The 1,145,985-nt window shown below is 45.3% G+C and overlaps 1 protein-coding gene and 8 long non-coding RNA genes across 46 annotated transcripts, besides 51 other annotated features; 5 read left to right on the top strand and 4 right to left on the bottom strand.

The window, feature by feature from the left end:
- On the top strand, positions 5,585–8,812 carry LOC124907724 (uncharacterized). The gene is made up of 2 exons (XR_007086189.1): positions 5,585–6,332; positions 7,630–8,812. It is a non-coding gene; the product is annotated as an uncharacterized LOC124907724 (long non-coding RNA).
- Positions 6,138–6,638: an enhancer, noted in NCBI's record as "H3K27ac-H3K4me1 hESC enhancer chr2:1755052-1755552 (GRCh37/hg19 assembly coordinates)". NCBI's record gives its function as "activates a minimal SCP1, AML or CMV promoter by ChIP-STARR-seq in naive H9 embryonic stem cells {active_cell/tissue: H9 hESC(naive)}" and the evidence as "EXISTENCE:reporter gene assay evidence [ECO:0000049][PMID:30033119]".
- Positions 35,884–36,384: an enhancer, noted in NCBI's record as "H3K4me1 hESC enhancer chr2:1784798-1785298 (GRCh37/hg19 assembly coordinates)". NCBI's record gives its function as "activates a minimal SCP1, AML or CMV promoter by ChIP-STARR-seq in primed H9 embryonic stem cells {active_cell/tissue: H9 hESC(primed)}" and the evidence as "EXISTENCE:reporter gene assay evidence [ECO:0000049][PMID:30033119]".
- Positions 36,385–36,885: an enhancer, noted in NCBI's record as "H3K4me1 hESC enhancer chr2:1785299-1785799 (GRCh37/hg19 assembly coordinates)". NCBI's record gives its function as "activates a minimal SCP1, AML or CMV promoter by ChIP-STARR-seq in primed H9 embryonic stem cells {active_cell/tissue: H9 hESC(primed)}" and the evidence as "EXISTENCE:reporter gene assay evidence [ECO:0000049][PMID:30033119]".
- On the bottom strand, positions 43,971–586,133 carry MYT1L (myelin transcription factor 1 like). Of its 33 annotated transcripts, XM_017003604.2 has the most exons (27): positions 585,825–586,133; positions 580,894–580,969; positions 539,262–539,361; positions 427,730–427,846; positions 308,836–308,981; positions 252,049–252,205; positions 234,581–234,635; positions 234,379–234,412; positions 234,023–234,085; positions 197,840–198,192; positions 177,144–178,121; positions 172,063–172,197; positions 166,878–166,968; positions 165,098–165,205; positions 157,938–158,152; positions 146,895–147,145; positions 144,099–144,335; positions 142,346–142,467; positions 141,917–141,979; positions 141,397–141,465; positions 106,499–106,561; positions 95,618–95,701; positions 94,007–94,228; positions 63,934–64,025; positions 56,548–56,657; positions 47,179–47,322; positions 43,971–46,865 (listed from the first exon to the last, which is right to left on the bottom strand). In XM_017003604.2, exons 7-27 carry the CDS (start codon positions 234,633–234,635, stop codon positions 46,725–46,727), a joined length of 3,630 nt encoding a protein of 1,209 aa, XP_016859093.1. In that variant the 5' UTR covers positions 252,049–252,205; positions 308,836–308,981; positions 427,730–427,846; positions 539,262–539,361; positions 580,894–580,969; positions 585,825–586,133; the 3' UTR covers positions 43,971–46,724. The 33 variants fall into 33 exon arrangements, with proteins under 33 accessions (XP_016859093.1, XP_011508626.1, XP_011508620.1 ...); XM_011510324.3 differs by lacking the exon at positions 580,894–580,969 and having other exon boundaries at positions 56,554–56,657; XM_011510318.2 differs by lacking the exon at positions 580,894–580,969.
- Positions 56,603–57,104: an enhancer, noted in NCBI's record as "H3K27ac hESC enhancer chr2:1805517-1806018 (GRCh37/hg19 assembly coordinates)". NCBI's record gives its function as "activates a minimal SCP1, AML or CMV promoter by ChIP-STARR-seq in naive H9 embryonic stem cells {active_cell/tissue: H9 hESC(naive)}" and the evidence as "EXISTENCE:reporter gene assay evidence [ECO:0000049][PMID:30033119]".
- Positions 57,105–57,604: an enhancer, noted in NCBI's record as "H3K27ac hESC enhancer chr2:1806019-1806518 (GRCh37/hg19 assembly coordinates)". NCBI's record gives its function as "activates a minimal SCP1, AML or CMV promoter by ChIP-STARR-seq in naive H9 embryonic stem cells {active_cell/tissue: H9 hESC(naive)}" and the evidence as "EXISTENCE:reporter gene assay evidence [ECO:0000049][PMID:30033119]".
- Positions 58,831–59,463: an enhancer, noted in NCBI's record as "H3K27ac-H3K4me1 hESC enhancer chr2:1807745-1808377 (GRCh37/hg19 assembly coordinates)". NCBI's record gives its function as "activates a minimal SCP1, AML or CMV promoter by ChIP-STARR-seq in naive H9 embryonic stem cells {active_cell/tissue: H9 hESC(naive)}" and the evidence as "EXISTENCE:reporter gene assay evidence [ECO:0000049][PMID:30033119]".
- Positions 71,192–72,104: an enhancer, noted in NCBI's record as "H3K4me1 hESC enhancer chr2:1820106-1821018 (GRCh37/hg19 assembly coordinates)". NCBI's record gives its function as "activates a minimal SCP1, AML or CMV promoter by ChIP-STARR-seq in naive and primed H9 embryonic stem cells {active_cell/tissue: H9 hESC(naive and primed)}" and the evidence as "EXISTENCE:reporter gene assay evidence [ECO:0000049][PMID:30033119]".
- On the top strand, positions 78,403–89,003 carry LOC124905967 (uncharacterized). The gene is made up of 4 exons (XR_007086192.1): positions 78,403–78,487; positions 79,153–79,828; positions 83,783–83,970; positions 88,669–89,003. It is a non-coding gene; the product is annotated as an uncharacterized LOC124905967 (long non-coding RNA).
- Positions 80,951–81,508: an enhancer, noted in NCBI's record as "H3K4me1 hESC enhancer chr2:1829865-1830422 (GRCh37/hg19 assembly coordinates)". NCBI's record gives its function as "activates a minimal SCP1, AML or CMV promoter by ChIP-STARR-seq in primed H9 embryonic stem cells {active_cell/tissue: H9 hESC(primed)}" and the evidence as "EXISTENCE:reporter gene assay evidence [ECO:0000049][PMID:30033119]".
- Positions 93,553–94,054: an enhancer, noted in NCBI's record as "H3K4me1 hESC enhancer chr2:1842467-1842968 (GRCh37/hg19 assembly coordinates)". NCBI's record gives its function as "activates a minimal SCP1, AML or CMV promoter by ChIP-STARR-seq in primed H9 embryonic stem cells {active_cell/tissue: H9 hESC(primed)}" and the evidence as "EXISTENCE:reporter gene assay evidence [ECO:0000049][PMID:30033119]".
- Positions 96,656–97,310: an enhancer, noted in NCBI's record as "H3K4me1 hESC enhancer chr2:1845570-1846224 (GRCh37/hg19 assembly coordinates)". NCBI's record gives its function as "activates a minimal SCP1, AML or CMV promoter by ChIP-STARR-seq in primed H9 embryonic stem cells {active_cell/tissue: H9 hESC(primed)}" and the evidence as "EXISTENCE:reporter gene assay evidence [ECO:0000049][PMID:30033119]".
- LOC107985838 (uncharacterized) lies at positions 97,841–106,522 on the top strand. Of its 2 annotated transcripts, none has more exons than XR_007086191.1 (4): positions 97,841–97,930; positions 98,117–98,257; positions 99,304–99,393; positions 106,456–106,522. It is a non-coding gene; the product is annotated as an uncharacterized LOC107985838 (long non-coding RNA). The 2 variants fall into 2 exon arrangements; XR_007086190.1 differs by lacking the exon at positions 106,456–106,522 and adding an exon at positions 106,220–106,340.
- Positions 97,965–98,619: an enhancer, noted in NCBI's record as "H3K4me1 hESC enhancer chr2:1846879-1847533 (GRCh37/hg19 assembly coordinates)". NCBI's record gives its function as "activates a minimal SCP1, AML or CMV promoter by ChIP-STARR-seq in naive H9 embryonic stem cells {active_cell/tissue: H9 hESC(naive)}" and the evidence as "EXISTENCE:reporter gene assay evidence [ECO:0000049][PMID:30033119]".
- Positions 98,620–99,273: an enhancer, noted in NCBI's record as "H3K4me1 hESC enhancer chr2:1847534-1848187 (GRCh37/hg19 assembly coordinates)". NCBI's record gives its function as "activates a minimal SCP1, AML or CMV promoter by ChIP-STARR-seq in naive H9 embryonic stem cells {active_cell/tissue: H9 hESC(naive)}" and the evidence as "EXISTENCE:reporter gene assay evidence [ECO:0000049][PMID:30033119]".
- Positions 120,083–120,706: an enhancer, noted in NCBI's record as "H3K27ac-H3K4me1 hESC enhancer chr2:1868997-1869620 (GRCh37/hg19 assembly coordinates)". NCBI's record gives its function as "activates a minimal SCP1, AML or CMV promoter by ChIP-STARR-seq in primed H9 embryonic stem cells {active_cell/tissue: H9 hESC(primed)}" and the evidence as "EXISTENCE:reporter gene assay evidence [ECO:0000049][PMID:30033119]".
- Positions 129,527–130,027: an enhancer, noted in NCBI's record as "H3K4me1 hESC enhancer chr2:1878441-1878941 (GRCh37/hg19 assembly coordinates)". NCBI's record gives its function as "activates a minimal SCP1, AML or CMV promoter by ChIP-STARR-seq in naive H9 embryonic stem cells {active_cell/tissue: H9 hESC(naive)}" and the evidence as "EXISTENCE:reporter gene assay evidence [ECO:0000049][PMID:30033119]".
- Positions 220,281–220,802: an enhancer, noted in NCBI's record as "H3K4me1 hESC enhancer chr2:1969195-1969716 (GRCh37/hg19 assembly coordinates)". NCBI's record gives its function as "activates a minimal SCP1, AML or CMV promoter by ChIP-STARR-seq in naive H9 embryonic stem cells {active_cell/tissue: H9 hESC(naive)}" and the evidence as "EXISTENCE:reporter gene assay evidence [ECO:0000049][PMID:30033119]".
- Positions 228,931–229,431: an enhancer, noted in NCBI's record as "H3K4me1 hESC enhancer chr2:1977845-1978345 (GRCh37/hg19 assembly coordinates)". NCBI's record gives its function as "activates a minimal SCP1, AML or CMV promoter by ChIP-STARR-seq in primed H9 embryonic stem cells {active_cell/tissue: H9 hESC(primed)}" and the evidence as "EXISTENCE:reporter gene assay evidence [ECO:0000049][PMID:30033119]".
- Positions 241,092–241,750: an enhancer, noted in NCBI's record as "OCT4-NANOG hESC enhancer chr2:1990006-1990664 (GRCh37/hg19 assembly coordinates)". NCBI's record gives its function as "activates a minimal SCP1, AML or CMV promoter by ChIP-STARR-seq in naive and primed H9 embryonic stem cells {active_cell/tissue: H9 hESC(naive and primed)}" and the evidence as "EXISTENCE:reporter gene assay evidence [ECO:0000049][PMID:30033119]".
- Positions 241,751–242,408: an enhancer, noted in NCBI's record as "OCT4-NANOG-H3K4me1 hESC enhancer chr2:1990665-1991322 (GRCh37/hg19 assembly coordinates)". NCBI's record gives its function as "activates a minimal SCP1, AML or CMV promoter by ChIP-STARR-seq in naive H9 embryonic stem cells {active_cell/tissue: H9 hESC(naive)}" and the evidence as "EXISTENCE:reporter gene assay evidence [ECO:0000049][PMID:30033119]".
- Positions 262,075–262,576: an enhancer, noted in NCBI's record as "OCT4-NANOG-H3K27ac hESC enhancer chr2:2010989-2011490 (GRCh37/hg19 assembly coordinates)". NCBI's record gives its function as "activates a minimal SCP1, AML or CMV promoter by ChIP-STARR-seq in primed H9 embryonic stem cells {active_cell/tissue: H9 hESC(primed)}" and the evidence as "EXISTENCE:reporter gene assay evidence [ECO:0000049][PMID:30033119]".
- Positions 262,577–263,078: an enhancer, noted in NCBI's record as "OCT4-NANOG-H3K27ac hESC enhancer chr2:2011491-2011992 (GRCh37/hg19 assembly coordinates)". NCBI's record gives its function as "activates a minimal SCP1, AML or CMV promoter by ChIP-STARR-seq in naive and primed H9 embryonic stem cells {active_cell/tissue: H9 hESC(naive and primed)}" and the evidence as "EXISTENCE:reporter gene assay evidence [ECO:0000049][PMID:30033119]".
- Positions 279,405–279,906: an enhancer, noted in NCBI's record as "H3K4me1 hESC enhancer chr2:2028319-2028820 (GRCh37/hg19 assembly coordinates)". NCBI's record gives its function as "activates a minimal SCP1, AML or CMV promoter by ChIP-STARR-seq in naive and primed H9 embryonic stem cells {active_cell/tissue: H9 hESC(naive and primed)}" and the evidence as "EXISTENCE:reporter gene assay evidence [ECO:0000049][PMID:30033119]".
- Positions 279,907–280,406: an enhancer, noted in NCBI's record as "H3K4me1 hESC enhancer chr2:2028821-2029320 (GRCh37/hg19 assembly coordinates)". NCBI's record gives its function as "activates a minimal SCP1, AML or CMV promoter by ChIP-STARR-seq in primed H9 embryonic stem cells {active_cell/tissue: H9 hESC(primed)}" and the evidence as "EXISTENCE:reporter gene assay evidence [ECO:0000049][PMID:30033119]".
- Positions 280,843–281,659: an enhancer, noted in NCBI's record as "H3K4me1 hESC enhancer chr2:2029757-2030573 (GRCh37/hg19 assembly coordinates)". NCBI's record gives its function as "activates a minimal SCP1, AML or CMV promoter by ChIP-STARR-seq in naive H9 embryonic stem cells {active_cell/tissue: H9 hESC(naive)}" and the evidence as "EXISTENCE:reporter gene assay evidence [ECO:0000049][PMID:30033119]".
- Positions 375,767–375,856: a silencer, noted in NCBI's record as "silent region_11104". NCBI's record gives its function as "represses an Ori minimal core promoter by ATAC-STARR-seq in GM12878 lymphoblastoid cells {active_cell/tissue: GM12878}" and the evidence as "EXISTENCE:reporter gene assay evidence [ECO:0000049][PMID:35858748]".
- Positions 400,887–401,410: an enhancer, noted in NCBI's record as "H3K4me1 hESC enhancer chr2:2149801-2150324 (GRCh37/hg19 assembly coordinates)". NCBI's record gives its function as "activates a minimal SCP1, AML or CMV promoter by ChIP-STARR-seq in naive H9 embryonic stem cells {active_cell/tissue: H9 hESC(naive)}" and the evidence as "EXISTENCE:reporter gene assay evidence [ECO:0000049][PMID:30033119]".
- Positions 401,933–402,455: an enhancer, noted in NCBI's record as "NANOG-H3K4me1 hESC enhancer chr2:2150847-2151369 (GRCh37/hg19 assembly coordinates)". NCBI's record gives its function as "activates a minimal SCP1, AML or CMV promoter by ChIP-STARR-seq in naive H9 embryonic stem cells {active_cell/tissue: H9 hESC(naive)}" and the evidence as "EXISTENCE:reporter gene assay evidence [ECO:0000049][PMID:30033119]".
- Positions 503,570–504,105: an enhancer, noted in NCBI's record as "NANOG hESC enhancer chr2:2252484-2253019 (GRCh37/hg19 assembly coordinates)". NCBI's record gives its function as "activates a minimal SCP1, AML or CMV promoter by ChIP-STARR-seq in primed H9 embryonic stem cells {active_cell/tissue: H9 hESC(primed)}" and the evidence as "EXISTENCE:reporter gene assay evidence [ECO:0000049][PMID:30033119]".
- Positions 527,719–528,350: an enhancer, noted in NCBI's record as "H3K4me1 hESC enhancer chr2:2276633-2277264 (GRCh37/hg19 assembly coordinates)". NCBI's record gives its function as "activates a minimal SCP1, AML or CMV promoter by ChIP-STARR-seq in naive H9 embryonic stem cells {active_cell/tissue: H9 hESC(naive)}" and the evidence as "EXISTENCE:reporter gene assay evidence [ECO:0000049][PMID:30033119]".
- Positions 546,847–547,635: an enhancer, noted in NCBI's record as "H3K4me1 hESC enhancer chr2:2295761-2296549 (GRCh37/hg19 assembly coordinates)". NCBI's record gives its function as "activates a minimal SCP1, AML or CMV promoter by ChIP-STARR-seq in naive H9 embryonic stem cells {active_cell/tissue: H9 hESC(naive)}" and the evidence as "EXISTENCE:reporter gene assay evidence [ECO:0000049][PMID:30033119]".
- Positions 548,643–549,142: an enhancer, noted in NCBI's record as "NANOG-H3K4me1 hESC enhancer chr2:2297557-2298056 (GRCh37/hg19 assembly coordinates)". NCBI's record gives its function as "activates a minimal SCP1, AML or CMV promoter by ChIP-STARR-seq in primed H9 embryonic stem cells {active_cell/tissue: H9 hESC(primed)}" and the evidence as "EXISTENCE:reporter gene assay evidence [ECO:0000049][PMID:30033119]".
- On the top strand, positions 574,090–581,966 carry MYT1L-AS1 (MYT1L antisense RNA 1). The gene is made up of 2 exons (NR_024468.1): positions 574,090–574,241; positions 578,877–581,966. It is a non-coding gene; the product is annotated as an MYT1L antisense RNA 1 (long non-coding RNA).
- LOC105373389 (uncharacterized) lies at positions 739,249–762,267 on the top strand. The gene is made up of 4 exons (XR_922726.3): positions 739,249–739,448; positions 741,999–742,144; positions 749,906–750,075; positions 762,022–762,267. It is a non-coding gene; the product is annotated as an uncharacterized LOC105373389 (long non-coding RNA).
- Positions 759,033–759,082: a silencer, noted in NCBI's record as "silent region_11105". NCBI's record gives its function as "represses an Ori minimal core promoter by ATAC-STARR-seq in GM12878 lymphoblastoid cells {active_cell/tissue: GM12878}" and the evidence as "EXISTENCE:reporter gene assay evidence [ECO:0000049][PMID:35858748]".
- Positions 781,688–782,887: an enhancer, noted in NCBI's record as "P300/CBP strongly-dependent group 1 enhancer chr2:2530602-2531801 (GRCh37/hg19 assembly coordinates)". NCBI's record gives its function as "activates an origin of replication core promoter dependent on BRD2, BRD4, P300/CBP, MED14 and CDK7 cofactors, with strong dependence on P300/CBP, by STARR-seq in HCT116 cells {active_cell/tissue: HCT116}" and the evidence as "EXISTENCE:reporter gene assay evidence [ECO:0000049][PMID:35650434]".
- Positions 820,115–821,072: an enhancer, noted in NCBI's record as "H3K4me1 hESC enhancer chr2:2569029-2569986 (GRCh37/hg19 assembly coordinates)". NCBI's record gives its function as "activates a minimal SCP1, AML or CMV promoter by ChIP-STARR-seq in naive H9 embryonic stem cells {active_cell/tissue: H9 hESC(naive)}" and the evidence as "EXISTENCE:reporter gene assay evidence [ECO:0000049][PMID:30033119]".
- Positions 892,215–892,715: an enhancer, noted in NCBI's record as "H3K4me1 hESC enhancer chr2:2641129-2641629 (GRCh37/hg19 assembly coordinates)". NCBI's record gives its function as "activates a minimal SCP1, AML or CMV promoter by ChIP-STARR-seq in naive H9 embryonic stem cells {active_cell/tissue: H9 hESC(naive)}" and the evidence as "EXISTENCE:reporter gene assay evidence [ECO:0000049][PMID:30033119]".
- Positions 902,074–902,688: an enhancer, noted in NCBI's record as "H3K4me1 hESC enhancer chr2:2650988-2651602 (GRCh37/hg19 assembly coordinates)". NCBI's record gives its function as "activates a minimal SCP1, AML or CMV promoter by ChIP-STARR-seq in naive H9 embryonic stem cells {active_cell/tissue: H9 hESC(naive)}" and the evidence as "EXISTENCE:reporter gene assay evidence [ECO:0000049][PMID:30033119]".
- LOC107985839 (uncharacterized) lies at positions 909,792–919,008 on the bottom strand. Its single transcript, XR_001739253.1, has 3 exons — positions 917,951–919,008; positions 911,354–911,499; positions 909,792–910,781 (listed from the first exon to the last, which is right to left on the bottom strand). It is a non-coding gene; the product is annotated as an uncharacterized LOC107985839 (long non-coding RNA).
- Positions 911,789–912,762: an enhancer, noted in NCBI's record as "H3K4me1 hESC enhancer chr2:2660703-2661676 (GRCh37/hg19 assembly coordinates)". NCBI's record gives its function as "activates a minimal SCP1, AML or CMV promoter by ChIP-STARR-seq in naive and primed H9 embryonic stem cells {active_cell/tissue: H9 hESC(naive and primed)}" and the evidence as "EXISTENCE:reporter gene assay evidence [ECO:0000049][PMID:30033119]".
- Positions 916,697–917,198: an enhancer, noted in NCBI's record as "H3K4me1 hESC enhancer chr2:2665611-2666112 (GRCh37/hg19 assembly coordinates)". NCBI's record gives its function as "activates a minimal SCP1, AML or CMV promoter by ChIP-STARR-seq in primed H9 embryonic stem cells {active_cell/tissue: H9 hESC(primed)}" and the evidence as "EXISTENCE:reporter gene assay evidence [ECO:0000049][PMID:30033119]".
- Positions 919,551–920,243: an enhancer, noted in NCBI's record as "H3K4me1 hESC enhancer chr2:2668465-2669157 (GRCh37/hg19 assembly coordinates)". NCBI's record gives its function as "activates a minimal SCP1, AML or CMV promoter by ChIP-STARR-seq in primed H9 embryonic stem cells {active_cell/tissue: H9 hESC(primed)}" and the evidence as "EXISTENCE:reporter gene assay evidence [ECO:0000049][PMID:30033119]".
- Positions 951,255–951,756: an enhancer, noted in NCBI's record as "H3K4me1 hESC enhancer chr2:2700169-2700670 (GRCh37/hg19 assembly coordinates)". NCBI's record gives its function as "activates a minimal SCP1, AML or CMV promoter by ChIP-STARR-seq in naive H9 embryonic stem cells {active_cell/tissue: H9 hESC(naive)}" and the evidence as "EXISTENCE:reporter gene assay evidence [ECO:0000049][PMID:30033119]".
- Positions 951,757–952,256: an enhancer, noted in NCBI's record as "H3K4me1 hESC enhancer chr2:2700671-2701170 (GRCh37/hg19 assembly coordinates)". NCBI's record gives its function as "activates a minimal SCP1, AML or CMV promoter by ChIP-STARR-seq in primed H9 embryonic stem cells {active_cell/tissue: H9 hESC(primed)}" and the evidence as "EXISTENCE:reporter gene assay evidence [ECO:0000049][PMID:30033119]".
- Positions 958,004–958,961: an enhancer, noted in NCBI's record as "H3K4me1 hESC enhancer chr2:2706918-2707875 (GRCh37/hg19 assembly coordinates)". NCBI's record gives its function as "activates a minimal SCP1, AML or CMV promoter by ChIP-STARR-seq in naive H9 embryonic stem cells {active_cell/tissue: H9 hESC(naive)}" and the evidence as "EXISTENCE:reporter gene assay evidence [ECO:0000049][PMID:30033119]".
- Positions 962,199–1,095,729, bottom strand: LOC105373390 (uncharacterized). 5 transcript variants are annotated; one of them, NR_187835.1, is made up of 6 exons: positions 1,094,641–1,095,729; positions 1,093,615–1,093,883; positions 1,093,007–1,093,146; positions 1,091,777–1,091,864; positions 1,088,111–1,089,364; positions 1,085,774–1,087,080 (listed from the first exon to the last, which is right to left on the bottom strand). It is a non-coding gene; the product is annotated as an uncharacterized LOC105373390 (long non-coding RNA). The 5 variants fall into 5 exon arrangements; NR_187839.1 differs by lacking the exons at positions 1,085,774–1,087,080; positions 1,088,111–1,089,364; positions 1,093,615–1,093,883; positions 1,094,641–1,095,729 and adding exons at positions 962,199–964,295; positions 971,291–971,407 and having other exon boundaries at positions 1,091,818–1,091,864; positions 1,093,007–1,093,099; NR_187838.1 differs by lacking the exons at positions 1,085,774–1,087,080; positions 1,088,111–1,089,364; positions 1,093,615–1,093,883; positions 1,094,641–1,095,729 and adding exons at positions 962,199–964,295; positions 971,291–971,407 and having other exon boundaries at positions 1,093,007–1,093,099.
- Positions 1,012,871–1,013,130: an enhancer, noted in NCBI's record as "active region_15220". NCBI's record gives its function as "activates an Ori minimal core promoter by ATAC-STARR-seq in GM12878 lymphoblastoid cells {active_cell/tissue: GM12878}" and the evidence as "EXISTENCE:reporter gene assay evidence [ECO:0000049][PMID:35858748]".
- Positions 1,026,555–1,027,072: an enhancer, noted in NCBI's record as "NANOG-H3K4me1 hESC enhancer chr2:2775469-2775986 (GRCh37/hg19 assembly coordinates)". NCBI's record gives its function as "activates a minimal SCP1, AML or CMV promoter by ChIP-STARR-seq in naive H9 embryonic stem cells {active_cell/tissue: H9 hESC(naive)}" and the evidence as "EXISTENCE:reporter gene assay evidence [ECO:0000049][PMID:30033119]".
- Positions 1,042,495–1,043,099: an enhancer, noted in NCBI's record as "OCT4-NANOG-H3K27ac-H3K4me1 hESC enhancer chr2:2791409-2792013 (GRCh37/hg19 assembly coordinates)". NCBI's record gives its function as "activates a minimal SCP1, AML or CMV promoter by ChIP-STARR-seq in naive and primed H9 embryonic stem cells {active_cell/tissue: H9 hESC(naive and primed)}" and the evidence as "EXISTENCE:reporter gene assay evidence [ECO:0000049][PMID:30033119]".
- Positions 1,043,100–1,043,704: an enhancer, noted in NCBI's record as "OCT4-NANOG-H3K27ac-H3K4me1 hESC enhancer chr2:2792014-2792618 (GRCh37/hg19 assembly coordinates)". NCBI's record gives its function as "activates a minimal SCP1, AML or CMV promoter by ChIP-STARR-seq in naive H9 embryonic stem cells {active_cell/tissue: H9 hESC(naive)}" and the evidence as "EXISTENCE:reporter gene assay evidence [ECO:0000049][PMID:30033119]".
- Positions 1,043,705–1,044,309: an enhancer, noted in NCBI's record as "NANOG-H3K27ac-H3K4me1 hESC enhancer chr2:2792619-2793223 (GRCh37/hg19 assembly coordinates)". NCBI's record gives its function as "activates a minimal SCP1, AML or CMV promoter by ChIP-STARR-seq in naive H9 embryonic stem cells {active_cell/tissue: H9 hESC(naive)}" and the evidence as "EXISTENCE:reporter gene assay evidence [ECO:0000049][PMID:30033119]".
- Positions 1,047,157–1,047,876: an enhancer, noted in NCBI's record as "H3K27ac-H3K4me1 hESC enhancer chr2:2796071-2796790 (GRCh37/hg19 assembly coordinates)". NCBI's record gives its function as "activates a minimal SCP1, AML or CMV promoter by ChIP-STARR-seq in naive H9 embryonic stem cells {active_cell/tissue: H9 hESC(naive)}" and the evidence as "EXISTENCE:reporter gene assay evidence [ECO:0000049][PMID:30033119]".
- Positions 1,047,877–1,048,595: an enhancer, noted in NCBI's record as "H3K27ac-H3K4me1 hESC enhancer chr2:2796791-2797509 (GRCh37/hg19 assembly coordinates)". NCBI's record gives its function as "activates a minimal SCP1, AML or CMV promoter by ChIP-STARR-seq in naive H9 embryonic stem cells {active_cell/tissue: H9 hESC(naive)}" and the evidence as "EXISTENCE:reporter gene assay evidence [ECO:0000049][PMID:30033119]".
- Positions 1,092,404–1,093,037: an enhancer, noted in NCBI's record as "H3K27ac-H3K4me1 hESC enhancer chr2:2841318-2841951 (GRCh37/hg19 assembly coordinates)". NCBI's record gives its function as "activates a minimal SCP1, AML or CMV promoter by ChIP-STARR-seq in primed H9 embryonic stem cells {active_cell/tissue: H9 hESC(primed)}" and the evidence as "EXISTENCE:reporter gene assay evidence [ECO:0000049][PMID:30033119]".
- Positions 1,096,975–1,097,505: an enhancer, noted in NCBI's record as "NANOG-H3K4me1 hESC enhancer chr2:2845889-2846419 (GRCh37/hg19 assembly coordinates)". NCBI's record gives its function as "activates a minimal SCP1, AML or CMV promoter by ChIP-STARR-seq in naive H9 embryonic stem cells {active_cell/tissue: H9 hESC(naive)}" and the evidence as "EXISTENCE:reporter gene assay evidence [ECO:0000049][PMID:30033119]".
- Positions 1,105,585–1,106,492: an enhancer, noted in NCBI's record as "H3K4me1 hESC enhancer chr2:2854499-2855406 (GRCh37/hg19 assembly coordinates)". NCBI's record gives its function as "activates a minimal SCP1, AML or CMV promoter by ChIP-STARR-seq in primed H9 embryonic stem cells {active_cell/tissue: H9 hESC(primed)}" and the evidence as "EXISTENCE:reporter gene assay evidence [ECO:0000049][PMID:30033119]".
- LOC124905968 (uncharacterized) lies at positions 1,125,416–1,127,578 on the bottom strand. The gene is made up of 2 exons (XR_007086193.1): positions 1,125,954–1,127,578; positions 1,125,416–1,125,857 (listed from the first exon to the last, which is right to left on the bottom strand). It is a non-coding gene; the product is annotated as an uncharacterized LOC124905968 (long non-coding RNA).
- Between the last annotated feature and the right edge of the window lie 18,407 nt (positions 1,127,579–1,145,985).

Genomic DNA, 1,145,985 nt, shown 5'->3' on the forward strand with positions numbered 1-1,145,985 from the left:
GTGGAGTCCTTGGCGCGGCGCAATGCAGCCCCCGGGATTCTCGCGGCCTTCAGTGCGTGCCCTCCTGGGACAGACCTAGGAGGAGACCCAGGGAACCCCCCCCCCCCACGTCGGGTGTGTCTAGAGACAGCAGAAGACTTTGGAAAGGAGGGAAGACACTGCGTGAGATACGCACAAAGGTGGCGTTCTCACATAGTTCATACATTCTCTCCAATCATCTCACAAGGACCCAGTCTGAATTTCACAGACAAGGAAGGTGAGGCCAAGTTGCTGAACCCAGGCCACAGGGTGACGGTGCCAGATTCAGAGGCACAGCATGGGCGTGTTCCCGTCGCAAACCCCAAGTCTCAGCTGTGTCCCCGTGCTGGTGTTCTAGCCTGAGCTGCGTTTGAAAGCAGCCTGGAATGGGATTGGTGGGTAATAGGCTAGTTTCCTGTTGCTATGTTAAAACACAAAAGCAACTACCACGAGACATAGCCCGGAGGTCACAGGTGCATTGCTGACCACAGGGCACCATCTAAGGACTGGACCCCCGAGGCTGCTGGCAGGGGGTTCCAGTTCCTTGCCGTGTGGGTCTCCATGGCCTGCACACTGGACATGGCCTGATGCCTCCCAGAGCAGGTATTAGAAGAAAGAGGAAGAGAATGAGAGTACAACACAGAAGCCAGGGTAAAACCTAACCCAGCCTTGGAACTGGCCCCGCATCACACCTGCGGGGTGCATCCTCAGAGGTCGGTGGCTCCCGCTGACATTCCAGATGCCATCTTTCCTGCAGGATTTTATCCACCCTCTACAGCGGATGCAGCTCACACTCCGGATTCCATTTCTCCTGCAGGATCCTATTCACACACTCCGGTGGGCCCAGCTCACACTGCAGACAACATCTCTCCTGCAGGATACTATCCACACACAGAAGTGGGTCCAGCTCACACTGCAGACATCTCTCCTGCAAGATCCTATTCACACATTCCAGTGACTCCAGTTCACACTGTAGATGCCAAAACTTATGCAGGATTCTATGCACACACACTAGTGGTGCATTTCACACTCCGGATGCCGTATCTTCTGCAGAATCCTGTCCACACATTTCAGTGGGTCCAGTTCACGCTCTACATGTGCTCTCTCCTGCGGGCTCCTATCCACACACTCCGGAGGTGCCATTCACACTCTAGATGCCATCTCTCCTGCAGGACGATGTCCACACCCTCCAGTGGGTCCAGTTCACACTCTAGAGGACATCACTTTTGCAGGATCCTCTCTACACATTCCACCGGTGCCATTCACACCACAGATGCTGTCTCTTTGCAGAGTCCTATCCACATGCCCCAGGGCTGCAGCTCACACTGCAGACACCATCACCCCTGCAGTATCCTATCCACACACCTCAGTGGGTCCCATTCACACTCCAGAGGCTATCACTTTTGCAGGATCCTATACACACACTTTAATGGGGCCAGCTCACAGTCCAGAAGCCGTTACTCCAGCATGATTCTAGCTACACACCCCAGTGGCCCAGTTTACACTGCAGATGCCTTGTCTTCTGCAGGATCCTCTCCAGGCACAACAGTGGGTCCAGTTCACACTCCAGTTGCCATCTCTCCTGCAGGACCCTACCCATACACTCAAGTGGGTCCAGTTCACACTCCAAATGCCATCCACCTGCAGCATCCCAACCTCTCACTCAAGTGGGTGCAGTTCACACTCCAGTTGCCATCTCTCCTGCAGGACCCTACCCACACACTACAGTGCTCCACTTCACACAGCAGACATCATCACTGCTGAAGGCTGCTGTCCACACAGTCCTGTGGATGCAGTGCTCACTCCACATGCCATCACTCTTGCAGGATCCTACCCACACACTCGAGGCAGTCCAGATCACACTGCAGATGTCATCACTCCTGCAAGATGCTATCCATACACTCCAGTGGGTTCGGTTCACACTGCAGATGCCATCTCTCCTCAAAGATCCTGTCTACACATAGCAGTGGTTGAGTTTGGGTCCCACCCAAAGATTCCAGTGGGTCCGCTTCCCACTGCACACGCCATCTCACCTGCAGGATTCTCTCCATACACTCCACTCAGTCCAGTTTACATTCTACATGTCGTCTCTCCTGCAAGATTCTATCCACACACTCGAGTAGGTCCAGCTGAAACTCCATATGCCATCGCCCCTGCGGGATCCTGCGCACACTCTCCAGTGGGTTCAGATTAGACTCCGGGTGCCATCGCCCCTGCGGGATCCTGCGCACACATTCGAGTGGGTTTAGTTCAGATTCCGATGCCATCACCCCTGCAGGGTCCTGTCCACGCACTCCAGAGGATTCATTTCAGACTCCGGGTGCCATCGCCCCTGCGGGATCCTGTGCACACACTCCAGTGGGTTCAGATTAGACTCCGGGTGCCATCACCCCTGCAGGATCCTGTGCACACACTCCAGTGAGTTCAGCCATCACCCCGCAGGATCCTGTGCACACACGCCAGTGGGTTCAGCCATCACCCCGCAGGATCCTGTGCACACACACCAGTGGGTCCAGATGCAGATGCCATCACTCCTCCTGGATCCTCTCCACACCCTCCTGTTGTTCCAGCTCACACTGGACGCCATCTCTCCTGCTGGATTCCATCCACAGATGCTCTTGCGTCCAGCACATGCCACAGCAGAGCATCAACTGGGAGCGTAAGGAACATGAGACAGAACCACTGGGGACCATCTTAGAGGCTGCCTACCACGTGTCACTCTTGAGTTTGTGTAGAACAGGGATGCTTGTGAGAATGCTTCTTCTGTATTTCCATAATGGCAGAATGCTGGGTGGGAGCTGCAAACATTATATTCAGCAGAGGAGGAGACAGAGTCCTAGGCAGACTTCAGTACAGTCCTGCTGTTAAGTACCTGGAGCTAGAGCAGACCCCGCAGGTTACAGATGTGGATGGACCTCAGTAAGGCTGCCCTCACTTTAATACTACCTGTGTGTCCAGTGGTCCCCAGGCCATCCACACTTCTGACTGGTTACAGATTCATAGGTTTCTGAGACCCCCTCCAGCTCCATCTCCTGCTGGAACCACCCACACAACAGATGAAAGTGCTGTGGTTACAAATACAGCTGTATTATAATTGATACCAATCTGAACCTCCAAATGAAATACATCAGGTGAGGTCAGGGAGGGTCCCAAATGCAGAGCCTCTGTGCCTGGCCTGTGGGATCAGGGCCCATCACCACCCGGCACAGGGACATGATCACCAACAGGGAAGCTCTACTGAGCTTTGGTGTCCAGAGTTTTCACCAGGGTTTTATGGCTCAAGCAGGACTGATGACACACTGTCCATGGGGTTGAACTCTCCAGGGAGGTCAGGCTGACAGCACAAGGCCCAAACACTTCACCCTACAATCGCATGGTCAGTCCTAGTGATCAGCCTCCATCCTGTGTTCCTTCATCAGCGTCAGCTCAGACATGGCTGGGAGCTCATCATGAATACACACGCTCCTGTCCCTGGGGAAATTCCAAGGGCTTTGGAAGCTCTGTCCCGGGAACCTGAGGAAAAGACCCAATTCCTTCTCAAACACACAAGCTTTACATGGATACTCGTGTTTAGGAAAGTGGCACCCGCTGCTGTGTCTGCCGTTTTAAGCAAGCACCCCGCTCACAAGGCGTAATTACCTTTTTGGTCATCTAGGGACCCTTTCCAAGCCATCCAGGTGTCCTAGGTACTAAGGAGTCACACATCTACCCGCAGCACGCTCTGGGGCTCCGTACTCACTTCCAGATGCTTTCCAGACATCTCCACCTCGATGTCCCACAAGAATTCCAATGTTATGATGTCAGAAACTAGAACATCGCTCTCCATAAAAAATGCGCTTTTTCTCCAGAATCTCTAATGCAATCCTCCGCCAACCTGGAGGTCATTCTCACCTCAATCCCTACCCCATCCTTAAATACAGCAGTCACAGGATCCTGTTAATTCCTTGTGCTGAGCACTGTTCCTTCCACATGGCTGTTGGCAGAGCTCTGGCCCCTGGACCACCACTGAGACCCCTCCTGGGCATGTGCCTTTGGGTCTGCCTGGCTCATCACAGAGAATGAAGCTCACAGAGAATGTGCCGCAGCTCGGACCCTGCCACCGCTGTATGCAAGCACCTCTCAGCCCCCTGCCTAATGGGGTGGGCTTGGGGCCACCATCTCCGGTGGCTTTGCGTCTGTTCTTCCAGCCCCTTCTCTCCACAAACACCAGACATCAACTTATTTCAACTTTATTTCCTGGCAAACTGCTACTGAACCTTCTAGAATCTGCTCAGTTGGGTGGCTCCCTCTGTGCACCCCTCCAGGCCCTGGTTCCCACCGTCTTCCCAGTGTGAATATCCTTCTAGTGCTACAGCCCACCCCACACAGCCCCAGGACAAGGTTTCCATGCCTAGCTCCCTGTCAAGGCCAAGAGCCCTCGGGGATGGACTAGAACAGTCATTGTTGGGTGAAAACAAGTGTACCATGTGCTACACTGCGTGCATTACTGCCCAGCCCCAGATGATCAGGTGGACTCTTGGGCAGCCTTGCAGTTCTGAGTTTGCCCTGACATTCGCTGGGGTGGGTGACAAAGACTAGAAACATCTGGAAAAGACCTCTGCATTCTCTGCTTTAAGTTTGCTCAAGTTTAGAAATCATCAGAAACATCATAATAATGATTATGAGGTCATTTCAGCATCTCAACAGAACTCCAGGGGAAGTGCTGGGTATGGACATTCCATCGTGAGGAGGGGCCCTGTGACTGCAGATACTCAATGCCTTCCAAGTGCGCTGGTGCCACCTTCAAGTGACACTTCTCAGAGTGTCACCCAGTGGCCCAGAGGCTCCCTAGTGTGTAGTCCACCCTCGCTCAGACACGGCGGCCTGTACCTGACATCCACACTCCCCACCTGCTGCCACCCACAGGAGCATTTCAGGGCATCACGAATTGGTGGCTTTTCTTTCCAGTTCAACAGGCATCTCCCAAGTCACCTGTGGTGATTGCTTTTATATGTCCACGTGGCCACACTCATCTAGACATTGCTCTGAAGGTATTGCGGTTGTGGTTAATCTCTATCATCAGTTGACCTTAGGTGGAGGAGGTGACCTTTGATGATGTGAGTGAGCCCTGTCTAAGCAGGTGGAGGCATTGAGAGCAAAACCTGAGGTTTCCCAGAAAAGGAGAAATTTTGCCTCAAGGCTGCAGCTTCAGCTCCTGATTTCAGACCTGCTGGCCCCACAATCACTTGAGCCGATTTAAAAAATCTATCCATCAATCAATGTATCCATCCACCCATCAACTCACCTATTCATACATGTACTCATCCTTGCATCCATTCATCCCTCCCTCCTTCTTTCCCTCCTTCGTTCATTCTTCTCCTCCCCCCTCCCTCCCTCCCTCCCTCCCCCCCTCCCTCCCCCCCTCCCTCCCTCCCTCCCTCCCCCCTCCCTCCCTCCCTCCCTCCCTCCCCCCTCCCTCCCTCCCTCCCTCCCTCCCTCCCCCCTCCCTCCCTCCCTCCCCCCCCTCCCTCCCTCCCCCCCCTCCCCCCCTCCCTCCCTCCCTCCCTTCTCTTCTTTCCTCCTTCTTCCCCCAATCCCTTCCCTCCTTCCCTCCCTTCTCCCCATCCCCATCCACGGATCCATCCTATGGACCCCATCCTATGTGTCCCTGAAGACCCCCGAGTGGCATAGCATTCGTTTGCATGTGTGTGGCATTGGCAGGGGAGTCTGGGCAGGGGGTGGTCAGTGCAATGACTTGGGCCTGAAAGAATGAGGTTTTGGTGGTGAGCTCTTCCCCTGTGGAGCTGAATGTGCAGCCGTGTGTTTTGTTCACGGCTTCCTGCGTCTGCCCTCTAGAGGCCCACAGAAGCCTCGCACCTCCCCAGCCCGGCGTCTGCGGGTGAATTGTCTGAGCAGGAGCACAACAGCTTAAGCTTCATGTTCTCCGGGCCCAGGTGAAATACTCTCACCCCCTCTGATGGCCACTTTCCAATCCTGTTATCCGCCCCCAGTCTTGTGATCTGTCCCACAGCAAACACTCCTTCCAGGTGTGAGTTGTGCCAAGGAACACTGTTTCGTTGTCACACATAGTACTTAGACGCAGTGAGTGAAGAGACACTTGGTCCCGGGCCCCCTTCTCTGCACACACTGCCCTGTGTGCTACAGCATGCCAGGCAGGGTGCCAGGACAGCAGGCCCGTGAAGACCATGGCGGCGGCTGTCTGAAGACCAGCTCACAGCAGGAGCTGCGCTGAGATCTTCTCCTGGGTGCTCATGCTGGGGCCCGAGGTCGTATGGAAAAGGCTTGTCCCCCTTGCTGGATGTCACAAGGCTCAGGTGAGTGGGTCAGAGCCATGTTCCCAGTGAGTTCCCGGTCAGTGTCAGCTCAACCACAGCAAAGGACAGCCGGGCAGGGCACCAGGCTCCTGGCAGACCCACGGTGAGAGGCAGCTGCAGGCTCAGAACACAATTTACTGTGTTCAGTTCAGCCACAGAAAGATGAGATTCTAGAATTTAAATGCTAAGCATGGAGAGTCACCACTTCTCTGTCCAAAGGTCCCTCCATCCGCCAGAGCACCGGGTCAGGCACCCGGGACATGCCCAGGAGTGGAGAGAAGAGGGGTCCTGAGGGTCCTCACCTTGTGAGAGTCACATCTTCACTGCTCCTCCCCCATGGGATCTTTATGTAAATTAAGCCGCACACTTAGATTCCACATTTTTCTCAGATAGGCGCCAACAGGGGCTTTCTGCATGCCTAGGTGATGAAGTCAGAGGGTGGAAGGCTCATGTCTGGGAGAGGGGTCCCGCTAATAACCCCCTCCCCAACAGGGGTCCTGGGTGTAGACAGAGGCCTCCCCAGCCCAGGCCCTTGGCACGCTGTGTGCGGAGGTGGGCGACCCTCTGTCCACCCTCGGGGAGAGGGTCTGCTTCCTGCCTTCCATGAGCCGCGCTGGGGCTAGCCAAGGCCTCTGCAGGAGGGGGAAGCACCGAGAGGGTTTCAGGGTTACAGTGGAGGGAGTTTAATTGGGCGACTGAGAGGTGAGGCAGTTAGGGAAGCAACCAAGCATCTCCACCATGCCCCCACCCTCGGAGGCCATGGAAGGCGGGGGGAGGAACGTGTGAGCCTCACCTAGCTAGATTTATAACTGCAGGAGGGGCTGCCAGGGGCCATGGCTGCAGGTGGATGGCTGGGAGGGCAGGGAGGGCATGTGGAGCCACTGAGGCTGATGCCATCCCCTGGTCACCCAGGAGGAAGCCAGGCGGTAACGGGGACTGGGCAATTCCCTATTAGAGGTTGGTTCCCCAGGACAGGTGAGGCAAGGAAGGGCAGAGACTGGACCTGGAAAATCCAGCGTGAGCACAGCACCCAGCCAGCTTCCAGGGAAGTGAGCGGGCAATGAAAACAGACAAGGAAGGGCAGAGACCCTGAGAAACTCACAGTTAGGTGGAAACACAGTCTTAAATGCAAGACACTTAGGCCAAGCGTGACGGCTCACACCTGTCATCTCAGCATTTTGGGAGACCAAGATGGGAGAATCACTTGAGTCCTGGAGCTTGAGACCAGCCTGGGCAACGTAGTGAGACCTTGTCTTTACAAAGATAAAACATATATATTTAAAAAATGTTTTTAAAGCCACGTGGATAGAAGCTGCTTGGATGACCACATTAAGTGAATGGCCGCATCTGTGCACTGGCTCTGCAGCCCTGGGCAGCGACACAGAGACAGCAAGCAGAGCATCCATCACCAGGATTCTCAGGCAGGTGTTACACCAGAGCTCATGCGTGTCTGGCCCCAGGCTCTGAGCTGTGGCGCATTCTTCTTGCACATGCCCTGTAGGCCGGGTGAAATGTTGTCACTGAAGGTGAGCTAGGAAGTCACAGGGCAGGTTTCACAAGAGACACATCACAAAGACCCTGCTCATAAAACAGGATGTGGGAGAGAAGCCAGCCAAAACCAAGATGGTGGCAAAAGAAACCTCTGTTCATTATACACTAATCATAATGCATTTGCATATGCTCAATGACGTGCCTGGCAGCACCAAGACAGTTTACAGACGCCATGGCAACGTCTGGAAGTTACCCTATGGGGTCTGAAGTGGGGAGGAATTCTCAGTTCTTGGGGAATTCCCTGCCTTTTTCCCAGAAAACTCATGAATAATCCACCTGTTGTTCGGCATATAATCAAGAAATAACCATAAAAATAGCCACCCTTTTATTCCTGTGCGGTAACCACCCATTTATTTCTTTACTTTCTTGATTAACCTGATTTCACTCTGTCCTCTTGCTCTTTTTTTTTTTTTGAGACAGAGTCTCGCCCTGTCACCAGGCTGGAGTGCAGTGGCATGAACTCAGCTCACTGCAACCTCCACCTCCCGGGTTCCAGCGATTCTCCTGCCTCAGCCTCCCGAGTAGCTGGGATTACAGATGTGCACCACCACGTCCAGCTAATCTTTGTATTTTTAGTAGAGATGGGATTTCACCATGTTGGCCAGGCTGGTCTCAAAATCCTGACCTCAAGCAATCCACCTGCCTCGGCCTCCCAAAGTGCTGGGATTACAGGCGTGAGCCACTGTGCCCAGCCTGTCCTCTCACTCTTGAATTCCTTCCTGCATGACACTAAGAACCCATGTGACCTCCCGGGATGAGCCCCGATTTGGGGGTTCACCTGTGATAAAGTAAGCTGGTGAACAGCAGGGAAGCACTCTGTGTCTGTAGCTTCCTGTGAGTATGCAATCATTTCAAAATTAAAAGTTTGTTAAAGCTATAAAAATTATAAAATAAATTAATAAAAATCATTGTCTCAATCTTCACAACAATCATGAACCTTGAAAATGAATTACTGTTTTGTTTACGCAGAAGAGGAACATGAGACACAGATGGGCTGAGTAAGCCCCCACGACGGCAGCAGGGGAGTGAAATGGAACCAGGGTCTCCAGCCCAGGCCACGCCCCCTCCCCGGGATGCCTGCTTGCTCTGAGCCCAGCGTTTCCATGTGTGAAGTGTCTGCCATGTTAGGGCAGCCGAGGACCCAGCATCCCAGGTTCTCTGTGCAGTGTTCATCACTTGCCCTCCAGATCTTCCCAACTCCCACCTCCCCAGCCGGCCTCCCCACTCCTGCGGAAGTAACTGCTGGGGCCCAGGACTCACTGTTGCCCCAAATGCCCAGCACTTAGCCCTCCTCGTGCAAGACTCAGCTGTAACCTCAGGTCCTTTGAAGGCTCCCATGCACTGGCCCACCTGCGGGGAAAGCTGGTCTTCCTCCGTGCCCGTCATGATGTCTCCGTCCCTTCCTCACCATCACGGCACTGAGTGCCTTACCTGCTCACACACACAGCCGTCTCCCCACCTGGACTGTTCGATCTGATGATTTTTATCAGCGTAGGTGCTGGTAACCACGAGGTAATGTGCTGATGGGGAACTGACGGGTTAGTGAGTGGCTGGACAGCTCCTGCCATGCTGGCTGGTGGGGGCGTCCCCCCTGGACTGTGGGCCCTGCTGGAGCAGGCATCTGATGCACCCCATGGCCCCCACCCAGTGCGTTCCCTGGAACACAGGCTCTGAAATATGCAATGTGTGGATTCACGAGGCAGTGGCCAGGAGGGCTCATGGGGCTTGCTGCCCTGGGGCAGAGGCAGGAAGGGCTGACAGAGGCTCTGGGCCCAGCTCTGCCATGTGGTCTTTGGCAGGCGCTTCTGCTCTTTGTGTCTTGGTCTCCCTGTCTGTTCAATGGAGCCCACCCCAGGTTCTGTGGGCCTCCAGAGCCACCTAGAAAGAGCACCTCAGTAGGTGCAGGCACAAGGGGAGTGCCCGCTCGCACAGCTACCTTCCAGCAAAGCCCACGCTGCCCATGTGCCCACATTCCTTTGCACGATGGTTTTTCTTTTTTTTCTTGTGCTCCCCACACTCCTGGGTCCCCAGCCTCCAGGTCACCCTCCTTATTATATCCAAATGAAACGCTCCACCTCTTCAGCACCCCCTGTCCCCAGACATTTCCAGGAGGTGGCGGGACCCAGGAGTCGGATGCACCCCTGGCACCAGTTACCTCTGGATCCTTCTCTCCTGTTCGCACGGTGCCCACATCATTCAGCCCCCCACTTAACAAGGGGTCCCATCTTTACTGAGGATATGAGGGTGACGGGGACCACAGTTAGCATGGAGCTGCCATTATCTCAAAATCACAGGAAATTTTCTCTCTTTGTAAGTACCCTAAGTCTTCCCCACTGCAGGGAACATCTCACCCACCCCATCCTGGCACATAGACTGTCCTCTCTGGGGTCTTCCAGTATTCAGAACTGGTGCTCCCAAGGCTCCTTCGTCCCCTACCCTGGGCACCTAAAGCTCTTGTCTCCACAGCCCTCCAGGCAAAAACAGGAAATGCATGCTTATTGGGCAGAGTTGTCTGGTTCTGCTCCTTCCCTGCTGCCATTCCAGGAGAGGGCCGGCCTCCTGTGCATAGATGATAGGTAAGCAGGTGTGGTTTCCGAAATGTAGTCTCACCTGCTGGCATCTCTCCCATAGGCGATAGGGGTGCAGCAGCCTCCCCTAACACACTGGGCGGGTGCCTCGCTGGGCAGGAGTCTCCCTAGCGGGGTGCCTCGTGCTCTTCTCCTCCCAGCCCCTTTCTCCTTCCTTTTCCAATAAAAAGGACCTCAAAACAATAGAGCTCAGTGCTGGTGATGAGATCAGTGTGCCTCTGCCCTCTGGGTGCCAGGGGAGAATTCCGCCATGCCTGGCTGTGTGTGTGCTAAGCACAGAGAACAAAGCAGAGCATGTCTCAGCTAAAAGAAACTTCCTGAGAAATTCCAGCTGGAAAGCGCAGGAGTGACCGCAGGCTGCTAGATAAATGAGAGTCGACTTTATAGATGGCTCAGCTAAAAGAAACTTCCTGAGAAATTCCAGCCGGAAAGAGCAGGAGTGACCGCAGGCTGCTGACCGCAGGCTGCTAGATAAATGAGGATCGACTGCGTAGACGGGCAGGAAAGTTGCAGTGAGACAGGAGAGCAATGCTGGCTCTGGGTGCCCTGGGGTTGATAAATATTAGTCTCTGTGGAGTAAATGGATGATGATGGAGCTTCCCCACAGAGAGAAGAACTAAGGCTTTGGATGCTTGGAGCAGATATTTCCATTATTATTAAGTTTGTTTTTTTGTGGATTTAATTAGTACTTATTCAAACTCCATTCGTGATCTGTCATACTGCTCCCTCAAAGCCTAATTGGTTTTCTACATAAAATGTCACATAGTCTTACATCCACTGTGTGGCTGCTGGAAGTCTGTCGCTGTGCTCAGCAGGGGCTGGTTGTGGAGGTGAAATATGGCTTCTTGAGGAGGAACAGAGACTTGTAAACAGGAGGTTGTCAGCCTGGGCTTGGGAAGCATCAAAGCCAGCTGAGGGCCTGTGAAGCCCTGGATGAGGCTCCACCCGCCATGTCTGATTCAGGAAGGATGTGCATGGCTGGCGGGTGCCCAGGCACCATGGATGCTGCTAGTCCCAACGTCGCAGGCCCCCAAAACTGGAGTTCAGCCTGGGAGGCCTTGTGGGTTCTTCACTTGGAGCAGGAAGAAATTCAAGAGCGAGCGGGCAGAGTGAAGCGAAAGCAGGTTTACTAAGAATGTGGGCCGGGCCCGGTGGCTCACACCTGGAATCCCAGCACTGTGGGAGGCCGAGGTGGGTAGATCACCTGAGGTCAGGAGTTCAAGACCAGCCTGGCCAACATGGTGAAACCCCATGTCTACTAAAAATACAAAAATTAGCTGGGCATGGTGGCGGGCGCCTGTAATCCCAGCTACTGGGGAGACTGAGGCAGGAGAATCTCTTGAACCTGGGAGGCGGAGGTTGCAGTGAGCCGAGACAGCGCCATTGCCCTCCAGCCTGGGTGACAGAGCAAGACTCCATCTCAAAAAACAAAAAGAAAAGAAAAGGAAAGAAAAGAAGAGAAAAGAAAAAGATGCAAAAGCCCCCATCTCCTCAAGAATAAATTATTTTTATAAAATGCAAACTCTGGCCAAGCACAGTGGCTCATGCCTGTAATCCCAGCACTTTAGGAGGCCGAGGCAGGCAAATCACCTGAGGTCAGGAGTTTGAGACCAGCCTGGCCAACATGGTGAAACTCCATCACTACTAAAAATACCAAATTAGCCGGGCGTGTTGACACATGTCTGCAATCCCAGCTACTCAGGAAGCTGAGGCAGGAGAATCGCTTGAACCTGGGAGGCGGAGGTTGCAGTGAGCCGAGATCCTGCCACTGCACTCCAGCTGGGTAACGAGAGCGAAACTCTGTCTCAAACAAACAAACAAACAAAAACAAACAACAACAACAAAAAACCCACATTTTGGGGAGCAGTCAGGGAACAGCATAGACGGTGGCGTGTCACTCTGCACAGGGCCCCGGGTGGAAGCGAATTTGAGCAGTGAACAAGCACCCTCCCTCCACATGGGCAAGGACACTTCCTCTGCAGCCAAAAGCATGTGATCTGACGCTCAGCATGTGTTTGGCTAAAGGGGGTGAAAATCATAATTAGGTCCTGCCCCAAATGCCCCTATAATCCTTTATAACAAGTTAATTGCTTTAGGAATGACAGTGGGTACACAGGCCACTTCCACGCAGGCCAGAGTCACTGTTGACTTGGCAAAACCAGACTCAGTCCCTGGTGGATGTTTTCTAGTTGTCAGGAGCTTCTGCACAAAATTACAGTAAATATGGCTCACATCACCTGGAAGCCAGAGAATGTCAGCTGTCGCACCCATAACCCTTGGAACTTGAGCTGCAGACGTGTTTCCCACCCTCCACTATAGAATGAATGTGTTTGCTTTATGACAAAATCCCAGGACCCTCATTTTTAAATTCAATCCAACTTCAAAAGAGTGAGCCTCTCCACCCAGAGGAGCTGAGTACATTTCTGCGCCATCTTCAAAGGCTCCATTCCAGCTGAGAGTCAAAACCTGGAGGTTTTTGCCCCAGGACTGCCAGACGTGTGGCTCCAGGGCAGTGGGTGGAGAAATTGGACTACCCTTCCCTCTTGGTCCAACACCACCTCAGGGTTGGCCCCATAGTGCAGACCCCAGAAGCCTGGCAGGTGGGAGCCCTCCACGTCTGCAGCTTGCAGAGGTGCACATGGCTTTCCTGATTGTCTGCAGGGCTGTCGTATGGGGAGCTCTGTTGCTTGGCTGGAGTGGGAAAGAGTGTGGATTTATAACCAGCTCTGACAGTTACCAGCTGCCTGACGTTGAACAATCTGACCACTCAGAACCTCAGAATCCTCATTTATGAAATGGGACTAATATCCCCCAGGACTGACATAAGGGCTACAAACAATTGCGCGTGTATATGGGTTGGAAATATAAACAATGAAGGTTAGTACAAGCCTTCTGCCCTACCAGTCTTGACCTTTCTAAGGAATTAAACTTTCCATCTCAATAATGGGGGAAGGGATACAGGCTCTTCTTGGAAAAGGGAATTTAGGCCTTATGTGTTTAAAATGACTTCAACTTCACATTTCTAAACTTTTGACCTAGGAATCACATTACCAAAAGCATTTTGATTAACCAGTACAAGCTCCTGTTAGGATTTTTAATGACATTACTTCCTTTGGTCCAAAATAGTTTTCAGGCACACTCTGCTCAAATTTACATGCAGACCACACTTCACAGCACAAAGCAGTAACATCATGGGTAGAAGAGACAGAAGTCCTATTATTGCCACTTAATTTCCTTCCTGTTGGTACCATCAGTCCCCCCTTCCCTCCCCTGTGGGAGCCTTGGGCCAGCCTTCATCAAGCACAAGAGCTCAAACAGCATGAAGGACCTGTGGGCCAGGCTCTTGCATTTTAGGAAATAAAACATCCACATTCCCATCAAGACACTGCGAGTGCAGGGGTGTGAAGCCGGTGGTGGATGCATGGGGCCATGTGGCCTTGTCTTGTTTTTCTCTTGTCTTTAGAGGTGCTAAGTCCCCACTAGATTAGCTAGATACAGAGTGCTGATTAGTGCATCCACAAACCCCAAGCTAGACACAGAGTGCTGATTGGTGCATATACAATCCTCTGGCTAGACATAAAAGTTCTCCAAGTCCCCACCCGACTCAGGAGCCCAGCTAGCTTCGCCTAGTGGATCCCACGCCAGGGCCACTGGCAGAGCTGCCTGCCAGTCCTGCGCCACATGCCTTCTCTCCTCAGCCCTTGGGCAGTTGATGGGACCGGGTGCCGCGGACCAGGGGACTGCACCCGTTGGGAAAGCTTGGGCCATGCGGGAGCCCACCGCTGGGGGGCTTGGGCATGGCAGGCTGCAGGTCCTGAGCCTTGCCCTGTGGGGAGGCGGCTGAGGCCCGGGGAGAATTCAAGTGCGGCGTGGGCGGGCCGGCAGTGCTGGGGGACCTGGCGCTCCCTCCGCAGCTGCTGACCCAGGTGCTAAGCCCCTCACTGCCCGGGGCCGGCGGTGCTGCTGGCCGCTCCGAGTAAGGGGCCCGCTGAGCCCACGCCCACCCAGAACTTGCGCTGGCCTGCGAGTGCCTTCCACAGCCCGGGTTCCCACAGCCCCGGTTCCCGCCTGCGCCTCTCCCTCCACACCCCCCCACAAGCAGAGGGAGCCGGCTCCGGCATTGGCTAGCCCAGAGAGGGTCTCCCACAGTGCAGTGGTGGGCTGAAAGGCTCCTCAAGCGTGGCCAGAGTAGGCGCCAAGGCCAAGGAGGTGCTGAGAGTGAGCAAGGGCTGCCAGCACGCTGTCACCTCTCACTGACGACATGTGCCCAAGGTGGTCAGAGCACAGTTTGGTTTTATACATTTTAGGGAGACATAAGAGATCAATCAACACATGTAAGATGAACATTGGGTTCCAAGACAGCCGAATAGAAACAGCTCCAGTCTACAGCTCCCAGCATGAGCGACGCAGAAGACGGGTGATTTCTGCATTTCCAACTGAGGTACTGGGTTCATCTCACTGGGGCTTATCGGACAGGGGGTTCAGCCCATGGAGCAGGGCAGGGCATTGCCTCACCTAGGAAGCACAAGAGGTTGGGGAATTCCCTTTCCTAGCAAAGGGAAGCCATGACATACGGTACCTGAAAAATCAGGACACTCCCACCCTAATACTGCGCTTTTCCAACCATCTTAGCAAATGGCACAACAGATTATATCCTGTGCCTGGCTCGGAGGGTCCTATGCCCACGGACCCTCGCTCACTGCTAGCACAGCAGTCTGAGATCGAACTGCAAGGCGGCAATGAGGCTGGGGGAGGGGTGTCCACCATTGCTGAGGTTTGAGTAGGTAAACAAAGTGGCCAGGAAGCTCGAACTGGGTGAAGTCCACTGCAGCTCAAGGAGGCCTCTGTAGACTCCACCTCTGGAGGCAAGGCATAGCTGAACAAAAGGCAGTAGAAACTTCTGCAGACTTAAACGTCCCTGTCTGAGAGCTTTGAAGAGAGTAGTGGTTCTCCCAGCACAGAGCTGGAGATCTGAGAACAGACAGACTGCCTCCCCAAGTGGGTCCCTGACCCCCAAGTAGCCTAACTGGGAGACACCTCCCAGTAGGGGCCGACCGACACCTCATACAGCCGGGTGCCCCTCTGAGACGAAGCTTCCAGAGGAAGGATAAGGCAGCAACATTTGCCATTCTGCAATATTTGCTGTTCTGCAGCCTCCGCTGGTGATACCCAGGCAAACAGGGTCTGGAGGGGACCTCTAGCAAACTCCAACAGACCTGCAGCTGAGGGTCCTGACTGTTAGAAGGAAAACTAACAAACAGAAAGGACATCCACCCCAAAACCCCATCTGTACATCACCATCATCAAAGACCAAAGGTAGATAAAACCACAAAGATGAGGAGAAACCAGAGCAGAAAAGCTGAAAATTCTGAAAATCAGAGTGCCTCTTCTCCTCCAAAGGAAAGCAGCTCCTTGTCAGCAATGGAACAAAGCTGGATGGAGAATGACTTTGACGAGTTGAGAGAAGAAGGCTTCAGACAATCGGTAATAACAAACTTCTCCGAGCTAAAGGAGGATGTTCGAACCCATCGCAAAGAAGCTAAAAACCTTGAAAAAAGATTAGACGAATGGCTAACTAGAATAAACAGCATACAGAAGACCTTAAATGACCTGATGGAGCTGAAAACCATGTCATGAGAACTACGTGACGCATGCACAAGCTTCAGCAGCTGATTCGATCAAGTGGAAGAAAAGGTATCAGTGATTGAAGATCAAATGAATGAAATGAAGCGAGAAGAGAAGTTTAGAGAAAAAAGAGTAAAAAGAAATGAACAAAGCCTCCAAGAAATATGGGACTGTGTGAAAAGACCAAATCTATGTCTGATTGGTGTACCTGAAAGTGACGAGGAGAATGGAACCAAGTTGGAAAACACTCTTCAGGATATTATCCAGGAGAACTTCCCCAGCCTAGCAAGGCAGGCCAACATTCAAATTCAGGAAATACAGAGAATGCCACAAAGATACTCCTCGAGAAGAGCAACTCCAAGACACATAATTGTCAGATTCACCAAAGCTGATATGAAGGAAAAAATGTTAAGGGCGGCCAAAGAGAAAGGTCGGGTTACCCACAAAGGGAAGCCCATCAGACTAACAGCGGATCTCTTCGCAGAAACTCTACAAGCCAGAAGAGAGTGGGGGCCAATATTCAACATTCTTAAAGAAAAGAATTTTCAACCCAGAATTTCATATCCAGTCGAACTAAGCTTCATAAGTGAAGGAGAAATAAAATACTTACAGACAAGCAAATGCTGAGAGATTTTGTCACCACCAGGCCTGCCCTAAAAGAGCTCCTGAAGGAAGCACTAAACATGGAAAGGAACACTGGTACCAGCCACTGCAAAAACATGCCAAATTGTAAAGACCGTCGATGCTAGGAAGAAACTGCATCAACTAACGAGCAAAATAACCAGCTAACATCATAACGACAGGATCAAATTCACACATAACAAAATTAACCTTAAATGTAAATGGGGTAAATGCTCCAATTAAAAGACACAGATTGGCAAATTTGATAGAGTCAAGACCCATCAGTGTGCTGTATTCAGGAAACCCATCTCACGTGCAGAGACACACATAGGCTCACAATAAAGGGATGGAGGAAGATCTACCAAGCAAATGGAAAACAAAAGAAGGCAGGGGTTGCAGTCCTAGTCTCTGATAAAACAGACTTTAAACCAACAAAGATCAAAAGAGACAAAGAAGGCCATTACATAATGGTAAAGGGATCAATTCAACAAGAAGAGCTAACTATCCTAAATAAATATGCACCAAATACAGGAGCACCCAGATTCATAAAGCAAGTCCTTAGAGACCTAAAAGAGACTTAGACTCCCACACAATAATAATGGGAGACTTTAACACCCCACTGTCAACATTAGACAGATCAACGCGACAGAAAGTTAACAAGGATATCCAGAAATGGAACTCAGCTCTGCACCAAGTGGACCTAATAGACATCTACAGAACTCTCCACCCCAAATCAACAGAATATACATTCTTCTCAACACTACATCACACTTATTCCAAAATTGACCACATAGTTGGAAGTAAAGCACTCCTCAGAAAATGTAAAAGAACAGAAATTATAACAAACTGTCTCTCAGACCACAGTGCAATCAAACTAGAACTCAGGATTAAGATAAGAAACTCACTCAAAACCACTCAACTACATGGAAACTGAACAACCTGCTCCTGAATGACTACTGGGTACATAACAAAATGAAGGCCGAAATAAAGATGTCCTTTGAAACCAATAAGAACAAAGACACAATATACCAGAATCTCTGGGACACATTTAAAGCAGTGTGTAGAGGGAAATTTATAGCACTAAATGCCCACAAGATAAAGCAGGAAAGATCTAAAATTGACATCCTAACATCACAATTAAAAGAACTAGAGAAGCAAGAGCAAACATATTCTAAAGCTAGTAGAAGGCAAGAAATAACTAAGATCAGAGCAGAACTGATGGAGATAGAGACATAAAAAAACCCTTCAAAAAATCAATGAATCCAGGAGCTTTTTTACTGAAAAGCTCAACAAAATTGATAGACTACTAGCAAGACTAATAAAGAAGAAAATAGAGAAGAATCAAATAGATCCAATAAAAAATGATAAAGGGGATATCACCACCGATCCCACAGAAATACAAATTCCCATCAGGGAATACTATAAACACCTCTACGCAAGTAAACTAGAAAATCTAGAAGAAACGGATAAATTCCTGGACACATACACCCTCCCAAGACTAAACCAGGAAGAAGTTGAATCCCTGAATAGACCAATAGCAGGTTCTGAAATTGAGGCAATAATTAATAGCCTACCAACCAAAAAAAGTCCAGGACCAGATGGATTCACAGCCGAATTCTACCAGAGGTACAAAAAAGAGCTGGTACCATTCCTTCTGAAACTATTCCAATCAATAGAAAAAGAGGGAATCCTCCCTAATTCATTTTATGAGGCCAACATCATCCTGATACCAAAGTCTGGCAGAGACACAACAAAAAAAGAGAATTTTAGACCAATATCCTTGATGAACATTGATGCAAAAATCCTCAATAAAGTACTGGCAAACCAAATCTAGCAGCACATCAAAAAGCTTATCCACTATGATCAAGTGGGCTTCATCCCTGGGATGCAAGGCTGGTTCAACATACACAAATCAACAAATGTAATCCATCATATAAACAGAACCAAAGACAAAAACCACATGATTATCTCAATAGATGCAGAAAAGGCCTTTGACAAAATTCAACAGCAGTTCATGCTAAAAACTCTCAATAAACTAGGTATTGATGGGACGTATCTCAAAATAATAAGAGCTATTTATGACAAACCCACAGCCAATATCAACTGAATGGGCAAAAACTGGAAGCATTCCCTTTGAAAACTGGCACAAGACAGGGATGCCCTCTCTCACCACTCCTATTCAACATAGTGTTGGAAGTTCTGGCCAGGGCAATCAGGCAGGAGAAAGAAATAAAGGGTATTCAATTAGGAAAAAGGAAGTCAAATTGTCCATGTTTGCAGATGACATTACTGCATATTTAGAAAACCCCATCGTCTCAGCCCCAAATCTCCTTAAGCTGATAAGCAACTTCAGCAAATCTCAGGATACAAAATCAATGTGCAAAAATCACAAGCATTCCTCTACACCAATAAGAGACAAACAGAGCCAAATCATGAGTGAACTCCCATTCACAGTTGCTTCAAAGAGAATAAAATACCTAGGAATCAAACTTAGAAGGGATGTGAAGGACCTCTTCAAGGAGAACTACAAACCACTGCTCAATGAAATAAAAGAGGACACAAACAAATGGAAGAACATTCCATGCTCATGGATAGGAAGAATCAATATTGTGAAAATGACCATACTGCCCAAGGTAATTTATAGATTCAATGCCATCCCCATCAAGCTACCAATGACTTTCTTTGCAGAATTGGAAAAAACTACTTTAAAGTTCATATGGAATCAAAAAAGAGCCCACATTGCCAAGACAATCCTAAGCCAAAAGAACAAAGCTGGAGGCATCATGCTACCTGACTTCAAACTATACTACAAGGCTACAGTCACCAAAACAGCATGGTACTGGTACCAAAACAGAGATATAGACCAATGGAACAGAATAGAGCCCTCAGAAATAATACCACACATCTGTAAGCATCTAATCTTTGACAAACCTGACAAAAACAAGAAATGGGGAAAGGATTCCCTATTTAATAAATGGTGCTGGGAAAACTGGCTAGCCATATGTAGAAAGCTGAAACTGGATCCCTTCCTTACACCTTATACAAAAATTAATTCAAGATGGATTAAAGACTTAAATGTTAGACATAAAACCATAAAAACCCTAGAAGAAAACCTAGGCAATACCATTCAGGACATAGGCATGGGCAAGGACTTCATGACTAAAACACCAAAAGCAATGGCAACAAAAGCCAAAATTGACAAATGGGATCTAATTAAACTAAAGAGCTTCTGCACAGCAAAAGAAACTATCATCAGAGTGAACAGGCAACCTACAAAATGGGAGAAAATTTTCGCAACCTCCTCATCTGACAAAGGGCTAATATCCAGAATCTACAAAGAACTTAAAGAAATTTACAAGAAAAAAATCAAACAACCTCATCAAAAAGTGGGCAAAGGATATGAACAGACACTTCTCAAAAGAAGACATTTATGCAGCCAACAGACACATGAAAAAATGCTCCTCATCACTGGTCATTAGAGAAATGCAAACCAAAACCACAATGAGATACCATCTCGCATCAGTTAAAATGTTGATCATTAAGAAGTCAGGAAACAAGAGGTGCTGGAGAGGATGTGGAGAAATAGGAACACTACACTGTTGATGGCACTGTAAACTAGTTCAACAATTGTGGAAGACAGTGTGGCGATTCCTCAAGGATCTAGAACTAGAAATACCATTTGACCCAGCCATCCCATTATTGGGTATATATCCAAAGGATTATAAATCATGCTGCTATAAAGACACATGCACACATATGTTTATTGTGGCACTATTCACAATAGCAAAGACTTGGAACCAACCCAAATGTCCATCAATGATAGATTGGATTAAGAAAATGTGGCACATATACACCATGGAATACTATGCAGCCATAAAAAAGGACGAGTTCATGTCTTTGTAAGGACATGGATGAAGATGGAAATCATCATTCTGAGCAAACTATCGCAAGGACAGAAAACCAAACAGCATGTTCTCACTCATAGGTGGGAATTGAACAATGAGAACACTTGGACACATGTTGGGGAACATCACACACCAGGGCCTGTCATGGGGTAAGGGGAGTGGGAAGGGATAACATTAGGAGATATACCTAATGTAAATGATGAGTTAACGGGTGCAGCAAACCAACATGGCACATGTATACATATGTAACAAACCTGCATGTTGTGCACATGCACCCTAGAACTTAAAGTATAATAATAATAATTTAAAAAAAGGTGAACATTGGTTCAGTCCAGAAAGGTGGGACAACTGGAAGCAGGGGAGGGCCTTCCAGGTCATAGGTAGATAAAAGAAAAGTGGTTGCATTCTTTTGGGTTTCTGATGAGCCTGTCCAAAGGAGGCAATCAGATATGCATGTATCTCAGTGAGCAGAGGGGGGACCATGAATAGAACAGGAGGCAGCTTTGCTCTAAGCAGTTCCCAGCCTGACTTTTCCCTTTAGCCTATGATTCTGGGGTCCTGAGATGTTTTCCTTTCACAGAGCCCTATCCTCTGATACCTGGGAGTGAGACCTCGCTGGAACACGGGGCTGCTGCAGATGTAGTCAAGATGAACTCGTACCAGAGAACCCCGGGACCTGAACCCAGTGACTAGAGTCCTTTTGAAAAGACGGAAGGCAGAGATGCAGAGGCCAAGGCCATGAGAGGCCGAGGCAGAGGCCTGGCCAGGGGTCTGTGGGATCCCCAGCCACAAGGCCGCTGAAGAGGTCCTGGAGGAAGCATTCTCCCCAGCCTGCAGAGGGAGCAGGGCACGCCCAAGCCCTACCTTGGACTGCAGGCTTCTGAACCCTGTAGTTGAAGGCTGTAGTTTGCAGCTCTTTGTTACAGCAGCCACAGGGAATGCGCCTCCAGCCTGTCTGGAAGTCAGCTCTTCCCACAGGGTGTTCAAGGTCAGGTGGGCTGCTCCCAGAGGAGCAGGTGCAGGCAGAGACCACAGGCTGCTGGAGGGAAGGGGATACCCAGCCTTTGCTGAGGCTCTGTCCCACTTCTGTTTGTCGTATTTTAGCCATTTGGGGTGCACCTAACCACTGAGCTTATTCCTTCTCTAGCTCCCTACCTCCACCACCCAGACCGTCCCGCTGTGCAGCAGCCAGGCAGCGCCTCTCTTCGGGGCCTCTCCCCCAGTCCCCCTGCTGAGCTCTGGACACTCTGGGATGGACCCCCCGCTCAGATCAGGCAGGGTCTGGGTCAGGCAGGGGCCAGGGGCTTAGCCCGCAGTGGCCTGAGCCCAGGCAGCTCGCTGAGGAGGGACGGCAGGGAGAGACTTGGGTGTCCACCCTGCCTCATGGGCTGCTGACCCTCCCCACACTCCATCCTGCCCTTCTGCCCTCCTGCCCTGGCTGCCACCTTGTCCCCTGGACTGGCTCTCAGAACAGCCGAGCACATGGGGGATGGCCCAGAGGGGTCCCGGCCCCCGACCAGGTAGGCATCTCTGGGTCAGCTGTGCCCCAGGGGGATGGGTTGAGTCTCAGACCGGCCAGTGCCCCAGGGACCCCTTTCCTTTCACTTACAGGAGAGTTCCTCTGTCTCACTGCCTGGGGGAAAAACCAGCTGAGCCCGTCATGCAGATTTTCTAGGGAGCTGGGCCTGCAGGAGGCCTGGCTTTTGCCCTCTGCTCCTGGGAGGTGACCTCTCGGCCGGCCCTCAGAATGTCTTGACTAATAAGAGCGTCTTTCTTTACCTGGGGCCGTGGGCCACCCTGGAGAGCCGATGCTTACAGTGTGACTTGTGGTGGGGCCCAGCCTCAGGCGGACCTGCAGGCACGTGCCGCACCGGATCCCCAGAGTCCGAGCCCGCCCCACCCCCCACGCCCTCCGTGGGGCTGGTGCGGCCTCCCAGGTGCTGGTCCCCCAGCACTTACCACTAAGCCGCCGCACCTGCTTCCTTCTTATTCACCCTGGCCCTCCCTCTGCCTCTCCACACCACCAGGCTTGAGTTAACTCACACCTCCTTCCTCTGTATCGTCTCTGCAGTATTTCTCAAATGTACTAAAAAATCGTAAGAATGACTTTCTGTGGATGTTTGTTAAAAGCATTTCCCAAGCCCCTCTCCTAAAAAATCGGAGTCAGTAAGTGTGGGGTGGGGGTAGAGGGAGGTGGGGGAGGTGACTTTTTTTTTTTTTTTTTTACAGGTAAGAGGAGAAACAATTTGGTATCAAAAGAGCGTCCTGACTGGCCTCCCTGCCTCCAGCATCCCATCCAATCCACGGCCACTCACTCCAGAAGCCCGTCCAATCCGCAACCACTCACTCTTTCCAAGGCCAGCGCTCCGATGATGCTGTAGCCTCAGTCCCGGCCTCTGTCAAAGGCCCTCCAGCCCCTGACGCCAGGCCACCTTTGAGCTCCTCTTCTAAGCGCCCCCTTTAGTATCTTGCACACGGCTGTCCCCGTGTGAGCAGCTGGTGTGAGTAGAGCGTAGGGAGCTTATTTGGCAATCTCTTCGATGATCCTTGTGCGTGTCTAATGACCTGTGTTTGGCACACGACGTAAATGGAAACCCAGAGAAAGTTGACCAGCCTTCCAAGGTGGCGCAGCTGGTAAATGGCGGTGCCTAGATTCAAATCCGGCTCTCCGCGGTTCCACAGCCTGGGCCTGCTTCCCCTTCCAGGAGGGCTTGAGTTTGGGTGACTGATCTGCCAGCACCGCTGACATGCTCCTATTTCATGCTGCTCCCTCTGCAGCTCTACCCATTCTTCAAGGCCCAGGGTGGGCGGGCACAGTGGCTCACACCTGTAATTCTAGCACTTTGGGAGGCCAGGGTGGGAGGATTGCTTGAGGTCAGGAGTTCCAGACCAGCCTGGGCAGCATAATGGGACCCTGCCTCTACATAAAATTTAAAAACAAATTAACTGAGCATGGAGGTGCACACCTGTGCTCCCAGCTACTCAGAAGGCTGAGGCAGAAGGATTGCTTGAGACTAGGAGGCTGAGGCTGCAGTGAGCTATGAAACTGTGCCATTGCCCTCCAGCCTGGGTGACGGAGTGAGACCCCATCTCTACAAAACAGTTAAAAAATTAGCTAGGCATGGCCGGGCTCGGTGGCTCACGCCTGTAATCCCAGCACTTTGGGAGGCCGAGGCGGGCGGATCACGAGGTCAGGAGATCAAGACCATCCTGGCTAACACGGTGAAACCCCGTCTCTACTAAAAATACAAAAAAATTAGCCAGATGTGGTGGCGGGGGCCTGTAGTCCCAGCTACTCAGGAGGCTGAGGCAGGAGAATGGCGTGAACCTGGGAGGTGGAGCTTGAGTGAGCTGAGATCATGCCACTGCACTCCAGCCTGGGTGACAGAGAAAGACTCCGTCTCAAAATAGTAATAATTAATAATAATAATAATTAGCTAGGCACAGTGTGTGCACCTGTGGTCTCAGCTACTTGAGAGGCTGAGGAAGGAGGACTGCTTGAGCCCAGGAGGTAGAGGCTGCAGTGAACTATGATCACGCTGCCGTAAGCCAGCCTGGGTGACAGAGCAAAACCTTGTCTCAAAAAAGAAAAAGACTCAGGACCCATCCATGAACCCCATTTCCATTTCCACTGAACCTGAGGAATCCCCATCCTCGCTCTTTTACAGGCTCCCAAAATGGGGTTTTGTGTCAGCATGACATCCTTGGGCACATATCCAATCTCCCTTCGTGGATTTTGAGGCAAAGATTGGCGCTTCTGTTGCTTCCCGTGAGGGATCTTGGCTAACTGGAGTTGGAAATCAATAGCACTGGGAGTCCTAAAGGGAGTTAAAGGTTCTAGATTTGAGGGCCAAGAAATAAATGGGGAAAAAACTATTAAAATATTACATTATTTTGAGCTGAAGTTCATACCTGCATTAATTCTAACCTAATCTTCGTTGATGTTTCACACGACTGCTCTTACAAAACCTGGTTGGCTTGGGCTGATTTGTTGAGATGCCCAGAGGAATTTATTCTACTTTCCCTCTTAAAACCCCAATGCTAAACACGTGGGACTCCTGACCCTCCCGAGGTTGACTTGGAAGCTGCAACCCTGGCTCTTTCTCTGCTAAAAGGCCTGCTCAGGAGAGCTCAGGTGAGTGCCTGGTGAGATGCTGCCCCCTGGTGGTGATCCTCTTCTTAGTCCCAGGTGCCCAAGGTGGACCTTGCCCACGTCCATAGGGAAATAGTTCATGTAAGGTGGGTACTACGCTGGAGAGCCACAGCGGGAAACAGCTGTGCTTCTAGAAACCCCGTCCAGTGAGATGTGTGTCTCTTGGGTGGGTCTGACCAGGAGAAGTGGGCGAGCTCTTGCGTGTGTCTTTGAGGTGAGGGTTAATCCCTGAGCATCTGAACACAGCCAGGGCTGGGAATGGCTGAGGAAACAACTCTCCTCACTCGCTGCCAGGCTCTTTCCTTCCACCTCTGCTGCCCGCAAACCCAGTTTCTTCTGTCAAGAAAGCCAGAGGGGACCACGCTTTCCCACCCTCTTGGAGAGTATGCAGGTGGGAGTTGGGTCTGGGCTCCTGCAACCCTAAAGCGATCATGGCTGTCACTCATGTACAGACAAGGCCAGAGCTTCCTGTCCTTTGAAATCAATGCTTATGAATATTTTTCCCCAGAACAGGAATGAGTGGTCAATGTAGAAAAATTGGTGAATAAATTCAAGCAAAATTTTTAAAACATGAAAGGCACACATCAAGAATACCATTTTTTTCTATTCTGTATTTATGAGAGTGCACATTTTTCTTATTTGCACTTGTGCGTGGGGCCTGGGTGTCCCACCGTCCAGGCCCCTCTTCTTCCCCTCTGCCCAGACTCCCCAGCCCCCTCTGGAAACCACTGGGGGAAGTGAGCATGCCCTTCTGGCTAGAATGTTCTAGGAAACCAGCACCTCAGGAGGCCAGGCAGAGGGGAAGGCTGTGGGGCCTGGTCTCGAGGAATAGGTGGGAGAGGCGGGTAGACACCTGGTGTGGAGTTCGAACAAGTGAGATTTCTTTGGGCATCTCAAGTTCAAGTCTGAGGCCCAAAGTCGTTCCAATGAGGACAAGGTGCTGGTGAAGGTGGCCTGGTGGGGGTCTCGGACGGCAGCCGCCGCTCAGCCCCGGAGGTCCCAGAGGCAGGGCTGGGGTGGCCACGCTACTCACTGAGGCTGCGGTCACAGTGACCACAGCTGCTTAGGGGGAGGGTGCCAGGTCAGATCCTGCATCCACCACTCAAAGCTGGGCGCTGTGAGGCTGGTTCCCTAATCTCTGTGTCTCTGTGTGATGTGTGTGACCGGGAGGGAGCCATGTGGGGTCCGAGTGAACTGAAGCCCCAACAGTACCAGAGCACCCTGTGAGTACATCTAATGGGTTCACAAGCACAGACGCAGTGCCAGGCCAGGCTTGGCATCACCATGGAGGCCCCCATGAATTCATCTAATGGGCTCACACACACAGACGCAGCGCCAGGCCAGGCTTGGCATCACCATAGGGGCTTCTAGCTAAGGTGCTAAAGTTCGAGTTGGCGAGGTGTCACGGGAAACACACCTCCTCCCAACCCACGCCTCACAAACCTCTCCACAAATGTGGAAGGGAACGGCAACAACTGAGTTTCAGAAAACTCATTCAGCCAAAGTGCGGAAAGCAGCAGCAGCAACCAAGAGCAGACGGCAAAGACAGAAAGAAGTCTCTCATTTTCCCACAGCTGGGGTCAGAGGTTGTGCAGTTTGGAGTCAGGGGACAAGCTGGGCCCTCCTCCTCCCGGAAAACAGGGAGAGGGACGTGGTCTTCCTTGGTGGTGACTTTTCAAGGAGATGGCTCTTGGGTCCTTGAGAAAACTTTCTGGATACCTGAATCTGGCCAGAGGCTTCTGTAGCCATTAAACAGATTTACATACATTAGAAAAAGAAAGAAAGAAAGAATATCTGTAGGGAAAGGGAAAGAGGAAGGATCTTATCTTCAGTAATAAGAATGCAGCCTCTCACTGTATTTGTCCTGGCACTGGGAGCTGGTTAGGGTGCATGTTCCCAGGCTGCACCCCAGAGGCCCCTGGATAGAATCTGCAGGAAGAGGGTGGCCACTGTTCACACGAGGCACCTCCTGCCTCTGGTCCTTTCTACAGCAGCAGTGGAACTCTGGTCTCAGGTGGAATGCACTGGACCCTCCCTAGCACTGGGTACAACTCTGGTATTGGGTGGAACACACTAGACCCTCCCTTGTACTGGTGGAACTCTGGTCTTGGGTGGAATGCACTGGACCCTCCCTTCTTGCTGCCCCTGAGGAATGTTCTGGGATGAACCACAAGTGGGGACCATAGAGGGCACCTGACAGAGGGGTGCTCGGTGTCACCAGGATCCCAAGGGCCTGACGTTGGAGCCAAGGGCAGTGCATGTAAAGAGGCCTAAGTGAATGGCTGGCCCCCAGCCTCTGTGAGTGTCAGGCTCCTGGGCTCTTATGTGTCAGTGTTTCATCAAATTTGTATTGGCCTCTCATCAGATCAGCCCAAGGATCCACGTTCCAGGCCATTTCTGCAGCAGTTAGCATGTCTCACAGTGGGGTTTCTCTGCTTGCTCCTTAAGCCTTGCTTTTTCAGGCTTGCCCTCAGAGTGGCCATTAGCCCTGATTGTTTCAGGACCCCAAGGCTGGGCCCATCTCTACCCAGAGCACACCAGAACGAGGGCACCCAGCAGTGGATTCACAAACACAACTGAGCTCCCAGCTTCCAGTTCCTTACACTGGGATTTCTTACTGTGCCAAGCAATGTTATAAATGAACAGAGGCCTGTGGGCTTAACTCTCAGAGCTTCTCCTGGAGAGCAGCACTGCTTGTCAGAGCAGCCCCTCTAAGCCTCAGGAGGCCAGTGCCCTTTTCCATTGGCCCATTGCCACTCTGCTCTTAAATCCACATAAGCATATCCTAAGTTAAAAAAAAATGCAATTTGCCAATTATTCGATGAGTGGCAGGTCTCAGGAAGAGCTTGCCTGGTACACAATTTGCACCAGGAAGTGGAGGCTGCATTAAGGACAAGGGCTGGAGGCCATCTCTCCAACCGGAGGACCAAAGCTGAGAGGAGAGGAAGCATCAGGTGGGGCTCAGAAACTGAACCCTGCCCTTCATCAGAAAATACGAGATCAAGATTCAAGTCCAGACTGAAGGACGACTTTCCAGGCCTGAAGAGCGAAGGGACCCTCTGCTTGGGCTGCGCTGAAAGAATTTTAAAAATGTGACTGCAGGCTAATCCTTCCAACTTTCCATCAGATAAGCCTAAAGCATTTAAGAACATTTTTGAACCAACAGTTCATTAAATTCCAGGACATATTTTGAGCACTACAGCAAATAATGACACGTAATTCACAAGCAACAGGCAAGTGGAGGCTCTAAGCTGAATGGCCCAGGGACCCTCCAGCCATGAACATCCAACAAGAAGCCTCATGTACTTTGTAACTGGCTAAGCTGCTCATAACAACGCTGGAAACATGTGGAAAGAGATCAGGGTGCGAAGGCATTGCATAGAGACGCCCAGGAGAGTGGGAAGAGTCCCCAGAAGTTAGCGCCAGCAGGGCGGCCTCCAGGAGGGCAGGCAACACCTGCAAAGATTCGTCACCTGATGCTCTAGATCCTTCTGAGGCCAACCCATCAGCTTCTTCGTTGTCTTTGTTGCTGCTAGGACCAGGAACATACTTCTGTTAAAGTGAGAAAAAAAATCCAAATGGTTTATTATTTATACCAAGTGTTTTTCCACATTGCAATGCAACCCTCAAATCAGGAATGAAATTGTGTCATCTGAGCGTTATTGTACTTAAGGAGCTTTTTCATGTTGTCCACAGTCAAATGAAAGGGAAAAGTGTTCATTATTGGGTATAGATATTCTGCATATGAGATCACTGTCAACTCTCAAAATTCAGGAACAATGATTATTCTGCCTAGAAGAAGAAAGTATACATTTTTAATTGTAACATCAATATTTCCAACAGAAAATTTAATTTACTGATCTGAGTAAATGTGAGAAAATGGTGGCCCTCTTCCAAATGCTGCCTGAGGGCCAAGGTACCAAATTTCCCAGCCCTTCCTGTCACTTGTCACCCTAAAAACAAACATAAAAACAAACAGAGAGGTTCTCTGAAAGAAAAGAGATTTATCTGGAAATAAAGCATTGCTATGGGAGTGCACACACCATAGTAAACTCTGTGCATGTTCAGGGAGGAAAAGGAGGACAAAGGTTTTTAAAGGAAAAAAGGAGGAGGATTACATACTTGTCGGGGTAATTACCCTTGGCTGCCCTTACGTTGCGTTGAGTGTGAAACTGCTGCCTTACCTATTGTAAACTCAGCTTAAAGGGTTCTCTGTGCACAGTAGCTGGGTGTGTAAACAGACACCTGCTCTTCTGCCCCTACCGAGCTTTGGGCAATTCCAGGCAACCAAACGTTCAAACCATGTCCCAGTAAGGCAAATGCCGAGCTGTCACCAATGTGGCTGTTTCTGTGCCTGATTCCGTTTTCTGTTCCTCACATGGCTTTTTCTGTCCATAAATCTTCTCTGACCACCCGGCAGTGTCCAAGTTTCTCTGAGCCTGTCCTGGTCCCTACCCGATTTGAGAACCGCTCTTTACTCAGTGAAACTGTTAAATTTAATTTGTCTAAAGTTTTCTGGTTTTTTTTTTTCCCTACAAAGATATATGACAAGGGTGACACACCTGTCTGAGGTTGGCCAGGTAGTTGGTGGGCAGACATCCTTGCAGAAGTGTTTCTTGTGTCCAGTTGCAATGGCCTTTGTGTGCAGCTGTGGTTTTTGCAGGCTTTTGTGATACTTTTTGTGTTCAGGCATTCATGCAAGGGCACCCTCTCCTCATGGCCTTGCCTGGCTCTATTTGTTAGGGTTTTCTTGACATCACTGACTCCATTTTGACTGTGGCAACTTTCTTGCATTCAGACTTCTGTGTTACAGTGGTGGTGGTACTTTAGATTCTTTTGTCGATTGACCTCATTGTCTCCTCCAATTCTTAAGGACCACCTTAATTTACTGTAACATGTTTGAAGAACACTATAGAAAACAATATGGGACAACTGGAAGACCTTATATTTTCAATAGTTGCTACAATGAAATTGATGTAAGATGTTGAGAAAGAGTGTATCAGGGGCATTTGACACATCTCTTACTAAGAGCTACCATAGGAAGTCATCCCTTTTTGTGTGTGGTGTTGTTACTGGAAAGGAGTTTGGATCCAGACCCCAAGAGAGGGTTCTTGGATCTCTTGCAAGTAAGAATTTGGGGCGAGCCCATGAAGTGGAGCAAGTTTATTAGAGAAGTAAACAAGCAAAGAATGGCTACTCCACAGACAGAGCGGGCCTGAGGGCTGCCTGCTGGCTATGTTTATGGCTATTTCTTGATCACATGCTAAACAAGGGGTGCATAATTCATGAATTTTCTAGAAAAGGGGCAGGGAATTCCCGGCTCTGAGAGTTCCTCCCCTTTTCAGACCCTATAGGGTAACTTCCAGACATTGCCCTGGCATCTGTAAACTTGTTTAGATCATATTTAAAGAAATATTGGCTGCATGCGGTGGCTCATGCCTGTAATCCCAGCACTTTGGGAGGCCAAGGTGGGTGGATCACCTGAGGTCAGGAGTTTGAGACCAGCCTGGCCAGCATGGTGAAATCCCATCTCTACCAAAAATATGAAAATTAGCCAGTCATGGTGCTGGTGGCGTTTTTTTTTTGCATGCTAATGCATTATAATTTGCTTATAATAAGCAGTGAGGACAATCAGAGGTCACTTTTGTGGCCATCTTGGTTTTGGTGGATTTTGGCTGGCTACTTTCCCCAATCCTGTCTTATCAGTGGGGTCTTTGTGACCTGCATCTTGTGAAACCAGTCCTGCCGACCTCCTAGCTCCTCCCGTGACTGAGAATGCCTCACCTCCTGGGAATGCAGCCCTGTAGGTCTCAGCCTCATTTCACCAGCCCCTACTCAGGATGGAGTCGCTCTGGGTTGAACACCTCTGACAGTGCTCTACCCAAATGTCCAATCCCCACTGCCCAGCTCCAACAGGAACCCAGCACCCCTCTTTAGGGCTGATGTCCGGTCCCATCCAGAAATAGCTTCACCTCCAAGGCTGAGTCCCAGACCTGTGCGTCTGCCTCCACTTGGCCTTTGATTTCTTGGCTCCTGTGGTCTTTCCCCCGGCTGCCTTCTTTGCAATGACCTCCAGAAAGATGGACTCACACTCACCAGAAGTGAACGTGTCCTGAAAAACGACTCTGTAGACAACAGAATGTCTAAGGGTAGAATTCAGGATGGCTATATCAATATTTCTTTTTTTTTTTTTTGAGACGGAGTCTCGCTCTGTCGCCTAGGCTGGAGTGCAGTGGCACGATCTCGGCTCACTGCAAGCTCCACCCACCGGGTTCAAGCAATTCTTCTGCCTCAGCCTCCTGAGTAGTTGGGATTACAGGTATGCACCACCACGCCTGGCTAATTTTCATATTTTTGGTAGAGATGGGATTTCACCATGCTGGCCAGGCTGGTCTCAAACTCCTGACCTCAGGTGATCCACCCATCTTGGCCTCCCAAAGTGCTGGGATTACCGGCATGAGCCACCGCATGCAGCCAATATTTCTTTAAATATGATCTAAACAAGTTTCCTAAGTTCATACATGTTTATCATCTATCAGTCAGAATTCCTTCCGTAGGAATTACTGTCATTACGTTTTGTACTGAAAGTATCAGTTACAATACGAGTTACAAACTTTTTGGGAGTGTGTCTATTTTTTAAAGATACAAAGTGACATACTGTCAGTCACCACTATTAATTTTTAATTCATTAATTAATGTATTTATTTTTCTGAGACGGAGCCTCGCTCTGTCGCCCAGGCTGGCGTGCAGTGGTGCGATCTCGGCTCACTGCAAACTTCACCTCCTGGGTTCAAGAGATTCTCCTGCGTCAGCCTCCTGAGTAGCTGGGACTACAGGCGCCTGCCACCATGTCCGGTTAATTTTTATATTTTCAGTAGAGGTGGGGTTTCACCATATTGGCCAGGCTGGTCTTGAACTCCTGACCTTGTGATCCGCCCACCCCACCCTCCCAAAGCACTGGGATTACGGCATGAGCCACGGCACCCGGCCTTTAATTGGTTTTAATTTTAATAGCCTTTATCAAGGTATTGAATTTATTTTTTAGTAACTATAGCTCAAATTAGTTTTCTGTATTCAATAACTCTCTTGGCATACTGAGGAAAACTATTTCACTTTTTGCTTTTTCAGATGATTTTATTAAAAAGGTAAAGAGCCACACCAACAGCTAATGTTAGACAGAAAACTGCCAAAAGTTGTCAATTAGAAACCTGGGAAACTTCTCAGAATCTTCTCTGTAGTTCAGGGGAAGAAAAATATTTTGTCTCTATTTATCTCAGGTTCTCCAGCTTGGACCACACAAGTGAGACCAGGCAAAAGCAGACTACTAGGAGAAAGCAAACCAAAGATTATAGCCTCTGCTTCCACAGGGGAGCCCCCAGAGATGAGTGCTTGCCAGGGGTGTTCAGAGCCTGAGTTTAAATACCAGCAAAGGAGAAGGGTTGAGGGCTTCTGGGTGGAGGAGGCAAGTTATGAGGAGGTGATCAGAAGAAGTGCTGTGTGTGAACGAGAGCTGTTGGGCGGGGCTGCTGTGCAGACAGAGGCCTGGCCTTCTCCATTGACAAGAGCAGAAACTGTCTTGTGAAGAACAGGAGGGAATTCACCTTTGAGGTCTCTGGTTCTTGAATGACCTAACTTTAAGAGTCCTCGTACAGGAGACAGAGACACCTTTTACAAAGGTGACTTGTCCTCACAAAAGGAAAGCTTTTGCCCTGTTTTTAGAGTTTTCCCTGCATCTGCTCATTCTCAATGTCCTTCAGCTCAAAATCATCTTTATGCCAAATGGGCCTATTTTGGGGTGGCAAGTTCTGGTACTTTTGCTTGACAACACCTCTTCCGTAGACCGTTTTCCATCTGCTTTGCTTCCAGTTATCAATGTGTTCTGTCACTCCTGAGAGACTAAAATCTAGCACTTTGGAGGATAAAATGACTGCGAGTTCCTGTTAAATTAAGTTCAGCCTAGAGCTTCCTTTCTCTGTACGCTGTAACCTACTCTTATGCCAGTCACCAAGTTTTGGCTCATCAGAGGAGGCCAGCTGCTCAAACCTTGTTCAAATAAGGCAAATGCCGAGCCACAACCAGTCCGGCTGTTATCTCCATTTTCTGTCTGTCACTTTCCTTTTGGTGTCCCTAAATCTTCCACTTCATGGCTGAGTGCTGGAGTCTCTGAGCCTTCTCTAGCTCAAGAGGCTGCCCGACTCACCAATCATCCATTGCTCAATTAAACTCTGTTAAATTTAATTTGGCTAAGGTTTTCCTTTTAACAATGCATTTAACTGTCATTTCAGCTTTCCAAAGTTTACTCTTTTAACAAATATCGAGTGCCTTTTCTAAAGTGAAAACTCTGCTGTCTCTGTATAATTCTCCTAAGGCATCTGCTCTCAGATTCCGAGCATCTAGAATTGGGAGGGTCAGACCCACATACACAAGAGAGTTAGAAGTTGCAGATGTCACCAAGACGGGCAGGGTGGCAGCAGAGGGAACGCTCTTGTGATGAGCAGGAGGGAATTCATCTTTGAGGTCTCTGGTCCTTTAACGACCTTTCTTTCAGCTTCACAGACATTTGCATATTGGCTCCAATTTTAAACTTGCCCTAATGGGAACCCAGGGAGTCAAGATCCTTCTACACACAAGACAAACAAGGGGGCACATGAGATTTAGCCACTTCTGTATTCTACTTTTGCTAGATCATTTTGAGCTAAAGGACATTGTGAACGAGCTGTCGACCTAAAAGGAAGGAAAAGGCAGAAGCACAAAATGTGATTTAAAGAGTTGATCTGAGCCAAAGCAAGGACAGCAGCCTAGAAGACTCAGCCCCAGGCAACCCTGGTCAGACACTCAGTACTCAGCCCCAGGCAACCCTGGCGGGATGCTCAGGACTGAGCCCCAGGCAAACCTGGCTGGGTTTGGCCAGGAGATCCATTCACCTTTGGTATAGGGAGGTTTTTTTTTTTTTAATTTTATTATTATTATATTTTGTTATTATTATATTTTAAGTTTTAGGGTACATGTGCACAACGTGCAGGTTTGTTACAACATGTTGGTGGGGTGGGGGGAGTGGGGAGGGATAGCATTAGGAGATATACCTAATGCTAAATGGTATAGGCAGGTTTTTAAAAGCAAAAGCAGGGGGACAGAAAAGGGCTGGTGGAAAGTGGTTTGCAGCAATTCTCATTGGTTTGCAGCAATAGCATTGATTAGCGATTGCGGATACATTGGTAAGCTATAGGCAGGGGTTACAGTGTCTGCTGGGGCGTAAGGAGGCTACTGTGGCAACAGAGAGCGGTTTCAAGAGGTGGACACACAGCTCAGGGCAGTGCTGGGTCCTGATTGCTGTCTCATTTGAGCCTCTCTGGGCCTAAGAATTTGAAAGGGTTCACATTCCTTAGATAAAAGTTACTTTCTTTCCTCACAGTAGATTCAGAAAAAGCTCTAAAAACAGGAACAAGTTTTCCTTTTGGGAAGGAAATTTACATTTGTCAAAGATGTCTCCCTCTTCTGCACTAGGAAGAGCAGAAGTCTCAGCAATTCCTACTGGGGAGTAAGCCAGGTTTGAATCAGCAGGCCAGCCTCACCAGCAGAGCCTCACCAGCAGAGCCTCACCAGCACAGCATCACCAGCAGAGCCTCACCAGCAGAGCCTCACCAGCACAGCCTCACCAGCAGAGCATCACCAGCACAGCATCACCAGCAGAGCCTCACCAGCAGAGCCTCACCAGCACAGCCTCACCAGCACAGCCTCACCAGCAGAGCATCACCAGCACAGCATCACCAGCAGAGCCTCACCAGCAGAGCCTCACCAGCAGAGCCTCACCAGCAGAGACTCACCAGCAGAGCCTCACCAGCAGAGACTCACCAGCAGAGACTCACCAGCAGAGCATCCCCAGCAGATCATCACCAGCAGACACTCACCAGCAGAGCATCACCAGCAGAGACTCACCAGCAGAGCATCACCAGCAGAGACTCTCCAGCAGAGCCTCACCAGCAGAGCCTCAGCAGCAGAGCATCACCAGCAGAGCCTCACCAGCAGAGCATCACCAGCAGAGCCTCACCAGCAGAGCATCACCAGCAGAGCCTCACCAGCAGAGACTCACCAGCAGAGACTCACCAGCAGAGCCTCACCAGCAGAGCACCACCAGCAGAGACTCACCAGCAGAGCCTCACCAACAGAGACTCACCAGCAGAGCATCACTAGCAGAGACTCACCAGCAGAGCCTCACCAGCAGAGCATCACCAGCAGAGACTCACCAGCAGAGCCTCACCAACAGAGACTCACCAGCAGAGCCTCACCAGCAGAGCACCACTAGCAGAGCATCACCAGCAGAGGCTCACCAGCAGAGCCTCACCAGCAGAGCACCACTAGCAGAGCATCACCAGCAGAGGCTCACCAGCAGAGCCTCACCAGCAGAGCCTCACCAGCAGAGACTCACCAGCAGAGCATCAACAGCAGAGCACCACCAGCAGAGCCTCACCAGCAGAGCCTCACCAGCAGAGACTCACCAGCAGAGCCTCACCAACAGAGACTCACCAGCAGAGCCTCACCAGCAGAGCATCACCAGCAGAGACTCACCAGCAGAGCCTCACCAGCAGAGACTCACCAGCAGAGACTCACCAGCAGAGCCTCACCAGCAGAGCCTCACCAGCAGAGCCTCACCAACAGAGACTCACCAGCAGAGCCTCACCAGCAGAGCATCACCAGCAGAGACTCACCAGCAGAGCCTCACCAGCAGAGACTCACCAGCAGAGACTCACCAGCAGAGCATCACCAGCAGAGACTCACCAGCAGAGCCTCACCAGCAGAGACTCACCAGCAGAGACTCACCAGCAGAGCCTCACCAGCAGAGACTCACCAGCAGAGCCTCACCAACAGAGACTCACCAGCAGAGACTCACCAGCAGAGCCTCACCAGCACAGCCTCACCAGCAGAGGCTCACCAGCAGAGGCTCACCAGCAGAGGCTGACCAGCAGAGGCTGGCCTACCTGCTTTCCCTGCTCACTTTCCTGTAATTTGCCAACTGCACCCAGAAGCTCAAAACTCCTTTCCTTTGTTTGGGTCTGAGATGATGGATAAGCACTAGTCCTACCCACCCCGGCACTCTCAACACTGGGTGCTGCTGTAGGTACCTGTGAGAGGCACGTGTGAATAAACTTCTGTTTTTCTCATGTTAACCTGTTTCTTGCAAGTCTAGTTTACAAGGCCGCAGCTGTGGAAACTGTGATGGGTAGAGGAAAAGGATTTTATTTTTTTCTCCCCTCCACTGCAGTCCTGCCCACTTAACGTTCCATTAGCTAGAAACCAGTTTGCCGTTACCTGATTGATATCTGACTGCTCTATTTAGGCTCCACCTGAGGAGAAGGGGTGCGGGAACTGGAGCCCCACCTGCCCCAGGAGGAGAGCGCAGACTCTGATGAGCTGCTGCAGTCTCTCCTGGTGAGCTCCTGCGGGGCCGTGAATGGGGACCGCAGGCTCTGCACGAGTTCCCACACAGGGAGAGCCTGTCCTGGGCTCCATGTCACACAGGGAGGGGCCACCTCACCTTCTAGCCCAGTGGCAGACACTTAAAGCCTCTGATGTTAGTTCCAGCTCCCCCTTCAGCCCTAACTTTTAATTTTCTTTCCTTTGTTCTTTATTTTTTTGAGAGCTGCAAGCTTGCTGCGGTCACAGTGCTGTTCTTCCCATGAGTCACCCACAGGACCGCCTGCCTCCTGTCCCCTTCACGCGCATGGGCCGATGTCTCACGGAAGGAAGTGGTGCATTGGAGGGAGCTCAGATGCTCCCCTGGGCTCTTCATCTGGGGGCAGCTCTCAGGGTGCAGGGGGCTCAGACTGGGCTCTCTGCACTGCCACACACCTGCCCGGTGACTTGGGACAAAGCATTTGGCTTTCTCAGCTGGTTTCCTGTGGTGCACTAAGGAGATAATGACACCTACCTTTGCAGATGTTGGGGCTCAGAGCATGATACCCCAAGGTACACGCCTTGGCTGTGGTGTTCTTTGAGTTGCAGGATGCTGAAAGGCTCTGACGCTAGGCTGTGGTCTCTCATTCTCCTCTCTCACTCCTCAGCCTCCCCTAAAGCAGTCGTAGAAACTGGAATTCCTATGCCCCTAGGCCGGTCCTAGAAACTAGAGGCCCCCTCCCCAAAAGCAAGCCAAAAAGCCTGGAAAGGTCACTCTCTCCCTTCTCCCTTCAAGACACTCATTCCAGAAGGGTCCTGTCCCGTAGACAGAAGGAAGAAACTGTAGGGGCCAAGGGAAAACCCCCTTTTTACCCTCTGAAGGTTTGCTAAAAGTCTACTGGTGAAAGGACGATTAATAAGAGTAAAGGCACGCAGATAGGAACATGCACGGGGTGAGGAAGTGGCCGCCTCACCATGTGATGGGACAGACGCTGATACACCCGCCCTTTTAGGGGAAAGGGAGATGGGGCGTGTGGATGAGTTTAGCGGGTAGTAAATGCCCTTTAGGAAATTCAATGGGCTTGGAGAATATACAGTGATCTGAGGCAATGTCTGTTGGGCCCACAGAGCAGACAATGGCTTATGACACATGTCTGTCCAGGTGGATTGAGACTTTGGTCTTTCTTTCTGTGACAGGAATCCAGCTGAGAAAAACTCAGGGAAGAGACAGGGGTGACCGTTTCCTTCTTTGGTGGGTTCAGACTCAGAGAGCAGCTTCACCCTGTGCTTTGGGACGCAGGGGATTCAGATGGGACATGAGGAGGGTGATCAGAGAGACCTGGAGAGGCTGTTTCTTCAGTTCAACACGTCAAAGCCCCACATTTTGGGGTATCGATTCCCGAGCCCCCACAGCGTGCTACCCAGAGAGGCTGAGAGGAACATGGACGGAGCGGCCTTGCTGGGGCCCCTGCTGGGCGATCTCTCCCTTTGTCCCATCGTGTTTCTGCATGGCCGCCCATCTTCATGGGGTCTGAGCAGAATCTCAGTTTCCCCTTGGTCTTTGGGTCTTCCTTTGGAAGCCTCAGGGGCTACATAAAACTTGGATTAAAGAAATGCGTTGTGTTTTTCTCTTGTTAACCTGCGTTTCATTCTAGGAGCGTCAGCCAGGTCGCAACCTTATGATGAGTGAGGAAAGGTCTCACAGCACACAGGACTCTTGCTGAAGGCCGCAGGAGGATCGGGTGTCACCTGGGGATGGGGAGAGATGAGGAACCCAGTTAGCTACGGAGGGGGTCAGGTGTGGAGGGTGGGGGTTCTCTCTAAACCAACATAATATTTTTGCCACAGCTGGGCGAGGACAATGCTTAGGTAAAGCCTAAGGAGTCTGAGCGGACTTCGGTCAAGGCAGGTCTTTCCCAGCACCGAGGAGGTGAGAATAAGATAATCCACGCTTCGCTTTCTTTGAGGCCTTGCTCAAAAAAAATTTTTTTTTTTTTTTTGGAGACAGAGCCTCCCTCTGTCAGCCAGGCAGGAGTGCAGTGGCATGATCTCGGCTCACTGCAACCTCTGCCTCCCTAGCTCAAGCAATTCTCTAGCCTCAGCCTCCTGAGTAGCTGAGATTACAGGCGTGAGCCACCACAGCCAGCTAATTTTTGTATTTTTAGTAGAGATGGGGTTTCACCATGTTGGCCAGGCTGGTCTCGAACTCCTGACCTCAGGTGATCTCCCGCCTCGGCCTCCCACAGTGCTGGGATTATAGACATGAGCCATAGTACCCAGACTTTCCTTAAGCTTTTAAAAGCTCAACTTACAAAAGTGTTCTTTTATTTAAATACGACAGGTGTGAGCAATCGAGATTTAGGGTTCCTTTGATTAACCTTCGGTCCCGTCCACGAAGTGGTGAACTGAACATCATTAAAGCTTCCACACAGATTTTACAAGTGCGACGTGCTCACATTCCCCTAAAAGCTCCACTGTCTGTTGCATCCTTGTATTTTTTTTTTGACAGTAAAGCTGATAAGCAGCGGGGCTGTGTTTTTTTTAATGAGCCTGGGTGCACGCGTGGAGGGATCACAATTACACCAATAACAAAAATACACAATTGAAATTTTAGTCTCACGGCTGAGGCATCACTTTAATTGATCAGATTCTCTTAAATATTTCAATTCTTAAAATGCTAAATATGCCTAATTCTAACACAGAAAATGCTTTATTTCTTCATTCTAATTTTTGCAACGTTGAAAGATGCCTACGACTGAGAGATGAAAATACAAGCGGACAATGGACCGACCACATGTAAAAGCAGACATCAGACCCACAACCAGCACAGGAAACCAAGCCCTTACCGGCAAGGAGCAGCCCAGGATGCCCGCCTGCTATCTGCAAATCAGACGTGCAGGAGTCCTGATCGCTGTCCCTAGTGACGATCCAGAAAGCTGAGCAACAGTGCCGTAACAATCAGCCCCAGCTGGTCAGAGCTTAACAACTCACAGCTGCCCCGACTTCTGCCCTGACGTCCCATTGAGGACAGACGGAGAAAGACAAACGTGCTCCCCCGACACTCACACGGGACGCCCCGATTCCATTTGCCGCCCCAGCTCCCAGGCCAGCAGCCTCCATCGGGGCTCACCGGGTGCCTTCCCTTCCCCGGGAAGCTCCCACGCCCAGCCTGCCGGAGTCTCTGCGAAAATGCAGGTGATGGTGGTCGGCTTCCTAACTCTGAGGAGCTCGGGATAAGCAGCCTCTGTCTGTTGTCATTTGGGCAGTCTTTGCTTATTTACACCCTACTAAGGAAACAATTTGAGGCTCCCGAGTAATTTTGAGGGTGGCCTTCCCAGCTTGATGAGGTTTTGTAAACCGTCTGGGGGGAGACACATGGTGCCTGAATTATGATCTCATTTTAAGGTAGTGTCACAACCTCAATTTTTCAGTTTCTTTGTAAAGTCAGTAACCTCCATCTAGACTTCTATATCCCCCGATTAACCTCTGCACTAAATTCTATGTAAATAACTTTAAACTAGCTCCTAAGTTCTGAAGATCTTGGGACATGACAACGCCGTATTCTTTTTAAACCTTCTTTTCTGGATAGGTGACATCTTATTTGGATTCTAATACTCTTAGGCCACATCTCTCTTTAAAGAGGTCACTCCTAGTATAGGAGGGAGACAGAATCCTGTTCACTCCAACAGGGTCCCCTCCTGGGTAGAGGGGCAGAGATTCTCTCTTTGGGAAAAGATGAGGAGAGGATTGGGCTTCTCCATGACCCGTCTCATTGCGGTGAGACACTTCTCAGGAACACCTCTGCTGTCAGACATGCCTGACAAAGCTGGGTCGTGGGGAAAGGCCTCCGCCGTCAGACATACCTGACAAAGCTGGGTCCTGGGGCGGATGCTGTTCAGGTGTCAGGAGGCCCCTTCTGTGGGGATAACTGTGTAAGACACCTCGCTTGGGGCTGACCCATACGAGATGTTTAACGATGGCATGTCTCTGGCTCTCTCCCCAGACGGTCTTGGGTGGTTTTGTTCCCCACATATCAAAGAGGGCAAATGAGTTGAATGCCTGCTGTTTGTATCTCACACATGAGAAGGAAACAATTTGTTCCTTAGAAAAGGGAAACGCTATGATCGCTCATGGTTTTTATCAGATGCTTCACATGTTTTGTTGGCGGCCTGTGGAAAGAGCATGGTTCTCTGCTGTTGCTGGGCAAGGCTGCTGGCCTCCGAGGGGAGGGACGGATCCTAAGGAAGGCCGGGCACCCACCGCATTCGGCCAGAAAACAAAGCTGTGGTGGAAGGCGGGGACAGTTGTTGGGCCCTAAGTATTGAAGCCATGATTTACCTTCGATTATCTCTCTTTCGGGCCCTAAGATGGAATTCTCAATTTCCTGATTCCATCACCGGCCCCTCCCTCTTCTTTCCTTCTCTGATTAATTTCCCACCTTTATCTGGCCATCTGCACACACATCCCTGTGTTTGTGGGTAATACTGATCCTTCTTTATTTCCTTATCTTACCTTGCTCAACGAAGATTCGAAGAAACTGAAGGGACACAAACAATGCTCTAGAAAGAAAAAACTCATTTAATTAAAAAGCAAGAAGAGGATGAGAAGAAACTAGGATGCAAGGATGGGGTCAGAGACCAGAGGTGACTCCATCCAGAGGAAAGTCCAGCATGCCCCACATTTGGCCTCACACAGGGGAGGCCTCATTAGGACCAACAGTGAGGCTTCCCCTTAGGCCACTCTATTTGATACTGAAAATGAGGGTGCTCAGGGGCTGCCATGTGCCTGTTTTATTATTATACAAGGAGGTCTATGCCAACTACATTTATTAGGATGGGATGTTTTCTTTGTGTCGTTTCCCACTTGACCCAGTGTCTGAACAGTGACTGATAACTTGTGTGTGTCATAGTAAGTGAAATACAAAGGATGAAAGCCTGATTATCTTCATGTACTTAAATTGCTTCTCCCTTAAGACCCTGAGCTCTGCCTCATTACCCAGCTGTGTTGTGTAAACCAGTAAGTATCTGAGACAGGTCTCAACCAATTCAGAAGTTTATTTTGCTAAGGCTGAGGACTAAACTCTGATTTTTTTTATCTTGCCCAAATTCCTATTGAAGGGGTCTGGGGAGTCACGCCCTGCAAACTATAAATTCTCATCAGATGGGTTTTATTTAACCTGTATATCATGACTTACTTTTCCAACCTGACTCTGGCATAACATTACAAGACAAGGAAGAAAATCAAAATATTTTACCCCAAAACATGTATCTTTGCCATATTTTGAAATGGCCCTGCAAAGCTGTTCTTTGTAGGGGGAAATTTTGCATCTGTAAAGAATCTCTGTTAACATAACTGGATCTTTTTCTTCCAGGCCTTCTCAATCCTGAAGAGATTAACTAAGATCCGAATAGGAAGGCCGGGCGAGGTGGCTCACGTGCCAATCTCAGCACTTTGGGAGGCTGAGGTGGGAGGATCACAAGGTCAGGAGTTCACGATCAGTCTGGCCAACGTGGTGAAAGCCCGTCTCTACTAAAAATACAAAAAATTAGCCGATGTGATGGTGTGCACCTGTAATCCCAGCTACTTGGGAGGCTGAGGCAGGATAATTGCGTGAACCCAGAAGGCGGAGGCTGCAGTGAGCCGAGATTGTGCCATTGCACTCCAGCCTGGGCAATAATGTGAGACTCCGTCTCAAAAAAATAAATAAATAAAAAAAATAAAATCTGATAGGAAACATTAGTCATCTATTGTCTCTAAGGGGAGCCACTATAAGACTTCACAAGAACTTTGGTTTCCACAGTCTTTATCTTAACCTGAACATTCCCTTTCTATCAATCCCAGGTCTTTAGACAAACTCAACCAATTGTCAACCAGAAAATGTTTAAATTCACCGATAGCCTGGAAGCCCCCACTTTGAGTTGTCCCACCTTTCTGGACCAAACCAAAGTATTTCTTAAATGTATTTGATTGATGTCTCATGCCTCCCTAAAATGTATAAAATCAATCTGTGCCCTGACCACCTTGGGCACATGTTCTCAGCACCTCCTGAGGGCTGTGTCGTGGACCATGGCCACTCATATTTGGCTCAGAATAAATCTCTTCAAATATTTTACAGAGTCCAACTCTTTTTGTTGATAACAAATGCCCCTTCATGCATTTGTAATTTTTTTCTGTACTCTTCATCTACTTTATCATAATCCCCTTATTACAAGGTTTTTATAGCCATTATTTTAAGAGCTCTCTAGTACTCCATAAAATTCATGGATCATGAATTGCTTAATCATTCCTCTGTAATAGGACTTTAGGGTTGTTTTTATTGATTTTGGTACATTTGTAATTGTTTTGGTATTTCTAGTATAGACTGAGATTGAGGCAAAATATAAATTTTCTAAGATTTTTGAAAATATTGTGAAATTGCTTTCTAAAATATTTACATCAATTCTCAGGCAAACTGTTCCTATGGACAAATAGCTTTTAATAATCCTAACAGACAGGCCTGAGCCAGCACATCATTAACTCGGCTTGTTCCTAAAGACAGCCTTTGACAGAGCTTCTTCCACCCTGCGGGTCTAGAGAGACAGAGATGCAGGGTGGTAGGAGTGAGAGTCGCCTCTCTCTTCTGTCAGCTCTGAGGACTCTACCAAGGACTGGAGGGGGACTCACTGCAATCACCAGTGCTTCCAGGAAGCAGTGCTGTTGCAAATGAGCCATCCGAACACACTAGCTTATAAGAAGTGCTCAGAGGACCTTGAATCGTGAAGCAGCTGAAGGCACCACTGGGAATAAATTATGAAATTTAACTAAGATTATCAGAGTCCCTTTCTCAAATTTTATATTTTGGGTGATTGTGTCTATGAGAGGAGGGTATTTTTGGAATTTTAAACCATGACATTAACTAATATAGTTGATGTGAAAGTGGGTAATTCATTGTTAAATTATATTTGAAGGGCAATTTAAGTTTATGGGTGACTTGCTGCCGGGATCCTTGCCAACAGCATGGAAGTAAGAAGGCATCATCTTTCAACACCCAGGTAACCAACGATGGGCTGCCTGTCCTTCTGCTCCCCTGACGTGAAACTGGAGAAGGACACGTCTCCCAGTTAACCCGAATCAGTCAGGAGGTGGCAGCCAGTTTGGGACATTTTGTAAAACAATGGCCCTGGGCAGTTGAAAACTGTCTGTGTTCTGGGAGACAGGCAGGCCGAGAAACTGCTCAGTAATAAGAGGTGACAGGGACAGGAACAGGGACAGGGACGGAGCAGCTGGGAGCAGTGCACCTCCTCTGGGAGACAGGCAGGCTGAGAGTCTGCTCAGTAATAAGGAGGTGACAGGGACAGGGACAGGGACAGGGATGGACCAGCTGGGAGCAGCGCGCCTCCTCGACTGGATTCCAGAAGAAAGGCTCTACAAAGGACGTGACCGCCCTGCCTGGGCGCGCTGAGATGCTGACGCATGCACAACGGCAATGCCCCCAAGTGTGGTGGCTGCAGGGCTGCTGGTGGAGAATTCCCTGCCCAGGGGAGCCCTGTGCTGGGAGGCACCGTGTCCTCCGTCCAGGCTCGCTCTCAGATGGCCTAGCCCAGCGAGGGGCAGGAGCGACAGCAAATGGGAAAAGGACGGCCCAGTGGGGATGCCGAGACACTCACATAGTTTTCTAAAAGTCATTGACTTCTATATGCCTCGGAGTTGAGAATCAAACTGGTAAAAATGTTAAAAGCAACTAAGTTGGAGTGAAAGGGTTCGAGTGGATCCCACGGGACCCCAGACAGCATTTCCCAGACTCAAGTGAAGACGCAGACCCGGGTTAGAGATCCTTCGTGCTACAAATGTGGCAACACCTTGTTTATTTAGAGTAAGATGTGTTAACATCCAGCATGACAAAATTTGTACAAAGTTCACAATTTAAAAATGAAGTATCACAGCAACTTGTGATTCCACACATTTATAGCAAAATTAAAGTGTCAACAAACCCATGCCGTGTAGTACAAAAATAAATCAAACTTCAGTTCCACAGAGAGCACAATAAATAGTTTATACAAAATTCTGTCTTAATAAATGATTACTTAAATTAACTTAGAAATGAATATGAACAATAAGTTATAATAAACTCTGATGACTCACAATAATCCATATGAAAGGTCAGCATTCTAATATGTGACACTTTTGTGATCCCTATATAATAGTCACAGATAACTTTTGATTTGAGATTATGTACCAACGTTAGATGAGCAGCAGGTTTGTGCTTAAAATCCCTTTCCATTGTACATAGGTGATAACAATAAGAATCCAAAACTGATACTATCTAGTACTCTACTAAAAGCATTACTATATTGGCAAAGAAGCTGCAGACACAACGCGGTGGGGAAATGCATATGCTGTTATGAACAATGGGGGCCCTAAAGGCAGCTGGGGCCCTGGGCCACACGGACGGCCTCAGGTGACTGCAAGCACCTTGCTTCAGCTCTCAAAACGCATTCTGAGCATGGCAGCTGCAACCAATAGCACAACAGAAAGGGGGCGCTGTACAGAGAAGGTTCCGCAGAGCCCCGAAATAATTACATCGTCTTTTCCCAGCTAGTTATTAAAGTCCTTGTGGAAAACTGTAAGCTTTTGTACAGTGAACAGTATAAAGTGCCGCTGGGATATACATATATTTATACACATATATATATACCGAGGTTGAGTATTGTATCAGAATATTCGTCGTGAGATCCCTGTAGTCTCCCTTTGCAACATTATTGATCAGCCGTGAGGGCTCCTCTATAATCCATCCAGGTTCAGTGTCACAAGGCTACTGACACGAGGAATTGCACACCTCCGTACGGATATATAGGACAAGGTAAGTGCAAATAGTCGACTGGCACATTGTGGGGACAATGACCCTGTAAGTCCTGTTCTGCTAAAAATATTTTTTTTTTATTTTTACAAAACCCATCTTTTTTTTATTTCATAACAAAAATTTAAAGTACGTCTGTACTTCCTGCATAACATCAAGACATGGAAGGAAGAGATGCTACTAAATGGAACTCAAGTCAACATCAGAAAACACAACACGTCGTCAAAGGACTACTCAGAAGGGGGAACACAGCGCTCAAAAGTGGTCTTATGCATACATATAGTGCAGTCATTGGGAGTAAAACAATCAAATCTGGAAGGTATAAACAAGTCTAAGATGATCTAGTTTAAAGCAAAAAAGTGCTGAAGTATATTTAGTTACTTTTAAAATCTGATTGCATTCATTCTTAGAATAGTCACAAGAAATCAAACAATGAGGCTCTGCAAATGCTCTATGGTCAACTGGTCTCCACCCAAGTGTAGAACAGAAACGTCGTGGTAAGAGTCCTCTGAATAGGACCAAATGCTGATTCAGAGTCAAAGTCGGGCGGGGGGAGCAGGAGGGAAACTTTACCGAGCTGCCTTCCCACCAGATCCAGCAGAAAACTCGGTCCAGTAACTAGAAGACTCACAAATCATTTGCCTTTATCCCTCAAATGTAAAATAAGAAGGTTCATAACAATAATAGGAATAATCATAATTTTTTAAAGTGAAAAGGGGAAATAAATGTTCTTAAATTATCTTTTAGCTTAAATCGAAAACACACAAATTCTGTTGATAAACTACATTGCAATAACAGACAGTTCAGAGGGGCACGAAACTCTAGGGGAGATACGAGAAGGTTGTTCCAAAGTTTATTGAAAATGGAAAAGGAAATCTTCACGTTGTCCACCTCTGATAAGATCCTGTCTTAACTGGAGTTTCCATAGTCACAACCATGTAACGCTTAGGAGTTAATTTAAAAGTGCTGTTTAAGCTGCTTTGAATCTTCTGCCAAGTTTCCATGGCTTGATGTTGTCTTACAATAAATTACTTATTTCATTTCTTACAGTTAATCCATATGCCATTTCCTTGGAATGCAAAAAACCTCATTTATTGCCCCCACCATACACCATCCTCCTAAAACAAACAAACAAAAAAGTCACATAATATTTCCAAGCATTGTTCAAAAATAAAGCATTTTTGCAACGAATTCTTGCTATGAAACAATATGCACACAAAATGTATTTCTTAAATTCCATAAAGTCCTCCAACATGAGGCAAAATGATAACGTCTAAAAAGCGGCTGCTCAGCCACAACATGATCATTCAAAGCTGTGGGTCTGTGTGTGCGTGTGTGTGTTTGTGTGTCCATTTCAGTTCAAAATACTAAAACATTTAATCACTAAAGCATTAAAAAGAATTTACACTCTATTTATTTTGATCAGCTTACCTCTTCAGAAATAGATATACCCCCAAATGTGCATACATCAGCAGCTATAAACATTACATGGCAGAACACTATGTCAGCTTACATGGAAACGTACAAAATGTGGGTGTATTCAAAAACTATTCTGCAGGTACTATCTTTAAAGCAAGACATAAAATCATTATGAAGTCTTGTAAGCATAACACTGTTTCAAATTCAAACAGAAATAAATATAGAACACTTTCTGGTAAGTTACAGCAGCAAAAAACAAGAGGCATCCTTTTTAAGCAAGAGTTTCATCACTACAGCAGCTGTTCAGACCTGAATTCCTCTCACAGCCTGCTTTATATTTTCCAGTAGGGCTTTATTTTCTGGACTCTGATAACGATCTTGATTTGTATACATTTCCGTCAAAGTAGTCACGTAAGCATCAAAATTTTGTTCATTGATTGGATCCTACGAGATATTAAATAGTAGTTCATATACAACTTTTATTTTCTTAATAGTATATTTACAAAAGCATAAAATAGTATCATAGCATAGTGCCCCTGGTTTTATACTATTTCAAAGGCCGGCTCAGAGCACACTTAAGTTTCTGGGGTCAGCCCCGCCCATGTTTCTAGCAGTTAATGGTATGGTTTCGGGGTGGTAACCACAAACATTTGCCAAAGGCTGAAGAACCATGAAAATAACGATAAAAACGGCATCTACTTTAGGCTGTGCGCTGTGGAGGACTCCACATTCCTGCCTTGCGTGCTCAGTCACTTACCATGTGCGGCAGCTGGATGTTAGCCAGGCTGTGGATCAGAGACTGGCTCAGGTTCGCCAGCTCGTGGAGGAGAGACTCGTTCTGCTGCTCAATCACTTTGTTCTCCTCTTCGATGGTCTTCAGGTTGCTCTCCATCGTGGTAATCTGAAACGCACAAGTGTGCGTGACATGTAACACCAGGAGGACCTAGGAGCGCGTGGTCGTTGCCGGGGGCCACAGTCTACTGGGTGCGAAGAAGGGGCCTCTCGCTGAAGGAGAAAGGCTTCGGGCCGGGCGCCGTGGCTCACGCCTGGAATCCCAGCATTTTGGGAGGCCAAGACAGGCAGGTCACTTGAGGTCAGGAATTCAAGACCAGCCTGGCCAACGTGGTTAAACCCTGTCTCTACTAAAAATACAAAAATTAGCTGGGCGTGGTGGCGTGCGCCTGTAATCCCAGCTACTCGGGAGACTGAGACATGAGAATAGCTTGAACCCGAGAGGCGGAGGTTGCAGTGAGCTGAGATCACACCATTGCACTCCAGCCTGGGTGACAGACCGAGATTCCGTCTCACAAAAAAAAAAAAAAAAAGGAAAAGAAAAAGGCTTCCGTGGTGATAGCTTGTCATTGAAGGACCTGCTGCCTATGCTTTGGATTCATTGCACTTGACAACTGGGGAGCTGAGACTGTTTCCCTGCGCGATCCTGTTCTCTCAGCCGGCCTGATGGGACTGCAGTGTGTAGGGGGCTTGATGCGAATACTTCTCCTTTCTAGCCTGAATAAAATTCTGCCACAGCTAAGTCCTCCAATGCTCATTTCTGTGTGGAGGTGTCACTGTGTCTTCAGATGGCACCAGGCTGGCACTGTGCCCACAGGGTGGTCTTCCTGCATTTCTCTAAGGAAAAAGGCCCACCACGGACCCTTCCTCGCATATTCCAGAGATAATTTAAGTATCACCAAGGTCAAGGGGCTTGAGTTCAGGGCCTCTGCCTATAACCGCACAGGACTAGCTTCACACGCAGCAGGCGGGGAGCTGCCCTGCCCATGGGGGTGTCTGCCTTGGGCACCCAAGGGTGCCTCTGCCGTGCATGATCTGGGGCTTCTTCCTGGAAGACCGGGCCGACCCGCAGAGTCCAGGGCTGGCTTGCCTGGCCTGCCCGCTCCTCTCCTTCCCTGACGTGTCATTCCTAAGTCCTCTCACGAGAGTCTCTCCTCCTCTCCCTGTCGGCCCTGCCTTCTCCTATGTTCTGGCCCTCCCTTGGCTGTACTGGGTCAAATCCCGGGTTCTCCCAGTCACCAGCCTCAGGCCCAGACCCTCTGTTAGAAAACTGAAGCACCTCAGAGGCGCCCTCCAGGATGAAGTGGGGAGGGCCGGCCTTCTCCTTGGAAGGAATCGCAGCCCCCACCATTCCTGCAGGGACGGTCCCCTGTGGAGAACACACTGAAATCACACAGATTTATTTCCATGCACGTCCTGGGTGACCTTCTCATTCGTGTTCTTTGGGGTTATTTATCAAATTAATGTTCCCCTCCCAGCCGCCCCCTTGCAGGCTCAGGAGTGGATGCCTGCCCTCCCACGACTCCTGGGTGGGCCTCGAAGGGCTGCGTGCCCGGTGCTTGTCTTCCAGAGCGTTCTGTAGCCCTTCCTGGGTGGCCACGTGCCTGCACTCACAGCTGGTGGCAGCTGTGGCTGGGACCTTACTAGAGATGATGTCAGTGTAAGCAGACGTAGGTTTTCTATGACGGAATCTAATCTAGAATGAGGCGTCATGGCCCAGGTCCCGAGGTTTTTAAAAAGGTACACGCAGGGGGAAGGCCAGCAGCAGGATGGGCACCTCTGCAGTTTCCCTGAGCAGAGGGCGGCTCCTGCCCTTTGCATCTGGTGGCTTTCCTAGACGGTGGCTGCTACAGGCCCCTCGGCCCCTCCTGTCTGTGCTCAGGGAACCCTGCAGAGGCCTCGCCATCGCTGGCCCTCAGCGGGCCCTCCTGGATGAGCCCAGCCCAGCTCGCCTCTGGTTGAGCATCTCAGAGGTGCTTCTGGCTATTCCACTATCCTAGCCAGGCAAAGTGTGGGCTCTTTTTCTGGAAAATGGGAATAATGCTCCTTGCATTATGAACTCACACTGAGCTGTGCAGTGTGTCTGCAGTGAGAAGACATTTGTTATTCCTGGGGCCTGTGATCTGGTCTTAGGGGCCCAGAGTAAACGGAAGTCCAACTGCTCCCCCGGCTTAGCGGAGAAGCAGCCTGTGGGGTGACCAAGGCAGGGGCGGCACCCTGTCTCATTGTCCCCAGCAAAATTCTTGGGGACACATTTTAGATCCATTCCTCCTTCAACTTATGTTCTCTGCTGGAAAGTCTAGCCCCTTCTGCAGAGGCAGAGATATCTTCCTATGTTCAGGAATCTCTGTGAGACTCAGGAGTTAGGCTGTTCCTTCCCGTGCTACCCGGGTCTGTGGCTGGGATGGGGGTGGCGGGGCTCCCATGCTTATAAATGCTTTGCTTTTCTCAAAATGGAACAAATCTCATTGTGTTAAATCTGCTTAGCTGTGGAACAAAATATGCAGTTTGAACAAACATCCCATCAAAGCCCTGGCCAAAATGATAATCTCCTGAACCAGGCTGCTTGGTGAGCCCCGTCCAGGGTCAGAGAGAATGTCTGGAGACCCAAAACCAGAACCGACGGGTATCTGCCAGGTCTTGCAGCCTCACCTCCCTCAAGTGCATCCCCCGTGGCCCCTGAATCTCCTGCATCTCCAGCCCACACACGAAGGGCCCCGGGCTTCTTGCACGTGGACACACGTTTGCTTCCCTGAGCCTTCCTCCAGGGTGGCAAGAAGCTGAGTGTCTCAGGGTCACTGCTGCCCGTTCCTTACTATCCTAGCCAGACAAACTGTGGGCTCTTTTTCTGGAAAATGGGAGTAATGCTCCTTGCCCACAACATCAACTCACACTGAGATGTGAGGCATGTTTGCAGTGAGAAGACATTTGTTATTCCTGGGGCCTCTGACCCAGCCTTAGGGGCCCAGAGTAAAGGGGAGCCCTCTCAGAACGTCTTGGAGCTGGCCAGCACGCTGCGGCGGTCATGGGAGACAGCACTGCTGAGAAAGGTGATGTAGGGGCTCCGCCCAGGCCCTCATACGCCAGGCCTCCTCCGAGGATGGGGCTGAGCAGGCTGGGGAGGGGCACAGAGGCCGGTGTCTCCCTTCCAAACCCAACCCACAGCAGCCACAGTACATGGTTCCTGGCACTCAGAAGGCATCCCTGATCACAGGTGCTTACGCAGGGAGGGGCCTGTGTCGCGAGTGGGTGTGGGGGCCTGGCTGGGAGCTGGGCCGGCCACCTCGGCCGTCATCAATGATGTGCGCTGGCGGACCTGAGTCTGCATTTCCAGAAACATCGAGTTGCCTGTGGTAAAGCAGGGAGCCCTCTGACGAAGGTGGGTTCTGTTTTTGATTGTTTAAGAAACATCAAAGGTTTTTCAGGCTGCTAGGAAGCAGTGCATTCCCGGATCTTCCCAAGAAAGTTCCTGCATCAGCAGCAGCCTGATGGCCAGTCTAGGCCCAAACCCGCATTTTTACAGACTTGTCCACACCCTCTGTCTTTCCAGACCTCAGCGTTTCTTAGATTGCGCAGTCTCTGACCACACCTGGAGTAGAGAAAGGTCAAATCTAGCCTGGGGCCTGACATTGAAAGCTAAGACTAAGCTAAGAATGGCGTTTGCATTTTTTAGTGGTAAGAAAAAAAACAAAAACAAAAGAATAACAGCATTTTGTAACATATAAGAGCTATTAAATTCCGACTGCAGCACCACGTGACGCTGTGTTGAAACAGGGTCACACTCACACGTGTTTTGAGGCTGTCACACTGCAACACAGCTGCGTGGTCCAGAAGCCTAAAATATTTGCCATCTGGTCCTTTATAGAAAATGTTTGCCAATCCCTGGTCTAGACTAAGTACCTTGATGGCGTGATGTGTTTAGAAAACATTTCCGGAAGAAGTGTAAAATGGGTGGGAATCCCAAGGCGTTAGCAGTGGGGTGGTGGAAGGGTGTAACCCCAAGGAAAGTGTCCTCGTGCAGGGAGGACTGCCTCCTGCCCATGCCCGTGCTGACCAGGGAGGCTGGATCACAGAGAGGCTTAGCCCCAGGGAGAACAGCCATCTTCTGAAAGTGGTGCAGGCTGTGGGATTAACTGACCTGCCAATCTTAGAAGTCAAGCTGCACAGGGCTGTTCACTCTGGTCCATCTGGGCCCTCGCACCAGGAGCTGGGGGGTTTCTTGTGAATAGCCTGTCCTGAAAACACGAGCTCCCTTTTATACTCAAATACCCCCATCCCCACCTCCCTGACAAATGCCTGCTGTTTGGGCCACGGGGGGCAGCATCCCAGCCTCCCAGCCGGCTCCGAGCCATCCTCCTTCTGCTCCTGCTGTTTCCTGTGCCTGGAGTGCTCCTTTCCCTCCTCCACCTCCCGTGTCTGCAGGACTCCCGCCGTCTCTCCTCGGGCTCCTTGCTCCAGGCCCCCACGGTGGGGTCTCGAACTCCGGCTCTCAGCACTCATGTGGTTCACACAAATGCCGCTTGCCCAGGCCGTGCCCTGCACTTGAGTCCCCTGCTCTCTCCTCCTCAGCGGCAGTTTTGTTTTTTTCCGGATTCTGATAACAAGCAACTTCTGGGTGTCCCCTGGGGCCGAGGGCAAGCTTTTCTTGTCTCTGCTCCGGGCTCTGGTGTGAACTGAGTTGAATCGGATGAGATGCGTCTGGGGAATCGTGGAGTCCAGAACCAAGGCTTGGGTGTGTCCAGCTTGGGTGCTTCAGCCCTTGAAGCTGAGGCCACACTGAATCCAGTTGAATGGGGTTGGGGAAACGCAGACCCCACAGGCACCTCGGCCGTTCTGCTGGTGCTGGGCCACCCCCAGAGGAAGCCTGCATTAGAGACTGGGAAGGGACCGGTGTCCGGACTTCTTTTTTTTTCTTTTCCCGCCCATGGCGCGATCTTGGCTCTCTGCAAGCTCCACCTCCTGGGTTCACGCCATTCTCCTGCCTCAGCCTCCCGAGTACCTGGGACTACAGGCGCCCGCCACCACGCTAGGCTTTTTTGTATTTTTAGTAGAGACGGGGTTTCACCGTGTTAGCCAGGATGGTCTCGATTTCCTGACCTCGTGATCTGCCCGCCTCGGCCTCCCAAAGTGCTGGGATTACAGGCGTGAGCCACTGTGCCCGGCCAGGGGCCCGGACTTCTGATTGCGTTTGTGTGAGGTGAAGACCCCGACGCAGACTCTTCTTTTCAAGCTGCCAAGCATAAGAATGGATTTTTCAGCCACATAGGAATTGTGTTGGTCGCACTAATTGGACCTCAAATAGCATTTAAACACATTCCAAATTGGAAACCTCATCTTCTCAATTAAATAAAATTGCGTTTGTCCTAATTTGAATTCTTACAACTGAACAGTGAAAAATACCTTTCCAAGTTTTAGTAAGAACACTCCTGGGCTTGAGAGGTAACAAGCAACCCCTTCCGCAGAGAGTGGCAGGAGAGGCCTTTCCTGCATCCGGCACAGGCGCGGCGGTCTCCCCCCATCCGGCACAGGCGCGGCGGTCTCCCCCTTCTCCGGCACAGGCGCGGCGGTCTCCCCCTTCTCCGGCACAGGCGCGGCGGTCTCCCCCTTCTCCGGCACAGGCGCGGCGGTCTCCCCCCATCCGGCACAGGCGCGGCGGTCTCCCCCCATCCGGCACAGGCGCGGCGGTCTCCCCCTTCTCCGGCACAGGCGCGGCGGTCTCCCTCCATCCGGCACAGGCGCGGCGGTCTCCCTCTTCTCCGGCACAGGCGCGGCGGTCTCCCTCCATCCGGCACAGGCGCGGCGGTCTCCCTCCATCCGGCACAGGCGCGGCGGTCTCCCTCTTCTCCGGCACAGGCGCGGCGGTCTCCCTCCATCCGGCACAGGCGCGGCGGTCTCCCTCCATCCGGCACAGGCGTGGCGGTCTTCCCCATCCGGCACAGGTGTGAAATTTAAAGGCTTGGACGGAGTTTCCTTTTTCCTTCTCTTGGATTTGTTCTTTATCAGATTTAAATCTGGACCTCTCCCTGTGCAGGACCCTCATCACCGGGCTGTAGGCCTGAGCACTGACCCTACCGTTCTTTCCTCCGCTCCCATTCCAGAGAGAACATCAGGCCGTGGGCACCCACTTCTCAGTTATCTCATGGCTTGGGCTTGGGACAGGCCTGCAGCCCTGTGTCATCTCTGGCTTGGGCTCTGTGCACAGGTCTGCATCCTCGTGTCAGTGTGTCTTGAACATGTCATGACGCACTGGGAGAAGTCTGCCTTTCTCTTGGGTCAGAGTGGACAAGAAAACACGGGGTCTGGGCCAGTTCCCCTTCCTGGCCATGCTCCCTGAGGGTGTGCGGGCCTGAGAGGCACGGGAAAGTCAGGACCTTCTAAAGGAAAATGCAAGGGGCATGAAGGCTGCTGCAGGAAGGCCGAGGCCATCAGGCAGGGCCGCTTTATGCCCTGGAGAGCTGGCCTGCCCCACGTTCCTCCTCCATACTCCCCGGGCAGTGGCCGAGGCACAGGCAGCAAGGAGGGCTCCTGGCTGTGGGCGCACATTGTTTTCTGGTAAGTTTTGCTCCAGATCTAACCTGTTTAAAGAACATCAGGCTCTAAGCTGCCTGAGTCAGCAGCTGCCTGTCTCTGAGCTCAGGCCTGGTGCTCACAGAACAACTTCTGGGCTGGAGCTCATCATCCGACCCTGAGAGCTGCAGAGCTGGGGGACTCCGGCTCAGCGCATTCCCATCCCTTCTAGAATAGAGGAAGGTCCATCCCTGGGCACATCTGGGAAGTCACCTCTCTCATCAGCCGAGTCAGTGAGAATAAATGTGAACTCTTCACATTCATTTTTGACATCAGGTCCAAATAGATGCTGTTAGGAGCAACTACTCATCTCAGAGATAAAGGCACAAAGGAGCCAGTGAGAACAGACACAGACCTGAGTGTTTCCTGAGGGGGAGGCCACGCCCGTGCAGGTGCAGAGCGTGCCTGGGGTTCCTACTCTAAGCAGCCTGCGTAGGCACATGCGTTGTTCTTTAGGGCTCAGATCCAGGCGGCATGACCTCTAAGCCTACTCAGCCCTCGGCTGAGCCCCAGCCCCAGTACTTCATCCACAGCTGGCATCAGAGCTGCCGTCTATCCCTCATGGACAGCCACGGAGCAGCAGGCCTTCACTGCAGAAGGAGGGGTTTTGGAAAGTGGGAAGAACCCCCTTCCTGAATGGCATCCTATTGGAATTGGGTTGCCCCAGTAGACCATGGACTCAACACCCTGGACAGACAAGGGCATTCTGCCTCATCAGAGAGTGCCCCAAAAGGTGCCATTCAAAGGAGGAAATAAATTAAGATTTTCAGGCTTGTCACCCTCATAAACAGAATACAACTTGATATGGTTTGGCTCTGTGTCCCCACCCAAATCTCACCTCGAATTATAATCCCTATAATTCCCACCTGTGAAGGGCAGGACCAGGTGGAGGTAATTAAATCATGGGGGCGTTCCCCCATGCTGTCCTCATGATAGTGAGTGAGTCTCACAAGATCTGATGGTTTTATGAGTGTCTGGCATTTCCTCTGCTTGCACTTCTCCTTCCTGCCACCTTGTGAAGAAGGTGCCTTGCTTCCTCTTTACCTTCTGCCATGATTGTAAATTTCCTGAGGCCTCCCCAGCCATGTGGAACTGTGAGTCCATTAAACGCATTTCCTTTATAAACTACCCAGTCTCAAGTATTTATTAGCAGTGTGAGAACGGAGTAATACTCAAGGGTGAATTTTTGATCTGTCCCAATTAAACAATCTTTGCTGACTTGGTCACCTCCTACTCTCTCCCAGAAACAGCAGCTCCTGAGTGCTCTGGCAGCCATGGAGTCTCCTATACAGTCCAAGATGCTGCCTCCATGGCCTCGGCTGGTCCCGGGGGTGAGGAATGCCACAGGCTGTTACTCCATTCCCCAAGCCTAACGTTCAGGTAAGTCTTAAGGGAAATTCCAACCTGTGTTGGGTGAGCCCCAGCCAGGCCAATGCGAGACTCTGGGAAGACCTGAACACAGCCCCTGGGGCTACCAGGTCTGTGAGATCAAGGCAGTGATGCCCTCTGGGGAAGTAGGTTGGCATCAAAACACCCAGGCAGCAGCCACATGGCCTGGTGGGGAGTTCCCACCCTTGGCCTCATCCTTGGTACTCACGGGGGGCCTGGAAATCCCTTTCGGTTGCTTGGTGGGGCCCCAGCCCCAGAGGATGTCTCCATCCTTGGGAAAACTGTGTCCAGTGGGTAGAAACCACCTGTTGAGCAGAGCCGTTGACCACACCCGGCTGACTATGGGAAAGGCCCTCAACCTTCCCCAGCCTCAACCTCTGCATTTACAGAGCGGGGATAATAAGGGAGCCCTCGGAGTGTGTTAGGAGGAGAGCATCATCACGTAGATGGCTGGCGGTGACACCATCCTCATCTCCATCCAGTTCTCGGGGCTCATTCCCAGCAAACCGAGCAACCTTCATGGAGGCTGGTCAGCATCCCCCGAGAACCTCATCACACCGTGGCCTGCTGGGGAGGGGCCAGAATGGAGACCTCATTTCTAAGAGGAAGGGACACCTCTGCTCACCCTGTGGGCAATGTGAGGGTCGGGTGGTCAGCAAATAAATTCCACTCCCAGAGTGTACTTCGGCGGGACCCTAACACAGCAAGGTGGGGGATGCCAGGCACAAGGCTCATGGTCAGACAGGGTCCAGCCTGGCCTCTGTGGCTTCGGCTTGGCTGAGGAAGCTGCCTCTCCATCTTAGAAGCTGTATGTTTAAGATGAGGCTGAGGACGTTTACCCTGTGGGCTGCTTGTGGGCATGGAGGGGGTTAGGTGACCACAGCTGCTCTGCCAGCTGCCACTGCTCTCTCTCCATCCCCAGGCTCTGCAGCTGCAAGTCACTGGGGCCACTTCCCCAAATCCCAGACACCCAGGAGTCCTATGTGGCAGGCACTCCTTGTTTTAAATTCTGGGAACATCGGCTGTCGCCATACATTTAATATAGTGATTAAATAACAGGAGGACCTGAAGTATCTTGGAAGGAAAACCTTCATTGTTTGCAGGAACAGGCGATCCTCTGAAAATGCCTATTCACAAATGCACTTTATTAAAAAACACAAACACACATGCAGACTGAAAACGAGAGAACCACGGCCCCTGCTACAGCGAACACTGCCACGGAATGGTGTCTGCGGAAGACCAATATCATAAGGTGGAAAAATAAAGGAAATAAAAGAGCAAATAAGAGGAAACGACAGCTCTCCTAAAAGCTGATTTCATGCCATGTATCTCTGGTATAATGGCGCGTGTTAGAGCTAAAATTGAGGGCTTCAAAAACTGTTACCTGAGTTCTGAGTTTAATCATATCGGCTTCCATCTGGGAATTGGATTCATTTAGCTCCTTGATTTCTTCATCTAACTGTTTGATTTCTTCATCATTTTCTATACCTGTAATAATGAATATTAGTATGTTAAAACTGTTATATACAAAAATATTAGAGTTAGAATTTTGGGAGCTTTCTTTGTTCCTTTTATATTCGTAATTGAATTTGCTTGGAAAATAGACTCTTGAATTAGAAAGGAAAAAATCATCACAATCTCTGTGTCTTTCTATTCCCTACCACCGCCCCTTCCCCACCTAAGTTCCCCTACAAAAAGGAACAAACAATTGAGACGCACAGAAGACTCCCAGGCACTTTGAGGGTCGAGCTCCCAGGGACAGTTAACCTGGGTCTTAGATGTATCGAGGCAGAAACCACCTGGTCCTGAGTGCCGATTTGCTGAGCCTGGCCTGTTTTCTCCTGCTTTTGTTCTCTCTCTCGACTCGCTGTCTGCATCAGTCATTCTGCAAACACCCCAGGCTTGGAGCCAGGCTCTGCAGGTACGTTCACCAACAAGGCCAGGTCCTCCCGCCCTCACTCAGGTCAGGTTCTGGGTCGGAAAATGGGCAACAGACGTGTAACGACAAATGCCGTCCAGCAAACGCTGAGGATGACCTCACCTTACCCACCGACAGGAAGCTGTGGGAAGTGGGAGAGGGACATGGGGGCTGGCCGGAGGGAGATGGCCACAAAAGGGCTCTCTGAATATTCGACATTTAGCAAATAAAAAATCTCATTCTGAATGATTAAAAAGTATGCACTAACTAACAGAATTCCCAATTTGTAAACTCTGCCAGAATGATGACCTCGGCCAGGTGTGTACCTGACCATCTGAGTGTCCCTGGTGGGTGACTGCTGCCCTGCCGAGGTCCCTGGGGCACCTGGATCAGTCCTGGCATAGCTGGGCACAGGGCCCAGATGCCCATATTTACAAAGGCCATTCTGGACACTTGCTTCCCTGGCCGGCTGTGTCTGGTTACTGGCAACATTACACTGCCAACGCCAAAGAGAAGGAGATTCCTCTCTATTTGTGACCACTTGACCTCACACAATTGGGTGTACACAGAAGGAGAGCAGGAGTTTGGCAAACACAATCACCCTAGAAAATTCAGGATTTGAGATTGCTGTTCTCATTGGCCACACAGCACCACAATGGATCTTTACTCAAAACTAATGGAAAATGTATCCAGGCCTCCTAGGACTCCCAGTGGGTAGATGCTGTTTTCAAGCTTTGCAGACAGAAGGGCAGAAGGGGTACAATCAACCAGAGGCCGAGGCCTGAGAGCACCCCAAAAACCCTGCTGACATCAGCAGAACAGAGGTGGAGGCTCCTCTCTACCAAGACGTTAGAAAGATGAGAGTAAGAGAAAGTGATGGATCAGTGGGATTGGGCCTTAGATGCGGCTTTTAGTGAAACGAAAAAAAAGTTATACCCTCAAGATAAAAATACCCAATGCAAAAAATCCCAATTCATAAAGCAACTAAATTATGAACGAACGTATCATTTCAGAAGCATTCCCCACAAGCTTCTGTTAAACTGCAAGCATCCAAATGCCTTTAGAACACCTCCATGTGAAGGAGGCCCTCAGAACACTGGACGTGGTGAAGCTTCGACCCTCTACAGCTGTCACAGGCAAATTTCTCAAGCACATTCCTAGGAATCCCATCTCGCAGAGGCCTTTCAAAAACCTTGGACTGGGATGCTTAGTTTGAAGAATTCATGATAAATGTCAAACTAACTGGCCTATCAGGCTTTGTTATCTAATTGATCTGCCAGATCAGGTCAACTGTTCTGACAGAAGTCAGTGTCATTTTAAATCCAAATAAAAGTCTTGATACGGGTCCCATGACAACCTTTCATCTCTAATTTTGTTCTGGGAGTGATGGATGGGTGGATATTACTTCCATAGCTCTGCTCTGTCCTGGGGGACCACCCTCAGGCCCAAGTGGTCACCAACAGCCCTTTGTGGGAGCCTGGGAACGTCTCAGTCCTGGGGCTGCCCACTGCGGCTCTGTGCAGCATGCCATTCCTTTGTAAGGGGGAGGAGGGAGACAGGGAAACGGTGCCAGGAAGAACCGGCAGGTCACAGAGCATTCCCGGCCCATGAGATTCTGTAGGACGAGGGTATGTGGAAGAGGAGGGCCTGCAAACTGATTCTGTAGAGCTGTCCACAGCCACATTCCTGGGACATCCTGCGAGCCCCCAGGCACGTGCGCCTCGGCGTGAAGCCCCCTCAGGGAGAGGAGAGCTCTGGGTTGGGTGGGAATTCTCCTTATCCCTGCAGCAGGGCAGTGACTGGCCCAGGAAGCAGTCCCTGGGGTTGCTGGGGCCTCTGAGCTGAGCCTCACTTTGTGGATGGTTAGGCTGGAACTAGGGTTTTTTTGTTGTTGTTGTTTGTTTGTTTTGAGATGGAGTTTGCTCTTGTTGCCCAGGCTGGAGTGCAATGGCGTGACCTTGGCTCACTGCAACCTCCACCTCTCGGATTCAAACGATTCTCCTGTCTCAGCCTCCTGAGTAGCTGGGATTATACGTGCCTGCCACTACACCCGGCTAATTTTTGGTATTTTTAGTAGAGATGGGGTTTCACCATGTTGGCCAGGCTGGTCTTGAACTCCTGACCTCAGGTGATCTGCCCACCTCAGCCTCCCAAACTGCTGGGATTACAGGCGTGAGCCACCGCGCCCAGCCACAACTAGGGTTTTATAATACATTCCACCAGTTGGCCTGCAAGCTGTCAGGAGAAACTGCCTTTATAAAAAACTGGCCTGAGCAGGGAGGGCCCAGCCAAAAAGCAGCATCTCAGAGCCAGAAAATCCACCCACTGGACACCAAAGCAAAGAAGCAAACAAATCCTACTCAAATTAGCATAGCGTGGTCCTGGAAGATTTTGATTTACTTCAGGATCCTGGTAGCTCTTGAGAGACCAGTGTCCCATGGTGAACCCAGCCAGCGCTGGTCACTCTCACTAATGGCTTGGTGGAATTTCCATGCCTCCTGGAATTTCCTTTTCCTTACAGCTGAATAGAAACGTGAGTTCCCACAGTTTGGAGCTCTCAGGAATATTAAGCGAAATAAGTAGGTGAAGTTCCTGACAAAGCGCTTCATGTTTTCAGGGCTTGATGGAGGTTAGAGCTCCTTTCCCTAGCTTGCTTTCTGCTGTGATAGTAAAAGGAAAGAAAAAGCATTATCTTATTTCCTTCTCTCCTAAACACTGCCCCTGCCCCCACTACCCGCCAAAAAGCCACTGATGGTACAACTTCAGCCAAGGTGCCAAGGTGCTAAGAGGCATACAGTGAACTTCTGCAAAAGGGTTCTGAAGGGAGACTCACTAACAGCCACGCCGGCTGCTCAGGCAGAGCTGAGTACTAATGCGTGATGAGATCACTCCACGGATAAAGAAAATAAGGTGATCCTTGTTGGGCAGAGACATGAGAGCAGGCTCATCCCTAAACTTAAAAAAGAAAGAAAGAAAAATACTTTAGAGCCAGAAGGGAACCTCAAGGACATTTAGAATAGCTGCTTCCCTTTCAGACAAATGCTCAAGAGAAAGCGCTAAAATCCAGTGCCAGGGTCCTTCTTGGCCGAGTCAGTGCCTCACAGTGGATTCCGGTGGCTTCTCTGTCCCACACAGTGTCTGGGCCTCACATGGAGGGAAGCTGCTGCGCACTCTTGTTACACTGAAGGTATAAAAATGACCCCAGGAAAGGCTTTACACTCAGGATATGAAAGAAAAGAAGGCCGGGCATGGTGGCTCACGCCTATAATCCCAGCACTTTGGGAGGCTGAGGTGGGCAGATCGCTTGAGCTCAGGAGTTCAAGAGCAACACAGGGGGCAACATAGTCAGACCTCATCTATAGTAAAATATTTAAGGCCAGGCATAGTGGCTTACACCTGTAATCCCAGCACTTTGGGAGGCCGAGGGAGGTGGATTGCTTGAGCTCAGGAGTTTGAGAGCAGCCTGGGCAACATGGCGAAGCCCCATCTCTACCAAAAATACAAAAATTAGCTGAGTGTGATAGTGCACATCTGTAGTCCCAGCTACACAGGAGGCTGAGGTGGGAGGATCGCTTGACCCTGGGAGGCGGAGGTTGCAGTAAGCCAAGATGGTGCTACTGCTCTCCAGCCTGGGTGACAGAGCGAGACCCAGTCCAAAAAAAGAGAGGGATTGTCTTTTCCACATCTACAGCAAGGGCAACAGGAACACAGAGCTTCAGATGCAAAGAATGGTACCACAGCATCAGGAATTGGATGCTGTGCCTCTGTCCCCTGAAGAGCATCAGGAATTGGATGCTGTGCCTCTGTCCCCTGAAGAGCCGCAGGAATTGGATGCTGTGCCTCTGTCCCCTGATGAGCAGCAGGAAAGGTCCCTGGACCCTTCCTGGATTAGCTACACAGACATGGAAATGATGCCTGGGCACACAACTGTGCTCTGGGGGTAAGAAAGAACTATCTCAGTTTGGTGCAAACAGTGTCAGGAATCGACAGCCCCAGGCATCAGCACACACTTGGACTTAGGAAGACCCACTTCCACCACCTGTTCTCCCAGTGACCTGCAGCTCCTCTTTTTTACCCATGGACGTGCGTGCATTAGGATCTGCAGCAAGGGGAACTGTTTGTCCTAAAACTTAGCACAACACGAACTGTGTGTCTAGAAACTTGGGTGAAATGCAGCGACCTGGCTGAAGGCTGCCCAGCAGCAGCAGCTGGGCCCAGCGGGCGGACGGTGGCCCTGGAATGCCCGTGTCCCGGCTGCTTTCTGGTGGGATGACACCCAGTTGTTGGTTCCTCTAGTTTAGAGTCACAGACCAACTGCTTATCTTTATCCCTCCGAGTTAGCACCTGTTTTTGTGAATTAACTCCTTGTGTGCAGCAGTAATAGGAATGTCTAGTGCCCTCAATGCCGACTCAGGCCCACCGATGAAGAGATGGCCACCTCAGGGATCTGCCCACCGCCGCCCAGGTGGACCAGCCCAGGTGTGAATGGCCCCTCCTCTAGGATTGGCAGATCTGTTCTCTCCGTATTTTCTTTCCTTTTCTGTTTTGAACTGGCCTACCTAACCTAACCGCCACTTCCTTCATTAATGGGGAACAAAGGCACGTGGACTCGGATCAATTGTCTAAGGATTTCCACTTTAATCCAGGGTTATTCGGGGGTGAAATGCCCTCTAAGTATTTTGAAAAGCGCCCGGCATGCAGATGGGGCTTAGGGAATGTTTTCTTTCTGGCAAGGAGCACTGCTCCGTAATAACTAGAAAGCGAAAGTTGGCTATCCTGGTGTCTCAAAAGCGGGGTCCTTACACTGGCTGCTTGGGACTGCATCCACAGGGAGAGGTTGTGAGGGTGGGTCAGGGTATTCTGGAAGGCAGAAACTGACAGGAGCAGCCTGGGAGACAGGAGCAGCCTGGGGGACAGGATGCCTCCAGGAGCCCCAGACCTTGAGGACCAATGTCAAGAAGCTGATGACCTTTCTGGTGAACAATGGGCCACATGTTGAGGAATAGTTTGTACTGGCTGCTGGCAGAGGGAGTCCTGCAGGTACACACACGTGGGACGTTCAGGCGTCTCTCATGCTGTCCTCAGGACCACCAATAACAGTCAGATGAGAGGAGACCCCCGTGGCTGTGGCCAGGGGCTTCATGCCTGCATGCTTGGGAGCTGCTCAGGTGTGGCTCACTCTTGGTGGATTTGGGGAGGAGGTGCCCTTTGGTAAAGGTACAGCAGGAGGGTGCCAGGTTCTGCCCAGGTTCAGCTTTGTAGGGTGGATCTGTGCATCATAGGTCTGGGAGCCTTCAGCCCAGGGCATCCGTGCTTTGTGGTGCTTGAAGAGGTTTGCAGGCTCCATTTAGAAATACAAAATTAGGGGTGCATCTTGCAAGTGAAAGCTGAGAAGGGGAGGCTGGGCTTCTGCTGTGAAGGGGACCAGTCTGCTCAATGGCTACAGGTTACAGCTGATCTCATTATTCCCAGGAGCCATGTGCTATAAAGTTACTGCACACAGGCTGAGAGCAGAATCACTGCTTTTGGAAACAAAGGGCCAAGCTCCTGCCACCCTCTGGTCCCATTTTTGTCAATCGATCAATAAAAAACCCTGTTAATATGGTTTGGCTGTGTCCCCACCCAAATCTCATCTTGAATTATAGTTCCCATAACCTCCACGTGTCGTGGGAGGGACCTGGTGGGAGGTAATTGAATCATGGGGGTGGTTACCTCCATGCTGTTCCTGATACTGAGTTCTCATGAGATCTGGAGGTTTTATTAGGGCTTTTCCCACTTTGCTCTGCACTTCTCTCTCCTGCCGCCATGTGAAGAAGGACACATTTGCTTCCCTTTGCACCATGATTGTAGGTTTCCTGAGACCTCCCCAGCCATGTGGAGCTGTGAGTTGATTAATCCTCTTTCCTTTATAAATTACCCAGTCTCGGGTATTTCTTCATAGCAGTGTGAGAATGCACGAATACACCTGTTTTATGTGTGCTCCCATTTAAAGACAACCTATTTAATAGATACTGTGGATTCCTTAACATAGAAACTCCCAGCCAACAGTCACAACCATGACTCCTGTCTGAAGGGAGCTTGGCTAGCGTGTGTTTTCTCTGTGAGGCACATCACAGCCCCCTGCCCTTAGGAACACCAGACACTTCAGCTGCTCTGCGAGTGCACAGGACTAACTACAAAAGCACTGAGATCATTGCCTGCGTCTACAAATTAATTTCGGCAGGGAGGTGACCTCGCAAATAGAGTCCCCAGATCATGAGGGTGGACTGTGGATGTTTCTAAGGGCTTAAGTGGCTCTCCTCTCTCCTGCTCCTCCAGAGGCCCCCAGTTTTCCTCTGCAGAACTCTCTACACACCTGTGCTGGTTGGTGACAAGAGAGACCCTCAGAACAAAACAGATTTGCAGGTGGAATCAAGAAAATCAGGCACCAGACATGCAGAGAGTGAGGGCGACAGGGGAGGGGGTGCCATCCTTGTTATCTGTGGCCTGGGGTGGCCCCAAAGCTGCTCCTGGGTGGAGAAACCCTGGATGAGGGCCTGAGGGACACAGGCAGAAATGTGGGCACACTGGGGTTCCAGGGAGTAAATCGTCCAGTGCTGGAGAGACCCTCAGGACTTGGGCTCATGATTCCGGTGAGCAGTGAAATCGGTGAAGGTGGGAGACGGTTTTGAGAAAGACTGCTTTTTCTCAAGTTGCTTCGCTTTATAGATGAGAGGGCCAGAATTATCTCTGCCCCTGCTTTCTAAGAAAAGTGAGCTGTAACTGTCAAAGGACACACAGCTGGCATGGCCGTGCCCGCTGGGCCTTCCTGACCATGGGTGCCACGAGGGCTGGAGGGGTGCTCACCGTTGCTGGCCCGCTGTTTGATGGTCAGCATCTGCTCTCCAGAAAGCTTTGCCTTCTTCATCGCTGACGTGGCTCTCGGGCATCCTGACAAGCTGTGGACAAGACACAGGACGGCCATTAGTCAACTGTCTAATGTCCCAGCCCTGCAGGGAAGTGGTGGTAAGCAAGGCGTAGAATAGCATTATTAGGTTGGTTGCCAGCAAAAGGCTGTCTGAAAATGAGAAAAAGCAAAAAGACCAATGCATACAGTATGACAGTTATGCACACATGGGGTGCATGTGTGTGCACTCATGCATGTGGTGAGCACTGATCATGGGTGCTCGGCTGGGGCTGCCTCTTGGCGGGGGGTCTTGGGAGCTGGGGCTCTGAGAGCAGAGGAAATCTGCCCTTCATTGTATAACTTTCAGAGCTTTTTGGAACTTTTGTAGAGTGATAATATTGCTTAAAAATCTTTATTATGGAAAGCATCAAGCTCATAGAAAGGTTGGGTTTAAAAGTTAATTTCAAATATACAAAAGTAGAGACAGCAGAATAATGAACTCACCCCAAATTCAGCTGTTATCTCTCAAGGCTAGTCACCTGTGCCCCTCCTGCTTCCCCAGTCTCAAAGGTGAAAACATAACTGCAATCTCCTTATCTCACTTACAATTTTTAGCCAGTTTTCTAGTATCAGCAGCTATTCAGTCTGTTTTCAAACTTTCCAGGTGTCTCTTCACTTTTCTCAGCCACTGGTTTGTCGACGTCAGGATGCGTCTCAGCTCTTCACAGTGTATGTGGCAGATGTGGCTGGCAGCCTCCGGGGCAGGAAGGCACCTCTGCCTCCTTTTCTGTCCTGTTGGGTGTTTGCTGAAGATGGCGTGTCCTGTGTGCGGAGCGCCTCTTCCATGCAGTCCCGTGCCTCGGCTTCCTCACAACTCCTCAGTCTCCGAGGGGCCTTCCCTCCCTTCCAGGGGCTCCTGGACGTGCTGGTCAACTGGAGTCCTCACTGTGCTAAAGGCCAGGGGCCATCTGGCACTTAACTATGGGTGAGGTGAAAAACTTCTATATATAACGCTTTTTTTTTTTTTTTTTGAGAGGGTCTTGCTCTGTCACCCAGGCTGGAGTGCAGTGGCCCGATGTCGGCTCACTGCAGCCTCTGCCTCCTGGGTTCCAGTGATTCTCCCGCCTCAGCCTCCCGATTACAGAATTATAGCCTCTGGGATTACAGGTGTGTGCCACCACACCTGGCTAATTTTTGTATTTTTAGTAGAGACAGGGTTTCACCATATTGGCCAGGCTGGTCTTCAACTCCTGACCTCAGGTGATCTGCCCGCCTTGGCCTCCCAAAGTGCTAGGATTACAGGCATGAGCCACCGCACCCCGCCTATAATGTTTTATATATGTATATGACATATGTGTTTATTCTCTCTATACATAATATTGTATTTCACCTGTATATGAAGTGTTAGATGGACCGTGTCCGTAAGTGGTGTGATGATGTGTTAGTGATATATCTAGAAACACTCTTTACTAGTGCAGGCAGATTACATCATTATTAGAAATATCTCTAATATCTGCATTAATATAATTAAGCTTTCTAAATATTATTTTTGTAATACATTTTCTTTTAAAATTTAAGAAAACAGGAAAATTCATAGCAGAAGAACTTGATCGTAATACATTTTCAACTGGGGATATTAGTGGTTGTTTTTGGGGAAATCCTATCTTTGTATAAAAATATTTCCAGTATTCTTCATCCACACCACAGGTCTAAGTTGTTATTTTTTTGATGTGATGTTTGCATCTCATAATTATAATAGAATATTCATAAAATTCTAAATAATCATTGCTGTTGCCTGACTGTGTCCCCTGAAAACTCGTGCACTGAAATCCTGACCCCCACCGGGATGGTGTTAGGAGAAGGGGCGTATGGGAAGTGAGGAGGCCTCGTGATGGGATCCGTGCCCTTATAACAGGGACCCAGACAGCTCCTTAACCCCTTCTCCCATGTGAGGACAGAGTGAGAAGGCGTCGTCCACCAACCAGAGAGCAGCAGTTGCCAGATGCCGAATCTGCTGGTGCCTCGGTCTCGGACTTCCAGTCTCCAGAACTTGGAGGAATAAATTTCTGGTTTCTATGCTGCCCAAGGTATGGTATTTGTTTTTGCAGCCCTGGAACGTCTAAGACAATCACCAGTATTTGTTGCTCATACCACAACTCTGTGGCTGTGAACTGCTGTGTTTGCTGATGATGTTCCTAGGTTCAGTGGGAGAAGGAGCAGCGGGGACTTTAACCCCAGCGTCATCAGCTCCAGCATCATCAGCTCTGGCGTCATCAGCTCTGGCGTCATCAGCTCCAGCATCATCAGCTCCCGCGTCCTATCCCATCCCAGGGCAAGCCGCACGGGAAGCCCCAGGAGCAGAGAGGCCTCTGGGAACTGGGTGGCCTGACAGGGTGGGCACGGTGGGCGCCCTGGCTTCTCCTGCTTGCCCTGACTGCATCCCCAGGAATCCGGACAGTCCCTGAGGGGGTCCTGGCTCGTGGTTCCCTTTGCTGTTTTTTTGTTCATTTATTTGTTACTAGACATTGGCACTGCTGCTTCTGATGGATCCTCTCACCCTGCCTGCTGCTGTTTACACCGGAAATCCCTGTGCTACTCAAGCTGTCTTTAGTGTGGGGCGTGAACGAACCCCTCGCGTTCCGGAGGGAACAGGCTCCTCTTCAGTCCTCCCTGATGGGGCCTGGGCAACAACCTGGCAGTCGTCCCCACTCCGGGGCACCCTCCTGGGTCTTCTCCTGCCTCCCCATCAGATCCCAGCAGGACGCCCTGCAAATCCGGCTGGGGTGGGGGCTGACACTTCTGCTTCCCTAGCTTATCCGTAAATCTGCTTCTGAAGGCGAGCTGGATATTTTCATTTGTAAAATAAGAAGTTCTCAAAAGATCTGTTAAGGCTCTCCTAAAATAGGATGCTTGGATGTTAACGCCACTTTTCCCCTTCCTGCCACTGGACACACTGTGGCTGTCACACACATCTTCCTGCAGGTGTGTCTGCGCTTTGGCCCCCGCATCCAGGTAGACTCTGCAGTCAGGTGACTACATCTGGCAAGTCCTTTGTGAGACCAGGAGGCCCACTGGACCTCACACCGCACCCCCTGATGCTCTAACGCACATAAGACGTGGAACTGGCTAGGAAAGACTTAGGCAGTCCTGTTTGCTCACTTATGAAATGAGAATAAAATATTGAATTGACTGTGTTTGTGAAGTTTAATGAAAAGAATGTGTATTCTTGAGGGCAAGGATTAAAATGCACTTTTTTGTTCACTGCTCTGTATCCCCATGATGGGAGAGTGCTGGAGATGGAATAGGTGCCCAGTGACGACTTCTGAAAGCATAAAATGTCTGAATGCACTTTGTGATGGCTCAGTGAGTGGAGGCCCAGGGTGAGTGTGAGTGCACCCAGGCTCTGGAAGGTGCAGACTGAGCCCTCAAAGAGGCCTGCGGCAGGATTTTGCAGGACTTCCAAGTTAAGAGAAGACTCTTAGCCGGGCGCGGTGGTTCATGCCTGTAATCCTAGCACTTTGTGAGGCCGAGGCGGACAGATCATGAGGTCAGGAGTTCCAGACCAGCCTGGCCAACATGGTGAAACCCTGTCTCTACTAAAAATACAAAAATTAGCTGGGCGTGGTGGCAGGTGCCTATAATCCCAGCTACTTGGGAGGCTGAGGCAGGAGAATCTCTTGAACCCGGGAGGCAGAGGTTGCAGTGAGCCGAGATCGCACTGCTGCACTCCAGCCTGGGTGACAGAGCAGGACTCCGTCTCAAAAAAAAAAAAAAAAAAAAAGACTCTTGAATGCAGCTGCCGCCCTGGGTTAAGATGAGAGGAGGGCTGGGGTGAGGGCCTCCTGCAGAGGTCCTAAGACTGTGACTGTAGGACAAGGGTGACGCCTGGTCGGTCCACGGTGCGTGTGGCCCAGCCCGGCTCAGTATGATCCTCACAAATGCAGGGAGCAGCTCCCATCTTTCCCCCGCTGAACCTCTCTGGCCTTCCGCCGTCTGAACCTCCGCAGCCCTTTCGACTTTCCCTGTGTTTGCGAATGGCATTGAGGGGCCAGGAGCTGCAGGTGGGGGGGAGAGAGGGAGGGCCACAAAGGCACGCCTCCTCCTCCTTGCCGTCCTCCCAGCGAGCAGCCTCTGCTGTTTGCGCCTGAACCCCCTCCCTTCTCTTCATCACTTCAGTCCAGGTCTGTGCTTCTTTCTCCCTCAGCGAGGCCCCTGGGCCTCAGCCTGGGTCCCATCCGTTCCATCCCACAGCTGAGAAATGGCCCCAGGGGCACAGCTGTGATTGCCCCCACTCCCCCAGGAGAGCTTCCAGCAGCTTCTCTGAGAGCAGCTGCCGATGCTGGAATATTTCCTAGAGCAGGGGTCCCCAAACTCCCGGCCGTGGCCTGTGAGGAACCGGGCCGTACAGGTGGAGGTGGGCAGTGGGCGGGCGAGCATTCTCACCTGAGCTCCGCCTCCCGACACGTCAGCGGCGGGATTCGATTCTCCCAGGAGCGCAAACGCTACTGAGAACTGCGCCTGCGAGGGGGTCCGGGCTGCGGGCTCCTTAGAAGTTAATCCTGGTGATCCCAGGTGGAACGGTTTCATCCAGAAACCATCCCACCCCTTTTCTGTAGAAAAATTAGCTTCCGGCCGGGCGCGGTGGCTCACGCCTGTAATCCCAGCACTTTGGGAGGCCGAGGCGGGCGGATCACGCGGTCAGGAGATCGAGACCATCCTGGCTAACACGGTGAAACCCCGTCTGTACTAGAAATACAAAAAATTAGCCGGGCGTGGTAGCGGGCGCCTGTAGTCCCAGCTACTCGGGAGGCTGAGGCAGGAGAATGGCGCGAACCCGGGAGGCGGAGCTTGCAGTGAGCCGAGATCGCGCCACTGCACTCCAGCCTGGGCGACAGAGCGAGACTCCGTCCCCAAAAAAAAAAAAAAAAGAAAGAAAAATTAGCTTCCATGAAACCGGTCCCTTGTGCCAAAAGGTTGGGGGCCGCTGTCCTAGATGGCCTTTGCGACGGGCTCTTCTCACACGTGCTGCCTCCCGCTGTCCACTCACGAATTCCCCAGGCCAGCGATCTTCTCTGCCGCTAGGTGAACGCCCCTGGCACTCCCACTTGAGTTTGCTGTCCCGCCCTGTCCCCATCCAACTGACCTCCCAACTCTTTACTGTTTTGTCCACAAAGCAGGGCCCGGCCTGCACCAGGAGGCCCTCCAGGCCCAGGCTCTGGCCCACCACAGCGCTGCCTTCCTCGAATCCCCTGCGCCCTGGAGCGCAGCCTCCCGGGACGTGGACATGGGCGGTTCCCATCCTTGGTTATCTTTTCCTCTTCTGCTGGTCTGAGGGTGGTTCCTCGGAATGCCCACCACATTGCTATGTGTATCCCGGTGTCCAGGAGCCTTTGCAGATGGGACATGTTTAGTAAAAATGCACAGCATAGAAAATGGAAACAGACTGACATCATGTCAGTGATTTTTCCTTTAGGATTCGGCTTTTGCAGAAACTGCCCCCAGCCTCCACCTCACTGGGGGTGCGGAGCTCCCCAGCCTCTTTCTCTTTTATGGGTCTTGCCGCAGAATTTTTAAAGATCTGCTCAGTTAAGTTCTTTAGGGCAGGTCTCACTTTCTTTTTCCCACAGTGCACTAAATGCTTGCAGAATGGTAGGTGCAGGCCTGGCGGAGAGCATTCACCCATGAACGAACAGCTCCTTAGTGGTGGGGTGGAGAGTGGAACCTCGTTTCCCTGGCTCTGCTCCAGGCTTGCTTCTTGGGGATTCTTGTTACCTACAACCTAGGAGCTCCAGGGAGAAGTGAAGTACAGGCTTGGAAGTCAGACTTTCTCTGCTAAGTCCTGCTTCTGCTGCTGACTTATTCTAGTGACCTTTCTAAGCTCGGGTGTTTCATTTGTAAAATGGGAATTTAAAAGCAAACAAAATTTCCCACCTCATAGGGATATTTTGAAGGTTGAATATAGAGAAAGGATATTAAACCAGAACCATGAAAGGCAGATGTCAGGATAGCCAGGCCTGGGAGAACAGGTGAGGTTCCGTCCTGTGGAATCAGCTCAGTGAGCTCCGGCCGCCACAGGCCTGGCTCTCTGGGGCACATGGTTGAGAGCCCGAGGTGAGGCCCCTCTGCGGCTGGGCTTGGTGACGCAGCTCCCAGAGCCTGGCTGTGTTGGTGCGGATGTCTCTGCCACCTTCGCTGAGCAGCATCAACAGGCCCCTTCCCCATCCTCTCTGTCGCTGGGGTCCCTCCCTGCTCCCACTCGTCATGAGGGGGTGCATTTGCTTCTTCAGTGGCTCTTGCCTCATGATGCTGTCAGCTCTACCCCAGCAGGGTCATCCCCGTGTCCTTTCCACCCTCTCCACTCAGAATCACGGTTCCTGCCTGGGAAACCACGGGCCCTAGAGGGATGTCTGTTGCGTGAATAAAATAGGAAGGACAGTGTCCTGCCTCTCAGTTGTCAGGAAGCAAGAGGGGCCGAGAGGCCGAGCTGCTTTCCCACTCTGATTCTGAGGAGGGAAGAGTGTGGGGGAGCACCCCCCTGGGTACACCTCCATGGAATCCTAACAGCCACCCCTTCCCCATGCCCTGCCCCCAGAACTCCCGGCCTCTCCGCACCAGACAGTCGGTCAGGCCAGTGTCCCAGGGCTGCCTGGCCCATCTCTCCTTTGTCCTGTAGTTTATCTTTTCTAGTTTAGAATTATTTTTTGTCTCTTCTTAGCCATAGATGGCTTTTCCTGCATTCAAACCCTTAGACTGGGGAGTGGCTCCAGGCATCCAGGTGAGAGGCACACGGCACCGCCCCGAGAAACTCCGTGGCTCCCTGTGCATCAGCACGCTTCATCACCAATGGAACGCCCCATGGCACAGTTATCTCTTTTTTTTCTTTTAAAAATATTTTAATAGAAACTAGGTCTCACCATGTTGCCCAGGCTGGTCTCGAACTCCTGATCTCAAGCGACCCTCCTGCCTCAGCCTCCCAAAGTGCTAGGATTACAGGTATGAACCACCACATTCAGCCTTTTTGTTGTTGTTGTTAAGAAATAAAACAGAAATTTTGATGGCTTAAAGTCCCATGTTAAAAATTTTGTATTATCCATTACTAACACATCACACAAGCACTTTCCAGCTCAGGTAGTGTTTGGGGACCCAAGGCAAGCGATCATTCTGAGCTACGCTGTATGGATTAGCGAATGAAGCAGAAGCACTTGGGGAAACCGGACAGGCCCCGCGGATAGCAGTTGTGTGGTGCCTGGCAATTCCTGGCTCAGGAGCAGAGCTCTCCGCCGGGTTCCCAGAAGCTTTGGGCCCCGGTGGGCACCCCCAGAGGAGAGAGGGAGGAGCCGCTCAAGCCCCCCCACGCCACTCACGATGCTTCCTCCCTCCTGTTTTAGATCCAGCAGAGAAACCAGCCTAACGGGGAGGAGGTGCTGCGTGAGGAGCCAAGGACATTCCCAGCAAATACTTTCACAGCTTAAAAGCCACAGCCAAAAGCAGCTGCTGAGGCTACGCCAAGACGAAGGCGCATAAAATGAGGATGGACATGGTGCACGTTGGCTGCTTTGACTTGACTTCAGGGAAACCCCGTCACCCATGTTCTCTCGCTTCAGGCGCTTCTTTCAAGGCCACTGAGTGAGCGCACAGTGACAGCTGTGGCCCCCCAGGGGGTGGCCCTGTCCCGTTCCTATGCCCCAGTGTATGCACAGGGCCTCACTGCCCGGCTGGGGGCCTGGGGCCTGCATTGTAGGGTGAGAGGTAGACGAGAGGACCCCGGGGTCCTGCCAGTTGGTTCCGTCCCAGGGTGGACCCCTGTTGTCGGCAGCACCCAGGGGTCCCTGCAGACGCCGTGCTCCAGAGGGGCTGCACACGGCCACCTTGTCCTCAGCTCCCCATGGGTGCCTCAGCTCCTGAAATCATGCAGTGTGGTCAGAAGGTGGCTCCTGCTGGGAGGTGGGCACTGGGGTACTTGTCCACTCTTATGTCAAAAAGGCCCATTTTCTCATGACTTGATTACAAAGTTCCTTATTAAGTGTATTTAGTCATATCTATTAGGGATCTCCCCATCCTGGCTTCTCCTACCTTGAAAATAAAGGAACAGAACTAAGTTATGTGCGGTTAATTAAGTGCATGGGAGAGAACCACCCAGAGGACCGACGGCTCCAGGAAGCAGAGGCCACCGGTGCAGGGAGGCAAGTCCCCCATGGGTGGGGGGATAGGGGCGCCACACGGCCGGAAACTGCAGAGTCCACATTCCTGGACCCACACTGCGGTTCAGCACCGGCTTTGCCCACAGTCTCACGCTGCTTCTCTTCACTCTCAGTTAATAAAACTGCCTGCTGGGAATGACAAATAATGGTGTTATTTAAGGAGCAGGAGCCTTCAGCAAGAGTTTGGGAAACTAAATTAGGAAACAAAGACGGGCCTGAAGAATGATGCATTCTGTCCAAACGCGGCTGTGTCGGTGCTGCCAATTCCAATCCGGTGACTGCACTGCCAGCTCAGGTCCAATTTGGAAGAGAACCCTGGGAGCAGGCCCAGCGCGGCCCTGGGGGGTGGTGGCGGCCCTGGTGCGGTGACAGTGCCATCTAGCGGTGGCCTGGGGGCGGTGCTGGTCCCGGGCTCTCGGGAAAGTCCACACACCTGGCTCAGCCAAGGAGGTCAGCCCACGGCTGGTCCCGGGTGTAAATTATAAAGAGGGTGCTTACTATTTTACTCACACGTTAGTTCTGAACCTGAGACCCAGCGGCCTGTTACAGAAACGCTTCTCCAATTAAAGTCAAGTGCTGCTGAGTGTAGGTTTGGAAGTCACCAAGTTTCAGTGCGGGGAGGTTCCGGGCAGCAAGTAGTTAGGCGGCTGCTCCACCCGCTTGCCCCAGGCCCCAGACGTCTGGCACCAGGCGTCAGCACCAGGGATTCCAGATGAAGGTTCCAGCGAAAGCTTTAGAAGGGCTTCAAACCGAGCTCCGGGAGGCCCTGACATTTTTTATCAGGACATCAGCTAGAAGGGCCTTTTCCTGGAGAACATTACAGTTGGAAATAACTAAATAAGTGAAACTTTCGAAGGGGGATATGGTTAACAAGACACACAGATTGGGAAGAAAAATAAGTAATTTGAGAGGAGGTGGGAGTGTGTGTAGAAGCTTTGTTGCAGCTGGAAGGTGCTAGGATGAGAACTCACGACAAAGAGCTGCGGGTGGGAAGAGCCCAGCCAGGTGCTGTCTGCGATTCAGTATCCTCTGAACATCAGCTCCACACAGCCAGGGGCAAACAGTTTCCTTCACAGTGAGTTTCACTCTAATAACATTTTATTTATTTTACTATTCCCTATTCCACTGCTACTATTTTAATACTCTAACTATATAATATGTAATTTATATGAGACACAATACACTCCAGGTGTACACTGTTACTGTGTATTTTAATCCTATTCTTGTCACTGATTGACTCATGATGACGGAGCATCTCCTCAATAAGCAAACAGGGATTTGGTGCAGCAGCCACAGCCTGTCCTGCATTTGCCCCGGTCGCCACGAGAGCAGCTCTCCTGTGGTTCGCTTCCCGGACTCTGGCCCCAGCATATGTGAGGAAGGGCAGGAGGGTGTTCTTGGAGCCACGTGACATTTCTGCCTCTGACTGTGTATCAGATCTGCTTCCATCTCAGTGGGAAGCAATGGCATCGTGGTCCCTTCTCAAGCCAAGATCCAGAATTTGGAGGTTTTTCCCCTAAAAATATTCTGTGCCAAACAGGGTGCTCTCAAACCATGGAGAGAGGGAAGCGTTTCTAGAACAGTGACCTCTGTGGCAGGTGGACGCCTCGGCCACAGCCACACAGGCAGGTGGTGCAGAAAGTGCAGCTGTGGGTGGCCGTGTGACCACCCAGATGGCCCCCAGCTCCCAGCTCCCAGACCAGGTCCCTCCCACTGGGGTGCATGTCCACCTGCCTCAGGAAACAAAGGTCCCTCTCAAAGCCTGAGGGATGGCAGCTACCCACACAGCTCATTCCTGCAGCCCAGGGAGTCCACCTGCCTCCTGCCCAAGGGATGGATTCTGGAGCCACTGCTATTCGGCAGTGACAATCAAAACACTGTTAGGAGAAGAAGGCCTGAGAAGAGACGTTTTGAAGAGCCACTTCCATAGGTCATCAAACGTCCTATCTCTATTCACTCATCAGCAACACTTACCTCCTGTCCTCAAGCACAGTCCTAACAGGAGGGTCATGACAATGCTAACAGCAGTGGTGAGCTGCTGTAAATGCTTTACTTATCACATGCTGGCATGCTCTTCAGACTTGGCCCACTGCTCAAACAATCTATGACCATCCCATTTTACAGAGGAGAGAATCGAGACGCAGAACAGCTAACTTGCCCCAGACCATACAGTCAGAAAAGGCAGGGCTGAGTTTATACCCAGGCCATCCAGCACCAGCCTCACCCTCCACTCCTCCTCCTGCAGCCTCTCTCCATGCACCCGTGAGTGACAGATGCTACACTCGGGCCCTGCCAGTGCAGTTCGGGCAGAGGCCCCTGTGAATACACATGCCCTACAGGGATGCACATGGTCCGATGATGTGATGCTCTGCAGCATTACAGAGGGAGGTGGAGTCCGCATGGGTATTTAAAGACAGACATTTGTTTGAAGAGGACAAGGAGCAGTGGAAGGGCCAAAGAAGCCTGAGCAGCATGTCTTCAGCTTTGAATTTAGGTCTGGGTGCAACCAAGGGGCAGAGAGGCAGGGAGCTGGAGGGATGGGTAAGAGCTTATTAGGGAAGATCTCAAGTGCCTTACAGAGGAGAATGGATTTAGCTTCTAGGCAATGACAAAGGATTGGAAGCATGTAATCCTGGCAACCACACAGTAGAGTTTGCTTGGTAGAGAGCTCACTGGCAGCAGCCTGGAGGATGCTTGCAGAGGGCAGAGGGCAGTGGGGGGGGGCCAGCGAGGAAGCTGGCAGAGGGGCCTGGGGGAGGAATGAGGGAGTACAGCCTGAGGCAGCAATGGGTTCAGAAGAGAGCACCCACTCAAGAGGAGTAAGAAGGGCTGGGGCTTGGTCACCCATTGGATGGGGCTTGCTGCTTTTGCATTCCAAATTGATAGTTTGGTTGAGTATAGAATACTGAGTGTGCAATCATTTTCCTAAGAGTTTTGAAGGCATTGTTCTATTTGATTCTTGTTTCCAGCATTGCTGTTGAGTACATCTCTTAGCTTCCTTTTCTTTTGTCTCTCACTTTGTCTCTGTTTGTCCCTCTCTTTCTCTGTATCCCCACTCCAGGTTCTCAAAATTTCATGATGATGAACCTCTGTGTGGTTGGCTATGACAGTTTTATATGTCAACATGGAGAGGACACAGCATCCAGTTGTTTAATCAAATACTTATCTAAGTGTTGCTGCGAAGGTATTTTGTAGAGTGACTAACATCTACCATCAGTTGGCTTTTTGTTGTTGTTGTTGTTGTTGTTGAGACAGGGTTTTGCTGTTGTTACCTAGGCTGGAGTTCAGTGGCATGATCATACTCACTGCAGCCTCCAACTCTTGGGCTCAAGCAATTCTCACTCCTCAGCCTCCCAAATAGCTATGACCACAGCCATGTACCACCATGCCTGGTTAATTTTTAAATTTTTTGTAGAGATGATGTCTTGCCATGTTGCCCAGGTTGGTCTTAAACTCTTGGGCTCAAGTGATCCTCCTGCGTCCTCCTCCCTAAATACTGGGATTACAGGTGTGAGCCACCACACTTGGCCTAGCTGACTTTAAGTAAGGAGATTATTCTCAATACTCTCAGTGGGCCGGACTCAAGCAGTCAAAAGACCTTAAGAATATAACTAAGGTTTCCCCGAGGAAGAAGAAATTCTCCCTGTGGAATGGAACTTCTCCTGAACAAGAGTTTCTAGGCTGCCTGTCTGCCCTACAGATTTTGGACTTGTGGAGCCGGTCCCAGATGGTGTCAGCCAGTTCCTTGTGATGAACCCGTCCATATATAAATCCTACTGGTCCTGCTTCTCAGGTAGAGCCCCGGACGACATAGAACCATTTCATGATTGCGTGGCTACTCAACGAGGCCTTTATATCTGAAAACTCAAGATCTCTGCCATGGGGATTTTCCTTGTTTTCTTTCTTTGGGAATTTTCTTTCTTCCATTTGCTCTACTCTCGCTACTTCTTCAGAAACTCCTATTAGTTGATTACTAACTCTCCTGAATTCTTTATTTTTTTTTAACAAAATCTTTTATCTTCTTTTCTCATCTCTTTATAATTTATGGGACATTACCTCAATTTTACATTTTAACTTTCAAAGTAAACTTTTTATTTATTTTTTAAAATAGATATTCGTGTTCTCTGAATGTTTCTTGGGTTATGAATACAATATATTTTAATGTTCTTTCTGTTCTTTTCTGTCTGATGACAAATTATAGGTTTTTAAAAAGATTGCTCCTCTTTCCAGAAATGTTTCTGCTTCCTCTGAGCTTCTTTTGCCCCCTGGTAAGGCTGGTTTGTTTGCTTGGTTTCTGCCATGTTGTTTACTGCTTGCCTTCAGTGGCCGGAGTCCTTGGCTGTTCACGCATACATCCCAGACATTGGTGCCTGGAGGCCCTTTATCTTGAATCTGTTGGTTCTAGAGAAGAGGCCCCTGCTCTGTCTGGAGTGGCGGGGAGTGGAGAAGGCAGAGGAGCAGGAGGAGCCGCTGGATTCCCGGAGCCACACGGGACCAAGGCCTTGGGGCCTGTCCATCTCACTTGACGTTCCCATCTTCAGTACAACGGCTCATCCTGTTTCCAGCTCTTCCTAGCACTAGCTCCAGAGCTTCTGTTCTAGCTTATCCTTCTGCCGGGGAGAAGGAGGCCTGTGGCAGGGCATCCGGGAGTCGAACCCCTCTTAGACAATTCAACTACTCCTCTGTTTTCCGACCAACTCTGAATCCCCACTCTAGGTCCCAGCCTCTTTTCTATGGAGGTTCTGCATGCTCTTCACTCCTCTTTTTCTGGGTTCTTTCTTCACTCTTTCTCTCCACCCCCATCCTCTCCCTCCCCAACAGCTCCTCTGCAGGGAGCTGAGGCCTGAGCCATGTGTGCTTGGGCTGGGCGGCTCCCAGTGCTTTGTGGATGGGATGGTCTGCACTTCCCTTCCTTATTTAGTTATTTAGTTGCATTATATTTGTGGGTTTATAAGAGGAGAGTGGGTCATTTTAGTAGTGTTTTAAGATTTAGTGGAGATATATGTGATTTCAGTCTGCAGAGCTTGGCTAGGATTCCCAATAGAGATGCCTAATAAACCCAGTATTGAGGAACACACGTGCACCTTTCTGCAAGGTGTCTGCCATCTTTGTGTGGGTTGGGTCTGTTTCCTGGAGAGCGCAGGGTGTGTCCACTGTCAGCCCCTCTTCCCCAGGGATGCTCCTGCGTGCTCAGCAGGCACTTGGCTGCCACAGGATGGCGAGGGCTGGCCCTGGGACCACATGGATCTGAGGGTGGAGGCAGAAGTGTGGCCTACAGCCTGTGTCCTTCGAGAGGGTCCCCTTCCTTCCTCCAGGGACAGGATGGCTGTTGTGGTAGCAAACTCACCCTGAGGTGGTCTCCGAGTGTCAGGGGCTGAGGTGCAGGACCCGGATATCTGGGTCCCTGGCAGTCAGAAGCCACCGCCTCATGGCTGCTGCTGTGTCCACGGTGAAACCCTCCTCTCCTGTGAAGGAGCCACTGCCTCACCAGGGCTGCTGTGTCCACAGTGAAACCCTCCTCTCCTGGAGGGTTTCTCTTTCTCAGGAGCAGCTGCTTGCTGCTGAGGACTGAGTGTAATCCTAGCAGAAGGGAAATGTTTAGTTTTGTTTCTCCTTTTGCTTGCCTCTCAGGAGCCTCGGTTGTTAACGTTATCACTGCTGTGGCTTGGCTGTGTCTCCTGAAGGGATATGTTGATGGCCTGGCCCCTACACCTGTGAAAGGGACCTTATTGCACCTCGTTTTCTTTTTAACATGTGAACCATAACTCTTCTGCAAATGTGAGCTTTTGCCCTAAGCTCCTCAAATGGCATCGACACGTGGGAGGAAAAGATCCTCAATGAGGAGACACCTGTCCTGCTGCACAGCCCTGTGGCAGCTTGGCCTCCCCAGGCAGACCCAGCAGGGGCACCCAGCTGGTGGTGCTGGCTGTTATAGTCGTGGTGGTTGTGGTAGTGAGGGCTGTTGCTGCTGTTGTCAGAGCTGTGGCTGTGAGGCTGTTGTTGCTGTGGTTGTGGCTGCAACCTTCATTGTCATAGATATAGCTGTGGCAGCTGTAGTTGTAGCCTTCTCTCCACTTGGGGCACTCAGGTCCACCCTATCTGGCTCAGGGCTTCGGCTCCGGGGTCCTGGAGGAGGGAGCAGGCAGTGGGCTGGAGTGGGTGTGGTTGACGCTGGAGGGCAGCCTCTGAGCAGCTCCCCCAGGACGGAAGCGAAGGCTGCAGGCGGGGCTTGGGTCAGGCTCCTGGGAGAAGCAGTGACGAGGCTGGGTGCCTGCAGGAAGACCCTCAGCTGGCTGCATGTTCAGCCCTGCAGGTGGGTCGTGCTCCTGGGAGGAGCAGCGATGAGGCTGAGTGCCTGTAGGAAGACCCGTGGCTGGCCGCATGTTCAGCCCTGCAGGTGGGTCAGGCTCCTGGCACGAGCAGCGATGAGGCTGGGTCCCTGTAGGAAGATCCGTGGCTGGAGGCGTGTTCAGCCCTGCACTGCCAGTGGTGGCGGCCCTCGTCCCGTGTGGTCAAATTTACATTTATATTTACTGAAATCTAACAATTTTTAAAAGTTCTCTGTCACAGGAGCCAAACTTCAAGAGCTGAGTAGTCTCAGGTGTCCAGTGACCATTACGTGGCACAGTGTTGGCCTGGGCCTCGCCGTCCCTGGCACGACCCATGGGATGAGGCCGCGCCTCCCCCCCCAGCGGGGCCGCCGGGCAGAGGTGATGTGGGATGCTCAGTGACTTTTTAGGGAACGTGCCAAGCCCTCTCCATGGGGGTTGGGGAACGTTTTTAGTTTGGATTCTAAACAGAGAGTGATTCTTGCTATGGAACAAATTTAAATAATAGCTAATAAAGCAGACTAGACTTACTAAACATATTCCTATGCTTAGGAGCCTGCATTAAGCATTTTAGATACATGACCCCAACCAATTCTTCCAACAATCTGTAATGTAGATTCAGTTTGGTATTTTCTCCACGTCTCTCTAGGGTTAGGTAATTTTGTGCCCAGCAGAGCAGGGCGGTGCTCTGTCCTCTGGGAAATACTGCCTTCCTGGAATGTTCCCTCCAACCCAGAGTGCTGAGAAGGCTGGCAGGATAGAGGCCAGAACATGTCTGACGTCAGCGCCAGCCTGGACGGAGAGCTCGGATCCCAGAGAAGGCTGAGCACAGGGAGGAGAGGGGCATGGGCCTCTGCATTTGAGCTGCTCTCGTCCTGAAGTTTGTGCCCTGGGCCCTGTGAGAACTCAGGGGCCAGCCTGTGACACCCCGGCCAGGCCATGCGAGGGTGGCGCCGGGACGCCGCCCTCTGCGGCTCCTTTGGGGAGCACTGACCAGCACTCAGGGATGGATCCGTGCAGCGAGTTGTCGAGAGGAGAGAGTGGAGGAGGACTCCGCAGTATCCCGGCTGATGCATATTGAGTCATCCAGAGGAGAGAGAGGGGGAGGACTCCGCAGTATCCCGGCTGATGCATAATTTGTTCTTCTTATGCATTTTACCACCATTTTGGCTAGCATTTGGTGCTTCAAGGAACAGCTGTTAGAAGCGAAAATCAGAGAAAAAGGCATTTGCGTTTCAAAGGCTTCGCTTTGTGGATGACACATCCCAGAGATAGGAGGAACTCCTGGCAGCAGCCATAGATTTGGAAGGATGCATCCCCATCAGGTAGCGGTGGAGGAATCTCCAGGGAGGAGACAGAGAAGGGAGAGGACAGGAGGGAGAGGAGTAAGGGGTTTGGATGCCTGTGGGTCCTCAGAGAGTGGCCTGAGAGCCAGACTTTCTCCCTTTCCCCTGAGAGCAACATGGAGCTGGGGAAAGAGACCTCAGACACGCCACTCCCCTGCCTTCCTGATGGCGACAGACACAGAGAGGCCTCAGGGCTGGGAGCCGGGAAGGTGGAGGAGCTGCCCATGAGGCTGGTGCTTTGGCAGGGAAAGGGGCCCCCCAGGAGCTGCCACCTGCCCCAAAGGTGCACCTGGGATGAAGATGGGGGGGAGGCACCACAGCGACCTAGTTATGGCGAGCAAGCTCTCACCATACAGTAGAGGAGGAGACAGAAATTAGTTCAGTTACAGAAAACAGATACATTGGTAGAATTTACATGTTATAACATAATTCCATTAAAAAGTTGGCATACTCCTGAAAACCTACTTACTCTTCCCTTAAGAATCAAGTAATATTATGTTTATTAGAAATTATTTGGAGAAATCAAAAGATTGGAATTACAGTCTTAGCTTCACACTAATTATGAGAACGTCAAAGTTTTTTGTTTGTTTAATTGAGATTAATTCACATATGGGAACCCGCTTTTAAAAGATCAGGTTCCCCATCTCTTTATTGGATATAAGAATGATCCTATTTGTTTGTACTGTTAATTTTTTGTTTGTATATTGGTTTTCCCTATAAAATTATAACAGGCTAAGTTTCTTGGGACAGAGACTGTCTTGAAATTTTTATTTCTCTGAAGATCCTAGCGCAGTGGCTGGATAGTCCCCTTCCAGTGGGCAGAATGCTAAGGTGGCCCCAAAGTCTCCCCGTGTGCACCTGCCGTGCGTGGGCCTCTGTCCTTGAGTGTGGATGGTCCTGTGAACACAGTATAGTCATTGCCCCCATGATGGGGTGACATCCTATGAGACCCCAGCCCAGCTGCCAAGCAGTGAGGCCACCGGCTGTGTGGCCAGGACCTGGGGGCCTCATCCGCGGAGGACGACTCTGCCCAACGTCCAGCAGGACAGTCGGGCCTGACAGCTGCAAGCTCAGGAGCTGAGTTCTGCCAGGAACCCGCATGAGCTGTGAGTTGGACTGTGAGCTCCAGGGGGGACGCCACCTGCAGAGGACCCCCTTAGGCCAGCCTGGGCTTCCACCATGGGAAAACTGAGCTAATGACAGGGCCTGGGTTTAAGCTGCTTTGTTTGTGCCACTTTGGAGAACAAACTAGAAGACCGGCACGGTGCTCGGGCATGGGACACAGTTCGGCTTCCTGCGCTGGCGCAGAGGGCCCTGCTGAAGCTCAGTGCTTTCATTCAGCATCTGCTGAATGCTTGCCAGGTCCTGGGGAGGGCTGGGGGGCGGGCGAATGTGGGAGTGCTTCAGGAGGGAATCTTCCTGCAAAAACAAAGCAGGGTCGCGCTCCACCCTGGTCAGCGCTGGGCCAGAACACTGGGTTGTTTCAGGCAGAGGAGGTTGACCAGATGTCACCTCTCCCTGCTGCTATTCACAGGGCCCTTTGGGATTCACAGTTCGAGACAGATGTTGAATCTGACTCTTTCCCTCCCAATTGCTTCCCGTCAAACACTAAAAGATGGAGATTAAAGGAAAAGAAGCAAAGGGTCTGAGGTGCTTTTAGGACGCAGCACCGGGTACCGGGTCAGTGCAGGGCCGGCGTCGGGGAAAGCGGAGGGCTCCCCTTGGAGGGTGTCTGGGCCTGAGGCAGAGCAGGGAGCTGACTCCAAAGGTCAGAGAAGTCAAGTCCCTGAAGGCTTCCTTGTAAAGTGGTTCAGTAAGGCCAGTTTTCCACAGGAGTGGCGTGGGGGCAGGGGGAGCATGGGGTGGGGGTCGGGAATGTAATTCTCAGAAGTGAGGTTCCTCATGAGAGCAGGTGGTGGGGTGGGGTGGGGCTCACTGACTGAGTCCTGCTTTCTCCAGAGCAGATGCAGGAGGAGGCGCATCCTGGCGAGGATCTCACTTTAGCAATCCCCACCCCTGCTGGTGCCCCAGACCCCTCCCCATCCTGCAGGGCTCTGGATGGGTCAACCTGCCTGGCCTCCAGGACTAGAGATCACGGCCTGGACACAGCGCAGCAACATTTCCTCTCTTTTCCCTGAGGTGGTGACCTGGCCAGATGACTGAAGGGCTGATAGTGAGGGGCTGCCAGCCCAGAATGGGGGCATGGGGCTTCGTAGGAGCTGGGGCACGGCAGGGTTCAGCCCTGGATGGAAATGCTCTCTGTCTCCCTCCCTTGTGCTGCATTTACTCCTGGGCTGGGGCCACCCTCCCTTCCACCTCCTGCAGATCACAGAGGGACCCAGAGCTCAGGAGAACTTTCTTCCTGTGTTATAAAACAAGGTATGCCATTGAAACATGCCTGGGTCAAACAGAAAGCTCCCACCGGGCCTGGAGGAGCCCCTGGCAATGTGGTCCTCATTCCCGCCACCCTCTGCCTAGAAGGGGATCTCAGAGAGTTGAGGGGACCTCTCTGGTTGGGAAAAGGGGAGCATCCAGGGAGCGCCAGGAGAGTCCTGGAGGAACATTCTGAGGTGACACGGCCCCAGGGCTCTGTCTACGGCAGGGATCAGCATTGCTGACACACAAAATATTTATTCCCTGATGATGTGGAATTTGGAATCATCATCAGAGACTTCAGTGCAGAGCAACTGGAACCTCCTGAGTGTGCCCTGTCTATATATCTGGTCTCTGGACAGGGTGGCCAGTCCTTGTCCATGACAGGGAGAGCGAGGACCCCTCCCCTCCACACAATTGGCAGACGAGGAACTACCCTCCTGGGGATCCAGAGGCAGGGCGCCCCCCTAGAGAGGACAGCTGGGGAGGGTCCCCTCACTGTACTTCCCCCACACCTCCAGACACCAGCTAGTGATCTGTCCTGAGATCAAAACCAGAATCCTAGTAGATGAGCTGCATGCTTGCTGTGGACGCCCTGCGCCCTGAGAGTCTTGTCCTGGATCGCACGGGTGTGTCCACAAATGAGACCCAGCAGCCCTGGAGCAGCCCCAGCGTCTCTCCCTACTGGCAATGCATCCGGGAGCGTGGCTTGCCCTCCGAGTCAGTTCCCTCATCTCTAAAACAGGACCACACAGATCTCAGGGCGCGTTGGTTGAATGTTTACCTGTGTTGTGTAAAAACTATGGCTACTCAGCACCACAGAGAGGCAAGAGAGCATGCAGGCGTCCTGTTTGGGATCATGGGAGACCATATTCCCAGCTTCCTGGTACTAGGTGACACTGGGGGGCCTGTTTTACTTATGGAATTCCCAGCTTCCCTAATGGTAGGTGACATCTTGGGGCAGGATTTACTTATGGAATTCCCAGCTTCCCAGTGTTAGGTGACACTGTGGGGTGGTTTTTACAGATGGAATGAGAAAGAGGTAAGGTGTGCTCCTCCAGATCCAGACCCTAAACACCTCCCTCTTGGGATCCTCCACGTTCTCTTCCTCTCTCTGTTATGGAATAAAAACAACCGTATGAAAGTGTGTCGAAGGTGCCAGAGCCCTTCTCCCTGTTGCCTGTCCAGCACTGTGATGTGTGTAGACCTCAGCTCTGCTCAAATAGTTTGAAGTGTGTTTGTCATGGCCGTCAGCCTATTCTCGCTAATCTTCCATTAAATGAGATGACTGATTTAAAAAATAGCTCACATAGTAAGTACTCAATATGGTGATTTATTTTTGCAACAATTCCCTTGAGATATATCAAGCAAGACAAACATTCTATAAAAGGTTATGTTCTCATTTATAATGGACTAGAGAGGAACCAAAAAATAAATAGAACAATTCACATGTTCCAGACAGAAAAGGTTTTAAGAGGGCCTAGGGAAGGACTTTAAAAAAATGTATGGTGGACGAGACTCTTAAGATATGAGTTACTTCTAAAAATACTTGTTTTTCAGAGTTAGAACTTTAAGTTTGGAGACTCTTCTTAAATTTCACTGAAGTGGAGTGAGAACTGAAGTGGTGGCAAAAAAGGATGCTCAGGGCACTGCACATGAGAGAGAAGTCTCAACAGCTGCAGAGGAACCTCCACTTCCCTCCCTCTTCTGCCCCATCCTCCCTGCATCTACTGGCTGCCCAGCGCTTGGTGAGGATCTCCCATGAAGATGGCGTTGGGCCTCTCACCTCTGGGGGTGCTGAGGACTGGGCAGAGCACTCCCTGGTTCCTTCTCCCCCAACTTTACCTCCTGACTTCTTTTGCTGGACTAGAATCTCTCACCTTCCAACCTTCCCATACACCTGTGAACTGACCCTCCCATACACCTGTGAACTGACCCTCCCATACACCTGTGAACTGACCCTCCCATACACCTGTGAACTGACCCTCCCATACACCTGTGAACTGACCCTCCCATACACCTGTGAACTGACCCTCCCATACACCTGTGAACTGACCCTCCCATACACCTGTGAACTGACCCTCCCATACACCTGTGAACTGACCCTCCCATACACCTGTGAACTGACCCTCCCATACACCTGTGAACTGACCCTCCCATACACCTGTGAACTGACCCTCCCATGCACCTGTGAACTGACCCTCCCATGCACCTGTGAATTGACCCTCCCATGCACCTGTGAACTGACCCTCCCATACACCTGTGAACTGACCCTCCCATACACCTGTGAACTGACCCTCCCATACACCTGTGAATTGACCCTCCCATACACCTGTGAATTGACCCTCCCATACACCTGTGAATTGACCTTCCCATACACCTGTGAATTGACCCTCCCATACACCTGTGAATTGACCTTCCCATACACCTGTGAATTGACCTTCCCATACACCTGTGAATTGACCCTCCCATACACCTGTGAATTGCACCTGTCTCCTGGCAGGCCCTAGGTTCCTCACATCTGCACCCAGCGAACACATGGCTGCTTCCTGTTTCAACACAGACTTAAATCTCCTCTTATAAAATGTATTGAGTCAATGGTGCAGGAAAACTTTTCTTAGGAGCTGTGTGTGCAGCGCCGAGCGAGGTGCCCCAGATGTGCAGGAAGGAACAAAGGTCCCCACGCACAGACATTGCAATGGAGCATGACAGATGTAGCAGCTACTTAGTATCGGGTAGAAAGAGAAGGGACAGTGTCTGCAGAGAGGAGGCTGGGGCAGTTTCACCAAGATCATCACAGGGATCGGAGTCAGGGAGAGATGAGATAGTGGAAAGGAGTCACTCACGGGGGGTCAGGCAGCCTGGACCTGAGCCCTGGCTCCGTCACTCACAGGACCCCAGGCAGGAAGTTCTCTTCTCTTTGCCTCAATGTCCTGATCTTTAAAACAGGGATAATTACAGAGCCCATTTCTTCAGGCTGCTGTGAGGATTAAGAAGGTTGGTATGCGGAGGTGCTTAGAGCTCTGTCTGGCCCATAATAAGTCCTGAACAGCCTCCACTGACATTGTCTGGAAGATAAGGAGGCATCACATGGCAGATGGGGAGATGGAGGAAAGGGTGTTCTCGGCACCCCGAAGGGCTCACAGGGAGATGGAGGAAAGGGTGTTCTCGGCACCCGGAAGGGCTCACAGGGAGATGGGGGAAAGGGTATTCTCGGCACCTGGAAGGGCTCACAGGGAGATGTGGGAAAGGGTGCTCTTGGCACCCCAAAGGGCTCACAGGTGTGAAACACCATGGGGATGAGGCAGCTTGGGATGGCTAGGAGGAGATGCTCCCAGAGACAGGAGGAAGGCCAGGCCTGGGGAACTGTGGAGGGTGGCAGGAGTCCTTCCCTCAGGAGCCTCTTCCCTGGGCCTAGGGGAACTGTGGAGTGTGCCTTCTCGCTCTGTCCTCGCCTGCTGGCTGGCTGCGGCCTCCCTCACAGGATCCTCCAAATTCCACAGCCCCTTGGTGGCTGGTGGCCTGGAGCTGCTCCCTCTGCACCTCCCGCATGCACCTGCATGTCAATGGGGCTGGAGTAAGGCTCCCACGCTGCTGTCTTCCCCACATCCTGACAGCTGAGTGTTGGGGACAAAAGTGTGCCCTTCCCTCCAGTGGCCAACACGTGGTCTCCAATTCCCTGTGTGTCCTTGGCATGGCCGTGATTCCCTTGGAATCCCCTCTCCTGAAGGTGTCCCAGACACCACCACACCCTGCAACCCCACTCGGGTGCCCGACGCGTGTGTGAATGACTCCCATGAAGTCCTTGTCCAGATGGAGCAGATGGAGCTCTGCTCCGAGGACCCCTGGCTCCCCCCAGATGGAGCTCTGCTCTGAGGACCCCCAGCTCCCCAGTGCAGTTACAGCCACATTTGTCCAGCTTGTCTGTGGCTTCCTGACCTCCACCAAGATCTGTCTCCACCTGGTACTCCTGCTGCCTTCTGTATCTTTAAACCATTTCTTCCTCCTGGTTTCTCCTCTTCAGATAAATTCCAGACCCACATTTCTCTCTGCCTGTGAGGTCCTGCCCACTTCTGCGCCTTTCCAGCTACTGCCAACGTCGTTCCTCCCCTCTCGTCTGGTCTGCATTTCTAGAACCATTAGTCATGTCCTCTACAACCCCCTGAACTTTCCATCTGACTCTCGTCCTATCTCAGTCTGGTTTTGGTGCCTGATCTTTTCCCTAAACTCTCCACAAAGTGCCTCAGTTGTATTCCCACGGCCAATGCCCCAAATGAGCCCAGCATCGTTTTGAACTCTCCGCCACACCGGCCTCTCGCCACTTTCCCAGTATTGTGTGTGTTCTTTTCTCTGGAAGCTTCTGCACATCATGGCGCCTGGCTCCCCTAATGCCACCATGCAACTCTGTCTTCATCACGGCCTCTCCGCCTCCACCTGTCACAAAACGTGTGTGTCTCCCAGGGGTGTCTTTGCTGATGCTCTTCCCCCTGGACCCCTGAGTCCCGGGGTGAACCTGCAGGGTCAAGTGTGACCTGAGTGCTGCTGATTTCCGATTCCTACGCGGCTCTCCTCAGACACTTCCCGAGGCCCGTTACCAGCTGCTTGGTGGATATTCCCCCTTCAAAGTCCCACAGAATCTCAAGTTCACGTATTTAAAATGAAATAACCATCTTTCCCCACTTTTATGGTGTGAGTATTTGTGTCCCTCGAGGTTCCTGTGTTGAAGCCCTAACCCCTGGGTGTGTTTGGAGCTGGGGCCTCTAAGGGAATAATTCATGTAAATGGGCTTGTAAGGGTGGGGTCCTGATCTGATGGGATCAGAGTCCTTATGAGAGGAGATGCCAGCGAGCCTGCTCTCTCCCTGCCTTGTGAGGACACAGTGAGAAGGCCCCTGTCTGCCAACCAGGAAGAGAGGCCTCCCCAGAAACCAGATCAGCTGGAACCTGATCTCAGACTTCCAGCCCAGGGACAGGGGATAGAGGTCAGTTGCTCAAGCCACCTGGCCTAGGGTATTCTGTTGTGACGGCTGAGCAGACTAAGATACCCATGGCGTTCAAGGCTTCATTCTTTCCTTGTGTTCCCAACTGCCAGCATTGCCACCCGTGCAGCTGCTGGGGCTGGGGCCACCTCTCCTGCCGGGATTCACCCACAAGGCCCTGCTCATTCTGTTTCCTAAACAGTCCTCTAATCTGTCCTTCCTTTCATGTTGGAGGTCTAGCCCTCATCATGCCTCGCTTAGGTCTGCAGGAACGGCTCAACGTGTCTGCCTGCCCGTCCATTCCAGCTCTCCTCCGCGGCCACCAAGGTGGTGCATTCAAAGCCCGGACTCCAAGAGTCACTTAAAGCCCTCAATGTAACCTTCCTCCCTGTGGTGAGCTGTGCCTTTTTTCAAAATTCAGCTCCTGTCTTGGCTCCTGAAGGGCCCTGGCCTGTTCACCCCATCTGGACTAGACATTTCTCCTCTGTGTTGCTGATCGCTGGCCTGGCACCATGTTGCAGCATCTGTAATCTCCTTCACCCCAGTCCACAGCATTCTCTAAAAGATGGTCTCTTCTCTCCTCTAAAGAGCAGGCCACGGTACTCAACTTTGTAAACCAGACCTGGACGGAGATCATCGGTGCTGGTGGAGGCATGTCTGTCTGTGTCGGCCGAATGAGATGAATGAATGACACGTCTGTCGGCGGCTTAGGGGGAGGGTGAGCTGCAGGTTGAGCTCTCCTCGGGCACAGACCCCAAGGGTCTCAAGTTCCTAGGAAGCCTCCTCAGATTTCTCTGAGTGTAAAGCCAGTGTCCCCCACAGTGTGTGCCAGTGGCATTGCATCTGTCCCGTGGTTGGCCTTGCCCCAGTGCCCGCATCCGAGGCTCTTATGTGAGTCTGTTCCCTCACTGTGAGGTTCTGGGCTCGGGGAGTGAGTGTTAGGTCTTACTCACCATCACCACCCTAGGCTCTGCTGCGTCTGCTATGTGGCTTGGCCTTAGCACCTGTCCAGAACGCTTGCTGGGGGTCTGCATGGGCCTCATGGTCCCTGGTCATGGCCTGGTACTGTCCTCAGTCTGTGTTCACCGGGACTGAGGACACCTTCCTGTCCTGAGCTGTCCGCTCTGCTGCTTCCTCATGTATACAATCAACATTTTCTACCTGACTTCTGTCGTTGTAGAATTCTCCCTGACTCCTCCGTCCTGGGCTTCTCCATGTGCCTCCAGTTCTCCCCCTCCTTTCTGGGAGGGATTGGCCTTTACACCTGACCTGAGGGTCTCATGATAGCTGCTTTTACAATCACAACATGGCATCTTCCCCAAAGGTCATGGCACCACGTATGTGTGTGCCCAGGAGCCGGGATGGGGCCTTGACTTTTCATCTTAGACACTGCTTTTCTAGAAAGACCTTGCCAACCCTAAAGATAAAATGTTTTCTATTTCTCTTACATCAGTTCTGCTTTTTTCAGACACGACTCAGCTCAGGGAGCAGGATCGGGGAAAGGAGCCCTCCTGCCTAACCCTCAACGCAGAAAGAGCAGCGGCTGCGCCAGGACTCCCCATGAAGTGAAGTGGAAACGATTTCACAGCAAATGGGGTGGATGGCCAGGGGCTCCTGTCAGGTCTGAGACCCGGGGCCGGGAGTGGGCTGGGCATGTGAGCAGGGCCCCAAACCATGGGCATTGGTTCCTGCTTCCTCTACTGTTTCTATTTTGGCACCTGCTTGAAAGCAGTTCTTCATCATCTGGCTAGATTGTCACAGTTTGGGGTAAAAGAGAAATAAAACAGGCAACTTCTATTTCAATCTGTTCTTGCTGCTGCTTCTAACCGCTGCTTTGTTTGCGCAGTGGGTGGGATGCACAGGGGCCCTCCAAACTCCAATCTTGACGTGCCCGCGGGGGCTTTGTGGGAGGCTCCTGCTAACCAGGTTTGGGAAAACCACCAGGCAGTCCTGGCAGTCTGGGCAAGGCCAGGGCTTCCAAGGAAAGAGAAATGTCTAAGACTTCCTAATGAGTGTATTTCTGTGCGCTTAGCTGTGTTCTTGCTGGGTATTCATATTATTACACTTTCAGAAAATAATATTCTGCCTATCTATTAAAATTGATGAAGGCTTGCTCAACAGAGAAAAACCATAGTCAACACATGATGGAATATTATTCAGTCTCAAAAGGGAAGGAAGCTTGGATACGTGCTACAACCTTGAGGACATGGGGCTCCATGAAATAGGACGGTCACAAAAAAGCAAACCCCATGGGATTCTACTTATAGGAGGTCCCTAGAAGCATCAGATTCACAGAGGCAGAAAGCACAGTGTGGGTGCCAGGGGCTAGGCAGCTGAGGAAGGGCGAGTCAGTGTTGAATGGAGACAGTGTTTCAATGGAGACGGAAGAATTGGAGAGATCAGTTCCACAACAGTGTGAATACAGGTACTCCTCCACATACCACGGGGATGGATACAGGTACTCCTCCACATACCACGGGGATGGATACAGGTACTCCTCCACATACCACGGAGATGGATACAGGTACTCCTCCACATACCATGGGGATGGATACAGGTACTTCTCCACATACCACGGGGATGGATACAGGTACTCCTCCACATAACACGGGGATGGATACAGGTACTCCTCCACATACCACGGGGATGGATACAGGTACTCCTCCACATACCACGGGGATGGATACAGGTGCTCCTCCACATACCACGGGGATGGATACAGGTGCTCCTCCATATACCACGGGGATGGATACAGGTGCTCCTCCACATACCATGGGGATGGATACAGGTACTCCTCCACATACCATGGGGTCAGCATCCCCATAAAGCCATCTTAAGTTGAAAATACCATATCTTGAAAATATTTTAAGTCAAAAATTCATTTAATACTTGTACTGACTCAATATCATAGCTTAGCCTAGCCCACCTTCAATGCACTCAGAACACTTACATCAGCCTACAGCTGGGCAGAGTCAACTTACACAAGGCCTAGTTACACAAAAGTGTTGAATATCTCATGTAATTTATTGAATACTCTATGAAAGTGAAAAAGAATGGTTGCATGGATACTCAAAGCACCATTTCTACCAAGTGTGTATTGCTCTTGCACCACTGTAAGATCGAAAAATTGTAAGTTGAGGACCATCTGTATACCTAACACTACTGAACCATACACCTGAAGATGGGTGAGATGGTAAATTCCATGCCATATGTTAATATTTTACCACAACTACAAAAACAAACAGAACAGAACAGAACCCAGGTCCGGTGTGCTCAGGCCTGGACTGCCCCTTTCCCCTTATGCCACTACTCCGGGTTTTCCTTTGCTGCACAAACAGGGCTGCTGGTCACCGGGCAAACACGCCCAGAGCCCTGTGACACACAGGGAGGTCCCCTTTCCTCCTTGGAGGTCGCCGAAGCCAGCAGTTCAGAGAGTTCTGATGGTGCCTTTTAGTAAAACGGAGGAATATCAACATTTCCGTGTAGCTCAGCCAGCCCATGGCAGGGCTCCAGCAGGAGCCGCCCCTGGCATGCTGACATTTCAATCTCTGCATACACGTGAATACTGATACCCGGGGCTGGAGCCTGGGGCCTTTCCCATCAAGCTGTGGCCCTGCAGGCTAGGTGGAGCACAGGCAGCTGGAGTCATTTCCATCATGCCTGGACTTCTGTGGGCCCTCCAGGGACCTGGGATCCTGAAAGAGGAGGCTGCTGAGCCCTGGGGCAAGGGTGGGTGGCAACCAGGTGGGAGGGAAGTGAGAGGCATACAGCTTTCCAGAGAAGGGAGCTTCTAGCATTGCAAATTCTCCGAGTAACATGGGCCTGTAAGCTGTGATTTTACTCACTGACGTGGCCTGTGGCCCAAGATTCCAACAGCCTGCACCCAGTATTCTTGCACCCCAATATTCATCAGCCTGTACCCCAAGATTCCATCAGCCTGCCCCCAATACTCCATCAGCCTGCCCCCCCAAGATTCCATCAACGTGCACTCCAAGATTCCATCAATGTGCACCCCAAGATTCCATCAATCTGCCAAGAGTCCATCAGCCTGAACCCCAAGATTCCATCAACCTGCCCCCAAGATTCCATCAGCCTGCACTCCAACATTCCATCAGCCTGTGCCCCCAAATTCGACCAGCCTGCACCCCAAAATTCCATCAGCCTGCACCCAATATTCCATCAGCCTGCGCTCCAATATTCCATCAGCCTGTGCCCCAAAATTCTATCAGCCCGCCCCCAATATTCCATCAGCCTGTACCCCAAGATCCCATCAGCTTGCATCACAAAATTCCATCAGCCTGGCCCCAATATTTCATCAGCCTGTACCCCAAGATTCCATCAGCCTGCACCCCAAGATCCCATCAGCCTGCATCCCAAAATTCCATCAGCCTGCATCCCAAAATTCCATCAGCCTGTACCCCAAGATTCCATCAGCCTGCACCCCAAGATCCCATCAGCCTGCACCCCAATATTCCATCAGCCTGTGCCCCCAAGTTTCCATCAGCTTGTCAAGGCCAGAGCATGCATTTCAATATACTCTCCACTCTGTGCCAGGGACCCTGGGGAAGAGGCTCCCTTTTGGAGAAAAGAAACAGGGAAGGGTGGAAATTGAGGTGAGGCTGGCAAGAGAGTAGACAGAGGTGTGTGGGTGAGGGTCTAGCAGCAGAAATTTGTGCCTGGCATTTGGGAAGGGGCGTCATGGGGCGGGGTCCTGCTTCCCACCTCAGTGGCTCCTAAGCTCTAAGCCCTCCCCCATGGAAAAAGGGGCAGGACAGAGATCTTGGTGGAGGGCTGTCCTCTGACCCTAACATACAATGCAACCAGAGGCTGGGGAGTGGGAGGGAACAGCATTCATCTGGCACCTGGTATTTGCTGCTTAAATCAAAGGGGCAAACTCTCAGCAGGAGGAAAGCTAAAGCACCAGGCTCCGCAGAGGCAGCTCTGAACCAGTGCCGTCCCTGGAGTGCAGAAATGCTCACGTGAGAGGACGAAATTGTTTTCGTTTGTGTCAGGTTAGCGAAACATACAAACCCTTACTCATAGGTCAAATGGGCAGGGTTTTTACAAAATTTTTAAACATTTTATTAATGGTGAAAGGTTTGGGAAAGTAGACACTTTTTTGGAGGGCATTTTGGCATGATCTGTCAAAATTTTAAAGCTAGCATTCTTGTTTCCAGGAATAGAGCCTGAAGATCTGCTTGCACAAGGACATGGAGTTGTGTGCACAAGGACGTTCACGCGGAGTTCTTTGTAACAATCAAACCTGGACAGGACACCAGGTGGCACGTGCAGGAACAGGCTCAATGGGGAGGGTGAGGCGGCTCTGTGACACCCTGGGCTTCTGTGCACCTAACAAGGAACGCCCTGTCTGCTGGGCCCTGGGTGATCCTGGTGAGCAGCTGAGGCCCCTGTCCTCATGCTGGGTTCTGGGAGACACTGAGATCCATGTGTATAAATAGGGGTGCTTTTCAGTTCCAGAGAAGACGGGAACTGCCTGCCTTTGAGAAGGGATTAGGTCGGGGAAAGGACATTCAATTTCTCTCTCTCTTTTTTTTTTTTGTCTTTTGTTTGTTTGTTTGTTTTTAATGAGACAGAGTGTTGCTCTGTCACCCAGGCTGGAGTGCAGTGGTGCAATCTTGGCTCACTGCAACCTCCGCCCCCTGGGTTCAAGTGATTATCCTGCCTCAGCCTCCCGAGTAGCTGGGATTACAGGCGCGTGCACCACCACGCCCAGCTAATTTTTGTATTTTTAGCAGAGATGGGGTTTCACCATGTTGGCCAGGCTGGTCTCAAACTCCTGACCTCAGGTGATCTGCCCACCTCGGCCTCTCAAAGTGCTGGGATTACAGGTGTGAGCCACTGTGCCCGGCCAATTTTTCTCTTTAAACCCATTTACATTGTTTGAATTTTCTACCTGAGCAGGAATTTCTTTAATAATTAAAAAAAATCTTCCTTAACATTTAAGGGTCAGAGTCACCTATTACTGAACATGCCATTATTCCTGTAATCTGCATACCCCTTTGTTCATTCTGTGTTTGAGATGGATTTGAGGCGCAGGTGTGATTTTCGTAGAAAGTGGCATATAGGGCAGCAGAAAGGAAACCATTGTAAATCTCCCCAAAGGGTATGGCCTTCACATCGTACATGTGATGTGTGTATCTTCCCCTCCACCTCCTCAAGGAAGCTGAGGGACGCTGAGTGTAATGGGTGCCGTCAGCCTTGGAGACGGGTCCCATCCCAGGTCTTCACTCCCCGCAGAGGGACCGACTGCACAATCTGACTGCACAGAACGGGCCTCTCCTAAGATAATCTAACTGCATGTATTTCTTTTTAAATGAAGCAAACAAAAATGAATGAGGTTGATGGGGTTTTTTGGGAATGTTCTCATGCATCTTTGGTGCAGGCATTCACCAGGAGCCACCGTGCCAAATGCCATCCTCTTTCCCCCAATGACGCCTGCCTGTGAATTTCGGGTGAAATAAGTAACTACATCTAAAGACCCTCATGTGCATGTCTTAAATGAAAATCTATATCTTACTGTGGATTCTAGTTTCAAAAACGGAAAACTGCTGTGGTCATCTATAGATGGGGCTGAGGGAGGCTGGGCTCCCTAATGTAAGTTTAAGATGTTTCAACACTGTCCCCAAACCCTTGAATTTTGTTAGGTTGGTACGATAGTTTTCAGCCTTTTCTTTCTAAACACAGGTGACGGGAGAAGCTGGCACCTGCTGCCGTCATAACCAGCCGTGCCAGTCGGCTCTCGGCGGCACCATCCCAGCCAGGGTCCCGCAGACGCGGCCACTCACCTGCGGTGTGTGAGGAAGCTGCCGCTGACGTGGCCTGAGCCGTCGCATCCTGGCGTGGGGCAGGACATGCCTTCCGTCTTGACCGACTTCCAGGAGAACTGGGAGCCATTCAGGTACCCGTCTTTCTGCCTCTTGGCCGCCAAGGGGCACCCGGAGGCGCTGCGATGGGACGCGTACTTCCCAGTGATGTGGCCCTGGCCGTCGCACCCGGGGACCGGACACCTGTAGGCAGGCAGAGGTGACACACTTTATTGTCTGGCCACCGTCGCCTGGTGGCTTCTGTAACAAAGTCAGAATAACCCGGCATGAAGAAGAAAAAAACAACCATGCCCTCCTGGCTGGGCAAAAGGAAAAGAAAAAAGAGAAAGAAAGAAAAGTCACTAAAAGACACCACCTAGTGGAACACTGAACTGTTTCCCCTGCGCAGAAGGCCTGACCCATTGCAGATGGAAGGATTTTCTGGAACAAAGTGTATGTGCCTGGTGGGACTGATGGGTTCAGCACACAAAAGACCACGCAGGCACATGCAGCTACACAAGCGTGTGTTTAAAAGATACCACTTTGGGACAGAACCATGGCTTTTCAGGTGGAAAAAATGCAACGTCAATAAGATGTCGTGGCATTATTTTTAAAGAGGCTGTTTCGTGCTTTTCTCAAGAGCTAGAAGACATTTATTTGTCTGGCCGTATCTTCTGGAGGCCTTAAAATGCCCTTCCAGCTAGAGAAGATCCTAAGCTGCAGAGACGTCTCATGAAGTCTCCTGGAATCGGGCTGACACAGGGACACGGGACAGGTGTGTTCCTGGGAACTTGTGAATGGCAGGACCAAGACACACACCAGGGCAGCAAAGGCGCCTGAAGGAGGCAGGGCCTGGCCTAAGCGCTCCTCATGTGTCCTGAGCAGTGAGTTTGCCTGCATTGTTTTTATTAACAGAAAAGTTTGCATTCCTCAGAATTTGCATTACCTATTTATTTTGACAAATCTTAATTTATTTGAATAATTTATGCTTTAATTCATTTTTATTTTGTTTTAATTAAAACTTTTTTCTGGGGATGTGAAGTGAGGCTTACTGTGTGGGTTTTTGGGGCCCAGGCATGGCTGGCGTGGGATGGGGACAAACACCCCCTTGGGCAGCCCAGCGGTAGTCACAGGCTCCAAGCTCAGTGTCCACTGCAGCCCCAAGCCCTGCCTTAGAGCAAGGCAGGGTATAACTAAACTATTTTTATAAGCCAGAATACCAGTGAAACATCCGCTTGTGATGTTGTATTTAGTACCTTCAGGAGCATTCACCAATCTGCCATTCCCAAGAATTCAGCTGCTTTTCCCACCAAGAGGAGAGGGAAGGCTTGTTTTTGGGGATTTGGGTTACATGGAACCTCAGATTGATGGATATCAGCTTATTGCTGGACAGCCCATGTAACTTTTCAGCCAATCAGCAGATGTGCTTTGGTTTGGGTCTAAGTTATCTGACCTTGCATTTGTGGAAATCTCAAAGAATGGCCACTAAGACCCGCTGTCTCTTTTTCTTGTTGACATATACTTGCTTTGCTTGAATGCCTCGTCCCCACATGGCAGCCCTGCTATGGTTCTCAGCCCCACTGGTGCTCATACCTGATGGGTTCTTGATCTTCTTTATCTTCTTTGCTCTGTGCTATCCTGATACCACTTTTCTTTGCTCTTGGGCAACCTGAAAGGCTAAATAAGAAACACATTTCAGAAAGCACCCCACACCGTTGATTTCAGTGAGCTTTCTTTCTTTTTTTTTTTTTTTTTGAGACAGAGTCTCACTCTGTCACCCAGGCTGAAGTGCAGTGGTGTGATCTCGGCTCACTGCAAGCTCCGCCTCCCGGGTTCACGCCATTCTCCTGCCTCAGCCTCCCAAGTAGCTGGGACTACAGGCGGCCACCACCACGCCTGGCTAATTTTTTTGTATTTTTTAGTAGAGACGGGGTTTCACCGTGTTAGCCAGGATGGTCTCGATCTCCTGACCTCGTGATTTGCCCACCTCGGCCTCTTTTTTTTTTTTTTTTTTTGAGACAGAGTCTTGCTCTGTCGCCCAGGCTGGAGTGCAGTGGTGCGATCTCAGCTCACTGCAAGCTCCACCTCCTGGGTTCACACCATTCTCCTGCCTCAGCCTCCCAAGTAGCTGGGACTATAGGCGCCCGCCACCACGCCCGGCTAATTTTTTGTATTTTTTAGTAGAGACGGGGTTTCATCGTGTTAGCCAGGATGGTCTCGATCTCCTGACCTCGTAATCCGCCCCAGTGAGCTTTCTTAACCGACGAGGCTGTGACTTGATTCTCTCCAAAACCTGTGCTTCTGGGCACAAAGTCAAAATTCAGGAGGAGAGTTCTTTCCCTGTGTCCTCTCCAAGGCTCTAGGCACCGTCAGTCCCCTTTCAAGAAAGTTGGGAGACTGGGGTGGGCTAGGATGCTGTGAACGGGAGAGAAACTGGTCCACCGGGAGGGAGCAGAAGCAGTCGGGAGTCACCAGGAAAGACGCTGGGGGAGGTTTTGTTGACAGAGAGCGCGGGAGCGAGCGCACACGGATGCGTGCATGTCGGGGGTGAACATGGCAGAAAAAAGCAGCCTCCCAGCCCCATTCTTGGGTACTCTGTCTCTCACAGCAGCTTCCCAAGCACTTCCATCTCAGGTTCGTGTCTTGGGAGACAGTGATGGGCTAGTGACTTATTCCAGGCTTCGGGTTGTGCCTGCAGACGGGAGAGTGGGAGCTGGACACGCCTATTTTATTTAATTTTCAACCTCTTGGGTACAGAGGCTTTGGACATGTTTGTAAAGGGAATTTTTTCAGCTGGAACAGAAACATACACACACATACACATCACATAAAATAATACATAAAACAAATGGGATTTTTGGAAAAGAATTGAAGAACCAGAAATTGGGCAATCTCCTGCCATGCTATTGGGTCTTGTGGAAATCGCGGGCCCGGCGCTGGCACACGGGTGGGTCCAGGTGGGAGGCCACTCTTCTCCCTGGCTTTCCTGAGCTCGGGGATAGTTTTCTTGGTCAGTTCTGATTCTTGGAAACACGCAGATTCCCAGGAGGAAGTGCTCACTCCCCTAAAGGGAGGCTCCATCCTGCCTCCCAGGCCTTGGCCATCCTCCTCCCTGTTCAGGTGGGGGCAGCACCTCAGCACAGGCGGGTGTGGGAAGGTTCGGGAAGGTTCGGGTTTCGTGTCTGGGCAGAAAGGAGGTTGTCAGGGCCCCACAGCGCCTTCACTCCCAGGCCCCTGCTGCCCCACCTCCTGGAGCCAGCGGGGAATCCTCCTGCTCCTTCCCCTGTCTCGCTCTTCACAGGAAGAGGAAAGAGGCGGCGAGGCGAGGGCACCTGAGCTCGCTGCCTGCTGGGGCCTTTCTTCTCCCCGCCCTCTTAAAGGAGGGAATCTGGAAAGAGGGGCCCGCCTGTGCTTCCCCCGACCTTTCCTTCCTCCCTTGGCCTCCTCCGCCCCCGCCCCACCCTCTGGCTCCTGACCTGCCTGCAGGTCGCTGGGGCTCTGAGGCCGGCGTGGGTTGACCTCACGTCCACCCCTGCACCCCACTGACCGCTGCACAACTGCGCGGATGCCCCAAAATTAGACTCATCGTCCACGTCACCAACCCAAAGCCCCAGTCCAGCAGACCGGGTGCGTCCTTGCTGAGTTTTGCTTCCCTCAGGTTCCGTTGATGTCACACCCAAGGCCTCTCCTCGTCTGTCCAGCTTCCGCTTCCAGGCGCTTCCGCTTCCAGGCGCTTCCGCTTCCAGGCGCTTCCGCTTCCAGGCGCTTCCGCTTCCAGGCGCTTCCGCTTCCAGGCGCGCGGTGCTAGTACCGGCCCCCGGGCTGGGAACACCTCCAGGCCAGCGCTTTAGCATCATCCGAGGCTCTCCGCTTCCTCAGGGGGACCCGAGTTCTTCCACGCGACTCGTAGGCCCCGCCATCCTCGCTGGGCTCTCCCTGCAACCCTTGCCGCCATCCTTCGGGCTGGCCGATGTCCCTGCCTTGTCTGTGGCTCGTTCCCAGCTGCGTGGCCTCTGCATCCTGCAAGAAGCCTGGGCCTGGCTGTCCTCACAGTGCGGCCGCTGCAGGCTCACACGGTTCTCTCCTCTACAGGCTCCTCTGAGAGGCGATGCCTGGGAGTGTAAACCATGCGAGTGTTCCTCTGCGGTTCCCCAATTCCTAGCCCGACGCCTTGCACAGAGCGGGTCATTCAATGCATGAATGAAGAAAAGAGGAACCAAGGGGGGAATTACGGTATCCTACCCAGGGAGAGTTACTACGGTATCCTACCCAGGGAGAATTACTATGATGTCCTACCCAGGGAGAATTACGGTGTCCTTCCTAGGGAGAATTACGATATCCTACCCAGGGAGAATTAAAGTGTCTTACCCAGGGAGAATTACGGAGTCCTACCCAGGGAGAGTTACTGCGGTATCCTACCCAGGGAGAATTACTATGGTGTCCTTCCTAGGGAGAATTACGGTATCCTACCCAGGGAGAATTAAAGTGTCTTACCCAGGGAGAATTACGGAGTCCTACCCAGGATCCCATCTCCCCAGATGTAGGATTGCTGTGGGGGAAGCCGAGCCCCTGACTCCACCACAGAGGCCGAGCTCCTGTAGGCCCTGCCCCCTGCCCTGTCCCTGAGTCACTCCCTGTGGACTTGGGAGCCAGGGACAGCTCTGGGCCACCATGGAGGCCTGGGCTGGGGGCAAAACTAAACCAAACAGAACAAATCTGCAACAAGATTTGGCTCCGACAATGCGGTGGCCTCCAGGAAGCCTTGGCCTTGGCACAGGGCTGCTCTAGACTCCTAGAATGCCTGCTCTGGGGCTCAGGAGCTCTCATCTGAAAGCCATGTCTGTTGGTGAGAAGAGGCCCTGTGGTCTCTTCTGGGGCACTAGCCCAGGGCACCTGTGAGAAGCCTGTGCTTGGAGGGGTGTGGTCTTTACCTGCCCCCACTCACTTGGTGGGCAGCTCGGCACCTGTGCCCCACGGGGTCCTCTCTTCCACACGCCGTAGCCCAGGGCCTCTGTTCCATCCCTAGCACAGCAGGACCTAGCTTCCCCTTCAGCACTGAACACCCCCAGGAGTCCAGGGCCCCCCGCAGCACCCTGTTCTCACTGTAGCATCTTAATGCATGGCTGGAACCTTTATACTGCTTACTTCTTGCTACTTTTCATGCTTGATGAAAACAAGGGAACGTTTCCCTACCCACCAACTAAGCACTAGAACTCTAGGAGCAATGGAATTAGAACTTGTTCAGTATTTAAAACTTCCCTTTTTGGCTTATAACATAGGATGGAAAGCCAGTACTTGCTATGGACCCCAGAGTGGAGATTCTCTACAGAATGACTATTTGTGAGAAGGATCTGAGCGGCCACTTCCAGGTATTGCGCCAAGGGAGAGAAGGAAGAGGCGATGCTATGTATAGGCTGTGCAGACCTGGCCCGAGTGTCTGTGCTTCGGCTTCCTTGTCTGTATTTTGGGGCAGAAATACCTGCATCATCGGCTGTGAAAACTGGAAGTGATAACATGATACATACAATGCTGGGCACAGAGAAGGAGCTCTGTGATTTTAGATCCTGACTTTCACCTTTATCTGCACTTGTGATCCCTTCTTTAGGGCCCAGATTTGAACCTAACAAAAAGTCGCTCCCCCTCGTCTTCTCCTTCCAAATTTTAGAAACATAGGGGTTCATTTGCAGGCCCTTCCCGAGCCCTGGAGGGAGGGGAGCAATCCCTCCTTTCCTGGGCATTGGAGCTACAGCTCCATGCTCTGCTCAGGGCTCACATCCACAGTTCATTTCTTAGGATTTGGATCCATCTTCCTTTTTTTTTTTTTTTTTGAGACAGAGTCTCTCGCTCTGCTGCCCAGGCTGGAGTGCAGGGGCATGACCTTGGCTCGCTGAAGCCTCCGCCTCCCAGATTCAAACGATTCTCCTGCCTCGGCCTCCTGAGTAGCTGGGATTACAGACTTGCACTACTACACCTGGATAATTTTTGTATTTTTAGTAGAGATGACGTTTCATCATGTTAGCTGATCTCGAACTCCTGGCCTCAAGCGATCTGCCTGCCTCAGACTTCCACAGTGCTGGGATTACAGGCGTGAGCTACCACCGCACCCAGCCACCATCTTCCATTTTTAAAAGTGTCGTTTTCTTTTCGTGAATGAGTTGGAACAGCTCATCTGCTGGTGACTCTGGAAGCTGTTTTTCTCCTCTCACCTTCCTCCTTTGCTCACCTGAATATATCATAAGAATCCCAAAGTTAATGTGTTTAGACAGAATCTAAGGCCCACTCCTCCTGGTGGGCTTCTTTATACCGGATGATGATGTCCCCCGGCTGCTTGCTGCATCCCAGGCCCTCCCTCTTTAGCGCCTGCCTTCTTCCCCAGGGGCCCCTCCCACTCCTGGCCCTGCTGGTCACGGCCCCATTGCTGCTCTCCTCACCTGCACCAGCTCTTCTCTCGGCTGCCACTGTCACCATCCAAGTGCGCTTTTGACACCTGCCGTCTCTCAGCAGCCCGCTGTCTAGGCTAAAAGCTAAGCCTGCACTTGGGTGAATACCCGTTTTCCAGCAAATAAAATTTTACCCCCTTATACTGAATTCAACGGGACTCCTAAAGCAAGTTCCGTTTGTAGCTGCTCCCATAGGCTTAGACCTGAAACTGTTGCCAAACTGAATTATTCACTGTCAAATGTGCATTGATGTTGGTGTTATAAGACGTTCTGTAATACTGGTCCTTTGCTTGGAATATCCTTCTCTGCATGACCTCCTAGAGACCCTCACCATCCCTCATGCAGTGGCTCAGCGTCGCCTCCTCTCTCCTGGGCTCCAACCCACCCTGCCTTGTCAGAATTCAGACATGACTTACTCATTATCTTTAGGCTTTGATAAGTACATACATATTTGAAAAGTATCTTTCAGGTCAGATTCCCACCCTAGTGCCATCCCGACCTGGAGGCCTCAAGGCCACTGCCCTGAGGTGCGCCCTCCTGGAACCCATCTCAGTTTCCCTTAATTGTGCAGGAATGCGTGAGAGTGCGCCAGGCTGGTTAGCTTTTATGTCTTTCCTCATAATTACCTGTACCTCGAGGCTAGGAACACCTTAGTTATCACTGTTCCTTAGCCTCGGGGACAGACTACGTACTCAAATAGGTATTTACTAATTTACTAGGTTTCTGGAATTCCACGCTGGCATTTGGGATTATGTTTAAATGATTAATAATTTCCTAGACAGAAACTGTTTTCCACAATTCACAGGGGCTTGTCATATGTCCACATCTTTATCTGGAACTTTGTAAACGATGGAAACGCTGTAAGGGAGAGCTCTGTGTTCTCTGGGGGAGGGAAAGGCTGGGGGTGAGCACACGGACAGAGCATACGGACAGCTCCAGCGAGAAAGGGCCAACAACAGGTGAGTGCAGGATTATGAGAAACTGGAGGATTTGGGATCCCGGGAGACATGTGGTCAAGGGCAGTGTACCTCGTGGCCCCCAGGCCAAAGTGGTGCTAGGGTGGGTGTCCGGCCCGGAGCCCAGGGGCAGAGCACAGACCTCACTGACCCTCTGGCGAAACAGCTCTATGCCCCGCATGAGAATGGATCCTGTGACCCTCCGGACCCTCTGACTAAACAGCTTTGCACCCTGTGTGAGGGCAGATACTGACAGGGTTGGACAAGCACCACCTTACAAGGTTCCCAAGGCCCCCTGGTGAGGAGCCACCTCTCCGGATTTTGGCAGCGGGACCTGAGACTCTCCAAGGCAGACTTGCTCCTGGCTCTTCTGCATGACATCAAGCCTGTTTCTTCACTGTCTTCTTCAGGACCTGGTGATGTCTCCATTTCACAGCAGGTAAGGCCTTTGGGATCCCTGTTGAAAGTCCCCACAGCACACTGGAGTGGCATAGGTAGACACTGTCTGGCCGTTTGACTGCCATGCTGGAGGCTTCGATTTTGCGCATTATTGTAAAAGAGCAGAGTGGAAGTGCTCCAGGTGAGCACAGGCGCTGACAAGACGGGCAGCTGAGCATCTCTGTGCCCGCGCATCTTCATTTGCAGTCAGGATACCAATAATCTCATAGGATGGTGAGATTATAGATGTAAAATACTCACTGTAATTTCTGGTACATAGCAGGTGCCCAGTGAATGTTCTTTTGTGATTAGAGGCCATTCGGGAACCGTAGAGGCCACAGGGTGTTCTAGTGGGAGTCGGATTCCTGGAGCATCATCATTTGTGGAAAATGTGGACTTGACTTCTGCATTGGAACAACTCCAGGGCCCTTGGAGCTCTTGCTGCTTGCCTGATCCTATGAAAAACGCATGTGGGACGGCTGCGCAGAGAGAATGAGGAGCACCCCTGGGCAGGCCTGTCTGGCGGGACCTGGAGACTACAGGTGAAGGAGAAGGCCTGGGGGTCGGAGAAAAGAGCAAAGGGAGACTACAGGTGAAGAAGTGGGCCTGGGGGGTCGGAAAAAAGAGCAAAGGGGTCTGGAAAACAGGATTTTGAGGACACACTTAAGAAACAGTCTGTTAGTTTGAAAACAAGAGTATAAAGAGGAGCCCCATGGATGACTGTGAATGACATGGAAGCCTTTGTAGGCATTTGGTCAACAGGGCCTCTGTTCACTGAGGACGGAGAGTCGGCAAAGCAGCGGATAGAGGATTGTTTGATAGAACATCACAGCCAATAAACATTTGTTGAAATGGACTTAGGGACGTTTTAGATGCTATGTGGAGGCCAGAAAACACCACCGCTAAGAGGCAGGTACAACCCCACCTTCTCTAGGTGGTTTAGGCACACCTACTTCCTCCAGGGCCATCCTAGGCTCATGGGGCTGCCAGGAGGTGGGACTCGGAGTCAGACGACATGGGCTCCAGTTGCAGCTCTGCTACTGAATCTCCTGGCCCCTCAGTTTCCTCAAATTCAAAAGTTAATGAAATCGCTAATTCTCAGCGCATCTGTGGAGATGGTGGAGGACAGCTCCTCACCCAGTTTCCCAGAATGGGCCCAGGAGAAGGCTGGGGCTTGGCCTCAGTTTTCTCTCAGATGGGAGCTGGGAATGCTCTGCAACTGCAGACAGAATTGGAGTGTGTGCCTTTGTCCTGGGAGCAGGAGGGAGAATTCTACAGACACCACGGAAGCGCGAGGCATTTGTCCTGGGAGCAGGAGGAAGAATTCCAGACACCACGGAAGCGCGAGGCGTTTGTCCTGGGAGCAGGAGGGAGAATTCCAGACACCACAGGTGCGCGAGGCGGATCTGTGCTCTGAACAGGTTCAGGATCATTGTTTGGTGACTTCCCCTCTCACAACAGCCCACAGTACAGGAGGAGGATGCCTTGAACCCACACAACTACCTTGAATTGTGGCATAACTGAGGGAAAAAGAAGGCCAGTGAATCATCGTCTAAGTGGCGTTTGCCTATAGGTAACATTATCTTCCTGTTCCTGGGAAACAGACAATAGAAGATTAACATGAAAAGAAGTTCCTCCTACTTGCATTTCTGGCCACCAAGAGCCAACAGACCTTTAAGAGTTTCCTTGTTTGCTTGTTGGCTTCTGTCTGTCTGCAGCAGCTCATTTACACAGAACTGCACTTGTTTTGCTGGGGCCTCCATCTTCCTTTAGCGGGGGCTTTATGTAAGGACTGTCACGTGGAGGCAACACTTCTGCTGAGCAACGTGCCCAGCCCCGCTTAGATGTCTATACTAGGGAAGCTGTTACTAGAACAAGTAACGTCACAAGGTGCTCCACCTTCAGTACGCTAAAACCCCGAGAGGGCTCTGTCTAGGTCTCAGATTTGTCAAACACAAATCACACTTACTTTCCAACTCCATTGACTTAACCCTGGGATCATTTACTCCAGGCATAGATGGTAGCTTAAATTTGAGCTTAGATTTTAATCATGGGTTTGTGCTATATTAAGACTTAACAGTCTAAGATATATGTAAAATGAATAAAATGTTTAACCCACATGAGGACTAAATTTACATGATGCCAACTCCCACCAAAAAAAAAAAAAAATCAGAAAAACAGACATTTGGACACAAAGTGACCAGGAAGTGTTCACCTTACGGGGTGCTGACATTACGCCATGCCGGAAGCTCTGGCCACGTGAGAGGACCAAGACATCGCTTTTCTAAGATGAAATAAACACCAGCATGGAATGTTCTTGTCTTTGTATATTTAATTGGAGTTTTACAAATTTTTTTTTAATCTAAACCAGTGATTTAATTCTGGCAATCTTGTTGGACGGCGCGACTCACTCGTGTTCTACCAAATGTGGTGGCTGTTTCTGTGCTGCCTGGTGAAGCCACATCAATGTCATAAGCCCTCTGCTGCCCTGGGTCTGTGGCAGTGGTCCCCCCAGGGGACACTCAGCAGTGACTGCAGGCATCTTTGGTTGTCACGAAGGGGTGGATGCTCCTGGCATCTGGTGGGTGAGGCCCAGGGGTGCCGCACAGGTCCCACGGTGCGGAGGACGGCCCCCACGGCAAACAGCCATCTGCCCCCACTTGCCAGCACTGCAGAGGCTGAGGAATCTGGGTGAAGAGCTTGCAACGTTGGCACGGAGTCTGGAGAATCCTCCCACAAGTTGCATGCTTCATTTTTCTTTGGTGGCATTCACAATGTGTGCTTTTCATAGACACGTGCTGTTTAAACATAGCTCTCAAATGGCTGGGATGTGAGCACAGGAGCGAGTTACCTTCAGTGAGATTTTAATGACAAAACAATCATCCTGTGAGTTCTGTTTCTAATCCAAAACGCCAGCCAGTCAGGTGAGGGTCCCCCACTCTGACTGTTGGGATCTGGTCACTCAGGGACAGATAGCAGGTTTCACTCAGCTACTCTGTACAGACAACCGTGCTCTAGGGGGCGGGGTGGTGAGGGGGGGGCCATTATCCACTGCTGACAGTGTCTTTAACTCTCCTAGCTTCCTTTATCTCCCTCTCTCCTTCCCTTCCCTCGCTCCCTTCCCTCCTGCCCCTCCCTCCTTCCCTTTCCTTCCCCTTCCCTTCCCTTCCCCTCCCCCTCCCCCTTCCTTCCTTCCTTCCTTCCTTCCTTCCTTCCTTCCTTCCTTCCTTCCTTCCTTCCTTCCTTCCTTCCCTGTCTTTTCTCTCTTTCTTTTTTATTGCAAGCAGTATGTTAAAAGCAGGAGGCCTCATCTGCGTCTGGACTGCGTACTTTATAAGCTAAAATTTAGAGAGCTGAAAGGGAGCAGCTACCTTACAACTTCGTTTATTTGATAGATGCAGCACTGTTTCCCATACAGGGAGACTTCACTTTAAATCGGTCTTATTTCAGAAACATTCTTGTCTTTACCTCAGCATTGGCTGTTGGTACATCTAAACATGACTTCACCATTCACAGCATGTAGTGGATTCGCCTTTGTGTGGACGATATGTTCACAAAGGTTTTCTTCTTGACCAAAACTTTAGTTGAGCTCCTCTGGGTCCTTTACTAGAATGCACCCGACCTTGGCTTCCCTCTCTGTGCTTGTAGGATCCAGTTTGAGCAAGAATCCTGCTAACTCAGTTTAAGAACAATTCCCCACCATCAGTGTCGGAGCATTTGGATATCCTACCACCCTGGCCGGCCATCAGCAATGACAGCAATGATCCCATCAAGTCCGTCTGGCCAGAAATCCCTTCTCCTTGGTGCTTCCCGTGGGGAATTTTCCATCCACTGACCCCAATCTGCTCCTTGGTTGTAAATCCCCACTTGTCCTCATTAGGGTTTGAGCTGAGTCCAGTCTCCCCGACTACAGGAGCTCATTGCATGGCGCCTGGACCTCTTGCCCTGCCCACCCCGCTTGAATAGTCTGGTGTACCATCTTTAACAAGTGGTAAATTTTTTCTCGAATAGTACCACAATTTCTTTCCATTCTCGGCTAAATAGTGCCTGTCCTAAATTCCATGTTAATCCAGTAGTTACTGAATGTCAAGTGGTATAGAATTTTTGTTATCTCACATGATGAAATCTCTATATTATATTTTAGACAGTACCTTCTTTTTGGGAGAGACAGTGCCTAGACTTTGTAACATTAAGTGCTTCTTAATGTTACATTCTGCTTAGAATAACTGTACAGCTTTGTGGTCCAATCTTAATATTTAAGAGACCAACTCTCAGTGGCATTAGAATGTGTGTCTCTTGATGGCTTTTCTCAGGGATCTTATAGTAGATACTGTTCTTTTGCCTTTACTCTTCCAATTTAGAAAGAAGTGCAGCTGGATAGGTGGAATGTTTCTCAGTGGGGCCACTTGCACTGCATGTGAGATGTCCTGAGAGGAGCCAGTGGCCCTGGAAAAGGAAGGTTTGCTTTCTAAGAGAAGCTCCAATGAGGACGTCACTGCTTTATGGCGCTAAGAGTCTCTAGATCCTTAATTTTGCCCATGGTGTCAAACTTCGCAAGGCTTGGAGCCTGACGTGAGTGATATTCCTGCCATTTCAGTGAGAAAGAGCATTTTGGAGAGAAGAGTAGCATCTCTACATACCTCCGATGAGAAGCATAATTGCCGGTGATATGTCCAGAACCATCACAGCCAGGCGTGGGGCACCTACAATAAAAAATGCAAATTGTGTTAAAATGGAAAGAAATAAAGTTCCCTGAACAATTAACTTTTTTTTAATCCAAAAAGCAAACTAACTCTATTGCTTCACTTCCTACTTGAAAGAGGCTGAGTGGAGCCGGAAGCTCCCTCATGGAGCTGGAAGTCACCATGACCACACACACACCTTCCAGAGCACCGGGAGCTTCGTGGCTGCTCCGCTCCCCACAGTCTCTGGAGCAGATGCCGCACTTTTGGTCCCTAGGCTGCTCATTCTAGAACCTGTATTCCCTCCTAACAGCCCGCCTTTCCTCCCCTCATTCTTAAAGCTCAGCAGAGCCAGCAACCACAGGGCTTGTTACTGCACCAGCCCACGTGGGAAGCAAGGCTCACACATGAACAGACATGCCCTGGGGTCTGAGAGAATGGTTTTAGTCTGAACTCAGACCCCAGCACTGCAAAGGCACCCCTTCCACAGACTGGCCAGGGCTGCGGCCAGCCTGGGTGGTCCCAGGGAGCAGTGAGGGTATCGACCCGCATCTGGACCATGGGAATGCAGGCCGACTGTCTTTCCGATGACCACTGTGCACTCAGGCAGGTTTGATAGACCTTAAAATAGTTGTTACTCTTGAGCGACATGAAGAACATAAATCAGTTCAGATCCACCAGGTCAGTCAGTGGAGAGGCTCTGAACAGTTCATGGGGACATACACTCATCTGCTGAAGCCTACCGAGGCAACCCCATCCCGTTTCTTAATTAAGGTCTTGCTATTTCTCTAATCAGAGACTTTTTTTAAGAAAAAGAGCTTTATAATTATATTGCCCTCCATATAACTTCTTAACTATGCTGTCTCAAGAATAATGAGATCAACTTCTTAACTATGCTGTCTCAAGAATAATGAGATCACACCGCAAACACATTTTCACTTTGAGCTATTTCAGTTGCATTTGCGCCCACCATGAATGTAAAAATTAAGAAAAAATTCCCTTTATTTCCATTACATTTGTAATTCTCCAAAAATGACAAGGAGAAAGCAACTTAGTGAGCAATATTACACCTAGTAGGAAGCATCAAAGCATACTCCATGCCCCTTCCCACCTCAGTGAGTACCCGAATTCTTGTCAAGATCAAGAATCACAATTTAAAAATATTTTAATACATGTCTACTGCTCCTAGAGATTTCAATTTGCTTTCCACTCAGAAAGTCACTATGGATAGGGTACTGGGGGCTGAGACCAGGACGGCAAAGTGCTTGCTTACAGGTGGGCTTTCTCAAGATCAGAGGAGAATGGCAGGGATTAGAGTGGGAACACATGACATTGGCCGAATTTTAAGTGTATGAATGTCACATTTTGATACTTGGATGTGTAAATGGTTTTCAGTACTCTCCTTTAGTCCTAAGAAAGGGAACAGAACTCTAGATCTCAGGGTATAGAAGTGGATGTTTTCCACATCATATTAGAGGAAAAGTCTAATTTATGACCTGCTCCCGGGGAGAATGAGAGGGTCACTGAGTGAAGAAGCAGTAAAGGGTTCTTCTGTGTGCTCCCATCACTGCTCTTCAGCCTAAGGGGAACTGGGGATTTTAAAAGAGGAGTTTGGGGCAGAACAGTGATGAGGTATTTCAAACAGCGTCTGCATATCATGAGCAACAACTCCAAATCCAATTGTTAGACCTGATTTTTGTTCAAGTAACAGCTGTTCACATATACTTAAAGTTTGATCGTAAGACTATTCAGTCAGTTGCTAAGTAATTATTGTCTAAAAAATAAATGACTGAACTTAACTAGCTGGTTTTTCAAATGACACCTTATGTGGGTAAACTCCAAACCCATATGCTTACATAGGAAGACATTTGAAAGCAACAAAAATCATTCTATCCAAGAGAAGCTAATCGTGGTGCATGTATCTGTATTAAAAATGTATCAAGAAACAAATTTTTCCTACCAGCCACCAATACATACTTGGTATTACTTTTTGCTTAAGAAAAGAAAAAGATTCTTAAACTTTCTAATTCAAGTACATAGTGCATGTTTATTTAAAATTTATTCATTTTAATATGGCTAAACATTTTTGAGATGTTCTTTTTTGTTGGGGCAGAAGGAAGTTGACTCTTCTGCTCAAATTTAAAGTGAGATATTATAGCCAAATAATTCAGTGAAAATCATATTTTTACTACCTATAAAAGTTTTTGTGGTAGTTTTTATGTGTTTAAATGTCATTTATGAAAGTATAATCCATTGTTTGATAAGAAAATAGGTGTTTTAACCAGCACCTGTGGCAACTTAATGTCCTGTCAAATACTTTTATTGCTTGGTTTATGTGTCCTTCTTGTTATAGGAGAATATGCCTTTTTAAAAAGCTTATTAATAGCACTTTCCCAATTTATATCTTAAAAATCCAAAGAACACTGGATTAATAAAATTTGGGAGGGTAGAATAAAATAATTGATGACTCTTGCTGCATTTCTCGGGTGGGATGGGGCTGTTGGAGAACCTGAACTACTTTGAAAACATTAGGTCTCAGTATAAATACAACTCACAACTGCTAACTTGGAGGGTGGCGGGGGAACACTGTGAGTTTTGTTTTGTTTATTGATTAGTCTTTAAAGTAGGGCTTTTTTTGAGATTACTGGGCCATCATTAAATGTGATTATGTAAAGAGATTAATGATACATATGGAGGGCTCTACCCAAGTCCGCTAAATAAGCACTACTCAGGTGCAGACTGCAAGCTCAAATGTATCTGTGTTATGAGATTAACGGAAAATAGCAAGTGTGCTGCTGAAGTCTACACCAATGGGGTTAGATGAGTGCTATGCCCTTAATTTTAAAATCAAATTAGGTTTCAGTAAAAAAAGTTTTTAAAATGTCCTTTTTCATCATGAAAACAAACAAAACTATATTGATTTAGCTCATTTTTAGAGCTTTCACTGTACTGAGGAAGAAAAAAATCATTGGAAGGAGGCTTTTCTCTCTTAAAAGGATTGTTCTCATTTCCAGGATTTCGAGTTGGGCGGGTGGGGCGTTCATCCCAGGCGTGCCACTTGCTAGCCGCGTGAATGAATGTGGGGAAGCTGTTTGGCCCGAGAAGGCTCACAGTCCTCCTGGGCCTGACGTCGTCTCCTTCTCTTGAGACGCCTCTCCACCCGCCTGCATAGGTTCCTGTGAACGCCACAGTTCAGGCTGCCCTCAACGTCCTCACTAGCGCCCAGAGCAGAGACATGCTGGAAACACTGGCTGTGTCTCCCTGAGATAACCAGCCCCCGGTTTTCGGGGGTGGTAATTCAGCTTTTCCGTCTTTAGGTGGTGCTTCTAGACCACATAAGGCAGCCCAGAATGGCTTTTCAAGGGTTCCTCCTTCCAACCGCTCTTGGTATCCATTTTTATGTTACTGTTCAAGAATTTAAGGCTCTTTAAAAACTCATAGATTTACATACAAATTTCCTAGCTTTAAGAAATCTCAACATTAAAAAAATACAATGTTCTGAAGTCGATGGATGGGGAAGTGACTGTTCATCTAACAAAAGGGATCTTCGCCTCTCAAACGGAGTCAGCTCCAGGATCCTCGACCACGGGCGTGGCGTGAAATCGATTTACAAACACGCGATTTGTATCTGCCCATCTAGGAGCATTGCCTTTTCCACGAAGGAAGCCCAGGTGGGACAATCAGCATCCCCCGTGGATAGAATCAGATGGCAGCCTGTGCTGCACAGCTTGGGTTTGGAAATGGCAGAAGAGATTGACTGGGTTTCCATGGAAACGGCCTCTCAGCTCCCTTTCAGGGAGGCTGCGGCTCTCAGCGCTGCAGCACTCAGGCTGCTGGGGAGCAGAGTGGGGTTGGAAAGAGCACCACTCACCTAGCGCCCCGCCTGCTTTCCTGACAGTTACCACGAACAATAACAGCAAGGCTATTTTAAGTTCCTGTAGATGGTTAAGGTGTAAACTTGCATTAAATAAAACGCTTGGTTATATATACATATGTATATATTTTCTTTTCTATTCCAAAGATACTATTGCTAAAAACAACTGGAGAAAGAAGATGATGAACAAATAATCTTGAAACCCACACGAGCTGCCCCACGGATATTTTCAAGACAAAAATAGTCCTGATCTTGCTTCATCTCTGGTCATGGGTTTGCCTGAGATTAAGAATTTAAGAGAAATAAAAAATAAAAAAAAAGGAAGAAGAATTGAAGAAAAAATAACTTTTGGTTGTACATATTAAGAGAAAATAACTTTTGGTTGTACATATTACTATCTGGTTGAAAAAATGTGTCTTGTATAGACATTTACGAGTGGTGATGGAAAAATCATAATAAAATATTTTAAGCAGTATTTACATTACAGCCAACGTGCAGAATTCAGGCGAATTCTAAAAAAACAAAACAAAACAAAACAAAACCACCCAAGCAACAACAAGAAAACAAAAAGTAAAAGACAGGGACGCTCAGAAGCATTTGGAACTCTGACTTTAAGGCAAGAGCCCTTGTCAGGTAGAAACATCTGTTCCTGTTGCTTTTGCAGATCTGAGGCATCTGAGGAACCCTTGGACTTGACCCCTTGTCCCCTTTGTGCTCCTGGCCTTGTCTTTACTATTCACCACCAAAGAAACAATCTCTGTGAGCCTGTGTAAGAAGCGGCATTGACCACACGTCCATGGAGGTCATAAGATGTGTCGGCTAACATAAAAGAAGAGCTCGAAATCTAGGCATTAGAATACATCATCATAAAAAAATCATATTGTTTTCCATTGGTGCACATCACGCAGCTGGGACGCTCACCAACTGGCTTTTCAGATGCCCTCTGATGTGTCCTTCCCAGGACATAAACCCATTGCTGTGCGGATTCCCTCCCATTTACAAAACCATAACCTGAAGCAGGGTGGTGTACATGAAACAGCTGTGTCTACCGACTGAGGCTGTATTGTAGCCAGTTATTCATACGAATGTCTTGAAAGTGCTCCCTCTAGGGTCTATCATCCCATCCTCTCTCTTTCAAAAGGAAATAGTATGGAAATTAAATAAATGCTTGCAGTTCTACTAAGCAAGGCATTGAAAGCACGACATGCTCTTCAGGATAGGGCTGCCTCTAGTTAAATGGATGCTCACAGTACAGCACATTTTACTGCCTAAACCCACTTTACATCAATGCTGTTAGAAAACAAGGCAGAGACTCCTGGAGACAGAGGCCAGGAAAGAGCCCACAGCACAGACATTCATTGTCCAGGGGTCAGGACAAGCTGCCACATGCTTTTGTTAGACACACGTGTTGAACACCCAGAGTCAGTGAGGACAACCTCCCACCATCACCTGCAGAGCAAGTGCACGCGGAGGCTCAGAGGCCACAGGCCTGGGAGGCAGGGCCTGGGAGTCCTCCCAGCCTGACTCAGTGTTTCACAGGAGCATGAACACGAGGCAAGACCCAGCCAGTCATCAGGGCCTGGGAGTCCTCCCAGCGTGACTCAGCATCTTACAGGAGCATGACTGCGGGCCAAGACCCAGTGGGTCCACCATCATCTATCTCCAAATCAGTCTAAAGGGAGAACTACCTGGAAGAGACGCACAATCTCTCATCTTGATTGAGTTAACTACTTATTTATTTTTTTTAAAAGTCTTCTAAATGAAGGCTAAAAGGACTCCCAGAATGTTTCAGCTCTGTCTGGATTAATGATCTCTGAGGCTGCCCTCATCTAATTGAGTCATTCCTCAAAGGCTCCCCGGATTTTGAGCTCAGCAGCTAAAATGTACAGAACAACATTGAATATTTGGAGTAATAATGCAAATGTCAGATGGAGAGACTTTGAGTTCTTCTAAGAATTTCTCAGAAAGCCCCTTTCATGTGTCTTTTTTCATTCCTTTGTTTCATGGTAGCTCTATCATGGAGACTTAAGTAGTAAAACACAAAATATGAAAAAATAGATTTTTTTCTTTATCCCCCGAATTAAAACAAAATAACAAAAATGTATAATCAGGCCTTACCTATAGGAGAAAAACATATTTGTAAATCAGAATGATTCTGGCCACGTGAATAAGCCTTTGCCCCACTTACATGGAAATTTCAATTTTAAAACTTGTTTTTCACCTAAACAGATCTGGTTCTAAAAATATGTATTGCTCCGAAGCACCAGAGACATGGTAAAAAAAATTTTTTAAAATACATATTACTATTTTTTTTTTTTTAATTTGAGACAGAGTCTCACTCTGTTGCCCAGGCTGGAGTACAGTGGTGCAATCTCGGCTCACTGCAACCTCCTCCTCCCAGGTTCAAGTGATTCTCCTGTCTCAGCCTTCCCAGCAGCTGGGATTACGGGCATGCACCACCATACCCAGCTAATCTTTTGTATTTTTGTAGAGACAGGGGTTTCGCCATGTGGGCCAGGCTGGTCTCAAACTCCTGACCTCAAGTAATCTGCCCGCCTTGGCCTCCCAAAGTGCTGGGATTATGGGCGTAAGCCACCACACACAGCCTAAATATATTTTTTAATTTTGATTCTTGTTGTCATATAAATGGGAAACAATAAAGAAATGTAGAGAAAGGCAAAATAAAGACATTTCAAATAGGAGAAAAAGGCTCGATACCCATTTTTAGTCTGCACTGCTGCAACTTTCTTTCCAAACAGAAAGAGACCAGGCTACTTAGGAGTAAGCAGTTCAGAGCTGATCCTCTGCATCCGACTGCTCCACATCCTCAGATTCAACCAATGAAAGATCAAAAATATTCAGAGAAAAATGATAAAAAACAATAAAAATAATACAAATTTTAAAAATACGCTATAACAACTCCATCAATAGCCTTTACTTTGTATTAAGAATTGTATGTAATCCAGAGAAAGTTAAAATGCATGAGAGGATGTGTGCAGCTGGTAGCAGGGACAGGAGCCCCCTTGGATTTGGTATCCTCAGGGGTCCTGGAACCAACCCCCCAGGGATGCTGGGAAACAACTATCCTGTATCACTTCTGGCCAATTTCTTAAAGAGATTTCCTAAAATTCACGGAAAGGCAATTCTTGTAAATCACTCTGCAGTTTGTAAGACATTCAGTGATTTTGTCTTCTTTTGGAATTCCATGTGAAGTATGCGTATTTTGCACTTTCTCCCACGCTAATACAGCAGTGCAAGATCCCGCATGGGGCGTTGATATTTTCCAAGCCACCTTTTGCTACCTTCTCCCGGGTGGAGTCTCTGCTGCCTCCCCCATAGGCACCTCAGCCTCCCTGCCCGGTGCCCTCTCCGAATTCCCTTTCCCAAAGCCTCTCATTAGGAAAGGGTGCGGCGGCATGCCTGCTACTTGGAAGTACCAGATACTGCAAGAGTGCTGCACACACACCCTGACAGCCTGGGGGAGGGTGCTCTTGTCACTAAGCTTCAGCCACTCTGGGTCTCCCGGGAGGCTTTGTCCCTGAGATTCTTAGAGGGTCTCCCATTCGGCTTGGTTTCCTGAAAGTCAGGTGAGGGTTTTTTACAAAATGATGTCTAGGATATTCCAGTATTAGGAAAACCTACACATTTCAAAGTGTGAAGTAGACTTGCCTATATTTGTGGCATTTAGGTGGAATGCTTGCTTTCTGATATATGTAACCTGTAAACAAAAAACACCTTTCTTTCTTTTGGTTCCCAGCACTTTTCTTTTTAAATTACACTAGAAAATAACAAAAAATACATGGGAAATAATTTTAAAAGTACCCTTATCATAATTTTTTAAAAATTTCTTTTTCATGACGCAGATGAGATTTTGGAATGGGCTAGGCCCCAGGTTGCTCAGAACGTGCAAGGGTCATCATGCAAATGAAACACCAAAGTTCTGGTTGTAGGGCCTTGTGGCTGAGAGTGTGCAAGAACTGTGAAGTTATGGCTGGCAAAATAGCAACTGGGCGAGTGAAGAAGCATTATTAGTTGTATGATGCCCAATAACTGTAGTAACCAGAACACACCTAAGTTTATCTGGATGACATGCAGATGGTATCACCCGCTGACAGCAGGAATATTGGCCAGGGGATTTACACCGTGGCTTGCGGCTCCAGTGCCTATATTAGCACTGGGTCAGCCTCTCACCTGCACCACGTCCCATCCAGCCGCCCTGCCCCCTGGCCCTGGTGCCCTGATACCCTGGAGGACGCACGCATGCTGCCCCAGCGTTGGGGACAGCGCGCCGGATGAGAGGGGCTCTGGGAAAGGGGACCCGGGCCGCGCTGGTGACAGGTCTGTCTCCACTCCTGGGCTTGTTTTCTGGGGATTCTCTCGCTGCGGTTTGGCTGTTTGGGGAGCACCCAGGGGCTGCCACGGCAGCGTCACTGTCCATGCTGCATGCAGTTTGTCTGTTTCCCGACCATGCAGCCTAGGACTCTTCACTTATCCCTCTGTGTTGATCATGCTGCCCTCGTTGCCAACACTGCGAACCGCTGCAGGGCCGAAAGGCGCCCCAAGTACATCCAGCAATAGGCTCCTGTCCAGTGCGGCAGAACGTACCTAGCACATCCTGACGTCCCATTCACTTAACGGGATGTGTCCATGGGAACTGCTGCCAGAGCACATGCACGTCCAGCAGCAGTGGAGCGGCTAAGCAAGAGGCTGGGGCCGCCGGAGCCAGTATTGGGGTTGGACTCGGAGGACCCATGCAAAAAAAAAATACAAAAGGTGACTGGTGCAGCTGACGCAAGGCAACAGAAACGCCACCCCAGCCTCTCGCCCTCGCGTGGAAGAGTGAGTTTCATCCAGGGCCTGACGCATTCAAACCACACGCTCGGGATGCAGGTGGGGCCCCCAATTCCACATGCAAAGGGACCTCACTCAGGGCTGGGATGCTGGGGCCTGGGGTCGCAAGAGAGGTACTCACCTTGAGTTGATTACACGGAGCCCTAAGGCAGCTAATGCCATTTACATGTAGTAAAAACATGTTTTAAAATACATTTTATGCAGCTTGTTGCAGGGAATTCCTTTCGGGCGGTGGGATCCGGGATGAGATGTGTAAGACTGAGCATCTCTACCTTACTCTCAACACGGCCATTATTAGATGGTCTGGAGATGCTTTCACAAACAGTCCTTTGTCCTTATCACTCTCAGAGGCAAGGACTGTTTGTCCCTTAGGGTAAGGAACCCGCTGTGGGATGAGGAGTCATTCATCCTGGAGGGTTAATGGTGGGGGCTGGGAGCGGTTCTTTGCAAGGGCTACTGCCTCGACAGCACCAATTTTCCAACACCAAGAACCCACTGGATTGCCTGTGAGACTAAGACGGAGGATCCAGCACCACCACGGCGACCACGCTCATGGCCAGCACCACCACTGCTCACCTCACACACACACACACTTGTGCACACACACTCACTCCTAGCCCCAGAGGGCACAGAGGGAAGCGGCGACAATGGCCAAAAACTCAACACAGCTCAGATATTGTTTTTTAAATCTGAGGACCCCGAGGCCCTGAGGAACTGAAAGAGCCATTCTGTGGGGTCAGACACAGACTCCTGTGTGTGCCTGGAGGGGTCCTGAGGGCAGCGACTTCTTCCACTGCTGAACTGGGGCATGGGGACGGCCACTTCCTATCTCCCTCCGGGAGGGTTTAGACTCCTTTTCAGTTACATAAGGGAGGTTCAGAGAATTCAAAAGCAGATCAGTTTCCAAAAGCTGGTAGACTTCAGCTTGCCTTAGGAAAGGCAGGTCTTCCAGGACAGGAGAAAGGAAGGATTTCTAGAGCCACCTAGACAGGAGGGGATGTACATGTTTTTCCTCTTCAGCAGAAATGTTGATCCTCATCCTTTACATTCGTGTTATTTTTGTGCTATTTTTTCTTGTTTGCCTGGTTTGTGAATCTTTTTTTTTTTTTGTAGCCCTTAACTTCTCTCATAGGGAAAAGATTTGTATTCTAATCGGGGTTTGGGGGGGTGTTAAAGACGCTGTGCTCTGCCTGCAGCCTGTGTAATCCTAGATCTGCCTGCAGCCTGTGTAATCCTGGATCTTCCTACAGCCTGTGTAATCGTGGATCCTCCTACGGCCTGTGTAATCCTGGATCTGCCTGCAGCCTATGTAATCCTGGATCTGTGTGCAGCCTGTGTAATCCTGGATACTCCTCCAGCCTGTGTAATCCTGGATCTGCCTGCAGACTGTGTAATCCTAGATCTGCCTGCAGCCTGTGTAATCCTGGATCCGCCTGCAGCCTGTGTAATCCTAGATCTGCCTGCAGCCTGTGTAATCCTGGATCCTCCTACAGCCTGTGTAATCCTGGATCCTCCTGCAGCCTGTGTAATCCTGGATCTGCCTGCAGCCTGTGTAATCCTGGATCTGCCTGCAGCCTGTGTAATCCTGGAATTCGCTGAGATTTTTCACACTCGGGGGTTACCTGATGTTTTCTCTTTCTTCCTCCCAAATTCTGCCTCGTGCCCCTATCCTCTTGTTTATAAGTATGATTTTAAAACTTTTTTGGGGTTTATTTTCTCCTCTTTCAGCCTCTTATTTTATTAAAAATGGAACATATTCTTCCTTTCTACCACGGAATCTGCCTTTTCCCTGATTTCAAACCTTGTTTCATTTGTCAAATTTACAAATTATTTCACAGACTTAATTTTTCAAGAGGTTTTTAAAAAAAAATCAAAAAATCTTTATTTTGCAGGCAAGGAAACAGATGTAAAGAGTTAAGTACCTTTAAGGTCAAAAAGGAGCAACAAAGCTGAGATTACAGGAACCATCTCTTACCTTCTGGTGCGTTTTGACTGCACTAAACTCTTCTTGCCGGTTCCCTTGTTATCAATAATGCCCACCCCTAAATCTAGAATCTATAATGTGATCTATGGGGTGAGTTCATTTGTTTTTAAAGCTCAAGGGCTCATTCGTTCCTCTTTGTGCTTTTTATTGATCAGTTCACATGGACTTTCCAGGTCATATAAAATTGAGAAGATTGAAGAAGATTCTAGGAAAGAAAATAAAATGTATCTAGACTTCTGTGTCAGGAAGTAGCCATCCATAGCAGTTGCTAAAAATTACACTGTCCTCTGCTTCTCATGTCTTCCCTCTGGTTACAAAGAGGGCCAAAGAGGGCAGAGAGAGAGGTTGGAGCACCTGCTGCAAACGCTGCAGGGATGTGGCCGTCTCATATTCTGGCTCTGGAATCAGTGACGTGTGTTCCCTGGGGAAAGACGAGAATTGGCTGAGTGGACAGGGGAGAGGGAAAATCAAGAAGGAGAGAGGTGAGTAGGGAAGATGGGAGAAGAAGGAGAAAGGAGGAGGAGAGGAGAGGAGGAGCTGCTGCAGGTGCATTACAAATACACCACAGATCCTGGAGACTCTGGTGTCCAACAGGAGGCTCACAACGCTGGAATGATCCAGGAGGCCAGGGATACAGGGCTGGCCCAGATGGACACTGGGAATGGTAGCGTGTCCAGATGTGAGATGCTGGGCACCCCATGGAGATGGTGGTAGCTTTGGGGCTCAATCCCTGCTCTGAACTCTTGGAGAGAAAAACAGGGCCTGCTTCCTTGAGGCTCTCGACTTTCTATTGGGTGCCTTAACCAAAGATCCCTAACTCAGGAGAACTGAGTGTGGAGTGTGCTGTTTTCACGGATCCTGTGGCCTTTGGGACTATAAGCCAAGGTGCTGCCAGCAGGCTTAGTCCACGCTGGCCACCTGCAGGAGAAGCACAGGCCCTTTCCCATCTGGAATCTGTTTCAAGAGTAAGTTAGGGAAAGTAGGCTGGATGAAAAAAATGAAGATGTGCTTACAAGAGCAAAACAACAAGAAAACTGCAATCCACCCAAGGGTGAGAAGACTGAGCTCAGATGTGTTGAGATTCCGACATTCATCCCCACAGACTTCCTTTCACATGACGCCACAGCAGTGTGACAGCCACGCTTGCAGAGTACTGTCCCGCGCCAGCCCGACCCCCGGAAGGATAGAAACGGCATGTCCCACTCCAGGCCCAAACCCCGGAAGGATAGAAATGGCATGTCCCGCTCCAGCCCGACCCCAGGAGGGATAGAAACGGTATGTGCCGATTGTATTCCGACAGTGGTGGCGACAGTGGAAGGACTTGAACCATGTCACTTGAGAAACAAAAAAGGGGGGGGCATTTGGGGATATTTGGGGGGATAGTTAGCTCAGAGAAGAGGAGGGAAACAAATGACTCCTTTAAAATAGATGGGAAGTAGATGTTATAAGGCAGAAAGAAATCTTGTTCTGAACATTCATAAATGTCTTGGGACTCCCTCTCGGGAGGAGCCTCTAACCATGGTTGACGGAGGAAAGAACGGCTGCCTTGGGTGGTGGAGCTCACCCTCAGGAGAGGAGCTCAAGGACCGCTGGGGTCTGCTGAGAAGTGCAGGAGCATCACAAGGTGGCTGGATGGGCGCCTGCCACTGGCCTTCATGCCCCCCAGGGCTGCGGCTGCAGGTTTTCTTCACAGCCTGACATGGCCCAGGTGGATGGTGACAGGCCGGGCTGTGCCTTCCCTCTGGGAAACAAAGATGCCTCTTCAGGGAATTCCAGGAGGCTTCCACGGCTCTTAGGGGACAGGATGCTCAGGGGAGGGCAACTCTAGTGTGAGGGCCATGTGGTTTGAGGTCCTCCCCAACACGCAGAAAGAAAGCCCCCAGCAGACCTGGCAGGTCCGGGGCCTTCTGGAAACCCCTGCCTAGGGGCTGCACCCTCCACGGAGTCTCCACAGCCCTCCCTGCCATGGGTGCATCCAGTCTCCAGCAGGCCCTCCACAGTCTTGCCGCTCCCTCCCTGCCAGCTCCGGCCTTCCCAGCTTCAGCTAGGCATGTGCCGACTTCGTGTCTGCAGCCCTGTCTGTCCTATTGGCTCCCGTTCAACATGGGGCCCCACAGAAAGTTTGCTGGACACTCCCCAGGGGAGAGCTGGCCCTGTCCCCCAGTCGCCGTCCCCAGGCTGAGCTCCCGCTTTGCCTCCTGCGCAGAGCTGTCTCTGTGTTCAGGCATCTCGTTTATTCAGGGTCTGGGAGGGCAGGGCTGAGCCCGGATGGGAGGCACGGGTGCCCCTCCACACATGAAGCTCCCCTCCACAACATCTCTGCCCTCAATGTCTCCCAGAACAGAAGGAGGTGTGGGAGGTTCTTGGCCCCTGCTTGAAGCCTCCTCAGCAGCCACTTCGGGGCAGCCTTCATGCTCTACAGGTTCTGAGGAGCCAGCCACATGCCAGGCTCGCAGAGCTGGTGAAGGATGGTGGCTGCTGCCAGAGGGGTTGGCCTGTTCCAAGTGTCTTTCCTGGCTCTCAGCTGGGAGCTGGGGCTCAGCCTGGCTTAGTTGTGCCCGATTGCTGAGCTTCCACTCTATTTAGGCTCTGGCTTTTCCTGTCATCAGGCTTCTGCCAGAGGATGCTGCTCTATGGGCCCCAGGGTGCTGTCCCCACCAGGTGCTCTTGTGGGGAGGCGGGGGAAGGGCGCCCGTGTGGGTGTCAGCGTGCTAACCCTCCAGGCTACCGCATCTGCCCCGGGTACTGAGTCCCTGGGCGTCTGTGTGGAGAGCTGGGCTGGGGGCTGGTGGACTCAGCGCCTGCTTTGGGGAAGGTGCAGACAAAGGTGGGACCTGCACTGGATGTGAGAGGGGGCTGACGGGGCTGAGGGACACCCCCTCCAGCCCAGCTGCTTGCACACCTGGCCAGCAGCCCTGCTCCTGCGGCCGTGCGGGGTTCCTGTGGGCTTTGAGGCTGAGGCACTCAGGGGTGTGGCCAAAGAGCCCCGGAGTCAGAGAGCCAGACCGGGTTTGGCCTGAGGCTCTGCCATTCCCTTGGTGTGGCGTGTGTTCAGAACAAGTCCCTGAACCTTTCTGAGCCTTAGTTTCTGCATCTGTAAAATAGGAAAAATAATGCCCATCCGCATCGTTAGGATCCTTGTGAGGACTAAAGAACTAAATAAAGTGCAGAGAATTTTAGCTCCCCCTCCTTGTTTTTTTTCTTTTTTTTTTAAGCAGCTAGGCCAGGTTACAGAGGTCCCGGATCTCCTGGAGGCTGGCAGCCTTCTTTTGCGTGGTGGTGCAGGTGATCACATAGGGACTAGTGCACTTTCACAGGTTAGCAAGAAGGCCTGTGAGCTCTGCAGGGGTAAGAAGAGCCAGCACTTAGTACATGCTCAGTACACAAGGCGCGTGGTGGGTTAGACGACCCCATGAGAAGAGCCAGCAGCACTGTGTTTACAACATCTTCCTCCACACGCTGCCTGCTCACTTGCTGTTCCCATCAGTCCCCTGAGCAAGAGGCTACTGCTGCCAACCCTGTTTCAGATGAAATAGGCACAGGCATTCAGGAATTTGCCCATGGCAAGGAGTGGGCTTTGAACCCAAGCTGTCCCACCTCAGAGGCACTGGGTTTAGCCTCCGAGCTACAGTGTCCAAGGGCTGTCTGTGACAGTGCTGCAGCAGGGGCGGACTGAAAGGTGCGAAAGGAAGTTGCCTGCGATGGAGCAGCTCGAAGCATCCAGGAGGCGGCCTGGAGATGCCTTGTGGGAAGAAGTACAGGCCAGATGGAAGCAGGTAGGTCAAGCCGAGGTGGAGACCATGGCCAAGGGGATCTTTTTTATAAAAAAGGAAGATCACTTAAAACAGAGGTCAGAGCTAGGCAGAGTCAGGACCATGGGGTGTTGTGAGTGGACAAAGGATCAAGGCTCCACAGACACCTCTGGCCCCGTCGCCTGCTGCCCACAGCTTCCATAGGTGTGGATCATGATGGCCTTACGAAGATGAGAGAGAGAGAGGCAGTCAGAGAGGTGGGGGAGGAGAGAGAAGGAGGCAGGCAGAGAGAGAGAGTGGGAGAGAGAGAGAGAGGCAGAGAGAGAGAGGGAGGAGAGGTGGGAGGAGAGAGGCAGGCAGAGAGAGAAGGGGAGAGAGAGAGTTGGGAGGAGAGAGAGAGGCAAGGAGAGAGGGAGAGGGAAGGGGAGAGAGAGAGAGGCAGGCAGAGAGAGAGGGAGAGGGAGGGGGAGAGAGAGAGGCAGAGGGAGAGGGAGGGAGAGAGAGAGACAGAGAGAGAGGGAGAGGGAGGGAGAGAGAGAGGCAGAGAGAGAGGGAGAGGGAGGGAGAGAGAGAGGCAGAGAGGGAGGGAGAGAGAGAGGCAGAGAGAGAGGGAGGGGGAGAGAGGCAGAGAGAGAGAGGGAGGGGGAGAGAGAGAGGCAGAGAAGGGGGGAGAGAGAGAGGGAGGGGGAGAGAGAGAGGCCGTCAGAGAGGGAGGGCAGAGAGAGATGGGCAGAGAAAGAGAGAGGGAAAGGGTGAGAGACAGAGGCAGGCAGAGAGTGAGAGGGTGGGGAAAGGCAGGGAGAGAGAAACAGAAAGAGAGAGAGAGGGAGGAGAGAGAGAGAGAGAGAGAGTAAAGCAGGCAGCTAGAGAGGGATGGGGGAGAGAGGGAGAGGGGCAGCCAGGGAGAGAGGGTTGGGGGAGAGAGGGAGGGAGGAAGGGAGAGAGAGAGAAAGAGAGACGGAGGGAGAGAGACAGAGTCTTGCTCACAGCAAGCACAGAGTGCAGCAGTGCCAGGGAAGCAGCTTCAGCCCCAGGAAGTCACTGAGTGGAGAAAAGGGTGTGGGGTGAGGGCGCCTGTCAGGGAGACCTTGGGCGAAGGTGTGGATGAAGGGGGGCCTTGCTGGAAATGAACCGAGGGTCACCCTTGCTGGGAAGTAAACCGAGGGTCGCACACAGGACTCAGGCTATGAGCATCTTTCAGAGGCCCCATTGTCTTGGCTCTCACCCCGGTGCCCCACAGCGCCCTTGCCTCCTGCCTATCCCATGTCTCGTCCCTGGAGGTTGGGTTCAGACGTCTGGCAGGTTTTCCTGCACTACTAATCACCAACTTGAATCCAAAGTCCTCAACTTCAGTCTCAAGGGTGTTCCTTGCCTCTGGCTGGGGAGAGGAAGCTCATCTGTCAGAGGAGGATTAGGAGAAAGTCAAGTCAGTGAATGGCAGATGCCAAGAGTGGTCCTGGCAGCCACGTCCACAGGTTTCTGGGGGTGGGGGACCTCGGGGCGCTCTCTGGCTCTCCTCCAGAGAGGATGGAGGCTGCATATGCCTCTGTCTGCAATTCCCCCTCATGGCAGTCTGGATGCAATGAAAGTTTGCCGATTAGATATAGATATGCTCATTAATGTGAATATGTAGATGAAGGTCATTGTTCACACATTACCTTCATTACATTAGCTATTCTCCATTAATTTGTTTCCCCAAAACTGTTCCAAATAAAAGAACATCTTATGGCGGGAGGGTGGGGCTGCTGACTGTGGCAAATTTCATGTTAGAAATATCTATCTTTATTTAGTAAACCTTCAATGGGAAGCAACTTTGGCTCTATGCTTTTCTTTCTTTTTTTTTTGACAGAGTCCTGCTCTGTCACCAGGCTGGAGTGCAGTGGCGTGATCTTGGCTCACTGCTACCTCCGCCTCCTGGGTTCAGGTGATTCCCCTGCCTCAGCCTCCCAAGTAGCTGGGACTACAGGCGTGCACCACCATGCCCAATTTTTGCATTTTTAGTAAAGATGGGGTTTCACCAGGTTGGCCAGGCTGGTTTTGAACTCCTGACCTCAGGTGATCTGCCCGCCTTGGCCTCCCAAAGTGCTGGGATTACAGGTGTGAGCCACCGCGCCCGGCCTTGGCTCTGATGTTTAAGAAAATCATTTAAAAATGTGTCTGTCTCAGAGTGTATTTTCATAGAACCTGCACTTGCATAATATCAAAAATGTGCTTCTTAGGCAAAGAATCTCCTTTTAAAAATGATCTGTTGTTATGTAAGCTATAAAGAAAGAATAGGAATGATTTTCTAGAAGAGGAAGGAAGGAAGGAAGGAAGAAACCCTTGATAATTGGGAAGGATCTTAGAGGATGAGAGGCTTGCAGTGGTTTTTAATTTTCCTGTCTTATCAGCACTGGCAAGGAGCAGGTCTCCAGAGCCCCCTCTCCCCGGCCCCGAAGGCAGGGCAGGCGTCCCCAGCCAGGGAGGAAGGCTCTTTGAAGGCTTAGGAAGGGAAGGGGGTCCATTCCTCAGGCTGCCTTCTCTGTGCCCCCCTTCTCTGGCACTCGTGGGCCTGCCCTGGGGCTGAGAGGCAGGGGGGATGCAGACGAGCGTTGCTATGGAGACACGGTTGCTAGGCTCCCTCCTCCCCCCTCCTCCCTGCGGTGCAGGCTGGTTCTACCGTGTGCAGGAAACCTGAGAGCCTGGATCAGCTCCTTGACTGCAGCGCTGCCAGGCACCGAGGAGGGAGGGGAGATGCCCTCAGGTGTGGTGGCCATGGGAGTGGGCTCCCGGGAGAGGGGAAGGCCTCTCAGTGACACCAGGTTCAGCTTAACCAGCCCTCAGCAGAGATAAGGATATACAGCCCAGGAACCTTTGGAACACACACCAGCTGTCACTGAGCTTCCGCAGGCCATGGGTGCTAGAGCTTCAGCCAGGACTGCCTCCTGGCATGGCCACCAGGGCATGGTCTGTGCCTCACCGGTCCATGCACAGTCAAAACAGAAACCAGAATCACGTGTTAGCTGCAATCCTCTTTTCCACGTGCCACTGTACCTCCACCAGAGACAAAGCACACAGTCCCGGACTTATCCTCTTTTCCACGTGCCACTGTACCTCCACCAGAGACAAAGCACACAGTCCTGGACCTGGGTTGTGTTGTCCAACTGCCCTGGACATTTCATCTAAGAAAGTGGTTCAGGGACGATGGCGCAGCCGGTTGGGAAGGGCACTGAGTTGGGGGTCTCATGAGACCTGGCACTCCAAGTCCTCCCCAGTAGCCAGCTGCATTCCCTGGAGGCTCCTTGTCCTGTGCACGGTGCCGGTGCACGCATGTGCGTGAGCCTGTGTGTGTGCCTGCATGTGGTCGGTGTAACAGAGATGGGACTCCGTGCCCTACACACTTCACAGGCTCCAAGATGATGAGAACGCCCTGGTTTCGGGGAGAAGCATTTAGTTCTAAGGTGGAAGGAATGGTGATGAGGCAGGCAGGACTTCATGCTGCCGTTTCTCTCTGTTCTGGTCTGTGGTATCTAGTGATTACCTACGGTTTGCCAGACACAGTATCAGGCACTTACAGGCTAACTCATCTAAGTTAGTCCTCATCTTAGACTTGGAAGATGATTATTATCATTATCCCAGTTTCAGAAAGAAGTTGAGGTTTGAAGAAAACCAAGTACTAAGTTCAGGTTTCCCAGCAAGTGGCAAGCCAGGAGCTCCCAAGGCTGTTTGAATCTGGGGCCAGTGTCTGCTCACTATACCACACAGATCTCCAATTTCCATACCAGGAAACAAGCTAGTCACCTAATAAGTGCTTTAAATTCAAACGACATTAAAAATAAACAGCCTTCATCCATTGCATTGAAAAATTGACCATTTGTAAGGTTGATGAGCCATCAGGGTTGTCAGACGATTTTTCAGAGCCGAGAAGTCGAACTCAGAGGGCATTCTTCTCCTCTACCTGTTGCATGATGTCAGTTCTGATGGTGACTCATGAAGATGCTGACTCTAGTAATGAGAATTTCTGCATTGAAACTATTCATTGAAATCATTTCACGGTGCAGAGAAAGCTTGTTGCTTTGGCAGAAATCCAAAGTGCACCCAAGCTGCATGGATTTGGGGAGGAGTCCTCAAGCTCTCTGTCCCATTACGCTGATCTGAAGGCTCAGTCCAGGACTTCTAGCCTGCTTGGTGCTGGGGGATAGGTCTTTCCCTGGCATTCTCCTTCCTCAGCTCCCTCCCTGTTCTGTGTGGCTATGGAAAGGTCATGAATGACTCTGCCCCAGAGAGCAGCAGCCTGGAAACTTCTCAAACACACAGCAGGACAGGATAGGGTTGAGGTGGCCATAGAGGGTCGGTCTGCTGGCACTAGGAGCTTGTGGAAATGGCCCAGTCTTGCCTCAGTGACCAGGGGTCTCTTTTCAGTTGGTGATTTTGGGCCAAAGACCTCATTTGGAAAGAATTTTCCTCTTCTCCTGTAGACAAGACCTGGCCAGGCAAGTCCATCGTGAACTCTGAATCATGCTGTTGTAGGCAGAACTCCAAAAGGGACATTTTACACGATCTGTGTTTTCTCTTTATGTGATTTGTCAGAGCCTATGGCACACTGAAAAATGTTAATCAACATTGTTTGCTACTCCAGTTACGGAAGATTGGGTTGAAATCTTGTCTCTGTGAAAAGCAGCATTACAATTTTAATGGAAGTACAATATTCATTTCTGAAAGTTACTGCTAAAGTGTCCTACGTGTGGAAGCAGGTTGCAGTGTGTGGAGACCCAGCTCTGCGAGCTGCCCACTGGGCATCTGGACCATCCGTTTCTCACTGGTCTTCTGCTTTACCCGCCCTGCCCTAGGCTGGGGCTGTGTGCTGGTGCACGGGATCCACGAACAATTTTAAATGGATCACAAATTCCCCGCAGAGGGAGAGGAAAGGGACAGGAAATGCAGGTGAGACAGAAGAAGCTGAGGAGGGGCAGCTGGGTCTGAGAGTCGGTCTAATCCGTGGCCCTTCCTGGTTTCCAGAGTCTGCTAACACAGAAAGTCATGATTCTGATGGATTGAAAATCAAGTGACTTTACATGTCTAAAGTAAAACCTCTACTCTTAGGCAACTAATTTAACCCTTGAAGTGCTACGGAAATCTCTGTGTGCCAAGATCACGTGTCTCCGTGCGCTGATGGAGGGGACTCTGTGGGAAGATTTGCCTCCAGACCTGGCTGGAAGCCGCCGCTGCTGGAGAATTCCGGGAGGGCCCCTCCTATCTCTGCTCCTCAGTTCCCTGGCCTGGAGAACCGGGATACCAATTCATGCCCTGCAGCCGCAGTCCTCTGCAGAGAGCTGGACACAGCGTGCCCCTGTGGGACCCCACATGAGTCCAGTGAAGCCGGAGGGCAGAGGGTATTGTTGCTTTTTCTAGATAAGAAAACTGAAGCTCAGAAAGTTGAATTGACTTGCAGAAGCCCAGGTGGCTAGAGGGGTGAAGGGTCTGGATCGAGGGTCCCTGTGCCCCTCCCCTCATCTCACAGGGCAGATGCCCGGCCCAGCTGCTCCCCAGGCTCTCAGGCCACCTCAGTCCTCAGCCTCTTCAGGGCCTGGCACAATAAGAATGGCTTAAACAAGTATGTGTTGAAAAAATTCTTGTGTGGGTCAAATGATAACACAACATTCTGAAAGAAGTGAAGAGTTTGCAAGTATAAGATGCCACTAGCATGGATAAGAGAGCTCAGGATTCAAACCAAAATTGTTATCACTGATAGTAAGAGGTGACCATCCAAGCTGAAGCTGCAACAGAGGTCATCGCTGAGACATGAAACTCGGAAGCGCCACATGGATTCTGGAGGAGGCGCATTGTATGAGCTGCATTATTCGTAGAGACAATGGAGCACCTCGCATTGTACTTGATGGGTAACTGATCAAGGTGATGCTGGTGCAGCCGCATGAAGGTGGAGCTAGTGTGTACCTGGGGAAGTGGAAGTCTAATCTTCTGTAAAAGAGGCTGCCCCAAGAAGCCTGGGGACTGGTCTGGCTTGGAATCTACATGAACGGGAAACAGAAGGGAGGAGATTTCTGGATGTCTCCATCATTGTCTCGGAGAGCTATGTTCCGACCCCCAGTCATCCACCAGGGCATGAAAAGTGCCTCCGTTTCCATCACGTTCTCACCCTCACACACATGTCATCCAACGAAAGGTAGAACTGAAGCCAGAATTAAGGCAGTTTGAAAAATAAAGAAATGACAGAGAATAAGACGACCAAAATATGCCAGCTAGGAAAATGGTTTAGAATTTGGAAAGTGGTGAGGACAGGGAGAAGGCAGCGGTGTGGACTAGATCAGCCATGGGCTTGTGGGCTGGTCAACATTTTTATTTGATGATTTTCAGCCTGATCTACAAGTCTGAATATTTTTAAATTGTACCATATTAGAATAAGGCAAAGATATATTCGAAAAATGGAATTCTTTTATCTTTGAAATATTTTGATCTTGGTTGTTGGAATTTCAAGTATAAGAAGTTTTATTTCATTCCTTGCTGGAAGTGGGATAAATTTTAGTTTGTTAATTATCTTTGTCCTCTTTTTTCTGACATGCCCTCCCTCCTCCACAGAGTCTCAAAACTCCAGGCCATTCATGGGCTGGTTCTTACCTGTCTTTTCTGGGATTTAATTCTTTTCTGTAATAAATGCTTATACAGCTTATTTTGGGCACCACCAGGTGCTATTCTAAGCACGTTACAAACATGAGCCCATTTAATTTTATAATCATGACCTCTCAGGTAGGGGCCAGCATGATCCTCACTGTGTAGATGGGGAAAACAGAGGTTAAGCAACTTGCTGAGGATCACACAGCCTGTGGGTGGCCAAGCCAGGGAGTGAAGCCAGCAGTCTGGCTTTGAAGGCTGTGCTCATAATCACTGCCCCAGCTCCTGCCTCCTGCCTTGGCCTTTGCAGAGGGGCCATAGAAATCACAGGTGCTGCTGACGGGTGGAGAGAGGGTCCGCTCTCCAGGGTCATGGCCTCACAGCATGTTTTGAGACCCTCCCAGGTTTTCAAATGTTTCCAGGCCTTTAAGGAAACTTTATCAATGCAATTTAAATATTCAGACTATATTTTAAAATATATACATTTTTACAGAAAATAGTGGATCTCAAATATAATAAAATTAAAAACAAATGTTAAACTATTTTTATTTTACCTAAAATCTTACTCCATTTGATATCCCTGGGAATTAAAAGCTAAAGGCAGACATTTTTCAATGACAAAAACTCTTGTCATGATATGAGAAAAAAATGAGAAATACTTAGAGAGATGCCAGCGCCTCCGAGGCTGTACATGGAGAGGCCACAAGTCACTGCCATGTTATTTGATAGTAAGAGCTGATTGAACCCAAACTCAGTCAGGCACATGGCATTGTAATTGCTACAGATGCCCTCCTGAAATGCCAGCATTAATAAGAATGACTGAGATTTTTGCTTCAATTAAATTCACTGATGATTTGTTCAGCATCTGGCAGGCATCAGGCACCATTCTGGGTGCACAGAAAGCCCCAATCCCAGACTCAGGGTGCTGGCCTGCTGGGGAGCGCTCAGAGAGCTCTGACCCTCACCTGTGAGCTTCAGCTGAAAACATGACAGATTTAACATAAAACAAACAAAGGAATAAGAATAGAAAAACTCGACAAATAGATCTTGACTTCCTGAGAGTAGACAAGTTCTAAAGAGTAGAATACACTCAAAGCTATTTGGCCTGAAAATTCAGCACCTGATGAGTTCTGATGGCTCAGTGTCTTCCATCTAATGACCACCACCCAGATGGAGAGGGGTGGAGAGGGATGGTCAAAGATACCGGACTCTATGAGGGATGGTCAAAGATACTGGATTCTATGGGACAGGGCACGAAGAAAGTGACAGGAAATCTACAGTCGGGGGAAGGACAGGGAGAGGGCAAGGAGAGGGCAGCCAGGACACAGATCCAGGGGTTTGCGTGCCGGCCTGAGATGAATGCCCATGTTCTCAGCAACCCAATATTCTTCTCCTTTCCCTCCACAAACAACCCAGGTGTGGAAAACAGGAAACGCTCTTTTTTTTTTTTCCCCCAAGATGAATTTTAAATGTAGGAGGTGAATATGAGTTTCAAAGGAAAGATACAAGTCATTTCTCCACAAGAAGCCTCAGGTTCCCCATCTGTGAAATGGGCACGGAAGGTCACCTGCTTTGTGAAGACAAGCTAATGTAACAGGGGGAAAAGTGCTGTGTTTTCCTTATTTTATTAAGTGTTTTCACGTTGGTTAAGATTGTCAAACTCTGCTGACTTTCTTTAGCACTGGCCAGACTTATCTCTCAGCTGCACCCTGGGATCCTCTCCCCTGCTGTGGGGAGGGCCGTGGACGGGCCATGTGGGCTCAGGGCATGATGGGGGGCAGCCAGGCGTACCTAATGGGCAATGATGTGGCTTCCACCAACCTGTGGTCCAGCGGCTGGGCCGGATGTCCTTCCTCCATCACCTGCTCCCCCGTCTGAGGCCCTGCTGCAGGTGATGATGTCGGACACAGGGTGGCAGAGCCAGAGGGAGCCACGTCCCTCTGCCCGTGCCGTTTGCCACCTCCATGTGATGCTGCAACCTGATCCCACTTGCAGGCAACTCCAGCAGCCAGTCTTACAGCTGTCCTCATGGAAAGGTGACATGCTGGCCTCAGCCATCCTCCTGCCCCATTTCCACCTAGGGCAACGGGATTTTCAGGCTCGCGTGAACTTCTGACAATCTTGCCAGCCCCTCCCCTCACTAAGGAAGAGCCCGGAGCTTGGACAGGCAGCCTCCTTTCTGAGGTCACCTGGCGGCCCGTCTGCTGGCCCATCCGTGGTCCTCCCTCCAGAGTCCTTGCGTTCCTCACAGAGCTGTTTGGTGCAGATAAGTATATTCTCATTTATTCATTAGCTTTTTTACTTAAAGGCCTGGATTTTAAACAATGGGCAACATGTGCTGAGGGGCGCCATCAGGGAGAGGCTCAAATCTGGAAGCCTGGCGTCCTACCCCAAGGCTTCTATGTTCCGGCGCAGGCGGAAGATACTGACTGAGCATAGAGCTGCCGGGGTGAGTGCGATCGCTGCGGGGAAAGGTCACAGTGACATCCTGAGGCGGGAAACTGGACCTTTAGAGAGTCGCACATTGTGCTGGTGTTGGGCCTGGGTGAACAGCCTGGATTTCAGAAAACAGGGAGGCCAAGGAAGTCCATTTCAAGAGAGTGTGCCTGCCTTGCCAAGGGCCAAGAGGGAAGGGCGTGACGTGGTCCTTGCACCAAGAGACATGCATACATTTTAAATGGTTGCTTTAAGAATACAGAAATATACATTTTCAGATTCCTTACGCTCTCTTCAAGCCTTGTGGTGAAATACTTCGCACATCTCTGAATGTGTCCCATCCTTCCTGTTCAAGGCAAAATCAAAGCAGTTCTCTGAGGAGAAGGCGAGTGCCTCAGTTTCCCTCCCGGCCTCACTGCCGTTCTGTCTCTGTCCCCAAGCACTGGGCCAGGAGGCAACCAGACTTTACTAAGGGTGGATGTCCGGGGATCGATGAGCGGAAGCAGATCGTGTTTGATAATCAGATTATTGCCAGGAAAGAAATCTCCTCTAGAAGACCTTCATTCCGATTCTTTCTTGACCTAGTGATGCCACACCTAAGCCTCGGCCTGCTTTGTTCAAGGGTCCAGTGAGGAAGAATTAACTCGCTGCTCCCTCTCCCACCCCAGGGCTCTGCACTCTTAGTGCAGCTGTGCTGGTGAACTTCTCTACCCTTGAAAGTGGGCCCCTATCTCTCTGTTCATGTGTTACAGGAAAAACGCATTATTTAATCTTATTTAAATAATCCCCAGTAGTTATATCTTAACAAAGATGTACACTTCGGGTTTCTGGAGTACAGTTCTGTCCACGTGCACATCTGCGGTGAGGTTGAGGGCTGCAGTGATATTGAAAGTCTCTTTGGCCGCCTGATTCCCGGGTATTTTCAGTGATGTGCAGGGGAATGCTGTACTCTCAGGTGAGTAGCACATTTGGAGAAGAAATCTTTGTGATGGAATTTCCAAATTTTGTAGTTATTTTAATTCCCAGAAAATCGGATTCTGTGGGCCCCTCTCGCTGGGGGTGGCAACAGACTCAGGGCGTGGGCCTGAGCCCCAGAGTCTGGGAGAGTGAGAAGGGGTGGGTCTTGGCATCCTCGTCTGTCAACACCTACTGCCTGGTGATGCGTCCACGCGTGGCCTTCGTGCCATCCGTGCCCAGGACTCCGAGTCCAGCCTGAGAACAGGCCCCCAGAGCACCCCCACACATGCACGACATCCCTCTCCTCCACTCTCCACACAGCTCCTGCAGGGACCCTGACCCCCCCGTCCATCTGGGGCTCCTGAGCCCGCGCCTACCCCTCACCCCGGCAACCTTTCCCCATGGCCCGTGGCCAGAGTGGACCTCTGGGTGACTCTCCTGGATGCTGTTCGCCCACACTGAGTCCCCGCAGCTGACCCTATGCGTGCCGCCATTGAAACCTCAGCACCTGCTGCCTCCCATCCCAGCCCTGCACCCCACTGCCAGGGCTCCGGACTGGCCTCTAACTGCAAGACATCGGGGAGATTTGAGAAGCAACGTCTCACTCAGGACAGAACTAAAGTCCTGCCAAGACCAGTGACCTCAGGTGATCTGATGCCTATGCAGCTCTGCTGCTCTAGAACTTTCTCCCTGCCCCTCCTCTGCTGGCATCCCGATGTCTTCTAAGCATGCTGGGACTATGTGTCCGCCGTCTCCCCAAATGTCAGACCAGGGGAGGACGCAGACATGGCTTGCTCACCCTGCTGGAGACTCAAGCTGAGTCTCCTTATGACCAGGGTCCCACGGGAGGACCACAGCTCAGAGAACACCACACAGTCAGTCCGTGGTTCTGTAGGATAAATTATAACCCTGCAGCAGAAAAACCCACTCCGCAAAGCCCTTCAGCATCTAAGCTCTGCCTATCATCACCCTAGCTCTGGGGAGACCCCCGTGGTTGCAGCTGCATAGGTGAGGAAGGAGCCCTCATGGAGAACACAGGCTTCAGAATGCCTGGATTCCTGGTGCTGGAGACTTTTATCACTTGTTGGCTATGATGGAAGCTGCAAAAACACATTTTCCCCGAAATATGATGCAGCGATTAAAAATAAGATATATGACTTATATGCTAAGCAGAAAAGCAGGTTTCAATCACATTGTGATTGCACAAAAATGCAAACATATCTGTGAGAGTGGTGAGTTTATACATATTTTTTCTTTTTTCCAAGTCTTTTCTTTCTCAATTTTTTGAGCTTATATTAGGTTTATGTCCAAAAAGTCATTGAAAAACTTCCTTGCTCGACTGATATTTTCTCCCCTTTGCTAAGAGGATGCATTTGTGCCAGAAGCAGGTGCTTTTATATATCAGGTAGATTTTTTATCCTTGTTCAGTAAGAGTGCATGATGAACGCCATCAGCACTTGGCCAAGGGAGAGGGACATGAACGGTGAGAGCTGAGGAATGGGACCTGGCTGCTCGCACGCCTGTGCTGGGACAGGCAGGGGTTCCGGGCGCGGCCATGGCTGTGAGCAGTTCTGCTGAACTCTGCTTGCTCTCAGTTGGCTCTGAGACCAAAAATTGCCTAAAATAGGTCACCTGTTTGTATCCTAAATTGTAGAAAAAAAAAATGCATGATAATGACATCTTCCTAATTCAACATGAAAACTAACTGGGACCAGGGAAGTGCTGGGGTCCCCCTCCGTGGACTAAGCTTTTCTCTGCAGGTAGTGCTAATTAATGCATCAGCAAGCTTGGGAGAGAAATATCGAAGATACAGGTGGAAACAGGCTTCCAAGAACTTGAAGGCCCCAATTATTAGCCATGTATGTGTTAATTACGTCGGGTTTATTTAGTCACTGAAGGAGGTGGCCTGTGGCCCTCTCTTTGATAACACCTGATTAACTAAATGTGAATTTCTGCCCATGCTTGAAAGTAATCAAGTTGCATGGTTTTTCACAATAGTGTAACTGAGTCTTTCCAGTAACTTCTATTGAGTGCTGCCCCAGTGCTCGTCCCAAACAGTGAGGTTTGCACTCATCTCACCGTGCAGCTTGCAGGTATTCCATTCTGAAAATGGTAACACTGACATTTACTTCACATTTAATCTGTCTACAAACTGCATTAAACAAAAAAAGATACCAGTATATTAATAAAAAATTATTAAACTGTTTGTCAGTGGCTTAGTAGTATAAGCCAGATGCTTAAAAAATATAAACTGTTCAGTTTCAGAAATGGAATATTCCTACACGTTTGTTAGAATGTAATTCTAATTAGAATTAAGATAATTTCTCTTGTTCTTTGTGTAGTAAAAACCACACAAAGAACAATATAAAATAAGTGTAAGGTTCTCTTGGGCACTGTCCAGTGTGTACACCTGCTTGGTGTATGTGGGCATTTAAGTTTGAATTAATGAAGATGAAATACGATCAAGAATGCACTTCCTTAGCCACGGCAGCCTCATTCAAGCAGCTTGTGACTTTCATGTGGGACAGCACAGAACAGGCAACTTCATCCCAGAAAGCTCCATCGGGCATTTCAGGCTCTCATTTCCATAACCAAGTCACATTTTATTTTAATTATTAGAAAGCTTTTTCTTAAAAACATCAGGTAAGTGTGGGATGTCCAACCTCTTTACATTCTTATAATATTCTCAATTTCTCTTTGGAGGTAGACGAGATGTCTCCATCTCTCATTCATGAATAGAAACATGTAATCACCTGTAGAACCTAGGGACTTTTAAAATGTCATTAAATGGAATTGACTAGTGTCAGAAACAAACCTCTTTCTGTAAAAATGCAAAAAAACAATACAAGAGAAGAGAAGAGAAGTAATTTCCCTGAGTCACCACCCCTGGAAGGCCACAGATCACATGTAAGAGAGAGCACAGCAATAGGTTGAAATTGCAGACGTGGCTGTGAGCTTTCCTGCTTCCCCGGCCCCTGTGCACCCAACGGCCCTTGAGTTCCTTCAAAGCCTTTCACTCAAGAAAGCGCCTGGGAGAGAACGAGTCTCTCCTGAAATGGCCAGGAAATCCCAAATCCTTGTCAATCATTTCCCAAAGGGAGCATCTACTTTATTTCCAATTTCATTCATTTTGCTCCAGGGAACTATAAATTAGTGAAGTGTTTACTAGATTAAAACCTCAGATGTACAATTAAAGGACAACATAACCTCCTCATTCTGACTAGACTCTCCCATCACAGAGTGCTGGCTTCTCATCCTTCTTGCTGCCCAGAGTCAGATGTGGGGGCCCATGAAGTCCAAGAAAGCTCACTTCTCAGAGCCACTCCAGAGGAGCCCAGAATTCCTCCAAATTAGAAGAGGCCAAATTTAATTAGGTGTGAAATATGAAGAGACCTCAAACAATGTAACATGTCTCATGAAAGGAAATGTGTCCATCTTTGAAACCTAGACCAAAAAATAACAAAAAATGTGTGTGTGCAAAGTAATAATATATATTTATAGTTTAGTAATATATGTGTATATATATTTTAAATAACTTTAAAACTTCAGTACTTACAATTATAAGGACAATAAATTCTTCCTTCTGTTCATGTGTGACAGGAATACTGTATATATTAAAAAGTCATCCGGAAGTTAAAAAATCAATGTATTTAAAAATTTTTGAAATAGGTTGTATAAGATGCATTATTTTACATTTGATTTGATGACATGATTTTTGTTTGAAAGTATGCAATACAATTCAGTAGTTTCTGATGTTTGTATTAAATGTTTCATAATTTTGAAATGAAAGAATGGAATGCTAAGAAACATTTCATTAAAAATCTTCCTCATGATTTTCTTCTGAATTTAAAATGTTCCAAAATTTGTCACAATAAAAACCAAAAACATCACAAAGCCAGCTTCAGTGAACAGTTAGGAATTTACCTTAATTCCCTGGGAGAGTCGAGCTCCCTACCTCTGAGTTCAATCAAGCCACCATCCTTGAAAACTGCCTTTTAGATGGCTTAAGGCAAACAGATCAATTTGGTCAAGAAGCCGGTAAATATGGCAAATTAAAGATAAAATAAAATGTCAGTAGAAGCCACCCTCTCTTCAGCAAACAATATGCTGACGCTGCCAAAGTGTAGGCTGCAAAGGTAAAAACATTCTTGGCCTGAGCAATGAATGAGGTAAGGTAAGATGGAGAAAGCTCTTTTTATTTTTACTTTTCGAGACAGACTCTCACTCTGTCACACAGGCTGGAGTGCAGTGGCGCGATCTCGGCTCACTGCGACCTCTGCCTCCCGGGTTCCAGTGATTCTTGTGCCTCAGCCTCCTGAGTAGCTAGAACACTTTTAAATGAGACTTTATTTTCTTAACTGACTGTAGATGGGGCAGTCAGGTCTACATGCAGCATGTTTCATTTAGTTTTCAGAAGAATGAATAATGAAATATAAATGAAAAATGGAAAAGTTTCATTTTGTGGGGATTTTTGTACACAGTTGTTGTCAGTGGTAACAGGTATTGAATGTCAGGTGTGTGCTTGCTACCAGTACTGTCCCGCTTCACAGGGAAGGAAACTGAGGCACAGGGAGATTGACAGTGATCTCCAATGACTGGAAAACCCATGGTCTGCGTTTTCTTTTGCACAAAGAACCTCTCCATGAAAAGCAGAGCATCTTGGCCACTGGCCTCTGATCCTGCCACCTCTTGCCTCCTTGTATTACCCAAGTCTGAGTTTTTACTCAGTGAATTTTAATATTTTCTTCATCAAAACCAAGACAATGGCGAGGCATAAACAGACGGACCTGCACTGCGTTTCAAATATTGCTGGAGAACTTTAGGAATGTTTCATCAAGCCCTTTAAAAAGCTGAACACTAAAGGTTCTCGATGTGGTGGTTGTTTTGTTTTTGGCTGGCTTGTGCGTCAGTATAGTTAGTTAAAAGAAGTCAGATTCAGCCCAAACCCCAATGCCTGGGTCCCTCCCTTAATAATCCAGGTCTCAGGCTTACTGTGAGAGGAGGAGGAGGCAGGAAGAAAGATTCGCAGCAGGGACCCTCCCCACTTGTAGCCTCTTCCACTGGGCCTAGGGAGGCTCCTGCTGCTGGGCTCGCCCTGACAGTGGACTTGAGAAACAGAAGGAAAGACCGAGGCATTTCTGGCTCATCTTCCCTCAACAAGAAACTCCGTGAACCAAGACCTGGGTGGTTTATTGTTGGTTTGCAGGTTCGTGTGTGTGTGTGTGTGTGTGTGTGTGTGTGTGTGTGTGTGTGTGTCTGAAGTCATTTTGAAACATTCTTGTTTTAGAAGTTTTACTGTATTATGCTTAATTGTATTTCCTATATTTTAATTTCTCCTACTCATTATGATAAAATAAAACTCCAATAGGCTGTATTTTGTAGGATTTTTTTTGTAAATGCCGTAGTGCAAACTTTATAAACCATTTGCAGATGTGAAAATGTAAATGGTAGCACTGGGTCCCTGGAGGAGCAAGTTGAAAATGCATTCAGCTGATTGTGAGGAGTGGGCGTGTCAGCTTTCCACCAGGGATGTGGCACAGTGCTGGGGAGGTGGCCACCACTGGGCGGGTCTCAGCTCAGCTCCCTGTGCGGGTCACAGGGAAACTGCACAAGGCCAAGTGTGGAAATAAAAATAAATTCTCTGTGTGTGTGTGCATGTGTATGGCTGTAGTCATCGCTAAATGTAAACCTTTAATTCTCAATCACAAAGCAGCACACTGAAGGTGGTGTTATTAATGATTGAGGAGCAGGCATGAAGCGTGGGGAAGATTCTGAGCTCGGGCTTTGCCCTGATTTTGAGGAGCAGGCATGAAGCGTGGGAAAGCTTCTGAGACAGGCTTTGTCCTTGCAGTCGATTGTCTCTACATCTCAACTGGGCAGTCCAACCACCTGTTCCTCAGTTCTCACATCCGTAAAATGGGTCTAAGCACCCCTTCCCCGCTTTCCTCACGAAGGTGACAGTCTGTGCAGAAGCATTTTGTCCATTGTCAGGCACCCTACAAGCCTGCAGTATTTCAGCACAAGCGGGTACCACCACAGATCTGGGGAAGGCTCTGGGGCAGGAGCTCAATCCCCGTGCCCTGGGCCGTGCTTGCTGGAGCCCCAGTGGACGCTATGCACGGGAGTGACCCACACCCGAGAAACCCCAGGCCATCACCTCTTCTCCCCCGAGACATTCCCATTCACGCGCATGGCTGATCACGTGCACCCGGGTGCTCTCGGGTGAGCCAAGTCAGCTGCCGAATGGTTCAATTCTTTATAACAGAAACAAGGGTGCTACAGGAGCAAGCTTCGAAGTGGGAGATCACACATTAGCTCTCCTCCCAATGTGGAGGCTGAAATCACACAGCTTTCTGTCCTAAAAGAGCTGAATTTACACAGAGGTCAACTCATTCCCCTGATAAGGAAATACGGCCTCCTGGTAAAGAAACCAGACCCCAGCCGAGGGCAGTTGTAATTCACAGAGTTCTGTGGATTGACTATTGTAAACTGTGAAAGCAAAAGATTACCGAAATGAGGATTATTCCTAAGAACTTGGTGAGCAGTCAAAGCGGATGACCTTCCTGCACCCGAACAATGGAAGCTGTGGGGTGAGCAAAGCTCACATCTCCCTCCAGGAGAGCCTGGTAAATAATCTCCCTGTGCCTGCATTAAGTTTACAGTGGAGAATCTAAGCCTCGGGATGGTCTAGAAATAAGTAGCCTTAGCAAAAAGCAACATCTTGACCTACATTCAAAATGTTAATTCTTTGATTTATGATGTATTTTAAAATGCATGTAACCAGGTTAAAAAGATGTGTTAGATGTGGCTAAAATTCCTGTATGCTCAAGCTGAAAATGCCTAGGATACAAGCCTAGGGACTACTGCGCGTACGGGACCATCGCAAGGCCAAGGGACCAAAAGTACAATCTGCTCACTGCCGTGATGACTCAGTCCAGGCTGAGACATCAGGAAAACTAACAAGTGTCCCAAGGTTCTTTTTCCTACAAGGAGTTACACTAATGTCGGGACTCGTGGTATTATAAGATAAAGGCATGGATAATAAGGAGGAATCTTAATTTGGCCAACCGAAGCATCAATGGAAGCCTATTTGTTGGCTCCTCTTAAGAGCCAATTCTCTGTGATCGAAATGAGTTTGTATTTGGCTCACATTGGTCATACCTACACCATGCCCATGTCAACAACGGCACACATATCTGGAAGCAGAAAAACATAATTCCTGGCTGGGAGAATATGGTTCCTTAAGAAAATGAAAAAGAAAAAGAAAAGGCTGACCAGCTCTGATAGGTTTTGCAAGCTCTTTCCTGCTGTTTCTTTCAGGGAATCCTAGCAAATGAAATGTCACGAGAAGAAACTTTTCTGAGAATCAGAGCTCATGGTGGGCAGAGTTCTCACCCCCCAAAACTCTAATTTGCACAAATGTATTCTTTTTCGCTTTTTGGCCTGTGGTCTCAGTGAACGTCACAGCCAGGCAGGGCTCACGGTGACCCTGTGAGGTCGACTCCTAGAAAGGGCATACAAGGTGACGGTGAACTCCACCTCAAAGCATCGACGCGCAAAAGTCTGCCAGGCACAGAGGCTTTCGGAACTGGGTGTCCCTCCTCCGTCTGCCTCCTCGAAGTGTCCCTTTTACCCTGGGGGCTTCCTCCCTGACTTCTGAGCCTCTGAACTATGTCTTCGACACACCAGATGGGCTAGGGAGCAAAGAAAGCAACAGTCCCAGAGTTGGAGTAAGATTCAGGTGCACGTTAAATTTTAATCCAGTTTCAGTTTACATATTATACATAATTAGACAATGAAGTGATGGATTTTCTTTTCAAAACGTCCCATGTTTGCTGCTTTGGGTAAGACCAGGCAAAGTGTTATCTCAGGAAGTTTAAGAGCTTAGAGGATCCAAGAGCGAGAGTTTATCTGGAAAATTTGTTTTGTCCATGATCAAGAATGTCCTGTTAAAGGCCAAATATCACAATTCAGTGTTGGAAGTGACAAGAAGAAAATTTCCAGAAAGTTCCATTTGTTAGCTGACATGTATTGTAGAGAATAATTTTGGGGGTAATTGGGGCCCACTTTCTACTATGTGTTTATGAACGATTAGAGACTGTTACAGGACACAGTGAATGGCTTAATATCACGATGTTAATCAGGGACGATGCTGCTGCAGGACAAATTAACCAAACCCTTGAAAATATACACAAAGAATATAAAAAAGGACTCATGCGGGAATTATTCTAAAGAAAGTTGTTGCGAGTCATGAGGGGCTCAGTCCATGCTCCTGGGCTTGAGAGACCCACTCAACAGATCTTGCTGACCCAGATCCAACAAGTAACAGATAAAAGGGGTCACCAATTACAAGGTTAAAGCAAAGAAATTATAACATGTGGTTATACCATGAAGCAACATTTGGTCATTGAAACATTAGTGTTTTTATAGAAGATGCTTGATTGAAATTCTTAGTTTTGAAGATCCATTCATAGAAAGGGACAATTTAAGAAATTCAGTCAAGTTCAGATTTCCCAGAAAGGCTCTATCAGAATAGGATTGACTTTTTGCAAAGATAGGTTTAGACACATGTGTGGCTTTTCGATCAACCAAAATTAGCAAAAGGCCATCCACCTCCTGTAAGATACAGTCTCCCCTCCAGGACAAGACAGGAAGGAGGGGCTGCCCATGCGCACCCTGCCCTGGAAGGCATGAAGAGCTAACCGGCTCCCTCGGAAAATGCTAAAGGTGGGGACCGTCACACCATCTTGCAAGATGAAGTAAGAGAAGAAGAAAGTGCCGATGCTGGAGAAACAGCAAGTTGGCTCGGAATTTCAAATCAACATAAGCCGCCAAGCCCAACGTGAAGGGATGCAAGCCAAAGAAAACGAATCCCTGCAGTCTCTGACCAGTTAGAGGCAACACTAGAAGCAACTTTTACAGAGGCTGTTTTCCTGTCTACAGCTGGCCTGTTGGAACTGGAGATGTGCCAATCTTTGGCAAAGTGTCCCTCATCAAGAAATTCAAAGGAATGCTGCCATGTTCTGATGTATTGGCCAAGTTCCAAGTGGAGTTAGTCATGTTTTGACCATGAGGGAAATGTGGTTTCGAGCCATACAAAAGACGCCTGAACAAAGTGGGTTGAACTGCTCTTGCTAATGCTGTCCGTTTTGAGATCCTAAATCTACTTTTCCATGAGGCACTGTTTTGGATGAGGCTACAGACTTTACAGCCGTTAGGTAAGAGGAAGCCCTCCAGGCGTTTACATTCCATGAAGAAAGTTCCAAGGGTCTTGTGGCGAAAGAGCTAGTTCAGGAAGTCACTGAACATAAGCAGGTGATCTAGGGCCCTAGGGCCTTGGACAGGGATCCTGTAAAAGATGACATGGGTGTGAAATAGAAGCCTACACTTTGCAATAGTCCTGGTCTATCGTCAGGGTCCTCGGATGCCGAGGTGGGGTGGGATGATTGGGAAAGAGATCAAATGTGGGTTGAAAAGCAGCATTATCTTTGCCTGGATAACGCTTTTTCCAAACAAAAGGAAAACCAAGCAATTTGACATAATGATATGGCCTGTCCGATAATTTAAATCGATTATCTGGGGACTCCTGGCTCTCATCTCGCTGTGAGCATCTCCCAGGTCTCACCCTCTTTCCCTGTGTGCACCTGCACGTATGCTCTCCCCGGATTGCGGAGGCTTTGAGACTCCCCCTGTGACTTCTACCCACTTCTTCCAAACCTGTCTGGACCTACATCTAGAGATGTCTATGTGAAGGAGGAAAATCTCAGTGTTGCAGTATAAATGTAGGTATTTCACCAATTTGCCAGATTTATGCTTAAAAATTATAGGCATAGAGAAGAGGGAGGTAAAACTCTAGAATGATGTGTGTCTGGTTGAATTCCATGACTCTCCGGATCCCCGAACCGTGAGTTGTCACTGTCCTAAAGAGTATTCATGACTAAGACCACAGTGTATTTAAGAAATTAGCTATTATGATGGTAGATTTTGTCATAAGTGCTATTTAAGTATCCATATTGTAAATACTGCTATGAATTTCTTTTAAAAATTAAATTTTGATTATTTACAGTCATTTTCTAAAAATTTGAGTAACTGTAAAATTTCCCTTCCATATGCATGCATATCTGAAGAGAAAACACCCATGCTTTAGGATATCCCAGATAGGAAGGATATGATATGAACAAGCTGGAGGTATGTCAGGGGAAAAGGCAGAATGGGTTGTGTGGAAAAGTGGCTGAAATTCCGAGGATTCAATCCCATGTCTACATCAAGGCACTGGGGTGCACAGGCCATGTTTTTTAACAGACATTTTTCTTTGCAAATGACATATCATTTTTTTTTGTGAACTACTGAGTGCATGGATTTTTAAAAGAGAATTATTGTCATTAAATCTTACTTGAGTTCTTGGGAGCTGGTGGCCAGCATACTTCGAATGCTTTTGTCCGCCAGGGGGCAGCCAGACAGACTGTAAGACAGGCCGGGACAGGCAGGTCAGTCAACTGCGAAGCGCGTAACTCCCAAACAAACACAACATAAAAACCGAAATTAAAGAGTTTAATGCAGAAAAGCAATGGGCAAGTGCTGTATATTGAATTTTTTTTTGTGTAATTAATTCTGAATCGGTTCGAATATAAATTTAAGAAAATATTTCTTAATAAGCAATTGTTTAAAAATAAGATAAAACATTTGTGCTCTTTGGCTTAAATGCTTAAGAAGAATTTTACAAATTTAGGTCGTTTATTTGAAAATAAAAGACATTATACAACACATAAATTAGCATGCTTTTGAAGGTCAACATATAGCACTTAAAGGGTTGACACAGAATTCAACATTTTTACTTTGACAGCATTGTTGAGGTAAGCTGAAAACAATAAATTGAAAAGACAGAATCCACCATGAGAAAAATGAAGTCACACCTTCTGTGTGAGGCGTAATTACCAGTCACATGACCACTCCCATCACACCCTGGAGTTGGACATCTGCCACCAAACAAAAACAAAAACAGCCAAAATAGTAAGTATGTTTAAAAAAAAAAAAAACTTTTAAAAAAGTTTCATTGTTTCCAGTTTAGCTGCAATGTCTGCAAGGGGATTTAAGCACCCTGAAGAAAAGCGGCAAAATGCACGGGTTAAATGAAAATGACGCCCCCATCCGACAGAGCGTCACTGGGAACAGGCAAGTGCACGGTTAGCTGCTCACTCTACTGACCCAGCAGTCGGAAACATTTATATGCTGCGAATGTCGCATGCTCAAACGGCAAGGCATATACAGATCCAGTTTTAAAAAATCAGCCAAAGAATGGGAAGATTAAGAAGATTCATAATTTCACCTCACAGCATGCTTACGTTATTAAGTCCTTTTTGCTCTCCTTGCACTGAGGGTACTTGGGTTTGGGACTTGGGATGGTCACCTCCCCGGGATACCGTCTTTCTTCTAGAGCCTCCTGGAATGGGTCCAAGTCTTCTGGCTGTGGGCAAAACACAGCTTCAGAGCCACACGGATGATCACATGGCACACAGACTGAGGGAGGTGGTTCGTGGCTCTGGGGTGGCCTCTACATCTTACACCTCTTTCTGCTGTACCTTTAAGATCCTTTTGGTCCTGATAACGCCCCTACTGAAAATGCATATTGAACTTTTCTTCCACTGCTCTAAACTCCTAAAATGATGGTCACCTGTCAGTGGTCAGGGCCCTTATTCAATATTCACCTGGCTGTGCTCATCACATGGACACACACACGGTCTGGTAGCCAGAGACTACATTTAACTTGGTCTTCCTCATCCAGCATTCAGCACACACCTGTGGGTGGCTGCTTTATCCAACACTTGCCTGCAAAGATTCAACACTGGAACTACAGTGTCTTAGGGCTGAGCTTTCCCCCACCATTGGTCAGTATTTTACAAGCACATGCTTTAAGATTCAAGGTAATGGAGACCAATTTAGAGGAATGTAACTGTAAATTTCCTTTTCCCTTGTGTGTTCAACTGCAGTAACGTAGATGTTTCTACAGGTGGCAATGCTCAGCAGACACTTTCCTAAGTGTAGATACATGGGAAGGTTTGTCTTCCATGATGATCCAGGATGAAAACACTTCTGTCATTTTAGGAGGGCTTACTTTCAATTAAAATGAATTTGGAGATTCAACCACCATGCCTTATTTGGTAGTAATGATTCAACACTGCGGGAGAAAAAAATACTTAGAAATTTAGCTTGCCACTCTGATTTGGTTCTTTTTCACAATGCCTGGATATTGAAATCAATTTGAAGAATGCAGATAATAGGCTTATAAGCAGGTGCCCTCTCTGCCAATTTCTACATGGGGCTAATATTTCTTTTTTTTCCATTTCCTTGTTTCTGTAAGACACTAGTGCTTCGATGGTGGTCTCTCTATTGTACTAAAAACACATTTCATTTTTCAGTGAAGAAAGAAGATGTCATAAGACTTTAAAGTCGGTACATAAAGAAAACATTTTTCTTTATTTCTTTTCAAAGCCTAAAGGGCATTATATCTATTTTAATAACCTGAATTTGAACACTGTAGCTACTTCAAAAGTATGTTCTTGACATAGATGTTTTAGTAATACTGTCATAAACAAAGACTTAGGTGATGGTACTAAAATAGTTTATTCAAGGCTAAACTCTTTTGAGTACTTAGGTTTCTTAGAGAAGGGACACTGTCCTTAGTTTCGAAGGGCTAGTTAATTAATAGCACATAGTTAACCATTTAACTATCTAAGACTCCTATTAGAATTCTCTACCTGCAAGGAAAATCCTGTATTGTTTCAACAGGACACCCAGAAAAATGAACTCAGGTGCTATTTATACGTTTTCTTAGAGTAATCATTTGTAACAAAACATATTTGTTAGAAAATAAACTTTATCATTTACAAGAGTCAATACTTTGTTTCACTCTAATCAATGTTAGTCGCAAATCTCTTCTGGGTCAACAAAAACTGTTTTCTAAGTCCTCCTCAGCTAAAGGTCATATTTAAAGAGAAAATATATTTTCTCATAACGTATGTGCAAATGGCTTTTCTTTCAGCTGGGGCCCCATTTTTAAGTCTGGCAGTCAACACAGGCTCAATGAAAAGGACATACAGTAATGTCTTTGGACTCGTCCTCGTCTATCCTCCGGGGTTTCATTTTGGTGTAGTCTACGGGCAAGTCCCAGCAGTCGCCCTCGCCCAGCTGGAAACACCGGTTGTTCATCACTGCCTGCTGCTGGGGGGACATGGGCTCCAGAGGGGTCAGGATGGGGCAGCAGCTGTCCCGCGGCCTCTGCTTGTTCATGCTGAGGTCCAGGGTCCCGTTCTCATCCACCTCCATGTCAGGGTTCTGTCGGTAGAAAGACATAGTGACTGTGCTTGGCCCGGCATCTTGTGACACCACGAGTCCTTCCTCCCAGATTACAGTCCTGCCGTCAGCCAGTGTAGCGTTCAACACAGAATCCCTCGCTGCTGTTTCCTTGGCCTAAACTCCCAAGGCGGACAGGCCTTGTCTGGTGGTACATTCCTGCTATCCCACGCTTAGCTGCAAAATTGGTTGGAGAATCCAGGCATCCATCCCGCCATCCCTCTCTCCCTCCCTCCCTCCATTTCCCTATTTATCTACTGTCTATCCTCTCTCTCTCCTTCCTTTTTGTCCTATTGTATCTCTGATTTAGAGTTTGTTCAGAAGAAAATTACAAAGTGCTTAATTTTAATTTTATTACCGTTGCAAATACCTAAGAGATAAAAATTTTGTGTGTATGCATGTGTGCATATACATGTATGTGCATGTGTGTGTGTGTATAAACACACATATATCAGCTTAAAAATTCTCTTTTTTATTGATGCTAATAGTTCAAGAATTAGGGAGGAGGATAACAAAAGAATTAGAAGGATGAAGGAAGGAAAGAGAATAAACTAAAATTTACCTTGTAATACAATTTTTTTTTTTTTTTTGAGGGACAGAGTCTTGCTCTGGTATCCAGGCTGGAGTGCAGTGGCACGACCTGGGCTCACTGCAACCTCCACCTCCCAGGTTCAAGCAATTCTCCTGTCTCAGCTTCCCAAGTAGCTGGGACTGCAGGTTTGCACCACCATGCCCAACTAATTTTTGTATTTTTTAGTAGAGATGGGGTTTCACTATATGTTGGCCAGGCTGGTCTCAAACTCCTGACCTCAAGTGATCCAGCCGCCTCAGCCCCTCAAAGTGCTGAGATTACAGGTGTGAGCCACTGCGCCTGGCTGTAATAAGAACTTTTATAATGAAGATAATTTTCCACTTTACGAAAGAAGATCTGCAGTTGTAGCTAAAAATACCTTTACTACAGTGATTACCGTCTGATCTCTAGATTTCAGCAAACCTGCAATTTAGTCTACTGGCTTAAAAAAAAACCCCAAAGAGGTACAGGGTGAGGCTCTTTCATTTTTTAAATGATGCTTTGAAATGCATCAATAATTCTGCAGCACTTGCCTCTCAGGAAGAGAGTCAGAAGAATGGACACATGGACAGAAAGTTAAAAAAAAAAAATCAGAATACCCCTAACAATCCTGCATGTTTTTCCCCAAAGAGTGACACTCTCCTTAGCAAAATTTGATTTCAGAGCTGGTCTGAAAGCTGCTGCCTCCTCAAGGGTCTAGCAGCTCTCTCCTCTGGATGCAACAGCAGAAGGAAGATGCTTGGAATGAGACCTCCATCCCCGGAGCTGTTACCTTGATAAATTATACAGTATCATTCTGCCTGAACTCTCTTTGTCAAAGTGTACTCTGATTTGAAGCTTTGATACTAATTTAAGCTTTATAATGTTGGATTTATTCTCTCAGTCTTAGTTTAATTTTAAGAAAGTGCAACAAAATTTGGAAGGGGTCTCTGCCTTTTATTTTATTTTTTTTGTGGTTGCCACAGAATCTCTTCCATGCTAACCTTGCATTTTTGCAACCTTGATCACCATGAAAACTGCATGCACCTGACTCTTCTCCAATATCTAGGACTAAATATACTGATAGAAGAAAAAAACATTTGCAAAACGTAAGATTACTGACCTTTCTTCATTCATACCAACTACAAATATTTACAAGAACCACTGTCAGTGTGGTCCACTCAGGTACATGGCCAGGCAGCGCTACACAGTGGAGAGCCCTTTGTTTATCAGGAGAGGAGGTGAACATGTCCGCTGCTCAGCGTCTCCTCTGAGAACACAATCTGACCGCTCCCTGGCACCGCCTGGTTCTCCCCAGCCGCCTGGTGGCCTCGGCGAGGCAGCTGTCTCCCAGGTCTGTGCTGCATCTTAAACGCTCTCTCTCCTGCCCAGCATAAGCACTGGTTCAATTGATAAGAAAATTAAAAATAGACACTCTTCCTATGCCTTTCATAGCACTATAGCATCCATGAAAATGTGGAACTGACGAGTGCTGGCTGTAAATACACGGCTGATCCCTTGGTGTGAAGTCTGATTTTTACTTCCTTTCCCTGCTACCCAGGAGTCCATAGGCAGATCCCTGCATTTCACGTGACAATGGTGCTAGCAGAACTTCCTGTCAAAGTTCAAGGAGACCCACGCTTCGTTTTGCATGCTCTGTGCGGTCACTGGAGACCACAGGAGGCCCACGTGGTGTCCTTTGTTTACAGAAATGCTTCTGGATCCTGGAGAGAAGGATCCATTCACGCACGTTCATCTACAAGATCTGACCCTTGCCTCTGATTTAGAAAATGGATGCGCTTTGGACAATGGTGTGTTCAGGCTGCGTTAAGGGAAGCTGCACTAATTGTTCACAGTGGCGAGAATGGTTTAGGAGATCACGGCGTTTGCCCCATACAGCTGCCCCGAAAGCGCCGCGTGTCTCGGTGGCTGGGTCCGCGGCCCGGCCTCCCCCACCCGCCAGGTGGCTCCACCTGCCCAGGCGCGCGTACCCGCGTGGCGCACAGGTCCTGCGGCTTGGTGCTCAGGTTCTGCGGCATCTCGCGGCAGCGCGTGGACAGGTTGAGGATGGCGGTGGCCGCCATGTGGGCCGCCTCCATGTCGTGCGTGTAGTCGAAGCTGCTCTTGCTGCACGTGCTGCTGGCGCTGCTGCCCCCGCCGCAGCTCAGGTTGCTGCTGCTGCTGGGCGCGTAGCTGCTGGTGCTGCTGCTGCTGGGGCTGGGGTCCTTGCAGTACCGCTTCGCTGGGGAGACAGGGACAGGGATGACTCAGGCCCCGGCCGCAGGGCACACGGCAGACAGCACACGGCAGGGCCTGCCCGCCCCGGCCTCAGCCACACACAGCCGCGTGGGACGGCCCTCAGGGTGCTGGGGCTTACGCGTAAAGAAAACAAACAACAGGCAAACGAAAACAAAACAAAACTTTCCGGCTCCTTTCTTTTTTCTTCTTTTTTCCTTTTTCCTTTTTTTTTTTTTTTTTGCCCTGGAGGATAATTCATCGACCTGTTGGAGAGGCTGCACCTCACACCCAGCACAGGCGGTCACCTGGTCCCTCGAAAGACAGACACACGGCTGGCTAGCTTTTAGGAGCCGCAGGGTGTAGGGAAGTGACTGGGAATTCCAGCCCAGTCAAATCCCAGTCGAGGCCCTAAGCGTGAGTGGGGCTCCTCCGCAGCACATGAGGGCTCGTGAGCACTTTTGGTGACCCAACCTGGATCCGCGGTCCCTTATCTGTCAAGAGGTGGGCTGTTCCTTTCAGCCAGAGGGGCCCCGGCAGCCACCTTCTGGGCCTGTGGGGACCACGTGCTTTGGGAGGTGGATTTCTGGCTGGGCATGCAGACCAGATAGGGTGAGTCCAACATCCTTTTTTTTCTAGAATTCTGATACAGGCCATGGGAGTGAAACGGGGAAATGCACATAGAGAATAAGCTCAGGATAAATGTCGAAACACCTGAGTGGCCACTTGGTGGTGGCAGACACGCGGGGCACGTGTGCAGCTGCCTCTTTCATAGCCACGGCCTCTCTGTTCCCTGCACTGACCCTCACTGACACGATTCCCACTGCCCAGTAATCCTTTCTGAGCCACCACACTCACTAACAGCCAAACCAGCACTGAGGGGCAAGGGTTATTTGTTAGAGCTATTTAAATCTCCTTTAGTACATGACAATGTTTCAGTCCAGGATTTATCCGATGGGTCCTTCTTTACTAATTGTTATCCCTGCCAGTTAATGTCACAGGACTTCATTTGTGCATGGCCAGACATTTCTCTTGGAATCCAGCAGAGTGAAGAGTTACTCAGAGGTGGACCTGGTCTCTCCCATGTCCTAAATCCCTCCGTCAGTGAGCCCCTCCCTTTAGGAAGCACCTTCTTCCCCAAGAGATCCCCGCCTGCTTCCCTGGGACCGTTGTGAGTGTAGCTGGGAGAACTTGGTGATAGGCTAGAGACACTCTAGCCCGGGTTCTCCTGGTGCTTAGGGCTGCCCTAGTCCTAATCGGCAAAGCTCCAAGCTGCCTAATTCTGATGGAAACTATGGTTTTGTCTGTTGCTACAAGGAAAGGGAGACCTCGCAGTTGGTCATGGCTCCTGCGGTGTCTTCTGTGCCATCGGCAGCAGCTCTGAACCTGGAGCCAGGCTTCCCCAGGGACTCCTTCCCACAGAGGAAGAAGAGAACAAAGCTAAGTGAAGCAAAAAGCTTTCTCACATTGCTGATACGGTCATTATGAGCAATGCTAAGAAATTGCCCTGGATTTGGATACAAAGGGAAAAAAGAAGGAGTCCTCATTGACAAGGTTTGGTTTGGGACTGAAGGCTCTCAGGACATGGGGAAGAGGTGTGTTATTGGTGATTCTGTAATGCACAGGCCTCTGCAGAGGAAGACTGAGGACAGTGCCCAGGCTGGGAGTTGGCCAGGCTGTCTTCGTCTCAGCCTCTGCCAAAAGCTACAGAGAATTCCCCAAGCAAGTAACCGCTTTACACCCAGATTCCTGTGCATGAGCCAGAGGCTCAAATCCGCACCCACAAAACCCATGAAATACAATAGTAATCTGTTGATATTATGACTGTGTTTTGCTAATCTGAATGAGCAAAGCCACTCAGAGTGGGCCCATGGCTGGTGGGGCACAGCTGTCCCTGAGAAGCGTGTCTGAGTGTCCCTCAGTGTGCCCCTCCCTTCTCTCTACTTTGGGATGCCCCTCCTCTAGGGAGCCCAGCAGTGCAGGGCGGGGTGGGCAGTGGCTGCTGGTCTGAGCAAGGCCCACACCAGGGCCTTTGAGAGAGACCACCGTGGGGCTGCAAAGGAGTCAACCAGAGGGAGACAGCAGAGGCTGTAAGGGCACCCCCACGGGCCCTGTGCAGTGCACACCTTGATCCACCCTAAGCAACCGTCACAAACCAGTTTGCAGTTTGTGATACTTTGGATATGAACTAAAGGTTGTGATTTTACATAATTTACAATTTTGTTAAGAAATAGTAGAATAATTGTAGGAGAAATGAAATAATAATATGGGGTTTTGTTTTTACTAGTGAGGGCTAGCCACTGGTTTAGGAAAAAAAAAAACATTGCCCACATAAATTAAAAAAAATAACACTTTTGTTTTGAAATGAGGGAATTTCAATTCCTAAAAAAAATTAAAGGAATAACACAAGTTAATGCAACAAACAACGGCAGCTGACATAGGTCGGCTGGCAACCTTGCACTCAGCGTTGGTGAGGGCGATGCTCAGGAGTGTGGGTGTGGAGGTGTGGCAGGAGCTCCCGCTGACGCCCAGAGACTTCTCGTCATGAGCCCCTCTCACAGTGACTCCTGCTACACTGTGCTCACAGCATCCTCCAACAGGATTGCATCTAGACTTCCACCACCCTGTAAGATGCTACCACATGCCTGCTTCACAGATGTGGAGACTGAGGCTGCCCAACGTCCACAAAGAGCCTCGACTGCCATCAACGATGTGTTTGTCTGGGAGAGTTCAGTATCTTATCAATTAGAAAATGCTACCCCAGCATCTCTATACACCAATAACATCCAGGCTCACCATCAATCAAGCAGGCAATCCCATTCACAGTAGCCACAAAGAAAAGGAAATACCTAGGAGCACAGCTCACCAAGGAGGTGAACAATGTCCACAAGGAGAGCTACAAAACACTGCTGAAAGAAATCAGAGACGACACAAATAAATGGAAAAATGTCTCATGTTCATGAATTGGAAGAATCAATATTGTTAAAATGGCCATACTGCCCAAAGCAATCTGCAGATTCAATTCTATTCCTATCAAACTACCAACGTAATTCTTTACAGAGTTAGAAAAACAATGATTCTAAAATTTCTATGAAATCAAAAAAGAGCCCAAATAGCCAAAGCAATCCTAAGCAAAATGAACAAAGCCAGAGGTTACACTCTACCTGACTTCAAAGTACACGATAAGGCTACAGTAACCAAAATAGCTTGGTACTGGTGTAAAAGCAGACACACAGACCAATGGAACACAATAGGAAACTCAGAAATAAAGCCACGCACCTACAACCATCTGATCTTTGATAAGGCCAATGAGAACAAGCAGTGGGGAAATGGTACTGGGATAATGGCTGAGCTATTTGTAGAAGAATGAAACTAGACCCATACTTTTGCCATATACAAAAATTAACAAGATGGATTAAAGATGTAAATGTAAGATGTCAAACTATAAAAATCTGAGAAGAAAACCTAGGAAATACCCTTTTCAACACTGGCCTTGGCAAATATTTTTTTTGACTAGGTCTCCAAAAGCAATTGCAACAAAAACAAAAATAGACAAGAGGGACCTAATTAAACAAAAGAGCTTCTGCACAGCAAAAGAAACTATCAACGGAGCAGACAGATAACCTACAGAATAGGAGAAGATATTCACAAACTATGTCAGATGACAAATGCCTAATATCTGACATCTATAAGGAACAAATACTTCAACAAACAAACCACAAATAACCCCATTAAAAATGGGCAAAGAACATGAACAGACACTTCTCAAAAGAAGACATACAAGTGGCCAACAGCCATGTGATAAAATGCTCAACATCACTAATCACCAGAGAACTGCAAATCAAAACCACAGTGAGACAGCATCTCATACCAGTCTGAATGGCTATTATTAAAAAGCCAAAAACAGCAGATGCTGGAGAGGCTGTGGAGAAAAGAGAACACTTATACATTCTTGGTGGAAATGCAAATTAGTTCAGCTACTGGACAGTAGTTTGAAGTTTTCCCAAAGCACTTAAAACAGAGCTACCATTAGACCCAGCAGTCCTGTTACTGAGATTTACCCAAATGAAAATAGATCGTTGTACCAGAAAGACACATGCACTCGTATGCTCATCACCATGCTCTTCACAATAGCAGAGGCACAGAATCAACCTAGGCGCCCATCAGTGGTGGATTAGATAAAGAAAATGCGGTACATAGACACTCTGTGATACTATGCAGCCATAAAAACAATAAAGTCTAAAGTCATGTCATTTGCAGTAACATGGATGGTGCTGGAGGCCACAAACCTAAATGAATTAATGCAGGGACAGAAAACTTTGTACCACATGTTCTTACTTGTAAGTGGGAGCTAAACATAGAGCACACAGGGACATAAACATGGGAACAATCGACACTGTGGACACTAGAGAGGGGAGTGGGTTGGAGAAATACCTCTTGGGTACTGTGTTCACTACCTGGGTGCAATATGCCCGTGTAATGAACATGCACAGGTACCCTCTGTATCTAAAATAAAAGTTGAAACAAAAAAGAAAAATGCTACCTCTATGTGACAACATTTTACTTGAAAGAATTTTTAACTAAAACGACTCTCTGCATTTCTTCCTCTCATCTTACTTGAATCACCTTAAATTATCCTGAAGTTATAAAATGTAGATGTGACGATGCATTGACTTTCCCAGATATTTAATTCATAAGATGCTACAACTAGATGACGCCAAGTGGATGGTACCGAATTTTAGTCGGTGACTGAACTGTCAAGAGTCTTTTGATGTGCCTATCAACTCACTGCACTCAAATGGGCAACTAAGACAGTATCTACTTTCACATGCATCCTTTACTGAATATAAAAATGTCATTTAAAAGTTTTAATTAAAACAAAAATAAAAATAAGAGGGCCTACAGTTAAAATTGCTCAGGAAAGGAAGGTCATTGGTCCTAATAATTATCCCTATTTGTAAAATGTCAGCACAGCCCTTCATGCCAGTATCTTTTGGACCACAATCAGCATTGCTCGGCTCAGTGCCCTGACAGCAGGGGGCGCTGCAGAGCAGGGGCTTCAAATTGAGGGTGCTCTGTTCCCCCTCTTCCAGCACAGAGGATGCTTGGTCTGATGAGAGCAGTTTCACAATGACAGAATGCACTTTCTTTTTCTTTTCGCAAACAAAACTTTTTTTTTTTTTGTTTGTTTGTTTGTTTTGAGATGGAGTCTCACTCTGTCACCCAGGCTGGAGTGCAGTGGCATGATCTCAACTCATTGCAATCTCTGCCTCTCAGGCTCACGTGATTCTCTTGCCTCAGCCTCCTAAGTAGCTGGGATTACAGGCGCCCACGACCATGCCCGGCTAATTTTTGTATTTTTAGTAGAGACAGGGTTTCACCATGTTGGCCAGGCTGATCTCAAACTCCTGACTTCAGGTGATCTGCCTGCCTTGGCCTCCCAAAGTCCTGGGATTACAGGCATAAGCCACCACGCCGGCCCAGAGCTATTTTTTGATCAAATTTTTTTTCAGTCCATCAGCAGACAAGAATGTGTTAATGTTCTTCCAGGCGCCCAGAACATCACTGTATGTTACGAGCAATGCAGCAGCTTTAACTCTAGATGCCAGAGCTGCCTTCAAACAGGAGCAGCCGCTGGATCTTAAACCATCCTAAAAATACCTCTTCAACTATTCCATTTCCTCTACTGCAGGAAAAAAGGAAAAGCACACAGGATTTGTGTGATTAAATACAGCTGTTGATGTAATAATAATAAACAAAACAAAAAAATACAAAACCTTCCAGGTAGGACCTTTTCATTCACCTACTCTGCTTGTGAAATTCTTACTAAATGTACATGCCTTGTTCTAGAAATGCCTATTGCCTTATGTATTCACCTTTTCTTGCAGAGAATAGATAAACATGTCTCCACAATATGAATTTCCATGAAAACCAGACAAATGCAATCACAAGATGTCCATCATGGAGATGTCTCCACTAGCTGGGACCCAGTGATCTTTAGACCTAACTTGATTCAGGTCCTAATCTGTGGCACTGAGTCTCATAGTCTTTACACACGTCCAACTAGTGTTTCAAGTAAGTTGAAATACGGACGTCTAATCTTACATGGGAAAGAATGGAGCTTTCTAGCCTGTGGGATGACATCTCCAAGGCACACGGTCTACTTGCTAGAGTTGAGCTGATGTCCAAAGGGCGTCGAGGTCCAGGTTTCAGGCTCTCTTTTCCTCAGTGTCCTTGGCACAGCTACTGCCTGCCTGGCCTGCCCTGGCCCTAGAGGGTGGAGCGAATCTGCAGACCCGGCCTGTGACCTAGCAGGAGCTTGCGGCCCGTGGGAAGACAGGCCGTCTTGGCAGGTGGTACCCAAGAGGTGACACAGCCATGCTGCAGGGCAGAGTGTGGCACCGAGCTCCATGGACGCAGGCAGCTGGAGAGTGGTAGGAAGGGCCGCGGACTGCCTGCAGGAGGAGAAAACTTCACCAGGGAGCGGCCTCTGCTCAGGTAGAGAGGCCATGGGGAAGTCGGGCAGGTGGAGGGAAGAAGGGAGCTCTGCAGGCGGGCGTGGTGGGGCTGGAGACAGAGGGCCAGGGAGGTGCACTCCAGAGGAGTCATGAAGGAGAGAATGAGCTGAGTCTGCAGCTGCCCAGGCAGTCAGGGGAGTTGTCTGTGTGGCCAGGAGGGCAGGGAGCAAAGAAGAGGAAGTGCCAAGATGATAGGAAGGTCTGAGCGCTGGAGAATTTGGAAGCTGGGAATAATCAAAAGGAGAACATGGGCAGAGCCCATTTGGGGGCTGGTAACCTGACAGGATTAGGCCCCCAAGGGTGGGGTGTGTTGCCTGGAGACACAGCAAAGGTGGAGATATAATAGGCCAGGGGTTGGCAACTTTTTCTGGAGAGGATTTTGTAGCAAATGTTTCGGCTTTGGGAACTGCGCGATTGTTTTTGTGGCCACTTGGCTCTGCCCTGCACTGTGGGAGCAACCGCAGCCTGCCCGCCAAGCCCTGAGGGCAGCCAGGTGCCAACGGCACCCTATGCATGGCATGGAAACAGAATTTCACACAGCTTTTATAGATCAGAAAATATTATTTGTCAATTGTGCTTTTCTGCAATTCTTTAAAAATGTCAAAGCCATTCTTAGCTCACCATGCAAAACAGGGTGGGTGGGCTGTGGCTTGGAGTTCCCGGGAGAGGGCAGGGCCCAGACACCCAAGTGGATGCTCAGTCCTCCTCCCCTCAGCCCCTCTGTCAGCCTGCGTGGATTTCTATTTCCTATAGACAACGTGAAGCCCCTTCCTCAGCAGCCCCCGCAGCTTTCCCTGTTCTTCCTTCTCACGGGTCTCCGTCCTGGCCTCCAGACCACTGGCTGTGCTCACCATCCTGTGTGTTTCCCTACTTTTGCATGATTTCTGCTCAAACTCTACGATCTTACCTAAAGTTTGCCACTTTGGTAAAGCACACGCTAATCCTGCAGGCAGAGGGACTCCTCACTTCACTGGGCAGCAGTGTGTGTTTCACTATCTTGTGTATCCTGAGGGAAGGCATGATAGACTGACAGATGGATAGGCAGACACACAGACAGACACATAGACAGACACAGATTGACAGATGGACAGCAAGCACTGGTGTGCTGTGTCTGGAAGGATGCAGCTGGTGAAGTGAAGATTTTGTGAGTGGTTTGATCACAGCTGGTGTGATTTAAGAGATGATTCTCCAAGGCTGTAGGGAAGGTCCTATGTTTTATTTCATTCTGTATCTCCATGGCCCTGACCTTTGGTTGCTAAGATCTGTACTTTTCTCCCTTACGACAGGCCCATTTCTCTGCCTCTTTTTAGGAACAATGACTCAATTCTTTGTGCACCTGAAGCAAGTGTTGGCAAAGATACATTGAAGAGTAACTGTAGACAGCAGTCACTCTGCAGTCAGAATCTCCTACCTGGTCCCCAGGAGTGGGGCCAGATCTCCTTGGATTACACCCCATCAACAACCTACCAGCCAGTCTTGTCCTAGTGGGCACTTTCCAGGAGGCTTTTTTTTTTTCTTGAAGATGGAGTCTCGCTCTGTTGCCCAGGCTGGAGTGCAGTGGCATGATCTCCACTTACTGCAAGCTCCGCCTCCCGGGTTCATGCCATTCTCCTGCCTCAGCCTCCTGAGCAGCTGGGACTACAGGCACCCGCCACCACGCCTGGCTAATTTTTTGTATTTTTAGTAGAGACGGGGTTTCACCGTGTTAGCCAGGATGGTCTTGATCTCCTGACCTCGTGATCCGCCCACCTCGGCCTCCCAAAGTGCTGGGATTACAGGCGTGAGCCCCCTCGCCCGGCCAGGAGGCTTTTAAAATCTGTCAGATGAGTCTAGTGAAATGGAAGCAGAGTGTCACTAAAAGCCCAGACTTCACGCCCACACAATACATCCGTGTAACACTTGCGCCTCTAAAATTTGTACACAAATAAGTGGAGGGCCGGCTCATTTTCTCACTGCACTGTGGCGAGAGGCTGCATTTCCTTTGCTCTGTTTTCCTGAAGCCCTAACATTCAGCTTTCAGCCTGTCTGCTCAATAGATGCTTGTTTCTAGGGGGTCGGCTGCAAAGCATGGCTCAGCTTTAGTGTCCACAGGAGGGCCTCTGCCGGGAATGCGATGATCAATGCCAGTAACTAACATGTGATGGCGCCACAGAGTGCGTCCTCACACCCATCCTGTCTCGGCTGATCTTCACTGCAGCCTCGCAAGGTCAGCAGAGGACACTCTTGCTTCCTCTCTGCTCCAGAAGAAACCCATGGCACTAGGCTAACTTGTCCAGTAGCATCCGGCTCCTAAGAATGACACCGAAAATCTGCTCAGTGGATTTGACTTCGGGTGCCCTAAAGGCACCGTGACCTGGAGACGGCTCTGCTGGTCATGACTTCACCCAGAAGCCCCCTTTCCTTCTCAGGCTGGAGTCTGACCTTAACAATGAAGCTGAAGAAAGAAATCAGCCCACACGGAACAAGAACAACAAAAAAACAGGTGCGTAAACATGAACATCTAGTGAAAGAATGGATCAAATCCCGGTAGAACGTCAATGAATTGGAAATCATATAAGCAGCCTTCAATTAGGAGAACTTAATTTCTTTTGATCCTTCACTTGTAGATGAACAAATGAGATGACAAGAAACCTGAAATTATTACAAAACAAACAACAAAACAAACCAACAGAACTATTTCTGTTATACGCTACAGTCACTCCTTTTATCCATTTATGTCTGTTTCTGACCAATATATGATACCTCCAAGAAATACTAAATTTCATTCACTATACAAATAAATTATTATTAAGGCAAGAAATACCATAGCTTAGAAAGATGTGCAGCAATTCCTGTAGAATAATAAAAATGGTTTCTGAAGTCCCCAAGCATTCAGTTTAAATATTGTGTGTGTATGTGTACTGTGATTTTAACTAAGTACCTTTTTCTTTGTTTTTGATACAGAGTCTTGCTCTGTCCACCAGGCTGGAGAGCAGCAGCACAATATGAGCAGCTGGGATTATAGGCATGAGCCACCATGCCCGGCTAATTTTTGTATTTTTAGTAGAAACAGGGTTTTGCCATGTTGGCCAGGCTGGTCTTGAACTCTTGACACCAAGTGATCCGCCTGCCTCAGCCTCCCAAAGTGCTGGGATTACAGGCATGAACCACTGCAGCCAGCCCCAAGTATCTTTTTCAAAGAAAAGCTTGATGACCTTTTTTAAAAAACTATTTCCTTCCCCTGTGCTAGAGAGCATCATGATAAGACTTCTAAATCATCAGAACATTTACACCCCAAGTCCCAATTGGTAAAACTTGGCAATTACGTCTATACAGCCTAGAATTTAAAGCAGACACATGGTTAGATAAATAAATAAAATTAAATAAATACAGTCTTCCCCTCTAATGAAAAGCTACTTACCAACTAGCTTTGTAGTGAAATGGTAACTAGTTCATACTCTAGGTAGTGGTTCAAATAAGCATTGGTCAAAATAAACTACCCCTTTCCCATGAAGCCCGTGGCACTGTGTTTGTTGCATGAGCTCTATTTTGTTGGTGCCACAGCTGCCACAAGCCAGCAGGGGACGAAGCTACGGCTCTGCCGGCAGCACCCCAGGCTGGGCCTTGTTTTGCCCCATCGTCCCCAGTCACAGGGGGACTCCGGTGCCGGTCTTCTGTGAAGAGGCGACAAGGAGGCCACCAGCTCTGGCTACCCGGCAATCACTGGCGAACTTCTCAAGGGTGCCGTAGTGTCGTGCAGGGAGCACCCCAGGGATTCTGATTTTATTGGTCATGAGGGCAGGTTGGGCATGAGAATTAAGAAAAAAAATCTCCCCAGATGGTTCTCATGTGCGTGCAAGGCTGAGAACACCAAGGAGATGGGTGCAGAGCTCCTCAAAGCTCCCGGGAGCCCAGGGCTGCCTGCTCTCCCCTGCACTGTCTGTCTCAGAGGCATTTATTTAAAGGAAGCGTATAACATAAGGGCACTGTCTTCCCAGTACCACAAAAGACAATAAGCCAGTCCATAGCTTCTCCCTCTCCACATTCCACGAGCAGCCGAGTGCGCTGTCTCGGAATTATTGAGGGGAAACCATCTCCTTCCTTCCCCTGAAGTTTTGCTCACCTACAGCTGTGTGGACCTGAGGGGCTTTCAGCTCCTGGGCTGTGCTATGAAAGTCCTGTTCTTTTGGTACCCATTGAGTGACCACCACCGCTCAACTAATTTGTAGGACATTGATATACACAACAACAACATCATCAATGGCAACGTGTCTCTCATGTATAAGAGTGTGCACCTCCTACCATCATCATATCCTTTGGGGGATATATCCCTGGTTTGCACCTTGGGAGCTATGGCTCGCTTGCCATAAGTATGGTTGTCGTAACTGTTGTATTCAAACGAGGTCTTGGAATATTTCTCGAGCTCCTTGGCCAGGTTGGAACGCGGCGTAGTTGTGGGGACATTGTTTCTGTAGCCATACTGAGGAATCTCCAGCTGCTTCACAAAGCACATTGGCCTGGAAGTAAACAAGAAAACAAACAACAGCTTGCTTTCCTGTGGCTTTGTACACGACGAGCTTCACATTAAAACTAGAATATCTTACTTTTTTAAATGTGTTAAACAATCAGAACCTTGCACTAAAACTACAACTTTTTTATTTTCTGAATAAAAGACAAAATGTCTTTTAATTATATAGCATCAAATAAACTGCCTAACAGTCAACTTCGGCAATAAAAAAGGACAAGAAATAAAATCTTTAAATATGTCCTTTTTTCCCTCTTTCCTGTAAGAGGTCTGGTGGCTTGGTGATGACATGAGATATGAGGATGGGGACAATTCCAGTCCTGAAATTTCTTTGCAACGGTTACAAAGAGTTGCCGAATTATACACAAAGATGTTGCCTCGATAAAAAATCCCCCTTAAAAAGTAAGATGAGGTAAAGAAATACTCTTAGGGACATAGACTGAGACAGAACCAGATCAAAATGTACCTAACTGGACAATGAGGTAGGCTAGGTGGTAATGTACCTTGTCAAGTACTAGAATATGCATTCAACGTTTTTATCTAGTAGTCATTTCTTAATGTCTTTGGAATAAAATATTTAAAAGGAAGGACACTGGGTCATTGCTCACTCATAGACACCATGTCGTGTGTGTGTGTGTGTGTGTGTGCGCGTGCGCGCGTGTGTGTGTCCACCTCTTCATCGGTCTAGCTCATAAGAGGAGTTTTTAGACTTTATACTTGAAATAACTTTAGACTTGCAGAAAAGTTGTACAGAGGTTTTCTTTACACCCTGACACCAAATTCCACCAATGTGACCATCTTCATAACCGTCAGACAAGAGCAAAACCAGGCGACTAACATTAGTATGGAGTTCTTTCCTAAACCAGAGGCTGTATTTGGATCTGACCAGTTTCTCCACAGATGTCCTTTTTCTGACACAGCCATGCAGGGTCCCACAGTGCACTAAGGGTCCTGCGTTCTGTCCTCCCCCTCGACAGCTCCTCAGTCTCACCGGGCTCAAGGCTTCATGGATTGGACACTGAAGAGCTGGTCAGGTTTTGTAGAATCAGATACAGACACATTCTTTTTTTTGTTGTTGTTGTTGTGATGGAGTCTCGGTCTGGTGGTCTGGGCTGGAGTGCAGTGGCATGATCTCAGCTCACTGCCACCCCCACCTCCTGGGTTCAAGCGATTCTCCTGCCTCAGCCTCCCGAGTAGCTGGGACTACAGGCGTGCACCACCACACCTGGCTAATTTTTTTGCATTTTCAGTGGAGACAGGGTTTCACCATGTTGGCCAGGCTGGTCTCAAACTCCTGACCTCAAGTTATCCACCCACCTTGGCCTCCCAAAGTCCTGGGATTATAGGCTTGAGCCACCACGCCTGGCCATAGATGCACTGTTAATCGTAACATCCTACAGTCTCATCTGCCATCTTTGTATTTTTCTCAAGTGATTCTCCTGCCTCAGCCTCCCAGGCAGCTGGGATTACATCACGAACCACCACGCCTGGCTAATTTTTTTTTTTTTTGAGACAGAGTCTCGCTCTGTCCCCCAGGCTGGAGTGCAGTGGTGCGATCTCGGCTCACTGCAAGCTCTGCCTCCCGGGTTTACACCATTCTCCTGCCTCAGCCTCTCGAGTAGCTGGGACTACAGGCACCTGCCACTGTGCCCAGCTAATTTTTTTTTGTATTTTTAGTAGAGACGGGGTTTCACCATGTTAGCCATGATGGTCTCGATCTCCTGACCTCGTGATCCACCCACCGCCTGGCTAAGTTTTGTATTTTTAGTAGAGACAGGGTTTTGCCAAGTTGGCCAGGCTGGTCTTGAACCCTTGGCATCAAGTGATCCTTTTTCAAAAAAATACTTACAGACCTTTTCACATCAGCATCATTTTACACACTATAAAGCTAACAAAATATTGAATTTTAAAAGCAGAGAGTTTCTTGTTGAATTTTTATCATTCTAAATTATATAAAATGTATTCCAAATAAAGACCCAACCAAGCAGGAAAAAACAAAAGGTGGTGAATTCATGTATTAGTGTTAGGTTCATAGTCAGCTTAGGAAGGACAGTAATTTTTTTTTTTTTTAAGACGGAATTTTGCTCTGTTGCCAGGCTGGAGTGCAATGGCATGGTCTCGGCTCAATGCAACCTCCACCTCCAGGGTTCAAGTGATTCTCCTGCCTTAGCCTCCTGAGTAGCTGGGATTACAGTCTCCCGCCACCATGCCCAGCTAATTTTTCTATTTTTAGTGGAGACAGGGTTTCACCATGTTGGCCAGGCTGGTCTCCAACTCCTGACCTCAGGTGATCCACCCGCCTCGGCCTCTCAAAGTGCTGGGATTACAGGCGCCAGCAACCACACCTGGAGGAAGACAGTAATTTTTGAGTAAGATCCTATTTCTTGATTACTAGTATCAGTAAGATCTGCAAATATTGCCTGTACCTCTAGCACAAATGTGAAATTTTAGCAGATATATGAAATTATAATATCAGCAGGTACAAACGTGTACTGTTTAGGAAGGAAACTCTTTGGCAACTGATGTGCAAACAATATTTTGATTGTTCTCCCTGGGGATGGAAATCTGAGGGGTTTTGATTTGTTCCTTTCCTAACTTATTTTCCACAAGTATTCTTGTGTGTCTGAATAAATATATTTTCTCTTGAGTCCTTGCTCTCTTCCTAAAGGTGATGCACACAGGCACACCAAAATCATCTATACTTGCCTTACAGGTAACAGGTTTAAAACTATTGTCTTGCTTTTTTATGATTATTTTCATGATTATATTTTGCTTTTTTATGATTCACTGAAAAAATATTTAGAAGACACAAAAGCTATTTTTTAAAAAATCGCCTACAGATCTTCTAGAGACAAAAACTTTTAAGGTTTTGGTGTATTTTTTATGATTAACTTAATGCATTTTATATTTACTTTAAATAGTTAGAATCTTACACTTTTACATATTTTATGCTTCCATTTTACATGAGATTTAATTTCCCTTTTTGTTTCTCAGGCTTTAAAAACAGTTCTTAATAGCAGAATGATATTGAAATCAATGAATATTATACTATTTAACTATTTTCCAACTTTTTCATTTTGTTGCTGTTATAAATTCTGACTTAATAGGCATCCATGTAGATAATGTCTTTTTACTCTGATTATTTCATAAATTTATATTGGTTTTGGTGCAGTTACAAAGTTTTGATAACTGAATTTTTTAAGAAAAGAAAGTCAGATTTTAGACTGATAGCCATATCTATACTTTTATAGCAGTATTGGATATATATCCAATTATATATATGTAAATTGGATATTGGTTAAATATCCAATTTATTTACCAAATCACCAATACATGTATTGCGATTTCATTAATTTAGCCGATTTACTTCTTGTCAAATCAATAAAATCATGTAATAATTGACTGTCTATTGTCCTTGAGACATTTTCCCAGATAATATGATGGTACATAAATGAATAAACCTGTAGGCCTTGCTTTAAAAGATGCTGGGGCAGGCTGGGCATGGTGGCTCATGCCTGTAATCCCAACACTTTGAGAGGCTGAGCCAGGAGGATCACTTGAGCCCAGGAGTTTGAGACCCACCAGAGCAATATAGGGAGACCCTGTCTCTCCAAAATAATAATAATAATAATAAATAAATAAAAAATAATAAAAAAAATATTAGCCAGGTGTGGTGGTGCATGCCCATTGTCCCAGCTACTCAGGTGGTTGAGGCGGGAGGATTGCTTGAGCCCAGGACATCAAGGCTACAGTGAGCCATAATTGTGCCACTGTACTCCAGCCTGGGTGACAGAGTGAGACCCTGTCTCTAAAAATTTTTTTTTTAATTAAAAAAAAAAAACAAAAGACCATGGGTGATGTGATCATATTTCAAGGGTCCAAATGCTATGAGAATTCTGGAGAAGAGAGAACACTCCAGGCTATGGAATTCAGTTATGTTTGAATGGAGAAAGGGATGTTTGAAGTAAGTTTTACAGAATGGGTTGATTTTTAAGGTTAAGATCTGTGCGGGGAGTGGGAGGGGGCGGTGTGGTAAGAAAACATTCCAGGAAAAGAAACTCAGCATCCAAAGGTGAGGAGGCAAAAAAGCCAGGAGAACCCTCAGGGAATAGCAAGAGACTGGCAGGCAGCCTGGGACCAGATCAGCCCAAGGGCAATCTGTTTATTCCCCTGGCGGGGAAGGCCAAAGGCTGGGAGAAGCATAATCCCCAAGCCTTAAAAAGATCAGGACCAGATCAGAGGGAGGTAGGAGGGGAGGAGAGGCTTCAGCTAGAGGGCCATACGCCACACCCTGACAGAGGCTGCAAGTCTGGGACTGGGAAGGAGGCTATAGACTTGGCCAGGATTGGAAGCACCTACTTAAGTCTCAGGCTCTTGTTCATTGAACGATTTATTTAAAGACTTTTTGAATCGTAACTAGTTAAATGACTGTAGGTTTAACTTCATTCTCTTTTCTTCCTTCCTGTCTCTTCCTTTTCCACTGAAAGAGCACCCCTACATGGAGACCCTGTGGGGAATACAGACATGCTGGGACAGGGACTTGTCCTCCAGCTGTCACACCCAGCATGCCAGGTAAGCCCCATGGAGGCGGAAAGCCCGCAGGAGTCTCACGCAGGGCCAGTGCAGGGCCCAGCACCCAGCGCCTCCCTGAACAACCAGGAATGGCTGTGGTTGGTCAGTGTGCATTGCTGGGCTGGCCCGAGACCTCGCACTGCAGTGAGACTAGCGTCTCTTTCTTCTTGTTAAAAGCCCTGTCCTGGCCTGGTTCCCATTCCAGCCAGAGGCACAGAGGAGAACGGCTGCAGCTGCACAGTAGTTACTCCCAGCCTCTGCTCGGTTGGCATTTGGTGGGGTTTTCTTTGCACCAATCCAGAAACAGGGATGCTGCATATGAAGCCACAGGAGCAGCACAGAAGGCTTCAGGCCGGAACATCGGAGTGGAGGCTGTGTTTGAACAAAGTGGTATTCACAATTACATGCATGCCTGGTCTCCAGCTGCCATGAGCTTCTCCCTGAAATCCCCACTCTGTGCTGGCCCCCGAGAGCAGGGCAGCCTGTAGGTGGGCAGTCGTAGGTGGTCAGTGCAGCCCCCGGGAGCAGGGAAGCCCAAAGGTGGGCAGTTGTAGGTGGGCAGAGCAGTCCCCGGGAGCAGGGCAGCCCGAAGGTGGGCAGTGCAGTCACCTGGTGACTCCAAGAAAGGCCAGATACTAGAGTTCTTCCAGCTTCTTGGGGGTCTGGCCAAAGTAGGCTGAAGAAAATTCATAAAAGCCCTCAGCAACAAATTTCTCCCTACCAACTTTCAAATTCTCCTTTGACCAATAACGATTCCTTGCTGGATTACGCAGCCCCGCGGGTTGGTCTGTTTTATTGGGTGGGGGTGGTTTTCATGTTGCCAATAATTAGCTGTGGGCTGATGGGGAGAGGGAGGGTGGCCTATGAGTTGTTCAGTGTTTGGTCTTGCCATATGGAAGGTGGGTGCATTTCCCTGAAAGGGTGGCTTCCTGAGATGGGTGCTCTGGGGGCACTTCAGGCCAGGACCCCAAATGCAGAAAACTCTAGATGTAGCTGTGCCACAATTTATTGAGGAGTTATCTCTTGATAGTAGGGTCATAGATGGCTTTGTTTTCTTATTTTTGCTTAAATAAATATTTATAATTTTCTGTAAAGATTTTAACTTTTCTATTCAGGGAGGAAGGGAGTTTAATTACTACGTTAGAAGCTTCTTGGGATGTTATGAAATAATACTCAAGAACAAAAAGGATATTCATATTGTTTGCCCAGTGATTTGCTCCAAGAGATTTATCCTAAATAAATAATTTACTTTTTTATTTTTTTGAGACAGGTTCTTGCTCTGTCATCTAGGCTAGAGTATGGTGGTGCAATCACACAGCTCACAGCAGCCTTGACCTCCTGGGCTCAAATCAATCCTCCCACCTCAGCCTTCTGAGTAGCCAAAGAAATAACAGAAGCAAAGTGCTGTATATATGAAAGAAATGTGTATTATTGCCCTCTCTTTAATAGTAAAAGCAGGAAACAGCCTGAATGCCTCAAAGCTAGAACCTAGTTTTGGCACTGAGGGGTACATCTGAACAGTAGAATATACGTAGCTGTGAAGATGACAATTAAGATGATTACATAGAGACAAGGACGCGTGTTTCTGCTGTGATGTTGTGTGAAAAGGCAGGATATGTGACAATTGTCATAGTTTTCATGTAGATGAGGATTTCAAACAACACGTAAGAATGAAAGCTGTATAGAAGGGCTGAGTGAATGGGGAGCTTATCCTCCCAAAACTTCAATAAAACAGTGGTTTCAGCCGGATGATCTGCGACATTGTAACACTGATTGACCCACTGTAACATTCGGGTCAGTCATTTAACCTCCGCACTCTGGATTTTCTCACTTGCCAAACGGAGGTGACAACACCTACTCCCACCTACACCTCAGGGCATTGGGCGTAACAGGAGGGAGCTCTGCCGGTTTTGCACGCGAGAGCTTCCACACGTGTGCACAGGGTGCTCATACCCCTGGCATCGTCAGAAACATCAGCACCAGCCTTAGTTGGTGTGAGGCCCTATCCTGCAAAATATGACAAAATTACCTTGGACATCTCAGTAATTTTCAAAGCTTCCCTTTCATCTAGCACTCAGACTCATGAAATACCAGGTCCAGAAACAAAACCAGAAATGATTTCCTCCAATTCTCTCATGTAAATTGTCACAGCGAATCCGCAGACACCAGGGGAAGAATGACACCCTTGCCCTCACACAGCCTGGCCTGGAGTGAGGGGTCCTGGCCCCGGCTTCCAGCACAGCCCCGCCCTCCAGTCCCTGCCCCTGCTGCTGTAGGGACATGCCCTGAGCGGGTGTCCCCAGCGCTCCGAGGTGTGGGGCAGACTATGGATAGAGCTCACGGATGGTGCACTCCTGCTGGGTACCTGAGCACGCGGTCCGAGGCCTGGCTGGACTTGGACACGTCGCAGCTCTGGTGCTTTTCCTGTGCCTTGGCCAGTTTCTCTGCTGCAGCGATCGGGCATCCGGAGAGGCTGCAATCACAGAAAGCGGGTTGAATGGTCCCGCCTCAAACACCTTCACAGCACACTAATCCTCCCTTAGCACCAAGACCCTGATGCAGGTGGAGCTGGTGAGGGAGGGGTAGTTTCCCAAACCTGGCACAGGCAGTCCTGATGGGTGGACTGGGAGAGGGGGAGGTAGTCATGTTTCCAGGTGCATGCTTTCTGCTGGTCTCCAGCAGAGAATGCTGGCGGCAGTGCTATGTGTGAGGTGTATTCAATCCTTCCCAATGAGAGCATCCCAGCTCCCATGCATTCGGGAGGACATAGCTGGTGAAAACTGTAGACAGATTCCATTTCTGGAGATGAAGAATTAACAGCTTGGGTAGGATGAGTTTTGAAGCCCCAGAATGGCAATGAATTGACTGTTACCAGAAGATGGAGCTCCAAGCTGATTTCCTAAATGCTATTGACTGTGGCGTCTGGGGGGCCTGTCTGACTTTAGCCCTTTGGTGTTCTCCACAAGCAGGGAAATGAAAGTGGAGAGGAAAGCAGAATGATTTCTAGGACTGCAATAAAATGTTTTGTGGAGCCAAATAGTTCAGGCTTAGTCTAGACGGAGGAGACAGCAGCTGGGCTCTTTTGTGTGCAAGCTCACTTTATGTGAAATCACCGTGTCTGCTCTGTGGGTGTCTACATACGTATCTGCTCATATGCACAGACGCTCACCCCATATATGTGTCATATCCCAAAAATACGCCTGTGCTGAGGTTTGACGGAGGCCCTGACGCTGCGGATGCTGCATCGAACAGCACACAGCACGCACCTCTCCAACCTATCGATCATTTCCTGCTTCTGCAGATTAAACACCTGAATGTCTCTGGAGGGCACAGTGGTCATTTGTTTCATTATAAATGTAACACAAAGGACCAGGTTTGCCAGTCAGACAAGCAAAAATTAGAGTGAAGCTTGTAACAGTTTCCTTCTTTTAGATACAATTTTACGTGAACTCATAAAACCATAGACTGTAAGACAAACTTTAAAAGAATCACTTTTTGGCCTCTGGGAAAAAAAAAGTTATCAGATAAGAACGCAATATTATGGGCAGCTGAGTAGTTCTTATCAAGTCTGCACAGGACAGGAAAAGAGAACTCAGATCTTTCACAAACAAAAGAGTGGTTCTGAGTCCATTGGTTAGCAGGAGTCCAGAATCTATTTCCCTGGCACCCCAGCCTCCCACAGACCACCCCCCAACCTGCTAAACATCTGCAGGTTTTCTGAAGACGTCCATACTTGTGACCTGGGGTTTCCATAGAATTCCAAGGGCAGCCAAGCCAAGCTACACACTGTACAGGCGTGCTGCATTCCAGGCCACGTCCTGTCCAATGAACACTAGGACAGCCCTGTCTTCACCTCGGAGGACAGCGAAGGCTTGGTCTCCTTCCTTCCAGCCATTGTAAATGGTCATGGTTTCCACTCCTGATACTATACCCTGCTATGATAAGGTGGGTGGGGCAACTAAAACCATCCAGTTTGCACCACAAGGGCGTGGAGTGCTTTCACTCCCGTGCATTATATGGAGGTGCCCGCACTTGGGGAGCACGGTGGGGAGCACCATATGGAGCGTGGTAGGCCCCCCAGGAAGGAGAAGGCATGGAGAGCAGCCGGTGCTCCCTCCCACACCAGTGACCCACGCGTGGCTTACCTTCGGTGGGAGTTCCTGTTGCTGTTGACATGCCCGCGCCCCGTGCAGCCCGGAGTGGGGCACTTGAGGACACTTTCATGCATGGCAAGGACTTGACAGGGAGAGGCAAAGAGAACAGCCAGTGTTAAAACAGAGGCACGGTTAGGGCACATGAAAATGCAGTCATTTAACAAAGGCCAGGTCGCTCATGATAGACAGTCCTACAAACGTTTGTGATGGGCATGGCCAGGAAAACACACATGGGAGGAGAAAGAAGGTTGACTGGACCCTACGGACCCTACACGAAAGGCCAGAGAAAGAAGGTTGACTGGACCCTACAGACCCTACATGAAAGGCCAGAGAAAGAAGGTTGACGGGACTCTATGCTAAGGGCCTCACACAGCAGAGGCGCTGGAGCCAGGAGCTGGGGAGTTCAGAGAACACAGAACTGACTCTTTCCTGATGGGCTAGGGGAGCGAGGGCCTCACAGATATTACCCATGCACAAGCATGGAGTATTGATTAGCCATAGAACAACACAGAGGCTGGGGATTTTAAAAACATGCCTGTGCTTTGGAAACACACAGCATTATGAACGTGTGGTGGGTAGATGAATACAGAACCACAAACCTTAATTTTAAATAAAATGAATTAAATAATCACTCTTCCTTTAGGAATCAAGTGCTTTATTATTCTTTAAATAGGATGAGCTAGAAGAGTAAGCGTCTGCGTTTTTACCCTGTGAAATTAACAAGCGGGAGAGGCCTCTTGCATGGACACCTTTTGTGGTGCAAGGATGCTACTGGCTGGTCGGCAGGGGAGAGCTGCTTGAATTTTCCCAGCAGTGGTGTTGGACCTGAATTATTTGTGTCTTCCTTCTTTTCTGGTCCTTCATGAACGCTCTACTACTCTGGGTTCTGGGGGAAGGTTAGCAGGGACGAAGGGACCCCCACACGGACCCTGTCTGCATCATGCTCTGCTCCTCTGAGCCCGCTGTCTCCAAACTCCAGGGGAATGGGGTGGTGGCTTTCCCTGACAGCAAGGTTTACCTGAGGCCAGGTGAACATGGAAGGTCTATTCAAAACAGATCTGCCTACTCTAGTTATGTAATTGTATTTTTGACACTTTTCCTCCTTCTCTAGAACAACCTCTCTCTTTCCCCTGCAGTCTGCTGGGCACTGAATCCCACATCCACATGGTGTTGCTGTTATCTGAGTCCACACCCTGTCTTCTTACTGCTGGGCAGTCCCTTCAGCAGAGTTTGCTTTGGTATTAGCTTTATCGCTCCCACAGTTCCTGGCTTGTCCTGGATGTGGTAGGTCCTAGTAAGTGCTGTCAGAAAAATGAATGATCAAAGTGAGTCCACCTTTGGTTCATCTTGTGCTGGCACCTGGCTGGAGGGGGTCACAGGAGGGTTCCTTTCTGAGAGGATCCAAGCACAGTTCCCTGCCCCCTTCCTCCCTGTCCCAGAGGAAGAAGTGCTGCTCCTCCCTACAGGGAGGCCTCTCCAGGAAGCATGTGCGTGGTCCTCCTTCCTGCAGGATGTCGATCTACCTACTTCGTTCATTCTTTCTTCTTTATCATTTGTCCACCACCGTGTGACAACAGCACACGAATGCTTCTCTTCACACTGCTCCCCTCTGACATGTACCTGCACCTTTCCTTTCCTTTTATGGTAAACTTTTCACATGCAGTCTTCCCTGGGGATGGCACACGGGGGTCACTCTGACCTGAGGTCCAGATGGCAAGTGCACTTTACGCCTCTCTCCTGCTGTGTGGGAATGCACACTCCCAGCCTCGCCCCTGAATCCTCCTGAGGTGGAGTGTGCTTGCTATCCTTGGTCTACACTCTGCTGCTACTTCATCCATCTCAATCACATTTCTCAAACTTCTGCAGCATGTGCAGCTCCTATCCCTCTCTCCTCTTCTCACATCTGTCTCTCGGCGTCAACAAGAGGCTTTTACTCAAGAAACCCTTCCGGGCGTGGTGGCTCACACCTGTAATTCCAGCACTTTGGGAGGCTGAGGCGGGCGGATCACAAGGTCAGGAGTTCGAGACCAGCCTCACCAATATGGTGAAACCCCGTCTCTACTAAAAATACAAAAATTAGCCAGCCGTGGTGGCATGCACCTGTAATCCCAGCTACTCAGGAGGCTGAAGCAGGAGCATCACTTGATCCCACGGGGCGGAGGTTGCAGTGAGCCGAGATTACGCCATTGCACTCCAGCCTGGGCGACAGAGCGAGACTCTGTCTAAAAAAAAAACAAAAACGAAAACAAAAACAAAAAAACCCTGTGACCCCTGCAGTTCTTCCTCTCAGACACACGGGGCTTTATCAGAAACACCTTCCTCTCCTGGTTTTCTGTTTCTCTGATTTTCCTCCACCTGCTCCTGTTTCTGTGCGTCATCTTACCATACATTCATGGCCAAACTTCCCATGTATGGACCCTCCTTCATTCCTGCTTTATGCCTCCTCCCTAAGCAATTCCACCATCAGTTTCCACGAATGCTACTCCAAGGACGGTATCCAGGTAGCCACCTCTGCACCTGACCTCCCCAGGCCTCCAGAGCCACCTTCCCAAACCCTGCAGAATATCATGCAGCTCCTCCAACTCAAGTGGGAAGAATACAAGTCCCGGTTCTCCACCAAATGTGGCCCTGCTGCTCAGCTTTCTGTACAGATTATCGGCCCTGGCGTCCTTAAGTTCACCGAGGCTATAATCCCTGGCATCCTCTTGGTCTCCCCTCTTCTCTTACTCCTCACGTGTGCTGCCCTCCACAGCCTGCCCGCCTATCTCTGGATGTTTCGTGAATCTGCCCCAGCTTTTCCATTCCCACAACCACTGTCTTTTCCATGCCCTGATCTCTTGTGTGGACTTTTACAACAGCCTTTAGAAAATGCTGTGGGTTCCTCGCCTCTCACACAGGACAGCTGGAGCATCACCTCACGGCGGCCTTGGGGGCCCTGGGAGCAGTTCTCCATCCCGCCTAGACCATGCTGTGGAGTCCCCACCGTGCAGAGCCCCGGCCTCGTGCAGAGCCCCGGCCTCATGCCCATGTCCTTCTCTCAGCCGGGCTGGGAGCTCTCTGAGGGCCAGTACAGTGTCTCGGGCAATGGCGTGTCCTCAGTGGTCCTGACACAGTGTGCTGCTGGTTTCTTTATGGAATTTAGTTGGACAGAAATGATGATTAGGGGAAACTAGCCCAGAAAAAAAAAATTAAAAGCCTTCTATGGATGGAATTCTCTAATTGTTTTAGTAAATGCTTGTGGTGTTATAAAGAATCGCACAGGAGCAAAGGCTGAGAAGCCTCCTCTGTATTGTCTGGCATGCACCTGTGCCGCCCATGTCAGAGCTGACTCTCCTTGCCTCCGAGAGCGATCTGGCCCTGGGAGGCACCTGCAGCCGGCGCGAAGGGCACCTTGCCAGTCCCACTCCACAGTCCCACTTCATTTAGGCCTGTCCTGTGAAAACAGGGAGTCAGAAGAATTTCCCATCCATAAAAAGGAGCTGATAATCTACCTTGAAGGTGAAAATGTAGGTCTTATAAAACACATAAAGAAACTCTTTCTTCTTAAAACACTAGAGCTTGGTCCTCCTGCCTCACTTTGCAGATGAGGAAGATGAAGTACAGAGAGCTGCAAGGTGCTGGGTGTCACATCGTGTGTTCAGACAGAAACTGGAACACCAAACCCAGGTTTCAGAGGAGACAGACAGGCTCAGAGGTCAGTCGGATACGGATTTACATCTTAGCCCGGAGCTTACTTGAGTAAGTTAGTACCTGCTCAGATTTGTTTAAGAAGATATGGCATATCCTCAATTTGCCAGGCATTGGCTAACCTCTGGAAAGAAAGGGTGGCAGAGTCTCTGACTCTCATCTTCCTCATCCGAATGAAAGGGGGGGTGTTGCCCTGCAGTGTCGATTGCGGGTTCAGTGAACTTGTGTTTGCTGGGTGTGAGCTGCGTCCCAGCACCAAGTGTGTGCTGGGTACATGGAAGCTGTTGTCAAACCATGCTGTCTTCCTGCTCATGTAACACACGGGATTGGAGCCACTCGCTCTGATTTGTTTATTTTTATGGCTCTTCAGGCTTGTTCACAAGATGGTTACAAAACACACAAGTTTGCTATTTTGAGGAGCCATTTGAAAACCTGGAGCCATAATTGCATCTAAAGATCTTTCACTAGAAAATGTTCAGCAAAAACTTCCTAAGTCCCAAATGCTCCTGAGAACGTTTCTTTGTGCTGACAGGTTTTGCTCTCAAGTATCTCAAAGTTACCCATTTTAATGGGACAGTCCTCAAAAGGGCCTTAAAGTAGTTAACTGGTCATCTTGTCATCTCTCAAGCCATGTTATGACATGTTCCCCACTAGAAACTGTGTCTTAGACAGTAAGGGAAACTCTTCCCATGCCGTAGACTCAAAACCAGAACCTTAAACTCATATACTCATTTCTGAGAATGTGTCTTTTCCCTGAACCATCAATTCTAGCTGCGGTATTTAATTTATTGGCATACTTTATGTGCTGAAAGGATAAACAAAAAAAGATGTATATCATTTCAATTCTAAAAAAATTTAGCTATATTCATGGACTTATTCCACATGATCAGAACCTAATTAATTAAAAAGAATGCTTAAGATCAAAACCCATCTGATTTCAACCTCCTTCCTTATTGAAGAACCTATAGTGTTGAAATGTCGAGACAACTATGACATGAGACAGACTTTACAGGTGAAATGCAATAAAACTTCAGATCTAAATATGCATTTGGATGATGTACAGAAATCCAGATATTTGGGCAAGAAATGTCTGTCTCAAGGCCTCTCTCCTCTGGGATTCCTGGCAGTTTCATGCTGGAAGGGACGTCTTAGAGGCCATCGAATTCAATTCTGTAATTACGAGAAAAGATGCCTGGAAGCAACCTGCCCAAGGTCACAGAGCAGGTCAGAGCTGAACTCAGGACTAGAACCCAGGCCTGTGCAGGAGCTTTGTTAGGGGCGGTGGGCTTCATGGTGCACCACTCTCCTGGGGCTGTGCCATTGGCATGCCCACGAATCCTGGATCAGTTGCCCATCAAGTTAAGTAGGGGCCTAGTTAAATCAGGTCGCACCGAGCCGTACAATGGAGATGATGTCAGGTAAGAGGGATGACAGAGACAGAGTCATGGGTGTTTGCACCCCCAAGGGTAGCGGTGAGACGTGGACTTACTTTCTGGAGGGACCCTATCTTTGTGCGGGCATCCGGACAGGCTGCGGTGATGTGGGTACAGCCCAGTTACGTGGCCGGTTCCATCACACCCGGGGGTTGGACACTTGCTCTCTTTCTTTTCTGTTCTTGAGGGATCTAAAAGCGACAACAGGTGCCAAGAGAATAAATGTTTACCAATCAAAGACAAATGTGATTATTTCACAATCTGAAGAAACCTTGCTAAAGAAAGAAATAAAGCAGGTGTCGGGGGCTAGGCTGTGACATCAGACTTTTGCTTAGATAGTTCTTTGGTTTTGGGTGACTTTTTTCAACCTTACACAGTATAATCATGAATCATAAAGTATTTTAATTTTTATTCTAAAGAAAAGAAAAGCCTACCCCTCACCTTAACTCTGATTCATTATTTTCCCGTGTGTTACATGATAAGCTGTGTTGCTCAAAGGAATCAACGTAAATCGTGATGAGACAGTGACCTTCTTAGAGAACGAAATTCTGTGCCATCATCATTCAGCAATTTTCCATGAAATTCAACCAGAGAGTGTCATTCCATTCAAAAACTCTTTAGCTGAATTTCTTTCTTATTGAGTGCTCTGATCGCATACACTAGAAGCTGCAGGATTTTACTGACATTGAAATTTGCTCTCCGGAGGTCAAGTGACATTGTTTCGTAGCACACCAATTCAGCGCTTTTCTGAAAATAAACTGAACTCTCAGAAGGCACTGTAAGCAAATGACCAAAAAGGTGGAAAGCCCACCTGACAGAGGTGACGGGTAATCAACATGTTTCAGAAGCCACGGGAGCAGCCTTTTGTTTTGATTTCTTCATCTGTACTTGGAACCAGAGGAAGGCTCGTAGAATGCCGTGCATGCATACACAAAATTAAGAAGTAATGGGTTTCTACAGCCCTGTCGGCTTCTCTGCAAGTACCAGTCAAGGGCAAATTAGGGCAGAGCTTCGGTTAAAAAAAAATTCAATACTAGAGGCCAGAAATGTAATGATATTGCTAATAAAATTATTTCTATACCCAGAATTGACTACAGTTCATAAATATGCAATATAATAACTTCAGATAATATTTCTAAAGTAAAGCTCAGACCAAACAGTAAATCTAAGTGTGCAAAACACTGTATTTTTAGCCAGTTTTTGAAAACCAGTTGCTCAGATCACCAACAGATAGCGATTATTATTATTTAGTCCAGAAATGCAATAGTTAAATTTTCTTTAGGGATTAGTTCTTTTTGATATTCCATTAATCAGGCCAATCATGATTGCTAGAAAATACATGTTTTACTTTCAGTTAAGAATTCACTTTATATCAATAAAAGCTGGATTTAGAATTTTTTGAACTTTTACGGACTTTTCATTCGTTCAGGTGAACTTCAAATAGACAAAGGACTAGCAGGAATAGACAAATGCCATCATGTTCATATAAAAACACTCCCCTTTTCTTTTTTAGCTAGCATCTTATTCTGCATAATGTGCCTCTCCTGTACTGGAAACTCTTAAGCCAGCACTGGTGTTGAGGGAAATACCATTTGTACAATCATCCGTTACTTTCCTACCATTATGTCAAGAAGAATCTTTGAGAACAAATCTAAAATTATGTGGTTGTGGCTTCAATTTCTAATTACATTACTGAAACTTCTCTTACACCTGCAAACAAAAATGCCTAGCACTTTATTGCCTTTTCAGTAATTTCATAATAATGTTGGTATAAATTACTGTAGATATAAATCACTACAAATATAAAGTAGTAAGTGCACAGTAACAGTTTCAAAAGAAATACTGACAATCATAAACTTGAGATAAGAGATTTTGAACTAGATGTAAATGGCTAGTGGCTGGTGCAAAAAAGTGTAAGGTGTATCTATTATTCGTCCTTAAGTGACCCTATTTTACCACGACACTTAGGATTACCTAACAAAATATATGACTTCACAGATATCGAAAGTGTTGTGAAATTAAGTAGGGATTTGCATGAAAACAATGTGGCTCCAAAGCATTTTGGGTTTTGGAAGACGACAAGGGTATAGTCTCCTCTCGATGCATGAGGTCCTGGTTGAGGTGGGGTCATGCTATTTGCCTTCACCGTTACCTCCCCTTGGTTTCTTTTCTCTTGCAATCTCAAAAGCAAACATACAAGCAAACACAAAATAACCAAGCAAGCAAAGGGACCAACAATTTAACCAAACACCTTTTGCAACAACTTACAGAAAAAAAAAGTGCGCTGTTTAGCTTGCTCCCTTCCCTCTGTTAGAGCAGGCAATTGGGTAGATGACAGAGGAGGTCCATGATCCAGGCCTTTTGCATTAGCTCAAGATTTTGGAAATGTTACTCGTTGATAATTTAAATCAGTTTGAGAAGATTGTGTAGAAATGAGAATACAAGTGTTCTCTCCATTTTTAATAAAATAACAGAGTGTCTGAAAATAGAGCCTGTTGACATGCTAGTGGTTGCAGGAATTCTCTGTTGGCTGTGTTGGTGAGATAGTACCACAATTTTAGTTTTAATTTAATTTAATTTAATATTATTTTATTTTTTGAGACGGAGTCTCGCTCTGTCCCCCAGGCTGGAGTTCAGTGGCACAATCTCGGCTCACTGCAAGCTCCGCCTCCCAGGTTCACGCCATTCTCCTGCCTCAGCCTCCCGAGTAGCTGGGACTACAGGCGCCCACCACCACGCCCGGCTGACTTTTTGTATTTTTAGTAGAGACAGTGTTAGCCAGGATGGTCTCGATCTCCTGACCTCGTGATCCACCCGCACTATTTTTTTAAGGGAGTTTCTTTGCTCCACTTTGTTGGCCTTGCTTGGCTGCATGTATTTGGTTCTGAATATAACTACAGACATCTCGAAGGACATTTGGAATAATGTGGAAGACACTGACAGATACGGAAATGAGCTTTGGTCAGAGCAGGAAGACCTGGAACAGCTGGGTGAGACTGGAGTCAAGGCCTTCTGCTTACAGGAAAGTCCAAATCTGCAACCTTTCCTCCCAAGAGGGAAAAAGCACATCTCAGTTCTTACTGTTCATTCCCACCCAACCCCCATTTATACAGGGGAAGCAAGCACCTTGAATTCCATTTTCTTGCAAACAAAACAAAACAACAAAACAAAAAACAAAACGAGTCAAAATTTGCATAAAGCCGCTGAACTTAAAGGGACCAAGAAACCAAAGAAGCCACCGCAACACAGAATTTGCAAAAAGCTCAATCTGCCTTCTCTTGACACAGCACACCCTCCATTACTTCACGCCCAAACTCCATCCTCAGATTTAGGATCCGGGAGTCTAAAACATAAGCCTAAGCTCAATCAGCCTTCCCTTGACACAGCACACGCTACATTACTTCATGCCCAAACTCCATCCTCAGATCTAGGATCTGGGAGTCTAAAACATAAGCCTAAAATATATTTGTCCAACTGAGCAATCACATGAAAAGAAGACACTATTTCTTCCCCAAAATAAAAATGTTTCATTCCTGTATGATTCTCAAAAATTCAACTAAAAATTTCTAATAGATAATTTTAGCCCATCTTGTTAACGATGATGGCACTATAATTTTAAACATGCATGCTATGTTCCGTAGTCTTTAAAATGCCCAAATCAGGCCTGAAGCTCTACTGAGCTAGAGAGTCTACTGATTCTCTTTCCTCTAAAAAACAATCCCTTCGCTACATAACAACACTGCAACGGGCAAAGCTTCACCTTGCGACTGAAACGCTGTCTGTGCCCAGGCACCTGCCGAGAGTCCCCGAGCCTCTGGCTAAGGTACCTCTACAGTTTGCATTTGGCTGTAGCGATGCCTAGCTTGCCGCAGAAGGTAGGTGCACACATTGAGAGGAGAATACACGTCTGTGCCACAGTGGGAAAAAGTGCAGTTTTTCTGATTGCTTGAAATTTATACAGCAACTGATTTTCAAGTAAATTCCTGAACCTCACTATTGGGTTCGCAGTGAGGAAACTCAGGATTCGTAGTGAATAGAATGTAATAAAAAACATAAAAGGATCTTTTGGGTGCTAACATAGAGGGATTTAATGAACTGCCAATTTCATGTTTTAAATTGCTTCTTACTGAGTTCTAAAAGAATATTGTGATGGAGATATCCACAAAGTCAAGGTTATGCATGAGGCTGAATTAGAACCTGCCTCATATTGAAAGTGGACACCGTCTTCTTTACAAACATGAAGACAATCATTCAGGTTGGAGATACATATACACATGATCTACTTACATACATATAGTATACATATATATGTAAAGATAGCTAAATACATTGACATATGCAAACATGTGCCCACATATTTCGTAAAAGAAAACTCAGCTCAAACTATCATATTGGATAGTTTTTGAGTGTTTTATAATAAATTAATATTTGAGAAAAGCGCCATAACTGTTTCCACAATGGAATGGAATCAGTTAAAAGGAATGAATATCCTAAAGAAATTGCTATTGATCTTAGCTGAGGCCACACCATGCCTTGCATAGCAAATGGTTTCCATTACCTTACTATCTTAAGATAATTAATGTGCAGTCACTGCCCTTATCTTATGTTATCGGTCATTCAGTTACTGTTCAATTTCTATCAGGGGTGTTTTCTACGAGGGCAGTTTCATCAATAACTGTCACTTGCTGATAATTTTACAAATCATGATGCCATTTCCCCAATCCAATTTATAAAATGTGTGCTTTATCTCGGATTGACTAATTGTTACATAAACCCTTGCCACTCAGCATAGATTGTGGTTCATTTATAATAGCACAGGCTTACCCTAATATTTTCTATCAAGTGATGTGTCTGTGCTTTACCCCTGTCTTCCCAAGGAATGCATTTCCCACTGAAATATCCTACTATTCATCTGCTCTAGTAATATGATGTTAAGCTGCTTTATGTATTTCTCAGACAAATATTTTATTTGCTTGTCAGAAACGTAATCACAAAATATCCTTCTGGAATCAACTCTAAGAATGTGCAGTAGAGACATAATTCAGTGTGAGTCACACTTTAACTGTAGACTACCACCAACATCCTTTACCCTAGCTCATGTTTTCATGAGGCAACTTACGTTAGGTAGAAATATTACCTTTACCATAGTATGGCTTTTTGACATGGCTGTCACTGGATTTAGGCTTTCTGTCCTCCCCGGGAAGTTGTCTCGGAGACTGGTCCTCATATGACCTCATATTGTCCCTCCTCCCAGCTTCCATGGCCATCTTCTCCCTCATGGCCTTTGCTCTTTCCGTTTCCAAAGCGATGGCTTTCTCCAGCAGGGTCAGGTTCCCCTTGGTCATGTCGAACACCTCTTCAGACCTGTCCGAGTTCACAGAGGTGGTATCGTCGTCCCGCTCATGACACCCATCCTCCTTCGCACAGCTGGCAAACACTCTCGACCGGGGGCTCAACTGCTCCTCCAGCCGCATGAGGTTCAGCATGTCCGAGTAGTTTCTGTCCGGCGTCCTTCCGGGGAAGTCCTCTTCTGGCCGGACATGCTGACGGATGTTCATGTTCTGCTGCGGATTCCTCTCCTGCGGGTTGGTCTCACTGAGCTTCCTGGCCAGGTCGAAGCACTGATTCCTCAAACACTCCAGACTGCTCAGACACACCTCCTCATCGCTCTCCTCCACCATCTTTTCCATGAGTCCGTTGTTCATGGGCTTCCCCAACATGACGTAATTCATATTTCTACTGTCTTGCTGCGACATGCTGTCTGCATAATTTCTGTCATTCATGTTTTCTGAGAGCACAACACCGTGTCCTTGGGCTAATAGTTTAAGGGAGTCCACTGTTTCTCTAACAACATCACTGTCTAAGTCTAAACTCAACTCACTTTTCCGACCCAGGTTTTCGTTTTTGTCACTATCGTCTTCCAGACTATTGGAGGTATTGCTGTTCATTTCTGACTCAGTCCTGGCCCGGTAGGCTGCATCCTCAGCGATTTTGCCGAGGTTTAACAATGACTTGGCCACCAGTTCATCGTAATTGTCATATTCGTCATTATTGTTATCATCCTTTTCTGTGTCTTGCATTATTCGAGTATTGTGACAATTCATTTGATGGTCTTCTGCAAAGAAAATAAAAAAGACAAAAAAGAAAAGAAAAGGAAAAAGTGGCTAGAACTGGAAGCTTAGTTGCAACAGCATGGATAGCACGTTAACTGCAAGTCAAACCGTCTATCATCTCACAGAACTGTAAGTCCCATTTGCAGCTGGGTTGAAAAAGTTGACATAAAGAAAACGGATGTTGCTAAAAAGCAGAAGGCCATTTAAAATACTTGTTGTGAATTATTAATTTCTTTAATGGATCTTAAGATAAACCAGTCAATGTGGCAAATATGATTTTAAAAATTAATTTTGTATTTTTCATACATTTCAAGAATGACTTATTTTCTCCATTGGCTTGCTTTATCTATAGCCTCGCCAGATGTGTATTAACTGTGCTCCTCACATTACTAGGCTTTCTAAGAGTTCATGAACTTTACTTGTTGCCAACTCTGAAGCAGATGTTTGCAGCAATTGCTTTTAAATGGTCTATTTTCACAGTGGCGTGTAGGCAACACAGAGGACAGCCTCAGGTTCCTGAGAGTCAGGCAGGGGTGCCGGCTGCATTGGGAGCTCAGATTCATAAGCACATGTTGGGGCTGAATTAAGAGTTCTTTTGAATCCATACCTTCAAGACAATTTATCATGATACACAGTGAAACAACAGAAATTCCATAGTAAATGTTTAGACAGTAAATCTGATTCCTCTGTCTGTGTCTCCACAGGTTTGAAAGTGAGAGAGAGAGAAAGCGTGCAGCAGCCAAAGGCCTATAAAAGGCGGGGTTGAGGTAAGTTGGTACAGCTACTGCACAGTGTTTGACTGGACAGGCAGAGCTGGCACATTCCTCCATCTCACAGCCTCAGGAAAAGCTTGGTGAGCGGGTATAATGTGTGAGTAAGTGTCATGCTTAATCTCAAAAACGTATTTAGAAAAACTCTTTAAAAAGACCATGTTAAAAATTACATAAAACCCCTATGTTTTATCTCAAACATATTCTGTTTCACACTCAAAGAGCATTTGGGATTTGTACCTCTAATCACCATGCTAGGTCATTGCTTCCATGTACATTGCAAAATATGAGTAATAATAAAAGGGTTCCTAAATGTATCTGTACCCTTAGATTAGATTTGGTTAACTGCATGCCATTTTCACATCTGTTCTTTGTTTTTATGATTAAAAATCCAGAGTAAGAAAAATGTCTAAAGTTTATTAACAATTTAAAGAAATGAGGTATATTGACCTCTACAAAATACCAGTACACTAAAAACTGAGATATGGGGGCTCTGGTGTTTTCTCTATGGATTTTATGCAGAAAAGGTTGGTGGAAAAAAGACTTGGAGTTCAATATGTCAATAACAGAAAATAATATCCTTATTATCCCACGCTGAAGGAACAAATATTTAAGATCTGACACACCTTTCTAAACTTCGGCAAATCAAATTTACCTTTTATTAGACATAGAGAATCGCTAATTGTGTGAAACAAATATTGCCCTTCTTCTGGATAATTCCTATAAATCATCTTCTTTATTATAAGGATAAAAGTATTCCCCAAGAGCAGCAAAAAGAAAGAAAATCAAACTAGTGAATGAATCAGAAACATTGTGGAAGTATTAATCTCCAACATACCCCTTGCTATACCCTAGTGTTTAAGCTTTTAGGACTTGAAGTCAATCCCATTTTAATTAATATTTGGAAATATTCTCCTCTCAATTTATGCACTTTGTTATATTCATGGGCTGTGATTACAGAAGTTTCCTCAGAATAACCAAGCTGTGTTACCTCTGCACAATAGGTAAGTTTTAACAGCCAGAATCACTATGTCTATGAAGACCCAACCACGAGATGAATGATAAGCTATGATTTGAAAACAAAAAAGCACAGGCCACATGTTGGAGCATTTTGAAAGTTGAGTCAAAGAAGAAACCACAGTCAAGCAACACTATTTTCATGATGTTCTCCTACATTTCCTTTATGGAACTCATTGTGTGGTCCTGAAGAATTTGGAAAAGAAGCAAGACCTTGAAAGTGGTGAACAAGGAAAGAAAAAGCCTGTCTAATCCTCCTTGCTGCTTCTACAGCCACAAAAAGCCTGCAGGGGGAACAGGTCCTGGTTCCCACCTTATGAACTTCCTCACCTTCCTACAAATGTGTTATGTACAACATTGGTCATTCTCCACATTCCAAATCTCAGGATTAGCTTCAGTTTGTTCCCCCCTACATTCTCCCTTCAGCAGCACGTAGTTAAGAAGTACATCTCACCTTTTTGATAATCAGACATTTATCTGTTTCTCCACTCAATTCATAAGTTACCTTCCCCCGACAAAATTAAAACAAAAATGGACAAGCCTCTTCACACAGGGTCACAGCCATGCTGACGGGTGAAGCTGAGAGCAGCCAAGGAGAAAGTCCCTGAACCGTCTGGAGACCGGCAGAACGCGGACCACCTCCGATGCATCTCCAGCTTTATACTCTAATCACAAAGCACACTGAGGGCACGGTTCGTCCTCATACCGCATTGATATGAAATTAGAAGTTCTACAGCTCGGCGCCCATCATGACTTGGCTGCTTTCTAATTGTGTGATGCTGGTGACCCAAGTCTCCAAGACTTAATTAGCTCAGTGGGGATAGTAAAACTTCCTGGCCCTTTGTCAGATCTCCTACAAGAACCATGTCACAGGATATGCCTCCTAAAGACTGCAGTTTGCTGTCTTATCATTGGCCCCAGAGCCGACTGCTGGGGAGAGCAGCCCGTTGGTAGAAGAAATCTGGAAACAGGCAGTGGAAAGCATATTGGCATCTGAGCACAGAGCCTGCCGTGTGCTTCTACCCTTCTTCAAAGTTCCTCCTGCTCAGTGTCATCTGAGCCTCTCCCAGCGGCAGCAAATGTGGGGACGGCGGGTGAAGATGGCGTGGGTGGCCTCAAAGCCTGGCAGGTGAATGGAATTTCTCAAGCTACCGGTATTTAACTCTTTTAAAACACATGTGAAATGAAGTCAGCTCCTAATTATGTGGGCTCATGGAGGGGAACAGCCAGTCAATCCATCAACAAGCAGGCTCTGAATCCCTGCTGGGCATCAGCCTCATCTGGAATTCAAAGTCATTCACAGTGAGCTTTTGGGATTCCCTCCCTGGTTGTACACACTCCCTTCCAGGTATGCTTTTCTGAGGCTAATAATGAAATTAGTCACATGATGGCATGGGCTATGGGAACTAGATCAGAATTTTCTGGGCCAGTCTGGGGTTGAAAATGTGATACAAACAATCCACAAAATGAACATTCCAACCTCAAAAAGCAGGAGGCCATTTTACTAGGTTTTGTTTTTGTTTTTGTTTTTTGAGATGGAGTCTCACTCTGTCATGCAGGCTAGAGTGCAGTGGTGCGATCTGAGCTCACTGCAACCTTTGCTTCCTGGGTTCAAGCAATTCTCCTGCTTCAGCCTGCTGAGTAGCTGGGACTGCAGGTGTGCACCACCATGTAGAGACAAGGTTTTGCCATGTTGGCCAGGCTGGTCTTGAACTCCTGACCTCAAGTGATCCTCCTGCCTCGGCCTCCCAAAGTGCTGGGATTATAGGCATGAGCCACTGAGCCTGGCCTCCATTTTACTAGTTTCTATATAGTGACTATTGTTCTATCAAATAGGGAGAATGTATGTGTGATAAAAGAGCAATTTATCAGGAAATTATCTTAAAGGACAAGTTTATGTTCTAAGTAAAAACACATATTTAGATGGAGGTTTAAAGAGAAGAACAAAGCATTCTCAGCTCCCTTTTTTTGGTTTTCTATTTTAAATCTGTCATCCAGCAAAGCCACAGAGCAACAGACTCTGAGCAGGAGCCTCCTGTGAGCGGGGGCCAGCCTGGGGCTGACCGCTGGGTGGACTCACAGAGTTACCGCACTGGCACGGAAATCAGAGAAGAGCTGGCCCAACTACTCCAGGTGAGAAAATTGAGCCCAGAAGACAGAGCCCATTCAGTGGCTGATCTCATGGGCTCTTCTTCCTTCCTATCAGCCAGTTATTCTACAAACCTGACTTCTGTTGCATTACACATGAGATTTCAACACCTCCATGAGTGAGATTTATGAAACGTTTTAGGGTTGAATTTTATCTCTTTTGAGTCAGATTGTTATAAACAATTTATGCTCCATAGTTACAATTAGAAAATGAAAACATCTTCTTAAACAAAAGAAACGTGGTTGCTGTGGGCCATTTATCCTCCACCCTCCTCACTAGAGTCTGGTAGAGTCAGAACTCTGGATTACAACTTTATATACAGGCTTGGCTTCTTAGTGTCTCTCCCTAAGATACACAACTTTTGATTCCTGCAACATCTAGTCCTGATTGAGCTACTGTTCTTTCTGGTCACTGACACAGGACCCAGGCAAGTAAACGTACAGCTGAATAGAAAACATAGAGGAAGCCACAGGAGGGGACTGTACTCCAAAGCAAAAATCGCCCTAGACTTCCCCGGGTCGGAGGAGACCTGGTCTGCAGGTGCACTCCAGTGAGTTTCAAATAATGAAGGACCACTGCTTTCTATGGCTTTACAGAGGTGGTGTTTTGTTACATAAATAAATCAATATCAAAATATATTTTGACTTATAAATACAGAAATATGACAATGCATTCATTCTAATGAAAAGATGATGGTGTTTTAATAGCAATCGCAATGATAAGGAAAAAAAACCAAACCACATAAACCATCTATATATTTCTTTTTGTTTGTTTGAGACAGGGTCTGGCTCTGTTGCCCAGGCTGGAGTGCAGTGGCACAATCACAGCTCACTGCAGCCTCATTCCCCCTGGCTCAAGTGACCCTCCCGCCTCAGCTTTTGAGTAGCTGGGACTACAGTCATGTGTCACCACGCCTGGCTAAATTTTGTATTTTTTGTAGAGACAGAGTTTCACTGTGTTGCCCAGGCTCGTCTCAAAGTGATCTGCCTGCCTCGGCCTCCCATAGTGCTGGAATTACAGGTGTTAGCTACTGCACCTGGTCATAAATGTTTCATATACCACATTTCCTTCTGTGCAGAGGAAATGAAGTTGGTGACTACAGAATAGTCTGACTCACCTGAGTCTGGTCCCCTGATGACCCTATGAGAGGCACTGGGGCACCTACTGCTCCCTCTGAAAGGTGACAGTACAGAACCACAGAGGCTGACAGTTTACCCCATCACTCACTGTGAAACAGCAGAGCTGGAGCCACCTGGAGTTCTGGGTGTAGCACAGTCCTGAACATTCCACAGTGTTGCCTCCACTTCCAGAGCAAGCAGGCCTGCACAGTTCTCACCCCAGGGCCTCCCAGGAGGCACGTTCTACACTAGTTAGCCAGACATGCAGCACTTTAATAGTAGAGAGTAACGCCGCTCCCTTCTGCCTCACCATTCGGAATGTTTTTGTTGCTATTTTTGCATTTATCTTCCGAGTTTTTTTTTCTCCTTTCAATACTCTGCATTGATTTATGGACTGAAGGCTTGGTTGTATCACCAACCACTCAGAGCTGTGCTGGAACTGCCAGCTTAGTGAGCCTGCCATCCACCAGGATCCTGATGAGTGGAGTTTGGGTCCATTCTGATGTGGAAAGAAGATTAGAAAATTAGGAAAATCCAGGACTCCGGACTGATATTCAGGAAGACACTGGGTTCGCCACTCCAGGTGCCTGGGAAGCCTGAGGGATCTGCATGGGTAGGAGGGTGGGAGACAGTTGAGAGCCAGGATAAGGATGTGCAGGGAGGGAACTGGGGGTACAGGACAGGCCTGGACCCCCTGACTCTTATGCAGGCAGTGGTCGCATGTTTATGTGGAGCCCCTGGCTACTCCCCTGGCCAGGACCAGGCGGAGAAGCGTGAGTTCATTTCCCTCTCGCTTCAAAGGCCCCAGGCGCATGCTGAGACACTGCAGTCTCTTTCCTTTCATAAGAGGGGAGAAGTCACTTTCCCAGCCCGGGTGGCCTTCAGTCGGGCACCTCTCCTAGGTGCGGCGCTGACCTCGGCGCCCCTCAGCTGCCGGCAGCACAGGACATGGCCTGGCTCCGGGATCAGCTATTCTCACTTCCAGCACGAGATCCCCGCACCCCTCCTCTGCCTCCCTCATCCTCTACTGCCAGTGAGGCCCTTCACTAGAAGACCCCTGAGGCGCCCTCTAACTCAGAGCCCTGCAGTTCAACGCAGGTGAAAGGGGAACATGGAGGGTGACGCGGCATTGACAGTGGGATGCACGTGTCTTCCCTGCCAGGCCGCACTGTCCCTGGCTCCGCTCTAGCCATCACCGTCACGCTTCCCTACTACATCTAACTCAGCAGTGCTTCTGTGTGTCTTATTTCCAGTATCATAGGAAATTTTCAGAATAGTCTGTCCATATGCACAGTTCAGTGATTTCTGAGTTAACAGAGGTTAAAATTCTCCCAGCAGAAGCTCCCACTAGTCTTATTCATCTTGAGTATAGATTAGCACAGACATTTTCTCCAGTGCCGGCCATTGCCATTTTCTTTGAATTTTAGTGCTAGATAGAATTATTGAGATCATGCCTTCAAAATTTAATATGTGAAGAAACTTAGGTCCTGGGAGTTGAAGTCACCTGCTTGCCATTCATACTCCTTCCACAGGGACGAGTCTAGAATTGCCATCTTGGTTTTGCTACATCTCAAGCCTTTCCTCTACCTTTCAAAACCGGGACATATTCGGAGGGTCACAACGCAGTGTCATCTCTAAGATAATTTTCTGAGACATAGGAAGATCCGTGTTTAGCAGGCATTCATCTGCTTCGAGTCAGAAAGACAGATCTCGGCTTCATGTCCTGCATGCTCCCTCAGCTGGAGAGACAAGGAGGCCCGCCCGAAGGCAGCTCCACTCAAGAAGAACCCTTCCTCAGACCCCTAATTTGAGTAAGCGCTCAGGAAGGACACAGAACTACAGCTGGGGATGGAACGGAGGGACTGAGTTTTGCACTAAGTGCTACATGACACATTCCAGATCTCTTCCTCAATACCTGTCACTTGATTGGAAAGCCCACTTCTGGGCGCCCCGATTCTTTCACTGAACTGCTGGAGTGGCACTATATCACGGAGCAGAGCGGCACACCTGCCTCTCAAGGCACCCCTGTGGTCCCTGTGGGGGCCCTCTCTTCTCTGATAACTCATTTGCCTCTTTTGCTCAATAAATGCAGACATAATCTGATTCCACCTTGATCTCCTTTTTTCTTTCTCTTCTAAACCACAGGGTGTTTTCCTACCATAACGACCTCCCTGCAATCACAACGCTTCAAATACTGGTGAGGTACCCACATCAGATCCTCTGTGATGGCACACACGCCTTGCCCAGGTCCTGCGGGCAGAAGCGTCGGGGCTGCTGGGCACGAGGAGGGCACAGCGCTGGGCTGCTGGGAGCTGTGAGTACAGGTGAGGAGGTATCTGAATTTTGCTTTCAGATACTGATAAAATACTCAAAGTTGCTCTTAAGAGTTGTTTAAAATGAATGCTGTCTGGAATATGATTTCCCTATTGCTTATAAAAATATTTAGGATTGACTGGCATGTTTTTAAACTTTTAGGTTCGGGGGTCCATGTGCAGGTTTGTTTTATAGGTAAACGCGTGTTGCAGGGGTTTGCTGTACAGATTAGTTTTCACCCAGGTCATAAGCATAATTCCCCAGGATGTTTGTTTTAACAAAGAAAAGCAGAAATACTACATCTTAGTAACCATCTTCCCGCACTGCATACACTGACTAGAGGGGCCGGAGGACCTGTGGTTTATGTGCTGCATTTTGCCACTGTTTTTTCTGACTTTTGGAGATTGTGCAGGTCCATGGTCCTGTCTGCACACACCCTGCATGTGGGAAAATGGCCTGTCATGGCCTCGGGTCCTGCTGAGACAGCAGTTCACCACTCATCCCTTAGAGAGGAGAAGGGTGGGGCCGGCCTGGGGGAAATCTCCCCTCCCAGGTTGGGCCTTCCCTCTGCTCCTCATCTGCCGTGGCAGACAGAGAAGCAGACACACCTGGAGAGATTGATACCAGTGCCAGAGAGGATGCCTAGTGCGCACTTTGAATACCTCACGTCTGCTGGGCCTTGCAGACACTTCCTCCACCCTCAGCGATGCCCATGTCTGCTGCGCCTTGCAAGTACTTCCTCCACCCTCAGCGATGCCCACGTCTGCTGCGCCTTGCAAGTACTTCCTCCATCCTCAGCGATGCCCACGTCTGCTGCGCCTTGCAAGTACTTCCTCCACCCTCAGCGATGCCCACGTCTGCTGCGCCTTCCAAGTACTTCCTCCACCCTCAGTGATGCCCACGTCTGCTGGGCCTTGCAGGGTCTGTGTGGTCGCTTCTTTGTTCTTCTGGGTGCTAATTACTGGGGAGCTGGTTTTGGTGCATTATATGAAAATTACCCAAAATACACTCCCAGCCATTTTGTGTGTGTTGTTCTCTGTATGGTTATTTCTGGGCCTCCGTCTCATTACCATAAATGTCTGTGCGTTGAGGAGCTCGACCTACTTATCCACCAATAGAAGGGATTCTCTGGACTGAAGTTTGTTTCCCTGTGCCTTTGCATCGGCTGCTGTCTTTTGCTTTCTGTCTCTGTAAATCAATCTACTCCGTGCAGCAGGTGCAATGCCTTCCTCAACTCCAGGAAAGGAGCGTGCATCACCTCACTCCTGTCCACGCCCTCAGTGCAGGGCTCAGGGAACCCAGGAAGGCACCTGTCCCCCCTTCACACATACGTGAGGATGCCCCACTAAGTCACATATTTCTAAAGTCATCTCGGTTCCTGTCACTGCCCAAAAGCCTTCTTGACGACCGAAAGGAAGCATGCAGGCCAGACACTGCCTACACTCCCATGGCCATTGATGGTGTGAGGTAATAGCAGCCTTAGAGAGGCACTGGCTCAGGTTTTGGAAGATCCCCCACAGCTGATTAAGCTGCAACAACATGTCTCTCAGAAGAATGATCTTACACAGGGAATTGAGGCACGGAGGAAAACGTCTATTTAAGATAGGAGGCATTTATGAAATTCCATGAGCCATGTATTTACCTAGGTGAGATATGGAGGTGCCTAGATACTTTCATCAAACTGAAAACTGCAAAGTCTTTGGAGAGGGCAATGTAGCACAACCCTTTTATCAGATCCAAGAGAAATGTAATGATCACAATTTTGCACAACCAAGCTCTGCTGGGCATGGCACTGGGGGGAGGAGGAGGGAACTAACAGAATAATAGTTATTCATTTAACAGCTGTTTATTGTCACACTTAGAGATGAACAATGAACCAAAGAAACAGAATCCTTGTAGTCATGGCTGTTCCATTGCAGTTGGTGAAAGAGGTAAAAATAGAGAGTAATAAATACTGTGATGCCACATAGTGACGTGTGTTCCACGAAAAATGAAGCAAAATCAAAAGACAACGGACAGTACGTGGGATGGGGGGTCGGGCAAGTCCTCATTGAGAAGGTGCCACTTGAGCAGAGATCTGAAGAGGTGGGAAAGTGAGCTATGCCAGGGAGAGTGTTCTGGGGGAGGAAAGAGAGGGTGCCAAGGCCCAGGGTTGTGTGCCTGAAGCTCCAGGAGCAGTGGAGCCACGTGCTGGTGGAGTGTGCTGGAAGGGCAGGTGGAGGGCTGGGAGGTTGAGGCTGGGACACACCAACTTGGCATCAAGACACAACCCTGGATGCCTTCTGCTGAAGCCAGGGAAGCCTGGGCCAACCACATGCACAGTCTAAAGGAGAACAATGGCACCAGCAGGCAGAAGCCAGGTTGCCTGTGTCAGCGTGCCTGGGAGGCTCCCTGGAGGCTCACGGAGGACCTCTGAGTGACACACTCTTCACACCTCACACTGTTCTCATCATCCTGTGGATGAAGGGATGGATCTGAGGAGGAGTTCAAGGTCATATGGCTAGGACATACATCTAGGAATCCAACTCATGTTGGTCTAATGGACCAGGCAGCTTCCACAGCCCCCACCGAGATGACAGGGCCCTTCTGCAGAGAACCCAGGTGAGAGCTCAGAGAGCCACGGAAATTACCCCAGGGCTCCCAGGTGATAGAGAAGACCTGGTCCCTAGGTATCTCTGTTTCTACTCGGAGGAAGTTCAGGCGACACAGATTCTAGCCCCAAAATGGAAGAAATACCACCTAGGCTGAGGAAAACACAACTTGGGCCAGAAAAAAACGCAGAGGGGTGAGGATGCCTTGGCTTCAAGTTGTTAATGTCGCTTCACTTTGAACACTGAACAAAAATTTATTTTCTGAATTCTTCCGAAGACTGAACAATTTTGGATTCAAAGAAAGAGGAACCCAGTGGCTTAATGTGTAAGGGAAGTTTTTTCTGAAGTGATTTGCCTCATCCAAAGACTGGAACAGATCACAGGAGACTGTGGTGCGTGTGGCTCTTCAAGCACACGTGTGTGCATGTTTAGATGGGGTTTCTGGAGCATCAGGAGAAGAGACTGCACTGAGCTCAGTGGCAACAGGCCCAGGACAGGGTGCCCAGTGCCCAGGTGTGCTATAGAAGGTGACAGGACATTCTGTGTGGACACTGCCTAGCACAGTGCCATGAGCCACATAGGCCAACCCACATGCGATTGGTGTGGCGAGGAAGTGAATTTTTAACATTATTCAGTTGTAATGAATTTAACTTATTTACATTTAAATAAACACATTGGTCTAGGGTTTGCCATGTTGGCCAGCATGGATGCAGAGGTGGAAGTTCAGAGGGAGCTGGGCTCTAATTTTGATTTTTTTTTTTTTTTTTTTTTTTGAGATGGAGTCTTGCTCTGTCGCCCAGGCTGGAGTGCAGTGGTGCGATCTCGGCTCACTGCAAGCTCCGCCTCCCAGGTTCACGCCATGCTCCTGCCTCAGCCTCTGGAGTAGCTGGGACTACAGGCACCCGCCACCACGCCTGGCTAATTTTTTGTATTTTTAGTAGAGACGGGGTTTCATCGTGTTAGCCAGGATGGTCTCGATCTCCTGACCTCGTGATCCTCCCGCCTTGGCCTCCAAAGTGCTGGGATTACAGGCGTGGGCCACAGCCCCCCGCCTGATTTTGATTTTTATAACATATATATATATATATACAACCTCATATATGTAATTTATAGATATGTATTCATATGACATGTATTTTCTATAAACGGCCCACCAGCAGAGCAGCACACATGTGGGACAGCGCTTTCATGTTCTTGTGTGCTACAGTGATTTCAATGCTGTCCTTTCTATGAGCTAAAAGGTGAATGCATGAAGTCTCATTTATTTATAAAGCTTTGAGGGTCTTTTTATTTGATGACATTTTAGGTATCTGGCTTACATAAATTAAGGGATTAAAAAAATAAGAGTCACATTCTTCCACCCAGAGAATGAGCTGTTTGGAGTCAACAGCTACTCAGATAGAGACAGACTGAAACATTCGAACGAATTACACCACTGTCTCTGTCTCTCTGTCTGTCTCATTCTCTCTTTCTCTCTCTCTTCCCCCTACCCCCTGTCTCTGTCATGTACACACACACACACACACACACACACACACACACACACACACAGGCACAGGTCAAAGACTTTCTGGATCAGTTGGATGACCGTGAAGACTCCCTGTCCCCAGAGTGATTGCTTTTATTGTCAGTGCTCGGAACCCGGGGAGCAGAGATAAGACTGTGAAAATTCTGGTTCTTCTGTTTTCCAGAATGGGTTTGAGACACAGGTGGCTGCTCACATAAATGTGCTAGATTGGGAGGGAAATTGAGAGGACATCAGGGTTCCTTCTCTTTGTCTCTAGTCTTCCATATTTCATCCGTGTCAAAGAGAAGACTCTGATCTGCTTCGGCAGAGCTTGCAGAGACAACATGACCACTTTCTTAGCAATCTGAAGTTTAGTGAGCCTCAGTATTCAGAAATGTATGTTTTTATTTTCAAATCAAATACTTAAAGCCTCCACCTCAGTTTATGACTTCTAATTCTGCCCCCTGTAAAGAACCATGCTTTGTATTTTTTATATACACACCTCTTCCATACTGTATTATGTATTTCTTCCAGAAAATGGTGACTCTGTTTAGTTTTGTGTCTGCATGCAACCCAGTGCCCTTCTGGGCACAGAGAAAAAAAACACACCGTGTTTTGAAATGAGCTGTCATGATATTCTGAATCTTTTAAACTCTTGCAGCCTTAATATACATGATATACTTGCTGCGTGTGGGGAGGGGGTCATGGATGTTAGGTTCAGGGTTACAGAAGAGCATGAATAAATGGGTGGGAGCATAATATCATATTGAAATTGTCCTTAATCACAATTGTGATGTTATGGTTCTGAACTGCTTCCCATCTCTCAATCGTTTTTATATTCTGCAACTTCTTTAAGCTTCAAAATAAGACAGCGAAGTGAAGGAAGGGCACGTACTATTATCCTAATCTTAAGTGAAACTGAGGTCCAGTGAAGCTAGGTGACTCGCTTAGGACATGTGACACAGCCAGAGCTGGAAACACACCTCATTCCTCAACTCCATCTACCCGTGGATAAACCAGAACTTGGAATGAAACCTAAATTCACAAGGCATAGCAGATAAACTGTTATTTTCTTAGAGTGGACTTTATAAGCAAATTGAACAGAAACATATTCGACCCCACTATCTTACATTTTCTGTTTTCATTATCATGCTAAAAGGAGTTTCCCCAGGACTTTATGCATCCACCTGCATCTTTTTTTTGTTTTTCAAGATGGAGTTTTGCTCTTGTCACCCAGGCTGGAGTGCAAGGCTGTGATCTCGGCTCACAGCAACCTCCGCCTCCCAAGTAGGTTCAAGCAATTATTCTGCCTCAGCCTCCCAAGTAGCTGGGATTGCAGGCATGTGCCACCACACCCGGCTAATTTTTGTATTTTTAGTAGAGACAGGGTTTTGGCCTGTTGGCCAAGCTGGTCTCAAACTCCTGACCTCAGGTGATCTGTCCCCCTCAGCCTCCCAAAGTGCTGGGATTACAGGCGTGAGCCACCACACCCGTCCTCTACCTGCATCTTAAATGTACATGGCATGATATTTACAGCCAGATTTTTGCTTTGTATCAAAGTACCTGAAGGTTTATGAAAAATAGGATAAATTATATTTCTATAATTTAGCACAGTTTGCATGAAGAGAGTTTAGGTTTTTTAAAATCATATATTGACACCTAAAAATGTCTAATTCTATGATTACTCATTCCCAAGATGCAGTGCCATGTACTTCAACGTAGCTGCACATGCCATGTCCTAAAAATGCCTCCGTGGATGCAGGGAGAGGTTAGTTTTAAGATGATACCAAATCATCATATTCTTTCTCCCAACTGTGTCCACAGTCTTCCTCTGGTTGAAGCCTCGCATACCAAACATATGATCTTTGTTTCTATGTTGGTCTCAGAACTCATTGCCTTTTCTGCTGACTGCAGTGAAAACTGGTTGGCTAATTCTGCTTTTCACAGTCTGTCTGCGTTTCAACTTGCTTTCCTCATCAGGGATATTTCCCTGAGAAAGACAGGAGAGGATAATTGGCTAATCAATATGGAGAATGGTGTCCTGCAGGGAAGCTGGGGAGTTCAGAGGCCACACAGCAGACCCCTCACCCCCTCCATGCTGTCCTCCTGTGAAAACTCAAGCCTATGAAAATTTGTCTTCCACAAATACCAGGATGCTCTAGCAACTTGGGGCTAGCACCTCATCCTGTTTGAAAGAAAACACACCCTGGGAACTTTACCATGAGAAAAGAAATGTTTCTGTGAGAAGGAATTTTTATAGCATGAGTTCTGCCTTGAATTCCCTTTAAAAAAGAAGGTGGGGAGTGGAAACACCCCGTTAGAAAATTGTCCCATGCACAGGACTGATTTACAGTGAGGACAGAGCCTGATACTAGAATGGAACAGGCACAGATTACTGGCCATGGTGATCCCACAGCTGGCTGAAGAGTCAGGGCACACTCCTCCAACAAAAGCAGCCCCTGCTTCCTGTTCGACTCCCCTGACCCCCACATCGACTCTGCCTCAGGGCGGCCTCCATGCCTTGCCCAGAGCAGCTGCAGCCATCATTTCGCACATCAAGAAGTTCCTAACGTCCGCGGCCATCAGATCGCACATCAAGAAGGTCCTAATGTCTGCAGCCATCAGATCGCACAGCGAGAAGGCCCTAATGTCCGCGGCCATCAGATCGCACAGCGAGAAAGCCCTAACGTCTGCGGCCATCAGATCGTACATCGAGAAGGCCCTAACGTCCGCAGCCATCAGATCGTACGTCGAGAAGGCCCTAACGTCCGCGGCCATCAGATTGCACATCGAGAAGGCCCTAATGTCCGCAGCCATCAGATCGCACAGTGAGAAGGCCCTAATGTCCACAGCCATCAGATCGCAAGTCGAGAAGGCCCTAATGTCCACAGCCATCAGATCGCACACTGAGAAGGCCCTAACATCCGCGGCCATCAGATCGCACATCGAGAAGGCCCTAATGTCCACAGCCATCAGATCACAAGTCGAGAAGGCCCTAACGTCCACAGCCATCAGATGGCAAGTCGAGAAGGCCCTAATGTCCGCGGCCATCAGATCGCACGTGGAGAAGGCCCTAAGGTGACCACACAGATTTCCTCTCAAGCAGCCCCTCCTCCTCAGAGGCCAGCAGCCCAGGACACCACCGCACACCTTTGGGTCACTGATCTGGAGAACGCGATACAGGAAGCCAGGAAGACTTTAGAAAAGGAAGACACCTGCGTGTCACCGGATTTAGCCCCGTGATCAAGTGGCAAGGCAGCCCTGAGATTCAGTAAAGAGTAATGAAGAAAGAACCTCATATATTCTCCAAAGTATTCCAGAAACAGAGCATTTAAAGCAACATCTATGTGCTAAAGGCAGCTGCACACACGCAAGCTTTCTTTAGTCTAGAAAGCACATTGCTAGGCTCTTCCTCAGGAAATGCTGATTCCTGTCTAAGGGAAGATGCAATGTCTGCTATAAAGAATATATGTATGTGTGTGTATACATTGATTTAGAGATATTTTAGTGGACTGGAGTATGAACATAAACCATACCTTGCTAGGTATTATATATCCATTTACTATATATTTCTCAAATCACATGAATCCAAAAAATATTTATCATAACATAAAAAGATCTGATAATAGAAAAATCTATGGCCATTGAACAATAACTTTCTTAACTTTAGGATAACAAGGGGATTTTTAATTGGTGCAGACTTAGACTGTAATGATGTATTCTGAAAACAAAATTCTTCATGCAAAAGACCAGCCTATGGTAGGTCTACGTATAATAAATATAACTTTGCTTAATTAAATATGAACTTAATCTGAAATGAGTTTCTCAGGTATTATCCCCTGTTGTTCAAATAAGCAGAAGGTGATCAGGAGAACACGAGTTCCATTACAAGGAAAACCATGCAAAGTGTTTGATTACCTATCCCCCACCTACAGAAAATAATATAATCTTAATTAGCCTCAGTTTCTAATTTGTATGATGAGAGTAAAAGAGCTTCTGCCCTACCCATCTTATGCAATCAATGTGAAGATCAAATTCAATAATGTGATTAAATATGCCTATTGGAAACTTACATTATTAGGACTATTTTGATTCATATAAGCAACAATGCTGGAGGATCCTTGAAATTAAAATAAATACTTAATCTTAAATTATAAACAATAGTCCTTCTATAACCTGTGGGTTCCTATTGTAATAATCTGGGGGTTTGTATACATTTGTTTTATCTGAAACAAAACCTCTTAGTAAAGTCCACATTTCAGTTTACTATAGAGGTGAAAATACCCGACTGGATGAACAAATAATGGCATCCAGCCGGGATAAATCGCCTGAGACTTTCTCTCTACTCGCAAGGCTGAGGCCAGCATGACCTTGTCCCAGCAGTTCCGTCACGACGCCCTGGTTTCTGCACTCAGACGGCCACCCTGTGCCACGCAGGATGGGCGCGGGAGTCACACTCCGCTCTGTGCTCTGGCCACGTGGCTTCCTTTTAATCTCAGGTCTCGTCTGTGCTTCTCTGTGTTAGAAAAGGAGCACAATCAACTGCAGGGGAATCGGTTGCTGGCCCAGGGACATAGCAGTCACTAAGAGTGTCACCCAAGGAACATGAAAGGCCAGCCTCGGGATGCTGACCCAGAACTCCAGCGATCAGAGGAATGGGACCCCCCAGCTTTTAGGGAGTGCATGGTTTCTGCCAAGCCACTGGAAGGGAGGACAAAAGGACGTCTCTGGTAGGCACCGTATGGAATCTCCCGTACTTACGCTGCACATCTCACATTAAAGATGCTGCTGTCATGGCAGACATTTACATTTGTTGATAGTGATTTTGGCACTACATTTAACAGTGAGGTAACAAGTGAGTAACGTGCTCAACAAGTGAGAACATTCAAACAGGAGATGGGCTGATGTATGCCTTTCAAAGCCTCCTTTTAATACATTAAACGTAACTAGGAGTTTGATCACGTAAAATGACTGTTCTATCAACAGTTATCCTGTTCCTTTGATATAGAAGCTGCTTGGAGATTTCTGACCCTGATGGGGTATAAGAGACTAGAAGATATTCCATCCAGCTGGAGTACCTGCAGGTGACGTTGGCTAAATGGGGTGTTGAAACACCCACGTGGGGCTCCTCCAATGGAGACGTCCTTCTCCCAGAGAAAGCCTTCGTGAGCGTGTCTCCAGGAGTCAGGCCTCTCAGGTGATTATGTCTTAGGAGAAATGCATTTGTTTGCCTTAGAAATCAAACAAGCCTTCGGTGTCCCTCCAGAGAATCTGTGGCAATGGAAACCTGGTGGAAGGGCCCCGCAAGGGCATGCAAATGCTGTTGTTTCTAAGTGGCTGCCTGGGATCTGGGATTCTCATGAGAGGCTCTCTGAAAGGGAGTGGAGTATCACGCTCTACTGCCAGGATGCTCAGTAAACTGGGTGCACCTGTCTCACACTGGTAGCAGGTAGGTTATCTCTCAACATCTCCCTGTGGCTGCACCCTGCCAGGATGTTCAGTAAACTGGGTGCACCTGTCTCACACTGCTAGCAGGTAGGTTATCTCTCAACATCTCCCTGTGGCTGCACCCTGCCAGGATGCTCAGTAAACTGGGTGCACCTGTCTCACACTGGTAGCAGGTAGGTTATCTCACAACATCTCACTGTGGCTGCACCCTGCCAGGATGCTTAGTAAACTGGGTGCACCTGTCTCACACTGCTAGCAGGTAGGTTATCTCACAACATCTCTCTGTGGCTGCACCCTGCCAGGATGCTCAGTAAACTGGGTGCACCTGTCTCACACTGGTAGCAGGTAGGTTATCTCTCAACATCTCCCTGTGGCTGCACCCTGCCAGGATGCTCAGTAAACTGGGTGCACCTGTCTCACACTGCTAGCAGGTAGGTTATCTCTCAACATCTCCCTGTGGCTGCACCTTCCTGAGTAGCTCACTTGATTCCTTTAAAAGTCCTGTCATAGGTGATAATAGAAGTTATTTCCTTAGGGAGCCAGCTGCTGAACATGAATTCTGAAACCAGGCACCCCACAATTAACTATGAATTCTTTCATGGTCCTGCTACCTCTTCACAAGTGTTTGCTTTCAGCACCTCCTGTCTTCCGTGCTCTGGACTCAGCATTTGCTGACCACATGAGTGGTGGGCACCATGCCAGGTCTGGCCGCAGAGTTAGAAATCCTGGGTCCTGAGGCACGATCAGCCAGTCGCTCCTTTGGCGGTGCTGTCACACATCCACTGGGTGCCCATTTACTTGCATTTTTCTGGCAAAAATGTCTTTAATTCTAGTTTGCTTTCCAGCGTTTAAAAACAATTATATCCTAAGTGTTCAAGTGAGAATAGACAAACCCTATGCAGTCACATTCTAAAGCTATTTCAATAAGGCTTCTGACTACCTTTCAAAGTACATCACTTTTTATTTTTAAAGAAATATTTACATTTGACCATAAATAAACTAAAATTGAATTTTTAATTCTAGAAAATGAAGAGCAAAACTTAAAACCTGGTTAAGGCCCCTGGTGTAAACGATACCTATTTACAGATTTCCTATCTTAATCCGTCGCACCAAACATGAATGCCTCCTGCTTTCCAAACGGGTGAGAACGTGAAAGAGCCACATTGTATACCATCTTTCTAGTAAGCCCTGGGCAAGTTACAAATCATTAATCAGCCTCCACAATTAATGAGTCACTCAAAATGACACTCACTTAATACAGTGTCCAGAAATAATTTGCCAGGTTGATCTACTTTCCAAATATTTTACTACACAAATCTATTATTTTAATTCTTAGCATCTCATGAATGACACTGGTGCCTTGTGTCCCTGGTAGATTTAATAGCGATGATGGTAAGTCTGTTGATAGGTGTTCTGATAGGCCTTCTCTACCCAGCATTCTACCATAGCGAGACAAAAAATCTTGGGAGACTAATTTTAATTTATGTAATGCATGTGTGTGTGCATATGCATCTATGTGTATATACATATCTATCTATGTGTGTGTACATATGCATCTATGTGTATATATACATATCTATCTATGTTCTGTATATCTATCTGTGCCTGTGTATATATGTACATGTAAGTAAGTGATGGATTGTTTGCATAGGAATCTTAAGCCACTGTAACAATCTAGGATTATTTCATAAAATTCAGGTTTCCTAGTACAAACTCCTCTGACTTCTGAAGGAGGAGTGGTAATTTAAGCCTGCACATGAGATTAGCAACAAGCAACTCACATCTCCCTGATGTATGGAGGCCCTACCCACTGGCTGAAACAACTACCCTTTGTGTCCAGAAATTAGTTCTCCTGGTAATCAGATTCTTGAAGAACTTTTGAGCCCAAGGGAGAGGGGCAAGAAAGAAAATTCCCTTCACTTACAACATGTTTGGGCATTTCTATGAGGAAAACCCTAAGCCAATAAAGATGATAGCTAGGCTTTGCAAAAAAACAAACAAGCAAACAAACAAACAAAACCACAAAACTCCCACCTCTTTCCTCAGAAGAAATGACTTCTATGAAAGGGTTAGTTCTGAAGTGGTATTGTGCGTCGGATAGTAACAGAACACTGGACATGAAAGCCATGTCACCGTAAACGCACTGCCGGGAACATTCCCAACACACAGCATGGCGGCCTTCTCCCTGGCATGTCTCAGAGCACCGGAAACCCCAGATCAGAAACAGCTCTCACATATGGAAGCAGATGACCGGCTGATTATCTTGTAGCAATACTACTTCCTTTCATCCCAATTATGTGACCATCACTCAAGCAAAGCTTTGGCAATCTACAGACAAAACCCACTTTGCTGGTTGATGTACCAGTCATTAGGCAGGACTTCCAACTCCCCTGAGGAGGTACCTGGGCTAAGCCATTCCAACAACACTGTTTTGCCCTTTGCCCAATCATTGTATCTCATGGATACAGCATTCAGGAAAATGTAAAATTAAAGACCAGGTCGGCTAACTTAACTTCCTTGATACATTTTGTTAAGCTAATCAAAAAAGTACACCATAAATATCTCAGTAAATTACTGACAACCAAACTGAATAAAAATTAGACTGACATAAAATCTGAAGTGTAACAGAGAATCTGAAGAATTCTTTAACAGAAGTGTTCAGTTCATATAAGAGGTTAATTTTCTCAGTATTGACCAAGAAGAACAATTTCTTTATATGCCAGTCATTCGTAGTAACAGCCGGCAATTCACCTTGAACAGTGGACCCAAATCACGACTTGTTACTTTGCTAATATTTTAAAGATTACCGTTTTCTTCTTCCTCTTCCTCCTCCTCCTCCTCCTCCTCTTCCTCTTCTTCATCCTCCACATCTTCTCCATCCTCGTCATCGTCCTCATCCTCCTCCTCGATCTCCTCCTCCTCCTCCCGGTCCCCCTCCTCGTCCTCCTCGTCCTCATCCCCTGGCTCATCATTGTCCTCGGAGTACTCCTCCCCCTCATCCTCCTCCTTCTCATCCATGTCCTCAGTCCCATCACTGTCGTCACACTCATCCACTGAGGAGCTGTCTGCTTTCACGGCAAATGGCTTTCGTTTAGGAGCAGGTTCCTGGGGCTGTTTATCTTGTGTTTTTCTTTTTTTCGCCAAGGGACAACCATATACACTAATTAAAAAAATAGAGAAGGCAGGGGAGAGAGAGAAAAAAAATATCTGTGTTACTGTCTTTTAAAATCAGACCAATGGGGGCCTTGATCAAGGTACTTAAAGGCTTATCATGAATGTCATCAGCACAAACACCAGAGAGACATAACATACATGTTCCCCGAAGTGTGCTGAAATCTGTTAATGAAGTGATAGTGCAAATAAATACCGCTCACATTTGTCTAGTTACCATTCACATTTAGTCCAAGTCTCCTAGTTCCTCGTTCCTATAATTCCAGAGATCCTACGAAAATTCATGAGATTGGTTTGCATAATGTGTATAACATGTAATTGACAATACAAATTTATGAAACATTTTACCAAATATATACTATGTATAATATACATCTGAAGCAAGATTTATTTTAATCACATTATATTTACATATATATTTATGTAAAATATAAAAATGTCTATGTCGTGAAAGAGCTTTGGATATATTTGGATTTGTATATTTTATGGATTAAATTATATCTTTAGACTTGATAACCTCCTGAAACAAGATGAGCCCTAGGGCTTGTCAATGTTGTATGAAAGCAACTGCATCATTCAAAGTTCTGCAGAACTTCCTCAGTCTTAGATGTTATTAGTCCCACGCCAGCATTCCAGAAAACAACTTCAGTGTTAGCGGTAATCACCACTAAATCACGCTGAAATTGGCCCAGGCTTGGATGAGACCCTTCCTTACAGCAGAAGCTCACAATCTTTCCTTGAGAAACAACGATTTTCTTTTTTTTATTATTATTATACTTTAAGTTCCAGGGTACATGTGCACAACATGCAGGTTTGTTACATATGTATATGTGTGCCATGTTGGTATATTACATTAGATATATCTCCTAATGCTATCCCTCCCCGCTTCCCCGACCCCACGACAGGCCCCAGTGTGTGATTTTCCCCATCCTGTTTCCAAGTGTTCTCATTGAGAAAGAATGATTTTCAAAGCTACATTACAAATTCACTTTTGTTGTAGAAATAATATATATACTACAAAAAAATAGGTGGGTTAGGGGAGACATAGAGGCAAACTACCGCAGGCAAATACTCCATTTATGCAGAACGAGATGTGTGGCCTCTCTCATTGGCCCATTATTCTGCAGGGTGAGATGTGTGGCCTCTCTCACTGGCCCATTATTCTGCAGGGTGAGAGGTGTGGCCTCTCTCACTGGCCCATTATTCTGCAGGGGGGCTCCTGCACACCTTGACTAGCTTGGCTTTGGATCTGGGGTAGTGAATGATCATTCAGTCATGACCCTGACCAGTGTGTACTATTTGGGCAACTCCTCTATTTTGGGTCATGGGCTATGCTGGAGTTCAGAGATGAGTGGCACAGATCTTCACACCAAGGCTTTATGCTCTAACAAGGGATTTAGACAAGTCACAAATACCATTTTAGAACCTCTCACTCCTGTGTACACCATGCACCAAACACCTGGCATGTCATAGACACTCAATAGGCATTTGCGGAATGAAAGGATGAAGTGTGATAAATCCCATAATGAAAACGTGCAGAGGGCTCTATGTCCTGTACACAGAGGGCAGGCATGCACGGGTGCTAGCAAGGCTTTCAGGAAGAGGTGAGGCTGCTGATGAGCTTTCACAGATATGTAAAGGATGTCTGGGAGGGAAACAAAGCATTTCAATACATCCCAATTAAAACAATCTGCGAAAGACATGAACATATGTAAGAACACCAGGGGCTCAGAAAACTAAAACAAAAGCAAACCCCAAAGGCTGGAGCATAGAGCGGGGCTGGGCCAGGAGGTGGAGGTCAGAGTGGAGAGTCCGGCGGGGTCCAATCAACTTCGTGGATGAATGATGGGACTCTGGATTTTGACCCAGGAAACAGGGAGTGATACGAGTTCTTTCAAGCACTCAATAATGCAATTAAAATGCATGTTGGATAGGTGCGAAGCGGAGGACAGAAGAGAGGAGGTGCAGGCTAGAGATGCGGGGAGCAGAAGACAGCCAGCGCCATGTTCAGGTGGGGACTGGGATGAGAAAGTGAGCTGAGGAGGGTGCCCAGATCATGAGACAGATGAGAGAGGCCAGGAGGACCAAGGGCCGTGAGGGAGCTCCTTGGTACAGTCAGACCCTGGGTGAGAAGGTGCTGGGAGAGAGCGTGAGAGCAGGACACAGTGTGTGTGGACCAGGAGGAGCTTGCATTGCCCATGGCAGGTCTTGTTGGTCAACTGACTTTGGACAGATGTTCAACCTTATACATTAACATCATCAGCTGTAAAGTCAGAAAAATGCTAATCTCACATGGCTGCATTAAGGATGAAATGAAAAAATATATATATATGTAAAGAGGTTAGTACTGAATCTGGCACCTGCTAGGTACTCCATGAATGATAGGAACTGCTGTGTAATAGTGATAATAACAAGAAACTTTTGCTATTTTTTATTTTTATTCAGGTATCCAATTATCCAACAAACATGTCGCTCCTTAAAGTTTTGGAAACTAATGATTGTCCTGTTTGTTTCTTCTATCAATACTTCTAAAACGATTTAGACCAATTGCACTAGCGAAAGGGAAGAGAAACAATTTTATGTTTCTTAGGAAGCCAGTTTTTCTTGATAGGTTGTGGTTTGTGGCCTGTTAGGAACTGGGCCACACAGCAGGAGGGGGCGGCAGGCAAGCGAGCGAAGCTTCTTCTGTATTTACAGCTGCTCCCTATTGCTCGCATGACCACCTGAGCTCTGCCTCCTGTCAGATCAGCAGCCACATCAGATTCTCATGGGAGCTTGAACCCTACTGAGAACTGAGAACTGTGTATGTGAGGGATGTAGGTTGTGTGCTCCTTATGAGAATCTAATGCCTGATGATCTGTCACTGTCTCCCATCACACCCAGATGGGACCATCTAGTTGCAGAAAAACAAGCTCCCACTGATTCTACATTATGGTGAGTTGTAAACTTATTTCATCATATATTACACTGTAGTAATAAAAATAAAGTGCACAAAAAATATAATGCACTTGAATTACATCCTCTCCACCCCCAAACCATGGAAAAGCTGTCTTCCATGAAACTGGTCCCTGGTGCCAGAAAGGATGGGGACCGCTGCCCAGGAAGACACAAGCATGGGGTAGGGGCAAGAGCTGAGGGACTTCATTGCCACCTTGCTGCGTGACTCAGGGAGTCCCTTCATCAATTTGGATGCCACTTTTTAAGTCTGTAAGATGAGGGCAGTTAGATGACTTCTAAGTCTCTATCAGCCCTGAAACACTAGGGTGAAACGTTATCATCCCTTAAAAACATAATAAGCAAAACAAGAATAACAATTTTAATCACCAGATAATTCAAGAAAAAAAATTCATCTATAGTCTACATAACATTTCAAATATGAAATAAACAGATTTCTGGGATTCCTTTTATATTTTCATTTGTGAGGGGATAATCTGAGATAATAATCTCAGAGCCAGCCACACCTTCATGCTGAATCACCACCGGACAACCTGTCAAGTCTAAGCCCAACACCAACCAACCTCCTCGCAGGGCCACCTGTATCTGAGTAGACTTGTTCTGGTGGATACCTTCTGTGTTTGTTCAGTTAGCAGATAATAGATGCAGCTGTGCACGGATGGCTCCTCCAGAGCCTGCCCTTGGTGTCGCGGGTCATAATGACCGGAGCTTTTCCCAGCTTCCTTCTCCTTCATCAGTGCATCAATATGTTTGTCTGACACAGTCTGTTCTGCACTGAGGCCACCTGCACAGCACCATTCACTAAAACAGATAACTAGGCCCACCGTGACCATCTATGAGTCCCGATTGCTGGGAAGTGATGTCACCCCACTTGGCTTGGTGCTATTCAGTGAGGTGACTGGGGGTAAGGTGGGGCTCCTGTTTCATTTTCTCCCTGCTCATTCACACGCACAGCCGCCCTCCTTTTCAAGATGGCTCACTTGTTGTTCAGACTGTGCGATGTTGGCCCCATGAGGTTTAGAGGAGGGGAGTGGAGATTTTCCTTAGAATGGATGCTGCAGTTAGAAGTGAGCACAACTGGGCTTCACTCATGATCACCTGGGACAGCTGAGAGTTTGGAGGACAATGTATCCGGCTAGGAGGACGTTTGAGAGGATGGGGTCTGGGCCGTAGGGCATTGCTGTGGTGGGTGTCTGAGTCCCAACCTTGGAGAACATGTCTGGGCCATCGAGGCGTGGGAGGCGGGCTGCCTCCTGCTCACATGTCCTCTGAACTCCCCTGCACCTGCAGCTGGCTGGCTCCCTTGCAGAGGGCCCGCCCACTTTCATTGCTTTTCCATCTCCTGGCAGCTGCCATGGCTCCTACTCCATTAGAACTTGCTGGGCATGGGAAGGTAGTGGAGGAAGAGGGACAATAAATAAGCAAGAGTAGAAAAAAAATAGTTGATCAAGATAGTTGGAGAAGGTGAGTGTGTGTGGAAAGTCAAGTACACATGGAAAAGAAAAGTGAGGAGTTCATCTGGTCTCTGCCAGGACAATATTGGTATAATCCTATCAAGCAGGGTTTGGTTTAATATGTGAAACATTTCACAAACAGCCTGAGCGTATCCAGGGTGGTGATGTGTAGAGCACACCACACGACCAAGGGCGTGAGCTCCAGGCTTGGTGTTGTTAACACCTCTTTGAGCACCCGGACTCCGGCTGGGCCTTAGTTTACCTATCGATGTGATAGAAGCGTCGGCTGTTCCTTTACTCTCTAAAGCTTTACATGTTTTAAATTTCCTAAATGATTCCCTTCCCGTGGTGGGAACTTTCTGATGAAGTGTACGTTTCAGTACCTTCTAGTCTTCTATTTTCACTTGAATTGGTTTTACTTTCCTATCCCTACATTTTGCAAGCTCTTGGATTCAGCGTAGCAACTTTTGGAATCATCTGGCGTCAAACTTCCAGTGCTTCCTGCCATTTGACATGGTTCATTGCTCACGATTTGCTCTCTATTTGTTAATGTAAAGCGTGAATACAGTCGTATCCCCAACTACAAACAAGTACCCTCTGTCCCTTCTCTCTCTGATCCATTCTCCTACTGCAGTTCCTGGTATCTACTTCCATGGTGGCAACACATTCAACCACCAGGCACATTCCATTACATCTGTGTTCAACTCCACGTGGCTCGAGGCCCTGCTTAAATCAACACAGCCCTCTTGGTCTCCAAAGGTTTAGAATATTTCAAATGGAGGCCTTGGAAAGCAATTCTGGGACATGAGTTTGGGGAGTGTGTATCCTCCTGCCCTCGTATTCTGTGAACAGCGTGTCTGCTGATGGGGCGGTGATCTGGAAAGAGAGGAGGATGTGGGGGCACTGGTGGTGCCGCCCAGCAACACCAGTGAAGGGCTCAGCCCAGGACCTCAGCTCACCCTGTCAGTGCCTCAGAGATGCTGTGCACTCTGGTCACCTCCATGGCTCCGCAGCTGGCTACTGCAAACCTCTGAGGCACAAAGGCAGCCCTTTGTATTTGAACATCATTCTGCAAGACTGAGTTCAACATCCACAATGCACTGACAGAATGATGTTTACTCACATATCCTCTCCTAGATTTATATCTCTTTTTATGATATAAATCTAAAAAGATATTTTTATATCTTTAGGATATTTTTAGGATGATGATATTTTAAGATTCCAAAAATAATGCACTGTCTCTTTTTTCACACAGTTGAAACTTCAAAGAAGTCGTAAATATGATCACTAGTAAGATCACGGTAGCTCAATAGTTCTCTGTTGACAAAATACCCCTCCCGTCATTTTTCCAGAGTGTGTCCATAACATGATTCTCAATGCAGAAGCAAGGCAGGGAAGCTAGCAGTGGCCACATCTCACAGAAAACCATGCTGTCTTATCCTTGGACTTCTCACAATTCAGCAGCAGCCAGCGACAGGAGTGGAAGTCCAAGACACTTTGGGTAGAGTGAAAAGGCAAACGCATGCTGGATTAGAAATGAGAAAACCTGGCCTTTCCATGTTTTCACCCTATTTAGGTTACGCAGGGTTACACATGGAGGCCTGGCATCCCGTCACCCCCACCCCCTCCAAGCCAGCCTGGGCCATGCCTCCTGGGCCCATGCGGATGCCTCACGATGTCTTTTTGCTGTTGTAGCTTTCACAGTTCTTTTGTGGTTAACTCGGTGTCAACAACTTCCAGTTTTTTGCATCTGGTTATTCTAGAAACCAGTTGCTGGCCATGGCTTTCCCTCACAAACTCATACACATACAACATTATGTAGTGCATTCTCGCACTTCCATGTCATGTATAAAGGTCTTTTATTGAATGTTTTGTTTATCCAATTTTAATATAAACAGGGATAAGGTCTCAAGTAACTGAAAACCAAACTTGGCAGCGTGTGCTCTGCTCCCAACTGCTGTTATCACCGCCGTGGAGAGAGGAACGAGGTGAGGGTGGGAAGTGTCCTGTGCGTGGGCCTCTCCCACCAGAGAGCGGGGCTCGGAACGTCAGGGTGATTGACCAGTCGGCTCAGAGGCCTGACAGTGATTCCCCACAACCACCTCTTTTAGAGATGGTATTTTTCTTGTATTGCTTGAATAGCCTCCATTGGGTCAATGTTAAAACACTTATTTTGGAATAATTTTTAACATATTTAAACTGCATTTGAATATAATTCTGGAGCACCGGTTTTCAACCAGCTCAGTTAATACCAGCACTGCTTAGAAAGTGCTTCCTGTGTGCTTGGCACTTTCTAAAATCTCTATATACACAAATTCATTAAACCCTCTCGGTGACCCTGTGATGTAGATTCTGCTGTAATTCCTAACTTTGAGGGACAGAGATTTTTTGAGTCACTTGTGTAAAATCACAGAGCTGAGTAACAGTGGAGGAGGTTTGCAAACCCCTTCTCCATGTCCTGATTTTCTGATCTCTGAAGGGGGATATTAATCCAACCCTGTTTCTTATTGGGCCATGGTAAGGATCTCACTAAATAAGAATATCTATTTTTCCCTAATGCCTGTTACATAGTAAGAAGGTGCCACATAAATATGTGCTGAGTGAATACATTGCATGATTGATTTATTCCTTTATTTGGAAAGCATGTCACTGAGCAATACAGACCTACTCCCAACCTCATGGGACACCGAGACACAGTTACCCTGCCAGAGAGGACAGAGGAGGCTTCACAGGGGACCAAGATGGGTGTGGGACAGGGAGTGAGACTGAGACAGAGACACAGACACAGAGACACAGACAGTTACCCTGCCAGAGAGGACAGAGGAGGCTTCACAGGGGACCAAGATGGATGTGGGACAGGGAGGAGACTGAGACAGAGACACAGAGAGATGCAGAGAGACAGAGGGACCCAGAGGGCGAGTTCAGGGAGGCTGCATGGGCAGGAGGTGGTCAGAGGCTGGAGGTGTGAGGGTGCAGGCAGTCAGGGCCTCCCAGGTGCTGTTCCTCCTAGGAGCCGTGGGAGCTCCGGACAGTGTAGACAGTGGGATTACTTCTACACAGTTGACTCAAGCCTGCAAAACCATCACTGTGGCTGTGGTGTGAGAATGAGGTGGAGGAAAGGAGAGCTAGATGGTGGAAGGTCATTTAAGGAGCAATGTCAGGTCATAGGTTGGCCTGGGAAGGTACAGGTAGGACATGCAGGAGTGAGGTGAGGGGATACATGTGGGACGCGGCCTGGTTGCCAGCTCAGGTAACTGGCAGGTGGAGGTGTGTGCACTGGTACGGAAGACACGGGAGACTCAGGTCTTTGCTGGCTTGGTTTTGGTTGGGAACAGAGGCTTACAGGTGATTCTCTATAATCTCTTCTTTTTCAGATGCAGAAATACCATACTTCTCTGTGGTTGCTAAATTTGAGGTGTCTCAGCTTAGGTGACCTCTAGAAGGGCTGAAGTGTTGGTTTGGGGCAGTCAGTGGGTGGATGTTGTAGACATGGTGGGGAAAGAGGCAGTTTCCTGGGAAGAGTGAGGGCTCCACCCTGAACCCTTAGGGACACAGGGGTTTGGGGACTGGGGAGGGAAGAAGGGGCCAGCAGAGGGGACAGAGATGAAGAGGTCAGGGGATGGGTCCAGGGAGCATGAGGCTGGCCCAGGAGACACAACCCACAGACCCTCAGTCATATCCACAGGAAACAGAGAACATGGGCTAGCCCAGGAGACACAACCACAGACCTTCGGTCACATCCACAGGAAAGAGAGAAGGCTGGGGTCATCACCCAGATCTGAGTGGTCCATGAACAGCAACCAGAGCCACGTAAATGTTAGTAATATCAGCACAAGGTCTGTGCACCTCACCAAGTCGCTCCAGGATCTGCCCCTGTTTAACCGCGGGAGATGTATTTACCTCAGCCTCAGTCTATCCATCTGTGAGATGAAGGGTAGTGCCCATGCTACACACTTAGGGCAGCACACGAAAAACAGTCCACATGAAACACCCAACGACTAGCAAGCGGGGGTGCTTCCCAAATCTGAGTTCTCCTTTTCTTATTTCCTTTCTCATGTCTTAAGAACAGTTGATATCCTTTCTCACCACTAGCCCTTTAAAGCGTTACTCTTATACGTTTCTAGAATACATAAAAGCACTTAAAAAGATGTCAGAAATAGTTGAAATCATTGAACTATGCAATTAAATAACTAGCATTTCCAACCAAACGTATATACTAATAAAACCAATTCAGTTTTAACTACATACTTCCTTCCTTTTAAAATATTACATTAAATATATTTTAACATTTTTTAAAGTTATTTTTTCTCTGTATTGTTACAAAGGCATAGCTGATTTGAAAACTATGTATTTTCTTAAACTTGACAGACACGTTCTATACATGAAAAACATTCAACAAATAATTGTTTAAAATGTTTACTTGAACCTCTTAGGGAATTTAAAAATAATCTCAGTTTCTGGAATGCAGGGAGTTGTTTTTTTATCTTTTTAAAGTCACTTTAAATGATGTAGCCAGTTATTAAATATTTATTGTCTTGAATAGTAATTCAAGATTCAAATAAAGTTACAATAATCACTAAATTTAATCTCTTTCAATTCCAGAACACTAGTTCTTTTGAACTCAATAATGAGAGTAAAGGTACCTCTCGGGCTTTGACCATTTGTCAATGCATGTGGACGCGCATCTTGGAGGTAGATAAAGTGCAAATGGGAGGCTCGCATGCACGTTTTCCAAACCAGCTTTCCAGGAGACGTGGTTCTCCGACAGCTGGGATTGTTTCTTATATGTCTATTTTTTCTTCTTGGAATTCCAGTTCCCAATTCCCAAGTGTGCCTCTGTTCCTTTAAAGCTGAAAGACTTGAACTAATGCGAACCCTTGTGTGCCACGGCACACCACCCCCAGCCATCAGCACCAACAATGCTCCTTTGTCCTCCTTCCTTCCTTTCTTCCTTCCCTTCCCTCCTTCCTTCCCTTCCCTCCTTCCTTCCCTTCCCTCCCTTCCCTCCTTCCCTCCCTTCCCTCCTTTCCTCCCTTCCCTCCTTCTCTCCCTCCCTCCCTTCCTCTCTCCCTCCCTCCTTCCCTTACCTTTGCCTTCCCTTACCTCCTTCTTTCCCTTCCCTCCTTCCTTCCCTTCCCTCCTTCTTTCCCTTCCTCTCCCTTCCTTCCCTTCCCTCCTTCCTTCCCTTCCCTCCTTCCTCCCTCCCTCCCTCCCTCCTTCCTTCCTTTCTCTTTCTTTCTTTTCTTTTCTTTTCCTTCCTTCCTTCCTTCCTCTTTCCTCTTTCCTTCCACCCACCTCCACAGGCTCAGGTGATCCTCTCACCTCAGCCTACAGAGTAGCTAGGACCACAGGGATATACTACCAAGCTCAGCTAATTTTTGTATTTTTTGTAGAGATGGAGTTTTGCCATGTTGCCTAGGCTGGTCTTGAACTCCTGGGCTCAAGTGATCCATCTGCCTTGGCCTCCCAAAGTGCTGGTATTACAGGCATGGGCCACCACGCCCAGCGTCTACTTAATTTTTAAGAAGTTAAACTATTTGGTCACCCCTTTGCTGTAGCATGTGAGATTCCACTGCGTGTCCACAGTCACCCTTCACAACTGTTGCCCATTTTCCATCATTCTCATCCCACAGCTCTATGCTCATTTATGATTCTTCTTGCTGGAATTTTCTCTCCTACTGATCCTTTAAGACCCATCTCAAGTTCCCCCTTCTCCATCATGTCATTCCTGCTCATCCTGGAATTCAGGGTCATGTGTTGTTAGCAACTCTGTGTCGCTAGACATTTACCATCTAAGTGTCAACCACCTCGCGTTGCTCTTGATTTTCCATGTGTGCTTATCTTATTGTCTCAATTTAGCTGTTTTCTTTTTGGTTTTAGAGGCTTTGCCATCTAATTAATTATTCCAAGTCCCATTGTGCGAAGCAAAGGGGTGGGTGTTCAGTACCTCTGTTTCCACGGACTGAGTGGATTGACTGGTCTGCCAGTGCTTCGGTGTGTTTCTATCAGCATCTGCTTTTCACGAAATCATACTGCCTCTTTTCTGCCAAAACAGAACTCACCACCCTTGCCACTTGCAAGACTAGAATGTTGATAATGTTACCACAGAAGTATTCTAACCACCTACCTCATGGCAGTGAGATTGGCCAACTAAGCTGCTGTATGAATATATTCAGGTTACCAGGGTGCTCTTTAAGTGATGTTCCATTTTAGTGAAAAACCTGAGAAGGTTGACGGGGCTCCCTGGAGTGTCCAGTTTGCTACAAGCTAGTGAGTGGGACTCTACTTACTAGTGCAACACCCTCAGGACAGGAGAAATCTGGTGGAGGGAGAAAGCTTGAAAATCACTTAATCCATCTTTTCACCTAGAAAATAAAGTGGCATGCACAAAGTCAAAGCCTCAGGTTGTACAGAGCTAGACGTTCCACCCTCTAAGCAAGCACCTCCCCTGCCAGGCCAACACAAACGCTGAAGTCACCGTGAGTCAGAAAACATACGGCAAACGCGAGGCTGCGTAGCCACTGCTGCTGGCACTCACTGCCCGTTAGATGCTCCAGCCATGGCCACTGCCCATTTGACGCCCCAGCCACAGTCACGTAGAATAACGTGTCCAGAGAGGATATTGCCGAAAACAAACACCACACGTGCAGTCAGTCCATCCCAATGACATTTTCAGTGTTGTCTTTGTGACCATGCATACGTCCACACCAGTGCTCTACATCAGGAAGGTGCTAGGACACACTGAACGTCAGCACAGCAGCACAGACGATGGGCCTGCATTTAGTGCAGTTGTGAAGAGATTCTCTGCTTGGTGTGCTGTGTTCACAGCAACCACCGGGACAACATCAGCAGCAAGTGGCTGTTCCACTTTCCACTGTCAGGGGTCCTCAAAGACTCATGGGATAGCACTGGTGCCATTCTCTTTTCCAGGGACCCCTGAAGTTACAGCAGTACTACCACCTTGAATGATAGTAATTACAATTGATTTGAAAAAGTGAGAAACAAGCTTTATAAAAATGTATGATTCTGGCTGAGTGCAGTGGCTCACTCCTGTAATCCCAGCACTTTGGGAGGCCGAGATGGGTGGATCACCTGAGGTCAGATGTTTGAGACCAGCCAGGCCAAACATGGTGAAACCCTGTCTCTACTTAATAAAAAAAGAAAGAAAGAAAGAGAAAGTGAGAGAGAGAAAGAGAAAAAGAGAGAGAGAGAAAGAAAGAAAAGAAAGAAAGAAAGAAAGAAAAAAAGTTAGCCGGGCGTCGTGGCATGCACCTGTAATCCCAGCTACTCAGGAGGCTGAGGCAGGAGAATCTCTTGAACCCAGGAGGCAGAGCCAAGATCAAGCCACTGCACACTCCAGCTTGGGCAACAGACAGAGAGTCCATCTCAAAAAAAAAAAAAATATGATTCTACGAGCTACATGTTTGCACCAGGGAAAAGTTATAAGAAAATGCAGAAAAAAAAAAATGGCTAAAGATGCCCCTTCTTTAGATGTTCAGGACAGAGGACTTTGTCTTGATGTGGTTGGTAAGAAATTATTCAATTGTGAAATATGTAAAATTCTGGTACTTGAATGATTAGATATCTCTATTTTTACTTTGATGATGGAGATATACATTTGAACACTCTTAGCTCAAAGAATTATGATCATGCCTACAATCACATATAAATATATTATATGTAAAATATTATACATACACACCACACTACACTCTATCCAGGCAAAATATGCCTCTCTAGAGAGATCATTAAGCTTATTAAATATGCATTTTCTAGCAAGTTAGTGCAAGCAAAATACAAGCTGTTGCTCCACATAGATTTCCAAAGTTGCTCAATAGTTTAATGGGCATCAGGCTACAAATAATAAACCTTAAGACTTGGTTATTATAAAGAGGATTAAGAACGTTTGCTCCATGGTATCTCCCCAATTTTAATTTCTGTGGCAATGGTCAGTTACAAGCTGCCATGTCTGCACTTTTTTGTTGAAGCATAACCTTATAACTGAACCCATCTGTCCTGGGATGCCTATATGGTGTTTGATAATATCTTGGCTGGACACAGCTATTCTTATCCTATTTATGTACTTTTCAAATGACCATTAGAAATACTTGTCCAAGGAAAACCCATGAGATTTCTTAATTGTGCATGCTGCCCCACTCTAAAGTCACCACATGTGGAAATATAGCTTAGGTTGTATATTTAATAGAGCTTAATATGACTGCTTTTGTTATGTTTGTCATGGATATGATGTTCCAAGCTGTAGATCTTCATCATCCCTAGTTCTATGTATCTATGTATCTATCTATCTATCTACCTATCATCTATCTATCCATCTTTGTATCTACCTACCTATGACTTATCTACATGTCTTTCTACCTACCTATGTCTATCTACCTATTTTACCATCTATCTGTCTGCCTGTTCATTTACCTAGCTGTCTATCTATCTATCTATCTATCTATCTATCTATCTGTCTATCATCTATCTATCCTATTCTATATTTCCTATTCTATCTGTCTATCTACCTATCTATCATCTATCTATCCTATTCTATATTTCCTATTCTATGTGTCCTATTCTATATTTCCTATTCTATCTATCTATCTATCATCTATCCTATTCTATATTTCCTATTCTTTCTATCTGTCTGTCTATCTATCTATCTATCTATCTATCTATCTATCTACCTATCATCTATCTATCCTATTCTATATTTCCTATTCTTTCTATGTGTCCTATTCTATATTTCCTATTCTATCTATCTATCTATCTATCTATCTATCTATCTATCTATCATCTATCCTATTCTATATTTCCTATTCTATCTATCTATCTATCTATCTATCTATCTATCTATCTATCTATCTACCTACCTACCTATCTAGCTATCTATTTATCTATCTATCATCTATCTATCATCATCATCATGATTACCTGTCTATCTTCTTTCTAAACTTGACAAGTTGACAAGTTGACAAGAGATATAAGTTGACAAGAGATATAATATTTTCTTGTGACAGATAATACTGGTTTTGGACAGGCAGTTCTTCTCACACAGTAATCTAGTGAAAAGCAAAAAAAAAAATCCATGTGTTTCAGATGGAAATGGGGTAGAATCTTACAGGAAAGGTGTCTTGAGGACAAGTTCAAAATATCCATTGTGCTTCCTCCTTCTAGAGTCTGTGTTCTCTAATTCAGTATCTCCATTCCATCTGTCTGCAGCCCGTGGCTCTGTGTGAGCAGGAAGGGGTCCTCAGGGCCATGAGGATGCCTCATGTGGCTGGGACACTGGTTGTGCCCAGTCCAGTTTCTAACCAGAGGTGTATGGCAGAGTGCCGGGCACAGGGAGGGGTGCTGCATGTCACAACAAGCACCTGCTCCATTGAGATAGGGTTCACTGGGCGCGTGGCTTGAGTGTGAGGCCATGAGATGTGAGTGCATGTCTATCCATCTATCATCTATGCACCTGTCATCTCATCTACCATCCATCTACTCTGTTATCTTTTTTTGAAAGTTTAAAAAAATTTTCAATAGTTCTTGGGGTATGAGTGGTTTTGGTTACGTGCATTAAGTTCTTTCATGCTGATTTCTGGGATTTTAGTGGACCTGTTATCTAAGCAGTATATGCTGTACCCAATATGTAGTCTTTTATCCCTCCCCCTCCCCCACTCTCCCAACCTCCTGCTCAGAGTTCCCAAAGCTCATTAGATTGTTCTTACGCCTTTGCGTCTTCATAGCTTAGCTCCCACTCACCTACCTCTGTCATCTTTCTATCAATCTTCCCCACTCTATCATCTCTCCCTCTCCCCATCTATCAATCACCTATCATCCATCTATCTATCTATTATCTATCTATCTATCTAATCATCTATCAGCTGTCATCTATCTATCGTTATCATCTATAATCTATCAATCTATCTGTCATCTATGAATTACAGAGGTGCAGCAGTGGGCAGCTCTTCCTTCCTCCTTGGCACCAGCTTCTGAGATGAAGGTCGCCGAGCATTTATTTCTCTCTGCTGATTCCTCAGAAGCCTCCCAGTCTCCAGGGAGCACCAGAGAAAAATCATCCTGCAGTGCACACCTGGCACACAATAGGTCCTCAGTGTGTTATTTATTTTTTGTTTTTGTTTTAATGACCATATCACTCATTTAAGGTGAACGACGAGCTGTTTTGCTGAAAAGGCTTCAACCCATTTCCAGCTGGGCCCCAAGCAGGGAGTGTCTGATAAGGCAGAGGGAAGCTCACGCATGCCCCCAATGCTTCCCCTCCTTGCCCAGTGGAAAATGCATGCGTTTTTGCTGGAGTGTCTTCAAATGCAGCCATGCCTGGTCACTGCACTTGTCGCTAAGGTCTGAGTTGCAGAACATTTTTTTTTTCTGTTTTAGAGAAATGCAATATTGCTTCCTTCATGTCTGCGCAGAAAACTTGCTGAGGGAGCTGGAGGAAGAGGAGGTGGCTACTGCAGATGGAACCCAGACAGCTGGAGGACGAGGATGTGGCCACTGCAGATGGAACCCAGAGAGCCGGAGGATGAGGAGGTGGCTACTGCAGATGGAACCCAGAGAACCAGAGGAAGAGGAGGTGGCCACTGCAGATGGAAACCAGGGAGTTGGAGGATGAGGATGTGGCCACTGCAGATGGAACCCAGGGAGCGGGAGGACGAGGATGTGGCCACTGCAGATGGAACCCAGATAGGGTTGCTTTATCACTACAGGTGTTAGGTGACTCATTTGTCATAGGAAAGGGCTCATCAGATCCTCAAGCGGCCTCAGCTGTTTTCTGGAATCGGGGGGCCTTGAAGAGGTGTCTCAGGGTCCTCTGGGCAAGCTGGCCAGGGCTCCAGGAGCTGCTGCCCTCCGTCAGAGCCGCTCTGTGCTGCCTGCTTTCTACACTCGTGATCCCGGTTCCATGGGGGCTGTTCACTGTGAGAGGTGGGGGCTCAGCCGGCCCACCCGACTGCAGAGGCCCCTTCTTCTAGGATTCTCCGGCCCACCCAACTGCAGAGGCCCCTTCTTCTAGGATTCTCTGGCCCAACCGACTGCAGAGGCCCCTTCTTCTAGGATTCTCTGGTTTTCCGGCTGTTCACTATGCTATGAGAGGTGGGGGCTCAGCCGGCCCACCCGACTGCAGAGGCCCCTCATTCTAGGATTCTCTGTAGGATTCCCCAGTGTTTCCTTCAACAGCTCTTATTGCAAGGGGCTTCCTCTTGGATTTCATTTGGAAATAGGTCAGTCTCATAAATTATAAAACATCAGTCACAAAAAAGAATCGGTGGGGAGCTTGAATCCCTCTGGGGATGTCAGCGTCTTGGTGTTTGATAAATGCTAATAGAATGCATGATGACATCAACAATCAATAGGTGTCAGATCATCTCATAGCTGTGAAAAAAAACAAAATGAAACCTGCCACGAGAAGGCTGGACACAATGTTAAGGTGGAGAGTTTGAGAAGCCATGCGGATCTGCTCTTTCCAGATCATGCTCCTGGGCTTCCTGGTCCACGTGCCTTAAGATACAGCCAGGAACGAACATCTGCTCCTTCGGAGAAGACCAAACTCAGACCGTCTGGATGTGAAAGTCCCTCCTGGAGAGCGGAGACAGGCCTGTGACCTCTCAGACCGTCTGGATGTGAAAGTCCCTCCTGGAGAGTAGAGACAGGGCTGTGACTTCAGGGGTCACAGTCCAGCATCTGGTACATCTGGGCACTCAGAGAAGCATCTGATTGGCTGGCATGGATTTGTGGACATGAGATGTTTTCTTATGCCTCCGTGCCTTCATGCAAGGTCCTCCCTCAGCCTGGAATCCCACACACCTCCTCCCAGTCAATTCTATAGCTCCTTCAAAGGTCAGCAGGAGGGTCTCCTCCCTTGGGAAGCCCCTGGCTACCTGCAGAGAATGGAGCTATGCCCCCGCTCCATCCCTCTGCCCCTCACACACCTCCTTTACAGCTCTCAGTGCACCATGACACATTTGTGCTCAGATAGAGATGCTGCACATTCTTTGAATCAGCTCTCTTCCCGCATGGGACACGGTCCTCTGTCCACAGTGCAGCCACATACGGTGTGGAGGCCATGAATATTAGGATGTAATCAAGAGGGCTTCCATGAAGGCAAAGCCATCATATCTTATTATGAATTATACATTTAGATAGAAGAAGACCTAGTGCCATCCATTGGCATGCAGCAAATGATCTTATTTATATATTTTCAGTCATTTGTCCTACTATTTATTATCTTTTTATTTCATAGGTAGTAACATTTTCCAGGAAGCATTTAAAGACTGGCCCCCATGAGCTGTATTGTAAGATGGAGCACACGGGAGATGAAACCTCAGAGGATTTATCTGTCTTCTGGGGAGCTGGTACAATCTACCTGGGAAGAAATTGTCTACACAGGCAGAAACTGTACAGCAGTGGAAAGACGACATACAAGGCTTTACATGCAGAAAAAGGATATGGCCTCTGAGGAAAAGTGATGATTCCTTGTGTAAAGTAAAACATCACATGGCAACTGAAGAATGCAGAATGTGGACTAGACCTGGAAGAATCCTGGTGCTCATCCGCACTTTACACACATGAAAATACCAAGGACAGGGCGGGGGACGGTGAAGCCCCTTGTCCCAGGCCCTACTTCTAGCTAAAGCCAAAGCTGGGACTAAATAAAAGTATTCTAACTTCCAGTTTTTTCAAAATGTCAAGTTTGAAATTTTTGTGTCCAAGCCATTTATTAAATTAAAGTCAACGTGCTTAGTGTAATGCATTTGTAAGTGGCATGAAGGAAAATAAGACTGATACTGCCAATATTCTGTTTGCCATCCCAGACTCGTCTTAGTCTCCTGCTGAGTGTTTCAGCCACATTAGCAGAGGTCGCACGGGAAAACCTCACCTGCAGCTCAGGAGGCTTCTCCAGGATGCCCATGTCCCTGGGCTTCTCCCACAATGCATCACCTCCCTGGACCCTTCCTTGCATGTCACCTGCAGCTAGAGGCTTCTCTCGGGTGCTCATGTCCCTGGGGCTTCTCTCACAATGCACCTGCCTCCCTGGACCCTTCCTTGCATGTCACCTGCAGCTCAGAGGCTTCTCTGGGTGCTCATGTCCCTGGGGCTTCTCCCGCAGTGCACCCGCCTCCCTGGACCCTCCTGTGCATGTCCCTGAACTTCCAGTGCATGTGTGCATCTGTGACTGTCCATGTTGCACAGATGACATCACACATGCTGCCAAGGCAGGGAGCCATCTCCTTGTCCCTAAACACTGTTTCTGAAAGAGAGCTGTGCGTGCAGTTAGCACTCAACAATTAGTATCGCGGAATACATTTTTAGCAATCTGTAGTATCATATCATCTTCTACCTGACCACAGTAGCCTGTGATCATTTCAAACCTGGCTGTATGTGATTCCCTACCAAATATTGTAATTTCTGAAATAAAACAGCTGGATGAGTTACCTGACAGGTACAATGTACAGTACGCAGGTGACGGTTACACTAAAAGCCAGACTTCACCACCATGCAATGTATCCGTGTCACAAAACCACACTTGTGCCCCTCAATCTATAAAATTAAACAAAAATAAAAATTTAAAAAAGGTATTGACTTGGAAGTCCAGCCCACTATTTACCCACTCCTTCTTGGTCTCACTGAACATTCCCAGGCATGCAAGATCACCTGTGCCACAGTGAGCTGTATCTGTCCCTGGTTAGCCTGTGTGTCTCTAGAAGGCAGGGCTGGTGTCTAAAGCAGTTCTTGCTCAGAACTGACAGCACCTTTGCCTGGCTGTGCATAAGACGCGTGTGCTGGGCCTCTGCCATCGGGCTTCGTGCACCCACACTGGCAGGTTAGAGGTAGGCAGAAAAATATGAAAGGACTCCCAGGCTCTTGCTACACAAACTCTTTTAATAGCCACTTCAGGCCTAAATGTCTATGATTTTAAAATTGAAAGGCACTTTTATACAATGATCCAGACCTAGAACTTGAGTACAGGCAGGCCTCGGAGACGTGGTTCCAAACACTGCAATGAAGTGAACACTGCAATCAAGCAACTCACACAGATGTTTTGGTTTCCCAGCACAATATAAAGGAAGCTGAGTAATGGGTACAAATATACGGTTTGACAGAAGAAATATGAACTAAGGTTAGATAGGTCAGTAGGGTGACTGTAGTTTACAATAATGTATTGTGTATTTCAAAATAGCTAGAAGAGAATAATTTGGATGTTTCTAGCATAAAGACAAATATTTAAGGTGATGTATATCCCAAGTACACTGACTTGATCTCCACGAATTACATGAATGTACTAAATTATCACATGTACTATGAAACTACATACATCTATTACACATTAATAAGATATGAATTGCATTGTCCATCATTCCTGTTAATTTTTAAGATATAAGGTTATAATGTACTAATACCTTGCATGCATTTTTCTATTGCTAGAATGTTAATCTAAAGTAGACTGTGTCTATCACCAGTGTTTGCACAGTTCCTAACCCCAGAGAGGCACAAAAATCAATTGTTGAGTAGGTGTTTAAATAAATACATAAATATTTGACAAAAAGTTATGGAATATTAAATGTGAAATAGTGTTATGTCTAAAAATCAAAGTATATACCTTAATTTAAAAATATTTTATTGCTAAAAAATGAGAACGATCAACCGAGCCTTCAGGGCGTCCTAATCTTTTTGCTGGCGGAGGGTCTTGCCTTGATGCTGATGGCTGCTGACTGATCTGAGTGGTGGTTGCTGAAGCCTGGGGTGGCTGTGGAAATTTCTTAAAATAAGACAAGGAAGTTTCTCACATCGATCGAGACTTCCTTTCAAGAAAGATTTCTCTGTAGCACATGGTGCTATTTGATAGCATTTTACCCACAGTAGAACTTCTTTCAAAATTGGAGTCAGTCCTCTCAAATCCTGCCACTGCTTTATCACCTAGGTTTATGGAATATTCTAAATCCTATGTTGTCATTTCAACAATGTTCACAGCATCTTCACCAGGAGTTGATTTTATCTCAAGAAACCACCTGCTTTGCTCAGCCCTAAGAAGCAACACTTCTAATTCCAGTTCTCTTGCTATTTCCACCACATCTGCAGTGACTTCCTCTGCTGAAGTCTTGAACCCCTCAAAGTCGTCCATGAGGGTTGCAATCAATGTATTCCAAATTCTTGTTAATGTTGACATTCTGATCTCCTGCCATGAATCACGAATGTACTTAATGGCAACTGGAATGGTGAATCCTTCCCATAAGATTTTCAATTTACTATGTCCAGGTCCATCAGAGGAATCACTCTCTATGGCAGATGTAGCCTCATGAAATATGTTTCTTAAATAATAAGGCTCGAAAGTCAAAATTAATCCTGACCCATGGGCTGCAGAATGGATGTTGTGTCTGCAGGCATAAAGCCAACATTCACCTCCTTGTGCATCTCCACCAGTGCTCTTGGGTGCCCAGGTGCATTGCCCATGAGCAGTAAGAAATGAAAGAAAATTTTTTTTCCCCCTTGGGAAGTAGGTCTCAACAGTGGACTTAACATATTTACTAAACCATGCTGTAAACAAATGTGCTGTCATCCAGGCTTTGTTCTTTTATTTATAAAGCACAGGTGGAGTAGATTTAGTATAATTCTTAAGGGCCTTAGAATTTTCAGAATGTAAATGAGCATAAGCTTCAGTTTAAAGTCACCAACTCCATTAGCTCAGAACAAGAGAGACAGCCTGTCCTTTGAAGCTTTGAACCCAGATATTGACTTTTCCTCTCCAGCTATGGAATTCCTAGATGCCATCTTCTTCCAATAGAAGGCTGTTTTGTCCACATTGAAGATCTGTGATTTAGTGTAGCTACCTTCATTAATGATCTTAGCTAGAGGTTCTGAGTAACTTGCTATAGCTTCTCCATCAGCACTTGCTACTTTACCTTGTACTTTTAAGTTATGGAGACAGATTCTTCCCTGAAACCTCATAAACCCACCTCTGCTAGTTTTACACTTTTCTTCTACATCTTCCTTGCCTTACCTTCACAGAACTGAAGAGAGTTACAGCCTTGTTCTGAGTAGCCTCTGGCTTTAGAGAATGCTGTGGCTGGTTTGATCTTCTATCTAGACTGCTCAAACTTACTCAGCAATAGGCTCTCTCACTTTCTTATCATTTGTGTATTCCCTAAAGTAGCAATTTAATTTCCTCTAAGAACCTTCCCTTCACATTCACAAGTCGGCTGTTTGGCACAAATGGCCTAACTTTTGGCCAATATTGGCTTTTGGCACGCCTTCCTCTCTAAGCTTAAGCATTTCCAGCTTTTGATTTAAAGTGAGAGATGTGTGACTCTTCTCTTCACTTGAACACTTAGAGGCCATTGTAGAGTTGTTAATTGGCCTAATTTCAATATTATTGTGTCTCAGGGAATAGGAAGGCCTGAGGAGCAGGGAGAGGTGGTGGACTGGCTGGTTGGCAGAGCAGTTGGAACACACAGCATTTACGGATTAAGTTTACTGTCTTACACGGGCGCGGTTCCTGGTGTCCCCAAACAATCACAGTGGTACCATCAAAGATTACTGACCACAGACGCCATAACAGACATAACAATAATGAAAAGGTTTGAAATATTGCGAGAATTATTGAAACGTGGTACAGAGACACTGAGTGAGCACGTGCTGTTAGAAAAACGGCATTGATGGACTTGTATGGTCAGGGTTGCCACAAACCTTCAGTTTGTACAAATCAGAACTTCACTGCAAACTGCAATAAAGCAACGTGCAATAAACAGGGTGTGCCTGTAATGGCGAAAGTTGCTCTAAGAAAACGCCTCCAAAATACTTTGAATTGTTTATTTTTATTCTTTGATCCAAAGAAAAACAAGGGTAAAATTTTCTACTTAAAAAAAATCTTAACTAGATTTATTTTGTGTTATTATACATTTTTAGATACTATTTAAAAAACAACAGACTGCATTAAGGACCTAAGAATAATATAAATTTCAGGGCTTTGGGTACAAAGAGTGATCCTCAGAGCCCTCCTTATCTCCAGCCTGCACAGTTTCCCTGTCATGGAACACTCACTAAACAGGTGTCTGTGCTTCCGGAAAGGCTTCCAGAGGCAGGTCTGAGGTGTCTGGGACAAGGCCCCTGCTGACAAGGAGCTTGGGGTCACGGGCAAGGAAGACTGACAGCCGTGGGTACAGGAAATCGCCACAAGCAGCACTCACCAAGCAATCCTCACTGTTCTAGGAGAGCCATTCTCCATTTGCCTGGGGTGAAAATGGCTGTGAGAGCTCTCAAATCATCAGTGCCCAGAAAATTAAATTCACCAGAGTATTCCGGTCACCAGCAGCACTACTATGCACAGTTGGGGACTGTTCCCAAGACCCAGGGATCAGGCAGGGAAGAGGGGGACCCAGGCACTCTGTGACTTGCAGGGACCAGGCAGGGAAGAGGAGGACCCAGGCACTCTGTGACTTGCAGGGATCAGGCAGGGAAGAGGAGGACCCAGGCACTCTGTGACTTGCAGGGACCAGGCAGGGAAGAGGGGGACCCAGACTCTGTGACTTGCAAGGATCAGGCAGGGAAGAGGAGGACCCAGACTCTGTGACTTGCAGGGACCAGGCAGGGAAGAGGAGGACCCAGGCACTCTGTGACTTGCAGGGACCAGGCAGGGAAGAGGAGGACCCAGACTCTGTGACTTGCAGGGACCAGGCAGGGAAGAGGAGGACTCAGACTCTGTGACTTGCAGGGACCAGGCAGGAAAGAGGAGGACCCAGGCACTCTGTGACTTGCAAAAGATGAACGCTTTGTTTGGAGGAACCTGGAGTTTATCAGGGATGGGGTAGGCTGGAGACAGAGGGGTCCCATCGCCCCTGCCCTGGCATGTCCCTTTTTCACACGCGGGAAGCCAGAGAAGAGAGTAGGCCATCCCTCTGCCTTTTGGCATCATAGCTGGTGACTGGGCAGATGAAGGCCCCGCCATCATCCTGACCTTAAACCCAAGGCCTCACGAATGCATGTGGGCACCGCGGGCTGATTCAGGATTCAGGAGAGCCGGACAGGGGGATGCACAGATGCCCAGAGCTTGCTGCTGCTTTTCAGTGGCCCTGTCTGGGCAGCGGACAAGGGACTCAGGGAAAGGCTTTGCCTGGCATGCAGAGCAACTGCTCACAGATCCGAGGCTGCCAAGCACCCGTGTGAGACAGTTACGTGCCGGGTGGCCCTGTGAGGGCACCAGGACTGCCTGCTTCACGACGCCCTAGGGCCTGCACTGCGGCTCTGCCTGCTGGCTCTGGGGTCTGGCCACCTAGCTCCCCTTTCAGGCTCCTGTGCTGGGAACAAGAGGCCCTGACACCCCTAGAGGGGCATGAGATCAGTGCTTTCTAATTTCTGCCTGGCAGGAAGCATCACCTCTGCCTGGTGGCCTATTCCTTTATTCAGCTATGGCAAAAACCATGCCCAGGATTAGCCTGGGAGGCAGGGGGCTCCTCTAACGCTGAGTGAGCGAGATCATTCACAGGAAGAAACAGGCATCGCTTGACTTACTCACCACTCTTTCTTCCAGAATTTTCTAGCAAAGGCATTGTTAAATATAATGATCACTCCTTTAAAAACGATCGTTTTAAAAACAAGACAATTCCGGTTTTGAATAAGAAGGAAGCAATTTGAAAATCGTTATATTCTCTATGATCTACAGTAGGATAACAGGGACATCCTTTGATTCCATTGATGTGGGTGTAAACAGGTCTGATCTTCCTGGAGAGAGGCTCTTCTGGAAACAGAACCCTCCATGCCCTCCCCTCCCTCACCCCAGCAATTCTCCTCCTGGTCATTCATCCCAGGGAAGAAACGAAAAGACACAAACATTGTCTGCAAAGATACTTTTCCCACTTTATGCACAATATGGAGATGTTTTATGAAAACTAAATACATTTGAACAATAAAAGAATTGCATAAATAACATTACAGCCACAGGATGAAAGCCAGCCATGAAAATTAAAACTAAAACATTTAATGGGTATTTGGAAACAAGCTCATGTTATAATGTTAAGTGAAAAAAAAAAAGAATACAAAATACAAAAAAATTTACATCGATCATATGAGACTAATTCAGAAAAGAAGAGCAAAACTGTCTTAAAAAATCAGAGGAAAAATCTAGCAGTGGTTACCAATGCCCTGGACGAATGGCACATTGTGACTTTGAAACAATAGATTATTTTTTTTCTCACTTTTTAGCTAGATGTGTTGATACTGGGAAGCAACGACCACCAGTAACTTTTTTTCTTTTTTAAAATTAATTTTATTTCATAGTTTTGGGGGTACAAGTGGCTTTTGGTTACACGGATGAATTGTGACAACAGATACTAATAACAGGCTGTCATCTGCATTATGGGTTCTTTCATCATTTCTAGTCCTCGCTTTAATCCTCAGCAGCCTTTGAGCCAATGTATTTCTTTTGGTTTCTATTGCCAATAATATCCTCTGGGAGAATCAGTGAAGAACATTTAAGAAGCAAACTCCTTTTTAGCTTTTCAGGTTCTAAAGTGTTTCAAATACTGAAAAGCCCCATGGTTGGTGCCCTCTTCCCTATGAGCCCTGTGCTGTGAGTGGGGTTGCGTCCCTGGGGCAGTACCCACCTGGCCTGTCCAGGCTTCAGAGTTCCCTGCATTTGGGGATGTACCCAGATGCGCCCTCTGGGAGACGGCCCGGGGTGAACGCGTGCTAAAGGGCCCTGACTCACTGGTTCAGCCCCGGAATCTCCTTTGCTGCGCCTTCACATCCTCCCCCTTTCCTCCTTTATTAGAAATCAATTTGGGTTAATTTAAGAAGCTTCTCTGCCAAAACCATACTGGCCTCAGGGAAAGTTCAGTTCATTAGTCACTCAAAGCAGGTGCACCTTATTCTAATAATGTGATGAGTGCCTTCTGCGCAGCTGCAGCAGGGACTTCAGGCCTGACTGGAGCTGGAGGAAGAAAAGGTCGTTCCAGGGTGGAAGAGGATGGGGGGAGGGTGTGGCCAAAGAGGGGGTGTTTTGCTGCGCAGGCGAGACGAGGTGCAGCGAGGCCGCAGGCCCCGAGCCCTGCCTGGGAACAGCGAGTGCTTCTGGGACGTTGCTGTTATTACCAGAAGGGCCTCCTGCAGGGGAGGGCAGGAGCCTAGACTCCACTTCCGCAAAGAGTCCTGCTGTCTGTGTGTCCTCAGGGAGCCTGGGAGGAGAGGAGCTTCCTCGGGCCCCTGCACTGCTCCCTGCTCACTGCACCCCAGGAGGGGAGGAGGGGGCAGAAAAGAGAGGAGAGGCCCAAGATCTGCATTCCTGGACACAGTCAACTCCACCCACCTGGCAAGGAGTGGCAAGGAGGCTGTGTCCAGGGTGCTCAGGGAAGCCCAGCCCCAGGGCCCGCAGCTGGGCCCCTCTAGCAGCACCACTCTCTGCTCTCAGATCTTATCCCCGTTGAGGTTGGACTAAAGCTCTGGACTCTCCAGCCTTCCTGACGATAAATGCAGCCATTAGGATTCACTACCCTCTGCCCTCTCCGCATGCCCGCTTCCCTTCCTGGCTCCCCAGAGCGTCTGCACTTCATTCAGAAGCGTGAGAAGCCGCAGGATTGGTCGAGGGAATAACAAGGTGATCCAGGCATCGCTGAATTGCTATGTATTATTTATGAATAAAATTTCTTCCAAGATGTTCATTTTCCCCCTCCTCTCCTCCCTAGAGTTTCAGGAAATGCATCCACGTGTATAGGAAGCCTGTGTCTGGCGATGTCAAGTAGTGCATTAGATAATATTCACGGCCCTGCAGAGTGGCTACCGAATTACAAGGAACGGATCTTTTAAAATCTGTTGTATTATGTAGGGGGAGCTCAGTTTCCCTCAGCAGGAGACAGAGGGTGCGTTTATCTTAAGGATGCAACCAGAGGCTTGCGAAGGCTCACACAGAGCCTGCCAGGCCCCCAGGCAGTCCTTTCTGAATAAGGGTAAAAGAGGGCCCTAGGATCCTACAGGGTCTCTGGGTCGCCTTTGTGGTTGGCTCCTCACTGGGCTCTCTTTAGGCAGAGGCTGCACGGCACACACAGCCAGGCGGCCACAGTGCCTTGCTCTCTCAGACCCCATCCTGTCCACTGGGGATATGTGGATGGCAGGTGGGCGGGGGCGGCTCTGAGTGACCCAGAGCCTCTGGGCCCCTCCTGCGTGTGCAGCAGAGGCCTGGCCCCCTAGGTGCTTCTGGGGCACCCCAGAGCAGGCCAGGCTGAGTCCAGAGAAGCTGCTGCCCCATAGTCCTCACCCCACTCCAAAGCGGCTGTCCCTTTCTCAGAAAAATATAGCCTCCTGCACAGTTCTTAAATACTGCCTTGCTTGCCAGCTACATCAGTCCACGGTATGAACAGAAGTGAAACAGAAGTCCCTGATTAGAAATCACCCTCCAGCACCACTGGCTTTTTCTCACCCTGTGAAGGCACTGGAAGCAGGACTACAGTGATGCTGGGCCCCGGCGGGGGATGCGGGCAGGTGGGAGGAGCTGTGGGAACGCCCCACCACCGTTATGCGGACCCCAGGTCTGTGAGCTGCAGGCAGAATGCGTGCTGGTCTTCAGATTTGTCTATGCCGTTGGCTCTGTGTGTGAGTTGCTCACCCAGAATAAATTCCTCCTGTTCCCATTATCTAAAAATGCTGTCTCATTAGGAGTCCAGGCCTGTTTGTTGGCCACGATTCTCAAACTCAGGCAGCATCAGAATCAACCCTCTGGAGGGGTGGCTAAAACCCAGATTGCCGGTGCCAGCCTTAGCTTCTCACTTAGCTGGTCCCAGGTGACGCTGATGTTCTGGATCAGGGAACCCCACTTGGGGAACCCCGGCTCTAGGAAGGCGGCCCCGCCTCCCACTCTGGACGGGGCTTAAAGGTTCTGAGGATGTCTGACTTGCTTGTCAGTGGCACTCAGGAATGGCTGTGGGACCCTGGTTGTTGGTATCTCTGTAAATCCTCTTTTCTTCAGGGAGCTTCCAGAAAGGCCTTCCTGCAGCCCTCTCTGGACACTGAGGGCAGCTGTCCAGCCAGGAGTGGCCACAGCCTTCTCCCACAACAGAGGTGAACACAGCAGGAGGTGCAGGAGGATGGAGCAGAAGGCCTGAGTTAAGTCATCCTCGGCACTTCCTCTCAACATGCAGTTCAGGAAAGACAGTGATTCGGTGTTGTTCAGGCCAGTTTGAGGTGGGTTTCCAGGTACTGCAGGCAGCAGCATCCTAAGTCACACTGAATCTTCCAGATGAAAACACCAGTATCTTATTGAAGCAACGTTATGACCAGGGGATTGTTTCTTTCCTCTAAATCTTTACTAATTTTGGCAGGAAGAGAATATGGAAATTGGCGTTTCAGTCCTATTTTGGGGTCTAACCCTGAAAGCGCTGTTCTCTTTGGGGCAGGCCAGAGGGGACAGAAGAAACATCCACTTCCCAGAGCCGGACTCAGGAGGGTCCTCATGATTACTGCCCGCTCTCCTCAAGTTGTGCCTGTGAGTGACACTGGTAATAAGAGCAGGTGGACAGCCCCAGATAGGGGACTCGAAGAGCCGGGTCCCAGCGATGCTCATGAACCTGGCTACTCCAGAAGTATTTGCCGTGAGTGCAGATTCCAGGCCCTCACTGTACCCAGGATAGTCTTCTGAGCCAGCTTAGATGGGTGTGGTGAGAGGACTCTCATACTTTCAGCCCCAGCCCCCATCTCACCAGCCATCCTTGCTTCTCTAATGAGTGGGGTGCACACCCCTGAGTAGTTGCAATGGACAGAGATCTCCACAGAGGAGCTCATGGTGTCCATGAGAGGGGCATCCCGTGGTCGGCAGAGGCTCCAGGCACACAGGGCAGAGAGCTGGCTCAGGGTTCCCGGGGGCTCTGTGGTTGTGCTTTGTGGCTGCGGGGAATTGCACAGCTGGGCCACTGTCACATCAGGACTCCCTCTCTCCACACTTCAAGATCTCCATAGCGGCTGCCCTGCCTTTTCTAGAATCCCCACATGGATGAGGGTGGTGAGAACTGAACTGTGGTGTTTCAGTGGGTAAACCTCAGACAACAGCTGTACTGCACGCAAATTTCTTCTGTGTATTCTGTTGATGTTCCCAAGTTCCCAAATTGTATATTTTTTAATTATTAGTTCAAGAAATCAGAACAAGATTATAATTGTGAAATCTGGCCTTGACCAATACAGGTCATATACATTACAGACTGTTCATCAGTATACTTATTGTTTTCAGTGCCCTATCTGAAAATAACTATGTTCCTTCTCCTTGAATTGGAATTATTTAAAAAATATATCTCCTTTTACCAAATGTCAAAAATAAGCTGTAAGCCCAGCATTCTGAGAGACTGAGGTGGGAGGATCACTTGAACCCAGGAGTTCTAGGCTGCAGTGAGCTATGATCAGGCCACTGCACTCCAGCCTGGGGGAACGGGGTGAGACTCTGTCCCTTTAAAAAAATTAAAATAAATAAAATCATGCTCTAAGATGCATTACATGCTTTGCATGTATTAAATCCACCGAATTAATCATGTTGCATTCACAATACAACAACACAGGCCATGCCCAGAGGTGTGTCTCCTGGGGCTGACGCACTACAGACAGGCACCAGGCAAACTACTTTCTTTAGGATGATGGCCAGGTGTTCATTTTGTACACAGAAGACTTACTGTGACAATAAAGGTTGACTGCAACCACCACCCAAAAGAGAAGGCTTTGGGCCGGGCACAGTGGCTCATGCTTGTAATCCCAGCACTTTGGGAGGCTGAGGCAGGCAGATCACCTGAGGTCAGGAGTTCAAGACCAACCTGGCCAACATGGTGAAACCCCATCTCTACTAAAAATACAAAAATTAGCCAGGCGTGGTGGCATGCACCTGTAGTCCCAGCTACTCAGGAGGCTGAGGCAGGAGAATTGCTTGAACCTGGGAGGCGGAAGTTGCAGTGAGCTGAGATCGTGCCACTGCACTCCAGCCTGGGCGACAGAGCGAGACTCCATCTCAAAAAACTAAACAAAACAAAAGAAAAAACAAAAGAGGAGGCCTGAATTTTGTGTCTGCAAATCCTATGGGTACTCAGGCCTGAATTTTGTGTCTGCAAATCCTATGGGTACTCAGGCCTCTGAGCAACAGCAAGCCTGGACGTCACCTGTTTGATTCTCTTCTTCACCCAAGTAAACCCCTAGACCTCAAAATCTTGGCTCCATGTGCAACTATGCCATGCTATCAAACTAATGTTATAATATGCATGCCCTATCTTCTGATTTATAATATCAGTGATGAATAGTACAAGGACGGGCGTGCATAAAGCTTACGGGGAGGGTGTGGGGGTGAGGCGTACACAATGTGTCTCATAAAGAATGAAGGAGAGCTATTTATTCTCACGGATTCATGGAGTAAAGCACAGATAGCCTGGTTTGGAGGCTGCGTGCACAGAATTTTTCATAAATATCCCACAGTGTACCCCATTGTACAGCAGCCACACGTTAATTAGAGCATTCAGCAGACACTGCAATGTATTCCACGCACCCAAGTGGATCTTCATTTTTCACATGCAGGGCCTTACTAATTAAAATCAGTTTTGCAATTAAATGTGGAAAATTGTGTTAAACTTTCAAGCGTGGTTAGAAAAAAATGCAATTATTTTTAGGATATTTTATTTTAATGCAAATGAAATTTCTATCTATGTGAAACTGGTAAAGGGGAGATATAGGAACTCCTATTTTTCTCTCTGTCTTCCTCTCTGTTTCTTCTTTTTTTATTTATTTTTGGATTATAGATGCTCCTCTCAGTTGCAAGTTGCAATGCTCCACATCTCTCAGCCAGCACCTGGCTCTGTTCCAGGGCTTTTAGTGAGTGCTCTCTGTCAAGGCATGAATAATACAGCCCCTAGGCTGTTGGCAGACTCCAAATGAGGCGTGCATACATCAGGAAGCAAGCCCTTGACTTTAGCTCCAGAACAGCCTCCTGTGAAGACAGGCAATTATTCACCACGCTGTGCCATGGCACCCACACTGGCAGGCAAGAGGCGTGCGGAATGGAGAGGGGGTCTGAGTGAGGGTGTGTGCCGCAAGCCAGAGGGACCCCAGTCATGTTCTAATGAAAAGGAAAAGCCATCACTTGGAGATTTTAATTTTTAAGTTTCAAATGAAATGATTTGACTCAGTGTACCCTACATTGGGAAGGATTTGAATGTACTACCAATACCCATCACCTAACTTTCGGGTGTTTATTGAGTGTACAAAGACTCTGATGCTAAATTGCAGGGTTGGAACCCTAAGTTCAACAAACAAATCATTAAAACAGTCCAGTGAAGGTTAAATGGGAATAAAATCCATTACATTTCAGAAATAAATTCAGAGGGATCACAAAACAGACATGTGAGGAATGAGGCCTTACTAGGAATTTCCTCTCTCTCTCTCTGGTGAATTGGCAGCTTATACAAAAATCACCATTTGGAAATAAGTGTGTCCAATTCATTCCAAATGTCTTAGCATGTGTATCACTGTTGCAAGGAAGGTTAAAATTCAAATTTCTGTAATCAGTTAATAGTAATCTGTAATAAATATTAACAAATTTTGATTATTCCTATTTCTAATTTTTATTGGGAAATTTTAGGAAAAAGGATTTCAGAACAGCAAGTTGACCATTATTTTGATGATTAAATTTCGTTTCTATAGATTCCATTCTAACCACTAACTTGCACTTTGTTTTTAACACAAACAGTATTTTATATCAACATGCAAAGCCAAAAAAAACCTGAATATAAGGCACTAGAATTTTTCATCTTAGTCAAATGTTCAAAAATAGATTATTGCAGACATGTTGACATGCGATATTTTAGCTGGAATGCCAGCATCAGTTCATGAAATATTCTGGATGAATAACAACGTCTCTTTAGCAGGTACTTGAGCCCCACTAAACAATCACCTACACAGACAGAGAGGAAGGTGTGGTTTCTTTCAATGTATCCCTGCCCTTCAGGAGATAGCAGGCTTTGGTGTGAGGATGCTGCCAGGAAATGCTGAGCCTCCAGGCCTCACCCCGTGATGCTTCCCCTGCTCAGGTGTCTGCATTAGGCAATGAGCTCAGTAGCAGCAGATGCAGCTCCCCAGGCCTCCCACACCAATGCAGCGTTGCTCAAACCACGCACTTTGGGCAGATTCACCCCACTTATCTCCACGGGGCCTTCCCAGCCAGCAAACTGCTACGAGGGTGAGGAGAAGAATATGCAGCAGCTTCCTCAATGTCAAGGTTGGTGACTTCCTAGTAGGCCACTGTTTTCCTTCCATCTATCCACAAAACAATAGCGGACGGTACACCGGGACAGCTTCTGTCTTCCATGTTTTAAATGCCTGGAGGCCACACCAGGCTGACTTGCACAGTTGGGAGACTGCAACACAGGGACTTACTCTTCCTTGATATTGGGGACCGAAACTAAATCTTGGGATACTCACTTAGGATGACTGAGGTTTGCTTTGTGAGCTTGGTGGCTGGACACCAGGTTTGAGGCACCAGTGCCCCCGGCCACCTCTGAGTGTGGTGTGGGGAACATGGAGGTGCTCGGAGCAGCTGAATGGGCTGAGCCACGTGTGCAGCCATCTAACAATGGGCGCAGAAACACAGGTGACCATGTGCAGGAAAGACCACATGAGCACGTTCACTCGTGATGTAAGCATTACTTCTAGCCCTGCTTATAAAATTCACCGTGTTTTTGTCATTTATATGCTAATATCACAAGACAAAAACCTCAGTTGGGAAAAGCAAAAGGCAAATTCAGGTGACTGGCTAATAATGACGTTTCTGAAGATAAATATTTGTCATATTTGTTAGCTTCCTAGGAGGTCTGGCCTGATGACCTGTATCAGGGCCCAAAAATGTTGAGTAAGCTTGGATCCCTGCTGGGCAATGTGTGGGATGGAAACAGTTTTCCTTCGCTGCCAAGAGTGTCTGCGTCTCTAAGGAGCTGACTTAATGCTTTTATCAGATCCTGGAACTCTGTCCTTCGCCTTTCTCACTGGTTCCTTGGTAGCCAAGAGACCCAGAACAAAATGTAACACCACATTAAGACCCCCGATGTATCCTGAGTTTTCAGTAAAATTAGGTGATCATTTTCCTTATGTTGTTCCAAATTTATATTTTGATTTAAGGTTTACCATTGTAGTTGTACATAGGCTTATCAGTTATTTCAAATTCTTCATAAACTATTAACACCAGTAAATAACTACAGAGATTATCTTTTGTTCAAAGACAGGATTTGGAAATTAATGTAGAACATCCAATAAAATAAATATTATAACCTTACTCCTACCAAAAAATTTTAACCAGAGTTTTAAATCATAAACTCCTTTTTAAAATTATTTTCTTTCCCAGGTATTAAGCACTGGTTGATCCTCCTCTATTCTCAATTTCGTACAAGCCCGTAACTATACAACAATCACACTAAAAAAAAAATCCACTCCAGCCACTTTCAAAGAGACCCAGAACACCACTGAGGAGGCGTGGCTCACCAAACAGACTGCCAGATCCCACTGCCAGATCCCACAGCTTTCTGAGACCCACAGCAGATCCCGCAGCTGTGGCAGAGAGGGTGACGTATGGCCCCCAGAAACTACCATAGCGTCTGTCCTACAAAGCAATAAAATTGTAAACTACAATTGTGAGAAACATTTGATTTCCTTAAAAATCTCTTATGTTGAAAATTAAAGACTAAATGGCAGGCTGGGCATGATGGCTCATGCCTGTAATCCCAGCATTTTGGGAGGCTGAGGTGGGCAGATCACTTGAAGTTAGGAGTTCGAGACCATCCTGGCCAACATTGTGAAACCCCATCTCTACTAAAAATACAAAAATGATCTGGGTGTGGTGGCATGCGCCTGTGATCCCAGCACTTTGGGAGGCTGAGGCGGGTGGATCACTTGAGGCCAGGAGTTCGAGAGCACCCTGGCCAACATGGTGAAACCCCACCTCTACTAAAAATACAAAAATTAGCTGGGCGTGGTGGCGCACACTTGTAATCCCAGCTACTTGTGAAGCTGAGGCAGGAGAATCACTTGAACCTGGGAGACAGAGGTTTCAGTGAGCTTAGATTGTGCCACTGCACTCCAGCATGAGTGACAGAGTGAGACTCTGTCTCAAAACAAAACTAAACTAAATGGCTGGCATCATTTTATTACTTGGTATTCCTTTCCTAAAAAAGAAAAATTGATTTTTTACATTGCTGATGCCCTACATCTACCTCAAGTTGTTTTTGGCAAGTTCCAATACATCAACACCTCAAAGTACTGAAATACAACTTTTTACTTGGCTATTGCTGATGCAGTGTATGAGCAAAATGAACTTGTAACCTTAACATAAACACATTCATTGGAAACATTTATTGTTAAAAGACCAAAAAAAAAAAAAAAAAAAGACATGTAATTTCATCAGAACCAAAACGGAGGCTTCTACTCTTTTGTCCTATTTAGAAGAAGCCTGGTGTCCTATTCCCATCAGGAACCTGACAGCAAATGCCAGCATCACAGCTGTGTTCACAGAGGGTGTGCCGGCATGAATGGGCAAGAATAGCTGTCAGGAAGGGATAGCTTTCATAGTCAGCAAATCTTTCAAAACCAGTAAAAAAACAATGCCAGGGCCAGGCGAGGTGGCTCACGCCTATAATCCCAGTACTTTGGGAGGCCGAGGCGGGCGGATCACCGGAGATCAGGAGTTCGAGACCAGCCTGGCCAATGTGGTGAAACCCTGTCTCTACTAAAAATGCAAAAATTAGCTGGGTGTGGTGGCGGGTGCCTGTAATCCCAGCTACTCTGGAGGCTGAGGCATGAGAATACCTTGAACCCAGGAGACAGAGGTTGCAGTGAGCCAAGATTGTGCCACTGCACTCCAGCCTGGGCAACAGAGTGAGACTCCATATCAAAAAAACAAAAAACCAGGCAGATATAACGGAAAATTTCCAAATTTAAAACAGCAATAGTCATAGATGTTAATATATCCATGAGTCTTACCTAATACATCAAGGGACACTTCTTAAGTTTAAGAAATTAAAATTTTTCTTGATACATAGACATCAAATAATAAGGCTTAGAAAACGCTCAGTGAGAGTCCTCTTAAGAGAAGGCTCACACAGTGACAACATTTTTGCACCGTTTTACATAATAAAGTCTGCAACCCTCTTATTTTAGAACAGAGGAAACTGAAGGCTGTAGACGTTACGTAAGTTGTCCAGAGCTACTGGTCCATTAGTGATGTAGTGGAAGCTAGCATCTGGGCCAAGTAACCGGGAAATAGTTCTTTTTCAACTATACCACATTAGATGTTCTAGATAACTGAGTGCATTAAAATATTTGGTGTTCTAATAATTACATACCATATGAGCCATGGTAAAAATGATGATTTTTAAAAAATTAAGCAAAAGTTTATTGGAAACAGCTCTTGGCCCGAGAGCTTCCATGACTCCTCCCTAACATCCCAGCGAATGGGTTCCTCTGAGACTCAGGCACTTCTGCACTAATGAGTCAGTGGCAAGTTTCCGAAGGAAGAAAAAGCCCAACTTGTTTTCAAATCAAACTCTAGGGAACATTTCTGAAGCAGGGAAAGAGATCTCATGAACAGATCCACACACACATTACATGGGACACATAAATTCATTTCTTAGTGAAATGCACCTTGGTTAAGCATATGAATGCTTGAAATTATTTGGAAACGTCACGATTTTTCCTGCAAAACTATGGCTATAAAATTATATCTAGCTCACACCTCATTACAACTTTTTATAATTGTACCTTTAAAAATATGTAAAAGAGGATATTTAGATTGTTTGTAACACAAAGGATAAATGCTTGAGGGGATGAAGATTCCATCTTTCACAATGTGATTATTTCACATTGTATGCCTGTATCAAAATATCTCATGTACCCCCTAAGTATATACACCTACTATGTACACATAAAAATTAGAATAAACATTTTAAGAAACTTTTTAGCCAAATTTAATTTTTATATAACAGTGTGATAAAGTTTAACTACTGACTAATGAAGAGATGATTAGGGGAAAATGAATTTTTCTCATGGGTGACTAACTTCTTTTGAAAACATAAACAATGCAGTGTTTTAGACTTTTAGATTAAATGCTGACATATATATTTCTTCATAAAATAATACTTTAAGTAAACTACTTATTTCAATTATGTAATTCAATAATTTACTATTTTATACAATAACAATCATAATGTAATTGACTAAATTTAATAATTGAAATTGCAAAATTATCTGAAAAATAGCCCACAATTCCTTTGATCTGTAACAGAGGAAGTCAGACAATTGTTTCGTGGGGTCTCTCATTAGACATTCTTGCCTCCACAAATGCTAGAATGGGGATTTGGGAGTAATTTGTAATTTTTCCTTTGATTTTACTAAAGAACAATCAAAATAATTGCTGGATGTCACTCGTAAGCTAATGTTTCACTAAAAAGGAAATGGAATGCAAGGCCGTGAGGAGAGGCCTCCCAGATGTGCGGCAGATGCACCCGCTTTAGAATCAGTTTTGTGACCTGGGTCTGCTCACTGAGGGTTTGTTAGGCTGGAATGACCTTGGTCTTTGCAATCTAATTTGTAAAAGTAAAACATACTTTAGCCTGTAAACTCTTTTACCTCACTATAATTGAAACCTTTCTATTGAAAGACACATCTTCATGAATAGCTTAGGGAAAAAATGCTTACCAGAAAAACATCTAAAGGACTGATGTGTACCTGACAGTCAGCCACGGGCATGTAACATATAATTCTGCCATGACACATTTTGAGCAATCATCACCTTCCCCTTAGTTTCTAAAGGTTTTCCACCCCATCCCTGTCGCAGACCTGAAATGCTGGTATTTATAAGATTAATGTAATCACTGCAGTTCCAAAGTCTTGCAAGCTTGATATGCCCTGACCTTCACTTGACCTGACCTCACCCTGCAGCCGTCCAGATGTAAGAATGGGCTTAGTTTCCCAGGATGAACCCCGTTAAATGCTGGAAATGGAGTCTACAGACAGGTCAGCAGGTCACATTTTAATTGACCGTTCATTGTTTACCATCCTGCCACTCCCAGAATGAGGACGTGAGGAAGGAGAAATTGGGCTCCTCGGTGAGCAGTGGGAAGTTCTTAGGTGGCCGTGTGCTGAGCACCACATATGCAGATGGGAACATGAGCTTAAGGCTGGCCTGAATTTGTGTCATCCTAAGGAGTGTCACCTATTCTGCCCACGAGATCGAACGGCTTATGTTTTGAGAACCCTTTCAAGAGACAAAGACTGAGTTCCAGTGTGAGAAGAAAAAGAAGGCATAATGTGTATTGCTTTCCAAGAACACCTGCTCACACAGTTCATCATCAGGACTGGGTCCCCAAATAAGTCACTTTAGACAGCACATTGTGGAAAAAAAAATGCAGGCATTACCTTCTGTGTCTTGCATATTTGCCACTGACATGACCACTGCCGTCACAGCCAGGGGTGGGACAGCTGCAACAGGAAAGAATGGATTACACGGTGCCGCAGGCAGGCAGGTGAGACGGAAAGCTTCCGTGGCAGCAGAGAGAAGGAGGGCGGCTCAGACAGAGGAGAGAAATCACACAATCCAAAGGAGGGGGAAATTCGGGGAGGCTTTTTACGAGCAAGTCTCGGGGGAATTAATTTCATCAGTGCAGCAGGGCGTGAGCAAGCTGCCGATGAGCTGGAAGGTGCAGTGTGCCCATTAGAAGGCGTGAATTTTCCAAACTGTTAATGGGGATGCATTTTACCCACATGGCACTAACCTGAACAGCTCTTGTATGGCTGGTTCCACGGGAACTGCAGAGAGATGGAAATAGATAAAAATTTACCATCTATCACAAGCGACCCTCTTCCACAGAAAATTACCAAAAGGGTGGCATGAAAGTGGGGTCAGAATCGACCTCAGTTCCGCAGGATGAAGGTGACCCTGAGCCGGCCTCAGGATGCAGGGAAGCGCGGACATACCTCGAACCCCTTTGGACCGCGTGCGATGCCGCTTCTCCTCGGTGTCCACCTCCATCTGGGGATAGATTAGCAGCCATCAATGTGCTTATCCTGCCTGTGCAGGCCAGCCCTGCAGGGGCGGCTCACTCTCCCTGGCATTCTATTAATGGGGCTTTAATCCTGTTTCCCTCCATGAAGGGAAGCCCTCTACAAGGGCAGGGGGTAAGACCAGGCAATCTAAATGTATTACTCAAACAATTATAAACAGACCTTAACCTTGTAGGGAATATTTAATCAGGAGGCCCTTGTCCTCTATAATGGGGTAGATTTTGATGAATCTTGAAGTACCATCTATTTACTCTCTTTTCAAGAATTTGATGGAGACACATCTGTGTGCTTCTGAGTTGTGCTTTGTACTAAGAATATAACAGCCATTAGGTTTATAAGAAGGTAAATATATATAATATATATGTATTTTTATATATCTTATGTATATATAAAAACAAATATTTATATATATAACATATATATTTTGTATATATATACCTTTCAGTTACAAGGAGAATCTAAATATTATATATACATTATATATAATATATAGTTTATATTTATATCTATATATACACACACACATATATATATAATATTTAGATTCTCCTTGTAACTGAAAGTTTTAATCTGATTAAGCGGTTAAGACAAGAGGCTGTAGGTACAGTGGAAGAACACGTTTTACCATCAGGGGCGCGCTCTCAATGTTGTTTAGTTCCTGGAATGCAATTGTCCTCCACATTTATCTAAATTGCTTGGTTTCCTTTGAGGCATCTAGACCTTCCACTCATAGGAACTGACACATCTTATACTTGAGACATTACAAATGCTTTTATATATTACTTTGTGGGATCTTCACAACAATTTTGTAAGGAAAGTATTTTTATTATACCTATTTAATACATGAGAAAACTAAAATTCAGACCACCTGAGTTACCCAAGATGGTTTGAGTTGAAGGTTTTGGAGTAAGGACCAAAAATCACATGTCTGTCTTTGTTTCCACTAAGCCTCAGGAGCATGCTGTTGCGTGGTAAATATATACGAGTATGTTTGTTCACCAAACATTCCCACAGTATGGGAAGTGTTTGCACATGGCAAACTGGATAGCAGGAGAACTCTACTCAAGACGACGGGGGAGCTAAGAAGAGATGAGCAATAGAAGCTGGCCAAAGCCCCATTGAATGGCCTCTACACCGGCTCACAGGGCACACCAAAGCCACTTCCTCCATGGTTTAGAGGAAGAACATCGGGACTGAGTGAAGAAGACTCATTAGATGCCTGTGGCTCTATTCGAGGCACACTCCAGAAAAGAACAGGGTAGATCTGCCGCTGAAATAAACTAGCAAGGCACAACTCAACAGGTACAGTATGAAAGGCATCAGAAATCCACATGGACAGTGCCTGATTTAATGTTTATAGCAACTAACCAGCAGCTATTTATTGATGAATACTATGGATGAGTATTATGGTATCGGGGGATAAAATCATACATGTAATAAAAACATAAGCTCATTTAATGAGCTTAAAAATCTCTTAATGGGCTATATATGGACATAATGATGTGCCAGATTTAATACCAAAACAAAAACTTCAGCAAAGGAGGGGCCAATGGGAAGTGGAAGCCAAGGAAAGATGCTCGGGGAAAGCTGTGATCCATGAGAATTGTTTGTGTAGGTGTGAAAGGAAGGAAAAGAGACTGTCTCTATGACTGGCATCTAGAGGCTTGATATGCAGTTATTGAGTGAATGAATGAATGAATGAGTCCATTTGCTGGGAATGCTGCAGGTCAAGGAGGTGCCTGAAGTGGAATATTGGAAAGACGACATCAGACGGTGCAGACGACGGGCCTGAGCCAGGGCCACGTGCAGTGTTGGAAGGGATGTACCGGGAGGCCCCGCTGGTCCAGCTGAATAGACAGCTGCTGGCCTTTCTTGAGCATGGGGAGGACGAGTCGCAAACATGTTTTAGAAAAAAACAAGTTAACGGCAGCTTGAGAGAGGGCATGGAGGGGGCAGGCAGTGCAGTTGGGAGCAAGCTGGGAGGAGACTGGCAGTCGCCTAAGAAGAAAGGGCTTGGGCAGTGGCCTCAACAGCATCTGTGGCTTAGTCCCATCGTCAGCCAATTCGGGAACATAATTGTCTGGGAAAGAAAGAAATGGGTTTAAAAAACTTTCTGATGGAAGAATCCACACAACACAATGGCTCATCAGGCAGCTTTTGGGTTTTCTGCCCTTTCCTGTGATTTAAAGATATACCTGGGATATGAAACTCTGGGGCCACATCACGTGGATTTGACATTTAACTAAATAGCACCATGAGGAACACATCAATGCTCTGAAATTGCTATTCAACATGAAAACACTTCAAAACACCAGAAAATTCTAGCAAAGTGATCTAGGGCCAAAGTGACATGAGGCAGAGATGAACTGAGAGTCAAGAAGCCTAAAGCAATGGCAAAAACAGCATTCACATCCATGAGAAAGGGCATTTCCCGGGGTCCCCTGCCCTTGTCACAGGCCATTCACATCCACGAGAAATGGCATTTCCCAGGGTCCCCTGCCTTTGTCACAGGTCTGGGGATGCAGAGATAATGGGGTAAAATCGTATTCTTTAAGGAATTCAAAATTGAATTAAAACATTTAATGAAGGCCTATAAGTTGAGAAACATTCTCCGGGGGTGTAGTGGAAGTTTGGATGAGGCTTCCATTGGATTCCATGGATTCCATTCCATCATTCCATTGGATGAGGATTAGGAAGAAGAAAGAAATTTCCTGGAGGAACTCATATTTGGGCTGAATGTTAAAAGTTAACTGGATGTTTCAGGTTAAAAAGAAAAACTGTGGTGAGGGTGTGTTCCTCACAGAGGGAACAGGACGTGTAAAGACCCAAAGGCTTGGAGAGACAGGTGTGTTCCAGGAGAGACAAAGCTGGGGCTGGGGTGGGAGAGACACACTCCGAGCTTGGCTATGAGCTCCCTTCAGTAGGGCACAGAATTCTCAAAGTTTCCAGCAGAACAGGGGCCAGTCACACTCAGTCATCACCCAGCTTGCTTACCCTTATCCAGCATCTCGTGAATAAACCCACATTTATGATTTCTCTTGCTGTAGTTTAGGGGAGCACCTGTGAGCAGAAGTGCAGTAAAGCTAGTTTTCCTTTGTGGGCATTAAATAGAAAAACTTGGCCTTATTAGCTAACTGCTCATATGGTTGGATAAGGATAAGAATTGTTTTATTTTTACAATTAAATTCTTCATCCTTTCAGTATTTTTTATGCATATAGGGGCAAACTTATTTTTTTTCCAGTCAGATAGCTAATTCTTCCAGTAATCAGTTATTAAATAAATCATATTCCCTCCCTACACTAAAATATTCCTCTTGCTGAATGTGAAATTCCTGCCACAGTTGGGTCAGACTCTCTGTTCCCTCCTCCGTCGGTTCCTTCCAGTGCAATCCTGTTTGGATTATGGTGGCTCTACAGTGTGTTTTCCTCTGCTGAACAAGGGCCTTTGCTATGAGCATTACAGGAGATAATTTATGAAAGATGCCAAGCACAGCACCCCACATGGAGCAGACACTAAACAGATGGGGTTCCCCTTTCTTTCCCTTTCAGCCAATGAAACCCAAATCTGAAGGGTTTCAAAAGCTGTTTTAAATTTTACATTTACATAGCTGTTTAATAAGTGCCAATTGCCAGAAAGATTCAAATTAAGCAGAAAGCATAAAACGTATGGTCTGAAATGCCAGGAGGTTTTCATTTTCTAATGTGTGCACCTGATGGTGTGTGGTCCTAAGGCAGCTGGCCCTTGCCGGCACTCTCACACTTTGTTTCTTCAGGACTCCCCAGCCCCTCCATCCTGCCCTGCCCTTCTCTCCTACCCGCCTGAAAAGAATGCTTGGGCTTGCTTCCACCCAGGGCCTGCCCACCACTGGCGACTGTCATTGGCAGCCTCAGGCGTTTAAACCGTTCATTTGAATTCATTCTTCTGGTGGTCCCAGGGCTGGAACTGCGAGCTTCACTTACTGAACCCGTGAATGGCTCAGTCGCGTTTTCTAAGACATCAGCTCTGATCTTCCTTGGAACTGGAGAAAGTTCACCTCAGTTATCACTGCTTGGGTTTCTGATTACCTCTCCAGTAATTTACATTTAGAAAATCACCCTTAAAACTCCACTTTAGCAGTAATTCTTTTTATTTTGAAGTCTAATATTTATTTTTAAAATAAGGACGTTTTCTAAGATTTAAAATTTGTTTTATACTTAAAGAAAAGTCTTGAATTTAAGGAATCTATTTTGAGCCAATAAAGCTGTCAGGAGTGATTCATGAAGAGAGAGCAGGTGAATTATTTCCTAATATGAAAACTTTACATTTGGACTCAGGATTTATTTTAGTACTATGATCTTCCTTCTCTTTTCCTTCCAATAAAAGGGATGCTTTCCTCAAGTTGAGCCTCAGTGAAGAGATTATAATGTATATATATTTGATACATATATTTAGGGGCAGGGTATCACTTTGTCACCCAGGCTGGAGTACAGTGGCACAATCATAGCTTGCTGCACCCTCGAACTCCACTTCCAGAGTGGCTGGACTACAGGTGTGTGCCACCATGCCTGGCTAATCTTTTCAATTATTTGTAGAGCCAGGATCTCACTATGTTTCCCAGGCTGGTCTTGAACTCCTGGACTCAAGTGATCCTACTGCCTCTGCCTTCCAAAGTTCTGGGATCCCTGGTGTGAGCCATGGTACCTGGCCAAGAACTAATTTTTTTTTTTTTTTTTTTTTTGAGACAGAGTCTTGCTCTGTGGCCCAGGCTGGAGTGCAGTGGCGCTATCTGGGCTCACTACAAGCTCCGCCTCCTGGGTTCACACCATTCTCCTGCCTCAGCCTCCCGAGTAGCTGGGACTACAGGCGCCCGCCACCATGCCCGGCTAATTTTTTGTACTTTTAGTAGAGACAGGGTTTCACCGTGTTAGCCAGGATGGTCTCAATCTCCTGACTTCGTGATCCACCTGCCTCAGCCTCCCAAAGTGCTGGTATTACAGGTGCAAGCCACCGTGCCTGGCCAAGAACTAATATTTTAAATGCACGAAAATTTCATAAACTCAGTAAAATCCCTTGGAGTCCTCAGTGGCTGCTTTCTGATGTCAAGTACCACATTAGGCCATAACTGTGAACCCAGGAGGAGCTCACTTTGGGTCCCAGGTCTGCCAGAGACCAGCAAGGTCCTCCTAACCCGAGTCTCTAGCCACAGGGACCTGCTCTCCCCTCCCCGACAGAGTCCTCTTGCAGGAACAGGACATGGGGGCTTGGACTGCAGGCTGGGTTACGGACAGCTCCCACTTTGACACCAGAACCTGAGCTCCAGGCCTCCCTCCCTGCCACAGTCACTCCTCCACTAACCAGGAAGCAATTTCCATTTTGCCAACCAGCCAGACCCTGCCTTTCAGCTCCTGCTGCTCAATTCGCTTGGTCAATTCTTTGCTTGTCAGCAGCATCAAGAAGAGGAGATAGGAGGGAGGGCAGGAGCCAGAGATCAGTCCTAGCCTCTGTGAGGGGTAAGGAAGGCTCGGGGAAGGAATGTTGAAGAGAAACTGGAAGTCCTGGCAGAAGGCAGTGCAGGTGTGCATGTCTAGCCATATCCAGGTGTTTTCCCAACAGCACTTCTTCCTAGGAATTACTCTTTCCAAGGCAGCTGGGAGCTGGTCAGCCTTCTAAAACCCTACGTCATAGAAAATACCTCCACGTCTCAATTCTGACTCCAGCAAGTTTGGGCTCCTAAAAATACATCTATGAAGATTAGCAAGAATCATAACTTATATTTTCTAGTCATCCTTCAAAAATGTTTAAACAGAGAATGACAACAACACGTATTATCATGAAACCCTAAAAATAAATCCTTCTAAATGGCATAGTTTGAATGCTTAATAGACTTCTATGCCTAGTTTGAGACAAACACTTTAAAAATCACGCTACAAATCCTAAGAAAATAGCAATCAAAATGATGACAGGTTGCAATAAAGATGTCTTGTAATAGGCCCCCTAGAGGGGAGCTCCATCATTTTGACAGAGCCAACTTGTGAGAGTGCGACCACCCAGGATAGCACTAATTCGAGCACGGCACCAAGGACACCACACCAGCCTGTGCCTCAATGGGTGCCCCCAGCCTCTCCCTCAGATCTGTGTGTGTTGTGAGGGTGCAGAGCTGGGAGCTGGACCCAACAGAGGTGGGAGGACAGCCATAGGAAGTGCACTCAGCCACTAGCCTTTTGAATACAGGAAAAGCAAGTTGTCAAAATATAGGATCCTATCTTTCAGGCAGGTGGACGTCCTGACGGAAAAGTGCCTGGCCCATGGTAGATGCCTGTAAATTTCAGTTAAGTGAGTGAATGAATAAACTAATTACATTGTACTAATGCATCTCTTGGTCAGCTACATTGTTAATAATTTTATTACAGTTTTAAAAAATTCTCACAATACAAATAAAAAGTTTCAAAGAAATATCCACTCCACATGCAGCCAGAAGACACCTACGCCTCTATTTCCACATGCATGGTGGGAATGCCACGTCAATGGAATGCTGGTCAGGCGGCCTGGGATCACTGGACGTTAAGCCAGAAGTCAGCAAGGAGCCTTTCAGAGCTTCAAAAAAAGCCTCAGGGTATTTGCTCTGGGAAAATCCTGGGATTCCCTGGCCCAAGAAGGGTTTCCTCCCATCATGTTTGAGCCGGGAAGCTAATGGAACATTTGAAACTAAACCAAACCTGAACCAAGTCTCAAAGGCTTCGAAGATGTCTACAGGGTAATCGAGGCAGTGGTGATGCTTTCATAAAATAATTTACATTTGATTTTATTCAAAAAAGGATGGTCTAGCAGTTTTATATCCATGAAAAACAGGTTGCCCAATTTACGTCATGTACGATAACAGCAGAGAAGCCCCAAAATACCCACAAGAAGAACTTTTGGGGAAGCGCTAGGGGCCAGGAAGAGAGAGGCCTCACTTCACTTTGGAGGCCTCATCTCAGGCCAAGGGGGTCGTCAGATGCTGTGCAAGCAGTGGTGAAGCTTTGTTGTTCACACTAAGAGCTGACACCCGATGAGCTGGAGCCTCTTTCAGATGTAATGGTTGCATTTCCAATCACAGCGTGATACCTACTTTTACATCAAGGAATGGCTGGGCAGGAAGGCACCCCTTCCAGAACTTCAGAGGAAACATCAAGTCAGGTGCCCTTCAAGAATTTAACTATTTTTGTTGTTGTTGTTGGTAAAATAGATGTTGTTTCAGCCCTGAGCATAAAAATAAGAAAATAGATCCTTATTTTCATTTTAAAATATGATTTTCTAAACTTGAATGTGTTTCTTATGACTTCTCCATTACTTTATCTTGCCAGCAAGTTCTGGGAGAAAATTCAAAGAATCAGAATTTTAGGGCTGGGGGGTACCCGAACAGTCTCATGGCCAGGGGCTCATACCCAGCCACTTAGAACTGTTCCATCGGGTTCTTGGTGCTTAACAAATTGGACTAACATCTAAAAATCTCCAGGCTTTATATCAAAACCTTGATTTCTGTTTTTTTTGTTTTTTTTTTTCTGTTTTTTGTTTTTTTCTTTCTGGAAAAATATGATGATCTGAAAGCATTGCTCTAAATTTCTCTTGGCCTCAGATGGCCGGAGTGGAGGTGCAGCGTTTCCATGGGAGGGGCAGCCAGTGTTCCCATGGGAGGGGCAGCGTTCCCATGGGAGGGGCATGTGCTACCCCACACCACAGCTTTCAAGTCTGGGGCCCTCATGCCCATTCCTTTCTGGGCTTATGCCTCCTGCCCACCTGCTTCAGGGATTCACGTCTGCTGCTCTCCATCTGTTCCAAGCTGGTTCTGAAGCTGGACCTAGCAACAGTGAGCTGAGGCTGCGTGGGGAGTGCAGGTGCTCCCTGGGTCCCCTGCTCTCTGCCCATGAGGATGACTGAGTCTAAGAGAAAGAGCAGACGTTGAAGTCCCAGGACCTCTGGAGCATCCTGGAGAAGCCAGACCTCAGTTGATGCTTCTGGGGTATGTAATTGTTACAGGAGTGACATTCCCATGCTGGGCCTCAAGACTCAGAATATGGCTCATCAGGACGTTCATGGGTCCTGGGTAGATACTGGAACTGTATGTGGCAAAGGTTCAGAATGTACCAACTCCCCCTGAAGCTGTCCTCTAGCACGTGAGCTTTTGGTCAATGTTTAATAATTTCTTTGCGTTTCATCTCTGCTCTTGGAGTAATTTGTTCTTTGATCTTCCTGAAAGTTGCTCCAAACAAGTTTCCATAGACTTTGCACATGCCTTTAAAATAACTCTGGTCTTATCTTCATGTGCTTGTGAGACCTCCACCCTCCCGCCAGCCCAGCTGCACCTACAGGGTAGAAACGGTGCCACATTCCCACCCTCCCGCCAGCCCAGCTGCACCTACAGGGTGGAAACGGTGCCACATTCCAACCCTCCTGCCAGCCCAGCTGCACCTCCGGGGTGGAGATGTGCCACATTCCCGCCTGCACCTCCCATTCCTGCGGAGCGCCGGGCACACAGCAGGGCTGCCTGACCATGCTGGGTGGGTGGAAGGTGGGCCCGTGATGATACGTGGCTCTGAACATCTCTGCATGTGCTTTCCAGGGCCCTGTAGTGGGCAGTATCCTCCGTCTACTCTGCTGGCTCTCCAGATTTCAGTGTCTTCATATTCTCGAACTCCTCCTTGTCAGTGGCAGCCCCTTCACTGGATGGCTTTGGAAGACACTGTGGCCTGTGCACCGTGCGGGGCAGCAGCAGCATACATGTGCATGACGGGGTGACAGCCTGCAGTGCCAGTGCTGGCTCCATACACAAACCTGCTTATGCTGGGCACAATCACCTTTATGAATCTGAGTATTTTCATGTGTAAAATCCCTGCTTACCGCATTGGGTGGTGGAGAGGACTGAATAAAAGAATCTTAGGTAAGAACCTTTTACAGAGCTTGGTGCATAGCAGATGCTCTCCAACTCCTGAGCTCAAGTGATCCACCCACATCAGCCTCCCAAAGTGCTGTGATTACAGGCATGAGCCACTGCGCCTGGCTGGGTACATAGCCGATGCTGAGGATATGCTTGGTGCTTTCTTCTTATTTCCATGTCTGGGTGTTGTAAGTTTTCCCAAAGGGATAAGAAACAAATGCTTGTGGAATCCATGTTACAGATAACTGCATAGCCCTTCTTATGTAGGGTAAGATGAAGTCCTCTGGGTACTGTTGATTACCTTCTCATAATACCAAATATTATATTAGCCTTTCATGTCCCTGAACTAGTATGCTGGTACTTTGGCCCCAGAGTACAGTCTCCAGGACTCCTACAGCCAAACGTTTAGTTGCATTTACAAAATCTAAAAAGTGCGTGTGTGTGTGTGTGTCAGGTGGGAACACAACTTTCTTTTCTAGATGAGAATATTTTTCTTGGACTCTTCACAGTCTCCTTTAATTCAACTAATTCTTCATTTTTAACAGGATTTGGACTCCTAAGTTCCCTGTGCCAGGCAAGGGAGCAGCTGAGAGTGTCTTCTCAGGAGCTGCAGTCCTGAAGCCTGGGGAACTGGGTCATTGCTAGAAGAGGCGGCTCTCTGCATGCCAGGAGAAACCCAGCCCAGGAGCTGCAGCCCGGCAATCCCAGGACAGAAGCGAGAGTGCACCCTACATCTTCTCATTCTGCAGCCCTCAGCATGGCACTTGGCACAGGGCAGTGGCTGGATAAATATTTGCTGAGTTGTACTAAATACAAATAACAAGGTTTGATTAAGGATCGCATGAAGGTTGGACACACCTTCTTGACAATACGGAAATAATTTAGTTAAGAGTCACAGATGCTCTACGCAGGAAAGAAAATGAGTAAAATAAAGGGAAACGTTTCCTACCTATAGGGGGAAACATCATAAATATTAGGTAAGTAATGAACATTCAAAAAACTTAGACTAGGGGCCAGGTGTGGTGGCTCACACCTGTAATCCCAGCACTTTGGGAGGCCAAGGTAGGTGGATCACCTGAGGTCAGGAGTTCGAGACCAGCCTGGCTAACATGGTGAAAACCCCGTCTCTACCAAAAATACAAAAGTTAGCTGGGCATGGTGGCGGGTGTCTGTAATCCCAGCTACTCTGGAGGCTGAGACAGGAGAATTGCTTAAACCTGGGAGGCGGGGGTTGCAGTGAGCTGAGATCCACCATTGCACTCCAGCCTGGGCAGCAAGAGTGAAACTCCGTCTCAAAAAAAACCAAACAACAACAAAAACCACTTAGACTAAGGATAATTTTAATGGCTGGTAGTTTATGCTTTTTCACACAAGTATAGTATGAAATAAAAATCATCTCTGGCCTTTTGGCACCTGTAAAATCAGTGTCTTGCAGGATAAACGGTGTGGTCAAGGGACACAGTCCTGATCTAGGAGGTGTAGCTGATGCTCCCCATTCCTGGGCGGACGCCATCTCTTGTGGGAACTCACAGTTCTCCCTGTACCACCAGTGAGGGCTCCTCACCCTCTATCCTCTATTGTACCTATTTATAAACTCACACATAGCTACACAGCAGTGCACACTTCCTGAGGGTGAGGGCTTTTTCAATTCATTCTTGAATTCTGTGGTTCCTCAATTTGTGGCATGGTTTCTTGTAAATAAGAGACCCTCAGGAAATCACGAGGAAGACAGATACTCAAGCACCAAGCTGTAACCCAAGACAGGATGAACTCAGCACCAAAATAGAAAAACCACTGCGGGTGCCATGGAGGGCAGTGGGGAAGAGTGGGGTAAGGAGCTCAACCTCCCAGGGTCACACCCTGCCTTTGTCTCCTCTTAGCTGTATGAGTTCAGGCAAGTTATCTAAGCTCCATGGCCAGGGGTGTCTCGATGACACATGTGGGCAACAGCACCCACATATTCCCAGAGATGTTGAGAAGCCAAAGAAGGGAGCGGCTTGGAGAGAGTTCTGGGGAAAAGAACGGCAGTTCTGTGTGGACTGCCAGGACCAGCCCTGCCTTCTAAGGTGCTCTGGAACAGGCCCAGTCGTCTAGAGCCCTCAGCGTCCATTGCCACAACTCAGCCAGGACAATACCATGTGAAGAAGCAAGGCTGGCGCATGCCCTGGTGCACACTGCTCTGGGATGTGTTGGAACAGAGCCCAGGAATCTGCTGTGCAGCCTCACAGGCGGCCATCTGGGTCCTCCTGCCGTGCCAGCTTCCTTTGTGGGCTAAGCTCATCCCAGGGCTGATGGAGACTGCTCTCCCTTGCAACCTGCACTTCCCATCTTGTCCCCTCTCAGGCAGCAAGCTTGCTGTTCTCTTTACAAGGAAGAGCAGAGGAGCCATTGAAGCCAGCCCCTCCGCTGGTCTCAACTACGTCTCTCATTCAATATCCCCTTCCAGCCTGCTTCCGAGTAAGAAGTTTCCATTGAAATCTCTGCTCGCTGCCAGGAATCGTGGCCCCAAATCACAGGGTGGATCCGGGGCTCCTGTTGGATCCCACCTACGCTTCCACATCAGCCCCTGCCGCCGCCCCCTCTTGTGAGGGTCTCGCTGTATCTTTTTCTTTTCTTTTTGGAGACTCTGCTACTCTGGCTGGAGTTTCAGTGACACGATCATGGCTCGCCGCAGCCTTGGACCTCCTAGACCCAAGTGGCCTTTCCCCTCAGCCCCTGAGACTCTGGGATTACAGGTGCACACCATGTCTGGCTAATCTGTGTATTTTTTGCCACCATGTTGTCCAGGCTGGTCTCAAACTCCTGGCCTCGAGTGATCCTCTGCCTCAGCCTCCAAAAGTTCTGGAATTTTAGGTGTGAGCCACTGCGCCTGACCTAGATCCTTTTCTTAAAGCTGACCTCTGAGGACCCACTCTCTCCCATCCTTCTTTCCAGTGTGTCTGTCCATCCCTCTCGCCTGGTTCGCCTCCTGCTTTCCTTCAGCTCAGACCCCTCCACCCTCCAACGGCTAACCTGCCCTCTCTCATGCAGTCAGGACCCTGTTGGCTATCACTTTTAACATCCTTCTTTCAAAGAACACCACTGACCCATCCCCCAAATCCACAGTCTTGTCAATTCCTCTCCATCAGCGAAGACTAGGATTCTCTGGATCACGTTCCCCCAAATTTCCATCTCTCGGGTTCACCACACTGGCTCTCAGAGCTCTATCCTGGTCCTTTCACCTCTCAGAGGACATCATAGCTGCCTCTCCTGCTCCACAAAGAAGGATTCGAACTGGCGTTTTCAGCCCTAACCTCTCCGGTCAGCACTCCTTGCTGCCTCTGTCACATCAAGTTCATCTTAGGGTTTTCCCTTAACCACGCCCCTAATTCCTATCGCACAGTTAGGCACTGCTGTCTCCTTTCTCCTTCCTCACCGTTTTGCAAATTTATTTATTAGACATCGGTTTTTCTGCACAGTTCACTGGCTGTAAGAGCTTGTGAGGTGGGGCCTCATGACAACCCAGCGTCGGTCCACGTTCTCCATAGTTAGTTCCTGAATGTATGAGGTGATTGTTCTTCCCTTCCGAAGCTTTAAAATAATACTTGGCTAGTTTTTCCCCCTTTCCCCTATCAAATAATTTATCACATTCTGGTTTTGGCTGTTGCCATTTTTTCCCGTTTCCTTGCATCTGCCTGGACACCACCCTCCTCCATGCCTGATCCTACCAAGAGGGAGCATTGCTGGAGTCCCCAGGTGCTCCCCTCCCCTGCTTTCCTGTCTATCCCCCATGCCCCGCTGTGATGCCTTCTGTCCGGGAATTCTCGGGCATAAGAACCCAGAGTGGTTCTCTGCTGATTACCCCAAGTCTAGCAATAATGCCTCCTTTTCCTTACTTGCCTTTGCAAAATTATGACTGACACAGTGAAAGAGATCTGACTTAACCCACTCCATCTTGCTTTTAACATCCAAGCTGTCCATATTCATTCCTGGGCAAAGGCTGAATTAGCTTTGGGAGAAACTTAGTTTACAGTTTAAACAAAGATGATAACGGCCCTTTCCCAAAGCAGACCTCCTTCTTGCCTGGGGACTACATTGCCCTTGTGGAACTAACATTAGCCATAAGATTTAAAATTATGATTTAGGAGTCATGCAGCTGGAGGCTACAAGATTCTGACCCTCCCTAAGCTGCTCCTAAGACCAGTGTTCTGATATTTTGCAGACCCTGCACCTGATGGATCAGCTGGCACCACCCGGATCAATAAACTGGCTCATCTGATCTTATGGCCCCAACCCAGGAACTGACTGAGCGCAAGAAGACAGCTCCACCTCCCTATGATCTCATCCCTGACCAATCAGCACTCCTGGCTCACTGGCTTCCCCCTACCCACCAAGTTATCCTTAAAAACTCTGCTCCTTGAATGCTCGGGGGAGACTGACTGGAGTAATAATGAAACTCCAGCCTCCCACACAGATGCCCTGAGTGAATTACTCTTTCTCTATTGCAATTCCCCCGTCTTGGTGAATCAGCTCTGTCTGGGCAGCAGGCAAGGTGAACCCCTTGGGCGGTTACATTATCGGGTTGAAGTACAAACAGGCACACAGGGGTCCGCCAGGTGGGGATTGGGCAGCCGCTGCTGTCTCTCTTCCCACAGCCAATTTTCTTACTGGAGGAAACCAACCTTCACTCCACTCCACAATGGAATGAATACACAGAGCAGGCTCTTTGTATATTTATTGTTTACAAAATCAGGCTCTGTTTACAAAACTTTTTTGTACTTGCTATTTTTCACTTAAAAAAAAATCACAGCCATCTCTCTAGGCTAATGTCTATCCATTGAACTCATCTTTTTGAATGGCTGCATAGTATTCCTCAGAATATACCTACTATAATTTATCCAGCCAGCCCTCCAAGTTCCTTTACTAACAAGGCTTATGTTGTTTTATTTCACTACAAAAATAATTTACAAAAATGATTACATGTATTTTGCATGTATTTCCAGAATAGAGTTTTCTAAAAAGATATCGTCACTTTACCATTAAAAAAGAAAACATTCCACGCCCTTTTTAGTAACATGTGATCATGCTGGTTTCTGGAAGCGCTGGTCACCTTTAATTTTATTCCGTCCTTGGCTTTGGTTGAGTAAAGCCACGTGTCTCGTCATTTCCTGGCCCCCAGGGAGGGTAAGCGTTCTCTCACACCCTCACCGTCCACAGCTCCTCGTCTGTGAAATTGTGATTCATATCCTTTGCCTGTTTTTCTTCTTTCTTTTCACATTTTTCACATTGATTCATAATAGCTGTCTGTACACTGCGGTGCTAACCCCTTTGCCCACCTTATCTGTCACCAGTATTTTCTTACAGCTTATTGTTGATATTGTTTTGTTGTTTTTCTATTTTGCTCATGGTATTTTTTCCCATGTATACATAAACGTTTTCGGTCATTCAGTCATTTGAAAAGAATCCCAGTCTCCGTGGCCTGCATGTGACTTTCTCACTAAGCCTTGCATTTTGGGGTGAGTGGCCGAGCCCCTGACGGGCCTGTTCCTTCCGGTGCCCTCACCAGGCTCAGCCCTGGTTCAGGCCCTGCTCCCTCCTCCCAGCGAGTCCTCCTGGGGGGCTCAGCCCTGGTTCACGCCCTGCTCCCTCCTCCCAGCGAGTCCTCCTGGGGGGCTCAGCCCTGGTTCAGGCCCTGCTCCCTCCTCCCAGCGAGTCCTCCTGGGGGGCTCAGCCCTGGTTCACGCCCTGCCCCCTCCTCCCAGCGAGTCCTCCTGGGGGCATCTGACTCCACTGACTCCACCCCTGGGCCGTGCTGTCTCCTGGTGATGCTCAGAGGTGTCGGCTCCCTCCCTGATGAATGCCTGTCCCAGCAGATGTGTGGCTACGGTGCTAGTGAAAAAAGCTCTCTTTGATAGCTACAAAAAACACAAATGTGACTGAAGAGCTGATTTTAACAAGTAATAGACAGTGTTCTGTATTGCTGATCTATAGGGCTGTTCTGAGACTACATCTGGTTTATATTCAGCATTTTCTATCTTTACTTCTCCCTAATTCAGATTTTAGTAATGTGGTAAAAAAAATTTAAAATTAAAAATTCAAATATGTTTTGCCATAGAAAAATATTACTGGAACTTCCCATTTATACAGGTATTTGAAATTATCTTAATGATTTTTCTAGTTTGCATATTCTTTTTAATTTTTTTAAATTATTCTACTTATTTTTTAGGGGGAGGAAAATACTAAAAGAATAAAGAACAGACAGAAAACTTAGAGAAACCTGTGTCTACAAGTGATAGAATGTGGAATCTGTGACATATGTTAAGTATTCACTGGGGAGGAAATACGTTATTCCACAGAAAAGTCATAGAAATGAAAATGTTCTGAAAGTTATTAAATGGGAAACATGAAGTTTAGAGACAGGGTATGGGCTTGGAATAGTTTTTTTTTTTTCCTACTTACTGTGTCGTTTTAGCTTTCAGGCATCTATTTTATCATCTGCACGAACTATTCCACAGGAATGTCTTTCCTGTGTGTTTATGTGACGGGGTGGATGTGAACACTCTAGCATGTGTGGAAGAACCCGGAAAATGCACAGGGCTCCACACGTGTGAGGGGACGCTGCTATGTGCCCAGTGCGGTAGCTGTGAGTTCACTAGACTGTCGTCCTCACTGCGCTCTCCTGCTGGGAGTGCCCTTCACCATGAGAGAAATGCACCGCTAATATCACACTGCCCTCCCTTCAAGGAGCAGGAAAGAAAAAAAGCATCAACAAGAGCATTCTAAATAATAAGAGAAAACCCTAAAAAAACACCTGCCTCTTGCAGAAGAGAGGAGAAAGTTCTAGAAGGGGTGGAAGGGAAAAGGAAGGAACATTATGTTGTCAGCACAGCCGCTGTAGGGGGAGGACTGAAGGAAGTGAGTGGGTGGTCTCTCGCTGACCACTGCTGCCGGGTAGTGGTTGAGCATGAGAGAGGCCCTCCCGTGTGGGTTCGAAGCACAGACCCTTTGTTCCCGGGTGATGGGCGTGGGACCAGCTGATGCCGAAATCCCCGTCCCAGACAACACTGCCTGGGCTTGGTGCTCCTTTATCAAGGGGAGTCCCAGGAGGAGGCCAGCGTGTAGTGGGATTCTCAGGGCTGCTGCAGGTGACGAGGTGGGCAGCGGCTCTGCCTAGGACTGCCCCAGGGGACAGAGGCAAGTGAAGAGCTACAAGAGAGAGGAAGGAAGCTGCCCTCTGTTTCTTAGAATCCAAGATGGGGTCAATCCAGCCATCAGAAAGGAAGAAGTGACTGATATGGAAGAGGAGAGGGGGAAATCTGAAGGAATGGTTTACAAGAAAAAGCTGAGGCATCTTCCCAGGATGGAAAGTGGAAGAGGGAAGGGCCGGAGAGGCTGAGGTGGAGGAAGCGGTGTGCAGGCTGATTGTTTTGACCACATAAGGAAGTGGTTTGTGGACAATGTGGTCTGGAAGAGGCTAGGAAACCGGGCTAGGAGATGTGAGTGCTGCTGTTTATTTAGTTCTTTTCTCACACGCAGAGAGCACACAACCTAACCGTCTACAGTGGGGGCCGCCCTGCCTCAGTGTGGACTGTACAGAACCGAGTGTAGACAGGCCACCTTTACCTACTGAGTGAGGGCCGTCTTGCCTCAGTGTGGGCTGTACAGAACCGAGTGTAGACGGGCCACCTTTACCTAGTGAGTGAGGGCCGTCTTGCCTCAGTGTGGACTGCACAGAACCGAGTATAGATGGGCCGCCTTTACCTAGTGAGTGAGGGCTGCCCTGCCTCAGTGTGGGCTGCACAGAGCCGAGTGTAGACGGGCCGCCTTTACCTAGTGAGTGAGGGCCGCCCTGCCTCAGTGTGGGCTGCACAGAACCGAGTGTAGACGGGCTGCCTTTACCTAGTGAGTGAGGGCCGCCCTGCCTCAGTGTGGGCTGTACAGAACCGAGTGTAGACGGGCCGCCTTTACCTAGTGAGGGCCACCCTGCTTCAGTGTGGGCTGCACAGAACCGAGTGTAGATGGGCCGCCTTTACCTAGTGAGTGAGGGCCACCCTACCTCAGTGTGGGCTGCACAGAACCGAGTGTAGACGGGCCGCCTTTACCTAGTGAGCGAGGGCCGCCCTGCCTCAGTGTGGGCTGCACAGAACCGAGTGTAGACGGGCCGCCTTTACCTAGTGAGTGAGGGCCGCCCTGCTTCAGTGTGGACTGCATGGAACCGAGTGTAGACGGGCTGCCTTTACCTAGTGAGTGAGGGCTGCCCTGCCTCAGTGTGGGCTGCACAGAACCGAGTGTAGACGGGCCGCCTTTACCTAGTGAGGGCCGCCCTGCTTCAGTGTGGGCTGTACAGAACCGAGTGTAGACGGGCTGCCTTTACCTAGTGAGTGAGGGCCGCCCTGCCTCAGTGTGGGCTGTACAGAACCGAGTGTAGACGGGCCGCCTTTACCTAGTGAGGGCCACCCTGCTTCAGTGTGGGCTGCACAGAACCGAGTGTAGACGGGCCGCCTTTACCTTACAGGAAGTCTTCTCTCCTAGGAACGGAGGCAGCGTGACTCCTGGCAGGACGCAGGCCCAGAGTCAGGGGCTCGCTCTAAGCTCTACTCCTGGTCCTCTCCAGCTTGTGACTGTGGCAAAGTCACTTAATCTCTCTATGCCTTGATTTCTCCATCTGTAAAATATAAAAAGCAATATACAGCACCTCATGAATTCATCGCCACCTTAGGGAGAGACATACACAGGGCGTCCTCTTTGCAACCGTCAACATGCACACAGCAGCTTCCTCCAGGAACCAAATGTTCTCTTTCATGTCCATGAGCAACGCATTCCCCTTTAGAGTTTATTCTCCTAGGCTTGACGCCTGCTGTTCGGACTCTGACCCTTGCCCAGGCTCCTGTTGGGAGCAAGCCCCAGCTGGGACAGCTTGTTCTCTGCCAGCTACGTCAGCTCTGTGCTCTGCCTGATATGGTTCCATGAGCTCCCAGTTCCTGTGGACCAGAAGCCCTGCACACAGCCTTATCCTCCCTCCTTCCCAGACTCGGGGTAGACTCAGCCCGTGTGGCAGCATCATGGAGGAGCTCCACACCAGGATTCGTGCTGTCACCCTTATTTATTCTGTGATGTCTCCAGGGACTTCTGGGGTGAGAGGACCAGCCTAGTCTCCTTAAAATTCATAGAACTAAAAACCTTACAAAACACTTTCTTACCCATTATGTCATTTGGCCATCAATTGAACTTTATGTGAATTTTATGAATAAAGATACTGATACTCAGAGAGTATCAGAGAGTGCTCAGAACTCCCCAGTTAGTCAGGAGATAATAATTGAAACTGAATTATCTGTGTTGAGATCCAGTATAGTTCTTCCCACCATGAATTAAGGCCTGTCCCTACACATGCTCAGGAAGGACCCACAACGCTGAGACACGGGTCAGGGAATTTGAGTCTCGCCACTAGGTCCTCGGGGAGCCTTGGGTGGTGGCATTGGATAATTGTCCCCTTATGATTTCCATTCCAAAGGATTCAGTGCTTCTTGCTCTCCAGGGTTGACAGGACTAAACCTCTCTGGGCTGTTTTGAACCTCAACAGGTCAAGTGAGCAGAGAGCCCGGAGCCCTGCGATGATGCAGCTTGATGCAGATAACCATCATGGAAGTGCCGCTGCACTTTCTATGCAATTCCTCATTAGAGCAACAGGAAACCAGAGCGTAGAGTTAAATAAGAAATACAGGGAGTCATAATAGGGACATTTTCCCCAGAATTCGCAAATCTTTTCCTTCGACCTGGAAACTAACCCACCTTGTCCACTTCTGCTGACCATTAGGGACTGAGCCCTAAACCCTTTCCTTGTGTACTTAATTTTCCCCAGAGAACAATTTCGTCCATACACACAGTTAATAAGGGATGGAGCATGTATGTCTTGTCAAGAACATAATGGTAGATATGAACCTCAGAAGGTTAAAAATCCTGATTAGTCCCTTGAAGGAGAAAGGAATTAGACCAGATTGATCTTTTTTCTCTACTACATTGTAGTTTAAAACAAAAGAACTTCTCTTACCCCTCCTTTGGATACGATAACTCCCCTAAACATTACCATGAACTCTGAACTATCTTACAGAATCCTCTGTTATGCGAGACCCCAGAGCCCACACAATTCCTACCCGCCTTTGGATCTTATGTGCCTGCTCCTAGTGGTTAACATGGATTCACTGGGGGAAAAAAAAAGAAAAGAAAGAAAAAGAGAAAGAAAATGTTCGCACTGCCCTGTGAAGACAGATTCTAAATGATCAGACATGCTCTACATGTGACCCAAGCAACAAGCAAAATCTTCAACGCGTAAACAATGTGCGATTAGACAGAATGGGTTATAACAGCACCACCACTTACTACTTCATGATTTGAGCATGTTGTTTCATAAGCATTAATTTCCTAGACTTTCAATGTCTGAATTAAATAATATATCAAAAATGTCTGGCTTATCATTAAGTGCTCAATAAATGATAGTAGGCAGTGATATTAATATCACTGGATACCAATTTATTAATATACATTTTCAGTTTCTAATTTCTAAATGTGATGATCTAGACAAGCAGCAAAGGTCACATACAGAAAATTCTGGCTCCCTACATATGAATGTGACCAGTTAATTTGCCCACCCTTGACTGAGGGCTGAGTCTCTGGCACTCTGCTAGACACGGGTAATGCAGTATAAAACAGATGGGTAAGATATCGCTACATCAACTCAAGGCAAGGTGGAGAGAAAGAATAGACAGAAGCTGGAATTGACACAGTTGAAATCTTAAATATGTAGAAAAATAATTTATTTTGGGTGTAAAGACAAATGGAAAATATGAAAGAACAGAAAATTTAAAAATATAAAAATGTATTTTTGCATAAAAAAGAAATTCCATGGCCATCTTTAAATTTACCACCCCAAAGGTCAATAAATGGAAAACTCAACATAATCTATTAAAATAAAAAAAATGAAAACGAGTTAATACATTGGCAACATGCTCAGTTTTCATGCTGTGACATATGTGGGGTGTTTGTCTTTTTTAGTAAATTATTTTATAAAGCTATAGTTACTTTAAAAAGCATTTTGCAATCAGCTAATATCAATGGAATATTAGTAATAATACCCAGAAACATACATATGACTAGCTCATATCTAAAAATTAAACAGTTATTAATGAATGACAAGCAAAGTATGCTACAATTCATATTCATAGTATAAATTCAAATGCGTGTGAGGTTCTTATTAAAGTTGTCATATAAAGCATGCTCATTGGTGGGATTTTATGAACAATAACCTTATGCTAGACAATGCTCCTTAAAGAGCCAACAGAACAAAGAATAATGATGTGATGGAGAAGTTCCTTGCCTGAAATCCGTCCACGTTATTCTAATCAGAAGGTGGCTGTGCATGACTCCAGAACAAAGTACTGCACAAAACCTACAGCTCCCCTCCCTGGGCAGGAGCAGGGCAGCCAGGCAGTCCCCTGAGCCTCTGTGGCCACAACCTGGTGCACAGAGTCCTGTCCCAGGGCAGGGGTTCGAGTCCGTCCTCCGAGCCTCTGCGGCCACAACCTGGTGCACAGACTCCTGTCCCAGGGCAGGGGGGTCAAGAACCTACCAAAATCCCCCTTTTGTGGCTCCTAGTTCATTTAAAAAAAATATTTAAAGTCAGAGGCAGAAATTTCCTCTGGGAAATCTATTTTAGGCAAGCAAGGTCTCAGACCTAATTTGTTTCTGTTTATTTGCTTTTGAAAACCAAGCATTCACAAGTGGCCATCTCCAGAGCTTGACAAGAAGAGTTGGCCTGAGTGACGGGCACTTCTCCCTGGGCTGGGCAGGTCCTGTCTCAGAGGGACCACAGGGTGGGTGTGGTGTGTAGGGGCTATGCCTGCCCCGCTCCTCTGCCCTCCCAATACAGCCGACTCCACATGACCTGAGGACAGGGGGTTGTTTATTTTGGGTTTCTTATGAATCCCATGGTTTGAGTGTCCCACACCATTCTCTTTTGGATTTCTTCTCCAGTTTGTGGACACAGAGCCCCAGGCATTTTTTTTCAGAATGGGGACCTCCACGTAAGGGTTCTAAGGCCCTGCATGTCAGAAATATTTATTTCACTAAGGGGATAATGATCTCACCCAAGATTGCAAAGGCCCTGAGGCTATTTTATTCTATGCTATGCATGCGTGGTGTTCAGGTTTATGAACGGTTCCACTCCATTGCCAGGCCAGTCTGCAGTCTAATCCTGGTTCCCCTGGGAAGCTCAGAAGCTCAGAAGCACGGGTTTTCTCTCTGAACAGGTCTAGGGTCTTCTCTTCCTGTTGGTTTTCTGGAGTTTGATGAGTTTGATGTGTTTAGGTTTGTCAACCTTTTTTCATTCTTAATGCTTGACATTCGTGCCCCCATACAACCTGAAAACTGTTCATCTCCGAGAACTTTCTTCTTTCTTTATTAATTTCCCCCTCTTTATTTCCTTTATCACTATTAGTTTTTTTGAATTTCTACTACTAAATGGATTTGGATTGTCTAAATTTATCTTCCATTGGTTTTAGCTTTTTTTTTTTTTTTGCTTTTTTTTTTTATCTCTTTCTTCTCCATGTTCTGGAAGGTTTTCTAAAATTTACCTTTGACTTCCTCAATTGCACTTTAAATTTTCAGTACTCCAATTTTAATTTTCAAAATTAGGTTTTGTCACAGTCACACATTTGCATTTATTTTGGTCAATTTTTGTCTTTACAAAAGGATAGAGATCATGTCGCACCACTGTGTGGTTAATATCTCACACAAGGTACATTATATGTAAACATTTGATCAATAATAGAGTGAAGAAATAAAGGAAGAAAGAAGTGAGTGAGAGCGTCTCTGCACAGGGCTGGTGCCACATTGTCCCTGTTCCTCACAACTGTATAAAGTGGGTGTTACTAGCCTCATTCTGCAGATGTTGGACAGAAGCTGGAAAGGGTACACAATTTGGCCATTTTTGCACAGTTGATGAGTAAGTTGGGAAAGGAAGCACAGGGTGTCCTGAAGTAATTCAGGCAAAAGTAAAATAGGGAACAACGTCAGGACCTCCTGGGTTCCCTTTGTTGGGCATGACCTCTTAGCACCTCAGGGTTCAGCTGAAGAAAAGGCCTCGTTCCAACCTGGTACCCCGGGGATTCTTGGTTTACTTTTTCATTCCTCGAATGGGTCTTGTTACCTCCAGATCCTCTTGCTCAGAGGTGGGGGGGTCACCTTCTTTCTACATGGAAATAGGATGGTGGCTGTCAGGTTTTAACCCTGCTCCACGGTGAGAAATAGATTTTACATCTTGATCCCGTGTGCACATCCTATGTATATTATAGAGATTTGAAACCGTGATAAAATCAAACATTTCACAGAACAACACCTTCTTAATATGTATGACATCCTCAAATGCTTTCCATTCTACTTCTTTTTATTGACATTAGTACTGCCTCCTCAGACTGGTATCACAACTCACAAATGAATTGTGGCCACAGTTGGAGAAACACCGGTGTAACTTAGCTGGGGTATATTTTCTCCATGGTCTCTCGACCATGAGACTTGGTGTGTGATTGTGCGGTTGGCTCTCTGCTGCTGCCGAACAGCAGCCTGCCTTGACCTCTTCTAGCCCAATACCTCATCACCACTTATGGTAATAAGATACTGAAAACATTATCTATGATACCAGTTGTAAAGTACAGTTGGGTATCTCTCAGTTTCATGTAGAATTCAATTTCAAAACTGCTTTCCATGTATGCCACATGCTTCAGTTGGTCTGTCATTGGATGCCACTGGTAAGTGTCAGGCCACTGTTGTGCTCCAGGTTGCCTAAGAGACAATGAGGATGGAATGTATGAAGTGACTGAAGGCCTTCGGTGGACCAAGCATTATACTAACTGCAAAAGGGTGTAATCATTTGTCCTTACTCACAGGGTAGGGTCAATGTTTTTCAGGGTAAATATTCAACATGATACTTTAGCCTTGTGATATGTGTCCCCACCCAAATCTCACCTTGAATTGTAATCTTGAATTGTAATCCCCATAGTCCCCACATGTCAAGGGTGGCACCAAGTGGAGGTAACTGGATCACGGGGGCGGGGCAGTTTCCCCCATGCTGTTCTCATGATAGAGAGTGAGTTTCAAGAGATCTGATGGTTTTATGAGTGTCTGGCATTTCCCTTGCTTGCACTTCTCCTTCCTGCCACCTTGTGAAGAAGGTGCCTTGCTCCTTCTTTACCTTCTGCCAGGATTGTAAGTTTCCTGAGCCCTCCCCAGCTATGTTAAAGCGTGAGTTGATTAAACCTCTTTTCTTTATAAATTAGTCTCCAGTGTGTCCTTGTAGCAGCATGAGAATGGACTAATATACCTTGGGAATTGCTGAGAACCAATCTATGCCTCCACGTCAACCCCACGGTAAGCTTACAACTGCTCCAAAATATGCACCTGTTCTTCCTGAGTCCCGTTCCCATTTCCCACTTAGACTTGCTCGATTCCCATGGCCTGCTCTGCATGGGGGGCATCTGTGCTTCTGGTGTGTGTCTCTCAACACAGCCTCACACTTCCTGCCAAAGGCTTTTTGGGCTTTTCCACGTGACGTTTCACATAAATTGTTGAAAAAGTCAGCAGGTAGGAGGGTCACTTATTAAACACCCCTCAGCCTTCTCCTCCAAGTTCCCTGTGACAGTGAATAGTAACAACCCAGGCCCCCAGTCCAGGTTTGCCCACCGTCACCCTGGCCCATGGTCCTGGCCTCTGGGTAGCTCCTCTCAGCCTCCCAGTGCCTCTCAACAGAGCTCTTCTCTCCCTCCTGCTGTGTGGCTTGATTCCCACTGATGGACCATGGCCTGTGGGCCTGCTGCTGCTTCCTCCGGCAGCCACAGGGGCTTCTCTCCTGGGGTGGGTGCCTTGGCACCTCCTGCCCCTTCTCTATGTCTTTGTGAGATGTCCCCTTCCTGTACCTGAGTCTTCAGTGCCACCCCATCACCTTTGAGGTAAGACAGCACCCTGGTGTGGGGCCCATGGGTGCTTAGGGCTGCCGAGCCTCCTCCATGTCTGCACGCCTTCCTGTGTGGACCCCCACTTTCCCTGACTAAGTCTCCCCTCAGCCTCTGGGAGCAGCACCTGTTCTCATGGCCCCAGGCCCGGCTGCTTCAGGCACCCTCACTCCACTCCCTCAGTGCACCATGCTTCCTTTTCCATCATGAAGCCTAATACATTGATTCATGCCTTTCGTGCATGCCTTCTTTCCTGCATGAGTTCTTTCCTGCATGCGTTCTTTCCTGCAGGCATTCTTTCCTGCAAGCGTTCTTTCCTGCATGCCTTCTTTCCTGCATGCCTTCTTTCCTGCATGCATTCTTTCCTGCATACTTTCCTGCAGGCGTTCTTTCCTGCATATGTTCTTTCCTGCGTGCCTTCTTTCCTGCGTGCCTTCCTTCCTGTGTGCCTTCTTTCCTGCATACGTTCTTTCCTGTGTGCCTTCTTTCCTGCGTGCCTCCTTTCCTGCAGGCGTTCTTTCCTGAATGTGTTCTTTCCTGCAGGCGTTCTTTCCTGCAGGCGTTCTTTCCTGCAGGCGTTCTTTCCTGCAGGCGTTCTTTCCTGCATGCGTTCTTTCCTGCATGCGTTCTTTCCTGCAGGCGTTCTTTCCTGCATACGTTCTTTCCTGCGTGCCTTCTTTCCTGTGTGCCTTCTTTCCTGCAGGCGTTCTTTCCTGCATGCGTTCTTTCCTGCATGCGTTCTTTCCTGCATGCGTTCTTTCCTGCAGGCGTTCTTTCCTGAATATGTTCTTTCCTGCTTGCCTTCTTTCCTGCAGGCATTCTTTCCTGCAGGCATTATTTCCTGCATACGTTCTTTCCTGCATGCGTTCTTTCCTGCGTGCCTTCTCTTCTGCAGGCGTTCTTTCCTGCATGCGTTCTTTCCTGCAGGCATTCTTTCCTGTGTGCCTTCTTTCCTGCAGGCATTCTTTCCTGCGTGCCTTCTTTCCTGCGTGCCTTCTTTCCTGCGTGCATTCTTTCCTGTGTGCCTTTCCTGCGTGCCTTCTTTCCTGCGTGCCTTCTTTCCTGCAGGCGTTCTTTCCTGAATACGTTCTTTCCTGCAGGCATTCTTTCCTGCATGTGTTCTTTCCTGCAGGCATTCTTTCCTGCATGTGTTCTTTCCTGCATGCGCTCTTTCCTGCATGCGTTCTTTCCTGTAGGAGTTCTTTCCTGCATGTGTTCTTTCCTGCATGCGTTCTTTCCTGCAGGCATTCTTTCCTGCATGCGTTCTTTCCTGCATGCGTTCTTTCCTGCATGCCTTCTTTCCTGCAGGCGTTCTTTCCTGCATGCCTTCTTTCCTGCGTGCCTTCTTTCCTGCAGGCGTTCTTTCCTGAATACATTCTTTCCTGCATGCGTTCTTTCCTGCAGGCGTTCTTTCCTGAATATGTTCTTTCCTGCTTGCCTTCTTTCCTGCATGCATTCTTTCCTGCAGGCATTATTTCCTGCATATGTTCTTTCCTGCATGTGTTTTTTCCTGCAGGCATTCTTTCCTGAATATGTTCTTTCCTGCGTGCCTTCTCTCCTGCAGGCGTTCTTTCCTGCATACGTTCTTTCCTGTGTGCCTTCTTTCCTGCAGGCGTTCTTTCCTGCGTGCCTTCTTTCCTGCGTGCGTTCTTTCCTGTGTGCCTTTCCTGCATGCGTTCTTTCCTGCATGCCTTCTTTCCTGCCTGCTTTCTTTCCTGCGTGCGTTCTTTCCTCATGCGTTCTTTCCTGTGTGCCTTCTTTCCTGCATGCGTTCTTTCCTGCATGTGTTCTTTCCTGAATGCGTTCTTTCCTGCAGGCATTCTTTCCTGCATGTGTTCTTTCCTGCAGGCATTCTTTCCTGAATATGTTCTTTCCTGCTTGCCTTCTTTCCTGCATGCATTCTTTCCTGCAGGCATTATTTCCTGCATATGTTCTTTCCTGCATGTGTTTTTTCCTGCAGGCGTTCTTTCCTGAATATGTTCTTTCCTGCATGCGTTCTTTCCTGCGTGCCTTCTCTCCTGCAGGCGTTCTTTCCTGCATGCGTTCTTTCCTGTGTGCCTTCTTTCCTGCAGGCGTTCTTTCCTGCGTGCCTTCTTTCCTGTGTGCGTTCTTTCCTGTGTGCCTTTCCTGCATGCGTTCTTTCCTGCATGCCTTCTTTCCTGCCTGCTTTCTTTCCTGCCTGCTTTCTTTCCTGCATGCGTTCTTTCCTCATGCGTTCTTTCCTGCGTGCCTTCTTTCCTGCATGCGTTCTTTCCTGCATGTGTTCTTTCCTGAATGCGTTCTTTCCTGCAGGTGTTCTTTCCTGCATGCGTTCTTTCCTGCATGCATTCTTTCCTGCATGCGTTCTTTCCTGCAGGTGTTCTTTCCTGCATGCATTCTTTCCTGCATGTGTTCTTTCCTGCATGCCTTCTTTCCTGCATGAGTTCTTTCCTCCATGCGTTGTTTCCTGCACGTGTTCTTTCACTCATGGCTTCTTTCTTTTGCACCCTTTCTTACTTCAGACACAAACACATCATTATGTGGTACTCTAACAGTCTGCTTATAGCCTAGTTTCTCCATTTCATTAAAAAAAATGTTATCATGTATGTTTGATGTTTACAACATGTTGATATGGGATACACATACATCGTAGAATGCTTACTATAGTGAAACAAATTAACTTGTTTATCATCTCAGTTACTTTTTTGTGACAAGAGCAGCTAAAATCTACTTAGTTAGCAAAGCCTCCAACACAGTATAATTTTATTAACTTTAGTTTTCATATTGGGCATTAGATCTCTAGACTTGATCATCCCACATATCTGCTATTTTGTATCATTTGACTTATATCTCCCCATCACCCCCCACCCATAACCACTGTTTCACTCTCACCTACGTGTATTTGAGCTTTTATTTTTAATTTTTACTTTTTTGAGACAGGGTCTCACTCTGTCAATCAGGCTGGAGTGCAGTGGCGTGATCTCGGCTCACTGCAACCTCTGCCTCCTGGGTTCAAGTGATCCTCCCACCTCAGCCTCCAGAGTAGCTGAGACTACAAATGCACATCACCATGCCCGGCTAATTTTTGTATTTTTAGTAGAGACGGGGTTTCACCATGTTGGCCAGACCGGTCTCCAAGTCCTGAGCTCAAATGATCCACCCCCTTCAGCCTCCCAAAGTGCTGGGATTACAGGCCTGAGCCACCGCACCCAGGCTGAGCTCTTTAGGAAAAAAAAAAAAGTTCCACATTTAAGTGAGATAATACAATATTTTTCTTTCTGCATCTGACTTATATTACGTAGTATAATATTTTCTGGGTATATCTATATTGTGGCAAATAGCAGGATTGCATTCTTCTTAAGGCTGAATAATATTTCATTGAAGATATATATATATATATATATCCCCCACATTTTTGCCATCCATTTGTCCATTAGGTTGCTTCTGTATCTTGGCTATTGTCAATCATGCTGCAATGAACATGGGAGTTGCAGGCATCCTTACGAGGCATTGATTTTGTCTCCTTTGGAATTTCCTCAGGAGGATTGGTGGGTCACATGGTAGTTCTATTTTTAATGTACTGTTTTTCATAATGGCTGTACCAAGCCACATTCCCATCTACAGTGTGCAAGGCTTCCCTTTTGTCCACAACCTCACCAACCCTTGCTATCTCTTGATTTTTGGATAATAGCTGTAAACCAAAAAGTATCTGAGATGGGTATCAATCAATTTAGAAGGTTATTTTGCCAAGGTTAAGGAAAAAAACAAAACAGAATTACAGAAACTGTCTGTGCCTTTCTCCAAAGATGAATTTGAGAGCTTCAATATTTAACAGGGAAAACTGGCACTTTACATAAGATAAGGTGAATGAGGAGTTGCTACCTGTGGAGATATTTAACCTTTTATCTGTAGCTATCTGCTTCGGAACAAAGGGAAAGGTAACTTCTTGCATGACTCAGATTTCAGCTTATTTTTTTTTCTTTTGGCCTAGGGAATTGTGGTCCCAACTTGTTTTTTTCCATTCACACAGCTGTCCTTCCATGTGTGAGGTGGTAACTTATGATGAAACCACCTTTGATAAATGGTAACAGTGAGAAAATTCTGGGAGTGGAAGATCTGATCCAGCCAATGCCATTTTGCCTTTACCCTCAAGCTGCCAAACTAGCTTTGGGAGACATTTAGTTGATAGTTTAAATGATAATTAATAGGCCTTCCCCCAAACCCAACTGCCTTTGTAAAGCTAATGAGAGACCACCTGGTGAGGGGGAGGAGAGGAGCCTGAATTCTGCTAAGGTGTGGACATTCATGATGGTCAGCCATTATTCCGGAGGTCCTGCAGAGAGCATCTCTATAGTAGAACCTACGATTGGCTTTTTGAGGCATCTTCTCAGGTTTTTTGCATGTCTGACACCCATGGCTCCATGTGGACCCCCCAATAGATGACTCTGTCACTCCTGTGGCCCCACTCAGAAACCACTCAGTGCACAGGGGGACCTTTCCCACACCCTGTGATTGTATCCTAGTCAGTTGGCAGCAAGCAGCCTGCCTAGGCGCCCCACACTTTCCTCAAACTGTCCTTGAAAATCCCTTAACCTACAAGCCTTCCATGAGGTTGATTTGAGTTAATAACTCCATCTGCCACGGGCGTGGCCAGCCTCGCATTAATTAAACTCTTGGTTTACTGCAATGCCCTGGTCTTCATTTGTGCAGTGGGCAGGAAGAACAGGCCAGGAGGTTACAATGATGGCTTTATTTTGCGTTTCCCATTTGAGGAGTGATGCTGAACACCTTCTCATTTGCCTGTTGGACATTTTTATTTGTTGTTTTGAAAAATGTCTGTTTACGGCCTTCGCTCATTTGAGGATTATTTGCCTTATTTTTACTGTTGATTTGTAAGAGTTATTTATACATTTTGGATATTAACCCCTTATCAGATGTGATTTGCAAACTTTTTTTTTCCACTCTATAGGCTGCTTTTTCATTGTGATATTGTTTCTTTGGCTGTGCAGAAGCTTTATGGTTTTGTGTAGTCCATTTATTTATTTTTGTTTTGTCATTTAAGCTTTTGGGTAACATTTTAAAAAGTGTTGCTGTGACCAAGGTCAAGGAGATTTTTCCCAACATTTTCTTCTTGGAGTTTTATGGTTTCAGGTTTTACATTTAGGGCTTGCATCCATTTTGAGTTATTATTATTTTTTTTAATGTATAAGACAAGGATCCAATTTTATTATCTTCCATGTGAAAATTCAGTTTTCCCAGCACGGTTTATTGAAGGGACTGTCCTTTCCCCATTGTGTCCTCTTGGTGACCTTGTCAAAAATTAGTTGCGCATATTTGTTTCAATTTATTTGGGGGCTCTTTGTTCTGTTCCACGGGTCTATGGTTCTGTTTTTATGCCAGTATCATACTGCTTTAATATCTATAGCTTTGTAATATAATTTTAAATCAAGAAGTATGATTCCTCCAACTTTGTTTTTCCTTCTCAGTGGTTTTTTTTTTCTTTTTTTCCTGGCTTCTTGGAGTTTTTTGTGGTTCTACAAACATTTTAGGATATTTTCCCAATTTCTGTGAAAATTGCTATTGTTGCTATTGAAGATTTTAATAGGGATTGTGTTAAATCTGTATATTACTTTGGGTAGTATGGACATTTTAACAATACTAATTCTTCCTAATGAACATGAAATATCTTTTCATTTATTTGTGCCTTTTTCCATTTCTTTCCTTAATGTTTTATAGTTTTTGGTGTACATATCATTTACCTCCTTTGTTAAATTTGTTCCAAAATATCTTTTTTGATGCTATCATAAATGGGATTGTTTTACTGATTTATTTTCCAGCTAGGTTATTATTTTTCTATACAAATGCTACTGATTTTTGTATGCTGATTTTGTATTCTGCAACTTTGCCGAATTCATTCATAATTCTAACAGTGCTTTTGTGTGTAATCTTTGGGGTTTTCTACATATTGGATCATGTCATCTGCAAATAGAGAAATGCTACTTCTTCCTTCTGAAGTGGATCCCTTTTGTTTATCTTATTTCATTTCTTGTCTGACTGCTCTTGTTAGTACTTCTAATCCCATGCTGAATAGAAGTGGCGAGAGAGGGCATCTCTGCTTTCTACTGGATCTTAGTGGCAAAGTTTCAGTTGCTCCCTGTTAATTATATTAGCTGCAGGTTTTACATGATAGCCTTCATAATGCTGAGAAACTTTTCTTCTATACCTAAACTGTTAAGAGTTTTTTTTTTTTTTTTTTTTCATGAAAGGGTGTTGAACTTTGTGAAAAGCTTTTTCTGTGTCAGTTGAGATGATCATGGGGTTTTAAAATCTTTCATTCTGTTAATGGGATGCATCACATTGATTGATTTGCATATTTGAAACCAGCCTCCCATTGCATTTTAAAGATTATTCTAAAGCTGTGCAAAGGCTCTGCCTTTACATTTTGGGCATCTATGGGGTAAAATGGAGAGTACACCAAGGCAGTGCCCATCTGGCAGAACTTCAGAGTAGATTCTCCTGCTTCTCCTCCTGCTTAGCTGCTTTTCTGTGTAGAGAGTGAGGAAGGTGAGACGTACAGGCAGCAGGGGATTAAGAAACAACTTGTCCCTAAATGACCCTTCAGGTCTGGGGGAAAACATTTGGAAGAATGGGAAGCCAAATGTTTTCCCCCTAGACCTAGATGTCTGAAGCTGCAAGTCTGAAGGCTGACTGTATGTTGTTAAGTTCTGCTTGGCTATGAACAAGCTGTGAAATGCAGGGACAGTTAGGTGTTGTCTGGGTGTAGACAGGGCCTGCTGCCAGTGACAGCAGTGTGCTAGGAAGAAAGGCACATGGGAGGTGCCACTCTGCTGCTGTCTGTCCATCATAGCCACAGATTCATTATATTGGATCAAGTCTCGGTATCTTCTGGATACACTCCCCATGGCTGCTACTACCCAGTGATCGATCCGACGCCCTTCTAGGGATGTTCTGTCATTTAAAGACCAGGGATTACATCCATGATCTTCTATGCAATGGCTTTGTGAACTTTAAGATTCAGAAGCCACACCCACAGCTAACATCATACAGAACAAAGTAGGAGGGCAAACACTTCCCGACTTCAAAACTCACTACAAAGCAACAGCAATCAAGACAGAGTGGTGCCACATATGGACAGACATGATGCAGCTCAGCGGAACAGAACCCATACCAAGAAGTAACTCACGCGTCTACTGTCAACAGACTCTTCACAGGGGTGCCGGGGCTAGTCAAAGGGGAGAGAATCATCTTTTTAACCAACCGGATATCCCCATGCAAACAGGGGTACTCATTTCTGAGTACTTCAGCCCAGTGAGATGGAGTTGGTGGCAGCCTGCCTCCAGCATGTCCCTATCTCACACTGTGTACAATAATAAACTCAAAATGGATCCAAGACCCAAACTTGGATCCATATAAGAACTAAAAGTAGGCTGGGCATGGTGGCTCATGCCTGTCATCCCAGCACTTTGGGATGCCAAGGCGGGTGGATCACTTGAGGTCAGGAGTTTGAGACCAGCCTGGCCAACACGGCAAAACCCTGTCTCTAGTAAAAATACAAAAAAATTAGCCAGGCATGGTGGCATGTGCCTGTAATCCGAACTACCATGTTAGGCTGAGGCAGGAGAATCACTTGAACCCGGGAGGCAGTGAGTTGCAGTGAGTTGCAGTGAGCCGAGATTGCGCCACTGCACTCCAGCCTGGGTGACAGAGCAAGACTCCATCTCAGAAAAAGAAAAAAAAAGAAAAAAAAGAAAAAAAAAAACTGTAACTATACAACTCTCAGATTTGGCAACATATTCTTAAATATGACAACAAAAGCATGAGCAATTAAAAAGTAGATAAATTGAACGCTATCAAAATTTTAAAAAACAGACTTTTGTGTTGCAAATACACCACCACAAAAGTGAAAAAAACAATCTACAGAAGGGGAGAAGGTATTTAAAAATCATATATTGATAAGGGATTTCTATCCAGAATATATAAATAATTATTATAAATCAATAATAGAATGACAACCCAGTTAACAACTGGCAAAGGATCTGAACAGATATTTCTCCAAAGAAAATCTGCAAAAAACCCTAAACACACAAAAAGACTGTCAATATCATTAGTCATCAGAGATGTATAAATCAAAACTACAGTGAGACCATGCTATACCCACTGGGATGTCCAGAAGCAAACATGAGATGCTGACAAGTGCTGGTCACTTGTCACTTGCTGTATGCAGACAGCCCTCATTGCACTTGAGGATGGCCCCAGGTGCTAGACCACCAAGGGAATCAGAACATGCCTACGTTGCTGGTGAGAATGTCAATGGTGCAGTCACTTTAGAAAACAGTGAGGCAGCTCCTGAACGGATTCACCAGAGTCGAGTCACTATGTGACCCAGAAATTCCATTCCTAAAGAAGCATTAAGAACATGTTCACACATTCATATAAAGACTGTATATGTTTACTGTAACTTTATTTGTGACAGCCAAAATGGAATCTCCTTAAATTTCCATCTACTGATGAATGGACAAAGAGAATGGGGCTGATTTATATAATAAAGTTCACTAATGTGGGATATATATGAATTCATAGATAATGAAATATATATCTGCCATAAAAAGTTATGAAGCACTGATAGATGCTACGACATAAATGAAGGTTTAACACATTATGCTAAGTGAGAGAAGTCAGTCTCACACGGCCACGTCTAATGATTCCATTTACATAACAAGTGCAGAATGGAGAAAGTTGCAGAGGCAGAAGGTAGATTAGTGGCCACTTGGGGCCAGAGTCGGGGAATGTGGGAGTGATGGGGTTTCTTTCTGAGGTGATGAAAATGTTCTAAAGTTGACTGGGTGATACTTGTTTGTATCTGTGACTATCATAGGCCCGCTTATTTGTGGTTTTCCTTTTCATGGTTTCAGATACCCAAGGTCAACAATGGTCCAAAAATATTCAACGGAAAATTCCAGAAATAAACCATGATGAATTTTCCATTGTGTGCTCGTGATGAAATCTCCCGCCCTCCAGTTCCATCTGGCTGGGACATGAATCATTCCTTTGTCCAGTGCGTCCGTCCACACCGCACACCCTACCCACCCGTCAGTCACTTGGAAGCCATCTCAGTCATGAGAGCCACCGCTGTGGTACCGCAGTGTTGTATGCAGGGTGCCTCATTGCACTTCAGGGTGGCCCCAGGTGATAGAGCACCGAGGCCGGCTTGTTGTTTATCATCGCTCCATGTCATTAGTTATTATTGTTAACCTCTTCCTGGGCCAGAGTTGTAAATTAAACTTTACCGCAAATATGTGTGTATGTGAAAAAACATAGTATATGGAGTTTTGGCACTATCCATGGTTTCAGGTGCCCACGGGGGGTCTTGGAATGTATCCCACAGATACAGGAGAACACGCGATTCTAGAACCCACTGAAGTGTACACTTCCAATGGGTGCATTTTATGGCATGTGAATTATATCTCAAAGTTGTTGATATATTCATGCGATGTCTCAAGGAACACTCAGGAAACACAAATGAAGCAACTGAAGCCTCCTGAGCTACTCACTCCTGCCTCAACTTCCCACGGGCCCAGCGGTCACTTCTTCCCTGGACTCAGGGGCCAGGCTTCCCTCGAATGACGCATGGGAACCCCCTTTGTGCCCTTCAGCTCCAGGCCAAGATCCTCACCCATCAGCAATGGTGTCTGTGGGGCCTCTGACACCTGCCCATCCAGCCACTGGGCTCTGCCTCTTCACAGCCTCACCTGGTGAGCCAGGACCTGAAGCCTAGAACCTGAAACATTAACCCAAACTCATTGCCCGTGTGGCCCACTGGAGCCTGGAACCGGAGGCTCATGGTCACCGTGAGGGCACAAGGGCTCAGATGCATGTTGCCATGCTCAGAATTCCGCTTCTGGCTATAACCTCGGCTGTTGATCAGGGAGTGTCTGCAGAGCCAGGCTTCAGATCATGTGCTGCTCTGCAGATCGGGGACATGCTGGAGGCATGCTGCCACCAACTCCATCTCGCTGGGCTGAAGTACTCAGAAATGAGGGGCAATTCTCACCAGAAAGGGGAGAGCCCTGCTGGCCCAGGTGGGCTCCAAGAAGGGGGACTGAATTCTGCTAACACAAAGCACCCATGTGGGTTCTGCAGTGCCATTCATGCATTCACATGCTGCTGCACGGAGGCCTGCGTCCGCACCCGGGCAGTTTGGTTTAAGGTCATAGGTGGAGTCCTTCCCACATAAACTTTTTAAGGCACAGGGATGGTGAAGAAGTGTTTGCTCCATGCATCACAGGATTTGATCTTGCTGGAACTCCATTCATATGACCAGAAATGTGGATGCCCATGCCTTTTCCTATGCAGCCAATTTGCCTAGTAAATAACAACTAACTGCTAAGGAAGAACCAGATCAAGAGTAGATTGCCTCCTTGCACCTTTTAAATGAAATAAAACTTTGAGAGCAAGTAAAGTGCATCTCATTATTATTTCATTTTTTTTCCTGCAGTGGGATATGCAGGAATCCTGTTTTTTTTTTTTTTCCTGAGCAGTCAGAGAGAGTTCCACTGCCTCTATCTAGTGGCAAATTGGGGATTTAATGCCTTAATAACCAGCCCTTGTCCTTGTGAACCGCCTTTTGTGGGCGGTCTCCAAGTTCCTTCCAAACAGTGACTTAATTAATGCCCACAGCAGCCCTGTGCTCCAGCAAACGTGATAATCCGCCCTTCACTGCTGACAGCCCTGGGAAGGCCGGTCATCCTGGGAGAGAACTGTGCAGGGCAGAGCTCAGCAGCAGCAGACCAGAGTCAAAGGAGTGGGTGGAAGGTCGTGTCTGCATGGAAGGTGAGGAGGTGTTTATCCTCCTTCCTCTGCAGCAGGGAGCACAGGCGTCTGCTTGCTGGCAGCTTCTCAGGAGCTCCAGCATCTGTGTCTGGGCATCCCGGATGGGCACCCTGCCTGACTCTGATTCATAATCTGAGTGCTCAGCCCAGAGCCCAGAGCTCACAGAAGCAAAGAAATGAATGCAGATAAGATGTATTTAGGCCAAGAATGGCCAGCAAGGCAGGCAATGAGTGCCAATGCTGGGGCGAGCAAGAGGACTAGATCCCAGGAGCTGAAGTGGAGCAGGCAGGTTTCCGGGGAAGAAGATTCACTGGAGTTCCCCTTAAGAGGGGTGCTATCAGCCCCATGAGAAGCAGAAGCTAGAGAGTGTGCCAGAAAGAAAGGCTTTGGTGAGTCAGGATACAAGGCTTTTGAACTCCGAATTAAGATATTTGGACTTTTTTTTCTCTTCTTACCTACAAAGGGCTATTGGATTTCTTGGAGTGACACAGCGTTAAAATCAAAATTGTGTTTTAGGGTGATCTTTTCGGCCCTAATTCAAAATGCAAATTTTCTAGCTGGGCTGGCACTTGTATCCATAGATACCAGGTGTCCTGGTGTGGGATGAATCATAAGCTCGACCACGCGGGTTTTACAAAGGGATGCATGGCCTCAAGAGCACTGCAATGCTGAAGAGAATGGGTGCAAGGGCAGGGCCTTTAAGCACACGGCCTCCGAGGAGTCTCTGTTTCTGGGGACTTAATTTGGGCTCCACGATAATGATGGAAAGGAGACAGTGCAGGCGCAGCATGCAGGATGTTCACCAGCAGCGTCCTTATCACACTTGATCCTCACAAAAAGGCCACGTTCTTGCATGGTTGTTGCCACCGTGCTCTAAAGATAAGGAAGCCATGGCTATGGGAGGCCAGGCAGCTCCTCCCGCAGCTGGACCACCTGGAAGGCTACCTCACCTCCATGCCTGCACCTTCTGGGCTGTGAAACAGGATCCTAAAAGGGCTATCTTTGGGCCTTCCAAGCAAAACACACATCAGGGCACCTCATTAAGTAGCAAGTGTGCAAGGCATTATATGAATTACAAAGTTCTCTGCAAACTCAAGAGACTCATAGCTGCTCTGGCTTTGCAGCTGTTTTAGAGATAGGGAAAACCACATGAGGAAACAAAGGTGGAAGGAGAAGCCTGTGAGGCAAGGGAAGGAGGGGGCGGGAGGAACTTCCCACCAGCACACCGGCTGTCCACTCTGCCCCGGGTTCCAGGACAGGTTCTGTCTCATATTTCACTTGTTCATTTCCTTCAACAATCCTGTGAAGTGGCAGCCCTTTGTCTATCTTGCAGATGTTGTGTAACCCATACAAAGTGAGATTCCGGCAAGCATTCCAACTGGGGTCCCTCCAGGAATATGGGTGGGACTCCCAGGTCAGGAGGCTCGCTGCAATCATGGTACAGCAGAACAAAGGAAAGCTTCACAAAAAGTTAATGAGGGAGGGGCTGGAACCTAAAAGGACACACACCATCCACTGTTTTCTTTAATAAAATGTCAACTTAGGAAGGAAGATTTGCATTCATCTTGGGTCAGCTAAAGCCTTGTAAGGATTCACTCATCAATTAGGTGCTAGGAGCTTTGTCCACATCCACTGTTTGGGTGCAGGGGACAACGCTGTGGTGAAACCATACAAAGCCACTGCTCTCTGGAGCTTAGATGCCCAGGCAGGGATGGCAAACAAATGCACAGACACGTGATATGCCAGGGGAGAGAGGCATTCAGACACCAGAACACAGAGCAAGAAGATGGAGAGGGTCAGGAAGTGGCTGTTTCAGGAAGACTGGCCGGGAAGCTGTCTGAAAACTTGGATGCCTGAGCAGAGAAATTCCTCCTCCTGCCTATTAAGCCACCAAAGCAAAGCCCTTTGGAATTTAAGATGGGGAAGCACACGAAACCCTAGCTCAAGAGTTCTCACAGCCGCCATGGCACTGTTCACTTTTCTAAATGCTGCCAAGCCAGACAATTCCTCAGAGGTCCAGGATTCTGTAGAAATAACCAGGAATCCAACACCCTTCTCTGTCACAGCACTCAGTGGCTGCTGATGCATGAGGTAGCTTCTGTGGGAACTGGGGAAACATATGTGAAAGAAGAACTCCAAAGACAATAAAAGACAAAAATAATATTTAGAATCAAGAGGGAGAAAGAAGCTGGCATGCTGGATAAGAAAAGCAAAACATATATAAATACATATGTATGCACATGCATCTGTAATCATCTAGATCACGTGAAGACACGAAACCACATAGGAGCTACCAGTACATGCATCTAAGTGTCTGAATTTCCTGCCAATCTGGGCAACGGCATTCTGAAATCCATCAGCCAGAGCACAGCTAATTAAAGCAGACCCACATTTTCTTAGCATGAATTTCACCACACAGATGGCAATTTAAAAGCATCTACCTGCTTAAATTACAATGTAAAGGAGGAGATATTAAAATCTTGCTAATAATTGAGTCCAAAGGCCTATCGACAGCTGTGCTGCCTCCCCTGAAAGACAGCCAGGTGGGGAGGCAGGCTGGGTCTCCTGGGGCTTCACACAGAGCCATCATTACAGGCTGGGGAGTGGCTTGGGCTATTGCCGTATTCATGGACTCGTAGACTCCACACTGAGAGTTGCCCTAGAGACTCAACGCTCCCTGCTTATCGCACTGGTGAGGCCAGCAGGCGCCTGCACTCACCTGACATCAACTAACCTCCTTCCTTTGTAGCATTCTGCATCTTCTCAGGTTTGCAAAAGTTATTCAGGAGAACAGACAATTGTGAACACAATCTAATTACCCAATGGCATAGGAAGGGCTTTGTGATTGATAACAAGTCCATGTCCCAGTATGGACGAGAGGACCTCTGATTTGAAAAAGGAAGCTAGCTTGAGAGATGGGCTTCCAGCCAGTGCCTTCAACTGTGGATCTACCTGCTCTAAGTTGCAGGTTCCCCCTTCATACTGCGAAGGTCACAATACCTTGCTGTGTGGTGTCTGGGTGAATTACATGACAAAATACACAACATACAGCCAGGGTCCAATAGACACAACTCTTTCATCCCCAAGTAAAACAAGTATTATGAAGACTTTGTAGCAATGTTTAAGCACTTAAGATGTAACTTTGAAAAAGTATACTTTAGGTTGCAAAATTATAAGTATAATCCTATCTATCTATCTATCTAACCATCCATCCCTCCATCCATCCATCCATCCATCCATCCATCTTATAATCCAACAAAACACAGAAGGGATGCTATGTGTTCACTGTCTTCCTGTATGTGAATGCTAGGTTTCTGGGGCAGAGACTGCATTTCAATTTCTTTTATATTTTTCAAAATTTTGGACCTTTAAGGATTTAATTTGTTGTTTTTATTTAAGTACCTGTTTCACCTAAAAGTATTAATAACATGTTAATCTAGTGAAAGCAGGTATCTGTTTTGTACACAAGCACTACACTCTTAAAATTAAGTTTATTTCTCACTATTCGTGCCTTTATCCTATACACACACAAACGCACACACGTACATAATTGATTTTCCACATGGATTCAAAAGAGTAAAGCCTGCATAAAGAAGACAGTATAGACCCAAAGCAAGTGGACTCTACTTTTAAAATCTCAGATGACACTAAGCAGGTTTGATTTTTCTTTCTCTTTTCCTCACTTAATAATATTCTAGGGCAGACAGAATAAGACCTTCTTGCCTAGTGTCTGTTTCTCTGTCTGTTGTCTGCCCTCAGACACTAACTCAGGTCATAGCAGAAGATGAAGTTGGCCATCTCCTTGGGTTGCAGGTCGAGTTTGGTGCATCCCAGAGCCCTCCCGCCATCCCACTGGATGGTGGCCATGGAGAGACAGAGGAGCAGAGGGAGAGACAAAGGAACAGGGATGGAAGGACCTGCATTGGTCACTAGTAACTTAGCAACCCATGGGCCAATATGAAGAGCAAGATTCTCACTGGGTCATGTGCTCCAGTGCTCCTTTTGTGGAGGAGGGAATCTTGAAGACATTGGGTCAGATTGAGGCCCGGCCAGGCCGCTCATCGGATTCAGCCTTTCCTGCTCTCCGCCGTTTATGGCATGGTGCATGCTGCAAAGCAATGCAAAGTTGAGGAGTGATTAGACCCTCAAACCCTCAGGAAGTAGCAGGGGATCCAGGGCCTGAACACTTGGACTGTGTCCTCTCCACTTGGTCAATGGATTCTCCTGTTTCACGCAGAGATCAACAACTCCCCCAGAAAGGTGAGCCCAATGTTTGTATAGGAGGCTGGGAAAGAGGCCCTGCAGTTCCTCAACACCACCTACATTTCGTTTTTGAGTTCCAGAGAGAGAACGCCTCCTAAGGAGGGCTGCTCTCCACCTGTCTACACTCACGTGGGCATATTACATAGAGCTGGGGGAGCCGCTGATTTGTGAGTTGACAGATGGAGAGGATGGTTTTGACTTGGGTAAGAAATATCTTCCCACCTTAGTACAATACTAGATGCTGGCTTCTGTGTAAATTTAGCTTTATCTCCATTTCTCACAAAAAGAAATTAATTTGGTGACTTATGTAAGGTCAAGTAACATGCCCGATATGGTTTCGCTGTGTCCCCACCCAAATCTCATCTTGAATTGTAGCTCTCATAATTCTCATGTGTTGTGGGAGGGACCTGGTGGGAGGTAATTGAATCATGGCGGGCGAGTCTTTCCCATGCTGTTCTTGTGACAGTGAGTAAGTCTGATAAGATTTGATGGTTTTATAAAGGGGAATTCCCCTGCACACACTCTCTTGCCTGCCACCATGCGAGATGTGACTTATTCCTCCTTGCCTTCTGCCATGATTGCGAGGCCTCCTCAGCCTTGTGGAACTGTGAGTCAATTAAACCTCTTTCCCTCATAATTACTCAGTCTTCGGTATGTCTTTATTAACAGCATGAGAACAGACTTATACAATGCCCAAGGCCACTCAGACAAGAGAACAGATTTGGTATCCAAGCCCAGAGGCCCTAACCCCAAGTCCACTTATCTCAAGTGATACATAAATATATTCTCAGTGTGGGGGGTTCAGACTTCATGGATAACACTCAAGTTCCTTTAGATCCATGTCATTCTCTGCCATGCAGGCAAACACCTTTGTTAGTTTTTTCTATATTTGCTCTACATGTATCTACATGCATGCATGCACACATGCAACCTCACACACAGGCTGCCACACCCTTAGTCCTACTACATATGGAAATGCTAGAATTACTTCATTTTTTACCATAAATGTTATACTGTAAATATTCTTCTATTTTTTTTTCAGTTTGAGTTGATAACATTTACATGCCAGTGTAATTATTTTATTTATTTTTTGATATGGTATGCTCTGTCACCCAGGCTGGAGTGCAGTAGCAGATCTCAGCTCGCTGCAACCTCTGCCTCCTGGGCTCAAGGGATCCTCCCACCTCAGCCTCCCGAGTAGGTGAAACTACAGGTGTGCGCCACTGCACCCGGCTAATTTTTGTATTTTTTGTAGAGACGAGGTTTCACCATGTTGTCTAGGCTGCTCTTGAACTCCTGAGCTCTAGCAATCTGCCCAGCTCAGCCTCCCAAAGTGCTGAGATTACAGGTGTGAGCCACCATGCCCAGCCGCCAGTGTAATTAGCTATAGCTTGATTGTCAGGATTGGTGGGGGCTGTTATTCCATAGTATAGCTACAATCAGTTTATAAAACTATCACGTGTTGATATAAATTCAGGGTTTCTTTTCCTATTTTTCACCAAACACTCAATACTGTAATAAAATGTTTGTATGTGTCTCTTTCTCATGCACACATACCTATATTTCTCAAGGGTAGAGATTTATTTAAAATTTCCAGATGCCAAGGAGTCGCCCTTCAGAGTGTTCTCATGAATTTATCCTCAGCACAGGAAGGCGCACGTTCACGAACACATTTGCCAGTGTGGGGTTACATCTCACTTGACTGCTGATTTCATGGTGTATTTGTGTATGACAGATTATCTGAGTCAGAATAGGTAGTTCCTAGACATGTCTACCTCCTCTTCTATGATGTAGCTATTTCCTTCATCTTTATTACATTGTTTATATGCACTCTGCATACTTAATCTTTTCATATCATAGTTCCCCCAGTTTACTGCTGGTCTTTTGGCTTTGTTTACAAACTTTTCTTGTTCCTAAGTTTTAAACTTTGATCTACTTACATTCATCAGTCTTTTGTAATGTCTACGTTGTATGTGGCACCTAAGAAGGCTTTTCCTATTCTAAGGGAAAAGACAGGCTCCAGGATTTTCTCCTAATCCTTGCATATATTTGATTTTCAAAATGTAGATCTTTAATTAGCCAAAGTTTATTTGGGATTGATGTAAAACAGGAACCTGACCCAGTTAGCATAGCTCCAGGGACCCCAGCTGCCTCTGAGCAGCTCCTTCCAGAAGACCGAGGACCTTCCCTCCTGCAGCAGAAGGCTGTGAACTGCACAGGTGAGTCTGCGTCCTCAGGGTCCCTCTCTGCTTAGTAAGTGACGATGGGCAGACACCTGAGAAGAGAACCACGGGCAACGCTGGCTGGACGGTCTCCCGGAGGGGCTGCTTTAGAAGGGTGGGGAGCTTAGGAGGGTGAAAGGCTTTTCTAAAGAAGTGATAATTGGGTTCCTACTGCCTGAGAAACCAGCCAAGAAAGGCCCAGACTGAGGACACAGCAGGTGCACAGGTACAGGAGAAAGGGATTCAGATTCAAGGAGTAAACAGGAGGCCTGGGATTTGCAGAGAGCAGGGGTGGAGTAAGGTGGGAGGTGGGCAGGGGAAGGTTGACATGGGAGGCTGATGCCCCAGACATGTCCAGGCTGATTTCTAGCAGTGGCAGGAGGCTTTTAAAGGGTTTATGTAGGGAGCAAATGACATAGCTTATGTTTAAACAGCCCTCTGGGGCCTAGTCCTTTCTGTTCTATCTGGAAAATAGGTGGTGAGGAGTGAGGGTCGATTGGAGAACATTTATGAGGACATGGGTCATATTTTCACTTATCTGGGGCCCTTCTGATCTTAAGAAACTTAGAGGACAAGGAAGATGACTTTTACTTGCATTCATTAAATGTGTAAGTTTACCAGCCGGGCGCGGTGGCCCACGCCTAAAATCCCTGCACTTTGCGAGGCCAAGGCAGGCTGATCACGAGGTCAGGAGATTGAGACCATCCTGGCTAACACGGTGAAACTCCGTCTCTACTAAAAATACAAAAAATTAGCCAGGCGTGGTGGTGGGTGCCTGTACTCCCAGCTACTCAGGAGGCTGAGGCAGGAGAATGGCGTGAACCCGGGTGGCGGAGCTTGCAGTGAGCCGAGATCGTGCCACTGCACTCCAGCCTGGGCAACAGAGCGAGACTCCATCTCAAAAAACAAAAAAAAAAGTGTAAGTTTACTGAGATGCCACTGTGACCAAGACATCATGCTTGCACAGCAGACGTCACTGACACAAGTGGCAGTTCCAAAATGTCCTGAGTGTAAGCCAGCACAAAAGGGGCTGAAAAATCTCAGGGTCGGGAGTCTGCAAGGACGACATCTTGTGTATGTCTGCTGCACTTCCCTCGGGCAAGTGGGTGCAGCACACTGTTCGTAAAAGGAATAACCTCAGAATGTTGGTTAAATATGGCCTTACTTCGCCATGGCAACCCCACAGGCACACATCTACTGAGGCTATGCAGGATTCCTTCCAAATTGGGAGGGATTTCTGCCAGGGTACAAGTGGATTCTTTCTCTCTCCTCACGGTTAGGAGCACATGTCCCAGAGAGCTCCGGTACCCACCTCGAAGTGGTCTGACAAGCTACAGTCCATCCTCTGTGCTGGTTAACATCTTCTCATGCAAATTTAAATGCCCTTATTTTATGGGACAGTGTTTTCCTTGGCAGGCTCAGAGTTCCACAGCATTAATTTTAGGTATTTTTTTTAAACAAAAGGATACACAAATTCTACCTTTAAATGATGATACAAGTATTGAGAGAGATTTCAACCTCTCCTGTTCCATCTATTAACCTACAGACCTTTTCCGGTCTGGAAGTATGCCAACAGATAACACCCTAAGTCAAAGGTCAAATGCTGCACTTGACCTCCAAGATGCCCGCTTGGGCCTCTTCCAAGTGTACTTTCCTTTCTTTCGTTCCTGCTCTAAAGCTTTTTAATACACTTCCATTCCTGCTCTGAAAAAAAAAAAAAGAAAAGTACACAATATGTGGGTGCACAATGTCAGTTCTTTGTCCGTATTTATCTTTCCAAAAACAATGATTCAACAGCCTGCAAATTGATATGGTCAACTCAGGCACATGTGATGGAAGGCGGGTCACCTGCCTACCTGCGACCAAATACTGGCGGAGGCGTTTCATCTTAAATAACTACTTTTCAGAACTGGCCACAGATACTCAGAGGCCAGCATGTCAAATGTCAGTCACATTCAGGACTCACCTACATGGCCCAGGAGAGGGTAAATTTTCTTCACCATCTAGGAAAGAAAGCATCTTTCATGATACTTGTTGGGTTAGCCTGTGATACTGACAAAGGTGTGCTGCCCACATCTTTGTCAATGAAACAGAGTAGATGTGAGTCAGGCTATTTTAAACTGCGCCCCAGGGAAAGACACTGTGAGGTCATCTTGATGGGAAAGAAAAAAGAGTAGAGGTGGAAGGGACATCAGGGTGGGGGCCTGAGTCACCTTTATGGCCAGTGTGGGCACTTTACCGAATCCTAGACACCAGCTGCCTCCCTCAGAGGAGTGTTGGGCTGGACTGCATAGACTCGTGCATGAACTGTTCATCTCAGCTGTGCACAGAATGTCCATTAGAGAAGGGGGCAGCCTGTTTCCCAGGAGCTGCCTGGATGTTGCCTGTGGATGGTCCTCTGGCTGGCCTGCGTGTGTGAAGAACTCGGCTGAGCTCCGCCCAAAATTGTGTGGGCAATCTCTCTCTCTCCACTTCAGGAGGCTGGCATAAGCCTACACCAACAGATTGGGTAGTGCCTAATATCCAGTGGGTGTGGACGGGAAGCTCCCAGCACGGGCTCCTGAAGGACCCCACAGAGGCAGAACTCGGAGCAGCTCCCCTGCCCTGGCGGCACAAGGCTTTTGCTGTTTTTTTTTTTTTCAAACAACATAGAGGACTGAATAGTTGGATGGGGAGCAACCTGGAAAGGCTGTCTAGCGAGTCTTCCTCTTCGACGAAGTGAATTCTTCTCTTTCTCAGGGACGCAGCCTTGGACCACGTGGCCCTCTGATACAGAAGAATGTTTGTCTGTGGGCATGAACTCTTTCAAGCATTAACGTTAAAATCAATGCAAAATGTGTTTTCTGGGGTGGGCTCTTCCTTTTGAGAGAACTATAATGCAGTGATAAGATTGAGCGGTGTTCACTGGATTAGGCACCTTTGAAATTACCCAATTTTAAAGCCCCTCAATTCAAACAAAAATTTAGGGCAGAATTACTTTGCCAGCTTGCTTTCTTTATATCTGGAAAACTTGGACTCTCTTCCGAGAAGATATTTTACGTTGATTTTTAAAATACTTCTCTCAAAACAAATGCCAATTTCAAATAATTCTGAAATTTTTTATCTTGACTATAATCTAAAAATTAACATATTTTATCTACCTTCTGCCACTACTCTTACTAAAATTAATTCTCAAAAGGCACCCATTCAAGATCCCTCTTGTAGGCGTCTTGGAATATATATACTACATTATTATTAGCTAGCGTCAGCCTGCAAGGTAATAGAACACCAGAACTTATTCTTACAATTACTATGTGTTGATTAGAAACAAAATTAATTAAAAAAACAAACAAAATAACACAGCACCCAAACCCGCCCAGTGCAGGTGCACACTCTGGTTCTGCCTTGCTCTTTCTGGCATTTGGTTGGCTTGGTCATTTCATTGCTCTTGAAATTCCCTCCCCTTGTGGCTGACAGAATTCACTTGATAATTTCCAAGCTGCTCTTTCTATTCCTTCCTCTGCCAAATTAAAATGTTTCCTAGATTCTGTTCTTGAGCCTCTACTTTCATCCTTGGCAACTTCATTCACTGTAGGAATTTAACTTCTACCTCTAATTAAACAACTCATAAAGCTTTATATCCAGGCCGGCTTTGTTGTTGCCATTGGTTTTTTTCCTACCAAAGCTTCTACTCCCAAATTTCCAGTGTCTGCCTACTTTCCCCACGCAGGCACCCAGTGACAGCTCATCCTAAGATCCTTCCATAGCCAGCCGCAGTCCACCAATTCTGACTTCCTCCTGTTGTCAATATCATCAAGGTGTTCTCAATCAGCTTCCTACAACCAGAAAATCACCTTTGAGTCTTCCCTCTGTCCTTTTCATTTTCAACCAACTGCAGGGCTTCTGCATCTTTTCAGCCTTAGCTCTGACTTAGCTCCCACCGCGTGGACGCGTTCCGCCTGTCCCACCACAGCTGCCCGTGCCCAGGCCTGACTGTCCCAGCCTGTACTATCTCACTGGGCTCCCGTGGGTCTGTTTTTATTGCCCCCACTGCATCTGAACCATTTGTACAGTGATTTTTTTCTTTTTTACTGTGGACATGTTCTGTGTTTTTAATTTTATAGGCAAACCCAATATAGATGGAAGTTCAGGGGCCCTGGATGGAGGGTAGGAGGCGTGGGGCCCTGGCTCCCTGGCATTGCTTCTTCCCTAGGTTGGCCACAGCACTGCCTCCAAGCCTTGGGCTTCACAGAGCAGTTGGAACTCACAGCAGCGTGCCCCGCCTCGGTTTGCTCTCCTCAAGCTCCCGGAGTGAGTCCCTGAACAAACAGTTACACATAGCCTCCTGGTCTGGGGATACCAGCTCCCTCTCTACTGTGATTCCCGTTTATCAGTCTACAGGGTCCTTGAATGTGAGGGCTGTGCTGTGTTTATCTTGTCTGGTATTTCACACCAAACAGCAGCAAATGATACTTGTTGAATCAAAGTCAATTTTAAAATTAGCATCTGTAAGAAACATACAGAGTGATTTTCCCATAAAAAGACAGCTAGGTTGGGAGATAAGTGGTGTGTGATATTCCCCCTCCACTGGAATAGTGTAGGGGAACTTCTGAGATCCTTTGAGAAAAGTAATCAGATTGTTTTAAGCTGGGACATCAATACGCCCAAGTCTTCCTGAGCACGTGTGGTGCACCCAGCTCCCTGGTGGACTCACCTGTGACAGTGTGACAAGGGACTCGTTCACCGAAACACAATGCAAGAACACAGGGACATTAGCATACTCATTTACATAAATTTACATATAACATTCCTGTCACCCCCAGCTCCCAAACCTGCACACTGAATGAATTTTTTAAAAAGGTAGTGTGACCTATTGCAATTATACTCAAACTCAATATTCAGAACAAGATACATGAAGCAAAAGCAAAATCTGAACTAATCATGTGCCTGATTGGGACAAAGGCAGAGCTTCAGCAAGAAATAGAAAACCAAACATCCAGTGCCAAGTTCTCCTCCTAATCGGTGCTTCAAAGTAGCAGGGCCAGCCCTGGCTGCCTGGTCCTGTTATTGTTCATTTAACAGACTTTCCCTCAGTACCACCATGTGCCATGCTCTAGTTAGGGGTCTAGGGCTTGAAGCTTTATTTAACAATTATAATAAAACTGTGGCCTAGGTGTTACTGTCCCCATTAAACACACCTCTTAAAACTTAAAAACACATTTTTACGGCTTCACCCTATGCCATATGACGTGGCCCCAGTCTGTCCCCTCCACTGTGTGACAAGGGTGTGCGGGGGACGTGGGTGAGAGGTTTGCTGGGGCCGGCCCATCTCTGCCCGCACCAGAGGAGACTGAGGAGAAGGGTTCAGAGACCGGGTGTCCCAAGGCCGTGCCCAGGAGGGAGACTGGAGGGTCTGGGTTGCGAGCTGTGGATCCTGGCAGCCCTGCAGGGATTCTAGCAGGGGTGGCCCGGGCCGAGGGAGGCCCAACTGTTCCGCAGACAGAAAGCTGTCTCTCAGCTAAACACACGCCAACAATAGCAGCCAACCAGCTAATTGCTCACCACCCACTACAAGCTCAGTGCGTTAGTAAGAAAGCGGCTTCTCAGGCCTCGCTGGCTTCCTAGGACAGGAAATGCCCGTGGTGGAGGTTGTTCTGCAGGTCAAGGTTCGCTGCAGGAGGGCGGGGTGCCCAGTGCGGCCTCTGCCTGCCTCCCCGAGGCCCGGGAGGTACAGGGAACCTCTCCGTCCAGGGCGGGGCCCGCTCCTCAGAGGACTCCTGAGTCAGCCACCCCAGGGTGCTTTCTGGTGGAATGTTCTTGAACACTGGCATAGCCTTGTGCGGGGCCCCTCAACACCAGGAGGGCGGGTCTTGAGAAAACCTGCCCCTCTCCTCGGGAGTGGAAGGCTCGCCTCTGTGGGGTTATCCTGGGGCCACGGGGTGCTTTTCTCTGAGTGTGGGGCCCCGTCACGACCAGCGGAGCCCACAGGACAAAGCTCAAGAGCCCCAAGTGACGCCCAGAGAAGGGCAGCGTCCAGGCGGGGGCACATCGGATCGCTCCACCTGGACCCCTCGCCACCTCCAGCAAAAGGGGAGAGGAAGAGAGATGAGCCGTGCACAGCTGCCTCAGTGTGAACCCCCCATCGCCGCTGCCGCCACAGACTGAGCCGCCCCTGAGAGAGGCAGGTGCAGCTGCCTCATCTGGGAGATCCGAATCCGGATCCGGATCTGGAGCTGGCCAGAAGTCAGGAGAGCTCCACCCCGGGAGGCAGAGCACCCTCCCGGCTGGTGAGTGCTTCCAGGCACCTCTCTGCCCAGCCCAGCAACAGCTGCACGTGGAGCACCCTACTCTGTGTTGTAGCCCACCACAGGCTTAAACTCAGGCAACAGCTGGGCCAGTCCATGTTCTGAACAAGATACCAAAGGTCTCTGAAAGGGAGATTCGGTTGGCGAAAGGCACAGACGCTGCCGGATGACCCCCGGCCATTCTTGGATTCATGGGGATGATGTACTGACCGGATTCTGGGAAATAAGCCAACGTGTAGAATAGCGTTGTCAAGATTACACAACAAAATTAGCTGTCAAATATGAATTGATTATTCTAATGTATCATAGAAATGCAAATTAAGAAATGACATCATGTACGAAAAGATGCAATATAATGACCAAAGAATACCCACTAAAAGGCTGGTTAGAGGGTATTTGGCAAAGCTAACAAAGGGTTTACATTCATTAACTTAGCGCTTCCATTACTGGGCGATACTGGGCCACCTGGGTGACATCTCTGAGTCTTACCTGCCTGAGTGATCAAGGGAGGAAGGTCAGACCAGCCTGGCTTGATGTGGCGTGGCCCAATTTAGAAAGGGTGTCAGTGGCCAAGGGCTCCTGCAGTGAAAGCTCATTATACATGGCAGCTAAGGTGATTTTTACTTTAGAGCTCAGGAGCCATAAGCAAATGTAAAACTGAAGAATGTCACTGTGTTATTATTGTTTCTGCTTGGATGCTTCCTCATATTCAATTTTGCTGTCTTGTAGAGGTGAGTTCTATCACATGTGGGGTCATAATGCTGAGTTACCTAGAACAATGCTTACCTGAATACTTTGCAATGCTTAGCCAATAAGCTTTTGACTCATGCTTTGCCCTGCTCCTTCAGGCAAGCACAGAGCAGATGCTGGAAGAATGAAGGGCATGGGCCCCTTGGTCTAGCATCTGGGTCTGGCACAGTGCTTGGTGCCAGCACCGATCAGCTTGGTCAGGGAGTGAGCACATGCTCGTAGCCCAAACCAGGCTCAGGCTCTGCAGGAGGAGCCTGGTGTGGAAAGAGCAGGAGGCTGTGGGATTGTGGGGTTCATGCCCAGGGACCTCTTACACTTATGCCTAAAGCAGTGTCAGGATTGAAACTTTGGGGGCAGAATTGAAGGGACTGAATAGTAGATCGACAGTCCTATCATTTTGAAGGTCAGATAGTGACAAGAGGGAGGCTAGGAATCTATGTAGTGGCAGAGTAGGAAAAGAAAATGAAGGTTCTGCAAGACACTGAAATGACAGATTTTGTCTGAGTTCTGCACTTGAAAGGAGAATTTTAGAGGAAATTAAAAAAAATGAAGTAATATTTTGTGTATGGTGACAAAAATTATCATCATGGTTCTGAAATATGCTCTTGTCAGGAGTATGGTATAAGATAAAGATCAGACTTAGTATTGGAGACATGGCCACAAACATTGATTTGTCAATAAAACCATCTTTCATTGATTCAATAGACTTTTCCTGGGAACCATCCTGTGTGCCAGGAACTAGGGACATCAGGACAAAGCACTTTATGTCTTCAAGGATCTTACCATCCAATGGGAGACGCAAAGGAAAAAACATTCATTAACTCGTTGTTAAGAGGCCCAGAAGGGGAACATCATAACCAGGAAAATGAGGGGGACACATTGGGGGGCTTCTGTGAGGAAGTGATGGTTAAAGGACACCTTTTTTGAGACAATCACTTGGTCTCTCTAAGCCTCGGTATCCGTACTATAAATTAGGTACTAGGATGAATGCTTTTTAAAATTCTTTTAAACTCAAGTATTACAGAACTTTTTAAAAAGCTTCAGTTTAGCATCTTGGTATTAACAACTCAGAATAAAGAATCTGACTAAATGTATCAAAAAGAGAAAGGTAATATTTTATTGAACTATAATTACACAAGGCAAATATTTGGGCTAAAGTGACTAGTGAATGACATTCGTGACTGTCTAACATATTCATGTCCATACACATGTGTATGCCTGTGTGTATTCATCCATTCGCATGCTGCTAATAAAGACATACCCAAGACTGGGTAATTATAAAGGAAAGAGGTTTAATGGACTCACAGTTCCACATGGCTGGGGAGGCCTCACAATCATGGCGGAAGATGAAGAAAGAGCAAAGTCACGTCTTACATGGCGGCAGGCAAGAGAGCTTGTGCAGGGGAACTCCCATTTATAAAACCATCAGATCTCATGAGAGTTATTCACTACCACAAGAACAGTATGGGGGAAACCACTCCCATGATTCAATTATCTCCACCTGGTCCCACCCTTGACACTTGCAGGTTGTTACAATTTAAGGTGAGACTTGGGTGGGGACACAGCAAAGCCGTATCGATGTGCATATGACAGATACAGACATCTGCACACACACACACAGTATAGCTTTCCACACATGAAATGACTTGGATTTGAAATTAGGTTTATGTACATACAATAATCCAGGTTGTATTTCACTGAAAATATATTCAATGTTACCTTCAAAATTACTAACTGAAAAGTCTGTATATAATTTAGAAAGTTATTGGCATTTTATCATTGTTTGCATATCATTCTATATGGACCAAAACCATATTTGTCAAAGTCAAAAAATAATAGCTAATATTTAGCCATTTTTATTTGCATATCTTATAATTTATATAACTTTTTTACCTGTAATGTAAGGGCTCCTGAGAATAATTTACCTTCTTATAGAGTTCCAGTTACAGCAACAACTGGCTAATGTACAATTTAGTGTATTTTAAAGTATGAGACCAGAGACCAAGGAAGGAGGCATGTCCTGTAGAGCCTGGTGATGGGCATGAGGAATTGTTTTTGTTTGTTTGTTTAGTTTGTTTGTTTTTTAAGATGGAGTCTTGCTCTGTCGCCCAGGCTGGAGTGCAATGGTGTGATCTCAGCTCACTGCAACCTGTGCCTCCTGGGTTCAAGTGATTCTCCTGCCTCAGCCTCCCGAGTAGCTGGGACTACAGGCGTATGCTACCACGCCTGGCTAATTTTTTGTATTTTTAATAGAGACGGGGTTTCAACATGTTAGCCGGGATGGTCTCGATCTCCTGACCTCATGATCCACCCGCCTCAGCCTCCCAAAGTGCTGGGATTACAGGCAGGAGTTTTAAATATAAGTGAAGTTTTAAATTTAGATTCCTGTTTTGTCTCTAAAGCATCTGATTCTTAACTATCATTCATTCGTTCATTTGTTATGTGTATACTCTTTTATTCTCTAAATAAAATTGAATGCCTATTATTTGCCAGCTATTGTAATGAGTGATTAAGATTTTTTAAAAATAAGAGAAAGCAGTTGACTTCATTATAATTTAAACATGTCAATTTTAGATACTTTATTTTTGGTTTTACTAGAAATGTATGTGTAAGCTGAATGTATATCCTTACAAATTATGAAAGAGTGACAAATGCAGTTTTCTTCAATAGTTTCCTGAGACCAAATTTGTTAATTTGGTAAAACCTGCCTGTAAGTACAATACAGGTGACAAGGAATTATGTCTCAGCCCACACTGATATGATGTGTAATCATTTTAGTTGTGCAGCCAGTGGTCCTATTTTGACTTCTAACTAGAATGACTGTAAAATTTGGTGCTCATATATACTCAGTCTAATTGTTTTTCACTTCTTAAAATTGATTCGGGTTTTAATAAAGTCCGTATTAAATTTTGTCTAAAGCATTAGTTTCTGGTTTCTCACATTGTGAGGACATACTTATTTTGCGTTTGTATTAAGCGTGTGCATGACAGCTTTCTGAAATTATGCACCCTTCATCACCAGCTCCAAAAACAGCATGTTTACTCTAATTTCAGCAAAACAACTCTTTAACTTCAGAAGTTAAAATTTATTTCTCTGCACATTTTAGAGATGTGGCATGTCAACATCACTGGGATTCAGGGCACCTTGGATGCTCAGAGCTGTCCAAAATCTTTCTGAATTCACAGTGGCTGTGATACGGAAATGAAGCCACAGGCAAGCTTGCATGAAAGAGGGCTGGGAGAGGTGCTCAGGATGGAGTGTCAGATAAGGTCTAGTTAACTGGAGAGATGAAGTGGGTTTTCCCATGGTCAAACAGCAAAGCTGCCAGAGCAGATTGTAGAAGGAGGGCCTTATACACACCCCTCCCAAGTGCCTCTCATCCTGTGGCCCAGAGCAGATTCTAGAAGGAGGGCCTTATACACACCCCTCGCCAGTGCCTCTCATCCTGTGGCCCAAAGCAGATTCTAGAAGGAGGGCCTTATACACACCCCTCCCAAGTGCCTCTCATCCTGTGGCCCAGAGCAGATTCTAGAAGGAGGGCCTTACACACACCCCTCGCCAGTGCCTCTCATCCTGTGGCCCAGAGCAGATTCTAGAAGGAGGGCCTTACACACACCCCTCACCAGTGCCTCTCATCCTGTGGCCCAGAGCAGATTCTAGAAGGAGGGCCTTATACACACCCCCTCACCAATGCCTCTCATCCTGTCGCCCAGAGCAGATTCGAGAAGGAGGGCCTTATACACACCCCTCGCCAGTGCCTCTCATCCTGTGGCCCAGAGCAGATTCTAGAAGGAGGGCCTTACACACACCCCTCGCCAGTGCCTCTCATCCTGTGACCGAGAGCAGATTCTAGAAGGAGGGCCTTATACACACACCCTCGCCAGTGCCTCTCATCCTGTGGCTCAGAGCAGATTCTAGAAGAAGGGCCTTATATACACCCCTCGCCAATGTCTCTCATCCTGTGGCCGAGAGCAGATTCTAGAACGAGGGCCTTATACACACCCCTCGCCAGTACCTCTCATCCTGTGGCCCAGAGCAGATTCTAGAAGGAGGGCCTTACACACACCCCTCGCCAGTGCCTCTCATCCTGTGGCCCAGAGCAGATTCTAGAAGGAGGGCCTTATACACACACCCGTTGCCAGTGCCTCTCATCCTGTGGCCCAGAGCAGATTCTAGAAGGAGGGCCTTACACACACCCTCGCCAGTGCCTCTCATCCTGTGGCCCAGAGCAGATTCTAGAAGGAGGGCCTTACACACATCCCTCCCCAGTGCCTCTCATCCTGTGGCCCAGAGCAGATTCTAGAAGGAGGGCCTTATACACACACCCGTCGCCAGTGCCTCTCATCCTGTGGCCCAGAGCAGATTCTAGAAGGAGGGCCTTACACACACCCTCGCCAGTGCCTCTCATCCTGTGGCCCAGAGCAGATTCTAGAAGGAGGGCCTTACACACACCCCTCCCCAGTGCCTCTCATCCTGTGGCCCAGAGAAGATTCTAGAAGGAGGGCCTTACACACATCCCTCCCCAGTGCCTCTCATCCTGCGGCCCAGAGAAGATTCTAGAAGGAGGGCCTTACACACACCCCTCGCAAGTGCCTCTCATCCTGTGGCCCAGAGCAGATTCTAGAAGGAGGGCCTTACACACACCCCTCGCAAGTGCCTCTCATCCTGTGGCCCAGAGCAGATTCTAGAAGGAGGGCCTTATACACACACCCGTCGCCAGTGCCTCTCATCCTGTGGCCCAGAGCAGATTCTAGAAGGAGGGCCTTACACACACCCTCGCCAGTGCCTCTCATCCTGTGGCCCAGAGCAGATTCTAGAAGGAGGGCCTTATACAACCCTCGCCCATGTCTCTCATCCTGTGACCCAGAGCAGATTCTAGAAGGAGGGCCTTATACACACCCCTCGCCAGTGCCTCTCACCCTGTGGCCCAGAGCAGATTCTAGAAGGAGTGCCTTATACACACCCCCTCGCCAGTGCCTCTCATCTTGTGGCCCAGAGCAGATTCTAGAAGGAGGGCCTTACACACACCCCTCGCCAGTGCCTCTCATCCTGTGGCCCAGAGCAGATTCTAGAAGGAGGGCCTTACACACACCCCACACCCCTCGCCCGTGCCTCTCACCCTGTGGCCCAGAGCAGATTCTAGAAGGAGGGCCTTACACACACCCCTTGCCAGTGCCTCTCATCCTGTCGCCCAGAGCAGATTCTAGATGGAGGGCCTTACACACACCCCTCGCCAGTGCCTCTCATCCTGTGGCCCAGAGCAGATTCTAGAAGGAGGGCCTTACACACACCCTCGCCAGTGCCTCTCATCCTGTGGCCCAGAGCAGATTCCAGAAGGAGGGCCTTACACATACCCCTCGCCAGTGCCTCTCATCCTGTGGCCCAGAGCAGATTCGAGAAGGAGGGCCTTATACACACCGCTCGCCAGTGCCTCTCATCCTATGGCAACGAGGCAGAACTCAGGATGGGACCTGGGGGCACGCCAGGTTAGTCTACTTACAATGCTACTCCCTGAAAAGAACTTTGGCTTTAAGAGGAAAATCATTCTGCAATATGTGAAGGTGAAATCAGGAACAAACATTAAAAAAAAAAAATCTGGGTTTCACCTTGCTCACGAAATTTGATTTGAGGTCATTACATTCTAATAGAGGTGGGTGGAGTAGGGGAATCTATTAAATCAACTCTCCAGGGACGGTGATTGGCAATCCCCAGCTGTTTTGTCCCCATTCAGACATGTTTGAAGGACATGGTGCCTGGAGCAGCCCCAACGGCCCCTGGGGACAGGATGGCACTGTGCCTTGGCTGTGCCCTTGTCAGGAGCTTCTGTGGTGGGGCTGCGATGCCACATGCTTTCCCACATCCCAGGTGCATTTCACTCTAGAGTCAAGTCATGGTAATGAGAAGGGGTGCATTACAGAGAGGGTCAGCTCAATTCCGACAAATAAATGCACTTGAATTTCCAGAACCTAAGAAATGAAAACATGCCAGGGTGGGAGTTAGGGGCCTGGGTTCTCTCCAGACTCCAGACTAAGTAGCTTCGTTACTGTACACAGGTCACTTCATTTTTCTCATTAAATCCCTATTGATTAAGAAGCTGGTTAGTAAGTCGTAGGGACATTGAAGGGAAAGGAGCTAAGCAGAAAACGTCGGTATCGACACAATTCAGGCATATCCTCAAAGTTATGTCCAGCCGACTCGGCATCTCTATGAACACCCACAACTTCATGCGGGTGCAGAAGAGAGCTCCTAACTTCTCCCCATAATCTCCACCCTCCCAATGCGGGTGCAGAAGAGAGCTCCTAACTTCTCCCCAACAATCTCCACCCTCCAATGCGGGTGCAGAAGAGAGCTCCTAACTTCTCCCCAACAATCTCCACCCTCCAATGCGGGTGCAGAAGAGAGCTCCTAACTTCTCCCCAACAATCTCCACCCTCCAATGCGGGTGCAGAAGAGAGCTCCTAACTTCTCCCCAACAATCTCCACCCTCCAATGCGGGTGCAGAAGAGAGCTCCTAACTTCTCCCCACAATCTCCACCCTCCAATGCGGGTGCAGAAGAGAGCTCCTAACTTCTCCCCACAATCTCCACCCTCCAATGCGGGTGCAGAAGAGAGCTCCTAACTTCTCCCCAACAATCTCCACCCTCCAATGCGGGTGCAGAAGAGAGCTCCTAACTTCTCCCCACAATCTCCACCCTCCAATGCGGGTGCAGAAGAGAGCTCCTAACTTCTCCCCACAATCTCCACCCTCCAATGCGGGTGCAGAAGAGAGCTCCTAACTTCTCCCCACAATCTCCACCCTCCAATGCGGGTGCAGAAGAGAGCTCCTAACTTCTCCCCAACAATCTCCACCCTCCAATGCGGGTGCAGAAGAGAGCTCCTAACTTCTCCCCACAATCTCCACCCTCCAATGCGGGTGCAGAAGAGAGCTCCTAACTTCTCCCCAACAATCTCCACCCTCCAATGCGGGTGCAGAAGAGAGCTCCTAACTTCTCCCCACAATCTCCACCCTCCAATGCGGGTGCAGAAGAGAGCTCCTAACTTCTCCCCAACAATCTCCACCCTCCAATGCGGGTGCAGAAGAGAGCTCCTAACTTCTCCCCAACAATCTCCACCCTCCAATGCGGGTGCAGAAGAGAGCTCCTAACTTCTCCCCAACCATCTCCACCCTCCAATGCGGGTGCAGAAGAGAGCTCCTAACTTCTCCCCAACCATCTCCACCCTCCAATGCGGGTGCAGAAGAGAGCTCCTAACTTCTCCCCACAATCTCCACCCTCCAATGCGGGTGCAGAAGAGAGCTCCTAACTTCTCCCCAACAATCTCCACCCTCCAATGCGGGTGCAGAAGAGAGCTCCTAACTTCTCCCCAACAATCTCCACCCTCCAATGTGGGTGCAGAAGAGAGCTCCTAACTTCTCCCCAACAATCTCCACCCTCCAATGCGGGTGCAGAAGAGAGCTCCTAACTTCTCCCCAACAATCTCCACCCTCCAATGCGGGTGCAGAAGAGAGCTCCTAACTTCTCCCCAACAATCTCCACCCTCCAATGCGGGTGCAGAAGAGAGCTCCTAACTTCTCCCCAACAATCTCCACCCTCCAATGCGGGTGCAGAAGAGAGCTCCTAACTTCTCCCCAACAATCTCCACCCTCCAATGCGGGTGCAGAAGAGAGCTCCTAACTTCTCCCCACAATCTCCCCCCTCCAATGTGGGTGCAGAAGAGAGCTCCTAACTTCTCCCCAACAATCTCCACCCTCCAATGCGGGTGCAGAAGAGAGCTCCTAACTTCTCCCCACAATCTCCACCCTCCAATGCGGGTGCAGAAGAGAGCTCCTAACTTCTCCCCAACAATCTCCACCCTCCAATGCGGGTGCAGAAGAGAGCTCCTAACTTCTCCCCAACAATCTCCACCCTCCAATGCGGGTGCAGAAGAGAGCTCCTAACTTCTCCCCAACAATCTCCATCCTCCAATGCGGGTGCAGAAGAGAGCTCCTAACTTCTCCCCAACAATCTCCACCCTCCAATGCGGGTGCAGAAGAGAGCTCCTAACTTCTCCCCACAATCTCCACCCTCCAATGCGGGTGCAGAAGAGAGCTCCTAACTTCTCCCCAACAATCTCCACCCTCCAATGCGGGTGCAGAAGAGAGCTCCTAACTTCTCCCCAACAATCTCCACCCTCCAATGCGGGTGCAGAAGAGAGCTCCTAACTTCTCCCCACAATCTCCACCCTCCAATGCGGGTGCAGAAGAGAGCTCCTAACTTCTCCCCAACAATCTCCACCCTCCAATGCGGGTGCAGAAGAGAGCTCCTAACTTCTCCCCAACAATCTCCACCCTCCAATGCGGGTGCAGAAGAGAGCTCCTAACTTCTCCCCACAATCTCCACCCTCCAATGCGGGTGCAGAAGAGAGCTCCTAACTTCTCCCCACAATCTCCACCCTCCAATGCGGGTGCAGAAGAGAGCTCGTAACTTCTCCCCACAATCTCCACTCTCTGATGTCTTCTTTTCCAGGCAATAGAATCCCATCCACACAGCTCCTCATGGCAGAAACTCGGCAGCCACGCTTCAGTCTTCCTTCCTCTCAGTCCCCCATATCACTGAGTCTTTATGATTTTATCTTCAAAACATATCTTGAATTCTTTTTTGTTGATCAATGCAATGATCATAGTCTGAGCTACATCATCGCTCACCTGACTAATGCAGCTGCTTTCTAATTGGTTTCTCCACTGCCATTCCAGCACCTTGGCATTCAAATCTCCAATCTGTTTAAGCATCAAACTTAAGACATAAACATGTCCCTGGCAGCCTTTTGTTTTGCAGTCACCAGTAGCTTCCACCACACTTCAATTTAAGACTCATTGTGCCTGTCACCAGGCCCTGCAGGACATGGCTCCTTCCTTGGTCTCTGGTCTCATTTTGTTCCCTGATGCCAGCCAGTGAGTGATGCAACAACAGAGGCATCCCTTGGTTCTCCCAATACACCTGGCTCAGCAGTGTCCGAGGGTCCTTCCTGTTCCCTCTGCCTGAAATAGTCCCCCCGCTTAGGGCTGACTCCTTTACTTTAAGCCTCAGCCTAGCTGTGGTTTTCCTTGGAAAAGCAGTTCCAAATCACTCCACTTAGACTAAATTTGCCATCTCGTTTGTTCCTCACCACACTGTTTGCTGCCTGCACGATATTCTTATTACAACATGCAATTGTTTTATGTGTCTGTCTGTTGGTTTCTGCCAACCTTTCTAAGTTCTACGGTAACTGGGAAAGTGCCCACGTTATTTCCCATTGAATCTCTATCACCCAGCACAGAGCATGGCTGAGACGCCCTTTGGGGTATTGCTGTTGCTAATGAGACTTGAAATCATTTATTTCTCCAGTTATGATGGTGGTTCTCTTGTCCAGGAAAACAAGTAATCAGATTCAGTTGATTTTTTTTTTTTTTTTAAACTGTAGCTTTGGGCCAGGGACGGCGGCTCATGCCTGTAATCCCAGCACCTTGGGAAGCCAAGGTGGCCAGATCATATGAAGTCAGGAGTTTAAGACCAGCCTGGCCAACATGGCGAAACCCCATCTCTACTAAAAATACAAAAACTAGCTGGTCATGGTGGTGCATGCCTGTAATCTCAGCTACTTGGGAGGCTGAGTCAGGAGAATCACTTGAGCCCGGGAGGTGGAGGTTGCAGTGAGCCAAGATTGTGCCACTTGCACTCCAGCCTGGGAGACAGAGCCAGACTCCGTCTCAAAAACAAAACAAAACAAAACAAAACCCCCCCAAAAAAACAAAAAAACAAAAAAAAAACCCCCTACACACTTCAAACTATATATTCAAAACTACAGTTTTTCAAAATATACAGTTTTCAAAACTATACATTCAAAACTATAGTTTTGAATCCTCAAATCACTGTGTAACCTCCCCTAACTCCCAGCACCGACTCTGCACAGCCTGGATGAACACTTGTGTTGTGTCCATGTCTTGCTTTTCTTACTAGGTTATAAACTCTTTGAGAGGAGGAGCTATGTCTTGGTGAACTTTGCATTCCATGCAGACGTAGCATGGGTTCATTTGGACAGAAACCTGAGCAATAGGACCGGGACTACAATACGTGCTCGCTGAATTAAACGGCATTATTTTATGATGTGTGCCTCTCACGGGACTATTAGAATGGCCTGCACTGTTTAAGATTGACTTTGTTAGAAATCATGCCCCTTTTTATCACTATTATTTTATTATAACTGGATTCCATAGCTAGAGTTTGGGGTTGTCTTTTAAATCCAACATTATACAATTTTAAGTGTGTCTTTGGTTGAGTAGAATCTCACCCTGTTCTCAGGTGACCCCATTATCTTCTCCCCACATCAGTGAATGACACCATCAGATCTAACATCAAGCCAGGTGCTTGGATTCCCCTGACTTCTCCTTCCTGCCATCACCACCCTCCTTCAACCATTACTCAATGGTTGGCCAGCGCTGCCTCCCTGGCGTCTCTCCACTGGCCCAGTTCGGCTCATCTTGTCTGGACGCCATGTTTATTTGTCAATATTTCTGTAGCATATCCTAGTTGCTGTTCCTGCCACCAAATATCTCCCCTTCAAATCGATTTTTTATGTGTAGTCATCAGTCAGAAGTAATGTGACGTTGCTTGTTTGCTTAGAATTTTTTTTTTAGTGGGTTCCAGTACACTCTGGAACCCAATCCGAACTCCCTGGCATGTGGAAAGGTCACAGGTGGTGAGGCCCTGGTTGATGTGTCCAGCTGTCCCTCACACACCCTCTTCCCTGCTGGACATCAGCCATCCTGAACCCACACCCCAGCTCCCCATATGTGCAGCTCCCTCACCCTTCTCTGAACTCAGCCCTTCTTATGTTCAGGCATCACTCTTTCCAGGGCCTCCCCTAGGGTCTGGTCCCTCCTCCTCGGTGTTCGTGGCTCCTTTCGCCACAGCCCTGGCACACTGGGTTGTGACTGTTTAGCCACTGACCACCCTCTCTGCCGATGAGGCACTGTCACCTCTAGCTCCTTGTGTTATGTGGCTAATTTCCCGGTACGTGGAACAGCACTGGCACATGGAAGGCAGTCAGCAAGCACCGGGGGAATGAACAGAATCTCACGGAGCGCATTTTCCCCAATATTGATAAGGAATAATCATGGGGACATTATGGTTCACAACACTCTCTCACATGTATTGTGGTATTTGACCCTCACAATCTCACAATGACTATTTTATAAACATTCTACCTATGTCTAGGCATGGTGACTGGCACCTGTAGTCTCAGCTACTCAGGAGGCCCTGGTGGGAGGATCGCTTGGGCCCAGAAATTTGAGGCTACAGTGCGCTATGATTGCACCACTGCACTCCAGCCAGGGCAACAGAATGAGACCCACTTTCAAAAAAAAAAAAATCTACATATGACCTTGATGTATGTAGTCTATGGACAAATCTTCAGTTCAATAAATTAGTAAATTAGTCAGAACCTCCGTTTCCTGACTGTTAGGGAAGTTTACCATTTGCAGGAATGTTCAAAGGTGAATTTATGAAGGTGAAAAGGTGTGAATTGCTCAGGAAAAACATGATAGACGATAAAGAATGGATATGACTTTGAACGTCACAGGTTCTCCACCCATCAACAAAATCAAAGATAGACAACTTTAACAGAAGACTGGTGATGGGTTTTGATGAGGAATAGGATGAGTTCATTTGGGCATAGAAGTTGAGCTCACACAGGCATGCCTGCATCAGCCCGCTCATGCTTCCTCCATTTAAAATTTACTCAGCGGAGTGTGACTAGGGACATGACACTTGGGAAGGAGCCAGGAAGACTCTTCCACGTGGAATGGCTGCAGGTATAAGTGTGTGAGATGGATCAAACCAGGAGACCCTTATTCATGCCTGGCTGCAAGAAGCGAGGTGGCTAAGGGAACACAGACATGACAAACAGGCAGGGACAACACGTGATAGAGTCATAGAAAGGGCATGCCTACAGGTGTATGCGTGAGGGCCTGCGAAAGGGAAATGAAGCTAGGAATGGACTCTTGCACAACATCCCCTCAGCATTTAGGAATCCATCTTAATATGTGCTGATCACAGCTGGCGATATGTGTCAGGGCTACTATTTCAGTCTCATTTCATTTGTCCTGGTGTTCTGGTTTAATAATCCTCCTAGGGCTGTATATTTGGAAACTAGTGATGTGTCCTCAGCACTTGACACTGTGCTGAGCACACGTGTACTCTGGATTCTTGATAAGTGACTGAATTTCTACGTGTGCCCAATACATTCTTGTACATGCAATGTACATATCCAGCCTGTCCTTATGACAAGTTTCCTTGGCTACAGGATGGAAAGTTTGGAACTAGGGAGGGACAGAAATCATCCATGCAGATTAATCTTTAAAACTCGATTCTGAGAATGTCTGCTCTGTGGAGTCAGTGTGAGGCTCTGGTGCAGGCGACCCCCTGACCAAACCCAGGGTGTCCCCGTTCCAGAAGTTCCCTCGTAGAGCAATGTGTATTTATCATATGCAGCTGGAAATTACTTTTCAGGCAGGAAAATTAATTATAAGTAAATTTGTTATCCACATTTTTAAGTTCTGGATGGAAATTGAAATATGCCCTTATAATTAGACACTTGGCCACTCTTCAGGGAAAATTACGAACATGTGATATTTTGGAAAAAGCATCAATATTTAATTTTTTGGTCAATTTCTGAAGAATGGATCATTGTTGGGGGCTGGTCATTTTGGGGGTAATTATTTAAAAGTTTGAAGTAAAAGTAGTTTTATTAAGTGTATTTTTTAAAATTTCATTTATTATTATATCAATTTGAGGTTAAAAAACTATAATTAACTGGTTTCTACTTTTCTACTTGCATTTGTTGAAATTGCTAATTCTGACACCATCTCCATAGTAACCAATGTGCTTAGAAAGCAGAAAAATAGGAACACTCAAATAAGGCAAAAAGAGAAACAGGACAACTCATGGTGAAAAATAATTTCTTTTATTACACTGCCTTTTCTGGAAAGATACATTTGTTTATAAAAATGTGTTTACGTAAAATTGCAAACTACCTGACATTTTATCCAGAAAAATGTTACTTAGCAGATAAATATAAAAATATATTACTGGTGCATTAATAATTTTGCTTGAGGTAACTTGAACTTTTGAATTAAGTTACAGCTTTGGGGAAAGGTGGAAGTTAAATTATATGGCATAATTGTACTATTAATGAAAGCTGATGAAGATTGTGAAATCGCCACATTTGAGTCTTGTCAAGGTCAATTGCAAATCCAACATGAAGTGTTTTACTTGAAGGAAATTGCCTTCTTTCCCTTGAAAAAGTTCACCTTCTAGATGGGAAGCTACTGGGGGAGAGAGAAGTTGGAACCCTGCTGGGTCTTGGTCTACTCAGAGTAGCCGCCCAAGAGCTGCTCAGTGCTTTGCAAGCTGAATTGGAATTAATTGCAGATTGGGTCATGCTATATTTACTTTTCGTTTTACAAAGATATTCTTTGTCTCTTATCAAATGACCAAACATCAGAAAAATTTTCTGTTCCAGCTCCTCATGCTTCTGGGGCAGAGAGTGTTTGGAGGTATCTCCCTCCCTGCAGAAGGAGCCCGTCCCCCATGGCCGGCCCCAGGAGGACCTTTGCCTCTGCTTGCTCACCGGAGGCAAATTTCTCTGGTTTCATTATGGATTTTCCGGAAAGAAGGGAAGGGCCTGGTACCTCTATCTTGCAGCTTAAGCAGATGGTTTTAAAGTCAGACATCTGCAGCTGTATCTAGCCAAAATCTTTAATAACAACCATCTTCCTACTTTAACCATCATATACAGAACCTTTGAACTCAAAGATTCTCTGTAGAAAAGTTTCTTCCTTCCAGTGAGATTGTACTACAAATCTAAGTCCCATAAAGAAATAGTTTTGTGGAGCATCTCTCCACACCCCTAGCTCTTTTACCAAAAAAATCATCTTTAAGCTAATCTTAGAAGTAGAGTTTTGTTTTCAAGACGGTAGATAGCACAGAGTGTCTCCTGCTTCTTGTAAGTCTGTTTAAAGCCAGAGACATTCAGTGGCAAGGGAAGGGCACCCTCTCGAGGGGCTGGGCAGCTCAAAGGCAGCCCCGCAATCCTGAGGATGAACCCCAGATGCTCTAAGATGGACTCTGTCTCCAGATGATTCTGCCCATCTGTAGGCTGATACGAATCTTCTGGGCAAGTTTAAGGCAGGTGAGACTAAGCTATCACATTTGGCAGGTTATGTGGATTAAATGCATTTTCAACTATGAGATTTTTTACTTCTGCTGGGTTTGTTAGGGAGTTGTCCCACCATAAATTGAAGAGCATCTGTCTTGCAACTTTGAGTGGATCTCTGAAGAACCCTGACAAATGCAAACAATTTCAAATAAGCCTTGTGATACGGAGCATATTTATTAATCCTAAGCAATTATATTATTTCCATGCTCAAAGTCGCAATGCTATGTGTATTAAATTCAGTCACACTAATTTACTTATTTTCTAGAAACCTTGTTCTAATATATTACCTTCAATTAATAGTAAATTACAATGGGAATGCCATGAAATTTCTTGTTATGTTGTTATCAGGTCTCACCATTGGCAGAAATTTAAAAGGGCCTCAGAACCACACAAAGGCCCTGTCCCTGCACCAATGGTCCCGGCCTCCCTGTCACCCACCCTGAGGTTGGAGCCACTATGTGGTCTTTGCTCTGCTCTATCTGTTCCCAAAGCAAGGCATCTGCCCTTCGTCTCTAAGCCTCAAACGCCCGGCATGCATCCAGCTCTCACCACACCTGTCCTCATTCTTGATGTCATGACAGCAGGCGATAGCCTCCCAGGCCCATGTTCTCTCCCCTCTGCCCTTCCCCCCTGCTCTTCCCTGCAGGCAGGGTCTTCCCAACACTGGCTCCGGCAGCCCTCACCTGGTGCCAGCAGCACTGCACCGGGGGTGGCACGTGTGCTCTTGGACTCTGGACCAGTCTTCCTCTGTTTCCCTAAAACTTGTCAGCTGTGAAGCTCAGTTCATCTAAGACTCAAAGCGACACCCTGATGTGGCCCCAAGCCCGGGGACCTCACCCACGTTCTTTGAGGGTTTCAGCCCCTGGTTCACAGCTATCATGTCCAAAATCACTCTGCAAAGATTCCTGATGGCTTCTATGCCCTGTGGATGATTCCTCCAAAATTGAGGACTCTTGAGCCCTCAATCCCTGACCCCTGCCTCGGCCACCTAGTCCCTTGTATTAAATGTAGTCACACAATTCATTTATTTTCCAGAAACCTTGTTCTAGTATATTACCTTCGATTAACAGTAAATTACAATGGGAATGCCATGAAATTTCTTGTTATGTTGTTATCAGTTCTCACCAATGGCAGAAATTAAAAGGGGCCTCAGAACCACACAAAGTCATTGTACATTGCAGCCACACCCTACAATGTGTTTGTTAACTTAATTACATTATTCCAAGTTCATAAACGCGGTGCTTTCTCCCCTGGGACAGTCCCGGCCACAACTGCCTCCAGTTCCCCTTCCATTCTTTCCTGGACACTCCTGCAAGACATCTTGAAAGAGCTGTGCCCACTGTCTGTGTGGCCTCCTCCCCCAATGGGTCCATGTCTTACTCATGGGTGACTGGCTCCCTTCACCCCCTTCCTTGCCCTGAGCTCAGGGGTGGCATCTTTATTTTGCTCCCTCCAGTGCTGCCCACATCAGGAGCAGGCCTGCTACCCTGGAGGAACCCAGGAATATCTGTTGAATGAGTGAATGAATGCATGAATATGGTACATAAAAACTTCTCAAATTGTTCATACCATGACTAAAATAAATATTAATTTACAAATAATCTCTATTAAACATAAGGCAAAATTTTGACTGATGGAGAATTTGATGGATTAGAGAGAAGACACGATTTTTATCATTTTGGCTGACAGAGATGAATTCAATCAAACAGACATTTGTTTTTTGAAAAAAAATGAGTAAGGAGAGAGTTCAAAAGGTACTTTTCTTTCATTTTTAATTTAACTGATTAAAGTATTAGTTTTCTGGGTGAATGTTTTACAGTGGTTGTGTTATTATTTCTCTTTTCCTATTAATGTACATACATGTTCTGTTAACCTGTCTTGGCTTACTCAGATACAGGTCCCTGTGCACTCCCATGTTAGCCATACACAAATAGATATATACAATGGCAAGACAGTACCTACTGTTCATACTTGTCTATAAATCATTGCACAATTTTAGTTACAATTAAAGTCTTTCTGTCACGATACACCACACTCATCACTCTCAGTCACAGCTAACTATATCTGAAGTTATCAAGATAAACTTTTATCAGCAGTTACATAAGCGTAAAGTTGCAAATGCAGATATGGTGTGCCCATAGAGTATCAAATTCCTGCACCAACACTCCCTGCATCCCAGCAACAGACACCCAGAAGTTCTGATCGTGGTACAATGGGACAAGAAAATGACATGCATTCGAACCACAGCACAAAACTCTGCAACGGGCTTTTGAAAATGCTAGAGTCTCTCCTCTTAGATGCAGCCTGAGACAAAGCCTTCTTAGAATCTTAGACGTCTTCTTTGAAATGACTCTAGGTCTTTCTAAATATTTGCGTTGATAGTATAAACGGACCCATGATTAACCATCTTGGGGAGAGATGGTGATTGGGCGATGGGGGCCATGGCTAGCCTTCTTCCCCCAAAACCCAACCCTGGTTTCGTATACAGGCCAGCACTTTAAAAGCGATTGGTGTCTGTAGTCACTTTAAAAATAATTCAGCTCACAACAAGGACTCCGTGTTCCCGATGCCTCAACCCCTACCTCTATTTTGGGATGCAAGCCCTGTTATCACTGAACAGAATGACATTCACAGCAGGTACAACTGACACATGGAAATTTGTTGGATCAGTTGCACTAATTGGATATCTGTGCTTGCAAGGATGATGGCACAAGTAGGAGGTGTTTAAACATGTGAGTTCAGAACCCTGTTTATGGTCCATTTCCATGTAAATGAGGAGCAATGGCAGTTTAAGTGCAAGGTACCTGATAATAGACCAAGGGCAGCCCCCACACTGAAGGAATGAAGGCTTGAACAGAAAGTCTATGAGGAATAAAAGAAAACTGTGTTTTTCTCACCTTCCTGCATGTAAGATTTATGCAAGAAACTCCCATTAGCACTAATGAGAGTTATGCATGTAAATCTCCCATGAAATGACAAGGATATGAGCCTCATCCATCACTGTGCAGATATCACAGTTTCTGGGGCAGGCTTCTTGCAGGCAGACTGCTGCACTGCGATTGATTTTGCCTGCCCTTCCTTAAGGTGCTGAAACAGCAAGCCTCCTGCAGCAGGCCTGGTGGGAGAGGCTCTGGGAGGGGTGTCCCTGCAGAGCCATGCAGGGGCCAAAACTCCTGTCTGCAAGTGCTTTGAATAATTCATAGAGCATCATCAAAACCACCCACCTGCTCATGAAACTGTATTAGAAAAATAAAATGAATAACCTCATAGCCTGTGGATGGGATCCTCTTTTGCTCACCCCTCTCATATTTTATTTATTTTTTCTTAAGAGAGCATGCAAAGCATTTTAAATAAGTTCCCAGCAATGAAATGTCCCAATTTCCCTATCCTCTGCTCATGTAGTTGTACTGTGAATGCATTAGAAATTAGACAAATTGCCTTTTTCTCACACAGGACCTATATTTTTCTGCCTCAGTGCCTTTGCTCAGCTGGTGGAAGATTCTTTCCACACTATTCTCTCAAATTCAATAAAGCTATTTGGATCTCCAGGCCAACTTTCTTCTTTCCAAGGGCCTGGTGTCCCTATGTTTGCCACCAATGATATGGCTCTAACCCTCCCTCCCTGTGGTCCTCCATGGGTCTGTCTTAGCTACATCCCCAGGGTGCACATCCTGACCTGCTGTGGGGTCCTTAGCTCCTCCAGGGCCGCTGTCGTCTTCTGTATCTTTGGGACCCTTTTCAGATTCAACACATTGACTTGCACATGGTCTCTCCGTGAATATGTGGTGAATATAAACATGAATAATTTATTTTAAAAAGGAATGCACATATGCATGGCACAGCATTCTTAAAGCTTCAAGAGATATACTATGAAAAGCAATTTTTCTCCCCCCAGGCACCTAATTCCTTCCCTCTGAGACAACCTGTCCTGTGGTCTTCCTCTGAAGTCCAATGCACTGACAAGCATCTACGTATACATACATGCTTTTTATAATACACAAATCATAACATTACATGCATGGTTTTTTCACCCTGTACATTTTGTTTAATATTATATCTTGGGCTAGGTTTATATAATCTCCTTCATTAAAAAAGCAAATTTATCATGCTCCATTACATGAATATAGCATGATTTATTTCACCAGTCTCCTATGGATGAATATTTGTTTCCAGAATCTTGTTCTTATAAACAAGACTTGTAATGAATGCAATAAAAATAGCCAACATTTCTAATACAAAAATGCTTGCTAAGTGACAAGTGCCATTTTCACTCATTCAATCAATTTTTACCACAACTGTCTTAGGTATAAATACTGTGATTATTCCTGGCATACAGAAAAGGAAACCACAGCAGGTAGAGACCAGTAGCTCGTCCCGGGTGAAGCCACACTTGGTTCTTGCAGGTGTGGTCAGAGGTCATGCTCTTGGCTTCTGCACTGGCTGTCTATTTATAAATGCTACTTTGCTCTCCTGTGTGTAAATATTTGTACACTAAATATCTAGAAGTGGAATTACTAGTACAGAGGATACACCCTTTCTGAGCTTCATTGATATTGCTAATTATTTTCTATAACCCATACTTTTCAATACTTTGCTATCAGCCTGCCTGTCTACTGTCCACTGAGAGGGAAAGAAAGCCATGACTTAGTGACTCCACTTGGAAGTTATGGTGTCATGAGTTTGAGCAGCTTTTCTGATGTCAAATTCATTTTTATCTCCTCTGAATTGTCTTCCATATCCTTTGCCCATTTTTAGTTAATATTTTTATTTGTTAAATTTAATATGCTAATACGCCACTACGTTTACCCATTTATGCTATATTTTAATGAAGTAATTTCTTATTTATTAGTACAATATTAAAACAATACCTGCACTAAAATTTCCACCTTTCTACATTGTCTTGAACGTTCTTTTGACTCAGCAAGATTTATTCATTTCATTTCTGCAGTATCTATGTTTAAGTTTAATGTCTTACATGGACCTAAATATGCTCTTCATTTCACTTGGCCATATTCTATTAATTCCCACCCATAGATTTTACGCTGGATTTATTTATTTATGAAAGATACCTATGATATTAACGCTAACATGATTTTTATCCTGGTCAAATTAGAATTTTGTCCACAAGACTAATGAAAATGATACATCTGCGAATTGCTCCTCCTAACAAAGTGTACCCCCAGTGGCCATTCTAGAACCTTCTATGGAATGTGGGTACATGAGAATTCTCCTTCACAAGTGAAAAGAAAGATTATGTATTACTAAACATTAATATTCTCTGGGAGATACATTGTATGAGGCTTAGCATATTGAATAAACTCACACATTTCTATTTTTGGAAGAAAATTTAAAAGCTCAACACCGATTTTTCATGATAAAAATTTGGCTAACTACATTTAAGAAGGATGATTGATCTAAGCAGACAACGAAGTCTACATACAACAAGCTTAAATGGAAGATGCTGCTAGTTATTTAAATAGGATATGCTTCTCCAAACATACTAACAATAGTAAATTTTTATGAATATGATGGTATATAATCTTTTTAAAATTAGAACTCAAGGAAATAATGTAAACTACTACTAAGGAGAAAATACGAAACAGTGAACAAAGTATCCAGCTTAAACCACCACAGTACCATTTCCCAGCAAAGGCTGCAGAACACAAATTTCTTTCCAGGCTTCTAGAAGAAAAATTGTCTCCAGGGAATTTGTAGAGGTACCTCCTTCAAGACATGGGGCTGTCCATAAACTGTGGAGTGTGTCAGACCTTGGACTGTGAGCTTGTTGGAGGCACAGACCCGGCTTTAATGCAGACACTGTGCACCAAGCACCTCCTCCATCCGTGTTACTGCTTCTCATTTTGTGAAGCGGGGATAGAGCCTGATGCAGTCTGATATTCAAAACCATTAGTACCAGTAATCTGAGGAACCACTTTAGCCCACTCCACGGTCTTCCAATCCCTTCTGCCCTGACCAGAAAAAAAATAAAATAAAACTTATAAAAGAATTCTGATGAGGTCAGAAACTGATACCTCTTCCTGAGATTTATGTGAATTTGTGTAGCTCCAGCAAAATGTCGTGCTTGCTTGACAACTTCAGGCTTAGAAAGTTTCCTACTTCTGTTCCAAGGGGAAATGGAAACAAGGGCATTCAAGCTTAGAAATTCTCTTGTGGAAAATCCATTTGTGTGAAGCTTCCATGGACCTGTGGGGCACCTGACACCGCTGGGACCTCTCAGCTCACACAGCCCCCAGAAGGACCTATAAGGCTGTGCCACACACCAGAGGTAGGTGGTCCATGCGCTGACTCCACTAACTACAGCAGGACTCTCAGCAAAGCAAAGAGAAACTCATCTCTGGCAATCTCCTGCCTCCCATCCTCCTAGGTGGACCCCTGGTGTCTAAATCCCTTGACAATATCTGACTGCCCCTTAGATCTGAATCCCCCTAAGCGGTCCATGGTCCTGAACCACATATCCTATTTTCCAACTTTGCTTCCATCAGGGTGTCGCCTGACTTCAGGTAATTGTCCTCAGTTAGGAGGAAGGAGATGCCATGATTTGCAGTTTCCACCACACTCCGGAATAGGAGGACAGGGATCAGTAGTTTGGCATCCTACTCTCCTACAGGGTGGTGGCCTGTGACTTTGATAACACAAGTCATGAGAAATGCAAATTTCTACTATTTCTTAAACTACAGTCCAGAAAAATAAAAGCTCAAACAATTTTATTTATTTTTAACTATCCATAATATTTTATAACATCACATTGCAATAAACATTGTTTTAATGAAATCATAACAATTATGATAGAAGCAACACAAATGAATCACTCTGAAAACAATTGAAAAGCATTATTCCATGAGTTAAGGAGGATCTTGACAAAGCAAGACTCAAAATTATTTGGTTGCTTTCTGGGGAAACATGTATGAGGATGATGACTATAAAGTTATATTAACGGCACTGAGTCATTAAAGCAAAACAATTTGATTTGGTAGCAACCTAGCAGTTCCACAAGTTCTCTGTGTGTATATACACATAGTACATTATCTATGCACACAAGTGATATATATTATACACGGTTATCAGAGAGACACAAGAATAATAATGTATAATACCTGCATATGGCTTTGTAGAGATAGTAGAGTGAGTTCACAGTAGTTAACAACATTGGCTTGGAAGTTAAAATGCCTACATAAATTTGAATCCCATCTGTGTCATTTATTAACTGTGTAATGTTAGACAAATTATTTAACTTCTCTGTATATTAATTTTCTCCTAACATAAATTATGAATATAGATAGATAGATAAATAGACAGATAGACAAGGTTTGGGTCTGTGTCCTCACCCAAATCTCATCTTGAATTGTAGCTCCCATAATTCCCACATGTTGTGGGAGGGACCAGTGGGAGATAAATGAATCATGGGGAAAGCTTCCCCCATACTGTTCTCATGGTAGTGAATAAGTCTCATGAGATCTGATGGTTTTATAAGAGGTTTCCCCTTTCACTTGGTCCTCATTTCTCTCTTGCCTGCCGCCAGTTAAGACATGGCTTTCGCCTTCTGCCATGATTGTGAGGCCTCCTCAGCCATGTGGAACTGTGAGTCCATTAAACCTCTTTTTCTTCATAAGTTGCCCAGTCCCAGGCATGTCTTTATCAGTATTGTGAAAATAAACTTATATACGTGTGTGTGTGTGTATATATATATATATAAATATGTATATAGTACTAACTTCATAGGGGGTTTTTTGACGATGAAATGAGACATGGTGAGTGGCACTTTTAGAACCAAGCTTGGTACAGAGTGGATGCTTAATAAATGATTAGCAGCTATTATCATCTTTTGTAGTTTACATTAGGTTCATGATATCCATCTCACTTGACCATTTACTTCTGTTTTACAAAAAAAAGAACAAATTTTTTGTAGAGATTTGCCCAAAAACAAGTGATCGCTGGCAGTTTCAGGACTACCTGATGACATTTGCTCACTGTTTTAAATATATTTCTTTCAAAGGGTCAAAGAATATAGATTTACAGAGTTGGAGCTATTTCAGCAGATTTCTCCTTCTGGACACGATATGCTTTTCTTTAAAATAGTCACCATTCAGAACACAATTCATGTAGTTTTTCGGGAAACAGATATTGATTTTATTTTAAGGACAGTCTTTAGCATGGAAATTGGATGCAGAGTGTGATTTTCTCTTTGGGCTCTGGTTCAGGGGAAATTGGATTTCCTAGAGCACCAGCTGCGGAGGCGCCACAGGTGTTCACGGCTCAGCAATCACAGTGGCTAATTGGGACACACGAGGACAGAAAAATGCCCTAAATCTAAATCTTGTTCTATGGCATTTTTATTTCTCCCATAAGATCAAGCCCCAAAGTCCTTCTTAAGTGGAGATGCTAAAGGAAGCTAAGCTGCTGCAGACAGAAAAGATGACACATGGTAGGGGGAGCACTGCAGGGGAGGGAAGAGCTGAGAGCGGCAGAAGGTAGCGGGACTTGGGGTTGTGTGCAACAGCTGCTGCTTTGCCGTGGCGGTGGTGCTAAGGGCCTTTCCATCTGAGTGTTTCTGATTCTGAGTTGTAATCTGAGGGTAGGACTAGCAGAACAATTCCTGGAGTCTACAGTTGGACAAACTGCACAACAGCTACTAAAATTGAATTCAGAAAGTTGAATACAGTAACATCCAACTTTGGGGGTAGAAAGGATGGCAGGCAGATGAGTGAAAGAAAGTAGTCATCAATTTCAAGGACTGAGAGGAGGTATGCAACTTCTTAGAGAGGACCATTCTGTTCTACGTTCCATCTGATAGGGTAAGAAATAGAACCACACCCCATTCTGTCTCTCATGGACCACAGAACACAGACAGTACCCATGCTCATTTTATAAACACCAAACCTAAGCCATGGGGAGCTAAGCCCTTTGTCCTAACATGCAGCTGTACGTGACAACTGAATAGTATTCCACGTCCATTACTTGATGCTTCCCATCTCTAAGTTTTGTATTTTTCTTCTCTCAAGTCAGCCATTTCCAGATTTATTCATCTAATAAACTAATCTTTAAAGATCCACTTTTGGGGTGATCTGCTCTTCAAAGTCCTCTTTGATTCCTCTGCTCCTAGTTAAGATCTCTTCTGGGTCCTCCTCAACAGCCTGCACAGACCTCTGTGGATTCATTGAGATGTGACTGAGTACCTAATACGGCCCAGGAAACATGTCCAGCAATGAACCGCTGGACACCAGCGTATCTTCAATCACTGAGATTAGGTGGAACATCCCATGCCATTGTTGACTTTCTACCTAAGAAATTACTACTAGAGAACAAAGCCTTCAAAATTACTGCTAGAGAATTAAGCCTTAAAAACAAAGCTGAGTTTTTAAGAAACTAAACAGACACAACATCTTCATCTTTGGGGAAGATTTTAGAAAACTTTATATTTGATATTCTTATGTAATTGCTCATTACTAATCATACCAGGGTCAGAAAAACTAGGTAAAAATCTGAACTTTTTCTTTCCAAACAGAAATAAGGTCATGGTACACGCTTAAATTGCATATAGAAATTCATTACCAGAAAATATAAGAAACCCTGTTTCTGTCTCATTAAGAAACTTAGCCATATGATCTACAAATTCAGTGCAATCCCTCTCAAAATCTTAAGGTCATTTTTTTTTCAAAAATAAATATATTGCAAGATTCGTAAATGTTAAGAGATCCCCAAATAGCCAAAACTATATTGAAAAAGAACATAGTTAGAAATTTCATACTTTCTGATTTGAAAACTTACAACAAAGCTACTGTAATCAAAATAGTGTGGTACTGGCATAAAGACAGAGAAACAGACCAGTAGAACAGAATAGAGAACCCAGAAATAAATTCTTGCATATACGGTCAAATGATTTTTGACAAGGGTGCCATAACCATTTATTGGAGCAAGGACAGTCTTTTCAACACACAGAGTATACCCACATGCAAAAGAATAAAGTTATAACATTACCTTAAACCTGTAAAAAGAAAAATTAACTCCAAATGGGTTAGCAACTTAAACACAGAGGCTAAAGCTATAAAACTCTTAGAAGAAAATAGGAAGGATCAGCTTCCTGACATTGGATTTGGCAATGATTGATTGGATATGATACCCAAAGTATAGGTTAAAAAAATGTCTAAATTGGGCAACATCAAAACTTAAAACAACGAAATGTTTGTGTGTCAAGGGACACTACCAACAAAGTGAAAGGCAACCCATGAAACAGCAGAAGATATTTGCAAATCATATATATGATAAGGAGCTAATATCTATAATATATAAGAATTCCTACAACTCAAAAACAAATAACTGATTAAGGCAAAGGACTTAGACATTTCTCCAAAGAAGACATGCAAATGTCCCATAAACACATGGAAAGATGCTTAACACCACTAATAATGAGGGAAATGCAAATCAAAACCACAATAGGATGCCACTTCACATCCATCAGGATATCTATTATTTTTAAAAAAGAAAACCACAGGAAAGAGTTAAGTGTTGGCCTGGATATGGAGAAATTGGAATCCTTGTGAACTGTGGCGATAATGCACCACTTTATGGTGCAGCCACTATTGAAAAGAGTGGCATTTCCTGAACAAATTAAAAATAAAATATGATCTACATGATCCAGCAATTCCACTTCTGGGTTGATGCTCAGGAAATGTGAAATCAGGGACTCAGATATATATTTCTACACTCAAGCTAATAGGAGCATAATTCACAGTAGCTGAAAGGTGGAGGCAGCACACGTGTCCACTGACAGATGTACAGTGGACTATTATTCAGCCTTAGAAAGGAAGGATGCTCTGACCCATTCTACGACATGGCTGGATGTTGAGGGCATTATGCTAAGTGAAAGAGAGCAGTCACAAAAGAACAGATACCGTACAATGCCACTCACATGAGGTAAGACTAGTGGTCATATTCACAGAGAGAGAAAGCAGAATGCTGGGACCCAGAGAGTGTGGGGGAGGCCTGGGGAGGTAGTGTTTAACGGGGACAGGGTTTCAGTTAGGGAACGAAAAAGTTCTGAAGACGGCAGGTGGTGACCATTGCACCACTATGTGAATACACTTGATATCACTAATTGCACATTTGAAAACTGTAAAAATGGTAAATTTCATGTTATATGTATTTTACAATTATTTTGAAAACAAAAGGCCATAACCTGAAGTTTTTCAAGAAGCATGACTCCCAGAGCCCACAGTGGCAGCAAGGGACGTTTGTCAACAGTAACTGACAGAAACCTACAGGAACCCTAGGCAATGCAAAACAGGCCCTAATTAATGACCTTCTTAATTTCCTCAAATATAAAATATCCCAAAATAGAACTAATAATGGACACAGGGATCTGATTTTAAAGGGGCTTTGTACAAGGGAGCTTCTCTATGACTGCTGAAAGGTGAACCAGGCCTATTAGTATGCTTATCAATTCTTCTTTTGGGTGATGTTATAACTAGATAACAGAAGGCTACTTGAGTCTATGTTTACCAAGAGATTACACATTCTGACTTTATATTGAATTGTTTATTAAAAGCAAGAGGTGTTGTATTCTTTATCAAATAAAATGCTGCTTCATTCACAAACCTATATTTATGCCTTTTCAAAGTAACATATTTTAAGGTAAATATGCAAAACACCTGTCTGCATGTAAAGCTTAAAATATTAATACCACATAGAGTTCCTCACCTTTAGGTGGCTCCTCGGATATCCATACGTCTGTGAGACCAACTGGAACCTTTCTTGATGGAATTTTGTTGATAGCTTGAAAGATGCAAACACTTGATTGAATTCAATAACTACATTTTTTTCTTCTTCCACCAGATGTGGCCACTCTAGAGAAGAACAAAAAGGCAGAATAATGAGGCTGATATTCACAGTAAAAGCAAAACTCTACTTGAGGGACGTGATTGTCAGGTCTTTAATGCATCTGCTGCAAGTAGGCAATGAGGCCACGCTGGGTGCACAGACACATGGAGATGATGAGACATACAGAGATGAGATGCATGGGGATGATGACACAAATGGAGATGAGACACATGGAGATGATGAGATGCATGGACATGAAACACTAGGAGATGAGACACATGGAGATGAAATACACAGAGACCATAAGACACATGGGGATGATGAAGCACATGGAGATGAAACACTCAGAGGTGAGATCATAGAGACGCATGGGGATGATGAGACATATGGAGACACATGGAGATAATGAGACACAGAGATGAGATCCATGGGGATGATAAGACACGTGGAGATGAGACAGATGCAGATGAAACACACGGAGATGAGACACATGGAGATGAGACACAAGAGATGATAAGACACATGGAGATGGAACACACAGAGATGATGAGAGATACGGAGATGAGGTGCATGGAGGTGAGAAGCATAAAGATGATGAGACACATGGATATGATGAGATGTATGGAGATGACAAGACACATCATGAGCACATGGAGATGAGATACATGGAAATGAGATGCATGAAGATGAGACACAAGAGATGATGAGACACATGGAGATGGAACACACAGAGATGATGAGAGGTATGGAGATGAGGTGCATGGAGGTGAGAAGCATGAAGATGAGACACATGGAGATGGTGAGATGCATGGAGATTATGAACACATGGAGATGAGATACATGGAAATGAGATGCATGGAGATGAGACACAAGAGATGATGAGATGCATGGAGATAAGATGAGAGGGATGGTGGTGACAACAACCTCGTATCACACCCAATTAATTTCCAATAAATCATTCCTTATAGAAAAACCTTTTAAGAAAATTAATGAAATTACTCTTTGTAATATAAAAAATACACAAAACTATATTCTTATAAAACTAAGGGAAAGAGTCATTTTTATGATTGAGTCTACAAAGTATTAAGACTACAAAATGTGTAGAAACAAATTACAGAAGCATACGGGATGTATCTGCACATGTATTTCATAGCTTATATCATCAGCGGGTTGTCATGTGTGTTTGTATTTTTGTCCTTCTCAGTTCAAAGGATAGCAAATAAGTTGTGATTTCCACATAAAAGATTTTACAAGAGCATGTTATTAATTAAAAAGCAAAACAAAATGCAACATCTTGGGTAATAATTTAAAATTTTTTATTTGTTATAGCTATAAAGCAACATCCAAATAGTGTTTAAAATGGGGCTTATGCATAAACTTCTGTGATTAATGTTTATATAGTAGGCACAGTTATTTCCAACACATTCTGAGCTATTACTTACTAAATTGACTAAGAAAGGTTGGAATGGTATTCGACATAGTGGTTTTATAAAAATGCAAGTTAATTCTCACCATTTGAAAGACAAAAAATAGACAAATTTAAATAAATCTTATAAACAAACCAACATAAAGCAAAACAAGTGATTGAGAAATAGTAGGATTGGACATTAATAATCAAAGCCACTCTAATATATTGCCAGTACTATGCTTAAAACAATCATAATATTTTGCTTTCATAAAATATTATTACGTTAATTTACACAATGACTTACTCTACTGGTAATCCTAAAAATTCATCTCTATCACTTTAAGCTTGTTAGCATGTTCTATAGATTCATCGTGTTGTCCATCGTTGTTTTGGGAAAAGTGTTTTTTCTATTCTTCAGTGTTCACAAAAGGTAACAAGGAGGAAGACCTGGAGACCATCAGGCCATTCCTGTGGGAGCAGCCGCAGTCCCAGTGCCTCAACGGCAGATATGACTGATCATTGTCAGGAGAGGGACAGGTTTTTCATTAAAGTGATAAGTATCTACAAAACAGAATTTTGTGGACAAAATGAAAGGTTTTATTTGGAGCGTGCTCTGTTCTCCAGGCGCACATTCACAAATCATGGAGTCAGGAGTGCCCTTCCCATTCCCAGGTGAAACAGCAAAGCACCTTCAGCCTCTCATCAGGGCTGCTTGTCCAAATACTCCAGTTTGGGTGCTCCTGGCTCCTTTCCTGGGTCCCTCAGGCTCTCCAGGCGTGAGGACACACCCTCACAAACATGAGAACCCCTCTTGGAGGAAGGGGAGTTAGAGTAATTGCTGGAGGTGAGACTACCTTTGTTCCAAGATGCATTCCCGTCTGGGAGTAATTTATGAGATGTAGATTTAAAAGCCACTGACAAATGAACTATAGGCTAAATGCCCTTGCAGGGTATATGATGCTGCTGCTTACTAAATGTGTGTGCACATCCATCCGTCCATCCATCCATCCATCCAACTACAGTGTGCTTTTAACAATAGGTCCTCACTAGGTAAAGATTCACAGAACAATTAGGTAAGGAGTGAGTGAGTCAGTGACCTCCTTTTCCCAGTTCTTCAGGTGCGGTAGGAAGGAATATGCACCCACGGTTCTGGCTGCTCACAGTTCCCTGTCACAGATGCTGCTTGTGATCACTGGTAATGGAATTCCCAGGATGAACTCTTAAACGGCATGTTTAGCAGGCAGCTTAGCTGCAAAACAAAAATAACAGCAGCCAGGCGGAAGCTCCTTGGGGCTCTCAGTCACACTCTGTTCTCAGCCAAAGTTTTGCTGGCCTTTCTCCTCATCCACCCTTCCTCTAATCTCCCAAATGAGAATGAGTGGGTTTTTCTTTACGGCATTTGTCATTATCTGGGATTATATCACACAGATTTTGGTTTTAAACTGTTTTGAGGTAACTGTAGATTCACATGCAGCTGGAAGAAAGAATACAGAGATCCCATGCACCCGTCTCAGTGTCCGCCAATGACAACATTTTGCAGAACCATAGCACATACAGGCAGAACGACATTGATTCCTCCCACCGATGTCCAGATTTCCTACTTCTCTTGTGTTCATATATGTGCATGCGATTTTAGCACCAGTGTAGGTTTCTGTGTCTATGACCACAGTCAACATGCAGATAACTATCACCGAAGGAGCAAGAGTTCCTCTGTGTCCTTTTATAGCCCCGCCCACATCCTGCCCTTTCATCACCAAGTCCACCCTCTTCCCTTTCATAGCCACGCCCAGCCTTTTCCTGTTCATCACCACGCCCACTCCCTGCCCTTTCACAGCCACGCCCAGCCTCTTCCTGTTCATCACCAAGTTCACTCCTTTCCCTTTCATAGCCACACTCACCCTTTTCCTGTTCAGAGCCACGCCCATCCTTTTCCTTTCATAACCATGACCACCCCATTGTCTTTCATTGCCACGTCCATCCCCCTTCCAATTAATAGCCACGCCCACTTCTGCCCTGCACATAGCCACCCCCACCATCTTTTTTCATAACCAAGCCCAGCCTCTTTCCTTTCAGAGCCACACCCATATTCCTTCCCTTTCAGAGCCAACTCTCCTACCCTGAACTCCTGGCAACCACTCATCAGTGTTTCCTGTCGTTTTGTTATTTCAAGAACGTTCTATAAATGAAGTCATACACTGTGCAAACCTTGCAGATTGGCTTTTCTTATTCAGCATAATTCTCTGGAGCTTCCATCTGGGTTGTATCAATAGTTTATTCTTTCTAATGGCTGAGTAGTATTCCATGGCATGGCTGTACACAGTTTAACTCTTCATGCTCTGGAGGCCATCTGGGCTATTTCCAGTTTTTGGCTACCATGAATAAAGCTTCTGTAAAGATGTGTGTGCAGGTTTTACTGTGAATGTACATTTCCATCTCTCTGGGATTAATGCCTGAGAGTGGGATAGCTGGGTCATACAGCAATTACATGGCTAGCTTTAAAAGAAAACGCCAAACTGGTGTGAGTGGCTATACCATTTCACTTTGCCTCGATCAATGTACCAGTGATTCAGTTTCTCATTGTCTTAGTCAAAATTTGGTGTTTTCTTTGTGTTTTATGTCACTCATTCTAGGTATGTAGTGACAGCTCATCATGGTTTTAACTGGCATTTGCCTAATAGTTGATGGAATTAAATATCTTTTCATGTACATTTAAATTTCATCTTTAGTGAACTATCTGCCCATGTCTTTTGCCCATTTTCTTACTACATTGTTTTAAATCGTTGAATTTGAGATTTCATTGTATATTCTAGATACTAGTTCTTTGATGAATATTTGATTTCTAAGTATTTTTGCTACCTTGTTGCTTGTCTTTTCGTTGTCTTAACAGAGTGTTTTGTAGAGCAAAAGTTTTAATTTTAGTGACATCCAATTCATCAATTTTCCCTTGTGGATTATGTGTGTGTATATACCTGTTTATGCATTCATGTTCTGTCTTTCCCCACGGAAAAGCTACATTCCATTATGGTAGACACTTTGCTATCTAACTTATTTGTAAATCACAAGAGTCTAGAATTGTGCCTGGCACACACTAATGATCAACAAATTTATGCTGAATGAATAAATAAATGAATAAACACTAATTTATTAGGTAAAAACATTTTAAGTAAGTCTTTTTTCTAACACTGGGGAATGATAACAGTAGTAAAAGTGGCATATTAACATTCTGCAAAATGATTTTAAATCCATTATTCTCTTGGGTTTTCATCATCCCCTGTGGGGAGGACAGTTCAGGTATGATTCTCTTACTTCAGAGATGAGCCCAGGGATGTGAGGCTCCTTCTCAGTGACATCTGTGTCTTGTTTCCACTCTAGTATGTTTCTGCCCAGGATTCCCTCAATATTTAGAAGCGATTGAGGATGATTAAAGAAAGTGTTCATTCATATGGGGGCAACAAAACTATAGATCTTACTACCTTCAAGTGGAATATGAATTGAAACCATACCTAAGTGTGACTGCAGTTTATATAAACTCAAGGACAATTGGGTCATGTCTGCTGTTTGAGAGAAGGAAGAATTCACTCAGTCTTATAGACACAGTGGTCTTGTTATTCCTCAAAAGGTCTGCGTGTCACCCACACTGGCGGGAACTGAATGGCCGTTCCCATTTCTCTGAACAAAGGGTGCCTGGCTGAGTGGGCCTGCAGTGGCCATAGCATCCCAGCTTCTTACTCTGGGTGAGGGCATCAACGGGGTCGCAACTGCTTTTCGCAGGATTGTTTTATTATTTCCAGTGACTTTCCATGAAAGCACATGCCATCTTGTCCCATGCAACACAAAACATGCAGGGCACCGCAGTAAGCACCCGACGGTCTCGTGGCACCATAGTAAGCACCCGGCGGCGGTCTCACAGCACCGCAGGAAGCACCCAATGGTCTCACTTTCCGTTTGTGTTGATGAGCAGAGCCCCCTGGAACCAGGTGCATTGCCCAGTGCTGGCGGCACTTCATCCCCACTGAGGGTGGACATGCATGCAGTGAGTTCTCCACACAGTCCCTGCCAAAGGCCTTGCACCAAAGCACAAACGGACGCAGGACTGCAGTTCGGCAGGGGGCACACAATGCATGGGTGACATTTCTATGAAAAATTTCTCTCTGAAAGTCCTTAATTATGTCTGCGTCGTAGGCTCTTCACCTTTCAGAATCATCGCAGTTAAAAAAAGAAAGAATAAGGAAAGGCCTCAGTACAGAGAAAAATTGTTCTATAGATAAATAATTATAAACGGATGACTGTCACTGAAAATGTGGTGGGTTTCCTAGAAAGAGTTTTGTAGGAAGCTTTGGAGGCTGCAACACATCTTGTGTTATGGTTTTCTCTTGACTCTGTCAGAGAATTTAGCATACCATGCTGTAACTGTAGATCTCCTAAGCGGCACCCCAACCCCACCACGAGCTCGTCAGGGCAGGGGACAGAGCCCATTAGATTCTAAACCCCAGAACTGGGCCCACTGCAGACATAGAGCATGTGTGGAACTGAAGTTTGCTCAATTTCATGAGTGAACCAAAGACGAACTAAACTAACAAACTTCTATCTGTCATCTCATGGCCAGCCACAACACCTGGGCACATCAGATAGCGTGGCAGCAAGGAAGGACTGCAGCTTCAGGGGTGACACTCCCTGCTCTTCAGTTTGGGACTGTAGGGTCCCTTTCACAGGAACTTAGGCCATTTCCTCATTTTCACATCGTATAGAACAAATAAGTGATTGTACAAACTCAGTTGTAGATCAATGAATTATTCATAGCTGTATTATAAAATTCATTTTAACTTTGTCATTATTAATATTCATGATATATGAAAAAGATTTTTACTTTCCCCCTTTAACAAGGGTACTTGCTGTTTAATTTATTTTGAGTTAATTATGTAGTGAATAAAAAATCATTATTTGTCCAAAAATTCAAGAATGATCTATTACTTTATGTTTAGTTATTTAGACAGATTATATATTAAGAGACAGACTGAAATTTAATGATATATCCTGTAATGAAAAGTAGGCATAAAATGACATTCTGTTTGAAAGTTTTGCATTTGAGGCTAAAGAAAGCCAAACTTGTTTATTCACTTTTTCTCTCCTTTCTTCTCTCGCTGTCTCTCTCCCTGTCTCCCTCCCCTCCCCTCCCCTCCCCTCCTCTCTGCCCTTCTCTTCCCTTCCCTCCCCCCTCCCTTCCTTTTCCCTCCCTCCCATCTTTGCCCACTTCCTCTCTCCCTCCCTCTCTATTCTTCCTTTCCTTTCCTTTCCTTTCCTCTTCTCTCTCTCTCTTTCCCTCTCTCTCTCTCTCTTTCCCTCTCTCTCTCTCCTTCCTTTTTTTTGGTTCTTAAAAAAGTTTGTTGCCAAATAATGAGGTAGAAGACAACATTCCAGGCTGATATTTGTAAGCACTTCTCCATATATATATTATAAATAGTGATTTTTATTCTTAATATATAAAAAGCTAATTTGGTTATACATTTTACTGTAAATTGTTTTTCCTTTTAACATTTAAAGAATCAGAGAAATAGTGATCTGCAATGGGAAGGTTTTGATTAATAGACGTGACTTAGAGAGTGGGTACAGATAATTTTGAGGCAGATTTGATCCTTGCTAGTTTGTATTTTATTCTCAGGGTTCCTTATGCTTCTTGTTTTCACTAGTGGCTCATTGTAAATGTGTGGTTTAACTCGTCCATGGCCCAGCATTAGGGAGCTGTGGACCCTGCAGCCTGGCTGTGGGGGCCGCAGTGGCTGAGGGGTGCAGAGCCGAGTCACGGGGTTGCCAGCACAGGGGCTTAACCTCTGGTGACTGCCAGAGCTGCTGGCAAGCTAGAGTCCCATTTGGAGCCCCTCTAAGCCGTTCTATTTGTAATGAAAACTATATTTATGCTATTCAGTTCTAAATATAGAAATTGAAACAGCTGTGTTTAGTGCCTTTGTTCAACCCCCTTGCAACAACCTTGAGAACCCCAGGGAATTTGTCAATGTCAGGGAAGGAGCATTTTGTCAGTTACCAAATGTGTTTATTACCAGAGGGATGGAGGGAAGAGGGACGCTGAAGAACTTTGATGCCCTCTTCTTCCAAAGATGAAACGCGTAACTGCGCTCTCATTCACTCCAGCTCCCTGTCACCCAATGGACCTGTGATATCTGGATTCTGGGAAATTCTTCATCCTGGACCCTGAGAGATTCTGCAGCCCAGCTCCAGATTGCTTGTGGTCTGACAGGCTGCAACTGTGAGCCATCACAATGAACAACAGGAAGAAAAGGTCTTTCAAAAGGTGATGTGTGTTCTCATCAACCTCATACACACACATGGTTTAGGGGTATAATACCTCTACATGGCTGATTATGAAAACAATGTTCCCCAGATACCATCCCTGTCTTACTTCCAGCTCCCCAGAGGGAAAGCTTTCAACGCTTCTAGCCATTTCTTTTGGCATTTGCCTTCAGACCCTACACGAATGCGTCTCTACCACAGGGGGCTGCGCGGTTTCCCATCATGAAGCACTGAACTTCCACGTCTCATCTAGGGGAACAGGGAGGTGCACTAATGCGCTCCACGCCCAAGCCCTTCTCACAGTTTCTGCCCCCAGCATGGTTGTACTGGGCAATACATGAGATTATTAGGAAATGCTTTACTGTCATAACTATGAAGAGACTATTGCCAGATGAACCACACATTAATACTATGTTTCTTATCTGCACATTACTACCCTGCAATTAATATAATTGTGTCCATGTACACACGCTGTCCTATGTACTTATCATGACTCTATCCCAAATTCCCAATTACGTCCTATCTTCTTCTTAGGGAAGAACAGCTTAGGTATCAATTTGGTGTTCTGTGTAAAGTCTCAGGGAGCCGTCCGTGTCCTCCCATCTGGCCTCGTCCACACTGGTTCTCTTGAAAGCTTGGGCTGTAATGATGCCCCTTGGCCATCACCCAGTCCCTGCCCCATCTCTTGTAATCTCTCTCCTTTTTGCTGCATCCCTGTCTTCCTCTGTCTTGATTTACTTGTTGTTGGTTTTCTGTTTCTTTGTTTGATTTGGTGGAAGACATAATCCCACGCTTCCTATGGAAAGGTTGTTGGGAGATTTTTAATGATTCCTCAATGTTAAAATGTCTATTTTTGTCTTGACACCCAACTAATATTTGTCTGAGCAAAACAGTCTAGATGAGAGAGAACTTCCCTGGAGGTCTGATGGCGTTTCTCCCTCGTCTTCTTACCTCTTGAGGATTCTTTGAATCCTTTCCCCTAGACCCTCATGCCCAGAGTCGTCATAATTTTCTCTTTGCTTCTAGTGTTTTAGTATTTCCCAAGAATGAGGGGGTGTGTAGATCTGTTTTCTCCCATCATGTGACATATCCTTCAGCTTTTCAAGGGCCATCGTCTTCCCTGCTTTCTTCAGTGGTTGTTTTCTCTCCATTTTCTCTGATCTCTTTCTGGAACTTACACGATTCAGCCAATGGTCCTGCGGGAGCTGGACAGACCCTCCAATCTTATTTTCCATCCCTTTGCCATTTTGTTCTAATCAGATTTCCTTTATCTTCTCACCTCTCTTGTGAGATTTTTTAAATTTAAATTTCAACACTCATCTTTAAATTTCTAAGTGATCTCTTAGTGATTCAACTCATCTTCTCCTTCTTCTACTTAAAATAAATGTGTTCTCATTCAGCAAACCCAATGTAGCTTCTCTTCTGTGACTCAGACAAAGTCAATGATAACTTCTTTGTTTCTCTTCAACAGTCTTTATTTTCTTCTTTTTTGTTTGTTTGGGTCCTTTTTATATTACAGGGCTTGCACGAACATCTAGAGATCTTCATTATCTGTTCATATTTAACAAGACAGCATTAGAAAGCCTCCTGGAAACCCTTTTCACATGGGCGGGGCCTTCTGACCTGTCGGGGGTCTTTGTGTGCTTTGCCTCCTGGGCTCCTGACTAGGGGTGCCTGTGCCCCCAGAGCATACAGCCAAGAACTGGATTCTGAGCCAGATGACATGAACTTGGATTAAAAAAAAGAACATGGCCAGGCGCAGCGGCTCACGCCTGTAATCCCAGAACTTTGGGAGGCCAAGGTGGGTGGATCACCTGCGGTCGGGAGTTTGAGACCAGCTTGGCCAACATGATGAAACCCTGTCTCTACTAAAAATATAAAAATTAGCTGGGAGTGATGACACGTGCCTGTAATCCCAGCTACTCGGTATGCTGAGGGAGGAGAATCGCTTGAACCTGGGAGGTAGAGGTTACAGTGAGCTGAGATTGCACCATTGCACTCCAGCCTGGGTGACAAGAGTGAAACTCTGTCTCAAAAAAAACAAAACAAACAACATAAAAACCACGTTTCCTTGATAATTCCTAACATATCTCTACAGGTCTCCTTGCTTGAGGCTGTCTACACTAAAGATGTTAACACTAGATATTCATGCCATGAGATCGGACACATAAGAATCTCTAGAAATTTAATGTAGAGAGCCTTGAACAAAAGGTTGTTTAATACCCATTATTTAAAACTAAGCTCTTTAGACACACAGGTCAGTTTGTATGTGATATCTGTATTCTTTAAGTATTGACAGCAGAACTGAGGAGGGGAGAAGCCCAGAGAAAGGGGCTATAGAAAATGGCAAGTGTGAAACCACATACGATGGGCAGACTTCACATTATTCCTCTTCACTCCCAGAAGCCACTTGGGGCAAACACGAGGTCAGTGCCTAGACCTGGTTGAGTTGGAGCCAGCTCAAGACCTAGCTTCAGACCCCCTGAGTACCTTGCTTGGGAGACTGTGTCCTAACAGCAGGTGAAATGGAGTCCACACCATCACAGTAAGGTTTGATGATTTCCAGTTGTTAACAGGATAGAAGTTGTCCAGGAGAACATGGGGAAGTGAAGTTTTCAAGATCAGGTGGAGGGAAGGACTCTGACATCCTGAAATGTAGATACGGTGTAGGTTTCCCAGGATGAACACATCAAGGACATAATTATCATGACCTCCCTGAGGGAGACTGAAAGTATCTGTGTACAGAGAGGAGACTTTAAGATATTGCTCAGGGAGTTTTTTGTGAGTTTTTTCAGTGCAATAATCTATACAATTCTGAATTAGAAACAATATAAGTTATTGACAATCTTCAACTGTTTAGATGAAATCACTGAGAATATTATGAAACATATAACATATCTAATAGAATTAATGTAGAAAAAGACAGATATTTCTATTTTAGTGAAATAAAAATACATTTCAGAAAAGCTTGTTGGAAAGTAAAATTTTCAATGAAATAACTTTTCCTCATTTATTTTCATTATGAAATATGAAACGATTCCTGATTAAAGTATTTTGGTGTTTAGATGTAATAAAGTCAAAATTAAGAAATGAGTGTATGACCAGGTACAGTGACTCTTGTGCCTGCCTGAAATCCCAGCACTTTGAGAGGCTAAGTTGGGAAGATCACTTGAGACCAAGAGTTGGAGACCAGCCTGGGAAACATAGGGAGAGGCCATCTCTAGAAAAATAAAAATGGTAGCCAGTCTTGGTGGCACACGCCTGTGGTCCCAGCTACTTAAGACACTGAGGTAGAAGCATAACTTGGGCCCGGAAGATTGAGGCTGCCGTGAGCCATGATAGTGCCACTGCACTCCAGCCTGGGCTACAGGGCAAGATCCTGTTTCAAAAAAAGAAAACAAACAAAAAAATCAAATGTACTTCTAAAACCTCATCACATTATAGTAGTATAGTTATAGCTACACTATTCAAATCAAAGATTAAAAAAATTTTAAAATAATTATAATACCCCAAATTAATGGCTACAAAGTCACAAATATATTCAAAGTTAGAATTTATAGCAATATAAAAACCTTGACAGCACATCTCCTCTGTTACCTTGCTGTATGCATTAATCCTTTCAAAGAGGCAGTCCTTCCCAAAGCAATTGCACTTTGATTAAATTGATCAGCTGCCTCAAACTCCTCATCATTTTAAACTCTTCATCCCGAGTAGCCATTTTAATCACCCTCCCCTAACCTGAAATTACCAGCCTCAGTAACCCGGCATGGTTTCCTGTAAGATTCTACAAAGGGAGCACATGTCTACCCCGCACTTCTCAGTGAGCGTCTTGCTTCCTTGCAATGAGTTCGCACTCAGAACAGCAGTGTCTCCATGCTGCCTCCCATTCCAATATGATCATGTGCATTTTTCACCTACTTGGAGCAGATGACACTTTTTAATTAACTTATAAAAATGCTGCTAATTTTGGAACTTAATAATTTCCTAGGGCATATCAATCTCTCTCTTTTATACACACACACACACACACACACACGCACACACACACACACACACACAGAGCATCTAGAACCAAAGTTGGAAGTTAAAACAGAAAGAAGAAATTGGGCATAAAATAACAGCAAGAAAACTAAAATTCTGATGTTTTCTAGGAATGATTTATCCTTTTGCAAAAAAAAGTGTGTCTTCCTGTCTCCTTGCCTCATGACGTTTTTCACACCAGCCCTTCCCACTAAATGTTTAAATTTTATTCATTTAAAAAAGCCCAGCTCAAATACCTTCTTTCAATTTCCAAAAAAAGTGATCTATAATCTTTAAATATCAAACACTTTTAAACTTCTTCTAATGTGGCACCAGAATTATATCTCATGTTAGGTTAGATCCACATCCTACTTCTCTTATTAAATAAGATCAGCACAGAGGAACGGTAATGATAATAGAAAAGTTCATATGTCCTTGCTGGGCACCAGGTGTGTTCTAAGAACTTTATAAACATTAATTCTTATAAACCTCAGCACAACTTCCAGTGAGGCAGGAACCCCTGGCATCTCAGTCTTCAGGAACACAGACCCTCAAGAACAGCCCCGCCTCTTCCCTGCTGTGTGATCACAGACACTCGCTTGGCCTTTGTGAACCTCACTTTCCTCATCATTAAAATAGCATGGCTCATAAATATTCTCTGTACATTTGTTGTGAATTTAAATAATATTTGTTTCTCATTCTTACCAAAGTGCTGACCTACAAACTACTGATTCTACAGCAAGACCAATTCCAGGAGAGGCTATGGGGGCAATGCCAAGAAACGAAGAAAACAGGGGTGGGGCATGGGGAGGAATGAGAGGTGACCTGGTCAGGGGCAGGTAGCTGCCCCTTGCAAGCATGGGGGAAAGGAGAAAAGTTGCCGCTGTCCTGTCCTTGCTATTACTCCATCCTGTCCTCAGAAGAACTGACCAAGAAATATCTGGACCAGATGGCGGAGCTCAGGAAGCCTTGGCAGTCAGGGTGAGTCAGTGTCATTGCAGAGGAGCCATTCAGAAAAGCATTTACATCTGGTCAGAAAATACAAAACCAGTAACACATTTAACAAAAGGTGTGTGATGCCTCTAGAGGGAAAGTCACAAAACTTTATTAAGAAATGTTAAAGGAGGCCTGAATCAACGGAGAGATAAACCACATCGTGATTAGGAAAACTTAATATGGTAACGGTCTCAATTCTTCTCCAATAGATAATGTGATTTCAATCAAAATATCAAATGAGACTTACAAGGAGCTTTATAGGTGTACACGAAGAAGTAAAGGGTCAGGAATATCTCCAACATTTGTAAAAAGGAGAATCAGGAAAGGGGGGTAGTTCTACCTGACATTAAGAATTATTCTGAAGCTGTAGTAATTAAATCCATGTGGTGTTGACTTGGGATACAGAAATTAATCTATAAAATAGAATAAAAACCTGTCAATAGGCCTATGAATATTGCATGAGGAGACTTCGGAATAGAGAAAGTATGCCACAAGATTAAAAATACATATATTCCTTAACAAGTAGAATGAAAAAAATGATTACTGACAAAAGATGGAACTGTATTCTCACATCATATGCAAAGAAAATTTAAGATGGATTAAGGAGTTAAATATCAAAAACTAAGCCTTAAGTCTAGGCACAGTGGCTCACGCCTGTAACTCCAGGGCAGAAGGATTGTTTGAGCCCAGGAGCTTGATACCAACCTGGATAACATAACAAGATCCTGTCTGTACCAAAACAAAAACAAAAACATAAAACTAAAGTAAAACTCTTCCTAGAAAACATAGATGACTATGTACTTAAACCTTGGAGTAAGGAAAAATAAACAGGACCCCCATAGCATTGACTATAAAAGAAAAGATGAATTAATTTGAAAATATTAATATTAAAAATTTGTTCATCAAAAGACATCTTAAGGAAAGTGGAAGGTCAAGTTATAATCTGGAAGAAGATATATTTTTGATTTACATGAAGAATATATAAAGCATTAAAAATAAATAAAAGCATACTCAACACAATAAAAGATAGTGCAGAAAATGTTAAGCATTTCACAAGCGGGAACACATACACCACAAGTGTATGGAAAAATAATCAACAATTATTTGTCAGAGAAATGGAAAGTAAGCCCAGATGAGATACTGTCCCCTGCCGTTTAATTACAATGTTTTTTGAAGTCTGACAATACCAAATTTTGGAGAGATAAAAAGTGACAACATCCTAGATGTTTAATTTCCTATCAAGATAATGGTGTCGGGGCCTGCTCACACGTGAAAGAACCTGAGGAATCTTCTGGTCCAATGAACTTTACATGGTGATTGCTGACGTCCCAGGGGTTTGGAGGAGACACTTTAGAAGCCACCCAGGGAGAATGTGGGGATGAGCTGAGGACATGAGGAGCTGATACCCTGGCCAGCAGAGCCCTACTTGCACACATTTCCATAGAGGGCTTCCCCCAGCAGAAAGGAGAGTCCGAGGTTGCAGTGGCTGAAGCTTTCTCCAGGAAAACAAACTCAGTGCATAGACAAACTGGGATGAGGTCACAGAGCAGGTCAGCCATGGCAAGATGAGACCCGGACCCTCCCTGTCCTGACACCCAGGCCAGGGACCCTCCAGTTCACAACTGGCTTCCTGCAAAGAATTCACGGGAAGAGAGTAAACCATTTCCCTGCACATTCCATATTAGCTAAAATTCTGAAATGCCATCATTTAAATCCTCAATAAATATAGATGTAATGTATTACTCACTTTGTAAATAAACATATTGCTAAACAATTCACCTTAAGGAAAATATCTGAAAGATAATAGTATTTCCCTCATCTATAATGACACAAAATCATATGAAAATAATCTGAAGATAAAAATTATGATTTTATTTTAATGATCCAACAGTAATACTGGCTTTTTTTTTTTTTTTGGACACAGACACCTGTGTTCTTCTTGTTTTTTTTTTTTTTTTTTTTTTTTTTTTTCATATGTATAAGTTCAAGTATGTGGAGGAAAAAGAGAGAAAGGGAGGGGGAGTCACAATTACTTAGCTATTATTACCCTTCCTTGGTAAGTAGGATAAGAACATTTCCCTCTATGAATCTGATTTTAAAATTCATCTTATCTGAGGCCACGGGTGCCTGGAGTCTGTGGCTATTGGGGTTAGCCTGGGACTGGGGCAGATTTAAGCCTGGGGCTGCAGAGTAAAACTTTTAGAAAAACACACAAGGAGAAAACTCCTTGACATTTGGGCAACATTTTTTTTTCTTTTATTATACTTTAAGTTCTGGGGTACATGTGCAGAATGTACACGTTTGTTACACAGGCATACATGTGCCATGGTGGTTTGCTACACCCGTCAACTCGTCATTGACATTAGGTATTTCTCCTAATGCTCTCCCTCTCCTAGCCCCCGACACCCTGACAGGCCTTGGTGTGTGATGTTCCCCTCCCTGTGTCCATGTGTTCTCATTGTTCAACTCCCATTTATGAGTGAGAACATGCGGTGTTTGGTTTTCTGTTCTTGTGTTAGTTTGCTGAGAATGATGGTTTCCAACTTCATCCATGTCCCTTCAAAGGACATGAACTCATCCTTTTTTATGGCTGCATAGTATTCATGGTGTATATGTGCCACATTTGCTTTATCCAGTCTATCATTGATAGGCATTTGGGTTGGTTCCAAGTCTTTGCTATTGTGAACAGTGCCACAATAAATGTAGGTGTGCATGTGTCTTTATAGTAGAATGATTTATAATCCTTTGGGTATATACTCAATAATGGGATTGTTGGCTCAAGTGGTATTTCTAGTCCTAGATCCTTGAGGAATCACCACACTGTCTTCCATAATGGTTGAACTAATTTACACTCCCATCAACAGTGTAAAAGCGTTCCTGTTTCTTCACATCCTCTCCAGTACCTGTTATTTCCTGACTTTTAAATGATCGCCATTCTAACTGGCATAAGATGGCATCTCACTGTGGTTTTGATTTGCCTTTCTCTAATGACCAGTGATGATGAGCTTTTTTTGGTATGTTTGTTGGCTGCATAAATGTCTTCTTTTGAAAAGCGTCTGTTCATATCCTTCGCCCACTTTTTGATGGGGTTGTTTTTTCTTGTAAAATTTTTTTAAGGTACTTTCAAAAGAAGACATTTATGCAGCCAACAAACATATGAAAAAAAGCTCATCATCATTAGTCATTAGAGAAAGGCAACTCAAAACCATAATGAGATACCATCACATGGTACACCATAAATATATTCGGTTTTTATTTGTCACTAAGCAAGGAAAAATAAAACAAAAATCTAGCTGATCCTTTTTTGCTGTTCCATTTCTACTACATCCCCAAAATATAGGAAAAACCTAATTTGAGTAAGAGAGATTAGCTGTAATAGTAAATTTATCATTCTTACCTACTTTTTTTGCAAAAGGAAAGTTCATATTTCCTGTTAAGGTAATCTACCCCATGTTTCCATTTTGCCATCACCCTGCCATTTGTCTATCCATCCAACTGTCTAACCTGCGTTGCGACACCACCTCTCACCCCACGTGGAGGCTCTGTGCTGTGGGGTCGCTCAGGGTGGGGGAAGCCACTCTTGCTTCTCAGCTCACAGCCTTACTGGGAATGACTGAGTGCCCAAAGCAATGACAGGACATGGAAGAACTTCTAAACAAGTTCCTTCTGGCTTGATACTGAGGTTTGACTTTTGTTGCAAACCCTTTTTGAGATTTGATGTTGACCCAATTCGCTTTACCCTGATGAGCAAGATGAACCAACAACTGTGTTTGTCTGGACATATGTTTATTGTGTCACGTACACCATGCATTCAGCAAATCCTGACATGTCTCTCAAATTCAAAATATTAAAGCAGGCAACATCAGTTATAATAATTTATTCACTTGATAATAAGTAAAAAATCATTGATGTAAATATTCATTTTAAGAAAAAGACAAAGGGCTGTGACTGGACTGAGCCCAGGACATCAATATCGGCTCCATGTACATCATTACTTATTTGAGTGTCCTTGGAAAAGTCATTTAATATCGATTTGAATATTCATGTGTGGGAAGTGTCTACATACCTGCATTCCTAATGACCTATTTTGAAGATAAAATGAGACAAAAATTATGAAAACACCTTAGAAAGAATGAAGTGATACAAATACAAGGTAAGAATGATTATCCTAGTAGCTGTGTTAATAATAGTGGGGAAAGAGGATATGGGGTGAAGTCTAAAAAATAAAAGGGAATGGTGCTGTAGAATACAATGTACAGATAAATCCTGACCCACTGGGGGCTTTCTGATTTATACCATGGAAATAAAAAATGTTAATATGTAATAAAGCCTCATAAATCCTGACTAACTGGGGAAAAGCCAATTTGGAGTTCTGAAAGGTTTTAAAGAAATGTAGTTCTATTACCTTAAAATGAAAATAGTAATATGAGCTACTGGTTAATAAAAATGTACAGACCTCCATTAATAATGAGATTAGGATAATGTTTAATCATCACTGATTCATTAATTTGGTCAGATATCCACCAAATATTTGTGTGTTCTACTACGAGCTCAGCACAGGGGAAAAAAGAGGAAACAAAATGTGACTCTGTACTCACCAAGTTTACTGTCTGGGGTGTGATATTGACAAACAACTGGATGAGTACCATACAATACGATAAATGTCCTTACAATACAGAAAAGCTCAGGACGCCATGGGCTCACCTTGGAAAGACAAGAGTTCTCAGTTTGAGGGGGCACTGATGAGAGGAATCTCATAAAAATTAATACTGACACTGAGACATAAGAGGAAAGTAGGAATAGCCAAAAATAAACTGGTGGGAAGAAACATTTGAACTTTGTCCTAATGAAAGTCAGGCCATGACAGATTTTAAAGTATGGAAGGATAGGTGATATAATTTGCATTTTTTGAAAATCACTTTGGCTGGAATGGGGGAATTGATAAGGGGAATGACGTCTAGAAGAAGGCAAACTAATTAGGAGGCTACTGCAGCCACCCAGCCATGAGGTGATCGTGACCTAAAACCAGGCTCAGGCGTGAGAACAGAGGTGTACAGAGACCAGAGGCACTGAAGAGCTGTGGGCGAGGAGGGAGAGCAGATTTTAGTTTGGCACAATTTGATTTTGAGATAAATCTGGAACATCCAGGTGGAGACTTGTGGCAGGAAGATAAATATATGGAATTGTAAATATAGATTTTTAACATTTGGGTTCTATGTCATGACATCATCCTCAAAAAAGACTCCGTGTCAAGCTTCCCTTGAAAGAGGAGCCCAATGATTCAAATGACCCCGTCTTTGAAAGCCGCTCTCTGCTGACTCCTAAGGCAGTGCTCGGCAGAGCCCTTGTCTATATGTCTTTGGTGGGCTCTTGAAAGCTGTTGTTCTCTGACGTTTTACTGTCTTTATAAGCCATTATCATTCTCTCTTGGAAACAGTACCACTATGTGGGATTTTGCCTACCACCTATGTGCTGGCAATTCTTAAATGTATGCTGAGCACTTCAATGAATTTCATATTTGTGAATCCAAATGTCTAAAGTTATCTACTAGAAAGTTTCACAGCTGCCTCAAAGGTTCCATGTTAAGACCTGAGCAAATTATTACCCACTGCCCCATCACTCAGAATCGTCTTCCTGTCCTCAATTCTGCCAGAAAAAATGCATGAGATGTTTGTCTTAGTCCATTTTGGTTGCTATAACAAAATAGCATAACCTTGGTAGCTTACAAATAACAGTTTATTTCTCACAGTTCTGGAGGCTGGAAGTCTCATATGGTTTGGCTCTGTGTCCCCGCGCAAATCCGATCTCCAATTGTAATCCCCAGGAGTTGAGGGAGGAACCTGGTAGGAAGTGGTGGATCATGGGGACAGTTTCCCCAGTGTTGTTCTCATGCTAGTGAGTGAGTTCTCACAAGATCTGATGGTTTTATAAGTGTTTGGAAGTTCCTACTCGTCCTTCTCTCTCCTGCTGCCCTGTGAAGAAGCTGCTTGCTGCCCCTTTACCATTTGCCATCATTGTAAGTTTCCTGAGGCCTCCTTAGCCATGTGGAACTGAGTCAATTAAACCTCTTTCCTTTATAAATTACCCAGTCTCAGGTAGTGTGAAAATGGACCAATGCAAACTCCAAGACCAAGGTTTGGGCAGGTTTGGTATCTGCTGAGGGCCTGCTTTTGGTTTGTAGACAGTGTCTTCACACAACAGAAGGAGGGAGGGAGCTCTCTGGGGCCTCTTTCATAAGGGCACTAATGACATTCATAAGGGCTTTACTCTCATGCCTTAATCATTTCAAAGGCCCAACTTCCTAATACCATCACCTTACAGGTTAGGATATTAACATAAGGATTTTTAGAGGACACAAACATTGAGTCCATGGCAACATTACAGATGAATCTTTCTTCCCCCTCCCTCACTCTCATACTTACGTTATATTTCTGCACCATCTCATCTCCCATCCCCCCATCACTGCCTTAGTCCTGCCCCCAACTTTCTCTCACTAGAAGAAGAAGGGCCACCTAATTGCTCCCCAGCCTGCTGTATCTCTTACTGTAAGAAGATTACAGAAAGAAGACTTCATCCTAATGAAGAGACTTCATCCTGATGTTGATCCTAATGGAGAGACTTCATCCTAACATTGATGGCTCTACAGAGGCTTTCCTCTCTCTCCTACGGGGAAGAGAGAGGCATCAACATTAGGATGAAGTCTCTCCTCACTTAAAGACCTTTATTGGGTTCCCATTGGCTGCAGAAGAAATAAATCTAAGGTCCTCGGCTCCTAGTCCAAGTTTCTCGTCGTGTGACTACAGGCATTTCTCGCCTCCGCATCCTGCCAGTGCGTATCTTGGACGTTGTATGTCGGTGACTCCCACTTTTAAGGAACCCCTGCATGTTCTGTGTTGTGAGGCTCCCTTCACCTTCATGTCCACGTTTGACTTCCTCTTGGAGCGTTCTTTCTCCCTCCCACTATCGGACATATTCTTCAACACTTAGCTTAGGTGTCCCTCCATTTCCAAGGAAGGCCGCCTAACTTTCTCCCTGTTCCTCATGGGCTGCAGGCAAGAGCTTCAGCTCTTGCTTTTCTCCACCCTCAGCACTCTGGCCTCCTGGCTTACTGTACACCTGCCTTCTGCAGGAATTGCCCGTCTCACCCACAAGACTCTCGAGGCCCTGTATATGGTCATTTTATATTCTCCATGCAAGGCACAAGGCCTAGCAAGAGGAAATCATTCAATGAATGTTTATTGAGCTGGCTCTATTGAAAATGTTAAGAGAAACATAAATAAAATAAATCAATTGTTTAATAATTTCACTTGTGTGGTTTATTAGAAAACTTTTCTATGGGCAGTGATAGAGAAATTTCTACCTTCCAGAGCCTGGGTCAGTTAAAGATCCTTTTTCTAACTGATTTTAAAAAAAACATGCCACTTTTATTTCTGGTTTCACACAAAAGTTGTATTCTTCCTTTTAAATTGTGCCTAGTCAGTCTTAATCAATAGAAAAGACACTCTACTGAAGTTTTCTAACCAAACTGACTGGCTGCCTTAACACATCCACTGTGAGTCTGAGCTTAGTGTGACACACATTAGATGTGCTCATACCTTTACCAAAGAAGTGCATTACAAAAGGAGTGGTAAGTACAATAAATTGTAGATAATTCCAGAGAAAAAGATATCAATTTACAGAATTAAAATACCAGTTAAATGAAGACCATTTGGGGGATTAAAAAAATACCAGTGAAGGCTTGAAGAAATTCACACCCAACGGGATATGGTTAAAAGCAAAAATGAAATACGGTGTCAATACAGTAAGAAAGAGCACACTGAACAAGGCTAGAGAGGTGGACATGAGCTAAAATGACCATGAGATTAAACAGTCCAGTCTTCTGGACTGAGATGAAACAGCCCAAAAGAATGAGATGTTGGTTTTGATGAACAAAAAAATACTCAGTTGAAGAAGAACATTAGGAGTCAGTCTGTTAACTTTTGATCTCATGCAGGGGTTTGTTCAGGACATTTGGAGACCTGAGCCCTGAAACGATCTAATAATAAAAGCTCACATTTACTGAGGGCTTATTTTGTGATAGGTGCTATTTTATATAATCTTTACAACAACCCCTTTGAGGTACCAGTAGTTACGATCCTTATAGACGAATCACAACCTTACACATAAATAAATAAGGCACTCTGAAGTGAAGAAACATGTTCACAATCCCACGGGTAGTAGAGCTGGGTTTCAAACCTGGGAGTCAAGCCCAAGTCCACACTCTCAACCACTCCCCTGGATAGAGAGCATTTCAGGAGAGAAGCCTGAATGCAAAGTGCAGAAAGAAGCAGAGGGAATGGAGATCACAGGCCATAGACTGTTTATCAGATGGCATGGTGATCGGCCTTTTTGGGGCAGAGGAAATATAAAGAAAGGATTATTTTTCCTTGTGATAGACGTTCTTAGAGAGGATTCTACCCTTTTGTGGGTCTTTCTTTTGAAAATTTGATGAAGCTATGATTCCTCTTGATGGGTGGAAGATGTACCACACACATCTGACACCCTCACCATGTGCATGTCTTCCAGCAAATTCACAGTCATCTGGACCCCTAGGTTAAGAGTTGCCATCTGAGGCTGTAGAAGTAAGAAAAGACCCTAAGATGAACGAGAGGTTTTGAGGAATGTTCATTCTGGTAGGGAGGTGGAAGACTGAGGTCTATCACAATTTGACAGATATGTAAGGCCACATGTCATTGTAAGTACTCAACTGTGAGTTTCAAACTGTAAGAATCATTGGAGGAGGGATGAACAAAACTTTGCTGAATAAGATTATGTTATTCAACTACATATGGTTCAAAGGCAGCTGAAATATATTATGAATTACATTGTTAAAAATCATGAAAATCTGGAGCATTAAAAAAGCTTATGGGTTGGCAAAACAATAAAATCAACTACTTCAGAATATGACAATTAATCAAAGCCACAGATTAAAATGAAAATTATTCACCCAAGAGAAACTGGAAAGTACTGGATTTTGAGATAACGATGAGTGTGACTTTTTAATTTGGGGCCATTCCCATCCCCCTCTTCATCCCGGCTAAAAGCCGGTGACATTGAAAACAAGGAAAAGAATTGATGGGTTTTGGAGTTCCATTAAAAGCACTGTCCTCAGAGCACAGTCAATATTTTATCTGAAATTGCAGCTCTTAGGAAATCTGGACTCTGTGGGCACAGTAGTGAGGGAAAGACTTACCTTCAGGGAATCATGGAGACAGCAAACTGCTGGCAGCATCCCAGCTGCCCAAGGCTGTGGTTTCAGCTGGGACAAACAGAAGCCTGGCTGGGAGTTGAATAAAGAAATCCTAGAGAATATAGACAACCACAGAGAACTTTGGAAAACTCTCTCACACTCTTGGGAATCTACAAGGCTGTGTGCATGTCCAGGAAAGACAGGAAAAGAAAGGCACCAGGCACTCATTCCTGGGTGACCCCGAGGCTCTTTACAAGCATGGATTAAGAGTTAAGCCCTCCTGGAAAGGGCCAGGAGTTTAAGGCAACGCCTTCTCACATAGATCCCCTTGGCAGATGGTAGAAGCTGTTCAGGAAAGGCATTTAATAAAATCCTCTGGCTATTCATTGGCCGACCACTAACTTATCCTGACCCAGGCATAATACCTACAAAGCCAGGCCTTAAAAACTAACCAATAAACAGACAAACTACAAGCTCCAAGAACTCGAAAGAAAAAGAAAAAAGGTACCAGAGGAATCAGTAACCAAACAATGCACAATACTCAGAATCTCCAGAATTTTACCAGGAAAGTTACTAAAAAATAAGAAGCAACAAGGAAAACAAAACTAAACTAGTAGCAACAAAAATCTAGCAACAACAGCAAGTCTTGGGGAATGTAAGAATCTGATACCAGAATTGCTATAACATATTACCTAAAGATTTCCAGTTGTCATTACAAAAAGCATGAGAGATACAAAGAAACAGGAAAGTATGACACACACACACACGAGAGAAAAAAGTTAACTGAAAATGTCCCTGAAAGGGCTCAGATTTGGGACTTGGTGAAGACTTTAAACTAATTATTATAAATACATTTAAATAACTAAAGAAAACTGTCTGAAAAATTCAAAGGAATCATGGCAATTTTGCCTCACCAAGTAGAGGATTTCAATACAGAAATAGATATTATAAAATAAATAACCAAATAAATATTCTGGAGTTGAAATATTCAATAACTGAAATAAAAAGTACATTAGAGAAGCTCAATAACAAATTTGACCCTTAAGAACAAAGAATCCAAAACTTAAAAATAGGTTAATAGAGAGTATTTAGTCTCAGAGACAGAGAAAAAAAAGAACAGAAATGAAGATAGCCTTACAGATCTCTGGGACACCACTAACTCTATCCTTATATACAGAATGAGAGATTCAGAAGAAGAGAAGAAAAGGGGGGACAAAATTATTTGAAGAAATAATGGCTGAAAGCTTTCCAAATTGATGAAACATATTAACCTACACAATTAAAGAGTTCAATGAATTCAATGTAGAATATACATAAATGGATCTATATGTAGACATATCAGGATCAAATTAACAAAAGGCAAAGGCAAAAATTTTTTTTGAAAGTTGCAAGATAAAAAGGCAGAGAATAGATTTGAAACAAACAAACAGACATGATTCAATTAAATGGTCTACAAAATGTACTTTTAATTCAAAGCCACAAATAATTTGAAAGTGAAAGCATGGAAAAATATTCTATGCAAGCAATAACTAAAAGAGAGCTGAAGTGACTACAAGGCAGAGTCAATAAAATTACTACTTGACTTTTCATCAGCAACTATGGAGAATAGAAAGTAGTGTGATGACATCTTCAAAGAGTTGAAAGACTATCAATAAAGTTCTCTATTTAGCTACACTCTTCTTAAAAATATTAAAACATTCCAAGATAAATAAAAACAGAGAATTTATTGCTAGAAGACGTGTCGTTTTAGAAATACTAAAGGGAGCCCCTCACGCTGAAATGAAAGAACACACAAAACCACACGAAAATACAGAGCAGTGGTGACGATAACTGCATAGATGTTATAAAAGATGGTATAAGCTTATCATTTGTAATGCTTTCGTTCTTCTATACGTTTTAAAAGACAGCGGCAGAAATCAATAATTATAAAACTGTGCTAATAGCTTATAAGGTATAAAGAAGTAATTTGTATAGCAATAATAGGACAAAATTGGTGGAAGAAATGGAAGAATATGGTAACAAAGTTTTTAACTATGTTTGAAACAAAGTTAGTATTAGTCTGAACTAGGTTGCTTCAAGTTAACAGCTAACTGTAATTTCCAGGGAAATTAATGAGAGAGAAAAATTAAAATTATTAAAAGAAACAACAAAGGAACTAAAAGGTTATACCAGGAATAATATTTTTAACAAGAATATGGCAAAAATAGGGAAATAGAGGAATAAAGCAGACACAAGATATACAGAAAATAAACTGCATAACTGTAGGTGTAAAATTACCATATCAATAATTACATTAAATAGAAATTGATTAAACATCCCAATCAAAAGGCAGAGAATAGATTTGAAACAAACAAACAAACATGATTCAATTAAATGGTCTCTAGAAAACGCACTTTGAATTCAAAGCCACAAATAATTTGAAAGTAAAAGCATGAAAAAATATTCCATGCAAGCAATATCCAAAAGAGAGCTGAAGTGACTGCACTAGTATCAGACACAAAAGACTGAAGACAATGTTTCAAAATTAGGTGCAAAAAAGGATATTTTATGATGAGAAGAGGTTCAATGAGTCAAGAAGACATAACAATTATAAACATATGTGCATCTAACAGTACAGCTCCAAAATACATGAAACAAATTCTGATAAAATTAAGGGGATAGACAATAAAAATAACTGGAGACATCAATATCCCACATTCCTTAATAGATAAAGCTATCAGAACTAACAAATTAGTGCAGCCCATTTGCAGGGTAGAATATCAGTACACCATAATCAATTGTATTTTGCATATGAATTCTATGATTTAAACGTTTGTGTTTCCCCAAATTCATATGTTGAAATTCTAACCCCCAAGGTAATGGTATTAAGGGATGGGGTCCTTGGAAGGTGATTAGGTCATGAGGGTGGAGCCCATATAGAGTAGCCTCAGAAAGCTTCCCTGGCCCTTCCACCATGTAAGGATGCAGTGAGAAGACAAATGCCTGCCTATGAGGAAATGAGCCTTCACCACACACCCAATAATCTGGTGTCTTGATCTTGGACTTCCCAGGCTCCAGAACTGTGCAAAATACATTTCTGTTTTTTATAAGCCACATAGTTTATGACATTTTGCTATAGTATGTCAAATGGACTAAAACAACTAGAATAAAAAATACAAAAATAAAAATTAGAAAACAAGCTCATTAATAAAATTGACATAATGAATAAAACATCTGGAAATAAATTTAACAAAAGAAGTTCAAGACATGTATACTAAAAGCTATATTATATTGTTTTAAGAAATTAAAGATTGAAATAAATGGAAAGACATGTTCACAGATCAGAATATTTAACATTATTAAGGTAGCAATACTTCTCAAATTGATCTACAGATCCAAATTCTAAGTAGTATTTTTCAATGAAATTGCTAAGTTGATTTAAAAATTTTCATGACAATGAAAGGACCCAGTATAAGAAAACAAATCTTGGCCTGGTGCGGTGGCTCACGCCTGTAATCCCAGCACTGTGGGAGGCCAAGGCGGGTGGATCGTGAGGTCAGGAGATTGAGACCATCCTGGCTAACATGGTGAAACCACGTGTCTATTAAAAATACACAAAAAATTAGCCAGGCATGGTGGTGGGCGCCTGTAGTCCCAGCTACTCGGGAGGCTGAGGCCAGAGAATGGCGTGAACCCGGGAGGCGGAGCTTGCAGTGAGCTGAGCCGAGATTGCGCCACTGCACTCCAGCCTGGGCAACAGAGTGAGACTCCGTCTCAAAAAAAAAAAAGAAAGAAAGAAAATAAATCTTGAATAAAAAAAATAGGTTTAGGAATTAGTCTTCTGGATTTTAAAAATCTACTACAAATAAACAAGTAAGTGAATAAATAAATAAACAACAAACAGTAACTGAGAGAGGATGGTACCAGCATAAGGATAGATACTGATCAATGAAATAGAATGGGGAATCTAAAAATAAACCATCTCACTTATTGTCAACTGATTTTTGACAAGGGTTTCAGAACAATTTAATGGGGGAAATCAAGTCTTTTTAATGAATGGTGTTGGAACAACTGGGTATCCACATACAAATGAATAAAGTTGGACAGGTATCACACCATATACAAACATGGACGCAAAATGTATCAAAGGCCTAAATGTAGAAGTTAAAACTATATAACTCCTAGAAGAAAACCTATTAGTAAGTCTTTGTGTCCTTGGGTTAGGTGACGGCATCTTAAATACACCACCAAAAACACAAGGGATAAGAGAAAAAAAAAGCAAACGCATAAGTTTAGCTTAATCAAAACTAAAAAGTTGATCTGACAAAGGCCACCATCATGAAAATGGAAAAACAACAAAAAGAACAAGAATAAATATTTACAAATTACATATATTACTTGGGACTTGTATGCATAATATGCAAATAATCCTTACAAAGCAATAAGAAAAGACAATACAATTTAATAATGTACAAATGATTTGAATAGACATTTTCCCAAAGAAAATCTACAAATGGACAATAATCTCATGAAAAGATGCTGAACATCATTTGTCAGTTTGTCATCTGGGAAATGCAAATAAAAACCACAATAGATACCTCTTCATATTTACTAGGGTGGCTATTGCAAAAAAGGAAAAGAAAAGAAAAGAAGAAAAGAAAGGAACAAATGTTGGTGAGGATGTGGAGAAACTGGAACTCTCATACATTGCAGGTGGGAATATAAAATATTGCAGCTACTTTGACAAAAATTTTGGCCATTCCTCAAAATGCAAAACATAACTTTAACATGTGACACAGCAATTTCACTCCTAAGATAATGAAAATGTGTCTACATGGACATTATGCTAAATGAAAGAAGCCGGTATCAACAAAACCCCTCATATTGTTTGATTCTATTTATGTAAAATGTCCAGAATAGGCAAATTCACAGAGACAAAAAGTGGACTGTAACTGTCAAGGGCTGCTGGGAGGGCAGAATCAAGGGTGACCACTAATGGGTCCATTGTCTCTTTTTGGAGTGTTGAAGAGGTTCTAAAGTTAGAATATGGTGATAGCCGCATAGCTCAGAGGATATACCAAAAATCATTGAATTATGAACTTTAAATGGGTGAATTTTATAATATGTAAGATAATTCTCAATTAAGGGTAAAAATATGGACTTCCACTGTAGAGACAGCAAAGGGAAAACAGGCCGTCTCTCCTGTTCTGTAGAGAGAGCAAAGGGAAAATAGGCCCCCTCTCCTGTTAGTTGCATCTTCAGTTTTATTTAGTTTGTAAAATTTATTAACGGCTGTATAAATGTTCCAGGAGTGGGTGGCAGTTCTGGACTCCTACTTCCCTCTTGGCAAATGCACCTCCCTGAGAAATCTCTGCATGCTTGACCAAATTGCTTTCTCAATGGTACTGATATGACTATTAAGGGACTCAGCATGGTGGAACTAGAGGGCCAAATGGCTCTCAAAGTAAATTAATATACTCTATTCTATTGCTTCCTGCTAGCCATTTGCTAGAACATTTATTCACTAATTTGCCCTCTCATTCTTCATCATGTCATTCAATTGTTTACAAGCATGTACTGAAAATCTGTCCTGCTTCATTTGGAAAGATCTCTGGAAAAAATGCAGGAAACTGCAAGGCAAGTCCCAGAGGTTATTCTTTTTAACCTCTTCATACCTTAGTTAGTTTATTTATTTATATTTATTTATTTATTTATTTACTTAGAGATGGAGTCTCACTCTGTCGCCCAGGCTGGAGTGCAGTGGTGTGATCTTGGCTCACTGCAACCTCCGCCTCCTGGGTTCAAGCGATTCTCCTGCCTCAGCCTCCTGAGTAGATGGGATTACAGGTGCGCGATGCCATGCTTGGCTAATTTTTGTATGTTTTTTAGTAGAGACAGGGTTTCACCACGTTGGTCAGGCTGGTCTCGAACTCCTGACCTCGTGATCTGCCTGCATCGGCCTCCCAAAGTGCTGGGATTACAGGTGTGAGCCACCACACCCAGCAACCTTAGTTTATTTTAAAGCATAATTGGAATGAGGATCAAAAAGGCTGATAGAATGATAGCATCCATCAGTAGGGCTGTTGAAAGGATCTACCACTATCTACACCACACTACATACATATACAAAGAACTTATGTGTGTATAGCATAAGACAGCATTATATAAAATGCTATGGAAACACCTGGGGCAGTTTTACAAATGAAGAAACTGAGATGTACTGGCTTGGTTCAGTTGCTCAAGCTTTCAAAGGAAATGTCGATGTGGGGATTGAACTAACATTGTTTGAAGTTATGGAGAACTTTAGTACCATAAAAGTTAAGTCAAATTCATGTGTTAATCTTTTTCAGAGTCACTGAAAAACAGTCTCATTTCTTCAAGTTTTACACGAGCAAGTGATGCTGTTGTAGGTGACAAGGGCAGTTGTCACATGCCTTAAGCCAAGCCACACATCAGAAGCTCTGACTGGCATTCCATGGCCATTAGTTGAGAATGTTTGTTTTTTTCTCCAAATGTGGCATATAACATTGTAACATTTATAATAATAGAATCATCATGTGAGAATGTTTTATGGGAACTAAAAAATCAATAGCCATGTTAGTGAGGGGACAGAGTTCCAGGAGTAATGCACTGGAATTTTATCATAATGCTGTTCACATAGCATAGCTTCTTACTGGGGATATATATAAACCCTTCGGAAAACAAGGCAACCTCTTTGAAATTTCCCAAGTTGTAAAGGGAAGACTATTGCATGATTAGGAATAAAACCAGTGGCTTTCAGATATGCTGGTCAGCACAAACACCATAGCCCACCTCCCTAAGCAATCTCCTCATCGCCCAAGACCTCATGCCTGACTAGAACAGAAGAACATCAGGCAGATGCTGGCATCTTGTAAGCCAACCCTGCTCTCTCCTCCCAATCAAGATGCATCTCAAGGGGCCTGAAAGGAGTGGAAGGGATACTGTGATTCCTCAGCATGGGCTCTGAAAAGTGAGTCACCATGAGAACCCAGAGACCGGTGCACACAAGCTGTGAGCTTGCACACACCTAGAAAGCTGCCAATGTCACTGCTAGGGATGATGTGGAAGGTGTCTTCACTGGTTTTAAATGCAATGCACTCTAAGCCAGTTGGAATACTTTTGCTTTGAAGAAATACCTGCCCTTCCTAAGTGCTGCGGCTTTTCTCAACCCTTTACGCCTGTGCTCACTTGTAGATGCAAATCCCCCACTCAGCTCTTGCCCTGGGTAGCAATCAGGTGGTTCATGAGTGGTGCCAACCAGTTACATTTCCTGATATGCAATACAGCTGGCAGCAGGATGGCCTGCACATGCGCAGGAATGGCCCCAATGAGCAGAGATCCCACAGCCCGCTGTCACAGCTGTCTTCACCTTTTTCCAGGTGGGACCAACACAGGCCTGCAGGGCCCAGGAGCTCATCTACCACACAGTCTGAAGTGACTGAATTAATCAGGTCACAGTGGCCAAAAGCCTATCCACTGCCACTGCAAGCCACCTTTCCTGCAAGGCGATTCACTCTATAGGAAACCGGTTTAACCAGAATCTGGAATCGTACAATTTTTCAGACCAGCAACAAGGAAGAGGACTGAGAAATCTGACACTTTGGAGAGGAGCAGGACTGATTAGAACAGAAAAAAGAATCAGCACTGGGGCCAGGGATGTGGGCAGGAAACCGGGGGAATAAAAGAGCTTAGAGGGGAGGGAGACCACTCCATCAGTAAGCCCATGTGCTGATGACTTCCTATACTCATTTTAGTATAGACTGAGAGGGCTAACAAGGAAAGGAAAGTTCAGTTCTTAGAGGGGAGGGAGACCACTCCATCAGTAAGCCCATGTGCTGATGACTTTCTATACTCATTTTAGTGTAGACCGAGAAGGCTACTAAGGAACAGAAAATTCAGTTCTTAGAGGGAGGGAGACCACTCCATCAGTAAGCCCATGTGCTGATGCCTTCCTATATTCATTTTAGTATAGACTGAGAGGGCTAACAAGGAATGGAAAGTTCAGTTCTTAGAAGGGAGGGAGACCACTCCATCAGTAAGCCCATGTGCTGATGACTTCCTATACTCATTTTAGTATAGACTGAGAGGGCTACTAAGGAACGGAAAGTTCAGTTCTTAGAGGGGAGGGAGACCACTCCATCAGTAAGCCCATGTGCTGATGACTTCCCATACTCATTTTAGTATAGACTGAGAGGGCTAATAAGGAATGGAAAGTTCAGTTCTTGTCCTAAAGAAGGGAGCAGGCAGCTCTTCCAGAGTTCCTGCTTACCCCATCTCCTGGTCATGCCTCTCTTCGGTGTAACCGGATGACTGCCTTGTGTGTGAAAAACAGGATACATCAACAAGTGATGGGATGTCCCTCCCATGATCAGGTTAGAAAACACTGAGAGCTCCCCTGCAGGTCCTCACCCCACTGCCCCTTGTGTTTGCTTTGACTGGCCCTGGGCTAGGAGTGGAGAGGGCTCCTCAGCCAGCAGCCAGCAAGGGGCAGCACCTCCATCCACAGCCTCAGAGAAACCGAGTCCTGGCAACAGTCGCTGCAGAAACCAGGAGGCAATCGGCCTGCTGGAACCCCGAGAGAACTGAGGTCCCAAGTGACCATGGGCTGCAGCCTGTGAGAGACCCTATGAGGGAGGATCCAGCCCAGCCAGGCCTGAATCCCAAACCTACAGACACTGTGAGATACTAAATGAGTTATTTTAGGCAACTAAGTACTGGTATAATTTGTTACACAGACATAGATGATGAATACAAGGATTTAATTGGGAAAGGAATGAATTAGCAAAACAATCATCTACAGTATAACCTGGTGTAAACGTTGGAGGAGGAAACACTGGTTATTATCTGACAGATGTGCACTCAGCGCAGCCATGTGACAAAGCCCATCAGAGGCAACCAGGCCAAGGCTGCATCCCCTGGCCAGCCCTCCTCACCCTCCAATTCTCTAAGCAGCTCTGCCCACCCTGTGGTCATCAGACTTTGTGGTCAGGAAGCTTCTCTGACCATGCATTCTCCTTTCACCTCTGCCCTCTCATGGTGAAACTCTGCAGGCCCTCCTATCTGCACAGTTTCTTTTCTCCATCAGCTGTCTCCACCTTCTCCAAGAGCGCATTTTTAAATGATGGCACTGGAGCTGTCTGCATGCCTCTTGGCTTTCTGATTATTCTGCACATGTGCTCAGGCAAGCCCCCTGAACTCAGCTCTGGCTGTGTGACTCCCCTGCCCCAAATCCTCTAGAGACCCCCACTGTCTAAGCAGTTGAGTACACCTGTCCCTATTTGGCACAAATATTTCCATCTTGTGTGTGTTCACAGGCACGTTCCTGGGAATTTGCCTTCATGCTTCTCTGTCTCTCCAACTCTTGTTCAACTCGTAAGACTTGCTTCAAATGCACCCTTCTACATTAAGTCTATGCTGCTCCCTTTCCCACCCCCAGAATAGTTTCTCCTTCTTTGGATTCTTATCAACCTGTGGGATACCTCCCAAAGGCTTGTCATGCTCTGCCATTTGTCACGGTTGTTTATGTTCCTGTTCTTCAGCCCTATACATTTCTCAAAGTCCCAAGCAGAATGAGTCTTATTCATAATAGTATCCCCAGTGCTTCATTCATTGCCTGGAACATAATGAGCACTCAATAATGTTGGCAAAATTGAATTTGATCCACACAGTCCTACTGTTTTATGCCCTAGCTGGAGCCCAGATCGTAAGATGCTGAAGCAGCTTGGCTTCCACATGGGGTGCTGGAATCGACCCACACGCACCTCTCTCTGAGACACCGCGCTCTCAGGCCCCTCTGTCCCCACTCGGTTTCCTGATCCACAGACTCCCTCCTTTTCATGAAGAATGCGTTTGGGTGTTCCCTTTTCTCCCAGCCCCTCCATAGGTGGGCTTGACCCAGGGAGAAGGGAATGGAATCTCAACCTACCGCTAGTATTTCTTATAAAAATTCTGTAAACAATGGTTATTGTTTCTGTTGGATCTCATTCTGATTTCGAAGAAAAATGAAGGACTACATCACTGTGATCTCACTTCTTAGGGTCTTCCTGCTTATAACATGCCTCTGTCTTGATAAAGAAGACTGAAATTAAGGGAACAGTGAGTATGGAGGGCCAGACCTCACAGTTTACTCTTTAGTAAGGCAACATGCTGTTAGGAAGAGATGCGCTAAATAATCTAGATAATATAGCACCAAAGATCAACATTGTGTCAACGGAGCACTCCATCAAAGTATGGGGCCGTTAAACCAATCTGCATAATAAGGAATATGCATTTAAACTGAAATTATTTGTATAATTACATTACTTTAAACATTATTTTTAATACTATTCATTTTATACTTGTACATAGTAGTTATGGAAGGCGGTGGTGAAACACTAAAGCCAACAGTTGAAAAATAGGCAGTTAATCTCGGAACAGAAAAAAGCCTGCAGCTTGCCATCATACCCATTTGTTCTACCATTTTAATTTGTACTCACTTTGTAATGAATAAAACCTGAGACATTTCACACATAGAATCACTCTGCAATCCTGACAACCTCCATGCCTTATCACCCCCTTAGCTGAAGGTCCCTGGCTTCTGCCTGCCCTGCTGTTGGTTCTGAGGCTAGCAAAGGAGCCCCGGTGACCGAACCCCAGGCCTCCGCTCTCTTAGCTGCTCTCTGCTGATTGGATCTCACACAAAGGGCTTGTTTACGTAGTTTCTTGGAACTTCCCCTTAGGAAGATTCTCTCCTTATTTGTTAGACACCTTTGGCTTCTTCTTTTTCCTCCTGAAGTTCTTATTCAGCTGGTGTCCCACACCTGCGCCACTGCTCCTGCCTCACAGCTCCGGGGATGCCTGCCCCTCAGATGCCCCCTGCCAACCTCATGCAGGCCACAGCATTCTCAAAGCAAAATCAATTTATTATGCTGAAAAAGAAGCCAAACAGCATTGTCTTAGGAGAAAATATCCCTGACTTCCCAAGCTCCAATGCCCTCTGAGTTGAAGGATGAATTATGTCAGCCCAGGCTGACCCCACTGTCCCCTGCAACCAGGATTCCACACGTAACTCCCCGTGACACCACGGTCAGAGCCCACAGTTTATCATCCGCCTGCCGCTGCCTTCAGTTTCTCTTTCAGTCTTGGGTGCATTACGGGAGTCCCCCTGATTACAGGTAGAGGCCAGGTACTATGAGTTCTGGGTAGGCTATGCTTGTCTTCTTTTTTTAAAAAAAGGATAGGTTTGCAATGCCAAATAAGCTGAAAGCCTTCATGTGCATGTTTTACAAAACTCTTAATGCCATTAATGTTCTTCCCTTTTTCTTTGTTTGGGAAATTTCTTATCACTGGAGAAAGGCTAGGGTGCCACAGGTAATAGGCAAAGTGAAGCTTTAGGGTCAGGCTTCTGAGGTCAGCCCTGAAAGGACACCCAGGAGGGGCCCTGCAGGTTCATCTATGCTGCTGAGGGGATCACACAGCATTTGGCAAATTGGCGGGCTCCATTAATTAACAGAAACATCTCATACAGCTTCGGCAAGGTTGGCTTTTCAAAAGTATTTTAGAATCTGTTAAATAAGAGCTTGGTCCTAAATAAAATATGATTTGTGCTTATTAGTCTTGGTTTTTAACAACCGCCATGTGCCCTGTCCATGAACTGAATGTAGTTCCTATTATCCAAACACGACTCATTGACAAGGGACTAACCCAGTGCTTCTCTGGGAAGAGCTACTACAAATAGATCAAGTCAAAAGAAAAAGGAAACAAAAGACCATGACATTCAAAACTAATCTATAATGGCTTTTAAGCACAGAACGGGCCAGTGACAGCTTGCTAACATGGGAACCATTCGCTATAAACACCACACGTGGTCTACTGGGGCTCCATAGCCTTGCCTTGACCATGCATCCACTTTGTGATCACGGCTGAGTTGGTCAGACTCTCTGAGCATGTTTCTCCCTCTGTAACACACGAGTGTAAATCTCTAACTTGCAGGATGGTTAGGAGGGGTCAACAAGAGGTCATGCAGCCAACAGCACAGAGAAGAGTGCCCAGCACATGGTGAGCGGCACATGAGTGTGGCTCGTTACAGCACTAGAGCTGAGCCACATACAGTGTGATAGCTGCCTGACCACAGGGGAAAGGCCGTGTGTGAAGGGGACTTCTCTGACTTGGCATGGGCATCACCGAAGAGAAGGTGATGACTGACTCGCTTTCTCTAGAAGACGGAAAATAAAATGCATTGGGAGAGCAGCACTGGCACCAGTGGGAAACCATGAGCCCTTCTCCTCCATGGAAATGTCACACACAGAACCAGAAGCCTGAGGAATTCAGTGAGGATTCCTATCTCAAGAGACAGTGTTCTATGAGGTGTTTGCAGTCCTGGTGGTGAGGCCTGTGCTCATGACCCTAAACTCACAGTAGGCTGTTGGCCTGGGCATCACTAGAGCGACCAGTGGATCCAGTCCTTCCCCTGGGCCCTGAAGTGAGACAATCCCAGGCACTGGTGGTGGATGAGGCTGATGGAGCCTGTGGGAGCGGGGCCAGCTGCGTCCAACCTGCACTAACGGGTCTGATTCAAAAGGGGTTGATTTACTGGAAAAAAAAAAAGATAGCTAGTTCTAAGTACTAGTATAAAAAATATGTAATTTTCCTCTACTTGAGCTTCAATACAGATTAGTGTACCCAAAGAGACGCCATGCTTCTAACCTGAATAATACTTTTAAAGAAAGAATGCAGTCAGCAATTTGAACGAACAATTACGACCAGTTTTATGAGGTTTGTATCCTATTAAAAGCAAAAGCATAGAGCCTGTCTCATTTTTTAAAATCAAACCATAAGAAAACAGCACTCTCAAGTATCCTACAAATACAGACTGAATCCTACCAAAAAACATTTTCCTGCTTTTTGCTTTTTTAAAAAGTAAATTTGTTAAAAGAAATAGTTGTATCATTTCTGTTAAGTTTTAAAAGACATTTACCAAATAATGAATATGATAAACAGTGGGATACTAATACTGTTAGATACATCAGTAGAACAGATCTACAAAAACTGATTTCACAAAAAAGAAAGGAGCCCTCTGGCTTTACACATGGAGGAAAATATGAAATGTGCGGTTATTTGGAATTTACAATAAGAGGGTCAGGTCTAAAGTAATTTAACTTCGAGCAATTTTGGGGGATCTATTTGCTCTATTGTTAAGGCAATGTCAATCTCATTTTAAATACACCAGGTACAATCAGGCTTGCAAATGAAAACTGCACCGCCACCCTTCAGGAAGTACTGCAGAAGGGCTTTACAAAGTGTTTGCTATTGTACCGAAAACTGCTGTAAGCACTGAATGCCTGGGGTAGGGAATGGCTGGAGGAGCAGAGCCTCAGGAGATCCATCTCTCCTGTCTTCTTAGGTCTTTCCTAATAAAGCTACACACATGAAAGAAACAGAAATCTCGATAGTGTTTCATGAAGGACTGTTGAGAGGTGGGATCTAGAGAGGACTTGGAAAATGACTGTCATTTATATGGGGTGTGCAGAAAGTCTTAAACATCAGCAGAGATTCAGAAATATAAGAGCTGCAAGGACTTTGTGCAACCATTTGGTCCAATCTTCTCATTATACAGATGGACGGAGGTTAATAGCACAGAGTAGGAGGAGGAAATTGAGCTGGAAGGTACAGACCTGGTTCAGTTATTATCTTCCTCTCTCTGTCTCTGTCGCTGTCTCTGACTCTGTCTCTGTCTCTCTCCTTTTCATCCACTCCTCTCCTCTCTCCCCTCTCTATCTCCTCCTCTCCTCCACTGATTCATTAAATAGCCTTGGACAAGTCACTTGACCTTTTCCTGGCAGTGAAAATATGTCATAACACCCTTGCACTCAGTCCCTGTGAACATAAGTGAGATAATATACACAACACACCAGACACAGCAGTTCCTGTCCTTCAAACATTAAATGAGACAGGTGGGATAGTCTGAGTTAGAATCTATGTTGAGTTCAAGCTTGTCCCCATCCCATCCCTCTGCAGGTATCATACACAGTCTGCTGCCATTATTCATGGGAGTCACATCCTATAAAGTCAGAGCAAACAGAAATGAAGGATTCTGAGCCATTGCTCCTGGAGTAAATGCAGGGTTAGTTTCCTGAGATGCTCTGCTCACAACATCTTTGTCAATCAATCAAAACATAAACTTGTTTTATGTGTGTTTCTGTTTAAACACACCCTGTTTAATACAGGCATACCTCAGAGATACTGCAGGCTCACACCAGACCACCACAATAAAGGGAATACGGTAATAAAGGAAGCTACACAATTTTTTCATTCCAAAAAAGTGCATATAAATGATATGTTTACACTATACTGTAGTCTATTAAGTGTGCAATAGCATTATGTCTAAAAATGTACATATCTTAATTTCAAATTGCTTTATTGCTCAATAATTCTAAGGATCACTTGAGCCTTCAGGGAGTTGTCATCTCTTTGCTGGTGGAGGGTTTTGCCTCAATGTCGATGGCTGCTGACTGATCAGGGTGGCAGTTGTTGAAGGTTGGGTGGCTGTGGCAATTTCTTTAAATAAGGCAACGATGAAGTTTTCCATATCTATTGGAAAACTTCTATTGGAAAACTATTTCCACATCTTCCTTTCACTAAAGATTTCTCTGAGGCACATGATGCTGTTTGATAGGACTTTAACCACCTTAGAAAGTCTTTAAACATTGGAGTCCATCCTCTCAAACCCTGCTGCTGCTTTATCAACTGGGCTTATGTAATATTCTAAATTCTTGTTGTTGATTCAACAGTGTTTACAGCATCTTCACCAGAAGTAGATTCCGTCTCAAGAAACTACTTCCTTTGCTCATCCTTCAGAAGCAACTCCTCATCCATTCAAGATTGATCATGAGATTGCAGCAATTCAGTCGCATCTTTAAACTCCACTTCTAATTTTAGTTCTCTTGCTATTTCTACCACATCTGCAGTTATATCCTCCACTGAAGTCTTGGGTGAACTTAAAATCATCTATGAGCATTGGAATCAACTTCTCCAACCTTCTGTTAATGTTATTTGGCCCTCCTCTCATGAATCACCAATTGTGAATTCTTTCCAGAAAGTTTTCAATTGACTTTGCCCAGATCCATCAGAGAAATCACTATCCATAGCACTTATTGTCTTCAAAATGCTATTTCTTAAATAATAAGACTTGACAATTGAAATTACTCCTGATCCATGGTCTGTAGAATGGATGTTGTGTTTCAGGCATGAAAATGACATTAATCTCCTTGCACATCCCCATCAGAGCTCTTGGGTGGCCAGGCACACTGTCAATAAGCAGTAATATTTTGAAAGAAATCTTTTTTTTCTGAGCAGTAGGTCTCAACAGTAGGCTTGAAGTATTTAGTAAACCATGCTGTAAACAGATGTGCTGTCATCCAGGCTTTGTTGATCCATTTATAGAGCAAGAGGAGAGTAGGTTTAGCATAACAATTAAGGGCCCTAGGATTTTTGAAATGATATGTAAGCATTGGCTTCAACTTAAATTCACCAGCTGTGTTGGCCCCTAAGAAGAGATCAACCTGTCTTTAGAAGCTTTGAAGCCAGGCATTGATTTCTCCTCTCCAGCTCTGAAGGCCCTAGATGGCTTATATTCTTCCAATATAAGGCTGTTTCATCTACACTGAAAATCTGTTGTTAATGTAACCAACTTCATCAGTGATCTTACCTGGATCTTCTGGAGAACTTGCTGCAGCTTCTCCATCAGCACTTGCTGCTTCTCCTTGCACTTTTATGTTACAGAGATGACTTCTTTCCTTGAACCTCATAAACCAACCTCTGCCAGCTTCAAACTTTTCTTCTGCAGCTTCCTCATCTCTCTCAGCCTTTGTAGAATTAAGGAGAGTTAGGGCCTTTCTCTGGATTAAGCTTTGACTGAAGGGAATATTGTGGCTGCTCTAATCTTCTATCCAGACCGCTACAACTTTCCCCATATCAGCAATAAGGCTGGTTCCATTTATTATTCTTATGTTCACTGAAGTAGCACCTTTAATTTCATTCAAGAATATTTTCTTTGCATTCAAAATTGGCTGTTTAGCACAAGAAATCTAGCTTTTGACCTGTCTTAGGTTTCAACATGCCTTCCTTACTAAGCTTAATCATTTCTAGCTTTAAATTTAACATAAGGGACATAAAACTCTTCCTTTACTTGAATATTTGGAGGTCATTGCAGGGTTGTTCGTTGGCCTAATTTCAATATGCTTGTCTTAGGGAATAGGGAGGTCAGTTTAGAAGGGGGAGATAGAAGAATGACTGGCGGAACAGTCAGAACACACACATTTATCAATCAAGTTTGCCATCTCCAATGGGTGCTGTTTGCAGTGCCCTCCAGAAATTACAATAGTAACATCAAAGATGAATGATCACAGATAACCAAAGCAGATATGATGATAATAAAAAAGTTTGAAATATTGTAAGAATTTCCAAAATGTGACACAGATACTGCATGAGCAAGTGCTGTTGGAAAAAATGGCATCAATAGACTTGATTGACGCAGGGTTGTCACAAACCTGCAATTTATAAAACATACACGATCCGTGAAGCACAGTAAAGGGAAGTGCAATGAAATAAGGTATGTATGTTTGATTCATCACCACTGAACTCATGGCCATGGACCTGCAGCTCTGCCTGAAGTCATAACACACGTATTTTTCTATGTGCTGCACATCCTAGCCTCCTTGCACTTAGAAACACTAGACAGAACCACAGCACTGCACTTGGGGGCTGTTGTAAGCAGCAAAATCACCAAAAAGTGACACACAGAGCAGTAACCAGACCTTGAAAAAGACCCTTGTTTATGGTATGGAGCTGAAGTCAGGAGACCGGGCATCGCCCTGCCCTTTAGCAGCTGAAGGTGTGTGCTGGGCAGCTCAAGCTTTTGCCTCTCCACATGGGTGTGTGTGTAACTTTGAATGCACCACAAGCATCGATTTTCAGGTTACAATACATTTTTGTAAGCAGGCAAATTCACAGACATAAAATCTGTAAATACAGAGGATGAACTGACAATAATAAAAGCATAATAAAAATATTTTATTTTTGCTACCTTCTTAAAGAGCGTTTTCATTAGAGTTTGTCTCCCTCAAATGTATCATCCCAAATCTTTTTAAAAAAGATTATGCCACTGAAGATTTCTTTCCAGCAAGGAGACTGTTAAGATGTTAGGATACCTGGAGTGGAGAAAGTCAATGAGCCAGTATGCAAGACACAGAAGGGAGAAAACTGACAGCGGAGCAGGGGGTGGGGCGGGGGGGCTTTTTTTACTCTTAGGCTGAAGAATTTTAAAGTATTTCTCACAAACATGCTGTGATAATAAAATGAAAACAATGTACAAAAAAAAAAAAAGATTATCAGAAACTAATGGCCAGTGATGATGAGCATTTTTTCATGTGTCTTTTGGCTGCATAAATGTCTTCTTTTGAGAAGTGTCTGTTCATATCCTTTGCCCACTTGTTGATGGGGTTGTTTGTTTTTTTCTTGTAAATTTGTTTGAGTTCTTTGTAGATTCTGAATATTAGCCCCTTGTCAGATGAGTAGATTGCAAAAATTTTCTCCCATTCTGTAGGTTGCCTGTTCACTCTGATGGTAGTTTCTTTTGCTGTGCAGAAGCTCTTTAGTTTAATTAGATCCCATTTGTCAATTTTGGCTTTTGTTGCCATTGCTTTCGGTGTTTTAGACGTGAAGTCCTTGCCCATGCCTATGTCCTGAATGGTATTGCCTAGGTTTTCATCTAGGGTTTTTATGGTTTTAGGTCTAACATTTAAGTCTTTAATCCATCTTGAATTAATTTTTGTATAAGGTGTAAGGAAGGGATCCAGTTACAGCTTTCTACATATGGCTAGCCAGTTTTCCCAGCACCATTTGTTAAATAGGGAGTCCTTTCCCAATTTCTTGTTTTTGTCAGGTTTGTCAAAGATCAGATAGTTGTAGATGTGTGGTATTACTTCTGAGGGCTCTGTTCTGTTCCATTGGTCTATATCTCTATTTCAGTACTAGTACCATACTGTTTTGGTTACTGTAGCCTTGTAGTATAGTTTGAAGTCAGGTAGCGTGATGCTTCCAGCTTTGTTCTTTTGGCTTAGGATTGACTTGGCAATGCTTGTCATCACTGGCCATCAGAGAAATGCAAATCAAAACCACTATGAGATACTATCTCACACCAGTTAGAATGGCGATCATTAAAAAGTCAGGAAACAACAGGTGCTGGAGGGGATGTGGAGAAATAGGAACACTTTTACATTGTTGGTGGGACTGTAAACTGGTTCAACCATTGTGGAAGACAGTGTGGCAGTGATTTCTCAGGGATCTAGAACTAGAAATACCATTTGACCCAGCCATCCCATTACTGGGTATATACCCAAAGGATTATAAATCATGCTGCTATAAAGACACACGCACATGTATGTTTATTGCGGCACTATTTACAATAGCAAAGACTTGGAACCAACCCAAATGTCCAACAATGATAGACTGGATTAAGAAAATGTGGCACATATACACCATGGAATACTATGTGGCCATAAAAAATGATGAGTTCATGTCCTTTGTAGGGACATGGATGAAGCTGGAAACCATCATTCTCAGCAAACTATCACAAGGACAAAAAATCAAACATCGCATGTTCTCACTCATAGGTGGTAATTGAATAATGAGAACACTTGGTCACAGGAAGGGGAACATCACACACCGGGGCCTGCTGTGGGGTGGGGGGAGGGGGGAGCGATAGCATTAGGAGATATACCTATTGTAAATGATGAGTTAATGGGTGTAGCACACCAACATGGCAAATGTATACATATGTAACTAACCTGCACGTTGTGCACATGTACCCTAGAACTTAAAGTATATAAAAAAAAGATTATCAGAAACTAGAAAGTTCTCATGTCTAGCATTCAGCCCTGTTGTCACCTGCTGCTCCTTCAAGCGAGCCGTGTCTCCAAGGAACCCAGTCCAGCAGGGGTCTCAAATTTGCTTTGCTATGTAATCAAAAAATGATCAGACAATGTAAATGTCACAAAACCTCCTAGACTTTAGTAGAGACAAAAACAGAGACCAAGAAGTGGAGAGGGAGAAGCGCTGTGTCCCAGGGGGTGCCCCCAAGTTGTGACAGAAGCCAGGGCTGAGTTTCCCGTTAGTCCCTGGGGAAAAGGGGCTTTCTGGGACACAGCAATGCAGACAACAGAGAGGACAGCATCCAGGCCACCTGATCCCACCTCTGCCAACTCTCCTTTCTCTCTCCAGGTGAGGCTGAGTTTATCTGGAGAGCCAGCAAGGGCCTGGTATCATCAATGCTCCTCAGTATGGGCATTGTTGTTACAAGAGTTCTATGAAAAGGGTCATGTAGGCCCTGAATACACAAGGACTGTGGCGTCATAAGAAATTAAGCGTATGCTATCCGACAAGACCCTGCTTGGGTTGGAGACACCCCAGAAGCAGTGTCAGCACCTCACATCAGGGGAGCTATCCTGCGAGCCCCCACCTGTGGCCGCGGGGGGTCACTACACCAAGGAATTCTTGGTTTTCACTGTGTCTAAGTCAGTGAGGAGGAGAGGAGAGCAGTCGTTTTCCATCTGTGAGTGTCTGCCTGTGGCTTCTCTCTGCAATCTATGGGCCAAAGGGTTTTTGACAGGACACCACCATCCTCACCTGAATAAATACATGAGCATCAGGTCTGTGTGGTGACTCCACGGCTCTCCTCATCGCCCCGGGCACCCCCTGACCGCTCACACTCAGCACTTTACTCTGTCCAGCTGTCATACTTGGGTTGGAACTGTGGTCAGATACGGCGTCCTCTGACTATCATGCCCAGGGGGAATTGCACAGAGGGGCGGAGCAGAGCTTTGCTTTGCGAGTTGGGCCCCAGATGCCGCTGAGGAGGAGCCCTGGTGAACGTGGACACGCGTGGGATGTTCATGGGTGGGTCTGTGGCGCCCACCTGTGGGTTTTACACATGGTTCACGCATGCTTAATAATTGAGCTCATAATTTAAAATTTTTATTAACAATTATCATTGCACTTTCTTCATCACAAAAGAATGACCACAGCGAATATTTAAAAAGTGATTTTTATTTTTGCAATATCAGAAGAAAGAGACATTGAACCAGGATTTCTATTCTTCTTTCCTTTTTCTGTTCACTGAGTCACCCAAGGCAGGTCTGTCCAGGGTGCCACGAAGCTCTCACTTGCTGCTCACAATATTCCTGCTGTGCAAGGGACATGCACACAGACAGCTGTGGGGGCCACTGTGCTTGGCAGCCTTGGAGGGCACAGGAGCCCCCGCTCTGCTCCCTTTCAGAGGCAGCAGTCTGGCCTTGCCTCCCCTTTCTTCTTTCTCATGGGTGGTCTATATCAAACATGAGTTCATTCTTTTCAGGTTGTTCAGGTTCCTAGACATGCTATTTACAAATGTCTCCCGTATCCAAGTCAACTCAGGGGAGATCTTCCAAATAACCAAAATGCCTCATTCTGTGCACTCTAACTTTAAATAGTGCCATCTAAAAAGCCAAAACAAAATGCAGTAAACACCCCCTTGTCTATTCTGATATGAGGAGCCTTGGTGAAAGGCTCTCTGAAGACACCAGGTATCTCTGCTTTTGTTCCTTTCAGGGGTGAGTCCGCATTGCAGGTGTGGAGAGTGTGGAGTTATCCTACCCCCAGCTCACCTTCCTGAGGATGGACTGTGTGCCAGGCACTCTGAGAATACCGAGGCCACGCTCCCAGGCAGAGGCCCCAGGGTTCTCTTCTTGAACAAAAGTCTGCCGTGTCCATTTCTTTTGAGAACCTTCTCCTTTTAGAGCCATTTGCCCCATCTTGCTTTGGGGCCCTGTGAGACTGACATGGGAGCATCAGGATAAAGTGTCGTCTTCACAGTGTGGGCTAGGGGGCCCAGCTCCTCTCACGCCAGCGGCGGCCAGGCTGCAGCGTCCTTCATCCTTGTGGTCCCAGTCTCCCTTAACCTCTGTTCTGCCACCTCTTCCAATCTCCCTGCAACCACAGGGAGCACCATCTCCCCCAGCCTCCCTCCCCAGCCTCTTCCCTGGCCTCCTTCCCATTGCTTTAAACCCAGTGTTCATTGCTCCGTGGCACTTTCTCTATTCCGTGGGACTCCCAGGTGACCGAGGCGCTGCAGCAGGAACTCCCTCTGCTTCTCCCCTCTGATTCCTGCTTTGCTACACGGCAGTGAGGCTGGAGTGAGCTTTCTTGTGTCTGTGATCACCATCAGGACTGCTGCAGCCCCTGGAACCCATGCATTCAGCCTGGTCCCACCCTGGCCCTCAGGTGTGTGCTCCGCAGGCTCTTCCTGTGGGCTCTTTGGGTCATTTAACTCCTTTAGTTTCCTCTTCCTGTCAACACGTGATCTTCTCAAGTAGAGGCCAGGCTTCTGCAGGGCACACAGGGCACTCATGCATCTTCTCATCTCATTAGGCCACACACAAGATTAGCAAAAGTAACACAACACACGGTTATTGTACAGAGCTGTGGAGTTGACAGAGGGTTTTTACACAGTGGAAACTCCACCTCATAATGACCCAAATAAGCGATGGAGATGCGTGGTGAAAATTTGCATCTCTGTGTCCATGAGACTTACCTAAGTTCACAGCGATCGAGAGGAGGGCAAGGATGTGAGGGGAGCATCCTGGCTGCACAGTGTCATGGTTGCCGGTACTCATCGGGTATATGATGAGTCATCAGTGCTCATCGGGTATACGATGTAGTGTGCATGTGTACCTCCTCCACATCTCATGTTTAAATATGATTCCCAGGTGGAGGTGATGCCTGGTGGGAGGTGATTGTATCACTGGGGCAGAATTCTCATGAATGACTTAGTCCCATACCCTTGTTGATGAATGAGTTCTTGTTCTGAGTTCATGTAAGATCTGGTTGTGTAAAAGTGTGGCACCTCCCCGCTTGCCCTCTTGCTTCCACTCTTGCCATATAGAAATGCCTGTTTCTTTACCTTCCACCATGATTGGAAGCTTCCTGAGGCCCTTACCAGGAGCATATGGTGCCATGCTTGTGCAACCTGCAGAACCATGAGCCAATTAAACCTCCTTTCTTTATAAATTACCCAGCCTCAGATATTCCTTTGTAGTGATGCAAACACACACACACAGTGTAGATCATACTGCAGCACATTAACAGATTGCTTAGGCGTTCCTGTAGGCTTCTTTCCTCATGGCTTTTATAAGTCAACTTAGTTTTCAGGAGACAGATGTCTTTTCAACAACACCAATAATTTATGCTTTTTAAAGGGTCTGAACATTGAATAAGATCATGTGGAGATTAAACCCAAGTACCACCTGTCTTAAGTCACACAGTGTTGGTTCTTAACACTGTATGTTCAACAAACTAACTTAAGGCAGAGTTTAAATAATTTGTTGCATTAGATTATCCTGAGCCATGAGTTTGGCTGTTTTCTAGACCAGTAGGAGATCGTGCCTCCCAGAGAGGATTTGGCAATGTCTGGACACATTTTTGGTGTCACACTAGGGAGGAGGGTGATCTGGTATCCAGCAGGTGGAGGCCAGGGGTCCTGCTAAACGCCCTGCAGACACAGGGCAGGGGGCAGCTCCACAGCAAAGAATTTCCTGGCCCATCAACTTCCCAGTTAACCTTTGTAAAAGCAAACAAAAGAAAAAAAGAAACACAAACATTGATGTGACAGACTAGTTTGCTATGGTTGAGATATTCAGTCATGTCAGAAGCAGCAGCCAGCAGAGAAAACAGGGTCTGTAAACCATTTGTGTTTGTGCCACACCCTACGGTGAAATTAAGTGCAGTCTGGAGCTTCTAAAGATAGGTGGTGGGGTCTGCAGTGACCATCCTGGGAGCTGGACAACCCACCAACAACTTTATCCCCTGCACCTCCCAAAAGGTGTGGGGAGAGACAGAAATAGGTTTTGGATCCACAGGAAGCAAGCCCAGCCCAGCACGGAGCACAGAATGTAGCACAAGCACCGCTAGGCAGCCCATTAAAAGCATGAGGGAGGTGGAAACAGAGACAAATGCATTGCAGATCAGCCCTGCCTGCTTCTTCCAAAGGTCTTAAATGTATTTCTTTTGTCCATTTTTTTTTTAACAACATGATTTCTTTGGCTGAGATGATCAGTCCCAGAATGTAAGTTGCTGCTGCAACATGGCTGACACATGTACTGATTTTGTTTTCTCAGACTCTCAGCAAATCATCTGTGTGTGTGCAACAAAATAAAAGAGAACATGTAGCTTTCAGTCTTCCCAGGGGAGTTTATGCTTCAATTTTTAAATGTCATTTGTTTTTTTTTTTTCTCATTTAAGAAAAATGGGCTGATAGAAAATTAGGAAACTAAGGGCTAATTCATAAAAGTTTCTGAAAGGCTCATGGCAAACAGGTCTCCTAATGGAATGCCCTTAAGAGACACAGCACAGAGACTAAAAGGCTTCCCAGAGAAAATTTTCAGCACTTGCCGTTCTGGGTCCTTCTCTAAGAAATGTTATTACCACACTTATTTACATTGGGTCTCAAAACCTAATTGCTATTTAATGTGGTGAGAAGGTAGAGGTACACACATTTACTTAGCAACATCCTTTTTGATTCATTTTAAGCTCTGGTTAAAATGTCCTAACAAAGAGTGAAAACAGTATAGCTGTTATCCATAACCAACTCCAAGATCACCAGATACCGTGAAGACGTGAAAAGGTACTTCTGCTGCAAGTCAAATAGTACAGCCACGCATTTTAAGGTATGAATTCCGTTATCTTCACAGAATCGCATTAAGACTAAGAAGTGTAGCTTAAGTTATACCATTTGTTTTCTTCCAGTAACTCTGAGTGGGGAGGCTTGCCAATTATTAACATACAGGCTAGGCTATTCTGAAAGACTTATGATTGACAGAGAGAGCAGAATCTGTTGAGTGGGAATGGGCGCCATAGGCCTTGTCCATCCTCACCCTGTCCATCCTCAATATATTGTTTTATATTGTCTGTGTGTGGTTGCATTTATGTTTTCCTTGTCAATTACCAAAAGTGTGGCAGGTATATTAAACTTAAGTCAACATTTAATCCAATCTTAGGTTCAATATGGAGACAGAAGGATGTATGTTATTTATACATCTCTGGCAGGAGTTTTGAGCCAGGGTTTTTTTTAAAGAGAGTAGTGAGTATGGTTTGGTTGAGAAAAAGCAAGAATAAACTTCAAGGACAGAAGCGGGCACCAGTGAGGGTGGGATCATCAGATATAATCACCCTTGGCTCTAGAGAATAACCAAAGATGGGAATCCTATTGTCTTTTTTGTTTGTGCAAATATAGTAACATTTTTTTCTAAACTTTACCTTAAATTTTATTTTGGTCTCCCAACCCACTGAGCCCTCCTTTTTTCCAGATTTGTGTCTGAGTTCCCAGAGGCCCACATATTACTGATGTGTATTTCTGTGGGTAGGAGGAGGCGATACCCTTTCTTGGGAACCTAGTCCTTGATGTCATCAGAAATAACACTCAAACCCACTGAGGTGCCCATTGTCCATGGACACTGGTCTCCACAGAGAATCTTGTTCTTGAGTTATTAATATTTCTTTCAGTTTTGTTTTGTAGTGAAGTCTTCTCTGTTCCCCTAAGTGGTTTAAATTCAAAATCCTGGAAGAAAAATTTCCCCTTTCTTCTGCTAGTCCCCTGGGTAATGGTGAGACATCATCCTGCTTCTTCTCAACCAAGCCATACTCACTGGTCTCCTTAATAAAATTTGGGCTCAAAACTCATGGCAGGGGTGCATATATAACAGACATCCTTCTATCTCCACATTGAAACTAAGACTGGATTTAATACTGGCCTAATTTAATAATATATTTTCCACATTTTGATGGTAAAAATAAGTAGAATAGCACGTAGATAATAATAAACAGATGATAATAAAACAATATTCAGAATTTACTCACACCTGTAGCAGAGTTATCACTCCTCAAATAAGCAGTTTGTTTCTAGATCAGATAATGGCAAGGATTCCTCTCTTTCAACCTGGTTGCCTGAGCTTTGATTGAATTTGACCTAGAATTATTGCAATCTTAAAAAATTCTGATTAAATTTGATTGATTTTTATATGTTATATACATATTTCCTGATAAGTTTTGAGAGAAAGTGAATTTTACATCATATTTTTTTTTAAATGCCTATTTGTAGTAGATACTTTTTTCTCACCAATTGGCAGATCTCACCAGCACTAACTCTTACGTGGTGAGGCATGAAACCTTCAGCATCATGGACCCAGTCCTTCCTCTCTCATATGCCATTCACATGACTGTATGCTGGCTGCTTAACCCTTTGGAACCCCATTAAAATATACGCAAAATAAAGATTTAATAATAAAATAGCTGTGAGTTACTTCAGGCATTAAATCCACTCATCAATCTACCACCCACCCACCCACCAATCTATCCATTTATGTGTTATTAAATGGATGGATGCATACATCCATCTATCCACTCAGCAACCCAGCCACCCATCCATCAACCCATCCATCCATCAACTCATCTACCCAACCACCCATCCATCCAACCACGCACCCTTCTACCCATCCATCAAATCATCCACTCATCCACCAATTCATCCACCATCCACCCATCCACTCATCCACCAATTCATCCATTCATCCATCCATCCATTAATCCATCCAGCCATCCATCCATCCACTCACCCATCCATCCACCTATCCATCTATCTATCCATTTATCCATTGATAGAGGTGTTGTAAAGATTGAAGAGACAATGCATTTAAAGTACTTCATAAAATGTGCTTGAAATAGCATCTGTTCTATAAATTGTAAAATGGCGGCTATTACTGTTTTACCTTATGTGAAAGGGATCACCAGTCATAACCTTTCTTGAAAAGCAGGACCTATGATTAGGTTTCTCCATTCCAAACACTTCAGTGGTTTCTGATTGCCGAACAAATTAAGCACACATTTTTCATCTTGCTGGCATGCCCTTTCCTGAATACATTATCTCAGAAACCTTCCTTATCTCCACCATGGCTGTCACCTTGTCTTCCTCCAAATCCCTGCAGTCCCCTACTTATACCACTGGGGGGAAGCTGTTTTAGAGTGATTTTTAGGCTTCTTGTGGCCTTCTGAGCTTTTTTTTATGTAAGAAATTATATATGTTTTGGCAAGATACTGGCAAACTGCCATGTGCATAATTGGTGCTTAATAAATGTTTGTATATCAAACATTTTGATCCCTCCAAACTGTTATGAGAATTATAGTTTAATAATTAGTTCAAGAACCACTAATGGAACATAGGTAAATTTTCTTTTCAAATGTTTATAGGTAAGTTGTTTACATGGTTTAAAGCTATAACATATGTAGGGATCTACTAGGGAAAGACTTTTTTCCTTCTAATTTCATCTGCCGAATTCCAAGCCCTCTTAAACATATCAATATTGTTCTTTGTTGTTTACAGATCCTTCCCAAGATTTTCCCATTCTACCTTTCTTATTACAGAAAAGGTTGTCTGCTACACCGTTCTACTGTTTACACTCTCCATTTTGGCAATGCCTCTTGGGAATGTGTGTGTGTGTGTGTGTGTGTGTGTGTGTGTGTGTGTATAAAGTTAACTAGATCTCTATATTGCATAAAAACATGATAGAGATCTAATTAACTTGATCCGTGAAGCACTGAGTGCTGGATGGGTGGAATCAATGGTCTGAAGTCACTATGGAGCCTGGATTTCCTGCATCTCGGTAGCACTCTCATCCCTATCTGGTCTCTAACTTCAGCCCACACCTATTAGAATAGCCAAGATATTGCTCCAGTAGAATATTGATCTATATAAAAATTCTGGGCTTAATAAATATAAGCAGCTTAAAAACAAATTATATTAATATATAATGTCATAACACTTAAAAAAAAAAGCCTTGAAATCCCTGTGAAAGTGAGTGCTCTGTGCAGGGAAGTAGGAGACACAGCATGCGTGTATTTAGCGCTAATTGAGAATTCCTTCACAGAACAGCCTTCTGTTGCCATGGACACCATCCTCAAGAGGAGGTTGAGAAAATTCCTCCACATGCTTACATGTGCCAGAGAAAGCCTGCATGTTTCCCTCTAATTTTCAAAGAAATCTCTGCACGTGGGTAAAAAAAAATATTCAGCGCTGCAACCATCCAGCAATGAAACAAATATACTTACAATGGCCTCTACATGGGCCCAAATTTGAAAAATTAATCATCCTTGGTCACATAAAATGAGGTTATCCCAGCCTTTGCCAGGGCTCCTCTGCAGTGCTTAATCCTGGTGCTTGTCCTGAGAGCTGTGCAGCAGGACCACCATGAGATTCTAGATCAATGGAGCCAACTCCCCCATGGCAACACGTCCTCCTCTTCTCTAAATACAGAATCAGCCCCAGATGCCAGCCAGTTAGTGGTGGCATGTCTGCGGGGCAGAATGGAGGCGGCCATTCAACAACAGCTTGGCCATCGGCCAGCGAGAGTGCAGAGATGCCATCTGATGCACCGAGTGCCACAGCGTCAGCTTAAACGGGGAACTCATAGGTAACCCAGCATCCCAGCACAGCCCTCATGGCACCCACGTGCAGAGGTGGGCTCTGCAGGTGCACAGGGCACGTTCCCCACATTACATGAGGGGCCTCTGCCTCCTGGTCCATCCCCAGTGCAGCTGCTTCTTTTCTCACTTATGCCCTGGGATGCTCCGCAGACATACTTTCTCCTTCACGAGAAACAACAGCAAGATCTCACGGTGACAAGCAGGTGTTGTCATGTCAGATTTGGGTGACATACATGGAATTGTGAGGGGCATATTAACAAGAAGCTTCAACAGAGCAGATGCTGTGAGTATAGAAAACGGTTTCTCCACAGCTCAGTCGAAGGCAAGCTCTACTCAGCCCTCTCAGGAGCTGACTCCAAGCCTCCCATGATGGACTCACCTCTGAGCCACCTTTCTCTATCAGGGGCTCTCAGTAGCATTTGTGAGAATTATTTGAAGAGAGTTCAGGATAGTTGACAATACAGACTGAAAGTCACTAATGTGGTTTAAGACTTTTGTTACATTCATGAACATGAGAACAATTTGTGCCATTCAAGTTACATTAATACCACAGTATGTCCTCGAAATAGGTACTAGGCAGCTGGAAGAAATCATTGAAATGCTCAAAATGCATGAAATAACAAGAAAAAGGGAGTCAACTAGCAAAAAGCAAACAAAATCAACGCAATAATTCTGTAACACATTTCACAGAGGTGTTAATCTCAATTGATGATGATAAGATACTTTGAAGTTGGAAAGAACTACATTCTGAGTAATAGCATGGTACTGCAGTCAACCACATATTAAAGATGGAATCAGATAAAATGTTAAGTGGCAACTGAATAACAATTTCAGGGCAAAAAGCTAGAAGAAAAACTGCACACACTAGCCCTTTAGTAAGTGGGTCAGCACTGCATGCTTTTCAGGCGGGCAGGATGGCTGGAGAACGGCACAAGGCGGTGGCTACCTGGCAACAGCGGCTCCAAGGCTGGCTCGCCAGGGGCCAGAGAGGCATCCCTGACCTTTATGGTCTCTGCGTCCAGTTACATATTTGGCACGAAGTGCTTTCTGTGGTCTTTGTCCGGCTCACTGGCCATCCCTCTCCAGTTGTAACAACAAAGCCTCTGAATGTTACCTTAGGAAACACTCGCCCCTGCTTTATTCCCACCAGCATCCTTCTCTCAGGCACTGGGGGACTCTGAGGGTTCTGCATGGTTGGGGGAGGGCAGGAGGGAAGTTTTCCATGCTGTTTCTGGCCTTTGCTGCTAGAAAGACTCCTGTTCTCATCCGAAGTTCTGAATCATTAACAGCTGTTACTCTTCTTTAAGGAGAGGTCACACCACTCTAGAGGAATCTTAAGTCACTCAGCCCAATGAGAAAATACTCCAGTTGGACACATTACATTACTACTGAAAATAATAGATTGGATCATAGCAGTAACCTTTTTATGATTGGAAAACAAGCTACTAATTTCCTCGTGTTCTGTAATATCATCTACTTTTATTTATTGATGATTATATTTCATATCTAAGACAAGAGTGACTCCATTAATCTTCAGAGAATGCAGTTTCACAGTGTAGTTTTGTAGAAGCTCTGTGTGATTCTAACTGAAGAGAGTAAGTGTTTCGGCCTAGAATGCAATGGATCCCCGGCAGCGTGGACACCCCCTCTCTGTGCTCCGTGGACCACATGCAATGTGCTCGTGGGATACTACAGACCAGGGAATCAGAGATACTAGGAGGAGGATTTGCTTTCCACACTAGCAACTGCCATGACTGCATTATGGCATGAGAAGGGTATAATACATAAGCCCCAGACTGTTCTAGAATGAGTGATATCTGTTGCCCCCTCTTTTATTATTGTGAACTTTGTAGGAATAATAAAATTCTGTCTATACTGTGTTTTTCTCCTCTTTATTTCTGCTCATGACATAAGAACAACTGCTTTCTCTCCATGTTTAATATGTTCTTTTTTAATGACAAAATGCTAATTTTAAAATGGATGTGTATCAGTGGGGCTGGGTTACTAGTGACTGGAGACAATGTTGTCCTTGCAGAGATTTCAAACACGTTTAAAAAGTAAGGCGTCATACGTTCACAAAAATTTCTTATAAATTACTGGTATGCATTTTTATATTTGCAAAATGAATAGAAGTTGGGGTTACTCAATGAAGCTAAATGTACCAAGTGTTCAGAGACTCTTGCCAGATCTGAGTGCCTGAACAAATTACCTTATGAAACAGCATGGAATCAAAATGAGGTTTACGTGTATGTGTTTTGTGGTTCATTTTAGAAGGCAGGGGCTCAATGCATTTCAATACAAATATCAGGCTAAATATGTGTGATGCATTTTTATTCCCGAGACAGGGTGATTCATTAGGATAACCAGGGACTGTGCATTTCTTTAAAGCACGTGCTGGTTGAAAAGAAAGTCAAACACCTTCAAATCAGAAGCCAGCTCTGATTTGTACCCTGTTTGACCAACTCAAAGGAATGCACCACTGCAGTGTGGAGCACCACGCAGCCAGCTCATGGAGGGAATGTGGCTCACCCGGGATCGGACGACCAGAAGCCCCGAGCAAAGACAGGGCGAGCTTCCTTTGGAAGCCTTTCAACTTTTATAAAAATAAAGATAATATGTTAGAGAAAGTGAGATAAAGTCTTTATTGTAATTGGTTGCATTCTTTTCTTTAAATGAGGCTGGACATTTAGTATAGCTTTAATAAAGAGGGCCCTGATTAAAATGAAATTTGGTCTGGTGTGGTGGCCCTTGCCTGTAATCTCAGCACTGTAGGAGGCCGAATCACTTGAGGGTGGATCACTTGAGGTCAGGAGTTCAAGATCAGCCTGGCCAACATGGTGAAATCCCATCTCAAATAAAAGTACAAAAGTTAGCCAGGTGTGGTGGCGCATGCCTGTAGAACCAGCTGTTCAGGAGGCTGAGGCAGGAGAATTGCTTGACCCTGGGAGGCGGAGGTTGCAGTGAGCTGAGATCATGCCACTGCACTCCAGCCTGGGCAACAGAGTGAGACTCCATCTCAAAAATAAATAAATAAATACATAAATAAATAAATAAAATTCATCTCCATGAGGGAAGTCTCTCACGTTCCTAACACCATGACTTGAACACCAGACACAAGCATTCAGGACATGTCCTCTCAGTTTCTTGCAAATGAAATTTGAAAAATGTAAGCATTTGATGCATCCAGTATCTTAGAGGCATTTTCAAATTCAGTATGTCCAAGGTGGTGGTTACTATGTGCCCCCAAACCTGTCCCCAGAGCAGACATCCAGTGTCCAGGGCTGTCTACTAATGTCTGGAGACAGCTTCCACGGCCAGACTAGCTGTGGTGGGGGCAGACAGAGCAGGTGAGATTCTCAGCCGAGCTGGATCCTTTGTGGCTTTCGTGGGGTTAGTTAACCTTCCAGAGCTGGAAGTACCTCATCTATAAAGTGGAGATCAACACATCTGTCTCCCACAGCTGTTGCACGAGTATGTCATATTGTACAATGCTTACAGAAACCAGCCCAGGACCTGGCACACAGTTCAGAAGCAGTCAGTGGTGGCAAAAAAGGAAGCAAATGATAACGAACTTTGAGAATGTAAGACTGAGACGTGGGTTTGGGCAGGGAAGACCATCACCATGAAGCCCTGCCGGTGACGTCGAGCACAATCTCCTTCCTCTGTGCTCGGGCAGGATTCAGCAGAGGATGGCCCACTTGCCAAACCTGGCCCACAGCCGACCTTTGTGAATAAGTTTTATTGGAACACTGCCACAGCTGTTCATGTGCATATTGGCTGTGTCTGCTTTTGTGCTACAACAGCAGAGGCCAGAAGTTGTCAGAAACCACCTGCCTGTGAATCCTAAAACACTAGCTCTCTGACGCATTACAGAAAGCATTTGCGGGACTCTGGTAAAGAGCTAAGTGCCCAGAATAATCAAGAATAGATTCTCAGAGCCATTGATCCCGAAAGGTAGGAGCTAATGCCTAAAGCATTTGGCCAGATAATTTTTACGGAGTTTTTTTTTTATGTTACTTCTTCTCAGCAATTTTTGTCTCCATTGTACTTGGCAATAATGACAACAAAATATTTTAAACCAAATCAGGATTGTGCACTAGTTTTCAAAGAGAATAATGGGCTGTGTTTAATTTGTTGCTAGTTTAGAGGGAAGAGGATTCTCAGAATAGACGTTGAGCCGCGAATGAGAGAGGACAGGAAGTTTCAGCATGGGAGAATAGGCGCGTGCACCCAGAAGAGCAGAAGGCGGGCCGCTGCTCTGCCTTTACCCCAGAGACGCAGTTGCTGCACACACGGAGCTGCTTGTTCTGAAACACGGTGCTCAGAACCCAACGCTCAGCTCTTTCTTGAATAATATCTGTTCAATCTAGAAGTTCATTAGAGTCAATATCTAAGAAATCGGGGCATATGCTTGAATAAACCTCACTACCTGAGCAATGAAATTTATTTTTACCAACAGAAACGAACACCTTGGTTTGTCTTTCCAGACAAACCAGGAGGAGATGGGCAGAAAATCAAAGCCCCCTTATTCGGAGGGTGTCCGTGCTGTGAACGCCTCACCTGAGTGGCCTTCTAGACTAACCCACTGCTAGAGTCCCTCCAAATGCATCCCAGTGTACCAACTCTACCCAGTGTGCTATGCAAGGCAGAGGAACAGACGGAGCTGTGGCCACACTGCGTATGCTTTCATTCCTCCTGAACATGGATCCGATGAGTTCTTAGGAATGGACTCAGCAGCCAGGCTCCTCCCCACAGCTTACCCTTCATACAGGGGCATGATTAACCAAGGCCTAACTCTATTCTATGGAGGTTTTTCCTTTCAGCTTCATCCTAACACCTTGTCTGCTGCCATATTTATGCAAGTTCTTCTTAAAGCAGGAGGATCTTCCCTCACACTGAATGCAGGTTTCTCAGTGAGTTTTTGAGACAATTCAAAGACCTTCAAATATCTTTGAATTCTCCTATCACACCAAATGATGTCAAAGCCAGTAAAAGGCATTTCTTAGCAAAGGCATTAGAAATCAGCATTGCTTAAAAGCTGGTTAACTGTAAGCATCTTATGATCCATGTTACTGCGAAGATCACAGTATACATTCAGGACATTTTTTTCTTAAGACTTCTCACTGATGCTTATTATTTTTATTTTGTTTTATTCAGAAAGATACAGCGTTTGATCTTGGCAGTATTTTTTTTTCTTTTTCGATGTGGAATATCTATTTTGTTACTTAGCTCTATGCAATATATTTTCTACACCTCCTGCAGTTTTGGTGATGTTGTACATTACAAGTCACTGCAGCTGAGCTGCTGACCATCAGGTGCCTGTGTTGTCTGGCTGTGGCTGGCTGCAGCCTTCTGCTTTTCCTCCTCTCCTGTCCTGACAGCAGCCTGGCCACTCCCTGTCTATACCCCAGCCTGATCCCAACAAGGCCAAAGAGACACAGCACACATTAGCCAATCCTTAGTTGCTAAAAGTCTGTGGATTCCTCTTCACTGAGGTCAAAACTGTCCTCACAGATCATTCCAATAATGATGGATCAGTATGGGAACACCTTGATTGTGGACAGTCATGAATATAAAGATTTTTCCTCAATACCTGTGAGTGTTTGCTGGGTATGGTCCTGTTTGCAACAGTCTTTGGAATGTTTGCTACAGAAGAAAAACACGGCAGTGTGTCCCAGGAGTAGCAGGAACACACTTGGCTGGGAAGTCCCACTCCCTGACAGCGGATCCAGCCCCCTCCAGATTCCTGTGGTAATTCTGGAAAATCCAGAGCTTCTGTTAGAGAACAGCGTGGGAAGGGGAGCCGGATGGGCGCCAGAGGTAGGAGGTGAATTGAGATGAACCAGGAAAGGGATGGAATGTCGCAGCACAAGGCACCTGCCGGGCCTCAGAATCTCAAAGTACAAAGAGAAAGAGGCTGCAGAGCTTGCCCTTTCTTTAGCTTTCTTAGAAATTTCTGGAAAAAAAAACCACTGGTATAAAAAAAGAAATTTTAAGTTATGTCCTAGTCAATACCACTTCTTGTAGTACTTGGGGTTTTGGGGAAGGATGGAGTGGAGAGAGACTAAGAAAGTAAAAGGAAGTCTCTAGAACAAGTATTTGGATATTATTAAAAGTTTTCAATTAAGAATTTAATAGATGGCCACTTGATGATGTAAATGAAAATTGGTTTGTAGGATTTCTCTCTCACACACACATGCACATGCACACAAAGAAAAAACTAGCCATGTGTGGAAATAAAATTTCAGGGAGGAAGATTCACAAAAGTGCTGATTTTATATATATATATATATATATATATATATATATATATATATATATATATCCCTTTCAGAATAAATTCGGAGCTAAGAGATTCTAAATCAATGCATGCTTAACAGTTCTATATCCATGGAAACAAACAGTGAAACACAGCGTATGCACGCATGGCATGGAGTGACGCAGGGAGTACTGTGCTGGGCAGTCTGGTTGGACGTGCCTCCATGGTGCCAAGTCCAGGGGTCCAAGCCTCTGAGGACCTTTGTCCCATTTGATGCCAGGAGATACCTGAGGTCGTGCCATAACCAGTCATCGTACAGAGGCACTACTCATCAGAGGAGAAGTCAATTCTAAAACCTGCCCCTATTGAATGACTTATTCACATACAGTGCTCCAGTACCTCCTACTATAATATAATATAGAATATAATATAGGTCTTCTTTTAACCTTATTATTTAATTCGAGCTCCATTTATCTGTTCCCCTTTATAGGAAATCTAAAACCACAGAAGAATTGTCTGTAGCAGCCTGTAGCCCACTTCCCTCCTCATATTCATCCTCCAACCCATGTTAGCTTCTGTTTTTACCACTTCAGAATAACCTCCAAGTTTCCCAAAGCCAGGGGTCGCTTTTCTGCTCTCACTCGATTGGCTCTTCTCTATTAGCTTTGCCTGTCCCTGCCTCCCTCTGTCCCTGTCCCTCCCTCCCTCCCTCCCTCTCTCCTTCTCTTCCTCCCTCCCTCTATTTCCTCCTCCCCTCTCCCTCTCCCTCCCCTCATTCTTTCCTTCCTCTGCCACCCTGTCTGGTACTTTTCCATCTCCTTTGCTTGCTCCTGTGTCTCACTCAGTCTTTCATGGTCAAACTCTCTGGCACCTTCTGCACTTTTCTGGCTCTGTCATGGGGCCCCTGGAAGCAGGCATGGAGATGGAGGTCACTTGCAGAAGGGGTGTGAGGATGCTGTGTAGACGCTTATGGGGGGCAGTATGGAGGCGGGAGTGAGTGCTGGTGTGAACAGCAATGTGACCACAACTGAGGTCTCAGGCCACCCCAGGGCGGGCCCTGGAGTTGAGCTGGTCCTTCAAACTTGTCCCTGTGGAGCACGCAGGGTGGCCCTTCCACCCCAGCACAGCCAGCTATGGGGCATGGGCTCCTCCTGGGAGGAACGCGGCCCTGGAGCCATTTCCCTTGGCCAGGAGCTATTCCCTTTGAGGGACACAGCAGTGGGCCCTGGGCAGCCCATGTTCTTAGAGGCTGGAAGTGAGGGTGTCAGCTCTAAAAAGGAGGCCTGGGAGAGTACCCCAGCGTCAGCACAGCCTAGCCCTGCTCACTGGTCCCTGTAACAGCAAAAAGACTCTAAGCTGTACACCTCAAGCCCTACCACTCTCACTGAGCTCCAGACATTCATGGTCAAAGATGTCCTTGGCATCCCCGCCTGGTGTCTCACAGGCATCTCGATGTAACAGAGCACAAGTCCTAGGAGCGTCCTCCCATCCTCCCCCCGACGGCACTCACACAACGTGCTGCTCCTCCAGAGATGGACGAGAGGGAAGTGGTAACGGCAGAGGAGATTTTAGCAAACCCGATGAATTCGAAGAACAGGGACTAGCAACCAGCATTACAAGGTGGTTAAGAAACTGGGAGCCATTTTCAAATACTAATTTTGAGAATTTAGGGAATAAGAAAGGAATTCTTGAAAACAGAGGCTAGAAATGTGAAGGATCTTTCTAACAAAGAGGAATTGTCTGTAGTGAATAGGGCAGTTAGTATGACACACAGAAAGACAGGGCAACAGATCATCAAATGATCCATTTGCAATCACCAGGAACCAGGTAAAGACCGGAGGAGAAACCTACTAGAATAGTTGGATTGTGTGTGAATATTTTCTCTTTCTTTATCTCAAAACGTGCAGGAAAAAAAGGACGAAGACAAGAGTGAGTGAATTTGCCTTGGGTGTTGAAAGTCGAGCCTGGGGGTCCTCCTGGGGGTCCTGGCCTGTGCCCTGTCTCCTCCATTGGCTGCCATGGTGGGCGTTGCCCCCGGGCAGTATATCATTCACTTGCTTTTGCCATCACTCCTGTGAAACACCAGGGTGAAACAATTTGCGTCAGGTAAAAGCCTGTTCTATATTGTTCTTTGAAGCGTGCAAACTTGGGACCACTATTTTTTTGCCAGCTTCCTGAGGAGCGTCACAAGAAACAAACCCCAGCTTGTAAGGAATGAGCGAGATGAGCCCAGAGCCCCCTCCCGTGTTTGCCCTGTCTGGGACCTTGTGCTCCTCAGCGTGATTAAGATTCTTAGTGTTTCATGCTCCAGTCCTGCTTTCCTGAGACCAAAATATTCTGCATCCCCTTTAAAACAAGGCATCTCTCTATCGAAGCTCACAGCAGGCTTCTGTGACCAAAATTTCAAATGAAGTAAGAACACATTCATTTACTTATTTACAAAACCAAGAAATAGTTTTAAAAGTTTTTATAAAAAGCAGTGCTTAAATGTATCACCCCACAATTTACTGGTCAAAGGAAAGTATTGTACGTTTGAAACACTTTAAAAATGTTTCCTTAATCATTTGCCTAAAACTATAAATTCAAAGAAAAAGAGTTAACACAATTGTACTGACTTCCTTCTGCAAAGAGCTCATGCACACGATGCAGTGTGTGGTGGGGCATTGAGACTGTAGCCACGTGGTGACCTGGTCCCAGGCAATCCCCATTACAGCTGTGTTATCTGATGCCCTGGAGTCTTGATACAATGCAGTTTCTGGGGAAAGGCCTGGCTTCTGTGTTTTTATCAGCACTCAGGCAACACTGACGCTGATGACCCCGGACCACACTGAGGATGCTCATTAGGAGAAGAACTAACACCAGGAGCACTCTCAGAACTAAGAAAGCATTGGCCACTCTGCTGACCACTGCATGGCCTCTCCAGTCTGTGTTGAGGAAAACGAATTCATTATGAACCTTAATACCATGGCTCCAATATCAGCTCTGAACCATGCAGCCTCCCGCGAGTCGCACAGTGGTGCTTGGGTTAGGTTTCATCATCTGCAAATGCCTGTAATGCTGATCTCCTCTGCAGAGCTGGCTTCATAATCATGAGACAATGGAGGTAAACTGCCTGATACAGTGCTTGGAAGGCAGCAAGTGCTCAGCCACTGGGTGCTGCTGTGGCCACGACGAGGAGCATAAGGAGGGTGCTGATGACCACGGGGGCCCTGCCAGCTTCACTGTCTCCTGGCTGGGAGAAGAAGCAGATTCCTAATAACCTTGTCTCCCACCTCCTGAGTTGGGAACTAATGAAAAGTAAAAGTGAAACAGATGGATGAAAACCAACTATTGCTTTATGTTTGATAGAACAGAATTGGAGAGTGACTTGGGATTCCTGATAAACAAGCATCCTAAAAATTAAACTTTGGTCCTCCAAGCTGCAAAACTTCCATGTGGGGGAAAAACCTGCCCACTAAGCCTGCTGTATGATCCAGGTGCAAAAACAAAGCTGCCGTAGCAGGGCTCCTCCACAACACAGAGGGAGAATGAAGCGACAGGCACGCGCTCCGTCCAACAGCTCCACCAGCCAGCCAGGTCACTCCTGCACCTGGAGGGGCTTTCTGGGAAGACTCCTACGTGCTCCCACTTTACCACTGCATGCAGGGATTTCCACGTGGAAATGTAAGGTGGGGCCCGCAGGCTTCCCCAGCCTGGTCCATCTCACTCTCCTCATTGTTCTGTTGTATGTGCTGCTGAAAACTGGGCCACTTTTAAGTGGAAAACTTGCTCAAAGATCTGTTTTAACTGCCAGCTGCTGCCTCGGGTGAGTTCAAAGTCATTGTTTCATTTAACCTTCAAAAAGTTATGAAAACATTACCGCCTCCATTACACAGATAGGAAAAAAGTTATGAAAACATTACTGCCTCCATTACACAGATAGGAAAATAGTTATGAAAATATTACTGCCTCCATTACACAGATAGGAAAATAGTTATGAAAACATTACTGCCTCCATTACACAGATAGGAAAATAGTTATGAAAACATTACTGCCTCCATTACACAGATAGGAAAACAGTTATGAAAACATTACTGCCTCCATTACACAGATAGGAAAATAGTTATGAAAACATTACTGCCTCCATTACACAGATAGGAAAATAGTTATGAAAACATTACTGCCTCCATTACACAGATAGGAAAATAGTTATGAAAACATTACTGCCTCCATTATACAGATAGGAAAATAGACTCAGAGGTTTTATGTGTCAGATCCCAGCATAAGAAGGGAGCTGGAGCTCAGAGTAATACGCCCAGTCATGCAGTGGATTGTAAGTAGGCAAATGATCATCTGACCTTCAAAATGTGGTGCTATTTCCTGGTATAGACTAGAAATAGAAAACCAGCATTTTGATTTTCAGTGCAAGTATTTTACTTATAGCACCCTCTTAGCTCCCTCGTGTAGGAAAAACAAGTCCCAAGGTTACCATGAAGTCTGTGTCTTTCTGTTCGTTTGTTCTGGGGAGTCCGTCCTATGTTGACAAATGAAAGACCTTGAACATTTTTGTCTTTCCTACCTTCTGGCTTTAGATAAAAAGCAACCTCCTCAGAGAGTCCCCTTATAATCGCCCAGTTTAAGATAGGCTTCCTGCAGCTCTGTCATGAACACCTTCCTTTCCTTCATGATATTTGCCACACTTTGTAATTAGATAGTTATTGACTTTTCAGGTGTTTAATATCTGCTTCTCTCAGGAGATAATACTTTTTTAAAAGCAGGAGCCATGATTTTAGTTTACTGTGATATACCCATTCTGAAATATAAGAGGTACCCAATAATGATTGTCAAACAAATGAATGGATGAGTGGATGAATGAATCAAGAGTTGGCCAATGAGTCAATGCTACAGGTGGCCAGACCCAGGATCTTCATAAACAACGCAAGGAGTCGAAGAGATCTTTGAAATGCAGCTCAACTGCTGCTTCAGTCTGGGCTTTTCAGGTTTCCGTCATCACGTGCATAAATCACAGTGATTTTCACTCAGTGTCCTGCCTGCCTGGAAGCCCAGCCCCTTGCTGTGTGTTGTTCAATCAGAAGATCCACCCACTATTCCAGGTCCAAAAGTCCTACCTCCGTAGCATCTCACAGACTGTTTTCTGTTCGTCATACACAGCAGAGCGTTCAGGGCTTTACCCTGGATCTCCCCTCTGCCTGGCACGCACATCCCCATGCAGCCACGGTGCTTCCTCTTCCCCACAGTGAGTCCCTCACCACCCGGCTGTTAACACTTTTCCCTGCTCCTCCTGACAGGTGATCTGTTGATCACTCTCCATCTGCTTTAGTTTCCTCCCTTGCATTGAAATCTTTGTAAAATACAGTAAAGTGTGTTCATTTCGAATGCTATCATGTGAGTGCCTCTACCAGATGTAAGTGCCACAAGGCCAGTGTTTTTACCAGTTTGTCCCCTGCTATATCTCCAGCACCTAATACAGAGAGCACATAGTAGGTGTTAAATAGATTCGCTTTTGAATAAATGAATTTATAGAACCCCCACAATAAAAATTTCAACAGGGATTAAGGGTTCTCTCACGTTTTTATAAATCCATGAGACAGTGACAGGCATAGGAAGGTTCTCGTGCTTCCGTATTGACTCTATTTATAGAAAAAGAAACATTAGAAAGCGAAGTGACAATGAACAGAATGCAACTTTTGCCAAATGTGTAAACTTAAACTAAAAAGGTCAAAGGCATTTACTTTGCCAAATGTTTGTGGTGTGTCTAGCACGTGCCAGGGCCTGGGTGACATGCTGAATAAACTGGTGAGTGAGATGCCCCTGCCTTTCTGTGGCTCGGTCTTGTGCGGCATCTAGACTAGGAGGGCGCTGCCAAGGCAAGGCCCCCGCGGGAGTGTCGGGGTGGGGACAGCGGGAGAGCTGTGCTGTGCAGTTGAGGAAGCTGAGGCTGAGAAGTAGGATGCACCACGTCCAGTCGACGAAAACAGGACGAGCCTGCTGTGCAGTTGAGGAAGCTGAGGCTGAGAAGTAGGATGCACCACGTCCAGTCGATGAAAACAGGACGAGCCTGCTGTGCAGTTGAGGAAGCTGAGGCTGAGAAGTAGGATGCACCACGTCCAGTCGACGAAAACAGGACGAGCCTGCTGTGCAGTTGAGGAAGCTGAGGCTGAGAAGTAGGATGCACCACGTCCAGTCGACGAAAACAGGACGAGCCTCAACATTCCTGATTCCCGAATGACCATGGTTCCACTCGATGTTCAATGAACACGTTCTGTCCTCATGAGGCCCATGCTGAGGGCTAGGCACAAAACCACGAGGAAGAAAAGGCCATCCAGGGACTGGAATGCTGCGGAGGAGATGCCTTTGTCCTTGTTTGCCTTCTGGAAGCTCACGGGTCTCCTGTGACAAAGAAGCCTCCTGATTCCATGTTACGTTCTTGAAGAAAATGTCTGTATTTCACTCCCTTCACTGAGCACCATGCTGAGTCGTCAAATACAGATGTTCTTCCCAACCTGCATTCTTGCCTCTCTTCTCCATTCTCTGCCCTTGCTCCCAGGAGATCTCAATCACAGTGATGACTTGAATTCTCAGGCTAGCAAACCTTGGAATCATGAGCAAACAAACCTCCTTCCACCTTCCACATTTAGCTTATCTACACATCATGGAACTTGTCTCCAGAGTGGGTCCCCAGTGAGCCATGCCTTGTGATATGCACGGCCTTCTGCCATGCCTTCTCCAGAATCTCTGCCCGTCCTATGACTCTCTTTTGATCAACGCAATGCAGTGCAATTGATGCCATCTGACTTGCAGGACTGGGTTAGAAGATGCCTCTCAGATTCCATATAGGTCTCTTGGAAGATCCGCCCCCGGGAAAGCCAGGCCATGTAAGACCATTGACCACCTTAGGACCACCAGGCTTGGAGGAAGCCAAGACACCCACGTGGAGAGGCTGTGCAGGGAGTGAGGGAGGTGCAGCCAACCCTCACCTGGCTCCACTTCAAGGCCCGGGGGCCAGACCTGAGCACTGGAGCCATCCTGGGCATCAGCCCAGCAGTTGTCAGAAGACTCCAGACACATCTGGCATTTGTCACCAACCACATGAAAACTGTGAGTGGACCTACCCAGTGAGGGCAGTGGGAGAGCTATGAGAAAGAAGCTCAAGTGGTTTCTGGAGGCCACTGGGTTTTGGGTGGGTTTCCACATGGCAGCAGCTCCTGGACCTCTCCCCCTGCAGAGCACCCACAGCTGCCCACCCTTGCGTTCCCTCTGCCCCTGCCTTCAGTAAGCCCTCAGGGTCTCTTGCCAGAGCCACGGAAACAATTTTGTTTTCCCGTCATTGATGTCTTTCACTTCTAATCCAAGATAAATACAGCAGTTATCTTAAAAAATACAGGTGGGATCTTCTCATGACTTCAAAATAAGATTTTTGTTGAATAAAATGCAGTAGTAAGGATTTGTGAAAAATAAACCAGAGAAAATGTGTTGCAGTAGAGAAGGAAGGAATCTGTGGACTCCGTCTGCATGTTGTCCTGGACGTCTCCACCCTCAGGGATCCTGAGGGTCTCTGCAGAATCACCGGGACTTCAGTGGGCATCGTTGGATCAGCAGGCGGACCGCCGTGTAGGGTCTATGATGGAAGACGTGTGTCACTCCCAAGGAAGCCTGGATACAAAAAGCATCTGTGCCAAGACGCAGCCCTCACTCTGGTATTGGGCAGAACACAATCCATGTTGTGAGACCCATGAACAACACGTGACAGGGACTCCCTTTAGAATGCAAATGTTTCCCTAATCCTTATATTCTAAACAGCATAATACGTTCATTAATTATATTAACTTAACGGAATAAGAAAACCATGACTGGGGTAGGATCATCACAATAAAAACTAACAAAAATTAGGAAACATACTAGAAATAAGAGCTGCGTCTCCACTAGATAGCAATGAGGAAGCTGCTGAGAGAGGAAGAAACTGGAGACAACCCCCAAAATAATGAGACAGAGCCAGAGTCGGTAATAGGCGGAACATGGAAAGTGAAAATCTTCAAATGCTTCTCATTTTTTTAATGCATGTCATGATTCTTATGCTTATGTTTGGGGTGTAAAGTTGATAGAATGACAAAATATTATATTATATATGTACAAAAACACACATATACTCACATGCCCACACTATATAATGGATATATTTGCTAGTTGTCAGGGTTTTATTCTATATTTATATTCAATAACATTTTTATATTATTGAATATTATTTATATTTTTATATATAATATTTTATATTCAATAATATTCAATAATAATTTTTGAACATCTATGTCAAACAAAGGCCAAGTGGAGAGTTAAGACAATAGGATGGAATCAAATGAAGGTGGGAAACTGACAGGCTCCTCCAGGCGGTGTGCTCCAAACCATCTTAGATATTTAATATGAAGAATTGCTTAAAATTTTTCAAGCATAAGTTGAAGTATATTAATCAATAAAACAACTGAGATAATCCTATTCTACTTGAAGTCCTAATTGAAGATAACTTAAGCAAAATAATTGGTGCATAAACACTGATATTAATGATTTCTCCAATAATATTATGTGGCTATAACTAAGGTTGAGATATCAAAATCAGTGATTCCAGAAATTCCCAGAGAAACTCTACTCAGATATCCCATAGCCATAAAATCAATTACAAGGATGCCTGTTACAAACATAGAAGGGTTATAAATGTGGTTATGCCTTGTGCTTGTCAAAATATTTGAAAATTCCTCAAATTTTAAAATCGACAACAAAACAAATTCTGTTAAGGATAGTGCCTTGGATACTACCAATCAATATTAAATAATTCCAGTCATTTTGCTTGGATTTTTTTTCAGTGAAACTTGAATTATTATGACAAAAGGAATTTTAAAAATCTAAATTTAACAATTATCCATCAAATACCACTTCCTCCCTCCCAGACTAAACTACCACAAGAAAACATCAAGTACATTCTACTTTCTCAACAATAGTTTTATCAAGGTTGGAACACTGACATTTTCATAATGAGAGGTAAATAGAATAAGGCGCCATCTCCTAGGAGAACAGTGACGGAATTAAGAGCTCTCTGTATAAATGACAGCGTGCGCCAGGGCGCATGGTTGCTTCCAGTTTTCCTGCCACCATATTCATTAGGTTAAATATTCAACCATGTGGTTAAGACAAACATTTGAAGATACAGAATATCTCTAGCTACTGGTTGGGTTTGCATTTACACTGAAACCTTACGCTACCTCTGAATCACAGCTTCACGCTAACAGGACATTTTCACGTACATTTTTCAAAGGTGTGAAAACATGTTTGACCTGGCCAAAAAAAATTAGAAAAATGGTGAGAGGACAACCTGTTAGGCAATTTGCTAGGAATAAATAACACTTGTAATAATATATTGCTTTAAAAATTACAGAGTGCTTTTACCTACATAAATAGGCACTTAAGAATTCATGCTTACAGTAAATAAATAGTAATCTATGAAAAATGTAGTCTAAGGTAAAAACTCATAAATATCTCATCTTATTTGGGAGTCATTACCCAAAAGTAATTAAGGGAAAATAAAATTCAGTTTTTGTGTAATGAATATATTAAAAATTTATCTCAATGCAGACTACTGAATTAAGTATTTGAATTCTAAAACAAGTTTTCAGAATTAAATGATCATATTTCCATTTTCCATTTTCCGTAAGAAAAAATTCATCTTAAAACCTGGAGTAGGAGAAGCATGCTGTGCATTTCAGGGTACATCCCTGAGTGCAGCTCAGCCCAGGTTTAACCTCAGTTCCTTACTTATTCTTCCCTTGCTAGTGACAAGAGTTAACATCATGATTCGCATTAATACAAGACACAATAATATTAATTTCATAGTGTTAGAAATACTCAAGTATACAAAACTGTATGTATGCATTCTCTTTCTAATTATAAATTATTTCAAATGTCCAAACTAACATACATTACCTTTTAAACATACTAACTGTAAAGTGAAAGTATTTTTTTTTAATCATAGCTATCTTACGTCACTTACAAGGAAATTTGGTTTGCGGAAATATGACAGAGAAAAGAAATATGTATGTGTGCGAGTGAGGGTGTGTGCCTGTTTAAGAGAATAAAGGAGACTTAGATGACTGAAAACACCTAACATTCACAAATGAGGGAAATGGAGATCAACCTTAGGAGATTTGCCCAGCTCGTTACAAAATCTGGGTTAGGATGCCGTTCTTTGCCCCCCATGGTAACAGAGTTTTAGTCTAGATCGCCGGCATGCCTCACTACAATATGATAGTGTTAATCGTCAAATTAGCTCAATCAGCTGAGTTTTCTATGAGGAATGGACACTGGTTCCTTTGCGTCTACATTCACAGCCCTGGGAGGGAGTGGTCGCTGCCCTTGCAAGCTCAGCTTAGGGTAAATCACAAGCCAGCCATGTACACCTTAAAGCTGGGGATGAACGTCATCTGCCTGGGCCTCTGTTTTCTCATAAGTCACGTGCTGCTTGTAAAATGCATAATGTGATGACTATAACTTAACCTGTTTCAAAAATAGTACTTACCTCTCTGCTTGTCTCTTCTTTCCACTACATTAAGCTTCCTATTAAGGCCTTTTTTATTTATTTTTATTTTTAAAAATCATTGTAAAGTCAGTACAGGGCTTGTTCTCCATCTCACTCTTTTAAACCTAAATTATTGTGCCCTGAAGGCCGGCTCTGTACGCTGGTACACTGTGAGGGATGGATGTGAAGCTAAGGGGAGTCATGCTCTTACAAAAATCAAGCTGTTGGTGAAACTCAAACAAGAGAAGCTAAAAATTTATAATTAAGGTAACTCTTAAGGTATTACTTGTTCCTATAAAGCAGTTTGTAAATTACGAAAGATGATCCCATGCTCCCCACTCCGCACTGTGGATACGAATGTGCGCATTGCACACACGTGTGTGTGTATTATCCTCATCTCTGAACCGTGCAATACCTCGCTCATAGCGACCACCGAAGATTCCTACCAGCTGTCCCCATTGAGTGCGCACTGTGTGGTGGGTGTTTTAATCTCAGGAATCCTGCAGACTCCCCCGAAGTCCATTTCCAGTGAACCTGTGTGTTAGACCCACGGCCACCAGGTGGCGATGGCGGTCACCGGGAGGCCGGCGCGGAGGAACCAGCGCCCACAGACCCTTGCTCGGCGGAAGTCAAGGAGGTGCCCCCCAGCCCGTGGATCGAACTGCCGGATTTTCATTTTATAGTGCAACTCTTTTAAACATGATTCCATGTTAAAAATAATTGTGCTTGTAAGTCTTTTAAACTCGCTCTCCTTCAATCATATTGGCGAGGAAAACATTTTCTAATTTGCAGCCCAGGCTGGAGTGCAACGGCGCGGTCTCGGCTCACTGCAAACTCCACCTCCCGGGTCCGGGTTCAAGCAATTCTCCTGCCTCAGCCTCCCGAGTAGCTGGGATTACAGGTGTCCACCATCATGCCCAGCTAACTTTGTATTTTTAGTAGAGACGGGGTTTCACTATGTTGGCCAGGCTGGTCTTGGACTCCTGACATCGTGATCCGCCCGCCTAGGCCACCCAAGGTGCTGGGATTACAGGCATGAGCCACCGCCCTCAACCTCTTTCTTTGTTGCTTTTTGTTTTTTGAGATGGAGTTTGTTTCGCTCTGTCACCCAGGCTGGAGTGCAGTGGCGTGATCTTGGCTCACTGCAACCTCCGCCTTCCGGGTTCAAGCAATTCTCCCGCCTCAGCCTCCTGAGTAGCTGGGATTACAGGTGCGCACCACCATACCCAGCTAATTTTTGTATTTTTGGTAGAGACGGGGTTTCACCTTGTTGGTCAGGCTGGTTTCGAACTGCTGACCTCGTGATCCGCCCACCTCGGCCTCCCAAAGTGCTAGGATTACAGGTGTGAGCCACCGCGTTTTTTCAAGCTTTCAGGAATTCTCTATTATGAATGCAGTCTTCGTCCTCCCACTTTGCTACTGGAGCCCAGGAGGGGGCTGCGGTCGCCTGTGATCTCAGTCCCTTCTTGCTCTATCAATGATTGTTTCTGCCACATGAGACCACCCGGGAAGGAAAGGGTTGCTTGGCTGATGCCGGCCCCGATGGCAGGGAAGCACTGCTGCTCCCCGCACCCCTGACCAGGGAAGGTGAGGTCTTCCTACGCTCTTGTTAAACTGTGCGTCTGTCAGCAGGGCGGCACCGTCATCTGGCGATGATGTGCACGTGGACCTGATTATGGCACTGGTGAGATCCCACACTATCCAATGTGACTAGCAATGCCGTGCAGTCAACTGCCTGTATCTCCCACTCACTTTAAGAGTGTGGGCACCGGCTCCAGACTGTCTGGCTTGGAGTCTGAGTGCTACTTCTTCCTGTATGTGCCATCTTGGACGATGTATTTGACCTTTCTGTACCTCGGTTTACTCATCTGTCATGGGAACACTGCAGCCCCTCTCTCCTGGGGACTCTCATGGGGACTCTGCAGGTGGAATGCACTGATGGATACGAGGTGCTCAGAGCAGTGGCTGGAACACGGAAGCACCCAGGGCATCAGAGCCACCATCATCACAGAATGTCTGCCTGTGTCTGGCATTAGACTACACGAAGGGGTAGGAAAAAGCCCACCTTCCTCCCTGTAATGGCCGGCGTAGGCACATAACACATGTGTAACACGCTATCATATACAAAGTAATTCATGTACAGGGTCCAAGTTCTTAAAGAACTCAAGTCCTCCAAACAAAATAGACGATTTAAAGCTAACAGCCATTACTTGGACATTGTTGTATAGTCTTGGGCCATGGGCAAAATTTACCAATGTGTAAGAGTTTAAAGTTGTTCCTCTTCGCTTCTCTGTCACAGAGAACGCTGGGTTGGCCATACAACTTACTGTCCTTCCGCATCAGTGGAGGGTTCTGTCTCTGCCAGGCTGGTTCCTGGTGTTTTGTACAGAATTGTGGAACTGGGAGGGAGGATAGGAATGTGTGTGTGTGTGTGTGTGTGTGTGTGTGTGTGTGAGAGAGAGAGAGAGAGAGACCAATGAGTAGAAGACAGAACTGGATCCACACAGGGATTTCTATGGGGAGGCGCAGACAGGGACAGTAGGAGAGAGAGCTTGGGGGCAGTCACACAGGGTGAGGGAATGAATGCAAACTGAGAGAAGCCAGGAGATTGAGGGGTTTTCAGGGCACGCTGGCTCGCCTGACCTTGTGTTTCCTCCCCAACATTCTGGCACAGTGGGGGATCATCTGACCCATTTCTTTGGGCACAGCATCACTGCCGGATGAAACTCTGAAGGCTCAGGCTATGTTGGGTTACCCTGTTTTTCTGTAATCCTAGGATTTAAAGAATTTGATTTGTTTGGGGCTGTTTCAGCATCTTAGAGCCTGTGGGAGGCGGAATAATGCTCTTCTTTCCAGAAAAGAAATCCCTAAAGCGAATCCCTAGAACCTGGGGATAAAGTATGTGAGTATCTTACATGACACAGGAGACTCTGCAAGTGTCATTAAGTTAAAGTCCGCAGATGGGAAGTGCTATGGTTTGGATCTGTGTCCCGCCCAAATCTCATGTTCAATTGTCATGCCAAGTGTTGGAGGAGGGGCCTGCTGGGAGGCAATTGGATCATGGGGCCCATTTTCCCCTTGCTGTTCTCACGACACTGAGTTCTCGCAAGACCTGGTTGTTTAAAAGTGTGTGGCAACTCTCCCTTTTCTCTCTTCCTCCTGCTCTGGCCTTACAAGATGTGCCTAATTCCCCTTTGCCTCCCGCCATGACTGTAAGTTTCCTGAGGCCTCTTCAGCCATGCTTCCTGTACAGCCTGTGGAACTGTGAGCCAATTAACCCTCTTTTCTTTATAAATTACTTAGTCTCGGGTATTTCATTATCTCAGTGCAAGAACAGACTAATACAGGAAGATGATCTTGGATAGTGGAGGGCCCAGTGTCAGTCCTCACAAGGGTCTCTGTAAGGGAAAGAGGAAGGCAAGAGGGTCAGAGAAGTAGACGTGATGGTGAAAGCAGACATTAGCATGTGGCGGGGCCCTGAGCCCTGGAAAGCGGCTGCCGCTGGACACTGGGAAGTACAGGGAACAGCCTCTCTTGGAGCCTCCAGGAACACAGCCCTGCAGACCCACTTCAGATACTGACCTCCAAAGCTGTAAGCCAATCATCTGTGATGTTGAAACCACAGAGTGTATGGCCAATGTTACCGCAGATGTAGGCAACAATACAGAGACTTTTCCTAAGACTGCAAAATGCCCTTGGAGGACTCCCAGCCACCCACTCGCTTTTGGGTTCTGCATTTTCTTCCTCAGTTTCTTTGGCCTGAAGAGGGCCCTGAAGAATTCACATGTGGATATGATGTGTGTCTTACACACAATTTGAAAATACAACCACATAAGCCAATTAGGGATAGGCGAATATTACAATAAAAACAAGCTATTCTTTTTCTTTTTTTTTTAGATGGAGTCTCGCTCTGTTGCCCAGGCTGGAGTGCAATGGTGCAACCTCAGCTCACTGCAACCTCTGCCTCCTGGGCTAAAGTGATTCTCCTTCCTCAGCCTCCTGAGTAGCTGGGATTACAGGCACGTGCCACCACACCTGGCTGATTTTGGTATTTTTAGTAGAGATGGGGTTTCACCATGTTGCCCAGGCTGGTCTCGAACTTCTGACCTCAGGTAATGCACCTGCCTCGGCCTCCCAAAGTGCTGGGATTACAGGTGTGAGCCACCCTGCCTGGCCCAGTTATTCTTTATATTTGCATATTTTTAGAATTTTAGTAGCTTTGATTATCTGCTATATCTCATTGATTCTTTCTTAAGACCATGTGAGGTAAGAATACCAGGATACTATTTCCATTATAAATGCAGAGACAGATGTAAAGAGGTTGACTTTTCTGGAGAACAAGGGGTGGTCCCGACACAAAGGCTGAAGTTGTTTGAAGTATGGCCAGACACTTTGCTGAGGCACAGACATGTCCACCTGTGGCACAGGTGGGGCTGCCTAGAAGCCTCCCCGACTCAGGTCGGTGCTGGCCTCTCCCAGCCACGGTTTCACATCACATCATCCCGTATTTTTTTCAACAAATACAATTTACCACTTACCTTGTGAGTGACTTTCCATAGAACTTAAACATTAAAGGCAAACCTTTATCCATAGTTAGTTGAGGTTTTCTTAACTGAATAAGCAATGTATAACCATTAGAGAAACACAGAAGGAAGTCTAAAATATCACATAAAAATCTCAGGGCCTCTCATCCTGCTTTTCTCTTTACCTTCCTGTCTCTTCTGCCCTTTTACTAAACTACCCAGGGGCAGTTCGACACCTTGGTGTCTCACACACACCTGCCAGTCTCCCTCACTGCTGGGGTGGTCCAGGCCTTAGTGAGTGGGGGTCTACTTGCCACAGCCTCCTGTCTTGCCTTCCCACATCTGGATCCAAGTTTTATTATGCCACAAAGATGAGCTATTGAAGATCTATTTCTGATTCTACTTAAAACCTTTAACAATGCTACACATCAATGAATAATTTCTGGAGATTATTTCTAGAAAAAATGTACAATATGATGATTTGACTCCCGTATGTATCCTTTACTAAACTGTAAGCTCCACAAAGCAGGAAACAGGTACATTCTGCTCACCTGTGTATTGCTGTGGTTAGGTGTTAGGCACATCAACCTTAATAAATATTTGTTGAATGCGTGAGTGGGGCATGAAAACCTACACACTCAGGTGTATGAAGACATGGTCCTTGAATACCCAAGCTCAATAAAAAAGGCAAATTAGGGAGTAATTAGAAATAATACAAAATATTGTAATTTTGGAAAAGAATCATTATGAGTATAGTGCAATGGCATTCTTTTATGGTACCCTTTTGTGTTGCAGAAGACCATAGGAAAAAAAATGAAAGGAAAGAGTAGAGAATGAAAATGCTTAAAACCATTAATATCATCAACCTAAATAACTTTAAATAGTATAAAGTAAGTCCATTGAAGAACTGTATTTCCATTAACTTTTCAAACACACCAAGAGATGTAGTCATTCTAGCAACAATGCCGCAATGCAAGAATCAAAAGTAAGAACAGACGGCTTCTGTGTAGCTTCACAGCATTTTCCTGTGGAGCACACTGTTTCATTCTCATTATCACCCAGATCATGGTGGACACAACATTCCCCTCGTGGGCCATGGCTAACCCAGGCTCCAGGCCTTGCATTTGGAAAGGGGAGAGTAGGGGCGGGATAAGAGCTCTCTTCCCTTTCCCAGATCTCCAACTGTTCCACCAGCTTCAGGGTCCCTGTGTTTACCTGGGAGGGAAGTTGCTTACATGTCTTTCTGGTCAAGCTGCTCTAAGCCCACGACTGCCTTTTTAGGGGATTATTTTGAGATTTAGAGATGGGATGTCCATGCTCAATAAACAATGATCCTCATTATCATAGGAAATGCATTTTAATGTTTGCACTAGAATTGTTCCAAATTAAAGCAATCCCATAGCTCCAACTGTAAAGAATGCTTCTATAATTTAAAAAATGCCCCTTGAAGTAAGCATTGGAAATCCGCCATGTGTTCACCACCACCCCTGCTGTTTCATAGCCATGGGGTCTGGGGCCCAGAAAGAAGAGGGTCATGACCATGTTGTGCTTATCAAGATAACCTCAGCCCCTTGCCATAGGGTGGGTAGGGATTGGCGAGCCTGAGGCAGTCAACACAAGTGTTCTGATCAGAGGAACCAATCCAGAGAGGGGTTTGTAACCTCAACTGAGACAAGGAAGGAAAAATGGAAGTCTGCTGCAGGACTCTCGCTCTGATGAGCTCCTTTCCAAAACTGGCCTTCTCCTCTACTGGGCATGGTCATCTGGGAGGCAAGGGCTGGGCCTGCTGCCACAGAAGTGCCCCAAGTGCCAAGGCTCCATCCGCACATTTTATCACCAGTTCCTGTTTGTGTATGAAGATTTCTTAGAGCATGGACCACCCAGATGAACACTAATTTTTGAGTACCAAAATTTTCATTCCTTGAGTTTCAGAGGATTTATAACCAGCATACACTGCTGCTCCATTTCACACGGATCACAGATGTGTCCATGTATTTTAGCCCAGCAATTCTCTTTCTTCATAACGGAAGCCTCCAGGGCTTTTCTAGCCTACTCAATTCTCTGGGTTTATGCATTTCTAAAGAGCTGAATTGCCTTATAGTAGTAACCAAACTAGTCAACCCACCTTTAAATTCTACATGCATTTTTTAAACTTTTATTTTAAGTTCAGGGGCATATGTGCAGGTTTTTACGCAGGTAAACTTGGGCCATGGGGTTTGTTGTACAAATTATTTCATCACCCAGGTATTAAGCCCTAGTACCCATTAGTTATTTTTCTTCATCTTCTCCCTCCTCCCAGCCTCCACCCCATATGTGTTTTAGAATTAGACTTCGCTGCAGGTACACGTGTGCAATTATGCACACACACTGAAGCAGCTCTCACAACTAGCCAAAGAGCCTCCTCGGTAAAGACAACACTTTTTATTTAAATACAAACAAAAGGCTCTCTTAAAACCTGTTTTGGCCTTGAAAGAGCATCCATGTTGTCAAGGATATAAGGTGACCTAATGTTAATTTTGTAACTCTACAAAGCTCCCTAGGTGCATAAACCCACACCGCCATCTCAATCTAGAGATCCTGCTACCAAATAGAGCCTTGTCAGAACTCCAGAATGTTCCCCTACACCCCTCCCGGTAAGCAGCTGCTCTTCTGACTTGCACTAGCATCCCTTCGTTTCTCTCCGTCCTGAGTGTTATGTAAATGAACCACGCAGCATGTGCACGTCTGTGTCTGGACTGAGCTCCGCAGCTCTCATGCAGTGCTCCACTGAGCTGCTGGACCACTGAGCAAAGATGAGGAAGGAGGCACAAAGGCTCACATTTGTGACTCTGATGGGAAGGCTCCTCCCAGAATCACATTTCCCTGCATCCACACACCACCACCTCCTTGCCGAATAATGTAATCAGAAGATTAGGGACTTCTGAGTCAAAGAATAGGGTTTGAATTCAGTTTGCCATTTCCTAGCTGCCTGAAATTAAGTCACTGATCCTATCTTAGTCTCTCTAAAATAAATGTATTAATAATGCTACCTAACAGATTTGCTGTGATCATTGAATGAAATAATGTATGTGAAATTACTTTAAATTGGAAAGTATCATAACAATGCTAATTATGAAAAACAACAACTGTCCTTTCCTGACGTTAAGAAAGATAGTGATGCAAACCAGAAAGGTCACCAGCTCTGAGATCGCTTCTAAACCTTGAACTTCTTTTTATTTTTTTGGGCATCAGAGTCTCTCTTTGTTGCCCAGGCTGGAGTGCAGTAGTGTATTTGGCTCAGTGCAATCTCCACCTCCCATTCTCAAGTGATTCTCCTGCCTCAGCCTCCCGAATAGCTGGGATTACAGGCACCCAACACCACGCCTGGCTAATTTTTTGTATTTTTCATAGAGATGGATGGCATTTCACCATGTTAGCCAGGTTGGTCTTGAACTCCTGACCTCAAGTGATCCACCTGGCTCAGCCTCCCAAATTGCTAGGATTACAGGCATGAGCCACTACACCCAGCCTTAAGCTTGAACTTCTAAATGAGAAGAGTATTATCTACAGTGCCTAACTTTATGGGATGCACAAGAATCAAGAGAGGCATGATTCATACATTCACTGGTGAAAGGTAGAGTTGGTGGCAATGGGGATTATTCTATGTAAAAACATAGTCTAATATATGTTAACTACATAAATACACATTTGTATTTAATTAAAATTTATAATGGTTATTATACCTACAAATTAAAGGAAATAAATGGAAAAACAATAGGAAACATTCTATACCCATTTCAAATAAAGAGTGTACATAAATTCCCACCATAATTCAACAGCATAGGTCATATTAAATGGAGAAATGTTAATAACACTGCATTGAGATCAGGAAAAAGAGATGTCCTTCATCATCCCTTCTAGCCAACATTATTTAGGAGGCTCCAGTTAACATAGTGAGATAATTGCCCAACATTATTTGCATAAATATTAAAAGGGAAGATGCTTTGTTTGCAGATGAAATGATTTCATGCCAAGGAAACAGAAGAGAGACTCTTCCAAGGAATATTAAAATTAGTAGAAAACTGAATACAGTGGTTGGAGACAAAAAACATACCAAAATTAATGGCTTTTCTTTCTATTATCAGTCGCCACATTGACACAGAAATGGTAAAGAAAACCTCGTTCACTGAGAAGACAGACGCTAATCCACAAACCCAGAGCAAGACCTTAATGAATGTGGTGATGCAGCAGATGCCTGGAGGAGAAGGTGGTCGGGAAGAAGTTACATCCACAAGCACAGTTTCACGTGTCTCTAGTCTGTCTCCAGATAGGTTAATTTGGGGATCTTCAAAATTTGAAGATCACTTGGAAAAATAAAGATATGATAACTGCTGAACAATTAGGCAAATATCATGCTCTTCTGGATATTGAGGGCTTACTATAAAGCTAATGCTATGAAACCAGTATGGTATTGACATAGAAATGGGAAAAAACAGTTTGATTGAAAAGAATGAAGAGCTTAGAAAAAGTTCCAAATGGCAGAAAGTGTGTGATAAAGAAGGCACTGCCCTAGAGTGGAAGGCAGCTGTCCCCCCAGAGTGCCTGTCAGGCTGGAGCCCACACAGGAGAGAACACAGCCAGCTGGACAAGTGACCGCAGCCACAAACACCAATTGCATATTGAGTCAAGAATTAACTTATTTAGGCCGGGCGCGGTGGCTCACGCCTGTAATCCCAGCACTTTGGGAGACTGAGGTGGGCGGATCACAAGGTCAGGAGATCGAGACCATCCTGGCTAACACGGTGAAACCCCATCTCTACTAAAAATACAAAAAATTAGCCAGGTGTGGTGGCGGGCGCCTGTAGTCCCAGCTACTCGGGAGGCTGAGGCAGGAGAATGGCGTGAACCCGGGAGGCGGAGCTTGCAGTGAGCCGAGATTGGGCCACTGTACTCCTGCCTGGGCGACAGAGCGAGACTCCATCTCAAAAAAAAAAAAAAAATTAACTTCTTTAAAGAATTGTAAACTTAAGGAACATAAGAAACAGGCCACAGAACTGACCAGATTTGACTACATAAATTTTAATTTTCTACGTGGGAAAAGGCACCATAGGTATTCATAAATATTATCAGCAATCTAATGGTAGATTGAGAGAAAACATTTGCATTATAGGACAGAAAAATAATCTATATCCCCCAAATATTAAGATAGCCTTAAATTTGAAAAGAGAAAGACAACTCAGTATAAAAGGGGTTCCGAATAGGGACGGCAAGTCACAGAGGTAGCAGCACGAGGAGCTGAGGTAATGCCCAGCCTCCTTAGCAGCTGGAAAAATGCATATTAATATAACAGAAGAGTTCCACCGAGAACACTGGCCAAAACTCCAAAGATTGATCACATCCACCGCTGGTGGTAACATAACCAATTGCTATAACATTGTCTGCAGAAATCTGGCATTACTGATGAAAACTCTGAATGGTATTCCCCTGGATCCAATGATCCAATACACAGGCATCCCTCCTACAGAAATAAAGGCGCAGGTGTCCAGGTGTGTGTGCACAAACACGTCTGCAGCAGTGGTCTCGAGTGGAAAAGCCTGGGAACCCACATTCATGTTGATGGCAGAGGAATGGTGGAGTCAATTCAGGCTAAAATGCACCATGGGATACTCTGCTGCTATTTTAAAAAAAGTGAGATAGGGCAGGTCATTTTGACCCAGAGAGGCGTCTGTATACATAATGGAGTAAGAACAGGTTGATGATGAGAACTTCATAGTACAACCACGGAATTCGCAGGAAGGAAATGCTTTGTGTCAACATAGATGCTTTTGTGAGTGGATACAAGTGAACATGAACCTTTGGATAAAATGAGGGGAATAATATTAGCTTTTTTCTTTGTGTGCTCTTGTTTGCTTAGTTTATGACAATTTTATTTGTCATAAACAATTTTATTCTTGAAATTTCAACAAGAAACCCAGGCAAGAAAAAAATCTTTAAAGCTCCTTTCATGAGTGTGTTTATAAATCCAGTTAGAAATTTCCACATTAACAATTCTAAAAAGGAGCAGTCAATATTTAAAGGAAAAATGCATGACCCCTAAATAGTTTTTAAAGCTGAAAGAGAGGGAAATCTGTGTTGCGATACCTTATGGAAGTAGAGACGGGATGGTCTTCAACAGCAGCAGCTGTCCCTGGGGAAAGCTACTCTGGTTCTCCTTTCCCTAAGTATAAAAAGCTGTAGTAACCAAAGCAAGGAGCCCACCAGGTACACAGAGCTCACCTCGTGCAGCTCGGAGGAAAAGACAGGAAGGGGTCAATCCATCCACATTAGGATGCACATTACTTAGGGGACTTGGAGGAAACACCACTTAGTGCACAGATGCGCATAAATCAAACAGCCTATGATACAACAGTTATGGCAAAATTATGCTTGTGGCTCCTAGTTTAGAAAAAGGCAACACAAGCATATTCATAATTTCCAGTGCAGATGTCACCTTCTCTTTTTAAAATTGCTTTTGCAATTTTAAAATGTCATTTTATTGGTGAAAGGGGCTGCATGGAGAGTTTATTTACTTACTGATTAGATTGATAAATGTGATGCCCACCATTAGCCTTTGGACATATGGTTACAGAGATGACAAAGCACATTAGTAACTAAATGAGAGGTTAGTAGCTTGGCTAATAGCAGACTTTAGCCTGTAATGTGGGGGTGAGGTGGGGCCATGGACACAATATATTCATGACAAGCTGTCCCATGGAAAACGGGCCACTGGGGAGGACTTGCAAGAGCAGTGATTGTGAGACGTAACCGTGAGGTTTTGGTGCTTCTGACAGCTCTTCCCAAGTGGGAACTCGGTTTTCCCAAGTGAGAACTCGGTCATGTAACCTCACTCTGTGCTGCACAGAGACTACTCTCTCAGACACCACGTTCTCTGCAGGAGGTACATGGTCTCTAATTCTGGAAGGGGACATGCAAGAGAGTTCATCCTTTTTTTTTTTTTTTTTTTTTTGAGATGGAGTCTCACTCTGTTGCCAGGCTGAAGTGCAGTGGTGCGATCTTGGCTCACTGCAACCTCCAACTCGCTGGTTCAAGTGATTCTCCCACCTCAGCCTCCGGAGTAGCTGGGATTACAGCAGGTGCCACCACGCCCAGCTAATTTTTGTATTTCTAGTAGAGATGGGGGTTTCACCACATTGGCCAGGATGGTCTCGATCTCCTGATCTCATGATCTGCCCACCTTGACCTCCCAAAGTGCTGGGATTACAGGCATGAGCCACTGCGCCCAGCCGAGAGTTCATCATTTTGGGCAGAGCTTGAGGGTCTCTTAAGAAATCGTTCTACTATAAAGACACATGCACACATACGTTTATTGCAGCACTATTTACAATATCAAAGACTTGGAACCAACCTGGATGTTCATCAGTGATAGACTGGATAAAGAAAATGTGGTACATATAGACTATGGAATACTATGCAGCCATAAAAGAGAATGAGTTCATGTCCTTTGCAGGGATATGGATGAAGCTGGAAACCATCACAGCAAACTAACACAGGAACAGAAAACCAAACACCACATGTTCTCACTCATAAGTGGGAGTTGAACAATGAGAACACATGGACACAGAGAGGGGAACATCACACACTGGGGCCTGTCGGGGGGTGGGGGCAAGGGGAGGGAGAGCGTTAGAACAAATATCCAATGCATGCGGGGCTTAAAACCTAGATGATGGGTTGGTAAGTGCAGCAAACCACCATGGCACATATATACCTATGTAACAAACCTGCATGTTCTGCACAAGTATCCCAGAACTTAAAAGTAAAATTTAAGAAAGACAGAGAGAGACAAAGAGAGAGAAAGAATCTATGTGATATGAATAGACTAAGTCTACAGAAATATATGAACTAAAAAATTAAGTCCTTTCAAGGCATCTATGGAATCAGAAATGCTCACGGTGGCCTGTTGGAAATTTATTGGGTGTCTTGGTAAGTCAGCCTTAAAAGCAGTCCCCTGTCCTGTCCTTAAAAACTCCAGCCCCTCTTCTTTGCTGGAGTTGTCTCTTTTCATATTCACTGACAATTGCTAAGTTTTGAAAGATGTCATAACAAGGAGGAGAGGTATGCTTCTCTCCTTATGTTCCTCCTGTACACACCGTCTTCTTTGGGGGGGACGAAGACACACGTTAAGAGACGGCGCTTTTTGAATGTTTAGGGCAAAGGCTCGCATGCCAGCATTACCCACCTTGTGCTTATCTCCAAATATACTTTTAAAAGTTTAGGAAGATCACAGGACGGCAGTGTAAAGCGATGATCTATACAGGCACAAAAACCAAGAGACTGCTCCTCCTACATACAGTTAGTGTCAATCAAGCGCAACTTCTCCCAACATTTGCAAATTAGGGACACACGGAACAAGGCACATCACAAAACAGTGAACTTAGCAAGAAAGGACAGTAAATTCAGTGAAAACAATCAAAGTCACTCCCCCTCATGCTTCTCAAGCATGCTAATCTCTTATGTTGTTATTTTTAAGTTACTGCTATTTGTGGAGATTAATCCCACAGCAGTTAATTTCCTCATACTCACCCAGTGTAAACTCAAAAGCATAAAAACACAAAACAGCATAGCACACCTTTTCTTGGGAAGCTGATATGAAGGCAAAATATTTTTATTCTTATCTTTAACATGCTTAATTTTAAAAGGGGATAAATAGCTGATTAATTTTTTTTCCAGTTTGTCTCCAAATCACAACACACTTGCTGCTTTCTGAATGGTCCCTTGGTGCTGATCTGATTCAGTGGCCAACATGTCCCCGTCTAAAGGTGGTACCCACCCTCACATGAAAGGGAAATGTTTGCAGTGAGGTCATGTGCCCTCCTTCCCCAGGCTACTTTTCCTGACTCTCCACTATGCCCGGGTGCTTAGGGACACACCACATGCCCTAATTGTACAAATAAAGCAGATGCTTTAAGAGAAAAAAAAGGACACGGGAATAATTTCTTTAAACTTAACAGCACAGTGTTCATCTACGTATGGTGGAAGAGAATGTTGATTCTCTTTAGAAACTGCCACTTGATCCCCCAGCCATTTTCACCTCTTCTAGTCCCTTGTTCCAAACAGCTGAAAGTCTCCTGATGGTGGTGTGGTGATCAAACACAATTCAACGTTTCCAAAACTAAACTCACTATCTCTCCCCGAAAATCCATTTGCCCTCGAGTGCACCCAGCCCAGTACATTGTGTGTCCATGGCTTCAGCTCTCATGCTGGCACCCCTGGGAGTCTCACCTCCCTCCTGGCTTCCACATCAGGTTCATTGTTTCTTACATCTCCCTACCACCAGATGGCTTCTCTATCCTCATTGCTACCATGCCACGAAGATGCCTCCAAACTTTGTTCCTACTATTGTAAATCTCCTAAGAGATCTTATTCCTCCAGTCTGGCTCCCTGAAATCCACTTTTACAGATAGAAGCTGGATCATTATTATTAGAAAACAAATGTGACTATGTATGTCCCTTGCTGAAAATCATACATGCTGCTATTAACAGAATGTCTGTGTCCTCCCCAAATTCATTTATGTTGATGCCCTAACCACAGTGTGATGGCTCTTGGAGGAGAGGCATTGGATGATGAGGTCATGAAGATGGAGCCTTTAGATGGAATTAGTGCCCTGGTAAGAAGAGAAAGAGAGACCAGAGCTCTCTCTCTACCACATGAGGACACAGTGAGGAAGTGACTGTCTGCAAGCCAGGAAATGGGCGCTTACCAGACAGACAACAGATTTGCCAGCACTTTGATCCTGGACTTCCAGAGTCCAGAAATGAACGTTGTTTTTTAAGCTACCCAGTTTGTGGTATTTTGTTATAACCCAAAGGAACTAAGATGTATCTCTTTCCTCGTCTGTGGCTAACAGTCCAAACTCCTTAACATGTATTGCAAAGGAGGGCACCACCCACCTCCTATCTCACTTTCTCTTCATCACAGGTAGCTGCCTACCCAGGTGAAACTCTTGCACCTCTTCAAAGGTACCATCTGCCTTCTTGCTTTCAAGTCTCCCCACATTCCATTCTGGCTGCCTTTGGTCCTGGCTATTTCTATCTAATCCACTCCACCAAATTCAGTTCCCTTCTCTGCACCTTTCCAGCTCCCTGCTCCCTCACTGGTGCAGAATTTCTGAGTTTATTCTAATTAATAATCAAGCTATCTGTGTGATATGGTTTGGCTGTGTCCCCACCCAAATCTCATCTTGAATTGTAGTTCTCATAATTCCCACGTGTCATGGGAGGGGCCTGGTGGAGGGTAATTGAATCATGGAGGTGGGTCTTCCTTGTGCTGTTCTCATGATAGTGAATAAGTCTCAGGAGACCTGATGGTTTTATAAAGGGGATTTTCCCTGCACACTCTCTCTCTTTCCTGCTGCCATGTAAGACATGACTTTGCTCTTCCTTTGCCTTCCACCATGATTGTGAGGCCTCCCAGCCATGTGGAACTGTGAGTCCATTAAACCTCTTTCCTTTATAAATTACTTAGTCTCAGGTATGTCTTTATTAGCAGCATGAGAACAGGCTAATACACTGTGTAAGCTACTAATTTCTTACCTGAGCAGGGCAAGAAATTTCCTGTCTCATTGACCATTCTGTCCCAAAGTATGACACATGTTCTGAAGTATGTTTGTTGATAGAATATAGAAATGTATACATGAACGAATGAACAAAAGAGAGGAAGAAAGGCAGAGTGGACGGATGAAGAGAGAAATCAGTGGAAAAGGAGGCTGGGTCTTGTACTCTATGGAAAAAGCCATAATCATGCCATGTGGTGGTGACAGCATGCCATCATCAATGAGTGACCAAAGGGCCAGAGAATGTGCTAAGATGGCCAGAAAAAGAGGAATGCGCTGTCTTTCAGTCTGTCCTCCCACTCTGTGGACCTGGGCCTGCCGGGCTTGGCCTTTAACCCTGGTCCTCTCTCGGGTCTCTTAAGAAAACGTTCTACTATAAAGACACATGCACACATATGTTTACTGCAGCACTATTTACAATATCAAAGACTTGAAACCAACCCAAATGTTCATCAGTGATAGACTGGATAAAGAAAATGTGGTACATATACACCATGGAATACTATGCAGCCATAAAAGAGAATGAGTTCATGTCCTTTGCAAGGACATGGATGAAGCTGGGAACCATCATTCTCAGCAAACTAACACAGGAACAGAAAACCAAACACCCTAGCTCTCACTTTTTATGTTCCTCCAGTCTGTGACTCTGCTGGGAAACAGAATAATGAGCAAAGGAGAGAAAATGGTTCATCTCAGAGCAGCCAATTTGTTCTTTCTGTCCCTTAGCAGTCCTTTCAGAAACTGCATATTCCAGCATACAGATGCCTTTGTGGTTTGAAAGAGTTAATATGTTACCAAGGAGCGAGGAATTTAAATTCTTCCGCTCCTCACCGACAAGATCAGGTCTGATATCCAGGAAACTGTTAAATTCTTCAAACCAAGGCTGAGAATCTTCTTGACAAGCAAACACATTTCTCAGCTCTGGGTAACAGTTTCTGAGAGATGTAGATATGAGAGATTATTTCTCTCCCTTCCCTCGCCCTCAAGAGGAGGGAGCAAGTCAATCATGGACACGTCCCAGCCTGTTAGCAGAGCTCAATTTCTTTGATGGTTTAAAAATCAATGTATGTTCTTTCTCTATTAATTTTTAATCATGAAATCTTCAATTTTAGTAAATCCATATTATTCTTACTGTTTAGATTTTCTTTCTTGTCTTCAAAGAAATCAGTAATCTATCACACATCCTCGTGAGGCTTGTTTATACTGAATTGGCATAAACTGGAAGCATTCCCTTTGAAAACTGGCACAAGACAGGGATGCCCTCTCTCACCACTCCTATTCAACATAGTGTTGGAAGTTCTGGCCAGGGCAATTAGGCAGGAAAAGGAAATAAAGGGTATTCAATCAGGAAAAGAGGAAGTCAAATTGTCCTTGTTTGCAGATGACATGATTGTATATCTAGAAAACCCCATCGTCTCAGCCCAAAATCTCCTTAAGCTGATAAGAAACTTCAGCAAAGTCTCAGGATACAAAATCAATGTGCAAAAATCACAAGCATTCTTATACACCAATAACAGACAAACAGAGAGCCAAATCATGAGTGAACTCCCATTCACAATTGCTTCAAAGAGAATAAAATACCTAGGAATCCACCTTACAAGGGACGTGAAGGACCTCTTCAAGGAGAACTACAAACCACTGCTCAATGAAATAGAAGAGGATACAAACAAATGGAAGAACATTCCATGCTCATGGGTGGGAAGAATCAATATCGTGAAAATGGCCATACTGCCCAAGGTAATTTATAGATTCAATGCCATCCTCATCAAGCTACCAATGACTTTCTTCACAGAATTGGAAAAAACTACTTTAAAGTTCATATGGAACCAAAAAAGAGCCTGCATCACCAAGTCAATCCTAAGCCAAAAGAACAAAGCTGAAAGCATCACGCTACCTGACTTCAAACTATACTACAAGGCTACAGTCACCAAAACAGCATGGTACTGGTACCAAAACAGAGATATAGATCAATGGAACAGAACAGAGCCCTCAGAAATAATGCCACATATCTACAACTATCTGATCTTTGACAAACCTGCGAAAAACAAGCAATGGGGAAAGGATTCCCTATTTAATAAATGGTGCTGAGAAAACTGGCTAGCCATATGTAGAAAGCTGAAACTGGATCGCTTCCTTACACCTTATACAAAAATCAATTCAAGATGGATTAAAGACTTAAACATTAGACCTAAAACCATAAAAACTCTAGAAGAAAACCTAGGCACTACCATTCAGAACATAGGCACCGCAAGGACTTCATGTCTGAAACACCAAAAGCAATGGTAACAAAAGCCACAATTGACAAATGGGATCTAATTAAACTAAAGAGCTTCTGCACAGCAAAAGAAACTACCATCAGAGTAAACAGGCAACCCACAAAATGGGAGAAAATTTTTGCAACCTACTCATCTGACAAAGGGCTAATATCCAGAATCTACAATGAACTCAAACAAATTTACAAGAAAAAAACAAACAACCCCATCAAAAAGTGGGCAAAGGACATGAACAGACACTTCGCAAAATAAGACATTTATGCAGCCAAAAAACACATGAAAAAATGCTCACCATCACTGTCCATCAGAGAAATGCAAATCAAAACCACAATGAGATAGATATCATCTCACACCAGTTAGAATGGCAATCATTAAAAAGTCAGGAAACAACAGGTGCTGGAGAGGATGTGGAGAAATAGGAACACTTTTACACTGTTGGTGGGACTGGAAACTAGTTCAACCATTGTGGAAGTCAGTGTGGCGATTCCTCAGGGATCTAGAACTAGAAATACCATTTGACCCAGCCATCCCATTACTGGGTATATACCCAAAGGACTATAAATCATGCTGCTATAAAGACACATGCACACGTATGTTTATTGCGGCACTATTCACAATAGCAAAGACTTGGAACCAACCCAAATGTCCAACAATGATAGACTGGATTAAGAAAATGTGGCACATATACACCATGGAATACTATGCAGCCACAAAAAATGATGAGTTCATGTCCTTTGTAGGGACATGGATGAAATTGGAAATCATCATTCTCAGTAAACTATCGCAAGAACAAAAAACCAAACACCGCATATTCTCACTCATAGGTGGGAATTGAACAATGAGAACACATGGACACAGGAAGGGGAACATCACACTCTGGGGACTGTTGTGGGGTGGGGGGAGGGGGGAGGGATAGCATTGGGAGATATACCTAATGCTAGATGACGAGTTAGTGGGTGCAGCGCACCAGCATGGCACATGTATACATATGTAATTAACCTGCACATTGTGCACATGTACCCTAAAACTTAAAGTATAATTAAAAAAAAAAAAAAAAGAAATAAGGACTGCCTCCGAAAGCCTGGTGTGGTTTCCCGCCTGGGCCGCAGTAAAGGCACACTGTGCTAGCTGGGCAGGCCACTTGCCATGCCATTCTGTCTTCTAGGAACTGCACTACCAACGGCACATGCAAAACAATCACGTTCCTTCTTATGAAGGAGCTTGGATTCTAGCAGGGAGATAATTATAGGACCCTGTATTAGGTGCCAGAATAGGATGAGGACACCGAGACCAGCATCTGGTCTACCAAGAGGCGTGAATCTAAGAGGACTTCCTGCAACAGAGCATATGGAACAAGTGCATGGCGTCTCCTCCTCCCATACACGTCCCCTGACTGCTGGAATGCCATCTACTAGAAGGGGAGACGTGGTCTCCAGAAACCTAAATTCAGCCATGAAATTTCATCTTCTTTATTTAAACTGTAGCTGCCAGAGTGAAGAATGCAGGTGAGTTACAAATGAATGTGCATGTCCAGGCCAGGCGTGGTGGCTCACACCTGCAATCCTGGCACTTTGGGAGGCCGAGGTGGGTGGATCACCTGAGGTCAGGAGTTCAAGACTAGCCTGGCCAACATGATGAAACCCTGTTTCTACTAAAAAAAAAATATATGTATATATATACAAAAATTAGCTGGGCGTGGTGGTGCGTGCCTATAATCCCAGCTACTCGGGAGGCTGAGGCAGGAGAATCACTTGAACTCGGGAGGCGAAGGTTGCAGTAAGCCGAGATTGCACCATTGCACTCCAGCCTGGGTGACAGAGCGACACTCCATCTCAAAAAAATAAAATAAATAAATAAATAAATATAAAAAAGTGCATGTCCAGGCACCGGGAGACGTCCGCACTGCACAAGAGGCAGTTCTGTTCCTCATGTTATGGCTGAAGACTGAGTAGAACAGAATCATTGGCAAGTGCTGCTTACTCTTCCATGGTTGTAGCAAACAAAACTATAATTTTGAGAAAAATATTTTCTTTATTAAAGTTACTCACATTCTTGAAAAATAAAAATGTGTTTTCATTTCCTCAGGTATGTTGGTTTATTCTTGTTTGTTCTATTCTTAAGAATGGCATTTCAGATTGGGGAGCAAGGATCGGTCAAAACTTTTGCATCATGTATTAAAAATTATAAAGCACAACATGATATATCACATAAACTAAATTAGAAAGAGATTTCTCACAGCAGAAATAAAATATGTTGCTTATTTCTTTCTTGTATTTAATCATCTGCCATAACACATGTATATCGGCAGATTGAAATTCCTAATTTAAGAGAGTCCTATAAAGCCTTTCAAAACAAGAAAGTTGTTGACATACATTGATGAGCATTACTGTTAAATGTAAAATCATCTCAACTTAGATTAAATAAAATGTTTTTTAAAATGTGCCATAGCAAATTTAAAATTTTTTACACATTAAAAGTCAGGAACCAATAAGAATGTTTTGAAAGGCAATTTATTCCAATTGTTTTTGTTAAAAAAGCTGTTTAACAGTGCACTTATTCTGTTTTGTAGAAATTTGCTCTTTTTGCAAGATAATGGATCAATGTCTTTATTTTTTTTCTTTCTTTTTCTTTTTTTTTTTTTTTTTTTTGAGACAGAGTATCACTCTGTTGCCCAGGCTGGAGTGCAGTGGCACGATCCTGGATCACTACAACCTCCGCCTCCCTGGTTCAAGGGATTCTCATGCCTTGGCCTCCCAAGTAGCTGGGACTACAGGTGCCCGCCACCACGCCTGGCTAATTTTTTGTATTTTTAGTAGAGACGGGGTTTCACCATGTTAGCCAGGATGGTCTTGATCTCCTGACCTCATGATCCGCCGCCTCGGCCTCTCAAAGTGCTGGGATTACAGGCGTGAGACACCACGCCCGGCCTAATTTTTGTATTTTTAATAGAGATGGGGTTTCACTATATTGGCCAGTTTGGTCTCAAATTCCTGACCTCAGGTGATCCACTTGCCTCAGCCTCCCAAAGTGTTGGGATTATAGGCATGAGCCACTGCGCCTGGCCTGGATCAATGTCTTCAAATATAATTTTTTGATTGTTCGGAATTAGGCAATTGCATATTGAAATTATCAAATACTTTTTTTTAAATTAACCCAAAACTATATAATCATAGAAATTTCACTGTCTTTAAAAATGTCTCAGAAATCTGCATATTAATTCCAATACCGCTTGTTTTCATTGTAAACATTATGCATGCTCTTGTAAGATATTCAAATCCCATGGAGAAGTGTATGGATGGTATGAAAATCAGTGAACATTTCATCCACAAAGAGATAACTACTGTTTGTTTTTATTAAATTGATATCTTTTTATTCATTCCTTCTGTATAATTAACGTACACACAGGCATGCATAATCATAAAAATACATGGTTGTGTGTAAATGGGATCCCACAGGTAAACCCTTTATAATCTGCCTTTCCACTAATAAACATATGGATTTTTATGTCAATAAATTTAAATTTATATTACCATTTCAAGGCTGCTTAGGAGTTCCCGTGGCTGTAACACATTTCATAAGACTTTTAGGATGCCCTACCCACCTGTTTAAACCAATACAGAGAACACATTCCCTTTTCCCATCTCTATCTATGTATTGCATTATCCCGTGAGATAATGAATTTCAGTTTCAGAAGTCAGATTTCTGGGCCTGAGTTCTGCTCGAGCACTCTTTTTCCTACTGTTGATAGACAGAGCTAAGCTTCCCATCAGAAGAGGTGCACTAATTAAACCTCTCGTATCAGGAGAAGAGACAGTCCACTTAAAATGTATTTTGGAAAAGTCTGCGAGGGCCAATAATAGTTTCTGGCATATCAAGAGTGCTCACTCTTTGAGGATGTGTTTGGATTTTACAAGTAACCCTACGTCATGGGGCCAGGACAGATGAATAAGCTGTAGAGAAAGTTGGGTGCTAGAACGAAGAACAAGACTCAGCCAAACGCCAGAGAGCTGGAGTAAAACCTTAGTCCAGGAGCCTCCTTTGAAGGTTGCAGAGAAACTTTAAACATTGAGAAACTTCTATGTAGGGAGACCGACTCAGTCAATGAATTTTGGAAATTTAAAAAATGATAATTAAAAACCCAAGCACGTCCTCATCTGTTATTTTGAGATTCTCCTTCTCCCACACGGGAAAGCTTAATGTTTTCTTTTTAGTCAATATAAGAAAATATCAGCTTTCCTTTAAAAATAATTACTTCTGTCTACCTTTTCTTGAAAGATCAAATTCATATCAAGTTCATGCTTTCTCTCATATGACACAAAATTACACGGCTGTTGTCCCCCTTTCTCGCCTGTTTGAGCCTTGTTCAGGATGCACGTGAATCCTTTCCTAGACTCAGCAAACATCTTGTGTTACGAGTTGCAATCATCTACTCTCAAGGACCAGAGAAGTGACCTTTCCAAACGCTTAAGGACGCAGTGGATGTTTAGAAGACAGTGCCGCGAATTGTCATAGCATTCTTCCTCCTACCATCCTTTACATTAATTTTCTCATTATTTCAATATCCCACATGTCCTATGCATCTTATCAACTTTACAGATATTTTAATAGAACTTTTGCTCAAACAGTGGTGACTGAGTTTGTGAGTTTGTTGTTATGCGAATACCACCAGGATCTCTGCATAAGACCAACTCACCAGGCGTGAAGCGTCAACTCCCTGGGCTGTGTTGTACATGTTCCCATCTGGAGAGGGAGCTCCACATCCATGCACAGTAACCGTTCAGAGGTACATTTGTGTGCAGTGAACATTAACAAAGGGTTAGAGATTCTGTTCCCACTGCCTTGTGAGCTGATGTATATAGACAAGCAAACCCAAACTCTGATAACTATTTTTGTTTTTTTTGAGAAGGAGTCTTGCTCTGTTGCCCAGGCTGGAGTGCAATGGCATGATCTCGGCTCACTGCAACCTCTGCCTCCTGGGTTCAAGTGATTCTCCTGCCTCAGACTCCCAAGTAGCTGGGATTACAGGCACGCACCACCATGCCTGGCTAATGTTTGGATTTTTAGTAGAGACAGGATCTTGCCATGTTGGCCAGGGTGGTCTCAAACTCCTGACCTCAGGTGATCTGCCTGCCTCGGCCTCCCAAATTGCTAGGCTTACAGGTGTGAGCCACCATGCCCGGCCATAACTTTTTTAAAAAGTTGTAGGCTGGGCGCGGTGGCTCGAGCCTGTAATCCCAGCACTTTGGGAGGCCGAGGCGGGCAGATCATGAGGTCAGGAGATTGAGACCATCCTGGCTAACATGGTGAAACCCCGTCCCTACTAAAAATACAAAAAATTAGCCGGGCGCAGTGGCAGGCGCCTGTAGTCCCAGCTACTCGGGAGGCTGAGGCAGGAGAATGGCGTGAACTTGGGGTGCAGAGCTTGCAGTGAGCCGAGATTGTGCCACTGCATTCCAGCCTGGGCGACAGAGCGAGACTCCGTCTCAAAAAAAAAAAAAAAAAAAAGTTGTAGATTCTGAAGTTTAAAAACAAAGAGAGGAATGCCCTAGAAAAACAGGAACTGACGGAGGAGGCTGTGCCTGGGGCCGAGGTGGTCGGTCACTCTATGTGCACAGCCTGCCTTCACCCCACATGGCCACACTTCCTGCAATTCTATTGGTCAGGGATTCCCTTGGAAGCCAACGTTTATCTTAGACTCTCAAGTCCTCTCAGGGGGTAGGAGCCTCACTTACTCACGTACCACTGAGCCTTTGTTTAAGAGATTATTCTTCTCCTGATGTCTGTGTTAGGTGCTAAGAATGATGTGAGGGGCAGAGGTGGGTCATTTGGGAGGCCCAGGTGTTAGAGGGGACAGAAGGCTGAGACATGGGGTGGCATTTGTACCCAGGGGATGGGCACAGCTAAAGAAAAGAGGAGCTTACTCTACACAAACTTGGTCTGATTTAAAATGCATGTTGACATGGAATACTATGCAGCCATCAAAAGAACGAAATCGTGTCCTTTGCAGCAACATGGATGCAGCTGGAGGCCATTATCCTAAGTGAACTAACACAGGAACAGAAAACCAAATGCCATGTGTTCTCACTTATAAGTGGGAATGAAACACCGGATACTCGTCGGCATAAAGATGGGAGCAATAGACGCTGGGGACTATTAGAGGGGGAGGGAGGGAGGGGCGCAAGGGTTGAAAACTATTGGGTCCTATGCTCAGTACCTGGATCAACCGTACCCCAAACCTCAGCATCATACAATACACCCAGCTAAAAAGCCTGCACATGTACCCCCTAAAATCTAAAATAAAAGTTGAAGTTATGGTTTACAAAATCCTAAAAACAGAAAAACCAATGTGCGTTGGTTGCACCTGCACCTGGGAGGTTAGGCCGTCAGGTGGGGGTGGGGGAGGTTTTGTCCCCCTCCCTCCTGCTCTGCCCTCAGCTTCCCAGGACTAAGGCCACTCACAGTCATGGCTCCCCAGCCACCCCCACGCCTGGGCCACCTTCAGGAGGGAGAAGCTGCTGATGGAGGTCACCAGTCAGCGGCCTCATCTCACGTTTCCACCTGCTGGGCTTGGCCATCTGTATGGCTCACAGGTTAAATTCCTCCATATTGTGTGCTGGAAAACTAGGCATAAATGGAATTGTTCACAGTAACTTATTGTTCCTTGTATAATCAAATCCATAGTCTGTGCAGAATCCCTGCCCCTGAATCTCTAATACTATGGTTTTTCTAAGCTGTGAGTGAAGTGGAAAGTAAAACCTTATGGACTAGTGTGGGAAACGGCAGACACTTTAGGTGCTGGATCCAAAGGAAAGCTCCTTTGCATCTTCCAGCCCCTGGTTCCAGTGAACCATGAAAGTCCAGCTATGTGGTCATCGGACATGCCCTGGGTAGATACACTTACATGTAATGGAATCGTTTGTAAAGGATTAAAGGAGCTAGAACGTTTACAATGTGCTTTAAATGTTATTTTTAATAGACTTTCACAGGCTAGCCAGCATCTTTCTGCGGCTCTCATCATGTAAAATCCCGTTTACAACGTCCACACCTCACCACCTTTCTCTTGCTCTGCAAACCTCAAAGAATATTGCAGTGAATTATACCTTTAATTATATCATTATTCTTATAAATCTTCTCTGGAAAAAAATAAAATGGGCTGAATATAAAATGTAATTTTACTTGTAAAAATATCTCTGATCATGAAGACTATCTTAATATTTGCTTTGTTGAAAAGTATGTGTGTTTGTGTGTGCGTGAATGCACAAAAACATACACACATCTCTTACAAGGGCAAGAACCTGTGAGACGTCTTTCAGGGCCATTGAAGGAGCCCACGCCTTAGGAAGCTCCTGGCAGGTGACTTCATGGAACTGGCATACACATGGCTCTGAAGGTGTGGCCTCATTGTCTGTGTACGACCTGAGCAAATGGCCCGTGGGGAGGAGATTCTGGAGAAAGCAAAGGAGATGCCTCCATGGCCGTCTGGGGCATAGAAGTGCCGCTGAATTTGTGAAATGGAATCAGCAATGCATCTTCTCCAGCGCTTCCTGAACACGCCGTCCAGCGCTCTAACCTGTGTCTGAGACAGAGACCTAAGTGGCACTACAGATAAAAGATGTGTCATAAAAATAGTCCTGTCTCCATGTCTTCCTTCCTGGTGTTTCTAAACTTGCCACACCATGATATCATGGTGGGATACAAAGGGTGTCCACAAGGCCAGATTTAAATTGGAAAGTTAGGAAGGAGAGCTCATTCTAAAGTAAAAAGGGTAGAAGATGGTGTGGGAAAGAAGGGAAGAACACCTTTCAGTATCCACTGGAAAAAAAATACACACACACAAGACACACACACACACACACACACACAAAGACACATATACACACACACACTGCCAGAAAAAGATACCTGTAATGGTGGCTTACAGCAGACTTTTAAAAAAATTAAAAACTTTGTTATAAATGTATAGAGTTTAATATAATGTTTTGACAAATATATGTTAATTATATAAATTAATTTGGCTTAAAACTGAAAGCAATTTAGAAAAGGTCAAACAGGCAGAAAATGCCCATGCAAGCATTTTATAAAATGATTGTTTCAAAAAAATGATGTAATGTTCAGAGGACTTCTATCCTTTCTGCTTAGAATGTGAGGAAACAGAAGTGTTCCCCCCGATCTCATGCCAATGCTGACGATCTGGAACACTGTGAGTGCATTTTCCCATCTTAACAAAGGGAATTATTAGTACCATTGTCTAAGGACTGTGTGGTGCCCAAGGCTGATTCCAATGGCCATTATGCAAGTTGCACAGAAGTACATAAATCTGTAACAGTAACTAAGCACATCAGGATAGAGTTTTATATTTTTTCAAATAATGTTTACAAAATATTAATATTATGCAATTTGACTTAGTTATAAATGCATCTTTTTCTTTTAAAAATGAAGAAAACAGGTATATGGATTTGTTGGCATTACAATGAAATAACTGTTCTGTCATGGAGACCACACAAAGGCCAGGAGCATGTGTCTGGGCAGAGACGCCTGAGACGATAGGAGTGAGTGTGGCACAAGGGCCTGGAGAGTGTGGCCGGGCAGAGCACCTGGGACGATAGAAGTGAGTGTGGGTGGTAAGCACCATCCTCCTAAGGTGAGGGCTGCGGAGGATGGAGCATCTGCAGGGGTCCTGCCTCCCTTCCTGGGCTCAGTGCTGCTGTCTGCTTCTCAGCCCACCCCTGGAGACAGATACGACCCCTAGATCTAAATGAGCAAAAAGATGCAACCTAAAATGCCAAGCTGCTGTCCCCTGTGTCCAAAGGAGGGCCGGCTTGTTCAGGAGCTATTGTTGAGATCCATGAATAACAAATAACTTCAGAATTAACAAGTGCATCTACACAGTGAACAATTTCCTATTGTTTCCATGCTTACTCCTAATTTTCTTGGTGCAATTTTCGTAGATTAATCAATGAGCTGACACCCTATTAAATAGGGGCCACCTTAGATATGCAGTCACTTTACAATGCATCTCCTTTGGTGCTTCTGCAGCAAAACTCCAGGCAATGTCTTGTGTGACCTTGAACATCCTTCACAGCCATCAGCACTAAATATAAGGCTTTTTGTCCATTTGTTCCACAGAGCAGAAAGGAAAGGGGTCTGGAGTATTTGTTACTCTCATCTGAGATCATCTCTTAGCTTAGGAGTTGCCTCATGATGGCATTTCTCAGCAACAAGACTCAGTGACAATTGGGCTGCTGCAGTTATTAGCATTCAAAAGCCATGCAAAGCTGCAGCTGAACTCCAGCTGCTAGCAGGCTTGAAAAGACCCAGTGCCTTGCAAATCTCTCAGACAGGCATTTGGAGACTAGCACTCCATGACCAAATCATCCTCCCCATGTAAACCTCACATCTAATGATAATGAACAGCACCACAATCAGACAGCCTCCTCAGCCTGGATGCTTGCAAGTCTGTGTCAGAGCGTTGGTGTCAAACAAAACCTGGAAGGACTCAGGATGCATCCATAAATATGCCACTCTGCATGGCTGAGAGGGTGCGAGCACACAGCAGGCACACTGCCTGTTGGCGATGTGGGCTCCAAGCCCCTGGGCAGAGGCGTTCTGTTGGAGTTAGCACTCAGGCAGGACTCCAGGAAGGACCGTTCCCTCCATCAGATGCCATTCGGCTATGTCCCAAGCGTGGTTTGTCCTTGAGGAACTCCAAGGGTAAATGAGGCACGAGAACCCACAGCTGACTGTCTGTTCAGGCACAAGGCAGAAGCCACATATTCTGCCACCAACACTTCAGCTCACGGCCTCACAAGTGACTCCAAAGGAGCCTGAGTCCTCTGCACCCGCAGGACGGGGGGCGGGTGGGTGGCTCAGAGGCTGACAGCGTGTGACAAGCTGCCAACCTGCTCACGAGAGCTGAAATGGCAGCCAAAGGCACAAGAAGGCAGGGTGTCTGCGTCCCAGACGAGGACAGCTGGGGCACATAGCAAGCAGCCCGTCCACCTGGGAGCCCCGCAGCAGACGGCAGATCACTGTCACTTAAAGACACAGGTCCATCTGGTACCGTGTCTCCTGGTTACCAGGATTTCCAATTTTGAATTTTAATACACTTTGTCTTTCACTTTCCTGCTCAAGAAAGAGCCACAGACACCTCAGACTTTAAACTGCATCTGAATCTGTAGTTCTAGGAGCCAGATAGAGAATGCTGTTGGAGGAGATTGGCGAGAGGCCGCCTGAGGAGAGCCTGCACCTCTAATTTAAGCAGGATGCAGGATCACACCTCTCATCCTCCAGGGCTCACCAGTTCCATTTCCCTGGTGCCCGCATGACTTATCTGGATATCAAGGAGACTGGCAGAGATATCTAGCAATGATCTCTTTACTAAAGGCATAAAGCAGTGCTCCCCAACCTTTTTGGCACCAAGGACCAGTTTCTTGGAAGATCATTTTTCCATGGACAGTGACGGGGTGGAGATGGATGGTTTCGGGATGAAACTGTTCCATCAGGCATTAGATTCTCATATACAGCACACAACCTAGATCCCTCCTATGCTCAGTTCACAATAGTGTTCGAATTCCCATGAGAATCTGATGCCACCTGCTGATCTGATGGGGGGCGGAGCTCAGGCTGCAATGCCACTGGCCTGCCACTCACCTCCTGCTGTGAGGCTGGGTTCCTAACAGGCCACGGATAGGTAGTGGTCTGTGGTTTGGGGACAGGGGACACCTGGCATAAAGGAAAGAGATGAGTATAATAGGTGTTCCCTTTAGATCCTAAGTCAAACCACAGAAAGGTGCCAAGGGCTTGAGGGGCACCTGGGATTAGAGAATACGGTTGTCTCCAGGGCATGGCGTTCCTGTCTGTATTCTTCAGAGCACGAGGTATGAACAGACATCTCACAGAAATAGAGTCCATTAAGATTGGAAGCTTGGGGTAAACAACATGAACAGGTTTCTCCACTATGGGATTCTTAACACTTTTAGTAAGTTAGTGCACAGCATGAGCCTCCAAAAGGCAGATATTGTCTTTGATGCACCCGGATTATTTTATTATGGAATTCTTCTTATGTGGCATATAGGTTGCTCAAGAATAAAATGCTGTGTCCTTCTTGTGAACTCACAGTCCTGTAAGGAGCCCTGCCTCCCCCTGCTCCAGTAAGATTCACATCAGGCTGTTACAAGCCTTGCTCTTATTCCATGATATGTTCTGGAGGCGGCTGTCACCAAGAGGGAAAAATCCCATAGACAATATTGCTCTTAGTTTGCTCTATGCAGGTTTATTCTCCCTTCTCTTTCTTTCCCTCCTTCCTTATTTTCTTCCTTCCTTCCTCTCTTTTGTTCTTTTTTCTCTCCCTTGGTTTCTCAATTATGTTCTTCAGCAGAGCAAGTTCAATAACATATAAAAATCATGTAAAATTATCCTTAGAGATTCCTGTAAGCAATAAGGGACTTTAATGGAAAAGTGTCTTTAAAACCAGCGGAAAAGAATAATGAATTCAGTAACTAGTGCTGCATATATAAACACCAAGTGGGAAGGCAATCCCAAGGCCAGCTAACATGCACTGCATATGTGTGCTGTGTTAGGCACTGCATGGAGATTATCAACAATTGCATGAGGCACAAATGAGGAAAGCAATGGGGACTGACTTGCCCAAAGCCACCTCGGCCAAGTGGCTAATTCATTATTTCAACTCTGAGCTCAACCTCATTGTTCTCAGAACCATATGCAGAGCTGGGTTTACCAAGTTTCTGTTCCCTTACTCAAAGTCTGTCACAGCTGAAGGAGGAGAATTCAGTCATGTCTGGTTCAGTGGCCACACTACCTGTCAGGCCATACAGGGTTCTTTCCAGGGCTGTTTCATTCTGGCATTGCAAGCATTCTGCTGAGAACGCATTGTTACCCTCATTTGCAGAAGAAGGAACAGAAGTTCCCGAGAGTGCATTATTAGGCTGCAGACAAGTTGGTCTCAAATTAGGCTGCCATCCCAGGTCTGCATTTCAGGCTGCAGACAAGTTGGTCTCAAATTAGGCTGCCATCCCAGGTCTGCATTTCCAAAACTCAACTGCCTTTTCCCTCTCCAACTGCATGTGTGGGATCCTGAAGTCCTGTCTCTCATCTGGACCACAGCTTCCTACCTCCACTCTCCATGCCCTGACCCAGTCACCATATTGTCAACATAGTGATCACATCCAAATTCACATCCCAGTATCCACCTAAAAAGTGCTTTTCCTCTCTCACCTCGCCTCTCTCTTTGGGCTCTGCCATCTTCCACCTCCCTTTACACCGGTGGGACAGGTTGTCTTAGAGTCAGCCTCCAGAAGCCCAGATGCTTTGAATGGAGGGAGAGGAAGCCGTGGTGCCTGGCACTGATCTGTCTTGGGGAAGACGGCCTTTGAAGCCAAGTGAATGCAAGATACCGTAAGGCTCTCTAAGGTGAACTTGCTCTGGGACTTGCTTATTCTCTACCTTCAAGAAGATAAAAAAAGCACTAAAATAACACCATGTCTTCACATGTATGGGCAATATATGTTTCATCTTGATTTTTTGAGATAGTTTAAAACTAAACAAAGACAATCATTACTAATATTAGTAAGAAAATTCCATGTAGATTTCAGTTTTCCATCTACTGCAGTAAGTTACATAACTTGAAAAAAATAAGTCAGTGTTTAACTTGCAAAGTACAGTTTGAACACCAGGGTTAAAGCAGTCTCTCTCTTCATCCTGGCTGTGCTGGTCTCTTTCCAACTAAGACCAATTGCTACCAGTTTTGACTAAATTACAATTTTTTTTAGAAATTACAGCACAGATCATGATAATAATTTATTTTGATCTCTAACCTAAAAGGATCATCTACTCTTTCTTACACCTTAGATTCTCTACCTTATCATCCTGATGGCTCAACGCTTTAGGTCCTATTTTTCTACAAAGATTCGAAATGTACAACTAGGCTTTTGATGTGAAGAGCATATTCTTAAAGAAGAAAGTAGGGGAGGAAAGAAGGAAAAGAGAAAGAGAGGGAGTGAAGAGGAAAGGAAGGGAAGGGAAAAGAAGGGAAGGGAAGGAGGGAAGAAGGGAGGGAAGGAAGGAAGGAAGGGAAGGAGGGAGGGAGGGAGACGGAGGGAGGGAGGGAGATGGAGGGAAGACAAAAGAATGGAAAAAGACAATGTGACAAATTTCAAGGCTGGCTCTGAGGAAAACTGTCAGTTAGGATGTCAAAGTTTAGGAGAGAAGAAAATGCTATACTAAGCACCTCTTTACACTCTTGAAGTAAGTAAAATGACAGTAAAAACTTTGAGTCTGTGCCAAGAAAACTGGTAGAAATCACTCTTTGGATATGTTAAAAGGAAGGAGTTATAACTCGACCAGCTTTAGAGTCTCTTAGTAAAAACTCAGTGCCTAAAACACTGCAGCTTAAAAAACATTAAGATTTTTCTGTGGTGCTATAGAATACTGTGAGAAGAGACCATTGCTTTTATGAATATTGGACTCCTCTCTTGAGTAGGACAGGAGGAGGAAAACAAAATCTATAGTCAGTCAGTAAGTACATGCAGCTTACTTAGAAGAAAAACAGCTGGGGAGGGATGTACTCCCTCCCAATGTCCACACCGAGAGTACTTTCAGGACTACTGAGTACTGACCATGTGGCATGTTCACAGACGTTAGGGGCCAAAGCCAAACAGAAGATTCATTCCACACCCTAAGAAGCTGAGTCCAGCATTGAAAAATAGCCAGTGAAAATACTATAGGAAGTGCAATATGACATTTGAAATCCATTAGCTCCTCTTGTTCATGGGGGATATGTTCCAAGACCCCTAGTGGATGCATAAAATCTCGGATAGTACCACACCATGTCTATGCTGTTTTTCCTATATATACATACCTAGGATAAAGTTTAATTTATAAATTAGGCACAGTAAAAGATTAACAACAGTAACTAACAAAAAAAGTAGCTAATAAAAACAGCACAACTATAGGCCGGGGGCAGTGGCTCATGCCTGTAATCCCAGCACTTTGGGAGGCCAAGGTGGGTGATCACCTGAGGTCAGGAATTTGAGACCAGCCTGGCCAACATAATGAAACCCGGTCTCTACTAAAAACGCAAAAAATTAGCCAGGTGTGGTGGCAGGTGCCTGTAATCCCAGCTACTGGGGAGGCTGAGGCAGGAGAATCACTTGAACCCGGGAGGCAGAGGTTGCAGTGAGCCGAGATCGCGCCACCACACTCCAGCCTGGGTGACAGAGCAAGACTCCATCTCAATCAATCAATCAATCAATAAAAGAAATAAAAATAGCACAACTATAATAACATGCTAGCATCACCATTCTTGTGCTTCGGGGCCATTATAAAGTCAAATAAGGATGATTTGAACACAAGTGCTGCGACACTGTGACCGTTGACCTGATCACCTGGGCAGCCACTAGGGACGAACTGCTGGGTAGCCCACAGGGCGTGCACACGCTGGGCAAGGGAACAATTCTGGTCCAGAGCAGGATGGAGCGAGAAGGTGTGAGACTTTATCAGGCTACTCAGAATGGAGTGCAATTTAAAACTTATGAATTATTTCTGGAATTTTCCATTTGGCATTCTCAAACTGGGGTTGACTGTGGTGAGTAGTTGAAACCTCAGAAAGGAACCAGAAACTAGGGGAGAATACCGTAGGTTCCAGACCAGTTACGCTGATCCCCAAACTCAGTCTGAGGGAGGGGCAGGGTCAGACGCAGAGATGGTGAGGGCTGCAGGAGACGATTACATGGTTAACGACAGAGTGAATGGAACAATGTCATTCTGTGCAGAGGACAGAAAACAGGTGCAGGGGCCTGGCAATCAGAGGCGTCCCGAGTAGATGAGCCCCGTGCATGGTGTCAAGCTGCAGCAGAGAGGGGCCTGATAATCATAGCCCTTGGACATGTTAAATAATTCAATTCTACTGGTGATGAGAAGGCAGTGGAAGAGTTTAAGCAGAGGCGTGGCCTGGATAAGTTAAGATTTATGTAGATTATTAAACAAGCTATCTTAGTTAGGAGTTCCTTGGAGGGGTCCATGCCAGGGATGAGGGTGTGAATGTCAGGGCTGGTGAGGGGTAGGGGTGGAAGTTTTTGGGAAATGATTTCAGAAGCACACGGCCATCTACTGAACAAGGGGAATAGATACTCCTGTGAGCCTGGCTTTTATAGCAGTACAGATATTGATGCCACTGAGCTAAAAAATATAAGAGGTCCAGGCATCATGGCTTGTGCCTGTAATCTCAGCACTTTGGGAGACTAAGGTGGGAGGGTTGCTTGAGGCCAGGTGTTCAGGACCAGCCTGGACAAAATAGTGAGTCCCTGTCTGTACTAAAGATTTAAACAATTAGCCAGATGTGGTGGTGGGTGCCTATAGTCCCAGCTGCTCAGGAAGCTGAGATGGGAGGATGGCTTGTGACCAGGGGAAGGAGGCTGCAGCTATGAACGAGACCCTGCCTCAAAAAACAAACAAAAACAAAGAATGCAAGAAGGGCAGCCATCAGAAGAAAGGTGATGGCCAAGCTCAGGTGCTGCATTTGAGATGTCTCAGGAATATCAGTGTTAAGATCCTGGGAAACAGATACCACCTGGGGCTTTGCCCAAGCAGTCAGAGCTGGAGGTGCTGGGCCAGAGTCCCTCTGCACACACACAGGTGGTTGTTTAGACGTGAGACTGGATGAGAATCATGGGAGGGCTCATGTGGGGGCGCAGGGGCTGATGCGGGAAGAGGAGGAAGGCAGAGGCTGGGGGTGGGCTGGAAAGTGAGGAAGAGGAAAATCTTTACTAAGGGATCGATGGTGTCAGGTGTGGCTTGGAAGACCATCAAAAGTAATTTTAAAATGTCTATTGGATTTGGAAATTAGAAACTCAACTAGTGATGCTAGTGAGTTCAGTTTATACTGAGTTTGTATTCCAGCAAGCCAGCTGACTGGAGGCCGGCCTGAATAGAGGAAAGGAAGACTCTCTGAGTGGGTTTCCATGAGAGAGGATGGTGGGCTCGCCAGCAGCTGGTGTCGGGTGGCATCTGAAGAGGTTGGCAGCAAGGGCTGAGGGAGGGAACAGCAGAACGAACACGGAGGAACCCCCGGGTGCAGCGTGTGAGAGGTACTGAGAAGTGTGCTGATGAGGCTGCTGGTGGACTAGTGCCGGAGAGGGACAAGGCCAGACAGGCAGGCAAGTGAAGAAGAGATGGGAGAGGGCCTCTGGACCGGATGGCAGGAGGTGCTGCCCGAGGGGCTGGCTCTGGAGCCTTAGTCCACTGTAAATGTTTTGTCCTCCTAAGGGGCTCAGCGGGCGTTTTGAAGATTGGTGACACTTCCGCCTGAGGTTTACGTCCCTGTTCTCTACTCCTGTTTGCACTGGGAGGGCTGATGCCCAATGACGCTGGGGAGGAAGAAGAAACCCTCCTAACTCATAGGTTTCTTAGTCCCAGGATTTGAAACCCACTCACCATCTGTTGGGTGAGCTACTTTACCTGAATGATACCTAGGTTAATGAAGATTTATTAACTCAATAGCTAGGAAACTTAAAACCCGTGGTGACATCTAAAACTAAGGAATAAAGAATAGATACTAGAGTCTATTCATTGCAGCACTATTCACAATAGCAAAGACATGGAATCAACCTAAATGCCTATCAATAGTAGACTGGATAAAGAAAATGTGGTACATATACACCATGGAATACTATGCAGCTATAAAAAGAATGAGATCACGTTCTTTGCAGAAACATGGATGGAGCTGGAGGCCATTATCCTAGCAAACTAATGCAGGAGCAGAAAACCAAATACCGCATGTTCTCACTTATAAGTGGGACTTGAATGAAGAGAATACATGAACACATAGAGAGGAACAAAAGACACTGAGGCCTTCTTGAGGGTAGAGAGTGATAGGAGGGAGAGGAGCAGGAAAAATAACTAAGGTGCTAGACCTAATGCCTGGGTGATGAAATAATCTGTACAACAAACCCCTGTGACACGAGTTTACCTATGGAACAAACCTGCACATGTACCCCTGAAATTAAAAGTTAAGAAAATAAATGCGGCCGGGTGCAGTGGCTCATGCCTATAATCCCAACACTTTGGGAGGCTGAGGCAGGCAAATCACCTGAGGTTGGGAGTTCAAGACCAGCCTGACCAACATGGAGAGACCTTATCTCTACTAAAAATACAAAAATTAGCCAGGCATGGTGGTGCATGCCTGTAATCCCAGCTACTCGGGAGGCTGAGGCAGGAGAATCTCTTGAACCTGGGAGGCAGAGGTTGCAGTGAGCCAAGATCGTGCCATTGCACTGCAGCCTGGGCAACAAGAGTGAAACTCCATCTCAATCAATCAATCAATCAATCAATCAATGCCAGAGTTAAATTCATAGAAGTTACCACAGAAAAATTTTTCTCTTAAAAGTGTTGGACTGAATTGTTATAATTGGTAAATTTAAAAACTTCTGTGTTGTGATCACCAAATATCTAAAGTATCCAAAGTGGCTCCTGGATAGCACAGATGGGACTCAGGGAAACGAGAGCAAAGCCTCTGCCTTTCTGAACATTAAGACAGGAGCCAACCATCTTCTTGAAATCTTGTTTTTTAATATAAGCCATGTAAGATGAAAATATTTTTCTGTCTATTAACACCTATAATTTCCTGGTGGTCTATTATGTGTCAGACACCAAACCAGAACTATGATGTATGTCATCTCATCTATTCTCAGCACAATCCTTCGTTTATTCATGAAGTCAAACTTGTTCAAACCAGTGTGTCCTGGAGTCAAGATTTGAACCCAGGTCTTGCTAAATTTAAAACCCTCAATCTCCCCATTGCAATATGTTGCCTTCAATTTACAAGCTTTATTGCATGCTAAATGGGATGCCCCAGACACAAGGTTACTTTCTGCTGATGACTCAAGGAATTGCTATGCCCACTGTGTCGGGGGGATGCTGGACGTCCTCATGGAGCTGTATGGAGCCACTAATACCAACTTTTTAAATGTTCACATCATCTTTCACCACGGAGCCATCAACATCACTCCTTACTCCTGTCATGAGAGTTGGTTCCAGGCATCTGGAGGTTCAAAACCATGTTCCATGATTTGCTGTGTGTGCAACTCCAACCCTGTGATTCACCTCGCTAAGCCCCACTCTGTCACATATGAAAAGGAGATGGGATCTAATTCTAGGGTCTTCATAGTGACCCTATAGTGACCCATAGTGACAAAAAATCACTAAGCACTCTCGGCTGCAGAATAGACAGGTATGTAGGTGGATAAATAAATTTTAAAAAGGTATTATTACCTTAAATGTGTTCTTCCTTAGTGTAAAGTGAGCTTGTAAAATATATATTAAAACCTATTAATCTTGTAAAAATAACCTAAAATTTGGAATATCCCGGCTGGGAAGCTGTGCTAGGAGGAGGCTGAATTAGAGCTCATAGACTCAGGGACATTTACTTGTTTATCAGAAACCTATTGATATTCCAGTGACTTCTTACACTTTTAGTTCCAACCTGAAGGCAAGGCTGCTGAGGAGTTATGTTCTTCTAGAAGCTGTGACTATATTAAACAATAACACAGGTTGCAGCCCCCAACAGGGGAGAGAACTGAGTGTGCAGTCTTAAAGTCAACGTAGCTGCCAGCTGTATCCTCGCATAGCAAGAGAGCACAAGGCACTGACTGGCCAAATTATGTAAAATATGTTTACTAAATCTCAGCTTATTCCTTTCTCATAAGCAAATTTGAAAAAAGTCCAGTTTAAAAATTTAATGTAGATTAGAAGTTTATTGTGCTCAATTCATTGGTGCCATTAAAGTGTTTTTGCCCTTACCAGAGGAGACGAAGGCTGGCTTTCTGCTTTTTTATATCTACGCTTACGTTGGCAGAGGTGAAGGAAGGAAGGAGGTAGCACTCTCTGCTGAACCTCAGACTACACTATTGGGGCAATGGCCTCCGGGGCCCCAGGGACACCTGACATCACAAGAGGGTCCCTCCCAGTGCTGAGCAAGAGCTGTCATCTTGGGAACAGAGCAAAGCGGCTGTTGGAGAGCCCTGCTGAGACAGCAGGATCATCGGGGAGGTCTCGAGGGAGACTGAGGAAAAATATACATGTTTTAATGGGACCTTGTCAAGGTTTCTTTAGAAAACAAAGCTGTTTTTGTTTTCCATTTGTTTCCATCCGTTTGGGGGAAAATCTCAAGATTTCATTCAAGCCCGTTTAGGCACAACAGAGTTTTGACCATGTTACAATGGGTTCGGCAAAATAAGTGTCCTGCTGAAATGCTGATGACGTCACAGTCTGAATGGCTTATTACTCATTTAGAAGCACAGAGTACATTTTTATAAAATAAAACAATCAAGCAGATCAGTGAACCTACTGTCTAAAATTGTAAGAATAATTACGTTTTAAGTTTTATCTCAGCCTGTAAAATATAATGAAATCATATAATCTATGTGAAAGCACTGTAAAAATGGTATATATAGATATAAGGCATTATTATTATTCATAACTTTGCTTCATTAGTTTAACAATGACATATCAGGCACTTCATAATTTTACCAAGTACTTAAACAAACTTAATATGTCCATGGACTAGACTTTTGTAAAATAACCATTTAATAATAATTTCTTTATTATTCTGGAGATTTTTTGTCACTTTTAGGGGAAAAGCAGAGGTGGGAGGGAGCTGCCATTAGTTCAGGTTCAATGGTTAATATTTTAATTTCATTACAATTTTCACAAAGTGCAGTGACTTGTAGTATCTTTTTATCTTCATTCTTGGCAATGTCAGAGGCCAGTGAGAAAGTCAGATGATACATGTGCTGAGCATATGAGGAAAGGCAGGAGATGAAACATTGAGACACGCCTCCTGGGCCTTCCACTGGAGCAAAACTGCCATTGTTTCCCTTCCTATGCATTCATCTGCTTCTTTTATAGGATATGCATGGTTTGCTTTGCTCTCATTTAATTTTAAAAGAAAATGTCTGTTGTCATAGAAATATTTTTCCACACTGAGACTGCATCACACCAGCAGGTCTTTGGGCTTTTTGGTGCAGCAGTCAGCATCTCTCAAAGGGTAGATCCAGTCTTATGTCCCTAAATTTTCATAGCAGACAACGGATCCACAGAGCCAGACTCTGTGGAGGCCTCGCACCAGAGAGACCTCATATCTAGGTCAGGCTTCAGCTCTGCAGGGAGCTTCTCTCCTGGCTCCTTTCTCCATTCCTAGGTCTCTTGCCCTTTCCAATATTTTCTTCAGCAACATTCCTTCTGGAGACTCAGTTTACCTTCCATATGGGTTGAAGCCTCATTTCATCTGCCTTTGTCCACAATCACACAGCCTTGCAAGACAGGAACCATGTGCAGACACACCGAGACCACACAGTGTAGCAAGTGGGTTCTGAAGCAATATCAGTTAGACTAACTTTATATATGCCCTGGCCCTTGCTAGGCAGATTTTATTTTAAAAGAAGAAGAAGGAAAAAAAACCCACTTCTGATTCCCTGCCATTGTTTCCTAGAAAAAAATCTGCAAGGAAAGGTTTGGCAGACTCCCGGGGAGCTGTGAAACAGTGTGTTTGGCATGCAGTCACCTCAGCAGTAATTTGCATGTTCCAGGCTGTCATTCCTGGGCTGCGCCTGACAAGGCCTGCAGGGGCCTATCACAAATGCGCACCATGAGATCGCTCCTTTCTTCTTTGCACTTAAGTGACTAAAAGCAGAAACCTTGAGCTGGGGTTGGTCACTGTCCTGAATCAAAATGCAATTCATATCGGCACATGGCTCTTTATTCAGTCACAGTTCTGCTCCTCTCTCTCCTCCCATGGCATAAACACACACACACACACACACACACACACACGCGTAGGTGGACACGGGTGCACACACTGCACATACAGATGCACAAACATTCAAGTACACACACACACACACACACACACACTTGAAATTGGATATAAAGACCTTAATATCAACATGGAGGATTAGGCAAGCAGAAAGCAATGGTCTATGATGACACGTGTCTTTCACCGACAGGCAGACAGCGCAGGCAGACCCAGAGCCTCTGCTCCAGGGAAGGGGTGATGGGGTGGGGTGAATGCTGGTATTTCCTGCTGAAGGGCTCCAGGGCCTCGTGCCATTTGCACGCTTACCTATAGGGCATTTTGTTGTGTACCTTGTCTCAGGATCGGTGTTACAGCACATATGCAGCACTTGTAGGAGAAGAAGTCTAACCTAACATCTAAAACACTCAGTGCATCATGACAAGTTTCCACCTGCCCACATCTCACTTCCACAATCCGCAGGTTGCTGTAGCAATCAGCCGGCACGGGGACATGTGAAGAGCTCCTGAGACTCCCAGGAAAATACTTGGTGAAGCAGGGGGCTGTCGGGGTGACGGTGACAGACCTGCTTTTCAGCCTGTGCTAAAAAGGAAGGGAGGCAGCATACTAGGCAATCCTTATTGAGTCCACATGGGAATCGCTAACTTGGAAATGGGGTCAAGGGTCCAGTATTCATGGTCTCTTCGGGGTCCTCAAAACTCTTAGGTGTCGGCACTGAACACACCCTCCTCTCCACTGCAAATGCGTGTTTTAATTAGGTGCACAGATGTGCTTTAAATGGAGGTGAGAGGCGCTCAAACCAAAAGCTCCGGAAACTCCCTTAATTAACACACACCAGGTGTGGTGTGGGATCTCGCCTGGCTTTCCTGCCCCATCCCCAGACGCTGGGGAGCACCTCGCTGCTGAGCGCGGGCTGTGTTCAGACCAGCACCCTCTTCACCCACAGGCCTGTGTTGAGATTGCCGACTAGGAGGTGGCCGATGCCAGCCTGGGAGCTGCCTTAGCGAGGGGGCGTGGATCCCCCTGGATGCCCCTGGAGAATTGAATATCTCTTCAAAGGACAGAAAGGCCATTAGCAACTTCTGGCCATTAAAGCCCTCGCAGCCTTCGGCCCAGATAACCAAGCAGATGACCTTGAAAAGCCCTGTGCTATTACCTTGCCTAGTACCTTTGCATTAAATTGTTGATCATTTGCATTTCCTCTGGGGGGCTCTTCTGTTTGCTACTTTTTCTTCTTTCTCTCCTTACCCTCATAAACACTCAGCAGGCTGTGAGTGAATTCAAAAGCCCAAAGTGCTCAGGTGCTGGGCAGGAGCTCCAGGCTGGACACCCTGCGATAGCACCCAGGTCTGTCACGTAACAGCTGTGTGGCCATGGGTGAGCGGCAACCCATGTCTCTCTGTGTCTCAGTTTCCTCGTCTGCAGATGAGGATGATCATAGTATCAACCTCATGGGGTGTGGAGAAGTTTAACGAGGTAATACATGTGCCTCTCACATAGCACATGACGATCTTCCACACTCATTGCATGTTAGTTCTGACTTTCATCATCGTGAGTAGCATGTGCACAAGAAAGACGATGTAGGCTTTGCAAACAAAAACAAAACCTCAGGAGATACCAAATGTTTGCTTCAGTACATGTCTGTTCACATTTTTAGTGTTGGTATTTCTCATTGGAAGAGAAAAAATACTATTATTTGAAAAAGTGGTAAAGCAAGAAAAGCATTTACTTTGATTTTTATATAATAGAAACCAAATGGTTGATGAAGGAACGTTTTCTGTAGAGAAGTCCTCTGAATAATAAATTAAGAATGATAGAGTATCATCTGTAACCTTGGATAAATGCTGGATGTAGGCCATGGGCATCACTGGCTGCTAAAGCCATGAGGTGAGAGGGTTGAGGGGAGACTTCCTAATAGTTTGGTCAGGCTGACAACCTGGGCAACATGCGTCCCTGTGCTGCCAACTGTAAGGCTACAGAATGGGAGGCAACCAGACATTGCACGCCATCTTCTCAAGAAGATGCCACAAGATCAAAGCTGCGGTGGCTTAGGTCTCTGCATTAACCACCAGTTTGCAGGAAACTCAGAGGTCAGAGGAACATGTTAAATGGCACCAAAGAAGTGACCTCAGGAAAACACAGACTGGGGTACCCTCTGCCCAGCTTATTCAAGAAATAAGTCACAAGACATAAAGCAGGGAGGAGAAGGAAGGAAAGGCCATGTAGACCAAAGAAGAGGATTCAAAACACATGTCAGTAAGATGCCACTGTGGATCTTATTTAGATTCCAATTCAAAAACAAACTGGGCCAGGCACAGTGGCTCACACCTGTAATCCCAGCACTTTGGGAGGCCAAGGCGGGCGGATCACTTGAGGTCAGGAGTTTGAGACCATCCTGCCCAACGTGGTGAAACCCCATCTCTACTAAAAAAAAATACAAAAACTAGCCAGGCATGGTGGTGCGTTCTGTAGTCCCAGCTACTCGGGAGGCTGAGAATTGCTTGAACCCGGGAGGCAGAGGTTGCAGTGAGCCGAGATTGCACCACTGCACTCCAGCCTGGGCAATGGAGAGAGACTCCATCTCAAACAAAACAAAACAAAACAAAAACCAAACTGTATTAATATATTTGTGAGACCATATGGGAAATGTGTATCCTGCTTGGATATTTGATAACAAGAACTTTTTGTAATGTTTGATGGGTGGTTATGTTTTTGTAAAAAGAACTATTATTTTTAGGAATTTATGCTAAATTATTTCTAGCTAAAATTACATGCTCACTTGGATTTGCTTCAGAGTGACCCGTGCCTGCACGAGGAAGAATGGTCGGGTATCAATGAAACAAGTGAGGCCACTCTGGGAGCCTGAAGATGTATATTTGGGGCTCAGCCCCACTTGTGCCTATGTTGAATCCTTCTATTGTAAAATGTTTTTATCATTTTACATAACATAAAGAACTTGAAATGAGAAGGATGTGTCATTACATTTCCCAGGTCTCAGTTGACAAAATTAAATGAAGAAACAAAGACAAAGAACCCAGCTCCCTGGGTATGCGGCAATAGAGCAAGATGGTGCTGGGGACGCCAGCTCCCAGCAGCCTCAGAGGTGGATGCATCAGCTCAGTGAATGTGCTGTCACTCTGGGCAGGAACTCTGCATTAATGTGCATATGAATTTGTGGGGTACTTATTAAAATTTTTTATATCCAGGCCCTATACTAGAAATTCTGATACCTTAGGACTCGAATGGAGCTCCAAGGAGAATGAAAAGCAAAGTTGGGGTTCTAACGGAAGTGGTCCGAGAACCGTTCTTTGAATACTGGTTTAGGGCCAGGTGATCTTCCTGGTAGTTTCGGAAGCAGGCACACTTGGTGGCGTTTACGTTCAGGATAGACTCGCTTAGCCAATGTCCAATTTCACAGACCAGTGTTTCCGGCCAGAAGTCAGTCTGTGCATCTCTGCAGGAAACACAAATGAATTTGGACTCCAAACTCAGCTCAGACCAGCAAGCTCACCAGAGTCCTCCCTGAAGGCAGACCTCCATGGGGCGCCAGATGATATTAGCAACAGAACCAAGTTAGAACACGGGAAGTGGGGTGGGTAGGTAGGGAATGCAGACAGTGCCTGCGGTCCACAGAGAAGGTCAGGTGGGAATGCAGGTGGTGCCTGGGGTCCACGGAGAAAGGGGTCAGGTGGGAATGCAGGTGGTGTCTAGGGTCCACAGAGAAAAGGGATCGGGTAGTAATACAGACAGTGCCCGCGGTCCACAGAGAAGGAGGTCGGGCAGGAATGCAGGTGGTGCTCGTGGTCCACAGCAGCTGAGCCCTTGCTGACTCACCCCTCAGAGGGCAGCAGGGCTGAGGCTCTGCTCATATCCAGGTCACCCCTCTTCCTGGGCACACAGGATGCCTGCACCTCCCAGTTTCCAGGGCAGTGGATTGGGGTCTGGATCTGACTCTGACTAAGGGAACACTGTGGCCTGGCCCAAAGCGTGCTGCACGGTTTTCATGGCCCTGCTAATTTCTGGAAGACTCAGATTCCGCAGGGCAGGGCCACACACTGAAGGGGCTGCCCAGCTGGCATTAAGTTGTGACATGAGCAAGGAATAAACTTTTATCTGGGTTCTGCTTTCTGAGTTCATTTCTGAATTCATGTTTTAAACAGCCTAGTCTATTCCAACTCATTCGGATCCTGGCCACATTTACAGGCGTCGGAAATGTTCTCTTGCTCTCAGGTGGCTGTTTGACTTCTACTTTTATCAGTGCTCGCAGTAACTTGACTTGCCACCCTGTGACCTCTTGATCTGTAACCCCGTGACCTTGGAAAGGTGGCAAATAAATTTACTGCCCGCACTGATAAAAGTAGAAGTGGAGGCCTTCATTACCACCCCATTAGGTCTTCAATGGAGATCAGAGCTCCAGGTAGAATGTAGAAATAAGATCTTGGCTAAGTGGGTCTATCTGCAGAATAAACTCCACCTAGTACACCTGCTTCTGAAACTACCAGCAGGACCACCTGACCCTAAATGAGCATTGTTTAAAGAACGGTTCTGGGACCACCTCCATTAGAACCCCCAACCTTGTTTTTCTTTCTACATGGGGCTCTGATCTCTGTTCGAGACCCGAGGTGGGGGCCTTCATCACCACCCTGCTGGCTAAGATGCTATCTCTTACCCTACCTGCCTCAGTTATACTTATTCATATTTTCTGTAAGAGCAAATCATCAGTTGCAAATCTGTGACAAGGCATTTTGAAGACTTATCACTGAAATACAATTTATGTTGCCTGACAGTAGTTGCAATTAAGTAAGAAACAAAACAGGCCGGGCGCAGTGGCTCACACCTGTAATCCCAGCACTTTGGGAGGCCGAGGCGGGTGGATCATGAGGTCAGGAGATCGAGACCATCCTGGCTAACACGGTGAAACCCCATCTCTAATAAAAATACAAAAAAAAAAAAATTAGCGGGGTGCGGTGGCGGGCGCCTGTAGTCCCAGCTACTCGGGAGGCTGAGGCAGGAGAAAGGCATGAACCCAGGAGGCGGGGCTTGCAGTGAGCCGATACTGAGATAGCGCCACTGCACTCCAGCCTGGGTGAAAGAGTGAGACTCCGTCTCAGAAAAAAAAAAAAAAGAAAGAAACAAAACAACACAAACAAAAAGACTTCGACCTCCTGTGCTGTCATAAGATCTGAATGGATTCTTTGCCTCAACATGCCCAGGAAATTGTTAGTGGTCCATGACAAAGAGGAAATGGGACCAGGTGTAAATTTTATGTCTGTGAGCAAAGTTCTTGCTTCTCTTTTTCATTGAGAGAAATAATTTTTTTCCTCATAATTCTTATTCATGCATGTTTCTTGTAGTGAAAAATGACCTCAATATCATCCCCTACAGCAATACACATATTTTTATAAAAGAATACATATAATTTATATAAATTTAATTTCTTATGGATATTAAACAGAAATAGTGTACGTAATTTAGCTCTTTTTAATGAACTTGGCTAATTCAGATGATTTGATTGTGGTGATGCAGTAAAGCTGTTGGAGTGTTTAAGGCCATATATGTGAATAGGCGTTTGTTTTTTGTTTTTCATTGTGTTTTTTTCTTATAGTTATGTCCATATTATTTGTCTTCTGAACCCTCTTCCTCTTTCCCTTTCTTCATTTCTTCCTTCCTGTGGTTTTACTTTTTTAGGTCTTTTAAGTATTCCCTTGGAACTTATCATTTCCTGCTGCCATTTGTGTTTCATTTTGTTTTTATCTAACACCTGTTTTATGCATCCTGTTTGGATGAGGGTGGCTTGCACGACTATGAACAAAACACGTGGGGATCATGACATCTCTTTGCTGCTTCATCAGTGTGGGTCCGAGCTGTCCGAGTTTCCTAAACACCTGACTTCTGAGCCACTGAGGGTGTCAACACTGGCTCTCATTTTTTGGTTACTTTCCAAGACTTAGCACAATGCCTCACATAGGGTAGCCACCCCAGATTGTCAGTTGACCAACTATCCTTTTTATTTTCTGTGTGGGAATGAATGAGAAGAAATACCATCTGCATAAACTTGTGACATTCTGCAACGTGCTTTCAGGGCATATGAAAGAAAGACACGTGCTGTCAACAGACGATAGACATGGTTTTCAGAAGCACATACACGCCGTTGCTCAAAGACAGAGCTTGCCTTTAGCCCTTGCCTTTAGGACTGCATTCCATGTACACAAGTTTCCAAACACAGTGTCCTGCTAGAACAGTTTATTTTCATGAATTGGACATGGAACACATCAATGCACTGTGACAGAAGGAAAGAAGGGCACTCAAAGTTCACCTGCAGCTTCACCAATAAACACTTTGGCTTAGAAAACTGTTTGGCGGGGCTCTTTCCTCCTAACCTGTAGGTAAGGGGCAGTCAAGGCCTGCCAGCTGCTTTCCTGGATGAGTCTCTGCTGGAAGGGGGGCCTGCGCCAGCTCTCCAGGGGCACCAGAAGTGGAGCTCACGGGCCTCCCCAGCCAAAGACAATTAGTATTTCCTTAAGTTGGAAAGGAGATTTCAAGTTCTATGATCTACCTCTGACAGTTTAAAGTATGTCTGTAAGGAAATGGATGCAGTAAGGTTACTTTGCAACTTTGTCCATATTAGACACCAAGTACGGGTGGGGTACACAAACCAATCACACACACACACACACACGTGCACACATACACACATACACATGCACATACACACACACACACACGTGCACACAGGTGACCACAGACATCCACATGCCACACACATTTTCCTGAACCTCACAGACATTGTGGCAAGCTCACACCTAAATATGTCAACATTTATCTTCTAAGAAGAAAACACATTCTCTCACATCACCAATGCGTAATTTCAACAGAAAAGGAAGTTAATATTATTTAAATCATAAAATATACAGAATATTGGGAATATTCACATTTCCCCAACTGTCCATATGTCCTTTATAGCTGTTTTAATGTATAAAACATAACTAGGATATATAAAAGGAAAATAAAGTTTTCCTTTATTATTCTAAAGAATTTCTTCCACAATTGCTGCTGTTTTCTCACGTTGTCATCTCATAGCTGTTTCTTGAATGTTGTATTCAAAAATACTTTTTAGAAATAATTTTGAGATTCTGATCTTTATTATTGAAGAAGTAAATAAGTAATAATAAAATCTTTTATTTTTCTACTTTGTAAATTTTTATTTTTCTACTGTGTAAATCTTTTATTTTTCTACTTTGTAAATAATAAAATCTTTTATTTTTCTACTTTGTAAAAAAATAAAATCTTTTATTTTTCTACTTTGTAAAAAAATAAAATCTTTTATTTTTCTACTTTGTAAAGTTTTAAAGTACAGAATTTTAGAAAGAAGAGCATGCATGAAATATTATGAGAGCTATGGGGAAAACTAAAGTCATTAAAAGGTAATTGTGTTTATTAGGCAGACGTTGTTAACTAGAAAATCCGATAGGAGAATTTCTCCCTCTTCTTATATTTATTTCCTTCCTCGTCTCCTTATTTCCTTTCTTAATTATCTAGCCTGCCTCCCTGTTTTCTTCCTTCCCTCCTCTCTCTCCCACCGTTATAAACTCATGAACCAGCGAGGCTGTTTTGTCTACAGGTCACTCAGATAAGTCCTCATTAAACAGGAAGCCCTCTTCAAACACTCTCCTATGGCCTCCCTCCCAGCCTCCACCACCATCACTGCCATTTTGTTTATCTACTCCTGTCACTTAGCTCTGATCCTATTTAGATTGATACATCTCTATGTTAGCAATAAATATTGAATAAGACTCTACATGCATAACTGTGTATTATAATGAGGGGAGAAGGGGTGGCAATGCATGGGTTTCAGAGTCAGAATTGAAATCCAGAGCTGTTATTCTCTGGCTGCGACCTTGGTCAAGTCATTTAAGCTATGGATCCTCAGTCTCCTTATTTGTAAAACTGCATGAATAATCCCTTTCTACCTAAAACAAAGGGCCAGTGAGGATACATTAGATTGGTTATGGGAAAGTACTCTTTCACGTTTCTTTTAAATTTTGTTTTTTGAATATGAGATACATTTACATCATTCAAAAATAAAGAAACAAATTAAGAAATGAATGAACAAGAACAATGAAAACATTTCCCCTCAACCTGCCTTTCCCTTTAGTAACCCCCACATAAAAACATTTTTTTAGTTTGTCTATCCTATATTTTTTATGCAAATACAAGCAAATACATATGTTTGTGCGAAGTCATAGTTTTGCTTCTCTTCTGCATCCTGCTTTTTTCTTTAACAAAATGTTCTTAAAATCTTTCTGCATGGGTTCAGAGTGCGTCATTTTCCACATAGCTGCATAGTAAGTGAAGGCACTTTGATTGAATAGCATAAAGCATAACACAGATGTAAATCAGGTCACTTCCGCCTCCGTCTTTTATGGCGAGGCAAGTGTGTCTTGGGTTCTTTATGAATAATAATGAGGGTAACCAGGGTTTAAAGGGCTGGTGCTTCTTGCCAGCCGCTGCGCTGCAGGTTTTACAGGCATTAGTGTGTGTAACCCTCAATGACCCTGTGACGTGGGAAACACTCACTGTTTTACATATGAAACCCCCAGGTTTTGAGGGGTGAGTGTAGAATTTGTATATGTTTTCAAAGCTGTACTGTGAAGCCTTTTTGCTCTTCTCCTCTGTTGGACGCAATGATGTCTGAATCCCACCTGGATCTGCACAGCGTTGCTGCACTGTAAGCCCACCACACACACCTTCACCTTCTTCAAACCAAATACCTCTGTCTTCCTGGAGACCCTGAACAACTTCTCCTGGACTCTGTCAACAGCTCCCTGTCCTCCAGGCACTGGCGTTAGCTCCTCCAATCCACACTTCACACTGGGAAATCAAACCCTGTCTCCTCTTTGCTTAAACTCACCCATGGTCTCTCACCATCTACAGAGCTCAACCTAAACTCACCACGCCCACCCTGCCTTCCCTCCCGCTTCCCGCTCCCAAACCTCTGGCCTTTCCTGATGCTGTTACCACATCTGAACTGTGCTTGTCTAAGTCAGAAGACATCCTTGGAGCCAGCCTGGGAGGTAACTCTCCAGCCCTCCACGCCTTCTCCAGGAACACTCAGATTCTCCCCTTTGGGGTGGCTTCATCCTCCTGACTTTGCAGCTCCTTCTCCAGGTGTTCTCTTGTTGTGGTTGTTGTTATACTCTCACCCTTATTAAATGGCTCAACAAGAACAGCTTTTCTGCAGAATTCTCTGATTCCATTTCTATATAACATCTGGCATGTAGTAGTTGACTCAAACATACGTTATATAAATGCATAGGTTGTGTGTATGGATGGGGCATTTCAAATAATTCACTTAACAATGCATTTTATTTTAAAAAAAAATAGGCATTTACTTCATTTAGATATGTGTTAAAATTTTATCCCTTCACTTGCACCTACAAACAACCACAAATGAGAAACTCAAAAAAACAGGTGACTTCACATCGGTGGGATCAGTGTGTGTAGACCTATGAGGCACATGTAGATCTATGAGTAACTCTGCAGAACGGTGTGGGCTCAACAGGAGGAGGAAGCACAGGCATCCCAGAGGCTCCAGGTCAGAGGGATGTGCAGTAAAAAAGACGGAAGTTTGTGTGATGAGGGTGTGCATTGTGTTTCATTTAAAAGAGTACTACGTGTGCATGCTAGGAAGCCAAGTGACAAGTCATAGCCGAACATAAAAAGTAATTCTTTCTGCTACTTTTGACCTTCAGTTAAAAGCACTTGTTAGGTGTGTTGGGGTGCATATGGAAAGTTCTGGATCTTACTTTCACACTTCATACACTTACTGCAGGTCCTTGCACATCAGCTGTTTCTAAATTGTGAGCAAATGAAAACAAGGCTTTACACAGTAAGGTAACGCACTCATCCATTGCTGAGACTGATATTTTTTGGGTGTCTCTACACAATAGACATAGCAAACAATGTGCTGAGAGCTGGGTACACAAATAAGCCACTCTCCACCTTCAGTGCCCCAAGCTCTCCAAATGCTTCAGATGACCCTGAAGTGCTTTGGATAAAAGATGCTGACATGGAGAGTGGTCAGCCCTGAGCGTGTTTTACTCCAAATCCAGAATCAGTGTTCTCGGTTGTTTGTGCTTCTGCTACCTGAGAGCAATTCTCCTTTTTCCAAGAGTTTTTACTTCCAAGAAATAATGGAGGCCAGACCCAACTCAAAACTTTCTAATGCTCAGTCCCGAGGCCCTAGAGCCAGGTGATGCAGTTGGTGGTCTTCACTGGGGAGCTGCTATCTGAAGGGGAACCTGGTACCTCTGTCCACTTCTTATTTTAAAAACAATACAGTTCTGGGAAATTCTAAAACATCTTCTGTGTTTCAAGGACTAAATTTAGTGATTTAGACACTTATAACATGTAATCCTTGTAACAGTTCTATTAAGAAGCAATTATTATGTCCATTTTACTGATGGGGAAACTGAAACTCAGGTTCAAGGAGACAAGCAACTTCTCTGCAGATGATGGGGTAGAATTAGGATTTGTTCTCCAGTCTGACATCCTATAACTTTCTAGGAAATATCTGCTGGACACTGAACTACTTACAGGAACAGCAGACCTTTTCTCTCTAAGCTCCTTGGGCAGTGTGGTAGGAGCACACTCTGCAGGTTGTGTTTCCGCTCTCTCAATCACCTCTTTTGGCTTTTTCTGTAATAATGTATTACCATGTACAATACTACCTTAAAGATACACAGATTCTACCAAGTCATCTCAGTGGAAAATGTCAACTAATACTCTGTGTTTTGGCTAAATCACATATGATACAGATTCACATGCCAAATAAGATTTTTTAAAGTCCGAGGCAAACATAAGGAGGCTTTAAAAACATCTACGGCATCGTTAACATCTTTTTCAGCATTAACCTTTTTATCGAGCTGGTGGCATACAGTCCCCTGCAACCGGAAATCGTTCTCTTTTGTGTTTGGTATTTTATTCTCCATGTTTGCTATGGTTTTTTTTTAAATTCACATGTTTACATTTTTGTTTTGTAGTTGCAGAGGATGTGGGAAAACAGGCCGAATGGAATCCCACCCCACCCGGTTGTGTGGCCTGGTCCTGTCAAGTGGTCACGCCCGGCTCTGCCCCACGGACTGCTGACCGGCATCCCTCACCCTTCCGGGAAGATGTTTTCTTTTGGCTTATGCGCGGTTTTATGGACAGAACTCCCTCTGTATCCAGGCGTGGAAACACCCCTTCCAGTTGGATTTAGTTTGGTTTCACATCCCACACAGTTTTCAGGATGATATTTCTAGTCAGACAGGGTGATACAGGCATAAACGCACTAGAAACATTTTCTCCTCTTGAAATCTTTTGAGTCTCTTGAATTCTGCTCTGATTTCCACAGAGGTGGCAACCTTGCTCTCTTCATCCTTCTTTCAGACTTTGTGGAAGCTTCTGCTAGCTCCACCCTGGGTACCACGCTCACGTATCAGCAAAGGGCTTGCCTGGGAGTAGCACATCTGTGGACAGTAGCTTTAGACTGTCATGCGAGTTTGCAAGGATCTGCTCACCCAGGGAGGAGTCAGGGAACATCTCTCTTCCAAAACTGACTGTGGCTATTTCAGAACTGGGAACTTAAGTCTTCACCATGGGTTGACAAACTCAAGCCCACAGGCCAAATCTGTTCTCTACCGACGCTGTAAATAAGGGTTGACAAACTTAGGCCCACGGGCCAAATCTGTTCTCTACTGATGCTGTAAATAAAGTTTTATTGTCAGGTGGCCATGCCATTTGCTCGCTGTTGCCTGTGGCTCATTTCAGACAGCGGTGGCAGTGATGAGCAGTTGCACGGAGACCACTCCCTCCACAAAGTCTAAAATCATCTCTGGTTCTACAAAAAAATGTTGGCCCACCAGGTCTATGTAACACGATGATTTACAAATTGCCATTTTATAGCTTATTATGTGAAGATGTATTTTCATTAACATAGCAATGTATTCCCATTCTATAATGCTAAATCTATTTATTTCTATGTACTGTTTTACATATATTTCATTCTATCACCCATTTACTAAAGTACTTATGACATACATAGAGAAAATAGATATTGACCATCCCCTGAGAGTCAAACACTAATCTTTAAAAAATGAGAACATGGATAACAAATCCCAGAAATCAGAGGCTCTATGTCTGCGCCCTTCACAGTGTGTGGCTGTCATGGTGACCTTTATGCATTGTTACCATAGCCCCGAAAGTGAGAAATGATTGGTGAGGACTGATGAGGACTGAATGAAGAGAGTGAGGACTGAGTGGAAAGATCGACGTGAAATGCAAGCACTGGTTGTGCGTCTTGCTCTTATTATTATCTAATTGGATCTGGAGGCCCCTGGAGACCTTTGGGTGACAAGCTTGTCTTACACCCAGAAGGGTCTGCTCACCCGGGGCCTGGCTGGAGGGGTCCCGGCGGACACTCCACTGAGGATGGCAGTCTCCAGGGCAAAGCAGGACAGGATTTCAGCTGCTAGAACCTCGAGATCTCTTTTTTCCCCTAACCAAGTCCAACTTGCTCTCCCACCCTGAAAATGGACATCTCTCAAAATCAAAGGTGATGCCTCAGCTGAGAACCCTACTGAAAGCCAAGTATAAACATGGATGTTGCTTGCAAAACCAGCTTACTCTTTCTCCTTGTGGTTTCATTTAATTCTGGGTGAGATTTGTATTTGAATGCTTTATCTCAAACTACATTGAGCATCCTTATTTAAATGTGAACATCTAACTCAATGCCAGAATGCCAGTTCAACAAAGCCACATGTAAACATTACACCCTTATAAAATATTTCACTAAACGTCCTTAACTTATTACTAAAATTCAATGAGATGAGATAAACAAGATAGCTTGGATGTATGAAACACCTACAGTTCAGAAACTTTAACTGCTTCTGAAGCCAAGTATGCATGAACACTCAATGTGAATAGCTTCTTTTGTTTTTTTCTTTTTGTCGTCGTCGTTGTTGTTGTTGTTGTTTTAACCTCGGGGAAATGTACGATTAAACATAATGCCTTCCCCAAACGGAACCAATGAGTGCAGTGAGTTTCTTCAGGGAAAATGAATAGGGTATAGATGAGAAAATAATTAGAACAACTGTGACCTATTACAGCAGTTCATAAAGCTCTCAAAGCCTGCAGCACCCACAAGCTTGCAGCATATGGAAGACAATCCCAGCCTCTAATTTCTGTGCAGTGGTAAGTAGTTCTATTATCAGACAGGCAAATGGGGCGGTCGGCAGACAAATAAATCACAATTGCACAGTGAACCTTAAAATGCACACCACAGCTTTCCTTATAGAGCATGCTGAGAAATTGCCATTTTTACCAGAATTTTCTTCTGCTATTCATCAGAGTAACATATATAAAAGTACTTCTAAATGTGAGTATTGAGAAGATAATACCAGAGTTCCCATTCCATTCACTCGTTCAGAACCAACGACTTTACAGGATCTGAGATTTGGGCCATATTTCAGTCTTGTCGACCTCCAGCCCTAAAAATATGTGCTGCCAGGCAGCAGCCACTAGGTATGCGCCAATCTCTTCCCTCCCCAATCCTCCAAATCAGACCCCACATGCTTTACTAACCAGTTCCTTCTGCTGCAAGTGTAGATTCTGTGTGCAGTGATTCTACATGAGCCATTTCCACGTGAGGGTCATGGGCACCATTCCCTCCCCACTGGCCACCCCGAGGCATCCTCTCAGCACCCACAAGGAGGCTCACATCATTCCTGCCCTATAGAACTTCAGCAGTGATGCCTCATCTAATTTAACTGCAAAGGACTCTTTTTGGCATGAATTGTCTCTTTGGAGAGGATGCGCAATGCAACTTTTAACTGCCTCCCGGAAGCCATGAAGCACCAGGCAGCTAAGATGAAAGTATTTACTCAAAGCAGCAAATGGGACAAGCACCAGAGGAGGGGCTGCCTGCAGCAATCCTGGGAGCCCCGTGCTGGGCAGGAGTACCTGCACTCTGTGGCCAGGAGCCCCGTGCTGGGCAGGGGTACCTGTACTCTGTCGCCAGGAGCCCCGTGCTGGGCAGGGGTACCTGCACTGTCACCAGGAGCCCCTTGCTGGGCAGGGATACCTGTGCTCTGTCGCCAGGAGCCCCTTGCTGGGCAGGGGTACCTGCACTGTGGCCAGAAGCCCCGTGCTGGGCAGGGGCACCTGCACTCTGTCACCAGGAGCCCCGTGCTGGGCAGAGGTACCTGCACTGTTGCCGCGCCGGGTGGGTGATCTCAGGACCTGATATTCTTCCGCCGTCGACCAGGGTTTGAAGATGCCCACTGGATAGGAATTCACCAATTCTCCTCTGAGTTCATTTTCTAAAGGATAGAGCGACAACACAAAATACCTTAAGTAAGAGAAGGGAGGAGGGCATAAGGAGGGTTTGTTCCCCTGTGCTGTGACACTCACAACAGCTACATTTCAAGATAGGTAACTGCACCTTGAGAAGATGTGTAAATAATTTTACTCAGAAACCTTGTTATATAAACTCTAATAATGGCTAACTAGAAGTACTTTTTACACATTTAGTTAATTTACTTTGAAACCTAAGATATTGAGGAGTTTTAAATACATGTCCTAGGTTTGAAGGTAAAACCATATGCACTTAATATTTAGGTTGAGCCATTACTGGCCCATTTCTCAGATGATTGCTTCTTTAACGCTTTGATGTAATTAGAAAACAATTTAATAGGGGAGAAATATTTTGCATGTTTATTTTTTGGAAATAATAGAATTTCATTCATAAGAAAATATAGTTTGCTGATGACAAGGCCACTTCCAAATGTCAGCTCAACTTTATCTTACTATCACAACAACAAAAGAAATTACCTTCATTAATGGAAATGTAGAAATTATTAACTTTCTATCATGTTTTTCTGCAATGTTATCTCAGTATTAGAAACCATTGACTGTTTTAATTTGAAGAAGAAATATCCATATTATTTCAAAGTCTACTATCAAAGAGAGAATTTATTTTGTTAAACAAAATGATGAGCTAGAAAATCAGAAAGTGAGAGGGTGATGCCTCAGTTAGGGAAGCCATTGTTTCTGGTGCAAACCTCCTAATTCCAAGAGGCTTATTAAAGTGCGTCTATGGCAATAACAGACAAGTGTTAATGGGCCTCAGTGAAGTGTGTCAGGAGAACGAAGAGACCCTGAGGGGCTCCCCATGCTGTTTATGAGCAGCTAGATGCAGCAGCATTACCATAAATCCTCTAACAGATACTGTACTTCCCGCCTGTAATAAGATGATAGCCAGAGTGCTTAGCAAGTGGAACTTGAAATAAGATAACACAAGATTTCCTAGGAAACACAAAGGCAGCCAATAAAATGCAACCATAACAATTATTATTATTTCCCCTAATAAGAATTTACTAAAACAAACACATAAAGAACAAAATAATGCCAAAATAGATACATGGAGCTAGAGAGGTTTTAAAATTACCCTGAAAAATCAAGGTTCAAAATTTGAATGAGAGTTAGCGTATTCGTTTTGTTGCAAAGTCTACAGATATCAGTTTGGAGTTATTTTGTAACATTTAAAAATATACACTTAGCTTTTAATACAAATTATAATTTGGGGTTTTATTTATAGCAGTGCACAGCTATCTACACTGGAAAATCTCTGATAACAATGGTGTGTTTTATGGCTTTTTCTCAACACCCACATAGTATAAATGCAAGGAATTCTTGCAGTTTCTTCCTCAGGCAAATGCCCCTGAAACATTTTTGCATCAGACATACCACCTTGAAATCATCTACAAAGATTCAGGAGCATTCACCCTGGACAAACAATGGCTTCTTTTACCTAGGTTTGCACTCTGACCATTAATGCTCACAATTCAGACCCACGTCCTTGTGAGACAGAGACAGACGTGACAGCGCATGTGGAGACTCCCTCCCAGACAACGCAGTTTGATGAGGATGAATGTGCGCTTAGTGGGTACTCACTGTGAGGTGGCCTCTTTTATTTTGACCTTTTTAACTGGGTCCCTACTTCCTCAATCAGATTATACTAAGGCAACTAGCATATAAACTTGACATTATTGATACTGACATAATATTATGATTTAAAAATATAACTATTCATCAAATGTTATTGATTGTATGGACTGTCATTACTGCTGGGTTAGCAAGACCCATCTCAGCCAATCTTGGTGTGAACATTTGTTGAGTGAATAAATCTCTCTGAAGTTCAGGTTCTGTATCTGACAACAGCAGGGCTAGGCTAAAAGTTTAAATCTGTTTTTTAGCACCAAATGCTTTAAGTAAGAATCCCACTGCTGTGGCACCTGATATGAATCCCCAGGCAGCAAGTGAGCCATGAGTAGAGAAGTGTGGTGCTCTCCTTGTGAGGCTCACTCAGACCTCCTTTCTATGTGTGTTGTATGTTGAGTGTGAATTCGTAGCTTTGAGTCTTGGCTCAGTGGTTTCGGGAATTATCATGCAAATGTCCTCTCTGAGAAGGGCCTCCACCGTGGGGCACTGCTGAAGGAAGGAAGAACCAAGCCTGTCTTCCTCCACCCTCTCTTGCCAGGGCGGTGCCCACCACCCCTGTGGGACACAGATGGAAAGAAGCCAGCTCCTGGTGACTTTTCCTGGAGGTATCAGCATCTGAGGTGCACATATTCTTTCCTGCTATCATTGCTTTTCTAAGATTTCTTGTCAAGAAGACCTTTTGTTTAGCTAAGTGTTGCTGAAACGGCAGTGCCTGTGCCTGTCTGGTAACCTGAATCACACCTGTAGGATTAGCTACTAGTGGAAATGGGTCACGCTCTTTGTTTTTCACCCTAAAAGCTCCGTGTGAGATTGGTTAAAAGATGAGAGCTACACGTTGATAGTGCTTCTTTCTCAGACGTATAACACTGAACAGCAAGAACCAGACAAATGCCTGACAAAAGCCCACCTCAGACACCACCGTAAGGAGAAGGCGAAACCATCCTCTGTGAACTGAGTTTCAGAGGAGCCTCTGCAAGGCAAGGATGCCCGAGCCTGGTTTTACATACTTTCCTGGACCCTTGCCTCGATACTGTCTGAACAGGAAAACTGCTTTAAGGTTTTCTGTGTCCTTCAGCAATCAAATTTGGGATCCATAATGGCTGGAGAGGACAGCACATCACAGCAGCAGGGCTGGAGGGCAGTCCTGGCCGCCTGTCCCCATTGTGATTGGCAGGTGCATCTCCAGCTCTTCCGCCTGTTTCTGTAGCTCATCTCTACTGACTAACAGCCGTAGGAGCTCCTTGCTCGGGGGCTGGGTTGAGATGAATAAGCTGCCTGTACTATGGAGTACATAGCAGGTTCTCCATTAGCCTTTCCTGGCTGAATAAGGAGCTTGTTTCCTTTGTACCAAGTTAAACGGATTTCAGTTAGCTCACTGCGTTGCTCACAGCCTTTGCATTAGGCTGTGCTCATGAGACAGTCACTCAGCTTCTAGTTGGAGATGAGATTTAGGATATGTCCACTTTCAGTTTTTCAGAGAAAAGAAAGAAATGGTCATTTTCAGAAGATAATAATGACCATATAGACAATGAAAAGGAAATATATAATCAAATAATTAAATAAATAGGGACATCTTAATAAGAAAAAGTAGGAAATCAGGAAAAGAATGTACAGCCAGTTTTAAAATCACCCTTCTCGTTTTTAAACACTCATGTACCCTTTGCTTTAAGTCTAGGTCAGTTACATATTTGTGGGATGGCTTCAATTATTTGGAACATTGGAAAGTATTTTTGGCAATTAAAAAGGTTCGGGTCTACCTCCCATACACGGACATTCCCATCTCAGTTTTTGCCGTAGATCACCTGTGCAATATCAATATTTAGGACATAACTTTTTTTTTTTTTTTTTGAGGTGGAGTTTTGCTCGTCACCCAGGCTGGAGTGCAGTGGCACGATCTTGGCTCACTGCAAGCTCCACCTCCTGTGTTCAAGTGATTCTCCTGCTTCAACCTCCCTAGTAGCTGAGATTACAGGTGCTCACCCAGACACCCAGCTAATTTTTATAGTTTTAGTAGAGACGGGGTTTCACCATGTTGGCCAGGCTGGTCTCAAACTCCTGACCTTAAGTGATCTGCCTGCCTCGGCCTCCCAAAGTGCTGGGATTACAGGCATGAATCACCATGCCTGGCCTAGAATATAACCTTAATTTCAACTTCTAAGTAAGACACCACTGATTCCAACATGTCAACTAACCACATAAAAGGACACCAGCAAATGCAATTTGTAACCTGGAAGTATGTATAGATAAAGACATCACATGAATAATCTATCCTCTAGTTTACTAGCTATTCTTAGACATGTACCTAAAGCCACAATTGCATTGTTTCACAAAACTAACACTGAAGTGGAAACAGGTTTGTTTCCCACTGTGGCTCAGAGAGGGCCGGTAGCACTCCCACTGCTGAGGAAGGGGATGAGAGCCTTCCCCGTCTGCTGTGTAGCGGGGACGATGTCGTCAACAGGACTGTCACACAGGTTTGCGTGGATGTAAATGGAACAACCTTGTTGTGTCGGGAATTTGGCAGTGTGAATGAAAATTTTCAATGTGCATATGCTAGCCTGACAATTCCAGTTCCTGGTATCTACCAAATATATATTTAGTCACACATATGCATAGATACCTGCATAAAATGTTTCAATGCAATATTGTGTATAATCAAAACTCTTCAGTGATAGAATGGTTAGATTATTTGTGGTAAATAGGCAATCTAAGACTGACCTATAAGCACTGACAAGGCAGAATCCTTAAGATGTGTAGCAAAGTGACTAGAGGATGGTACAGGGAAGCATACACAGTGTAACCTGTTCACATACGACAACCTAGAACCTAGGGTGTATTCGTCTGTTCTCACACTGCTAGAAAGAACTGCCTGAGACTCGGCAGTTTACAAAGGAAAGAGGTTTAAATGACTCACAGCTCCACATGGCTGGGAAGGCCTCAGGAAACTTACAATCATGGCAGAGGTGAAGCAGGCACATGGTACATGGTGGCAGGTGAAAGAGAGAATTTGAGAGAATCCAGGGAAAACTGCCTTATAAAACCATCAGATCTTATGAGAACTCACTCACTATCATGAGAACAGCATGGGGTAGGGGTAAACCACCCCCACGATCCAATCACCTCCCACCAGGTTCCTCCCCAACCCCTGGGGCTTCCAATTCAAGATAAGATTTGGGTGGGGACACAGAGCCTAATCATATAATAGGGGCATGTCTTATATTTACATGTGCATGTGTGTGAATACAGAGGAAGATGCCAGTGTGGACACAGACCCAGTGGATAGCTGAGATGATCTTTGGAGACAGGAGTAGGGTTGTGACAACTAAGAAAAACTTTCACTTTTTACTGCAAATACTTCTAATTGTTTATTTCATATATATACTGTTTATTTATAAATAGATAAAATATTTATTTTATATAAACAGACTGTAATAATTTACTTGATTGCCAAAGAAAATCCATGTAACATTTATGTAACAAAATAAACTGAAAAATTTAATGATTTATCTATTAGTATTTTCAAAAGATATGTGTCAATTATTATAAAAAATGACTAATAAATTTAGGTTAGAAATTTACACTCCCAAAGTCACGTAATACTTGTAAGCAACTTGCACTCCCCAGACCCCCAAGCCATTTGCTGCTTTACAATATAGTTGAAGACAGGCCCTGGGATGCACTGGCTGTCTACAAACCAATAAACAATGTGGCAAGGACATCACATTTGTGGCTGATTAGATCATTCTAGCTCATTAAAAAACCTTCTTCCATGTTAAGCAAAATGATATAGAAGAGCAAAGAAAAATAGAGGCAATTAGAACAAAGGCGGATTGGTGCCGTGTCAGAACACAGAAGGTTGTCTGGTACCCTCGCCCTCCTTCCTTCTGCAGGAAGGTGTTGGTGAGGTGGGCCTTTGGGGCTCTCTCTGTCCCCTCAGGGTCTGCTGTTTGCCTGCAGCCCACTCATGGATAGTGAGGACTTATCACCAAGGCAGACCCAGCAAGAAACACACTTGGTAGAATGGCTTTTGGCATTGTTGAATATCAGCAGTGAAAGCAATCGTAAGGATAGTGCAGCCTGCCTCTTCATTTTTAGATTTGGTCATTGAAGTCCAGAAACCCTAACGAACCTGTACAGGGTCAAAAGAGAAGTGAGCAGAAGGCCCAGGACAGGGTGACAGGTATGCAGTCCCCATCACTCCTTTCTCCAACAAAGTGAAAAGTAGTTTAAGGAAATCTAAGATTTAATTGCAGTGAATTTTATTAATAACAAGCTTTAGTCTTCAGGGCACACGGGAGAAGACGTTTCCATGGGGCTTAGAAAAAGTGAGGAATAGCATTAACCAAAGAGCAGTAACTGGGTTCTGCCATTCACATCTTACAGGCAATACCTGCTCTGGGAGCCCTTGAGCATAGGAACCTGGGGTACTGCGAACGAACACCCAATGCCCCCACACACATCCCTGGCCAGCAGCTGTAGGACATGGCCAAGGAAGTGGCTCATCCATCCACAGAGCTTTCAAGGCTTGCAGGTGCCTTCTGAATTTTGGAGAACCCAGTGGTTCTGCATCTCATTGAATCCAAAGCTTCCCAAGAGGCAAATGCCCAGATAAATCCCAGTCAGAGGACTCAGGCATAGCCCTGCCTTCCTTTCTTTCCTGGGAAGCCCCTAGGCTCAGATACTGAGTTCTGAGTTAGCTTAGATGAGTTCACTTCACCCTCCCTACCAGACCCCGAAACCTGTTCCTCCTCCCTTCACGCTGAGAGTGGAATCTCTAAGAACATGCCTCTGTTGTGGATGCCTCTGACCAAGAATAAGTCCACATAGTGACCATGATTTGTATTATTATCGTTATCATGACAACACCTTACACGTGTATTCCAATTTAAAGTTAAAAGTTATTTCACACACAAACACGTAAAGGAGGTAGAATTATGCCTGTTTTACAGATGAGGAATCCCAAGTTCCACAAGCATTGCTTTAGTGAGTGAGGAACAGTAGGAATCGGAGCTGGAACTAAAAGCACGCACTGTAGCCTGGTTCCTAGGTCTCCCGAAGCTTGGTGACATGTTATTTCTCAATTCCTAAGACTTACCACCACCTTATGTGACCTTTAGTTTAAGCTGCTTTGTCCTCTCCATGTTCCTCAAATATAAACTATACTTCCTCACTTTGGTTCACACCATGCCTCTCTTTATGCACATCTCAAAGATTTACCAGCCTTCACATCAAATCCCATCATTTCTCTACTCAAAGACTTTTAGATCATTCTGGCCCTCAGGAGGAGGCTGTTCCTCTGAATGATCAATGAGGTCATCCTCTCGCTGATCCGTTCATACCTTCACACACTGTTTCACACAGCCAGCCAGTGATTCCACTGTTTGCCCACTTCTGCTAATGCCACTGTTGTTATCAAAGAAACTAGGGTGCTTGAAGATGGGGATTGCACCTGTTCATTTTTGTATTACCAGGGGCCAGAGGAGAGAGAATCCATTAAATGAATGAATTGAATAACAATAATGATAATAGAGTTCACTTCACCCTCCTTCCAAGCCCCCCAAGGAACTCATGGCTCCTTGAGAGTACAGAAGATGTTTATTACTTGGTGAATTCTTCATTTGTTTAGCATAGTCCTTAGCACATAATATGTACTCTCAAATAATTACTAATCAAATGGAAAAACATAAGCTCTTAAAAAAAAAAAAAACAACAACCTGTATCAGGAAAGAAGACGAGAGAGCAAGTGATCATTTGAATCAGTGGTGCTACCTTAGGAGTGAGTGCAAGTGGCAGAGAGACAACTCGATGTGGGTGTGTGGAAACTGTGCCTGAAGGTGTATGCGAACCTGTGTGTGTACCTGTGTGTGCACCTGTATCTGTACCTGTGTGGGCCCGTGTGTGTACCTGTGTGTGCGCCTATGTGTGTACCTGTGTGTGTGCTTATGTACCTGTGTGTAGCTGTGTGTGCACCTGTATCTGTACCTGTGTATGCCTGTGTGTGCACCTGTGTGTTTTTGTATGTACCTGTATGTGCACCTGTATCTGTACCTGTGTGCCTGCATGTGTGCCTGTGTGTGTGCTTGTGCATGTACCTGTACCTGTATTTGTACCTGTGTGTGCCTGTGTGTGCACCTGTATCCATACCTGTGTGTACCTGTGTGTGCACCTATATCTGTACCTGTGTATGCCTGTGTGTGCACCTGTATCCGTACCTGTGTGTGTACCTCTGTGCTTGTGTATGTACCTGTGTGTGCACCTGTATCTGTACCTGCATGTGCCTGTGTGTGCACCTGTAACCGTACCTGTGTGTGTACCTGTGTGTGCTTGTGTATGTACCTGTGTGTGCACCTGTATCTGTACCTGCATGTGCCTGTGTGTGCACCTGTAACCGTACCTGTGTGTGTGCTTGTGTATGTACCTGTGTACCTGTGTGTGAACATGTATCTGTACCTGTGTGCCTGTGTACCTGTGTCTGTGCCTGAGTATGTACCTGTGTGTGCACATGTATCTGTACCTATGATCTATGTGTGCCGTGTACCTGTGTTTGTGCCTGTGTGTGTACCTGTGTATATCTGTGTGTGCACATGTATCTGTACCTGTGTGTACCCGTGTGCGTGCACCTGTGTGTGTACCTATGTGTCTGTGAAGTGAGACTGAAAACATGAGAGTCTACCTGGCTCTCTGTTGTCTCTGACACACAGAAACTTCATGAATGAAATCATGTTACTGATTGCTAGCTGAACTCTCCTCAATTTTCAGAGAGTCCTTGGGAAGAAAATCAGAATTCTAGCAGTAAGCCCCGCTCTTAAAATATATAGAAATTACCGTCTGTCAGAGGCTGTGGATGCAGAGTGTGATTTAAATGTGCTATGAGTTTAACTTAAAGCACAGCCACACATTTCAACTAGAAAATCCTAATGGTAGGGGCATGAGTGTACTTAAGGCCCTTCATCTGTGACAGAGTTGACCACGTGGAAGCGCTTTGTCTTCCCGGATGCAGTGCCAAGGACTGGGGGTGCTCCCCTGCTCTCTAAACCTGCAGCCTTTTCCTTCACACAGCAACCACAGGAGGGTGCATGCCGAGAAGTGAGATTCATCTGCATAAATACATCCTCCAACTAACTGCTTCCAAGTGAGAGAAAAAGGACTTTCCACGTTCCAGCACTTCCATGCTCATTATTTCATTTGATCCTCAGAACAACCCTGAGAATAGGCAACCGAGATATTATTAGCTCTATTTTCAGAGAGAAACTGAGGTTCAGAAAGGTAGCTTGCCTGAGGTCACAGAGCTGGGATGGGGACCCAGGTTTCCAGGCTGGACATTGACAAGTGTCCACCCTGGCAGTCACCTCCCAACTCCCATATGTAACAAGCTTTCAGAGCAAAAATGAATGGCATGCCCCACTCTGACTACACTGTGTCTTGGAACCATGGCCACGGACAGCACGCCCCACTCTGACCGCACTGTGTCTTGGAACTGTGGCCACGGACAGCACGCCCCACTCTGACCGCACTGTGTCTTGGAACTGTGGCCATGGAGAGGTGACCTCCTCTCTGCAGGATCTGATTTCAGTGGCTTAGGAAGGGCCTGTCCTCCAGATTGTTAGAACAGTACCCATGCCAATCGCTGAAACCCTTCCATTGGAAATCCAGTTACTTGAACACTTTTTTAAAAGAATTTACCTTTATAAGTGCAAATGATTCTGGGCTAGCTGATATTTTGAGTCACTATTGATTAAAAAGATATTAATTTTTCATGGAACAAGGAAGATGTTTGCAATAGTATGGCCAGCATCTATCCTCATTCTCTGTCCCTCTCTCACACCCATGTACCCCCCACACTCTTTCTCTCTCATTTTCAGTCTGTATTTCACAAGGAAGAAAGCCAGACAGTAGCAATTGCCTGGATTTGGATGGAGGATTTAGGGAGGGCTGGAGGCTTAGAAGCAGGCATTGCGTCGGTTTTTCAAAGCACAGCATGCGCTTTGCAGCTAACCAGAAAGGCATGCTCTCTTTTTCATTTGGCCACTGTTTGTTGTGGATGTCTCCCTTTGGGTTTTGGGGAAGGAGCAGTGGTTTGGGAATTGCTGGCTTCCTACCAAACACCACCAAAGAGCAGTGCAGTCCCAGCGCGGCCCACAATGGCAGGGACTGAGATGGATAAACATCACAGTAGATAAAGACTCGCACAGCCTGGGCCTCCAGGCAGGACAGAGTTGCAGGGGAGAGAAGGAGGGAGGTCATCGCTTCTCCTCTAAGTAAGGAAGGCTGCAACAGGGATGCCCACAGTGCTCAGGGTTACGCAGAGGTGAGCGGACTCTGCCACAGAGGTGGGGAGGTTTTCCGAGGAGCAGCAGCTGAGCTTTGAGAAGGTCATGTCATCAGGCTATGGATGGTGAGTCACAGAGGGAGATCTCCTGGACAGAAAACAGTAACACAAAAAGCATGGAGCAGTTGGAGGGAAGGGTGTGTTTGGATGGTAAGTCCTGGGGGAGCCTGAATTGTATCCCTCAGGACCCAGCGAACCTCCTGGCCTCCCCTAGAGTAGTGAAGAGCCAGGTTGCTGTTTTAGAACAGAGAGGAGGGGAAGAGACAGAGAGGAACGAACCTGGGGGAAGTAGACCACGAGAGAGCTGCTGGGGTGAAGCCTGGTCACAGAGAGGCTGCTCACCTCTGTGCAGGGAGAATAAGTTCCCACGGGAGGGGAGGAGAGAAAGGGTGGGGCCAGGCGGTAGGAAGAGAGAAGGAGCCTGGAACCAAGCCATCCTGTTTCCTAAAGCTTGCTTTGTTTCCATGACTCTAGAAGCAGTATAAAAGAAACATCCTTCCAGTGCACAAAGCTTGCAAGAGAGTAATATTATGAATGTTTGAAATCATGCTGTACTTGATGGCCCTGTAAGGTAATGATGAGGTTCTCAGTGTGATGAGGTAGAGATCCATATTTTAGCACATATTCTTCATAGTTGCAGCTCTCTGTAAAAGTTATCAGCATATGACAATTCAGAATCCCACATGTAGTTTCTTGCAAACTATATACTAGAAAAAATACTTTGGAGATATAACTAAAAGAAGGAAGGAAGGGAGGGAGGGAAGGAGGGAGAGGAAGGAAGGAAGGAGAGGAGGGAAGAAAAAAGGAAGGAAGGAGAGAGACAAAGGAAGAAAAAAGGAAGGAAGGAAGGAGAGGAGGGAAGGAAAAAGGAAGGAAGGAAGGAGAGAGACAAAGGAAGAAAAAAGGAAGGAAGGAAGGAGAGAGAGGAAGGAAGAAAAAAGGAAGGAAGGAAGAAAGGGAGGGAGGGAAGAAGAGAAAGAAAGAGAGAGAGAAAGGGGGAGGGAGAAAGAGAAAGAGAGAAAGAAAGACAGAAAGAGAGAAAAAGAAAAAGAAAGAAAGAAAAAAGGGGAGAGAGAAACAGAGAGAGGGAGGGAGGGAAAGAAAAGAAGGGAAGGAGGTAGATGGCTTGAATAATGTAGGTCATGCTGAGGCTGTTCACAATTTTAAACGTCTAAAAAACACAGCTGATATCTACCTAGAAGGAATCACTAATAAATCATACTGTTTCAATATTATCTAAATATATTCTTATTAATGACATACAAAGTAATAAATACATTACAGTGTTAATGCATGTGTGTGTTCAAGAGAAACAAGTAGAAAGTAAACACAAGACAGAGTTCGTCCCTGTAGATTCCACAGTGAAAATGTGCAGCGCCCATAAAGGTTGGGACAGAACGGACGAAGGCCCTCAGTGCTTCCAATCCACTGACGTTTATTTTCAGGCAAAGGCCCATTTTAAATACTTTCTATCAATGTTAAAATGATGAGTTTAATGTGTCAAAGTAGCATGCTTTTAAAAATTGGGGATTTTTTTCATGGGATGATTTCATCAAGTAAAAATCTCCAGGCAAAAATATCCTACACTCCAATTTGCCCAACCTCCTCTGTCCAAACAAAGGAATAACACTCATCTGAGCAAGACCTCCTCTTCCCGCCTAAGCCTCCCCGCACCGCACGCCCACCAATGGGCTGGCGGCCTCTCCAGCAGAGCCGGCAGATTTCCCCAGCTGTGGGAGGAAAGCTCTGTTCTCTTCCTGTGATGATATAAGCCTCTCCTCATCCGTCAGCTTCAGTTGTAGGAGAGACTCCTGCCTAAATCGGTGGTTGGGGTTGGCTTGAGGTTTCCAGCTACCCAGAAAGGGACCCGCCAAGAGAGGCCGCAGCTCGGCACTTTAGCTGGCAACTGTGCAAAGCTCCACCCCATGAGTAGTTGCATTGCTTCGGGTAAGCTTCGCCACCTCTCTGGCCTTTACTTTTGTCATCTCTGAAATGCAAATAGTAATTGCGTCTACTTTAGAAGGCTTGTCAGAGGATCCACTGAGACAGCACAGCTCCTGCATTTAGAAAATGCCCTCATGCTGCAAACCTTCCAGTCACCAGCCAGCAACTCTTCCATATCCATCCAATAACTCTCTGTTCTGCACCTAATAAGCATTCCACTCTTATATACAAGCCTCCTTATAAAAGGCCTAGACTTAAAAATAATAATAATAGCAAACACATTGAAGGTAAATGGGAATGAGGGCACTTTCAACACACAAAGCTTATATAACATATTTGTGCTATTTAATTAAAATGTAACTAGTCATTCAGTACTGTGTGGTTTTTGTTACTTCCTTGTATTTTAATAGCTCTGTTCAAATATGAGTAACTCACCACAAATTGTGTGGCGTGCAAACTAATATATTCACCTGATTGGCCTCCACACGTGAGGGGGACGCAGCCGGGCCTCCTCGAGTCCCGCGTTCCTTCTGTGAGGGGGACGCAGCCAGGCCTTCCGGGCCTTCCCGAGTCCCGCGTTCCTTCTGTGAGGCGGACGCAGCCGGGCCTCCTCGAGTCCCGCGTTCCTTCCGTGAGGGGGACGCAGCCAGGCCTTCCGGGCCTTCCCGAGTCCCGCGTTCCTTCTGTGAGGCGGACGCAGCCGGGCCTCCCAGACGCCCGCGTTCCTTACGTGAGGGGGACGCAGCCGGGCCTTCCGGGCCTTCCCGAGTCCCGCGTTCCTTACGTGAGGCGGACGCAGCCGGGCCTCCCAGACGCCCGCGTTCCTTACGTGAGGGGGACGCAGCCGGGCCTTCCGGGCCTTCCGGGCCTTCCCGAGTCCCGCGTTCCTTCTGTGAGGGGGACGCAGCCGGGCCTCCCAGACGCCCGCGTTCCTTACGTGAGGGGGACGCAGCCGGGCCTTCCGGGCCTTCCCAAGTCCCGCGTTCCTTCTGTGAGGCGGACGCAGCCGGGCCTCCCAGACGTCCGCGTTCCTTCCTTGAGGGGGACGCAGCCAGGCCTTCCGGGCCTTCCCGAGTCCCGCGTTCCTTCCGTGAGGCGGACGCAGCCGGGCCTCCCAGACGCCCGCGTTCCTTCCGTGAGGGGGACGCAGCCAGGCCTTCCGGGCCTTCCGGAGTCCCGCGTTCCTTCCGTGAGGGGGACGCAGCCGGGCCTCCCAGACGCCCGCGTTCCTTACGTGAGGGGGACGCAGCCAGGCCTTCCGGGCCTTCCCGAGTCCCGCGTTCCTTACGTGAGGGGGACGCAGCCAGGCCTTCCGGGCCTTCCCGAGTCCCGCGTTCCTTTCGTGAGGGGGACGTAGCCGGGCCTCCCCGAGTTCCGCGGTCATTATGTGAGGGGGACGCAGCCGGGCCTTCCCGAGTCCTGCGGTCCTTACTGGTTAACTGTAGTCCCGCACTGTTAATGTTTTTCGTTTTTTGAAGCCAAGATAGCGTGCTCACCGCAAAAGAAATATGGACCTCGATGAACAGATAATAGGGAGAATCTCATGCACCCATCCTGGAATTACGTTTTTAGCTTTGCCCCCATCACTACCATTGGAGGGAAGCAGCTTCTGCGAGAGGCATTTGTAAAGTCTCCATGTCTCCCCAAGAAGTCACGTTCTGCAGACCCGTCAACCATCCCATGTCCCGCCACTCCCTCTAGTAAATAAGGATCCTTGGGTTTTTCTGGATGCCTACACTTACTAACTCTTGACCCAATTTTTGCATAAGCATCGCAGAATCAAAAATCTATAATTAACAGATTGTTATAAAATTCTACAACGAATAAACTCTTAAATTCCAATTCGAAAATATTGTAAACTTTGCATTATAAATTAACATGAGTGTCTGTAGCAAGGTTAAGATCAATTTATAATGTAACCTAATCTTCACCTTGGTCTTTATTGGCACTGATTTAAAAAGATCTGTGTGCAATATCATCTTCTGAAGATAAGTTCCTTTCATTTATTTCTATTTGCTCTGATCCTCCTTTTGGAAAACAAAATAAAGAATTTTTTTCTAAAAAAGGTATGATCGAAACTTGGCCTTAATGAACTTAAACAGCAATTCATCCTCACACAATCCAGTCTTTATGGATTGCAGGCCTAGGGTAAGCAGGTTGCAGGCACAGTGAGTGACAGACAAGCAAATGTCAGAGGAGATGCTCTTATATTTGGTCGTGGGCTCCCTCTTCCACCGAGGCCTTTCCTAAATCTGCCTTTGATGAGCTTCCCCCAGCCATCAGCTCTGTCCGTTCCCTCTGGAGCTGCACAGAAAGTGCTTCATGGAAATGTCATCTGCCAGGACAGCAATTACTGGCACTCCAGCAATCACGGGCACAATGCAGAGTGGGTCGAATTCAGGTGAGAGCGAGAACCCACAATCAAGCCCGGGGAAGGAGAACAAAGCCATTTTCTTTCATTCGCCGTCAACACAACCATCAGGCCTTAATTACACGGCGCGTGCGGGGCTGGCTGCTGAAAGGCATGTTATTACCCAGCTTAGTTCCAAATCAGCTCAGTATTGATGAGCGGCAGAGGGAGGAAGCCAGCCTCGCCCCCGTGGAAAGGAACAGGCACCAAACAAGCAGATGAGTGGCAGAAGGGGGCACACTCCAGGGAATTAAAAAATAATTTTAGAAGGGAGGGAGGGACCTGGTACCTAAACGCTGGCTAAAAATACGTTTCCAGAGGCCCATTGCATTCATGGCTGAATTCAACACAGGTATACCTACTTCAGCCTGGGCTGTTTAGTTGGCCAATATATCTTACTGGATAAGTTCTTGAAGCTGTTATTCTCTGCTCACAGCATTTCCCAAAGGCTCCCACAAGTCTCAATACACCTATGAGTACATTCTTTGTTCTTATCCCCAATTCTTTTTAAGCAATTTAAGAACATTCTGAAAAAAAGTTCTCAGATTATCCCTCTCTCTCCATATATATAATAAACATGTATGCATTTATCATTTATATTCTCTTATATTAAATATATATGCATATTTGCCTCTGTCTACCTTAAAATAACAAATGTTCAGTGCAAAATATTTTTTAGAGATTGGCATAATAACACTTAATGGCAAGCTCTAACATCTTTGAATAAAGCCTCTACAGTAAAAATAAATGGTTCATTTACTACTAAAAATTACACACACAAATGCATGCACACACACATACACTTCCTTCCCATGGCAAAACACCTATATTTGTGTATGAACCTAACACAAAAAGGCATATTACTCAGTATTACCGAAAGTTAATGGTAATATTGACAAACCCAAAACAACATGAATTCGGAACTGTTTTGTTTAGAATTCTAAAAACGATTCTGCTATTTGGTGGGGTGCTATGCACCTGGATGTGGAATTAAGAGGTGCATCTCCTTTCAAGCTGGGGGAACACACACTGCCAATCCCCCAAGCTGAGCTTTGATGGATGCACGAACTTACCAGCAGGCACACGCTCACGCCGATAGGAGCCGTGCACAAGCGTGTGCAGTGCTTAATGCCAAATTATGTCATTTAAGGGACCTTTACATTTCCTAATCTATTTAAAATGGCCTAGAAAATAAGTCCTGATCTGTGTGCCTGGGCTAGGTCTATTAAGAGTCAGACAGACGGCATAATGAAAGCCAGGGTGCAGCCCTAATAGGAAATCCAATGTTCTGTGTATTCCCTTCCTCTCCCTTTTTTGCCCAGGCTTTAGACTTCCTGGGGATCTGTCTCGGGCAGATGCTCATGTTTTCCAAGCTTATTGCTTATGGGAAGTGGTAGGAGTTTAAGAAAATCAGAGAGAAGAAGCTGTCATCTTGCTGACAAGCTGGCCAAATGCAGGTGGGTCAGAGTTTTGAGTGATGTGAGTTTTGAAATCCACTTCCAAGGCAAAATTAAAATACAAAAGCTTTGTCCTGCCACAGTCTGATTTCCCTAGGATAGATGGTTGCTGAAGACCTGGGAAGCTTCTCCTCTCACACATGCTTCAAGTGAGCGTGTTTACTCTGCGAGACTACAGGGAGAGGAAATTAATTTGAGCTGCTGCCGCCTTCCTCCCCAGCGTAGCCAAGAACATAGCCTCCTAACCAGCCTCTCCAATCCATTGCTTCCCCTCCAGTGCATTCTCCACACAGCAGCAGGACCATCGTTCTAAAAATGAAATTGCATCATACTATATAAGAGCTTCTGATTGCGTTTGGGGCTTCCAAAACCTGAACTCCTGGCCATGCCGCCACCGCAGCGTAAGAGGCGGCTCCTCCTCATCCCTCCTGACTCCTGTGTTGCTCACAATGTTCTCCTGGAGCAGTTCCCAAAATGGGGTTCGTGAGCCTGTGGGGGTGCCCTCCACCCTTTCATGGCCTTTCGGGGGTCTTCCCTCATGCAACTACATCATCTGTGGGGTTGGATTATCTTCAAATGCTTCAGCCAAAACAACTTATGCAATATGTTAAGTGCAGAGGCAGATGAGAATTCAGCTGCTCTATTAAGACACGCATGAAAGACATTTGCTAAATGTGAAACAATGACGCTCTTTCAATAAATGTCTTTTTTATGGAAAATATTATTTTTCATAAATATATAATCACTTATATTAACAGGTACTGGGTTTTAAAAATATTTTTAATAACTAAAAAGCAAATAATGTTTTAAAATATCTTAGTTTTAATTGTTAATGTGGTAGCTATAACTTTCATGAACAAAATCTCTGCGAGGGCTTCAGACTATTAAGCCTATGAAGAGCCCTTGTAACTGAACCTGGTGAGAAGCAGCGTTCTCAGGACCTCACGGTGAGAAGCGCATTCTCAGGACCGCACGGGGAGAAGCTCGTTCTCAGGACCGCACGGGGAGAAGCAGGGTTCTCAGGACGGCACGGGGAGAAGCAGCGTTCTCAGGACCGCACGGGGAGAAGCTCGTTCTCAGGACCGCACGGGGAGAAGGAGCGTTCTCAGGACGCACGGGGAGAAGCGCCTTCTCGGGACCACACAGTTCCTTCTTTGTGTGCACACACCGAGCTCTCCCTTCCTCAGGGCCACTGCACAGCTGGTTTTTCTGAGAGGAAGCCCAGGTAACACCTCAGTGTTTCTCCTCTCTCCCATAGGGCTCATCCTTCGCTTTCTGTATTGGCCCTGCTGTTTTCCCATGTTTAGGGCCCTGATTTTTAATATTTTCTTAATTATTTATTTACTTTTCCTCTTATTGGAAGAAGGACGGGCACAGTGGCTCATGCCTGTAGTCCCAGCACTCTGGGAGGATGAGGCAGGCAGATCACTTGAGCTCAGGGATTTGAGACCAGCCAGGGTAACATGGTGAAACCCTGTCTCTACAAAAAATACAGAAATTAGCCAGGCAGTGGCACACGCCTGTAGTCCCAGCTACTCGGGAGGCTGAGGCAGGAGGATCACTTGAGCCTGGGAGGTCGAGGTTGCAGGGAGCCGAGATCACACCAGATGGTGTAATGAGAAGGAAACCAAACTGTCTGTATGCCTATTTTTTTTTTCCCAGCCTTTAGACTTCCTGGGGATCTGTCTCAGGCAGATGTTAATATTTCTGAGCTCCAGCCTGCTGGGCCACAGAGCAAGACCTGTTAAAAAAAAAAAAAAAAAAAAAAGAAGAAGAAAGCTCACAGAAGAAAGTACTTGTGTCCTGGATTCCTTCAGTATCACCACAGTGTCTACTGCATGGGGCACTTTTTAAACATCTCATAAATAAGTGAATGGATGAATGAATGAGATAACCTGTTCATACTCAGAATAGGTGATTGTAATAAATGTTCTGACTCTTCTGCCATGATCAAGCGTATGGCAGGTTCTTATGTGTCCAGGGTGGTGTTTTTAAGACAGAGTTTCACTCTTGTTTCCCAGGCTGGAGTGCAGTGGCACAATCTTGGCTCACCACAACCTCCACCTCCCAGGTTCAAGTGATTCTCCTGCCTCAGCCTCCCAAGTAGGTGGGATTACAGGCATGCACCACCACACCCAGGTAATTTTGTATTTTTAGTAGAGACAGGGTTTCTCCATGTTGGTCAGGCAGGTCTCAAACTCCCAACCTCAGGTGATCCTCCCGCCTCAACCTCCCAAAGTGCTGGGATTACAGGCGTGGGCCACCGCGCCTGGCTGTCCAGGTTGTTTTAAGTGAGGTCTTGCTTGAAGACGGCAGGGTGCACTGGTTATGTGTCAGGCAGAGGGAACTTCCAGAAGCCACCCCTAGGCATGGATGGAATGGCTCCCTTCCCAGCACAGGATGAAGGAGGGATGGGAATGGTTGAGTCTGAGAAGGCTGTGCCTGCTAGGATCCCTCTTAGGGCCAATGGCAAAGAGCCAGGTCGCAGGAGAGGATAACACTGGCAGGTCAGATTGGAGTTTTGCAAGTAAATACCATCTGCTTTTCATCAGGATTAGAGACTCAGGGAAAATGTCAGAACCATATCCATTATGAAGAACATGTGAGAGCACTCTGGGATGCATTTTTAAAAATCTGACTCGGAGTAAACACACAGGGTGCCAACCCGAAGCCGCCCATCCTCACTGCTCTACAGCAGGGACCTCAGCATCCTACAGGAAGCAGAATCCTTTCACATCCCCAGGGGAAGAAATGCTGGGAAAGTGCACTAATGCCATGAGCCTGGGACTGGTGTGCATGTGGACAGTTGGGTCAGGACGTCTGCAGGTGGTAGGGCTTCAGTAAATATGTATTAAAGCCAGCTACGTGTCAGTAAACCACAGCAGAATCAAGACCCTTTGAATATGTAGATGCAAATATACAGCCTGTGTGGGAATCGATTTATTTCCAACTCAAATTTTTCCTAAATCCCATTTACCATTTCTCATCCTTTTAAGCAGAAGATGGCCTAGAGGAAGAATCTTCAGGACATAGATTAGCCCAGGTTTTATGAATTCAGCGTTGCTGCACAACCTCCAGCATAGTTTGTTAATTTTTTCCTAAATATTTTTCAAAGTTGTACTCTGTAGCAGACCCTACGTTATCCATACAGATGAGATGACAGACTGCAGACGGCATCCTTGTCTGGAGGAAAGTAAGAGCCAATTAGTCCTACTGGAACCTGGCAGAAATCAGTCTCTTTCTAGAGGCCTCTCTGTGTTGGGGCACATCCTGGGCTGGGAGCTGGAATATTTGTCTTTAAATCTAGTTCTGGTGTGTACTTTGCCAGAACTTTCCCATAGATTGTGAATTTCTGAAATAGAAGGCTGACCTGAATCATCTTATACACTGTAAATATAGTTCAGATAAAACATGCGGTGCTGATGCACTCGGAGTGCAGTCTGGCGGAACACCATCTAGAATTCCACTCCTCCCTCCACACGTTACAGAGCAGTTGTAAGGGACAGTAAGGTAACACGTAAAGTTTCTAGGATAATGACTCAAATGCGCAGCTACAGCTTTGCTTCTTTTTTCTTTATCCTTTTATTCAGTGTTTCATGTTAGTTTCATTTTTTTTTTTTTTTCATATAGGATGATGCTTTCTAGCTTCCCTCTCTGAAAAGAAGTCTCATTATGAAAACATGCAGCAGAATATCTTAAACTTCCCAGTGCGTACAATACGGAGAGCGTCTGTTGGTCCTGGCAGTGGGTGGATATCGTCACATACTTAATTGTCATTCAGTGGCTGGCTCTGTTTTCTTTCTTCTCAAATGTCTGGCTGTTCATCTCTTCTTTCTGTCTCACCCAAATTTGAATTGATCCTAGCAGAGCACAAAGCCTCATCCAAGTGTCTCCACAGTCCCTCATTGTGAAGGAGGAGCTACCCTCTGGGGCTGGGAGGACTGCAATTGGGGGACGGTGATGGGAGCAGAGGCTGGGATTCACCACAGAATGGCCCCTCCTTTAGGGGAGGAGGGTGCAGTTGGCTTGGGAATCTAGCCAACGAGTCAAGGCTTGAGGACCTGTCTGTTAACCCTAACAAGTTGGGGATTCTGCTTTTCAAAGGCAGAACTACCAGTTCCATACTAAGGAATGTATACTCCCTGGCTCTTCAGGTTTTGTTTTTTTTCTTAAGACAGAGTCTCACTCTGTCACCCAGACTGGAGTGCAGTGGCGCAATTTCAACTCACTGCAACCTCTGCCTCCTGCCTCAGTGATTCTCCTGCCTCAGTGATTCTCCTGCCTCAGCCTCCCAAGTAGCTGGGATTATAGGTGCCCACCACCACGCCTGGCTATTTTTTATATTTTTAGTAGAGACGGGGTTTCACCATGTTGGCCAGGCTGGTCTCAATCTCCTGACCTCAGGTGATCCACCCACCTTGGCCTCCCAAAGTGCCAGGATTACAGGCATGAGACACCATGCCCGGAGACTCCAGATATAAAGTCAGTGTCTGGATTAGAAAATCATGTTGTCTTTCTGGACTTTGAAAATGAAAACAACACTTTTGTCAAAAAGATTTGCTAGTTATGAATCACAGAAATGCTTAAGTGCTTGAAAACACAGCAAAGTCATGTGCCCTGGAGTCAGAATGTCCTCCTGCGGCTGCACACGGTCAGTTGTCTCCCCAGGATTTGGGCTTTTTGGCTTCAGTAAATGAGGCAAATGTGTAGGGTTTGTTCTCCACAGTCCCATCTGTAAAGCTGTGGAATATGTTATTGATCCATTTTGGGTCTGGAACTTCAACCATACAATCTATAATCTCATCTTTGGTATGCCACTTATATCTGGCAAATTCTAAGAAAAGACAAAAGAGTGAGAATTGAAAATAACTGAGCAGTCGTCTGCTGCCTCATTACATAGTTCTGTGATTTTGATCAGATTTGGATAGCTAGGCAGGACTGAGCAGATTACTACTTGGATCAGGAAACAGTGAACGCTGGGTTTTATGAGGGACGTTTTAGACACCTAGGGGTGAATCAGCTCCTTCTGTATTATTTTAGAGCTGGAGAAATTTCTTGAATATGAAACAGTCCAAGGCTTCATTTTGTAGTTAGGATTTAAAATAAAATACTTGAACAACATCTGTATATAAAATTATTTTTAATAAAAATTATGTTTTTGTTCTCTAAATCATTATAGTGATTTAAATTTTTTTGATATTTTATTTATTAATGTTTCCTCAATGATCTGTAAGATTATTCACCTGATGGTTATTTTATAGCTATTATTCATATATATATATATTTTTGAGATGGGTTCTCACTCTGTCCCCCAGGCTGAAGTGCAGTGGTGTGGTCATGGCTCGCTGCAGCCTTGACTCCTGGGGCTCAAGTGATCTTCCCACCTTAGCCTCCTAAGTAGCTGGGACCACAGGCACAAGCCCCTTTTTCTGACCAAGTTTTAAGTTATTTGTAAAGATGAGGTCTTGCTATGTTGCCCAGGCTGGTCTTGAGCTCCTGGGCTCAAGCAACCTCCCAAAATGCTGGGATTATAAGAGTGAGCCACTGCACCTGGCCTGTAGTTATTCATATTTTATCTCCCTTTAGAACACGACAGAAACTTGTTAATACCAAGAGCTTTTGTATGATATTGAGATATAAAATGTATAGCTATATTCCTTTAGAAGTGTTACATACAGGATGGGGAGAAAGGTGCGACATTCCTCTGCTGGGACCACCTTGCTGCCGTTTGGAAGCTTTGGGCTGTGTGTACATGCCCACTTTGAGAGGCCAGTGGGGAGACTTGTCCTGCTCCTTTTTTCAGAAGCAGTAGAGTGTCTGTCACTCCAGGAAACTGACACTTGTCTGGCTGCTCAAGAAGTTTCCCAGCTGGCTGTGAGACCTTCCCCCCTCATCAGATCCTTTCATTAACCCTGCACCAACAACTCTAAAGCCAAGAACCTTCAAGAACAACTTTAAGAACAACTCTAAAGACCAACTTTAAGCCAAGAACCAAGTTGATAGCTTAAAAATTGGATAAATGTATACTGTCAAATGAAGTTATTATTGTCACTTTGCTAATATGGAATGCTAAGGATAAATGCTATAAAGAGTCTTAGACAACATCTACTCCAGTGAATGATCTTCAAACTTAACTACCTGATGTAGTCACTTGTGGATTAGAGAAAGAAGTGGCTCTGCTTTTGCAAAGACAAACAATCTTGTTTCAGAATAATCCCCCTGCTGATAATAATTAGAAATGTAAGACTCTACACAACCCATTTGAAGGCAGTGGGAATCAGTCATGATGTGCACAGTCAACATTGCATGCAGAGAGAAATCCAGAGAGTAAGACCTAGGTGTAGCACATCTTTCCTGCTTACAGCATTTATTGATACCAAAGAGTTTCATGATGATCTGAATATCTGAACAGAAGGTTTGTCAAAATTGCATCATGCGGGGCATAAGCTTAAGATTCATGGCCTCCTGAGAGGGAAGCTCCTTGGTAAACACCATAGGCTTCCAGTTGGGATCCCATAGGATTACATGCTAGGAAGAAGGATAAACTGAAAATAGCTCAGCTCTCACAGGTAATAAACCATGGCTTTGAATCATCAATTCATGATTGGATTGAGGTGTTTTTCTGTGATTTAGATGCCTAGAAGCAGCAAATCTTTTCTGTAAGAAGATAATATAATACAGAGGCTGAGAGTAAGGCTACAATCTTTCATCTACAATGTCTGAAATTCAAGCAAAATGAAACAAGGAGTATGACATGATAGATTTGACCAAACCTCAGGAGAAAATAACAACCAATAGAAACAAATACATTGAGACTCACAGAAATTTAAACTCATTATGATGAAAATGCTAACACATTTAACAAGAAGTTAAATTTCAAGAGATAAATAAAACTTATCTTAAAAACCAAGTGGAAATTTTAGAATTAAAAACTATAATAATTGAAGTTAGGATCTCAGTTGATGAGATTAACAACAGAATATGACAGGCCAAAGAGAGAATTAGTGAACTGGAAAATGGGCTAGGAGAAACTACCAATATTAATATATAGTGATAAAATGGTAGAAAATACATAAAAGAATATAAGATATATATAAGACACAGTATAAAACCCTATCACATGCAAAACAGGAGTCCCATAAGGAGAGGCAAGAGGAGCAAAAGCAGTATTTAAAAAGATAAAATGTAAGAATTTTTCAAACATGATGAAAGGCATTAGCCTACAAGTTCAACAAGCAATAGAAATTTCAAGGGGGGATAAATACAAAGCAAATCACATCTGGGCATATCATAGTAAAACTTCTGGAAATCAAATATCAGGAAAAAATTTTTTAAATGCCAGCAGTTACTGACAGCTCATTTCTCAGCAAAAAATGATGGTATTCAGATGACAATGGGATTCTATACTAAAAATGCTTAAATAAAGTGATTGCCTATGTGGGTGAAAAAAAAATCCTTAAAAATGAAGGTAAAGGATTTTAGATACATTAAAAATAGAAGCACTTGTAATCAGCAGATCTGCATTAAGTGAAATGCTAAAAAATTATTTAGTCAGAAGTAAAATTATCTGCTTGTAATCCAGAGATACATGTAGACATGAACAACAAATACTGTAAGTATGTGGGTAAAATGAAATAATCATTGACTGTATAAAATAACAATAATATCTTATAATTTAGTGTATTTATAATAAAAATTACATTCAATATATATATCCATATATCACATTATAATATGTGGTTTATATTATATAACATATAACATATTTAATATTTATAAAACCTCACCTACAGTAACACACAAATAGGGGGAAGTAGTTGGAGTTAAAGCATTGGTAATTTCATTGTGTTTTTGTAAAATGGTAAAACTACCCTTGATATTAAATTTTAGAAAGTCAATAAAACCTAGTAAAAAATCTATCACTATCAAAGTTATAGACAGAATAAAGGAATAATATAAAATACTAAATGCAAATAAGATTAAGAAGAAAGTCATAAAAAAGGAGGAAAATTAGAAAATAGTAAACTGGAGAATGCAACCCATTAATAATTACATTGAGATGTGAAAGTAGTACACAGGACCATCAATAGTCAAAGATTATCACACCAGATTAAAAATTGAACCCAACTAAATGCTGCTTTCAAGAGTCAGATCTGAAATGTAAGGACACAAAAAGGTTGAAGATAAAAAAAGAAGAAATATATTACAGTGCGAATGTTAAGGAAAATTATTATAAATTTTTAAAAATATTGATGTGTAGGCCCATCATTGGCTATTATGAATTTTTGAATGTTGGTTAGGGAACAGGCAACTGTATTATTACAACTGTTTCTGGTAATTTCTGATGAACAAATATGGCTGAGAAATAGATATCTAGTCTGAATTGTTTGTTTTAGAGGAAACAGGTCAGAAAAGAAAGTGATTTACCACAGTCCTTTCAGTCATTATTTATTCAATGTTTAAGGAACATCTACTATGAGATAATAATAAATGAGGTGGGTTTCCTTGATTTATAATTTTAAAATTTATGTACATATGCAGAAGTATCTCCAAAACAAGACAGAAAAGGAAAAGGCCTTACCCAAGGGACAGAATAAAATACTATTGACTGTGCCCAACCACAGATGAGCGCATAAAAACATGGTATATCTATCTATCTGCAGGTGTATATACACACATGCACACACACATGCATACAACGAATGTGTAGAGATGTATATAACATATACACCCATATATACATACATACATGCACACACACATGCACACAACGAAGGTGCAGATATATGTAACATATACACACGTATATACACACATGCACACACACACGCATACAACGAATGTGTAGAGATGTATATAATATAAACACATGTATACATACATGCACACACACACAACGAATGTGTAGAGATGTATATAACACACACATATATACACACATGCACACACACACACAATGAATGTGTAGAGATGTATATAACATATACACACATATATACACACATGCACACACACACGCACACAACGAATGTGTAGAGATGTACCTAACATACACACATATATACACATGCACACACACACAACGAATGTGTACAGATGTATATAACATACACACATATATACACATGCACACACACATGCATACAATGAATATGTATAGGTATAAATAACATACATATATATACATGCACACACATACACAATGAATATGTGTATATATTATATATATAATATATACACACACACGTACACAATGGAACACTACCCAGCAATAAAAAAAGAAGGAAATTCTGTTATTTGTGGCAACATGGATGAACCTGGAGGTCATAATGTTAAGTGAAATAAGCCAGACACAGAAAGACAAACACTGCATGATTTCATTCATACATAGAGGCTAAAACAGTTGATTTCATAGAGAGCAAAGAATAGAACAGTGGTTACCAGAGACTAGGAAGGGGCAGGGGTATGGGCCCCAGGAGTGGTTGGCCAACCAGTACCAAGTTACAGTTAGGCAAGAGGACCGAGCTCTGGTATTCTATTACACAGTAGGATAACCAGAGCAAATAACAAGGTATTGCGTATTTCAAGATAGCCAGAAGAGAAGATTTAGAATATTATTACCACCAAGATAAATGGTAAAAGTTTAAAATGATGGACATGGTAACTTCCTCAATTCCATCATGATACTATGTATATACGCATTGACACATCACACTGTATTCCATAAACATGTACAATTACCACGTGTCAATTAGAAATGAAAATTAGGCAGGGCGGGGTGGCTCATGCCTGTAATCCCAGCACTTTGGGAGGCCTAGGCGAGTGGATCATAAGGTCAGGAGCTTGAGATCAGCTTGACCAACATGGTGAAACCCCATCTCTACTAAAAAATACAAAAATTAGCCAGGCGTTGTGGTGTGTGCCTGTAATCCCAGCTACTCAGGAGGCTGAGGCAGGAGAATCGCTTGAACCCAGGAGGCAGAGGTTGCAGTGAGCACTGCACTCCAGCCTGGGCGACAGAGCGAGACTCTGTCTCAAAAAAAATAAAATTAAAATTAACTAATAAAAATACCATAGACCAAAAGAGTGAAAGACCAATTTCATGATACTGTGTATATATGCATTGAAACATCACACCATATTCCATAAGCATGTACAATTACCACGTGTCAATTATAAATAAAAATTAACTAATAAAAACACCATAGACCAAAGGAGTGAAAGGTCAATTTCAGAGACAGGACTAAGTTTTGTCTTCAAAGAATCAGAGGCTTTTTAGTTAGATTATTTTAAAAAAATGAGTAGGCTTTGGAAAGGTTCAGAAGTGGGAGAAGAACATCACAATGAGATCTTTACAAACATTGTCCTTAATAACAAAGTAAAGTGTGGGACTGCTTCTTCATAAAAAGTTCATCCTTTGCTTTGAAAAACAAACATTCTTTTTGATAGGAGATCTTTTGAAATGCCAATTTCTAAAGTTAACCAACGTTTTCAGAAAAACTATGCTTACAAAAAAATTGTGCGGGACAGACTGCACACTTGGGCACTGCCTTCTTGCCGGCCACAATTTGATGGCCTTCCCTGCCATAAGGGATGGTGTAGACTGCGTGAAATGCAGATACCCATGACTATCTGCGGGGTATAGCGTGATCCCCCGTCACACTCTCCTTCCCCCGAGTCAATGGGAGAGGGAGGAGCCACAGGAGAAAAGGGTGAGGGTCTCAGGACCAGGACAGCTGTGGGGCAGAACCCCGTCCTCGCATTTGATGGCTCACAGGACTTGAGTGAGGGACACAGTGTTAATGTGAGAAGCCACCGACTTTATAAGGCTGTGTGTTCTGCAGTTAGTCTCCTCTGTCTTTAGAGTTGGCTCCTCCTCACCTTGGGTCTTACTGATGGAGCTGAATTCTCTGGCCCAGCTACCTTCTTCTCTCTGAAGCACTTCTTCCTCTTTCCTCCAAGGGACTGTTCAACAGCAGTGTCACCTGCCTGCCCAGTCCTCATGCAGACACACAAACCTGCTTCCCACTACACACAGTACCCCTCACGGAGGCAGGCAGCACGGACACCTCTGGGGAGGAACTTCTGAAAATAAAATGCAGCTCAGAGTGCTCCAACATTTCATCCAGGATTTGAACACACAGCACTCAGATTGAGCCAAGGAAGCAGCGTGCAGTGCCATTCCTTCCTCCAGGTAAGCCTCGTTAGGCTGTGCCCTCATACACACGCTGGGCCTTACGGTTTACAAAATGCATGTCTATAAATACGTCACATGCTTCCCACCGTGGCACTATAGGAAGCTGAGGCAGGTTTCGTGACAAGTGAATTTTTGGTGTAGGCTGCTCGAGAGGTCCATGATTTGCAGGTTTCATGACAAATAAATTTAGGTACTTGGTGGGGGCTGCTCAAGAGGTCATGATTTGCCATTGTACTAGGAAATTAATGCAACGTTATTCCTACAACAAATTAGCTTAATGATTGAAAATGGCACACAATTACTAGGTTGGAGGGCAAAAATAAAGAAATCAAGGTGTCAGCGAACTGCCTTCCTTGTGGAGGCTCCAAGGAACCTCTGTGTCCATGCGTTTTTCTGCTTCTGGAGGCCACCGGCATTCTGTGGCTTCCGACCCCTTCCACACATCACCTGAACATCTGTCTCCATGACCACGTCTCCTCCTACACGACTGCTGTGATGCCCTTGGGCCTGTCCCTGATCCAGAATAACCTTTCTATCTTACTCTCCTGAACTTAATCCCCTCTGCAAAATCCCTGTGTCCTGTAAGATGACATATTCACCGGTTCCAGGAAGGTGGACATGGGCCATGGGTGACAGCACTCTGCCTACCACACCCATAGAGAGAGAGAGAGAGTTGAGGAGGAAAGTCTGAGCCTTCCAAGGCCACATTTTTCTACTCTTCTGAAAAGGGAGTTTCTCGAATGCCAGCAATGGCTGAGAAAGCCCAGGGGGTTGCGCTCATGGCTGTTCGGCTCCGGTGTGTTGCTGAAGAGCTCTCACGCTGGAGCCATAAGGGAAAATCACCCAGCATGGTAAGCAAATGCGCCTGGGAGTGCCATGGTGCTCAGCCTCCTTCCTGAGACATGCAGATTAGATTCCTACAAGTATATGATCCACTTCAAGTAAATGAGCTTTTGGAGAAGTTAACAAAGCACATTAATCTTTACTCAGTAAGATATGATGAATTGTGTATGATGCACAAGTGCCCTAACTCACTGTGAGAGAACTAGAGTTGCATTCTACACCAGGCCTAATACATTGCCATGCCAACTACTGAGTGGAAAAAATAAATCCTAACTCTGAAAAGACCTAACATTGAAACAGACAAAAAAGTGTGTCTGTTCAGAACTGGGATGTGAACTAAGCAGTTATATCAGCTGCATTTTGACAATGGTGTCCAAAGTCAATTACTGGAGACTGTTTTCAGGACCTGGTGACCTGGCTTACACAACTGCTCCAGAATGTACTTAGCTTAAATCTGCACTCCTCATGGTCCAGCCAGTTGTTCCAATTTGAAAATGATCTTATCAATTGTTCAATAACCTTCTATTTTTGTCATTAATGGTTAGGTTCTTTAAAAATCATAAGTGTTGGCCGGGTGCGGTGGCTCATGCTTGTAATCTCATCACTTTGGGAGACCAAGGCAGGCGGATCACGAGGTCAAGAGTTTGAGACCAGCCTGGCAAACACAGTGAAACCCTGTCTCTACTGAAAATACACAAATTAGCTGGGCGTGGTGGCAGGTACCTGTAATCCCAGCTACTCAGGAGGCTGAGGCAGGAGAATCACTTGAACCCAGGAGGCGGAAGCTGCAGGGAGTTGAGATTGCACCACTGCACTCCAGCCTGGGCAACAGAGTGAGACTCTGCCTCAAAAAAAAAAAAAAATCGTAAGTGTTTTAAAGTTTAACCTTTCAAGTGGTATTTTCAGCTAAACTCTCTAATCTGTAGTTTACTAACAATGATATATTAACTTCTGGGTTTTCAAAACACTAAAACTTTTCTAAACAATATTTCCAAGCCTTATATTTAACGACACTTAATCATTACTTGAGCAGCAAGAAATACAGACTTTTATTGGGAGCTAATGAAGAAAAATAAGCATTACTATAAATGAAGTATAGAACTCAGGATTAAGAAACTCACTCAAAACCACTCAATTACATGGAAACTGAACAACCTGCTCCTGAATGACTACTGGGTACATAACGAAATAAAGGCAGAAATAAAGATGTTCTTTGAAACCAATGAGAACAAAGACACAACATACCAGAATCTCTGGGACACATTCAAAGCAGTGTGTAGAGGGAAATTTATAGCACTAAATGCCCACAAGAGAAAGCAGGAAAGATCTAAAATTGACACCCTAACATCACAATTAAAAGAACTAGAGAAGCAAGAGCAAACACATTCAAAAGCTAGCAGAAGGCAAGAAATAACTAAGATCAGAGCAGGACTGAAGGAAATAGAGACACAAAAAAACCTTCAAAAAATCAATGAATCCAGGAGCTGGTTTTTTGAAAAGATCAACAAAATTGATAGACCACTAGCAAGACTAATAAAGAAGAAAAGAGAGAAGAACCAAATAGATGCAATAGAAAATGATAAAGGGGACATCACCACCGATCCTACAGAAATACAAACTACCATCAGAAAATACTATAAACACCTGTACACAAATAAACTAGAAAACCTAGAAGAAATGGATAAATTCATCAACACACACACCCTCCCAAGACTAAACCAGGAAGAAGTTGAATCTCTGAATAGACCAATAACAGGCTCTGAAATTGAGGCAATAATTAATAGCTTACCAACCAAAAAATGTTCAGGACCAGATGGATTCACAGCCGAATTCTACCAGAGGTACAAGGAGGAGCTGGTACCATTCCTTCTGAAACTATTCCAATCAATAGAAAAAGAGGGAATCCTCCCTAACTCATTTTATGAGGCCAACATCATCCTGATACCAAAGCCTGGCAGAGACACAACAAAAAAAGAGAATTTTAGACCAATATCCTTGATGAACATTGATGCAAAAATCCTCAATAAAATACTGGCAAACCGAATCCAGCAGCACATCAAAAAGCTTATCCACTATGATCAAGTGGGCTTCATCCCTGGGATGCAAGGCTGGTTCAACATACACAAATCAACAAATGTAATCCATCATATAAACAGAACCAAAGACAAAAACCACATGATTATCTCAATAGATGCAGAAAAGGCCTTTGACAAAATTCAACAGCAGTTCATGCTAAAAACTCTCAATAAACTAGGTATTGATGGGACGTATCTCAAAATAATAAGAGCTATTTATGACAAACCCACAGCCAATATCAACTGAATGGGCAAAAACTGGAAGCATTCCCTTTGAAAACTGGCACAAGACAGGGATGCCCTCTCTCACCACTCCTATTCAACATAGTGTTGGAAGTTCTGGCCAGGGCAATCAGGCAGGAGAAAGAAATAAAGGGTATTCAATTAGGAAAAAGGAAGTCAAATTGTCCGTGTTTGCAGATGACATTACTGCATATTTAGAAAACCCCATCGTCTCAGCTCCTTAAGCTGATAAGCAACTTCAGCAAATCTCAGGATAAAAAATCAATGTGCAAAAATCACAAGCATTCCTCTACATCAATAAGAGACAAACAGAGCCAAATCATGAGTGAACTCCCATTCACAGTTGCTTCAAAGAGAATAAAATACCTAGGAATCAAACTTAGAAGGGATGTGAAGGACCTCTTCAAGGAGAACTACAAACCACTGCTCAATGAAATAAAAGAGGACACAAACAAATGGAAGAACATTCCATGCTCATGGATAGGAAGAATCAATATTGTGAAAATGACCATACTGCCCAAGGTAATTTATAGATTCAATGCCATCCCCATCAAGATACCAATGACTTTCTTTGCAGAATTGGAAAAAACTACTTTAAAGTTCACATGGAACCAAAAAAGAGCCCACATTGCCAAGTCAATCCTAAGCCAAAAGAACAAAGCTGGAGGCATCACACTACCTGACTTCAAACTATACTACAAGGCTACAGTCACCAAAACAGCATGGTACTGGTACCAAAACAGAGATATAGACCAATGGAAGAGAACAGAGCCCTCAGAAATAATGACACATATCTACAACTATCTGATCTTTGACAAACCTAACAAAAACAAGAAATGGGGAAGGCATTCCCTATTTAATAAATGGTGCTGGGAAAACTGGCTAGCCATATGTAGAAAGCTGAAAGTGGATCGCTTCCTTACACCTTATGCAAAAATTAATTCAAGATGGATTAAATACTTACATGTTAGACCTAAAACCATAAAAACCCTAGAAGAAAACCTAGGCAATATCATTCAGGACATAGGCATGGGCAAGGACTTCATGTCTAAAACACCAAAAGCAATGGTAACAAAAGCCACAATTGACAAATGGGATCTAATTAAACTAAAGAGCTTCTGCACAGCAAAAGAAACTACCATCAGAGTGAACAGGCAACCTACAGAATGGGAGAAAATTTTTGCAACCTACTCATCTGACAAAGGGCTAATATCCAGAATCTACAATGAACTCAAACAAATTTACAAGAAAAAAACAAACAACCCCATCAAAAAGTGGGCGAAGGATATGAACAGACACTTCTCAAAAGAAGACATTTATGCAGCCAAAAAACACATGAAAAAATGCTCACCATCACTGGCCATCAGAGAAATGCAAATCAAAACCACAATGAGATACCATCTCCCACCAGTTAGAATGGCAATCATTAAAAAGTAAGGAAACAACAGGTGCTGGAGAGGATGTGGAGAAATAGGAACACTTTTACACTGTTGGTGGGACTGTCAACTAGTTCAACCACTGTGGAAGTCAGTGTGGCGATTCCTCAGGGATCTAGAACTAGAAATACCATTTGACCCAGCCATCCCATTACTGGGTATATACCCAAAGGATTATAAATCATGCTGCTATAAAGACACATGCACACATATGTTTATTGCAGCACTATTCACAATAGCTAAGACTTGGAATCAACCCAAATGTCCAACAATGATAGACTGGATTAAGAAAATGTGGCACATATACACCATGGAATACTATGCAGCCATAAAAAATGATGAGTTCATGTCCTTTGTAGGGACATGGATGAAGCTGGAAACCATCATTCTCAGCAAACTAGCGCAAGGACAAAAAACCAAACACTGCATGTTCTCACTCACAGGTGGGAATTGAACAATGAGAACACATGGACACAGGAAGGGGAACATCACATACAGGGGCCTGTTGTGGGGTGGGGTGGGGGGAGGGGGGAGGGATAGCATTAGGAGATATACCTAATGCTAAATGACGAGTTAATGGGTGCAGCACACCAACATGGTACATGTATACATATGTAACAAACCTGCACGTTGTGCACATGTACCCTAAAACGTAAAGTATAATAATAAAATTAAAAAAACTATAATATACAAAAAAAGAAAACAGTAATTATATAATAGTTTTTCTTGTTTTTAAATGGTCCTTTATTCATTTTTTACTATGTGAACCTTAAACAATTCTTAAAATGCCCACTGGTCCTTTTGATTCTAGTAGGATGTAAGTAATGTTCCCTAAATTCAATCATTTATGTTTTTGATTTGAAAGAAACAAAAAAGGAAGACTGAATTATAAATGTAATAATGCATATAATGTAGTCAGGGGAACATCCAAACTCAATCATACTCATTCCTAGATTCCCATGCCCTTTTCTTTAGGCTTTATCTATTTCTAAATTGTCTCTCCCTCTCTCCACTGCTGCCAGTCTCACTTGAACAATGTCAAGAGCCATTTTTCTGGTGTCTAGAACTTGCAAATGCCTTCATCTAGGTAACCACTCTCCTCAATGCTACCAGGGTTGATATCCACCTAGAGCAATGCTACAGGGTTGATATCCACCTAGGGTACATTTCTAGTGATGTTTCCATCCCCCTTCTCTTCACATATGGGTTAAAGTCCAAAATCCTTACGTGGTCAACCAAGGCCCTTTCAATGTGGTTCTCAACAATCTTTCCAGTATCAGCTCCTTTGTTCTCACATAACGTTTTACATTATGGCAATATCAAAGTCGTCACAATTTTCCTATGCACTAAGCTGTCCCATAATTTCTTTTCTTTTCTTTTCTTTCTTTTTTTTTTTTGAAACAGGGTCTCACTTTGTCACCCAGGCTGGAGTGCAGTGGCATGATTTTGGCCCACTGCAGCCTCCACCTCCCAGGTTCAAGCAATTCTCCTGCCTCAGCCTCCTAAGCAACTGGGATTACAGGTGCACACCACCACGCCCAGCTAATTTTTTTTAGTAGAGATGGGGTTTCACCTTGTTGGCCAGGCTGGTTTCGAACTCCCGATCTCAGATGATCCACTGGCCTCTGCCTCCCAAAGTGCTGGGATTATAGGCACGAGCCACCGTGCCCGGCCAAGCTGTACCATACTTTCATGTCTTTGAACATCTATTTGTACCATTCACCTTTTTCTTTTATTGCTGTTTACCTAATGAAGTCTTAGTTATCCTTTAAAAACCAGCCCACTTGGAAATCCTTTTGATAAAACGTCCATGATATTAGAAAGAAAACTTGGGTGTTACTTTGTCCACACTTCTATATTGTACTGAATTTGGTTATGTCTGTCTCCCCACCTGGTCAATAAGCAACTAGGTTGGGGGTAAAACTGAGCCTTACAGATCTTTCTTTCCTCATTACCTCATGCAATCTCTGGAATAACTCAGAATCTCAAAAATGAAATTAAAACATGGAAATGCATAAGAGAAAAGAGGAGCATTTCTTAGTCTGTCCTTTAATACAGACAAAATCCAGTTAGGTTAGATGCTACATTGCCACTGTGAAAGTCATCCTCCATAAACCCCCAAAGCGAATCCACAGTTCATCCTCCTGTTAGCAGATTCTGTAGTTGCCCATTTGCCTACTTACTCTCCTACTATAGACCAGTGTCTTTTCCATAGCCTATTTAGAGCCACGTTTTTCATTTATGTCCTTCTTCTTCTGTTTAAAATAGCCGCCAAGCACGGTACTGAAGGGCTATCTAGTGTCCCTACATGCAAGAAGGCTGCATTGTAGGAGTCCAGTGGGAAGACTTCATTCCCTATGGAGAAAGCATTCCTGCTAGAGAAGCTTCCTTCAGGAATGAGTTATGGTGCTGTTGGTGGTGAGTTCAGTGTTAATGAATCAACAATATGGTTTACATAAGGTGTCTTTAAACAGAAACACACATAAAACAAGATAATGTATTGATCAGTTGTTGAAAATATTGTGGCCAGAGGTTCACAAGAACCCAACCTTCTCTTTCCCCCAGGTACAATGGTTTAGGATTTATTCATTCTAATTTGTTAAGTGTACAGAGCCACTTTGGAAAGCATGATTACTATGAATAACAAAAATTGATTGTATTATATATTCTATATCTACACTACACATATAAAACACACATATAATGCGCACTTTCCTGCTTGAAACCCAACACACTGATTAGAAGCTGCCTTTATGCTTCCTTTCCCCATCATTGTCCTTTGTAAAAGACAGAAGCGTCCAGAAACGCCCTGAGGAATTGGCAGCCTGAACCCAGGCCAGCCTCACCCTGTGTTGAGCTTACGTAGTACAATACACCGTCAAGAACAATGTCGTGACATCTGTTTTAAGTGCATCATCACTAAACAAGTTGAATTCATCAAACGCTGTACCTTCTGGAAGACAGAATGGGGCAAGGCTGTCTATTTGGTTCACCACTAAGCCTGGAACACTGAAAAATCAAACTGATAACTAACTGTTGACAATTATTCTAGAGGCCCTACAGTGAGACAAGTTTTGCATCACAGATTCTCTCAGGATCTGATGCAGGCTGTGGGCTCTCTCTTCCAGAAAATACACAAATGCAGAAACTCACACATTTACACAAATCTTCTAAAGGATTATAAATCCTTGAAACACACTCATGTATGGTTGGGTGATTATTAACTCAGATTAAGAAACCCTAGGACTGATGCCATCGAAGCACCTACACCAGGAACCTGGGCATGATGTGCGGTGTATTCCAGCCCTGCCCACCCCGAAGCACGTCTCTCTCTGTAACTCCCTTCTACTGGGGCCCCCTATTGTCCACTCTGGTAGGTTGGGTTCAATCCACTCCATGCCCCACTCAGTGGCAAACCCTCCTGTTCATTAGGATTTAACAAGTTTCATTGTCCATGTACACTGCAGTGACTCAGGTGCACTAACCTGAGGGTGTAGATACTGGAAGTATCAACAATCCAAGCAAGTGTCTCTCCAGCCGTCTCAGGGGAAGCCCACCATTCATTCACTGGGGAAGAACTAGGGTTACAGAGCATGAGCCCTGCTGCAAAAGGACACTGGGTTTGATTGAATTCGAGTTATCCACTCCCAGTGAATGTGGGCTCAGGCTTGTGATACTCTGTTTTAAAAGTCACTTTTTAAAAAGTTCGCCATGAAATGTGGCGGTAAACGTGTCTGGTTTGTAGACCTGTTGCAACCACTACATGACATAACGCAGGCAGAGCACCTGTCACAGCCAGCAGTTCGGCAGGACATCCAAATTGTCAGAGTCCCACCCTCATGTGCAAGCAGGTGCAGTGCCATCCAAGCAGGTACAGTTTGGGCATTCCTTCAGTAAAAAAAGGGACTGAGCCTCCTTTGCATATATGTATGTAGGCTTGTATTCTCATATACTGACATACTGTAATAACTGAATCATACACAACAATAACAATTAAAAACTTTAAAAAACTTTAATTTATAAATAACCTTTTTTCTTCTGAAAGGTATGAAGAATGTTTTAAAAGTGAGAGATATATCTTTAAATATGACATTAGTTTTTAAATTTTTGCCTGACATTTTATGTTACAGCAATTTTAATCTCTATTTTTAAGTTTAATTTATCTTGATACTTGCTTTTAGGCTCTATCATAGTAGAAATGATACCTCAGAAAGGCACATTTACCTAAAATAGAAAAACAGTAAACCTATACATTGGTTACTATAACTAGATCATGATACTTATTTTTCTTTATTATCTATGGGCTATCCCAAATTTTTATCAAAATTTAGCTAATCACTTTCCATCATTTTTCAAATGTCATAGGTTGCTTTTGAAATTAAACAGGGAGGCATTTACACACACACACACACACACACACACCCCAAATAGATTCAAAGCCACTGAAATGACTCATTCTGCCAGTTTTTAAAATTGCCTATGCTTTTTAAAACATTTTGTGTTTTTAATTTTTGTGGGCACATAGTAGGTGTACACATTTATGGATTACATGAGACATTTTTATACAGAAATGCAGTGCATAATAATCACAGCATGGTACATGGGGTCTCCATCGCCTCAAGCATTTATCCTTTGTGTTACAAAAAAAATCCAATCATACTCTTTTAGCTATTTTTAAGTGTGCAGTTAAATTATTATTGACTATAGTCCCCTTGTTGTGCTATCAAATACTAAGTCTTATTCATTCTTTCTATTTTTGTAACCATTAACCTTCCAACTCCCCTACCCCCTGCCCCACCACCCTTCCCAGCCTCTGGTAACCATCCTTCTACTCTATCTCCGTGAGTTCAATTGTTTTGACTTTTAGTTTCCACAAGTATGTGAGAACATGTGAAGCTTGTCTTTTCGTGCCTGGCTTGTTTAACTTAACATAATAACCTCCAGTTCTAACCATGTTCTTGTAAAAGACAGAATCTCATTCTTTTTTATGGCAGAATAGTACTCCATTGTGTGCATACATATATTTTTAAATTTTTAATTAAAAAATATATGTATGCATATGTATGCCACATTTTTTTAATCCACTCATCTGTTGATGGACACTATTGATGCTTCCAAATGTTGGCTCTTGTGAATAGTCCTTCAGTGAACACGGGAGAGCAGATATCTCTTTGATATGCTCATTTCCTTTCTTTTGGGTATATACTCAGCTGTGAGATTGCTGGATCATATGCTAGTTCTATGTTTAGTAGTTTTTTGAGGAATCTCCAACCTGTTCTCCATAGTGGTTGTACTAATTTACACTCCCACCAATAGTCTTCTGTTTCTCCACATTCTCTCCAGCATTTGTTATTGCCTTCCTTTTGGATATAAGCCATTTTAAGTGGGGTAAGATGAGATCTCCCTGCAGGTTTGATTTGCATTTCTCTGATGTTCAGTGATGTTGAACACATTTTCATAATCCTGCTTGCCATTTGTGTGTCTTCTTCTTTTGAGAGACGTCCATTCAGATCTTTTGTCCATTTTTAATTGACATTTTAGATTATTTTCTATAGATTTGTCTGATCTCCTTCTATAGTCTGATTATTGATCCCTTGTCAGATAGGTTGACTTTTTCCTTTGCTGCGCAGAGGCTTTTTTAACTTGATATGATCCCATTTGTCGATTTCTGCTTTGGTTGCCTGTGCTTATGGGGTATTACTCAAGAAACTTTGCCCAGACCAATATCCTAGAGCATTTCCCCAATGCTTTCTTGTAGCTATTTCATAGTTTGAGATGTTTAAATTTAAGTTTTTAATTCACTTTAATTTGATTTTTGTATAAAGCAAGAGATAAGGGTCAAGTTTGTCCAGTTTTCCCAGCACCATTTGTTGAAGAGACTGTCTTTTCCCAGTGTCTATCCTTGGCTCCTTTGTCAAAAATGAGTTCACTGTAGGTATAAGGATTTGCTTCTGGATTCTTTATTCTGTTCCATGCATCCATGTGTCTGTTTTTATGCCAGTTCCATGCTGTTTTGATTCTGTATAGTTCTGTAGTATACTCTGAAGTCAGGTAATGTGATTCCTCCAGTTTTGTTCTTTTTGCTTCACAAAATTTAGGCTATTCTAGGTCTTTTGTGGTTACATATTAATTTTAGGATATTTTTTCTATTTATGTGAAAAATGCCATTGGTATCTTGATAGGAATTGCATTAAATCTGTAGATTTCTTTGGGTAGTATGGACGTTTTAACAATATTGATTCTTCCAATCCATGAACATGGAATACCTTTCCATTTTTTTGTTTCTTCAATTTTTTTTAAAATCAGTGTTTTATAGTTTTTGTTGTAAAGATATTTTACTTCTTTGGTTAAGTTACTTCCTATGTATTTAATTTTATGTGTGGCTATTATAAATAGGATTGCTCTTTTGATTTCTTTTTCACATTGTTCAGTGTTGACATATGGAAATGCTACTGATTTGTATTTTGATTTTGTATCCCACAATTTTACTGAATTTATCAGTTCTAATAGTTTTTTGGTGAAGTCTTTAGATTTTTCCAAATATAAAATCATATCATCTGCAAATAGGTATAATTGCTTATGCATGTTTGATTAGAAATTTGAAAGTTTTTAAATCTGAAAGTTTTTAAGAGTTTAAACATCCCTTATAGCCAAAATTTTGAAAATCACATAACAATGACCACGTTTTTAAACATCCATTTTCAAAATGTTCTTTCCATAGGACAAGGTTCTTTTTAAAGTAATTCTTTCTTACTAATTGTTTTAACATTAATTTTGCTTTGAAGCATGATCTTCATGTATCGTTTTTTTTAAAAAAATTCTGTTAGTACTCCTTTAGCCACTGTCATCCACTAATAGCAAATTTGAAGCACATGTCTTTATTACAAGAGAAAAATAACTCATCTTTAAGACTGACAACTCTGGCCAGGTGCAGTGGCTCATGCCTGTAATCCCTGCACTTTAGGAGGCCGAGGCGGGCAGATCATGAGGTCAGGAGTTCGAGAACAGCCTAGCCAACATGGTGAAACCTGTCTCTACTAAAAATACAAAAATTAGCTGGGCGTGGTGGCGGGCGCCTCTAGTCCCAGCTACTCAGGAGGCTGAGGCAGGAGAATCGCTTGAACCCAGAAGGCAGAGGTTGCAGTGAGCCAAAATCGCACCATTGCACTCCAGCCTGGGGACAGAGAGAGACTCCATGTCAAAAAAAAAAAAAAAAAACCAAACAAAAAAAAAACTGACAATGCTTCTAGAACATTATAACAAGCAGAACTCTTTGTGGTACAAATGATTTTCACAGTCATCCCATTTCATTACAAAGTATTATAAAATATTATAATATAACTCTCATAAATCTATTCACTGAGGCCCTCATAAACTGCAATACAGAGCAGAATGCCAAATGCCAGTGGAAGAGTCAGGGTTCCAATGTCAAGCCTCTGCATTTCAGACTGTCCATGGTCTGCAAGTCCCCATCTAGACACATGACTGATGCTGGGAAAATGGCGGTGTCTATATGCGTATATAAGCTTTATACTTGGAAACAACACATTTATTAACTTTAATACAAATAGATTTGTATTTTTCTTATAACCTGATACCTTTGAATCCCCTGAAATATGGGCATTTAACTTTGAACACCAATATCTTAGAGTCCCACATCGATATTCAAACTCCCCCAGGATGAGTTACCCGATAATAAAGGAGCAGGCGAAATTTTAGGAAGATTGGGTGGTGCCTAGCTGAGGCTCAGACATAATTTGTAAATCCCAGTGCTTTTAAATTTGTTAATAAAAAGCATGAATAACTAAATTAACAAATACATACTATTTTATAACAACAAATGTTATATATGTAACACAATATTCATAATTTATTACTCTAATAATACATATTTTTGTTAATTTAGTACACATACAAACACATTTTGATTTTAATTCCCATAAATGCTCTGCTGTATAGTAAGTATAAATGGTATTTAAGTTGTATAGACGGGATTAGTACTAATTAGTAATATTGTTTCATGACTAAATTAGATGTTTATCTGTTTCCTCCTCACTTTTTACTTCCCCATCATCTATCATTAGCCTTAATTGTTAACATTTCTCTAGTATCGTGTAGTTTGTTCTCATGGTTGTAGTCATTGTCATGCACAGAACAACACATTTTAAAACAAATATCTTGAATTAGGCCACCAAAGAACTGGTGTTACTTTATTCTCCCAAGTTTGTCATTCCACCTAGCTCAATTCTCAACCTTGACACAGCAACGGAGTGCCCTGTGCCCAAGGCCTGGTCCCCAGTGTCCATCTTCTCTGAGGGCCACAGCAAGCTGGCCATCTGTCTTTCATGAGGGGAAGAGAGGAAGAAGGCAAATAAGTAGAGGGGAGAGGCACAGAGTGGACTTTATTCTCATCAACCAGAGACTTTGGGATGGAAGAACTGAAACAGAGGAACTAACGAAAATAGGACTTCTGCATCCCACCAGGATGCAGGGACAGCTACTAAACTTAGCTTCTCACCAGAACAACCAACCAAGCAAAAATGCAAACGGACAAATACAAAACAATTGTTTCAAGACACCAGACACAAGATAATGGAGAGTGATCCCTGAGAGATAGAAAACAAAATGCTTGTCCTGGTTTATTGCCTTGAGTTTCTGGAATGTGTTGCCAGGAGGGGAAACCCAGGGAGAGCCAGTGAACTCAGTGAGTTGAGGAGACAGAGCTTAGTGTCCAGGGAGACCAATATAGCTAGAGGCTTCAGGACAGAGCACTGCAGAGAAGGGAGCTGCAGAGAGATAATCCTGGGGGTGCACAGAGGGTCCCCCAACAGTATCCAACATAATATTGACCAGCACAAGTCTATGAGGAGACTGCCTGAGGCCAGCCGAAAAACCACCTGAAAATCCTTGCAGGAGGAGTGTGCAGTGCTGACCCAGGGCAGGGGATGAAGCCTGTTCTCGTCAGCCAGGTGCTAAACCTTATATTCACAGTGCCTTCAGCAGAGCACTCAGAAGGCCTCAACTTAATAGCAGAGAATAATTAGTAATAGGCTGAATATTACTCAGCTACTGCCTAGCAAATGTAAAAAGCTAGACCATATCATACTATTTCCAAGTAACTTAACTGCTTCCAAGAGGAAAGCTCAAAAATATTTCTAGAAATGCAAACATATCCAGCACCCAGAAGGTAAAATTTACAATGTCTGGGATTACATTAAAATTTTCCAGGCATGAAAAGAAGCAGAAAAATAAAATCCACAGTGAGGAGAAAAATCAATCAATCTAACCATTGCAGAACTGACACCACTGTTAGAATTATAAGGACAATACAAATAATTATTATAATTGTATTTTATATATTCAAAGAGTTAAGTGAAGACAGGAGATATTTTAAAAAATTAAATCAAATTCTAACAAATGAAAGCTCTAATATCTGAGATGAAAATGCACTGTACATGATTAATGACATATTAGACCTTGCAGAAAGAAATACGAGTGAATTTGAAGACATAACAATTGAAATTATCTAAATGAAACAGAGAGAAAAAAAGAATTATAAATGAACAAAATATCAGTGAGTCATGGGACAACTTCTAGTGGTCTCATATACATGTAATCAGAATAACCTAAAAAAAAAAGAAACATGAGACAAATTATCTATCTATCTATCTATCTATCTATCTATCTATCTATCTATCTATGTTTGAAGTTGCTGGCAGAACAATCTCCAGATTTAATGAAAACATCAAACCCACGGATCTAAAATAATGAACAAAACCCAAACACAAGAACACATAGAAAATTACATACAGCTCAAAATAATCAAATTTCTCGAAACCAGCGACAAACAGGAAAGCTTAAAGGCAGATAATAGGGAAAAAAAGGTGTGAAGGATCAAAGATAATAAATATAACACATATCATCAGAAAAAGAAATGCAAATAGAAAGATAGAACACCATCTTTAAAGTACTTAAGAGGAAAAGAAATCCCCTTACCCTAAAGTTCTTTGTCCACAAAAATGTCATTCAAAAGCGAAGTAAGACAAAGACTTCTTCAGATATAGAGAAGCTGAAAGAATATGTGTCACCAGCAGACTGGGCCTTACAGAAATATGAAATGAAGTCTCCACACAGAAGGAACATAGGACCGAATTGGGATAGTCACACGGTAACAAAGAATATCAGAGGTAGTAACTGTATGGATAAATGCATCATATACTTTTCTTAGTAGCTAAATCTCTTTAAAATTAAGCAATAGTTTAAAAATAATAATGTAGTGTGTCATTTGTAACATATATAAAAATAAAATGTATGATAATAGCACAAATGCTAAGAGGGAAAAAATGGAAGAACAACATTGTAAGATTCTTATACTACATGTGAAGTGGTATAATACAACTTAATGGTAAAAAATTAAAGATGTATTTTACACATCCAAAGCGATGACTAAGATAATAGCAATTATAAGCATTATGCATAATAAACCTATGAAAGAAATAACAGAATCATAGACAAATAATCTAAAGCAAGGCAAAAACAAGAAAAAGGAAATAAAGAACAGATGGGATAAATATAGAAAGATGGTCGACTTAGAATTAACTATATTCATACATTACATGTAAGTTATCTAAACACAGTAATAAAAATGCAGAAGTTGTTGAATTAGATACAATGTAAGATCTAACTCTATCGCCTACAGAAACACATATTTAAAGACAAAAGTAGGTTAAACATAAAAAGATGAAAAAAGATACATCATGCTTGCACTAGTCAAAAGAAAGCTAGAGTGGCTCTGTTAATAACAGACAAGGAAGCTTTCAAAGCAAAGCATACTACCAGGGTAAAGAAGGTCATTTAAAACAATAAATTAATCAAAAGAAAATGACAATCTTAAATATGCATGTAATAACTGAGTTTAAAGGACATGAAGCAAAAACTGAAAGCACTACAAGGATAAATAGACAAATCTACAATTATAGTCAAGAGATTTTAACCCTCCTATCCTGATAATTGATAGAACAAGTAGACAGGAAATCAGTAAGGATATAAGAGGTTTGAACACTATCAACCAACTAAACCTAACTGATGTTTACAAAACACTGCCTCCAACAACAAGATAATTCATATTATTTTCAAGTCCACAGTGAACATTTACCAAGTGATATAGTTTGGATATTTGTCCCTGCCCAAATCTCACGTTGAATTGCATCCCCCAGTGTTGGAGGTGGTCCCTCCCCAAATCTCATGTTGAATTGCATTCCCCAGTGTTGGAGGTGGAACCTGGTGGAAGGTGTTCGGGTCATAGGGGTGGATCCCTCATGGCACGGTACTGTCTTCATGTTAGTGAATTCTCCTGAGATCTGGTCATTTAAAAATGTGTGGCACCCTCTCCCCCAACCTTCTCTCCTCTTTCTCTCTCTCTTTTGTGTCTGTCTGTCTGTCTCTCTCTCTCTCTCTCTCTCAGTTCCACGTTCCACCTCCTATCATTTAAGCTTCCTGAGACCTCCCCAGAAGCAGATGCTGGTGCCATGATTCCTGTACAGCCTGCAGAACTGTGAGCCAATTAAACCTCTTTTCTTTATAAATTACCCAGTCTCAGGTATTTCTTTATAGAATGCAAGAACAGCCTAATACACCAAGGTAGATTATCTTCTGGGGTGTAACACAAGTCTCAATAAATTTAAAAGGATTTAACTCATACAAGTACATGTTTCGACCACAGTGGAGTTAGATAAGAAGATAATAATGAAAGTTTTTAGAAAATTACCCCCAAATATTTGGAAATTAAATAACACATTTCTAAATAACCCATGGGTCAAAGGAGGAATATGAAGAGAAATTTGAAAGTATTTTCAACTGGATGAAAATGAAAAAGAAGTTCCACCAGGTATCAATTTGCGGGAGGTTGGTGAAGCATTGTTCTGGGCATTTAATTTGCAACATTAAATGCGTATATCAGAAAAGAACAAGTATCAATGACTTCAGCTTCCGCCTTAAGCAACTAGAAAGAGAAAAGCAAATTAAACCCAAAGTAAATAGAAGAAAATAAATTATAAAGATCAGCACAAAAATCTGTGAAATAAAAAACAGAAAACAATAGAGAAAAATCAACAAAGTCATATGTTTGTTCTTTAAGAAGGTCAATCAGAGTGGGAAATCCCTGGTCAGGCTGGTCAGGAGAGAGAAAGAGAGAGAGAGAGAGAGAACACAATTACCAATGTCAGGAGTAAGAGAGAAAATGTCAATAGTGAGCCTACACTTACTAAAAAGATAATGAACAAAAATTATGAGCCACTTTAATGAATAAATTCAATAACTTAGGGGAAATAGAAAAATTTGATTTGAAAGACACAAAGTACCAAGCTCACTCAATAAGAAATAGGTATCTTGGAAAGGCTTCTATCTACCAAAGAAATGCAAATTGTAGTTAACAACTTTTCCACAAACAAAACTTCAGGTCTCGATACTTCAGGTATGAATTGCATCAAACATTCAATAAATGAATAATACAAATTCTTTCAGAAAATTTAAAAGAAAGAAATACTTGTCAACTCATTCTATGGTGCCACCATTTCTCAGATAACTAAATCAAAGATACCACAAGATAAGAAAGTCACAGACAAATATCCATAATGAACATAGATGAAAAAATTCTAAACAAAATTTTAACAGTGAATCCAACAGCGTATAAGAAGTACAGTGCATCATGACCCAGTGGAGCTTAATCAAGGTTAATTTAGAATTTGAAAGTCAACCAATGTAACTTGTGACAAATAAATTAAAAAGAAAGAAAATCCAGCCAGGCACGGTGGCTCATGCCTGTAATCCCAGCACTTTGGGAGGCAGAGGCAGACAGATCACTTGAGGTCAGAAATTGAAGGCCAGCCTGGCCAACATGGTGAAACCCCATCTCTACTAAAAATACAAAAATTAGCCAGGCATGCTGGCAGCCACCCATAATCCCAGCTACTTGAGAGGCTGAAGGCAGGAGAATTGCTTGAACTTGGGAGTGAGCTGAGATCACACCATTGCACTCCAGCCTGGGGGACAGAACAAAACTCCATCTCAACAACAACAACAACAACAACAACAACAACAACAACAAAAAAAAAAAAAGAAAGAAGGAAAAAGAAAAGAAAGAAAGAAAGAAAATCCACATTAATAGACTCTGAAAAATCATTTAACACTATCCAACATCCATTTCTGATTTGTAAATCACATAAAGAGCTTGAATCTAGAATACAAAAAGAGCTCTCGAAACTTAATGATAACAAGATCAGCACCACATTTTTTAAAATGAGCAAAAGATCTGAACAGACCTTTTATTGAAGAAGATGTATGGATAGGAAATAAACACATGAAAAGATGCTTAGCATCAGTAGACATTAGGGAAATGCCAACTAAAACCACAACACGATGTCCTACTAACTGTTAGAATGCTAATAATAAAAAGACCAACCACATAAAGTCTTGGTGAAGAAGTTGGAGGAATAAGAGAGCTCATATACTGCAGGTGGGAATGTAAAATGGTAGACTTTGGAGAAAGTTTGGCAGTTTGTTATAAAAGTAAGCTTACTCCTGCTCTATGAACTTGTCATTTCACTGCTAGATATTTACCCCAAAGAAATGAGAGCATATGTCCATACAGAAACGTTTACATTAAAATTTCATAGCAACTTAATTTGAAAAAGCCATAAATTGGAAATGATACAAATATCCATCAACAGTTGATTGATAAACAAATTGTGTAATATACAGGCAGTGGAATACTAATTGACAATAGAAAGGAGTGCACTATTGATACACACAGCAAGATGGGTGAATCTCAAAATACCTATGTTGAGTGCAAGAATACAGGAAAAACTACATACTATGCCACACAATTCATACCAAATCCTGAAAAATGCAAACTCATCTGTAGTGAGAGAAAGCAGTTCCATGGTTGTGTGGGGATGGAGCTCAGAGAGGAACTGGAGGGAGAGGCTACAAAGGAGCATGGGGAAACCTTGGCATGAAGTTTACCACTTGACTGTGGTGATGCATGGGGATCTACACACATCACAACTTACAGAGTTGTATACTTTAAATATATTTATGTCATGTCAATTGTCATTCAGTAGAGCTGTTAAAACAGCATAAATGAGAGGGTTTGGTGAAGCAGAGGAAACTGCCAGCCACACCCTCATTTCTTGTCCAGATTCTACCCTCTTTTCCTTTCGAAGACGTGAAAGAAGCAGGAGTCTAAGGTGAGGGCAGAGACTGGGCATGTGGGATGGGTTCCCAGCATTCCTCATGTTACCAACACTGCTGGCTCTGAAATGCCAAATAACTTTTGAGACCAAAAGACAGAGCCTTTCATTCCATCATTTGAAATAAGAAGCATAAAGATTTGAATAGCTGAGGGATACATTGGCATGGCTAAGTTTGGCTAAAATAAGAATGTTTTCTACTTTAGTGGAAGGGAGGAATTTTGAGTCAAGAGGATGTTGTCTCGCCGTCACATTGCTAAGAGTGGCTGGTAGAAGGAGAGTTTGAGGACAGTGGAAAATGATTTTACAGTTTTGCCATGTTTCTTTGCATCTTTTTGTTTTTTGGGTGCTATAGAGAAGTGCTGAGCAGAAGCGCTCCATTTAGTCAACGGCTAATCCTACAGCCGCTTAGTGTAGGGCCCAGGATATGGGAAAAAGACTCACAACTGCAGACTGAGAGGGTTTAGAATTGGCTTTCTGCATAAGTTAAGGTGAGACACTGCCTCCAGCTGTAAAAAGTAGAGGTTCTTCTTCAAAGACTTTCCTCCCCATCTAATTAGGAATAAATAGTAACTTCTCTTAGAAGCAAAATTTATTCAAAGACGTGTACTAACATTCTTAAATATCTGCTAGCTGTAATAAAGAGATCAATGTATTTTATGTTCTTAGCTCCCACAATTTAGCCTAAATATTTGCCCTGGCATGCTTATACTGGTCCAAGCAAGCATTAGGTCATAGCTTGTTCCTCTTCCTTATTTGAAGGTGTTTTTACCTTTCTCAGCATTCCACAAGTTACTTCCTCCTTCCCTTGTTCTCCTCTGCCTTTGCCTCTTTTAAAAAGTTCCAAGTTGCTAGCCAGTCAGGACAAATACGGAATGTGAGGTCCTGTTCCAGCCAATGGAAACTGGACACAGTAGTGAGGTGGATGCATCAGGTTATAAATGACCCTGTCTCCTTTTTTCGGTGTACTCTTATGGCAGAACTGCTGGTGAGTGTACCCTTTCTGCAGAAAGTAAAAACGGCCTTGCTGAGGAAATTAAATTTATGTTCAAGTGCTATTTCTTTATGTCACGAAGGAATAATCATTTCTAACACAGCCATCTTTCCCTTGCAGAGTTTTGAGCTAACAACACCACTCCAGGTCAGTCAAGAAGGGACACAGGACAGGGGAAAAGCGCATTTGCACAGTGAGTGGAGAAGAGGGGAGGATGGAAAAGTGGAAAGGAAAGGGTGAAATTTCTGTCCACGAAAAGAGTCTAACTCTGTGAAATATTTGAAGAGATTTATTCTGAGCCAAATATGAGTGACCATGGCACGTGACACAGCCCTCAGAGGGTCCTGAGAACATGTGCCCAAGGTGGTCGGGGCACAGCTTGGTTTTATACATTTTAGGAAGACATGAGACATCAATCAAATACATTTAAGAAAAACATTGATATGGTTCAGAAAGGCGGGACAACTCCAAGGGGGTTTGGTGGGGGTCCTTCCAGGGTACAGGTAAATTTAACCATTTTCTGATTGACAAGTGGCTGAGTTTGTCTGAAGACCTGGGATCAATAGAAGGGAAATGTTCAGGTTAAGATAAAAGATTGTGGAGGCTAAGGTTCTTTTGAAGTCTCATAGTGGCTGCCCTTAGAGACAACAGATGACAAATTGTTTCCTATTCAGACCTTTAAAAAGGTGCTAGACTCTTAACCTCTTCAGGATTGGGAGGGCCTGGAAGAAAAAGATCTTGTTATGTTAATAGAGATTCTTTACAGGGGCACATTTTCCCCCACAAAGGACACCTTTGCAGGGCCATTTCAAGGTATGGCAAAGAAGCATGTTTTGGGTAAAATATTTTGATTTTCTTCCTTGTCTCATCATGTTATGCCAGAGTCAGTTTGGAAAGCAAGTCACGATATATATATATATGGTTAAATAAAATCCATCTGATGAGAATTTATGGTTTGTAGGACATGAGTCCCCAGACCCCTTAGATAGGAATGTGGGCAAGATAAAAAAATCAAGGCTTAGTCCTCACTTCCAATACCCAGAATTGTACGTTATTGATGGTGATGATTTGAACAATTATGGTGATGGTTTAAAAGAGAGAGAGAAAGAAAAAGAAGTGAGTTTAAAGAAGAAAATAATGATAAAAACAAGAAGTGACTGGATAAAACTCCTATTAGCAGGGTCAACAATGGAAAAAACTTGTGCACCTTGGAATACTTGTTTTTGGTAAGCTTCTTGCTGTACCCACTTTTCTTCTCCTAAATTGTGCTTCTTTCCAATAATGATGTTTTTCATGGGGGCTTTGAAAGGTTTGGATCCTAAGAGTACAGAGTTACTTTGGAACGCTTCCTGAAGAACTTGGGGGCTGAGCCTTCTTGCTCCCTGAGGAGGGCAGACTGGGAGCCGCTGGCATAGATTTAGTCTGGGCACCTCTTGGAGGGCGGACTGGGAACCGCTGGCATGGATTGAGTCTGTGCACCTCTTGGATTATTAGTCTGAGTCTGCTGGCCTTTGCTAGGTAAACAGAAATCTGGTCCTGGTGGAGGTGAAGTCTGCTCAGAGCTTGCAATGGGCACAGAATGCATCTGAGGCCCCAGTTTGGGGACTGGGATATCTCAAAGCAATCCTTGGGTGGCCACACTGTAGTCTGAATTTAAGAGAAAAAAAAGTAACCAAGTAGGAAAAAATAAAACAAAACAGAATTACTGAATAGGAGAGAGAGCAAGAGAAAGAAGGGTGAAGGGAACAGAAAATGACCGCTGATTCCTTGCACAGCGGGAGACGCCGCCCAGGCTCCCTCAGGTCCATTACCCCGTGGCAGGAACTGGGCTTTTGAAGTCCAAGTTGCAGCCTGTCTAGCCTGTTCTCTTTTGCTCTAAACTTCAGTAAGGTCTTGTCTGATGAAAACAACAAACCAACCTAAAAGTATGAACAACCTTAGAGTAACTGCATTTTGGAAGAGAACTTTTAAAGATAGAAAAGCTTTTAATTTTCGAAGGAGCAGAGATCTACAGACAAATTATTAGGTCCAGTCACTAGCCCCTCTGTGAAGCTTCGCAGCACTTTCTGCTGAAGCCGCCTTCCTGTTTTCCCACAGAAAGGCCAGGACAATGGGACAGTGGTGGCTGGCATCACTCAGGCTCACACCTGCCTCTGTCAGCTAGGTAAACACCATGGGTTGTCTTCTCTCACTTGATGGCAGTTAATTGGTAAATCCATTTTTCTACACTTTCATAGGTAGAACTATTTTTTCTTTTGTACTTCAAGGACTATTGGATGTTAGAGCTCTGAAAAATATAATATATATTTTAAAGGATTGAAACTCAGTGAAAAGGAGTTCAATATCCTTTTAGAAATATTTTGGGGCTGGGCATGTGGCTCAGGCCTGTCTGTAATCCCACACTCTGGAAGGCTGAGGTGGGTGGATCACCTGAGGTCAGGAGTTGGAGACCAGCCTGGCCAACATGGAGAAACCCTGTCTCTACTAAAAATACAATTAGCCAGGTGTGGTGGAGGGCACCCGTGATCCCAGCTACTTGGGAGGCTGAGGCAGGAGAATCACTTGAACCTGGGAGGGAGGCAGAGGTTGCAGTGAGACAAGATTGTGCCACTGCACTCCAGCATGGGTGACAGAGTGAGACTTTGTCTCAAAAAAAAAAAATTTTTTTTTGGTATTTTATATTTTAATTAAATTGTGAATGATTTTGAACATATATAGGAGTTAAGTGTTTTTAAATATATGTTTGTAAATAAAAATTATGATGTTGCCTGGTTCCTTTTTTGGCCATATTATCACAATCCTAAAGAGGGCTAAGATGTAAGATGGACTCCAGACTAGACTACACACAGACTCAAAACTTTAAAATATTCTCTTGCCTTCTTGAGGAGAAGGAATCCTAAACTGTAGGATATCTACTTGTATTTTAAAATAAAAATACAAGTTTGTCATAACAAAGTATTAATGTGATGAAGTGGCAAGAAAAAGTAAAACATCAAATAAAAAATAAACTCTTACAACTACCTCCTTAAAATGATATTGAAAATTATTATAAAATATGCATCAGTAGCTACCATAATGAAACCCAAAACTTAGAATAATTTTCATTAACTCCAAGAATCGACATTCTTACTATCTTCTGAATGATGCCACAAATACATATAATAACAAGCACTGTTTGAATGTCCTTCTAAGCCCCACATACTAAGCAATGAACTTCCTAGGCACTGCCTCCTACTCAGCTTCTAACAGCAAGTGAACTGCAGAGCTGAGATTCGAGCCTTGAATGACAACTGAGCTAGACTGTTGACCACAGACATCCTGCCTCGAAATGTGAGTCATGTCTGAAAATCAAATCAGACCTGGTTAACTCCTTTCTGAATCAAGACAAGACAAATATAAAAATGTATGAAAATATTAGAATATAAAAAAATTGAACAAGACCAACTAGTTTGTCCCTTAATATTTTTTCACACTAAAGAGAGAGTATCTTTGCTAGGCTCATCATAGATGAAGCTTCTCTATTAAAGAGTATTTGAAAAAGTAACTGAAGTGCATTGATTTATTCTAGAATTGAACTGGTCAAAAATGAAGTCAGATTTATAGACTTCTTAATCTTTCTTTTTTATAAAAACTGTCCAACATTTTGTTGTTTTAAAGCTAAAATGTAATTCTTGATTGGTTCTGTACTGACGTGGTATTAGGCACTTCCGAAAATAGCTGATTTGTCACATTGCAGGGAAATTTAATTTTTGAATAATTTTCTCCATATATTTGACCATTTGCCCTCATATTTTTTTACAAGACTTTATAGGCCAATTTTTGTCTTTACAAGATTGGATTCAAAAAGATAACTAGAAGTTGAATGCCCAAGTCTATTTCATCATTAGCATTCAGACAGGAAAAATATCTACCCAGCATATTTTATGTTTCCATTTTCATTTTGGAATGTTTTAAACTTTTTCTTCTAAAAGTAACTAAGAAGTTTTAAGCAAAAGCTATGCAAACACAGGAGGCTTTCCTGTGAAAATGGACCTCAGCTGGAGGCACTCCACCACCAAGCCTCCTCCAGGTGGGTCAGCGAAGGGAGATGAAGGAAACGCAAATTCAAACTGCTGCTGAGGTCGGTGGGCCCTTTGTGTTGCTTTGACTGAGTTGACAGGTGGAGTGTGTATGTTGTGTGAGGTAACTTTAAGGTGTCCATCTAAATGCAAGGCTCATCTAAGCATCTGAAAGACAAAATAATGAATTGGTGGGGAGTTATCTAAGGAGGACAAGCCTGTCTGAGGGCATAACCCCACTTCCAGTGAGCCTTTGGTCAATTTGTATGTGAACAGGATCTTCTGCCTTTCTTATAGGGAAGAATTCTGTGACGAGTTGGCCCCTCCTTGCCCATCTGAGAGCCCATTGTGCACTCCCTCATTTAAAATAGCAGGGTGTGACAGCAACAGATGGCACCCAGAAAGGAGGCGTGGCGAGACCTTCCAGCAGACAGCAAAGGAAGAAGGTCCATGGGCTCAGTGTCCCTCAAAACTAACATCCCCAAAAAGACCGGAGAGCTGGCGAGGTGACAGCCATGCTGCTCTTTCTAATTGCAAACGTTTGCCAGTGAGAAGAAAAGGAATTAGATTAGGTTCAGCCTCATCGCACCCCATGCCATAACTATTTTTCCCATTAAGAAAATAAATGTTTCAGGCTGGGCACGGTGGCTGAAGCCTGTAATCTCAACACTTTGGGAGGTCAAGACGGGCGGATCACGAGGTCAAGAGATTGAGACCATCCTGGCTAACAAGGTGAAACCCTTTCTCTACTAAAAATACAAAAAATTAGCCAGGTGTGGTGGCGGGCACCTGTAGTCCCAGCTACTTGGGAAGCTGAGACAGGAGAATGACATGAACCCGGGAGGCGGAGCTTGCAGGGAGCTGAGATTGAGCCACTGCACTCCAGCCTGGGCAACAGAGCAAGACTCCGTCTCAAAAGAAAAAAAAAAAAAGGAAAATAAATGTTTCAAATCCTTGAGAAAGGTCTTAACCAGGGCTAGCCTTATGCTTGTGTGCTGGGCAGTCATACGCTGGGTTTGAGCCTCATGCTTGTTTGCTGGGCTCCACGCTGGGTTTGAGGTTCTGTCACCGTCTTGGAAACTTTAATATGCTTGAAAAACAGGCCGTGGGTTTTTATTTTGTACTGGGTCCCACACATTGTGTGACCAGTCCTGTCTAAGACATCCACCTTTAGAGATGGCACCCTTTGGACACTGTTTAAAGGTTTTTTTTTTTTCTCAGTCTCCTTGCCTCAAATCAGATCTGCCCCAGCTGTGAGTGGCCACAGCCCCAACACACAGCACTCTGTTCCTGCCTTAATCCTCTCCTCACTCCCCTCAACTAACCAACCCCAGGCCTCTTCCAGTCTCTGCAACACTGCAAATTCAGGGGTTACCAACCAGGGCAGGGGGTTGTAGTTGGCCTCCCGCTGTCCCCTTCAGTGCCCAGGTCATTGGCAGGAATGGGGATGGGACATCTTCAGCTTTTGAAAGCTCCCAAGGCAGCACCTACCTACGTACACCCCAGTTGCAAACCACCTCCCCGTCCACTCTCCAGTCTCGTCTCGGGCTAAATTCCACCCAGGTGACCCCAGTCTGGGACATGGACATTGCTGGTTGGGAGTGGTCTAAAAACCGTGAGGCTGGTCTCATTGACTCGACCTTTACTTTCCTCAGTTCATGTTCCATAATTCCAGCACAGATTTACTACACCGTGGTCTCTCCTGGGCTGTCCCACACCAGCCTCTCCAGCAGGCAACTCCCCACCCCTGCTTGCCTCCTCCTGCTCCTCCATGAGCCGGGGCGGGGGTGGGGGCAGGTGAAGTAGAATCTGGTACAACTGCTTAATTAGAGTGGGTAGCTAGGTATACAAATGTAAAAAAAAATATCATGGAGAAACTTAAGGGGAAAATACCCCACAATAGCAATCTGAGGAGGGCTGAGTGACAATCAAACAAAGGTCCCTTCCGTGTTGCCCCATTCTGCTATGAAGTAGGAACTTTCCTAGCTGCACTTTACAGATGAGAAAACTGCCACGAGTATAAGAAGCTTGCCCCAGGTCAGAGAGTGAGGGTGGAATGGGGACATGGATGCAGGCTGCCTTGGCTCCAGACGCTAACTCCTAAGCACCATGTTAAGTCATGGCACCACCAGAGGGGTGGGGATGAACAACTTTGCCTTTCTGGCACCTTTTCTTTCTTATAGATGCATCCATGAGCCAGTATCTAGAGGCGGCAATGCAGGAAGAGCCAGAAAGCAAAGGCCAGAACCCACTGTTCAGGCTTGCTGCACCCCAAAACTCTTCACAGCAACATTGAGTCCTAGTTGTGCGGCCTGCCAGGGTGTTTGCTGATCACTTGTGAAAACTAGGAACATAGCGGGGGCTTTTCAACATCGTATCAGCCTGTGCCTTCCAACATCATAATTGAGGAGGAATGAAGCATATTTGTTCTATAATAAAACAGGTTAATATAAAATTAGATGGATGGAATATAATTCTCACACCATAAAATCCACCTTCATTGAAGTGTTTGTCTTATGAGTTTCAGAACATCCAGAGTCATGGCCGTGGACACCGCTCTCCTGGATCCCGTCCACCCTGGGGATGTGCTGTCCCAGGCTGCTTTTCTCCTTCTCTCTTTGGCATGTTTCACCTGCCATCTGTCTGTTCTCCCAAAGCCAGCACACACCCAGACCATTCTGCCTGTGACCTCTCCAACTCAGTGGCAGGGCAAAGTGCAGCCTCCAAGGTTGGGCTTCCAAACCTCCGACCACATGACCTCTATCAACTCATCCAGGCTCATCTGCTGCTGCGTTCTCGGACCTGCCCTGAGACCCAGCCCAGAGCAACACTCAGTGTTCCTCAGCTGCGGTGCCTCCTCTCCCACCATCTGCCTGTAATTGGGTCTCATTTTCTGGAATGACTTTCCCAACAGCATTTCTAGGCCAGGGTGGACTTCATGGTCCTTCTTCAACCCTGGGCTTCTGTCCAGATAGCACTAAGTAGATAAGCTCTTTCTAATGTGTCTCCCTTCCATATTAACAAGTATGCCAGCAATACCCTTATTCTCTTATTTAGACTATGCTTTGCTTTAGAATGATGACTTTTGAACAATAGGGAATTCTTACTTTTCCTGTGAGCAGAACTCAACTCAGCAGATCCTTCATTTCTCCTTGAAATGTGTGCTTCTGATTTCCAGGACACCACTCTCCTGGATCCCTTCCACCCTGGGGATGCGCTGTCCCGGCCTGCTTTTCCCCTTTTCCCTTTGGCTCTGACCACAGAGTGTTGCAGGCCTCAGACCTTAGACCTTGACTTTTCTGTCTGTTCATTCTTTGTTGATATCATCTGGTCCCATGGGATTAAATATCATCTCTACATGGATGACTCCCAAAGCGTATTTCTAGACTGAGACTCACCTCTGAACCTCAGCCTCATAGATTCAATGACCCACTTGACATCTCGACTGAGATATCTAATTGGCATCTCAAGCTTCCCCGTCCACAGTGGAATTCTGTGTGTTTCCCATAAGCTCAAAACCCTTAGACCAGCTGCCAAACCAGAAAGGTGTTTGACTGTGAGGAGTGCATCGAGGGACCACAGGATGGAGCCCAGGATGAGGCTTCCAGGTGGAACCCATAAGGACCTCATCTCTTCCCAGCTCGTCACACCCAGCCCTGCACTGCTCCTGTCCTGGGCACAGACTCACATGGAAAGCTGACCGCACTATCTGTTAAGAAGCTCCTGGTCTTCTGTCCTTTTCTTGTTATCTGAATTAGCAAAAAACTCTTTCTTTTTGGGGATAGTGGTTCAAATATGTTCACTACCATTGTTTTAGAGCTAGGCGAATTAATGTTCATGATGATACCCATGAAGTTAAAACCCCTGCATCATGTACTTTTTAGAAAGGCCTTTTTCACTGAATTATCAAAAACAGCCGTAGTTTAACCAATATTTTGCCCTGATTTATATTATCCAGAAAAATAATTCAAAAGGAATTAACATGACCTTCTAGCATTTGTCAGAAGTTGTGCTCTGTGATTTACATATTAGCTTGTTCAATTCTTCAGATATTCTGAAAGGCAGATACTATTAACTCCATCTTGCAGTTGAGAAAATAGATACTCACAGACATTAACTAAATTGCCCAATGTCAAGTAGCTCATAACGGCTAGTAAATGCCTAGGGTTGAATATAAGTTTGTTGATGTTCAGACCATGTATATCTCTATGCAAGGATTACAGATAATATAATCATCATCACTATCATCAGTATAATCATTACCTACATAAAAGACAGGGCAAGGGGGTGATTCTGTAATATACATTTTGTATCAGGTTTGAATATCTGATAAAGTCATTTAGCTTCATAATTACCTTAAGAGCACAAAGATGCAAAAGTCCATCATATGACTTTCAAATTGGCAAAGGTGATAATATTAAAAACCTGTGCAACAGGATTATAATAATAATTTAGCTAGCCACATGGTTACTTACCATTGTGTTAGATTTTGAATACTGTAGTGAATGAATGTCTTATCCAAAAGCAAACATTTTTTAATACTGTTATCTAATTAAATAGTTAAGATTTTTGCTGAAATCAGCAAGACAAATTGAACTTTAGAACTGGAAGAAAGTTTAGAATTTTTTTGCCAATCTTTTTGATTTTATAGAAAAAGTATTTATATAAATTCTTGAGTTGAAAGATTAAAAGCAAAAATTTTAAGCTAATAATATAAATTGCAGTCTAGAAACCCACTTTGTCTATAAAACATTAAAATAGAACCATTTATATAACTTAGCAGGTATAAAAAGGTTTCAACCTTAATATTACAGAGAAGAGCTATAAATACACTATTTCATGTTCCCCCAAACACCTGAAAACTTATGAAAAACTATGTTATTTAGGTTGCTTCTTTTCAAGGTAACAGGGAAGTATTGATTATTTGCCCAGCCAATACAATAAATTTGTGCTCAATATTAGCACATATTAACAATCTTTTTAAAAAATACAGGACAAGGGCAAGTTAATAAGAAGAAACACAAGCAGTAGAGAAGGATATGAAGTGAAACACGGGGGTCTTCCAACGTATCCAGCTGAGCTCCTGGCTCCGATTTCTCAGCAGCAAACAGCCGGTTGAGAACTCAGCCAGGTATTTTCTATGCCTTTACAAATGTATCACTCTGTGTATACACATACATACATAAATATACAGAGATGTGTTTATGTTTATATTAGGCATTTTACATATCTAATTACATATTTAACATAACTATCTTCTCTATACAAATAGAATCACATTATTCCATACATTTGAAATGAGTTCTTCATATACAAAAATGATATCTTTATTAACTTTTCTAGATCTGCTTCATTCTTTTTTTAAAAAAGCACAGGATCCCTATATATAAAAATAAATATTTACTCATTCTTTCTCCTACATTTGAAATTTTGGTGGTTTCCATGATTTTATTATTACAAAGCTGGCTAGCACAATGAGCATCCCTAGCCACATATTCTTGAACACTTATAAAGATAGTCTCATAGGATTTCTTTCTTTCTTTTTTTTTTGTGTGTGGATACAGTCTCACTCTGCTGCGCAGGCTGAAGTGCAGTGGTGTGATCATGGCTCACTGAAGCCTCAACCTCCTGGGTTCAAGTGATCCTCCCACCTCAGCCTCCTGAGTAGCTGGGAACACAGGTGGAGATTTCTTTTTTTTTCAGTTTTTTGCACAGATGGGGCCTCACTGTGTTGGCCAGGCTGGTCTTGAACTCCTGGGCTCCAGCGTGCACCCACTATAGGCAAGGCACTGTGTTCAGAATTCTATGTATATGTATGTATATGCATATATTATCTCTAAACCTTATGCCAACGCAAGCAGGCACACAACATAGCTGCTCCCATGGTGTGTGTAAAACTGCACAGCTAGTGAGGGCTGGAGCTGCCATCTGAACCAGTGTGCATCTGCCTCCCAAGTCTTTGTCCTCTCCACCGAAACAGAAAACCACATTTACAATTTTATTATTTATAAATCCTTCCGGTGAAAAACCATTTGTTTTAAATTCCTTGCATTATTAAGCAGAGAATTTTACTTGAAATCTCCTTTACCTTTATTTTTAACTGTTTACTCGCCTAACATAGATTTGACTTCAAAACAATTCCTCTTTTCCTTCATGTAAATTACATTTCAGATTCTCCAGTGACTTGTCAGTAGAGGGAGCCTTAAGATGCATTTGACAACCCTTTTATACGGTGAACAGTGATCTCTCAACAGGAAAACATCAGCCAGTTGAATTTGTTTTATAATAGAACAACATATTTATAGAAAGGATAAGGAAAAGGCAGGCAGCTGCTGGGTTCAGCCTGTGGGAGAAAACAACCTACAAAGTGCTCGGTGAACTCATCCCTCAGCTGCAGCGTCTGTTTCCTTAGCACTTCCAAGGTACAGTTTCCTTTTGCTGGGATGCAACTTCAAGCTCGAATTTCTGAAAGTAATTCATTAGGATGTATGCTAAGTAATATGTGACGCCTGTTCCCTGTGAGTTTATTGACCAGCTCAATTCAGGATTATGAATCGCCAATGTACTTAGAACACAGAATTCTTGTTCGGTGACTATTATGGGTCTTGCTGAGTTAGGATGGTAGCCCTGGCCAACTCCCTGAGCTCTGCCATCGCCACTGGCAAGCTGCATGCCTGCAAGGTGACATGTGACAGTGTCAGCCCGCTCCCTACCCAGACGCCACGCTGTGGAAAATCCACTTCTAGCAGCAGCATCTGGGCTGTCAGCGGGCTCCACCGGCACCAAAGCTGACAGCACTGATGTTGCCGGGGGCTCTGTCTCAAGCGGGCTGCACACCACGCTGAAAGATTCCACTCCAAGCCATTTTCCCAGTCTTACCTTTGATCCTCAGCTATTTGCATATTTTTATAAGCTTAGGTGGAGAAAAAAGCACCTGTTCAAATACCTCCAAGATCTTTCTGTCTTTACATTTCTATGGTGGAAAATGAGGTGCCCTGAGCCTGGACAGGAGTCAGGTTCCATGGAGCACTACTGTGAGACGGCTGTTCAGGCCACACCACTGGCCCAGGCAGACAGACCACACGACCATCAGGGAACTTACCCAGCCCCCACCCCCAGACTCAGGGCATAGCAAAGGTGCTTCGCAAATACTTCAAAATAGGAATCAACATTATCCAAGTTATTACCCTTTCCAGTCCTTTTCAACTGCAAACACAGCTTTCATTTCCTGCTTTTTATTTCACTGGTTCCCAGACTATTGAGCTGGATTGGGAAAAATATTAACAGCTGAATATTAAAGCATGAGAGAAGTAAGCCCCACTGTAGGATGACAGAAGGGAGATACTAGTTATTCTGCCCTACCCATATTCACCCATTCATTTTCCGTCTGTCTGTCTGTCATTTGCTAATTAACAAAGATTTGTAGGTTGATTGCAGTCTGTCTATTACTAATTAACAAACATTTGTAGGTTGACTGCGTTACTGCCTAAGATTTTCAAGGCTCGTTAGGCAAAAATGGTTTTGTTTATTTTTTTAATTTTTTATTTTTTTGAGATAGGGTCTGGCTTTGTTGCCCAGGCTAGAGTGCAGTGGCACAAACACAGCTCACTGTAACTTCCTGCAACTTCCACCTCCCAGGCTCAAGCAATCCTCCCACCTCAGCCTCCCGAGTAGCTGGCACTACAGGCATGCAACACCATGCCCAGATAATTTTTGTATTTTTTGTAAAGATGGTGTCTTGCCATGTTGCTCAGGCTGGTCTTGAACTCCTGAGCTCGAGCAATCCACCCGCCTCAGCCTCCCAAAGTATAGGCATTTACAGGCGTGGGACACCTTGCCTAGCCAAAAACCAATTTTTTATATATATAAAAAAAGCATGGAACAATGACAACTTAAGGACTCTAACAATTGGATTTCCACGATAACTCCTCCCAGATAACTCCTCTAGTCTTATATTTAGTCTTTGCTCATTTGTTTTGTTCTTTAGATTCTGGTTTGGTTTGATCTTAAAAGTCATCAGAACAAGCAACGGATTATTGTGGTTCTTCTCAGAGAGATGCACAAGTTCTGTCTGAACTCAAAATACCTAAAAATTGATACTGCAAAACCACTTAACAATAAAGGAAAGTTTCATTCCACAATTATGCAAAGGCTTCTTTTGCAAATATCCCTGCGACAGAGAACACAATGAGAAATAGGCAAGAAGATGTAACTTGCTGATTACTGAATTCCTTCATGAAAGAGTGAAGAAAGGATGCATTCAGTGGTGCAGATGGCTGAGTGCATAACAGGTAGGTTTGGTGAAGAGGGGACAGTCAGCATCCACAGGAAGAAAAGGCAGAAAAGGAGAGGTGGGGTTTGATTGCAACAAGCAGCTCTGCCCTCCAGCCGGGAGGCTTGGGTCACCTGCAGTTACTGTGACAAACACAACAAGAACTCAAGTGTGCCAACTTCCTGCATAGGCAGGTTCTCCTGGGGCAGCTGCCAGCTATGGGCTTTACTTTGTAAGTCAGCATTCCATGGTGGAAAAGGCACTGGACTTGAAGTCTGCTCTTCTACCCACTTCATTAATTTCTCTCGGCCCAAGTAGGTGCCTCTGTAGCATGGGTATGACAATTACTTCTCAAGGCTTCTATGAGTTTTTGAACTATGGACAATATGTGAATGTTGGATGTTATTCCTGTGCCCAGAGTGGCACCGTCCCATCCATATGAGGAAGGAAAACTCATTCATTTCTTCACACGACTCCTCGGACAAAGGACTCTTCCTGGGAGCTACGATAGGCTTTAGGGATGGTTGGACACTTATTTAAGTTTAAGGATGATGATATACATTTGAAACAGGAAGGCAGTGTGGAGCAATGATGAAGTGACTACAGACAGGGCAGGCAAGAAGAGGTGGACTTCAGTTCTTTGGCTGCTGACTGCGCTGTGACCTGCCCTCAGGCCCTGCGTCCTCATGGCTCCCTTCTCTCTGATTGTACTGCCTCTGGGTTGATATTTCCACCTAAGTTGTATTTCTTATCACTCTGGACCTTCAGAGGTCTCTGTGAACAGAGGACAGCCATAGAATTTAGCTTGAAAAATCACTGGGCCGATTGGATGTAAAAACGTTCAGGAAGCCCCTGACTCAGGGCCCAGCCTGCATTAAGCACTCCTCAACATCACATAGGCATTCCCTGAAGGTAGCAGGTGCTCAACGTATATTTTCTGAGTGAATGAATGAATAATATACACATTTTTTAAGTCGCACATTTCACATCTTGGAAATCTTGGAGAAGCTATTTTACAGACCTGAGCTTTCCAAGGTCAGATGATCAGCGAGTGACAGGGCCAGGAGGGTCCAAAGAGAAAACAGAGCAAGGGGTGCCAGGACGACAGGATCCAAAAAGGAAGCAGAGCACGGGGCGCCGGGATGTCAGGGCTGAGATGCGGGGGTGTGGCCTGCCACGTCTCATCTCAGTCCTGGAGACCAACGGGCTGCGGGAGCCCTAGGGTTGCGCTGTGATGCTAAAGAGCTGATGTACCCAGTGCCCCTGCGGACCTCGCCTGTGTCTTGGAGGCCGCCTGCTCTGGCTCCTGAGGGGTCTACACATCTCACAGACCCTGGGGTGGGATGGGGCGGCCTCTGGTGTCTCAGGACACTCGTGTGTCCCTGGCACAGAAGGAAGAAGAGGAAGTGGCCATCCAGTGCACATGATACAATGAGAACTGGGAATCATGACTCAGAGTCACCTGTGAGTGTGGTTGTAACAAGAGAGCGGAACCAGCCATATCGGCACCATTGTCAGACAGGAAATGAACCCAAGGTGGGCTGCTGCCTGGGAGGGTCAGCAATCCATTTTAGTAGCTATCATGTTGAACCAAGGCAGCCCCTGTGGGCTGCAAGGGAGTCCAGATTCTCACCCTGTACTGGCCTGCCAAGCTCGTGGCCTTTAACTATGTCCAGCCACAGTCTGAAATACAGGAGAAACAGCCACTGCTCAAGGGTCTATTTTCTTATGGGGAGTTTGTTTTTGTGTTTTTCTTCATAAGGCCATGGCAGGATTGCGGGTATACCTGGCACTGATCTTATAACCAGGCTTGTAGCTCTTAGATAAGTCCATGCTTGTTTTGTATAATAAAATGTGAAATCAATCTACTATGAAAGTCTATTCAGTGCATTTTAAATGGCAACTCACATTTATCAGGTCAAGAAGTGACATTTGTGAAACGCACAGTCTATTTGTCTCTTTAATGTACACTCATTATTCTACTCCTTAAAAATTGGAATTAAGCATGAAATAGGGAATCAGAATAAAATTCATACATGTTGCCCTTTTCTAAATCATTTCAATTTAAAAGAATAGTGTTAGATGAGCTTATAATTTCACACTTGTCTTGGCTTTCCTGCTCTGAAGATCATAAAAAAGAAAGGCCCTGATTATAGTCTGCAGAATAAAGACAGTGAAGACAGACGCACACATTTGTAGGGTGCGGAATTCAGAAGTTTCTGCGATTGTACAAAAGTGCTTCAAACAATGCATTTAAATCAAGGATAGATCTTGCAAAGTTTGAGAGATTATCTTTGGATACATAATATATACCTTTGCTGTTTATTAATGCTTGAGCCAAGAAGGTTACAGACAAAGACAAAGCAGTGTGGCGTGGAACCCCTGCAGCTCAAGTTGGCAACGCTGCTTTGCCTTGCCTACAAAGTCAACAGTGCCTCCCAGAGGGCCTACTTCACCTAAAACTGTAGTCCTTCCCCATGGCAATCTTTAAGAGGCAGTGCATTAAAAGGGTTATAGAATATCCTGACTTGAATTACTGAGTAATTCTCTGGTTCAAATCTCAGCATGAGAATATGAAGTTCTACTCACTGAGCTTGGTAAGTTGGGAGCTTGGAGAACTCAAGCAAAATAACATAGGCTATTATTTAAACAGGCTCTGATTGCACTGTGTTCATATGTTGAAATAGATGAGTGCTCAGGCCTCACTGCACTCCCCCGATGCTCACGCCTCTGGTCATCTTTCCAAACCCAGCCTCCAGCTCCCCTTGGCCTGCGGTCCTTTCCCTCTCTGCTGGCTCCTCACCCTGGACCTCCCCTTTTTCACTTTCCCTTTCTTTCTGCCTCTTCCATTGTCTCTTGTCTGCCTGCCAATGCATTTGTCATAACCCACCAATTTCTCTTCTCTTCCAAGCTAGATTTGTTGTGGCAACCACAGGTTCTTCTTAGAGGGGTGTCTGTTAGCTGGTTAGCATCTCCCTCACATCCTCCCTTAGAGGGGTGTGTGTTAGCTGGTTAGCTGGTTGGTGTCTTCCTCAGAGCTTCCCCTTAGAGGCGTGTGTATAGAGGGCTGTGTGTAGCTGGTTAGCTGGTTAGCGTCTTCCTCAGAGCTTCCCCTTAGAGGGGTGTGTGTAGAGGTGTGTGTGTAGCTGGTTAGCTGGTTAGCGTGTTCCTCAGAGCTTCCCCTTAGAGGGGTGTGTGTAGAGGGGTGTGTGTAGCTGGTTAGCTGGTTGGCATCTTCCTCACAGCTTCCCCTTAGAGGGGTATGTGTTAGCTGGTTAGTGTCACCCTCACAGCATCCCTTAGTGGGGTCCCTGTTAGCTGGCTGGTGTCTCCCTTGCTCCTGGGTCTCTTACCTCCAGCCCTGTGTTTATTGGCACTAACTCTGGACCTGTGTTTCCCACAGAGGTTGTATTTCTTGGTTCCTCTGGCCCTCACATTGCATGAGTTTGATTTCTCACCCTTCTGCCATATTCCATTTGGCAAGAGTGAACACGCAGCCCCTCCTCAGTTCCACACACTGTACACTGAAATACATCACTGCCTTGGTCATGTACTAACTCCGGCTGACTGGCTGATTTCCATGGTGAAATTGTGAATTCATAGTGTTTTACTTCTATATTTTTATAAGGTACGCCCCTCCCTCATGTACTCTTCATTTCTAATTAAAATATTTCTCTAGCATCAAGAAAATGTGGTTGTGAATGGCTTTTACTACTAGTAGGCTGAGGAGCAGCTAATATATTTTTATTGAAAATCCAATAGTTTCATTTGCATTGCATCTGAATTTTTGAGACACATAGATAATAGCGTATCATTACCCTTCATATTCCCAAAGGAGCCCAAGAATGAACAGATTACGAAACAACCCAGTACATCACAACCCAACCCATTACATCCCAACCCAACCCAGTATGTCACAACCCAACCCAGTACATCCCAACCCAACCCAGTACATCCCAACCCAACCCAGTACATCCCATCCTAACCCAGCACATCCCAACCCAACCCAGCACATCCCAACCCAACCCAGCACATCCCAACCCAGCCCAGCACATCCCAACCCAACCCAGTACATCCCAACCCAACCCAGTACATCCCAACCCAGCCCAGCATATCCCAACCCAGCCCAGTACATCCCAACCCAACCCAGTACATGCCAACCCAACCCAGTACATCCCAACCCACCCCAGTACATCCCAACCCACCCCAGTACATCCCAACCTAACCCAGTACATCCCAACCCAGCCCAGTACAACCCAACCCAGACCAGTACATCCCAACCCAACCCAGTACATCCCAACCCAACCCAGCACATCCGAACCCAACCCAGCACATCCCAACCCAACCCAGCACATCCCAACCCAGCCCAGCACATCCCAACCCAACCCAGTATGTCACAACCCAGCCCAGCACATCCCAACCCAACCCAGCACATCCCAACCCAGCCCAGCACATCCCAACCCAACCCAGCACATCCCAACCCAACCCAGCACATCCCAACCCAACCCAGTACATCACACGGCACATTCCAATATTCCTTCAGCCTGCCTCAAAAACTGGTGAAGACTCATTGGTTGTCCTTTCTTCTTCTTCTTCTTCTTCTTCTTCTTCTTCTTCTTCTTCTTCTTCTTCTTCTTCTTTTTTTTTTTTTTTTTTGATGGAGTTTCGCTCTTGTTGCCCAGGCTGGAATGCAATGGCGTGATCTCGGCTCACTGTAACCTCTGCCTTCCAGGTTCAAGTAATTCTCGTGCCGCAGTCTCCCAAGTAGCTGGGATTACAGGCATGTGCCACCACACCCAGCTAATTTATGTACTATTAGTAGAGATGGGGTTTCTCCATGTTGGTCAGGTTGGTCTCGAACTCCCGACCTCAGGTGATCCATTCATCTCAGCCTCCCAAAGTGCTGGGATTATAAGTGTGAGCCACCACGCCCAACCTGGTTGTCCTTTCTTTAAATCAGGAAGATGTTTTTGAAGGACATGCTCATACTTTCCCATCTCACTCTTTCCTTTCTGGATCCCTCTTTGTTCCTCCTCCTCCCTTCCTAGCTCCCTTCCCTTCCCACCTCATTCCGTCTGAAGATTTCAACTACCCACAACTAACTGATAACCAGCACTTTTCACACAACCACAGCAACCTGTGAGGAGCATGAATGTGAAACATCTTTACCTTGCACAAGCCAAGTTGAAACCAGGGCAGGAGAAAAGGCCCGTTCCTTCACAGGGAGCACTAATGTCTCCTCGCATCACTGTGCTGGTGGTTTGGATAGAGAATGGCAGTATGAGGGATGTGATTTTGTATCCTGAAGTGCCAGACATCATTCTCTTTCCTAACAAAAAGCAGTTTTTGTAAGTGTTTTAAGTTGCTTAAAATGCATAATTGAATAGACTTTCCTCTCATGGCCTCTTTATCCAAAATCCCACAGAACCTCAGTGAGAGGAAGCCTCCCTTCAGAATGCCAGGGATGCCTCGCCTGGAGCACTCAGTGGGTGCCAGGCCCCTTTACATAAACCACTTAAGTCCCTAAGCCCCTGGATTGGGAATGTCCTGCCTCCAAAGAGGGGGCCAGGCAGCTTAAGTCATTGCTCAGGGTCACGTGGGCTGCATGTCTGTGACTGACAGAGATGGCATCTGCACCTGGGTTCTGCCTCATTGGGCAGCTGGGGTCTCCTGTGAAAGCCACAGACAGAGGCAACCTGGGACAGCGGTCACCTGCAACTCCCCTCGCCACACCTTGGTACTTGCATAAGGTAAAGTCAGGTTGTTTAAAGAGCGGGGCACACGTGCAAACACCACAGGCTTTCACTTTCCACATTGAAGATCCTTCTGACAGAAAGGCGCGTTATGATTCCTCCATAATGGAAAGACAAGATCATGACACGTTCAAAGAAGATAAAGTGTTTTAAGGTTTCTTAGTTGAATATTTTTCAGGATATTGAATGCTTAGATTTTTCTCAGAACCAGAGAACATGGGGTCAGGGGGTGGTGGGGCATCTGAATTGCTGTATTAACTTATTGTAAGGAAGGTAAATCAAGGTCATTATCTGCTGTTAGGAAGTCAGTCCTTACTGGGAAACCCATGAGCTGTGTGTCTCTGCGCAAGGTACCCTGCTGTCCGGGCCTCAACTCTTTAATCTAGAAAATGAAGATTTGGGACTAGATCAATAATGTTCCCACTGGATTCCCAGAGAGTGGTTCATTTCTGTGGCCACAAAGGAAGGGTGGGGTCACTGGGTGCAGTTTCAGATGTATCTGTAGTGCAAATAAGGCTTCAGTAAATATGCAGTTGGAGAAACACTTCCTCCTTTGACAAAGTGTATGGAGATTGTCGTTCGTCACTTGTTTGAGATCCATTGTGCTGGGTGACACCCGAGGAGAGTTGTTCTTCATTGTTTGGGGAACAGGGAACGCTAAGGGATCGGCACCCACCAGCAGAATCACAGCTGAGAGGTGAAACCTGTGTGCAGTGTATATCTGAGAGATCCTGCGTTACAATCTCCGTGTAGGAGCTCTGCTACTAAAGCACTCTTAGAGATCAACTTGTGATAAAAACGCTTTGTGCAATGCAACGATTGTAAGTGTAGTAAATACATCTCTACATGTTCCACGATAAGCAGGAAGTAAGCCCTCTTTGACTAAAAGCTGCCCTTTTCCTTAGCAGCCCCCATAGCTGTACACGTCCCAGTCTCTGGGTAGCTGATCTGTTTATCTTGGTCTCTTGTGATGTGGAATAGTAGCAGGTGCCAGGGTGGGTGGGGCATTGCCAAGAGCCTGCACAAAGAGTGAGAACTGGTTAAGTGTCAGCTCTCCACATGCCAGCTCCTGGGGGACCCTGACCCAGCCTACTGGCCACACTGAGCCTGGCTCCTGATCTCTAAAAATGAAGATAACGATAATTCTCACTTAGTCTCTTACTTGATAATGCATATACAAAAGCAATGGCAATTCGAAACTAGCACATGAATGGACACTACCATTTCCAGTTTAGAGCCACCCCCAGCTCCTCACTGTGGCTTTTGCAGCCACCATAACATAACATAGAATGCCCACTGGAAACATGTCAAATGTATGCATATGTGCACATGCACAGACAGACGGGGGCAAAGGAAGGAAAAAGTGACTCTCAATGAGACCTAAAATTAGTCCATGATAAGTTGCCTCATGAACGTTTTTACAGACTGATAATGCTTCCTTCACATTCTTCACTATTGTCACAGTGCACATGGGTGGCAGGTAACACACTTTCAATTTCACATGCAGGAAAATTAGTGAAACAAATTCAAGGAAAGTTAAAGTATTAGAGACATATAAGCAGTTACTGGTTACTTATAGGTGAGCTATGAGTTTGTTTGAAAGGAATAGCTTCAAACTCTGAAGTCGGGATGGGCAACGTCCTTCGGGGTTTACATGGGGGATAGGCTCTGTGATGCCATGCCGTCAACCTAAGACTGGCTTGATTATATCCATTTCCAAAACCTGCTCTCATCACTGCTGATAGATTCCAAAAATATTTTCCTCTTTCTCCCCAGTGGGCTGGTTTGGCTCTCCAAACTATAGCAAACCAATAAAAATAAACAACAGGCAACATCAACAGAAAAGGCAGGTGGGTAATCTGCTAATTTGATATTTCATGAATGGAACTGAGAGGTGAAGTCTCCCAGACAGAGCAGAGAGCTGCTGTGGGGAGCTCTTGAGTCTTCTCTCTGCCCCCGGGTCCCCTTGCACTCATCTCTTTTTTCTCTGAGTTTGTGTTCCTTTTGTGCCATTCTTTCATCCATTCTTTTTCCTCCTTTGTCTCTATTTCTCCTTGTCTCTTACTCTTTTATCAAATAAAAGGTAGGCCAGGCACAGCGACTCATGCCTGTAATCCCAGCACTTTTGGAGGCCGAGGTGGGCAGATCACCTGAGGTCAGGAGTTTGAGACCAGCCTGGCCAACATGGTGAAACCCCATCTCTACTAAAAACATAAAAAATCAGCCAGGCACGTGGCACAGACCTCTAATCCCAGCTACTTGAGAGGCAGAGGAGAATCACTTGAACCAGGAGGCGGAGGTTGCAGGGAGCTGAGATCATAGCATTGTGCTCCAGCCTGGGCAAAAAGAGCGAAACTCCGTCTCTAAATAAATAAATAAATAAATGGTAAATTTACTATGTGACATATTTCCCAAGTAAAATATTTTATCCTTTACTTTAAAAAGTATGGTAACACAGACTCATTTTTAAAAAAAAAGAAATGTAAATGATCAAGAAAATATGGGATCAATGGATAACAACATGGCAATAGTGGTCATTTTTAGATGGAGGGAATTTGGATCATTATCTACTCTTTGTTTATTGCTACTTTGAAATAGTACATAATTACATCTATTTTTATAGTAACACAAATTAAAATATACGTTCTAATCCTTTGTCTAAGTCTCCCTAAAGCAAACGAGAAAACGATAATGCAGCTCTTACTTCCATATGGACTGGAATTATATTATTTGAACGTGACAATTAGTGTCGCTGACATAGCGGTGTCCACATTTTCCAAATATATCATAGCTTTCTTCACACAGAGGCAGCCCTGAGGTAAAACACGGTGTCACTCTCCCCGCCAGCCCCGCGTGCCAGCGGCCTTAGTTAGAGGCTAAGGAGCATATTTCTATTCCTACCACTGTCATGGAGTTGGAAAAAGGGTTCCAATTTTAACAACTTAGATATATGTAGGTCAAAAGTCATGTTGTTCAGAACCACAATCAGAATAATGCCCTGATTTCCCTTTCACAGATGTGTCCCTGCGATTTGGGGTTTAGCTTATGAGTGAATGGTAGCTGCCACTTCACGTATTGGAGAGAGACAGAGGGAAAAATAAAGACAAAAAAGTATCATGCTGCAATATGTTAGCCCCTTTTATTTATTCTTGATATTGGATGCTGTAATGGTACCAAGAATTTTTTTTTGAATTTCTGAATTTTGTGTGTTAGTGAACGTGTTAATAAAGTAACAAGCTCATAGGTGCTATAACCGCACGCTTCCTGCCATATCCAATGCACTAAAAATGTGTGCTCTTAAAAGGGAGTTTTAAATGTATATTGGTTTCTTGTAAAATACATCTTTTGTGTGTGTGTGTGTGTGTGATACATCCACCACAAAACAGAAATAATCAGAAAAGAGGGAAGAACAGGAACACAATGGGGAAGCCCCATGAAGTGAATTTGCCTTTCTCGTTTCTATGACCCCAGCATGGCAAACGCTCCTCTCTCCTCAGTTCTCCGGCACTGCTCTGAGCTGCCTGTCCACACACTGCTTTATGAGGCCAGGAACTCATTGCGGCCCTGCAGAAAACTCAGCTGGGAGGCCACATGTTGCACTCCAGCCACGTTGCTTTTATTTATAGGAACACATAAGACTCATAAGGTAGCAGATACAGGAATCCAAATGCGTTTCTTTCTTATATTTTTGTTTGTTTTTTGTTTTTGGATTTTGGTGGGAGCTGCAAGCAAGATATATGTATAGGAGCATAATTCACAGTAGCTGAAAGGTGGAGGCAGCACACGTGTCCACTGACAGATGTACAGTGGACTATTATTCAGCCTTAGAAAGGAAGGATGTTCTGACCCATTCTACGACATGGCTGGATGTTGAGGGCATTACGCTAAGTGAAAGAGAGCAGTCACAAAAGAACAGATACCGTACAATGCCACTCACATGAGGTAAGACTAGTGGTCATATTCACAGAGACAGAAAGCAGAATGCTGGGACCCAGAGATGGGTGTGTCTAGACACACACACACACATATATATAGTACTATATCCCACCTTGCATTTAGTGAAGTGCTCAATATACATTGATAGGTTGATTGAAGGAAAAAAGAGGAAAAGGAAGAGAAAAGGAGAAGGAGGAGGAAGGCAGGCAGGAAGGAGGAAAAACAGAGAGGAAAAGGAAAAGGAAAAAATGTCAGAAGTACGAGCTTTCTTCACTTAAGTAACTGGAAGATCAGAGTTCATTATTAGGAAGCTTAAAAGGTAAAACATTCCTAAAAATGAGTCCATGAGTACAGAGACCAGATCCATCTTTTTCCCTCTGCCAATCTCTGCAAAGGAGCGCAGGCCCAGTAAATATCTCCCAAATGGAAAAATGAGGAAAACAAACATGTGACTTGATCCAATATTATTAACAGAGTGATGGTTAACAACACGTAAAGCGCATTCCAGGGGCTTAGTATAAACTATAAATTTTCACCACATATTACGAAAAGAACTTGCTGCTTTAGCTAGAAGAAAATGTCCTGCCCTGAGTCTTTTCTCCTTCATCTTTTACTCAGAATTTGGTCTCATGAAGACAGTGCCTGGCACATAAGAGACGCTCTATCAACAAACATTGCAAAAATAAATTAGTCTTCCATTCATCCATAAGCTTCCATTTATCAAGCACTGGTCACTTGGAATACTGTGGGCATTTCAGAAAGAAGCAGGCAGGGTCCCCAATCCCATGAGACTGTGTATGCCTCATAAGATGTGATAGCTGTCACCCAGGAGGAAAGCCCATTTCAAGGAGCATTATCAGGGCCACAGATAGTTTTTGGTCTAGTGAGTGGGCATACACCTAAATCACAATATGAAGTCGAATATGGCTAAGGAGAATTTATGGCAGAAAATCCTGAGGAAATGAAGTACATTCCTCTGCACAAGATGTGCCCAAGTTTTAGCAACAAACAAGATGGAAACAAGACAGACCAGCTCTCTAGGAAGGATGCAGGGTTCAGGAAGGTGCCTGTGGAATAGGTTTTAGCAATGAAGAGGACAGAAACAAGAGAGACCAGCTCTCTAGGAAGGGTGCAGGGTTCAGGAAGGTGCCCATGGAATAGGAGGATGGATGGCTATCTGTTGACCAAGGGGCAATGTCAATGGGAGCAGGGGAGAATGAAGGAAGGGCCCCAGGTGGAGAGAAGTACCAAGGGAGAGGCTGCCCTGAAGTTGGAAAACCAAAGGAGAAATCAGAAGTGTTGAAGTTGAGGAATTGAAATTGTCTTAAGTAAAAATACACTTTATTACAGTTTCCTCAACAACAAGTTAAAATCAAGGTTTGGACAGGCATGTCCTATTTTAAAAGCCCTAAGAAAGTTTACCATTCAAAGATATTCTTGGTGAATTCTTTTGCAAAGAGAACAAAATGATTTATGTAAAATAAATAACCTTCTATACAAACTTATCTCTCAAGGTTTATTTACATCGGACTATACCTTTACTTGGCATCTCCCTTAATTGGGACAGTGGGATTTAAGGTTCCCCAACAAAACAGGGGCACAAACTAATTGACTTCATAATTTTTTAAGCTAGTTGTGAAGAAGTATCATGCCAAATCACAAACTTCCATGGTACCTAGTTGTGTATAATGTAGAATAGAGTAGACTTTTGACCTTGCATGTGGCAGGCCTTAATAAACACCAGGGGCCCTGCAGAAAAGTAGCTGGGAAGCCACATGTTGCACTCAATCCACACTGCTTTTATTTATAGAAACACATAAGACTCATATGGTAGCACACGCAGGAATCCAAATGAGTGTCTGTCTCATATTTTTGTCTTTTGTTTTTGGATTCTGGTGGGAGCTGCGAGCAAAGTAGTGGAGTCACTTTTGGCATCTGATTGTTAGATGACACATTTCAGTATATGAAGCAACAAGGAGGCTCGAAGTTAGCTTCCAGTGGAAAGAGGCTCACATCACTGAAAAATGTTCACCCTAATTGGCAACCTTGTTAGCAGCCATTCCAGCAGAAAGACCACATGCAGGATTGGCAGCGCACACTGACAGGAAAGTTTTTGAATGACTAAATTCCAGACACATCCAAAAGGCAATTAAATACAGATTCCATAATAAAATACTCACACAATCCTGGAGACCATCATTCCAAATATGTTTCTATTTCGATCATGCATGTTCACTCCCATAGGAAAATACTCAAACTTATCAAAAGATTTTTACATATCAAACTACACACACCTGCTTTTATGAAAAGTCACAATCTGGGAAAATGCTGACCGGTCTTTGTTGCTCCCAGGTCTTTGTTGCTCCCTATTCTTTGTTGGAAAAGGGTAGTTTTCCCAAAGACCACTCAATGTGGGTTTTTGTTTGTGTCCATTTGCAAAATTAAACAGTAAACTTTTGCAAGATTCTTGGTTGATGGACTTATGAGAAGGGAAAAATAATAATCTCATAAATAAAAAATGATAAAAGTGTGCCTCCCACAGTGCTTTATGGTATGTAAAATACTTCTGACCAATTATCTTAGTTTAGTCTCACAACATTCTGCACAGTGGACAGGGCACATAATATCCCCATATTCTAAATGAGGAAGTTGAGTCTTGAAGATTGAACATCCCAAGTTTCAGATATCGGTGATGAGGCTTGAAGCCCCTGGGAGAAGAGAAGCTTGCACCAGCTCAGCATAAGCTGAACTATCGGAAATGAGAGGCCTGCTCAAACTGCAGGCTCCAGGAACAGAGCCAGCTCAGAGGGCAGGTGTGGAGAAGAGGGGAAATGGTGGCAGAAACACAGACTGACTTGATAAGATGTGGCCCTTGGCAAGACACGATACCTCCATAGGGTGACTGAATGGGCTGCCCTGCAGCCTGCCTGCTCCAGCCAGCAGTCCAGGTTCTCCCTGCAAACTGACGGCTAGAGATTCTTCTAGCTCTCTAGCCAGCCACATCACCTGGGAGAGCTGAGATGGCTACCATATTATTTTGAGGTCCTTATTAGAATAAAGATATGGAGAAAAGCTATTTTCCCTTTAGAAGCTATGTGCAACATTGTATCCTGTTGTACATTCTAAATGATATGAAGCATACTCAACAGGAATGGACAATTGGTGTCTAGCACCCCACTTGCATGCTCAGATTAACAACACAGCATACTCGTATTACAGTTTGAGAACAGCTCCCCAGTGTACAGATTATGTAAACAAGGCTAACTATTGCACCAAGAGTGATTTGTTAAAATAGGCACAGGGGATGAAAAAATAATCTTGAAAAACAGAGAAAAGATTGGAAGTATGGGTCGGAATTATGGTGGAGGATGATTAACGACCTTCGGCAGGCTCCAACACCTACATCAAAGCATGTGCTGGGCCGACTGAGAGCGGATGGTGCTGAGCCCTGTAGAGTCCTGGAGAAGGAGGTAGACCATCCCGAGCTCTAGCCTACTCCAAGACATGAGCTTGGGAACTCCTTGAGCCTTGTGTTTCTTTCTTCAGGAGAAGAAAAGACTAGATAAGTTAATCAAGCTTTGAGGCTTGGCAACATTTAAACCAGGAATTCAGCAGCTGGTATTATATTTTAATGCTACTTCTACAACTCATTCAAAGTGTAATGACAAAAGAAGAAAGCAAGATAGCAGAGAGGTGACAGTGACAATCACTTAGCAGTTTCCGTGAAATACACTAGCAGCCCCCAGGAATGGAGGCTCAAGGAGTTCCCAAGCTCATGTCTTGGAGTAGGCTAGAGCTGAGGACGGTCTACCTCCTTCTCCAGGACTCTACAGGGCTCAGCACCATCCACTCTCAGTCAGCCCAGCGCATGCTTTCACATAGGCAGTGGAGCCTGCTGAAGGCTGTTAATCATCCTCCTCCATAATTCTGATCCATTCTTCCAATCTTTTCTCATTTTTCAAGTCAGAGAGGGATTTGGAGATGCTAGGCTGCTGGCTGTGAACATGGAGGCTGGGGCTAGGAGCTGAAGCACACGGGTGGCCTCTAGAAGCTGTAAGGCAAGGACAGGGATTCTCCCCTGGAGCCTCCCAAGGAAATGCAGCCCTGCCAGCTTTGATTTTAGCACAGTGAGACCCATTTTAAACTTCTGCCTAGAGAACTGTAAGATAACAAATTTGCATTCTTTCAACCACTGTGTTTGTGGGAATTTGTTGCAACTGCCAATAGGAAACTAATACAGGCTCGCTGACTGCCCTAGTTCAGCCTCCTCCACCTGAGGCACCTGGTATGTTTTCCTGCAACTGGAGTACTACTGAAAGAGAGCTAGCAGAGAGGTGACAATGACAATCATTTAGTAGGTTCTGTGAAATACACTAGCAGCCCCCAGGAGTGGAGAGCTTCGCCTGCCACAAAAGAGTCAGGTTATTTCTGAGTCTTCAATGCTTTTCACCTGAAGAAGTTCCTCATCTTGCATATTTATGCTTCAGACTTTTTCCTGCTACCTTTTTAATAGGTACCTGGGGCTAGGATGGGGAGACAGTGTGGCTGAAATGAGCTGTGTGTGCCGCAATGGAACACCATGAGACGGGTACTGAATAGACCTTTTATAAACCCCAAAAGGGAAGAAAGAAAGCTCATCAGCATGAGACAGGGGTCCCTGTACCTGTGAGGGGGCCTTTTCTTGTCCTGCCTTCAGACAGCTCTGGTGTTAACTAAATCGAAGCAACAGAGGCTTATTGAGTGCCTACTGTGTATGAGTGATTGTGCTGTTATTTTTATATACAAGGTAATTCACAATGCCTAAGTGAAAATCATCCAGAAGAAGGCATGTGATTCTGTGTAAGATAAGGCTACAGGGACTTCAAAAAATTGTAAACCTTGATTTACATCTGAAGATGAGTGCTAATTAATTTTATTGATCACTTATTGGGAGCCTAAGTATCTTAGCTTTTGCCAATTAAATTACACCTCAAGTTTATGAACATGTTCAATGCTTTTTAAGAACATGGGGTGAGAAGCCTAACATGTAGCCCACAGAGCATGGAGGCTGAGTGTCGAACTCACTGGTGAGCACTGTTGTGACTTGGACAATTCCGTAGACTTCATAATGAGAATGTAATTGGGTGGTATGACCTTTGGAAAAAATCAGTCTGTCAGGAGTAAGTTCCTACTTATTAATAATAGCAATGAATGGAAATGGATTAAACTCTCCAATCAAAAGATAGAGAGTGGCTGAATGGATGGAAAAACAAGACCCAACGATCTGTTCCCTACAAGAAACTTTACCTATAAAGATACATAGGGAGTGAAAATAAAGGGATAAAAAATGATATTTCATTCAATGGAAATGAAAAAAGCAGGAGTAGCTATACTTATGTAAGACAAAATATATTTCAAGACAAAAACTGTAAGAGACAAAAAAGATCATTATGTAATGATAAAGGGGTCAATTCAGCAAGATGATATAAGAATTGCATATATATATGCTCCCAACACTGGAGTATCCAGATATATAAAGCAAATATTATTAGAGCGAAAGAGACAGATAGACCTCAGTGCAACAATAGCTGGAGACTTCAACACCCCACTTTCAGCATTGGACAGATCTCCCAGGCCGAAAATTAACAAAGCAACATTTGATTTAATCTGTATTATAGAACAAAATGGACCTAATAGATATTTAAAGAACATTGAATGGCTACAGAATACACATTATTTTCTTCAGCACATGGATCATTCTCAAGGACAGATCATATGTTAGGTCAAAAAACGAGTCTTAAAACATTCAAAAAATTGAAATAATATCAAGCATCTTCTCTGATCACAATGGAATAAAACTAGAAATTATTAACATGAATAATTTTAGAATTTCCATGAATTTTACAAATACATAGAAATTAAACAGCATGTTCCTGAATGTCCAATGAGTCAGTAAAGAAATTCAGAAGAAAATTGGAAACTTTCTTGAAACAAATGATAATGGAAACACAACATACCGAAACCTATGGAATACAGTGAAAGCAGTACTAAGAGGGAAATTTATAGCTGTAAGTGCTTACATCGAAAAAGAAGAAAAACTTCAAATAAATAACCAATAATGCATCTTAAATAACTAAAAAAGCAACAGCAAACCAACCCAAAACTTAGTAGAAGAAAATAAATAATAAAGATAAAAGCAGAAATACATGAATTTGAAATGAATAAAACAATACAAAAGATCAATGAAACTGTTTTTTTAAAAAGGTAAACAAAACTGACAACCTTTAGCCAGATTAAGCAAAAAAGAGAGAAGACTCAAATAAATTTAAAAAAAAAGGAATGAAAAAGGAGTTATTACAACTTATATCACATATATTCAAAGCATCATTAATGGCTACTATGAGCAACTATATACCAATAAATTGGAAAATCTAGAAGAAGTTGATAAATTCCTAGACACATGCAACCTACCAAGATTGAACCATGAAGAAATAAAAAACCTAAACAGACCCATAACAAGTAATGAGATAAAAGCCGTAGTAAAAAGTCTAGTAAAGAAAAGCCCAGGACCCAATGGCTTCACTGCTGAATTCTACCAAGCATTTAAAGAAGAACCAAAACCAATCCTACTCTAACTGTTTGAAAAAATAGAGGAAAAGGGAATACTTCCAAACTCCTTCTATGAGGCCAGTATTACCCTGACAACACCACCAAAGACACATCAAATAAAGAAAAATACAGGCCAATATGTCTGATAAATATTGATGCAAAAATCCTCAAAAAATATTAGCACACTGAATTCAACAATACATTTAGAAGATCATTCATTATGACCCAGCGAAATTTATCCCAGGATTGCAAGGATGGTTCAACATTTACAAATCAATCAGTGTCATACACAATATCCATAGAATGAAGGACAAAAACCATATAATCATTTCAATTGATGCTGAAAAAGCATGTGATAAAGTTCAACATCGCTTTATGATAAAATCCCTCAAAAAACTGGGTATAGAAATAACATATTCAACATAAGAAAAGCCATGTATGACAGACTCACAGCTAGTATCATACTGAGTGAAAAGCCAAAGACTTTTCTCTTAGATCTGAACATGACAAAGATGCCCACTGTCACTGTTGTTATTCAAGATAGTACTGAAAGTCCCAGCCAGAGCAACCAGACAAAGGGAAGAAATAAAGGGCATTCAAATTGGAAAGGAAGAAGTAAAGTAATTCTTGTTTGCAGATGATATGATCTTATATTTGGAAAAAAACTAAAGATTACACCAAAAAATGATTAGAACTAATAAATTTAAAAAATAAATTTTGCAGGATACAAAATTAACATACACAAATAAGTTGCATTTTTATATGTCAATGCTAAACAATCCAAAAAAGAAAAAAAAGAAAAGTAATCCCACTCACTGTAGCCACAAATAAAAACAAATACCTAGGAATAAACCAAACCAAAGAAGTGAAATATCTCTATAATGAAGACCATGAAATAGCAATGAAATAAATTGAAGAGGATACAAAAAAATAAAAAGACATTCAATGTTCATGAACTGGAAGAATCAATATTGTTATAATGTTGATGCTACCCAAAGCAATCTACAGATTCAATGCAATCTCTATTAAAATATCAATGACATTCTTCACCAAAATAGAAAAAAAAATCAAATAAAAATGAATTAAAGGCTTAAATGTAAGACCTCAAACTATGAAAGCACTATAGGAAAACATTGGATAAACTCTCCAGGACATTGATCTGGGCAGATTTCTTGAGTAATACCCCACAAACACAAGCAACCAAAGCAAAAATGGACAAATGGAATCACATCAAGTAAAAAAGCTTCTTCACAGCAAAGGAAACAATCAACAAAGTGAAGAGACAACCTACAGAAAGGGAGAAAATATTTGCAAACTACCCATCTGACAAGAGATCAATAACCAGAACATATATAAAGCTCAAACAACTTTATAAAAAAAACTAATAATTTGATTAAAAAATGGGCAAAAGATTTGAATAGACATTTCTCAAAAGACATACAAATATCAAACAGGCATATGAAAAGGTGTTCAACATTACTGATTATCAGAGAAATGCAAATCAAAGCTACAATGAGATATCATCTCACCCCAGTTACAACGGCTTCTATCCAAAAGACAGGCAATAACAAATGCTGGATAGAATGTTGAGAAAAGGGAACCCTTATATACTCTTAGTGGAAATGTAAATTAGTACAACCACTATAGAGAACAGTTTGAAAGTTTCTGAAAAAAATAAAAATAGAGCTACCATAAAATTCAGCACTCCCATTGCTAGTTATACACTTAAAGGAAATCAGGTAATTGAAGAGATCTCTGCACTCCCATGTTTGCTGAAGCTCTGTTCACAGCAGCCAATGTTTGGAAGCAACCTAAGTGTCCATCAACAGATGAATGGATAAAAAAGTGTGGTGCATATACACAATGGAGTATTATTCAGCCATAAAAAATGAGATTCTGCCATTTGCACCAAAATGCAACTGGAAATTATTATGTTAAAAGCAATAAGCCAGGCACAGAAAGACAAACATTACATATTCTCACTTATTTGTCAGATCTAAGAATCAAAACAATTGAACTCATGAAGATAGAAAATAGAAGGAATGTTACCAGAGGCTGGGACAGTAGTAAGGGGCCAGGCGGGGAAGTGGGGATGGTGAAAGGGTACAAAAAAAAAAAAAAAGGACAAATAAGGCCTAGTTATTTGATAGCACAACAAAGAGACTATAGTCAATAATAATTTAATTGTACACATAAAAATAAAAGAGTATAGTTGGATTGTTTGTAACACAAAGAATGCTTGAGGGGATGGATACCCAATTCTCCATGATTTGATTATTACACATTGCATGCCTGTACCAAAATATCTCTTGTACATCATAAATATATATACCTACCATGTACCCACAAGAACTAAAAAGGAAATTGAGAAAAAGAAAAATTCAGCCAGCATAATTTATCCATTGAATGTATTCTAGTTATTCTCTTTAAAGATCCTACTCTTTAAATATATAAAGAAAAAAATTAATTATAGCATGATTTATAATTAAAAAATGTTTAAAATTAGAAAATGTTAAATAGATTATGATCAGTTCTGCAAACAAAATATTTTGCCGACTTAATGTTTACCTGGAACTTTAATGGCATGAAAAATGTTCATAATGTAAGGTGAAGTATCAAATCTTATTAAATGTTAATGTATATGATAAAAGCTATTACCTCTCATCGTGGAATTAGATCATTCTGTCCTTCAGGATACATTTTTAAGGCACATATCCTCAATCCTCATTTACAGGTATGTTGTGAAATTAGAGGTGATTTATTTTTCTCTTATAATTTTCTTTACTTTCTTTAATTTGCTTACAATGAGCCCATATTCCTTTTATTATTAGTAAGATAACAAGATAAACTACTGTATAATGACCTAGACGTGGAGATACGTCCGCTGCAGCCCAGGCTTCACTCTCCTGCCCTTGCAAGTGGTATCACTCCACCAGTTCTTTCAGGGTTTCCGCCCGTGAATGCCATCACCAATGCTGTCCGCCCACGCCACGCTTCCAGGTGCAGAAACCTGGCATGACAGGACTGTACCCCCCACCTCCTGCCCCACTCCAGCTGACTTGTACCCTCACACCCTGTTTTTATGAAGCGCTATTATTCCAAGGAATGCACCCAGTAGGCACCTGGACATTGAGGAAGTACATAAGCCAGCAAACCAAGTGTGCTGTGTTTATTAACACCAGGTAAATTCAGTTTTCACTAGGTTATTCCAAGCTACTAGTTGACAGTTGATGCAATGACAATAGATCTATTACAGGATCTGAAAGCTCTAATATATCTGTTTTGAAAAATGCCTTATTCTCAAAGAAAATTTACCCACAACTAATACAAGAGCATCATTTGAGCATCTAATAAGGGCCAGGTTCAATATGGGAAAAGAAAAAAAAAGGAAGGAAGGAAGGGAGGGAGGAGGAAGGGAAGGAGAAAGAAAGAAGAACGAAAAGAAAGAAAGAAAAGAAAAAGAAAGAAAGAAAGAAGAAAAGAAAAGAAAAAAAGGGAACGGCAAGGCAAGGCAGGCAATGGGGAACACAGCAGGCATCTAAAAAATATAAAAGATGAAATGAGATTTACCTGAAGTTACCTAAATTTTGGCCAGGGGAAAATGTAAACTAAAATTCAGCTGTCCTTGTTACCGAATTCTCCATTCCTCCTCTCAAGTGTTCCAGTGGTGGAGAGAAGACAGGCTCTCTCTGCTGCCCTGTCTCAGCCAACTTTCCTGGCTTCGTTCTCAAGGAGGGTGTCCAAATGGTCTGACCCAAGCTCCTCTCTCCTGTCCTGCCTCTGCTTACCTCTGTTTGTCCCGACTACCCTTTTAACTTTAAAATTCCCCCTGAATACCAGCCCATGCTTCAGGTTCCAGGCTAAGATTCAGCCCTCCCATGGCCTCTTTCTGAACCCAGGAAACCTCTCGGGATCTCAGCTCCAGCCCTGGTCTGTGTCTGGGCATGAGTCCACACTGCCCACCACAAGCTGTTCTTCCTATTGAGCTGCAGGGACGGATGCTGGCTCCTCCATTCTGCAATCCAGGAGGGACTCAGGGATGGCTCCTCAGAGGGATCAGTGCAGAAACTGCTCTTGCATACAGCAGAATTCTTATTTTAATTCTATAACAGATTTCTAAATTCTTGAATATAAAAGCAACTATAACACCACAGGTGTGTGTTGCTGGTAGATGGGCGGGGTGTTGAAGGGGGAAGACAGCAGCAGGGAGGGCCCGGCATGCAAAGCTCCCCTGTCCCCACCACCAAAGACCACATCTCCAAGGCTAAAGGAAAGAGGCCATCGTCTTCTTCATCTGTCCTCACCTCCCCCACGAAAAGCATCCCTGGGTGTGCTCAGTGGGGTGCTATATGTCTTCTAAAATGCCTTCCCCTCTTTCTTCCCCCTTATGTGAATTTTTCTAGAACATTCTGGGGCCTATAACTTTGTAAACAAGATCATTCTCTCCTTCAGGACACCTTTTTAGGGCATGTATCCTGAATCCTCATTTACATCTACAGTCAAGGAAGTAAAATTTTTTTTAAAAAAATAAACCAAATTTCTATCCCTCACTTGAAAGCCTTTATTTTCAGTTAAGGTCTTAGGCAAGTTTTTCTGCAAAATTTTAGAGTCAATCAAAGAGAAGAACATATAAAAATAATGTGGCTTTTGCTATTGTGGCACCTTTGAAAAAGAAAAAAAGAATTTAAAAAAAAAAGAAAAAAAGAGAAGGAAACATCATTGATCACCAGGACACCTGTGAGCCGGAGCGGGCTCCACTGTCCAGCCTGGTCTCCATTCCAGCTGCAGCTTTTGCTGCCCCCCTCGCAGGAGCCTCCCTTCTCTGGGAACAGGGCTCGCTGGCTTCCACACAGTGACTTCGCCTTGAAGGTGCTGAGGAGAGCGTTAGGCGCTTTCTCTACTCTTCCACCTTTGGCTGAGTCAGCATATGAAATTTCTGGATAATAGTCCACACAGAGCATTGCTCAGCGGGAAATCTCAGTAATGGCGTGGCCCAGAGTCACTGACTGATAATGTCTTCACTTCTAATGCTCTATAGGGGGAAGGGGGATGCAGTTAAAAGGAAGGATTGGGAACGTGTTTGTAAAAACGAGTGCCAAGAAGGGCATGCAAAGTAAAACACAGGATCACGGAAGAGAAATGCACCAAGGAGGCTGAGAGCTGAGAGGAGAAAAAACTCCCAGTTCATGTGCAGGAAGCAGGGCAGGAGAGCAAGTGGGAAACAAGAAGCAGGGCAGGAGAGCAAGTCGGAAACAGGAAGCGGGGCAGGAGGGCAAGTCGGAAACAGGAAGCGGGGCAGGAGGGCAAGTCGGAAACAGGAAGCGGGGCAGGAGGGCAAGTCGGAAACAGGAAGCGGGGCAGGAGAGCAAGTCGGAATTTCCCGGAAACAATCATTCCAGCCACTGCCACTCTCCTAAGGTCTGCCTTCAGCGAGACTGTGAATTAACTTTCATCCTAAGCTTATTTAAAACATGTTTTAGATGAAAAGATTACATAGTTTGGGAAAAATGCTCCAAAATATACATAAAGACACACATATATGCACCCCCAGCACACTATGTATAAAAGATAACTAAAACCGAAGGCTCCCTGTGATAAGTGTGAAAGGAATGTTGTGCACCGTGGCCGTGGCGTTACTCACAGAATTCTGCACTGTGCATTGTGTGTATCCCAAAGAGTATATGGTACCTTTTGCAGATTTGCAACATATAAGGTTTTGCATAAGAGTTTGCATATATTTGTCCAATGCACATATAAGTAAGCAAATAATCTACTTTTATATGAGATTCAATTAATGCCGTTCATGGGGAAAATCTTCAACAATGACTGCAGATCAGACCTGGATTCGGGATTTAGAGTCGAACTCCATCAATCCATGAAGGAAGCAGAGGCCCTGGGAGGGGAACAACTCATTCAGCAGCTACAGGATCTCCGGGAGGCCTGGGGGCTGGGCTGCACCTCAGGAGACTGTGATGGGACATTGATGTGGGCATTTTCCAGAGGCGCTGGAGCTGCTGAGAGAAGGGACTCTAGAGCTGCATTGCCGTGGTGGCCTCCATGCTCCTGTCTCCTTATCTGCACAGTGGTTGTTGTGAAGATTAGACAGATTCAGACATGTATGTTTCTTACAGCACTGGCTGCCACATAGATCAATAAATCTTAGCTATTATTAGTACTTAGTATTTTGTTTTAAACACCCTGAAAAAGCCATATAGATACAGAATGGCAAAGTTCCACAGAAAGATGCGAAATGTTCATTTTTTTTCTAATGAAAGTGCTTATTGTCATCTCCTCTTTCCATTTTTACTTAATTGAACTTTAATCTTCATCACAAGAATCACAGCTTGTCCTTCTGACCAAGAAAATTGTCCTCCAACTGATCTACCATACAGCCCCAACTACTTCCCATTTTTTATTTTATTCCCCTCTTCCCCAAACTTTTACTACAAGGAAATGATCTATATTTTTTCTCGACTTCTATAATATACATGTGCCATATTCTTTCCTACATAAATATTTCCAGTTTATTTTTTGTTTTTATGATATTTAACCCATCTGCCTCCAGGAAATATTTGAAGTGATTTAAAATAAAAGACATGTGAATGTTTAATAGTTAATAAAAATAGGCCAAAGGGAAGGGTCTATGGAAAGAGATAATTTTATAGAAAATAAATAGTCTTGTGATTTTAAATGTTTTGTTTTCCTAAATGTAGGAAGTGATCCTCTTTCTCCACCGAACACCATTTATGGTTCATCCTGCAGCTCCCCGTCCTGACAGCCTTTCTGGGCTGCCCGATTACAGGGTGATTTCTTACCCCCCTAAATTTCCAACACACACTCATTACCCTTCCATCTATGTCACGCAATATATCAGGAGGATATTGGGGGGGTTGTTAGTTTTTAAGCACAAGCCTCATCTTCCTGCTCAGCCCTAAGCCTCCTCACATACAAGTCTTTTGCCCCAGAAAAGGGTAACGGTTGCCCTCAGAGCATCAGAGCAGCTGCAAACCCACCTAGAAGGGAGGGGAGAAAGGAGCCACACGGTGAAATCATTCTACGATTTTCACTGGAAATTCAAATTACTCTGGAAACGATATTTACATCAGCCCTTATTTGCAACTGGATTTTCAAAATATTTGAATAATTTTCTAAAAATATGAATCACTTGAACATAAAACATTTACAGAATGAAGGCTGGGCCGTCATCCTGTTTTTAGCTATTTGTCGCACATACCCGTGTGGATGCCTGCAGTGACAGGTACAGAAGCCGTCTTCATCCTCATCACACCCATGACCATATTAGACTGGCTGTTGTGAAACAAAGCAAGCTCTGGAGGCCGTTTCTAGTCCCGCTGCTTTCTGCCCCATCACGGATATTGTCTTTCATCTGGGATAAGAGCAGTAACAGCTTATACCTATTAGGGGCCAGTTGAAGTGATGAAAGTTGTGAACACCTTACCCTTTACTGAGTCTGAATTAATTCATGGCAACAGCCTTGCTTTGCTCCCTGGTACTTTTCTGCAGCTACCAAGTCTCATTAAATAGGGAGCCATAGCGGGGTAAAAGGACAACTTGTTTTCTAAAGAGAAGGTCCACCTGACCTTGCCACAGGTGGAGATTACTGTTAATCACCTCTGTAACCATCTTCACTCGCGTCGGGCCAAAACAAGACCCCCGGTGAATAGACAGAGGCTCCGGGCTGTAGATGTGAGCACAGTGTTCTCAGTGCTGACATGGCACGCTGCTCAAAGAGGCGTGAGGCCAAACTGGTCCGCAGGCCGAGGCCAGTGTGGGCACCATCAGCAACTTGAAAGGCCACACCTGAAAGGTAAAACTATTGATCCAGTGAGCAGCTTAGGCTTTCTTAGGAAAGTGAATAAGGGTTTCAGATCAGCAGTTGTCCAACTGTGGCCACAGGTCTAATTCAGGTGCCACCTATTTTTATAAATAAGGGGTTTTAAAACACAACCATATCCTCACAATTCCGTATTATCTATGCTGCTTAGCGCTACAGCAGCAGAATGGAGTAGTGGGAACAGGAACCATCTGGCTCTAAGGTCAAACATATTTACTATCTGCCTTTTAAGGATAAAGTTTGTCAACTACTGTTTTCCACCATTTCTCTGGAAACAGAAATCCAAAGAGATGCTATAACCTTTAGAACATTGTGCAGAGGGAATTCGAAGAAACTGAGTGCAGGACAATAAGCAGCATTTGGGAATCGTGTGACAGTACAAAATGCTCCTTTTTTAAAAGCGAGAGCACTAATTGCACTATATGGCCAGGTAATGCTGACATAAACATCCAAAGCCGTCATAAGAAGCAAAGGCATAGCAGTCACTATGTCAGCAGTGACAAATGGGCTGAGGATTGATACAGGGGAAGTGCAAAGCAAATGTCTGCTACTCATGTCTGTTCACATGTATGAGAGTGTGCATGTGTGTGTAAATGCCATTCATATAGCCACACAGACACACAGGCACTTATAAACATGTGTGTAGTCATACATACATAGGTTGCTGCCTCCTTGAAGTTACTGAAAAACAGATTTTCAATGTTCCCCTTGCTTCACCTGGAGAGCTTAGTGAACTATGCATTCCTGTGCCCCACCCCCAGAGTTTCCAATTCTGTGGAATTGGAATGGGGTCCAGAACGTCCTTGTCTAAGAAGCCCAGCTGATGCTCCTGTGGCTGATCAGGGCACCCCACTGAGAACACTACTTGAGAGAATAATCGCCATTCCCGAATTAGTAGGACCCTCTGGATACCTCCTGTGGAGTGAAAATTAATTCAGGTGAAACACACAGCCCCTGCAATTTGCTATTATGACTTTGAACTTGGGGCTCATATTGGAAATGACTGACGGTTTTCTCTATCGATGATGTCTTAATGCCCTGGGATTGTTTTTCCAGGTTGGAGCCATAAGGACCTTGAAAGATCCAATCTTGGCTGCGGTGGCTTATGCCTGTAATCTCAGCACTTTGGGAGGCTGAAGCGGTTGGATCACGAGGTCAAGGATGAGGAGAGATGCCATTCAAGGAACAGAAAACCTTACCAGACAGGAAAAGTAAGTCCTGGAGCTCTAACGCACAGCATGGTGACTATGGTAAATAGCACTGTATCGTCTATTTGAAATTTGCTAAGAGAGTAGCCTCAAGGGTTCTCATCACTAACTTTTTAAAAATGGAACTATGTAAGTTGGATTCCTAGGTATTTTATTCTCTTTGAGGCAAGGATGTGAAGGACCTCTTCAAGGAGAACTACAAACCACTGCTCAAGGAAATAAAAGAGGACACAAACAAATGGAAGAACATTCCATGCTCCTGGGTAGGAAGAATCAATATCGTGAAAATGGCCATACTGCCCAAGGTAATCTACAGATTCAATGCCATCCCCATCAAGCTACCAATGACTTTCTTCACAGAATTGGAAAAAACTACTTTAAAGTTCATATGGAACCAAAAAAGAGCCCGCATCGCCAAGTCAATCCTAAGCCAAAAGAACAAAGCTGGAGGCATCACACTACCTGACTTCAAACTATACTACAGGGCTACAGTAACCAAAACAGCATGGTACTGGTACCAAAACAGAGATATAGATCAATGGAACAGAACAGAGCCCTCAGAAATAATGCCGCATATCTACAACTATCTGATCTTTGACAAACCTGAGAAAAACAAGCAATGGGGAAAGGATTCCCTATTTAATAAATGGTGCTGGGAAAACTGGCTAGCCATATGTAGAAAGCTGAAACTGGATCCCTTCCTTACACCTTATACAAAAATCAATTCAAGATGGATTAAAGATTTAAACGTTAGACCTAAAACCATAAAAACCCTAGAAGAAAACCTAGGCATTACCATTCAGGACATAGGCGTGGGCAAGGACTTCATGTCCAAAACACCAAAAGCAATGGCAACAAAAGCCAAAATTGACAAATGGGATCTAATTAAACTAAAGAGCTTCTGCACAGCAAAAGAAACTACCATCAGAGTGAACAGGCAACCTACAACATGGGAGAAAATTTTCGCAACCTACTCATCTGACAAAGGGCTAATATCCAGAATCTACAATGAACTCAAACAAATCTACAAGAAAAAAACAAACAACCCCATCAAAAAGTGGGCAAAGGACATGAACAGACACTTCTCAAAAGAAGACATTTATGCAGCCAAAAAACACATGAAGAAATGCTCATCATCACTGGCCATCAGAGAAATGCAAATCAAAACCACTATGAGATATCATCTCACACCAGTTAGAATGGCAATCATTAAAAAGTCAGGAAACAACAGGTGCTGGAGAGGATGTGGAGAAATAGGAACACTTTTACACTGTTGGTGGGACTGTAAACTAGTTCAACCATTGTGGAAGTCAGTGTGGCGATTCCTCAGGGATCTAGAACTAGAAATACCATTTGACCCAGCCATCCCATTACTGGGTATATACCCAAAGGACTATAAATCATGCTGCTATAAAGACACATGCACACGTATGTTTATTGCAGCACTATTCACAATAGCAAAGACTTGGAACCAACCCAAATGTCCAACAATGATAGACTGGATTAAGAAAATGTGGCACATATACACCATGGAATACTATGCAGCCATAAAAAATGATGAGTTCATGTCCTTTGTAGGGACATGGATGAAATTGGAAACCATCATTCTCAGTAAACTATCGCAAGAACAAAAAACCAAACACCGCATATTCTCACTCATAGGTGGGAATTGAACAATGAGATCACATGGACACAGGAAGGGGAATATCACACTCTGGGGACTGTGGTGGGGTCGGGGGAGGGGGGAGGGATAGCATTGGGAGATATACCTAATGCTAGATGACACGTTAGTGGGTGCAGCGCACCAGCATGGCACATGTATACATATGTAACTAACCTGCACAATGTGCACATGTACCCTAAAACTTAGAGTATAATAAAAAAAAAAACATTAAAAAAAAAAATGGAACTATGTGAGGTGATAGATGTATTAGTTAGCTTGATTGTGGTATCCTTTCCTAATGTATATATATATCACATCATCACATTGTGTATCTTAAATACATATAGTTTTTATTTGTCAATTATATTTTAAAAGAGCTGAAAAAAAATCAGGAATATGTCCCCAAAGTGAAAATTGTGACCTGAAAATCTCCAAATCTTTAGGATTAATGGGAAAATTAAAATCACATTCTGACTGACCCTCGTCTTATAGAAAATGTGGCTAGTATCGATCCATTCCAGGGAGTGCTAATCCCCCTGGGATGGATGTCAAGGTACGGGTCATCCCGACGGCAGATGGGCTTCAGGATTGGGAATCCTGGGTTGGAGCCCTGTCAATGTGTGTCGCTGGCCAGGTGTGCTAGGTCACATTGTTTAACCTTCCCGAGCTCCAGTTTATTTCATATAGAAAGAAAAAGATGTGCACAGCACTGGCCAGGGGTTCTGTGAAGACACAGTAGCCTAATGTATGTGAAAAATGTTTCAGAAACAGTCAAGCTCCTTCACATGGCTCTTCCACTGCAGCCTCCCCAGCCCAGGCTCTGACAATGAGCAGGCGCTCATTTTACACACGTCTTGACATTAGCGTGGCCTGGCTCCCTCTAAACAAGATCAGAGTATCCACGCCATTCCTTAGTGTTTTCAGATGCACTCACCGAGCACGGAGATTACATTACAGAGAGAAACAGGATTCACAATGCGTGATGAGATTTTACACCTGGCTCCCCGCTGACTGATGTGTGATGCTGAAAAATTATTGGCTAACACTGTCTGTGCCTCCGTGACCCCATCTGTGAAATGGGCATTGGAGTAATAAAACTTGACAAAACTTTCCTGAGGATCAAATGAGAAAAGTTTTGTGAATAGAACTTCAAAATTGTAAAGGCATATACAGACTTCGTGCCTATTATTATACAACAACTCTAAGAATTTTTACTGTATCTCAAGTGAAAATGACAGGTTTGACTGAAGAACCATAGTGATAAACCAGAAACTGAATGCTGTGCTTGTGAGTTACTATTTCACAACTTCTAGAACCATTCATACTTCTAATTTTGCAAGGCTGATAGCAGAACTATCACCTACTTCAGCCTAAGTCATCTGTATCCTGCTGGAGCAACTTTGAAATTTCTTTCTTTCGACCTTTCTGTTTTACGTATTTTTTTCTATCTTACAGAAGCTTACTTTGCTGGTGAATTATTTTTTTTTTGTTATATTATACTGAGACTCTGCTTTATTAAAATTTCCTAAAAGAATTTTCCCTAGATTTCCTTTATTTTTATTATCTTCCTCTTTGCAATTGGAATATATTTCCCAGCCCATGTGGCACAATCACCTGCAGGGTGTCTTCAGAATCGGACACTCAGCTGGCTGCTCATCGGTGACCTGGCCTGGTGAGGAGGGTGATGATTTCTCTGTTTTGTTGTCATGGTAATGTCTTCCGGGACAATGCTCCTAGCATTTCTCTTGGGAAATTCTGCCAGATTCTGAAACACACTACTCTCAGGAGCCTGTCCTTGATACTTTGTTAACGGTGTTATTTATCAGATTACTCAGAGATTGAGCACCAACAAATCCTGTCTCAGGAAGTCTTGGTTAGGCAACATTTGCCTCAGTCCATTGCCCCATGCTCAACTCACCCTACCGCCCTTCCTCCCTGCTGGGGTGCATGTGTGTGTGAGTGCGTGTGTGTGTGTGTGTGTGTGTGTGTATGTGTTTCCAACATGTGTCTACAATAGAATCTCCAACTTTTTTGTTTCACAATTTCTTTGCATTTTGTTGTTCTTACCATCAAGTCAAACCAGAAAACTACATTTCTATTGCACTTATACACTATGTCTTTTGATATTGTTGTTCAGTTGCATTATAAATCTGATTACAGTCTTTTAGACAAATCGGAAATGAAGAAAGAATATTATAAATTAGGAACATAACTATATCATCTGCTAATGTTAAATAGACACAAAATTATCTGAATGGAACTAAGAAGATAATTAACAAACCCCTGGGATAGCCACAGCATTAGTCCTCCCCCCTGTTAGGTAGGAAACAGAATTATCTTCCATTGCCAAGTCCTCAAAACTTCTATCAATAGGGAGTTGGCAGGTGAGATGTTCAGATTTGGCTAATGAGGCAAATAGCAGAATCTGGCAAAAAATGCATTTATGTTAGAAGTCAAAAAGAAATAAGTAAGAGAGTGGTGCAGATACAAAAACAACGTCCACAATTGAAAATAATACATTTGTGGAGATCTTCAGACCATTAAAATGTTAGGCAGTGGCCTAATGATGATGTGCTTCTCGTAAATGGAGACTGAAAGTAAAGCCTAAGTCAGGGAATTTGTGCTTGTGATTATTAGAACAGTTTCTGGAGCCAGCCAGGAAGGAGGACATACACTAGGAACATCCTTCATTTCTTAAAAGAATAAAAATAAACTTAAAAAATACACAGGGAAACAAATTGTTGGAATGAGATAAAACTTTAATACTTAATGTTTCCCAAAAAGGTAATATTAAATTTAAAAAGTGCATGATAAAATGAACCCAACTCAAATTAGAGTCATGGACATTCTATGATCCATGGGTGCAATTGAGACACCCCTTAACATAACTTCAGGAGTCTGGAGTTTTTGTGTATTTTTTACATTTTTTCAGTGTTGAATCCCAACAGCTAGAATAGTGTCTGACACATTGCAGGCACTAAATAAATATTTGTGAAGTAGGTAAATAATCAACTTTGGGGAAGAATAATGAATGAATGAATGTGTGTTTTATCTATTTCTTAAGTTCTCTTTCTGGAATTATTTATAAAATATCCAATTTTGCCATAATATCCTATCAAGCAAAATACTTCCACAAATAATTATGATTCCTTCCAGCCTGGGTGACAGAGAAAGACTCCGTCTCAAAACAAACAAACAAACAAACAACAACAAAAAAAAACCAAATAATTAGGCAGGGCGCGGTGGCTCACGCCTGTAATCCCAGCACTTTGGGAGGCCGAGGCAGGCGGATCACAAGGTCAGGAGGTCGAGACCATCCAGGCTAACACAGTGAAACCCCGTCTCTACTAAAACTACAAAAAAATTAGCCGGGCATGGTGGCGGGCACCTGTGGTCCCAGCTACTCAGGAGGCTGAGGCAGCAGAATGGCATGAACCCAGGAGGCAGAGCTTGCAGTGAGCCAAGATCGTGCCACTGCACTCCAGCCTGGGTGACAGAGCAAGACTCCATCTCAAAAAAAAAAAAAAAAATTATGATTCCTGCAGCTATAACATCTGACCTGTCTTTGCAGCTGGTTGGAGCTTTTCTAGCCCGCCCAAAGTCCAAATGACTTCTGTCCAATTCCAAATAAAGACATGTGTTTCAAAGCACAGCATTTTTCTTTCGTAGATTATGTTATGAACAGTGATTTATTTGGAAAGAATTTTGATGTTTTTACCCCAGGTGAGAGGCACAAATATATATATATATATAACCTGTGATATATATATATATATCACAGGTAATAAACATCTAGGTCTTCATTGGAGGAAACAAAATAGCATAAAGTGAACATATAAAATATTTTTCCCAAAAGGCAGGGCAAAAAACACAAACAAAATTTCCAGATATAAAACACATTGAAACTAATAACTTTAAAAAGAGAACTATCATTGCCCTTGGAGAAGGTAGTCATATTTAATTCTTCCCTGAATGACAACATGCAACTTCCTTTTTTGATGAATTAATTGATTAGGATTCCCATAAACAGTCTTCTTTCAGCATTTGTGAAAATCGTGCATTTATAATCACTTTGAAAATGGAAGAGAAGGGGAACCCTACTGGCAGAGAGCGAGGAGGGCCAATCACCTCCCAGCTCCAGGGTTAACGACGCCCTCTGCTTACATCCCAGAAACAAGGGGTGCTGCACATATGCAAAACCCGGTCGCAGAATGTATTGCCTGATGAAGGAAACAATTCCAATGCATAAATCAATAAATGCCTGAACCGTGTGGCGCAGATGACCTTTTGGATGTGAGTGTGAACTATATTCCTAAAAAGGCCTTTTGCACACAGATACCAAGCAAGACAAGGGACTAACAGAGCATAACTGGTGCTGGGGTTTGCAGCAGTGCCCGTTGCTGCTGCCCTCCTCTGCCTTTACTTACAGCACCTGTCAGCTGATGCAGCTCACGCCCCAGGATCCTGGCAGGTGGCACAGAAGAGGCCCTTTTCCCCTCTGGCTGAGTTCATCCTGATATGACTTTGGCCTCTTGTTCACGACTAGACCTTTCAGGATCCTCAGACGCTCCTGGCATCTGGGAGCTGCTAGTTGGAGGGGCCAGTGACTGTACCCATTTGCTGGACGTCAAGCATGATGTTTGCATCTTGGGTTCCCTATGTGATTTCACCCTTGCAGCAATTTTGCAAGGTGAGTTTTATATCTGTTTCTCACTTTAAAAAATTGGGGTAACAAATCTGCACATTGTGCACATGTACCTAGAACTCAAAGTATAATTTTAAAAAATCCTATAAAGAATGGACCGCTAATACTTAAGTGATAATAATACTGTAATAATAAAAATCTTGCATTTATAGAAAAAGAAATTGGGGCTCAGGAAAGTTAACTTGCTGGGCCAAACATCCATGGTGGCAGGGTTAGAATTTGAACCTTGACTGACCCTGAAGCCCAAGTTCCTTCCAGCACAGCATCTGAATTAAGCCTGGCAGTTTTAGCATCATTCACTTACTCTGTGTTTCTGGATCTCTATCTCATGCAAGTCTGACTGGCAAGGACTATGCATCTCCTGAGACCCAGGGTCTCTGCTTCCCACTAATCCACAGCCCAGCGTGGAACCCTAAGAGGCCCTGGGTCTGATGCCTTTTTCTTTATTTGTGCGTATACAGAACCTCATGACATCAGTAGAAATAGCATGCTCTGATTACTCCCCCAAACCCCACCCCCAAAAAAAATCCCAGAATAATACTCAAATTTGCAAAGAATCATACTTCCTAAGTTACTTTATATAGGAATGAAAGTTAAAAAATAGGTCATAGTGAAGCATTCACACAACCTAATAATCTTAATCAGCTGAGCAGAACAGTAAGGCACTAATTCTGCGGGGTTGGCTTCGATGGACTTCAGGTTCTGTGCAACGCTGGCCCAAGCTGCTCAGAGCCATGGTGCTCAGCGGAGTGTGTACACTCCTCCTGTGGGCTGAGGACGCGCCACGGTCCCAGCACAGCACAGTGCATGCTGTGAAACTAAGACTTGAACGTCAGTGGAAGGTCAGTGCTGAAGCTGAGTCCAAGCGGCCACGAATCGTAAAAATGTCCAGAGGAATTCAGCACTCCTCTAGGAGAATTATGCAACAGGAAAACCCAATGGACCCAAATCAATTCAGCAACTTTTTTTAAAAGCACTTCTCATGGCAAAATACCAGAATGAATGTTAAAGGGGATGCAAAGCCGAGAAAAGGAGTGAGTAAGTAAAAGCACAACATTTGGAGGCAGCGAGACTTGGGTTCAAATTCCTGCTCTATAACTTACTGGTCAGAACATCTTGAGCAACTAAAATTCAGTCTTTTTTAATTTTTTTTTTTTTTTGAGATGGAGTTTTGCTCTTGTCACCCAGCCTGGAGTGCAGTGGTGTGATAATGGCTCACTGCAACATTTGCCTCCTGGGTTCAAGAAATTCTCCTGCCTCAGCCTCCCAAGTAGCTGGGATTACAGGCACCTGGCTAATTTTTTTGTAATTTTAGTAGAGATGGGGTTGGCCAGGCTGGTCTTGAACACCTAACCTCAGGTGATCCACCCGCCTCGGTCTCCCAAAGTGTTGGGATTACAGGCTTGAGCCACCGCGCCTGGCCCATCCTTTTTTTTTTTCCTTTTTTTAAATGATAATAATGACATCTACCTTTTAAGGTTGTCATTAGAGTTAAATAAGATTATGTAAGTGAAACAGTTGGTACATAGCCTGTGTGGCATATTTAATAAATGATAACTTTATTATTTTAATAAGTGCGAGTCCTTGAGCTCAAAGAGCTGCAGCCAGTGGCATGTGAAAGAGAACACAGTGAGAACTAGACAGTGGGTACAGAGGGGACCAGGCGGGCCTTCCTCCCGAGTCTAATTGGGATTTGGGATGATGTCGGATGGTGCACCCGCGGCATGGGAAGAACTTCATTGTTTAAGAGCATGGGCCTTGAGGTTGTGACCGTGAGAAAGATTATTTAATCTTTTGGTAACATTTCCTTGTCTATAAAATATGGATATTTTATATGGTTTTGGTAAGCATGAAGTTCAATAATCCAAATACATGAAGAGAAGTTCACGGTACATAGCAAGTAATGGAGACATTTACGTTTGACAATGACAATGATGGAAAAGAAGGGCAGAGCCTTGAGGCTGATGGGATCTGGGGCCCTAAGGAGGCATGGATGGAGGGAGGAAAACACTGAAGGCTGTGAGCTGTGAAGGTGCTGCCTGGGGAGAGGTTTTCTAAGCAATGCTAAGCAGGACTGGAGGTGGCTTAGCCTCCCATAGAGGTTAGAAACAGAATAGCTCCGGGTGCAGGTCTGCGGGGGCAATCAGCAGCTGGGCAAATGCAGCACAGCCCTTCACAGCCTGCTGATGCTGCAAGAGACATTCTGGGAGTTTCACAAGTATGACCTCATTCAGTCTTCACAATAGCTCTACGAGGCAGGTTCTATCTCCATTTTATAGGTTAATAAGGTGACTCTCAAGGAAGCGAATAACTCCATGCAGCTCCAAATTGACTCATGGTACAGCAAGGCTTTTAGCTAAGATCTACCGGACTTCACTGCCCCTGCCTTTCCCAAAATATGACATTGCTCCCCTTGGGAATACTCATTCCTTGTGCAATGGAAACTGATGGAATTTGCATCAGGAGCAGTGGCTGGTTTCACATGACAAGACCTCAATATTCACACAAACTGTGCAGTGAGGATGGGAGTGCCTAAGTCCCAAAAGGGCTTTTCTGGATTTGTGTGGAAGCCACAAAGGCCCAAAGTAGTAAAAATATTGATGGGGGTGGGGTGGGGTGAGGGACCACAGCATTTCGCAGTGGCTCCATGTGCTACATTACCCTGGCTGGAACCAGTTAGGATATTTAGGATGGCACAGGAGCAGGGAGTGGGCCAGGGTGTTGTTACAGGAAGGAGGGATAGTGATGATATGGTTTGGCTGTGTCCCCACCCAAATCTCATCTTGAATTGTAGCTCCCATAACTCCCACATGTTGTGGGAGGGACCTGGTGAGAGATAATTGAAACATGGGGGCAGTTTCCCCCATACTGTTCTTGTGGTAGAATAAGTCTCATGAGATCTCACGGTTTTATAAGGGCTTTCCCCTTTTGCTTGCCTCTCCTTCTCTTGTCTGCTGTCATGTAAGATGTGACTTTGCTTCTCCCTTGCCTTCTGCCATGATTGTGAGGCCTCCCACGTGGAACTGTGATTCCATTAAAGCTCTTTCCTTTATAAATTACCCAGTCTCGAGCGTCTTCGTTAGCAGCATGAGAACAGACTAATACAGCCAGCAAGCTAAGGAGTACGTGGAGAGTGCTTCAGCACAGGGAGGATGGGTCCTACGGCCATGGTGAACCAGAGCAAGCCAGGTGGGGAAACTGAGCCAGGAGGCGAATAGAAAGTGTGCAGATGCTGTAGGGGCAGGGCGTGCCTGGGAGCAGCTGACGTCTGGGCAAATGGTACCCTGAAACACAAAGTCTGAGAAGAGTGTTTGAGAAAAGGAGCAACAGCCCTGTGCTAGCTGCTGCTTCACAGATGGCACGTGGGGCAGACTTTGGCCTCGCAGTCTCCCTTACCCTCACAGGAAGCTCAAGCACAGGGGCCTCGCCCTCACTTCCATGGGGAAACTGAAACTCAGAGAGGTGGAGTGAATTCCGAAGATCCCCAAACAGGTAAAAAGCGGAGCAGAGTGTAAACCCACATGAAGGCGTCAAAGTGCACGCTTTAGTATGTTCTAGAAAGAAAATTGGAGGCTGTATAAGAAGCGGATGTGGCGATACACCATACTGGGGGAAATGAGGGGGATGAAACCTAATAAAGGAATGGACAGAAAAAAAATGCCCCAGATGGAAGCAACAGGATTTCCTAAATGGCTGGGTTTTAGGAGAAGGGGACAGGGAAGGCCGAGGTTGCCCTGCAGTTCACCGCTTGGTGGGCTGAAGTGGGAAGGTGCAACCAGCTAGCATGAACTCAGATGAAAGAAGAGACCCAGTGTGGTCAGGGTGTGCTGAGCTCAAGGAACGCAGGGGCATCGAAGGAGAAATATCCTGCAAGGAGGTGCCTGGATCCGTCAAGCTACAGTCAGGGATGTGAAATTCGGCTGTGAAGATGAGAGTTAAAATCATGGAATGGACACCATCCTTAAGGCAAGTATGTCAAATAAGAAAAAAAAAACCAAGGACAGAGGCTTCAGAACCACATCCTAAGCTCCCACACCACTCAAGTTCCTTTAAGGTCACGCATCCAATACCCGCTTTGCATGTCTAACTTCAACATTCATTGAAGATTTACTCTTCTAATCAGTATTAATAAAAGATGAGATTCGGGGGGATAGCAGATGGGAATTCCAAAATGCTAGAAACAGACTTATAAGATAAGATAGAGTTTAAAACAAGGTCATTTTCCAATTCCATGCAAGCCCACATCCATTTGATGCATGTACTTGTAGACTTTGGATAGAAGGATTTATTTCCTGAGTCGTAAATAATCAATAAGGTTTTCTGTCATTGTTAACTAGGCATGAGGGCTAATGAAAAGTATGGAAATAATAGAGTAATTTACCTCTATAATACAGAAATTTACTTTTCACACATTTTACTCTTAATAATCAGTGAGATGAGGGGCATCATTCTTTGTAAATTTGCACATCAACATGGGGGAACAGAGTGGAAAAGAGAGAAGACATGTAAAGTGCAAAACAGCTATGATTAAAATGCAAAATATTTTATTTTAAGGTCAGTTTTTCCACATTTAGACCACAAATAGCCTATGAAAATTATTCATAAATTTCTTATCCTAAAAATAGTAATACGTATAACAAAAGTTGCTGTTTAACATTAAACAATCAGAAAAAATGTTTGAAAACTTTTTTGGCCTGAGTAATAAACTCACAAATAGAAATCAATGGTAAGAAAGTTCAACTGGAAAACCACGCCAGGAAATCTGCAAGAGGAGCTCCATTTTTCATTAATTTCCAATATATAACAAGCTGCTCTCACTGGTGTGTGTTTTCGGCTTGAAGATAACCCGCGGCAGTTGTTAACCCTGAGCTGCCTTCCGTTTACAGAACCTTGACAACATCCCTGCCTCGAAATCAAGAATCACATGTTTAGGGAATTCAAACTCATTTAGTTATTAGCCTAAGTAAAATATTATTATGAAGATAAATCTGTAGGGAAGAGGGAAAAACCCAAACAAGCCATTCACAAGGCAAATAGAAATGCCACTTTGATTAACTCGTGTTTTAGTGCACACCTGAGCAGGTGTCTCTTTGCGGACATTATTATATGGTGCACCCAAGCATTCGGGGCGATGTGTAGATTTGTAGCTGTGTTTCTCTTCCATCAGCCCAGTCTCCTGTGTGTGGGGTGCACCCAGGCCTGGGCTGGGGCTCAGTGATCAGGGCCTCCCAAGGCCATCTATCGCTCAACACTTTCTAAATTATCTGGAGATAAAGGGTGAGGATTTTTAAAGATTCCCACACACTTATTTTAGACTAATTGTTTTATAAGATAACTTACAATACTTTTTGGAAATGGCCATGCCCTTGAATTTGTATTGAGATCAAATTGTTACAGAAGCTTCTGTATTCTCAGGCTGTGCGCTTCTCTGGACATGGTGGTTTACAAAGACCTTGTGGCCCTGCTCAACTGCAGCCCACATTCTGAGCAGCACCGCAATAGCATCTCTCAGTGTCTTTGCTCTCTTACAAAATGGGGGCACACTTGCCATCTCATGAAGGTTGTGAAGGTTACAGGAGGTAACGGATGTGAGTGCTTTATATGCAGGCAGCTTTTAGGTCATTGCTGCTAGCCTGGTTCCCTTGCTGACTCCCATCCTACTTCTGCCTTGCATTCTCTCCACATGCTCTTCCCTCCAAGCTGTCATAGAGATTCCCAAAAGATTCAGCTTTGGAAGCCAAGTGCCATCTGCCATTGGTGAGCCCAGTAATCTCCAGTAGCCCCTGGATTTGTGCTCCCCGGCAAGCCCTCACAGCTCAGCCTGGTATCAAGGCTCTCACGTCTTGCTTAACATCTTGACCCTTTTCTTCTCTATAGTGCCTTCTGCCTGAACGTCTTTCCTCCAATCAAGAAGGCAGAATCACAGTGGGTCCATTTGCATAAATTCAATCCTCTTTGATTCTCCCAGCCAGAATTATGTCTTGCTATTCCCAAATCATACAGTCCTTTATCTCTGCCTCCAAATCTATTCATGACTTCTGATCTAATATTAGAAAGCACATATACAACATAGCACATGGGCTGTGGACTAATGTTTGTGTCTCTCCACAATTCGTATCTTGAGCCTGATGTGATGGTGTCAGGAGGTGGGTGGGGCGTGTGGAGAGTCATTAGGTCAAGAGCGTGGCGTCTTCATGAAGGGACTGGTGTCCTTTTAAGAAGGAAGAGAGAGCCAGCTCTGCATCTTCACCTTGTGGGGATGTGGCCAGAAGAGACTGTCTGCAACCCAGGGAGGGAGCCCTCGCCACACACCAGATGTGCAGGCACCTTAGTCTGGACTTCGGAGCCTCCAGAACTATGAGAATTGATGCCTGTTGTTTAAGCCGTCTGGTAGTTGGTGCCTTGTGGCAGCAGCCTGGGCAGCCTCACACAATGTTTGTAGACAGCAATGGACTGAGAGCTGCCTGCATCTGCCTCATCACATTCCTTTAGTCATGAGCTTGCTGTCTTGTCCAGTCACATGAAATAATTTATCCCCTTTGCAAATCTATCTGTGAGTCTCTACCATGTGCCAGATAGAGGGATGGATGAAGAGGGACAGAAGGGAATGATCTGTCACTGAATCAGAGGTCTGTTCCACTTGAGATTTGCCCCCAAAAATGACACACGAGCAATGAAAAAATTACAGCCAATCCGAGCAATGAAAAAATTACAGCCAATCCAAGCAATGAAAAAATTACAGCCAATCTCCCTAATTGGTACTCAATGTATTCAGGGATTCTTTAAGTGTGGCCATAAAAGGACATTAAGGACAATACATAATCAAGCAAAAGTAGTTAATAAAGAAAGTACAGCACAGTCTCTGCCTGCCCTGGTGCTCCTGCCCCAGCTCAGTCAGGATGCCGTGCCCCCTCCCAGCCAGTTTGAGGCTGCAGAGATGTCACCGAGACTGAGCAAAGCAGTGCCGGGCATCCTGCTCATCATGACCTTCCTCTTTAAAAATCGGCTGACGCTGACTCTTGTTTCATTTCTTTTCCCTTCCTGGTCATGTTGTCGAGTTTATTATGTCAGAATGTACAAACTCCTTACCCGTGTCAAGGATGTGGTTGCGTGTTCTTCGCTTCCTCCTTCCGGGGAGCATGCCGCGGCCTTGCTGGCTCGAGAGGTCCCGTGTCTGTGTGTGTACACATGTGTTTACGGATTCTCACCATGAATCACGTCTGCAGTGAAGGGTTCTGACATCTAGCAAGGAACTGACAAGTAACCCTTTTGTTTTTCTCTGTCTCAACAGTCTGGCCAGGTCACAGGGGGACACAGTGCCAACAACATGGATTTTTAAATTAGAATTTGAGGAGCTCCCCGCAGGCATACTGGCTCAGTTGCCCACACAGTCCAAGAACACCCACCTGAGGAAGGCTTTATGGAGCTCTCTCATTTTGTTTATTCCAGTTAATGAAAGACAATTCTTACATTCCTAAAACAATGTTCACACACATCAGCCATGATGTGATATGATAAAGGATGGCTTAAAAAGCTCCCACCCCATTCGAATGGTGGGAATTTACACTGCAGGTCAGTTTGTCTTTAAATGCAGATCTGTCTGCACGTCTCCTAGAGGGAACAAACAGAGCCTGCCAGCCAGATGGCCTCTCTGAGCCAAGGCGCTGAGGTCATCTGGTGGTTCTGGGAGTCAGCTGGGGCTGCCATACAAAGTGCCATAGGTCAGTGTTTAAACAACAGAAATCATTTCCTCACAGTTCTAGAAGGAGGAAGTGCAACATCGAGGAGCCAGAAAGTTTGGTTTCTAGCGAGGGCCTGCATCCTGGCTGTCAAATGGCCACACTCGCCCTGTCCTCACTCTGGCATTGCTGAGTCTTCTCACAAAAATGCCAGCTCCCTGGACAAGGATGCCATGCCCATGACCTCATTCCACCCCAACGACATCCTTGGGTTTGAATTTTGGAGGGACACACAGTTCAGCCCATAATAGCGGTGTTTTTACTAGGTGGGTGGATCAATGGTAGATCTTCAAAGGGAGATATCAGAATTCAAATAAATTTAGAGGCTGGGAAAATTGTCTTCATGATTCATTCTGCCTGTCGCTGTTAGACACTCACAGGCTACACGGCTGCCTGAACTCTGCATCCTGGCGAGGCCTCGCCCCACCCAGCAATCCCACCAGCAGCAGTAATGCCCTCCTGCCCTGCCTGAAGCTAAAGACGACAGTCACCCTTATTGCCCAGCTCTCTTCCCTCCTGCCCTGCCTGAAGCCGAAGATGACAGGCACCCTTATTGCCCAGCTCTCTTCCCTCCTGCCCTGCCTGAAGTCAAAGACGACAGGCACCCTTATTGCCCAGCTCTCTTCCCAACACTGCTGGGTTCCAGCCCTGTCATCGTCCACTCCTGGCACCACCTGACCTCCCATGTTCTCTGGGCCTCTAGGACACTCATGGCAGGCTCTCCCTGGCCTCACCCTGCCCCCGCCCTCGCTGAGCCCTGGTGCTCTCAGAGGTGCTGCCTGCCCAAGGGGTGGGTGTCTTCCCTTTACTGCTACTTCTCCATCTCATTTCTTTGCTTAAAAAAAGTAATGGTCAGATCTCAAACTATAAGAAAAGAGTAGAAAACAAAACAAACTGGCCTCTCAGGGGAATACACTTTAGTGTGTGCATGTTAGTGAGTTCCGACAGGAACAAAATAAACAGCTTCTGCCTCGACTCCTTCAACAATATCATCTCCAGCATAGGTCTCTTCTCTGAACTCCTGAAGCCCATATTCAACTACGAATTTCTCCATTAGATGAAAAGCAGGCGTCTTGGCTTAACCTGTCTAAACTGATCTCTGGATGTCCCTCCCAAGGGCTTCCCTGCCAGTCTTTCTAGTTGAGCAAATGGCACTTTCATTCCATTGGCTGCTCGGAGGAACTCTTGGAAGTCACCCTTGATGCTTCTTTCTCACACCCCATGACAACTGGGTCAGGAAATCCTGCTGGCCCTGCACCTCCAGGGCGTCCAGGTGTCTCCCATCTCCACCCCTGGTGCCCCAGCTTCTTGCCTGTGCCCCTGCAGCCCCTGGCTCCCTTCTCTCCACTCCAGCTCCTTCTCCACCTGCAGTGGAGGGATCCTGGGACAGTGTCAGTCCCAGGAGCTCTCAGGGGCCTGTGCCTTCCGGGCCCCTTGCTGTCTCTCACGGAATCCAAAGCCTGGCTTTGTGTCCACATGCCCCCAGCGGGCTGTATCCTGCCCCCTGCCACAATTCTGGACTCTTCCCTGGTGACGCTCCTCCTCATTCCTCTGCTGGGGCACCAATGGCCTATTTACTATCGCAGGACCTTTCGGCCCTGGTCCTGCCTTCAGCCATTGAGAAAAACACTAAATAGTGAGGGAGAAGAAAAACAAAATGAGTAAGAACAAGGATTTTCCTTAAGGATTAAAACACATCTAGAAATGACCCCTGATAAATGAGATGTTTGGAAACAACAGAGACCAATACAGAAAGTGGGTGGCCATGGAGAAGTCTCAAATTCCATCATGTTCCTGTAGGACTGGGGCTATGGTTTGGTAGCTTTTTAAATGTATCATGCCAGGAAGATTTAAATGTTCTACCTCCCCAGATAGTAATCCTCCTAAGGACCAGTCTTTGGCCTGGTCGCCCAGCCAAAGCCAGTGTCTGGAGGGAATGGGAAGCCACTCAGAGCATAGGGCAGTCAGGGCCTGTAGGCAGTGCCTGGACCTGCAGTGAGTGTCAGAGGCACCTGCCCCAGGGTAGGGGGGCTGTGACCAGGGCCACACATCTCAGAGTGGCTGCAGCAGCGGGAGGTACCCAGCTGTGAGGACTGCTGTGCTGCATGTCTGAGAGGTTACTAAGGAGGGAATTTGGGTTATAAGAAGGAAAAACACCAGAAAAGTCAATTGCTGTTTACATGTCCAAAGGTGAGGCAGTAATATAAAAGTGTTGCTTTTATCCGCCCACAAAAAAAATTATTGTGGGTGAAATTATAATTCACATTCTTCTTGGTATTTTTAAATATTTTGTCTCCATTATTAAAACACAAAAAATTGCTGTAAAGACCTTACAGAACACTAATGAAATACTTTTCAAATGAATATAGAGAACTGATACTCAATTATCCATATGACACATTTTTACAAAAAGAAACAAAAAGGAGAAAGGTAGGCACAAAGAAGGAAGGAAAGGCATCATAGAGAAATTATAATTAACAATAATTACTATATGTTTCAAAATAGCTAGAAAAGAAGAATTGTAATGTTCCCAACACAGAAATGATAAATATTTGAGGTGATGGTTATCCAATATCCTGATATGATCATTGCACATTGTGTACATGTATGAAAATATTATATATAACTCCAAAATATTTATGACTATTACACATCAATGGAAACTTTTAAAAAGAAAGGAAAGAAGGAAGGAAAAAAGGAAGGAAGGAAGGGAGGGAGGGAGGGTAGGAGAGAAGGGAAGGAGGGAGGGAGGGAGAGAGGACAGTGGGCAGGTGGGTTAATGCATTCAAAGCACTCAAATGTCATTGGAATTTACTTACAACATAAACTGAACTTTTTTCCTAAAACATTTAGGAGAATAAAGGGACATTCTTAATCACTCATAATATGTGAAGACTCTTAGCCTCTATTGCTAGTATTGGAAGATTTTGTTTCAGGAGATTTGGGCTTGTTTTTATCTAAAGCAATTTCTTGGACTAAGGGGAGTAGCCTGAGAAAGAAGGTATAGTGTACTTAAAACATATTTCTAAAATAAACAGTATTAGCTCCAGCTATACAGTTGCAATGAACTATGTTTCTAATAACATCACTTTGCACAGGAATCTTAATTGTAGACCTTGTAAAATGTCTCCTTATGCTCATAGTCTCAGAACACGTTTAAAGCATGCCACGGTAAGATGGAGGAGAAGTGGTGATGAAGGCCTCCCAGAGCATGGGCAGAGGCTGACTCAAGCCAGCCTATAACCTGGTCCAGGGCTCATTCCATAAGACCCCGAGAGCCTCCACTCGGAGAGCTGTGAGGCTCAGCAAACACGTATTGATCCCTATGTAGTGCTATGAGGGGGCTGGAACAAGGAAAGCAGATGGCCACACACTGAGACCAGGGCAGTGTTGCACCCAGAGCATGAGCAAGTGCGGTAGAGTCAGCGGGAGCCAGTGTGCTGGTTTGGGGTGGGGACCACAGCTGGAGAGTGCTGGTGGTTGGATGTCACCTTGGGCAGACACTGAGCCAGGTCTTGGAGGATAAATGGGTAGACATGTTTGTTTGGAAAGAAATTTCAAGAAAATATAATAATAAAATGTGTGTGTGTGTGTGTGTGTGTGTGTGTGTGTGTGTGTGTGTGCATGCCTGTTATAGCAGTCATGTGAAAACAAACTGCATGTGAGACTATCACATTGCTGGGGCCATTCTGGGCAGGACCTTCATCTAAAAGTATTGGTCGAACCTAAAATGATGAAGCTAATACCTTAAAATCTGTTCAGTGTTCTGTGGTTTCAGCACTAGGAGCTACTTCTGGTCATGGGATGTCAGAAATCAGCCTACCTATATATGACATGCTGAGCCCCAGTGCCCCCAGTTGGGCGATTTGGATGCTGTTGAATGAGAAGAACAAAACCAGGAGAGGGAAAGTGGTTTCCTAGAGGTCGTATCGCACCTAGTGTGAGCTCAGGCCAGTGTGCTGCATCCTGCCCTAAGTTGCCTCTTTAAAACACCAGCTCCTGCTCTGAGAGGTCTTCTCTACCTCGTCCATGGAATGTGAGCATCACTTACCTTTCATTTCAATATGTACCGTGAAAACTTTCCACATATACACTGAGCATGCTTCCTGTTGCTGCCAAGATACACTTCAATGAACTTTGCATGGGTTGATGTCTTCCCAGCCTCATGTCAGCCCATCTTTCCACCTTAACCTTCCACACATAACCAACCTATTCTTTCACACCTCCACGCCTTGTTCTTGTCCTCAAGAGAAAGTCCCAGCCAACCTCCTCTGCCTGGGAAAGGCCTATGTATTCTTCAGTGTCATTCCCAAATGAGATCGACCTCCACCTTGCCCCAGCGGGTTTCTCCTCTCTGCCTGACAAACTACCCTGCCTTGTGTTTGTTGCTTTATGGAGTTGTGTTTTTTTATTCATCTGTTGTGTTTCTTGGTGGAATGTGAGCATTCAGAGCTCTGTGCCTGGACCACCTGATACAGTGGTGTATGGGTAATAGGTCCTCAGGGACCCTGTGAAGTCAAACAATGTTACAGGCTTCCTTTCAAAGGAGTGAACCTTTTTGCTAGGTAAGGTCCGTACACTGCAGAGACTATGCTCTGAAAGCTGGGTGTACACCCTTGCGTGCCTGTGTGGTGCCTTGACACATTTCTCAGGGCCTGCCCCCTACACAGCCCTGAGCAGACCAGTCCTCGCTCAACCAGGACCATGACAGCTTGTTACGGGATATTGAAGTTTCTCGATTCTGCCTATCAGAATTATTTAACTCATTGGGATGTGGATCAGACAGTTCTTTAAAATGTTACAAATATGTCAGTTAATTAATAAAGTCCTTTTACAACCACACAAAGAAATGGTTTCAGGAATCCAAGGCTGGGGAACGGGGAGGGCTATAGGGAACCAGGAAGACTCCAGTTATTTGTTTGGGTTTGTTAGTTTCCACTTCACCTTGGTCCTCCTGACATCTTCCTACTCTGCAAGCGCTAAGGCTGGTTGTCACATGCAACGATGGTGTTAGCAACCAAGCCACCGAAAAGCAGCTTGGGAAGGCTGAATTCACATTACCATGCCTTCATTTTAGACTGAGGGACCCTTGAATCTCACCCTCTCTGCAGGTGCATACAAGACTGTCCTCTCCATTTCCCATTTGCCTGCTTTCTACTCCTCCTCATGATTCTCTCTTGCCTCCATATCAGATGCTGGAGCCTGTTACTCCACACCCCCCTGGAAGCCCTCATGGGCCTGTGCATCCAAAGGAACACTCCTGTCCCCAGAGCCCATGGTGCTTGACCACGGCACCACACATGTGCGATTTCTGTTTGCCTTTACTTCACCTGCTAACTTCCGATTGATTCTTTTTTTTTCTCTTTTTCTTTTTTTGAGACAGAGTCTCACTCTGTTGGCCAGGCTGGAGTGCAGTGGCGCAATCTTAGCTCACTGCAACCTCCACCTCCCTGGTTCACACCATTCTCCTGCCTCAGTCACTCAAGTAGCTGGGACCACAGGCACCCGCCACCACCCCCGGCTAATTTTTTTTGTATTTTTTTTAGTAGAGATGGGGTTTATGTTCTCTATCTCCTGACCTCGTGATCCATCTGCCTCGGCCTCCCAAAGTGCTGGGATTACAGGCGTGAGCCACCTTGCCTGGCCCCGATTGATTCTTAATTTTCCAAAATGCTCCATCTTTACTCATCTTTTCACCCTTCATACCCGATGGTGATTTGCACAAAGCATTTGCTCAAGGGTGACCTTGTGGAAAACCACTTCTGTTACCTCCCATCAAGTAATGGATGACAGGGTCCCACGGGTGGACAGATTGTCCCATACGGGAGGAAAGGGAACAGACTGCACACAGGTGCATCATGGCCAGAACAGAGGGAACAGTCAAAACCCACAGTTACATACATGCTCATGTTGCCACAGCCTTCACTGTGTTTATCAGTGAAAATGGATTCTTTAGAAAATAAAGTTGTCCAGAGTCCTGGGACTGGTTCTTTTCCTGTAATAGGGATGAGTTAGAATTGAAATAGTGTGGAAAAGAAATAATTACAGGATTAAGCAGCTATAAAGTTACTGCCCTTCAGGTGTTATGTAAAGGTAAACTACAAATGGTCATATAACAATTGTAATTATAGAAAAAAATGGGGTTGTATACCCTTTGCAACAGAATAAAAAAGAAAGAAAAAATACCCACGATACAGCCAGTGTTATGGCTAAGCTACCTAATCAATTAACATACCTTAATTTGAAGAAAAAAAACTATAGTATATTCCTAGCAAAATTTGAAACAATAATTTCTTTGAATATCTTTAGAAATCCATCCAATGTTACGAGTGACAGAAAAGTCAGTATTAAGTTATTTCTGCTTTTGGTTGCAAAATAGAAAAGGTAATTATTAATTCAGAAACACTTTTCATATACAAAATTAGACTTCTTTTCCTATATAACAACTGTTAATCTAAGAAATTTAAAGCGGAAAGTAAAAATAAAAGCTTTTACTTTTATGAGTTAATGGTAGTGGCCATATTTGTGCTGTGTACGAGGCACTAATGGGTGGCCTACATGTGTTGTGTATATGTAACGTGTGACACACAGCAACTCATGTGATCTCCACAATGATTCCAAGAGGTCCAGGCTACTATTATCCTCATTTTGCAGAAAATGAAACTGAGAGGCAGAGAGGAAAATTTACCCTCAGACTTTCAAACATAGAAAGCTGGATTTATTTCCTGCCAGTCTGGTTTAGGGATCCCTCCTCTGTCACTGTTATGCAACTTTGCATTTATTGTAACTTTTAAGTATGGAGAATTATAAAGAGACACAAAATTTTAAAGAGAACAGTATAATAAGTCCATATACCCATCAGTTACAAAAATGTGATTTGGCCACTGTCGCTTATCTAGACCTCCATTTGATAACCATTTCTATATTATTTTGAAGAACATTCCAGAAATCATATAATTTTGCCTACAAAAGTTTCAGTGTGCATATCTAACATATTAGAACTTTATTTTTAAACACAGGCAGGACACTATTAACATACTTAAGAAATCAACAGTAATTATGTAATATCATGTAGATGTTTTAAATAGTTGATGCTTTAAACTTCAGGGGTAAATTTAATGTATAAAGTTATATTTTTCCTGGCTATATTTTAACACCATGTATTTCTTCTTATGGGAAACAGTAGGACAGTGGTGAACTATGAAGGGATAAAGTGTCCCCTTGAGCCCAAGGCCACATCACCTAAAGGAAAGATGAACACAACACAGGAACTTACCAAGAACAAAAGGCCCCTCTCTTTCTCTTGTTCTAACTTCTTAACCACGCTTTCCCTTGCCCAGCTCTGGGAGGCACCTTCACTAGGGCTCTGCACTCCCCTCCCCACGAGCCTGTGTCTCTGAGATGCAGGAAGCACCTGGGAGGCCCTGGACCATCTCTGCTATTATCTTTCACCCCAAACTACTTAAGAGGATTCTTAAAATAAAAGGAGAGCTCTCCTCAATGGATCTTTGTTTTCAGATATTTACCATTTCTTAGTGTCTTAACAGTTGTGATGCTGTAAGGCCACTATGAAGTTCTGGGTACAGAGGACAAAACTCCCTTGGTTTTATGGTTTAAGATTGTATAGAGGCTAATAGTATCTACTTTTCCTATATTTCAAGGCTATGCCTGATTGTGATGATAGTTCAAAGTATGGAGGACAATAATGCCTTCTTACATATCAAAGAAGTATTATAATGATTAAGCCATTCAACATGGAAGAGGAAGAAGGAGAAGAAGAAGAGGAGAAGGAGGAAGAGGGAAAGGTGGAGGAGGGAAGGGAAGGGGAGGGGAGGGAAAAAGAGAGGTGGAGTCCAGGAGGAAGGAAGAAAACAATGGAGTAAGAAGAGAGAAAGAGGGAGGGAAGGAGGAAGGAGAGAGAGAAAGAGAGAAGGAATGAATGAATGAAGGAAGGAAGGAAGGAAGGAAGGAAGGAAGGAAGGAAGGAATCAAGATTATCCCTCAAATGTCAACCAACACCTGTTCCATGCCCAGGTTGCTTTTCCCTATCAGTTCAGCTTTTTACCTTCAAGTTTGTTGGCCAGGTAGTTTCGGGTTGAGCGACAGCCTTCAAGGTATTTCCATTTTGCCATTCTATGTTCATAAGGGTTTTTAATGTATACCCTCAAGCGGGCAACACTGCACACTGGGATTTTCTTTCACTAGCTTCTTCTAATCAAAGAATGTAAACTAGGAAAGGTAGGAAGCTGTTGTTAGCAGACAGCACTTACGTGATTTATCTATTTAAGAAGCAGGACAAGTACATGGCATAAAGTCAAGGATGGGGTAAGAGGTAAATGAAACAAAAGCTTTGATGTAGAAAAATTATGTGGAATTTCAAATAGATGGATATAAGAAGTAGTAAAAACATGTATCAGAAAAGGAGGAAATAAAGAAATAAACTATAAGTGTCATCAGAAAACATTAAAGTAAAAATTAAGAAAATTTGTATGAGCAAGAAAATTCATTTGTGGACTAAAGTAGAAAGTGTTAGATTTTCTGAGAAGTTTTTCTTCCCATAAGGAGGATTTCAAGCATATACTATTCCTGCTTATATGATGTCAAATTAGGTCATTTTAATGAATTCACCACAAAACACTAGTTAGGCATTGCATACATACCCTGGTTGTATGGTTCACAGCTTTACGTATTGTTGATTTGTTGCCATTGCTTTAGTTTCTTGCATATCAAAGTTGCCTTGGTAATAGGCATTATCTCCAGGACAACCAAGTGAACCAACTCCAAGAAACTATTTGGAGTGAAAAATTTGGAAGAGTAAAGGTGTTCACCTGCCCATTCCATATAAGACAGAAATCAGGAGCTGAGACTATGGGGTGCCTTTTAAACCGAACTAAACTTCTTCTATCCGCCCTTGTGCACATTACATAACGCTCTGCCTCAGGTCTCTCCTGCTGAGAATGGGGATGATAATGTTTCCTTCCCTAGTGTTATTTTAAGGAGGAAGTCAGGTAACACACATCAACTTCGTAGGACACGGCTGCAGTGCAGCAGTCTGTGCAGGGTGGCCACGCGCGTGCAGCATTGCAGCAGGGTCAGACCCCATCAGGAGGTGGAGAGGAAGCTTCAACCAAACAAACCATAACCTGAGAGGCATCCAGAGCTCTGTGATTTAAAACCCAGAACACCAAGCACAAAATTTCATCCTAAAATATTGTGGTTTAAGTCTCCTCAAAGATTTCTAATTCCTTCATTTAACTGATGAAGTGACTGAGGCTTAGAGAAGGCTGGTGGCTTGCCTCGGTGCGGCCATAGGGGACACACTAGGTTTTCCAGCTTTTGATGAGGGTTTGTTTTATACCAAATGTACACAACCGTGGTGATATGGTTTGGCTGTGTCCCCACCCAAATCTCATCTTGAATTGTAGTTCCCATAATCCCCACATGTTGTGGGATGGACCTGGTGGGAGGTAATTGAATCATGGGGGTGGTTACCCCACACCGTTCTCATGTTAGTAAGTAAATTCTCATGAGATCAGATGGCTTTATCAGGGGCTTTCCCTGCTTTGCTCAGCACTTCTCCTTCCTGTGAAGAAGATGCCTTTCTTCAGCTTTGCCTTCTGCCGTGATTGCAAGTTTCCTGAGACCTCCCAAGCCATGCAGAACTGTGAGTCAATTAAACCTCTTTTCTTTATAAATCATCGGGTATTTCTTCATGGCAGTGTGAGAATGAACTAGTACACGTGGCATGACTTTTCATGTCATAACTAGTAATAGTGTGGGGCAAATGACTTTTGTTTTCTTTTTAATATAATTGTTGTGTAATATGTACAGAAGTGGGAAGAGTAAATGCTTGTGTCTTCCTGATTGATTGTAAAATTCTTCCCAACTAGCTCATGTAAGTGGTCAACAACTGAGGCCAAAATGTGTTGCTTTATAGAGATTTAGCAGACTTATATTAATGATCCAATTACCTTGAATGGCGTGAACTTAACTTGTGTATTTAGAAAAACAATAATCAAATATTGAAAATACTGTCATATGAAATAGAAATTAGCCCATAGAACCTAGAACATGTTCTGAACATAGTAGATCATTAAAATACATCCATTAAGTTGAATTGAATTAGACATAGTCTGTATCTCTCCAGAGGCTGAAAGTAAAAACAACAGGTGCCTATTATAAAACTGAATAATATGCAAACCCTTGACACAATCCAACAATGGAATGAGTTGCCTTGTTGAGTTGTAAGCTATCTGTTCCTGGAAATATTCAAGAAGCAATAAAAAGGCTACTTTTTAGCGGTAGGTGGCATGGGGGCAGAAATGTTTCTGTAGTGCACTCTGGCGTTTAGTATAACGAACACAATCCTAGCTTTCTTTAATGGTAGTGGATCTCGAAATTCTCAGAGTTACACATCAGAAACAATAATGGTCGCTATATTAAATTGCTCATACTGAGATCTTATTTTTAAAGTAAATGTATTGTAATGCTTTTCATACCATGTATCAGAGACTCAATATAAGCGTGGATTCTGCAACTAAAAGGTGGACTTCTCAAAATCTGGATCATGTTCTATCATTTACATATCACCACTGCCTCACACAGTGTATTGCACGTAGTAGGCACTTCATACATTGATTTAATATATGAACAAAAGAACAGAAGTGTCAGCTTTTTAACTGAGTTTATGAAAATTTAGAAGATATTTTGAAATACATTTTTAGCCTTTACAAAACTAAATTTGTGCTATGAGATTAGTTTTTTCTTAAGGTTGAATTTATGAATTTATGACACTGCTATGTGTAATGGCAGACCGTTCAAACACTGGATGGTTAGCTGTGTTTTCAATAGCAGAGAACATGCAGTGATAGGACCACACATAAAATGAAGCAGGATTGTAAAGATAATGCCCTTCTCAAAAGCTTCAAAATGTATATAGTCTTGAGTCAAGCAATTCTACTGTGAATTTATCTTAAGAAAATCATTAACAGTGTGAAAGGTTTTAGGTAAAGAATGGTTATTAAAACCATGTTTATAAGGCAAAATTTTAAAAATCCAACTTATGAAATTACAATAGAGAATTGATGAAGTATATTTCAGTGTATTCATAAAGTAGAATGCTAGATGAGGTAACGGAATAAAATAAGGTAACAGAAAAGTAGTTCTTCAGGCTGGGCACAGTGGTTCACACCTGTAATCCCAGCACTTTGGGAAACCGAGGTGGGCAGACCACTTGAGGTCAGGAGTTGGAGACCAGCCTGGCCAACATGGTGAAACCCCGTCTTTACTAAAAATAGAAAAATTAGCCAGGTGTGGTGGCATGTGCCAGTAACCCTAGCCACTTGGGAGGCTGAGGCAGGAGAATACCTTGAACCCCGGAGGGAGAGGTTACGGTGAGCCAAGATTGTGCCACTGCACTCCAGCCTGGGTGACAGAGCCAGACTCCATCCCCCCCAACACAAAAAGTAGTTCTTCATACAGAAAGATACATACGATGCATAAGGGAAAAAGGAGTAAAGAACAAACGGCACAGTTTGACCCATGTTAATTTAAAATCTTTTTGAAGACTGTCAAAGAAATCAGTCTTGAAGAATTTTAAACCAACATACTAATGGTGGTTGTCACTGAATTTTTGAATTTCCAGTGCTTTAAAAATTATATTATCTATTATTTTAATATTCTAATGTTTCTACAATGGACATACACTAATTATGTAAAGAAAATAGAAGTTTAAAAACTTGGTCTCTCTGGCAGTTTGACGTTAATGCAAAGAACGACATTGAGAGGATAAGTTTCTAAAGATATTGACACCAAAAGTAAGAGAGTACAGAGATGATGCCTTGAAAAGTATAATTTTTGAACCATTAAAAATTAGTTGTGTAGCAAATAGAGGACATTGGGTCCAACAGATTGGTTTATTTCTCAGTCTTGCTGGAAATTAAATTTGTAGCACTTCTCAATTCCACCCACTCATAATTGGAAGAGAAAGTGAAGGCCACAGAAGCTGAGAGTCTGCTTCAAAGTCCCCAGGCAGTAAGGGCTGCTCAGACCTCAAACCTACACGTGGTCAGGCAATGCTACTCTTTCATGCAGCTGAAAATTTACACAGTTATGTCCAAGACAGATTTCAAAAGGGATACAAATGATTCCCAAGGATGTGCGTCTATGGAAAAAGGAAACTACAGCCTCAAAATGGGGCTCTGATTGGAAGTAAGCTCTGAAGTCCGTGCACCTCTGGCTACCTGTCCGACCTCCCTCTGCCTCAGTTTCCTCATGTCTAAAAGGGATGGTGGCAACTTTCTTACAGGGTACTCAAGGGCTTCAAGAGAGCCAGCCATGTCTGCAATGTGGCCTCACCCAAAGCAGGCACTCAGGCTAAAGTGAAGGAGTAGGAGTGGGAGGAGTTTGAAATTCAGAAAACACCACGTAAGTATAACAAGAAGAATTAGGAAATTAAACATAACTATATGTTTTTGGATCAAGTTCTCTGCTTGGTTCAGTTCATTTATGAAATATTTAGATTATAGGTGATGCTTTCATCAGTATAAAGATATAAGAAAAAGTCATAGTTGATGTATGAATTTAACATGTATATGTAATTGACTAGACAAGGCATACAACTGAAGCACGTAAGCATTAAAAACAGCAAGAAATAACTGGTACAAAAGAACCCAGTTGCCCGAATTCTAAATCAGTCATTGCCTTGTGAGTTCTGCTTGTTTTCAGGTACCTCCTTTACATTCCTAATACAACGGTAAGGTCCCATTGCAATTCACATACCACACGCTGTGATCCCTCAAATGTCAACGTGGATTGGACAAACGTCCAGGCAACAGCCGCACACACCTCGTCCTTGGCTACAGCCTCCTCATGACCCGCCCTGCATGTAAGAGAAGAGGAAGAAATGGTTAATGGAACTGGGACTCTTTTCTCTTGAGTTAATGGGAATGGATAGTTTCCCTGCATCTTGAGCTATTCTCATTAAAGTATTGAAGGCCCTACGCACACACAGCCACACTTGCTGAAATTTATCTAAGGAGGGGTCTTGGAGTTAGACACTCCTACTGTGTCTCCTCAAAATTGTAATTTTTTGTTTTTTTTGAGACAGAGTCTTGCTCTGTCACCAGGCTGGAGTGCAGTGGCGGGATCTTGGCTCACTGGAGCCTGTCTCCTGGGTTCAAGCGATTCTCCTGCCTCAGCCTCCCAAGTAGCTGGCACTACAGGCATGCACCACCATGCCCAGCTGATTTTTTATATTTTAGTAGAGATGGGGTTTCATCATGTGCTATGTTGGCCAGGGGTCAGGGTGGTCTTGATCTCCTGACCTCGGGATCCGCCCACCTTAGCCTCCCAAAGTGCTGGGATTACAGGTGTGAGCCACTGCGCCTGGCCAAAGTTGTACTTCTTTTAAAATAAAAGTCTGTGCTTTAATAAAAATGAAAGAACAAGGTCAGTTGTGTGAAACTTGAGAGAGTCCCTAGGTCTCCGTCCTCCCTACAAAGTCTTCTAACCCGGGGAGATGAGCTGGAGGTGAGCTCCATGCCCAAAAGGCTGCTTGTCAGGCAGTGATTGCAGTTGCAAGAGAAGGTTCTGGACTTGGGGAGTGCATCGTGAATTGCATTATGGCAATGTATGCAGGTTCAATAGGGACCTCAAACGCAGCTTGCCTATCTAAGGCCATATCAGGACAAATGCCACAATGAAAAATAAGAGGTGTTTAAAAAACAGAAGTAAAGAAACATGCACAGACCAGGAAGTTTCCCATATTTCCTATTTCCTAGGTTCACTTGGAAAACTAGGGTGGTGGAAGAAAAGGACAATAATTCCTTTGGAAAATTAATTCAACTTTTTCTACCCACTAACCATATTCGTTCCAATTTTAGCAGTTCTGTGGGAGGAAAAATGAAACATGAAATTCTTCTATGCTTTCAACTTTGCATATCTCTTTACCTCTACCTGGAATGCCCTCCCCTTTCTGGGTCTTCCCAATTCTGCCTAGAAGCCACACTTTCTATTTTGTGACATGTTCCTGGTGACAGAGGAGCAGGGATCTTCATGGTAAGAGCAGCACACATGTCAACTGCTCCCATTTCCGAGTATCCAGCTGAGAAGCTACACGTTAGGTCAGACACTGCAGGTTCAGTATCTCTCTTAATCCTCAAAGTCGGCATCATTATTTCCCTGTACATTGGCTCAAGATGCTGCCTAACCCCTGGAGACAGAGCTAGAGCATGCCTAGCAGGGGTTCAAAACCAGCTCTTCCCAACTCGAGGGTGCTTTCTGCTGCTGCAGGCTAGCCTCCAGTTTCTCAGACCCTCCAAACAATCCTCCAATTCTTTGTTCTTCACTCTTCTTCTTCTTCTTCCTTTTTTTTTGTGAGATGGACTGTCACTCTGTCACCCAGGCTGGAGTGCAGTGGCGTGATCTCAGCTCACTGCAACCTCTGCCTTCCAGGTTCAAGTGATACTCCTGCCTCAGCCTTGTGAGTAGCTAGGAATACTGGCGTGTGCCACCACCCCCGGCTAATTTTTGTATTTTTAGTAGAGACGGGGTTTCACCATGTTGGTCAGGCTGGTCTTGAACTCCTGACCTCGTGATCCACCGACCTCAGCCTCCCAATGTGCTGGGATTACAGGCATGGGATTACCACACCCGGCCTGTTCTTCATTCTTCTAAAAGGAAGCATTGAGCATTTGTGACATGCTTTGGCTCACACACAGAAACTTTCTCTTTTGCAGATAGAATTGATGACTCTTCCAGGACAATGTCATTCATTACTAAAATGTGGAGGGCATCTTAGATCATTTAAAATCAAATGAAATATATGTACACTTTTAAAAGAAGTAATGCAGATATCAAGTTTCGAATGATTTCTAACAAATTGAAAAAAAGAAAACATAGAACCCATTAGTAAACTTTTATGAGAATGTCTGGTCTTCGGATTTTACTTTACAACTGAAAAGGATAATAAATTTAGTTTCTACTCGGGTTAAAGTGTACTTGCCTATTGCGAGTCAATAATAAATGGTCTAATGGGTTTAAGTGGCCTCACATGGTTTGCTACACTTGGACACAGCAGGAGAGATCATCTGTGGTCAAGGGTGCCAGCAACACATCTACCTAAAGCACCAGGCATTGGCTTTGGAGAACTATGCCAGGACACAGCAGGCTTCCCTCCCCACCCACCTGCACTTGAAAGGCCACCTGCAGAAGGCGGGAAGGGTGCGCGAAATCACGAAGGCAGGGAGTGGAAGAGACTTAGTGTCAAAGCGATGTCACTAGGTTCTATTTCCCATTCTGTTATCATCACCTGAGAGAGGGAGACACAGATACACACAGACACACACACAGACAAACACACACACAGATTTCATCTAAAATTGCCATTGCTTTGAGGCCAAGGCAGGCGGATCACCTGAGGTCGGGAGTTCGAGACCAGTCTGACCAACATGGAGAAACCCGGTCTCTACTAAAAATAGAAAATTAGCCAGGCGTGGTGGTGCATGCCTGTAATACCAGCTACTCTGGAGGCTGAGGCAGGAGAATAGCTTGAACCTGGGAGGCAGAGGTTGCGTGAGCAGAGGTCGTGCCTTTGCACTCCAACCTGGGCAACAAGAGCGAAACTCCGTCTGAAAAAAAAAAGTATTTGAATCCTTTTTAAAAATTCAGATAATCCTCAAGGAGCTTACAAGACTTTAGGTATTAAATTTTTAAGTGTTGAAAAAAATTGACTAGACGAAGTTATTTAATGTCAGGACCATTATCTTTCAAACATTTTGTTAAGCATCGCCAGCATCCTGGTGCAAAATTCTGGACGTAAGACCTGTTCAAATACTCAAAAGTAAGTGATTTACAGAAAATCAGCTAGCATGAGTCAGTCCCAGTCTTTTTTAAAAAATAGATTGTTGAAAAAAATATAAATACTGTATTTACTGAAGATGGGAAAGTGGCAATTTCAGGAGCACAGAGTGACTTTCTCATTTGCAAAATGAGGATAATGGATTAGATCATCTTTAAGACTCTCCTTTTGACCTCTGAAATCCAGCTTTATTTCTCAGTAAGAGCTTGGTCTTTTAAATTCATATGGATATTCTAGTTAATTAATAGTTATTTCATATAGTCTTTTAAACAAAGTTGTAGTTATTTCTGTGTGGATATCACCACGTTTTAGGCAGAAGAGAAGCACTTGCCTTGCCATGGAAATTGTAATAGCAATGAAACTCAAACTCTATTAAGCCCGACCAACTCTACAGCTCAGTTTGAAATTTGGAATTTAACCTACTGGAGATTTAAGTAGAGTAATAGCTAAACACAAGGCCTTACATTAAGAACTCTCTGGTGGGGTACACACATCATTCTAGAATATTTACTCACCCCCTTTTTTGGCTTCTTCAGACAGACATCAGATTTATCCCTAGATAGATCATCTGGTCTCATTTCCTGACACACTCTAGTTCATTTCTAGAGACAGGGAAGATATATTTATAATGACCTAAAAGTAGGGACTATGTGCCAAGTACTGAATAGGAATTGTCATTTAATCCTCACGACCAGGTAGATACAGGACAACATCAGTTTTACAGATCACAGAAATGAGGCCCTGGGAAGATACATCACTGGCCTAACGTCACTTAGTTTGTCAATAGTAGAGTTGGATTTGAACCCTGATCATCTAATTTCTCAGCAAGCGCTCTTAAATACCACACTCAAACCTCAATGCAATTAAAAGGAACTTTAAAAAAATTAGATCATCATATGCCTAGACAGAGCAAAGTATTGAGAAGAGCTGAGCAAAGTGTTTCTCATTATCTGGGTCCTCCACATCCATTCAAAGAGCAGGGCGTGCACCAGCCTCATGTGCAGTTTACCTGGAAATGTGCCGTAAAGGTAAAATACACAAAAGATTTGGTCACAGCATGAAAACAATGTAAAATATCTCATTGATCATTATGTATTGATTGCTTGTTGATATTATCATATTTAGGTTAGATAGCTATATTATTAAAATTAATTCCATCTGGTTCTTTTAATTATGTTTAACATTTACTGGAAAATGTAATATCACATATGTAATTCTTCCACTTGCATTATATTTATATTAGACAGTGCTGATCTAGAGTATCAGTTATCAGGTTAATTTTACAATGAGCTACACTTTGGAATTTTATCAGACTAGAGCCACATACACATGTTCAGCTTGAACACCTCTTTGCTAGAGAACAATATAACCCATTCAATTCAGTCTCAGGAATGCCAGGCTTATATTCTTCTTCAAATCGATAGCTTCTTAACTCAAAGTTACTTAATAATAAAAGTTATTTTCTCCAAGATAATTATCCTGTTAAAAATGTTCTACCCTTCAATATAAGCCACAGGCTTGCATGTTAAGTAGCTTTCCTGCAGGCTTCTGCAGCTCATGATGTCAGAGGTAGGTCAAGATTCCTTATCACCAAACGGAGCCCACGATGACACTTGTCTGGGCAGACAGAATCCTCCACTAACAGCAGAGTAAGACTGAAGACAACAGAGGGTGATGCCTGTCCCTTAACCCTGAGAAAATCCCAGTAGGTGGCCCTGTCTGGCTAGGGTGGGAATACCCTCTGTTAATCATACTGCCAGATACGTTGAAGTTTTATTGCATGTTGGCCAAAAAGCTTTCTTTAAATGTACTCAAGCTTACCTATTTATAATTTTTAGGCTTTTATGATTTTACCCCATATTTCAAGCATACTAGTAGTATAGTGGTTCATACTCTTAATTAAAAACAATTTTTAATTTGCTGATTATCATTTTTTCAGGCCTGTCTAGTTTCATATAGTGAGCTAATTTTTACATATATCTTATAGAAAAGCTGGGCTTACATAAAAAATATCTGCAAATATGTAAGCATAAAGCAACAGCCTCTAGTAACAATAATGAAAAAACATAACAACCTGCAAATCGCTGTGTTCACTTGAACAGTCATCCTTCCATAAGACGGAAATAAGAAGAGCCCTTGTACCACTGCTTGATCTTCTGCAAACAAATGTTAACTCCCCCTCACTGGTACCACCCATGGAATAAAAACAGGCTATGTGGACTAGAACCAAAATCCTCTCTAACTGGGGTGAGAGCATGGCTGATACTTTAAAGCATTTGATATCTGAGACGTTAGGTGAGTTTCTTAGTATTATTTTAAGTGATTTAGATGTGGATCCAATTAATAGCCACAGTCATAAATCCCCAAACTCCAGTTCACCTGTGTCATGGCATAAACAGGGCTTCACTTCAGCACTGGCAGCAAGGGCAGGTTCCCAGGAGGCAGATCCCAGGAGATGGAAGAAGGAGAGGAGAGTATGCTGAGAGGAAATGTGCTCCCTGGGGAAGACCTCCCCATAGCAGGGCTGGGATCCCCAGTGGGAGTCTGGGTATTTATGTTCTGACACTGGCCTTGGCAACTCAGCATCGCAACGCTGCCACATGAGCTCATGATGTCAGCCACACAGCCACAAATTGCAGGACATGGGCAGAGAAGCAGTAGAGAAAGTTAGAATTTCTAGATTGAGGTCTAGAACCTTGTCTTGGAACTGTGCTCTGTATATCTGAGAGTCCCATGGTCACCCCCAACCTCTGATGGAGCAAACGTTTATCTGCAAGGAGAGGGAGCTGGGGAAGGCCCAGAGCCCTGGCTTCCACTTCCATCTGAGGAGCGAGGCCTTCGTCTGCTTTCGTTTTTTAAAAGGTTCTTTATTTGCGCAAGTCTGAAGTCGCTGGATGACCTCATCTCGAAGACTAGCGTGCTGTGTGCTTTATCACATGCCATATAATAGCAAGAACATGTTATACTCACACAGTTTGTATAATTAAAGGACTTACATTTTAAGGAAATACAACACTGGTGTGGGCATAAAGATAACAATGAAGAAAAAGAGTCATTAAAACTTAATTGCTCATCACATGTGCCAGCCAAGTTTAAGAACTACAGGTTAAAATGACAGCATTCTGTTAGCATCCATGCCCCCAGTCCACACATACACACACATGCTCTGACGTAGAGGCAGGAAAACAACATGGTTTAAAGATGTGGTTCCTGGACCTGGTTGCATATTGCAATTACCTGCGACCTTTGGAAAGGCACTGACCCCTGCCTGCAGAGACACTGATCCAATTAGTCTGGGGTGAGGCCCAGGCATCAGTATTTTTTTTAAGGTCCCCTGGTGATCCTGATGTGTGGCCAGGGCTAAGAAACACTGGCTCAAAAGAAATCCCCAGAACTAGCAAAAGAAAATCCAGATTTGAATTGCTATTCTGCTAGTTCTTAGCTGTATGAACTTCAAAACACAACCACTTCCTCCATTAGATAAAGAGGAAAAAGATAAAACATTGACAACACCAGCCCACTCACCTTCTAGGGCCATTATAAAAATCAATTTAGATTATGTAAGGGAAAGGCTAGGTAAAAAAAAAAAATGAAAGTCAGTATAAATTATGTTTTTACTTAAGGAATAACTCAGAGCAACATTAAATTCTCCTATGCTGAGAACCCTGAGACAAAGCACAGAAGCAGCCTAAGAAGCGAGAATGATGAAAAAAATCAGGAAAAAAGGGTTGTGATTCTGGGTTTTAGCTACAAAGCCAACGTACAGCCTTCCTGCCTCCTGACTATGAAACCAGTGATTTGTGATTTGAGCTTAAATCTCTTTATGATATAAAATGAAAATGTTCTGGGCTCAGGACAATTAGCTAGAGAAGCCCATGATTTTACAGGTTGGAGCTGGAACTGAAGCCCCATGCCTGCCCATGACTTCAGAAGAAGATTTAATCTACAGGCATTTACTCCTCGCGGAAATGGAAGAGGTGACTCTTGGGGATGGGAGGCAGGAGACTGGCCAACAGGAAAGTGTCCAGGTCTTTGTCCTGAAGAAGCTCATCACACAAACTGGAAGGTGAAAATCAAAAGCGACATATTTGCTAATGGGACAAACAAGAGGAAGCCGCTCAGTTCTAAGGAGACGCGGTGCGTGATGGGTTCTGAGTCCCGGCGCCGTGGCCTGTGTGGAAAGTCGGGTTCTGCACCGCGTACGCTGGGTGCGGTTGCAGGTGGACAGCAGCTTCCCTTGCCACGTGCAGGCGCCGAGCCAGCCTGGCTCCCCGACCCACGCACCCTGTGCCCCCAGGTGCCAGCTCTTGCATTACAGGAGCCCACATGACCGGGTCTGAAAAGAACCTAAAAGTCACTGTCTCACAGAGTATTTGATAATTTTTAGCATTTCTATTCACAGCCTAGCTTTCTCTGGAGCATCTCACGAGACGTCAGAGTGCGATTCTAAGAGTGCAGAGGAGCGCTCGACAGCCCGCAGGTGCAGGGCGGGGCGGGTGGCTGTGCCCGGGCTGAGAGGAGCGGGTGGGGCCCGACTGCCCATCCAGGGCGCTGCTCTCTGGGCCTGGGCCTCAGCTGCGTGGGCTCTGCTTCCCTCTGTTGGTGTGGAGCGGGAAGGAAGGAATCTTCCCAGGCAAAAGGGGCAGCGAGCAGGGCAGGTGAAGGCTCTACTATCCTCAGATGCAAGAATTCCTGCAGAGTGACTGGGGGCGGGCGCAGGGGCCTGCAGCTCTGGGGTCCGTGGCTCAGGAAAGACTGAAGGCTGCCCTGCTCAGCCTCTCCTGAAGCTGAGTCGGTGCCGCTCAGGCCAGCCTGCGGCCTCCTTGGTTTGGGATAGCAATTCTATTCCCAAACGTTACATGAAAACAAACCTGAAATTGGAGAAAAAGTCCTTGTGAAATGCACAAAAGACTTACGGTTGGCTATGGAAAGAACTGTTGGGAAAATTCCCCACTTCGATTTCCTTTGCTATTTTTTATTTTCTTGTGGATGTCAGGACTCCATATTGCCCTCAGCAGTGACACGGTTTCTGGACAGGACACTGCAAACCCAGAGGTGGTTCGTCAGCACTCGGGGACAGCCTCCCATCCCTGTTGGGGCTCAGCGCGGGGCCCTGCCGGGACAGGTGCACAGACATAGCCGTCTGTGTGGCCCTCAGGGTCCCAGCCTCCACAAGCCACATTGAGAACACTGTGCTCAAGTCACACAGAGAGCAAAGTTTGTATTTGTAAATTTAAAAAAGACGAAGTGGTTCTACATCCTGATATCACAAGCAAGTTTGCTTCCAAGGAATCAGACGTATTGGATAAACTGTATCTGACAAACTATTCTCCCTAATTTATTTTAACCCCAAGTCTGTACACAGAGCAATCAGAAAGACATTTGAGATAAGGAGAGTGGGATAGGAGAGGAACGGATCTGTGGAAATCGGTGAGACGGGGAACCAAGGCACGCTCTTTTCCCTGAAACACACTCTGCAAAAGAACATTTTCCTCTGTCTTGCATGTTTATGTTTCATTTGCAAGTTCTGCTTACAGAGAAAATCTGAAGTCATAGAGACAGGATCAAGAAGATAGAGGCTCTGGATCTGGGGCCAAGACAGCCACCCTGGAGGCATCTGGAGCCAGAGGGTCCCAGCTTAGCAGCTCGGGGAAGTAAAGCCTCAAAACTGTCGTTGACATCAGGTGCCACTGGCCTCATGGGGCCTTTACTACGGCAGCTGTGTCCATCTTCTATGTAATCCAAAGGGCTGAGGGATAAGAAAAAGAACAAGAACAGCACCGAGGAGGGAAAGAAAATGCCTGTGTATTCTTAGGGGAACCTGCCAAGTGCACTAAGGAAAAAGGAAGAGTGAGGGCTTCAGAGCTCCGTCCCCAGTGCCCAGGTACTACAGATAGAGAGAGGACCTCATTCCCCATTCCCCCACGCTGACTGTGCTCCTTGAGGACAGAGCGCCCTTGGTTAGAGGCAGATCTGCAGGAGCAGGGCGTGGAGGGTGATGGTGAGCACTGTTCCCACACAGGTGGAGCTGGGCTTCCCTCGGAGCTAAGGAGGTGGAACTTAGAAGAACGAAGGCTTCCAGGTGAGGGGCCTCAGGGGGTCCCCGGGGAACAAAACACACCCCTGAGGAAGTAGTAACTGGTATAAGATGGTGTGTCTGTGTCCCTTAGGTGCGCAGGGCCAAAGCTTCCGCCTGAGGCTGCCCTGGCCCTTCTGGGAAGGACCTGCCCCTCGGCCTGGGGCAGGAGGTGGACACCAACCCCCAGGTGCAAGACCGGCCCCCTCCCTCCTCCCGGCTCCTCTGGAGTCAGACGTTTTTGAAAATGCACAAAGCAGAAGGAAAGATGTGGGACGAGATCCTTGGAAGGAACTCAGGCTTGTTCATGCCCAGTTCCAAGAACGCCAGCCTGCTCCGTGCTTGGCGCGCCTCTGAGGGATGCTTCTGGATAGCATCAGCCATGGGAAGGCAACGGCCACCAGCACGGGGGGCAGGACAGGGCCCCCCGCTTTCAGTGGAATTGGATGGTCTTGCTTTAAAAAGTAGTGGGGTGAATACAGAGGAGAGTAAGGAGGAAGAGAAAAAAAATCTGGGTTCTAAAAGATATCTTCATCTATCAGTGTAAAATATTAAATTATGGTGACAGCTCAGACCCTGAGGAATGAGGAACATGAGAATGGCCGAGAGACAAGCATGGTTGGTCACAGGTGACGGTTAGCGACTCACGGGCGGTGCCCCGGTCACTTGACTCTGCTTAGAAAACAACTGGCCATCTGAGGGGAGCCCTGTGGTGAGGGGAGCCCCTGGCATCCTCTCAACTTATGCCAGGCCCCAAGCACAACAAAAGCCTGGCTGTCCTTGTTGCATATCTTAGGATGGTTTCAATTTAGAAAGAATGGGGGAAGAGAGTTGGCAAGGACTGAGATCAGATGAATTTTGACTTGAGCTCAGCACAGCATCACCCAGAAGCCGCGTCTGATGCCCGCGCCTGATGCAGTTCATCTGAGGCCAGGCAGCCCAGCAAGGCTCAGCTTAAGCCACTGAACACATGCTGGAGACTGCATTGCATTCGAGATATGAACGGAAGGAGGAAAGAGAGGGCAGACAGTGAAGTTGAAATTACCTCATTCTACACATGAGACCAAAACTGAGTTAAATCTGCTTCACTTTCTGCCTGTTCTTTTTACTGGGGAGGCTGAGGGTATCTAAGTCACATGTAACTAGGAATAAACATTCAGCCCATTATTAAAGTGTCAGCGGATGCTCATTTCACCATTTACCTTGTAGAAGAAATCAATTATTAAGTATCTGTTGAAAGCAATAGTGTGTGCAAAGACTTGGGCAGGGTATTGTAGAAGACATTATACTACATTATATTATACAATAGTCCCTGTCCGCAAGAAGCTAACATTCCGGGTGGAGAAGCAATCAATGTGCATAAATGAGATCAATAACGTGCAGTTAAAAGTGATGTTCTTTTTTTTTTAGGTGGTGATCTCCCCTTCAATCTAGGTATTCAGGCAGAGACCGGATCAGCAGGTGAACACCAGTCAAGATTTCCGGAGAATCCCTGAATTAGGAGAGATGCTGGATGGTGTGAAATCTATGATCCGCCTTTCCTGATCACAGTCTGTGATACTAAAGCGTGCTGAGGCTTCAGAGCAGATGTGATAGGAGCTCAGGAAAGAGGAAGCTGAGACAGAGGAGCCAGGATCAGAGCTCTGTAGCCCGAGTGTGATCTGATGGGAAGAGACAGATGAGGAAGGGCGTTCCAGGCAGAGGAAACTGGTATCACACTGCATTGAAGCCAGGGACAGGGACAAGGGCAATACACCTGGAACAGGAGGTCTCCTGAGAAACATTTCCTCTGCTGGGTGCTGTCCACTCAGTAAATTCTATGCTGTGAGGCCATAGAGCCAGACAGCTTTTTCTGCCACCCAGCTGTGGCAAGAGGTTCACCCTGAGCATCAGTGCTTTGCATTATGGGAGATGGAAAACCAACCCAAAGGGAATGTGGAGAGTGTGGGGGTGGGGGCAGAGGAGGTGCAGAGAAAGATAGAGAGAGAGAGAGAGAGACAGACAGACAGAGAGAGAGAGAGAGAGACAGACAGACAGAGAGAGAGACAGACAGAGAGAGAGAGAGAGACAGACAGACAGAGAGAGAGATAGAGAGACAGACAGACAGAGAGAGAGAGAGAGACAGACAGAGAGAGAGAGAGAGAGACAGACAGACAGAGAGAGAGATAGAGAGACAGACAGACAGAGAGAGAGAGACAGACAGACAGACAGAGAGAGAGATAGAGAGACAGACAGAGAGAGAGAGAGAGAGAGAGACAGAGGATGTAGACAGAGAGAGAGGGGACGGGAGGTAGCAGAGAGAGACAGAGGGAGAGAGGCAGAGGAATAAAAGCAGAGAAAGAGAGAGAATAATAAAGCTAGAGAGAGAGAGGTTGGGGGGGAGGAGAGAGAGGTAGAGAAAGAGAGAGAAGAATAAAGCCAGAGAGAGAGAGATTCCAAAGGCTGGCAACCCAAATACATACAATCAAGCAACCCAAGAGCGGAGTTACATTTTAAAAACTCAGTAGGATAAATATAGAAAATATAGACAATTTTATTCTATTTTTCAAGGAGGTGCCTATAAACCAAGCCAGAGCCAGTCAAAAGGAAACCCTGGGTGGTTGAGAAGCTTTGCTATAAAAGTCACCTGAGGTGCAGCTAAACTTCCTCCTGTCACTGCTCCTGAAACAAAAGCTATTTAAGAGGCAAGAGGAAAGAGTGCCTTTTAAAACAAGTGGAAGAAGAAATTGATTCCAAAGAGGCCAATTCTCTATTAAACAATGCTTGGCCTGTTTGGTAAAGTGTCACTAGTCCCATTTAGATCATTTATTTTTTTTTAAGAGAAAAAATGTGATTCACAATGACAACTATTTCCATTTTGAGGGTTTTTCCTTTTATTCAAGAAATTAAAAAATATAAACAAAAGCTTTGTAATTACTATCGAGATATTTTTGTGTATGGGCATGGTATATGCTTTTTATTTCCATCTTAGCATTTCAGCAGTGGAGCAGATGTTTTGTTTTTTTCTAGAAATGCTGTCTGGCTAATGTCATTAACTCCAGGAGAAGAGAGAGGGGGAGTGAGAGTGAGAAAGGGGCGTGTGGGACTCTGTCTGTGGTACCTCAGGCCCGGTGGGGACACAGAAAGGAGAGACACTTCAAGAACGGGTGCCACCTCCTGCTGCCCCAGGGCACCATGCGTCCCTCTAGTAAAGAGAAGCTGGTGGATGGTCTCGGCCTGGAGACACCATACAGTGCACTGCGTCAGGAGTAAGCCTTGCCTCTTTGTGGGCAGGTCATCACCAGGCCTCACCGGTGTGTGCAGGGCTGGCCAGCACCCCAGAGCCTCCTCATAGCAATGCCCCTGGTGCACAGAAAACAAATGATGCTCACTTTAGTCCCAGGGCAGTGCCAACAGCAGCTGGGCCAACACCCCCTTCCCAGGTTTCTCTGCAGGAAGCTGGAGGACCTTTCGGGGCCAATTGGAACCACCTGCCTTCCCAGGTTTCTCTGCAGGAAGCCAGAGGACCCTTCAGGGCAAACTGGAACCACCTGCAATGTCCCTGCTTCAAGGGAGGGCCAGCAACAACACAAGTATCAGGGGACCTCCCGCCTTTGCGACATAGAATGCACACAACCCTCACCCGTGGCGCCGCTCTGAGTCTCTGCTTCCAAGGCTTCTCAGTGAAGTCGTGACCCTCGGAGGTTTTGAAAATGATTTCTGATTTGAGTCATTTCTCCCTGCTCAGCTCAAGTAGGAAGCATCATGAAATTGCATTTGAACATTCCTAACCACAGGATGGCATGACAGGGGACCGTGTGTGGGGTGGATGGGACACCTGCACAGGGGCGTAAGCCAGGCCCATCCCAGGCCCACCAGGAGGAGGCCCTGGGGTTAGTGCTTTGAAACCTGGCAGAAACCTGCTCTCTACTACCAGTACACAAGATTCCCACCAAATACATGCTTTTCTGCAGACAGATCATGGCGTTCATACTTATTTCATACATAAAACCCCCAGAGACAGATTTTAAGATTCCTACCATTCAAATGCTTCATGCCTGTCTCCACTCTCCCCTTGGCCGTGCCAACAGTTGCATGTGCCACTCAGGATGCTCAAAGGCATTCACTCCAGAAGGTTCCAGGGACTGCTCAAGGAAGAACAAATGTGTCCTTTCTACAGCATGAAGCATTGCCCTCCTCCTTCTGCCCTCCCAGGGAGGGAGGACAGCCAGGAAAATAAAGGGAATGTCTTTGGGAGCCGTCTGAGGAAAGAAACAGGAGCCCCAAATTTTGGTAAAGCAAAACCACTCTGCTCTCTCCCTCTCTCCCACAAAAGGGGATATTGAGGATGCCTGAGCCCTTCATTCTTACTCACATCTGCTTCATTCTCTGCGTCCACGCCACTTAAAGTTACACAACGAGGACCTGAGAAGAAAGCTGGCTTCACAGCTGGGGTTAATTCTAGAAGGAAACTAGGAGAAGCAAACATCCACAAAATACCCTTAACTTGCTCAGCCCCTGGTGCCCTAACAAAGCTATGCTGTGAGGACCAGTTTGTTCTCTGATTAAGCCTGGCTTTTATGAAGCCTGGCTTTTATTTTTGGGCTGAAATAAACACAGAAACACTTGATTTGCAAACCACTGACACAAACACATTTCCCAGGAGCCTCAGTTGTTGGCCTCTGAGGCCCATATACGTGGAAGATTCTGGGAGGATTTGGATCTGACACTCAGGATCATATCCCTTCTGAAGAGACATGCTAGAAGTACAAAAACTTAAACAGTGAAAACTTATGTGATAAGAGATGCAATGAGAGACCATTCGATGAAGCTTAAAGTCTGAACAGTCTTCTGGTGTGGATCTGTCAGGGAAATATTCCAGCAGGAGGAATGTTTTAGTTTAACACATGGCTTTACAATAATAATCTACCAGATGCCATGAAGAAGCAGGCCACAACAGCACAAACTTTTATACATTTTCATTCAAAGTGAACTTTTCTCTAAAAAACATAAATACGTAATGTGATAAATAATACCTTGAAAAATAGATACCTTAGATTCTGTTATCCATAGTCACACACCTGAGTTCTGGGAGGAGTAAAATAAGATAATCTGTATTCAGGGGAACATGAGCTTCCACAAGTCCCTGTGCCACCAGCAGCTTCCTGGTCCCAATGTCAAGAAGCACAAGACACGGCATGTTCTCGTGGGAGGTGGCACCCTCACTGAAGTTAGCCAGAGCTGCCACACGTCCCGCAGTGCTCAGGAACAGTCCTCTCACTCTCTCCACGGTAACTCTGTGTTTATTTTTTTATTTTATTATTATTATTTTTTGAGACAGTGTCTCGCTGTGTCCCCAGGCTGGAGTGCAGTGGCACGATCTCGGCTCACTGCAACCTCTGCTTCCCAGGTTCAAGTGCTTCTCCTGCCTCAGCTTCCCAAGTAGCTGGGACTACAGGCGTGCACCACCACACCTGGCTAATTTTCTGTATTTTTAGTAGAGACAGGGTTTCACCATGTTAGCCAGGATGGTCTCGATCTCCTGACCTGGTGATCCATCCGCCTTGGCCTCCCAAAGTGCTGGGATTACAGGCGTGAGCCACCGAGCCCTGCCAACTCTGTGTTTATTAAACAGGGGCATGACTTGTTCATGAAACCAAAAGGCTTGGGTTCCTCTCCAGGGACTTGGCACTAAGAATTTCTCTAAGGGGGAGCACCCATCAATATGTGGAGATCCTGGCTCTACCTGACAGCAGCCTGTGCCATGATCTCCTCCTGGTGCCTAGCGGCCCATGTGAGCCGCCAGCAGGGACCCATGTCAGAGGTCACTGGAGAGCCCCATGGATGCCTGCGGGCTGGCAAGCCAGGAATCCAGTTCGAACTGGTGTGGGCAGGAGGCCATGCTTGTGATTTGGAAGCCTGAGTGTGCACCAGTTAGTTTGGGACGGTGATGTGTGAGGCAAGGGTGGGAGTTGGGGTTCTTGCTTGGAAAGGGAAATTTGCTCCTTCACTCAAGATACGCAACTAGAGGTTGCTGACATTCTTACAGCCTTTCTCAGTGCTTACTAAGTACGATACACTCCTGGATGTCTTTCTAGTGCAATCACAAGTATTCAGGACATTGCAAACCTCAAGCACCCGAACTGTTAATCACATGTTTTTCTTCAGCTCTGCTTAGTGCTGACTGATCCATCCTTAAAAATGACAGTGAGAGACTCTTACTCACAAAGGAGAGGAGAGTTTTATCCAAAATGATTGTTTGAAACATCCAGTCCCATTACAAACTTTTTCCATGTCATCATAATCTTTCACTTGTCAATCCCCAAATCTTACTTTGGCACTAGATCATCTTCCGGCAGCCTACTGATGTATTGTGTCCTTTTAATTAACTTTAAAGCAAAGGGAAAAAAAATCAATACCATTTGGTATATCAATGGCTTAGAAGTCATTCCCAAGCTGTTTAACCTGGCCTCAAGTTCGCTTATTATTATGAAACACTAGGATGGAGCAGTAAGGCTTTATATCAGGAAAAAACACAAAACAAGATTCCATAAACACATAAACTCAAAATTCTCCTGTGAAAATGTGTCTTCTTTGTGCCTAATGATGACTTATAAGTTACTGGAAGTAAAACTGATGTGTTCTAACCTAAAGACATTCAAATAAATATATGTTTATGAAAACACATATAATTGGATACATGTGAGTAGAGGCATTTGACTTCTGATTGCCTCTGGAGTTCCTTTTACTTACTATGGAGAAGATCGCATGCTCATGTAACCTAAATAACTTTAATATCTTTGTTTCATAGAAAACAGTGGAAGCAAAGCAGTATATTGTTTCTAATACTCAGCTTTCAGGCTTGTATAATCAGTTTTAGGTGATTCACAATTGTTCACAAACTGATCCTATCAAAGTCCAACAAACTGTGAACATGGCGAGAATCTCTCTCTTTACATCTCATTAGTGTGAGGCACAAATTTCTTGAGGTAATTTACATAGTCACATTCTCCCAGCTTGAACAATACTCCATAAATGAAGCACAGTTTTCCCAATGATAATAGTAACACTGAAGTATCGTTTTTCTCAGCAAGGTGATGCTTTAAAAGAACTTTGTCCCATGCGCATTTTGAGTTGTCTAACCTCTGGTGGTGTGGGAGGAGAGGGGAAGTGGACGTTCTCAAATCCACGCGATGATTCTTAGCGGATTCATAGAGTTGGCTGTGCAAGCTTTCTTTGATTCACACACTCACAGAGCCGCCTGGAGCTGGGCATCTCTCTTCACATCTTAGTGGACATCAGAGCAGAGATCAAGAAGGCTGTGTGCTCGTCTTCTACTCTACCAGGAAAACTAAGTCCTGATTTTTGCTGTGCCATAAAACGCCCACTCTCCTGCAGGAGCTACTGGTCACAGCAAGCACTCTTGGCTGTGGCCCATTCTCTGTTCCAATCCTCAGTAGACAACATGGAAGCCTACATTTACATGAATCCAGCGAGTGTTCTGTAAACCCAGACCTTTTGCTCTGTGCCAGCCTTGCACTCAGCAGACAACATGGAAGCCTACGTTCACATTAATCCAAAGAGTGTTCTGTAAACCCAGACCTTTCGCTCCGTGCCAGCCTTGCACTTTTCTCTTCGCCCTTGTGCAGCTCAGTGTTTCACCCTCCCCTACCTTCTCTCTTTTCTTTGTTTCCAAGACTCTCCCTGCCTCTGTCTCTGTCTTTTTTCCTCTCTCTGTGTTTCATTTCCTCTCTATATAAGAAAACTTTATTTGAAACAGACATGGTGAAAACTCTCTTTGCTCTCCTATATACCTTAGTTCACATACGTAGGTAGACACATTCATTTTTTCATCACTTTATTAGAAAGCATTCAACTCACCTTTTTCAGCCTTATTATGTGTCAGGCACTGCCCTCAGCATTTCGTTATAAGAGAAAATAAAACAAAAATGGAAGGATTGGTCAATATAGCCATTCTAAAAGTTTTCTTTAATTAAAAATTTAAATATGGGCCTGGCACAATGGCTCATGCTTGTAGTCTTAGCACTTGGGAGGCTGAGGCAGTAGGATCACTTGAGGCCAGGAGTTCGAGACCAGCCTGGGCATTATAGTGAGACCCCATCTCTACTAAAAAATTTAAAAAGTTAGCCAGGCATGATGGCACCTGCCTGTAGTCCCAGCTACTCAGGAGGCTGAGGCTAATTGCTTGAGCCCAGGAGATCAGGGCTGCAGTGAGCTACGTTTGCATCACTGCATTCCAGCCTGAGCAACAGAGACCCTGTCTGTCTAAAAAAAAAAAAAAAAAAAAGAAGAAAATTTACATATGGTCATATCATAGAGATTCACTACTGGGCCCAAATATTAAGTTCATGTGAATTTGATCAAACCTAAAATTTTAGCTGTATATTATGTGTCAGGCACTAAGTTAGAGTTTGTTGATACAACTATAAAGAAAGCATGATTCAACCTCTATAAAGGAGGGCAGGCTCATCAATGGCCCTCTTTCTATTCCAAAATTGATATCCACAATGGGCTAATATTGCCATGATCAATTACCTTTAAAATACATTAAAATAAGTCCACTTCACCACTGGTGCAGAAAATGCACACACAGAGAATAAAATAAACTGATATCCATTATCCATCCATTATTTCCTCAAATGTGAAACATGGCAGAATATTGAAATAGAAATTCATTCTGCAAACAGGTGCTCAACTTCTGGACTAAAATTTTAGTAGATAGATGAGTAATTACCTAACTTATTAGTCAGTGAATGCTGTCTAAATATTCAGAAATTTTTGGACCAATCGATTTAAAAATGCACAGAAGTGATCGTATGATTTTGGTTTGTTCTTTTATGTGAGTTTGTTCATCTATATAAGGTGAGCTTTGAAAATGTGGGGCCACTTTTCCTTTGAAATGGTGAGGAGGAGGGGTTGCTATACTTCTATTTTTGCCAGATCTCAAGAAAAACTTGACTGAGATGTCAAATTGCAATGACTATGCCTGCCACTAAATATGCTGATATATGCACATTCCTGTGGCGGATGTCTGCTTACAATGAACAATGAGTTCTTTCCGTCCCTAGAAAGATAGACAGCTTTGTGCGCTCAAATGGCTGGGATCGAACAAAAAGTGGAAACCTGATCAAATTCTTGTAACTCTTAGAGAATTTAAATGGGCTCTTTTGTCTCATTTAAAACTTTGCTGAAACCCAAATTATTAATTAGATTGTAGACGTGGTAATGTGCAGTAATGGTTTGATGCGTGAACAAAGTCCTTGAGAGGGGCCAGTTGACTGTGGTAAGGAGTAGTATTTTTGTTATAATGAAGAAGCCAAGGCACTTTTGGCTTTTAGTACTATTTGTGAATGATGTTTGATCATAATCAACATTGAGTCCCTTTTGCATAAATACATGTATTTATTTTTAGTCATTCAATAAATTATTCAACTTACATTTACTCATCATCTACTATTTGCCAGGGAGTAGTCAATCAGGCTCCATTTTTAATTCTAGGTTAAAAATGGGAAAAAAAACAACAAGAATAATAGTAGTCATCATAGTAATAGTTTGCAGATACTCTTTATGTTTCACAAACATTATCTTCTTGTATCCTGGCGATCACCTTCATCAACATAATGTTCAGCATCACAGGTGGAGATGCAATGTCCAGTATCAAAAGACTTGTTGAAAAAGCGGATCGCTCAACTTTGAGTGGCCGTGGTTCCACGGCATGCTCGGCTTGGCGGGCCGAGCCCTGTAACTCTTGTCTTCCGCGGGGGCACCTTTACTTCTTACTGAGGTCATGCCCTCTTCTTCCTTTATACCCCAAGGGCACCCAGCACCATTATCAGTACAGACCAGGAGTCAGCCAGTTCCTACCAACTGATGCTTATTTTCCAAACATATACAAAGACAATGTAGTCAAAACATCTTAAAATCACATGTCACTGTTACAGAGTCTCCCTGCTCTCTTAATCAGGCTTGGGTCAGGATGAGGGATCTAGTCATTAGGGCTGAGATTTATTTTAGCCACAGGAGTGCACTTAGGCAGCGTACGGACTGTGTTCAGGCAGTTCTCAGCAGGCCCCACTGGATAGAGCACACATCTTAGAGGACACCGTGTTAAGAACAATTCATTTACCCACAGAAACCAAGAGGAGACGTTTAACACCAAACAAACCAAGGGCCGGGAGGAGGGAAGCAGCTTGTCTGAAAATGACCACAGTTCATAGTTGTGTTATAATAGAAACCATTGCCAAGGATAGCCACCTTCCTTCTCAGAGGACAACGTATGTAACGCGACATTCAAGGAAGAATCTTCCCCGACTTCTGCTGCACACATTGAAAAACATCGAGCAACACGTCACATCGAAGTGTCCTGACTTAACCACAGTTGTCCCAGCTGCGGGTAGTTGTCAGCAATCCCAAGATTTCTGTTTTGTATTTCTCATTAGAAGTGTCTCTTGAAGACCCCTTTATTCCAGAACAAATATTTGAATAAGGATTATGTGGAAACAAGAAACAAAAAAGACACTGAAAAATAAAGTGAGACGCTATAGCTGTACAGGATTTAACAAAATATTAACAAATTCACTATTTAAATTCCAAATCCGTCTAAAAATTAAACAAGTATCTACAGATCACCAGAAAAATCCATATGGTGGAACGTAACACACTGAACTCATAATACACATTCTCCAGGGGATACAGTCTGGTGTTGGGTAAAGTAATAAATTCATTAGCGAGTAGCCTGAAAAGTTATGTAACTATGGTAGGTAAGTGAGTGGTGTAGATAAGGCTAGCTATTGGGATAAGAAGAGGCAGACCTCTGAAGGATAGGCAGGGCTTAGCAGGGGAAGAGTAACATCAGTTGTACTCTGAAGTGAGGACGATGACTTAAACCTCTCTCTATAGTCCACACCAAGTGTCTTGTCTGTGCTAATGATCCTCATCATCCTCTTCATTTTTATTTAATAATGAGCACTAGGTAACTTTTCTTTTCTTCCTTAATCTTTTAATGCTTTTTAGCTTGCTTGTGGTGAAGTTTCAGGGAGCAGGTTGCTGCTCTGTCTGTATCACTGGAAGTCTAGCAGCCTTGGAAATATGTATTCTGCAACTCAAGCCCAGTCATAGGCAACACACAAATGAATGGCCATGGCTGCTTCAGAAAAACTTTACAAAAACAGCAAGTTGTCTGGATTTGGCATACAGACCATAGTTTGCCAACCCTGGAAAATGCATCTCACTAAAATATTTATATGGGTACCCTCTAGTGTACTTTCTAGATACTGAAAGAGCAGGCATGGCATTAGGAAGAAACGATCACTAAGAATGAACTGTCTTGTGGGTGCCACTAGCCACATGGGCTCTTGAGCCCTGGAATGTGGCCAGTTTGAGTTGAGATGTACTTTCAGTGTACAATACATACTTAGATTTGAAGTTTGCATAGAAGTATAAGATATCTCATTAAAATTATCCTGTACTGTTTATATATTAAAATGATTATTATTTACTATATTGGGCTAAATAAAACATTTTTTAAGTTTATTTTTTTGATACTGGGAATTTGGACTTGCTTTGGAGATAAGGTAAAATTGATTATGAAGGAGGCACACTTACATCACAAATCTCTGCAAAGCCTATATAACTCACCACAATTGAAGAAAAGCCCAGGCATTTAATGTAAAGGATACTACAAATTCCAGTTAAAAACTTCAGGCAGTGTATGCAAAGAACATTTCACAGTGGAATATATTGGACCAAGGTGATTATATTCATTCCTACAGTTGATGGCTGAAATGTGTGCCCTGAACCAACACTTGGTTTAAAATACACAGAAATGAAGTGCAACATCTAAATATCTCTTTTCCCTAAAAAAGTTAACTTGTATTAAATACTAAAGTAACTTTTAGTTTTAAAAATTATCATTAAACAGGGAGGATTCCTTATTACCTTAGAAGCAGGCACTTCACTGAGACTGCCCTGCTACTAAGATCACTGTTGTAGAAAGAACTAGCAAAAATCTTGTGTTAGTCCATTCTCACACTGCTATAAAGAACTACCTGAGACTGGGAAATTTATAAAGAAAAGAGGTTTAATTGAACCACAGCTCCACAGGCTGTACAGGATACATGACTGGGGAGGACTCAAGAAACTTACTATCATGGTGGAAGAGTGAAGGGGAAGCAGGTGCATCTTCACGTGGTGGAAGGGGAGAAAGAGTGAAGTGGGAAGTGTGGCCCACTTTCAAACAACCAGATCTCATGAGAACTCACTTACAATAACAGCAAGGGAGAAACTGCCCCCATGATCCAATCACCTCCCTCTCCAACACTGATGATTCCAGTTCAACATGAGAGTTGGGTGGGGACACAGAGCCAAACCGTATTACATACCAAATGGCTGCCTATTTCTGGACAATGGCATCTTCGGGAGCCAGTGTTCATCTGTCCCACTTAATGTCAATGACCCCTTCATTTTAAAATCTGAATGGTGACATTTCTGATCCTGGAACAGGAGCAAGGTCAAAGGCTTCTTTCTTTGCCATGAACCCGAGTGTGAAGACTCCTGGAATTTTGTGCCCAGACTCTTTTCCTCATCCCAGGTTTTGCCCTGGTGGGACAAAGTATTGAGAAAAAGGAAGACTTCCTCTCCAGTATTTCAATTCAACTTCCACTCTCATCATTAACATTGATTGCTGTGAATAAGCTGCAGGAGTTTGTGTTTTCAAGGGTCCTTCTCAGTTGCTTGAACTCAAGAGGCAGATGCACAACTATTGTTTTTTAAGTGGTATCAAATGGTCCAAAGGAAATAGAATGAGACAGAACATACATAAGTAGGTAAAGTAAAATGCTGTGTGTAGAATCCCAAGGTTTTCAAATAGGAGTCTGGACGTCTGGCTCCTGGAATCTTTATTCCACATCATTGTCACAGTAAGTCTCCCAGAAACGCAGCAAAACAGCTGGTCACATGCACTCATGTGTCCTAAGGGCCTTGGGAATATCTTTCCATGCAATGCAACATGCCTATTTCCAAATATCGAGGTACCCTACATAACACAGATCAAAGAGAGGTGATCACCAGTTTCAGAAGAGGTAACCTCACTGTGAATCAGAATGCCTGGAAAACCCAGGACAGAAGGTCCCTCAAATGATGGTGCTCTGGTCACAGCAACAGCACTAAAGAGAGTTCCACATTCAGTCCTGACCCTATTCTCTCTTCACACCAACAGAGATTTACTGAGAACCAACTATGTCCAACATTTCTGATAGGAATATACATCTATGAAGAACAGTGTTTCATAGCCTCATAGGGTAGGTTACACCATTATATAAATAGCTATCAATGCAAGGTAGACAATGATAAGGATCATAAAAATACACCTTGCTAAAGTTCAAAAGAAAAGGGCTAGAATTCATCTGGAAGGAACAGAGAGGGCTATGTGGAAAAGTGGCATTTTAACCAGACTTTGAAGAGTGAATAGGGTGTGTTTGCATAGACACCAGAGAAAGACATTGCAGAAGTAACAGTGTGAGTCATCGAAGCACAGACAATGAATAGTGTTTGGCCCAGTCCTCACGGCAATATTTGAAATAGATGAGCATAATGCAGGGATAGAAAGCATGCTTGAGAATGGGCGGGGAATTACCTCAAAGAGTGGGGTAAGGTGTTGGGTTTATTTCTGTATGAAATAGAAAGACTCTGGTATTGTTTGAGCAGAAAAACGCCAAAGCTGTACTTTGCAATAATTGATCTGAAAACAGAATATAGAATTCATTTATAAGAGTGTGGGTGATAGTGGGGGTGTGTGGCGTCATGGCTACTATTAAAAGTCCAGAATGAAGATAATGACAGGCTACTCTAAAGTAATGATGGAAGAAATGGCAGGGATAAAACATTTGGGAGGACAATTTTAGAGATAGAATTGGCAGGAAGTAGCCACTGATTGGCTGCCAGACTAATTATCCCAAAGAAGAGCTCTGACCTTGCCATTCAACTATACAAAAACCTTCAGTAATTTCACATTATTGAGAGAACAAAGTCATAAACTTATCGCATAGAGACTATTGTAAGTATGACACTCGTGATCTCCAGGACCTACACTTCAGTACACTCTACCTATACTCCACCTATGCTTCAGCATACTGTATCTATACTCCACCCATGTTTCAGTACATTCTATCTATACCTTACCTACACTTCAGTACTCTCTCTATATTCCACCTATGCTTCAGTACACTCTATCTATACTCCACCCATGTTTCAGTACACTCTATCTATACTCCACCTATACTTCAGTACTCTCTCTATATTCCACCTATGCTTCAGTATACTCTATCTATACTCCACCCATGTTTCAGTACACTCTATCTATACTCCACCTATACTTCATGTACACTTCAGTACACTCCACCTATACTCCACCTATGCTTCAGCACACTCTACCTACACTCCACCTACGCTTCAGTACACTACCTATGCTCCACCTATGCCTTAGTATACTCTATACTCCACCTATGCTTCATCTATACTTCTGTACACTCTACCTATACTCCACCTACACTTCAGTACACTCTACGTATACTTTACCTACACTTCAGCACATTCTACCCATACTCCACCTACTCTTCACTATAATCTACCTATGCTTCACCTACACTTCAGTACACTCTACCTATACTCCACCTACGCTTCGGTATACTCTATCTACACTCCACCTATGCTTCAGTACACTCTACCTATACCTTGCCTACACTTCAGTACGTTCTACCCATACTCCACCTACACTTCACTATACTCTACCTATACTTCACCTACATTTCAGTATATTGTACCCATACTCCACCTATACTTCACTATAAACTACCTATACTTCACCTACACTTCAGTATACTCTACCTATATTCCACCTATGCTTTAGTTGATATACTCTATCTATACTCCAACTATGCTTCAGTACACTCTACATATACCTTGCCTACACTTCAGTATATTCTACCCATACTCCACCTACACTTCACTATACTCTACCTATACTTAACTTACACTTCAGTACATTATACCCATACTCCACTTATACTTCCGTATAACCTACCTATACTTCACCTACACTTCAGTACACTCTACCTATATCTTACCTACTCTTTAGTATACTCTATCTATACCTTACCTACACTTCACTATATTCTACCTACACTCTACCTACACTTCAGTACACTCTACCCATACCTTCAGTACATTGTATCCCTATTTCACCTACACTTTACTATATTCTACCTTTACTCCAGCTATGCTTCAGTACATTCGACCTATATCCCACCTACACTTCAGCATATTCTATCTATACTCTCCCTGTGCTTCAGGATACTCTACCTGCACCCCACCTATACTTCAGTACATTCTATCCTTACTCCACCTACACTTTATTATATTCTACCTATACTTCACCTACACTTCAGTACACTCTACCTATACTACCCCTGTCCTTCAGTACATTCTATGTAGACCTCACCTACACATTACTTTTCTCTACCTGTACTCCATCTACACTTCAGTGTACTCTACTCATACTCCACCCACTTCAATATACTCTAACCATACTCTGCCTACACTTCAGCATACTCTATCCATACTCCACCTACACTTAGGTATACTCTACCCATACTCCACCTGCACTTCAGTACATTCTATGCCACCTAAACTTTACTGTTCTCTATCTATACTCCATCTACACTTCAGTATACTTTACCTATACTCCACCTACACTTCAGTATACTCTATCTATACTCTATCTACACTTCAGTATACTCTATCTATTCTCCATCTACACTTCAGTATACTCTGTCTATCCTCCACCTACACTTTAGTATACCTTCTCTATGCTTCATCTGCACTTTGGTATACTCTACATAGACTCCACCTACACTTTACTGTTCTCTACCTATACTCAATCTACACTTTAGTACACTCTACTCATACTCCACTTACACTTCATTATACTCTACCTATACTCTACCCACACTTCAGTATACTTTATCTATACTCCACCTTCAGTGTACTCTATCATCTACACTCCACCTACACTTTGATATACTCTACCCATACTCCACCTGTACTTCAGTACATTCTACTTCACCTAAACTTTACTCTTCTCTACCTATACTCCATCTACACTTCAGTATACTCTATCTATACTCTACATACAACTTCAGTATGCTCTGTCTATACTCCACCTACACTTTAGTATACCCTATCTATGCTCCACTTGCACTTCGGCATACTCTATATAGACTCCACCTATGCTTTACTGCTCTCTACCTATACTCCACCTACACTTTAGCACACTCTACCCATACTCCACTTACACTTCAGTATACTGTATCTATACTCCACCTACACTTCAGTATACTCTATCTATACTCCACCTACACATTGGTATACTGTACCCATACTCCACTCACACTTCAATATACTCTATGTATACTTCACTGGCATGTTAGTACACTGTATGTAGACTCCACCTACACTTTTATGTTCTCTACCTAGACTCCACTTACACTTTAGTACACTCTATCTATATTCCACTTACACTTCAGTTTACTTTATCTATACTCCACCTACACTTCAGTATACTCTATCTATACTCCACCTATACATTGGTATACTGTACCCATACTCCAGTTACATTTCAGCATACTCTACCTATACTTCACTGACACATCAGAACACTCTATGTAGACTCCACCTACACTTTTCTGTTCTTTATCTATACTCCACTTATACTTTAGTACACTCTACCCATACTCCACTTACACTTCAGTATACTCTATCTAAACTCCACCTACACTTCAGTATACTTTATCTATACTCCATCTACACTTCAGTATACTTTATCTATACTCCATCTACACTTCAGTACACTATACTACTCTCTACTACATCTCTATTGATGCTCTGTTGTCTAATCAAAAACTTCCTCTAAATCATTCCCTAGAGAAGCCATGTGTATTCTCTTCTATGAGCTTTTGTACTATAATTAGCTGCTAGAACCCTACGTTTTCTTCAAAGATTATTTTAAACAATATCTTTTATATGTTATCCCCACTCCAGCCTGGCTTGACATTGTGTCTCCCTCCTTTCAGAAAATTTTAACACCTAACTTATATTTACCACTTCTATCAAAGTCCAAACAATTATACAGTTATCTATAAATTTGTCTTTCCTTCCCTGTTGGTCTATAAAATATCTGAGACCCACGGGCGGTTGTGACTCACTTTCTTATAATCCCTAGCATCTAACAAGGTAAAGAGTTGGTTGAAAAAATGAATGAAAGAAAAATTCCATAAATATCTTTCAGCAGAAAGAGGGCTCACAACAACATTCCTTTACCCAACTATCCAACCAAAGAAAATATAAAACAAACAAATAGAAAAATGAAGAAATATTCTGCTTCATGGATCTGTGACTGCCTTTCCCCAATTGGGTCAACCCTGAAGTGCTGGCATTTGATACTGTACCCATTCCCCACACCCCAAGGTCTCAGCTGTTTCTTGTGGTCCCTCCAGACCCCGGATCTGAACACAGGCAAGGATTTGATTTCAAAACTACAAATGACATGTAAGAAACTTAAAGGTTTGATAACCAAGACCACATAAGAGTCAGAAAAGGAGGCTGATGTCAAACCCAAGCTGACAATGCATGAGAATTAAGACACGAACCATGTTGTATCTTCCTCCAGACCAAATCACACAGATGTGTGTGTCCAACTTGGATATTCTATGCTGATGTATCTAGACAAGGATGCAGCTGAGCGGCCTGGATCAGGCTACTGCTCTGCCTTATCTAATAAACATTCTCCAGTTCTCCTTATCTAACTTGGAAAGAGATCCCAAGATGTGAGATGTACAATAATGTTGGTCTCAGATGGGTATATAAGCTGAGAGCCCTGGAGCTACCTTCCTGTTATTAAATGAAGCACCGGAGGCTGTGATCTAAAGAATGAGAATGATCTCTTCTGTCACACGACTTTGGGGGGCACCATTCAGGTTGGCCTCCGTGTGAACAGGAGTGTTGTGCATGCTTGGAGAGAAGGTCGGTCCTCCCCCCATCTCTCTTCTCAAACTATGGCTGGCTCTTGGACAGATGTACATTGCTGCAAGATAGGGGAGCAGGAACAAATAAGGGAGCATGCAAGGCCTCTGTTCCCACCCACGCCAGGCCCTCGTTTTACCCCAAAACCTTGTATATTTGGCCTACGGTGACTTGAAACAGTCACTTCAGCTGTCTGGAACATAAATGAGGTAGTGTCACTGGCTTCAATGTATTAACAAGTTATGCACAAACAGTTTGGGATTCCAAATACATTTCTTTGCCACATTTAGGTCCTCCACCTACCTCACAGAGTGCAAATGAATCATAACACTCAATGACAAGCATTGTAGGTCACATTGTGTGTGCAGCAATGCTGCTGTTGGGGAAACAAGCCTAGATTTGTGGGTGACAGTGAAGAGAGACTGCAGCTGTAGACTTTACACAGCACCTCTAGCTACTGGGGTTTGGAAAGGGGACTTGTGGAAAGGAGAACAAAGTCGCCTGTGTGATGCTCCTCATGCTCCCTTGGCCAGCCCTCCCCATTCTGTTCCGCTTATGTTTGGTACCAGACTGTTCACCTCCCTTCCCAGTGTCTCTGTCTTTGGCTTCTGATGAGGTTGTTTCCTTTCCTTAGTGACTGAGAAACAATTTATTCTCTATCTCTCCCTTTCTCTTTCACCTGCATGCACTTCTATGGCCCAGGGTAGTGGCTCATGACTGTAATCCTAGCACTTTGAGAGGCCGAGACAGGTGGATCGCTCGAGCTCAGGAGTTCAAGACCAGCCTGGGCAACATGGTGAAACCCCATCTCTATAAAAAAAATTCAAAAATTAGCCAGGTGGGGTGACATGCACCTGCAGTCCCAGCTACTCAGGAGGCTGAGGTGGGAGGATTACTTGAACGTGGGAGGAAGAGCTTGCAGTGAGCTGTGATTGCACCATGGCACTCCAGCCTGGGTGACAGAGTGAGAAAAAAAAGAATATAACACTTCTGAGGTTTACTAAGTATTTTCATCACTAGTAGCTTTTTTGACAGTTTCATTCTATGCTTTCTACCCCATTCCCACTCTTCTTATGTTTGGATCCCATGGAGATAGAGACAAAGTCGGCATTAGGCTAACCAAGGACAGAGGAGAACATATTCATTGCTGCATCAAGGACATTTCACTCAAAAGAGGTGGTAGAAGACTATTGTAAGCTGGGGTGTGGAGAAATGGGAAGAAAGGGGGGTTCTGGCCAGAAGCAAGCAGAGAGGAAGAACAGCAGGCTGTCACAGAGAGAGAGGAATGTATCTTTGGCTACTTGATGAATTAGCTGATGGTTGAGTGGCTATTGTTTGAAGAATGAGTGAAGCAGAGGATTCAAAAATTGTCAGTGTCCTGGGCAGAGGAGAAGAAGAAAAGAATGAAAATAGCAATGAACTTAGAGCTGAAGAAATTACAATTTGTGTTCTTTTCAGAATATATATGACTGAAGGATTCATATCGTGTATTCACTACCTTCAATACATCAATTAAGGCAGGGTGAAAGAAGGAGCTTTTTCTCCATGTCCTTGGCATAGTAACAGCATCTTTATAAAAAGTAAAGCTGATAAAATTCAGTACATTGCTTTCTGAAGATCTCAGCTGATAAAAAAAAAAAATCTTGGAAAATCAAGTGCAATCAGCGGTTCACTGGCCCTTAAAATGTGCTGTCTCCACTACCGGTTGTCTTAACCCATGCTCAGAGGTGGGTATAGCAAGGGCTTCAGGAGTCAGTCTCTGGAGAGGAACTGGGGCTCAGTAGAGATAATGCCTGGTTAATTTAAGTGGGATCTGAAAGCAGATAACAAATCTCACATTCTGAATAGGCTTTACTTAGTTTGAAATTAGTTTAAAATACCTGTTTTTTTTTTTAATGGAAATGGTATAAGGAGGAAGATAGAACATTTCTCTTCAAAGACTCAATATAGGGAAAGACCCTACTTGATATCACACAGGAAATGGGGGATGAATTCACTACTATAGTAAAGTGCCAAGGGTGTGGCTATATACTATATACCATATAATACTGTCTTGGTCTTCTCCTAAAAAATTTAAGTAAAATATGATTTATACTCTTACTTTTAGAGACACTATACATTCTGCAAGTCATGTTTAAATTTGATCTTAGTCTAGAAGCATGAGCTCTTACTAAATCCAAAGCCATGTTGAAACCTGAATTAAATAGCTTACTTATCTCGATACATACGTTTATAAATAACGCTGGGGCCCAACCCTCACTCTAGTTTAGAGACCATTATATGTTTATTTTTCTAACATACCTCTCTCTGTGAAGAAGAAAGAAAAAAGTTCTTATTTGGACATAGTGATTTTCATAGCAAAGGAGAAATAACTATTCTCATTATTTTCTTAAATGTTTTTAGCTGTTTTATGACAGTTCTTATAGTTATTTTTGCGTACCATGAGATCAAGTAACTCTTTAATCATCTTGTAAATCATTCAATAAGAAACAAAACTCCACCAACCAATAAACTTCTGGACTGTCATATGTTCAGATCATAGAATGAAATGATATGCATTTTTGGAAACTTTTTAAAAAGCAAACCATTAATAGTTTTCCAAATGAAACTGCCTGCCATATATATTTATGTATAACTCCCCCCATGTCACTGTGAATCATATACAAATCATAGGTAATATAACAGAATGAATACTTAATTACACACTATCAAATATCATTAAATAATGACCATTCAGAACACTACATCTATTTACCACACATACCATGTTCATAGTAATATAGAAGGCCTGGTCCTTTTTCCCCATGTATCCAAATTAAACTGGTTTTCAGGGCTCATCCCAGATTCCACATGTTCACCAGTTCTAGTGGCCACTGGCCCTGACAAATGGCTTTCCCTTCTGTGATTTCTTTTTTTAAAATTTAATTTAATTTAATTTTAAGTTCTGGGATACATGTGCAGGATGTGCAGATTTGTTACATAGGTAAACATGTGCCATGATGGTTTGTTGAACCTATCAACCCATCACCTAAGTATTAAGCTCCACATGTATTAGCTATTTATCACAATGTTCTCCCTCCCTCAAGACAATCCTAAGCAAAAAGAACAAAGCTGGGGGTATCATGCTACCCAACTTCAAACTATACTACCAGGCTACAGTAATGAAAACAGTATGGTACTGGTACAGAAACAGACACATAGAGCAATGGAACAAAATAGAGATCTCAGAAATAAGACTGCACATCTACAACCATCTGATCTTCAACAAACCTGACAAAAACAAGCAATGGAGAAAGGATTCCCTACTTAGTAAATGGTGCTAGGAAAACTGGCTAGCCATATGCAGAAAATTGAAACTGGACCCCTTCCTTATATCTTATTCAAAAATTAACTCAATATGGATTAAAGACTTAAATGTAAAGCTTCTCTGTGCTTTCTATCTCAGGGACACTTCAGAGACTCACATGGGGAACTCCAGAGCACACAGCACTTTTCTGTTAGTGTGTCAACTGTCCCTGAAAACTTTTGGGGGAATTGTTGATATTATAACCTTTTCTCTGGTTATGTCTTGGGTCCTCAGCTGGATTTTCAGTTCTTAAAGGCAAGGATTATGCCTTACACTGGCTTAAGATTTGCACCTACAGACATTCAGTAAATAAGTGTTTGGTCTATTGAAAATCATTGTCGGCAGCCAAAGTAAGCATTAAATAGAGGATGTAGAAAATCATCAATATATTCTCTGTCTATGAAAAGCTTTGTATTGGGGGTTTGGTTTCTTAAACAGTATATATCCTAGATAGCCTGAACTCTTTAATGAATATGTTTACTTATTTTATGATTATGAAGATAATACTGGTGCCTATAACAATCCTATAGATTTTTGTGGGCTTTATGTGATATAACCCATGAGGAAAGCACTAAATTTACTGTACCCACTAAGTATTAGCCATTGTTATTATTGTTTTCAGGGTGCCTTCCTGATAGTCTGTTTTTATTAGTTTCTCAATATAATTTATCAACAGTTTGAATTTGTGTACAAGAGAGTATGGGTCCTTGGCACTTAACATTACTCATTTTATGATCTTCCAAAAGTATGAGTTTTCTAGTGGGTCTATGTTTACAACATCTCACTCTAAGTAAGAATCAGAAATAGCCAAATTGTATGTCTTAAGCATATTTCTATTGCCTGTAAATTTTTTTACTGTTTTTAATTTCAAATGGATAAAAATGTTTCTGCATTTGTTTTCTTTCCAGCCCCATTCATTCTATACATAGTTACCTTTCTTTTATTACACCTCTCCATTTATTTTCATATGAGAAGCATTTCCCAATACTTAGAGAAAAGTTCCACATGTAGAAATTTGCACTTTTGAAATAGTGGGTTGCTGTGTTAAATAAAACATATCTGTGTTTGAATTTTCTCAGTGGAGCCTCCTTGGTAATAGTGACCTGGAAAGGCTCCTTTGACTCCGGTCAAGAGTCTGAGATTCAGGCGTGGAGAGAGACCACTGCCCAACCTCAACATGAGCTTGATTTCTCAGACTCCTTTCCTTTTCCCACTGTGGGCCTGATGTTCTTCTCTATTTCGCTGGGATATTTTGGGGACAATATTCAGGCCCACTCTTTTGAGTTGGTGAGAACATGCCATCGGCTACCATGGTAAAAACCTAGTGTTTATTTGTACCCACGAGTTCTTGCTTGTCATTTTGGGTGCCTTCTGCTCTAGGAGACCAGAAGTAGGACATGGATTGTATAATAGATTTTAGCTGCTAAAAATGCATTCCTGCTTAACCTGTGCATACCCTAAATACTGCCTTTAAAAAGAAAGGTAAGACATAAAGCCAATGGGGCTATTTCCTTAAGGATCATGCCAAGCCATGTTAATGGCATATATCTCCCTGGCCTACGTCCTGAGAAGTTAGGAAGACTCATGTAGTCACCAGGGTGGTTCGAGAGAAACCAAGTAGTAACTGCAGAGCTGCCACGGCACGTACGTTTCTGTGAATTGTCAAGGCAACCCACCACCTACAGCTGGCATTATTTCTGTGTAAAGTAAGATAAAATTCTGGTTACAAAATGTATAAAATCAATAGAGAAAATAACTTAAGGGAAAGTTAGGTTTCAGTTACGTGTCTGAGTGTCACATGGTCCAGTGATTTTTCTTTTCTTTCCTTTTATTTATTTATTTTTTTTTCGAGACAGAGTCTCGCTCTGTCACCGAGGATGGAGTGCAGTGGCGTGATCTCGGCTTACTACAATCTCCGCCTCCAGGGTTCCAGCAATTCTCCTGCCTCAGCCTCCCAAGTAGCTGGAACTACAGGCATCCACCACCATGCCCAGCCAATTTTTTTTTTTTTGGATTTTTAATAGAGACGGAGTTTAACCGTGTTAGCCAGGATGGCCTCCATCTCCTGACCTCGTGATCCGCCCATCTTGGCCTCCCAAAGTGCTGAGGTTATAGGTGCGAGCCACCATGCCCGGCCAGTCCAGTGATTTTTCTGGATGACCATGAAACATTTGATGAGATGAATTTCACGTCAACCTGCCTGACCTTGGTAGTCCCAGATTAGACTCATCAATCAAACAATAGCATCTACTCTAAATACTCAGGTTCCTGGTGTTGGGTTTGCATTTGCACGTCTCTGCAAAATGGTGACAAACAAGGGGCCCGTCGGTGTGGTCCTGCTGATAGCATGACAGCTACTGTTACACAGTAATGCCTTTGAGATTGCTGTCCATGTGAAGATGCCAAACACGCAGTCAGCAAGTGTTAGAACTGGGACTCCCTCACTTTAAACAAGGGCACCGAGAGGCAGAAAACTGCAATCATTTGTTTCAAGTCATCTCCGAATTCTCTAGAGAGCTACCTAGGAGGAAGGTCTTCTCAATGCAGGGCTCCTTCATAGGGACTTTATGTCATTGTCTAGGTTGACTATGTGTGGAAAATCTCACTTAGAAAATTAAAAAAGACAAAAAATAAAAATAAAAAATGAAAAAATGTTTAATATTAGGTAAAAATATCCTCCTGGAAAGTAATGGAAAAATGAAGTTTCCCTGTGTCATGGGTCATTTTTAATATTTTGGAGAGTTAGTCAGAAACTTATAGCACATGTGCAACCTAGCTGATATAACCAAACCAGGCAGAGTAAAGTCTCTCTGACTCTTGGAAGAGACCAAAATAATCAGTAAAATGATTTTGTAATCATCCTCCTGACCGTGCCCTTAGTTAAAAATCTAAGAGCAGGTGCCAAGAGGGACTCTAATGCAAGCCAAAAAATTGGAGGCCATGTTGTTATAAGGGCCCAAGCCACATGCTCCCCAGTCAAAGGAGGAAGGGAAAGAGACTCGATCTTGTAGGAGGAAGGACGAGATGTGTGAAAATCGTTTACTGATTTTTTATTGATAGAGGCCGTTTTTGCAATGCTGACTGCCCAATCAGCAAGCCTCACACTTCAGTTATGCCTTTGAGGCTAAAATACATGATTCAATTTGCACATGTTGGATTTTGAAAATGTAAAGCATGAAATTTACACTATCATTGACTCTACTACTCCTTACACAACTTCTGCATCTAATCCTTGGAATGTTGATATTTACCATTTGGAATATGTATCTTAGGCTTAGTGTATTTTCTAACTAATTCCACATTTAATATACATATATTGAAATGTTAGGTAATAAAAATGAGATGTTACCTGTTGTCTCACAAATTTGCCTTTCCACTCTTACTAACCCCTAGGATCAGATACTGTTTTGATCATTAACTTTAAAACTAGATGAACAGGTGGCTTTGCCCATTTGTAAACAGGTGTGTTAACTTGTCCCTGGAGAGCAGATACATCATTTCTTGGCTGGCACCATGGATGTGGATCTCTTAGGAAAAAGGATTGTTTTTGAGCTAATATAATCCCAGGAACAGCATATTAGCTAAAAAAACACTTGGGCAGCAAAACTATCTCCATTCTTGTTCTCAGGACTGTGAAAAGAATTGCAAAACATCTTGGAAGATTCAGAATACAAATTCAGTGGAAAATTTCACATGTTAATTCAGTACCAAATGTGCCACATTAAACAAAGGACGAGTAAGAAATTGATCTGAAATTTATCTGAGCAAATTATTAAGATTTTATTTCCTATTATATACAAGAACCTAGCATCAACCAACCCTTCTCACTTTATATAATCTCAGAATTCCATTTTTAAGCAAAGACATGTGGCTTTTTGATGCCTGAGCTACTTAAATTTCCATACTCTGAGAGACTATAAAATGCTAATTCTAACCTAACTTGTCTTTTACAGGGAGTAATGGCAAAATTCTTAATTCTAAATAGGCAGGTATATGCAATCAGGTCTGACTCAAGGGAAATGTGGCAAATAGTCATTGGAATTGTCTGAAATACATGACCAGTTTCTAATTTGAATTCTCCTCTCCTCCTTGTTTTGATGTTTCTGCAGCCAATGGTGAGCCGGTGGATAACCAGGTTGGCAGCCCCTTTCAGCTGTCTGCACTGGGGCAGGACTGCTTATGTCACAGAGAAGGCAGAGACAAGTGAATATGACACAGGGGATCTTCCTGTTTGCTTGGAAGGTTGGCCCTCAGTCAATAACCTAGGGCTTCACCATGCCAAATCCAAAATGTTCTGTTGTTGATCTCTGGTATCAACAGCTCAGAAACTGCAGAACAGACCCCTGACAGTTACCAACACTTTCCTCCAAACAGCATTCTGTTTACTGTTTCATGTATTCTCAGGTAAGCAAAGGCTTGCTGCGTTGGAACTCTGCATAATGGAAGGGGACAGGGAACGTGTACTTAGAAACCATGATGGATGAGGGCTAACTATCCAGAACCTTCAAGAATGTGTGACTCTTGATTTTGTAAGAAGTCAATACACTGAAATCATACGTGCCGTTGAATAGAGAATATGGTGATACAATGCCATGCTGTTGAGTACTGAGTTTTGGAATGGTCACCTGGATTCCTGAAGTGCTGATTACCCAGGAAAGGGGCCTCAGGCTTCACTCAACTCTTCTTCTTAAGTCATAAGAATGCTTTAATCTATTTCAAAATGCATTCAAGAAAAGTAAACCTAGAAGTATTTATGATTACCCTTTATCAGAAATATGCATATATATATATATATATATGCACACACACACACACAAGTACACACATTACCTGACTTTTTGTGGGGCAGAAATTTGTTACTCAGTTCTATCTCATTTGGCTCTGCACATAGTAGGTACTCAATATATGCACATTGTATTAATTATTCAGTTATGGCACTAAGAGGGAAGGGAGGTGCTGACCTTAAGGGGTCTCGCCTTTTCTCTTCAGCATTGACTTTGATATTTTCTTTCTAGAAGAGGACAGTGAGGAGAGCCCCTGCCTGCCAACCATTGTTGCTAACTCCAGCTTGTCTGTCACTGAAAACTTTAAAATGCAGAATCTAAAAATAATTAATATATGTGCAAGTAGGTTCAGAGGGAAGGAGAACAAAAGGGAGAACTGCTACCCCAGTGGCTGGAAAGTCCCACTGGGGTGCAGACATAGTCCCCTGATCTTGAGCACTGAGTGTCTTCCCAGAGTGACGTGTAAAAGCCCCAGAGCCTCTGCCCTGGGGATGAGGGTCTTGGTGTTGGCAGTGTGTCAAGCCTCATCCATGGCTGTCTTTTTCCTACTTTCTTTAGTGTGCTTTGTCTTGCGAAAGTGCTCATACAGTAAGAGGATGAGAGGGATGGACAGGGTTAAATTCATGACATGGTGCTCATTCACACCACACTAGCCATAGGAACACTACAATTAGGCATAAAATTTTATTTCTGTGAAATATACTCTAAGTCCTAGAAAAAAAAAAAAGAAAAAAAAAGCCAGCAAAGAAAGGAATTTCCCTTGGAGGGTGGGGGAGACAAGCAAAAACCAGTTACTCTTGAAGAGAAACAGCACAACACTGTTAGAACAACTACCATCATTGACGCCAGCCTACAGGATATGAGGCCAAAAACAGGTTTGAATACAGAAAATACAAGTCATTATGACTTATCCTGTTGATCACTGAAAAATCAGAACCACTGAATAATACACCTAGTTTCTACATTTCCAAGTTATTTCCAAGTACAAGTGGTCTCTGTCTCATGAAGGAAGTCAGCAAGTCTATCTGTAGGAAAGGCTGGTTCACAGGAAGCCACAATCAGCTGCCATTAGCACATACAGCAGAACAGTTTCATTCTTGCCATCCCTTATAATCATTTCCCCCTCGCTCCTGCAACTGGTGATGAGCAACGCTTTCCACGACCCAGACAACAAACAGCTGGATGGATGCCAGGAGACCATACATCCGTGGTCTACCATGCCCTTTTTAATCAACTTCCTAATTAAAAAATGCCATGCTGGCATGAGGTATGAAGGGAGTAGGCTTGGAATATATTTTACAAAATAGCATCCCCTAATCCTGGGGTTGTTGAAAATCTGTGTTCTTACAGATGTTGATGAGTTCTTCTGGTGCAGAGATAGAATCAATTTGCCTGTGCCTGGCCCTCAAGACATATTAAATTTATCCTGGAGGAAACTGGATTCTGAAAAGCTCTTGCCCAGATGCATTAGGGCAGGTGGGAGTTTCAGAGAAGCACAGGGTCCACCGGCAGATGCGGCACTGATTTCCGAATGTTCACAATCTACCAGGCAGCTCCAGAGCAGACTCGGTTTGATGGCTCTCTATGGGGTGCCCTGCAGACTCGCTTATTTCTACAACCAGTCTGGCTAGCATTGTTTCATGGCGACAATGCTCTGTGCTTTCAGCTTCTGTTCAGATGGCACAGGCTGGTGGAATTCGTGCACCAGGGAGGGGAGGTTGGGCCGAATTTAAAGTAAGCCCTTAAGAATGGTTTATTGCTTTTAGGGTTCAGTGGTGTGGTAGCCCCTGGAGTCAAGAGGTGATGCCGACTTTTGAAAAACCATTCTGTTGAGGGCCATTAAAACACACTATGCATTTAGGTTGAGATAACGGCATGAAGGCACCACTCAGAACAGTGTTTGAGCTAGAAATCCTATAATGAAAATCTTTGTCAATGTACTAAAAAAAAAGACCCCCATAAATTATTAATTCATGAGTTGTTTGATTTAGAGTCCTAAACCTGACATTCCACACTTGAAAATTTCTCAAGCAAGTGCCCGATATCCTTGAGGTAATTTTCTTTAAAGAAATTGGAGTGTTCTATGTAAACAGTCAGACTTCAGTAAAAAGCAGTCAGTATGTAATATTGAGTCCTAAAGTTCTTTCAACTATATTAATGAGTGCACAAACACATCTAAAGCAGGTTTACATGGCACACATACTAACCCTATGGCTCAAATATTGTCAGCTTACACACATTTTCACACTGGCATTTAAAAAATACACATATACACGCACTCACAAAATCATGGAAGAGGGGAATTATAGTACTCCTAAGAGTGTGAAAATACATGACAGTACTGAATTTTAAAAGGAATAGAGTCAAATAACCTTTTGAATAAAAAATATTTACCTGTTTTTTTTTTTTCTTTCACAATCAGTGGAAACCCCACCAAAGCAATGCCCTCTATGGCTTCGGTGAGCAGAGCAGGCCCACTGAGACAGCAGACGCCCCACACTGTCCAATGTTGCCTACACAGGGTACTTAAGTCAAAGAGCACTTCATCTTTGGACTAATATCTTGGAATCACAACAATTGATTAAAAATTTTGCCATGAAAGGCTGCTTTTCTTTCCAAAGTTGACACTCAACCTTAAAGTGCAACTAGACAGGGAAAAATTCCCTTAGAAATCACCTTTTCAGACAGGTGCACATCACCCTGTTTCCAGTCCTGGGACCTTTCATTGTCTTTGCCCGTGAGCCTGCTCCACAGCCTGAGAACAAATGTGACGGAGAGTGGCACGCGGGGCTCCGTGAAGTGGAGACTAATATGACACAATTTTGACCCTAAAAAAAAAAAAACAAAATAGCTGGGCTCCACCTTTGAAGGCAGCCAGGCACAAAGAGCATCGTGGAGAAGGGGCTTTCAGGGATCTCTGCATAGAAATGCACAAGGTGAGGTTAAAAAGTAAATGCTGATATTTTGCCCCAAGAAAGTTATAAACCACCATCATAAAGCTAAAAGCAGCTATATTAATCATATAAAGCTTGGTTCAACTCTAAAATGAAATGTAGCAATGAGAAAATAATGGAACTATGACTTTATGACTTTTCTCTAGGTAAGATTTCATGAATCTGCTTGAAAACAATCTGATATTTAAAACTGCTTGAGTTAAATTTTTAAAAACTCAATTTTTTTCTTCATTCTAGTTTACCAGCAAATTTAAAAATGAAATAGAAAAAGAAATGTGTCTGTGTGTATAAACACACACACATTGAAAAAACAATAGATAATTTACCTATTATGCAGAAAAAGCTCAATGTGAGTACTAAGAAACTTGCAGAATGAGAGGGAAAATGATCAAAAGCAAGTTTCAGCAGCTTCACATGAAGGGTTAATATGTTTTTAAATATCTTGTGTTTGAGGTTTAGATTCATTAAAGGTGGTTTCTTTCTTTTTTGAAAAGATATATTTTTTTAAACAGAAAATTTTCCCCTCCCCCCAAAAGTTGTATTTTCTGTCAAATATTCACTGTTATTGTTTAAAGCAAACAGCTAAAGTAAAGCAACTCTTTAGAAAAAAAGCTTAAAATGAAAGCAAAATAAAATCAAGTGATCTAAAATATTCAGGAATCTATAAAAAGACAGTTAAAGAATAACAATTTCTACTTGAGTTCTACCTAAAAAGCAGGTGAAATAATTAGGTCAGTTAAAATGAAAAACCTTGCCTTTTCGGGAGAATAGGAATTATTAAAACAGGATAGAACTATTTATCAGTGAATTCCTACCATGGAAGTATAATTAACTAAATATTAAAACACCCATATTGCAGTAGTACAGTCACAGAATTATATAAGAAATGTGTCACTGATGACAATAGAAAATTAGGATTCCAGCAGGCTCTTTATTCTTACTTCTCAACTCAGAAGACTGATTTGCAAAAATGATCTCCATTTTTCTGAAAAGAACTCAGAGTATCACTGTGTGCTAATTTCCACATTTCCTAGTTGTAGATTCTACAGATCAATAGAAACTTCAGTTCAATTTTCACAATCTCCAGTAAGTTGCTGGTTAAATTAGCTAAAATCATCTTCCAGCTAGGAAAAATACATACTAGTCAAAACTAATTATGTCTGGGCTTTAATTGAAACAACATTTGCTAATTTTGCTGGTCTCGATGCACGGTTTCAGAAAATATTAATTAAACACATTGAATAATGGCTGCTGTAAGTTTCTAAAAACAGTCATCTCTAAACAGTTAATTTCCACTTCAGGCACATGCACACGAAGACGGATCAAGCCGCTACCCCAAACCGGCAGCAAATGACTATTCTTTTGTTACTGACCATCAGGAGTTCAACTTTGCTCCACTTTGGGAAGTGGAACAAATGCTCTGGTGAAGACAGGGAGCACAGGACATATTTACCTGGAGGGGATATCAAAGAGCAGCCTCAAGACTTGCAAAACAAAGTCGTCCCAATGAATTATCTGTGCCTACAGCCGCACTTGGCACCTTCGGCTAAGCCAGCGTCTGACAAGCAGTTGTTCCCACGGCAGCCACCCCTGCCTTCCATCTTAGGGACTCACCCAGAAAATTCTCCAACCTGCTCCACGACTACAAAACTCTTCTAATGCTTTTGAACGCCCACCATTTGTTCTCCATTCATCCAATCAACTTTCCACTGCACATCTTCTCTCTCTACCGGCGCCCAGGCAAGGGGCCACTTCTCATCTGTATGCTAATTATTTTGCCACATGGACAAAAGTAATAATGCTTTCAGACAGGAAACTAACAGGCCTGAAGTCGAAGATGGAAATTAATAAGTTGACACCACTAAACGACAGGGAAGACGGGCATGCGTACAGCGCTCTGCCGGGCGGGTGAAGTGCAGCCTCCATCAAAAGGCAGCAGACAGACAGCGCCGGGCTGCGAGTCCCGCCTGTGCTGCGTGCATCAGGCTCACGCTCCCTTAGAGACCACATCGCTGCAGCAGAAGAGCCTCGGAAGCATCCTGCTGACTTACCCTGTCTCAGGCTGCCTCCTTGAAGCAACACAAAACATATCCACTTCCCCAAATCCTAAGGTGGGAGGGAACTTCACTGCTGATCTAGATATTTTTCAAGCTACAGCTGTGGATTAAACCAGTAATTTCTAACCTTCCTGTGTATCAAGCTTGCAACACAGTCAGACACGAGTGGAGATGTGTGCAGTATGCTGCTTGCCTTGTACCCACAGGCCCCTAAATCTCTAGAGCAGAATGTGTATCATGAGCAGTGCTGTATTTAATGTAATAGATGAGAACTGTAAATACCGGAGTCAGGCTGTTAGCAGCTACCAGCTAGGCAATATATCTAAAAATATCTCTCGTATCATTGATGTTATGGTAAATTCATGCTGTGGCCAAAGAAACCTCACAGAAGTAAGCTGAACCTACAGTATTTTAGATGGCATTGCTGGTTAACATCCAAGCAAAACAAAAAGAGGTTCCAAAACCTGTCACTTCTTAAAATAAAAGAATGGTGACACAAGAGTTAACTCTAACCAATTCTTAAAATCGTTTTCGGGTTGCCAACCTCACTATATTATTCTGTTTCAGTATGAGCTTCTTGCATCGTTTTCTTTTAAAACAAAAGCTATGAAACTACTTGTCTAAGAAAGTTAAAACATTTTTCACCTTTTATTATTGTTTGAAGAAAAAAATATAGAAAAAGTTTTCTTTGAAAAGACAAGTCCTAATATGGTTTTTAAAATAGCTAAGGGAACATAGATACCTGATGTTCATTAGCATTTTTTTCTGGCTTAAAAAAGTGCTGATTTTATAAATGGCTTCTTGAGTCAAGCCACAGATGTTTTACTCTGGTGGTGACCATACCGTTTCACTCTCTGCAAACCTCTCTCCTATAACACTCACCGCTATGAAAGGCTACGTTAAATCATAAAGGCTACTTTAGCACCTCCCACCCTCGCCCCAGGAAACTAGCCTTGAATACACAGACTCATGTTTAACAACAACTCCGGGCAGCATGCAGACATAGCAGTGCCCACAATGGCATTACACTGAAGGAGAAGCTCTTTTGAGAGAGGGTCCATTGTTGGCGCGTTCACACGCCTAACCAAGAGACTTTAGGAAGTGTTGTGTATGCAATCAAATGAGAGCTGGAGATAGGCAGGCAGGTGGAGAAACAACTATTTTTGAAGTACTTAAGAGAAGAACTGGGAGCTGCAACCACCAGGCAAATTAAGAAAAAAAGAAATCCTATGTAACCTTTACAATAAAAGGAAAGAGGTACCTTTTTGTGGAAGAGCTGGTGGCCATCAAGCCAAATCCTGTTCCGCAGTCTGCTTCTCACCCACGCAGGGCTCTGTCTGCCGTGGAGAGACCATCGCACGTGCTGGTCACAGTTCCCTCTGTGTTTCCATTCCATTCACCCCTACCCTCTGGCGCCCGCACTCCACCAGCCCACTATCCACAGTGAGTGAGAGTCGAGAGCAGAACAGCACGAGGGAGCAGCCACTGCAGGCTTTCCACAGAGCACAGCTCTGACTGTGGTTTCCGTGGGGAGACTGACAGAGAAGCCCCAAGTTACCAGGAACACCCTCTTCCAGCTCTCAGAGGTAATTCCTCTGAAGACCGAGCTCTTCCCTGATGTGTTGGGACCAGACTTACTGGTTACTATAGAGGCTGCAATTCCCTTCCCATCGAGCCCTGCTAGACACCACTGCAGTCTGAAAGCAAGGAAAGCTTTAAGAGAATGTCCTGTACCATTCCATCTTCTCACAACACAATACTCCTTACAGTAAGACTAAAATATTCCCCCCCGCCAACTTTTCCAATAATCACCACGTGGGGAGCAGAGATTATTTTAAAAGAGGTACATGGTAGGAAAATTTTCCTAGCAGAACAGCCTAATACAGCAATGCTTATCACTCTTTCTCTATCTAATAAATAAGCATTCATGCATTCTTTCTAGTTTTATAACACCTGGCTTACATTTTCTCTGCCATCTCTGATTACTTCTACAGATACCCTGAGGACTCATTATGATGTCAAAGCCAAAAACACTTCCATTGTAGAAACATGCATAGAAAAATCACTGTGTATGCTTGAACAATGCAGGTGTGAAAGAAACACAGAGAGAAGAGAGGGTGGCAAAACAGACAAACAGGGACCAAGTTAAAGAGAGAGGGGGCAGAAGAGAGAGAAAGGAAAGTGGAGAGAAAGAGAGAGAAGAGACAAGACACAAAGATATTACAAACAGAACCACATTGCATTGAAATAGCCCACTGATGGAAAAAATGGATAGCTGTTGCCTTTAAATAATCTAATATCAGAAAAAATCATGCAATAAAATACTATAAAAGTAGAATATTTGTATTATTTCATATGAGTTATGGTCACTATAGGCAATATTTTAAATATTGGGGTGGTATGTCAATTTAAAATATCTTTTTCATACCAGCAACCATGATATGTAGATATGACACTGCCCCCAACCACACACACACAAACACAAACCTACATCTATTTACTTCTTCAAGTTTGTGGTATCTTTTGTCTTCAGTTTTGTTTGGAAGAAATGCAGATCAATGTCAGGTGTTGTGTTGTGGTACAGAATACAGTATGATGAAACTTAGCTTGGTGAAAAATATGTTATTTGCAAGTTTTTGTTCAAGTTTATCCTCAGTTACTCCTTTCTAAAGAATACTACACAACTTTTCAAATAAAAAAGAAGATATTCAAAAAAAGAACTCTTAAAAACTTGAAATAGGAAAATGCATAACATCATTGCGCTCAAATTACGCTATGGAGTAATTAGATTATAAAAATTTACCAAAACTGTAGATCTCTCTTTCTGAGTCTACCATTCATTTGCCTCCTGAACAGAGTTCTGGTGAGACTTTGCATCAAGGTAGACTTCCTGGCAAAGGACAACATGCATTGGAAACACTGGTTATTGATTGAAAATTATAGCCCTGGTCTAAAAGGGACACCCAGCCAAACCAAACTGTAAGTGCAAAGCAGAGTGGTCATTATCAAAGAGCATCTGACTAGTCCCTCTAATTCCACAGAGGAGTTTTTTTTAATATAAAATATTTAAGGGTAAATAAACCTTTAAGTTGTTTGAAGTTAAAATGTATCCACTAAAATATATAACAAGTAAACAAAGTCTTTCAGATTGTATATTATGTATTTCTAAAATAATGTCTCTCCCTCAAATTAAATTGGCTTACAGGTAGAGTTGGAAATCTAGTTTATGCATGTGACTTTGAAAACATTATTTACTTGACAAAATTAATTTTTCACAGAGAAGTAATTGGCTTTTAAAAATTATAAATGTAAAGTATTTATAAAAGCAGCTGAACAAATAATCAGATTATTAACTCAATTTTTTAATTTTAAGTATAATTGTAACAAATAGAAAAACTTTACAAATCTTTGAAATTGCATAATCACTTATTTCTTTTCCCTAATCTATTAAACATTGACACAGAAAGCAGACAGAAAACATCAGACAGTGAAATAATTGGGTATATTCAAGAGTAAGGTACAAAATAGAAACATTTTCAAGAGAGTAAAAAATAAATAAATAAATTAGGTGAAAAACATAACAGGGACAGTGAAAACAGCATATTAAAGAAGTCTCATTCTCTGAAACTATCCACATAGTCCTAAGGTCATGCTTTGACAGCTTTTATAACCCCGAAGAAGACTAGGTACTCATATTCCTTTAATAATTTTTGTACACCACTCATATGTGGTCACAAATCATTGGGCCTTTACCTTGATCTCAGCTTCTAACACAAATTTGTGAAATTGGCATAAGTTCTGCTGTTGGATGCAAGTTTAACTCAAGAGAAGTTGAAATTTGTGTGTCATGCATACTTTCTACCTTACTGTGACACCAGATAGTCCTGGTGCATCTTTTCAAAGATGAATTTTATTAATAATTACATGTATTTGGATAAAATTTTCCAGTTGAAAAGTAATAATGTTTACAATTTTCCAACCCACAACTATACATATATACAAGTAATTTTTAACATATTGATATGTTTGAATATTTGGAAATAGAGTAAAATATGTGTATAATGGCAGATGGAAAGTCTTTACTAAATAAAAATGTTCAAGTATAGATATCTTTGCTGCCACCATCTTCAAAACATCCAAATGTGACCATGAAGGCTTCTCCTACTTCTACCTCAACTAGCACAATCATTAAGGTGATGAAAGTGAGCCATTTTCACATTGCCAATAAACTAGGAGGAAGTCAGTCACTGTTGAATGCAATCGCTATCAGCTGCGGACAGCTCCTGGTGCTGAAAGGGAAGGCAGAGAAGCCTGCTCACAATAGCTCACTCCACCAGCCTTTGAAAAATCACAGCAAAACTGAATGAGGTGGCAAGTGCTCAGCCTGAATAGCACTGTCTACAGAACAATGGCAGCCAACTCTAAATCCTACTATAATCACATTAATGAGATTAATCAGTGAATTAGCAGCAGTCAAATGTCAGGGAGGCAAGGAAGAATCCAACCAAGATTGGTAATTAACTTTTTGTGGGTGGGGGTGGGGAGGAGAGAAAAATCAACTGTGCTATCTCATAGGTTTTTTTAGATGTTGATAATTTTGATTCACGAATCTGAAGACTATATGTACAGATCAAAAGACAACAACATAATCCTTCATATTATAATATAGATCCAGATCTCATATTACTGATTCTTATAGTCCTCTGAGAAAGCTGATGTCACTTTAAATAATCTTCATAATCTATCAGAATTTTATTGTTTTAAATTCTTTAAATGCACAATTAATATTTAAAATAAACTTATTTCTCTGAAAATCAAGCTAAAATATAAAGAAATATGGCTGATTAAAAGCAGAAGGATTATATAACAACTGTTATTGTTTATGAAAAGTGTATGATAGTATGGTAAGAGTTTTCAAAGTGCAATCAAGTAAAGTACCATCACACACACACATCAGTAGTGGTCTATGTTAGTTAATAAAGAAAATTTATCACTCAAGTATAACTTTAAGGAGACTTTTAAGCAATTAACTTACTGCATTTGAGGTGATAGAATCATACATGTTCTTTTAGGTCAATCAGAAAAAACAAACTTCCTTTTTTTCTGGAATGTTTCTCTTAGTAGCATTTATAACTTACAATCAACACTTTGGATTCAAAGTTCTTGAGAGGTGAAAACTTATAGGAATGCAATGCTGTTTTTTTTTTTGAAAAGGAATATTTTATAAAACTCTTTTCTTTTAAAAATAATTACATTTTTATCTGTATGGGAGACATGACTTTATTATTTTTAAAGCTACATGACACTAAATGAAGATGAACAATTAGAAAGACCCTCATATGCCAGTAAGGGTGGTTTTGGGATGCTTTGGTCTATGACGTTAATTTTGTTTAGTAGAAAATATAAACATTTGAACAAAAAGGCTCTTATATAAAATAGTTTTACTCTAAGTAACTTAGAAATTATTTAGCTTATATAGCTTTGATGGTACAAGAAATTGTCATGGTTAATACTAAATTCAAAATCTGTTCTCTATATTTTATATAGCTAACTTTCATATAAATATTTACATATATATTTTTGCTTTATTCAGATCTATCTTAAAACTAAAGTGTAGAGTTTAATCTTTTAGTTTATTAATTTAGGTGTTACAAAAAGACATATTTCTGTTATAAATAACATTTTCTTTCATTATTATGAACTTCAAACATTTAAGTTAAATTTAAAAATCTTTATTTGAGTTTCTCCACTTAAACAATATAAATCAACTTTCTTCTTACCATCAGGTAAATTCATCCAAAATAGCTAACATTTTAATTGCCTTTGCATAAAATGATGTGCTTCATTTGTAATGTAAAGTAATCCAGTAAAGTCTCTGGGAAGTTTTTGTTTCAGTATCCTCTTATCCTCCAAACACCATACATGCACCCCGTTTTGTTTTTGTTTCTTTTTTTCTTAATAAACAACATCACAGTTAAGTCATGCAACCTAATACCCATTTTAGTTTAAAGACAGATTTTTTTGTGGATTACAAAGCCTCCAGTCCAGGAACATTTCAGCTACCAGCCATGCTGTAAAAATAACTTTAAAAAGGAGCAGACAATGGAATAGCAGCCTCAGCCCTTGAGCTACGGTAAAACACATCCTGCTCACTAAGTTCCCCGAAAAATTAACCTAACGAACATCACGTACCTCACAATGACCACAACCGCTCACAAGCGAAAGACAAGTTCAATTTTGGTAACTGTGCTGGCTCAAAATACACAGACAGGGAAGAAAACCCTGTTCCACCACAAGTTTGAAAGGATGATGAGACACATGCATGCCACCAAGACGCAGAAAAGGTGGCTTTTTGTCTTCAGTGAGTATGGATATCATAACCCATAGTCCAGGGAATGAAAAAATTAAAATGCACCCACCAACAATGAGCAAAAAACCCGGGGTGCTTCAACAAGACTGCAGGGAAAAGCTCTCTCACTGTTTAGTGTGCAGTAGCTTAGGGAAAAAAAAAATGTCGCCCGGGCAGGAATGACAAATGCAGCGCGATAGGCTCGCAGGCCTCAGGGATCTGTTTGACTTCCACACACCCCCATGCACACGCTCCCACTCATCCTCTCCTAGGCTTTTTTTTTTTTCCACATTTTTTTTTCACAAGCTCCAAATCCCCGGCATATGACCTTCTGTTAAATAGATAAAAAAAAAAATTGCTTATCAGTCATGCAAATGAGGCTGAATTCATTTTCCACAACAGATGGCCTCATAGATAATGATGATGGAAGAGAGAAAATTGAATGTCTCTCACAAGGTGGCCATGGCAACCGAGAGCAGAATAATATCAATAATAAACTCACTGCATAATAAGGTTGTCAGTCCTACAAATCAAAGTCTCCAGCTAAATCAGGTATACCACCCCAGCTAGTTACCAGGTAAATAGTACACACACACACACACACACACACACACACACACACTTCCACAGAGTGGCTTGAAATCTTTCATGGTCACTGTAAAATGTGTACGTGTGTGTGTCTGTTGGTGGCAAGAAGGGGTTGGGGGAGAGAATAGTTGGATAATGAAATGACAATGTGACTTTTTTCTTTTCCTTTCCTTTCATTATGTTTTCTGCAATAGACTCGGTTTCATGCAGGACCTTCTAACTAGCCATATTGAAATCGGGATGCGGTGCTGAAGGCTTTCTCTCCTCCCTCTGCCTCCGCGCTCTCGCTCTGATGTGCTGCATTGATGCAATAGCAGCTCGCCTCAGGCTTCCACCTTGGCTCCCAGGGGGACATCCTGCAAAATGAATCAGCAGCCATCCTGAGCAGGCTGATTAAAATGAAAATGGCAAGGCACATGTCTGGGCGGAACTGGAGCTCAGCTTTGCTGCTTGTCTGGCAAGCATGCTCAATATAGCTCTTGCTAATAATGGCTTACTGCCTTTCATTTTTTAAAAAGGTATCACCCTTTTCCCCCTTCACTGACTGGTGTTGTCTGTGTGTGTGTGTGTGGTGTGTGTGTGTGTGTGCACGTATGTGTGCGTGCATGTCGCGGGGGGAAACGAGAATGGATGGTTCTATTCTTCTAATTTTCTGCTGCTCACATGCAGACTGCCTGCCTGACAGCACCATTATTTTAACACTGAACTTACTTCAGCTTTTCTTTTGGGACAGGGTGGGGGGGCGGTTGATAAGTCTTGGGGCAGAAGGGCTAGTTTTAAAATCAAGCTGCCTAAAAGGCCCAGACAAGATTTTTACACTCCAGATTCAATAATTTCTAACCAAATCTGAAGCAACAGACCTCGAGAGAACTCCGATGCTCTGCTTCACAGGCTCACAGTTGGACATGCTGAAACACAGCCTATGAAGAAACCTATTTCTGTTTCGAGCATTTGCAACCAGCCTGTTACTGTATCCTAGATATTATGCAACACAGAGAATTAAAACAGAGAAAGCTACTAGCTAATAAAATAATCGAACACAATTGAAAAAATAAATCTTGGATATTTTGTTGTTTAAAATTCTCAGGCATAGCTTCAAGATTGCCCTCAAATAAGCTTTACTTTGCAGCACCTCTGCCGAGTATTCCAGGGTTTTTCAAGGCATTCTGGAAATTAGACCATTATCACCTCTCAAAAAAATGGTTGAAAAATTAGAACGAATAATTTTTCTAAACTCATTTTACTCTACTTCTCCTATACATCTTATTCTATGTTATAAACAGTCTTTAAATTTTGCTAAATTGTCAGTTTTGCTTTCCTTTGGTAACAGATGCTTGATTTTTGTATAAAACTATCTATCTACTTATTTTTGTCTTTGTAATTCCTGTTTCTGAGACGTGATTTTTTTTTCTTCTGAGCTCTAGCCCTGTTGCTGCAGTGTGAATCAGAAATCAATAGCGCTGCCCTAATGGAGACTCCACTCGGCACGCGGCAAGGCAGCTGCAGTCTCCTCTCTCTCTTTCTCTCTCTCTCTTGCACACACACACACACACACACACACGGAACTAATGACGTCTGTGCAGCTTTTTCAGCTGATTGGGCACCACATCGGATGTTCTGTGGAGCAAAGAATAGGAGTCATTTACAGTCGGCGGAAAAAAAATGGGAGCATATATCCTTCTGTGTGTAAGACACTGATCCTGAGCTCCCCAGGCAAGCAGCATGTGGGTAAGGACGGTTCTTCGTGTTGTGGTCACCACGGGGTAAAGAGCGCCTCCAAAATGATTATAGAACTGGAACTGCAGTACAGTGGGAGTATTTGTCCATTTTGTAAAGGACAAAGCATTCCTCTAAAAAAAAAGTGAGCACAATAAAATTCCCACGCAAATGCGAGTGTTTAGGTCAAATCGTGACCTCCTGGGTATTATTTAGGCGTTTACATATACATTATATTATTACTTCCAAGGAATTCCAAATGTACTTAAAAAAATAAAGTTCAAATTAAATGAATATATATGTATGTACACACACATATATACACACATATTCATGTAATCATTCCCTATGAGTTTATCATAGTTGTGTTAATAATAAATTCTTAGTTAAAATTCACCCCCACATACCTTACCTTACATTAAGAAGAAAGAAATCTGTAAATAATACTGACACAATATTTTAAATCACAGATTTATACATGTATATGTTTTTCTTACACATTTGTGCATGTCTATGAAAACAGAATGTATATTTGATATGGGGCACCTGCACACACACACGCAGGCACAATATTCTTTCAACAGCTTTGGTTACCTTAAGCTGTAGGTGTAACTCACTGCAATGACAGGCTGCTGTGTTGATAAGCATAGTATCTAATGTTTTACCCTTAAGGTAAGGCATCCCTGGACCCAGCAGCATTAAAGAACACGTCTTCCCTTACCACACTGTCACTGCATTTCATTCAACCTCATCGTGTTGACAACAACTGCCCCAGCCTGAATCGGGCTCCAGTGAAGCATTTGTATTCTTTCCACCCATTCTCTGCATGACTTTTAGAGCTGAGATACCAGCCCTCAAATGGCTCAAGAGAAGAGGAAAAATGAATGAATCATGAAGCCACAGAGCCACAGCAGAGCAACACTGCAGTCTGCATTTTGCAGTTACATTGTAGCTCACTTGATACAGTATGATTTCTTCAAAAATGATATCGAGTACTCTGCAGTAAGGTACCATAAAATCCTTTATGATGTAGAAGAACTGGGGAATACTCAAATGACCATTTAGATTAAAAATCTGTAGTTTGCGATTAAACCGTATAACCAAATGTTTTGTCTCTAAGTATCTGTCACCTGCCTCCTTAAATTATTTCTAATATATTTTGTACTTCATGTATTAGTTTATTCCACATGTTAAAGCCCTTGGTATTAGGAAATACATATGTCATTAATTTTGTTTATTTATGTATGTATTTATTTATTTGTAAGAGAAAAGAAATTGGAACATATTGCCACTTCTAATGGGTATGTCCTCCAATTTAGTACAAAGAAAAAAAGCCCATATAATTTTTTGTGTGGAAATACACACAAGTTATAACCTAGGATGTATTTCCAACTGTAGGATACATATGCTGATCACTTTAACAAACGATAGATTGATCTCTCATAGTATAGAAAGTTCAATCTCTTTCCTTTCTGTTCTCTGGACTCTGGTCTCATCATGAGACCAGAAACAAAAAGGAGCCGTGACGTTTCTTCAGGTGCCATGTTGCACACCAGGTGAGGAGCCGGGAACTAGACCTTCATGGAAAGCATGACGATGACTTCATGACCTTTTCTTCAGAATTATGTCTGCACCAGTGATGGAGAGCTGTGACATCTAAAGGGAGTCTGAGATTAATTTAGGTCTGGAGCAAACAGCATAGAATTGCTATAGTTGGGTAGTAAATTGGTAAAACCTGGAATCCAGATATTACTATATCAGAGTGTACACTATGCAAAATCAGGCACTAACATAGCCCTCCGCCACTGTATTGGGGAACAACTTTCCAAGTTAGCTATATATCAGAGAGGGGGTGGTTTATTAATTTATCAATGATAAGGATGGGGAACCCATTTTCATTACAGGGAATTAGCTTCAACTAATCAAAACATCTATAGAGTGACTCAATAGCAAATAGATAAAAGAAATAAGGTGTTGGTGGTTAATTTGCTAAATAGAATAATGAGAAAGAAATTTAGGAGACATATCATGAAGAAGAGCTGAGGTATCAAGAATAGTTGTGGTCAGATAGAATTTGGTTGTGTAATCTCGGTGAAATGACTGGACCACAAGGGGTAGACCATGAACCTCAGAGCTCATGCGTTATTTTTGCAGCTATCCCAGGCTGACCATTCTATTCAGTATAAACCCATATTAGGGGAGTCTGGAGCAGGTAGAGTTGAAAACATCTGTATTCAGATCACTTGGCCTGATTTTATAGAACTGGTTATTTATTGGCAAAATATATAGATATAAATATGAAATATAATTCTGAGATCTAAAAGAGCATTGAGAATTTAAGATGTAGGTAAGGGGTGCCCAACCCCAGTCCATGTCTCTTAGGGACTGGGCCGCACCACAGGAGGTGAATGGTGGGGAAGTGAGCATTATTGCCTGAGCTCCGACAAGTCAGTGGCGACATTAGACTCTCATGAGAGTGTGATCCCTATAGTGAACTGTGTGTGTGAGGGATCTAGGTTGTGTGCTCCTTATGAAAATCTAATGCCTGATGATCTGAGGTGAAACACCTCCCCACCCCGACACGTTCTGTGGAAAAATTGTCTTCCATGAATGAAACCAGTCCCTGATGCCAAAAAGGTTGGGTACTGCTGGTTTAGATTATTATAACCAGCAAACTAAGATAATCTATAGAAGGTATTTATTCTACTCAAAGTCTATAATTTTATAAAATGTCTGCAATTTTGTGAAAGTAAATACCTTTCATTTCACCCTCAGTGGCCCAATAAATTCAAAAATACGCATATTGCAACAAAACTTTCCACATTACCTGCACACCCTTGAGACTCAGTCTCTGAACTATTTTGCATCTGGGGTTTTTATATCGCATTTCATTTCTTTGTGCTATCAGGTTAGTATCTGCAATGATTCAAGCTATTTGAAGAAAGGGACTTATGCCTTTTAGCTTATGAGTACATAGGAATAGTGCTGGTCTAAATCAGGTTCTCAATAAGAATATTTTTATTTATTTTTATAATTAGCTTATGGGTCTCATCCCTGAAGTTAAAAAAAAAAGCCACTTACTTTATTCAAAATTATATTTTTCTTCACTGTACAGAAAACAGTAATAATTATCATGCTCATTTAGAAGAGTTTTGGTGCTGAAAATCATTCAGAAAAGAGAATCTAGAAAAAAACATGGAGGCAGAGAAGACGATGGGGTTCAACAAAAGGAGAAAGATGTACAGCCCGGTCCACACTGTAGTAATTGTTTCACTCTTTCTGAATTTCCAGCATTGGAACCTCCTTCCTACATCCCAACCCTCCCCAATATTTGAGCCTCCTTAGTAGGTAGGGACTGCCTCTCACTCTAGATACTAAAATAACAAGCTATTTATTTTTCCAACTTCTCTTTCAGCAAAGACATGGACACATGGCCTACGATTCACCATTATGACATGCCCAATTTAGATTTTGAATTGTGTGTTGATCCCACAGAAAACCATATTCCTTAAAGATTCTCCTATGGCAATGGTGGTTGTGCAGTATAATTGAGAAAGAGTGGCAGTGTGTAGGGTTTATGGTGGTTGTAGCAGCATCCTGAGAAAACCAGCTGTGCTATATACTTTTAGATATTATCACTAATGTGCTAATCTCCAAGTTTGAGATTTCAACCATCCTAGTAGATCTGACTTGTGTGCTTAATTCAGTCAGAATATTTACTTGTAACTAAGTACACGAAATGAGGCACATGTGTTTACTAAGAATGCAGACAACTCAATCTCTGAGAAACAGCAGTTTTGTTATCTTTCCTGGTAGAAAACATCTCATAAGACAGGAATTTGTCAGCTCATGATACATGGTAGAAAACCAATTAAATGGCCAGCCCTGACCGTATGGAATAATTTGCTGAAATAGATGGGTGTTCTACAAAGTTCCTACTTGATTTACGGAACTGAAGAAATTTGGTATCTGTGCACAGGTGTCGGACCTGAGTCCTACCATAAAGATTTGAGGATCCTCACCCAATCTCGGAAATAAGTTGGCTTCTAGACTCAGGATATCTAAAATGAAGACATGCCTTTAAAGAATGATCTTGCAGTAACATCGTGAACATAAATGTCCTTTCCCAGATGGCCCTACAGCCGTTTGTCAGAGTAATTCTGTATTTGAAAACAGAAATGCCCCTAACTCATGGGCTTCATTGGACTTTGGCTTGCCTCAACTTCTGGGAACCCAGAATACCAAGTGGTCCACTTGAGAGAGATGTACAGGGAGTGAGGCTGGTGATGCATGCTCAGTGGGGCCTTAAACCCTCCCTTCATTTCCCCAAAATTCCTATGGGCAGAGATGAAAACCATATATTCAATAAGCTGGGTGTAGTGGTGCCCACATGTAGTCCTAGCTACTCAGGAAGCTGAGATAGGTGTATCACTGGAGCCCAAGAGTTCAAGGCTGCAGGGAGCTATGATCATGTCACTGCACTCCAGACACAGTGACATACAATGATAGACTGGATTAAGAAAACGTGGCACATATACACCATGGAATACTATGCAGCCATAAAAAATGATGAGTTCATGTCCTTTGTAGGGACATGGATGAAGCTGGAAACCATCATTCTCAGAAAACTATCGCAAGGACAAAAAACCAAACACCGCATGTTCTCACTCATAGGTGGGAATTGAACAATGAGAACACATGGACACAGGAAGGGGAACATCACACACCGGGGCTTGTTGTGGGGTGGGGGGAGGGAGGAGGGATAGCATTAGGAGATATACCTAATGTTAAATGATGAGTTAATGGGTACAGCACAACAACATGGCACATGTATACATATGTAACAAACCTGCACGTTGTGCACATGTACCCTAAAACTTACAGTATAATAATAAAAAAAAGATATTTTCAATAGCCAGCAGAATCCCCTCCCTGGATCCCTAATAAATGGACTATCAAAATAGTAAATCGAAATAATAATTTTATTATTATTATACTTTAAGTTTTAGGGTACATGTGCACAACGTGCAGGTTTGTTACATATGTAACAAGTACTGTGACATTGCTGGGGAAATGATAGCTGTAAAGTTGCCAGTGGTGATAACGGAAGGCATGCTGGTCTTTCATTCTTTGGTGGGGCTAGCACAGAAGACGGGATTCTGGAGAACCGTGGTGAGCTGATAGAGGACGAAGTTCCAAATGTAGCTTCTCTACTCCAGCAAATCCTCATAGCTCCAACCACAAGGAAATGGATGTTATCCCAATGAAAGGATTAGACCAAGATTAGTATTTCTTCCTATTTTAGGAACAACAACACATCTTCACTGTCCTATCCTAGGTTATATTAATTCTTTATCTTTGCAGAAAATACAATTTCTCTCTGCCCAGAGGACATAAGGGTGGCCCCACTACAGCAATGATAGAACACTGCAAGAACCTGGAGAACAGGGGCCAGTGTTCACGCTACATTTCTTGACAAAATAGAGACCTGCTAGAGATCAGAAAGTGAATTCAACAAAAATATAGGGGTCTGCACCTTATAAAGTTACTGGAATCTGATTGTTTGGGGAATGGCCAGGTTATGTTTCTAAACAGAAAGGCAAGAAGCGTTGCCTTCCACTCCTGGTTTCCTCTTTTTGGAGGCTCAGGCTACTGTGGGAGCAGGTTGCATAGGGGTTAGGTGTTCAGTAAAGGGATTGACCCAGATTATCAAAGGAATACAGGGGTCGCTACACGGGGAGGGCCCCGCTCTAACTTCAGGGCCATGAACTGAAAGCCCCTCATTTTTTCATCTTAAATATGGCATCTTGGTGGACTAATGACTAACCTGAAAGCAAAAAGAAGATTCTTGGGGCATCTTTCAATAATGCCAGGTTCAGTCATAACAGCCAAAGGAAGACTAGAGCTTCCAACACTGAGAACTCATCTCTCTCACTGCAGACGCCATCCTACAAGGTGAGCACCTCTGACCAGCTGAGGAGCCGGCTGGATGCAGAGAGCCTGGGACAGAGCCAGGAAGATGCTCATGCTCACCTTGTAGACAAAAGGCTTAGAATATTTAACTGCATTTATCTTCCTTCCTGGGTCATGTACATCTTTATATAACTGAATTAATTTTCTGCTTTTCTCTCTTTCCCCTGTCATTTTAAGGTGATAGTGGCCTATAGTATGAAGCATGTTGACATGGAATTGTAGCAGAATAGAGAAGAAGTGGGCACAAGCTAGGAATCCTGGACTGGGAGCTGAGCACAGAGAATCAAGCCATTCCTTTCTAAGAACTGGGGGAATGATCTCGTTCAGGAGAGGATTGAGTTAAGATGCATAAGTGCTTTTTAGGGATGTGTGCTGATGTGGGGCAGCATGGGATGAAAATAGCAGACACTTACTCCATGTTGATGCTTCACAGAGGAAGGTCACACCCTGAGAGCCTGGGCAGGTGGAGAAGGCTTCTCCGGTGAGTGCAAGAATGGAGGAGGCGCTGGAGCTGTTCTGAGGGAACCCCCTCAGCGGCCTGGACATTAGAAATGGCCTCAGCCCTCTGTCCTCATCTTCCACTCCTGAGCATTCGGCAAGATGCCAGTATCTTGTTAATAAATGGCCTTTTCTGCTGAAAGGAGCCTGTTGGTTTCCTTTGTTTATATCTCAGAGCTTTCACTGATACAACACACAGACACAGAATACAAAGGCACACACACACACAGATACCTAAACCCTGGGTCTTTCAAGGTAAGAGCCCAAGCTCCGGCACAGTTTCTCCTTTTCTACCTCTCATCATGGATCTGCTGCCACCCTTCACCCCAAACCCTGGCCTGTTTGCTTTCTGAGAAGTGGTCTTGTTCATTCATTACCATCTTCTGAGCCTTTGTGTGGAGTGGCCCTGCTCCGCACAAATCCGATGAGTTCTGGCTCCAAAACTTGTTTCTCTCTCAGCTGCAAATGCAAAATCCTCTAGACTCCAGAAACAAAATAAATTGCACCACAGTCCAAATCCTATCAGAAATGAAACAAGTAAGTAGGCTAAAAAACCCCACAAACTTTATGGCATAGTTAGTTACCAACCCTTTTGTGATATCAAGCTGGAAGAAACTTTGCAAGGAGAAATATCTTAACAATGTTTCTTTGATGTGTGGTCTTATTCATTTGTAATAAAGGACAATTCCTGTTTTTCTTTTAATACACTACACAGCAGGTGTTCTCTTTCCCAATTATGGACTGAAAGGCCTTTGTCTTCTATTTCATCTTATTCTTGTGATAGATGTAGGAGCCATGGGTGTCTCCTGAGAGCTTGTTGAAAACGCAGCATCTTGGGCCCCTCTCGGACCCACTGACGTAGGATCTGCCTTTAACCTAACTCTTCTGTGAACTGTACGCACAGTAAAGTTTGAGAAACACTGGACTGGATCAGTGCCTTCCAAAAGATATATACTTTAAGCCTCAGGTTTAATTAAATTTATTCTAATAGCTACATATTTTGAAACAGAAACAGGTGAAATAAGCTTTGATAATTCATTTTACTTAATACACATAGAATATTGTTAATCAGCATCCAATTTATTAATGAGATATTTTACTTTTTTTTTGAGAAGGAGTTTTGCTCTTGTTGCCCAGGCTGGAGTGCACTGGCACAATTTCTGCTCACCGCAACCCCCGCCTCCTGGGTTCAAGTGATTCTCCTGCCTCAGCCTCCTTAGTAGCTGGGATTACGGGCATGCACCACCATGCCCGGCTAATTTTGTATTTTGAGTAGAGATGGGGTTTCTCCATGTTGGCCAGGCTGGTCTTGAACTCCTGACTTCAGGTGATCCGCCCGCCTCAGCCTCCCAACGTGCTGGGATTACAGGCGTGAGCCATGGTGCCCAGCCTTTTTTTTTGAGATGGAGTCTCACTCTGTTGCCCAGGCTGGAGTGCAATGGCGCAATCTTGGCTCACCACAACCTCCACTTCCCAGGTTCAAGTGATTCTCCTGCCTCGGCCACCTGAGTAGCTGGGATTACAGGCACGTGCCAACATGCCACGCTAAGTTTTGTATTTTTAGTAGAGACGGGGTTTCACTATGTTGGCCAGGCTGGTCTGAGATCCTGACCTCGTGATCTGCCTGCCTTGGCCTCCCAAAGCATTGGGATTACAGGTGTGAGCCACTGTGCCTGGCCTATTTTACATTTTTAAAAACAATCTGGTGTGTGTTCTGCACTTAAACCCCATCAGAATTTGTACCAGCAGCGTTTCAAGGGTTCAATTGCCACACTTCACTGGTGACTACCATATTGAATTCTCGGATAGAAACTGCCAGATTTCTCCTCTAGTTTCACACTGGGATAGGTCTGCTGGACTTCCCCCTGTCTACAGAAACCATAGAAATACCCTATGGGGCAATGTGAAATACTGTCGATAACCAAAGATCCAGCACATTTTCACACATAGACATAAATATTAATAAATATTCATTGACTGACTGAATACATGAATGTTTGCTCAACACTGGGACACGTGCTTGGACTCTTGTCCCCGCCCTTAAGAATGTCTTTGTGGATCCTTCCCTTCTGCCTGCTTCAATTGTCATCTGGTTGTTACTGTATAATCTTGTAACTTGTGTTCTACTTAGATTCCTTTAGTTGTATGTAACAAAAAGAAAGGCATGGGATATTCTGCAGCTTTGGAGTTTGGGAACTCAGTCAATGCTGTTTATTCTACATCTGCTCTTCCTGCCTCACATTTCCCTGGATCTCCGGGGTTGGCCTGTCTGTCCTATAACTGCCACAGGCCCTTCCTAGGAAGCCTGTCCATTCCCCAGGGCTCTGGACCTGTGTTTCTGTTTGACTTGCTCTGCTATTCATTCCCTAACCTTTCTGAAAGTCCAGTGTGGACAACAACATATATTGTATTGGCTTTTAGATCTTTTACCAATGTAAATTTCAGAGGCCTCTCCTGACAACATTCTGTGATTGATGGCAAGTTTTATACCAGGGTGCCTGAGACATGCTTCTTCTGCACTATTTCTGAATGTATGCATTCATGAGCTGTGCTGTTTTTCCTTGAACCTACTTTCACCCTCATCTGAAAAGAATTTCAAAGGCTGGAGTTGAATTCCCATGTTATTTTATGGAGGCCATGAGAAGTGGTGTTTGGAACCTCTCTCTTTAAATTTATCTTAAATAGTTGCCTAATGCAGACAATCTACTTTAGTTTGTAGAATTGGAATCTCATTTTCCAAATTCACTTATAATAAAAACACAAGCAGATGTTAGAATTATAGGAAATTAGAAGTGAAAAGGCTACCTTAGAGATGATCTACGTTATAGTTTAGAAAACTGAAGTCTAGAAAGGTGGTGACTGGTCTGATATCATTGATGAGAGAAAAAGTGAGAGAGAGAGACAGAGAGAAAACAGAGATAGAGACAGAGGGAGACAGAGAGACAAAGAGAGATGAGACAGGCAGATAGAGACAGAAAGAGATCCTTTAAGCTACCACAGTCACTCACTCAGGATGGAGTACTGGCCTGCATGAATAAACCTGGTGGTTTGTCCAATAAATTATACTATCTTAAAGACATCTAAGAATGTTTGGTTAGCAGGAAATTAAAACTTCTTTTCTAGGCCACTAGAGCTCAAATTGGGACATTAACTCAAATTTGAATACGTGTATCTGCACGGTGGATTTCAAGCTAGGTCTCTTTGAATTTGCTGTGTTCCTTTAATCAGTTCTAAGTGACAGAGGGGCTTCACAAAATACCTTCCATACATTATCTGCATGGTGGATTTCAAGCTAGGTCTCATCGAATTTGCTGTGTTCCTTTAACCAGATCTAAGTGACAGAGGGGCTTCACAAAATACCTTCCATACATTATTTTACTTAATTTGAAAGTCAGAAGATATACTTATAAAGTAATATGAGTGATTTAAAAAATACTCAAACTGAAGACATTCAAAATACTCTTTCTCTTTCATGAGGATCATATTTATTCCAGAGCTTTATATTGTTTGAGACAAGGCTTAAGTTCTTCAAGATAAGTTTGGGATACCTTTAGGTTATCTGGCATATCTTATGTAATTTCTTCATTGCAGAAAAATCTTTATTCTTGGAAGTCGAATGTCTAGAAAGAGCCAAAATTGTTAAAATATCAATTCTAGTAAATAAAATAAATTCTCCATTTGTTAATACTGTTCAGACAAAAAAGTAAAATGTGTTTAAAAGGTAACAAGGCAAATTTTTAAATGTATGCCTTAAAATCTGGGTCCGAAAGATGGGTCTCAAATAAAAAACCTATGTTGGTCACAGCCTCAAAATCCCAGCCACGTGAAACCCTGATTAGAATCTGCTCCTGAGGCCTCCTGGCTTCTCTGGCACTTGACATTGTGAAGAACACCAAAGGCAGATTGAGCATATTCAATAATGTAAAAAGGAGTCAGATCTGAAAGTATCCAGCAAAGCCAACATGAAGGCAAAAACAAAATAACAGTTGTTCTAACCAGAGCGTGGGCTTTGTAATGGGTGGGGACTTAGACCCTAGGGTAGGTGAAGGGTCAACTTGCAGCATGACCTCCAGCAGGGGCTGAGCATCAAAACGGGAAGCGCAGAGAACCGTCAGGTCAATCCTTGTACTGCAAGACCCATTTTTCTTCAGTGGGGACACTTAGTAGGTCCTCAGCAGCAAATGCCTCCTCTCTACCACTCCTACTGAGGAGCACTGTGAGATCAGGAAGAGACAGACTGCAAAGGGAGAGAAGGGCCACAGAAACTGGAAGGGGCCCAGGGGAAGGGTGGAGTGGAGAGGCAGGGTGAGGTTCTGAGGAGAGCTCAGGAGAACAGCAAGCCTGATTTCACAGGCGTGGCAATTAGGGAAGTTAGAAGGCACATTTATTAAAATACAGTGTATGTACTTAAAGGTCTTAGATTTGTTCTCATTTTATTTTTCAAGTTTCATATTTATTGTCATCAATTAGAAAATGCAAATAAAGAATAAGAAAAAAAAAGCATAAAGTTCCACTGCCAGCTTTAATGCAATTAATGTTATGTTATGCTCAGACATTTTTTAAACATTGTTTTCTACTTGTTACACTAAACATAAAATAATAAAATCCATTCATTTGGCCTTTCCTCAGCAGCTTCTTTAAAAAATATAAGACATCTATCTTTATATTTTGAATATCCCTATTTTATAATGAGAACTGAGTGGTCGCTTATGCAATACAACAATAACTGCAAAAATTGAAGATAAGAGAAAAACTTAGAAATATGGTAGACCCACTTCTCTTTATAGTTGAGAAAACAGGCCTCAAGAAATGAAGAATGTTACCTCCACTAAGACCTTTTTATTTGTTGTGACTGCCAGCAAGTACATTCAATGATTTAATTATTTAACGGAGTCCAAAAATCACAAGAGAGGAAAGCAGTCTCCACCCAATGGGTGCCCTTTAGGCCAGGATTTTATATTCAGCTTAATGCTAGAGGTCCTAACTAACATAACTTCAATGCAGACAATGTAATTGTAACCATAAGGAGGTAAGGTGCGATTTCTGCATGCAAGATCATCACTCCGTTATCACGCTTACTCCATGCAGTCATGCTGGCCCTGGTGGTTCTGTGCACAGACACCCTGAACCCACACAGCCACTTGCCTGGGTCTGGGCACTGGCTTCGTGGCTTCCTAGCTCTGAGGTCGTCAGCGAATGACCCTTGTGCCTGTGTTTTCTCCTGTGCAAAATGAGGAAAACAGCAGCACCTGCTTCATGAGGTTGTTCTGACAATTCCAAGAGTTGATTCCTATAAAGTGAGCAAAGTGTGTCCACACCTAATATGTTCAATCAATGCTGGAGGCTACATTGTTCCTGTTTTTGTGACTATAAACCATGGCATTAGTTCCCTCTAGGGAGGAATGTTGGGGAATAAAGGAAATGAGAATTTGGGCGAGCATAAGAGGACCTAACTTATATTCAGTGTTGCATTTATTTTTTAAAAAATGAAAAAAATGACAACATGTTAACATTAGGTAATTTATGTTGTGTACTTGGTATTATATATTTCCCGTATTTTTCTAAGTATCTAAAAATGCTTATATTTTAAAACATATATAATGTTTGCCAGCATAGCCTAAGACCATTTTATCTTTATCTTAATTTCCTCCAAACATAACAGTATAGATACATCATAGGCCTTTTCTATTTTGTCTTTCAACCTTTTTAAGTTATAAAATAAAAAAAGATACAGGAATATGACACAGAACTGATGCAGAGAAAATAAATTCTTCTGAAGGAAACCACTCTCTTGACCTCCACTCAGGTAAAAAAATAGGACTTTTCCAGCCCCCCACACCAGGCTCTCCACGTGCTGAGTCCTGAACACAGCGGCCTTCTTCCTCCACAAATTCACCTGGATCATGGAGTCTCCTGTATTTTTCTTAACTTCATGTGCATGGTGCAGTTCAACATGTTCTTCTGTCCTCTGAGTTTCCTGCCTAGGGCATCCTGGACTCCAGGCTTCAGAAGGATTGCGTCCCACACCTAAGGCCTGCCTTTCATGGGGCCAAGTGTTTCCATGAGGAAGCACGTCATGTTTGGGATATTTTGGTGGTGTTATCAGTGGTTGCTGCTCAGTGACTAGATAAATGGATTCTGTGGAGATTACAAAATGCTGACGTTCTAATTCAATCACTTAATTTTTCCTTATTAGATGGAATATTTTTACAAGGAGAAGCTTCCCTCACCTGCACGATTTGGTCTCTGGTAGACTTCATGTGGGAAAGGCAGAATAAGTACTTGGTTCTTTCCTTTTTTTAACTGTTGTCAAGATAATTAGTTTCCTATCATCCTTCAAAGGTGACCGTTTAATTTTTTAAAAAGTTTTCTAATGAGGTGGATTTAAACATATTCATTAGGTTTCTATGCATTATCATTATCTTCCTAATTGAAGCTCAAGCTGTTCCATCTTTGGGTGGTGGGGCCTCTTCAGGGTGAACCTTGTGTCTTCAAGATGACGCCAGTAGTCTTTGATAGCTTTCTTTCCATTTGGTATGTCACGATGTCCCGGGCTCATTTTGTACCCTTCTGCTCCAGTTTCCTGAGAAGTTCTAATTTGTTTTCCTGAGGAATGATATTTCTGGACCACAATCTGGGGCTAGGGATGAATGTTGCCGCTGCATTGGCATTGTTTCTAGGCTTTTTCAGTAAACACAGCCAGGAGATCAAACAAGATCAAACAAGTTATAAGTTCCTATTGATACTTCCCATCAAATTCAGGACCACAGGTTTTTCATGTAGTCTCTTATTGTACTAGCCTGTTCTCATGCTGCTAATAGAGACATCCACAAGACTGGGCAATTTATAAAGGAAAAAGGTTTAATTGACTCACAGTTCCACATGGCTGGGGAGGCCTCACGATTACAGCTAAAGGTGAATAAGGAGCAAAGTCATGTTTTACATGGTGGCAAGCAAGAGAATGTGTGCAAGGGGAAGTCCACTATTCACTATCATGAGAACAGCATGGGAAAAACCCACCCTCATGATTAAATACCTCCTACCGGGTCCCTCCCATGACAGGTGGCAATTATGCAAGCTACAATTCAAGAAGAGATTTGGCTGGGGACACAGCCAAACTGTATCACTTATATAGTTCACATCTACTTTCTTCTGTTTAAAAAATCTATCAAGGACTGTGCAGATGATTTATTTAAAATATCCCATAATTACTTTCTTTTTGCTTTAGCCCTAAAAAGTGTATTAGTCTCAAAATGACAGTACTAAATATTACCACCATCAATATGATTACGGAGAAGTTTCAAAATTATTTTTCCAATTGGTTGTCTGGTTCTTCCTTCATTTTTATGGTTGAACTATAGTTATATTGTCAAAGGATATAACCATTAAATATGATCCTTTCTACCTTTTACCCATATGTAGTGTAATGTCTATGAGGAGCTGTCTGTTTAATGATGATATAGTCTTTCCATTCAAATCTGCTTTGTGATTTTGATTCACAGAAGCTCACTGTCTAGAAGGCTCCTCAAGAAAAACTTATGGGAACACATTCCCTGAGGCTTGAGGGTGTTTTTTGGCTGGATATAAAAATCCTTGGTTCACATTTCTTTCAGGATCTTACAAAGCTCACTGCACTTTTATGTACAAATTTCCACCAAGCCAGGCTGTCCGGGATTCCCTCAGCTCTCTCCCCTGAACCTCCATGTCCTGGACCCACCTGCCTGCCCTCCTTCCCAGGTCTATCTGGACAAACCTATCTCCCAAATTCCCCACATTTTCTTTGAGTGTTCCCACTCTCCTTGCCTTGACTGACACCTGGCACATTCTGTGGCTCTCCTCCATCCTCCCGCCAGTCTCTCAAAGAGACTTGTCTCTTTGCTCACAGAACCAATGAGGTGAGAAACCGCCCTGCTTTGTTCACTCGTGTTACACTAATACTCAGCAACACATGGGGCAATAGTTAGCTGCCTACTGAATGTGTTAATTGAACAAATGAGTGAATGAATGAATGAATGAATGAATGAATAAGGATGTTCAACAAGCAAAATCTAAGAAAAACTAAAGCAGTTTCAAAAGAGGGAAAGAAAGAAAAAGTAATTGTCAGAGTGATCCCTGGAATTAAGAACTAAGGCTTACCTCAAAGCGAGCAGCCTGTGTGGTGCCGTACATTGATAGAAGCTGATGCCAGAAAGGGAGGAACCTGCAGAAGTACCGTTAAAAAAAAGTAGATTTTAGAACCCTAAATTTCATTCCAATTCATCTTCATTACTTCACCTCTTTTCACCTCTGGCTGTCTTCAAAGAAAACAAGGAGGAAAGTGAAATCTCTATTAAAAAAGGACTTATCCACCACCCTTCAAGGAACTGGGTGAATTTCAGGAGGGTTTCCCATGGCTCCCCTCCTCTTCTGTCACCTTATTTGGGTTTTCCTCTGGTTTAACCCTCACCATGGAATACTCTATTTTGTAGTGATTTGACATATGGCTGATTTTCCCCAAAGAGAATGAATTATTTATCTTTCTATGCTTTGCACACCCAAGAATAACATATTCTATAAAATAAGTACTCAAAGTGTATTGAGTTGAAGAATGCTGAATCCTGATAATTGTTCGCATTGTCATTAGAAACATGGAGTATATTTGAAGAAGCAGAGGAGGCACAGACCAAAAGTTCTGATAATCTGGCTCCTCACGTACTTATATACATTTATATTTAAAAAATAGACACACTGAGACTCTCCTTGCACACTCACCAGCTCGGAAATGAGAGGAATTTTTTCATGATCAAGCAATTTAAATGGGGATTTGAGAAAAATATATTAATCTTTGGAACACAGAAAGGTCACTATCAATCCTCTAAACTCCACTTGGGCATATTGAATTAATGATCTCTTGGGGGTTAACTTATTTCAGGAGAAGATGGAAAAAATTTATAAAAAATAAAACTAAGGCAATTTAGAACACCGAAGAAACAATTTAAAGAATATAAAGAGAAGAAAGTCCTCATACTAAGCAGTCAAGACTGATGTCTTGAACAATATAATTCTTTTGCTAATGTTGACCTACAGTGAATTATTATTTGTCACGGTTATTTCACCAATAATAGGACAGAGGAATAAATACATACAATATGTCAAAAATACATTTTTAAAATTTTAACAATTTTTAAATTATTAAAATTAAGAATAAAATGTGATTATCCTATGCTCAAGTTTAACTTTTTGTTCAACTCTAAAACTAAAACATTTTAAATACAAGCATCCACTGCCCTTTAATGTTTATTTTATATTTTGTATATTAACACACACATACCATTTTTTATTTTCCCTAATTCTCTTCAACGGATTTTACCAATTTTTGGTGGAGAAAGGGAACAGAGAAGGAACTCATCTGTGCATATAGGATATTTTTAAAGTAGATTTGCTCTCTTATCAGGAATTTTTATTGAAATTTAGTCCTTATGCTTTTTAGTTAAATTATCATTCGATTCTATTCCAAATGTGCTTAGTACTAATTTTTCTCTAATTCTTAATTACTGTCATGTTCAGCACTGAGGATAAATTTGGTTTTCCAAGTTTGTTTTTATTTTTGCAATAACTTCCACTTATATTTAGTAAATTTTCTGAACAATATTGATGAATATTTATCTTCATATAAGCATTAAAACTGTTTTTCGTGTTATGTTTATAGCCACTATACAGTTTATTTCATATAGCTGTAGCCTCCTGCTGGACATGAAGAGAGTTCCCTAAATATTTCATGCATGATGACTTTGTAAACCTGTGTTAATCACTTTCCTGTTTCTTAAAATTTGGCTAGAGCCTGTCTGACAACAACATGAATGGGACAGAGTGTCTTTATTATTAACCACAATTTCTTCTTCTGATGTCTGTATCTCTTTTCTCTTTTCCTCATTTACTCTGGACTAGAACAAAATGAAATTTTCTTGTTGTCACAATATTCTCTCCATTAATAAATTCCCATGGGTGCCTCCATTGTTCCTTCTGTGCCTCTGAGGTCTTCATTGCCAGCGTACACCTGAGCTAGGCCTATTACCATCAGTAACCTCTCCCGAAATCCTCCTCTCATGCTTACTTTTAGCTTGTTTCTTTTTTTGTCATTATTACACCTTATTAGCTTCTCTCTCTACCAGAAAGTTTACTTCATGCATCTTTTCTTGCTTTTTTGTATTTTCTTTGTCCACTGCATTGTCATTGCGACTTTCTTGTTTAGTTACAGAAAGCTTAACTTCCAAGCGTGCGTCGCTTCCTTTAAAGAATAATAGGAAGGAAACTATAATACAAATTTTCTTTCTTCCTTACAGATAATTTGATTTTTCTTCCTCAATAGACACCTGACACCCAAATTTCCCACATGTGGCACTGTCTTTGCTGTGAGAGTGGGGCCCTGTGGACAGGGACAGACTGCCTGGCTCTGACAGGCTCTGGGAGCGGATCACAGGCACCACCTCTGTGGGTTAGTGGGAAGGCAGAGTGGTGCCTTCATCCATGCCTCTAGGTACTCTGCAGATGAGCACTTTCTCTTCTGAACTACTTTCCTTCAGTGATCAATCACAACTTGTAATCACTTGGGGTCAAATATGTCAGGCAAAATCATCCTGTTCTACTGCATGTGAACAACTCAGAACCCAATTACGAAACCCCCTCTCTCTGCTTTCATAACTTCTAACCTCACTGCCAAGTTTTGCCAAAGCTGTGGCTCATTGAATGCTCATGCTCACGTGTTTCAATAGTAATAATAAATATCACATATACAAGACAGTCCAGTCCCTCCATTGTTTTTACATGATGTGTTCCCGTGTCTGCAAGAATCATTAGTTGATGTCAACTGGAGTCCTACAGAGAGAAAGTTCTGGTATTGCAAATGAGAATTCCCCCATGCACTAACGATCATAAGAAAAGCCAGAAGATAAAACAGGCCACACTGATTTATTAAGAAATAAAGTATTTCTTAATTTATATAAATTCTTAGGCAAATATAAAAGCACAAAGTTGTTTTATCCCAGCTGGGCACTTTTAACTAACTTACTTTACAGTATTGATTTATTGAGCCACTGCAATATTCCAGATATTTAGATATAAAAAGTCTGGAAAAACAATAATAACAACCATTTATAGAATAGTTTTAAGTGCTATATATTGTGGTAGGCACTTTACATCTATTAATTGTCTCATTTTCTCCTCACATAAGAGCTGCGAGGTGTGTAGTGTAACAGCCATATAATAGTTGAGAAAATGGAAATAAAGAGGAATCATAAAATGCAAACAAGTTATTTCTCCACATCCTCTCCAGCACCTGTTGTTTCCTGACTTTTTAATGATCACCAGTCTAACTGGCATGAGATGGTGTCTCATTGTGGTTTTGATTTGCATTTCTCTAATGACAAGTGATGATGAGCTTTTTTTCATGTTTCTTGGGCACATAAATGTCTTCTTTGGAGAAGTGTCTGTTCATATCATTTGCTCACTATTTGATGGCTTTTTTTGTTGTTGTTGTAAATTTGTTTAAGTTCCTTGTAGATTCTGGATATTAGCCCTTTGTCAGATGGATAGATTGAAAAAATTTTCTCCCATTCTGTAGGTTGCCTGTTCACTCTGATGATAGTCCCTTTTGCTGTGCACAGTTGATGGGTGCAGCAAAGCACCATGGCACGTGTATACCTATGTAACAAACCTGCACATTCTGCACATGTATCCCAGAACTTAAAGTGTAATTAAAAAAAACAAGTTAATTGACTGATAATTTAGTTTAAAACCAAACCCATTTAGATTTTATTCCTTGGATAGATATTTCTCTAAGACAAGATCTACGGAATAAACTTTGTGTGTAGTATTTTAAATATTTCACTGAATATACAATTATCCAAGTAAAAATCAGGTATCTCTCAAATTATTCAACCCAAAGAATGACCTGAGTTTATTTACAAAGTAATTTTCTAAACAGTTAAATATTTTTATTAAAAAATCTAATTATAACTGCAGCAAGAAGAGAAAGTGTGTACCCTCATGTTGAATTTTGTTTTTAATTCATTGTCATAATTGACACAAAAAAATTGGAGTTCTCTGTGTGTGTATTTGAAAACTACAGCTTATTTTTCTAACTTAGACTATCATTTATCGCAGATTGCACCTGTAATCCCAGCTACTCGGGAGGCTGAGACAGGAGAATTGTTTGAACCTGGGAGGTGGAGGTTGCAGTGAGCTGAGTTTGCGCCACTGCACCTGGGCAACGGAGTGAGACTCCATCTAAAAAAAAAAAAAAAAAAAGATTGTTTCAATTGAAATATGAATTACATTTCAATACGCCACAACCAATTGTAAATGCATTTCTGTCCTATAGGCTTCTTTTCTCCCCCTTCAGCTTTGTTATGGTTTAATTGACAACATTTATGTGTGTTTATGTATAACAAAATTTCTTAATTTAGTACCTACGTTGTATTATGCCAGGCTCCATCAACATGTACACTATTAATATCACTGAAAATATAAATAATTTTTTGCAATGTTTAACCTTTTCACCAAATTTACCGATTTCTTGCTTTCTCTACTTGAGGCATCTATGACACTGAAGTAAAACTGGCTTCCTGCAGCCGTTTGCAAAGTGTTTCTTCAGCTAATGAAACTGGAACAATGGCAGTGATTGCTTCACTTCTCGTACATGCACAGGGAAGCTTGGAATCTGAGAGATAAATTAATTTATAACACTTTTTTGATCTAAAGGAAATGTTCCGCTTCGCTGAGTGACATGTCACACACTTTCTGCAGTCACACATAGTACATTATTGTCTTTAGGCACAGATTTCATGTTCATCAAGTTCATGGAAGACAAAGAGAAAGTGAGGAATTGTCACAGATTAGAGGAAGCATGGGAGACATGAAAAGTATACACAGTGTATGTGGGGCGTTAGAACAAGAAAAGGGCTGTGGGGGAACCGGGAAATTACGGATAAAGCCTGTTAGTAGTATTACACCGTGTTAACTTCCCGGCTTGGATAATTGACTCATGATTATACAACTTGTTAATATTAGGGACAGATGGGTGAAGGGCATAAGGTCACTCTCAAGTTCTACAACTTTGTTGTAAATCAAAATTTATTTCAAATAAAAAGCAATTAAAAACATCTGAATATTTCAAAGAGATACAACAGTTTTCTTAGAAGATTTGTGCCTTATGAATTTTATATGCTTAGTGACATCACTGACGTTCCTTTATTAGATAGAAATTTTGGCAAACATAGTGTAAAAGTTACACAATTGTCATTGAACTTCTTGAGAAAAATGTTTATTTTTTCATTAAACAGACTCCTATATGATATATTTCCCCCTTTTCATTTTTCTTCTTTCCTTTCTTCTTTCTTTCTTTCTTTCTTTCTTTCTTTCTTTCTTTCTTTCTTTCTTTCTTTCTTTCTTCTTTCTTCTTTTCTCTGGTTAAAGAATAACTGCAAAACAGGTCTATTGCAAAATTTAAAAATTATTATTAAATATGAAATAAATGGCTAAATATTTACATAACAAAATGAATGCCAGAACAATTGTAGTAAAGTTATCCAGACCACCCTCTAAATTTAGTACAGCACTTTGATTTTTTTATGCATACTTCACATTTACCCAACCATAATACAATCTCACCCCACTTAGTTTGTAGTAGGCATTGGGTGTTTTAGGGCCTCCCACTGCCAGGACACTAGCTGGAACAGGAGGTGGTCAGCAAGGGCTGCATCTCTGACCACATCTTCAACCACCACCCAGACCAAAGGGCCAGCTTTCCCCAGCTTCTCTCATCTAAAAACACTTAGTTTTATTCATGGGCATGCTGACCTTGAAAAATAGCTATTATTTCTACTGTATTAGAGAGTGTTGAACAAAGAGAATGGGTTACAGCTGGTCATCTGTCAGATTTAACCACATGTGAACATAGAAAATCTATCCATCTTGCATGCACTACAGACATTTCCTTGTGAGGCCAAGGTGGTAGCTGTAGTTACAAAGTGGATGGCCACCCCATCCATCCTGCTTGTATTCAAGTAAGAATAATAACACCTCACTACGATGAAAGTTTCCAGGAATCCAGATAAAGCAAAATGATATTGAGAAAACAGGACATGATCCAACTCTCATGTTCTACTTACGGAAAACTCACCTTATCCATAAAGACACATACGGAATGAAAGTAAGGGGATAGAAAAATATATTCCACACAAATGGAAACCAAAAGTGAGCAGGACTTCCTATACTAATATCAGATAAAAGAGACTTTAAATCAACAACATTAAAAGAAGACAAAGAAAGTCATTATATAAATATATGAGTATCAATTTAGCAAGACAATATAACATTCCTAAATATGTGTGCACCCAAAATGAAAGCACTCACATTCATAAAACAAATATTACAACATCGAAATAATGAGATCGACAGCAACACAACAACAGTGGGTAATAGTGGGGGACTTCAATGCCTCACTCACAGGACTAGACAGACCATTGAAACGGAAAATCAGCAAAGAAACACTTGGACTTAAACTGGACTTTTGAGCAAGTGGACTTAACAGACATTTACAGAACATTCAACCCAACAACTGCAGAACATACATTCTCCTCATCAGCCCATGGAACTTTTTTAAAAAAAATTCTTCCAAAACAAAACAAAACAAAAACAAACAAACAAAAAAACTGGGATACATGTGCAGAACGTGCAGGTTTGTTACATAGGTAAACGGGTGCCATGGCAGTTTGCTGCACCCATTGACCTGTCCTCTAAGTTCCCTCCCCTCACCTCCATCCCCCAATAGGCCCTGGTGTGTGTTGTTCCCCTCTCTGTGTCCATGTGTTCTCAATGTCTGTGGAACATTTTTTAAGACACCATATGTTAGGCCACAAAACAAATATCAATACATTTTTAAAAATCAAAACAAGTATCTTCTCAAACTACTGGTTTTATTACACTGTGGAATAAAACTAGAAATCAATACCAACAGGAATGTCAGAAACTCTACAAATACATGGAAATTTAACAACATGCTACTGAATGATCGCTGGGTCAACAAAAAAATTAGGAGGTAATTAAATGTGTTTTAAGACAAATAAAAATGGAAAGACAACATACTAAACCTGTGGGATACAGAAAAAGCAGTGCTGAGAGGGAAGTTTACGGTATCAAATTCGTACATCAATAAGATAGAAAGATCACAAATTAACAACCCAATTTCTCACCTCAGGGAACTAGAAAAACAAAAACAAACTAATCTCAAAGTTAGCAGAGAAAAATAAATAACAAAGATTGGAAAAGAATTAAATGAAATAGAGACCAAAAAAATACAAAAGATCAACAAAGTGAAAAGTTAATTATTTGAAAAGATAATATTTATAAACCATTTGGTAGATGAACCAAGAAAAACAGAGAGAGAAAATCCAAATAAACAAATCAGAAATGAAAAAGAAGACATTGCAACTGATACCATAGGAATACAAAAGATCATCAGATACTATTATGAATAATTATAAGCTCACAAACTAGAAAACCTTGAAGAAATGGATAAGTTTATGGAAACTTACAATCTTTCAAGAGTGAACCAGAAAGAAATAAAAATTCAGAACTGACCAGGAACAAGAGTAACAAGTGGCATGATTGATCAGTAATACAAAGTCTCCCCTAAACACCAACGAAAATATCCCAGGACCGGATAAATTCATAGCCAAATTCTACCAAATGTAAAAAGAAGAAATATAAATCATCCTGAAACAGTTCCAAAAAATTAAGGAGGCAAGGATTCTTTCTAACTCATTCTATGAAGCCAGTATCACCTTGATACTAAAACCAGACAAGAACACAACAAAAAAAGAAAATGACAGACGAATATCCCTGATGAGCATAGATGAAAAAATCCTCAGCAAAATACTAGCAAACTGAGTGCAACAGCATGTCGAAATGATAATACACCATGATTAAGTGGGTTTTATTCCAGGTATGCAGGGATGGTCCAAAATACACAAATAAATAAAAAGGATACATGATATACATAGAATTAAGGAAGAAATATAATCATCTCATAGACGTAGGAAAAACATTTGATAAAATTCAACATTTTTTCAGGATAAAAACCCTCAACAAACTAGGTATAGAAGGAACATACCTCAAAATAATAAAGGCCATCTATGACAAATCCTCATCCAACATCCTACCATGGGGAAAATTTGAAAGTATTCCCTCTAAAACTGGAACAAAACAAGGATGCCTACTTTCACCATGCCTAGTCAACATAGTGCTGGAAGTCCTAGCCAAAGCAATCAGGCAGAAGAAAGAAAGAAAAGGCATCCAAATTGGAAAAGAGCAATTCAAATTATCAATTTTCTGATGATATTACCTTATATCTAGAAAACCCTAAACACACTACCAAAAATCTCTTAAATTTAATAAATAAATTTAATGAAGTTTCAGAATGCAAAATAAAGTACAAAATCAGTAATATTTCTATATACCAGTAATTATTAAGCTGGGAACTAAGTCAAGAAGGTAATTCCATTTACAATAGCTGAAAACTGAAACAAAATATCTGGAAATATGTTTAACCAAGGCAGTGAAAGATCTCTACAAGAAAAACAATAGAAGATTATTGAAAGAAAATTGTTGATGACACAAACAAATAGAAAATTGTTGATGACACAAACAGAAAAACATCCACAAATCTACAGATTCAATGCAATCTTTATCAATCAAAATATCAACAAAATTTTTCACATAATTAGAGAAAAACTATTCTAAAATTCATATGAAACCAAAAAAGAGCCTGAATAGCCAAAGCAATCCTAAGCAAAAAGATCAAAGTTGGAAGCATCACATTACTTGACTTCAAATTATATTAAAAGTTATAGTAAATAAAACAGCATAGTACTGGTATAAAAATAGACATATATGTGAATGAAACAAGATAGAGAACCCAGAAATAAAGCCACATATCTACAATCAACTGATCTTTGACAAAGTTGACAAGAACATGCAATGGAGAAAGAACATTCTTCAATAAATGGTGCTGGGAAAATTGGATTGCTATATGCAGAACAATAAAACTGGATTTATCTCTCACCATATACAAAAATAACCCCAAGATGGATTAAAGCTTTAAATATAGGACCTGAATCTATGGAAATACCAGAAGAAAATCTATGGAAAACTTTTCTGAACATTGGTCTAGGTGAAGAATTCATGACAAAGACCTCAAAAGCACAAGCAAAAACAACAACCAAAAAAAGACAAATAGGACTTGATTATACTAAAAAGCTTCTGCACAACAAAAGAAATAATCAACAGAGTGAACAGACAGTCTGCAAAGTAGGAGAAAATATTTGCAAACTATGCATCCAATAGGAAAGTAATCCAGAATTTAAAGTGAAATAAAACAACTAAACAAAACTCTCCAAATAATCCCATTAAAAAGAGAGCAAAGGACACGAATAGATGTTTTTCAAAAGAAGACACACGAGTGGCCAAGAAGCATATGAAACAATGTTCAACATCACTTATCATCAGCGAAGTGCAAATAAAAACCACAATGAAATATCATTTTACACCAGTCAGAATGACCAGTCAGAATGGCTATTATTAATAAGACAAGAAACAATAGATGTTGGGGAGGATGTGGAAAAAAGGGAACACTTATTAAACATTGTTGATGGGAATGTAAATTAGTACAAACTGTATGGAAAATTGCGTGGAAATTTCTCAGGGAACTGAAAACAGAACTACCATTTGATCCTGTGATCCCACTACTGGGTATCTAGCCAGAAAAAAAGAAATAATTATATCAGAAAGATACCTGCACTTGTATATTTACTGCAGCAGTAATCACAATAGCAAAGATATGGAATCAACCCATGGGTGTATCAACGAATTATTGAATAAAAATGTGGTATATATACACAATGAAATACTATTGGGCATTAAATATATAAAATTATGCCTTTTGCAGCAACATGAATAGAACTGGAGGCCACTGTCTTAAGTGAAACAACTCAGAAACAGAAAGACAAATACAAACGTTCTTGCTTATAAGTGGGAGCTGAATAATTTGTACAAATGAACATACTGATAGACACTGAAGAATTGGAAGGTCATGGGTTAGAAGGAAGGTAGACGATGAGAGATGATTTAGTGAATATAATGTACATTATTTGGGTGATGGATACACAAAAATCTCAGACTTCACAGATGAGATATCACTTTACACCAGTCAGAATGACCGGTCAGAATGGCTATTAGTAATATATACATATAACACAATTGCACTTGTACCCCATACATTTATGCAAATAAAAATAAATACACAAAATAAATAGTTCTTGTTAATAAATTGACTTTTTACCATTCTTTCTTGATTGAAATAAAAAGAAATAAACCGGGACTGTTCCAGGCAAAAGGGGATATTGTACTGGGGCTCTTTAAGGCTCAACAAACCCTCTGACCTTGTAGGAGCTTGCAGGGTCATTGTCTTCTGAGCATTTGCCATCAAAGGGCAAATGGCAAGATTGAATGAACTCATGCCACAGATTACAAAGAAAACCAGGGAATTGAGGAATTATTAAAGAGAGATGAAAGAGACAACAAAGAGCCTGTTTGCTGCTTTTGTTGGCTCAGTCTCCGAGTACTTTTACTCCTGAAAATCTGGTCAGAGAAATTCCAGCCAGTGACATAGAAGCTCCCAGTTCACTCATACCCCAGATTCATGGAGTTGCTCCTTGGCCAACTCTAACCCTCGGCCACACCTGGAAGGGGAATTTGCAAAATCTATTCCCAGACTTAGAAGAGACAGTTGAAGTGCCAAGTTAACAGGTAACCCAGTGAAAGCATGCATTTGAATCCCTGACAGCATGCATGTTCATCCAATAAGAGGTAAACAGGGACTCTTTCTCCAATATTTACATTTTATCATTCCAAGTCATCCACTCCATTGAGTAACTATGATCAAAATATTGGAAAGATTGGTGGTGAATGTACTACCTCTAACACTGTTGTTTCTTCTAATTAAAAGATTAATTTATCTGAAGGAATATTTTGGTTACTCAAATTATCAGAGAAGGGTATTTTGAGTTGAGGAAGTCAAGTTTTCTTGTTAGAGGTCCTCACTTCCACATTCATATCAGGAGGCCCCATTATTACAATGACTGTAGCATCTCTAACTTTCAGCCTTGAACGTTATGGCTCCCACACCACCATGTAGCTCTCCAGCCCACGTTCAGTAGAATGTCTACCAGGAAAACAATCACAGCCTGTGAAGACCTCTGATACTTTGTCCCCACATATGCAACGCCTACTGTCCACTTCTCTCTCTGCAGTGCTTAAATGAGTCCATTTTTCATTTAACACATTGGATAGGACTTTCTATAATGTATCACTTTTCTTTGTTCTTGATAAAGTTGTTCTATATGTAATCTCACCTGTTACAAAAATCTTAGACCATTATTGTGAACATTAGTGTATTGTGCTTTAATATTTTATAATAATAGCTAATATTTATTGAATGATCTTTATCTTCCAGGAATGGTGCTAAGTACTTTATATTAATTAATAATTTATTGTTCATAAAGCTCTATGATGTAAATACTATGATTATTTCAATTTTCCAGATGAGAAAACTGAGTCTCAGCAAAGGTTAAGTACACCAAAAAAATATAGGGTTAGAAAGTGTTTACCTAGAAACTGAACTCAGATGTATCAGTCTGTAAAAATAGGTTTTTCCACTTTTACATTCCACTGTATTATATAAATTTGGCTGCATGTATACTAAATTACTTCAAACTGGCAATACTTGGAGTTCTATTGCCTTTTATTTTTAAAAATATGTTTTAGTAAAGAGAATTTCTGTGTACTCTTCATCCAGTTTCTTCTTCTTCATCCAGTTTCTACTCTATATTTGAAGCAATTAAGGAACCATATTGATATGTTATTAACAACCAAAGTTCACGCTTTGTGTTTCCTTCATTTTTACTTAAAGTTATCTTTTTGGTTCCAGAATTGCATCCAGAATCCCATATTTCATTTGGTCATCATGTCTGTCTCCCTAGGTTCCTCTTGCTGTGGCAGTTTCTCGGACTTTCCTTGCTCTTGATGACCTTGACAGATTTGATCTGGTCAGGTATTTAGGAGAATGTCTCTCAATCTGGATTTGTCTGACATTTCTCTCAAAGCTAGACTGGAGGGCTATATTTTGGAGAGGAAGACCATAGAGGTAAATTTCAACACTCATAATATCCTATCAAAGGTAAGTGCCATCAACATGATTTAGGGCTATTGATGTTGGGCTTGATCACCTGACTGAGGTAGTGTTGGCCAAGTTGCTCCTCTATAAGGGTCTTTCCCCTCATCCCTTTTTGTACTGTACTCTTTGGAAGGAAGTCACTGTCACCAGCCCATACTTAAGTGGTGGTAATTTATGCTCCAACTCCTTGAGGGTAGAGTGTCTACATAATTTATTTGAAATTCATCTGTGAGGCAGATTTGTTCCTTCTCTCACTGCTCCGGGCTGAATGTCCCCTCCAAAACCCATGTTGAGGTTTAATTGCCATTGTAACAGTATAAAGAGGCAGAACCTTTATGAGGGAATCAAGTCATCATGGCTGCACTCTCATGAAGTAATTAATACCATTTCCTGGAGAATGGGATAGTAATTTCAGGAGTGGTCTCCTAATGTTTGCCGCCCTTCCTCACTGTCTCTCTCCCCCCTGCTTCCTCACTGTCTGTCTCCCATGCTCACTCCTGCTTGGTTTCTTACCATGGGATGACTGTCACCATATGCTAGTGTCTTGCTCTTGGACTTTCCAGTCTCCAGAACAGTGAGAAATATATATTTATCCTTTTATAAATTACCTAGTCTTTAGTATTCAATAATAACATCAGAAAACAGGCTAAGAAATCTTTTTTATTTACATATTCAATCATTTATTTATATCAGTGTGAACTCATGAATATTTATTTTATACTTTGGGTTTTAATCCAATACTCTTATTTATTTTGCTGCTCAAAGTTTTTCAGCTTTCATCCTTGGGAGCTCTAGCAGGTTGACACCTTTGTCCCTTTAACATGTCCACATAATTGTGCTGTTTCAGCAGTTCCTTTCTTTCTGGAACTAAAAGATGCTTTGGGATCATGTTATGTATTTCCTGTAGAGCCCTGAAATTGGTAACTTATCCAAGGATCCCTGGATTCTTTTATAGGAGAATAGTATTAGAAACCAAGATCTGCATTTGGGGTGAGCTTATTGCTGCTGGGTGTCACTGCTACTATCTTAGCAGACAGAGCTAGGAAATATATGTATGTATACTAACTGATAAATGCACACATATATACACTTATTTCTGTATCTATCCATCTGTTTCTATATTAAGTTAAACACGAGATCATACTGATGTCTCTAAATCTAACTCAGTACCACATGGTTCATTCTATTTCTCAGTTTCATTTTAGAATATATTTTCTGTCTTCTATCTTGCTAGCTATTTAGTTTTCTCTCATTAGAATACTTACCTATCCCAGCTCACTTTTCGTCTTTCCATCATACAGCTTTAGAATAAGACAATATTTTTGTTTGAATTTTGTGAAAAATAAATTTGACTCCAAGTGAGAGTTGGAAAAACCTTCTTATGATTACAAGTTTAAAGATAAAAGAGTTTTAGAGTCTCGTGGGGCCATTTGGAGAACTTTGATGTTTGCATTTATGTCCTCAGCTGAATTCCAAATAGGCGAAGTTGTTAGGGAGCTGGCTATAGTCAAGTGGACTACTACTGCTGCTGGGAGGTTTGGTTTAACTGATAGGGAGTTCCTTACTATTAGAGGTTTTATTGCGTTTCCCAGGTTTTCTGTTTAAGTATGAGATTATCACTCCTCAATAAATTATTTACAGCTCCTTGAAATGATTTCTACAGAACTTGTAGACATACATGAATATTAATCAGCCTTTAAAAATTTTATTTATTGTGTATGTTATGGAAAATATTAAGCCTGTAAAGGTTCTTTGTCTAAGGCTTGAGACAATCATCATTATTCATATGTAATTTTTTAAACTCTATAAAAAATGTGTGAATAATTTCTAGATGACTGTTAGGTGAAAAATACTTCATGGAACCATAGTATGAGCAAATATCTGAAGCCAGGTATATCTAGAACCACGGGAGTTGGGATATAGCGTGAGCAAAGAAGGAGAGGGGGTAGGTTTTTTCCAGTCAGGGGTACAGATAGCTGTAGCAACTTTGTTTGTTTGCTTTTATTTTTTATTTTTTTAAATTTTACTTTAATTTCTAGGATACACGTGCAGAATGTGCAGGTTTGTTACATAGGTATACATGTGCCATGGTGGTTTGCTGCACCTGTCAACCCATCAACTAGGTTTTAAGCCCTGCATGCAATAGGTATTTGCCCTAATGCTCTCCCTCCCCTTACCTCTCTACCCCCTACAGGCTTTGATGTGTGATGTTCCCCTCCCTGTGTCAATCATAGCAACTTTTATGTGGTTTCCAAGGGTGAGGTTAGGGCAGAGTCTGAAGGACTCAAATACACAGCCTGGAAAAGTACCCCTTTCTTGAATTCCTAGGTCAGGATGTCATTAGTCAGACTACCATAAATAAAGTTTTAGGTGAGCTATATTTTAAGTATTCAGCACAATTTTTCTGTATACTTGTCAGGCAACATATCGTCATTTGGGGTCTGAAGTGAATACTGTAAGCTGATCTCATACATAGACTTCCTGGATACATTTTGAGTTGGAAGAAATATTGCTTCTTATTTCTTACTTCAGGGAGTTCTAAATATTTGTTCTTCCACTGGTTAAGTGGGCAGAGGTTGCTAAAAGGATTAGAGAAAGGAAACTATAAGAACTGTGCATTTTAAAGATGACAAATAACTTTGCCATCCTCATTAATATGGTACATTTCTGGTTACTCTCAATGCTCACAAAGTGATAGCAAAGGGATCAAAAGAAGGCAAAAGCCTAAGGAAGTATGACCAACCCATCAGAATCAAGGATTATAGCAACAATATTTTGGAAGCAGGAAACCTTGAATTTAGCTTTTGAGGGTCAAGGATTTTCAGGCATATGAGAATAACCCCTAATATAAAAAAAGAAGAAGAAACCAAACAAAAGACAAACTAAGAAACTTGGAGAGAATAAAAGTTATAGAAAAAAATAGAAAAACCTGATATTTTCAGGACAATAAGAGAAGATAAGAATGAGAGTTTATATGAGAAGGAAGGAGATTCAGAGCCAAAATATCCCTTCATATTAAAATGTGATGGGATGTACAAACATTCCAATAGAAGGACTGAGACATAATCTTGTGAAAATTTCCTAGAAAGTAGAACAACAATAAAGAAAAGATGGAAGAGAAAAATGGGTAAGAGTATGAGAGAATCCATTCAGTAGACCAACATCTGAATAATAGGAGACCCACAAAAAGAGAATTGGGACATTATCACAGAACTAAAGTTAGAGTCCATCCACAGCAGCAGGACATGGATTGACAGATGGAGAAACTTCAGTGAGAGCCCACATTGGTGGTCACAAAGGAACACTTAATCCTGAAATCGCAAAACACAGGCGAAGGTGTGGGGGGAGGTTACATCAGTAGTGTAAGAAACCTGAAGTCTGGTGAGCTTTTACGTAGCAGCAGTCTCTGTGAGAACACAACAGGAAATGCTTTCAAATTCTGAGGAAAAGTAGTTTCCAACCCAGAATTCTATGTTCAGTTAAACAAATAATAAAGTATGAAAGCATAAATAGAAAAAATATAGATAGATAGATAGATGATAGATAGATAGGCATACATGGTGTGATGGATTCCACTAAAATTACATACTACTCTCTACTCCCTCATCTTCCTTATTAACAGCATCACAATGTTGCTTATCACAGAAGAGTGCTCAGAAAGTAAGCATCGTAACATGCAGGAGTATTTATGTGACATAAATCCAGTCAATATGATATATGTGGAATTCTGCTGGAAAGGTTTTGTTTCTCCTATTTAAAAATACAGGTATGTAAGGAGAAGTTTTTGTTCCCCTCTTTCTTCTTGGAGTGCAGATGTGAACTTAGAAGTAACACCAAGGGTGATGTAAAGCAAGAATGGAATGGACTTGAGACCTTAGTGACCACACCAGACCTGAATTTCCTGCCTTCATGCTTCTCGCCATGTGGAAACAAAAATAAAAGCAGAACTCTTTGGCTATGCCACGAAGGTTAGATTATCAGTTACAATCAGCCTAGCGTGACCCTAATGCATATGTCTCAATAATTTACCTCCCACATGGCATTCTTTCTTATAAAGCTGCTAAGGGATGGGCTCCACCGCAATTTAAGTGATAAACCAACATAGAAATGGTTTAGGGGATTTAACTCAGGTTGCAAGAGAAGGGACCTGCCAGCACAGTAATGAGTGGGACTCCCTGGTTAAGTGCAATGAAACAGGACGAGGGGGAAACTGGCCCATGTAGGATCAGTAGGGCCAAGGGCTATAGAAGGGATGTTTCAAGAAAAGGAGGGCATGCAGACATTGCATGATGGAGACTGTCCTTCTAATACAGTTTGAACCTAAATTAGAAATTGGAACAAATTATGTAACAACCAAATAAGACAACAGAGAAAACAAACAAAAATATCGTACAAGAAGAGAATGCAATCGTTATACCCATAAGTCTCCACTGTGACTATCACCTGTGTGATCACAATTAAGGAAACACTGATATTTTCTCTCAAAACTGTAATATAACTGGGTTTGGAGTTTGGGTGTAGGAGAATTGCTGGTGTATGTAGAATGCGGGCAACAAATCTAAATTCTGAACTTACAAAATGGAAATTCACTAGACACTATCCCAACCAGAAACAAAGAGAAACAATAATACGCAAATCTCATTCAGAGATATAGAAGCAACTATCAGAATAATAGCTAAATATCAGAATCAATATTTGAAAGTGGCTGCTTCTAAAGATGGACCACATGATGGAGGACTGCTATTTTTCTCCCTTGTAGAATGGTTTGATTTTTTAACCTAAGTGAATGTGTAATTTTCATAAAGCCAAAAACAAAGAAATATATTTTGCAAGTGATGAAGTTAGATTTATACTAATACCCTGAGTAGTTTCTTGAAAACATGTAAGGGTTGTTTTCTTCTCCATGGTTTACATCAATCTCTAATTCCCATTTCTTTCATTTTAGCATAATATTTCCAGCCTAGTGATAAATAGTAAGAATGAAATTAAAGAAACAGAAAGAAAATATTAGATTTCAATAGTGTGGTTTTTCTGACCTAAAATATGTGCCATTTTTGAAGCATAATAAATATGTGCAATTATGGAATATGCACTTCTATGGAAAATGACTACAGGATTGCTTGCTTACTTGTAGGAAAGAGTCCCATTGAGATGCATGCAAACAACAAAATTCATACACATTCTCAGTATAAAATACTGCAGGAATGACTTTCATGTTATTTTTTCCCAAATTTCTCCATTTTAAACAAGCTTTATTAATTTTGCTTGTTGCACAATTGGGGTGTCCACAGGGCTGCATTCATTTCTGAGGACTCTGGGATGAGTTCGTTTCCAAGCTCCTTGCTGGCTGAATGAACGCCCTTACCATTCCAAGGCTGAGGCTCCTGTCTCTGCATCGGGTCCATCTCTGCTCCTAGAGGTTTCCAGACTCCACAGGCTTTTTGTGGGACTCCCAGCCTGATGCTTCACTCGGGCCATGTGCTCATTGGGACCAATGACTGGCTGAGGTGCTTACGTCATTCCAATTATTTCCCGTCTCTCCTTTTACTAAGTAGTGGATGATACATGAAAGCCTGCAAGTTAATCATGCATATGATATGAATCTACTATGTAGATAAAAACAATTTAGAATTATGAGACTCTCATAGCTGCCTACAGGACGTCACTAAAGCAAAGTGATGTTAAATGTCTTTCTCTATTTCCCAATAAATGAACATTCTAATTACAAATAATTACACAAATATAAAGGAATTCTTTAAGTATGCTCAAACTGGGTTAAGGATACCATTTTTAAACTTCTTAATCCAAATCCAAAACTCTTCTTTGCATTTGTGTACTTGTTGCCATTTCATTCTCTAAAGTAATCTTCATCCCACAGATTCGCAGTGGCTCTCCAGCTTGTCAGTGAACCCTGGCACTGGGTTGGACTACAGCTATTACTATACAGATGGCAAACTGTTAGCATGTGAAAGACAAATGGAAATGAATATTAAAAGTGACAGAAATCAAATATTCACCTGGACCACCATTAAGTACCTCTTCTTCCTCTAATTATGTAACTTAGAAGTAGCACAAAGGCAGGCCTTCTGTGAAAGATGATTTTCAGAATAATGTTTTAACCTTGGGAGAGAGCCCCTGTCCAATCTCCTATACCCTAGATTTCAAGGCCAATTACATTCTGCTGTAAGCCACTATTTTTTCACCTATTCCATTTTATCAAAGTATAGTGTATTGGAAAGGGAAAACAAATCTGGAGAAATCAAGCCTATATCCAGAATACAAAGGAGCAACTGAGTGACCAATGGAGGCAAGCCGCCAAGCAGGTTCATATGAAGGCTCGTCAGACGTAAGTTCCTCCCTATGTGCCCACCCTAACTTTGGTCATTCCACAATTCTAGATTAATTCTTTGACGACTTCATTTTTAAAATCCAGGTGCCAACTTTTACACTGTAAATGTCCCTAGACGGAGCCTCACTCTATGATAACGTCATTAGAAGATGAACCTCAGGAGTGATTCGTCACTAGCTAAGAAATATTAAATTACTCTGGGAGCAAGATGGGGCTTCGGAGGCTTGCTGAGGCAAATATCTGGGAGTAGGGATCAAAGTGAATTCTTTCCCCTTCACAGTTTTATATAGGGCTAGCCCTACATATGTCATCCTGAAACAATGATCAAGTAGAACTTTGAGCACTTGGGCAAATGTTTTCCTCTTTATTTTCCCACTCGGAATGCTCAGTTATTTCTGGAATGACACCATCCACTGTCTAATGTGAATGGAGGTCAGATTATCAATTAAAGACAAAGCCCTAATTCGTGGGGGAAATATTATTTAGTGAATATTTAATTACTTTAGAATTTCCAAATTCCTGAAATCATTTAACGCTTTTTGAAATGGTGAAAAACTAAGGTCAGGATTTTATCATAGCTCAATAAATGATTTTGGCCTTGGCTAAATTTTTACAATTCACCATTTATACTGAAACTAGTGAAACAAACAGTATCACAGTGCAGAAAATCCCAAATTCAATTTTACTTCAAAATACAGACCTACAAACCCTTGCCCCAAACCCTTTGTATCAGATGTGTGTCAAATTCAGACTTATTTTTCAGATCTTAGAAAAGTTATAGGGTGCATGTGCTATACATTATGACACCCTGGAAGGTCTAGGACAGCTTCTGGTGATCAAACACCCCCTACTGCTGCCCTAAACTGTGTGGCTAACCAGAAGAAGAAGCTTAAATAAAGACAGTGGTGCTCCATCTGTGGGGCGGGCCTGGCTGTCTCATAACTTTAGGGCAGGGCAGGTTTGCCCCCATATGAGTAACTAAACAAATACTCAAAACATGGTTTTTCAGGTGTTTTGGACTTCTGAATCACAGACGGCAGATTGCAGACCTACACTTTTATTATCACTATGTATGGGAGAGCACTTAAAAATTAAAGTAATGTGTGTATTCATGAGCTTCCTGAAACAGTTCTAAAGGAGAGGAGGATGCAGAGCAGATGAAATCAAGCACATGCACACACACATGCACACACACACACACACAACATTGGTCCTATAAGGACTGTTACTCAAAGGACAATGACCAAAGCAACCTAGGAGAAGCACGTGAGTTCGTGGAGTGAGAATAATTATAAAATGTAAAAAAATCAACTAAATACACTCTAGTTGTGCCAGTTCATATAGGAAAAAAAAAAAGAGTAACTTTGTGAAAACCACCTTAGAAAAATAAAGTATATTTAAGAATATTCACAATTATTGACCAAAATTAATGGTACCGTAACAAAAGAAAAATAGTACAATGGTCAGTCTATAAATAGGAAGGCTGTAATGGGGTATAGTCACATAAATCAATTGATGCTAGAGTTGTGTTGGTGTCTCCCAGAACCTGCTGTTTCTAGATCAAACCAGTACAGACAAAAGCAAAACAAATAAACAAACAAACAAGGGCAGGGCTTTTAGATCATGTAGTTTTTTGTTTATAAAAAAATCAAAAAATTATTGGGAAGAAGTAATTATAGGGGAAGAGAGGGAAGCAAAACTACTTCCCTTCACAAAACTTTTGTGAATAAAATTGTCAATTTCTACATCAAACTATTTGTTAAGTATCAGCTGACTTGGTGATCATAGACCATAGGAAAGAAGAAAACAAACAAAAAAATCCCTAAGTAATTACAGACAAAAAGTTATAGACAGGATGTCTGGGCTGCGATGGACCTTTTGGATTTTAGGCTTGAGAGTGAATGAAGCTTACCAGGTTTATGCACCAAGATCTATCTTGTGCTTATTATTAGGGGGTTCAACTCAAGACTTGTCATTTCACAGAGGTCTGAGTCATATACAAACATGAACATCAAAATTTAAAGCAACAACTGAGCTCCCGTGAGTTTAGAGGCTTTGGCTTTGGCCCAATCCTGTGGCTTCTACTCCGCTTTTAAACTATTTTTAACTCTGTTATAAAAGACAGTGCACTAGGAAGCAATGCTGCAAGCGAGGGTCCGCTTAAAATACTAAAGGAAGTGCTAGACATGCCATCTGGAAAATCCAAAGGGCAAAAAGAAAAGAGAGAACGACAAAGGAATGGGAAGTGGGTAGTAGACCTGCAGTACGGAGATGGGACAGGTGGCCAGGGGAATATGGGATGATAAACACCTTCAATCATTGAACTTCTCATAAAGAAAGACACTGTGCTAATAATACATGCAAAAGGAAGTCAGACAAAAGAGAACTTTTTCTCTCTCTCTCTCTCTCCGTCTCTGTCTTTCTCTCTCTCTCTCACACACACACATAACAATACTGTATGTGGCTTGACTTTATGTAGGAAGTAGGTACTCACTGGCAAAGAAATTCTCATTACTGCCATAACGAAATTTTCATGCTTCTGGGATGTATGTGATTCAGACTAGTCTGCAAATTACTTAAATAATTTTACCTATCAACGTTGGGTCTGTCACTCATATAAAGGGAAAGCAAAACCATATCATCTGGTGCACTTTACAGCTCAATGTCACCTGCCATATTTTCAATCATCTTGCATGCACAATTGGCAGTAGGCTATTAGAAGCAACCCTCCAAAAAGAAATCCTATTTTTTATTAAAAAAACTTTATTTTTTAGAGTAGTTTTAGGTTCAGAGCAAAATTGAGAAGCAGATACAGATATAACCCATATACTCTCATCCCCTCCCCATTATCAACGTGTCCCACCAAGAAGGCTCACTTGTTGCTATCAATGAACCCAAATTGACTGAGTCCCAAGTTCACTTTAGGGTTCATTCTTGGTGTTGTACATTCTGTGGGTTTAGACAAATGTATGGTGACATGTACTGACATGTTTGGTTGTGTCCCTACCCAAATCTCATATTGAATTGTAGCTCCCATAATTCCCATGTGTCATGGAAGGGACCCAGTGGGAGGTAACTGAATCATGGGGGCAGGTCTTTACCATGCTGTTCTTGTGGTAGTGAATAAGTCTCACAAGATCTGATGGTTTTATAAAGGGGAGCCTCCCTGCACTCTCCTGTTGCCATGTAAGATGTCTTTGCTCCTCATTCGCCTCCCACCACGTTTGTGAGGCCTCCCCAACCATGTGGAACTGTGGGTCCCTTAAACCTCTTTCCTTTATAAATTACCCAGTCTTGGGTATGTCTTTATTAGCAACATGAGAACAGACTAATACATGTATCCACCATTGTAGTGTCATACTGAATATTTTCACTGCCCTAAAAATTCTTAGCCGTTAACCCAACCCTAAAGAAACACTGAGTGTTTTACTGTCTCCACAGTTTTGCCTTTCCCACAATACTGTATAGTTGGAATGAGATAGTATTGTAGCTTTCTTAGTTGGGCTTCTTTCACTTGGTAATACGCATCTTAGGATCCTCCATGTTTTTTCATGGCTCGACAGCTTATTTCATTTTACTGCTGAATAATATTGCCTTGTCTGGATGCATCACAGTTTGTTTATCCATTCACCTACTGAAGGACGTCTTGGTTGCTTCTAAGTTTTAGAAATTATGAACAAAGCTGCCTTAAATGTCCATGTGCAGCTTTTGTGGGAACATATCCTATCCTATGTTAATTTCATTTTCCTTTGATTTGGGTAAAGTCCTAAGCAAGTAACAAGGCTTTTCACCGAGTCCTGAAGTTTAAAGTAAGCCCCGTGTCAACAGTAGTCTTCTGATTACTAGGCAAACAGCATCACAACCTCCTGATTTTTGATAGGTCGTGAAAACTCAGATGGGTAGCACAAACTTTTTCAAATCTTTCAGAATTTTTTCATACTTCACTGTATTATAACTTGGATCAAATAAAATAACTGTTTGCAATATCAGAAATCAAATATTATTATCTGGAAGGATTCTGGCATTACAATCAGTATTTCAGGTGAACCATAGACCTAGACAAAATATCAGATATAAAAAGATAAAAATCAGTGCCAATAAAGCCATTAAAGCCAAAGTCATATTTTATGTTATTTTGCACACATATGTGAATATATATTACTGAAATCTTAAATATTAAGGTAAAATTTTAGTTTTTTGTAACACTTTCAACACTAGATTTTGGAGCCATTGAAAATAGGTAAGGTTGACAACAGGAGGCTGAACTCCTGTGCTGCTCTTCAAATGAGGATAATTCCAAGGCAGTATTATATTCTATAACTGAATGAGAAGATTTTTGTTCTTTTTTTTAAATTATACTTTAAGTTATGGGGTACATGTGCAGAACATGCAGGTTTGTTACATAGGTATATACGTGCCTTGGTGGTCTGCTCCACCCATCAACCTGTCATCTACATTAGATATTTCTCCTAATGCTATACCTCCCCTAGCCCCCCACCCCACAACAGACCCCGGTACGTGATGTTCCCCTCCCTGTGTCCATGTGTTCAATTCCCACATATGAGTGAGAACATGTGGTGTTTGGGTTTCTGTTCTTGTGTTAGTTTGCTAAGAATGCTAGTTTGTTAGCTTTCTGAAAAGCTGGATGGTTTCCAGCTTCATCCATGTCCCTGCAGAGGACATGAACTCATCCTTTTTTATGGCTGCATAGTATTCTATGGTATATATGTGCCACATTTTCTTTATCCAGTCTATCCTTGATGGGCATTTAGGTTGGGCATGGTCTTTGCTATTGTGAACAGTGCTGCAATAAACATATGTGTGCATGTGTCTTTATAGTAGAATAATTTATAATCCTCTGGGTATATACCAGTGATGGGATTGCTGGGTCAAATGGTATTTCTACTTCTAGATCCTTGAGAAACCTCCACACTGTCTTCCACAATGGTTGAACTAATTTACACTCCCAGTAACAGTGTAAAAGCATTCTCATTTCTCCACATCCTGTCCAGCATCTGTTGTTTCCTGACTTTTTAATAATCGCCATTCTAACTGGCATGAGATAGTATCTCATTGTAGTTTTGATCTGCATTTCTCTAACGACCAGTGATGATGAGCATTTTTTCATATGTTTGTTGGCTGCATAAATGTCTTATTTTGAGAAGTGTCTGTTCATATCCTTCGCCCACTTTTTGATGGGGTTGTTTGTTTTTTTCTTGTAAATTTGTTAAGTTCTTTGTAGATTCTCAACATTAGCCCTTTGTCAGATGGATAGATTGCAAAAATTTTCTCCCATTCTGTAGGTTGCCTGTTCACTCTGATGATAGTTTCTTTTGCTGTGCAGAAACTCTTTCATCTAATTATATCCCATTTGTCAATTTTGGCTTTTGTTGCCATTGCTTTTGATATTTTAGTTATGAAGTCTTTGCCCATACCTATGTCCTGAATGGTAATGCCTAGGTTTTCTTCTAGGGTTTTTATGGTTTTGGGTCTTACATTTCAGTCTTTAATCTATCTTGAGTTAATTTTTGCATAAGGTGTAAGGAAGGGGTCCAGTTTCAGTTTTCTGCATATGGCTAGCCCGTTTTCCCAAAACTATTTATTAAATAGGGATTATTTTCCCCGTTGCTTGTTTTTGTCAGGTTTCTCAAAAATCAGATGGTTGGAGATGTGTGGCATTATTTCTGAGGCCTTTGTCCTGTTCCATTGGTCTACATATCTGTTTTGGTACCAGTACCATGCTGTTTTGGTTACTGTAGCCTTGTAGTATAGTTTGAAGTCAGGTAGCGTGATGCTTCCAGCTTTGTTCTTTTGGCTTAGGATTGACTTGGCAATGCAGGCTCTTTTTTGGTTCCATATAAAATTTAAAGTAGTTTTTTCTAATTCTGTGAAGAAATTCAATGGTAGTTTGATGGGGATAGCATTGAATCTATAAATTACTTTGGACAGTATGGCCATTTTCACAGTACCAATTCTTCCTATCCATGAGCATGGAATGTTTTTCCACTTGTTTGTGTCCTCTCTTATTTCCTTGAGCAGTGGTTTGTAGTTCTCCTTGAAGAGGTCCTTCACATCCCTTGTAAATTGTATTCCTAGGTATTTTATTCTCTTTGTAGCAATTGTGAGCGGGAGTTCACTCATGATTTGGCTCTCTGTTTGTCCATTACTGGTGTACAGGAATGCTTGTGATTTTTGCACATTGATTTTGTATCCTGAGACTTTGCTGAAGTTGCTTATCAGCTTAAGGAAATTTTGAGCTGAGACAATGGGGTTTTCTTTTTTCTTTTTTCTTTTTTCCTTTTTTTTTTTTTCTTTTTGAGACAGAGTCTTGCTCTGTCGCCTAGGCTGGAGTCGCCTAGGCTGGAGTGCAGTGGCTCCATCTCTGCTCACTGCAAGCTCCGCCTCCCAGGTTCACGCCATTCTTCCACCTCAGCCTCCCGAGTAGCTGGGACTACAGGTGCCTGCCACCAAGCCTGGCTAATTTATTTTGTATTTTTAGTAGAGACGGGGTTTCACTGTGTTGGTCTCAATCTCCTGACCTCGTGATCCACAGGATGGTCTTGATCTCCTGACCTCGTGATCCACCTGACTCGGCCTGACAATGGGGTTTTCTAAATATAGAATCATGTCATCTGCAAACAGAAACAATTTGACTTCCTCTCTTCCTATTTGAATATCCTTTATTCCTTTCTGTTGCCTAATTGCCCTGGCCAGAACTTCCAATACTATGTTGAATAGGAGTGGTGAGAGAGAGCATCCTTGTCTTGGGCTGGTTTTCAAAGGGAATGCTTCCAGTTTTTGCCCATTCATTATGATATTGGCTGTGGGTTTGTCATAAATAGCTCTTACTATTTTGAGATACGTTCCATAAATACCTAGTTTATTGAGAGTTTTTACCATGATGCAGTGTTGAATTTTATCGAAGGCCTTCTCTGCATTTATTGAGATAATCATGTGGTTTTTGTTACTGGTTCTGTTTATGTGATGGATTAAGTTTATTGATTTGTGTATGTTGAACCAGCCTTGCATCCCAGGGATGAAGCCGACTTGATCATGGTGGATAAGTTTCTGATGTACTGCTGGATTTGGTTTGCTAGTATTTTATTAAGGATTTTTGCATCGATGTTCATCAGAGATATTGGCCTGAAATTTCCTTTTTTTCTTGTGTCTCTGCCAGATTTTGGTATCAGGATGATGCTGGCCTCATAAAATGAGTTAGGGAGGAGTCCCTCTTTTTCCATTGTTTGGAATAGTTTCAGAAGGAATAGTACCAGCTCCTCTTTGTACCTCTGGTAGAATTCAGCTGTGAATCCATCTGGTCCTGGACTTTTTTTGGTTGGTAGGCTATTAATTGCTGCCTCAGTTTCAGAACTTGTTATTGGTCTATTCACGGATTCAACTTCTTCCTGGTTTAGACTTGGGAGGGTGTATGTGTCCAGGAATGTATCCATTTCTTCTAGATTTTCTAGTTTATTTGCATAGAATGTTTATGGTATTCTCTGATAGTAGCTTGTATTTCTGTGGGATCATTGGTGATATCCCCTTTATCATTTTTTTATTGTATCTATTTGATTCTTCTTTCTTTTCTTCTTTATTAGTCTTGCTAGCAGTCTATGTATTTTAGATCTCAAAAAACCAGCTCCTGGATTCATTGCTTTTGAAGGGTTTTTTTGTGTCTCTATCTCCTTCAGTTCTGCTCTGATCTTAGTTATTTCTTGTCTTCTGCTAGCTTTTGAATTTGTTTGCACTGTGGGATCAGTGGTGATATACCTTTTATCATTTTTTATTGCATCTATTTGATTCTTCTCTCTTTTCTTCTTTATTAGTCTGGCTAGTGGTGTACCTATTTTGTTGATATTTTCCAAAACCAGCTCCTGGATTCATTGATTTTTGAAGGATTATTTTGTGTCTCTATTTCCTTCAGTTTTGCTCTAATCTTAGTTATTTATTTTCTTTTGCTAGCTATTGAATTTGTTTCCTCTTGCTTCTCTAGTTCTTTTAATTGTGATGGTAAGGTTTCGATTTTAGATCTTTCCTGCTTTCTCTTGTGGACATTTAGTACTATAAATTTCTCTCTAAACACTGCTTTAGCTGTGTCCCAGAGATTCTGGTATGTTGTGTCTTTGTTCTCATTGGTTTCAAAGAACTTATTTATTTCTGCCTTAATTTCATTATTTACCCAGTAGTCATTCAGGAGCAGGTTGTTCAGTTTCCATGTAGTTGTGCAGTTTTGAGTGAGTTTCTTAATCCTGAGTTCTAATTTGATTGTACTGTGGTCTGAGAGACTGTTATGATTTCCATTCTTTTACATTTGCTGAGGAGTGTTTTACCTCCAATTATGTGGTCAATTTTAGAATAAGTGTGATGTGGTCCTGAGAAAAATGTATATTCTGTTGACATGGGGTAAAGAGTTCTGTAGATGTCTATTAGGTCTCCTTGGTCCAGAGCTGAGTTCAATTCCTGAATATCCTTGTTAATTTTCTGTCTTCTTGATCTGTCTAATATTGACAATGGGGTGTTAAAGTCTCCCACTATTATTGTGTGGGAGTCTAAGTCTCATTGTGGGTCTCTAAGAACTTGCTTTATGATCTGGGTGCTTCTGCATTGGGTGACTATATGTTTAGGATAGTTAGCTCTTCTTGTTGCATTGATCCCTTTACCATTATGTAATGACCTTCTTTGTCTCTTTTGATCTTTGTTGGTTTAAAGTCTGTTTTATCAGAGACTAGAATTACAACCCCTGCTTTTTTTTGTTTTCCATTTGCTTGGTAAATATTCCTCCCCCTTTATTTTGAGCCTATGTGTGTCTTTGCACATGAAATGGGGCTCCTGAATACAGCACACCAATGGTCTTGACTCTTTATCAAGTTTGCCAGTCTGTGTCTTTTAATTGGGGCATTTAGCCCATTTACATTTAAGGTTAATACAGTTATATGTGAATTTGATCCTGTCATTATGATGCTAGCTTTTAATTTTGTCCGTTAGTTGATGCAGTTTCTTCATAGTGTCGATGATCTTTACAATTTGGTATGGTTTGCAGTGGCTGGTACCAGTTGTTCTTTTCCATTTTTAGTGCTTTCTTAAGGAGCTCTTCTAAGGCAGGCCTGGTGGTGACAAAATCTCTCAGCATTTGCTTGTCTGTAAAGGATTTTATTTCTCCTTTGCTTATGAAGCTTAGTTTTGCTGGATATGCAATTCTGGGTTGAAAATTATTTTCTTTAAGAATGTTGACTATTGGCCCCCACTCTCTTCTGGCTTGTAGGGTTTCTGCAGAGAGATCGCTGTTAGTCTGATGGGTTTCCCTTTGTGGGTAACCCAACCTTTCTCTCTAGCTTCCCTTAAGATTTTTTTCTTTGTTTCAGTCTTGGTGAATCTGACAATTATGTGTCTTGGTCTTGCTATTCTCGAGGAATATCTTTATGGTGTTCTCTGTCTTTCCTGAATTTGAATTTTGGCCTGTCTTGCTAGGGTGGGGAAGTTGTCCTGGATAATATCCTGAAGAGTGTTTTCCAACTTGGTTCCATTCTCCCTGTCACTTTCAGGTACACCAATCAAACGTAGGTTTGGTCTTTTCACATAGTCCCATATTTCTTGGAGGCTTTGTTGATTCCTTTTCATTATTTTCTCTCTAATTTTGTCTTCGTGCTTCATTTCATTAAGTTGATCTTCCATCTCTGATATCCTTTCTTCCACTTGATTGATTCGGCTGTTCATACTTTTGTACGTTTCACGAAGTTCTCGTGCTGTTTTTCAGCTCCATCAGGTCATTTATGTTCTTCTCTAAACTGGTTATTCTAGTTAGCAATTCCTTTAACTTTCTTTCAACATTCTTAGCTTCCTTGCATTGGATTAGAACATGCTCTTTTAGCTCGGAGGAGTTTGTTATTACCCACCTTCTGAAGCCTACTTCTGACAGTTAGTCAAATTGATTCTCCAACCAGTTTTGTTCCCTTGCTGGAGAGGAGTTGTGATCCTTTGGAGGAGAAGAAACATTCTGGTCTTGGAATTTTCAGAATTTTTGTGCTGATTTCTCCCCATCTTTGTGGATTTGTTTACCTTTGGTCTTTGATGTTGGTGACCTTCAGGTAGGGTTTTTGTGTGGACGTCCTTTTTGTTGATATTCATGCTATTCCTTTCTGTTTGTTAGTTTTCCTTGTAACAGTCAGGCCCCTCTGCTGCAAGTCTGCTGGAGTTTGCTGCAGGTCCACTCCAGACCCTGTTTTCCTGGGTATCACCAGCAGAGACTGCAGAACAACAAAGATTGCTGCCTGCTCCTTCCTCTGGAAGCTTTGTCCCAGATGGGTACCCACCAGATGCCAGCTGGAGCTCTCCTGTATGAGGTGCCTGTCGGCCCATGCTGGGAGGTGTCTCCCAGTCAGGAGACACAGGGGTCAGGGACCTGCTTGAGGAGGCAGTCTGACCCTTAGCAGAGCTCGAGCACTGTGCTGGGAGATCTGCTGCACAGAGCCAGCAGGCAGGGACATTTAAGTGTGCTAGATAACATTTTGTTCTTTAAAGGCCTAGAGAAGGATTGGAAATGAAGAAATGAGAACATGAACTAAATGTATTAAGAGACTTTATGTTTAGGTAAATGAAATTAATGTTTGTTGACCAATCCCCTAAAATGAGCAAAACCTGAGCCAGCTCCACCTGTGGACAGGTGTGAGTACACTGCCCTTAGGAGCTTCCACACTGGAATATGCAGGTAATTCCATGATGCACAACAGAGGCTAGCAGACATGCAATGCTATCCACCCTCTGGCAGAGAAGATAGACAGATGGTAACCAATATTTACAGGGAACTTTCCAGTACACTTTCCCATACACACATTGTCCACCCTCTGCCCCACAGCAACTCTGTTAGGTAAATACCTTGGGTATAGGCATTTTACAGATTAAAAACTGACATTTATGAAGGTTATATAACTAGTATAAAGTCACCCTGAGAGAAACTAAAAGAGCTGATATTAGAGCTCAGGCTTCAGTCTCAGTGTTGAGTTGGTTCTTGGTAACAGGCTCACTGTTGCCAGCACCAGCCATTATGTTAGGATTGGAGGCAGAGCGCTTGGTGGGAAGGAGCGTGGGACACAAGAGCAGCCAGACGCCCACTACCCAGTCCACCTGGCAAGGGCTCTCCTTACCACGCACCATGCACTTTCCACTAAAAATGGTGCCTCTCCCAAAAGGGAAACAGAAGGGGTGGGAGGTGCCCACCGATTTCAGAGTAAAACCAGGGGGAGGGGAGTATAATTATATTACACTTCACATGACTAGAATGGAACTTGAGATTTTTCTCCTAAAAGCTGGTCCTCTTCTGCAGTGCTGCTCAAAATCTGGTTGTCAGGCCAGCAACTCAGTGTCACCTGGAATGCACTGGAAATTCAGGCTTCCAGGCCCATCCAGGTTCCATGTGGGCCACACCCACCGAGTCAAATAGGGTGGTGGGGGGCAACATCTGTTTGTTCAGAAGCCATCAATGGTCCTTGTCCCCATCTGCCCATTCTTTAACTCAGAGGACAGCTTCACCATCATCAGTTGCGTGAAGCAGAAAACTAGGTGTCTTTCCTGAATCCTCTTTTCCTCAGTCCCTATAAACTTCTCAATCATTTTTCCAGCAAAATCTTTCTCCATCTGTTTTTCCTCCATCTCCACTGCCACTCCTTTGCTATAGTCTTTCATTGGGAGACCTGCAAAAGTATTCCCAAGATCTCCCACGTCCTTCAAGCCATTCTGCACATGAAAATCAAAATTATATTTGAATGCACACTAACATGCAGTCCAATCCAAAGCCTTTGCCAGCTTCTTGTTGCTCACTTTTAGGGTAAAGACCGAATCCTTACCATGAGTGGTCTGGCAGTGGCCGTCTATCTGCTGTGTGTTCCCTGCTCCATCCTCCAAAGTGCACCACCTCCAATCACAGTGGAATGAGTGGTGCTCTCACCAGATAGCCCATTATCAGAATCCAACTTAACACTGAGACTATGTCCACTGCTATGACCATAGACAAATAGAAACCATGTGCGTCAAACTATGACATAAAAAGGTCCCAGGTGAATTGCTGTATAGAAAAGTGAACAAGATTCAGATCTCTGAAAGTCATCTTTGCTGTTTAATAGCTGTATGATCTTGGAAAAGTCTCTTCATGTCTCTATCCTTGTTTTTTTTTTTTCCTTTACAACCTATTAATAATATTACCTCCTGATTTCCTCAGAATTGTCCTAAAAATGAAGATTTTGAAAGCACATTCATAACCTTAAATTGCTCATAAACTCTCTGAGCCTTTCTTTAAAAAGCAAAGGGTATCTCCTTCCCTGTGTTGAGAAAAATAGCTGTACTGTATGCTGATATGGTTCGGCTCTGTGTCCCCATCCAAATCTTATCTTGAAGTGCAATCTCCATAATCCACTAGTGTCATTGGCAGGAATAGGTGGAAGTAATTGAATCATAGGGGTAGTTTTCCAAGATTAATAAGAATGGGGTGCTGCTCTAAAGATACCCGAAAATATGGATGCAACTTTGGAACTGGGTAGCAGGTAGGATTTGGAACAGTTTGGAGGACTCAGAAGAAGACAGGAAGATGTGGGAATGTTTGGAACTTCCTAGAAACTTGTTGAATGGTTTTGACCGAAATGCTGATAGTGATATAGACAATGAAGCCCAGGCTGAGGTGGTCTCAGAGGAAGATGAGGAACTTGTTGGGAACTGGAGCAAAGGTGACTCTTGCTGTGCTTTAGCAAAGAGAATGGCAATATTTTGTCCCTGCCCTAGAAATCTGTGGAACTTTGAACTTGAGAGAGATGATTTAGGGTATCTGGTGGAAGAAATTTCTAAGCAGCAAAGCATTCAAAAGGGAGCACAGCATAAAAGTTTGGAAAATTTTTAGCCTGATAATGCAACAGACAAGAAAAACCCATTTTCTGGGGAGAAATTCAAGCCTGCTTCAGAAATTTGCATAAGTAACAAAAAGCCAAATATTAATCACCAAGACAATGTGGAAAACGTCTCCAGGGCATGTCAGAGACCTTCATGGCAGCCCCTCCCATCAAAGGCCCAGAGGCCTAGGAGAATAAAATGGTTTCATGGGCTGGGCCTAGGGCTCCCCTGTTCTCTGCAGCCTTAGGACATAGTGCCCTGTGTCCCAGCTGTTTCAGTCCCAGTCATGGCTAAAGGGGCCAATGAACAGCTCAGGCTGTTGTTTCAGAGAGTGCAAGCCCCAAGCCTCAGCAGCTCACATCTGGTTTTGGGCCTGTGGGTGCACAGAAGTCAAGAACTGACATATGGAACTTCCACCTAGATTTCAGAAGATGTATGAAAATGCCTGGATGTCCAGGCAGAAGTCTGCTTCAGGGGTGAAGCCCTCATGGAGAACCTCTGCTAGGGCAGTGCAGAGCAGAAATGTGGGGTTGGAGCCCCCACACAGAGTCCCCACTGGGGCACTGCCTAGTGGAACTGTGAGAAGAGGGCCACTGCATCCTCCAGATCCCAGAATGGTAGATCCACGGACAGCTTGGACTGCGGGCCTGGAAAAGCCACAGACACTCAACACCAGCTCACAAAAGCAGCTGGGAAGGAGGCTGTACCCTGCAAAGCCACAGAATTGGAAGAGCCCAAGGTCGTAGGAGAACACCTCTTTCATCAGCACAACCTGGATGTGAGATATGGAGTCAAAGAAGATCATTTTGGAACTTTAAGGCTTAGTGACTGCCCTTTGTTTTGGCCAATTTCTCCCATTTGCAATAAATGTATTTACCCAATGCCTGAATCTCTATTGTGTCTAGGATGCACTAACTTGCTTTTGATTTTACAGGCTCATAGGTGGAAGGGACTTGCCTTGTCTTAGATGAGACTTTGGACTTGGACTTTTGGGTTAATGCTGAAATGAGTTAAGACTTTAGGGGACTATTGGAAGGACATAACTGTGTTTTGAAATGTGAGGACATAAGATTTGGGAGGGGCAGGGGCAGAGTTATATGGGTTGGTTCTGTATCTCCACCTAAATTTCACCTTGAATTGTAATCCCCATAATCCCCATGTGTGAAGGGTGGGACCAGGTGGATATAATTGAATCATGGAGGTGGTTCTCCCATGCTGTTCTCATGATAATGAGTGAGTCTCACAAGATCTGATGGTTTTATTAGCATCTGGCATTTCCTCTGCTTGCACTCATTCACTGTCCTGCTGCCCTGTGAAGAGGTGCCTGTTTGTCCTTTGCCTTCCACTATGATTGTAAGTTTCCTCAGGCCTCCCAAGCCATGCAGAAATGTGAGTCAATTATTTATAAATGGTATTTCTTCATAGCAGTGTAAGAATGAACTAATACATGAAAAAAACACCTGATACTAGGCTACAAGACTTGGCCCTCAATGGAATAACTATTGCTACTGTGCTCTTGTTGTTGCCTTGTTATCCAAATGTAGCATCACATCTTGGCTGGGTGAAATCAGGTTCATAAACATCTGGAATGAAAACACATAGTTAACAGCAGGGACTACTGCCTTTGTTTCTGCCTTTCTACCATCTGTTTTCATCCACCAATGTTCATGGGGCAGATTCCTTTTATAAAATTCAAACCTTGTCCACTCTGGGGCTTTTATCATGGTAAGTTATATCTAGCTGGGGTCACTGGTGAGCACTAAGAACCACAGCTGCAGAGTTACAGAAGTCTTCTTGGCTTATTGGCTAACCTATCATTGAATGTTGACTTGATAACAAATTCTGAGGTACAAATTTATAATCATGCCAGGGACAGTGGGGTGTCCCTGAAAACATCTTTGCTCAAACACTTAAACTTCATGTTTGAAATAAATTAAGTAATATTTTAGGTTCAAAAATTAAACAAAACAAACAAACAAAAAAGAGAGAGAGAGAAGGCCCTTCTCCTTTTCCCATGAAAGCAGAATGCCGAGTGGGTCCAGCTTCCCAAATGGCAAAGGTGCAGGCAAAAGACCACCCTCAGTGACTATGAGGTTGCAGCCCTGACTGACCAGACCATCACTGCAATCAACCAAAAACCTCAAATATGTATTTTAAAGCTCCTCTTTCCCCTGTCAATGAGCTGGCAAACGAGTAAGAAATATGCAGAAATTAAAAACTCAGTAAACAGGCCTGTAATTCAGAGACAGACATTCTTACGTGCTGAGAGGCAGACCTGGGGTTTTGGTTTTCATGGCCTCACAGGACACAGAGGATGGACAGGAAGCAAACTCAGAGGCTGTCCAGGGATTGCAGGCCTAGCAGTGTTCATGGGGAAAGTTGTAGCCTTAAATGCTAATGCTGGAAAAGAAGAAAGACTTAAGATTGATGAGCTAAGATTCTAAATTAAAGTAAAAACAATAGGGTAAAAACACAAAGAAAGGATAAAGAAAGGAACTAAAGGTATGGACAAATATTAACACAATTTTAAAAAATCTGTAATAGAAATTATTATGATCCAAATGCTAAAAAATAAAAAAAATACTTTTTTTGGTTAAGAAAAAAGAAACAGGGCACAGATAAATAGAACTAGGAGTGATAAAATGTGCATAACAACTAAATCTAAAGAGAATCAGAGGTGGGAAATCATTATGAACAACTCTATGCCTATAAATTTAAGAACTTCAGTGAAATATTTAAACTCCTAGAGAAACATAATTTCTCAAAAATGGTTCAAATAGAAGCAGAAAACTAAAACAGTCCTATAACCATTACAAAATTGAATCACTAAATATCTTTCCACAAAGAAATTCCAGGGTCAAATGTTTTACAGGTGAGTTATACTCAGCTTGCAAGTAGTAAATAATCTCAAATTTACCCAAACTATTCCAGAACATGTAAAAGGAAAGAATTATTTCAGATCACTTTTGAAGCTGTCAAATCCTTGATTAAAAACAACATAAAATAACAACAACAACAACAAAAACCAAAACAACAAAAACACCTTGGAAAGAGCAGTAGGAAAAGATCCAATTTTGCTAAGGATAATAGGTAAGAAATTTTAAATAAAATATTAGCAAAAGATCCAGCAACATCCTTCTGTGCATATGTTTATGTGTCAGAAACGGTGATGGCTAATATTGAATGTCAACTTGATTGGACCGAAAGATGCAAAGTATTGTTCTTGGTTGTCTCTGTGAGGGTGTTGCCAAAGGAGATTAACATTTGAGTCAGTGGACTGGGAGAGGCAGACCCACACCCAGTCTGGGTGGGCACCATCCAATCTGCTGCCAGCATGGCTAGGATAAAAGCAGGTAGAGGAACGTGGAAGGACTAGACTGGCTGAGTCTTCCAGCCTCCATCTTTCTCCTGTGCTGAATGCTTCCTGACCTTGAACATCAGACCCCAAATTCTTCAGCTTTTGGACTCTTGGATCTACACCAGGGGTTTACCAGGGGCTCTGACGCCTTCGTCCACAGACTGAAGGCTGCACTGCTGGTTTCCTTACTTTTCAGGTTTTGGGACTCGGGCTGGCCTCCTGGCTCCTCAGCTTGAGGACAGCCTATTGTGGGACTTCACCTTGTGATCGAGAGTCAATTCTCCTAATAAACTCCCTTTCATAGATTCATCCATTTTATTAGTTCTGTCCCTCTAGAGAACTCTGACTAATATAGAAACTAACGTCAAGTTGGCTGTTTCCTAGGGTTATGATCCTTGTCTAAACATTTACGAATCAAATAAAATACTTAGCCAAAATAATTTTTAAACTAAAAAAGTCACATGATGAAGAAAATTTAATATTAATCATCTTTCAAAAAATTAAAACAACAGAATACTCTTAGCAGAGTAAACAAGTAAATCGATCAAATATATTCATTTTTTGCTTCTGCCTAAAATACCACAAAATAATCCTAAAGGGTCTTTTTTATAGGCATAAACACAAAGTTCCAGGGACAGCAGGAGAGGAGACCACAGTTCATGACCATCTGTCCCACTCTGCACACATCAATGTGGCCCTAGCCCAGTTACCAATCACTGTCCATTTCACCATCACTGGGGCTTTAGCCTGCATAATAAATTACTGCATCATCCCTAGGCGAAACAAAACTGTGTTAGCTGTTCACGGGTTATGAGGATTAGGGAAAATAAATGTATTAGCTGGAAAGCAGATTTAAGGTAAGTAAATGAAGAATCTTATCTGAGAAAACTAACTTCCAAGCAGCAATGACGAAGAAGGAAAATTAACTTAATTTACGCCTCTGAGTCTCCAGGGTCTCAGGCAATGGCAGCATCAGCTAACTGTAAAAGGCAGAAGTGAGATGACTAAACTTTTAGAAATCAGTCACTTCTTCACTTGTACCAAGCCAACAGAGCTGCATCATCCTCTGCTCTGGATCATCACCTGGCTTCCAATCCAGTCGCCCACTTCACCTTCCCCCTAGAGTCCATGCTCGGCAGAGAATTGACTGTGATCTTCATAGCATGTCGGTGAGAGCATGTCCCTCATCTTCTGAAAATTCTGGAAATGTTTCTTTATTTCAATTACAGGAAGAGCTCAAATCCTTGCAATGATCTCTAGGGCCCTATGTAATCCATGCAACTACATACACATGCACTTTGACCCTTCTTAACCTTAACTTCACTCCAAATACACTGGCCTCCTTCCGTTGTGTGACACTCCAGCCATGCTCCCACCCCAGAGTCTTTGCAAAAGATATTCTGTCTGCTTAGCATGCTCTGTCCCCAGAATCCAAACACAAACCTCACTCCCTTACTTCACTCAAGAGTTTACTCAAATGTCACCCTCTCAATTGGTCATGCTCTGGCCACCCTATTTAAAATTATACCCTGTTACCCAACCTACAACACCTGATCCCCATTTCCCTGCTGATGCTCCTTTCCCTGTTGTCCTCTGTTGTCCTATACTTAAAACCTGGTTCCCTATATGTAACTTATTTTTAAAAATATGTTTATAATTTGTGATCCATCTCCGTTGGTCGTGGTATAAGTTCTGAGACTGCTGGGATCTCTGTTTTGCTCACTGCTATATTTCAAGAGTCTGTAATAATGCCTGATACTTAGTAAACACCCAACAAATATTTTAAATATATGTTTGGAATGAATTAAATTTAAACAAGAAGCAGACAAATCATCGCCTCCTCCCACACCCCCAGAATCCTTCCCAAACACTGCCCACCTTCAACTCCAGCAGAGATTGAAAGCCAATATTCTGGTGACAGCCAAGTAGAGATTTTCACATAGAGTCTCCACAGCTGTTTAGCAAATTACCAAAAGTTAGCAGCTTAAACAATACAAATTTATTATCTTGCAGCTGTCCTGGGTTAGGATTCTGGGCTTGATTTAGTTGGGTCTTCTCTTGAGGGTCTCACTAGGCCGAAGTTGCATTCTCACATGAGGCTTGGAGTCTTCTTTAAAGAGTTAGAGATAGAGGTGGAAACACAGACTATAATAAGCTTCCAGCCCTTATTACAGATTTTGGTCCTTACATAAGAGCAAAGAGAAGTCCTAACAGTTGAAGAAGGGAATAGAACAATAGTACTTTCATTTTATTGAGACTTCTCTGGCTTTAGTGTAGAGACTGGACTGGAGAAGCCTCCAGCAGCCTGATTCAGTGGCCCAGGTGACAGATGACAGTCTCTGCTAGAATAGAGTTTAAGTGGAGAGAAGCAGATGTGAAGAGACATACAAAGGAAGTGAAATTAACAGAATGTGAAGACTGAATCAATACAGCAGGAGAGAGACCTCAAAGGTGACTCCTAAATGTCCAGCCTGCGCAGTTGTGGAGATGGAGCTAACACTTCCTGAGGTGGGAAACATGGCAGGAATAACTGTTCAAGAGGGAAGACCATGTGGTCGGTTTTGGATTTCAGTTTGAAGCAACTCTGGGACACTGAAATAGAGATGTTGAATAGGTAATTGGTCAGAAATTGAGGACAGGGTCAGAAGATGCTCACATTTAAATACCTGGGAGGGGAAGTTGAGTAGACGAAAGCCGTTGATAAAGTGTGGCTAACAATTTAAATAGACAATTCATGTTTTACCTGCGCTTCCCCCAGTAGAGATTAAGTAGAAAAATGACCATGAGATGAGGAGAATAAGGAGGAAGGAAATGGGAAAATAGGAGAGGAGAAAAAATAGGCAAAAAAGCCTGAAGAAGCCAAAACAAGGACAGCAAGCTCTTCAGTGACCAGCCTGGCGTGTTGGTTTCTAGCAAGTCATTGAACATTCCCAGCCTCAAGAAGATGGGCTGCAAATTAATTTACCACTTGAAATCATTAAGATATCACAGCAATAAACAATTTTTATTATTGTTACTGTGATACCTAAAGGCCATGCCAAGAGAATCTGAAACATCCAGGAAAAGAAGACAAAAAAGAAAAAAATTTAATATTGTACCTGGGACCTAGTATTGTAAGGAAAAGTTTCGGCACTGATGGTCTTTAAGATTACAGTTGAAAATATCCAGCATTCCCTTAATACAGGTGGAACTTAGACACCTTGGCTGTCTTCTACAGGGAGCCTCCAGCTGACCTCCTTGGAATTTTAATGGAATTTACATTGAAAGATTTTTGAATGGTGCAGAAGTTTGGCTGGTCCTGGTGAGGTCTTTTATTTTCTTGGAAAGTCCTTACAACTCCAGTTTGGAATTCCTTGTGTGCCTATCGCTCCCATTTAGAAAATTATTATTCCATGATGCCAGGAAGAAAAGTGTTCCAGCAAACATCAGCAATGACTTCCTGATTGCCAAGTCCAGCAAAGGCCCCGCCCTTCTCATCTCATACGAGCTCTTCCTGGCATTTAACCCTTCTGAACACTCTTCCTTCCCTCATTCAATGATGACACACTCATTTTATTCTCCTGGGACCTCTCTGACAATTCTGTTCAGTCTCTTATTCCTTCCAAATACAAAGTATTATTGTGCCTGATGGTTGAACTCTTACAGGTTTGTTGTTGTTGTTGTTGTTGCTTTTTTTTTTTTTTTTTTTGAGATGGAGTCTCGCTCTGTTGCCCAAGCTGGATGGAGTGCAGTGGCCTGACCTCAGGTCACTGCAAGCTCTGCCTCCTGGGTTCACGCCATTCTCCTGCCTCAGCCTCCCGAGTAGCTGGGACTACAGGTGCCTGCCACCATGCCCAGCTAATTTTTGTATTTTTTTTAGTAGAGATGGGGTTTCACCATTCACTGGATGGTCTCAATCTCCTGACCTTGCGATCCACCCGTCTTGGCCTCCCAAAGTGCTGGGATTATAGGCGTGAGCCACTGCGCCAGGCTGTTTTGTTTTGTTTTTAATCCTCACTTGAAAATATTGCTCTGGGATTTCCAGCAGGACATGCTCTGGCAGCACTAGCATATGGCAATAACCAGCAAAGAACAATAAAGATGAAAGGTGATTCAATGTCTTAAAAATTACAGTATTACACCATCTGCAGAATGAAGAGCCCTCAAAGTAACAAGAGCCTCTGAAGACCTCCTACACTTCAGATGTAGATAATGATCACTTTGAGTCATCATGGAAAAGGTAGAACATCATGGACACTATTTGGAAGGGCTGGAACAAATGCATTGGGCTTTAAAGAGATTTTTATATCAATCAATTACATTTAATATCCACATTTCCCAATAGCCAGACTGACACCTTGACTTGGATGTCTAGCAGACATGACATTAACACATCCAAAGTGAACTCTGTCTTTTTCCACAGTCTGCCCCTTCCACAGCCCTCCACACCTCCATAAATAGCAACTCCATGTTTTCCTATTTCAGAGGCAAAACTCTTCTTTTTCTTATAATCCGTATCAATAAACATAGTGTCAAAAATAAATCCATAGCCCAATGCCTTCCTTCCTTTTTTTTTTTTTAATTTACTTTAAGTTCTGGGATACATGTGCAGAAGGTGCAGGTTTGTTACATAGGTATACATGTGCCATGGTGGTTTGCTGCACCTATCCACCCATCATCTAGGTTTTAATCCCCACATGTATTAGGTATTTGTCCTAATGCTCTCCCTCCCCTTTCCCCCTGCCCCCAGACAAGCACTGGTGTGTGATGTTCCCCTCCCTGTGTCCATGTGTTCTCATCATTCAACTCCCACTTATGGGAAAGAACATGCAGTGTTTGGTTTTCTGTTCCTGTGTTAGTTTGCTGAGGATAATGGTTTCCAGCTTCATCCATGTTCCTGCAAAGGACATGAATTCATTCTTTTTCACGGCTGCATAGTATTTCATGGTGTATATGTGCCACATTTTCTTTATCCTTTCTCGGCTACTACCAGCCTAGAAAAACTACTATGATTTTTCACCTGATTATTCCAATTGATTTGTAAAGGGTCTCCCACCTTTGTTTGTTTGGTTGACAAAGTCTACTCTCAACAAAAAACCCAAAGCTATCCTTTGAAGATCTTACATCATATCATGTTACACTCTGTTCAAGATTATAAAATGGCTTCTCTTTTTATTACAAATAAAGAAGTTGGTCCCACATGAGCTGGCTTCATTTTCCCTGTCTTATTTCACATCCAAATATTCTTGTGCACACTCCGCTCACTCCAGCACTACAGTCTCTTTGATGTTCCTCCAGCAGTGAGTCATTGACACAACTGAGTTTTGTGGAATGGGAGCTTGTGTTCCCCCTTCCTGAAATGCTCTTCCTGCTGATATCCACATACCTGTGTACACATGGCATGACCCTTCCTTCACGTCTGTATTAGACCTTTCTCTTATTATTATAAAGAGATACACAAGTCTGAGTAATTTATAAAGAAAATGGTTTAATTGGTTCATGGTTTTGCAGGCTGTACAACAAGCATGGTGTTGTCATCTGCTTGGCTCCCAGGGAGGCCTCAGGAATCTTCCAATCCTGCAGAAAGTGAAGGGGGACTAGGCACATCACATGGCCAGAACAGGAGCAAGAGAGGGGGAGAAGGTGCCACACACTTTTAAACAGTCAGATCTTGTGAGAATCTACTCACTATCATGACAGCACCATGAGGATGGGGCTAGGCCATTCACGAGAAATCCACTTCCAGCATCCAATCACCCTCCCACCAGGCCCCACCTCCAGTACAATTCTACATGAGATTTGGGCGAGGACACAGAACCTAACTATGTCATTCTGCCCCAGTCCCTCCCAAATCTCATGTCCTTCTCACATTGCAACATACAATCATGCCTTCTCAACTGTCCCCCAAAGTCTTAACTCCTTCAAGCATTAAATCAACAGTCCAAAGTCCAAAGTTTCATCCGACATGATGCAAGTCTCTCCCACCTATGAAATGCAAAACAAGTTAGTACTCCCAAGATGCAGTGGGAGTAAACATTCCCATTCCAAAAGGGAGAAGTCAGCAAAAATAAAGGGCTATAGGACCCATGCATGGTTGAAACTCAGCAGGGCAGCCATTAAATTGTAAAACTCCAAAATAATCTCCTTTGACTCCATGTCCCAAATCCAGGCACTCTGGTAAAAAGGATGGGCTCCCAAGGCCTTGAGCAGTTCTTCCCTGTGACTTTGCAGGGTTCAGCCCCGATGGCTGTTCTCACAGGCTGGATCTGAGTCTCTGCAGCTTTTCCAGGTGCAGGGTGCAAGCTATCCACAGGCATACCATTCTGGGGTCTGTAGGAAGATGGCCTCCTTCTTACAGCTTCACTAAGCAGTGCCCCAGTGGGGACTCTCTGTGGAGGCTCCACCCCACATTTCCCTTCTTCACTGCCCTAGCAGAGGTTCTCCATAAGGGCTCTGTCCTTGCAACAGGCTTTTGCCTGGACACCCAGGCTTTTCCAAACATCCTCTGAAATCTAAGTGGAGGCTCCCAGGCCTCATTTACTCTTGCATTATGTGCACCTGTGGGCTTAACATCATGTGGATGTTTCCAAGGCTTATAGTTTGTACCCTCTGAAGCAGCAGCTCAAGCTGTAACTGGGCCCTTTGAGTTCCCTCTAAGGCCTCTGGGTCTATGATGGGAGGAGGTGCTGTGAAAGTCTCTGAAATGCCTTTGAGACCTTCTTCCCATTGTTTTGGCTATCAGCACTTGGCCTCTTCTTTGTTATTCAAGTATCTCTAACAAGTTGTTGCTCTGTAACCTGCTTGAATTCCTCTCCTGAAAAAGCTTTTTCTTTCTCTGTCTCATGGCTAGGCTGCAAATTTTTCAAAGCTTTACACTCTGCTTTCCTTTTTAAATATGAGTTCCAACTTATTTCTCTGCTCCTGCATCTGAGCTAGGCTTTTAGAAGCAGTCATGACACTTCTTGAACACTTGCTGCTTAGAAATTTCTTTCACCAGATCCCCTAGGTCATCACCCTCAAGTTAAACTTTCCGCAGATTCTTATCACATGAACAAAATGGAGACAAGTTTTTTGCTGAGGCAAACATGCATGACCTTTGCTGCAGTTCCTAAAAATTTCCTCATTTCCATCTGAGACCTCATCACTCTAGCCTTCACTATCCATAGTTTTATCAGCATTTTGGTCACAACCACGTAACAAGGCTCTAAGAAGTTCCAAACTTTCCCTCATCTTCCTGTTTTCTGAGTCCTCCAGACTCTTCAAACCTCTGCACATTACCCAATTCCAAAGCTGCTTCCACATTTTCAGGTATCTTCATAGCAAGGCCTCACTCCACAGTACCAATTTTCTGTATTAACCTATTCTGGCATTGCTATAAAGACATACCTGAGGCTGAGTAATTTTAAAGAAAAGAGGTTCAGTTGGCTTATGGTTCTGCAGGCTGCACAGGAGACACAGTGCTGGCACCTGCTCAGCTTCTGGGGAGGCCTCAGGAAACACAGTGATGGTGGAAGGTGAAGGAAGCAGCCATGTCACATGGCAAGAGCAGGAGCAAGAGAGAGGGAAGGTGCCACACACTTTTAAACAATCAGGTCTTGTGAGAACTCACTATCGCAAGGGCAGCACCAAGGGGATAGGGCTAAATGACTCATGAGAACTGAGAACTCCACCCCAATGATCCAGTCACCTCCCACCAGGCTCCACCCCCAATACTGGGGATTTCTTTTCTTTCTTTTTTTCTTTTCTTTTTTTTTTTTTTGAGACAGAGTCTCACTCTGTTGCCCAGGCTGGAGTGCAGTGGCATAATCTAGGCTCACTGCAACCTCCACCTCCCAGGTTCAAGAGATTCTCCTGCCTGAGCCTCCTGAGTAGCTGGGATTAAAGGCACATGCCACCATGCCCAGGCTAATTTTTTTTTTTTTTTTTTTGTATTTTTAGTAGAGACAGGGTTTCACCATTTTGGTCAGGCTGGTCTCAAACTCCTGTCCTCGTGATCTGCCCTCCTCAGCCTCCCAAAGTGCTGGGATTACAGGTGTGAGCCACCATGCCCGGCTGGGGATTTCAATTCTACATGAGATCTGGGTGGGGACACAGATCCAAACCATATCAAAGCCATTGCTCGGATGCCTTCACAGTGATGGATGTCTCCATCATCCACCCACTGCAGTGATAGATGCTCCTCATCTGATTTACAATTATATTTTCTCCTTTGTGAGTTCATCTGTGTCACTGCTCCTGTTTTACCTTCCTCACAACACTTTTCACATTCTAACATATGATGTAATTTGGTTTTGCTTCTGCTCACGACATTAGAACGGAACGTTGATGAAGGCAGGTATTTTGGCCTCTTTTGTTCACTGCTACATCCCAGTACCCAGATGAGTGACCAGCATATAATAGGTACTCAAAACATTCCTGTGGAATGAATGAATACAGCTAGAAAATGTATTTTAGAATTAGTAAATCTTTGGCTCTCTGGAAAGTCCAATTCTTCAGAATAATATGTCCCACAGGGTTCTGCTGATCACATCTTCCTGCACCGCAGCCTGTCTATGCTGCTCTGTCCACGTTACAGCTTAAATTAGATTTTGTAGACGAACTTGGAGGAATGTATTTTCCATTTTCAACGTGGTGCTTATGGGATAATACATTCGTAAGTACCAAGTCATGAGCTTCCAAACAAATTTGTGGGACACATTCTCTCTGCATGATGGGGTTCCCTCACTGTGAACCCAAGGCAGCACTTATGCTGGATACCACAGGGAGCTACAAGTCAGGTGTCTTTAATTCCAGCTCTCCTCTGTCTCAGGTCAGCTGTGTAAACTAGAGCAAGTACATTGAACTCAGTATTTAGTTTCTTCTTCTATAAAGAGAGAGGTTTAGATTGTGTGATCTTTAACATTTCTTTCAGCATGAAGATTGTGTTTTCAAAAGGCAATAAACTATGAACAGAATTAGAAGTCATCTCAGTAACCCTTGGCTTTCCCGGAACTTACTGGGTTATTTTATAAAAACTGAAGTCCACAAGGGCACCATTGAGAACTGCCCACAAACAAATAGCTGGGCATACCCTAATTCATCTGTCTTTCAAGGAGGTCTCAGAAGAATAAGCCACGCCAGGGCTTCTTTTTATAATTCATTCGTGGCCGATCGGGAATCTTTATTAGCCAGTGAACTTGCCCTGAACCACATCGTACACTTTTTATCAGCCGATTTTCACAGAGATTGAAATCCAAAGTAAAGTGGCAGATGTTGGGTCTGGCCTCCTTGTGACTAACATTTCTATTTCCTTCTAATGAACTGACTTACTGATTCTTTTCCCAGGTCTCTAGCTGTCTGAATGGAGGAACATTGCTAGACTGCTGTGGTTTCGATGAGGCAGGTAAGAAGGAGGAAGCGGCTAAGATTTATCAGTTGCTCAGTAAATGCTCAATGCTCTCCACCCAGGCACATCACGGTGCATGCATGGTTTGTATTAATGCTGACCTTTCTCAGTTTTTCTATGAACGCTTCTTCATAGAAGAAAATCAAACTGGCTGAATTTTCTAGAAAGTTGGAAATATTTTCTTATTTTTTAAGGCCAATAGCGTGAGTTGTCAGAGAATAATAATTACACTCTATGTGTCCAGAAATCATAATCCAATGTTCATGAAATCTCTTATTTAGAATATGTTTCAAGGAAAGAAAAATTATATGGGAACCCCAACATAGACTTCTTACAGTGAGAGGAGTCTTTCTGTCATCCTGCAAAGATTCTGCAACTGAAAGACTGCTGTCAGCTATCAGGGAGCGTGCAGTCTTACTGTAGCAATGCACTTTATGTAATGATATTGAAGGAGGAAGAGGATAGGAGAAGAGGATTAGTTTCCATGGAGACAACAAATTTATCTTTAATGAATGACAATTCTCTAGAATTCTTGACGTACCAATTCATGCATTCAACAAATATTTTTTACATCTCCCATGGGTCATAGTAGGTAGGTTTTGAGGTACTAATGGTGAGTATAATCTGGGAAGCTGCTCTCAAGGAGTTTATAGTGTAGGGATGGAGGCAAATGTCAATAATAACACAGCTCTTAGCAAGGTGGTTTTTTTTCCCATCCCAAACCATTCTTAGGAGGCAGTGCCTTTCTTAGCTTCTCAACTGCTTTTCTCCTTGTGGATTCCAGGCTTATGTTAAATAGAATGCAAAAAGGAGAAGTGGCTGATAAGAAGACAATAGTCAGAGACTTTTGTTTAATTATGCAGCAGATTGGCTGGGCGCGGTGGCTGACCCCTGTGATCCCAACACTTTGACGCATGTGATCCCAACACTTTGGGAGGCCGAGGCAGGCGGATCACCTGAGGTCAAGAGTTCAAGATCAGCCTGGCCAACATGGTGAAATCCTGTCTTTACCAAAAAAACAAAAATTAGCTGGGTGTGGTGGTGGGCAACTTTAATCCCAGCTACGCAGGAGGCTGAGGCAGGAGAATCTCTTGAACCCAGGAAGTGGAGGTTGCAGTGAGCTGAGATTGCACCACTGCACTCCAGCCTGGGCAACAGAGCAAGATTCCATCTCAAAAAAAATTAAATAGTGGTGGCTCACGCCTGTAATCCCAGCACTTTGGGAGGCCAAGGCGGGCAGATCACGAGATCAGGAGATTGAGACCATCCTGGCTAACATGGAGAAATCCCGTCTCTACTAAAAATACAAAAAATTAGCTGGGCGTGGTGGCAGGCACCTCTAGTCCCAGCTACTGGGGAGGATGAGGCAGGAGAATGGTGTGAACCTGGGAGGCGGAGCTTGCAGTGAGCAGAGATTGTGCCACTGCACTCCAGCCTGGGTGACAGAGCAAGACTCCATCTCAAAAAAATAAATAAATAAATAAATAAAAATAAAAATAAATGAATAAATAATACACCAGATTGTGCTACCTAGCGCACAAGAAGTGTTTCTAGTCTCATGGTTATTTTAACTAGAAGTAGGCTGAAAAGATGAATTCTTCTTCACTCCCTCCTTTAAAGAAGAGTCAATTGAGCTTGATTAATACCTAAGATGCTCTGGGTATTGTAGACCTAGTGGTAAAGGTGGTTTGGGTAATAACATGTAATTGCATGACCAAGTTGTATCAACCAATGTATTCATGAGCATGCTTCCCAAATGGAGTGCCCTAGGAACTCAGGGCTGTGGTAGGGACTTTCTCTCTGTGTTCTGTTAGCTGCCCTGGTGAAAGCTTGGGGAGTTAGAGAATCAACCAAGATTACTTATAAAGATCAAAGTGAAGGTAATTTGTTGAGGTTTCATAAAATACTTCTAAATTTCAGGACATGTAATTTTGACCAAAAATAAGATAGTCTCTGCTGAGGTAGGGTAATCTGTGAATGTTATGACAGCTTAATTGAGAAGGCCTAAGCCAGCAACAGAAACAACACTGCTCATGTTGAGAAAAGCAATTGAATGAGAAAAACAGCTTGTAAGGGGCACATCCAAAGTGGTTTGGATGTGGGTTTTCCCTGTCAAAACTCTTTTTGAATTTTAATTGTTTTAGGAGGCTGAGGCAGGAGGATTGCTTGAGTCCAGAAGTTCAAGACCAGCTTGGGCAACATAGAAAAGCCCCATCTCTGCAAAAACATTAAAAGATAGCCAGCTGTGGTGGTATGCACCTGTACTCCCAGCTACTCAGGAGGCTGAGGCAGGAGGATCACTTGAGCCCAGGAGGTCGAGGCTGCAGTGAGCCATGATCATGCCACTGCACTCCAGCTTGGGCAATGGAGTGAGAATCCCCCCCTGCATCTTAAAACAAAAACATAAACAAAACAGAGGATTTTTTTTAAATAGTTTTTTTAAATAAATTTAATTGTCAATGTAACCAGTCATGGTGCCTGCAAGAGGTGATTGAGTCTTTAAGATAGATTAATGTCTGTCTCCAGAGACTGGGTTAGTTCCGGTGGGAGTGGATTAGTCCCCATGAGAGCAGGTTGTTAGAAAGCAAGGCTGCCTCTCATGTTTGGTTCCTTCCCACACACGCCTGCTTCCCCTTCCCCTTCTCTGTGAAGCAGCTTGAAGCCCTCACCAAAGGCTGAGCAGATGGCAGCACCATGCTTCTTTGACTTCCCAGCCTTTAGAATCATCAACCTAATAAACCTATTTTCTTCATAAATTTCCCAGTTGTGGGTAGTCTGTTGTAGCAATACAAAACAGATGAAGACACTTTCTTGTGCTGAAAATTCAGCATCTTGGCAGAAGTCATAGAAGGGTGGTGAAGACAGACCTTCAAACCCAGATTAAGGCATCTTGGAGAACAAGCAGCATAGACAGGTGATGGAATGTGTGCATGGTGGTCCCATCTTAGAAGTGCTGAGGAAGAATGACATAAAAGCTAGCTTTGCACCTGCTGTGGACTGGCTGTTGGCTCTAAAGCAAAGCCGCAGAGGAAGCAATGCTATGTCCTTAGATGCCAAGAAGTGGTTGACTAAGAGACTATTAAATGTCTTTCCACTTGGAGATGAAATTTGAAATAATAATTTGGTTAATGTAGAGGGAAGACAGAACAGAGAGGCAGGGGAAGGAGAAGCAAGTTCTGGAGGAACCAATTTATGACTGAGCTCTGCTTGCCAATGTCAGACTGCTCCACATTCTGAAGGCTGTTGGGATGCTCTAGGTTATTAATGTCAATTTGGAGAAAAGAGGGTGAAAGTCCAAACTGTAGAAAACTGAGGGCACCCACAAACAAAAGAAGAATGGAGTGGCTATTCTGGGGTGTTGTCTAAGGAAAAGTGTACATCCTCTTGGGTGCAAATTGTCAAAGAGACACTGGTTGGTGTGGTGGCTACCACACTAAGGCAGTGTAAGCTGGAAACACACCAACCTTACCTTTAGGGGCGGTGGAGAATGTGTAGAGGAAGTGGCTGGTTGAGTTTACGAGGTCCTCTTGCATAATAGTTCTCACTTTTATTACCTCTGTGGGGAGGTTGGACATGTAATTACAGACTATATCCAACTGGGGAGAGACTCCCTCATGTGATAAAAGACAGGAAAATGTGGGGTGATGTGTAAATGGAGGTAGGCCCCCAGCAGGGCTCAGGAACTCAGGGTTGCTGTGTGCATCCTCTAGAACAAAGGATATACTTAAAGTCTGGATACTGTCAGTGTCTCAGCACTATTTGAGATAATTTCTAATGTCACTTGGATATTTGCCAACTGCTGTCAATCAATGGCCAACAGTATTTGGCCAAGCCCTCAACTTATGCTCAACAGATGTAAGCAGTCCCATCAAAGTCCAAGGCAACTAGTCAGAGATCTCAGTTAACAGTAACTTCAGTGCTTCCTAAGAGCCAGAAGAAATGTAATCAAGGAAGCTGCAAACCAAGATTGAGGTGATCTCCCTCCTTAAATGAAAATCGGCCTATTTCAAAAGATATACAGCACCAAATAAAGTAATAGGATGTGAGAAATTTTTGTTGGGGGGGGGGTGGGTGGGTATTCTGGAAAGATGGTCCTCTTAGTGATTAATGATTAAAGGGACTATATTAGAAACTCTGTGTTAATGGCAGCAATATTTGTCCGTTTTGGAGCCTATATGTATCCTAGATTTTGTGGTTAACTAGAAAATCTGTGAATAAGATACATGGGAGAATTACAGAGCATGGAATAAATAGGCTAAAGTTAGTAATAAAATATATCCCAAGTTAATTCTACTCAGTTACTATATGCATTCTATAGGACTTTTATAAAATATGAGTAAGCTGTCATGTGATAGCTCAACATATCATATGTTTTGGTGAACATTCCACAAACACTTAAGGATCATGTGCATTCTACAACTGATCTATGTGGTAATCTTCTAAATTCCTACTAGTCTTACCTCAGGCTGCTATAACAAAATATCATAGACTGGCTGATTTTAAACAACAGACACTCATTTCTAACAGTTCTGGAGGAAGGCTGGAAGTCCAAGATCAAGGTGACAGCAGACCCAGTGTCTGGAGATGGCCCACTTTCTGGCTCGCAGATAGCTGTCTTCTTGAGTCATCCTCCCACTGTGAAGACAGGGCTCCGCTGTCTCTTCTTCTTCTTATGAGGGCACTAATCCCATCTTGAGAGTGGTACCCTCAAGACCTACTATAACCTTAATTACCTCCTAAAGGCTCCATCTCCAAATACTGCCCCACTTGGAGTTAGGGCTCAACCATAAAAATTTGATGTGGGGGGAGCTCATAAACACTGAATCTATAACACTGCTTAAAAAATTTTCCTGTTCCGTTAGAACGGAAACAAAAGTGTGATTAAATATTCCATTGTGACTGTGAATTTGTCTATAACTGTTTTCAGGAATTTTTGTTTTTAGTAGTTACCTTGATGGTGTTCTCTTAACTTCTAAATCTGTGGTTTGGTGTCCATAATTGTTTCTGAAAATTTTCAACCATTCCTTCTGAAAATATGTCTTTTGTCCCATTATCATTCTCTCCTTACACTGGGATTTCAGTTATGCATATGTAGCCCTTCTGATGGCATCTTGCAGTTCTCAGCTATTCTGTTCTCCTTGGTCACGCCTTTCTCTCTGTATTTTGGTTGGGAGATTGCTGCTTACCTATACTCAAGTTCACTGATTCTTTCCTCAGCCTCTCAAGTCTACAGCCTGTCCACTGGGAAGGAAGCATTCCTCATTGCTCTTACTGCATTTTCATGTTTATGTCTAGGATTTTTGCTGGATTCTTATCTTTTTGATTTCCTGCTAAAATTCAACCACGTGATCTTGCATATTGTCTACCCTTTAGACTAGAGACAGAAGCACAATTATTTTACATTCCTGGTCTGATGACTGTAGCACCTGCATCATCTCTGTGCATGATTCTGATGCTTGTTTTGATTCTTTGCAGGATGAATATTTTCCTGGCGTTTTTTATGCTCCGTATTTTTTGTTGAATTACAGATATCTTGTGTAAAACGGCAGAGCCTGTGGTGAATAGGTTTTTTTTTTTTTTTACCTGCAAATGGGCATGACTTTCCTTCTTTTAGTAGGGAGTGGTTTGAGGCTGTATAGCTGGAAGTTGAATTTCTTTCTCTGGGGATTTGTTTTTGTAACACTACATGGTAAGTCAACAAAAGCTTTATTTTTTAATCTAATGTAATTTTTTTTTTTTTTGAAACGGAGTCTCACTCTGTCGCCCAAGCTGGAGTGCAATGGCACTATCTCGGCTCACTGCAACCTCCATCTCCCAGGTTCAAGCGATTATTTTACCTCAGCCTCCTGAGTAGCTGAGATTACAGGCACACACCACCACACCCTGCTAATTTTTGTACTTTTAGTAGAGATGGGGTTTCACCATGTTGGCCAGGCTGGTCTTGAACTCCTGACCTCATGTGATCTGCCCGCTTCGGATTCTCAAAGGGCTGGGATTACAGGCGTGAGCCACCGTGCCCAGCCTGAAAGCTTTACATTTTGGATTAGAAATTAGATTTTTTTCTGCTTATCACCACATGTTTTTAACGTCTTATTGGAAATTCTAGCCCAGGGTAGTAAATTAAGAAAAACAAATAGAAGGTATTTATATGAACAAAATCCAAAACATTACTATTTGCGGTTGAATTTATGCATATAAAGTCTCAGCGATTCTATTCCTAGTTTATAATAATTAACATGTTAGGTGAGCAAGTTGCTGAAATAAAGTTCCATATATAAAAATCAATTAAATTTTGGTCAGAAAAACATATTAAATTGAAAAAAAAAGCCTCTTTTAAAATAGCAAAAACATTAACCAAGTTCTGTCAACCACGACTGTGAAACCCAGGATGTTTCTGGCCTCAGAGCGATCCTTCCCCAAGGCGAATCTGCAGAGCCCACGTGGCTCAGTCTCAAATTCCAACAAAAGTCGCAAAGAGCCTGTCCGTCTCACTGTTCCTTTTAATTCCGCAATCTTGGGAGGAGGTCTCTGAGCCTCGCTGTGCTTTTCTTTCTTCCCCAGGCATGAGGACAAACCCTGCCCTAGACCCTGCAGGTAAAGGGCTCACTGTGTTGGTGTGGGGTCCGCCCTACGTTGATGGTTTCCTTGGTTCAGAAAGCTGGGCTCTTCCTTTTGACGTAAGGCCACCCACCCACCCCCTTTCTTGCGTCACATTTCCAGTAATTGACTCCGTAACTGGACATTTTTTCTCCCGCCGTATCTCCCTGCCTGGTCGTCCCACGCCCATCTCCATAGCGGAGGGGTGCTCCACGCCTCGGGCTCAGGGGCTGTATTGCTGCCCCTCCTCCCCACCTTCCTCAGCTCCAAAGGAGCATCAGCTGCGCTCTCACTGGTAACTTCTTGCCCAAATCAAGATTGAAAGTTTTAGTATACACACAAAGAAACTCATGAAATGCCTCTATCAGATGGGGAAAGTAATAATTACAATTAAATTTCATATATTTTCGCCTTAAAAAAGAGGCTGGGCTGGTGTCCACAGGGCAGGGGGTTTTGTCTAGTTTTTTAAAGTTTTTCCCAATGCCTAAGATGGCTCTTGGTAGGTAGTGAGCAGGCCTCAGGGAGTCTGTGTGGACAAGTGAGCTCACACGTACAGCCCAAGACAGACTGGCCACTGGGCTTCAGAAAATTAATACGAAATTCAGATTCATCATCACTATGTACAGCGCCCATATGTCCCAGATTGTCTAGGACAGACCTGATATCAAATATTCTGTCCCATTTTCAGAGCATGTTTCAGACCATATGTCCACATTTATGTTTAAGAAAATACAGTATTCATTTCTTTAACAAGAAAGTAGGCCCAAATCTCGAAGAACCACTCCTGAATCTAAATGGCTCCTCCTTGCCCCGCTAAAGGTCTAATGTAAATTCTCAGTGTTCCCCTGGGGCCCACGCAGAGAGCAGCATCTCCAGAGCCAGGGCCAGGGTCATGCAGAGGCGACACTCAGGCACGTGCTCAGGCGTGGAATTAGAAGGCGGTGACCGTGCACCAGCCCTTCTGGGAGCCAGACCAAAATAATTCTAATCACTGTCACCATTTCCTGAATATTCTTCTGTGATTCATGTAACCAACTCTGAAATTTTTCTTAACTTGTAGCAAAGTAGACACATTTAATGGCTCTTAAAGGACAATTATCTGAGTATCTCCTATTGTTTCCTGCTTTTTGGAATGGTTTAGACACACATGTGCCCATCATTGCACAGTAACACAAATAAAAAATAAGGAATAATAATTGATCCTTGTCCTAGTTTATTATATATAGTATTTTATGTTGTTTTCTGTAAGGAGTTATTCCCTTACAGGAAGAAACCACTCTTTGGAAATGCCATAAATGACATAGCATAGCATATATGGTACCATTCCATTAATTTTCCTCTGAATTCTGAAGGTCAAAATTTAATACCATGAGATAGTTATGTCACTTAACAAAGGTCCCAAAATACCACTAGGACACATTGACCACCTAGAAAATATGTATTCATATAAAAACAAAAATACTATGAGATGATTAGGTTATTATTTAATTATTTCAAAACAAGATTTATAACCCAGTTCAAATGATGTGTTATAATTTAATAAATTTATATCTGTATTTATTGAACAATTTCTTATTAAAGGAAAGTTGAAAATCTGATAGAGATAACCTAATTATAATATCTAATTACAGAATGAAATAAATCACTAAAACCAGCATAATGAGTCTTAAATACTAATTAATATTCAGACAAGAAGCTGGAATTTTGACATTCAAGTCATGCAGTAAAAATCCAGGAGCACGAGGGAGCGTGTGGGGTGTTTTGTCATTTAGAATTTGAAATTCCTCGCACCTTCTGCATTGTTCAAATGAGTGCTGCGTTCTTCGAAGCTTTTGTTAATAATGGTCTAGACCTGTCACTAAAGTGCTGTTAATGCCACTCGCCATGTGGAAAGTCTTAGAGATAATTTTGCTAAAATCAGTTAAGGAGGGAAACCTAGAGAAGGTTTTTTAATCAGTGTTGTAAAAAAAGTAATGACTTTTATCAGAAGAGGGTGGAAATAAAGGCTCTCCCGAGAGGCCGGTGATCTGGTAACAAGTATCTGAATGGAATTAAAATACCCCAGCGGAGCGTGCACCTCCCACACTCTTTCTCATGTTGAGGGTGGGGCTGGTACTGAGGCTCAGAGGCCAGACTCCAGTGAGCCTGCCAGATGCGACTCTCACGTCCACCCTCCCCGGCAAACGTGGGAATGTGGTCACAGCTCTGCTAGCTGGGTCGGCTCCTGTGGGACCCAGGGACGACAGTGCCACACACGGCGTGTAAGTCACTTTTGGAAATGTTTTTACATATTTTGCTGCAGATGCTTCTCCTAACTGAGGGAGGCCAGGGCCACTCCTCCCTCCCTCTTGTGGTCCAGGGTTGTACTCAGCCACCTCCAGGATCTCAGTGACCAAAAGCAACAACAAACAACAAGACACCCAGCTTGACAATGGTTGCCTATGGAATAGCAGAACACAGTCATGGAAGAAGCAGCAAAAAATAAAAAAATGATGGACTCATACATGAGTGAATCGAAGTGAAGGACAAGTCTTGAAAGGAACGAGGCTGTGGGGACCTCACGCGAAGGAAAGCAGAAAACGCCACCCCGGTCAGCACTGCTTTTGCAGGAGACTGTGCTGACACCATCAGAGGCACCGTTGCTGAGACAGCAATCCAGAAAGAAAGAGCTGCTGAAGTTTTCTCCAGCTTGTCAAGAACGTTAGGAAAGTAGCTTCTTTTAAAACTTACATAAAACTGGATTTAGGCCATGCCTGGAAGCAACCACAACACAGCTTCTTTTCCATCCCCCGGCACCCGCTGGCAGCCTCAGCAGCTGACCTCCAAACCACAGACAGGAAGGTGCCCCAGAGGCATGGCTGATCCACAGGATGCTGTAGGATCCCATGGAAGAACTCTGGTACCAAGACAATGATTTCCAATCATATATGATTACTCTAACCTGGATGCATTTTGTTGATAAAGTACAATTATAATAAGTGAATTGAGATGAATTTCAGAAAGCAGTAGTGTATTCTCAGCATCCTAATCAGAAGGAGAAACCCAGTAGCAGGTAGGCAGGCAGAGGACATGAAGCTGAGCCTTCCACCTGTATGGTCTTGGGTAGATCACTTTATGCTGCTGAAACTTAATGTTTGTTTTAATAGAGGCAAGGTGACCAAATGGGTCACAAACTCCTTTCTGATTCTCCTGTTCTATTTGCTCTTTCTTGTTATTAAAGAATGTCCAAGTCACTTAATATTAAATTAAGAACACTTCATGAAATTTACTCTCCCTAAGTCACAGATAACTTAAATAATGCTGTATTAGTCCGTTCCCTCATTGCTAAAAGGAACTACCCGACACTGGGTAATTTATAAAGAAAACAGGTTTAACTGGCTCACAGTTCCACAGGCTGTATGGGAAGCATGGCTCGCAGGCCTCGGGAAACTTACAATTATGGTAGAAGGGGAAACAGGCACATCTTACCTGGCTGGAGCAGGAGCAAGAGAGAGAAGGGGGAGCTGCTACACACACTTTTAAACAACCAGATCTCATGAGAGCTCACTCACTATCATGAGAGCAGCAAGAAGGAAATTTACCCCCATGATCCAATCACCTCTCACTAGGCCCCACCCCCAACACTGGGGATTACAATTCAACGTGAGATTTGGGTGGGGACACAGATCCAAACCATGTTAGACAGTGAGCCCACTGGTAGCTGGCCACACCTTCCTTCCAGAGGGGTCCTTCTCCCTGGATTTTCTCTTTCCCTCTTTCTTGGTGTCCTTTTCCTCCCAAGTCCTAATTCTCATTGGATGTCTGTTTTCCTCCGTGTTTCTTCACATCCCCCCACCTGGGAAGTAATTCCTGATATCCTCAGGATTTCTTCTGGGTTCCCATGTTTTCTCACAGTGTATATATATCTTATGTGATATTATTTATCCATAGCTTCAACCACCATCTACAGGCTACAATTCCCAAATATTTATTTTCATTCCAACTTCTTATATTAACATTTTAGACCCCCTTCTTAGCTATTTACAATAAAACTCCAGCTGGATATATGCTATATGTATTAACATTAAGCACATTAAAATGTTAACTAGTATTTTCCTGCACATTATCTCCTGCATATAAATATAAACATCCCTGTCTAAATTGTCACTAATATCAGAAATCCAGGAGTAAGTCCTAGACCTTTTCTCCTTCTTCCTATAAGCTGTTTTCTAATCCTTCCACCATCAAGCCCTGCCCGCTGCACTGCATAACTGTTTATGAAATATTTCCCTCCTCTCAATCTGCACCGCTATGAATTCTCACCTTATCGTTTCTCACCCTGACTGCCGTGATACTTTACAAAGTGCTCTCCTGTCCCTTGTCTGCCTGCTTTCCAATTCATCCTCACAGAGGCTCAAAGTGACCTTTAGAATGTATATTTAATCATGTAACTTCAAATCCCTCAACCACTCTCAACTATCACCCAGAGCAGTGCACACTCCATTCGGAAGATGCTCCCTGATCTGGGGCGTGTGCCTTCCACCCCTCCTGCCACATCCCAGTCAACAGCCCTACGCCAGCAACAGCCCTACGCCAGCAAAGGCTTCATGACTTGGGCTTTCTAACAAGCTGTGATTTTCAGCCACTCCTGCTACACGCATTTGCATACAGACCAAGCTTCTTCTCCCCTGACCCCTTCCCTGGACCCCTCTGGTATCATCCCCACTTGACTAGAAGCTCTTTGACAGTGACAGTGAGGGTTGGCCGCTCACGTCATTTCATCCCCTGTGTAGGGCCTGGCTCCAGGTGCCCAGTTGGTGCTGGCTGAATAAAAGAATACAAATAAAGTGTATGTTGAATAAGAATAGAATGTATGTCCTTCATTCAAAACAGATTTATTGAGCATCTGTCCGGTGTCAAGAACTGTTGTAGGTGCTCAGAGGTATCAGTGATTGAAGTAAAGATACCTGTCCTCATGAAGGTCACCTTCTGGTATGGAGAGGCAATAATTATAAATAGGTATAATAAACAAGTTATATCATGCATTTAAATGTGATGACTGCTATGGAAAAAGACAAGTCAAGCAGGCAGAAGGAGATTAAGAGTACTGAGCCAGAGGTTAGAGTCACTGGGGCAGACTTCATCTGGATGGTGATGTGTGAGCAAAGATGGCAGAAGGGGATGGTGGGACTTCACGGTGAGGGTGTCTGGAGGGGCAGTGTGCTGGTGGAGAAAACAGCCATTGCAAAGGCCAAAGGCCAGAGATTGTGGCTCAGGTTCTACAAATAGCAAGGGGACCCATAGTAACAGCTGCTTGAAAGATGCTGGTAGAAATTGTATACAGCTCCAAAAACAAATCAGTATTTCTTTGACATAGAATGTACTGTTCAGTTAGTTAGAAAGATTCTAGATCTTAGGAAAAAAAACCAACAATATATTGTTGTTAATAATATATTGTTTTTATTTCCTAGTAAACAGAGAGGGATAAAAATTATTTCACAAGTATCCAAGAACCACAAACTAAGAGGAGGAATGGGTTTAGAACTGGAAATAGACAGCTTAAAATTTGCATAATATCCAGTGCTGGCAAACTATATAAAGAAATAAATTATGACATATCTATAAGATTAAATACTCTTAAGCAATTAAAAATCATACTACAAAAAATTAATGCAATAAGAAACTGTTTACTACATAATGTTAAGTGACTGAAGAAGGTTGCCTAATAACATAAAGAAGCTCCTATTTTAAGCTTAAATTATGCACATATGCTTTATAATACTTGAAGAAATAAACAGCGCAGTGGGGAGAGGGTAGTTTGTGTATTCATGTTGTACTTCTATCTATTTTGCAAATTTTCTAAAATGAATAAGTATAATTTTTAATATCAAAGAAAACAATGCTATTAAAAAGGAAACAGAGAAAGCTCTGTAACAGAACTCAACATATATTTTAAGAACTTAAGAGAAGCCTCACATATCTTTGGAAAAGAAAAGCATTATTCAATAATTGCTGCTAGTAAAATTGGGTTATTGAACAATATGTAAGTACTTCCCTCACACCATTCACTAAAACACACTCCAGTCATGTTAAATCATATACAGAAAATTCTTAAGGAACATCAGGATTAAAACCCTAAATTGTCTTCTGGTCAATGATGACAGATTGACCACATATATTTACGTATTTTTCTTTCTATAATAGTGGGGAATTTTTAAAAAATTACCTAAATCCATAGCAACCAAAATGATAAAAAATATGGATGGAGAAGTCATTTTTTTTAAGCAGGGGGATGAAGCTACAAATAAAATATCTGTATAGACTGATATCAAAGAGGAGAAAACTGATTTGCCAAGCAAATCATGTGAAAAATCTCAGAAATTGTTGGTATTGGTATCAGTGAAGTGAGGAGATGATGTGTAGAGATGGAAACAGGTGCACCAACTGCACATCTGTGAATGGAGATGCCACATTTTCCTGACTGTGTGTATTCAGAATAATACTAATCAGCCTCCATGTAATCCCCATGCACACAGCTAGAAAATTGAATGTAGTTTTATTTTATAGTAAAGGGAAGTAAAATGTGGGGCTGAGGAAATGGTGGTCTTTTAAATATGATTTTAAAGACAGCCCCTAAAAGAATTAGCAATTCAACTCCTAGAACATATATCCCCAGACATAATATCCAAACAAGAGATTAGATAATTATTCTCTGGAGAAACTAAATAGTCCCGATTTTACCCAAGTACATTCAGAGTCCTAAAAGGAAATGCTTGCCTTCCAGGCTGATCAATCTGCAATGATGCTAAGCAATGACAAGTCTTACCCAGACATTCAGAGAGCCTAATCAGCTTGTCACTACACTATGTGCAAATCTAAACAGTCAGATATCTCTTTACACTTGTAATCAGTTTTCAACACACACACACAAAATGCAGTTAAGACAAGTGCAATGACTGGGTATGAAGAGAACAGAGATAATGCATTAAGGAAAAGAAAAATTTTAAGTTTCTAAAGCTTAGAGTACTAAGAAAATACATTGTATCTATAAAATAAGAGCTGTATGCTATGAAAAGAAACAATCGGAAGACAAGAAAAAACATTAAAATTAGGAATATAGAAAGTCAAATTAAATATATATTAAATACCTATGTCTATGAATGGGAACAGTGTAAGAAGATGAACTCTTAAAAGACTACCATAGATACAGAGAGGAAAGCAATCAGCTCCATCCAAGAGATCAAGAATTAGAAAGACATTGGCCTTTTTAAGGAAGATATATTATGCTAGATAATAAACATAGCCTTACCTTCGAATTTTGAAGAAAAAAAATTTGCAATTTTATACCTAGCTAAGCTATACAATAACTATGGAAATAGAATAATAAGAGAATTTTCAAAAATTTAAGGATTCAGAAAATTTGACCATCATGTCTTCTTTCTTAGTAATATAAGGAAGAATGTATTTCCATGAAAGGTGAAAGTAAGTCATGAAAAAGTAAGATACAGAAAACAGGAAGCATTAACTCTAACACAAAAGAATTATGAACTAAGTTTCTACATGACAGCTATATGGTAGATCTAGACAAAAAAAAAAAAAAAGGTACAAATTGGAAAAGAATACAAAGCCCTGGAAAGGAAGTATTCAGGACATGAAGTGACCAATTATTTGCTATAATGGATTATTTGGAGTAAAGTGATTTAAAGTACTGCATAACTGATGGATCATTGGAAAATTTTTTTCTTTAAATAGGTAGAGTGATATAGGCATAGATTTCTACTGCTATTGCCATGAATAATATTTACATAATACCGTGTCATGAGTTGAATTATGTCCTCACAAAAGATATGTTAAAATCCTAACCTTGAAAATACTTTAGAATGTGACTGTATTTGGAAATAGAGTCTTTAGAGCTGTAATCATGTGAAGATAAGGACATGAGGATGGGTCCTAATCCAATGTGATAAGTGTCTTTACAAAATGGGTGGAAAGAGAGACACAGAGAGAACACTATGTGATAATGACACAGTTATTGGAGTTATAAAGCTGCAAGCCAAGAAATGCCAAGGATTGCCAGTAATCCACCAGCGTGTGGGAGGAGATCTCAGACAGCCCACAGCCCTGCTGATGCCTTGATTTTGGAACTGTAGCCCCCGGAATTATGAATTAATACATTTCTGTTGCTTGGAGCCACGCAGTTTGTGGTACTTTGCTACAGCAAATATCCCTAGAAAAATGAATACATTATGTAATTAATGTTTATTAATTTAAACAAAGATTATGACATAACAATGCTGGCAGAGATACATGGGATGTAAAACTGCTACATCTTTATCTATTATAAAATACATTTTGTAGATAATGACTGAACTTGATAAATTAAGAAAAAGCAGTATAATCATATTAAGTAAGCATTTATTATGCATCTTTATAATGTCCACTATATTTATATAGAGACACATATCAGAATGATAGAAAATTTAACTTCATATTTAACATATAATTTATACCATGCCAAGTAGTATTCTAAATGTCTTACAGGTATGAATTCTTTTGTTGATCTAGTAATTCTATGAGGTGTTTTTATTATCATCATTTCCATTTTTCATATGGAGAAACTGAGAGGGAAGTGCTAAAAAACTAAGTGATTCCACATATGAGTGAGAACATACAGTGTTTATCTTTCTGGTCCTGGCTTATTTCACTCTACATAATGTCCTCCAGGGTCATCCATGCTGGAGGAGAGGATTTCATTCTCTTCTATGCTACATTTTCTTTATTCACTCATCCATTCATGGGCATGTCAGTTGATTCCGTATCTTGACAGTTGTGAATAGTGTTGCAATACTATAATATTCAGTATTTGGTATTCAGTATTTGTTTGCATACTGATTTCTTTTTTGGGGAATATATACTCCATCATGAGATTGCTGGATCCTATGGTAAGTGGCAAAACCTGAATTCAACTCAAGTACTCTAGGCCCAAAGTCTACCATGGTAACCACAACAATAGGCTGCATCTAGGACAATTGTTGAGGATCTGTGACAATGAATTGAAAATAAATTGTCTCCAAGACAGTTTGTAAGATAAGGGACAATTGGACACTCTCATACACAGATGGTTGTACAGCTATTCTAGAATGCTGTTGGTGTGAGCTATTAAATTTCCGTATGTGCATGTGTGTTTGTGTATGTGTGTGTTTGTATGAAATGATTGTACATGGGCACAAAAAACATGAAAAGTAGAATGCATAGATATTAGGTAACGGCAAAAAACACAATTACTCTTGCACCAACCTAATATATCCATGGAATATTATATAATAAAAAACTATACAGCAAATAAAATAAACTACCATTACATTGGTGTAATTTGAAAGCTCTTTGGAAAATTAGCAGTCTCTACTTTAAACTGTGCCTGTACATATTCAGCAATTTTACTTCCCAACAGAAATGGGGAAGTGAGTTTATAAAACAGAAAACATAGAATGCTCATAGGAGGACTAAATGTATTAAGCCTAAACTGATTTTATGAAATGTCCTTCCAAAATCGAGCAGAAACATAAATTGTGGCATATTGACACAACAGAGGACTGTCTGGTGGATATACATAGCATCATGGATAAATCTTACAAACAAAATTTTTAGCAAATTCAGCCAAACAAAAAGAAAGGAATTGATACTGTATTATTCTATATATACTTACAATTTTTAAAAAGAAATATCATCTATGATTTTAGAAGTCAGAACAGTGGGTACTTTCTAAGAGAAGAGAAATGAGACAATGTGGGAAATTTTGGTGTATTAATAATGTTCTATTTCTTGACCTTGGTGGTAGTTTAGTGAGTGTAATAACTTGGATATTATTTCTTGAATTGTGTACTTAGGAGTTGTCTACTTTTTATGGAAGTATATTAAACTAAAGTTGAAAATAGTATGATTAATCCATACATCTTCTCTGTCATCCCAAAGGAGAAGAGTTTTGTGCAGTAGAGAAATACAGAGAGGCCGAGTGCAGTGGCTCACATCTGTAATCCCAGCACTTTGGGAGGCCAGGTAAGAGCATCGCTTGATGCTGTTTGCTCGATTGCTTGAAACCCAGTTCAAGACCAGCCTGGGTAATATGGCGAAACCCCATCTCTACTAAAAATACAAAAATTATCTGGGTGTGGTGGTGTATGCTGGCAGTCCCAGCTACTCAGGAAGCTGAGGTTGGAGGATCACTTGAACCCTGGAAGTTGAGGCCTGGACAACAGAGTGAGACCCTGTCTCAAAATAAATAAATAAATACAGAAAAATAAATACAGGTATATTTGTAAACAACAAAACCTCCTGAAAGGAAAAGGTGTGGTTAAGGATGGAGTGTTCCTTTGAAGAATGGGATGAAGATTTGCATCTTGGCTCTGCTGCTTTATATTGCAACCCCTCAGTCAAGTAGGAATCATTAGTTTCCTCGTCTGTAATATGGGGCAGATAATCTTTCCTGGGGCTTTTGTGGGCATTAAGTGAACTATCCAATGCAATGTGCTAAGCAAGAGCCTGACATAGCATGGGTGCTCAGCTGACGCCTCCCTCATTCTCTAGGCAACCTACACACCAAGCCAGGTGATGACCACCATTTCCCTCAAAACCATACTCCTCATACTCCTCTTTCTCTGCTGTTGCTGTAAGCTATTTATTGACTTGTGATATTCTTTATTTTATTTTATTTTTAATCTTTTTAGGTTCTTTGCTGTTTCCAACTGAAGCTAGACATTTTCCTACTCCCATGAGTACAAGTTTCTTTCTCTAAAATTAAATTAGTAAAAGGTTTTTTTTAAAAAAGTTACACTTCTTAAGTGTAACACATTCACAAAGTATAAAAAATTATTAGTGTACTTTTGTATATTTTTGACCACACCTGAAACATTGCCTTAGGGTGGTGTCCAATGCAGTTTACCCAATTCCATTTTTAGTCTAGCCCATCTGTTCTTCCTCCCGCTGCTTCTCCTGTAGCCTTGCCCACATAACCTTTATTCTTGGCCTTCTCTGCATTCTGTGCCACCCTAGTCCCCTCCAGAATGAGCCAGTGCCCCTACTGCTTGTGGGGAGCATTCACAAAGAATAAGCAGTTGCCATGATTCATTTTTTGTTTCAGATCTTAGACCTGAATCGTCTGTTTCATTCTATCTTGCTCTCTGCTTCCACTTTTCCTAATTTCCTGGACTCCTTAACTCCTGCTTTACACCTGATGTTCTTCTCCTGGCCCCTTGTTTTGGAAATCCAAATATACTGCTCCCCTGGTATTCACACTGGAAGTCTTGTCTTGATTTCCATTTGACTCCACATGGAAAAGGAGAAAAATAAACTTTCATTGATGACCTTCTAAATAGGATGTGTTCTGATTATTTATTTTTGTTTGTTTTGCTTGGAGGATGTGGGAGTTATAAATATAGGATGTGGGAAAATAAATGGGACAGGTTACAGAAAAGGATAGATCCAGAAACCCAAAGAAGGCACAGATTACTTAGAACTATGGTTCTTAATCAGGGGCGATTTGTCCCCCAGGGTATATTTGGCAATATACCCTGGACTTTTTGGGTCTGCATTTTGTCTGCACTTTTGGTAAATGTTACTTGTGTCTAGTGGGTAAAGGCCATAGAAGCTCATTAACATCCTACAATGAAGAGAGCCCCTGACAATGAAGAATTCTCTGGTGACACGTGTCAGCAGCACTCATGTTATGAAACCCAGACTGGAGAATTGCAGGGGCAAAGTGGGGAGAGAATGAGGAGATGGTGAGCTTTCAGCAAACAGCAGGTGGTGGGCTAGGTCCTTATAGGTTTTAACTGCTTGCCAGCAGAGTGAGATTGGAGTAGCTACCACATAGACTGGAATAAGATAGGGGTTTCCAAAGAGGATCCGAATGAAGTCTTTCATGGTAGTCAATGTTATTTTTTCTGCCAATTCACTACTTAAGGCATATTACTTTTCAAGTGTTTGGAAGTCAAATTTGAGTCTTTGCAGCTGTGACATCGTATTGAGACAGATTTGAGAGAGGATCAAGAAGACCTCACTGATGGGGTCACCGAAACTATTTCCCATCCTTATTGCTCCATCTAAGCCTGTTTTAACCCTTGAGAAGCGGGTGGGGAATAATGCCAGCTCAAGGATATGACCAGTGTTTCGATGGACATGTTCTAGCCTCTCTGAAGAAGATCCTGGCATTCTTCTCGCATCCTTTCTTGTATACAGTGATGGCACTCTAGTAGCTTCTCCTCTTGTAGTGGCCTCCGCATTTGAAGAGGTTTCTGCCCTGTGCACGTGAACTCATTTACCCATTTCACGAGACTGTTTATGTTGATCCTAATGGTTGCAGCTAAGCTGTTTGCAATCTTGTCAGAAAAAGGCAAGCTCAATTCCGGCAGCTGAAATTTCATGTTTAATGCAGGCATAATACGAAAAACAACTGCTGCAATCAGAAAAGGCCCCGGGGGGACGTGTGGAAAGAGGAGTTTAGATAGCAGTCACACACGTTAACTGAGAATCGAACCCAGAGATGAAATTACTCTGATTACAAAGCTCCAGTTCGTTATGGTGCCGGCATTATTCTCCCCAGGGCTTCTGTCATCCTTATCTCCAAGGGTCAGAAAAATCCTAAATCAAAGTTAAACTTCCAGGTAAGAAGAAAATACATTGAAAATATTACATCAGTATTTATTGTTTGGAAGAAAAGAAAAAGACATTCATTTAAGTAGAGAACTGTAACATTACTGCAGATGTCTGCCCGACATCCTTCCCCTTCTTTCCTGAGAGGAGAACCCTGATGTTTCTAGGCATGTCTCTACCTCCTCCATTTAAGTCACTCATGAGTGTTCTCAGTCCCCTTGCTAGTGATGGGTTTAGGCTTCAGCATCTGACACAATCCTGGACAATCAGATGGCCTGATGGATGTTTCCAATAAAGAAGACAGGTAAATTCAGTGGGAGGCCAGTGCCTGAGGAAGGCCAAGTAGATATGTGGAAACCCAGAATCTAATGATATGGTTGGAACATTGACATAGCCATCCTCCCTCTGGATTTGTGAAAATAATGTTTAAGTTGCTTTGTGTTGGGGTTTGTATTTGCTTGCAGTAAAAACATCAAACTAATAAAATAACTTTATATTTGCCACAGAAGGTGCACCATCTTCTTTTCCAAAAGAAATAGTAGACATAGCAACTGTATATTCGCAAGTCAGTGAAACTGGTAATCCACCACTGTTTGCACAAAGGAAGGAACATTTCAAGTGGTTCAGTCTCCACCACTTACTTTGTTTCCTTGAGCAACTCGAACTTCAATGTCCTTAAGTCTATGAGGTGCTTGTATTACTCTATACACTCAACCTGAGTACTGTTATTTGTTAATTTCACACTTCATTTCAAATTTGTTCTGAATAGGGCTCATAGAGCATCAGTTTTTATCCTTAGAACAAGTACATAAAAAGTCTCATTGACAATATTAGTCTTTGCTGTCCCTAATATTCTATATAAATTATGGCTACGTGCAGTGGCTCATGGCTTGTCGTCACAGAAATTTGGGAGGCCAAAGTGGGAGGATTGCTTGAGCCCAGGAGTTTGAGACCAGCCTGGCAATGTAGTGGGACCCCATCTCAACAAAAAATAAAAACCAAAAAAATTAGCCAGGCATGGCGGCGTGTGTCTAGAGTTCTAGCTACTAAGGAGGCTAAGGTGGGAGCATTACTTATTGATCAAGTGAGGTCAAGGTACCCTGAGCCATAATCACGCTGCAGCTTGGGTAACACAGGGAAACCCTGTCTCAATAAATTTAAAAAAATAAATAAATTCTACTTGTCCTTTTACCTGTTACCTGGTATTTCTAGATCAGCAGACATTTAAATGTCTCGTTTAAACTTCATCATTATCTTCAAAAGATGATTAAGAACCCAATTTTATATTATATTGTGTGTACCTACATGACTTTGATTATAAGATAATGTAGAATTATAATGCCATTAAATTTAACACATATTTACTGCATTCTTATCACTATTTTCTTAATTATTGATGTCTCATATTTGTATGGTATTTTAGAAATTATAGAGTAATTTTATATTCATTCTTTAATTCTAATCAGATTAACATATACCAAGCATTGTGCCAGATGCAGAGGGAATTTAAGAAAAATAGAAAAATGGCTTGGCTAACTGAAATAACAAACAGAAGTTTTATTGAGAATTTTTTTTTTTTATTATACTTTAAGTTTTAGGGTACATGTGCACAATGTGCAGGTTAGTTACATATGTATACATGTGCCATGTTGGTGTGCTGCACCCATTAACTCGTCATTTAACATTTGGTATATCTCCTAATGCTATCCCTCCCCCCTTCCCCCATCCCACAACAGACCCCAGTGTGTGATGTTCCCCTTCCTGTGTCCAAGTGTTCTCATTGTTCAATTCCCACCTATGAGTGAGAACATGCAGTGTTTGGTTTTTTGTCCTTGCAATAGTTTGCTGAGAATGATGGTTTCCAGCTTCATCCATGTCCCTACAAAGGACATGAACTCATCATTTTTTAATGGCTGCATAGTATTCCATGGTGTATATGTGCCACGTTTTCTTAATCCAGTCTATCATTGTTGGACATTTGGCTTGGTTCCAAGTCTTTGCTATTGTGAATAGTGCTGCAATAAACATACGTGTGCATGTGTCTTTATAGCAGCATGATTTATAATCATTCAGGTATATACCCAGTAATGGGATGGCTGGGTCAAATGGTATTTCTAGTTCTAGATCCCTGAGGAATCACCACACTGACTTCCACAATGGTTGAACTAGTTTAATTAAAGCCAAATATCAGTAATGCTATAAAGTATTCCATCCACTCTTCACATACTAGCTTGATACTCGATAGATGAGAAGTGTATTTTGATATGTGGCTCCATGGCACTATTTTTCCCCCAGCTTTATTAAGGCATAATTGACAAATTAAAAATAGCATATATTGAAGATGTACAAGTGGGGTGTTGCGATATGTATACATTGTGAAATGATTACACAATCAAGCTAGTCAACATGTTTATCACCTCACATAGTTACCATTTTCTGTGTGTGTGTCTGTGTGTGGAGTAAGAAACACATAAAATCTACTTTCTTAGAAAATTTCAATACATAATACAGTATTACTAACTACAGTCACCATGCTATACATTGGCACAATTTTAAATCCAAAGGTAACAGATATGTGAGGACTCACTAAATCAAAGTGGTCTTTTTTAAAACATAGAAACATTTATTTTATTTGCATGACTTAAACATCTGTCTGTCCTGAGTGACATGCCTATGTAACTTGTACATCTCAAATTGTTAATTTTCTATTGGGAATCTGAAATTAAACCTGAAAAACTCCAAAAAGAATTCTCTATAAGACTATGTGGTAGATTCCTCTTTATTATGATATAGATAATTATTTAATTTCTTTTGTTATATAGCTTTGCCATTTTTGCTTATGGAGAGCTAGGCAGAAAGCTTGATTGATATTTTTAGCTTATAGAGCTTTTTTTTTTTTTTTTAACAATCTGACCTTTTTTTTTTTTTAAAAAAAAAGAAGGCAGTTGAGAAAATGGTCTTTCTTTGGGGGTGTACTAAATCCTCTTGAGGTTACAATAATAAACAGTATTCTTCTTCTAATCCGGAATTTGGAGTTTTAGTAGCTAAATGTGTCACCGAAACTGAAAGTCATCATTGCAACTAATCTCAGGCTTGAATCTTGCTCCTTCATTTTCTATCTGCATGAGCTTGGAAAATGTGCTGAACTTCTGTAGTCTCCCTTTGCATCAATTATAAAATAAAAACAAATACTATCTACACTATAGATGCAAAAATCATCAACAGAATAATAGAAAACTAAATCTAGAAACATAAAAAAAAGATTATATGCAATAGGCAAGTAGGATTTGTCCCAAGAACACAAGATTGTTTTAACCATGTGAAAATCTAATGATGTAATTCATCATATTAATAGAATAAATAACAAAAATACGTGATTATCTCAATAGATGAAGAATGAAACAAATGACAAAATCTGCTACCCCTTAATAATAATAATAATAATAATACAAAGCCTGTAAAATTAAGAGTAGAAGAAAACTTAACTTGGTAAAAGGGGCAGCCATGAAAACCCCACAGCCTACATCAGACTCTGCTGTGAAAAATTAAATAATTTCCCCTAACATCAGGAACAACTCAGGGATTTCTGCTTTCAGCCGCTCCATTTACCATGGTGCTGGAGGTTCTGGCCCAGGCAATTAGGCGAGATAGAGAAATAGAAAGCATCTAGATTGGAAAGAAAGGAGTAAAACTACCTTTATTTGCAGATGACATCATCTTATGTATATAAAATCCTGAGGAAACTTCTTAAAACTGTTAGAGCTAATAGAGAATTTTGTGAACATCAACATCCAAAATCAATTGTATTTTTTGCCCTAGTAACGAAAAGCCCAAAAATTAAACAAAAAAAAGATTCCATTTGCAAAAACATCAACACGAATAAAACAATTTGATGAAATGAAATTAATCAAATCAAAATTAATTTAACAAAATAAATATAAAGCTTTCCTCTGAAAACCATAAAAAATTGTTGGAAAAAAAATTTAAAAGACCTAAATAAGTAAAAATATATCATTTGAACTTAGATATGAAGATTTAATATTATTGAGTTGATATTTCCCAAATTGATGTACCGATTCAGCACAATATTTGTCATGATCCCAGCTATTATTTTTGCAGAAATTGACAAGACAAAAATTAATATGGAATTTAAGGGATCCAGAATATTCAAAACCATCTTAAAACAGAAGAACAAAGCTGAAGGACTCAGGCTTCCCAATGTCAAAGCTTCCTACACAGCTGCAGTAATCAGAAAAGCATGGCACTGGCAGTCAGCACTGGTGAAAGGAGAGACACACAGATTAATAGAATCCAACTGAGCGCCCAGAAGTAAATCCTCACGTTTATTGTCAATTCATTTTTGAAAACAGTGCCAAAACAATGAAATAGGGGAGGGAACAGTCTTCTCAACCATTGATGCTGGAATAATTGGATATTCACCTCAACCTATATATAAAAATTAACTAAAAGTGTATCGAAGACCTGACTATAAGAGCTACAACTACAAAACTCTTAGAAGAAAACCAGTGCATTTCTTCGTGATCTTGAAATAGACTATATAGTTTCTTAGATATCACACTAAAAACAAACAAGAAAAAGAAAGAAAATGATAAAACAGACTTCTTCAATATTAAAAATTTGTGTGCTTTGAAGAATCCATTAAGAAAATAAGAGATAACCACAGAATGGAAGAAAATATTAGGAAATCATATCTTAGGGACTAATATAGTTAACCCTTTAACAATGCCCCTACACAGTCAAAAATCTGCATAAAACTTTTGACTCCCAAAAAACTTAACTATTAATATCCTACTGTTGACTGAAAGCCTTATTGATAGTCAATTAACACATATTTTATATGTTATACATTATATACTGTATTTTCACAATAAAGTAAGCTAGAGAAAAGAAAATGTTTAGAAATTCCTAAGAGAGAATATTATTTATTATTTATTAAGTTGAACTTATTAGAGAGAACATTATTTATCAAGTGGAGTTGGATCTTCACAAAGGTGTTCATCTTCCTCATCTTCACACTGAGTAGGCTGAGGAGGAGGAGTAAGAGGATGGGTTGGTCTTGCTGTCTCAGAGGTTGCAGAGGTAGAAGAAAATTCACATATAAGTGAACCCATGCAGGTTAAACCACATTGTTCAAGGGTCAATTGTATAAAAAGTAATAGAAAGAAAATAACACAATTAAAAATGGGAAAATATATATGAATAAACATGCTCCAAATAAGATATTCAAATAGCCAAGAAACACAAGAAAAGATGCTCAACATCATTAGTTATCAGGGAAATGCAAATCAAAACCGTATTGAAATACAACTTCACATCCACTAGGATGGCTATCGTCAAAAATATAATAAAAAAAATGCAGAGAAATCGGAACCCTCACCCATTATTGGAAGGAACGTAGAAAGGTGCAGCCACCTTGTAAACAGTTTGGCCGTTCTACAGAAGGTTAAACACAGAGATACCATATGACCCTGCTACTGAACTCCTCGGGACATACCTAAGAGAAATGAAAACACATTTTTACACTAAAGTATGTACATGAATGTCCATGTAAACTTTGTAAAAACAAATAAATAGAAACAACTCAAATGTCAATACATTGTTTCATGGATAGATAAAATGTTATATATATGTGCTTGATTCCACATGGAATATTGTTTAGTAGATGTATTTTAAACATCACCTAAAATGAAAGAAGCCAGTCACACACAAAGAAGCATCAGTGGCAGGCTAAGGCTGGCGACACTGAGGGGAGTGAGGAGTGACTTAAAATTAACTGTGGTGATGGTTGCACAACTCTGTGTATTTGAAAGAAATAAATTAAACTGCATGTTTTAAATGAATAAATTGCATGATATAAATTATATCTGCTATGGACTGATTTTTTTTGTCCCCATGAAATGTATATGTTGAAATTCGAACCCCCAGTGTTACAGCATTAGGAAATGGAGGCTTTGGAGGGTATTTAGGTCATGAAGGCAGAGTCCTCATGAATGGAGTTTGTGCTCTTATTAAAGAGTCCTAGGAAAACCCCTTTCCCCTTTCACCCTGTGAGGATGCAGGGAGAAGAGACAGCCTGCAACCTGGAGAGGACCCTCACCAGATGCTGAGTCTGCTGCTTCCTTGATCTTGGACTTCTCAGCCTCCAGAACTTTAAGAAAGAAACTGATGTTGCTTGTAAGCCAGCCAGTATATGACACCATGTGATGGCAACCTAAGAAAGACAATGTCTTGGGTAAAGTTGGGTTTGTGTGTGTGTGTGTGTGTATGTGTGCATATTTTACACACATATATAGTACACACATATACAAAATAGAAAATTTAATACAAAAAATGTGAAATAAAGAGAAATAGACAAATTTACAAATGCTGATTATAAAAGAAAAATGGGTTAACTGGAATAGAAGAGCTTCTGATCATCAAATTGTAAATATGTACATACACATACATAAATATGATTTATGTCTTGACAGAAAAGTTCTACCCAGCACATATAAAGAATTTCAAAAAAATCAATAAGAAAAATCAACAAGAACAAGGCAAATAATTCAAATAAAAAATAAACAAAATACTTGACTAGCTGCTTTGGCAAAAATAGCCAATAAACATTTCTAAAGGTTTTCAGGGAAATTTTTTTAACTTGAAAAATGCTTTGTGGGTACATAGTAGGTGTATATATTTATGGGGTATTTGAGATATTTTGATATAGGCTTGCAATGTGTAATAATCATATCATGAAAGAAACTATGCCTCCATGAATTTTCATAGTTCCTAAAATTCCTCTGGTTAATTCTAGTTTTATTCCGTTGTGGTCGGAGAGGATGCTTGATATTATTTCAATCTTTTTGAGTGTTTTAAGACTAATTTTGTTACCTAACATATGCTCTATCCTTGAGAATGATTCATGTGCTGAGGAAAAGAATGCGTATCCTGTGGCCATTGGATGAAATGTTCTGTAACATCTAGATCCATTTCATCTACAGTGCAAATGAAGTCTGATGTTTCTTCAATCCATTGGGTCTATAGTGGTCTCATTAGATCCATTTGGTCTATAATACTGATGAAGTCTGATGTTTCTTAGATCTATTTCCTCTATAGTGATCTCATTAGATCCATTTGGTCTATAGTGAAGATTAAGTCTGATATTTCTTTGCTGATTTTCTGTCTGAAAGATCTGTTCAATGCTGAAAGTGGAGTGTTGAAGTCTCAAGCTATTATTGTATTGGAGTCTATATCCTTCTTGAGCCCCAACAATATTGGCTTTATATATCTGACTACTCCAGTATTGGGTGCATATATATTTAAAATTATTTTATTGTCTTGCTAAATTCACCCCTTTATCATTACATAGTGAACTTCTTTGTTTCTTCTTACAGTTTTTCTCTTGAACTCTACTCTATTTTGCCTCATGTATGTATAACTATTCCTGCTGTTTTTTGGTTTCCATTGGTATGGAATATCTTTTTACATCCTTTCATTTTCATTCTGTGTGTGTCTTTATAGGTGAAGTGTGTTTCTTGTAGGCAATAGGTTAATGGTCCTTTTTTTCAATCCATTCAGCCAGCTTATGATTTTCACTGGAGAGTTTAGTCCACTTACATTCAATATTATTATTGATAAATAAGGATTTATTCCTACCATTTTGTTATTTGTTTTCTGGTTGTTTTGTTGTATTCTATTCCTTCTTTCTTTCCTTCCTGTCTTCTTTTTAGTAAAGGTGATTTTCCCTAATGATATAATTTACTTTCTTGCTTTTTATCTTTTGTCTATCTTTTGTATGGTTTTTTGTTTGTTTGTTTGTTTGAGGATACCATGAGGCTTGCACATACTATCCTATAACCCATTATTTCAAGCTGATAACAACATAGCACTGTTTGCATAAACAAATACATAAACCACAAGAAAACTGATAAAGACTCTATGCCTTAATTTTTCCCCTCTTTTCAGCAGTTTGTTGTTACTATTTCTCTTATTGTACTATCTATGTCTTAAAAAGTCGCTGTAGTTAATATTTTTGACTGGTTCATCATTTACTTTTCCTACTTAATAAGAGTAGTTTACATACCACAGTTACAGAGTTATAATGTTCTGTGTTTTTCTGTGTGCTTTATTACCAGTGAGTTTTATACCTTTAGGTGATTTTTTTTATTGCGCATTAATGTCCTTTTCATTCTGATTGAAGTACTCCCTTTACCATTTCTTGTAGGAAAGGTCTGGTGTTGATAAAATCCTTCAGCTTTTGTTTGTCTGGGAAAGTCTTTATTTCACCTTCATGTTTGAAGTACATTTTCACCAAATATACTACCTTGAGGTAACAGTTTTCTTTCCTCCAGCACTTTAGTTCCATCATATCTCTCTCTTCTGGCCTTTAAGGTGTCCACTGAAAAGTCTGCTGTTAGATGTTTTGGAGCTCCATTGTATGTTATTTGTTTCTTTTCTCTTGCTGCTTTTAGGATTCTTTCTTTACTGTTCACCTTTGGGAGTTTATTAAATGCCTTGAGGTCATCTTCTTTGGGTTAAATCTATTTGATGTTCTATGATGATTTTGTACTTGGATGTTGATAGCTTTCTCTCAATTTCAGGCGTTCTTTGTTATTATCCTGTTGAATAAACTCTCTATTTCTATCTCTTTCTCTATTCCTCTTTAATGCGAAAACTCTCACATTTGCCATTTTGAGGCAGTTTTCTGGATCTTGCAGGGGTGCTCATTGTTTTTTATTATTTTCTTAATTTCCTCTGATTTTGTATTTTCAAGTAGGCTGCCTTCAAGTTTACTAACCCTTTCTGCCTGATTAATTCTACTACTTAAAGTCTCTGATGGGCCAGGCACAGTGGCTCATGCTTGTAATCCCAGCACTTTGGGAGGCCAGGGCGGGGGGATCACTTGAGGCCAGGAGTTCGAGACCAGCATGGCCAACATGGTGAAACCCCGTCTCACTAAAAATACAAAAAATTAGCTGGGTGTGGTGTTGGGCGCCTGTAATCCCAGATACTGGGGAGGCTAAGGTGGGAGAATTGCTTGGGAGGCAGAGGTTACAATGAGCCAATATCATGCCACTGCACTCTAGCCTAGGCAACAAGAGCGAAACTATGTCTTAAAAAAACCCACAAAACTCTGATATATTCTTCAGTATGCCAGTTGCATTCTTCAACTCTAAAATTTCTGCTTGATTATTTTTAATTATTTTAATCTTTTATTAAATTTATCTGAAATAATTCTGAATTCCTTCTCTGTGTTATCTTGAATTTCTTTCAGTTTCCTCATAACAGCTCTTTTGAATTCTCTGAAAGGTCACATACCTCTGTTTCTCCAGGATAGGTCCCTGGTGCCTTATTTAGTTCATTTGGTGAGGTCATGTTTTCCTGTCTATCTTGATACTCATAGATGTTTGTCTGTATTGGGGCATTGAAGAGTTAGGTATTTATTGTAGTCTTTGAAATCTGGACGTGTTTGTATTGTCCTTCTTGAAAAGGCTTTCCAGATATTTGAAAAGGCTCAAGTGTTGTGATCTACATCATGTCTGCTTTAGAGGGGATCCTAAGCCCAGTAGCTCTGTGGTTCTTACAGACTCTTAGAGGTACCACCTTGATGGTCTTGGACAAGATCCAGAAGAATTAATTATCTGGATTACCAGGCAGAGACATTTGTCCTCCTCTCTTGTTTTCTCCGAAACAAACAAAGTCTCTGTCTCTCTCTGCACTGAGCCTCCTGGAGCTGGCAGTGGGGTGACACAAGGAACCCTGTGGCCACCAACCCTAGGACTGTGTTGCATCAGACTTGAAGCCAGGACAGCACTGGTATCACCCAATGCCTGCTGTAACCACTCCCTGGCTACCACCTATGTTTGCCCAAAGCCCTGGGGCTCAACAATCAGCAGGTGGCATAGTCAGGGAGGCCTATGGCCTTCCCTTCAGGATGGCAAGTTTCTCCAGGCCCTTGGTGGATACAGAGTTGCCATCCAGGGTCCAGGGACTAGAGTTAAAAACCTTGGAAGTCCACCTTGTGTTCTATTGCCCTGTGGCTCAGCTGGCAATCAAACCACAAGACACAGTCCTTTCCACTCTTCCCTCCGCTTTCCAAAGGCAGAGGAGTGTCACCCTAGGGCCACTGCCACCTCAGGCCCATGAAGAGTACTGCCAGATTCTTCCAAGATTCCCTTAAGGCCCAAGGGCTCTTCAGTCAGCTTGTGGTGAATACTGCCTGGTCTGGAACTCACCCTTCAGGGGAGTGGCCCCCATGCCATCCCAGGGCAGGTCCAGAAAGGCCATCCAAGAGCCAAGTCCTGGAATCGAGGACTCCAAAAGCTTGCCTTGTGCTCTACCCCACTGTGGCTGAGTTAGTACCTCAGGTGCAAGACAAAGTCCCCTTTACTTTTCCCTCCACTTTTATCAAGCAAAAGGGGTCTTGCCCCTTAGCCACGACACCTGGGAATGTGCTGAGTCTCACCTGAGGCCACCAAGTATCAGCATAGTACCTGGGTATTCCTGCTGATTATTTAGGGCCCAAGGGCTCTTTAGTTAGCAGGTAATGAATCCTTCCAGGACTGGGTCACTCCTTTCAAGGCAATTGGTTTCCTTCTGACCCACAGTGTGTCTAAAAATGTCTGGGGGCCCTGACCAACGTGGAGAAACCTCATCTCCACTAAAAATATAAAATTAGCTGGGTGTGGTGGTACATGCCTGTAATTCTAGCTACTCGGGAGGTTGAGGCAGAATTGCTTGGACCCAGGAGGTGGAGGTTGCGGTGAGCCGAGATCACACCATTTCACTCCAGCCTGGGCAACAAGAGCAAAACTTCACCTCAAAAAAAAAACAAAAACAAAAACGTCGTGGGACTAGGGCCTGGAAAGGGGGCCTCATGACTTTGACTGGTGCCTTATCCTGCTGTGGCTGAGCTGGTATCCAAGATGCAAGAGAAAGTGCTCCCTGCTCTTCCTTCTCTTCTCCTCAAGTGGAAGGAAGGGGTCTTTTTGGAGCCACAAGCTGTGCAGCCTGTGGTTACAGGAAGGGTGATCCCAGCACTTTCTTAGCCACCCTGGCTGGTGTCTCCGTAGGTCACATGCCCTCATAGTCTACTGTCTCGGGGCCCAGTTGAGCCCTAGGACTCACCTAGGTGTTGCAGTCCCTGTGGCCTAGAATACTTTTCTTTGGGGCCACAGAGTGCTTTAGTCCATGGTGGTGAGGCTTGTGGGGACTCAAGTTCTGACAGCTGGGGTTGGTGACTCCCCTCTGGCTAGGGCTGGTTTAAAAGCTCTGTCCATGGGTGGGTGTCAGTTGAGTTTGGTCCAGTTTTGCTTTGTGCTATAACAAGGGCAGCACGGAGCTCTGTGCCTCACAATTGCTGGCTCTCGCACTTCCCAGGACACAGAAACACTCTGCACCTTGATGCTGCTTCCGGGGGAAGGAGGAAGGGTGGCATTAGTGACTCAAGACTGCTTTTCTCACCTCTTCAGTGCCTCTTTCAGTGAAATGAAGTCAAAACCAGGTCCTGTGAGTTCTCGCCTGATTTGGAGTTCTTAAAGAGGTTCTTTTTTCATGTAAATAGTTCTTGAATTGGTATCCTTGTGGGGGGTGGGGTGGGGCGGTGATTGGTGGAGCCTTTTATTCCATTATCTTGCCCCACCACTCTCCCTCAATGTAATTTTTTACCAAGAAAATACAAAAAAAATTACAACCTGATATTATTTACATTTCTTCCCTAAATGGATTAAAAACAGAGACAGGACAAGAGACTGAATATATTAAGTGTTGGTGATGATACAGAAGAATTGAATTCACTCACCCTGCTTATGGAAATACAGATTGATGCAGGAATGGTGGAAAGCACATTAGTAGTATTCACCAAAGGTAACCATGCATCTTTCAGAAATTCACATCCCAGAATTCCTCTCCTGGGCACATAACCAAGAGAAATATGTACTATGGTCACCAAATGACATGTACAAACAGGTTCCCAGAACTGGAGTCTCATCAAATGAGTGTTGGTCACAACACTGGAGTGGAGAAGCATAGCATGCCATATTCCCACAATGGAGTCTCGTATAACGATGACAGTATATGCACGACCACATGAAACAACATGGAGAGACCTCACAAACGGAGTGTTGAATGCCATAACTAAGGCACAGAGAGTACATACTCAGTAAATGAGAGTAATCTGTGGTGCTAGAAGTTCAGATAATGGCTTCCCTTGGGGACTGGGTGATGAAAAGGGGCTTCACAGCAGCTTCTAGGCAGGACTGATGCTTTGTTACTTGGACTGATCTGGTTCTACACACAAAGCTGTGCTCATTTGTGAAATGTTTTTGAGCTGTACACTTATGGTTATAACATCCTTTTCTTATGTACGTTATAATTCAATAAAATGTCTATAAAATCAATCAATATTGATATATAGTTTAGGCATATTACCTAGTCATAAAACAACTCTTTAAAAATCAGAGAATGATACAATTTAGAATGGTGTTTACTGTGTGGAGAAGGCTACAGGATGAGACAATTTAGAATGGTGTTTACTGTGTGGGGAAGGCTACAGGAGGAGTTTAGGGAAGGGTTGCTCAGCTACGTTCTTCAACATTCGTAACAGTTATGAGGTTTGGTGCTGGGTTCATGGCTGTTGGTGTTGTGATTCTGCTTCCCACGTTGCATATGTTTCCAATCGACTAGGAGCATGGGGAATGAAAATAAGCCTGTTGCAGAAAGCTGGGCAAGATGTGATGGGGAATGAACCACTGTGATGGCAGTGAAAGCGTCAAGATATATTATTTTAAAGGAGAATCCATGTTAAGTGCTATTTGACACCTATGCAGGTGAGACACAGGCTTCTGGTCTGAACAGCTGGGTGGACAGTGGTGCTGAGAAGAAGCCAGGGAAGAAGCAGCCTTGCAGAGCACATTGAGAATACTGTTCTGAGCATGTTTAAATTCAGACATAGAAGGAAGTTACCAGTGAAATGTCAGGTAAGCAGCTGGATGTATATAAATGTGATTCTCCGAGGAGATGTCTGAGTGGGCAATATAAATGTGAAAGTCATCAGCATAAAAATGACATGAAAAGCATATTAGATGGATGACAATATCTAGGAGAAGAGTGCATGGAGAGGTAAACAGAGTCCAAGTTCGAATCCTCAGTGATTTTAGGAGGTAGGTTTGGGTGGAAAGGAAGAGCCAGCAAAGAAAAATAGAAATTAGTCAACTGAGCAGAAAGACATCCAAGAGAGCTGGTGTCAGGAAAAAAAAAAAGTGTTTCAAAAAATTTCAGCTCTATAAGAACAGACTAAAAAGGTGAGCAAGATTAAAACAGAGAACTCACCATTGAATTGGGAGACATGCAAATCATCAGAGACCTTTTCAAGAAGATATCAATGGAGTGATGGGTAAAGAAGACAGGAATGAGTTGAAGAGGGGATTGGGAGGTAGGGAGGGGAGAGAGTAACAAATAACATTGTTGTTATTATGACACTGTAAATAATCTAAGGTCTGGAACATAATAGGTGCTAAATAAATATTTTTGAGCACATAAATAAGTGAACAGGAATGACCTTATACTTTGTGTTACCCAAAAGTAACTAAAAACACTTCTCTGTATGTCTTTATCTCTTTATTTTTATTTTTTAAATGCCAGACGAAGCCAGTGAGATATATGGTAAATTGCGCCTGAGAACTTAGATTTAGCCAGTGGTAGGACTGACATGTGTCCAACATCTTGGCTAACAAATGTCTCCTCTTGAGACAAAGAATATAAATTTATGAACATAAACAATGAAGAGTTATTGCATGTTTACTATATGAAAGATCAGTAGACATTGTAAAATTCATTCAAAAATTTTAAACCATTTAATGTTTTATTCATTCTGCCATACTCAAAACAGCATGAAAAACATATGAACATAAGAGGTTTTCGAAAATGGATCTTTCCCCATAAACTTGAAATACTCTGCTAAACACAGTACTGTACTACTATCCCACTAGTAACAGATTTTGAGGTTGTATTCATTGAAATGTACTTCAGTGGGTCTATCCAGGGGTCATGCCGGTTGTGAGTGTGTCTGTGAAATTTGATTACCCTTTTCACTTGCTAAAAATATCAAGGCCTGCAGAATTCACTTAACTTTCTTAATTGAGGTCCCTATGGTTACAGTGTAGATAAATAGCAACATAGAGGAAAAGTTTTAAAAAATATCCTAGAAGCATCCAGGATTTGTTTTATTATAATTTACAGTGGCGATGTCTTCATTTTATTTGTGGGGGAAAATAAAGACAAGTACCTTTATTTATCTGTAGACTCCGAGTTTTGGGTTAAAAGTGGAGTATTATATGCTAAAAATTGCGAGCTAGAAGTTTTAGTTGGATACATTTTGGATATCTTTTGTTTATTTATTTTATATTATTTTATTTTTTTGAGTCAGGATCTCACTGTGTCACCCAGGCTGGAATGCAGTTGTGCGATCATGGCTCACAGCAGCATCAACCAACTGGATTCAAGCGATCCTCCCCCCTCAGCCTCCTGAGTAGCTGGGACTACAGGCTCTCACCGCCACGCCTGGCTAATTCTTGCATTTTTTGTGGAGATAGGGTTATAAACCTTGTAACAAAACCAAAAATTTGAGTAAAATGTAAAAATTCCTCAAAATAAGATTTGCCAAACTGAATGAAGAAAATAATGGAATATCAGAATAATTTTAATAATTAAAAAATTAAATACATTTTTTCACAAAGAAGTCTCTAAGCCTACATGGTTTATAGGTGAATTCTTGAAACAGTTTGTAAAAGAAATAATACTAAACATTCAAAATTTTTCAGATAAAAAAAGTATAAAATATTTCTTAAGTAGTTTGTGTTAAATGAAGCCTACCTAAATTTTATATTTAAAAAATCGTTGCTGATGTTAAGGTAAGTACCTTAATCTCTTATGAATATGATGCAAAAATTTTAAGCAATCTATTACAGTTGGAAAAACAAAAATTTTAAACAAATTATCAACAAGTTGAACCCAGTGATTTACATTAACAAATTATTATTATTTTTCTTAGTATTATTTACATAATAAATTTACATAATAAACAATTATTATTTACATAATAAACAAATTATTAACAAGTTGAACCCAGTGATTTCAAACAAGTTGAACCCAGTGTTATCATCAATGACATATTATCATTAATGATGATTCTATTTATAATTATATGATTATTAGTATAACTAATGAGAACATTATTATTATACATATAAAGTTGATCTATTTCACATATATAAATAAATTTCATATATATTTTATAAATTTATATATTAAACATACTAACTGTATGTATGATGATAATGTGTATATTTCACATATATGTGTTTATATATGATTTTATATACATGTGCTGTATGTGTTTACATATATGATAATATATGTTTATATATTTCATCTATATGTTTATATATAGATGAAATATATATGTGAATATATTTATCATACTATAAAATTTTAACAAAATTCATTTATGTCAGTAACAGAAAAAGGAATAACATATGTCATTACTTCAATATACCCATTAGAAGCACTTTAGATAAAAATTCTCAGCAAACATGGATAGAAGGATATCTTCTTAATCTGATAAAGAATATCAAACAAAAAACAGAACAGAACTTGCAGTAAAATGATTAGTGGTAAAATACAAAGAGTGTTTCCCTTTTCAGGACAAGGATGCCTACTCATAGCATTTCTATTCAAAGTTAGACTGATCCAATACTGTACCTGAACAATCAAGCAACAAAAATTAAAAAGGCGTAAGAATGGAAATGAATAAATATTATTTTCAAATGATATAGCTATATAGCTAGGAAATCTAAGTTAATCTAAAGGCAAATTTTTTAGAATTAATAAGTGAATTTAACAAAAATGGGATCCAATATCAATATAAATTCAATGAATTGTATATTTGCATATCGGCCACAAACAAGTAAGAAATGAAATTAACAGTAAAATGCTACTTAAAATAGCATTCATAAATATCCAATGCCAAGAAATAAGTTTAACAAAAGGGACACAAGACTTCTGTACTGATAAATACAAACCATTTATATTAGTCCATTTTCATGCTGCTGATATAGACATACTTGAGACTGGACATTTTACAAAAGAAAGAGGTTTACTGGACTTACAGTTCCACATGGCTGGGGAGGCCTCATGGCAGAAGGCAAGGAGGAGCAAGTCACATCTTATGTGGATGGTAGCAGGCAAAAAAAGAGAGCTTGTGCAGGGAAACTCGTTTTTAAAACCATCAGATCTCGTGAGGCCCATTCACTATCACTAGAACAGCAGGGAAAGACCCACCCCCAAGATTCAATCACCTCCTACCAGGTCCTTCCCACAACATGTGGGAATTATGAGAGCTACAAAATGAGATTTGGGTGGGGACACAGAGCCAAACCATATCACCATTATTGAAAACAAATAAAGAAAGCTAAAAATGGCTATCTATATCATATTATAGGGTTGCAAGATCATTATTGTAAATAAGTCAATCCCCCAAAATGTATCTATTAATTCAATACTATCTCACCCCCTGCTGGATTTGTGTTTGTGTGAGTGAGTTTTTTACTGTGCATATCCACAAGTTGATTCCAAACTGGATATGGCCATGCGAATTGCTAAGAAGAGCTAAGATAATATTGAATAACAAAGCTGGAGGACTTACAATGTCACATATTGGGACCTATAAAGGTAATAGAAATCATTACAGTGTGCTTTGGCAAACAAGATGAACGTTTCACAGTGGAACGTGAAATGTATCCAGAAATAGACCCATACACATACATGAACCCGAGTAATGACAGAGATCATACTTACTAGGGGGCCTTTTCAGTAAGTGGTGCTGGGCTCCCTGGATTTTCTATACACAAAACCAGTTTGCATCCTTACTTTTTAAACTATTTACAAAAATTAACTTCAGATATAGTGCAGGTCTACATGTGACAGGGAAGCCATAAAGATTTAGAAGAACATATCTTCAAAGACATTGAAGTTTTTACTTTTTTTGCATATCCTTAAAATAGGCAAAAATGATAGTGAACAATACTAACATTAAAAACTTTGATCATCAAAAGATACTACTAAAAGAAAGTGAAGAAGCAACTTCAGAAAAGCAGGAAATATTGCCACATATATTTCCTACAAAGGGTATGTATTCGGTACATATAAAGAAATTCTACATACCAATAAAAAAATGAGTAAAATATTTGAACAGACACTTTACACAAGAGGATATACAAAAAGGGCCAATAAATCCTTCTAAATGAAGAAAACAGAGTGTTTAACTTTCAAACTGACAGAAGTTAGAGTGATAAAAATTAACCAGTTCTACAGAAGTTTCAAAAGGAGAAAACAGATATAAAGACAAGATTGAAAACAAAAGTATAATCAGTAATTGAAATTAGCTTTAAAAAGGCTAAATATTTAATTTAAAAGTTTAGAATAATGAATTAAAACTATACAATATTTATGAGAAATATTTATAACTCAGGAATACAGGACTATTGAAAATAAAAATATTGAACTATATATATATAATCGAAATGTTAAAGGAAAGTCTGGCTGGGTCAGTAAATACAAAAGTGACTGAGGTATCTTACATTAAGAGGTAAGCAGGATACCTTAATAATAATTGTATTCTCTATTATCTAGAAAGATATAACAAAATATATGCTCCAGTATAAAGTCATATACATGCATGCTAGAATACATGTACGAATGATGTCTGTAGCAGCATTGTTCATAATGGCCCCAAATCAGAAACAATCCAAATGTCCATCAAAAGTTTTAAGCCACAATGGATCACAATTAATGCACATACCATTAACAACAGAAACAGAAACTGAGTAAAAGAAACCAACCATGAAAGAATGAAGAGGATTATGCTGTTTTTTTAAAGTTCAAGGCCTGGAGAAACTATTTCATATTATTTAACAAAACATATAAACTCTATGTAGGTTGAAAACTATACATTTATAAAAGGGAATATCAATTACAAACATCATCAATTATGGAAATGGAAATGAAAATAAGATAATCTACACACTTACCAGAAGATCTAAAATGAGATTTAAGATATTAAGTATTGGTGAGAAATTGGAATCATCATGTGCTGCTGGTGGAAATGTAAATTGGTGCAACATATCAAACTTTGGAAAATATTTTGACAATGTTACTAAAACAGCATGTGGAATTCCACTTGTAGATATATGCTCAACAGAAATGTATACATTTGTTCACCAATAAACAAATACTCTGTTATTCATAACAGAAATATTTCTAGTAGCCCTAAACCGGAAAGTAACCACATACCCACCAATAATGGAATGAATGAATGAATTGTGAAATAGTTCCATGATGGAATACTATACAGCAATGATAAGGAAACATTTACAAGATTGAATCAACCAATGAAAGCCTGATTTTCTTCCTAATGTTAATGAGAATGCTCCTGTTATTCTACTACTTTTTATGATGTTGACTTCGATTTCTGGTAGATAACTTTTATCAAGTTAAAGACATTTTCTTATACCTTAGTTTCATAAGAGCTTTCATTACGGTGTTGAATTGTATCAAATGTTTATAACATTAAGATAATTGTATTGTTTTAATCCTCAATTTCCTGAGATAGAATAGATTTTCTAATATTGAACGTAAGGTGATTTTTAAAATTTGAAGCTCTTTTAATATCAAAACAAATATTAAAGTTACAATGTCATATTCTATTAGTACACTTTTGTAGTCTATTTGCAAATATTTTATTTCATATTTTGTGCCAATGTACATAAGTGGAAATGTCCTGTAGTTTACCCATTTTATCACTGTCTAGTCTTGGTATCAAGATTTTTAATTCCTTAAATTACTTTTGAAGGTTTTTGGTTTTCTTATTCTCCAGAATAGTTTACATAGAGTATACATTTTCTGGTCTTTGAAGTTCTGAAAAATTATTTCAGCCTAGAAATTTTCAGGCTGGGACAGTGATTCAGATGATGATGGTGACGATGATGAAGATGGTGATGATTCACTTACTATTTTATTTTTCCCCATGATGCATAATTTACTCGTATTTTCCACTCGTTCTTGAGTTAGTTTTGGCAATGTATCTTTTCTAATAAAATCACTTTTCTCTTCTAAATTGTTAAGTTGTCATTAACGTATATATTTTATTTTTATAAGTATGTGTCAGTTCCATAATTACAGTTCTAATTTCTTCGATGGCATTCTTAATATTAGCTAGTTATTTTTCCAAACCTTTTTAAAAATTAGATTTGTAAAATATTTCTCTATTTTTAATAATTTTAAGAAAATATGGTTTTGCTTTTATTGATTGAATTTACTGAGTTTTAACACTTTTGGTTTTGCATTGTATTTAATGTATGCTTATATTTTTATTGAGGCATTATCTCTACTTTTATCCTAGCTCATGAAAATGAATGCATAGTTCATGCTGGAAGGGACTAGGGTGAAACAGGAAGCAGAGAAAACCAAGCATGGAGGTTATGTGGGCAAGGCTGCAGGAGAAGCAGCAGAAGGAAGAGCAGGCTGGCTGGGCTAAAATTTTAATCAGATAAAATGCACTGGACAGCACCATACAGCAATGTTTCAGGTGTGGTTAAAAATATACAAAAGTATACTAATAATTCTTTATACTTTGGGGATATGTTACACTTAAGAAGCATAATATTGAAAAAAACTTTTATTAATTTAATTTTAGAGAAAGAAACTTGCACTCCTGGGAGTAGGAAAATGTCTAGCTTCCAGAGGCGTAACTGCTAATTCAGTTGGAAACAGCAAATAAAGAACTTCAAATCAGCATATAAAAAGCAGTGTACTTCTGAAGACTAACAGTGAATAAGCTGAAAATTAAATTTAGAACCCAATCCCATTTATTGTACAATTAAAAAGAATAACATTCTCAGAAATAATCTTACCTAAGAAGATGAAAAACTTATATTCTGAAAACTACAAACATTGATTAATTAAATTAACATACACACAAATAAATAGAAGAACATCCCATGTTCATGAATAGGAAGACTTAATATTGTGAAAATGTCTGTAATACCTAAAGCAATCTACAGATTTAATATAATTTCATTGAAATTCACCCACTAACATTTTTTACAAAAATAGAAAAAAAATACCAAAATTCTTATGGAACCAGAAATGATTCCAAACAGCAAAAGCATTTTTGAGAAAGAAGAACAGGGCTGTAGTCATCACACTTCCTGATTCCAATATACATTACAATGCTACTGTAATTAAGCAGTATGGTAGTGGTATAATTTTTTATTTGATACTATAATAAAATGCTACTTACATATTTTCTGCCTTTTATGATTTATTGAGGCTTATTTCTTGCCCTGTGGTGTTAATAAATGTTCAGATTTTGAAAACGTGCTCTTAAATAATTCTTCAGCTTAATCAATTGTTGATGATTTTGTTCTCCAGCTGCATCGATTCTAATTTTATATATAGCCTGTCCTATCTTGATAATCATGTTTCTAATTTCTTCAAGAGCTCTGTTTTGTAAAAATTATTATAACCTATTCTTGTGTTATGAATGCAATGTCTTCTCCTGTCCCTATGAGAACATTTTCCACCCTGTGATCTCAGGGGTATGTTTTTCTGTGTGTTGACTTTGTTTACATTATTTTGCTTGCTAATTTTTATTGCTAACTTTTATGAAATACTTGGCGATCTTGTTTTTTGCTTAGATTATCTTCCTAATTCCCTGTTCCTCTGTCTATGGAGTTTGTCTTTATCATTACTGGCATTTTATGATTGAAGAGGCAGAACAAAACACCCTGTAGTCAGGATGGATGAACTTGCTAGTCCCAGGTCTTCCGGGCATAGGCGTTCAACATTATTTTTATAATTTTTCAAGATTTGAAGTAAGTGAGGAAGGAAGTAATGTTTCCATCCTAATCCAGTCTCCACCTTTATCCTTTTTGTATCTGGTAAGATTAATAAGCGGAAGAACCCTGAGAAACTCAGACAAAGGTTTTATTTTTAGGTCAATCAAAGAAGAAAAATAAAAGCTTAAACAAATTACCTGAGTGACAGACAAAATATGCCAAAAAGATCAGCATCCAAGGGTAAAAATGTACTTTAATTCACAAACTTTAGTGGCAAAGTAATGTCTTAATATTAAAAAATCAGTATTTTAATCCAGTCCATCGCCTATCATGGGGTGGGGAGGGGGGAAGGATAGCATTAGGAGATATACCTAATGTAAATGACGAGTTAATGGGTGCAGCACACCAACATGGCACATGTATACATATGTAACAAACCTGCACGTTGTGCACATGTACCCTAGAACTTAAAGTATAATAAAAAATCAGTATTTTAATATTCCATAACAAAACAATATGCAGATGTGATATAGATTGCACTATGCCTCCTGTATTAACAAAGAAGACTACATATAGTTTAACATTTTATTCCAAGTTTAAACATCTCCAGATAGGAAAGAAAAATTCCTAGAATTTTTTTTCATAAAAATCACATTGCTTTTAATTTAATTTAACCAATTCCTGTGCCTTAAAATCAAACATAAAATACTGTGAGCAGAGTCTCCTCATCCCTAGGCCTCCAAAGTGAACATTATGCAGTAGTGACCATGAGCTGGAGAAAATGTGGATTAAAATCAAGGGTGGTTGTCTCTGCATACATAGCTAAGTACTAGGTTAAGATTTTTCATATCCCTCTTAGGCATGTAAGGCAGACCCAGAAGACTACAGAAGTGGTAACACCAGTAATTATTAATGGAACAGAATCTAGGATTGGAAGGTTGGGATTTAGACAACATCTTATCTCTCAGATTTATGTATGAAAAAGTCTACTCTATTTTACCTTCTAGCCTTTGTGTGCATATCTGTCATTACCAGGGTTCCCAAGTCAGAAGGTCGATCATCCTGTCTTTAAAAACTGCTAATCATTCTGTGAGTGTGTGTGTGTGTGTGTGTGTGCGTGCACATGCATCTCTCTCAACAAACCTTATGTAGGCTCTGAAGCCTCAATCTAGGATAGCAGGATAGCACTATTAGATCATGAATTGTCACCTAAATACTTTGATTCAAACACCGTTGCTGAATAGGAGTTTATCCAATTATCTTTTTCCCAATTGACATCCTTGAAGCCAAAGGTTGATATTAAGAAATCAATACTAACTCACTTAGTTTCAGATATTATTCTGCTAGAATTTTATTTTAAAATAAAATTATTATTATTTTTATTTTTATTTGGTGGCTGGTCCACGGTTGGAAGCATGTGGTACCAACATTGGCTCTTAATATGCTTTATGGAATTTAATTCATCAACATTAACTAGTTAAATTGTCTTAATCTATAAAATGTCAAGTTATTAGATACTAATATTGTATAGTATGTTGAAAGAATGCAATTGTCAAAAAGTCCTATTTTTCAGATAGATACATATGAGGTTAAGAATGTGATAGAGGAAGGGGAAGGGATCAAATTCAAAGGTTGGAATGCCGCTTGGAGAAAGTAGGTTTTTATGTGCTTCAAGAAATAGAGACCAAAAAGTATTAGAGACTAAAGAGTAAATGGTGAAAAGATCTTTCTAAAAGCAAAGGGACTGAGTGTGGTGGCTCACACCAGTAATCCCAACATTTTGGGAGGCCGAGGCGGGCAGAACACTTGAGGTCAGGAGTTCGAGACCAGCCTGGACAACATGGTGAAACCCCGTTTCTACTAAAAATACAAAAATCAGCTACGCATGGTGGTGTGCACCTGTAGTCCCAGCTACTCTACTCGGGAGGCTGAGGCAGGAGAATTGCTTGAACCCAGGAGGTGGAGGTTGCAGTGAGCCGAGATCATGCCACCGCATTCCAGCCTGGGTGACAGAGCAAGACTCTGTCTCAATAAATAAATAAATAAAATAAAATAAAATAAAATAAAATAAAATAAAATAAAATAAAATAAAATAAAATAAAAACAAAAGGAAGTATAGAGAGTAGAACAGAGTAGCCAGGCTCACTTTTTCAAAGATTAAGAGGCATATACCTCACGATTTCTCCCAGGACCAGCTGTGGCCCTCAGATTTAATAAGCTGCACCCTGGAGTACTCATATTAGATTCCTAGGGCGGCCATGACAAAGTACCATGAACTAGGTGACTTAAAACAACAGAAATCCACTGTTTCCTGGTTCTGGAGGCTGGGAAGTCAATCACCCAGTTACCTGCAGAGCCTGCTTCCTCTGAAATCTGTAGGGGAGGATCCTGCTTTGCCTCCTGCAGCTTTTGGTGGCAAATGATAATCCTTGGCATTCTTTAGCTGTATCATCATTCCTATCTCGTCTCCACTGTCACCTGTGCGTCTGCCCATGTGTCTCTCTCCTCTCCTTAAAGAACATCAGTCACACCAAAGTAGGGGCCCATCCCAGTCCAGTATGACCTCATCTTAACTAATTACATCCACGACCACTCTATTTCCAAGTAAGGTGCTCTCCTCAGGCACTGCGGGTTAGGAGTTTTACACATCTTTTTCTTGGTGGAGGGGACCACAATTTAACCCATAGAGGCTGCCAATGACTCGATGTGAAGGCCAGGAACCACCGTCTGTCCTTTCTCCTTACCCCCCAGGTCAGTATTTCCTCTTAAATAAATAAAAAGCCCATTTTACATGGTTCCTAAGTTTGCTTGTAAATCTGAAGTATCAGTTTTCTCTTATGAACTTTGTGTGCCAAAATTAAATCCAACAAATATTTATTGAAAGCCTACAATTTGTAATTTCTTAAAGAATTACATAAAGAGCCTTCAGTTGGCCGGTGTATCTAAAGAGCAAAAGAATCATATTAGTAACCTAACTTAGAAAAGGCATAAAAAAGACAGAACAAAAATAACCATTAGCACATATGCATCTGAGAGAAATAAGAATATTGCATATTTTAGAAGTAATCTGATCAATAAACAAATTATTATATGAGGCACTTAGCACATATTGGTTTTCAATAAATACTTGATATTATTATTTGAATCAACTAGAGAATTTATTTGATTTAATGAAAGATGAGTTGGGGAACAGAAAAGTAACAATGGCCCCAAAATATAAGAACCTTCAAAGAAAACAGTAGCACCAACCATTTTAAGAAAGGGAAAGAGAATAAAATATAAGAATCTCAACAAAGAACATTAAAACACAAAAGTCCTGCATTGAGCTAACACATTACTGGAAATAATAAAGTTTCAAGTTTCCCCAGCTATGTTTTAAATATGAACACTGAAGTGTAAGGATTTCAAATGTGAATTAAAAGGAAATAATGATCAGGAAGTGCTATTGTGTGAAGAAAAGGAGTGCTCTAAAATCATCAAGGTGGTGCCCAACTGGCCACTTCTGTTGCCTCTGCCCTCCCCCACAAATAGTCTAGCGAGGATGACAGTGACTAACTACTGTTGTCGCCTTGTAGCTCTTTGCTATGGTGAGTGGCACTGTGCGGGGATGGCCTGACCGAGAAGATGGGGGCCTGCGGGTCCTCGCCACACCCAGCCTGGTCTGCTCTCCTGGCTAGAGCCACCCTGAAGCCCTCAGTGCTCCCACCAGCCATCCGTGTGTCTCATTTTCCGATGTCAAAGGAAATCACTGGGCCTGTGCAGACAGCGGACCAGCCTGCCCGGTCCTCTGCCACTAGGTCCTTAGTAGGACAGACATCTTCGGGAGTGCTATGTGATGCAGTATATTTTAGAGTCTTTCTCCTGGTCATCTTGCTTAGAATCTCCCTTCTTCAGCCAATGAAATGGAAATTGTCAAACAGAATAAGGTAGTCATCTTGAAGCCCTGTGAGCTGGTTTTCCAGACCCTTTGGACCAAGCACAAGCCTGCCTTGAATCAAACCCAAAGGGCTCACGTTACCTTTGATAATCACTGTGGGTTCCAGTGGCGTCTAATGGACAGAAGGGAATGTGAAGCTCTGCAGAGCCCTCACTGACCTCTCCTTGCATCTGGCATCCAGGGAGGGGTTTCAGCAGCAAGGTGGTTTGGGCCGCCCCTCTATTCCAGGGCCTGAGGCCTGTGAGGGTCGTACAGTGACCGTCCTTGTCATATGCAAGGTCCAGCGAAGCATTCTCAGGTAAAACTCAGAGCCCTGAAGCTGGCCTGGGGAGCTGTCTGCCTGTTCACTGCTACGCTGCATCCTTGCAGGCTACAATCAGGCTGCTGAAGTGATTAGGGGGGCCTCTAAGGTTCATAGTTGCATTCTAGATCCAACACCTCTTTTCAGATTCACATGCTCACTCAGCAAACATGAATTTGATGCCCAATGTGTGTGCCAGGCACTGTGGAGGTGTTGCAAATGGGCCAGTAAATGAGGGGCAGGGTTTGTAGAGTTGAGGGACCTCTGACTCTTGAAAGAGGTCAGAGAAGGGTTCCCAGAGGACGGAAGTGGAGTCCAGGCTGAAGCTAAAGGTTGCCTCTGTAGCAGGGAGAAGAGGAGAGCATTGCTGAAGGGAAGATAGGGAAGAAAGTGACCACTTTGAGGGATTCCAGGTGGGTCAGTGAGATTGTAGGGGTATCGGAGGAAGTGAAGGAGGAGAGTGCAAAGAGTTCCTCAAATACAACCATACAAACCAGAGTAAAATCACTTTTATGTTTGGGCTTGCGATAATTAAGATTGTGGCTGGGGGTCATTTTAGAAGGCTGCTGCTATAATGAGAGGTGCCCCTCATCTATACACTACACACACGATGGAGTGTGTCTGTTGTTCACATTTTTTCTCATTTTTATTATAATTTTTATATGATTTATAAATGCTTTTACATGTGTTTTAAAATTTACAAATGCACAGGAAGAGTTTTAACTACTTTTTTTGCAATTGATCTCCAATTTCATTAGATTTTAGTGCACATACGTGGTCAATAATACTAATTTCTTGGGTATTTGTTCAAACTTCCTTTGTGGTTAAATATTTTTAGAAGACTGTTTCTTGCATCCTTAGAATGGATGCGTGTTCTTTTAGCATTCAGTACATCCATGAGGCCAACGTCACATTAGCTTATTAAATTTGCACAAAATGGGTTTTTCCCAGTTTGCTAGATCTATTTCTTTTCTAAGAATAATGTAATCAAAATATCTAGCTAAGGTTCTAAATGTTTTCCACTTCACCTACGTATTTGTCTGATTTCTTAAAAAGAATTTTTGAGTTTATATCGTTAGGAACATGTAAGTTTAAGCTTTTCATGACTTTTTACAGCTATTTTCATACTTAATGGAGCTGGACTGGTGTCATGAGTTCTACTTTTCTCTGATATTACTGCACTTGTTTTCCTTGTTTATATTTGCTTGGCATACCTTTTTCTATCTTTAATACTTTCTGTTACTTTTAACATTTTAACATTTCTGTTAAAAGTTCTAGGTGTGTCTCTTATAAAACACATATAGCAAATATTTTTTAAATTTATCTTCAAACTCTTTAAATATAGAATGTCAAGTTATTAGATACTAATATTGTATGGTATGTTGAAAGAATGCAATTGTCAAAAAGTCTTATTTTTCAGATAGATACATATGAGGTTAAAAAAGTGATAGGGAAAGGGGAAGGGATCAAATTCAAAGGTTGGAATGCCACTTGGAGAAAGTAGGTTTTTATGTGCTTCAAGAAATAGAGACCAAAATGTATTAGATGGACACTTCTATTTAAATATAGAAGATGTGAAGAAAAGAGAATGCTAAAAATAAATTTCTTAAAATCTATTTTGATTAACAGAAAAATTTAAAATACATTTATCTTGATATTTAATATACTTTGGTCTATTTTTACCATTTTATTTTCTAATTATTCTTTTTTATTTACTTTTCTCCTTAGTTTCTGCTATATAGACAGATATTGTTCTATTTTTATTTCTGCTTTTAAAATTTTATGGGTTTACTAAACATTCTACTTCTATACTTTTTAGTTATTTTCCTTAAATATTTATTACATAGTTAACAGAGTCAAAACATAGTAAATATCTCAGTCTCCTTCTCAAGGAAAAGAGTTACTTTTGAGCTATTTTGTTCTAAACCTGTTTACCGCTCCTTTCATTTTTAAAAATTTTCAGCACTTTCTGAAAGTGTTTTTGAACTTTCAAATATTTGTCTTCTGTTTTAGACTAACTCATTATTTAGCAAAATAATGAAATTGGACCCTTATTTTACACCATACACAAAAATCGACTCAAAATGGATTAACAAGCATAACATCTGAAACTGTGAAAATACTAGAAAAAAAAGACAGGAAAAGCTTCTTAATATTGACCTTGGCAATGACTGTTTGAATATCACACCAAAAACTCAGGCAACAAAAGCAAAAATAAACAAATGGGACCACATAAAGCTAAAAAAACCTCTGCACAACAAATTAAACAGACAACAAAACAAAAAGGCAACCTACATATTGGGAGAAAATATTAGAAAATCATATATCTGATAAGGAGTTAATATCCAAAATATATAAAGAACTCATGCCACTCAATAGCAACAGCAGCATCACACAAAACAACCTGATTTTTAAAATGTACAAAGTATCTAAACAGATATCTCTCAAAAGAAGACATGCAAATGGCCAACATATATATGAAAAGGTGCTCAAAATACTAATTATCAGAGAAATGCAAGCCAAAATTACAATGAGATATACCTCATTGTATATCTCATATATTCAGGATGGTTATTAAAAAAGACAAGTGATAACAAGTACTGCTGAAGGTGTGGAGAACAGGGAACTCTTATACATTGTATAGTGTTGGTGGCAATGTAAATTGAAACAGCCATTATGGAACCGGTGTGGAGCTTCCTCAAAAAATTTAAAAAACAGAGCTACCATATAACCCAACGGTTCCACTACTGAGTATACATATCCAAAGGAAAAGAAATTAATGTCCCAAAGAAATGTCCGCACTCCCATTGTTGATTGCATCATTATTCACAATAGCTAAGATATAAAAACAATCTGTGTCCATTGTAGAATAAACAAGAAAATGTCAAATATGTGTGTACACCACACACACACACACACACACACACACACAAAGACATTATTCAGCCTTACACAAAAGAGGAGAAGCTGCTGTGCTGCCATTTGTGACAACATGGATAGACCTGGAGAACATCGTGCTCAGTGAAGTAAGCCAGGCACAGAAAGACAAGTACCTCACGCTCTCGTTTATATATGGAATTTCAAAGGGAAAAAATAGTTGAATGCATAGGAACAGAGAGTAGAACAGGGGTCAGCAGGGTAGGGAGGGAGAGGAAATGCGAAGGTGGAGGAAGGGTGTAAACTTGCAGTCAGTCATACAGGCTGTATGAGTCTACAGAAAGTCCAGCAGGGGGACTATAGTTAATATTGTATTGCATATTGAAAATTTGCTGAGAGAGTAAATTTTAGGTGCTCTCACCACAAAAACATTGAAAAGGTAACTATTGAAGATGACGGATATGTTAAATTGCCTATTCATAATAAGCATTGCACCATAGATATGTATATCAAAACATCAACTTTTACTCCTAAAACTTATACAATAAAAAATTCATTGTTTAGTAATTTGTTTGTTCATCACTGCTCCTTTCCCCCTACTCTTTCCTCAAGGACTTAAAATTTTCTTCTTTTCAAAATATATCCTTGAGAAGCAACTTCTGTTAATATTTATCTAAAAAAAATCTTTAATGCATTTTTACTTCCGAATGATGAAAATTTAAAGTCAATAGTAATTCTTCCCAGCATTTTGAACATATTCTCCCACTGTATTCAGAAGTCTAGATTTTGCTGATAAGGTTGATAAAAAGACCTTTGTATAACCCCATCTTTGTAGATGAAAAATTCCTTATAATGATAAAACATTCAGTCTTAGATGCCGCACGATGGACACAGAGAGGCGCCTCTTCTGTCCCCCGACTGAGCTGTGGGCAGATACCCATTGCTGGCCAGGACCTCTCAGAGGTTTCCTGTGTGGCAGAGAGCCACGCTGGCCTAGGTCACTCCCTTGGGAAGGTAGGAGAAGAGGAGACCTAATCCATAGCTAGTTCAGGTGGTAATACAGGACCACAAAGGCTTTTCCAGACCAACACGGGTCAACTTCATGGCCTCCGCCCTGCCGACCGCCATGGTGTTGGCTGAGGCTGTTCAGGCTGAATTGCGAATTGACTTTGGCCTTGGCTAGTCCTTGTTCCTTCCCTTTCCTTCTGGCATCCCTCCCAAGGTTACTCTGTAAGCCTTCATGCCTGTGGAACTCCATCTCGCAGGCTGCTTACCCGGGAACCCGACCTGTGCACTTTGATTCCAGAAATGATTACAAAGAACAGACAAGTTTAGAGGGAGTCCAGGAGCGGAATTATCTTTGTATGGCTGGTAATGAGGACTCCATCACTGGTTATGGGTGGATTAAAGACAACCTCCAAGAGTAAGGTCGAAGCCCAGTTGCTGTAACTCTCCCTGATGGTGAATTGGGATGGGTACCCCTGAAATGGTCCAGTAGCCAGTGGCAGGTTTCAGGCATTTTACAAATAAGTGAGAAATGTAACAACCAGGACAATGGACTTGGGAATCACTGTTTAAGCCAGTGAAGGCATTAGGTAAACAGATACTGAGATCCATCGACAGGAAGCTAAGAGCCAGTGATGAAACACAGAGGGAATCATACAGAGAAACTCTTCTGCTCCATAGGAGAAGGCTGAGAAAGCTGAGATAGAGACTGTATTAGTTTTCTATGGATGCTGTAACAAATACACACAGGCTTGCTGGCTTAAACAATACAGATTATTATCTTATGGATCTGGTGGTCAGAACTACAAAATGGGCCTCACTGAGTGAAAACTATCATGCTTTGTTCCTTCTAAGGGCTCTGGTGGAGAAATCAGGTCCCTTACCTTGTCCAGAGGCCTTATTCTAGAGGCCACCCACATTCTGGGTCTCCTTGCCCATTTACTCCTCCTTCAAAGCCGGCGGCATTGTATCTCTGATCAACCTTCCATAGTTACATCTCTCTCTGACTTTCCTCTTCTGCCTCCATCTTCCAATTGTAAGGACCCTGCAAGTATATCAGGAGGACCAAAAAATTCAAGATAATCTCCTCACTTTAAGGTCAGCTGGTTAAAAACCTTGATTCCACTGTAGCCTTAATTTCTCTTTAGCATGGAACCCAACATATTCACAGCTTCTGGATCAGGACATGGATCTCTGTGTGGGGAGAAGGAGGTATTATTCTGCCTGCCAACAGGCACTAGACTTAATCTTCCAAGTAGCCAAACCCAGAAGAAGGTCAAGCTTCTCACCAAGGCAGCTCTGCAATGCACAATTCTGTTTACTAAAGAATAGAACCATGATTCATGGGATGGAGACATTTTGATTGGCGTGTCTCAAAATCTTGAAGTTCCATGTTCCCACATGTCTTGTTTTCCAGAATTGTTATACCCCTCCCTGTTAAGAGCAAGCACTCTCTCTTACTTAAAATGCAGAGGCTGCCCCCCATAAGACATCTCTCCTAGCTCTTAGACCATAATTAAGCTTATGTCACAGCTGGGATGACCTGGGTCTGATAAATAGTCACAAGATCCAGCCAATGTGCACTGGCAGAGCCAGAGAAGTACATACAGGATTGGATTTTGAGAATTTTTCAGCAAAGGGCTCTGCACAAAAAGGAGAGTTTATTGCTTTGGAAGCAATTTGGAGTTACAGGATTTAGCATCCTGACAAAGCCTTTGGAGATGGGTAAAATTGCCACCATGATGCTTCCTGAAGAATGGAAAAACTCAATGGTCCATACTAAGTGAGCTGGAATGCCAGGATTGCATGGCAGACAGTGGAAGGGGGTGTGGGGAGACTCAGGGAGGTGGGCATGCTGGGATGGTTGCACTATGTCAGGCCAGCAAACCCACTGGAAGGTTCACAGAGACAGGGGGTTTGGGGCTGACTCTCTATTTCCTAGAAGAAGGAGTGCACAAGAAAAGAAGGACCAGTCTCCCAAAGACTGTTGGCATTTGCTGTCCTGTAGAGGCAGGGCCAATGATGGGAGACATCTTTATAGAATTAGGCTCGCTATAAATACAGGATGACAGAACTCTGCAGAAATACAGACCAGGTGGCAGTACTTCAAGATGAGAAGCCAGGTGGATGCAATTGTCATTATGACTGGCAAGGTTGGAGTGGCAGCCAGCAGGGCCTGACCTTCAGAAGTATGAAGAGGATTTGTAGAACACAGCACCCTGGGGGCAAAATGGACAGGCAGCCAATCAGGGCACTGCTCACATCATCAGAAAAAATCAAGGATGGATGATCAAGAGGCTGAGAGCAGTATATTCCTGGTGCAGTTTTGAATTTGAGCCATGTTTGGACCTAAGACCTACTGATGGAAGAAGAGGCCATGTTCCCAGGTGGAAGGACCGTGAAGCACCATGGAAAGTATGCATGGCAATGATTTCCCCAGCCCTTCCACAAAATATATGTAATTTCTTGGGTCACTGTACACGAAGGAAAGGAAAATATCCAAGTGTTTTTAGGATTGTTGGACAGAGATTTAGAGTTGACAACAAAACCTGGAGCCCTGCAGAGTCATTTTCACTCCTCTGTTAGAGTTTGAATTTATGGGATCAGTGATAAATAGAATTTTGGCTGATGTCCTGCTTGAAATAGATTCATTGATTCTACAGACCTGCCAAGTGCCTAGTACGTATTTGGGAAAGACATACTAGGCCACTGGTGCAAACCCCACATTGGGTCTTTTGCATGTATGATCAGAGATATAATAGCAGAAAAGCCAAATGGGAGACTGTAAAACTATATTCCACCCTCATCTCAGACAAGATACAAAATTATATAATTGGAATATATATATATATATATATATATATATATATATATATATATATCACCCAAGGATGGCAGGAATTACAAGCACACTTAAGGAGTTAAAGTATGCCAGGGTAGTGATCCCACTTTGTCTGTATTTACTTTACTTTTCTGGGCCTAAGGAAAAATCAGATTATTTTGGAAAGACAACAGTAGTCCCTTGCAAGCTCAATGCAGTATGACCCCAAGTGCTGCACCCTGCCCATACCCAAGCAGGTTAACATGGCTGCAGGTGCATCATAAAAGACCATCCATCTAGCAATGCATTCCCATCTTGATCAGAAAACTAGATCAGTGTCTTAGTCCATTTTATGTTACTTTAACAGAGTATTTGAGACTAGATAATTTATAATGAACAGAATTTTATTGGCTCACAGTTCTGGAGACTGAGAAGTCAAAGGTTGAGGGGTCGGCATCTTGTGAGGACCTTCTTGCTGCATTATCACCAGGAGGAAGACAAGAGGGTAAGAGAGAGCAAGTGGTGGCCAGACTTGCCCTTTTAGAACAGCACCAATTCCACCCATGAGGGCAGAGCCATCATAATAACCTCCTCATACCATCACAATGGCAAACTGAATTTCAACATGAGTTTTGGAGAGGACAAACGTGAAAACCATAGCAATCAGAAAGTTTGCATGCACATGAAACTGACAATAGCACATATTTACAGTTTCTTCTCAGGGCAATATTATGTCTTCTTCCCTCTGGAAAGAAGAAGTCTGGGCCATCTGGACATCATAAAGGTCAACTCTCTATGACATTGTGTTAATCAGGCCAACAAGAAGAGACTACAGTGTTGGATGCCTTGGTAATCCACACACACTTCAGAGTGTGACAGATAAGCCCTAGATAAATCCAGGAGCATGCCACTTTAGTGAAACTTTTAGGAGTCTAGTGGTCAGGACACGTTATCCAAAATAAAGGACAAGTTGTGGCATCTCATTTTTCCACCATAAGAAAGCGCACCACCTGGCAGACCTGGTTGTTTTTTGAAGCAGCTTGTGCCATACTTGAGAATACTCCTTCAGCCCACATTTCAGGCAATGCAAAAAATTCCTGCTTCTAGTGGGGCTGCAAAATGAAAAGATACTGCAGCAGTTCAGGCTATGGTGCAGTCAAGACTTGGGCCAGGTGATCCAACAGACTAAACAGTATTAGAAATATTAGAAGTGGGAGCAGACATCATGTTAATTTCATGCCAATGCCATGGTAAAATCATAAAGTAGGCCTCTGGGGTTCTGAAAGCAGGAACAACCCTATTTATCATCACGCCCAATGACCTGCATGGGAGAGGCATGTTCCTATTTTCTCAGCTCTGAGATGTGCATGAATAAAGATCCGGGTTTCAAAGGAAGAACACATCCAAGAAGGGAAGAGTAAACATTCCACTGAACTCATATTAGTGATGGCTGCTGTATGGGCACTTTAGGTCTGGTTCTTCATTTCCAGGGACGAGCAGTCAAAAAGAGGATTTGCCATCCCATCCAGGGCAATTGCTCCTGATCATCAGGAGGGGATCCAGCTGCTCCTGAGGTGAGAAAGGATGTGGTTAAAATCCAGGTGACCCATACTGGAGCTTCCTGGTTCTCCCTGGCCTGATAGCAATGGTAAAATAGACAGTTACACCAATCCCAGGCTCAGAAGAACAGTGACAAAGTGTTCATATTCTCAGGACTGAGGATCTGCTCATTCTCCCAGGAAAGTCACTAGGACCAGAAGGGGCGCTGGCTGCAGGTGAGGGGGAATCCAGAACAGGTGGTGGGGCAGGGACATATTGAGCATCCGTGGCAGCCTCAAAGCCAGCTGCAGGGGCGGGTGCTTGGTGCCATCTTACTAACTGTCATGACACCTGTCTTTCCAAGGAAAAGAGGCCCACCAGGATTACAGAGGAGCTACTCCTGAATGTGTGTGAAAAAGGGATCCAAACAGAGCAAGGAGTGGACTGTGGGGTGTGGGGATGCTCTTCAGAGCTTCGCCCAGGAAGCTCTTGTTTCCAGCTGTGGGGAGGCTGACAGCTCTTAGTCCATCAGGCAGTGCCACCTGCAGAGGAAGAGAGACACTCGCCCAGCCATGGCTTCTGCAGAGGCTCCCGTGGAATGATTGCTGCAAAAGCCCAACCATTTTGCCTCAGTGGGAACCAATCCCTAGGACCCACGGTCGCTCCAGAATGGGAACCAACTCCGAGGACCCACGGTTGCTCCAGAATGGGAACCAACTCCGAGGACCCATGGTCGCTCCAGAATGGGAACCAACTCCGAGGACCCATGGTCGCTCTAGAATGCCCCCATAAAGTTGGCTAACGCTGGTCTTTGGGTTTTTCTTGGCTCAGCACCACTGCCTTCCTCTTCCTTCCCTAGGTGTTGATCCCAGCAGCACTCTGTGAAAGGCATCCTGCATCTGGGCTCGCATTAGGTGATCCAAGCTGCCATGCCCATGATCTTTCTAATGGGAAGACACTGGAAGCACTTTTAGTAAAATCAAAAGCAAGAATGGACACTATCCTTTCTAATCTATTTTATGTGAAGATATTAGCCAATCTAATTGGAATTGAGGGGAGGGACTTAAAAAATAAATCAAGAAAAGATAAAAGTGAAAGAAAGAAGAAAAATTATCTTTATTTGATAATGATCTTATCAGAAAAACTAAAGAGGCCAATAGAACAAATGTTTTAAATAATGAGAAATGTCAAGGAGGCTAAATAAAAAATTAGCTTACAGATATGAATATACTTTATGTATACAAACAATTGTTTAGACAATGTATAAAAAAATCTCTGTGACTTTCAGGGTACTAACAAGAAGCAGAGGACACATCAGCTGAGGTTTCAGAGAGAATGTAATGAAGGAGTGATTCAGAGAGTAAAAATAAACCAACAAGGAACATTAAGATATAAGAAGGAGAAGTTGTTCCACCCCTGGACCCGAGGGAGCAGGAGGAGAGGATGTCCTTGGAGCTTGGGTCAAGGAAAAAGGCTGCCCGGCAGGGAGCTCTAGTCACAGACGTGCTCAGTCACTTCCCTAATCTTCGCACCAGGTCACTGAAGGGGAAATACAGGGACCCTGCAGTCACCTGTCAGTGACACTCCTCCTTATACAAACCAGGCTGTGAGGAAGGTAGGTGACAGAGCCCTGGGGAGGGCCAGGTAGGGCTGGGAGGTTGGGCTGGCCCACAGAGCAGTGCCCAGAGAGGCACTGGGCAGCCATCATGAGGCACACTCTGCTTCTCTTGGTAACAAGGAACTGTGATGTCGAGGAATGAAATTAAGGTGGCCAATACAATTTCAATATGTGAAAATCTAGAAAGCCCTCTTGAGAGACTCTAAAAGATATAGCACATACTTGGCCAGAAGTTATCATTACCAGAAACATTTCAATTTTTCCCATGTTAATTCAAAAGCAACATGATTTAATAAAATAGCATCAGGATTTGTTTTTTGTTAACAGGCTTGTTTTAAAGGATGTGGAAAAATAGACAAGTAGCAATTTCCATGAGCATTTTGCAAAAGAAAACAGTGGGTGAGGAAGTTATTTGTTATGATTAACGTAGAGTTCACTTTAAAGCTACAGTAAGTTAAATAATGTGGTACAAGTTCATGACTAGTGATCATGATCAATAAAAAAGACTAAAAAGTCCAAAACTTAATCTAAAGCTGTTATTTGCTATTAATAGCACAACAAATTAAGTGGGGAGAGATGGATAACACAATTAACTCGTTAACTCAATTAATAGAAATATTAATGTTCATTGAATGTTTATATGCATGGGCACTGTTGGGTGTATCTGAACTGATGTATATGAACTAATTTCATCATTAAAACAACCCTCAAAAGTAGATATTATTATTATCCCCACTTTTCAGTTAGCAAGAAACACAGAGCCGTTAAGTGATTGCCTAGAGTTCCAGAGCTAGAGATTGGCAGAGCTAGAATTCAAACCAGGCAATGGATCTCCAAAATGCATTATGTTCCTTAAATCTCTGCTGATCTTGGAAAAAAAACTCAGATTGTTTTCTCAAAACCTTATACCAAAAATAAATTATAAATAAAACAATGATTTAAGTTTAAAAAAAAAACGAAGTGCAAAAGTACTAAAAGAAAACATTGAATTTTCAAGTTATTATTGGTATTATTTTTAATAATGATCTTTGAGTGGGGAAGAAATTTTTAAGTTTATTCCCAGAAAAAATGTAGCTGTAGCCAAAATCACAGACCATGTTTAATTCCCTTAATATGCAATGGGCATGCCCAAATATGTAAGGAAAACATATTGATGAATCAATAGAAAAAAATGGGCATGGATATGCAGTCAGTTGATAGAGAAGGATCTGCAGATGGCTCTCAAATATGTGAAAAGAAGATAAATCCCACCCTAATGCAAGAAATGTAAATTAAAATTGCCTTCAGCTATTGCTTTTCCTCATCAAATGAACAAATATTCAACATCTGGAGAGCCCGTTGTGCAGAGGATGATGTGGAGAAGTTGCAGATTCTAGGGAGAGCAGTTTAGCAAAATGCATCAAAATTTGAAATGCACACACTCTTCACCTTACCTTATTCTCTCATCCCAACCCACAGTATATTTTTATCATGGCAGCCAGAATGATCATTATAGCAAATATAAATCAGAGCATTTCACTCCTCCAGTCAATGCTCTCCAGTGGCTCCCATTTTTCTCGGAGCAAAAAGCAAAGTTCTCTAAATGGCTCATTGTACCTGGATCCTTCTGAACCTCTGTGCCCTGGTCTCATCATAACCTTTTCCATTAACTCTCTCATTCATTTTTTAAACATTGTTAAACCAAAGTGAGCATATCATAAGCCATAAGTAGAAGTGAACAGATCATAAATATACAGCTTGGTGAGTTAAATGAATAATCGTAAGTGACCACTCCTGGAAACAGCCATCCTGAAATCTAACATTGCCAACATTCCTGTGTGTCCATGCCCAGTGACTGCAAGAGGAAATCACTTTTCTGCCTTCTAATTCAGTCTCGTGGTGCCCATTTTTGAACTTTATATAAGTAAAACAGTGTGTGCTCCTTTGTGTCTGGTTTCTGTTGCTGAACATCATGTTTTTGAGATTCTCCCATGTAAATGGAGCTGGAAATGGGGCTGGAGTGTGACATGTTACAGCATTCATATCACATAATATCAGGGCATGTCATACATTATGTCATATAATCACGTCATGCCATGCACATGGATACACAGCAAGGTACCTGCCCATTCTAGTGTTGATGGACACTTGGATTGTTTCTGGTTACGGTTACGGGGTTATGAATCATGGAGCAATAAACATCCTTCTGCATGTCTTTTAGTGTATTTCTGTTGGATATAAACCTAAGAATAAAATTGTAGATTATGATATAGATAGATTATAGATGGATAGGCAGACAGATATGAACAATATAAGTCCATAATACTAAACAACTTTTCAAAGTGGTTGTACTCCCACCAGGCAGGACTGTATTAGTGTTTCATTTATTCCATTTTTTTCCCAAAATAAGTATTATCACAGTCCATTTAGTGTTGCTATAAAGGAATACCTAAGGCTGGGTAGTTTATAAATAAAAGAGGTTTATTTGGCTTGCAATTCTGCTTGATGGAAGGCTCAAGTTTGGGCATCTGGTGAGGACCTCAAGTGGCTTACAGTTCTGGCAGAGGTGCAGGGGAGCCAGTGTGCAGAGATCACAGGGTAAGAGAGGAAGCAGGTGGAAGTACCAGGCTCATTTTAACAACCAGGTCTCGTGGGAACTAATGGAGGGGGGACTCACTCACCCTCAAGTAAAGGTGTAAATCTATTATCTATTTTTGACAAATCCACCTCCCTGATCCAAACACTTCCTATTAAGCACCACCTCCAAGATTAAGGATCAGATTTTTTTTATTATTATTATACTTTAAGTTTTGGGATACAAGTACAGAATGTGCAGGTTTGTTACATAGGTATACATGTGCCATGGTGGTTTGCTGCATCCATCAACCCATCATCTACTTTAGTTATTTCTCCTAATGCTATCCCTCCCCTTGCCCCCCACCCCACAACAGGCCCCAGTATGTGATGTTCCTCTCCCTGTGTCCATGTGTTCTCATTGTTCAACTCCCACTTATGAGTGAGAACATGAGATGTTTGGTTTTCTGTTCCTGTGTTAGTTTGCTGAGAATGATGGTTTCCAGCTTCATCCATGTCCCTGCAAAGGACATAAACTCATCCTTTTTTATGGCTGCATCGTATTCGATGGTGTATATGTGTCATATTTTCTTTATCCAGTCTGTCATTGAGGGGTATTTGGGTTGGTTCCAAGTTTTTGCTATTGTGAATAGTGCTGCAATAAACATACATGTGCATGTGTCTTTATAGTAGAATTATTTATAATCCTTTGGGTATATACTCTGTAATGGGATTCCTGGGTCAAATGGTATTTCTGGATCTAGATGCTTGAGGAATTGCAACACTGTCTTCCACAATGGTTAAATTAATTTACACTCCCACCAACAGTGTAAAAGTGTTCCTATTTCTCCACATCCTCTCCAGCATCTGTTGTTTCCTGACTTTTAATGATCACCATTTTAACTGGCATGAGATGATATCTCATTGTGGTTTTAATTTGCATTTCTCTAATGACCAGTGATGATGAGCTTTTTTTCATATGTTTGTTGGCCACATAAATGTCTTCTTTGAGAAGTGTCTCTTCATATCCTTTGCCCATTTTTTGATGGGGTTGTTTTTTTTTCTTGTAAATTTGTTTAAGTTCCTTGTAGATTCTGGATATTAGTCCTTTGTCAGATGGATAGATTGCAAAAATTTTCTCCCATTCTGTAGGTTGCCTGTTCACTCTAATTATAGTTTCTTTTGCTGTGCAGAAGCTCTTTAGTTTAATTAGATCCCATTTGTCAATTATGGCTTTTGTTGCCATGGCTTTTGGAGTTTTAGTAATATGCTTGATGATTATGTATCTTGAGGTTGCTCTTCTTGAGGAGTATCTTTGTGGTGTTCTCTATATTTACTGAATTTGAATGTTGGCCTGTCTTGATAGGATGAGGAAGTTCCCCTGGATAATATCCTGAAGAGTGTTTTCCATCTTGGTTCCATTCTTCCCGTCACTTTCACATACAACCATTAAACATAGTTTGGTCTTTTCACATAGTCCCATATTTCTTGGAGGCTTTGTTTGTTCCTTATTATTCTTTTTTCTCTAATCTTGTCTTCATGCTTTATTTCATTAAGTTGATCTTCAATCTCAGATATCCTTTCTTCTGCTTGATTGATTCAGTTTGATACTTGTGTATGCTTCACAAAGTTCTCATGCTATGTTCTTCAGCTCCACTGGGTCACTTGTGTTCTTCTGTAAACTGGCTATTCTAGTTAGCAATTCCTCTAACCTTTTTTCAAGGTTCTTAGCTTCCTTGCGTTGGGTTAGAACATGCTCCTTTAGCTCGGAGGAGTTTGTTGTTAACCATCTTCTGAAGCCTACTTCTGTCAATTCGTCAAACTCATTCTCTGTCCAGTTGTGTTCCCTTGCTGGTGAGGAGTTGTTGTCCTTTGGAGGAGAAGAGGTGTTCTGGTTTTTGGAATTTTCAGCCTTTTTGCACTGATTTTTGCTCATCTTCATGGATTTATCTACGTTTTGTCTTTGATGTTGGTGACCTTTGGATGGGGTTTTTGTGTGGATATCCTTTTTGTTGATGTTGATGCTATTCCTTCCTGTTTGTTAGTTTTCCTTCTAACAATCAGGCCCCTGTGCTGCAGGTCTGCTGGAGTTTGCTGGAGGTCTACTCCAGATCCTGTTTGCCTAGGTATCACTAGTCCAGGCTGCAGAATAGCAAAGTTTGCTGCCTGTTCCTTCCTCTGGAAGTTTTGTCCCAGAGGGGGATCTGCCAGATGCCAGCCAGAGCTCTCCTGTGTAAGGTGTCTGTCAGCCCCTGCTGGAAGGTGTCACCCAGTGAGGAGGCACAGGGGTCAAGGACCCACTTGAAAAGGTAGTCTATCCCTTAGCAGAGCTCAATTGCTGTGCTGGAAAATCTGCTGTTCTCTTCAGAACTCGCAGGCAGGAACATTTAAGTCTACTGAAGCTGTACCCACAACAGCCCCTTCCCCCAGGTGCTCTTTCCAAGAAAGATGGGAGTTTTATCTATAAGCCCCTGACTGGGACTGTTGCCTTTCTTTCAGAGATGCCCTGCCCAGAGAAGAGGTGTCTAGAGAGGCAGTCTGGCTACAGCAGCTTTGCGGAGCTGCGGTGGCTCCACCCACTTCGAACTTCCTGGTGGCTTTGTTTACACTGTGAGGGGAAAACTGCCTACTCAAACCTCAGTAATGGCGGACACCCTTCTCCCCATCAAGCTTGAGTGTCCCAGGTGGACTTCAGACTGCTGTGCTGGCAGTGAGAATTTCAAGCCAGTGGATCTTAGCTGGCTAGGCTCCATGGGGGTAGGATCTGCTGAGCTAGATCACTTGGCTCCCTGGCTTCAGCTTCCTTTCTAGGGGAGTAAATGGTTCTGTCTTGCTGGTGTTCCAGGCGCCATTGGGGTATGAAAAAAACCTCCTGCAGCTAGCTCAGCGTCTGCCCAAACAGCTGCCCAGTTTTGTGCTTGAAACCCAGGGTCCTGGTGGTGTAGGCACCTGAGGGAATCTCCTGGTCTGTGGATTGAGAAGACCATTGGAAAAGTGTAGTGTCTGTGCCAGAATGCACCATTCCTCATGGCACAGTCCCTCACAGCTTCTCTTGGCTAGGGGAGGGAGTTCCCCACCCTGTGCACCTCCTGAGTGAGGGAACACCCACCCTGCTTCCACTCACCCTCCGTGGGCTGCACCCACCGTCTAACCAGTCCCAGTGAGATGACCTGGGTGCCTCATTTGGAAATGTAGAAATCACCCGCCTTCTGCTTTGATCTCTCTGGGAGCTGCAGACCGGAGCTGTTCCTATTTGGCCATCTTGCCAGCCACCATCGAGGATTAGATTTTAACATGAGAATTGGTGGGAACAAACCATGTCCAAACTATGGCAGATATAATGTCTAAAAATGAAAATATATGCAATCTTCAAGAAATAAAGCAAATAACCTACCTTACAATTTTTTTCATTTTAAAAAGCATTAAGAATAGCTGAAAATTAAAGCTTCTTATTAATACTAATTTAATGAGAAAATTTAATAAACATAAACACCAAGAAGTTTTTCCCTAATTATGGTTGTACTATATACTAATCTTCTTAAGGAGTTCTCAACAGATTCCGCACTCTGCAAACTCCCTTCGTTAATTTATTTTCTGAGGTTTCAAGGCCTATTGGTGCAGCAGGCTCATTACTTTCAGGGCAAAGCCTTTCCAACCCTGGCCTTTTAAATTGGGGTCAGTGTGTACATTTCCACACAATTTAGGTTTTCATCTTTCATATCTCTAGTTAAACTCTTTATTAAAGAAGAGTTTCAGCACACATCATTTAAAATTCTTCTGACTTGTAATGTCCTAAGACCACTGTATAGCCTCTTACGAAATAGTATTTAGACTTCATCTTTTATTTGATTTACTAGAAGTGTAATCCTTGCCTATTTCTTCTTAAGATCATAACTTTCAAACACGAGAAAACTAACCTAGAGCGATAGGAGTGTTGCACACCTGAGAATTGTAGCTCCCTATCTGTCTGCACCAACAGATTCTAATTAATAGCTGCTTTCTTTGGAGATGTGGTCCTGAGGTTAGGGATTTTGCTACACAGTCAGTTAGGCTGATGGGTATAATTAAGACTTTCTCGGGGTTTCTTCCTATCAATTCATGAGGAGGAGGAAGGCCCATTACCAAAGTCATCCTAGGAGTACAAAGACGTCTAGACAGAGACTTATTCTTCCTAAATATGTGTTGATGAATGGATTGAGAGAGAACAAGGAAGTAAGAACACAATGACAGGCGAATTTTTTCCCCGGCTTGTGAAAATTCCATAGAGTTTGATAGGGACTTATCCATGCTGAAGGAAGCTGAGGTATTTGGTGATGTAAAACCTAGTCCAATATTCAGCTACATTCCTGTAATACTCTTTGGCTTAAACGTCTAACATGCTTTTTTTCTGCATCAAGTATTTTAGTTAGTGGCTTGTTTTTTTCCCTGATATCACAGGACAGCCTTCTGCCCCCAAAACTGGGAAGACAGACAAGGGGACACAGAGAATTAAAGCTCACTGGAGGACAAACCTGTGAGCGGAACCCTAAAGAAAACCAGTACAGAGTGGGATAACCTGAGCCATAATTCACAGATTTCTACAACAGTGTGGACAAGCCTGACAGTTAAAAACACAGGGGGACCCAGTCACGGGGGCCCCCACACTTTTGTGAGCTTTATCTCCGGGAGCCTACCAGGCCTTCACAGTGATGATCAGAGAAAAATCCCTTGGCTTCCAACAACGGGAAGTGGAAAGTAGCCTCTTGAAATATGTCAGAGCACTCTGTTCTTCTTCACAGGGACTGCCTCGGGAGAAACTATTTTACCAGAACTTAAACTATCAGGGTTTTATCAGAACCCAGCTGACCTGGGAGAAGGCAAATAGCCAACTCCAGGCATCTATAGCCATTGCGTCACACCTAAGGAGAGGGGACGAGAAGCACAAGTGAATGTCACAGTCCAGGTCACAGAGTCACCAAACACCAAGACCAGCTCCAAGGACTGTGAGACGCTTCTCCCCCCTACACTTCACCTCCACATCACGAAACATTGATTTAAAGCATCTCCTTTCGCTAAGTATGTCATGTCCAGTTTTCAACAGAAAATTACAAGGCAAACTAAAAAGCAAAAAATAGAGACAAAGTGAACAGTGTGAACATCAAAAACAGAGTCACATGCAGCAAGAATGTTGGAATGATCAGACCAGGAATTTAAAATAATCATGATGAATATGCTAAGTGCTCTAGTGGAAAATGTTGACAACATGCAAAAACACAGGTAATCTAAGTAGAGAGATCTAAGAAAGAAATGCTAGAAATCAAAAACACTGCAACAAACAAAGAATGCCTTTGGTGGGCTCGTTAACAGATTGGACTTGTCTGGAGGGAGTCTCTGAGCTTGAGGAAATGTCAATAGAAGCACAAAACTTACCAGAATTGCAGTGTACTTTTTGGCAGAAACCAACGAGTTGATTATAACATTTACAAGAAATTCCAAGGAACCTAGAATGGCCAAAATATTTTTGAAAAACAGGAACAAAGTAGAATGTACAGTTCATGGTTTGAAAACTTATTACAAAGTAACAGTGATGAAGACAGCGGGCCACTGTAGAAGGACAGCAGTGTAGATCAATGGAATCAAATTGAGAACCCAGAAATAAACCTATGTCTATGGCCAACTGAACTTCAACAAGTGTGCCAAGACCATTCGATTGGGAAAGAATAGTCCTTTCAACAACTGAGGCTGGGACAACTGGACAGCCACATGCAAAAGAATGAGACTGGACACTTAACTTACACCATAAACAAAAATTAACTCAGTATGGATCAGAGGTCTAAATGCAATAATATAAAATTATTAGGCAAAAACATAGGAATAAATCTCTGTAACTGTATTTGGCAAATAATTCTTACATATGACATTAAAATCACAAACAAAAGAAAATATAGATACATTGGACTTTATCAAAATTAAAATCCACACTTTAAAGAATGCCATTAAGAAAGAGACTGCACATGTACCCTAAAACTTAAAGTATAATAATAAGAAAATAATTTTACAATATTACAATATTTTCATAACATTTAAAATATATTTTATTCCTCCAAGTAAAAAAAAAAAAAAAAAAAAAGAAAGAGAAAAGACAATCCACAGGATGAGAGAAAGCTTTTACTGATCATATATTAGATAAGGCACAGGTATGAGAATATATAAAGAATACTTGCAACTCAATAATAAGAAGATAAATAACCCAGCTAAAAAGTTGACAGAAGATTATAATATACATTTCTGCCAAGAAGGTATATAAGTGGCCAATATACACATGTAAAGATGTTGAACTTTTTAGTCATCAGATTAAATTAAATCCAATCAAAGTGTAATGCGATACCACTGCCATCCAATAGGATGTCTGGAATTAAAAAGCTGACTAATAGCAAGTGCTGGTAAGTATAATACATGAGAAGTCAGAATTCTCACACACTACTGGTGGAAATGGTCCAGCTGCTTTGAAAAGCAGTCGGGCAGTGCCTCAAATGATTCAACATAGAGTCACCTTATGATCCAGCAATTCTGTTCCTAGAGATATACCTAAGAGAAACGAAAACATATGCTTATACGTAAAGTTCAACACAAATGTTTATAGTGGCATTGTTCATAAACGTTAACAAGTGTACACAGTCCAAAACGTCATCATTTGACAAATGAATAAAAAATATGGAATATCCACACAATAGAATATTATTTGGCCATAAAAAGGAATGAAGTACTGATACATGTGTCAACATAGATGAACTTGAAAACTTTAGCTAAGTGAAAGAAACCAGCTACTCAAGACATATTACAATTACACATATTGTGTAATTCCATTCATATCAATTGTCCAGAACAGGAAATCTATATAGACACAAAGTATATTCATTCTTGCTTAGGGCCGGGGGCAATATAGAGATTGGAAGATAGGGGAGTTATGGTTACAATGTATGGGTTTTCCAGCACTTTGGAAGGCCGAGGCCAGTGGATCACGAGGTCAGGAGATCAAGACCATCCTGGCTAACACGGTGAAACCCTGTCTCTACTAAAAATACAAACAATTAGCCGGGCGTGGTGGTGGGTGCCTGTAGTCCCAGCTACTTAAGAGGCTGAGGCAGGAGAATGGCGTGAACCTGGGAGGCGGAGTTTGCAGTGAGCCAAGATTGCACCACTGCACTCCAGCATGGGCGACAGAGCCAGACTCCGTCTTAAAAAAAAAAAAAAAGTATGGGTTTTTTTCTTGAAGTGATGAAAATGTTTAAAATTGATGGTGGTGCTGGTTACACATATCTATGGATATATTAAAAACCTTTGAAATAAACACTTTAAATGGGTGAATTTTGTATGTTGTATGGTGTGTGACTTATATCTCAATTACATTTTTTTTTAAAAAAAGAATGCTCCACATACATATACCCCCACCTCAAACACACATCTCACACAGACAGAGGTGCTCTCACACACAGTCCCCATCACAAAGAGAAGCAAGTTACATACATACCTGCCTACCAAGTCAAATGTTTCCTATTTGAAATAAATGAGGGAGGGAAGGGATTTTCTTCTTGATGGTTGACATCCCCGATTGATTAAAAATAGAAAAAAATTTGAATAGTCTGATTAATTTCCTTTTAACTAATTGAATCAAAGCAATTTTTGGAAAGTTTGTTGTCTTAACTCCTTTCATTTAAATAGATAACCTAGATTAGAGACTAATCATTTGATTTTTAAAATTCCATTGAGTCTACTTGAAACAGGCAACCATCCTCACAGTTCATTAAAATGAATCTAAATTTTCTAAATGAACCTATTCAAAACTAATCAGCTCAGTGTAAGTCTAACTAAGGTGATGGTTCTTGGGGTAATAGATGATAAACTCAAAAACCAAAATCCTTTAAATTATAAAACATACCTATGCTGTTAAGAATTGTTGGATGACGAGTGCGGTACTTTATGCTGCCAAGTGTTTTCACTGGCATTAAACACATCATTCCCAACAGGCTCACGTCAGTGACATAGGACTTACTCATTTCACAGTTTGATCATCTGCGTGGTATGCTCGGTCCATGCTCTCCCCAGTTAAGACACGTTAGACTTTAAATTCATGTAGTAAAGTTGTGGCTTAACTGTGTCCTGAGTCAAGAACGTAGTGTTCATGTTTGTGCACCACAGTTATTTGTAGGCCCTGCCATGCTTTGGGTCATTTTCTAGCTGCTGAGTATAAAGTAGTGAACGGGACTGCTCTAGGAAATTATCCTGGAGTAGATAGGCTCAGGGAAGCAGACAAAGGCAAGCGCGTAACTAAAAATTACTGGAGCTATTGTCACATGCTATGAGTACAAAACAGTAAGGTGAGGGCTTGGAGAGTGCCTTGGGGAAAAGTGGCTATTTGAGATGAGAGATGGGAGAAGGCCTCTCTGAAGAAGTGATATTTGCCCATGACAGATAGTGTGAGAAAGAAATTGTTATCCAGTCATTCTGCATGTTTTCCGGAATACATTCCCAGGTATTACTGCGTCTGGTTAGGATATGCTCCAATTCACTTGGAATTGGGGAAATCATAAGAATAATTAGCGATTTACAGTCTATCCTGTACTCTGCTTTTATTTAGGGTGATATGAGAGAGGTTTTTTTTTTTTTCTTTGCCATGAGTCTTAACCAGACTTGTTACAGTGAAGTCTTGCTCACTTCAAATAACAGAGGAGCACTGCCTACACCTCTAACTGCAGCCATCCTGGAAAACTATCTGTTTCCTCTCCAAACAAATTAACAAACAATGCAAAAAGCAACATTTTATAAAGAGCATTCTTTGGAAGACTAGATCCAAGGAACATTAATACCTTTTTAATTAAAACAGATCAAATAAATTTGTAAAATCCTGGCTTAAACAGAGTTGGACTGGGATTTTGTTGTCGTTGTTGTTGTTTTGTTTTCCCCCAGATGGACATTTTGGAACCTTTACTATACCAATTGCTTTTGAAATTTACCTCCAAGTCATATGATATCCCCTATTTTCAGATTGTTTTGGTGATGGAAACATTGGTCTCTGCCCCTTGGGCACATCACATATTTTGAAAATCGGGGTGTTGATTTTCCTTGATTCTTTTCTTTCTCTGTTTTAAATTTACATTAACTTAAAAGAGACAGAATGGTATTAGAAAATTACTACAAACCAAAAAGAAGATCTTCTGGGCTACAGAAAAAATTAATAATTTTTTTAAATTTATGAAATGAGCAAAGAGCCACCTGCCAGGCCTAATGCACAAGGTGGATAGTAGAATCAAACAGAAATGTTAAGTACTATTATTACTATAATATTCTCCAAACAAACATACAGAAATTGCCTGCGCCAAACACATGCTTCATAAGTCCAGAAAAGGAATTTGACAAAGTAGCTTGCACACTGGTGACTCAGATTAATTCACAAGTATTTATAAAGCGCTAGCGAGCCTGCTGTACCAGGCAGAGGCGATCCCCGCCCTCTTGGAGAAGATGTTTCCCAGAAGATTCAGACACCAGGCAGGCAGGCAGAAAAACCATAGGGTTTCTGAGCATCCCAGGTGACAAGAAAGGTGAAAAGCAGAGAGAAGGGCCAGAGGGAGGGAAAACAAGAAGAATTTTACATACGATTACTCAGGAAAAGTTCTTTGAGGAAACGGTATCTCATAGTATCTCAGCAGACATCTGGGTAAGAGGCAAGGAGCCCCATAGCTGTCTAAGTGAAGCACTGTGCAAACCTCTGTTTGCTGAGACCAGCGATTGTGATGGCCTTGAAAAAACACAGGTCTGTAAATAATAAAACACAATGCCCAGTATGTAACAGTTCAAGGCCAAAACACAGGATGGCCATACAATCCAGGTTTAAACTGAGAAAATAATATATCAGTTTTTATTATGACTTTATTGATATATTACTACTAACCCAGTCCCTAACCAATGTGCTGTGCTGAAGCAGAAAACTGATGCAAATCAATAATTTCTATACGCAAATTATTTTTCTTTAACTCACAGGACACAAGGCATTAGATGGCAAAGGCAAAAGGAAGAGTGTGTCTGCTCTTTCTGCCAAAATAGCTACTTAATACTAACAAACACAATAATAATAACAACAAAAGTAACATAATATGAATCTATAAGAACAACAAAAGGACTTTAACTTATAATTAGAGATTACTTTGTCACTTTAAAAAGTTACATGCATATTTATGTATTTCCAACCCTGTAAAAATTAACATAAATTCAGATAATAACACTGAAGAAAATTCTTTTCAAATCAAACAAACCATATAAAAATGCAATTATGACAAATTCCATGCAAAAGCACAATCCATGAAAAAAAGAGAAGTTGGACTTCACTAAAATTAAAAACTTCTGCTCTGCAAAAGACACTGTTAAGAACATGAAAAGGCAAGCCACAGACTGGGAGAAAATCTTTGCAAAACACATATCTGATAATGGGCATCCAAGTTATACAAAGAACTTTTAAGACTCAACAATAAGAAAACACAACAGCCTAATCAGAAAGTGACCAAAAAGTCTAAACCGACACTTCACCAAAGAAAATGTAAAATCCAGAACTCTGGCAACGCCATATGCTGGCGAGGACATGAAGCCACAGGAACTCTCATTCATGCTGCTGGGAATGCAAAATGGTGCAGCCACTTTAGAAGACAGTTTGGCATTTTCTTATAAAATTAAATATACTCTTACCATATGATCCAGCATTCGTATTCCTTGGTATTTACCCAAATGAATTGAAAACTTATCTACACAAAAATCTGCACACTGATGTTTATAGCAGCCGTATTCATAACTGCCAAAACTAGAAACAACCAAGATGTCCTTCAGCAGGTGAATGGATAAACTAGTCCATCCAGACAATGAAATATTATTCAGTGTTAAAAAGAAATGAGCTATCCCGTCATGAAAAGACATGGAGGAGCCTTAAATGCATATTACTAAGTGAAAGAAACCAATCTGAAAAGGCTACATATGGTATGATTCCAACTATAGGACATTCTGGAAAAACAAAACTATGGAGACGTAAAAAGCTCAGTGGTTGCCAAGGGCTGGTGAGGGGAGGGCTGAACTCGGAGAGAACAGGGAATTTTTAGGGCAGTGGAATTATTCTGTATTGTATAATAATGGTAGTTACATGACATTTGTCAAAACCCATAGAATTCCGCAACAGGAAGAGTAAACTCTAATGCAAACTATGGACTTGAGTTAATAATAATGTTTCAATATGAGTTCCTCAGTTGTAATACTGCACCACACCAATGCAACATGTTAACAATAGTGGAAACTGTGGGGCGAGGTGGAGAGGGAGGTATGCGGGAACTCTGTTCCGCTCAATTCTTCTGTAAACTTAAAACTACTCTTGAAAATCAAGTTTGTTCATTAAAAATAAATAAATAATGCAATGACAATGTGAAAACGACCCCATTAACTTGTTCTTAGTATTAGAATGCTAGAATTAGAGCTGACACTTCAAAATATCATAGCTTTTTAATTCTTTGATGTCCTTTCTCACAGTAAAAAGGAAACAAACATAGAACATATGTATTCTCACGAGGTGACTCTAGTGACTTTTTCACAGGTCTACAATATGCATGACTTTCATTTGGTAACTTTTTACCCATTTTGCAGTTTACTGTTGATTTTTGTTGTTGTTAGTGTCATGGGAAGTCAACAAACTACAGTCTCCAAATAAAAGCCATGCCATCTTTTGCAGTCTGAGACGTGAAGCCTCAGAGGGTTTCTCTACCACCACCCAAAATTACATCTCCCGGATAACCCTATACCCTCTGCTGTGCCTCCTGCCGGGCCCCATGTCAGGCTTTTCTTCCCAGGTTGTTTTGCATTTCCTGGGCCAGATCCAGCCTCACACCATGCTCCTTCCATTGTTGCATCTATTTTCTATATAGCAACTCTTCACCTCCTCAAACTCGAACTTCAGCATAAAGCTGGCTTCCTCCCTTGTATGAAAATTGACCCCTAAGACTGCAGCCATCCCTTTTCTCCTTGGGGAAATGACTGAATAAACCCCTGCTTACCTGGTCTCCTGGCACCATATCTCCCATAGTCAATTTCCATTTTTCAGTGACAATAATAGTTACCTTTGTCAAAGCAAACCAAGACACACTCCTACTTGAAATTTTTCAGTGGCCTCCAACTGGCTTTAAGATAAAGAACAAATCTTTGACATGTCCTCAATTGTTTGGCATGGCCCCACCCTCCTTCCTTCACCAGCCTCATTTGCTAGATTCTCTGACCCCTCTTCTTGCCTGATGCTCCTGGTCTCTTTCAGTCCTTCCTATGTGCTGAACGCAAGTCCCTCACGGACCCCATGCATTATCTCCCCGAGGGACTTCTTCCCTCTTTTGGGTTTCTGTAGCATGATGCTCCTCTCCTGCAAAGCTCCTTACGATAATTTATGCAATGATTGTATTCATGTCTCTTCCACCTCTGTAAGCTTTCTAAAAGGATGCTCTCCTCCCTGCTCATCATGTCGCCCCCAAGCACTTAGAATAATAATGCCTGGTAATTAGTGATAATTGATTGACACCTCCAGAATCTGCCCATTTGTCTTCACCCCATGGACACTCCTGGGACTTGTGGCCCCTCGGGTCTGATACAGACAGCCAAGCCAGTTACTCACCTGGGGCCTTGACACCCTCCATCCATGCTCCACACTGTGGCCAGAATGTCCCGCTAAAGAGCAAATCTGATCATTTTTAAATTCTTGTCTCCAACTACTCTCAAGATACCGTCGCAAACTCTTTAGTGTAGTCTACAATACATCTTCTGGCTTATACTCTGCTTTATCTGTGCGGCTATATAGGGATATATATGTAAAAAATAGGTCATATATACATATCTCAAGAGATACTGAATTATTTATATGTTACGAAAACAGACCAAGTCAGATGATGGGTGACAAGCCCAGTGGAAACAGGGGCTTGGACCTTACAGCTGTTTCTAGGTTCTAGCTTTCAGGGAAATGTCAGAATATCCCCTGAATGATGAAGACACCTTGTGTACCTTATACTACTTACCACAATAAAACATAAACTTTTCAGAGTCTCTTTGGATTTTGGAGACAAAATAGACCACGTTTGGGTTCCCTGCCTGATCTATTTACCAAGCCACCCCAAGGCTGTCCATTTTGAGTTGGATCCAGATGAGATGTAGCAGATTCGAGCTGCTCTGCCAGTGCCACCGTGTCACAGTGCTCCAGTGAACAGTGCCAGTGCCACCGTGTCACAGTGCTCCAGTGAACAGTGCCAGTGCCACCGTGTCATAGTGCTCCAGTGAACAGTGCCAGTGTGACTGTGTCATAGTGCTCCAGTGAACAGTGCCAGTGCCACCGTGTCATAGTGCTCCAGTAAACAGTGCCAGTGCCACCGTGTCACAGTGCTCCAGTGAACAGTGCCAGTGCCACCGTGTCACAGTGCTCCAGTGAACAGTGCCAGTGCCACCGTGTCATAGTGCTCCAGTGAACAGTGCCAGTGTGACTGTGTCATAGTGCTCCAGTGAACAGTGCCAGTGCCACCATGTCATAGTGCTCCAGTAAACAGTGCCAGTGCCACCGTGTCACAGTGCTCCAGTGAACAGTGCCAGTGCCACCGTGTCATAGTGCTCCAGTGAATAGTGCCAGTGCCCTGTGTCATAGTGCTCCAGTGAACAGTGCCAGTGCCACTGTGTCATAGTGCTCCCGTCCACAGTGCCAGTGCCACCATGTTCATAGTACACAGAGTATTCAGAATGCCTCAAAAACTATCACACCATCCCACTCAATGCTTCTCTTAACCAGGGAAGCCACTTCAGCATAATGGAGCAGCAGTGGGTGTCTGCCCTTTCACAGATAACACCACACACTCCATCATCCAGAAGTTCCTACAGAAACCATGTGACATCCTGCCAAAACTCAATCACATATAGCTAGGGCACAGCTCCCTGTGAGTCCAGGGTGCCGTCCTACAGATTGGGGTATATGCCTGGAACCAGCTACCAACAGGTGGTTCTCTCCCACAACCAGAACACAGAATCCGCAGATTTTGATCTGTGGAGTCAAAGACAAGAAGTTGGAGGGATCCTTCTCATGACCACTCCCAATAACCTACTAGAAACATTTTTTTCTGTGCATCTCTGGATCTGTGGATATCCTGGTATAGAATCCCAATTCCCAAAAGCAAAAATGCTTCTACTAGTGGAAACAGCAATGATTCCTCCACACTGAAAGCTGACACAACCACATTGCTGTTTGGGGCTCGTCACAGTTTTGAATTGTCCAGCAAAGAAAGGAGTTGCTGAGTTGTCTGGGGGATTTCTCCAAATTATCAAGCAAAAATAGAGCTGTTGCTCTACAATGGGGCCAAGGAGGAATATGCATAGACCTGGATAAACTCTCTGTAGTGTCTCAAACACACCCGCCAGGAAAAGTAGTTATGTACAACAATTCAAAAAGAACAAAGACAGTATGGACTCAGATTATTTACAGATAAGGTTTGGGTCACTTTCCTCCCCCAGGGTAAAGAACTACAACTAGTTAAATACCATCTGAGGGCAACAAGATAATGTAATCAGTAAAGCAACAAAGAAAATATAAATATAATAATTGTAACCTCAAGATGAATTGCAGAAATGAGGACTGCTGTACCTATGCATATTTTCTTTTTTGCTTGATAGACATATAGCTATAGACATAGACATAGGTAGATATGTATTTATATATACATATGTGTATCTGCATGTATATGTGCTTACATATTTATATTCATAAACATATATATCCCTATAGGTTATATCCTAACAAATTACTTTCTGTTTCTTTCCCCTTTATCACTTCTCCTACAATTTTACCTAAGGACTGGAGAATTTGGCTAACTTTGCAAGTGAGACTTTTGGATAGAAAATACGCAGGTGGGATTTTGATTTGAATTCATGCCACCCAGAGATGGAGATGCTGACAGGCAGAAACTCATGTCTCCTTATTTTAGAGAACGGTGGTCGTAGGAGACAGCCGCATGGTGTTAGGCAGAGGCAAGACGTCATGCTCACTGATGATGCCTGGAAGAACATCTCTAGGTCGACGATGTTTGTGGATGGGGAAAAGCCACGAGAGCGGACTGGTCGCTCTTCTGCTGGGACCAGCCCCTTCCCACTTTCCTGGGCTCCCTTCTAGATGGTGGGGGACTGGAAGCCTATAGACCTGACTCTCACACCGTCTGGCTTCTGGGAAGATGTAGGGTGAGAGGTACTGGATGAAGGGTAGGAAGATGGAGGACAGCATTTGTTTTCTGCTTGAGGCAGGCTATGCAGCAGCCACAGCAGCAGATGGCTCGGCTCTAACCATGGCCGTAGCCAATGTCAGTGCGAGCAGCCTTGGTGACGTTTTCCAGAGCAACAGTGTGACGTGGGCTCCTGAGTTCCTCCCACAGAAGTGAGGCGGCTTCAACACGGCGGCTGCAGTGATTCCAGACAGGAAGGGCGAGTGCGGGTCAGAGGGCTTCAGCCCCGGGTTGGTAGCAGTTTAGTAATCTCTGGGCAAGAAGAGATACTCTCTGTACTCCTCCAAAAGTACTCTGCCTCCCTGTTGCTCTCTCAGTCCCATCCACGGCTGTCGGCTTCTGTTTTCCTGACTGAGGTGTGACTGACAGACTCACGATCCTGTTCTACCAGCACACTCTTCTTTTGCCCGCCCAGTGAAGTTTGGGGCCCTGTCTTTATCCCTAAAGCTGCCCTAGATTGTGAGCTGCTGGAAGGCAGGGATAGTATTTACCCATTTTGAATGTGGTCATTTTGTGCCTCTGACTACAGAATACAGCTCAGGTGCCTAATGTATAGCAACTTCTCACTAAACGTTGAATGAATGACCTCATTTCTTGTGACGACCTAAATCGCATCTGCCTGGTGATGAGTCTCATGTCCCCGTCTGCAGTTCTGACCTCTCTCCTGAATTCCACATTAGTCACCTGCAGCTTTACCGGATTGTCTCAAAGATGCTCCAATTCATCATAAACCAGATCACACCTGCTCTCAGGCCACGTCACAACTGCTGTGTCTGTTTGATTAAGGGCATTGCCACCTGTCTGCATCTCCTATTAGATCCCTTTGCATTGTTTCCAAGCTCAGCCCAGCTCTATTCCTGAGGAACGGCACCACAGCTGACACGGAAGCCAGCCATGGGCAGCAGCCCCAAGTCCTGGCTTGGGTCCCTCCCTTCTGGCTCATCTTCTCGCTCTGATTCTGGCTCCAGGACCTCCCTCTCAATTCGTGCCCCTGGCCTTTTGGTTCTGAGTACCCATTTAGACTTTGCTTCATAGCTTATAAACGGCTTCTATTCAGGGTTCAGCTCTCTATGTTTTTCTAATTTTGGCATCCCCAATTTCTCTCATCAGTTAGCCCTTCCCTTAACACCTTTGGGAAGAAGTTTGGGAAGTGGAGAAAGGGCCACCAAATCCAGGCAGCTGTCCCCAGGGACGGCCCTATGTTCCCCCACTACATCTCTAGGGCTGCTCTTAGAGTTCCTAGCTAGCACTTTTCATCTGTATTACAGAAATGATGATGACCTGATCTTCCTGCCTTTGCTCTCTCCCACTCCAATGGATTCCCGAAGTGCTGTCAGAATTATTATTTATTTTAGTGAAAAATTAATCTGATGATTTAATCCATTAGCTTTTCCACTGAGTAAAATAAAATAAAAGTCCTTCCCATTACATACGTGCTGTGATCCGGCCGGAGCTCCCTGCTGCAGGTGCAGCTCCACAAGGACAGAAACCCCTGCTTCTCTCCAGCCGTGCCAGGCCTCCTCCTTGACCTGGGGACGCTACACTCTGTCATGCCTTCCTGCCTTTGCAAAAGTGGATCTCTTTGCCTGGAAAGCCTGTCTCCCTCTTCTCTGCCTAGCAAATATTATTTCTCTCTCAGACTGGCCTCAAACATCCATCGCTGCCTCTGAGAAACCATTTTCATTTCCACTCAGAAAGGTGGTCACTCCCTCTTCTGCACATGGATGGCTGATTACATGGCCAGATCCTCAGGCTTCAAAACCACATCTTACTTCACTTATTATCCTTTTCGTTTGCGTCAGAGCCTCATCTAGTAAATTCTGATTACCCCGTGCAATAGACGTTGATGATCACTTTGTTATTGTTATTATTAAGTGCTACACTAGATGTTGACATAGGAATATGTAAGAACCAAATTTGGAATCAGAATGCTGAAGATAGCATCCTGCCTTTGTCACCGCAAAGCATATATGTTTCACATAATATAAAATCCAACTTACATTTATTTTATTGCCCCACATAATTGGAAATGAAAATATGGAGGGGACTTTGAGCTTGCCTGGTTGGCATCAATAATGTAGCTAAGAATGCATATTCCCTCTGCTCTGTCTTCCTCTCTCAGCTCCTGCAGGAGGCTGGCAGCCCAGCCAGGAAGAGCGGGCCAGGTGGTGATGAGGCCCCAGCCTCCTCGCTCCCACTCAGTAGAGAGAGAACAAGGTTCTATTCCAGGTTTCCAAGCAAGACCTGCAAGTACCTTGGTCAGGCTGCTTCAATAGCATTCCCACTCCTGACTGTGATGTGGAAAATAGCGGTGAGACCTCACTAGTCCAGCCAGGCACAGCACAGGTGCTGGGGCCTTGCCATGAAACACCTGGGCACCGTGGGAGAGGGTTGGGAAACTTGAGCAAAACTCTGGGAATTTTTATTTTTCAGTTAGGCTTTCTTTCAGCTGCACATTGAAAGAAGTTAACCACAGAAACACGCTAAAGCACTTGCTTTTTTTCTTACGTAAGTCCACAGAGAAGGGCCCTTTTCAGGGGAAGTGATTCTACAGTGTCCTTGAGCAATCAAGCTTTCTCAGATTCCGCTTTGCCTCTCAGCACGCTGCCTCCTTGCCCGCTGACATACCTGCTGCCCTTCACACATCCCCTTCCGAGTCCAGGCAGAAGGAAGAGACAGACCAAGAGCAGTAGCTCTGCACGTAACCCCCACGCACCTGTGCAGCTCCCAGGTGACCACCATTTAGGCCCCACTGTGCAGAACTGAGTCATGGGGTCACCCAGCTTTAAAAAAAGGCTGGGAAGTGGAAATGGAGAGGCTCTTTTTCTCTTTTTTTTGAACTCAACACCCCTTGAATACCATGGGCCTCATGTGATAAGCTATAATTCTTTCTCACTGTAGGGAAACTGCTTTCATGTCTAGAAAGTTTGCTTATGGCAATTTCAGAATAAATCTGGTATTTTTCCCACAAAAAATGAATCAAAAAGTCATACCTATTACTCCCTTATTTCCATTCTGAAAAGACAAACCCAGAAATCCTTGATGCAAACTGTAACAAGGAAATAAATCAAAGAATTCCAATTTGATTGGACACATTTATATGCAAACACTGTGCAAGTTACAGCGAGTGAGATAAATAAGAATAAGACATGGTCTCTGCTCCCTAAGGTCCCACAGTCTAGTTGGGGGAAAATTGTCAGCTGGGATACCCGGGCCAGTACCTTTTACGTAACATTGTCTCACATCTCAATTTTATTTCATTGAGGAAAATTTAATGGTCTCCTCAGTATTTTTGCAAATTCCTTGATGAGGATGAGTGGGAGAAATTTACATTCACACATTCACCTTTGGTTAGTTCCCTACCTCGACTGAATGCCTGACCACTGCTCAGTAGACACTACACATGAACACATCTCCTTCTCGGCTTTCTGCACATGGGAGGCACCCACATGACCTCACGCATACATATGCAAACTCACACTCAGAAACTCACAAACATATACACATACAAACTCATATGCATACAAACCTACACTGGTACGCTCACTCACACACTCACAAAAAGGCCTTTCCTTGATAGCTCACTTTAAAAGAGGTTTAAAAATATGAAGCACACTCACATTTCAAGCAGATTCACAATCCAGATTCTGCAGCCCACAGGCCCCTCTGGTGGGTTCCAGGCCAGCCTCCTGCAACGCGGTCACTCTCTTGATGTTGCTGAGCCCACAGGCCCCTCCGGCAGGTTCTAGGCCAGCCTCCCGCAACACGGTCCCTCTCCCGATGCTGCTGAGCCCACGGGCCTCTCCGGTGGGTTCCAGGCCAGCCTCCTGCAGCACGGTCGCTCTCTCGATGCTGCTCTTACTGCCACTTGCTCTTGGCAACTTCGAAATTAAAAATACCCCACACTCCATTTAAAAAGTGGCTCCGATTTTCCCAACTCCAACAAAAAACTTAGATCTGATTTATCTTTAAATACACATTTTTACATTATTTTTAACTTAATAAACAGATGTTTTATTAGCACCTCCTGAGGTCCATACACCCCTCAAGGCACTGCGGAGATGAGGGTGAGCCCTAACAGGCACATCCTCCCCTCATGGACCAGAGAGGACAGGTTAGGAGATAGCGGAGGCACTGGTTGTGAGCCTAAGACTCACAAAATACGTATAAAGTCCTGGTTGCAACAAGTTCTTCAAGCAAGAGAGACATGGCCTCACAAAAGCGTATAAGGGAGCATTTGACTTGTTCCGGGAATTCAGGGAATAATGTCCTGAAAACGTGAAGATGATGCATACTGAGCTCTGAAGGATGTGTCAGGGCCAACCTAGAGAAGGATTGAAAGAGAAAGAAATCAGGCAGAGGGTCTAGCGTGTGGAAGCCGGGGGACTAGAGTGGAGGTGCCTCAGAGGAAGTTTGAGACCAGCATGACTGGGTACACAAAAAAGAGGTGTTGCATGGTGTCAGATGAGGCTATAAGAGAGGAAGTGGCCAGACCCACACAGCTACTGTGGATTTATGCATGATTTTGGTCTTTTCCTAGGAGGAACAAGGAAGAGTGCTTGAGAGTTTGCAATAGAGGCTTGGTATGACCACAGGAGGGTTTGCATTGCATGTCAGAGAAGGCACCAAAAGACAGAAAAGACAAAGCAAGTACACTGGTTAGCAGGCTATTGAGGCAGATGAGACTGGGGGTGACCTCTGCTTGATCTAGGTGGGGGCCAGTGGAGGACAGCAGTACGGAGATTTCAAAGGTGTTTACTGAGTAAAAAGTACAGGACTTAGTGAGCTGTTATTGGAGAAACGGTGGAGAAAAAAAGATGCCCCAGATGATGCCTAGAATTATGCTCCCAATGATTTCAGAGTAGCTGATTGTTCCAACAATATATACACAAACAGCAACACGCTTGTTAAAGATCCTTAGCAGTACTGATCCTCAGACCAATGCAAACGGAGACCATGACGACACACCCATCTACCTGCTGCAATAGCTAAAATGTAAAATCTGCTAATACCAAGCAAAGGCAAATATGGGAGTAACTGTAATTCCAACACATTGCTGGCGAGAATATCAAATGCATCCACCCATTGGAAACTGGTTTGAGTTACACATGAGAGTGAGGACTCTGTGCAGAGTCTCCCTTCTGGGCCTCCACACTTGGCAACTCTGTGCTTCTCTCACCCCTTCCAACCTCACCTCCGTGAATGGCTAGTTATTTTTGCAACTTAGCAATGTTTCAATTCACACCTCACGGGTGCTCAGTCCCCTTTCAGAAAGGCCAGGTGAAGTGCACTGTGAAAACACTCTCATCACATCTTTTCATTATTTCTTTGTAGGCTTTCCAAGAAGAGAGTTAAAAGTCCAGTTATTTAATTTCTCATTTGTCTACTAGAAAGTAAGCCCCGTGAGCAGGGCTGGTGTTTATCTCTCTCAGTGCTTTGCGCCAGTGCCTAGTTTGCTTAAATCTTTAAGGAATGAATGAATAAATGAATGCATGAATTAGCATAAAAAACACGGAGTAGGAGGTAGGAAAGAAACAACAGTCATGTGTTTGGTTTTGTAGACCATGAGCTTAAGACGCATGTGGACTGTTTAAGAGGTTTCTTCTCAGAAATAAATGCATATCTGGCTTCAGTTAAACTTCTGAATTGATTAAAACTATCCTGCTCTTTTGGGGGAATGTAAGAAGAGATGGCTGTGTTTGAGCCACACCTTGCAAGTGGAATATGACAGTAATAGAAAGATAAAATCTGTGAGCGTGGTGAGCAAGATTGCAGTGGGCATTAGAACTGTGCAGCAACTTACATTTTATTTATTCATTTTTATCTTTCTAATTACAAAATTAAAGTTCTGCATTGTTTCTTTAACAGAAACAATTATTGTTTACATAATTTTGACTACTTGATTGGAAATATAGTCATTATTGTAAAGTAAGGATAATTTGACCACAGTTTTGTGTTTAATTTCAGAAATAAAAATTGATTAATTGAGCTCAGATTTAAACAAAATAAGTTTATTGTGTTTCCAAAGTTTCTGCTTAAAAGAATGTGCCTCATAAAAGCCACACACACAAAAAAGTTTATTTTTTGAATCGAGGGTGGATAAACCTAATTTCCAACATGTAGTAATTTTCAGACATTTATATTAAGTCTAAAATTACTTCAAAATGAAAGATTAAAAATCATTTTTTAAAACTTATATAGACAATTTGAAACTTACTTCAAATTGTCTTTCCCTAAATATTCCTACCAATTCTCAACCTCTTTTAGCCCTGAATCTGTTTTCTAATTTTCGTTTTTATGAATTGCTTCTTGATTCATGATTTTCTCTATTTGTGTTGAGTTCTCCACTTCCTACATTTATTTTCTGCCCCCTTTTTCCATGGCATTTATTGTCTATTATGTGCAGAACACAGTGTTGGGAACTACATATACAATATTTAAAAAGAATACACACTTTTTTTATCTGAAGTCATGCAGCTTGTAGTTGGGGAGTGATGCTCTATAAAAACAACTGCAATCCAATATGATGAATGTGAAGATGGAATACAGAAATTGCCACAGTCCCCCAGAGGGAGAAGCTGACTCAAGAGCAAGTGGAGCCTGGGTCTGCAGAGTCCGGACCTCCAGCACCGCCTCCTACACAGCCTCATCACGACTCAGAGCAGCACCAGGGCTGCCTGGGATCGCCTGATGAAGCCACCGCATGAATGAGTTGAGGCTTTCTGATTAACAAGGTGATATGGTCTGACTGTGTCCCCACCCAAATCTCACCTTGAATTGTAATAATCCCCACATGTCAAGGGCAGGACAAGGTGGGGCTAATTGAATCATGGGGGCGGTTTCTCCCATACTCTTCTCATGGTGGTGAATAAGTTTCATGAGATCTGATGGTTTTATAAGTGGAAGTTCCCCTGCACAAGCTCTTGCCTGCTACCATACAAGACGTGACTTTGCTCCTCATTCACCTTCCACCATGATTGTGAGGTCTCCCTGGCCATGTGGAACTGTGAGTCCATTAAACCTCTTTCCTTTATAAATGACCCAGTCTCAGGTATGTCTTTATTAGCAGGGTGAAAACAGACTAATACACCAAGCAAGTCTAGAATCAAAAGCTACCATGTAAAAGCTATATCCCAAAGATAGGAGTTTGTATCATTACCTTTTGATCTTCTTTTTAACCACTTCCATTTATCTGCAGTAAATGTCAGTCCAAGGACAAAACTTTTAAACCAGTCCCCCAAAAGAAGTTAAATGGCGTTTATGTCTCCCTTCACTAAAGACCTCTTGTACTCTTAAGTGGTTCTACATAGAGATAACTTAATGATAATAAGTTGTTCTATGCAGAGAGAACCTAATTGTACTCAAATTATTCATGTTATGCCTGCTTTTGTCTTAACTAGGTTGTTAGCTCCACAAGGGCAAAACTCAAGCCTTTAACAGTAATAATAGTATATTACCAATAATTATAACAATATATATTTAGTACATTTCTTTTGTAATTTTCTAAACATTTCTGTTATGTTGTCTTCCTTAATTCAAAAGACAGATGTGGGAGGCTGAAAGGCATCTTCAGGCTTTTCACAGGTGAGGAGACAGAGCCTTCATGGGTCTTTCCTCCCTGAGAAGCGCAGAGATGAATGTCTCCTCCTTCTCTCTCAGAGGTCTCCCTCCCTCCTGTTCCACCTCCTCTGCAAGAGTTCAGGCCAGGTGATGCTTAAGAAATTCATGTAAAATGTGTCCCTGGCTTGATTGAGCTGCCTGCAAATCCTGAGCCCAACATTCTCTAAGGGAAAGTTCCTCGTTTTTCTGAATGAGGAAAAGAGATTATGAAGAACTGGAAAGCTCTGACTGACAGCCTCTTTCAAAAATGTGAAGCTGGTGGGTCTTGGTAAAGAAGAGCAGGAGGGCAGACAGAATGCTCTACAGCACGTAGAAACCACCCAGGCCAATACCCCTTGCCCTTTCCGGTCCAGCGCCAAGACCACTGAAGCTGGCTGTGACAGATGCACTCAGCCACAGCCCAAGACGGCGTGATGCTCAGGAGCTGACCGGTGGCAGCAGCCTCCCTTCTCCAGGCTCAGCACCTGGGAGTGCACGGCACACTCAACTGGCCTCTCTCCTCTGTCGATGAGAGGATCTATTGATGCGCAGACAGCCTGTGGGGGAGGAGGTGCTGAAGCTGCAGTTTGAAGACCATTTCCATAACTTTTGAGAGGACTGGCAGGTCGGAAATGAGTCGATAGTTCAGATAGATTGTCAGGTAATAAGGAGAGTCGTTAGAACAGGGGAATAACTGCAGCTGCTTTAAATTGAGCAGGAATTCAGCCAGATGTCAAGGTGGGAGCGATGCTGCTATCTATAACAGAAACCCCATCTTCCACCCATGCCTAAAGAGCCACGTGGGCCATGGGTTCAAACAAGAGGTTGACAGCTGCAGCTCCCAAATTGCCTTCATCTCTCGTGCAAGGGCACCCACAATGCAGTCAAGAAAGACAGATTGATTTCGTGTTCAAAGACTCACAGTGCTGAAAAATGCCAGTGCCTGGGCTCCATGGCCTCAGTTACTCGTACGAAATGAACTGGAAAGATTAGGCAAGGCAAGAAATTACGGGATACAAAGCTGGTTCGACATTTACTCTGCTATTAAGAGATGATAGTGAATACACTAATTCTCCTCAGTGTTCAATGCAGTTGAGGCACACAACGCTCAGCTCTCAGGTTCCTCCCTTTCGGGGCTACAAAGGATCTCAAGTGTCCAGAGAACGTGAAAGAATGAGAGCCTTCGCTTGTGGGCCCAGAATTCAGCCATCTCCCGAGGCTCTCAAATGCTTTATGCTCATCCGCACAAAGCAACCTCCGGATGAAAGCCTGTCAGCTGCGACTTGCGATTTGAATGCTGGTGCACACACACATCACACTAGAAATGCCAGCTGATCCCTGGGCAAGTTGAAGGGGTCATAGGATGCCGGTGCTCTCCAGGGCTCAGCACAGAGATTATCCCAGGGCACTTCGGCCTCTGTCTGAACAAACCACAGTCATTTTTAACATGAATCACGAAAGTAAACACTACACATAATTTCATGCTTTCATTTCTTTGTTCATGTGTTTCCTCCTCCCCAGAAAGCTTTGTCCTCACTCTTCTTCATCCATTAAGGTCCAGATCAAACACCACTTCCTACGAGAACCCACTCCCTCCCATCAGCAGCACTCCACCAACAGTTTATTGATTTACAACTCGATTAGTGCACTCATTACACATTTTTATAATGGTCAATTGCCTATGTGGCCTTCCCCTAATAAATTATGAGAATGGACTATAACTTATTTATTTGGTATCCTCAGTGCCTAGTACCGTGTTGGGTGCATAGCCAGAAATCAATAAATAATTGTGGACTTAGTAATCTCTGCATTCTAGGAAGCTCGAGAATTCTTAATGAGTGAAATGTCAATAGGTATAGCAGCAACGAGCTGGAAAGGACGGGAACTGACACCATGGGTAGGTGGTCACAGATTTGCAAATGTATAGGCAAAGCCATAGGTAAGCAGAGGTTCACTTGACTTAGCATCCACATCACCACTGTTGTCTTTCCTGCGATATCTAGACTCAACCCTAAACAAGAGGATGGATTGCAAGAATAGAGGTCAAACATAAATTTCATTTGTTCAACACAGACTTGCTGATGTCAAGGTATGTGATGAGACATCATCTTTAAGTGAGTTTCTTCTCAGAGAAAACATTCATGCCTTTCAATATAATTTCTTTTTTTTTCTTTTTTTGAGATGGAGTCTTGGTCTGTCATCGAGGTTGGAGTGCAGTGGTGTGATCTCAGCTCAATGCAATCTCTGCCTCCCAGTTCAAGCAATTCTCCCGTCTCAGTCTCCAAGTAGCTGGGACTACAGGAGTGTACCACCATGCCCAGCTAATTTTTCTTTTCTTTTCTTTTCTTTCTTTTTTTTGTGTGTGTGTATTTTTAGTAGAGACGGGGTTTCGCCACATTGACCAGGCTGGTCTCAAACTTCTGACCTCAGACCATACACTTGCCTTGGCCTCCCAAGGGCTGGGATTACAGGTGAGAGCCACCGCGTCCAGTTGAAATTGATCACTCTAAAATATAATTCACTCTCTTTCCCTGGAAGTTCTCAACCCTCATATTCCATATCCAACTATAATGTCCAGTTGTAACGTTCACTGTAAATCTCAGTCTCAGTAACTGACAGGACGCTCTCCTGCTTCCTCCAAAGTCTACTTCCCAAGCTCCTCCCCTGTATTCTTGTGCTGGCCTCTGTGGTTCTGGGACTCACATTTGAGTCCTGCTAGAATGCACCTGGTTCTCTTGCTCTCCCTATGTCACCTCTCAATCCCATCCTCCCCTGAGACCTTCTAATTGTTTAAAAAGAAAAAAAGAATCTTGATATTTCTCTTATCTATCCCTGTTTTCCCATTGCGACTATTCTTTCCTCTGTTACCACCTAGATCAGAGCCTGAATCGTTCTCTACTTCTGTATCTCATGCTAATGCTTCATCCTCAAAGCCTTCAGAATCATCTTTCTAGGCCATTGCTTTCCTCCTCTAACGTCCAGAATTTCCTTCAGGGCAAAGTCTCGGTTCTCCTGCTCAGCGCTCTGCACGTCTGCATGTTCTCTGGCCTCCCACGGGCTCTGCCATCCCTGTCCCCATGCTCAGGTTCAGCCAGGCCTGTCTGCCACCTCCCACGGGCTCTCCCACCCCCACCCCCATGCTCAGGTTCAGCCAGGCCTGTATACTCATCCTGGCACATCTCCACCTCCAAACCCCAGCACAGGTCAAACTCCAAAGCACCTCCATCCACTCTGGGTCAATTGCATCAATGTTTTAAGACTCAGCTCAGGTGCTAATTTCACAAAGAAAAATTTCCTGACCATTCCAGCCCAAAGTGAGCTTCCCCTCCCTCCTGTAAGCTCAGAACACAGAGCCAAATAAAGACACCATTTACACAGTGTTCAGTTCATACAGTAAGCCACGAGTGACATTTAATTGTGCAGTATCCTCTACAGGTGTTCTTTTAAATTCTAGAAGAAAAGATCCTAACATTTTTTCTTCTGTGTGACCTCCACACCTAGTTTAGAGCCAGGGCTGTGGAAAAGACTTGCAGTGTGTTGACGGGTGCATATGCATACACGTATGTGTTAGGCAATTTCTTGTGAGTGCTTAAAAGCCTTGTAGTTTTGGATTCAGAAGCTGGGGACTCTGTCTAGATCCAGGCTTCACTTCTCAAGTGGACTACAGAGGATTCCCTACACCTGGTTCTAGAAGTGAGCAGAGAAGGGGAACAGTCTTGGCTTGGCAGACTCAGGAGATTTATTCTCATTCCTGGAGTTGTGGGGGGCAGTAGACAACCAGCCAACCAACCAACAAACAAACAAAACCTTCTGTGCCTAAAAAACCCCAAAACCTGCATCTATAGATTGGAGAGACTTCCTCCACACTTCTCATCTGTCCTTGGGGAGTTCTTGCAATTTCTACCCTATTGAAGAAGTAGCCATTCCACCCCATCAAGACCTTAGGACTTTCCCACCACCTCCATTGTATTTCAGATCGGTTGCTTTTTTCCAGATAAGAAACACTCACAAGATGGATATTGGGTATGTGGGCATTTATCTAAACCAGCAAGATCCTCTAGGGTAGATTTTAAAGCCCCAAAGGCTTCAGAGCTGGCACTGTACCCTGGGAGAGGGCTCACTCAATGGCTTGGGAACAGCACTTACGAAGCAATATGGATAGTGAAGTGGGAGACTATTGAAGGTTCCCTTTATCACATCACAAACAATCACCCTGTACAAAATGTGCCCAACTCAAGCACAGGGGAGAGTCACATGTCCTCTTCAAGGCAGACTGTGTCCTGTGTATTTCCAATTGTTCACTGATGATCCCCATTCCCCAGCTCAGTGATAAGCACTTCATAAAAGGTAAGGGATGAGAAAGTACCTAAGGGACACGATGTCCACTATTTGGGTGATGGTTATACTAGAAGCCCCAGTTTCACCACTGCAAAATAGATCCATGTAACAAAACTGCACTTTAACCCCAAAATCGATTAAAAAGCTTTAAAAACTTAAAAATCACAAAATAATTATAACAAATAAAAAAGCTGCTATGAACACTTGTGTACTGATCTTTGTGTGGACAAATGTTTTCATTACTATTGAATTAACGCCTCCTAGTGAAACTTCTGGGTTCTATGGTAAGAGCATACTAAACTTAGAAGACACTGCTAAACTGTTTCCCAAAGTGCCTATACGATCTTGCCTTCTTACTAGCCATGCTTAAGGGTTCCAGAGTCCACAGACTTGCCCACTATTGGAATTCAGTCGTTTCAAGTTTAGTCTTTCTAAAATGTGTGTACTGGTATAAAGGTTACCTTATTGGTCAATGATATTAAAAGGCTTTTCATGTGCTGATTGGCCATTTGTATATCTTTGTTTGTGAAATATCCGTTCAAATCTTATGTCCCCTCCCATCTTTTTTGTAATTGTCTGTCTTCTTGTTACTTAAGTTTGGCAAGTATTTATATATTATGCATGCAACCCTTTGTCAGATTTATGTATTGAAAAAATTATATATTCCTGTAGAGTGTGGTTTACCTTTTTATTTCTTCATGATGTCTCTTGAAGAGTTGTCTAATTTATCAACCTTTTTTCCTTTCTCTTTTCTTCTTCTTCTTCTTCTTCTTTTTTTTTTTAAATGGAATCTCGCTCTGTCACCCAGGCTGGAGTGCAGTGGAGTGATCTTGGCTCACTGAAACCTTGGCCTTCTGGGTTCAAGCGATTCTCCTGCCTCAGCCTCCCGAGTAGCTGGGACTACAGGTGCCCACCACCGTGCCCAGCTAATTTTTGTATTTTTAGTAGAGACAGGGTTTCACCATATTGTCCAGGCTGGTCTCAAACTCCTGACCTTGTGATCCACCCACCTTAGCCTCCCAAAGTGCTAGGATTACAGGTGTGAGCCACCGCACCTGGCTCTTTTTTTTTTTTTTTTTCTTAAGTCTTGTATTTTTTGTTTCCTACTTAGGAAACCTCTATGTCCAGATTACAAAACTTTTTGTATATATTTTCTATAATATTCAGAGTTGTAGTTATAAAGTTTAGACCTTTGGTCCATTTGAAGTCATTTTCATCTGCCATGTGAGGAATGGGTCAAGGTTCTTTTTATTTTCATACAGACATCTAGATATTTTAGCACTATTTATTAAAAAGGCAATTCTTTTCTCTGAAAATAACCTAAGTACATTTTTCAAAAATCAATTGAGCTCATAAATTTGATTCATTTCTGGGCTCTCAATTCTCTCTTATTGAGGTATACGTCTATCCTTGTGCTAATTTCTTTTGTCTAAAATATGAAACTTTTAGAGAAATCTTAAAATCAGTGCAGGTCTCTGACCTTTGGTCATTTACAGCTGTTTTGACTATTCTAGGCATTTTGCATTCCTGTACATTGCAGAATGAACTTATAAATTTTTACGGAAGTACTTTCATAGATTTTAGTGGGTATTACATTAAATTTCCAGATCAATTCAGGGAATATTTTCATCTTAGCTATATTGAGTCTTACAATCAGGATACAAAGTTTTTCCTCCATGTATTTTAGTGTTCTTTAATTCCTCTGTTTACAGGAACCAGTGCATATTCATATTTAAATTTATTTTTAAGTATTTTACTTTTTATGCACTGTGAATGGAACTTTTCGGAATGTTCACTATTAGTATAAAAAACAGGTTTTGTATTTACGTAATCTGAAAATTTGCAAAATTATTTGTTATAGGTTATTTTGGAGTTTCCTTAAGATTTTCTAGGTTCATAGTCATATCATCTGTGAATGAATACAATTCTTTTTTTTTCCAAGAATCTGCTCTTTTTTTCTTGTCATATTTGTGCTATGACTTCAACACAAAGTTGAATAAAATTGGTGAAAGCAGACATTTTGCCTTTTTCCTGAATATAAACAGAAAATATTCAGATATTTCTCGTTAAATGTGCTGTTAGATGTAGGTATTTGTAGATGCCTTCTGTCTGGTTGAAGAAGTTTTCTTTTATTCCTTGTGTCCTGAGACTTTCAGCATGAATCTTTGTTGCATTTTGTCAAATGATTTTTCTGCATCTATAAAGATGATTTGACTTCTTACTTTTCTTCCAATATAGCATTACATTAAATGATTTTCAGATGTTAAATGAAACTTGAATTTTGTGTATATACCCAACCTAATTTTTGTATAGTATCCTTTTCATATGTTGTTCTGTTTGGTCTGCATATTTTTTATAAGAATTTTTGAATCAGTGTGTTTTGGAACTATGAATGTTTTCTTTTGATTTCTTTTTCCTGTTTTGGTACTGATGTAATACTGGCCTCCAAAAATAAGTTGGAAGGTGTTCTTTCTTCCTCTTTTTACTGCAAGAGTATTTTTATAAATATTTGAGATAATTCAGTAGTGGAAATATATAGGCCTAGTGTGTATGTGTTTGTGTGTGTGGTTATATGTATATGAGCAAGAGGTTTAATTTGTATTTAAATTTCTTTAGTAAACATAGGGTTGCCCAGATTTTCTACTTTTTCTTGAGACATATTATATAATTTATATCTTTCAAATAATTTGTCTACTTCATCTAAATCTTCAAATTTCCTGATATAATTTTTTCATGTAATTCCTTTTTTGTCCCTTTAATAACTATAGGGCTTGTACTGATGTCTGACAAAGTCTTAGTAATTTTCTTTATCTAGTCTGAAAATTCTTGCCTTTTATTAATATTAGTCAAATTTTCAGCAAATATTTTCTATAAAGACCACCTACAATATCTGCTGCACCACTTCCTCCTCCTCTTCTCTGTTTCTTATAATCATTATCATCTTCCCCATCTTTGTCTTCATTTTTATGTGTGCTCTTATCTTTCTCTTCCCTTAACAGTCTTTTAAATAGATAAAAACCATTCTTAGCTCACGAGCACACTGCAAGCCATGTTTTCCTCATGGTCCATAGTAGGATGAGGCCTGGCTTGGGGTGAGTCTACTCAAGTCTAACAGAACCACTGATAGGGTTGGGTCCAGATCTAGTCTGCTGCCCTTTGCTCTTTATTGGTCTCCTTTCTTCTTTTATTCCTCTTTTATTAAGTTAATGGTTTTTGTGTGTGTGTGTTGAATAAATGTATTTTAGTTATTATATTGAATGTTTATTTTTCTTTGTGTTTATATTCTAGGTAATATAATACAATATTCATTTTTAACTTCAAGTCAATATTGACATATATTCAATATTGACATATATTCAATATAATGTAAAAACTTTATATCAGTATGTTCCCATTTCCTTCTAATCCATTGTTCTTTTGTTGTTATTTATATTACATCAATATACATTATAAACTTTAAAATACGTTCTTATAAATTTCACTTTAAGCAGTCATATGTTTTTAATAAAGTCAAGAAACAAAATAAACATATATAATTATAAGATAATAATATATAATTGTTCCATTATATATGGAATATATATAATAAACCAATATTTTATTTTAAAATCAGTAAGCAATATTTTATATCTAACATTTCCTGTGTTCTTTATTTCCTTCATGGATCTGAGGTTTCATCTGAAACCTTCAGGTGAAAGATATTCCTTAGCATTTTTACAGTGCAGGTCACTAGCAAATAATTCTGTCAGGGTTTGTTTATCAAAAACGCCCCTGTTCTGCTTTCATTTTTAAAGGAAGTTTGTTTATACAATGAAGGCATTTTTTTTTTTCATTCAGTGTTTTGAACATTTTATTTCGAATCCTACGGATTCCACTGCTTTGGATGAAAAGTCATCTATAAATTATATCCTTCCTTTTCATATGTGAATTGTCTTTTTTTTGTTGTTTTCTTCACTGCTTTCAGGACTTTTGCTTTGCTTTGGGTTTTTACTGGTTTGAATATAGTGTTTAGGTGCATTTCTCTTTGTGTATATCTTACTTGAGACTTTTTGAGCTTTGTGGATTTGAAAACCAATGTTGTCATCAAATTTGGGGAATTTTTAGGCATTACTACTCTAAATATTTTTTGTGATTTGTATTTTCCTTCTATCTTTCTAGAACTCCAATTATACATATGTTGAAATGTTTGATAATGTTTAATAAATCTCTGCATCTCTCTTCACTTTTATCCTTTTTTTCGGTGCTTTTCAAATTGGATACTTTTTAATTTATCTAATTTTTTAAATCTCAGTTCTTTCTTCTGCCAAGTCAGTGCTACTGATTAACCCATTCAATGAATTTTTATTTCAGATATTGTGTTTTTCAGTCTTAGAATTTTGATCTTTTTTTTAAAAAAAATACTTTTCCCTTCTCCACTGAGATTTCCTGTTTACTCACTAATAGTATACTTTCTTTAAATTATTGGATCAAAATTGTTCTATAATTGTTTGAACATATTTATAATAGCTTCTTTTAAGTTGATGACTGCTAATTCAAAATCAAGACCCACTCAAAGTTATTTTTTTGATTGTGGTCATACTATCCCATTTATATTTGTGGCTAATAATTTTTGACTGAAAACAAGACATTGTAGATCGTAGCAGCCCTGGATTCTGTTTGCTCCTTAGATTTTTGTTTATTCATTTTGTTTTGTTAGGCAATTAATGTGCTTGCACACAAACTGTGAAATATTTCTTCCTCCCAGTTTAATTTTCTTTTAAACCTGCCTATGTAGGTGCCTCCCTTGGTTCTGTTTATTTTAATTCTCAGCCAGGGATTTAGTCAGAGGTTATGCTCAGTTTTCTCAAACCAATTTGGCTTCAGGCATCTGGTTAAGCTGTCTCTAGTTCAAGGATGCATTTTAAAATTCAGCAAGTTTGAAAGCACCCTTGCTGTTTTGGGGCTTTCTGTAATTTTCCACACAAATGCAGAGCCTAACCATCAGTCAGGGACTTGTGCAGACTTTATTATCCCAGACTTTCTCCAGCTATCACCCCTATTATTATAATGTTTCCCTTTAAATTTTTGGCTGTTCTGCCACCCAAACCAAACATGCCACAGCTGGCTACTTCTTCTTCTTCTTCTTTTTTTTTTTTTTTTTTTTTTCCCTCAACAACCTGGGGAAATGAGAAACCCTCCAGGAAAGAAAATCACAAACATCATTCTGACTCAAAGCAGTAATAAAGTGTTGCAGGTTGTTCTAGAAACCTAGCAAGAAACATATGAAGATGTGTGGTCTCCTCATGTTTCGGGAAACGCTCTGCATGGCACTAATTTGTATGTGGCATGTGCTTTCCAAAGGCGCCCGTATCCACAGACATCCCCACACCACTATTCGGGCTCCCTTTGTCCTTTTTCTGTTCAGGTATGGAATGTGTATTCAGTTATACTATTTTCTGTCAGGTGTTTTCAGCCTTCTTTCTTTAGAAAGAAACTTTTAAATGAGTTAATTAATACCATAAGATAAATTGGACTCAATAAGAACATCAGGCACATTAAAAATATTCTCGTATTATTCTCGATGTGGTGTTAACCTGAATTTCTGAATTACAATATTTAGAACAATATGTGGCCACACAAGGAAGGAAAGGTAAAACTAGATTTTCTTGAAGATTTTCTTATATCTTTGTTTCTATTTTTCTTTCTATTTAATAATGTAAATATCTGCATCAGAATCACCCAAGGTGATAGCTGAAATTCAGATTTCTAGGCTCCACCTCCATTGTCCTGTATCATCATATCCCCAGGTAAAACTCAGAAAATCTATATTTTTAAATAAGGTTCCAGAACAATTCTTATGTATGTTGAAATTTGCTAATGAAGGCCTTAAAATATCAAAGTATCTATTTAAGAAAATACTATCAGACATTTGCTGTTTTTACTTTTTAACCTAATAATTGATTTCAAGCTTATTTTAAGGAAATAATTAAAATAAGTTGAGATGCTTCAAGGCCTGAAGATGTACATCATCTCATTATTTATAAATAAAGCTTTAGAAGTAAGCATCCAGCAATTAGAGAATGGCTATAAATATACGATTAAGTAACTCTAAGATATATTATAAGCACTAATAGTATACTTATGAAAAAAATAAATATAGCACTATAAAAATAATAAAAACAACATAAAATTGTATGCATACCATTATTACCTCTATGTAAAAAACATGAATTGATATAGTTAGACTAGAAAGAAACATAGAAAAAATAAACTATGTCAAGGTGATGACATTAGAGATCATTAACATTTTTAATGTTTTGATATGGAAATGATACTTCAAAAAGAGAAGTTTAGCAAAACCTACTAATAAGTAAATTAGATAATACTGATATTTTAGATTGTATTTAGCCCGAACATGTTTCTGTAATGCTTACTAAGTATCACCTTTTTTTTTCCCTGAACTACTGTAGAATCTTTTAAATGTGATATTCCATCAGCACTTGCAGAAGGAAAAAAGTCTGGGAATGGCCTTCTGTGGAGGGGAGCAGAGCTTCAGTCAGAGAGCACTGAGAGTGCCTGCCCCCAGAACAGAGCACTCTCAGATCCCTGTGGGTGTGAAGTCAGGTGGTGGGTTGGGTCCAATAGTTATGCATCTTTGTCTGACAGGCTAAGGAGTTTGTTTTTTTTTCTCTTAGAGGCCACGAGGTGAAGATGCTTTCCTAAGCAGGTAAATTTTTGCCCTGGTATTAAGCACAGTGCGAAGAAGCAACTGAGAGGCAGAGGCTGTGACTTTGAATAAGAGGGAGTTGACTCAGTGTCACCAGTTTTTCCTTTACAGCAAAGCCCTGCCATTGCAATATGCAAATATGAGCACGAGTTATTTAAACCATCCCTGCAGAATACTCAGAATACTACTTTCTAAATAGTCACTTGCGCCAAGGAAGTTGCTATCCCTGTGCCAATTTGGACTTCCTTTCAGATTAGAAATGTCTTGGAAGAGATACCATTTGGGAAGTAAGACTTTGGTTATAAAAAGGAATAAGAAAGCAAACATCAGCATTTGGTCATGAAGTGCTACTACTTATTACGTGTGAACAGAATTGATTATTTCCAGAATTTCCAGAATTAGACCTGGCATGTGTCCTGAATTTATGGGCATAGCTTTAAAACCTTCTGAATTAAACCTCTGGGTAGTTAGTGCAACTGGCCCTGCCTCCATAGTATCTGTTTGTTCATAGTAGTGCAGCCCTGAAGTTACGGACTACATGTTGCTGATACCAAGCACCTGAAACATCGGAATTTAAGATCCATCTTCATTCCCTTTTCCACTCAAAGAGGGAAAAACCTGAATTCTATCCTCAGGCAATCTATAAATGCTTATTGAGCACATACTATGTGCAAAGAACTGGGCTAGCTGCTATATACAATGAAGGGATAGACAAAGAAGATGCAGATTCTTGGAATCACACAGACCCAAATATAAGCAAAGCTACGTAGTAATCTAGTTGCTTACTAACACTATAAAATCTTACAAATCATTGATAAGAAAAACGACACAAACTCTACATAGGTAAAATCCATACTGATGATCTAGTTCAAAAATAAATTATTAAATGTGTCTGAGTGGTCTTTGGAAAGATTACTGCAACTCTAGAGCAAATTCAGTTGGTTTTGTCCCTCTTTTCTGTCTGAATTCTCTTCCTATGTTGCCTTGTTTTCTTCTCCTAAAGCCAGTATTGTGCTTTCTTTTTTATGCACTGCCTAACTCAGACCCAATTGCCGGCTTTCTTCTCTCCTTAATAAAGAGTCAACTTCTCCCTCAGCCATTGTGCTCAGGGTGCCCCACACCCGCAAGCTCCATGCAAGTCCTGAACTGTGTCACTTAAGTGTCTACATTTTAAGTCCCCTCCTGGGGGCTGGAAGTGTGTTCTTTGTTCAGCACCATTTAATCTATTGCTCTGCACAATGTACATTCACTGAGCAACATAAATCATAAATAATAATAGTCAATATCCTTAGGGCAAAGCACAGGCAAACAGCTTGCCTCCAGTAGCCTGCCCCCAGCAGGGGCTTTGACAACGGCTAGTCACCTCAACACGAGGGTAGCATTTAGCCCACCTGTGTTTCCCATTATATGAAGTCATTGAAGGAGACTTATTTTTTTTAATAGCAAAATGAGACAACTGAATATTTATCCTTATAAGCATCTTTTAAAAATCAAAATTACTCTTTAATCCCAATTATGGTTATTAACCAATTAGTTCCTCCACATCTCACTTAAATAATTTATTGCAGAACACACTCAAGGACAATTCTCAAATCCAAGTACTGCTTCAAGTTCACCTAATTACTACAGCATCAGAGCGACACGCGTTCCAGAATAAGAGGCTGTCCGTGGATTTGCTTCAGCGCTCCATGGCTTGGCAGACTTCCTCTTTGCCAGGGCCGTTGTATACGTAGCTAAGTCTGAGTAAAAAGACAGTTCCACGATTCAGGTACAAGAAACATAACACCAAACTAGACTGTAAAAAATGACAAGTGTAAGTGCTAGAAAAAAATCTCAATAATAGAAATGCTTATCACATGATTTGGGGTAGAAGCTGGGTGAGAGTGTGTGTGTGTGTGTGTGTGTGTGTGTGTGTGTGTGAATGAACATAGGTTGAGGTGGGAGAACTGGCAAGAGTAGGTAAAAAGATCAACACTATTAAAGAAACAAGGACAAGCAGAAAAAAAGAGAGATTTGAAGGACATAGTTATTTATTGTTTCAGCAGTCAAATCATCTTACAGAATAGGAAAATAGATCACCTCTATATGCTTGACATCATTTTTTTTGATGCATGATCAGAACAAGATATTCATAGATAATAAGGCCATTGTAAACCAAAACCATCTAACCCTTTCAAAGTGTCAAGAAGGGGAATCTATATTTTCCTAAATGTCTTGAAATCACTGTTTAAAAACATAGGAGAGAGGGACTGAGTAAAGGTAATAACATGTGGCTGGCCCTCATAATATGTTTTGCAAATAAGAAAATTCACCCCTTGCATGGAGCAGAGGTATCCCACACCAAGGCAGAGGGTAGCCTGGACCTGGGCCCCGTTCACCTCCTGAACACTTGCCTGGGGAATGTGGGGTGTGTGGTGCTGACCGCACACCTCTCCTGGAGAGGCTGGAGGGAGGGACACATAGAAACAGCAAGTTTCATGTTGTGTCATGGAATAAAAGTAGATTCATACCTATTGAGGGAAAGTACCTTGTTTAGAAAACATTCCGATTTCCTCAGGAGTTGATTAATTTATCTTTTTTTTTTTTTTTTGAGATGGAGTCTCACTCTTTCACCCAGGCTGGAGTGCAGTGGCGCCATCTCGGCTCACTGCAACCTCTGCCTCCCGGGTTCAAGCAATTCTCTTGCCTCAGACTCCTGAGTAGCTGAGACTACAGGAGCACGCCACCACGCCCGGCTAATTTTTTTGTAATTTTAGTAGAGGTGGGGTTTCACCATGTTGCCCAGGCTGGTTTCGAATCCCTGAGCTCTGGCAATCCACCTGCCTCAGCCTCCCAAAGTGCTAGGATTAGAGGCGTGAGCCACCGTGACCAGCCTAGTTCACTTTTCTAAAATGGTACTGACGAACTTCCTTGTTCATTACTGTCTATACAACTGACCTAAAAAGACCCAAGTGTAACCACATTTATGTAAATGTAGCACAATCTGCATTTCATTTTGAGAGATGATGTAGGTACAAGCTTTCACATAAAAATGCCTCTTGTCACAGAGGAAGGTATGCCAAAATTTATTGAGACCTTGAAAGTAGTGTACTAAAAAAGTGTGTGAATGTGTGAATTTTACACTGAATACTCTCTAGGAATCAGAGTGAATATTGCTTGTCTAAACTGATTCATGTGAGCAAGGTTATCATGCAACATCAAGAATTCTGAACTCCAGTAAGCCAAAAAAATTGGTTTTAGAAATCAAAGGTTTGAAAGAATCATTAAATTCATCAAATTATCTTGTTTGATATGAACTCAGTTTGGGGAATCTTCTATTGAAGAATAGCCTCTGTAAGCAAAACTATAAAACTCTAAGTGTACAGCATATGGTGCAATAGATTTTCACAAACGGAGCACACCTGTATTCACCAGAGCCCTAATCAAGAACCAGAGGACAGCCAGGATCCGGGAAGCCACCCTCCATCTCTTCCATTACTACCTCCTCCAAGAGTAACCACTGTCCTGACCCACAAGACCATCGGTTGATTTTGCCAGTTTCTGGAATTTGTAGAATAAACTGAGGCCGTGCACTCTCCTATGGGGCATTTGCTACTGAGATGTATCCACATTGTTGCAGGAAGTTGTGGTCCAGTCATCATCATTGCTTCAGAGTTCCATTGTGTGGCTCTGTCATAATTTTTGGACCCATCGTATAGGTGCTGGGTATTTGGATAGTTTGCAGTTTTGAGCTATGATAAAGAGTGCTGCTAATAATATTGTGTACACTGACCTAGCTCTTTTCCAAAGTTTTAACAATTTGTACACCCACCAGAAATGAACAAGGGTCCTGGTGCTTCCATGCCTTCTACATAACGCAGCATGGAAAGTCTTTCTTCATCTTAGTTTTTCTGTTGGTCATACAGCAATGCCACACTGAAAATGTAATTTGCATGTTCCTGGTGACAAGGGAAGTTCAACATCTTTGAACATATTTATTGGCCATCTTCACATGCTTTTATGAAATAGCTATTTAACTTGCTTCCCTATTTTTTATTGATTTTTCTTTGCTTTTTTTCTTATTGATTCATTCAAGTTCTTTATATATCTCTGTGTGAATCTTTTGTTGGATGGATGCATTGCAAACATTTAACTCTATGGTTTGTCTTTTCACTCTTTTAATGCCCATTGATAAACAGAAGTACTTAATCTTATTATAGTCAAATGTATTAATATTTTGTTCATAGCTTTGTCCTATTTAAGAAATGTTTCCTTACTCCAAAACATAGGAATGATCTATGTATTCTAAAAGTTTTACTGTTTCATTTTTTACATTTAGATGTGCAGCGCATCTGGTTTGTTTCTGTGAATTGGTGAAGTGAAGGTTAAGATGAATTTTCTGCTTTTTCCTGTTTACTCAGCCCAATTTATTAAAACGACTCCTGCCTGTCCACATTCTGCAGCACCACAGTTCTCATCAGCCAGGTGAATTTTGTGTGTGGGATGATTCTACACTCTGTTCTGTTCTATTGGTCTGTTTCTCTATCTGACTCTTCTGTCTTAATTACTGCAGCTTTAGATCAGATCTGAATATCTGGTAGCTTCAGTAACTTAGCTCTATTCTTGTTCTTCAAGATTGCCTTGACCATTTGCATTGCCACAGGAATTTTAGGAACAATTTTTCAACAGTCTGTAAAAAGCCTGCTAGAATTTTAATTGTAATTGCATCATATGTACAGATTGTTGGGGGAAAAATTGAAATTAATATAGTAATTATTTTTAAGCTATAAGCATAATATATATCTCTGTATATTTAGGTATATAATTTCTTTTCTTCTTATTTATTTACTTATTTATTTATTTGTTTTTCAAGATTGAGTCTCTCTCTATTATTGCCCAGGCTGGAGTGCAGTGGCGCAATCTCGGCTCACTGCAATCTTCGCCTCCTGGGTTCAAGCGCTTCTCCTGCCTTAGCCTCCCGAGTAGCTGGGACTACAGCTGTGCACCACCACACCTGGCTAATTTTTGTATTTTTAGTAGAGACGGGGTTTCACCATGTTGGCCAGTCTGGTCCTGAACTCATGACCTCAGATGATCCACCCACCTCGGCCTCCCAAAGTGCTGGGATTATAGGCATGAGCCACTGCACCTGGCCAGTTTTTAAAAATAAAAATTATACACATTTGGGATGTACAACACGATGTTTAAAAATATGTAGACATCGTGGAATTGCTAAATGAAGCTATTAACATATGCATTACCTCACATATGTATTATTTTTTGTGGTGAGAACACTTAATCTTCTCTCAGCAATTTTCAAGTGTGCGACACACTGTTATTAAGTAGAATCACCATGTTGTACAATAGGTCTCTTGAACTTACTTCTCCTGTGTAGCAGAAAGTTGACACCTCTTAACCAACATCTCCCCAACCCCCTTCCCACCAGCTCCTGACAATCAGCGTTCTCCTGCCTGTTTCCAGGAGTTCACCTTTTTTAGCTTCCATATATAAGTGACCTTACCTCATACTTGTCCTTCTGTGCCTGGCTTATTTAACCTAACATAATGCCCTCCAGGTTTCTGTAGTTATAAATGACAGGATTTCCTTCTCTTTTAAGGCTGAAATTTGTTTTTATACCACATTTTCCTTATCTATTCATCCATCGATGAACTCATGGATTTTCCTTATCTATTCATCCATCAATGAGCCCTTGGATTGATTCCATATCTTGGGTGTTGTGAGTAGTGCTTCCATGGGCACAGGAGTGCAGATATCTCTTTGACTTACTGATTGAATTTCCTTTGGGTATATACCCAGCAGTGGAATTGCTTTCATTAATGTTGCATAGTTTTCAGTGTAGAGGTCTTACACACTTTTGTTTGATTTATTTTTATATATTTTATGTGAGTTGTTTTGCTACTATAAACATTTTTTAATTTTTATTTTGTTATATAGAAATTTGACTTTTTAATTCTAATAGCTTACAGAAACGTTTGGAATTTCTAAACATATAATGATGTCATTTGCAGAGTAATGTCATTTCAATACAATACATATATCAGCTTTATTCTAGGTATAGAATGTTAAAAAATATAAGACATGTCGAGTTCCCTCCCCCACCCATCTATATTTCCTTTGAGAAACTATTCTTTCTGCTGAAAATACAGAGAACACACAGGGGATCAAAACTCTAAGCATATATGGAGCAGAAGAGAATACCGGAAAATAAACAAAAAAAGTAATTTTTTATTATGTGAAAACAGGACTTTCCCTTTCTATTGACAATCTTTATGAATATGGTTAACTTGGTTAATTACAAGTGTAGTAAGTGTTTATAGGTGAAATCAATGATGCGTGACATGACTGAGAATTGCACGTTATCAATTTTTACCTTTGTAAATTACTTCGGATATCCATAAAATGATTATTTAAGGAATGTATTGCATGTTAAAACTGTCCTGTTTCTCATATATGAACAAAGTCACTAATAACTTCATAGTAATTCTTCTTATTATTAATTAAAATGTATTTTTGGTCTTTTGGTGGTGAGGCAATATGAAGAGGAACCCATGGGAATAAAAGACATATTATGTTGCACTTTTCTCAGAAAACGGTTTAATATAACTCATATTTGGAGCCTAGGAATACATTATGGGACTGTAGTCACAGTCAACATAAGCAGAAAATGTTGAATTTAAATAAAAATCACTATTTTCAAGTATCTCTTAAGCCTCCAATTTTTGTCCTAAAATGAGAATATTTAAATAGGCTGGCACCTCTGGATTATTTTGGCTAGTGATGTGTATTACGATCATTTTGTTCCACGTTTCATGCAACAAGACACTTCTGTAGAGAAAGTTAACATCGTGCTCCAGGGCCTTTACTCCTTGTACAGGACTGTGGGTTCCGAGTGGGGCAAAATGATGTAGAGTAGCCCCTCGTCCTGTGTCCCTTTATAAAACCATTAGATTTTGCTCTTTATAAAACCATGAGATCTCGTGAGGCATATTTGCTATCATGAGAACAGCACGGGAAAGGCCCGCCCCCATGATTCAGTTACCTCCTGCGGGTCCCTTTCATGACATGATGTAGAGTGGCCCCTCATCCTGTGCCTCTATCTAGAATTCTGACAAGCCATTTTCAAGGGAAGCTGGTAGCTAGAAAGGAGGAGGAAAGAGACAGAAAAGGTAAAGAACATTGGAGGCAGAAAACAGGGATATTAAGGGGAAATTAGAATTAAACTTACAAGTAGGTGAATAGAACGGTGACACCTTCAAAGGAATGAGGCATATTTTTTTCTTCCCTCTTTCCTATAGTTTTCCCAACTTCATGCTAAAGTATATTCCAACACCACAGCTAGCCACATGTGGGCAAATGGTAGAAAATGAGGCCAGTCAAAAACAAGGAGAACAATAATTTGGACAAATATAACAAAAGAAATAAAAAGTAGTCAAATTTGTCACAACAGGTAAGGCCCTACCAGGCCTCCCCTCTGGGCTCGTAGTTGCCTTCTTTGGCATTTTCCAGTGGCTACCTCTGGGAGGGTTGTTGTAGAAGGCTGTGAACTTCAAAATAAAATACATTACGGAAAAATATAAAATGTTATTTTTGTGTCCATAAAAATAACTGGACATGTGAGACATAAGGGAAATTCCCTGTCTTCCAGAGAGAATATGAAGAAATGATTATTTATTGGCTATGAGTCAATGAATGATGGCCCTCCCATCCTCTTTGAGCTGATAAGGGCTAATGTCTGGTGTCAGTCTTCACCTGATGAGATGTCAATGGGAGACCAAATAGCAAGGCATGGGATGGTCACAGAAAGAAGAGGAGGACTAGAACCTGGAGGAGGGTGGACACAGGGAAATGTGGCATCGTGAGGAAGGGGACTGGATAGATCTGTGTAACCCTGGAGGGGAGGATCGGGATATATTAGTCTGTTCTCATGCTGCTAATAAAGACATACCTGAGAGTGGGTAATTTAGAAAGAAAAGAAGTTTAATGGACTCACAATTCCACATGGCTGGGGAGGCCTCACCATCACGGTGGAAGGCGAATGAGGAGCAAAGTCACGTCTTACATGGTGGAAGGCAAGAGGGAATGTGCAGGGAAACTGCCCTTTATAAAACCATCAGATCTTGTGAGCCATGTTCACTATCATGAGAACAGCTCAGGAAAGACCAGCCGCCATGATTCAGTTACCTCCCTCTGGTCCCTCCCAGCACACATGGGGATTATGGGAGCTGCAATTCAAGATGAAATTTGGGTGGAGACACAGCCAAACCATATCATGGGACAAATTGCCATAGGACAGCAGCATGTACCTCAAGAAAGGAGCAGCATAATTTAATCAAAGGCTTGCAAAGTGGGAGTGAGAAGTCATGAGGGGAGATGAGCACAGAGGTGCATAGAGTTACAATAACAATCAAAGTACTGAATAGACACTGGAATAGGTCAGTGTTGAGGTCCTGCAGAACCAAGACCCCAGGACTCCTGGGGCACTAGTGAAGGGGGTTTAGACGGGCTTTGCTGTCCTAACCCTGGAAACTCCTCTAGGCTGCTTTATAAATGCACAGAATGTGCCTAGATGGTCAGGTTCATTTACTTCTAAGTTTTTTCTTCTTGTCTAAATTATAACACAACTTATGTGCTAAAACTATCACTATAAAAAATTATACCTATTTTTCCATCAGTTACCATTATTGGCCTGAAAGTTTCCATGCTTTAGTGTTTTCTGTCATTTTGGATACATTTCTTTAAAAGTTGAAAAAAACAGTATGTATTTTATCACCTCAAAATTTAGAAACACACAACCCAAGTACACATGCATCCTCCCACACCTCAATTTCTGGTGTAATTGCTGTTGGTTCACAGACCTCTAAAGCAGCATGAATCCAAATTTCACTACTCTGCATCACAGTATTTTATATTTTACTTATAAATATGAGTTATTTGACTACAGGTGAGAGGAAAAGAAAGGTAAAGTCAAAGAGCCACCGGACACACTGAATGACCAGAGCCCCAGTGAAAGGCCCGTAAGCAATTGCATTTCCAAAGGTGTGACTTACACAGGACTTCTCTGAGGCCCCGATTTTGTACAAGGTGACATTCAAATTTGCTTCTTCTCTGGTTTAGTCAAAACGTTTGTTTTTACACTATGTCTAAGCAACCCTGAATTTTTTGGGGTAATGAAAAGAGCACTAGGCTGGGAGGCAGGAGGCTGGCTCCTGCTCCAGGTCTAATGCTGCCCACTTGTGTGACCATCCCCTATGAAGCTGTAAGCCAGTGGTAAATGATCTGGGGGCTTGGTTCAAATTCCAGGTCTCACTCTGTCCACCTTTTAACCTGGGTGAGTTCCTTCCCTGTAAAGTGATGAGTCAGTAAGTTGTCTTTGAAACATGTTCCACGTTGGAAGTCAGAAGACCTCATGCCTTCCTGCTAGGTTTCCTCCAGGTTGAATATAAGGGCTTCGAAAAGTCCAACTCAACATGTTTTCTGTCCACAATAGTTTCTGCTTGTATGTTACTATAGAAAACTGTTTAATCTCAGGTGAACTTCTTCATTGTCCTCAACTAGTACAAGAAGAGAACTTCCTTCCAGCATTCGATGTGATGGTTAACTAAGAAAATAAATGTAAAGTGCTGATCACAGTGTCTGTTGTGTACAAAACTCTCAGCAGACAGATTTTAAGACTGGACTTTTTTCTTGTAGGAGGAATGTTCAGAAAGGAAAAGAATTCATTAGAAACATCTTTCTTTTAGCATATGTCATCTTATCTGTTCTAAGATGCTAAGGAGAATGGGAGGAATGTGTATATGAATATCGTATGCTTGTATATTTTGAATATAAACACGTATTTGCATGTATGAGTGTCCATGTCCATATGCATGTGTATTATGTATATACTTATGTGTGTATATAGGTATTTATATGCTTTTTCCACACTTGTTGTTCTTGGCCTCTATTGTTTTGTAATCTGCACTTTTGAATTCTGGGCAACTGGGCCTTTTTCACTTCTGCCTGTTGCCCATCCAAATGATAAATAAATAAAAAGACTTAAAACTCTTAAGCTGAATTTCACTTATTTCATGAAGCCGGTAATCTAGAAGTGATATCAGCCTAGGGCATCTAAGTGGAATTGCTTCCACAAAGCAGTAGCACCAGCTTGCACACCAGCTAACACAATGACATCATTCGTAGCTGGAAACTTTGATAGCTCCTGTCTGTCACAGAGAAGATCAAGTTCAAACGTCTTGCCAGGGTATATCAGGCCATCCATGACTCAACCTCTCTGTGAAGGTGAATTTTATGTGTCAACTTGACTGCGCCATGGGTGCCCAGATGTTTGCTCAAACATTATTCTGGTTGTTTCTGTGAAGATGTTTTCTGATGAGATTAACATCTGAATTAGTAGACTTGGAAACACTGATTTCTCTCTCTAGCATGGGTGGGCCTCATCCAATCCATTGAAGGCCTGAATAGGACAAAAAGACCCTCTCTGGAGTAAGAGATAATTTTTCCTGCTTGGCAACTTTCCAAACTGGGACATTGGCTCTTTTCTTTTCTTTTCTTTTCTTTTTCTTTTGGACTCAAACTAAAGCATTTGGTCTTCCTAGGTTGGTACTACACATCAGGTCTCCTGGTTCTCCAGCGTGCTGACTCACCCTGTGGATGGCTCTTTTCTTTTCTTTTCTTTTCTTTTCTTTTCTTTTCTTTTCTTTTCTTTTCTTTTTCTTTTTCTTTTGGACTCAAACGAAAGCATTTGGTCTTCCTAGGTTGGTACTACACATCAGTTCTCCTGGTTCTCCAGCGTGCTGACTCACCCTGTGGATCCTAGGACTTGCCAGCCATGATAATCACATGAGCCAATTATGTATAATAAATCTGCTTATTCAACCCACACACAAACATATACACACACGTGTTTCTTTCTGCAGAACCCTGGCTGACGTGCTCTTCACCCTCATTAGTCAGCACCTCTGCCCTGAACTCCTCATTGCAGTCAACCACATTTAAGCAGATTCTGGAAGATGCCTTGTGGCCCCTTCTCTGTGCACCCTTGCCTTTGCCCCAAGATGGCCAGATTAGCTTCCGAATCCAGCTCAGGCTGTACTCCGCTTTGTGAAGTCGCCTTGGAACCCACCCCACTCCCTCTGCTCTGTGCCTTGACCATACCTTTACGGATGCACCTTCCAACTCTGATGATTTTTGTATGACTATTGCATTCATTAGGCTATCTACCAAACATAGTGCCCAGAACCTTTGTGAGATGATTCCCTAAAAGACAGCTCATTGGGAGAGAGACTCCTGTCTGATTTATCTTTGTATGGTTTGATATTTTTTAGTCCATGCACGATTTACATCTAATGACATCATGCTATAATTTAGAATTATCTGTCCTACAAAAGGCAATGACTTATTTAATTATTATTATTATTTTGAGATGGAGTCTGTCTATGTTGCCCAGGCTGGAGTGCAGTGGTGCTATCTCGGTTCACTGCAGCCTCTGCCTCCTGGGTTCAAGAAATTCTCCTGCCTCAGCCTCCTGAGTACCTGGGACTACAGGAGCATGCCATAAGGCCCAGCTAAGTTTTGTGTTTTTAGTAGAGACAGGGTTTCAACATGTTGGCCGGATTGGTCTTGATGTCCTAACCTTGTGATCCACCTGCCTCAGCATGCCAAAGTGCTGGGATTACAGGCATGAGCCACTGTGCCTGGCCTAAATATTTTTAAGATGCATATCTTATATCTTTCTGTTAATTGTAACCCCGCTGGCAGCATAAACCCTATGACCAAAGTACCTCACACAGTTGACTCAGTGTTAGCCCTATGATGGGACTAAATATGTGTTGGTTGATTGATTTTGGCTCTTTGAGAAATTTTTCTACAATGATTTTTATGAGTCAGTATAAGTAATTAATGTCAGCTACCAATCCAATCATTTCTAAACTCTTGCTAGCCTTAGAAGCCTCCTAATTTCTGCTGTTTAACAACATCAAGCTTTTTACTCACCTCTAAAAATATTAACAAGTTATGGAAAGACTCAACATATTTACCAAATATGTGAAATAAAATGTCTTTCTTTTATTTGTGGATTCTCTTTTGGTTTCAAATGTGAGAAAATATGCACAGGGGAAATGATGGATGAGTTTATATCAGGTGTTAGGATTCTGATGGTTTATCTACACAATTTCCTCCATAATTTCCTGAAACTTTAAAAACTAATATTTTCCCTCAACATTCCAGGTATTGTTATTACCTTGAAGGACACAAGGTGAATAAAATATCAATTCTGCTCTGCTCTTGCTCAAAGACTGGAAAATTCTGATTCAAAATATCTAGACAAGAGGATTTGCTTGGCAACTTATAGTAGCAGCAAGAGCAAAGACCCACTGATACACATGAACTCATCATTTGTAAGTAAAATATCCTTCCTACGTGGCAAAAACCATTTCTACCTGAATAAGATGACCTTTTCTGGGGAAGCTTTCTACAATTTTGCTCCTAAGTGAGGAGATATGGGACATTCCCATTCATTAGCAACTTGGGGACAAAAAATGATTTTTTTTTCTTATTTTATTTTATTTTATTTTTCTGGCTGGTACTTAGGTAATTCTGCAGAAATCCCAATGTCAGATAACTAGTACTGTCAGGTGCCCCAAAAGAATGCTTTTTAGGTTTGTCAGCATCTCAATCCCATGGCACAGTTGCTGCTCCTGGGATGGGGGCACTCTGCAAGCACAGCTGCCGGGTGGGCACTCTGGATCCAGCTCCATGGAGTCTCATTCTTCTGGAAAACCTGGCTGAAGAGTAAGTGGGAACAGGGACATAGAGAAAATAATTTGCCTGTCTTGTAACTCCCCATCTAATTCTAGGTAGAGATGATTGAGACAGTAGACTATATCCAAACATTAATCAACTCTGAAGATTAATTCCTGTGGTTGGCTATAAAGGGCTCTATTGAGGCATTAAAACCTAATGCCTCCACAAACCTTCAAGCAGTTAGACATCTGCGCAATTCTTTCAACCTCATGACCATTTATGTGAAAATGATGAAACAAAATGGTGAAAGGAGAAAATGCAATTACTTCTCACATATTTCCTCAACTCAGACAAGGAAAATTGTCAGACATGTTCATTGAAGTGTTAATCACACACCTTGCACAGAGGAGGGGATCATTATGGGTTAAGCTATAATTCTGTAAAAGAGTCATATGATGCTAGGTTACCTCAGTCATTGCAAGACAATTTTGGGGGTCCATACAGTCCATTCATTTATTCATTCATTTGATGAGAAACTATGTGTGTGTTTCCACCGTGTGTCAGGCATCAATCATAGGTGCTACAGCCACACATGCAAATAACACATAGTCCCTGTGTAATGGTATTTAGAGTATCAAAGGGAGACAGAGATGTATAAACAGATATGCATAACCAAAGTGTTGCAGTAAAAGACCATACAGGATGCAATGAGAACACAGAAGAACTAGAGGGAGGAGGCGGGGCTTCAGGGGAAAGATTTGTCAGGTGTCCTAGACGGGGGGAGGAGAGACACACGTCCAAGCAGAGCAGGTGGGGTAGCAAAGGCATGAACGTGTTACGTGCTTTTCTTGGATTCTTTCTACAATTTCAAATGCTTTCTGAATTACCTACAGAAAGGGACCTATCTTTGCTGGGTGAGATCCAATAACTTGATCAGTGCAAACTTTTAAAAATAAGAATGAGTTTCAGACAACTAAATTTAATTTCTATGTTTTCAGGTCAATAGTGGCTAGAGTGCTTGCATGTACTATGACCAAAGGAACATGCTTATATTCTGAAATACCATAAATTATTAATAAGATTAGATACTTTAAAAGTAATTTGAATTTATTAGATGGTTCGGCTGTAGCATAGCCTACCTGAGACAGTTTAATATAACTCTCAGCTGTAAATTCTGTACAGTTAATTGGGATTTGAATCCATATGAAAAAGAAGTTTGGAAACTTGTGCTGATAAAAATGTTTTCCACTGGAGAGGGTATGTACTGCATTCTCAATGGTCTAAGAGGATTGAGTGTTAACTTGAGAGAAAGGTTGCCAACAAGGGCTGTGACCGGTACACAGCATAAGGCATACCTGGCTGGAGCAGATGCAGTTACGAGACTTCTGGACTCTTCAGAAAAGAACAAGGACTTCTTTACCAGTTGCACAAATTTTATTCTATGAATGCTTGTCCTTCACAGATAAGCTCTCAATGTCTCTATATGATTCAGCATTTTCAGGCTAAGTATAACCATGAAACCACAGATAAATTGATTACCATGAAAATATGTCCAATGTTTACAACAGCATCATGGTGACCACGAGATCCCTAATGCAACACCCAGAGTTCTCTCCTCCATCTTATGGTGATTCCAAGTCTAAATGCTCTTTCCAACAGGCAATGAAGATTTCCAGTGGAAGTTTCTGTTCAAGGAATACAGTGTGTTACACATTGAACAGAACCAGTAAGATCTGCAGAGATTTCAAGAATGAAATCTATAGAAAATTCTAAACATTTGGCTTAAAATTTTTCTCTATATTTAATTTACAGTTTGTGCCATTCCAATGACAAGGTGTGCTTTCTAAAAACAGGTGTCATAGATACTTCTTGATATTCTCTTCATTGCTGATTACTGTTCTAGGGTCTTGGTAGACAATAATTATCTGCCAGTTCAATGAATGAATAAAATATATCCATGCTCATTGGAGAATAAGTGATGTTACTAGACCATGCAAGTTGATTGACATGTGACCATCCTCCTTCAAAATAAGAAGTAGATTTACTTGATGAGGACATGGAGGATCAGAGGAAGACATCTAATGACATGCAGATAACTAGAAAATAATCCTATAGCAATCCCGTGGCTAAGGGGCCATGGGTTATTCTTCCAGATAACCAGTGAATAGAAAAGGTATGGAATTTTGCTACTTTGTCACTTTTGTTTTGAGTAAAACCTTGGTATGAGAAAGCATCATCAAAATAGGTAACATATCTGACTCTTAACTAGTCAGCTATTCACAGAACATGGGTATGGGAGAGACAACATGAGGGTTCCCTGAGGCTCTTAGCTCCATGATTGTTGAATGTTTCACTGTACCCACAATTACCAATTGTTCACGAGTCTGAGCATAGTAGGTAATATGGTCAGGCTCTGTGTGTCCCCACTGAAATCTCATCCTGAATTGTAATCTGAATTGTAATAATCCCCACATGTTGGGGGAGGGATCTTGTGGGAGGTAATTACATCACAGGGGCAGTTCCGCCATGCTGTTCTCATGGTAGTGAGTGAGTTCTCATGAGATCGGATGGTTTTATAAGGGTTTTTCCCTCACTTCGCTCAGCATTTCTCCTTGCTGCCACCATATGAAGGACATGTTTGCTTCCCTTTCAGCCATCATTGTAAGTTTCCTGGGGCCTCCCCAGCCCTGCAGAACTGTGAGTCAATTAAACCTCTTTCTTTTATAAGTTACCCAGTCTCAGGCAGTTATTTACAGCGCATGAGAACGGACTAAGACAGTAGGTTTGCGAGACAGTTATCAACAAATGCAAGCAAGGTGTCAGCTGTCAGAGGCACACATCATGGGTGTATGTTAGTTTCCTGGGACTGTCATAATAAGCACCAGTTGGGTGGCTTGACAGGACAAATGTTTATTCTTCCACCTTTCTGGAGGTCAGAAGTCAAAAATCAACGTTGTATTTGTTCTTTTTTATGCTGCTGATGAAGACATACCCGAAATTGGGTACAAAAAGAGGTTTAATTGGACTTACAGTTCCACATGACTGGGGAGGCCTCAGAATCATGGTGGGAGGTGAAAGGCACTTCTTACATGGCAGCAGTAAGAGAAAAATGAGGATGAAGCCAAAGTGGAAACCCCTGATACACCTATAAGATCTCGTGAGACTAATTTCACTATCACGATACTAGCACGGGGAAGACCAGCCCACGTGATTCAATTACCTCCCCCTGGGTCCCTCCCACATGTGGAAATTCTGCGAGACACAGTTTGAGTTGAGATTTGGGTGGTGACACAGCCAAACAATATCATTCCACCCGGTCCCCTCCAAATCTCAAATCCTCACATTTCAAAACCAATCATGCCTTCCCAATAGTCCCCCAAAGTCTTAACTCATGTCAGCATTAAGCCAAAAGTCCACAGTCCAAAGTCTTATCTGAGACAAGGCAAGTCCCTTCCACCTATGAGCCAATAACATCAAAAGCAAGCTAGTTACTTCCTAGATACAATGCGGGTACAGGTATTGTGTAAACACAGCCGTTCCAAATGGGATAAATTGGCCAAGACAAAGGGGGTTACAGGGTCCTTGCAAGTCCAAAACGCAGGGGGGCAGTCAAATTTTAAAGCTCCAAAATGATCTCCTTTGACTCCATGTCTCACATCCAAGTCATGTGGATGCAAAAGGTTGGTTGCCATGGTCTTGGGCAGCTCTGCCCCTGTGGCTTTGCAGGATACTCACGGCTGCTTTCACTGTCTGGTGTTGAGTGCCTGCAGCTTTTCCAGGCACGTGGTGCAAGCTGTTGGTGGATCTACTGTTCTGGGGTCTGGAGGATGGTGGCCCTCTTCTCACAGCTCTACTAGGCAGTACCCCAGTAGGGACTCTGTGTGGGGGCTCCAACCCCACATATCCTTTCTGCACTGCCCTAGCAGAGGTTCTCCATGGGGGCCCCACTCCTGCAGCAAACTTTTGCCTGGACTTCCAGGCATTTCCATACATCTTCTGAAATATAGGCAGAGATTTCCAAACCTCAATTCTTGACTTCTGTGTACTGGCAAGCTCAATACCACGTGGAAGATGCCAAGCCTTGGGGCTTCCACCCTCTGAAGCCAAGGCTCGAGTTCTACCTTGGCCCCTTTCAGCCGTGGCTGTAGTGGCTGGGATGCAGGGCACCAAGTCCCTAGGCTGCACACAGCATGAGGACCCTGGGCCCAGCCCATGAAACCACTTTTTCCTCCTGGGCCTTGGGCCTGTGGTGGGAGGGGCTGCCATGAAGGTCTCAGTCATGGCCTGGAGATATTTTCCCCATGGTCTCGGGGATTAATATCAGGCTCCTTGCTACTTAATGAAATTTCTGCAGCCGGCTTGAATTTCTCCTCAAAAACTGTTTTTATTATTTTCTTTTCTGCTGCATTGTCAGGCTGCAAATTTTCTGAATTTCTAGGCTGTTTCCCTTTGAAAATGGAATGGTTTTAACAGCACCCGAGTCACCTTTAGAATGCTTTGCTGCTTGGAAATTTCTTCCACCAGATACCCGAAATCATCTCTCTCAAGCTCAAAATTCCACAAATCTCTAGAGCAGGGGACAAATGCTGCCAGTATCTTTGCTAAAACATAACAAGAGTCATCTTTGCTTCAGTTCCCAATAAGCTCTTCATCTCCATCTGAGACCGTCTCAGCCTGGACCTTATTGTCCATATTGCTATCAGCGTTTTGAGCAAAGCCATTCAACAAGTCTCTAGGAAGTTCCAAACATTCCCACATTTTTCTGTCTTCTTCTGAGCCCTCCAAACTGTTCCAACCTCTGCCTGTTACCCAGTTCCAAAATCACTTCCACATTTTCCAGTATCTTTTCAGCAGCACCCCACTCTACTGGTACCAATTTACCATATTGGTTCATTTTCACACTCCTGGTAAAGACATACCTGAAACTGGGAACAAAAAGAGGTTTAATTGGACTTACACTTCCAAATGGCTGGGGAGGCCTCATAATAATGGCGGGAGGTGAAAGGCACTTCTTACATGGCAGAAGCAAGGGAAAAATGAGGAAACAAAAGTGGAAACCCCGGATAAACCCATCAGATCTTGTGAGACTTATTCACTGTCAAGAGAATGGCAGGGGAAAGACTGGCCCCCATCATTCAATTACCTCCCCCCTGGGTCCCTCCCACAACACATGGGAATTCTGGGAGATACAATTCAAGTTGAGATTTGGGTGGGGACACAGCCAAGGCATACCAAATGTGCCTGCAGGTCGGGTCCTTTGGAAGGTTCTGAGGGACTAGCCTAACCACCTCATCTTAAATTGATTACACCTGCAAAAACCCTATTTCCAAATAAGGTCACATTAAAAAATACTGGGGGTTAGGACTTCAACATGTCATTTCTAGGAACACAGATCCACTGGTAGCCTGGTCCACAGGGCACTGGGATTCAGGGTGAGATACAAACAGGTCTCACTGCTCTCCAGCCTCACCTGGGATGGGCTTTCCTTCAGAAAGATGGTCCATGATTGCTAGAAGCAGTGCTCTGGAGTGGTTCTCTGATGAAGAAGCACACTGTGTTCTCTCTTTTTTTTGGTGGAGGTTGTGTTCTGTATCTCATCTGATGGTGGCTACACAAGCACACATGTGTAAAACTTCAACAAGCTGTACACTTATGGTTTGGTATTTTACTGTACATCACTGACATCTCAAAGATGTTTAAAAAATGATGCTGGGCTTAATCTAGCACATATTTTCTGTGGCGTTTATACTACAGGAATCTGTACATGCCCTGATCTGACAGTGAGCCACGTCACTTTCTGACTTACACAATATCTTGCGTTCATATGTAGTAATCATATCCTTGAGTTAATTATATACATACCAGCAATGTTCTTTTTTCCCTGCATTATTCATATAGTAATTTTATTTACTTCATTTGTTCATTATTTGATTCATTATATGAGAGTTTACTATGCCCTAGATATTGTAGAAATTGCTGCAGAGGCAAAGATGACTCATACCTAGTGCCTGCCTTTGAAACACTCTCTAGTCACAGAGTCAGAGGAGAAACAGACAGTTATGTAACAAGTACAAGGCCACATCTGCAGACCACTGGGCACCAGAGGGGCCCCGGGGTAGGAGTCCTTAGCAGGCAGAGCTTGGCCAAGGCAGCAAAGGGAGGGATGTTTGAGTGAGGGCTGGAGACAGAGAAATCTAATGATGGATGTAGGGGTCAGACAAATAGGTGAAGAATACAAAGGACGGATCGTGGGACAAAGATATATACATTTGTGTGTGTGCGTGTATGTTTATGTGCATGTGTGTGTGTGCTTGTGCGTGTGTGCATGTGCATGTGTGTGCATGTGTTTCTGTGCGCATGTGTGTGTATGTGCATGTGTGCATGTCTGAATGTGTGTATAAACACACGTGTGCATCTATACATGCATGTATGCATTTGCAGTGAGCGTCCCCATCTCTGCTCTCGGAGGAAAGATCCCTTGCCTGCTTGGTCAGCATTAGGTCAGGACCTAGTTGTGCTGGGTGGGTGAGGCATGAAGAGGAGATGCAGATGAGCAGATGAAAGCAGACCAAGTGGTTTTATCAGAGGCCTGATGTGAGAGGGGAGTGACACAGGGGCAGAGATGTTGTAGGAGTGCCAGGAGATGATGGTGATGAACAGCCATTGTGAGCCACAGCATTCAGGGAGAGGACCAGATGAAGGGAGCATAAGGGTCCTTCCTGTATGTGGTGCACTCTGGCCTGTCCCTCTTCCTCGCTCCCCCAGAGACGAGGCAGTACATGTTCACATTCCTCTCTCGCTTGCTGGGGCTGTGTTTAGCTCCTAGTAGATGCCACCCTGTGGAGCCAGGCCCTTAGGCTGGAGCAGAGAACTGCGTTGGTTCTGGTTACAATAATAACAGGTTTTTTTTAATATCTAGTGCTCTTCAGGAGTCAGCTCCTGTACAGGCATTATCTCTAATTTTCAAAATAAGCTTGTGAGACTGACTTAAACATTCAGGAAATGCAGAAGTGTTGGCTTGCCCAGGCTGCCACTGACTTGCCTGGTGTCAAAGCCACCATACTACCTTTCCAAACTCAAACTTTCTGGCTTTTTGGGGTCCGTACACAAGGCTCATACCCAGAAGTCCATGTCTTTATATTCTTCATTGTACACAACATGAGAGTTCAAGGCAAAGCAAGAAAACGGCATGATAGTCCCTCGCTGGCAGGCTGAGTCTTGGGGTGACAGGCCACATTTCCTCTGCACCCCCACCCCAGTCCCGCAGCTTAGCCCACAGCCAGGCACACGAGAGCAGTGGGCTTCCACTCTCCAACCCCTCCACAGCGCGTGCAGCCCCCTCAGTAACACGGGCTCTGCTGACGGCTTTCACGCACGCTGTCTCAGTCAATTCTCAGAATAAATCTGTCTTCTACGAAAAGCTCTCCCCACCTTCCCAGTGTGGAAGTAGAGATTCTGGGCGGTAGAGCCTTTCGCTCAGTTCCACCCAATCCTTAACTCTGCAGTAGACTCAGTCCTGGTGAGTGCCTCTGTCCTGCTCCATACACTCAGCTTTCCACACTTAGCTCCCATCTGCTGAGACCATCCTTTCCCCAGGGACCTTTGTGTGGGGAGTCCATACCCACTCACTTCCAGGACCTGAAGGACGGACAAACGCCTTCTGCACTCTTCTGACAGTAAGAGCTTCTCTGCACTTAACGTTCACTGAAAATTCGGTGCTCACTGAGCACTTTAGTTCCATTCTCTGAGAACAGCCCTGTGAGAAGGGTGCCATTGTCCCCATTCACAGAAGAGGAGACCCTGGCCTGGAAGGCCTGCATGGTTACACGTCTTCATCCAGCAGGGAGGCATTGGTGCTGGAAACCTGCAGGGACCACTGCCTTCACACACTGCACTCATGGACCATGTAGGTGTCTCCCCAAAGAAGATAATAATTTATGTTCAGCTTAGTTTCAGCTTTAATTTCTATTCTGTTGATTAATTTTAATGTGATGCATCCCACTGTGGGAAAACCACTGGCTCTTTCAAAAGATCAATCATCCACTCAGAGAATATGGGTCCTGGATTAGGACTAGGGGTCATCTATACAACGAGATTATACAAATCCTGAGGACACTTCTTTGGTATTCCTGGGATTCGATCCCATCTGGGCCTCTTGTTTCAAATTCCACCCATCATTGTTGGCCATCTGACCAGCAAAGTGCTGAGGCTCTGCCATGTGGACCTTGCCATTCCTCAAATCTCCTCAGTAGGGTTTTGGCAGACAGGTCAGAGACCACTGAAGAACTCAGACTCAGAGTGCTTGGACGGGAGTGTCTGGGGCAGGTGTGGCAATGGACCACAGAAACAGAGGCAAATCCTGCTGAACTGGTGCGAGGGCCGCAGCCAGCCCTGCCCATCTGGAGCGAGCCACAGCTTTTGCTTAGCTGTGATGTTCTGCATATCAGGCACAGGCCTCCCTGCCCAGGGCTCTGCTGCATCATTAACCAGGAGCAACGGGAAAGTCACTGTGTCTGGGAGAAGCTGCAGAGATCCCAAGCTTCCGGATGTCACCACATGGTGCTGTGGTGAGAACAAAAACATCTCCCCCTAGACTGGACATGCCTAAGAAGGGCTCTCAGCAAAGCTGCCAGGGTGAGCACTAGCTGTGGAACAGGCTTTGGTACCACTTCTCCTGCTTGCCAGTGGTGCCCCTACAGAGAGAATTTCAGTTCTGCAATTGAAGTGAAAATGAACTTTCAAAAACAGCTTTGCAAGTTTAGATTGAGTGTTAAATTTGCTACTAGCTTAAAAATAAGTGAATTCACCTTCAGAGAAGTCTAACATCTAGGAATTAGAAACTTAGAAGTGGCATCTTTTTTTCTTTCATAGAAAAGCATGTCAGATTTTAGTGTAAATTGCACGAAAAGTGCAGAAATTAATTTGTCTTTCTCCAACTTTGTGAATATATGATTTTAAGCCTGTATGGCACTAATTTTATAAGTCTCATACATTGCTTATATATAAATCCTTTTATGAGGACTTTTAAAAATCATCAACATTGTGCAGCTTGAGGTATAATAAACAAAATATTTCCTGGACTGAATGACAAGCTATTCATTGAAAGTGTGTCTATACTGTAGTAGTGGAAGGGAGATTGGCCTCTTCTCTGACGTCTGTATCAGAACAGCCTTTCTCTTTTTTTTTTTTTTTTTTGAGATGGAGTCTCGCCCTGTCGCCCAGGCTGGAGTGCAGTGGCACAATCTCAGCTCACTGCAAGCTCCGTCTGCTGGGTTCACGCCATTCTCCTGCCTCAGCCTCCTGAGTACCTGGGACTACAGGTGCCTGCCACCACGCCCAGCTAATTTTTTGTATTTTTAGTGGAGACAGGGTTTCACCGTGTTAGCCAAGATAGTCTCGATCTCCTGACCTGGTGATCTGCCCACATCAGCCTCCCAAAGTGCTGGGATTACAGGCGTGAGCCACTGCACCTGTCCAGAACAGCCTTTCTCTTATTTTTAATGCTTTCAAATCAACACATGACCATTATTCCACTAAATAAAATATGAAGTTGCTCTGTAGTTTAAAAATAATGATTACAGGGAGTTTAGTTTGAACTAAAAATAAGTTACCCAGCAATTTCAATTACTGAAGAAAAATTTTTTCTGGGCACAGATTCAAGGGGCCACAACCTGGAGCCCCACCCTGGATGGGCCTCCCAGCTTCTGCTATCCCTTCCTGACTTCACTGAGGCCAGTGGGGCCTAACCCAGAAGTTCAGTGAGAAGACATATCTCAGGACCAGAGCCTGTCTCTCTGATTACTTCCTCCACAGCTCCTAGCCTGGTTTCCCAGCCGTGCTCCGCATTCAACCCCTGGAGCCATCGTCAGGCATTACTTCTCTGATTCTGACTCCATCCCTTATTCAGCTACAATTTGTGGTCATCACTGGGGAAACATTGGTCTTTAGTTCTGGTAAACAACCCAACAAGCTTAACACCCACCATCCAGGGTCCAGCTCCTCCTCAGCCCTGCACACAGACAGCATTACCAAAGAGGAAACCAAACTAAGGCTGGAGAGAGAAGCGATGGTTTTGCCAGAGCATGGGGTTCCCAGCAGCCTGGGGGAAGTGTCAGGAGATGTTCCTCCCCTCCACAATGATTTTGGTCAGGGAGAGTCAGACAAGGGTGAGAGCACAAGAGACAGGAAAACAGAAAATAGCATGAGTCACTGACTGGCACCTGCACTGGGCCAGGCTTGGCGCACATAACCCTCATCCGTGAATGGTCCTGCTGGTGAGGTCAAGCAAGTCCCTGAACTTGCATGGTTAGCAGGGACCAGAGGGGAGGTTTGGACCCAGGCTTTCTGTTGCTAAAAACCCCTCCCATCGTAGTCAGCCTCCACCAGGGGCCCTGGATCTTGTATTTTTGTTTTTATCCCTTTCATAATTAGTTATTTTCCCTGTTTCTCCTACTTCACTTTGACAGTGAAGCCTTATTTCTTTTTATTGCTAGCTGGCATGCATGGCTGAGATATTCCCTGAAAGGCCTTTTGACCATTCTGGGACTAGAGGATTCTCGGTAGGTCATCTCAGGGACAATTGCATTCACACAGGAGGCACAGACTAGGATCCTGTGTGAACACCACAAACAGGCCAGCCCTGGAAGCCCCTTCCCAAGAAGCCAGAGTTTCATGTGAGATCCACACCACTCAGGTAGGGCAGGTGCATGTGGTCAGGACAGAACAGGAAGGCCTTCCCATAGAGCTAAAGAAAGAAGAAAGAAACATGAAAAGTGGCTCAACAGTCAAAGACAGTTTTATTTTGGAGAATAAACCTGAGAGGGGCTCCTGGCCAATTTCCATCAGGAGCATTCTCTCTTAGAGACTAAGGGTATTTAAGGGTTTAGGAAGGGGGAGTTTATTGCAGGCTTGGAATGTTTCTGTGTGAGGGAAAGTTTATTGCGGGGCTGGCATGTCTCTGGTCAGAGGGTAGGTTATCTTGGGATTGGCATGTTTCTGGCTGGAGAGGGGTTTATCTCAGGGTTGGAATGTTTCTGGTCATGCTGACATTAACCATTAGGCTGAGGTTTTGGGGCTGGATTTAGGCGGTTTTTAATCAAGGGAACTTAAAATGGCCGTGCGTGTCCAAGATGGCAGTGTGTGTCCAAGATGGCAGTGCTGCGGCTCTGTCACTTCCCTCCTCAGGGCCCCAGTCCAGAACTGGCTCCCATCAGAGATGGCTGAGTGGGGAGGGAAAATGAACTGAGAAAAGGAGAGAAGGTGGGCGCTTATACAATGTAGGATATGGATATGAACCCTTCCCACCCACGCCTTTTAAATGAGCATCTCTGCAGATACTGTTCAGAACCCCTAAAGCCTCACACTGGCTGGGGGGCCCCAACTTCATCCTATTTCACAATAGGACCACAGGAGGTGGTGTGCTCTGTGACCACATACCAAGTGGCAAGCAATGGGGGCTCCAGATGCCCAATTTGCTTCTCCACACGCTGCCCATCTCTGACTGCCCCCTTCTTCCCTTCCCTTGCCTGTTGGGAGAGAAAGTTTGCATCATTCTTCATTTCTTTTGATTTCCTATTTTCCTCCCTTCCTGGTGTGAACAGATAAAATGAATTACACACAGACGTAAAGAAAGGGGGTCTTCCCCTAAACCAGGAGACTGTCTGGGCAGGCATTTGCTGCAATTGAAGTCTGACAATGGGGCGAGACATCAGACGCCGGGAAAGCCTGTGGCACCTCCTGCAGGGGCTGAGGGGCCCCAGCCTTGCTGTTCCAGGAATCCACTCCAGGAAAAAGCTAAAAGCCTCTGCACCACTGCCGAGTTCATTAAATGGCTTCTGCCATATTAATCTTTTGTTTCTACTTAATGGAGGTTACAGTGAATGGGAGGGGATGAGAGCCCAGGGTGTGTGGGCTCGATGGGAAATCACCATGGGAACGGCAGCTCGATCACCAATTGGTGATTAGCTGCCCAGTGCCCACCCCCGGAATTCCATCTTGGAAGAGCACAAGGTGCAGGTGGTGGCTCGGCAGACCGCAGACCTGGAGTGACGGGTGGCAAATGGCCCCACAGGTCACCCAGAGCCTCCTCCGTGGCTGGCCTGGCCACGGCCTGCCCTCCCCGTCCCGGGGGACACTGCCAGCATCGACGAGAAACAGCTGAGTCAGGAGCTTTCTGTGTGAGCAGAGAGTGTGCCTGCCAGTGCTGTTTTCACAGCCGACATTTTCAAAGGACAGGGAGGGAGCATCCCCCTGGCAGAGCCGCAGGGCTCCATCCCCGGCCTGGGAGGTTCATGCAGACCCGGGCCACACCCAGGAGGCCAGAGCCTGCTGCAAATGCAAATCCTCTCCCCCAGAGAGCTCGAAGTGGCCCAGCCACTGGGTGTTCAGAGCCCCTGGGAGCTACGAGGGCTGGCCCGGGTTGGGAAGCCCTGAATGGCCTTCGCAGAAGAGGAGATTCTTCTGAGAGGCAGGCGGTGCAGCGCAGAGCAGGCTGGGCGGGGTACCCAGGATGGGGGGACTAGGCAGTGTGGAAAAGGCCACTGTTCCAGCCTCCAGTTCACACCTGCCCTCCAGAAAATTCTTTCCACGGAATTATAGGGCTAGAATATGATGAAGGATTTTCATTCTGATGGCTTCTAGACATTTTCTTATCCATACAACTTTTTTATATGAAATTTTACAAGTGGTCTCAATACACAGGAGAGCCAGTGGACATGTAGCTGTCTTACTTACGATGGGGCAGAAGCAGAAAAGAAAGAAGCCAGCCCCTCTTGAGGGACCCTGGGATATGTTCATGGACCTCCAGGATTCCAAAATGCTGAGTTTTTAAACTACCAAGTTATTGCAATCTCATTTCTTTTGTTGGAATTATTCTTTACAGCATACCTAACGAACAATTATTTTAAGTACTTGGTAGGAAAATGGCCAGCCTTCCCTAACAAAATATATTTTTATCCTCTATTTCTAAAAGAAACTCCTATTTTTTTATCTAAATAATTATTACACAATTTAGGGAAAATTACTATCAGTGATAGGGAACTCACTACCAGTCAAGCTATTTCTATATTTGGATTAACTTCTGATAGTGTGACCTTCAGAAATTTACTTCCCCTTTAAGAATCTTAATTTTTGTGTGCAAAATAAAAATAATAATGATACCAACCTCATCAGGTTGCTGAAATAATTGAATGAGATAAATTAACTTAAAGCCTGGCACGTGATAAATGCTCAGTGAAAGTTAGATATCATTACTGAAAACAATTGTCACTATTCAGACGCTCTTATTATTGAACTGAAACCTGCATAGCTAAATTTTCCCCAATGCTTCTTAGCTATATCCCTGAGAGCCACCCAGAATGAATAAATTGAACTCCCTCAGACTTCAGAGAAAATAGAATCCTTCAGTCAAGACCCACTTAGCTTTCAGGCCACCAAACTGAAAAACTGACTTGAAACTTCATCCTTCCTTTGTCTGCTGTCCATTTTGTTTTGCTTACTATTTTAGGGTTCTCCATAGAAACAAAACCAATATAACATATATCTATCTATGGGAATAGATATATTTATCATGGGGGAATATTGGCTCACATAATTATTAAGGCTAAGAAGACCCACAATCTACATCTGCTAGCTGCAACCCCAGGGAAGCTGGTAGTGTTGTTCCAGTACAAACTCAGAGGCCTGAGAACCAGGGGAGTCACTGGTGTAAGTCCAAGCCCAAGTCCAGAAAAGAACCAGGAGCACAAAGGCCCAAGAGGAGGAGAGGATGGATACCTCAGCTCAAGCAGAGAGATAATCTGCTCTTCCTCTGTTGTTTTGTTTCATCTGGGCCCTCAGTGAATTGGATGATGCCCTCTTACATTGGTGAGGGCCGTCTTCTTCTTTACTCAGTTTACTAGTTCAAATGCTAGTCTCTTCTGGACGCACCCTCACAGAAACATCCAAAAAGCATGCTTTACCAACTTTCTTAGTTTGTTTTACATTGTTAAAAGGAACACCTGGGGCTGGGTAATTTATAAAGAAAAGAGGTTTATTTGGCTCACAGTTCTACAGGCTGTACAGAAAGCACGGTACCAGAATCTGTATCTGGTGAGGCCTCCAGGAGCTTCTACTCATGGTGGAAGGTGTAGGGGAGAAGGCATCATACAGTGGGACAGGAAGGATGAGCGAGGGAGGAGGTGCAAGATGATTTTCAACAACCCAATCTTGCAGGAACTCATAGAGTGAGAACTCATTGTTAAGAGGAGAACACCAAGCAATTCATGAGGCATCCATCTCCATGACCCAAAAACCCCCACTAGGTCCCACCTCCAACACTGGAGGTTTTTAAATCTCATGTTAAAAAAATTTTAACATGAGATTTGGAGGGGACAAATATTCAAACCAACTACCTGGGCACCCTGTACCCCAGTCAAGTTGACACCAGTTGACCCCAGTCAAGCCTGCTCTCTTGAGAACCTCCTTCTATCAGCATTTGACCTCTCCTCTCCCTTCCAGCATCCACCCTCTATGAGCCCACACCAGCATGCACACCTGCTCTTGGATCATCCCAACAGCAAAAAAAAAAAGAAAAAAAATCTCTCCACCCTCATTCACTTCTGGCCACAGTCCTGTGTTATGTCTTCTGTCCACCCCGACTTTGCAAGAAACTTGACCTCCATGGCATCTGTGTTTCCCTGCTTCCCATGAATTCTTCATGACTTTTCCCCTGGAAACACTCTCTTTGAGAATATCAGTGACTTCTTATGATAAAAGTCAATGGATGATTTTCAGATTTTGTCTTTGTGTTTGTTTGTTTTTAAGAATCTTTCAGCAACATGATAATATTGATTACTATATTGTTTATTGAAAAGTATTCTTTTCAACACCAAAAAAGGATTTTTTTGGTGTCAGATGCCCTGGATTTTGCTTTAGCCAGTGTATTAGTCACTTTGGGCTTCCACAATAAAATCTCACAGACTGGGCAGCCTGAACATCTGGAATCCATTTTCCCATGGTTCTGGAAGCTGAAAGTCTGTGACCAAAGAGCCGTCAGGGTGTGTTCTCCTGAGACTGATGTCTGCATGGGCTGGACAGAGCAACTCCATGTCACCCAGATCTCGTAAACGCAGCATTCTCAACACCGACGTGGTCATCATTCCCAGAACAGGTGTCTGTTCTTTCCTCTGTGTTCCACATCTCAGTGAACTCATTTATGTATTCACCCACCCACCCATCTTTCCATCCAAAAAATATGTCATGAGCACTGTGCCTGAACTGTCTCTATACTCACAGAGCTTACAGTAGAAGGAGAATGTCAGATTTTAATTAAATAATTTCATGAACCAATGGAAAATTTCATGTACAGTAGGCACTGTGACAGAGAGATATGCAGGCACATGACAGCAGGTGCCAGGGATGTTGCCCAGTTCATGAAGAAGGGGTTGCTTTCCAAAGGGAGAAGTCCCTCAAGCTAACACCGAAAAGATAGAGGGAGTAAGTGGGCACAAGGGAACAGTGTTCTACCCCAGGGAAGAGTGTGCAAGGGTGGGGACAGGGTGGTGTGAGTGATGGGTTGGGGGCCGAGGAGCAGGGGAAGCCAGACCCTGTCAGGCACTGTGGGAAGTCATGAGCACATCTTTTTGTTTCTGTGAAAAGTAACGGAAATCCACTGGGGGTGTGAAGTAATGGGGTGACAGTGTCCGATTTTCATTTTAAATAATGTATCACTTTGATTATCTTATGGTGAGTGCATTGGAGGAGAGAAGTAGGTAAACAGTGATATTATTGCAATGGTCCCAGCAGCTTTGGCCCGAGTAGTGGTGGGGAAAATGCAGAGATGAATTTATGTTTAAGAGACATATGGGGAAATAAAACCACATGTCATGGTGATAGATTGAACTTGAGAAGTAAGAAAGGGAAAGGTGTTGCTGTAGTTTGAATATGTTCCCCAAAGTTGATGTGTTGGAAACCATCCCCACTGCAGCAGTGTTGACAGGTGGCATCTTTAAGAGGTAACTGGGTCAGGGGGCACTGTCCTCATAAATAGATCAATGCCATTGCCAGAGAAGTGGGTTCCTGCTAAAACGGATGAGTTTGGCTTCCTCCGTTCCCTCCCCACCTCCCTTTCCTCCTTTTCTCCCTCCCTTCCCCAACCTCCATCTGCCTTTTGCTATGGGAAGAGACAGAAAGAAGACCCTTGTCAGACACGGACCCCTCGACCTTGGACTTTCCAGGCTCCAGAACAGTATGAAATAAATCTCTGTTCTGTATGAGTTACCCATACTCATTACCATTTTGTTATAGGAGAGCAAAATGGACTAAGACAGTTGTCACAATGATTCTTGGTTTCCAGGCTTGTACAACTGAATGGGCAATGATAACCTCTGAGAGCAGAGGGGCTGTGGGAGGGGCTTGGGGAAAGGGCCACTGGCATGTATTTGAGATAGACTAGCGGAGAAGCCAGGAAAGAGGAATGTCAGGGGAGGGGCTGGGTCTGGGTTGGAGGTCTCAGCTAGTGAGCAAGTGTGTGGAGGGAGTGTTTTTAGTCGTGGGTACAGAGGCTGTCTGGGGAGAGAGCACAGAGCAGGGAGGGGCGAAGATGGAGACCAGAGCCAAGACCCCAAGGCTTACCGACTTGTAGGGGAGGATGAAGCACCAAACAGGACTGTGAGGGCCCCGCTGGGTTATGGGACAAAACAAGAGGAGTCCGAGGTCACGGAAACCTAGAGATGTGAAGGACTTTGCCGAGGAAGGAGGCTCTTTGCAGTGTTTAGAAGCCTGGAGGTCATTGTTTATTTAGACAAAAGTGGTTACTGAGTCCCAATGTGGGAAGAGACCAGACTGGACCCTGTTGAGGAGTGAATGGGAAGGAGGAATTGGGAGTCATGTCCTGAGACCTTGCTCAGGAAGTATGCACTTTAAGGAAGATGGAGGAGTTGAACAGAAGCAAGAGGTGGACGCAGGGTCAAGAAAGAAACGTCTTGGCTACTTCATTCATCTGCTTTTAAGCATGTGTTATCGAATGGAGAAAATGTTATCGGACTTACCCAGTTCAGGGTTAAACACCCGTCACCCCTTTTGCTGAGTGTTGGTGGCTGAAGTGTCACATGAGTCCCTCTCCAGCCAGTGCCCATGGCTAAAGAGAGCTGTCCTGTCTAACCGCACCCCCTTTTCTGGGGGCAACCTCATCAGTGACTGGTCATTGCAGGGCTATAAATGCCCAGTCACCTCACCTCAATAAGGAAGGCTCCGAAGGGCTGTCCCAGCTGCAGAGGACTGGCTGATTGATTGATCTGACGAATGGCTGATTGATTGGCAGGGACAGAACTGCAGTGCAGCTTCTGCCTTGCCTCCCCTGCTCACTTTACTCCCCAAGGGATTGGTCCTGGATCCTTCCATGACTACAACCCTTTCCCAGGTAGCCAGGCACTATATTAGGAGGTGGTGTCTGCCATGAGCACTCTAGTCCTGTTTTGTTTACCTCCCGGCAGAGTATTTGCTGCTTCAAGGAAGCTGGCAGAGGAAAGGCTGGACATAGAGCTCCTTCAACGTGCTCCCTCCGCTCCCATGCTCCCTCCGCTCCCGTGCTGCCTCCGCTCCCACGCTGCCTCTGCTCCCGTGCTCCCTCAGCATAGCAGTCATCCCTCCTGGATGTGAAGGGCTTCATTCATGGCCACCATGCTGCACTGAGTCTTTAAAAATACACATTGTTGCTGAAATACGTGCCCCTGCAGCACACACACACATTTCATCCACTCTCTCAATTAGATCACGAACTGTGTCCTGTGACCATACACTGCATCCTCCATTTCTGTCATTTATTTTGCATTAGGTTGAGCATTTTGATCCATGATAACTGAAAAAAATAATTTTTTTGAATTCACCAAAATGAAATAAAGAAAGATTATTAGGCTGCATGATAAAATTCAAGCTTTATAACTGGAGGTGTCTTCAAGTGAATGATCTAAGAGTGAAAAATAGAGTAATCAGTAAGCAATTAAGCATTGGTAAAAGTCCATTAATAATATGAAGAACACCATAAACATCTCTCAGCCTGGGAGTATCGAACAACAATTATATAATGCAATGCTATCTGGATAAAACTGTGGCCTCAGAAAATTTTTAATGACCTGGAATTTGAAAAAAAAAGGAAAAAGTTATTGCAGTCATCACAATGTATTATTAGAACTACTTTTTCCAGGAAAGTTATTTCCTTGCTACATAGTCCATGTGTATTTTTGTGGTACATTATCTCCCTCCTCAGTGGCCAGGTTAACACTGGAGGGCCAGGATCACCCCTGCCTTGTGAATGGAATGTCATCCACCACCTGGAAGATAGCCTGGTGTATGCAAGCACCCAATAAACACTGGAATGGTGGGTGGGTGGATGGAGAGAAGAATATGTAAATGCATATTTACCCCTTAAATTTTGAAGAGTGTCTAGTGAGCCTAGTTGTTAGTATCTGGCACACACATATCCAAATTAATTATACATATTCTAGAGATTTGGGAGGCACTAAACTTTTATGAAGACAGGCAGTATATTATCACTGTTGTATGCTAAGGCCTTAACTCATGGAGGAGCCGCATCCTGGATGGTATCCTGTTCCAAATCAAGCAGTTTTCAGAACTATTGATTTATTTCTTCACTCATTCATTCAAAAAACCATTGTGTGTTTGCCATGAGTTTGACATCAGAGTAAGTAAGATCTTATTCCTGCTCTCATGAAACTCTGACCACTGTTAAAACATTATCTTATGTATCAGTTCCACAATTTATTTGAATTTATTTGCTTCGTTTTGTCTCATCTTTATTTTTCTTTGTTTTTATTTTAGGGGCATGGTTACTCTCCTTCAGGTAATAATTGTGTGGTTTGCTGACATTATATAACCTGCATGTCTGATATTGTAAAGCACATTGTTGCTATTACGAACACTTATTTTTATCTACCCTCACAGAAAGTTTCTCATGCTAAACATTCTGCTAGGCACATTATATACATGAACACATCCTCATAACTATGACAGGATATTATCTCCATACATTTGTTGTGAAAATCATGGCTTCAGTATACAAATGTTTTGTAGATAGACATACATAGGCTGAGAATGTGAATCCACATCAGTCTGATGCCAAAGCTGGGGTTCTTGTGAGCTTCGATGCACCTAACATTGGCCAGGTAAACTAGATGTTAATTCATCAGGCAGTTGCATTGTTAAATCAAAGCAAATAAAAGTTGTTAAAAACAAAGTCATGTTCGTTAAATTTAGTTTTGGAACCTGGTGGCATAAGTGACATATGGAAACTATGCAAGACATCATTAGTCATTCTGCTGGAATACCCAGAAGAGTAGTCAAAGTGCCTGTTCTCTGACAGAGTGTGGGTCTAATGCAGGCTCGTCCCCAGGATTTTCCTCTTTCCTCCAAGCTGTACTTGCTCCTGGGAATGCACTGCCTGTCTTGTTGCTCTAGTCGCTATTCACCAGAACCCACCTGATCAGAACAATCTCTGTGAGAGCACAGCCACCATTTTCACTGTGGACAGAACTTCCTTTCTTCTTCTTCTTCTTAATTTTTTTTTTTTTTTTTTTTTTTTTACAGAGTCTCACTCTGTCACCCAAGCTGGAGTGCAGTGGCATGATCTCAGCTCACTGCAACCTCTGCCTCCCAGGTTCAAGTGATTTTCCTGCCTCAGCTTCCCAAGTAGCTGGGACTATAGGTGCCTGCCACCGTGCCCAGCTAACTTTTGTATTTTTAGTAGAGACGGGGTTTCACCTTGTTGGCCAGGCTGGTCTCAAACTCCTGACCTCAGGTGATCTGCCCGCCTCAGCCTCCAGAACTTCCTTTCTACTGCAGCCACTGCCCGCAGACTCAGGACTCCCTGACATGGCACCCTGGCCCCTCATGTGTATTCAGTCAGAGAGAGCTCATAGGAATTTTCACCAGGAGCAGGTGCGGCGCAGCCCATTGTCAGCAGTTTGGGAAATCTGAGCGACCCCCCATTATCTCAATTTCATCGTCTACAAAAGGAAGAGGTTAGACTGTACACCAGAGAGGTTGCTGTGACCATGACATGGAATCATATAGTTAAAATTGCTTTAAGAATTCTAGAATCCAAAAACAGGATGCAGCTATTGTTACCTTCACTCTGCAGCATTGTTAGAATTTCCCCAGCTGGTCACTGAGAGCACAAAATACCCTCATTCCAGGTGGGGATTACGTATCGATTAATGAAATAGAGGATTCCGTCTGTGTCAGGGTCTTACAGCCTAACGTGTCTGCTGTTTCATTGCAATCCCTCTAAACTGAGCTGCCATGGCCCCAGATCACTCACCTCACCTCCCCGTGTGAAGGCCAGACCTTCTCTCACTGCTTTCTGGAGCTCTTTTTTTAAGGTCGTCCCCAAATTAGGTCAGAGTGCACCCTCAGCCTTTAGTACGTCTGATCAAGAACTAGCCTCGCCCTGCTGCCCAATTCCCCAGCCCTTGTGCTTTCCTCCAGGGTCTCCCCACTCCTGGGCAGCCTCCTCTTTCACTAGGATCAAAACAGGAATAGGTCATGTCTTCCTTATTCTGCCTCCACCCACCAGCCCTTCATCCTTAAAAACTGGCACAATCCAGCCACATTCACCCATCTCATTTAAGAAAACTTAAATGCAGATACAAATGGAATATCCACATAGCTGGGGGTGACTGTTCATCCGTTCTGCCCGAGGATGAAGAATATGAGACTCTGCAGCAGGGCAAGGTAAAACTCCAGTGCCGCCTTCTGCCCACTCCCAGGTTGGGATTTTTTTCACAGCTATTTTAAAGCTGCTTCCTTCTCCACCATCAGCCTCTTCTGGCCACAGTCGCTTTATCTTCCCTGGATTTTTGTCCTGAATATAGTGTCTATAGCCATTTGTTTGTGTAAAAATAGTTATTGCTGTTAACAACAGGATTCCATTTTGCACAGAGAGGAGCTGCCCAGGAGGGTGCCAGGCAGGCAGGAGAGCCCGTGGGGGCGCAAAGCTCAGAAGCAGCAGGAAGGAGCTGCAGAGAGACGCGGATCCATGGCAGAGCAGAGCCGTAGGAGCCACGTGGCCTTGGCGCGGTCTCTCTCTCGCTCTGCTCTCTGTCTGCTCATCCCTAAAACGGAGGTGCTGCACCAGGTTCCTCCGGGCGATCCTTAAGTCCCTGATATTGTGGGGTTGCCAGCAGCCTCCTCGGGAGTACCCACTCAGAGCTGTCTTCCAAAACTTTAGAAATTACATTTCTAGCAACCATGCAGGCTAACCTAAGAAAAACACACCCACTGGAGAATAATAGCACTTAAATGTTTCCACAAAATTTTACGTGGCTACATGTTTCTTTCACTGTCCTTATCTCATTTGATCCTAAGACTCTCCATTCTATAGACTAGGAAACTGAGATACAGAAATCGAGTGGGTTTTCTGGGGGCTCTGTGCAGAGCCAGATTAAAATCCAGGCCCAGGGGCCACCGATGGCTCCAGCAACATGTTTTTCAAAGGGGTTTTATCCTTCCTCCTTTTCCTGAACTTGGAGAGGCTCAGAGGGCCCGGGCTGCAGAGACAGTGCTGAGTGACCAGGCCTACTTCTGAAAGGGATGGAGGTCAGGCCAGGAATGAGACCTCAGGGAGTGGGCAGACCACGGGCACCCACTGTGCCAGCTGGAGCCAGGAGGGGCTGAGGGCACAGGCTGCCTGTCCTGGTTGCTGCGAGGGCTGCTCCCCTCCCTGCTTGTCTGCTCCTGCAGCCTCGGGCCATCGGGAGCTGTCAGCATTCCGAGGGGAGAGACACCTGATTGTCTTTGATTGTTCTGAGACTTTAATTAAAATTCATTCACTTTGCCTTGGTGATTGCTCAGGAGGCTTCTGGAAGGACAGCTACTTTGCAGCCTGTGAAGTGTCCATGTCCCTCTTGATCCATGCTTGGAAACAACACTGAAAGACCCCTCCTGGTCACCCAGAGGGAGGCTCATCTAGCGGCAGCTGCTGCCTCTGCCTGCACCAGGGAGCAAGAGAGGCACTGCCTGTGTCTGCACCTCTCTGGGTCACAGCCCCCAGCATGGCAGCCCCTGGGTACTGTATGCCACTATGTCTGGTGACCACCATGCTGAGCCCACTTCTGGAGCCTTGCAGGACACAGAGTCAAGCACTGGACTGCAACAGCTGAAAGGTGTATTTGCTTTACCTTTGTGTAATGAGTTTACCTTTTTGTAATGAGGAACCTACAAATGGACGGTGACTGGCCTTTGTCCCCACATTCAAGGGCATTAGGGCGACATTTCTGAAATGAGTCCCTAGTTCTTTCTCTCATGGTGCCACCATGACCCTGAAGCTCCAGCCATTATGCTCATGTTCCTACAGGAGGGAGGGAGATGGGAGGAGAGGAGGCCAAACCAGAGGGTCTTCCTTGCATCTCACTGGAAGTCTTTCTTCTGGGAGAGGTTGGGGACATCTAGTCACAGCAGGGCACATCCCCCTCCTAATTGCAGGGGCTCTGTTGACTGGGAGGTGGGAACCGGGGACTGGACAGCAGATTCTTACCCCCTTATGCAGAGACACAGGCAACCTCCACGGGCTCTGCTACCAACTAGGTGGTACAATATGAGCTAATCACTTACTAACTGTGTGTCTTCACTTTTTTTTTTTTTAATATGGGAAAGGACAGCAAGGCCCACACTTCTGCCTGTGGAGGTAAAATGAAAGCATGCATACCACGATGATAATGTATAAGAGCCACACTTGGCCTGAACCTTTGGAAGTGCTGTCGCGTGCATTAGTAGCTACTAATTTTCCAATTTGAGTTGATGCTACTTAGAGCTGCAGACATCTGTCGAATGTCTTTTGGGTGTGAGGTACGACACCGTGGGCAAACTGGAGAAGCCCCATCAGAGCCGAGGATTCTGAGTGCGTGATCAATGCTCCATTCGGCTTCTGCGACCTCATGTGTGGGCCCCATCCCACAGCACATCATTTCTAGAACCAGATCCAAGGAAAGAATTCACCCGACAGTGTGAGTGGCCAGTCACAGTTTAAGTGAGCTCTTAGACAGAGGTGTTCAAACCATTAGAACGAACTCACAATGGTGACTGTCAGGTGAAAAAGGAGGCTGGGTCTCTGCTGCAGACTCCATCAGAGCAAGTCCAGGATTTGAAGCTGAGAAACCTGAAGTCAAATTTTGCCTTTTCTCCTTCCTGATGATGACTTTCTTAGTCTGCAAGAGGGTGTGAAAAGTCCAGGGCTGTCTCGGGTGTAGTGATAGCACAAGGCCACATAGGTGGGAGCAGGCTGCAGGCCCCCAGATGAGAACGGGTGTGCTGTGTCCTGGAAAGGGAGTGTAATTAACGCTTCTTCAAGTCCCAGCTCCGCCACTGCTGAGGAACTGGCTCTTAGGAAAGTCATTGAAACTTCAGCTTCATGAAGTTCACATGGAAAACAGAAATAGCCGCATCTATTGCTGTAAGGCTGCTGTGAAAGTTTAAGCCTGTCGTGCATACAGTGGCCCTTGGCATGCACCAAACCTGCCGGTGGAAACACAGTGAAGCCAGACAGCTGACCGCTGGCCACCTTTACCTGGTTTCAGAGTCATTTTCATTGGCACATAGACTTGAACATCATACTCTTGCCTTGCACCCTCCAGTTTCAATGCCCAGAGTCTCGGGGAAGAATCCCACTCAGGGCACAGAATATACTAAGCTTGCTGATTTTCATGTTTCTGAAGATGTGGCATTCAGCCGGGAACCAATATTTTTCCTCTTCCTTCCTTTCAGGATCCTGGAACAGAGATTTTCAGAGAGAAAATAAAATGTAGCCAAACATTTTCTTTAGTGATGGAATCCTTGCCTGTGGGGTTTTCCTGGGAGCTCAGAGTCACTCATGATGGAAGCTCTTGTCAAGATGACTTGGGATAGAATCCCTCTGAAAATTATTGGAAAAATAATTGGAAACCTTGTGTCTAAGCTGGAATGAAAGGGCCCAGCTGGGCCCTCAACCTATGACATCACAGATGGGTGAGGCCCTGGGACTGGGTCCCAGACGGTTCCTCTTGTTCCTGGGTCTCAGCCCAGCACCACCAGCCAAGGGTGAGCATGAGGCTCTGCAGACATTCAGATTGCTAATTCAATGGATTTACTCAGGAAAGGAGCTGTGACCTAGGGCCTGACTTCTCCAGTGATCAATTCCCCATGATATTTTCTGCAGGACTCACAGAACAGGAATAGCCCCAGCTTTCATGGTCAGCTAAGACTCTCCTACTAGAGAGTGGTGGGGGCTGCATGGGGAGTCGGAGGAACTCAGACCCTTACGTGGAGGCCCCAGGAGCTCCCCGGGCTGCAGAGTCTACTCTGTGAGGGCGCTTTCCTAGAAGGAACACATGAACTCAATGTGCCAGTGACTAGCTGTGGCTGGCAGGTGCCCATCGGGGTTGTTCTTTGGGAAGAGAGCTGCTCCCCTTAACCATGGGACAGCTGGAGCTTGGAGGATGACTTGCAGCTGCGCAGAGAGAAGTTGTCCCAAAAGAAGGTGGCTCCTTGCAACCCAGCACGACTCAGGACGAGCAATAGGGGTCACCTGAAAGCTTTTTAGAAACGCAAAACCCCAGGTTTCACCCCAGAACTTCCCAGAATCAGAACCTGCATTTTGATAAGATCCCAGGAGCACCCCCCAACCCCCCACACTCAGTGTACACCTCTAAGTCTGGGAAGCCCTGCCCTGAAGGAGGTACCGCTGCCCTCTACTTGGCCAGGGCTGGGTTGCCTGGGAATTTCATTCGTCTTTTGGTTTCTTCAGTTCTCTGTCCAGCCTTTACAAAAATTAGTGCCATTTTTCTATTTTAAACCAATGTCACCTTGATCAAAAGTTCACCCTGCACTGCCCTGGATTCTGAGGGCAGCGTGGGAGGAGGCGGTGAAGGCATCTATATTTTCCCTCCACTCAGATATTACAAGCACCTCAGGTGTCTGAAATATCTCAACTCCCCCTGTGCAAATTGCAGGCACTGAGCCGCATAAGCCGGCGCTGGGCTGGCACTTCATCCCGGCAGGCGCTCAGCCTGCAGACACAGGGAGCTTTCCAGACAAGGGGAGAGGCAGCAGCTCTTTGTCCTCGGAGGAGGAGGGTGGGTCTGGGCTGCTGCCCCCTGTCAGCCCAGCTCTCCTCCTGCCCGATCCAGGACCAAGGGCAGGGCACCCAGAGGATAATGAGTAAGTAGGCCGGGCTGTCTGGGGCTGAGCAGCTGAGAATTGCATGCAGACAGACAGGAACAGCTTTTCTTTCTAGAAGGAGGACCAGGAGCAGTTTTGCAGCAGACTTCAGGGACTTCACCCTTTCAATCCCCACAGCCAGGGACAGACTCAATCTCAGTGCTTGCCACCCTGGAGGCACCCCTGTTTTATCAATACCACCTGCCTGCTTCCCGTAAAGCCAGCCCCATTGTCCTCACCAGTACAGCATGTCCTGTGAGGGGCACATGGCTGGCCATTAGTGTCTGCTTCCCAGTGGCCATGCCCTTTGACAGAGTATCCATGGCCTTGGGAGACTCAGTCGTCAGTTTGAATACCAGGAAAAAAAAAGTGACTGCTGTGTGCTCTCAAAGAAGTTGTTCAACCCCTCTGAGGCTTTGTTTTGCCCCTCCTACCTCACTTGTGTTAAAAATAGAAGAAGAAGAATGATAAAAGAGTACCTGTAATTTGTTGGGGAGAATTAACTGAGATAACATTTAGAGTATGTGCAGCAGACAGTCCTTTAACATGTGTGTGTGAAAGGGAGTGTTGCCCTCAGTATCTTCCTTTTGCATCCTTTCTTCAATTCCCCAGCCTCCTATTTGTGTTGCCCCTCCCTTCATTCCTTATTCTTCTACAAATAACTCTCTGAAACTCAAACTGCACTTCATTATCAATAATTGCCTGAATGTCCTCCTTGGAAAACCTTTGCTAAATTACAACCAAAAATGACATCCTCCATTATTTTTGCATTTTAATAAATCAAAGCTAAAGCACCATTTGTCTGGCTATCATTCATTCATTCACCCATCTACCCATCCACACATCCATCAATCCACCTTCTTATACATTCGTCCAGCTGACCCTTCATCCATTCGTTCACCTGTTTACCCACCCATTAATTTATCCATCCATTTATTTACCCATCAATCCATCCATCATTATCCATCCTTCCATCCTTCCACCTACCCATCCATCAATCTACCTACCTATCCATTCATTTACTCATTCATCCATCTCTCCGTCCAACTGCCCATCTGCCCACCTACCCATCCATCCTCGCACTCAGTCGTCCACCCAGTCATACATTCATCCATTCATCTAACCACCCAGCCATCCATAATTTATCCATCCATCCATCCATCCCTCCATCCATTTATCTACCCATCCATTAATCTACCTACCTACCCATGCCTCCATCCATCCACCTACTTATTCATCTGTCTACTTACCCATCCATCCATCCAACCATCCATCCATCCATCTGCCCATCCATTTACCCATACACCATCCACCTGCCCATCCCCCATCTGCCCATCCATCCACCCACCCATCCATTCATTCATCTATTCATTAATTGAGCCATCCATCCCTTCATCCATCCAACTATCTACACACCCATTCATCTACCCATTCATTCATTTATTCACTCACACATTCATCCATCATTTATCCATCCATCCATCCATCCATTTATCCATCCATAATCAGTCATCCATACGTCCATCTAGCCTATGTTCCATCTATCTATGTGTCCATCTATCCCTTCACCCATTCACCTGCCCACCCATTTGTTCTTCCATCAGTCTTGTACTAAGAAGCATTTAAATACCCAGCTGTGTGTCACCCGTTACGAAGAGCTCAAAGTTGAATAGAACAAATCATGAAACCTCTCAGTCCCCTTGTTCTTCATCTGTAGAAAAAAAGCTTTGATTGGTAAGCTCTAAGGCCACTTTTAGCTCGAACATTCTATAACACTTTTATCATCCTCATCAAAAAGCATACATAAAGAGACCCCATAACACAGGGAGCTGGGCTCTGCCCATAGAGCGCTCTATATGCCTAAGGAGAGCTTTAAATGGGAAACAAATGTGTAGCCCTCACAGTAGACAAATTCCAAATGATGTATGAATCATAGAACTTTAAGGAATCACACTAGATGAAGTCCTAAACATCATTTAGCAACAGCACTAAGGTAGCCGTGGCTGTGTGTTCCTACTCTAACATGGCTCATTTATCATCACTTTGTATCCTCACAACAACCTTGTCGGAAAGGTGCTTCTGTTATCCACCACTTACAGATGAGGAAGCTGAGAAATATGCCAAAAACTTGCCTAAATCCACTCAGCCAGAATGCGAGCCGGAGTTCAGCGCCAGGAAGCCCGGTGGCCCCCTGCTCTGCCTTTGCGGCTGTGGACCTGCCTTCTGACCCCTCACTTGGCGGAAGAGCACTGCACAGTGAAGCACAGCGCCTTTTGCTTGACAAAGGCGAGTGTAAAGTGAGGGGTGTGCTGGAGACAAGCCACAGGGCCCTTTATTTTCAGAAGTCGCCTATTTTCCTGAGTTAATTATCATGAAGGCCTTGTCCCACTGAGAATAAGAAAACTATTTTATTAGTTTACTCGAATCCCCAATGAATGAGTGAATTAATGAATTTACAGAGCTTCGGTAAGGGACAGTGGTGTGACAAAGATACAGATGGGTCAACGTCCCTTTAGAATCCTAAGCCCTGAGGGCCTAGAGCCACGCTCATTCCTCATGAAAAGTCCTCCTGTCATAGGAGAATAAAATACATGATGTTATGCTGGCCTCCTTAGCCTTTCTAGTTCCACAGAAACTTGCTTTCTCCTGCACCTCTTTATTTTAAACTTTTTAAATATAATTATTCATTTGAACTGTGTTGCAGTCACTTATGTACACCTCCTGCCCTCAGTGCCTCACCCACCTCCTTAGATTGAGATTCCTGAGCTCTAAGTTTACAAACCCGTTACTGTTTCTAAGGAGCCCCATCCACACACACACACGCTTGCAGATGCACTGCACACACACACACACATACACGCACGGCTCCTAACATGCAGGGTAACACATAGCAGGTGTCTTATGCATGTTTGTGGATTGGAAGATAGATTTCTACCCCTAAAGAAGCAAGTTGTCATCTGAAAAGTTACTATTTATAGCAGGAACAGAAGAGAAGGGAGCCTGCTGGATGTGATCCATGAACTGAGCGTGGAAGGGAGTAGGGAGGTGCAGACGACAGAGAGAGGGAAAGGGGAGGAGGGAGATTTTCTAGGGGTTGCAGACATGAAGAAAAAAAGACCATGCTGTGGAATCTTGATTTATGGCAAAATGCAATTTTAAAAGATAAATGCACAGGCTGAAGTCAGGAAAGCAGGGCTGCCATTCCAGGTTACATAAGAGAAAAATGAGTACTGGCATTCCCTGTCAGGTCAGGCTGCACCTACCTTGCATACTCTCCCTATCCCTCCTGGAGTCTGTCTCTCTTTCTCTTTCTCTGTCTCACACACACACATGCACACATGCACACACAGGCACACACATGCACACACATGCCTTCCCTGCTCCCACTGCAAGCACTCTCACAGCTCTGCTCTCTGCATCCCTCCTGGCCCTGGCTCTGCAGTGGGTGCAGGAGGGAGATTTATAGCTGCTGCATCTCTGCTCCTGCCTCCCAGACACAGGATCATCCCACGCAAAGCTTCTTTATATGGGGTTGTTAGCTCTGCTCTGCTGACTTGGGAGGGTACATATTTTTAATCTTGATTATTTTAATGCCATACTTCATCCTTGGGCTTCTGGCTGCAACCTCATTCGGATCTCAGAACACCAACAGCAGTAAAGCCACTGCCATTTGTCACCCCACACTGATTGCCTGGGATCCTGAAATGAGAAAGTGTGGGAGGGAACACATCTTGAAGCTGCTCCGTCTCAGCCCCACGGACGGTCTCTGAATGCAGGGACACTGGCACACCCCGGCCTCTGGCTGAACAGTGCACCTTGGATATGGCATCGTGGGCTTTAACTAAAGGGAAAAGGCTGTACCTGAGCTGGGAGCAGCATCAATGGGTAGGATCAGAATGTGCTTAAATGCTTCTCTTCTCTGAGAGAACCAGACACATGGAGAGAACCAGACACATCATTGGCAAAGAGCCAATGATGGAACGGAGGGAGGCCCCACGGCAGCTGCAGCTCTGTGAGTCCATTGGAACTGGGCAACCATTGTGTCTTGTGGCCCTCACGGCCGTGTGTCACCAGACCAGAGAAGGCCGTCACAGGCACCTTCTTCAGGGCCACTCCATGTCCTGTCTCTAGTTGCGGTCTCCCTGCTCCTGCTGGGTCTCATTTTCCTCTCACCTCTAACTCCTCTGTGATGTGAAGGGTGAGAAGGCATAAGGAAAGGAGGATTTAGAGAGCTTAAGCTTGCAGAAGGAAGTGCTTCATCCGTAGCTTTGCAACCTTAACACATTGGGTGCCTTCCTGGAGCATGCTGGTGCCATCAGCCCTCTGTATCCTACCACCATGTTGTGAATCAGATTTGCAAAGACATCGTTTGCCCCATTTTGGACATGAGAAAAAAAACCCAGAGAAATTCCATGGTTCCCCTTGTCACACACTAGAGGGTTGGCAGCTAAGGTGTTTCACCTCAACACTCCCGTGTTCCTTGGCACCCCAGCCCAGCCAGGGTGTCAGGCCAGGAAAGAAACCCCAGGACCCACCACTCACAGTCTAGTGACATTGACCCATGGGACAGGGATTTCCCTTTTGGAGAACACAAAGGTGAAGGTGTGTGTATAGTGTGACACTGATGCAGCAATAGGAAACGTGTGCTGCTCGCCCCAAATTCCGCAGTCTCATAACAGATAAGAAGACGGCCCATTGCTGACCTGGTTATGTAGGACAGAGCCTAGTTCCAGGGGCGACGGAAGCTGCTCTGTTTGGATTGATTTTCTGAATTCAAGCAGAGCTCTACTCCTGCCAAAACCTTCCCCATCAGCTTCCCTAATTAAAATTAATTTTCATTCATCCATTAGAATTAAATTTTTAAAACACAGAGACTACTGGCTAGAAGTGAACCCAGGAAAGCGAATCCATACTCCTATGCATGACTCAGAGCTCAACCTTCCCAAAAACAGTTTCTGTAAGGAAGGAGGAGGGTATCTGAAACCAGCATCCAGACATGCAGTACCATTTTGCATCTCACCATGGTACTGGGGGCAGAAGTGATTTTTATCACAACCCAAGTCGAAACACATGCTCCTAAATATTGTTCTGGACATTTTGGTTTTGCTTTACTGTTTCAGTTTGTAATTAAAGAGGGTTCTTCTATTAATGACTTTTACATATTAACCTTCTCATTAGTCCATGACAGCATCTATTAGACCTCTCGAGATTAGATATCTTCAGAAGGCAGCTTGATATACACAGGTTCACCAAGGGGCCACGCCTGCTGAGAAATTCCAAATCCTGCCTGGTAACAGAATACTGCAGGTGGTGGTGCACAGTGATTTTCTAAGCCATTGGTAAAGCCTTTTCAGATGGTATGAAACCTTCTTCATGCAACCTGAAAATCTGACTGGGTAGTTTCATGTTTTAAATTTCCTAATGAGGATTCATTGGTATTAATTTTTGTTTTAATTTTTCTAGGCTAGTAATATAACTAGGATGTAGAGAAAATTTTTAAAGTTTTAAAAATGTAGCCTCCTAACAATTAATCAATTGATGGACCTTTTGCAAACGTGTGATCAGGACAAGTCCTGGGGGTGTAGGAGGCTGTGTGTCCTCACAATGTGCCCTCTCCTGTGGCTCCCATGTGGAGCTGCCGTAAACTTCTAGCAGGGCACCAAAGATGTCTTATTGCTAAATCAAAGGCCTTTTGTTGGCCCTCATTCTTTTGGTTCTTGACATCTTCTCTGCATCACTTTTTACCGTGTTCCCTCCTGGAAAACCTGTCTTTTTTGGCTTTCAGGGCCTTATGCTACCTTAATTTTCATCTTACATTTTTAATGGCTGGTTTGCTCCTTGGATGATGGGTCTTTATCCCCTGTTTGCTAAGTGTGGGCACTGGCCCAGGGGCAGCTCTTGGTTCTGTGTGCTTCATTTCCTATACACTACCCACTCAGTTGTCCCTTCCTGTTCCTGCCTTTGCAAAATGAGAAGAGAAGCCTCCGCAGCCTTGCACGGCCTTCCCCTGACCTCCCAGCTCCTCCACTGCTCTCCACCCAGAGCCCATCCTCCCACCTGATGGAGCAGGCCTTGAGCAAAACAGCAAAGCCAGTCTCCCTTCCAGATTTTCCTGTTCCTCATCCTACCTGTGTGCTGGGCACAGATCATTAAAAATAAATAATCACAGTATTTAATGCTGTCAACACTGGAGCCATCAGAAATACCATTTGCGGTATACAAAATGTTCTCATGCATATCACCTCATTTGATTTTGGGAGGCAGAGGGCTGATCATGTTTCTGTTTTACAAATGAGAACATTAATGCCAAAAGAGGTAAGAATCTTGGCCAAGGACAGAGATATAATAAGTGATTGATTAGAAATTAAAACATAGCTCCTCTCCCCTCAAGCTTCGTGCCCCTTCTAGAATTCCCTATAAGATCAGAGGAGGGTTCTATGACAGATCCCCTCTGGCTCACCGAGCCCTCTTCCCCAGCTCCTCTGAAAAGGTTATGTCTAGGATTCCTAAGGTAAGTGTTAGTAATGAAGTGTATGACTTAGCCCATTGTATCATGGGTGACTCAGCTGCAGCAGTGCCTGACATCACCAACCCTAGTCAGCAAGAGGTCATTTCCTGCATGTCAGCTGAAACACTCATTCCTAATGAGGTAATGACGTGACACCTACTGTTCGCAGAACTGCATGTCTCTGGACTACGTGGCCGAAGTCACTATCTATGGACTCCTTTTATTGGGGTAGAAATTATTCTTCAGGTAAGGACTTAAGCCTCATCTACCTTTGAGCTTCGTTCACTGGTGTTCACAACTTCTCCAATTTTATTATCTCTGAAGTGTGTCTGGGATTCCCATTTGCACAATTCAACTGTGCATTTGGTCCTGCTGATGCTGCAAAACTGGATGGAGATGTGAAAGTCATTCACTCCGACCCTCTTCACCCTCCACCAGCCCTGCCTGCTGTGCCAGGCTTCTACATTCTCACGTTTTCTCTTTATTTAATAGGGCACCAGCATGATGAAGTACAGAGAGCTTGGCGAACACAAGGACTCTAATGTTCTCTGCAGGTTCCTGTACATGCCCCTTAACTTTCGGGGCCTCAGTTTCCTTAACTCTGTAGTGAAAGTTGTAAAATCAGAGTTAATACATGCATTCATATGTTACAGGTTCTAAATGAGCACCAAACATTATTGCTATTATCACCATTATTATCATCTATGAGGTGAATACACCGAAAATGTGGACTAGAGAGCACCTATGATTCCAGGCTGGCTTGCTTGTTTCATATTTCAAGCTTGTTTGAAACCTCAGGACATCGGGAATGAGTTTAACAAAAAAGAAAGAAAAATGGCTGCTTCTCTGTGGCACGTATAAGGAGTAACTAAAAGCAGCCTTGAACTTCGTCACTTCTCAGTGGTTTTCCACACGTACGTCTGGTCATCTTCACCACCATCCTCTCAGAAGATATTAATATGACATGCATTCCACAGGAAGTGGAGCGTTGGAAATCTTGTCACCTGCTCAGGGTCAGGGAAGGAGCTTTGCCAAGTAGCATACATGATATGGAGAGTCTTAAGTTGCAAGTAACAGAAGCTGACTTGGTCTAACTTGAGTATGAAAAAAAAAGAACAATCGATGAAAAATTAAGGTTTATTGGAAGAATTATGGGATAACTCACAGAACCAAAGGGAAGTATTCCCACCGGTGTTTGGGAAGGTCAGGGCCCATCCTAGGAGCATTAATGCAGGTCACTCTCATCTGACAAGGAAGTTTCCCTACCTCCTTCCATCTCTGTGCATCTTTTCTGGCTTTGAATTCCCAGGAGAGGGATTGTCTTCAGTCAGGCATCTGGGTCTGTGTTCAAAGCACATCATAGTCCAAGTACATGGGTCACTGGGGGAGCCAGCCGCTGAGAGCCAACAGCCACCTAGAGTGACCAGTGAGGCCGGGCAGAGGTGAACTTGGGGTTTGCTGTCAGGGCACCTTGCAGTTCAAACCCTTTGTTACTCAAGGTTCTAGGGTAAGATTTTCTATGTTCATTTACTCTGTTTGGTTAGGCAGTGTCATCTAGACTTGCTCTTTATTAACCAGAATTGAAAGTCTTTCAACCATAAACAAAGGTGATAGATTTGGAGAGCTTAGAGCTGGATCTCGGGGGAGTCGTTTCCCAGAGCAGGTGCCGCGTCTGTAGCCTCCTTCCCATGGATTGCAAAGGAACGGTGCTGAGTCTCGGACTCCGGCCCAGGAGCTCAGCGTTCACGGGCATCTTGCCATTCAGGAACGTGGCAAGGAGCATGCACACAGAGTATCCTGTCTAAAAGGTCCCAAAGTACTGATGCCTCCTGGCTTGCCACATTGCCTGAAATTCCACCTTGATTACTTATCTACTTAGGATAAGACCCAGTTTCTTGTTAATAAGTGCCAACTCCTTGTGAAGGCTGTTACATCGAGCCGTATCAGTTGTAAACGCCCTGACGAGGTAGCGTTGATCCTTTTCCACCTGACAGGCAGCAGAGGTGAGGTTTGGCTATTGAAAGCAGCAGGACTGGGGTCCTAACACAGCCTGGCCACTACGGCCCTGGTCTCCGAAAAACAGAGAAAAATGGGGACAAAAGAGTAAGGAATAATGAAGCTGAGTATGTTCAGCTTGAACAATTATCTCCATGTTGGCGTGATGCAGTCCTACACTGGGTGTGAGTAAGATGTTCCTTTTATAAAGTAATGACAATAAATAAGGTGATGTTTTTAAAGCCAGCAACTACATTTCAGCCTCCCCCCACATTATATTTTTATAAAATAGCATGAGTCCATTTAGCACTAAATTAAGAACTATTGACTAAGGGCACAGCTGAGGAGAGATGAGATGTGGTTGGTTTCTGGGGCTGCTCTGCTGGCAGCAGGGGTGAGAGGTGGAGTCCTTCAGGAGGGACCAAGAAGGGCAGGCCATGGAGGGGCCGCCTTTGTCATCAATACTTTGGTTGGGATGAGGTCAGGATGGGAGAGTGAGGACCATCCGTTCTCATTTTGTTCTGTTCACCAACCCTAACTTCACATGCACTGTTCTTGCAGAGTGTTCTTTTCTATTTCTTTTTTTTTCCCGCAGTGAGCATTTTCAAAAGTACACTTTCCCCCCTCCAAGCTGTCACTAAAGATGGACCCTGGGAGCAGTGGAGCAGTGAGGTGCCAGCCTCTGCCCCAGGACGCTAATGATACCAGCCGCAGGGCTTCTGGAAATCTTCTCCCAGCAAAGAAATGCTAAGACCATAGTCTGGCTGCTTTCAGGTGAGGTCAAACTGGCCACTGCTCCAGCCAGCACAGGCCAGGAAGACGAGGGACTCGGTCACCGTGATCAGCATCGGGGTCTACTATTCACCCAGAAGGGAAAAGTGGAACTTGCAACAGAGCCATTTCTACTCAACCCTCTGCTTCAGGCTGACAGAATACTGTCTCCTCCCTCTGGCAGGTGCCACAGACACTCTCTCCTTCCAGGGCACAGGCAGCTGCACACATGGAGCCACTATTAGCCTCGAAGACAGAATGCGTGTGTGTGTGGGCATGGACGTGTGAGTGCATGCACAAGTCTGCGGGGGTCATATGGAAGAAACTTGATGTGGAAGGAGAATCTAAGGTCATTCCGCAAGAAAGTGTCCTTCGAGTCACATTTAGCCAGGGCGCCTTTTGCAGCCTCCTCCAGCCTGGCACAGACACAGATGGCCACATGGCGGCCACAGCTGGTGGAGAGCGGAGCTGCCGGCCTACTAGTGGGAGCTGGCTGCCCACTCCTCTTCTTGGGAGTGCTTGGCTATCTCCTCTGGCTGCCGATGCAGCCTGGGAGGGACCTGAGCGTCTTTGGTGCTGACTAACCTCCTAATTCATTTTGCATATGCTCCTTTTGGCTGGCACTGCCACCAACTGCTCCCAGACCTGACCTGGTTAGAAGTGGAGTAGGGTACTCCAAGGTTGCTCTCACACACCAGCAGTTCCCGCCGCGTGGACCGATTTGACTACTCTGCCTCAAGAGCGAAGTTAAATTTGTTCAACTCTGCACACAGTTGCTTCTGGTGTTACCAGTTGATTACATCTTCAGGTTGACTGTTTTTATTTAAATTAATTTAGTTTGTTACATAATAAACACTTGGGAAAAGGTAAAATAATTGGCTCGGTGACCCCCAGCACACCTTAGTTTTTCTAGAGCTCCTTATTGTTATTTTCTAATTCAGAAATGGGAGACAAGGGACTAGTTTTCTCCATGTTGTTTTATCAAATGAAAACTTCAATCAACTATTTATTTATTAATACTTTTTGAGACAGGATCTCACTCTGTTACCCAGGCTGGAGTGCTGTGGCACAATCATGGCTCACTGCAACTTCCACCTCAGCCTCCCAAGTGGCTGGGACTACAGGCACGTGTCACCACACCCAGCTAATTAAAAAAAAAAAATTGTAGAAATGGAGTTTTCCTATGTTGCCCAGGCTACTCTTGAATTCCTGGGCTCTGGTGATCTTCCCATCTTGACTGCCCAAGGTGCTGGGATTACAGGCGTGAGCCACCATGCCCAGGCTAATCAACTTTTTAAAAACAGTGAAAGGATACTGGATACTAGACAATGAGCCAACCTCCATTGGCTCAATTAGGAAAAATCTATTGGCTTAAGGAATAAGGCAGAAAATGGAATAGGCATGGCGACATTCCGGTCTCAATGAGTCTCTGACGGTCTTTGTGATTTGGACTTATTCTCTCCTGCTACGATCACAGTCAAACCACATGGCAGGGGAAAAAATTAAAGATCAATGTTCCCACAACCAATAATCACAAGATAAGAGAAAGTGATCCCCCACACTACTGATTGGAAAATTCGGAGGAGAGACAGACTGGCCCTGTTCGGGTCACCTGCCAATTCTGACTTGATGGGTTTGCCCAGGGCTGTGGCCCAGCCAGAGTCAGATGCAATTTCCAGGGGCCAAGGACACACACAGGTTACACTCCAGCAGAGTCACATGGAGCGGCTGCTGGGTGGGCGATATGGTTTGGCCCTGTCCCCACCCAAATCTCATCTTGAACTGTAGCTCCCATAATCCCCATGTGTCATGGGAGGGACCGAGTGAGAGGTAATTGAATCATGGGTGCAGGTTTTTCTCATGCCGTTCTCATGATAGTGAGTAAGTCTCACAAGATCTGATTGTTTTATAAAGGGCAGTTCCCCTGCACACACTCTCTTGCCTGCCACCATGTAAGAGGTGCCTTTGCTCATCCTTTGCCTTCTGCCATGATTGTGAGGCCTCCCCAGCCATGTGGAACTGTGAGTCCAATCAACCTCTTTTTCTTTATAAATTACCAGTCTCTGGTATTTCTTCATAGCAGTATGACAATGGACTAACACAGTGGGGCTTTCTTGATTAGAAAGGTAACCCAGGCAAACAAAAGAGTCTGTGGGTTACAGATGTAAAAAGGCAGTTCACAGGTCAGAAATATTCACCAAACTAATGCTTAAAGAAAAAAGCACTGGAGCAATGAGTACATCCATTTTAGCTCATCATGTCACAGAGGTCAGTGCATTTGGTAATTTTTACTGTTGGCAGGATGAGTAGGGACAGGTTGCTGGAGTACATGCACACTAGAGCACAATTTTTAGAGACCAAATACTTGCTGCTTTTTGAAATGAGTATATAGCTTGACTCAGAAATTCCACTTCTCAGAATTCATTCTACAGAATAAATTGGAGAATTCTCACAAGTGAAAAATATAAGCATTTGGAAGTTTACTGCTGTATTATTCATTTTTTTAAAAAAAATGGGAAAAATCTAAAGGGTCCTCATTTGATGGCATGTTAAATTACTTGAAGTATGTACATTAAAGTCATGAAAAAAACAAGTGAATTCTTTATTTACTGACGTGGAAACAAGCACAAGGTACATTATAGATGAGCATACTGCACGATCCTATGCAGAATCCTTCCATTTGTGTTTTTTATTTTCAAAAATCTTTATGTTTGTGTGTGAGAGAGAGAGACAGAGAGAGAGCATTTGTGTTGAGAAAGACAGAGAGAATACACAATTCACAGTCCACATTTATTTAACTAATTCCTCAGTGTTGGGCTTTGGGTTACTTTTTCACTTATCACTGTTTTAAATAACATTTTGGATATTTTCAAAAATACATACATGGGTGTTTCTCTGGACGATGCATCCTAGTGGGTTCCCAGCTGATCTAAGGTTACAACCACTTGTAAGTCTCTGGGTGCACATTGACAAATCGCCGTCCAGATCAACAGGACCATTTCACACTTTTCCTAGGCGTGTGTGAGAATGCCGTGACTTTTCCACCTCAAAATGTTGAATATTGTGACTAAACAGTAAAAACCTTTAATTGCAAGATGTCATCCTTTGAGTGGACTGGAACCACAGGTTACTGTTCTTGGTTTATGGCAGTGGGAATCTCCCTTTAAAAACATTAAACATCTTATTAAGGGATAACTGATATAGAATGAATAACACACATTCAAAGTGTATAATCTGATCAATTTTAACACATGTATACACTTGTGAAACCATTACCACAATGAAGGCAGTGAACATGTTCACCTCCAATGCTCCCTTTTGCTCCATTTGTTAACCCTCTCTGCTGTTCCTCCTACTCTCTTTATCCCCAATCAAGTGCTGATCTGTCCTCAGTTAATATAGATGAATTTGCATTTCTTAAAGCTTGATATATGTGGAATGTTTTTGTTTGGCTTCTTTTATGCAGCATGCAGAGTTAGAGACATAGCCATGTTGTGTATGTCAGTAGGCCATTGCTTATCATTGCTGAGCAGTATTCCATGCTATGGATAGACCAAAATTTCAGTATCCATTTGGCTGTTCATGATACTTGGGTTGCTTCCAGTCTTGGTCTATTACAATTAACATTACCATGAAGATTCATGTTCAAGTCTTTGTATGAATATATTTTTCTATCTCTTTGGAAAATATCTAGGAATTGAATGGCTAGATCACACATATAGTAAATATATGTTTAATTTTTTAAGAAACTGACAAGCTGTTTTCCAAGGTGGCTGCACCATTTTACATTCCCATCAGCAGTGAAAGGAAGTTCTAGTTCCTCCACACCCTCACCAACACGTGGTGTGGTTAGTCTTTTTAATTTTACATATTCTAAGAAGTATGTACTTATTAGAATTGTAGCTTATGGAAAGTCTATTATTAATTCACATTCATAGTTGCTTGGGTGTCAATTGTTTATGAAAATGCAGAGTATCAAACACTTTAGTGAAGTCATTTAAATATCTACTGTATTCCCTTTTGTCACAGAGTTTGGTAATCCTGTCAGAAAGAGCTCTGAAGTCTGTAGGGCATGTGTTTTATTAATTTTTTTAACTTGTTTTAGATAATGCCTTCAGTGTTATGCTACATCTTCCATTGTTCCATGAGTTGAATTATAAATTTTTTCTATTAAATTTGTGATAAATAAACTTTCTAATAAATTTATGAGAAATATTGCAACATTTATAAACTTTATTAAAATATCAGAATGTATATGTAAACTTTATTGAAATAGATGGTATTATATGTGGAAAGATAACATTCGTGAGACTGACTTTTTATTTCAGGGAATTTGCAATGGATTGCGTGCACATTTGGAAAAAATGTTGCATAATCAGATATTTTGAGTTTTATATTACAGGTGTCTGGGAGTTTAAAATTTATTTCTGCTTACTTATTGTTAGGTGCATACGATATACAGTTTTGTTTTGTTTTGTTTTGTTTTTTGAGACAGAGTCTTGCTCTGTCACCCAGGCTGGAGTGCAATGACATGATCTCGACTCACTGCAACTTCTGCCTCGTGGTTCAAGTGATTCCCCTGCCTCAGCCTCCCAAGTAGCTGGGACTGTAGGTGCATGCCACCATGCCCGGCCAATTTTTGTATTTTTCAGTAGAGACAGGGTTTCACCACGTTGCCCAGGCTGGTCTTGAACCCTTGACATCAGGTGATCCACCTGCCTCGGCCTCCCAAAGTGCTGGGATTACAGGTATGAGCCACCGCGCCCAGCCAGTATACAGATATTTTGAGTTTTATATTGCAGGTGTCTGGAAATTTAAAATTCATTTCTGCTATACTTCTTGTTAGCTGTATATGCACAAGCATGTGCACACGTGTGTTTAATAAAAGGGGGAGGCTCCCGGCAACCTAACAATGCTATATATTAGGTGCAAACACACAAGTGTGCATACAGAGTTTAATAAAAGGGGGATGCTCACAGCTGAGGAGGGGAGGAGTGGGCTTTCCTAAGAAGACAGTCAGGAGCAGGCAGTGGCAGGGGTGGAGAAGGATGAGCCTAGGAGTCTAACCCAGTGCCACCTGCTGAGCCACCCCCAGGAGTTCTCAGTCCAGGTATGTCTGATTGTAAGGTCTGTGCCTTACCCAGGCTGGGTAAGCCTGGGTACTTCTCTCACATATTAAGAATATTCCACATTAGTCAACTCCTTAAGTATATTAATACAAACAGGACCAAAATAGTATTGATATTAATTGGATTGGCTGCTGAACAGCCTGTTTTTTGTGTAGTAAATGCATCCACATTAGCAAAATCAAGCTAACATAGATCATTGCTGGTATGTGGAGGTGAACAAGTGCCATCTTCATATCCAGGAAGGCGAAACCCTAGGGCTTTTCCCCATGCAAGCTATGGTTCCCGTACATTCCTTTGAGGGTTTTCAGAAATGGCTGCCAGCAATTCTGAAAATTAATGGATGATTTCAGCCCTGTGGGATAGACAAAATCTGTACATCTCCAGCATCTTCTAAGGATTTACTTGTTTCAAGTGACAGCCTTCCTCCCTACTTTCTTCTTGTAATTTTGTGAATGATACAAAGCGGGATGCTCCACACTGCTCAGAACCACGCAGGCTGGTGCTGCTCGGCCAGCTGACCTGTGGATGCTCACATTTTGGATGGGAATGTCCTTTATGTCTGCATAGTACTTGGCAGCTCATGGTGCTTATGTATCCAGAACTGCCTTTGAGATGTGGTCACCCCACGAAGCAAGCAGGGCAGACAGCATCAAGAGTCCTCCGGTCTGGAAAATGGGTTCAGGGCAGTGAACTAAAAAAACTTTTGTTCTTCTCCCACCTGGTATCTTAAATGCAATGAGTTTCACCCCACCACCCTTCCAAAAAAAGAAGTCTTTATTCCAGGAACAGGATGCTCAGTTCCCTGGATCTCTCCTCTCATGGCAGGGTGTGGAGACCTCTCAGAGCAGTCCTTGCACCAGCTCAGGTATGTTCATCTCCTGAGTGTGGTACCCAGAATGGGGGCTAATGACCGAGGGGTGGCCCCATCCATTCCGAGAAGAGAAGAGCCACCGTCTCCCCTTGCTCTGGAGCTGCCACACATCACAGCACCCTGGAATGCCCGCAGCCCTTTCAGCGGGTATTTTTTAATGGGATGAGGAGCGAGTTTGGGAGGGGCACGTGGGAAGACTTCATCTTTCTTTTAAATTTCAGGCTCAAGGACAAGGTGACCAAAAATCCTCTGGTCAGCAAGGGACAAGCCCAAAGACAGGGGCTGGGTCTGTGTGCTGTGCTAGTTCCACTAGACGGGCTTCCAGCCTGCCCAGACTAATGCCACTGAGCCCCACTCCATTGCTCTCCTTGCCGCCTCTGCCTGACTTCCTAACATAGAAATTATTACATTGGTTCCTCCCCCAGGTGATTCCTAATCAAACCAGAGCCTTAGAAGCACCGACGTTTTAGAGCCAGCCTCTGTCGTCCCTGACTTGGAGGACTTTTGCTCTTTCATCTGAAGCGCGTCTTTCCTCTGGTGTATTTGCAAAAGTGCCCTTTGATTCCTTTTGTCTCATTTTCTTTGAATGAATGTGCTGTGCATGCTCTTTGTACTGTTGGCAAAGGTGTGGCGAAGCGTGTGGGTCTGGGGGGGGAGGCAGAGCAGATGGGAGCAAACAGGCAGGGGGGTCTCCTGTGTGTCTGTCTGTCTGTCTGTCCTTCCCGGGGGCAGGATGATCTCCTGTCTGTCTGTCTGTCTGTTCTTCTCTGAGCAGCTGTCTGCCTGTCCTTTCCGGGGGCAGGAGGGTCTCCTGTGTGTCTGTCTGTCTGTCCTTCCCGGGGGCAGGATGATCTCCTGTCTGTCTGTCTGTCTGTCTGTTCTTCTCTGAGCAGCTGTCTGCCTTTCCTTTCCGGGGGCAGGAGGCTCTCCTGTCTGTCTGTCTCTCCTTCCCTGAGCAGCTGTCTGTCTATCCTTCTCAGAGGCAGGAGGGTCTCCTGTCTGTCTGTCCTTCCCTGAGCAGCTGTCTGTCTATCCTTCTTGGGGACAGGAGGGTCTCCTGTCTGTCTGTCCTTCCCTGGTCAGGAGGCTCTCCTGTCTGTCTGTCCTTCCTGGGGCTATCTGAATCACACTCCTCCCACCAGCACTGGCCAGGCTCTGTTTTCATCAGCCATTTGTGTCTGCTATGTCAGCTGACGAAGGGTGCATAATGGATTTAAGTGTTAATTCCTCTATAGGTTATTTGCTTTTTTAAAACAATGACGACATTAAGGGCCTGTCTTTGTTATGCATGACTTTTGCATTTTTGAGAGAGGAGATGTGCATAGTGTCGCTTCTTCATTTTGCAATAACCCTGAGAGATTGGCATGATGCAGACCATTTTGTGGATATGATAACCAAGGCCAAAGATTTTCAGTTAATTTTGAAAGGTTGCTCAGCTGTGCAGGCCCCAGGGTTCCATCGCAGCATTGCCATGCCCAGAGCTTACCCTTCAAGCACCTGGCTTTGAATCCTCAAATATCTGTAAAGCTTAAAAGAGTGACAGGTGAACTATAGCACTGCATCTATTCACAGGCATTATTTACCACTTGCTGCTGGTCAGGCTGAGTGCTGTGGGATGAGGCTATGAGGTCTAGGATCTAGAGCAACGCCTCCCAAAGTGTGGGCCATGGAGCAACCCCTCATAACAACCCAGTATCTTCATTTAAAATCCACATTCCCTAAATCTCTGAGATCTCCTGAATGAACATCTCTATTAATGGGGCCCAGAAATCTGTATTGTTAACAAGTGCTCCAGGTGACTTCTGCGCAAACTAAAATTAAAAATAAAAAACAAATACAAAAATTGTAGGAAGATATGGAGAGATTTACCAATTATGGAACTGATAGTCTTAGACCTTGAGTATCCCTCACCTCCTTCATCTGGTTGGACTCATTCCCAGAGTTACAATATAACAGCTAAGATGGAACTGAGGGTGAAGTCCGAAAGAAGGAGTTGATTTAGGCTGAATTAGAGAAGAGCTTATTAAAAAGGAGGCTTAGGGCTGGGACCCAAAGAATACGGAAGGGTGCTAATGGAAGAACCACCTGCCCGTCATGCTACACAACTGTGGGAGAAACTATGGGCCCACACACCAAGGGAATGCTTTCATTACAAAACATACTTTTCAGGTGGGATAGCCTGCTGGTCCTCGGGGTGCCGAATAGACCTAGAATGACCAGAGAATTCTACTGTTGGAACGGGGGTAGTTTGAGAGTGAAATGGGGATGCTAGTAATGATTGCACCGGCCGAATAGACCCTAGAATGACCAGAGAATTCTACTGTTGGAGCTGGGGGTAGTTTGAGAGTGAAATGGGGATGCTAGTAATGATTGCACTGGCCGAATAGACCTAGAATGACCAGGGAATTCTACTGTTGGAACTGGGGTAGTTTGAGAGTGAAATGGGGATGCTAGTAATGATTGCACTGGCTGAATAGACCTAGAATGACCAGAGAATTCTACTGTTGGAACTGGGTTAGTTTGAGAGTGAAATGGGGATGCTAGTAATGATTGCACCGGACTATAGGCTTTCTTCAGGACCATACCCAGCCAATTAGGAAATACAGTGTGTTCCATGATAGCCCTGGTTTCAGAAAAGCCAATTTGTTCCAACAGGATTGATATGTTAGGAAAGAGCTTTGGCCAAATGTGGATTTCATGTTTGCTTCTGCACGGACTCATCTGAAAGAAATACTGGGCGACCCAAAGAACCAAACCAGGTAAGAGCTAGAAATGCATAACACACCTCAAACACTACTGTTACCTCAGCTCCTCGCGGGGTGTGGGGCCACCCACAAACATCAGGCATTACTGTTTTCCCATCACTTCAGGGAACCTGCCTTCCACCACTCGCGACAACCCCCAAGCAGCAAACCCTCTCACAGCCACTTCCACAAGCTCATGGCAGGTCTTTCTCAAGGTAAAGAGCTGCATTTATGGTAGGATTCTGATTCTTAACCATTTACATGTGGAAAGCTGTGCTGACATTTTTATTAGGTTCTTCTCTCTCTGTCTCTCTCTCTCTAAACGTGTCACTGATTAAGATTTTGAGTGTTTTGTCTTCAATCTCATACGCCCTGGGGTTTTTATTGCAGGATTTTGAATAGCAGGGTAATTTTCAGAAGCACATATGTTGTTTTCTAGTAAAACTCTCCCTGGAGTTTTACTAGACAAACCTCTAGCCTCCTCACACCTCCAGTGTGCTTCCCCTTGAGGCTTGGGAGCAGAGACAATAGGAAAGGTCACCGTGTCTGTAAAACCTAAACATGAGCCTAGAGTTTCCTCAGGGTCAAAACGACCCTGCAGAAGAATGGACAAACACAGCGATTTGTTTCCCTCTTCCTTGCAGAGGAAGCTCATGGTGAGAATAATATAGGGCGTGCTGAAAGTAGGGGTGGCAAAAGACAGTGGGTCTGAACATTAGCAGATTTCTATTTTTAGTAGAGTCGGCTGTGCCCCTCCCAGCTCTCCTGGGAACGTTCCGCCAGGTTCCTCCTCAGCAGTGAGGGCTTAGGGGCCAGGTCTGTGTGATTATCATGGCACCTCCTGTGTGCAGCACAGGGGCTGTGAGGCATAAGCGGACGATGGATATGTGAATGAATTCTTTCATTCAAGTGAATATTTGTTGAATCAAACAAATCAGATCCACCAGTTGACAACAGGTGACAGGCACAGCTTCCCCGACCCCTGCCCTGTCCTCACCAAACTCCCAGGGTAAGGTTGTTTGCAGAGTGAGGTTTGCAGCCACCCGCCATAACTTGCCAAGTCTCCAGAAAGATGTTGTGAAGTGGAGACTGGCGGACACCACCCACAGTTAGGGTGCAGCTTAGAAGCCCCCAGGAAAACCAGCTGGAGTGGGTTTCCAGGGGCCACCTGGAAGCTGGGAGAAGAAGAAAAGCTAAACTTTTCTGCCTGCACTCAGGCCCCTCTTCCTCCCTCCTTTAAAAAAAAAAAATGTTTAACTTCCCATCCTGGGCCCCTTCCTTTTCTTCTTTCTTCCTCTCTTTTTCCAGCTCTGGCTAGATTTTTTTAATCCTTTACAACATCCTCAAGAAAACTCACTGCCTTTACCTACTAGAATTTCCAGCGAATTGCCAATGAATCCGTTGATAGAAAAGTCCCAGTGCCAATTAGGAGAGTGGGAAGAAAGGAGCAGAGAGAGAGAAAGAGGAAAAGGGAAGGGGGAAACCCCCAGGTGCACGAGAGAAGAAAGAAAGGGTGAAAATCAATTGCCAGGCGTGACCACAGTACTGGGGACTTAGCAACACTTAAACATTTAATGTTTAGAGTCCTTCAAACATGTATGATTACCTGCAATCTATAGTAGAGGATATTTGAGCAGTAAAATATAAATAATTTACTTAAGATCATAAATATTGCACAGGGGACCCATCTAATCAGGTTGGATACCTTCCTCCTCAACCCATGCTCCGCTGCCTGGCAAGAGAGGGCCTGGGAAGATAGACAGGTGACCTCTGAGTGTAATAGCTTCTGTTCAGGGCTGAAGCCAGCCTGGTGCGCGTCCTGCACCATCCAGCCCGGTGGAGACGGACAGAATAGAGACTCGAGGTGCATGGGGCTGGACACCCCAGTTTCCTGGGACATGGTCTGTTTGACTCCTCCAGAGCCAAGTGATCTCTGAGTACCTTCTGACATGTTCATCTCAGCTGTTCAGAAAACCACCACGACGATTCCACCATGGTCCCTCTTGGATGACAACAGCCCTTTCAGAAACTCGATGTAATGTTTTAGATTTTGGTCTAAGCATGGACAGGAAATGTGTTGTGATCAGGCAAACACTTTCAGGGTGTGGGAAACTAAATCCAAAATGCCTGTGTCTCCCAAGCCAGCTCCTCATGCCTGACATTCTCATATTACAAATGGATGCCTTTGAGTTGAAGAGTTGCCTAGTGCAAATATCCTTGATCTGTAGCTATTATTAACATACTAATTCAGCCAGAGTTATTCTGATATCTTTTCCGGGAGAATGACTTGCTGAGATGTAGCCTGAATAGGTGTGGAGACAGAAAGAGAATTCAGAGGGGCAAAGTTTTAAGACCACTGAAGGGTGGGGAGGCAGGCTGATGCTCCAGTGGGTGAAAGTACAGGGCTTTGTATAAAGGGGGGACAAAGGGAGATGATCACAGAGCTGAGAAGAGGGAGAGGCTGTAAGTGGTCTTTAGAAAAGAGAGTTGCCTTTAGATCATTTAATAGTTGTCAAGTCCAAAGAAAGAGATGATGCAGACAGCAGAGAACAATTAATGATGCTTTCAAACCCTCAGTTTCACCACCCACCAGAGGCCCTGTCAGAAGGTTGTGGATTTGGGGGAAAGGAAAAATTATGTGTCCTCTGAGCTCTTGCCTGAGTTCTGGGTCCACAAAGCTCAGGAATCTGGGTCTGGAGTGCATCTAGGAAAGTCACTGGTCTGAGGCATCGCCCTTCATCTCAACTCTTGTGAGGGGCATACGTTGATCATTTCTGTAGTGTGTGATGGAAATGTCAGCATTATAATGACTAAACAAAGCAGAAGGTCGCATCCCCACAGAAAGCTCCCAGAACCAGGCAGTCCAGGGCTCCCTGGCATCCTTAGCACTGGAGTTCAAGCCTCCCCGCTGTGCTGCTGGGCCACAGTGCTGTGAGGGGTCCTGAACCTGCCCTTACCCATCCTATCCACATCCCAGAGCACAGGAGGAGAGGGGGAAAGAGGGGGCATCCCCAGTTTAGAAGAACATTTCCCAAGCATCAGACACAGCTCCCTTGCCTACATCTCCTTGGCCTGAACCTAGTCACTGGGACATACCTGAGCTGCAAACGTTACAGATGGAGGTCTTTCCACCGAGAGGTGTTGTGCTTAGCTGAAATTTTACCTCTACCAGGTTCATTTTAATTAAGAAAAAAAAATGGAGACCTTCTACAGGGAAACAACCAACATTCCCTGCAACAAAAGATGCTTTCTATGACCCTGAAGATCAGCAAATAGGCTACTAAATATATACATGCAATTTCCAGGCTTTGCGTTCAAGTTCTGCAATTAGCTAAAACATCTGTACAATATTCACCAGCGCAAGAAAACAGCCCAAAGAAATACCAAAGAGCAGAGGGTCCTGAACATTAAAGCCACTATATTTTGAGAGTTTACAATGAGAAACAATGTCGTGTCATCATGAGGTGGAGGAAACTGATGTCAGAAAAATACGTATTAGAATTCTAGCTCTGCCTCTTGATATTGAGTGACTATGGGAAAGTTATTATCTATTTGGACACAAACCTGTCCCCAGCACCCAACAGTCCTGCATGTCTGTCTCCAGCAGTTCTCCTGTGTCATGGGAGATGGTGGATGCAGCCCCAAGCACTCTCTGGGGACAGCCTGGCCTGCGGGGAAGCATAGGAGGCTCCACAGCCTCCCCTGCTGAGCCCGTCTGTCTCAGAGGGAAGGGAGCACAGCTGCCACAAGACAAGAGTGATTGGGAGGCAAACCACTGCCCAGTCCAAGTGCCCAGGAGGCGGCCTGGCACTCAGCAGAACCCAGGGGTGTCCCTGGGGGTGACAGGTAGTGTCTTAGGCCCTTCTTGTGTTGCTATAAAGAACTACCAGAAAAGTACTTTGGGAGGCCGAGGCAGGTGGATCACCTGAGGTCAGGAGCTGGAGACCAGCCTGGCCAATCTGGGGACACCCCATCACTACCAAAAATACAAAAATTAGCTGGGCGTGGTGGCGGGCGCCTCTAATCCCAGCTACTCGGGAAGCTGAGGCAGGAGAATCTCTTGAACCCGGGAGGTGGAGGTTGCAGTGAGTCGAGATCACGCCATTGCACTCCAGCCTGGGCGACAAGAGCGAAACTCTGTCTCAAAAAAAAAAAAAAGAGCAAGGCCCTGAGAAGGGCCCTCCGAGGCTGTGGGCACAGATCCTCCCAGGTGTCTGCGATGAGAGCGGACTGGGAGCGGGAAGGAGATCACAGAAGCCACCTGTGCCTGAGGTCAGTGAGAAGAGGTGGGAAGTGGGGCCTGCAGGACCCCAGAGCTCTCCTTGAAGGCACTTTCACGTTGCCTGAGCTGGTCTAGTTGGAGAAGACAGAATAAATCAGTCCTGCCAGAGGATCGCAGTGTCCCTTCTCTGGGCCTTTCCCCTAGACCTGGAGTCTACTTCTGGCTGTAAGGAGCCCGAGCGCAGGTGGCCTCTGGTTGTGGGGAGGCCCCCACGGCCCCTCCGAGGTGGAGCACGGAGCTCGCCAGCGTCTTGGGAAGCTGCCGCAGGCGCTTCTTCCTTCTCGGCAGGAAGATGGCGCCCGGCTCTGCAGTGGCCCTGCCTCCCCTCGCCGTTAGATGTCTCTGCAATCAGTCGAAGCCGTAGCCTGTCACCGGAGTGGGGGGCTGCTGCTTTTCTCCTCAGAAAGAGAACACCGTTGCCACCCAAAGCAAATTAAAATTAAGTGCAAAGCTATTTCCGGGTCAGTTAAGCACAGCAGGTCACTAGCTTTCTCCATTGCTCTCAGAGCACAAAGCAAACATCTCTCAGCTTGCATGTTCTGGGACCCTTTGAATTGCTCGCTGAAGATGAAACACCTGGGTTTGTGTGTCTGTATTTTAAAAGTACTGCATAATGTAGTTCAGACCACAGATTGCAGCAAAGGAGGTACTAAATATCTCAATGAAATCAATTTATAAATGACAAATATGAAAATCAGCCTCTACCTTAGTTGACATGGATTAATAAGTTGTTTGCTTCTCAAACTTTAATGTGCACACAAATCTCCTGGGCCTCTTGTTAAAATGCAAATTCTGCTTCAGTAGAGGTAGGCAAAGGCTTGTGATTCCACATTTCTAACCGCCTCCTAGGTCAGGACTCCACGGACTGCCACCCACCCGAGGACCAGCCCCAGCTCCTAGCCTGTGTGTGTACACAGCAAGCTAAGAATGGCTTTTTATATTTTTAAAGGATTGAAAAAAAAAAAAAAAAGGAGACCAAACAACAGAGGCCCTGTGTGGCCCAGAAAAGCTGAAATATTTATGATGTGGTCCTTCACAGGGAATGTCTTCTGACCTCTATCCCAGCAATGCCGGTGCTTGCTGTCCGTGGGCCACATCTGGAGCAGCGAACATTTAGGATCAGCTTTAAGCTACATTCTCTTTCATGCCCCAAACCAAGGAAACATCAAGTTGGAAAAAGATTATGTAGGGCCAGGCATGGTAGCTCACGCCTGTAATCCCAGCAGTTTGGGAAGCCGAGGCAGGCAGATCACCTGAGGTCAGGAGTTCGAGACCAGCCTGACCAACATGGAGAAACCCCATCTCTACTAAAAAAATAAATAAATAAAATAAAATAAAATAAAATAAAATAAAATAAAATAAAATAAAATAAAATAAAATAAAATTTCCAAAATTAGCTGAGCCTGGTGGCACATGCCTGTAATCCCAGCTACTCAGGAGGCTGAGGCAAGAGAATCACTTGAACCCAGGAGGCGGAGGTTGCAGTGAGCCGAGATCACGCCATTGCGCTCCAGCCTGGGCAACAAGAGCAAAACTTCATCTCAAAAAAAAAAAAAAAAAGATTATATATTGAAAATGACTAGACGGGCACAAATACTATATATGTGTGGGTATGTGTGTGTACATACGCATGTATGATAAATAGATGACAGACAACAGAGACTAGATAGATGACAGACAGAGGTTAGATGAGTAGACAGATGATAGGTTGGTAGGTAGGTAGGTAGATAGATACATAGATAGACAACAGAGATTAGATAGATAAATGATACACGGGTACCCAACGATCAGCTCCAACCCATAGCCTATTTGTATACACAGTGAGTGAAGAGCTAATTAGACAGATGATAGATAGACAATAGGTAGATAGGTGGATGATAGAGATTAGATAGAAAGATAGAGATATGAATGTAGCTATAGATGTTGACAAACTTTAAAACTGCACAAGACAGGAGATAATGTCCTTAGCTTACTGCGATAAGGGGAGCACCCCAGATCCAAGTTCAAGGTCTCAGCAGGGTGGCTTTGCCGCACTTTCATAGGGAGGCACAGGCAGGTCGCAGCTGAGTGATTTGCTCTTGGGATTGTTCTGCAGTCAGGGGAGGTCTGATGGGGAAACGTTTGTCTCTGTGTCTAGCCAGTTTTAGGGGACAAGCAATTGTAATCTCAGGCAATCACTCTTGAGACACAGAAGTGAAGGTGGGGCCTGGGTCTGGCCTGTCAGCAAGTTCAGGAAAAGGGGAAAGGTCAGTGTGAACACTTGTCACAGCACAGCAGGGGTCCCCCGTGGGTCTCACAGGAGTCACAGGGAAGCATGGATGGTGGTTGCATCTAAGTCATACAGGAGGGGGTGCCTCACTCATATCTTCAGATGTGCACACCTGCAGTTTACAGGTGTGCCTTTACGTAGATCATCTGTGAATCCCTGAAACTCCTTAGGCAGCAATGTTCACGTTTTACGGATGAGAAAACCAAGGTCAGTCACCCGGCAGACCCAGGAGCTGACCCTGAACCTGATCCTTCTCATGACATCAGTTTCATCTCCCACTGAGGAATCAGTCCTCACGGACATGGATAGGGGTGGACGTGGATTCTAACGGTATTTAACGTCTCTAACTTAACTTGAAAAAATGCTGCTTCTAAAGCGCTGCACCCTCCAAAAACTATCACTGATACTTTCAGCTTGGGGCAATGTTTCTCTTTCTTGATGGGGTGGTTTATGGGGGATGCAGTGCGGGGGGACATATACCATTTTTACAGCTTGTAAGTAGTTTTAGGTACAAGGGCAATCAGTTAAAAATGTACATTTCTGAAAGGAGGATTTGCAAAGATGCAAATGATTGTATTTCTCTAAAACTGAACTGCATGAAGTGCACAAGCCCCCACTTCTATCGGCAGCAGAAAGATCATGAACTTCCCAGCAATGCAAGGTGATTCAACTCCTTCAAACTTGAACCTCACTTTTTCAGGGTGAATGCTCTCCCCAACAGTTCAATGGCTCTCCCCATCACTCTTCTGCTCTGTCCTCCTCAGTGATTCATGCCCTGGCATTGTCCTGGGTTGGGGAGGTAGGCACCAGGACCATGGGCTACATTCTCTACACTGTGGACTCAAGCTCAGGGGTGCATGTTAACCAGGATTGCGGTCTTGGTGCACGGGCAACCACTGTGGAAATGCACGGTCCTGCGGTGGCCTGCAGTCCCAAGGCCAGTCCATTCTGTATCCTCCAGCTCGGGTTCTCTCCCATTCTCCCCATTGGCTCGGGTACTCCATTCTTTTTGTGGTGGAGGGGTGGGCCTTGGCCGCTTTCTGCTTTTTTCCTCCACTATGGAATGTGCAGTAGTTTGAGGAGTTTGCAAATGGTCCAGCCCCCAAAACCATCTTGCTCGGCCATCGCTACCCTATCTCTCTGGTGCCATGTTGAATAAAGGTCTTTTCCTTGAGATTCACAGTTCCTAGACTATTCATTAAGTGGTGAGACAAAAGTTCACTCTCCTCAGGTTCTGCTCTTAATCTATGCTTTCTGCCAGTGTTTCTGCAGAACCTTGCCATGTGCCCAAAGGGAGGTCTCCAGGAAGGGCCTCCAGGCCCTTTGTCATGGACCCGCGAGGTGTCTGGAGCTCCAGCTGTGCCTGCTGTTGAAACTCTTACATCTCTTTCAGTGGGAGTGCAGCTCACAGGACATCAACTGTTTCTGCCTACCTTGGGTCTTATGATATAAAAATCTATGCCCAGTTCTCTAAGGCCTAGCATGTTATAATCCATAAATCCATTTTTATCACAAAATAAAACCTGGTTCCTATAAAGGAAAGTGTTGCTTTCAAGACAATTGTGTTTTCATAGATTTCCAAAGGTCTATCCAGAACATCCATCAGCTTCTCTCTCCTGCAGACATTGGTGGTCCCTTTGTGGTACCTCATGTGGACAGATCTCAGGCTGCCCGAGGATGAGGAGGATGGGACAAAGGGCTGAACAGATGCCTTAAGACCAAATGCTATTGCTCTGCACAGGCATTTCAGCTCACCCTTGACTCTAAATCACAATTCCAGGCTTAGGCTGCCTTGGCATCACCAAGGAGCTTGTTGAAAATGCACATTCCTGAGCTTTCCCCAGATTTTCTCGTCTGGGGAGTGTGTTTTGAACAGAGGTCATGTTTAGATGCTTTTGATGAGGGCTGACTGAGAACTGCCTCTCAGGAAAGCTCCAAGGCATCAGGCTTTAAAGGAGAGGTTCTTCTTGCCTCAGCATTGCTTGTGGCACTGAGATAAGGGGTGGGCAAGGGGCAGCTATTTAAAGGAGAACTTGCTCATCCAGACCCCACTGGACTTATGTTGGGTTTTTTTTTTTTCTCTGTAGGCATTAAAACAAGCATTTCCAGACCCTACGTGGTGAAATCCAAGATCCATGGGTGAGCCAGACACTTTAGTTAGGAACCGGGAAACTGGACTTTAAATACTTTTAAATGACTTTATTTAACCTTTAAATAACATTAAAGAGATGCAGTCATGATCCTGGGCTGAAGATAACAATTGCTCACTTGCCTTTCACACAGAGAGGGCCATTGTACCCAGGGAGGCTGCCTGCCAAGACCCGACAGATGACATCTTCAGGCCCAGGTGGAGCTTGCCCCTGCCCCTCTCCTGGCACCCTCAGCACTCTGGGCACTGGCCTGTGTCTGTGTGGCCTGCCCATGCTGAGGGACCAGCTTCCACACGGGATGCTTTCTCAGTTCTCCCAGGAGAGAGGCCATGTCCACTCCAGGTTGTTGCAAAACTCAGACATATGACAATGGTGGTGTCTGGGCCCTGCCATCTTTATCCTGCTTTCTGCACCTGCTGTGGGGTGGCTGCAGGGCTCTGGAGAAGGGCTGGGTGAGGTGGCCACTCTGATACATCTCTCTGCATCCTTCCGTATTGGCCAAATGGGGGAGTTGGATTGGTGAATGTTTTCTAACAGGCTCCCATGACCTGGCCCCCATCTTCTCTCTGTCCCCCTGTCCCATATCCAGCACTCTATTCCCAGGCTCACTAACTGAGCACAGCGCTCCCCCATCCCCAATCCACACTGCCTGTCTCTGTCCCTGCCCACTGCCAGGGCCCCCACTCTCCCAGGCCGACCTAAGCTGAGGCCCTTCCCTGTCACTCAGCCAATGGGACTTGCTTTCCTGATGAATTCCTTCACATCTTCTGCACATCAGTGCAAGAGCAGCCTTCCTGCGAGTGTGTCATTGTTTGATTCTGTGTTTATTTTTTCCTAATGCTTTAAAGGAAGGGAAGAGCTTGTTTAGGGCAAGTGTTTGTCACACAGTAAGTGCTCCATAAACTGCTTAGTGAACACCAAAGGCAGCTGATCTGGACACAGAGCAGCTACTGCAGCCCCTACACACACTCATGCCTTGTTATGCTCCATATATTTCTCTATAGATGAATCATCACATGGAAATATATCTATAATACAATATACATATATTATGCACTATGTTATTATAGATTATATATAATATGTACTATATGATTTTGCACAGTTGGCCCTTGAACAACATAGGGATTAGGGACATCAAAGCCCCTGCACAGTAAAAATTCTGCCTGTAATTTTTCACTCCCATAAAACTTAACTACTAATAGCCCACTGTTGGCCAAAGGCCTTAATGATAACATTAAGCTAGAGAAGAGAAAACATTATTAAGAAGATCATAAGAAAGAGAAAATATATTTACTATTTAATAAGTAGAAGAGGATCATTATAAAGGTTTTCCTCTTTGTCTTCTCCACATTGAGTGGGCTGAGAAGGAGGAGGAAGAAAGATGAGTTGGTTTTGCTATGTCTGGAGTGGCAGATGTGGGAGAATATCCATGTTTAAAGGGCCCCATGCCAGTCAAACCTGTGTTGTTCAAGGGTCAATCGTGTACACAATATCCTATTATATGTTGTATGTGTGTTTACATACAATAACTGTATTTGTCTGGGATCTCTAGAGGGACAGAATTAATAAGATAGATGAATCTATGAAGGGGAGTTTATTAGGAGAATTGACTCACACAATCACAAGGTGAAGTCCCACAATAGGCTGTCCCCAAGCTGAGGAGCCAGGAAGCCAGTCTGAGTCCCAAAACCTCAAAAGTCGGGAAGCCAACAGTTCAGCCTTCAGTCTGTACTGAAAGGCCTGAACACCCCTGGCAAATCACTGGTGTAAGTCCAAGAGTCCAAAAGCTGAAGAACTTGGAGTCTGATGGTCAAGGGCAGGAACCATCCAGCACGGGAGAAAGATGGAGGCCGGAAGACTCAGCCAGTCTAGTCTTTCCACGTTCCTCTGCCTGCTTTTATCCTAGCCATGCTGGCAGCTGATTGGATGGTGCCCACCAAGACTGAGGGTGGATCTGCCTTTCCCAGTCCACTGACTCAAATGTTAATCTCCTTTGGCAACACCCTCACAGACACACCCAGGAACAGTACTTCTCATCCTTCAGTCCAATCAAGTAGACACTCAATATTGACCATCACAACAACTATATACGTTACATATATGTATGCTATACATATGTATTTTTTTTTCAATGTGGCAGTATGGCAGTGGGTACTCCCGGCACCTGATCAGATCTCACTTATATCCAAGCCTTCATTCTAGACACCCCTGCTTCGGCAGTCTGCTCTGTGGAGTATGCCTTGCCTGGGAGATCTTAGCCCTAACCATCAGCAGGACGTGTTCACATGTCATTGAAGAAGAACCAGCCTCTGACTCCTTGGAGGCCATCATTCAGCTTTCTCCTCTACTTAGGTCTCATCTCCTCACTTAGACCAGTCACCCTGAGAGTACAGTTCATCAACTAAGCCTGTTCGTTTCCTCTTAGCTCCTGACATTGCCCTAAGTGCCTTTGTCCCCTAATTTATATTTGCTGGCTGGATGGATGAGTGGCTGGCTGGCTGGCTGGCTGGAGGATACTGAAGAATAGGGGAAGAGATTGAAGGTCATGGAGATACAAATTTGAATCCTGGTCTTGTGCAGTCTCAGGCAGTTTACTGAAAAATCCCTGAGCTTTAATTTTTCCATCCATAAAATGGAGAAATTAATAATCTAACCTTGAAAAATTGTTGAAAGGATAAATGAAATAATATGCCTGTTTTTCATATATGCCATGTGACCCTGGAAAGATAACAGCTCTTTAATATTAATGCTTAGGCTAGTACAGCAGTACTACCCTGGGATTCTTTGACGTCTGGATCTTATTACCAGGAAATAGTGGTATACAATGCAGAAAAGACAATGGAAAATGTGACTTAATCCAGGACCCAAAGTTATATCTACCTAAATCTACTTAAAAACCTCCCTGGCAAGAGCTCACAGTACTGAAGGAAAACGTAAAAGCTGCAGTATGACCTCAGAGTGAGCCAAGGAGATAATACAGAGCCATCTCCCAGGACAAAATGAACACCTAATTAGGTGTTGCTGGAGCAGATGAGATGTAGGTGCATTGACAGGAACAGGCCCACTCTGAGAATGGACAGCATAGGAGGGGCTGAGCTTCGTGGGCTGGACAGCATCTAGAAGGAGAATAACTACCTGTATCTGCTTGTCCTCAGGCACCTGACAAGTTCTGAGACCTCCCCCAATGGTTGCAGGCCCATGGGGCCCTTCAGTGAGCATAGGGGTAGCTGTCAGCTAACAGCAGGTGCTCAATAAGTGGTTTTGAAATGAAGTTATTGGTGAGAGGGCATGACAGAACTAGAATCCCAGGAGAAATAGGAGAAATGATTCAGATTTTAATTTATAGTCAGGCAGAGCCAATGAGGGTCTATCTTCAGGAGATAAACTGAGTGGTCCTGCATTTTTGTTCCAAATAATTAGGGAGGGATGAGCACTGGTTCGTGATGTGCTGAATGGAAGGCAGGTGAATAAAGGGTAACCCCTGTCACTGGTCCCAGCCATGTTGTGTGGTTCTGGCCAACGGGCTGAGGGTGCAGCTGACAGTCCCAGCCAGGCTGAGTCCCTCTGCAAACTTCTTCCCCAGGGCAGCTGCCCACATGGACTACCACATCAAGAGCCCCTGGATCCTGAGGGGCCAGGTGGAAGGGAGCATTCCCTAGAGCCTGGAGAGGTGCAGCTGACTTTGCATAAATGAAACATAGGCTTTAGTTTTGCAGCATCACAGAGATTTCAGAGTTTGCTTGTTACCCGGCATAACACAGCCAAGCTGACTCATCCCACATCCCTTGACAGAAGAAGCCTGGCAGAGGCAGAGAGGTGCAGGTTCTAATCCTCCCCAGTTCTCTTGGCTGTAAAATTAGAACATGAGTGCTCAGGAAGCATCACCAGGGCTACATTGTTTCTCTGACTCCCACCAGAGAGAGCTACTGACGTGAACCCAGCCCATGAGTAGATGACGGTGGTGATGGTGATGATGGTGGTGAGTGATGCTGCCACTGGTCACAGTATGGTAACAGAATGTTAAGTAGACATTTCGGCAGACAGCCTAAGGCAACAGAGGTCAGACACCTAAGTGGGTTTCATAAGTGGTCCCTCTATAAAAGTATCAAAGCCAAAAAAATAAAAATTGTTTACATGACAAAAAATAATCCAAACTAACAACGTGTATTAGGCTGTTCTCACATTGCTATAAAGAAATACCTGAGACTGAGTAATTTATGAAGAAAAGAGGTTTAATTGGCTCACAGTTCTACAGGCCGTATAGGAAGCATAGCAGTTTCTGCTTCTGGGGAGGCCTCAGGAAACATACAAAGGGGGAGGAAGCACTTTACTTGGCCAGAGCAGGAGGAAAAGAGAGGGCAGGGAGGGGCCACACACTCTTAAACAACCAGGTCTCATGAGAACTCTATGACAAGAACAGCACCGGAGGGCAAAATCCTCCACAATAATCCAATCACCTCCCACCAGGCCCCACCTCCAACAATGGGGATTACAATTCGACATGAAATTTGGGCAGGGACACAAATCCAAACCTGACACCTCTCAAATCTCATGTCCTCACATTTCAAAATACAACCATGCCTTCCCAACAGTACCCCAAAGTCTTCATTCCAGCATTAAGTCTAAAGCCTCATCTGAGACAAAGCCAGTCATTTCCACCTATGAAACTAAAATAAAAAGTTAGTTACTTCCAAGATACAATTGGGGTACAGGCATTGGGTAAATATAACCATTCCAAATGGGAGGAATAAGCCAAAAGACAGGGGTTACAGGCCCCATGAAATCCGAACGAAACTCAGCAGGACAGTCACTAAATTTTAAAACTCCAAAATAATCTCCTTTGACTCCATGTCTCATATCCAGGCCACACTGATGTAAGGGGTGGGCTCCCAAGGCCTTGGGCAACTCCACTCCTGTAGTTTTCCAGGGTTCAGCCTTGGTGGCTGCTCTCATAAGCTGGGCATTAAGTATCTGCAGCTTTTCCAGGCACAAAGTGCAAGCTGTCAGTGGACCTATCATTCTGGGGTCTGGAGGACAGTGGCCCTTTTCTCACAGCTCCACTAGGCAGTGCCACTATGGGGACTCTTTGTTGGAGCTCTAACACCATACTTCCCCTCCACACTGTCCTAGCAGAGGTTCTCCACAAGGGCTCTGCCCTTGTAGCAGGCTTCTCTCTGGACATCTAGGCTTTTCCATACATCCTCTGAAATCTAAGTGGAAGCTCCCAAGCCTCAACTCTTATAGTTTGAGCACCCACAAGCTTAACACCATGTGGAAGCCACCAAGGCTTATATCTTGCACCTGCTGAAGCAGTGGCCCAAGCTATACTTGTGGCCTTTTGAGCTGAAGTTGAAGCTGGAGTGGCTGGGATGCAGGGAGCAGAGTCCCAAGGCTGTGCAGTGCAGCAGAGCCCTGGGCCTGGCCCACAAAGCCTTACTATTATCCTAGATCTCTGGGTCTGTGATGGGAGGGGCTTTCTGGAAGGTCTCTGAAATGCCTTCAAGGCCTTTTTCCCATTGTCTTGGCTATCTGTACTTGGCTCCATTTTATTTATGCAAATTTATGTAGCCTGCTTGAAATCCTCCCCTGGAAAATGCGCTTTTCTTTTCTACTACGTGGCCTGGCTGCAAATTTCCCAAACATTTGCACTATGCTTCCCCTTTAAATATAAGTTCCAATTTCAGTCCATTCTTTGCTCATGCATATGAGCATACACTTTTAGAAGCAGCCAGGCCACTTCTTGAACATTGCTTAGAAATTTCTCCTTTCTCTCAGATACCCTAAATCATTACTCTCAAGTTCAAAGTTCTACAATCCCTAGGGCATGGGCACAATGACTCCAAGCTTTTTTTGCTAATGCATAACAAAAGCAATCTTTGCTCCAGTTTCAGTAAGTTCCTGATTTCCATCTGAGACCTCCTCAGCCTGGACTTCATTATCCATATCACTATCAACATTTGGGTCACAACAATTTAACAAGTCTCTGGGAAATTCCAAATGTTCCCTCATCTTCCTGTCTTCTTCTGTGTCCCTCACACTCTTCCAACCTCTGCCTATTACCCGGTTCCAAAGCTGCTTCCACATTTTCAGGTGTCTTTACAGAAATGCCCCACTACTCAGCACCAATTTTCTGTATTATTCCATCCTCACATTGCTATAAAGAAATACCTGAGACTGGGTAATTTATTAAAAAGAAGAGGTTTAATTGGCTCACAATTCTGCAGGCTGTACAGAGAGCATATCAGCTTCTGCTTCTGGGGAGGCCTTAGGAAACTTTCAGTCATGGTAGAAGGTGAAGGGGGAGAAGGCATGTCACATGGCTGAAGCAGAAAGAAAGACAGAGAGGAAGGAGGTATCACACACTTTTAAACAACCTTATCTTATGATAACTCTATCACAAGAACAGTACCAAAGGGGGAAATATAACCCCATGATCCCATCATCTCCCACCAGACCCCACCTTCAACATTGGGGATTACAATTTGACATGATGTTTGGGCAATGACACAGATACAATTATACCACAAGGTCTGTCTCAATTGGTGAGCTTACTTCATTTGGAGGTATTTGGATCACCAGCACATTTGGAGCTGTCTCTATCATCTTACCATTTTGCATTCTGTCTGCTCTGGACTTTTTTTGTCTCCTTTTTTTCTATCTTTTTCTTTATTTAGGCTAGATTTTTACTCTGCCCTATTTTCTGTTTTGCACTCTACTGATATAAAATTTGTACAATCTATTTTTATTTTAACTAACCTTGGTAATTGCTATGCAAATTCAATATAATATCTAGAATTGAAGAAACTACAGAACCTGGCAAAATAACCTAGGCAATGCCACTCTGGACATAGGAACAGGCAAAGGTTTCATGACAAAGATGCCAAAAGCTATTGCATCAAAAGTAAAAATTGACAAATGAAATCTAATTAAAGAGCTTCTGCACAGCAAAAGAAACTATCAACAGAGTAAACAGACAATCTCAAGAATGGGAAAAAGAATTGCAAACTATGCATCTGACAAAGGACTAATATTCAGCATCTGTAAGGAATTTAAACAACTTTATAAGAACAAAACAAATAACCCCATTGAAAAGTGGGCAAAGGACAGAAACAGACACTTTTCAAAAGAAGACATATATGCTACCAACAAGCATATGAAAAAAAGCTCAACATCACTGATCACTAGAGAAATGCAATTTAAAACTTCAGAGAGATACCATCACACACCAGTCAGAATGGCTATTATTGAAAAGTCAAAAAGTAACAGGTGCTGGTGAGGTTGCAGGGAAAAATGAACACTTACACACTGTTAGTGGGAGTGTAAATTAATTGAACCATTGTGGAAAACAGTCTGGCAATTGCTTAAAGACCTAGAAACAGAACTACCACTTAACCCAGCAATGTCGTGATTGGGTATATACCTAAAGAAATCTAAATCATTCTATCATAACGATATACGCTTATGTATGTTCATTTCAGCACTATTGACAATAGCAAAGACATGGAATCAACCTAAATTCTATCAATAGTAGACTGGGTAAAGAAAATGTGGTACAGATACACCATGGAATACTATGCAGCCATAAAAATGAACAAGATCGTGTCCTTTGCAAGAACATGGATGGAGCCAAAGGCTATTATCCTTAGCAAACTAACACAGAAACAGAAAACCAGATACTGCATGTTCTTACTTATAAGTGGGAGCTAAATGATTTGAACACATGGACACATAGAGGGCAATAACAGACACTGGGGCCTATCAGAGAGTGGAGGGTGGGAGAAAAGAGAGGACCTGGAGAAATAAGTAATGGATACTAGACTTAATACCTGGGCGACAAAATAATCTGTACAGCAAATTTTCACAACACTAGTTTACCTATATAACAAACATGCACACATACTCCTATACTTAAAAGTTAAAAAATAAAAAGGAAAATAAAACAAAAAAAATACCTTAACATTCTTCCAGAAAAAAAATTATCGTTAATTACCATCACTTTGCTCATATGATCTTTCTCAATAATTTCAAGGTATCTCCTCTTTTTAACACCTACGTTAATCATTGTTCTTATTCTTAATTTATAGAAGCGGTGTTCATTTTGAGTTACACATTTGTTTTCCATTTTATATACTTACCATTTGTTTTTATTTTAGAAGCTTCTTTGGAGATTATTTTTCTTTTCTCAGAAGCATATCCTTCAGAAAGTTCTTTCGTTTAGAACTCTTGGTGAAATATCTCTCTTATTTATTTAACAGCATTTCTTTTTCTTGTACTGAAAAGACAGTTTGGCTGAATAAAAATGCTCTTCCATCAACGTCTTGAAGATATTGTTTCATTGTCTTTCATGGTTGCTCTTGAGGGTTCTCCTAGCTTTCTAATTGTCATTCCTTTCTTTCTCCTTAACATCTTCTCCTTGCCTTTGATGTTTTGCAGTTTTGCTAAAATGAGAGTAGGCAAAGATTTCAGTAAGTCTTCATGCAGAGAATACATGGTGCATCCTGAAACAGGCATGTGTCATGCTTTTAATCATTTCTAGAAAATTTGTAGGCACTAGCTCTTCAGATTGCTTTTCTTCCATTTTTCTCTCTCCTCTTTTCTGGACTTTGACAGTATGTGAGGCCTTCTCTTCTTTTTTGCCCTTTATGTCTCAAATTACAATTCATATCTTCTCCTTTCTATAAACTTTTTTGACATATCTTTAATTTCTTTCTTTTTTTATAATCATGACTCACTGGACATTTAATTCATCCACTGAGTTATTTATAATTTTTAGTTTAACAAATCACACAGACTTAATATATATTATATATAAAATAAATCAATTTTATTATGTAAATATTTATTATAAATAAAAAATAGAGTTTTTTAATTTTTAGGAGTTCCTTTTATATTTTTTCAGCTTCTTGAGGTATAGTTGATAAATAAAAACAATATATATCAAAGATCTACAACATGACACATTGATGTAAGTATACATTATGAAATGATTATGATAATAAAGTTAACTAACACATTCATCATCTCACATAGTTACCAGTTGTGTGTGTGTGTGTGTGTGTGTGTGTGTATGTGTATTGAGGACACTTAAGATCTATGCTCTTGGCAAATTTCAAGTATACAATATAGTATGATTATGATGATGATGACAAGATCTTGCTCTGTCACCGAGGCTGGAGTGCAATGGCCATCTTAGCTCACTACAGCCTCCAACACTTGGTCTCAAGCAATCCTCTTGCCTCAGCCCCCAAAGCACTGGTATTGCACATAGGAGCCACTGCCTGGCCTACACAATAGCGTATTATTAACCATAGTCACCACACTGTGCATTAGACCCCCAGAACCTATTCATCTTAGAACCGAAATTTTATAGCACCTGACCAACATTTCCCCACTCCCAGCCGCTAGCAACCACAGTCCTCCTCTCTGCTTCTATGAGTTCAACCTGTTTAGATTCCACATGTGAGTGAGATCATGTAGTATTTGCCCTTCTGCGCCTGGCTTATTCCACTTAGCAGAATATCCTCCAGGTTCATCTGTATTGTCATAAATGGCAGGATTTCCTTTTTTATGGCTGAGTGATATTCCATTCTATGTGTCTGCTGTATTTTCTTTGTCCTTTCATCTGTTGATGGACATGGAGGTTGTTTACACCTCTTCTACGTAATAATATTAATGCTGCAATTTACACCTCTTCTACATAATAATGTTAATGCTGCAATGAACATGAGGGTGCAGCTATCACTTTCAGACACTGATTTCATTTCCTTTGGTTGTGTACCCAGAGGTGGGATCACGTGGTAGCTCTAGTTTAAAATTTTTGTATTTATTTTCAAATTTATCCACAAGCCTCTTGTTGCCTGTTCATTTTTGTAATTATATCTTCTATTTCTCTGAATATCTATGTACACCTCTACTGTATGCCATCTGAAAATTCCGGTGTTTGCAAACCTTGGGAATATACATTTTCCTTGTAGTTTCCCCTGACTTCTATGCGTGGTCACTTTCTTGGTGGACATTGTTGTGACTCTGGCTGGGATTGTCCTGTGGCCCTAAATTAGGACTGTTTTTCCTCTGAAGATTTGCTTCTTCTAGCAGCAAGGGGGAGGCGGGGGACCTGCCTAAGACCACATCAACCTGGAATGTGGTTTTGTACTTCGTCACTATTCTGCTGTAAACATCCACCCCTGGGATTACCCCTTCTGACTGCTCTGTGTCTAGGTCATAGTATTGTGATATGTTTCACAGGGGTTGGTGGGGGGAGGTGGCTCTTTAGGAGCTCTGACGGCAGCAGAGTGATGAGTTATTGTTTCATTGGAATCATCCTGTATTCCTGAGTTATCCAGGGAAAGAATACACGCATGCTTCCTATGAATCACAAACAGCCATGCACGAGCCAAGCTGTCATGGGATCATTATAGCTCCGGTGCAAGAAGACGTGATAGAAAAGATGGAGACTCCATCGAGCTCCAGGCTGGGAGACAACAAGGGAGCAGTCAGATGGGAGAGCTGCTCACCTAGACTCAAGACATTGCAGGCAAGGGCAATGCTTCAGCACTAGAAGGATGAAACACACGCACTTTGTGTGGTGAGGGAGGAAAAGAAGAGTTTGATGGAAAGACGAGGAAAAGAACCAAGCCCCTCTTAGCTGGTGACCACTCAGCTCCGATGAGCATCACCTGGGGAAGGTGAACAGACTGCCCTTCAAATCAAATTTGGAGTAATGGAGAGAGGAAATGTGGCTGGGGTGGCTTCTAGGAGTTACGGCAGGGGAAGGAAGATTAAGTCACATTTTTCTAGTTTAACGAACCCATGGGCATCTTTTACTTGCTTTCCTAAAATGATAATTATAAAAAAGGAGTAGTTCACAATATAATTTAAAAAACACAATATATTCCTACTATAAGGAACAATGTATAGCATTTAAAGGTAGGAAAACAGGTCATTCACTGGCAGCCTTAACTTCTCTCTTTCCTCTTGTCTTTTTGCAAAACAGAACTTTTTGCAGTTGGCCATGGCCGCCCTGCACAAAATTAGTAAGTTTACAAGGGAGACAATCGTTTAATTGCAAATCATGTCCATGCTGGTCGAAGTTGAAACCATCTTCCCTTCACATCATCCCATTCACTTTCTTTTCTTTCCCCAACAAGCAGATGTGCAGTGGCCGGGCCGAGCCATGAAAGAACGGCAGGAGGATCCGGACACCACTGTGGCTGCACTAATGTTCTGGGGCTGCTGCAACGCAGGACCACATACTGCCAATCTCAAAACAAGAAAAATGTGTCCTCTCCCAGTTCTGGAGGCCAGAAGTCTAGGATCAAGGTGCTGGCAGGGCCATGCTCTCTCTGAAGGCCCTAGAGGAGGATCCTTCGGAAATGGACTAAATTGTGTCTACCCAAAATTTCTAGGTCGAAGCCCCACCCCCACGTGACACTATTTGGAGGTGGGCCCTTCATGGAGGTAATTAAGTTAAGTGAAGTCATAAGGGTGGGGTCCTAATCCAATAGGACTGTGACCTTACAAGGAGAGGGAGGGACACTAGAGCTGTCTGTCTCCAGGCACATACAAACCGTGTGAGCACATAGAAGGAAGGTACCATCTCCAAGCCAGGAAGTAGGCTTCACTGGAAAACATCCCTGACAGCACCTTGACCTTGGACTTCCCAGGCTCCTGGATGGTGGGAAATATATGTCTGTTGTTGAAGCTGCCCAGTCGGCAGCATTTTGTTACAACAGCCTGAGCTGCCTAATCCACCTCCTGCCTCTTCCAGCTCCTGGGGACCCCAGGAATGCCTTGGCTGTAGCCCTACAGCTCCAATCTCTGCCTCCATCTTCACGTGGCCTCCTCTTCTGTCTCTAAGAACATTTATTATATTTAAGGCCCACCCAGTTTGTCAGGAATGATCTCATCTACAGATCCTTAATCCACAGAGACCCTTTTCCCAAAAGGTCATGCTTGTGGGTTTCAGGAGTGAGGACACAGGCCCACTTTGGTGGAATCCACTCACGAGCCTGTTTGCTCATCTGTGTGTGTGCAGGAAATTCACCGAGAGCCTTCTGGGTGCGGATTGCTGCCCTCAGTCTTTGGCTGTGGCTCCTTCTGTCCAAGTACCTCTTCCAGGAGCATCTGTTCTCCAGCAGCGCATGGGGTGACATAAATTCACTCTATTTGATTTAGGGAAGCCTGGGTTTTGTTCTAAACCTGAGCCTTTGAATTTATTTTCATCCCTTTGGCTGCCAGGTTTGTGAACTCTGTAATGAGCGAGGAGCCTTCAGTGATTCCTGAGATCCTTTCTAGTTTCATAACATTATAAAATTCCTCACCCCATCCCCAGACACCAGGATTTCATTCCATTTCTCTAACAGGACAACACATATCTGGAGAGCAGTGACCCAAGACACATCTTGTCCAGCGGGTCCCTCATCCCTGTCACAGAACTGGGGACTGGCCCCTCCAACTGAGCACTGCTGCACACCTGGTGGGGTGCAGGTCACGCTGGATTCTGTTGACCTTCAAACACACAGCCTTGGTGCATTGGGAACCTGGTGTTCATTTGCAAGCTCTGGACGTCTGGCATGCTGGCTGGCACAAAATAGACACTCAACAAAGCCCAGGGAAAGGGAGTACAAGCAGCCCTCTGCAATAGAAGCTGCCAAGTCTTACAAAGTCTGTTAGCCTGGCTTTGAGCTGATAACTGGACTGTGGGTACAGAGTGAATAAAGCACTGAGGGGAAGCTACTGTGGCAGGATTTGCCTCTGTATTTACGGCAGAGTGTGTGCTGTGCACAGCGGCAGAACACACAGCATGTGCCCAGCTTGTGCTGCATGTAGCTGAGCTCCTCTGCTCCCTACTGCCCTCCCCATTGCCACTTCGGGGCTGGCGCAGGGTCCGGTTCCTCCTCTGTTACCCTCCCTGGGTCCCACCTCTATTCCCAAATGCAGTGTTTTCCCTGATAAACTTTCTGAAGACAAAGATTTGTCCTCTGCGACCCTCCAAAGTGCTGGACTTCCTTGCTAGCTCAGCAGGGCCTGACAGGGAGACCGGCTGTGGGGTGTGGACGCCCATATGAGTCATGGGGATCTGGGTACCGGAGCTGGCTTTACATCCATCTGTGAGTGGGCACCAGCCCATGGGGACAGATGGACGCCAGCCCAGGCTCCTCCCAGGGATGATGAGACCTCTGTGTCTAAGGGCTTAGATGTTGCTCTTGACTCTGGGCAGCACTTGCAAACCACTGTCTATGTGGAGCCTCAGCCAGCCTGCTCAGTGCTCTCCTTAAGAAAGGGGCATTTTCATAACGCATTGAGCATGTCCAGCGGACGCCCTGGAGGAATCTGGCCCCACTTGACTCAGGAGGCCGGCGCTGACTGAGTTGTGGGAGGAGCCCCTCGCTGAGGACGGGGAATAAGCAGAAGCAGTGGCCCGATGTTCAGGTGAGGAAGATCCCCTTTCTCCTAGGCGACTTCTGTGCCAGTTTTTTTTCCGGGAGCTCTCACTAGCCAAGCAGTTATGATGCGCTTCATCACAGCACATGCTTATCCCAACACACTTCTCAACATTCAGTAGATTCTTCTTACACAGAACTGCAAGAGCAAGACAACTTCAGCCTCCTCTCTATGATCTCATTTAATCTCGTAAGAGCCATGGGAGGCATCAATGACTTTCTGATGCAATGCATGTTGTGGCAGGTCAGATTCTGTCCTCCCAGTGATGTGTTCACATCCTGACTGCTGGAACCGAATTTGCTAATTCGGAAGCAGGTTCTTTGCAGGAACAATCAAGTTAAGATGAGCTTGCACTGGATTGATGGGCCCCACTCTAATGCCAAGCGTCTTTACAGGAATAGAGAACTGTGGACACAGACACACGGAATATGCCACATGAAGACACAGCCACACAGGGAAGGAGTGTGTGAGGAGGGAGGCAGAGATGGGAGCGATGTGGCCACAAGCCAAGGAGCACCTGGGGCCTCCAGAAGCTGGAGAGGCAGAAAGGGTCCTCTCCTGGGGCCTTGGGAGGGACATGGCCCTTAGATGTCTTGATCTTGAACTTCTCACCCCTCAGTCTGTGGTGGCCTATTACGGCAGCCCAGGGAAGCTAGTCCTGATGGGCAAGGGAGATGCAGCAACCTCCAGCCATGCCAAGATGCACACAGCAGGCAGGGGGAGAGCTGGAGCTGAGTCCGAGCTCCCTGCACCTCCAGGGTGGTGTCCTTCCCTTTCGTGTTGCAGCAAACCCCTTGCAGGGTCCTCTTTTGAGTGTATCCACTTTGACTCCCTAAATACACAGAAGTGATATATTTAAAGGCAGGAACACCAACTCCTAGATTTCTTCATCTATGAAATATGAATAACAGTAACTACCCAGATGGTGTTCATGCGGATTTGTGAGGAAATGCGCAGGAAGCTCTGGGGGCAGGGCCGGGCACGCAGGAAACGCTCGGCGGATGCTGTCAGTGGGCGCCATCAATCCTGTGCCCCAGCACAGAGCGAGCTGCCCCTGTCCATCATCCCATCACAGCTTCTTCATAAACACCAGCTACCTGGGAGGGAAACATTCATCTCTCTTTGAGAAAATGGACACCAGGGACGTGACCTAACTTACCCCATGTTCCAGAGCCAGTGGTGGCGGCAGCATAATTCCACCCAGAGCCCTCGGAACCCAGAGCCCACCTGTGTCCAGCAGGCAACACTGCCTACCTTCGTCTGTCCCTCTGAGTGTCCAGCACATTCCCAGGTGAATGGTGGACGCTCACTGTATGCACCGTGTTTGATATTGCCATGGTCAGAATGGTGGTGAGGAAAAAAAGTCATCTTTCTGTTCCCCAAAGCCCACATTGATTAAACCCATTTCTTATGGAATGGCTGAGTGGTTGTCCTTTTTCCATTTTGCTCCAAATTAAGCAGGGATGTCCACATGAGGGAGAGTATGTGATGTCTTAGCATGGCACAGAGTCAAGAAACACAGCTGAGGTGGGGTTTTTGCTTTTTTTTTTTTGTTTTTCTGGATGGAGTTTTTGCTCTTGTTGCCCAGGCTGGAGTGCAATGGTGCAATCTCGGCTCACCGAAACCTCTGCCTCCTGGATTCAAGTGATTCTCCTGCCTCAGCCTCCCAAGTAGCTGGGATTACAGGCATGCACCACCATGCCTAGCTAAATTTTTTGTATTTAGTAGAGACAGAGTTTCACCATGTTGGTCAGGCTGGTCTTGAACTCCTGACCTCAGGTGATTCACCTGCCTCAGCCTCCCCAAGTGTTGGGATTACAGGCATGAGCCACTGCGCCCAGCTTGAGGTGGGTTTTGCTTCAGCTCGATCAGCATGGGTCTATGACTTCCTCAACTCTTGAGATGATGGAAAGGGCCTTGGGAGGGGGCAGAGGCTCAGTTAGGAGCTGTTGTGAAGTAGCATGTGCAGTTGGAAGGTCTCAGTTCTGCTACAGCCCATGCCATTTGTGGTGGTGGGACCTGGAACACATGAACGACTCTCTCAGCCCTCACCTGCAGATGGGATGCTAATGGCATCTGCCCCTGAGCTCTTGGGGAGCCTCCACGGGCCTCTGGGGTGGGCTCCTCAAAAGGCTGCCAGGCTACCAGGTGGAAGTCCTGGGCCCTTGGGCTCTAGAGCTCATCACACCCTGTGTGCATCCTCCCTGCAACACCTAGAGTGTGCCTTCTCCTCACACATCTGAGCAGCCCAGCTCCTCCCACCCACCCATCCCTTGAAGCCCCTCTCTGTCACTCGGAGACAGTTTGGGAGATCCCCACCCCCACCTACGAGAGGCAGGTTCCCTTCGTTTGGGCCCTGAAAGGAATATGCGCACAGCTTTGCCCTTCCAGGAGATCTCGCTTATGAAGAGTTCTCCTGGTGTGGGGGGTGTGAAAATGCCACCCTTGGCAGGTGAGGCAGGTGGGCAGGTGGGTAGATGAGGCAGGTGACATAGGTGGGCAGGTGGGGCAGGTGATACAGGTGGGCAGACGAGGCAGATGGGGAGGTGAAGCAAGTGAGGCTGGAGAGATAGGTGAGCAGATGAGGCAGGTGAAACAGGTGAGCAGGTGAAGCAAGTGAGGCAGGTGAGATAGGAGGGCAGGTGGGCTGGTGATGCAGGTGGGCAGACGAGGCAGATGGGGAGGTGAAGCAAGTGAGGCAGGTGGGCAAGTGAGGCAGGTGAGACAGGTGGGCAGGTGGGTGGGTGAGACCGTACGTGACACCACTCAGGCCTCCTCCCCAAAGGTGGCACCAGCCTGGGCTCAGGAGCCAAGATACCCACAGAGAGAAGGATTTGTGGAGACAGCGGGAATGAGAAATGTTGTTTTGGCAGAATCTTCAGAGATGTGGTCTTTCCAGTGGGCTGCAGGCGGCTGCAGAGGCTCTTGGGGGCAGGAACGCTGTTTCTGGATCTCTGTAAGGTGATTCGGTACAAGGGCTGGGGGAGTCACACAGCAGGGCTAAGCAGGGCAGCTTCATCCCCACACTGTCGGGCACCGTGACTGCTGCCTACCAAGTAAGACCCCAGTTGGTAGTGGGCAGGTGATATGTTTCCAAATCCATAGGCTTCAGATCAGTCACCCTGAGAATACAAAGACGACAGCACCCATTGGAGCCCTTCCTCCACCACTCCCTTGTGATGTGGCCTTGGACCTTTAAAGAAAAGCGGCTAAGCCTCAGCCGGTGTATGTAAACCCAGGGCAATGCTCTCACCTGGTTATCAGGGTTACCTGTAAAGTTCGCATTAAAACAGTTACCATAATGTCTGGGACACCAGGAGACCTAGAAATAGCAGCTATTACTGTTAGCATTTTTATTATTATTTAGGAGAAACACAGAGCCCCAGGTCTCAAAGGCAGTGCCACACAGTGTCATGCACATTATCTTTTGCACCCTCAGGAGAGCCTTTGCAGACAGGCGGGGGCGGGGGGGCACTGTTCTTCCCTCCCCCTCTTCGGGGCTGGAGACAATGGGTTCAAAGAGGGGAGCGACTCCCCAAGGCCACGGAGGCCTCTGAGTTCCCTGAGGCTCCATCCTGAGCATAAGAGCTCCCGTAATCCAAGAAGACAGACGCCCTCTTATTTGCTTAGGAATAATTCCTCCTCTTTAGCAGCACCTATTACGACTTTTGTGGATTCAGTTCTTCCTTCCTCTTGCTGCCTTTACTGCCTGCCTTGCCATAGCAGAAATGTCTCCCACATGGAACAAGCAGGAATTATCTAGCCAAATAGGGTGCTTATTTGTGCGTATGCCCTGCCATCTCTTCCTTCACTAGGGCAAGGGGAGAGAAGAAAAAGCAGACCCAGATGATTCCGTGGCGCAGTCAAAACACAGCGGCAGGCAGCCCTCCACGTTTCGAGAGCTGATTAGGCACCGCGGAGCTGCTGAGCTGCGGCAGGCACCTGGAACTTAATCAGGTCCCCAGGGGCCGGCGCAGTTAGGGCAGCTCCACTTAGGAATTGGTGCTAATTGGCGCCCCTTGTTCGCCCTCTCCCAGTTCACTCCCCAAGCCAGGGTGCAAGTATTTAGAACTCTCGCATCCCTAATAAGATACCTTTCCTGCCTGGGAATGTTCCCCACCTACGAGAGGAGGAGGTAGACATTAAGCAAATGCGTGTGGGCTCACACACACACACACACACACACACACACACAGACACAAAAATACATCGACACACAACACACACACTCATAGAGACAAGCAGACACAAACACATACACAAACATTGTTGCACACTCGATACACACACACACTCTCACACACCAGACACACACACCCCAGCGGTTCCTGTGTTGTCAGATGATGGGTGTCATGGATTGAATTGTGTGCCCTTAAATTCATATGCTGAAGCCCTCGCTCCAGTGTGGCTGTGTTGGAGACAGCCCTCATGGAGGTAACTAAGGTTAGATGAGGTCGTCAGGGTGGGCCCTGACCCGACAGGGCTGGTGTCCCCATAAGAGGAGGAAGGGACACAGGGGGTGTGTGTGCACAGAGGAAACCCCACGTGAGGACACAGTGAGAAGGCGTCGCTTGCAAGCCCAGAGAAGCAAGTCAGTCGGTACCTTCATCTTGGACTTCCACCTCCAGGGCCTTGAGGAATAAAGCTCTGGCCTATGTGCCTGGCCCGTGGTCTCCATTAAGGCAGCCCCAGCTGACTGAGACAGGGGGTCTGCACACTCTGCTGTGGAGGCAGAGACAGGTGCCACCGTACTGGGGGTCACCGTCTTACCGGGGGTCACTGTCTTACCTGGAGTCACCGTCTTACCGGGGGACTTGAGAGGTGGGTGGAGCTGACCACTTTCCGGGAGGAAAGGAGTCTGACAGAAAGGCCGTTCCTCACTGGAGGACAGCGTTTGCTAAGGTGGAGGTCTGGACAGCGCTGACCCTGGAGAGCAATCAACTCAGGTTGCAGCTCAGGGGCGACACCGGACATGGCCTTGCTGCTGGCAGGCAGCCATATGTACCCATCTCGTGGGCCGAGGAAGCCCCTGATATCTTCCAGGGCATACTCCAGTCTCCTGGTAGTGGGTGAACTGCAGAGTTTGGCTGGAAGGAGCAGGGGCCACACGGGACTTGTTCCCGCCTTGGGTTGGGGCGAAGGGTCTACCGTGACCTGTGAGCACCCCACGCCGCCACTGCGCCAAAGGAAACTCCGTGAAGAAGGAAGGACACCCACTCACGGCTTTTCCTGAGAATTTTTAAATGCTTATAATTTACGGTAGGGAAAAATTAGTTGGAAAAATTCAGCTCTCACAGAATTAAGATAACGAAACTGTCTATTCTTAACACAACTGTGTTTTCATTCAGATTAATTTTGTGGTTTGAAGTCACTATTTCAACATTAAGTTTATTTGAATAACGTTTCTTGAACCCCTGAACTGTCATATTATGGACAGATTGAAGCGGGGGGCGGGTTGTTTTGTTTACACACAGCTATCAGCCAGGAGTGTGCATCAGGCCTTCTCTCCTGCCAATTTGCAGCTAGAAAATCAGCTGGCCTGAGTATGCTTCATACGCGGCTTCATGTTTGTCACTGACCGCACTCTGTGAGTGATCCGCAGCCTGTGGGGTTGACGTCAGGGCGGTGGAGACGTGTGGGGCTGAGAGTGAGGGGAGTTCAGAGGCACAGAAGCCACCCAAGCGACCTGGAGCCAGTCCCTTCCCACTGTGAGCTTCAGTACCCTGGGCTGTAAAACGTCACGGGGTCCAGCACCAGGCTTCCCTGGGAACCTGCAGAGGCTTCAGAAGTTCAAACTCTCAGGCCCAGCCCCATAGACCCAGTGACATCCCCCGCATTCCCAGTGAGAGACAGCCACACCGAAGGTGGGAAACCCGGGCTGGGGGACGTCCAGAGCACGTCCGGCCTGAAGGTGCACGGACACCGGCCTGGGCCTAGATGGGAAGGGCCAGATCTTCTCAGGAGAGGTAGAATATTGTCGTAGGCACCTGGCACTAAGCTGTCCACAACATCATTTAATGTTTTCAGTGAGCTGGCCATTCTTTGCCCATCTTCAGAGCCACCTTTATGGGTGTAAACTGGGCCATTCAAGCCAATACTCAGGTATGGAGGAAGTCACAGGGGTACCAGGAGAGAATTAGGTGCAACGTCCCACGAATGCTGGACACCTGGCGCCACCACCATTGACTCAATGACCCTCAGCAGTGGGCACAAGTCCTCGAAGCCTCAGCTCCTCCAGATGGTCACCGAGAAACTGGGCCTGACAGAGCTGGAAGGCCACTCTAGCCTTTAGAGATTACGGGTCCAGGTACACGGGCTGATTCTGCAGTGACCTCAGAGGCTCTTTCAAACTGCTTTCATGGGATATGCTGAAATCCTCTATATGTTCTAGTCCTGTTTCTTGCCTAAATACATAATGTGGGAAAATGGCATCTGGTTTTTTAATTTTCCTGTTGTCTTCCTGTAAGTTGGATACGTTTTCACTCTTATGAATCTGTTACAGTGTCACTGATTTAATAAACATTTGTTTAATGAATTTTGTCTCACCTACTTTGTATTGTTGAAGCTTATTCCAAATGACTCCCTTACAGAAGTTAACTAAATGTCATTAAGGTGGGTACAAGGCACCATATTACTATGAGCTGTGATGAGGAAGTTCAGCCCTTTTCACAGTGGAAATTTTTCAAATGTCTGCTATGTGCAAGAAGACAACTTAGTGCCTTTCAGCTGAACTCTTGCTATTCAGGAATCACATTTCCATCTTGACCTGTGATAAGGAGCTGTCTCTCTGCCTGTGTCTTGCTGAACACCTAGGAAATGGGGCAGCTAATGGGGAGAGTCTTGTTCCCAAACAATGAGCTCCTGGCAGAGGAAATGGCCCGGGGTGAAGGGAGCACAATACTGGGTGAGGAATATGAGAGCATCCGACACCAGCAAGCAGGCTCTGGGGCCAGGACCAACACAGAATGTCAAAGCATGCAGAGCCTCGATCGTAAAAGGCAGAAGTTCAGTGGAGTCTGGACTCTGTCACTCCCTTAGAAAAGTGATAGGATGACCTCGCGCTGCTGGGTGGAGCGTAGCCCTTACCTGCCCCGTCCTCAGCCCAGGTCGCCTGTTCAGTGACACTCACAGGAGCCCCCTGCATGGAGCTCAGTACTCTGCTGCCACAGTCCTCTCCGAATATTTAGTGCCCCAGCACGTGAGGCAGCTGCGTGGCAATGGAGTCGATTCCAACAAAACTGGAATGGAAGCGCCTTCTCCCGTCCTCTGCACATGGACCCTACAAATACCCCTGAAAGTGTCCACCACGTGCCTGCTGTGTTCTAGACACTCACGATTCAGTGCTGAACTAGACAAGATTCCGTAAGGTTCACTTCCTAATAGGGGTTACAGATGGAATACACATCGACTGAAAATATAATGCCTACTTCTAATAAGTGCTATGATGAAAATAATAGACTAAAAAAGGGAAGTACTTTGTTTAGATCGGGAGGCAAAGTTGTCCCTCTCAGGGTGCGTTCCTTGATCTGGCAGCAGACTGCCTTGAAGGAGAAGACCTGGACAAAGCTACCTGGGTGGGGAGAGCTGATGGGCAAAGTCTTCCATGCTAGAAACAAACCAGGTCAGTTCCGAGTGGAGGCCCATGCAGCTGGAGCTAAGAGGCAGGTGATGGGATCAGGCAGGTGGAATGAGCACCTGTCAGTGTGCAGCTGTCCGGGTGGGCGATGGAGAAGGCCACACTCAGCACTCAGCGTGCAGCTGTCCGGGTGGGCGATGGAGAAGGCCACACCTGGGGTGGCTGTGGTGAGGAGACAATCCCGTTCCAAGCGTACTCTGATGGGAGAATGAACAGGACCTGCTGAAGGTGGAGAACTGTTTCCATCTTCCTTTCCTCAGTCTCTCAGGGACCCCTTGGCTAGAACCTGAGCTTCTCCAGCCATCGGAGCAGAGCAATGGGATGGTGCCATCCTCTCTTGATGGGCTGGCCCAGGCCTAGGAATTTAAATGTCCGGGAAGGAGAACACCAGGGCAAGGTCCACATCGCACCTACAGAATGAGCATCTAAGCGGAGTATTTCAGGTAACTCTAGGCCAAGACGGGGGAGATTGAAGAACCTTTCCAGACTGGTGGCTGACCTCCTACTAGATACAGCATAATGCTGGCTGGGGCTGGACGGAAGAGGGCTGCATTTTCCTCCTCGCTGTCTGTTGTAAGAGCATGCCTTTGAGGCATTTATTTTTGTACCACCTACAGGTTGCATCATGGGTGAAAACAGAGCCCTCAAGGCATAAAAACCATAAGCCTTCGGTGGATGTCATGATACAATACAAGGGGCTGGATTGACTCTATTTTTCAGGAGTTCACCTATGACAGGTGCCCACTGGAAATGGGGAACCTTGTGTTGGAAACCTAAAGCATGTCAGGGGAATGCCCAGCAGGGGCCCTGCACTGCATGTCCTGAGACAGGATCCCCGCGACAGCTGCACATCCTCAGCTGCAGTGAGGGGTGAGCAATTGTGTCCAGAGGTTTCCTGGGAGGTAGCATGGGGAAGAACCAGGTAGTGCAGGGACACAGGGGATGAGGAAGAAGGCGGCGTGGATCCGTGGGCAGTGGGGGCAGGACGTGCGTGTCCCAGGCTGCGGAAGCAGCTGTCATTCCTGGCCAGGCACAGCCATATCTGCAAATTATGGTGTTGTACCGGCAGGCATCATGTCAAGTCTTCTCCCTAGATCTGAGCTCAACCTTTAGAGATCCCCGTTGACTGCCCGGCTGTGGAACAGTGGGCTGGGCAGGGGACACTGAGGCATTGTGACCCGTGAAGGCCAACAGAGGTCACAGGGATAATTGTCACTTTCTGACACCATCATTGGAGTCTTCTGGGTCATTCCATGGTCTGAAATGGAAAGTTTCAATCTGAAAGCAAAACCTTATGTGAGCTTATTAGATGGAACAATTCAGAAAGCTCTCTAGGGAAGGAGCAGGCTGGAAGTCCTCTCTGGCTTCCACCAGCACACGCATATTAGGAAGCTGGCTATTTTCCTGGAAGGAGGAAGGTGGTCTGGGGCAGACAAGCGTGGGCTGGATTCAGAACCATGCTGCTTTGCTTTGCTGTGGGAGACGAGGACCCAGGAGGTTTGGCTGCTGCTGTGGGAGGGCTCCATCCGGCAGGCCTGGGGACAGCTAGTCCAGCCCTGCCTTCCCAGACAACACAAGTAATTAAAGAGGAAGGCTTTGAATTGTGGTCATGACATTATTACCAGAATGTTCTAGGGACCAGTAGATGGAGAAGCAATTGTAATTAATGGAAATTTTACAGGCAATAGCATTAGGATTCAGACGTGGTCTCAAAACCTCGAGTGTCGTCACCTCTGTGACAGGACAGCTGAGGGCAGGCTCATGGGTTTCCTGCAGCTCGCACAGATGCTGGGATTTGAATGTCGAGATTCTAACCTCACATCACAAAAAGGAGAAGGGCCTCACACATGTGGTGAGAACCGGGAGGCTCCGGCAGCCTCACACAGACCACTCAGTTCAGGCAGTGAGGCTCGGCGGGGCAGGCAGAACCAGAGACCCCCAGGATGGCACCATGGGCACCCTTCAGGAGGGAGTCCCTCCCCCGTGGCCAAGTGGTGCTGGTGGTAAAGTTCGGGTTGAAATTTGAAGAGAAGGCAGCATTGGCTGACCTAAGGAACCTGGAACTGACCAAGAGTTGCGGTGGGGTAGTGGGGCAGACACTGGGGGACGGCGGAATGAGGCAGACATGGCTGAGTCCCTGAGGCAGATGCCGTGGGCATGGCTCCAGGCCATGGGTGGCTGCTCTGGTTTGGTCAGATGGATCTCTCGAGGAGCTAGAGCCATGGCCAAAGAGGCCAACCTGGCTCTTAGTGTGCAGCTTTGTTTCTGGTCAAGGTTTCTGCGGTCACCTGGGTATCCTCACAGCCCCTCACTCAGCAATCCAGTGTCCAGTCTACCTGGGACAGATTTGGCACATGCCAGTGACTGTCCAAGTCTCTAGGAGGGAAGGCACACAGCCCATCCAGGTGCACTTAGCAGGGGTGTGAGGGGCTAGCTTGAAGACCCCTGACAGGTGCCACACTGGCCCCCCTTGACTCAGACCCCTAAGCGGGCTTCAGGCTCTCCTCTGTTCCCAGCAAAGCAGATGCAGGCCCCAGGGAAGCCTCGTCCCTGTCCGCTGACCGACAGGAGGGAGGGTGACTGGGCACTGGCCACAGGGTTCAGAGCCTGTGGCAGAAATTCCCACCAAGCTCAGAGGTCCATGCAGACTTCCTGGGCTCTGCTTGTGGGGTGCAGGCAAGGGTGCCCATGGCCACCCGAAACCTGGGCTTGACCCAGGTACCCTCAGGAAGGAAGGCCCTGCTGGACTATACCCGGCCTCTCGTACCCCTTTCCCAGGTTCAGACTTTCCAGCCCAGCGGTCCAGGGCCATAGCTTCCAGGGCTGGCAGGGACCTGGTGACAGGAAGGGCCCCTCCCAAAAGCAGAGCTGACCTTGGCCCTCAGGTGAAGTGGCCTCAGGGGCCGTGAGCACCCACCATGTCTGCAAAGGGGAGAAAAGGGGTGGCTTGTGGTGACAGCAGCCTCTCCTATGGCAGGAAACGCGGCTGGAGAGGGGCCTTGTCACCCCTGCCGGGCCCCCGTGGAGGGTATCTAGAGTCCGGCAGATGGCGGGGCCAGCACCTGAGATATCCCGTTCCCCTGCTATGCTGGAGAGGGCCATGGTATGAAGTGGGGGGCTTCACACTGCCCCCGGCCCTGATCTGGGAGGCCCTTCCAGGCGAAGGCGGCTCCCGGCTTCCCCTTCCTGCTGCCCCTCTTCCTCCCCATGCCCGCCTCTCCCCCCACGCCTGCCTCCTCCCTCCCGCTCCTCGCTGCCTCCTCGCCTCCAGGCCACAGTTTCTGTAGCTGGGTCTTCAGACTTCAGAAGTGTCCTTTTATTGTAAAGACTTCAGTGGTTTCCTAGAAAGCGCCGGATTTTCGAGCTTTCTTCCTGGCGGGGTTGCTTTGTCCTGCGCGACAGCAGGAGTTGTGGGCGGCCGCTGCAAGGCCCGCGCTGGCCCCGTCTCCCTTCGCAGGTGTCGAACCAGGAGTCACCTCCGCATCTGCGCAGCAGCGGGCCCGGCGGAGGGGCTCTGTCCCCACCTTCTCCCCCTCCACTGCCTCCCGGATGGGGACGGAGAAACAGGGGTCCCGACAAGTGTCCACAGCAAATCAGATGAACACCTTGACTCCGAGCAGGGAGGCTCCTTCTGATTTGCCCTGTCCTTCTTCCAAAATGACAGAAAGATTCAGCAATGGCTTCAAAGAACCTTAAATGGCACATTTCTCTAAGAGACACAGAGGAAAGTCGGTTTAAAAGGCTTCTAAGTAATTGGATTGCCAGGCTTTTCCCACCGATGGAGAAAAGAAAACAGGCGTCACACAAACACAGGCCACACACGCCACACACGCCACACACGCCACACTCCACACACGCCACACACGCCACACACACCACGCAACACACACATCACACGCCACACACGCCACACTCCACACACCACACACCACACAACACACACATCACGCGCCACACATGCCACACACGCCACACACCACACACGCCACACACACCACACACATCACACACATCACACTACACACCACACACATCACACTCCACACACCACACACGCTACACACGCCACACACGCCATACACGCCACACACGCCACACACCACACACGCCACACACGCCACACTCCACACACCACACACACCACACAACACACACATCACGCGCCACACATGCCACACACGCCACACACGCCACACACGTCACACACACCACACACGCCACACACATCACACTACACACCACACACATCACACACATCACACACCACACACCACACACATGCCTCACACACACAGGCACAGGCACACATGAGGAGAAAACACACAGACACACACAGCACACGTGCCACAAACACACCACAGCCAGAGAAAACACACAGGCACACACACCACACACGTGCCTTGCACACACAGGCAGAGGTATACACATAGAGAAAGCATGCAGACAGGCACACACCTCACACATGCATCACACACAGGCACATGCACACACGGAGAAAACACACAGACAGGCACACACACCACACACATACCTCACACACACCACATACAGAGAAAACACACAGACAGGCACACACACCACATACACCACACACATGCCTCACACACACATGCACAGGCACACATGAGGAGAAAACACACAGACAGGCACACACACCACACATGCCACACACACACCACACACAGAAAACACACAGACAGGCACACACACCACACATGCTACACACACACCACACACAGAGAAAACACACAGACAAGCACACACACCACACGTGCCACACACACACCGCACCTAGAGAAAACACACAGACACACATACCACACATACCACACACGTGCCTTGCACACACAGGCACAGGCACACACATGGAGAAAACACAGCCAGGCACACACACCACACATGCCACACACACACCACACACAGAACACTCGCAGACAGGCACACACACAACACACATGCCACACACACACCACACACAGAAAACACACAGACAGGCACACACACCACACACATGCCACACACATAGGCACATGCACACATGAAGAAAACATGCAGACAGGCACACACACTACACACATGCCTGGTGATGTCATGGTGATGTGGTGATGTCATGGTGAAGTGGTGATGGCATAGTAATGTGGTTGTGTCATAGTGGTGTGGTGATGTCATGGTGATGTCAAGGTGATGGGGTAGTAATGTTATGGTGAGGTGGTGATGTCATAGTGATGTGATATGGTGATGTCATGGTGATGTTGTGTGATGCAGTTGTAATGTTATGGGGAGGTGGTGATGTCATAGCGATGTGATGTAGTGGTGGGACAGTGGTGTCATGGTGATGTGGTGATGTGTGGTGCTGTCCTGGTGATATGATCGTGGTGATGCCGTGGTAATGTTATGGTGATGTGATGTCATGGTGAAGTGGTTGTGTTGTGATGTGGTGACGTCGTGGTGATGTGTTGTTGTTATGGTGAGGTGGTGATGTCATAGTGACGTGAAGTGGTATAGTAGTGATGTCATGGTGACATCGTGGTGATGTGGTGACGTCGTGGTGATGTGGTGTTGTTATGGTGAGGTAGTGATGTCATAGTGACGTGATGTGGTGGTATAGTGGTGATGTCATGGTGACGTCGTGGTGATGTGGTGACGTCGTGGTGATGTGGTGATGTCACGGTGGGGTTGTGGTGATGTCATGGTGATGTCATGGAGAGCAGGTTCAATGGGAGGGTGAGGAGTTCTGCATGGGACTGAACACCCTAGGGTGTTGTGAGCCTCACTGTGATGATCACCTGCCCAAGGCAGGTGGACTGTAGGTGCTGACCTTGGGGCTGGACCTCCCCCTGCATGGCACTGGCTGGGTGGACCCAGGCATAAGGAGCACCACATCCTGCCTGGGACAGCGAGCTGTTGGGGAGCCATCCTCCAGCAGGACCAGGAGCTGTCGGGGAGTCATCCTGGAGCAGGACCATGAGCTGTCGGGGAGCCATCCTGGAGCAGGACTGTGAGCTGTCGGGGAGCCATCCTGGAGCAGGGAATAAAGAGTAGCTCAGCCTTCAGCCCATGCTTAGGACCCCTGGCTGGGAGCTGAGGCCGCAGCCCGTGAGCCTGGCTATCAGAATGAGGCTCAGGAAAATTTGAGGTCCAGAGCCCACAACCAACACAGGGAACAGGATGTTAACCCAGGTAAACAGCTGGGGTGGAAGATTCTTCCAGAAGCTCTTCTGTCCCGTTTTCCTCCGTGCTGGCTATTGCCTAACCTCTCAAAGTGTTAGAGATGATGCAGGTCTGGCATGGAGATACCCGCAGGGAAGCCCCTGTCTCTGGAGCAGGGTCCAGCCATCCTGTCTGCATCCCTGCACCCACCCTGGAGGCTCTGCTGGGCTGCCCTGCCCCTCCTGCTGGCCTCCAATCCTGCTGTTCCCCCGGACCCCCACAGGCCACCGCGTCCGCTGGCCCTCATTGCATGTTTATCAGACTCGGGGGCCAGGCAGGCCCACTCTCCCTGGGCCCCCGCAGCTCCAGACCCTACCTGGCACAAAGTGCTGGCTATTTGTCCTCAGGATATTGTAGTTTTGAAAGACGAGACTCCTTGCATGAGATAACAGCTTTAAGGATCAGTGAAACTGATTCCATTCTAAACACAACTGCAGCAGGGATGGTCTGCAATACAGTGAGTGGTAGCAGAATCAAAGGGTAAGAGCTGAGTTCTACTCGTGAGGGGCTTCCCGTCTAGCAGAGTAACCGGAAGGAGTCCACCAGACAGGTGTTCAAGCTACGCTTTCCTGAGTATGACTCTGTATCCGTAGCCAGCTGATGAGCTACGCTTTCCTGAGTATGAATGACCCTGTATCCGTAGCATATGCGCCTGACCGTCTCAGTGCAGGGGATGATGGATGGATGTCCAATGGCTTCCTCGGGCTGATGGTACTGCTTAGTGAGAACCAACTGTTAAATTTTCAGGAATTTTGTGAGCCAGTTGATGTCACATAAGTAGCTTGAAATCAGCCAAGCAGGAGAATTTACATCACAGAAATGGGCAAATGCTATAATTTTTTTAGAGCCAGTTATTAAGCATCTACTAACATACCACTTATTAAACCCATCTATTAATTTGATTATTTAACAGTAATTGTTTATCAAGTAATAATTATGAGCATGACACTCAGATATGCATAAGATAAACAGGAGAAAATAGGTTTTTCCTAAGTAATTCCCCTTTAGCTTTGGAGCCCTAAAAATTGAACTATGTGCCTAGGGAACTGCCTGAGTGCTGGGTGTGCCAATGTCCTCTACCTAATGGAGATGGCAGGTGTCTCTCTGTGAGCCCTACTTGCCCTCTACCACTGCCCCAGTACAGGCCATGCTAGAACATGTATTGATAATGCTTTATGGGGAGGGGATGCTGTATTAGAGTTTCTGGTTTGCTTCTCAGGCTTCAAACACCAGAGGAGTTGACATCAGTGACCCTAACACTGGAGTGACTGGTGGGAGTTATGACACCGCCAGGGATCTCGGACCAGAGGCGCAGCCCCAGAGAGTGACAGTGTGCACTCCATGCAGTGTGGGGCTCACAGCCGGAGATCTGCCTAATTCTCTCTCTTCCAAACCTGCAGTTCCCAGTCCTTGGGGAGCTCCCTGACAAGTGCAGAATGGGACGAGCATGCAGGGGCAGCACCTGGCTTTAGGGGTGTCTCACCTGCCTGTCTGACTTGCTTACAGGCCTGAACCTCCATGAGGGTTGCCTGTGCAGTTTTTCATCCTTGTCTCCCTGGAAACAAGGACAGAGTGAAAACAAATAGAAGTCAATAATTTCTTGTTAAACAATGAATGAATAACAGAAAGATCCAGTTATAATAGGTCCAGTTGGCAGCTGCATTCATGTAAGAATGACCTATCCTATGGAAAATACTCATCAGACGTGCTATGTTCCACCTAAGCATGGGAGAATGAAGAACAGAGAGGAGGTGGGGAAAAGGAGGAAGGGTAGGGGAGGGAAGGGGAGAAGTGGGGATGGGAGGGGAGGGGAGAAATTTATTTTAGTTGAGACAAGAAAGATTTAAGATAGGGACTAGTAATAAATTTCTTTCTCTAAAGGTTGTTTTTAAAGAACATTATGGAAAATGGTCTCTTAAATAGTACAGAAGTTAGAACAATATTTGAGAAAAATTTCTGAAAAATTATCATCTGGAAACAAGTAATTTATTTGAGGCTAAAGACAGTAAAATATTGAACTTTTTACAGAAAGTAGAGATTATCTCTCTCTCTCAGTCTCTCTGACACACACACACACACACACACACACACAAGCACAGCTGACTTCCTTATTCCCCTACTCATTAACCATGTGGTAGATTCAAATATCCAGCAAATGTCCAACAAACGTCTTTAGATCTTGGCCAAGACACCCAGGAAGGTGCCCTCAGCATCCCAAGTCACCAACCATAAAAACACAGAAACGATGGGGCTTAGATCCAGCCATCTTTTATTTTAGAATGTACTGGGAACAGAGGATTCCTGGGGTCATAGAGACGATGAAAGCTGTTGCTGATTTACAGTATGGGCATTAAAGCCCATTTGCCTTTTCCATCAGCTAGAAAGGGCAGGACAGTCACATGGCAAAATACACACCTGCTTAAACTGAACTTACTCTGGAAAACTGTTTGAAATATCCCTAGGCTAGAATTAACGAAATTATTAACAGTAAAGCTATGTTCAGAAAAAGAAAACAAAGTGGAGATCTTCAAGATGTGAATTACAGAGACCATTATACTATTTTAAAAAATCAGCGTCCACATGTCTTAAACTGCTTTGTCCCTGGCATTAGGTCACGTACATCACAAAGCGCTGAAATATCACCATTGTTTGCAGGAACACAGCATAGCAGCCCCGAGTGTACATGGGGAAGCCTTTAAATCAATGCGGGCAAACAGCTCTGCCACACACCACGTGGGTGTTCTGGCAGCTGGCGATGCACGGCCCAGAATGTGTACTTGGAAGCCGGGAACGGGGCCTGGGCCTTGGTCTCTGTGGCTTTCGTTTGCTCTACCCTGGGATTTGCAAATCCAGAGTGGAGGCTGTGGTATTTCACTGAGATCATTTGGAAGCCACTTCATATTCTTCTGTGACACAAGATTCAAAGCTTAATTTATCAGATCTAAAGGCACCGTTTTTTCTTCATTGCCCGAGGCAAGAAGCCAGAGGCACCGCTGCATGTAATTAACATCGCATCCAACACAGACGGACCTGGACCCGGCGTGGGCAACGCTTTTCTTCCGGGATATTTATTGATGGGTAACTTGATTTAACAACAATTACGAAATAACCATATATTATACCAGAAGTCCCTAAATTGTGTGTACGTGCATTCAAAATAATTAGTAATTTGTCTTTTTAAAAATAATGTGTGTGTTAATTCAAGTTAAGTGTTTCTGAACACTAAAGTATTTCCCTTTAAAGATTTAAAACAATCTCAGCAGTTGGGGTGAAGGGGGTTTTAATAATTTTAATAAGTTTAAATATGTGACTACAATATATACAATTATACATATATATTCATGCACGCATATGTGCACATATGTGCACACACATGCACACAAATATGTCACATTGCACAGGGTCAGCCTGCTGCTGGGTGCCCTGTGAACCTGAATTCTTCATCTCAGCCACTGAGCCTGCTCCCTCTGTCACCCACTTACTGGTTCGTCCACCTCCAGGCACAGCCTCTTCCAATCCATCCCTGCACACTGGAGTGACCTTTGTGAAATGAAAATCCTCATACTCTTCACACAAAAATTAACGGAAACAGTATGGTAGATTTACACATAAAACTAGAAAACCTTTCCAAAAGAAAACATGACAGAAATCTATGTGGTCAAGGATCAGTTCGACACAGCATCCAAAGGCAGGAGCCACAAGGGAAAATTTGGTTATCTGGACTTTATAGAAATCAAAAACGTTTTTTGTCTATGAAAGTCTCTGTTAAGCAGATGAAAAGACAAGCTACAGACTTGAAAAAAAAACAGTTTCAAATCACAAATCCAACAAAGGACTTGTATCCAGAACATCCAAGAACTCTCAGCTGCACTGGGTAACAGTTTGGCAGTTCTTTACAGAAATAAATACGAATTTACCATATGGTCTAGCAACCCTGTACTTGAGTATAGAGCCCAGAGAAATAAAAAATTAATGTTAACAAGAAAAAAATCTGGAAATGAAAGTTTATAGAAGTGGTGGTCATAATCACCAAGGCCCAGAGGAGAAGATGAGGGCCCATCATCCTTTGACAGGTGAGTGGATAAAATGCGGCACATTCGTGCAATGGAGCCCAACTCAGCAGTGAAAGGGAAGGGAACATTGATGCCCAAGGCAACTTGAGCAGATCTCCAGGACTTTTTGGAGCCAGTCTCAAAAGGCTACAAGCCAGACGATTCAGTTTGCATGATATTCTAAAAATGACGTTTCTCCCTTTCTTTTTTCTTTTTCTTTCTTTTTTTTTTTGAGACAGAGTCTCGCTCTGTTGCCCAGGCTGGAGTGCAATGGCACAATCTTGGCTCACTGCAACCTCTGCCTCCCAGGTTCAAGCGATTCTCCTGCCTCAGCCTCCCTGAGTAGCTGGGACTACAGGCACACGCCACCACGCCCAGCTAATTTTTGTATTTTTGGTAGAGACAGGGTTTCATCATGTTGGCCAGGCTGGTCTCAAACTGCTGACCTCAGGTGATCCGCCTGCCTCGGCCTCCCAAAGTGCTGGGATTACAGACATGAGCCATCATGCCTGGCTGACGCTTTTCTGATGGAAAACGGGTCCACGGTCGTCAGGGGTGCATGCTGCGTTGTGGCTGTGACTGTGTGGGGGCAGGATGAGGGGCAGGGATCATTCTGCGCGGTTCCTACATGAATGTTTATGTGTGACAAAATGTCAGAGAACTGAACCCTTCTCCTTTCCCGGGGGAGCGGGAAACAGAGCACGTCTAAAACCTGGTAAATCTGAACAAGTCTGCAGCTTTCCTGATATCTTTGTACCCATGTCAATTTCCTGGTGCTGACGCTTTTTTTATTATGTAAAATGTCATCTCGGGAAGCTTGGTGAGGGATATTTAAGGACTCTGCACTATTTTTAGAACCTCTATGTGACCCTAAATTTATTTAAAATAAAGATTTCTGAAAGTTCTTAGTAGATTACCACTGTGATTAAAACGTCCCATAAATGTCACAGCATTCTCAGTCTAAAGACCAAGTGCCTTCCCAAGGCACAGAAAGACCTGTGGGATCCTGTCACTGTCTCCCCTCCTTCTCGCTTCCACCTGCTCTCCAATCTCTCAGGCTTCAGCAAAGCCCTGAGGTCTGTTTTCTCTGCCTCTTGTGGCCTTGCTGATGCCAACAGACTTCCCCAACTATTGACTGAAGATGTCGCTGACCCCCCAGGGTCCAGGCTGAATCAGGCGTCCTCTCTCCGCTGGGACACCAGGCACCGTCTGGCAACAGCTGATGCACTTGTCTGAGTCTTAGTCCACCTGGGCACAAGCAGAGAAAGGACCATGGGTTTCATCTCTGCAATAACTGGCACAATGTGGCTTCCTAAGCAACATACAAGGAGGGCGTATGTCTGGGAGGTACACTGAGGATGTCTGTCGAGGGTGTATGTGCGGGGGGTGCACTGTGCATGTCTGTGGAGGGCGTATGTCTGGGGGATGCATTGTCCATGTCTGTTGAGGATGTATGCATGGGGTGTGCACTGTGCATGTCTGTCGAGGGTGTATGTCCAGGAGGTGCACTGTGCATGTCTGTCGAGGGTGTATGTCCAGGAGGTGCACTGTGCATGTCTGTCGAGGGTGTATGTCCGGGGGGTGCACTGTGCATGTCTGTCAAGGATGTATGTCCGGGAGGTGCACTGTGCGTGTCTGTTGAGGGCGTATGTCCAGGAATGCACTGTGCATGTCTGTCGAGGGCGTATGTGCGGGGGGTGCACTGTGCATGTCTCTCGAGGGCGTATGTCTGGGTTGTGCACTGTGCATGTCTGTCGAGGATGTATGTATGGGTGCGCACTATGCATGTCTGTCAAGGGTGTATGTCCGGGGGGTGTACCGTGCATGTCTCTGGAGGGCGTATGTGTGGGGGATGCACTGTGCATGTCTGTCGAGGGTGTATTTCCGGGGGGTGCACTGTGCATGTCTGTCGAGGGTGTATGTGCGGGGGGTGCACTGTGCATGTCTGTCGAGGGCATATGTCTGGGGGATGCACTGTGCATGTCTGTCGAGGATGTATGTCCAGGAGGTGCACTGTGCATGTCTGTCGAGGGTGTATGTCCGGGGGTGCACTGTGCATGTCTCTCGAGGGTGTATTTCCGGGGGGTGCACTGTGCATGTCTGTCGAGGGTGTATGTCCAGGGGTGCACTGTGCATGTCATGTCTGTCGAGGTTGTATGTCTGGGGGTGCACGGTGCGTGTCTCTCGAGGGTGTTATGTCCAGGGGTGCACTGTGCATGTCTGTAGAGGGCGGATGTCCGGGGGGTGCATTGTGCATGTCTGTCGAGGGCGTATGTCCAGGGATGCACTGTGCATGTCTGTCGAGGATGTATGTCCAGGAGGTGCACTGTGCATGTCTGTCGAGGGCGTATGTCCGGGGGTGCACTGTGCATGTCTCTCGAGGGTGTATTTCCGGGGGGTGCACTGTGCATGTCTGTCGAGGGTGTATGACCGGGGGTGCACTGTGCATGTCATGTCTGTCGAGGTTGTATGTCTGGGGGTGCACTGTGCATGTCTTTCGAGGGTGTATGTCCGGGGGTGTACTGTGCATGTCATGTCTGTCGAGGTTGTATGTCTGGGGGTGCACTGTGCATGTCTGTCGAGGGCGTATGTCCAGGGGGTACACTGTGGGTGTCTGTGGAGGGTGTATGTCCGGGAGGTGCACTATGGGTGTCTGTCGAGGGCGTATGTCCAAGTGTGCACTGTGCATGTCTGTCGAATGAACAGATCAACAGTACAAAGCAGGACGCTGACGCAGGCGCACAGACACGCTCGGCTTCCATAGATACTCTCTACGGAGCAGCCTGCGCTGCCTCGGGGCTCATCCCTCAAGAGGGCGACAGACGCGGGGCCGAGAGTCCTCAAAGAGACCCCCAAAGATCCCGTCTTCCTCTGCTTCCATCCCTCTGCCTTATTTTATTTACCTTTCAAAAAATATGTTTCGAGTGTCCGCTCCCTGCCACGTCCCACTAATGCCCTAGAATAGATGTGAAACTAAGACACTGAGAATCCAGCAAGCACGCTTAAGGAGACAATCACCCCATAGAACAGTAAACTCTGGCTGTGACACAAACACGAGCTCAAGGTGCCAGGGGAAGGGGACCACCTGCCTCACCGGCACAGCACAGCTGCCTGCAGCCATCTCCAGGAGCAGAGCTGGGAGACCTGCCCTTTAAACCGTCCCCGCTGGGGAGCAGCTCCCAGTATCTGGCTGAGTGAGTCCCACATCCCTCTCATGGTTTCTTTCTTCTCTTGCTGTCATCACCTGCTTATTTGAGAATCATTAAAAAGCTTAAATATCTAGAGCATTTTGATTAAAATCCTATTTCACTATAAAATTATTTAGGAAAGACTGATGTCATTCTAATATTAAATGTGATTATAAGAACATATTTGGGGAAACGTCCACCTTTCAAAGTTAATTATCAACTTAAATGACTAAAGAATTGAAAAGTGAAAGAGAAGCAGCCCCCAGGGGGAACACTGGCAGCCAGGGCAGTGCCTGGCTATCACTGGAATGACTCGGATTTACGGCCAGCTGGACAAGGTAGCTTCAGGGTGCCCTTGAGTCCTCACAGCAATCCCATGGCTCCCACATGCTGCACACTGGACTCACTCAGGATCTTTAATAAGTGCGATGACTTTCCCCATATTTTCACATGGCCAAAATGTGGTTCTTCCTGGACTCCAGATTTTTAAAAGCTCCTCAGCTAGCTCTAAAGAGTGGAACAACTGGGAATCACAAAAGTTTTCATCACCAGTTTGATTACATCCATGTTAGAAATGAGAAAACGGAATGTGACTAACACACAGGGACGTCCTTGTACCTAACACAGTTAAGTTGGAGAGACGGGATTCAATCCAGGGTTTCTGATACCTAAGCATGTGCCCTTGGCCATAACGCCTCCAAAAGCGGAGACCCCAGCTGACTTCTCAGGCAGAGCATCAGTGTGCTGATCAATGAAAACAGGATAGAGGCAGAAAGGGGTTCAGCCCCATGACCTGGTGTTGGTAAAGCCAGAGTAAATGCTGATGTTTTATTACAATTAGCTCTGGCTGTGTTTGCCAAACCTCAGCTCTTTCCCAGTTTGAATTAACTGGTCCTTTGCCATTTAACTCCTGACTATTCTGGTTGGTCAAACAATGAGAATCTTGCCTTCGTGTTTAATTCCCTGGTGTGATTTTGGAATCATTTATACCTAAAATCATTTTGCCAGAAAGAGGAAGGAAGAAAAAAGGAAAGAGGAGTTGCCTATGATTGAGAGAAATGACAGCTAAGAAGCACGGCAGGCAGCATCGCAGCTGGTGTAAGTCCTTCAGTGGCAGCAGAGTGGACACAGAGCAATGTCCTCACGGTGCTGGGGTCTCCCGAAAGCCCTGGGCACATGTTCTGGAGGAAAGGAAGGTGGCATTCCTTTGGATTCTCCAGACAGAGCCATCTCATCTGAGGAAGGCAGCTGCAGAAGATTGGTGTGAAGAGGCCAGGTTGCAGCTTTATGGGGGACACAGGCTGTTCTCAGGGCACTGAGCTCAGGAGGTCTGCACTGTGTCACTCATACAGCAGGGCTGGGGGCCAGCACTTCTGCCACCTCTGGGCCTGTGCCCCTCCCAGGGAGAGATGAGGACGCCTTGGAGGAGAATGAATGAACTTCCTCGGCAGGAGTGACAGGGAGAGACTGGAAAGCAGGATGAGAGGTGCTTACGGTAAAATCAGTTACAAAGAAAATAATCACCAGGTGTACAGGGCAGTGCTGCTGCTTAAAGGCAGGCATGCAACCTGGGAACCAAAAACAAACCTCGGTCATCTTGTTCGTACCAAGGACTCAGCTGGGGGCACAGCAGGGGAGCACCCACTAAATGAGAAATTTCCCAAAGCTTGTGAATTAGAAACAAAATCCTAGGCCCTCTTACCCCACTGAAGGTACCCCCTCTTAGCCAAGGAGATCCCAGGAAAACCTTAAAAACTGAATTCTGGACCATGAAGGTATGGGAAGTCAGACACGCCTCCTTATATCCCCTCCCTTTTGGAGTTTAGACACAACTGACCAGCACTGATGCTGAAGTAGAGATGGTAGGACTGACAGAAGGGACTCCTTGTGACCATACGATACCAAATTACAAACAGGACCTAAGGCCATATGGGGCAAGGGTTAAGTCACCCACCCCTACAGGTCAGTCTGACCCAGCATATTGGTTGACAGACTTCCTTAACTTAAATCATTTCTTTCTAAATCTAGGCAATACCATTCAGGACATAGGCATGGGCAAAGATTCTATGATGAAATTGCCAAAAGCAATCGCAACAAAAGCCAGAATTGACAAATGGGACCTAATTAAACTAAAGAGCCCTCTACACAGCAAAAGTAACTATCATCAGAGTGAACAGGCAACCTACAGAATGGGAGAAAATCTTTGCAATCTACCCATCTGACAAGGGTCTAATATCCAGAATGTACAAGGAACTTAAGCAAATTTACGAGAAAAAAAAAAAAACCATCAAAAAGTGGGCAAAGGACATGAACAGATATTTTCCAAAAGAAGACATTTATGCAGCCAACAAACTTATGAAAAAAATCTCAACATCACTGATCATTAGAGAAATGCAAATCAAAACCACAATGAAATACCATTTCATGCCAGTCAGAATGGTGACTATTAAAAAGTCAAGAAACAACAGATGCTGGTGAGGCTGTGGAGAAATAGGAATCCTTTTACACTGTTGGTGGGAGTGTAAATTAGTTCAACCATTGTGGAAGACAGTGTGGCAATTCCTCAAGAATCTAGAACCAGAAATGCCATTTGACCCAGCAATCCAATTACTGGGTGTATACCCAAAGGAATATAAATCATTCTATTATAAAGATACATGCATATGTGTATTTACTGCAGCACTACTCACAATGGCAAAGACGTGGAATCAACCCAAATGCTCATCAATAATAGACTGGATAAAGAAAATGTGGTACATATATACCATGGAATACTATGCAGCCATAAAAAAGAATGAGATCATGTTCTCTGCAGGGAAATGGATGGAGCTGGAAGCCATTATCCTCAGCAAACTAATACAGGAGCAGAAAACCAAACACTGCATGTTCTCACTCATAATTGGGAGCTGAACAATGAGGATACTTGGACACAGAGAAGGAAGCATCACATGCCAGGGATTGTCAGGCAGGCAGGGGAAAGGAGAGCATCAGGATAAATAGCTAATGCATGCTGGGCTTAATACCTAGGTGATAGGTTGATAGGTGCAGCAAACCACCATGGCACACGTTTACCTATGTAACAAACCTACACATTCTGCACATGTATCCTGGAACTTAAAATAAAATAAAATTTAAAAATATATATTTCTTTCTGCTGACTCCAGATTTTTAGGCAGAGCTTTAATGCTTTAACCAGTTGCAAATTATTGAATCCACCTGTAACCTATAAGCCCTACTTCAAGATATCCTGCCTTTTCTGGCTGAACCAATGTATACCTTCCATGTGTTGATTTATGTATTTGCCTGTAACTCTTGCTTCCCTAAACTGTTTAAAACTAAACTGTAAACTGTGACTGCTCCAGTCGTACTTTCTATGGACCTCTTGAAACTGTGCTTCTGTTGAGCTATGGTCACACATGTTGGCTCAGAATAAACCTCTTTAAAATTGTTTACAGAATTTGGATTTACTGTTAACAAGCTTCCACAAGATTCATCCACTAGGGGAAACTGGTTCAGAATTCTCTCTAATACGACACTGAATGTAATAGATATGTGAGAAGGACAAGCATTACTATAGCTGGGAAGCTAATAACCCTGGTGAGTGCATTCCTCAATATTTAGGTAGCTATTGTATCAGACACCTGCAAAATGACACTTCTTATTCAGTGTCTTTATAATTTATGCTATATTTTCAGCCCAATAAAATCAGGTATATTGGGCTTCAACATCTGGTGATAAGTCAGCATCTGGCGTTACTAAGTATACATGCATCCACAGACATCCGTATACTCATATATCCATGTGTGTGGTTATGTCTGTACCTATACATATGTATAAACTTATTTCCAGTTGGCATCTGGCAACAACTTGCCTGATGGTCTGTGCTTGGGCCTTGTGATATTGGTCTATGCACATCATGTGTGCGTGATGAAGAATGTGATCTACTTTCCCTTTTTTTCTAAGCATCAGTTGCAGTTCATTTAATAATCATAAAATTAATAACCACAATCAGCCTTTGTCTTGCTAAGTGATGTAGACATTCACTTTTAAGCCATCTGCACTGCTCAGTCCCCATGGTCTGAAATTGCATTCTCACATAGAAAAGTCTAGTTTCACGGCGATAATGGGAGCTCGGGAGAGGGAGGTGTTTCTTGCTAGAGGAAGCAGGAGCCTGAGTAGAAAGGAGCAGGAGTCCATTCCAGACCTGCCATGTCCATGGGCCACATGGAGGAAACCCACTTGAGAAGCGATCTGGAGGATTAGTGGGGAGAGTCGCAGGTGGAGGGCAAAGCAGCAGTGTTCACGCTGATGAAACCAGGGTGTGGCTTGGACACAAGCTCCCGGAAGGGGGGTGTGGATCAAGGTGGATTCTGAAGGTCTGAGTTACAGAGCGAATTGATGGGACTCATCACAGTGGCCGTACTTGCAGCTGGAGCCAAAGTTACATGGTTTCCAGGAAAACACAGGTTTTCACACTAAACTCCTTTTCCACTTTGAAAACTAAAGCAACTTAATCACGAGCAGAGGACGGAATTGGTCACATGGTGCCCATGCCTTTGTCATGGAATATACACGCACAGCAGGAGGAGCTGGAGGAGCCGGGAGAACACGGAGCCGGGGGCCCCCGTGTGGCACCAGCTGCCCCTTCTCACCTCCAGGCAAGGTCCTTCGCATCTTTGATTCTCAGGTTTTTGTTGTTATTGTTTTGTTTTTTTGTTTTGTTGTGTTTTTTATTTCACTGCGAGCAAGGATTTGGATTGAATTTAGAAAAAAGCTTTTGGTCTAAAATTTTGATTATATAAAATTATCTACAATTCAACTTGTGAAAGTTATAGTCACACCTTTTCTGCCATTGACCACTCCGCTGTCGAACTGCTTGGGTCACGTGGATCTGGTGATCAGTTCTCTTTCAGCGTATCCCCTTCGCACAGCTGCAAACGTGGCTGCGGATCAGAATCACTATCAAATGCAGATGCAGGAGCCCATCTCTAGAGCTTCCGGTTGAGTCAGTCTGAGATACGTCCGAGACTCCTGCACAGCTCCACATTTTATTCCAAATCGTCAGAGAGGGTGTTTTCTCAGCAGGGAAAGACAATGGCAGAGCAGGAAGGGACAAAAGAACCCAGATGATGAATCTGGCCGGCCTGTCCACCTCCTGGCAATGTGGACTAGGCTGGGCACTTGAGACTTTCTGGCTCTCTGTGTCTTCACTGGAGAACAAGGGTGACGAAGCCTGCTTTCAGAGCGAGATGAGGACTGGTAATAATGCATGAGATGCATCTGGCCACAGTGAATGCTCAGTATTTTTAGTGATTATTTTTCTAGTACTGACTCTTTCCCTCATCTCTGAGGGCAGATGTTCCTGCCTTTTGCTGGCTACTTAAATCACAATAACCTGATTTTATTTGGGATATTTTCAGAAGGTGAGAGAAGAGAAATTTAGAATGCAGACTCTACGCTCAATCCTTTTTATTCTTTGCTCAAAGCTGCCCACAAAATCCCTGCTTGATCTTTGGATCATTTACAACAGAGGCTTAAAAGGAGATGATCATAATCCGATGAGGGGCAGGAGGAGTGCGTGGCTGAGAAAGTGCAGAACAATGGCTGGTATTTTAAAAAGGCTGCACAATCTTTTGTTGCATAGTGTGTGTGTGTGTCTGTGTGTGTGTGTGTTCTTGAATATGTTTGCACAAGAAGCATGAGCTTCAGCTTTATAACACTTGAATTCAAACCCTGACCCGACCTCTCACTAGCAGCGTGAAATAGAGCAGACAGCACACCTGCCTGGGCTCCAGCTAGATAGGATTAGCTAAGATAATGAGTAGGAGAGTGCCTCTCACAAACCAGGCCTACATGAGCTCGGCACATTTAATTTTACTTCATTAAAAATTAAAGGACCGGGTGCGGTGGCTCATGCCTGTAATCCCAGCATTTTGGGAGGTTGAGATGGGCAGAGTGCTTGAACCCAGGAATTCAAGACCAGCCTGGGGAACATGGCAAAACTCTAGCTACAAAAAAAATGCAAAATAATTAGCCAGGCATGGTGGCACATGCCTGTAGTCCCAGCTACTTCAGAGACTGAGGTGGGAGGCTCTCTTGAGCCCAGGAAGTTGAGGCTGCAGTGAGCTGTGATTGTGCCACTGCACTCCGGCCTGGGTGACAAAGCAAGACTCTGTCTCAAAAATTAACAACAAAAAAAGTCAGCCCATGGAGGGTCTCTTTATAGCCTAAGCATCACGTTTGATACACAGATTTTAATTTTTTAAAGGCAGAAGGAAGAGAATCTTCCGCCAAAGCACCTGAGGTTCTTGGCTATTGGGGTCTGCCATGGGCCCCAGGTCAGATAAGAACTCTTGGCTACAGCTTTCGGTGGGTACTGGGCCCATCCCATTGGTATCCACATCAGAAAGAGACTCTTGGGCCTCAGGATTCACCCAAGTGTGGTCTTTTAGCTACTGGGAGTCCCCAGGCTACTGCCCCCTTTCTCAGGGTCTCTCTTACCCCAGCTCACCACAGCTGAGGCTGCCAACCCATTAATAGGAAGATGTCCAGGGGGAAACTGGGGTCCAGCTCTTCTTGTCCCCTTGAAGATTTGAATCTTGTCCCAAGATTTCGGTCTGAAAAGCTACTTGCTAGCTGTGTGATCTCACATCTGCCAAAGAAGGGCTGAGATGCACAGGGCCTGGCCAATCTGCAGTCCCATGATTCTTAAAGAGGGACTCAGCAATGGGTGAGTGCTGTCCAGGGTCACCCAGGAATTTTGTTGTAACTTTGTGGATAAAATGCAGCCTGTGGGTACTAGCCTGAAGGTCACAGCATTGCATTACTGTCATTCTGTCTGGACGTTATGTGTTCATGGCTCAAGCCTGTAACATTTCTTGCATCCATCTGGAGTTTCCACAGTACCTTGGACCGCAGTTTCCAGCCTGAGATTCACCTGTGGTGGTAAACCCTCATCGTGACATGCTGTGAAGGCCAAAGCGACTCCATCTTGGACATGAGGCCAAAGTGACTCCCTCTCAGATGAGAGGCCAAGCAACTCCATCTTGGACAGGAGGCCAAAGCAACTCCATCTTGAATGGGAGGCTAAAGCAACTCCATCTTGGAAGCTAATCTGCCATGTTGACTTCTGATTAACCTCAGTTCTGGGAAGGCCTTTGAGATTTCCAGTTAATCTGTGGTCCCTTGTGGAAGGGCAGATACTTAAATCCTGCCCTTGAGGCAAATTCTTACCCATTCCTGCTAAAGAACACTGTGTCTGTGTCCCTCCTCTGAGGTATATAATCTTAGGGTCTGGGTGATGATGGCGTGAGGATCCACCATCTTGTCTTGTCCTGTCCAGGACACAGACATAGCTTCTGTTTGTAAGTCTCCATTAAATGTTTCTTTCTAAGAAACTGGATTTGGCAGCCTCTTTCTTTGAGCTCTCAGCTTTCTTGGACTTTGGGGCTGGTCTCCATGGGCCCACCTTGTTTCATCTTTCAGTGAGAACCAGGGTGGGCCATAGCAAGTTTACCTCAGCAGGCCTGGTTTTAACTTTCCTAACTTTCCCACAAACATATCTTCATCTCTAATAGAGATGTGTGCATTTCATCATTTTAATAATTTAGTTCTGAAATGATTTATGGCCGGCATGTTAATTACGAATACATACATTACCATTTTTACAGTATATTTGGATATGGATCAGCAGAGAAGGAACCGTTACCCTATTGTTTTCATTTATCACTTGTGCTCAGTTCTGCCTATTTGTATAACAGAAGCTGGTTCCAAACAGTGAGGATTAACCCAAACATTCCTCAAAGCCCCTTTGATTTCATTGAATGTACAGAATGTCAAGCTTCCGTCTAAAAATCGTATCTTGCTAATAAGCCTTGACAGAGCCATCCCCAATTTCCCTCCAAAATGCTATGAAAATAGAGAAAAAAAGTAACAAATCACACATAGGTTGCCAAGGAAGCCTTACCACCCCGCCTAGTTCCATAGGTGGAGAGGGATTTGCAATTATTAAAAAGACAGTGGAAATTTAGTGGAAAAAATAAATAAATACTTCAAATAGTAACAATTCCATCTCATCTCAGCCCCTTTCCCTGCCCCCAACCCCACCCCTGCCCCATTTTTGCCAACACCTAGGGCTCCTTCAAAGTGACACTCAAATGCCCTCATTCCTGGAGCAGCCCAGGATCCTCCCACTGGCTGTGGCCTTGCCTCCCTCCAAACTCCTGAATCTGCCCCTCTCTTAGCCCCATTAGCCCTGCCCCCTGGACTACAGTGATGTCTACAGAGAGTGATTGCCCTGCCTCGGCTTACATCCAGCCATGTGCTTCCTCCTGCATGGCCTTGCTCCCAGGTGTCCCCCTCATCAGCCTTGTCTGCACAGCAGTGCTAGTGACTACTGACCTGCAGGTTGGCTCCAGGGATTAGAGGTGGTTATGTGAAGTGCTAGCACAATGTCTGTCAAATTATAAGTATCTGTGAAATATTTGTCAAAATAATTTTTGTTGAAAAACAAAAAAACTGAGAAGGCACAGCCCCCTCCCACCTTTCATGGGGCTCTTGGGTCTTTGTGGTGTTGGTTTGGGAAATGAGTGAAGCAGAGCTGGAAAAGCCAGAGATTGCCCTTCCTGAGAGAGCCTGAGCCGATACCTGGGAAAGAGGGTCCTGGGGAGATCTCTCTCTCTCTGTCTCCCCGTCCCCCGCCCTGTGTCATATTTTCAAAATATTTTTCTATGAGCAGAATCTATTTTGCCTTTCAAGACTACAGTAGGGGCTTGGTGGGGCCAGATGGCAGAATAGAAGCCAACACTGTTTGTCCCCCTCACTGGAACACCAAATTTTAACAACTATCTGCATGTAGAAAAGCACCATCAGCCGAACCAAAAATCATGTGAGCAATGACAGTACCTGGTTTTGTCTTCATGTCACTGAAATAAGCATTGAAGAGGGCAGGAGAGAGAGTCTTGAATCACCAGTGCCACCCCTCCCCCATCTCCTGGCAGTGGCCTTGCAGCTCAGAAAGTCTGCACACTTTTGAGAGGGAGAGCACTGGGGGATGTTACATTGAACTCAGTACTGCCCTGTCACAGCAGAGAATGAAACCATGCTGGGCTCAGACCCCACCAGCACATGGAGGGGGCATTTGGACCATCCCTAGCCAGAAGGGAATCACCCATCCCAGTGGTCAGAACTTGAGTTTCTAGGCAAGCCTTGCAACTGCAGGCTGAAGTGCTCTGGGGTCCTAGGTAAACTTGAAAGGGAGTCTAGGAAAAAAGGACTGCAATCCCTAGGCAACTCCTAGTGGTAAGCTGGGCTCAGAGCCAGAGGACTAGGATGGCATGTGTTCTAGAAAAACACCAGCTGGGGTGGCTAGGAAAGGCTTGTCCCATTCCTCCCCCAGCCCCTGGCAGCACAGCTCAAAGCAATGAAAGTGTCTCCTTCCCTCTGCTTAAGGAGAGTAGAGTAAAAAGTAAGGACGATTTTGCCTTGCATCGTGGATGCCAGCTCAGCCGCAGTAGGAAAGAGCAGCAGGCAGTCATGAGCCCCAAGTCCAGGCTCTAGCTCCCAGATGACATTTCTAGACACGCCCTGGACCAAATGAAAGCCCACTGCCTTGAAGGTGAGAACCAAGTCCTGGCAGCATTCATCACCTGCTGACTAAAGAGCCCTTGGGCCCCGAATAGCCAGCAGCAATACCCAGGGAGTACTCCAGGGGCCTTGGTCTCTGAGACGTGCTTGCTTCAGGGGCGACCCTGCACATTCTCAGCTGTGGTGCATGTGGTGAAAGACCCCTTCTGTTTGAGAAGAGCAGAGGGAAAAGTAAACGGGATTTTGTCTTGCACTTTAGGAACCAGCTCAGCCACAGTGGCATAGAACACCAAGCGGGCTTTTGGGGGTCACCATTCCAGGACTTGGCTCTTGGGGTGACTGAGTCCAGGTCTAGGATCTTGGACAGCATTTCTGGACCTCCCCTAAGCCAGAGAGAAGCCTTATGTTCTGAAGGGTGAGTTCCAGGCCTGGCAGCAATCACACCACAAGCTGACAGAAGAGGCATCACCATCAGTCAACATTGGTAGTGGCTAGGCAAAAACCCCTGGGGACAAGTGGTAGTGGTGGCCACAAGGATAGGCTCCTCTGCCTACAGAAAGGGGAGAGAAGAGCCAGAAGGACTTCATATTGTGCTTTTAGTGCCAGCTTTGCAGAAGTAGAATAGAACATGAGATAAATTCCTAAGGTTTTTTACTCTAATCCCTGGCTCACAGACAGCATCTTTGGACATGCATGCAGCCTGGGGAAACTCACCACCCCGAAGAGAAGGGCCTTGGTCAAGGCCCAGGGCTGTGCTGGCTTTAGGTCTGACCCAGTGCAGTTCCAGTGGTGGTGGCCACAGGGGTTCTTGCATAACCACAGCCCCAGTTCCAGGTGGCTCAACACAGAGAGAGACACTTTGGGAGAAAGAAAGGGAAAAGAACAAGATCCTCTGCCTGGTAATCCAGAGAATTCTTCTGGATCTTATCCAAGACCACCAAGGTGGGATCCCTATGAGTCTTCAAAAAGCATAGTGTTATTGGTCTTGGGGCCCAATCCCTTCCAATACCTGGAAAGCATTCCCAAGGACAGCCACAAATAAGTCCAGACTGCAAATACCACCATAAATTTCTAACTCTTCAATGCCCAGAAATCAACAAACACCTGCAAGCTTCAACACCATGCAGGAAAACAGGACCTCACCAAATGAAGTAAATAAGGCACCAGAGACTAATCATGAGAAACAGAGATATGTGACCAATTAGACAGAGAAGTCAACATAGCTGTTTTGAGGAAACTCAAAAAATTCAAGGTAACACAGAGATGGAATTCAGGATTCTATAAGATAAATTTAACAAAGAGATTGAAACAATTAGGAAGAATCAAGTCAAAATTCTAGAGCTAAAAATGCAATTGACATGCTGAAGAATGCATCAGAGTCTCTTAATTAGCAGAATTGATCAAGCACAGGAAAGAATTAGTGACTTGAAGACAGGCTATTTGAAAGTGCACAGTCAGAGGGGACAAAATAATGAGAAACAATGAAGCACACCTACAAGATTTAGAAAATTGCCTCAAAAGGGCAAATCTTAGAGTTATTGGCCTTAAAGAGGAGGTAGAGAAAAACATAGAGGTAGAAAATTTATTCAAATAAATAGTAACAGAGGACTTCCCAAACCTAGAGAATGATATTGACATTCAAGTACAAGGTTTTAGAATGCCAAGCAGATTTAATCCAAAGAAGCCTACCTCAAAGTATTTAAAAATCAAACTCCCAAAGGTAAAGAACAAAGAAAGAATCCTAAAAACAGCAAGAGAAAAGGATTGAATAACATAAAATGGAGCTCCAATCCATCTGGCAGCAGACTTTTCAGTGGACACCTTACAGGCCAGGAGAGAGCGGCTTGAAATATTTAAAGTGCTGAAGGAAAAAAAATCAAACTTTTACCCAAGAATAGTATAGCCAGGGAAAATATCATTTAAGCATGAAGGAGAAATAAATATCTTCCCAAACAAAAGCTGGGAGATTTCATCAACACCAGACCTGTCCTACAAGACATGCTAAAGGGAAGTTTTCAATCTGAAAGAAAAGGATGTTAATGAGCAATGATAAATCATCTGAAGGTACGAAACTCAGTGGTCATTGTAATTACACAGAAAACCACAGAAAAATATAATACTGTAATTGTGGTATATAACCTAGTCTTATCTTAAGTAGAACTAAATAATAAACCAATAAAAAAACTACAACAACTTTTCAAGACTTACACAATACAGTAAAACATAAAGATAAACAACTAAAAGTTTAAAAGTAGGGGGATGAAGTTAAAGTGTAGACTCTGTTAGTTTTATTTTTGTGAGTTTGTGCAATCAGTGTTAAGTTGTCAGTATAAAATAATGGGTTATGATAGTATTTGCAAACCTCAAATCAAAAAAAACATTTAACAGATACACAAAAAGTACAAAGCAAGAAATTAAAGCATTCCATCAGAGAAAATCACCATCACAAAAAGGACGACTGGAAGGAAGAAATGGACCATTGAATGTAAATGGACTAAACTCTCTTATCAAAAGCCATAGAGTGGCTGAATGAATGAAAAAACAAGACCCAATATTCTGTTGCCTGCAAGAAACACACTTCACCTATAGAGATATACATAGACTGAAAATAAAGGGATGGAAAAAGATATTCCATGCCAATAAAACCAAAAAAGAGCAGGAGTAGCTACACTTATATCAGACAAAATAGATTTCAAGACAAAAACTGTAAGAAGAGACAAAGCCATTTTACAATGATAAAATAATCAGTTCAGCAACAGGATATAATGATTGTAAATATATATGTACCCCAACACTGGAGCACCCAGATATGTAAAGCATAAAAAAGAGATAGACCCCAATAGAATAATAGCTGGAGACTTCAACATCCCATTTTCAACACTGAACAGATCTCCCAGTCAGAGTATCAAGAAACATTGGAATTAATTTGCACTATAGACCAAATGGACTTAATAGATTTTTAAAGGGATTTTTTAAAAATTATACTTTAAGTTCTAGGGTATATGTGCACCAACGTGCAGGTTTGTTACATAGGTATACATGTGCCATGATGGTTTGCTGCACCCATCAACTCATCATTTACATTAGGTATTTCTCCTATATTTACAGAAAATTTTATCCAATGGCTGCAAAATATGCATTCTTCTCCTGAGCACATAGATCATTCTCAAGGACAGACCATATGTTAGGTCACAAAACAAGTCTTGAAACATTAAAAAATCCTGAAGTAATATCAATCATCTTCTCTGACCACAATGAAATAAAACTAGAAAGTAATAACAAGATGAATTTTGTAAACTATATAAACACATGGAAATTAAACAATATACTCCTGAATAAAAAGTGGATAAATGAAGGAATTAAAAAAGAAATTGAACATTTTTTGAAACAAATTATAATGAAAACAGAACATACCAAAACCTAGGGGTACAGTGAAAGCAGTACTAAAAAGGGAATTTATAGCTGTAAGTGCCTACAAAAAAAAGAAGAAAAATTCAAATAAATAAGCTAATGATGCATCTTAAAGAACTAGAAAATTAGGCACAAACCAAACAAAAATTAGTAGAATAAAAGAAATAATAAAAATCAGAGAAGAAATAAATTTGAAATGAAGAAAACAACTAAAAAGATCAATAAAACAAAAAAATTGTTATTTTGAAAATGTAAACAAAATGGACAAACTTTTAGCCAGACTGTAAGAAAAAAAAGGAAGACCCAAATAAATAAAATCAGAGATGAAAAGAGAGACATTACAACTGACACCACAGAAATTCAAAAGATCATTAGTGACTATTATGAGCAACTATATACCAATAAATTAGAAAATCTAGAAGAAATTGATAAATTCCTAGATATATACAACCTACCAAGACTGAACCATGAAGAAATCCAAAACCTGAACAGACCCATAACAAGTAATAAAATTGAAGCCATAATAAAAAAAAAAGTCTCCCAGTAAAGGAAAGCCCAGGACCTGATGACTTCACTGCTGATTTCTACCAAAGCTTAAAAGAATAATTAATACCAGTCAGGCATGGTGGCTCATGCCTGTAATCCCAGCACTTTGGGAGACTGAGGCAGGTGGATCACCTGAGGTCAGCAGCTCAAGAGCAGCCTGGCCAACATGGTGAAACCTCATCTCTACTAAAAATACAAAAATTAGCTGGGCATGGTGGCAGGTGCCTGTAATCCCAGCTACTCAGGAGGCTGAGGCTGGAGAATCACTTGAACCTGGAGGTGGAGATTGTAATGAGTGGAGATCGTGCCATTGCACTCCATCTTGGGCAACAGGAGTGAAACTCCATCTCAAAAAAAAAAAAAAAAAAAAAAAACCTAATACCAATCTGACTCATGTGTTCCAAAAAATAGAGGAGAAATAAATACTTCCAAACTCACTCTATGAGGCCAGTATTACCCCGACTTCAAAACCAGACAAAGGTCTATCAAAAAAAGGAAACTGCAGGCCAATATCTCTGATGAACATTGATGCAAAAATCTTCAACAAAATACTAACAAACCAAATTCAATAATACATTAGAAAGATCATTTATCATGACTAAGTGAGATTTATCTCAGGGATGCAAGGATGGTTCAACATCAATCCGTCAATATGATACATCATATCAACAGAATGAAGGACAAAAGCAATATAATCAAATCAATTGATGCTGAAAAAGTATTTGATAATATTCAACATCCCTTTATGATAAAACCCTTTAAAAACTGGGGATAAGGAACATACCTCAAAATAATAAAAGCCATATATGACAGACCCACAGCTAGTATCATACTGAATGAGGAAAAACGGAAAGCCTTTCTTCTTGTATCTGGAATGTGACAAGGATGCCCACTTTCAGCACTGTTATTTGACATAGTACTGAAAGCCATAGCTAGGTCAGTCAGACAAGAGAAAGAAATAATAGGCATCCTAATTGAAAAGAAAGAAGTCAGTTTATCCTTGTTTGTAGATGATATGGTCTTGTATTTGGAAAAACCTAAAGACTCCACCAAAAAAACTATTAAAATTGATAAATTCAACAAAGCTGCAAGATACAAAACCAACATACAAAAATCAGTAGCATTTCTATATGCCAACAGTGAACAATGTGAAAAAGATAACAAAAAGCAATCCCATTTACAACAGACACAAATAGAATTAAATACCTAGGAATTAACCAAAGAAGTGAAAGATCTCTATAATAAAAACTATAAAACACTGATAAAAGAAATTGAAGAGTACATTAAAAATTGAAAGATATTTTATATTCACAGATTGGAAGAATAAATATTGTTAAAATGTCCTTACTACTCAAGCAATCTACAGATTGAATGCAATCCCTATCAAAATAGCAATGACATTCTTCACAGAAATAAGAAAAATAATTCTAAAATTCGTGTGGAACCACAAAAGACCTAGCATAGCTGAAGTCAACCTGAACAAAAAGAACAAAACTGGAGGAATCACATTATCTGACTTAAAATTATGCTACAGAGCTATAGGAACAAAAACAGCATGGTACTGGCATAAAAACAGACTGATAAACCAATGGAAAAGAATAGAAAACCAAGAAAAAAATCCACACATTTACAGCAAACTCATTTTCAACAAAGTTGGGGAGAACATACAATGGGAAAGACAGTCTCTTCTTTTTTAAATAAATAATACTGGGAAAACTGAATATCCATATGCAGAAGAATGAAATGCCATCTCTATGTCTCACTTTATACAAAATGCAATTCAAAATGGATTAAATATTTAAATCTAAGACTTCAAAATATGAAACTCCTACAAGAAAACATTGGGAACACTCTCCAGGACATTAATCTTTGCAAAAGTTTCTTGAGTAATACCCCATGAGCACAGGCAACCAAAGCAAAAATGGACAAATGGAATAATATTGAGTTGAAAAGCTTCCTTTCCCAAAAAAGCGTCAACCAATACTGAAGAGACAACCTACCAAATGAAAGAAAATATGTGCAAACTACTCATCTGGCAAGGGCTTAATAACCAGAATATATAAAGAGCTCAAACAACTCTATAGGAAAAAATATAATAATCCGATTTAAAAATGGGCAAAAGATTTGAATAGACATTTCCCAAAATGGTAAACAGGCATATGCAAAGGTATTTGACATCAATGATCATTAGAGAAATGCATATCAAAATTACAAGGAGATATCATCTCATCCCAATTAAAATGTTTTTTATCCAAAAGTCAGACAATAACAAATGCTGGTGAGGATGTGGAGAAAAAAAAGGAATGTAAATGAGTACAACCCTGAGACAATGCTTTTGTGACTCACAGCTTGACTACAGCCCTGTGGGAAAGAAACCTTGACTCAGAACTACCCTGAACCACACCTGGTTTCCTGAGCCTCACAAACTGTGTGAAGTGATCGAAGACTTGCGTTGTTGTTGTTGTTGTTGTTGTTGTTTTGAGACAGAATCTTGCTCTGTCACCCAGGCTGGAGTGCAATGGTGCAATCTCAGCTCACTGCAACCTCCACCACCTGGGTTCAAGCAATTCTCCTGCCTCAGCCTCCTGAGTAGCTGGGATTGCAGGCATGTGCCACCACACCCAGCTAATTTTTGTATTTTTAGTAGAGACGGGGTTTCACCATGTTGGTCAGGCTGATCTCGAACTCCTGACCTCGTGATCCACCCGCCTTGGCCTCCCAAAGTGCTGGGATTACAGGTATGAGCCACCGCACCCGGCCAGTCTTGTGTTAAGTTGCTCAAGTTTGGATTACATTGTTATGCAGCAATAGATCGCTCTAACAGCTGTGTGTGATGGAAGGGGCCTGGACTGCAAGTTCGATTGGAACTGAGCTACACCCACTGTACGGCTGACCAGCGTGGTGACACTGAGAAGTCACTGATTCTCTGTGAGCCTCAGTTACATCATTTTTAAAATGAAAATGATTACTGACATCTGAGTTTTACTGTAAGGACTAAATGTGAATTTGCCTGGTGGTACCAGCACACAGTAGGCAATTTGTAAATACTCAACAAATCAACAGCTATCTCTCAACCCATCCTTATACATTGATTTATGGTGTAATTAAAATACTTAAATGGAATGATGCATTTCAAAACTCCTTAGTACTCTATAGCTTTGAGTGATGCTCACTGCTTTCACCGAGTTACTAAATTCAGCGCGTTGAGCTTGAGCTGCCTTAGACGCACGTGATTGTTCCATGTAGAGGGAATGCCCCTTCACCCATCAGTCCACACCAACTGCCTTGACAGTCAGTGTTACCTGCACTCCGTTGTGAGTCTTTCTAGGGAAAGTTGGCCCTTGGATGCTTGGCTCATGCTGTGGTCTGTTTGGACTCAGTAACAACCTCAGCAGCAACCACCCCAAACACAGCAAGAAGCAGAAATATACACACTGGGAAAAGGCATTCCCTGTCAACAAAAATAGCAGAGATGTTGAAGCCATAGTCTTGCACCTTGGAGGAAGGATGGCACAGTGGGAAAACCCTGGAGATGGACATCTTACTGCAGCTAACAAAGTGCATGGTTTTAGACATGTCGACATCCTCACTGGATCTTAATTTTTTTTGGTTTATCTAAAGCAAAGCAGCGGCAATTGGGTTTTTTGGAGCATTGACTTTACTCTAAGAATGGTCTTCTAGTTCTAATATACACCAGCACGTGTTTAGATCAGAGTGGGAAGGATGGAAGAAATCATTCAGATGGGAAAGTGTTGAAGAAACTAGACTCAAGAAGATCTCAGTAGCTTTCCCCAAATTACTGAAAGACTGCCATAAAAAGAGGACAGATTTGCTCCGTGTGGCCTTGTAGATTGCAGCTAAGATAAGCAGCAAGAAACTCCAATTTTCCAATTGTGTAAGTGAAAATGTCTTCGTGATCCTAATCATAAGCAGGATGATCTCCATGAGAAGCAGAGGGTTCTCTGTTACAAGGAGCGTTCAAACATATTGCATTACCATTTCGAAGGGATTTAAATTCAGCGGGTCTGGGCTTTGAGAGACATTTACAGGGACACTGTCCATGGCCACACTGACTGTGCACTCAAAAGGCAGGGGGACCACCCCCGAAGTCAGCCCCGTGATGGTGCCCCCAGAAGCTGTGGAAGGAGGAACACGGAACATGGAACACAGAAGTTGTGTAAAGGCCCTGGCCATTAGGCCTTTTCCAGCCTTGAGCATCTCTGAGCTAATCATGGCATCACCTGCAGATCTCTCAGCCACTTCAGAGCCCTCTCGTTCTGTGAATCTATGAAAACACCACTGCTGCCAGAAATTTGTGTTGCTTCATCTTAGTGTTTTTTAAAATATTGTGTTGTGTTAAACCTGTCTTTAAACTTAGACCAGTAAAATCTGATAATAAAATCTTACTGATTCTAAAAGGAGTCCAGTGCTCTTCTTTCTAATGAAAGTTAACAGATAATATCACTGAGGCACTAGCATCTAATGTATGTATGTGGGTATGCCCTTGTGTGTACTGAGCAAGCATAACTCATGTCATAATCAACTAGAACGCAGCTCAATGGTTAGCATTTGGTCCTTTAAGAGTTTTTCAGTGAAAATATTTTTCCCAAAAAAAACCTCTCTTTGTCTATTTTATTCATTTTTAGGTACTAGACAATGTTAGGGTAACTTAAATCACAGAGTCTCAATTCAAAAGTTAGATCGTTGAGAGCAAATATGAATCAAAGCTGTGAATCTGATTTCACAGCACAGTCTCCTGTGCTGCTGTGGCTTGGCCTGGAGTGGAAAAGAAGCCTGCATTTAGCTTCCCTGTTTCTCTTCCAGCCCTTCTCCCTCCTCCTACACCCAGCTTTTAGTTTGCTGGGCCCTCTCCCATGTTGGAGCCCGGAGAAGCAAGATGAAGGACAGAAGCATTCTTGTTACGCTCATGCTGTTATAAGCTGGCCTTCCACTCTCTGTGGCAGATTTTTGAAACAGATTCTTTCTCTCACGGACACTTCTGAGTGTTTTTTGAAAATTAGCTTTGCTGTGGCTTCTCTCCTGCCGTGCCTCTGACCCGGTAGATGAATCTCTCTTGTGGGAGGCTGTATGACTCCTCCCACGGTTCCCAGTGAGTGTGTGTCCTCCACCAACTTCTTGGCGCTGGGTCCCTCTGCCCCCCTTGGCAGAACTTCTGGAGAGATCTGTCGGCAACCTGCTCTCAGGTCTCTCTTCCCCACACAGCATGTTAAACTCTTATCCAATCCTTACTTCAATAAACTCCAGGAGTGTGCAGACCCCTCTCAACACAGCAGCAAGAGGCTGAATGGCGTCCTCCAGCAGAGGCAGACACCAGGAGACTCTCTTGTCAGCTGCAGGGGACATAGACTTTGAAGTTCCCTCTCACCAGGACTGGAGACACAAAATAATGCTAAAACATTTCTTCACACCTTTTCCTTTCCCCCCAGCCCAGCAATTGTGTATTCAGAGTGGGTGAGGAAGTTCGGGAGTGGAGGAGTTATTCTGAGTGATTTCCTTTGTTGAGTCTGCTTAGAGGGTTTCCCCCTCTCCTGGATGTCTGATAGCTGCCAGATGGATGCTTCCATTGACATCGAGGCAGGAAAATTACCATTTGACATCCTACTTCACATACAAGACATAATTTCCTATGAAACGTATTTAACATAATATATAACATATTTAATAGCACCCTGCCAAGGTAGGCTTAATTGTCTCCATTTACATAGAAAGAAAGTCAGACTTGACGAAGTGGAGTAATCTGGGGGCGCACATAGGCAACAAGAGGCAGAGCTGAGATTCCGCCGGACGCCAGGAGCCCTTTGCACGAGACCTGTGATTTCTCAGCTTGAACATGTACCGTAATCACCTGGAGGGCCTGGGGAATGCTGAGCCGCACCCCAAGAGCTTCTGATTCAGGTATGGGGTGGGGCCTGATAATTTACGTTTCTAACTCCTTTCCAGGTGAGGCCAAATGTGGCCACTGGTCTGAAGGCCCTGCGTGGAGAAACACTGCATTCATGACACTGACCTAACTTCCCTAAATCAACACGCTCCTCTCTTCTCTTCCCTTTCCAAGCAGCGACACGGTAGTCTTTCTCAATCTGTTTCTTGTCAGGGAATGCCTAATTGGGCTTTCTCGGTACTTGGCTCGGGGGATCTGCATGAGGACAAGATCACTGTGAGTCGCAGGTGCACTCAGGGCACAGCCGACTGAAGACACCTAATTGCTCTCCGTGATGGGGAGAAACTTGTTAAGGTTTCCTCAAGGGAGAAAAGGGAGCGTTACATGTGGTTAAAAGGGCCATGTTGGAAATAAGATACGGCCGTCTCAACACAATTTCACCTAAACAAGTACTCATCTGAGGAAGGTGCGCCCAGCACCACGTGCTCTGCGGGGCTTGTGAGGTGATGACCAGGTAAAGCAATTTCATTGAGCACAGTACGCCACTTTAGTAAGCCTTTAAGCATACACACGTGCACAGGAAACTCATCTTTTATGCTTTTGCCTACTGGCTGGTAGATTTAAGGAGCCACATAAATAGGTAGGAGAAGAAAAATAAATACATAAATATATAAATAAATAAACAAAAAGGTAATTTAATCTTGAAAACTGAGTTTTCATTTGGAATAAGCCAATTTATAAAGCTGGAAGTGACAAGCTAAAATTAAATGTACTTTCTCTTTATTACTGTTTCTCGACACCCTCATCAGCCAATTACACTCTCAAATCATTTAGTAGAAGGATCAACTTTACTCTCTTTTGAAGGAGAAAAATTCTCCTTAAAATTCCATTTTAATATCTGATTGACAGCTAATTTACATTTTTATTTGTCATGTTCTCTGAATTTTCTCTGTAAGAATATGTCCATTCAGAATCTGTGCATCTGGACCTGGGTCAAGTACTCTGATAGGAAGATATCTGAACATCATGAAAAACTGAGAAGTCCTAAGCAATTTCTGAAATCTGGCCCCACAGCTTAGACCTAAGCTTGTGAAGCTTTATTGAATATCTTCACATTCAATAAAGCTTTTACATTTAAGAATATTGTAAATGAGTTATGTGTTCTGTCTTCAAAGATATCTATATGCAAGCAATATGATTGTAGGTCAATGTAAATGCCAAATCTGGCCAAACGTTTATTTCTTGGTCTAGGGACTGGCTGCTTAAGCAAGATTTGTTTTATATAATAGTCCAAACAGCTTTCATTTCCTGTTTACATCAAAGCCATCAGCTGTAATTTTAAACATAAAATTTCAATTGGATTAAATGTGCCTTCTACTTCTGTTATTTCATTCATTCTGGAATACTGCTAAAAGACACCAAATCAAGAGCATCGTCAGGGACCACCAATGCATGCACTATCGGCCGTATCATCCCATCACATTCTAGATGTTTGAAGGACAATTTTTCTAATATATTACATGTACAGATGCTCCTCAACTTATGGAAAAGTGGTATCCTGATAAACTCACTATAAGTTGAAAATATCATAAGTGGAAAATACGTTTTATGCACGGAACTTACTGCACATCATAGCTTAGCCTAGCCTGCCTTAGTTCTCAGAACATTCACATTCGCCTAGAGATGGGAAAAATCAAGTAACACAAAACCTGTTTTATAATACGTGTTGAATATCTCATGTATTTATTGAACACTGCACTGAAACTGAAAAACACGATGGTTGGGTGGGTATGTGGGCACTTATAGCACGGTTTCTACTGAAAGGGCAGCGCCTTCACCCCATCCTAAAGTCAAAAAGCCGTCAGGTGAAGCCACTGTAAGCCAGAAACCATCTGCAGATCTAGTCCACCCTCAGTATCCACGGGGTATTGGTTCCAGGAAACCCTCTAGAAAACCAAAATCCACAGATGCACAAGTCCCTGATCTAAAATGGTATGGTATTTTCATATAACCTACACACACCCTCCAATGTACTTTTATTGTTGTTGAGACAGAGTCTCACTGTAGCACTCATGCTGAAGTGCAGTGGTGCGATCACAGCCTCGGCCTACTGGGCTCCGGTGATTCTCCCATTTCAGCCTCCTGACTAGCTGGGACTACAGGCATGCAGAACCATGCGTGGCTAGGCTCATGTTTTGTATCGTTTGTAGAGATGGAGTCTCACCATGTTGCCAAGGCTGGTCTCGAAATTCTGAGCTCAAGCAGTCTGCCGGCCCCGGCCTCCCAAAGTGCTAGGATTGCAAGTGTGAGCCACTGCACCCGGCCACCTCTTGTATACTTTAAATCATTTCTAGATAATTTATAATATCTAATACAATGTAAATGCTATGTAAATATATGTTATCCTGTATTGTTTAGGGAATAATAACAGGCAAAACAATCTGTACATGCTCAGTGCAGATACAATCAATCATCTATTTTTTTCCAAATGTCTTTAATCCGTGGTTGGTTGCATTCACAGATGTTGACCATACAGACAGGGAGGGCACACACACACAGAATCATCCACTGCATAATGACATCCACACACATACACACACACAGAATCATGCACTGTATAATGACATCACACACACACAGAAGAGTCCACCACATAATGACATCACACACACATACGCACACAGAATCATGCACCCCATAATGACATCACACACACACACACACACACACACACACACACACACACACAGAGTCATGGACTGCATAATGACATTTTGGTCAATGCTGGAGCACATATGTGACAGTTTTCTCATATGATTATAATACCGTATTTCCACTGTACCATTTCTGTGTTGGGGTGTGTGATGTGTTTAGATATACAAATCTCTACCTTTGTGTTATAATTGCCTTCAATATTCAGTATGATAACTTGCTGTATGGGTTTGTAACCTAGGAGCAATAGGCTACACTGCATAGTCTAGATGTGTTGGAGGCTCTACCACCTAGGTGTACACACTCCAGGATGTTTGCACAGGAGCAAAATCACCTAAGACACATTTCTCAGGATGTATTCCCATCCCTGTGTGATGCCTGCCTGTATGTAGAGGTGTTCTGGCTGCTTGGTGTTCACTTTCCCGGACATGTTTCTTGCCACCCCTATATCTGTCAATACATTGACATCATTTTTGAGAGATCCCTTAACCATGAGGCACTGCCAGGACATAGCTCCCAGCAGATGTCATGGAAGTTCCAGCAACTCTGGATCCCATGAGGGGAGGGCTTAGCAGCTCTACCCATGGGCCATAGGAGAGAGAGCTCACAGCTGGCAGGGGCCCAGCAAGGATAGGGTGGATCTCCCTCTGAACATGGAGCTGCAAGGAGCCTTCCAGCCAAGCCTTGGGACCGTCTCTGAACCCTTACCCAAATCATTCACCACATCCATCCTTCTACCCTGGGCGCTGCCCCTGCCCTATGGTAACTTTCTGGGTTACCATAATCGATGTCACCCCTCTGGAGCTCTGTTTCCCATAGATAGGGATGATAAAACTTATCCTATGCAATTATTAGGAATAAAAATCCTGTGCACTGTATGTAGGTCCTTCTGCCTTCCTTTCGAGGTGCATGCCGATTTCTAAGTCAAGTTAATAATGAACAAATGGGCTGCTCCTGCAAAACACGTTTGCCTTTTAACAGCAGTCTCCTGGAGACAGGTTCCCCTGAGTAAAAAATGAGTTCCTAAGTGCAGGACTCAGCCATTGTGGTCAAGCTGTTGGAGGCACAGTCTGAAAATTTGCCATTCCATTGCAGGCCATCTGTCCACTCAAATGGCAAAACATAATATACAAAAGATAAATAAGTAACTAAAAGTACAAGAGGTACATAACCCAAGAGATATTCCAAGACAAAATTGGGAAACAGGTTTCATCTTGCAGGTCAAACAAGATAGGTTAGCAGTGGAGGAGGACCGTCGGCTGCCTGGCTCCTGTGGGGAGGGTCCTGCTCAGGCACTGTGGATAAAGACTTGGAGAGAAACAGGAGATTCGCACAGAACAGTGCTGCAGTCAAGGGCTGCCCCAGTCTTTTACAGAATCAACAGCAAAGAACCTGACACAAGTGACCATGCATCAATCTCAGACGAGAGGGAAGTCACTGGCGTTGACACTAGATTTCCCGTGTCTGAGTTAGAACTGGCAGGATTACAGAATATGGATAAAAATAATAATAAGGAGCTGTCTCCAGCTGAAGGCAGCCACTAAGGCAAACTGTGGGGGAGAAAAAAAATAAAAAAGGTTATTTGCATAGTGAGGGGATTCATTTATCTGGGGTGGACCTGTGTAATGGGTGAGCTGTGAAGTGCACATGGGACAGAGATACACTTTAAATGAACCCACTTTAGGTCAGGCTGAGTGCTTTTGGAACTACTCCTATTATAGATCTTGAACTTGCATTTTAAAAGTTATTTTGTGACCATAGCATCTCTAAAATGAATGAGATCTTTAAAAAAGCAAGAAACACACCAAACACCAAAGCTCATCTTTGAGTTCAGAGCTTAGCTTAGAGTGAGGCATTCCAGGACTGACTCCCTGGGGAAACAGGGTCAGACTCAGTCCTTGGAGACATAGGTATGCAACAGGGACAGTCCCCCAGAAGCAGAAAGCGCGTCACTGAGTGCTCTCCTGTGCTTACTTGGAAGCAGAGCCGGTGAGCTCCCAGGACGGAGGTGGGAGCCTCCTTGCTTTCATTCCTGGGTCTGTGCCGCTGCTTGCAGCATCCAGCCCTGCAGTTCTAAGTCACTGGAGACCCTACATGCCTGGCCCAGCACAGAAACACGTCTGATATGCTTTGGATCAGTTCCCTGCTCAAGTCCCATGTTAAATTGCAGTCCCCAGTGTGGACAGTGGGGCCAGGTGAAAGGCCATTGGATCATGGGGGTGGGTTTCTCACGAATGGTTTTACACTAACCCCTCGGTGCTGTTCTCGTGATAGTGAGTGAGTTCTCCTGAAGAGACTTGGTCATTTAAAAGTGTGTGGCACCTCCCTCCCTCTCTCTCTCTCTTGCTCCTGCCCCTGCCATGTAAGACACCTGCTTCCCCTTTGCCTTCCGCCATGAGTGGAGACTTTCTGAGGCCTCCCCAGAAGCCTAAGCCCCTATGCTTCCTGCACAGCAGAACCATGAGCCAATTAAACCTCTTTTCTTTATAAGTTACTCAGTCACAGGTATTTCTTTACACCAGTGCAAGAATGGACTAACAACGTCCCACCTACTCGTGACCCACATGACCTGAATCTGCTCCCCTTCCAGCTTTTCTGACCCACGGCTTCCTAACTCCTCTCATCCCCCATGGCGTGATGCCCATCTTCATCCTTTCAGCTGAGCGTGCCGATTTTACTGACCCTGGCTTTTCCTGTCTTCACCTTTCTGTCGTCCCACCAGGGGCGAAGCTGACCCCCAGCTCATTTGCTCCTCTCCCCACCCTCACTCCCAGAATCCCCTCTAGAAATCTCCCGATTCACATGCCCAAGGGCCCATCTGGAGCAGACTCCAGCTGTTTGGACATCACTCTTGTTATGGTTTGAAGCTGCAGCTTCCCTTTTCTGATCTGCTTTCCATGCTGCTTCTGAAGAGATGTTGCCTCTGCCTCTTCCATTTGAATGAAACAAAAGCCCACCAAGTGTGCTCAGTGTCGTGGGGCTCCATGGGAATGAGCTCATTAATGTTCTCCTGCTCCTCAGAGGTGGGTGTCAAGGGGCCCCTCTTTGCCTGCAGCCTTAAATACACTCCTCGGAATGCTGAGGAAACTGCAGCCATCCCTGCAGGGTGAGTTTGGAAAACGGTGTCAACAACTGTGATATGTGGCCAGAAGCTGCTTCTGTAAAGCAGAGCCCAGCCATGAGTGTTTGCTGGATGAGATAGGTACTGCTGTGTGTTAATCCACAGACCCTATCACCACAGCCACCATTGCTGCCCTCAGCTGAGGTCCCACTGTGTGTCAGGCACCTGCCAGGCACTTGTCATGCATTATTGAAATTCTCACAGTAACCTCACAAGGCAGACACAAACGGCTGCACTTTTTCTTTTTTTTTTGAGATGGAGTTTCGCTCTTGTTGCCCAGGCTGGAGTGCAATGGCACAATCTCAGCTCACCGCAACCTCCACCTCCCCGGTTCAAGTTATTCTCCTGCCTCAGCCTCCCAAGTAGCTGGGATTACAGACATGTGCCACCACGCCCTGCTAATTTTGTATTTTTAGTAGAGATAGGGTTTCCCCATGTTTGTCAGGCTGGTCTCGAACTCCTGACCTCAGGTGATCTGCATGCCTCGGCCTCCCAAAGTGCTGGGATTACAGGCGTGAGCCACCGTGCCCAGCACGACTGTATTTTATGCATGAACAATGGTTTAGAGAAGCAAGTATTTTTCCAAGGTCCCAAAGCTTGCAAATGGCAGACCCAGAATCCAAACACGAAGCAGCTCATGTCCTCAGGGAGACAGTGCCGCTTGGAGAATCAACCAATGAATTGGTCTCTACAATAGGAATGCACAGGTTATGCAGATCCAGAGGAGGTCCTCAGGAGAAATGAGTGAATTCTAGGTGGGCAACTTAAACAACCATCAAAATCGCAGTGATGCAAAGATGAAACTATGTATAGCTCATTGAACTCGAGCCTGGAATTTCTCCCAGAAGCACATCAGGGGAAGGATGTGTCTGATACTCTGTCTCTCAAGCAAGCAGTCATTCATCATTTGCTGAGCACTCATCATGCTGGGGCTGCTTTATTGGATAAGAGGGATAGGACACCATGCACCAATCCAGTCCTGAGAGAACCCTCAAAGTTCTCCCCAGCCACTGGCAAACACCCACCGACAGCCACAGGCCTAGCAAACCATTGCACACAGACGACCTCTGTGATTTGACTGTTTCTTCTAGTTGTCTCTTCCCGTGAGCCTTGCTTGTTAAGCTATCTGGAAATAGACGCCTTATGCGCCCTTGCATCCTTCACAGAACCTTGTATACTTCTGAGCCCACTGAACATGCAAACCCTGCCAACCGCCCCTCCTGTGAAGCCTTCCCCGCCCATATCCTGCTCCTGCCTCCTGTGAAGCCTTCTCTGCCCATATCCTGCCCCTGCCGTAAGACATACCTTCCTCCCCTGGACCCCAGAGCACATGGTTCCTGTCTCAGCCTCAGCCACCAACACCCTGTGGCCACAGCTTCCCAGGCCTGTCTCAGACAGAGGGCCCCAAAAGCATTAGATAGAATCACAGACAAGACATAAATTGGGAATTGGAGGAGACTCTATGTCTAACTGTGCCTTGACCAGAATGAGAATCACAATCGCCCGAGAAGGGAGCGATGCAGGTCCAAGCCCGGGGCCTCTCTGGGGACCCAGGAGAATGGCGGAGGGTCTGGACACAAAGTGAACACCAGGCACTTCTGTTCAGTTCTTTCTAAACTGGTGGTCTTTTCAAGGGGTTTTTCTTTATTTTTGAAAGAAACAGGTATCCTACAAAATGTTACCAATTAAGATACACAAAAATAAAAGTATCAATCTTGGTCTCACACCAAAGAAAATCACTTGTATATTTTTGTATGTTTTCCCTCTAGGAGTTTTCCCAAGGATAGATACATTTTAGTGATACTAAACTGGACTTCTGAAACTGGTGGTAAATTCTGATTTTTGGAAAGGCTTTTCTAGAAAGACTTATTGTATTCACTGAAAGGAATTTGTTTTCAACTTCTTAGGAAGTTATTTTATTTATCATCTGGAAATATATTTTTCTCTTCACCACTTGCGATGCAGATTTTAATTTTGCTGTTTTAATTTTCACGTTAAAACCATCTTCTTTGCTCTAATCAGCTCTATTGTTATCTTTGCTTATTGACTTTGCAACACATCAGTCTAGTGTTAGGAGCCTGAGCCCTGGTAATGACTTGGATTCAGATCGGTGGTTCTCACTGGCCACAAACCCTGGGGAAAATCACTTCCCCTCACTGTTCTTCAGCTTCCTTGTCTGCGCCACAGGGAAGATAACGGTACTTGCCTCAGAGAGCTGTTTGTGAGAACTGAGTGGGTTAATATGTTAATATGTCTAATACCTAGAAACTATTTGCCATAGAGTAATCACTCAATACATGTGAGGTATTTGCTGTGGTTTGAATGTGTGTGGACCTGCAAAATTCATGTGTTGAAATAGGAACTCCCGGTGATGGTATGAAGAGATGAGGCCTTTGGGGCAGTGATTAGATCATGAGGGCTTCACCTTCGTTAATGGGATTAAAGCCTTTATTACAGAGGCTTCAGAGAGCTGCCTGGCACTTCTGTTGCTTCCACCCTGTGAGGGCACCACAAGAAAACACCATCTTGGAAGCAGAAAGCAGCCGTCACCAGACAAAAAATCTCCCAGGGTCTTGATCTTGGATTTTCCAGCCTCCAGAGCTGTAAGCAATAAATTTATATTCTTTTTACATTACCCAGTCTCAGACGTTTTGTTATAGCTGCACAACCAAACCAAAAAGCATTATTATTTCTATTACTAATATATGCAGAATGAAATTCTCCCCCATTAATTAATTTTTTTAAGGGCAATAAACAGAAATACAGATCATAAGAATAAACAAATCATAAGAGACTACTATAAATAATTATATACCAATAAATTGCATAACCTAGAATAAATGGATACATTCCCACCATGCAGTGTATCACATTTATTTACACATACTCTCTACCAAGACTGAATCATGAAAAAGTGAAAAATCTGAACAGACCAATCATGCACAAAGATACTGAATCAATAATCATAAATCTCCATCAAAGAAAATCTCAGTACCTGATGAGTTTATGGATGAATTCTATCAAAGATTTAAGTTACTAATAACAAGCATTCTCGATCTCTGAAAAAAATTAAGACAATGACATGCTTACAAACTAATTTTAGAAGACCAGCATAACTCTTATAGCAAAGCCAGATAAATAAAATACAAGAAAATTAATTACTGGCCAATATCCCTGGTGAGCATAAATGCAAAAATTACCAAAAAAAAAAAAATACTAGCAAATTGAACTCAACAGCACGTTAAAAGGACCAGTCACCTTAATCAAGTGGGATTTATCTGTGGGATGCAGGAATGGTTCAACATATGCAAGTCAATAAATGTGATACACTGGATTAACAGAATGAAGAACAAAAAAATATGATCATCCCAACAGATGCACAAAAAAGTATTTGACAAAGCTCAACATTCTTTTATGATAAAAACTCTTAACAAATTAGATATAGAAGGAATGTACCTCAACACAGTAAAGGCCATATATGACAAGCCCACATCTAACATATTATACTCAACAATGAACAATGAAAAGTTGAAAGCTTTTCCTATAAGATCAAGAACAAGACAAGGATGCCCATTCTCACCACTTCCATTCAAAGGAATTCACATCAGAAATTGGGTAGTTAAATTATCTTTGATTTCAGATGACACAATCTTATAAATAGAAAACCACAGACATTTCACCACAATGACTATTCAAAGTGTTGAAAAAGAGAAAACAACAAAAGTAAAAAGATTCCACCACAAAACTGTAAGAAATCAAAAGCAAAATTAGTAAAGCTATATGATACAAAATAAACATGCAAAAATCAGTAGTGCTTCTATAAACTAATAACAAACTATTCAAAAAAGAAATCAAGAAAACAATCCCATTTATAATAGCATAAAAATAGAATAAAACACTTATGAATAAATTTAACCAGGGCAGTAAAAGACCTGCACATTGAACACTACAAAAGATTGATGAAAGAAATCAAAAAAGACACAGATGGAAGGAAAGATGTCTTGTGTTCTTGGATTGGGAAAATTAATAATGTTAAGATGCCTACAGTACTCAAAGCAATCTGTAGGTTCCATGCAATCCTTAGCAAAATCTCAATGACAATTTTATAGAACTAGAAAAAAATTCCTAGCATTCACATGGAATCACAAAAGACCTCTAATCACCAAAACATTCTGAGCAAAAAGAACAAAGCTGGAAGCATTATGCTACCTGATCTCAAAACCTACTCCAAGGCTGTAATAATTAAAAGAATATGATATTGGCACAAAAACAGACACATCAACCAATGGAACAGAATAGAGAGCCCATAAATAAATCTGTGCATTTATGGTCAAATAATATTTGACAAAGGTGACCAGAACCCCCACTGGGGAAAGGACACTCTCTTCAATAAATGATGTTAGGAAAACTAGACACCCATAGGCAGAAGAATGAAACTGGACTCCGATTTCACCTTATAGACAAAAATTAATTCTAAATGGATTAAAGACTAAACTCTAAGACCAAAAACTGAAAAACTACTAGAAAAAAAAAATAGAGAAAAGCTTTCTGGCATTGGTCTGGGTAAAGATCTTTTGAGTTTGATCCCAAAAGCAGAGACAACAAAAGCAAAAATAGACAAATATGTTTATATTAAATTAAAAGCTTCTGCACAGCAAAGGAAACAACAGAGTGAAGAGACAGCCTGGAGAATGGAAGAAAATATTTGTGGAACCATACCTCTGATAAACAGTTAATATTTAAAATACACAAGAAACTCAAAAAAACTCCATACTAAGGAAACAACAAACCTGATTAAAAAATGGGCAAAGAACCTGAAAAGACATTTCTCAAAATAAGGCTACAAATGGCCAACAGGTGTATGAGAAAATGCTCAACATTACTAATCATCAGGGAAATGCAAATTAAAACCACAATAAAATATCACCTCATACCTGTTGTTACGATGCCTGTTATCAAAAGGGCAAGAGGTAACAAGGATATGGGAGGATGTGGGGAAAGAGAATCTTGCGTTGTTGATGGATACGTAAATTAGTGCAGCCATTATGGAATGCAGTATGGAAGCTCCTCAAGAAGTTAAGTAGAGCTGCCATATGATTCAGCATTTCACCTTCTGGCTATATACAAAGGAAATGGAATCAGTATGTCAAAGACAGACCGAACTCCCATGCTCCCTGCAGTATTATTTACAACAGCCAAGATATGGAATCCACCCAAGTACCTATCAACAGGTAAATGGATAAAGAATAGGTAGCATATATACACAATGGAATACTATTCAGCCTTAACACAATGGGGAAATCCTATCATTTGTGACAATGTGGATGACCTAGGAGGACATTAAGCTCAGTAAAATAAGCCAGAAACAGAGAGACAGATCCTGCATGACCTCAGTTTTATAGAGAATCCAAAAAAATCAAACTCATAGAAGAGAGTAGAATGGTGGTTATCCTGGCAGAGGGAAATGCAGGGAGGCATGGGGAGAGGCTGATCAAAGCATACAAAATTGTCATTAGGAGGAATAAGCTGAGGAGATCTATTGTATAACACGGTGATTATAGTTAATCATTAACTATATTAATTATATTATTAATATATTAACATGTATTGCATACTTGAAAATTGCTAAGACTACATTTTCAATGTTCGCAAGGTACACACACAAAGTATGTGAGGTAGTGGATATTGATTAGCCTGATTTATTCATTCCACAATGTATACATATATTAAAACGTCATTTTGCACACCATACACGTATTTCATTTTCATTTGTCAATCATTAAAACTAAAATTATTATTATTATTTTTTTAAAGAAAGATCCTAAACAGTTTTCTAAATATCTTTATTTTAGGTTCAGAAATAGTTTTCAGAGGCCTGGTGTTCCTCTGGGTCTTCTACCTGATGGGCTCTTTTCCTTGTTCAGCAACGTCCTTTAGGTCCCATGCTAGTTCTTTTTATTCGTGTTGTTTTCCTTTTTGTGAGTTTTTATTTTGCTTTAACTCTTCTTCAGGGAGAACTCAGTTGTCTAGGACTAGTGCCTGCCAACTGCCGCGTGGTTACATGAAGGAGCCTTGGATAGACTTGCTTCCCAGTCCTTAGCTAGAGTACAGCGTGATATGGAAGCGCCGGGCTCAGCCTCTGATTTAAGCCGCTCTGCGCACTGAGGACACCGCCCCAAACCCCATGACTCTACCCAGAATGCAAGCAAGATGGTGCCAGGGCGCACTAAATCCCCAGCATGCACTGCGACCGCCCTTAGTAGCAAGCGTAAACTACAATCCCCAGGATGCACTGCACCAGGGCTGCGCCTGCCTGGCGTCACGGGCGTGAATTACAATCCCCAGCATGCACCGGAGTAGCGGGCGTCATCAACAACCCCCTACGTGCCGCGCGCGGCCTCTAGCCCTCACCTGTGCTCTGCTTGTTCTGTGCATAAACAAGGGTCTATGAGGGTGCAGAGGGTGCTCTGAGGGGCGGGGGTGGGAGGGGCGGTGGGAGAAGACTATTCTGGCCACCAAAACGGCAGCACCGCTGCAACAGAAAAGATGCCTGCTTCTCTGGAGGGTAATGACGATGCTCTGAAGCTGACTGTGCTGCTGCAGGCATGCAAATCCTCTGACAGTTTTAAAGAGAGCACAGCACGCATTTTAAGACATGGCTCCACCAGCCTTATGGCAAGCGGAATTCTTATATAATGTGGCAATGTATGGACAGTCAGTTTTTGTTTTAGGGGGCGTCACAGATTGTGTTCACTTTGCATCTAGAACAGCTAGCCAGTGTCATTTCAATCTCTGGACGCCTTTAATTTGGGATGTGCGCATATGCATCTGTACTCTTGTGCATGTAAATCCAAGTGTGTGAGTGAGCACTTGCATTAAAAAAATAATAATAAAATAAATAAAGAGGGATTTCAAGATGGTGACAGCAGAGACTGAAGCCAAGCATAGGACCCTCCTGGCTGGGGCCCAGGTCAGTGACCAGGAGGTGGCTGTGGTGCACGACAAGGGCTACAAGTCCTTGTAAATGCAAGTGTGTGAGTACCAGTGCTCAAACATGTGCATGTATGCATATCCCCTTCTCCGGGAGAGAATCTCCTCCCGGTGGTGACATTGTTTACAGAGAAGGTTTTTACACTAGCTAGCTGAGAGGCTGTGACTACATCCATCCCCAGGCCTGAATGTCTGAACTACTAATCAGTATCCTCAGCCTGGCTCCTGCCTTCTGAGGATTTCCTCAGCCCACAGGCAGTCGTTCGAGCTGGGGCTCAGTGCTGTCTCTGTTAAGTCTCTCCAAGCCCGGCAGAAGACTCCTGAGACCACCCAGAACACGGAGCCTGTGCTAGTCAGGAAGGCTTGGGCTTTAGGGAACTGCTGTACCCCAAAGAGAGACAGCCTCCAGCTGCTTCTCTAAGACAGGCTGAGGCTCTGCACAGCTGGGAGTTGCTTGGAGGAGCAAGGGACAAGGTCGACCTCTTCTTCCTTCTTGCTCCCCAGGGTTCAGCAGGGCCACGGCATGCTTCCTAAGCTGTGTTCCTGTGGGCGCCTCCTCGGGGGTTATGTTTTTGTCGTTGATTTCAGTTTGTGTGCAAGGACAGAAGATGGAGTGCAGCAAACCTACGAAACTATCAAATCTGATATGAGCTCTAAGTAAAGCATAACTGCAAGGAGACAAGGGGAGCAGATGGTCAACAATTCTATTCAATGACGGAAAGCAGCCCCAATTAACCATGATCAGAACTAGGCTTATAGCCCTTGTCGTGCACCACAGCCACCTCCTGGTCACTGACCTGGGCCCCAGCCAGGAGGGTCCTATGCTTGGCTTCAGTCTCTGCTGTCACCGTCTTGAAATCCTCTTTTTCTTTTTTGACACGGAGCTTCACTCTTGTCACCCAGGTTGGAGTGCAGTGGCGTGATCTCAGCTCATTGCAACCTCTGCCTCCCAGGTTCAAGTGATTCTCCTGCCTCAGCCTCCTGAGTAGCTGGGATTACAGGTGTGCACCACCATGCCTGGCTAATTTTTTGTATTTGTAGTAGAGACGGGGTTTCACCATGTTGGCCAGGCTGGTCTTGAACTCCTGACCTCAGGTGATCCGCTAGCCTTCACTTCCCAAAGTGCTGAGATTACAGGTGTGAACCACTGTGCCCAGCCCCTCACATTTTTGAACAAGGGGCCACACATTTTTATTTTGCACTGATCCTCACAAATTTTGTAGCTACCAGCTGTCCTGACATAAACTTCCTCCTGTGGGCCTCAGTGTTCTTCTTTGCAAGATGGGAAGATTGGAATAAAAAGTTTTCAAAGATATTTTTGCTGCAAAACTTTTTTGTCAAAAAAGAATATATTTAGAACTTGAGACATAACCCATGTGATAGGGTAATATTTCAAATCCTTTCTTTTCTTTGTCCTTATGGTGCTGCTTCTTTTTCTTCACCTTTCTTGCTCTTTCTGCAGTGTGTCTCTGGGTCTCTGGAGGTGGGATAGGGGTTGTCTGGGGAATCTACCGTCCTAATTATCTGTAGGTGATTGTTTTGTTGCCCTGTAGGTCAAAGGGAAGGTGATTCCAATGCTTGGCATTTATCTGGCGGAATCCCTATTCCTCCTATGCCCTCCTCATCTGTGAAATGGTGATAGTAGTAGCACTACCTCGGAGGATGGTTATTAATGAGAAGCAAAAGTGAACACAACACAGGTTAACTACTTATATTTTCATGCATATTATTATTTGTATGTTTAGCTGCATCCCACTTCTTTTTTTTTTTGTTTTTTTTTTTTTGGAGATGAAGTCTCACTCTGTCACCCAGGCTGGAGTGCAGTGGCATGATCTCGGCTCACTGCAAGCTCCGCCTCCCAGGTTCATGCCATTCTCCTGCCTCAGCCTCCCGAGTAGCTGGGACTACAGGCGCCTGCCACCACGCCTGGCTAATTTTTTGTATTTTTAGTAGAGACGGGGTTTCACCATGTTAACCAGAATGGTCTCGATCTCCTGACCTCGTGATCTTCCCGCCTCAGCCTCCCAAAGTGCTGGGATTACAGGCGTGAGCCACTGTGCCCGGCATCACACTTCTTAAAGTAGTTACACACAGAGAGGCACATAGAAAGAAATCAAAGTAAAAAACACACAACACACACATACATAATGGTACCATGACCTTCTGCCTGGGGGCACATTTTAGACGATGGTGCAGGAATGAGGAACCCAGCGAGGGCAGTGGTCTTGCTTTGGACACAGAGATCATGGTCAGGGAGATAGAGGCAGCTGTGAATGCCCGGGCACAGTCCACAAAGGTGGGAACAATGCAGAAAGAGAAAGTTCTAGAAATACTCACAAGGGCTCGTTAAGTCTTTGAGCAAACACTTATTTGAACATGTCTAGGGTGAAATTCCAGGACACAAAGCAGAAACAACTGCCTGGTAGCTGTGAGGTGAGAGATTCCCCAAGCTCATAGGGAAAGGAGGCATTTGAATTTTATTCAGTCCCAGGACATGGACCTCATGCTCACGGGACCATCAGGATTATCAGTGAAGACACAAGAATGTCAAATATTTCCTCCAGTTTGTCTACATTAGATCTAGAGTAAGGACTACTATCTTCCCACCATAATAAAGATGAAAAAACAACCTTAGAATTGACCAACCACATCTAAAAGGAACTTAACCGTCTATTAGACCAAACTTCAACATTCTTTAAAGGAAGAAGACCAAAGCCAACTCTCAACACTGTGGCATTCACAGCATCTGGCAGTCAATTGAATAGTACTAGGCAGGTAGAGAAGCTATAACTGTTAAGCAGATCCAGGAGGAAAGTGAATCAATAAAAACAGACCAAGAAATAACAGATATAGTGGAATTAGCAGACACAGACATTGAAATAGCTATTATAAACCATAAATTTTGCTCTGGTATTAAAAACAAACAAACAAACATGATGAGCAAAGAAATGTAAGTCCTAAAAATGACCATCTGTACATCAAAGGATGCTACGAACACAGTGAAAACACAACCCATGGAATAGACAGCTAGGTGCAAATCATATATCTGATTTAGGATTAATATCCATAATATATAAAGAACTTTACAACTCAACAACAACAACAAAAGACACAACCCATTTAAAAAATGAGGAGAACTTTAATAGACATTTCTCCAAAGAAGATATATAAATGGCCAATAATCACATAAAAAGATGCTCCATGTCACTAATTATTAGAGAAATGCAAATTAAAACTACAATGAGATACCACTTGACACTAATTAGGATGGTTACAATTTTTTAAGTGTCAGCAAAGATATGGAGAAATTGAATCACTTGTGAATTTCTGCTGGGACTATAAAGTTGTGCAGCCACTGTGAAAAACAGTATGGTGGTTTCTCAAAAAATTAAACATAGAATCATGTGATCCAGCAATTCCACTCTTAGCAATGCACCCAAAAGAATTGAAAGAAGAGACACAAACAGATATTTGTACACTCATATTAATGGCAACATTATTCACAATAGCCAAAGGTGAAATCAACAAAAGTGTCCATCAACAAATGAGAGAATAAACAGAATGCTATCTGTACATGACAATAGGATTATTTAGCCTGAAGGAAGGAAATTCTGACACCTGCCACAATATACATGAATAATGAAGACATTACGCTAAGTGAAATAGGTCAGACAAAATGGACAGATACTGTGTAATTCAGTCATATGAATTATCTAGAGTAATCAAATTCATAGAGACAGAAAGTGAAATAGTGGTTACCAGAAGCTGAGGGCAGCAGGAAGGGGGAATTATTGCTTAATGAGTACAGAGTTATAGTTAGGCAAGACAAAAAAGGTCCTGGAAATGGATGTTGATGTACTATATGCTTAAAAATGGTTAAAATGGTATATTTTACATTATCTATATTTTACCATAATAAAACAACTACAGGAAAAAAATCAAATGGAACTTCTAGGGATGAAAATGACAATGTCTGATTAAAAACAACAACAATAACAACCTGGGATTAACAGCCAATTAGACAATGCAGAAGAAAACAGTAGTGCATTTAGGACGTAACAATAGAAACAACAAAATAAAGCTGAGAGAGACAGAGAAAGAAAACCTGGGGAAAAAAAAGGGAGGGGTAAGAGGCAGCATAGATAAATTATTTCAAAAAATTGTGCCCAGAAATTTTATAAATGTGATGCAAGAAGCTCACTGGACCATGAAGTTGGAAAACACAAACAGAGGCAAACCAAAGAGCATCACAACGAGACGTTTGAAAACCCCTAATAAACTGAAAACCTTTAAAATAGCCAGAACAAAAGCCACGTTACTTAGAGAGGAACAACAGAAAAGATAACAGGCTGCTCAGAAACCAAGAAAGCCAGAAAACAGCTGGACAGCATCTTTAACATACTAAGAAAATAAATTCCACGTAAAATTGTGTATCAAGTATGAAAGTATCCTTTTTAAAATGAACATGAGAAAAAGAATTTTATCAGCTGAAGAGAAAGTAAAAGAATTCATTGCAAGCAGGCCTGTACTACAAGAAATTATAAAGGAGGTGTTTGGTGTGGGAGAAAATGATATCAGTTGGAAAACTGGACAGAGAGATATAAAATACATAAGAATAAAATTAACAAGATGAGAAGAACCTATATGAAGAAAACCACTAAACTAAGGAAGATGAAAGAACACAACTAAATTGAACAATGTTCTATGTTCTCTAACAGTAATACAAAGCACTATAAGATTATTATTTCTCTCCAGATTAATTTATAAATTTAAATATCTTTAGTGAAAGATTACAACTGGGTTAAAAATTCAAACTATGTCTAAAGTTCATTAGAAAAAAAATAAATGACTATATTATAGAAAATATTTTTCTTAACATTATAAAAATGTATAAAGCTACAATAATTAAAGAAGCATTTTACTGGAGCTAGAAAACTGCCTCATAATGGAAAAGAGTGGAAAGTACAAGAATAGAGCTGATTTATGTTACAATGTAGCACATGGGTAGAGTGGTCCTAACCTTAAAAATCAGCAGGGAACAATGGCTTAATATGTTAAAATTAATGAATAGCCACGTGTAAGAGTAATTATCTCAAAAACTTTCAGAGGCCAGTTATACAACAGGTATCAGGAGCCTTCAAATGTATATATGCTATGGCTCATAAACTCTACTTCTAGAAATTTACCCATGTAGAAATGTGAAATGATTCAATCTGCCCATGTAAGAAAGCTATGAACTTTATGTTCATAATTGTGAAAAATGGGAACAACATAAGTATCCTACGGTGGGGAGCTGTTTGAATAATTCTGGTACAATGGAGTGTCGAGTATAGGGTTTTTGTATTTATCATGTATAAACCATGAACATAATTTTATTTATTTATTTATTTATTTATTTATTTATTTATTTATTTTGAGATAGCATCTCACTCTATTTGCCAGGCTAGGGTGCAGTGGCTCAATCACAGCTCACTGCAGCCTTGACCTCCTGGGCTCAAATTATCCTCCCATATCAGCCTCCCCAGTAGCTAGTACTACAGGAGTACACCACCATGGCTGGCTAATTTTTTGTTTGTTTGTTTGTTTTGTAGATACTGGGTTTCGCCATGTTGCCCAGGCTGGTCTCAAACTCCTGAGCTCAAGCAATCCGCCTGCTTTAGCCTCCCAAAGTGCTAGGATTACAGGTGTGAGCCACCACACCTGGCCATGAACATAATTTCATACAATCAAATATACATATGCAATATATTTTTTGAAAATCCGTGACTCGGTTTGTTGAGGAAGTCCTCTGTGCCAAGCAGTAAGCCAAGTGCCAGAAGTGCTTGTGAATAAGAGGAGGTGTTTGTGATGTGTGCTTGGAAAACTCATGTGGTGAAAGGGCAGTCACAGGGAGATGAAGTGTGTTATGGCAAGTGCCACCGTGCAGATAGGATGAGAGCCCTTTGACCATCCCTGAGGATATGAGAAGCTACTGTGGACTGAACGTCTACCGCAGCCAGACACCGTACCTGCATCGCCTTTGTCAACCATACAGGTCCACAAGGGCACAGCAGGCAAGTTCATGGGGATAAACAGGGCTGTGGGACATGTCCAGTGTCCAACCGGAGGAGGTGGAGGAGGAGAGGCTGAGGTTTCCATAACACCAATGCCCCTCTGTCCTCTCTCCTCCTTCCAGCACAGCACTCTGCCTCCCCTGCTGCCCCTGGGATTTCCCTGCTTCAAAGGCAGAATAATGCCTGGCAACATTATAGGTCATCATCTTGGATTTGTTTTTGTTTTTGGGTTTTGTTTGTTTGTTTGTTTGTTTTTGGTCTGTTGTCGCTTTTCAACAGATGTGAAGGACCCTAAATTCTAAACAATTGTATTTCAAGATACATCTCTTTCCTACCCGGACTACATCACCATTACCAGGGAAGAGGGCACGCGGACATCCTGAGATTGCCTGGAGTACTTGGACCATCGGCTCTGAGAATCTTGTGCTTGAGGAGCTGATTTCCTTTGAGGGAAAGCAAGGATGACAAATGGGTGTCCAGTTGACGGGGACATTCCTGGTTCCAAATCTCTGTCCCCAGGGACAGGTCCTGCTCACAGAACTTTCTGCGAACATCCTTGCTGTCTATACAAGTTCTTCCAATGCAAGTAGACTCAACCACAAGGCACCCGAAACAGGCTCCTTTTGTGGGTTCACCTGTGTGTTGTTCTGTACTTCTGCACTCTGGTGTGTGTGTTTGCTTTGTTGCCAAGGAAATTACACATTGAAGTAGAAATGTTTGGAAGTCATTATGCTCAGGAATTTAAACACACTGAAATCAGTTTTTAAAAGGATCTTTCACAGAACAAAAGTAGCATAACAACATACCTCTAAACAAACACATAAACAATGCATAATAATTTTTAATAGCTATTCACATATAGTTTGTATGGATATTACCAGAGTTGTAAACTTCTTTGGGCCAGTATATATAGTCCTCATCTTTTTTTATTTTTATTTTTTGACTGTAAAATAATGTTAAAAAAAAAAAAGAAATTGTCTAGGTGTCATGGGGGCACTATCTATTAAATGCTATGTGGGTTTTTTGCAACTATCTTTATAGCTATGAGCCCTCTTTTTTCTGTAAAATGAAAATAAGAAGCCGTAGCTCAGAGGGTTTAGTGAGATACATATGGAGCATTTGGGCCAAGATTTTCAATAATGGTACAACATGCTGAAGATGGTTTGTACCAGCGCATGAGAACTGATTGTTAAATTTTCAGACATTTTTGTGAGCTGTTCTTTCTTTTTTTAGAGAGAGTCTCGCTCATGTTGCCCAGGCTGGAGTAAAATGGCACAATCTTGGCTCACTGTAATCTCTGCCTCCTGGGCTCAAATGATTCTCCTGCCTCAGCCTCCCGAGTAGCTGGGTTTACTGGCACACGCCACCATGCCCAGCTAATTTTTGTATTTTTAGTAGAGACGGGGGTTTCACCATGTTGGTCAGGCTGGTCTTGAACTCCTCACCTCAGGTGATCCACACACCTCAGCCTCCCAAAGTGCTGGAATTACAAGCATGAGCCACTGTGCCCAGCCTTGAGCTGTTCTTTTAATGTAGTCATTACTAAAAATTAAATTACAGAAACTTACAATCAGATAAATTAGTTAAAGCAAAAATAGTAAAAATGAGAACTACTTGGGCTTTCGCTTCCTGATTATTGCACTGTGCTGTACTGTGCCCCATCCCCTTGAGGTCGCTTGCAGCTGCTGCATCTGCGCAGTGGGACCCTGCCGCACAGTGAGCTGCTGCAGGCCTCTCCAGTGCTCATTCAGTGACGCCACGTTGGCAACTTGGAACTGGACACAGTGAGAGAAATTTCACCATAGACATTGGCATGCTCACGAATCAGGGCTTGATATGGTGCTTTGTTGATTGCCCAGATTCATGATGGAGAAAAATATTAGTAATGCAGATTACATTTAAACCTGTGGGATATCCGCAGCCATCACATTGTGAACAGCACAAAAACTGAGGAAGTATTCTTCCAGTGTCCAAAAACTATTATCTGATTTAGCAAAGAAGCCACACATACCACTGACGAATGTGTGAAGTTCCAGCATGCATCTCCACCAACCCCCTCCATCTGACTGGGTACGCATTACATCAAGGAGAATGTTAACCAGCATTGATGTTTTAACTACATCAATTTACAAATGAGAAACCATCATTTGGCTATAGTTCAAGAGTTGTTTTTTCAGTAGACTCTGTTGTTTTAGAGTAGTTTTAAGTTTACAGCAAAATTGAGTAGATACGAAAATTTTCCTTATACTATCCTCGCCCCTATACCCACAAAGCCTCCAGCATTATTAACATTCTCCACCAAAGTAGTACATTTGTTACAACTGATGAGGAGTTTTGAAAAAAAAAATTAAAACATTTAATGAAAATCATTTTTGTATAAAATTTATAAAAAAGAGTACTAGGTATTATTATTTGTAAATATTATGTATCACATCCTTATTATCATTAAAACTAATAAGCTATGTTCATGTACATTAGCACATGTGCATTAATGCATTAATACATTAATGTTTTTGTGGACATCCAGTTGTTCAGCAATCTCCAGCACACCGTCCTATCTGACGGCACCTCCAGGAGTGGGAGAGCAGAAGGTCCTAGGCTACTCTGAGCCAGTTCTCCAGGCCTGGAAGTGAAACCAAAGGCATCCAAGCAGTAATTGATCTTACGGTAAAGTTGAGACCAGTGGAAATCTCTACAAGCATATGGCAATACTTTGAATCATCCTTTGAGTCCTAGGAAGACCTGGCTTTTCTGGGTTTGTTGGTGGTGGTGATGGTTGGTTGGCTGGTTGGTTGGTTGGATGGCTGGTTGGTTTTAGCAAAGTTGTAACACATGTCACCACTGTCCACCTCCAGCAGTAAAGGAGCAGAAAGTCCCCACAAGACATTGACCTGTTTCATGCCAACCATGCATTTGCTCATGCATTTCTCACTCCCTGGAATGCTCTGCCGCTTGCTCCTTCCCTGTACAATATTTCCTTACTTAAGACTCAGCCCAGTCACCAAATTCTTCGGGAAGTTATCACTGGTCAGATTTCTCTTTTCTTTACTCTCTGAGTTCCTGAACATAACACTTACCATGTTGTATTTTATTTAGCAGATTCCAAAGTTGACTATACTATCCTCAAGGACAGGAAAAGAGAATTGCTCATCTCTGCTACTAGCTAACTAACAGCAGTTTCCTATTGAATTGAGTAGTGGGATGTACAGATCATCCCAAGGCTGTGCCCTTCCTTAGTGATTCTATGCTGATGTCATGGCCCCACTGAACGAAAGAGGTCACATAGAGAAAACAGTCTGGATGCTTTGCTGCACAAGTGAAAATGTAGGAGTCATATTTAAGTTGGGATTCTTATAGCCAGGGCAGTATATGGGATTCAGCTGGGTTCCTCCACGGTCTATGGAATCTGAAATCAAGATGTATCTGAAAATCAGCGTCAGAAATCTTTTAGAGACTGAGAACCAAAATATCCAAAAAATTGTTCAGGCTCACAGTTTGAAATGAATTCTAGTATAAAAGAAACGCAGTGGGCATATGAAAGTAAAAAATCTAGCTTGTAGAAATTTCCTGAGGCAGATGTGAGCCTCACCCGTGGGAAGTGAGGCAGCGCTTACGGTCACTAAGCTACACAATGAGAGTAAGAGATCCACTGCTGTAAAAATAACCTTTTATTACTGTTTAATGAAGGATAACATAGACAAAAACAGGCACAAATGACAAGTGCACAGCTTCATAAGCTCTTACAACATTGAGCACACCCGTGCAACCACTAGCCACTCAAGATACAGGAAAATACCAACATCCGGGAAACCTCCACTGTGCCCCTTCCAAGTCACTTGCGTGTCAACGGAGGCACTATCCTGCCATTCATCACTGTAGATTTGCTGTGTGCTCTGTTGTGCCTGGTTTCTTTCACACAATCAAGTGTTTGTGACATTCGTTGATGTTACTGCATGCAGCCTCAGTTCGGTATTGCTCACTGCTCTGTAGCATTTCTGAACCCAAAATATCTGAGACAGATCTCAATTAATTTGAAAGTTTATTTTGCCAAGGTTAAAGACATGCCCGTGACACAGCCTCAGGAGGTCCTGACGACATGTGCCCAAGGTAGTCGGGGTACAGCTTTCATTTATACATTTTAGGGAGACATAAGACATCAATCAATATGTATATGATGTACATTGATTCGGTCCAGAAAGGCAGACATAGAGTCAGGGGCTTCCAGGTCCTAAGTAGATAAGAGACAAAAGATCGTGTTCATTTGAGTCCTTGATCAGCCTTTCACTAAAAACACAATTCGGTCTGGCTCGGTAAATCTGAATTTTTACATAAATAATAGGGCAGAGGAAGCCATCAGATATGCATTAGTCTCAGGTGAGTGGAGGATGCCTGTCTGTCCTGCACCTGTGAAGATAAGCTATCAGGTTACATTGCCAGGGTGAAATTCAACAGAACTGTTTTAGGTAAAGATCTGGAGGCCCACAGGGAATTTCCTTGTTGGCAAATTATGAGGGAGGTATGTAGCTTTTTAAATCTTTGCAGTTATCATATTTAGAAATGAAATGGAAAGCAGGTTTGCCTGACATAGTTCCCAGTTTGACTTAGTGATCTGGGGGTCCCAACATTTATTTTCATTTCATGCATTTCATTACATAAATATTTAACCAGCTCTCATCTATGCTACCCTTGATGGACACTGGATAGGCTGTTTTTAATTTGGGGCTATTAGGAATGGCATTGCCGCGACTATTCTTGCACAGATCTTTTGGTGCACATATTTTGGAATAGATACTTAGAAGTGGAATTACTAGGTCAAAAGGTAAGTGTGTATTCCACTATAGTAGGTGCTGCCAATCCATGTTCCAAAGGAGTTGTCCCAACTTCAATTCCACCTCCCATACATGAGAGCACTTGTGGCTCCACATCCTTGTGAGCACTTAGTACTGTCAAATTTTTAGCCCATTCTAGTGCACACATGCGAGTAATGATGCTGAGCATACACTTTATAAGTTTATAGGCCATTGGATACCATCTTCTGTGAAGTGACTTATCAAGCATTTACCCGTTATTATTGTAAAAGTTATTTAAATATTCTGGTTTGTGAGTGGATATATGTATCGTAAAACCTTATCCTACTCTGTGGCTTGCATTTTAACTCTCCTAATGGTATGTTTTGATGAGCAGAATTTCTTACACTTAGTAAAATATTTTTTGTTAGCTTTAAAGTTAATGTTGCTTGGCTTTGTTTAAGGACTATTTCTAATACTACAACTTCATAAAGATCTTTTTCCACTGTGTCTAGTAGAAGTTTCGGTGCTTTATGATTTACTTTTAAGTTTATGGCCCATTTGAAATGGATTTTCTTGTGTATGCTATGAAATGGGAATCAAGGTTAACTTCATTTCCATATAAATGTTCAATTGATCTGGTCCAATTTTTTTAAAGCCCATTTTACCCATGCAGAAGAATGGTAATTTTGCTGTGAATTCGTTGATCATACTATGTCAGTTTGTCTCTGGACTCTCTATACTGCTTTTTCAAAATTTATTTTTATATGCGTCTGTCACTATCACACTGTTTATATTACTGTAGCTTTATAATAAGTCCTGAAATCTAAGTCACCAAATGTTTTTTTCTTTTTGAAATTGTTTCAGCTATTTATTACCCTTGGCATTTCCATAGATATTTAAGTATCAGGTTGTTGGTTTCCACAAAAAATTGTTGAGGTTTTGATGAGAATTGCATTGAATCCATTGACAAATTGACGGGGAACTGACACTATTATAACATTGAGTCTTCAAGTCAAAGAACATGGTGTATTTCTCCTTAGGTCTGGAGAAGCCGGCCTGGTACCCAGCCTTGCATTCCTTGAATAACCCCAACTTGGTCATGACATCGCATTGTTTTTATACATCACTAGATTCAACATTCTAATATTTTTGTTACACACTTTACAAAAATGCTCATGAGAAAGAGTGATCTATAATTTTCCTTAGTTGTGATGTTATTAGTTGTGATGTTTGGTATGAAGGTTTTGCTGGTCTCATACAATAAATTTGGATGTCCTCCCTTTTTTTGTATTCTTTGGAAGATCTTGTGCAAAACTGGCATATTTTCCCTTAAATTGTTACAAAAAATAATTACCAAAATTATTTGAGGCTAGAGACTTCTTTGTGTAAAAGTTCTACATTGCAGATTTAATTTTGTTATAGACATACGACAATTTAGATTAGCTGTTTTCTCTAGTGTCAATGTTGGTAAGTAGTGTTTTGGTAGAAATTTTTCCATTTTTATACCATTTACATTTATTGGCATAAAGTTGCTCTTAGTCATTATAATACCGTAGGATTTAAGATGTATTTTTTCTAAGCAGCATAGAAATTATTTACCCATTTTTTGTAGTCTTACTCTGTAAGTTAAGAGTATGTAACCCACTTGTGCATAATGTAATTAATCATTCATGTGGGATCTTTATCAGCCTCAGCCCTCAGTCAATCTAGAAAGAGAAACCATGTAGTAAGTTGAAGAAGGAAGTTTAATATAAATTATGATTAACTACAACAGAGGATGGTGGTAACAACTAACGAGAATGCTAAGGAATGTAGAAATAAAGCAGCCATTATCTTGAGGGCTGAGTGCCCCAGAAAGGTCCCTGCCTCTCACCTGCCCCAGGGTGAGATCCAGAGCCTACGGATGCCAATGGGACTCACTGGATGTTGGAGGGGTGACTGCAGTGCTGCAGTGGAAATCTGCCTCCTGGGTCTTGCCAGAAATCCTGGGGTGCTGGGGAAAGCTGTTGGATGACAGGTGTCTCCCCAAAGGCCTTCTTCTATGAAACCATCTGAGATAGGGTGCTCTGTGGGACCACTGGCTGGTGCATGAACCACCATGGAGCCTGGGGCTGGGGAAGCTGACATCTGCAGGACCCTGGTGCCAGAGAAGCCACAAATCTGCAGGAGCCGAGTCCAAGAGGAACTGCACAGCTGGAAGGATCTCATGTCAGAGAAGCCACACATCTGCAGGAGCTAACTGCCAGAGGAACTGCACATCTGGAAAAACCTGGTGTCCGAGGAGCTCCCATCTCAATGAACCTAGTGCCAGAGAGGCTACACATCTGCAGGAGCCTGGTGTCAGAGATGCCACACATCTAGAGGGACCTGCTGCCAGGGAACCTGCACCTCTGGAGGGGTCTGCCAAGCGAGCACACCAGAACCAGGAAGCAAAACTCTTTTCTCCTGCAGTGTCTCTGCAGCCATCTATTTGCAAAACCTGACTTCATGCCAGACGGCAAGGTAAAAAAATCTTTAAAAGGCCCAGATCCTTTTTCAAAAACCAGGCTACAAACCTGGATTTGGAGCCCAAAAGTAATAAACGGATAACAGCACAGAATCACTTATATCTCTTCTGATAATATTATTCTGCTAATAAATATGCTCATTTGCATTTAATATAATTACTAATTCATTTGGGATCATAGCTACCATCTTACTTCTTTAAAAAATTGTACTTTAAGTTTTGGGATACATGTGCAGAACATGCAGGTTTGTTGCATAGGTATACATGTGCCATGGTGGTTTGCTGCATCCATCAACCGTGATCTACATTTTAAGCCCCACATGCATTAGGTATTTGTCCTAATGCTCTCCCTCCCCTCCCTGCTCTCTGACAGACCCTGGTGTGTGATGTTCCCCTCCCTGTGTCCATGTGTTCTCATTGTTCAACTCTCACTTATGAGTGAGAACATGCGGTGTTTGGTTTTCTGTCCCTCTGTTAGTTTGCTGAGAATGATGGCTTCCAGCTTCATCCATGATCCCTACAAAGGACATGTTCTTCTATATTTTTATCTGCTTAATGTTTCTTTTCTCTACTTCTTACCTACTTTTGATTGAAGCAAGTATTTTTAAACTTTTTATCTGTATTATTTTATTAACTTTGTGAACAGTTCTGATCCTGATTAGGATTACAAACTCCCTGTTACAAAATGTACCCTTTATGAATTATAGTGTAAGTTAAATTAATACTATTTATTCCTCAAATAACCTTAGAAGATGTAATTTCTGTTATCACTCACTGTTATTATTGTTAAGCATTTTTAATCTCAATTATTTTAGACTACAGCATGTATTATTACTGTTGTACAGTGAATATTTATTTATATTTACATATATATTTCTAATTTACCCTTTTTCTCACTTTATTCCTGGATTTTTGTGTTTCTCTCTGGGATGATTTTCTTTCTTCTTAAGCAATTTTCCTTTTAATATTCATTTTTGTGTATCTTCTGGCAACAAAATCTTTCAGCTTTTGCTTGGGGTGGAAATGTATTCTGACTTCACTTGTGAAGGACGTTTTCTTCAGGCAGAACTCTAGGTTGCCAGTTATTTTCTTCCAGAGCTTTAAGGAGGCATTCTGTTGTCTCCCAGCTCCCACTGCTGCTGTTGAAATGTCAACTATTAGAATCTGTGTTCCTCCATTGAAGGTAGTAGTTACTTTGTTCTCCTCATCTTGGGATTTCAGCAGTTGTAGTTACCACGGGTCATCATAATGGCTCTCAGTTGTGCTGCTTGGGGTTCCTAGTGCTTTGTGCATCAGTGACTTGAGTTTGACCATCAGTTTAAGAAAATTCTCTGCATTATCTCTCTCTCTCTTTTTTTTTTTTTTTTTTTTTGGACAGAGCCTCACTCTGTCACCCAGGCTGGAGTGCAATGGCGCGATCTCAGTTCACTGCAACCTATGCCTCCTGGGTTCAAGAAATTCTCGTGCCTCTGCCTCATGAGTAGCTGGGATTACAGGCTCCCACCACCACACCCAGCTAACTTTTATATTTTTAGTAGAGACAGGGTTTCCCCATGTTGGCCAGGCTGGTCTAGAACTCCTGGCCTCAAGAGATCTGCCCGCCTCAGCCTTCCAAAGCGCTGGGATTACAGGCGTGAGCCACAGCACCCGGCTCAGCATTGTCCCTTTAATTCTCCTTTCCACCTTCTGTCTTACTTCCCGTGCTGGTATTCCAACCACAGCTAAACTTTCCACTATGTTCCACATGCCTGGTGCTTGTCCTGCGTTTTCCTTCCCTCTGCTTAGACCGGGTTATTTTCTACTAACTCATCATGCCATAATCCAATCCTGTCTTCCAGGTTGCTGTTAAACTTAAAAATTAAGTTCTTAGTTTCGATGACTGAAATTTTACTGATAAAATAATTAGTTGACTTCTTTTGTAGATCTAAGTTTTCTGATTAAATTTCTCATCTTTGCTTGATGGTATTAATCAGATCTACTTAAGTTCATGTGTGTGACCCGGACGGAGGGATCACACCGGGAGGCTGAGGCAGGAGAATCTGAAGCTCTTTCTATTTTCCGCTTTCTCGGTTGCATCTGGCGATCGTCTGTAAATTGCTGCGTGTTTTGCATGGACTCTACGGCGGCTCTGCGTGATGCTGTCTGCTCCGGATAAGGCTGCACCCTTCCTCTGGCACCCACGCTGAGGGAGGGTTCTCCTTAGTCTATCCTGGGCTGAGTTCCTGTGGCTACAGTGCGGTCCTTGTTTACTTGCGTGTTTTGTTTTCTTGGTGCTGTTTTTGCAAGGCTTTCTGTTAGTATCATTTTCCTTTCTAGGACGCCCCCTCAAGGTCCTAACCAAAAGCTCGGACTATTTGCTAACACCTACATGGTCTTTAAACTCTAATTCAGCCCCATCAAATAAAAAGTTCCAAACTCCAGGGCTTTGTGCCTATCTTCTTAGAATCTTCCCCCCTTCACCCTAATAATTTAGTGAATGCTTTCACGGGGAAGTCACAGGTTTATGACAGAGCATTCTTATTATGGACTGAATGCTTATTCTCCCCAAAAGTTATACGATGAATTTTTTTTCTTTCCTTTTTTTTTTTTTTTTTTTTTGAGACAGAGTTTCACTCTTGTTGCCCAGGCTGGAGTGCAATGGTATGATCTTGGCTCACTGCAACCTCCACCTCCCGAGTTCAAGCGATTCTCCTGTCTCAGCCTCCCGAGTAGCTGAGATTACAGGCACCCACCACCACACCCAGCTAATTTTTTTGTATTTTTAGTAGAGACAGGGTTTCACTATTTTGGCCAGTTTGGTCTCAAACTCCTGACCTCAGGCGATCCACCCTCCTCGGCCTCCTAAAGCGCTGGGATTACAGGCCTGAGCTATGGGCCCTGCCTATACACTGAAGTTTTAACCCTCAATATGATTGTATTTGGAGATGGAATCTTTGGGAGATAAATGGGTTTAAATAAGATGGTGAGGTTGGGGTCCCCGTGATAGGATTAGTGCCCTTATAAGAAGAGGAACAGACACCAGGGCTCTCTCTGCTTGGTGAGGTCGCAACAAGACAGAGGACATCTGTGAGCCAAGGAGATGCCCTCACCAGGAACCAACCATGCTGCACCCTGATCTCGGACTTCCAGCCTCCATACTGTGACAAAGCAGATGTCTGTTGCTTAAAGGCCACTAGTCTATGGTATTCGGTTATGGCATCCTGAGATGCCCAAGACACCCCTGTACCTCCCTTTTCTCTGGGATCCTCGTTCCTTAAGTCTCATCACATGCATGGGATTAGCAAACTCCTCGTCGGCTTCAGTGACCCTCAGTCAGTGCCTAGCAGGTTTCTTGGGCTCTCTCCCAGCACAGAGGAAGGCAACATCTCACTTCTAGGTGGCTCTTTCTGTCTGGGATCCTGATTTCTCTAGTCTTGACTGCTTGGGCAGCTTGCTGATGTCTGCAAACTCACTTTTTAAAAATCTGACCTTTCTGCATGTTCTCAATGAAGCATTAGTGTGTGGCTGGCTTCTCCATCTTAATGGGAAGCTAGAAGGTCCCACTGCCCCAGTATTGATCCAAATAAGGGGGAAAATAATGAAGCCTGTGATACACCAGTTATCTGCTCCCAGTCCTTAAATGACGCTCCTGGTGCTCCCAGTCCTTAAATGACGCTCCTGGTGCTCCCAGTCCTTGGATGATGCTCCTAGTGCTCCCAGTCCATGGGTGATGCTCCTAGTGCTCCTAGTCCATGGGTGATGCTCCTAGTGCTCCTAGTCCATGGGTGATGCTCCTAGTGCTCCTAGTCCATGGATGATGCTCCTAGTGCTCCTAGTCCTTCGGATAACGTTCCTGGTGCTCCCAGTCTTTGGATGATGTTCCTAGTGTTCCCAGTCCTTGGACGATGCTCCTAGTGCTCCTAGTTGTTGGATGACACTTTAGTGCTCCCAGCCTTTGGATGACACTCCTAGTGCTCCCAGTCGATGGATGATGTTCCTGATGCTCCCAGTCCTTGGATGACGCTCCTAGTGCTCGCAGCCCATGGATGACACTCTTAATGCTCCCAGTCTTAAGATGATGCTCCTGGTGCTCCCAGTCCTAAGATGATGTTCCTAGTGCTCCTAGTCCTTGGATAACGTTCTTGGTGCTCCCAGTCCTTGGATGACGCTTCTAGTGCTCCCAGTCCTTGGATGACACTCCTTGTGCTCCCAGTCTTTGGATGACACTCCTAGTGCTCCCAGCCCATGGATGATGCTCCTAGTGCTCCCAGTCATGAATGAGACTCCTAGTGCTCCCAGTCCATGGTTGATGCTCCTAGTTCTCCCAGCCTTCAGATGATGCTTCTAGTGCTCCCAACCCATGGATCATACTCCTTGTGCTCCCAGTCCTTGGATAATGCTTCTAGTGCTCCCAGCCTTCGGATGATGCTCTTAGTCCTCCCAGTCCATGGATAATGTTCCTAGCTGACCCTTGTTCTGTTCTTTGTATCCATGATGTAATATCAGGAATTTTGTCAATACATAGCTCTAGAGGTTCACATAATATTAAACCTATCTGCCTGACCCATTTTAGGTTTCTGATGGAGCTTACTGAATCATTTTGGTGGAACACTTGCCAATCTCAAGCAAAAAGTGAGTCTGCAGTTGTCTGAATTCAATAGTTTTTCATAGCATTATGGTTTTCTTGGCTAAATTCAGACTGACTTCATGTGTTGGAACAGTTTGCATCTCTTACTTTATCCGCTTAAGAAATGAAAAGAATAATACTTGTGACTGAAAAAGAGGGTCATGAAGACTATGCAAATATTTGGAAAGCAGCATCGTTTGAACACTTGAAAGAAAAGTGCAATATAAATGATTATTTTTTAAAGCACCATATGTAGGAAATGCAATCCAGCTTTTTAAAGAAGAAGTGTTTTGGCGTTTCATCCCAATTTACTGATGAATGGTAACTAATGAAATGTTTGTCTGGGATTCTGAAGAGGCAATTCGATTGCTGCATGTGGATAGAGAACGCCAGTTGCTTTTGATCCTGCCGACCAAGGCATCTTATATAATGATAAATTATACCAGGTTTCAAAATCCTCTGATGATGCTATCTGCAATACCATTGCCTCTCCTTACTATCTCCCATTTTTACTTCCTCCCAGTGAAAGAAATAACAGTTTGTAAAGGCTTATAAATTCCAACTCTTATCTTTTAAAATGGTTGTTCTCTTCCTCATCTTAACATGCAAATAGACTGCCTTTCTTAAGCCTTTGATAAAGAGCCAGAAGAAAAGTTCACAAGGTTTTGATAAACCATCCTGAGAAACCCAGCCAATGAACAAAGATCCACGAGGAATTTCCTATCTACTAATGTCGCTGTAATAAGCAGACCCTTACCTGACATCCTCAAAGGAAGCCGGGTGAACACTGTAAGTGATGCTCAGAAAAGGTAAAGGAACACATAAGCAGAAATCTGGTGAGGAATTTGGAATCATCTATTCACAAAAGAAATTTACTTAATTGTCTTGAGCACTGTTCCCAGCTGTGGGGCTGTAGGAAAAGCGGAGTCCCCCAGAGGCGGCTGCAGGCGAGGTGACCTTCCAGGGCACTGTGAACTTCCGTTCTGTGTTCTCATCCTGACGCAGCTGCTAATTTGCTGCATGACCTTGGCAGGACCCACCGGGCTTGCAGGATCTTTTCTCTGTGCACTGATGGGATGAGGCTGGATCTCTGTTGCCTTCATTCGTGCTGTTTATGCCAACAGGGTTTGCAGTTTTAGTTCAGGAGGGGATGCCACGGAGTGCAGGGCCCTTCTCCATGTCATGGAAGCTGAACTCCCCACGCTCAGGCCCTAGGACTCTAACCCAGACACACGAAGCTCTTCATAGCCCCCGTTTCCTGTTCCTTCTCCTCATCCCAAAGCAAACTTCCTTCCAAAACTACTTTTCTGAGTTGTTGGTATCATGTTACATTTCTTCTTAAAAGCTCTCATTCCATGGCCTGGACCTATTTTTTTGTTGTCATTGTTTATAAGAAAGTTACTTTTTAAAATATTTTTAAATATTTAATGTACAAATAAAATTGTGTATACACAACGTGTACACTGTGATGATTTGATATAGTCATCCGTTATGTAATGATGATCACAACTTATCATCTCCGTCATCACTTGCGCTGTACAGGAGATCCCCAGAACTTGCTCATCTTATAACCGCAAGTTTGTGCCCTTTGACCAACATCGCCCCACTTCACCTCCCAGCTCCTGGTAACCACCATCTACTCTCTGCTTCTGTGATTTCAACTTTTTTAGACCCCAGGTACATAAGTGAGATCATGCAGTCCTTGTCTTTGTGTGCCTGGCCCATTTCACTCAGCACAATGACCTCCAGTTTATCCACATTGTTGTGAAGGGCAAGATGTCCTCCTTTATCAAGGCTGAGTAACAACCCACTGTGTGAGTGTGTGTTTGTGTGTGTCTGTGTGTGTGCGACATTTTCTTCATCTAGTCATTTGTTGAGGGGCGCTTAGGCTGCAGCATACATTGGCAGTGGTAAGCAGTGCTGCAGTGAGCCTGGGGGACTGTGTTCTGAGGCCTGGATGCCTCTCGGTGCTGTGGTGAGCAGTGCTGCAGTGAGCCTGGGAGACTGTGTTCTGATGCCCGGATGCCTCTCGGTTTTACCTCTCATGCCCCTTTATTGGTGGTTCTCTTCTTCAGCTTTAAGCAAACTTCCTTGGCACTGACCTGGCTCCTCACATTTTTTCCTAAGGGTTCTGGACCCCGGTGTTGTTTCTATCCCATGTCTCCCTCTGCGTCTCCACCTACCAATGATCAATATCTTCTTATTATTATAAATGCAGCCTCTGCCTATTTTGTAACTGCTGATCCTACTATTGTTTTTAATATATATATTTTCTGTTTTATTATCTCCTGTCCACAAGGCCTGAGTGTTTGCTTTCAGAGGAGCCTTTTATACCCCCAAAATGTAAAAAAAGAAAAATAGGAGTAGCTTAATGGCGTCACCTTCGTTTTACAATGAAAACTAATTTTCACAACATCAAAGAGGTCATCAGGCCTAACACTCTCCCCGATAGGGTTTTTACGTCTCCACCCACACTGGAGAAGAATTCCTCGGTGTGTGGCCATGCTGTTAGTTGGAGTTGGGGTGAATTAGTTAGTTGGATTTGGGGTGAGTTAGTTAGTTGGAGTTGGGGTGAGTTAGTTGGAGTTGGAGTAAGTTAGTTGGAGTTGGGGTGAGTTCGTTAATTGGAGTTGGGGTGAGTCTGCAGCCTTCAGCCCCTTTTTAGAGGTGAGACTAAGAAAAAGCTGATGCCGGCCTCTGCTTTTCTAACAATGTCAAATTCAGCAGGTAGTGGGTGCATTCTGATGGTTGTTAGGATTCCCATTGTTAGGACAATGGAAAATGGATGTCACAAAGCAGAAATATGTCTTAAAGAGTGTGCTGGTCACCAGCCGCTGCATAACAAATTACACAAACTCAGTGTCTTAGAAAAACAGGCAGTCTTCATTCCACAGCTCCCCATGTCAAAGCACGGCCATGGTTCAGCTGTGTCCTCTGCTCCAAGTCCGCCATGGTTCAGCTGTGTCCTCCACTCCAAGTCCTCCAAGGTCACAGTCAAGGTGTCAGCTGGTCTGCATGCCTCTCTGGATACCTAGTCCTCCTGGAAGTGCATGCGTTTGTTGTTGGAACTCAGTTTTTTGTGATTGCAGGGACAAAGTTCCCGTTCTCTTGTGGGCAGTCAGCCAAGGGTTGCTGTCAGCTCCCAGCGCTGCCAGCAGCTCCCTGCCCCAGGACTCTCTCTCTGGAGATGGCAGCTGAGCCCTTCAAGGCCAGCAGGTGACTCTGCTGCTCCCCATCCCTGAGCTAGGAGGAGAAAAACACCTTCCATTGAAGGGTTCACCTGATTAGACCAGACCCACCCAGGGTCATCTTTGCATTTACTTAAAGTTGAGCTGATTTGGGGCCTTACTTAGATCTGGAAAATTCCTTCATCTTTGTCCTAAAATGTGGCCTGACTCCCAATCCCATCTCCTTTGCAGATGAGAAGCCAGTCACAGGTGCTGCCCTCACCACGGCCTGGCTCAGGGGGCTGCCCGGTGTGTTTTCATAACAAGAAATCACTCAAAGAGACAAGCAGTCCCGCAGTGTGGGGTCAAATATGTTAATTAGCATTGCAGGATTAAAAATGTTAAATCAGAAGCGTGGAGGTTAGAGAAAAAGCTCATATCCAGGGGGCGACTTCTGAGCCTGTCTCCCCGCGTGCGCAGCTTTCCGTAAGGAGATCACTTCATCTGGGAGTCAGCCCTGGCCCTAGGAGACCTCGTCCTTATTTCACAGACAAAGAAACTGGGTCTCAGCACAAATAAGAAACATGCTGGAGGCTAGCAGCCCTGCCGGTGCTGGGGGCTGGCGCTGGAGCTCAGGCTACGTGCCCTGTCAACGGCTGTATTTAGGCCTCTGATGTGTAGGCAGAGGGGGCATCGCTGCCCTTGGATCCTGCATGTCAGAGCTTGAGCGTGGGCCCACCTCTTCCACGTGGAGAGTGAGAGATGCGGAAGCTGACCACAGAGAAGGCCCTGCCCCCTTGCCCCCACCCTTCAGTCGGGTCCAAGCCTCTGATTTCCAGCCCTCACCAGCCTCTGGGCACCTGTCTACCTGTCTATCTCCTCGTCCCCATAAAGACCAGATGACACTTCTTTTTTTTTCTTTTTTTTGAGACGGAGTCTTGCTCTGTCACCCAGGCTGAAGTCCAATGGCGCAATCTCGGCTCGCTGCACCCTCTGCCTCCCGGGTTCAAGAGATTCTCCTGCCTCAGCCTCCCAAGTAGCTGGGACTACAGGTGTGCACCACCACGCCCAGTTAATTTTTGTATTTTTAATAAAGACAGAGTTTCACCATGTTGGCCAGGCTTGTCTTGAACCCCTGGCCTCAAGAGATCCTCCGCCTGCCTCAGCCCCTCAAAGTGCTGGGATTACAAGCGTGAGCCACCATGCCCAGATGACCAGGTGACACTTCTAATCCAGCCACCTGGTCTCTCACCCTGATGGCTTGTCACACATTCCCTGACCCAGTCCTGCCCATCAGCCAAGCCAGCCTCTGTTCCAGGCGCTCAGAATATCTTCCCAGGGGCACCTCTGGTCACATTCGTCCTGCACTCCTTCCCACCAAGGCTCAGCTTTCCTTCCTGGTGATTGAGGCCTTTCTGGCTCAAATGCTCTGGGCGACTTCTCCTTTCCAGCCCCATGTGACTATCCTGCCTCCCTGTCATCTTCCCTCCTTCCACTGACAACTTCTATTTGTCCTCCAGGGCCTGGGGTCCTCCCAGAGGAGGCCCAGCAGCCTCAGGTGTTATAGGCCCCCATGTCCACTGGACGCTCTCCACAGCTGAGCTTGTCACTCATCCGGATCCCACCTGCTCCTCCGATGCCACAGCTGCCCCAGCAGCTCCTATTGCACCAGTAGTGTCATGTGTCAGGCTGGGCGTGCAGTAGGTGCTTGATACATAAAGTCTGCTCAGTGAAGATGGGCCAGAAAAGACAGAGGTCCATCCCTGACCCACACCTCAGTGGCTCTCCATCAGGACTGCACTGATGTTCTATGGGGTGGGACTGAGTGCCCAGGGGCCTGGAGGAATGCCAGAGGCACGTGAGTTCACACCATGTCCCATCACCGCGTGGACTCGCACAGGGCAAGAGCAGGTTCCTGGCAGCTCACCCTTGTGGGGTTCTCAGAAAATCCTGCCTTTAAAGCTCTTTTGGGAGTAAGTGGATCTCGCTGGAACCCCCTCGATGAGATCCAGGCGGGACTTGGGGTGTTTCTTCGCCTGCCCTGAGCCCCACCCTGCTCAGGAACTTGCATAGCTTGTCCCCTCTTGAAGGCTCTGGAAGTTCCCGCCTCTGTGAGCAGGACAGAGCCGTGCTTGGCCATGTAGGCTGAGCTGCTAGGACTCAGAATCTGCCTGCTGTGTAGACTGAGCTGTTAGGACTCAGAATCTGCCTGCCGTGTAGGCTGAGCTGTGAGGACTCAGAATTGCTGACCGCCCAGCTGCTCAGATGGGGAGGGGCAGTGGAGCACCAGAGGGCCTGGGAGACCCTCCCCACAGCAGCTGATGCCTGTTAATTGTAGAATCATAAAACGATAAAGGGGCCTTGGAGATCAATGCATTTTATCTGGCATTGCTGCAAACTGCAGCTGTTGGCATTCATTCTTCCAGCCCCCAACCTGGACGAATAAATACGTTGTCCAAAAAGTGCAGCAAAGACAGTGCTGCTCTTAGCCCCCAGCCCTCTGTTTTGGAGGTTTCGGCCTCTTTCAAACTCTAACCTTTGCCCAAAGGAATAGGAGAGTGTGGGGGGCCAGGGCGGGATGATGGAGACAAGAGCCAGATTCTAACCTGAGAGAATCTGAAAGAGCCACAGGATCTGGGGTGTGGCCTCGGTTTCTCCATCTGAGGAATGAGGAAATTGATGAAGATGACCTCTGAGGTCCTAGACAGCCTTAAAGATTTAAAGATTTCAGAAGGCTGTTTTATATGATGGGGAAAAAAGGCAAACTCCACATGACATAAAATTAACCCTTTTCAGGTGAACAATTCGGTGGCATTGGTACAGTCACAATGTGTGCCACCAGGTGGGCCATTGATAGGTTGATCTGTTTTTGTATAGACAGGACAGAGATCAAGCAGGAGCCTGGGAAACTAAAGGAGGGGGTCTTGGCTCTCATCCTGGGCCCCATGGATGTCACTGTCCCACACACTGACAGGGACACAATCCGGAGACTGCCCGTGGGCAGGAATGCAGCAGGAGCCTGTCATGTGTCCTCAACTCCACCTGCCGCCTGAGAAGGCATCACCAACCTGCTGGGGCCCCACGTGTTCAGGCCGCAGCCCCCTAACCCTCCCTTGGGTCTGCGCGTACACAGATGCTCTTGTCACCAGTCAACAACTATGACATAAGGAGAGCTTGAAGACAGCACCAGGTCCAGGTCCTGAGGGGACCAGAAGAGAGGAGGCAGCCCAGGCCTGATGGAAGAGGAAGCCTCTGAGAGCCCCAGGACCCAGCTCTGTGTGGCTCTGGCCAGGCAGGAGGCGGGCACAGGGCCACAGAGGACCCGCATGGTGAGAGATCCCCGTGTGTCCTGGGATGGCTGGAGCTGCCGCCCAGCTCACACACAGCCCGCCTGCTCACTGTGGAGCCACATCCTTCATTTCTGCAGAGAAGCTGGGCTTTGGGGAGAATAGAAATGAGAAGCCGGCGCTGCAGCTGAGGAGGGGGATGCAGCCACGCCGGATCTGTCATGTTCAGAAAGCAAAAGATAGAGTGAGAAGCTAGCACTGACCTCACAGATTCCTCAAGGTGCTTTGTCCTCATTGCATTCCAGCACCTAAAACTGGCTGCTGCTGCCTTTCTTTCATTTTTATTTATGTTTATCTCCACCCCTTTAGCATGAGTGGTGTTTGTGAGGATTTGCTCATTTGCTTTCTCAGTGCTATGTTTTCTGGAGAAATCTGCGCTTCTGCACTTACATTCTCTGAAGACATAAAAGCTATGCTTTTTTATGGGAGCTATGAAGATGGAGATAAATATACGTGTGAGATGTATTCTTGTCTCCATGTGCCAGGGGCAGTACATGCACTGTTTTTGGTTCCTGAAACAACGGGAGATAGGCATGCATCATCTACTGAGATGATTTGGGGGAACAGTAAGTTACTCCCAGGGGGTCATGGGAGGAGCAGGGAGAGTGGAGAGGGGTGCACCTGCGGACCTCGGTGACTTATTTCCCAGGGAGAAAGCTGAGGCTGCAGAGGTCATGCAGGTGATCGGGGGCGGCTTCCCAGCGTGGGGTCTCCAAGCGCTTTTCTGAAAGGTCTGGACCGCCTCCATCTCCTCCTCGGCCCCTTGCTTCATCTGTGTGAGCTTTCTGCCATGACCCCTGGCTTCGGCAAGGGAAAGGTAATTTTTCCCTGAAGCACACAGAACGTAGTTTATGGTTGCTGCAGCGTGCGCTTCGAGAAACTCTAAATTACTGTGCTTGCCGAGACCTGCGTGCATGAATAATGGATCCAGCCCAGATGCAGCAGCCTCGTGTGCGACTTCTCAAGGCGCCTCGAGAGTCTCTCAAGGGTGCTCGCTGAGGTCACAGCCTACTTGAGCTATTCTGGGAGGGGAGCAGCAGAAATCTGCAGGTGGAGAGGAAACACCATTCCTCACCAGCATCAGCCTCCCGCAGAAGCCGCCAGAGGCGAGCTCTGAAGAGCGCAGGCCTGCCGGAGGGAAGGAGCTGGCATCTGTTCAGCTCTGCTCAAGAAGCAAGGGGCATTGTGGCCGCAGCTCTGCAGGCACGGTCCCATTTAATCCTCCCAAATGACCACCTCCAGCAGGGCAGGCATGGGATCAAAACACAGAGCGTTCTACCAGCCCAGAACAATATTCCTTCCACGATTACATGTCACGGCAGGGGAAAGTCACTTAAAAATTTAAGAGCAGCCTGGCCAACATGGTGAAATGCCATCTCTACTAAAAATACCAAAAATTAGCTGGGGGTAGTGGTGGGCACCTATAATCCCAGCTACTCAGGAAGCTGAGACAGGAGAATCACTTGAACCCAAGAAGTGGAGGTTGCAGTGAGCCGAGATTGCACCATTGCACTCCAGCCTAGGCAACAAGAGCAAAACTCCATCAAAAAAAATTTTTTTGAGAGCAAAATGTGCGGGGCTTTGATGACTGTGGCTCCCCTGGGAAGCAGGGAGCCTCACTTGCAGTCTCTTGCTGGGCTTGGTGACCTTGAGCTCATCACTGACGTTCCTGGAGCACACAGTGTCACAATGTGGACGCCATGCCTCAGTGCCTCTCTGCCATGTGGGCAATACACAGCACTGTAAATGGAGTGAGATGTCACTGGGGGAAGGGCAAAGGCTCTGCCCCAAAGATGGCACCGTGGGTCCTTCTCTCGCTCTAATTCTTGCAGACACGAGGTAGGCCGATGTCTTGGCTTGGTGTGCTGTGTCATCAGTGTGTAACCTACTTCATTCTTCCCTGTTAGTGTAAATTCAGTGACAGTTTGGGAAAGAAAAAGGCAGTTGGCACTGTGTTCACAGTGTTGGTGAACAAGCAGGTGCATTGCTCTGTGCATTCTGTATTTGCCGTCAAAGTTGCTTCACACACAGCCCTGGAGGCAGAGTAATGGCCCTCAATGACGTTCAGCTCCTAATCCCTGGAAACTGCAAATATGTCACCTCCTGTGGCAAAGGGAACTTGGCAGACATGCTTCTGCTACAGTCTTGAGACAGGAGATTCACTTGGATCAGCCAGGTGGCCCGAGGCAATCACTAGGGCCCTTAGAGGGGACAGAGGCAGGAGGGTCAGTGGCAGGGGAGGAGAAGCGAGAGCAGAAGCAGAGGCAGAAGGGGTGTGGGGCAGGAACTGGGAGAGTGGCAGCCCTTCCTGCACCACCCAGGAGCACAGTGCAAGTCCCAGTTACACCCAAGCTTTGTTTCTCAAGCACACCCCATGTTTCATAGGTGTGTTATTTGCAAACTGCTTCTCTCTGCCTGGAAAACATGTCCTTGAAGGCTCAGTTCAAACCCCTGCTCCCTGGGGAAGCTTCCCCTTACGGCTCCTCCTGCAGAGCTGGGCCCCCCACCCTGCAGCATTCTCAGCAGCTCCTGACCACACACCTGCCCTCACCATCCCTCCAGTGGACACAGAGGCAGCCCTACCTATCTCTCTCGGGGTCCCACAGCCTGGTGGCCGAGGGGTGCCTTGTGCTGTTGAGAGTGTGCAGCCATGCACACACACCAGACCTCTTCTCTTGCACACTCCTCTCTGGAGGCAGACAGCTGTGGAGGTCGGTCAGGAGAGAGCCAGAGGCCACCTGAAGATCTCATCTCAGAGCGGAGGAGAGCTCTGTCCAGACTGCTGGGGACAAGGATAGTCGCTCTTCATGGTCACAGGGTTCAACATCTGGTCTCATACCTGGGTCCTTTGTGAGTTCCCAGTGACCAGGGTTTCTCAGCAGGACTGCTGTCTCCGGTGAGGCTGCCTCACCCTTGGCTCTCCTCTGGGGCTGAGTTATTCCCACAGCAGAGCATGCCCTCCATTTCCCAGTCCCGGGTGCAACGCTGTCCAGAATCTGAGCGGCGGGGGAGCTTTGAGAAAAGCTGCTGTCAGGCCACTGTGGGTGGGGGTCAGAGGCTCTCAGCCCAGGCTGCTGTCAGGAAATAGGGGACATGGAGGGATGGCCATCGCAGTGAATCTTAACCAGGAGGCACGACTAAGGAGTGAGGTTAAGGATTTCTTTGTGGGAGCACATGAGTCACTCATATTGCCCAGGAACAGGGGTATCTGGCACTTCCGGGCTCTGGTTGTGGTGTTGCTTTGTCTGTGCTGAGACATGATCACAGAGGCCACCTCTTTTCAGCCTTGATGTGCGGTGAGACAGGCTTTGGCTGAGCTGGTGTCCTGTTCACTGTGGTGTGAGCGGCAGTTGCGGTCAGGGCTGCGTTTGCCCCCGGAAATGCAGGTAGTGCTCCTGTTCTCAGCTTCCTTGGGAGCTCTGGCATGCGGCCTGCCCCCCGGGTTCATGGCAGGGCTTGTTTGGCTTGTGTGGCTGCAGTCCATGAGCTCCCTGGTCCTTGAAAGAGACAGGCAGCCTTCACAGGCTGGCGACACCAGAGTGGACCTAGACAGCAGTCATGTCTCAGGTGAGTCAATGTTACCATGATCAGGGTTCAGCCGCAGGCATGCATCTCAACCTTGAGCAAATAATGGTATCCAGAGAGAAACCAGCCATCTAGAAAATCTAGGAAAACATATGAGGAAAGTTTGGTTTGTTGAAAAAATTTATTTCAATGAGAAAAGAAGTAGAGAGTCAGAGAGAGGGAAAATCAGGGAGAGAGATCCAGAGAGAGAGAGCGGGAGAGAGAGAGACTACAGTATACTAATTTCTGATGTAATGCCTTAGAAGCATGGTTTAAAGACAATTCTAAATTAAAATATTTTCTATATGGTTACAGAGAGTAAATCTTACTACTTATTATGTTTTATTTATCCTCATTTCGGCATTTTAATTTATAGGCTATTTAAGCCCAGCCAGTAGTAAGAGTCAGAAGAATGTTACCTCTTAAGACAACCTTGCATGCAGATTGTTTTATGTGAGCCTAGGGAATTAAACATTTTTTGTAGCACTTTTTCTTTTGCTCAAATTTGTAAACTGTATCAGGAAGTATATAAAACATAGTACACATTTTTAGAATACCATGAAATAAAGTGACAGGATGCTGTTGAATGCATTTGAACACCGTCTGATACCAACTTATCATCTTCCCAGGGTCTGCCTGCCATCATGGGGAGGTGCAAGGCGGCACAGTTTTCTGAGTAGCCGGAGCTTCCGAGAGCCAGACCCAGCCAGAGGTGGCAGCCCCATGGGCTTGGGAAGCCCCAGCTAGGGGATGGACAGCCAGAGACAGACCTGAGAGGCCACCAGGCCGACACAGGACTCGCCGTCCTGGGGGAACGAGGGCAGCCCAGGATGCAGGGAACAGGCGGCACACAGAGGCCAAACCTTAACCCCTCAGCGCTGAGAAATGGGCTCCCACGCAGCTGCACCTTGATCGCAGTGGGCTCACAAGCAGGGCAAGACTGAGCCACGTGGTGTGAAATTTGATTGCCATGGTGCTGAGCAGGCGTGGGACTGGCACGACACTGGGGATCTCTGCTGTCACATTTCCTTACACTGAACAGCTTGGCTTCTGGCGGAGGAGGCACTTTGGCCGTAAGAGGCTGAGTCCTGACTTGCCAGCCCCGGATGCCCACCAGCCGCTGTGTCTGCGCCAGATGCTCTGTGCCCCATGCTAGAGGCTGGCTGTGCTCTGGGGTTTGGTGCCTCTTTCTGTCACTGGGAAGGGACCCAGGGGTCCATCCAGCCCCTTCTTGGGCATAGACATCAGGGAATGTCAGGTCATTCTGTCGCATGCCCAGGAAGCTCAGGCCACAGTAAGCAAGCCAGGCTGGACGACATCACCGGGGTCAATGTCAGCCCACGTTGGCCACCAGACGTCCTGGAGCACCAGGGTTTCAGCAGCTGGACTGGGGCCTCCTCCAGCCCGTGGGCCCCTGGGCTGTCTCCCCTTGTCTGACTTGGTGCCAACTCGAGAGAATCTGGTCCCAGCAGAGGGAATGCAGGAGGCCCAGCCTAGGCACAGGGGTTGCTGCCAGCCCCGACCCGGCTGAGGCCCCAGCAAGCCGTGAAGCAGAACCTGTCCAGGTGGCATCCTTAACTTCTTGCCCTAATATTACACTAACGCCAGCGACAGAGCACACAGCAACACAACAACAACCACACACCACCACAACAACACAACATCACAACACAACAACAGCACACACCACCACCGCCACCACATTACATTCCCACCAGTGAGAGAGCACACGACAACACAACAACCATGCAACCACACAACCACACCACACACCACCACCACCGCAACACAACATCACAACACAACCACACAGCAGAACAACAACCACACACCACCACCATATTACATTCCCACCAGTGACAGAGGACACAACCACACAACAACAACACAACCACACAACACAACCACACCACACAATACCACCACATCACAACACAACCACACAGCAGAACAACCACACAACCACACTACACCACCACCACCACCAGTGGCAGAGCACACAACAACACAACCACACAACAATGACACAACCTTATCACACACCATCACAACATCACAACACAACCACACAATGACAGAACAAAACACAATCACAGAACCACACCACCACACAAAATCACAACAACACAACTGCACAACAGAAAAACAATAACACAACAACACAACACTACACAACACAACACCACCACCACAACAGCAGCAGCAGAGCGTCCCGGAGTTCCCCGCCTGCTCTGGAGGCTGTGGCCTGGCCACACAAGCTCTTCCCCTCCTCAGTCTTCCACAGGGATTCCTGCCTGGTCAGGCCTCTTCTCGGAGACTTGGTGAAGTAGAAGCGGGCAGAGATAGGCAGGAGCTGCAAGCTAAAAGCCACCAATGACCAGACTGGAGGAGAACCTGGGGTGGGAGATCGCTGAGCTGAGCTCAGGAGCAGGTGTGGATTGAGAGGAGCACGTGGCTGTGCCCTGTCCTCTGGGCTCAGAGCCCCTGGGACTGCATCCTGTGAGAGCAGCTCTTGCCACCACCTCCCCTCCACCTCTGAGCACCCTGTCCACCATTCCAACCACCATGTCCCCTCCACCTCTGGGCACCCTGTCCACCATTCCAACCACCACCTCCCCTCCACCTCTGGGCACCCTGTCCGCCGTTCCAGCCACCACCTCCCCTCCACCTCTGGGCACCCTGTCCGCCGTTCCAGCCACAACCTCCCCTCCACCTCTGGGCACCCTGTCCGCCATTCCAGCCACAACCTCCCCTCCACCTCTGGGCACCCTGTCCGCCGTTCTAGCCACCACCTCCCCTCCACCTCTGGGCACCCTGTCCGCCGTTCTAGCCACCACCTCCCCTCCACCTCTGGCCACCCTGTCCACCCTTCCACCCACTGCCTTCAGAAAACCTGGCCTCCTCGGCTGCCTGCACCTTGTGTGCTCCCAGATCTCTGTGTGGCTCCCACACAGCACTCGGCCGTTCTGCCTGACATGGAAAGGACCAGGGCTGAACACGGTAGCAGCGCCTGCATGGCGCAGGCTGTGGAGTTGACAGAACTCTTCCACACATTGTCTAAGTGTCTCTTGTACAACCTTGTGAGAAAGGACACTGATCAGAGGCCATGGGGCTCGCCAGCATCCACGCTCTCCCCTCCTTCCTGGGCACACAGCTGGGCTCGTATCTCCAGCCCCCTTGGGCTGCAAGGTGGAGCTCTGGTCACCGGAATGTGAGCCGAGAGCCCAGCCCCACTTCCAGCCATGAACCTGAGAGGCCCCTATGAGCCTGAATTTCCTCCCCAGTGGGCTGATGGGGGAACCCTTTGAGGACCGGCGGGAGGAGCCACCACATGGAAGGGCCCTGCTGATCACCATTCTCCTGCAACGCGAGACACAGCCAGGGCGGGGGTCAAGGAGGCTTCCAGGGGCACACTGTGAGCAGGAGCCCTCTCTGGACCCCGCAGGGTCAGGTGGCCTTACTTTCATTCTGCACCCCGCAGGGTCAGGTGGCCTCACCTTCATTCTGTACCCGTGGCACCTGCTTGCCTCAGTTGGCTCTGACCATGGTGAGAAACAGACCTCAGTGTTGCCAAGCCACTGAAATCAGGTTTCCTATAGGAGTTATAGGAATTCAGCTCTATAGCAGTTATACTCATCCTAACTAATACAGGTGGATGGGTATTCTGTGTTTTTTTATTCAAAAGTGAGGAAACCATGGTTTTAAAGCTCTGTGATTTACCCGAAGTCACACAGCAGAAAACTGAGCCGAACTCCTGTTAGCATACAAGGTGCCAGTGTAGACCATCTGGTGGGTTTATTCTGCTGCTTCACACACCTGGCACCGACCCCCTCGCATCCAGGGCATGTGTGAGTGCAGAGACCCTGGGGGTTATTCTATTATTTACCCCACACAAGCCTCACACAGAACCTCGCATGGCATAGATGGTGCTCAAGAAACTGATGAATGGATAATCCCTGGGTTAATGTGGAATGCAAGTTTTCTGTAAGTTTAGTTTATTTAATTCAACTTTAAGTTGGATAATTATTGTTTACTTTGGGAAAAAATTGTTGAATTTCAGTTGTTGAAGTCTGTGAATGACCCTTGAGTTTAAAAGTTAGGGAAGGATGAGCCTGAAGAGCTTTAATTAATGCACTGAAGAAGGGTGTGACAGAAGGCTTTGCACTCGTCACACCTACGCATCTTGTCTCCAGGAGGTAACAGGGAGGGTGCGGGGGAGGCTGCTGAGTGGTTTTGAAATTATACAGAGCTGGATTTGAACCCCTTTCAGCGACATGCTTTCTGTGGGACTTCTCTAGGACTCATTTTTCTTTTCCATAAAACAATGTTAAAAAGTCCTATTTCTAGTGTTGTTAATAAAAAACAACATTTATTAATCATTGACTATGTGTCACAAACTGTGTTATGCATGTATAGACATGGTCTTATTTCATCAAGCTACTGTGGCTGGTGAGTGGCAGAACAGAAACTGAAGTCTGGGTATCTCTGACTGCAGAGCCCACGTGTTTACCCCATTTCTGGCACCTCCTCCAGAGCACAATGTGAGTTCAGATTAAAGGAGATCACTGCGGTGAAATGGAAAGCAAAGCCCTTTGATCTGGCAGCTCTCAGATTGCTAGTGCCTCCCTCCCAGCCCTCCTTCCTCTCCCTGCACCTTTCAGCACCTGCAGGTGGGATCCTGACCCTTCCATCTGGGCCGTCCCCCAACTCCTCATGTCTTAGCTGTCCCACTCCGAGTAGCCCCAAGAGGAGATGCCACTCAGAAAACTCTTTGGGGACTTAAAAAATTGAGGTACAATTCATACACAATTCTGGAGATTTTAAAATCTAGACAGAGAAACTGTTCTCTTGCTGGTCACGAAGATATCAGTTTCAGAGCAGGAAGTGGCCAGAGGCCAGAGGCCCCAGCCTCTTGGAGGAGCTGATTTGAGAGAAGAAACCTGAACCCTGAGAAGACCAATGAGAAGGAAGCTCTGAGGACACCTGCCCTGGGCTCCGCACCCATGGTGTGCGCCGCTCCCACAAGCTGGTCATGTGGGCCAAGTGTTCCTCTCAGAGGGTGCACAGCTTAAGCTGGCTTTTGCCTCATGCAAGCGTTCGCTCATCCTCAGAGGTACATATTATTATGTTTTACTGACAGAAATCCTGACAACTGTAATCCATGCGGTGACTCATGTGCACCTGCAGGAAATGAGCCATCCCCTCGGCTTGGAATTCTCTCCCCTCCACCCTCGTAGCTTTCACTCCTTTTCTTCTTAAGATCTCATCTTAACGAAGTCTTCCCCGACAAGCTTTTCTGAGGGATGCCCTCCCTCCTGCCCATTCCGTCCACATTACTGCATGATGTTCATTGCCACCAGATCACTTATTTCAAGCTATAATAGCATACTTATTTGTTTATATGATTATTTTCTGTATACCCACATTATTTGGGAGAATTTCAGCTGTGTGAGTAATAGGACACTGAAAATAACTGGGTCTTAAATAAGACAGAGGTTTATTTTTACCTCACATAAAATAAGTTCAGAGATAAGCAGTCTGGGGCTGGTGTGACAGCTCCACAAACATCAGAGACTCTGGTTCCCTCAAGTCCACTCCTCAGCCATCCCCACATGACATGACCCATGCTCCAAGAAGGCTGCTTGAGCTCCTGCCCTCGCATTCCTATTCCAGCCAGTGGGAAGTGGGAAGGGACTGAAACAGAGATGCCTTCTCCCTTATATAGGCACCTTCTGGAATTTTAACCCCACTCTTCTGCTCCTGCCTTTTGGATCAGAGCCCATTCTCATTCTCTTGTCTACAGAGGAAATGGGGGAATATAATCTCATATTTGATGGCCACGTGTCTCACTAAGAATTTGAAATTTTACAATTAAGAAGGGATAAAAGAATATTGGGGGCGGGGGGAATCTCTGTCCTTCTCCACTCACAGGCAGTGACACACAGGAAGGAAGGTGCCACGTGTTTGTGGCTGACCAACAGGTACCCAGCACTGTGCAGAGTCAGCACCCAGGGCACAGTTGTGAAAAAAATGAATGTATGGAACAAATGAACTCCTGCCCTTATCTAGACTGTTCAGAGAATCGGATGACAGCTAGAGTGTTTGAAAAACTGCTCTTTCCGGCTGGGCGCGGTGGCTCACGTCTGTAACCCCAGCACTATGGGAGACCAAGGCAGGTGGATCACTTGAGGTCAGGAGTTCGAGACCAGCCTGGTCAACATGGTGAAACCCCATCTCTACTAAAAATACAAAAATTAGCAAGGTGTGGTGGCACATGCCTGTAATCCCAGCTACTCAAGAAGCTGAAGCAGGAGAATCACTTGAACCTGGGAGGTGGAGGTTGCAGTGAGCTGAGATCACGCTACTGCACACCAGCCTGGGCAACAGAGTGAGACTCTGTCTCAAAAAAAAAAAAAAAAAGAAAAAGAAAAAGAAAAAGAAAAACTCCTCTTTCCCATGTATTATTATGCAGAGAATTAGCAAATCACTAGGCAAGAAACACAAGAACAATGATTCTAATAATTTCACTCTATGCCCAAGCTTGCTCATCTGTTGGTTTGCATTCCCACGCCTTCCCCTTCCTGTCTCCTGCTCCTGTCGAAAGGGAATGGGGAATGTACCCGGCCCTCTGGTCGTCTGCGTCCCGTGTTCCCTCGGCTGCTTCACCTTCAGCCTCCGCATCCTTCCTTTTCCTTAAGGCTGGAGAGTGTTCAGTGCCTTACACCCAGACCCCACTTCGTTAATGGCAGAACACAAAGCCAGGACCTCCTCCGACAACACATCCCTCTCCTGCTGCAGGCTGTGCTTCTCCCCGTCCTTCTGCAGCCCCGTCTCTGGACAGGCAGCATTCCCCTCCCTCACTTCTGCGGCCGGGATCCAGCCCCCGTGGGCTGCTGAGGTTGGCAGAGCTGCTGAAAGACCTCTCTGTCCAGACGCCCAGACTCCGACGATGCGGACCTGCACTCGGGCTGCCTGCTTCCTCGGTGGTGGGACGTGGGACTCTGCTCCTCCCCACTAGCCTCATTTGGTTTCCAGGCAGCCTCTTTCCTGAGCTTCCTGCCTCTGCAGCCACCTCCCGGCATCTCCTTTGCAGTCCCTGCATCCTCCTGCCCCACGTGTAGTGATGTTCCCAGGCTACGCTGTGGTCCTTCAGTTCTCACTCCCAGGAAAACCTTATTCCAGCAGTGTCACTGCCCATCCATGGCACTCGCCACGTCACGCCGCCAGTGCAGATGCAGACACAGCTCACCACGGAGTTACCCTTAGGGGCCTCATTAGAACCCATAGCTCAAGTTCCTCAAGGGTTCCCAGCCATGCCTATCTCTCCTTGTCTCTAGATCCGGCCTCTGGTTGTCCAGGGCAGCCTACGTTTCCTCTCCTGTGCCCTCACATTCCACTTAGCGCCAAGTGCTGCTGGTTTCCCTCTCAGGCGCTTCCTCTATCTGCCGCTGCCTCTGCACCCCATGGGCGCTGACCTAATCCTCTCCCCATGGCCTCCCCAGGTTCTGCCCCAGCGTCCGCACAGGCTCCACACTTCCACCTGAGGTGGGCCCAGGAACATTTCCCACGGAAGCCTGGTTACCCATGCGCCCTCTCTGAGCGAAAGCCTTCCTGTTACCCTAGACCCAGCCGTGGGAGCTGATGGTGATGTTCCTGATACCTGTCCAGCCCAGCATCCTGGATTATCTAATACACACCCTCTGTGGCCGTCTGAGTCCCCTGGACTCCCTGAACACGGTGCCCTCCCCCACGCCCTCCTCTGCCTATGAGCGCCTTCCTCGACCTGCTTAAAGCCCCACTGATCACTTTCATCTTGCCGCTCAGCTTGGACATCTCCAAGAGGCTTTTGTCACCTGTTCACCTTGGTGCTTGTTGTAACTGCGCTTAATTACTCGTGTAGAAATGGGACTCCGTCTCACCCACAGGGCTCCAGGCCCTATGAGCAGGACAGGGGTCAGAGGTCACATCTGATTTGCTCGCTGCTGCGTCCCTGAGATCTGATTTGCTCACTGCTGCGTCCCTGAGATCTGATTTGCTCGCTGCTGCGTCCCTGAGATCTGATTTGCTCGCTGCTGCGTCCCTGAGATCTGATTTGCTCGCTGCTGCGTCCCTGAGATCTGATTTGCTCGCTGCTGCGTCCCTGAGATCTGATTTGCTCGCTGCTGCGTCCCTGAGATCTGATTTGCTCGCTGCTGCGTCCCTGAGATCTGATTTGCTCGCTGCTGCGTCCCTGAGATCTGATTTGCTCGCTGCTGCGTCCCTGAGATCTGATTTGCTCGCTGCTGCGTCCCTGAGATCTGATTTGCTTGCTGCTGCGTCCCTGAGACCCAACCAAGGGCCCAGCACACAGGACGGTTTCAGGCATTATGGGCACATTTGCCTCCTGCCTGTCTCCTCCTCAAACGCAGGATGTCAGCACCAGGGCCTGGAATCATCAGATCCTCTGTCCCAAGCTGGAGACCCTAGCGGAGAGGGGTTCAACATGTATTCCGTGGAGTAAATGACGGAGCATTTCTGTCGCTCAGGCTTGGACGCCCTATTTGATGATACAGCATTTCTGCACAGTTAGGCAGGGTCCACACAGCCATCAGAGAAACGTTATTCCTGCTTGGACAAAATGTGCACACTTTTTATTAACAGGTTGTTTGGGGAAAGATGAGGGTCCTATTTGAGTTTTTAAAATCCCGATGCCAAGGGCAGGATCCTGGGAGGCCAGGGCATAACATAGCGTGGGTCCCAAGAGGTGAGCCTTGTGCCTCTCCAGCGCCTCAGCCAGCCTTCCCCAGGCTCCCCGCATCTCTGAGGGGTCAGGTGGCTTCCCAGATCCTGAACCCCTTTGCAACACAGTCTTGGGGTAACCCACCTGAGCTGCACTGCAAACCCCATCACACTCTGCTGGAGTTCTCCCGGGCTTCCCATGGCCTGCAGGAGAAACAGCCCCTTGCCCGGCACAGATCTCCGTCGGGTCCAAGCAGCAGGCGTGCTCTGCCCACGTCTTGCACAGTGCCCAGCATGGTGCTCTCACAGGACAAGTTCTCAGAGGGCCCTTGGGTACCGGTGATGTCACAGAATGTTTTGCGGGTCTTCATCAGGTCCTTAATAATCTGTTGCTTGTGTTTTTTTCACTGTTAGGAAGAATTGGCCTATGCTGATATACTAGTGATTTTATTGCTGTCTAGACGTGATCTCCTGCACACGGACCTCTATAGGAAATGAGGCAGGTGCAAAAATTTGCAGCAGCAGGTGCCATGAGGCCTGAGAAAGACTCAGACACAGAGAATAGCAGGGAGGGAAAAGTGCCCTGTGCTGGGCAAACAGGAATCAGGGACACAGACCTGGCTGCAGGGTGGGGCCAGTTAGAAGAGTCACTGTGGGAAAGCAGGGAGGCAGGCTGGGAAGAAAAACAACTTTTACAGTCCCTAGAGGGAATTCAAAGGAGTTGTCCTCATCCATTTGGATGAATACTGATTCTTAAATAAAACCAGACTGTAGATTATACACTCTTTGTGTGTGTATGCTATATGTGCATTTGTATGTGTACCTAAATACTGTGTGTGTGCATGCTATGTGTTTGTATGTATATGCTATGTGCTTGCATGTGTGTGTATGTTGTGCATGTGCATGTTTTGTATTCTGTATGTGTGTTTATACTACATTTGCACTTGTGCTTATGGGGATATGCTATGTTTGTGAATGTGCTTGTATATTATGTGTGTGTTTGCATGTGTGCACGTGTTCTACATGTGTAATGTGTGTGCATGTGTATGTATGCTATGTGTGTGTTTGTGTATGCTGTATGTGTGCCTGTGTGTGTCTACATAATATATGTTCATGCACAATGTGAGTGCATATGTGCACGAGATGTGTGTGTATGTTGCAATGTGCTTGTGTGCGCAACATGTGTGTTTGTATGCTGTGTGAATTTATGCTATATGTATGTGTGTGCTATGTGTGTGCTAGTGTGTGTGCCTACATACTAGATGTGTGTGTATAGTGTGCATGCACTCTATGTGTATGTGTGTCTGCTATATATGTGTGTTATATGTGTGTGTGTGCTCTGTGTGTGCATATGTGTATGCTGCATGCATGTGTGTGTGCTGTGTATGCACATGTGTGTACTCTATGCATGTATTTGTGTGTGTATGTTGTGTGTGAGCATGAGTGTATGTATGCTAAATTTGTGTGTGTGCTTGAATGCTATATGTGTGGGCATGTGTGTGTACATGTATACTTTGTGTGCATTTATACTGTGGGTGTGTGTGCACATGCACTGCCTTCTGTTCAGAGTACAGGACACACAGTCCTCCACAGGGCCACACATACAAGCCAGGGAGCCCAGGTCTGGGGCGTGTCTGCCTCCCACCCTCCAGATACAAGCCAAGCAGAACCAGCTTCTCCCCCTACATGCTCAGGACACCACAGACTTTGCCAAATTGCAACTCACTGTCTATCTCCACAACTTGACCTTTAGCTTCCACAGCAAAGTGCCTACCTAACTTTAAGCTGCTGCCCCAAATAGATTGCACACCTGGTATCAGCGTCTACAGACAAATGCCTCACTGTTGTCCAATAAATACTGATGACATTGGCAAAGTTATGGCCTTGGCCCAGCATTGCTCATTGAAGTGATAAACCAGCAGCTTTGACATCTAAACTCATTCCAAAAGCAGTTTAAAAAAACAAATGAAGCAAGATAATTCAATGACACTTCACAACTTAAATTTTAGAGAGACAGTTAGGCTGCGGGCTCCCTGACTACTATTTCCCAGCTCCTGACTGTACGGATGATGCTTATTTCCTCTGATACCAAATTAGAAAACTCAAGTCTCTGTCTCCTGAAATGGAAGAACCATCAGCAGAGCCTCAATGCCACGAAGCCCGTCTGCCCAGGAGTCTCGGCTCAGCCCAGCACATGCTGCCCTCTTCTTCAGATCAGGGCATCAGGCCGTTCAGTTTAAATAAAAGACTCCAAGACACTGAAGGCAGCTTTGGAGAAACCTGACAAGGGCTAGGTGAGAAGTGAATGGCTGACAAGGAGCAGGGAAGCTGCATTTCTCCTCCCCTCTGCGAGAAGCTCAGTAAGTCACACAGAAAGGTCTCCCTTCCGATGCCCATGAGTGATCTGCCATCAGAGTTAATGGGACTTACCCTGTGCACGGAACACTGAGAGCCGGTGATTGCAATCTGAGCTCTAAATAACCTGTTCCTATTCAACACCCTCTGGAGTCCTCTGCTTTTATGGCCTTTCTGTGTTCTCTCCCACAGTTCCATTTCCTACTGAGTCAAATCACAAGTTCAGATTTTTGAAAATTTCCAAGTCTTGTCAGAGTGAGACTTGGCTAAGATATAAATTTGGTGAAGACATTGTCCATTGGAAGATATCTCTTTTTATTTCGCCTGCATAAAATAATAAGGGTTTTAAAAATGGCTCTAATTTTCTTGACAAATAATAGAGTTTGAGGTGGTATCAGTAGAGGGATTAATAAGGACAATAAAGCATATTTTGTAGACCAAAGTAAAGAAATAAAAGAGTTGTGATGAAAGCTGAGAGATCTGGGCAGGAGTGACTGCACACTGAAGGTAATGAACATATGGAATAAATGAGGAGACAAGGCAAATGTAGCAAAAAATTAATTCAAGCCCCTGACTTATTTCAAGGGAGGGAAGGCATGTCGACAGATGGTAAAACATCAGGAACACAGGATTAAGATAAATTTTAAGAGGACAGGTGTGCAGGACAGAATGGCCTTTTCTGCTCTGAAATGCTCTTCCCTCTTTAATATTTCATTGCTGGTTGGATCCTAAGGCACAGCCCGCATTAGGTGCCCATTGCAATATGCCCTTACAAAAGGGCTGTACGTCTTGTCTCTGCTACGAGGCTGAACTGTAATCCACCCTGAAAGATGTATGGCTCCTTCCCCCTCTCCAGCAGGGATGCTGAAGAGCCTAAATTCAGGAAGGAACGCTCTTTTAAAAGGCGATCCTGCTATTAAGGCAGGCTCTAATTTAAAATTGCCACAAGCTTTCTATGCACAAAATACCAGAAGTCCTAAAGACATAAATATGTTTGACTATATACAAGAGTAATATTTTATGTATCGAAACGCTATACCCATGTTAAATGACAAGTGGCAAATGAAAAATATTTGCTACATGTGACAGATCAATATCCTTAAAATATAAAGAAACCTAACCAAAAATAAAAATAAGAATAAAATAACACTGTCAAAGAAAATGAACAGGCAATTGAAAATATAAATGAAGAATATGTGAAAACATTCTAATTCATTAGAATTATAGTTCAAATTAAGATAAAATCTATCTACCATTCATACCTATCAAATTGGTAGAGATGAAAATATTAATAAATGCCAATGAGTATCGTGGAATAAGTGAAAAAATAGAGTTCTCTTATATGTTGGCAAGAATACAAGTTAGAGAAGAATTTCTGGAAGATAATTTATTTTTATTAAAAGCCAACTAAAATCCATACTTTTTGACCTGGAAAGGTCACACTGAAGATTTGCTTTAACAGCAAAAAGATTTACATACAATGTAGTGTATTGCATAGTCACTTCAAGTGTCCATCAGTGGATGACTGCTTAAAGCCACTCATGTATCCAACAAATATTTGTGGACCGTCTGCCATGTGTCACTTATTATTCTGTGTTCTTTTAATATAACAGTGGACAAAACCAGCAAAGACCCTATCCTGCTGAAGCTTCTATTTTAGCTGAGGACACAGACAAGAAATCACTAAATACATCGTAAAATGGCAGATGGCAATGCATGCCGTGAAAGAAAATTTGAAAAGGAAAGAAATGGAGAGTGATCAAGGGCTCTTCCAGCAGAAATGCTTAAAGCCACGAAACCAATGTCATAGAGAATACTTAATAAATTGTGAAAAAGTCTAGGATGTTCTAAAATATAAAAGGATATTATAAAGCAATAAGTACAATACAATACTATTAACACCATGTAGAAGCTAATTCTATGCACTGGAAGAAACGGAGATGTACCGTGAAACATTCTCAGTAGTTTTCTCTGGCCTGGGAGATTATATGTGATTATTTTTAAAGCTATTTCCTCTATTTTCCAAAATTTCTACTCCATTGTGTACTTTGACAAAAACAGAAGGGTTCGGGTCTTTTTTAAAAAAAAAAAATAGCAGTAAGTCTCTCTCCTTGGCAACTTGTTTTATGCATGGAATGATTTGATATGGGCTTAACAGGAGTGTGCGACAAGGGCAGAGGTGATGAGAAGCCTGGGGGAGGCTGCTGCTACATCCTCATCCATCTGAAGAGTGCTCACAGCACAGGGGTTCAGCTCCTCCCTGCAGTGTCAAGGGCGAGACCGAGGGATGCAGGTGGCAGACGGTGAGAAACGTTTGAGCCACAGGTGCCCAGCAGTGTGGGGGTGGCAGTCAGTGTAAGTGTGGCCTCCAAGATCATGCACAGATTAGAGGATCCATGAGGGTTCTCCACAGTGTTTCACCCTTGTCTTTCTAGCTCTGCCTCAGCTCAAAACAGCCTCATCCCAACAGGGCTCAGGCTTTGTTTAACAAGAGCAAGCATTCTTCAAAAATAGCCGGACTGCACCAGCACACAGGAGAAACATTTTCAGGCTATGAAAAAATAAAACCATGAAAATGTGTTGATGGAGACAAGGCTAGCTTTGAAAGAAATACAATATGCAGGGACCATCTTGTTCCAGGGGGAGATTCTGTACCCAAATGTGCAGCATTCATAACGCCTCCACTACTCAGATTGCTTAAATTTACAAAACATATTCCCATTCACGGTTGTATTTATTTTCCAGATTGCACTGTGTTGAGTAGAGGGGCTCTTATCTGCCCTTGACAGAGAAGGAAAGTGACCCACGGAGAGGCAGCCCCCGCGGGAATCCTGACTTCTGCCTCTGAGCAGCCGCAAGGGGGTCAGCACAGAGCCCTCACACGTGGCTGTCGGCGCTGGGTTAACAGCCAGGGCAGACAATGAAGACGGTGGCAGGCTGCTCGGATTCCAGAACAGAGAGCTGTTTATCTTGTACTTTTGTGTCCCAAAGGGTTGGATTTGGCATTTTTAAACCTTCAGATGATAGCCTCTCAGGGCTCAGTCTGAGGTTTATGAGAAAATGGATGTGAAGCAGGGCAGCCTGTGCCTGGGAGGAACCCATCCGGAAGGGCTCGCCGCTTACCTTGTGTGCCCATCGACCAGGACTGCAAACACTTCCCCTGGTGGGGCCAGCCAGCCTGCCCACGGCCTCAGTGCCCTGGAAAACCGCCAGCGTCTCACTGTCGCTTAACACTTTGTGGGAAGTCACTCCTACACTGGCTGCAGACACTTTGGAAGAAAAGAAAGGATCGATAGACTTGCAAAGCCAGGAGGGGAAATACAATAAGCATTTGGTGTTACTGGCAAGGAAAGGTTCATTTTGAGGGTATGCATAATACCCTGAGCAGCAGAGTTCAGCTGCTGTGCCCAGCTCTTCCCCACATTGCTGGGAGCTTTCTCCCAGATTGCAACAGCCTCCGACCCCTCCCCGAATTCTTGATTCTGTCTGTTCTGTTTGTGTTTGCCGTTCAGACTCAGGCCTTAGCTTTTTACTGTTTTGTTTTGTCTCTGCATAAACTACTGGAGGAGCTCATTCACTACTGGATGTCTATGGAAAGTCCAGTGAGATGGTACTTGGACCTTTGAATGCAGGCCTGACTTCCCTGCCACCTGGGCTCTGTGCGTGGAACACCTTCACCTGGATTCCTTCAAATTCAGCACACCTGAGCCAGGTGTAGTCTTTTTTTTTTTTTCTTCCCAGCCCTCTTTCCTTCCCAGTTGCTGCAGCACTCCATGTGGCAGCACATCACCCAGACTCCACCTCAACTGTGTTTCCCTCGAGCAATCGCTGCACCCGCGGAGCTGTCTTTTGGTCCTCATAGCAACCCCACCGACGAGGAAGGAAGTGTGGCTCAGAGAGGCAGACACTGGACCCAGGCATCAGAGCGCCTCAGAGGCAAGGTCTGCATTTGGTGCAGCTTCCAACGCTCCCCACGGCTCCACTGCTGCTTCTTGTACATGCTTGGCTGCCATGCCCCAGGAAACCCCACCAGCATCTCTGTTGAGAGGTACCCACATGTTCTTCTGCGTGTTCACTTCACAAAGGATCACGCAGCCTCCTCACCCCAGGCTGTGCACATCAGCCCCACCTCCCTTGGGTGGCATGTTCCACCCAGTGCTGTTCAGAACCAAGGACCTCTCTGGTGTTTTCTGCCTGAGGAGCCCCCGCCTGCACCCAGCAGGGAAGACCCACAGCAAGGTAAAGCTGTGAGTGCAGTTTGAGGACAGACAGACCTGACTTCAGGCCAGACACACCCACAGCTAGCTAACGGTTCCCATTTGCTGACCTGCTGTGCCTCACCTCAGAGGAAAATAACAATTGCCCCTGCCCTAGAGGGTCATTTAGAGGTGACTGTGGTGACGTGGCAGGAAACTCATTGGGTGGTATTCACGGTTCCTCCATGGTCAAAATAAACACCTGTACCCAGGTGGTTGCTGCCCTCCTTCATGTTCTTCCTCTCCTGCCCATCTCTGCAAATTCTCTGTTCCCTCATGGTTAAAACATTCCTGAGGATGCCCCTCTTGCTTCCTGAAAATGTCCAGTGACCTATCCATAAAAATCCCACCATCTGCTAGGTGAGACGTAAGGCCTGGGGAGAACCCCCTGGGGTAGGTGATTTTTATCAACACTGCAAGATAGAGAAATACAACTCAGGGTCCACAGTCAGGCTGCAGAAATGTCATCTAATCTCCCAGTCACACTTGTTCAAAATCAGTTTCCTCATCTGTGCAGAGTAGGTAGTGATTGAACTAACTCCTTGTGTAGACTGTGGAATGGCAGGGGTTTTAAACAAAATTTTCTGAAGTGGGGATAATATTATTGAATTTCTTGTAGAATCATTATGAGATTGGCCATTTCAAAATAGATAGAATTAACAATCTTCATGTAAACAGGCTTGCACCAGAACAAAAAGCAAAACCAAAAATACAAAGACAGTGAGGATAAATAAAGCAGGCCAGATTAACAGCATCTAGTGTCTTCAAAATAGAGTGAGCAAGAGATGACCAGTCCTGCACTGCAGTAGTCAAATCTCACACTACTATAAAGAGCTACCTGAGACTGGGTAGTTTAGGAAGAAAAGAGGTTTAATCAATTCAGTTCCACAGTTTTTACAGGAAGCAAGGCTGGTAAGGCCTCAGGAAACTTACAATCATGGCAGAAGGTGAAAGGGAAGCAAGCACATATTCACAGAGCCAGCAGGAGAGAGAGGGAGAGAGTGAGACCACACACTTTCAAACAACCAGATCTCATGAGAGCTCATTCACTATCACAACAACAGCAAAGGGAATGTACACCTCCATGATCCAATCACCTTCATTTTATTCCATGGGGAATACAATTCAACATGAGACTTGGGTGGGGGCAGAGTCGAACCATATCATTCCACCTCTGGCCCCTCCCAAATCTCATGTCCTTCTCATATTTCAAAACACAATCATGCCTTCCCAACAGTCCCCTAAAGTCTTAACTCATTCCAGCATTAACTCAAATGTCCAAGTCCAAAGTCTCATCTGAAACGAGGCAAGTCCCTTCCACCTATGAGTCTGTAAAATCAAAAACAGGGTTACTTCCAAGTTACAGGCATTGGGTAAATTCTCCTATTCCAAATGGGATAAATTGGCCAAAACAAAGGGTCTACAGGCCCCATATATGTTCAACACCCAGCAGGGAAGTAATTAAATGTTAAAGCGCAAAGGTAATCTCCTTTGACTCCATGTCTCATATTCAGGCCACATTGATACAACGGGTGGTCTCCCAAGGCCTTGGACACCTCTGCCCTGTGTCTGTGTAGAGCTCAACTCCCATGGCTTCTCTCAAGGTTTGGCATTGAGTTTCTGTAGCTTTTACAGAGGCACAGTGCAAGCTGTCTGTGAATCTACCATTTTGGGGGCTGGAGGATGGTGGCCCTATTCTCACAGTTCCACTGGGCAGTGCCCCAGTGGAGACCCCTCACATTCCCCTAGTAGAGAACTCCACACTGCTCTAGTAGAGGTTCTCTATGAGGTCTCCACCCCTGAAACAGGCTTCTGCCTGGACATCCAGACATTTCCCTACATTCTCTGAAATCTAGGTGGGGGCTCCCAAGCCTCAACTCTTGCCCTCTGTACACCCACTGGCTTAATACCATGTGGAAGCCACCAAGGTTTCTTATGGCTTGCAACCTCTGGGGCAGTGGCCTGAGACATATCTGGGGTCCTTTTAACCATGGCTGGAGCTGTAGTGGCTGGGAAACAGGGTGTCATGTCCAAAAGCTGCACAGAGCAGTGGGGCCCTGGGCCCGGCCTGGTCCATAAAACCATTTTTCTCTCTTAGGTCTCCAGGGAGGCCTCCTGTGGTGGGAGGGGCTGCTGTGAAGGTCTCTGAAATGCCTTGGAAGTATTTTCCCCATCATCTTGGCTATTAACATTTGGATCTTTTTTACTTATGCAAATTTCTGAAGCTGGCTCAAATTCCTCCCACTGAAAATGGGTTTTTCTTTCCTACCACATGGCCAGGATGCAAATTTTTCAAACTTTTATGCTCTGCTTCCCTTTTAAATATAAATTTCAGTTTCAGGTAATTTTTTTTGCTCATGAATATGAGCACACCCTGTCAGAAGCAGCCAGGCCAAATATTGAACACATTGCTGCTTAGAACTTTCATTCACCAGATACCCTAAATCATGTCTCTTAAGTTCAAAGTTCCATAGATCCCTCAAGCAGGGGCACAATGCTGCCAGGCTCTTTGCTAAAGCATAGCAAGAGTGACCTTTACTCTAATTCTCAATAATTTCCTAATCTCCATCTGAGACCACCTCAGTCTGGACTACACTGTTCATATCATTATCAGCATTTGGGTCACAACCATTCAACAAGTCTCCAGGAAGTTCCAACCTTTCTTACATCTTCCTGTCTTCTGAGCCCTCTAAACTGTTCCAACCTCTGCCCATTAGCCATTTCCAAAGTCACTTCACATTTTCAGGTCTCTTTATAGCAATGCCCCAGTTCTCTTGAACCAATTTCCTGTATTAGTTTGTTCTCACACTGCTGTAAAGATATATCTGAGACTGGGTAATTTATAAAGAAAAGAGGTTTAATAGGCTCACGGTTCTGTGGGCTATGCAAGCTTCTGCTTCTGGGGAGGCCTCAGAAAACTTACAATCATGATGGAAGGTGAAAGGGGAGCAGGCAGGTCTTTACATGGTCAGAGGGAGAGAGAGAGAAAGAGAATGACAGAGGAAGTGCTACACACTTTTGCACAACCTGATCTCACGAGAACTCACTATCATGAGAACAGCAAGGGAGAAATCTGGCCCCATGATCTGATCATCTTTCACTAGGTCTCTCCCTCAACATTGGCGATTACAATTCAACATGAGATTTTGGTGGGGACACAGAACCACACCATCTCACACACATCTGGATCACAGAGGCGCAGTGCAGTATGTGCTGGAGACAAGAGCTAGGGGCACGGGAAAGTCAGCTCTGGAATCTCACCACGTTGCCTGGGAATCCATTGCTGGGATTGAGCTGTGGAAGCAGGAGGTGAAGGATATGCAGCAGGGGACCCCTGAGGGCAGCAGACCAAGCAGGGTCGGCCTTAGGAAGGATGGAACAGGAGACACACAGGAAAGTGAGTCCTGGACCAGGATAAGGTGGGCGTCACCCCCACAGCAGAGCCCGGGGAATGATGGCTCCAGCTTGCTATCAAGGCTGTGGGGAGGGACAGACAGCAGGTATGACATCACTCTCCAGACGTTCCTGGTGCAGGAGAGCTCAGGAACCCTTTACTTTATTGCTGGGTTACAAAGTAAACCCAGGCTTTACTTTGTTGCTGTCTTTGTCATTTGTTTATTTGTTTTAGCTCTGCCTTCCTGGTTTTCTTCCCAGAATCTCCATTCCTTATCCAAATTAACTCCCCTTTGGATAGAGTTTAGCCAGTGCTGTGTGCTGATTGTGTCCCCAAAGGGACACATCCAAGTGTTAACCTTGGTGCCTGTGAGTGCGACCTTGTTTGGAATAGGGCGTGTGCAGATGTCATCAAGGTAGGATTTCAGGTAGACCCTATGACCAGTCGCTGGCTTCTTGACGGAAGGGGTGAGGTCACAGAGCCTCATGCAGAGGGAGGACGGCCCGATGGCGATACAGGCAGAGACGGCAGTAATGCGGCCATGGACTGGAGAAGACCTGGAACCACCAGGAGCCAGAAGAGTCAAGGAGGGATTCTCCCCCAGAGATTGTGGAGGAAGCATGGCCCTGCCAACACCTGCATTTGGCTTCCAGCCCAGCACTGTGAGACAATAACTGTGTGTTGTTTGAAGCCACCACATGTGTGAATGTGTCACAGCAGCCCTAGGTAGACCAGGCAGCCAGGCGCTGCGGCTGGGTCCAGTGAGGGCACGCACTCTGCTGATTTTGGTTTTTTTTTTTCTTGAGGCGGAGTCTCGCTCTGTCACCCAGGCTGGAGTGCAGTGGCGTGATCTCGGCTCACTGCAAGCTCCGCCTCCTGGGTTCACGCCATTCTCCTGCCTCAGCCTCCTGAGTAGCTGGGACAACAGGCACGTGCCACCACACCCAGCTAATTTTTTGAATTTTTAGTAGAGATGGGGTTTCACCATGTTGGCCAGGATGGTCTCGATCTCCTGACCTCGTGATCCGCCCTCCTTGGCCTCCCAAAGTGCTGGGATTACAGGCTCTGCTGACATTTTGTTTTGCAGCCCTGCTGAGCTGGCTGCCCTGGGGCCCCTGCTTTCTAGCCTGAAGCTTCCTGAGCTAGTGTTTAGAGGAGACACTTTTAAACAACCAGATCTCATGACCCAGTGCTCACTGCCCAGAAGACTTGGTGCCAAGGCCTGGCCGAGAGGCTGCCTGGCCAGCTTTCAGATGAATCAGGAAGTGCAGGGCCCAGTAATGAGCCTCTCCTGAGTTGCCGGCAGGAGTCAAGGCAGACGAGGCAGCCCTTGTCATCCACACGAGCTCCCCAGGCAGCCCACGTCAGTCCCGGCAACTGAAATGGCTGCACAAGCTCTTGTTTATATTGCACCAAGCTCTGATTACCTCCCCAGTCCCCACCAGCACACACACACCTGCACATTACCCGCCTGTCCCTGGTGCTCGCAGCTTGTGCTGTCCCTGGAGCATTCACAACCAAGAGCCGCAGCTGTGTCTGCTCGTCCCAGCCTCCCAGCCTCAACAGCCACACAGACTTGCAGGGACAGGGCTGGCAGGTTAGGAGGCCACTCTCCACATAAGACAATTCCCTGTTTGTGCTGCAGGGCGGAGCCAGCTGTGGCGATGTCTGCTTTCCCGTGGGGGTTGCAGGCTTATAGGACACCTGCCCGCACTCTGGGGAAAGGTAGCTCATGGCCCCAGAAGGAATGTCCCAGGCAGTTGGGGACCCGCTCCTCCACGCCCATCCTCCCCTTGGTCCTGAGCTCCCAGGGTATCTGTCCTGATGACCCAGACCCCTGGGAGGCCCTGAGCCCTCACCTGCCCTAGCAGGGTACAAACCCTCTTCTCTGTGACTCATGTGAGCAGAAGCTGAGCAAACACAGGAGTCTCTCCTGCCAAAAACGAGAGCCGTGCATCCAACACAAGTCATCCAGTTCAACCACTTTCTAGCTGGGAGACGCAGGGCAAATAACATATCCTCTGTGAGTCTCAGTCTTTCTGTTTTAGAAACGAGGAGTATGATTCTTACCTTAGAGAGTTACTGCGAGAATGAAATCAGATGCACTGCACCAAGCGTCCAGTGCAGTGCTCTCGGCGAGTGAGCCCTCTGAAGGTGCAGTTCCTCCACTCGCCAACCTTTCCAGTAAACAATACACACTGCTTACCATTTATTTCTGAGGATTTTTCCTGGCAAATTATTTCACACTGGGAAGCACAACTATTTCAATGCACCTAGAGTCTTCAAAAAAGTACAAAAGTGAGCCAAAAAAAGTCACCTTAGTTCTGTCTCAGCAAACGTCAAAACTTCATTGGTCTCTCAAGCCCCTGTTCTGCCTAAGAGTTCTTGCATGTAAGATGGGGCACTTCTGCGGGACCTCAGGGGCTGAGAAGGCAGCCACACACGCCTGAGGACCCCCTCCCCTCGGAGTGGCGTCTGTGTGGTAAGGGTCTTGCCGGGTTGCCGAGAGTCATGGGGAGGGAAGTCAGGTGTAGTGCCCACCTCCGGCATCTGCCAGTGTCTACCTTTTGGTTACTGGCCTCTGAGCCTCTGCCCCTCAGCAGGTTGGGGGTTGTACATCGCCACTGACAGGTAGATCGACGAAAGTCCCGCTGTCCTCATGATCTCGGCCACCGTACCTGGCCACATCCACCGTGCACCCTCTCCCAGAGCCGCTGTGCACCATGGGCAGCCCCCTCCTTTTCCAAGCAGCTGCCCGGAGTCCTGTACCTCCCTGTGGGGCCGGGAGACGAAGGCTGTACTTGGGAATCACTGCACTTATGACTCAGTCGGGCATTGACTGTGTGCCTGGAGAAGGTCCCGGGACTCCTGCTCAGGGAGGGAGCACTTTTCACCCCAGCTCCCAGTAAAGGTCAGTGTGAGTGTGTGGGTGTCCCACGTCCTCCCTGTGTGGGAGTGTGTGAGGGCGTCACACAGGACACACACGCAGAGACAAGGAATACACTCACACACACTCACACACAGAGAGGACACGGGATACACTCTCCATACTCAGACACACACAGGGCATGGGACACTCACACACACGCACGGAGAAGACACAGGACCCTCTCACATTCACACGTGCAGACAGGACACCCCCCCACACACACAGAAAAGGACATGGGACTCTCACACACAGAGAGGACACAGGACACACACACACGCAGACAGTACACCCTCAGACACACAGAGAGGACATGGGACCGTCTCACACACCGAGAGGACACAAAACACTCTCACACACACAGAGAGGACACAGCACCCTCTCACACTCGTAGACATGACACTCTCAGACACAAACAGAGAGGACATGGGACACTCACACATGCAGAGAGGACACGGGACACACACACGCAGAGAGGACATGGGACACTCACACTCACACACAGAGAGGACATGGGACACTCTCCATACTGAGACACACCCAGAGGGCATGGGACACACTCTCATATGCTCACACACACAGGCTATACACTGACATTTTTCCACGCACATGAAGAGGACCCCCTCTCACACACACATACACTGAAGACATGGGACACATTCTCACACACAGAACACAGGAGGCACTCATGTACTCACACATAGTCACACACTCACACAGAAGACACAGGACACACTCACATACACACAGATACAGACAGCACACACACAGGACGTGGGACTCGCTCTCACACACACACATGCACACAGAAAATACGGGGCACAGTCACAGACTCACGCATGGGGGACACACTCATATACTCACACAGACAGCACACAGTCACACACACCTAGTAGCACACATACACTTTGCACACATCTGTACACACACCCCACACGTGTGCACACACCCCACACGAGCACATCCCCCCACGCGTGCACACACACACATATGCACGCACCCCGCACACCTGCACACTCACTCTCATCTCTACTTCTCTGAAGCCATCACCCGGGCAGGTCCACCTGAGGCTGCCTTTCTCTCCATAAGAGGATTTCCTGGCTTCCACCTCTCAGTCCCCACTGCCGTGCTGTCCAGTGTGAGTGGCTGCCTCTGGCCCTGCTAGGGCCGTCGTCTGCTCTCTGGGTCACAGGCTGCCTGGTCCACCGGCTGCACCCCTATAAGTTCTCGTGAGACCTGCAGAGCCCTGGGCCCTGGCCTGCCCATGCCCACCCACCGGGGAGCTCCTTGGCTCAGGCTCACAGGTTCCAAGGCCTCCGAGTTACTCGGGCTGTGCACAGGCCGCCAGCTCACTCACACAGACAGAGGCCCTCGCTGACTCACACAGTGGCCGCCAGCTCACACACAGACAGAAGCCCTCGCTCACTCACACAGAGGCCGCCAGCTCACTTACACAGACAGAGGCCCCCAGCTCATTCATGCAGACGGAGGCCACTGGCTCACTCACATGGACGGAGACCGCCAGCTCACTCACAGAGACAGAAGCCGCTGACTCACACAGGCAAAGGTCCCTGGCTCACCACACAGACGGAGGCCCCCGGCTGACTCACAGATGGAGGACACGGGGCTCCTGGGTTTCCCTCCTGCCGACAGCTGGAGCGACCGGGGCAGGCCTCACCTTCGTGGGAAGGGGAGTCAGGTGCCCTTCCACAGCAGGGGGTCTAGACACAGCCCTGCCTCACGGAACCCAGCCCCGGCTCACCTCCTTCCCCAAGGCCTCACTGTGCCCAGCCCCATACCCAGCACACGCAGGCCCTCAAGGACACTCTACTCTCAGGGACATGTGCCCTATGCACCAGGCCAGCTTGGCCACACCCAACCCTTCTTTCACTGTCCAGGCCCAATGAGGCCTTCTCCTCGAGTCCTCCTGGACTCCCGGGAGGTGCCAGGTTCCCTCTGCATCCCGACTGCTGGCTGCCACTCCCCTCACCTCGCTACTGAATGCACTCATTTTCCTGGGCTCATGGCTACCACGCTGAAGTCGGCCCCTTCGTCGGTCTTCCTGCTGCACCCTTCCTCTCCACACCATGCTCTCCATTCCGGGATCTCACACGTGCATTTGATAAGTTACAAGTGCTTGTTGAGAAATGCCGGTGTCCTGTCCCATCTCCATGAAAGCCGAGGTGGGCCCCTGGGTGCCTGCACGCAGAAGACCCTCTAAATCCTTACAGAACAGGTTACTCTCTGCATTCCCAGAATGGAGCAGTGCCTGGGATAGAGCAAGGGCCTCAAACGTGCCTGTCCACTGAAACTGGAACTGGTGAAGCTCCCAATTTAACAGCATGTAGATACCATGCATAGCAGTACCGAGGTGTTAGAGTTCTGTGTATGTGCTCCATTTCACTTACTTTCTCCATTTTTCCCCGCATTGATTTGCCTCAAATGGTGAAAACATCATTGCATATTTTAGACAGAGCAAAGCCACAAAGAGGTTCCTATTACTTAAAACCTATTATTAACACCAAGCGCTCCCCAAAGCCAGGTGTAGGATATATTTATACCACATTTAACTGTTTGAATTTCAATTTCAAATGGATAACACATGGACTGAGCAATCATGCAAAGGCATTCCTCTTCCTGGGCATGGGGACGAGGCTGTTTGTTGTTTGTTTGTTTGTTTTGAGACAGAGTCCCGCCCTATTGCCCAGGCTGGAGTACAGTGCTGTGATCTCAGCTCACTGCAACCTCCGCCTCCAGGATTCAAGCAATTTTCATGCCTCAGCCGCCCGAGTAGCTGGGATTACAGGCATGTAACACCACACCCAGCTAATTTTTGTATTTTTTAATAGAGACAGGGTTTCGCCATGTTGGCCAGGCTGGTCTGGAACTCCTGACCTCAAGTGATCTGCCTGCCTCGGCCTCCCAAAGTGCTGGGATTACAGGTGTGAGCCACCGTGCCCGGCCATGCTGCTGTCTTTGTAGAGAAAGCTTCAGTCCCATGCCAGACCTAGAGGGCCACAGCCTCTGTCCTGAACTTGGCCACTTCAGCTCACTCTTTGACTTTTGTAATAGCCCTTAAGTGACTTCACTGATCCCCACCTGTGGCAGTGAAAGCTGAATGTACACTATGCACTGTGCTGAGCAGTTACTACTATCTGAAGGCTACCTGGAAACACATGCGAAGCTTTGAGGGGTCTTTGCCCATAAACCCCGACACCTTCCAGCAAGGGTCCTCTTCCGGACGGCAGTGGGTTGCCTTGAGACTCAAGTTCACAACCAGGCTAGGAGATGAGGACTCCCAAGCTCTCCATTCAGAACCTCCAGATGGGACAGGAGCCCAGACCTGCATTCTGCAGGCCCATGCTGAGGTTTATTGTCAAATGCAAGGGAGGGTCGGTTACGGGTTCCCCAGGTGATATGGAGGGCACCAGTCACAGTGACCACCTGTCAAATGGAGGTGATGATTTAATGCAGCAGACGTGTTGTGGAAACGCAGAGATCTCCGATACACATTCCTGGCTAGCAGTAGCTGCTCAAGAAACATCACTCCCCATTTTGTAACACTGCAGCCTATGTGCAGGGAGATAACTGTTCCATGGGAAACAGCAGCCCTGGAGGAAAAGGACTCGCGTTTGAAATGTGGTTGACATCTCCCAGGTGATACAGCTTAATCTCTCTGAACCTCGGATGTCTTATCTGTAAATAGTGAAGACAAGTGCCTCACAGGGCTGCTGTCACGATTAACCATGAGGTGCTGCACAGCAGAATTCCTGTCAGCGCCCAGTTCTTTTCCTGCACAGAGAGCTCAGGTGCACATTGACCTGGTGCAGGACATCAGTCTCGGCTCTTCCAGGTTGGATGCCAGCCTCAGTCTCAGAGCTCAGGCACCTTCCAAGTCCCTTCCCCTCCCACTTGGCCACTTGCCACCAGACAGCTCCCTCTAATTTCTCCCCACTTGGCCCAGCCATGAGCCCTGGCCAGGCCACCTGGCTGTGATCTGGTGATCACACAGTCCACCGCTGTGTAGTGCACAAGAGGCTGGACATCCAGTGCATCGAGTATGTGTGTCAGCTCTGCCTAAGTCAACCTCTCCCTGGCAATGCTGAAAACCTCAGTGAAGTTAAGAAAACAGGTTGCAAGGTTCATGTTACCTTGGGGTCACTTTGTGAGTCCCATAGCTGTGGCTGGAAGCGGGTACTGGAGTATCCTCTGGAAGAGAGGATGGTCAGTTCTGAGCGCTATGCACATCACTGAAATGGAAACTGCAGTCATGATTAACCCCTCTCTCTTCAGTGCATCTGAAGACTTGGATGAGTGCTCCTGATTCCAGGTCATCTTCACAATGCAACTGAAGCACCCTTCGAGCTCTGTCTGTTCCTGATTAAAACTGTCACCTGAAGAGATGCCACATGATTGCGGAGGCCAGAGAAGCGGCCGAGTAGGGCTGCCTGGAGTCATTGTCCACCTCGGCCTCCACAAAAACGGCCTCCCTCATGCAGAAGACCAGCCCTGCAGACTGCTGGCCATAGTGGGCCACACCTGTCATTCGCTTAGCGGAATCTTGATTTGTTCAAAAGAATGGCACCCTTGCCTCTGTGGCTGCAAAAAAACTTCTGGCCAATGCCCAGTGGTCCCGACAGGCCCAGGGGAACTCGACCAACCCCTCCACCCTCAGTGGCCAGGGGCCCCACACCCATGGCCTCCAGTGCGGACCCTGCCTGCCCGTGGGCTGTGCTCCCTCTTCCCCCACACCGTACACTCCCGGCTCATTCCTGCCTTGGCTTTTTACGTGCGAAATACAAATCCTCCGTTCTTCACTCTCCTGCAGCCAAGCCTGCTTCCCGGGGTCTCAGCAGTGTCTCCAGCCAGGAAGCCCTGAGTACTCCCTTGGTGTGGGACCTCCAGGACAGGCCTGCGAACTGCTGATGGTCTCACCCAGGGTGACGCGGGTGATTCTGGCGGCGTGTGAGGGGTCAGAATGATTCACAGAAGGGCCCCGAGGATCAAGGAGGTGTCCAAGGGGCTGCTGCCAGCCAAAGCTCGGAGTGAAGCTGCATTCACGGAGCCCAGGGAAACGGCAGGAGCCTCACTTGGGGCGACGCCTGGTCCAGGTGCAGCCACAGCGGGTTTGCTGCATCTCTGTGTGGAGCAGCCACAGCTCAGGTTCTGTTCCCCCCACCCCCCTTATCGGGCTCCAGTCAGGCCCCAGCACACACATGGCCCGGTGGTGGGACACGGGTGTCAGGTAGCTGCTGCAGGGCAGGGCTGAGCAAACAGGATGTACCTGCCCCTGGCTCAGGTGGGCTCAGGCCCCTTCATGCAGCGAGGAGTCAGGGCCCCCGAATCTCTGGGAGGACGCATCCTAGGGGATTTCCTCCACGGTGTTGGAATTGAAGGACTTAATGACGTCCCTTCCCATGCGCACAGTGTCCCAGGCACGTGCCTCAGCCTCACATGCCGGGGCACAGGGCTGCCCTGCGAGGTGGGAGGAAGACCTAGGTGAGGACCCGGAGCCAAGGGCTTTCCTGACCGTGAAATTGCAGGTGAGGACCTGGAGCCGAGGGCCGGTTCTAGCTGCTCCAAGCGCCCGAGGGCCAACGTTGGCAGTGGCCTCCAATGCCCTGAGCCTCATGACCCTTCATCAGCGTGACTGGTGACAGTGGCCACAGGCCTGCGGACCTGCCTGGCCAAGCGGCCTGGGGGAGCTGGCCCATTGAGTTTCTTTCCTGGTCACTAGGAACTAGAACACAGAGGTGTGGGTTGGCTTCTCTGGATGCTTGAACTGAGAAAAGTTAGAAGTCAGATGGGACCCAGAGAGGGTGGAACATTTTTGAGCTATAAAAACGAGAGAATGGGACAGAGCAGAGAGGCAGCAGTGGAAGGTGGGAGTCCGAGAAGAGGGACAGAGTCACAGAGGGAGAGCAGGACCCCTGGGGCCCCACACCCCAGCCCTTCATCCAAGCCTGAGAGGGGTTTGTGGCCGCTCCCACCCCTGGAGCCCCTGAGCTCGGACCGCATCCCCCGACCCCTTGAGTCCCTGAGCTGGGACTGAGTCCCCCAACCCCTGGAGCCCCTGACCTGGGACCACATCCCCCGACCCCTGGAGCCCCTGACCTGGGACCACATCCCCCAACCCCTGGAGCCCCTGACCTGGGACCACATCCCCCAACCCCTCAAGTCCCTGAGCTGGGACTGAGCCCCCCAACCCCTGGAGCCCCTGACCTGGGACCACATCCCCCAACCCCTGAAGCCCCTGGGCTGAGACTGCGTCCTTCAGTGATCTCAGCTTCGTGTTTCTGAGCTAACGGCAGCACATTCCAACTCCAGGATTGCCGAGCTCGTGTTCATCCCTGAGCTTTATCGAGTGTTCTCCATGGGCCAGTTACCCCCCATTCATTCTATGTGTGCCACTTCAAGGAAGATTCATGTCTCGCCTACCATGAGAATACTACTTCATCTTGTCCCCATCGTACACATTTTAAAATCAGAAAACAAAAATATGAGACAGAGAGAAAATGGGTGGTGTGCATGACACAGCAGGACCAGGAGGCCACAGAGTGCCTGGCCGGTGCAAGAGGGAGAAGCCTAGGGCTCTGCACTGTCCCACGGAGATGGAGCTGCCCAAATGGAGCAGGTCGCCCTGACACTGAGCCGGTCTCTCCTCCTCTAATTCATGCTTAATTGCCTTTCATGAAGCCAGCTGTACAAGGCAAAATGCCTTTGCTGGGCTGCCTTTTGAAAAGTTCTGCTCAGTTCGTCTCCCGCTCTCCATCTTGGTTCAGCCCAGGCTGCCATCTCCCGTTCCTTCACCACTGCAGCCAGGCACCTCTCCAGAGTCAAGTCCAACAATGCTGGTCCTCACTTCACTGTCTTTATGGTTCCCCAGAATCGACCTCCAGTCTATTTCCATATTTTCAGGGTTCTTTATCACCTGACCTCTACCTGAGTTTACTCCTTCACCCTGTCACCCCAAATCCAACTTCACAACCCAACCCCAGAGCCAGCACGACCTTATTTGCTCATGATACTGACAAAAACACAACAGGAATTCCTGCCTGGTGGAGCCTGCAGTGTCTGGGGGAGACAGACAATGAAGAGTGAACTGAATGAATGAGAAAGCATAGAGTTTGTTAAAGGTTAAATGTGCTGTGAAAGAAAGAGGAAGCAGAGGGGTCCAGGAGGCCCAGGAAGGTGAGCGTGGGGGATAAGCAGAGTCAGCGAGGGTGGCCACGTCACCCCTATTGAGAAGGAAGTGTTTGAGGGAAAGCTTGCAAGGATGGGGGAAAGAATCCAACAGGCTCTGGGGGAAGAATTCGAGGCAGACAGAAAAGCCATGAGAAGGCTGGGCGTGGTGGCTCACGCCTGTAATCCCAGCACTTTGGGAGGCCGAGACAGATGGATCAGGAGATCAAGACCATCCTGGCCAACATGGTGAAACCCCGTCTCTACTAAAAAAATACAAAAGAAATTAGCCAGGCTTGGTGGTGGTCACCTGTAGTCTCAGCTACTTGGGAGGCTGAGGCAGGAGAATGGCGTGAACCCGGGAGGCAGAGCTTGGAGTGAGCCGAGATCACGCCACTGCACTCCAGCCTGGGTGACAGAGCAAGACTCTGTCTCAAAAAAAAAAAAAGAAAAAAGAAAAAAAAAGAAAAGCCACAAGAAGGACCTTAAGGGAGCTGTGGAAGAAGCACTTCACAGGGGGAAGATCGTACCTTCAGTTCCGGACGGGCGAAGCTGGAAAAGCCTATTTGACACTCAGGCCGGATGTGAGGTAGACAGAGCAGGAATGGGTGTGAGCTGGAGAACATCTATCAGCTGGTGAATCCTCGTCAGAGAGACATCGTTGAAAATGGAGGGAAATGCTACGAAGACCAAACATTGAGCCCTGAGTCAAAAGGGCCACAGTTAAAAGGTCTTCAAGATGTGTAAGGACCAGCAGGGAGTCTGAGAATGAGCAGTGGGTTCAAAGGGAAACCAAGATGGCACCATGTTCTTCGAGCTGGTGAGTCCTGCTTTCCAGGGACAATGGGCCATGACTACGCTGAGGGAGTCCCAGAAGGGCAGCCGCATGGGGCCTTCGTCATCATGGGGCCTGGGCGAGGCAGAAGTCCAGCTGGAGTGAGTTTAAGACAGAAAAGAAGGGGAGGAATTGGAATTCACAGGATGACCCAAGGGTTTTACTGCAAAGAGGCACAGATCCCTGGAGCAGCAGCTGAAAGGGCGGATTGGGTGAAACACATTACTAACTAAAAAAAAACAGATGGCTACAAAGACCCAAGGAAATAGCATTGATCTGAGAAACAAAGAACTGCCATTTGAATATACTGAATCAGGGCAGCCCTGAAGAGCGTCTTGCGAGGCAGGCGCGTGAGGGGGTTTGGAAGGGGATTTTCACAAAAAGCTGGTTTTCGAGGCCTTTCCTTGATGAGGCCCTGAGTCCTACTCAGCCCCGCTGTCCCCAGGTCCTGGCCGTGGCCTGGTAATCACATGGCCCATCACCGTGTGGTGGACAAGAAGCTGCACAGCCAGAGAGTTAAGCAACTGCGCCAGCGCTGCCTAAGTCAGCCGCTCCATGGCAACGCCAAAAATCTCAGGGAAGCTGAAAAAGCAAAACCTTTAAGGAAGCCAGGTTTATATTGCATTTAGGGTCACTCTGTGAGTCCTGCAGCTGGGACTGGACACGGATACTCGTGTATCCTCCGGAAGAGATGATGGTCAGTTCTGAGGGCTGTGCCTGTCTCCAACATGGCCATTTGTTGGCTTGGCAGAGATCCTAAACTGCAAACCTGTTCTGCTTGGTGAGATAATCAGTGTGGTCCTAGTGAAGAGTTGTAGAAGGCTGGGGGACAGTGACTTCAGTTGCTTCCTCAAGTCTACCGGAGCATCTAGCAGGTGTGGGTGCAATGCTGTCACCATCTTCCAACCCCTCTTTAGAAAGCCTTAGTTACCTCACCTTCCACATGTTCCCCTTTTGATCAAGATCTTTATCCAGAAGGCATCTCAGATTAACCGGTGAGTCTGATTTTGTTCTTTGTCGCTGGGATATACCTGTCCCAGGGAGTCACGTTCCTTATCAGGGGGTCTCTAGGCCTATGGAAATGTAAGACTAGACTGTGTTACATTTGAGTTAACAGGTGGTTTTGAAAGGAATGCTGTCAAGCCTGCTTAGGTCCCCAGAATTGTCAGATCAGATGTGTTTTCCACATCATATGCTTGATGAATATCATATCGTGCTTCTAAGGACTGTTACTTTGGTTAAACTGATTTCTAAGCACACGTGGATAAGGAGAAGTGACTTAAGTTTTACAAAAATAACAGCAATAGTCACGAGACTGAGTAACAAAAGCTGAAGACTGGATTTTAGCCACCTTCCGAAGAGATCAAGTAGCCGAATATTCCATGGTGAATGCTTTATTTAGCTAAGTAGTGAGAATGTTTCCAACTCGGGCTCTACTTTTTTAGATGTATTTATTCCAGTATAACACGAGGTACTGGCTACAGCACTAGGGCAAGATAGAATTTAAAGTAATTCTGTTGTGCAAGGGAGTGAAAGACAAAAACTAGGAGTATAGAGAAAGCAACAGATAAGAAGCCAAGTATTTCAGGTATTTCCGGGAGCTTAATGATATCCAGGCCTGGCCCAGGGGTCTTGGGTGTGTGGTCACCTTTAGCTGTTCTCTGCTCCACTCCTAGGTCGATTTTAGCTTCAGGCCTCTAATTGTTTCTGAATTCCAGCAGGGGTAGGAACTTCCTTTAAATAAGAAGTGTGAATCCAGAGTGAACCTTTTAGTTTGGCAGCACAGAAATGGGCAAGGAGCACCTCATATGGACCTTTCTATTGAGGTTGAGGCAATGATTTTGTAAATTTTTCTCCCAAAAGGCAAAATCACCAGGAGGCAGGTTGTTCTATTTGCTGCCTTCATCTCCTGGAAGCACACTATGGAAAGATTGTTCTACCAGAGTATGATTTGCGTCTAAAGCCTTAATTATTCCTTGATAATGTTGGAAACTGTCTCCTTTGATGAACTGGATGTTAAAAGCAGAGTGGGCTAAATGTATTGGCCATCCAGTAATAATTTCAAAAGGTGACGAGTTATGTTTTCCAAAAAGTGCATACCTTAGACTCAAAAGGACCAGAGCAAGTACCTTTGTCCAGGGCAGCTGTAATGCCTCCTCAAATTTCACCAGTTGGGTTTTGAGAATGCCATTTGTTCTTTCTGCCAATAAGGAAGATTGGAGATAAGCACAAGGAAAGGGTTGAAATATGGGCCAATCTTGGCAAATTTGCTCTTTCTCATGGCCAGTGAGGTGCATTTCTCAGTCACCATATAAGTCTGAGGGTTTGCCCCATGTAGGATAACCTTTTCTAACAACAGCTTTGAAACCGCTGAGGTAGTGGCCTGTCAACAAGAGAGTGCGTCTACCCAAACGGAAAACACAAACCATGGTTTATAACCTTGATAGGGAGGTAGCTGGATGAAATTCACTGGCCAAATCTCAAAGAGTCCATTAGGCAGATCGAAGTGACCTGGAATTGTCTAAATGGTCTCTGCTGGGTTGAATTCTGGACAAACAGTGTGAGACAGCTGTGCCTCTGTAGTGGCCCTTGAAATGTTTCTCTAACAATACTTTATCATAGAATAGAAGTTCACCAGTTTCCCAGCAAATCATCTCAAGGATCATTTTCCTTAGGGGATCTTCATAGATCATGGTGATATTGGTTTATTAGTGGGACCATACCGTAAGTTTATCTTTGGGCCAAAAGTGCAACCATTAGTCCAATAAGATTTTTCTTTATGTGCTCAAGACTGAGCACCTTTTAAACCCTTTAAAAAGAACACCATTTAAATCCTTTTTGGAAAATAACCAGTACTAACTACAGGATTTTCAGTCTTTGTGGATCTCGAGGCAGCTGCCCTCACTGCATGATCTGCTGCATTGTCTCCTTTCCCCTCATCAGACTCCAGTTTTGAGTGGCCAGGAATTTTGATTACGGCCGAGGCAAAGAGAGGTTGAATTGAATTGAATAAATTATTGACAAAGGTTCATTTGTAATGTGGTTTCCTCCAGAGGTTAAAAATTCTCCATGTTTCCACAGCAGACCAAAAGCACAACCACAAAGTCATACATACCGATGGTGTAAATATTTGCAGTTTGACCATTCACCAGAAGACAAGTCCTGTGATCAAGGCATAAAGTTCTGCGTGTTGGGCTAAAGTGGCCATTGGCAGTGCTTCCACTACTTCACAGAGTGTGGGTATACCATACGTAGCACACTTTTTTCCTGCATTATCTGTTCTATATGATTGATTAGTAAACCATGAAATTCCGTCTGGCTTTGGGGTTTCTTATAAATTAACTCTAGGTTTTAGTCGTTGGTCAGTTACACGATCATGAGGTTTCTCATCATCAAGTAGGAAACAAAGGCTTCTGGATTAAGATTACTGCAACAGGAAAGAATAATATGCGGAGAAGTCAATGGCAAGGCCTAATAAGCCTAATAAGCAGTTAGTCTACTTGCAGAAAGATGTTGGGTATGACGACAGTGGAGGAAAGCTTCCAGGGTGTGAGGAGTATAGTTGACAGAGGAGAGCCCACGACCATCTCCTCTGTACCTCTAAAGCCGTAGTGGCTGGCACAGCTCTCATGCAGGGAGGGAGTCTCTTCGCTCTGATTCTAATTGCTACTATAATAGCCAAGGGGTCTGTCGGTCTCCATTTCTTTGGGTAAGGATCCCTAACATATTCACTTCACTTTTGTTCACAGAAAGGAAGAAGGGGAGATAATAATTGAGGTGCTGTAAGGCAGGAGAACTTAGAAGTCCTTCTTTTAACTGATGGAAGGCTATGTGGGCATTCCTTTCCAGTTCAAGGGAACTGGTTTGTTAACTTTCAGAAGGGTGGAGCTATCAACGACAAAGCTCTTCCCTCATCCGTGAGGTTTCTTCACAGGCAGGGTAGTATTATTACAGGGGTTAGTGCAAGATACCGTTAGATTATTGACTTTATGTTCTTCTGTAATTGGTTTAATTTCTGCAAGAGCTTCAGGTTTAGGGGGTATTATCTGATGTTAGAAAGAGGCTTGTTTGAGTTCATTTGAAATTTTTCGGGGGAGCTGGATGGATTCATCCAATGTCTGTTGTGGATTTAGCCCAAAGTTCCTCAGGAACCTCTTTTGAAAGAGCTAATCTCTCAGCATTTTTGTTATTTAGGTTAAGGGCAAAAATGGGCAAGAGTATAGAAAAATTCTTACTGCTTGCAGTTAAAGCAGGGGTTTACTCAATTTTTAAAACTATGGGAAAAGGAAACTTTCGGGAAAAGGAAATAGCAACAGGTGTTTTACTAAGAAGTCCCTTCCAAGGAAGTGAACTGGGGCCGAGATAACTCAAAAAATGAATGACTGTCCCAGAGATGACCTAGTTGAAGAAGCAGGGGTAAGGATTTGCAAATTGTTAAAGGTGCATTAGAAACTTCCAACATTTGAATTTGTTCAGTGCTCCAAGGAAAAGGCTACTTGAGGCCAGTGATGTCAGTCCCAGAAAGGCCTGCTTCCCAGTCTATGACGACAGTGAGAACTTCCTTTCCAATCAGGGGGGTAGTTTTGCCCAAATGATTAAGAGGCAAGACCTGTTTCCTCAGAGCACCTGCAGTCCCTAAGGGATACAGAGGGCAGTTTATTAAGGGGTCTTTTATCACACTATATATATATATATATAGCTGCTGTGCAAGCTGCTCTGCCACTTGGGCCATATGACCCAGCAGATCCAATGGTGTTAGAGGTGTCAGTGGCAGATAGGGATGCTGTTTGGAGCCTTGGCAGGCTTCCATAGGTGAGCCTATGGAGGTCTCTAGGACCAGTGGAGGTCTCTAGGATTTTGGAGCAAGGCCCTGTACTATCTTCTGCAGATAACTATTCTTCTTTTGAGAGACAGCACTTGGCCTGTTACTGGGCTTTGGTGGAAACTGAACGTTAGACTACGGATCATCAAGTCACCATGTGACCTGAACTGTCTATCATAAACTGGGTGTTTTCTGACCCATCTAGCCATAAAGTGGGTCATGCACAGCAGCATTCCATCATCAAATGGAAGTGGCATATATGTGATCGGGCTCAAGTAGGTCCTGAAGGCACAAGTTACATGAACAAGTGGGTCAAATGCCCATGGTCTCCACTCCTGCCACCTCTGCTTTCTCTCCCCCCAGCCTGCGCCAATGGCCTCATGGGGAGTTTCCTATGATCAGTTGACAGAGGAAGAGAAGACTAGGCTTGGTTCACAGATGGTTCTGCACGATATGCAGGCACCACCTGAATGTGGAGGGCTGCAGCACTACAGCCCCTTTCTAGGACATCCCTGAAGGACAGTGGTGAAGGGAAATCTTCCCAGTGGGCAGAACTTGGAGCAGTGCACCTGGTTGTGCTCTTTGCACGGCGGGAGAAGTGGTCAGATGTGTGATTATATACTGATTCATGGGCTGTAGCCAATGGTATGGCTGGATGGTCAGGGACTTGGAAGAAGCATGAGTGGAAAATTGGTGACAAAGAAATTTGGGAAGAGGTATGTAGATGGACCTCTCTGAGTGGTCAAAAACTGAAGATATTTGTATGCATGGGAGTGTGCACCAATGGATAAGCTCAGCAGAGGAGGAGTTTCATAATCAAGTGGATAGGATGACCCATTCTCTAGACACCACTCAGCCTCTTTCCCCAGACACCCCTGTCATCACCCAATAGGCCCATGAACAAAGTGGCCCTGGTGGCAGTGATGGAGGTTACACATGGACTCAGTAACATGGACTTCCACTCACTGAGGCTAACCTGGCTACAGCCACTGCCAAGTGCCCAATTTGCCAGCAGCAGAGACCAGCACTGAGCCCTAAATATGGCACCATTCCTCGGGGTGATCAGCCAGCTCCCTGGTGGCAGGTTGATTATATTGGACCTCTTCCATCATAGAAAGGGCAGAGGTTTGTCCTCACTGGAATAGATACTTACTTTGCCTATCCTGCATGCAATGCTTCTGCCAAGACTACCATCCGTGGACTCACGGAATACCTTATCCACTGTTATGGTGTTCCACACAGCATTACCTCTGACCAAGGCACTCACTTTATGGCTGAAAAAGTGCAGCAGTGGGCTCATGCTCATGGAATTCACTGGTCTTACCATGTTCCCCATCATCCTGAAGAAGCTGGATTGACAGAACGGTGGAATGGCCTTTTGAAGTCACAATTACAGCACAACTAGGTGACAATACTTTGCAGGGCTGGGGCAAAGTTCTCCAGAAGGCTGTGTATGCTCTGAATCAGCATCCAATACATGGTACTGTTTCTCCCATAGCCAGGATTCACAGGTCCAAGAATCAAGGGATGGAAATGGAGGTGGCACCACTCACCATCACCCCTAGTGATCCACCAGCAAAATTTTTGCTTTCTGTTCCTGCGACATTACGTTCTCCTGTCCTAGAGGTCTTAGTTCCAGAAGGAGGAACGCTGCCATCAGGAAACACAAGGACAATTCCATTAAACTGGAAGTTAAGATTGCCACCTGGACACTTTGGGCTCCTCCTACCTTTAAGTCAACAGGCTAAGAAGGGAGTTACAGTGTTGGCTGGGATGATTGACCCAGACTATCAAGATGAAAACAGTCTACTACTCTACACAGAGGTAAGAAAGGGTATACATGGAATACAGGAGCTTCATTAGGGCATCTCTTAGTATTACCATGCCCTGTGATTAAGGTCAATGGGAAACTATGACAACCCAATCCAGGCAGAACTACAAATGGTCCAGACCCTTCAGCAATGAAGTCTTTGGTCACTCCACCAGGAAAAAAAAGCACAACCTGCTGAGGTGCTTGCTGAAGGCAAAGGGAATACAGAATGGGTAGTAGAAGAATGTAGACATCAATACAAGCTACGACCTTGGGACCAGCTACGACCACGGGACCAGCTGTAGAAATGAAGACTGTAATTGTCATGAGTATTTCCTCCTTCTTTTTCTAAAAACATCTTTGTGCATGTATACACTTGTACTAAGAAAATATCTTCATTTTGTTTCATTTTCCTTTATTATGTAACATAAGATTTATTGACTTCATACCAACATTTAAGTATTTCTAACTTCATGTAATCGTATTTGGATTGGGGATTGGTGTGTTTCCAGTTGTGTGAAGGATAGTTGTATTATGTTAGGTGTAATTATAACCTCATTATTGTCTTTATTTGAAGATAATGTATGATCTCAGGAGATGTGTATGGGTTCGAGTTGACAAGGGGTGGACTCGTGGTGGTTAATACTGAGTGTCAACTTGATTGGATTGAGGGATACAAAGTGTTAATACTGGGTGTGTCTGTGTGGGTGTTGCCAAAAGAGATTAACATTTGAGTCAATGGGCTGGGGACGGCAGATCCACCCTTAACCTGGTGGGCACAATCTAATCAGCTTCCAGCAAATATAAAGCAGGCAGAAAAACGTGAAAAGGGTAAGATGGGCCTAGCCTGCCAGCCTCCATCTTTCTCCTGTGCTGGATGCTTTCTGCCCTTGAACATTGGACTCTAAGTTCTTCAGTGCTGGGACTCCGACTGGCTCTCCTTGCTCTTCAGCTTGCAGACAGACTATTGTGGGACCTTGTGATTTGTGTGTTTATTATATACACACACACACACATATATGTATACACACACATATATATCTCCTATTAGTTCTGTCCCTCTAAAAGAACCCTGACTAATGCAATTGTTTACCAATTAAGTTGAGCCTATTTAACTAGAATTGTAAGATCGTCATCTCAGCCATTTCTGAAGAGAGGTTTAAAAGCCACTTTGGTAGATTCAGAATCCTGAAAGGAGTCCAGACTTTTTCTTGAAAGTGATTTCAAGTCTGTTGTAATAATCACTACCTCACCTTCCTTTTGGGAGCAGGTGTGAATCTTGTCCCAAGCTACTCATTTGGGGAACGGCTCGGTATAAAGTTTGAGCTCCTTCTTGGGTTTTTTTCTCCTGGGAAGCCTATAGCATCAGAGGTCTGATAGAAGATTGCCCCTGCCTGCTTTTGCCATCCAGCGTTTTACCAGGCTTTCTCCAATGAGCCTGCGTATTAATTGATAAAGATCAGAGGAAAAAGGTTCATCAATTTGGGCAACAATTTGAAATTCTTCAGGAAATTTATGAGGGTGTTCAAGAACCTTGGGGAAGTTGGGCTATAGCCGTAAGTTCGGCTTTGGTTCAGGATGTATAGTAAATGTTTGAGACAGGGCCCTTCTTATTTGGATGAAGCTGGAAAGGGAGAATTTGAACAGGTTTAGCAGAAACAGGGAAATCAAGAGAAGCTTTGGGGTCCACAGATTAGAAGGGAAGTTGAGCACGTGTGGGATATCGAGGTAGGGAGCAGCAGGAGTGGGGGAAGGAGGGTCAGGGAAGAAACCTGAAACTCAAAGACTTTTTCTTTCCCCTTCGATTAATTAATAGCCTCTGTGAATACAGAGGGTGTATTTTGAAGAGATAATTTTAGAGCCCTTATTTAATAGCCTCTGTGAATTCAGAGGGTATATTTTGAAGAGACAATTTTAGAGCCCTGAATATGTTTGGATGCCTCTAAATGCCAATTAAAACCCACACCGCATTCAGGTTGTTTTGTTTTTGAATCAAGGTCTTCTATTAATAATTCAGTTTGGAGAAAGTCTAGCTTTGATATGACAAAGGAACCTCAATTTGGCCATTGTAAAAGCATCCACAGTTCCAGATAAATACAGGTGAAGATCCCATAATTTTTTAACATATAACCAGCTTGAGTCCCAGAAGGAGGACAAACATTACATGGTTTAGTATTACAGAATCCCATACTCAGGGCCAGTCGTGGTGGCTCACACTTGTAATCCCAGCACTTTGGGATGCCAAGGCCGGTGGATCACCTGAGGTCAAGAGACAGGCCTGGCCAACATGGTGAAATCTCGTCTCTACTAAAAATACAAAATCAGCCAGGCGTGGTGGCGGATGCCTGTAACTCCAGCTACTTAGGAGGCTGAAGCAAGAGAATCACTTGAACCCAGGAGGCAGAAATTGCAGTGAGCCGAGATCACGCACTCCAGCCTGGGCAAAAATAGTGAAACTCCATATTACAAAATAAAAAGGAATCCTATACTCATAATTATTATAATCATAATAATACTCACCAAAAGGAAAACTTCTAGTAAATTAGGAAAACTTCCTCACAATTAGAAGCCTTTGTTGGCACAAATGGAACAACTTGCTTTAAATTCCCAAGTAAAGATATGAACCTCAACCAGAGGGACAGAGGTCGGGGCCCAGGAGGCCTTCGAGCCTGGGTGCCAGCAGTCTGGGAAGGTGAGTGGAGGCGACCTCACCCGACTTCAGAGAACACAGGTCCTGGAAAGGGAAGGTCACTTCAGGCCCTACTTCTGACATCAGCTATGTTAACTTGGAAAAAAAGAAAAAATAAAAAAGATTTACATCAAGGTGAAAGAAATACATTTGTTTGGAAAACAAAGAATTGCCATTTGAATACACTGAATGGGGCTGCCCTGCAGTGTCCTGGAAGGCAAGGGCAGCAGAGGGTTTTTGTAGGGGATTTTCACAAAAAGTTGTTTTTGGAGGCAGCTCACTGTCTGGACAGCAATCCTAAATTGCAAACCTGTTCTGATTGGTGAACTCATTAGGGTACTGCTAGCTGAGAGGCACTGAAGAGCAGGTAGCAGATACAGACTTGAGTTGTTTATCCACATCCCTTGGAGCATCCTGGAGTTTGACCTTCAGCATGTGTGAGTGGAATAGCCCTGCAACCTCATACTCCACTTGAGAAAGCCTCAGCCTTGGTTACTTATTTCCCAGCATACAAACAAATGCCCATGCACGCCCACATATGTGGCATGCACAATGGAAATGTCGGCACGTTCACTTGCTGATGGAAATGACTTAGAGTGGGCACAGTTAATAACTAGGAAGGAAGAGACACGTACTTCAGTGACAGTTTCCCCAGATTGCGAGAGGATGTGTCCAGTGAGAGTGGGAGTCACTGGTTCTGGATGGACCCACGGACGGTTCATCTCTAGTCGAAGTCAGCCGCAGGCAGGAAGGCAGAGGGCAGGGTGCAGAGGCTGGCGGGGGAAGGGCGGTGGAAAGGCCTGGCAGGTTCCCTATTTTAATCTTCTCAGTGACGCAGGAAGCAAGGTCATCAGCGGAGATGAGCATCGTGGAGGAGACAATGGTGTGCAGAGGTAGGAGACGCGAGAGGGGGGTGCACTAGATGGAGGAAGCTGCAGGTGTCATAAAGGTCCCCTCAGGCTCATGGCCATGAATTCAAAGGGAGTCAGTGAGTGTGTTTTTCTTCTGACACAATCAGCTGAACAGATGCAGGCAAAGCGTTGATAGAAAATTGGGTTTGCCCAGGGTTATGGCTCTGCCAAGACAGTTGTAGGAAGCGACAGAACCACGAGGAAACTGAGCAGGTGTGAGAGGGATGAGAACCCCTGACAAGGGAAGGGATCAGATCAGAGCAGAGAAGACAGAGGGAAGTGTAGGCTGTAGCTCAGTTTGGAGCTGTGGTAAAGACAAGTGATCCTGGAGTCAAATGCCGGAGGGAGGGAGGGAGGGATTGATTCAGCTAGAAGGACAGGAGGCGGCAATCTGAGAGCTGGGACTCACCACACTAAGTCTACAGAGGAATGAAAATAGTCAGTAGCCAACACAGGATGGAGGACACAGCCATTGGAGGAGGTATGTTCAAAGATTTCAGGAACCTCCAGAAACAAGGAGCAGCCACAGCTGGGGACCCAGTGTCACACCTGGGGACAGAAGAGGCCACACTAGGGAATTTAGGAAGAAGGCCTGAAACACGTGCTGGACGCGGCAATGAGAAACAGAGTCATCTGTTCCGCTCCCAAGCCCAGGCCTGGTGGTGAGGAGGCGCCGAGGACTTCAGGCAAAGAGACACACAGGAAAACCCACCGCCCACAGGGAAAGCTGCAGATACAGCAAGGTCTGGGGGGAGAACCAGATTTCTGCTAGCGGGGGGAAGGTGAAGGGAACATTCAGGGAGAAGCAGAGGAAGTAGGACTGCGAATTTCAAAGTTGGACTGGTAGATGTCAAAGCCATGTAGATAGAACGGGACGGACAAGGAGGGAGGTCCGGCAGGGTGTTCTGGGGATAACGGGCAGAGAGTGGCGGGAGGCTCCAAAGGTCAGGGCTGGGAGGAGGCACGGGCGGCCTCCAGGAGGTGCTGTTTGCTCCCAAGTCCCCTGACAACAAGCCCCCATGGTGCTTGGTGAGATTGAGAACATCTGGGGAAGTCAGGGGTTCCTTCCTGGGTGTGTGTGTGGTGGTGACGGGGTGGAGTAATGGAAGTTTGAGAATGTGAAACCAACCCCCTGCTTGAGGCCCTTTCTGAGCTTGCTAGAGTCAGCTTTCCTGGGTGCTTCAATCTTCTCTTCACCCGGCCACGTCCTCCTCTAAGGTTCCACAGTTCCCCTGAAGGAAGCCCTCTGTTCCCTCCCGAGTGTGCGGTCAGGTGCCCATCATGGTGACCCTTAGACCCAGGAATATTCCCCTCCTCAGTGCCCAAGGGTAGTTGCCTCTCCACGTTCCATTCATCTTAGTGTTCCAGGAACCCAGCATCATCCTGATGCCTAGTAGAGGGTCAGAAACATGACACAAGGATAACCACACAACCTGACAGCTTGCAAGGACCTCAGTTACAACCAGCCCAGCCCCTTTCTTGGATAACGGAGGAGAACTGAGCCAAAAAGGGGCAGAGGCACTTAGCTGCACTAACGGCCCAGAGCCGGGGCTCCCGACCACAGAGTCGTGGCTTTGGCCTCAGCCTCACAGCTAGACAGCTCTGATTTATGGTCCCTTGGTTTTCCATGCTGACTTCCCACTTACCACTGTGCAGGCTGCTTGAAAGAAAATCCCACCTGCTGGTTCCCTGGGAGACTGGGGACCACTTCAGACTCAAACATTTCTTTGGCTCAAGAGTTTGTTGCCTTCTAAGCCCCCCGACTTCATCATCTGTTTTCTTCTTTGTCACATAGGATCCATGCCACCAGCCCTGCAGACCCTCTAGCAAGAGGGGCGAGAATTGTCAGAGACCAGGCCTGGCTCATTTATTTGTATACGTACCGTGCAAACATTTTTGAACTGTCTTCTATTCTCCATCTGCTTTATCTATGTTTACTCCATATGCTTCTTGGCAGCAAGCTAGCTGCCTTCTTGTTCATTTTTAACTTACAAGAGGTCCTCTTCCTCCCTCTCCCTGGGTTGCCTCTGTGGATGCTATTATCTTTTCAACAATCAATGTTTGGCAATAGCCCAGGTACAGAACGGCTAGGTCTAGAGACCATTCCTCAATTGAGAGCCCAGAATACTATTTTAAATAAATGTGCAGATTTAGAAAAAGGACAAATATCAAGTAAATCTTGTCTATGATGCCCCATCAAGTAATATTCCTGAAGATTAGCTGCTAGAACCTATGAATCTCAGGACCTATAAATAACCTGCTTTTGACAAGCAACATATATACATTTTCTTTAAGAGCTAAATGTCAGGAAATTCATTCCTGGAGATCTACACGAAGACACGCATGTCGACATGCTGCTACCTCTGTAATAAATGTGGAGATGTAAAATACAGATCATATCGCCGAATTTTTCACGTCCTCATCAGCCACCTCAAAGAATCAAAGATGAGGAAGTCCTCACTGAAATCAAGGATTGCAACTTTCTCTAGAGGCAATTTCCATTCTCATGTTTTTTCTCCCAGACCCAGACTATTAAAATTGGAAGAGGAATATAGAATGAAAAATCAGGCTCAAACCTTTCACAGATGAATGTACGACAAGAATAGAGGTGGATTGCAGTTTTGCATTGATTATGAACAGCCGTATCTATAGACATATTGATGAATCCCATGGAGAGAAGCAATCGAGTTCTGTGAACATGGTTATATGAGTATTTTTAAGCCTACAATGTTATCAAGAGCACATAAGGTGAATGGCCTAAGAAAATGCAGAGTGTGAATCATTTCATTCAACACTAGTTTAATTTGCAAGTCCAGATTTGAATCTAAATCCATAGGGATAAAAATAAACCTCAACTTAAATTTTGGATAATTTCTAATTCTTTTTATTTTAAAGCTCGAAAATCTCTAACATCTGCCACCAAAAGACTTGACACCCTCCCCCCGTCTTTTTTAGGGCAGAGGAAATGATAGAGATCTTTAGGCTTTTGAAGTTGTCTTGGTCCGTTTTGTGCTGCTGTAACATAATATTACAGACTGGGTAATTTATAAAGAAAAATAATTGATTGCTTACAGTTCTGGAGGCTGGAAAGTTCAAGGACACGGTGCCAGCATCTAGTGAGGGTCTTGCTGTTGCGTCATCCCAGGGTGGAAGGCAGAAGGGCAAAAGAGCACTCAGAGAATAAGGGTGGGTAAGAGGGGGCTGACCTCACTTTTTTCAGGATCACACTCCTGCCATGTAGACATTGATCCCCTCATGAGGCCTAATCACCTCTTGATAGTCCCACCTCTAATACATCACAAGGGCAATTAAATTTTAACTTGAGTTTTGGAGGGACTGTTCAAACCACAGCAGCAGGGATCCCTAATGAGTTAATATAAGACACTGTTACTTCCAATACACAGACATGTTTAAGAGTTGCTATTGTGTGGCTTATGTCATAGAACAGAAGGAAGTTAAATGGATTGGCCGGGTGGCTGGCTGCTTTTTGATTTGTTTGTTCACCTACTTCGCTTTGTTTCCTTCCTATCTTAAGGAATTTCTTGATACAATTATTCATTTATTCATTTAACAAATATTCTTACCTCCTGTTCCTAATGATAATAATAGCAGTTGCTGTGTCTATTGAATTCTTAAATGTACCAGACATTATGTTAGTAATTCTATGTGTGTGCTATCTCCTCATTACATTAGACCTAAAAATGGGTGTTCTATTTCCATTTTGCACATAAGGAAATAGAGGGTAAGGTGTGGGCAGGTGCTGTCTCTAGGGGTAGAGTGTGGGGCAGACATTCTTTCCCTTTAAATGACTTGTTAGATTTTACATAGGGCCACAAAGATGAATACATCTCCCACTGCCTCTGAGAAGCTTATACAGATGAAAATATGTAAAACAAGGTTAAAAGTGACAAAAGACATAAGAAAGTCTGATAGAAAGGTGAAGAAAATTCAGAGAAGAAAGGATCATTCTCTACTGGGGGGATTAGGGAAGGTTGTCTAGAAAGGGGATTCGGAGAAGAGGGAAAGGGGCGAGGAGCAGAGGCTGGAAAGCACAGAGAACCCAGGCAGGCTCATTCTGATGAGATCATCGAGACACGAAGATTTGATGTTTTACATTAGCAAAATTATATATTATAACAGAATTGTCTAATCACACAAGAACACTTATAAAAACTGTGGCAGATGTATGCAGAGAGAGCACAGGAAGTGGTCACGTGAGGAGCCAAAGCCTGCAAAGGAAACAGCCGCAGCAGCCAGGAGGGACGGGATGCAGAGGAGCAGCTGGGAGGTCTAGGAAAAGGGCAGGTCAAGCTCTCCTATGTCCAGTGCAGAGACGGACCAAGCAAAACCAAGGCTGGGTTGTATCTGCTTCCTTTACCATCAAAGAGGACATCGCTGAGCTCAGGGAAACGTGGGATGAAGGAAGAACAGAAGAGGAAGGCAGAGAGGACGGCAGGGACTCCATCTGAGGGGAGATAGCAGATGAAGAGGAAGAAGATAGATGATTCTTTCAGGAAGGAAGGATGTGAAGAGAAGAAATAAGCAGCACTTGGAGCGGGCAAGGGAACCAAGAAATGTTCTTACTTTACTTTTTCTTTTTTTTTTTTTGTATTTTTTTTGGAAGAGACGGGTTTCGTCATGTTGCCCAGGCTGGTCTTGAACTCCTGAGCTCAGGGTATCCGCCCGCCTCAGCCTCCCAAAGTGCTGGGATTACAGGCTTGAGCCACCGCATGTGGCCCTGTTCTTACTTTTTAATGTGCTGTTTAAGTGGGAGAGACATAAGCACATGATGTGCCTGCAGGAAGGGGCCCAGGGTGACTGAGGTGGAGGATGCAGGAGCCAGCGTGGGCCCTGGAGAAGGCAGGAGCCAGGAGTGAGAAGAGCTGCAAGCAGGGGCCTGGCCGTGGGAAGAGGCCTCCACCTGTCACATGGAAGTCTTGCTAGGGAGAAGGAAATCATCCTTATAAACACACACCAGGGCCTGCTGGGGGATGGAGGGCGAGGTGAGGGAACTTCGAGGACAGGTCAGTGGGTGTAGCAAACCACAATGCACACGTTAACCTATGTAACAAACCTGCACGCTCTGCACATGTATCCTGGAACTTAAACTAAAAAATAAAAATAAACTATCTTCATGCATCCTTTTTCACCTGCATTTCTGATGACATAATTAGTACAGATAAATGACCCACAGTTTGATGTATCCGTCTCAGGCCCCCCACCCCCCGCACTCTGCCAACCACTCAAGCCCACAGGCCCGCCTCCCTCCTCAGCAGGCCTTCGAGAGGCCCCACCTACCTCCCAGCCTTGGAGACAGAGGCAGGATCCTGGGGGAACAAACAGCTCCTTGATGTCCTGTCACCCCCAGCTGATCAGGAGCTTATGGGAGAGAGAGTCCTCTTCAAAAAATTGTCTTTACATGGTGCATGAAAACATGCTACTGGACAAATTTTAGTAGAATAAAACTAACAATTAGCAGGAAAAATTGTTTAGATTAAAAGAGGTTATTCAGATTTTTTAGGAGTAAAACTCAAAAGAAGCTTGATATTTTAAAATATATTATTGCAACTGAAAACCTAACTATGAGAGTTAGAATTGCATGTCCTGAGGATGGACGTTTGTCAGGATTGGAGCCCAGGCTTTAAGGGGGTCCTGGCAGTCCCCTCCTGGCACTGTCACCCTGGCAGCCTCTCCTCCCCTGTGAGGGTGGATGGGACCTGCGGCTGGTTTCTACTCAGCAGAATGTGCCAGTTGCAGGGGTTAGGGACACCATGCCTGTGATCACACTGCACTACCCTGGATGCCGCCTCTCCAGGAGACTCACACTGGAGGTTCTCCTTGCTGGCTTGATGAAGCAAGAAAGACCTGCCAGCAAGGAACTGCGGATGACCTCTAGGAGCTGAGAATGACCTCGAGGAACTGAGGGTGTCCTCCAAATGATGGACAGCAAGGACCTGGGGCCAGTGATCCTGCAAACACTAGGAGATGGATTCTGCAACCACCTATGTGAGCATGGAGGTGGATTCTTTCACAGTCGAGCTTCTAGAGGGGAATGCACCCTGGTCAGCGTCTTAATTGCAGCCTTGTGAGACCAGAACCAAAGCCCCTGCTAACCTGAGCTCTGACTCCTGCCCCACAGGAACTACAAGATCATAAATACTGTTTATGCCACTGCATTGTGGTCATTTGTTACCAGCCGTGGATGACTGACAGGTGACAGGAAACCTCCTGGCAGCTCCTCTCACCTGCTTCCTCCCTATGTAGGGCCTCTCTTGACATCCCTGGCCACGAACGCAAGCCTCTTCCCAGCCCCACCACACTCACGGGGCTGATGAACTTTAGGCTGCCTGTGCTGGTTTTGGACAATTTCTCTCATTCTTCCCATTGGTGATTTGATATCCTACTTTCTCTCGGTTTCTCAGTGTGAGGGAGACCCAGACACATCACAGGTCTGTCCTTAGTGAACCGGGCACACAACTGGGGCCTGTTTCTTAGACCCCTTGCACACTCCACACTATATGTCTCAGCGTGGTGTCGAGTTTGTAGTTTGGTTCCTCCTGATAATATTCATGTTCAAATTGAGATGCTTCACCTCTTAGAGTAGCAAGGATACAATGCACTTTGTCAAAAAACAGTACGTTTGTTGTTGAATCAAATGGTCTTCCAGGGGGACGGCTTTTTGAAATCCTTGAAAATAGTGAATGGGAACTCAGTGGTTAACAGAACAAGGTGTCCTGGTCAACACGGCACAGGAAAAAATTGAGGGACAACCCTGAGTCTCCTCACAGTATAATTTCCCCATTCCCTTTCGAGGCCATATCTTCTGCCTCTCTGTTGCTGGGCACCTCGTCATTAAATCAGAGACGGGAGAGGCATTCGATCATCGAGATCATTTCTTTGCCAAGGCAGAATTGATCCCCGGAGGATGTTATGTCTTTGCCTGGTCTAATCTTCCGCATCTCGGGAAACTCCACCGCACCTCCAGGGACAACTTCCCGCGGAGTGAGAGAGCTCGTCGCCTGTTCTTCCTAATCATTCTACCAACTTTTTCCTCCTCCAATCTGCCCCATTACTTCAAGTCAAACCTCCTGTATCAGGTCTAATGAACCCTCACAGCCTCCCATTAACTAGTGCTGATGGCTCTTATGACCCCATTCTGTTGTCAGCCAAATTGTCATTTAATATTATTTATTCCCACAGTTCCTCTTGACAGCCTGGATGTTGTGGCGCTGAACCGTGTGGGTAGTCAGGTGCTCCTAATCCTCAGACAATGCTTGTTTTCTGAACCCTTTCTGAAGTAGGGATGTGCTTGCCAGCTGCGCTTACGCCCTGCGCGTGACGGTTTGCAGGGAGCAGGCGTCTAACGGCTCCGCCTGGGCAGGGACCTTCCCCAGAGCTCCTCAATGCTCTGCCCAGAGCAAAGGGCTTACCCGAAACCCTCCCGATCCATCTCAGCAGGTGCATTTGGAGAACAGAACTCCCCCAGAGCCTGCCTGATGTAAAACTAATGCCTTCGAAGTTTCAGAGCCAGGGATGGGGCTGTGGGGACAGTAATGACCAGGACACAGAGGGGCGTTTCCAGGGCTTTCTGTGTCCATCATTCCAGGGCACCAGCCTCAGACAGAGCCCTCTTGACTAGTTCTGTGGCCGGGGACACAGCGCTCATGAGGGGCCAGTTGTCTTCCTCCCAATCAGGTGCCCTGGGGAGACATCAACTAGGAAGACCCCCAAGGCCCTCGTCTGTGGAGAAAGCCTGAGTGCCTGATGTGGCTCACAAGCCACTTCAAAGCCACCGCTGTGGCTGCTCGGGTGTGGGATCCGGCTGTCCTGCCCATTCGATGTTCCAGCCCCACCTGGCCTAGGTACTGCTAGAAAGGTGGGAGGGTCTCATCAGGCCACTGTGCTGGGTGACACCTGGGGGCTGCAGCATGGGGAGGAGCCGTGGAGTGCAGCAGGCAGCCCTGACCACTGCTTGGTAGGCTTGTCCTCACTCCCCCACCCTCCATGCATGGGCTGCTGTCCTCACTCCTCCACCCTCTATGCATGGGCTGCTTTCCTCACTCCCCCACCCTCTATGCATGGGCTGTTGCTGTCTGGGTGGGATCCTCCAGGGTGCCTCACCCATGGGAGCTTAGTCCGGCACATTCTCTGGTTCTGTTCTTGCCTTCTGCCTCCCATCTGCTGCCTCCTCTCCTACATCCTCTTCCCTGAGTTCACACCACCCTCTCTCCTCCCTACTCACACTGTTCCTGTTTGGCCCCAATCTCCATGAGCTGGCTTCTGGCACGGGGATGACCCCAGACCAGGGAGACGGCCCAGGTCCCTGTCCACAGCCACCTTGCTAAGCTCAAGTCCCAGGAACCATCAGCTAGGCAAAGCCTGGCCACATAAAGCAAAGAGTGGCTCTTGAAGGCCAGCATCCAGGACTGCAGGCTCCAGGCGGTCTGCCTGAGTGAGACCACACCCCAAATAGCACCTGAGGGGCATGAGCAGAGAAAGATGGGAATGGCTCACTGGTCAAACCCACAACTCTCACACTATCACCTGTCACACACATTCGTCACTCACACCCGTGGTTCTCAAAAGCTCACACCATTAATCTCTCACACATCTTCATGTCTCACACCTTCACCTCCCACACCCTAACCTCCCACACACATTCACATCTCACACCCTCCTTTCTCACTTCCTCCCCTCACACTCCCTCCCCTCTCACTCCCTCCCCTCTCACACCCTCCCCTCTCACTCCCTCCCCTCTCACTCCCTCCCTTCTCACTCCCTCCCCTCTCACTCCCTCCCCTCTCACTCCCTCCCCTCTCACTCACTCCCTTCTCACTCCCTCCCCTCTCACTCCCTTCTGTCTCACTCCCTCCCCTCTCACACCCTCCCCTCTCACTCCCTCTCCTCACTCCCCCCTCACACCCTCCTCTCTCACTCCCTCACAAAGGTAACTAAGGCATTACTGCCTCCCATCTAGAGAGCTCCAACCCCGGCCCAGGTCTGCCACTGTCATGTCCTGATTGATATGGTTTGGCTGTGTCCCCACCCACATCTCATCTTGAATTGTAGTTCCATAATTCCCATGTGTTGTGGGAGGGGCCTGGTGGGAGATAACTGAATCATGGGAGCGGTTTTCCCCGTCCTGTTCTCATGGAAGTGGGTAAGTCTCACGGGGTCTGATGGTTTTCTGAGGGCTTTCTCCTCTCACTTGGCTCTCCTTCCCTCATCTGCCACCAAGTAAGACGTGGCTTTACCTTATGCCATGATGGTGAGGCCTCCCCAGCCATGTGGAACTTTCAGTCTATTAAACCTCTTTTTTTCTTTATAAATTACCCGGCCTCAGGTAGGTCTTTATCAACAGCATGAAAACAGACCAATACGCTGAGCTTGAGCGAGGCACGGCACCGATGAGCTCTCCACTCGTGAGAATCAGGGATCGGGCTCTGTAAGGGTGACCACGCTCTGTAGATAGTCGGGTTTCCCAGAGCTGCCTCAGGGCCTTGAGAGGTTGGGATTAGACCAGAGGGCAGGGCTCTGGAGCCCCAACCCTTTTCTGTAAGTGGCCCAATCTTCTCAGTTTTTTATATTGGGCTTCATGGTTTATAATTCATGTCTGAGCACCATGGGACCAGACTTTTCTGAGGTCCCTCCATGGGTAGCCCTCCAGGACAGCTCCGAGTCAACACGTGGGTTCCTTCTCCTCCTGCAGATCATTCCAGGACACAGATACCTCCCTGTTCCCTGTGGCCAAGTCTGACTCATTCTTCCCAACTCAGCTCAGGTGTAGACTTCTCCATGAAGCCACCTGACAGCTGCACACTCTTATCCTGGAAACCTCCCACCCTGTGTCCATGCCCGGGATCCTCCTGCAGAGATGTGTCTGTCACAGAGTGGGCACTCTGCAAACGTTTGTACATGAATTGCCATGACAGCAGCCCAGGATGCTGCTCTCAGAGATCTTTGAGTTCTTTTCAGTCTCTGACCCAGGAGTATGGAGGCATTACAGCAGTTGCCAAGGGACCCACTTCATACACCTCTGTAAAAGACCTTTTCTGTTATAGGTCTCAGCAAATATCTGCCAGACTGAATGGGGAATGGTCCTGTGTTTCACTGGCTCTGACCCCAGCTCCTTTGTTTGCTGGACACAGATCTGTGGTGCAGAATCCTCAGTGAGCCTCTGGATGAGCCACCCACAGTCTGTCTTTCTGGCTCTGAAGCACCTGCTACCTCATCTCAAAAATACCACTGGATGGATTAACTGGATTCTGCAGCCCTTCTGATATCTTGTTAGAGAAAACAAGCGAACTAGAAATCCACTGGCTTTAACTTTCCTTCCCAAACACAGGCCTGTCCACTGGGGAAATCTCTCAGCTGCTGGGTTGGTATTTCTTTTCTAACAAACCAAAACAGTTACCTTCCTCTTCCAGGCACGGTGAAGAGAAAGATGACAACTTGGAGTGATTGGCTTATATCTCTCTGATTGTACTCCTTGGACCAGGGCTGCTAAGGGAGATAGACCAACACATTCCCAATCTAGCCGGATGCACCAGAAAGGCCATGTGTTCAGACTCAATTCTGCACGCCTCCCCCAGGCGGCTGCTCTGCACAGCCACAGCCTCTCTGGACACCCCCACCTGCCAGGTCCGCTGTGCTCAACTCTTCCTTCAACCCGGCTCCTCATCTCCAGAGCAGGACCTCTTCACTGCTTCCCACACTTCCTCCCCAGAAGGAGAGAATACACAATAGAAAACAAAGGAGACATAGAGAGAAAAGCGGAACTCAGCAAAGAGCAGAAAATGTAAGCGAGGGATCCCAGGAAATTGCATCTGAAGCCTGAATCGGCGTCTCCCTCGTGGACTGTTCACCATTCCCCATCGCTGTCTGGGAAGGTTGTCTCCATGGCAATGGGGACCACCTAGTTAGTTCCCAACTCGGTCTATCCTGGGAGACCCCGAGCAACAGTCTCTCTTCACCGTGGCTCCTGCCGGCTCCCTGACTAGCAACAGTCTCTCTTCACCGTGGCTCCTGCTGGCCCCCTGACTACTGGTCCTCATAGGCGCTTTCCAGACACCCACACCTTCTCGACAAGCCAGTGCAATCAGCTGCCCGAAGGAAGACACAGAGCTTCCATTTCCAAGTTGCTCCTGCCTGTACCCCACCACCTTATGCCATTAATAATGGCGGTGCCCCACCCCAGCACACACATCTGACAAGCACAGTTGGCCCGGGGCAAACTCGGCTTCACTGAGCAAAATGGAAACACAAGACAATTGCAACAGGGTCTTCCACTCGCCTCCCTTGCAAAACGCAAAGTTTCTCTCGTCTACTTTGGGAAGTCTGAGTGTTTTCTCTTACTCCAGGTTTACTTTCCCACCATTGTCCTGCCTAGCACACCAGGAAAATTTAGCAACAGCAGAAATCCACCTTGGACAAATTTTGTGAAACCTTCCTGCAAAATCATCATCCCCCTCAAAACCAACCATCCTCCAGACAGTCTTCACCATCAGGCTAGACACATTTCCTGTCTGGAATATCCACTTTTAGGCAGACTGAGGCTGGAACGAGGCAAGAGAACCGTCCAGCTCACAAAGCACAGGCCGGCAGTGGCTGCAATGAGTGGCCGCCTTCTGGGGCTGCTGCCTCGTCACACTGATTTTATTTTTCTGATGCTCTATAATGAAGTGTACCAATTAAAATACGCTGGTGTCATCATGTGTTGCCTCAAAAATAAGTCTCTTTTATCATACAAAAGAAAAATAGCATTTATAAAATAAGAGCAACCCTCCCGCTTACTTGCTGCTAAAAAAAGTCAGTGCACTTTTCCGGTGGACAGTTTAACGCGACTCGCCGTGTGAAACACGCATGGCTTTTGACCCAGCAATTCTTCTTCTGGAAAGGTGTCATTAAGCAGATAACAGGGACTTCTGGTTAAACATGGCGGACCTCACACAGTGTTCATTCCTTCTCTCTCCTAATCCTCTCTAAAATGAAAACTAAAGGAATAAAATGTTGTAAATACACAAAACCAAAAATAATAGGCAAAATGAGAAAATACAGTATCAGGTAAAGTTGCCAACGTAGTGTGTGTGGCAAAGATGGTGTGTGGAGCTGAGAAGGCTGAAGCCCAGGCACCTGGAAAACGGGGGCTGTTAGGAATTAAGCCCTGCTCTCTGAAGAACCCGGAGAGGCTCCCGAACTGGAGCACCAGTAGCTGTGGGAGGTGGGGAGCCTGCGGGCTGAAAAGGAAGAGTGTGGACAAGGTCTGCATGAGAGGTATAGATGCCTGTCCCACACCCCTCTCCTCCCCACATGGCTCCTTGCCCTGGCTACTGCTGAGGACGTAAGGCATCCAGAATGACATGGAAGCTGTTAACAAAAGACCGGTGATATCTGTGGAGGCAACGGGAGAACCTTATTTTCTAAAAGCAAATAGATTTTGCTTTTAGAAAAATCTGTGATTGTGGACACGCAGCCTTTGGTGTAAGACACAGGTGGAGGGATCAGGGATTGGGAGATGATGAAGGCAAATCCTTCAGAATAGGAGTTTAGGGGGAGTTCGTTGCAGGATCTAGACGGGAAGGCCTTTAAGCGAGACCTTGCCGGTCTCTCTGCATCAGCCTCAGGTGGCCTGCGGGTGGTCAGTGGGGAATTTTAAGCCAAGGTCTGGCTCAGCACCAACGACAGGAACTGGTCTGGCCTGATTGTAGAAAGGGAGGTCCTATGACACTTTCACAACATCTTCCCGAAGACAGAGAGTGGGTGGCCGCTTCCTTATCCTGCCATGGCCGCCTGCTTGTTTTAACTCTGAGTGCATCAGGTGGCCACAGGGAGCCCCTTTTGTCTGTCGGCTGGGAGCACACTTAACAAAGCTTACATTCAGGAACACATGCCCAGTAGAGGTCGGAGGGGTGCGATGTTGGAAATGAGATTAAATAAATGCCTACGTAATATTCACAGAGACCCCAGCTCTCTCCTGAAGCTCAGCTCCAAGAACGGTGGTGGTCAGGGCATGGCCGCACAACCTTACCTTGACCACTCAGGAAAAGGCCTGGCTGTTCCCAAACAGAAGATTTATAGATAACCACAACAAAGCCGCCAGCTTCCAGCCCCATCATGCTGCAGAGACCTCACCACGGGCGGGCCCCCTGCACATGTGTGGAAGCTTCCCATCAGGGTCAGTGTCTCTCTCCTCAATGCAGGCAGAAAGGCGTCTGGAGCGGGGAGACCACGGCCAGCAATAGACACTGCAGATTTAGTGGCAAAGACGGGGGCAGAGCTGGAAAACTGAAAGAAAGAGAGAATAAAATGAGAACAAGAACCAGGGTATGAGCTGTCGGGAAGATGCTAAGGAAAAAAGCCTACCACAATCTTCTCATCCATTCTTCTGCTTTATTCAAACGTTCGGGTCCTTGTCTGGCCTCAAGAAGGAATAAGAGGCAGGGTATCTCAAAATTCTGCTAGGTTTAACATAGCTTCTTCTTGGTCTTGTCGCTTTCTGCATTTTTATGACTTCCCAGTAAAACTCAGCATTCGGGGAGGGAAGGCAGAGAGAGTGCAAAGTGGGAGAACCCGGGACTGGCATTGGTGAGGGGGCTGTGCTGAGGTCAGAGGTGATCCTCTCTGGCCCAGCAGAGACCTAGAGCCTCTTGACAGTCGGGTCCAGGTGAGTGAAATGAGAGTCAAAGCCAGGGTGGAGGGGTGTTGCAGCCTCCAGGGAGCTGGAGACTGGTACCGGTGAGAGGGAGGACTAGGAAGGGCACAGGGAGAAAGGAAAAGAACTGCAATTTGAAGGTCCTGATGTTGAAAACTCTGATGAGCTCCCAGTAAAGTAAGTAGAGCTAAGACGATTGTCCTCAAGGCTAAGATGGATTAAAAGGTGGCCATGGAGGTGACCACAGCCTCCTCTCATCGCAACAGACAGGGAAGAGCAACACGGTGAGCCACAGGCGGGTCTGCCTCCCGCTGCCTTTGGACTCAATATCGACCTTACCTGAATTTCCAGCCTGCTGGTCTGCAGACTTCAGATTTCCCAGCCCCACAAAGGAGTGAAAAAATTCTCTGAAATCAATCTCTCTCTCTCTCTCTCTCTCGGTCTATTTCTCTGGAGAACTCGGACTCATGCAGATTTTGGTCTGAGGAAGGTGAGAGTGAGCTGTGTTTTCATTCAGCAGGGGTGACTGGAGCCTGGACTTCCCTGAGCCTGCACACACAAGGATCCACAGTGGAGGGCTCCTCCATCTAGACTGGTCACCATGGAAGCAGAGAGTAAAAATACAGCTGAGAGGGGTGGCCGTGGAAATGTGTGTGACTCACTCGGGAGCACCAGGATGCACACAGGAGGAGCACCAAGGATGAGCACGGGAGCACCAAGAATGCACACAGCAGCACCGGGGATGCACACAGGAGTATTGGGGATGCACACAGGAGTATTGGGGATGCACACAGGAGTATTGGGGATGCACATAGGAGCACTGGGGATGCACATAGGAGTATTGGGGACGCACACAGCAGCACCAGGGATGCACACAGGAGCACCGGGGATGCCCACAGGAGCACCAGGGATGTGAACAGGAGCATTAGAGATGCATGCAGGAGCACCGGGGATGCACACAGGAGCACCAGGGATGTGAACAGGAGCACCGGGGATGCCCACAGGAGCACTGAAGATGTGTGCACAGGAGCACTGAGGATGCGCACAGGAGCACCGGGGATGTACGCCCCACCCAGAGCCAGGAGGAGTCTGGATGACTTCCTGAAAGTCATGAAGCTTGGGTGAGTGGGTGAAACGGAGGGAACATTGGCACCCGAGCCCAGATGGCCATACCCACCGATTCCAGAGGCAGGGCACTGCACACCGGGAGTGTGTGTGTGATGGTGGCTGGGTGCAGGGACAGAGGCTTAGTAGACACAGGCAGCAAATGTGCTCAGACACCTGGCATCAAGGGCTCGTGCATCAAGTTAGAGTTTGGGTCTTACCATGTGGGCTGTGGAGTGCCTCTGAATATTCTAAATGGGGAAGTGACTTGGTCAAGATTTTCACTAGGAATATATGTTGTTATTTATTATAGTCGCCGTGTTATGCAATAGGTCACCAGAGCTGATTCCTGCTACCCATCTGAAACTTTGTTCCCTTTGGCCAGCATACCCTAAGAGAGGATTTAAATATGTTCTTCCATAAAGAAATGGCAAACATTTGAGGTGACAGGTACTCTAATCAGCTTGATTTGTTCATCCCACAATGTGTATATATACATATACTGAAACACATTGTACCCCATAAATATATGTAGCTATCATTTATTAATAAAAATATAACAAATTTGAAAACAAAAAAATTAAAACATCTCCCCCAGGAAGATCTCTCTGTGATGGATTTGAGGGAGTGAAACCAGAATAGTCCTCCTAGGAGGCTGTAGTGGTGCTCCAGGCCAGAGAGAAGGGTGTCCTAAGCAGCTGAGGCTGCGGGAGGGTATGTGAAGGAGACAGAGTAACAGGACTTGCTACTAAATAGCCCACGATGCCCAGGAAAGGAACCCAGGATGTGTGGACATTCTGGTTTGAGAATTGCACAGAGTCTTCGACGACGCACGAGGAGGAGTGGGTTTGGGTAGAGAAAAGACATCAGTCCAGCGAGGGTGGTGATGGGTTTCGGAAGAGACCTGGGATAGCGAGGTGCCTGGACGGCCACACCACTGTGACCAATTTGCTTATGCAGGTCACACCCAACAGTGACAGGATCACAGGCTGAACTATCCACCAGAGCCTAGATGTGGCAAAGACGAGCCCATGAAATCATCCACACTGTGCACTGGAGGAAGATGACAGGGGATGGGGCATCCTCTGTAAAAAGCAGGAAGGAGGAGGATGTCCTCAATAGCATTCTACAGTCACAGAACTCTATCATTTTCAAGGGTAAGAATGAAGGCTTTAAGTGGTATTATTCCCATTTTACAAAGAGGGAAACTGTTACAGAGGGATAGCTTCCACCCTAGTTCCAGTTTTGTGGATATGATACTGGCTCTTGGAAGCGAGGTCCTGAACCTGACATGACGAACCTGAGGGCATACCCTGTAATACCCAGGACCTCGACATGATCGAGGACACTTTCAGAGGGCAGCCCGGACCAGGAACCCTGAGCTCCGGCCTGGGCTCCTCTCCTGCAGCCTCCCTGAGCCGGCACTGCCAGGCGTGCACCTAATGGCTGCTCGCGTTCTCTGTGACTTCCAAGGTGGGTGACAGGAAAAGGGAGCTACATTCCCTGGGCTGGTGGCTCAAGCCCCGTGGCAGCATCTGTTTTTAAGTGATATGCACATGACAGTTTTTATGGCGTCCTTTCTGATATCAAATCCTGTCTCTTCACTTCCAACCCAGAATTAATTGAGAATGTTTCTTCCTTAGGTTTGATGATTCTTATGGTTATTGAGGCCCATGTGCACAGGTAAGAAGCTTTATATAAGTAACCATAATACCTTGCATTTTTCCAGTGTGTATTTTTTCTTGAGAGATCAAAAGACTATGGTATCGCCCTCCTGTGGCTGAAAGGAAATGTTCGCTCATGTGCTGTGGATGCACTGTCACGTCCATGGGTGAGGTCACATTGCCTGCGTGTGGAAGCTGTCACCTGACACACGCTTACTTACCTTGCAGGGAGCCAGCAGGGCAAACACCTCTTCGTCCTGAAGCTGAGTGGCTTGGACAGGCACAACGTGGCACCAGGAGCCCGAGGGGAGCCATCAGGGCTGCAAGAACCAGCATGACCACAGCCTTCCAGTCCAGAGGCCTGGGGTGGAAGGAGGGATTTGACCAAGCCGTAGGAGTCAGGAAATGGTTGTGTTGCCAGTGATAGATTCACTGGAGATGTCCCAGCTTTGACTGTGTGGAGGCACGCAGGCTTCAGGACAGGAGCACGGAAGGAGGTGGGCGCTGCACCACCTGCAGGGGCCAGTGGTGAGGAATGAGGATGGGCAGAAGATTCAGGGACTTGACCTTGGGTTCAAGGACATCTGGGCTGTGAGGAAGGACAGATGCTCTGGCTGGAGGCCTCGTCACCTGGGACACCAGGCCTGGAATGCAGCTCTCCATCCAGCCCCCGCTCGCTGCTGACGCCTCCTGCTGGGAACAAATAACTCCCAGGGGAGGAAATAAAGAGGGCACACAGAGCTGTGAGCGCTGTCCCGGTGCACCACGGATCCAAGTGATGAGGGTGAAAGGAGAGGCTTCGTTTTCCTTTGGCAATCAAATTTTAAAAGATTAATAATCCAGGTTGTTACTAGTGAGTGGGAGAGCAGCGACACACACATTGCCTTACGCTGATGGTAAAAGTAAACGTGGAATAAAATGATACTTACAGGAAGCAATAGCTGTCAAGGAACTTTGGGGAACTTTTCCTAATTAAATAATCTAAAACAAGAAGAAAACTGTATTCACCAGGATGTTCGCGACACTGCTGTTTATGGTATTAAAAATAAAAACAGTACCATGTCCACAGTTAGCGAAATGGTTCATGATAACACTACTCTGCAATGTAAAGGGGAGTTCACACACCGAGAACGAGGAAATGACAATGAATTGACATGAGAATGACTGAACCAGCAGTGACCTGCGCAGTGTGGCTCCTGGGAGAGGCCTGGGCCAGTGTGTAATCTCACAGCCAGAGTCCAAGCCACAGGGGAGACTCCCAGAGCCTCCCTAAGCTCTACCTTCCCGCTCTGTAAAGCAAAGATAGAAATGCGGGTCTCAGGCCAGGCGCAGTGGCTCACACCTGTAATCCCAGCACTTTGGGAGGCCGAGGAGGGCGGATCACTTGAGGTCAGGAGTTCATGACCAGCCTGGCCAACATGGTGAGACTTTGTCTCTACTAAAAATGCAAAAATTATCTGGGCGTGGTGGCGCGTGCCTGTAATCCCAGCTACTCAGGAAGCTGAGGCAGGAGAATTGTTTGAACCCAGGAGGCAGAGGTTGCAGTGAGCTGAGATCACGCCACTGCACTCCAGTCTGGGTGACAGAGTGAGACTACATCTCAAAAAAAGAAAAAAGCAAAAAGAAAAGGAAAAGAAATGCTCATCTCATGCGGCTGGAGTGGGGATGAAAATCAGATAATGAATCAGACGCACCGTGATCACATAATCACCGTTAAGCACTTTAGATGGAAACCCAGATTTCCTACCTGGTGTTCTGCATAGATAACACCAACCAGGTGTAGACGCGGCAAAGACACCTGGAGCCCTCTCAAAGCCAGCTGGGGTTCTGTACATAGGTCTGTGACAGAGGCAGTGGTGTGAGACCTCAATGCTGAACGAAACAGGGGCTGGGTCAGAGAGGGCCACTGCAGACCTGAGCCCCTCCTGGCTGGGCCCCCAGCACCTGGGGAGCGCAGGATGATAAAACACCAGCGAAGGCTCTTTAATTGGTTATCTGCATGCATGCCTTTAAGCCTACGGTTTTGTGAATAATAAATAATCCACTTCAGAGTTTAGGGTCCATTCTCTTGGCTGATTTTGTTGCAGCCTTTATAAAAATCCTGCCCTGTTATTAACAGGCTTTGAGATTGGGAGCAAGACACTTTCCTTTTTGGACTCAGTTTTACTATCTGGCAAAATATGTGGGAAGACTCTGAGACGTACGGTCCTTGCCAGGCAACTTTTTTTCCTCCTTCAGGCCTAGACTTGTGGGCTGGTCCTTGTCTTCACAGCCAGGCTGTGCCAAGGTCACAGTCAGGAGAACGCTCCAGCCCTGGCTGGCTCCCCTCCATCCTCCCCTTCCCCTCTAGAGCAGACTCTAATAATAATGATGATCATGGTGAACCCTCCTCTGCATCTTGGAAGGAGACAATTTAAACGAAGTCCAACTAAGGCAAAACATTTCTCTTTTCTTTTTCCCCTTCTTATTTTTTAATTCTACCTCTCCAGAATAAGGAACACATTAGGAAGATAATAGGGGAATATGTGTGGGAAGCAAAGGATTCTGGTTCTCTCAGAGAAGGGTGACCCCCACCAGCCTTCACTGTCCTCGGAGGGCCCGCATGTCCCACGGTGCTTCCAGGGCCCTCGTTGGGTGTGGGCATTGGGGGCTTGGAATCGCTGGCTGGCAGGAGAGAGGGCCGCTGAGAAAGAGCAGCTGACATGGGCAAAATCCCCAGAACATGTGCAGGGAGCAGGGAGAGTGACTTTCCCACCCCACAGCTGACAGGGACGTCGCCTGCAGGTCCCACGCGGGGCTGGCTCTTTACCTTCTCCAGAGTTCACAGCACAGGTGGCTCGGGCAAGGCTGGGCTCAGAGACAAAGAAGGCTCTTTCCAGAGCCAGCCTCCTGCTTTTTCCCAATAGGGACAGCCCCCTCCCACCGTGCACTTGGAAATTTTGCCTCCCCACACCCGTACGCGCAAACCCACATGCAAGGTGGAGAGACTCCGTCGCATGTCCCGAGTCTGAGGACATGACCGGAGCGGAGTCCGGGAAGTCCCTCAGGGGCAAGCACAGGGGCAGCTCTGTCTGCTGATCCTTTCCAGTCTCCCTTTCTTCCGCCTTAGAGCTCAGCTCTTTGCTGTCCTAAGAAATGCAAAAAGTACAATTAATAATTAATGGAGCGAGAGCCTCTTGTCTGTGTTATTCAATGCCCAAATGCTAGGACAGACCAGCCCCAGGAGCAGCTTGAACCGCACAGATCCTGAGCTGCACTTAGAGGTGTGTTGATTTCCTCCCATCTCCCTTCCGTGGAAACCAGGGCAGGCCCAGATGCAGCGCACAGGGCCAGGCCAGATGAGAGCCAGTGCTTGCCACACGAAGGTGCACCTCAAAGGACCACCCTGATTCCAAGGGCCAGTCCATCTGCTGGATGGTGGCAGGAGGGCCGAAGTGGCAGGAGGGCCGAAAGGCACATTTGCAGTGTTCACAAACCAAAGTCACCATCACTAGACACCATGTCTCTCAACCTGTAGGGCGACACTGTCTCTCCCATGTCGCAGATGACTAAATTAAGGCACAGCAGAGTTTGCTTGAAAAGCACACTGCCAATAAGCTGTTCCATCAATTCTAAGGTACACGCTGAAAAATATATTTTAATATCAATGGCGTGTCAAATGCAGTTGGTGCCATCTTTTTAGAGTTACATAAATATCTTATAGTGATGGGATTTACTAAAGCAAATATAGGATTAGAACACTCCCCTTCCATTCAGTTACTACTCTGGTGCTCCGTTTATTGGGAACATAAGGAAACAAGATGTGCACCTGGCAGGCAGTCCCTGCCCATCCCTGTGTGCACCATCCCTTCTCCTGCCTGGAGGAAGCACCCTCCTTAAATGAAGAGGAAAGGTCCAGGGTGGTGGGCGGTGGGGGAAGACAGGATGCAAATCCTGCAGCCTGCTGAATCCGGCTGCACTCAGCCTCTGCTGCTCGCTCTGTGACTGGGGGCAGTTTTCTGGGCAGTGGGATTAGTGACGGTGCTCCCAGGCGTGCACGCAGGTGCCCATCCCATCTCTCCATGCAGTCATCTGGCTGCCCCTGGGAGTGGCGTGGCCTGTCCTCCTCCCTCTCTGCTCTCTGAGCCCTGTCCTGTGCGCTAGCAGCAGAGTCAGGGGCTCTGGGTGGGCTTCCCCGCTGTGAGCGCCTTGAAGGCAGGGGCTTTGTCGTATTCATCCTTCACCAAACCTGCAGGATGCTAACAGCACATCTGTCCTTGCAATTTGGAAAACAGAGGCGGCATACCTTCTTCATTTCCTTGCCAATTTCTCATGATTAACTGGGCTGATATGAGTATTGTGTTTCTCTATGAAGGAAGAGGACCCGTATTATAGTTTGGCTATTTCAGAGTACACCAGGCACATTCGGCAAGGCTTCTACTGAAAGGCCTGGTCAGCCACTCTGTAGGAGCTGGTGCCTGCTCATGCAGCCAAGCTTGGTTCCCTGCAGCCTCCCAAGCACAGTCTGGCCAGGTTGGTTATGGCTGTTCCTCAGGCTGCTGTGGAAGGCTCTTGTTGGCTCCGGCCCCAATCCCTCTTTCAAGTCACAGTGGTCAGGGTCACAAAACTGGTTTTGGAGAAAATGATATAAAACTGACTGACATAACCTCCACCCCTTTTGCCCCAAAAGGAGCAGAGTAACCAGCAGGCACTAGGGGGCTGCAGCCTCAACCCACAAGGGTGAGATCTTGTCATTTAGTGAACACAGCATTCAGTCTACCTCGTCTTTGGAAGGGTAGCAGGTGTGATGTTAGACTTCACAAGCCACAAACGGCACTCAGCACGTGGGAGCCCAGGGCCCCTGTGGCCTTCCCCTGTGGATGCCTGCGGGCAGAGCTCCCACCTCTCCCACTGCAGTCGGGAGATGGCAAACCCCAGGTCTGTCCTCAGGACAGCGCCTCACCCATGCTCTTCACGAGGAGGAGGATAAAATCCACCCTTCAGGGTTGTTGAGAAACTAAATGAGACACCGACTAGGGCACGGGAGGGTCCACAGAGGCCCTGTAAGAGCTGCTGGTTCATTCCTTTGTGTTTTCAAGGTCCGGGCAAGCACGGGATGGGATGGGATGGGATGGGACCAGCCATGGGGTGCGGCAGGCTGCCCACTTCCCCAGCCTGGGTCTCTGCCCAATACCTCAGACTCCATCCTGCCTGGCAGCTGAAGTGGCTCTGCCGGCTCCTTCCAAGAGCTCTCAGCCTGAGCCGCTATCGATTGTAGACACTTTGCACGAGTCCGTTAAGATAGGAGGGGAGAAAATGCAGCAGCCATCCAGAAATAATTAGAAGAGAAAAGGGCTCCCCAGATCCACCTCCTCTCTGAAAAGCCGAGACCAACGCCCACTCGTCCTCCACCCTGTCTCCATCTCATACACACACATACTGATTGCCAAAAAATGTGCTCTGAAAAATCGTGTTGGCAATTGTGTTTGATCCCGGCTTCTATGCCTTTCGGAAGGGCCTGCGCTCAAGGACATTTCTGAGCGATGTCTTGGCCACACAGCTTGCCGTTCACTCCTCCCCTCATTCCTCCTTCCCTCCCTGGGATCTCACTTCTTCTTTGTGGATAACTCTGTCCTAGGAACAAGACGGAAGCAAGACACTAGTGAAAATAAAGCAAACCACATTGTTGAGTAAGGGCTACATGCCGGGCACTGTCCTGAGCATCCTTCCTAAGAAAACCTTGCGAGTTGGGTATTAATAACCATGTTACAGATTAGGGAACTGGAGGACAGAGAAGGCAAGTGAGCTGCTGGGGTGATTGTTCATCCAGGACCAGCAGATTCCAGCAAGGCTGGGCTCTTCCCGTGACCCTGCCAGACCCCTCTTGAGCCGAGTGGAAACGGGGCTCTCAGACATGCTGGGGTCTTTGCATCCTTGTGAGAAGCGGTGGGGTGGGAGGGATCTGGACTGTCGGAACCCACACTATGCACTCCGTCCTCACGTTCCACCTGAGCCCACTGAGGCCTGGAGGGAGGGAGGCGGATGCAGGGCATTCTGACTGTGGAGTCAGACAGAGCCTGAGGGTGGGGACTGGCCTGTCACTTCCACATTTTATTTGCTTTGGGCCTGAAATTCCTCCATTTACAGTCTAGGTCTTTATGATGAAAATTTCCCTCTTTCTTTTTTTTTCTTTTCTAGTACAAAGCTTGTCCTTACTAGCTGTAAGCTGCTGGTTTCTTAGCTGGGTGCCCTATTTCTGTGTTATCAGAGGGCGGCAGCAGCAGAACAGGCAGGCCCTGAGGGCAGAGGAGGAAGGAAGAGGCCCATGAGGGTAAACGCCCTGGAGGAAGGGTGCTTTCACAACATGGCGGTGGGGGGGGGTGGGGGTCAACACAGCCACCTTTGTGCTGTCCCCTGGTCTCCTCCGCAGCCACTGGGGCACCTCCCAGGCCTGCTGCACACGGCTCCTGGTCTAAGGAGAGAGAACTTGGTACACAGATACCATAGAAGAAAATGCAGCAATGGCTAAATAAATAATTTCATCAAAATGCAATGCGAGCCACAAAAAAGGAGGCTCAGGGAAGGCCTGGTGTGAGCCTCACCAGTAGGCGTCGACCTCAGCACCGGCTCAGTGCAGGGCACAGGGGATACAAGGTGGGCCAGCTGGGGGCCTGCTGTCCACAGTCTCCGGAACTGCTGAAGGAAACTGTCCTGAGTGGGTGACGGTTTGCAGCACAGAAAGCACGTGTGCAGGTCAGAGTTGCACGGCCTGAGGGCCTCAGAGAGCCAAGGGGACATTCTCCTTCCCTGCCGGGTCCATCCTCCAGCAGGGATCTCCCTACCACCCTCCCACTCTTCAACAGCAGCCTTGTTGGATGGGAAAAAGGAGAAGGGGTGCAGGCAGCTCAGGGCTGTCGACCTGAGCTCAGAGGAGAGGCCAGTGTGGGGAGCCCAGATGGGTCATGCAGAGGAGCCAGCAGAAACACATCGCTGGAGATGCCTTTAACGATGGGCATCTCTCTGTCTCTCTGAAGGCTCAGCAGAGAGCAGGAAGCCACAGGGCAGTGAGGCACCCACCAGTGGCAGCCGTGGAGGGAGGGAGCCTGGGCAGACAGAACCATGGACGCCAGTGGTGCCCATGCCCTGCCCAGGGACCTGTCATACATCACCTCACTGGCAAAGAGACTCACAGACGATGCCAGTGGTGCCCTGCCCAGGGACCTGTCATACATCACCTCACTGGCAAAGAGACTCGCACATGTGATTAAATTAAGAATTTGGGGATTGAGGAGATTATTCTGGATTATCCAGGGGGTCCAAGGCAATCACTCAGGTCCCTGCAGGAGTCAGAGAAGGAGTGAGAGGGCAAAGGCCGAGGCCAGACAGAGGCTGAAGGTGCTCCTGGTGAGCCGTCAAGGGAGAGGAAGGGGCCTGGGCCGAGGACTCTGGCTGGTGCCTCAGATCAGAAAAAGGTAAAGAATCCCCCGTGGGCTCCAAAGGAGCACGGCCCTGCTGCCACGGACACCTGGCTGCCAGGACCTTCCATCCCAGCAGTGACTTGCGCCATAGGTGGCTCTGCGCCCACTTAGATCGTGGGAATCTGTTACAGCAGCTGTGGCAAACCGACAAGGAACTTTATCAGGAACTTGGCTGAGGGGCTGGGGCCACAGGTGAAGGACCCCATCCGCTTGTGGAAAACCTGCAGGGGGGCAGGAGGCACAAACTCCACCCACACAGCCTCTGAGCTTTGATCTCATAGTGCCGCCCACTGGTTCAACTGGGTCAGAAACCAGAAGACAAGGAGTTCGTGGTCACTGAGGAGGGTGGAGAGGGAGAGCTGATCTGGGTGCAGGCATGTGAGGGCACCAGGGAGCCACCCAGCCGTGCAGAGAAGAGAACGCATGTGCAGAGAAGAGAGCAGATTCCCACACAAATCCCAGTTCAGGAGATGGTGCTTGATTGGGGCGCTCATGGTGTGGGGGCAGCATGGGTTTGGAGACTGTGCCTGAGTGTCAGGGTGAAGCGCTCAGCCTCTCCTCCCTCCCAGTGCGGGCAGTGCTGTCCTCGCCCCCAGTGACCAGGCCTCCTGGGAGCCCCTGCTCCACGTCGAGGGACCACACACAGACACCGAGAACTCAGAGGAGCCCATGACTGTGCTGCCCCTGCCTGTGGCTCCTGCTTCCAGAATAATAGGAAGCAGACTCTTCCTGTGTCTCTCACCACTGCTGAGATGGCTCAGGCAGTCCAGGGATCAATACATGCTTCCTGTGAAACCATTAGCGACTAGATTTGAGAGCTCAGGGTAGATGAGAAAAGACTGCAGACGGGCAAGGTGTCCATCGCGCCCCACACCGGCGACCCTGGGATGGGATCTCGGTCAGCCCTAGAAAAAGCAGCTCCCAGGGACTTTACCCAACCACAGTCCCTGTGAGATCAGAAGACCTGGATTCCAAGCTCATCTCTGCCTCGAGGGGACCCTGGCCCTTCTCGAGTCTTGAATCTCTGGTCACCTCTTGTAGACCCCATGCTTGGGCCACATTCTTCAGGAGAGAACAAATGGGTAGACCTTCAGTGAAGACAAGAGGCTCTTCCAGGCTGCAGTGCCAGAAAGAAAGGCATTAGGTGGAAATCGCACAGCACACACGTGCCCACAGCCCTGGGTGGTGGGCTTCCTCCACTGCGTCATCCACCCACCCTCGCTGCTGCCAGCATCCCCCTCAATTACTTATGTTCACAGACATGAACTCAGTAAACTCACCCTTTATTTGTCCTGTGGAGAGAAGGGCTAAGGGAGCCCAGGCGGCTCAGCAGGACACAGGGACGCTTTTAGAACAGCTCATTTGCATGAGGCAGAGCACGTCCCTGTGTCTTTGCGGAAGATGAAAGTCTGCCTCTCTCTTCTTATGCTTCCCCTGTTCAGGCATCAGACCAGGCACTCACTCTTATCAAAAAGGAAAAAGACTACATCAGCAAACTCTCTCTCTCCCCCTCTCTCTTTCTCTTGCCCAAAGATTCTTTGCATAATTGAAACCAAGGGAACAAAAATGCACAAAAGCAAGTGGCACAGATGTTTTCATCACAGGTACCTCAAATAACTCCAAAGGGCCCTCACCAAGCAGCGCCTGTGAATATATTTCATGCCCTGCTCGCTGAGAATTAGCATTGGAAGTCATCGCTGTGAACACAGGGAGCTGGATGAATTTCAATCCAGCACAGAAACCAGCCGCTGCTGTTGCGGGATGTCAGCTGCAGTCACATCACTGCAGAGCTCTTTTGCAAGACCAGCAGAAGCCGGCGTGTCATTTTTGACATAGCAGCTCGTCCCTTTTCACTGCTCAGCTGACAGCACGCTCAGTGCCTGCCTGTTGCTCCGTGTTGAACGGGCCCAGGTGCCCAGGTGTGAGTCTCTGGGGTTCTCTGGAGGATGTCAGCTCAGCTCTGTGTCTTGGATGGCAGAGCTGTGGGACCAATTGATTTGCTTGCCAGCAGTGCCCACACCCAGGAGAGGAGATTGCTGGAAAACTGAAGCATCCTTTATGGGACTGTTACACCGATTCTGGAAAGAAAGTCATGTAGGAGCCTTGGCCTTGCCAACACTGAGATGGCGCCCTTCTGGGAAGGCCTTCTTTCCACTCGGCCCGGTGTGGCAGGTACACCTGGAAGCCTGGAACACTGTCACTATGGCTGTGACCTCCCGCAGGGCCATTTTCACCCTTGCTACATATTTTCATATGCTAACTTATTTGCCGTTTTTTAATCATGTGGAGGTAGAAAAACCTCAGCATGGAGGGAGAACAAGTAGGCAGATAGGAGCACACTTGTCCCTCCTCTTCCTGTTAAGTTCCCAGTAGTCAGAGAGAAGATTTCCTCCTCTTCCTGGAGCAGGCTCTGGAGAAAACGCTGCACTGGCCCACACGTGGGCTGAGCCCTGACTGTGTGCTGCTGGAGACAAAGGTGCATCAGGCACAATGCCTGCCCTCAGGGGGGCTGCCGTACCTGTGGGGAGACTGAGCACAGAGACACATGCACCCAGGCTCTGTGTGTGTAAAGTGCATGCATTAGCATAGGCAGATATGCCTGCTTCAGGCCGCGTACACACACATGTGCACGGCAGATACTCAGAATCTGGAATCAGATCCAGGACTGATGGCTGCACCGCGGGTAACAAGCCATACGGCCTTGGGCACATCGCCCAGCCTTTGTGAGCCTCGGGAGCTCTCTCCGCACCATTCAGACAACGCACCGTCTCCAGCGGCCTCACGGCATCCATGTGCATTCAGCTGAAAGTGCTCTTGGGACCTCGAAGAGCTGCTTGAATTTAAGGGGTAGGAAATATGCCCTTGTTCCCTCCCATGCCCTTTGTTCACCCTCGTCCCTCACTCCTAGGAAGTTCGCGCTGCCGCTTTACCACCTGGGCCAGTCTCTGGGAAGGTGAGGCCCCAGGTGCTGGGTCTGCAGCCCCGGGGAGGCTGAGAAGCTCACGGTGGCTGAGCCCTTGCTGCATGTCAGCTGCCGTGCGTGTGTTACTTCATTAACCCTCACGGAAGCCCCGTGGAGGAGCTGCAGTTTTATCTCTGCCGTACAGATGCAGCGTTTAAAGCGTAGAGAGAAGAGGTGACTTGTTCAGACTCACGAGGTGAGAGCAGGGCCCAGAGTCCCCCCAGAGTGCGCCGGTGCCGGCTGCGTGATCTCAGGGGTGGGCTGAGCAGGGTCTGCTTCTCTCGCAGGCTGGGCCACCCACCGCTCCCCCTGGCCATGCCTGTGAGGTTGTGGCATGGACGCTGACAGTGTCCGTGGCTTCTTGCTCTCCTCCTTCTGGTTGGCTCTGGCCAACAGGGAGCCCTGGAAGGAGAGTGGGGAGAAAGAAGAGTGAGGAGAGGTAGTCGTGCCCCTGGGTCCATCACACCAAGGTCTGTTTCTCACGTCAAGGTCACTGCTCCACTCAAGGCAGCCCCCGCTCACGAAGCTCTGGTCCTGATACCCCGTCCCTCTGGCTGTGCCCCAGGCCAGGCAGCGGCGACCAATGCCTGCCCACTAGCCCTGTGGTTGGTGAACCACCATCGCCATCGCCTGAGGTCCCTCCACCCGCCTCAGTATTGTAGACCCTGGATGAAACGCCCCTTAAGAGTCGTAACCTCTGTGTTGTCTGTGGCCCTTAGGCCCTGATGGACACAAGGAGGTGCTTAGCACAGAGCAGGCAGCTGGATGTGGGAAACACGAGGTGGGCTGTGACTCATGGGCAGGTCCCGTCCCCTTCGAGAGCCTCGGTGTCACCCTCAGGGTGATGAGGGTTGACAAGACACCAGAGCAGGACACCCTGAGTCCCTCGGATGAACCGACAAGCATCTGGGCTTCCTCTCAGCACAGCAGCATCTTCCTTGTCTCTTCGTTGCCTCCCGAGGTCCCCCCACTCCAGGACGTGCTCAGTCAGGAACAGGCATCCTCAGCACTGGGGCTCCATTTCTCTGTCCGCTTCCTGCAGCATTTGGCCAGAGCAGCCTCGAGCCCACTGTGAAGTGAAGGACCCGGCTCTGCTGCTGGCTCTGGAGGCAAAAGCGTCTCCCCTCCCTGTGGCGGAGCTGATGCACCCAGCCTGCACACCTGCACACCCGCGTGCTTGTCCAGCAATCTGGGCGGCTCCTTTGCCCCCAGAAGCGGGTCAGAGACCTTCTCTTTCCTGCCTGTCTCTCCTGTGTCTCTGGTGGGAGCAGGGAGGGGCTCAGCCACCATCTATGTCAGGGAGGCCTTGGGTGTTCTCTGCCACCACGGTGGACTTTGCTTGACACGCAGGCATCTCAAATCCAGAGGCCAGTGTAGAATAGGATTTGCTGTGGATTCCCCCTCCTGGCTGGAAGCAACTGTACGTTTCCCCAGAGTCATGCTTGAGATATTCAAATAGAATTTGGGAACAAGCAGAGGGCTGCTATTGGAAGATGATCCGTTCTGTCTTGTTAGTCAGTGAAGACAGTACTGGCAGGGACCAAAGAGGAGAGGAGTTGGGAAATAGTTTTTTCCTTCTGATGTGAATGCCGCTATCCTTGAGGCACCCCACCCATTTACCCACATAAGGAAGTTCAATCAGAGTAAAATTCCCCATCAGCAAATGGCCACTACCTCCTTGGGAGAGGGAAAGAGATGACAGTTCTTATCAAATAATTTTTTTTTTTTTGAGACAGAGTCTCGCTCTGTTGGCCAGGCTAGAGTGCAGTTGCACAGTCTCTCTCACTGCAACCTCTGCCTCCTGGGCTCAAGCAATTCTCCTGCCTCAGCCTCCCAAGTAGCTGGGATTACAGGGGTGTGCCACCACCCCTGGCTAATTTTTGTATTTTTAGTAGAGACGGGGTTTCACCATGTTGGCCAGTCTGGTCTTGAACTCCTGACCTCAGGTAATCCACCCTCCTGGGCCTCCCAAAATGCTGGGATTACAGGCGTGAGCCACCGTGCCCGGCCAGATAAGTTTTTAAAAGACCTTCCACGTGGTCTATTGGAATTTTTTGTTGGAACCTGCGTCACGGACATTGAGGAGTGGGCAGCCAACAACGTGTCCCACTCGAATGGAGCAGGGAAGACCCTGTCCTGTGGACGGAGCGTTCTGTACAGCTCAGGGACTTGTGATCTCCCTTGAGACAGAAAACAGAAGATTATGTTTTTAGCAAAAAAGGGGCTTGAATGTGATTGAGATCCCTGTCTCTAAACCATCCCTCTCTATGAGCTCTGGTCTGCCATCCTAGAATCAGGTATTTGTCTTTCTCATTGTACAAACATACAAACAGAACCACCAACACCCCCTGCAGCTAGAATCCTGTCATTTCTAGCAGCCATTCCATGTCTCTGTTTTCAGTTGGGCTTCTGAGCCCACCCCTACACACGTCACCCAAACGCCGTGAAAAAGCCACCTCTGATCCCACAAGTGTGAAACCCAGTAGACTCTGGGGACTTCCTGACACTCTGGACATTGTTGAATTCTCCCTCTATCTTTAGAAGTATGTATTTCCTTGTCTCCTATGCATAACAAACCAAATTAACCAAATACTATTCCCTGGACTTTTCAAGAGAATTCTATGATCCTTCATCCAATATCCTTCATCCAATTATCTTCCTCCTACATAAAAAGGAACTTATGTACTGGTGTGTATGTGTGTGGTGGGGGACAGGGTGGCAGGTTCCTCACACTAGAGGGTAACTGAGGAAGGGAAGTGTGGCCCAGGAGATGCAGGAAGGGAATTTTAGGGGTTTGAGGACTGAGATGCCTAAGATGGCCTCTGGAATCAGAAGGAATCAGGAATTTGGGAACGGAAATCCTAGGGAGTGTTTGATGGGTTATAAATGCATCCTGTTGCTCTGGAAGGCTCGGATACGGCCTCTGAGTAGTTTCAAATGACTTTATATGATTAGATAATTCTCTAGAGCTTGTCATCTCTTTGAGACTGGGATTTGTGGGTCTCCCAGCCGGCAGGGACTGTGCAGGGCATTGCTTTCTCCCGGGCCTCCTGCTCTGCTCCTTCTTCCTCTGTGCACACTCTGGGGGTCTCTGAGTGGCTCCTGCCCACAATGTGCCCCCTCTGCTCACTCTCTCCTCTCCTTGGCTTAGCCCCACCTCCACGCTGGCTGCCCCTGAGTCTCCATCACTCACCCAGACAATGCCTCCGGGCTCCGGCTCTGGAGGCTCCTGGGCTCCATGCTGTCAGCCCCCACAGCAGCTGAGCCTCATGCCCCCTGCTTCAGCCAGGTCGGAAGTTGCGTCCTCCTGTGGTCCCTGCCTCTCACACTGCCCGCACCTGGTCGGTCATCACTGCTAATGACTCCACTCTCCTTCCCCACACGTCCTCCAGCTGCTGTTCTGCCAACATCTCCCGCTACTGCAGCCGCTTGGGTTTCCACACATCTTTGTTTTCCTTTGGTAAAACCCAAGTGTATGACTGTTGTCCTGGCAGAACCATCAGCAGTGCCCTTTCTCAGGAACAAGGGCGTCCTAATTTGGAAGATGAAGTAAACAGAGATCCTAAAAATAATCTCTAATAAGCCTCTCTTCTTCCAGACCCCTTTCCTTTAAATTACCCTTCCCCATGCCTCTCCTGTGCTCTGTTCAAGTGGCAGCTAAACCCCTGCTGAAATTGTTCTTGGCCTCCCATGATGGAAGATCTTAGCTTCTAACCCCCTTCACCTTAGGAACAGCCACGGCCTTCTCTCCTCCTCCAGACCCATCTTCCTTCTTCCCACTTCACGTTTGACCTGGAAATACCAGATCGCTGGTGAAATCCTGTGTATGACACACTTCATCAACATTTCCCCTCTGTCCAGAGCACTGGTTCCTGGCTTCCGCCTGGGCTAAGCCCTGTTCTTTACGGGCTTAGTTCAAGCATTATCCCTTCTAGAAGGCCTTCCTAGAACACCGGACGGGCCCCTCTTCTCTACCTCCAAAGCACCTGTGCCTGGTGCCCAGTCCGTAGACAATACCTCCTGGCCATTCCCATGTCCAGCTGTCTCTCGCCACCTCACACACACGCCCGGTGCTCTGAGCTCTATTCCACCACCAAGACCCTTCCTTGCCCCATCTTCCAGGAGGATGCTAGCCTGTACCTCGATTAGTACTTATTTCATTTAAAATAAATATTTTCCAATAATAACATGAGTGTGAACTACATATTTTTTCATTTAAGAAATCACAAAAGTAGAAAGAAGAAAACAAATCACCCATCAACCTACCTTGCAAAAACTGCCATTGGCTTCTCATGAGAGAAGAGTGATAAACCCCATTGAAACTCAGAGATCATAAGACGTCCAGGCCATTTACAGAAGGGAAAATGGCCTAACCCAGTTGCATAGCTATTAAGGGTATCGCTGGTTTATAAGATGGAATGATTGATATTTATGGGATCACCAATGAATGGCTAAACAACAATTATCAATCTGCTTTTGGGTGGCAGAGCCCGGGCGCTGCCCTTGTGTTGGGTGGATACTTAGAGAACTGAGCTGGGATAGAGGAACAGGGAATGGGAGGGCCCTCGCCCAGAGAACCTTGCAGACACACAGCACAGACTGGTGTGGAGCAGAGACTTGGAGGATGATGAGAAAGGGGGGACCCGCATCTCTCCGTAGGGGAGGTGTCTCTGACACTCACCAACTGGGTGGAGACCAGAGGAAAGCTGGATCTGGAAGGACCCAGAAGCAAAAAGCAAGGTGACTTCCTGGGTGCTCTTACCCCAGGGACTCACCACCTATGCAGTGGGCTCCACAAACTAGTTATCAAGTCTGATTTCTAAAAGACCCACTCTGCACACGCACGTGCTACACACCCACGGCATCTGTGGCCAAATCAGGATCTAGAGCCAGGGAGACAGAGGCATCATTCAAAACAGATGCATAGTTAACTGGCCACCAGGTCTGTGGAGAATCTGGGAATCCTCAACACTCCATGCACAAATGGTTTCCAGTTTCCAGAAATAAACACAACTAACCCAGGATGCTCCAAAGGCTTTAATAACCAGAACATGGCAGAGTCAAGGAAGCCAACGGGAGATGTTGAAGCACGGAGACTCGCAGGAGCAGGGCTCCACTCTTCAGATCCGAAGGCAAAAGCAAGGCCTGTGCAGCTGGAGCCTTGGGGAGGCCCACCTGGTGGGAGCTGGAGTCATGGGGGCATCCGCCCAACCAGCAGGAGATGATGAAAAAATAGCAAGACCTCGCTTCTCCCATCCCCAGTCCTCCTGTGGTGTTGATCGTTGGCTGAACCCAACTGGGTGGCCGTGGAAGCCTGGGGAAAGGGTCTTGGGGAAGGGGTCCTGGGGAAGGTGTTCTGTCGAGTAGAGTAGCCCTTAGGCTGTCAAATCAGGGAAAACATGGGAAACCTGGGGATAGCAGTGTTGCGGCAGAACAGGAATGGCCAGCAGAGAATACGTCTTCAGATGGGATTTGCTGAAATTTCCTCGCACTGCCATCGGCATAAGAAGCTGTCCTGCAGCATTACTCCAAGCCCATTGCCCAACTTTGAAAACCACAGCGACCACAGATTTCCACTCTGGTGTGTTTGTTTATTGCACAATCCATCTGCTCATTGACCAAATATCAATGATGTGCCAGGGACTGTGCTTGGAATGATGCGAGGCATGGAGGTTGAATTCACACGATCCCTGTTCCCAAGGTGTTCATAATCTAATGAGAAAGTAATAGCTCTGATATGGTTTCATGAAATAACCACTACAATCTGAACATTAGCCTGAAGGAACTGAAGGAAACAAGGAATCATTAATTCAGGAGAAAGTATTTTATATCAGCCTTCGAAGATGAATAGCAGAATCAGATTTTCATTTGTGTTTGGAGTGGGACAGTCTTCCCCGGAAAGTGAGAACTAAATACCATCCTTACCCACACACACACACACACACACACACACACACACACACACAGAGAGAGAGAGAGAGAGAGAGAGAGTTCAGGTGTTAACCCCAGTCCAGGTAAGAATTTAAGATTTCTGTAAACCTCCGTATTATCATCACCACCGTCCCCACCCCTCTGTTAAGGCAGCCCCAGCAGTGGGAGCAGCCTCAGAGTGCAGTGGGTCTGGCTGCTGTGTCTGTACCTGTGACCCTCCCTCACCACAGATGCCCACCGAGGAGGGAGGGGTACAGATGCGCTGCGGGGACCTCTGTATGCAGCATGTCCCTGTCAGTCCCCGGCTTGTTGACCCAGAAAGCTGGGGCCTCTGGCAGAGGAACAGCCCCTCTCTCAGGGCATGGTCAGGCATTGGGGCCTAGGGGAGACTTTCCTTGTTGTGGCTGAGCTTTGGGAATCCTCTTTGTTCCACACTTCAGATGTTTCTAATGAAAGCTTTCCACAAGGGACTCCTGACATCCCTCCACGACCATCCTCCTCCTTCAGCATCTGCCCCTCGGGAGTGATGTCCCACAATTGTTCAGAAGACGTGGGGCCTTCTTGGTTCTCACACTCCACGTCACGGTTGGTCAGGAACCCCTGTGGCTCCCCCACGGACTGTGCCAATGTGGGGTCACTTCTTTCCACCTCCACACCACGCCCCTTTCCCAGTCTCCCCGCCTGGAGGACCCAGGAGCTCCTAGCAGGGCGTGGACATCAGCTGCCCTCTCCTGCGGCCAGTTCCCCACGTGGGCTGAGGGTGCCACATCCCAGAATATCACCCTCAATTCCCCAACAGCCCCAGTTCACTGTGGATAAAAGGCTGAGTGTCCATCACACACTGCGGGGTTCTACTTGACCCATCCCTGATGCTGCCCTGACTGCATCCCTACGTCCTCCCTGGTCACCTTCCCCCACTCAGGCCACAGGGGAGTGCCTTCTGCACCTTCTCCCTGCGATGCTCTCTCCATATTCCTAAAAGCACCTTTGCTCAAGTAACTCCTACACCATGGTGCTTACTCCTTCTGGCCTGTGCAATACAGATGACCCCTGTGTACCCCATGGCACTTCCAAACCCTGCACCCGGTTCTACCCTCTATTTTGATTTCCCCCAAACTTAAATTCTAATGCTTTTTAGCTAGCTTAAATATTATCATTTTCTGTCTTTCCTCAATGGATTGTAAACCAGTGTAACTTTGTCTTTTTTTTTCCCCAAACTTACGTACCCCAGTCACCAAGACTGTTGCCTGACGTGCTCAGCAAATGCTCTTTTGAATGTTAAGTGAACTTGTGGCTCCGTGGCTAGCATCTATTTGGGGAGAGCCCCAGAGCTAGCACAGGCTCATCTGTGGGAGGGGTGCACCGTTAGCCTGAAGCCCCACGTGGGAAGACTTTCACGATTCCACTTTCCCCACAGAGAAATATTTTCACCCGATGAATCCCTCCTTATTGCTGCAGTGACGGACCTGAAATTGGGAAAGTTGGAAGCGCACGATGCTGGCACTGGTGGGAATCATTCGTGAACCGGGTGCTTCTCTTGGGTCAGAAGCTGGAAGCAAGAGTAAGAATCCGGGAAGATCTCACTGGAGGGGGAAGAAGAAAAACATGAGTTCGAATTGACAATGAGGCCACCCCAGGAGCAGGGAGGACAAGAGGACAGTTTGAGGGAGGACAAGAGGACAGTTTGAGGGAGGACAAGAGGACAGTTTGAGGGAGGACGAGAGGACAGTTTGAGGGAGGACGAGAGGACAGTTTGAGGGAGGACGAGAGGACAGTTTGAGGGAGGACGAGAGGACAGTTTGAGGGAGGACGAGAGGACAGTTTGAGGGAGGACAAGAGGACAGTTTGAGGGAGGGCAAGAGGACAGTTTGGAAGCCATGGGTGATGCCGCATGTGTACGAGGGTTCAGTGAGAAGCAGACGCCACACAGAGCTTGGAAGGCTGAGGGGACTCCATGCAGGGTGCTGGTTCCAGGAGGGATGGAGAGGCCGAGAAGCCAGAGCCAAAGGGCGGCCAAGAGGAGCCACTGCCCCGAGGGATGAGCGGCAAGGACCACGTCAAGGCAAGGGAGAAAGAAGAGGGGGTGACAAGCACCCCATGAGACCTGAGTGACAGGCAGGCACAGGGGGGAGCAGCAGCAGCTGTCAGTCACCGTCCAGGGCAGGAGAAGAGGGAGGATGCCGGCTTCCCTCACCTCCCCACCTCCATCTCAAGCCAGTGCCTCTCTGCGGGGCCAAGCAGAAGTGGGCAGCCTGGGCACCTGCGGAATTTATCCCCAAGAAGGGGGAGTCCACAGCCCTGAAATGCCAGGAAGACCTGGGCAGGTGGGGAGTGGAAGGAAAGGAGGCCAGTTTCCACAGACAGCAGGGGACACAAGATGACAGAGATCCCCTAGGTCCGGCCAGGAGCTGCAGCGACCTTTGGAAGTGCAGTCAGCATAGGGCACAAGCCCCAGCACTATGGAAACTGGCTATTTTTAACCTATAATCTTTCCCTCCTAGTTTCTCGTTAGGATTTGTGAAGGATTTTTAAAATGTCACCCTGTCACCTCTATGATACAGGAGAACCAAGAACATGGGATTTCAAGCGAGCAGCCGGGCCCTCCTGGGGTGTGCGTGGTGGTAACTGTGGGAACTGGCAGAACTCCCCTGGGAGGGAGGCTCCACAGCTTCCACACTCCTCTGCAAGATGTCTCTTTTTACCTGGAGTTTCCTGACCTGCCAGTTCTTTTTCTTCTGTGCTTCCACGTGGCAGCATCTGGCATCCGGCTGCTCTTCATGCCTGTCGCTGTGGCCCTTTTTCAAAGGTTGGGCAGTCCTGCCTCAGCCCCTGCCATGCCCTCCTCTGACGGAAGAGCTGCTGCTATGTGGAGTCTCTGAGCCCGGAATGCCAGCCCTGACCTGCAACCTTGTCAAATATGAGACTAATGTTTGCAGCGAGAATGTAATGAGTAGGTTAGATACAAATGCCTTCGTGAGGAGAACCTCTCCCTCTGGTCACTGGACATATGAAAAGTTATACCTTTGAAATCTTAAGGACCCAAGGAAACAAAATAAAGGATCCTCCAGCCTCAACATCACATGCACCTGCAGTATTCCTGAGCCTTAAAACAATCTGTGTTTGCGGGTAACTCCTAGGAAACACGCTGTAATGAAAATATGCCAGGTCTTCAGGTCTCTCATGAAAGAGTCCTGAATAATTGGGGCTCTTTCTCCGATCTGGGCAGCCTCATAGTGACATGAGGAGCCTGTCAGTGTTGGCTGCAATTTACAAATGAGGCAGGTGGGTCCTGCCCAAGGGCACACAGCTGCTAGGCAGAGCCAGGGTTGGGACATTTGTCTTCTGGGACACACTGAATGTGGCCCTGCAGCTTGAATCACATTATTTCTCTTAGAAGAATTCGCCCCTAGATTTTTCGTCTATCAACATTGTTGCCATCTTTTAAGGGACGAGTTCACTAAGGAAGTTAGTCCTGACCCATGCCTTTCCCCAGAGGCCCTCAATCCCAGCACCAAAATAATAATTCCTCTCACTGTTTTCCAGATGTATGTGATCTGTACCTCTATCAGAACTTACTTCACTTAAAATAAATACTTTCCACTAAATAAATGAGCATTAACTATATATTTTTATTTAAAATTCAGAAAAAGAATTAGAAGAAAATAAACCACCCATCAACCTATCTTGCAAAAACTGCCAACGGCTTGCCATAAGAGAAGAAAAATAAACTCCAATGAAACTCAAAAATCATTAGATGTTTAGGTCATTTGGTGCATGGAGAAACCGTGTAATACAGCTCCACAGCTACCAAGAGTAACTCTGTTTTATAGGATGGAATAATTGATATATATGTGATATCATCAATAAGTAATTACACTACGTTTCTCATATAATGTAGGTGAGACAGTGTGCTATCCATTTTAGAAATATTTTAATTCAACATTCAAAATGATTTTTGTGTGTTTAAGTTTTGCCGATCAAATTGATCAGCTGTAGTTATCTGCAAAATTTGTGTGGGTTTGAGTACAGCGCCTTCCCATGCCTGGGGCTGGATGAATGAAGTATCCCCCAAACAGCCTTAAGCAAAGGGATAACAACAAATGAACGCAGACTCTCATGAAGGGTGAGTTACAGGATGTTTCAGAGTTTCCGTGAAGCTGAGTATAATTGTGTTTAAAATCATCTCGGCGTCATGCATGTTGAACTGGAACTGGCCATGGTGCTGGAAGTAGACATCATGATCATAGGGAAACGGCAATGGTACTGGGGGAGGTGGGCTACACTGACCATTTTATTTATGATTTGGAAGAAAAAGCAATGACGCAATTGATTTAAAACCTATATTTCTAGATTACTCAAGAGGCCAAAACACTCAGGTGATGAACTCTTACACTGTAGAGAATGCCCAGTGTGACCATGTGCATTTCATCCTCTTCCTGCCTCCCTCTGTGAGGAAGGAAGGACAATGCCAGGCATGGAGATGACAGGGATTTTCCTGAGGCCAGCAGCGTGGCTAGAGCTCACTCCTTGAACCCTTCACTATGGGCTTGTTCCACTCCAGAGAGAGAAATAACACACATAACCTTTTGCCTCCCACTGTGGAAGGAGGTAGGCAACTGGCATTGGATGAACAATTGCTATGTGGCTGTCTGACTTGCCTATCTGAGGCTACTTTACAAAAGTAATTTATTTCAAATATCATAACAACTCTTTGAGACAAGTATTACTGTCTTGTTTTTAAAATGAGAACAGAGTAGCCTAGAGACATTAACTTTCTCAAGTAAACAGCAAAATGTATACACTGTAATTAAGTAAGGCATTTATTAATTCAATTAAAACTTCTAATTCTACCAGGGAGGAAGCACTACCCTAGGCGCTGGAGACATGAGGAGGAAGGATGTTTCTGATTGCCTTCTCCATGGTGCAGGAGTGATACACAGGCAATTAACTGCAGAGCCAGGGAGAACATCGTGCAGGCAGTCAACAGCGTGAGCCGCCACTTGGAGGTGAGAGGGAAGGTGGCTCATTCGAGAATTGAGAGGAACTGGCTGTGCTTCAGCAGAGTCTACGTGGGTCTGACAGCACCAAGTTGAAAGGCGTTTCTCTGAGAAGCATGAAGGTTCAAGTCAAGGAGGGCATCATCTCAGCCCTGTGAGACACTGGGGGGCTGCTCCCGAGGGCAGTGTGGGGGGGTTAAGCTGCTGAGTGACACTTTGGAGGGACTGTTGTGCTGTCAGGTGCAGAAAGTCTTGAATGACATTAAGAGTGGAGACAGAAAAACTGATTCGGAAGCAATTGCAACAATCCAGGCACAAGAGTGTGTTGTTGAGGTAAGATATTGTAGAGAAGATGGTAACATTTTAGGTGAACTTCTCCATTCTTGTATACTCAGCACCTAGAACAGAGCCTGGTACACAGCAGGTGCTGGATAAATGTCTGTCAAAGAAACCAAGGAGACAGTAGTCAAGCAGTGGCATGCATAATCCCAGAACTTGGCCTTTTCTTCAGTACCGAAGGTGAAGCCATGAAATCCAGCCAGGAACGCCCTCGCCTCCCCTCTGCAGTCTGACGATGGAGTCAGGTGAGAGACGGATGCAGTGCGGGAGCCTGAGACAGCACAACGTAAATGGGAACAATAAGAGTCTCACGCAGGAGCAGCATCAGTGAACATGGGGAGGTAAGTAGAGTGGGAGGTTTTGCAGAGAAGCCAGAGCAGAAATCACAGAAAGGCAAGGTCGTTTGGGAAGGGGCTCAGGTTTTTCCTGCAAGCATGGGAAAACAGAGGTGTTTCTTCTGCAAGCAGGCAGTGGGGCAGTCTCAGATCCCAAGGTGACTGGTCCATGCCTCTCTTCCCACCCCAGCTCAGCACCACACTCCACACCCCAGCCATGCCACTGGCACCTGCACCTCCACACCCCAGCCACACCGCCGGCACCTGCGTCTCCACACCCCAGCCACACCTCCAGCACCTGCACCTCCACACCCCAGCCACACCACCGGCACCTGTGTCTCCACACCCTGGTCGTGCTGCCGGCACCTGCACCTCCACACCCCGGCCACGCCACCAGCACCTGCACCTCCACACCCCAGCCACACCGCTGGCACCTATGTCTCCACACCCCGGCCATGCCGCCAACACCTGCATCTCCACACCCTGGCCATGCTGCCGACACCTGCACCTCCACACCCTGGCCATGCTGCCGACACCTGCACCTCCACACCCTGGCCATGCTGCCGACACCTGCACCTCCACACCCTGGCCATGCTGCCGACACCTGCACCTCCACACCCTGGCCACACCACCAGCACCTGCATCTCCACACCCCGGCCATGCCATCGGCACCTGCACCTCCACACCCCGGCCACGCCACCAGCACCTGCACCTCCACACCCCAGCCACACCGCCCGTACCTATGTCTCCACACCCCAGCCATGCCATCAGCACCTGCACCTCCACACCCCGGCCACACCACCAGCATCTGCACCTCCACACCCCAGCCACAGCACTGGCACCTATGTCTCCACACCCCGGCCATGCCACCCGCACCTGGGTCTCCACACCCTGGCCATGCTGCCGGCACCTGCACCTCCACACCCCGGCCACGCCACCAGCACCTGCACCTCCACTCCCCAGCCACACCTCCAGCACCTATGTCTCCACACCCCAGCCATGCCATCGGCACCTGCACCTCCACACCCCGGCCACACCACCAGCACCTGCACCTCCACACCCCAGCCACACCGCCGGCACCTATGTCTCCACACCCCGGCTATGCCGCCCGCACCTGCGTCTCCACACCCTGGCCATGCTACCGACACCTGCACCTCCACACCCCGGCCACACCGCCGGCACCTGCTCCAGCTTCCCCTTCAGTAGGCAAGGGATTCTCAATCTTGGCTGCATAATGGAATCACCCAGTGAACTCTAAAAGATACTGAAACCTGGACCTCACCCCTAGTGATTTGGTCTTAGGAGAGCTTGGGCACCAGGACTGTTGAAAGATCTCCAGTGTTTTTCATGTGCAGCAAAGGTGAAGAACGGCTGCTCCAGGCCCCGATAAAGCCTCGGCCCACGGGCCAGGGTCTCCACTGAGCTTCTTACCAAGTTCTAGGCTAATGTCCTATTATATTAACCAACCTCTGGGTTCCAGATCACGTCAGACCTTGAGCCTCTTACTTGTTTTCCTGCCTACAACCTCAGCTTCTCCAAAACTGAGGTCAAGTCCTTGATTCACAGCCAAGGACCTTCTGGAGGCGGGTACCCTGCCCCCAGGCTCAATATTCATAGCTGTCCCTGCTTTCAGCCTTCCTCAACTCAAATCAAGTCTGGATGTGGTTTTGGGGTGCTCAGACCCCATGCTTATCACCTACCCTGGCATCCAGGGAAAGTCCATGAGAAGCGCGTGGCAAGTGTGGGGCACAGAGCAGGTGCCCACAACATCCCAACGGGGGATCACACGGAGGATCACACGGAGGATCACACCACCGGTGGTCACGAGACAGACTGAGGTAAAGAGCAGGCGCCCACAACATCCCAAGGGAGGATCACACGGAGGATCACACCGCCGGTGGTCACGAGACAGACTGGGGCACAGAGCAGGCGCCCACAACATCCCAATGGAGGATCACACGGAGGATCACACCACCAGTGGTCATGAGACAGACTGGGGCACAGAGCAGGCTCCCACAACATCCCAACGGAGGATCACACGGAGGATCACGCCACCAGTGGTCACAAGACAGACTGGGGCACAGAGAAGGCGCCCACAACATCCCAACGGAGGATCACACGGAAGATCACACCACCGGTGGTCACGAGACAGACTGAGGTAAAGAGCAGGCGCCCACAACATCCCAATGGAGAATCGCACTGCCGGTGGTCATGAGATAGACTGGGGCACAAAGCAGGCGCCCACAACATCCCAATGGAGGATCACACCGCCAGTGGTCATGAGACAGATGGGATTCTGCAGAGGTGCTTAGGCCACTTCCCACGGGGCCCCTGCCAATGACTTTGCAATTACCTTTCATGAACATGTGGAGAAGAGCCTATCGTTGTAAGTCCCGTTTCCAAAGAGACTTGAACTAGTAGCACCCAAAGGCAGCTGATGGGATAGGAAAGGCATCAGAATTTTTAAAGTTGGGTGAGCCTGGGTTCAGATCTCAGAGTCACATTGTCACTTGCCCTCCCTAAGTTTCACAGTTTCTCATCTGCAAAGCAGAGCGGGTGAAAGCACACCTCTGCATTTGACCTTCACAGTAGACCAGCATGTGCATCCTGCATTCCTGTCCACACTGTCGGGAAACACATTTATGGAGATGATTAAATGTGAAAATACAGCTGTAACCAGAGGTCAGAGGCCAGAATCCAGTTCATTCTGCCTCCACAGCCCATGCTCTTCCAGCCACACCCTCAAGCATAGCCAACGTGTCCCTGGATGACAGGCCTTCTTTCCAGCCTCCCCAAAAATCTCAAAAGGCTGAGCCTGTCATCTCTGAACTACAGCAGCCTGGCCAGGTTAAAGGGCATCCCCTGGTCCAATGCCTGACTTTCAGCAAGAGCTTTAACCAGTAACTGGGACCCAGAGTCAAACACAATGGCCTGGAAGTTTCCCAAACCTCAGATAGGACAACAGTTGGTGCACGTGGGTCCTCCAGATCCCGTGTGACCCTGGGAAGACTGCCCCTCATCAAGCCGCAACTTCTCCCATCTCAGTCCCTCCATATCTCGGGAACTCCCCTTGGTCCTCATATCCTCTCCCTTCCATGGCAGGAAGCCCATCTCCACTTGCACCAAAGTGACGCCAGAGCCTCACGTGCTCCTGGCCAGTCCTCTCTCCGTCCATCTTACCACCACCAAGTCAGCACTGTTTGCACCTCTGCAAGTGGGTAAATACCCATTCTAAGAAGGACACTGTCTTAAGCCACGTAGACTGCTATAACAAGATACCTTGGACTCAATAACTTATAAACAACAAAAGTGTATGGCTCACAGTTCTGGGAGCTGGAAGTCCAATATCAAAGTGCCAGCAGATGTGACATCTGGCCAGGGCTCTTTCTGCTTCATAGATGGTGCCTTGTTTCTGGGTTTTCACATGGCAGAACAAGCCCCTGAGATGTCTTCTCTAAGGACATTGATCCCGTTCATGAGGGCTTTGCCTCAGGAACTAACCATCTCCCCAAGGCCCCACTTCCCAGCACCGCTGCACTGGGGATTAGGGATCCACACATCAACTTGGGGTGGGGACCTCAACATTCAGACCATAGCAGGCGCTGCCGTTAGACATGATTGCCCCATGCCTTAAAGACCAAAAATAAAACTATCATACCTGTTACAATTCAAAAACCAAGCCTTCCCACTATTAACTTATTGTCATCACCCAAAGCCGTGACCACACTCACATGCATCGTCTCTTCCCATTCAACACATTTTCCCAGTCCCAATCACCCCTTCTCTCTGCTCTCTGATGGGCACGGACTGTCAATCACACATCCCCACACCCTCCCTAAGTCTTCCATCTACTTCCCCCTCCGACTGAAGTGTGGATCTCACTTACGATCACCAAGTCCTCTCTCCAGCCATGCCCTTTTATCTCCCACACCCAAGGCACCACTAGGATAGAGGTGGTGTGGGCACCTCCCCTGCCTGATCTTCCCCAGCCATTGCTCTTTCCTTCTCCTTCACAACCCCACCCCCACCTTGGAAGCAGGTTCCATCATACTTTGCTGCATGCTACCCTGCTTTCTGCTGTCATTCACCAGCTCAGAGGCACCCCACTGGCTTCTTTTTAGCACCTGGCTCACTTACGACAGCTCCCGTCACCAGTCCTGTCTCTGGGCTAACTCCATCCTCCATGCTGACACCCCTCAACCACCCCCAATGGTGTCCCCACTTGAATGAGCCTCTCACTGCAGAGCCACACCCTCCTAGATTTTTGCATTACCAATAGTGTGTAGCCTCCAAAGTCTGGTTTTAGAAGCCTACCCATTGAGCTGTCCATGTTTCCAGATCATTTCCAGATCACTTGTTCTAGAAATTCCAAGATAGCTCATGTTTGGCCCCATTGTAACCTCCAATCCACTCACCCCACCAGGCTTCTACTGCCCACAACCCCATAGCCTCACTTCCATCGTGAATGGATCAGAAGACGTGGCTTATCAATGTCAGCACTGCTTGTGTACCTTGGCAAATCTTTTTCCATACTTCTTCCAAGATACTCATTTACCCGGAAAAATTCAAGCTCTCCTTATCCATGGATAAACAAAAGCATTACACACTCACATCCACACATCCACAGACACACAACCATGCTGACCATTCTCATTTTAAATTTAAATGTAGAACACAGACTTTAGTGACGCTTCAGTGTTGCCTAGAAATCCAGCCACTCAAGGAAGCTGCTGCTACTCTCACCCTCTCCCCCTTCCACATCAGCGTCTCCCTGTATTGTGCCATTTTCCACCAGATTATAACCATGCCATGACAGTTACCATCTTAATAAAACAGGGAAAGAAACCCATAGGTCCCATGTCTCTAACTTTACCCCGTTTTCTTACAAAACTGTCACCTGTTGTCCTTTCTGCACTTCCTCACCTTCCATTCTCACCTCAACACACCCTGATCACCGTCCCCTATGGTTGCTTTTATCAAGGGCAACAAAAAGTTCCCTCTAGCCGAATCCAAAAAGAATTCTCCGTCTCCAGCTTCCTTGAATGGCAGCAATGTTCAATACATTTGAACACTGACATGTGTTTCATAGATTTGAATGCTGCTTCCTTGACATGTCTCTTCCCTTGGGCGCCATGCCCCTGGCCTCCCCTCGCCTCACTGCTGACTGCTTCTCAGGTTCCTTCCCCAATGGCTCCTCATGTTCTGACCTCCAAGCTTGCTCTCCATCCTCATCTCTGCCTTTCCCCACTTCCCAGGTGGACTTTCCAGGACTGTCACACTGAGCATCACTTGGATGCTATGGACGTCCAAGCTTGCACCTCTCACCTCGACAAGCTCCTGACCCAGGGCTGTGCATCCAGCTCCCAAGTGGGCATCGCTGCATTTGGGCTGACAGATGCCCCAGACTTAATGTTTCTAAGGCAGAGCCCTACTCTCCATTCTCCTAAGGTCACCTTCATCCAGTCTTTCCCACCTCGGCAAATGGCACCACAACTCCTGACACTTTTGGCAAAAACCCAGTCATTCTTTAGTTTTCCCTTTCCCTCCCAAGTGGCATCCTGTCTACCAGTGAGGTCTCTGAAATCTACATGTCATTCCCTGCTTCACCTCTACCACTTAAATCATCAGCCATCTCCTGCCACCTGGATTACAACCATAGCTCCCCTCCCAACATCCCCTCTGCCCCTTGACATCTGACCTGTGTGCTGCGTGGTTCTCAAATGTACTTAGATTACGTCACTAATGTACTGCTTTAGAAGGTGCCATTTTAGGCACGAAACCTGCACTGCTGCCTGCACCTGCAGGGCCGCACTCCGGGGTCTGTACCCCTCAGACCCCCGCGTTCACCGCACCCCTTCTTACTCACCTCGTGGCTGTCTGCTCTTCAGGCCAGTCCCACCCCACCTCGCCCTGACCGCACCCACTGCTCCGAATTCCAGGGCACTCTTCTCCCTAATCTCCTCACAACCCACACCTTTATTTCCCTCTCTGATCAAATATCACCTCCTCCAAGATGGTTTTCTGGCAGCCTGACCCCCACCCATCACCTCTATCCCTCCTCTTGCTTTTTTCCCCACCTCCGCATCACATCACACCACGGGTTCGTGTTGCTTGCTTCGTGTCCGCTCCCTGGAACATCAGCTCCCTTGCATGTCTGCCTTTGCTGCCTTCCGCTCTGCCCTGGCTACCGCACTTGACTGCACGCCCCACCCACAAGCCTGGTAGAGGGGCTCATCCTGTACACTTGGTATTTCCCATTCTGCATATCATGGCGTTTCCATCTAAGATAAGTCCTTAATGACGCACCTAAAGGAAAAGCAAACAGTTGTTTTGAAATGAGGGAAGGGGCTAGGAAAGGGATCGCGTCCACACTGTCTGCACTGGCACTGATTCATAAACCCCGCTGCAGGGCAGCAGAACCAGCCTGTGCTGGGCCCGTGGCTCCTCTCCCAACCTGCTTCCCATCTCCACAGACCGTCTGACCTGACCATAGTGAGGCTTTGCTCTGCTAGCTATGCAATGTTAGTGGCCCTTAGCCCCCCACATTCCCCCCCAGCTTGCTCCCCCTGCCATCTTGAGGTGAGGAGCTGTGGCAAAGGCCACTACCTGGAGGGCCTGGAGACCCTCGGATGGGAGGTCCGATCGGCCCTGCTCACACACATCTGCTCAGGGCGCCTGCCTGCCTCCTGGCCCTGTCTCCTTCCTCCCAGTCCTGTGGCCCCCACTTAGCCCAGTCTGCTCGCTGGGTCTCTCCGCACACTGTAGAAGGTCTTCCCATCTAAGGCATGAATTGTGCCTTAAGGTGCTGTCCAGAGTTTTGCCTGACTCCCTTCCCTGCCTCCCCGGAGCCCAGCCCGTGTCTGAGCCATGCCTACACTGTTGCTGCAGTGGGTTCTGTCATAACTCAGGTGTCCTGGGAGCGTGGGCACCTCCCACCTGCATCCCCAGGCTACCAGGTCTATCCTGAGCCAGGCCCCTACTTGTCACTCAGTTTCCCTACAGAGTGACCCCCTAGATCCACTCCCCAAGGCGGGGACCCAGCAGGGGTGCAGACTCAGGAGCGCAGCCTGATGCTCCCTCAGGGCACAGCCTGGAGGAGGGAGCCAGGTGGGCTGTTGTTTCACAGAAAGTCCCCCATGGCTCTCAGGGACGTGGAGCTGTTAAAGCTTCAGCTTTTAAATCTCTGCACCCTGGGTAGTTGTGAATTGGTGACAAAGCAGCTGTCCCCACAACCAACTCTCCTGGCCACACTGACACCCACACACTGCTGACACACACAGCACAAAGCATACACAGCACACACTTGCACACGCGTCCAGAAGCACCCACATACACCAGACACACAGACCATATATAACTACACACAACACATCACACACCAGATGCACACCACACATAAGCACGCACATAACACCCATGCACTGCATGACAACAACACACATGTGCACACAAGCACACACAAACACACTGGAGCTACACACCAGACACACAGACCACACCACAGACACACGCTGACCACCCATAAATACACATCACACACACGCATACACCATCCATAAACACACACAGGCTGCACACAGGACTCATACACCACACACGGATCGACTGGGGCTTCTGTGCTGGCAGCCGGCCTCTCCCTCCTCCGCCCATTCCGCCTTTTTCTTGTGCTGCGTTTAATCCTGTTCATCTCTGTCCCTGCCAGGCGTGGTCTCAGCAGGGCCTATTTGGGATCTCAGCAGCCTCTCTCAATGGTGAACAAACAGCCCAGGCCGGGCACGGTGGCTCGTGCCTGTAATCCCAGCACTTTGGGAGGCCAAGGTGGGCGGATCACGAGGTAAGGAGTTCGAGAGCAGCCTAGCCAATATAGTAAAACTTTGTCTGTACTAAAAATACAAAAATTAGCTGGGTGTGGTGGCTCGCGCCTGTAGTCTCAGCTGCTCGGGAGGCTGAGGTAGGAGAATCGCTTGAACCCAGGAGGCGGAGGTTGCAGTGAGCCAAGATTGTGCCACTGCACTCCAGCCTCAGCGATCAAACCAGACTCTGTCTCAAAAAAAAAAAAAAAAAAACCACAGCCCATAGACCCGTTGCCTGCTGGCAGGGATTCCGCAGCAGAGACGAGTGGGCGCTCGTGGTCACTGGGGCACGAGGGAGACATGGCCTGCCGGAGGGCCACGGCCCCGGGTGATGCCGACCTTCTTCCTCCCGTCCCTCCCGCGTGCAGGTGTGCTCACTGTGACCCTTTTGCCTACGCGTGTCAAATTCCCAAGCCAGTGAAACACTGCACTTGGCCAGGGAGTACGCTTCCTAAAGAGCTTGTAGACTCTAGGGCCTGGAGTCAAAAGCTCAGGGTTAAAGTCCTGACCGTGCCCCCTACTATGTGCTTTTGGCAGGTAAATTAGCTGCTATCAGCATCCATTTCCTCTTCTGGGAAACAGGCCTGATGGTACTTGAAAGCTTTTCCCGAACTCTTCCCCCAGTTGCCGTAAGGATAGAATGAGGCCTTGTGTGAGGCCTGTGTGGCTGCAGATGGCTACGAGTCTTGCCCCCAAGTAGACACTCCAAACGTGAATCGAGCTGGGCCACTTGCTTGTGACCTGCTTGTCACTTTGCTTATGAGGGATGCACAGGAAATAAGGAAGGTCTCTCCCCTCCAAGAGCTTGTTTTCTTAATCCAGGATGCGGCCTCATGCCCTGCACGGAGTGGTGAGTCTGCCGAATGTTTAACAATAACAGAAGGGCAGCCTCCTGGGGGCAGGGAGGGCCCGGCTCTGTCCAAGCTCTGGAGGAAATGACACCTGGACCATCTGTCCCCTCCCAGCTAGGGAGGGAGGAGCCCGCAGGGCAGAGAGGAGACAGGAGGGTAGCAGGCACCAGCGGGAAAGTGAGCAGCTGAGTGATGGTGGACACTGGACTCCTTTCCCCTCCCTGAGCTACCACGTGCAGATGGCCACGGTGCCCACTTCATTCTTCATCGCACTGGGCAGGAGCTCTGTGCAGGGCACTGAGTCTAGTGCCATCGGGTATCCAGGTCTCAGAGCCTTCATTGCTGCAACATTTCCAAAGTCACCAAAGGCCTGCAGTCACCTCTGCCCAAAGCAGATGAACAAGAGACCCAAGAAATACCAGCCTCTGTGTTGAGGTGGGGCCCACAAAACAGCTCAGAAGAAAGCCTGAGAGGGAGGAGAAAAAACAGGGGTAGTCAAGAGGGAGGGAGGGAGTGACAGTGACCCACCGTCAGCGTCGGGGAGAAGAGGTTGGTGGAGTGAGGAGGTAGCTGGGCTACTGGAGATTGAGTAGCAGAAGGCAGGGAGGCCAGGAGAGAACACGGGGAGGGATGCCTTGGTCAAGAATTCTAGGCGAAACCACAGGATGCAGTCCTGTGCCTGGTGACGCAGCCATGGCTGGAGGGTTATTTTTCACATAAGAAGCTCCAGCTTCTCATCTCTTCATTCCAGACTGGAGAGAAAGAGTGAGGGGAGACATCAGGGTGCGGGGGAGAGGAGGCACAGCTGCCCGGGGCTGCAGCAGGGAGGGCTTCCTGCCAGGAGGGATGTGGGGCCTGGAGGATGCCCGCCTGACCCGTCCAGCTGCTGGCACACTCGGGCTTTTGTGAAGGTACCCACATGGCACTGAATGGGCCAGTGCATTCCAGGGCCGCATATGGCCCCCATCTGGCCCTTGGCAGGTGTTGCCAATACGTCTTCCCTGGACACTGTGTGTTCCCCTGGGCGGGGTGGACCCACGGGCTCTGCCCACCAGCCTCTTCGAATTCTCAGACGTCTCAAGAAAACGGCCATCAGGCCCCGCTGTCCTCCTCCACATCCTCCCTTCGCTGCACGCCTCCCTCCATGGTGGGAGTTGCCCCCTCCACAGGGACGTGTCAAGCCTTGATATACCCACTGCGTACCCCAGGGCCACGCTCAGGAGCTGCCGCTGGATGAATAAGAGGATTTGAACGGGAAAAGACTCCCACAGTGCCCCAGAGGCCAGGCCTCTCCTCTCCTACACCAGCCCGCTGTGACCTGGGCCTCAGGATGGTGACCCCAGAGCTGGGCAAATGGTGCCACAGCCCCAGCCTTGCCCGGCTTTAACTTCCTGAGGGTAAAATTCCGCAAACATCTCTGAAGAAAGAGCTCACCTCATAGCTCTTCCTCCTCTGGCTGCTGATCCCCGACCCTCTTCCCTAGGGAGGCCCCAGGTCCGCACCACCAGGCACACTCCTGCCCTGCGAAGACCTGGGGCAAGAGGCGACATCTGCTCTTTTCCCTTCCAAAGCTCCTTCAAGGGCTCATACCCTGGACAGGAGGCACCCAGACCTCCTGGAAGGGAGGAAATTCAGAGCTGGGCAGACCCCAGGACAAGGCAATCCCCATTTCACTGAAGAAAGACCCCGAAATGAGGCCCTCTTCTCCCAGGACTAGGGGACTACCAGGTGTGAGCGCTTTCTCTGCATCAGGGGAGCTGTCCTTTGAGGCACCTTTCCAACGAATAAGTCCACCCCAGCTGTTGCCAGAGAGAAAAGGTGAGCGACTCTTGGAAGAGGCAGATGACACATTTACTTCACTGTCCTGGGGAGCAGCTGCCAGAATCATGGGCGGCCAGTGATGCCCAAGTCTGGGCTCCCCTCCGACAGGAGCCACCTCACGGCACAGCCTCTGCACACCCCGCACCGTCCGGCGGCCTTCCCTTCACCCCACACTGGCCGTGGCACACCTGAGACCAGGCCTTGGGAGCCAGCTGGAGTCTTGGTCCTTGGAGTTCTCCAGGCTGGGGAAGGAGGCAGCAGGGGTGGAGAGGGCTTGGTCCCTGTCCCCGGCCACATCTCAGCAGGGCATAGAGAGCAGCTTTGCCTACAAGCCCCAGCCCCTCCATCTGTGAAGTGAGAGCACGGCGCCTGCTTCCTAGAGGCATCGTGAACATGAACGAGTCTTGTCTGCACAGACCACCTGCCACATGAATGCTCAGGGGGCCCTTTCCAGCCCTCCCCACCCACCACGCCCCCCACGCACACTTGATCTTTTTAATGGACTAGTGGAGGAGGTGCTGGCTGTGGCTGCTCACAGGGCATCCGCTCATCTGCGCTGCTGCCTCAGTCAATGAGAAGCCGCTCCCTCAGCTCACAGGTCATGGCACTGTGGGGACAGACACACATCGCTTGTCCAGAGATCTCATAGTCAGTGCCCTAAGCTACGAGGGACACAGCTGAGACCCAGAATATGAGCAGAGGCGGCTCCAGGCTGTCAGAGAGAATTACGCCATGGAGAGATTCCGACGCCTGTCTGAGACTCTCTCTCATGGACTCTCACTTCCACATGGTCCTCACACGCATGTGGCCTGGTCCCCTGGGAGGCCATGCAAGATGATACTCAGTAAGACACACAGCAATGTGAAGGTGACCGGCCGACCCCAGCAAGACGCAGATACTCAGTAAGACACACAGCAACGTGAAGGTGACCGGCCGACCCCAGCAAGACGCAGATACTCAGTAAGACACACAGCAATGTGAAGGTGACCGGCCGACCCCAGCAAGATGCAGATACTCAGTGAGACACACAGCAACGTGAAAGTGACCGGCCGACCCCAGCAAGACGCAGCCACTCACAGTGGGAGGAAAGCAAGAAATGGCAGGAATGAAAGCCAGGGCTCAGAGAGAAAACGATCTGCTCCAACATCGAAGGAACACATTCTCCTCAACAGCAGGGGCCTATGGGCTTCGCAGACACCCACAGCAACTCGGGTCTCTAGGATGGCCTCAGACAGCAAGGACAGAAAGCAATGCCCCCATGCACCCGCCGTGAGATGACAGGGAAGCGAATGAGCAGACACGGACATCATTGAGGGTGATGAAGATAATAAAAGGATGTCCTACGTGTGACCACATGTGGCAGAGACAGCCATGGGTGGCCGGAGATGGAGGAAGCTCAGCTGGCCATTGCTCCCCATGTCTAAAACTCTCTTGCAGGAGACGTGGTCCTGGAAGAGCCCGGAGTTCCGGGTCCAGGGACAGGGGTTTGAGTCCCGGTTCTGCCAGAGCTTAGCTTCATAGCTTCTGAGCCACAGTTTCATTTATCAAAAAAAAAATAATCATCATCAAAATAAACATAGTAACATTCCTCCTTTGTCTACCAATTCCTAAGTTTATTTGTGAATCAAATGAAATACTACCTATGAATATATTTTGTTCAGTATAAATTGCTTTGCAAGGGTAAGGGCTTTTTATAATTATATAAATAAATGCAACCAACATATACCTCCCTGGCAGCAGAGGACAACCGTGCAGCCGTCAGGACCGGGAAGGGCAGAGGAGCTGACTCCGCATCTCTCTCTCCTGAGGCCCCCACTCCTGCCCCACACCATGATTCTATTAAAGGTGTGCATAATTAACCCGCAATTCTGCCAGGCATTCTTGCAGTGAAATACAAGGGCATTATCATGATATATTGTGAGATTCTGCTGATTGGAGGTTACAAAGTATGTAATTAGCTCATGTCACTCCACATAGTTACCTGAGAGTAAGTGGCGACATTCATTACAGCGTACAAGGAAACATAAAAATGATGAAAGGAAAACAAAATTCTCAATTCCTTCATTACTGAGTTCAGTGACAATAAGAAGCTAATTGCAACATTTTGTATAGTTTGATGAATATTGCTTTTTTCAAAAAAAATAAAATAAACCCAAGTACTAAAGTCAGAACTGTCCTTGGATACTATTCTTCAGCCCAAGATCTCCCATAGGATGAAAGCGAGGCCCCAAGAGACTGCATCGCACTTTCAGTGCTGTAAGCAAGTGCGTAGTTTGGATGGAAAGAGAGGAAGACTCAGGAACCGGCAGCTGAGAACCACCGCACACGCGTGTGCGGGCACCGCGCCGCCCCCTGCTGAGAACCACCGCACACGCGTGTGCAGGCACCACGCCGGCTGCTGCGAGTCCAGTCTCGCTCAGTCTCTTGAGCCAGCTGGAAGCGTGTGTGGCATTGAGGGGTCCACCTCCCGGGTGTGGAAACTGGGATTTATGGCAGTTGATTCACTGGTCCAAGGTTCTACAAATGGGTAATGTCAGAGCTGGGACAAGCGTCTGCAGACCCTTCACCCCATTTCCAATATAGACAGTGACTGTGAGCAGGGTTGCCTTCTCTGGCCTGGGGCACCACCACGTCCCCATTTTAGACAGGAGGGAGCTGTGTCTCACTGAGAGCCCATTTCTCCCTCAGTCCTCCAGCTGCTTCACGGCAAACCACAGTCCTGCCCCACCTGCGCCTGATGTGAAACCCATGAGAAACCCACTCTCTCCAAGCCACCAGGGGCAACATTCGACAGCCCCCACCCAGGATGACGTCACAGCCTGGCCTGGCCGGCATGTCCACTCGGCCAGAGAGCTCAGTGCATCCACCCTCCTTTCTCTACCCCAGAGGCCCTAAGGTCACTGAGGCTGAGCGGGCAGAGGCATCCGGGCCCCAGGGTGATGGAGGCCAGGGTGAGGCTGGCCTGTCGACTGCCTTCCTGCACTTCACAGACATACACGGGGTGCCATTATTCAGATTGGTCTGGCGTCTCTGCCCAGGGAAGAAGGGGCCCTGGCTGTTGAAAGGCCCCACTCAAGGAGACTCAGGCTGAGTGTGAGAAACGGCCTTGCTTTGAAGAGACAGGCAGTGGGGGACTGTGGGGAGTAAGTCTCAGCTACTAACGAGTTTGTGAACAGCGTGGAGCAGAGACAAGCATCGCTGGCCATGGCCTGTCCCTCACATCAGCCTGCAGGGCATGACATGAGCCACAGGACTGAGCCCCACACTCACGGGACCAGGTGCAGTGACTGGTCAGATTCTGTCCACAAACCTGCTCCCGTATTGGTCCTTCCTGTCCGAGTGGCTGGTCCCAATGCCCCGACCTGTTAAGAGGCCCTTGAAGGCACATCACACCCGTTAGGATGGCTGCCACCAAAGAGACAGAAAATAACAAGGGCTGGAAAGGATAGAGAGAACAGCGTCAGAAAATTCTGCCACATGCCACAACATTCATTAAACTTGATGACATTATGCCAAGTTAAAGGAGTCAGTCACACACACACACACAAAATCACACACTGTGTGAGTCCATTTATGTGAAATATCTAGAGTAGCCAGGTTCATAAGGACAGAAAGTAGAAGGGCAGCTGCCAGGAGCTGAGGGAAAGAGGAAAGTTATTCTTTAACGGGGACAATTTCAGTTTTTCAAGATAAAAATGTTCTGGATATTGATTGTACAACAATGTGAATATACCTAACACTACTGAACAGTACACTTAGACATAGTTAAAGTGGTAAAATTTATGCCATGTGTATTTTACCACAATTTAAGAAAAAAGGGGGCATCTCGTGTAAGGTTTGGAAATAAATGCCTGCTAGGCAATCGTTTTGGAAAATGCCTGGAACATAATAGGTGTTCAACAAATTGTTGCCTTTGTAATTTGTAATGACTGTGAAGCGCAGCCACCCCGCAGAGCCCGGGGGTGTTAAGGCAACAATCGTAAATTGAAAGTGCCTGCGATGCCTCATCATCGGGGAAAGGGTGCTGGGAAGGAACCTGTTCTGAGGTATAATAGGAGGTGGGTTCCTGGGAAATTACTGGCTGGGATGATGAAACCACAGCTGAAGTTTGAGCAGCAGACACACAGCCTGTCATGGGGCAGCATTTCTCCATTCGTATCCTGAGCCAACAATTGAGAAGCAGAGCATGCAGACTGTGAAGAGGCTCCTGAAACCAGCCTGTGAGCTGGCCAGGGAGGAATCAGCCCTGAGGGATGGTGACAGGGAGGCTCAGAGAGAGTAGAGCCCAGGAAATATGGACACAGGCTCAGAGAGAGCAGAGCCCAGGGAAGATGGACACAGGCTCAGAGAGAGCAGAGCCCAGGGAAGATGGACACAGACTCAGAGAGCAGAGCCCAGGGAAGATGGACACAGGCTCAGAGAGAGCAGAGCTCAGGGAAGATGGACACAGGCTCAGAGAGCAGAGCCCAGGGAAGATGGATACAGACTCAGAGAGAGCAGAGCCCAGGGAAGATGGACACAGACTCAGAGAGAGCAGAACCCAGGGACGATGGACACAGACTCAGAGAGCAGAACCCAGGGAAGATGGACACAGACTCAGAGAGAGCAGAGCCCAGGGAATATAGACACAGTCTCAGAGAACAGAGCCCAGGGAAGATGGACACAGGCTCAGAGAGAGCAGAACTCAGGGAAGATGGACACAGGCTCAGAGAGCAGAGCCCAGGGAAGATGGATACAGACTCAGAGAGAGCAGAGCCCAGGGAAGATGGACACAGACTCAGAGAGCAGAGCCCAGGGAAGATGGACACAGACTCAGAGAGGAGAGCCCAGGGAAGATGGACACAGACTCAGAGAGCAGAGCCCAGGGAAGATGGACACAGGCTCAGAGAGAGCAGAGCCCAGGGAAGATGGACACAGACTCAGAGAGCAGAGCCCAGGGAAGATGGACACAGACTCAGAGAGCAGAGCCCAGGGAAGATGGACACAGACTCAGAGAGGAGAGCCCAGGGAAGATGGACACAGACTCAGAGACCAGAGCCCAGGGAAGATGGACACAGGCTCAGAGAGAGCAGAGCCCAGGGAAGATGGACACAGACTCAGAGAGAGCAGAGCCCAGGGAAGATGGACACAGACTCAGAGAGCAGAGCCCGGGGAAGATGGACACAGACTCAGAGAGCAGAGCTCGGGGAAGATGGACACAGACTCGGAGAGGAGAGCCCAGGGAAGATGGACACAGACTCAGAGAGCAGAGCCCAGGGAAGATGGACACAGACTCAGAGAGAGCAGAGCCCAGGGAAGATGGACACAGACTCAGAGAGCAGAGCCCAGGGAAGATGGACACAGACTCAGAGAGCAGAGCCCAGGGAAGATGGACACAGACTCAGAGAGAGCAGAGCCCAGGGAAGATGGACACAGACTCAGAGAGCAGAGCCCAGGGAAGATGGACACAGACTCAGAGAGCAGAGCCCAGGGAAGATGGACACAGACTCAGAGAGAGCAGAGCCCAGGGAAGATGGACACAGACTCAGAGAGCAGAGCCCAGGGAAGATGGACACAGACTCAGAGAGCAGAGCCCAGGGAAGATGGACACAGACTCAGAGAGAGCAGAGCTCGGGGAAGATGGACACAGACTCAGAGAGCAGAGCCCAGGGAAGATGGACACAGACTCAGAGAGCAGAGCCCGGGGAAGATGGACACAGACTCAGAGAGCAGAGCCCGGGGAAGATGGACACATTGGCAAGGGCGTTTGTAGGGCACAGCCCTGAAACCATGGAAAGCCATGCTAATCTCATCTTAGAAAGAAAGACCATGTGCAGAGATAAAATAGCACATATCAGGCTCCCAGCTCACAGACATCAGATCAAGACAGCATTTCGCCACAGTGGACAACCGACCCCAGAGGCTTCATGACAAAAAATTCCAGGAAAGTCACTAATAATCCTAGCGAAAACAGGATTTGAGCCAGGAAAAAGTCATTAAGACAAGAACTACCTCAGACAGCACACTCTTTTTTTTTCCTTTTTGCTTTTCTTTTCCTTTTTTTTTTTTCCTTTTGGAGGATTGTTAACTCCTCGCAGTGGCATCAGGGGCAGGAGCAGCTGGGATATTCGGCAGCAACTTGTGTTATCACTGAGTACGATCCCACCTCCTCTGGCCCTGAATGCAGGGATGTGCATAGAATTAATGTGCGTGTGTGTGCGTGTGCATGTGTGTGAGTGTTTGAGTATGTGTCTGTGACAGAGAGAGAGCACCCTGGCAGGCCCCTCCTGTGTAGCTGTGACTGGTTGCTCCTTCCCACATCTCAGGTGGCCACTGGCTCCAAGAGTCCCTTTACATTAAGGTCAGATGAAGAAATTGACAACTGAACTGAAACACAAATGACCAAAAAAACAAAGGTCCAAGACAGGAAAAAAAAAAAAAAGAAAAGAAAAAAGGTGGCAGTGGGCTAGAGTTTCTAGGCCAAGAAGTAGATTCTTAGCCCCCAAAATACTCAGTGTATTCCCCAAGAAGAATTTTGTACCAGAAAGCATTTAGTCCAATTCTTTTCAGCTGACACTTGACACTATTACATTGGTTCAAAAGTAATCATGGTTTTAGCCATGGAAAGTAATGGCAAAAACTGGGATACTTCTGCATCAACCTAATGGTTTAGATTCTAGACAGCAGGCAACAGAGCCTGGCTTGGTCCAACTAAAACAAGACTGAATGGATTCAAAGCACATTGGAGGCATCTGCAGGTTAGTGGGTGGCTCTGTGCCAATGGCAGTGCCTGTGCTGGGGACTCATTCTAGAGTCATATGAGGCCCTGGCATTACGGGCTCCTCCACCAGGCCTAGAATGGTGCTCAGAGCTGGGCAGAGGGTCAGTCAAGTCCTGTTGATTGATTGCTGTTTAAAATAACTGGATGAGTCCGCAGCCATACCACCCTGAACGCACCCGGTCTCATCTGAAATAATTTGATGAGCAAGTTGACTTTAACTATAAGCAGGTTGACTCTCACTCTTGTGGGATCTAAACATCACTTGATGGAACCAGCTATAGAATATTGATTACCGGTTTTGATTTACCAATAAGAAGCCTACTATGTCAGGGATTTTTCTCCCAGCCCCACCCTAGTTAATATGTGAACTTTGATCAAAGCCCTTCACATCTCTGAATCGGTTTCTTATCTGTAAACATGCAGATGTGGTGGAGAAAATACCTTCAGCCCCAACAGCCCACTGTCTGTGAAGCCAGCAGAAGGCTGTGCACAATGAGAGGAGGCGAAAGGCCTGGCGCTCGGGGATTTGCACCGCCAGGGCGCCGGGGCCTCTCGTTCAGAACAGGGGCCCCATCGCACGGCCTTTGGTGCATCCAAGAGCCACAGAAGAGCCCTTGTGCAACTGGCCAGAAGCCTCCCATCCCACCTGTCTCCTGACAAGGACCAGGCTGGACATTCTCTGACAGGGAGGCTGCTTCTCAAAGGGCAGAGAGACAAATCAGAGACGATTGTCAGGAGCAGTTAATGGTGATTGCTCCAATTTTCCCCTGGTAATAGTTAGTCTGCGGTGCACCTCTAGCTCCAGCCATGAATATTTAACAAGAGAATATGTCATCAGAACAAGCCCCCACAGCCAACGAATTAATATTAATGGGGCGAAAATTGAGCCTCCTACTGAACCCTTGGAGAAGTCTGTAAAGGCGGTGATTACGGACGAACTCGGATGATCTCAGAGCTGACCTTACCCTGGGCAGCTCTCAGCAGCAACCACGTGAAAAACAATTAAACATTCAACGTGGCTCTCCCACCAGCCTGGAATTGGAGGCTTAGGTGCTCCTGACAATGTGCATTTCAAAGTTGATCTGCAGAGCAGCTGACAGGTCAGGCAGAGTCACGGGAAGAAGCCTTGGAAAAGAGCAGGGCATGAACGAGGCCAGCAGGGGATGGATCATTGGCTTAGGACCAGACAGAGCTGGAGGCTCAGCCCAAGGCCCCGTGAGGCAGGTGAGGAGCCCAGGACAGAGGGGCTGCCAACTTCCTCGAGCTGACGTCTAACTGGGAGCAGGGACCCCATTACCCAACATCAGCCCCGACCCCTACATGGTGTCTAAGTAGTCCCTGGCACAAAGTGAAGGTTCAGTAGAGATGAGCTTGCTCCTCCTGGGCCTCAGCACCATGCAGAAGGGAGGCCCGGCCTCTGTGCTCACCTCGGTGGCATCAGCCCCAACCTCTACACGGTGTCTAAGTAGTCCCTGGCACAAAGTGAAGGTTCAGTAGAGATGAGCTTGTTCCACCCAGGCCTCAGCACCATGCAGGAGGGAGGCCCTGCCTCTGTGCTCACCTAGGTGGTAACACCCAGGCACATTTTCTGCAGGGCATTTGAGCAACTCCATTCCCACGCAGGGCCATGGGCGCCGACACGTCCAGCACTGGCGCAGGTTGGTTCAGGCAAGGAGAATTTCTGGCAAGTCTGATCCTGTCATGTCCTGATGCTCAACACATTTATGTGTATTCATCCAGTTATTCATTCATTCTATCAACATTTCCTGAGTACTGAAAAACATGATGACTGATCTGGCCTTGAAAACAGCAAAATCATTCTCCCCATGGCTCAGGCCTAGTAGTGTAGGGGACAATGAACAAGAGAAATATGTAAAGTATGTAAACTGTTGGAAGTATCCTAAAAAGAAAAAAAAATAGATGCCAAGCACAGGAAGTGTGTGGGGTAAAAATTGAGAAATGAGGTTGAGAGAGAAGCCTCAGTGAGATGGGTACTATAAAAAAAATGTGAGAGAGGAGGCTGATGGAGGAGCACCTGCTGGACTGAGGGAGGAGGCTGATGGGGGAGCACCTGCTGGAGAGAGAAGGAGGCTGATGGAGGAGCACCTGCTGAAGAGTGGAGGAGGCTGATTGAGGAGTACCTGGTGAACTCAGGGAGGAAGCTGATAGAGGAGCACCTGCTGGAATGAGGATGAGATAGAAGGAGTAGCTCCTGCTGGACTGAAGAAAGAGGCTAATGGAGGAGCACCTGTGGAGTGAGGAAAAGGTAGATGGAGGAGCACCTACTGGAATGAGGAGGAGGCTGATATAGGAGCACCTGCTGGAGAGAGGAGAAGGGAGATTGAGGAGCCCCTGCTGAACTGAGGGAGGAGGCTGATTGAGGACCATCTGCTGGAATGAGAAGGAGATGAAAGGAGTAGCACCTGCTGGACTGAGGGAGGAGGCTGTTGTTGGAGAAGCACCTGCTGAGGTGAGGAGGAGGCTGATGGAGGAACACCAGCTGGAGTGAGGGAGGAGGCTAATGGAGGAGGACCTGCTGGAGTGAGGGAGGTGGCTGATGGAGGAGCACTGGCTGGAGTGAGGAAGGAGGCTGATGGAGGAGCACCTGCTGGACTGAAGGAGGAGGCTGATGGAGGAGCACTGGCTGGAGTGAGGAAGGAGGCTGATGGAGGAGCACCTGCTTGACCGAGGGAGGAGGCTGTTAGAGGAGCACCTGCTGGAGTGAGGGAGGTGGCTGATGGAGGAGCACCTGCTGGACTGAAGGAGGAGGCTGATGGAGGAGCACCTGCTGGACTGAGGGAGGAGACTGATGGAGGAGCACCTGCTGGAGTGAGGAGGAGGCTGATGGAGGAGAACCTGCTGGACTGAGGGCAGAGGCTGATGGAGGAGCACCTGCTGGACTGAGGGAGGAGGCTGAGGAAGGAGCACCTGTAGGAGTGAGGAGGAGGCTGATGAAGGAGCACCTGCTGGACTGAGGGAGGAAGCTGATAGATGATCACCTGCTGGTGTGAGGAGGAGGCTGCTGGAGAATCCCCTGCTGGCGTGAGGATCAGGCTGATGGCAGAGCACTACAATAAATGGGAATATCAATGCCACAGCTCTTAGGCCTGAGCCTGCCTAGTTTCTTTATTTTTCCTTCTTTTTTTTTTTTTTTTTTTTTTTTTTTTTGAGACAGAGTCTTGCTCTGTCGCCCAGGCTGGAATGCAATGGCGGGATCTCGGCTCACTGCAAGCTCCGCCTCCTGGGTTCATGCCATCCTCCTGCCTCAGCCTCCCAAGTAGCTGGGACTGCAGGCACCCGCCACCATGCCCAGCTAATTTTTTGTATTTTTAGTAGAGACAGGGTTTCACCATGTAAGCCAGGATGGTCTCGATCTCCTGACTTCGTGATCTGCCCGCCTCGGCCTCCCAAAGTGCTGGGATTATAGGCGTGAGCCACTGCACCCAGCCGAGCCTGCCGAGTTTCTTTAAAGACCAGGAGGCGTCTAGCATGGGTAATGTGGAATAAGCACAAGTGACTATGGAATCCAGTGGTCAGAGTCCTGATGGAGGTAAGATCACGTAGGACTCTGTCCCACAGGCTTCGATTTAGGTTTAATCTGAGTACACAGCAAATCTTATGAGTATCTTGCTTTTAATCAGTGGAATGCTCATGTATCATTTGTGTTTTACAGTGACTTTGGTTCCTGTGCTGAGCATTGACTCTAAGGTTCAAGGTGAGTGCAGGGAGAGTGGGTTGAGACCATTTTTATACCCAGACAGAAGAAGCTGTTGAGCAGTAGTCATTGCTGTTTGTATTTTGTTGGCACACTCAACAGGATTTGAAGATGGATTAGTAATGCATTCAGAGAATTAAAAAAAAGAGATAAAAGTCATTCTTATGTATTTGGGCTGAGTAACTGGAAGGATGTGACAATCATTAGCTGACTTAGGAAGAAAGCAAGAGAAGCAGGCTTTGAAGTTCACATGGGACCTCTTGCAGTTGTTGAACACCTAAGCAGAATTGCTGTACACACACAGTTTTATAGATGAGTGTGGAGTTTGTGGAGAGAATGGGGCTGCACATATGCAATGGGACTCATCAACATCCAGAGGGTGTTTAGAGCTATGACTCTGAATGGAATCAGTAAAGCATAAATGTGACCATAATAAAAACATTTCAAAGACTAAGCCCTGATGTGCCAGCTTTAAGTTATCTGCAATGGAGACTGAGAAGAAGGAGACAGAGCAGTAGGAGAAACATGAGGCAGGTGATGTCCTGAAGGCCACATAGAGAAATGGCTTCAAGGAGGAAAGAACAAGGCCTGATCACTTGATATTGATGAGAAGAGTTTTGTTGGAGGATGCAGAGAAGACTGATGGCCGCTGTGAGAGCATAGCAGGGGAGAAGTGGAGGAAGTGCAGGTAGGTACCCTTTCAGGGAGTTTGTCTATCAAGGGAACTAGATACACAAGGTGATACCTTGAGGACAAAGAAAAGTCAAGAGGATTTACTAAGGAATGAAGAAATAAATCATGTGTATCTGCTCTTGGAAATAAAACAATAGAGAGAAGAAAGGGACAATGCAGGATTTAGAGTGAAGAATGTCTGGAAAATAAGGTCTTTACAGAGGTGAGGCCACTGAGACCTAAGGAAAAATGGAGGGATTATACTTAGCTAGACAGGTGCAAAGGTCACCCTCCATCAAAGGAAGAAAGGGAGGATGGATGGACGGGGGGATGGAAGGAGTGACGAATGGCGGGGTGGGCAGATGGGTGGATGTGAAGGTATGTGGGTGGCTGGCTGGTGTTGTACATGGAATGGATTAGTGAATATTCACTTATTGTCACCAGCTCTCTGGTGAAATCTGTGGCCGCAGTGAATGGTTGTAGCCTCTCACTCAGAGCTGCCTTAATGCTCATGGATTTAAGACCCAGAGAGGTTGATAAAATTTAGCTAATGAGCACGATAGCAGGTAACAGAAACAAAGAGGTCAGGCTTTGTTTCCTAGAGACATACTGGTGATGTCATTTGTGAATGAGAGCCTCCCACACAGCTGCTGTTCTCTGACTGCTCAGAAAATTGTCTCTCTAGAATGCCAACTTAATCATATCACTTCCCTGCAAAAAAAAAAAAAAAAAAAAAAAAAAAAAGAAAGGAAGAAAAGAAAAGAAAAATGCCTCACTGGCTTGCCCTTGGGATAAAATAAAAAATTCTTAATGTGACCTACGGTTCTCACCATCCCTACTTCTTTCCTGTGTGGATGAAATGGCTATTGCAGCCTAACGCACCACTCCAAAATTTAGTGGTTTAAAATTACAGCTATTTCTTACTTCTCACTGAGTCTATGAGTCAGCTTGGCAGCCCTTCTCATGGGGGCTGGATCTGCTGATCTCAGCTGGGCTCATGCTTGAGTCTGTCTCATTGACGGGGGAGCTGGAGCTGGCTGGCCTAGGATGGCGTTGGCTTGTGTCACTGGCCTCTGCCTGGGCGGAATTGAGAGAGACAGACAGAGAGGGAGTGGGAAGAAGCACACAGGCCTTTTGAGGCTGAGGCTGAGGCTCAGAAGGGTTTGTGCTCACCATGTCCTTTTAGTCAAAGCAAGGCAGGCCCGGTTTTGGCGGCAGGGTGGCTGGAGGGGTTTAGACTCCAACTCCTGAAGGCAGAAGCTGCAGGCTCAGAGTGAGAAGGTCACGAGTCCCCAGAGGATGCAGAGATGGGCGTGTTTGCAATCCACCTGCCTTACCCTGCACAGCACATGCTCCTTCATTCCTCCAGCCCTGCCCTCTGCCCACTCTCTCCGCTCCCTCCCCACCTTGAGACCCTTGCACGTGTCGTTGTGTGTGTCTGCAAGATTTCTTTTTCTACGCCCCACCGGAATCCCCATCTCTTCCTGTCTGATTAACTCTCCTTCAACCTGCAGGCCACCCAGTGACAATCACCTCCTCAAGGAAGCCTCCTTGGCTGCCCTGGAGCCGGGTGAGTCCTTGCTGCTCCTTAGAGGCCAACATACCGCTTTCCTTCACAGAACTCGCCAGAATTCCATTCCAATACTGACTTGCTTGATTACGTGTCTAGTGCCTGTCTCCCCTACCAGAATGCAAGCTCAGTGAGGGAGGGCTCGTGGGCATTGTTTGCATATGTGTTCTGCCTTATACTAACAGCTGAGGAAGTGTGTGTGCTATAACAACCTGATTTAATAAAGAAAGGACACTGCTTAGCACAGGTAGACAATAAACCTTGCTCTTTTTCTCAGTCTGTGGCCCACTACTTTAATCTTTGCTCTCCTAAATCAGTTCTCCTTGGAGAAAGTGACGTGTTTCACGAGGATCTACTTTTTAGAAGAGGTTATGCAAAGCGACTCTATTAGGCTGTGCATAATTCCAGACACCCCACTGGACTAAAGCCATTCAGATGCAGATCACGCGCCAGGATCATATCTGGAATCTACATACCTGGGCTTAAATTCAGCCTGTGCCAGTCACTGTTTGTGTGAATGTTGGAGAAGGACCAATCTCATTACACCTCAGTTTCCCCTCTAAAGGAGAATAAAAATGGCTGCCTCTCAGGATTTGGTTATTATTCTCTTTTCCATGTGTTTACAAAGCCTGCCACATGACAGACACTCCATCAATGTTAGTCCCCCTCTCCCCTGTTCATGTTTTCTTTCTTTTGTCTTGGCTGTCTGGAAGAAAACCCAGCACACAGTAAGTTCTCCATTTAAGAGTAGAAAATTAAACTGACAACACTTTGCTGTTAGCCAAAGCAGAAGAACCAAAGGGCACGTTTGGAGAGAATGAAGGTCAGTTCAGCTTCTGCGGCAGACGAGACGTTAGGTGGAGTGGTGCTGGGGCAGTGGGAAACACAGGACTGCGACGTGGGCCCAAGTGAAAAGGTTTGAGAGGAATCTACCCAGTGCCAACAGCCCTGTAAGGGTCTGGAGCCAAAAAGAACAGTGCTAGAATTTTCTCACTGTGGTTTTCTCTTAGCAAAAAAGGGGAGAAAAACTGTTATGGGAAGCGCATATGTGGACTCTCTGTCCAACTCAGGCCAGTATCTCTGAGGACATCCTGAAGCCTCTGAGGCAGCCTTTGCAGCTTCCGAAGTGAGCTCACAATTCTCCAAGTGGTGGACGAACCCCCAGTTTACAGAGTTGGGGCTGCAGGCAAACTACATCTGCATGGAGACTTCCTTGACGGCTTTTGGTTCAGGATTGGGGTGCAGATGCCCATCGATGTAGACCAAGGGACAGAGTGCAGAGGGCCGACGGGGCGCAGCCTTGGGCCTCTGGCTCATCCCAGCTGGAGTGGAGATCAGGGTCATGGATGCCAGTTCCCTGGAAGCTCAAATATCCTGGATTCCCAGTGCTGCAGGCTGTGGCACCCAAAGAAAGAACACACTTCTTATGCCTTTATTCTGTGAGTTGTTCTGAAGAATTCTGCTGGGTTCCATCTTTGGTTTTCAGCTCTCTATCGTTTGACTCCCATGTCTGGGGCCCGAAGCTACACCACAGCCTGGCAATGGACACTCAGGGGCTGCAGAACTGTGTTTGTTTTACAACAGACTCATCTATCCATCAGTGAAAATTCTCATGTTCCTCTCAGCCTCGGAAGCCACGTGTGTGATCCTAATCCCACAGACTAAGCACGGGGCCAGGTGGCTTCTCCCAGAAGAGTGCTCTCACTGGACCACACCATGTCTGTCTCCCAGCTGTGGGAACTCTAGGGTGCTTGAGGAATTTCAGTAGGGAGTTGGATCTACCCCATATTGGAGCCCTCATCGACACACACCATTGGTAATGGCCATAGCCCTCAGCTTCACAGCTTGTATGGGTAGATCCTCTTATCAGCATTATCTTATTTAAATACTTGCAGATCCAACATCACTTATAGCCCCCAAATCTTAAACCTCAAGAAAAGCAAAAATAGTTTCTGCTAAGGAACACGCTGCGGCCCCTTGGTGATAGAAGTCCTGTAGCACGCTGTGTTAGGCCGTTCTCCCACTGCTATAAAGAACTACCCGAGAGACTGGGTAATTATAAAGAAAAGAGGTTTAGTCAGCTTACGGTTCTGCAGGCTTTACAGGAAACGTGGCTGGGAGGCCTCAGGGAACTCTTAATCATGGTGGAAGGCAAAGGGGAACCAGGCACGTCTTACGTGACCAGAGCAAGAGGAAGAGAGAGAGAGCGGGGAGGTGCCACACACTTTCAAACAACCAGATCTCCCAGCACTCATGATCACGAGAACAGCAAGGGGGAAATCCGCCCCATGATCCAATCACCTCCCACCAGGCTTCACCTCCAACACTGCAGATTACAATTCGACATGAGATTTGGGTGGGGACACAGATCCAAAACACGCACATGCCAACCTCTCAGCTTGATGGACTGTGATGGGCTTATTTTCTTAAGTGAGCTATCAATTAACTATGTGAAAGTCAGGTTTCTTTAAAAATTCACTTATTTAGGTTTGTTTGTTTTAATAATCTTTTTATTTCTGAATAGTTTTAGATTTACTGAAAAGTTGTGAAGATCAGTCCGAGTGCCCATCTCTCTCCATTACCAACACCTAACCTACATCTAGCTCATTTATCACAATTAATAAGTTACTATTTCTACATTATTACCTAAAGCCTGTAATGTATTCAGGTGGACATAGCTGTCACTGACACCTTTTTTGACCCAGGATCCCACAGGACATTGAGCCATCGTGTCTCCTTGGGCTCCGCCTGGCTGGGACAGTTTCTGGGACTTCCCTAGTTTTTGTTAACAGCTGTGAGGAGTGCTGGCTGGGTGTGTTTTGTAGGATGCCCCCTCCAGTGGGGTTTTGCTGAGGTTTATCTTGATGGTTAGACTTGGGTTCTGTGTTTGGGGAGGAAGATGCAGAGGTAAGTGTCCTCCCATCACGTCCTATCACAGGTATCTGCCACCAGCATAACTTGCCTCTGCTGCTGCTCGACATAGTCACCTGGCCGAGGAAAGGTTTGTGAGGCTTCTCACTGAAAATCTCTCCCCATTGCGGGCTGCTTCTGTGGGAGAAGTCGCTGTGCACAGCCCACGCTGTAGGGGTGGGAGCTCAGCCACACCTGCACAAGGGTGCAGTATCTTCATAAATTAGAATTTCTCTGCATGAGAGATTTGTCTATTCTCCTCCATGTATTTACTCAATTATATGTTTATATGTGTATAAAAGCACTGGCATGCATTTTATACTTTGGGTTATAATTCAGCACAACATTATTTATTTTGTTGCTGAAATTGCCCCAGCTTCAGCCACTGGAGAGTCCTTGCAGTCAGCTCCTGTCTCCCCTCAACCTTGCCTCCCATTATATTTGGATTTTGTTTTTAATTTGGGTTTTGAGCACTTCCTTGCTTTCTTGCTCTGCAAGATGCTCTGGGCTCGTCTTGTACATTTACTGCTTCTGTCCTAGAATCAACCATTTCTCCAAGGAGTTTATTTCCCTTTCAAAGTATAAATTTCCTTGAGATTCTCTAAGGGGAAATAAACTCAGAAAATGCATGCTGTGACTGGTAAGCAAAGGAGGGAGCCCTAGTTTCATGAGCAGGGCAGCTCAGCTCTTCCCAGAGCCGGCCTTTCCCTCTTCCGGTTCCTATGGCCATACTTCCAAGGCGATAAAACATTTGAAAGAAAGTATTGGAACTATTATATATTAGCAAAAATATACAGTCTGCATGTATTCTACTTGAGGATATAACACCGATTTTTGGAAGGATCAATAAGGAAATAAGCTGACCAGTAATTACTTTTTTTTTCTTTCAGTAAAACAGATGCTGTTTTGAATTATGGCTCTGCCATTCACTGGTGATGCGATTTGTCAAATCACCAAACATCCCTAAACCGCAATTTCCTCATCTAAAAATAGGACCAGGCATGCCTGTACCAAGGGTATTATGAGGAATAAATTAGGACATACGATCTGAGCACCTAGAGGGCCTCACACTTGTGGTTTCTCTTTGTTTCACACTGAACATGAGTGTTATTCACCACCATTCGCAGGATCTAAACTGGGAGCTCCGTCCCTTCAGGAAGAGCCAGGGAGCAACTGTGTAAGAGGAGCCTGGGTTTCCCACTGACCCCTGAGATTTCCATGGGCCTGGTCTTCCCAGAGGGCCCCTGGGCTTTCCACAGGCATGCCCAGATTTGCCAAGAATGCTGTGTGCACACTCATCTCAGCAGGGCAGGCCCATCAGGGAACACGGCCACCTTTAATAACCCTGGAGCGGGAGGTGGGACAATCAACAAGCCTGCCTGCTGCAGCTGGTTGGGCCTGGGTTCATGTTCCTCATGAGAGGTGGCTGGAGCTCGTGGAGAGACCAGGCGGGGGGCCCACAGCCTGCAGCCCACCCTGGCAGTGCCAGTCCTCAGCCCAGCAACTCTGGTCAGCCCGTGCAATCTCTCTGTGCGTCCATTTCCTCATTTGCAAATGGAGTAGTTGATGCACTTTGTGTTGAAATTGAATAAGATGGTGTGTGGTGTGTGTGGCCAAGAGCAGAGCTCTCTCCTCTCCCGGTGGGTGGGTGGGTGCTGGTGCCTTTCTCACTGCCGTGCACACCTGGAACACCTGCCTTCTTCATTCAGAGCCAGGGCCTCTGCGCTCCCCTGAGAGCCTCATCATACCTGAGCTTGGTGACCTGCCCTGCCTTTGCTCTCCGGATGACAGCATGAGGCCACCACAGTGACCAGCCACCTCATGAGGGCCCCTGTGCGTCAATCAGCTGGAGTTGGCAGACGCCAGGTCTACTTTGCCATAGGCAGGGCCATTCAGCGAGTCTTTCTCCTTTCAGCAAATCCCTCAAGGGCAGTGAGTCTGCTTATGCTTAACCAGAGACACACCCTGCCTGGCCCTGGGGCTGGGCAGTGGGCGATGCTGTGGCTGGAGGAGGAGCTGGGCAGCTGCATGCTGGAGAGGTGAGGCCCACCTGGGAGGGGAGGCTCAGGAAGACCTTCACTCCAGGAGGCTCCATGCACGTGTGAGGACTGCAGCAGGGCCCAGAGCCAGCTCTCAGAACCAGGGGCAGGCCAGGCAGAGGCAGTGCATGGCCACTGGGCAGAGTGGCCCCTGCCACTCAAGTCTCCTGGGCTCCAGTCAGCCACACAGGCTCAGGAGGTCAGAGTTCCAGCACCAGCAATGGAATTCACGCCCTGCTCTCTGGTTTCATTTGCTTCCGTGCTCAAGGTTGTTTCCCCATGTAACATCAGGACAGCGCCTCCTGAGAGAAGTGAGGATTGAGTGGGATACTCTGTGTACAGCCTCAGTTTCCCTGGCACGTGGTAAATACTCAGAAAAGGTGAGCTAGCCTTACCACAGCTTGCTTTTTAGACAACATGGGGGCATTCACGGGATCTGAAACCTCCATAGCGGGGTACGAGCTGTCTTAGCAGTCAAGCACATGGCCTCCTTCACACCACGGGCTGAGCGCAGTGACCACAGTCAGGCGGCTACAGGCCAGGAGCCCACAGGTGTTGCTGGTGACTGAGGCAGTGAGGAGCCCTGTGAGTCTGCTCTCCAGCCACCCTGCCTGCTGCTCCCTGAGTGCTTGGGAAGTGACTGGGCCACCAGCCCTTGTTCCCAAACCTTGGAGAGGAGCCGGGGATACACCTTCAGGCTCCCTCCAACTCCAAAAGTCCAGGAGCTTGGGACGTCTTTTCCTAAAGCTGTTACAGCTTCATAAACTCGACTTCCGGCAGCTTAATAGGCTTTTGGCTTTGTGGTTCTTCACTAGCGAAGTGTGTGTGTATGGGGAGGGGTGTGGATGTGTGTATGGGGAGGGTGTGGATGTGTGTATGGGGAGGATGTGGATGTGTGTGTAGGGATGGGGGTGTGTGTATGGGGAGGGTGTGGATGTGTGTGTGTAGGGATGGGGGTGTGTGTATGGGGAGGGTGTGGGTGTGTGTGTGTAGGGATGGGGGTGTGGATGTGTGTGTGTAGGGATGGGGGTGTGGATGTGTGTATGGGGAGGGGTGTGGATGTGTGTGTGTAGGGATGGGGGTGTGTGTATGGGGAGGGTGTGGGTGTGTGTGTGTAGGGATGGGGGTGTGGATGTGTGTGTGTAGGGATGGGGGTGTGGATGTGTGTATGGGGAGGGGTGTGGATGTGTGTGTGTAGGGATGGGGGTGTGTGCCAGTGGTAGATGGATGTGTAGGAGGCATGTGTGGCCTGTGTGTGTGTCTGTGGTGTGTACATGTGTATGTGTAGTGTGTGTGTGGTTTGTGGGGTGGTGGTGTGTGTGGGGTGGTGTGTGTATGGTGTGTGTAGATGTGTGTGGTCTGTGTGGGGTGGTGTGTTTATGGTGTGTGTAGATGAGTGTGGTGTGTGTGGGGTGGTGTGTATGGCATGTGTATATATGTGTGGTGTGTGTGAGGTGCTGTGTGTATGGTATGTGTATATATGTGTGGTGTGTGTGACGTGGTGTGTATAGATACGTGTGGTGTGTAAGGTGGTGTGTGTATACATGTGTGTGGTTTGGGGGGTGGTGGTGTGTGTAGGGGCGATGGGGTGTGTATATATGTGTGGTGTATGGGGGGATGATGGGGTGTGTATGGTGTGTGTATATATGTGTGGTGTGTGTGTGTGGTGTAGTGTGTGTATGGCGTGTGTCTATATGTGTGGTGTAGGGGAGTGGGGTGTGCATGTGGTGTGTATATGTGTTTGGTGTGTGTGGGGTGGTGGTGTGTGTGGGGTGGGGTGTGTATGGCGTGTGTATGTATGTGTGTTGTGTGTGGAGTGGAGTGTGTATGGTGTATGTATATATGTGTGGTGTGCGGGGGTGGGGTGGTGTGTATGGAGTGGTGTGTGGGATGGGGTGTGTGTGGCATGTGTATATATGTTGGGGGGGTGGGGTGTGTATATGTGTGGGGGGGGTGGGATATGTTAATTATGGAGGGAATGGAGCGGGTGAAGGTAGGAAGTAGATGGAAATTCTCTGTACTCTGGGCTCCATTTTTCTGTAAACTTAAAACTCCTTTAAAAAAGAAAGTCTATTAATTTTTTTAAATTACGTAGAGTAAAATTGAATTTCATTGATCATTTAAATGACTTCTGGAAAACACCGCCTTTTCCTTCGGTCACTCAGACCGCGCCCGAGGTCCCTGGTGCCCCCGCGGGGGAGCTGAGGTTTGCGGTCCCTCCTGGGGTTCGCTTCCCGCGGGGCTAAACCGCGGCGACCAGGGCCCCTTTCTCCACTGGTGCCTTTTCCGGGAAACGCTGCTCCTTAGATGGACGAATACGTACTCGGTACCCAGCACATCCTGGACGAGTTAACTTCCTTAATTTCCATATTTGCCGGAGAACCAGCTGGTTCAGAGCGCACAGCAAACGGGAGAAGTTAAACCAGGTTCCGCGACCCAGAGCCCAGGGGTGGCCCCGGGGACACCCACCTGACTCCGCACCCCCCACGAGAGGGGAGGATCCTTGCAGACCTCACCTTTGCTGGCAACGCTGCGGCCCGCAGGCTCTTCCCCATCTGAGCGTCCTGGCCCCCTGTTATTTTTGCCACAGTGCCGCCTCATCCTCCCTCTCGCATGGTCTGGCTCCTGAGTTCCCTCTTCCCTCCAGACCCCTCTCACTCAGCCCTGGGACCCCCTCCACCCCACCTCGGTTTCCTGCCTCTCCTGTCTTGCCACCCGCTTTCCCTCGAAACTCTGTGGCTTTCAGCAAATGCTCCTCTGTCCAGCCCGAGCTTCCCTGCAGCAGCGCGTCCTGCTGTCCAGCACACAGCTGGGCTGGGACTCACTGCTCCATCGCCCGCCTCCCTGGGAAAAAGGCCTCTCCACGTGCTGTGAAGAATAAAAGCAAATGAGATTCTGCCTCCATGACCAGAGTAGAGACCTCTGTGGACATCCTGCAGGCCCAGCAGCAGGGTCACCGCAGGGAGGCGACATGGACGGGCAGCTGTCTCCAGCACCCACTTCCCAGCCCTCCAAGACACCACTCCCAAAACACAGGAAATCTGCCAGGGGGCCACGTTGGCATCCCACCCGCACCAAACATCGCTCGGCCAACTTCACTGGTTGCCCCATTTATCGATTGCTCATAGCAAATTACCCCAAAACTTAATGGATTAAAAATTCTCTCATTTTATTACATCTCACAATTGTGTGGGTCAGCAACTCATGCAAACCTCGGCGGGCCATTCTCCACATGACGCCATCGGGGTTACTCAGAGGTCAGCCTGGCCACAGGGAGGTGCTGGGCTGCTCCCTTCACTGCGGGGGGGCCTTGGCCAGAACTGAGCCTCCCCTCTCCTCACCCAGGGAGGCCCCACCCTGTCCAGGCAGCCTCCCCAGCAGGTGCTAGGAATTCTCCCTGGTGTCGGGGCTGCCACAGGTGGTGTTCCAAGAGGCCACTTCCAGCTCCTCCTGAGCAAGCCTCAGGCCTCCAAAGGTGCCCTCTGCATTCTATAGAAGAGACAAGTTGCTGAGGCCAGTCTGGTGTCAGGTGGAAGAGATCAAGACTCCACCTCTCGGAGGGAAAGCAGCAGGCTCAGGATGCAGGCCTGAGAACACAGCCCTGGAGCACCTCTGATTCCTGTGAGCTAGCAGAAGCGGAGGAGCAGCATGGAGCCCTCCATGGCCCTCCTCGACCACCAGCTCTGTGTCCTCTCCTGTCCTGGGCCGCCCCTCAGGACGTGGGCTTACAGGTGGTTTACCACGAAGGCTCTTGGGATACAGTCCTGTGGGCAGGGAGGGAGGGAGGCAGAGGAAAGGGAACCCTTGCTGTGGGGCATCCTCTGCAGGACGTCGGCAACCCCGCGGGTGATATGGTTTGGCTGTGTTCCCACCCAAGTCTCATCTTGAATTGTAGTTCCCATAATCCCCACATGTCATAGGAGAGACCCGGTGGGAGGTCATTGAATCATGGGGGTGATGGTTTTATACGGGGCTTTTCCTCCTTTGCTTGGCTCTCATTCTGTCTCCTGCCAACCTATGAAGAGGTGCCTTCCACCATGATTGGAAGTTTCCTGAGGCCACCCCAGCCTTGCAGAACTGTGAGTCAACTAAATATCTTTTCTTTATAAATTACCCAGTCTCAGATATTCCTTCACAGCAGCATAAGGACCGACTAACACAGTAAATTGGGACTGGGTAGTGGGGACTGCTGTAAAGATACCTGAAAATGTGGAAGTGACTTTGGAACGGGGTAACAGGCAGAGGTTGGAACAGCTTGCAGTGATCAGAAGAAGACAGGAAAATATGGAAAATTTGGAACTTCCTAGAGACCTGTTGAATGGCCTTGACCAAAATGCTGATAGTGATATAGACAATAAGGTTCAGGCTGAGGTGGTCTTCGATAGAGATGAGGAACTTGTTGGGAACTGGAATAAAGGTGACTCTTGCTATGTTTTAGCAAGGAGACTGGTGGCATTTTGCCCCTGCCCTAAAAATCTGTGGAACTTTGAACTTGAGATAGATGATGTAGGGCATCTGGTAGAAAAAATTTCCAAGCAGCAATGTGTTCAAGAGATGACCCGAGCAATGTTATAAACATTCAGCCTTATGTAATCACAAAATACGTGAAGGGAAGCTGAGCATAAAAGTTCAGAAAATTTGCAGCCTGACAATGTGATAGAAAAGAAAAACCCATTTTCTGAGGAGAAATTCAAGCTGGCTGCAGAAATTTGCATGAGTAGCAAGGAGCCAAATGTTAAATCACCAAGACAATGAGGAAAATGTCTCCATGGCATGTCAGAGGTCTACATAGCAGCCCCTTCCATCACAGGTTGGGAGGCCTAGGAGGGAAAGATGGTTTCCTGTGCCAGGCCATGGTCTGCTGCTTTGTGCAATCTCAGGACTTGGTTCCCTGTGTCCAATCTGTGGCTAAAAGGAGCTAACACACAGCTTAGGCCATTGCTTCAGAGGGTGCAAGTCCCAAGGCTTGGTGGCTTACATGTGGTGTTGGGCCTGTGGGTACACAGAAGTCAAGAACTGAGGTTTGGGAACCTCCACCTAGATTTAAGAGAATGTATATCAACACCTGGATGTCCAGGCAGAAGTTTGCTGCAGGGGCAGAGCCCTCATGGGAAACCTCTGCTAGGGCAGTGTGGAAGGGAAATATGGAGTCAGAGCCCTCACACAGAGTCCACGCTGGGGCACTGCCTAGTGGAGCTATGAGAAGAAGACCACCTTACTCCAGACCCCAGATTTAGATCCACTGACAGCTTGCACTGGAAAAGCCACAGAAACTCAATGCCAGCCCATGAAAGCAGCCAGAAAGGGGGCTGTACTCTGCAAACCCACAGGGATGGAGCTGCCCAAGGCCATGAGAACCCACCTCTTGCATGAGCATGACCTTGATGTGAGACTTGGAGTCAAAGGAGAGCATTCTGAAACTTTAAGATTTGACTGCCTTGCTGGATTTCAGACTTGCATGGGGTTTCTAACCGCTTCATTTTGGACAATTTCTCCCATTTTTGAACCAGTGTATTTACCCAATGCCTGTACCCTCATTGTATCTAGGAAGTAATTAACTTGCTTTTGATTTTATAGCCTCATAGATAGAAAGGACTTGCCTTGTCTCAGATGAGACTCTTGGCTTGTACATTTGAGGTAATGCTGGAATGAGCTAAGAATTTGGAGGACAATTGGAAAGGCATGATTGTGTGTTGTAATGTGAGGATGTGATATTTGGGAGGGGCTGGGGTGGAATGATATGGTTTTGCTATGTCCACATCTAAGTCTCATCTTGTAGTTCTCATAATCCCCATGTGTTGTGGGAGGGACCCAGTAGGAGGTAATTAAATCATGGGGGTGATGGTTTTATAAGGGGCTTCCTCCCTTTATTCGGCTCTCATTCCTTTGCCTGCCACCCTATGAAGAGGTGCCTTCCACCATGATTGTATGTTTCCTGAGGCCTCCCCAACCATGGGGAACTGTGAGCCAATTAAACTCTTTTCTTTATAAATTACCCAGTCTCAGATATTTCTTAATAGCATGAGAACAGACTAATACAGCGAGTCTGAGGCTGGATGTCCCTTAAGAACCTGCCGAGTGGTCAGCCAGTCTTTGGAGGCAGACTACCCTGAGAGGAGACTGACCTTGAGCAAGGGGGCCCCCATCCACCAGGTACTCGCAGGTGGTGACAACTCATAGGTCCGCCTTTGCCACAGGGGACCTGGGCAGTCCATTTCCAGGGCTAGTGCCACTGGTCACACCCCGGCAGTTCCTCCAGAACTCAAGTGGGCCACCCTTCCTGGGGGACTTTGGAAGAGAAGGCGAGTAGGAGGAAGCTCAGCTTCTGCCACAGCCGCTGGTCTGAGGCTGCAACTGTGTCAAGTCCTGCCAGCATGTCCCAGATTCTTCTGGTGGGGATCAGCTGCATTTTCAGGCCCATGCTGGCCACCCACCTGCTCTGACCTCAGGGCACCATGTTCTTTTGAGCCTGTCCATGAATATCTGGGACATGAGGGTCTCCCAATGCCCCTCCTACTTCCCAGCTCATGGCAATTGTGTCCACTGGCTCCTGACACCTGGCCTCTGTCTTTCTAAGCTCCAGTACCCAAATTGCCCTGGGTGGTCCCAGTTCTGTAATAGCCCCTTCTACAGCCAGCCTGACCTACAGAGTAAGTCCACACTGCCTGCCTCCACCATGCAGGAAGCTTTGGGGACTGATGTGTCTCCTGGGCCCTCATATGGATGGCAGCTCTCTGCAGGTCTCCAGCCTCATGCTGAATGTCTTCTGCGATGTGCTCCCTGCTTCTCCGTGCCTTTCACAAGCCCTTCAACATCTGCTATGTGAATGCTGGTATTGCCACCACACACAGGGGCCATCGAATGTTCCTTGCTCCCTGGAGACATCCTAGGGACATTCCACACCACCGCCCAGGGGCCCTGCAACACTGAGCCCTGTGGTCGGGGTAGCACTCCCAAGTTCATCCCCTTCCACCACACCGGGCTCTGTCTCCCTTGCATTCCTGCGCAAATACCTTCTCCATCCAGCATTCTGCTTTCTCCCCTACCCCTGCTGGTGGGACTGGCTGGGCCCTACAGCCCTCTTCCTCCTTCACCAGAGCTGGCTTTCCCCACCTGGATACACTGGGACCAGGAGGGGCCCTTGGGCAAGTCCTGGGGACTAGCGTTGCTGTGCAGTGTCAGGCCCCTGCATCACCCCAACCAGAGAGGCAGTGCTGGCTCCCATTCTTAAGGAGGTGTCCCTTCATTGGGCTCAGAGGGTGTTGGAGAACCAGGGAGCTCCAGATTTGCAAAAGTGCCAACCCCTTCACACATCAAAGCTGAGTCCTGCCACCCTCAGCTTCTGCCTGGGCACTGCCAGCCTGCCTGGACTGAGAGCCCAGCCTTGTTCAGATACAGCAACTCCTGTGAGTCAGACCTAGAACTGATCCTTTGGCTTCCTTGGTCCTCCCTAGAGGCTGAGTCCTTTTCCCTACCCCACCAGCCACACAGTTCTTCAGGTCAGCTCGGCCCCTGCCATGTTTCACAGTAGCCCAACAGGTGTCCGCGCTGCCCACCGTCTCCCCAACCCCTTCCCTGTCCCTCAACCACAGTCACTCCCAATAGGATCGCCTCTGACACTGAGCAAAGCGGTGGCCCTCATGCTGCAGCTACTTGTTTCTCCCACCTCCAGTGACAGGGTTCTCACTGCCTTCAAGGTCAGCCTGTGCATCCTCCAGCCACTGCGGGCCAATGTGTCCCAGGGCTGGGGGCCTAGAAAGAATGCCTGAGAGAGAGGTCAGTGTGGGAGGCCTCCATGAACCCCAGAAAAGTCAGGCAGGGAGGCAGGGTGGACAGAGGCATGAGCAGAGATACGGTCTCAGTGCAGACTCTGGCCCACCCTAGGGCAGCACTGAGGCCCCGGAGACCTTCAGAGTTAGAGCTGAGGCAAGGCCAGTGACCTGGGTCTTTACAACCCCACCACACCAGTCACTGGGACTGGGCTGCCCACAAGACAGGTCTCTGACCTGCCTGGGAAGGGGCTGAGAGCCGAGGGATTTCTGTGGGAAACTGGGTGGAGGGGCACAGGAATTCTGCCTTATTTTTGCAACATCTTAGAAATCTCAAACTAATTTCAAAATAAAAAGCTATTTTAAAAATGATGGCTTGGCAACCATTATAGATGTAGCAACATGGATGGGAACAGAGGGCTCCTGCATGTATCCCCAAGAAGGACCTACAGCCGAGGCAGCTTGGACCAGGGGCCTGGCATCCGCGCAGCCGTGGGCAGAGTTCAGAGCAGGCCCAAGTCTGCAGAGGCATCTTTATGCCCCCGGGGTGGGACCTCTCTCTGAGTCCATTCACACTCTTGCTTAGGTGTGGCTGACAGTAATTTCGGTCCAGCACTGCTCTTTCATATCCCAAAGTGAGATTAAGATAGGAGGCAAGGTTCCTGGGAGACCTAACGCATCTGCCTTTCCTCAAACAGGTACCACTCTCACTTCCTTTGGGGCTTGTCACCTGCAGCACCCTACCCTCCAGGAGGCCAAGGCTGCAGGTGTCGGATTCCAAACCACAGCAGACCTATTTCTCCAGAGAGCAGAAGAAGGAAAAATTGAAAGTTTCTGCCTCTTTAGGGTCATGTCTTTAAAGTTTCTCTCATGAAATATGCACAGCAAGCTTCACAACTAATGAGGCTACAGGCTCCCACCTTCCCTCATCAACATGGAAATGTTTAAGGACAGTGCTACTTCTGTGTGCTCCTCTCGGGCAATTCCATTCCTCTTCTTTCTGCTTCTTCCTCTCTGTGGACAAAACAGGGGAAGGACGAGAAGAGACACTCCGGTTGCCAAGAGCAGAGACTTAGAAGAGAAGGGCAGAATCTCATTGTGCTGCAAAATAGTTATATGACTCTGCACACCTTGGGAGCCTCAGTTTATCCTTTTGTAAGATGGGGGTGATGATGCACACCACACAGGGATGGTTATGAATGCCCACAAGTAGCAAGCATCCACACCAAAGTATTCAGAAAAAGATGGATTTATTGATGGCTGCAGCCAGAAAGGACACCAGAGTAGCTCACAGCACCGGAGAACCTGGATTCTAAATCCTCCCAGTTCCCCCACATGGGCCCGCAAACTCTTGGTTTCACTTCCCAGTAGGCTCCACGAGCAACTCTGACTCATTTCTCACACTTAGAGACAGAGAAAATAGAAATCCCCACTCCTGGCCTCCATTTATCAATCCCACAGAAGGGTTCTAGTGAGCCCTGTGTTATGGCTTGGCTCTGTGTCCCCATTCAAATTTTAATCTCCAAAGTTGGGAGAGAAACCTGGTAAGAGGTGAGTGGATCATGTGGGCAGATTTCTCCCTTGCTGTTTTTGTGATAGTGAGTTCTCATGAGATCTGATGGCTTCAAAGTGTGTAGCACTTCCCCCTTCATTCTCCCTCTCTCCTGTCATCATGTGAAGATGTCCTTGCTTCACCTTCACTTTCCACCACAATTGTAAGTTTCCTGAGGCCTTCCCAGCCATGCCTCCTGTACAGAATATGGAACTGTGAGTCGATTAAACGTCTTTTCTTCATAAATTACCCAGTCTCAGGTAGTTCTTTATACTAGAGTAAGAGTGGACTAATACACCCCATAAGGGTCACTGTCACTTAGAGGTGGAGCTGAGACTGGCAGATACGGATGAAAGTAGAGAGGGGCTGTTCTCCTAAGAGAAAGGGGATTGTAAATCTGCTGAATTAATCCCAAACTGGAACCGCCCTCCTCTGCTCCAATTTGGATTTGATGAACTTGGACACGTGAAACAGACCCAGGCTGTCGGGACATGTGTGGGACTGGTGGGCCTGGGGCGGGGTCAGGCTTTAGACAAGGTGGTTCCAGATGCTCAGGAGCACCCCCTACCATGGACAACAGAGCAGGGATGCACACCTGGGTGCAGGAGCATGTGCCAAACATGCAGGAGCAAAACATGCACAAGCAGAAAATGGTGCCAAGGCAAGCTAGGCCAGAGTGGATGAGATGATATAGGGGTGAGTCCAGGTGAAGCCCAGCACTGGCAGAAGAGAGCAGAAGGCACAGAGAGAAGAACGGCCTCGGGGCCAGACAGAGTTTAGGGACAGGTGGCCGGAGATGGGGGCAGCCATCCAGGCATCTCCTGGTCCTGATTTCTCTCTCTACCAGCCTCTGACCCAGATCTTAAAGAGGCACCAAAGGGGCTCCCACGCATGGTGCCAGGCACATGAGCGTGCTCAGAACGCCTGCAGTCACTTCCTCTGAGCACTCAGGAAGAGGGAGTGCACACAGGGACAGGGGATCGTGTGCATCTGTACTGACGACGGAATCCCAGCAGGACACCTTCACTCACTTCCCATAACCAACAGCAAATGCCATGCATCTTTGAAGGAGCAGGAGAAAAAGCTGCATGTTAACTCTGTCATTTTCCAAAATTACCAGACCAAAGATGAGCATGAAATATCTTTTCGCTGAGATAATAAAAGTGGACAAAAATAAATACCAAGCCTGTGTTATTACTATTTACCCATCTGACACTACATAAGCCTATTTTAAATGGCAATATTGATCAAATATCTATGACGATACCTAGCAAGTGATTCATTGCCTAAAAGGCTACACTGCTTGAATTTGATCCATTCTATCACATTGTATTAATTAGACATATACCATTAAATATTAAATCATCTCTGCCTACATAATTTGTAATGCATTGTTTGAAATTGTATTTGTAATATATCCACAGACTTATTTGCTGCAAAATAAAGTCTATCAAATTTCATCATATAGATAATATAGATGGTTGACTGTAAAAGAATGAGAAAATATGGCTGACTTTTCCATAAACTAAAAGGCACGCTTGCACTCATAAAGAAATAAATAGTTATTGCCCCCAATGTGAAATCAGTTTCTTTGAGATGCACTACATGTAGTCACTGGCCGGGAGGCCTGGACCATGTGATGTCTCATTTTCCTCACAATTACTATTATGTAGTTGTTGCCAGTGCAGACATTCCCTAGGAAAATCGCTTTATTTAATACTAGAATTACATCACATTAATAGTAAATTTAAATTTACAAACAACATATAATTTGCTTATTTCAGCATTGTACCTGTTTTTAAAACAGACAAAAGAGCTGGTCTTTTCAGCTACTGAATACTTGGATTTTTGTATGGTATCGGGGTAAGAGCCCTGAACTGGGGATTAAGAGAAATGCCTTTGTTTCTGTTTGTGTCTGTTTTATTGTCTGTGCACAATATTCACTAACTCACTATGTGACCTTGAATGAGTCTTTTCCTCTCTCTGAGACCTACTTTCCTCATCTGTAAAGGAGGTCAGCTTAGGTGGTCATGAAGTCCCCTTCTCATTATCACATCCTGTGTCTCTATTTGAGGAAAGGAATGGCTATTAAATGAGATTACAGAAAAAATAAAGTGACCATGGGACCCCACTGCTGTATCTGCAAAGCAAAAACATTTTGGATTTTGTTAATCAAAATGCTTCTCTCTTTGTCTGTCACTTGTCTTTGAAATCAATAAAACAGAGCTTCATGAAGGAAGCATTCACGCAATGCCCACCGTGGGATGGGAACCCCCTTACACACTGGCAATATGGCAAAGCAGACACAGACATTGAGCCTACATTGTAAGGAAACAAGAAAAATAAATGAGATGCATAGAATGTTTTTATTGCTGTGAAGCAAATTATCACAAACTCAGCAGCTGGAAAGAGCCGTCTTATGAACTCATTGTCCTGCCATCAGGAGTCTGGTCAAGCTGGCTGGGTTTTCTGCCTAGGCTTACATGAAACAGCATCCAGATGTCAGTCGGGCTGTGTTCTCATCTGGAGGCTTGACTGGGGAAGAATCCCCTTCCAAGCCCACTCAGGCTGTTGGCAGAATTTCCTTCTATATGGGGATAACTTGGTTATTCAAAGTTATTCATGATGTTATCAAAGATTCTGTTTTTCCAGCAAACTTGCTCCAGGTGGTCACTTCCCTAGAGTGAGTCTGCTGGGAAAATGCAGTCTTTCATGACATCATGCACTCACAAGTGTGGCACGACATCACAGCCAGCCCACTCTATAGGGTGGAAGCAAGACACAGGCCGTGTCACACCAGAGGGCTGGGTTACACCAGGATCTGAACACAGGAGGCAGGAGCCATGGGGACCCCCACAGAGTGCCCACCACAGACCAGGAAGGTGACACTACATCCAAGACTGGAAGGAGGTAGGGGCATCATTACAACTGTTGGGCATCTCCATGGCTAAATCAGCCAGTGCAGTGTCCCCAAGGGAGGAGCTGGTGCAGTTTGTCTGGGAAGAGCTGGGGCTGTTGCTGCTGAAGAGAGGCCAGAGGTCAGGGATAGGACCTAGGAGTGGGGGTGGCAGGGGCCTGTGGTGCAGGACTGGTGCACCTCAGGACCTCATTTTTTGACTTTACTGTAAATGAGGTGGGGCCCTTGGAGGGTGCCAAGCTGCAGGAAAGCACAGCTGCCTTGGCTTTCCAAGGGCCCCTCTGAGCTGCAGGAGGGCAGGGCCAGAGCAGAAAGGCCAGATGGGCACTGTACACACCATTCCACAGAGGATACTGGCCCTGACAGGGCAATGACCAGTGTGAGGTCAAGGGATGTCGTGCTCAGCTTGATTTGGGAGGTGGCACTGACGGGGTTTGCAGATGGATAAGAAGTGAGTTTCCCCAGTGTCAAGACCCTATAACCCTGCAGCCCTTCTCTGCCTCTGGGATGGGATCTAAAGAGACCCTTCTAATGGTGTCCTGCCGTATCCTGCTGTGGGCACGTGGCCCCAGTCCTTCACAGCCCCACACTGTGTCTCACCTTGGGGTTCCTGTTGCTGAATAACCCTCACCCCACCCCCTTACCCTGCATCCCGCAGGCCTCTGACAGGCGTGTGTCATTCATAGGGTGCTTCTCCCAGGATGCTGCCAGGCAGCTAGAACTGCCTGAGATGCTTTCCTCAACCCCTCTAGGTAGAAGTGAGTGTGTTCTTCCCACATTCACACCACACACTGTTTTTCACTTGACATGGTCATCTGATGGCTCGCCTTCCCTATTCCTAAGCCTCTGCCCCTAGTACAGTGCCTGACACAGACACTCACCAAATACGATTATGGAGTGCTAGGCAGAAGGGTCCACGTAGCCTCTTGATGGCCAACCCAGCTAACTCGAGAGCTGGGCTTTAGCGGGAAGCCCAGTGAAAGAAGGAAGGTTTTCAGGCTGCTGATTGGAGGCAGGAAGTGTTAGAGCTTGAACTTCAGTACCAACGCCGGAGGCCTGCTCAGAACTTGCAGAGGGCAGGGGAGCCCGGTGCAGTGAATCTCAGACAGCGAAGACAGCAGGAAGGACCTGGCCCCACTCAGCCCAATCTGGGAGCTTGCAGTGCTCCTGGCAGTTGCAAGAACAGAGACACAGGTAGAAGAGAGATCTGGGGAGAGACCAGACGGCCCCTGCCTAAGCCATGCCGTCAGGAAGATCAGAGCGAGCCCCTGGGCCCCCTGAGCAGAACTGCAGCTGGAGCCCAGGGTGAGCTCAGGGACACTCAGCCTCTCTGAGAGCCCCCAGCGAACGTGACGGGAGGCCCAGCGCCCGGGGTTTGAGGGCCCTGTCAGCTTCCATGTGTATAGTTCCTCGTTTTCTCAATAGGGGTTTCACCCTCTGGGTTGTGTGAGGGGATCTGGTTTCACCAAGCCAAGTAGCAGTGAACTCCAGAGCCTGCTTCCCCAAGCACCCCTGTCATACTCTGGGACCCTGGTCCAAGAGCCCCAGGAGGAGGGGTGCCCCAAAGCCCCAAAGGCAGATCAGGTGCCCCTGGGGTCCCAGCAGGCCTGGCCTGAGTGGGGACCTCTGGCGTGGCTGCCTCAGCCCCAGCAAAGCACAACGGCCACGCAGCTCACACCCGGTCACCAGCAGTCACCTACAGCCTCTCTGGGCCCCACCTGAGACCTTCCTGGAGAGGGGCACAGGCAGTATGCCCACCTCCTACCCAGATCCAGGGCTGGAGAGGGGCTCCCGGAAGGGTGAGGCCAGAGGTCCCCGTTCATCCTTCCGACAATCAAAGCTGGAGGTTCACTCTCAGAGGCTTTTCCTGTCTTCCGCTCCTCTACGAGAATGCCAATACCCGGGTGAGATGATGCATTAACCTATTTCTCATGGAGGCGTGGGTCATTCATCAGATCCCCTTTCCCCATGCGGGGGGCGCCCAGCTGCCAAGTACACGCTGCTCCCTTCAAGCCAGCCAAGGGCTGGCCGGGCTTGCAGCTTCAGTGGGCTCTGTGTGTCCGGGCATGTCTCCCACTCTGAGCCTCAGGGCCCTGAGGGGGCCCTCAAGGGGGTGGATCCCTGAGCGCAGAGCCCTCCTCCTCCCAGAAAAGCTCAGTTATGGGAAGGAAGGCACTCTTGCCTTTGCCTTTCCCAGAGACAAACCTCAGGCTGAGATTTTGAGTTTAATGCAAAATGAATGCCGGCCAGAGAAGAAGCTGCCAGCTGCTGTGTGGGGTTTTTCCACTCATGGCTTCTGGTCTTCACCTCTGAGAATCCTTTCCTTTAAACCAAAACCATGAGCACTAAGAAAATCAAATAAGCCGTGGCCTGGGACACGTGCAGTCAAGGGTGGCGCGGCCGCCTCCAGACCTCACCTTCTGAAAGGCTGGGCAGGCGGGGGTGGGAGCAGAAGGGCCCAACTCAGGCCGCTGCTGTGTCTGCGTACTGCGAGAGGAAGGGGATGCCCCTTGACCAGCATAGCCTGGGGGGTGCTAAGAACCAGACTCAGGGTCACCCTAGCAGAGGGTCCGGCTGGGTGCACCGCAGGTGACTCCACTGAGGGAAAGACACAGACGCATGGGGCTGACTCAGGAAGGAATGCGCAGCTGCACGGTAGGGGCGGCTGGGAAGCCGGGCATGTCTGCACCTGGAACAGGCTGGGACACCAGCCCCACAGACGCCTAAGACTCAGCTGCAGGTTCTCCGCGGTCACTCTCCTACCCCCCGCAGGGAGCCGCCTCCCACCTATGACTGCTCAGCCAGAGAAGGCTCTGGAACGACTCACAAGCCTCCTCACGCGTGGGGTCAGGGCCTCCCTCCAGCTGTGCTCAGGAGGGCTGCTGAGCCTGTGGCTGCTGGAACCCGCACTTACCAAGTGCCCTCCATTAGCCCTTCCCATTCTTGCCTGAAAGGAACCCTGAAAAGCGGCAAAGCATCAAATTTCCCCCACTCAGTTTCCGGGAGCTCATCCAATTCTCTACAGGAGGGTGGCCAGCTTTGGGATCAGGATACCAAGAGCCACTGTCCGGAGGCTCAGTCACCTGGGCTCACCCTGAGAGTTGGCATAGGCCCAGGCCCACCTAGCCTCTGGCCCTGCAAGGCGGAGGGATCCAGAACCAGGGCAGGAATGCTTCCAGCACACTCAGGGACCCATGGGCCACCAGGGTGGGCCCCGAGTCCCCACTCAATTGGCCAGGCCAGCAAGCATGGATCCACTCCAGAGGAGCAAGCATGGATCCACTCCAGAGGTTTTGGCTGTCAGCAGAGTGAGCCTTGGGAGCCACACAGGACTTGAGACCCCTTCAACCTGGAAGGCCTTGAAGAGCAGTGGGGGGCTCTCAGCCTTCCTGAGATTAACTGGGTCTCTCCTGACCTGTGAGCAGATAAAAATGAGAAATGGTCACTTCTGGCCTGTTCTGTCTATGGAAAGGACTTCTCACAAGAAAGGACTCAAAGTGACCTTTGGAATTCATTTTTCTCAAAATAAATAAAGCCAGTGAGGTCGCGCAGAGGAAAAAATTGCAGAGGGAATCTGGAAGGAGGGAAGGAGGGAGGGAGAATTCTTCCTGTTCTGACCTTGAGAACACTTTTGGAAATTCAGTCATGCACCACAATCTCTCTGTCAATAATGAGCTGCGTATATGATGGTGGTCCCATACGACGATAGCACCATATTTTTGCTGTAACGTTTCTATGTTTCGACACATGAACAGTGGCCACTGTATTACAGCTGCCTGCATTATTCAGTGTGGCACCATGTTGTTCAGACTTGTGGCCTAGGAGCCACAGGCTGCACCACGTGGCCCAGGCGTGCCGTGGGCTGAACCATCTGGGGGTGGGTAAGTGCACTCCGTGATGTCTGCACAATGAGGTGCATTTTGCAGAAGGCTTCCCCGCTGTTAGGAACCGCGTGCCTACGAGCACCAGAAAAGTGTCCCTTCTAACCAGCGGTCAGGGGCCGCTGGTGATAACCACACGAAGACATCCTCCCCGACATTCCTGTGGCCAAAGAGAAACGTAGAGGACAGAGCCTACTCCCAGGGTGACTCTGTGGCACTCAGGCACGTAGGACACAGGGAGAGAGAGGCTGGAACGTCCCTAGCAGAGGCCTGAGTTGGAGGTGACACCTGCACAGTCCTTCACACAAGCACCTTGCTGCTTCTGACAAGCCCGTGCCCCTCCACACACAGGGAACCCAGGTCAAACCTGCTAACGCGATACCACGTCCCATCCCAAGAGGCACTTCGGACCCTGCAAGGCTGCCAGGCAGCCCCAGCTGCCCCCCACGGTGCAGGCTGAGCCAGGCAGTCCTCTCCCTGATGGCCAGCTAGGGGTGGTTCCATGGTGGCCTGGTTCCCAGGCTGCCTCCGCTCCTCTCCTAGGGGACACTGCTGCCCTCTTCTCCCCACAGATACAGGAGGGGCCTATAGAGGGGCTGCCTGGGAGGGTCCCAAAGGCTTCCCTGGAGAACAAGCGCCTGTCACAGAAAGGAGCCACAGCAGGTGGGGAGGGCGGAACAATGAGCTTGCTCCCATGGGGTCCTGGGAGCTGTGCCGAAGACCCCGCAGGTGGCCAGGCCTGGGCAGCAGCTGCCATGGGCACCGGGCATGACCTTCCCTGGAGGGAACCTCGGTGGGCGCAGCTCCAGCTCCCCAAGTCTAATGGACGTCTGCACAGCCCGCCTTGAATTCCTGAGACCCCTCACACCTAAGGCATCTGGATCAAATTTCTCCACATCTCTCCAGTCTTGCCATCCCACTAAGGGACACCCCACCTCACCAGGTTCTCAGGTCAGAACTGGAGGGCAGCCCCTGTCCCCTCCTTCCCCATACCCGTGAGTCCCAGGAACTGCGAGAAGATTAGATCCCGTGAGGGAGGTCTCCCCAGTCTGCAGCTGCCCCGTGGGTGTTGTGAGCTGGCCCCGAAGCGCCACGGAGTCCCTCAGTCAATTCCTGGCATGTGAGCAGGAAAAGGGAGCACAGAGGAGGAGATGCGGGGGAGCCATTGCAAGGGCAGCCTCTAAAGCCTTTCTCGGTTGGAGTCCCTGATGTCACGATGAGTCGCTGGTGCCATTGGATAACAAGAGTTCCACGCTCAAGGACCGCCCCTCCAGGCCTGGTGGAATCAGCAGTCACGGCTGACTGCCCTGCGCAGTGAAGGGTGGGACCCACTGCCCAGCCACCCAGCATGGAGTGGGGCACTCTGCACACCTCCCGGCAACCTCCGGATGGTGTCACCACATGGCTGGCCCACTGCCACCAGGCCCTGCCCTTTGAGGACTCAGTAGCTTCTAGGGTTCAGTGTTGCTCAAACTTCAGGCGTGGCGGAAGTGCTCTCACAGCACCGTTAGGAAGCGGCCGCAATCATCTTAAGGCATGAGAGTGTCTGATGCTCCTGTGAGGAGACTCCTGAGTGCACACCGCCCCTTCCCCTCGCGACTGGATGCTCCCAGCTCCTCCCGGGCCTCCTGCTGAGTGGAGCTGCAACCCAAACCCAGATTCTTCTAGGAAGAAAATGATGTGATCCGTTGTTCTTGAGCTGCCATTTTCACTGTGTCCAGCCTATCTCACACTGTCCTTCCTCACCCACCGCACGGCAGCCCTGGAGATGTATCAGTGCTGGAGATGTATCAGTGATGGTTTCAACGAACTTCTTGAATTCCTTCCTCCAAATGGTCTTTTTTTCTAAGAAAGCCAGGGTGGTGCAGAGGAGGCAGTGTTTCCTCGCTGACATGTTGGCAGGACAGGAAGGGCTCATTGACTTAAAATACTTCCCATCTGGGAGCAAAAATCCACCCATAGCAAGCCCTCCGTTGAATTAAGGTTTTTGTTTTTCCTCCAAACCACTCCTTTACCAGTAAGAATAGGCCAGGGCAGCACAGGACGTATGGATCCCGCCTGCAGCCACCATGGTGGAGGCAGCCTGAGAAGAGAATGGGTCCCAGCGGGCCCTGCACATCCCAGATGGGCACCCCCCCACACCCCTGCTTACCCCCTGGGTGGACCCACTGCACTGCTGCTGAATTGCGGCCTCACTGCATGCAGCTCCCCAGTGTTTCAGCTTCACAGCTCCATGCTGCGTTCTGAGCTCCCTGCAGGGAGGGACCTGGTTTCCCTCACAACTCCTCCCCCCGACCCTGTTTCCCTCCATTCTGATTAAGGACAAGGGATCCCCATGCAGCCTGGACACCAGGACCAGCAGAAACCTGTGAGCGCCCAGGTCCTGTTGCCATGTCTGTGTGACCTGTGCTAATAAAGAGCAACTTGTGATCGGTGCCCCTTGGGATACCCACGGGATGCCCCACGCCCTCAGGGAGGCCACAGACCCTGCGGGGGTTCCTAAGCTCCGATGTCCAAGTGCTGACCAAGCCCAGCTCCTCTCCTGGGCTCCTCCTAGGCCCTCCTCCGGGAATGTCATTCCATCTCCTGCAGGGCCCAGGCCTCCCCTGGGCCAGGCTCCCACTCGACACCAGCCCCTGCTCCCCAAGACAGACCCCTAGACTGCACGGTCTCACCAGATGAGGTTTCTCGTTGGAACCCTGGGGTCCGGCTCTGCTGCTGCTGAGGCACCGTGCTTCTTCCTGGACCCTCAGGCAGAGGACAGTTCCCTGGTTGATGGCTTAGCTGCATACAGGACCTGATGCAAGTCCACTCTTGCTCTGAGCCTCAGTTTCCCCATGGGGGTGAGCACTGCTCTAGCAGGAATCAGGTGAGGACTAAAAGGGAAATGAGGAGCGCAGGACACTGTCCCTGGGCTGTGGGAGTATTGGATTCCTTGGCCTCGTGACCTGCCTGGCCAGGTCTCCCGGGAGCTCCAGCATCCAGACTCACCCCTGCAAGTCCCACACCAGTCCCACCACCCATGCCAGGCTGTCCATGAGGTGAGGCCCCACTTGCCAGGATGTGGCCCTCTCCGGCCTCCAGCAGGCTCTGCCTGGCTCACTCTGTGCCCTCCGCCCCTCCTCACCTGTGCCTGTCCTGCCAGCCCTGCCCGGTGGGTTCGTCCAGGCTGCTCTGCAGCCCAGGCTGTGTGTCTCTTCTTTTGGCTGCTTGGGGTCTGGCCCCCTCCCCTAGAAGCCGTTCTTTTCTCCATCCCTCTCCTCCCAGCGTCCTTCACCCCCATGCTGGATGGACACCTCCACTACAAGATGGTCCTGGATGCAGGCATCACCTGCCCACGCCTCTGTCTTCTCCTCCCTCAGTGCCACCTCTGCAGGGCATATGACTCCTCCTCTCGAGGGCTCTGAGCTCCCTACACCATATGACAGGAGAACCGTGATAAGCAGATGTTTGCGGAGTGGATGAATGGGAAAAATATTGTAATGGTGGAAACTTCCAATCTCTGGGAAGGGTGATGGGGTGGTATATTGGGTTTATTACAATCTTACCACATAGGCAGGTGACATTAAAGCCAATATGGAGGGCTGACCCTGGGGTCCTGGGCCTCCTCCAGATCCACATGTGGGAGGATTGGGAGGCACCCGTCTGTCCCAAGCAGGGTTCCCAGGTGTGGCTGCACATGGCATCACCAGGACAGCGTTACCCATGACCTTGCTGGGTGCTGCCACGACGCCCCCAAGGGCTCAGGACTGACTGTCACCTGGACAAGGGGACTGGGAGCTCTGCAGGGCCCAACACACAGTCAGACTCAAGAGCTACTGCCCCAAGGTGACCTCACCCAGGGTGTTCCCTGGCCATGACAGCAGACCCTGCGCTCCTCCCTTGGGGTCAGTGCTTCCTCCAGGTACCCCTCCCCGTCTAGGCCCCCTTTCCCTCCAGGTCCCTCCCCACCTCCAGAACCTCCCTCCCCTCCACACCTCCCCTCTCATTCCAGGCCCTTTTCCCTCCAGGTCCCTTCCCAACTTCAGAAAATTCCTTCCCTCCACACCTCCCCTCCCCCTCCAGGTCCCTTTCCCTCCAGGTCCCTCCCCACCTCCAGAACCTCCCTCCCCTCCACACCTTCCCTCCCCTCCAGGCCCCTTTCTTCCAGGTCCCTCCCCACCTCCAGAACCTCCCTCCCCTCCACACCTCCCCCTCTATCCAGGCCCCTTTCCCTCCAGGTCCCTCCCCACCTCCAGAACCTCCCTCCCCTCCACACCTCTCCCCCCATCCAGGCCCCTTTCCCTCCAGGTACCTCCCCACCTCCAGAACACCCCTCCCCTACAGTTCTCCTCTCTCCATCCAGGTCCCCTTTCTCTCCAGGTCCCCCTCCAGTTATGTCCCCCATCCTCCTATACTCCCCTCCCCTATTTACACTATCCCTACGCCTCCTTCCTCCTAGTCCCTCAGCTCCTAAGCCCCCTCTATATGCAGAGAAACCCCTACCTCGACTCACTGCCCCCACCACCATGGGAAAGAAGCTGGAAAAATGGCTGTAGTCAGGGGCCATGCAGAGCTGGAGGGAACACCAAGCGTGAGCCTGCAGGCCGATGGCGAGCGGTCAGGGTGGCAAGGAGGGTGACGGCATCCTTTCAGCCTGGCTTCTGCCTCCACCCCTCAGGGCACCCCAGTTTCTCAGATCCGCTCTGACAATGAATCCGCGCCTTCCGGTCTTGGCTCCCAGCCAGGTCCATGACACTGGGAATACAGCGCTCTAATTAACGGCCCTCATTAATCAGGGCTCAAACCGGGCAGAACTCAGATCCGGCCCGGAGGGGAGATGAGTGCTGGCCGCCCCAACAAAGGCCAGTTTCTGTCTCCGCCAAGCATCCCCGCTGAGCACGGAACCCTGGGCCGGCGAGACCTGGGACCTGATCGGAAGGCACAGGAGACACAGACCCAGGCCTGGGAGAAGCCGTGGAACCAGCACTCTAGGAAGGCTGGAAGGCTGCAGAACATCATTATTTTCTGTGTGCTTCATTGCCCAGAACCTCTCAGCAGTGATCCCACAGCCAACAGAATAAAACCCATGCTCCCAGCTAAATATGGAAAGCCTTGTGATCTGACCCAGGGTAACCCAAGCCCTCCTCCCATCCCTGGCAGCTCCACAAACTGTCTGGTGACAAGCCCAGATAGGCACTCTTGCCTGCCTGTGGGCGTCTAGTGATGCGCCTACAAGGCCAGCTGCACCTCCCCATGCCGGCCACATGTGACCCAGCCAGACCCGGTCATTCCAGAGGACACCACCCTGTGGCCGCTGCTCTAGCAAGGGCAGTGGCTCTGGGCACAGGCTGCCCGGCAGGTCTTCCCTCCTCTGCCCAGGTCAGGTACAGATTTTGTAGATTCAACCTTGTCCTTTGGAATTTGACTTCAGCCAGGCACAGAGGCATCCCCTGCTCCATGCAGCTCTGCACTGGGCCTCTGGCTCATGGGCCCTCCTCACCAGCACCCACTCCCCGCCCCGATCCTCACTGCACAGCACCCATGCGCCCTCCGATGCTCTGCTAGGCCAAGGCTTCTTTGTGCTCCTGGCGTCTGAGCACTTTCTCCATGGACTTGCACAGCAATGTATTAGAGCATCAGTATAGTGCATCTCACAGTCTGCCAGTTACTATTGTTATTCAAAACAATCCTTTATCTCTCCCAGATTTTAACTACCTTGAAGACAGGGCTTTAATGAGTCCCACTCATTCCACCAGTGTTCAGCACCATCTCCATAACAAACAGATACAGGTAAAATGTATCAGAAATGTCCTTATTTTTAAATAAGAAGTCAAGGATTGGATTTAGGACTACAGGACCCCATGCTCTGACTTATTTTTAGATTTTAGAAGAAAGGAGACACTTTTTTTTTTTTTTTTTTTTTTTTGAGACAGAGTCTCTTCTGTTACCCAGGCTGGAGATTCTCCTGCCTCAGCCTGAGACTACAGGCGTGCGCCACCACACCCAGCTAATTTTGTATTTTTAGTAAAGGCAGGGTTTCACCATGTTGCACAGGCTGGTCTTGAACTCCTGACCTCAAGTGATCCACTGGTCTCGGCCTCCTAAAATGCTGAGATTCTAGGTGTGAGCCACTGCACCTGGCCACACTTTTCAAGATAATTCGCCCTCACCTTAGCATCTGAATGCATCCATAACAGGTAAATCTTATAGGTAACCAAAGATATGACAGAATTATCCTTTTGACTTTGTTATCTTACAGATCATTTTCAAAGGCATGGTGATTGTTCCAAGCCAGCACAGCCAGGACATCTGTTGACAAAGGCACCTGACGTGGGGTGGAGCCCCTGTTCCAAAGGTCCCAGGCCTTGGGTGAAGCAGACAGTGGGATTCATTCAGCTCCCAAGGTTGCCACTGGGACAAAATTAATTTGGGCCTCAATATTAATTCATGCTCATCTGATGTATCTCTTTCTCCTACAAGCAGAGCACAGCCTACCATGCAGGGCAGTGAAGCCGCCCCTTATTTCCAGATGACGGGGCACTCGCTCTATCTCCAGCGGACATGGATTTACCCAACAGCATCAGCTGAACCTGCACTGAGCATAACAAAATGCAGGTAGCACGCAGCTCTTCACAGGATGGTTTCAACTGTGGAATCATGGAAAAGCATGAAACGTGCAGTCAGCTATCCATGTTGAGTCCTGGCTCCATCATTTGATTAGTTGAAAGACCTTGGTGGAAACTGAATCTCTTTGAATCTCACTTTCCCTATCTGTAAATTGGATTTAAAGACACCCATCCTACTTATGCCAGACTTGCCTCAAATGTCAAGATGACAATAGAGAAAGCGCAAAGAAGCCTCCCTCTGCAGTAAAGAGAAAATATCTACCCAAAGACCAGGCAGCATGTCACGGGTTCTCGGGAATGCCAGTCTCTTCTCCCACCTCATTCCCATGGAAACCTGTGTGAGGCTGGTTGCAGGCGGGAAAAGGACGACAGTGGAGCCTCAGACCTGGCAGAGTCCCTGGGTGAACGCAGGGCTGGGAAGATGTAAGAAGCCAGTTACCTCCAGAAGGCACGGCTCCTGGTAGGCTGACTGCTAAACTGGAAACAAGACTTCTGTGGGCAGAAGGGACAACTGGGAACCAAGAGAGCAGCATCCCGAGTCACAGAAAGAAACAAAGGAGTTGCAGGCACAGCGAGGACCAAGCAGGCGTCTTCTGGACGGTGCCAGCCCTGCCTCTGCCATAGCCCTGCCCACAACAAGCGTCCCCGCCCCTGGCAAGTATCCCTTCTCCACGGCAAGTGTCCCCACCCTACGCCATCTCACCGGAGCCAGATGACTCCCAGCAAAGGCTGCAGCGATGGGAGAGTCCAGGTACTGCACCTGCCATCATTAGTCTCTGCTTCCACGAGATGGTCCAGGAGGCCTCCCCTCCATGCCTATTTTTATGCTAATTCCAGGGTAATTGGCTTATGGTTGTCCCCACATCAAAAACAAAAACACCCTGGGCTGTCGATCACCTTTCGGTCTACTCTAAGCTCTGGGGCTACTACTTCTTTAATTGGGAAGAATGGGCGTTTTGCTTTTTTTTTTTTTTTAAGCTCCAAATGGTTGTTTTCATCCCCCAATCACTGGCTCAGGTATTCTCTAAACTTTATTTGCTGCCTCCAGCCAAACTTAGACCAGGGCTCTGAGTCAGAAATCTAGTCGACAATCTCTGTTTCCTTTATCCTGGCCCTCCTGTGACACAATAGAAATATATTTGGTCTTCGTCCCTGGTTCCTGGCATGGCGCTCTTAAGCGCTTTGAATTTTCTGAATGGTAGGAGTGACTTTGGTTATTCACAGAGAACCCCCTCTAACATACATGAGTTTAGGCTAATGTGGTGACGCACTGTGAGGGGGCCTTGGAGGGCTTCAGGAAGGGGGCTGATCACCAGACGAACAAGCATGTGCCCCTGATTAGAGGGTTAGAACTTTCACCCCAGCCCCATCCTCCCTGAAGGGAAGAAACACTACAGGTTGAGCTCAATCACCAACGGCCGATGATTGAATCCACCGTGTCTCAGCAATGAAACTCCATCTAAAAATACCGAAACAAGGAGGCTTGAGGGGCTTCTGGGTTGTTGAATGCAGGCAGACGCAGGGGCATTGAATTAGTCTGTTTTCACACTGCTGATAAAGACATACCTGAGACTGGGTAATTTATAAAGAAAACGAGGTTTAACGGACTCACAGTTCCACGTGGCTGGGGAGGCCTCATAATCATAACAGAAGGCAAAAGGCACGTCTACATGGTGGCAGCAACAGAGGATGAGAGCCAAGTGAAAGGGATTTCCCCTTATAAAACCATCAGGTCTCGCGAGACTTATTCACTACCATGAGAACAGTATGGGGAAAACCGCCCCCGTGACTCAACTATCTCCAGCTGGGTCCCTCCCACAACACGTGGGAATTACGGGAGCTACAATTCAAGATGAGATTTGGGTGGGGACACAGCCAGACCATATCAGAGGTGGAGCACCCAGTGAGGGCACGGAGCTCCTGCCCCCTCCCCAGACCTTGCCTCATGTGCTTCTCATCTGGCCATTCATTCCTGTCCTTTTGAATAAACCAGTAATCGTAAGCATAAAGCTTTCCTGAGTTCTGTGGCTTGCTCTCGAAAATTATCAAACTTGAGGAGGGTCGTAGGAATCCTCAAATATACAGCTGCTTGATCAGAAGTGCAGGTGGTCCCCAGGACTTGGAGCTGGCATCTGGAGTGAGAGCATTCTTGTGTGTCTGAGCCCCTAAGCCCGTGGGTTCAGCATTAACTCCAAGTGGTTAGCCTCAGAATTCACTGAATCACTGGACACGTGACTGGCATCAGAGCATCACTGCTGGAAAATGGGCCTCCACATCTGCTTCAGAGCCATGCCTCACCCACCCAGCCATTAGCACCTCCCCAGCGCCACCCAGGAAAGGCGCTCCTCATCCTCCTGCTAAGGGAGCGCCACACCACGCCACTGCCCTACTGGACTTACCCACATTCCTCTGCTTACAACAGCTTAGTGAGTCCCCATTACCTGAAACATGACGGTCAGAAAAACACTCTTTATAATTAACTGTGGGGCAGATTTTGCTGCTCTCACCCGGGGAGAATACAAGTGGAATGCTTTGTCACTTGACTGAGCAGGTCTCAGCTACCATAGGCTGTCTGGGGAAATGGAGGCTTCCATTCCACTCCCCATGCATGGCCAAACCACTGAAACCTTCCAGAAAGGCTCAAGTCACCATATGCTGAGATTTCCCATGATAAAATCCAAACCACGCATATTGCATACGTGTGCAGGGGGAAATGGCATGGAAAACCTTTGGAGAACGTGCCCTGAGCCTGCCTGCCTTGCCCCAGTGCATCCCAGCCTGGCAGGACGAGGGGAACGCATTGCTGAAATCATCCATCCTTCTCAAAGCTTGCTTTGGTTTCCCTTTTATTGTTCTTTGATGTCTTAAAAACAAGAACGAAAAAGACATCTCAAATGGAGAGGATCAGTTTCTCTTTTTTACTATAACCCTTACTGCTTCACATTGGACTAATATAGCCAAAATTAAAGCTGCATCTAAGCCTTTTATGACCTTGGGGTACATGACAGCACCAAAATTTGGCGACATTCTGGAAAGAACAATTCAAGTTGTTTTCCCCCAACACTTTGGCATTCCTCCAAGACATGATAAGGTGGATGGGGCTGGGGTGGTCAACCTTGCCCAGAAGTCCCCTGTGCTCGGGCTCTGGCCCCTGTCCAGCCTTGGTTCTCAGCTCCCTTGCCTTGGTCCCCTGGGACTCCTTCCCTGGCCATTCAGGCAGAGCTCATCCCAGCCTCTATGCCCCTCTGCTCTTCCTTGTGTTATATATTTAGGCCAACGCTCGTCAAATATGCCATTTATCTTTTTAATTGCAAGTTTTCACTCTTGGCTGTAGCTCCTTGAGGACAGAGACCACATTCTATTTATGTTAACAACAATAAACTTTAACTGGCTTTACCCTAAGTGAGATTTACCACTAAGCTTTTAATATGTATTCTCATTGAAACCTCACAGCCATCCTCATTTTACAGCTGAGGGGCCTAAGAAAGAATCCTTCCCAAGGGCAAACAGCCAGAAAGTGACTCAGCCAGAGCTTGAACTCAGGCACAATCTTGACCCTGGCAGCAGCAAGTGGAGCACCTGGCCTTGGTGCTGAATGACCATAGAGCAATGATGACCAAAATGCTGACGGCATTGGCACTCCATCATCACAGCTAATATCTGAGAAGACAGCTTTCTCACACACGTGGGCTGTTTGGCTCAGGCAATGTCATCATATATCATATTCTCAAATGGGACTTGTGGCATATTCACAAGTATCTTAGAGGTGATGACTAATGCAGGTCCAACCCTTGCAGCAAGCCTGGACATAGAGTAAGAGGTACCCAGAGAGCTGATCCCCAGACAGTGTATGGAATAGAAAGAGCTTGGGATTTGGAGTGAAGACAGACAAATAATAAAATAGAATTTAAAATCTGGCTCTGGAGGCCACAGAACAAACCATGCCTGCATTTCTGAGTAATGAAGAAGTGGTCATCCTCAATTAGGTTGATTCAACAAGCTTTCTTTAGTTACAGATGTGTAGGTGAAGTGGTGGAGGGGGATGCAGGCAAAGAATGACCACTTGTGATTTTTAAAGTTACTTTTTCATTGGCTTATTTTTTCATGCAAGCAAAATTACCTGTGTATGAAGTCAAGATGCATGGACCAGTCATGATTGTATGGAAGTTATACTGCATGGAAGCCATAATACCTGAATATTATGACACACAGACCACTCATGATGCACGGAACCCATGCTGCATGGTCATCATGTTGCATCAAACAGTCACAACACATGGAAACCATACTGCATGAAAAACATGAGGCACAGTAGCCATAATGCATAGAAGTCATGAGGCATGGAGGCCATAATGCATGGAAGACATGATGAGTGGAAGCAATAATGCATGGAAGACATGACGCATGGAAGCCATCATGCATGGAAGTCAAGAGGCATGGAAGCCATAATGCATGGAAGACATGATGAGTGGAAGCAATAATGCATGGAAGACATGATGCATGGAAGCCATCATGCATGAAAGCTATGATGCATGGAAGCCATCATGCATGGAAGTCAAGAGGCATGGAAGCCATAATGCATAAAAGTCGTGATGCATGGAAGCCATAATGCATGGGCCAGTCATGATGCACAGAAGTCATCATGCATGGAGGCCATAAATGCAAAGAGGTCATGATGCACGGGCCAGCCACAATGCATGGAAATTATGATGCATGGAAGCCATGATGCGTGGGTCAGCCATAACTCATAGAAGATATGATGCATGAAAGTCATGATGTATGGAGGCCATAATGCGTGAAGTCATGATGCATGGACCAGTCGATGCATGGAAGTCATGAGGAATGAATGTCATAATCTGGCCCTCCCTTTCTCTTCAGAGACACCTTACCGAGTCCCAAGTCTTTCATTGATCCTGGGCCCTTATATGTTATTGTCCAACAATACTGAATGGATGAGGTCCTTCAAACACATCATGTTTTATGTCTTTTAACCTTTTCACTTTTTCTCTGCCAGAATTTCCCTGCCCTCCTTCTATTACCTCTAATCTTGTCCACTTTCCAGGTTATGCTAGAACGTCAGAGTCATTCCCTGGTCTCCCCCAAGACCTATTCATTTGTCCTCCCAAAGCACCTTGAGCTTACTTCCTACCTTGTACCTAAAGGACTTGGGAACAGAGTTAGCTCTTCCCCTCTGTGTCACACTGCTGCAGAAGTGTGAGATTCCTGAGAACAAGACACAGCCTTCATGATCTGAAAACACATGCCTGTGTCTATCACATGGCAGGAAACCTATAAACGCATCAGAATAAAATAAATAAATGATCAAACAAACTCCTTACTTACCTCCTAGGCTCGTGGGTCAGGATCCAGGCACTGTGCTTAGTCTGCAATGTTTGCTAAACCCTCTTCTTTTTCCTTAATAATCATTGTTCTCTTAAACTACAAAAAGCTTTTTATCCCTCTTAAAATAGGCCTAGGTGATATCAAAGTGAACTCTGGTCTGAAAGATGCCCAGGAGACATGAATGTCACTTTGTTTCATGGTAGCTTTTTCTGAGAAAGAACATAGAAAAACTGGGCTCTGAGAATATCCAAGCATGCCCCCATTGGGGTATCCAGGTTTTGCTCCAGGAAGCATTGCAGGGGAAAAAAAGCATAAGAAAGACAGGGAGATGGGCAGGCTTTGAAGACCAGAATTATAAGCTCCAAGTGTGCATTTAAAGCTGAGTGAGGTGAGGCATATAAATGGAAACTAATTAATCTGAAGGAGTGATGTTCTGGTGGATATTCGAGTTTGCCTGGGTGCCATCTGGCCAAATGCTCACAAAAGAGCTAACTGTAAACAGAGAAACCCAGAAAAGCATCTTGGAGATGGGAAGCTGCCTGTGAGTACCGCCAACCAGGCCAGGACAGCCCAGAGCTTGCTGCTCCTGAGGCCTCACCCCCAGCTTGCCTTCAGCTACAAAGTAAAGTGCAGGGAATGGACCAGGAGACCTGGGGTCAGAGATCTGAGTTCAAGTCCTTGTGGGGCACCTGCTGACAAGGTGACCTGGAGAAAGTCACGCAGCCTCACTGAAGCTCCATCTTCTTCTTTGTCATCCACCACACAGAAACATTGTGAATTGCAGCCCCCTCTGTGACAGTGCTTGGAAGATTGCAAAGGGCTCTGCAAGCAGGAGCTACCATTATGTGAATCAAGTCCCTGCAAGAGTTCAGAAATGTTGCTGGTAAGAAAGCCATGTCTTCCAGCTCCAAAATCATTTACTCCTTGGTTCATGGACTCAGGCATCTGGTCATCTAATATTGAATGAGGATGTAAAGTGCTGACAGCAATGTGTGAAAACAGTGCCACTCAGGCCCACTGCTACTCTCCAGTGTGGGAGGAGGCAGCAGAGGCCACATGGAGACTGTGGACTTTAGGGCTGAGCAGGCCCCTGAGTGAACCACCTCTGCTGTTGCATGATGATTCCTGAAAAGGGGGAATCTCACCTGACCTTGCAGGTGCCCCATGCTCAGCACAGCACCTGATACAACACAGGGACCCTGAGGCCATGACATGCTGATCCTCCTGCCCTTCTTGTCTTAGGCCCTGGTAGCCAATGATCATCCAGAAAAACCCTGGGAAACACGGCATCAGCAATGGATCTGGAGACCCAGCGCTGAGAAGGCTCAATGACAAAAGCCTATGGAAACCACAAAGGTCTATATTTGGGGTCATGAGACAGAGGACAAACAGGGAGAAGAAATGGTTGTCGGAGACTCAGCACCCCTGCCATGGTCTGACGGGACCATCGTGACCCCTAGACACCAGAATCACTGAAGGCTATATAGGCCTGTATTAGCCTGTTCTCACACTGCTAATAAAGATTAATTATAATAATAATTAATAATAGTTTATAAAGAAAAAGAGGTCGAATGAACTCACAGTTCCAAATGGCTGGGGCAGCCTCACAATCATGGTGGTAGGTGAAGGAGGAGCAAAGGCACATCTTACATGGTGTCAGGCAAGAGAGAGCATGTGCAGAACTGCTCTTTATAAAACCATCAGATCGCATGAGACGTATTCACTATCATGAGAACAGCACAATAAAAGCCCATCTCCACTATTCGATGGCCTCGCACCAGGTCCCTCCAATGACACGTGGGAATTATAGGAGCTACAATTCAAGATGAAATTTGGGTGGGGGGCACAGCCAGACCATATCAAGCCCTCTCTGCCACAGGCTCTGTGCTCTGTGGGCTCCGTGGTGCAACCCCTCCCTGCCCACCTCACCCCTCTGGCCTCCATGTCTTAGTCCTGGTCATGGGTTCTTCTTTTCCACGGCCTCCTTACTTTATCCTGGAACGCTGCATTTCTCACCCTAAGAGCACTGGTCCTACAAGTGCTTGTAGTTTAAACTTTCCTTCTGGCTTATGGCTTCCAGACCTAGAGATCAGCCCCAAACTCTGCCCTAACATTTAAAGCAGACTGTTCATTCCTTGTTAGTCAGTTGGGTGTCCTGCAGGACTTTAAATTTACATCCAAAACCAAACTCATTACCTTCCTCCAAATTGGCTTCTCTCATTACCTTCCAGTTGTCTGAGCCCAAGCCTGGAGCCAGCACAAGCTCTGTGTCCTCCCTTCACATCCTCTTGTCCCCTGCATCCCTCACATGTTCCTTAAGTCCCATATCCAGCTGATTTTAACCCCTATGGATGTCTTGCCTCCTTTGTCTTCCTAAGCTCACCACCAATGGCCTGGTTTAGAAGCCCATCACACCCAGGCAGACTGCCTCGAGAGCCACATGGTCTTCCCACATCCAGTCCCACCTGCTTAGGTCCACTCTGCACACAGCAGCCAGGGTGGGCTGCTGACACCATAGTCTCTCCAGATCTCTTGACAACAAAGCACCAGCTTTGTTCACATCGTGCACAGGGTGAACCACAAGCTTCCTTCCTTGGATCACAGAACCCTGAAGTGGACTGCTTCCCCTCCGCTTGAGCCTCTGTTCCTGTCACGCCCACCCTGGTGCCCATTCCCTGGTCACCAGGAGCTTCAGGACCCCCTGCCTCCTGCTTGCACAGGCTCCTCTCCCTTGCTCACCACCCCTGACTCCCTTCCCACACTGGCTCATCCTTCCATACTTTCACACACTGCACCTTCTCAGGTGTCACACTCTGCACCCTCCAAGACTTCACACCCTGCACTCTCCCAGCCTTCACTCCCAGCACTTCCCCAGGCTTCACACCCTGCATCCTCCCAGAGTTCACACCCTGCATCCTCCCAGCCTTCATACCCTGAACCCTCGCCTACCTTCACACACTGCACCCTCCCAGGCTTCACACCCAACGCCCTCCCCTACCTTCACACCCTGCACCATCGCAGGCTTCACACCTTGCACCCTCCCAGGCTTCACACCCTGCACCCTCCCAAGCTTCACACTGTGCATCCTCCCAGGATTCACACTCTATACCCTACCAGGCTTCACACCCTGCACCTTCCCAGAGTTCACACCCAACACCTCCCCAGGCTTCACACCCTGTACCTCCCAGGTGGCTTCACACCCTGTACCTCCCAGGTTTTACACCCTGCACTCTCCCAGAGTTCACATCCTGCACCCTCCCAAGCTTCACACCCTGCACCTTCCCAGAGTTCATACCCAACACCTCTCCAGGCTTCACACCCTGCACTCTCCCAGACTTCACACCCTGCACCTTCCCAAAATTCACACCCCACACCATCCCAGAGTTCACACCCTGCACCCTCACAGGATTCACACTCTACACCCTCCCAGGCTTCACACCCTGCACCTTCCCAGGCTTCACAATCTACACCCTCTCAGGCTTCATTCCCTGCACCCTCCCAGGCTTCACACCCTGAACCCTCCCAAGCTTCACACCCTGCACCTTCCCTGAGTTCACTCCCAACACCTCCCCAGGCTTCACACCCTGCACCTCCCAGGCTTCACACCCTGCACCTCCCAGGCTTCACACCCTGCACCTCCCAGAGTTCACACCCTGTACCCTCCAAGGCTTCACACTCTACTCCCAGGATTCATGCCCTACACCCTCCCAGGTTTCACACCCTGCACCCTCACAGGATTCACACTCTACACCTCCCAGGCTTCACACCCTGCACCCTCACAGGATTCACACTCTACACCTCCCAGGCTTCACACCCTGCAACTGCCCAGAGATCACACTCACCGACTCTCAAGGCTAGACACCCTGCACACTCCCAGAGTTCATACACAGCACCCTCACAGGCTTCACACTCTACGACCTCCCAGGATTCATGCGCTACACACTCCAAGGTTTCACTCCCTGCAACCTCACAGGATTCACACTCTACACCCTCCCAGGATTCACACCCTGCACCTTCCCAGAGTTCACACCCACCACCTCCTCAGGATTCACACACTGCACGCTCCTAGGCTTCACACTCTACACCCTCTCGGGATTCATGTCCTACACCCTCCTGGGCTTCACACCCTGCACCTTCAGAGTTCACACCCAACACCTCCCCAAGATTCACACCCTGCGCCCTCCCAGGCTTTACACTCTACACCCTCCTGGGATTCATGCCCTACACCCTCCCAGGCTTCACACCCTGCACCCTCCCCCACCTTCACACTCTGCACACTCCCAGGCCTCACACCCGACACCCTCCCATGTTTCACACATGCACTCTCCCAGGCTTCACACCCAGCACCTCCCCAGGCTTTATACCCTGAACCCTCCCAGACTTTACCCCCTGCACTCTCCCAGGCTTCATACCTGGCACCATCCCAGGTGTCACACCTATACCCTTCCAGGCTTCACACCCTGCACCCTCCCAGGCTTCACACTCTGCACCCTCCCTGGCCCCAGGAAGCTTTTCCTGAATGGACCAGGGGGCCTGGTGTCCTGCCAAGCTCTCATACATCTGTGCCCATCTCCAAGGTAGAACCTGCCTAACTCACCTGTCGCCTTAGGAAACACAGGGCTCTCTTTGAGGACTGTGCTCTCTTAGGAGAGGCTGCATCAAAACCCACACCCATCTGTTTATCTTCAGTGCCTGGCAAACCGAAGAACAAATGATGAACATCCCACAAAGATTTGCTGAACTCAGCCTGGAGTAAACAAGAACTCAAAGAAGGTCAAGAACTAGAGCTGTTGCCAAATCTCAATAAGTGCAGCCCACCACAGGGCAGTCACTAATTTTGCGACATTGATTCAGAGCCTGCTATACTCCACCACATAGCTGCTACAAACCACTGCCTGCTCTGGGGGCTGTTATCACATACCCGCCTCCCCAGAGTAGAAACTCTCTGAGATCAACACCTGCCTTACGTATCTCTGCACCTCCAGGCCCCTCCAGTGCCTGGCCTAGAGCACCCGCACGTGCATGCTCACAGAGTCACAGCCACAATGATGGGTGCATCCCAAAGTTGCCCTTTCTCTTTGCATCTTCATGCAGACAAGAGGAGAATTCACTTCCGTCATCAGTGACACTTGGTGTGGGAGCTGCCCTGGGTCCATTAGCAGGATTGACATTCATGCCGCCTCCCTCCCAGGTGACTTGGATCAGGCACTGGCATTTCCCGAGCGGCGACCTCAGGGTTCTAATTGCCGCCACCTTCAACCCACCCCAACTCCATCACAGCCCAGCAGGTGCCATGCTCACAGCTCAGGAGTGACAGCCACGTTTGACATGGAGGTCTGGTAACTTCTCTGCACCGCATTCCACCCATGATTACATAATTAATATCTGACACAGTTCACTCACTGACACACAATCTGCTGCAACTCCAGACGTTACTACTTATGGCTCAATCTTTGCAGGATTCATTAGGTTTGGTTGTTCATAGAATCTGCTTAATTTCCAGCTATGCCCTGTCCTGTTAGAAAAAAATTATAATCTGTAACAATTACACAGTTCAGTTGTTTAATGGAAAGTAGATTTGTCATAATTCTTTTGCGAAAAATGGCTTCACCTCCAGAGAATGCATTGCATTCCTGCAGTCCCTGCAATGGCCCTGAGGCTCCCACGTCTCCCAGCTGTGAAGGGTCCAGCCTGGCATCGCTCACCACACCCAGTTTCTTCCTCCACCAGGGGAGTCTATCCCTGAACAAGTGCTGGTGGAGCATTTTATATGGAAAGTCACTTATGATGGACATTAAATGAGCTATGTGCAGAAAGGATGCCATGCCTAAGTAGGTTGGAGAGAGATTCAATTTTAAAATGAAATATATGTGTGTGTGTATGTGTGTGTGTGTGTGTGTGTGTGTGTGTGTGTATATATATATATATATATATATATATATATATATATATATATATATATTTAGGGTAACGCTTATCAAAGTTTTACTATGCAAAGTCTCAATATTTGGGACTTCCTGAGAGGGGAGTACAGGGTGCAGTTCTGAGCAAACCTGCCTGTCTCCAGAAGCCCCTCTCCCTTTGCCTTAGGACAGCTGGTGGGACCGGCTCTGGGCATCTCTCAGGATCCGGCACTGAACTCTCTCCACTCACGTTCAGAGGGAGACACAACACATAAGCAACGATGGTGCATCCTCCTCCACCATGGAGCGTTCTTTCAACAAAAAGAAGTTATCTCATTCATTCATTTGTCCACCTGGTACTTCCTGAGCCACTTCTATATGCCCATGGGAGATGTTTTAGGCTGGGTTCTCTGGAGGTTTTCTGAAGCAGAGGTCTGTGTGCAAGCGTTCACCAGGGAAGTGCTTCCTGAGGAAGTCTGTGAGACAGCAGAGGACGCAGTTGGAGGTGGAGAAAGCCAAATGCAGGGTGACCGAGGCAGAGCCCCACGGAGGGTGGCTCCAGCTGAACCAGCCAGACCCTAGCAGGCCAGGCATATGCGGTTCCTCTGAGGCCTGGGATGGGCTCCTGTACCTCTGTAGGAAGGTCTGAAAGCCAGAAGCCAGAAGGAAAATTTAAACTACAAGCACTTGGAGGACCACTGCTCTCAGTGTTCCCAGGGCATGGGATACGGGCTCCCAAGGGTTCTCGGCTCTGCACTGGAGAAGCAGCAGGCCCAGGAGCCCCAGAAGGCCTCTGAGAATGACCTGCAGCCCCTGTAGCAGCTGGGGGACATGCACCATGGTGGGTGCCTTCACCCTGCCCTGCCTGTCTCAGCTGCTCTACTCAGAACCTCGGTTCATCTTCTCACCCCAGTCAACCTTCAAGTTGGCCTTAGCACAGCATCTGGCATAGAGTAAGTGAGTGACCAGGGTTTTGAGGGAATGAATGAATGAATGAATGAATGATGATGGAATGGATAGACAAGTCTATCGTGTTGCACCTGTGGCGAATGCCTTCTATAGCTCCCTACAGGGAGAGGCAACAGAGCCACTTTTCATTGGGAGCAGTCCCTGAAGACAGACTACTAACCAATGACACATCCTCATTCCCCATGTGACCTCGAGCAAGGGCCTTAGCATCTGCGTCTGTTCTCTCACCTGTGAAGGAGCCATTTGATGAGTGACCCCTGGAAAGTACTCAGAAGAGCAGACACTCAGCAGACACCATCATGGCCATCACCTCCCCCCATCCAAAAAGAAACACAGAGCAGCTCTCACAGGCAGCCTCTGAGGCTTTCTGCTGTCACCTTTGGCTCCTATGCCCCCATCCCCTTCCCATACAAAGTGGACTTTCCCAACTGGACAGCTCATGGCTTCTTGGACAAATCCTGGGTGTGCTGACAGCCCTGCCCTCATGCCATACTCTTTCTGTCCTCAATTTTGAATTATTTCTATTCCCTCTCCCTATACAGCCTCCTTCCTAAACTCGGCCTTTCCCAACTAAAACTCATCTGCTCCCCTTCCAGGTCAGCACAGTCTGACCCTCTCCCACGTCACAAATCATATTTGGATGCAATTGTTGTGCTCATCTTCTCTCTAAATCCTCTGTGCCTTCCACCAAGGTACCTCACACATCCCAGACTCAGGAATGGGGCAGGAGCAGGCAGAAGGGGTCTGTGGCTGTACATGGTGTTCAGTGTGGTGATTCCTCAAGGATCTAGAACTAGAAACACCATTTGATCCAGCCATCCCATTACTGGGTATATACCCAGAGGATTATAAATCATGCTGCTATAAAGACACATGCACACGTATGTTTATTGTGGCATTATTCACAGTAGCAAAGACTTGGAACCAACCCAAATGTCCATCAATGATAGACTGGATTAAGAAAATGTGGCACATATACACCATGGAATACTATGCAGCCATATAAAAGGATGAGTTCATGTTCTTTGTAGGGACATGGATGAAGCTGGAAACCATCATTCTCAGCAGACTATCGCAAGGACAAAAAACCAAACACCGCATGTTCCCACTCATAGATGGGAATTGAACAATGAGAACACATGGACACAGGAAGGGGAACATCACACACCGGGGCCTGTTGTGGGGTGGGGGGAGGGGGGGGGATAGCATTAGGAGATATACCTATTGTAAATGATGGGTTAATGGGTGCAGCACACCAACATGGCACATGTATACATATGTAACTAACCTGCACATTGTACACATGTACCCTAGAACTTAAAGTATAATTAAAAAAAGAAAAAATATAAAAATAAAAAAAAGGAAACAAGAAAATGACTTGGGGCTTTGTAAGTTAGGAAGAGAACTTTAGGTCTAATTTAAGGTAAAAATAAAGCCTTCAAGTGCTTTAAGCAGAAAAGCAACATGGCCTGGTTTGTGCTTTTGAGCAGCTTCCAGGCACTAAGGGACAAGGGCTGTGGCAAGACACAGTGAGAAGGAAGAGAGAGAGGAAGTGTCCAGGGGAAGGCTCGGCCAGACGGTGGACACTCCCTAGAGGGCTCAGTCAGACAGTGGCAATGGTGGTTTAGGCAAAGGGTGGCTGTGGAGATGGATAAAAGATGAGACGATGACCTAGAATATTGGCGGCAGGTGTCACAGGAATGGTGGATGCATTTTAACCTGAGAATGACAAGCAGTTTTCAGTTTGCACAGCTGAGAGGATGCTGAGAACTGTTAGAGCTGAGGAAGCATGGAGGGGAGGAAGTTTTGCTTATGTCGGGGAGTGGGAGGATAGATCCACTGAAGTCTGACAGCCACCCATCCACTTTCAGGACAGTGTGAGAGGCGGCATTGCCCGGTGTCTGTGGCTGGGAGCAAACAGCGGCTCCAGGCTCTATTCTGCCCCTCGGTGGGTGACCCTGAGCAACCGCCCAATGTGTGTGCTCGGTGGTCCTGTCTGGGGTGGTGCATCCCATGCAGAAATGACACTCCTCTTCACTCGGTGGCCCTGTCTGGGTGGTGCATCCCATGCAGACGCTCAGTGGCCTTTTCTGGGGCGGTGCATTCCATGCAGATGCTCAGTGGCCCTTTCTGGGGTGATGCATCCCACGCAGATGCTCGGTGGCCCTTTCTGGGGTGGTGCATCCCACGCAGATGCTCGGTGGCCGTGTCTGGGTGGTGCATCCCACGCAGAGATGACACTCCTCTTCCATGAGATCACCATCGGTGCCTGAAACATCACAGTTCAATAGTCGAGTGCAGTATAGGGTGGAGATATTGAGGCAGAGCTGAAGCTTCATAAGTGGGTTAGATTCATCATGTTTTACACAAAGACTTGCACTAGAGACCTTTGATTGGAATGAGAAGGAGGACGTGGCTCCACTAAGGAGAAGCTTCCTATGAGAAGCAATGAGGCATCAGGAAGGGGAAGAAAGCACGGATTGCAGTGGAACTCAACAGCTAAGAAGACAGGGAGGAAAGAGCCATGAAACCATGAGGAGACAGATGAACTCAACAGCTAAGAAGACAGGGAGGAAAGAGCCATGAAACCATGAGGAGACAGATGAACTCAACAGCTAAGAAGACAGGGAGGAAAGAGCCATGAAACCATGAGGAGACAGATGAACTCAACAGCTAAGAAGACAGGGAGGAAAGAGCCATGAAACCATGAGGAGACGGACTCATTCAGCAAATGGCATGGAGAGAATATCTAAATGGGAAAAAGCCAAATTACAGTTGTACTTCATACCAAAAATTAAATTCCAATAAATTAAATAGAAAAATATAGAAACAAAATACGGCCGGGCGCAGTGGCTCATGCCTGTAATCCCAGCACTTTGGGAGGCCAAGAAGGGCAGATCACTTGAGGTCAGCAGTTCTAGACCAGCCTGGCCAACATGGCGAAACCCCATCTCTACTAAAAATATAAAAATTAGCCAGGCATGGTGGCATGCATCTGTAGTTCCAGCTACTTGGGAGGCTGAGGCAGGAGAATTGCTTGAACGCCTGAGGAGGAGGCTGCAGTGAGCCGAGATCATGCCACTGCACTCCAGCCTGGGCAACAGAGCAAGGCTCCATCTCAAAATAAATAAATAAATAAATAAAAATGCCAGTAGTTTCCGTGTGTTTCCTAAACAGCCTATAAGATAGAGAGTGAGGTAAGAGGGTAGAGTTCAGGGATCAGACAAATTTAGGTTGAATTCTAGGACCCACCATACATGACATTAGACAAGTTACTTAACCTCTTCAGGTCTTGGTTTTCCTGTAAAAATAAAAAGAAGAAATTCCATGAAGACTAAATTCAACAGTGCGCCCATCACATCCAGCCTAGCAGATGACAAGTACTGCTTTATGTGAGCCAGTTTACCGTAGTCATGTGCAGTTTATAAAAATTTTCAATAATAGCAAAAAATGCATTTTTTTTCACTGGCAACCCTTAGGCCTTCAAAACATTCTGCTTCTCAGAATGTTCATTGAATTGCAGTCAACCAAAATTCTTCTGTGCACCCCAGTTTCACTTCAGGATCCCGCAGAAGCAGGCCCCCTCATGAGGAGGGTGCTTTGGGGGCCTGCATGGTGGGTGTACACAGCAGACATGAGCTCTGAGTTCCAATCCCGGCTCAGCATGAACACGGAGGATGTCCCAGGATGCACAGCTTGGTCACAGTGATAAGAGCCAGCCTTGACGATGGCCCGTGGCCGGCCCCATGCACCACCGGGATTTACAGAGACACAAAGCTGATCCCTATCACAGCCCAAGATCTCTGTTTTGCAGATGAGGAAGCCGAGATTAAATTAGGTGACCTGTGCAGAGTCGGAATTCAGGATGTGGCAGAGGTGAGGCTTGAGTCGGCGAGGTCGGCCAGGCTCTGCAAGGAGTTCTCTTTGGTGTGACACATTCAGCTTTCATCCATTTGTGGAACTCACACTCTGGCAGGCACAGTGCCAGACGATGTGGCAGCGCCCTCACAGAGCCCGGCTTCCAGCAAGAGACAGGCAGCTCGGCCAGGCCAGCGCCATCCGGACGTTTGATAAGTATCAATTGACAGTCAGGGAATGCTCAGCAGAAAGAATTCAAACAGAATAGCAAGGTTCTGGGAAGACTTCCTTTCTAAGAGGATGTTTTTGAAAACCTAAGAGTCTTTAGCAAATTGAATAGTGCATGCAAAGGGCCCTTGAAACCATATGCTTTCCTCAGCCGCCTCAGGTGCAGAACACAAGAACACAGGCCTCCAAGGTGTGTGCCTGACTCTAGGACCAAGCTGAAAATAAAATGGATCAAAAGTCCACTCAGGGTGAATGTGAGATCTCTCCTCTCATGACTCTTACCGAGCAGTTGTCAAGGGCTGAAAAGAAAAACTCCACAAGCACTTAATTCCCCAGTGGGAGCCCTAGGGACACACTGCAGGTGGCAATGAGAACAGGCCTGCCTAGGCCCTCCTGCTGCCACCCTAACCCTTTAAATTAGAAAGACAAAGCTTGTAATCTGAGACGAAAGGCGATTGCCCCAGCCTCTGAGGCTCTAGAATACTCAGACTTGCAGGCCAGCATCAGCATCTAGGCTGTCACCCTCAGGCAGATTTCTGAGTCTCCATGTGAAGCAGGAAGCCACAGGGAGGTGGCTCACAGGTCCCCACTGAGGCCCCAAATGATGACCTGTGCCTTAATCTGTTTTCCAAATTCCATTTGTGGGAGTTCCAGTGAGCAACTCTCTTTCCTGTGGGGGTAACTTATCAGCCTCTCATCCTCCTGTGGTAGCTCCAGGGTTATGGAGCAGCCTCCCGCTGCTGACCTGAACTGCCCACATAATCTCCCAACAGGAGTGACCTTATTTAGGTGATAGAACCTTATAACGTAAATCACTGGAGGATGGCCTATATGAACATGACAGATAGCATATTTTCTGTCAACTACACCATGAACCAGTTTTCCACCCATTTTTTTTTTAGATCAGAAATAAATGGAAAAGTGGAAGATCTTGTAAGATATTCCTGTAAGTGGTGACTGAGCGTCTACTCCACGGGAAGCACAGTGACTCCTGAGTGCCGTCTGAGTGTGGAGGAGCTCGTGCTCTACAGGAAAAGGAAAACTCAGGGCAGAACCAACACGGTGCAGGGCAGGGCACTCCCACGGTCTGCTGAGAGGCCCAGCGCAACCCTGAATTGAGAGGAGGATGAGAAATCTCATTCCTGACCAGAGAATCAGGACAGGCCCGCAGCAGGCACTCACGGCCTTATGACAGCTGACCTCTGGAATTACGAGAACTCAACTGAATTTCACTAAAAGTTTCACCTCTGGAAGAGTTCGTCGATCCCCGGCCAGTTAATGAGGAACACGCCCTTACATTTGTAGATGTCTAAAGAAAATGTGCTTGGGAAACAACTCACATCAGAAACCCAAATCTCATGAAAATGCACGAGGCTTCTTGTTGACGGTCCCCATAGGAAACAAATGCTCTTTTCACCGAACAACTCGTTTCCGGGCTGCCACCACATTGTCACGCTCTTGGACTAGCTCACCCCGATGGGGTGCTGTGCTGCAAGGTAGGGGCTGGGAGTCTTATCAGGAGGTGATGTTCCAGCTGGTCTGGAAGCCTGAATCAGACAGGAAGCATAGAACATCTCTCAATGGCATGAGGCAGAGGTGGCTGCACCTGCAGGTACAGCCGGAAAGGTAGGGCTTGAGTGTTCCAGGTTCTACAACTAGCACACCCCCATGGAAGCAAAGAATAAACAATGATCTTCTGGTCTGAATATAACGACCTTGCGCCTGGGTTACCGAGACTATGCCAAGTTCCTGCTGGTGCTCACAGGTGGGAAAGGGATCTGCACTGGGACAGGTATCCTAAGAGCGACTTGGGAGGAATGAAAATGACCCAGAGAGGTGCAGTGTGGAAGAACCATGAGCATGGGTTTTCAGGAGGCTCACTGGTTCCTCATGCTTCCAGAGGAGGAAGCATTTGTTCTGTGGCATTTATGGGCCCAGGGAAGGACATGGATCATTTCCACCCAGAGCACAGCTGGCAGGAGCCTTTCCCTTTCCCGGGTTTGGGTACAAAGAGGCTCCTCCTTGCCTAGAGGAACCATCTTCTAAGCCCCAACTCCTCTCCTCCACATGCTCGCAGCAGGCCTCCTCTTCACCCTGTGGGTGCCCAGCCGCCACCCCTGGGGCTCCCTCGAAGAGCCCTGTCTTTCCTCTCTCTTCTCACTGTGACCAAGCATGACCCGACCATGAATTTCTAGCCAAACTCGCCTGCTCCTGAAGACTTTGCTGGCAAAAGCAGCCCGCAGGATTTGCTCTGCCCAGAACCTGGAACACTCAAGCCCTGCCTTTCTGGCTGTACCTGCAGGTGCAGCCACCTCTGCCTCATGCCATTGAGAGATGTTCTATGCTTCCTGTCTGATTCAGGCTTCCAGACCAGCTGGAACATCATCTCCTGATAAGACTCCCAGCCCCTACCCGGCAGCACAGTGCCCCATCCTTCCCCCTTCCTGGATTCTGCAGCTCGGCTCTCCTATGTTGCATCTCACACCATGAGTCACAACATAACGTGACCCACATGTATGCATCTCCTGGAGCACAGGGAGCTTGTCCTGTTCTCTGGGGGCTGCCCTGTGGTCCAGCAGGTGCCTGACACACAATAGATGCTCAGTAAATGTTAACGCCCCCATGCAGATGGAAGAGGCTTTGCATTTAAGAAGCAAGTCACGATCCACACAACTTAGTTAGAAGCCCTGTGTGTTACGGGGGACTGAAATGCACCATCTGAGGTTCACAGCAGGATCCATGAGCAGGAAGTACCTGCAGCTCAGGCCTGTGAGGGAAGAGCCATGCCTCCCACAGGGCTTCTCTAAGAAACACACAACCGTGAGCCGAGCCCATCCCACAAACCTGGTGTTTCATAAACCCAAATGAGATCGAGTCGTCAGCATGTGGTTTGTTGGAGTCACGGCGACCAGAAGAACACTCATCTCTCAACAGTCATGAAGATTTTCTCCAAACTCACAAAGTCCCAAAGTTTTTCTATATGGCCATGGACACCACTTAAAGTCTCTGACATTTTCTACCTAAAAGATAAGATTAAGAGGAGATGGAGGGGTGGACCGCATTACCACGTAGCCAGTTCCACACTGCCTTGCTCTGCCTATGACAGAGGAACACTTCCCCGCACCGGGGATCCTGAGCTCAGCAGTGGCTGTGCTTGGGCAGATGGGACCGAAGTGAATACACTCCAGACCACATCCCAGCAGTGGTGTGGCTGAGCCTCTTGTCCAGTGCTCCCCCATGGAAAACACACACGGGACTGACCCCAGTCCAGAGCAGAGGCGCCAGAACCTGCACAAACCCCAAATGGTGCTAGATCCGTGTTGGGCAGCTCCAGGTGTGAGCATCACCACGATGGAGCAGGGCACAGGGAGAGCTCATGTTTGGATCCGTGTTGGGCAGCTCCCAGGTGTGAGCGTCACCACGATGGAGCAGGGCACAGGGAGATCTCATGTTTGGGATAAGGCAGTGAATCCGGAGGAGGCCTGCAGAGCAGACATAAGGCATCGCATCGAGGGGCAGGCATGCTGTGGCTCACTGACTTGCAGTAATGCCCCTGGCTGCGGAACCTCCCAGAAGCGCAGCCGTGTGGACACTGCAGACCTAGGTGCAAGCAATCATCTTTGCAACGGCGAGAGTAAATGCTGACAATTAAGTTCATGTGTTTTACCAAACAGGATCCAAGATAAGTAACTCATCTCAAAGACCAGGATCTATTCATCTGAGAGCCCTGTCTCTGACCATTAGACCAACTGGCCCCTTCATGCTTCCAGAAGACGGTGCAGTCAGAGACGCCATTCTCAGGCCCCGTGTAGGTGGCCGAGTCTGTCTGCCCCACTCTTCTCTTCCCTTCTCCTGCAAGGGCTGTGAGCAGCAGGACCTAGTCATCCCGCTGCACTTTGCAGAGCGCTCCCCCTCCAGGTGAGGAACACAGGGGGGGGGACACACCCTCAGCATCAGGCTCACACTCGGCGGGGCTCCTGAGTCCATCCCCAGGAGTGGACAGGTGGTATGGGAGGGGGCTCCAGAGGCCAGCAGCCTCGGACTCTCAGATACACCCCGTGAGGCCAGGGTGTGACCAGCCTCGCTGAGGCTGGCCAGCCACGTTAGACGCCACCACGCAGCATCTTTCTCTGTTACGCTTTGACACACGATGTGCTGATTGGACTCCAAACAACAGCCAATTTGGAATGGAAACACTCTTGTATTTTTAAATGAAATAATATTAATTTGGACAGTGAGCGTATGATCAGAATTCCTTCTAAATATTTACATTGAGTGCCTGGGGAAGAAAGAGACCTGGTTAATTGTAATTAATCATGGATAATTCATTACTTACAGTATCCAGCATGGCTGGGGCTCTGCTAGGCTCAGGATCCTAAAAGCCTGCAGACTCCAAGCTGAACCCAATGTAGTGAAGGTGGCATTGCCCTGGGTGCTGCCTGACAATGACAAAAAGGAAGCAGGGGTGGGCACAGCCTCCCATGCCCGTCACCCTCCTGGGTGTTATTCATTCTGAGATATCGCAGGGTCCAGGACCCAGAGGGGAGCAGCGGGTCAGGACACAGTTGCCAGGATGCCCCTGGAGACCTCTCCTCATGCCGAGTCCCTGGAAGGGAGGCTTCTCCCAGGACCTCCATCCTCCCTGCCCCTGCTTGAGGAGCTGGGGCAGAAACGGGGCTGAGCATCCTCATATTCCATGCAGAGGAATCTAATTTACTAATGCAGGAGTGGCTGGCCTGGAAGGAAGAGCACAGTGGCTGGAAGGATAGGGCCTGGCTGGACATGGAGAGCGGAACTGACAGGGGCGGAGGAAGGAAACCTGCATCCACTCAACAGGAGGACGCAGGCCACCCTCCATGGGGAAGAGCCTCAGGGATCAGCACCCACTCAGGCAGGAGGATGCAGGCCACCCTCCATGGGGAAGAGCCTCAGGGATCAGCAGCCACTCAGGCCGAAGGATGCAGGCCACCCTCCATGGGGAAGAGCCTCAGGGATCAGCAGCCACTCAGGCCGAAGGATGCAGGCCACCCTCCATGGGGAAGAGCCTCAGGGATCAGCAGCCACTCAGGCAGGAGGATGCAGGCCACCCTCCATGGGGAAGAGCCTCAGGGATCAGCAGCCACTCAGGCCGAAGGATGCAGGCCACCCTCCATGGGGAAGAGCCTCAGGGATCAGCAGCCACTCAGGCCGAAGGATGCAGGCCACCCTCCATGGGGGAGAGCCTCACGGATCAGCACCCACTCAGGCAGGAGGATGCAGGCCACCCTCCATGGGGGAGAGCCTCAGGGATCAGCAGCCACTCAGGCAGGAGGATGCAGGCCACCCTCCACAGGGGGGAGCGTCAGGGATCAGGGGGTGCCCAGAGAAGTCTGGGAGGAGGAGGGAAACATGGCTGTTGCCTCGGGCATGGGGAACAATGGTTGGAAGGTGGAAGACAGAGCTTGTTTCAGGGAATGCACTCAAAAACCTGGAAGGCACACAAAAACCTTTCCTCCTCCCTGTCCTCGCTCAGCCGTGTTCCTGCTGCCCTCCTGGCACCCGTAGCACCTGCGACCTCTATCCGTCCTCCCATGGCTGCTGTGCTTAGAACGGCACCACCTCCTGCCTGCAAAACCATGACAGCCCTCGGACAGCTCCCAGCTCCAGCATCTCCTCCCTCAGTCCCGCTGTGTCACTGCCACTCATCCAGAGTGCAAATCTGATCACCGCTCGCTTTAAACACTCTTCAGTAACTTCCCATTTTCTTTCATAAATACGGCAGATTCCCAGCCAGGCTCACCGTGGAAGCCCCCTGGCTTTGCGCCTCTCCCCGGCTTGAAGGCCTCGGTTCTTGTCACTAGGACCAACTCCTGGCCGCTCACTGAAGCACACCTCATACACAGCCATCCCCGTGATCGGCAGATTTTGTTCCTACGAATCTACCTACTTGCTAAAATCCACTTGTAGCCTCCACATGAGGTGCACTTGCAGCCATCTGTGGACGCGAACAGAGCAGGATTAATACTTGAGTCGCCCGAGGCACAGTTTCTGCGCTCATCCTTACTTCAGCTCTCAGACTGTAAACAAGGGTTCTTTTCGAGGTACAGTTAATGTTGTGTTTCTTTCGCATTTCTGTGGGTGATTTCACAGTTTAAAATGGCCCCCAGGTGTGGTCTCTAGTGCTGTCTAGGGATCCTGAGGGCAAGAGGCCATGAGCCATGACGTGCCTCATGCAGAAAATATGGTTAGAGAAACCATGTGCAGGCATGAGACACGGTGCTGCCGGCCAGGGCTGCCCCACTGATGAGTGAAGAACACGTATTATGTAGGTGTCTTTACACAGAAACACACATCACACGATGCCAGGTGCTGGTCATTGATGAAATTGTTGTGACCAGAATCTTGCAGGAATCTAACTGTGAGGGTTAATTTTCTGTGTCAAGTTGGCTGAGCCACGGCACCCAGATATTTGGTCAAACATGACTCTGAGTGTTTCTTTGAGGGTGTTCCCGGATGCAATTAACATTTAAGTCAGCAGACTCTGAGTAAAAGCAGACCCCTCCCTGCCATGCGTGGGCCTCATCCAGGCTGCTGAAGGCCTAAAAGAACAAGGACAGAGGCCCCGGAGCTGGGGGTTTCCCTGCAGATGCTCTCTGCCCTGAACCAAAGCACCAGCTCTTCCACCAGCCCACCCTGGGCACTTTGGACTTGCCAGCCCCCATAATCACATAAGCCAATTTCTTAAAATCTCTCACTGTCTGTACACACACACACACACACACACACACACACACACACACCCCTTTGTTTCTGCTTCTCTGGAGAATGCTGACTGATAAACTTCCTGTATTTCCCCTGAGAGCAATGGTTCAGAATTCACTAATACAGTGTTTGTGGCGACTTTACAGAACAGAGCCTCCTCGAGTGACAGGAACAGCTGCCTTAGACTCCCAAGATGACCAGAAGTGCTGCCTTGGATTCCCTAGACTGACTAGAAGTGCGCCTTGGATTCCCTAGACTGACCAGAAGGGCTGCCTTGCACTCCCTCGAGTGACATGAATGGCTGTTTTGCACTCCCTCAGTGACCGGAAGGGCTGCCTTGGACTCTCTTGAGTGGCTGGAAGGGCTGCCTTGGATTCCCTAGAGTGACCAGAGGGCTGCCTTGCCCTCCCTTGAGTGACCGGAAGGGCTGCCTTGTGCTCCCTCAGTGACCGGAAGGGCTGCCTTGCGATCCCGTCTAAGTGCCCTTCCCACCTGCCACTAGGACTCATGTCCTGAGGTTTTTCTGAGCCCATCTGCACCTCCCAGCACATGAAGGCATCTCTGCCTCCCTAGACCTCTCCCTTGAGCCCCACAGTACCTGGTCTCACCCCTCTTGTCACACCTGGTGCAGAAATGACATGCAGTGTTTGTGGAGTTGCCCCCTTAACTTTGGCATAGGGCTAGCTGCATTCCTGGCACACAGGAGATGCCAGATGCCATTTAACATGGGAGCCATCTGATGAGCGCTCCCACTTGGGCAGGCAAGGGCTCCAGCCATGGAATCACAGCCTCTTCCACGGGCAATGGAGACACAGTCCGTGGTGCAGGTGTGCGTGGAGGATACCCAGAGGTCCTCCTACATCACCTGATGCCCCACGATGGTGCGGGCAGCTCCTGACAACCCGTGATGGTGCGGGCGGCTCCTGACACCCCGGGATGGTGCAGGCGGCTCCTGACACCCCGGGATGGTGCGGGCGGCTCCTGACACCCCGGGATGGTGCGGGCGGCTCCTGACACCCTGGGATGGTGTGGGCAGCTCCTGCACTCCCTCTTTTCCTCTCGAGGACTTAATGGCTACAGCGAAAGCAGAGGCCTGCTGTGGGGAGCGGGGGGAGCCGGGCAGCGCAGTGGCCTCCCAGGAGCACTTGGCTCCTCCAGTTGGTAGGGTCTGAAGGAGAGGGGCTCAGGGAAGCTCTGTTTCTGTGGGCTCTGCACCAGAAGACATTTAAAACTGATCAGTGTACGCGCGAGAGTAGCCAAAGACTCAGCGCATTAAGGAGGACGCTGGCGTGGGGTCAGCAGGGAGTGCGCGTGGGCAGCCTCCCACCAGGCGGGTCTGGCAGTGCCCTGGCCTCAGGCAGCGACTGCACCCTCCCTCCCTCTGCTGATCTGTCTTGCCTTGGAGCCCTAGCAGAGAGAGAGCTGGCATTTTGTATCACTCTGGAGAAAATATCTAGAATCAGCGAGTTGTGAAAGCTTCAAGGAAAGTGAGATAGCAGTTAAGTGAGAACGTCAAGGAAGCAGATTTGTGTTCAATAGCTCATTAAAAACGGCAAAGCTCTTCCACAATTCCAGCTGTCCCCATGCAGCTGTGTGTCTGGAGTGGTGGTGAGTGTCCCCACGGTGGGGAGGCGCAGGGACGGGTGGGGCTTCAGGGCCTCGCTGGAGAAGAGATTGCTAAGTTCCTGGAGGCCTTTCCCATTTTGAGGGCCCCAAAAGGGACCTGAGTGGTTTCCCGACTTGAGAACCGTCTGCATCAGCCTGGCTTCCTGCACAGTGTCTGCGCCGGTGCACACCTTAGAGGGGAGCTGCGCCATCAGATGAACCAGGACCCTGGCGGAGGAAGGGGGTGCCGGCAGGGCTCCCATGGCACCTGCTGCCTGTGGCTGAGGGGAGCCTGGAAGGGCACCAGCCTCACCCACCCCTGGCCGAGACCCCCCTTGCACAGAGAACACACACAATACAACCACAGCTGGAATCCCACGCACAGCTCCTGATTCACCTTCCCGCTCACTGCAGTCCTCTGGTTTCAACCTTCCGTTGACATTGATGACAATTTTACATGGACGGTAGCCAGGTCTGACAGGGTTAAAAGTGAGAAATTTGCTGTTCCAACACTTAGGCTCAAATCCTGGGCTGAGAATTTAAGGGCTGCTTGAATGCATGCGACTCAATTTTTTCTCAGTACCGCAATTTCCCTCTGTGTCAGATACACTGATGTGGGGTTGGCTGTGAGGCAAAATGAGCTCCTAGTTTGCACCACGAAGCTCTGGGCAGATCTCCACTCATTAATGGTGCCAGGAGATGTGGAACCATGCTGCCTGACGGCAGAGCCTGTCCCCCCGGGAGCCTTGCTGTGCCCTGCAGGTTCACCTCACCTGAACCATGCACAGGGCTTTCTTTTCTGCCATGTTCTTCATCCATTGTGGAGGATGCAATCACATTTTTGCGTGGTGACCAGCATCTGTCATTCACAGAATTGGCTCAAATCACATGTGACCAGAAGAACAATTATGTTGAGAGTTATTTTTTAGCATCCCGCTCTTTGACACTTTTGAGGAGATCAAATGTCAGAGATATTTTTTTCTTTTTTGCATTTGCTCAATGCATTATCTCTAAGGCTAAGTAGGTTTCGAAAAAAAAATCTCAAGAGCATCCTATCCAGTTTTAAAAAATTTTTCCTGTCAATGAATGAGATCCAAAATGGAGATGTGACTCATCTTCAAGCTGTGGCATTCGTGGCAATGCTTTCTGATGTCGCAGTGGATAACTCCACTGGAAGTAACCAACTTCCGAATGATATTGGCAAAAATAAACATCATAAAGATGAGCAAGGTCATTGATTTAAGATGTGAGTAGCTATTGTCAACATGAACACCAGTGATGTACAATTAAAACTCCCCTCCAGCTCTGATCAGTTTTAACAAGTGGGCATGCTCTGCAGAGAGGCAGCCCAGAGAAAACTCTCACCCCAGAGAAGCCGAGCTTCAGGCTGGCCGTCTACCTGCATCTCTCATGAAGAACGCGACTTGGGAAGTATCATTTGACCACTCTGAGCCTGCTTCCTGCCTGAAAAAATGGGGTTAGGGACATCTGGAGAGGTGGGTGAGCACTAAGGATTCAGTAAAGGTAGGGTAGCTGTGACTGGAACATTCTGGCTCACACAGTAATTATCAATACTCTTCCCCATGCCAAATGAGGAGCATTCCTTACAGAAATAAAGTGACTATATCCGTTGCTTTAGAGCCCCAAAGAAGAAAATGGTCTTCTGCATACCGATAGCAACCTGAGCCCTCCAGCAGTCCATAACCAGGGCATCAGCAAAAATGAAGGGGCCTCCCAGGTCCTGCACTGGAAGGAGATTCCCCCAAACCACCTGTGTCAGAACGAGCAGCTCAGATGCACTGGCACATCTCAGAGAGTGCAGATGACAGAAGCATCACGCCCAGGTTCCAGCACTAGTTCTACCACTAACTAGCTGAAAACCCTGGGCAGTTTACTTAACTATGCCTGTGCCTGAATTTTCTCAGAGGATTGTGAAAGCATTAAGTAAATGTATGCATGGGCCGTATTTACAACACAGTCTAAGTTCTCAATTAATATCAGCCACTCCTTTAGATCAGGAGTCAGGAAACTGCAACCCCATCTATTCATATAAATAAAGTTTTATTGGAAGACAGTTTTCTCATTCATTTACTTGTTGTCGATTGCAGTTTTCATGAAGACTTGAGCAACTAAAATGGACCATGTGCTGCACAAGCCTAGAATATTTACGATCTAGCCCCTTAGTGGAAAAGCTGACCCTGTCTAAGTTTACCACACCGTTCATTTCCATTCACAGGAATAATTCAGGATACCTGGATGTAGCCATGGGCTTGTCTCTTTTAGGTCTGCTAGTACACAGGCAGCCAAAGGAGACACCTGGCCATCCCAGCCACAGGGCAGGAACCCACACAGATCTTTGCACCATGTACCATGGGGGGCAGGCTCCTGGCCATCCCCATGTGACTGAATAACAAGGACACCAGGCCCCTCACATCCCCTTTTCCATCTTTCCCAGGGACAAGGAACTGAAACTCCAGTCCCTGAACATTCTTAATGAGTGAGTTCAATTATCATATTAACACTTACCACTTAAAAAAAGTCATCATCTTTATGCTGTTATTCCAATTAATTGTGTTGGAAAATGCAGAGCGTGAGCTTCAAAGAATAAGGTGCTAGTTTTTGAAGTATGATGCTGTTTGATAACAGAATCATCACAGAGACTTCAGCATCTGGAAATGGGCTGGAATATTGTGTAATGTTTCACATCTATGCATGCCAGCAGTATAGATCTATACACACAAGCAAATGGAGAGACATCCTACATGGTATCGTCATATTCCCAGTTAGCATCTAGAAACAGCCATTGATGCACGTTTCTGCATTTCTGTTCATTCATTTGGCCTCTAAGCACTATTGACAAATATACATGAGAGTGTGACCATTTTGTCACTTTATCTTTACCAGAAATCATAAGGTTGGGGTTTCCGTGGGGTCTCCTTCAGCAACCTGTTGGCATCACGGCATGAAGACAGGAACTACTTAACTGGACAAGGTGGCCACTTTCACATCATGGTTGTGACATTCGTGTTCACACCAAGTCCTCTTTTATTGCAAATGGCTGGCAGTCATGGCCATCACCATGAACACGGTGGTGGTGGACAGGAGGATTGTTCGTGCCCATCTCCAGCGCCCAGCACCGGCCAGGCCAGGCTGCAGGACAGAGGGTTCTGTGCAGGGGAGAAGTGCAGTTAGACTGAGGCTGAGACTGGGCCCCAGGTAGGCACCTCAGTCAGTTATTATGCCAGTCACACATGTGACAGGGCAGGTGGCTACTGGTCATTGCCTCGGCAACAGGGACAAAGCGGGCCTAATGAGTGGCTGTCCCAACAGGAGACAAGCAAAGCCCAAGTAGGTTTCCCCATGGAGGAGAAACCCCAGATCCAAATCTCAAAAACCCACGTGCAAACCCCAAATCCTGGGCTAGGAGTCCTTTCTCTGTGTTCACGGTGCCCTCTGCACCTGCCTTACTGCCTGCTGTGGAGGTTCTTAGTCTCACTTGCTATTTCTCCCAGCAGAACACTATGAGTTACTTGAGGACAACAGCTATGCATTGTATTAATTATATATGTCCTCCTCATCCCACAATTATTTAAGGTGACTTGCAGGTCTCCTCACAGCTGAGAATTCTCTGAGTAAATTTAAGTGAAGAAAAAGGTAAGAAAATTAAAAGCCAGAGGTAATATCAATACACAAACTCATTTGAAGATGAATGATATTAAACTGTCAATATGTGACCATTCTTTAAACCTATGAATGTGGTATTTTCCTATGCTCCAATACAGTGCTTTATCTCTGCTTCTACAAGGTCTGATGCCCTATCTCACATCCATTAGGCACTCAGTGAAGTTGGAAGGAAAGTAGGGAGGGAGAAAGGAGGGAGAGAATGAAGGAGAGAAGAAGGGAAAAAGAGAAAGGTAGGAACAGCAGAAGGAGGGAAGGGGGAAGGAAGGAGGAAGGGATGGAGGAAGGGAAAGAGGAAGGGAAGGAGGAAGGGAAGGGAAGGAGGAAGGGAAAGGAAGGGAAGGGAAAGGAAGGGAAGGGAAGGGAGGGAGGAAGGAAGGAAGGAAAGAAAGAAGGAAGGGAAGGAGAGAAGGAGGGATGGAGGGAGGGAGGAAGGGGAGAAGGAAGAGAGTGATGAACGACATGGTGTTCTTTGCTGACAGAGAGTGACTCTTCTGAGGTCCAGCTGAGTCCTTGTGTGGCTCCCCTCACTGTGATGTGGCAGGAAAGGTCACTGTGATCAGGGAAAAGCCACTTTATCTATTCCGCACCAAGAGGAAGAGCTACACAGTACAAAGGAAAGATATAAGGAAACAGTAAATTCAGCCAGTCAGGTTCTTATAGACATTATATAAAAATCAAGTAAAAATGACTACAGCGTAATACAGGGATAACAACAAATACTTGGCGAATTTACTGTATGATGTAGGGAAGGCATGCTTGTTGTTTTAACAAATAAATCACCAGAAGGATAATGGCTCAAGCACAGTGGATGGATTTTCCTCACCCATGTAACAGAACCTGGAGGCTCAACAGGCCAGTAGGGCACAGCCCCTCCAGAACTCAGGCTGAGGAAAATCTGCTACCTTCAACAAGGGGCTTCGGATGTGGTCCAGGGCCTGTCTCAGTTCAGCGGGAGGGTGGGGGACAGGATGGGACATTCCCAGATGTGGCCCATGGTGCATGTGTGCATTTTCCATGAGCCAGCACGAAGCCACACAGTCCCACCTCATTGCATAGGAGGCTGGAACACTGTTTAGTTGTGGGTCCTAGAAGAAGAAATCATGAATTGGAGTGAACAGCCAGAAATCTCTGCCTGTTGCTCAGCCCAACAGGAGAGACAGAAGTCCTCCTTTAATCACAGGTGGTGATATGGTTTGGCTGTGTCCCCACCCAAATCTCAAATGTTAGCTCTCATAATTCCCACGTCATGAGAGGGACCCAGTGAGAGGTAACTGAATCATGAGGGCAAGTCTTTCCCATGCTGTTCTCATGATAGTAAATAAGTCTCATGGGATCTGATGATTTTATAATGGGGAGTTTCCCTGCACAAACCCTGTCTAGCATGCCGCCATGTAAGATGTGCCTTTCTCCTCCTTTGCCTTCCACCATGATTGTGAGGCCTCCCCAGCCATGTGGAACTGTGAGTCCATCAAACCTCTTTTTCTTCATAAATTGCCCAGTTTCAGGTATGTCTTTATTCGCAGTGTGAGAACAGATTAATACGAGTGGCAAATGAAACATTTTCATGATGTGGAGAAAAAATTGATGAACATTCAAACAGCCTTATGAGACAGGTAAATTGATACTAGTATTTTGCCAGTGGTAAAATGGAGACTTTCAATAAATAATTGTGGGAGCTCTACAACACATGGTGGCACTGCTACAGAAAGCAGTGAGATGAAAAGCTCCAGATTTAATTCATTTCCTTACTCATTTAATTAAGGACTAGCATCTTCTGTGTTTAGCACTGTTCTACATGATAAGGACAGAGAGAACCAACTGGAAGTGGAGAAGAGCTTGGTTGATATTGGCTGGCAGCCCAACAGCAAGCCCAAGTGCACGTGAATGCCGGTACAGGCAGACCTCAGAGGCATTGCAGGTTCAGTCAATCCCGAATATCAACATGAAGTGAGTCACAAAAATTTTGATTTCCCAGTGCATATAAAAGTTATGTTTACAATACATTGAAGTCTATTAAGTGTGTAATAGCATTATGTCTAAAAAATGTACTTAAGTAGAAAATATGTCATTGCTAAAAAAATACTAACAATCATCTGAGCCTTCAACAAGTCATCATCTTTTTGCTGGTGGAGGGTTTTGCCTCAATGCTTATGACTGCTGATGGATCAGGGTGGTGGTTGCTGAAGGATGGGGTGGCTGTGGCAATGTCTGAAAATAAGACAATTAAGTTTGTTACATCGACTGAGTCTTCCTTTCCCAAGAGATTTATCTGTAACAGTGATGCTGTTTGATAGCATTTTACCCACAGTAAAATTTCTTTCAAAATTGGAGTCAGTACTCTCAAACCCTGTCACAGTTTTATCAACTAAGTTTATGGAATATTCTAAATCCTTTGTTGCAATGTAACAATGTTCACAGCATCTTTAACAGCAGTAGATTCCATCTCAAGAAACCACTTGCTTTGCCCATTCATAAGAAGCAACTTCTCATCCATTCAGGTTTTATCATGAGACTGCAGCAACTCAGTCCCATCTTCACTCTTCTCTTCTAATCTAATTCTCTTTCTATCCCTACCACATCTGCAGTGATTTCCTCCACTGGAGTTTTGAACTCTTCAAAATCATCCAGGAGGACTGGAATCAACTTCTTCCAAACTCTTGCTCATGTTGATATTTTGACCTCCTTCCTTCCATGAATCACAAATGTTCTTAATGCCATCTAAAATGATACATTTTTTCCAGAAGGTTTTCAATTGACTTTGCCCAGATCCATCAGAGGAATCAGTATCTGTGGCAACTAATGCCTTATGAAATATATTTCTTAAATAAGACTTGAAAGTCAAAAATACTCCTTGATCCATGGGCAGTAGAATGGATGTTGTGTTAGCAGTAATGAAAGCAATATTCATCTCCTTGTATATCCCCATCAGAGCTCTTGAGTGACTAGATGTATTGTCAATGAGCAGTAATATTTTGAAGAGAATCTTTTGTTTTCTGAGCAGTAGGTCTCAACAGTGGGCTTAAAATATTCAGTAAACCATGCTGTAAACAGACGTGCTGACACCCAGGAATTGTTATTCTATTTATAGTGCACAGGTAAAGTAGAATTAGCATAATTCTTAAGGGTCCTACGATTTTCATAATGGTTGATGAGCACTGGCCTTGACTTAAAGTCACCAGCTGCCTTAGCCTTTAACAAGAGGGTCAGCCTGTCCTTTGATGCTTTGAAGACAGGCATTGAGTTTCCTCTCTAGCTCTGAAAGTCCTAGATGGCATCTTCTTCCAATAGAAGGCTGTTTCATCTGCATGGAAAATCTGTTGTTTAGTGTAGCCACCTTAATCAATGATCTTAGCTGGATCTTGTGGATAAGTTGCTGCAGCTTCTCATCACCACTTGCTGCTTCACCTTGAACTTCTATGTTATAGAGATGGTTTCTTTCCTTAAACCTCATGAACAAACCACTGCCAGTTTCATACTTTTCTTATGCAGCTTCCTCACCTCTCTCAGCCTTCATAGAATTGAAAAGAATTAGAGGCCTTGCTCTGGATTAGGTTTTAGCTTAAAGGAATGTTGTGGCTGTTTTGACCTTCTATCCAGACCACTCAAACTTTCTCAATAACAGCAATAAGGCTGTTTCACTTTTTTTTTTATCATTTATGTATTCACTGGACTAGCACTTTTAATTCCTTCAAGAACTTTTCCTTTGCATTCACAAGCTGATCAACTCTTTGGTATAAGAGGCCTGGCTTTCAGCCTATCTCAGCTTTTGACATGACTTTCTCACTAAGCTCAATCATTCCTAATTTCTGATTTAAAGTGAGAAATGTGAAACTCTTCCTTTCACTTGAACACCTAGAGGCCATTACAGGGTTGTAATGGGCCTGAGTTAAATATTGCTGTGTCTCAGGGAATATGGAAGCCCAAGGAGAAGGAAATATACGCCAGTGCAAGGGGACTTCTGGGACATGGGGAAGGGAGCTTCCTAGGGCCACACTTGAGTCTCAGTACCCGGCCATCTTTGGTACAGTCCACTCCAACTCCCCAATCACAGCAGCCAGTGAATCCCCATTTGCCTCAAGCTACATCAAGTTGTGAGCTTGTAATTTGTAAGACAGAGGGGAAGGGGGAGAGGGGAAGGGCAGGCAGCTGAGATAGTCGAGAATAACGTGGTCAGGGAAGGCCACGGGGGTGATGTGGGCTCAGGGAGGTGACATCTCTGGGGAGTGACACTGGTGCTGAGGCATAAAGATAATAAATAATGAAATAGTCCTGCGACTAACTGGTAAAAGAAAATCCCAGGAAGGAGCAACAGAGGCAAAGGTGAAAGCTGAGAGAAAGCTGGGGACACTTGGGAAACAGCTTGGCACCCTGAGGAGGCGAAGCAAACAGGCTGGTGGGGGTGAAAGAGACTTGAGTCGGGGGAGCCAGACAACGCAGGTTTAAGAGCTCATCCGTGATCCAGAGCAGTGGAGAGTCCCATGCACACACAAGGGGAAAGATACAGATGACTGTGTGTCCTGGAGAACATACGCAGGGCACTGGTGGGTAGGATCCAGACTCTGCCAGCCCTGCATCCTTTCTTCAATCTCACCATTTTTTAATTTTAGGGAGAGATGGGACACGATCTCCTTTATGGTATTACAGGATCACTGTGACACATAGAAGCAGAAAGACTTCTAAGACTACAGCAGCGGCTGGGGCAAGGACTGATCCAGAGTTGATGAGGCTGAGACTGGAAGCAGAAAGGAGTTGGGTGCACTCAAGGAATCTGGAGGTGGGGCCACAGTGGGCTCTACTGCAGCCTTGATGGGGTAGGCATGGAACCGAGGGGGATACCGCACCTTCGGTTGCGGAAACTGGGAAGCCGGCAGGGCCGCTGGCTGAGATGGATGCTGTGCTGACGGTGCACCCGGCGTGTCGTCCTCTGAGCCTTATGATCTGTCCATGTCACGGGATTTGCTCCTCAGTCTATAAATGCGATGACTTATTAATCACTCAGAATCCTGTTTCCCCCAAGATAAAAAATATAGACGCTCTCGTGAGAATAAGGTTGAGATAGAAGATATAAACATGAGGAAACCACAGAGCCGTTGCTCCATGAAGCTCTAGTTGACCTTGGGTTTGAATGCTACACGTGGCTCACAGAAGAGCAGGCCATACCCGGACTCATGTCGACCCCATGGTCAGAGACCACACGCACACCATGCAGTGCCAGGGTGCATGGAAGTCACTTTGGCCCCTGGGATTTAGACACACCTGGGCATGTTTAGTGACCAGGCAGGGTGGGCCTGACTAACTCTATCTGCATGAAGGGCTGAGCAGCCTCCTGGGGGAGAATGAGGATTCATGCTAGGGGAAGAGGGAGCTTGGGCAGACACCTTATATGATGCTGTTGCTTAAACTGATCTCCAGGGACAGAGGCTCACCAACCAAAATATGAGTCCTATGGTGGGAAGAGAAAATATCAGCAACAATTACAAAAAGTGATGCTGCTAACATCTCTGTAAGATCTAGATGAAAGCCCCTGCCCCGAGGTCATCCCCAAGCACCCCTGTTCTCGTAGCACAGAGCCCCTAGCATCAGCAGGCACCAGCCAGCCCTGCAGCAGCACTCAGCGGGCAGGTGCCTGGCGGGTCCAGTAGAATCAAGGAGAAGGAGCAGGTGTGGCCAGGAAAGGTGCAGATGTCTGGGAGTAACCAGGATAACTGGAGGGTGCTCCTGAGGGTAGGGCTGACACCGCAGGGTCAGAGGAGGTGGGAAAGGAGACAGTTGCCAACATGTGTTTCCTGGAAGACCTTTTATCTCAGCTGAGACACTCCTGGGAACTCCAAAAATAAAAATAAAACAAAATGTACAGGGGAAATTTTGTATGGAACAGAGTTCCTATCCAAGAGATGAGGTTAGAGCCAGAGACACCGAGGCCACAGACAACACTGATATCCCACAATCAAGTCACATCCTCTCCCAGAAACCCTCCAACAACACTTGCCCAGACCCAGTCCCAGGACCCCAGGGGTATTGTCACCTCTCTCTTCTGCACAATCGTCTCTTTTAAAAAAGTTCTTCTCTCTCAATTTGTGCTGACTTCTTTCCTGACGGTTTTGTTAAGCGCCATTGTTCTCAATCGATAATTTAACATCTAATTCCAAAAACAAAATAATAAACATGTCCCGACAGCTTTGCGGAAGTATATAATTAACCGCTTTTGCAGGTGTCTTCCTTTCACATATTTCTTAAAAGTTTCAGAGATCTTTTGAAGTTCTTTTTTAATAAAGAAGCTATTTTTAACCAAATGTGAATACCGGTCATTTCATGGGTTGGAATGGAGTATTTTTAAACAAGTCTTAATGCCTTTCCCATACAGATGCCTCAGCTGGGTGCTGCAGCCGAGATGGAGCCTGATGGTGGCAACAGGCCCCCACCCCTCCGCACACGGCCGGGCCACCCCCCGGTACCTCCCACAGGACCTGTGAAGGTTACGGGTCTGGTGTTGGTGTCTCCAAAGCATCAGCTCCTGAAACTCCTCAAGGAGGTGTCACAGAAGGAAGCTAGATCTGCAGAAGTGCCTTGATAAAGTCCTATTTTTATAAAAGCCATGTTTCCCATGGCAGAAAAGTCAGGAAATGAAGAAAAAAGTATAAAGAAGAAAACACAAATTACCCATGACATCAACATCTCAAAATAATAATATGCTTTTCTGAGTCCCAGTTTCCCTCACTCAACATGGGAATAGTGTAGGTGACGAGGGTTGTGGTTGGAGTCACAGTGAATGTCGTTAGCGCACTTTGTGTGGGGTGTGGACCTGGCTCACAAGGTGACCTGTTCACAAGAGCTGCTCTTCCCCTTGTGGAGGGATGCCTCTCCATGGATTTCTGTTCTGGGGACTCACGGCCCCAGCCTTGCTCTCTGGACCTGAGCAGGATGCAACTGACCCAAGAGCGAGCACATCAGACTCTCTGTCTCTAACGTGGCTTTTACAGGGGCCTAGAGCCTTCGGGGTGGGGGAAAGCCTTCTCCTGCCATTGCACGCAGAGCACCAGAGAGAGCCAGGCTCCCGAGAGGGACCATGCAGGCACCAAGAGAGGTAGGACTTGAGGGCAGTGCAGCTGGAAGGCCAGGCCCAGGCCTCCTGGAGCCATTCCAGGTCCAGCCCAGTATTTGCTGCCCCTGGGGAACCTCGTTCACACTGACATCAACTAGAGTTGGCTTTTCTTAAGATTATTCCGAGCCGAGGGAAGGTTAATTTATGCACTGGGCAGTATGTTCAGCTCTGTGATGCCAGCTGACCATCATTGAGAACTTCTCTGTGCTCACCACTCATCTAAGCTCTACGTGCAGCACCAGGAACCCTGACAGCCATGTTATGTGTGTTCTGTTTTCTCCATTTCTCCACACATGAGAAACCCAAGTCCAAGCTCAATGAACGCACTTGCCTAGGATCAAAAATCTGGAAAGTGGCTGGTTTGGGATTCAAACCCCAACCATCCTATCCTAGAGCCAGTCCTCAAAGCTGTGCCCTCAACTGCTGAGACAGCAGTGATCCTGCAGAGGGAGGGTATGGGAAGACACCTTCATTCTGAACTATTCCCATTCTTCTCCCTTTTCTAGAGTTGGAAAGGTTGCAGATTCTCTGCCCAACCAAAAGTTTCAGAGGAACAACTCTGTGCCAGGCACCCTTCTAAACTCAGATAATTAGAGATAAAATTAGGCAAACTCTGCCCCGGAGAGCAAGCCTGGGAGATGGCCGTGCCTGTACGCACTTGCAATGTAAGGCGCTGGGAGTCGGGGCTGGAGTTGGGAAGTCCAGGGGACAAACAGTGGAGGCTGAAGTGCCCCCCAACTTATCCTATGAACCCTTAAAGCCCACCCTTCTGACTGCCCACCGCCAGGTAACTGAGTCGCCCCTTCCTTCACAATTTGTGCCGCTGCTCACCCACACCCTGGGTCCAGGGAAACACCCATCAGCCCACGGGTATGCTAACCGGCCTTGTGAGGGTGTTTTCCTTCCAAAGGCTGCGAATCAAGGCCTCACTGCATGCCCTTCACCTCTTGTCCCAGCCAGATGCTACTGGAGTCCTCAATCTATCAACATACCCCAATGTCAAATGGGAGACTCTTCAAACTCCCTCGGTGACACCCCAGAAAATCCCGGAGGAATGATCACTCTAGCGGCTTTTTTTTCCATCATGTCAATATTTTCAATAAACAGCCCTTTTGCTTGAGTGCTCTTAGGAATATGATTAACATAATTTCCTTCGCTTTTTCAAAATGTGATATTTCCAGGCTATTTTGGCAGGAGGAGGACACAGGCTGACTGGGGTGTGGTGCTGACACGATGCTCTTGTTTATTTTCCACACGAATATCACTACTGGAGCAGAGCCGCGGCACTCGGTGTGCCCATCCCCAGACAATCCATCCCCAGCCGACCCCCAGCCATTTCTCTGGGGCATTTTGATGAGAAATGCAGGCATTTCCTTGAAGGAAAGGAGACCATAAACTCTGGAGCTGTCAGCTGAGTTGATTCTGTGCACAGTTTGATGCCAGCAGCCTCCTTCCGGGACTGGGACTAGGTTACTTATTTTTCAAACGTCAGTTCATATTTCACCTCCTCCAGGAAGCTTCCCCGGCTTCTCTTTCCCACTCTTTGGCAACAGAGTTGAGTCATTCTTTCTCCTAGCTAGTATGAGACTTTTAAAATATCTTTAGTATTGAAGTTATAATAAATACTGTACCCAAAGTTATGTGTTGCTCTGTCTGCTCCTGATAATAAATATCACTAAATTCCTTGAGGCTGGACACAGGCCCTGCTCATCTTTGTAGCCATGGCTGCCAGCACAGGGCCTGGCATGGAGCAGGGGCTTGGGGCTGCTGCACGTTGCTGGCATTCACATCCTGCAGAATCCCCTCGCCTGGACCGCAGCCTGGGCCTCGGGACTCTTCTCTAACACATGGAACACAACAAAAGTGGCTGCATGGCACTTCTAAGATTAAGCCACAAAAAGGCAAGGACACCTCTAGAGGGTCCCTGAGATGGCTGCACCCCAACTGCAGCCTATGGGACCCTGATCCAGAGAACACAGCTGGGCCGTGCTGGATCCCTGTCCATACGGTGCTCAATTGCTAAAGTGAACAGAATTAAATAGATGGAATCCATTCCTTACGTGAGGGTCTCAAGATTACTCTGCAGACAGAGTGAGAGGGAATGTGTTCAAGTTGACTAAACTACCAGGACCACAGAGACACAGGAATGCCAAAGTGTCTTGGAAACCCAAAAGAGACTGTTTCAGGACAAACAAAACCAGGTTCCAATTATACCTAGAACAGCACGATGTAGTGAAAATATAACCTAGGATTAAACATTTCTGGGTTCAGATCCAAGTCCTTTCATACACAGGCATTGTGGCCCTGTGAAAGGTGCTTATTCAAATTCTCTGAGCTTTTAGAGACATCTGTAAAATGCAGAACCTCAGTTATAGTAATAATTGCTTCAGCCAATATTGAAGAAATATTTACTGATAACCCCTAATGACAGATCCTCTATTAGGAGTTGGGGATATAAAGACAGACATACACTATCTCTGTCCTCCAAGATCTCAAAATGATCAGAATGACAAAGATGTTCCATGGTCTCTAAGACCTAGAAATGATCGATAAATCCCAGCTCACCTCATATTCCCATTTTAGCACGCAACACTCACACAGATTATACAGCCCAAAAATAAAAAAAAATAAGATAAACTTCTGTTTTCAATGGTTTTGATAAATTTGAGGATGAGAGACCTAAACAATGTTATTAACTACTTAACCTTTGAAAAACTGTGAATGGAGAGACCTGTATTCTCTTGACCCTGCCCTCAGAGATAACCAAGGGAACTAGGAATACCATGCATTTGATTTAGAGCAGAATTTCAAGGGGTTCTGTCTGTACACATTTCAAGGTTACAAGGGATGCTGGAAAATGCCCGGCCAAACGTCCATGCCGAAATTCACTGCTGCTGCAGTGGCTTGAAGGGCAGCCTTCAACTCCCAGCCACATACCCCGGGGACTGCCCACTCCTGCCAGCAGCCCTGGCAGCTAAATTGTCCTTCCCACTGGGCCACCAGCCTCCCCATGCAACCCCACTGGCCTCAGCCATCCCCGGGAAGATGCCAAAGAGCCGTGCTCCCTTCCTCAGGTGGTCTTCGAGAGACTACATCCAGGACCTCAGGGTGTGTCTAATCTTCACATGAAACATCTTTCTTTCCAATGCTTTGACTAATGTAAACATCAGAAATGGAGCTGCACACCCCAATGAAGAACTGAAGTCTGTTTTAGTAATTCTTCAGCTCATCTAACTGAACCATCTTGGTCTAATGGAAGATTTGGATACTGCTGCTTTCACAGATAGTGAAATTTACCTGTCCCAGGTCTTCAAATGTCCTTTTGTTACACTCAATTTCAATTGTGCATTGAATTTTATACCTAAGGAGACTTGATATTTCATCTATGATCATACGATTAACCTTGAAAACAAATGTCCTTCTCTTTTCCATCCAAGTAAGAATTGAGCCAACTTCAGATCTAAGTTCTAAGCCAAGTGAAGGGTACTCAGGAGACCCAAACGGATTGACACCTTCCCAAGCTATAGGAGCAAGATCACTCACCATGCAGAGCTCAGCATGGTGGCAGACTGGCTTCTCGATCCTTTTCATGTTAGCTGTCAGCAAAGTTCCATTTGATGTAGATTCCTAGTCCAACCACAACCCTATGTCAAGGTGGGGGATGAGCATGCACAGAGCTCTGTAGAGGGCAGTAGCGACGCTGCACTCTCACCAGCCTGGCCTTGCTCCTGCTGCACCTGTGATCTTCCTGGGGGCCTTCGGAAGCAACGTGCTGGCTGTGCTGCCTCCCTCCTGTGAGCAACCTGCTTGGAAAGAACATGAAGAACAAAGGTGTGGGCCCTCTCTAAGACAGAACTGAGAGCCAGCTGCATCGGTGAGTAGAGAATGGGAGAGAGCTCCTCCTCAGGAGTCCCAGGCAAAGCCTCCCAACACTCCAGATTTTTTTTTTTTTTTTTTGGCTATTATGAATAAAGCTTCTTTTGTTTTTTTTAACATTTATGTATTTATTTATTTATTTATTTATTTTTATTATACTTTGAGTTTTAGGGTACATGTGCACATTGTGCAGGTTAGTTACATATGTATACATGTGCCATGCTGGTGCGCTGCACCCACTAACTCGTCATCTAGCATTAGGTATATCTCCCAATGCTATCCCTCCCCCCTCCCCCCACCCCACCACAGTCCCCAGAGTGTGATATTCCCCTTCCTGTGTGCATGTGATCTCATTGTTCAATTCCCACCTATGAGTGAGAATATGCGGTGTTTGGTTTTTTGTTCTTGCAATAGTTTACTGAGAATGATGATTTCCAATTTTATCCATGTCCCTACAAAGGACATGAACTCATCATTTTTTATGGCTGCATAGTATTCCATGGTGTATATGTGCCACATTTTCTTAATCCAGTCTATCATTGTTGAACTCAAACAAATTTACAAGAAAAAAACAAACAACCCCATCAAAAAGTGGGCGAAGGACATGAACAGACACTTCTCAAAAGAAGACATTTATGCAGCCAAAACACACATGAAAAAATGCTCATCATCACTGGCCATCAGAGAAATGCAAATCAAAACCACTATGAGATACCATCTCACACCAGTTAGAATGGCAATCATTAAAAAGTCAGGAAACAACAGGTGCTGGAGAGGATGTGGAGAAATAGGAACACTTTTACACTGTTGGTGGGACTGTAAACTAGTTCAACCATTGTGGAAGTCAGTGTGGCGATTCCTCAGAGATCTAGAACTAGAAATACCATTTGACCCAGCCATCCCATTACTGGGTATATACCCAAATGACTATAAATCATGCTGCTATAAAGACACATGCACACGTATGTTTATTGTGGCATTATTCACAATAGCAAAGACTTGGAACCAACCCAAATGTCCAACACTCCAGATTCTAAAGCAAGGTAACTGGGGAGCATTGGAAGAGTCATCCAGCAATCGGTTGGCCGGCTGGCCCATGTCCCTAGTGCCGGTGCACCCCACTACATTTCTGGACAATCGGGGTAATACATAGTCTGATACTAGATTTCCAAAACAGAGTCTTTGGGAGTGAAAACTCTCTCTTCCAATACTTCCCTAAAGCCTGCATGCACAGTTTATAGTTGAATTGTTACAATGATGCTTCAATATCTTCTAAGCACATCTGACCTCAGTGCTCACTTTCACAAAGTAAGTGAGTGGGAGAGCCATGACTTGAGAGTGTGAGAAGGGGCATGGGAAGGGTTGCTGCTGGATGCCCCATGGGCTGCCCTGCCACCCTCCCAGGGTCCACCACATCACTACACGGCCACCAAGGGTAACAGCTTCCCTTGGAGGCAGGCATTACTGGCTGTACTGGGCAATGAATTCCATGATGTCCACAGCCTCCAGCAGTGTGTGTGGCACAGGAGTCTCTAGAACAGGATCTGCCCGTATGGTCGGAGCACAGCACAGTGCTCAGGGATAAGTCTGGGATTAGGGACCTGAGACTCATCCTGCTCTGGCCATGTGACTTTGGGGTCTTCACTTTATACCTCTAAACCTCTGTTTTCTGCTGCATGAAACAAAACGGTTAGGATTCTGGTTCGACAAGAAACAGGGCCATGCGCTTTTATCTCCTCTCTTTCTCATACCCCCACTGAACCCATAAAGATAGTTTTTAAAAAGTAGAAAACTATAACACAAAGGTAAGGGAGGAAGAGAGACACATCAGTGGATGAGAGACTTCAAGGAATTTCTGGAAGACACACAGAAGTGGAGGAGGATTAGGAGACAGAACATTGAGCATCTCTAGACAGGTAGACATGCAAAGTGAGTCACATGCCTATCTGCCCCCAGGAAGGCCACGGGAGTTGAGCTCTTTGAGGCATGAGGTGCAAACACAGCAGGCATGAGGCACAGGCTGAAAGTGGAGGCATTGCTGCGGAAGCCACATCTGCTCTCCTCCAGGAGATGTTCTCTCAACTGACAATGCCATGGCAAACACAGAAACTTCCCTGTGATCATCAAGCTTATACCCAAGGTGGAAAATTAGACAATAAACAAGGAAATAAATACAGAACTAAGACTAGGAAAACCATAGATTGTGCTAAAGTGCTGAGTAAAGAATTTAAAGAGAGGGCTTTGAGTGGAAACCAGAGGTTTAGAGGCCGAGCAGGACTGGGCCTCAGGTCTTAATGAGAGCACCTTGGTGCTTGAAGTGCTTATGTTAGGTCAGTGGTAAAGAAAGCTTTCTTGGAAGAGGTGATGTTTAGGCCAGTGTCTGCTGGAAGGAAGAAGCCAGCTGTGTGGAAGTCAGGGAGAATAACAATGCAAGGAGCTGGTATTTATAAAGCAAAGACCCAAAAGTGAGGATGTGCTCAGTGTATTTGAGGGGCCTGATGCAGGGCCCAGCACCCACTAGGATCTCAACATATTTTTGTTAAAGTGAAGAAATAACTTTCTTTTTTTGTTTTTTTTTTTTTTTGAGATGGAGTCTCGCTCTGTCCTCCAGGCTGGAGTGCAGTGGTGCATTCTCGGCTCACTGAAAGCTCCGCCTCCCAGATTCATGCCATTCTCCTGCCTCAGCCTCCCAAGTAGCTGGGACTACAGGTGCCCGCCACCACGCCCGGCTAATTTTTTGTATTTTTAGTAGAGACAGGGTTTCACCGTGTTAGCCAGGATGGTCTCGATCTCCTGACCTCGTGTTCCACCCACCTCGGCCTCCCAAAGTGCTGGGATTACAGGCGTGAGCCACTGCGCCCGGCCAGAAATAACTTTCAAGAGTTTTCAAGGAGGCACGTGTGGCTTCAGTGCTGTGGGTGAGACCAGGCCATGCAGGGCTGTAAGCCAAAGTAAGTAGGCTAAAGTTTACTCTAAATGGGAGAGGAAAATGGCGATGATGAATTCTCAGTATGTTCTGGACAGATCCCTTTGACTGTCATCTAAGAATGGAGTGTTAGGCATAAGAGTGCAAACAAAAAGCACCAGGATCACTCAGGGTTCCCCATGGCAAACAACCTCGGACAACTCCAGCTACTGCAATCTGACAAAGTATTCACTGAAAGGATAATGGTAGCTAATTATTACCTGGAGGCCTCAAGCATATGTGCCCTCTGAACCTAAAATAAGTGTTGAAAAAGAAAAATAAAGACTCAGAAGCAACAAAACCCAGAATGATACTGCCAATCATGCCCGGGCCTGGTTGAGTAGAATTCCTGACACACCCAGCTGGACACCAGACTGGCTGTGCCTCTAGAGCTCCACTTTGCTGCTCCCACCACCCACAGCAGGAAGGGTCCCTCTCCCTCACCCTTCATCCTGCTCTGAGGTACAGAGCAATGCCTCTGACTGAGGGGACCCTTGTTCTACCTTCACTGTCATGCTTAGTCTCTGGGGTGTGAGGCAGGGTCCTACGAGGGGGCTCATGTCTGTCAGAAGTGTAAAAAAGAAAAAAAATAGAGTGAAGAAAACTTAAGGAACGTATGGAATATCATGAAGGGGATACGTATGTGCATTATGGAAGCTCGACAAGGAGGAGAGAGCCAAAAAGCTTATTCAAAGAAATAATAACTGATGACTTTTCAAATCTGGGGAAGGAAATGGATATCCAGATCCAAGAAGCTCCCACCAGCCCCCTCCAAAAAAACCAAATTAGATAAATCCAATGAAATACACATTGAGACATACTATTACCAAAATGTCAAAAGACAAAGAGAGAAATTTGAAAACAGCAAAAGAAAACCACCTTGTCACATACAAAGGAACCTCCACAAGAGCATCAGAGGATTTTTCAGTAGAAATTTTGTAGGCCAGAAGGGGTGGGATGACATAGGGAAAGTGCTGAAAGAAAAAACTGGCAACTTAGAATACTGTATACAGCAAAACTCTTCTTTAAAAATGCAGGACAGATAATGACTTTTTTTTTATTTTACTTTAAGTTCTAGGGTACATGTGCACAACATGCAGGTTTGTTACATATGTATACATGTGCCATGTTGGTGTGCTGCACCCATTAACTCATCATTTACATTAGGTATATCTCCTAATAATATCCCTCCCCCTTCCCCCTACCCCATGACAGGCCCCAGTGTGTGATGTTCCCCTTCCTGTGTCCATGTGTTCTCATTGTTCAATTCCCACCTATGAGTGAGAACATGCGGTATTTGGTGTTTTGTCCTTGCAATAGTTTGCTGAGAATGATGGTTTCCAGCTTCATCCATGTCCCTACAAAGGACAGGAGCTCATCCTTTTTTATGGCTACATAGTATTCCAGGGTGTATATGTGCTACATTTTCTTAATCCAGTCTATCATTGATGGACATTTGGGTTGGTTCCAAGTCTTTGCTATTGTGAATAGTGCCACAATAAACATACATGTGCATGTGTCTTTATAGCAGCATGATTTATAATCCTTTGGGTATATACCCAGTAATGGGATGGTTGGGTCAAATGGTATTTCCAGTTCTAGATCTTTGAGGAATCGCCACACTGTCTTCCACAATGGTTGAACCAGTTTACAGTCCCACCAACAGTGTAAAAGTGTTCCTATTTCTCCACATCCTCTCCAGCACCTGTTGTTTCCTGACTTTTTAATGATAGCCATTCTAACTGGTGTGAGATGGTATCTCACTGTGGTTTTGATTTGCATTTCTCTGATGGCCAGTGATGACGAGCATTTTTTCATGTGTTTGTTGGCTGCATAAATGTCTACTTTTGAGAAGTGTCTGTTCATATCCTTCACCCACTTTTTGATGGGGTTGTTTGTTTTTTTCTTCTAAATTTGTTTGAGTTCTTTGTAGATTCTGGTGTTTAGCCGTTTGTCAGATGAGTAGATTGCAAAAATTTTCTCCCATTCTTTAGGTTGCCTGTTCACTCTGATGGTAGTTTCTTTTGCTGTACAGAAGCTCTTTAGTTTAATTAGATCCCATTTGTCAATTTTGGCTTTTGTTGCCATTGCTTTTGGTGTTTTAGACAGGAAGTCCTTGCCCATGCCTATGTCCTGAATGGTATTGCCTAGGTTTTCTTCTAGGGTTCTTATGGTTTTATGTCTAACATTTAAGTCTTTAATCCATCTTGAATTAATTTTTGTATAAGGTGTAAGGAAAGGATCCAGTTTCAGCTTTCTACATATAGCCAGCCAGTTTTCCCATCACCATTTATTAAATAGGGAATCCTTTCCCCATTTCTTGTTTTTGTCAGGTTTGTCAAAGATCAGATGCTTGTAGATGTGTGGTATTATTTCTGAGGGCTCTGTTCTGTTCCATTGATCTATATCTCTGTTTTGCTACCAGTACCATGCTGTTTTTGTTACTGTAGCCTTGTAGTATAGTTTGAAGTCAGGTAGTGTGATGCCTCCAGCTTTGTTCTTTTGGCTTAAGATTGTCTTGGCAATGTGGGCTCTTTTTTGTCTCCATATGAACTTTAAAGTAGTTTTTTCCAATTCTGTGAAGAAAGTCATTGGTAACTTGATGGGGATGGCATTAAATCTATAAATTACCTTGGGCAGTATGGCCATTTTCACGATATTCAATCTTCCTATCCATAAGCATGGAATGTTCTTCCATTTGTTTGTGTCCTCTTTTATTTCATTGAGCAGTGGATTGTAGTTCTCCTTGAAGAGGTCCTTCGCAACCCTTGTAAGTTGGATTCCTAGGTATTTTATTCTCTTTGAAGCAACTGTGAATGGGATTTCACTCATGATTTGGCTCTCTGTTTGTCTGTTATTGGTGTATAAGAATGCTTGTGATTTCTGTACATTGATTCTGTATCCTGAGACTTTGCTGAAGTTGCTTATCAGCTTAAGGAGATTTTGGGCTGAGATGATGGGGTTTTCTAGATATACAATCATGTCATCTGCAAACAGGGACAATTTGACTTCCTCTTTTCCTAATTGAATACCCTTTATTTCTTTCTCCTGCCTGATTGTCCTGGCCAGAACTTCCAACACTATGTTGAACAGGAGTGGTGAGAGAGGGCATCCCTCTCTTGTGCCAGTCTTCAAAGGGAATGCTTCCAGTTGTTGCCCATTCAGTATGATGTTGGCTGTGGGTTTGTCATAGATAGCTCTTATTATTTTGAGATACATCCCATCAATACCTAATTTATTGAGAGTTTTTAGCATGAAGTGTTGTTGAATTTTGTCAAAGGCCTTTTCTGCATCTATTGAGATAATCATGTGTTTTTTGTCTTTGGTTCTGTTTATATGCTGGATTACATTTATTGATTTTCATATGTTGAACCAGCCTTGCATCCCAGAGATGAAGCCCACTTGATCATGGTGGATAAACTTTTTGATGTGCTGCTGGATTCGGTTTGCCAGTATTTCATTTAGGATTTTTGCATTGATGTTCATCAGGGCTATTGGTCTAAAATTCTCTTTTTTGGTTGTGTCTCTGCCAGGCTTTGGTATCAGGATGATGCTGGCCTCATAAAATGAGTAGGGAGGATTCCATCTTTTTCTATTGATTGGAATAGTTTCAGAAGGAATGGTACCAGCTCCTCCTTGTACCTCTGGTAGAATTCAGCTGTGAATCTGTCTGGTCCTGGACTTTTTTTGGTTGGTAGGCTATTAATTATTGCCTCAATTTCAGAGCCTGTTATTGGTCTATTCAGGGATTCAACTTCTTCCTGGTTTAGTCTTAGAAGGGTGTATGTGTCCAGGAATTTATCCATTTCTTCTAGATTTTCCAGTTTATTTGCGTAGAGGAGTTTATAGCATTCTCTGATGGTAGTTTGTATTTCTGTGGGATCGGTGGTGATATCCCCTTTATCATTTTTTATTGCGTCTATTTGATTCTTCTCTCTTTTCTTCTTTATTAGTCTTGCTAGCAGTCTATCAATTTTGTTGATCTTTTCAAAAAAGCAGCTCCTGGATTCAGTGATTTTTTGAAGGGTTTTTTGTGTCTCTATCTCCTTCAGTTCTGCTCTGATCTTAGTTCTAGTTCTTGCCTTCTGCTAGCTTTTGAATGTGTTTGCTCTTGCTTCTCTAGTTCTTTTAATTGTGATGTTAGGGTGTCAATTTTAGGTCTTTCCTGCTTTCTCTTGTGGGCATTTAGTGCTATAGATTTATCAGATAAACAAAAGCTGAGGGAATTAATCACCATTAGATCTGACTTAAAGGGAATTATTCACTGGAACAAAAGAATGCTAAACAGTAACATGATAACATAAAAAAGTATGAAACTCATTAATAAAGGTATACATATATGCACACACACACACACACACAGCAGTATACTTCTGTAATGGTGGTGAGTAAATCACTGTTAATAGTAATATAAAAGTTAAAAGACAAGTATATTAAAAATAATTATAACTTTAAAATATGTTAAAAGAAACAATAGACGTAAATTTTGATAATAACAGAAAGTGTGGAGGTGGGAAGAAGTTAAAATGGAGAGATTTTGTGTGCAACTGAACTTAAGTTATTATCAGCTTAAATGGACTTCTATAATTATAGGATATTTTATGTCAGCTCCAAGTTGACCACACCAAAAAAAAATACCTATAGAAGATACCCAAAAGAGAAAGAGAAAGAAATCAAAGCACATAATACAAAAATCAACAAAATATATAGGAAGACTCCAAAAGAAGAAAAGACAGACAAAATAACTATAAGGCTAACAGAAAACAAATAACAGAGGGGCAATTGTAAATCCTTTCCTATCAATAATTACTTTAAATTACAATGGATTAAACATACAATGGCTGAATGGATTTTTAAAAGACAATAAATAAAAGACAGAGTGGCTGAATAATTTTTTAAAAAAGAAGAACCAACTGTATGCTATTTACAACAAACTCACTTTAGATTTAAGGACACACAGAAAATGAAAGTGAAGGAATGGAAAAGTATGTTTCATTCAAATGCTAACCAAAAGAGAGCACAGATGGCTATATGTATATCAGAAAAAAATCAACTTTAAATCAAAACTTGTGACAAGAGAAAAAGAATGACATTGTATAATAATAAAAGGGTCAATCCACCAGAAACATAAAACAATCACAAATATGTACGCACCCAACACCAGAACACCTAAATATATAAAGCAAAACTTAACAAAACTGAAGGGACACATTGACAAAAATACAACAATACTGAGACTTTTATGCCCTACTTTCAATAGTGGACTGAACATTCAGACAGAAGATCAATAAAGCAATAGAGGACTTGAATAACACTATAGACCAAAAGGAACTACCAAACTTTGGCAGAACCTTCCATCCAACAGCAGCAGAGTGCACATTCTTCTCAACTGTACATGGACCTATCTCCAGGATAGATTACAGGTTAGGTCACAAAACAAGTCTTAACAAACTTAAGAAGGTTGTAACCATGCCAAATATTTTTTTTCTACAATGGAGTGAGACTAGAAATCAGTAGCAGAAGAAAACTTTGAAAACTTACAAATATGTAGAAATTAAACAACACATTTGTGAATGACCATTGAGTTAAAAAAATCAAAGGGAAATCAAAATGTATTGAGCCAAATGAAAATGAAAACACAACACATCAAAACTTATGGAATGCAGCAAAAGCAGTACTAAGAGAGAAGTTAATAGTGATAAATAACTGCATTGAGAAAGAACAAAGATCTCAAATAAACAACTCACCTTTACATCTCAAAACATCAGAAAAAGAACAAACTGACCCCAAAGTTCACAGGAGGAAAAAAAATAATGAAGATTAGAATAATAATTGAAATAGTAAAATAAAACAATAGAAAAAATAGATAAAACTAAGAAAGGTTTTTTTAGAAAAATAAAATCGACAAAACTTTAGCTAGATTACAGAAAAAAGAGGGAGGACTCAGATAAATAAAAGCAGAAACAGACATTACAACTGATACCACAGAATTAAAAGGTATCATATGAGACTACTATGAATAATTATACAACAACAAACTGGATAGTCTAGAAGAAATTGATAAATTCCTAGAAACATGCAACCTATGAAGACTAAATCATGAAGAAATAGAAAATCAGATCCATAACTAGTATGGAGATTGAATAAATAATCAAAGACTTTCCAACAAGAAAAACCCAGGACCAGATGGAGTCTCTGGTGAATTCCACCAAACATTTACAGAATTAACATGAATCTTTCCCAAACTCTTACAAAAAAAAGTCAAGGAAGGAAATACTTCCAAACCCATTTTATGAGGCCAAAGATACCACAGATAAGAAAACTGCAGGCCCAGTACCCTGGCTAACACCTATAATCCCTACACTTTGGGAGGCCAAGGCAGGAGGATCACTTGAGGCCAGAAGTTCAAGACCAGTCTGGGCAACATGGCACCCAGAGGTGGATTCCTTGAGCCTGAGAGTTTGAGGTTGCAGTGAGCTATGATCACACCATTGCATTCCAGTCTGGGTGAAGGAGTGAGACCCTGTTTCAATTAAAAAAAACAGAAAGAGGAAAGAAGAAGGAAGAAGAATGGAGGAAGGAAGGAAGGAAGGAAGGGAAGGGAAGGGAAGGGAAGGGGGAGGAACAAGAAGAAGAAGAGGAAGAAGAAGAAGAAGAAGAAACAACTACAAGCCAATATCCCTGATGAAGATAGATGAAAAAAATTCTCAGAAAATGCTAGCAAACTCAATCTGAGTGCACACTAAAAGGACTACAGACGGTGAGCAGGTGGGATTGATCTTTGAGATGCAAAAATTGTTAACCATATGAAAATCAATTACTGAGCTACATCACATTAATTAAAGGATAAAAATTACACAATCATCTCAACAGATGCAGAAAAGTAAAAATTCAATACTCTTTCATGATAAAAACTCTCAACAAACTAGAAATGGAAGAAAATTATCTCAACATAATAAAGGCTATATATAAAAATCCCACAGCTAACCTCATCCTCAGTAGTGAAAAATGCAAGTTTTTCCTCAAAGATCAGAAGCAAGGCAATAGTATTCACTCTCATCACTTCAATTCAAGATAATATGAAAGTTTTACCAGATAATTAAGCAATAAATAAATAAAGGTATCCAAATCAGAATGAAGTAAAATTGTTCCTGTTTGCAGAAAACGTGATCCCACAGACAGAAACACCTAAACACTCTGTTAGAACTAAGAAACCAAGTCAATAAAGTTGCAGGATACAAAATCAACACACAAAAATCGGTATACACTAACAACAAAATATCTGAGTAGAAAATTAGGAAAATATTTTATTTACAAAAGCATCATAAAAATGAAATACTTACATAAAAACATAACTTCAGGAGGTAAAAGACTTGTCTACTGAAAACTATAAAACATTGATGAAGGAAACTCAGCAGGACAGAAATAAGTGGAAAATTTCTGTGTTTGTGATTAGAAAACTTAATATTGTCAAAATTTCCATACTACTGAAAGTGATTTACAGAGTTAATGCAATCCCTATCAAAATCCCAATAGCATTTTTTTCAAAAATAGAAAAAAAAACACAAACAGTAAAAACGATCTTGATAAAGAACAAAGTAGAAGACATCATACTTCCTGGTTTTAGAATCTACTACAAAGCTACACTAATCACAACAGTATGGTGTTGACATAAAAACAGACATATGCAGAAATCAAACTGGATAGAGAGCTTAGAAATAAATGTGCACATATATGGTCAACAGACCTTTGACAAGAGTACCAAGAGCATACAATGGGAAAAGGTCAGTCTCTTCAACAAATGGTCTTGGAAAAAAATGAGTATCTACGTGCAAATAAACAAAATTAGACCCTTATCTTACACCATACACAGAAGTAAACTCAAAATGGTTTAAATACTTAAATGTGAGACCTAAAACTGTAAAACTCCATTTGTTTAACATATGTAAATGTTTTCAAGGAGAAAACTTAGGGAAAGGCTTCATGACAATGGTCTTAAATATTATTAAATGGATATAACACAACTAAAAAGATAAATACATGGGACAGCTTCAAATTAAAAAGCTTCTGCACAACAAAATAAATCACCAATAGAGTGAAAAGTCAGCTTATGAAAAGGGAGAATATGTTTGCAAACCATGCATTTGGTAATAGGTTATTCTCAAAAATATTTATGTAACTCCTACAATTCAATAATTTTTTAAATCTAATAACCTGATATAAAAATTGGCTAAGGGTATAAATAGACATATCTCTAATAAGATATGCAAACAACCAACAAGTATATGAAAAAGTGCTCAACATCACTAATGATCAGGGAAATGCAAATCAAAACCACAACCAGATATCACCCTATACCTATCTGGATGGGTAACAAGTGTCAGTAAGCACATGGAGAAAAGAGAACCCTTGCACACTATTGGTAGGAATGCAAAATGGTGAAAATGGTGCAGCCACTATGGAAACCAGTATGGACATTCCTCAAAAAACTAAAAATAGGACTATTATATGACTCAGCAATTCTATTTCTCAGTATTCATCCAAAAGAATTGAAATCAGGATCTCAAAAAGATATTAGCACTTCTATATTCATTATAATACTATTCACAAAAGCTGAGATGTAGAAGCTACTGAAATGTCAATTGACAGATGAATGGATAAAGAAATATGGTAAATACATGCAATCGAATACTAGTCAGTCTTAAAAGAAGGAAATTCTGCAGTATGTGACAACGTGGATAAACTTTGAGGAGATGATGTTAAGTGAAATAAGACAGTCACAGCAAGACAAACGCTATGGTTCCACTGAAATGGGCTATCTAAAACAGTCAATTTCATAGATGCAAAGAGAGAAATGGTGGCTGTCAGGGACTGGAGAATGGAGAAAATGAAGGGGAAAATGGAGAGTAAAAAATCAACAGGCACAAGGATTCAGTCAAGCAAACTGAGTCTCCCCTTGAGGTCTGCTATAAAACAGTGTACCTGTAGTGAACAATAATCGGCTGTACACTTAAAAAATTGTCAAGTGGGTATATTTCATGTTAAGTGTTCTTATCATAAAAAAGTGAAAACTTTTAAAAAGTATACAAAGATCATCTAAATTATGTATGAGTGAGACTCAAGACACAATTCATTCTGAGGCAAAAATCCTCTCCAGCTGTGAACCTGGGAAACCAGCAAGTGATGTGCTTCCAAAATACAATGATGGGAAGGCACAGGATAGAAAAGCTCATTCCAAAAGGGAGAAATAGGAAAGGAAAAACTGGTGCTGAGTCTTAAGCAAGCCCAGAACCTGCAAGGCAAACTTCATCAGCCCGCAAGGCTCAGAACAATCCTCTTTGGCTCTGCTCTCTGGGCCCCTTGGAGGCATCACCCCATCACCCTAGATGGTGGACTCACCCCCTTGTATCTGTGAGGGCCCCACCCCATGGCTCTGCAGGGGACCTCCCCCTAGGGAAATGACATTCTGGTTGTGGAAGCTGAGGAGGAAACAGCCTTACCCCCACACCCATGATGGGAGGGGCACCCCGATGATCTCTGAATTGTCTTTGAGGTCATTCTCTTTTCTTGAAGGATAAGGCTTGACTGAAGCTAAAGAGTTCTACTGTCTCATCCCAGAAGTCAGACAGCCTTCTTTCATCCTATCCCACCTTCTCTGTTCTCTTTAACTCAAACGAACAGTGTTTCTGCTAGCACAACCCCATCTCTGTTCCTGGATTCTGCTGAGATGGCTGACTAAACCCATGAGTAATCTTGATACAGAGTGACTGTCCAGCCACACTCATTGTTCTCTTCAGAACATGTTTTCTCATTTTTTGTAATATGGATAGGCTGAGAATTTCCCAAATCTTTAAGTTTTAGGGTTTTTTTTTCTTTTAACTTTTGCTTTAGGTTCAGGGGTACATGTACAGGTTTGTTACACAGGTAAACTCGTGACACAGGGGTTTAATTTACAGATTATTTCATCATGCAGACACGAAACATAGTATCCAACAAGCATTTTTTCTCATCCTCTCCCTCCTCCCACCCTCCACCGTCAAGTAGACCCCCAGTGTCTGTTGTCCCCCTCTTTGGGTCCATGTGTTCTTGTTATTTAGCTCCCACTTTTAAGTGAGAACATGTGGTATTTGGTTCTCTGTTCCTGTGTTAGTTTTGCTAAGGATAATGGCCTCCAGCTCCATCCAGGTCCCTGCAAAGGACATGATCTCATTCTTTTTCATGGCTGCATAGTATCCCATGGTGTATATAGACCACACTTTCTTTATCCAGTCTATGTTTCTTTTTTGCTCAACAATTCCTTCAATGTATCTCTCTCCTCTCACATTTAACAATAAGCAGTAAAAACTCAGGCCATACCTTCAACGTTTTGATTGGAAATCTCCTCTGCTAAATATCCAAGGTTGTAACTCCCAATTTCTTCCTTCCACGAGACACTAGAGCACAATCCAGCCAAGTTCTCTGGCACTTTATAATAAGGATAGCCTTTGTCCAATAACCTGTTCTGTATTTCCTTCTGAGACCTTACCAGAAGCTCCTTTCACATTCATGTTTGTGTCAACATCCTGTTTATATTTCTATATCCTCTAAGACAACAGAACATTTCTCTACAGCTCTACTGACTCCTTTCAAAGGCTTCCCTGGAATTACCTTTAACATCCATACTTCTACCAACAGTCCCTTAGGGCAATCTAGGTTTCTTCCAGCTGCAAGTGAAACTCTTCCAGCCTATATGCAGTTCCAAGGCCACCTGTACATTTTTAGGTGTTTGCTAGAGTAGCACTCCACTTGCAGTACCAAAATCTGTACTCGTCTTCCAGTCTGCTTGTAACAAAACACCATAGACTGGGTAACTTACACAGCAGAAATTAATTTTCTCACAGTTCTGCAGGCTGGAAGTCTGAGATCAAGGTGTCAGCTGGTTGGCGACGAGGCCTCTTTTCCTGACTTGCAGATGGTTCTTCTGTGTCCTCACGTGGCCTTTCCTCCCTGAACACACGCTTCTGGCATCTCCTCCTCTTCTTGTGAGGACAAGAGTCCTATGGGATCAGGGCCCACCCTTATGGCCTCACTTAACCTTAGTCACCTCCTTAAAAGACCTTCCTTCAAATACAGTCACACTGGGATTATGACTTCAACATATGAAGTTGGGGGAAATACAATTCAGCCCATAACAGTGTTCAACTAAAAGTGTGTGTGTGTCTGTGTGTCTGTGTGTGTATGTGTGTGCCTTGTGTGCATGCATGTGTGTATGCATGTGAGTGCATGTCTGTATCTGCATCTGCATGTGTGTATGTCTGCGTCTGCATCTGTGTGCATGTGTGTCTGCGTGTGTGCGCATGTATGTACATGTGTGCATGTGTGTGCGCACGTGTGTGCGTGTGCATGTGTCCATGCATGTGAGTGTGTGTGTTTTATGAATAGGGGATGGTGTAGAACTGTCAGGTCAGAGCCAAGAGATGGGCACTGAGGCTGACAGCACAGAGGCACGCAGGGCTGTGACAGTATCAGCCTCGGTGGAGAGCGGGGGCCAGAAGCCCTAAGGAGTTGGACTGAGAAAAGAACATAAGGAAGTAGAAATAGTGAGGATAGAACAGGAAACTTGACCCCTCAAGTCCTTCCAGCTCAACCTGAAAACTGCTTCTCCCCTCACACCTCCCTTGGCCAACACCACATGCTTAGAGGCAGCCTTCAGCAGACTCTGAAGAAACTGGGATGGAGGAGTTCTGGCCTCTGAAACACAGAGTGGATGGCTAGTGTGAGGCTCGGGCGGGAAAAGACAGGAACGGGTCAAACTGCACACTGAATAGCCTTCTGTCCTGCAACCCCCGCGGGCTCCTCCCAAAGCTAACCAGAAGTGGAGGCTCCACTCCATCAGCCAAGGGCAGGAGGGGTCCATCTTGGACAAATCAGATGTTCTCAAGTGTCCCCCAAGACCACCAACTCACCAGCAGACCCACCTCCAGTAAAGTCAATCCATCCACAGCACAGCCTAGTAGGGCGCCGTGCAGGAAGGGAACGCGCCCCGAGAGCTCCGCTGCTCACAAGGGAACAGATGTCACCAGGAGGCAGGGGCAGCCACAGGCACTTGACAATGTCTTCACTTAACCGCGTATCGCTGCATCGCTAGGGCGAAGAGAGCAAGGAGGACTGTGAAGAGCGAAGCCTGAGCTGCCATGTGGTGAGTCCGGAGATCATAGCTCATTGATAAGGGCTAATTACAACAGCATATTATTAGGAACATAAAGATAAATACAAAGAAAAAAGCCTAAAAGAGTTGCAAGTGGTTGATTGTGAGGCATGGCACCAGAGGCTGGGACACGTGGCACAGGGCATGGGAATCCCCTGGCACGGGCGGAGGCTGCTTTAGGAATCCTGAAAATCAGCACCTCTCCTTCCGCAGGAGCTCCAGAACCAACGGGGAGCCAGGCAGACACGCAGCAGGCTGGGGGAGAGGATGGGGAAGCAGCAGCGATGGGCCTCTGAGGCTGAGCCCCAGACCCAAACACGAGCCAGCCCCCAGGCCTCCCCTCACCGGCCCCTGCAGGACTTACGGCACGGGGATACCAACCAGAATGCGTGCTTCCTGTAGGAGACTGGCTCCCAGGGGGGAAAAGGAGGGCAGGGTGGAGGCACGTCGACTCCAGCCTCATCTCAACTCATCATTAAGATAATCTATCGTCCCTTCGGAGAGGAGCAGACCAGCATGGCCCAAGCCCGGGAAAGGCCCCAGATACCCCCACAGGTAGTGCCAGGAGTGGAGAAGTACTGTTTCCCCCAACACATACAGCTTACTTTCTAAACTATGTGTCTGTGTTTCTTTGCTTAAAATAAATATTGGCTTAAAAATGACTGAAAGCAGGAAGCGGTTCAGCCCGCCTGCTTGCCCTGCTGCTCCGCCTCTGGCCTCTGAGCAGCTGGGGAGACACAAGGAGAAGAGCCTGGGATTCACCTGCAAGAAGCACATGCAGTGGCACCCGAGGGGTGGGGCTGGGGCGCCATTGAGTCCAAGCACCATCAGGCACGCCATGGCCCTGGCCCAGACCCCACCTCCAGGGAGACCAATCTTGTGCCACTCGTGGTTGTTCAACTCTTTTCTGAATGGTTCTGAGACTTAGCATGCCAGGTAGTGGGGAAGATTCAGACTTTGAAATCAATGAGTTTCTGTCCCTAACACGCAAAATCAGGGGACAAAACTACGTCATGGGGACCTGGTGATCAATGGGAAGATGTAAAATAGTACCTGGCCCACGGTGGCCTGTGCGGGGGCATATACAGCTCTGAACCCTCTCCCTACTCTCACATTCACAGAGACAGACATCCACAGCACCGAAAACTGAGATTGATGAGCAATTAATGCGAAAACCTTGGAGGAATCTCCACTAATTAAAAAGCAAATGGAGTTGTAAAAGAAAAAAAAAATTCCCTACCCAGACCCCAGGCTTCAGATTATTACAGACTCAGGTTATTGCATGGCACAGAGGCAGCCTGATAATGCAGATGACATCTTCTGTAAAATAGGAAGCGCAGCGTGCCTCCCAGGCCACATACCAGGAGACGCCCAGCACACGCGCCGCGTTGTCCTCTGTCCCTGCTCCCATACACTGCAGCTCCCATACGCTGAGCCTCGATGGGACCCTGCAGACACGCAGATGGGTCTGGTCTGATGCCTCTGGTCCTGGGGCAGCTCCCGGGCCTGGAGAGGCTCCCCTGGAATGCTCAGATTTCAAGCAGATTTCAGCTGCATATTAAATATAACCTTCTAAAAATAAAGATGGCCAGCCGTGAAGATGCTGCCTCACAACTAACTAGTCCCTTCTCAAAAACATCGCAGGATGAATCCTGAGTTGGCTGAGAGAGAGGCAAAGATGTCCCGAGGTTGGTCCCCATGAGGAGACTCCATACTCTGTGTCTGCAGATCAGGAATCTCCTCTTGTCATAACATCCCACATCTGGGGTTGTCTTTTTCCTCAATAAGGCCTACATTTTATCCCTGGAGGCCACCTCCGGCATGGGTAACATTCACCTGAGCTCTTGGTCCAGCCACCAGTAACACTTCTGGGCTCTCTTGTGCCTGAGAGGTGAGCAGAACAGGCCCAAGCACCCAGACCTTCCCACAGGTCCCCGGCACCCAGCCCCAAGGGGAGAGCGGAACCGGGTCTGCCCCATTCTGAGAATGAGGTGGGTGAGACTGGCTCACAGGGTGAAGTGTGAGGTGTCTCCACGTATCCATGGTTGCTGTCGGGTCAGAGAAGAAGCATTTTCCTGCGGAGCCCAGATGAGTAGAACTAGGAATGGAGGTGGAAAGTGCAACAACCCAATTTGGGAGTCAACAAAAGTAGCCTTTGAGCACATGAAGGCCATTCAGTCACAGGAGAGTCACCATGAGGGACGCTGAGCTCCCAGTGGTGATTTATGAGCCTTGAGTGACCATAGCGAGGGGGGACCGGCCAGCAGGATGGAGCCCGGACCTCAGAGTCACCACTCTGGGGCCCTCCAATCCCCATTTCGATTATTCTTTCCCCTCTCATTCCAATCCCTTCTTGTAACAAAGATTGCTCCATGAGGAGTACATGTAATGCTCTTTGAACAGACCATCTGCACATTCTAATAAGTTCTCAGTGGAACATTTACTGATGGACCCCTAAATGAATTAGGCGGGGCAGAAGTCCTTAGAAGTCCTGGGTTTCCTAACATTGTATGGAGCCCTTACTCTTTTCTCAGGGTGAGATCGATGATGGGGCCTGCCCTGTAGTTTCAACAAGGCCCCTCAGTAAATCTGACCTGAATTCAAACCAGTGGTGCAGGAGGACCCCCTTAAAGCACATAAAAGTGCTCCCTGACGGCGAGTCACCCGCCAGTCAGAAGCCCCAGATTTCAATGCCACCTCCCATCTCCTATTAACCAGCTGTGCACCATTCACCAAGTCACTTTGCCCCTCTGTTTGTTTCCTCTTCTGCAACATCAGGCAGACCAGAGGGAGACAGGATGCAGGGTATTTCAGGAGCTCCCATGTGACCATGATGGGCTTGTATCAAGCGCTGGCCTGGAATCAGGGCTGCTGTTCCTCCTCTCCTTCCAGCACTGCTGCCTACAGACAGCCGCGCCCACGCTTCTCCTGTGGAGATTGCCACATCCTGGCCCCCTTTCCCCGGTTGCCATGGAAAGATGAGAGCGGAAAGACAAGCTCAGCACGCAGGCGGATTCACGGCTCAGTCCCTGCAGAGAACTCCAGAGTCCCTGGGATGAACCTGTCAGTGCTGCAGGCTCTGCGGCTCATTAGCAGAGAGAGCAGCAGGCAGGGCTTCCTACAACTTCTCAGCACATGCCTGGCCCTCCCTCCTCACTCGGAGGTCTCCTGGATACCCTGGGTGGGCTTGCAATCATCACATGTTCCGTTTTTCTATGTAAGCCTCCCTGCAGAAGATCCCAGGCTATGGTTGACATGAGACACCGCTAGACAAGCTGGGTCAGCTCTGGAGAGTGACACAAGGGGACCTCTCCAATCCCTTAGGTACCAGCCAAGGAGAAGAAAGGGAACTGACCTCTATCTGGTCTTCATATATGCCAGGCACGGTCCCAAATACTTTGCACATGTGATCTCATCAAACCCAAGCAACAGTCCTGAGAATGAGCGTGGCATTATCCCCACTTTGTGGATAAACAAATTAAGGTCTGATAACCAAGAAACAGGCCTGTGGTCAGACAGCTAGGAATATTCCTAGCCCAACTCCATTTGTTTAGAAATGCAATTCCAAGATTGCACTCTTACCCCAAGTTCCAGCTTTCAATGTTGAAGTACTGCCTCTCCAAACCTTTAGTACGTAGTGGGCTGGACTATGGTCCCCAATTAGCACACCCTACCCCCTGGAAACTGTGAAAAAGGTCTCTGCAGAAGAGACAAGGAAAGATTATTGTGGATTATCTGAGTGGGCCCTAAATCTCATCAGGAGTATCCTTAGAAAAGAGGGCAGAGAGAGACTCGACACCCAGGGAAGGCCATGTGGCCACAGAGGAGAGATTAGGTCATGTGGCACCAAGGACACCAGGAGCCCCCAGAAGCTAGAAGAGGCAGGAAGGTCTCTTTCCTAGAGCCTTCCGGGAGAGCACAGCTCAGCAGGTTCTTTGGATTTTGCCCCCTGAAACTGATTTTGGACTTTCAGCCTCCATTACTGTAAAGAACAAATTTTGACTATTTTAAGCCATCAAGTCTGTGGACATCTGTTATGGCATCCATAGGACATGGAGCCCAGGATGAGGGCTCTGAGAAGTAGTGTGGGGCATCCATGGGTGCTTGTCACCACTCCCCAAATTATGCTCATCCTCTATGCATTCTAACAACACCCTAAGCAAATGGCACCCATGTTTCTCCAGGTTAGTATTGTTCTTCTGAGCTCCAGATGCAAACATCCCAAGGCCAACCTTCTATTCCCATGAAGACATGTCAGGAAGCTCACACGTTATACAAAGAGGAGTCCTTCACTTCCCCCACACCTCAAAAACCACACGACTGCTTTGGGTTTCTCCATTTATCAAGTGGTGGGAGCCATTCTTAATTCCTCCACTCCCCTCACGCCCAGCAGGGCTTCCAGGAACAGGTTATGATGATCCCCCTCTTCTCCCCACTGTGGTCCAGCCACGATCATCTCTGAATGGGTCATGGCAGCATCCTAATAACACCCCCAGCACCATTTCTGGCTGCAGCATTCACACAGCAGCAGGAAGGATCATCCCAAAGCAGATCTGAGTATGCCACTCCTGTCACTCAAAATAATACCCACATTCTTTACCAGGGACAGAGACCCTGCCTGGTCCTGCCTGAGCCAGTCTCCCATGCCCCATGACCAGTACCTGCTCCCTGGTCTCAAAGTCCTCAGGCTCTTCAGGGCTCCAGGCTTGCTCCATTTCTCCCTCAACTGAGATGCTTTTTCCCAGATCTCCAAGTCCGGCCCCTTCTCAGCAGCCCAGGTCTCTGCCTGCACAGAGGTTTTCCCCGTATGTGCCACTCCAGAGGCCTGTTCACCCCGCCACCACTCCCCAAACCCACCCTTGTTTTTTCATTTTTGTTAACAATGGCCTCAATCAGTTAGTATGCACTATTCATTTATTTACACTAACCCCCATGCCTGGCTTGAATTTGCCCCCCAAAAGTTCTTGTGTTATAAATTCAATCCCAATGCAACTTTGTTGGGAGGTGACTGGGTTGTGAGGTCAGGTTAGTTATTATGACAGTGGGTTGTTACAAAGTGAGTCTGGCACCTGGTGCTCTTCTTAGTCCCTGCCCTTCCACCTTCCACCTTCCACCATGGGATGACCCAGATGCCAGTGCCATGCCCTTGGACTTCCCAGCCTCTTCAACTGCAAGAAGTAAATGTATCTTCTTCATCAACTGCCTAGTTTGTGGTATTATGTTTTAGCAGAAAATAGATTAAGACGTCCCACTAGAATGCAAAACCCAGGCATGCTTGCTGTTCTCACGGCCGTTGTCTTAGCAATGCTGGATACATCACCCAGCACTCAGTAGGAACCCAATGCATGTTTGTTAAATGAATAACTGTCAGACAAACTGTAAATTGGACAGGACAGGTATTATTATGATACCTATCGTTAAATAAGGGAGCCAAAGCCCAGAGTAGTTAAGTGCCTTGTCTGACATCACGTAGCTCATAAATAGAAGAACAGAAAAGGTGAAGTGAGGTATTAGATACGAGGGAGTTGCACATGGTAAGGTGCCATGAGAGATAGGATGATTGTAGATCTTCTTCTCTTGATAGCCAGCCAAAATCAGGAACAGGAAGATACAGAAGACAGTGACAGGGAGCAGTCAGGCGAGGAAAGAAAAGCTCTAATTTGGCGATGGAAAATCCGCTGGGCAAAGCCTCACAGTCAGCAGTCTGGGAGGACACAGAGCTGAGGCAGGGTCAGGCAAGAGTCACAAGAATAAGAGAAGGCTGAGAAGGCCGGTGGCTAATGAGAGGAGTGGGGAGACCTGAGGGTGGAGCCAGCGGCACAGGTTTCGGCCAGTCTGAGTGCTGGAGAGCGGGCTGAGGGTCGAAAGGACTCAGCAGGCTGCCGCCAACCCCCCAGTGATGTGAGCAGAGCACGGGGAGGAGCCCAGAGGGAGGGGGGACTCCGGCATCACCTCCCACACAGACTGTGCATTAGGAATTCTGTGAGATAACTGTGGCCAGATGATCCCAGGGCACATGGCTCTCGGAGGTCAGACAATCCTGCTGCCTTGTGTTATAGATCACAGCACCCAGCTTTGCAACCCCAACTCCTTGCACAACATGGCAAATATTATTTTTCTCAATAAAAGATTTCTGGATGAATGATGATGAGGCCCATCAAGGTGAGTCAGTGCTCTAATTATCCATTGCTGAATAACAAACCACCCTGAAAAAAGCAGAGAGAAACAACCACCAATGTATTAAGCTTGTGGATCCCATAGGTCAAGGATTTGGACTGGGTACAACAGTGGTTGTCAGCCTCTATTCCTCAATGTCCAAAACTCTCAAAAGAACTCAGATGGCCAGAACCTGGAATTTTCTGGTGTTTCTTGACTCCTATCTAGTGGCTGAGCCAAGATGACTCAAGAGTGAGGTTCCATGAGCCTGTTGACCATGTCTGTTCATGTTGCCTTTCTCTGTTCCCAGCCTTCTCCCAACACAGCAGCTGAGTCCAAGGCGAGAAGGTTCCTCAAGTGGAATGTGACCATACCCAGAGCCTGAGCACAGGACACAGCCCTTTACGACCCAGCTCAGAAAGTCACCTGGTATCACCTACCCATCCTCTGTTGGTTGAAGTGGCCATTGGCCCACTGGATGCAAGTCAAGCGGCCACAGATCCCCACCCCTGGAAGAACCCACGGCCAACAGTTTTAAACTGCCATTGTCAGGAACTCGAGGTTCCCGATGCCTGTCTTAGTCTGTTTTCTGCTGTATAATGGAATATCTGACACCAGGTAGTTTGTAAAGAAAAGGAAGTTATTTCTTACAGTGCTGGAAGCTGGAAATCCAACGTCCAGGGGCCACATCTGGTGAGGCCCTTCCTGCAGGTGGGGACTTTCTACAGAGTCCCGAGGGGGCACAGGGCTTCATATGGTCAGGGGGCTCATGAGAGAGAGGCGACCTGGCTTTTACTAACAACCCATTCTCGTGATAAGTAACCCCACCCCTCTCTAACCCATCAATCCAGTAATCCGGTAATCAATGGATGGGTTAATCCATTCATGAGAGCAGAATCCTCATGACATCATCACCTCCCAAAGATCCCGCCTCCCAACACTGCTCATATTGGGGACCAAATTTCCAACACAAATGAACTTTTGGGGACACATTCAAACTATAGAAATGGCCGTATTCACCATCTCCGTTTGCCATACCCAATGACCACAGACTAGGGGGCTTAAAGAATCAGAACTTACTTGCTCGCAGTTTCAGAGGCTGGAAGTTGGCATCAAGTATCAGCAGAGTTGATTCCTTCTGAGGCCTCTCTCCTCACCTTCCAGATGCCATCTTCTCAGGGATCCTCAGGTGGTCGTCCCTCTGTGTGGCTGTGTCCTAATCTCCTCTTATGAGGATACCAGTCACACTGGGTCAAGGGCCACCCTAATAACCTCATTTTACCTTAATCACCTCTTTAAAATCCCTAGATCCACACAATTCAGCCTGATGAGGTGATCTGATACTCAGGTGAGGTCCTTCCTGGCTCTCAGGCTGCTCTGCTGTTTTCACAAGGGCAGAAGCTGATCCCAAAGTCCCTGCCCCTGACTCCACAGAGATGACCGTGGCTGGAAAGGCTGCGAAAGGTCCAGGAGTTACAGACGTCCACCTGATTTCAAAGTACATCATTAAAGTAAACTGTCCTCCCAAATGGAACACAGGAACATGCTGGCTCCTGCCAAGAGCTCGCCCCATTTGATCAGAGCTGCAGTCTCTCCCGTGATATCCTGGCGTCCTCCGTGGAAGTGCAGATTCTGGGCAGGACTAAATCTGTTCCTTCTTTCTTCTCTCCTTTCCTCTACTGAATGCATGCAGCCATTACAACAGTTTCTATCTCAATATACACATATTTTTAGGGCAGAAAGATAGTAGTGGGATCCCATATTGGCAGGAACTATCAGGGAAGCAACAGGATGTAAATTCCATCATCCTCACCTGGTGTCCTTTGCTTTTCCAACCCGTTTGTCACTTAAACTGCTCCACACCTTCCCCAGTGTCCCAAAGCCACACATGATAGGCTGCAAATCAGCACACAGCCCCGGGAAAATCTTTGGCCCATGAGCGTGAAATTTTTTAAAATATACATCCCCACTATCTTGAAGTGCAGGCTCCTTCTAACAGACAGAAAAGCAGCCTGGGTTTCTTTTTTTTAATCCACGGGCACATGGCAGATTCCCGTTCTGCCCACATCTGAGAACAAGAGCTTTGGGCAACCGGTCTCCACCATGTGCTGCTGGCAGGGGCTGGGCAGGAGGCGGAAGGCAGGAGCCAGGCCCAGCGTGGATGTCACAGTCCCCAGAGCTTAACGCTTATGGAGAGGCAGATTCTGCTCCGTGGCAGGGGAGCTACAGACATGGCCCCTAGTCCCACACCTGTCCGGGTCACGAGCCTCCTCTGTGAGGCCTAGGCATTCCCCTTCACAGCTCTCCATTCCAAAGGGCATCAACGACCCTGGCCTGTGGAAATCAATCCTGTTCTTAGAATCTCCATCATTTATGGAATCCACTGTTGCTTGCCAGAATTACAGTGGTCATTCTTAAAATGTCAGTTTAAAGCTCTACAATTATTATCTGCTAAATTCAGACACAATTCCGATGAGGAATTAATTTCTCACTCAGAACGCCCTCAGCTGCAGCGGGGAGAGGATGCAGCAGCCGGACCAGCTCCTGCAGCTGTGCTGCGTTCATGGGAGTTGCTAATGGGAGCAGGGGCTGGGCCTGTGTCTGTCTTTCCTTATCATATTACTCTCATTTCCGTTTTAAAAGATGCCCCCACCAACGTACATTGCATATCAATGATGAGATGACTTAATTTTTTGGACATACTGAAAAGAAGACTGGATGGGGGTGCCAGGCTCACACCCTCACTCAGTGAACCCCAGGCCGTGGAAGGGCAGTTGCTTTCTTGGCCTTGGGGAGGTGGGTGGCCATTGAGCAATGAGGCTGCCCAGAAGGGCACAGGCCCTGGAGGGGACCCGTGCTGGCACAGCAGGCTGGCCTGCCTAGGGGGGCTCTGGACACCAGCTGCCCTCCCTTCTGCCTGCTGCGCCCCCAGGCAGAACATCCAGAAGAAGCCCTCAAACCAGCTAGTGTAGATGGACATTGATAAAGGAGACTGGGCTACCAAACAGGTAGAGACATTGTGGCCAGCACTCCTGGGGAGGGAGACAGAATGGCAGCAAGAATTGGCTTGGGGTTCTTCCTGGCAGCAGTGGCTCAGACAGGGGTGGCTAAGGGTGGCCTGGGTGTTCGGAGCCCTCAGAGACAGAGGCAAAGCCCAGTTCTCCCTTGTCACTTCCTTGGGAAGGGGAAACTGGGGTGCAAGACCTCTCAGTCCACAGAAGTCAGCATTCGGAAGATACCAGCCAGCCAGAGAAGATGCCACCGGAAGCAGAAGTCCAAACACACAAGCCAGCGGCAGGTGCCCACATTAGAGAACCCAGTCAGGTGGTTCATGTCCCTCAGGAGAATCTGGTCACAGCCTTCACTGCTCTTTCCTCCTCTCTGCCTCTGTTTTTCTCTCTCCCCCTTCGGTCTTCCTCCTCTTCCTCTTAAATACAAAAAAAAAAAAAATGTGTGGTCTGGCAGGGGTGGGTAGGGCACATGCAGGGTCCGTCCCACCCCATTTCACCCTTGCAGCCACATGGGCCTCTGTGGGTCCTGGAAATGGGGTGCTGTTTGTACAAGGCCCTTGGAGGCAGCCCCTCTGTGAGTCACTGTTACTGCTCCTGATAAACCAATTGACTCAAATCTGTCCTGTGGCTCTCAGTTCCATGACCCTGGCTCAGAGCCTGGCACGACCTCCATGGCCCACAGAACCCAAGTGTATCCTTCCTAGAACAGTGAGGGTAGCACCTCCATGTGACCATGTGATCACTGGCCACTCCCTACATGCACTGATCATGTCCATCACTACAAGGGCCACACCTGAGAGGATCCAGGACCACTGCTTGATGCTAAGCAGATGCTGTTGACAAATGACCCAATAAGGACACAATGGCAAGGGTGGAACGGGGGGAAGCTGGAAAGATGGCCCCATAGAGCCAACGGTGAAACTGGAGGTGTCTGGGAGGATGACCCCATAGAGCCAAGGATGGAACAGGAGGCAGCTGGGAAGATGGCCCCATAGAGCCAAGGATGGAACAGGAGGCAGCTGGGAAGATGGCTCCATAGAGCAAAGGATGGAACTGGAAGCAGCTGGGAAGATGGCCCCATAGAGCCAAGGGTGGAATGGGATACAGAGGAAGATGGCCACCATAGAGGCAGGGTTAGAACTCAAGGCAGCTGGGAAGATGGCCCCATAGAGCCAAGGACAAAACAGGAGGCAGCTGGAAATCTGGCCCCATAGAGCAAAGGATGGAACTGGAGACAGCTGGGAAGATGGCCCCATAGAGCCAAGGATAGAATGGGAGGCAGCTGGGAAGACAGCCCCATAGACCCAAGGACAAAACAGGAGGCAGCTGGGAAGATGGCTCCATAGAGCAAAGGTTGGAACTGGAAGCAGCTGGGAAGATTGGCCCCACAGAGCCAAGGATGGAACAGGAGGCAGCTGGGAAGATGGCCCCTTAGAGCAAAGGATGGAATGGGAGGCAGCTGGGAAGATGGCCCCTTAGAGCCAAGGATGGAATAGGAGGCAGCTGGGAAGATGTCCCCTTAGAGCCAAGGATGGAATGGGAGGCAGCTGGGAAGATGGCCCCCATAAAGCCAGGGATAAAACAGAAGGCAGCTGGGATCCAATGGGCCACACAAATAAAAAAGCAGGGCTGCAGGTGAGGCCCAGTTGCCAGCAGCTGCTCAGTGCTACCCTTCACTGCCCCGATGCACACCCACAAACACGCGGACACACAAGACACACATACAGACACTCACAGAGCAGAGGCTGGATGTACGCTGTCGTCTGCCTTCCTCACCTTCCTGAGTGGGCAGAGCAGCAGCTTCAGGGACTGAAAAACCCACTCTGAGGGCAGAAAGAAAAGGAAAGCAAGGTTCATCTCCTCCTCAGAGGACCTCCAGGTTCAAAACCCAGACTCACACTCTCCCTCAGTAAAACCCCAGGTTCACACCCTCCTTCAGTATAACCCAAGACTCACACCCTCCCTCAGTATAATCCCAGGTTCATGCCCTCCCTCAGTGAACCCCCAGCTTCACACACTCTCAGTAAAACCCAAGATTCACACCCTCCCTCAGTGAACCCCAGACTCACACCCTCCCTCAGTGAACCCCAGGCTCACACCCCCACTCAGTGAACCCCAGGATCATACCCTCCCTCCGTGGACCCCAGGCTCACACCCTCCCTTAGTGAACCCCAGGCTCACACCCTCCCTCAGTGAACCCCAGACTCACACCCTCCCTCAGTGAACCCCAGGATCACACCCTCACTCAGTATAACCCCAGACTCACACCCTCACTCAGTGGACCCCAGGGTCACATCCTTCATCAGTGAATCCCAGACTCACACCCTCCCTCAGTGAACCCCAGGCTCACACCCTCCCTCAGTGAACCCGACTCACACCCTCCCTCAGTGAACCCCAGACTCATGCCCTCCCTCAGTGAACCCCAGACTCACACCCTCCATCAGTGAATCCCAGACTCACACACTCACTCAGTGAACCACAGGATCACACCCTCCCTCAGTGAACCCCAGACTCACGCCCTCCCTCAGTGAAACCCAGACTCACACCCTTCCTTAGTATAACCCCAGGTTCACACCCTCCTTCAGTGAACCCCTAGGATCACACCCTCACTAAGACCCCAGACTCACACCCTCACTCAGTGAACCCCAGACTCACACCCTCACTCAGTATAACCCCAGGTTCACGCCCTCCCTCAGTGAAGCCCAGGCTCAGGCCCTCCCTCAGGGAACCCCAGGCTCACGCCCTCCCTTAGCGAAGCCCAGGCTCACGCCCTCTCTTAGTTAACCCCAGACTCACATCCTTCCTCAGTATAACCCCAGGCTCACGCCCTCCCTCAGTGAAGCCCAGGCTCAGGCCCTCCCTCAGGGAACCCCAGGCTCATACCCTCCCTCAGGGAACCCCAGGCTCATGCCCTCCCTCAGCGAAGCCCAGGCTCACGCCCTCTCTTAGTTAAACCCAGACTTACATCCTTCCTCAGTAAAACCCCAGGCTCACGCCCTCCCTCCATGGACCGCTGTTCTCTGCGTGCTGGAGGAGCTGTGCTGCTGACTCACTGAATGGCTAGACCGGCTCTCCAGGAGGGACTCTGTCATCTCCACTTTAATGCTGTGGGAACAGGGGCTCTGTGAGACAAGGCTCTAGGTTTACGCAGCTCTCAGGCAGGAGACCTGGGGCCAAAGTCTCACTCTTCAAAACCTCCAGCACAACCACCAGGTGGGCAGCACACAGAGTCAGATGGGGAAGGCTGGTGCGCCCACCACGCAGTTTGTTGTAAGAAGGCATGCAGAGCCCTGGTGTGTGTTCACCCGGGGAGAGAATGAGTTCTATTGGCTCAAGGAGAAGGGGCCTTGTGGCAGTTTGGGGAATGGACTTGAAGCAGGTTAGAGGGAAGGGGAGCTGCATGATGGGCCTTATGGCAGGGCTGAGTGGCCAGTGGGGGCTTCGGAGCAGCAAGACCAGAGCTGAGCAAATCCTGAACTACAGCCGGGGTACAGTGGGAGGGGCACTAGGATGCACTGCTGGATAGGACCCCGGGCAGGTGATGGGCAGTCATCAAGAAGGACTTCTGGGTACCTGGTTTAGACAATGGGTGGGCAGTGGAGACTTCTCAAGACAGGGGATGAAGCAGTCATCAGGTTTGGGGTAAAAGTCAGGACAAACTGGCTTCACGTTGGTTGGTTTTGAAGAACCTGTGAGTCTTCCAAGTAGATAGAGCCAAACACAGGCCTGGAACTCTGCAGAGAAGGCAGGAGCTAGAAATAGGCGTGGAGCCCTTGTGAGGGTGCAGCACCACCAGGGACTGTGCGCAGGTGCAAAGAGGCCAAGAATGGAACTCCAGGGAGCTGAGAGAGAGAGAGAGGGAAAGAAAGAAAGAGAGAGAGAGAGAAGAGGTCGGGGAAGACAGGGCCGAACTGGATGACAGTGATCATGGGGAGGCCACAAGGACCAACTGCCCCACGAGGCGTGTGGACAGTGATACCTAATACTACAGAAACCGTCCTAGGATGCAACACCCAGTGGTGTGGGGACTGGGTGACTTTTGCACTCCTTTCCGGCCTGGGCACTCTTTCATCCTCTGAGTGCGAAAAACACACCTTTTCTATTCATCTTCTCCCGCATCCCCACAGTCTGGAGATCTGACCCACAGAAGGTCAGGCTAGAGAATCATGAGGGTGGATGGATGGATGGATGGATGGATGGATGGATGGATAGATGGAAGGATGGATACACTCACTGCCTCTTGCCAGCAGCTGAGGACTCCAGAGCAAGGGTCGCCTCTCCTGCCAGGCACTGGCCAGGCTACTGCTACAGCTGTGCACACTCCAATGTGACAGGCATAGCTCCCCTGGGCCGTGGCGAGCAGCAGAGCTTCAAACCGACTGTACATGCCAAGGCCGAGGCAGAGACACCTGTGCAGACTCCAGACAGCCCGAGAGTACCTGATGCCACCTTGAGCTCTTTCTCTACCACACCAGAATGTGTACACGCAGGCACATGTGCACACACATGCACACACAAATGCACATCCATGCACCCAGACATGCATGCTCACATAAACACATGCCAAGGCTTAGTGTCTCCCTCAGGGACAGGGCATACCTGTCCTCCACACCTCCTTTGCAGCCAGGGGGAAGCTTCTGACCTGCCCGCCCCCCTGTTAAGCACGCTCTGCACACGGGGACTTCCCAGTCCTCTCCCAGCTGTGGGCTGCTCTCTTGTCATCTGGCCACAGAGGCTGACAAGCATAAGCAGGTCTCCAACTTGGCCCCAGCTCCTCTTGGAGGCTGGACTGGCAGATAAATTGGTCCTGGAGGGAGGTGAGGAGGGGGAACAGAAAGAGGGGGGCCTAGAGGGAAGATTTCAAATGCATTTCTCTGCTAAACCAAACTCCAGCTTTCCAAGTCTCATAGCTGTGTTGCAAAGGCTGACAGAGCGCCAGCCCAGGCTCAGGCAGATGGTGCCAGGAGGGGCACAGGCCAAGCAGAGTGGGCAGGGATCCATCAGAATTCGGTGAAGCAGAGGCTCCAGGAGGAATGGTCTGGCCTGCCGACCTCAGAGCATCTCTAGAGGCCATTCCGGCTCATTCCGGCTTATTCCGGTTCTGTGAAAGCCAGAAGCCAGTCAGATCCAGCCTGAGAAGCACCAGCATTTGTCCTAAGAGCGAGTTGAGAGAGGACTTGGTGTACAGCCACACTCAGCAGGTGCCCCGGACCTTTAGCCCTTCGCAGACCGATGGCTGATACCAGTATGGCCATTTTTAAGTCCAGAGGAGGAGGCTGCACAGCACAAGAGAATCCAACTTCAAAACATACTTTCTTGTTGTTGTTGTTGACCAATTCTTCTCAGAGGCTCCCACCAGAGGCCTGCAAAATGGAGGCCAGCAGGGCCCCCCACGTTCCAGTCCACATTCAGTAAAAAGCATGTGGAAGGGGGTGCCATCATTCTCTGCTCATTCTGCTGTTATTTCCCTAAAGTCTTACCATAAAAGGCACAGTGCTCACAGGAATTGCTGCTTCCAGGTATTGGAATGTGGAGGGCATCACCCGACCACGGCTGGCTGTGGGTCCTGGGTATGGAGTCAGTGAACCAGGCAGACAGCACTCAGCCTGCAGAGCGGGCATCCTGGATTCCCGGCTCCCTGAGAGACAGTGGCTGCTCCAGAACTGCCATGGAGCCACCGGGTGTGGGAAGCTGGGATGGAGCACACTGCTTAGAAATAGACCTGGGGGTCTCCCACAGACAGTGTCATCCGGGGCCTGCCTACACAGTCTGTGTTGAGTCGGCAGGTGCAGCCGCGCCTACCTGAAATCTGAGTCAGACTCACCAGATGCCCACAGAGAAGGCATATGGAAGAGGGAAGTCCCCCGCAGAAGTCAGGAAAAGTCTGTATCATATACGTAACAGTATACGGAATGCTATCTGTCTCAGCCTTAAAACCAGTATTGCCGATTCTGAAATCCCAATTGCGTCTGTTCTTAGCATGACACGCTGTGAAATGTAAAAGCCTGAAGCCCTTCAGTGGCTTTCTGGATGTCAGACAATTCTTGCAAATAGCAATTTAGTGAACACAACCTAACCGAATAAAATCATGCCAACTGGATTCCCTTTGATCCGGACATACCACTCCAATGTATGGAGGTCAGTACTTAACATAAGGTATGACAAGTCTGCTTCAGCAAAACCATTTGAAAATTGGTATTATGACATGCCAAGGCCACAGTACTGCAGCTGACAGCCCACACCTCTCCAGCAGCCCAACTGCACTGAGGGCTTACAGGGCACTGAAAATTGTAAATCAAATTCATTCCTGAGAAAATGAATAAAGTGAATTTTTAAGAAATGCTTTAACTGGAATGTACTTGGAGGCACGGGTATGTTGTGGAGGAGATGGACGCCGACCCAAGACCAACTTGCCTACAAAAGTGGTTGCTACAGTCTACAAGCTTGTGCCTGCCTCCTAAATTTCTATGTTAAAATCCTAACCCCAAGGTGATGGTATCTGGAAGATTTGGGAAGTTGATTAGGTCATGGAAGCAGAGCCCTCATGAGTAAGGTTAATGACCTCAAAAAAAGAAGTCCAAGAAACCTCCCTTCCCCTTGGCTGGGGAACCAAATCACCATGAAGTGGGTTTTAAAGGTGATTCCAGTAAAGGCTCAGAAATGACAGAGGAGAGCTGCAGGGAGAGCCTCCGCCTTATGGAATATCTAAGTGGTCATGAACAGAATGTTGGTAGAAATATGGATGATAAAGGCCTTTCTGGTGAGCTCTCAAATGGAAATGAGGAACGTTTGAGAATGAAATACAAATGAGGATGACACAGGAAAGGCCATCCTTGTTATAAAATGGTGAATAACTTGGCTGGATTGTGTTTGTGTCAGGTGTTTTATGGAAGATGAAACCCCCAAACAATGGAAGTGGATATTTGGCTGAGCAGAGGGCTGCAGGAGCACCCGGTTCCTCTTGACTCCTCATAGTGAGATGGGAGAAGAGTGAAGCAATTTAAAGACAGAGATGGTAATCCAAAAGGAAGCAGAGCTTAAAAATTAGGAAAATTCTCAGCCTATCCATATTGGGAAACACAAGAAAGCCTGTTTGGGAAAGAACAAGGGTGTGGCCAAGAGACCTTTGATATGGAAATTAGCATGAATCTGCCATCTCAGCAGAAGACAGGTGCCATTCATGAAGACAATGGGGAGATTAGCCAGAACCTAGTGTCCATGACCACGGAAGAATGACCTCAAAGGAGTTTCAGAGCCTGAAGAGTGGCATGGCATCAAAGGAGAGGCCACAGCCACCTAGCCCTGTCACACATCTGAGCTCTACTCCCCGCACTCAGACACCAAGCTGCTCGGCGGTCCCAGGTGTGGCTCTGGTGGGCTGGAGGGGAATGTAGTTTGTGCAGAAAGGCTATGAGAGCATGACTACCTCCACCTAGATTGTTCTAGAGGGTTCTAGAGAGTAACATGACCCAGGCAGAGGGGTGTCTGGGACAGGGCAGCTGCAGGGAGCCCCCACTAGGGCAACGCCCAGTGAGGCCATGGGCGTAAGGCTGCTCAAAGCCATGGGAGTGGGGCTGCCCGGAGCCTTCAGCACCCAACTCCTGTGTGACAAAACTGTGGATTGGGCCCTGCACCCCAGGGTGCCTGGAAGGTGGGATCCAAGCCCCATTGAGCCCGGAGGGCAGAGCATTGAGCCGATGTTGATTCCTGATCTTTAAGGCCTTTCTTCTTCCCTATTTTTGCCCTGTGGAATACAAATGTCTGTACTACACGTGCCCCACAACTGTATTTTGAAAGCACATAAAACGTTTCATTTCACCAGCTCATAGATGATGAATTTGCCTCAAGACGCAAACCACCTTTGAGTCTCACCAGTATCTGATTCAGGTGAGACTTTAGACTTTTGCATTGCTGCTGAAATTAATTAAAACTTTTAAGGATGTTGAGATGGAACGAATGTATTTTGTATGTGAAGACATGAATTAGGAGGGTTCGGGACAGAATGCTATAGTTTGAATGTACGTATATCTCCAAAACTTATATGTTGAGATTTAAATCCCAATTTGATGGTATTAAGAGGTGTGTCCTTAGGGAGGTGATTAGGCCCTGAGGGCTCCACTGACAAGAATGAGACTAATGCCCTAAGAAAGATGCTTCAGAGACCTTCCTAGTCCTTTTGCCTCTTCTGCCCTGTGAGTGCATAATGTGCAGCCATTCTGCCATTGCTCCATTGTGCCTTAAGCCATGGGAAGACACTGCAACAAGGTGTCATCTTGGAAGCAAAGAGGAGCCTCACTGGACACCGAAGCTGCCAGCACCTTGATCTTGAACTTCCCAGCCTCCAGAATTGTGAGAAATGAATTTCTTATTTACAAATTACTTGGTCTAAGATATTTTGTTATAGCAGCATGATCGGAATAAGAGAGTTATTTTATGTATTTATAAAAACACAATGTTTCATCGCACTCCCTAAGGCTCGTGGTAGGGTTTGGGAAGTGGGCCATTTTACACCAAGAGTGGGAAGAGACAGACATGCAGATGTCTCCCTGAGCTTTTCAAGAAGCCTGAAGTCTGGTCATTGTTATCCTGGTTAGTCTAGTTAAGACCCTGCCTAAAATCACAGGCTAAGGAGAGCATGCCAAGAGTCATTCCCTCCTTAAGGGCTATGTTCCAAGGGGAAAAAATCACTCTATATAGATGCATCCTCAGATGAATGAAGATGTGGCCTCAGATCCTAGAGCAGGGAGGGGGCCCCCTTAGTCTTCACTTAGTCTGCCCCCTTAGTCTTTGCTTAAAATGCAGTGGAATATCCTAGTTAGTTTAGGAAACTTCAGAGACCCGGTAAGGCCACCAACACTTCCACACTCAGGGCAAGAGTCTCTATGGGAAATGGAGTGCTCCAAGTTGCCGCAGGTGCAGCGTGCGAGCTCAGTGTGCGCGTGTACATACAGGGGAGTGCAAAGCAAGCACTCGTTTGCATAGAGCCTCTCCGCATGCTCACAGACACACAGAGAAACGTGCACAGAGCCACCGCCTCTTCAGGAAACTTCCAGAGGCCCTTCCAAGTAGACCACTGGGTCTTCACCCACAGACTCTGCATCAGGGTTTCAGGATGTACCCTATCCTCAATGTCAAATATAGTGGCTTACCTGGTTGAAAGCTTCCACCAGGGGGCAAGATTTTCCATTCCACAGTGAGAATCCAGGCCCAATCCTGCTACAAGGAGACACATCATGCCTTTACCTTCCATGCAGATGTAATAGTGGCAAGGCAAATGCTCTCCTTGACCAGAGCAAAGACATGGGGAAGTTAGGGCAGAAGAGTCCTGCAGGGAGCAAAAAGAGGCGTGAGGGAAGAGGCCAGGCAAGGCAGAGTGTGAGGAGTGAAGCCCAAATCAAGCCTCTTGGACCTCAATAGCTGTCAAGGTCTTATCTTGGCTACAAATAAAATATTGCATTTTAAACCCCCAAATATGCCAAGACCATCCTCTGCCTCTCTGTCTCTAACCTTTCCAGACTGAGCTCTAGGATGCCAGGGAAAAGCAGCAGGGCAGTTAATTCCCGCATTCCTTCCACCTACAGCAGGCTCTGGGAGTCCAGTACATGCAGGGCCTGGGGGACAGCAGAGCCCCACCTGAGACAGAGGCTGAGCTCAGCAGCCAGTCAAACCCGGTCTGGTTCTGCTTCCAGATGAAAACGTCTCTATGTTAGTGTGTTTCTACACTGCTATGAAGAAATACCACAGAATGGTAATTTGTAAAGAAAAGAGGTTTAATTGACTCACAGTTCCACATGGCTGGGAGACCTCAGGAAACTTATAATCATGGAGGAAGGCACCTCTTCACAGGACAGCAGGAGAGAGGATAAGAGCCAGCAGGGAAAATGCCAGACGCTTATAAAACCATCAGATCTCGTGAGAACTCACTCACTATCACGAAAACAGCATGGGGGAACCATCACCATGATTGAATTACCTCCACCTGGTCCCACTCTGACACGAGGGGATTATTACAATCCAAGGTGAGATTTGTGTGGGGACACAGAGCCAAACCATATCAACCTCAGACCACCGCAGTCAACAGTGCAGCCAATGTTTCCTGGAATCGTTGAGCAGACATCAAATGGAGTAGCTGCCTTTTGTGTAGAGGCTGTGGTATGGATGTCTCTACGTTGGACCCACACTTGGCATCATGCAAGTCACACCTATCAGACGCATGACAGAGATGAAGCCAGCTGGTCCCGAGCGTGCCTATGCCTGTCCATGTCTGTGCTGCCTCGCTGCAGGCATGCACTCTCCTGCCGTGCGCTGAGGTGGACGCTGCATGGCTGGGACATTCTCTCTACCTGTCTCTGCCTCTGTGTCTGTCTGTCCCCCACACACACATGTGCGTACACACACAATGTTGCTGGTCCCTGTCCACTAGAATGCACTCCATGTGATGACTGTGGATCCTACCACGACCAGCACCAGAAATAAGGCACCAGCACAGCTCAGGAGAGGAACTCGCCCAGGTTTTGAAAGATTTGATCCATCATCCTCACTTTGAGTACAAGTCAAAAATAAAAACCTCCAGAGGCCAACCCTTTTTAAAATTCATTTCTTATTGCCTTTCTTTTTTCTCTCCTTTTCCTCTCTAGATGGTGGCAGCAAAATTCAAAGCAAGAGAATCCCCAGGGAAAGGACAAGATGGCAAGACCCAGCCTGGGGTGGCCACGGCCCTCCTCTCTGACAGGATCCTTCCCTGGGAGGTTTTCTCTCAACTTCTACACCCAGAACTGTCTCCAAAACGGGAAGCGTGTTAGCTGGAAACGACTCGTTCCTAGCAAGGCTGCTCCATCTGCATGGGCTCGGCGCTGCTGGGATCTGGGATCCGTCCTGACTTGTGATTCTGGTGCTGTTGCCTTGGGATCCTCGCTGAAATGCCAGCCACTACGTTGGCTCCCTTATAATCACCTCTTGCCCACTAGGGAAGGTAAAATAGCATCGAATCAGGAGGAGGAGGCATCGGAAGCACTGTGATGGGGACGTGGTTAGGTTTTCTTCCTCCAGCCCTGAACAGGAGCCTCTGAATTTTTCAACAGCTGTCTTTGCCCCTCTTGGAGAAAGCCCCGTCTGTTCCCCCTTCCTCACTGCGTAATCCTTCCCATACGCCCCTGCTCGCTGCCATTTCTGAAGGACACAGGGGGCTTCTGTTACCTGAGCCCTTTTTCCCTCACAGATGCCTGCAGGCTGAGGCTTGCTGGGGAGGCCTCTTCAAGGGACGCCTAGCCCCTGGACATCATCCAAGTTGGCAGCTTCACCACAGAGCTGCTGAGAGAAAGGCGCGGGGGGCAGCCTGGGCTGGCCTGCTGAGCCAAGATAAAGCTGCAGGAACCTGCTGCTGCCAGAAGGGATGTTTGCTGGGTTCCCACAGGTGACCAATGCAGGCAGAGACCAGCCAGGACTCCAGCTCAGGGACAGTGATGGGCACAGGGTCACGCAGGGCTCTAGGCTTGGCCCAGGTTTTGAGCCAACAACACCAGCTGCCTGGTGGTGGGAACAGACACAAGCACCAGGCTCAGTTTTCAAAGCTCTCCTCCTCCTTCTCCTGTTATTTAAGGTCATACCACATTGGAAGTGAGTCAGGCAGGTGGAGCCCTTTATGTCCATGAGGCAGGTGCAGCAGCCCAGGGAGGCAGGGTGGCCTTTCCCAGGAATAGCCAGCGTCACCTGGAGGCAGAGCCAGGCGAGGGCTGTGTGGGTGGCTCCCAGCCATGTGGACAGCAGGCCTGACTGTCCCTGTCCCCATGAGCCTCATGAAGGTGCCGCGGATCCGTCCAGGCGTGGGTGTTGTTCTCTTCCGGCCCAGCCTTCTCCCTCTTTCCACACACACGATTGGGCCAGCATCTCCCGTCTGCTGCCATCTCCTCTGCTGGTGGGGGTGCGTCAGCTGACCCTGTGCCCTCTGGCCTCATTTTTCATGGGTGTTGCCACTGTCTGGCTGTCTGCCCCTTCCCACATTAACTCTCACCCTCTGGCGGCAGAGACCTTGTCTTGCCCATCTCTGTATCTCCAGCCCCCAGTGGCCCTCAGTGCGCATTTGCCAAGGGAAATATATGCAAAAAGTACATTTGCATATCACAGCCCTGTGAGGCAGACACACCCAGAATCATTGCTCCTGCTTTGCAGAGAGGGTCTGTCCCTGGACCCCGTCTTTGACTGCTGGGGCCTGAGGGTGTGGGCGGACAATGAGGCACATCAGAAGGAAGTAGAGAAGGGAGAGTGAGAGCCTGTCTTTCGTCCAGCTCCCTCCCTGCAGGGCCACCCCTGGCCAGCCTTAGACCAAAGGACACAGATGCCAGCAAATGTCTCTGCCAGCCCCCGGGGCTGGCAGGTGGCCTCCCTCCCAGCCACACTCAGATGCCATGGCTGTGATTACAAAGAACACAGGGACCAGGGCACTTGGGCTCTGTGTGACAACCCTGTGCAGCTGGGGACACACACACACCACAGCATGCCACATATACATACACACACACACATCATACACACCACAGCACAGCACACACACAAACCATACACACCACAGCACAGCACACACACACACAAACCATACCCACCAGAGCACAGCACACACACAAACCATACACACCACAGCACAGCACACACACACACACAAACCATACACACCATGGCACAGAACACACACACAAACCATACACACCATAGCACGGCACACACACAAACACAAACTATGCACACCACAGCACAGCACACACACAAACACAAACTATACACACCACAGCACACACACAAACACAAACTATGCACACCACAGCACAGCACACACACAAACACAAACCATACATACCACAGCACAGCACACAGACACACGCAGACCATACACGCCATAGCACAACACACACACACAAACCATACACACCATAGCACAGCACACACACACAAACACAAACCATACACACCACAGCACAGCACACACACAAACACAAACTATACACACCACAGCACAGCACACACACACACACAAAAACCATACACACTACAGCAGAGCACACCACACGCACAAACACAAACCATATACACCACAAAGGAGCAAACCACACGCACAAACGATACACACCACACCATAGCAAATCACACACAAACATACACACATATACCATACATACCACAGCACATCACACACACACACAAACCATACACAGACCACAGACACCACACACTACACACACCGTATCACACATGCCATGAGTGCATGCCACATGAGTGCACGCCACAAGCATGTACCCCACATGCACACACATAGACACACACACCACCTTTCCCACCAGCACAGCCGCCCTGTGGTTGGAGGAGGCTGGGAGTGGTCTTTGCTGTTTTTTGCTTAGGAAGCTGTGAGCCCAGCACAAGTCCATGTGTCTCCTCCCCTGCGGCACACTTTATCTCCCCCCGTCCCCCACCTCCCTCTCCCATCCCCTCTCTCTCTCCCCACTGTGGTCCTGGGCTCAGGCTGACAGGAATCCTAAGAGGCAGGGAGAATGGAAAAGAGACGGACTGCAGGGGCAGCTGGGGAGACACCAGCTGTTCACAGAAGACTAGCAGCCAGGCGCCCAGCCTCACCAGGAGCTGAGCAAGGCCAAGGAGAGAGGAGGGAGAGGGGAGGGCCTGGGGGTGATGGGGAGCCAGGGAGGGAGGGAGGACTGTTGAGAGGGCCTGGGTGGGGGAAGGAAGCCAGGGAGGGAGGGGAGGGAGGGAGGACTTGGTGAGGGCATGGGGGGAAGGGAAGCCAGGGAGGGAGAGCAGGAGAGGGAGGACTGTAGGGATGGACTGCGGGGAAGGGGACCCAGGGAGGGAGGTGGGAGAGTAGGACTAGGGGAGGGCCTGTGGGGGAAGGGAAGTCAGGAAGGGAGGGGACGGAGAGAGAACTGCAGGGAAGCCTCCAAGGCTCAGCCCTTTCAAGCAGGGGCTTCCTGGCCTGGTCAAGGCAGGCACCGCCCTTTCACTCCCCAAAGCTGTCCCACCCAGGGTGGAGGAGGTCAGTAAAGGTCAGTGGTCTGGTGTCTCTGCACCTGTGCAACTACCATCTGCCTGCCCCCTCCACAGCATGGGAGTTGCTGAGCCTGGAGACAGGTGCAGGCCTGGCCTCCCCTAGACCCCCTCCACCACCTAAGGGAAACTGCAAGCCCATTGGCCGCTCAGAGTCCTCCTCCACACTGAGGGTCTTTCCTGAAGGCTCCCCCTTCCTTCCTGCCCTTCCCCCCTCCCCCTCCTTCTTTTTTTCTTTTTGCTTCCCTGCTGGAAACTGCCCAGGCCCCTTGGCTGTGGGGCCCTGCAGGGTCAGGCCGGGTGGACACTGCCAGGCTCCCGTCCCCTCATTTCAGTTGCCTGGGATGCTTTTGGGAGTGGACGGAAGGGCAGGCTGGTTGTGATTAGTGATTGTTCTGGAACAACAGACGTGATTCAGAGCTTCCCCAGGCAAGCAGGCCACAGAGAACCTGACACAGATGCCCACATGCGACTCTGCCTCCCAGTGCCATGGAGCTCTGCCAGAGCCTGGGTCGTGCTCACCTCAGGAGCTGCGGTCACACCTGGGCCCTGCAGAGCCACAGGGGTCAGCAGCTCTGGAATGAATGGAAGAGTCCGTCCCTGTTGTGAGGGTCCAGTCCTCATGCTGATCCCTGGTCTACCTGCTTGCCTAGGGCAGCCCCGGCCATGGTCCAGCCGCCGTGAGAGGCCCCTGGTCCTGCTATGGTGCAGCTGCCCTGACCCTGGACAGCCCCAGCTCCTTCCTGCAGCTTCCCTCCCTCCAGCAGCTGGGGCAGGCAGCAGGGTCCATGCATCAATCATCATGTATTGGATGTCAGTGTCATTCCCCTCTATAACATTTCTGGGCCAGAGCCTCCTAAGTGGAAGCGTGAGGCAGGGACCTCGCCGACAGGGCTGGAGAGGCCGGTGCTCTCAGCAGCCCCTCCTTCACAGGTGAGGAAGTCACCCCAAATCACAGGTAAGTGGGAATCTGCAGCCACCAAGACTGCGCAGCACAGGAGGGGCGTCTTGGGGCAGGGTCCTCCTGGCCCAGCCCGGCCTTTCCCACCCCCGTGTGGCTGCCCTTCCTGGAACACCTGAGGTGCCCATCCTGCGCAGCTCCCGGGCTCTGACAGCCTGCACTCTTGCTCTGGAAGGCCAGGTCCAGCTGCACTGACACTGCGGGAGCCCCGCTTCACAGCAAGTGTCAATAGCAGAGGCCAGCCCCAGAGCACACACAGACACCCTTCCTGCTCCCAGTCACCGGGGAAGCCTTCCTCAGGGTTTCTGCAGAAGCCCTGCCCACTGCCCCCTGCAGAGAGCCATCCTGCCACAGAGATGCGCCCCAGATGCGTCCTGGATGGATCAAGTCACTGCGTGTCAGGGAACGGCTCCTCTGCTGCTCCTGATGCCTGGCCACCCGTCCCGGTCCACCCCTCGCGAGGAAGGCCAGGCCTCCGCTCCTCTGCGGAGCCTTTCAGGAACATGAGGCCGCCTGTGTCAGCCATCAGGGTACCCACCGGCGCTGCTCATCCACCTGCCACCCCCACCTGCCACTTACTCCTAGCACAAGCAGGTGCCCCATGAATCCCGCGGAATGAGTTATTTCAGGATCCGCGGAACACACGTAACCAGACCCCCCCGTTTGTTGTTTTGGGGGACATTGGAGATATGCAGGGCCCTCTCAGAACAAAATGATGAAGTCAGTGGGTGCCTTTTGAGGACCTCTGCCCCTCCCCGCTCAGCCAGCCTGCTCCTGTCACTCGGCCTAAATCACTGCTAACAGCCACTGCGGGCACCTGCACACCACAGAGCCAAGCCTTTCCCGGTAGTAAGGCTTCATTTGTGTCAGGGCTTCACAGCCTCAAGGGCAAAATTACCATCATTATGCAGCATAGGGGGGTTGTGAAGGCGGCAGCCTCCCCTAGAGTCCCTACCAGGGAGAATGCTAACCATTGTGAAGGCTCAGGTCCCCTTTCTAAAGGCAGTTTATCACTGTAACCAGGCGACACCCCCCACCGTTTGCTCTCCTGCATGGGGGGCACATGTCTGGGGCCATCTGTGAGGGTCAGGGGACAAAAGGTGCCCTGGGCCCCAGGTCCCCATCGGACTGAAGGTAGAACGGAGGGCCTGCCTCAGGTCCAGCCATGTCTCCTGCCAACCGGGGGTCAGCAGAATTATTTTTAAATACAGACCCCATTACATCATCCTCTTCTCTAGGCCCCTCAGTGACTCCCCTAGCTCAGCCTCTGCCCCTCGCACGCACAGCCTCTGGAGACAGGCTCCCTCCTGGGTTTCACCCTCCTCTCCTCTTCCTCCCAGCTGTCCCTCCCTCCCCTCCGGGACACTGCATAAGGAATTGCCCCAAGACTCAGGAGTGTACACAGGCCCTGGGCAGGTTCACAGAGCAGCTCTGCTTCCAGCTGCGGGTAGTTCCCTCAGCGCCCCCCGCCCCACCTGCTTGAACCAGGGGTCAGCCATGATGGGTCGAGAATGTTCCCCAAAAGGATATGTCAAAGCCCTACCCCCAAGTACCTGTGAACCTGACTTTATTTGGAAATACGATCTTTGCAGGTGTCATCAAGTTAGGAGGTCACTAGGGTGGGCCCTGGTCCAAAACGATTGATGTCCTCAGAAGAGGAGAGAGACTGACACTCGGGAAGGAGAGCACTCTGTAAGGACGAAGGCGGAGACGGGACTGACGCCAGAAGGCAGGGACCCAGAGAAGGGTGCCCCCGTCAGTGAGTGAGCAGGCCCTGCAGATGCCTTGATTTGAACTTCTTGTGTCCAGGACTGGGAGGGAGCACACTCCTGCTGTTTTAAGCCACGCAGTTAACAGTGCTTTGTTCCACAGGGCAAGGCAGAGGCTCCGGAGAACAGAGATGCAGGAGACAGCAGGCTGAAGCAAGCTCAGAGCACGGCCACTTCCACCCATTTGCCTCTGGGCCAAGGCAAGGACTGGGACACATATTCTGCTCCCACGAGCAAGGCAAGGTGAAAAGCTGCAGCCACTCATTTTATGGCCGCGTTCCATGGCTTTTCCTGGCTGCGTGTGACCACGTTAGAGCTGTTAACGTGATGGTGGCCTCAGCTCTCACTTCTTCCCCACACGCCGCATCAACACAAACACATACCATACATGAGCACATACCACATACATACACAAACGCACGAAGCACATGAACACACACACACACCACATAAACACATGTCCATATATACACACCAGCAATTGCATACACGCACAAACACCACACACACACACGGACACACCCACCACACATACACACAGAAACACATACACACACCACATACACACATGCACGTATATACAAACACATGCATGCATGGAGAAACACCACACACATACACATGGACACACACACACACACAGAAACACATGCATAAATGCACACCACATACACATATATACACACAAACACAGGCATACATACACAAACACAGCACACGTATAGACACACACCACATACACACATATACACACAAACACAGGAACACACATACACATGTACAAGCATACACCACACACACACATACACATACACTACACACATACACACAAACATGCACCATATACATGCATACAAACATATATACACAAGCACACACACAAACACACACCACATACACTTATGTACAAACACACACACATGCATACATGCACAAACACCACGCACATACATACACACATTTATACACATGGACACACACACCACACACATGCATACACACATATGCATACACAAACATATACCACACACACGTACACACAGATACATGCACACACTGTAGATACACAGACACAAAAACACACAAATACATATAGAATCACATACATACACACAAACACATATATATGAATAAACACACAAACATGTGCACACCCATACAGACACACATGACATATACATGGACATACACACAAACACACACCACACATCTGCATACACATATACACATATGTATACACATATACACAATATACACACACACTGCATACACAGAGAGACACACAAACATGTGCACACATGTACAACCACACTACATGCATGCATGCATGCACACACGTACACCATACATGAGCACATACACACACACATACACCCACATATATACACACCACATTCACAAATGCAAACTACACACATGCATACACACACATATATTCATGCACAAACACAAACACACACCACACACTGACAAACACATGCACACTTAGGCTTCAGTTACACAGAAAAGAGATTGTTCCATGCGCTTCCTGACCTTGTGGGCTCTGTGCATTCTCTATGCAGAGTTCTCCTAAGCCACCTGGAATGGGGCCAGGGTAGCTCCTTCTCATCTTTTCCACCTTATTTCAAAGCTCTGTTTCCAAAGCTTTTACCACTCTCCATCTCTGACCTTTCTGCTTAACTCTAGAATTAATGCTGCCAATCTCCTGAATTATTACAACACTTATATTCCATTATAATTCTGTGTGTAATGTGAGTCTCCCCAGCTACAAAACGTCTCCAGCAGCCATGGGCTGTGTTTTCTCATGTTATATTCTCAGCTCATAACATCTGAGAGTCCCCCAAAAAAATTTAGTCAATGAAAACTGGATAAATAAAGAATGGATATATGGACAAATAAATGAATTAAATGCAAAATGAGACCATATTATTGACAACGAGTAAAATAAACTTAGTATATTAAGGAATTTTAGAAATAGATCATTTAAAATAGATCTAGAAACAGATCTTCGAAAACGGGGAAGTTTTGCAGGAAGAGAAGGAGATAAATGAGCTCTAGGAGGAACACCTCATCCATGAGGATGTGGGGAGACACAGAGCGGACTGGATTCTGCAGCCTGAGTGTGGCACCTATCAGCTGTCAGCGTGGACATGGCATACATGAAGGCCTGGAGAGAGCCACTGGGGAACATGAGGACGTCGCAGAGCCCACGCCTCAAAGGCTGATTAGCTTGCGTTCATAGCTGGACACTTATGCAGCCTTGACTCTTCATCCCTCCCGGTCTTGAGTTCCTTACCGACAACTCCAGCATATTCACATCCCTCTGGAGTTGTTACAAAACAAAATGAAATAGCATTTGAAAGCCCTGAGCCCATGCCTGTCTCTGAGTAGATCTCAATATTGATAGCTTCCTTCCTCCCCTGCCCACCTGCACATTTCTGATGGCTCAAAAGCCTGGCTCAGTAGCACACTTTCTGTGCCCCAAGGCTGACTGATGTACTGAAGGAACAAAGGGATGATCCCAATTGCACCTTCCATGTCCTGCTTACAAGGCCAGCGCCAGACATGGAAAGTTGGACTGGATGAATCTTACAGCCAATGATCTGATTATTTTTTATTTGCAGTTTAGGCTTCTATAACTTCATCCAAAACTCCATCCACGGGGCAGACTCTATGATATTTTGTCAAACAATCCGAAGAGGTTTTTGAGACTCTCAACTATGTAGCAGCTACAACTGAAGATAGGATAAAGGGTCAACAATAAGGAGGTATACAGGTGGATTCTGAGACCCTCAGACTTAATATTTAATCTTTAATTTTACTTCGAACATCCTGTTTTCCGAGCTACCACTGTAACAGTGACCCTGAAAACTATGAGCGCTCAAGAAAGCCACATGCTTGTCTCTGCATGAAGACTCTGCAATGATCATTCTCAACCTCCTCCACTTTCACGTGAAAAATAAACAATTTCCAATCATTTTAAGCAAACAACTCACGCTATTGCTAACACTGATGTAATTACAATGGGCACATTCAACTTTCACCCTATGACCATCGGTGAAGTTCTGGATGCATTTATCTGTAATAAGTGGGGAGCAATTCCCATGTTACTGTCAGTGTTTTGTAAAGTGATTTTGCAAAATTCTGGGGGGTGTAACGCATTTGACCCATGAGAAAACATAAGTGTGGGACAGAAGGTCATGACATGACTTAGGAAGAAACAAAGAAGAGGTGGAGGGGCTGGGCAGAACCGCTTCACCCATTTACTGGTTGTCTGACCTAAAATCCTCTGAGCTTCAGTTTCCTCATCTGTGAAAGAGATAAAAATCATAAGCTAGCAGTGGGCAGTGCATGCAATAATGCTTTGCACATTGTCCAATTTTAGAAAGCTATCAGTGATTATTACGAAATTTTGGTGAAGACAAAGTCATCTCATTTTTAATCTCAGTAATTCAGTGAGTCCTATAATGGACCCTCCCACCACAGCGAATTCTGAATCAGACTTCACCTTCTACATGCCCTCCCACCACAGCGAATTCTGAATCAGACTTCACCTTCTACATGCCCTCCCTGACTGATCTCATCGGCACTCATGGTTTTCATTTCCACATCCATGCAGTAGACGAGCAATTCTGCACCTGAAGTCCTGTTGCTGCCTAAATTGGAGACTTGTTCCCAGACCTGACTGTTGACTTGTCAAGTCACTTGAATGTTCCACAAATACTTCAAGCTCTACAAGTCCCGAACATAAGTCACTCTCTTTCCCACAAAACCTGGCCCTTTATGTTTTATTCCTGCTCCAAGTCAATGGCATCACTGTTGACTCATCCAAGCCAACCACGAAGGGGTCCACAGTAAGCTTCTCCCCTTCTCATATCTCCCCCGCCGATCCCATCCATTTGATCTCTATGTCCTTGTAATTCCACCTCCAAAATACATGTTAAATGTCTCCTGTCTCTCCATTTCCACTACCTGAGACCAGGCCCCTAACAGATTTCATCAGGATTTCTAGTTTCCATGGCTCCAGTCCTGTCCCACTTAATCCCAACTTTCCCTGAAGCTAGAGATATTTGCAGGAAAATCTAAATCTTGTCTTCATGTGTCTGTCCATGCAGTTCAATCTGCTTTCTGGATATGTAAGTACAGCCCCATATCAAAGGCCCAGACATCCAAAAAATAATAATAATAAAAAACCTCAAGTCAAACTTTACACTTCCAGGAAGCTCTCGGGTTCAGCAAGGGTCTTTCAGGTTCCATGCCCTCTCTGCGTACTCCTCTCAGCACATTCGTTTCTACTGAATCACCTCCAAGTCACAGAACTGTGTGACAGCGATACCCCGTATTCCCATGCTTCACAGACTCCCTGACAGGCAGAGGTCCAATGAAAGTCATTCACATAAAATTTAGGATGCAGGAAAGGAAAAACGATATATTTCTCATAAGCAATCACGGGCTGGCGTATATTTGTCAGCGGTCGGCTGGCAGAGGTAGGATTTTTCCACCAGCTTCCAGGCACTTTCATTGAAATCACCCACTCTGGACTCTGGAGCAGGTATTTTGGTGGTGTCCCTGCAATGCCTACAGCCTCCTCCTCTCCTTGTCAGCTTCCCATTAACTCACACCTGTCTGGATATCCTGAGAGCAAGCAGTGGCCTTCCTGGCTATCACTCCCCAAGGACTTATTATGTCTGTGTGTGTGTGTATATATATATATATATATATATATATATATATATATATATATATATATATATATATATCTCCCTGTATTATTTCCTTACTGCTTGAAGATACTTAGAGTGGCTTCTGTTTTTCTGATATTCTGTATTAGAATATTCTTACCACTTGTGCTTATGAGTGACACAGCAGTGCCTCTACCAGAGGAGGTATCTAGTAGTATTTCTTAACCTGAACTGAAACTTCCCACATCCATCCACCTCCTCAGAACTCTCCAGGAAGGTAAGCAGGCAGCCAGTTCCTCCTTGTCCTCTGCTATTTCTGCCCATATTTAGGCATAAGAACAAAATGGAATTGATCATCATGGGAACAGGCATGAGCTCTGATAGGATCATTGCCAGTACTTAACTGAACTCCATGTTGGAAGCTGCTTTTGGGCCCCCACCAGTTGCCTAACATCCCGAAGGGATGCTGTGCTTCTACAGTGCCACCCAGGAGGCTTTGGGTGAGGACATTTCATGAAACGTGTCTAGTGCATGATCCAGAGGGCTCTCCCTCATGGGGTCTGGCACACTAAGTGCTCAGTCACGTTACTTAGCTACTATTAGTAATGTTATCACTCACCTACAACCTAACCCAGCCACCTACAGCTGCCAATAATCTGGCCTGTTTCTGCTCATTACCAGATGTTGAAATGTACCCTTCATAAGAGAGGAAATACAAATGTTTAATCAATGTATACAAAACAGCCACCTCCACTGATTAAAAAAAATTAAAATAAAAAGATCTGTTTTAATAGGTCATTGCCAATGTTGGAAAGTAGTTATAGAAGCAAACTTTACCAAATGCTCTATTAGATACTTCCAGAAGATCTATGCTTTTTTTAACCTTTCTAGAGAGCAATTTCCTGTGCTTATTAAGAATTTTTAAAACTTCATATTCTTTGATAAAAAGAAAGAATATAAAATACTAACAGAAGTTTTGACCCAAAGTTGTGTGGTGTGATCAGTGTATTGGAAGACATGGATAGCACGCTGGAAACAGAAAGCTGCTGTACTCCTTTACTCCATTGCCTTATTGTCTTACAAAACTGCTCCCTTAACTACTTTCTCCTAACTCTCAACAACGACGTGGACAGGACCCAGAACTCTTCAAGACACTCTTGGGTCATAAGAAGTTCTCTAGTCAATTGCAGATAATAGGAAATCCAATCAAATATAATATCAAAACTATAGGCTTTTACCCAGTTTAAAATTGGTCTCTTCCCAGAGTACAGACTTCCTCTATCCAGGACACCTTCATTGAGGAAAGTGCAGAATAGAAGGATGGGTCACTGGTGGCAGGACGGAGAAAGCTCTTATTTGACTGGTTTTGTCATAACTAGTTGTTTTTGCCATCAAATTACAAATGCTGATCCTTTCTCTGGGGAAAACATTGAGGTCTAACAGCAGGAAATTTTCTAAACAAGATATTATGTGATGTAATTTAATTTGATGCAATATTATATTACCTTTAAAAATGTCACTTCTTTAAAAAGTTTTCAATTACCTAGAAAAACACTCATGATAATGTGTGATGCATAAGATAGTATACAAAAGTATATCTACCATTTGAGGGAAAGAAAATTTCCATAGAAGAAAGACTTGAATAATGTATAGGAGAAGACAATAGTATTTATCTCTGCGTGGATGGTTAAAGGATGATTTTTTACTTTTTTATAACTTTCTACAATATTCAAATGTTTTCCAATGAGGGTATACTGTTTGGGTAATCACCAAATAGAATTAAGTTTAAAAACTAAAGAGGGAACATGAGCATTGCCTTCTCAGGCCTGAGTGCCCTGCAGCCTTTCTCTTCTTCACCTTTCTCTGATTTGCTCATAAGTTTACAGGTTAAATCATTCCCTCCAAGGAGGCAAGATTTAGCCCTTAATTCTTTAAGGCAACATCTCAGCGCTGCAATGGTAAGCAGGCCAAAGAAAGGGGAGTGCTTCTTGGCCTCTGACCGTCCCTCAGAAAGTCCCTCGCTGCCAAGAGAGAGCTTCATCCAGTGGAAGGTTATGAGCTCCCGCCTCTGTGAAGTGGGTGAGAGGACCAAAGATCTCCAAAGAGCCTCCTCCCTGGACATCCCCACCCCAGAGCTCCTCAGCCCTCAGCCCTCCTCTCTCATCCCCACGTGCTGTCTTTGTGATGCTATTCAATCCCATGGTTTTAAATGTCACTACAGCTGACAAATCCCCATTTTATATTTCCAGTCATCACTCCTGTCATAAGCCCTAGACTCTTCACGCAACACCTTCCAACCTCTACAATCAGAATTTCACACACATCTCAAAATACCATTTTAAAATTTAAATCTTGATTTCCCCCAAATCCATCTCCCTTCCTGTCTTCCCCCAGCTCAGACCACTTCCTATCTGATATCCACATTGATAAAGAGATCCTATCCCCATCATTACCCAGGCCACAAGAATTAATAATTCATTCCTGATTCCTCTGTCCTTTGCATCCTACATCTGCTCTGCTGGCGAATCCTCTGGACCCAACCTCCAAACATGGCGCTTCCCCTTCTCTAGCTCTGGGCATTACACTAATAACACCCAGCCTTGATGGGGATCTGAGCCCTTCCCATAGGAGTCACCTCTCCAGTCGCAGAGACTAGGATGCTGAGGTACAGGATAGTTAGGCAGCCTGCTCCAGAGCACGCAGGCAGAGGCTGGCGCAGTGACGGCGCAGGCAGAGGCTGGCGCGGTGACGGCACAGACACACAAGAGGGCAAACGAGTGATGGAGTGAACAAGTGATACACTGAACAAATGACAGAGGGAACGCATGGTAGAGAAAGTGTGATAGAGTTAGTGCACGATAGTGAACACATGCTTGATAGAGTGGGTGTGTGACAGCAAACACGTGATATGCTCAACACACGATAGAGGAAAAGTGTGATAGTGGACACATGATAGAGCAAACATGTGATAGAGTGTGTAACAGAGTGAAGGCGTGAAACACTGAATATCTGATAGAGAACACATGAGAGTGAATGCATGAGAGTTAAGTGTGATAGTGAACGCATGATACATTGAACACGTGATACAGTGAACACATGAGAGTGAATGCATGAGAGTTAACGTGTGATAGAGTGAACATGTGAGAGCGAATGCATGATACATTGAACACGTGATACAGTGAACATATGAGAGTGAATGCATGAGAGTTAACGTGTGATAGAGTGAACATGTGATAGAGTGAACGCATGATACATTGAACACGTGATAGAGTGACCATATGAGAGTGAATGCATGAGAGTTAACGTGTGATAGAGTGAACATGTGATAGAGTGAAAGCATGACACACTGAACACGTGATAGTGAACACATGGTACAGCAAATGCATGATAGTGGATGCATGACAGAGTGAACATGTGATAGAGTGGACATGTGATAGAGGGAACACGTGATAAAGTGAAAGCATGAGAGTGGAAGTGTGATGCTGTGAACACGTGAGAGTGAATGCATGAGAGTGAACATGTAATAGTGAACACATGATAGCACAACTGTGCAACTGTGGGATGGAATGTACGTGTAATTGAGTGAACATGTAATAGAGCAAATGCGTGAGAGAGGCTGCATAGTAGAGAACATGTGGTACAGTGAATATGTGATAGTCCATGCATGACAGTGAACATGTGATAGTGAACTCATGGTAAACATGTGATAGAGCAAACATGTGACAGAGTGAACATGTGATAGAGTTAATGCATGACAGAGAAGGTGTGATTGTGAACATGTGATCATGTGGTAGAGTGAACGTGTAATGAACACATGATAACACAAACGTGTGATAGAGTGGACACATTACAGAATGAACACGGGATAGTGAATGCATGAAAGTGAACATGAGATGATGAACACATAACATGAATGTGTGATAGAGTGTACACATTATAGAGTGAACATGGGATAGTGAACACACGAGAGTGAACATGAGATGGCGTGAATGTGTGATAGTCAATGCATGAGTGTGAGCATGAGATAGAGTGAAGGTGTGACAGAGTCAATGTGTGAGAGTGGTTGTGAGATGGAGTGAACATGAGAGTGAATGTGTGATAGAGTGAGCATGTGATAGAGTGAACACGTGATAGAGTGAACACGTGATAGAGTGAGCACGTGACAGTAAACATGAGCTAGAGTGAATGTGTGAAGGTGAACGTGAGGTGGAGTGAACGTGAGATTGTCGATGCGTGAGAGTGTGTGATATATAACGTGTGGCAGAGTGTCACATGATAGAGTGAACGTTGACAGGGAACGCGCGATAGTGATTGAGAGGAACAAGGTGGAGGAGGAGAGAGACCCTGGAAGGGTGGTTTCATCAGGGCCCATGGCCTGCCCAGAGGGAGCTCTCCCCAGTGTCCTGGGAAAGGGGTAGGGCCAGGGAATGTGAGCCAGGCAGCCTCAAGCAGGCCGGGGCGCAGGGGCCCGGGCAGCCTCTCCCCAGATGTTCACAGTCGTGTCCCCTGCTCAGCAGAGTGGGCCTTTGGGATACTTGGGCCCCTCGCAGGTGAAGGTGCAGCCTGGCCACAGACTCTGGCCCTAAACAGTGCTCAGGACGGGGCTCAGGACAGGGTTTGGGCCAGTGAGTGAATGGGCCCACCAGGGGAGGAGAAGGATGGCATTCATCTTACTCCAAATGCCTGTTCTGAATAAGGCTCAGACATAAAAGAGAAGAAAGGGACACCAGCCTTTCTCCCACTTCACGTCTTGATTTTCTCCCTGCCCATACTTCCTGGGAGTCCATTCTGGCTCTGCTTGTGGTTTCTCTGCAACCTCTTGCTCTTGGGTCATTTAGGGGCATCGGTCATCGGTGGTTCAGAAACCCCAGGAGAGGTCAATAAGGGCCTTTTAAAAATCTTTCTCCAACCACACCTTTCCTCCTAGCGTGCTGCAACTGACAAAAGGACAACAGGGAACCACTGTGGTTATGCAGACAGGTGCACGACACTTCACAGAATTTCACAGGAGATGGGGACAGTACGGCTACAGGCCTTCTGCTTCTTCCGACTGTGTGACTGGCGGGGCCTCCAGCCGTCTCTGTCTCCCTGCAGTCCTTTGCCTCCTAGGCTGTTCCCTCATCTGCTCCCCACACCCAGGCTTCCCAGCTCACACTTCCCGGCTTGTGAATGCAGAGGTGCCGATGATGCGGGCAGCAGGCAGGGGCTGGGGCCATGAGCAGATGCCCTGGCCCCGGAGGAAGTCAGCGGTGAGCTCAAACTCCATAGTGACCAGAGGAAGAGGGCAAGGCCAAGGCCACGGACAGCCGGGCTTCAGAGGGGTAGGGCTGTCACAGAAGGGTGCGAAGCAGTGACCCAGAGTGGCAGAGGGAGCACGGCTCACTAGGGGAGAGCCAGGCTGGGGCCCCACTGGGATGTGAACCTGGGAGTGCCCACTGCATGATGAGGGACAGCAGGAGCCACCACAGGACAGGAGCCACCCCGAGGGAGCTCGTCGAGGGCCTCACGACCTCAGGACGCTTCTATGAGGGGAACACGCAGCACCACACCTTCTTCCTACTGTGAAATTTCTGTCACCTTCAGCCAAACGCTTTCACACTGTAAGAGCTACTTCAGTTAAAAATAGATGGAAAAACCCTGTGTAGGACCAACCTCAGGAATTCCAGATGCTCTGTGCTCCAAAGTAGAAAGAAAGATGGTGCAAAGAAATCAGCTGTCCCACTTGTCTCCAAGCCATGCCAGTAGGACAGCACTTCCCCCCAGACTTCAGGAAGCTGACCTCTGAGTCCAGAGGCCTGCACCTAGGGCTCGTGGGATCCAGGTGCTCTGAGTCTGGAGGCCTGCACCCAGGGCCCATGGGATCCAGGTGCTCTGAGTCCGGAGGCCTGCACCCAGGGCCCATGGGATCCAGGTGCTCTGAGTCCGGAGGCCTGCACCCAGGGCCCATCAGATCCAGGCACCATATCCCAGTAGATTATTGTATGTGCTATTGCGGGTGGCACCCCACTGTGCAGGGAGGGCTACACACCAGACAACCTGACAGAAATTCCGACTCTTGCATCCCCCCAGAATCCACATTATACAAACACACACAACTCATCAGTGAGCACTGGGGCCACACAGACTGCCTGGAGCCCCACAATGGACAAAGGTGGACATCAAATGCTCTGTCCTTTAATAAAAGACCAAGCTGAGACTTAGTGGTTCGCACCCTCAGGGGACAACACAGCTCACAGGCACAGCAGACACTGCCTCTCAGAGCTGTATCTCCACAGCTCCAACTGTATTACCCAACCCAGAGGAGGAGCTTAAATGTCCAAATAAGATGAGACCATCACAGCCAAGGACAGTCAGAGGGTCGTCATTTTTGAGAGAGACACCATCAGTGCTGGTCACCCGCCAAGTCACCACCTCTTAAACCTGTCTGGGCAGCTTGAGAGGCAAAGATTCTACCTGCTCAGAAAGGAACAATAGCACCCCACCAATCCTGCACTTTCTGTAAAACCCTCTGGTGCAGGTGCCCATGGGCTGGTAGACTGATCCACAGTGTTGAAAAATATCATAATATAATTTATAAAGTCAGACAGCAAAATAAAATCAAAGAGTCAACAGCCCAAGAGGTAGTGAAGAATGGCGCCATCCTCCCAAGACAGGGTGAAGCTGTTACCATCTGATGAAAGTCACGCCAGGAAGCATGGCCATGTCTGTATAGGCCAGCGGGGAACAGAAACCTCAGGACCCACCCTTGGTAAAAACATCCTCAAACCAGGCAAGTGGATGTAGTTTTCTTGAGAAAATCAATGCGAATTTCATCTCTTTTTGCTCAACCAATGGAGACTTAAGAAAAAGTATGCTAATAAAAGATGCAAAGTTGATGTAGTGACATCTTTAGGTAGCAAGGGAAACTTGCCTGCTTTAAACCACTTTTCCCTTGTAATAGAATTGTGTACAGAGAATGATAAAAATCACAGGACCTTCCAACAAAAAGGACCTGGAAATCAATCTAGTACAAACATCTCATCTTATAGATGAGGAAACTGAGACCCAGGGAGACTGATTTGCCCACGACGGCATGAATGACCTGAGGCGTGGCTCCAACAGCCCTGAGTTCAGCTCCCCGGGAGTGGATACTGGGAGAGGATGGAATTTGTTGGTGGGTTTTGGAGCACATGAACAGGAAGCAGAGGATGTTTATGTTTCTTAAGAACACTCATATCAATAATAATCAACGAACACTAAGTACTTCCCAATTATCTCATTGAATGCCTAGCAACCCCACAAAGGGAGGCACCGTCACTCACATCATTGTACAGATGGAGGAAAGGAGCTTGCAACAGTTCAGCCACTTGCCCAGGGCCACACTGATGAAAATGGCTGAGCTCGATTCAGACCCACCTCCAAGTCTGCACTCCTGAAGATGATGCTGTCCGTGAAATTGAACACCGGTGCCTGGATAGATGGGATGAGCACCAGGGCCTGCCATCACCGATTATTTGCCAGCTTGGGTTCCGAGCCTATGCACAGCCATGGTGGAGTCATGCCCCAGCCCTCCTGAGGTGGCCACACAGGAGAGGCATGCTCACCACCTTTCCCTAGCTCCGAATAGCACTGTGTCTGTGAAAGGAAAAGAAACCTCGGGACCCCAAATCACTCAGCCAAGGCAAAAGACAAGCTGGGAACTGCATCAGGCAAAGCTGCTTCCCATTCTAGTCCTAAATAAGGTCTCTGCAAGACAAGAAGCTACAGACCTCCCTCACAATTTGCCCACAAGGAAACTCCTTATGGACAAAGGACAGACAGAACTCAAAGTCATCCCCCTGAGGCTCCCCAGAGGCAAATGTGTATCTGATGACTTCCTCTGCCCTATTGTTTATGTAAAAATGCAGATTCACTGGGCCAGACTAAGTTGTGTATTCAGTGGAAAGGTGATCAAGGACTCAGAAGAATGCAATCTTGTGTCTCTTCTCTGCTTATGACCTAGTGGGACACTTCGAGTTGTCCCACCTTACCCAACGGAACCAGTGGACATCGTACACATACTAACTGATGTGTCAAAGCTGCATCGTACACATACTGACTGATGTGTGAAAGCTGCACCCGACCACCCTGGGCACGTGTCGTCGGGACCCCCTGAGGCTGTGCCACAGGCACACCCTTAATCTTGGCAAAATAAGCTTTCTACATTGACTGAGACCTGTCTCAGATATTTTGGGTTCTAAAGGGACGGTGTTGGCTGCCTAGGAGCAAGCCTGGGAGTAGCACAGCAGATGAGGGTTTATTTCCCACAGCTCCAGGAAACCTGGGAGCCCCTGTCTGGGCTGGTGTGGGGTCCCCTGTCTGTCTGGGGTGGTGTGGTGTCTCCTGTCTGTCTGGGGTGGTGTGGAGGCCCCTGTCTGTCTGGGGTGGTGTGGGGTCTCCTGTCTGTCTGGGGTGGTGTGGGGTCTCCTGTCTGTCTGGGGTGGTGTGGGGTCTCCTGTCTGTCTGGGGTGGTGTGGAGTCCCCTGTGTGTCTGGGGTGGTGTAGCGTCTCCTGTCTGGGGTGGTGTGGCGTCTCCTGTCTGGGGTGGTGTGGAGTCCCCTGTCTGTCTGGGGTGGTGTGGAGTCCCCTGTCTGTCTGGGGTGGTGTGGGGACCCCTGTCTGGGGTGGTGTGGGGACCCCTGTCTGTCTGGAGTCATGTGGGGTCTCCTGTCTGTCTGGGGTGGTGTGGGGTCTCCTGTCTGTCTGGGGTGGTGTGGGGGCCCATCTGTCTGGGGTGGTGTGGGGTCCCCTGCCTGTCTGGGGTGGTGTGGAGTCCCCTGTCTGTCTGGGGTGGTGTGGAGTCCCCTGCCTCTCTGGGGTGGTGTCGGGCCCTCTGCCTGTTTGGGGTGGTGTGGAGTCCCCTGTCTGTCTGGGGTGGTGTAGGGACCCTGTCTGTCTGGGGTGGTGTGGGGACCCTGTCTGGGGTGGTGTGGGGTCCCTGTCTGTCTGGGGTGGTGTCAGGCCGCTGTCTGGGGTGGTGTGGGGGCCCCTGTCTGGGGTGGTGTGAGGGCCCCTGTCTGGGGCGGTGTGGGGTCCCCTGCCTGTCTGGGGTGGTGTCGGGCCCCTGTCTGGGGTGGTGTGGGGTCCCCTGTCTGGGGTGGTGTGGAGTCCCCTGCCTGTCTGGGGTGGTGTCGGGCCCCTGTCTGGGGTGGTGTGGGGGCCCCTGTCTGTCTGGGGTGGTGTGGGGGCCCCTGTCTGTCTGCGGTGGTGTCAGGCCCCTGTCTGGGGTGGTGTGGGGTCCCCTGTCTGGGGTGGTGTGGAGTCCCCTGTCTGTCTGGGGCGGTGTGGGGGCCCCTGTCTGTCTGGGGTGGTGTGGGGGCCCCTGTCTGTCTGGGGTGGTGTGGGGGCCCCTGTCTGGGGTGGTGTGGGGTCCCCTGTCTGTCTGGGGTGGTGTCAGGCCACTGTCTGGGGTGGTGTGGGGGCCCCTGTCTGTCTAGGGTGGTGTGGGGGCCCCTGTCTGTCTGGGGTGGTGTGAGGGCCCCTGTCTGGGGCGGTGTGGGGTCCCCTGTCTGTCTGGGGTGGTGTCGGGCCTCTGTCTGGGGTGGTGTGGGGTCCCCTGTCTGTCTGGGGTGGTGTGAGGGCCCCTGTCTGGGGTGGGGTGGGGTCCCCCTGACGCCTCAATGTCCCAGGCTTTTCCCCTTCTCCTCTCCCGATAGATTCCATCTCCACGGTCACCTCATGGCTGCGAGATGGCTGCCTCACCTCCAGCCTCCTGTTTTAATTCCAGTCCAGAAGAGGAAAGCAGAAGCTTCAAGAGGAAAAGATGACATCCTGATTCTCTTCCTGGGCTGGGAAATGGTGCCTGAAACTCATGCGTGCACAGAGAACAAAATCAGTGTTTTATTAGGAAAAGAATGGGAGGAATCGGTGCAGGGGGAGCAACGTGCAGCATGTGCCACGGTCAGCTGGCCTTAAGCCACACGTGTCCCTGGGTGCTTTGCCGTTCTTTTGAGCACGTTCCCACAAAGCTGTGAAAAACAACAGGATCAAAGAGTCAGCTTTCCCGGAAGCCTTGTTGAGAGTGTGCCAGGTGGCGGCCCCAACGCACTCCCATCCCACATGTCCTCTCGGGAGGGAGCACTTACGTCCCCAAGGCTTGCACGCCACTGGCATTGCCTGGAGAAGGGGCCATGGCCCTATTGCACTCACTGCATTTCAGTATCTAGTGGAGCTCCTAACGAGGATGGAAAGTGTTAGTGTTTGCTGCACCAACGGATTAATTAGTTACTCCACAACCAATCTGTCAATGACCAGCTAGTCCATCAAGCATTGCATTAATTCACCTGGAAGTTTGGTGGAAGAGAAAATGCTAAAGGGCTTTAGCACCCAATAGAGCACAATGTACCAAAACCAGCATCCACACTACAAAAAACTGCCTCGATGAAACGCCCAACGTCTGCAACCTGGCCAGCCCCAGCCCCTCAAGCATCCCGGCAGACTCCAGGCTCGGCGGGGCTGACAGCAGATGCTTCCTGGGCTGGGGAGAGAGAACAAAGAGAAGAGCACCACTTTTAAGGAGTTGCTGACTGGAGTGATCTTACCAGCTCTAATAGATGCCTCACAGGTAACATGGTTTATGTCACACCAGGCACGACCTTCAGAACTTTTCTAGAAACCCAAGGCAGCTGCAGCCATGGCCGCATCCTCAGGCACCTGGCCTCCTGCGCTCAGGCCAAGTGAGGCTGAGAGGCAGAGCCGAGGTGGAGATTGCAGGGACGCCTGACCCTCCTCTGGCTTCATGGTCTTCTGCTGCAGCTCCTCGGAGCCTGTGCTGGCCCCTGCCCCTGGAGCAAGTGGTCAGATCGCTCAACCCCATGGCCTCAGCTTAGTTTGACCACAGCCTCCAACCTGCAAGGCCGCCTTTTTCGCTAACGTGAATGCAGCACTTTGAACTGCTAGGAAGTCTGGGATGGCACAGGAGGACGCCCCAAAGCAGGACCTGCAGTCAGCCGGTGCAGCTGCCTCTGGGGCACAGATGGCGCCCCCTCCCCACATGCCCTGCCCACCCGCGAGGATCCGCAGCTGTTCACCTGGAAGCGGCTCTGGACACCCAAGTAGCCATCACTCTTCCTGAGAATAAAACACTCCCAGCCAGACATTCATTTTACCCCGAGACTTGTCCAAGGTTTCATACAGACCCTGCCAAATATACATTAGGTGTCCTGGAACTCACAGAAAGGAGCTCTGCCTGCTCTAGTTCGGCAGAATAATAAAGTGAAGAGGGTTTCCGTGCTGGGGCACAAGTTGGAGGTGGCGGAAATAATTTTATGCCGGAAACAAAGAAGTGTGAGTGTTCCTCAGCTCATCCGAAGTTAAGCAAACTGAGTTTCTGTTTCTTTGTTGGTTTTGGAGAGAATCTATTGTTGGGCCTGGAAGAAGTTTGTGTTTATTTTGATCCACCCAGGATGAAAATGCTTTGCTGCTGAGCATGAAGCCATTTGGAACCTGGTGAGTGTTCCCCACTGGCTGCCCCTGCCTCCTGCGCCTCCCCGTGTGCACTGAGCAGTCCTCATCCACGGGGCTGGTGGCCCTGAAACCCTTGTTCCCATCTGGTCAATGGGTAAAGGGGATGCAGGACACTCTCATCACAGGCACCACAGGGACAGCAGTCATGCAGCCTCAGGGCTGGGCTCGAAGGAGCGATGGACAGGCTGTTGCCAGGCAACCACTGGGGCAGCAGTGGCCCCGCGGGAGCTCCCCGGAGTCAACCCCAGTCCTCCTCATCAGACCGTGGGCTTGGCTCTGTCAGCCTCCTGTTCCCCACTCCTGGCATCAGCCACATCAGTCCCAATCCAGGGAAAAGGATGCCACATGCCACATGCCAGCAGCTCTCCCTGAGAGAAGACTTAATGCCAAGAGTGGAGCTGTGCAGAGTGCAAAGTTCCATGCAAACATCACCTTTTAAAATTTTGACTCAGAATCCCCACTTTATAGAGCAGTAAGTTCAATCCTAGAAAGTGGAGACAATCACAAAACGTCTATAGATAGCTCAATGCAGCTCTCAGTGTATCCACTAATCAGCCCTATTTAAGTTCCACCATGAAGTCTGCAAGTCGGCACCATTATTATCATTAATTTGCAGATAAGGAAGCGGAAACACAGAGAGGTTAAGTAACTTGTCCAAGGTCACACGGTAAGTGACAGGTGCAGACAAGGCTGTTGGAAGTGTCTGAGCCCTTCCCCATTGCCTCTCACTAGTAGCTAACGCAGATGCTGCACCCCCATGTGTCAGAAACGAGTCCATGTGCTTTATAATATATATTAATTCATATGATTGTCACAGCAACCCTGGGAGGTAGGTGCCAGTTGGCCAGGATAGGACAAAAAGAACTCAAGCATCAGAGGGCAGCTGCTCGAGGTGACCGGTAAGTTTCTGTCTATCCAAACACTGGGGACAATGCAAACACACATGAGCTGGTGAATGGGAAAATGTTGTCGTGTCTGTACAGTGGAACAGCACTCAACAGTAAAAGGAACATACTTCCGATACACACAACACAACAGACGGCTGCTCAGTGAGGTCAAACACACGAACGCACACTGGGCTCTCACCCATATGACCTTCTGGAAAAGCCAGCCCTCAGGGAGGGAATGGAGATCAGCAGTGCCAAGGGCTGGGGTGGAGGGGGTGCTGAGAGGGAGGGGCTCAGGCGAGACTTTGGGTGATGGAAAGGCTCTACATCGTGATCGTGGTAGTGGCTGCACAACTGTGTGTGTTGATCAGAACTCACAGCTGTCTACCCTAAAGGTGAATTTTACTCTTTGTAAATCATACCTCAATAAACCTGAGTTCAGAAAGAGCCCATTTCACCCTAGGACACCGTCAGTCTACAGAAGGGTGAGGTTCCACGCCCAGGACACGGTGTCACCAAGAGCCACCCGGGAAGGGCTCTGCGAGCCAGCCCAGAACCTAACCCCAGGCTCTGGTTTGAGCATTCTCAGCTGCTCCATGGATCTCCCAAAGCCTTTGTATTTGTTCATCAGTTATCTGTCAACATGCTTTATAGACTCCTGGTCAGCAAAACTGCAAACAGTAAGACCTTTTCCCACTTCCCAACTCAAACGCTGTAGTGGGTCAGAGCACGCATATGGGTCAATAACAGACACACGTGGACATCAGCTGGCCTTTCTGAAGAGGACAGAGATTGATGGATGTGCAGACTTCCCATAGGATCCTCATTCGCATTCTCATCGCCTCCTCCGTATGGATTAATGGGGGTTCCGTGGCATGAGAAAATGGTAGAAGGAGAAATGTATCCCCATTAGGGACCCGCTCCTGTTTAAGGAGGCAAAGTCTGTGTTTCAATTGTTCTCTGCTTTGCATTCAGAATTAACTCTATCTTCCAACCGCATGTCTCAACAGCATTAGGCATTTACACTCTGCTTCCCACCTAGTTTCAAGGTAGAACTTGCATTCCAGAGAACTCCTGGCGATGAAGTATTATAATTCTTGTGCTCTGCCACACTCTCAGAAAGGCAAATGCAGATCCTCCCCCAAATACAAGTTTCTGTTCATTTTTCCACATCAGAGATTTGAAAAGACAGACAGACACAAGGAAACAACCACATGCATCTAGTTAGAGGGCACAGCTAGTAAAGAGAGGCTGGAATTGCTGACAGACGTGCTCTCTCAGCCCCAGGCCACAGCAGGTGCCCTGCCAGCCTCTGGCTCAGGCATCGCCGAGTCCCATTGCTGCTACTTTCACCGTGACAGCAGGTCCACTCAGGGGCACCGATTTTATGGCAGGTGCTTTCCTTATATTATGTCATTTCATCCTGAAAGCCATCCTTTAAGATAGATCATACCCTCCTCATTTTACACAGAGGGAAACTGAATTTGGAGGAGATTATAAAACTTAATTCTAAACTATGCATTCATAAATGACATAGACAGAATGTAACTTAACTAAATAACAGCATTTATCCTGCACTGCAGGGCACTCCAAGGTTAATGCTTCACATGTGTTATAATATTCAAGCTTCACAACCACCCAACAAGCTATGATATGTGGCAGAGGTGGCTGCCTATTCACCAAAGCTGTGGGTTCATTATTCCATGCAGTGGAGCTGGTCCTGGTGCTGCTACCCATCAGGAACGGCATGTCCCACCCACTTTGTTCCCAGAATGGCTGCGGGCCTAAGTTTTGCCATTGGAAAATGAGAAGTGATGTGTGTAAATTCAAGGCAGGGGCTTTAAGAAGCAGGCGAGGCTTCTCCACCCTGTCTCTCTTGAGGCCTCCAGGCCCCAGGGTACGGAACAGCCACGGGATGGAGGCCTCTGTCCTCAGGTCCCTGTGTGACAGAAGACCATTCACCAGCCAGGGACATTTGTGTGGACTCCTGGTGAGCAAAAAAATGGGTTTATGAAATTCAAGGGCTTTTATAGCAGCTAATTTTGCATAACAAATCTAACATTATTGTTTCCGTTTAACACACAACTAAACTGAAGTTCAAAGACGTGAGTTCCACAGGAGTACAGGGCACCCCAAATCATCCAGAGGTCTGCCCCTCTTCCAAGCCCATGCTCTCTCTGCCCTGCGACCTGCTTGGTGAAGGGTGGGGTCTCTAATTCTTTCCCCCATTCTAGAACCCTAAAGTAAGGGAGGAACCCTCCATTCAGAAGGAATTGTGCTTCTATTACACCCAGTGACTGGCGGGACCCATGGATTGAATAAAATGACCATTGATAATGGGATAAATGGCACTACATGAATGTCCCCACATGTCAGGAACAGACTCTCCCCAGCCCTGCAGCCACAGAAATGAGCTGGTGCAAAAGGAACACAATGCGACCTGGGCTTCCCTGAAGTTCCCCAAATCTAAAATCAGTCAGGTAGCTGGAACCCGACTCCTCTTGGAAGACCGCTTTTATCATCCAAAACAACATTCATATATTTCTATCTGACCACAGAATTTTGTTCTCAGAAAGCCAGTCAAACCTACATAATCTGCCTACTATCAGCACTCCCTATTTACAAGAGCTCAGACAAGGAGGAGGCCCCAAGCCGCAGGCAGCAGTGCTGGGGTCATTATGAAACCAGAGTCTAGAATTGCACCTGGCACATCACGGGCTCTCAGTAAGTATTTGTTACGTGAGTTGTTGTTGTTTGTAACTGAGAAGCTACGTGGTGTTGCCAGTGAATTTTATCACTAAATAAGAGCATTAAAAAATTGTATCCACCATCATAATCATTTCATGAAAAAGTGCATGTTATACTGAAAAAAAAACTAGGAAGATATAATCTTAAGATATCCCTGAAATGCATGCCTTTGCCTTCTGAGAAACACATACCTCGGCCGTGTCTTCTGCTGCACACTGAAGAGCCATCGACGGCGGCCCTGCCACGCCACTAGTGTCTGCAACACTCTATGGTGATGGGAAGAGTCAGTCGGGCATCAGTTTGGGTCCTGGTTGTGCCTGTCATTCGCCAGTGACACCCTGGAGCTCCAGTTTCTTCGTTTGCAAAATGGGATCCTCAGAGACACCCACCTGGCCCTTTCACAGTGGGTTGCGGTTGGCGCTGTTGGGGCACGATGCAGGGGCACTTGCTGTGGCCTTGGTGTTAGGTCTCAAGAGAAATCTTAGGGGCCAGGAGGTTCTCTCAGCTCCTGACGGTAGGGCGGCGGGAGGCAGAGGAGACCTGCTTCGCATGGAGAATTCGTTTTCCCGCTTATGCCTTGTCCCCTCCCCTTCCCCAGACAGCAGCCAGCACGTTCCTGATATGGCAGACAATGCTGTGTGCAACACATCGTCTCCTCATCTGGACACGCGACAATGGTGCTCCCAGCCGCCCTCACAGTGAGCCTGGGCACGTGACGTTCTCGCCAACGGACCTCGCACAGAAGCGATGTGCCACTTCTAGTCCAAGGCAGAGAGTGCTCCCCGACCCATCTCTCTTCTCTGGCTGCAGTTATTCTGAGGCCTCTGATTCCGGCCTCAGGCAGCCTGGATTCCTGCACTGGCTGGGAGGAGGCCCATCCAGGGGGCCTCTTATCAGACTGTGACATGTGAGCAAAAAAGAGACTTTTTTTACTAAGCCACTGAGACAGTATCAATGACTCTGAATAAGACACCTAATAAAACAAAAGTCAAATCAAGTCACCACCCTGTCCATCTCATTGGGGTAAAAGCCAAAGTCCTTAAAATGCCCGAGAGCCCTATATGACCCAGCCTCCCAACACTTTCTGCCTTCACCTGTCACTGCTGGCTCTCACCTCCCTGCAGCAACACTGCCTCCCCACACACACCAGCACGTTCTGACTCAGGACCTTTGAACCTGCTGCACATCCTGCCCTCAGTGATGAGCCCAGCAAACTCTCCCATCTTTGTGAGGTCTTCATTCAAATGTCAGCTTCCAGTAAAGCCACTGTTGGCCACACTTCTTATCCCCTTTCCTTGTAGAAAATGGTCCCTTAATACTTACTACCATCTAATATGTAGTTTACTTATAGATTTTTATCTTATGTCTTCCTCTAATAAAATGTCTCCATGAGGGCAAGTGAGTGGGAGTGAGTGTGTGAGTGTGTGTGAGTGTGTGAGTGGGAGTGAGTGAGAGTGTGTGAGTGTGTGGGAGTGAGTGTGTGAGTGGGAGTGTGTGTGTGTGTGAGTGGGAGTGACTGTGTGTGTGTGTGTGTGGGAGTGTGTGGGAGTGGGAGTGTGTGTGGGTGAGTGTGTGTGAGTGTGTGTGTGTTGTTCACTCCTATATTCTTAGTGCCTAGAACAGTCTCTGGGGCATAAAAGAGGTTCAATCATCATTTGTTGAATAAATAACCTAGGACGATACAGGAACACATGTTACAGACAGAGGAGAGGAAAAATAGGAAGGAAAATAGGAAACTCTTATGAAAGAGGCCGTGCTTGAGCTGACCCTGTGACCTGGTGAAGGCCCAGCAGAGCACGTGGCATTCCAGGTGCAGAAGAAGCACCAGGTGGTGACACTCCAGGGGACAGGATGTGTGGCTGACATGAGGTTTCCACCAAAGCCAATGAGGAATTGTGGTGATGGCTGCAATCAGGACACAATTCAAGCAATATCGGTCTGCGCTGGGCATGCTCCGGGGTCCCCGCATTCTGTCAGTTCCCCGTATGTATTCTCTTACCCTACAAGACAGGAGTATGAGGACTGAGAAGCCACCTCCCAGAGGCATAACTGGGAGAGAGTTTCACAGCTGGTGGAGGACAGGCTGGACTCCAAGAGCTGCTCCAGCTCTGGGCCTGGGGCCTGGGGCCTGGGGATCGCTAAGCCACACAGTATGAGGCCTGAGGCCTTCCAGGATGTCTGAATGGTGGGTCTCAGGTGTTCCACCCCACTCGTGCTCTGGAATCTCCAGGCAAAGCATTGATGAGGTTGCCAGCAATCAAAGGGGAAAACCCACATCCACAGTCATCGTCCTGTGCGTCGTGTTCAGGTCCGTGATTGCTGTCATTTTTGAGTCTTGTTTGGTTTAAATTGCTCCCATATTCTTGTTCCCCTGTTACGATGCCACACCACATTTCAGGATGCCAGAGTCAATTCTGCAGTATTTACCTCGCCACAAGGACTAGAGTGGGTTTTCTTTTTCCTTTGTTTTGTTTTCTTTTCTTTTTTTTTTTTTTTTTTTTCCCAAAACTGGCTTTGCAGGCTTTTGAACTCAGGGAAGAGAAAGCAGGAATAAGGAGAGCGGTAACCACTGCTTTGAGTACCTGCTGTGATTTACGCACGGAGCCAACTTCATATCGGAACGTCTGGCTCTGCAGCTGGAAGGGAGCTGCAAAATGCATGATGTTATTCCCTGGTTAAGCCCAAACCTTCCCAAACATGGGGCATGTGGGCCCAAAAGTCTCCCTCCAGGCCCTGGGGCTCCTGAGCATCTCAAATACGTGGGACCTGCTGTGCCTGGCACTGCCCACAGTGAGGTTCTCACCGAGCTCTGCATCTGGGTGTGCAGGAGTGATGCGTGCTGCAATGGCGTGGCCACAGCTTCAGAAATGCCCGTGCCAGACCACAGTCCCACAGTGGGTGCAAGGCCCAGTGAGGTCTAGGTCCAGGGTCTCTCCACTCCTGTCAAATTTCTTCCACCAGCCCTCACCACGTCATCTGCAGGACTTAAACCCAAATATCACCAGCTCCCCAGAAACAGAGCCACATTTCACCAACTGTTGTTGGTGAATGGCCACAGAACCATATTTCTGAGAAATGATGCTGAAGGAGAAATGGAAACTGGCGTCGTGTGTCTGGGAAGCTGCTGCTAAAAGCAGCTCAGACCCCTGACCCTGCGGAGATGACCTGGGCAGTGAGCCCCCCAGCACCTCCGCCCAGAGCCAGAGCCAGCCCCGGTCAGTGTCTGCCCAGCTCAGGGTGAGGCCCAGGGAGGAAGGCCTGGCCACAGTGTCACCCGCAGCCCGGCCCTGGCGTCTCCCATGTGCGAGGCAACCCTTGCCCTCCCACTGCACCCTAAGCATAAGCTCTCCGGCCCCTGCACCTGGGCCTCCCCCTCTCACTATGTCGCCATGTCCTGGCCCCAGTGTGAACGGGCCACACTTCACCTCTTTGAAAGCTTTCAGAAAGCCACTGAGCCCCAGGCCGCCTGGGTGCAGCCAGCTCCCCCATCCCACAGTGCTGTGCCACAGCCTCTACAGCCTAAGGGTCTCGGCCCTCGCAGGGCCCCCAGCAGCCCTGCCACCTTGGCCACATAGGCCAGGCACCGAAGCACTGAGCCAGGAGCACGCAGGGTCACCTGGGTTGATAGCACTGCCCAGGGACACTTTCCCAAGGCAGGTCAGGGAGGCCCTCCTGAGCTTGCTGCACATGGCTCGCAGGTGTCTCCGGCTTGGCCTCAGGGTGGCCCAGGTCACCTCCCTGGACCCAGGGTCTGGCTGGCTTGAGCCCCTTGGCTTCCCCTGCCCATGCACAACGGGCAGCTGCCAGGCTGCTCACCGGGCACCCCCGCTGACTCAGCCTGGTGTGCTCGCAGCTATTTTGAAAAACGCAAACCTTCCTGTTACCGCCATCACCCTACTGTGCAGTAGGATCCCAGCATTTACAGGAGATTTCTGTGTCTTAACATGGAATAAGGCTGCCGGGTGAAGAAGGGATGGGGAGCTCCCGGCAGAGGCAGGAAGGAGTGAAGCACCAGGCCTGACCCATAGGAGAAATGTGGGGGTTCTGGAGGACCCCGTGATTAATCGACAGTTACTCTTGGTCTAGGTAGACAATAGGCACATTGTGGAGATGTAAGCTTGGTCATAGAGCAGCCAAAGGTGCAGTTGTGGCCTGGGCAGGAGAGCAGCACCTACACCTAGCAAGGGCCCCGGTACAAAGGACACCTGTGTACATACCCCAACCAGCAAGAATCCAGCAGGGTGGCAAGGGCCGGTGGGCATGGCCCACAAAGCGGCTGGGTCCTGGGTACAGGCTGGGTGTCCCCACGCTGTCTGTGCCCCTTGCTGTGCTGAGGTGGGCCAGTGAAGGGCTTGAGGCAGCCAGGGCCTTTGCTCTTGCGTGTGTTTCCTCAGCTGCTGACAGGGCTGATATAAAAGTCTAAGGATCCTTCGAAACCTCATACCCCAGGGTATCCTGCCTTTTTCTCTGGGGAGGCAGGAGGGATAGAAAAGGTTCCTCATGCCTGTAAGGGGGAAGGGACAGTAGAGGTGGGGGAAGGGGAGAAGCCCTTTTCCCTCCAGACTTGAGTCCTGAATAAATATACTGGCTTGAGCTCTTTGCAACATAGTGATGAAAGACCCTAAAAATTCCAATAAAATGTTGTAGCTTTCCCTAGAGAGGGAGCCTGCCAGAGGCCGCTGGCCTCCCCTGTCGAAAGTCAGACAGGAGCGGTGTGACCCCTCCATGGGCTGACCCGCCCGGGCAGCCACATCACGGGTCTCAGCAGAAGCCCCAGTGTCCTTGCCTGGCCCTTCTCCCAGCCGCTCTCCCTGAAAAGGAATTGAAGTTGTCCCTTGACTGGGTATGGAGTTGGCTTCTTTCTGTGATTTTTTTTTCCTTTTCCTACCAAAAGGAGTTCAAAAGTTGAGAGCTGATTTGTATTCCAAGCACCAGGCGAATTGCTGCAAGCCCAGCTCAGTGGGGGACGGTGATGGGAGCATCAGCTGTGCCCTCCAGCCCCGAGTGAGAGGCTGCGCCTCTGGCCTCAGCTGTGCCCTCCAGCCCTGAATGACAGCCTGCTCCCCTGGCCGGAAGAGCTTCCTGGGTGTTGTTGCTGTTCTCCCCTCCCCCAACTCCACCCCACCTCTGTAATAATCATGTCCCTGCTGTGTGCAGCTCGTCTTTGTGATAATAACGGCCAATCCACATACAGTGATGGAATTCAGGGGGGATCTCCAAGGAATTCCATTCTGAGGCCATTCCAGAGAGCAGCAGGCACATCATTTGCATGCATTTGTATAAGTTATGCATCGGTATACACTTCTCTTTAACATTGCAACCTAATGAAATCACTCAGACAGGCACATTAAAAACACGATTTACGCTGGGAAGTCTGACCCTTCTCCTGTTAAATCATTTGAATGATCATTTGAATATATTTGCACAAGTGGCACATTAAAGGGCTCTCACCCGTGTTTTCAGAATTAATGAAACAATCCGGCTGCCTTCAAGGAGAGGGTGGAGGGACGTATCTACAGTTTGCCTGAAACTGTCCAAGGCGCAAACGCCTGGTCCAGCCACAAGACAGCTCAACAAGGACACCCAGTCACAGTGCCAGGGCATCCTCAGGCATCAGAAAATCAGCCCTCAAATTCTCAAAAACAAAGTAATTTCACTAGCCCTCAGTTTAGAAAAATAGAATCGTCCCTTTGTGGAGAAATGAAGGTGTCAGGAAAAGTTAAAGCAAGCAGAACAAGAGGGCGCCAGCTCCACAGCTGTGGGGAGTCCCGGGATAAAAGAGTATCATAGGAGCCATGCCCACACGGCAGGGCGTGCCCGACAGGGGCTCCCGCTCAGCGCTGACAGCAAGGCTGAGGGAACCGCTCTCCCCTCAAGGGTTAATGTGCACTCAGCAAGATTGGCAGGGATGCTGGAGCTCATTATGCAGGAAGACTTGAAAGCCAGCTCAGAGCAGCCCTCCCTGGGATGATTTAGGTGCAGCTGCACCAGCCTGGAGGCGGGTAGCTTCTCAAGGTCAGGCAGCTCTGGCTTGCTCCCGGCTCCCACGGAGCAGACGGCATTTGAAATGTGCTATGAGGGGTGGTAATGCCGAGATGAGGTCTTGGCAGGAGGGCCCAGGCCAAAGGGTCCTAAAACACACCTTCCTACTTAACATTTTACAAAGTGCATCTTTCACATGCAATGTTTTCCCATCTGCTCTTGATGAAAACCTTTAATTAATAGATAAAGAAACTCTTCCAAGATGTGTGCCACTTGCTCCAGGTTGTTCAGCTGTCACAAGGCAGCATAAAAGTTGACTTTCTCCCACCCACCAAAAATCCCAGAGCCCTGGGTGTTAGTCATGCAGGATTTTTCTCAACTCCTTCCTCAGACTTGCGACAGGGGTGCCCTGTTTGCTTGGCCCACCTTGCTCAACTCCTTGCAGGAGGCACATGACAAGCAAGTGTGGGATCTAGCTGGCTGCTTTGGGCATTGGCAGGATCATGCTCCAGGCAGGCCCCACAATGGCACCCAGATGGGGGTGCCTGTGACCCCCAAAGCCCCAGAGGATGGGTTACAATGCTCTCTTAGCTCAGCTGTCTGTGGACAGTGGTGTGTTATCAGCTCAATAGGCCCCTCACCTGGTCATGTGGGTCAGCTGCCCTCTGCCAGGGAGGGCAAAAGTCCAGTGTTTCAGCCTTTTTTGGGTACCCACACTCAGTGGGTCCCGAGCTCTTCTCGCATCCAAGAAGAATGAGGTCATGCAGACACTTAAAGGATGGTGAAGGCAGAGAGTTTTATTAAGCAATGGAAATGGCTCTCAGCAAAGAGGGGAGCTGGAGAGGGGATGAGATGCACAGGTAGTCTTCCATGAAGTCTAGTCATCTCTGGCTAGCTCTTCTCCGAAGTTAAGCCATCTCTCCTCCAAAGTCCAGCCATCCCACTGAAGTCAAGTCGCCTCTCTCCAGTCAAGCCACTTCTCTCACCTCTACCAACTGAGTCTGGGGTCTTTATAGGCACAGGATGAGGGTGTGGGGCAGGCCACAGGTAGTTTTGGAAAAGGCAACATTCAATTGGTAAAAAGACATTATTCAGGAAGAACCAATCAGGAGATAGTGGGCGAACACGGATATAAGTTCTTACTTTGGGCAGCGGGTTTCAGGCTTTTCGGCTTGAAGGTGGGGTTTTGCCAGGTACCCACTCCTGTCTTCCTGGAATTTCTCTGCCTCCTGCCTCTCTCATTAGGACCCCATCCCCTGCCCCACAGGCACTCCAGGCAGCTTTTTGGCTAAAAGCTCATCGTCTCCAGAGTGGGAGCTGCATGGTTTGGACTCAGCACCCAGTGAGAATAATTCCCTCCCTGTGAGCATGACTGAGAACTGGCCCCAAAGAGAGTCAGCTCCTCAGAACACCTGGCCTCTCTGAAGACCCAGTCCCCCACCTCCACCTCCATGTGGAACCAGCTCTAACCCCAGGGCACAGCAGGCACCTCCACCTGCCAAGCTCAAAGAGGCTCCAGGGACCCCCACCCCAGAATGGATATAAAAGAACAGCAAGCCAACAACCTGTGTCTGCCCAGAGTTAGGATGAATCTCACAGGCCTCTGACTTCCCCAGCCTGGGGCCTGGATGGACAGATCTAAGACCAGTCTCCTGTTCCTTTCTAGAGCCATCAGTCTCCCCAGGTCTTTGCAGACCTGCCAACTTCTCTAGAAGGAGCAGCCTCACTGTCTGATCCCAGCATCCTGCCCAGCTCCTGCCCAGCTCAGCAAAGGTTTATGGATTCCTGTGGTGTGCAAGGCACCGTTAGACCCTGGTACCACAATGAACTAGGTGGTGAGAGGTACAGGCTGTGGGTGTGCAGCCTTCCAGGGATCAGCTGGAATTCGTCCTCGCTAGGCTTTCTGCCCTGATGGGCAGATGTTTTTTAGCAACTCCAGCCGTGAGTATTTCCTTTGGCAAAATTTTCTCATTGCTGCTCTATCACACAGGCAAGGCTGGTTTCAAGGAAGAACATGAAACATTTCCTTTCATTCTCAGCTCACCTGTCAACGAACATTTCATTTCACCTTTTCGAACACAAAGTGACAACGTGGTTCGAGTTAAAATCATTTATTCTCTTTTTCAAACAAAAGATCTGAGTGTGGGGGAGATGAGGTCAGAGGCTGCCGGGAGTGCCTTGTCCCTCAGTCTGCACAGAGTCACTGTCCCAGAGATGCACACTTCCTGCCTGTGCTCTCTCGTCCTTGACAGGAGCTGAGTGAGGCTCTGGGGAGTCCCCCACTGCGGGATGTGCAGCTTTGCAAATCTGCAGGGCTCTTTTATTCCTGCCCCCACCCCAACCAAGAACACAAGCCTACCAAAAGCAAACCCATAGTTTCTTATGCAACTAAGTGCTTATATTTACCATGTGGGAATGCAACCATCCTACCAATCTTAGCTGCTCCATGGTCGTGACTGGAGTATAGAATCAAGGCACTTTTTGCAAGAGTGGCAAATACTAGGGCATTGTATAGAGAAGTAGTACTGGTTGCAAATAAAATGATAATAACCAATTTTTACTATTGGGATGGAAGTTTATTTCCTCCATATAAACTGAGTTGCAATTCCACTTGAGTGAATTCTTTTGATGAAGTCTTTACCAAACATGGGCTCTTTACCACCCCCAGTGAATGCAGGTGCCGTTCAGAGGTGAGAAAAAATCACCATCTGATGTGGGGGAAAGAGCACGGGGTCAGATGAGCTGGCCCAGCCCAGGCTGAATGCTGTGACAGTCTCTCCATGTGACCTCATGACTTTCCCACTTGCTGGGCTCCCTCCACGGGCAGAACCCTGTGCCCAAGGTGCCCAGGCTCACAGGAACCCACCCTCATCCTCACCCTGCTTCCCAGGGCAGCTCCCCCTGCTAACTCTGGTGATGTGCAACTTCCATGCAAGGTTTCATTTGAAAGAACTGATTTTACATTATTTCAGAAGGGCCTCTCATATATATAAGGTCCTTCTCAGCTCTGACAAGATAGGATATATTCACACCAACTTTTTTTCAGGTAGAGCACACATTAAATTCTCACCCCCACCATTCAGTATTTGGTTACAAACAAGGAACTCCCAATGATGAAAGGAAAGAGATTTAAACAAAAGACGCTCTCTTTCCTTTCCCTCAACCCCCATGTTTAATCACTGAATATGCACAGGCTGGCTGCAGACAGCCCCAAATGCTTCATTCCAGCCGCCCCTGCCCCACCTAGACTTGTCTTCCCACCTAAGTTATCCACACCATACTCTTTATTTTCCTGACCCTTCCATGTGTGCCCTTGCTGCCCTGCCCTCTCGCTCATGGGCCCGCCTTTATGGCCCCACCAAGGCCATTTTCCTAAAAAGCAGGCAAATCACACTATTGCACTGTTCAGCCATCAGATGCCTCCTGCCCTGCCCTCTGCCTGAAGAGCAGAGTTAGGGCACCTTCACCTGGCATCCAAGGCCTCCACAGGTCTCCCCAAACTGTCTTTGCAGCCTCACTGCCACTGAAGTTCTGTGCTTCTGTTTACCAACTCGCTGTCTCTTCCCATGCTGGCATAGCCTTGCCCACACCCTTCTCTCCATAGGAAAGGCCTTTCAAAATCCTACTGTAGCCCACCCAAAGCCCACGATAATATCCTACCCAGCACAGAGATGAGTGACCTCTGCTTCTGTGTTCCCTCCCACAACTTGAACTTCTCTTGATCACTCAGGTTTTTGTTTTGCTTCGTTTTGCTTTCTTTACAGTATAATGTAACATCTGGTTTCGTGGAAAAACAATGAATTTGGGAGCCCATCAGCCCTGAATTCAAACCCAGTCCCTCTTGCATGTAGCACAGCTGGCCTGTCAGCCACAGGGAAGCAGGCGCCATGCCTCTCTCATCACAGATCCATACCCAGCATTCAGCTGTGCTTCTCACTGTTCCAAGTGATTTATGGGAATTGTTTTGTCCCGTGCACACAGCAACCATCACAGAGCTATGCGACCAGTGCAAACATGACACGCAAATTCAGGAAGCTTTCCATATTTTTAAAACAGAACTGTTCAAACATCTTGTCTTGTTTGTTTTACTTTATTTTTATATGTTTTCAGTTCATCATCTATGTCTGCTCTTAAGTCCTTTCCCCACCTCCAGAGAGCCACTTCCTGTGCATGGCGTCTGTCTTTAAATATGCCTGTGTGCATGAAGAATGTGCAGAACGGTTTGCCTACTTTTTTTTTTTGAGACGGAGTTTCACTCTTGTTGCCCAGGCTAGAGTGTAATGGCGTGATCTCGGCTCACCGCAACCTCCACCTCCTGGGTTCCAGTGATTCTCCCGCCTCAGCCTCCCAAGTAGCTGGGATTGCAGGTGCCCACCACCACACCTGGCTAATTTTGTGTTTTTAATAGAGATAGGGTTTCTCCATGTTAGTCAGGCTGCTCTCACATTTCCAACCTCAGATGATCCGCCCACCTCAGCCTCCCAAAATGCTGGGATTACAGGACTGAGCCACTGCCCCCAGCCTACTTAGACATTTTTAAATGACTAAGAGTGTTGGGCTAGGCCTTCACTGGCTTCTCAGCAGTGCCTTGTGCTTCTACCACAGGACAGGGGCTGGTCTTGTTTGCTGGTGATGCATTGTCCCATAGTGAGCCTCTACCTGGTTCAGACACCATTCTTCTCAGCCACACACCCCTTGGGCCTGCGTCTCTGAGCTACACAAACTCTGCTCAATGCAGCATTGAACACTATCTCCTATGTCACTGTGTCTTTGCATTAATCCATGCCCTAGGGTACATCAGTCAGTAATTTTCACTAGATACGACCAGATCGTTGTCAAAGCAGATACCCGGGTTTATTCCTACCCCACCTCTGTGCGCTTGGATTTCTGTTTCCATCCATCCTTAGCCAACACTTGGATTTATTAGGCTTTTTGAACCTAAAGAATCCCAGGGGTATGAAATGAAAGAAAAATATAGTTAATCTGGCATTTCTCTGATTACCGATGCATTGAGTATCTCTTCATATTATTTTAAGCACCCAGACTCATCCTTTTCTGAATTGCCTGTTCATTTTATTTACACATTTTTGGGTTTCTTCTTTTTTTTTCATTCTTAATTTGAAGATATATTAACCTGTATATTCTGCATAACAATCTCTTGTCAGTTTCAGGTCTTCTCTTAGTCCATCACTCATCTCTTCACTGCACGGTATCCTCTGCTGAACAGAAAAACAACATTTTGAGTCATCAAATCTATTTCTTTCCACTATGGGTTGTACTTCTGAGATACTGCTTAAGAATTCCTTCCTCACCCCCAAATTATGAAGACATCCTCCATTCTCTTCAATTATCTTTACAGCTTTGTCTTTCACAGTGAGATCTTCATGCCTTCCAGAGGTTGCCCTTGCTTGGTGCAAGGCAGCAATACAACCACACTTTCTCTATAGACTGAGCATGTTACCTCAATGCCGGTTACAAATCCGTTCATCTCTACTCACCGACGTGTGGTGCCCCCCACTATCATGTACTGGACTCCCAAAGATATAAACCAGTCCTAGAAATCTGTTATCTATTTATTCTCTCTACAGGTCAGTTCTTTCACCAGACACACAATCTTCCTTACTGTCCCTTTCTGGCCTGTCTTAACATCTGGCAGGCTAATTCCTCCCCTTTTCTCATTTTCAAAATTGTCTCTTCTTATTCTGGACACTTGTCATTTCATAAATTTAGAAATTGTTGTTGTTGTTTTGACACAAGATCTCACTCTGACACTCAGGTTGGAGCACAGTGGCATGATCTCAGCTCACTGCAGCCTCAAACTCCTGGGCTCAAGTGATCCTCCCACCTCAGCTTCCTGGGTAGCTGGGACTACAGGAGAGAGTCACTACACCTGGCTAATTTATTGTGTTTTTTGTAGAGAAGAGGTTTTGCCATGTTGCCCAGGCTGGTCTTGAACTCCTGAGTTCATGCAATCTGCCTGCCTTGGCCTCCTATGGTGATTATAGTCGTGAGCCCCCACCGCACCCAGCCAATGGTTTGACTTTAACCAGTAGTGAAATTGCTGGATAATATGGTAGTTTTATTTTTAATTGAGTAAACTTACTGTTTTTCATAATGACTGTTCTAATTACATTCTCATCAACAATATACAAAAGTTATTTTCTGCACATCCTCACCAGCACTTGCTGTTGTTTGTCTTTTTCGTAGTAGCCAGTCTAACAGGTGTGAGGTGATATTTCATTGTGGTTATAATTTCACTACACTGTGTATGTTCAAAGGAGATTAAATCAATATACCAATGATGTATCTACACTCCCGTGTTTACTACAGAATTATTTACAGTAGGCAAAATATGGAAACAATCTAAATGTCCATCAACTAATAAATGGATAAAGAAAATGTGGCATATATACATATATATGTATATATATAAATACTTTATATATGTGTATATATAAATACTTTATATATGTGTATATGTAAATACTTTATATATGTGTATATGTAAATACTTTATATATGTGTACATGTAAATACTTTATATATGTGTATATGTAAATACTTTATATATGTGTATATGTAAATACTTTATATATGTGTATATGTAAATACTTTATATATGTGTATATGTAAATACTTTATATATGTGTATATGTAAATACTTTATATATGTGTATATGTAAATACTTTAGTGTATATATACTTTATATATGTGTATATATACTTTATATATGTGTATATATACTTTATATATGTGTATATATACTTTATATATGTGTATATATACTTTATATATGTGTATATATACTTTATATATGTGTATACATAAATATTTTATATATGTGTATACATAAATACTTTATATATGTATATATAAATCCTTTATATATGTGTATATATAAACACTTTATATATGTGTATATATAAATACTTTGTATATATATATATAATGGGATATTTTAAAGAAATGTTCTGTCATTCATGACAAATGAGTGAATATGGGAAACATTATATACTAAGTGAAATAAGCTAGGCACAGATAGACAAATACCACATAATCTCACTTGCATATGGAATCTAAAAAAGTCAACCTCATAGAAGTAGAGAATAGAATGTTGGTTATCAGGGGCTGGGGGAGTGTGTAGGAGTTGGTGAGATAGATGTTGGTCAAAGGATACAAAAAATTTCAATTAGATAGGAAGAATAAGTTCAAGAGATCTTTGTACAACATGGTGACTATAGTTAGTAAGAAGGCATTGTACTTTGAAAATTGCTAAGAGAGTAGATTTTAAATATTCTCATCACAAAAACAGATAATTATGTGAGGCAATGCATATGTTAATTAGCTCAATTGAGCCATTCTACAATTCTTTTAAAAAAGAAGTAGTTTGATTTTTAAAATAATTGCACTTGAATTTTTATTAGAAGGGCATTACATTGCTAGATTTATTGAGGGGAAATACATTTCTTCACAATCCCAAGTTGCCTTATCCATGAATTTGGTATATATCTTGGCTTTTTAAACATGTAATTTCATATCATTTAATAGATTTTTAAAAGTATTTTCATAAAACTCTTACATATTTAACGTTAAGCTAATTGTTTTATCATTTGTAGCTATTGTTGTAGTACACAATGAGAAAATTGTGATGACTACATTCTACATTTAATAACTACACAGCAGGCTGGGCATGGTGGCTCACATCTGTAACCCCAGCATATTTTTTTGGCTAAGGCAGGTGAAACACTAGAAGCCGGGAGTTCAAGACTAGCCTGGACAACATAGTAAAACCCCGTCTTTACTAAAAATACAGAACTTAGCCGGCTGCAGTGGAATGTGCCTGTAATCCCAGCTACTTAGGGGGCTGAGACATGAGAATCGCTTGAACCTGCAGAGGCTGCAGTGAGCCAAGACTGTGCCACTGCACTCCAGCCTGGGCAACAAAGCAAGACTCTGTCTCCAAAAAAATAATAATGATAATAATAATAACTATACAGCAGACAGTGTCACATTGTAGTTAAGAACACAGACCTTGTCCTTGGACTGTCTGAGCTACTCTACCTATAATTGTGTCTCCTTGGGAAAGCGATTTCTCTTTCTGAGCTTCAGTTTCCCGCTCTGTAAACTGGGAACACTAGTAAAATCTTGCATCACTTAACAGTAAGACTGCATCCTGAGAAATGTATCATTAGGTGCTTTTGTTGTTGTACAAACATCATAGAGTGCACTTCACAAACCTAGAGGTTCTAGTCTACCTCACACCCAGGCTATGTGGTGTAGTCTACTGCTCCTAGGCTACCAACCTGTACAACATGTTACTGTACTGAATATTATTGGCCAACAGTAAGAATTTGTGTATTTAACATATCTAAGCATAGAAAAAGGTACAGTAAACATATAGTATTTTAATCTTATGGAACAAACATTGCATGTGCAGTCCATCGTTGACTGAAATGTCATTATGTGGCACTTGATGGTAGAGTAAGTCCCACGAGGCTACTTTGATGATTAAAGAAAATTGTATATATCAAGCATTTAATAGTGCCCAGCATGTGGTCAGTTACCAGCAAGCGTCACCTTTGTTATCATTAGTTATGGGTCCATAGAGAGATTATTCAATCACTTTGGACTTCCAGTTTTTTTCATTAAAAAAAATGAATACCCTTTGCTTGTTTACTTCAAGGCATTTTTGTGATGATGGAATGAGAGAATGGGGAAATTACTTTGTAATCTGTAACATGCTCCAAGCATCTAAGGCACTATTATGACAGCCATCAATACCTCTACTTCCCATTTTTCTTTTTCTCCATGACCATTTTCTTCATTAAGCTTTTGTGTACACTTGTCCATTAACTCAGTAAATAATAATTCAAAGAAAAAACAGACTGCCTGCCATGTGCCCTACACTATGTTAAGTGGTTCCAAATTCATAAATATCTCCTTTCATTTGTCTTAACATCCTGCAAGAAGTATTACAGGGAATATTTTCAACATAATCCTGGATCATCAGCAGACCAAGGCCCACTCTACTTCATTTTCTGAACAGAAGCACTAAGAAAATGAATCACCCAGGAAAATAGATTTTCTTCTGAACAAGAAAGAATACTTTGAAGAATTATGACACTGCGGCTAAAAGTTCCCAGGACTGATTTTATACGCCTACTGGAGATTAGACACGTTGAGAAAAAAACATGATTCAAAGGAAGAAAAAGGGATATTAAGGAAGAAACACCAAGGGGGGAGAAACATTCTTGGTGTATTCATCCCTGAGGGCTGCTGTAACACAGGTCCACAAACTGGATGGCTTCAAATGACAGCAATTTACTGCCTCGCAGGTCTGGAGGCTGTGAGTCTGAGATAAGGCATCCGCAGTGCTGGCTCCTTCTGAGGGCTGTGCAGGAGAAACTGCTTCACGGTGACCTCCTGGCTTTAGGAGAGACCGTAATTCTCCCTGTTCCTTCGCATGTGGCTGAATCGCTCCAGTCTCTGCCTCCATCTTCCCGTGGTGTTCTCACCATGTGTCTTTACCTCATCCTTCTCTGTGCATCTCTATCCAAATTTTCCCTTTGTATGAGGACACCAGTTACTGGCATTAGAGACTCGCCTTACTCCAGTGTGACCGCAATGGAATTCCTTATATCTGCAAGAATGTTCTTTTCAAATAAGCTCACATTTTGAGTTACCAGGGATTAGAACTTCAACATAACTTTTTGGGGGACATGACTCATCCCATAGCACTCAGGAAGCACTATCCATGAACATTGTCTTGAATTACCTCCATTGGTACAAATTGTCGTAAATTCATTCAGGTTGTTTCTTAAAGGACACTCTTTCTGGGGGATAGTTCTCAGGTTCCCAGTTATTCTGGGGATATCTAAAACATGTGTAACCATGAAATTACATTAAAGTGTTATTAACAGAAAACGGCATAAAATCCCTTCTCGTTGCCTAATGCTTGTTTTTCTCCAGCCATTGTGTGAGATGGTTTGCATGCATTATTTCGTTTTCATCCTCATGACCATCCTGCAATGTGGCTGCTGACATCTCCCTGTTATTGGCAGAACCTGAGGCCCAAGTAGGCTGGTAACTTGCTGAAAGTGACAGGGCTTGTGAAGCTGAGGAACTGCATTTCAGACACAGGTCTGCCCTGCTGCTATGGGCTGCACCCTTCCCACCTGGCTCCATCAGAATACAGACACCAAGGCTCCTGCGCCCCTACCTCCTCCTCCTCCTAGCCAACCACAGGCCCTTTGCTTCAAGGCTGCCCCTCCCAGGGCCTTAAAGCCCCACACCTGTGTCTGGACCCAGGGAGTAGACAGGAATCCTCACACCTGCCTTAGTCAAACCACAATACCAGACACAAACCTGCCTTCTTGCCACAAGTCATTAAGACCTTTTTGGATATTGTTGGAGTGAAGTAAGCCTAACCTGATTTGCTATTGTCATCATTTTTTTTTTCTACATCAGAAATGCTCTTCTTTCCCCACTAGGCCCTTAGAGAGCTCTTCTGCCACTATTTCTCCCAACCACATCCTCTCAACATCCCAAGCCTGCATCACAGAGGTGTTGGAATTTGAAAGCAGCACGTGAGTGAGCACAGGAAAGATGAGACAAATGTCATCAGCTCCGCCCCTAAAGACCAATTAACTTTGAGATAGAGGGAATATATTTTAGGACTACACAGGGGCCAGGTGACACTGAGGCCTGTCAATTTCCTTCTCCCTTTACACAAAAACTCAAAGTATTGGGTGACTTTATGAATAGCATTTAGAGGTGATACATAGCTTGAATCATAGCAGGCAGAGAAAATCTACTGATTTTACCTTCTGTTTTTGTTTAAAAAGTTGACAGAGAATCTAACCTTTCTCAATGCACCTCAACCCCAGAGTCTAGAAAGGCACCCTCTTTTGTGCCACTCTCCTGATGAGCACAGGGATGTAACAGGTCTTTATGAAAAGGGGCATGTAAGAGAAGTGAAAAAAAAAACACATTTTGAAAGGTGCTTTTAGAAATACTTATGCTAATTTTACAGGTTATTTAGGACAGTAATTATAGAAATAATTTTCACAAATTAAAATTCAAATAAAGTAAAAATTACATAAAGTACATTCTCAGCATAGCAAAACGAGTGAGTCCAAAGCCTGTGGGCGGTGTGATGTGTCTCCTGTAATTGTGGGACAGGTTTTGATTTATGCACTTAAAATGTGATCATCGTGCCAAAGAGGGAAACTGGTAATTGCATTTTTCAGTCTTTGGAAGCAAGTGTGCAAGGTGTAAAAGTGCCTTTCTTTCATTGCATTTCAATAACCTACTCTATTATTGACAACAGGCACCTCAACCATGGCTTGTTTCTTTTTTCCACGGCATAGGTCTGAGAGAAAGGTGAAGGTTTGCATGGCAAAGGTACCTTACCAAAGGGTCCCCACAGGAAAGGAGAAGGCCAAGTGTTTCCATTTTTAGGTTTCATTACAAAGAATACTGGAGAGAAGGGATTAAAAACATAGCAACTCCCTGAGCATATTACCTAATCTTTGTACAGTGATTCACAGTGCACAGAACTGATTAGGCATCCCGCGTTTCATTCCGTTCTTGAGAACAGGACGACGGTGAAGTCAGGATTCAAACCCGAGTCTTCCAGTGTTTCCTTCCTCCGCAATTTAGTGCCCGATGTCATCTTTATTTCACCACCTGTCAGCGCCCATCTCAGAGGCGCTTTGTCTTCACTCACAGCAAACCCATTCTTTTAAAAAGCAAAATAGAATGCAATCCAATGACAGAATTCCATTTTAAAAATTGAATGTACGTCGCCTGTGCTGCCAAATACTCAACCTCTTCTGTTTTCCCCCTGAAGCCATGATGTGCGCACTGTGCAGAGAAGCGAGGGACTGGAGCTCAGAAAGGAGGCGCTTTGGACAAAACCCCTGAAAACGTGGCTCGGAGCAGGCAGAAGCCCCCGTGGAGCTGCCAGGACCCTGCAGAGCCGGCCACTGGAACAGTTCTCCCCCCGACGCCGATTGCCATCAAGGTTGGTGGATAATGCTTATCAGAAAGAATGTTCCCCAATCTGATCATAATGGATGCAGTGTGCTGTGTCGAATCACGTCCTCTTTCCTGATTGCGGATAAGAAGAACGTGACTCAATCAGAGCATCTGAGCAGCTCAGAGCTAAGCAGCCTCAGCAAGCACAGCATCCCTGGCCCGGCCTCCTGCACAGCCCGGCAGAAACGCCACCACCAGTCTAGAGGCCGGTCCCGGCTCTCACCCACAGCAGAAAGAGCTGCAGACTGGTCTGGGAAGAAATTAACAACAACTCCGTGGCAAACACCCAGCCTGTCGGAGCAAGCTCATCAAATCCCTGGTTTCTAAAGACACTGGACCCTTCCTGTATGGAGACTAGTCATGTCAAATAGACCTTTCCTGTATGGAGACTAGTCATGTCGACCTGTAGTTTCTAACAAGGCACCCTGCTCATCCTAACATTCCATCCACCTTTCCACTGTTGCTCACAAACATTTGTCCTCTATCCATCTTCATTTTCTTAAAACCACGTGTTAGCCAGGTTCTTACACACACTCAATGTCTCCCCACTTCCCACATACATAGAATGAGACTCGGAGAGGAGACGTGACTCGAGAAGTCGCACGCTCAGAACCTCAGACCAGCCCAGAAACCCACCTGCAATACCCATGCCAGCCTCTCACAGTGCCCAGCCCCACTGCTGGGGTCATAGAGTGGCTTCAAGATGAGGTGAACACTGGAAACAGGTCCCTCGCCCTAAAAGCCCTTTCCTGAGAAAGTTGAGTGCCCTCCGTATTTTGTAAAATATTCACCGAGCCCCCATACATTCTGGGCGTCGTGGCAAGTGCTGTAGATAACAGCAGATTTTTAAAAGGAGGAACAAAATCTCTGCCTTTATACAACTTTCATTCGAGAGAACAGAAAGAAGCATAAAAAATAAACAAATAGCTAAAGTGTGTGAGGTAGAAGAGAAGTGGCATGAATGAGCCGGAGAGTGTGAAGAGAGAGATGGGGTGTGAGGGACCCCCCAGACAGGCTAGGCAGGTGAGCAGGGACCTGTGGAGACACCTGGAGGGGACGTGGGCAGGAGAGAAGAGCCTGGAGAGGGCTCCACAGGAGGGAAGGTGCAGCCAGCAAGGAAGCTCAGGGGCTGGGCAGGAGTATCCCAGGGCAAGACCGTGGGCACTGGAGACCACGGGCCTCGGGCAGAGGGAGGGGCAGCCCTGACTACCTTACAGTAGGACCTGTCTGGTGTTGGGTGGGGAAAAGGGGTAGAGTCTGCAAGGGCTGCAGAAGGAATTTTGGGAAGCTCTGGCTGTGGTCCAGGTGAGAGGTGGCAGTGGCTGGAGAGGGTGGTAGAAGCCGT

The sequence above is a fragment of the Homo sapiens genome, chromosome 2 (genome assembly GCF_000001405.40).
Source record: "Homo sapiens chromosome 2, GRCh38.p14 Primary Assembly".
Taxonomy (NCBI): domain Eukaryota; kingdom Metazoa; phylum Chordata; class Mammalia; order Primates; family Hominidae; genus Homo; species Homo sapiens.

Coding starts and splice junctions, on each gene's coding strand:
- MYT1L (XM_011510318.2), bottom strand. CDS start 234,635: ATGGAGGTGGACACCGAGGAGAAGCGGCATCGCACGCGGTCCAAAGGG. Junction 172,198..177,143: donor AAAGCCATACTATGGTAAAG/GTAATATTTCTA, acceptor TGTCGCTTTTAG/ATCCCTCAAGAACAGAAAAG. Junction 141,980..142,345: donor AGCAAAAAGGACTTAATAAC/GTAAGCATGCTG, acceptor GTTTGGTGGCAG/ATGTCCAACTCCAGGGTGTG.